This window comes from Plutella xylostella, chromosome 10 (assembly GCF_932276165.1).
Source record: "Plutella xylostella chromosome 10, ilPluXylo3.1, whole genome shotgun sequence".
NCBI classification, from domain to species: Eukaryota; Metazoa; Arthropoda; class Insecta; order Lepidoptera; family Plutellidae; genus Plutella; species Plutella xylostella.
The window spans coordinates 661,205-1,681,957 of record NC_063990.1 but is presented as its reverse complement, the minus strand read 5'-3'; the positions used below and the strand labels follow the sequence as shown (position 1 = coordinate 1,681,957).

General features: G+C 38.5%; 63 protein-coding genes, 5 long non-coding RNA genes and 1 other non-coding gene across 124 annotated transcripts; 34 read left to right on the top strand and 35 right to left on the bottom strand.

The window, feature by feature from the left end:
- The first annotated feature begins 4,700 nt into the window (after positions 1 to 4,700).
- LOC105383126 (23 kDa integral membrane protein) lies at positions 4,701 to 36,538 on the top strand. Its single transcript, XM_048623515.1, has 6 exons — positions 4,701 to 5,030; positions 11,808 to 11,996; positions 14,871 to 15,053; positions 27,224 to 27,463; positions 34,010 to 34,181; positions 34,827 to 36,538. Exons 1-5 carry the CDS (start codon positions 4,968 to 4,970, stop codon positions 34,082 to 34,084), a joined length of 750 nt encoding a protein of 249 aa, XP_048479472.1. The 5' UTR covers positions 4,701 to 4,967; the 3' UTR covers positions 34,085 to 34,181; positions 34,827 to 36,538.
- Positions 36,539 to 36,845: 307 nt separating this feature from the next.
- LOC105383152 (23 kDa integral membrane protein) lies at positions 36,846 to 40,640 on the bottom strand. The gene is made up of 5 exons (XM_038117801.2): positions 40,473 to 40,640; positions 39,854 to 40,039; positions 38,621 to 38,797; positions 37,904 to 38,143; positions 36,846 to 37,621 (listed from the first exon to the last, which is right to left on the bottom strand). Exons 1-5 carry the CDS (start codon positions 40,533 to 40,535, stop codon positions 37,526 to 37,528), a joined length of 762 nt encoding a protein of 253 aa, XP_037973729.2. The 5' UTR covers positions 40,536 to 40,640; the 3' UTR covers positions 36,846 to 37,525.
- Positions 40,641 to 41,401: 761 nt separating this feature from the next.
- On the bottom strand, positions 41,402 to 46,265 carry LOC105383125 (23 kDa integral membrane protein). The gene is made up of 6 exons (XM_048623514.1): positions 46,054 to 46,265; positions 45,536 to 45,724; positions 43,872 to 44,051; positions 43,160 to 43,293; positions 42,326 to 42,431; positions 41,402 to 41,572 (listed from the first exon to the last, which is right to left on the bottom strand). Exons 1-6 carry the CDS (start codon positions 46,126 to 46,128, stop codon positions 41,489 to 41,491), a joined length of 768 nt encoding a protein of 255 aa, XP_048479471.1. The 5' UTR covers positions 46,129 to 46,265; the 3' UTR covers positions 41,402 to 41,488.
- A 1,534-nt stretch (positions 46,266 to 47,799) lies between these two features.
- Positions 47,800 to 55,915, bottom strand: LOC105383124 (superoxide dismutase [Cu-Zn] 2). 4 transcript variants are annotated; one of them, XM_038117802.2, is made up of 5 exons: positions 51,520 to 51,543; positions 50,714 to 50,790; positions 50,145 to 50,360; positions 49,538 to 49,788; positions 47,800 to 47,955 (listed from the first exon to the last, which is right to left on the bottom strand). In XM_038117802.2, the coding sequence occupies exons 2-5, from the start codon at positions 50,777 to 50,779 to the stop codon at positions 47,856 to 47,858; spliced, it is 633 nt and encodes a 210-aa protein (XP_037973730.2). In that variant the 5' UTR covers positions 50,780 to 50,790; positions 51,520 to 51,543; the 3' UTR covers positions 47,800 to 47,855. The 4 variants fall into 4 exon arrangements, with proteins under 4 accessions (XP_037973730.2, XP_011551443.3, XP_011551442.3 ...); XM_011553141.3 differs by lacking the exon at positions 51,520 to 51,543 and adding an exon at positions 55,847 to 55,915 and having other exon boundaries at positions 47,801 to 47,955; XM_011553140.3 differs by lacking the exon at positions 51,520 to 51,543 and adding an exon at positions 51,639 to 51,769 and having other exon boundaries at positions 47,801 to 47,955.
- A 3,331-nt stretch (positions 55,916 to 59,246) lies between these two features.
- Positions 59,247 to 60,577, bottom strand: LOC105383123. Its single transcript, XM_011553139.3, has 2 exons — positions 60,302 to 60,577; positions 59,247 to 59,504 (listed from the first exon to the last, which is right to left on the bottom strand). The coding sequence occupies exons 1-2, from the start codon at positions 60,483 to 60,485 to the stop codon at positions 59,317 to 59,319; spliced, it is 372 nt and encodes a 123-aa protein (XP_011551441.2). The 5' UTR covers positions 60,486 to 60,577; the 3' UTR covers positions 59,247 to 59,316.
- Positions 60,578 to 60,753: 176 nt separating this feature from the next.
- On the bottom strand, positions 60,754 to 70,329 carry LOC105383122 (superoxide dismutase [Cu-Zn]). Its single transcript, XM_048623691.1, has 5 exons — positions 69,986 to 70,329; positions 69,587 to 69,643; positions 65,459 to 65,603; positions 64,543 to 64,625; positions 60,754 to 61,039 (listed from the first exon to the last, which is right to left on the bottom strand). The coding sequence occupies exons 1-5, from the start codon at positions 70,160 to 70,162 to the stop codon at positions 60,785 to 60,787; spliced, it is 717 nt and encodes a 238-aa protein (XP_048479648.1). The 5' UTR covers positions 70,163 to 70,329; the 3' UTR covers positions 60,754 to 60,784.
- A 1,572-nt stretch (positions 70,330 to 71,901) lies between these two features.
- Positions 71,902 to 76,166, bottom strand: LOC105396282 (acyl-CoA-binding protein homolog). 3 transcript variants are annotated; one of them, XM_011553135.3, is made up of 4 exons: positions 76,149 to 76,166; positions 75,615 to 75,653; positions 74,894 to 75,011; positions 71,902 to 72,358 (listed from the first exon to the last, which is right to left on the bottom strand). In XM_011553135.3, exons 2-4 carry the CDS (start codon positions 75,627 to 75,629, stop codon positions 72,219 to 72,221), a joined length of 273 nt encoding a protein of 90 aa, XP_011551437.1. In that variant the 5' UTR covers positions 75,630 to 75,653; positions 76,149 to 76,166; the 3' UTR covers positions 71,902 to 72,218. The 3 variants fall into 3 exon arrangements, with proteins under 3 accessions (XP_011551437.1, XP_011551436.1, XP_011551438.1); XM_011553134.3 differs by lacking the exon at positions 76,149 to 76,166 and adding an exon at positions 75,932 to 76,054; XM_011553136.3 differs by lacking the exon at positions 76,149 to 76,166 and adding an exon at positions 75,744 to 75,762.
- Positions 76,167 to 77,408: 1,242 nt separating this feature from the next.
- LOC105383119 (putative acyl-CoA-binding protein) lies at positions 77,409 to 79,936 on the bottom strand. 2 transcript variants are annotated; one of them, XM_048623580.1, is made up of 4 exons: positions 79,812 to 79,936; positions 78,822 to 78,856; positions 78,099 to 78,213; positions 77,409 to 77,657 (listed from the first exon to the last, which is right to left on the bottom strand). In XM_048623580.1, exons 2-4 carry the CDS (start codon positions 78,834 to 78,836, stop codon positions 77,530 to 77,532), a joined length of 258 nt encoding a protein of 85 aa, XP_048479537.1. In that variant the 5' UTR covers positions 78,837 to 78,856; positions 79,812 to 79,936; the 3' UTR covers positions 77,409 to 77,529. The 2 variants fall into 2 exon arrangements, with proteins under 2 accessions (XP_048479537.1, XP_048479536.1); XM_048623579.1 differs by lacking the exon at positions 79,812 to 79,936 and having other exon boundaries at positions 78,822 to 78,875.
- A 2,693-nt stretch (positions 79,937 to 82,629) lies between these two features.
- On the bottom strand, positions 82,630 to 91,807 carry LOC105383150 (Bardet-Biedl syndrome 1 protein homolog). The gene is made up of 13 exons (XM_048623614.1): positions 91,634 to 91,807; positions 91,308 to 91,526; positions 90,898 to 91,041; positions 90,434 to 90,592; positions 89,973 to 90,058; positions 89,512 to 89,665; positions 88,896 to 89,055; positions 87,459 to 87,527; positions 86,950 to 87,108; positions 85,263 to 85,396; positions 84,573 to 84,707; positions 83,549 to 83,680; positions 82,630 to 83,183 (listed from the first exon to the last, which is right to left on the bottom strand). Exons 1-13 carry the CDS (start codon positions 91,793 to 91,795, stop codon positions 83,064 to 83,066), a joined length of 1,833 nt encoding a protein of 610 aa, XP_048479571.1. The 5' UTR covers positions 91,796 to 91,807; the 3' UTR covers positions 82,630 to 83,063.
- A 467-nt stretch (positions 91,808 to 92,274) lies between these two features.
- On the top strand, positions 92,275 to 188,776 carry LOC105383149. Of its 7 annotated transcripts, XM_048623609.1 has the most exons (21): positions 117,670 to 117,878; positions 118,117 to 118,157; positions 127,456 to 127,476; positions 150,446 to 153,261; positions 156,872 to 156,972; positions 170,930 to 171,048; positions 171,381 to 171,528; positions 172,440 to 172,971; positions 173,500 to 173,654; positions 176,638 to 176,767; positions 179,329 to 179,473; positions 180,803 to 180,986; positions 181,788 to 181,970; positions 182,346 to 182,517; positions 182,960 to 183,158; positions 183,448 to 183,587; positions 184,210 to 184,359; positions 184,792 to 184,848; positions 185,756 to 185,837; positions 186,702 to 186,903; positions 187,341 to 188,776. In XM_048623609.1, exons 4-21 carry the CDS (start codon positions 150,479 to 150,481, stop codon positions 187,502 to 187,504), a joined length of 5,646 nt encoding a protein of 1,881 aa, XP_048479566.1. In that variant the 5' UTR covers positions 117,670 to 117,878; positions 118,117 to 118,157; positions 127,456 to 127,476; positions 150,446 to 150,478; the 3' UTR covers positions 187,505 to 188,776. The 7 variants fall into 7 exon arrangements, with proteins under 7 accessions (XP_048479564.1, XP_048479565.1, XP_048479569.1 ...); XM_048623607.1 differs by lacking the exons at positions 117,670 to 117,878; positions 185,756 to 185,837 and adding an exon at positions 92,275 to 92,446 and having other exon boundaries at positions 184,792 to 184,930; XM_048623612.1 differs by lacking the exons at positions 186,702 to 186,903; positions 187,341 to 188,776 and adding an exon at positions 186,557 to 186,693 and having other exon boundaries at positions 117,668 to 117,878.
- On the bottom strand, positions 122,020 to 124,220 carry LOC105383118 (chymotrypsin-1). Its single transcript, XM_048623613.1, has 5 exons — positions 124,085 to 124,220; positions 123,547 to 123,727; positions 123,071 to 123,326; positions 122,602 to 122,748; positions 122,020 to 122,245 (listed from the first exon to the last, which is right to left on the bottom strand). The coding sequence occupies exons 1-5, from the start codon at positions 124,128 to 124,130 to the stop codon at positions 122,093 to 122,095; spliced, it is 783 nt and encodes a 260-aa protein (XP_048479570.1). The 5' UTR covers positions 124,131 to 124,220; the 3' UTR covers positions 122,020 to 122,092.
- Trnae-cuc lies at positions 171,775 to 171,846 on the bottom strand. Its single transcript has one exon. It is a non-coding gene; the product is annotated as a tRNA-Glu (tRNA).
- Positions 188,777 to 189,808: 1,032 nt separating the features above from the next.
- Positions 189,809 to 191,464, bottom strand: LOC105394022 (transmembrane emp24 domain-containing protein 5). The gene is made up of 4 exons (XM_038117725.2): positions 191,232 to 191,464; positions 190,829 to 191,092; positions 190,489 to 190,607; positions 189,809 to 190,128 (listed from the first exon to the last, which is right to left on the bottom strand). The coding sequence occupies exons 1-4, from the start codon at positions 191,442 to 191,444 to the stop codon at positions 190,020 to 190,022; spliced, it is 705 nt and encodes a 234-aa protein (XP_037973653.1). The 5' UTR covers positions 191,445 to 191,464; the 3' UTR covers positions 189,809 to 190,019.
- Positions 191,465 to 192,031: 567 nt separating this feature from the next.
- Positions 192,032 to 194,101, top strand: LOC105394025 (tRNA pseudouridine synthase-like 1). Its single transcript, XM_038117723.2, has 6 exons — positions 192,032 to 192,195; positions 192,282 to 192,410; positions 192,649 to 192,858; positions 193,005 to 193,103; positions 193,331 to 193,571; positions 193,871 to 194,101. Exons 1-6 carry the CDS (start codon positions 192,146 to 192,148, stop codon positions 194,099 to 194,101), a joined length of 960 nt encoding a protein of 319 aa, XP_037973651.2. The 5' UTR covers positions 192,032 to 192,145.
- A 33-nt stretch (positions 194,102 to 194,134) lies between these two features.
- LOC105394024 (dual specificity protein phosphatase 19) lies at positions 194,135 to 195,641 on the top strand. Its single transcript, XM_011565859.3, has one exon. It carries the CDS (start codon positions 194,135 to 194,137, stop codon positions 194,729 to 194,731), a length of 597 nt encoding a protein of 198 aa, XP_011564161.3. The 3' UTR covers positions 194,732 to 195,641.
- Positions 195,642 to 196,954: 1,313 nt separating this feature from the next.
- Positions 196,955 to 213,623, bottom strand: LOC105392172 (protein melted). The gene is made up of 15 exons (XM_048623299.1): positions 213,232 to 213,623; positions 212,631 to 212,885; positions 211,632 to 211,821; positions 210,981 to 211,219; positions 210,487 to 210,660; positions 208,688 to 208,845; positions 207,984 to 208,177; positions 206,679 to 206,768; positions 206,229 to 206,344; positions 201,421 to 201,874; positions 200,935 to 201,079; positions 199,495 to 199,618; positions 198,898 to 198,987; positions 198,226 to 198,405; positions 196,955 to 197,652 (listed from the first exon to the last, which is right to left on the bottom strand). The coding sequence occupies exons 1-15, from the start codon at positions 213,334 to 213,336 to the stop codon at positions 197,404 to 197,406; spliced, it is 2,763 nt and encodes a 920-aa protein (XP_048479256.1). The 5' UTR covers positions 213,337 to 213,623; the 3' UTR covers positions 196,955 to 197,403.
- Positions 213,624 to 213,795: 172 nt separating this feature from the next.
- Positions 213,796 to 215,679, top strand: LOC105394026 (cytoplasmic tRNA 2-thiolation protein 1). The gene is made up of 4 exons (XM_011565861.3): positions 213,796 to 213,916; positions 213,988 to 214,527; positions 214,603 to 214,807; positions 214,986 to 215,679. The coding sequence occupies exons 1-4, from the start codon at positions 213,869 to 213,871 to the stop codon at positions 215,594 to 215,596; spliced, it is 1,404 nt and encodes a 467-aa protein (XP_011564163.3). The 5' UTR covers positions 213,796 to 213,868; the 3' UTR covers positions 215,597 to 215,679.
- Positions 215,680 to 217,091: 1,412 nt separating this feature from the next.
- On the top strand, positions 217,092 to 222,918 carry LOC105394027 (zinc finger protein 16). The gene is made up of 9 exons (XM_048623298.1): positions 217,092 to 217,348; positions 217,662 to 217,848; positions 219,051 to 219,202; positions 219,537 to 219,698; positions 221,022 to 221,275; positions 221,593 to 221,691; positions 221,966 to 222,026; positions 222,375 to 222,530; positions 222,767 to 222,918. The coding sequence occupies exons 1-8, from the start codon at positions 217,187 to 217,189 to the stop codon at positions 222,504 to 222,506; spliced, it is 1,209 nt and encodes a 402-aa protein (XP_048479255.1). The 5' UTR covers positions 217,092 to 217,186; the 3' UTR covers positions 222,507 to 222,530; positions 222,767 to 222,918.
- A 527-nt stretch (positions 222,919 to 223,445) lies between these two features.
- On the bottom strand, positions 223,446 to 230,731 carry LOC105392164 (mitochondrial E3 ubiquitin protein ligase 1). The gene is made up of 6 exons (XM_038117933.2): positions 230,458 to 230,731; positions 229,690 to 230,005; positions 229,370 to 229,513; positions 227,687 to 227,816; positions 224,593 to 224,800; positions 223,446 to 224,216 (listed from the first exon to the last, which is right to left on the bottom strand). The coding sequence occupies exons 1-6, from the start codon at positions 230,572 to 230,574 to the stop codon at positions 224,097 to 224,099; spliced, it is 1,035 nt and encodes a 344-aa protein (XP_037973861.1). The 5' UTR covers positions 230,575 to 230,731; the 3' UTR covers positions 223,446 to 224,096.
- A 7,217-nt stretch (positions 230,732 to 237,948) lies between these two features.
- On the top strand, positions 237,949 to 242,876 carry LOC105392171 (piggyBac transposable element-derived protein 4). 2 transcript variants are annotated; one of them, XM_038118167.2, is made up of 4 exons: positions 237,949 to 238,330; positions 238,918 to 239,134; positions 239,388 to 239,449; positions 241,042 to 242,876. In XM_038118167.2, the coding sequence occupies exons 1-4, from the start codon at positions 238,138 to 238,140 to the stop codon at positions 242,622 to 242,624; spliced, it is 2,055 nt and encodes a 684-aa protein (XP_037974095.2). In that variant the 5' UTR covers positions 237,949 to 238,137; the 3' UTR covers positions 242,625 to 242,876. The 2 variants fall into 2 exon arrangements, with proteins under 2 accessions (XP_037974095.2, XP_037974096.2); XM_038118168.2 differs by lacking the exon at positions 238,918 to 239,134 and having other exon boundaries at positions 238,193 to 238,330.
- An 8,548-nt stretch (positions 242,877 to 251,424) lies between these two features.
- Positions 251,425 to 252,150, bottom strand: LOC125489102. The gene is made up of 2 exons (XM_048623739.1): positions 252,079 to 252,150; positions 251,425 to 251,988 (listed from the first exon to the last, which is right to left on the bottom strand). The coding sequence occupies exons 1-2, from the start codon at positions 252,148 to 252,150 to the stop codon at positions 251,425 to 251,427; spliced, it is 636 nt and encodes a 211-aa protein (XP_048479696.1).
- A 2,119-nt stretch (positions 252,151 to 254,269) lies between these two features.
- Positions 254,270 to 263,079, bottom strand: LOC105391022 (ATP-dependent RNA helicase DHX8). Of its 2 annotated transcripts, XM_048623536.1 has the most exons (15): positions 262,897 to 263,079; positions 261,998 to 262,791; positions 261,747 to 261,908; positions 261,283 to 261,387; positions 260,805 to 260,951; positions 260,097 to 260,412; positions 259,368 to 259,564; positions 258,806 to 259,053; positions 257,762 to 258,428; positions 257,337 to 257,477; positions 256,709 to 256,861; positions 255,994 to 256,319; positions 255,501 to 255,591; positions 254,921 to 255,009; positions 254,270 to 254,573 (listed from the first exon to the last, which is right to left on the bottom strand). In XM_048623536.1, the coding sequence occupies exons 1-15, from the start codon at positions 262,988 to 262,990 to the stop codon at positions 254,351 to 254,353; spliced, it is 3,753 nt and encodes a 1,250-aa protein (XP_048479493.1). In that variant the 5' UTR covers positions 262,991 to 263,079; the 3' UTR covers positions 254,270 to 254,350. The 2 variants fall into 2 exon arrangements, with proteins under 2 accessions (XP_048479493.1, XP_037973818.2); XM_038117890.2 differs by lacking the exon at positions 254,921 to 255,009 and having other exon boundaries at positions 255,412 to 255,591.
- Positions 263,080 to 263,452: 373 nt separating this feature from the next.
- On the top strand, positions 263,453 to 267,368 carry LOC105392162 (fidgetin-like protein 1). The gene is made up of 10 exons (XM_038118229.2): positions 263,453 to 263,647; positions 263,738 to 263,896; positions 263,997 to 264,476; positions 264,622 to 264,737; positions 264,926 to 265,081; positions 265,448 to 265,581; positions 265,899 to 266,013; positions 266,496 to 266,608; positions 266,776 to 266,967; positions 267,228 to 267,368. The coding sequence occupies exons 1-10, from the start codon at positions 263,538 to 263,540 to the stop codon at positions 267,345 to 267,347; spliced, it is 1,695 nt and encodes a 564-aa protein (XP_037974157.2). The 5' UTR covers positions 263,453 to 263,537; the 3' UTR covers positions 267,348 to 267,368.
- Positions 267,369 to 267,580: 212 nt separating this feature from the next.
- Positions 267,581 to 271,653, top strand: LOC105392161 (DNA polymerase eta). 2 transcript variants are annotated; one of them, XM_038118104.2, is made up of 8 exons: positions 267,581 to 267,847; positions 267,940 to 268,074; positions 268,178 to 268,280; positions 268,599 to 268,815; positions 269,148 to 269,265; positions 269,578 to 269,718; positions 269,817 to 270,184; positions 270,360 to 271,653. In XM_038118104.2, exons 1-8 carry the CDS (start codon positions 267,714 to 267,716, stop codon positions 271,571 to 271,573), a joined length of 2,430 nt encoding a protein of 809 aa, XP_037974032.2. In that variant the 5' UTR covers positions 267,581 to 267,713; the 3' UTR covers positions 271,574 to 271,653. The 2 variants fall into 2 exon arrangements, with proteins under 2 accessions (XP_037974032.2, XP_048479605.1); XM_048623648.1 differs by lacking the exon at positions 267,940 to 268,074.
- A 360-nt stretch (positions 271,654 to 272,013) lies between these two features.
- On the bottom strand, positions 272,014 to 272,754 carry LOC125489072. Its single transcript, XR_007266725.1, has 2 exons — positions 272,419 to 272,754; positions 272,014 to 272,221 (listed from the first exon to the last, which is right to left on the bottom strand). It is a non-coding gene; the product is annotated as an uncharacterized LOC125489072 (long non-coding RNA).
- A 413-nt stretch (positions 272,755 to 273,167) lies between these two features.
- On the bottom strand, positions 273,168 to 275,841 carry LOC105396740 (60S ribosomal protein L10). 2 transcript variants are annotated; one of them, XM_048623662.1, is made up of 5 exons: positions 275,713 to 275,841; positions 275,560 to 275,588; positions 275,169 to 275,474; positions 273,732 to 273,894; positions 273,168 to 273,368 (listed from the first exon to the last, which is right to left on the bottom strand). In XM_048623662.1, the coding sequence occupies exons 2-5, from the start codon at positions 275,580 to 275,582 to the stop codon at positions 273,201 to 273,203; spliced, it is 660 nt and encodes a 219-aa protein (XP_048479619.1). In that variant the 5' UTR covers positions 275,583 to 275,588; positions 275,713 to 275,841; the 3' UTR covers positions 273,168 to 273,200. The 2 variants fall into 2 exon arrangements, with proteins under 2 accessions (XP_048479619.1, XP_037973371.1); XM_038117443.2 differs by having other exon boundaries at positions 275,735 to 275,756.
- A 338-nt stretch (positions 275,842 to 276,179) lies between these two features.
- On the top strand, positions 276,180 to 307,753 carry LOC105394031 (E3 ubiquitin-protein ligase MGRN1). Of its 3 annotated transcripts, none has more exons than XM_048623593.1 (16): positions 276,180 to 276,313; positions 276,824 to 276,942; positions 277,120 to 277,412; positions 277,694 to 277,881; positions 278,605 to 278,759; positions 279,121 to 279,144; positions 279,305 to 279,415; positions 279,851 to 279,955; positions 280,223 to 280,366; positions 280,906 to 281,019; positions 303,804 to 303,905; positions 304,277 to 304,426; positions 304,835 to 304,940; positions 305,688 to 305,803; positions 306,533 to 306,602; positions 306,927 to 307,753. In XM_048623593.1, exons 1-16 carry the CDS (start codon positions 276,226 to 276,228, stop codon positions 307,031 to 307,033), a joined length of 1,992 nt encoding a protein of 663 aa, XP_048479550.1. In that variant the 5' UTR covers positions 276,180 to 276,225; the 3' UTR covers positions 307,034 to 307,753. The 3 variants fall into 3 exon arrangements, 2 of the variants coding, with proteins under 2 accessions (XP_048479550.1, XP_048479551.1); XM_048623594.1 differs by having other exon boundaries at positions 277,141 to 277,412; positions 306,927 to 307,749; XR_007266711.1 differs by lacking the exon at positions 305,688 to 305,803 and having other exon boundaries at positions 306,927 to 306,995.
- On the top strand, positions 291,867 to 294,051 carry LOC119693978. Of its 3 annotated transcripts, XM_038119144.2 has the most exons (6): positions 291,867 to 292,538; positions 292,621 to 292,812; positions 292,900 to 292,992; positions 293,085 to 293,165; positions 293,280 to 293,355; positions 293,636 to 294,051. In XM_038119144.2, exons 1-6 carry the CDS (start codon positions 292,344 to 292,346, stop codon positions 293,770 to 293,772), a joined length of 774 nt encoding a protein of 257 aa, XP_037975072.2. In that variant the 5' UTR covers positions 291,867 to 292,343; the 3' UTR covers positions 293,773 to 294,051. The 3 variants fall into 3 exon arrangements, with proteins under 3 accessions (XP_037975072.2, XP_037975073.2, XP_048479554.1); XM_038119145.2 differs by lacking the exon at positions 293,085 to 293,165; XM_048623597.1 differs by lacking the exon at positions 293,280 to 293,355 and having other exon boundaries at positions 293,636 to 293,719.
- Positions 293,918 to 296,258, bottom strand: LOC105388145 (putative nuclease HARBI1). The gene is made up of 6 exons (XM_038119143.2): positions 295,784 to 296,258; positions 295,462 to 295,658; positions 295,249 to 295,381; positions 295,032 to 295,173; positions 294,749 to 294,896; positions 293,918 to 294,611 (listed from the first exon to the last, which is right to left on the bottom strand). The coding sequence occupies exons 1-6, from the start codon at positions 295,997 to 295,999 to the stop codon at positions 294,368 to 294,370; spliced, it is 1,080 nt and encodes a 359-aa protein (XP_037975071.2). The 5' UTR covers positions 296,000 to 296,258; the 3' UTR covers positions 293,918 to 294,367.
- LOC105387612 lies at positions 296,458 to 298,534 on the top strand. 3 transcript variants are annotated; one of them, XR_007266714.1, is made up of 5 exons: positions 296,458 to 297,270; positions 297,351 to 297,483; positions 297,559 to 297,695; positions 297,831 to 297,978; positions 298,131 to 298,534. It is a non-coding gene; the product is annotated as an uncharacterized LOC105387612 (long non-coding RNA). The 3 variants fall into 3 exon arrangements; XR_007266715.1 differs by lacking the exon at positions 297,559 to 297,695; XR_007266713.1 differs by having other exon boundaries at positions 297,559 to 297,978.
- LOC125489064 lies at positions 299,855 to 302,031 on the bottom strand. Its single transcript, XR_007266712.1, has 3 exons — positions 301,340 to 302,031; positions 301,057 to 301,204; positions 299,855 to 300,921 (listed from the first exon to the last, which is right to left on the bottom strand). It is a non-coding gene; the product is annotated as an uncharacterized LOC125489064 (long non-coding RNA).
- Positions 307,754 to 307,939: 186 nt separating the features above from the next.
- LOC105391027 (zinc finger protein 821) lies at positions 307,940 to 309,058 on the bottom strand. Its single transcript, XM_011562431.3, has one exon. It carries the CDS (start codon positions 308,907 to 308,909, stop codon positions 308,262 to 308,264), a length of 648 nt encoding a protein of 215 aa, XP_011560733.3. The 5' UTR covers positions 308,910 to 309,058; the 3' UTR covers positions 307,940 to 308,261.
- An 89-nt stretch (positions 309,059 to 309,147) lies between these two features.
- On the top strand, positions 309,148 to 318,082 carry LOC105394032 (GTP-binding protein 1). Of its 2 annotated transcripts, none has more exons than XM_038117638.2 (14): positions 309,148 to 309,274; positions 309,466 to 309,665; positions 310,276 to 310,387; positions 310,718 to 310,892; positions 312,135 to 312,313; positions 312,656 to 312,819; positions 313,180 to 313,302; positions 313,595 to 313,710; positions 314,050 to 314,194; positions 314,690 to 314,872; positions 315,424 to 315,559; positions 316,089 to 316,222; positions 316,868 to 316,990; positions 317,279 to 318,082. In XM_038117638.2, the coding sequence occupies exons 2-14, from the start codon at positions 309,567 to 309,569 to the stop codon at positions 317,417 to 317,419; spliced, it is 1,830 nt and encodes a 609-aa protein (XP_037973566.2). In that variant the 5' UTR covers positions 309,148 to 309,274; positions 309,466 to 309,566; the 3' UTR covers positions 317,420 to 318,082. The 2 variants fall into 2 exon arrangements, with proteins under 2 accessions (XP_037973566.2, XP_048479552.1); XM_048623595.1 differs by lacking the exon at positions 309,148 to 309,274 and adding an exon at positions 309,277 to 309,294.
- Positions 318,083 to 318,683: 601 nt separating this feature from the next.
- LOC125489063 (protein NCBP2AS2 homolog) lies at positions 318,684 to 319,025 on the bottom strand. The gene has a single exon (XM_048623600.1). The coding sequence runs from the start codon at positions 319,023 to 319,025 to the stop codon at positions 318,786 to 318,788; it is 240 nt and encodes a 79-aa protein (XP_048479557.1). The 3' UTR covers positions 318,684 to 318,785.
- A 12-nt stretch (positions 319,026 to 319,037) lies between these two features.
- Positions 319,038 to 319,712, bottom strand: LOC105391028 (mediator of RNA polymerase II transcription subunit 9). The gene is made up of 3 exons (XM_011562433.3): positions 319,485 to 319,712; positions 319,283 to 319,388; positions 319,038 to 319,177 (listed from the first exon to the last, which is right to left on the bottom strand). The coding sequence occupies exons 1-3, from the start codon at positions 319,586 to 319,588 to the stop codon at positions 319,049 to 319,051; spliced, it is 339 nt and encodes a 112-aa protein (XP_011560735.2). The 5' UTR covers positions 319,589 to 319,712; the 3' UTR covers positions 319,038 to 319,048.
- Positions 319,713 to 320,018: 306 nt separating this feature from the next.
- LOC105391029 (josephin-2) lies at positions 320,019 to 322,392 on the top strand. Its single transcript, XM_011562434.3, has 4 exons — positions 320,019 to 320,295; positions 320,448 to 320,620; positions 320,765 to 320,945; positions 321,651 to 322,392. The coding sequence occupies exons 1-4, from the start codon at positions 320,206 to 320,208 to the stop codon at positions 321,894 to 321,896; spliced, it is 690 nt and encodes a 229-aa protein (XP_011560736.3). The 5' UTR covers positions 320,019 to 320,205; the 3' UTR covers positions 321,897 to 322,392.
- A 1,264-nt stretch (positions 322,393 to 323,656) lies between these two features.
- On the bottom strand, positions 323,657 to 331,517 carry LOC105394034 (apolipoprotein D). Its single transcript, XM_048623598.1, has 4 exons — positions 330,595 to 331,517; positions 326,888 to 327,018; positions 326,223 to 326,425; positions 323,657 to 323,823 (listed from the first exon to the last, which is right to left on the bottom strand). The coding sequence occupies exons 1-4, from the start codon at positions 330,724 to 330,726 to the stop codon at positions 323,675 to 323,677; spliced, it is 615 nt and encodes a 204-aa protein (XP_048479555.1). The 5' UTR covers positions 330,727 to 331,517; the 3' UTR covers positions 323,657 to 323,674.
- Positions 331,518 to 331,666: 149 nt separating this feature from the next.
- LOC105394041 (probable cytosolic Fe-S cluster assembly factor GJ13047) lies at positions 331,667 to 341,695 on the bottom strand. 2 transcript variants are annotated; one of them, XM_038117905.2, is made up of 8 exons: positions 341,527 to 341,695; positions 341,210 to 341,424; positions 340,812 to 340,957; positions 340,442 to 340,600; positions 334,765 to 335,013; positions 334,141 to 334,384; positions 332,240 to 332,397; positions 331,667 to 331,917 (listed from the first exon to the last, which is right to left on the bottom strand). In XM_038117905.2, exons 1-8 carry the CDS (start codon positions 341,590 to 341,592, stop codon positions 331,676 to 331,678), a joined length of 1,479 nt encoding a protein of 492 aa, XP_037973833.2. In that variant the 5' UTR covers positions 341,593 to 341,695; the 3' UTR covers positions 331,667 to 331,675. The 2 variants fall into 2 exon arrangements, with proteins under 2 accessions (XP_037973833.2, XP_048479549.1); XM_048623592.1 differs by lacking the exons at positions 340,442 to 340,600; positions 340,812 to 340,957; positions 341,210 to 341,424; positions 341,527 to 341,695 and adding an exon at positions 340,336 to 340,425.
- A 524-nt stretch (positions 341,696 to 342,219) lies between these two features.
- LOC105391030 (dynein axonemal light chain 4) lies at positions 342,220 to 345,780 on the top strand. Its single transcript, XM_048623470.1, has 3 exons — positions 342,220 to 342,534; positions 344,432 to 345,189; positions 345,357 to 345,780. The coding sequence occupies exons 1-2, from the start codon at positions 342,466 to 342,468 to the stop codon at positions 344,678 to 344,680; spliced, it is 318 nt and encodes a 105-aa protein (XP_048479427.1). The 5' UTR covers positions 342,220 to 342,465; the 3' UTR covers positions 344,681 to 345,189; positions 345,357 to 345,780.
- Positions 345,781 to 347,898: 2,118 nt separating this feature from the next.
- LOC125489046 lies at positions 347,899 to 348,267 on the top strand. The gene is made up of 2 exons (XR_007266697.1): positions 347,899 to 347,969; positions 348,065 to 348,267. It is a non-coding gene; the product is annotated as an uncharacterized LOC125489046 (long non-coding RNA).
- A 1,021-nt stretch (positions 348,268 to 349,288) lies between these two features.
- On the bottom strand, positions 349,289 to 365,385 carry LOC105391031 (ARF GTPase-activating protein Git). Its single transcript, XM_048623469.1, has 14 exons — positions 365,146 to 365,385; positions 364,929 to 365,062; positions 364,699 to 364,811; positions 364,395 to 364,575; positions 358,850 to 358,980; positions 358,267 to 358,456; positions 353,865 to 353,937; positions 353,583 to 353,668; positions 353,299 to 353,407; positions 352,767 to 352,873; positions 352,049 to 352,528; positions 351,022 to 351,138; positions 350,441 to 350,539; positions 349,289 to 350,059 (listed from the first exon to the last, which is right to left on the bottom strand). The coding sequence occupies exons 1-14, from the start codon at positions 365,207 to 365,209 to the stop codon at positions 349,886 to 349,888; spliced, it is 2,058 nt and encodes a 685-aa protein (XP_048479426.1). The 5' UTR covers positions 365,210 to 365,385; the 3' UTR covers positions 349,289 to 349,885.
- A 209-nt stretch (positions 365,386 to 365,594) lies between these two features.
- On the top strand, positions 365,595 to 368,863 carry LOC105391032 (dolichyl-diphosphooligosaccharide--protein glycosyltransferase 48 kDa subunit). The gene is made up of 7 exons (XM_038117779.2): positions 365,595 to 365,775; positions 365,934 to 366,172; positions 366,634 to 366,876; positions 367,118 to 367,261; positions 367,570 to 367,731; positions 368,098 to 368,328; positions 368,590 to 368,863. The coding sequence occupies exons 1-7, from the start codon at positions 365,646 to 365,648 to the stop codon at positions 368,746 to 368,748; spliced, it is 1,308 nt and encodes a 435-aa protein (XP_037973707.2). The 5' UTR covers positions 365,595 to 365,645; the 3' UTR covers positions 368,749 to 368,863.
- A 10,492-nt stretch (positions 368,864 to 379,355) lies between these two features.
- On the top strand, positions 379,356 to 405,599 carry LOC105394036 (leucine-rich repeat flightless-interacting protein 2). Of its 2 annotated transcripts, none has more exons than XM_048623301.1 (8): positions 379,356 to 380,025; positions 397,327 to 397,462; positions 399,011 to 399,126; positions 399,850 to 399,996; positions 400,476 to 400,731; positions 401,107 to 401,238; positions 402,248 to 402,435; positions 403,884 to 405,599. In XM_048623301.1, exons 1-8 carry the CDS (start codon positions 379,744 to 379,746, stop codon positions 403,992 to 403,994), a joined length of 1,368 nt encoding a protein of 455 aa, XP_048479258.1. In that variant the 5' UTR covers positions 379,356 to 379,743; the 3' UTR covers positions 403,995 to 405,599. The 2 variants fall into 2 exon arrangements, with proteins under 2 accessions (XP_048479258.1, XP_048479257.1); XM_048623300.1 differs by lacking the exon at positions 379,356 to 380,025 and adding an exon at positions 391,368 to 392,139.
- A 434-nt stretch (positions 405,600 to 406,033) lies between these two features.
- Positions 406,034 to 407,673, bottom strand: LOC105394037 (mediator of RNA polymerase II transcription subunit 19). The gene is made up of 3 exons (XM_011565872.3): positions 407,371 to 407,673; positions 406,930 to 407,301; positions 406,034 to 406,768 (listed from the first exon to the last, which is right to left on the bottom strand). Exons 1-3 carry the CDS (start codon positions 407,549 to 407,551, stop codon positions 406,608 to 406,610), a joined length of 714 nt encoding a protein of 237 aa, XP_011564174.1. The 5' UTR covers positions 407,552 to 407,673; the 3' UTR covers positions 406,034 to 406,607.
- A 3,790-nt stretch (positions 407,674 to 411,463) lies between these two features.
- LOC105394038 lies at positions 411,464 to 417,502 on the top strand. Its single transcript, XM_011565873.3, has 2 exons — positions 411,464 to 411,813; positions 411,936 to 417,502. Exon 2 carries the CDS (start codon positions 411,942 to 411,944, stop codon positions 417,231 to 417,233), a length of 5,292 nt encoding a protein of 1,763 aa, XP_011564175.3. The 5' UTR covers positions 411,464 to 411,813; positions 411,936 to 411,941; the 3' UTR covers positions 417,234 to 417,502.
- Positions 417,503 to 418,634: 1,132 nt separating this feature from the next.
- LOC105382937 (C-factor) lies at positions 418,635 to 420,615 on the bottom strand. The gene is made up of 5 exons (XM_011552929.3): positions 420,478 to 420,615; positions 419,857 to 419,908; positions 419,503 to 419,693; positions 419,213 to 419,362; positions 418,635 to 418,964 (listed from the first exon to the last, which is right to left on the bottom strand). Exons 1-5 carry the CDS (start codon positions 420,592 to 420,594, stop codon positions 418,740 to 418,742), a joined length of 735 nt encoding a protein of 244 aa, XP_011551231.3. The 5' UTR covers positions 420,595 to 420,615; the 3' UTR covers positions 418,635 to 418,739.
- On the top strand, positions 420,289 to 429,783 carry LOC105382938 (thioredoxin reductase 1, mitochondrial). 2 transcript variants are annotated; one of them, XM_011552932.3, is made up of 9 exons: positions 420,289 to 420,448; positions 421,277 to 421,497; positions 425,278 to 425,493; positions 426,097 to 426,241; positions 426,717 to 426,945; positions 427,500 to 427,587; positions 428,136 to 428,386; positions 428,771 to 428,962; positions 429,314 to 429,783. In XM_011552932.3, exons 1-9 carry the CDS (start codon positions 420,436 to 420,438, stop codon positions 429,441 to 429,443), a joined length of 1,485 nt encoding a protein of 494 aa, XP_011551234.3. In that variant the 5' UTR covers positions 420,289 to 420,435; the 3' UTR covers positions 429,444 to 429,783. The 2 variants fall into 2 exon arrangements, with proteins under 2 accessions (XP_011551234.3, XP_011551233.3); XM_011552931.3 differs by lacking the exon at positions 420,289 to 420,448 and adding an exon at positions 420,667 to 420,805.
- Positions 429,784 to 430,112: 329 nt separating this feature from the next.
- On the bottom strand, positions 430,113 to 434,055 carry LOC105382958 (matrix metalloproteinase-2). Its single transcript, XM_048623725.1, has 7 exons — positions 433,903 to 434,055; positions 433,303 to 433,565; positions 432,600 to 432,883; positions 432,196 to 432,392; positions 431,790 to 431,934; positions 431,137 to 431,397; positions 430,113 to 430,907 (listed from the first exon to the last, which is right to left on the bottom strand). The coding sequence occupies exons 1-7, from the start codon at positions 434,047 to 434,049 to the stop codon at positions 430,783 to 430,785; spliced, it is 1,422 nt and encodes a 473-aa protein (XP_048479682.1). The 5' UTR covers positions 434,050 to 434,055; the 3' UTR covers positions 430,113 to 430,782.
- A 1,105-nt stretch (positions 434,056 to 435,160) lies between these two features.
- On the top strand, positions 435,161 to 451,735 carry LOC105382936 (cilia- and flagella-associated protein 251). Of its 2 annotated transcripts, XM_038117654.2 has the most exons (18): positions 435,165 to 435,676; positions 435,910 to 436,056; positions 436,178 to 436,436; positions 436,531 to 436,646; positions 436,737 to 437,026; positions 445,337 to 445,488; positions 445,800 to 445,952; positions 447,279 to 447,387; positions 447,532 to 447,725; positions 447,864 to 448,015; positions 448,100 to 448,429; positions 448,628 to 448,852; positions 448,954 to 449,045; positions 449,316 to 449,436; positions 449,820 to 449,933; positions 450,197 to 450,416; positions 450,845 to 450,954; positions 451,521 to 451,735. In XM_038117654.2, exons 1-18 carry the CDS (start codon positions 435,491 to 435,493, stop codon positions 451,680 to 451,682), a joined length of 3,132 nt encoding a protein of 1,043 aa, XP_037973582.2. In that variant the 5' UTR covers positions 435,165 to 435,490; the 3' UTR covers positions 451,683 to 451,735. The 2 variants fall into 2 exon arrangements, with proteins under 2 accessions (XP_037973583.2, XP_037973582.2); XM_038117655.2 differs by lacking the exons at positions 448,954 to 449,045; positions 450,845 to 450,954; positions 451,521 to 451,735 and having other exon boundaries at positions 435,161 to 435,676; positions 450,197 to 450,333.
- Positions 451,736 to 452,072: 337 nt separating this feature from the next.
- On the bottom strand, positions 452,073 to 456,334 carry LOC105382935 (B-cell CLL/lymphoma 7 protein family member A). The gene is made up of 3 exons (XM_048623535.1): positions 456,092 to 456,334; positions 455,830 to 456,014; positions 452,073 to 452,654 (listed from the first exon to the last, which is right to left on the bottom strand). Exons 1-3 carry the CDS (start codon positions 456,178 to 456,180, stop codon positions 452,530 to 452,532), a joined length of 399 nt encoding a protein of 132 aa, XP_048479492.1. The 5' UTR covers positions 456,181 to 456,334; the 3' UTR covers positions 452,073 to 452,529.
- Positions 456,335 to 456,799: 465 nt separating this feature from the next.
- LOC105382934 (transmembrane GTPase Marf) lies at positions 456,800 to 476,323 on the top strand. Of its 3 annotated transcripts, XM_011552923.3 has the most exons (16): positions 456,814 to 456,957; positions 457,158 to 457,202; positions 457,568 to 457,873; positions 458,213 to 458,339; positions 459,084 to 459,246; positions 459,672 to 459,902; positions 460,387 to 460,494; positions 461,082 to 461,232; positions 464,100 to 464,263; positions 465,075 to 465,227; positions 467,920 to 468,127; positions 469,782 to 469,872; positions 470,528 to 470,669; positions 471,880 to 472,032; positions 472,797 to 472,993; positions 473,699 to 476,323. In XM_011552923.3, exons 3-16 carry the CDS (start codon positions 457,669 to 457,671, stop codon positions 473,898 to 473,900), a joined length of 2,295 nt encoding a protein of 764 aa, XP_011551225.3. In that variant the 5' UTR covers positions 456,814 to 456,957; positions 457,158 to 457,202; positions 457,568 to 457,668; the 3' UTR covers positions 473,901 to 476,323. The 3 variants fall into 3 exon arrangements, with proteins under 3 accessions (XP_011551224.3, XP_011551225.3, XP_011551227.3); XM_011552922.3 differs by lacking the exon at positions 457,158 to 457,202 and having other exon boundaries at positions 456,800 to 456,957; XM_011552925.3 differs by lacking the exon at positions 457,158 to 457,202 and having other exon boundaries at positions 456,816 to 456,962.
- Positions 476,324 to 477,472: 1,149 nt separating this feature from the next.
- LOC105382933 (germinal-center associated nuclear protein) lies at positions 477,473 to 480,401 on the bottom strand. Of its 2 annotated transcripts, XM_011552921.3 has the most exons (7): positions 480,237 to 480,401; positions 479,483 to 479,635; positions 479,128 to 479,289; positions 478,643 to 478,993; positions 478,374 to 478,511; positions 477,881 to 478,067; positions 477,473 to 477,706 (listed from the first exon to the last, which is right to left on the bottom strand). In XM_011552921.3, the coding sequence occupies exons 1-7, from the start codon at positions 480,341 to 480,343 to the stop codon at positions 477,623 to 477,625; spliced, it is 1,182 nt and encodes a 393-aa protein (XP_011551223.3). In that variant the 5' UTR covers positions 480,344 to 480,401; the 3' UTR covers positions 477,473 to 477,622. The 2 variants fall into 2 exon arrangements, with proteins under 2 accessions (XP_011551223.3, XP_037973666.2); XM_038117738.2 differs by lacking the exon at positions 479,128 to 479,289.
- Positions 480,402 to 482,370: 1,969 nt separating this feature from the next.
- LOC105382956 lies at positions 482,371 to 489,169 on the top strand. 6 transcript variants are annotated; one of them, XM_048623529.1, is made up of 5 exons: positions 482,371 to 482,450; positions 484,884 to 485,055; positions 486,640 to 486,928; positions 487,237 to 487,525; positions 487,608 to 489,169. In XM_048623529.1, exons 2-5 carry the CDS (start codon positions 484,902 to 484,904, stop codon positions 488,757 to 488,759), a joined length of 1,884 nt encoding a protein of 627 aa, XP_048479486.1. In that variant the 5' UTR covers positions 482,371 to 482,450; positions 484,884 to 484,901; the 3' UTR covers positions 488,760 to 489,169. The 6 variants fall into 6 exon arrangements, with proteins under 6 accessions (XP_048479486.1, XP_048479484.1, XP_048479485.1 ...); XM_048623527.1 differs by having other exon boundaries at positions 482,376 to 482,616; XM_048623528.1 differs by having other exon boundaries at positions 482,376 to 482,616; positions 484,881 to 485,055.
- Positions 489,073 to 518,348, top strand: LOC105382932 (2-oxoglutarate dehydrogenase complex component E1). Of its 4 annotated transcripts, XM_011552918.3 has the most exons (24): positions 489,073 to 489,213; positions 489,444 to 489,507; positions 489,790 to 489,912; positions 490,457 to 490,544; positions 491,106 to 491,203; positions 491,849 to 492,002; positions 492,391 to 492,469; positions 492,882 to 493,058; positions 493,480 to 493,628; positions 494,456 to 494,541; positions 494,724 to 494,798; positions 495,109 to 495,213; positions 496,960 to 497,140; positions 509,458 to 509,676; positions 510,125 to 510,318; positions 510,602 to 510,730; positions 511,359 to 511,480; positions 511,807 to 511,919; positions 512,233 to 512,420; positions 512,927 to 513,023; positions 513,409 to 513,601; positions 513,944 to 514,151; positions 517,683 to 517,771; positions 517,987 to 518,348. In XM_011552918.3, the coding sequence occupies exons 2-24, from the start codon at positions 489,448 to 489,450 to the stop codon at positions 518,108 to 518,110; spliced, it is 3,051 nt and encodes a 1,016-aa protein (XP_011551220.1). In that variant the 5' UTR covers positions 489,073 to 489,213; positions 489,444 to 489,447; the 3' UTR covers positions 518,111 to 518,348. The 4 variants fall into 4 exon arrangements, with proteins under 4 accessions (XP_011551220.1, XP_037973779.1, XP_037973780.1 ...); XM_038117851.2 differs by lacking the exons at positions 489,073 to 489,213; positions 495,109 to 495,213 and having other exon boundaries at positions 489,311 to 489,507; XM_038117852.2 differs by lacking the exons at positions 489,073 to 489,213; positions 489,444 to 489,507; positions 490,457 to 490,544 and having other exon boundaries at positions 489,540 to 489,912.
- Positions 518,349 to 518,488: 140 nt separating this feature from the next.
- On the bottom strand, positions 518,489 to 530,184 carry LOC105382931 (sugar transporter SWEET1). Of its 2 annotated transcripts, none has more exons than XM_048623533.1 (7): positions 530,029 to 530,184; positions 527,124 to 527,304; positions 522,034 to 522,157; positions 521,448 to 521,513; positions 519,759 to 519,848; positions 519,353 to 519,472; positions 518,489 to 518,843 (listed from the first exon to the last, which is right to left on the bottom strand). In XM_048623533.1, the coding sequence occupies exons 2-7, from the start codon at positions 527,291 to 527,293 to the stop codon at positions 518,736 to 518,738; spliced, it is 678 nt and encodes a 225-aa protein (XP_048479490.1). In that variant the 5' UTR covers positions 527,294 to 527,304; positions 530,029 to 530,184; the 3' UTR covers positions 518,489 to 518,735. The 2 variants fall into 2 exon arrangements, with proteins under 2 accessions (XP_048479490.1, XP_048479491.1); XM_048623534.1 differs by having other exon boundaries at positions 527,124 to 527,301; positions 530,029 to 530,177.
- Positions 530,185 to 530,441: 257 nt separating this feature from the next.
- On the top strand, positions 530,442 to 550,536 carry LOC105382930 (dnaJ homolog subfamily C member 16). 3 transcript variants are annotated; one of them, XM_048623435.1, is made up of 18 exons: positions 530,442 to 530,865; positions 531,080 to 531,256; positions 532,018 to 532,107; positions 532,707 to 532,840; positions 533,644 to 533,790; positions 534,199 to 534,379; positions 534,666 to 534,777; positions 534,887 to 534,976; positions 535,386 to 535,472; positions 535,876 to 535,996; positions 536,724 to 536,835; positions 537,556 to 537,670; positions 538,778 to 538,950; positions 540,063 to 540,194; positions 545,872 to 545,973; positions 546,398 to 546,602; positions 547,751 to 547,874; positions 548,371 to 550,536. In XM_048623435.1, the coding sequence occupies exons 1-18, from the start codon at positions 530,690 to 530,692 to the stop codon at positions 548,469 to 548,471; spliced, it is 2,379 nt and encodes a 792-aa protein (XP_048479392.1). In that variant the 5' UTR covers positions 530,442 to 530,689; the 3' UTR covers positions 548,472 to 550,536. The 3 variants fall into 3 exon arrangements, with proteins under 3 accessions (XP_048479392.1, XP_048479391.1, XP_048479390.1); XM_048623434.1 differs by lacking the exon at positions 534,887 to 534,976 and having other exon boundaries at positions 530,443 to 530,865; positions 534,666 to 534,867; XM_048623433.1 differs by lacking the exons at positions 534,887 to 534,976; positions 535,876 to 535,996 and having other exon boundaries at positions 530,443 to 530,865; positions 534,666 to 534,867; positions 535,386 to 535,593.
- A 7,946-nt stretch (positions 550,537 to 558,482) lies between these two features.
- Positions 558,483 to 559,520, top strand: LOC105382928 (COA8 family protein CG14806, mitochondrial). Its single transcript, XM_011552913.3, has 2 exons — positions 558,483 to 558,899; positions 559,289 to 559,520. The coding sequence occupies exons 1-2, from the start codon at positions 558,615 to 558,617 to the stop codon at positions 559,505 to 559,507; spliced, it is 504 nt and encodes a 167-aa protein (XP_011551215.3). The 5' UTR covers positions 558,483 to 558,614; the 3' UTR covers positions 559,508 to 559,520.
- A 564-nt stretch (positions 559,521 to 560,084) lies between these two features.
- Positions 560,085 to 564,450, top strand: LOC105382927. The gene is made up of 3 exons (XM_011552912.3): positions 560,085 to 560,407; positions 562,845 to 563,940; positions 564,283 to 564,450. The coding sequence occupies exons 1-3, from the start codon at positions 560,302 to 560,304 to the stop codon at positions 564,404 to 564,406; spliced, it is 1,326 nt and encodes a 441-aa protein (XP_011551214.3). The 5' UTR covers positions 560,085 to 560,301; the 3' UTR covers positions 564,407 to 564,450.
- On the top strand, positions 560,468 to 562,625 carry LOC125489111. The gene is made up of 2 exons (XR_007266746.1): positions 560,468 to 561,122; positions 561,367 to 562,625. It is a non-coding gene; the product is annotated as an uncharacterized LOC125489111 (long non-coding RNA).
- Positions 564,451 to 564,685: 235 nt separating the features above from the next.
- On the top strand, positions 564,686 to 571,557 carry LOC105382955 (DNA oxidative demethylase ALKBH2). The gene is made up of 4 exons (XM_038117544.2): positions 564,686 to 565,172; positions 565,538 to 565,717; positions 565,884 to 566,047; positions 571,403 to 571,557. Exons 1-4 carry the CDS (start codon positions 565,003 to 565,005, stop codon positions 571,540 to 571,542), a joined length of 654 nt encoding a protein of 217 aa, XP_037973472.2. The 5' UTR covers positions 564,686 to 565,002; the 3' UTR covers positions 571,543 to 571,557.
- Positions 566,043 to 568,911, bottom strand: LOC105382925 (tetratricopeptide repeat protein 30A). The gene is made up of 2 exons (XM_011552911.3): positions 568,752 to 568,911; positions 566,043 to 568,000 (listed from the first exon to the last, which is right to left on the bottom strand). Exons 1-2 carry the CDS (start codon positions 568,803 to 568,805, stop codon positions 566,066 to 566,068), a joined length of 1,989 nt encoding a protein of 662 aa, XP_011551213.1. The 5' UTR covers positions 568,806 to 568,911; the 3' UTR covers positions 566,043 to 566,065.
- A 115-nt stretch (positions 571,558 to 571,672) lies between the features above and the next one.
- Positions 571,673 to 587,890, top strand: LOC105382924 (rab5 GDP/GTP exchange factor). 2 transcript variants are annotated; one of them, XM_011552910.3, is made up of 11 exons: positions 571,673 to 571,818; positions 572,216 to 572,345; positions 573,472 to 573,666; positions 574,180 to 574,394; positions 574,762 to 574,871; positions 575,360 to 575,523; positions 576,777 to 576,910; positions 577,813 to 577,923; positions 579,673 to 579,783; positions 586,015 to 586,149; positions 586,780 to 587,890. In XM_011552910.3, the coding sequence occupies exons 2-11, from the start codon at positions 572,216 to 572,218 to the stop codon at positions 587,662 to 587,664; spliced, it is 2,190 nt and encodes a 729-aa protein (XP_011551212.3). In that variant the 5' UTR covers positions 571,673 to 571,818; the 3' UTR covers positions 587,665 to 587,890. The 2 variants fall into 2 exon arrangements, with proteins under 2 accessions (XP_011551212.3, XP_011551211.3); XM_011552909.3 differs by lacking the exon at positions 571,673 to 571,818 and having other exon boundaries at positions 571,884 to 572,345.
- A 26-nt stretch (positions 587,891 to 587,916) lies between these two features.
- Positions 587,917 to 590,735, bottom strand: LOC105382923 (E3 ubiquitin-protein ligase SIAH1A). The gene has a single exon (XM_011552908.3). It carries the CDS (start codon positions 590,328 to 590,330, stop codon positions 589,482 to 589,484), a length of 849 nt encoding a protein of 282 aa, XP_011551210.1. The 5' UTR covers positions 590,331 to 590,735; the 3' UTR covers positions 587,917 to 589,481.
- A 3,698-nt stretch (positions 590,736 to 594,433) lies between these two features.
- Positions 594,434 to 627,888, top strand: LOC105382953 (adhesion G-protein coupled receptor G2). Of its 2 annotated transcripts, XM_048623379.1 has the most exons (11): positions 594,434 to 594,690; positions 615,296 to 615,494; positions 617,229 to 618,026; positions 619,267 to 619,439; positions 619,806 to 620,449; positions 621,712 to 621,917; positions 622,534 to 622,761; positions 623,605 to 623,706; positions 624,353 to 624,587; positions 624,848 to 625,059; positions 625,677 to 627,888. In XM_048623379.1, the coding sequence occupies exons 3-11, from the start codon at positions 617,229 to 617,231 to the stop codon at positions 626,847 to 626,849; spliced, it is 3,771 nt and encodes a 1,256-aa protein (XP_048479336.1). In that variant the 5' UTR covers positions 594,434 to 594,690; positions 615,296 to 615,494; the 3' UTR covers positions 626,850 to 627,888. The 2 variants fall into 2 exon arrangements, with proteins under 2 accessions (XP_048479336.1, XP_048479337.1); XM_048623380.1 differs by lacking the exon at positions 622,534 to 622,761.
- Positions 627,889 to 628,811: 923 nt separating this feature from the next.
- On the top strand, positions 628,812 to 630,591 carry LOC105382921 (dynein axonemal assembly factor 3 homolog). The gene has a single exon (XM_011552906.3). It carries the CDS (start codon positions 629,033 to 629,035, stop codon positions 630,419 to 630,421), a length of 1,389 nt encoding a protein of 462 aa, XP_011551208.3. The 5' UTR covers positions 628,812 to 629,032; the 3' UTR covers positions 630,422 to 630,591.
- A 4-nt stretch (positions 630,592 to 630,595) lies between these two features.
- Positions 630,596 to 1,018,822, bottom strand: LOC105382920 (disintegrin and metalloproteinase domain-containing protein 11). Of its 13 annotated transcripts, none has more exons than XM_048623420.1 (31): positions 1,018,707 to 1,018,822; positions 1,002,701 to 1,002,762; positions 948,136 to 948,180; positions 904,294 to 904,431; positions 797,565 to 797,615; positions 773,360 to 773,508; positions 764,122 to 764,172; positions 744,541 to 744,620; positions 724,179 to 724,248; positions 712,726 to 712,872; positions 664,891 to 665,030; positions 660,557 to 660,767; positions 656,746 to 656,918; positions 651,645 to 651,793; positions 650,605 to 650,789; positions 648,447 to 648,512; positions 647,836 to 647,937; positions 646,620 to 646,924; positions 646,161 to 646,280; positions 645,364 to 645,541; positions 641,305 to 641,458; positions 640,393 to 640,498; positions 638,642 to 638,791; positions 638,398 to 638,409; positions 637,722 to 637,796; positions 637,409 to 637,467; positions 637,013 to 637,221; positions 636,499 to 636,680; positions 636,051 to 636,227; positions 635,537 to 635,728; positions 630,735 to 634,552 (listed from the first exon to the last, which is right to left on the bottom strand). In XM_048623420.1, exons 2-31 carry the CDS (start codon positions 1,002,729 to 1,002,731, stop codon positions 634,486 to 634,488), a joined length of 3,774 nt encoding a protein of 1,257 aa, XP_048479377.1. In that variant the 5' UTR covers positions 1,002,732 to 1,002,762; positions 1,018,707 to 1,018,822; the 3' UTR covers positions 630,735 to 634,485. The 13 variants fall into 13 exon arrangements, with proteins under 13 accessions (XP_048479382.1, XP_048479383.1, XP_048479377.1 ...); XM_048623416.1 differs by lacking the exon at positions 640,393 to 640,498 and adding an exon at positions 640,115 to 640,253; XM_048623422.1 differs by lacking the exon at positions 640,393 to 640,498 and adding an exon at positions 640,115 to 640,253 and having other exon boundaries at positions 630,735 to 634,176.
- On the top strand, positions 692,162 to 693,669 carry LOC119694278 (putative nuclease HARBI1). Its single transcript, XM_038120277.2, has 2 exons — positions 692,162 to 692,630; positions 692,796 to 693,669. Exons 1-2 carry the CDS (start codon positions 692,407 to 692,409, stop codon positions 693,658 to 693,660), a joined length of 1,089 nt encoding a protein of 362 aa, XP_037976205.2. The 5' UTR covers positions 692,162 to 692,406; the 3' UTR covers positions 693,661 to 693,669.
- LOC125489039 lies at positions 694,110 to 695,882 on the bottom strand. The gene is made up of 4 exons (XM_048623429.1): positions 695,139 to 695,882; positions 694,947 to 695,045; positions 694,536 to 694,616; positions 694,110 to 694,402 (listed from the first exon to the last, which is right to left on the bottom strand). Exons 1-4 carry the CDS (start codon positions 695,533 to 695,535, stop codon positions 694,110 to 694,112), a joined length of 870 nt encoding a protein of 289 aa, XP_048479386.1. The 5' UTR covers positions 695,536 to 695,882.
- On the top strand, positions 979,671 to 981,590 carry LOC105382918 (carbonyl reductase [NADPH] 1). The gene has a single exon (XM_011552899.3). It carries the CDS (start codon positions 979,705 to 979,707, stop codon positions 980,536 to 980,538), a length of 834 nt encoding a protein of 277 aa, XP_011551201.3. The 5' UTR covers positions 979,671 to 979,704; the 3' UTR covers positions 980,539 to 981,590.
- Positions 1,018,823 to 1,020,753: the final 1,931 nt, after the last annotated feature.

Here is a 1,020,753-nt window from a genome sequence, read left to right as displayed (position 1 = left end):
TGAGCCTTATTTATACACATTACACATGCTTATCAGGTTGAGTAGGTTGACATCATAGATGCATCCTGACCCTGAATAAATACCTACGTGTACATATAATATATAATACAATATGCACTCACGACTGTAATCCCCGAAGGGGTAGTCAGAAGCGAGCCACCCACTTTTCGCAGCACATTTGTACTCACTTGATAGGTTGCGAACCATATCGACGTGAACCTACCTACCTACCTAGAATTATTAGAAGAAGTGGGAGAGATATTTAATATAAGTTATAAAAATCATCTCAATGGTAGAGTGATTCATGCAATCACTCGTTTTATAGAGTCTAAACTGAATGACTATGCTCCTATGACCAGTATGTGCTGTCATTACCATGTTACAAGATTCATAGTAAGTAGCTAGGTATGTAGGTACATTAATATGATCATCTATTAGTCATTCACAGTCATAGTCAGCTCGTAAAACCGTCCACTGCAGGCAAAACAACTAGTTCCATATGTAGGACATGTAAGGAAGTGGATGAGACGATTGAATATATTCTGTTAGCTTGTCCATCTACAACAGAGACAAGATTATCTATTCTTGGACCAACAGAGCGCCTACCTCAGCTACTGCAACACATAGGCTTGCTGCTCCAGTTTAAACTCAAACTCAAACTCAAAAATTTTTATTCATCGTAAAAATATAAAATTTTCTGATGAACGTCAATTTTTACAAACTACTCTCCGTTCGGATAAGGGGGGCTCATTCTGGGGTTTACTCGGGAGCTAGGCTGGCTGAGCTGAATTTAAGGGGATATGTACAAAGGTTCCACTCGAGAAAGCCACGTACAGGTGCTTCGCCCCCCTCTCTGAATAGAATAGAATAGAACCGTCCACTGCTGGGGGGTCACTCTCTACATCGACATAGGTCTCTTCCAAAGAGATTACTACGATTAGGCTACCAACACGTTTTCATTTTCCTTTTAAAATTAATTGAATTACAACTCCTACAAAGTACCTACAATTAATAGTCAAGTTCTTTAAAACTTTTTTCTCAGAAAAGTACTTACATAATTCCTTACATAATCCACATGTTAATTATATTATAATTATAATTATATTACCTATATAAGTAAAATGATATTGTAATTATCTATAAAGCTATCATTAATTACGGACACTTCCATGAAAGGTTTATATTTCTTGAAAAAACATTAATTTTCCGACACTGGTACAAAGTACAGTCAAACACAAAAAAAAAATATTTATATTATTATATGATTTATACTACCTACCCCGCATTAGTACAAGGCGTGAGTGCGTGTTTTTTTTTATGATTTATATTACATATAATAATAGTAATAAGTATGTTATCATCCACACAATTAAAAAAATACACCTACCAACATGGAATTTACGCATTTTAATATTTAAAAATATCAAGTTGAATTGATATTTTTAACTAGAAAACCCTTTTCACTGTTTTGCATTTGAGGTACCTAAGTCTGAAATACTTAGATTGAGGATCATTGGATTTTGTATAGCTGACTGTACATTCAAAGTATCTTATTCTGTGTCCAAGTGTAACCACCCTGTCACCATGGCAACCAGACCACAAACACTTCAACAAAGAACTGGGTTGTACTGTACCAAGGACGTAATTTGCAAAGGTGGAAAAACCTATAACTTTTACACTATTTCATTTCTATTTATTAAAGCAAGAAAGAGCCATTTGTGAACCAAAATTAATAGTTAATTTAAATGTTTTTGAATTTGCCGAGTCTGACTGATCATGAGTCATGACGCTTACCGTCTATGGAACTGGAGTTTTGGAACCAGGTCCATAAGAGGAAATAAAATTACTTGCATGAAAAATGTACACCCTATCTACATATAATATTGGCGGCACATACATACAATGTAATTAAGTAATCTAAACTATAACTAAACTTAAAATTATCTTACATGATAAAAAAGCCACGAATTACGACCCCCTTTTCATTTCAATTTGAACACACATAGTTTCCCCTTTCTCCACGAACAGCTAATCAATAGCACACCATTAACGCCTACTTACAACTCTTACAAGTTATCAAACTCATCAACTCAATCAATCGATAGCTCTTTCAATCACATTACAATTGGAACCATTACCCCACCCCCGTCCAAGTTTTCAGTAAATACAGGATGGATGTTTATCAGAACGACCGATTAAATTATTTCGAAAGAATTAGTGATACATTGGGATCACACTGTAGCTTACAAAAAAACTGTACCTATTTATTGTATTAAATGTACCGATTGCTTTACAGCTCTCCTTTCCATGAAGCAATGTTACCACCATGAGACACGACCTGCTACAGACTTATTGCTATTAACAATCCATATGCAACGTCGTTCGCCTGTCAAAACTGACGTAACTTGTATGGTTCTGACAGATATTTGACATGCGAGCGACGACGCTCCGCAATGTTTCTGTAGCTGTGGTTATTCCCCTTTGGCTCACAATACTAAGTTTGCAACATCCTGTATTTGTACTTACTCTAATTACACTTTATGTATTTTTTAATTAAACGACGACCGAATGGCGTAGTGGTTAGTGACCCTGACTACTGAGCCGATGGTCCCGGGTTCGATTCCCGGCTGGGGCAGAAAGGGAACAAGGCGTGAGTGCGTGTTTTTTTTTTGTGTGTTTAATTAAACAAATTATAGGTACCTACAGAATCTACACATATATTATATACATAATATATAATGAAGTAGGTTCTATACTGTTAGTACCTAAGTACATAATATCTTTTTGATTACGTATAAGCATAATATATGATGTTATTTATCAGATCATCCAAACACATCATTACCTACTCGTATAGGCGTAAACAGTGGACAAATACTTCCTGAAATTACTTTGTCCAACATGTAAGTTGACAATGTGAATAGTTTATGGCATATGTCATTGTAGGCAGAGGTTTATTTATTTATTTCTGGAACTTTTTTCTTTAATCTTATTTATTTATAGAGGCTTTAGTGCCAATTTCTCCATTGTCGGTTATCTAACCGACCGGGATTGATTAATCAATTATACATCATTTCCATATAAAATTCTTGACAGATGTGTCAAAAGGCAACAACTAATAGGTACCTGGTTATGCTCTAACCGACTATGGAGAAATTGGCACTTATTCTCATATGAGAATATGTCAGCCTAATGAAACTTTACGCTAGTTTAAGAAAATTGATGGTAGGTACATATCTTAGGCCGTATACAGAAAGAAAGCTGGAAACTTATAAGCGCTTAGTTTTTCATACTTTGGAACTTATAAGCTCTTAGTTTTTCATACTAACGGAAAAATATCCATATAGGGCTAATAAGCTTCCCACTTTCTTTCTGTATACCGCCTTACCTTTTTAACACCTTGTAATATGTACTTACATATTATATCATATGAGAGTAATAATTATTAGTATTGGATTATTAATTGCTTGAACCCTACAGTTCAATAATCTTTTTTGAACTTCGTTTCGTGCCTGAACACTAAAGCAGTCTAGCTTACAAGTTCAATGTTTTGTCCAGAAAGCTTTTTACCTTTTTCATAATTATTCAAAAGCTTCATAAATGATGTATTGCTATGATAACGATAACGTTTATGATTTTAATGTCAAGTTTAAGGTTAAAGTTCTCAGCTAGTTAAGTATTTATACTGTCTGAAGAAAAGTTTTTTACCTTTTTCATGATTATTGTTACTGAAAAGTATTTATTTGATTATTATAATGAATCACTCGGTCCACCAATACTGTACTACCTACTTAGAACCTATCTAGCTAGTACATATAAAATATTTTAAGAAATTGGGCACACTTCGAATGTATAAATAAGGTGATTGGACCTAATCGCAGCTATTGACCTTTTAAAGGTTAAAGCTCTGGTGACCATGGTTACTGTTTAGTAATCTTACCTAGAAACCAAACAGTCACAGGTAGATTCCTAACTTAATTTATGTTAGATAGTTTTTTTAATGCAAGTCATTAATAGATTCACTTATCTACCCAATAAAGAAAATTAAGAACTAGCAATGATAAGTCAAAGTGAACTAACTATAGTAGTGCGACAAACTTATCTGTTCCGGTGACAGTTAACGAAATTGGTCAGTATCTAATTATTTACTAATAAATTATATATTGATATAGATTAAATGGGTTTATTAAAACCGCAAGGGTAAATTACTATTACGGGAAAACTTAATATCTTAAAGAATGAAGAAATATTAGACATTTACGTGAGCTCTCACCGGAACAGATAAGTTTGTGGCACTGTAGTTAGCTAGATGAGAGAAAAAAACATTTAAATTTTTTTTTCTTTGTTGGTGCGTTGAAAAACTAACCCTAGGCATGTATGCCTATTTATGCGCAGTTTCAAGAGTTAACAATAAAAAACATGAGTAACAAGAAACTTTAATGAGTATGAAACCTAAGCTTTTACAAGAAAATCAGTAACCCCGGTAAACTTGGAACTTTCCTGCCACAAGCTCATTACAATCACAGCCACCACCGACCAATTTACCGAGATCTCAGGACAACCACTCCAGCTCACCAATAAGGACCTTAACAAATTGGGCGACAGGGGTGCGTGACTGTGTGCCCTGCACGCAAATTCACACCACTTTCCCTGTGAAGTACCTACTAAAAACCAACCTCTTTGCGCCATCCATCACTCGCCCGGTGCTGGCTGGAAAGAAACACAAGCCATAAGCTCTCCGACCTCCATGGAGTTCGAACGCGCGTGAAAAATAATATTTAAATTTGACAACTGTTGTTTGTCATCCGGCCTCCTTCGGTTGAACTTTTTCGTGTTTCGCTTCCCGCGTTTTCATTCCATAGACAATTAATTTTTATTTTAAAAGAAAAGTTTTCATAAACTTTTCAGTGAAATTCAACGAGTGTATTTTTCATAATATCTGTTGCTGAAAGCAAAACAGCTGCAAGATGGAAGGGTGCGGTATGAACTGTATAAAATACCTTCTGGGTGTATTCAATGCGATTTTTGTGGTAAGTTTCTAATAGTTTTATAATTTATTTATAAGTCTCGACGGACGCATGTTTTCTATGACTGTTGGTATTCGATGTTGGCTATTTTTAAGCTTGCCGGGTTTATTGACATTCTCGCGACGAATACACATATTTACAAATTATTTATTTGTATAACAAATGATGAATACATAATAGCTACTTAATCAATTAAAAAAATACTTAGGTACTTACTGAATACAATTTAATTATGATGCAGATGTGCATTTAATATATGGAATATATTAAATAAGGATGATGTTATGTTAGTTTAGTAAACCAAAATTCATGTACCATTTTGACATCCAGGACCAGATACCAAATACTATATCTATCTTTATCTACAGGGTGTTGCAAAAAGGGTATACTAAGCCGAAACTTACATGTGCAGCATGGTATATCTAATCCTGAAACAAATTTTTCATTTTCCATAGAAACTTTGTTGGTCACGTGACTTTTTACTATGGGAAAATAATTTTGTTTTTCGCGAATTTCCAAATTCTGATTTCAGATAATATATGTATATATTTATTTATGGTATGTATTGTATTTTTACATATAAGGTCTAGGTATATAATTATTAATAGCTATATACCTACATAGTATGTAGGTATTTATATGTGTTCATAATATATTTAAGTATTATTGTATGTAGGTATTTAGACATTGTTCATAGTAATTATGTTGTATTTTCTCTTGTCTTGTCACACGTTACCCCTTTCTTTATACTTTATATTTCCTTTCAATGTGGTTGTCTGGAAGAGATTACTTTTAGTAATAAGGCCGCCGATTGTACCATTTTTCTTTTCTATGTTTGTGAAACTGTTTCTGTTTGTGTGCAATAAAGAGTATTTTATCTTATCTTTTATCATGCTGCACATGTAGGTTTCGGCTTAGTATTCCAATTTTGCAACACCCTGTATATGACTCTGTCCCTGTCTGGGTTATACCTATCTAAGGAAATAACTATTAACCATTTTGCAATTAATTCTAACTCTACTCCAAAGGCGAGCTGTTGAGAATTGGTTCCTAAATAAGATTTCAAACAAGTATACTTTAAAGTACTTAGCTGAACAAAGCCATCCACCCGCCTAGTTGAGGAAATTTGAGGACACTCTAAATAAAATAAAATAAATAAATAAATAAAATCTATATTTTTCTCTCACACAGATGTTTACAGATAATGTATAGGTTGTTATGCCAAGATTAATTGTACTAATTGTACTCTATAAGTATGTTATTATAATATTTTACCTACTGGTTACATGATTATCCATCCCAACTACCAGATCAGTGACGTTGACGCTACAAACAATATGACTAAGCTATTGTTACATCAACATCCGACTATGTGTATAAGTTACCTTCGCTAAACCCATGCACTTGCAAATTACAAGATTATCTACATCCTGCATCGTCACGGTAACATTGTGGAAACAAATGAAACTGCATTTTATTTAATCCTTTAATTTATTATTATTATTATTATTAAACATTTATTTTTAGATATAACATCCATAGTGAATTAGTAAAACATGTCGAAAATTGTTAGTCAAAATATTAATGCACAAATATAAACATAAGTGTACAAAGTGTGGACTTAATGCTTAATATTAGCATTTTCCACCAGTCAACCCACATGAGGTGCAAGAAATTTCAGTAATAAGGTGTGCCAAAAGAAAATAAAACCAGATTTTAATAAATAAATAACAGATTATTCAAAAAATAAATAAATAAAATGTTGTATTTTTCGGTGTATTTGTGCAGCACCAAATAAAATCTTTTTCTTTCTTCTTTCTTTCTTTCTTTAATTTTATACTCTTGGCGGTTTCCACTCGAGTCAACAGTTGTGGGTTCTTCGGCAGATATTACCACTCCATAGTAACTTCAGCTTGTTTACAGATTTAGCTAAGCACCTATAGCTATTCCTGATGCACACAAATAAACTCCATTACTAACTTTGTATAACTTCCGTGACATTCCCTTTTATTTATTTATTTATTTAATTCTTTATAGCACAAATATAAAAATACATGTACAAAAGGTGGGCTTTTATTATATTATAACGTTGTCGGGTATTTAATAATATAATAATAATAATAAATTCTTTATTCACAAAAACAAGTGGTACATTACAGGGTTTCTCGGGTATTTATATTTATCAAACAAAATAAAAATTAAATATTAATTCTGTGCACGCGCATCATTCGATTATTTATATATTTACAGTCGAATTATTGTACGACGGATCTCATTCATAACACTGAAACATAACATATGTAACGTAACTAATGTAAGCCCTTTTCACAGTAGCCGAACCTTACAATAACATCAGTTAAGAGTAACCCAACCGTAGTACAATCTGATTGTACAGTCATCTTGCTAGTACTACATACCTACGTACTTATTTACATAAAGTGCACGTATTATGTAATTAATTTCAGATATTGATCATGTTTTTTTTATATTTAACTTTTCACTGTACTTTCCGTTTTTTTTTTGGAGGGCGGAAATACGAGAATAGTATCAAGATCTAGAATAGTATCAAGTACTTACATTTAAATATCTAAGTACAATAAAATTTAACCTTAAGTAATTATTTAACTACCTACTCTAGTCAATGCACTGATGAATTGTAGGAATGATACTTATCTGTTTTATTATGTTACTATAAGGTTGCTTCGCAGGAATTTCAAACAAGTACCTACCTAGTTTCGTATTGTTTTATAATTTTTGTCGGTTAACGAATTTGACATTGAATTTTGGAAGATTCCTGACTGGGTAAGTGCGTGTTAATATTACACCTAATAATAATTTTATTCTAAATGGTACCCATACCTACCTATCTACATGATTATAATTGAAATCACGTATTGGCGACATACAATACATACTCGTATTTATACATAGTAGGTACAGATTTAAACTAACGTACATCGATATGCTTGTAAATTTTCGTACGAGTATTATATGTAGGTATAACCTAGGCAGGTAACATAATTTTAATGGTAACTTTTTATCTTAATTTAATAAGCATTAAGTATCTATCAGTCTCACAAAGTCATATCGGTAAACAGGCAGACAAATGCTTATACAGGCTGAGTCTTTCATAGATGCACATCCGTTTTTTTTACGATAACCAAAGTTTTATTATTTTTATTTAAATTATTTTATTTTATAGTTTTTAGTTTATTTGCAATAATTTTTAATCAAAAGTAAGATGCAAATGATACCAAAAAGTCCTACTAATCAATACGAATTATTCAAGCCTAAACACGAGGTAGTTGCTATATACCGTTGAGGAGTTCCCTTGACTGCCTTCCGTTTCCATCATCAGATCAGCTCAAGGTCACCATCATATTTTATTGTTATAAGAACTATATTTACGTTCTTAATTTCATTAGAATCGGTTAATATGTGTCCAAAATGGAAATTCATACCCTGTTTTTACCCTTTTACCCACCCTTAGGGGTGAGATAAAATTCTGAAAAAAAAATGGGACCACCTGGAAGCTCAACCCAATACAACAAAAAAAGAATTTTTAAAATCGGTTCATAAACGGCGGAGTTATCGGTGAACATACATAAAAAAATATATAAAAAAAAAATGCACATTGCATGCGTTTAGTCATTACGTTTTCTATTTCAGTCATTTCAGTGGAATCCATTTTCATCGTAAATTGTAAACATAGTTCCCCATAACTCGTAACTCCTAAGTCCATAGTAATAAAGGCAATTTAAGTTTGTAGCTGTCATGACATATCGACCGATGTGTTATAGGGCGCGACCCGATTCTATGACCCAATGGTGTACCATTACTACCTCTAACACAGTTGTCTATAAAAATACTCGTATTATCATTAAAAATCTACATTTTAGACAAAATTCGGTATAGTAACGGCCGGGAATTGGTAAGCAGTCCCAAAAGACCTGTTTCCAGATAAAGGCATTTAAACAACCCATTTTGATGTGACCTGTAGTAGGTAATCAGGTTAAATTATGAAATAAGTATACCTACTATTTTCCAAACAACTGAGTGAAGTAGAGTAATTTGAAAAATCATCATAATCAGCACTGATCCCCATTCTCATCAGTAAAACAATGAACTAAGCGAGAGGAAGTGATTATTCTGAGGCCACACAGTGCGTACTGAATAGTGAGTCCTTTTTCTGGTCTCGAGGTCACTAATTGTTACAAGTTGTATGTACCTACAACAGGTAGGAAATTTTATGTACAGTTACCACATAATAGATAATAGCTATATACCAGTAATAATATACAGGGTGGGGCAAAACGGAATTGTAAACACAAACAGGTTAAGGGTCACATCACTCGTCATTTTAGACAACATTTATTCTCACAATATGCCGTTGCTTACACTCGTCGTATAAATAGACGACTTATTCTCGGTGAAATCCTGCCTTTCGGAGTACAGTATAAAATTTATTACTTACTTCCGTTTATTACACATGGTGCTATGGTTGAGAAACAAAAATGCCATGGTCTAATAAAATTGTGTGTATAAAATTGTTACAAAATAATAATTTTATGGTATAGCTATCCGTGATAGGGCTAGATCTAGAACCTACATATTTCCAATTCTACATTATATGAATAAATAAAGTTTAGGTTTGTATAGAAAACGCAATATTAGCTGAGACTGTTTTGCGAATATTTTCTTTTAAAATTATAATTATAACATTAGTAAGTACATTATTTGTAAACAGTTTTTATTACCTACAACCTACAATATTATAATACGCATATCATCATCCTGTAGATATATTTAAAACATGATGAGGCCACCAACGGAGCTAATCAGGTCAATAGAATATATTTTTAAATCAATTTCAGTTCGTTATCCCAATGAACCGTGAAAAACCTTAAATCGGAAATAATGCCTATCAAACATAGTAAAGATTAAAAACTAAAATAACTTGAGAATTAAAGTTATGGGGTCAGTGACCATTAGATCGATAGTATACCTAATTTAAAGTTGTGGGTGTCTGCAATTGTATCAGTTTCGTTAATGGTTGATGTAGGTACAGGAGCCTATAAAAAATATACTTACCTGTATGTACCTATTAACAAAAATTAAAGCTCTCTTCTACATCTGACGTAACATTAGTGTACTTGGTAAAATATATTAAAGCAAGGACCCTATGACTGCTGTCAAATCCATACATTTTATCTGTCATTTGTTGGTTATCAAGAGAAAATGAACTCAATTCCGCAGGCTTAATGTATAAGCATCTGTCAATTAAACGACATAGGACTCTTGCTATATTTTACATAGTATAAGTATTTATATGGATAGAGATAGCCCAAGATCGAAATGGGTGCCATACACCTTTGATGTTGAAAATGGCTAAGAAGAAGAGAAGAAAATTAGTAGTATGTTCAAATATTAAAATCTCACGGTATTCTTCTGCCCACTGTACCTACGGCATATCTTTATGGCACAGCATAGTTAGCCAACTCTACCCAATTTAGTAACAAATTCATGGGCGTAACTTTAAATGGTTCCTAGTAAATCATTCTCCGCATCTATGTTGGTAGCGTACGAGTATTTCCTACTGTCTCTGTCTCAATTATTCATACTCAGAACTTAAGTTTAATTAATATAATTATGTACTAATATATAAATTACTCCATTTTTTCTCAGGGCCAACGAATTTAGGTACTTCTTAGGTATTGGTTTAGGATGTTTAGCGAATTTCAATACGAATTCTGCAATTTTCTGTGTTTACTTTTGTTTAATTATTTACCCATTTAACGATAGCTTTTACGTTACAAAACATATACATAATAATATAATAACGTCAATATATTAAGTACTTTTAAATTGTCTTCGCCCATGGTTGTCCCAAGTTCTTCAAAGGAAGCCACACCTAAGATTGATGTAAATTGGTTAGCATCAATTTAGGACGCATTGAGAAACACAGCGGTAGCGCTGGTCTCCACTCTTCACAACTTTGTAAGTAATTTCGTATGCTAAGTGGATACTTCCCACGTGTTTACCTTAGAGTCTAAGATGATTTATTTACTTTCCATTAAGTGTGCATAACAGCCTTTTAAACAAAGTCCTGGTGCTGTACAACTACCGACACATTAGCAATTAACAATCAACGCTGGCTTGTCAAATGTGACATAACTTGTATGGATCTGACGGATATTTGTCAGGCGAGAGACTCTGGTTAAGGATTATTATCTTATCGGAGGTGGTGTGGTAGCGGTCGAGGAATTAAATTCACTGCATCATCCAGCATTCCAGTGTCAAAAGAACTCTAAAGTTAGGCATACATGCTAAGTTCAATGCATATAAGATGCATTGCCCGTTGCAGTCCAAATCACAATGACAAAAAGTACCTTTTTAATGGGTCTCCTGTTCGACAGAAGGGACTGGTTCAACATTTATGCTTGATATGTATCATCCTATTCAGATACTTATAGGAGATACAACCGTTGAAGTTGTAGGTATTATTTAAAACTGCTTCCGAAGCTTGGGGCTGCGGGTTCGAATCCCGCCTAGGGCAAACATTCGTGTGATGAGCACTTGTGTTTGCCTTGTGTCGGGTTTTCGTTTTTCTATTTAATATGTATCTATCTACATAATTATGTATTTGTGTAGATATATGAACTGTCCGACACCCATAACACAATCTCTGCCTAGCTTGGGAACGGATGGCCGTGTGTGAAAAATATCCTTACACGTATTATTTATTTTATTATTATTATAGAGAATACCTCTTCCTTGCAGATCCTGGGCGTGGTGATCATAGCGACGGCATGCGTGGACATGGGCATGATCAAGGGGTTCGCGGCGATGGAGTCATCAGCCGGCCACGAGACCGACGCCGTGCTGATCGCTGTCGGCGTCCTCATCATCATCGTGGCCGCCTTCGGCTGCTTCGGGGCCTGGAAGGAGAGCCCTAAGCTGCTGTATATTGTGAGTTTCTTTCTGACCTCTTTTGCGAAAGTTTCGTCCAGCCCCATATAGCCTTGACGCGGATGACCTCGCTTGACCGCCGTGGCAAGGGTTTAGACACTTGTCTAAGGTTGGAGCTAGAGCACATGGGGCATGGTGAAGAGTTCACGGCGATGGAGGCGTCAGCACTGCTGCTGATAGTTGTTAGAGCTCATAATCATAATATTTATTATTGTAAAATATGAAATATGTAAGTATACATAAATATGTGTACCTACCTATCCCCATATAGGCACATTTCTTTTCATTAGCCTACTATAATATGTTATATATGGATAGGTTAACATAATTTACTTACTAAATTAAATACCATGGACACGCCAATCGTCAGCACACAACATGTGCTATCGATCATGCAGAGTTGCAGACCACGAATGACCATCACTAGAGGCCTATGTCCAGCAGCGGGACACGAAAGCACGAAGCTCGTTGTGACATGAAACAGCTGCCCAATGGGTACAGTTAACGACAGAGATAAGTCACGACCATTGGGGTAAAAACTATAACATAACATACGTATTTAGAGAAATGCCTGTACAACTTGGAAGTTGAGTTGAGTTGAGTTGGAGATGTTTGATATCGCGTTTATCGAAAACTGTGAAAGTTGACCCTGGAGCGAAAACTATAATAAAACTGACACAGAAAAAAATGAAAACTTTTTCATTTTCGTAAATTGCGAAACCCGTACTAGACGCTCTGGTTGTTACTTTACCTTTGGTTGAGTGTACAATAGTGTGGCCTAATATTGTATAGCGTGATGTCATCGAGTCTATTTCCGACCTCGATGGGAACGGAATTAGGTCAAACGAAATCATTGTGACAATCTCTTGAGGATATATAGCTAATTATAATACGCATTTTGAAATAAAGCATCTAAACAGAAAAAGCTACTACTGCTACTTATAGTAAATATTGTAATAAAATAAAAGCTTTATTTATACATAATATATAGTTTTTATACACATCTGGGTAAAATTATCAGCATATTTCCGTACTTAAAGCGTTAAAATTTATAGTTAGGTTTATGTATCGATTTTAGGTCAAACAATAAGGTACTGCCATGTCTACGACACAATACGAGTAGGTAGTCGACCCAATGGGTCACACCAGTGAAATACGGGCTTCCAACACGTATAGGCAATCGTGATCTAGGTTAGCTTGTTATCACGCTTACAATTTACTAATTCACCCACTGTTGGACTAAACGCTCGATTAAACGGCCTCCCACTGATATTATCAGAAAAGCTATTAAGTGTCTGTATAGGTTGTTAGAAAAATATGTATTTTATTTGATTTTATCGATGGATAGTAAATAAGCAGTTTATAAATTGTTCTCTACCAAAAAGGATAGGAATAAAGTAACCTCTAGTGTAAACTTCATGGCATACACTATGCATGGGGGATAACAGTAGCCTCCCCTAGTAACATCATTATGTATCATACCTTCCAGCGACCAGTGCACCTTATCACTTGTCTGGGGGGTTACCCTCTAAGCGTCAATTCACACGTACCACAACCACACCACGTCGCAGCGACAAAATGTGGTCAAGCTGTGGTTACGTGTGAATTGTGTGACAGCGGCTTTTTGCCGTTGCGATGTGGTTGCGTTGTGGTTGCGATGTGGTTGCGATGTGGTCGTATTACACAGGTGGTCGATAACAATGGCAAAATGTGGCACGTGTGAATTGGATTATTCATTGTCAATACAAAATATACGCCCGACCACACCGCGTGGTTGTGGCTGTGGTGTGGTTGTGGTACGTCTGAATTGACCCTAAATCTACGAACGAACGAACGAGATTTGCACGCAATCGGCATGCTTAATACACCAAGATACTGTCGAGAGAGTAGACAGTGATCCGTCGGGGACTGACACCTAACTAATTGGCTGATCCGTTCATCACAGCAAAAAGCAATCAAGGCTTTTGGCAACGCAAAATGGAGCGTAATAGGAGAATTTTGATTTTAATTTTATATTGACGGCCAAACAGTATTGCATGTATTTTATAGTTTTGTTATGTATAGTATATAGCATGTATTGTATAGTTTTGATATGTAGGTATTGTATAGTATATCATGAATTAATATTATCTGTATAAGAACTAACCAATAAAATTAAGATAGTTTTAAGAACACTGTCACACATTAACACCAGGCAAAACAACAGCGATGACAAAAGGAGTGTGTGGCCACTGACAGGCGTCTGTTAAGTTCTCTGAAGACAGCTGACACTGGCCCTACCCTTCAAATGTTTGTTGCCATTATAATTGTAAGTGTGACTGTGTGAAACAAAGAAAAAAAAAAGAAAAAAAAAAAAAAAAAAAAAAACAAGAAATGCACAACTGGGGGTTTTTAGTCGGTTAAAGGCCGACACTACCTGGGTCCCCTTCCCAGGTGTCTGTGTAGATTTTCCTCCAGGAGTGCAAAAAAAAATAATTTATTAATAATATATAGATATATATATATAAAAGATAAAATATATATATTATAAGCTTCCACATTGAGTAGTGAGTAGTTAAAAGATGAAGATAAAAAACAACCAAACTCTCACAATATATTGATCTCTCATAAAGGCACGGACATAAAGTCTGTGGAGTGATAATAAAATCATTAAAAAAAAAAAAAAAAAAAAAAATCACAGCAAAACTTTTCACGGCGATAAGCTGCTTGCTGCGCTCTAACTTACATCATCACGACCCATCACGTCACCACTGCTGGGGCATGGGTCTCCTTCCAATGAAGGAAGTCTTCCAAGGAAATTGTTTAACTCATAACGTATAATATTATAATATCTTTCCATGTGCTTTTTGTTTACATCTCCTCTTCTCTCCCCAGTACGTGGGCTGCCTCATCATCATCATCCTGCTGGAGCTGTCCGTGGGCATCGCGGCGGCGGCGCTGCGCCCGCAGCTCGAGGGCACCATGAAGACTCAGCTGCGGGCCTCCTTCATCAAGAACAAGTCTACAAGGGACGAGGATTCCGCTCACCGGGAGTTCTGGGACCGGATCCAGAGTAACGTGAGTCCTTGTATTATACTAGCTGTCCTCGCGAGCTTCGCTTCGCCTTAAAAAGTTTTCCCGTGGGAATTCCGGGATAAAGAGTAGCCCATGTTCTCAATTTTTGCGCTGATATAGCCTCATATAGCGTGATGGCATCGAGTCTACTTTCGATCTCGATGGGAACGGAAATTAGGTCAAACGAAATCATTGTGACGACCTCTTGAGGATAGATAGCTATTAATTATAATAAGCATTTTGAAATAAAGCATCTAAATAGAAAAACCTACTGCGGGATTTACTAATACAATAAAAGGTTTATAAACTAAATAGGTAATAAACTATAATCATCAAGAACAAGTCCAGAGTAACATGAGTTATTACAATAATAAATATTATAGGTTTTGCTCACTTGATTACGTCTAAGGTCCATGGCTCGGCGTAGGGGGCCCCTTCGATACATGACAAATCCAAAGAAATCTTGAGGTTCACACACAAAATCCACTTGTACTTATATTTTCCAAATACAATACAATTATTCCGATAATCGCGACCGCGCCGAATTACAAGTAGTCCAGTCAAGGAATGAGGTGTAGAGTGCGTGAGCAGGTAACTTACCGATTCCTTCAGAAACTTGTTAAGGGGGCTTAGGTTGTTAACATACCAAAAGTCCTGACTCCTAGGTGATGAGCGGGGGGGAGGAGGGGGGGATAAAGGTACGAAATTTTGGTTTTTTGCTTATATCTCAAAAACGGTGCATCGGAGACAAATATTATAAAGTAATAAAATGGAGCTCTTAAAATTATCTAAAACTTTCATATCATATGTTTTTTTCTTATTCCTAACCGTTTTCGAGCTATTGCCCTCGGAAAAAGTTGAAATTTACAAGAAAAATGTATTCATGTCAAAACATTCATAAACATTGCATCATATTGTCTTAACCTATTCATAAACGAAAAAATGAAGAGGAAAGAAGTTGTAGATTTTTTTATTCCCTTTTAGAATATATTACATATGCTGGTCAATGTCCAACTCGCCTAAAGTTAGAGCTACTTTAAACTTGCATTTTGGTAAAATCACTGACATAGCTCACCGAATTAGTAAGCGTAGTGTAAGTAAAATAGCTGTAACTTTAGGTGGGTTGGACATTAATCAGCATATGTATATATATTCTAAAAGAGAATTTAAAAATCTACAACTTCTTTTCTGTTGATTTTTTTCATTTATGAATAGGTTTAGACAATATGATGCAATGTTTATGAATGTTTTGACATGAATACATTTTTCTTGTAAATTTTAACTTTTTCCGAGGGTAATAGCTCGAAAACGGTTAGGAATTAGAAAAAAACATATGATATAAAAGTTTTAGATAATTTTAATAGCTCCATTTTATTAGTTTATAATATTTGTCTCCGATGCACCGTTTTTGAGATATAAGCAAAAAACCAAAAATTCGTACCTTTATCCCCCCCTCCTCCCCCCCGCTCATCACCTAGGAGTCAGGACTTTTGGTATGTTAACAACCTAAGCCCCCTTAACAAGTTTCTGAAGGAATCGGTAAGTTACCTGCTCACGCACTCTACACCTCATTTTGAGTCACTTATTGACTGGACTAAAGAGCTTAAAAATCGAACGTAGGCTGACAACGACTGACTTCTCGTCAAAGTTAAATTAATCTACCCACATAAAAATATCAAAAGTATTCGACCGGTATCGAACATGAGTTGGCTTGAAAGATGGTTGCGGAAAATTGCATGGGACGGTTATGTCTGGAAGATAGAGTTTTTGGTGATGAGACCGCCTTTTGTAGGTTTCTGGTAGAATAAGGCGTATGTGTACTTAATTGTGTCATATCTAAATTACTTAAATTAAAAATATTACGATTCTTCTTACAATGCCACGTTATTTGTGTCAAAGAAATGTTTTTTTTACACTTTTAGTAAAATATATTGAAAAGGTCAGAAGAATTAAATAGATACTTACTTGTAAAAAGAAATCAATACAAAACTACCACAACATACAAATAAAAAAAAACGCTTCATTTGATGATGCATACTTAATGTCCAACTGCCACTGTGGTTCCACTGTTAGGCCGCAGTAATTACTCCACTCCACAGCAATCAAGCATGTTCCTCCATGTTGTTGAGTTTTTTACGAAACATGTCATTTCAGACTGAAAAGTATTGATCCTGGAAATAGACGGGTTCCGATTTGATTTAGAGAGAAAGTCACATTCTGCAAATTACACCTTGTAGGGAAAAAACCTAAAAAATATAAGGAAATTAAAAACCTTGAATATGAGCCATACATTACCATTTTAAGGCTGTCACTAAAGCTGGAAGAAAATCAGAATCTGTCAAATCTAGTGAGGGGGGGTTGAGGTATGCGGGGCGTTCTACGGACAATGACATGAAATTTTAACATAGTACTCGAAAACATAAAAGTGAAGACATGCCACTTTGTTAAAAATATACTAAGTAAGTAATATTGTTTTGTGATACGAAAATATTTATTTTTATTTGAAAGTATTTTTAATATTTAATAATTAATTATATATAAAGTCGTACCCGTGCCGATATTTATACAGGTTGTTGCAAAAAGGGTTTAATACTATGCCGAAACCTACGTGTGCAGCATGTTATTGATGTTATTTCTAAGCCAGGAAATGAAATCAGAATGTAAAAAAATCGCGAAAATATTATCAGAGTTTAATAGTTCAGGGTGTTGTATTAAACTCTGCCCCCGTGTAATAAAAAAAGTATAGTTAGCCGAAAGGGCGTTACTCAGGCGTCACTCTGAAAAACTTTTATCCTACGTAATTTTTTATATTCATGAAAAAAACGCTTCTTCATATAATTTTTTTTTGGTCACGTGACCTTTTAGTTAGACGACCTGTTTTTTTTTGGTGTTTCAAAAGCAGAACAGTAGTTTGCAGAACTCTGCATATACAGGGTGTCACAAAAGGTTACGTAGCTGGCAAAGGGATATGGGGAGGTCACCAGAAAAATAATAACATGTAAGTACCCCCGCAAGGGGGTACATTAGTACAAGGCGAGAGTGTGTATTTTTTTTTTAAGTACTTATGTGTATTTGGGATATGATAGAAATAATATTTTTGTTTCTTAAAAACCAAAAAATTTACACCTTGCTGCGCTCTTTTGCTCACTGTAAGTACACCTACAAATATTGCTGTATTAAAAAAAACGGTTTTGTTATAACGATTATAAAAAAAAAGTTATTTTCATGTCAAGGAGTCATTTACCTAATTACGATTTCACTCAACAGCAGGTGAACTGAAAAAATAAGTTCTAGTTCTATCATCACTTTAGATCGCAAACATTGTAACTCCACTTTTCTCGGCGAAAAGTACTCTTTGGTGTCAATAGAAACGTTTTTTGAATTCACATGTTTTCCTCTTTATTCGAAAAAAAAAACTGTATTCCGCATTTTACCATTTGTTTTCCTCTAAACCCCAAACCGTGATTTTTAAACAAGAAAACTTAGTAATTATACCCTTTATTCTCATATACAACGTGCGATGTAGGCGAACGTGAACGAAAACTATGCAATAAGCCTTTGTTTTTATTACTACTTTAGTAAATTACAATAACATACTCAACAATGTTAATTTTTCTTTTGCAATGTTATGTTGTTAAATTAAGATCTAATATTTTATTAACATGAAGTTACTTTCAACTTTTTTTTGCATCTATGCGTCGAATCACAGCATGACGGCTGCTGCAGCTTCCTGCTGTCCTGTCCTCCAACCAATCCCACCAGTACTGCAGGTTGCGTCGAATACGAGCCATTCTCTTCGACTTGACAAGACAGGTGCTCCCGGAAGGATCATAGATCGCACGGAACCCGTACCGTATAGAGGCAACGGACTCCTTTGCAACAGCCCCCCAGATTCGGAAGTAGCCCATGCACTGCATGGCGAGCACAGCTGCAGCAATTTTTTCGTAATGAATCATTGGGATATCATCCCCGAAGGAGGCTCTCAGCCTACCTCACGACCTGTGTGACATTAGAAAAATGCACTGTGCTAACGCCGTTTGCGAGCTTGATTTGCAGGACCGCGTTGTATGCCAAGTTCCACAGCAGAGGGGTCCAAGACCTACCGCTGTGGAACTCCGCAACTGAACTTCTTCAGTGAAAACAAACCCTCTCTTTTCGCATCCTTAGTGTACTTGTTAGACACGTATGACCTCTGTCAATTTTCTGCAGATAAGAAAACAAGTGATGGTATACAAGAGCCGCCCTAAAGGTTCGCCCTCTAGGGGATAGAGTTGAACGCGGTTACTATTTTTAAGCAAACAGCCAGCGCAACAACTCGCCCGTGGTTCTTATCCTGCTCCGACAGTGAACGAACGCAAAGTATTGTACCCACTATTCGAATCCGCATTTCGGATGCCAAACTGACTGTCCGAAAGGTCGAAACCGTACCACCACAGAGGTATGACTCGTTCGAAGAGCTTATCAGGCTCTTACAGCAATCAGATGTGTCGGTACACTGAAAGATAATCTACAGGCCTGCTTTATTTATTTAGGAGCACTAATGGCCTCCTTTCAGTCATTGAGTCACTGGCACTCAGGCTGCGGTTGAACAGGAAGATAGACTGTCTAAACAAATCATTTTTAGGCTAGTTAAAAAAAACTTTAGGTGGGTAGTATGCCAACTAGAACTACAAATAAAACAGTATTTTTGTCTCCTCTAAAATTTGGTCACGAGGAGTTACGATGATTACGATCTAAGGTGACGCTGACGATATTTTATACAAGGTATTGAAAAAAGGGTATAAAGCTTAGCCAAAAGTGGATTTAGGTGCCATTCTGATCCACTTTTCTTCTACAATTTTGAAAATTCACGTAACAAAACCTTTTACATAGAAACTTATTCGATCACGTGACTTTTTACTATAGAGACCAAATTTATTTTTCGAAAATTTCCAAAACTTGGAGAACAAAAGTTGTTCAGAATAACCCCTGAGTCAAACCCTTTCGGCCCTTTTTGCAACATCCTGTATAGGTAAGGTGACCATACGTCCCGCTTTGGGCGGGACAGTCCCGCTTTCAAGCTATCCGTCCCGCTGTCCCCCGCGAGGGCAAAAATGTCCCGCTTTCATAAACAGACCAAACGATAATTTAAATTACCTACATTTTGCATTAATCACTTGAGACAGCAGCTATATAATAATATCTTCTTACCTCTCACATAGACTTAAGGAATGCAATCTCGTCCCGCCGAGATCCCGAACTCGCGAGATCCCGGCCATATTTGATGAAACTCGTTTAATTTCGTACGAGATCTCGCGACATAACGAGATCGACAAATGCAGAGTCGTGACGACGTATATTTCATGCAAAATCAGAAGTCGTCTATCAGATGATTCTCTCGATTTTTTTGAGAAGCCAAATGAAAATTCGAAAGGCAGAAATTTTCATTTTAGAGCTGTCAAACTATAAATTTTGCTAAAAAAATTACAATTACGGAAACACGAGTCGAATTTTAAACAAATACAATAAGGTTTTGACAGCTCTAAAATTAGAATTTAGTTATGTCTTCAGAATCGAAATAATTTTCAAAAAAATTAACTTCCCTTTCCGTATCTTGATAACTTGATCTGACTTCTCTTTTGAACTTCTTTTATTTGATTAATACGATCTCACAACTCACTCATTTATTTAATATCTTGTGAAGTTAAGTTTTTGTTTTTATTTACAATAACTAATGTTCCTATTACTTCTAATTGTTGAACTTAAAGTACTTACTTAATAAATTTACAAAATACTAAATAGGTATAGATTTGATCATGTTTTTTTTTTACCAATATTGCATAAATTTTAACTGATTAGCCGTAATAGGTGTATTAATTATAGACATAAACATTATATTTATTGGAGTTAGAGACAAAATAATATGTTCATTCTTTTTTTTTTAATAATAGTCACTTTATTTTTATAACTAAGCAACATTATGTTACTAGTACCTACTAAAAATAAGCATTTGCATTTATGTTTTACTTAATAGCGATTCTTTAAATCTCGCGAGATCCCGTAATTTGCCAGGTCTCGCGAGATCTCGCTAGGTGGAAATGTCGTACGAGATTGCATTCCCTACATGGACTACATAAAATTGTAATGAATAGGTACCAATAAGTTTTTTTTGCAACATAAATCCGCAGGTGTCCCGCTCTGACAAAAAAAATAAATGGTCACGTTATGTATAGGTAATATCAGGTTTATAAAAGACCTGGGCCTGTAGAGTGAGACTCGGCATGGGGAGTCATAATTTATTATTATTATTTTTTATTTATTTTCAAATACATACATAAATTACACAATATAAATCCGCCAAACTATAGACACATAGTTTGTTGGCGGAGAGAGCTCTCTTAAACATAAACATTAAATATCTACATTACCTGCTATATCTACCCATGTTAGTGACTCGACTTTATGGTGATAAATTCGCGACACTACATATAATATATAGTTACTTTAATTTAGTTAAGCTATGCAACACATTAATGACTACATTATATCTAAACAGTTCGAATTCATAATATACCTACATCATTCAGTTCTTTCTTAAACAAATCCAACATAATAGTTTTTAATTTTTGCTTTATGACAAATTTACTTAACTTTTTGGTTTCTTTTAACAATGGTATACTGTTAAATATTTTAGGCACTAAGTATTTTCGAATTCTTTGACCATAGTAGTTCTTATGTTTTGGTTGATAAAGTTTACCTTTTTGTCGGGAAAAATAATTTTGTACAACAAGTGTTTTATAATCATTACAATAATATTGTTCAATAGCTATACAGTAATTTACTTTGCTATGTACTGGTAATATTTTACAAAGAAGAAAGAGTTTTTCATATTCATTATTACAATTATTTTTAGTTCTTTTGTCTACTAAGTATTTTAACAGTCTAATTTGTAGTTCTTTAATTTGATCGAGATAGGTTTTAAATGTTCGGCCGTATGTACTTAGGCCATAGTTCAGCAATGAGTCAGCAAGAGCGTAATAAACACTATATAAGGTGCTTCTATTTAATATTTTACTTAAGTGATAAAATTTACCCAATATTGTTCGGAGCCTGTTACAAACATCGTTAACATGTGATTTCCAGCTCATGTGGCTATCGATATATACACCTAGGTACTTATACTTGTCTACAAAATCAATTTTATTGCATTTACAGGTGAGTTTACCGTTATGCAAGCATTCATAAGTATGACCTAGAATGTTTATATCCGATTTATCAATATTTCTGGCTATTTTGTTATATGGCGAATATATATGCACACATTTGGTCTTGCTCAGGTTTATTATTATGCCATTGTCATGGGCCCATTTAGTAATGTTTTCAAAGTCTGATTGTATCTTGTCTATGACAGTTTGCAAATTTTTTGAAGAATATAGTAAGCAAGTATCATCCGCGTACATATATGTTTTGCAGTTTTCTACAACATTGCTGACACTGTTGACGTGCATGATGTATCCAACTGGGCCGTATACGGAACCAGTTGGTACACCTAGCTCGACCTCAGCCTCCGAACCCCTAGTACCATCGATGACTGTGGAAATTGTTCTGTTTGACAGGTAACTTCGAAACCACTGGTTAACTGGCCCTCTAATTCCACACTCATCCATCGCACGTAGCAGCAGGTCATGGTCAAGGGTATCGAATGCCTTTTTGAAGTCAATAAATAAGGCTATGACCTGCATACCACTGTTAAGGCTTTCATTCACATCATCCGCAAACTGTGCCAGCGCTGTGGATGTGCTTCGACCCTTCCTAAAGCCATGTTGCGTATCAGATATTATTTTATTATGCTCTAGAAATTCACTTATTTGCTGCATCATCACTTTCTCCATAATTTTGTTTACTACGGACAGTATAGCGATCGGTCTGTAATTCGAGTAATCGAGATGGCTACCCTGTTTATAAATAGGTCTAATAAGTGACTTTTTGAGTGTATCAGGGTAAACACCTTTTACGGCACACATATTTATGAAGTTAGCTAATATCTGGCTGATTTGACATTTTACATATTTTATATCCTGCACCCTAATTTGGTCGATGCCCGGAGCTTTGTTACATTGTAAATCATCGATTAGTTTTTCTACCTTACATGCACTAACCTTTCTAAACCTAAAAGATACATTACTCTGACTGGTGTATGAGTCACGATTCAAAAATTTACTATTACACTTGTGTTTAATTTTGCTTATTTCTTCTGTAAAAACATTAGAAAACTTACTACAAATATTATAAGTACTATCAGTTTTCCCCAAATATTTCAATATAACATTATCTATATTTCCTTTTGTTCTTCCTAACCATAAATTAATATTAGCCCAGATTTTTCTAAAGTCCCCATTACATTTAATAATTTCACCCTGTCTGTACTTATTCTTTTCCTTATCAATACATTTATTTACCTTATTTCTATATCTTGTATATACTAATCTCTTATTCATATTTGTCGGCGTCGATTTCCATATCCTAAATAATTCATCCCTTCTTTCTAACATAATGCCTAACTCCTTACTAACCCATGGCTGAGATAATCTTTTACTACTTACAGTTATGTCCTGTTTGCATTCCTCATAAATATTTCCAAAAATCCCTGACAATTTTTCATACAGCACTAACGGGCACTTAATCGACAATAATTCTGACCAATTCACTTCATCTAACTTATCTTTCACTAATTGATTATTTAGGACACTTTTCACTTTATTTACACCATAGCATGAGCTATATTCACTTGGCACTTCTGTGAAACTAGTTCCGATCATATGGTGGTCGGACATTTTGCACGTGAGCATGTGTGTGTCGATGCGCTGCGCGTGACGCGCGCGCACCCACACATGGTCGATGCACGAAGTCTCCAGCCGGCCGTCGACCACAGCTTCGCGCGTTATCTCTGTTGTTGGAATTCCGCACTGCAGGCCGCGTTCACACATCATGTTTTTGTACTTTGTGATAGTTGAATTGTGATTGTCTCCCAGCATGTTCAGATTGGTGTCCCCAATTATTAAGATATCTTCCGACGGAGGAATGCGCTTTAAGATTATGTTTAGCTCCTTAAGAAACCGTATCCTATTTGTTTTAGGTGGTCTATAAATTGCAAAAATATGCACCAATTCTTTTCCAGTTTTAAGTTTTCCATACATAAGTTCCGAGGCAGTGTTTTCAATAGGCTCTGCTGAGAAGTTAATTTTTTCCTTTGTATATATAGCTATACCTCCACCTTTTTTGTTTTTTCTCGTAGTAGCATGTAAATGATATCCTTTTATACTGTATAAAGGTAATTCTTCTGATTTTATATTAATTTCCGAAAGTATTATTATATCAACATTGTATTGACACTGCTGTAATAGTACTAACAATTCATTGAAGTTTTTTCTTAGCGATCGAATATTTAAGTGTACAATATTTATCATTTTATCATTTTCTTGTATATATTTACTCCAGTGTAACGTATTGTTGTATTTATTATACAATATATCGGTGTTTATGTGACTTATATCGTTGAATGTGGATGTTATTAATAATCATGTAGTGTGAACACACAGGTATTTATTATTTATTGCCCTCATTAAGCTTTTTTAGGTCATTTTCTGAGCGAATTTTGTATATTTTTTTCTCGCTGTCACTCTTTTTGACTAAGATATTCGAGTTTTGAATCCAGATATACTTAAAAGTTGGTTTTAGCATGTTTTTAGTATTCCAGAACAGCTGGCGCATGGCTTTGGTCATATCCTCATTAATGAAAATTGGTTGTTGATTATCGTTGCCATATATTAATCCATTACTAAGCCTTACTTTACGTTTTTGAACCCATTGGTCACGGGCCGCTTTAGAGCGTAGTGTTACCAGAACTGGTCGCGGGCGTTTATCCTCGGGTTTTTGGTATCCTACCCTCTTTACATCTTCGACGTCCTCTGGTTTTAATTCAAGTTTTTTGGCAATGTTAGTGACTATATTCACTAAGTTCTCGCCTTCATACTTCTCCAATCCCACTATCTCAACATTTTTCTCCGTGTCTTTTTGTTCTAAGGCAGTAATTTTCTCCTCCAGGGCTTTATTACATTTTTCAAAGTAAATATTCTTTTGCTCCAGAGCAGTTAGCCTCTTTTCGGCTCCCTTTTTAAATTCTACCATCTCCTGATATTGTTCAGCATAAAAATCTACCGTAGCGGCCAATTCCTCCAAACGCTTCTCCATTTTAAAAATGATTTCCAGCTTCTTATTGACCTGATCCAATAGATTTTCGACCGTAACTTTATTGGGATCTACATCAATCCTTGGTGCCGCTGACTGCGGTTTTGGGCTGTTTTCCGCCCTGAGGCAGTCCTCACAAATCTCCTTCTGTGTAAATTGCTTTATATTTTTCACACATTTTTTATGATACACTGCATCACAAGAACCCTTGCACTTTATAATGTCGTCTTTTGATATTGAAACAAAGAGCTTACACTTTTTACACTGAACCATGTTGACTTTTAGCTAACTGCGTAGGCAAAGCAAAGCCAAAGCAATCCGTAACAGTAGGCAGCGATAGCCGGTAAGCGATATAAAGCAGCATATAAGCACACGTCCGCACACCGAGAGCGCAGGCGCGAACATGATGATCTTTTAGGTTGCAGTGGCGAATGGGCACTGGTAGCCCTGCCCTTTTCTATAACTATAACTATACGTAATTTTATGGCAATTTAAAAATGGTATAACATTTATCTATTTGAAAAAATCATTAAAAATATACATTACCTATCACCCTAATTTAAAAAAAAATTCAGCCCTTACTTTAAACTTATAACACCCCTCTATTTCCTTCAGGGGTTAAAAAACCTGTGTATTTAATATTTTCTTATGAGTTTTTTTTTTAAAACTAGGCTCTTACATAGTTGTACATAATATTATGCGGTATTTTATTCCACTTGTAACGCATAAAATTCATAGCTACAGTAAACATTTCATTTTTTTCATGGCGAGATACAGTCGCACTTAACCGCTTTTTTGCAAAGCTTGTTAAATAGATTTAAAAAATTATGTAAATTTTAGATCTTCAATTTTTAAAAATACTTACTTATTTTTAACAACCTGTAGTGTACAGACTACCACATCTTAAAATATATATTTTTTTAATTAACTACGGTTTTTGGTTTCAAATAAAACAAATTATGAACTTACTTTTCAACACCCTGTATATTGTGTAGCTTACCTACCATACACAACCGTTAAAATAAAATAAATTACCCCTCAGAATATAAACAGGCTCGCGCTTTGGAATACTGCATTGACCGTATAGTTCTTATTCGGAGAATCTAATAAGTGTCATTATGTGCAATGTTTACCTTTATCTATGCATCTGTAACTCTATAGTAAAAAATGTAAACAAATCGAAAAGGCGAAATGTTTTCTAAGAATTTTCGGCTTTTCTGCATCTAAAATGATTAGAAAATTAACTTTCCATAGCAAATGCATATGTATTATAATACTTGTAGTCATAATTTGTTGATTTAATCAGTTTTTGTGAAATATTTGATAAAAAATAAAATGGCGTGGGTATCGCTCCTAACAGGCCGCCACCAGGGCGACGACTGAAGAAATCTGAAATCTGTCACGGTGTCATCATTTTTAAACCGGAATTTATTAGTTTTTTGCAAAAAAAGTTGACTTCTGGTCCATTAAATCCAACTCTTTAAGGTAACTTTGTTAAGAATTTAATTACCTACACATACATATAAGATTCCATGAAAATGGGCCCTCTGATTTCGAGGGTTTTTTCATAATAAGTCAAAAAATGGCAAAAGACATGGTGTGTTTGCAATTTTTTTTAACATACTTATTATAATCCTGCACCAATTTATAAGCAACTAACATGTTCAGTATACCCTCTGCTACAAAATATATTTTTATCAATGTGATAGAAGCCACCGTTTTTCCAATCTAATCAAGTATATCAAGCCGACTTTAGCATTTTAGCTTTAGGGATCCCCTTAACTTAGAATTTTAGAGTAGTTTAGACCAAAATGGCATACCTATATGCAAAATTGTTCCATTCAAACCAGGAGCACACTAACCCCCTCAAAGAATAAATAGAATAGAACTGAACTAAGTTCTCTAATTTGTACATTCTCCACCAAAACCTCAACTTCCTTCACCAGCTGGAATGCTGCGGCGTGAGCGGCCCTGACGACTACTCCTCCCCCGCCCCGCGCCTCAACCCCTCCTTCTCGTGCTGCCCCCCCGACCCTCAGTCCGAGAAGGCGGTGGAACTCCAGCGATCCGAGTGCCTCAACCAGAACCGCTACTTCACCGAGGGCTGTGAGGATAAGGTGCTGTCGACGGTGCACAGCGCGGGGCTGACGGTGATTGTCTGCGGGATACTGTTTTGTGTGCTTGAGGTGAGTGGGTTTTGTTTTTTTTTTAAACTTCGCAGATGAGGGACTTTTGTCCGTCGATAATATATAAAACTAAAAGTACACCATAATTCTAAGATAGGTTATTGACTATCGATAGATATCGACTTATCAACAGACAATCGCTTGAAGCTCGCGTAGGCCCTAGCCCCTATTCTGTGGCATATACATATTGCGGCAGCGGCAGCGCTGAAAAGCTGAAAATCGGAAAAGCATTCCAATTGTAACTGCTTCACTATCATAATTAATATGGTCACAGCCGTCAATTGTTCGTAATCGCCTCCTTTCTAAACCTATATAGGAAGCGAACTAATGGAGAAGCGTCAAGCAAAATATTTGCTGCTTCTTTATGTAAAGCAAAAAACATTTATAAAAACAAACCGTAAATAAATGGTGTAACAAGACTGCTAACCGTTTTCCCGCGAAAACAAATCGCGCGCCGAAAACGGTTAGCGTCCCACGCCGCCGCGCCGTTTTACTGCGCAGCTTTACTGCGCAGACCGCGTCCCGCGTCCTCCCCTTCACCCGCGCGCACCCCGCGCTCGCGCCACCGGCCAGCGAAGCCCGCGCAGTCAGTCGCGGCTAACTCGTTCCCGGCCACACCACGCTCGTTTGCGCCTTCAACGGACATTAAAGTTTAGTTTCACAATAAGATTACCTCACTTGCATTACATCGTGTCTGAAGAACCTGACAATATAGTTTACATTGTGTTTTACCCTGAGATTGTGTTATTCCCTACCACTCCCACGATAGGACCCTTCTCATAGTGGCGCCCAACTCGCGGAGACGCGTGAATGTAAGTGTGTGCGAAGAAAAAATATGCTGCCGAAAAGGGAAGAGCGAAGCGTCGTGACCTCGAGGAAGACGAAAGCAGCGGCACCGCCGGCGAGACCACGGTAATGCCCCCAGGCGGCGGCGCGCCCGCCGAGCATGCGGCGCGTGGCCCTCCCGCGGCGAGCGGTCTCCATGCCACGCCCGGCGCGCCCTACGCGCACGAGGAGCACGCGGCGTGCGGGCCCCCTGCGGTGCCCGGCCGCCCCGCCACGCCCGGCGCGTCCTACGAGGACGCAGCGCGCGGTCGCCCCGCCTCGCCTGGCCCGGCTGGCCCGCCCTACGCGTCCTATGAGTACGCGGCGCGCGGGCCCCCTGCGGTGCGGCCCCCCCGCAAAGCCCGGCGCGTCTTCCGAGGACCGAGGACACTCGGCGCGCGGCCTTGACGACGATGACGACCGCAGCTGCACGGGCGAGAGGAAGGTGACGACCCGCCCCGGCGCGCCCAGCGTGCCCGCGGCGCGCGCTCCCGCCGCCTCCCCTGCCACGCACGACGCGCCCGCCACGCACGACGCGCTATACGAGTACGCGGCGCGCAGCCCCCCCGCTACACTCGACGCGTTCGCCTGCGTGCTGCTGGACACCGTCGCCAAGGCCGCCAAGACCAACCGCGTCTTTATGGAGAGGACGGTGATGACCCGCCCCGGCGCGCCCAGTGTGCCCGCGGCGCGCGCTCCCGCCGCCTCCCCTGCCACGCACGACGCGCGCTCCCGCCGCCTCCCCTGCCACGCACGACGCGCCCGCCACGCACGACGCGCCCTACGAGTAAGCGGCGTGCAGCCCCGCGGCGCGCGCTACCCCCGCCGCGACCGCCGCTATACTCGACGCGTTCGCCTGCGTAACGGCGGCGCAGCTCTTCTTCATGGAGAGGACGGTGATGACCCGCCCGGCGCGCCCAGCGTGCCCGCGGCGCGCGCTCCCGCCGCCTCCTCTACCAGCACACGGAGCCCGGCCGCCCGCCTCGTCAGGCAGAGCTGGCCCGCCCGGTGCCTTCTGGGAGCGCACGGAGCCCGGCCGCCCGCCTCGTCAGGCAGAGCTGGCCCGCCCGGTGCCTTCTGGGAGCACACGGAGCCCGGCCGCCCGCCTCGTCAGGCAGAGCTGGCCTGCCCGGTGCCTTCTGGGAGCACACGGAGCCCGGCCGCCCGCCTCGTCAGGCAGAGCTGGCCCGCCCGGTGCCTTCTGGGAGCACACGGAGCCCGGCCGCCCCGCCTCACCAGGCTCGGCTGGCCCGCCCGGTGCCTTGTACCAGCACGCGGCGCCCGGCCGCCCCGCCTCACCAGGCTCGGCTGGCCCGCCCGGTGCCTTGTACCAGCACGCGGCGCCCGGCCGCCCCGCCACACCAGGCTCGGCTGGCCCGCCCGGTGCCTTGTACCAGCACGCGGCGCCCGGCCGCCCCGCCTCAACAGGCTCGGCTGGCCCGCCCGGTGCCTTGTACCAGCACGCGGCGCCCGGCCGCCCCGCCTCACCAGGCTCGGCTGGCCCGCCCGGTGCCTTGTACCAGCACGCGGCGCGCGCGCCCGCCGCCTCACCCGCCACGCACGACGCGCCCGCCACGCACGACGCGACCAACGAGTACGCGGCGCGCAGCCCCGCGGCGCGCGATACTTCCGCCGCTTCCGCCGCTACACTCGACGCGTTCGCCTGCGTGACGGCGGCGCAGCTCTCTGTGCTGCTGAGACATCTCAAGACTCAAGTACGCCTGTGCAGACCACCCCGCCATCGTCGAGGACGACGATCAGTTTAGGGGGAGGACCAGAACTACTCAGTCTGCTACTCCGAACGCGAGGGCGCTTAGTTCGGACTATAGGGGGAGGATGTAACAAGACTGCTAACCGTTTTCCCGCGAAAACAAATCGCGCGCCGAAAACGGTTAGCGTCCCACGCCGCCGCGCCGTTTTACTGCGCAGCTTTACTGCGCAGACCGCGTCCCGCGTCCTCCCCTTCACCCGCGCGCACCCCGCGCTCGCGCCACCGGCCAGCGAAGCCCGCGCAGTCAGTCGCGGCTAACTCGTTCCCGGCCACACCACGCTCGTTTGCGCCTTCAACGGACATTAAAGTTTAGTTTCACAATAAGATTACCTCACTTGCATTACACCGTGTCTGAAGAACCTGACAATATAGTTTACATTGTGTTTTACCCTGAGATTGTGTTATTCCCTACCACTCCCACGATAGGACCCTTCTCATAATGGTAAATAACAATACAACTTGTCAATTATACGGACAGATAGATTTACAAAACACAATACTAGAAGAGAACTCTGTAAGTACATAGTAGTATCATGTTTCTACATAAGTTCATATACTAGTTGGTATCATTTTCCGTGCCGTAAACCGCCTTCGTGATAGTTTAAACTTAACTGTAGCTGTGACTTTCAGTCACGAAACTAACACATAACCGTGCTTCTTTGATGGTATGGCATACTACTAGATTTCATGCTTAGATTTAGCTAAACCATAAACCCGCGATTTCAAGAGTATACATATAAAAAGAAAGAACTACATAAAGCCCGTCACTCACCTAGCTATAATATATATTTCTATGACGTCACCAAGCGATACCGTAATATATATTATTGCATATTACTATACAGGGTGTCCCAAAAGTCAACGTCACCCCTTAAAGGGCTGATAGGTCAGCTTATGAGAGGCCAGAATATCACAATATGACCTTAGTAAAAACTCGATAATTTTCGAGATATTGACACTTTTATAAATTTGCTGAAAATCGACACCTTGGATCAGTTTTTTGCGTGCCGCCGGTACAAAAATCCATATTGTTAGAATTTATTTGATGTTGCATCACCCTGTATAGCCATGCTATTGATCGCAGTCAAAAAAAATATCGAGTAATGCTGTATGTTTAAACAAACACGGTTTTCAAAGTCGTAAAAGGTAATCATATTTTTTTATAAACAACTTTGACTCTACATACTGTAAAAAAAAATATACGACGCAAACCTGGCACCTTATTTGAAAAGATTGCTCATTTAATGCAGTTTCCAAAATGGTATGAAACGTTGCTATTGTTTCAATTAATAAAAAAGTTATTGCTATTTTAGTACAAAACGGCCTCGATGTAAAATTGTTTGAAGGAAATTTATCTGACTGAATTTATTAAGGGTAAGTCATGTTGGAATGAGTAAAAGTAAAATAGGTGGTGTGGCCGGGAGTGGGAAAAGAGACAACGTTGTCACAGTTAATAAAAAAACGCATTTTGAGTATCTTTCTCGAAAAAAGTGGACTATAGCAAGTCCACATTCCCCATAAATGTAGCGCATGGTAACGTAGTTGAGTGACTGAGTAGTACAAATGTGTGATATTGTACAAGTAAAACGCTTAGACATGTACATTTTACACCCACAGTATCCAAAAAAGGGACAGATCAGTTTGTCATTAACATTACCTCTAATTACTTGTTATTATTTTAAAGTTATTATTAAACAAAACCAAACTCTCAAAATTATGATTATGACCATTAATGAGTATTATTTTTTGCTGATTACGTACTTAATATAATAATGTGGTGTTATAATTTTGAGAAATAAAAATAAAAGTCAATAATTTTTTTTTTTAAATAAGGTGTAAACAACGCAAAATATGTTTTATAAGAGTTTGGTAAGTTTTTTCTTAGCTATTTTTGCGTCATCTATGTTGCCACGGCTGACCCCGCAACCTATTTTACTTTTACTCATTCCAACATGACTTACCCTTAATAAATTCAGTCAGATAAATTTCCTTCAAACAATTTTACATCGAGGTCGTTTTGTACTAAAATAGCAATAACTTTTTTGTTAATTGAAACAATAGCAACGTTTCATACCATTTTGGAAACTGCATTAAATGAGCAATCTTTTCAAATAAGGTGCCAGGTTTGCGTGGTATATTTTTTTTACAGTATGTAGAGTCAAAGTTGTTTATAAAAAAATACGATTACCTTTTATAACTTTGAAAACCGTGTTTTTTTTAAACATACAGCATTACTCGATATTTTTTTTGACTGCGATCAATAGCATGGCTATACAGGATGATGCAACACCAAACAAATTCTAACAATATGGATTTTTGTACCGGCGGCACGCAAAAAACTGATCCAAGGTGTCGATTTTCAGCAAATTTATAAAAGTGTCAATATCTCGAAAATTATCGAGTTTTTACTAAGGTCATATTGTGATATTCTGGCCTCTCATGAGCTGACCTATCAGCCCTTTAAGGGATGACGTTGACTTTTGGGACACCCTGTATATTATGGTATAGCAAGACATATCCCGACATATTTTGAATGTACAGCGTGTTCCTCCGATCCCCGCACACTCCGCTTTGCCTCGCGCACCCGCCCGCGCGCCTCGCTGCCCCTCCTCCGCCTGCTGTTGTGGAACCTCAACCTTTTATAAATCTGAGTCAGTGAGTGACAAAATGGTTTAACTTTGATCGACCGTAACTCCTAAACTATTAATTCAATTGGCATGTAATTTCTAAATTAAGCTTGTTATATATAATACCTACTATTATTCACCGAAAACCTAAACTCCTAGCTTTGTCCACATCGAAGAATTAAGAACACCCTTTATCACAAAATACATGCGAACACTACGACGACCATCAATTAAATGACAAAATATATATTTCTCAGTGTGTGGTAGCTTGCTATAATATATATTATAGCATGGTATATTAATATATATTATAGCTAGGTCTGTGACGGGCTTAATAGTAGAAGAGGTCAGAATAGTATTTTGTTTGGATTATTAGCGGTATAAGTAGTTGAGAAATTGGCTGCGGCTATCTTAAAGTTGGGCAAAACCCTATAAACAAATTTTATTGTAATCCTATGATTTTTTTATTTTTATTTTTAGCCATTTATTTAACTCGTTTTTACAATTTATATGCATATACATTAAAAGAAATCGTAATATAATAATTTATACATTTTGATATAATTCCTATGATATACTTAATATAATGTACATATTTTTGTCTATTTCATCATCAACTAAAATCGTTCCATATAATATTTATTAATATCCATGAAACGTCGGTGACGAAAACCGCTACAATTATTTCGAGTGAAAAGTGAACCTTGGGTTGTTTGCGATAAGGATCTACCAGAAGCAAACACGGCGACCATCATTAAGATGTACGATTAGGGAACTTTGTAGGTTGACCACAAATAGCTTGCTTCGGGAACGGGTCATTCTTTAATCGATATTTTTTGAGCTGAATCAAAATAAAGATCTTTACCATGTATTTACTTTTCAAAATCATAGTTACGGTAGATTTTATTAACAGATGTTAGATATCGTACAATATTTACCTATTGTGACTATTACTACACAACACCAACCTATACACATCTATAGTGCCACAAATTTATCTGTCCCGGTGAGAGCTCACGTGAATGTCTTCATTCTATAAGATTTTAAAATTGCCCATAGTAGTAATTCGGCCTTGCGGTTTTATCAAACCCAATTAATCCTTAACAATGTATAATTCATTAGTAAATATTGAGATATTAATCAATTTAGTTCGCTCTCACCGGAACAGATAAGTTTGTCGCACTGTACAGGGATATATTTTACAAGTTCGGCTGCCCCGTCGTATGATAGTTGATGGCATTATGTATAAATTTTAGCAGTGTATTTTAAGGTAAGTAACATCACAATATTTTTTTCTTAAATCATGTGTTTTGTCATTTTCAGGTGGCCGGCATAATCCTAGCGCTCTGGCTTGCACACTCTATCAAGAACGAAGGCAAGAGTCGGGAGACAGCATAAATTATATACATAACTATGGATATTAAACATAAATTTAAATCATTATAAGTAGTCTGTCTGTCGCTAAAATTGAATTTTTACGTTACCTCATTATTGTATGTATGTCGCAGGCATCTGGTTTAATCTCCTGTTTGATTGAACCGCTAGCCCGTTCATTGGATGACGCTACTCAGTTGAATGACTAAAGAACAACTCGTCAAGTGGTTGACTGTAACGTCCAACGTCTTGACTGAACGTTATTCAGCGAAGTCGTTAAATGGGATATAGTATAGCAACTTTGTAATGTCTGGTTAGGATGAACCTGACCAGACAAGAGTTAACAAAAAGATTATGTTACAAAGCTCTCATCTCACAAATTAACTAAACAATAACAATAAACGTACCTTGATATTGTTGTTCATAATTATCCAGTTTCAGCAGATTTTTTTCTTTGAAACTATCCGCCGGCGGTGTAATAATAGGTAAATCCATGTTGTCACACTATTTTAACATAAATAACGCACTTTAAAGCTAATTTATTTGAAAAAAATAACAATACAAGTGCTTTTTGTGTCAGCTGTTCGCTGTTAGACGCCATATTTGTTTTATTCACCACCTGACTGATTTTAAGTCCGCTAACTAGTTGGACGTTTTGTGACGCTTGTACAATCAACGTTCGGCCTAGTCATACAACTGAATAGCGTCATCCAATGAACGGGCTAGCGGTTCAATCAAACAGGAGATTTAACCAGATGCCTGCGACATGTACACTATTAAATGTATAATTAATTGTATGTAGACTTTCAGAAGGCTCACATTGTATATTATTTTATATTCTAAGTATTAGGTATTATGTATTTATCACGTACCTATTTAAAACATAGCGGGAGAAGCTAGACTTACCTTGGTCCAAGAAGTTTTTTTTTTATCTAAGAAATCTTTAATTTATAAATCACATCATCCCATGGGTATGGGTATGTATGTAAGTACTATTCTTTATTACAGCTAGCAGTTGGTAGTATTAAAAAAATATGGTAAAACAATAAGTCATTATTAATTATAACCGTAATTGTTTTGTACCTGCAGATAATAAAGCTTAAAGTATACTTACTTAGTTTTTAAGTTATACGCTCGATAACGCACTGAATTTAAAGGGTGCTTTATCAAAGTTGTATTGTTTTAAGATCAATGAGCATGCAAGTATTTAGTGTTTATAAAAATTGTTTTGAAGTTAATTGAAGTTTACTCTTACGTTCATAATATTGAACATGCTTTCATACATCTATTCATCTTGCTTTTTGGAACAGTGTAGGTCCGTAGTTAATGTGTAGGTATTAATAATTTATTTTATGTGTGCGAGTTAGTTTTATATACTTACTTAACTACCAAAGTAAAAAATCTTTAAAATAAGTGTTATTTATAAGAAAACCATTTATAAATGTACCTAATTCCATAATCTGACCTCCGAGAGTTACTGATTGTTGATCAATGTAAAAGAGTTTATCCTGCGTTCAAGATATTATAATTAAGAAGAATTTAAACATAACATTTATTTACAAAGCATCTTAATTAAATAAATACTTAGAAGCGTAAATATTTATCACCATCATAATTTTACTATACACTCACGGACAATGAAAAGGTTCCACTGAGAAAAGCACCAAATTACTTCTAAACGGAAAAGGCTAGCTTAATGCCGTCTTCTGCAACATTGAAGTACATTTAACAGAGCATCAGGATATAACCAACTAAAATCGGTAATATTTTGTTTCAATTTTAAAATAATTCTTTTAAAAAATGGGGGTCGTTTGTTGTTGGCATTTTGTGAGTGGAAATTTTTCATTGCCCGGCAGTGTAAATACTTACTTACCTAACTATAACTACTTATCTCTTGTTATCTTAGAATTAAATAAAATGTAAAATCTCTCCGTCCTTCATTGATAAGAAATGAGCTTTGTGTTTTCTAGTATCACATTTAGATACAACTGTACTAATTAACATAGCTATTCGCAAGTGTATGATCTCATTCTGGCGGAGGCCAATTTAATTTTATTGGGTTTTAATTGGTCCAGATTGGAGTCATTAGATTTGTATGACAAACGACGCTGATTCTATACAAGACTCGTAGCCACTTCTTGTAGACTTGGAGTGCGAGTTTTTACACCGTTGGAGCAGTGAAGAGTAAACGCTAATTTCTATAGTGCTGGAGAGTGCCATAGACTATATGGTACTATCTCCGCACTATAAAAATACACGTTTCCTACTTCTCGAATGGTGAAAAAAACTCACACTAGGAACTCAGAATCAGCGGCAGTATTCTTCATACAAGTGGAGTAGGCACCAGTTTATTTAAACTTTAAATGTGACTAGTGGCATACGTAAATATTATAAATTAATTACGTTATTAATACCTAATTATCACTTATGTTAAAAAGAGTCTTTTAATGTCGATGTTGAATAGATTTTCAAAATAAATGTATGCTTGTATTATTTACTGTACCTACCTATACTTATTACCCAACCTATTTTGCAACAATTTTTTTTTTGTTTATTTCCTCATTTATATTATTTAATATACAGATAATAAAAGTAAGAAACTGATGATTAAAATAAGTTCTTCCAACCTAGGATAGGTTGGAAGAACTTATAAGGAACCCAGAAACTAATAAGGTGATTAACACTTAGGTATGAGCTGTAAAATCATGAAAGCTGAAACAGATGAAAATCAGTAAGTAGAAAAGTTACATGTATGGGTAGGTAGTATGTAATAAAAGCTCCAGGACACATCATCTAACTAATTTAATCATTATCATTTAGCCTACAAAGATCACACAACACTTAGAACATCACAAAAAGGTACAAAAACTTCTTCACAATCTTCAATTAAAATACATTTACAAAATAAACAGTACAAACAACATACAAATTCTAATATTGGTCCGAAAACAGCGATAATTCAACTGCATATTTTGTTTCAATTTATATTTCTACATTTTATCACAGCTATTAGCCACGTTATTTCAGCTTCTTATTTTAAATTGTACATTAAATAGTGAACACAGTTAGTTATTTAGTGAAAAATTCGTATAAGATAAAGATTAAGTTCAATTTTATCATAAAATGCATACGGTACTTTTGGTTAGCATAGAACATTAAATTGGAAAGTCATCCAAAGCAATTATCTCAAACCCCAATGCTACGTCGCATTTTCAGACAAATACTTACAGTTTACAAAAATGTGTTTCTTGAATACTTAAAAAATATTTGTGCTTTCACATACGTTATACATATTTACTTAAGTACTAATAAAGTGTTTATCTTATCAAAAGTACATTCTGTATTGCACAACATCCAAAAGGCATGCATAATGTGATTGAAAGTGATTTGAACAAATCTTGAACTTATCAGTAGGTAATAAAATCTTTAGTTTTGTGCCAGTAGCAGTGATACATCCTGAAAGTTTCATGTCTCGAAGTGAGCTTGCAGGTTCTGCTGCAGCTTCCGACGCTCGCTGCGGATGGTCCGGGCCATCCACAGCGCCAGCACGATGCATAGTATCTACAACATCAAAAACCTATTAATAAATTAAGAAAACATGAAAGGGGATATTTTTTTTAGATCTACTTACTTATATTTAATATAAGAATCAAAGCAGCAATTGAGTTATAAAAAATTTAAACTTTTAGGAGTCTCTCCACACAATTAAGGTTGGCAGTCAGCTCTGCATACTCCTTACTATATTTTGCCAAGCGTATCAGCTGCTGTCATTCTCTTGCGTGCTAAAATTTCATTCTTCTGCCCAACTACAACCCCCTCATTATCACCCCAAACAATACTCACCTCAACCAAAGCAAAAATAACACCAGTCGATATAAATATATTCCCCTTCAGCGCTTTCTTCTGCCTCAACACCTCTTCACAGCCCCTGGAGTAGTAGCTCTTCTCCGACAGGCAGGTGGCGTGCAGCTGCCTCCGCGCCCCCCCCTCCCGCAGCGGGTGGGCCCTGATGCAGCATGAGGCGGGGATGTCTCGGTGCAGGATGGCGTAGTCTTGGGGGCCGTCGACGCCGCAGCAACCGTTCTGGGGTAATGAGACAGAGGGTAAGTTCTGGTGAACTTTGCCTAGGGTTGAATTAAGTAATGGATGCTTCTGTGTCTTCTTCGCGCTCTTGTAAGGAGGGTCATTTGGAGATTCGATAATACTGTTCGGGTAGCTGAGTTCTCGAGTGGACACCACGAACAGCGAACCGGTTTTGATTGGATGAGGAAGGACGAGAATGAGAGTTTTGTGGTGTTCCTTAGAAGAATCCTAGGTCCTGCATAAGATAGCCTAGCCTGCATCAAACTAATGATAACGGATTTATATCTAAATACCGGCCGAAGCCTGTCATTCATCATCAGCCTATAGAAGTCCGCTGCTGGACTTAGCTTAGGCATCTCCGAAATAAGCATACCACTGGATGCGATCTATAGCTTTGCCGCTGGCCGAAGCCATTCAGTAGAATGTAAACCAAATGACCATGATCTCATTTTACCCCGGACCAAAACGCCAACAAACCTCAGACTGCAGATTCTCCCAGAACGCATGATGGCGGGCCACGTCATCCTCAACCGTCGCGTTGCGGTAGAACTGCACGCGCAGCTCGCTCCCGCCGCCGACCCACGCGCTCAGCACCGCGCCGCCCACGCCCACCACGAACTCCACGGATACCAGGAAGATGAAGAAGCATGCGTGCTGGGGGAAAACAAGGTTATGTTTTACCTCTGAGCGATTTTTAAACTCCGACGGAAATGGGAGATGAGCGGGAAAGAAGAAAGAAATTTATGCCGAGTTACGCAAAGGAGCTTTAAGCTAATGTCAACATATTTTTTCCTCTTCCTTACCGTATACTGTCCAAGCGAGACAACAATACAATGACAACATTAGTATAAAGTACCTTTCTGCAACTCACCGATAGAGGTATTTGCGATTGACTGTGGTATGTCAGAAATAGGTAGAAGCCTAGACGGTAATTTACAGCAGTAGGTACACTTAAAATTCGCTATCGCTTTGTATTAGACGAATTACTTATGTGAGTACCTACTTGAAGAACAGACGACCTACGTTTTCTGTATTGGACTAATAAACCTACTACCCCTTTGTAAGCAACGGACCAATCGTAGAGATGCACGTAGCACGTAGGTACTGTGTAATTGGATGTGAATCGCCACACCGCCCCCAACTGGACATTCCCATTACCTACCCTAACTTCCAACCTAGATATTATAACATTTATGACCTATAATCATAGGTACTCGCATGTGAAACATATTATTATATCCACGATGTTATTGATTTTAGGTCGATTCATACTTAAAATTATGTTTTATTAACTTTACCGTTGTAAAATTGTACAACTTACCTATTACAGGTAGGTTGGCATAGGTATAATCATAAGCATGAAACCTCAGAACTTTTGGTAACTATTTGGCTTGTACAGTACAATACATTACTCCTTTAAGGCTTCTCATAGCCTTAAACAGAGTTTGATTCCCGGTCTAACATGTTAACAATTGATAGGTATATCTCTTCAATTCTCGTCAATTCTTAAATTTTCAGCAGTCGTGGATTATTGGCTGATGATAATGAGACATAGCCTCAATCCATCCTTAGTCACACTTTTTCGTTTACGAGCAAACATCCATGTTGTTTCAAGGTAGTCAAACAATCCACCCTTAGTCATCATCGTCTCGTTTACGAGCATCCATACATCTATATTGTTTCAAGGTATTTCATGACAGCAATACGTACCACATACAGTATCTTCACATGCTCTCTCAGCGCCCCAATACACCCCAGCACGGCGGTGACCACGAGGCACAGGCCCAGGGTGATGAGGAAGGAGAGCACCCCGCGAGACACCGCCGACTGCTCCGGACGGGTCTTGCGCTCCCGGATGTTCATGGCACAGACCGCCATGAGGATCAGGCCGCATAGCTGGAGAAATGAAGGTGTTAGATAGTAAGGATTGATTGATTGCCGAGTTGCAGAAAGAAAGTTTAAGCAAATGTCGGCGTTAGATCTATATCTGTCTATTTCTGTCCGTATACTGTCAAAGCAAGGTAGAGATAGATTAAAGGTCGACATTATCGTAAAGTCCTTTCTGAGACTGAGCGTATGTTAGGATTACGAGTAGCTTGGTATGACTCCAAGATTATGCTAATAATATTCGCTTCGGCTCAGCTGTATAGATTTTTAAACATAAATAATGTAGGTACAATAGGAAATCAAATATTCTGTATGTGTAACTACAAGTACGAAGCTCAACGTAACAACGTCACAACATCGACCATTAGCAGGCGTATCGATTGACCACAAAACCAACACACGACAAACAAAAGACAAACCATTAAAACAAAAGCCAACTTACGATGCAAATGATGTTGAAGAGTGTGAGAAAGAACTTCATGCAGCGAATGCTGCGCGGCTTCATTTTGGCTGAAGTGTTTTTTTTTTCAGTATTTTTAACAGCCCGTGGTATATGTCCGGTGTATCGGACGCAGACAAAGGAAGTGGTGGCTAGTATCGACCATCTGTCATTGACGACCCTTTAGTTATTACCGTGGAGTCGGCGCTGGGTGGTGCGCTGAGCGACCTTTCAACTACCTACGTACTTACTACATGCGCACGTTATACGGGTCAGTGGGAATCGTGGGTGAAGCCCATGATAATTATAGATCTCTGAGTAGGGACTTTATGGGTTAAATGTACATTTTTGGAACAAAATCGTCTGAAAATCAATGAACGGTATAGGAAGTGTTTTAAAAACTTTCTACAGCTTTGGAAAATATGTGGCAATGTTAATTTGCTGTGGGTTTGCTGGCGCTTCTTTTCACTTGAATCCGATTGCGATAAGTTGTCAATATTTTCCTTCAAGTCTCGAATACGCTACGCTATCCTCTAGGCCTATCACCGTACACTTACTAAATAGAACGTGGGAAAACAGATGTCCGTTCCCCACAGCCCTACCTTTCTTCGCTCATATTACCTTCACCTATATCATACGTCTAACTTCTATGATATATTTCTCCACTAGTATTGCCGCCGATGTAATCCTTACTACAAGCGGTTAGGAGTTATTTCTATTCACGCAAAGTTGTGGTCAGTTAGAATCGTGTAGCAGGTATAATCCTTGATGCATACATAGGTAATATGCCATCGTATTGATTGTAAAGTGCATAATCGTCGTTATTAATATTGTTCTACGTATTTCTCGGGATAGTCTATGAGAAACAAAGGAATGGCCTATTTGTTAATAAGCACTGATAAACAGCAACTTAATTAAATAAAACAAGATAGTTTTACACGTAATAATGACAGCAAAGTATTTATTCACGTAAATACTTATATTATTAATAAGAGATTGCAATGTAAAGTTTTGGATGATTAATATTTAACAGTGCTCTTGTAAATTTTCACTTCATTCTTCAGATTGTTCGCCATCCACATCGCTAGCAGCATCCCGCCCGCCTGGAAATAAATAAAAATCATGAAATACTTCTCAACCATCAACCTAGGACAAAGGATAAGCCTCGCCATTCAGCGGGGCAATGCGGCCAGCCTCTTGGGAACCCTGCCAAACGACGGCGGTGACCTAGAAAATATTTTCTATCTTTTAAGGTAGGTAGTTTTATAATATCTATTAATATTTTACTTCGTATCTAAGTTATTATAATTAATAAAGAATATAGTATTAACATCATCATCAATATAATACAAGCATTGTCTCCAACAACATGTACCCGTTGCCAACTAACTGGTAGGAGGTGCAAAAGAGAATCTCAAAAAATGCATATCATAAGGACGTACAATTGTGCCCTAAGAGCCTTCCCGGCAGTGACTTATCCTACTCATCCGACGCATCCTAAGCAGGCAGCATGAACTCTTTGTCTTTCAGGTTCCCTAAGCCGTTCACCGTGAGGAAAAGGAGGATCTACGACGTTCGATATTGACAAACCAAGAAGAAGACGGTATACCTATGTAAGAAGACCTTATAAGAATGAACTATTACTTACAGGTTCTACTCCCGTCAGGCTTGAGCTTCGGGTTCTTTGAGGTTGCCCTCCTTGCCCGGGCTTCTGCTCCAGGGCCTTCCAGCTTCTGGATCCGTGATGGATTAAATAATTGCTTACCTCAAACCAGAAGCTCCTCATCTCACCTTCTCCTCGCAGCCGCCCTCATTGTAGCCCTGTGTCCTGGAGGAGGTAGTTATGGAACAGTCACCTCGAACCAGAAGGCCATGACGGCGACGCCGAGCAGACACTCGCCGCCCTCGCGCAGTGCGTACAGGATCTCCTCCTCGCAGCCGCCCGAGTTGTAGCCCACAGTCCTGGGAGCAGAAAATACATAAAATCAACATCCTACTTACTAATATTATAAAGGCGAAAGTTTGTGCGTATGTGTGTGTATGTTTGTTACCTCTTCAAGTCAAAACGGCTGATCCTACTTTAATGAACTTATAAGTTACTTCTTATCGCGAAATTTCCACGAGAAAACTTCTTAAGGCGAAGCGAAGCTCGCGGGAACATCTATAATTTTTTCTTGAAAACTAATTAACATGTAAATTACACTCTTCAGCTCATGGGTGGGTCACTCTATAAATCGAGGAACGAATGAACGAGAATTGTCACGAAATGGGCACGCTTAATACTACGAGATAGCCACAGAAGCTCTGCAGTTTTATTTTTCGGAAGTTTCTAACCACGGCTCCATCTCGTTGAAGTCTTTGTATTAAACTTCATTCGATGATTAAGGGCCACTTGCAGAAATATATTAAATCTAGATTTAGTGTTAAATCTCGTTTTAGTGTCAAAATTTATATGGACTGACGTTTCTTAAATCGAGATTTGACACTAAATCTAGATTTAATATGTTTCTGCAAGTGGCCCTAAGATAGTAACCCCCAGAATGGCTAGTACGGGGCGCATTTAATACGTGACAAGAGTTTTGCATCGCGCTCACTCACATCGCGCAGTCTCAAGAGCGAGCGCAACGGAGAACTTTTGTCACGTCTTAATCTTAATAGCGCCCTGTGCTACAACAGGGCCTGGTCCTTACTCAATGCAGATCTGGTACAAGCGCTGGCGCGCCAGCTCGCTCCGGGCGCGGTGGGCTCGCGGGCAGCACGCCGTGCTGATGGGCTGCAGCAGCGCGCGGTAGTCCTCCGGCCCGTTCAGCCCGCAGCACTCGTACTGGAATGTGGGGAGGGAGGCATGAGAATATTTTCTTGACCTTGATATGTTATGGTAAATTGGTCGAGTAAAACGCGAGCCGGCGAACGTCTGATGTACAGTAGAAAAAAAGACGATCCCTGCACGTTACGCTTGTGCTGAGACCCTTAACAGTCGTAGTGGTTTAGATGAACTTGTGCCAAGAGACAAGAAATCTGTTAAAAATACCTACACATTGCAGTTTATTAAAGCTGGTGTCTCAGATTGACACGATTGGTCCATAATGAATTCAAAAGAACAGATCAGGTACTATCACAAGATTAAATTTCTGCTTATTTTCATTTCATTGGCCTTTAAAGATCCAGGGAAAACGAGGTGTGCTATTACGTCTATATCTGTGCCTGTCTGACAACATAAATCCAGCACGAGTCTCTTCCAATATACCCTGCTTACACCTACCGAGTAGAGTGGCCCAGACAGTGTCCTCGGCCGAGCACTTTCTCAATTACAAGCCGTCCATTACTCGAGGATCGGCCGAGGATACTTTCTCGCCATTCTACTCAGTAGGTGTAACAAGGGTAACAGCATAATCCTCTCACCGTGGTCTCCAAATCGTCCCACAGCCGGCGGTGCTCGGCTTCATCATCAGCCGTGACGTTGCGGAAGAAGTCGTCCCGGATCCAGTCGGTGACGCGGAACTCCAGCCCGTAGCGCTGCACCGACACGAAGATGCCGATCAGCAGCTCCAGCACCACCAGGATCATCAGCATGCCCACGTACTGGAAGGAGAGGAGAGGAGAGGAGGGTTTAGAAATGAAACAATATATAACATACATAGATATGCTCACGACTGTAATCTCCGAAGGGGTAGTCAGAGGTAACCATCAAGCGAGTCACCCGCTTTTCGCTGTACATTTGTGATCACGTGGAAGATCGTGAGCCGTATCGCCGAAATAAGAATGTTTTGGTTCTGCCTGATTCAGACATTGAATTATTTTATGGGTGGTTTTGAGTTAGAAAAGGTTGAAAACGAGGTACTTAACTGCTAATTAAGCGCTTCAATATGGCACCTCATAGTATGGCACATAGGGTATGTACGTACAGTATTGTGCAAATTAATGTGAACACGAGTAAAAATTTGAAAAAAATACATTTATTAGTTCTAAAATAAAAAAACAGAGATATATTAATACAATTTAAGTTATTTTAATAGAAAATGTGTCCTCCCTGGCTTTTATAACTTCTTCAACACGTTTTGGCATAGAATCGACATGATTTTAACAGATTTCTGATATTTACTGGTCTAAAAAACTTGTATGGATTACAGCCTCAATCATTTTAGTTTTTCTTGTGCAATCCGTTTTCCGAAGTCTAACTTTCACGATGGCCCACTTATTTTCAATGGGATTAAGTGCCGGTGAGTTCTCTGGCCATCCAAAGGCATGATACCTTGTTGTCCTTGAAATATTTAAGCATAATCTTGGTCACGTGGAATAGAGCCGAATTTTGTTGAAACACTTATTGACCGTTGGTATCAACTTTTCTTAGTTTGGGACTGTTTTTCTTATATAGGTACCGGATGACTTGTGCCCATCGAAGGGATGATGGACTCGCTAAAATACAGTGACTTGCTAGAACGGAGATTAGAATTTGAACTAAGAAAATTTGATGATAACGGTCAATAAGTTTTTTAACAAAATTCGGCTCCATGCCATATGTCTAAGATTATGCTTAAATATTTCAAGAACAACAAGATATCATTCCTTTGGATGGCCAGAGAACTCACTGGCATTTAATCCCATTGAAAATAAGGGGGCCATCATGAAAGTTAGACTTCGGAAAACGGATTGCACAAGAAAAACTAAAATGATTGAGGCTGTAATCCATACAAGTTTTTTAGACCAGTAAATATCAGAAAACTGTTAAAATCATGGCGATTCTATGCCAAAACGTGTTGAATAAGTTATAAAAGCCAAGGAGGACACATTTTCTATTAAAATAACATAAATTGTATTAATATATCTCTGTTTTTTATATTTTAGAACTAATAAATGTATTTTTTCAAATTATCACTCGTGTTCACATTAATTTGCACAATACTGTACATCGATCTAATGCAGTTATTAGTAAAGACGATTATCTTGATTGATACAGTTCTATTACGTTTCCTTCATCAAAGCCCAGCTAAGTGCTTCTTTAGGATTATGAAACCCATCTGGTAAATAAATACCCTCTTCACCCTCGAAGTCAACAATGGACTCACCAAGTAAAGCATCTTGGCGTGTTCCCTGGCAGCACCCACGCAGCCGAGGCAGGCCACCACGACCAGCAGTAGACTGGCTGCGATGATGACCAGGTCACCCACGAAGGTGCCCGTGGCCTGGCTCTCTCCGTACTGCTTCAGGATCCTCGCGTCCACCACGGCAAATGCGAACGTGCTTAGTGCCATCAGCTGAAATTGTTAGATAAAAAGGTTTTAGAGAAGTGGACTTGTATCGTTATGTATTCAGGGAGATGGCTGGATCTTTCTGAGTGTTTGTAACCATGTGAGCTATGTGTCGAATTTTGATTGAGTATCATGTCTATAGCATAGAAGAACATTATTCAAGTATAATAATTTGGATCGTCCATGTCGATATTATTACTACGAGTATTGTAAGTGTGTGTGTGTTCTGACGAGAGATAACCAACGCCTCAGTCGCTGCATAGTGGCTCATAAATACATAATTAATAAACTCCTAAATTAATTTGTATCAGTAAGTCAACGGCTAAAATACTTACAATGCAAATAACATTTAAGGCCATAAGTAGCCCCTTCGAACACCCTCTGCTGAATTGGACGAGATTAAACTTCATTTTGGCTGAGATCAAGGGCTACACGTTGCTCTGGTACTTTTCTTCCCTGAAGGGTCCTGAAAGTCACAACACTCGTTTCTCCTTCAGCCGGTACTTGCACGAGGCTCGATCAATTGACATTGAATGAAGGTTGTTTTGTATAAATCGGTACAATCGGGGAATACCACTACATACCTACCTCTACTTACTAAATTTATGTGCTTAGTCCGGAAAAAAAATATAAAATGAACATAAGCTTGTATTAGCTAAAGCTACCTCTACTTACTAAATTTATGTGCTTACTCCGGAAAAAAAATATAGAGTTTTTATCTCTATCTAGCTGCTGCCATAAAATTATGAGGCTCGAATGTTGATGAGTTGATGGACCCACCGGCTATGGAAATTGCAAAATTTCCAAGAAATATCCTAATATAGATCCTAAATCATCATCATCATCATCAGCCTATAGCAGTTCACTGCTGGACGTAATAGGCCTTTCCCAAAGCACGCCACTGGATGCGTGGGGTCGTAAAACTATTAGTTGCATATAATCATACTTCGATAAGTATAAGGTTCTATCATCTTCATCAATCCAGAGTTAGGGTTGCCAATTCTAGCTGAGCATCAGTCACTTTTGCTACATCCCCGCCAGTACAGAGTGGGCTAGCTGGGAACCCTGGCAGCTGGCAGCATGAATCATTAAGCTGATGAAGCCACTTCGGGTCCACCTCGAGCAGTGAATGGGAAACGACAGTATGTGGATTTTAATAGACGCTGTTTGCAGAAATAGGTCCTGCTGTTTATTCAAATTTCTGCATCGACTTTTAGGAAACTTGGACGGTTTACTAAAGTCAAACTTTAGCTTTGCGTTCTGTGTGCAGGTTTTTGTATTGATAGCATTGGACTTAATCAGCCAAATAAAATAATGTACCACCTCATAACATTATCTATTTCTGTTTTCTATTGTACAGTAATATATTTGTGTATTTCAAGGTGTCAGTTTTTGGAAATGGACAGCAGCCCTGCTGCTTCAGATAAAGCTTCTCATAGCAAAAATACGTATATTGTTATCAAAATACTTAATAAATAGTCAAGGGTTACCAAATAATGTTCATTTATTTTAAATCGTCATAGCTTAGGTATAGTTAAATCCACTCAACTAAAATAAATACATAGAAATTACTTAATAAGTACATGATAAAATTAATTCTGGACAGTATACTTACACAAGAAAACGGTATTTCACAAAAACAAATTACAAGTCATAAGTTACATAAGTACAAAAATATAAAAATGGTGTTAATTACTTAAATAAACAATAGAAGATCATAATTCCTATGATACAGTAAAAGTTGTAGCTCAACATAATGGTACTGAAACAATATATACCATAACAATTATTAATACCTTACATTTAAGTACTTTGTACTAAACACTAAACCACCATCCCATTAAACGTGGCATAACTTTTCTATACTTTGTCACGTCTTCCCTCTTACGATCCAGAGTTATCCCGCGTTTATTGGAACTAAGTACGGTGACTAAAATAAATACTTTAAGTAAACAAAGGTAGTGAATCTGAGGGAACCCATTTTAAAATTTTCCGTTTTAGATTGGCGTGATTGGCCGAAATTCAAGTTTGAGAATTCGGGCTTTTTAATTTTGTTTTCCAAATTCCAAATAAGTATGTGTTTTGTTTTGTCATTACTGAAATTAAACAATCTGCCCTCAGAATCGTCATGAATATTCTAATGAACCAGTAGAAGCAGAGCGGCGACAGGCGCTAGCACGATAGAAGCCAGGGAGGGTCGCGATGACGCGCCCGTGTGCCAGCCGCCCACTGGGTCTCTGGAAGAAGATAAAAGAACGTCATAATATTACCAAAAATAGACCACATAACACAAATACATAATAAACCATGGTGTTTCAGAAAGAGTAAGCCGAAAAGGGGTGACTAAGGGGGTCATTCTGAACAACTTTTGTACGTTTTTTTGGAAATTCGTGATTGTACGGAAAGCCTACAGTAAATCCTACATAGACAGGATAATGACTGAATGAAGTGCTTTTAGCTCCTCTAAGCGCGATTATTATGGCAAAAAAACTGTGCAGTTTTACAGGAGACTCATGTCATACAGTGGAAAGCTACAGAGATAAAAAACATGTTCCTAAGTACTTTTTATGTCCTTACATTAACTTTTTGCTACATTATTTTTATACAAAGTTGGACCAATCTGCATTTGCGTCATCAGTGCAGCCTTTCTGTCAACAGCCCGATTAATCCCGGCTAAGTAGAATCTCTGATTATAGGTATTTATTTTCCACTACCTGTACCGGTTTCTTACTCAACAAACAAGCCAATAACGAAACTATAACAGGCAAATACTGCCTTGAAGTTTTTAATTCGCTTATCATGATCCATAGCCTGCCTTGGATATATCCAGTTGAATAATGACACCTACGTGAATAGTCAATGCATTGCAATTTATCTTCCTTTTGTTGCTTTTATAGCTTCAGTCATAGACAGTGTTACGTTCACTGCTTTAGAGCTGAGTGTAGTATCTACACTTAAATTTAATGGATATAAATAGTGATGATTGTGCAAAGGGATTGAAGAATCTATAGATAGCTGTTGCTTAAATTAAAATGTGTCTTTGGGTTCCATTAAAACATCACTTGCAACGAATAATGATTCTGGCCTAGCTACAACGTACAACACTACTCACCTGCGCCACAATTTTATTCTATCCTCTATATTCGATCATATTTGACCATTTTAAAGTTGGATTTGACACAAATTGTTAGGGACCAAGCTTCGGTGTAACTTTATAAAACTTATTTCATTCCCAATTCATATTTTTTATACATACTTACTGGATGGATTCTGTCTCAATTTCATTCTATATACATACCTATAACTACGCATTATTCATTCCAAGTTGGTATATAGATTAAACCAGACCTGCAGGTGTCCACTGGTCCATGGGTTCGTTGTGTAATCAAATCAGTTAAGCCATAAACCAGTTTGGGCATAGCAACACATTGCAGATATAAGTGACAACTTGATATATGGAGCCCAGTATAAAACCAATTAAACTAGTCTGGCCAAACGAAAATAAGCAATATAAATCGGTTTATTTATTAATTAAATTATTGCAACTCACTCCCAATTCCAATAAACAAACAACGCAATACGATAGTTAACTTTATTGAGTCAGTGCAAACCACATATCACAATCAGACGCTTCTTCCTCCACCTTAGGGCTTCCACACATAAACACGATACAACATCGCGTCTTGAAAGCATTTCATTTCCACTCGCAGGTGTTCAATAGGAGAGAACGAGACAGTGCCACAACATGACGCCCTATCTTATTTATGTGTGAAAACCCTTACTCCCTACAAAAGACGCATATAAAGTGGGATATCCTACAGGATTCCGATGACGCCGCAAGCCACTCTCCCTCCAGCGTTGCCGGTCTTCTTGGAGTCAGGGTGCGAGCTCCTGCCGAAGTCGTCTGCCTTCTCGTGCAGCACGATGGCGCGTCCGAGGATGCTGTGGGGCCCGGTCAGGCAGATCTTGCTGTCCACGAAGTCTACACGCCCGATCCTGTTCTCGTCAAACTCCAGGTTTCCTAGGTCTCCCACGTGGCGGTCTTCGTCGTTCGGGTGACCGTGGTTTTTCTGGAGAATAAGGGTTTATTTTGGAGGTTAGTTTGTGCTAAGAATGTAATGTTATGATGAGTGCATGAACTTGAAACTCCAGACGTGTGGTCATTGCAGTCGCTCGCGTAATTCACCGTTGGTGTTATAGTCACACTAATGCTCCTTACAGACAAACAAAGACGACCTCTAATTCTCGAATCTAAATTACTTCTTAAATTCCAAAATCTCATATCAGCAATACAGCTTGCAATCTATGACGTAAGTTCCGATACTCTGTCGTTATCACGCTTTCGGGTTACCTCCGAATCTATTTCGGGGATTACAGTCCTAACCACATAAAGTACAGAATGTAAAAATCCGTGTTTAAAACTCACATGCTCCGGGTTAAAGTGACCCCCAGTGGACAAACACCCTCCAGTGATATCCCCCTTCTCATGCACGTGCATGCCGTAGAGCCCGTGGGTCATGCCGAGCACCACGCCCTCCACTCGGACCTTGCCGTCAGGCAGCTGAGTGAAGGTCAGGTTGCCCTGCACCAGCTCGCTGTGAGGGGAGGAGATGCGGGTGATGGCGCGCAGCGGTTTGCCCACCTGTGTAGGGACGGATCAGGGGTTGATGTTTAATTTGGGTTTCTATTGGGGTTTTATTATGGAGGTTGTATAGTTGGAGTAAATAGTTTAAGTAAGTGTGGGGTTATACACTTCTATTGTGAGGGTATGGTGTTTGTAAGAATAGTTATTCTTCACGGTAAGTATATGAAAGGTAATTTTAAAGAATCGCAGAAGGCATATTGAAAATTCAAAACACGTAGCCTACAATACGCTAGCTAAGTACCTACTCGACGTGACAAAGTAGGTATACTAAATAAGAAAATGTTTTGTAAAATACACAGTCCGTAAAGTATCTTTCCATAAAGGTTACATAAAATATGATTTGAACTTACATCCTCATGATCAGCCAGGGCCACTGCCGCCGCAGCCAACACTACGATCAAGCTCTTCATCATCATTAATTACTTATCTGCGAAACAAAACATAATTATCCTAGAATAACACACAATGAATTACATAGTTACAAATCAAGTTGCATAATAATAAGTTAATGACTGTCTGTTGCGTAACAATCTTATTTTATTTTATCCTTCAACACGTTATAGATGCTTCCTACTACCTATGTATGTTATTTATTAAACAAATGAATCTTGGATGGTTTGTCCCACAAAGCAAAATGTATTTGCTTTGTGGTTTGTCCATCTTTACATAAGGCTGAACAAACCAATGCACTATGCCGAATATGCGTTGCGTTTATGTTTTATAACATCTAAATACAGTAAGTGCCAATTCATCCATAGTGGGTTAGAGCATAACTAGGGATTATTGCTTGATGTTTGACACAATCATCTGTCAAGAATGCACGATCAAACCGACTATGGAGAAATTGGAGCTCTGCTGTGCTTATGTTTTTAATCACAATTCAATAAACGATAAAAGCAATAAGTTTGTCTTTATACAGGTACCGGTTTTTATTTGACTCGTCGAATCTTGTGCAAATAAACGATCAAACACAAACACACAGTCATGCATGCATAGATGTTATATCCTTGTGGGATAGGCAGACGTGCATAGCCAATTTATAGTTGACAAACCAAGCAGTAAAGCACTAATAATAGAACAACAAAGAACCGGAAAGAATCAACAATATCACACATGAAAATCCAGAAACTTCCATCCAGAAAGGACATTCAAATACCTGATACACGAACAACAGAACCCAACACCTAAAGGATCCTTGAAACCTTGATGACCTAAGTTACCAACAAACCAACAATAACATTAAACTAAAATGTTTTAACACAACACACTACTGACCTCTGAGATGCCGGCGAGTGAATGTGGATATAGGACCAGAGTAGCAGACTGTTGAGTAAGTATAAGATGTTTGGGAGGCAATCGCAAGACTGGTTATACTTCGCTCGATTCGATCGCATCACAAATCGCAGTCACAGTGGACTAAAGAGGTCAACTCCGGTTTTTTACTCCCGACAGAAAATGAGGGGCGTCGTAGATTTGACATGTGTACCTACATATATATGTAACGCTATGCATATGCATAGACAATAGGTAACGCGTACAGGCTCCGAAAGGGTCAAAAGTTAGTCCCAATCGATTGCAGTTTTTTATGTTACATTTATAGCCATGGGAATGTGTAGTAACAACGATTGACAACAATTTTGGATTACTTTGTAAAATTTTATTTAGCTTTAACTTCGCGATAGGGCCCTAGGTCTTGTTATACGTCACAAACCCGATCCATACTTTGTTTAGATTTCAGTGCAACATGTGTTGTTTATCTGGAGAAAGGGGCAAAGATCAGGTTCGATTGTTACAATATAACATGATCGATACCTATCCAATTAATCTGACAATGTTGTAAAATAGTTGTGCATTTAGGGCCACTTGCACCAAAATGATAATATGAAATAAATGTAATATTTAATGTTAAATCTCGATTTATGCCATAAATTCAACTATATGGACTGACGTTTTTTAAATCGAGATTAGACACTAAATCTAGATTTAACACTTTGGTGCATGTCTATAAGAAACGTCACTCCATATAAATTTATGGCATATATCGAGAATAAACACTAAATCTAGATTTAATATTTTGGTGCAAGTGACCCTTAAATATCATAACATAATACACTCACGAGCTGCTCAGTTCCAGTGACATATGGAACGCCAGTGGCAGGTGGAAATTTTTAATTGTTAGTGTATTTGGTTAAGTTTACCGCCAAAACCTGTCGCTGAGAGTAGGAGCAACGTGTTGTACAGTGGCGATTTTTTATTATAATTAATAGGCATAGGATAATAAAGTCCCATTGCTGGAAAATCTTGCAGCTTTCAGCATTCACATCATTAGCACCTGTCCCATTGACTTCAGTGAGCTTTGATCGTTAGGTACGTAACGTAATAACCTATAGTTATAAAAACGTTTTTCCTACTATTTTTTTCTACATTTTAATTTAGTTTTTGGTGCGGAAGACATTGGTTTATCGCGGTATATTTATCATGGTTAGTTATTAGAGAATTAATTTAAATTATCCTAGTTAGAGAGTAGAGAAGCAGAGCCATTAATCTTATCAATGTTTCTGCTCAGAGCTCATTCATAGGCATTGTTTATTATAAAACGATGGTTGCTAAAATTCAACTCCCAGGCGCCTATTTTGGTGAGGTTACCTATTCATGAACTCATAACAAACTGTCAAACAGATTAAAAAAAAATACAGTTTTCACTGGAAATTCCATGTAGTTCTTAAGTACTTATTACTTCCATGGGAAATTCATTTAAGATGCAAGAAATCAATTTTCCCAAGGGACTCAAATAACACTTTTCATCCCTTTTTCAAGCAATTCTCACCTTCTTTCAGATCATTAGTGGAGAAAAGTAGTGTTCAACATAGTATTAGGTAGTGGTACCTAAGTGATGTTATCACGTCGTGAGCAATGCAGTTAGACGACCTAGGCTATGAGTGGTTACTAGCTACATTATACCTAGATGACTAGGTCTGAGAACTAGTGCTTAGCTCATAGCTTTGGTCGTTTACATTATAGCCAGTAGATAATTATTATTTACGACATGCCAATAATTACAACATTCTGGGGGTGCCGGTGGAAACACTTTAGCTTCACAAATTCAAACTGTAAAAATATAAGAAGCTTTCCCTCTGATTGATTCTAATAAGTCCTTTTTGATCTGTTGTCGTTTTTTGGATATATAGTTGAGTAACTTACTCTTATTACCTAACAAGTTATTATTCAATCTATTTTTGTAAATTACTTACAATCCGATCTTTCATTACTCACTTCATTCATAACCTTGATCATGACAAATCTCGATTACCTTCTTCAATGTTACATCCTGAAGCTAAATCTATCATAAACCTTGGCTTGTACACGACTCGAACCTAGGACAAACATACATTACGGTCACACAAACATACAGTAAGTACATAGGTACATTAGTGGTACACCTTGCTCCACATATGATCGTAAATGTTATGATTATCATGTTAGTCTTGAAATATCACTGGTAGAGCATATCCTGTATAATCAATTAATCAATCATAAATGGAAAATATTTGCCAATCTTGCCAATCAATGCAAATCCTTCAGCCTTTATGGCCATCTAAATCTTAGTTTTGACGAACGACCATCAGAGAATCTCAACCAAAGGGTTATTCTGGACAGGTTAAATGGCAAAATGCGTGCTTACGTTTCAACTCGCATTGTTAGATAAGTTTTTTAAGAATAGTCAAGGAGGAGGATCTGAAGAAGTTTCCCGAAAAAACTGCAACCCAGTTGAACAGAATTACGTAATACCTTGCTGCTTTCTTGCTGAAATCGCTTCTGCCAGGACGAACATTGCACCCTAGCCAGCGCCCTATCATTGCAAACTTATTCACAACATTTCCTCATTTCCTTTAAATTGAAAACAATCGTTACTGATCGTTTGTTTTTCGAAAGCCCTACAAGTACAATGATTGCCATCAGTCAGTTCGTTGACTCTCCGAAACACCGATGCACTCGTGCGCAGATCCGCGCGCCATATTGAAAAGCGTTAAAAACAATTTGACTAAAGATATGCGGAGAAGTGAACGGCTTACTACTGCAGAAAGAATGAATTACTTAAGTACCTTTGTGACTTTTATTTAAATTAGGCAAAAAAATCGTATTTCTTGGTGCCTCGTCCTTTTAGTCGAAACGCTGCCTGAATTTCAAAGTAAGTACTTATTACCCACTAAGATGTTTATAAATACCAAATTACGGTGGGAATGTAGGTCACACAATTTTTTCATATAGGTAACAGGGGCGTTCTTTGGGAGGAACTACGATAGTTGTAGGTCCTCACCATGGAAGAAAAAAAAAGAGAAGAAGGACCAACCAAAGTTAGGTTAAGTAGGTAATTTAATAATCTTTAGCAAAATTAAATCATACCAAAGTATACCTACCTTCATATTAGGTAACTGCCTCTGTGGTCTAGTGGTAGAAGCTTCGCTTCATGACCCAGAGGTCCCGGGTTCGATTCCCGGGTGGGACCATCAATTTGTGTTTCTAAATTGTGGTTCTGAGTTTGGTTAGGACATAGAAGGCTGATCACCTGATGTCCGAAACAGTGAAACGATCCATGCTGTCGGATGGGCATGTAAAGCAGTCGGTCCTGCGCCTAGCTCTCTCCAGTCGTGTCGGTCAATCCGTCCCATTGGGCTATGAGAGTGATGGAACAGAGAGTGCTCCTGTGTACTGCGCACACACTTGGGCACTATAATCTACTCCTGCGTAGATGGCTGATCTCAGTTGAGATTGGCCGCCGTGGTCGAAATTCGGCTAGGAGGACATTATTTCATTACCTTCATATTATCTAACTATAAGTATGAGGTAATCTCAGATGGTAATATGAATATTTTATGAATAGGTATTGTTGACTTCTAGATGAGTCATTTCTCGAATCACGAGCATAGCATAATATTTTTTAGTAGGTTTGTTCTCGTGTGGCTACCTATTACAAACGTAGCACTTCCTCATTCTAGTCATTTCTTTAGGTACCTACTTGCTGATAATTTTAGTTAAGTATAAGTACATATCGCGAAACCTAGCCAAAATAATGATGACATAGAAGTAGAGGCACATAACTCGGTCAGACTGGCGGCAGCGCGGCGGCGGTGGCAGCACGACCTTTTACACGATCCATATTTTAGATACTATCTAGGTTAGTTAATATTCCAGGTAGGTTAATATTCCAGGTACCTAGGTACTCACATACTTAAGTAACTTCCTCGTACCAACCTGGTAAGTACCTAAGTATCGTGACATTGGGTCCTCTCATCCCATACGCAATTTAATCAACTGATGCTGATGCTGACTTTTTAAAGCCCTGTAGGTTCCCTACTACTACTTAATAAGGTATCTTACCTACGCTGGATCAAGAACTCATTCAAGTTATTGTACTTTTCTCGATAGCGGTAAAAAATGCCTTACAATCACAGCCACAATAATATTATGATAACAAAACTCACCTGGTAAAGACAGGTAGGTAATCAGACAAAACAAAACACACTCACTAATATTCACAAAAAAAAAGTAAAAAACACTGCCACTGGCACAAAACTCAACTGTTTAAAAACGTATAAAAAGGCGCGAAATTTAAAATAGTTTTATTCCGTAACGGTCGCGTACGCGTCGTCGAGACTCCGGTCGTACTGAGCGCCATCGCCTGCGCCCGCGCAGAACCTGATTCTGGATTCTAATTGTAAAGAAAGCGAAGGGATATCATTGTAGCATTTATGTACCTTTAAGTAGCTAGTAACACTTCATCACACAAGTCGCTGACCCAATGACAAAGATTGCAAGCAAGACTGTTACTCTCAGTCTTGTAATTGTTAAATTAATGTTAATTGCATTGCATGTTAGATTAATCAAAAGTGCGTTGCCCTTATTGGTTACTGACGCCGTTTGTTTTAGTAACAGCAACGCAGCGATTAATAGCATGGCGTCTGCAAGTTTCTAATCCATGATAGGTTTTTCAATAATTTGCTTAGTTGATGATTAGACCGGCTACATCGATATTACTTCAACAGGCCACTTTTATACTCATAATAAACCTAGCTACTTTTAACCACATTTTCATATCGATCCCATGGTATACACTACACCTAATACACCATCCATAAGTTTGATGCGTAAATCATTCTCAGCCGGTAAACAATAACGAAGCGTGTCCAGAATAGTCCCCGTGTACCGTTTGTCATAACAGCAACAGTCACGGTTCGTCATCATTTGTGAGCTGTGGTTTATGTTATGAATAACTACTTCGGTAGGACCTACCGACTCACCTACCTACTTCACTTTACTTTTTGTACCAGGTCAATGGCAAACGTAAAATCAAAATACGTCGCATACCTTACGTGTGGCCTTCGTAGTCCCTATGATATAATAGCCCCTTAGTCCCCTGCGTGAATGATTTCCACTCTGGCCATTGAGAGTACTCATTATCCATCAATTTCCATGAGACCTTATCGGACGGATTGCACGACATTACTGATACTGAGTAGTCCTGGCGCAGGGTTGATTGTTTGACATGCTCATTGCCCATTCCACAGTATGGATCCTTGCCCTCATTGGACGTCAGGCAGGGTGCACCTGTAAAGCAAAATCGAACCAGCAACATCTGGATGTTGAAGCTAAGCTTCCACTGTTAAGACTCAAGCATAAATTCAAGCTAAGAGCTTCAAAAGCTTTATAATACTTAGTTGTGAAGTTACTGGCTGATGAAGACAGGTAAAGCATCCTGCATTATCTGGATCTTGGTGTTTCAAAGTTTTAGTAGCATGGTGGAGTAAAGGTGTGCCTAGAACCTATTACTAGCCTATGGCCGAGTTCTATGATTGGCAATTTAAGTTAGAAAGCCGAAGATTACTACAATTTCAAGACATTCTCCTAGAAAATGCCAGTGAAGTGGCGTTCTAGAAAATGTTACCTTTATTGGGAACGGAAAATTTTTGAACAATCACAAGTATTCACAGATATATAGATGTTATAATTAACTACCTAACACTTATTTAACTTATTGTTAACATAAAATCTCTATTAGTCAAATGACTTTTTACTCATGTATTTTTTATCGGTTTGATAAAAAAATACACAATTTCAAAATCACACCAGCGCCATTGGCTTACTGTGGTGGGTCTGACCTGAATACTCTATTAAACTATCCTTTAGGAATCCTTCATAAGCAGACACTGACTCATCATCCACTGAGTTATCATTAAACTCGGTGGTCATGCTTTAGTAATATATTTATTGGATACGATATGCCATAGCCCTGACTTACTCATACCTCCACCACACCTATCCGTGCATAAATAAACACTTCTACACATCCATCCACGTCTCATTATAAACCTGTTACATCTCCACACCGCCAAGTGCTATTGCTATTCCATACTAACACTACAATGTTCATTGTTCGGTTACTCTATTATGGCTCATGCCTACCCTTCTATAGCAGAGCCCTTATATAAGAACCGGTTAGGAGTTGCGGCGTGATTGTAGGGTAAGATTAATAGCGCCAAGTTTTGTAGAAGCTACTCGTAGATGGATTTGATATTGAGCCAAGGAAAGGTGTTCGGTTGAGATACTCTGTAAGTACCTCTCTAGGTAGTTTCGTAAAAGAGGAATTTCGGATTATTCATATACTTACATCTGTTCAGTGTTTGGTTAGTCAGTAGTGTCAGTACGTAACAGAATGTCTTACGTGCACGGAACGTTTCAAATTTAATATTAGTCACAGTAGTAATATAGGTACTTATTAATAATGATAAGTGTACGTTGTAGGGTAAGTATACAATACGAACAGAAATTAATGCCTATTCACAATTGAGTGATTTCTGTACATCCACCATCATCATCATCGGTTCGGCCCATATATTCGTCCACTGCAGTGGCCTCTTTGCTGTTGCGTATACCTGCATTTAATGCCATCTATCACTGACTTGCCTTACTATTTACCTTACAGACATCTACATTATTTACCTACACTTTTCCCTATACCTAAAGGTAAGCAACTGTAGGTAAGCAAGCAATCAAGTACTAAAAATAACCAACAGATGGCGTTATTCCTTAAAAACCTCTTTATAACCAAACTTTGGTTCTACCTTTTTTGGCATAAGATTTATTTGCCTAATCTCGTATTGCATAGTAACGTTTGGTCAAAGTCTCGTTACGCCGAAAATCATATGGCATAAATCTCGTTTAGTAAAAAGTTATTTCGCATAAGATTGTTTAGCCTAATAATAGTATGGCCAAATCTTGAATAGCCTAATAATGCTATGGCATAGGTTTATTAGGTTTATACAAAGTAATAATATTCGTTTGGCTTTAACTTTGACGGAGCGTCTCCCTACATAGCGCAAACTGGTGCCTTGTATTGTTTCCGCTGTTTGGAAAACGCTCCGCTCCGCTTCGCTGCGCTCCGCTTTGGTTTTGATGAACATGTGCACCTAACACGCTCCTCCTCGCTTTGCTCGTCGTCGCACCTATTTTTAGGTTTCGATCTCATGGGGTTTGTAATAATTATATTGGTCGTTAACTTTCGATTTTTTGATCATACAATATCGTGATTTTCGGGATGTAGGAGAAAAATACCACAATTAGTACATTTACTACATACTTAATATATTATTTATTAAGATAACATTACGAGAAACAAGATTATACATAGGTATAGACGAACATAAATTTGAGAAAACGAAACTTAGGTGTTTAAAGATTGTGCCTAAAGAGTTTTAGACGAAACGAGCCTTATGCCACATAAGTCTTGGCAAAGTGATGGTTCGGCCAAAAAAGTTTTGACCATACGAGTTATGCGAAATGAGTTTTGGTCAATGAAGATTATGCGAGATGAGCGGAACCCCCAAACTTTACACAAAAAACTGTACAATGATTTCATATCGGCACAACAAAACGCATAAATTTCCCCAACTCTGGTCTACCCTGGCTCCTGCTTGTGTCCGTCCCCGGTCTGGGGGTCGGCGGGGGGTGGCGGGGGCGCGGGCTCCCCCTGCAGCTGGGATAGGGCGCAGCGAACCGCGCTGAGCATCTCGGGGGTGGACTTGCGGCCCCCGGGTGCGTTGGGGCGGTGCGGCCGCGCCAGCCGCTCCGCCGTGCCAGTTGATTCTGGAGTAAGGGGGAATGGGGATGGAGTTAGGAGGGGATAAGGATGGAGTTAGGGGAGGATAGGGGTTTGTTTGTGGACGCTGGTGCACGATAGCATCCTCATCCTGCTTCTTATTATGTAGTTATATGTTATCTACTGGACGTGTGTAACGTTGTTTCCTAACTTCGTCAATCATAAATTGGTTGTTTAACGAGCTAACTAGTTACTAGGTAATTAATTTGATCTCCTGAAACCTTGAACTGATGACGGAGGAAGCTGTAACTATTTATGACTTTGAAGATATCATGTAGCTAGTAATAAACATGTAAGTAATGCATAGTTAACAATCAGGAAATTAAACTTTAATTTAACTAAGTACCTACATACCTGCCTGCAGACGACGCAATTCCGAGCAATGAGTATAAAGCTTTGCAAACTACGTAAGTATAAATTCAAATCAATTACACCATAGTTAGTATAACACTATTACCAATCATTTAAGTTGTATGCCTGAAAAGCCCTATGTACATACCTAATATATATACTTACCTAAATATGCAAACACCAGTTGAAATATCAACAATAAAACTAAACATCGACATCGACAACAAGCAGCTGAACTCTATTTTTATCTTTGGCCGTCCATGGTGACCATGGTACTTCTTAATAGTCATTAAACTATTTGTACTAGTTCCATCGGTACAACAGAAACCAAGGAATAGCTGGGCTGCTCAATTCTAAAACAACAACCTCAAGTTTAGCAACTTCAACTGGTACAATGCAAACATAGAGGTATCACTATCAACATTCAACATACGATTGACCCTCGGCCGCTCCCGCTCCGCGCTCTCGTCCACCTTGTCACAGCACGTGCAGAAGTAGCACGGGATCCCGGGCACCCCGCAGCACAGGGCACCCCACAGCCATCGGTTCAATGTGCTCCCCACCCGAGACCAGCTAGTCTCCTCGCGAGGGTAGTGGTACACGAAGTCACGATTCATTCTACACGCCGCATGTTTTAGTAAATGCTTCCTCGGTTTTTTGGATTATTTTTATTGGGTGTGTTGTTTGACGGTTAATTTTGACAGTGGATGTGATGACAGGAGGCGAGTCAGTCTGAAGTATACCATAGATAAAGAGGGATTTGTCTGTGGTCGGATATCCGGTTTCTTGGCGCCAATGCAATGGTGAGCCGTAACCACAACCGTAAAATCAGAAGCGGGTTTACCCGGTCCGGAAATACACTGAAGGTACAAAAACACAAACAACAACTTTTAAAACTTTTATTCCGTAAACCAATTCAATTCAAATATCCAATAACCCCGCACGCGACCGCCGGTCCAGAGGTGCCGGTCAAAGCACTGTCCTCAGTACTGGACCTGCCGTAGTCATCCTCCGCCTTCGAGATAGCCAGGGACCTGCCGAGGATGGACCTGGGACCAGATAGGGAGATCAGGTGGTCGATGATCTTCACGTTGACCGGTCCTTCTTCCGCCTTGATGTTGCCGAGGTCTCCGACGTGACGGATGTGGTCCCTGGGCCCGCCGTGACGACCCTGGGTGAATGGAACGTGGTCATTGGTGGCGTGACATCCTGTCGGTTTCCTCGTGAGATGAGGAAGGCGGGGCGTGAATCAGCGCTTTTGGGATAACAAGCTAAGGCCGTTATGGAAGGATGAGTGGCTGCTGAGTTGTAATCTGTGCTATTATGGTAAAGTAGGTCAGTTTGGCCTTTGATGAAGTGATATCTTATAATTTTCATCATTATCTAGGACTTAATTGCGCAGCTAAAGCCTGTAAAATGGTCTCATCAAGCTGCTGAAACCGCTAACTGACGAAAAAAAATTACTGTCTCGGCTAGAGTCGAACCTTCGTATTATATCGATATGCGGACTGCACAAATTTATTATTAATATTTCATTTCAGGCTCAAGACTCAAAACAAAGTACTTAAGGGCCCGTACAGGGTGACGTGCCCCGCCAAATTTGGGTTTTCAATGCTCTTCACACAGCACACGCAGTGACACGCACACATGTAAGTTTGCACAGTGGGTCATAAACTTTTACTCGCCAACTTTATTGACAATTATTTTCAAGTAGTGATTTGAGGGTAAGTATAATTTTTAATTACACTGGTAAGCACCAGGAAAGAGTAGAAATTAATAGGGGTGCCACTTTTCTCCATACTCGGAACCCGATTAGCTTTCTAAACAAATGTAGTATTTACTTACTTGTAGAAAGGTAACTACAGGTATTAAAGTGTAGATACTAAGGGTATACTAAGCCGAAAGGGGATGACTCAACTCAAGGGGTCATTCTGAACAACTTTTGTTCTACGAGTTTTGCAAATTCGCGAAAAAAAATATTCGTTTTCCATGGTAAAAAGTCACGTGTCATCAAAGTTTCTATGAAAAAGGTTTTTTTTTTGTTCATTTTTAAAACTCGTAGAACAAAAGTTCAGAATGACCCCCTGTCTCACTTGTTTTTACCCGACTGCCGAAGGGGGAGGGTAATATTTTTCGATTGTATGTTTGTAAGTATATTTTTTGGTAGCAGAATAATATTTTTTCTTATTTTTAGGGTTTCGTACCTCAAAAGGAAAAAAAGCAACCGTTATAAGATCTCTTTGTTGTCCGTCTGTCTGACTGACTGTCTGTCACCGCCCTTTTTCTCAGAAACGGGTAAAGATATCAAGCTGATATTTCGCATAGATATGGGGAGTACCCCAAAAAAATATTGGGGTACTCCCTCTCCCATACAAGTAAATTGGGGCTGATATTTTTTCCGGTTATTTTGATGGTGTAGGTAGGGTATCGTTGAATTGGTATTTTAATATAATAGGTATAAAAAAAGGTTAAAATATAATTATTTTGCTTTTACCCTTAAATTTGGGGACCACACCATAGAAAAATCCTAATTAAAAAATGATTTCAACAGATGGCGTGTTTTTATGTTGGGTAACTCAGAATAAGAAGTGATGATATCTCAGAATAATAATGGTTAATGGTGCTATTCCGCTGAGCACAGAAACCGGTGGGACACAAGTGAAAAGTGGTGGTTCCCCTCATCTCGCATAATCTTTATTGACCAAAACTCATTTCGCATAACTCGTATGGTCTAAACTTTTTTGGCCGAACCATCACTTTGCCAAGAATTAAGTGGCATAAGGCTCGTTTCGTCTAAAACTCTTTAGGCACAATCTTTAAACACCTAAGTTACGTTTGCTCAAATGTATGTTCGTCTATACCTATGTATAATCTTGTTTCTCTTAATGTTATCTTAATAAATAATATATTAAGTATGTAGTAAATGTACAAATTGTGGTATTTTTTCTCATACATCCCGAAAATCACGATATTGAATGATTAAAAAATCGAAAGTTAACGAGCAATACAACATACATTTATAATACACATACAATAATTATTACAAACCCCATGAGATCGAAACCTAAAGATAGGTGCGACGACGAGCAAAGCGAGGAGGAGCGTGTTAGGTGCACATGTTCATCAAAACCAAAGCGGAGCGGAGCGTTTTCCAAACAGCGGAAACAATACAACGCACCAGTTTGCGCTATAGAGAGACGCTCCGTCAAAGTTAAAGCCAAACAAATATTATTACTTTGTATAAACCTATTATTAGGCTATTCAAGATTTGGCCATACCATTATTAGGCTAAACAAGATAATGCGAAATAACTTTTTACTAATCGAGATTTATGCTATACGATTTTCGGCGAAACGAGACTTTGACCAAACGTTACTATGCAATACGAGATTAGGCAAATTAATCTTGGGCCAAAAAAGGTAGAACCGAAAAGTGGTCATAAAAATGCACTAGGGTAGACCCTGCTCCTAGAACAGGGCATGAGTTTGTGATTTGTGTGCGAGGATGGAAACTTTGAATATTTTCTTGATTTTTTTATTATTGATGCAATAACATATAGTATTTTTTCTGAGTTACCAACCGAAGTCACCCCGTGACAGGGTGACTAGATATGTACTTCTGCAAATTACGCCATCTATCGTTGGTTTTTTAGTAACTACTGTCTATAGAAGAAATTCCGTCATTATCAATTTTACGTTACGAATGAATTTAGTAAACCCAGTAAACCTAACTAATCCAGAGGAAACCTAAAATATCTTTCTGTCTCTCTGAAAAACATACTTAATAGCCCAAACTCAATGCTTTTAGCTATTAACATCTTTGAAATAAAATTCAGTCACCACCTTGTTACTGCCCTCATCAGATCCTCACGAGACCATTCCTCAACCAGTACCATAAGACTGTGTTTTTGATGAATCCTAACCTAATGTTCCTACGTATTGTCATCACTTAGATCCATTCGCTATATTCCTGCTCCTCATCGGACCTTTACGAGACTGTAATGTCACGCGAGAACATTGCCCACTATCTAATTTAATTTAATGTATTGAATATAGTGTAAGAATTATGCTTCCTCAATTTCAAATCAAATTATGTTGGTGTCATAAAAGTTGAAAAAGTGCAATGACAACCAATGTGCAGTGATTTTGTATCTGTACACGAAAAGATCGCGAGCTGTCAGTGCTGCCTAAACCGACGTGACCCTTCTTTGGAGGCCAGCGGCCGACTGAGTCAAACGTCGCTTGTGTTTATGATTTTATAACACAGAAAGCCGCCATAGATATTTGTATGAAGATTTGAGGGAAAAAAATTGCCCAAGTTTGTTATTAATTTACACAAAATAGGTGTGTGTTTATTTAAAAACAAGGTATTTATCGCCTAGTCCAAGCATTTATCTTTATAATTTGATAAGAATCATATGAAAAATCTTGATAATTACGACACAGTTGTTACAATACGGGAGTGTGATTTACTGGTTTTCTGAAATTAATTTACAGTTATCCATAAGCATTTTCTTAAATTCGAATGATTCAGCACCTAGCTAGACTCTTCGGCTACCTGTGTGATTTTTTTCAAGGCTGTAGAGCATCATTTACTATATAATTCTATGACAATGCCAACCCTCGATTCCCTATTGCCGACCCTTAACATATTTTATAAATAAACCCCACTTACATAGTAAGCGATGAAATGTGGTCCTATGTCCTTGCAGTTGTCCTTGATGGCGCCAGTCTGGTGGACGTGGATCCCGTGAAGACCTGGAGATAACACATTCATCATCATCAGTCCTTCAGTTGAGCGTAAGTAGTTAAGGAGGAGGCTAATAGTCCTGACACCTGCAGTAGATTATTACTGGCTGCGAATTTACGTTTTACTCCCCGTATACCTAATATGTTTATCAGAAAACAGACATTCTAGAGGAACTTCGGAGACCTAAGTTACTCTATGCCCTCTGTCGCTATGTCATCGGTTCTCCTCATCCAGCCACTTTACCATCGGCTAAATGTCTAAGGTCATTGCCTGCTTAACGGTTTTATAACTAGATTTTATTAAAGTGTAGGTCCCGGGTTCGTAATTTGCATGGGCCAACAAAAAATGGCACGGAAACGCCAATCAAACGTTATCTTATGTGTCCTAGGAAACATTTTACTAAATTATTTTAATAAAATCAGAAGACGCAAACAAAAACAATACACATCACAGGAGTAGAACCTGGTTAACTTTAAGCGCACTGTAGAGCTAGAGCGTATGCCAGACAGTCAGAAAAACAAAAAAAAACAAAATAAGGCCCGGTTTCCACGAAAGCGGAGAGGAGAGGAGATGTCTCATTTTTCTTCGCTTGATCCATTTCCACCGACCGAAGCTAAGCTGAGAGGAGAAGTGGAAATAACGAAATCTGATTTATTATTCTAAATAGATCTCCTGTCATCGTCTCTCCTCTCCGCTTTTGTGGAAACCGGGCCTAAAAGTAAAAAATAAGCGCATAAATTACGCGCTTCTTTGTAATTACGTACTCTAAAAAAAACTCAACTCCATCCGTTTCACACACACTATCTCACAGACAAACGCACGACAATCTCGCAGCACTTACCAGCACTCAGCCCGGTGACGTTCCCCTCGATGGTGACCGGTCCATTAGGCACGACCTGCGTGAACACCAGCTCGCCGCTCACGCCGGACTCCTCGTCAGCCTTCAGGTACACCACGGCCTGGAGCCCCGGGTGCAGGCGCGGCACCTGGCGGGAGGTATGTGTGAGACGGTAGATTATGGTTATGATCTTAGATTAATAATGTAGGAAAAGGATGGTGTGTCACATACAAAATACTGATCGCAGTTTGTTTAGAAATTAGCACAGGAAATATGCAGAAAGCAAATACATAGGATTGTAACACTATAACCTATGAATTGGTGGGTAACCCAACACGTATTTGTTTACTAGGCTTATTTTACGTACTTATGCATATATATAAAATACTCAGGTATTTACTGAGTAAACTTGGTATGCCTACGTCATTTCTTGTTAGGTATTTGTATGATAATGTCAGTTAGTCAGCATTCAGCATCATCACATAATGGCATCCAATAAGCCCGTTATAATACGCTTATCGCATTCAACACACAACACTTATTTTATACTTGAATAACATGGTGTGTATAAAAAAAACTAAATATAGTGCCACAAACTTATCTGTTCCGGTGAGAGCGAACTAAATTGGTCCATACCTCATTACTTACTGTACTAATGAATTTCATATTGACATAGATTATATGGACCAATTTAGTTCGCTCTCACCGGAACAGATAAGTTTGTGGCACTATAGCTATAGCACGCTTCATCACAATCATGCTTCAAGGAAGTGTTAATAGACACATATCATACATGCATGACATAAATAGATTACAAAAAAAACTGGCAAAAAACCAAATAACATGAATTTGCAATTAAACATTTCAATCAAACTAATCTTGACTGATCGGAATTGATATGGCTGCTAATGCTAAGCACTGTGGAAATATTAATTCAATCGTCATTAATCTTTATTTTCAAACCAAATAGTATTGTAAAATGAGAAAGATAGTATAAAATAAGTATAAGTACAGTTACTTTTAAAGAAATTGCGGTTTTATAAGTCTGTGTTGTTATAGCATTAAGTAACTATTTACCTGCTTTTTAACCGACTTCGAAAAAAGAGGAGGCTCTCAATTCGTCTTTAAGTATTTTATTTTTATTTTAATGGAGGTAGGTACTTACTAACTTACTAACTAACCTACATATTTTATCTTCCTTTTGTCCCAGTGAACATGATATATTCCTTCCGTGATACAGGGTAACTCCAAGGTGCATTCATTCATTCACACAAATTATGTTGGTTCATTGGTTAGCAGCATCTTCAAAACTTCCTAATTTAAATACATAAATATTTACCTAGGTGTATTAATATCATACGTGACCCGTTTACTCGATAAGAGCCTGCATTCACCTACTGGCACGCGGTGTACTCACGACAGTCAGCAGATGACATCAGCACCAAACACCGTCGTGTGTGAGGTGCCTTAGTTCACGGTCGCAACGGAAATAAGGGTGTGTGGAGATGGATCTAAATGCCATCATAAATTAGTATACGATTTATTTGTTGTATACGAGGTTACATCAACTGAATATCAAAATTATTTTACACCTGTGTGTGGCTCTTTTATGACACATTATCATTAAGAAAATAAGCACTTTGCTCATAATTTTTAATATAAGTTATAATAAAAAGATATAAGCACATAGGTATCAAATGCATTTTTTCAGATTAGAGATAAAGTTTGTGTGAAAAATAAGGATTTTTTTGGCCGGCCGAAGGCCACTGCATTCCGTCTGTTTAAAAACAAAGACATTAGCTAACAAATGCATCTGATAAAAACATACCTACTTACTTGGGTATCAACAATTATTAACAAGCTTTGTCTTTCCAACCTTTGTTTAACCAAGTGCTTGTTTAATTTTAATTACCTGAGCACGTCTACGTTAATTAAACCAATTATGTCCTATCATAAATTACCGAAAAACAAAATATTAATTCTCGAATACTAAAACCTGCAACGTATATTGTAAAGCTTAAGAGGAGAGTATAGCACTTGCTCGTCCATACAAAAAGAGAAAACGTTTTACTACTTCTAAATATAATCCAATCTCTATGATTTTTTTGTATGTTATTGACACAAGAAATAACTAGGTTTATAGCTTCTCCTTTTTTCTAAATTCTCTATAGATTCAAAGTTATAGGCACCTCAAATAACTTTATTTTTTGTGATCAAAACCAAGCCGTTTGTTGAACAATAACAATGTATTTTTTTAAAGCGGAACCTATAAGCCTAGAATATATTATGCTGAATCGATTGACATCAAAATCAAAGAGATTGGTTGATATTTAGTTAGTGTAAAACGTTTTCTCCCGAAACCAGAATTTCATCAAGAAAAGTACCTATGGTCAGTCGCGTGCTTCAGTGCATCTCTATCGCACCCGTGCCCGGGGCATGAGAGCACATGCGATAGTAAATGTTTTCCTAAATACCTATTTCGCTTGAATCGCGAAGGTATACTGAAGTATACTCTCCTCTTAACTAGGTACGTTTAATTATAGGATAAACCTACTCAAATAGAGATATAGGAGCTATAGCAGAGAGAAGCTACAGAGTGACATAAGGGGGTCTCTTATCCCGAAATATTTTCGTATTGTTCTTGTAAAAATCATATTATTTATTATTTTAATTCTAATACATAGCTACTCAATTGTAATTAGGTAATTACAATGCTACCTCTATAAATTATAACTAAAATGTATCATTGCAATGCAATTTAAATACGTTCACGATTCCGCCCGCATTATTACGCTCATACAAAAGAATTCAACGCGGGGTAGCACTTTGTTTGTTTGAAATGGTAATGAGACCATAAATCTATAATCCATTCATTGCATCTTCATTGATTAACGACTGTTATTCAATTATACTTTAATCGCTCCTCCATAGACCATTAATAAAACTAGTACCTAGGTATATTAGGTACCTACGGCGGCTTTATCACAAAGGCTAGATCCAATCCCATAAATGTTTATCAGAGTTATATCTTATTAAAGTCTGAAATACCGTAACTCCTAAGTTTACTTTTAATTATTTGTAGTAAAAACCAAAATATTGAGAAAAAACAAATAAAACATTTTTTTACGTATCGAACATACGCCCAAACTGACGATATCCTAGCAGGTAGGCAGAGATGCAACGTATTCAATATTATGCATTAGTATACCTGTAGGCAGTAGGTAGGTATGCCAGTTTACCAATTTTCCCGCACATCCACGACGCGAGAACAAATTAATAACGAAATTTATTTGTATGTCGCATGTCAATACCGACTTTCCTTGGGAGATTTTTCTTGTTCTCGCCTGATGCAATCATGATAACATGCCAAGGATACTGACTAGGATCTTTGTTTTATGTAATGGAAGTAAATAGTCGTTGTAATAGTAGTAGGAGTAGTTTCATATTGCACTGTCATTAGAGATGCTTTATTTATTTACCTTGGCATTGCCTTGTAGACGGTTTCTATGATAACATACTTATGTATCTAAATCTCTGTATGTCCAAGTTCTAAATCGGTCCCAAAGTTGGATGGATCCATGGATTACTCATATCTAATAATAAAAATTTGAGGTAATTAACTTAGGTAAGGACTTAAATTTATTCTTAAAGAATGTCCCACCAATATTTTAAATCCACCTAGTTATCTGGGAGGCTTCTTATGGGTGTTTTAATTAGTTTTGTCAGTAGGTATTTACTCAAGTGATTAGTTTCAGGATGTCAAGGGTATCAAGTAGAAGTGCATGTCATGTCATCATTTGTCATTCATCACTTATTATTACAGTTACGTAATTACGATTAATGCTACAGCTGCATCTGGACAAGGGGTTGTAACCGTGGTAATTACCCATTTCGGTAAGTAGCTGTCCAGAGTGCCCAGCTGCCGCTTCACGGGTGCGTTTTCGACGTAGACAAATGTCACTATATTACGATTCGCCATATAAATACGGCGCCGTCGATAACAGACCCGTGCCACGACCGCAGGATGCGTCCGAAGTATATTTGACACGTGTGTAGTTACTATAATAAAGTTATAATAAAATTTAGTATGGTACAGTTGACTACATTTACATTAAATAGGTAACTACTTACTCCTGTTATGTCGATCTGCTTTTCTGCTCTCTCTGGGTAGATAGGCTGGCCGAGAGGCTGGAAATAGAATTTAGTTTTTAGTGGGTATTGAATGATCTAGATACCTACTTATTAAATTTATTTATCCTTAATATAATATTTTGCGGTAGTTAGCTGCGTCGAAATTTATTTATAATATACTTAATATGTTTCGGTAGCTGCGTCGTCGTCGCGTCGTTGCATACCGTTTCACTACTTTATCATCACGACAACACAAATTCTGTCAGGCCTTACGTTCCATGTGTATACGCAGCTTTAGAATTTTATATATTGAAATTTTGTACCGGTCCTTAATAACCCCGTCCCTTTATACCATTCAGTAAAGTTTACATTTGAAATAAGACGTAGGTAGGTACTTACATATAAATAAGGCTCCATAAACACTTCGTAAACATTGCTTTGGTAATCTTCGATGGCCGGTAGAGTCTTGATGACCAGGTTCCTCCCGTACCCCGGGACTCCTTGCAGGCTCTTCCCAGACAATGTAGCCACAAGCCACAGAAGCTGGCAGGAAAACACGTGCAATCGAAGATTCATCTTGAACACTGGCTGACTAGAACGTCGGTAGAAAAAGTATTTTTTCAAAAATGGAACGTTTGGATCTGTGTGCACCGTTCAACTGTCCAGAATATATTGAAGCTCGATTGTCTTGGCTCGTATTTTTTGCTGAGCAAACGAGTGGTTAGCTCGCGTACAGGCTTGTTATGGGTTCGTGAGATATAATCGCCAAGGCTCTACGGTTGAGGAGCTGCGTGACGTCACGATGTCTCGTCGTGAAGCCAAATTTAAAGTAGAAGAGCTAGGAGTCAGGAAATAGTCAGGTATCATAATCATAACAGTGTAGTTTTGTGTTTATTGCCCCGTGAAGACCGCTATTAAATCCAGTAGATTTTTTGTCCATTAATTATTATTTTGCCACGTTATTACTGCATTCGTAAAGTTCAGTAAAATGTAGGTATGTAATTGTACTTAATTAATTTAAATGACATCCGTATTCTTTATTTTTAGATAACAAATTATAAAATAAATAATAAATAGTCATTTATTTCAGGTAATTATATTTATGGTACACTTGCGTGGATGCATGGTGGATGCTTTTGAGTATTAACAAAGTACTCTGTGGTAGATACCGGGGTTAAAAATTTCATCCCAAAAGTAACAAAGCAAGAGATAACTTTACAATTTCACACCTGAAAAAATCATAATTAAACCCTCTTGATATCACTGGCACCGGGTTAAATATGCTAACCCATCATGCCACCCATGCAACATATACATAGTAGGTAATAGCACGAAATACGTACAGTGGTACACATCTAAAATCCAGATAGGTATTCACCTTATTTTTGCATTGTGGCAGGTAACAAACATTTGTATCTACGTTAGTTTCTAATAATAAATTCTGAAAACATTTACTAACAGGCGAAGTTATGCTTTAAATTGGAACGCCTGGATTTTAATACATTGCAACAAGTTCCAAAAAGACTAACTACTGTTTATCGTTCATAAATAATTATTTACATGACGCAGCGCAGGTGCACTGCACAATTCGTCCGAACTCAATGTTTTATACATTATGGGTTCTATTGTCAATGTATACTTACCTCTGCTGAAATTCATGTTGGCCCAATGGTGTAGCGGTTAGTCACCCGACCTGCTATGGCGAAGCTGCCGGGTTTGTTAAAGACAGATATTTGTACTCGGGTCTTGGGCTTTAATATAATAAAATATGTAAGTATCTGTGTAACAGCTGTCCTATACCAATATGACAGGATCTGCCTAGCTTGGGGACGGATGGCCGCGTGTGAGATGTCCCTCCCTACTTACTTAGCTTATTCATAATTTCAATATCCCATGAGCAACTCGTCCTAAAAGTGTGTTCTAATGACTTCATGGGTAAACTTCAAGCGGTTCTAAAGTTTAAGCTATGCTCCTGTCGCTGCAACGGTGTACCTGACCTATCTTTTGTAGAATAGGTTGGCCTATACAGGTTGTTGCAAAAAGGGTACGTATACTAAGCTGAACCTACATGTGCAGCATGTTATATCTAAGCTCGAAAATGAAATCAAAACTTCAAAATTCGCGAAAAAAATAATTCATTTTCCATATAAACTTTGTTGGTCATGTGATTTTTTTACTTTAGAGAATAACTTTTTGTTCCGCGAATGTAGGTTTCTGCTTAGTTTACTTACCCTTTTTGCAACATCCTGTATAGGTTGCTCCAGCCCAGGCAGCGTCCAAAAAAAGACAATAGGAACGAAAAAAAAAACATGAAAATCAGTCCAAAACTGCTGTTTTATTCCACATACAAAACTCTTAACAAAAAATGCAACTTTAAAAACAATAAATACATAAACATTCACTTAAAACAGCACCACCCATTTGTGGAAGTTAAGAATCGCTTCAAAAAAGGCTTTTCTTACATTAAAAATAAGAGTTATCATTGTGATGTTCAGTTACTTTTACCCATAGACTAAAATTATACCTAAACCACAGATTAAAAAAAACGTTCTTTTTTTTATCCGGCAAAAGCTGGCTGTCAAACAGCCTGGTTTTTCCCTCTGGTCTGTGAACGCTTGTGTCTGGTGGTTGCTTATTGGAGTCCGATGGATGCGGTCAGGGCTTCCACCTTCGCGATGTATGCCTTCTGTGCGTCCTCCTTGGAGGTGCCTGCCTTCTTGTTCCACGCCTCCCACTTGGCCTTGCCCTTGAGGTCGAACATGCCAGGCTTGTCTGAGGAGGAAGAGAGGTGGTATGTTAAAATCGATTGAGGACATTATCTGGAGGAACATTGCGTTTCCAATAAAATGTATGTTTTGTTGTCATTTTAAATTCTATCCCTGAGACCTGAGAAGTTTTATCAGATTAACATGTAAACACTTGAACATAAATGGCGAGTGATGTACGATAAGAATGTTATTTCTACTTCTACACAGTACTACTGAGTTTAAACATTGGTTAAATTATTTTAGACCTAATGCTTTTTTACATTCTAATAAAAATATTATAAGCGTGATTTTGGTATACCTAAGTAGGTACCTACGTGGCATTTGCAAATTTACTATGGTTTTTACAAAACTGCTTCCATCCTCCGCGGCATGGAATCTTTATCCACGTCACTATATCTGCGTTAAACACGGCGATAAACATTAATCTATCAGCAAACGTAAACCTACCTACTTAGGTTTTAGATTAGGGTTCACAATATTAGTGTAGATTAGATTTTAAAATTAAAACAATTAATCCCTAAAACTTCAATTAATCAATATTAAGTGTGTGCAATTATCGTAATTCTTTTGGTAATGATCCATGAATATTATTTGATAGTTTTATTTAAAAAAACAATCATACGAAAAATACTACGAAATTGAACTTTAAAAAACCAACTTTATATTTACGTAATAACTTTATAATGCAAGACTAGGCGAAAGTATAAATAAAGTTTTGTATCGAACATTCTATTCTAAAGAAATTGGCATAGAAAATATGAGAGATCTCTGAGAGACACGCCATTTGGGAGACCGTTTTAAAACGTGGCGAAGCTCATATTAAAGTTAGTTATAAATTTAATCATCTTTAAGTAAACGTCTTTGAACGACGACAAGACATCAACAGACTCATGTTTTACTCAAACGTACGTAAGAATTATGTAAATACTCGTAACTACAACTTTATGATAATTATTAGTGTCAAAAGTCGCAGACTTGACGACTCCATCTACACATTCAAGGAACCGTAAGTGTTGAGAATAAGATGGTCTCGTAACTTATTGATTGATATTTTAAATAAATTGTGTCCTTAAACAGTACTACAATTTATTTGACTATTGAAAAATTTGTCCTAACCCAAGTATCGTAGACCCCAAACGAAAGCGTTCTAGTTTCATGCATTATTTATTCTATTCTAAGTAAACAGGCACCTACCTATATCTTGGTAATTTTAATTGCGATAGTCATGGTTGAAAACGACTTATCTACATTAAGTGTTAGCTCTTATTTATATCAGCGTACAATATTAATTAATCTCAAAAACTAGAAACAAGCTAAGCTAAACAGATGCAAATTTCCAATGATGCAATTTCAAAGTACAATTTTTTTTTCATTGCTCTGAGTAAGAAGACTGTTCACAATGATTTTATGACGCTATGTCGCGGGAAAGGTTACGCCTAGCACAATGATAATTGCACTGAGATGACGCAATTAGCACAGTGTCACGGTTTTAACGATTAACTACCAGTATTATGAAGTGACTGAAAAATACCGAGGTCAATGTAATAAGTGTTACTACATCTATTTATTGTTTAAAAAAATATAATCAATCTACCAGACGTTAAAAAACTCTGAAGTCGTTATAAAATTAACTTCTGTAACTTTAGAAGCCCTCAAATGGTTTTAATGCAACATTTTTATCGTACATAATGCATAATGCAAAGCTCAAAGTAGCTAGAGTCCAGATAGAAAGCGAGCAATCCAAATTTCGCCTGTATTATGTAGTAAGCATGAATTTAATTTTAATATTTTTAATTAATCCACTAGCTACTAGTCCGTGACGATGAGACTTAATTTAAATACTAAGCTTACTTATAAATATTTTTGTTTGAATTCGTAATGAGATAAAGACACAACTGTCAGTTTGCACTAGCTTGTTAACCACACAGAGGTCAAGTACATGGCTTGGCCTTCGCGCTAGACTTTTAACACTATTATTAGAGGAAACCAGTTGAAATAAAAATACCTATTAGTGTGCACGAGTGCTTGCTTACAGGGAACTCATTCTAGGAAGTGCAAATATGCGTACCAAAACCTGAGCCCAAAAAAACATAGGTAGTGGATAGGAAGATTAAGATTTTCCAAAATATGAATTTAATGTGTTTATTATACTTTATAACTGAGAAAAAAAATATTGGTTTATAAATGTTGTAAAGTTATTAAGGATGAAATAATAATATTATTTATAGCAATAACTGTGAATAATTCTTTCACAATTATATTATTAAATCTCATAATCTCAGCATGTTACATTACATGATTGCTAATTTTAGCATAACACTTATTAAGTCAAATATTTGCCCCTAACATAATCATGGTATGCACTAAAACAAAAAATACAGTGATCTGATACAAATGAGGAATTAGGATATTTATGATGATGAAATCCTGTTATCCCTCATCAGGGATGTAGGGCTCGAAAAAAGGATTTCAACTTTGCCCGATCCTGCACTGCATAATGGGTTTTGAATGACTTGGATAACTGGTTTTGAATACTTACTGGCAGGGTCAGCGTCCCCGACGGTGGCCTGCTTGAAGAGGGCATACAGCTCCAGCAGGTCTGTGTCGCTGGGCAGGGACTTCAGCTTCTTGACGTCTCCGGCGGCCTTGTCGAATTGCTGTATTCAACGACAAATATAATTTACATGTCTATTGTTTCAGTAGTATCAGTATGACATGATAATTAGTTATACAAAGATGATAGGACTATATAAGGAAGCAAGTAAGTATTGTATTATTCTTTACATTAAGGGCTGATTTTTTAATAGTCAGATAAAGGTTATCTGGGGAATAATACTGATAATGTCATATTATTTGGTGAAGGTTTTACAATACATTTTCAATAATCAACACCTCATTAAATGTATCCCAGACACTGTATGAAAACAACCAAGTGTGTCTAAATACATGCTAATTCTAGATGGTCCAATTATATGGTACAGAATAAGAGGTGGATGTTGACTTTCCAACAAATTAGAACATGCAGAGGCAATGAGGCATGCATCACAAACTTTCCCTGAAACACCAGTGTGGCACACGGCAATTACACCAGATACTGCCAATTACCAATACCACATATCTGGTAGAAATAGTGAATGCACTGTTAAACATACTATTACAAATTTTCAATATCTAGAGGTGGGTACTTTTATTATAGTTATATTACAACTTTCCAACACTTAATAATTTAAAGTAGGTATGCATATAAAACTTTTACTCACTTCTTGCAGAGACATGGTGTGTTCGGCGGAGGTATTAACCTAAAAACACAAACATTATTTAAATTCCAATCGAACTTTCATATCCTGAATATTTTAGCATAGTGTGGCTAGTATGATTAACATTTTAACCTGTATCAAGGGCAAATGGAATCTTGTTATTCGACCGGCAAACCACGCAAAAGTTAGAAATTGAATTATAAAAACCTAGCAAGAGTAACAAGGACTGAACCTCAAACAGCCTATGTGTAGTGGTAATAGACTTGGCAAGTTACTGGGAAAGGTGAAAAAAGTAAAAGGAAAACACGTTCTTAGCTTACTTTGCGGAGAAAAGACGGGTATTCGTCACGAATGCGAGCGGCTAACTGACTACAATATTGAATGAACACCACACCGTGTCGTCACGTCATCAGCGACCGGCTAGCGGTCCCCGGCCTCTTATCGATGATGGAACGAGTATTTTTGAGGTATTAAACTGATATGATAAATTTACCGTAATCCCTGTGACGATTATTATGTTTTCACGTAGGCACTTACCTAGAAGCTAATCCCTGAAAGTATTGATAAAATAGTATTTTCTGAAAATTGAAAAAAGTTTGGAAAATTGGAAATTGAAATGTTTTCTTTTTTGTCAGTTTTGACTTGCATTGTCATTGTCAATGTCATGTCAAGTCAATTACAGTGACAGGTGACAGCCGTCAATGAAGACAAAGACCCAAAGAGTAAAGTACGTAATAAATGCAAAGACCGCCAGTGGTGAGTGGTGATGCGATCAAGCGATGCGTTCATGTTTTGACCAAAATGTTTAACATATTCAACACTTTATTTCTACTTACCCAATCTTATTTCTACTTTCTACTGTCTGCATTAAAGTATAATGTGTGGAAAGTTCTCTCTCTACTTGTAATCTACCTACCTATACCTTACCTACCTAATGAGTTCAACGAACATAACTACCACTCGTAGGGTGGAAAAATAAGTGAAGTCTCATAACTATGCCGATAATAATACGTAAATACAAAGGTTGGTTGGAAGAAATTTCTTCTTGGCAATAAGCCCGCCTCTGTATATACTTACTACTTTTAAGTCCATTTTTGTAACTGTTTCTATTATTATACAATAAAGTGTTTATAAATAAATAAATACTCGGGGTAACATTACCTACGACCCACAGTTTAGCCGTTTGGGGCTACTACGCTAGTTACCACAGACAGATACACATACACGCTAAACTTATAAGTAAAACCCAGTAAAACCCTTCTTTTTAAGTATATACTTAGTTAGGTGGTTAAAAAATTATGTATTTGTTAATATTGCTATGACTCTTTATCGTTGTCTGATCTAAGCTAAAACTATTATAGATTATAGATTGGTAATGATAATAAATGCTAAAACTACAAGTTCCTGTACTTAGTTACTTACATAGTTACTGAGCTTATAATATGAGAAAAGTTATACTGAGTGATAGTGGTACCTAAGTAGTACGGGTGGTAGACGGGGGTGGTGGACACAAGAGGTGCATTCAGCTCATTAAGTGACGTACTTATACTTACCTACCTATCACAGCAGTCATCCATTGAAGGTGGAAGATTGGTCTGCTGTGGTTTGTGTCTCATTTAAGTACCTACCCTACCTACTTCATAGACGTACTGGTACTAGTTATTATTCTGTGACGTAGGTAACAAACATGCAGGGACTGTGGGTAAGTAACCTTTGCATTGATAGAAGTAAGTGTGTCCTGTTTGTGTACTAACAAAAAAAGGAGGATAGACCAACGCGCAACAAAAAAAACAATTGTTTAACGAAACAAAAACATTTATTCAAAACAGTCAATTAAGATTACAATTTAGAAAAGATTCTTCTTTTAAACTTAACTATTCATAATTTAAAACTACCTAGGATTAAATCAGGCTAGTGTTTAGGCGTATTTGGCCTGCCATTGGTTGGCGAGGTCGATGTACTGCTTCTTGGCTTCGTCAGCGGACATGCCCTTGCGGCCGCTCCACGCCTTCCACTTGGCACTCTCTACCATGCCGCTGGGCTGGGCTGGGGGGTGGAGAAACAACATTAATTTAATTATTAATGGAGTAAGTTACGGAAACTATCAGAGGGCCCAGCGATTGGTAGCTGATAGTAAGTGTAACTATCATAGAATAACTAGTACTAGTACTACTACTGTACCTACTTGTTATTCTATGCTATCCACAAGAGCGGAGAAGGCTAGCGGAGCGGTGTTGTTGTTGCAGTCCTATGGCACCCCAGAGGTGCAGAGGGTCTCCACTAACGTCCGCCACTTCCGCCTATCTTCGGACACCGGTTTTTTTATTGCAGTGTGTTGGTGATAAGCACTGAGCTGAACTAGGGTGTGTAAAGGATTAGCTAGTGAGATCAGTTCTTATCAGTCGCTAACTGCCCAGGGTGCGCCGGACAGGCGCGTATAAAATACTTAATCGTCCCTCGTCATGTTTGTAAACGTATAACACTCACGGATGTTGACATCTCCGAAGTTGGCCTGCTTGAACAGCGAGTAGAGCGCCAGGTTCTCATCGTTGGAGGGCTTCTTCGACCAGTTCTTCACTGTGTCGGAGACGGTCTTGAATTGCTGGTGAAATATATGATCATGTTAGATACTTACAAGTAGGTTAGGGAGGGAGGTAGCGCCAGAGATATACCTACGCTTAATGTCTAGCAGTCGCCATGTCTAAAATTCTCTAATTTGGGAGTGAGAGGATTATAGACAATGCTCCTTCGTTCATGTAATCGATCTCTAAGCTATATGTGCACGTCCCCTTTTTTTAAACTAGGATGTACCTATAGTTACCTACTTAGGTATAAGTGTTTAGTAGGTATTTAACTAAGTAAGTATAATGTTACTTGGATATTTATCTAATCGAATGCAATATAATAAACCTGATAAGTACCTAGGTAACAATCTGATCGTAAATATTTATATTAATCTGACCAAGTTTTTTAATTTCTTTAATTATTTTTTATTACAGATTATGCTGATATGTACCACCATCAGCCCCTAATCATCCACTGCCGGGCATAAATATGCCTCTCAAAAGAACCAAGAAGCACCACGCAACATCTTGGACTTCCTCATCCAGCCCATTCAACTACCGGCTACCGGTTTGGTAAGTATTTAAGGTAGGTACCCATACAAGTTACTATACTTGATAACCAGGAGTATCTATTGGTCATATATACCTCATCCAGAGACATGTTGAATAAATCGGTGAGATCTGTAACAAATAAAGTCATTCAGGTAACGAGGGTACAGCGGTTGGCATTAGCAACAACTAACTAACCATTTTGACGGTCGAATGGCGTAGTGGTTAGTGGCCCTGACTGCTATGCCGAAGGTCCCGGGTTCGATTCCCGGCTGGGGCAAATATTTGTTTAAAGACAGATATTTGTACTCGGGTCTTGGGTGTTGATATTTATATTTAGTATCTATATATCTATGTATTTGTGTAGATGTATCAGCTGTCCGACACCCATAACACAGGTTCTGCTTAGCTTGGGGTCGGATGGCCGTGTGTGAGATGTCCCCACATATTTATTTTATTTATTTATTTATTTAAATTCTGGCATAGGTTTAAGTATTATTAGGTAGGTAAATCTCGAGTGGGGATTATGGCTAAACCCACCAATACAAGAACTCTTCCAGGGAAATCTCTTAAACAAGAGTGAATACATTCATAGTTGCATATAATAGGTATTTATGCCACGAATGAAAGTTATCCACGCACATTCGATAGAATTAGTCAGGATCAGCCTACTAAATTAGTGATAGGAGCACATTTCCTATTTAAATGTCCCCTCCATAGATAGAAGTGTCCCCTCTTTCTATCGCCAGCTCGGGAACCACATAGTTTATGCACGTAACATTAGATTGAGCACACACTTCATATGTGGGATTAGAACATCAGCATCAGTTCGTAATCTTCCACTGCTAAAAATTTACAATACCTATTTACTTAAATGACTTTCCTAAGCAACGCCACTAAGCAACATTCTCCAATATCTTCCTCATTAATGAGCTTTGAGTTCAACTTAGAACTCCATCTCAAGTCACAGCACAGCAAATATGGTCCACTTATTGTTATATCCACTGTTTGCCTTTGGTGCACATATAAACTTATAGGTAAGAACAATGTATGCTACGCAACGCCAAGGTAATCCAAAATAACTCACCGTAGGGGAAGAAGCAAAGAGAACTTCAAAAGTAGAACTGACAAATTTTCAGCATGGTTAGCCATTATATTACCCGATCGTCGCTGTAAAACTGTCACGTAGGGCTGCCACTATCACGCAGCGTTCACGAAAAATTATCAATAATATCAACGGAAATAATTAGGTAGGGACACTTACCTAATTACTTAGGTTTAGGTGTACAAGATAAGGTATATTCAGGTGTTTTTAGTCCCAGGTTGGTCAGGCTGAAATCAAAGTGATTATTAGATCAATTAGAATTAACTTCGTGATAACTGCTTTTAAGCACATTAAAAATGTTAATCCTTTGTTTGTTTAGTTGTTTTTACGGAATTCTTGTTTATTTGTAAATCTTTTGTGATACTCTATGGTCTAATCCCCTTTTCTAAAATATGAAACGCAGTAACTTACTTGTTTTTATCGCCATACTAGGTACCGTAGATGTTCCCACCTAGTTAATCACAATCACCATACCTACCTATGATACATATCTAGGCACATACTGTGTTACCACAAAAAACTTTAAACACTGTTTAACAAGTGTTTAGTTAAAACTAAATTTGACAGATTTTGTAGGCGTTTGACAGCGGTAAACACCTGTTAAATAGTGTAATTCTAATTGAATTCGGATTGAATTTCTAGTTTGAAGCGTTGCTCCAGCAGTGGAATATTCTTGGCTGGTGAGGACCTATCTAAAGATGTTTCACCTAGTAATGTAGTTAGTGAGAAAGTTTCCATGGCATGACTATACCTACCAGCCACCACGTAAGAAATAATAGAATAAAACAGGTGTTAACCCTAGGTGCACTGTATAAATCGTGTCTAAAGGAACCTGATAAAAATGCCTTCCATAAAAGTATGAACTTTTATCTCTATGTAAGTAATCCCAGTTTATATTTTCTTATTTATATCTTCAGCAGAATAGGTGTGATAAATGATAAGAAATCAATTTTATGACTCGGTCAACCCATGCACAATGTCTTAGGTAAAAAAAAAGTCTTTGGTTACCTATCCCCTTAGTTCATGGCACGTCCATGGTATGTTGATGCTAGTTTCTATCTGCTCCCCTACTCTTGAAAGGCAAGTATTGCGTTTGGCTTGCGTTCTCAACATTAAAAAAATCAACTTCACTTTAAAATCGATTTAACAAAAAGTAAAAATACCTACATTAATGTTCATCAAAATAGCGCCTTTTTTAACCTAGCACTAAGAACCAAGACGTAGATTTTGGCCGAATAGGCCTTTTTTGGCCTTTTTGCAAGTTAACTTCTAAATTGTAGGCATTATATTATTGTTTCTAGGTTCTCCAAATAGGCAAAAACTAATTTTGGAAAAAGAATACATTGCCTTTCAAAAGGGGCACCACTGAAGGCACCCCGGTGGTGCAGAGGGAATTTACAAAAGTGCGCCACGCCTTTCAGTCCTCATCTGTCCAGCTCAGCTCTTTCGCAAGGGATGGGAGCTTGGGGCGTAGGCAGGAACGTAAATATTTTCTCATTACAAATGTTTTGATTAACTATTGATGTGACGATGACACCGGATCCAGACCAAAACGAGTCAATGGCTATCTTATATGCATTTGTATCTTAAATAGGTACTTAATTCATCTTGTTAGGTCCAAAGGTTTCCAAATTTACCTTGAGTAGTTAATACGGCTTGCCTAGTTAGTTAGAAAACAATATAGCTATAATGAACCATCAATTTATATTAAGAATAAGTATAGCAGAGTTACAGACCTGGACTGGGAATTGAGATACATAGTTAGTAGGTACCTACTATACAGTATACACTTGTCCAAAATTAATAATGCACATGCAGATCTTCACACCCGAATCATTAAATCGTAAGAGCCTTAAAAAATACTTGCATTTTGAACCTTGTTCGAAAGGTATAGGAGTCAATATCATGTGTCATATAATCGAAAACATCCGATCTGTCAAAGATTTCTATGCGCATTATCAATTTTGGTTCACTGTACTCCTACTTATATTTATAAAAAGATAACCATAAAAATTTACCCATTATTAAATTTGTATTTACAAAGCACTTGATGATATCTAACACTTGTTCTGTAACCTATATTCTCCTGCCACTCCTTTTTTTAAATGTTGCAAAATATTTGCAAAACTGGTGATAAGGAATCTTCAAAACATTAGGTACAGTGGATTTATTCACAACTACTCGCGGTATACTATACCTACATCCTACATACACGGTACACCCCAGTAAACAGGGTGTTACAAAAAGGTAAGCCGAAAGTGAACGACTCAGGGGTAAAGAACAACTTTTGTATTACGACTTTTGGAAAAAAGTAAAAATCTGCTTTCGTTAAAAAAAATACGAATTATACTTATATAAAAAGTACCCACATACCACTTGAAAGCAAAAAGAAAGAATTTTGATTCAAAAACGTTTCCATTAGCAGCGAGCATAATAATTGATACTTATCTATTGAACAGCCCTTGTAATTCAACAGAGTTTCCAAATTCACCAAATTTGCTGGCTACACAGAGACTTCACGAATCAATAAAATAATGGTTATACGACGGAAAGCTTAAATACGCTAACTACCATTTTATGGCGTTGCATTAGAGTTTGATTTGGCAAAGACAACATAAACTTAATGTTCTTCAAGTGGGTACTCCTAGGCCCCCTGACTTTATCTCACTAACCTCATTTAGCACTTATCGTTTAAAATAAATTCGATAAAATAGATCGATTATATAATTTGCTATCAGTGGACACATCCTATTCAATATCAATCCTTAAAGATTATAAAATAAAAACATAATAGTTAAGTATATTTCTGTCAATATCCTCAGAGTTTATTCAGCATTAACTTAATTATATTACAACATTGATCACGATTAAGTTTTGTTACTTTAAAAATAAATCAATTAGCTAATAAGCCAACCGTGAAAATCTACGCAAAGTATGCGCGTTTTTCGTTTGTCGTTTTCACTCGCCTAATGATGTAATGTCTCTAATGGTGTACGTACCTACATCTCGCAATCCGAATGCAGAGCCCATTAATTTTTCCACCCTGTTAACACAAAATTTTGTTGACGGTACAAATTGTTCTACAGGCGTTCTCTATGCGAAGTTGTGTGTGTCGTCTCCCCTGTACACAGTATAGGTAATTTTCTGACGGTACACATTTATAGGCTCTCTTTGCGAAGTTGTGTGTGTCGTCGGCGGCGTTGCTGACGCTACACATTGTTCTACAGACGCCCTCTATGCGAAGTTGTGTGTGTCGTCGGTGATGGGCTGCGGCAGCATGAGCGGGTCTGTGGGCGGCATCTGCAGCGTGGCCGCCAGCGCCGGGCTGCTGCGGCCGTCTTTGAGCAGCAGGATCTGGTGAAAGATATAGTTTTTTTTTATACAGGCTGTTGCAAAAGTGTTATAGTAAGCTAATAGGGATACTCAGGAGGTCATTCTGAACAACTTGTTCACGCCTTTTAGAAAACCCCTGAGTGATTCTGCATGCCAAGTGTAAAACCATTTACGGACTGTGCGTTCCATTTATCTTAAAACGAGCTGTCGTTCTTTGAGTGTATGTAAATAAGTAAATAAGTAAGCAACAGACAGAGCATTCTGCAAGGACTACGCGTAGCTGCAACGTACATCGCACAGTCCGGATTGCGCCTTTTCGCAGTTTTATTGTAAGTACGTACGGGACCATACATCCTGACGTCCCTGCTGAGAGGGACTCTCTTTACCTTGACTAGCGAGCGCGCGCCGCCCTGCCCGCTCACGGATCGGAATAGCACGTCCGGGTGAAAATCTCCTTCAAATATCTCTTCAACCTTCGTCGGGAAATGTAGGGAGCTGCTCGGAGATAGGAGAGGAATCTGCGAGATAACAGAAATACAATCAGTATATTTATTGATTTGCTTATAAATACTAGCCCCCTTATTCATAAAAAAGTTACTGGTTTTCTGTCAGAGAGGGACAGAACAGTTCAATAGTTAATCCGTTCAGTAACTTTTTTATGAATAAGAGGGTAGGAATTTACAATTCACTATAATTATAATGTAAAATCAGATGGACTAGGCGCATTTTCTACTAGCCAACTACAGGAGTTTCAGATTAATCTATGGTAGAAAGATGGGTGTGCAAAATTCTCAACATTTATGTAGGTACAACTTGCAAGATTTTTTTGCAAGTAGGGACTTAATCATACCTGTGATTCTAGTTATTAATACCTAGGTAAGTATTCATAAACTTAAATAATAAATACACACGTAGGTAGGTAATACGTAAATAATTAATTTCGTACGTCAAACGCACAAAATTTGATAAGTAAATGAGCCATCTTATCACTTTCAATAACATTGAACGACATTCAATCCTTACTTTCTCTGTTATCTTTACACAACAATATATCATCTAGAGATTCTAGAGTTATCTTCATCGATGTATCAAATAGGATTTTGTAAAGACCCCCAGACGACCTCCTTGCTCATTGCTTACAACACATCACAACATCATCAGCCCGTAATTAATCATCCTCATTTGATTCTCCCAAAGACCGTCATAGTCACAATACTCTAATCCTCGGCTTTCTTCATCAACATAATATGAGATTGTTTGTATGTGTCGATAAAATTATTATTTGATTCATGTAACTTCCAATAATGAGCTATGAGTTGTAGGATCAAACGGTTTGCGCTGCGGTGGCATTAATATGATGTTTTGCTGATAGTACCTGATTTCTGAACTGTTGTGTACTATAGATCTCACCTTAATATAAGGGTTGTGTACTTTATACGCGGCGTTGTGTACGTGGAACAGTATGGCGAGCCCCACCACGGCGCGGTCCGCGGCCGTGTTCTGTACCGTTAGCGTCACTCGGAACACAGGGCCTAGGCCTTCCACCTGTAGGGACACAAATGGTAAATTATCATTTTTATATGCAGGTTGGAAATAGAATTTTATATGAATACAGGGTGGCATTTTTGTAGTGACGTTCTCGTGGCCACATCAGTATACCAGACATATGTACTTAGCAGGAGCAACCTTCATTATGGGACTTACTCTGTAAAGCCGCGTACAGACCGGCCCAACGAACGCCCAACGATGGATATTTATCATACATAATACAGGGCAGATTGCAGCAACGAAGGTCAACGAAATCCGTTCGTTGGCGTTCGTTTGGCCGGTCTGTATGCAGCTTAATGGCAAGAAAAGTTTCTCAATATGTCGAGAACATTGAAACGCTCAATGACAAAATTGCATCTAGTGGGAAGATAAAGAGTCACTGGACTGACGCCGGGGCTTAGACAGATGACGAAGGCCCAGGACAGAGTGTTGTGGCGTTCATGGGGAGAGTCCTATGTCTAATGAATGATGTAGATTGACATTTCTGGTCTTAATTTTGCCATCCTTCTATCCACCGTTATACTTCGTGCTAAGAATCCTTAAGAGCCATACCTCAGCAGACAATCTTATTGGCTCCAAGGCTCCCTTTCCGATGTTGTTGTCAGATTTGGAGTAGGCGTCCAGTAGAGCCTTCGCTGCCGTTAGCCGCAGCCGCGCCAGCTCGCCTTGGAACTTCTCATGCATCTCTGCAATCATAATCATCATCATCATCATCATCATCATCAGTCCAGGATCAAAGAATCAACAGTCAAAATGTGCCCAACGACAAAAGCTACTAAAGTCTTATAGTAATAGTAATATGTTTATTGCAACTAAAGGGTTTTTCAATAAGGGCGGGTAGATTTTGAAACGAAATTAAACAAGCTGCGTATGAGGTATCAACATTTTTTTTTATTTATTTAAAATGCCCATATATGCCATTAAGTATGGAAGATGACATCATTCAAATGCCCGCCTCGGCTTCTCACAGTGGCACGGATCCGAGAGGTCCAATTTTCAATGACTTTTCCGCATAGATCGACTGCCTCGGGTTCTGCTGTACACTTTGACGGACCGCCGCGATGTTCTCGGCTGATCTTGTGTTTCTTGAACGTACAGGTGTGGGTTGATCGATTAACGAACCGGTTGTTTCAAATTTGGCCACCAAACGCCGAAGAGTCGACTGTGAAGGGCCACCACGTCTACCGTAAAATGGGCGCAATGCACGCAACGTTTGCACTAACACTTATTTTGATAATAAAGTTTTATCATTTGTACGCGCTGTTCAATCCTGTAACCTGCCATGGTGATTTGGCATAAGCAACTGAATAATAAGCAAAAGATTTGACAATTGTCACCAAAACAAAATGGCCGCCACGGGCCGCCAAAATCTACCCGCGCCAATTGAAAAACCCGATATGTAAGTTTTACACTGATCTTAAAATTATGTACATAATGGTCCTTAACATAGTGCCCTGTAGGGCATAGCAAGTTTAATCTTAATCTAGGTAATATTATTCTAAGTAAATTAAGTAATAGAAAGTAACAATTTTGTATGTATTGGCTTACATAATAAAGATATAAAATCTACATTAAATTTTAACATTCATAATAAACTATAATATTTAACATAGAGTAGTTAATAATATAAATATTTGGTTCATAATAACAAAGATAGGTATTTATAGTAAGTTATTTTAGTTATCAACTAGGTATTCATTTACTGTGTAATAGCATTTCTGTGTTAGTAGAGTTTTTAATTTGGAAAGGAATTTACTATAGTTTAATTCGGATTTAATAATGGTTGGAAGTTTATTGTAGATTTTTATGCATTTAAAGTATGGGCTATTGTTAAAAATTTGCATATTAGATTGTGGCACTGATAGTTGGTTTTTGTTCCTAGTGTTAATTTTATGGACTTCGTTTACCTGTTTAAATAACTCCTGTCTTAATGTACTACATACATGCCCTCGCCATAACTGTTAAAGATAAAGCATTCAACTCTTTTACACGCTTTGTTTCTTTACTGCTGTTACTGTCTGTTCGGGTAAGTTTCGATATTTTAAGCAAATAAAAAAGTATGCAAACCAGCGCCCCTAGTGGTAACTTTGATGAAACAAATGACAGAAGATTTCTGCAGAAAGCTCGGAGATGAAACCGCTAACTGCTACTTTGCGTAAACTTCAGGCACTCCATCAGGCACTGTACGCATTTACCCCTATATCTACTTATTCTCTCTCTCTTTCTCTCTCTCACTCACGTATAGCACTATCCCGCTCCCTCTTGGCCTGCTCGAGGAACAGCTTGCTCTTGTTGGGGATGAGCCAGGGCCGCCCCGCCCCGCGCGCCGCCTCCGCCCCCGCCGCCGGCGAGTTGAAGTCGGCCGTGCGCTTCAGGATTTTCAGCATTAGGTTCCCGCCTGGGAAAATAATATCATACTGTACTTATAAATTTCGCAAATATAGATAATAAATGCACAAAAGGTGGGCTTAATGCTAAGAGCATTTTCTACCAGCCAACCTACTGGAGGTACAGGAAAACTAATATAAATAGTTGAAGATAGGGCAGAAAGCGAGTTCACAACATCATCATCCTCACACTTTGTACTTGGCCTTCCCCGTCCATACATTACCGGCTACTTGCCTATAGTCCAGCATGCCTGAGGGGTTTCTATTCGTGGTTCTAGTTGGCAACACTAACTGGCTAATAATTTGATTACGGAGATAAACCCTACTCCAGATCTAGCATCCGACACGATAATATACTTACTGGCAGTGACGATCATGAGGACATGCTCCTCCTGCCCCAACTGTCCGAACTTTACCACCGATGCCACATCTGGAACAATATAATAAACCTTAATTTTTTTGTATTAAGTTTTATTTTTTGGGCACAAGAAGTGCTTATCTCCTGAGATGTGTTACTTTGCTATGGGTGCATTTCATACCTAACCACCAGCAATTTTTCATTGGCCCACATAGTATTATTTCTGCCTTGATAAGGATAGTAGTAAATACAGATTATTTATGTAATAAATTTATTTTTGTAGGTACTTACACATAAATAATACCTACGCGCTTATCAGAGATTATTTAATTTCCCAGTAATGTAATATTCCGTTACGATATAAGGGGCGTAGATAAATAAACAATAGGAAAATGGACGGAATCATGAAATTATGATTAAGTGTACTCTTTCTGACTCTTATTTAGTCCGATGGACATATTTAGTCCGATGGACATATTTAGTCAGATGGACATATTTGGCCACATGGTCACATTTGGCCAAACGGTCGTATTTGACCAGCTAGCTACCCCCCTCACCTCTAATGAACACGGTGTCCTGCCTCGCCTTGCCGTGGTACAGCTGCAGGTGCCCCGACGCCAGCGCCACGCCCGTCAGCACCGCGCCCAGGTGCATCACGCCCAGTGACGTCATCGACACCGGACGCTGCTCCAGCTGTAGCGACCACTGCTTCTTCAACTATGCTACGGCCACATTTGGCTGATCATATTTGACCCTATGGTCATATTTGGCTAGATGGTGATATTTGGCTAGATGGTCATATTTGGCCAGGTCATATTAGACCAGTATAATCGCTCACCTCTAATGAAGACGGTGTCATATTTGGCCCTATGGTAATTTTTAGCCAGATGGCATTATTTGGCCCTATGTTCATATTTGGCAATGAGGTCATATTTGGCCAGATACTCATATTTGACCAGCTACCCCCCTCACCTCTAATGAACACGGTGTCCTGCCTCGCCTTGCCGTGGTACAGCTGCAGGTGCCCCGACGCCAGCGCCACGCCCGTCAGCACCGCGCCCAGGTGCATCACGCCCAGTGACGTCATCGACACCGGACGGTGCTCCAGCTGTAGCGACCACTGCTTCTTCAACTATGCTACGGTCATATTTGGCCAGATAGTCATATTTGGCACTATGGTCATATTTGGCTCTATTGTCATATTTGGCCTAATTGTCATATTTGGCCCTATTGACATATTTGGCTCTATTGTCATATTTGGCCCCATGGTCATATTTGGCCCTATTTTCATATTTGGCTCTATTGTCATATTTGGCCTAATTGTGATATTTGGCCCTATTGTCATATTTGGCCCCATGGTCCTATTTGGCCCTACGTTCATATTTGCCCATGTGGTCATATTTGGCCAAGCTGTCATATTTGTCCAGCTACCCTCCTCACCTCTAATGAACACGGTGTCCTGCCTCGCCTTGCCGTGGTACAGCTGCAGGTGCCCCGACGCCAGCGCCACGCCCGTCAGCACCGCGCCCAGGTGCATCACGCCCAGTGACGTCATCGACACTGGACGGTGCTCCAGTTGGATTTGCCACTGCTTCTTGCCCTGGATGGAGGGAGCATTAGAGGAAGGTATGGATGAAAAAGGACCAAAAATTTGAATAAATGTTAGGTAAAGTATGGGTCAATATTTTTGGTTTACAGTATTACTAATTATTTGGGATTATCGAAGTTTTATATTTTGTCGGTTATCATTAATTGGCTGGACCAACGATCTGAGACAAGTAACCGGTACTTGGTAAGGGCTAGATGAGGAAGGCTGATAACAGAGTGTTGTTTGTAGCGCTCCTTGGGACTTAGGAGACGCCTTTATCCTGCAGTGGACGAAATAAGGGCTAATGATGGTAGCTATAAATATTAAGAGTTTGATGATTCATGTTTATTTCATGATCAGCAAATTGAGTTATCGATTGGACCACTAACAGGCAAACATCGGGTCAATGCGGGAATGCCTCTTGCAAGAAACCTTATTTTTATTTAAGCTTTTTAAAATATTTATTACCTTCCGACTGTAACAAGTCATGGTGTTATCGGTGCAAATCACCATGACACTGTTATCTGCAGTCATCACCTCAATGGCAATGATGTGTTCGTCAGTATTGAACAGTATGCGGCCTTCTTTCCATTCTCTCTTCAGCAGGCATACCGATTTCTCCCTGAAAAATATTTGAGGCGATAAAATATCTAGGTGAAGGTAAATAAACGTTTTGTGTGCACAAAACGTGGTGTGGTGCTTTTGCTATACGCTTCTGTTGCGGCGCTATTATATTCGTCATCCATACATAATTTATACTTAAAATAGTGCTAAACAACTACCTAAATAAGAGTGTATTTGTGTTTAGTTTTCTAATATTTTTGTGAAGGAGCAGTAGACACAAGCGTTTTTAGTGCAAAGCTAGCAGTCACAAAGTGGTACCCAAAGGAGTGCAAATCGGTGCTGAACACATGTGACATTGCTCGCACCTGGTAGCGACCACTATGCGGTAGTCGACCTGGTACAATCCTGTCGTCACCATTTGAAATGGTACCTTATTGTTCTCGAGTTTAGCCTGCACCAAATTAATACATTTGTAGAAGATGACATGTATTAAGGAATATTTTGTAAAAGTGCGAGAACCTATCGGTAGATAGGCCCACCCTCTATATACCTATGTTATGGGTGTATTTGGAGGTGCAGTTAAGTTATAGTTACGAATAATGAAATTAAATCAAAATGGCAGATGGATACATCCTGAGTCGTCCTAATTCCTGTTTGTCAATACTCTTGTCTCATCAGTAAGACCCACCATTTCCTTTACGTACTTTATTATATACCTGGGTGTTTTATATATGCATGCATAGTAGAGGTAGAACAATAAGAGATGCGATAATGTTAATGATATGGTCAAATAATGCTGTAGGTATATTTTTTATTTAACAATTACCTGATGCAGCTGAGTGAAAGTCTGAGGGTCAAGTACGATGACATCCCCATCCTCAGTGCCGACGATGAGGCAGCTCACTGCGAACCTCTCCACCGAGTTCATCCGCAGGGTGGCCAGGCACGTCACCTCCGCCAGCTTGTGCACCAGTGGTTTTGGGGACTGGAAAATATAAAAGCAATTATTATTATTTATTTATCAACTAGCTGTTGCCCATAAGCTTTGTATCGCCTTCGGTTTTACCATAAAAGCTTCCACACCCTTCTCCTTTATCTTTCCATTCCCTTTTCTTCTAACTTTCCCTTCCCTTCACAGAAACAAATTTAATACATTTTGTAGCTGTAAGGATCTTTAGTTGCTGTAGTTGCCGTAGGTACCTTTTTTTCCGAACATTACTGACCTACTGAAAGTGTTCTCCATATAAAAATTCCTAATCTTGCAGAAGATTAAGCTTATATAAGTTTTACCTGTTGAAGATATTCCAACTGTTGTTCAGGGTTCAGTGACAAGAACCTCTGCGACTGTGAACTCAAGTACTGATATGGCATAGACTTGAGATTGTCGGTCAGGCTTGAGATTATTTTCAGTTCATGATTTTTCGTGTCTATTAACTGAAACATAGTGGTGATAAATTGTGATTTTTTTATTTAAAATAGTTAGAAACTTGTGCAGAAATAAATTATGATCCATATTTGTGTTTATGATATTGGGTTGGTGGGTTGGATTTGGAAACCCTGAGATTTGATGTCAGAAAAGTACAACATTCTATTAATTTCCAACATTGATCTATTAGGCAGGAAACCAAGGGTAAGTTTTAATTTTAATTCATATTTTTTTTATTAAGATTTTTTAAAGTATTTTTGTGAATGTATGTTACCTGTTTCCAAATGTCCATTTCAACAGTGTTAAGCTCCAGCGTAGGCAGGTAGTACTTATAAAACAGCTTCATGTTCCGATAGATGTACACACAGGAGCTGAAGCCGACTGCTATGTTGGGGAATGACGGAGGAACCGTGTCACTCGAGTAGAAGCCAACCACGCCTAGGGGGACGTCTGGGAGAACCATGTCAGCTGTTTGAATGGCTCCTTTGTACACCTAAAAGAAAAGAAAGTGAGATAAACGCGTTATAAAACATTAAAAATATTGGTTGGACTGACCTTGGGAGGGCTCTAATTGTATGCTATTATATTCCATAGTCTTACTTTGAGTTTGCTTGGTTCATCCCCTCGCCCCAGATCGCCGATGAGTAGTTTGAATTCATTGTCGTTCTGGAGGTCCACCGTCACTACATTTGAGGGTAAAGTATTGAGGTTCGTGTCGTCCGCCCCCACTTCTACATCTAGCCAGCGTGATGTATTTCCCATTTTCTTCAAGATTTGTTACTATAAGTTGAAACTTTTGAATCTTTTGATTCTTTGTTTTGTTTTGATTTTTTGTTATTTTGGTGGTTAACTTGTTGGTTGGAAACAAAGATTTCAACGTTGTGTCAAACGGTATCATTTGCACTAAAATTTCGTTTTGTTGAACTCATTGTTGGATAACACAGTTGACGATTTCGGATATTTACTATGACAAGTTGGTTACCATAGTAACGGAAAGGGTCCGTTGATTAGTAACTTTATTTGTTAATATTGTATTTATAAATTAAACAGGTAAATCATTTTTTCATACATTTTAAAACATCCTTGAAAATAAAATAAAGTTAGTTCACGTGCTATAAATAACAAAAAATCCGTATCAAGAAGCGATTTTGTCCACAGAGTACATTAATGAATACCATCCTGTCACTGCTGTTGTCAGTTTGTTATCAGCTGTCACTGTCACCAGCAGCAGCACTAGCAGCAGTAATTTTTTGTGTTGTGTTGGTGTTCCTGTTGGATAAACGGGCTGAACTTTTTGAAAACTTTCTTACTTACTGCTAAAGAGATTTTATTTAGCTTTCCATGGTGGTTAGTGATATGATGATGTGTTGTGTTTTCCTTTGTGGTTAAGGCGAACGGTTGTACTGCAGAATGGTATGTATTTGTTCATTCATTTGAAAACTTTTAACTTCAACCGATTATTTTCATATCTTTAGTGGTTTTCTATAACATCAGCATCGAACCATCGTTCACTGCTTGACATGGCCTCACCCTAGCTGAACCACGATACTATTCCACGCCTTCATCATTCACCTACAGAAAGGAAGCTGAATTCTCTGTAGTAAACTGTTTTTAAATTTTTATCAAACTTGCAGCCTAAAATATGCCCTAACTATTAAATACCTGACTTTACCATACATTGTTTCCTTGTCTAAAGAATATTATACTGAAGGCAAAGAAAACTACACACTTTTGCATCTATAGTTTAATATGATGAAAGTAAGTAATTCTTTATTACATTGAACTCTTTATTATTAATGTTTACAGTAACTAGTTTACACCATGTGCACATATATTATGCTACCATAATGTACACCTATTTACGGATATAAATGTGACTTAATCTTTATTTGGTATTATTAGTATGTATACAATACAGGAAATCTATCCTGACGCAATTCCTAAAGGCCCCAATATCAGCAAATGATTGTTTATTTAACTACATTGTAGTTAATCAAATATACATAATACAAAAACTACTATAGCTTTTAAATAATCAGTTTAATTTCCTTCTTTGGGTGATTCTCACAAAATGGCTCCAAAAGCATAATTTCTTTGGCGCATTTTTTTTTTCATGTTGTTTGAATATTATACCCCACATATTGTAGAGGCTTTAGACCTCTTTAGTTATCTCTTATTGGCCCTGAAATCTATCGAGCCGATTCAAAGTTACAGCGATTTTAAACAATTTTGGGCCAATGAAATTAGATTAGCACCAATGAAATTAGAAAACACACCAAAGAAATTATAAAAGGGCCCAAAGAAATTAGTTTTAAGAACAAAGAAATTAGAAATTATTTTTTAGAAATTAGTTTTATACGTAGATTGCAAAAAATACACAACAAAACTAAAAATCACGCATATCTTTATTTGTTTTTAACATAATTACCTGATCACGTAAAGGTGCAAGGGTTCTAAACATCCGAATGAACCAATTGCCAACCTCACCTGCCCGTGGTGCACTCTGCTAACAGACGAGGCTCTGGCGACCGGATGATGGCAGTATAACCATCCAAAAACAGCTACTCTAAATCCCATAGGCCGGCGATGGGCAGCAGCGTCACCGGTATAAAAAAGTGTAAAGAGGACGAGGACACGATGTCCCTGGAGTCCGGCCACATGTTCTACCATCAGGAGGGCGACCAACTGTCCCAAGGTGGCGTAGGATTCCTCGTAACGTAGTGGAGATAAGCAGTGTGTCAAATCTGTTAAGTAAATAAATAATTTATCTATCTATCTATCTAAATCGGGTAGCGTACCTAGTACTTAAACTAACCGAGAGGTATTCCTTGAAGGTCGTACAGTTATATGCACCAACCTCGGCACACTCTGACACAGAAGTCGAAGCAGTATACGAGGATATCTCTAGGGCATCACGTGTACTGCTAGGACCCAATACACCGTTGTGATGGGGGACTTCAACGCCAAAGTGGGAGTACAAGAATGCGACGAATCGAGGGTAGGACATCATGGCTTTGGTAGCAGAAACCAGAGAGGGCAAATGCTTGTAGACTTCCTCGAAAGGGAGGGGCTTTCTTTCTGATGAATTCATTCTTTGAGAATCGGCCCCAGAGGAAGTGGACATGGGCAAGCCCCGATGGTAGGACGAAAAACGAAAAAGACTTCATTATGACTGACAAGCTGCACATTTTCAGATATGTCCCAGTGATCAATAGGTTTAAAACTGGGAGTGATCACCGACTTCTCCGAGGCACTCTGAACATCAACTTCAAGCTGGAGAGGAGATGTCTGGTGAAGTCGACCCTTCGTCCCACACTGCACCAAATTGGAGTTGTCAACACCAGCTTCTAGAGAGGACTACAGTTCTTCAGAAGGGTGACCAAACCCTTCTGAAGAACTATAGACCGATCTCGCTTTTAAGCCATGTAAACAAACTGTTCTCAAGGGTTATCACGAATGGTCTTGCCCAAAAGTTAGACGAGTTTCAGCACCCGGAGCAGGCTGGGTTTCAAAAAGGCTTTAGTACAATAGACCACATCCACACAGTAAGGTAGATTATACAGAAGACCGAAGAGTATAATCAGCCTCTGTATCTAGCCTTTGTGGACTATGAAAAAGCCTTCGACTACATCGAGACCTAAGCAGTTTTGGAATCCTTGCAGAGATGCCAAATCGACTGGCGCTATATCGAGGTGTGGAGTGAGACAGGGGGATGTGATATCTCCGAAACTGTTCACCATTTCACTGGATGTCTTTAAGACGTTGGACTGGAAAGGACATGGCATATGTATAAATGGCGAGTACATGTCACACCTCCGCTTCGCGGACGACATCGTTATTATGGCAGAATCTCTGCAGGAACTTAGCTGGATGCTAAGTGGCCTAAATGCTGCTTCCCGACGTGTAGGCCTCGGTATGAACTTGGCCAAGACGAAAGTCATGTACAATGCTCACATGAAACCGGAGCCGGTCATCGTTCGTGAGGCAACAATCGAAGTTGTGCATGAATATGTCTACCTCGGGCAGACTATTCGGCTAGGCAGAAGCAACTTCGACAAGGAGGCTGCAAGGCGCATCCAACTGGGTTGGGCTGCATTCGGGAAACTTCGTCACATATTCTCCTCATCCATTGCTCAGAGCCTGAAGACAAAAGTCTTCAACCAGTGCGTCCTGCTAGTGATGACGTATGGTGCTGAGACGTGGACACTGACGGTAGGACTGGTCCACCGATTTAAAGTCGCTCAGCGTGCTATGGCTCTCCATAGTAGCCCCAAGCATAACTCTCTAGTTATGCTTGGGGTTTCTCTGATGGATCGTATCAGAAATGAGGTTATCCGTCAGAGGACTAAAGTTACCAACATAGCTGTCAAAATATGCAACCAGAAGTGGCAGTGGGCTGGTCATATCTGCCGAAGAACCGATAACCGTTGGGGTAGACGAGTTCTCGAGTGGAGACCAGGAACAGGCAACCGCAGCGTGGGACGCCCTCCTGTCCGCTGGACTGACGACCTTAGGCGGGTAGCCGGTAGTAGTTGGATGAGGAAGGCCGAGAACCGAGTGTTGTGGCGCTCCTTGGGAGAGGCCTATGTCCAGTGGATGATTATTGGCTGATGATGATGATGAGAGAATTAACCATAATAGACATTGAATGCATAAAGTTAGCGTTATTAATGGTGTTTCATACTCAATACTAATTTCTTTGTATCAAAACTAATTTCGTTGGCGCAGAATGCCAAAGAAATCCAAAGAAATTATTGCCAACGAAATTAGAAATCATCACTTAAAATTTATTTTTACAGAAAGCTGATGTACAATTGGAACCTCTTATTGACACGTGCATACTGTTTGAATAGACATACGTGGACAAAAATATGTATGCAACAAAAACAAATAATAGCATGAATGTAACAATCGAAGAAATTAGGCTAGTACCTGACCAAAACCCGTTATAGCGCAAAAAAAAAATTTTTTCGTCGTACTCCGTAAACTTACGCTCCTCTGCTCCTGGTCGAAGATAGTGGGGGACTGAACGGTGAGGGACGCATGGTGATTATGTCCGGTGATCGTTTAAACGCAGAGTAGGAAGACGGTATCGTTACGCCAAAGAAGTTAGTTTTTTTTCTCGGACAAAATTGAATGCGTTATATTTTTGAAAACTAAACCTAAGAGTGAATAGAAACCTAATTTACAATTACCATAAGTATCTGTTATAATGATAACATATAAATCATAAGCTTATTTTACTTTAAAAAGTGAGTTTTTCTTGACCTAAAAATAAAATCAAGTGAAGGACGCGCCAAAGAACTTATGATATTGAGTTTTAAAAAATCATTGTAGCTTTCTTTATAAATTTATGCATTACATTACTAATGTATAAAAACGGTCACAAGATACATTATTTAAAAAAAAATACATCCTGGTATAAAACTATCAATTTCATGTATTTTATGGCTTGGACATACCTAAATCGCGTCATTTGAGAATCACCCCTTTGGTACCTTCATGAATATGACTCATCAAGCTAGCAGCCAGAGTAACTAGTTTTACAACTTTTATCTTAATTTATTTTGCTTCATCACAAGTTTACAAATAGAGAAAATAATCTTACTGATTGCTTGAATAATCTTACTGACTCACCTACCACTACAAGTCATTATGAAATATTATCTAGAAAGGATGAGAGAGGCTTTTTGTTGTACAATTATTAACTTGGGATGTTAATAGTCACAATAATTGTTATAAAAGCCTATTTTAAGACTCTTGGATTGTTATTTTCTTAGTAAGAAATGAATTGAAAATACAGTCTGGGGCAAAGAAACCTGACCCTTCTCAGATAGCATCCACCCTCTTAAAGCGTCTATATATATTTATGTATTGCAGGTTTTCTTCTTTATTCGCCTATTCCCTGCTGTATGTGGGACTCAAATCATCATTCATCACAATATAGTGTGCTTATAAATGCTAATAGCTTATTAAGTAGGTACATAAAATATACAGTCTTCTCAAATTCGTATAACAACATGACATACTTGTGTGAAGGTAAGACAATGAGAAAGTAACCTGTGATGTGTGTGTGATGAATGATTTTGGTTTCGTAACCTCTTGTTATTTGGTTCACAACCTTGCTGTTTTGTTTGGCTGTGTCATGCATGTACTAGATATCTTATTATAATACATTACAATTACATACTATGGTGTGGGAGGGTATTTTGCATACCTAATTTGTGATAGTCATAGTAAATGTAAGGAAGTCATTTTCTACCCAGTAAAAAATCATGAGTAGATTTTTTCAAAGGCAAGGCATTTTTTGAAGTACAATAGTCACTTTCTTGACTTTTAGAAATAACTATAAATAAACTAGTAAATTTAAACATAAACTATCAGTCACAATGCATTGAATAGGATGGTACACATGAGCCAGTGTTGATTCTACAGCACAGCACAGTAAATATAATACCTAATGAACTGACATGGCGTTGTTACTAATAATACATTTAACGAAAGCTTCTACCATTAACACACGGTGCCAATTTGCGTATGTGTCGTATCGCCACCGTCAAGACACATTCCTCCGTGGCTTCCGTCACGGCAGGTCGCGTCGATGATCGAGCTATGCTCGATTCGACACGCATACCTGTGTTCGAGGGAGCTTGCAAGATGCTGTTGGTATTGTATGTACATGTGCTATCGGCGAAATCTACGCATTAATTAGCGTGTATCTGCAGGAAGGCTTCAAGCGGTTCCAAGCTTTGGTAGGCCTAGGCCACCGGCCGATTGCCTGATAGTACTTGGACACTTTATTACTTTGGTTTTTTTACTTTGTACCTCTAGATACGATTTAATATAGTGCCTACGCATTCTAAAAGCGATACAATTGTGCTAAGTCTATGAGGGCGGTCACTGTAGAGGATTGGTGGGTAACTAGATAGAAACTCGAAAAGTCCTAGATAGAAAACTTTTAAGTAAAAGCATATTTAACTATATATATCGAGATGGTCATACATACAGTTTTGTCTCATACATACAGCCTTTCAGAATGGTAAAATACCTTGTGGCTGATGGCAGCCTGCCATGAATGAAGTAATGCAGACTATAGCATAGATATAATATGTGGCCTTCAGCTAATCACCCTTCGTTTTTAATAAGGAATGTCCTAGTTGGACGTCTTTTTTCGAAATTTCATCAATTCAATTTTATGTCATTTGAAACAAAGTGGTAAGAACGATTTAGTATTTTTCCTTTTCATATTATGTAGGTACTTAATTACTAAACCTACCGCCCGTGAAGTCTTCACTCGGTTACAACACAGTTAAATATTCGCTGTATAGAATATTCTCGCAACACATTTTAAACCTAAACTTCGTTACATAACCCACAATTAACTTCTCTACATTACTATGAATGTTGCTGGCGAGTTCAGATGAACATTAATTATGTTTTAATTGTTGTGACATGCTACTTTGACAATAATGTAGTATAATGGTAGTGATAACGTCGGGCTGCTAATTAAATACGCACATATTTATTATATTTAGTATAGTATTAAACAGTGATATCAATTATAATGCACAATACATACACCGCACATACTTTTGTTACCATAGAAATAACCACAATAATATATTCCATGCGTTTCATATTGGCAACATAATATGGGTTGGGTTTGAGCAGTAGGCCTGCCTCTTCCTAATCCAGCTTTCGACAAGGGGAAAGGCCATCATGAAATAGTCATTTTTGATTGTTGGTACAGTAGTAAAGTTCATAACATATCTCGTAAGTTGTCGTTTATTGATTCCAGGTTGTTGTCTGTTGTGTTATGTGATGTTGGAGTGAAAGTATTGGGTTTTTATTGATCAGCATTGTTCTGTAGAGTAGTAAAAAAGTTCTTCCTTTCTACTTTTCATGGTTTAGTGTTTATTTGACTGTATTTTGTCTTGTTGGTTAATAATTAATTTCCTAATCTTATTTTGGTACTATTTTTATATTTATATTACAATGTACGTAACATCCACTAAGTACTTCATAATTATTGTAGCAGAAGTACAAAGGTTTTTATTCACTATCTTTGTGGAGGATCAGTCAACAAGAATAATGGGGAATATTATATCGCACTCCTTCATGCAACAACACGATAAAATGAGTAAAATTTGTCCTCATGTCCAGTAGGTACGTACTTATAAATACTAACTTAGTAAGTATATACTGTAGAAGTTGAATATGCAATGTACAATGGAGTCAAAACGTAACTTAACGTAAAAAAGCAAAAGTATCTTAACTAAAAAGTTCTGAGATGCACCAACAATAACAGGATCTCATTCGTCCAAAACTTACGAGATCGAAGCCTCCTAAATGATGTTTCAAAAATTATACTGATGTCAACTTAAGTAGTTTTTGATGGCGAATCGAAGGATGTTATGGTGAATACAACATTAGTACTTACCTACGAACTTCCTTGTGGTAAGAATGTTAACAAAAAATCCTAAGTTATTCTCATAGTGCTTTTGTTGCGTTTGTTAACAGTTTTCAATAATGTGGTTCCGGATGGTTTTTCTTCGGAAACAGCTCATAGATTTCTCACGGTTCGCTTACGTCTAGAATTCATAACATAATGATAACGTGGTGGTATGATGGTTTATTCAATATCGGTTAGTACTCGTATTTATACAATACTGTACAGATTAGAACGCTTTTATTCTATGTATCATCAGAAACTCACTGTGTTTTTTATGTTATTTATTTACTTAATTCTTTATTGCACAAGTAACGGTTTAATTATTAAGACAATTTTTTTTGTTGCAAAAGCGACTGTCTAATGTAATAGAACGTTTAGTCCTTATAACATCTAATTCTAAATGATACCTCAAACGATAAACAGCTACTGACTAATTCGCACGATAGCACCTCTCTAAAACAAGCAATATTAGAACTGTATATTTAACTAGTCATAACTAATAAATGGTTCAAACACAACGTGCTGCCTGCGTCCTTGTCCCAGTTGTTTGTAGCTTCAAAGTACCAGAGTACTCTGTCGATGAATGTGAACAAGCCCTTATCAAGTACCTCGGTACTCTATTCTTCGGTTCTTCCTGAATTTACAATTGTACATACATGATTAAAACACGCAACTTTACAGCCAGTTACCAATAAAATGCGTATAAGCTGCGAACATTTTCATATCATAATCTCGTCACAATACATCCCGTCCTCACTGCTGGGGCACGGGTCTCCTGCCAATGAAGGAAGGGTTTAAGGCCTCTTCCACCACGCTGGCCTAGTGCGGGATGGCCAAGCAAGCATGTTCTGAGAGAGTTGTCGAAAATTCTAATTTACTGATCTTTAAATATGTATTTGCTGCAACTATTATTATTTTTAGCGTGTCGGGGACCAACACTAGCTAGCTAACCGGTGCGCCGGAAGTATATATAAGAATGATGAAAAATCATGATTAGAAAAGTAGTTGGCAAATTCACACTCCTAACTTACATCCACCAAGTAATCTCATCTCATGCCAGTCTAATCTAAGCCGCAGTGAATGTTTGCAGTAATGAGCTGACGATGGTTCTCAGCAGATTAGCGCCACTCCCTCAGTGCCGCAGAAAGACCTGATGGCATAAAATGATATGCATCGTGCATGATACGGTATTATGTTTAGGAATACCCCGGTTTTCTTTTCAGTTTAAATTGGGTTGATTCTCAGATCCCAGATGTCTCTAAGGTATAATGTATGGTAGAGTTTACATTAATTTGATCCCAAAAAGAGGTTTCTACCAGACAAACTTTGAGTGGAAGGATATGTGACGAAATAGGGTATCCCTATATATGGGTTTTAATTGCGATGCGACCGCTTTGATATTCGTTAATAGCATTTCTTAATTTGTGTTTCGTAACACACAAGATGATTTTGAAAACATCCTTGTGATACAAATACTATCATTACAAAGCTCTTCGGTATCCATTACATTACTTTCAACAGTTTCATCAGAGTTTCTAGTTTGTGTATAAAAACTAGAGGCACATATTAATATACGAGTAGCTACCAGTAGGTGGGCACCTGACAATTTCGCTGGGAATGCGGACGCGTGCAGTTGGTCGTGTAATTGTCTCTCCGTGCTCATCTCTTGTGCATAGTCATTCATTGTGCCATTTTATAGGTACCTTCTAGAAGACCGCAAAGCTGTTATGAGCCTGAGATGCACTTTACGTGTATGTTTAGTTTTAATTGTCTCCGCGTGAATTAATTTTCGTTTTCTGCTCATGCTTATATTTATATTTTATTTTATCCTTTATTGCACAAATATAAACATAAGTAAGTATAGAGAGGGTGGACTTAATGTTGTAATTATTTTCTACTAGTCAATACTCATTTTTGTATGTTTTCTTTTACTATAAAGCCTTAACAACTGCAAGGTAACAGATAAATATATAGTTTAGCTTTATTAAGAAACTTCGTAGTCTATATACGTGGCAACAGAAAACGGGATACTTTCTACTAGTTTTAGTTAAAATCGCAACATGATTTTTGTAATCATTCGTGATTGGTTGTAAAAGCTGCTAATATATCAGAAGCAATAACTGTTTCGATGACGTTGCACTAGTAACTAGAAATTATTTATTGTAATTGCATCGATATTAGATATAGATTTCGGTACTTTCTCTTCATTATCATATTACATTATACATATTATTGCTGTTACATATTTCTTTTAGACCAGTTCAGTTAGGTTGGTAAGTATCTAAATCTAAAGTTGGTATCATCATCTAGATTATTTAACTACCTAAATCCAGTCATCGATTTAGAGGTAGTATGTACTTCGTGTGTATGATGTAAATTATTCTCAATGCAAAAGCGATATTTCACCTGATGAATATGCAGGCACGACAGATAATAAAACGCATCGTAACAATTTAAACACTTCCTATATTTCAGTAAGTTAAATCACTGCAGAAAATAAAGTGACTATTCTTATGATAACTACTTTCCTTTGTGGTTATTCTGAGTCCCTGTATTTTGCACTAAAGTGTTTCCTAGTTACACTTTTACTATATATGTATAATCCCGCACTAAGGCCCGCGTAGTGGGCTAAGCCTAAAACTCTTCCTTGGAAGGACACCCGTGCTCCAGCGCAGCGGGGACGTGACGGGTCGTGATGATGATAATGATGATTCATCACAATCATAATTATCTACACATCAAGGTACGACTCTATCACTATTCACAAAACAACAAATGCTGTTGCGAACGTATGCTGTATAATTTTATTGTATTTCAAGATATTGACCCTTAGCTAAATCAGTTTCCCTAATTTGCATGCTCCGTGTGAATTCGCTTATTGAGTGTTGGAATATGCGCGTGCATGCATGGCGGCTGCACTCCGGCGCATTGCCCGCTCTGCGCATTCTCGCGTCTCACTCGCGCTTTACTGAATACATATACGTGTTTTATTTTTAACGTATATTATGTTCATATTAGATGTATGCCGATGCCGCAAGTTTGTTTTCCTTAAAAAGTTTTCAGTGGTTGTTGAGTATTTCAGAATGTGAATCTTCTCTAACAACGTAAGCACGACGGGTTAAATTTTATATAATGCTAAGCGCAATCAGGAGTTTTCTCATCCCAACTTCGTACGGCAAAATAATTCTATTTTAAAGACGACTGGTATTCCAAAACATAAGTATCAGCTACCGGGTCTTCCATTAATGCAAATATGACAAATCCATTACTCATAATTAATAATACAGCAGATAGCTTATCGTTCGTTGTAATAAGGGTAATGACGACAACTGCAATAAAATTGTACTTAGTAGGCAAGTAGCAAGTTCCTAATTTTGGGTCATTGGAGAGCGCGTAGACTGAACGCGTAGTCATTTAGTTTTTCCGACTTAACTGTGTTGACACTTTCTTCTATCTAATGCTTTTTGTAATTAAGATTGTTTAGCCGGACGAACACACAGTTAAAGATAATCTTTATTACAATACAACACGCGATATTTTGCCTATAAATTCAAGATTAGCACCTCTCAGTTAAGACTTAATAACTCTCCTATTTCCTCAACTGTTTTAAGCATATCACTTCCCCACTTGAACATCAAAGGAAGCCATAGAGTATGCGATATTGATAGAACATCCGTCCATAGAGTAATCTAATCTCCGCAGAAGCGATCAGCGTCTGCCATGGTGCGTCAAATTGCACCGGATGCCTGCACAGGGGGGTCACTCTATGTGACGAAAAACTAAGTTTCAGAGCGCTTGACTCTATCTCGTTGTATTATTTTGCACGACAGCTCTTGTTCGTTAGATTTTCGTCAATATAGAGTAACCCTCCAGATGCCGCCGGGTCAACGTACAGATGCTAAACTTTTTATGCATCTGTTTTGTTTTGATTACGATTGTTTGTTGTTCAGTGTTTACTCTTTGCAGGTCACATGTGTTTGGCGTCTTCATTTCATTCAACACCAGCGTTCTGATGTACATACTGGTTCATTTGGTGGTTGGTTCTGGTGTGCATCAGAAACAATGTGTGTGCTGCACTACTGGAAGTTGGCGGTCAGCTCTACATACTCCTCTCTATTCTTCGCCAAGCGCATCACCTGTTCCACGCTGGCCACTCCCATTATTCCTCACCTATATTGAATTTCAATATCTAGGTAATATATGTATAAATTCACTATCACAAGGTTTCCATTTTTGTTACACAAAGTCTCTGCTAGGGATACATGAATTCAAGGTAAAATGTGACAAAAGCCAACAAAGGCAGCTTAACAACGGTGTAATGAAACCCGAGATGAGATCTAACTGTATTCATTATGGTCTTTTTGAATCTTTTAAGGTTAACCACATAATACACTTATCTCGTAGGTCCTTGTACCGTAGAAATAGCAGGTTGAAGTAGGTATTTCGTAAATTAAAACATTGCAATAGTTTGACATTACTAAAACTCCTCTACCAACCATTGATATTTCTCTCTGTAGCGACGTATCGTATCGTATAGCTCCGAAACGCGTGGATCGAGTCGAATACTGTTTATCCGTTTATCTGTTTTAGTTGATCTGTTTTTAGTTTGGTTAGCGATTTAGTTTCAGTGCGATTGATATGCACATGGACATTAGTAAAGCATTCATATTTATATGTATATGGGTATGTGTTATTGTGGCGTGGTGTTATCGACTAATACTAACCGATTACCCTTTTGTCCTGTAAATGATGAATCAACTACTATGTGTTTCAATATGCCTCATTTTGAATATGTTACGTGCCTAGAAGCGTTTCTTGGATCACAGGCTACCCCTGCGGACGTAGCGTGAGCATGTGAATAAATTTTAACACTCTGCAGACTCACATTAATTCATGCTTTGTATTTAAACATAAGATCCTGAGAGGCCTCTGGTTTCCCACCCAGTGTAGTGGCAGTGGCAAATATGGTTCTGTTTGTTTTGAGTTGGCGCTCGCTTAAACATCTTGAGGTCAAGCACCTGCCGGTTTGTTGACTTCCACGCTATTCTATCCGACATTTGTATTCCTTGCGCAAGGATCAACGTTATTGCAAGTTTTATATTAATTAGCTTTGTAAGAAATCGAATACAACGACCAAAATCTAAACCCCTTTTATTTCTGTGCAATACCTAATCGGGTTGACCTCAAATCTGAAATATGAGAGAACAAAGTACCTAGTTACAATTTACTTGTTTAATTTTGTTGTTTTACGGATTTTAATTGAATAGTGTTGCCGTGTCTTAAGAATTAGAACAGTTTTATTATTTTTAGGCTTTAGTAATCCCGTTACCCGACACTTTGAAGTGCTTCACTAAACTTCTTAACTGTGCTTTGTTGAAACAAAAGGAAAAAAAAACTATAAATGATTCGGCACGTAGCACTAAGAAAGTCGACATTTATTTTAATTTACTATCGAATTCACAAATCCTTGCATTCCTAGATAGTATATTTTACGGGATAACGGCAACAGCAGACGACTATGATTTTGATATTTTACGAAATCCCATTTATTCACTATGGGCATGAGTGACATTCATCATCTTGGCATTAGTTTGTATCTAATGTCCATGGAATTGAAATTCCGATCAATTTATCCGTAATAAGGTAATTGGCAAAACAGTTTGATCTAAAAACCAAACAATAGGTACAAACAATGGCACAGGTGTGACATACTTGTCGCGTATTCATTTAACTATTTATATGAGTAAACGCGAATATCTGAACTGTTAATAATTAATAACCGTGATTAGTACAAACATACTAATCACGGTGACGAACTGAATATGGGATATATCATAATAAAATTAGTTACTTAGTATCACGCACACGTGATGACCGATCAGTCTAATAACCTGATTGTCTGAATGTCAAGGATAATCCTGATGTTCTTAGGGGTTTCACCCCAGTGGCCTCCAACCTCCCCTATAGCCACCCCGTGCCTCGCTAGCAGGGTTGTTCCCTGGGACTGATCACATGGGATTGTTTCCCTAGCTTCTTACACTGTTCACATGGGATTGATTCCCTAGCTTCTTACACTGATCACATGGGATTGTTTCCCCTGGCGCACTGAATATCTAATCTATCTATTATCACACGGTACGGGTACGGTATGTACTCGTACCTCCTTTAAACCTTACATTATTAGCTCCTTAGTTTCCTTACTCATTATAAACACAATTGGTACATCAAGAAATCAAGTGTAGGTATAACTTATCAATCATAAACGAGATATAAAAGGTAAGTAGAAAGGTCACTTAGCTGCGCACTTGCAGTAACTGGCTGTTGTCTGAACCGGGCCATCACGCCCGCCTCGGCTCCCCGAGCCTGGGCGCCTCGGCTCCGCTCCGCGGGGTCCTCTCGCACCCACGACACTGATAACTCCCTCACTCTCCGTCTGCTCACCGCGGCTGCTCACCAAAAGTGAAAAGCGCTCCCGCGCTGCTCGTTTACGTGGATAAATTAGTCTACCCTCAACTCGCCGATATTAATATTAAGGCTCGTCTACACTCAGAATAATTATCTTGATTATTCTGTGAGTCGAAATCGGTACAACTCCCGATAATTCGGGACACTCCCGCCGAGAGAAAAGTTTCTATGAGTGAGACGCTTTTACCTATTCTAATATAGGTCATAAGTATATGTATAGATCAGCCACCGAAAAATTAGACCCTTCTAAAATTTTTCGTGTTTTGATTTTACGTCTATATTAATGCCTGTTTCATGAATAAGCAATAAAGCATACATCGGTAGCAATCTCTAGTTTTGGCTCCTTTGCTACAAGTTCCTCAATTGCACTTCTCCTTTCGTACCATAACAACATTCCAGTAATTCAAGCAATTTTCTATTGCAAGTTCTATTTGATACTTCTACTATGTGGCTTCTATTACAAATAATAGTTCATCCTATTTTTCTATTATCTTTTATTCTTACTACACCTCTTCTTTTCTTACTACACCTCTTCTTGCATTTACATTTATTACTGATATCTGTCACATAATACACACGACTGTACTGCAATTTTCTGCTTTTAGCTATTTGTCCTGTTGACTTCAGCATGTAGACACTTGAACACTCTAAATCTTAATACTCAATCAACGATAATCTTAAATCAAATAAGAATTAGCAAACAAACTATTGTGACAGTTTACTCGGGAGCTGTGGCTGGCCTAGCCGAAACCAAGGGGAAATGCACAAAGGTTCCACTCGAGAGAGCCACGCACAGAAACATCGCCCCCTCTCTGCACAGAATAGAATAGAATACATCTATTTCAACACACAATAATGTATTCGGTGTCGACACGTCCCCCATATAGCTAAATTAACGCTTCAGACTAAACAATATAATCATGTCATATTCTTATCATTTATCTTTATTAATATTGTATTTATTGTTTGCTATTCTAAGGATATAAATATTAGTAGGTATCCCAAATGAATGTTCAATGTACAACAACTATATTAATCTCTTCATCTATAACCATACTGTAACTCAATTTTATTATTCTATATGTATTTATGTTTTGGTATAAGTGGAGTGTTAGCTACTACAAGCTATTATCTTGAACTACGTTCGAGGACCCTCCCCGGCACAGAAAAACTTTTAATTTGAACATCTAAGCCTTAGCTTTTATTATAACAAGCATTAGAGTAAATTTCTGTGTATTGTAATATTTTACATTCTGTAACCTCCATCATTATTGTTATGCTTTCATATTGCCTTTGACAGTTAAAATGTTGAACCAACACATACATGGTTCAAGGGCAAATATAGGAAGTTAACAGCAGTTCAAAGTTAAAAATTGTGATTTGTATTCGACTTATTACGTCGTTGCCCTATGGCAAGTCTTTTATCCTTACGACTATTCGTATAAAACAGTGCTAGTTATTATAGATTGGTAATGATAATAAATGCTAGCAAAACAACAAAATCCATTTTGTTACTGAAATACCTAGTGAAAGCAGGTATACTTATGTCTGTCTGTCTGCCATAAAACATTAACTTAGTAGTCATCAGACTCTTATAGTATGCCTGAACTTTAGGAGTGCTATTCTGTCTTTTCATCCCTTCATATTAGAATACCATTAAAGAATCTGTCTCTTTATCATTAACAGATTACGATATAAGTTTGGAAACATTCATTGCAACAAGTATTTGTAATAGGACTAAGTTGCTGGGAATATTATGTGATAGTAAACCCACATAAAAGTCAGATCATGAATAAGATACTTTAGTATATCTAAACTGAGGCTAACTCTCTCTTGGTCTGACACTGGACTTGGTTATTATACAGAGTTTGATGACACGGTTAGTCATACACCGATACTGATGCTGATACTGGTTCTGATACTGATACTGATATGCAATTATATGTTCTGTCTATAGTTCTGGTCAACGTTCTATGAAAGTTCAGATGTATGGGTAGGTTCATTACTTATAAATTAGCTCAACCTTTCCAATTACAACGGGCACTGACTTTGCCACTGACTCTGACTGTGACTCTGACTGTGACTCTGACTGTGACTGACTGTGACTCTTACTGTGACTCTGACTCTGACTCTGACTCTGACTCTGACTCTGACTCTGACTCTGACTCTGACCCTGACTCTGACTCTGACTCTGACTCTGACTCAATGAACAAGTATAGTAGTACCCATTCACTATAAAATGCACACAGGTTACCATTTGCATATCTGTCTACCGGGATCCCGGACAAACTTTATGCTTTTTTCAATACCGGTATCGAACGTTAATACCGGCATGGAAGTAACACCGGAATCGGACCCTTTTAGGCTATAAATAAAGCGATTAAGATATAGTTAGCCTTGTGTTCCTATATACCACGAAAGCCCACTTGTTTCCAACCGTTTAATGCAGTTTTCGGACGTTGGAAATCTACTGTTGTCCATGCGTAAACGAAAATCAATGTTAAAAAATATATATTCTAAAATATAAACTCTAATACACAATTGTTGTAAGTAAAACTTTTCTTGTTTAATTTGGTCCTACACGACCTTTAAACACAATATATGCCATTTATTACAATGAAGTCTAATACCGGCACCAATACCGGAATCCCGGTATTGAGTTGTAAATTTAAAAATTTATCCGGAATTGTATGCCCCAATCTGCATACCTTGCACAAAGGTCTTCTTATCTTATCCTATAATTACATAATATTTCAGTTACATCCCCATTGGGCCTCAAATATTCATTTCATTTATTCACACTAAAACACAGCCAACATCATGTGCATCACATGTACCTACATGTGTTGCACATATTCTATCTATCCTTCTTCAAGCCTAATACATAGTACGTAAGCACCAGTTTGCACATCCGTTCTCTAGTTAGGTAAGTAAGTACTCAACATTTAACATGAAAATTGTTAATCTTTAATTTTAATTGAGACTTAGGTACACTTTTGCTTCAACACTCAACACTCACACTACTTAAACTTCTGACTTATACAATATTCTTCTGATATAACATCTGTATGTTAAGGAAACATAAAGAGGATTACCGTATATCTGTCTATTGAATTCTTCTTACATTGGTGACGTACGTATGTACCCATGTATATCTACATATAATTCTGTTCTTACGTAGGTACTTTACTTTATGAGTACCAATACCACATGCTAGTTAAGGTCATGTGCATTATATGTATACAATTATACATTGTATACCACACATAATTGGATTCTAAAAATGATACAAAATCTAAGAATATTGCAGATCTCAATGAAAGGGATGTGTTTATATACTATTTAGTTATCCATACTATTTACCTATGGCAAACTTGTTTTTATAACTATTTTGGATTCAAAATAACGTGAATCTGAATTTTATCTTTGATGACTGATTTAAGTCTGTGGTGGTCTATGTCTTATATCTAGCGTTCCTCTATATCAGTACTGTTATAAGTTTATAACCATGGATTTAAGACCACGTTTCGTAAAGTAAAACTCTAAATTAATAATCGATCTACTGTACCATCATGATATTTATCACTAAGATTTTAGTTACTTTGTAGGTATTCCACATTGTCAATGAGTAGTCTAGATTAACTTCTTAACTAGATCTGAATTCTTATTTCTTAATAGCATTGCTTTTGCTGCAACTGGGCTATTTTACGTGCTATTACTAGAATGTTATAACATTAATCATAGCAGAACTTTCATAAAAATGGCCAATTTTACGACAGATTTGAATATTAGCTAAATAACTCATTTTAAAAATATGGTGAATACCACATACCACAATGCAACGTTCTGAATGACTGACTTAACTTGATCTCTCTGTATAGGCAACTTACTGTTACTGATAGGTCATAACATGCAACCATGCAAGTGTTGTCGCGCTACTTTATTACTTGTTTTATAATTCTAATGTGATATAATTCTAACAGCTGTAACGACACTAATCAACTTCATCTCACATACTGTTTCAACTTTGATGAAACTGAAACTACTTATTTTCGTCTCGGACTCATTGACTAAAACTTCTGAGATCACTCGTGATCCTTTAAATTATATGATTACTATAAACATTCTATAAGGTATATATCTTGTTAACGTTGGCACGTGATTGTGTGCCCCAACTTGGTACTTATATGCAAAGAAAAAGAATAGTCTTAGTTAACCCAGTATTCATATATCTAATTTCATCTGAGTATATCAATTTTACAGTTTGTTTTCCTTTACCTTCAGAAACTTTAATAGGTTGAAGGTACAGTACTTAAGCAACTATACAGACTTATGTTACGTTTGGTCTGCTTGAGAAGAAAATCGCAAGAATTTATCTGAAATTTCACATGCTAAGATATATGTAAGTATAAGTAAGTATACTCAGTAAGAGTACGAGTTTCAATACAATGACAATTCAAACACTCTTAACAGTATTGGGCACAATGCGAATCATATTCATTTTCAAGAGGAGATTCATTCTCCGATATTGGCCACCCTGCTTGGGTATTAATAACCAAAAACGTTCTTTGATTTATGAGCTAAGTACTTTAAATTCTGATCCTTTTCTGAGTCGCTCCTTGGTTAAGGCCATTCACTTGTAACTAAAGTTTAACGCTTACTGAAATCTAAACATTTTAAAGTTCACATTGAACTAAAGTAAGACATACATTTAACTTCTAAATAACTTGAAGCTTTATTATATTATAAAGCAGAATTAATTAAAATAACTTCAGAGAACAATATATACATGGGTATAATCTTCATTAACTGACAACTTCACTATTCATATTCGGTACAATTTTTGAATTTAATTACTTGACTCCATGTCAAGAGATTAATCTTGACCGTCTAAGAAGTTCAGTTTCGTCTAGGAAATCCCGTATGTGCACGTGCAACGCGGACTGCGCCGTGGCGGCCGAACTCAGATACTTAGTACAAGTTCTACCAACTTTCACGATATCTAATTCTAATATCCTCGAATTATCAATCCGAAGAGAACTACAAAATGTTTGGTAATAGGCAAACTGTTCCTTTCGAACATCTGGTATATTCTTTAGCTCATAGCTTTTCAACAGGTTATTCTAAATTTCAAGGAGTAGCTACCCACAAGCAAGAGCATCACCTGAGTTTTGTACTACTTATCATCAAATCAAAAAATATTTTCTGGGAAATCCTTCATTAAACTGAACCATATTCAATAGGCAATAAAAAACAAATTTCTTTGCAAATTATTTAGACTGCAACAATGTAACATAACAAAGAAACGGGCGGTGGCGCCAGCGCGGGCGCCTGTTGTCTACTCGCCTCGTACTGTGACTTGAACCTTTACAAGTTTCATTTCATTATAAAATTGTAGAATTTGTGCTTCATTTATCAAGGATAGCATTAACTATGTAACATCTTTGCAGTCCAATAACTTGTGAGCAACCACTTGATTATCCCGATGGCGTCTAATTCAATCACTAAATATCTGAATCTGCACCATAATAAGTGCCAGGAATAAATTACTCACACACGCTATGATATATTACTCAAAAATTCACTAAATAGGTACCTATATCTATAAAATCCAGCTATATATATACTCAGGGAAAAATATATGCTGAGTGAACAGATTGTAGACTACAATACTCATTATCTAAAAGTCACATTTCGGTGAACGGACTGTACTATCACATTATTTCAGTATGATAACTAATAAATTCAAATCTGACTTCGCTCATTTGCAGGTCTAAATTTGATCAATTGCTAACTGCAAATTGACATACTGCAAAATTCCAATCATAATCCTCTCAAATATCGTATGCCATCCACTACTGGAAGGATCTTGTCACTATAATGTTACGCTACTCTAAAAGCGACTCTAATGCATGTATCATTTAAACTCTCAAAGGTTTACTTCAATTTATAGGTACTTGTAATTTCATCAAATACTCAATAAGTAATGCTTAGATCAGTCAAATACTATTGACTACTAATATAAGAGTTACACCAAACTAATTTACTTGTATTTTAATCTTTATGTGTATATTTTCATTAAAACCTTTCACGAGTCTCAAGAATAGTCCCCAATTTCTCTCAAACAACTAAAGTATTCACTGGTGAACGTTTATCATGATATTTCAAAATAACTTTTCTTGTATTTTGCAAAACCCTTTTGCAGGGAAAAATAAATTACACGTAAGTCAAACAAAGCTGTAACACTGCACTCAGATCCCAGCATCTCCACCATGTCGCGTATTCATTTAACTATTTATATGAGTAAACGCGAATATCTGAACTGTTAATAATTAATAACCGTGATTAGTACAAACATACTAATCACGGTGACGAACTGAATATGGGATATATCATAATAAAATTAGTTACTTAGTATCACGCACACGTGATGACCGATCAGTCTAATAACCTGATTGTCTGAATGTCAAGGATAATCCTGATGTTCTTAGGGGTTTCACCCCAGTGGCCTCCAACCTCCCCTATAGCCACCCCGTGCCTCGCTAGCAGGGTTGTTCCCTGGGACTGATCACATGGGATTGTTTCCCTAGCTTCTTACACTGTTCACATGGGATTGATTCCCTAGCTTCTTACACTGATCACATGGGATTGTTTCCCCTGGCGCACTGAATATCTAATCTATCTATTATCACACGGTACGGGTACGGTATGTACTCGTACCTCCTTTAAACCTTACATTATTAGCTCCTTAGTTTCCTTACTCATTATAAACACAATTGGTACATCAAGAAATCAAGTGTAGGTATAACTTATCAATCATAAACGAGATATAAAAGGTAAGTAGAAAGGTCACTTAGCTGCGCACTTGCAGTAACTGGCTGTTGTCTGAACCGGGCCATCACGCCCGCCTCGGCTCCCCGAGCCTGGGCGCCTCGGCTCCGCTCCGCGGGGTCCTCTCGCACCCACGACACTGATAACTCCCTCACTCTCCGTCTGCTCACCGCGGCTGCTCACCAAAAGTGAAAAGCGCTCCCGCGCTGCTCGTTTACGTGGATAAATTAGTCTACCCTCAACTCGCCGATATTAATATTAAGGCTCGTCTACACTCAGAATAATTATCTTGATTATTCTGTGAGTCGAAATCGGTACAACTCCCGATAATTCGGGACAATACTGGTGTAACACCCATTTTCACACCTTGCGAATTGGAATGCCACTACGATACGCAGTGAAATTCATTATGTACCAGTGTAGCCAATTGCCGTATGCGTAATCCGTGCAAAGTATGTTCTTGCAAAACATTGTAGACATTAGCTTTCAACCGATACGCAAGGACATTCCCATTTCGAATCCTCGTTTGTGATTCGCCGCACGCCGGCGGACACCGCGGACGATGCGCCCGCGCAACACGTGACTCGGATTCTCATTACCCAAATTAAATTAACACCATAGTATTAATTATCACCTTTCCAGTATCGTTTTGCCACTTTCGTGATGCTGACACCGACTTTCGTTTTTTCGCCGACGTATTTATTTACTGGTTAATTTGTTGACGCGCGTTGCATTGACAGGAGAGCGGTAAGAAGGATTTACTGGTATGGTATTCGGAATGCAGAGTTTCGGTCCAAGGTTATGCAACCTTCCGTAATTGCCTTACGATTGTCCTGTTTTGATAGCGTTTAAGATGTGCGAACTGAACTCTTATCTGTCTGCAGGTAAAGGTGACAATAGCGTTGATTATCTGGGCACACAATGAAGTCATAATCAAATCCTATTAGCTGGTTAGGTCTTGCTATACACATAGACAAAACAAACAGCACACCGTCTCTTCTCTTTTGTTATTAAATCTTAGTATAATTACATCATGAGTGAAGACCTTTTCATTCTCGTTAAAATATTCACTTACATCACAATTAAACTACTTTTAATTTCTCGAATCACTTACATAAAACAACCTGGATACTTTCGTGTGTCAAAACTGCTACCTTTATTGCGTTAATAGCAGCTTGTATTTTCCTCACGCGCAGTGTCAAAAGGTTCCTTTAGCATTTGCGGACTAAATAAAGTAAAAATACCGCTCTGGGGTCTCGGAACGGTATTATAGGATGACTCATTCGATCAAGTTCTTGGATTCGCGAAGGAGGAGAGTTTTGTAGCCAATGCATGTTTTTATAGAAGGGCACGTATATTGCCTCCGTTTCTAAGAATAGCAACAAGATTCGATCGAGCGCAGTCAATGCTATTGATTTCTTTACGTTTTGATTATTTTTAAAAATAAGACATTTAGGTGAATAACAATACACAGACTTTTCTGTACATTGTTCGCTGAAATTTGTGAAGCATACGTACCTGCTGTCATACAAAAAGGCTGGGCAAGATGTTATAAATAAATGAATGTCTCCTAATTATATGTACCAAAATGTGTTTGTTAATAAATAAATAAATCAATTAAAGAGGACGTTAGTTTCAGACAGCCCGTTAGCCCGGAAGACATGTTTATGTTAATGAAATTATAATACTAATTTTGATAAAATTCTATATGCATCACCGATAGACTGGATCTATTAACATTCCGAAACCTGTTGCTCTACATTTACTTGTATTAGAGCTTCAATTTTTATTGCAAGGTTAAATAATGTAATAGGTATTCTAAAATACTTTTTAGATGTATTTTGTCTCGTAGACAAAAGTTTCCTTATTCAACCTGAACCCATATAAGTATAGATCTATATTGATGGCATTTAAGTTTACTCAAGCTAGTGTTGGTCATATTGTATTGAGATTTGAGATAGATAAAGAACAATTCAGCATTTCATCTATAACATGTTTTCTTGAATAAAATATTTCCCCTTCATAGCTACGCCCACTGGTCGTTACATTATTTATTTATTTATTTTATGCTTTTATTGCACAGTTTACAAAAGTAGATGTACAATTAGGTGGACTTAATGCTAAGAGCATTCTCTACCAGTCAAGCTGCAGGACTCCTTTTTTCGTATTGTTAGGAAATATTTCTTACACAATTTCCCAGTTATTGTATAGTTTATGGAAGGATCTAGTTTCTTAGTGCTTCCGGCGAGAGATATCGCGACCAGTTTCAGCACTCGGATCACTTTCATTGGCTTTCCAATCAATAGAATGCTGTTTTATTATCATTACGTTTTATTTGTGAGCATTGATATGGCATGGTGCGACAGGTTGACTTGGTTAATCGATTATTTATGATGAATTACTAGGACGGAGTGGTCGGTGCAGTAGATACTGGTTTGGCAAATAACGTAAGCATTCTCAAATAGACTATGTCATGCAAAAAAAAATATTGTCAGGTTAATACAATAACTTTATATGTATACTTAACTCCAAATTTTCTCTCTGCTACTCTTAAATATATATTTTAGTAGAAGAAGAATAAATAAAGTATTAAATATACAGGGTGTTGCAAAATTGGTATACTAAGCCGAAACTGAAATCAGAATTTGGAAATTCGCGAAAAAAAATATTCATTTTCCATAGTAAAAAGTCACGTGACCAACAAAGTTTCTATGAAAAATAAATATTTTTTTTCGCGAATTTTGAAATTGTGATTTCAGTTTCGGGTTAGATATACTATGCTGCACATGATGGTGTCGGCTTAGTATACCCTTTTTGCAACACCCTGTATAAAAAAAAATATTTTCAGAATTCACATAGTGAAAACCTGCTATCCTAAAAACTGTAGCTATTTCTGCGTAATCCGTCAGTAATGGCCGGATCAATATCAACAAAGCTCGTAATCCTAACATTCCTGCCACCATCTTAACTTCCCATGCGTATTACGTTAATAACATTACATCATTATTCATTGTCTCGTATTTTAGCCTAAATGAGATAACACTTCATTTGTCTTACGATCTTCTTCACAGTTAGGGTGGGAACATTTCTTTTCGCTTTCTACCTATGTTTTTTTGTTTATTTTGGCAATGATGTAATAGTGGAACCTTATAGAAGATACTACCAATTTTACCTCCGCTATGTCACTGCTATTTCTGAAGAGAGGATGGGACGTTAAATGCAAGTGTGCTATTGTTATGCCTCTTTCGAAGTGACCATTATTAACCTACGTCATAATTTATTATACCTACTTTAAGCTTATAATATGGAGCCCGTTTATTTTATTCATTCGTTTTGTGTCTGCGACATTAATGGAGTATCATGTTTCAGTACTTATTTTGCTCTGTGTTACTTTAATTTCTTTCGCGTATACTGTTGTGTAGTATTTAGTACCATGGTAAGCTAACTGACCCTATGACCAAGCCTTGGCAACATACATTATGTCTCTCAGATGGTTCCTCATAAACTGGACAGACAGTTGAAATGTTCTTAGATTGTGTCGCAAGCCCACAAATTATAATGCTTACGTTAGACAGAGATGAAATAATATACCTAGCATAATTATTGTCTGAGTTGACATCACTAGTAGAATCATTAAGTATTTCCTAATATTTACATTATTTTAATGTTAAAATCTGCAGTCTTCTAACCTGTTACGGTAATTTGCATTAACATTCACTTAGCGCTGAAGTGTATTTGTCTATAGTAGTGAGTTGAATAATTGTTTTGTTTTGTGTGTCTTCAACTTCTCAGTTAACTTTCACTATTATTCGGTTCTCATCGCGTGTCACTCATTCTTCATTCATCAATGTATACGGTGTTTTGTGTACCGCTTCTGTTTGATTGATTAGTTTTCGAAGTCATTTTCTTACGTCTCATTGGATGTGTAAAAAGTTAACGACACCCGTTTTGCTTTTTTCGCAAAATATTTCTGTATTCTATTTTGCCTTCTGGTGGCTCTCCAGATGCTGATGAGATCTTCCAGATGCTTCAGGTACTATTCGAGATGAGGTGAGGCATGCGCTGCGAGTTGACAAAACCAAGATACTCGTCCAGGTTGACTATGGCATTTTAGTTCCTGGACAGATCACTACAGTAAAACCACACTGTTATTTGCATAAATACCTTGCCACTGTCACCAGTGACATAACAAAAAGTGTTATAACGTCTCACCTGTCTGCTTTTATAAATTTTCTTTATTTTAGCGGGATAACACTGTGTCTTTACCTTTAATGATGATCTAACTTATAAACACCTGTCGCGAGGATATTGTTTGTTCGAGTTGTATCTAGTTCTACTCACATTCTGTTTTACCATCTGCCCTTGTTGCTTTATCTGTATTATCGCGTTTGACACATTTTTCACATTGTTGGAATTAAATGAAGAGCAAATAATTTGCATAGCCCCGTTTATTCTTCATTCCAATAAAACTATGGAGAAATAAAATGTAATACAAGTATGTTAATACAAACCGTTTTCGTCATCAATCTAGAGGTGATGTTTTAGGTCGTAGGTATCTCTAACGAAAGCCTCATGTGTTAGCCTTCGTCACATCATTCTGATAGGATAGGTTGTTCACTGACCATACAATTGTTACGATTGTTACCTCGTATGTTTACTGCCTCGGCGTATTCTGAGCTACAATGTTTATTTTAAGTGCTTCGTCCTTTAGATGCAATTCCTCTAAAGTACGTTCACAAAGCTCGCAAATCGTAACTTGATGAGTTCTTGTTTTCAAATATGCACCGGCCAGTAACCAGTTTGGTTATTTTTTCACCACATCGTAGATTCTAATTTTGAATTGGAGGCTACAAGGAGGCTCGACTGAAGGCTCGCTAGCCTTCGTACTCACCGCAGTCTCGCGGCGTCTCTGCGCCCGCGCAGTCGACTGTGACGATCTATCGAATACATTTTCAAAATCCAACGACTCCTAGTGAAGTGACGTTTTCTTCTGGATTGTGTTGTGTTTGTCCTCTCTCTATTTGAAGAGATAGAGAGACTGATGATGGCCTAGTGTTGTGTTGAATACTCTGAAGGATCACTTGGATCGTATTTTTTGTAAGTAGAGGTCTATTGATTGATACTTTCAAGTTTTCAGGTTATTGTTGTATTGGTTAGGTACTAATACAATATGATTATCTGATCCAGTGATTGATGAAAATCTTAAAATATTGATTACCTAATTGTGTTTAAATATATTTTTCCGTTGACATCACACGATTTATCCTTGCTATGGTAGGTGATTAAAATTCCGTAGTTTATAAATTTATTTGATCAAGTGTTTGTTCTTTTTCAGACCATATTACTGTGGGTCGTACTCGTTCAATTCGAGAAACGGTGAGTCTGGCATGTCCCATTTTTCAGAGAATCAAGTATAAATATAAAACGTAGAAACCGTTATTATTATATACCTAAAATTTTATGGCTAATGTTTAGTTTACAACCAATCTAATAAGAAGATACTAGAGTCGATCTGCGAAATTAATGTGTTCAATCTTGATTTTTCGTCTCCGTAAGCCAATCAATCCACAGCTGGAATTAGTTTTTCTAAATGTGTTTTTAACAAACTTAATCATAATTAAATATAGCTATTTTTAGCAGTACGTTGGTAGCTATCATAAAGCAGAAATACGTTATAAATACCATTCATATCACCTTCCTTGGTTTCCTAATAATGCATTGACTAATTCTAATAGTGAGAATAAAGATAACAAGTACCTATATAATAACGATCTTTCACAATTTCCCCAATCACTCAGACACGGAGATAGGCCCAGCCAGTTTCCGAAACGTGATGTTTTAATTTGTTTTTTATCATGTATCTCTGAGCACAGCCTTGTTGCCAAACCGAAGGCAAATGTTATTAGTGTAAGGTGTGGTTTATTATTATGAGTAATATTATAATTTTGTTGTATGTTATTATTAGAGATGCCACGAATATTCGGCAACTATTCGGTATTCGGCCTATTCGGCCAGTTTTTTCAGTATTCGGTATTCGTCCGAATAGTGCGTACTATTCGGGCCGAATACCGAATAGTAAATCATGTAAAAAATGACTTGTTATTTTAATCAAAATTGTGTATTTATTTCCAAATCACAACATTTTAGTACTTAAAATTAATCAGTAGTAAGTTGTGCTGGATAAAAACGAGCATTTCAGCATTTTTTGGCAGCCCACGATTGCGCTTTTCATTGTAACCATCCTCAGAAAATAACCTCTCACTATAAACGCTACTTCCAGGTGAACAAAGATAAGTTTTTGCAAATTTCAAAAGGTATTGTTTTTTGTTTGCTGACCACCACTTGTAAGGATCGGACATCCGATCTAGGCGAACTATTATCAAATAAAAATTCAACTCGTTTGCCACAGCATTCTGCTTCCTAATAATGAGCATTTCTCATATAATCTGTAGCGACTTCTTCAAAGCAGTTTCAGGAACAAAAAAAACAGGTTATAGCGCCGAATATTCGGCGGCCGAATATTCGGCGCTTCGGCCGGCAGCGTCGCCGAATATTCGGTATTCGGTATTCGGCCAATTCACTATTCGTGGCAACACTAGTTATTATGAACGTTAAATACCTTGAATCGTCGTAAAAATATGAAATGGTGAAAAAAAAACAAAGTTAATGAGGTAGACAGGTACCTAATTAACTTAGGGCTGGTCCAACAGCTGCATTAATTGTTACTTAACGATAGCTTTATGTTTAGACAGTGTTCTCTCATAATAGTATCTCAATTATAGTAGAGTATAACCTACCATGTCAATTGCGCAATCTACGTCTATAAAAGCATAATTAAATTAATAAAAATAAACATTACTCCACATCAAACTCCAATCCATTTTAAACTGGCCCACTTCACCTTTGTAATTATTGTTACTTGCATCATGATCGTCAGTTATAGAAATGCTGTAACTATTCGAATTGATAGTCTTCTCTTTTGATTCGATAGTTATACATATTATAATATATATTTTTAAGTACCCAAGTTTACTTTCTTTAAATATTACGAAATTATGTTTGCCATGATTGATCGCATGCATAGATTTTATCGTAACTTTGGTAAAAGCTAACACAACATTAACGGTGGCTTTGTCGATTTTGATAATATAATCAGAATTATACATCACTCTGTTGCTAGAGAAAGCTATTGTTTGATTAGTGAAATCTCTAGTTTGAAAGTGTTTGCCTATAAGATTAGCCATAGCCACGGCGAAAACGGAAAAGTAAACGTTAAAGAAATCATATCCACTAATCTTGGCAGGTAGAGGTTTACAGCAACTAACTACATCACCATCATCACAACGCATTACGTCCCCACTGCTGGGTCACGGGTCTCCCTCAAATAAAGGATGGGTTTAGCCCTAGTCCACCAAGCTGGCCAAGAGCGGGTTGGTGGACCCCAACACAAGCAAGCCTGTGCTGAGAGAGTTGTCGGGTAAGTGGGCAACCCGTCTGTCAGATGTTTTCAAGCCGCCCGAAGGCCTCCGACTAGGCTTAACAACTACTCCCGAAGCAGCAACCGGGACCCACGGCTTAACGTGCCGTCCGAAGCACGAAAGCGTGCAGAAAAGAACCATTTGAAACTAACTACAATGTCATAAATATTATGTGTACGATTTCCGCCCGGAATTCAGGAGTTCGGCCAGCCTCTAATATGTAGTGTAGGTTAGTGTAGTGTAGGGTAGTGTAAAGTAGGGTAGTGCAGTGTAGGGTAGAGTTGGGTAGTGTAGGTTAGGGTAGGGTAGTGTAAGGTAGTGTAGGTTAAGGCGGTATGAAGTTCGTCGGGTCAGCTAGTATATTATAATATAACCCAGCAGAACTGATGACCGACACATAAGAGAGTCCGCTCAAGTTTCATACAGTATACAATACACAGTATTATGTACCTTCTTACGACTTTGTCACATAGAAAGTCAATAAATGCAACGTATGAATATCAGTATTAGTTAATACTAGCTGTTCCCGCGCGCTTCGCTTCGCCTTAAAAAGTTTTCCCGTGGGAATTCCGGGATAAAAAATAGCCTATGTTCTTTCCCAGGGTCTAAACCGTATGTATACCAAATTTCATTCAAATCCGTTCAGTAGTTTTGGCGTGAAAGAGTAACAGACAGACAGACAGACAGACAGACACAGTTACTTTCGCATTTATAATATTAGTTAGGATATTTTAACTGGTACATTGTTTTTTACTACAAATGTCTTAAAGCACACAGACGGATTGGTTCTCAGTAGAATAATTTTTGGTTATATTTATGTAAATATTTCCATCATTTCTACTTTATATTCAATGTAAATCTACAAAAGCCTATTTTGAAGTAATAAATTTCTAAAAGTAATCATCATTCTTTACATTTTCGTTGTGATTTCGCGTTGTTCAATTGCATAAGATCCTTTCACTGCGTGCTTCTGATAAATGAAGCGAGTACAGTATTAATTACTCTTATGTTTAAGATGTACGCTGCGGTTCATTTGGTTGTGATCCGGTTTTGTGGCATGTGATTTGAGGAAGAAGAATGTGAGGTTCTGTTTGTGAATTGTACATAATATTCATGATTGATTATGTAAGTTGGTGCATGGTTGTGGATGGTGAAGCTGTAGTTGTTAAAGTAAAGTGTTAGATTGTAGAAGGTGGAGAGGATTGGATTGCTAAATTAAATAATATAGGTACCTTAACATTTAAAAAATGTAAACGCGGTAAGCAAAATGTTATTTCTGCATAGTGCACTTATAACTTCGATTTAACTAAATCTATTACTTTATGCGCGTTTCTTTCCATTAATGACTAATTTGTGGTAAAACCGGTAAATGTGCAACTTGAAAACGAAATACCAATAGCCGATACGATGCGTCACATCACGTCACATAACTTCATTCATAACTTGGTACAACAGAGAAGAAATCTACGTCACCGACATACGGCCTACAAAACTACTTGTTAGAGCAAAATGTCCGATGACTCACCCCTCGACTGTCCTCGGATGCGCAGGTCAGCAGGAACTAGAAACATCAATAAACAGTCTTACTTTCTACAGCAAACAGACGATATTTGCAAAGCACGACGCGACGCAACGTGGATATTGAGAAAAAAAAGTGAAATGGGTGAATGAATCATTCTTGTTGCACGATCTGTTTCAAGCATGCTGCTGAAAACTAAACTATTACATACGTCACTATTATGCTAAATACAACAAAACACTTTGAATTTCAAAACTTTAATGAAGCTAAATTGACCAATACATTTGACGCATGCTTTTAAAACTCCGCGCAATCTAACTGGAGTTCTCGTCCATCTCCTTCTGGATCCAGGCCTTGAAGGAGTAGACCCTGGTGTAGACGTCAGGGTACCCGCGGGCGCACGGCATGCCCCACGAGACCACGCCCACTACGGCGCCGTCGGCCACCAGCGGACCACCGGAGTCACCCTGGATGAAGATATAATGTTAGGTTGAGGATCGGGTGTAGGCGCTTGTATGATATACATGAAAATTGGACTAGCCTGTCGTGTTGGCCGATATAATCATGAAAAGTGGTCCGTCCATTCGTTTCAAAGCCCCGATGCCAGAGATAAACGCATCACAACTTCTACATTCTTTGAGGTGGTTAGTTTCTCTACCTGGCTCACTACTCTTACATACCTATAGATACATATTCCTATAGTTTTTTTCACTGGCACATTTCTCGATGATCTTCCCCATCTTAGTAGCGACACCGCTGTACATTGCATTAGGATCGAAGCAGGCCATTAAAAAAAGATTTAACAACATCAGATATGACTCACATGGCAAGCTCCCTGGCCAGTCTTGGTGAGCGAGCAGATCTGGTTGTCATACACGGGGTTGATGGCAGCGAGGCGGCGCTGGCACTCGTCCACCGTGAGCGCCGTCAGGTTGATCCACTGCAGCTCGTTGGGAGTACTGCCGGGGTACTGGTGGTGTAGAGACATGGGGTTAGGAGAGGTGTTGAAGGACTGTTGTGAAGAACGGAAGGATGGCATGTGGAAATTGAACTTGCACTTCCAGTGGAAAATTAACATAACAAACCTAGAACCGAACAAGCGAGATAACGTAGGTCCTAGATCCTTGATGCTAGGTTTTTAAAATTGCGCTCTTGATATAGGTGGATAATAATTGACAAGGTGGTTACGAGAAGAAACATAGTATTCCATCCTTATAATGCAAAACTATTACATGAGGAATTTGTTCTTTGAAGAGTCCTCGCTAACAATAATCATTGCCTTTAAAGATTACATTAACAATCTTGGCAGTGGTCCCCCATCCAGACAGCAGCAGATCAGCGCCACCCTCAGTGTTCTGCTCCGGCAGAGGAATCGGCTGCACGTTGATATTGAACTTGATAGGCTCAGACAACTTGGCGAGGCTGATGTCGTTCTTGATGACGTAGCCGTCATAGTCCTCGTGGATGATGAACTTGTCTACTGGGTACGACTTGCCCCCTTGGTTCAGAAGGTTGGAGCCGACGGTTGCTTTGGTGAAGGCGGCGATGCTGCAAGAAAGGGGTTGGTTATAAGGGTCAAGGGATTTGGTTTAAAGGAAATCCAGCCAGCCGAATATATTCTCGTAGATGACAATAATTGATTCTTCTGTAATAAACAAGATGACGTTTCGGATCTACAACGACCTTGTCATATTATTGAGGATGACACCCGAGTCCACTGAACACACTTGAGTCCTTAACCAATTGTTTAGCGTAAAAAAACCCTCACCTGCCCTCAGCGCAATGCGCGGCCGTCAGCACGAAGCGGCTGCTGATGATGGAGCCGCCACAGAAGTGGGAGCCGAACTGCCTCAGCGACACCTGGTACGGGACCGCGCCCGCCGGGGCGTCCGCGCCGCCCACGATGCGGGTCGTGCCTCGCCACAGCAGGGACTTAGGGACCACGCTGCCTGGATAGAGGAAGAAACATGAGAGTTCAGGAGTACGGTCCTAAGTAGCAAGTTTTTGTGCCTTGTAAACTAGCAAACCAGCAATATTTGACGGAATGAATGTGCAATTTTGTGAGGTACAAAAGTGTAGAATGTACATTATGTACAACTTATGAGGCTCACTGCACAAGAGTTTCTGGGGATCCCGTTGTATTCTGTCGGCTATGCCTTTGTGGATTTCATCGTTTTGAGTTGACGTATTTGCACGATACAATAATGAACCCATCGATATCAAGAGAAAAAAAATTAAGAAGACTCTTGAAAGAATATAAATTGGTATGATGTAGGTAAGAGTAAATAGCCTCGGATGCAACTTACCATGAGAGAGTGCAAGTACCATGGGAACAATAAATAGAAATTTCATCTTGAAACTTTGTGAAATTATTATTAAATTTATGTTTTAAATAGCAGAAGCAGTTCCTACTTCTGAAAACTGCACTGCGATTGAAAATTCAGCTTCTTCACTATTTATATGGATTGGCTCTTCAGTAACGTTATCTATATTGTTCGTTTAATGAGCTCGGACACTTGAGCTCGAGTACAAAGTAATGAACCTTTCCAGAAATAAGCTTAAACTTAAACGAAGCGTAGTATTCTGTATCATCATGTTCAAAATTAACGTTAAAAAGTGCATTTGTGGTAATAATAAGTTTCTTTTCTTAGTTAAATTTAAAGCCCTTTACTCAATTGGTTCAAAATAATGTGGGATCCATATTCCCTATCCCATGTCAACTAAATTACTGCTTAACTAAATTTATTTTTGTTTGTACCTCTTTGGGATACCTACTTTTTGACTTTTCAGTCTTTTAATTTTAATGATGAGAGTAAATCATCATCACTTCTCTTAAGTTACTATGATTCATTAAATAATTTAATTAGAATAAGTGCTAGGAATTACACATCGATAATGATACCTAATTCAATATCATTAATTATCTACTTATCAGTCACTATTGTTCAATTGCTACTGTATACATAACTCAAACACACTTTCGTTATGAAGTATACATTTATAGATATGTGACGGGGATTTTTCTATCAAGTATCTACATGACTGAACAAAACCCTTTCACAGCATCATGTGCAAGTCGTTAAATGAAAACAAGTGCAAATAGTACAATGTGCATGTGCATCTCATCAAGAAAAGCAGTTTCTTCATAATAACCTTAGGTGAAATGTAAAGATATTTTTATATCTGTACCTAACGTCCAAAATACACGTTTTAGAGAATGACCATATTTTTCTGAGAGCTTTGCTTAGATTTAAAAGGTTTTCTTGTGGAGTTGTCTGGATAAAAGTATTTTGTGTGAAATGAAATGAAATATGCTTTATTCGACGTAGAATTACTTGTCGATAGTCATAATATTAGGTACTCTACCACCATTTCACAATGTGTTATCATATTATTAGATTAGTTTTTTTTTTGCTATAAAGATTCATCTAAAACATGTAAATCCTTGTATTTAAAGTGTAACAAACTTTCGCATTTGTAAGGTTGCAAAGTATGATTGTGACAAAATGAATTTATTTTTGTTTATTTATTATATTAAAATACAAACAAATGAACGGTTGAATGACGTATATGAATGCACTCGATGACGTTAATAAAGAGTTTGTAGTTAATGAAGATTAGACTTTATAATTAAACAAATTAAACATCGTTTTAGTACGATGCCGTCAAGTTATGGGAAATGTTGAGAATATCACATTGTTCTAATAATTTGTATTGTTTTATAGCTGTGGCATGATGTCGTTGAGCTCTACCTACCTATCGGATACCTAACATTAATAAGCTACGTATAAGAAAGCCTGAAAGTACCTATAGGATATTCGAAGATTTGAATAAAATATGTATTCTTAGGGCTGATTTTTCAATGGTCAGATAAATGTTATCCGTGGAATAAAATTGTTGCTGTCACTGTCTAATACAAACATTCAGATGTGACAGCATCACAATTATTTCACACATAACTCTTATCTGACTATTTAAAAATCAGCCCTAAATCATTTTAATGCTTAATTCGCTAGTTTATGGTCCAAACAAACGGGGTGATAGAACACAACACAATGTCTTTTCCATCAATTCATTCCTCTACAGCTCTACAGTATACCCCGTTACCGCCAGAAAAAAATAGGTTCAGTATGTCCAGTGTTTGCAGAACAAGCAGTGCACAGCTAAACTGTACAAAAAAGCAGTGTCCGCTATCTCTGTCTGCGATAATTCAGCGCAATGATCACGGTTTTTTGCACTCGGTATAAAACTGCTGTCTCAGTAACAGAGCAGCACAATTGTCGACAAGAACAATAAGTGTCGCGATTACTTACTTCCTCACGTAAAACGTGGCACTCGACAATAAAGAAGCTGCCATTATTCACAATCCGTAATGTCTGTCACAAGTTTGTGTTATCGTTATTGACGTTTGTGGTTTATGGTAACATCCCTGTAAACTCTAGAAAGTACCATTAATAATTTAAATTGCATGTTTTTTCAGCACGTAATCTTGTTCTTGCTAGGTAAACACTGAGTTCCATAGTTAGATTTTCGATAAATAGGTCCAGATTTAACCTCAGCTGTTGCTTTCACAAGAGTTAGCCACGCAGTCCTGTCTTCAGCAACCGCCCTGGCTTCTGACCGACTCAATAGTTGGCCAGATAAATTAGTAAGTTTTTCTCATTTCGGTCATGATGAGCCAATTCCTTCTTCATCATATGCTCTTTAATCTCAACAACAGTTAAACTGTACCGGTATAAGACTTTCTTGTCAAGTATTGGGGCTTCCTCATTACAGGGTGATTTTCTTGTCTTTCCGTATCTCGCCGCGTATATGGGAATTTCTCAGTGATTGTCTCTACACATTTTGTAATCGCAACATTTCCAACCAGTCTCATACTTGTAAGCTATATTTACACGTTACTTGTCAGTTTTTTGCACATCACTGTGTGTTATGAAAACTTATTGTACTGCTACGTCTGTAGTTTCTGAGCTGTAATTGTTATTTACTTTTATATGTACATCTTGTATATCATTAAATGTTACGGCAGAAGAGTTTTCTTGTGTTGTGTGTAAATTAGTATATAGTATGGTACGGTATCGAAGCGAAGCGTCCGTAGTCGAGCGGGCCTCAGTGATCGTAACTGATCGCTGAGGTTAAGCAACAACTGACACGGTCAGCCATTGGATGGGTGACCAATTTCAAGTGGTGCTTTTCTGGACGCTTCCGTGCTTCGGACGGCACGTTAAGCCGTGGGTCCCGGTTGCTGCTTCGGCAGCAGTCGTTAAGCCTAGTCAGAGGCCTTCGGGTGGCTTGAAAACATCTGACAGTCGGGTTGCCCACTTACCCGACAACTCTCTCAGCACAAGCTTGCTTGTGTTGGGGTCCACCAACCCGCACTTGGCCAGCGTGGTGGACTAGGCCTAAACCCTTCCTTCATTGGAAGGAGACCCGTGCCCCAGCAGTGGGGACGTAATGGGTCGTGATGATGATGGTACGGTATAGACTAATTACCTAGGTAATTAATATATAATTGTATATGTATTAGAGTATGAGTTCACATGCTCTAGTCTAGTAAAGGAACTTTGTATAATACATCAATGGTCGTGTGTCCCCTAACTACTTATTCATCTTTGAAGACATAATCTTCTATCAATTACTTATTTGTTTTACTAAATTTACCTCTTCTTTGTTTCAGATATCACAACCACACATATGGGTAAGCTATTAATGATACAATAAATAAATTACTCTAGCCTAGACGATGTGGAGATCCGAAATGTCTATCATCGTCAGCCCGTAATCTTGCACTGCTGGAAATGGGCCTACCGTACCTTGGCGCCACAACACTCTTTCCTCTGCCTTCCTCATCCATCCATGCTAATCATCAATACAATATCACATTCATAATTACTTAGCAACTCCTAAACTTCAATACTTAGCAGCTCCTAAACTTCAATTTACAACATACAATATAAAGTTAAGTTGTCATAAAGAAACAGGCTACACCGGTTGTTGTCTGACAATAGAGCCTCTATTAGGACATAGAACTCATCGCCAGATTTAGATAACGACTTGTTTAGCCGCAAAAACTTCATAATACCTACTTTATCTTAATCTGAATAATATTTATGTTCTAATTGAATCAAATGGTTTGTACCCCATATTAGCCATTAGGTGTCTTTTTAACCGACTTCAAAAAAAGGAGGAGGTTCTCAATTCGTCGGGATCTTTTTTTTTTTATATATATATTTTTTTATGTATGTTCACCGATTACTCCGCCGTTTATGAACCGATTTTGAAAATTTTTTTTTGTTGTATTGGGTTGAGCTCCCAGGTGGTCCCATTTTTTTTTCAGAATTTTATTTATTTATTTATTTTTATTTACAGAAATAGACACACCAACAGTACATTAGATAAAAAATTGTTCAGACACAGTATATGTTGCTTATCCTATCCATGCACCAATTATAGGTGTGCAACAGCATTCAAAAATTTTATCTTATAAATAACTAATTTAAATTCTAACATGCAATCATGCATACAATGCTTACATCTAAACTAAATTAGGTATAATATTGTACAATGAAATTTATATTGATTTGATTACAGAAAATAATTACAAAATAATACAAAAATTAATTACAAAATAATACAAACATTAATTACAAATTAATAACACCAATACAATAATTGACAGAAATTATATATATTATATTATGTCATAAAATATAATTTGAATGTAGAAATGTAGAAATAGGAGGTATATATGTAGTTGAAATTAGAATTGATGAATGATTGATTAATTAAGTTCTATTTAGTTTGCAGCAGTTTACGTTTCCAAGAAAGTGGGGAGTCATTATAAATGTCCAAGCTCAATGTCGACTCGAGATCGTTGTAGCTCATCTGGAAACGATTGAGAGGCGAAAATTTACCTAGTTGGGTACGGGAAAAAAGTGGAGCAAATGTTTTAATAACCTGACATTTACGGTGATTCAACTTCGGAACTTTAAAGTTGAGTCGAGTTAATAAATCTGGTTCCGTCAATTCGCCTCTGACCAGTTTGTGTAGACTTTTGAGATCCTGGTACTGTCTTCGTTGTTCAAGGGAACACATTTTAAAATACTTTAATCTCTCCTCGTAGGGAACGCGACTATTAATATCGGAGCTGTTGGTTTTGTACGCTAGGAACCTGGTAAAGGATCTCTGCACCCTCTCTAACCGATCTATGTGCACCTGGTATGTAGGGTTCCAAACCTGACTACAGTATTCGAGTCGAGACAAAACGAGAGCATTATAAAGTAACTTAAAACTTTCAATTTTTTTAAAACTCTTAGCCATGCGTTTTATGCGTTTTATCTCACCCCCAAGGGTGGGTAAAGGGGTAAAAACAGGGTATGAATTTCCATTTTGGGCACATATTAACCGATTCTAATGAAATTAAGAACGTAAATATAGTTCTTATAACAAAAAAATGTGATGGTGACCTTGAGCTGATCTGATGATGGAAACGGAAGGCAGTCAGGGGAACTCCTCAACGGTATATAGCAACTACTTCGTGTTTAGGCTTGAATGATTCGTATTGATTAGTAGGACTTTTTGGTATCATTTGCACCTTACTTTTGATTGAAAATTATTACAAATAAACTAAAAACTATTAAATAAAATAATAATTAAAAAAATTAAAAAACCGACTTCAAAAAACCACTAAAATGTAAGAAATAATTTAAGGTTTACACAAATTCTACTCGTATGAGACAGTACAAATATACCTAAGCAGGAACTGTTCTTTTTTGAAGTTGGTGCCATATTTCTTCAGATTACTTTGTCACCGCACCAACATCAAAAAAGAACAGTTCCTGCTTAGGTATATTTGTACTGTCTCATACGAGTAGAATTTGTGTAAACCTTAAATTATTTCTTACATTTTAGTGGTTTTTTGAAGTCGGTTTTTTAATTTTTTTAATTATTGATAGATAACTATCATTCCGCACTTCTTCGGCAGATCTGTTCTCTGACAAGCACCTACTGCCAAGTACCTACATACAAAATAATATTTTCTGTTGTTATTATTATGATTTCACGTCATTATATAGGGTGTTGCAAAAAGGGTATACTAAGCCGAAACCTACGTGTGCAGCATGTCTAAAATAAATCTAAGCCCGAAAACAAAATCAGAATGTCAAAATAGGTTTACCCTTTTATACCTTTTTTGCAACATTCTGTAAATACCTACAGGGAGTTGTCACAATGTTGGAAAATACACTCGTGAGCAATGAAAAAATTGCAGTGATATATAGAACTGCAATGGCAGGTGGAACTATTTCATTGTACGTGAGTGTAATAGAAACGTATAGTTAACGTTTTATTACGAATTTCCCAATATCTTTCGACAACAGTCTATCTTGACTCTTTTTCAGATAAAAGGTAATATGTATTGACTGACTCACTGATCATGACAGTCATGTTGTTAAAAGGCTATTTCCTTTTTGATTCTTATTCCTCACCATTATTGTAAATATTTATTTCTTGTGCCAGATTCTTTACACTTCAATCACGTGCCAGCAAAATTGACGTGCAACTAAGTATCTAAGTGACATTCTCGTCAAAAATTGGTGAAATCTCCGGAAAAGAAATCTTCCGCAGTGGTATTATTCCGGACATCAATGCTATTATGATCTCGTCTGTCTATAAAATACATTAAATCTTTTTATTAAAAAAAGATGCATAGATCATGGGGACGGCACGCTATAAAGGGGTTTAATATTTGATATTCTAAACCTTAGGTTCAGATTCTACATTACTTCCTACATCGTTAGTGTTTTTGACGGCGCTTAATTTCGTACTCAAGTTCAAGTTCTACTTCAACTTCTTAGATCTGAAACCGACAGCCAGAGATCGGTTGCTAAACATTTATTTATTTTTATTTTTATTTTATTTATTTTACATTTGAGGAAAACTTACAGCTATTAATAGTTGGATAGCAATTGTAAAGTGTAACTAAAAGCCAATTATCAGTTTTCACTGATATACAACTTAATAATATAAAGATCACAAGATTGTACACACATACTTAATTATTCTAACAATAATGTAACATAGTTTCTGTTATTAAACGTAAATATAGTAATTTAACTATCTAAATTTTAACTAAATAACTAACTAATTAACCAATAATTTCTATAGTAGGTTGTACCTTTCTTTAAAAAAAAATACATTTAAAAGTAAACATACCAAATACTTACCTATACTTACATAAAACAATTATACAAAGCAACGTGCACGACTTAATAATAATACACTAACTGCCGCTACGCCAAAGACGACACGAAATTGCGGATAAAAATTGCTTTGACCATTTCCAAACTACTGCCAAATATATCGACCTCGCTTGAGTTGCAGAGACTGTTAATTGCATTACTTGCTCGTAAGGAAAAGAAATTTTGTCGGAAATTTGTGCTGCAAGCAGGTATGTGGAGGGTTTTAAATTTCCTGGATGGTCTGGTTGGGACATGGAAGTTTACCATCTGAAGCAGCTCCGGACAGTCTACGTAACCTCTAATTATTTTAAAAAGGAAAATAACGTCTGCTACTGTCCTACGGAGCTTAAGGGGAAGGAGATGGAGGCGTTCACAGCGGTGTTCGTAGTCGGTGTAGGGAATCTTAAATTTAAATCCGATGTAGCGTGTGAACTTCCTCTGTATCTTCTCCAGCCTATTTATGTAAACATCGTATTGAGGGTTCCAAATCTGGCTGGCATATTCAAGATGACTTCGAACATACGCACAGTACAGCAGCTTTACAGTCTTCATTGATTTAAAAGGCTTAGAGGCTCGCATAATAAAACCAAGAGATTTGGACGCTTTACTTACAATATGGTCAATATGCTGATCAAATAGTAATTTACTATCATAGGTGACACCTAGATCACGCGATGAGAGCGCCCTTGCTAAGTTTTGACCTTTGATTGTATAAGAAGCTTCGAACAAATGTCTCTTTCTAGAAAAGGTAACACAGTAGCACTTGGCGACATTTAGGTCTAACTTGTTACTCACACAATAGCGGTCAAGTCTACAAAGATCCTCTTGCAGACATAAGGCATCAGCAGCATTATTGACGACCATAAATACTTTCATGTCGTCTGCAAAAAGTAAATATGAGGAATTTTTAAAACAGGTGTCGATGTCGCCGATAAAAACAATAAATAGTAAGGGACCCAGCAGAGACCCCTGAGGTACTCCAGAAGGAATATATCTCCAAGCAGAAGTGTAGCCATTAAGTACAACCGCCTGAGACCTATTGCTAACATAGGATGTAAACCATCTGAATAGATTACCTCTAATGCCAGCAAGATGAAGCTTGTTTAGGAGTAAACAGTGGTCTATTCGGTCAAAGGCTTTACTGTAATCTGTGTATATTGCGTCGACTTGATCACCGTTATCCAGATTACTTGTAAGAAAGTCACTAAAAATTAAAAGGTTAGAGACCGTGGATCTTTGTTTCAGAAAACCGTGTTGGGCTGGACTAAACGTATGCTTCAGAGCGCTGTAGAGCTGCGTGTAGACAATGCGCTCCAGGATCTTAGACAATAGACACAGTTTGGATATAGGTCTGTAATGCTCGACGCAGTCTTTGGAGCCCTTTTTATGGATTGGTGAAATAAAGGCGGCTTTCCAGCGAGACGGCATGATACCTTCATTGATACAGCGTTGGAAGAGTAATGCAACCGGTACACTTAATTCAGATGCACAATTCACTAAGAAAACGGCTGGTATGGTATCAGGCCCTGCAGATTTGGTCAGATCTAAAGAACGCAGTAGTCTCTCAACCTCAGATGCATTGATTTCCACTGAGCCAATATCGCAATTTGAGTTAGAGGGGGCTATATTATTAATTAAGTTCTGTTTAGCATTGCTAGAGGAAATATTACTATTATTACAGTGGTTCAAAAAAGTTGACTGAAAGTATGATGAAAAAAGTTCACTAATACCTTGGCCAGTGTCAGAAGTTACACCATCAAGAGACATGGAAGAGGGAAATGTACTATTATTATTTTTACTTTTTAAGTACGACCAGAATGCTTTGGGGTTTGTTTTAATAGAATTTTCAATGTTTGAAATATAGGCTGAGAAACAATGTCGCTCGGTTTTATTAACTCGGTCTCTCAGAAGACGAAACGATGATTCGTCTGATAAATTCTTGTAGTTTTTAAACTTTTTCAAATATTTGTACTTTTCTCTAACCATCTTTATGAGAGAGCTGTTATACCATGGAGGGTACTTTAACCTAGACTGACTATGGGTAGGAATGTAGGTGTCCCTTAAATCAAAAATAAATTTATAGAACACTTCAACCGCGTTATTTAAATCAGCTGCGCTCAACAGGATGGTCCAGTCCGTCTTACTCATAAGTTTCTTTATTGCTGAATAATCCCCACGGTTGTATGAATATCGTTTGTGCGGAACACTAGCTAACGGTTTAAAGTTACCGAATGATGCATTGATACTCAGAGCCTTATGGTGGGGATCCTCGGGCACCAGCGGGTCCAAACAGGCCTGCACCGACACCGCGCGGGTGCACAAGACCAGATCTAAGATACGGCCATGAGCGTTACGGATATCACAGTACTGTTGTAGGTTGCAAGTATTAATAGTGTCAATAAAATCTATCATATAATCAGTACATAAATTACTTGGTATAAAACCTTCATGTGAAGGGGACCAGGTTATAGAACTCATGTTGAAGTCACCTAAAACCAAAAAAAATATCCGTTTCGTTGTCACTAATAACGTCTGATAATTTGGTGAGATAGTTATGTAACTGCGCTGTAAAAGATAAGTCTTTTTTATCGGAGCATAGGTACAGCAGACAATGTTGGATATTAGGTGACCCACCGCGCGGCCGTGTGTCGGGGGAGCGAATCGTCACCCATATATCTTCGGCTGAGGACTGATATTCCACCCGCCGAGACGCGTGGAGCTCACTCTTAGCTGCGATCATGACCCCCCCGCCCCTGGTCTGCCCAGTAGCTGCATAGTCGCGATCACGGCGCCATACACAATACCTTTCGTCGAAAAGTTCACCATCTGATATACCATCTAGCAGCCAGGATTCTGTTATAGTTATAATGTCGTAGTTATTAAGTCTAACATTGTGTTTGAAAGTATTAGTTTTAGTACGAAGTCCACGGGCATTCTGATAATAAATACATAAATTACTCATTGGGATAGAATATTACAACAATTGCATAATAAACACACTCTAACGTAGCCGTAGGTACTTAGTGTTATTATTAAACGATAAAGCAGAACACTTAAATACGTGTTTAAAAAAAATCGATGTAATTCACAACTAAAGTCGGTAAACATAATAATATTATAGTCACAGTTCGGCAAAACAGCATTTGTACACCACAAAACATCAAGTACGGCAAGTAAGCTAATATAACATGTAATACGCAATGCAATTAAAGCTAATATACTATTGGCATGATTTGTTAAAAAACAAGTAATGGGCGAGCGGCAGCAGGTAGCGATTACGAACAAAAGGGTTTCGAGGCGAGCACAAAAGATAAGAAGCGGCACAAAAAATTGGTCAAGCGATAGGCAGACAGAGGTTGCAAACAATTTGGAACAATTACAAATATTTACTATGAGTAGAAATAGTGTAACTATATGTATAAGGTAACTGACTATTTGTATTTGTTTAAATCATTTAATGATTTAATGACCAAAACCGGAGACATTTCATTTTTTCGGACATGGATTTTCGCATGTTTTACCCATACATATTGCCAATTTTTATCCTTCGCCAGTAACTTAACTTCATTTAGAAGTTTTTTGTTACCTGACGATAGGTGATCATTAACAAATATGCGGTGATCTGAGTCAGCAAATCCGATGTCAGAGGCAAGTATATTTTTCTTCCTTCTGGCCGCTGCAATGAAATCCTCCTTAATGTAGCGATTAACAAAGCCAAGTATTATCGATTTATCTTTGCCGTGAAAGGATGGGATGCGAGAGACAAAGTTAATGTGAGACTTAGAAATGCTGAAATTAGTATGCTCACCAAGTGATTCGACGATCTTAAAAAGATTTTCAGTGCTTTTCAGTGGCACACCCTTGATCTCCACATTATTCATTCTCGACCATTGGTCTCTCTCAGCGCTCTCCTGTTTCAGCGAGTCTACGGCTACCTGTGAGACGTCCACCATCTTCTTGACTTCCTCCAACTGGCCAACACGGCCGCTTAAGTCATCCAGCTTGGTAGCGAAGTCGTCCACCTTGAGGCATGCGAACTCGCAGCTTTTGATGACCTCTTGCATGTTGGTTTTCAAGTCATTGACATCAGAAATGAGTTTGGGGAGTACATCCAGCTTTTGTGTCAGTAGGTCGAGCCGACTGAGGATCTCCTCAAGGGCACCATCGTTCCTCTGCAGAGATGGACTCGGAATCCTCGGGGACGAGATACGACACTTCGGACACCTCCATGTTGCTCTACGTTCGGACCCCAGGTTGCGGTATCCCCTTTCCGTAAGGTTGGAACAGGAGAAACACAGATCCTTGTGACAGTTAGAGCAGTTGGCGCCGTCCCCACATGTCGTATTGCAGTCGGCACACAACATGATTAAATTAATTATTTATTGAAAAGGTTGACAACCACTGATTTTTGCTAGCAAAAAGACGACCGTTCGGTGGTACAACTTGTGAGCGAATGACATAACTATTATACCCTCGCGAGCAATCAAGTTCCAGTGACATAGTTGCATGTTATAAAACGGCAATGACAGGCGAAACTTTTTCATTGCTCGCGAGTATCCTAACTAATAATATTATAAATGTGAAAGTAACTGTGTCTGTCTGTCTGTCTGTTACTCTTTCACGCCAAAACTACAGAACAGATTTGAATGAAATTTGGTATACATATGGTCTAGCTAGACCCTGAGAAAGAACATATAGGCTACTTTTTATCCCGGAATTCTCACGGATTTTTTTTAAGGCGAAGTTCCGCGCGGGAACTGCTAGTATTACATAATGCTTTCATCAGCCCAACGTAATATTAACTACACCGCCTGCTTACCCAGAATAGGTGTCCTGGTTCCGTATGTGTATTCTACAAACAAGAATCGATCACCGTTGGCGGTCGCGGTCTCTTTCATCCGATGACCCACCGCAGGTAAATGTCAGAGTTAATTGTGAAAATTGCATTCTGTAAACACTCCTGCGCAACCGATTATGTGAGAGGAGACACACCTTTTAGTGTAGGTTACTTTTTGAAGCAGTTAATCATTTTTTGCGGTAATGATAATGAATAACCCGCTATTTTCACTAGCTACTTTGTTGTGAGGTGGAGAAATTTGGTTATTCATCACTAACTTCAAAAGTAAAAGTATGTAATAATTTTAAAGCAGGTCCTACTCTTCTTTGATATTGGTGATGTGAATAACTAATCCGAAGCATAATGGCACAAACTTCAAAAAAATATATCAGAGAACATGCATAAAAATAAAAAATATACACACGAATTAAAAACCACCTCCTCATCCACAATTCCCCCGATTCTTCGAAGTCGGTTATAAATCTATGAAATAACTTTAGTTTGCATCTACCTATTAGCAGATGCGTTTATCCGGTCCATGTCCACCAAAACAGTGAAATTATGTTTTGGCATCGTAATTGTAAAACCCGACTTTGGTAATTTAAAGCAATTACCCTGTCAATTGGCGCAAACTTGTTCTCGTAAGTGACTTGATATTTCAATTTGTTGGACAAGCACCTTTTACGCATAAACAATATCATTATTATGTTTATGAAAAACAAGAAAGTGGAACTTCTTCCTCTGACTGGCCACAGGCAGACTTTAACAGTTTTGTAAAAAATATATGATTTAGGCTATTTTATTTTACAGTTTTCTTCCGACCATCCCTGAATGATTTATATCCCATAGTAAATCCCATAAGAAATACATAGAAACGAGTAGTGACTGCAACCTTATATTTCATCCCTTACCAGTATGCACCTCTACGATAGTCTTCAATGAACCCTAAAGGCCATTCACGGGCGTACCAATCTGCGGATTTCTCGCTGGCGACAAGTCCGCGGGCAGTCCGCGGACAAATCTGCGTGTGAATGTGTTGGTGGGTGCGGCTTACGATACGGTGCGGCGCTCTGGGTATGCGAGCGCCGCGTGGCAAATAGGTTAAGTGCCTTGTGCTAGGCTCAATAAAGTTCACAATCGACTAGACTGCAACTCTACTACTCTCACTCTACTATACTGTAGTGTGTGGGCGATGACGGATTTGTCCACGGAATGGTACGGCTCGGGGCTCGGCTCGCGGTGCGTGAAGTGAATGGGGTACTTTTAATGCCACTCATTACGATCTTGGGCTATGGGCTAGCCCAAGTACGCACATACACAGTTAGAGAACAGGCCACCGTGTTAGAGCGGTGTGCTCGACATAGTCCAGTAATCGACTGTTAGACATAATTAATTGGTAATTGATGGACGGAATCTCGGCGGATAGCTTACCAATGGCGCCGACTAACAGGTGCTTGTAAATTAACTTTTTCTTTGATGCAATTATGGCTGGCCCTTTAGGGCTTAATGTTGTGGGGGCGTTTTGGTCCCATTCCACTGGATGTGGTGGGTGACTGGGTAACTGTTTCCTTCATCATCATATCAATACCAATACACAGTGTGGCATAAACCCTAGTAAGCTGAAAGGGTAAGAGGGTGACTCAGGTCAGGACTTAGGGGTTAGTTCTAAACTTTGGCAACATCTTGTAATTCGGATAATTTTCCCAGTATGTACAGCCAATATGGGGTGAAATTCCCGTTGTCAGGTAGACCTACCCGTCATGCTAATTTATTAAATAAATTGAAAATCGCGAAAAAAAACAGTCTTACTGATAAAATTCATGTACTTGTAAACTAAAATACATATTCAAGTATTACCGCAATTACATAAGTAAATGCTGTAATAAATAATTATAACGATGGGATGAGTTCAACCATGCATCCCGGACGCGGCGAGGACAACGACTTTGTTGCTGCAGCGTAGAGTTTATATTTCAATGACAGTGAACAAGTACAGTACTGGTATTGCTTCCTTCCTGCATGAAGTAGTTCAGTGCTGGACATTGGCCTCTGTTACTCCTATTACTAAATACAGGGTGTTGCAAAAAGGGTATACGAAGCCGAAACCTACATGTGGGCCACCAAACACCACACCAAAGTTTAACTGGAAGAAAATGCTATTGGCATTAACTTAATCTATGTTTTTTTTAATGTGCAATAAATAATTTATTAATAAATGCCTCTATAAATTAGGAAAATAATTAATAAACGACCCACATTTAATGAGCTAAGCAGTATATCTGGTTTTACTAATAAATAAATAGTGATTATCATAAAAGAGCCGTTTTGTTCTTTAGAAAGGTTAGTGATTGGCGAGCACGGGGTCACTCTATGAATCCAAAACTTCGGAGCACCGCGCTAACCACTGCTCTATCTCGTTGTATTAAGCGTTCCTATGGCATGACAACTCTCGTTCGTTAGTTCGTTCGATTTCTGTAGTGACCCCCCAGTCCGTGTAAGATCGAGCTGCAACGGAAATGCAATATTACATTATCAATTTGTCATGGTCATGACCACGTTTTGTTTCGTTTTCAACTCGTCCCTTCTAAATCTGTCGTAGTTCATAGTCCATAGATGGACAAACGCCTCTCCAAAGTGTTTCTTATAATCCGTTTCTAGAGATCTTAACAAGGCAATATGCTCAACCAGTTAAGATTATGATGCTTCTGTTTATTCCCTATTATTGCTCAGCAGAGCTCTTTTCCTCTCACGTTCGTTTTAGAATATAAAAGGAAATGGCAATGTATCCAGAATCCACCGCAGAGTACATGGGGGGGTCACTCTAAATGACAAAAAACTATGTTTCGGAGGAGCGTGTTTTGAAACTATACAAGGCCAGAACGCAGAGGTTGGGACTGCTCGCGTATATTTTCAAATTAAAATGGTGCCATGATTTACTTGAAAGTATACAAGGCCATTACGCACTAATCGCGTATATTTTCAAGTAAGTTGGACCAAAATTATGGCTTGAAAATATACTGCAGCAGTTACCACTGCGTACTAATCGTGTATATTTTCAAGCGCCAGGCGGCAATGCGAGCACTTGAAACTATACGTGATTAGTTACCAGGTAGCCCTTTTGAATTGTTGCACTCTCTTTCTATCATGCGAAATAGTAATAAGTCTATTGCTTTCTAAACATTGCATCATCATTCCGCACTTGGCATTAATTTCGTAACGTGTTTTTTGTTTACACCGTAAGTTAAAAAGTAAATTGATATTAAACTGTAGAACTGTTGTTAATAGTAAAAATTATCTCATAAGAGGGTGTAGAACAATTCATAAAAGACAATTACGGTGAATTCAAAACTTGATGAAAAATATGTCTATAATAGGTCTATAGGGTAATACCTACTACACTCACGAGCAATGAATAAGTCCAAGTAGCAAAAAGTCAACACCAAATGACCCTAATTTTTTTAAACCATTAAATTTAAAATTTGATAAAAATTTACTATTTTAGTTGGTTATAATAATATTTTGATGCGCTGTTAAATGCACTTTAATATTGCCGACGGCGTCATTAAGCTAGTCTTATCCGTTCAGGAGTGTAGTAGGTATTACTCTTAATTCATTTAAATAATAAGATATTAGTAGGTATGCTTACTTTCAAGTATGATTGCTATAAATATCAATTTATCAATCAAATTAGAGCTTGTTCATCTTCATTTATTATCATTTTATAGGTATGACAGGCAGAACAAGTCAATTGTAGTCATTTACATTTACCGAAATAGTTAAGTAAATTAGAATCAGCATGTAGGTATAAATTATATGCGACAAGTACGCCAATCAAGCAATATGCGTAATAGCAATGTATATTTTCAAGTACGATTCAGTAAATCCCAACTTGAAAGTATACGCGATTAGTACGCACAAATCGTGTATATTTTCAAGTAAAATATTTATTTTTTTCACTTGAAACTATACAGTGCTAGTACACTATGGGTGCGTTCTGGCCTTGTATAGTTTCAAAACACGCTTCGGAGGACTGCTGCGCGAGCCACGACTCTATCTCTTTTTATTAAACCTGACTATTGCACGACAGCTCTCGTTCGTTCCTTTTTCGTCAGTATAGATAGTATAAGTAGAGAAGCGTCCGTAGTCGAGCGGGCCTCAGTGATCGTAACTGATCGCTGAGGTTAAGCAACAACTGACACGGTCAGCCATTGGATGGGTGACCAATTTCAAGTGGTGCTTTTCTGGACGCTTCCGTGCTTCGGACGGCACGTTAAGCCGTGGGTCACGGTTGCTGCTTCGGCAGCAGTCGTTAAGCCTAGTCAGAGGCCTTCGGGCGGCTTGAGAACATCTGACAGTCGGGTTGCCCACTTACCCGACAACTCTCTCAGCACAAGCTTGCTTGTGTTGGGGTCCACCAACCCGCACTTGGCCAGCGTGGTGGACTAGGCCTAAACCCTTCCTCATTGGAAGGAGACCCATGCCCCAGCAGTGGGGACGTAATGGGTCGTGATGAGATAGAGTAACCCCCAGATGGAAATTAACGTTACTTACCTCACGAAATACGACGTGCAATAAAATGCACGTATTGATCAAAGGTGAAATTTCACCTCATAGCCTCAAGTTAAACTGTCATAATGAACCAGTAATAAAGACATAAGGTATTTCATTTATTGCAAGAAATAAAATGAAAGTGGTTTACAGTTTACAGGTTCAGTTCATATAGAGGTATAAAGTGCACTTTCTAAGGGCATTATTTATGAAATAAGTCCGCTCATATAAGGCTAGTAGTGATGGAGAATAGACTGGGGATGTGGTGGAAATATTCCTATTGAGCCGAATATAAAACATTAACTGGGGACAAATATCATGTTGTATCCCTACAAAATCCTTCAAAGAGGGCTGTATGGCCTTTCATTGGATGATTATAGGCTGGTTAAATAATTCGTATCTTTAGGTTCATGAATACTCCTCCAAAATAAGTGAGTTTGATTTTGAACCTTCATAATATTTTCTACACTAATAAAACCTGGTTCCTCATCAGATTTCACTAAGTTTAATATAACTATTTATATCGATTCTGTTTGATGATTTCTTACCTGTGTCGTGTTCTGGTGTATGGAAGGCACATCTCTATGCGGCCATAGTCGATAAGATAAGGATCTAGACATAAATGGGATTTGCAGCTGTCTAGATAAATCTGCGCACACGCCACTAATCAGACAAATGACTGATGCGTTTTCTTTAGTGGGAAAGTTCTTTATCAGTTATAACCATCAACGTTATTGCACTTGTCTCTATTATGTTCAAATTTTAATACATGTTTTCATCAAGTTTCAAGATCAGCTAAGAACTTATTTTGACCAGATTATAGGCATTAGTTTAAAGACAATAGGTTTTTTACTAAAGTAGCGACATCAAGAACATATTTTCATAGTCCCACGACCCTTGACGACACACCCGTTGAACATACAAAACCCAACTACAAATATCTGTCGGTACTCAAACAACTATCTGCCCCGGCCGAGTTTATGTGGACCTTCGGTACTGGAGCCAGCGCTCTCACCAACTATACGCTGCTGAGTATTATGTAAAGTAAATCGAATTTGGTGCCTGAAGTTCAGTGATCCTAAGCCAGTCTGGACGGCCAGCTCTACCTTCGCTTCCGATAACATCAGGGGCGCGGCTAAGCTCTGAAACAACACCCTTTTACTCTACATTGAACCTCCTAACATCCACATACAGTACATTATTGCCTGGATCCTCACCAACTTAAATTCCTTCATCAATGACACTAACCTCGGCCTTACAATCTTGGATTTAAGTGTGAATTTCGCCTGTTTATATTGGCTCGTGGACATCTGTGATCACTTTCCCTTGTCCCTGCCCTATGTGACCTGGGTGCCGCATAGTATGTAGGTATATCCTTTTACGCCTAATTACCCTTCCGTTTAGACAACCGGAAAAAACGTCTAGACTTGCTAGGCATTGTTGAAACCCTTAAAGCCTTTCGAGTGTTCTATACTCCGGTATTATTAGGTACCTATGTACTGTATAGTTTGCTTTGATAAAAGTTTTACTAACTTGAAAGTTTTATCAAATAGCGTCTGATGATAACTAGTCTCGTGGTTTGAACGTTTGTGGCTTATACGATACGTGTGTAATTACTCAATAGCTTTCAAATATATTTTATTTATTTTTAACTTCTCATTCGTTCATTCGAAAGCTATCGCATAATCAAACCCATAAAATTACTCAATAAGGTATACAGTAAGGGCAGGCACCTACTAGGTGTTATAAACTAAGCAGCCTACTTTTCATACCCTTTGACCATTGCGGAACCCATAAGTCCCAGAATGCCGCGCCCCAATAATTGATGCCGGCGCGTTGACAAGGAAGGAAACCCCGTGTCGTCGGCAAATCCGACTAGCTTCCTCCTTTATGAGGCTTCCTAGCTAATTGTAACACAATACTCACTGCCTGGTGATGCTATCGAGACATATACAACGTTTTTGCTCTATCTGCTGACGTTGCGTAGAGAACGTTCAAGAAAAAACGTTCAATGTTATGATTTAATATTTTAATAGCGTTGATAAAAAACGCAATAAATGTTTATCAAAGAGGTATCATATAGATTTAACATCCCATATATGGTTTTAAGGTTTGTTGATTTTAATAATGTTGTATACGCCTGTAACTGGCATATCGTATTAGATGTAAGACCTTCTTACAACATATCTTTTAAAGACTGTAATAATATGTATGCTGTTGGTGTATCTTCAATAATAAATAAATAAATGGTAAACGTCAATAAGATTATGCCAAAAAACCTCTTGAAGGAGGCCCATGTCCTGCAGTGGACTATAATGAACTTTGTGTTCGTGTATATCTCTGAAGTAGCTTTATAAATCCAATAAAATTCTGATATTAATATGGTTTAGCGAAGCATTTAAAGATGCAGAAGAAGCTTGCAGCATGATAATGCGGAGTTGTGCGATTCCGTCTCGTGAAAGTGTGGGATCAGCATTTCGAATGTCGATCGAAGGAGGTCAGTGTCTCCGGCGCAAGTTCAACTAGATCGTTATTGGTCGGTCACGGCGACAGAATTCAAATTTAGAACTATTTAAATGTCAACATGTGGTTTTGGCGCCACGAGATATTTTCAAGTTCCGATTCTATAGTTGCGTCGTATTTCGAATTCCACTAATATCTGCCTGAATTAAATTAGTTTGAAACAGTAGTTCTATTCACAACACTTTCTATAGGTATAGATTATTTACAAATATGATTCATTTCTATAATTACTCCTCATTATCAATGTCTGTATTATATCAAATAAATTAATGTTTCTACTATACTATGTAACATAGTACGGTCTACTAATCTAAGAAGAACAAAACAATAAAGTCAAATCATAAACCTACTGCCGTTACAAAATGTTTTGGCTGCACCTCCACTCATTGTTTTAATGGCCGTTCGTTACGAAAATATTTGCTTTTTTATTTCGTAATATTATGTTGTGAAGTTGATTGATATAAAATACTATTTTGAAATTACCTACGTTGATTGCAAGGTTTAAACCACGTGTGTGATTTTGTCAATGCAATACTCTTTCTTTTTTCTCTCGTTTCCAAATCTCTGATTTGGTGAATTCATTACTGCTAGTCAGAGTTTATCTGCGTATATTTTAAATTGGAATATTATACGGACTGATGCAGTTAATAATGTACCGGTTATATTAGAAAGCAATATTTATGAAATAACATAAATATTAGTTATCAATCATAGGAGAGTAAGCAAACAAATCATAATAACAATTCGACCAAAGAAACAAAACCATAAATTCAGAATTACATAAGAAAGAAATTACCGAATGGAACCAGATCATGTTTTCATTTTTGAACCAGAACAGCGTATACGTATCACGCTTCAAGAGATCAATCTCTTGGTAAATATCGTTACAAACATGTAGTAAGTAAAAAATAATACGTAAGTGAGAATTGTCGTAGTCGTGCTACAACTACAGCCTACAACGGAGGACGAATGACCCACATTCCATGATAATTGGAACCATCCACCGGCAGACACGGCATTTTATCTACTCCATTTAGGCGCTTTCGCATGCATTTTTTAACATTTCGTGTACGAATATTGCACATTAGTTATAAATATTCAATGGTAACTATAACCATTTGGTATTTTCATAACATTGGGTCAACGGAAACTGTTAAACAGGAACTTCCAAAAGATTTGGGTTAGTCTTTCTTAATGAGTACCGAGTCTCCCATATCAACCGTCATTAGTAGACAATCAAACAGCCGCTATTGTTGCGAAGACAATACATGACAACAATGGCATGAACCTGGACAATACACGGCATCCTTCAGGGGATTCTCCTGAGCTCCTGAGAAGCCGAATTTCAAAAGTGGAACACATAGTTCTTCTCTTTCTGCTCATATCGTTTGGCCAGTACAGGAATTCCTTTGAAATTGTTAAGCCCTTCGAATTCCATTTTGCGGCTAGTTTCCACGTCGGCTGGCGATGACCTCGCGCGTCACTCGCGCGTCAGCCGGCATACACGACGCACGTGTCTCGATATTGCTCGTTTATAATATTTTTCTCGCCGCGGTCTACTCATAAGCTATTTACGTTGCACACCCGCTGAGTTATCGAAATAATATCGGAATCATGAAGAGATCTGAAGAAGGATTGTGATGTGTTTGAGTGAGCCTGTGTTACCAAACAATTGATTGTTTGTTGTTGGTTCAGTGTTGTGTTGTGGGATTTTGTCTGACCTTACTGGATTTGATGGAGGTATTATACAAGTTTTTTTTACTAATATTAAGACAGGTTATGTTTTTTTGTTATGGTATACATGATTCATGTAGTGAAAGTAACTAAGCCTGAAACGTTTAATTTATCGTTTTGAATCGGTCATTTAAATAAACGTTATTTAAGCTTCAACTCGATTTATGAAAGCTCTGGAGCTTTAAAAAATATGGTTATTTATAGGTAGGTATTTGATTGCAAAAATATGGGTTTTCAGTAAAATGAAGTTTATAAAAGTACTGATATTAACATACTTATGCTCCAAATCAATAAACATAAGTTTAAATTCATTATTATTATTATGAAAGAAAAAAAAAATAGCGATTCACTAACTTAAACGAAATCATCGTTCAACTATCTGCATATCCGGCTCTCACTTTGTTTACCTACATTATATTTATTAATCGAAATATTAATTTATTCATCAGATATCTGTGCACCACTAGTGAAAGTTTATCTACAACGTTGTCAATGAAATTAAACATAAAACAAACAAACTTTGGTTAACTCTTTTTAAGTTATTGCAAGAAATAGTTTTTCTTTAAAAAGGTCAATTAACGAAAGCGCGGGCAGTTAACTAGGTACGTTAAATGTTAGTGCAAACACATAATAAATGTAATGTATGCAATATTCTGCTATTAAGGTCAGCGAGAGCCACGCACCAGTGGCTGCAATTACATCCATCGACAATTAGCTGTAGACCAATGTGAAGTAACTACACCTGCACCAGATGCAATAGATACAACAGTAAACGTGTAAAAACTTAAAGGTCCCAAATAATTGACCATTTTAATGTTGATGCCATTTTATTTTCCACGGATCCTGACTCAGGAGACAGGACTCTAAGGATAAAGGAGTAGTAAATTCGAAGAGTATTCTGCGCTATTAAGTAACCAATTCGTCATCGTCAATACAGGTATATGTCTAGGTGCACGGATCACCGCTACTAAAATTAACGCAAAGCATCAAAATTGAATAGGGCTAGAAAGACCTGTGTAGCTTAAAACATCGGTTAGGCAATAGAGACCTTCCGAGAGTAGAAGGCACCATCTTTATCTAAGCATAACTCTTTATCGACTGCAAGCCTATTAGCGATCAAGATAAGCCTCTACCTGACCCACACAAGTTACACAACAATGACGAAGTAACCTTTTTCCACATTAATTTTGATGTGATGGTCACTTGCTTCATTATTCGCGCACATTTTACAATGTTTACATTCGCTACAGCTTCAACACTTTGTACATTAGTTCTCGTGACTTTGACGATTTTAGGCCTTTGTTTTACTTTGTAAAGGTGCTTTGCTTTGTTACTTCCTTTTCTTCCGCTTTACGGTTTTGCTCTTTCATTGAATAATGTATTGATTGGTGGAGATAGTGTAGAATTGTAGATCATAACAATAGCAGAGAAAAACCATCATCTGTGTCAATTATGCACTGAAGTCCTTTTGTAGAGTTTATTTATTTAAGTATTCGCCATTTATATGACTATGAAACACTTGAAACTTTAGTGTTTTATCTATTGTATCGAATTATACCTATATTTCAGCGTGGTGGACTAGGCCTAAAACTGAAAGGAGACCCGTGCCCCAACAGTGAAGACGTGATGGGTCGTGATGATACCTATATTATTTTTTATGTTTTATATGTTCTGCTTCAGTTTTTACATAAATTGAATTTTATAATATTTCTATTGAAATCTATATTGATTTCATACTTCCTCATCGTAACTCTCTAATGTTAGATAACGACGTATCAGCTGATATCTACCAATACACACATTACATTTCAAAGACAAACAATTTTCCGCACTTTCCAATAAATTCCCCAAGTGAAAAAAACTACTAAATTCCATCAATTGTCATCTGTTCAGAAGTTAATAGCATCATTTATAATAAAAACAACTATGTACTAATATATCTGTTATTGTTACCCACTTCCTGCAGTTCTACTATACTGGGAACAGCGGGCTCCTTGTCTGTAGAACAATGCATATTGTAGCCAAATTCGAGTTAAGTCGTTAGCAGGCCAATAATGGGGGTTTCCCTTTCATTATCGTCGGTTTTGGTGTCCCACGGTGATTGCAGTCATTAATTTGTCTGTGACTCTATACGAAAAACATCTTCTATCGTATATCCATCAGATAATTTCTCCAAATATTTTCTAGAATTTATGTTTTTTTTCGTAACGGATCTCAGTATTTTAATTGAAAAAAAAAACATCTCATAGTTCGACATGCTTGCTTAGTCAATCGTGAAATTCCATGTTTCTTGTGAGGTAGCCAATATTATACAACTAGAACCTTCTAAGACATTTACTATTCTTAAGAAAAATATTATGAGATCCCGTTTGTTTTCTGCTAAATGGCAAAGACCACTGCAGCCATTCATCTTTTTCTGTTTAGTTGATATAATTCGCAGCCAGTGTGGCAGGTGCATAAAAAGAAAACAAAGAATGCACTTTTTACTGCAGCGCAAAACGCGCAAGAATGCGGCTCTGCTATTGGCTACGGAAAGTCCAAGTATTCAGTATCGGTCGCAAGTACTATGTTTTACTTTATTTCTCAATAGACTCAATGGGTTAACCTATCTAATAATAATAAGACAGCCAAATTACCTAAGTACACTCACGGGCAATGAAAAGGTTCCACTGAGAAAAGCACCAAATTACTTATAAACGGAAAAAGGCTAGTTTAATGCCGTCTTCTATTCTAATAAAAGTACGTTTAACCGAACATCAGGATATTACCAACTAAAATCGGTAATATTTTGTTACAATTTTAAATTAAATCTTTGAAAAAATCAAAGTCGTTTGTGGTCGGCATTTTGTGAGTGGAACTTTTTCATTTCCCGACAGTGTTGTTGAATATATCAGCGACAAAAGGCTCGTTTCGGGATTCTTAATTAAAACTGTAAAAACATTAACCTTTCAATACAGCGTGGCTATTTTGGCATATTTTACTCACTACCTATTTACCAGCTCATAGACTACTATGACTAGAAAGTTCTGTCATTCCACCGTGGTGTGTAAATAATTCAGTCGTTTACATATTCCATTCATGGCGGTTTCCGAAGTAGCAGGTCGTGAGCTATCCGGCCCTTTATGGTATTTTCCAATGGTTTCTCCCAAAACCTATACAATGCTATCTACATATTGAAGAGTGAATAATAAAAATATGTTATACAACTTTGGAGAAAATCAGTTTTCGTCGCTTATAAGTTACTTCAAAATAGAATTTATATGTTAACTTATACCTTTATTATTATTGAAGAAACATACTCAGTATTTGCAATTGAGTCTTGCTAGCACAAGTGTGTTAGTTTACTGAAACACTTTCTCTCGTCCTTGGTTCACTCGGCCATTGGGCCTAAAGTATCTGCTCTCCTAGTACAAACTTACCATTGTCATTATAATTAAACTCGACCTACATTCAGTACCAAGACCATAACACCACGTGAGCTTTCCACGGCTCCGGACGTTCTCACATTTTCCAAAGTACTATTGACATGACAAGCGATGAAAAGTGTTTCAGAAAGATGATCGCTCGGCTAACACAAGTTGTTTGCGGAGAGCATTAGCGATCTGTCGATTCATTGGCCACTAAGAACCGTTAGCGGCTACAGTTATACAAACTGGGCAATGAGGCGTCTGCATCTTGGCGCGGAAAGCAGACATCGGCTGTTCGCTGTTCGAATTTTGAATTATCTTCTTTGTTTTGTCAATGTGGGTTTCTGTGTTGCCAGTTGTGCTTTGCTTACCAACAAATGGGGTTTGTTTTGGCAACATACCAAAACTTGAACATAAAAGGTGTTCAGACGCAGTTTCCTTTTCCTCTATTAGATGTGCCCATTCACTATCTTGATAAGTGATTTTATAAATGTATTGCAATAGCGTATTTAGTGTGATTTCGATCACGTAGTGCTTTCTCAGTGTTGGTATGATGCTCACAGGCGCTGCCGGTGATAGGGAAGCGGCGCACGCGCACATTGCGCAAGCTGATACTGATAGTCCTTCGGAGTCGTTTCACAACAGCTCTGAAGCATGTTAATTTATCGAACCATTGCAAGGTTTTCTCTTGTCTGCTTGTTCATCAGCTACAATTAGTGCAATAAATGCAGTATTACGCTTCGGGAAGTTTAACAGAAGCTGTTTTAGTTCAGTATAGTTTCAATTTTAAGTAATGGCGCTTAGGATACTTTGATGAAACTTTAAATTCATAACAACAGATTTCTATGAAGTTGCGTTAGTTGGTAATGAATTTCGTAACATTTTCAGAATTTGGCATATCTTAAAAGCCAAGTTAGAGAAGACACAAACAAACTTCAAATTTATTTTCAGGCGGTCAAATAATTTTTTACAAGTTTTGCAAATCCTTATAAACCTAATTGATAGATTATAGGCCAAAACAGGTACCTACTGTATTTCACTTTTATTGTATTTGTAGTACATGTTAGATTGATAAATATAATTGTTAGAAGGTACAGTGGTGGTGAAAGCTGGCACGTTTTGACCCCACTTGCACTCTCAACTCGCTAACAACGAGTCCCAATCTGCAGTGCATGTCGTGTGTTGTATGGGAAATGCTTTCTTTCGGGCCATGGTCACAAAACACGGCATTTAGCTACCAGAGATTTTCCTTTTCTTTTGTTTGTTTTCGTTTTCCCAGTGCCGTTCCAAGTCATTCCATTTTTCATTCATCTCATTTAGTTATTTATGATATAAAAAGCTCATTAATTTATCATTATTGTGTTTTCCTGGACAGTTGTGTCTGACTGAACCGTTTAAATGAAAATATCCTGTATTGGTATAGCATCGCTTATCATTTCAATATGCATTGTTTGTTATCGGTATGCACGTGGATAAGAAATACTGACATACCAAAAGCCGTACTACCACATATCAACATTTAATTGAATTTTTTGTAAAATCTTAAAAGTACTGCAATGATATGTAAAATGAGATACGGCGGCCCTCAGTATGTTTCTATCTGATTTTCAGGTCAATTGCAATATGTGTAACCTCATACGTAGGTAATGGCGGAAATATGAAATTAGCTGTATATTCAGATGGTTGCTAAAAGGTATGAGGTTGCTAAAGAACTGGTAAAGCGGTGGTATGTGTGATTGTTTTAACTTAATCAAGTCTATTTAAATGTGTTTTTCCATATTCGCATAAAGGAAAAGTTACCACTTTAAGGGGCACTTTTACCAAACGCTAAACGTATTTAAAATTGTATTAAAATCAAATTTTAAATACATTTTGTACTAACTAACAGACGTTTGACAGGCTACTAAACACGTTTAGCGTTTGGTGAAATTCCACCTAAAAACATACACTAATAAACTGTATGTAATATCAACTGGGCCTCCACGCAGTTATCCACACAACGCCACTGTCGTATCGCTACGCAATCTCGTGAGAGAACTAGAGAGGCCACTCATTGAAATATAACTCATGCCCCCTGCGCATACAATACCATACGCATACTTTCCCCACGCTGTATAAATATTCAGACTACATTCAATAGTTACTACATAATAAAACTATTTATAACCACACTTATTGCATCATCAAGCTCCATTTCGAATTATTACATGTCTGCTCATAACTATTGTCAGGTAAAAGTAGAGTAAATAATTGCCACCCTGAGCGCAATTGATATCATTTCGGAATCGATATCAGATCGAATGCTAAGAGCTAATCGATTACATCTACCGATTATGTAACTGAACGCTCACTTTAATGTTCTTTTTATTTATGTTCCAGGTGGCATAGAAAAGCTGGAGGAATTCTACACAAATGAAATTAAACAACCACATGGAAGGCGGAACTATCGCGACGGAGAACTTGATAACATCGATAGCGAGTCTCGGCACCGAATCGAAAGAAAATAACACTATACATGCGATATTGAAAAACTTCCTTGCATCAGAAAAAGAAATGGCGATCAAACAAAATGAAAGTGCAAATAAATACATTTATACAGTCCCAGTAAAGTCGCCAACGACACCTTATAAAAATGACAGGGTGAAGTCTCTTAATGATGCAAAGGAAGCTTTCCTAAAGTCCACTGTCAGCAGCTCTGATTCTAATGTACAAAACTATGCACCAAAGAAAGAAGAGGTTACATTGCACTACGCACAAATAGCTGTAACAACTGCGAGCGAAGATACTAGAAGCACGGGTGGAGGGATCAACCCCAAAAGACACATGCATTCATTCAAAAACGAAGCTAAATCCCTAGCACCGGATGTAACTTTGATGAGGAAAAAAATAGAGCAACAGCAGCAAAGAAAAGTGAGCTTTAAAATAAAAAATGCGTCTTCGTCACATCGCCGACCACCTCTCGCCACAAGGACTGTGACGATAACAAGCAACAAAGTATCAGAACTGACAAACAAATTTAATAATTTAGTTCAAGAATCTCATAATGGTACTGTCAAACAATCTAAGCTAGTGAAAACAATAGAAAGCTTACAAAATTCATCAAAATCCACTGGAAGCTCCACAGCAAGCTCCACGCCCACCTCTACTCTTAGCACAAGTCCAAATATCAAAATCGTGATACGACAAAAACGAGGTTCCAAGAAACGTAATCATAGAAAAAGATGCTCAAGTGTGGACTCAATAGATAAGTTAATATTATCCGACAGTAGTTCAGCCAAAATTAGAGTTATTAGATCGAAATCAGACGGCAACAAAATACCAAAATCACCAAAAAAACGTTTGAAATCACGTGATTCAAGTAGTCAACCGAGTGGGTCCGACTCGGTTGATGGCAGCCCTGTCAAACCTAAGAAAGAAGAGCCTGCTCAATCTCCACCTGAAAATGAATCAACACAATCAAATGTAGTTAAAAATGTTATTAAAAAGTTTGAATGTGAAATAATAGCTCAATATAATGCCGATACTTTAACGAGAAAAACAGCCAGTCAATCCAAACCGATTACTAAAGAAAAACCAAAAGTACCTGAAAAGAAATCTACACTTGTCGTGACTAAAAACCTTGTCGTCAAAGATGGTGTACCGAAAATTAAAACTGTCAAACCACCTGCCAAGGAATTACCGAAACCTGAAATAGTAATTAAGGAAAAAGTAGACCTCCCAAAGAAAGAAGAAAAAAAGGAACCTATTTACGATAAAAGAAGATTCAAAACCAACTACATTCATGCGGACAAAATGCCCTTGCACGTCGTCGAAATCGTTCATGAAGACACCAACGAACATATAGTATCTAAAGACACAAGTCCGGTAATGAATACAAGTGTGATAGTGGTTAATTCTGAACCAAATGACTCGCCAATAAGATGTGTAAGTGAAGAAAGATCTTATGAAGAACTGAGTTCGCGAATTACACCTAATGAATCATTTCTATGGCGTCGGAAAAGTAGCACGCAAATATACTCGGATGGCGACAGATCTATTTCGGATAGCTCATATAGTTTATCAAATGTAACATTAGTGAATGACCCAATAGAAGAACCAAAGCTTTACGAAGATTCACCGCATACTCATGAGACGGAATCTCATTCTCAATCTTTGACTGAAATCAATACTGAGAATCCTGAATCAAGTTCTGACTTCGAAAGTAATCTAGTGGAGGCCTACAACAAAGAGATATTGGTCGGCTTTACGAGCAAGCCTAGCAAGGAAGCTGAAGTCGAAGACGACTATGAGCCCTTAGAGCCTTACATAGTTGAAACCCCAGCAGAAATCGTTGTCCCTGTGAAGAAAATTGACAGAACATCTAAAATCAACTGTCCTTTACCCGAAATCCCCAAAGAAGAGCCGTTAGAATCTCAAAAGACTACTAAAGAGAACATATACCAATGTCTTCTGGAGATGCGATCACATCCAGAGGGAGACGAGAGTAGTTTGCACAGCTACGAGCTCTGTTCGAACCAGATGGAGGAGAGAACCCGCGGCGACGGCGACAGCGACCACGGCTATGAATACTGCAAGTCGCCCATCAAGCCGTACTGCCACGCGTCCAGCGCCGGCATACAGATCGCCGAGGACTACCAGCCCTGCCAGCAGAACGACAAGCATTACGCCATCTCCAAATCCGTCAGCGGAACCTCGACTGTGAGCTACGAGAAAATCGGCTCGGAAAGGATCTACGAGAAGATTCCATGCCGACCGCCTAAGTCCAAAGACAGCAGTCCCAGTTCGTACAGCAACAGGCATTCAATTGTGTCATCTGATTACAACGGATACAATGAAGACGAGAACATCTACGACACGATCAAGCACAGCGACGGGGCGTCCCTATCCCACTGTTACGAGAGCATTCCGAACAGTCCTAGTTTCGTGAAATTACGGACGAATTTCAAGAAGCAGTTGGCCTCGGCGGTTCAGAAGCGGCTGTCGTTTGACACTGTGTCGAATGTGAGTCAGAGCACGTTGTCGAGTGAGCAGAAAACGAATAGTATCTACGGGCAGCGGTCGGTGATGAGCTACAGCGGGCAGGAGGCGGCGTTCCCCGCGCCCGGGAGCGACACCAGTGTCAGCGGCAGCGACCGTAGCGACGAGTGGGTCGACGTGTCCGATGAAGAAAAGACGGATGAGCAGAAGATTGTCATGTGAGTATTTTTTTGTTTATTTGAATTATTATAAACGCTTAATACCTAGGACTAGGCCTTTAGCCTTTCTTCTTTGAAAGGAGACCCGTACCCCAGCAGTGGGGACGTGATGGGTCGTGATGATGATGATGAAACGTTTAATAGTGTATCTGGCTCCTTGATCCTTCCTCAATGCCGTTTTTAATTCGATCTTCTTAGCTAACATGGTTGGTTGTTATGGTCTACTGTGGCTCGACTTGTGAGTCCATTTTATGGTAGATAGAAAATGGTTAAATGAACACATGCTCTGTTATCTAACCTGCATAATATAATTATGGCAATATTTGCGCACGATTTAGTTCAAGATAAAAGATAAAATCTTAACGGCCACACGTACTAGCTTTGTTATTTTTTTTTTTTTATTTATTAAGGTTTATTCACAGATAGTGTATCAGGTACATTCACACATACTTTTAAATAATAGGGCTAAATACACTACCTACTTAAGAATAAACACAGCATGCCTAATAATAAAGGTGCTTAGTGACTACTACTTAAGTTATTAACAAATGAAGTTAGTTGGTACATATAAAAAGTTTAATTAAAAATACTGTTTCGTATATTAGTTATTGTGGTTGCGAAAATATCTATAGATCCACTATGATGATTAAGTAGCTTGCATAAGCGTGGAATTGCCGAGTTGGCCCCAAGAACTGTCTTCCTTAAGGGAGGGTAGAGTGGCGTGACGGGCCTACGAGGAATTGTACGAGGTATTCTGAAGTTGAATTTTGAAAGCAGTTGCGGACAGTTGATTTTGTTATTAAATAATTTAAATAGGAATGACATGTCAATGAGTTCAAATCTTTTGGAAATTGGGACCATTTTATAGTGTTTTAGCGCTTCGTTGTAGGACTTTATTTTTTTAGCCATGCCTTCCGAGTAAAGTAGATGTCGTACAAACCTTTTTTGAACTCGTTCCAGCCGCAATGCGTGGGTAGCGTAGTGTGGTCTCCACACAACCGAGGCATATTCCAAGATGCTTCGAACGAGTGAGTAATACAATGTTATCTTGGTTTTAGCCTTTTTAAATTGTTTTGAATTTCTAATTACGAAGCCTAACATCCTGGATGCTCTCTTGCAAACACTATCTATTTGAGGAACAAAGGATAGTTTTTTATCAAAGAAAACTCCTAGGTCCTTAATAATTTCAAGTTCTTCTAACGGGGAATTACTTATTTGATAATTTGAATTAATAACGTTTTGTTTCCTAGTAAATTTTACATGGTAGCACTTAGAGGGATTCAACTGCATTCCGTTTCTTTCACACCATTCGCACAAAATACTTAGATCATTCTGTAGCAAGATTGAGTCGTGTAGAGAATCAATTACTCTGACAATTTTAAGGTCGTCGGCATACATAAATGGAATGGAATTAGAAAAGCATAGTGGTAGATCATTGATAAATAAGTTAAATAAAATCGGACCAATATGTGAACCTTGCGGAACTCCAGAGCTAATTTGTTTACATTCAGAAGCGTATCCGTTAACAACAACATAAAAACTACGATTACTGAGATACGATTCTAACCATTTCAACAATGGACCCGCAAATCCAAAGCATTCCAGCTTTCTGACGAGAATTTTATGTGATACTCGATCGAAAGCTTTGCAAAAATCAGTGTATATCACATCTGCTTGTCCGTGGGAATCTATGGTCTCCGATAGGATGCTCTCGAAGGTTACCAAATTAGTGTTTGTGGATCTAGCTTCAAAGAATCCATGCTGATGATTAGATGTAAACTGTTTGCAGTGACTTTGTATGAGTGGGCATATTAGAGATTCAAGCATTTTTCCGAATATACAAAGCAAAGATATGGGACGGTATTGTTTAACACTATCCAGCTCGCCACCTTTGAATATAGGGACAACTTTAGCAAGCTTCCATTTAAAAGGAAATGTACCAGATTCAATTGAAAAATTAAATATAATATGCAACGGTTCTACCAAGCTAGATGCACATGATTTTATAAATAACGCAGGTATGTCATCAGATCCTGGACCCTTATTAATATCTAAACTACCTATTTTTTTTTTAATATCTTCAGGGCTGATAGTCAACATGGCAAAAGTACTGTTATGCGAGTGCAACATATTAGTTATTGTGTTTTCGTCAAAATTATCATCTGTATTGTATACCGAAGCAAAAAATGATAAAAACAGGTTGCAGATGTCTTTACCTGAATTAGCTGTATCAGCGCCATATGTCATTGTTGCTGGATATGAACTCTTGCCACTCCGTTTACTTTTTATTAGGGACCAGAAAGCTTTAGGGTTGGAAGCTATGTTGTTTTCAGTATCTACCAAATAGCGTTTGTAACAGGTTTCAGCGAGTCGATCACAGCGTTTTTTTAGTATATCTAAGGATATTTTATCTAGGGGATTTTTATATTTTATAAAACGACGTCTTATATTGTTTTTTTCTTTGAGTATGCGTATTAGATTTTTATTAAACCAACAGGGATATTTTGAGCTTTTATGTTTTTTTATGGGAGTAAATTCATGGATGTTTTTCCATATAGTGTCATATAGAAAGTCAACCATGGCATTGACATTAGGGAGTTTCTTGAGGCAAGCAGACCATTCAACAGTACTTAAGGCTTTGTTGATGGATATGTAGTCGGCTTTAAAAAAATTGTACCTGATAATGTTTTGTTTGTAAGGTAAGGATTTATGGAGAGTCGAAGTGATATTTACTAACAGAGGGGGGTGAAGGGTGTCTATTTTTGACAATACATCAGTCGCACGTTCAACTTCGCAGCAGGAATCATTACTTAGGACAAGATCTAGCATGTTTTTGTTTCTGTTGGTCACTTTATTTAATTGAGTGAGTTCATTGAGCATGATAAAATCTACTAGAAGTTCCTCCATTGAGGAGATTGTTTGCACTGTCTTTGGAGCAGCATCACTAAAAGTCCAATCAATAAAACTGAGATTAAAGTCACCTATAATGTATGTTGCTGTGTCGATTTCCTCAAAAACTTTATTGCAGTTTATTAAGTATCGATCTAGTAGATTCAGTGTCACGGGCGGTGGTAAATAGACTGCACCCAGTAAGAGTTTCTTATGTTTATTTGATGTAGGCGTATCGATCATCACCCACATGTCTTCGCAATCTATATGTTCCAGATGTTTCAGCCTTTTTGATTGATGTTTTTTAAGTACTGCTATAATTAACCCTCCGCCATCCTTTTTACAAGTTCGCTTTAAATCCCTGTCCCTTCTGTAAACAACGTATCGGTAATCAAATAGTTCTGTGTCCAAGATATTTTCGTTAAGCCACGTTTCCGTTAGGACTATTACATCATAGTTATTACAACTAACATTAAAATAAAAATTAGCTACTTTTGTCTTTAATCCATTTACATTCTGATAGTATATTTGTAGTGAGTTGAATTTTAAGAAGGTTTAGTAACTAAATATTACATGCAACAATTTAATTAATTATAACTAAGAACTTATTTATTAGCTTCATCTTATATTAGTTTATTAATAAAGTCCATATCTTTATTTTCAAAACTGTTGTGAGTTGCTACGTGTAAATTAATATTTATTTTGTTTGTATCATTTTCAGTGTGCGGGAAAGGAGTAGAGGCAGAAAGAGTCCCATCAGCTGGTCCCAGAAAGTTCGACATCAGTGGCAAAAATCACCCAAACAGAAAGCGGAGAACAAGGGTGAGTCATACTTGATATTCAGTTACAAAACTCATATTTACCTGCACATGTACGTATGAGTTAAATAGAGTATCATGTGAATATAATTTACCGTATCCGTGCATTACAACTTGCATCCGTTACGTTTTTGCTCTACTACTAGCGCCATCTAGTTAAATTAGTTCAAACTATGTGTTGGTTACTTCTGTGTTGTTGTAGTTCTTTGGCTTAGCGTCAGATAGCGCCTTCGTTGTTTATCGATTTACTTTAAATAAATCTTTAAAATGTTATTATCTTGTTTAATTTATTAAAATATACTTAAATGTAAAAAACATAATGACGTATTATTACAGAAAATTCATATCATAGTCATTTTTCATTGACATTGTTGATGTTGCATACATGGCAATGGTAGACACCTACGCTTGGATTCCAAACCGTTTATTACATTGCCAACGTGTAAGCTTCCTAATCAAGATTTCCATTTATGTAGAGGTCAAAGGCCTATCTTGTACCAAATCAGGGCATTGAATAAAACGTGTTTTAAAAATATTAATTAATGTGTCGTTTTCAGTACCTACTAACTAATAGTAATCAGACAAGAATTTTCGTCTAATGGACATAGGACTCGTCACAACTAAACGTCACATTAAATCTATTAAAAGTTCTATAAGTACCACCTACCTACTTAGTTAATCATTTTATTTGTAACCATGTACACTGGCATCCACGACACAGGCTGAGCCTAGTGTGGAAGCCACCGAATTTCGATAATTTAGAACCTATCACCCTTTTATTTAATTTCCTAAAATTATTTATTTGTACCTACTAACTTTTTTCAATTCTATGGTGTTTAAATAAATATTTTTTGATTTTGACAACTGTCTTTCCGTGGCCTTGCTCTTCCAATCTCTACCTTACGTGAGGAGAAGGAGGGAGTCACGCTACTATGTGAATAATGTTCGTGGTCTCCACTCGAGAACTCATCTACCTACACTATACGCTTCCTGGTTTTTGTCAGATTTGGTTGCTTTAATATTAGTGTTCCAAGTGAAAATCTTAAATCAAAACGAAGCTCTCATAAAAAGCTAAGTTCAAGTTGAAAGCTTTCGACTTCAATATACCTACAACCTACCTTAACAAAACAATCTAACCCTCAACCAGACGTTGATAATTGCAGTGCTCCTAGTTAGGCAACAATTAAAGCTGCATTACGCAACAAGTGCGCTGACGGTGTCAGTCTAGATTCTAGAAGTCTAGATCCTAGATCTGGCTCGTGGGCGGCGCATTGTTGCCGGATTCCTGCGCCCGCGCAGCCTGCGCGCACTTCTGGTTCTTGCACTCAGTGCTGCCAACTGTGATAGTAAAATTATTCGGCATATATTTTACTTGACTTGACGGGGCCAAATCTGGGTGTGGTTGTGTAAAAGAGACGTTGAAGTGTACACTAAAAATATTTTTCTAATAAAAGGTATTTTATAAACAAATTTTAAAGCACTATCTTGCAAAAGAATAGCCACTAGCCAGTTACAGTACTAGTATTATGTGACTATAGTATATGTAGGAATTAATCAGATTTAACGGCTATCGTTTTACTAACCTTCCTTATCAATTTTTGTAATATTAAATCTCATCATAACCAAACTGTAATCACGTAGATATTAAACCTCATCATAACCAACACAATTACACAACAGGTGTACTAGAGTACTTAGGTATTGATTTTCCCGGCGCCCCAGCGATCGATACCGAGCGATACTCTGCACGCACTAGCTATCGACCTACATAGATACCTATAACTTTAATTGCAAAGGACCTAGATAACAAATATCCTTCCAACAGTCTAGAGTACCTAGCTGGGTACTCTAGCTATCGTATGGTCACCTACACAATCATGCCTGATGGTTTGAACACCAAAATACGATGAAATAAAAAAGACATCATGGAAATAGAGATATGTTGAGAGTGAAATACAAGACAATAGCAAATTAATCACATACAATTAGACACAAAAACAGACACACCCAGCACTCGCCAGACAGATACACAAAAGATGTTATTATATAAACAAGCTGATGGAAAGCGAACAACATGTTATAATAGAATTAGTTTTACTTGCAAATTAACAACATGCAAGCCAGTTCCATGAAAAGCATAAATTTTACTACTTACATCCAATATTGTTCGAATCTATTATGTGCATCTATCTTCATCATGATTATCTGCCTAATAACTTTCATTGACGTCATGCTCTTCATTGAAGTTAAATCAATAGGAACAAACGACTTACATATCTATGGTTGCTACACATACATCATAGGTTTTGATAATAAATTTAAGGACAGTCAACCATCCCAATATTCGCAATCATAATCATAAATGCGTATTTTATCTTACTTGCTCACAAATATACACACGTATGGTGTTACGATAAAATTTTACACTTCTACTGTTCTCGTGAAATTTACAAATTGGTTACCTAATGAAATTACTGCAGTACATTACAACAATAAACAATTAATAGAGCTAAACAATGGAGTAAACTTCCTTATTTACTTTGCCCTGCCTTATGGGCGAGTCGAAATTGTAAGTGCAAGCACCATGACACACGCCATTGTGCACGAAACTGTGTCAGATAGGTACGCAAGAGAAGGATTCAGAGTCACTGAAGAGCCCAATTCCTTTTATTATAACAACGCAGATTCATTAAAGAAAGGAATAGAATGAAACTTTCTTTCAGTGAAATTTCAGGCCATAGGTATCCCACAAAACCAAATGAGCTGTCTATGGGTCGAGAGTTTTCGGATATATTCAAAGGTTTGTCTATACACATTACAGATCCATCTGTATTTGTCTCAATCTCCGTAGAATTAGATATGGACTAGTCTATATTGTACTATAAGTCCTTGATAAAATCCAAACGAAAGGGAATAAATCCTAAAACCTGTTATCCGAGTGGCAATCACATCAGACCATTTCTAGATTTCTGTATAAATTTATTGTTATTTGCTAGTCCTGCACAATCCGCCAGATTTTGCTCTGACAATTAAGGTATTGTTTGAATTTGTTTGTTATTTGTTACTATTGTTTCCTACTTTCCAATTTGCAAAATGGAGCTTGTTTTGGCTTTGTTGTACTACTTCACTCTGTAAATACTTTATTCTTTTCTGATTTAATTTTGTGGTACCGTGAACTGAATAAGACCTGGAAGGGTCCCTTAGGGCTCTTTCTCCATCTCCACCTATAGAAGTAACATCTCCTTGTTAATCTTAACTAACTTAACTAGCTTGAAATTAATTACCAGAAGTGAACTGATCTTGATAATTGTTATCTCGCAAACACCATGTAGTTAACATAAATAGCCATTTGGGCAGAACTGTATGTATAGTTGTTCAATGGCTGTATGAGGAAGACCGAGGACTGGAGCCCAAAAGAGAATGAAGAAGAAAATTTTAGTAGGCTGCTGCTGCACTGTAATTTTTAAATATTTTATAGATTTTTGATTGACAAGAACAGTTAAAATGCAGTTCCTTTGCCATACAATTTTAGTATTTCAAATCCTAATTTAAATAAAACGGTCGTTAATTTATTTTTATTTTAGACAATGCTTTCCGTTTAGGTAATATTCTTACATACTCAATAGTCAGTCAGTCATGCATAGCGCAATGATCGCGCATATGTAAATTAGACATTCCAATGGCCACAGTGTGATCAAGATCACTAATAAAATATCACCCTTGATATATTTTTGTTACTCTCAAAAAGCTTCAAATGCTTTTAAGTGTAGGTTAATTGGTAAAGTAATTATTATCGTTCATATCTAGGTATGTTGATTTTAACAATATCGTAACTAAAACTTATATGTGACTTTCTGCAATTTAAGGCAATGTCTTAAACGTGGCCTTGTTCTTGTTTAAGACTGTGAAAGATAATAATGAAGCCTGACAAATGGTCTAATAATCATAACGACAAAAAACTACAATTTCTAAACTATCTAACAATCATTCACTCGTGCTTACATCGTTTATTTGCTTATTTGCACTTCATCATCATCATCAGCCAATAATCATCCACTGCTGGACATAGGCCTCTCCCAAGGAGCGCCACAACACTCGGTCCTCGGCCTTCCTCATCCAACCACTACCCGCCACCCGCCTAAGGTCGTCAGTCCAGCGGGCAGGAGGGCGTCCCACGCTGCGTTTGCCTGTTCGTGGTCTCCACTCGAGAACTCGTCTACCCCAACGGTTATCGGTTCTTCGGCAGATATGACCAGCCCACTGCCACTTCAGCTTGCATATTTTGACAGCTATGTCGGTAACCTTAGTCCTCTGACGGATAACCTCATTTCTGATACGATCCATCAGAGAAACCCCAAGCATAGCTCTCTCCATAGCACGCTGAGCGACTTTAAATCGGTGGACCAGTCCTACCGTCAGTGTCCACGTCTCTGCACCATACGTCATCACTGGCAGGACGCACTGGTTGAAGACTTTTGTCTTCAGGCTCTGAGGAATGGCCGAGGAGAATATGTGACGAAGTTTCCCGAATGCAGCCCAACCCAGTTGGATGCGCCTTGCAGCCTCCTTGTCGAAGTTGCTTCTGCCTAGCCGAATAGTCTGCCCGAGGTAGACATATTCTTGCACAACTTCGATTGTTGCCTCACCAACGGCGACCGGCTCCGGTTTCATGTGAGCATTGTACATGACTTTCGTCTTGTCCAAGTTCATACCGAGGCCAACACGTCGGGAAGCAGCATTTAGGCCACTTAGCATCCAGCTGAGTTCCTGCAGAGATTCTGCCATAATAACTATATTACTATTTGCACTGTTGTTGTCTTATTTATTATATTAATGCGATGTAGGTCTTTAAAGTTACTTCATTTGGTATTTACACTTAACCAGTTTGTTAATGTGTTTTTATATTAATTATTATCTTTAGCGATCTCTTTGGTATTGCATTATTAGCAACAATTAATCAAGCATTAACAGTAACACCATCTACGTTGTAATTTGCGTCATTGACATTGATTGTCTTGTCGAGCGAGTAAATTATGTCTAAACGATTAGTTTCCCCTTAGCTAGGTGTTTAATTATTTAAATACATGGACATATGTGTACACAGGCTGGTGGTTCCTAGTCTGCAACATGCAGGAAGCTCGGTGCTCTCATTAGCATAGCACAGAACAACACGAACAATTGTCATGTAAACTGAAATGATAATTTTGTGAAAGTTTCCCACTGGATTTATGATTTAGACTTCCGTCACTTGATACTACGTACAACTATTGGTAATGATATCTGATCTAGTAAGAGAATAAAATATAACCTTAAATCAGAATTGAATTCATACATTCTTGTAATGTCCACAGTTTAGAAATATTTGACTAGGCCAGTAATTTGGGTTTTTGTAATATTCTAATAATATGTTAAATCGTAAACGACATTGCCGTAGTAAAGACAAAGGAATTCCATGCATTGTCTGTCATACAACACAAATCGCTTGTATAATCTTTATCTTCTCACGTCTTTTATAAAGGACTTTACATACGCAACCTTGACCGTACACGATGCTACATCCATGTTGTCTGCATTCAGTAACGACTAATTTATAAAGACCCTTTTAGAGTCGACGTCGTCATATAATTATCTCAAGGCTAGAGGTGGTGGGGTGGCTTCAACTGTAATGGTGCTGCATTGACTGTTAACAATGCCGTCCATAAATTATAAATGAGCAATCCTTCCACAGGCCACGGTGGTGATATTATGAAATGCAATCATGATATTCATCTTTGGAAAACAGTTCTTAGTCAGCGCGATGTCAAAACGATATTGATCAATCGTATCAACATTGATAAATCTATTTTTTCCCATAAGCCATTTATAAAAGCGAAAGACAATGTGAGTAAAAGGTAACAAACAATATCCGACGAAGACAATGTGGAAGTAAAAACATCTGTGACAGGTATGGAGCTGAGGGAAACTGATAGATCTCGAGAATCTCTCTTGGAAAAGCACATTCCGAAAGTTGATTCCATATCCAATCCGAGCACGCCAAATGATGACGCTCCATGAAAATCAAGTGATTTAATCAAACCGACGTAATGCCAAGTTATTAATATATGCAACCACTGCTATCAAAAAGAAAATTGGCCCGATTTCTAACTTAAATTGCTGCAGAGATTCGCTTTATTTGGAAAAAATAAGCGTGTAATAGCAGGCTCTCGCTAAACACGTTGAACAAATGTTAAATGGAGGTGTAATTATGAGAACCGTTTTTGAAGTATGATAACAATGGTACGATTACATAGTCTACTCCTTATTTGAGGCTGGTGAGGTCGTATTGCCGGTACGAATACATAAACGTGTAGTCATCATACGCACGCGAACTTTTTTAGCAGCCTGATGTCATGCGTGAAGTCTCCTGTTGGACACCGGTGCAACACCGTGCAACGCGGGCGCCAAGAACACTTCCTGTGTTCTATATCAGCGGCTGGTGCAACCTTCAGCAGCAACCTCACCGAGCCTGTCACTCAAGCGGAGCGTAGAGCCTAACTAGAACGGCGACCTCTCCCGTCAATGCACAAAATCTCACAAACATTTTGCAAGTCGGTTGCACAACTAACAACGCAGTCAAAATCGCCGATCAACTCGAACGTGGGATCAATTATTCACTTGCTCCAGTTTGATTTTTACTAGAAACTGTCAGATAATCGGAATCTGATCTAGTTTTTTACAATTAGCAGCTGCTCCGATCGTAAACTGTGCATTGTTAGCCGAACCGACTGGTGGCTGCAATTAATTTCGCACTGCATTTCTAGTTTGTCCATATCGAGACAATACCACTGCGGTCGGCGTTGTTCATAGACCCGATAGGCTGAATTCATTACTGCCGTGTCTAGTTGGAGATTTATTGCTTAATTGATAGTCTATCGCTCTAGATTCCCGCTGGTTTTCCTAAACCGGTTCATTCTCTGCAAAATCTGTATTGTTTATCTTCTCCCGTATTGCCAACTTTGTCGCAACAATCATATACACATCTACCGTCTCGAAAGAACAGTCTTTCCTCAGAGGTTTCCTTTTTAGCTCCGGGTTTATCTGAAATGGTATTTCTGGTCGCCCACGGGCCGCGGTGCGGTACGGCGGCGTGGGAGAGGGCCGGCCGAGCCTCGCCAGTCCGCCGGCGCGAGTTCACCCTGCGCCTGCGCAACCGAGCGCACGCCTCGACCCGCGACCGATAAAAAACAAGTGCTAAACGTGAAGCGGTACCGTGTTCAGTGTTGTTAGTTACCACTCTGTGTTGCCTGTTTATGTGATGGACTGTGATGCGGTTCGTGCTGTTGTGTGTCGCAACTGTTTTGTGACATAATGCGGATTGCGGACCAGCGCTGTAACGTGCTCGTACATGCCTATTGTGATCTCTTTGAGATAAACGCTAGAGTCAAACAGGAAATTTTCTTGAAATGAGTGCCTCAGTGCGACATTAGTTCGAAATCACGGCGGTCTATACTTTCATTTGCCAAGCTACCAACATTGTCGACAGGCGATATTGTGTTGTTTCAGTTTCTCGTTCAACGCTCCTAACAGACTTGTTATTAATATTTACAACTTTTTCTAGAATCAACACTTTATCTTTGGTCACGCTTCACCTAATCACTGTTAGCGTAACATTGAATTACATTCACTACACTTGCTAAGTTTTGTTCATAATATGATTAATTTTTACGATTGATTAATCTTCACTACCTATTTTTGGTAAATTACATAATGACCATTTGGGCAGTATCATCAATCACCACTGAGGTTTTATTTCTTATTTCTTGACCGTTCAACTAAACATACTATCATCCAAAGCCACAAAATCCATCAGACACGTGAGATTGATATCTGCAATTTATTTCTCAATCAAACTCTTTATATTATTTGCGATGTCTGCCTTCGTACATATATGGCCAGCCTCATCTAAACTTGTAAACTTTATTACTAACGTCATTAAGACGACAATTAAATGAGCAATCTAGATCCTTATACAGGTTTAGCAAGTTGTTCACAATCAGATCTATAAACCAAGACACACTGACTCTATGGTACCGATTCGCATCCGTAGTTCATGCGTTTAGCTTACTTATCTTGTCCCACTCTTGTTCCTACATGATAGGGACCATAACAGCAGTTTCGTTATCTACTTGTCTCAAGCCAGTGGTCTCTAACTAGCCGGAACCTTCAAATAGGAATTTGGAGTATTCGCCGTCGCCTACAGTACCGGTCTTGCTGTGTTTAGTTGCAACGGGAACTGCAACTTTGACTTTCTCACCAAATTGCTACTCTTTACTTAATGACTCGTTGTAGTTAATAATGTAGGTACAAGAAGAAGCGTTTAATGGATCAGTAACGACCATTTAAGTGCTTTGGTTTTTACCAAAACTTGCCATTGAAGCGCTATATTTCCGAGACATTCATTTTGTAACTTTTACTGAGTCACCTTCATCGGTTGACTGTGTGGTTCCAGTCATTGGCGCCAATATATTATAAATTAATTAATGCAAAAGAGTAGAAAAACATAATGAATGATTAGAGCATAATTCAATTACAATTGATCCGAGATACTTTCGCATATAGTTGAGAAAAGATTAGTTTTTGCTGACCGTCCCGCTAAGGATAATGAGTCTGGTCACGCTCCTCTCGGCTCAGATCGAACTATGCATCAGAGGAGGGTCCGCTATCGCCTTTAAACCGTAGAATGCATCACGCGAACACCGCACCGTGGCTTTCCAGAAACATTCGATGAAAACACCAGACAATACAGCACTGATGGAAACGATGATAAACAGAAAGCCAGTTGTGTTAAACTTTGTTGTGTGAATGGATGAATCGGCACTTCCGCATGACCATTTCCAATATGTTGTTATGCGTGGAACATTATATTCATGTTTCTGGTTTTGTTGAAAGGCTCGAATACTCAGTTATTGCATATACTTAATGGAGTTTTAGCGATTATTAAACACTGCACCATGTTTCTGCTACCATACATGGCAAGGTCTATTGTACTCCAGTTACAACAGTGGTATGGAACAGTTTTTTGCGAGCCCAATTATCCGAACGCATAAATTGATTGTTCTCCTTCCGCGGAACAGATTATGCTGGGCCGTCATTGTTTTGCAACTCGCAATGCTCTGATTGCAGCGCTTTGTACACAAACATTTGTATCATTCATATCACGCGGTTTGCAACACAATATCCATCTATGAACCCCTCGTACACAATATAAATTTTAACAATTTCAAATGAAATGATGGCTGTAATACCTCTACAAGCAATTACTCCTAACTACCTTAAGAAACATGACCGATGTTCTATTAGCTACTATTTCATTAATTTTACCCACGACCAATGTCAAATGGTCCATTAAAAATTGAATTAAGTCTGATACGATTCTGCTAGCACGGTTCAAGTAACATTGAAACGGATAAAAAACTAAAGTAAGTCGGTGCCTCCGCGCCGCGAATGGCAGCGGGCGACCCTGAGCCGGCTCTGCGTCAGCTGCCGACTTTATTATTTCTTTTTGCCGTAACTTGACCGTCGAGCGAGCGCGTAGCGATAAAGAAAACCTGTCAACAAAAATTGTGCGATTGCGTAAACAGCGCTGGTCACTTGAGCAACGGCTTGAACCGCTTTCGTTTGTCCAATGAATAGCATGCGGCACGAATAGACGCGATGCATCGGCGTTGCTCTCCGCGTGAGATTGCATTGTGTTACGTGAGAAGAAAGTGATGTGATGTGATAGTGAGTCGCGGTGCAGCAACAATGAAAAATGATCTCGGAGAAGTGCCCGGTGACCGGACCGCGGACCTTTCGCAGGAACTGCGGCGACCAAGGTGGTTTGGACCTCTGTGCTGGGCGGACTGAGCTCGCTGATACAAGCAAAAAGTTTAATAAATTGTTTCACTTTATCTCTATCAATGTTTGAATCAAAATTTCGCAGAAAATTGCACTTGAATCTTGATTTCATGTGCTTACTGTTCCTTCCTATTCCTTCAAGTCATAAGGATTTGAGAAAATTTAACTCATTTTATTCAAAAAATGTGCTAGCCAATATCATGATGAAACCATTTTAATTTGTATCAGCGAGCTTGTCATCATATAGTTCTACATCTATCTGAGGTTCTTCACCACCTTGACCTTCGGTATATTCTGCAGTGTTCATAACATCGGCATCGAGCGTCTACATCGGCACCAGCGCCAAGTCCCCCTACTACAGCGCCAACGACGATGTCATATCCAAAGAAGAGAGGAAGAAGGAAGAAGAAGATAACCTGAACATCATAGATCTTATAGAGAGCAACTGGCTCAATATTAGGACGATATTGAGGGATGGAGAGTTCGAAATACAAGATCTCATCGCCTTCATTGGTAAATATTTGTTGAAAACTTTGAGATATTACTAGAAATTTTTTATGCTAATTTAGATAGACAGATAGAATATTTTTTATTTGCACACAGACATTAAATAAACTTACTTACATAACTTAAATACTAACACATTTGTACAAAATGGCGGCCTTATCGCTTAAAGCGATTTCTTCATTTTCTAATTTACTCTAACTCTACATATAGTTTACTTACATAGATTCATATTTCGTTAACGAGTATTTTCATTTGTGTGAATATGTGGAACGTGTTTTTAATTTAGCAGGTGTTCGTATAACATTAATGAATAAGCGATAAGGATTAATTATTCACACATGCTTTCGGATTCTGCTAATATTCGTATGGCAACTTTGCAAATTCATTAGTGAGATTATATATTATAAATACAATACATATAGTCATAATCAAAATACATAGTCAATTTAATACATAATCATTTAACCAATCAAGTAACGGATATCCATCATACCATTACTGTATCCCGTAAAAGTGGTAATCTGCTTCATCTTTCAATTCCTCTAAGTATATAGTAAGGTTTTGCCACATAATTTCTGTGTAGGCAATAAATATCTAATCATGACTTTAGATATTTTTTCACAGCATCGAATAGATAAACTTGGATAACACGTAGATGACATGTTTTACGACATTGCCACTTTATGTTTTCCCTGACAGAGAATATCTATGTATAATTATATTTTTAATTAGAGTTTAAGACGTACACTACGAGATTGATTTATAGATATTACCTTGTTTGGGAAATATGGGTCCTTGATCAGTGATCAATTCTTCGTCATCATCGTTATCGACTGTCAACACAAATACAATACAATGAATCCTTGATTTGTCTCCACTAACCTCAGATCTACGACCATACTGCGCTTGCGCATTGCCCAACAATTTCAAAACCAACTTCAATTCACCACATAGGTACTTATCTATATTGTAGTCGTAATGGCAGCTCATTTATGTTATGACCCGGCCAACCGTGTTCGCCGGAGTGAAAACTGCAAATCACACGTCAATCCACTTGACTGGGACAAATAATCTGCGACTATTCTCGCTGATAGGCATCTCAGCGTTTGCTATAAACGGAATATGAATGCAGTGAAATCAATCCGTGTATCATACCCATACATATACAGCTTTTAAAAGGAAAGCAGTGTTACATGATCCATGCAGGAATGGTGTAGATTTTTTAGATACATTGTTTTGACATTGGTTTATTAGATGACCGTTTCGCATGAAAGTACCGTTTATATTATCCGGTAAAGTCAAGAAATAGCGTCAAAACCTACAGATACAGAGTATAAGAGTCGGTTTTCCATTTGATGATAGCCACTATTGCCCGTATAGCCTAATGCTATAAATTTTAATACAATGTAAGCTAGGAACATAAAGCTATGCAGATTGTAGAGACTGAATATGTTGAAACTATCTAAGATATGCATAATCCTTACATAATGTCGGCGGCATTTAAGCGAGGCCAAGCAGTAGAGCTAGGGACAAGATAACACGAACTGAATACAGCTATTTGAAGGAGATTACTAAAATATTCACAGCTGAATGTCACTGCCGATTTAGTTACTTAAAATTACTTAAATAATTAGCGAAACCTGTTATTTAACAAGCCTGTTCACTTATTAGAGCATCGACGAGTCGAATGGAGGTAATTTGAATCCTATGAAAACGCTATGACAACATAAAATATTTTAAAAATATACAAGCTTGTCTGAAATTTCTTGAAATATTGTCTATAAAAAAAATTGCTACATTAAATTCGTTTAGTTGAAATTTTTTAGCTAACTCAATCATGCTTTTATCTATTGACACAACCAATAGTTTTCTTCTTATACCTACATAGTGTTTACAAAAGCTATTGAATTGATTGGTAGAATTGCAACCATTGCCAACGTATTGCTAGATAGCTTCTCATATTATCTTTACAGCTCACAAAACCGACGGATCACTTAAACTGTCGCATTGAGATATTTTTTGGAGACACGAGTAGTATAGAAAACTAGTACCAACATCGGTCTGCCATGGTTAGTCTATCATTGAATCATGAACGCATTCTGATGAAGCAACCATCGACCCAACATGAGCCGATGCACTCACGAATTACGAAACCTTTAGCAGTCCATACCTTTACTGTTCACCATGCGAATTGTCCCCTAGCGAACCATTTCCTACCATTCAGCTTCAAACAAAAATCGTATCTATTTCAACAGTTTTAAGAGTTTTAGATAAGTGTAATGAACCTAAATTCAGGGTACTAAATCGGCAGGTGGTGGTCAAAGCTGGTTACGTAACAGCTCACCTTGACATTTATACATTCGTTATGCGTTTATTTTTAAACTCGTTATGCCTCGATGACATTGCAAGGCGGATTTTTGTGTGTGTTGATAATTTTTACTTAGAATGGGCTTGGTAGTTCGAGTTTTAGAGCCTATTTAGATTTGCAAGACTATGGTTTGTTGCCATGTTAGTTGTCTTTGTTGTTGGTATTTGTTATACAATTTTTATGTTTGTCTGTATTATTTATCTATCCTGAAAGTTGATGATGGTTATCCTACCAATTTTTCCTAGTGCTATTGGAGGTTTCAGATTTTGTGATAATAACATTGTATTACTATCATTACTTATTAGGGCAACAGAAGTTAACTGACTGCAGTACACACACATGGCTGCTTGCAAAAGCGATGCATCCGGTTCTTACGTTACAAGGATGTTGTAAAAGAGGGGTGAACAGTGTCCTACGATATTTCAATTCGAAGTATTGCTAATGTATTACTGTATTATTTTTATTGTATTCGGTTTCATCTTCATTCAATAATTGTGTACTTCTGGACACAGGCCTCTCACAAGGATTGCAATCTGATTATGTGTATTAAGACCTTGAATTTATCCAATCTCATTAACTAAGCTATGAGGTATTATAAAGTTCCTTATCTTAATTGTTTCGTGTTTTTATCGTCATCTCTATAATCCTAGCTTAGAGATCATGAGATCTGAGACCACAAAAAACCCTCACAATAGGGAGAATGATGTCACTGTTTGTACGTGTCACAGTTATACTGTTCTTAACTTGGTTATTTGAAGACCTACCTACCTACGCTTACTTCAAACTTTACAATACTGAACATGACTTTGAATTCTCGAGTAGAGACCACGAACAGGCCTATTAAAAGCTTACGCGAATGGTTTAATGATAGATGCTGAGTTGCACAAAGGAACTTTAAGCTAATGTCGACATTAATATCTAATCTATGTCAATCTCTTTCTGCCTGTATACTGTCAAAGCAAGGCAGCTTAAAGTTTCTTTCTGATAATGAGCAACTGCTGCCAACCACAATAGTTTCCCTTCCCGTATACCTCCTTGTCGTGCCCAGTGCCCACCTGTTGTAACAGTTCCATCTCCTGCCACCAGAGGGTGACAGCAGCGATTGGAAAACTGCCCTCCCTTACGTCATACCTGAGATTAATGTTTCACCCCACTTCCACCATCCACCCGCTTGTTAACCTGCTATAATAGTTCCATCTCCTGCCACCAGAGGGCGACAGCAGCGACTCGGGGCATCTGTATGAGTCGCTGGAGCCGGCGCCGGCGCCGCTCGACGACGACTTCGACTCGTTCGACAGCGACAGTGACTCGGATACTCAGCCGGAAAAGGTAAGAAACTGATTACTATTCGACCTTGAATTAAAATGCAAATCAATATACTTACATGCAGATTTCATAGTCATTGAGGCTTTGGAGCCCCTAGATCAGTGAAAAAACATCTGAATGGAAGTCTCTATTTAGATACATAAGAAATAATTATCATGATGCTTATTAATTTGATACTGCCGCTCCGCGTCCATCTCTCCTTACATTTTCCGATTGTGCCTTAAAATTTATTTTCTAAAAAAGTTAATCTCTATGTTCTAAAGTCCTGATGAAAAATGTATTTTTTGCAGCTTGATTTGTGTTCCTATGTTCTAATAAAACTGTCTTTTTTCCAGCCGGACGCGCAAACGCATTTACCCGCCAAGCACCTAGAAAGACTGCCAGAGCCACCTACTGTCAACACCTACACACTAACGAGCATAGCTAGCGCCGCCCAGCGGAAGATAAGGGCACTAAAGAGGAATCTCACGAAAAGATACACAGGTAATTTGATTTATTATTGATTTTAATATTTTTATTTTATCGCTACCAACGTTAAATACCGCATCGGCAACACTGGTAAAATGTTTTTTTTTTCATTATTAGATTTTAGATAATATACCTAGTATAATTATGTGTTATAAGTAATATATGTTGCCGTGCAAAATCTCAAAAATTCATTCGTTTGTTTAGAATTCGACATGTACGGCGTTACTTAATTTTATTCACATTGCAAAATATCAAAAGATATTCCGATACCGGGAATCGAACCCGAGCCTCCTGGGTGAGAGCCAGGTATCCTAGCCACTAGACCATATCGGATGTTGAAGAGACTTCTGAAATATACCGTCTAAAGTAGCGTCGGTTTATTTTTATACGCAGTAGTAGTAAAATCACCATTGACCTACTTCGGGCGATTTAGCGATAGTTTATCTGAACAGCGGCAGCGTATATTGCATTCATAAATCGGAACTATCTAGTTATGTAAAAAAAAACTCAGGGTTGCTGCTCAAAAAACTCGTTTTGCTGCGATTTTTATAAATAATATTTGCGTTTTTACCGATTTTTTTATTAATTCAGAATTTTATGTTAATGCTCATACGCACATTATGTAAAACTTAAACCTAATGATGAAAGCTTTGAAAATCAGCTATTCAAAACAATCTTAATTATAATCTTTAATGCTATTAGATAACAAGGACATATTTGATTAATTATATTTATGAGAAGTAATATTATAATAGGTAATACTTATGTTGTTTTTAAATTAATAAGTATACTTTTTTATTCTGTAACGAATATATTTTTTAATTAATAACTACCCGAACTTATTGCGCCCCCTAACCGATAATCCGCATCTAATCTAATCTCCTCAAGTACATCGTCCCAATTCTCACTATCTCATTCCATTTCAGTCGCCATCGACGGGATATCGCAGCCAAAAACACCTCCGCAGCTAAATCTCGACAACAAGACCAAAACCAAGTCTCCCATCTACGCAAACTGTGAGAAACCAGACATCCACGTCTACAGCAACATGACCTTTCACGACACCAAACCCGTTCTTAACAAGAGCGAGACTCCCCTGGCAAAAGTCAACGGGAACTTCAAGGAGGAATTAAAAACTGTCATCGGAGAAAAGAGGATTTATGGTGAAAGAAAAATAAGCGCCGAGAAAAAGGTCGGTAGCGATAAAAAAATATACGAGACGCCACCTCCTTTGCCTGCGAAAATTGCAGAAAAACCTACAACCCCGACAAGTGAAGGTGGTAAGAAGGATAATGGAACTCTGTCGAGGAAAGCGTACTTTTCGTTTAAGTCGCGTTTTAGAAGAGCGTCCTCTGTCGCTGTGGATATCAACACGGATGTGCCGAGTGCGTTGAAGATCACTAATTCTACCTTCTATTTGACTGACTCTATGGATGGGGATTCTGGATTTAGCAATTGGTAAGTGTTTCTCTGTGTTTAGAAATTTATTTGATCCCCTAAAGTACTCTTTATCGTATTTATTGGTCAGAACATAATATATTGTTAACAACAACATCAAAAATCTGCCTCTATCATGACTGGCCAGTCAGATTAACGAATTTTCTAAGAATTAATTTATGACTTACATTTGTTTTTATCTTAGTGCATTTTTTCAATAACATGATAAAAGTTATCTCTCCAATATATTGATTACTGTCATAACATCATCAATAACATTTAGCGACATAGTTTATAGCAGAGTCAGGTACACAATACCTACAAGCCTACAACCAACATTTACATCTTTCAAATATTTTCATTTAATTTACACTTATCTTTAGCTTTCACACTCCATACATTTACTTACCTACAATATGTATCATCATCACCAGCCACCGTTAAACAGCTCCACTGTAAGACATAGCCATATCCCCTTCTCTCTCTTTCCCAACCTTCCTCCTCTTCCCTTATTCAAATTCCCCAATACTAACCCCCGTCTTCCCTCAGCAGCGACTCCGCCGCGCTGGGCTCCACGGAGCACATGGAGTCCCCCCCTCGCCCCGCGCGCCGGCCGCGCCTCAGCGACTCCACGCCGTGCCTGCCGCTGGAGCGCCCCGCGCTGCCGCCGCCGCCGCCGCCCCCGCCCGCGGCTGTGCATGAAGGTAATATAGGACTCTAGTATCTAGTGGCTCTAGTGTCTGGTGGTTCTGGTATCTAGTAGCTCTAGTACCTAGTGTCTCTAGTAATTAGTGGCTCTAGGGATGGGTCCAGTGAGCAGAGACATTGACCGAAGACTATCAGGAGATATTGTCATATATGATTCATGTGACTTGACCAATACGCAGAAGGGACTTTTTAGGGCTCCTTCAATGTGAGAGAATTACATCTAAATAAAGCGACCCCATTTGTGCGCTATGTCGATACCTTTCGTTCATGAACACAAAAGCCACAGATGGCTACCATTTTGTTATTTTTCGCGAGAACAACTGCAATCAAATCTAGGTTAAAATTAGACTAACGATATACGAAAACGTAATACTTCAGTTGCTAGACTGATTTATGTTAAAATTAAAAAATATGCAGTTTCTCCCATGAATAGCCAAAAAGTCGAAGAATAATTAAATATGCAAAGCCAAATTGAAATCCTTTGAATTAACATTTAAATGTAGTCTGCACCATCTCGCTATAAAAGAGTTCAACGCATTAACAAGAACTTACATATTTTTATAGCATACATAAGCACATAACAAGTCGTAATTATGGTTTTACTTGCTCATGAAACATACATATTTATAAAAAAAAAAACATATGCAAGGAATTAATATCATTCTGTATATTATATGTCTTGTTTCAATGTAACAAAATAGTTAAGTATATTTGTGGATCACCGGGTTAGCCGCTACGCCGCCGGGTAGCTGTTACGTCTTGAAAGTGTCAGTAACAAAAGAAGTTTAAATTAATATTTCAGCTTTGTTTCAACAGCATGCTCCCACGGCTTTCATCTGCACATCAACATGTAGATTCATCTCATCTATGTCTATTAATTGCAGATTTAGAGTAGTTCTGAAATTAGATATTGCGAACTTATACTTACATGTTTTTGCCCCTAATAGAACAGATAGTTGCTATTAGCTTGACACGTTATGTTTTTTCATGGCCTTATTAAATGAAAACAGAAAATTCACTTCTAGTGCATTTTCTAATATGGAAACCTTTTAGATGGAAAGTACTTTGCTTAAATAAACGAAAGTTTGCTTAAAGTTTTATAAAAATCAATGACTTTTAGGCACTGTAAGCGTACTTTATCATTTGATTTCCTTATAAATCTTATAATGGTTGATTGGCTATAGAAGCATGATGTCTCCCACGGTGCTTATATGATTATTTGATTGCATGCTCATGACGTGACAGAGTGACTCGGTGTTCAAGGTACCACGTAGCATATTATTGACAGATTAATTGCTATAGCATGTCGGATTAATACTTGTGCACAGTTGGACAAAGATTCTTGTACTTACATAGGTCATTTTTTTTTAAATAATAAATATGACGGGCGTAGGCGGGTAGCCGGTAGTGGTTAGATGAGGAAGGCCGGGGACCGAGTGTTTTGGCGCTCCTTAGGAGAGGCCTATGTCCTGTTATGTGATTATTGGCTGATGATGATGATGATAAATATAATAAACTGGTATAAATTCCAAAAACAATATTGATCCTTCCTCTGCTTTTACAAGAGGATACCGTGTTTCTTATGAAAAATACCAACTGTTTACCTTCCACACTTGAGTACTTTTAAAAGGGGTCTATTAAAGTTGCAGCAATCAACTTAAACCACAGACAAGTCAATTATTTCCCTTAAGAGTAAACTTTGCGTAGACGTACATAGAGCAGACAGTACATTGTACAACAATGGCAGTGGGTTCAAAGAATCGCCTACGATTTCCACGTCAACTGAACTCAGTCATCATTCTGAGGTCACAGTAAGCGCACGCGCAATAAACAGTTTATTTTGTTTAACTGACGGTTATGTGTGTTTAACGGACAGTTAAGTTTGTTTAACTGTCAGTTGCGTGTAATTAGTAAGTGTTTAGATGTGTTTGTTGGATTTCGTGCATGTCTACTGTCATGGGGCGTAAGTTTAGTGTTGTTTTTTCATTTAACTTTGACTCCACTAATGCTTTTAGTGATAGCGAGTTATAAATGATGGTATTCATAATAGCAGCATTCAGAGCATATATAAACTTGTCTAACTACCTACAGAACTAAGCTATCTAATTTATCTTCTCAAAAGAAATCACAATTGCAAACGTTTATTCACGTCACAGTCACAGTAAAGAGACTTTCATCTCTGATACCTACAAAGCTTATTATCTCTAATAGGACTCACTGTAGTTATATTTTTCGTCCTCCTTACAAGTTCTAAAGTTAGGTCTAAGCTTAGGAAGACTCTCCAGTCGGGAGAGCCAGGTGTAGGTACTTAGACCCCCAAAGAGAAAAGAAGTTCTAAAGTTGAGCTATTCGAGCTTTTTTAGCTACGTTATTTATTCGGTTATAAAGAAGTTGGTCTTATAATGTTAGAATTATAAATTATGTAGACACTGAGGATAAAGTAACTGTTTTAATTCTATGAAGCCATTAAGTTGTGTAATATAAAGTACTCAGCTAGGCTGTAGTCATGGCCGCCCTTCGAGTGATTATAATCAGGACAATGTGCTTTGTTTTGTTTTTATAGTGTTTCATTATTTTAAAATTACAATGATATCACAGAAGTAGATATTATATAATACATTTACATGGAACTATTTTTGTCTGGTATTCATTCATCTGAAAGTCGATTGTTGTAATGTTCTAATACGAGTATGTACCTGTTAGTTATCTACCAGCGAGATTTGTTTTTAAAAGGTATTTATAAACAATCGTAGGTATGCTGTTTAACTTTAGCCTCCCAACATCTGCAATAACACAATGCAGCCATATCTCCTTTGCGGTCTGAAAGAAGGACAAAGATAACACACTTTCCCATTCATAATGTGATCTTTGAGCTACTTATACATTTATCCAACCCTAAACAACGACCACACTACAAAACACATAAGATTAAGTCGCAAGAGACTCAAAATATTAATCTCCAATCTCTTTCCCCCTCAGAGCTGAAGCGCCTGCTGCCGACCCTGTCTCGCAAGGAGAAGGGGCCCCGGACCAGGACATCATGGTATGCGGAGTGTGGAGACGAGACGCCTCCGTCGCAGCCCTCGCCGCGGCCCAGCACCACCTCTTGGTGAGTACTCTTGGTGTTTTATGTTCTCCTGGTAGTTTTTGGGGCTATCCGCCTACCGTGAGTATGGATTGAGTTAGGTCGGCCAGAAGGGCTAGTACGGCGCGCATTTAAGACGTGACAAGAGTTTTGCGTCCCGCTCACTCACATCGCGCAGCCGCAGCTTCAAAAGCGAGCGCGACGGAGAACTCTTGTCACGTCTTAATAGCGCCCTGTGCTACATGGCCTGGTAGTTCCCGATCAGCCTTGCACCATGGTGATTATAAACGTGGCTCTCTTGTTGTTTTATGTTGTTGGTAGTATTAAGAGCTCACCCCACGATATAGCTCTACCTATTTGAGGTGTAGCCATCGAAAAGAACTATTGGAACACGTCTTCTTGGTGACTCTTTCTCTCCTTGACGTCTGATACGTAGAGTAAAGTAGAGTTTTAGTGAAGACATAAGTAATATTTGAGGACCATACACAATCAATAAAGCAGTATAGAATCTGTGCGCGGTGTACTGTCAGTACTGTGTGCATATTAAATTTGTACTCCTCCTATGATAATAATTATTCTCATCCTTAAATTACTCAGGTCGTGTGACGTAAAGCCTTAGAGAATACAACCCGCGCCTCATCCACTTTTAACCTTAGCCCTTTGCTTATAAAATCCTTTTTAGATAATTTAAGTTGCACCGAACCAACGCAATTCCAGCTTAACTGGTAACTCTTACATGCGAAGGTATAAGGAAGGTTTTAGCATAAAATTGAGTGGTGATTGTTGAGTGGCGAGGTCATGAGTCATTTGATTTTCCTCGTGTAGTGAAGATGTTGCCAGTCCGGTTTTAACGATTGTATTTAACGGTTCGTTTCGAATTGAACCGAGTTTGGAATTTAAATAGCTATCTAAAGTGTAGTGGTGATATGTTAATTTTTATTTGAATGCAGCAGTGATTTGGATTTTAGTTTTGCTCCGTTTTTTTAAAAGACATATCCTATTTACCTACGTGTAACTAAAGTTTATTTAATTCAAGTGAGTTTTAGAAATGATTACGAGCTGCGATCTTGAGCTCTTATATTCTGTCCACTTCATTTTCTAGTTATTATCCTGCTGATTTATGTCTTCTTTCTCTACCTTCACCATCATATAATTCAAGATAAACAACTGCATGGTTTGCTCATCTTCTGTTCTTCTTTCGATCTTTTTTCTATCACCATCATCTAATACTACCACATAGGTACCTTACCTTACTTACCCACAGTCTTGCCAAGCCTAACCACTTTTGTAATCTAAATATCCTTGAAACTACGCTAGGCGTTTGCATCCCACATAGCCATTTCCTACGTCTTGTTATTATCATAACAACAGTTATTTAACGAATGAATAACGTATATACCTAAATAAATGAAGAATCCGCAATGCTAATTATCCCGCCTATTCAAGTAGCTCATACCTACGTCTATTGACGTTATTTGTGTGTGACCAAGCGGCACGGAGTATAATTAAGTTTCCCTCATTGAGTCTGATTGGTGGGTCTCCGCCTGCACTCATGTGTGACCGGCCTAAGGCTACTGTAAGGATTAGCATATTCATTAATTGTATTGATGCTTCTATGCCTACAGCTTCACAGATAAGTACTATAATGTAGTACTTATAGTTTTTGTAGTACCGAATTTTATGAAACGAATCATCTTTCTCACTGTCCAAATAACTATCCAAATAAATTAATACATACCTACATTATTTTTTCGGTCCTTCGCTACACTGCACTACACGGCTACAGAAAGACCCTCTCATGTGAATTTAAAGCAGTTGTTCACTTGATAATACTACTTACACAAACACTGTGTTTTTGCCCTGAAGTCAAGATATAATATATAGGGCAAACAGGACAAACGACTTCGCGTAATAAATGCTGTTGCTGTCGGTACCCTAACCTACTCAGTTGCTTGCTGATGACATCAATGATGCAAGTTGCAGTGTAGGTAGGTGCAGGTATGATGACATTTCCTGGGGAATCCTTTCATCACTATTACTAACAGGCAGGGGCTTTAGCTATAAAAGGTCAGGCATATACTTTTTAGAAGACTATGGGTTAACTTAGTTCTATTTGCCTAAGTAGGTACTAAACAAATACTCGTATAGATAGGTGTACTTAATGGTTTCTGTTTCATTGCATGACTCATGTGAATTTATATCTGTATGAATCGAAAGGTAGCAAGCATCATCACATAATTTAATCCGGACAGGGAATGTCCCCGAAAGTTGACTCATGGTAGGCCACCCATTAAAGTTCTCAATCATGTTTGATTAAACTAATTTAAGACTAATTTATTCGTCACTTTTACTTAGGTATATCCGCTAATTTGTTATCATATCATCATCGTGCAATAATTGACACTGGTAAGACAGTATGTTTGTAATGCCACATACTTATAGCCACTAGGCAGCCTGGCGGGCGTTATGACCACCTAAACCACAGAATAATAGCTAGTCCCTGCTTAAATTTCAATTTTATTTTTTATCTTCAATTCTCTTATAGCCAATCCACACTCATCTAACCCCCTCCCTCCAACCCACAGGTACGCAGAAGCGGGCCTCTACCAAGCCGGCAGCGTGACGTCATCGAGCGGCGCCTCCTCCGCCTCCCCCCCCGCCTCGCCGCCCCCGCGCTCGCTCTTCACGCACGAGCCGCTGTACCAGTTTTATAACAAGGAGAAGGTGCAGGTCAGTGGAATCTTTAAGTTTAGATGTAGGGCATCGAAGTAGAAAAAAATGCGAAAGGAAGCTCGCTTACTAAAAAGTGAGGCACCCAAAGGTAAGTCGATTTCATTGTTGCGACGAGCCTGACACACACACATTCACACTCAAAGTAAGTCAGTTCGCCGCCATTTACCAATTACATCGCACCTACACACCCACACACTCTCATGTCGCCGCCATTGCTGTGCCTCATTTTTTAGTTTCCGAGATTCCTTCTGTCTTTTTTTCTACTTCCATGGTTTAGGGCTTAAAATATTTTCCAGTTCCCGCTGCACAGGTCCGTTGTTGACGAAGATACACGTCACTATATCGCGATTCTGCGATTAGTGTCGGTTTATCGACGTCGATAACGGGCCTGTGCTGCGGGGCCAGGGTTAGTTGAAAACTAGCGCCTTTATTATCCATAGCAAACGCTGTGATTATTTTATTATATGATCTGTATTGTAGTAGTGCCATCACAGTAACAAAAGCCGAAGCAACACCCAACACAAAAAATAGATTTAGAGCTGCCAAAACTGATTTAAAAAAACGCCGGCCATATTTTTTGCAAATATTGGCCTATTTCCAAAACATTGTCGAAAAGTAACTTTATGAAAACTTATACCAGTAGGGAAGTTAAATAATACATAGCCTAAGGCTAAGTTTAGGACCAAAGTTCAGTAGTTGAGTATATTAGCGCCAAGATGTTTCTAATTAGACTGCATCCGTGAGCTAATTAGTTAAAACAATAAACATGATAATTGTGTTTATTAGCGGTAAACTACCAATTAATTGCATTATTAAATGCGGAAGACGGGTAGAGTACAGTCGAAGTGATAATTTCAAGGCCTTGACTATTGAACCTTTTGCAAAACAATATTATCTTTGATAAACAGTGAACAGTCAGGCTAGAATGGCAATGTATATCTAGCCATCAATTTTGATTTCGACTTGTTTAATGAGAATAAATATGGATGAGCTAAAATTACATCTTATTAATTGAATATACCGCCAGAGTATATTACTGAATAGGCCTTGCCACATACGTTTGTCGATCAATTTTTAAAAGGAAATATTTAATTCTTCGGGTGATTTAAAACAAATATTCATAACCTATCATTTGTGATATTCACCGCGATACGAGTATTCTTTGCGATACTGTCGCACTTGCATTGATACAGAGTTTCATAAGCTGTTTGCCCTCGCTTAGGAATGCACAATTGATTTAGGTAAGATTAGGTTTACTTAGACGACAGCTCTAAAATTCATTTTTAATAATCACAAACTAACCACACCCAATCTCCCCACTTACAGTCAGCGTGCCTAGACTCGGACTCGGACGCCTACGACCCCCAATCAGCTTCTAGCGAGCCCATGCCTCCCCCCTCACCCCCCGCCGCCCCCGCGCGCCCCTCGGCCATGGCGCTGGCGGCGCCGCGCGGCCCGCAGCGCACGCTGTGGTGCGAGGTGCCCGATGTCGTCGCCTCTCCTGTGTTATGTAAGTATCTTTTATTTTAGTTAATGGCTTCCCATGTGCAGTCTAAGTTTCTGATTGTAATAAAAACTGGTTAAGTGCTCGATCGTGATCGAACTGAGGCTAATGGAAAAGGTAGCATAACGTAGGAAGGCTGCTGGGCATAAGACTGTAGGAAGGTAGCCCGTAGCGGCTAGATGAGGAAAACAGAAGAAGCACTACTGTAGCGCTTGGGAAAGGCAGCAAACACTACAGGTATAATACTAAGAGCCTCAGTCGGCTGGATGAAGTAAGCAGAAGCTAGAGTATAGTGGCGCTCCTAGACTAAGGCCTATATCCAGCAGCGAAACACTACAGGTATGATACCAACGTCCAACAGCCTCAGTCGGCTGGATGAAGTAAGCAGAAGCCATAGTATGGTAGCGTTCCTAGACTAAGGCCTATATCTAGCATCGAAACACTACAGCTATAATACTAAGAGCCTCAGTCGGAGCCCATGCCTCCCCCCTCACCCCCCGCCGCCCCCCGCGCGCTGAGACCAGACTAGATGAGACCTGCATCCAGCAGTGGAAGATTACGTGCTGATGATGATGGCCAAGCGGGAAGCCCAATCATAAGAATGCGAAGAAAGGATTCGGGACGCACTTCGCAGCTGTGCATTGGATACTAAATATACTTGTTATTTCACTATTAAAACTTTGTCCCATTTTGAAAGTTGGTCAGTAGCAACGATAACGTCACTATCAAAACTCTACCCTGTAGGTATTAAATAAGCGAACCAAAAAAACGTTTCCAAATAATAAACATCTTATTTTCCCTCCATAGCCACCCTCCCCGCTGCTCAGAAGCGTCTCCAAGAGGCCAAGTTCGAGCTGCTCACCTCAGAGGCCTCGTACCTGAACTCACTCAACGTGCTCGAAACTCACTTCATGTCTCACCCCGCCTTCCGAGACCCGAGTGTCATCAGCCAGGCCGAGTGGGACACGCTGTTCTCTACTATATTGCCTGGTAATTGGCTTTATTTTTAATAACATGTGTTCATGCATGCATGATAATAGTTACTTTATCACGAGTAATTGTTATGCATGACTGGATTTCTACCTTCAGCCCCCCTAATGAGAAGAAGAAGAGACCATAATACCTAATGACTAGCGTGCCATTTGTCATGGTTTATTTTATATCATATTTTAAGGCAAGATCATGAAAATTTTCGATTTATCTCATCTCGCATACAAGACACTACATCTTGTAAAATATGAATAAAGAAATTGCATTTGTTGCAAGACTAAGAACCTGTACTCAAATTACGTGGCGCCACCACAATCCGCGCTCCTATAACGCTACTTACTATAATACTTATCTAACTTCTCCCTTCCCCCCCAGTCCGCAAGTGCTCCCAACTCCTCATGACGTCACTGGAGCGGTGCTGGCAGGCGGACCTGCTGCTGGGCGGCATCTGCCGGCTGCTGCTCGAGCACGCGAACAGACACTTCCAGGCGTATGTCAAGTGCTGCGAGCACCAGCACTACATGGTGAAGACGTTGCAGGCGCTAAGGTAATGTATATGATGGAACTACTCATACCAACGTATGCCCACCATTAATACAGTGTGGCACAATAAAACGAGCATACTAAAAAAAACATCCTGTAGATAGCTGAGCCAAGGGAGGCAATACAAACCTCATCGGCATTTCCTAAACAGTACAGAGCCCTGAGAGGCCAACCATATAAACCACCCCTGCATTTCCTATAGTCAAAAGAGTCGAATGAAGCGAAGCAATGCAAACTTAACCAGTCTCTCCTAAACCGTAGAGAGCCGAGTGAAGCGAGGCCATACTTACATCTCAAATCTGCATTCCCTAAAGCTTAGAGAGCTAATCGAAGCGAGGCACTGAAACCTAACCAGTATTTCCTAAACGTATCTAAACCATACAAACTCACTCAGCATTTCCTAAAATGTAAACAGCTGACTTAAATGTTCTCCATCTCCCCCACAGAGAACGCCCAGCCTTCGCCGCTGCACTGCGTCGTCTAGAATCGCACCCGGCGTGCCAGAGCCTGTCGCTGCAGTCGTTCCTCATGCTGCCCATGCAGCGGGTGACGCGCCTGCCGCTGCTGCTGGACGCCGTGCTGCGCCACCTGCCCGACGGCCGCGAGCGCCGGGACTGCGCGCAGGCGCTGCGCACGCTGCACCAGGTGGGTGGCCGGCTACAGGGCCCATGCAGCGAGGACAGACCGGCTAAGTTAGGCATTCTGAGGAACATCTGGGCTACGGTTTTTGCAGAAAAAGGGTGACCCGACATTATGAAACTATAGACTAATCATCTATTATAAAATTTATGTTCTATGTATATTGTGTTGCCCTTTGTGCGTCATGATCATGGCCCCCTAGTATATCAGCTAACAGATTTTCAGATAGGTACATACTATCTTCTACAAGTTTCAAATAAAACCCTCAACTAACCCCCACCCCTCCCCCCCACAGATAGTATCCCAGTGCAACGAGGGCGCGCGCAACACGGAGCGTGCAGAAGAGATGTGGCGCCTGTGCCGCGCCATCGAGTTCCCGCCCCACGTGCGCGCGCCGCCCGCCCTCGGGCCCGCCCTGCGGCGCCGCGACCGCACGTGAGTCACATGCGTCTCTCCACACAGGCAGTGTCTCAATGCAAAAAAAACACGGAGCGAGCGTATTTAACTGGAGAGCCGAGCGAAGCGAGGCAAAACATGAGAAACCATCATTCCAAGACTTAGAGAAGAACTTCTTTAACCACCAACTGGCTATTTAACTGGAGAGCGGAGCGCAGCGAGGCTATAAAACCTCAATTTAACCTTACCATAAATAGAAGAGCCGAGTGGAACCCGCATCTCTTGCTTGAGAAGCAGGCGGTTACCCGACTGAGCTACCACCGCTCTAACGAATATCATTGCTTCTGAGATTTTTAAAATACGCGCGCATTCTTTGGGAGTCGCGCGTCTACGCGTGACCAAAGCAACCTACCATTCGTGAAATCTCAGAAGCAATGTGTTCGTTAGGTTGTGGAGTTAAGGTTGAATTTGTTATGTTCAGTTTTATACAGACGCTTCGATGCGCTTCGACTCTGTCCTAGTACAAATTGATCCTTAGTTGGTGCCTGACCTCGCATCTCTTAAAAGATCTACTTAATTATTATAAAAAAATACTCGAACTTGCAGCTAAAGTGATAAATAGTGTGTGTGAAACATCCCTAACGTCTATATATAATTCCAGACTGGTCCGCTACCTGGTGCGCTCGGGCGAGATGACGCAGCTGGTGTGGAAGACGGATGAGCTGAAGCTGACGTTCGGCAAGAAGTTCCACAAGGTGCCGCTGCACCTGTTCCTCTTCAACGACGTGCTCGTTATTACTAAGAAGAAGAGGTTAGTTTGTTATGGATTGAAAAGGTTTTTGGTTGACTGTGAAATTCGGCTAAATGGTTTTGGGAAAAAAATAGTACAGATAGAATTTTTTAAAGGTTTCAAAATAGTGTGTAGTTAGCTGAAAGGGATATATCAGGGGCTCATTTTGATTTACAACATTAGTGATTAGCTGATTAGTAACCAAAATCATACAAAGCCAACAATTACAGCTTTTTTATATATTTATGTTATCGTTGTTACTCGTTTTATTACAAATCTCACCGTTGATATCATCAAAATAAAAAAAAAACGTACTAAATAGCAGTACATACACCAACAGAGAATGGAATGTAAACGTGTTGTTTGTAATGTTTGTTACAACTTTATTCCCATCCAAACTTACTTTCACCCCTACAAACGTGCTATTCGTAACACAAGACCTCCACCCCACAGCGAAGACTCCTACATAGCGGTGGACCACTGCGCGCGCTCGCTACTAGAAGTGTGCAGTTCAGACGGCGGCGCGGCGCAGGCCAAACACGCCCTACTGCTCACGCTGCTCGAGAACCACGAGGGAAGGACTGTTGAGATGGTAAGTGTGTATCCCATGTACACCAACCGGCACTAGTACATGTTGGTGGACCACTGCGCTCGCTCGCTACTAGAAGTGTGCAGTTCCGACGGCGGCGCGGCGCAGGCCAAGCACGCCCTACTGCTCACGCTGCTCGAGAACCACGAGGGAAGGACTGTTGAGATGGTAAGTGTGTATCCCATGTACACCAACCGGCTCTAGTACATGTTGGTGGACCACTGCGCTCGCTCGCTACTAGAAGTGTGCAGTTCCGACGGCGGCGCGGCGCAGGCCAAGCACGCCCTACTGCTCACGCTGCTCGAGAACCACGAGGGAAGGACTGTTGAGATGGTAAGTGTGTATCCCATGTACACCAACCGGCACTAGTACATGTTGGTGGACCACTGCGCTCGCTCGCTACTAGAAGTGTGCAGTTCCGACGGCGGCGCGGCGCAGGCCAAGCACGCCCTACTGCTCACGCTGCTCGAGAACCACGAGGGACGGACTGTGGAGATGGTAAGGAGGTGTTAGGTAACCGTGTTTATCACATGTATACCAACCGGCACTCGTACCTACATAGGACGGACTGTGGAGATGGTAAGGGTTATTTGGCGCTTTGGTGTTAGGTAACCGTTTATATCACATCCCATGTATACCAAATACCCACCGTAGAAGGTGTCGAGCTGCAATCGGACTCTACGGCCATAGAAAAAGATGCGCACAAACCTCTTCCCATCGAATAGATTGACGCTGCAACTATCATCTGATCAAGATGTCGTGGCCAATGATACCAACCCGCACTAGTACATCTTGGTGGACACTGCGCTCGCTACTAGAAGTGTGCAGCTCCGACGGCGGCGCGGCGCAGGCCAAACACGCCCTACTGCTCACGCTGCTCGAGAACCACGAGGGAAGGACTGTGGAGATGGTAAGGGGGGTTTCACATTCACAAATGACTATCTGTCATCGCCTTGGCTTTTGGTTAAGAGGTCGTTAAGATCATCCATCATGTCTGTGTCCGGAGAAAAACAATAAGAATTAGATGAGCTTTGATGTTATATAACTGTAACTGTCACATGTAGGTATATCGTATTATCTATTGGAATGGAAACAATTATGTTGGTACCATATCAAGGACTCTTGTCTACCTGCATTATTCATAAAAACTTTTCTCTGTGTTGTAAATCCTCTTTCCCACATTTCGCACTCAAACCATCCCACAGCTAATGTCATGCCAATCCATCACGGATGCGTCGCGCTGTCTTTACCATATCGCATATCACCGACTCTATCGCATGCTCAGAGCTTGAGACAGAAGAATTATTTTACAAAGGTTAACTACCTATTATTATTAAACCTTTCATGATTTTGTAGAATTTTAATAAATTTATCTTACCTATCTTATCTTAGCTAATGTCCTGCCGTTCCGACACGGACGCGTCCCACTGGTCGGAAGCCGTATCGCCGCCACCATCAGACGCCGCGGAAGCAGTGTACGCCGGCTGGGACTGCCCCCAGCAGCGCGCGCTGTTCGACTGTTCCACATTTCACGTTCCACAGCTCTCCCATGCTTAGATTGGTTTTCTGGTTACCGAACAATACTAAGAAAAACCGTTTCCACACATATTACATTAGTTCCTTTCACAGCTAATGTCCTGCCCATCCGACACGGACGCGTCGCGCTGGTCGGAGGCCGTATCGCCACCTCTCTCTCCCATGATTTTAGAATCTAACTCGGCTCTGAGAATGGCACCAAATCCTTCCCACATTTTACACTAGTTCCTTTCAACAGCTAATGTCGTGCCCATCCGACACGGACGCCTCCCGCTGGACGGAAGCCGTATCGCCACCGCCCTCAGACGCCGCGGAAGCAGTGTACGCCGGCTGGGACTGTCCCCAGCAGCGCGCGCTGTTCGACTACGCGCCGGTGCAGCCCGACGAGCTGCCGCTGAGCGAGGGCGATGTGCTCAACGTTACTAGGAAGACTGCTGAAGGTATGGGTGGAATTTCGTTTGTTCAACAAGAAGATGTGCTTTTAAGATCCCGTTAAGTAGTTCGCTTTTAAAGTCCAAATTACGTCGTGCGGTTTTGTCAAATCCCACACTGTGACCCATCTCGATCCAAATTGTAAGTATATAATTTCCGCATATCAGATCTCTGTAACATTGGCGTTTATCATCATCGCTAGTTTAGACGCAAATATTGGTATCGACGCTACGATACCAAGATTGTACCTATATGGGGAAATGATATAAAATATGGATCGAGATAGGGCAGAGTGTGGAATTTGACAAAACTTCTCGACGTTGCTGGTGCGGGCTCTGCTGCTCGCAGCTATTTAGTATATTATGGTAAAGACGCAATAGCAGGTCATCTGGTCATTTTCTCAACACATTATTTCTAGTGTAATAATATCGCCATTCTCTTCCAGGTTGGTACTACGGCGAGCGGCTGCGCGACGGCGAGACGGGCTGGTTCCCGGGCTCCTACACCGTGGAGGTGGCCTCCCCCCACGTGCGAGCGAGAAACCTGCGCCAGAGATACCGCCTTCTCGCTCTCTCCGGGACCTATCTGGGACAGAAGCGGCGCACGTGAGGGACTAGTGGGGGTAGTAGACGGGTAAATGTGGAAGCTATTGGATTTGGATGTAAAAGAATAGGTACGCTGAACGCAATGTCTAAAATGACAGGGAAAATATAGAGGTAATCCCTATCAGCCAATCAGAAAATTGACTGGGCTTTGTATCTGTGGTTATGGACCAATGAGAGGAGAGCTGATGATGTTGTACTGTATCGCTGGTGGTGCCCACTGCCGGCTTTACGTCAACTTTCTTATTGGACAGATTTTGGATGGTCTTGAACTGGTCATTGGATGACGATTTTATGTTAAAATGTGGGGTGTGAAGACGCAATACTTTAACGAAAGATGGCTGCAGCCACCTTTAGCCTTAAAATAATGCATTTTGTATTTTATACGGTTTCCTTGGCAGTTCTTTGAATGTTTTATACTTTTTATATACAAACTACTACATCACACTTGTAAGTATTTTACTGAGATTGTATGGTATTTAACGGTAGTTTTGAGAAATTGTTGGCGAATTAACAAATTTATGAATAAGCTTACCCTTAATTGTAATAATATGTATTGTCCGTCCAGACACTGCCTTTATATTGTAGTATTCTAGTGTTAGAAATATTCAATATGTATTTTATCAAGACTTAAGATTTTTAAAAGGCAATTAATAATAATTAAATTAAGTTTTTCACAAGTGCAATGAAATTCATATTTTCTTTTTCATCGTCGGCGTGGTTTACAATTGGTGCTTATTTATTATTTTATAATGTACTGTATTAAATGTTTTATGCTCTTAAAGAGTACCTATGTTTTAATATTAATAGTAGTTAAGTATTGTGAGATGTACAGTTACGGATGAGATTCACGATCTATTGTACAGTCTATGAATTATGAACCTTTTACTGATTAGTTGTAAGTTAGACCTGTATGTATTGTATGTAATCACCATATCAACGTGTTTACATATGTTGTAAATAAATTCGAAACATGTAGAATGTGAGCTTGCCGCTTTGTTTCAAAAACTAGTCATCCGTTCCATCGGTGGCAGATCAAGTTGTAATAATTATGTTTTTCATTTTAATTGAGATTGGCTTTACATAACTAACATTAAATATGTATTATTTTTAAATAGTTGTATAATATTTTCACTTGTTTACATTCCTGTCTCACGCACCGAGTGGAAGTTTGATCTTTACAATAAATTATTGTTATTTTGTACATAGCTATTACTCAAGTGTAACAGTCGTCCAGACATATTTATAGTTATGAAATAAAACCTTGTACTGAAATTAATTCATGTGTTTGCTTAAATCTACACAAATACAAAGAAGATTCAAGAACAATTGAATAGAACAATAGCTCTCACTGCCCACTTGATTACACAAACAATTTTAATTCATCTGTATTCTTCAGCAAGTGTATAAATTAAACTACAAAATAGAGTATTTGGCTTAAATTCTTTATTATTTCATAATGTCATTCCGTTGCGTCCTAGTTCTAGCAACCACAGGACAGGAGTATAAAATTTTAGTAAATTTCAACAATTAACTCAATCACAAACTTAAATAAGCATTATAAATTCATTCTAATCTCTGTTTCAACAACTTTACATAATAATAAAAGAAAAACCTAACTATAAAAAATCAATCATATCAAAATACTTTTCTATACTTAGAACATGCTTTCGATGTGCCTACAATCAGATGCGCCAGTAAGTATTAAACAAAAAAGTACTATAATCCAGTTTGATCCACAAATAACTATAAAAAATATATTAGGTAGTTAAAATTAGGGATGCCTACTTAAATTAATTAAGCTTAAATATAATTATTACAATGTCAGATCATACAAACAGAATAAGATAATACATAAAATATAAAAATGCAAGTTACCATCACGTTTAGCACCTTAGAATGTAAATAAAAAGCTTAGCAAAAATATATGTAATAACATTTGTGCATTTGTGACTGGGTAGACAGATAATCGAATGCTAGTGAAAAATTTAAACATTAAAATGCTATAATTTTTGTACCTTCTTCTGGTGAAGGAAAACATCGTGAGGAAACCTGCATATCTAGATTTAGCACATCTAGATATGTGAACCCACCAACCCGCAGTGGACCAGCGTGGTGGGCAATGGTCCAAGCTTAGGAAGGCATTTTAGACCTTGGGGATATGCACAAAGGTTCCATTCGAGAGAGCCAGGTGCAGGTACTGACACCCCCACAGAGAATAGAATAGAATAGAATGTACCTTCTTCCTTCCATTGAAAGTAAACTGGCATATGAACTATGCTGTAAACATCTGTTACAGTAGTGGTACTAAACTACCAGACTCCTTTCTCTTCTACCATTCTTCATGACCTTATATAACAGAACTGTACATTTTCACACATCCCTTCATTGCATTCATGATCACTGGCATCAAATCAAATGTCTATCCATATGCATAAATATTTGAAATTCGTAAGTATAAAAAGGAATGGTTAGTTCAGTCCCGAAGATGAGAAATATGTTATACTTATGTTCATGTTTAATCATATTCTTGACTTGGATGAGTTCTCCTTAACTTCAAATAGTTTTCTTACAAAGAAAACTTGCATACAGCCCGTGGCCGCCACCGCCAGGATTTGTATCAGGGACCATCTGGAAACAAAACAGGTAAGTTTAACATAACGATAAATATAGAGAAGAAAGATAAATATCCTATTCTTCTTATTTCTAAATTTGAGAAAGTAAAGATGTGAAAGTCTATGTCATTTTTACATATAGACAACAGACTATGGAATCAATGCAACATGGTGTGGAGACATTAGGGTACATATCCACAAGAAATATGCTATGTTCGGTACCTACCAATCATATTCACTGGTTCACATATCCTAGCAGTAGTGGAAATCATCACTGCACAGATCACATCTCTGGTGCATAGGTACCCATAACTACTAGCTGTTCATATTTTAGGTCAAGTTACGTGAATTGCCCTATATGAACACTAGTCCTGACCTGGTGACATAGACATTGTTGTCCTGCAGCAGGTTGTAGTCCCGCGACTCCCGCGCGCGCGAGTGGTACTGGTACTGCAGGATGTCGTTGATGTTGCGCTCCACAAACTGGATCGACGCCTGTAATGTTTAGGCAAAGGTTTTACTATCTATGTAAGAATTATTGTCATTAAGTAGAAGAGGTATTCAGTAATGAATGCTGTGGGATTTCCAACGTTACTATAAGTATGCCAATATGATAATTATGTTTGACAAATTGACCACAACTCTAGCTTTTAGAAAGCTTTTCATTTCTCTTCTATAATTATTTAAAAATCTATTAATTTGACTTAAAAACTCACAGTAAAGTTCTTAATATTCATATCCAGGTCCTCCACCTCCTTGGCGTACTTCTCCCACATGTCGTAGCGGATCACGGACAGGTACAGGTTGACCAGCTTCCCTGCGAACCTCGAGAACTGGTTGTCTATGCACACCGCGTAGTAGCCCCCCGTGGAGGTCTGGTCCGCATACTCCGCACTCTGCCTCCACTCGTATGGATGCACTATCTGGCCATTCGGGTGTCTGACTGCGAAACCGCACATACCATCCCCACCTTTCAACACCTGAAAGATAAACATCAGTGATATCATACAGTCTTACATTTAAAAGCGCACAAATTCGATTGGTACAGCGAGCAATTAGTTGCGCCGATAAAGGGGCTGTTACTACGAGCCAATTAGCAGTAAATAGTCGCGAGATTACCTGATAGCTGGCGTAGAACGTAGCGCCCGGTTGCACGTACTGATAGTAACAGTCCTCCTTGCCCGCATCCACGTGGACCTTGTAGTCCATGGTGACCGCCGGCAGGTTCTCGTACCACGGGGCCGCCGTCGACGACGAAACATCTCCAACCAGTGATAAAACTGTAAATATTAACGATAACACCGCAAACATATGCCACGTCCGTTGGGCCATTTTCGGTCGACAATAATAATGAGAGGTAGGGTTCGAACGATACTTTCGATACCGAGTAAGTATCGATACTTTCGTTCGCGATACCCGATACTGAGTACTCGATACTTTTTCGGTATCGATACCCTCGTCTCGATACACAAATCGCTGGTATCGAGTACTTTTTCGTCACATTATAATATGATAGGCCTTCATAAAAGATCTTAAAACAAAATCAATCCGTTAAAACCTCAGAGTCTTGCATTTTTTTTGTGTTTATTTGCTATTATTACCAAAACTTTTTTTTTTAATGCAATGGAAAAGTAGATTTTTATGCTGGTGAAGGTACAAAAATTAACTATTTCACAAGTACTCGATACTGAGTAGTATCGATACTTTTGGACCGATACTTTTTCGGTATCGATACCCTCGTCTCGATACCACATGAGTACTCGGTATCGATACCGGACGCCGATACTTCGAACCCTAATGAGAGGGAAAGAGAGAGGAATAGAAACTTGCGAAATGTCAAAAGTGAAAGTATAGAGGCCCGTTCATTGTGTAAATGTAGCGCCAACAGAATAGGTAAATGTCAAACTTTGGATTGATTTTTGAACACATTCTCATCACACGATCAAAACATAACCTAACAATTTAGATTATTCTATTTCTTTTCTTATAGAAACTAAATTTACGGCCCTCAAATTAGGTTGTTTAACATAATTATGAAAGCTAGATACTTATCGTTCTTTTCCTATATCGGCACAGGTTTCAGGTTAGTAGGGAAAAAATAATTAACTACATTTAGTTATGGTAGGTTTAATCCTTATATTTTCCACAAACTATTTAATAATAATACAGATCATCTGAGAAGATATGGCTCAAAGAGAAGAGGAACTACCCTGACCCGGAAAGTGTACAAGGTGTTTTTGAATTGGCTCTTCTTAAACTGAGGTCCCACAACTACCCAAACCTGCTTCTGTCCAGTCGGTAAGATCATTTTATTTATTCTTAACTTTACTGGGTCAGTGTGAAGGAAAGAGTGTGCGGGACTTTCCTTTACTGTCATGATCATTATATTCTGAATAAAGCCTAGAACATCTGCTTATACTGTGAGGCTGAACATTTAGATCTTTCGGTCATTAAATCTTCATAATACTTTGTTTTTGAAAACATTTATTGGTTGATTTACAATTGATTATTTGTTGATTAATAATTTATTTCACAGAACAGATGGAGGGGTGCATGCATTAAATGCCACGGCTCACTTTGATCTAGAGACAAGTGAGAGCAACATTTACAACCCAGCAGATATAACATTTAGAGTGAACAAATACTTTTTTAAGAATGAAATATGTGTAAGTGTAAAAAATACAATCAGAGTTAATGATGATTTCAATGCAAGATTCAATGCCAAATCCCGAACATATTTATACAGGTAATTAAATCTGATACTTGTTTATTCAGTAAAATTTAGCTTCAACTTCTGTGACCTTTCATTTCTAACACTTCATTCATTATTATATAAATATATAAATAAATACATAGATAACAAAATCAAATACCTACTTTAATTCAATACAGGTTAGCCATTCTGAAAAACAATTTTCCTCGACCAGCAGAGAATCTGTCTATAGCTTCCTACATACCACTTGAAGAGTGGAAGAGGTGCCATTTTCTCAGGTATACTTAACTAGTCTATTTGACTTATTTGGTCAAGTTAAATAATATACATATGTATGGTATGTAATTCTGTCAACCAGATGACATAAAATTTTCCTAACTGCTATACCAAAGATGCTAGTTTGATCTCAGCCAGGGCAGATATCTTATTAGAGACAATATTTATTGCCTTTCTATGTAGTAAATTATCTCTTTAGTTAACAACAATTCAACTTCATCCATTTCAGGATTGAAAACTTTGACATAGACAGGTTCAGAGAGGGTGCTCAAGAATTTCTGGGGATCCACGACTTCACAACATTCAAGAAATTCGACAAGGAGACGCAAACCAAGCACAACCGCAGATCTATACACTCCATAGAAATAACTCCTGGGCGGCCACAAGTCTCATCATTCACTGAACAGCAAGGGAGCTACTTTGACTACTATGACATAAAGATACATGGAAGAGCTTTTGTGCATAACCAGGTTAGTTTTTGAATTTTTTATTAAGACACTTCTCTAATTTCAGACCTTGTGACATGTAGGTCACCTTTAAAAGTGAACCTAATTCCAAACCTTGTAAGGTTTAGTTTTAAGGGTTCTCCCCTCCCAATCACCTGCAAATAGAACTCCTCTCCACATGGCTCTGATAAAGAGCACAAATAAACTAACGCACTTTACCATTTATAATAACTGAGGCATACAAATCCTCATTATTCTCTGTTTACAATATTATGGCATAGAAAAACATGCAAGCTCCTTAACACCACACCTATTGCTTACAGATCCGCCGCATGCTAGGCGCACTGGTGGGCGCGGCCGCCGGGAAGATCTCTACCCAGGACATCCGGCTGATGCTGCAGATTCCGTCCAAGAACTCCTGGCTCAGCCACCTGCACTCACAGCCGGCTTACGGCCTGTACCTGTGTGATGTGGAATACGACCCGCAAGAGTTAATATATGACCCGGAGCGAAAAATTTCTACACGTTTTGTTGTTGAAGACGAAAGTGATTGAAGTGCTAGTAGAATTGTTAATAGATAAGTGAAAATGAGCTTTCTCAGTGAACTAATGAAACAGAAGCATAAACTGAAAGAGACGGAGACTGTAGTGACGTGCGCGGACGGACAGAGGTTTGTGGAGAAAAGAGACAGCGATAGTTATGACAGGACCGCGTGTGCTAGCAATAGTTATGGCTTTGTGGTAGACACGAAGCCCGATGATGTTCCAGCTCAAGTCACAGAGTATCTTTTCATAGGCTCCCAAGATTGTACGTCTACTACTGTACTAGAGAAATATAAAATAAAACATATACTTAGTTTAGGCATAAGTGTGGAAGCCAAAGATGTCGACTGCAAGTTTGTCCAGTGTTTAGATTTGCCTGAGACTGACATAAGGCCGGTGCTATTGGATAGTTTACCATTTATTCATAAAGCTGTAGAAAGCAGAGAGAATATCCTAGTTCATTGCAATGCCGGTGTCTCTAGAACGGCCATGGTGGCTATCGGCTACCTCATGCAATATGCGAACATGGAATTTGTTGAAGCTTACAATCTAGTGAAGTCTAAACGGCCAGCTGTTCAACCCAATACTGGCTTCAGAAAACAGCTTAGCTCTATGAAACCTGGTAATGTTATGTTAACTTAGAATTATGTAAGTAGATGAATTAAAATACAGATTTGTATAAACAGAATATAATTTATTCAATAAACATTATTGATTTTAAGTACAAGCGCCCAAATCCAGTAAATTATTGTTTTAAAGCAGCTGCCATAATGTTACTGCGTTTATTACCCAGCCTTTAAGTTATACTTGAAGCACTGATATTTTAAATTGACTGACTTTCGTGTAGAAGCCACAATACGGTCCATTTGAATATTTAACAAATGTACGGTGGAAGATTAAAAATTCACAGAAAAGTCAGCCAAGTTTAAAATACGTAGTAAAGTTACTCTAGGATATTTATATCAAAAAGTTCAAGTTTAGCACCAAATTCATAACTTCTTTTTACAATATAAAATTACATTAATTGAACGTTTTAAACTTAACAATGTGTAAAAATTTATAAATATGATTATCTTCCTGTACATTATTAAAAACATTGAAGCAATTCATTCAAAACTTATTTACAATTGAAAACAGGTACAAACTACTGTAACATATCAAACTTTTGTTAAAAACTAATCATTTGTATGAAACCTTATAACCAATCAAACATTTAACTTCTGTGATACAAAATTATTGAACCCCTACCGGACCTCAATCTCGATTTTATATCAGTTCCGCTACGCCATAACTAACCCTACTGCAACGCAATAGAGTAGTGATTAGTGTACCAGGGCCAGTGAATCTGGTGAGGAAACCAGATGTAATGTATTTTAAGTAATTCTAGATTGTACCACAGAAGGAAAATCTGTTTGGTACTTCTAAAAATAAACTAACCTAATGGACGCCACATGATTTAACAACTAAACTAACAAATACTTTTATATGTAACAGAAGAAGGCCCTAACATAACTCGATAACAAAGAAATAAAGAATTTGGTTTTCCAATGAACACGAATTATTTGGTGTTAAGTAGTACAGCTTCATAAAAAACTTAATTATTTCAATAAGAGCAGACTACAACCTAGATTCTAGATTTTGAATGTAGTCCAACCCTATCGTTGATTGGTTGAGTGTGGGCTACCCGCCCAAATTTCGTCCGTGGAACAAATCGTAAAACTTAAATCCATACGATGTGTTTGAAATGCAGTAATGGCAAGCAAATAATTTGTAAGTATGCAACAATATACTTAAGTATTTTTTAAGGAATGTCAATACTTTTGAATACAAACAGACAAATCAGGCTTCTTTGAAAATTAATAAACCATAAGTCGTAACCAAAAGTTATCTCGAAAAAGTAAGTTACATATTTCATTTTATAATAACAAACTTACCGCGAATTATTGTACTTCTACTACTAAATATAACTTGCACATTATCATATCACACTAGTAATATAAAAGGCACTTATTCATGTAAATTTAAGTACAATCTACAATACAGAAATAAGGGGCAAAAAGTTTTCAAAAAAATCTTATAATATACCAAATGACTAAGTAAAAAGGAATGTGACTGTAATATAATGTGAGCATTTTTTTCAAACTCTTATCACTATTTTGGCCATTGTCACTGGACGGGGATCTTAGGGCTGATTTTTCAATAGTCAGATACCTAAGTGTTATCTGAGGAATAAAATTGTAGCTGTCACTATCTAATACAAAAAAAATTGTCGCGACAACATCAGAATTATTCCTCAGATAACTTTTATCTGACTATTGCAAATTAGCCCTTAAAAAAAGTAGAAACTAGTAAAAAAATCGCACTGACAAAAAAAGGAAGGCATTTATGACGAATGCACTGACGAAGTCAGGGATTGTGTTGTTTTCCCAAATAATTTTTAACATTACTATTTTTTGTCAGAGCGAAACAACCGATTGACCCTTTTTACGTAAGATATGTACAAAAACGCGTATAATCTCGTGACGTAGTTATAACCAGTCCAGTCTAGTGTATAAACTAGCATGTCTATAACTTACTCTTACTCTATTCGAAATAGATAAAATGCAAACAATTTCCACAAGTCTTTAAGTTTACTTCTCAGTCATACACAACGTAAACGCTGAATCTCACTTGGCACCTTTATTAATGTAAATAAGAAAATTATGTAGTATAACCCCCTTATTCATAGAAAAGTTACAATACGTTTTAACTAATAAACTGTTTTGTCCCTCTCCGACAAAGTACAATTTGTTCTTTGACAGAGAGGGACAAAACAGTTTATTAGTTAAAACGTATTGTAACTTTTCTATGAATAAGGGGGTAAGTTTGTATATAGTTTATTATTATATACGGGTCACGCAGGTATATGAGACCTTTTGTTTAATTATAATAGTCCAACATTCACGGTCACTTCCTTGATTTATTTTGCAGGCAGTTTCGTTTAAAATTCAGGACGAGCCTTATGTGTTCTTTTGTAATATTTGTGACGAAATTATTTATTTTAAACTTAGCCTTCCGCATTTTTTATACTTTCCAAAAAAAATATTTTATTTTCAAAAGACGAGTATCTATACCAACTCTATTTACCATTGAAAATACAATTTTAATTTCACATTATTCCGTCACCAGCTATCGCTCTACACAACCATACATTTCTATGAACCAAAGATTCTTCAGCGTCAAAGCCTATTTCAAGGACAACCGAATGGTATACAATAAAATACCCTATGATTAAGTACCCATGCCAGTACATAAGTAAATCTGGTGTAAGTACCTCAAAGATTCTTCAACGTGAGTCCCCTAGCCGGCAGACTATTGCTCTTGGCCGGCACGTCCCTAGCTTGCGAGTGCGCCACCGCTATACTCAGGCACTGCACCCATTCCTCGGCATTTTTCCCGTCCTTAGGCTTGAGTATAAGCGTCTGGTCTCCGGTGAAGATCTCGAAGGCCTTGGGGATGTTGCGTGCGCCGCGGGAGACCTTGACTGACCGGATCTGGTTGATGTCTATGCTCTCGCCGCCGCTCTGTGGGGAAAGTTGTGGGTTAGTTAGCTTGTTGGGGTAAATTTACAGGGTGTCTGGAAATTGTGATTCAGTCTGGTCGTTTTCGCAGCATCAAAATCCTTTGAATATTTCATTTAACCGAATGTTAGATGTCAAATAATACAGTATTGTATGTATCTCCATTTAGAAATCAAATCTTGAAAGATATATCTTTTTCAAAATCGGAAATAAAAAGACATGGATTGAAATAAGATTTTTTTAGAATTTTGTAATTACAACCATTTTCAACTCCATGGGTGAGCCACAAAACACCGCAGAATAACACACAACATACACTCACGGGCAATTAAAAAGTTCCACTGAGAAAAGCACCCAATTAATCTTAAACAGAAAAGGCTAGCTTAATGACGCCTTCTGCATCATTGAAGTACATTTAACAGAGCATCAGGAGATTATCAACTAAAAACGGAGATATTTTTTTCAAGTTTTAAATTAAATGTTTGAAAAAATTGGCGTCGTTTGGTGTCGGCATTTTGACAGTGGACCTTTTTCATTGCCCGTGAGTATATTCATCAATTCTTTAAATTCACTAACCGATCCCTTGCAGCTCAAGTGCGCGCCGGACAGCGTGAAATACCGCGTCCGCCAGCGCCGGAACAGCCGCCAGCGCCCCTTCTTCTCCTTCAGCTGCCCCTCGATCACCGGCTGTCCGTCCACCAGGAACCCCACCGCGCGCTCCGGGTGCGCGCAGAGGAAACAACCCCAAGTGACGAGCTGGGGGGATTTGTGATAGCAGGTTTTACACTCATGTCAGCAGATTTATGACGGCATTTATTACGTTTGGTGCACATGACGTTACAGGAGTTATTGTATTAGTGTATTGTATGCCGGAATGATACGTTTACACTGGTGGTGGTGTGGGGGAGATTTGAAGGAATTATGTCGGCAGTTATTTCAGTGTTTGGTGCATAATTATGTCGTTGCGGGAGCCATAATGTTTTGTATGATATGATAGAAAGACGCATCGATTGACGAGTCCTCAGGCTGATAAAATAGTATCTGCAAGCATTATATCTCAGAAAAGTAATTTGCAGTTAATTATATCTAATTCTCTTTAACACACATTACACACAACTTTCAGTAGTCTACGACAGCACCTTGGTACCAGAATTCCCTTGCTTTATAACCACTACCTTACGAGTGTAATGTATGTCAAAATGAATATTGAATGAACACGCAAGCACTTACCGGCGCGGTGGCGGGCGCGAGCGGCGGCGGCGCGTCGGCGGCGGCGTTCAGCTCGAACACGTCGAAGAACCCGGCGGCGCGGAGCTCGTTCAGTAGCATCTCTTGCTCCTGGTTGGAGGGACATGGTATTAGAATATAATGCGGTGTGAAAAGTTAAAGAATGGTAAAAGTGTATTTATTTGTTAATCAATTTAACAGACATTGCAGTGTTACACTTTATAGCATGTATCCCACAAAAACAATATTTTTGGTTTTACTGCGGGCAAACGCAAAGCACAACATTTAACAACACCAGTCTGGTGTCATTTACAATTTTTCTGCATTTTGACTGATTTCGTTCAATACTGTCGTTTGGAAATACATCAAGGAAAACTGTTACTCCCTTGTAGCTGTAACATCCCTTTTTATTGTGAACCAAAAGCGGCACTAATCACTTATTTACCCACTCTGCCTTGACTTGCTATGTTCATAAGCTCTTTGCATGTTTTTATGGCGCACTAGATGAGTAATTTTGGCGTGAAAGAGTAAGAGACAGACAGACAGATATACACAGCACAGTTACCTTCGCATTTATAATATTAGTTAGGATTAGGATGTGATGATGAAAGTACTCACCTTCAGTCCGGGGAAGGCGCTAGTGACGAGCGTGAGGAAGGTCTTGTTCTCGCACTTGAGTATGTCCCAGCAGTGCTTGAGGCTCGCCACCGACGCGTCGCGCGAGCTCAGCGCCGCCGTCGACCTGTAACCGTGATTATGTTAATAGTTGTGTTAATGAAATAGTGTTATTCAATCATTGCAAATACTGTGTAAAATACTAAAATACATAACTCTTCAGTGTTCATCTGCTATCAAGCCTCAACAGATGAACCGCATAAGACGATTGTTGTTTGGTTTGAGAACGAGAACATGATTCTACATTTGATTTAAAAATATTTATCGTGCGGAAATAACGAACAAAAGAATGCTAGGAAATGACCCAGCGACGACAGCGCCATATTTGTAAGTTAAGCCGCTCAGTCACCTTTGTTTTAGAGCGCGTCATTGACGCAATCAGACTTAAAGTTTCATACATTTTTTGCATCAGTGTATAACGCACATTACGCCCTCCATCTAGGTCAACTTTAGTGACCCATACTACACCATACCTGGCCTGCAGCGCGAGGAACATGAGGTGCACCCACACGCGGGGCGCGCGCGTCCGTAGTGTGAACATGGTGCGGACGTACAGACAGTGCATGAACTTTTTTTATAAATAAATAAATATGTGAGGATATCCCACACACGGCCATCCGACTCCAAGCTAGGCAGAACCTCAGATATGGGTGTCGGACAGCTGATATATCTACACATATGCATAGATACATAGTAAATATAAATATCAAGACCCGAGCACAAATATCTGTATTTAAACAAATATCTGCCGCAGCCGGGAATCGAACCCAGGACCTTCGGCGTAGCAGTCAGGGTCACTAACAACTACACCATTCAGCTGTCCTAAGCAAACTTAGGACCACAATTTAGAAACCCGTGAATCACTGTGACATACCTGGCCTAGTTTTTCAGCAGTCAGAAGTTTTTAATTGCTTTCTTTTGTGGTTTCTGTGTATTTATTTTAAACCCGTCGCTTTAGCAACACCCTGTATACCATACCTGGCCTGCAGTGCCAAGAACATGAGGTGCACCCACACGCGGGGCGCTCGCGTGCGCAGTGTGAACATGGTGCGAGCGTACAGACAGTGCGCACGCGCATGAACTGTGACATACCTGGCCTGGTATTTCAGCAGTCAGATGGAGTTTAATTGCTTAGTTTTGTGGCTTCTATATTATATATTCCTTGAGTAAGTACACTGTACCCCTTTATATCTCTAGTCCATCCATCCAAAGGTTGTCTGGAACAGATCGCTATAAGCGATAAGACCGCCCTTTGTACCCTAGTTAAGTGTCTATGTAAAATTGTTAATTATTTCTTGGTGTAAAGAGTACTCTATCTATCTATCTATCTTCTGTGTTTTTTTATTTTAATTCCGTCGCAAAAAGAAGAAAACTGTGTCATACCTGGCCTGCAGTGCTAGGAACATGAGGTGCACCCACACGCGGGGCGCGCGCGTCCGTAGTGTGAACATGGTGCGAGCGTAGAGGCAGTGAGCGCCGCGGGCGCCGCACGCGAAGTGGAGCTTGGCCATCTTTTTGGATCTGCGCTCTGTGGGGTGGGGTGGTTTTTTGTGTTAATGAAATAATGGCAGGGAAGGTCGTTGGTATATGCTTATGATTGCTAAATTGTATAGTATATAACCACTGCTCTGTGGTTCTAATCTAGCTGTTTTAGAGCGTGATTTTTCAGGATTCGGGTAAGACTTTAAGGCCTAAATTTGTGGATTCTGTGTTTTTAAAAAGAGCAGCGTTATGAGTTTATCATGACTGTATATTTATGTATCTATCGGTGATAGCGTAACTCCGAAACAGCTGAACCAATTTTCCTTTAAAATATATTTTATTATTGAAACTACTGATTATTCGAGGCAATATTTATAAAGCGCTCACCTTCAATAGTACACTTGGCGGGCGGAGGCAGCCTCAACGACACATTATCCATGTACGCCTTGATCTTATCCAGATGTTTCTCACAGAAATGCTGCACCGTATCGCGCATGGGATACGGCTCAAAAACACTTATCCTGTGATTCGCATTGGAATTAGAATTAATCATCGTGACACTGGTGTTGTTGGCCCGTCGTGACGTCACAGTGACTGGGCCAGATACGTTGACGGGGTTGGGCGTGATGGTGATTGGCCCGCTGCCGAGTGGGGCCAACGTTGGGCCAGTGTTGGCCGAGTTGACTATGGAGACGTGGCCCAGAGCCGTGGTGGAATGTTGGATGGAGACGGATGATGGTGTTGGCAGCAGGTCCGAGGACTTGCCGAGTGCTAGCGGGTTGACGGATATGGACTGCGCTTGGAGAGGTGACGGGTTGGTTATGAGCGGTGGTGTCGTGTTCTGTGGACAAAGAATAATACTGTTGTAATAAGGTCGTAATTAAAATACAAAGACCTCACAGAAGATTGGGAGTCAACTTAAGATGACTTGAAACAGAAGACGTAAGAATAAAATAATATTTCTGTAAAACGACAAAAAAGATTAACGTCTAACGGGCGTTGAGAAAAGTATTTGACAGGTCTTGGCATTTGACGGATTTATAAGCCATTTTACAGCGCTAAGCTAAAGATTAGAGAAAATAATGTCATATTTGTGCAATAAAGTATTAAATCACACAAATTTATTTATTCGATTCATGCAAAAGATAATAATAATACATTAAAACTAAATAAAATCAAATTAAAACTTATTATACATCAAAATAAAAACAAAAAATAATATTAAATCTAAGTCACAAAAACAATTAAAATAAATGTCAACATTAACCTAAAATAATAATTTAAAAATATGATTAAATGTCATTTCTTCAATGAAATTCCTACACTAGCAATCCGACTCGGGCCATATCCGACCCAAAGGTCCCCAAGACGCTTGCAGCGTTTCCACGCTGAACCGCCAAGGAGATCCTCTGCATGAGATATGCCCCAGACCGGAAGTCAAGACCACGGTTCCTCAAGCGGCGTCCTATTTCCTTTACAAAGGCCTTGCCCTGTACTCCCCACACACCCGTGGTCTCCAGAGCAAGGGGGGCAAAAATGTAACTGCCCAATAGCGGACCGTACTTTTGGCACTTCAATCTCGCAGCCACTTCTGCAGCTGCGCCAGGAGTCACTGAAGTGGAAGCCACGTGAGACGGAGCGAACGTGCAGACGCACGTCGCGTCCCACACCAGACAGCGGCCCCTCTCCCAGGGAATCATTGTAAGACCATCAGAGCGCTTACCATCTGTCCTACTAAGACCCTGTGGCTCCAAAACACTCGGGATGTTCGCGGCTATGAGTGCTCTCTTAACTATATCGTTAATAGAGCAATGGCGAGAAAGTCTACCCGCACTACGGACACAATGTAACCCATGCCGACCTCCAGCATCCACCTGCGCACCGCAAACACAACGATGAGGATGACAAACATTGCAACCCAGACGCAACGCAACCGCCACGCGCAAAGAGTCGTCATCCATGAGGGTCCCCAACTGCGGCGAAGGCAAGGTATGAAGCCATATACCTGACTCAGGCTGGGTAACAGCTCGCAAACGCGCAAGTTCTACACCTGATTGGCTGCTCAGTAAAAAATCTATTGCGTTTTTGCATAACACCTCATCCCAACTCCGCTGAGACTGAGGTGTCTCGGGGAGATCGCTCCCAGGACAACGAGCCTGCCACAACTCCAATGCCTCCTCTGCGAAGGGAATACTAAACCCGTCACCATGAATAGCTAAAATGCGAGTGACGAGGTCTAGTACCCCAAACGATGAGGACAGAAATGCTGGGAGCTCGGTGTCCTGCAAACGACGGATCCCCAACCCACCGTGTCTAATAGGCAACGATGCCTGGGACCACTGAGAAGATGTCATTTCGATGTTCAGAACAGTCTCCGACAAATCTTTCAAAGTAGCATCATACCCGGCGGTTTCTTGTTTGTATAACCACACAGTTGCCGTCCGCAAGGTGTAAGTCATCCTGGGCATAGACAGACAACTACGTAGTATCGTCAACGCAACGTGGGCTGAAAGTTGGCTTAAGTGAAATTTAGTCGCTCGCAAAGCTCTCATTTTAGAAGCAAGCACCTCAGGAATGCCTTCAGCGAAAATTGGCGCACCCAGAAGCAAAAAATTACTTCTGTCCAAAATCTTGAGGCCTGGTACTACCGATTCCACCTGCGACAGAACCTCCTGAGATGCCTGACCAGAGCACGAGTATAACTCACACTTTTGGGCATTTACTTCCAGACCCATTCTCCTGAAGCCTTCTACTAGTGAGCGTAAGTCCTCCGACACAACTTCAGGTCTACCCCCGATGGTGCCGTCGTCCAAATACCACACGTTAAGAGAAGAGCGAAGCGCGACAATCACATCCTGAATTGCCAAGCTGAAAAGGAGTGGTCCTAAAGGATCTCCTTGTTGCACTCCTACCCGAGACTCCATCAAGCTATCACCAAAGTATAAATTACTCGGTCTCGAATAGCATTGATGAAGAAACGGATAAAGAGAAGGTATTTTGTCTAGAACCTCAGACAAGACCGTGTCCCGCTCAACGGTATTGAAGGCGTTGCGGATATCCACCTTAACAATTACATCATCCGAATTCGCTCTGGATAATGCAAACGATCGAGTGGCATGGATTGCAGCTTCACATCCCAAAGGAACACCGAAACCCAACTGCCGAGGCTGCAAATAGGACGACATCCCCTCCTTGACCGCCCGACATCCCAGTTTAGCCACCAGTCGCCGGATAACATTACCAACGGCTATAGGTCGGATGCCCCCGTCTTTTTTCTTGAGGGCGCATAAAGTTGCACCGTATAGATAAGGACAAATTTCCCTGTTGACCATACCCTTCAACATATAATTAGCCAAGCTGCAAATTGACGCCAGAAGATTAACGCCACTATCACCGGCCCCGACAGAAGTCAACTCCTTCAGGTGTTCTGGGCGTATGCCATCCAAACCCGCTGCCGAACCATTGTTAAAAGACGCAATGGCCTCCGTGATATCAGACACCTCCACAGCCAAGAACTCACTCGAGGCATCCGGTTCTGAGGGAAAATTAAGCGTGCGACCCGGAGCAGGATGTTTCTGTCGTAGACTTTCTACCGTCTCCTCACTGTTATCGGCCAGACTACAATCGGATAACAAAATCCTAACTGCACCGCTGAGGTCCCCATCATGAACCTTGGACTCCACCAACTTGCACAGAGAACGCCGATTGACACCTCCACTACATGGAGCAGAATCCAAAGTTGGGAGACCTTGTGCATCGGCATTATTTAAATTTTCCTTTAATTTTGAAGTCAAAGAACGACTGCGATCTTCGGAAAGAGGAATCCTAAGGTACCTGTACGAAAAGGTTAAAAGTTCGTACCAGTCATCCGTGCCGTTAGTTTGGATGCATTTTTCGATAACTTCCGACAATTTAGCTGCAGCCAAACTCCTTACACCCTTAGGGATATGCTTAAGAACCCGAACTTTAGATTTTAAAGACGGTAAATGATCAAAAGCAGGTGTAACGCCCTCATCTACGTCACCACGCGCCGACGACGCTTGGTCTGTCTGTTGCGAACGAAGACCTCCATGCACTCTACTAATGTGTACATTTAATCCGCGTGGAACGACGTACAATCTTGAGGTACCGGGACAGTGAGGACAAGAAGCAAATGAGCTCATTACGCTTTTAGCGAAAAAAAAATTGACATAATTACTATACTAAAATTAACAATAATAATAAAAAAAAATGTCAAAAAGCATGCATAAAAATAAAAACAAAATTAAAGTCAACAGTATCAAAATAGATACAAAATGTCTCAAAATTAAATATAGGTACAAAGCGTCTCAAATATACAAAGCGCATAAAATCATAAAAATTTTAATCAAAATAACAAAAACTCAATTATTACATTAAATAAAAATGTCGTAAATAATGAAATTTTTGTCCGCAACAGGGTCCAATAAAATAAAATTCGAGCCTTAAGCAAAAGCTATGGTCAAAAAAATAAAAAATAAAACACAAGTCAAATATAAAAATTGCAGCAAGAAAAAACTATTAAGTATTCGTAATAAATCACCATCAAGCTAGCACCATGTGTAAGCTAAACAAAAACACTCATAGAAGCAAAACTGCAAATTGTCTTTAGATGTTACAAGCGTAACTCTCCGTATGTAATTCTCTTCCTTACGAATTTGTCAGCATTTAATGCGCCTTGCATAAATCGGAGCGACATCTGGCAGTGACAACCCGATGACAGGACGCTGGAGCTTGTGATTGGCCAACCAGCCGTCAGTCCGATGACAACGTCAGGCGAATTTGACGTTTATATCGCCTTCTCTTTCTCTCCAAATGTCGTTAGAGTTCTTTTGTTAATCTGAGTCATTCTGAGTGGAATATGCAAGCGTTTTACTCACGACTCCGACGATTTGTTTTAGATGCATTTCTTGGATCACAACATATGCACTTAGTACTTTATTTTAATATAGGTTTTCCAGTCAGAACACCTTGTTTACTATTTTATTTTACATAAAAAGGTGAGCACTCTATTTCTTGATGTTTACAATAACACGGCACGTTCCGTTCCCCCAAGTATTAAATTAATTAGAACACAGTTTTTGTAAGTAGCGAAGAGTAGGAGAGTATGACGTGACAATTCGTCATCTAGATAAACCTAACTAACTACCCAGATTTCCCTCACACAATAGACTCACGTGATTGGTCTGTCCAATGAAGATGTTGTGGTGATGGTTGTTGCGCGCGCGCCGCGCCGGCGTGATGGTGGTCACGGTGACCCCGCCCGTGGTGGGCGGAGAGCGGCTGCTTGCACCTGGGAATAATAAATATAAATTGATTTAACTACCGGTACAAACTAAAGGTTACTTTATGGATCGCGGACAATATATGATAGGCCGCAGAGCAAAAGTCGATCCAATATTGTCTTCTTCCATCTTTAGTTAAGGTTTTATACTAAAAAAGAGTGAACATTTGCATCGATTCTGACGACACAAATTCTAATTTAAAAGCTGTCAAAACCCTTTATTCTTTGTTTCAAATTCGACTCTGTAACCTTATTCGTAAATCACATTTTCCACAGACAAAATGGTTTGTTTGTTTGTAGTATGACATCACTAAAATGTTATTCAGAATCCATCAATACCCACCTGTGTTATTGTTGTTATTCTGCTGCAGGTTGATCTGCTGCGAGGAGGAGAGCCGCGTCATGCTCTTGTGCAGGCCGCCCACCGACCCGCCTGGGAATAGCGAATACATAATACTTTATTAAATTTTATTATTATTATTATTATTTAACTATTTATTGTACAGATATTACAAATAAAAGTACAAAGGGTGGACTTAACGCTAAAAGCATTTTCTGCCAGTCAACCCGCAGGAGGTACAGGAAAAAATAGGTAATAAGGTGTACAAAAAAAAGAATTTAAAAAAAAGGAAAAGAATAGTAAACCTAAGTCACTTAATATTATACCTAATTAACCTATATACAAATATACCGATACATACAATATATTATACATAATATATATACATAAGAATATCTAATACATACATAATAATATATATACCTATAAAATATACTTAAGCGGTTCAGGAGAAGCGGTCTATTTATCTAATTTTATTCGTTGTCTTGGTACTTGTGGGTTAGGAGAGATATTTTTCTTAAATCGAGTAAAAAATTGTACGAAATGTTTCAATGAGAAAAATGTCGTTAATATTTTAACAGTCAAAAACATTATCTGCGCTGCACTTCGCGATATTTATATTTAATATGTATCTATCTATGTATCTGTGTAGATATATCAGCTGTCCGACACCCATAACACGCGATGCAGGCAGACTCGCAGTTAGCATGCAGTTATGTAGTTATGCATATGTGGAAACCATAAACCCCCAAATGACGCGGGTGCGGGGGCGGTTAGCTTCACTATAGTGATCCCGGTCGATGACGTACTACCTTATACAGCACCGCAACCTATATCCACCGCATCTTCTGTCAACGGGCGGTCAGCTTCACTATAGTGACGCCGGTCGATGCCAAACTGCCCGATACAAATACACAACCCTCTATCCGACGCATCTGGCTCTTATGTTTCATTATAGACGGAACGATTTTCCTTCATCCTTTAGACCCCCAACGGGGCGGTTAGTTTTACTATGGTTACGCCGGTCGATGACATACTACCTAATATTAGACAGCACCGCAGCCTATATCCGACGCATATTGTGCCAAGTCAGTTCGTGACTTCGTCCAGGGTTCTAGCTGAAAACCAGCGCTATGGCCTACAATAGCATCAAGATTAGCTAGAACCCGTTTCAGCACCGGGAAATAACACTCATTCACTCTATCTGGAGCATCCGGCTCTTATGTTTCATTTAGCTTGTACACGGAACGATTTTCCTTCATCCTTTAGACCCCCAAATGACATTTAGACATCTAACACATGACGTACCTGCGACATTGAGCCTGGTCATGCTCCGGTGCGAGTGCGCGCCGGGGTGCAGGCGGCCCGTGCTGCGCGAGTCGCCCAGCTTGGCGCGCCGCGTGTAGCCGGGGGCGGGCGCGGGGGCGGGGGCCGGGGCGGGGGCGGGGGCCGGGGCGGTTAGCTTGACGATCGTGACGCCGGTTGAGGTTTGGTTCACTTCGCTTTTTGGAGAAGGTAGGGTTATATTGTATGTATTGTTATGTAGGATGATGTTGAAAGATCAAGTATGGAACTTTTTAAGGTTCTGTAACGCGAAAGGATAAAACAGAACCCGCATAGGATGACTTTGTTATCTGTACCTATGTATTTTTTACTGTCAAGTGAGAAATGTGTGATATAGTGAGATGTCCTAACAAATCTAGGATGCGTGGAGATATTGATTTACTTTTATCTTTCAGTTTCCTTGCAAATGCGTCTATCTATCGCTACCAATTTTCTTCGTCCGGATTATCCCGACCACCAAATAAGGTGGGGTCCGGATTAGCGAGGCTATATAAGTCAAAGTCAAAGTGAAATTGTTTATAGTCATCTTCCACCATTTCACAAAGGCCTCGTCATATCGAGCATCTTTTCAACCTTTTCGCTTATAAATAGTATAATTTTTACTTATATCTAGTACAATTTTACTCAAGTTCCTATATCCATTTCATTTTTCCAATAGCCTTATATACCTGGAGGTAGGCGTGAGCGCGGCCAGCACGGGCTCGGTGAAGAGCGCGGGGTAGGCGCTGCACAGCGAGGTCGCCTCCCGCAGTAAGGCGCCGTGGGAGCCGCGGTCGCACGCCGGGAGGCACTCGAGCACGAAGTTTAGGGCTTCTTGCGCACGCTCCTGTGAGGGTAGGCGGGTTGAGTGAGGTTAGAATTTGGAAGGTTAACGAGAAGTCGTTCTTAGCGATAGGAAGACATGAGGTGCGTGTTTCTAAGCTGTAAGTGTCTTTTAAAACTTATATTTGTATTAGTAATTCGGCTAACTGGTTTATAACAGTGACTTATGGTGCTATGTCTGCTCCGCACTTTGCAATATTACCGCTCGAATGTTGGACGAAATGAGTATCCCAAAGTGACGTATATCGACTGTACCATGAGGCCACACTTTATAATGCGAGCGCGCCACTTTATAATGTAGTAGTGAATGTGATTGATGTTCTATATGTTTCAAGCACAGACGTCAATGCGCGTGTCAAAAACTAGTCAAAAGCTTTTTTTATGCATTTACTTCCGTCCAGCTATCATTATCAATTCAAAAATCGGCACGCGTGGTATTCATAGAAATGTGTGCATTTGTGGTGTATAATAGACGTCTGTGCGTGTTTTGAAACTATACAAGGCCAGAACGCACCCATAGTGTACTAGCACTGTATAGTTTCAAGTGAAAAAAATAAATATTTTACTTGAAAATATACCTACACGATTTGTGCGTACTAATCGCGTATACTTTCAAGTTGGGATTTACTGAATCGTACTTGAAAATATACATTGCTATTACGCATATTGCTTGATTGGCGTACTTGTCGCATATAATTTATACCTACATGCTGATTCTAATTTACTTAACTATTTCGGTAAATGACTACAATTGACTTATTCTGCCTGTCATACCTATAAAATGATAATAAATGAAGATGAACAAGCTCTAATTTGATTGATAAATTGATATTTATAGCAATCATACTTGCAAGTAAGCATACCTACTAATATCTTATTATTTAAATGAATTAAGAGTACCTAATACCTACTACACTCCTGAACGGATAAGACTAGCTTAATGACGCCGTCGGCAATATTAAAGTGCATTTAACAGCGCATCAAAATATTATTATAACCAATTAAAATACTAAATTTTGATCTTATTTTAAATTTAATGGTTTAAAAAAACTAGGGTCATTTGGTGTTGACTTTTTGCTACTTGGACTTATTCATTGCTCGTGAGTGTAGTAGGTATTACCCTATAGACCTATTATAGACATATTTTTCATCAAGTTTTGAATTCACCGTAATTGTCTTTTACGAATTGTTCTATCATGAGATAATTTTTACTATTAACAACAGTTCTACAGTTTAATATCAATTTACTTTTTAACTTACGGTGTAAACAAAAAACACGTTACGAAATTAATGCCAAGTGCGGAATGATGATGCAATGTTTAGAAAGCAATAGACTTATTACTATTTCGCATGAAAGAAAGAGAGAGCAAACATTCAAAAGGGCTACCTGGTAACTAATCACGTATAGTTTCAAGTGCTCGCATTGCCGCTTGGCGCTTGAAAATATACACGATTAGTACGCACTGGTAACTGCTGCATATATTTTCAAGCCATAATTATACGCGATTAGTGCGTAATGGCCTTGTATACTTTCAAGTAAATCATGGCACCATTTTAATTTGAAAATATACGCGAGCAGTCCCAACCTCTGCGTTCTGGCCTTGTATAGTTTCAAAACACGCGACGTCTGTGGTTTTTAGCTAACCTTATTAGTATGTCCCAGCCTCGCCAACACCTGCGCCAACAGCACGGGGGCATTAGCCGGGGGCGCGGCGGGGGCGGGGGCCGCGGGGGGCGCGGGGGCGCGCGCGGCGCGGCGCAGGGTGCCCGCGTGAGGGTGGAGGAGCTCTGGCTTCGATGTGGATAGGGCTAGGAGGACCTGTGGGATGGAGAATATGTTTATCAATTGGTAGTTTATGACCGAGTTGTCGAGAGCTACAGAGCTAGTAGCACGGGGCGCATTTAAGACATGACATAAAGTTTGTGAGTATGTGGGTATGTTTGTCACCTCTTCACGTCAAAACGGCAGAACGGATTTTAATGAAATTTGGTATGGAGTTAGCTGACACCCTGGATTAACGCATAGGCTATATTTATCCCGGAAATCCCAAGGGAAAACTTTTAAGGCGCAGCGAAGCTCGCGGGAACAACTAGTAGGTATATATATCACTGGAAAACAAAGCCAGTTACTCAACCAACCTTCAACACAGCAGTGGCAACAGCATCCGGTTGATCCGCCACACACTTCACCAGCAGCGGAACAGCCGGCGCGAGCTGCTCATCCCCGCGCCGCGCCGCCGCCTCCAACAGCGCCAGCAGCGCGAGCTGCTCCGCCGGCGCGGCGCGCGGGAGCAGCGCGGCCAAGGAGGGGACGCGGAGAGACAGTTGGGGGTCGGCCTCGTAGAGCTGGGAGAGCACGCGGCAGAGACCGTAGTTGCCTGGGGAGAAGGCTGCATGTTAGTAATATGGTACAAAGGTGTTGAGAGAAACTTCGTGTTTCCTGAAGCAAGAATAGGTCTGCTGTGTGATTTTCCACTAAAAGATGTATGATGAATAACTGAAAGAGAAATGCTAATAGCACTAAGTTCGCCTATGTATGTATGGTTAACAAGGAATTGATAAGGATGAAATGCCAGTCGATGAAATCACATATCAGGTACATAAAACATTCATAATCACTTATTATGTACTATCATGTTAGATAGGCAGATGGGAAGTGCATTTCTACACCCACTTTACGCCGGTGTCGCTGCTTCCATCTAGGGAACTGAATAGCGACCATGGCCGCTTTTAACCACTATTTCCTACCTACACCAAAATGCCTGTGTCATTTCATCACAGCCAAGTTACCTGCTACAATGGAGTCGACAATCTGCTGCACGTGCGGCTTGAGCAGGCGCGCGTGGTGTATCGCGGCGAGCGACAGGTAGCGCGCCATGTTGCGCGCCAGCTCCGCGTGGCCGGCGTGTAACAGACGCACTGCTACGGGTAGGACCGCTTCCATGACTCCTTTCTTGCTGTAGTTCTGGTTGTCTGATGCCTGGGTATTTGGTTATTGTTATTGTATACTATATTATTTTTATCTTAAGCTTTGTTTTTGCCTAAAAGGTGCATTCATAGATATAGCCAGAGTGATTTATTTAAGTGTTCTAGTTCCTTTTTTCACCACTAGTTAAAAGTTGTATGAATCTATTGACTCAAGTGTACCTAACTATCTACTTGACTCAAGTATATCTGTTTCAAACTTTATATTGGAGATCAAAAAAAGAACAGTTCCAAGAGTAAGTCCAAGTTTTTTGAGGAAAGTTGGGATGTATGATGATGTAATGAATATTATGAATAATAAATACAATACAATACAATGGGATAAGTAGATTGTGGGGCTGATTTTTTTCATTAGGAGCAGTCATTGACAAGCTGTATTTATGCTAGGCTTAGTAAATATTCTGCATGCAAAACAGTGTTTAAAAAAAGGTGTAAGTGGAAATGATATGTGCAAAAATGATAATAAACAGCTCATTAAAATAAAACAGGTTTAACTTGATACTAAAGCATAAAAAACTGGATGTTTTATTAGTTGATGTCATTTGCAAATTGAATCAATAAAAATCACTGTTATTAAAAGCTTAGTGGGAAATAGTTTCTATATTTATTATGATATAAAAGTCAAGGTAGTAATAACTAATAAATATTATGAGATACATTGCTTTGTTTACATGAACTGTTATAAGATTATTCATGAGAATATCTATTTTCATTCAGATGTGGCTCTGTATTATTGCCTCTTTTCAGCTTTCCCTTAGCGAAACAGCTGCAATACATTTTTCATGAAAAACATCAATAACTTACCAGAAAAATACATGAGATGACATCAGAAGCAATCTTGGCATGTGGTGGGTCCTCATTCTGGTGGTTAGTGGAGGGTCTCAGGTTGTGGTGCAGACACGCCTCGAGCAGCGCGACCAGTGGCCGGCAGTGCGCCTCCACCGTCCCCGTCTCCCGGATGCATGATGTCACTCTCGTCACACAGATCTCCACCACTGACTGGTCATTGTCATTCTGGCTGTAGTCTGGGTGGGATGATATCTCTGTTATCTTCTTTATCTGAAATTATTGTATACATGTTTGATAAATTTCAGATTGTAATCAAAAAGAGATAAGGATGACTGAATGAAAAAGTGACAAAGAGGAGTGGATCTAGTCAAATACAGTTTAAAGTGTTACAGTTATCAACAATGTCACTGTGCTTACTTTTTACTAAATTTATAATACAACTTGGAATAGTTGTATTCTATGAAATTATGATGAGTGTAGGACTTCCTAAGGTTTAGTAAACTGGTCATACTTTCATCTTGTTATGTAGGCAAGTACTAACAACATCCTGAACTAGATAGAAGCGCACCTAAACAAGTTATTACATAGGAATTCCATAAGTGGAATATGGGCTCACCACTTCTGTCAAATCATGGATGATTTCTGTGTCAGAGAGGGAGAAGAGGTCACCGGCCCTGGAGAGGTCCCTCTCGTTGAGGACCTGCTTGAAGAGGTCGTGCATGTCTCTGCCGGCCCGCCGCCGCGCCCTCGCGCCCCACAACACCGAATTCCTCCCAAATAGAACACATTCACCGACTGCCGACGACGGCACCGAGTCGACACATCAACAAAACACTGAATACATCGCTTACACTTATTATCACATAGATTCGGGATTATGAGTCAAGTATCATTGTTTTCTAACTTAACTTGTAATCGTTAGAGGGCTTTATTTTCTGAGAAATGTAAATTATAAAAATTACTTGGCACTTGGCCCGATTGCAGAAAAATACTGATCACAGATTAACTTTACTTGCCACAGACTAATTTTACAGCAACTGCGTTCCAAAAGCAACTCGCTTGACAGAGTACTTTGACGTCTGCAAGTTATTATTCCGAAATCATGGGATTCATGGGATGAAGTTGTCAAATTTAATGGTTGTCAACAAATCAATCTCTAAAATTTTACTATCGCAAACTTTTCCAATCTGTTTATTTGGCTAAGCCTATTTCACGTTTTTATTTTTTATTTCATAATCCCACAACACGTCAACATGCCTATCCAATGTCGAACTGGTTGTGGAAAAAATGCTGTTTTGAAGGTTAGTTTGCTATGATCACATGAACTTTTTACTGTTATAGAAGCATAAATCTAACTAAAATTACATTTCAGAGACCTAAAACTGGCGATGCACTATGTAAAGAATGTTTCTTTTGGGCATTTGAAGCAGAAATCCACTTTACAATAACAAAAGGACAGCTGTTCAAGTCTGGAGATTCTGTTGCTATAGCAGCTTCCGGGGGCAAAGACTCCACGGTGCTGGCACACGTCATGAAGACACTGAATGAAAGGCACAATTATGGCTTAAACCTGATGCTCCTGTCTATTGATGAAGGTATCACAGGTTACAGAGATGATAGTTTAGAAACAGTGAAGCAGAACAGAGATGACTATGAAATGCCTTTAAAGATATTGTCATACAAGGATCTCTATGGGTGGACTATGGATGAGATAGTAGCACAGATAGGGAAGAAGAATAACTGCACTTTCTGTGGGGTATTCCGGAGGCAGGCATTGGACAGGGGGGCAGCATTACTTGGAGTCAAGTGTATAGCTACTGGACATAATGCTGATGACATCGCTGAGACTGTCCTCATGAATGTATTGAGGGGTGACATAGCTAGACTAAAGAGATGTACTTCTATTATCACAGTAAGTTAGAACAACACAAATTATAGAATTATCCGTCTTCCTCGTACATATTTTTCATGTCTTATTTTATTTCAGGGCAGTGAAGGGACTATACCAAGAGTGAAGCCACTCAAGTATGCATATGAGAAGGAAATTGTGATGTATGCACATTATAAAAAGCTGGTATATTTCTCTACTGAGTGTGTGTTTGCACCAAATGCCTACAGGGGACACGCCCGGGCTCTTTTGAAGGACATGGAGAAAATACAACCCACTTGCATCATGGATATCATATATTCAGGTAAGTACTCATTTAATATGTACATTATAATTTTAGCAAGGGCTTCTAATATTTAAATTTACTCAAATATAGATTCTATTTTATTATTTAAATACCTCACTATTTCCCAAGTATATTTGTAAGTGTATAAAAACATCACAAATATTGTTAAAATAAATGAATCCATTCTTTATTTCAGGTGAAACAATGGCCATAAAAGATGAAGTCTCACTACCTAAACAGGGTGTCTGTGTGAGATGCAACTTTGTCTCATCGCAGGCAGTGTGCAAGGCATGTGTACTTCTAGAGGGACTGAACAAAGGCCTGCCAAGACTTGGAGTTGGAAAGAGTTCCAAAGCCAAGAAGATGCTGGAGGAGTACAATGCTAGAGAGAGACAGAACAAGGAAAATGTCCCCACAGATAACAAGTTAGACTTAGCACTAAAAGAACTAAATTTAGATGACACAGATAGCAATAAAAAAGGCTCTTGTATTTCAAGGAAGGGAAAATGTAGAACAGGACTTTGTAGTTCTAAAAACGCAACATTGGATAGTAAAACTGAAGAAGTATCCTGTAATAATTCAGGAAATACCTGTTGTAGCTCTAAAGAGAAAACTCAGGGAAATGGAGAAGTGGCTAACCCTAAATTGGACAGGCTACTTGAGGAATATGGTCTAGATGACAGAAGCAGTAGCAATGATAAACAGAATGACAAAGAAGAAAGTGACATTGAGGAGCCAAAGTTATATGATGAAGAGGAAGAGAATACTTGTGCAGGCACCTGTGGTTCCCTAAAAATAGGATTTTAGCATGTTACAATAATAATTTTACTGTATAGTAAATAATGGTGTACATACTATGTATAATAAATAAAATAAAGAATAAATTATTATCGCTGTTTTTTATTATACGTTTGTAATGTAGCAGCTCGGCAGGAGCTGGTCTGGATCACCGGGGAGCGACCCCTGGGCGAATCGACCTGCCTGGCCTACCCCGAGAGTAGGGGTTGGGTGCTATATTGTAATGTGATACTTACCCTTATGACTAACGTCCCTAGTGCTTAGGGTTGGTACCTACCTAATAACTCTCAATTAATACGTACCGGGAAGCGGTCTTAGACTAGCTCAGCTTGACGCCGGCCTCTGAAGGAGTGCCTGGTCGCCTGGGGGATCTACAATGACCGTGAAGCGGTCCTAACTATCCTGATCTTGATCCTGAGGCCCCTGGAGGGAAATAACCTCGGTAGGTGTACGGGGTGAGAATTAATAATGCCGATTAATTAGTGTAACACAATTCAGGCGGCACTGGACCCGCTTTATTTACAATCAGGTTAACTTATATATCTAGGGTACTTACAGCTTATGTACTTAATATTAACACACTACACAAATGCACAAATACTTATCACGGTTATTGATATTTATATTGATCGGGCCCTGAAGGGGCCTACGCGGACGTTTCTATGTATCTTAATAAGGGGAAGGAATATAGGGTACAGGAGGTCGGGCGAATACCGGTGGTGCGTGTCGATCTGTTCCAGGATTTGTGGAGTGTATTTGTGTTGATAAGAAAGTGTGGCTGAGGGCCGGTGTGTGTTCAGCGATTGTATAGTTCGGTACACGGCCGCTTTAAACTAGGCGACCCAGGCGTCCGTGTATTCCGGGGAACCTCGATCCGCTAGTAGGCGACCCACAGCGTAGGGAGGACGGTGTAGTGAGATTAGTATGCGTGAATAGATACTTAAATAGATATAGGTGCGGGGAGGATTTCGGGAACGGACTGATCACTCGCCGGAGCAGGAGGTGACGAATGGTGGTCGGACGGCCGGCTCGCGGTTATTTATAGGCGGGTCGCCCCGCGCCCCTTGTATTCTCCGGAGTCGCCTGTGTGGTGCTCCGCCTCGACTCGCGGGCGCTCTTGTGGCTTCGGTATGTGGGTAGGTGCGGTGGATGGTTTTGTAACGGCTCGTTACACGTTTATGGAAGTAACATAAAAATAGGGTGTCCCCTAGACCTAGAGATTTCTTCAGTGACAAAATAAATTTGCAATGAAACAACTGGCTGGCATAGGTGTGTTATCGACGTCGTTAAAGACGTTACGCGTTCCTCCAATCACAGCCCCGTATTTATGGTGAATCGCGATAAATTCACGTTAACCTACGACCATAACAAGTCCGTGAAGCGGAGGCAGACCGCAATAAAGATCTTTATTCTAAGAATCTACTGAAAAACATGACCACTAAAAAAGTACTCTGTATTTATATCATTGTCTGTGGTCAATAAAAAAAACAGTCGTTGTCTCTGGATATCGCCGAAAATTGTTGTTGTTTCCAAAAATCGTGATTTATATCCATTTTCCTTTAATATTTAACTACTTACCATCCAAATACAGTGTTAAATATGTCGGCAGATATTCTCAAAGCCGAAGAGGTCATAACCGACAATTGCGTTCTTTGCGGTAACTTTGATTGTGAGTTGCGTACTTTGGACGAGCATGATGCATCGCTGCCGCCTGCTGCGCCGCCGCTGCGGTCCGTGCTGCTGCATTTGAGCCACAACAAGGTAATACATACTGTTTAAATTGCTTAACTTCCACAAATAAATGTAAATGCAAACATAACCTCAAAAATTCAACATAGTTTTCTCCAATAACTGCTAATGGCTAATGCTACATGCTACCCCGATCGGCGTCATCGTAACAAACCTTAATGTGAAAGCAAAACGCAATACAGATACAGTACAATAAGAAACGATACATCAGAAGAAAGTAATTCACTACCTTATAATAGTACAAAAAATACAAGTAAACTAAATTCGCCCTTTGATTGTCATGTATCTGGCAGTCGGTATCATCAAATTCACTATGTCTCCCCAGGCCCTGCCCCCGGGTCGCGTGTGCACGGGCTGCGCGGCGCGCGCGGTGGACGCGTACTCCTTCAGCGCCTCGCTGACGTGCCAGCAGCAGCCCACCCTCAGCGACAAGATCCGGGCGCTGCGGAGACGTCTGCATGATCTTACGCAGAAGATTGATGTGTTCATTGTTGTTGGCTCGCAGGGACAAGGTATGGGCTTGTTTGTTTGATTAATGATTTAAGCGTGAAAGACTGAAAAGTTGGATTTCTACCAGAGATCAACCAAGTACTCATTTTTTTTTTTTTTTTTTTTTTCATATTTTGTTTGCCAACATGCAATCGGTTTAATATAACCATAAGCAGTTCATTTCGTGGTTTATGATTGGCTTTGCAGGCATACCCTCCCATTGTCAGGTTGCCTTCTAATGTATTATTGGTCTATGTTATCCCAGATGTTTTTTCTTTTTAGTCTTCTGGTGGGTACATTACTGGTAAGGTCAGTGGCCAGTTTGTTTGGGTGATTTACAATCCTGTCTCGGTAGGTTCTTGTAAGTTTTGCAACCTCCTCTCTCACGGTAGGCATTTTCAAATATTCATGCACCTCATCCATTCTGGTGAACCAGGGTGCATTTACAATGGCTTTGAGTACTCCGTTTTGAAATCTTTGTAGGATTTCAATATTTGTTTGGCTTGCTGTTCCCCACAGTTGAATACCATAGGTCCACACGGGTTTCAGGACTGTTTTGTAAATCAACAATTTATTTTCAAGTGATACTCTGGATTTTCTACCCATAAGCCACTCCAGTGATCGGTATCTCTGGTTTAGCTCGTCTCTTTTCTTCTGTATATGGCATTTCCAAGTTTGTTTCCTGTCTAAGTGGAAGCCCAGGTACTTTACAGTAGATTGATGGGGGAGCACTTCATTTCCAAGTTTCACTGGAGGGCAGTCTTTTTTCCTTAAGGTAAATGTGACATGATTCGACTTAGTTGCGCTAGCCTTTATTCGCCAATCTCTCATCCATTTATTTACTTTATTTAAATGGCTCTGTAACATTTCAGATGCCAGATTGTGATTTTCATCGGAAGCAAGAACAGCAGTATCGTCTGCGAAGGTAGCGGTCATCACATTGTCTGATTCAGGCACATCAGCAGTATAGAGTAGGTACAGCGAAGGTCCCAGCACTGAGCCTTGAGGAACTCCTGCATTGATCTCGTAGAACTCTGAGACTGAGTCATTAATCTTGACATAAATCATTTTATAAAGACAAGTTTGTAACAGTTTCTAATACTTGTTTCTGATATTCAAAATAGGTAACATTGTTTGGGTTTTAGTTTGGATAATCAATAATAATTTATTTTTTTTAACAATTACAACTAGGTATTAAAATACACCCTATTATCCATACCCACAGAGGGTGGCACAGGCACATACAGTGAGGAAGATATAATTATGGTGGAGCGGTCGGCCCTGGCCGCGGCCGCCGGGGACGAGGCACTGGAGCGAGACAACAACCACCACGGAGACCATGTGTACCAGTGCAGCGTGTGCCCTCATAGCTTCCAGGTTTGTGTCATTTAACTACTATACTTGGTATTATCCATAATATTGCAAAACTAATTGTACATCAAAAATGATCTTAATTAGATAACATTTTCGTATTGAAAGAACAATTTTAGGTGACCAGAAGCAGATTTTTTTCTTATGCATAACCTTCTACCCCCATATGTGTGCTTTAAATAGAGTAATTCATGTAATTTTCTTGTGTGATTTTTAATTGGCTTGTGTCTTCCAGCCAACAACACACACATGCTCCCCATTCATTTCATGAGTTGCTATTGTCAATTTTGCAATGCAATTTCCGGTGATCTTCACGATAATATCCTAATGTGTTTTCCAGCGCGCAGCCGAGTTCCGCGCGCACTGCGACACGCACCCTTCCGACGCCGTGCACTCGTGCTGGACCTGCGGCGCGCAGCTGGACTCCCGCGCCGCCTGGAGCGAGCACTGCGCCGCGCACCGCGCCGCGCCCGCCTGCGCGCTGTGCCACGCGCCCTGCCAGGTACCGCACACACTGCAGCAGCTATACACACTGCCAGGTACTGCACACACTGCAGCAGCTATACACACTGCCAGGTACCGCACACACTGCCAGGTACCGCACACACTGCCAGGTACTGCACACACTGCAGCAGCTTTACACACTGCCAGGTACTGCACACACTGCAGCAGCTATACACACTGCCAGGTACCGCACACACTGCAGCAGCTATACACACTACCAGGTACCGCACACACTGCCAGGTACTGCACACACTGCAGCAGCTATACACACTGCCAGGTACCGCACACACTGCAGCAGCTATACACACTGCCAGGTACTGCACACACTGCAGCAGCTATACACACTGCCAGGTACTGCACACACTGCAGCAGCTATACACACTGCCAGGTACCGCACACACTGCCAGGTACCGCACACACTGCCAGGTACTGCACACACTGCAGCAGCTTTACACACTGCCAGGTACTGCACACACTGCAGCAGCTATACACACTGCCAGGTACCGCACACACTGCAGCAGCTATACACACTACCAGGTACCGCACACACTGCCAGGTACTGCACACACTGCAGCAGCTATACACACTGCCAGGTACCGCACACACTGCAGCAGCTATACACACTGCCAGGTACTGCACACACTGCAGCAGCTATACACACTGCCAGGTACCGCACACACTGCCAGGTACTGCACAGTGCACACACTGCAGCAGCTATACACACTGCCAGGTACCGCACACACTGCAGCAGCTATACACACTGCCAGGTACTACACACACTGCAGCAGCTATACACACTGCCAGGTACCGCACACACTGCAGCAGCTATACACACTACCAGGTACCGCACACACTGCCAGGTACTGCACACACTGCAGCAGCTATACACACTGCCAGGTACCGCACACACTGCAGCAGCTATACACACTGCCAGGTACTGCACACACTGCAGCAGCTATACACACTGCCAGGTACCGCACACACTGCCAGGTACTGCACAGTGCACACACTGCAGCAGCTATACACACTGCCAGGTACTACACACACTGCAGCAGCTATACAAGGATCGGACTGAAAGGAGTAATAGACCACGGAGACCTTTCTCTATTGCAGATTCATAAGCCACGTCTAAATTTGTATCATTCCCAGTATTAGATCGCCTTATCGCAGCCTAGGCGCATATCATGATAGCCAGTTTAGGCGCTAATATTCTGTCCAGCTTTACCTTACCTATGAGCATTGTGGGATATAGAGTCGCACATCTCTATCATTGTAAATTTATGCAACAGTTTGCATTTATCACTTATCTACATCTTTACAGAGCGCAGCGGCCCTGCGCGCGCACTCTTTAACCTGCCCGTCCGTATGCCCTGCCTGCGGCGAGACGTTGCCGGACCGTGCAGCCCTCTCGGCCCACGCTCGCGACCGCCACTCCGCGACGTTGCCGCTCGTATGCCCCGCGTGTTATAGGACCTTTGATTCTGCGGCGGATCTGTCTGCGCACTCGCTGACCCATAGACAGGCGAGCCAGTTCGTCTGTGGTTATGATTCGTGTATACTGCGGTTTGCTACTAGGTAAGGAGGGTGATACATTCGTTATTAATTGATAACTATAGAGTTATTTAAATATGTATTAACTATCTAGAGGTAATGTTTTGTGAGTCCAACAGTGGATGATAACTACGGTTTGATGATGATAATGATTTGAAAGGAAAAGGGGAGATGTAAAGGACGGAAACTAACCTGGCTGTAACTTTCTGTTCAAATGCGTTTAACCTCTTCGATTTTCCACCCGTTCTTCCCTAGCTTGATCTGTTCTTTCTCCTTGCCTTTCGCCAAACAATGATTTTGGATATATCTTATTCATCCATCAATAATATTTGTGGTTCCAGGAGCACCCTGATGTCGCACATCCGCAAGTGCCACGGCGGCGAGGCGGCGGAGGACGCGCCCGCGCCCAGCTCCGTCAGCTGCGAACACTGCTACCGGACGTGAGTGCCGACTTACTAGTGCAAATAAGGGTTAAAGTTGGTTGAGGCATGCCCGTGTTTACTTCAAACACATGCGTCATGCAAGACACAGTGCAGGGATATTTTAGGCCAGTGTACATTTCTCTAATGGTACCTTGTGTACGATCGATTGGGGATTACTGGTAACTCCTACGATCCTACGTAGGTATAACCAAAAATGAAAAAAGACATTACTATGACTATGTGTTGATGTACCTATGTTAGAGTAAATTAAAAAACCTATCTCTTCCATCAGGTTCGCAACCGTAGCGGCTAAGAACCGGCACGCGCGCGTCCACAAGAACGAGGCTAAGCAGGTACGTGTGGTACATTCAAGCATTAATTTTATACATTTTCACAGTGTATTATGAAAGTGTCAAAATATAGTTCGGAAATATTATTATACTGATAGTAAGCAACCTACTAGCTATAAAGCGCAATATTAGAGCAAAAGTAAAGATACAAGATCTTAATTTAGTGTTTTAAACATATATAAATAAGTAGGCTCTTCGACTGGCAACTATACATTATACATACGCCCAGCGCACCCTCTACCACTTAGAGAACGCCGATATTTTGACTGCCAAAACAGACTCTGGTGGAAAAATTATATTAGAATGTAGAGTAGTCATGAGCAAACTATAACCTAACTATCTACTCCACAGTACGAGAGCGCCGGCGAAGACATGGAGACGCTGCCCGAGGAGCAGGTGGAGTACCTGGAGGTGGAGACGCTGGAGGAGGCCTACCCCGACGACTACGAGCTGGACGTCAAGCCCACGCTGCCCTTGCAGTGATCGGAGTAGGGGCACTGACATGTGGTAAGAGAGTGAAAATTAAAGAGATTGGTTTACTAAAAATCATGTAGGTATCTTGATAAAAATAGCGGCCTTCTACTCATATTGCATATGTTATGAATGAATAATAAAAGAGAATCACACATGAATTATTATCAGCACTTACAGTGAGTAGCCATTCTGTGTGAAACTTAATTTTCATGTTGGCAGATATTACATTCATGTTTTTTGTCTGTTCATAAAGAACCGTTTTTTTGCAGGTACGCCACTTGATGTAATCCAAAGTATATTTACGTTTTCTTTCATTCCCTATTATCTCTTGTTTAATTAGGCTTTAGAATTAATTAAGACATTATAAATGAAATTGTGACTGAAACATGGGAGAGTTAAATATACCATAATGTGTAGTTTTCATTTTTGTTTCTTTTGTGATCCACTTCATACCCATGCATCCCCTTCTATCAGACTTTTAGACAAGAAACAAGAAGATATTTTTGTATTATTTTATTTTAAATAAAATACTAAACTAATTAACAAATACTTGCTAGTCCAGTCCGCATCTAAAACATTCACTGTTACATTCTAAGCAAAATTATAGAAAACAAAAATCTCTCCGTTATTACAGTGAGTAGGTTACATAATTATATTGTACAAAAAAGTTATTTATACATTGCATTTTTTATTTACAATCCTAACTAATATTATAAATGCGAAGTAACTGTGTCTGTCTGTCTGTCTGTCTGTCTGTTACTCTTTCACGCCAAAACTACTGAACGGATTTGAATGAAATTTGGTATACATACGGTCTAGACCCTGGGAAAGAACATAGGCTACTTTTTATCCCGGAATTCTCACAGGAAAACTTTTTAAGGCGAAGCGAAGCTCGCGGGATCAGCTAGTAATTCATATTTTAGCAAACCTGACAAAATAAAACAAACTGAAATCACTTGCTGTATGATATGAATGACAGTGTTGTAGTTACGTCTATATTGCAAATCTATACACCAATAAAATCATCTTACTCTTTAAATTTCATATAACCTATCGACATTAAAATTGCACTCTTTATTTTAGTAAATTATACCTAACTAGTAGTTACTTCCATATTAGTTATTGCCTCAACACTTGAGAACAATATGTTTGGGGGTGTGCAAGTCAGCATTGCATACAATAGCTTATAATCCTAAAATTAGACACCAATCTTTAAACTGAGCTCTAATCTGTCACGCCCAAATAAGGCACCTATAGGCTTAGACAGATTTAATAGCTTGCATAAACTATGAAATATTAAGCTTTCTCGATTCTTCTTTCTATACAAAGTGGCGCCTCTAGCGGAAACTTTTGACTAAATGTATGGCAAACGAAAACATAACCTTTTTTGAAACCAAATAACCTGCACTAAGGATACTTAATGCTGGCATGACATTATTATCATTTCACAGAAAATATTAAATGCTGCCGTATTTTGAACTTCATTTCCTTTAACTACCGTTAAAAACATTTACACAATTATTATTGACAAGTCAGACTCTAAAACCATCGACCGTGCTTTGCGTATTACCTACATTTATCTACAAGATCAGGTTGAGTTTACGTGATAAACGCCGGAGCTTTCGACTCTATTTTCTCCCTGCATATGGGGCATTGTTCCTTGATGTTGTCCGCGCAGTCCTCACAAAGGCAGACGTGCCCGCAGGGCAGCAGGATTATCTGAAATATACATAGATGCATGAATAATATATAGTAAATATATGGCCACTGGATGGCGCCACCCACTACAAAGATGCCGCCTCATGCTTAGTTCCATGAATCGCCGGCAGTGGGCGACACTTTCAACAGGAGACCATACTGTACACTTTTTATTACACTACAGTTTCCTCACCGGCCAGTACCTATCTGAAGTCCATAAGCCCCCAACCTCCTTAGGATTATTTTAGGGCGAGTTGCTTATTTATATTTAGATCTACCTTCCGCCGGCAGTGGGCGACACTTTCAACCATAATGTACACTTTTTATTACACTACAGTTTTCTCACCAGCCAGCATCAACCAACACCCAACCAACAAAAAGTCCACAAGCCACCAACCTCCTTAGGGTTCTCCGTGCAAACCACACACAGCTGCACATCAGCCAGCCCGCTCTCCCGCGCCTGCGCCCGTCGCTCGCGCCGCCCCGTCGCCAGCTGCTTCTTCATGGTTAGTTCCAGGTCCCGTCGCTTGCGTCGCTTCAGGTACTTGTAGGCGATCCGCCCCGACGCGACCGCTGCCACCGCGCCGAACACGATTAGGAGGACTCTGTGGGGAGTTTTACTTAAATAAAATAAAGTTTTTTTTACATATATTTGTGGTAGGCACATTTCTTAAAAAAACACGTTTATGTTAAGTTATAAATAGTTTAAAAAACATTTTAGCTATCATTATCACGTTACTATAAAAACTAAAATATGGTCCGCTAGTTTATGGTAGGTAATGTAGGTAACACGGTTTTATGCCTAGAAAGTCAACAACAACTAATTTACTGACCTATGTGTCTGACCTTACGCATACTGTTGATTCTGGTAATCAGATCGACGCAATCTACACGGATTTCAGTAGTGCCTTCGATAAGGTCGACCACGACCTGCTTTTACACAAAATGCGCTACCAATTCGGGATTACTGGTGAGATGTGGGGCTGGTTTAAATCATATCTATCAGATCGCAATCAACGTGTAGCCAAAGATGGTTTTAACTCAGAGTCATATTTTTCGACATCGGGTGTACCGCAAGGCTCCCACCTCGGGCCATTATTGTTTAATATGTTTATTAACGACATAGTTTCAGTTATTAAGCATAGCAAATGCCTTTTATTTGCTGATGACTTGAAATTATATAAACAAATTAATTCGGACTCTGATTCTCAACTACTTCAGATTGACTTAAATAATATAAAAAAATGGTGTACTATTAATCGCATGACACTGAATGCTAGCAAATGCTTTCATATCAAATTTACGCGGAAAAAACGTCCCGTTTGCTCTAACTATACTTTAGATGGTACAAACTTAGAAGAAGTTCGAACAATAAGAGACCTGGGTGTAATTTTTGACTCCAACTTAAATTTTATAAGTCAAATTGAGCACGTTGCTAATACAAGTAACAAAATGTTGGGATTTATAAAACGCATGGCTAAGAGTTTTAAAAAAATTGAAAGTTTTAAGTTACTTTATAATGCTCTCGTTTTGTCTCGACTCGAATACTGTAGTCAGGTTTGGAACCCTACATACCAGGTGCACATAGATCGGTTAGAGAGGGTGCAGAGATCCTTTACCAGGTTTCTAGCGTACAAAACCAACAGCTCCGATATTAATAGTCGCGTTCCCTACGAGGAGAGATTAAAGTATTTTAAAATGTGTTCCCTTGAACAACGAAGACAGTACCAGGATCTCAAAAGTCTACACAAACTGGTCAGAGGCGAATTGACGGAACCAGATTTATTAACTCGACTCAACTTTAAAGTTCCGAAGTTGAATCACCGTAAATGTCAGGTTATTAAAACATTTGCTCCACTTTTTTCCCGTACCCAACTAGGTAAATTTTCGCCTCTCAATCGTTTCCAGATGAGCTACAATGATCTCGAGTCGACATTGAGCTTGGACATTTATAATGACTCCCCACTTTCTTGGAAACGTAAACTGCTGCAAACTAAATAGAACTTAATTAATCAATCATTCATCAATTCTAATTTCAACTACATATAAACCTCCTATTTCTACATTTCTACATTCAAATTATATTTTATGACATAATATAATATATATAATTTCTGTCAATTATTGTATTGGTGTTATTAATTTGTAATTAATGTTTGTATTATTTTGTAATTAATTTTTGTATTATTTTGTAATTATTTTCTGTAATCAAATCAATATAAATTTCATTGTACAATATTATACCTAATTTAGTTTAGATGTAAGCATTGTATGCATGATTGCATGTTAGAATTTAAATTAGTTATTTATAAGATAAAATTTTTGAATGCTGTTGCACACCTATAATTGGTGCATGGATAGGATAAGCAACATATACTGTGTCTGAACAATTTTTTATCTAATGTACTGTTGGTGTGTCTATTTCTGTAAATAAATAAATAAAATAAATAAATACTTCAGTATGAAATGCTACTGGGATAACTGTATGGGATTTACTAACACACTCTTCAATCACATTTCAAGCAAACATTACACAAAAAGTCACGCACTACTTACACCAAACTCAAGAACATGATACACGCTCGATGAGAACTAAACAAATACTAATTGAATGTCAATACAGACAATATAGAGGCTCGTCTTGATTGGAACAAGTCAATGTCCATTGGGCGAGGTCAGCCGGCGTGCAATGTGAAATGCAAAAAAAACTCGCTAAAAATTAAATATGCCGATAACTGGATTGGGGTGGACCAGGTCTGCCGATGAAACAAACGATATTATTAATTTATGTAAAAGCAACCTCCTAGACATAGCAGAGGTCAAGATTTTGAATTATCTTTTTGTGGCTACTGAATACATGGAAGTAGGTAATATCTTAAAACAAAGACTATTTATACACTCTTGCGAGGCCTCGACTGCGACTGCTCTCAAGAGACTGTATTGGTACTGTGATGCTTTTTGTCATTAGCTTTATTTACTCTCATAAAATTCTTGTTACGTAAAAATTACTATACAAATAAATCAGATAACGTTTAATTGAAATATCCTCGTTAACTTGATATGTTTGCGGCAGATAATATATGGTCTTTTTTATTACTGTAGAAAGCAATATACTTCGATTTATTATTGAAGGCCCATTAGGCTATCACAAGCTCAAGTGTATAAGGAATTTAATTATTATTAGGCTGTCAGGGACAGAACTGAGAATTGTTGCTAATATGGAAGATGTTATCATGGATCAATCAATTAATTCCATTACATTTTATTATTAGACTGTAAAAATCTACTAACCTGTGTACCTATTGAAATTGAAAAAGTTAACACGAATTACCTACATTACAATGTCCTGATCTGTCCTCTGAGGTGGACCATTATACATGACTCAAAGATATCTGTGATAGCTATCCCTTTCTCCACATAAACTCACTCCAAGCCACTCAAGCCTGTAGGCAACCTAGGTATATTATACTCTATGACGCTGACGTGGTTACCTGAGGAAGTCCCTGGAGCCGGCGAGTCTCTTGAGCAGGCTGCTCTTGGTGCTGGTGGTGAGGTAGAGCGGCAGGTCCTCCCGCGGCGGCTGGATCTTCAGCGCGCCCGAGTTGCTTCTGCTCAGCTCGCCTGTACGAGCAATGTGCAAGTGAATTAGGTACAGTCATAGAACAACGCGGACTAGGGTTTAACCTCGCTACAGTCAGTCAGAAATACACTTTTGTACTTGTCAAACTTGCAAACGGCCTTTTGTTTTTTGAATATTTACAGTGTTAGTTTGATAAGGTGCAAAGTGTATAGCTACTTATGAAGTTAACCAGCCAGGTATGGTACATAAATAATGGCTATCTGGCACGACATATCTGCTGCAACTCATGGGAAAGGAATGTAAATAGACACAGAGGCACACAACGTAAATAAATGTTTTGCCATGTCTTTTACAAAGAAAAAAAATAAAATTAGCCACTCTTATAAAATTAATGACAACTTGCTTGTTACCAAATCGTCCGCCAAAGACCTAGGAATAATCTTTGATACCGAACTTTGCTTTAGAGAACATTTTCAATACATAATAAACAGGTGTAACAAACTGATAGGATTTATTTTTAGAATTACAAAAAACTTTAAGAATCCCCGTAGTTTAATTCTCCTGTATAACTCTCTCATTAGAACTATACTTGAATATGGATCTACTATTTGGTCACCCTTTTACCAAAATCACATAGATAGTTTAGAGGCCTTGCAACAGCGATTCCTTAGATTTTTGAGCTATAGATATGACCTTAAATATAAATTAACAAACTATATGATTTGAGACTCAAACATTTTAATTTTACATCGTTATATAATCGACGGCAAATACTAGCCCCCTTATTCATAGAGAAGTTACAGAACGTTTTAACTAATAAACTGTTTTGTCCCTCTCCGACAAAGAACAATTTGTTCTTTGATAGAGAGAGACAAAACAGTATTTTAGTTAAAACGTCTTGTACCTTTTCTATGAATAAGGGGGTAGATCTTTGTGTACTGCATAAGATAATTCATGGGAAGTTGGATACTAATATTTTACCGAATATACTTTAATTGCCCTAGACGAACCCCTCGTAATATAAAACCTTTTTTTATACCGGGTCACAGAACAAACTCCACAGTTAATACACCAGTACACAGAATGTGTCAACTATATAATAGTTTAATCAGCAGTCATAATCATATTGATATATTTGGGTCATCACTACCTGGGTTCCGTTATGCAATAAAATTGCTTTACAATAATGAATGAACACTTGTTAAGTACATAATTAAACTACTTATAGTATATACATACCTAATTACGTTGTTTGTAAGCCAATATGTACTGGCTTAGAATTAGAACTAACCTAATTAATGATTTAGTTTAACTAGTTACCTCATAGATTTAAAATTAAGTTTAAAATATAATTACTAACCTAAACAAATGTTTGTGTAGCAAACTACTCTAGCATGTTTTTGTTACATAGTTTTGGACTGTTATTTACATTAAGATCCACAAGCATGAATTTATAAGAATGTGTTAATAACAATCTGTTTTTGTAACTTACAAATAAATAAATAAATAAAATAGGGGCTTCAAGCAGTTTCATGCTTTAAAATAGGTAACTTGCCAGATATCCTATTTACTAGTAGACAATCTGTAAACTCACCTATGGCAGTAATATAGGAGCCATCCCTCAGCATCTCCTCCATGGTCTGCAGGCCGCGCTGGCGCACCCCGGAGAAGAACCCCCACACATGGTCAATGACCCCCGGGGACATGGGTTCAAACTTGTCTGAGATCACATCCATGTCTGTTGATTAAGGATTGAATAAGATGATCAAAATGTTGTTATTAGACTTTAGGCCAATGCATAATATAGGATAAATTTAATAAAACAGTCTTTGCCAGCAATATTTCAGTAGTTGCTGCTATAACATTTTATGTTCATAGGGAATGCATCAAGACTCATTTCAACATAAAACTCACCAAGCAGGTCAGCAGCCAGGGCGTCCACAACCTCGATGCTGTACTTCCCATTACTCAGTACAAATGGAGCCGCATTGCACACTTCGTGAATAGTCCGCGTCTGATCCGACCAGAACCCAGCGAGGGTGCGGGCAATCACATGCTCCTTGATGGTGAGTCGCTGCACCACGCCTGTAACTGACTGGTTGTAGTTGCTGGTGATCGGCGCGCCGAGCGGCTTCACCAGGCCTCGGATCACAACATATGGGATGGTGTAGTTGGAATACTTGTTTATTTCTTTGTTCAATGACTCGTCAATGTCCAGTACTGGTGCTGTCTGAAAGAATGGTAGATTTGATATACAGATAATGTATTTGACACAAAAGTACATATTTTACAATGTTGACATTGTTTAAAGATATCCTTTTTTTTTGTTTACATTACTTTAGCACATTGTGCTAGTATAGTAAACAGAACCCTTTGACAGAAGTATGTAGAAGCAAAGGTACATTCTATAAGGGAAGTTTGTAAACAAATGTTACATAATTATATGATAATAATGAGTTTGACTACAACATGCATCAGTTTGTTCTGTTCAGATGCTGTGAATGCTTGTATGATACCTACATGATTATATGTCTTATAAAAACCGTAAAGGATCACATACTTTCTTGCATTATTTAGGTATTTACTAATTCAAAACATAACCAAAAAATATTTAACCTACAACTTAACATAGCATTGGTCAAAAATGTATGTACATAATTATGTATTATTATTATACCTTACCTGTAGAGCATTTAGAATATATTTACATTTGCTCAGCTGTTTAACACAAAACCCCAAAATAAGGGAATCAATTCCCAGTATCACAGTCTCTCCAACTATTTCCGAAAAGAAATCCATGATATCGATTTCAGATTCAGATTATACAATGGTTTATTAAACGAATGATCTCATTTTATCGACAAAAAGAATAATAACGATGTTGAAATGAAAACTGAAAATTGTACAACAAATAAATCAAATCATTCAATTTTGTTTTTGTGGGTCTCTGACTGTGTGTGACTAACACTGTCAATTCCGCCAATAACATGTGTTGAAAACAAACAAATCAAAATCGTCAATATCGTGATTATCGTAACTTCAACTTTATTTTATGGCAATCTGTCGGTTTTGCCAACATTTGTGCCAGTGTCGTATTCTGGCTTAACATCTTAAGAAAGAAATTTAAAAAGTAGAGAAGTCTGTAATGTAGAGTCGTTATAAGCCAGAATACGACACTGGCAATTTTTTTTGGCAAAACCGACATAAACCTAATAATATATAATATAATATGATTGATATTATACAGGATGTTGCAAAAAGGGTATGCTAAGCCGAAACTTACATGTGCAGGATGTTATATCTAAGCCTTTTTGCAACATTCTGTATAATATCAATCCTATATACCTAATATTATTATATACCCATGCAGGTTTCGGGTTAAAAAGCTTAGAATAGGATTTTTGCAACACCCTGTAAATTATAACTTTATTTTATTAATATTAAGGAATTTGCTAAGCGCAAAAACTATATTGGGGTTGGGAAAATATTACAAGAGGTGTTGGAAGTAGTAGCATGGTTTAGAGTCCGGTCTTCTCGTCCACATTCGCATATAAGTACATAGAGGTGTCCCTAACCCGGTAGGGTGCATGCAACAGTAACCTAGTCGAATTTGGCATAAAACAGAAACTCCCGCTTTTTTTCTTATATTTAAAGAACCAGAAAGAAAACTTGGCCCTTGAATCTGCCCGATCCCTTCCAGTGTATACTGCGTTTCATCAAATAACATGACATAAACAAACGAAATCCACTCTTAGTCCAATGTAATAAGGGATTTGACAGATCAATTATCAGATGAAACGGTCTCTAGAGACCAAGCAGAGAAATAATCCTTTGTATAAAGTCACCAACACACTAGCGGACGCGGCTTACGTAGGTAAGTGGATCCTAACTAATTGTTATTATTACTTATTATTAAATTCTTTATTACACAAAGTAATTTGGTACAAAAGCGAAGTTAATGCTAGCAGCATTTTCTACCTTTGGTGAGGTTGAAAAAGTGATTGGTAGTGCTTAAGGCTTTGAAGAAAGAAGATGGTCTATGTTGAGTACTTAACCGAATATATTTTAATCTTGATTTTAATATATACCTACCTATACAATATAAATGTTAAAGACCATATTTAATCGATCTATTATACTCGTATTTATTAAAGTACAAATCCGTGAAAAAGCTGTTATTAATCGATATTTTATTTTTTTAATGTATGCAAAGTAAGTAAATACATGTAACTGACAATGATAAAAAATCTTATCAAAATCGCACTCTTTATTGTCAGGACTTTAATAGTTTGACTGTACGTCCGATAGTTTAAACAGCGTAGTGTAAGTGTCAATTCACACGTACCACAACCACACCACGCCGCAGCGACATAATGTGGTCAAGCTGTGGTTACGTGTGAATAGTGACCCAGCGGCTTTTTGCAGTTGCATTGTGGTTGCGGCAAAATGTCAATGTGGTTGCGTTGTCGCTGTCGTTGCGATGTGGTAACCACGTGGTCGTGTGCAGTTAATATTGGAGAGCAGGTGGCTGCAATGCCGCCGCCACGTGCGATGTGGTCGTATTACACAGGTGGTCGATAACAACGGCAAAATGTGGCACGTGTGAATTGGATTATTCATTTTCAATACAAAATAGACGCCCGACCACACGGCATCGTTGTGGTGTGGTTGTGGCTGTGGTACGTGTGAATTAACCCTAATGTATTACCCTTTAAAGGCGCCGATACAGTAGCGGACGTGGCTTACGGACGCAGCTGTCAGCCGCGACTGATAAGTATGCACGGTCTTTTGGGACGAGGCGCGCAAGATCACTCTCGGACGTCTGAACGCTCAAGGTCAGCTCAAGGTTACGTGCGCGACTTACGTCCGATTGTTTGAACAGCGTAGTTTTACTGCCAGTTTCTATAACTCTATAACTGGTAGTTACTTTCATACGATTTGTACAGATTGTTACTTTTGATTATGTCAAAATCGTATGAAAGTAACTACCAGTTATGGATAGATAGAGATATAGAAACCGGCAGTAAATGTATTACCCAGGGGGTCTAGTACAGATTTGATAGTTTGGCGAAAACTATAAAAGTTTACGTTTTCTCGCATACTAAGTGGCGCCTCTAATGGAAACTGTCATGAAACTTTTGACTGATAATGTATGCAGATGACAGGAGAAAACGTAAACATTTTTCGTTTTCATAAATAGCAAAACCCGTACCAGAGGGGCAGATACCTTTAAGTCGCGGCTGTCAGCCGCGTCCGCTAATACGTCGGGTCGGCGCCTTCAGGCTGAGAAATATTGGAATAATCCGGTGCCTGCTTTATATACTATATTTCTTGCCAGCAAAGTTTATTTTTGTCATCAACTTGTATCAGCAAATTAATAGATCAAACGCAACAATATATTTTTGTCCTCAAATAAATAAAAAGTGTCCTCTGGTATGAATCAGCAAATAATATCAATACAAAAATCTAAAATAATAGATGGATTGCCAAAAAATTTGAGTTCATTACATAAATAAAAACTTTGTATGCAGAATATTATTTTTGCTCCTCAAATAATAACTGCGCCCGCAGAATAGTAGATTTGCCAGCAAATATATTGACTCTAGGTCGCATGTTGCGATTTCTTTTTAATTCATATTTTATCAGCATTGCAGTAGTTACATTCTATCTATCTATCATGGCGAGCTGATTTTCCGCATTTAGCCTCCAAGGTGGGCCATTATGCGTGAAATACCTATGGGGTGACTAGCTATTAAGCCACCCAAGCTCACGCCAGAAAGCCAGTAGACGACCTAGGTTGCTCATGACTTCCCGGAGGGACCCCGGAGATCCGAGGATTTTTGATCGTAGTGTCTCCACGCCTTTGCAATGTAACAAGACATGGGAAGCTGTTTCATCTTCCTCCATGCAACTTCTGCAAAGAGGAGTGGTGGAGATTTTCATGCGATATAGGTGTTTATTTAACCGGCAGTGGCCTGTTATGGTACTTATCACGACACGTAAGTTTGCTCTGTCCAAGCATAATAATTTGCGTGTTAGTTTAGTATTAATTAGTGGTACAAAAGCTTTTGTTTGTTTGCACTCGGCACTGTTACTCCAGAGATTGGTGTGGCATTCTGTCGTTCGGGAACGCAACCAAGAGCGAATTTGGTTGAAAGGGATCGGTACTATCGGCTCTGGGCCTATTGGTGCAGTGTCAGATCCCTTTCGTGCAAGTTCATCAGCAGCGTCGTTCCCCAGCGACCCGCTGTGCCCTTTTATCCACTGGAGGGTTATGGTATTGTTTTGTGAGGCAAGCGATTCTAGAGCTGAGTGACACTCTAGTAGGTACTAGCCCCGAAGTTATAGTTTTGCTAGACAAAGCTAGCAGAACTGCAGCACTATCAGATAGGATACGAATACGTTGATTCGTAACCTTTCTAGATTTGACTGCGTTAGCGGCCCGTGTAATAGCAACACATTCAGCCTGAAAGATTGTGTTGTATTTGCCTAGTGCCAGTGAAAAATGGATGTTTAGGTCATCCGAGTGGACACCAGCACCCGTACCTGACGTTTTTTTGGATCCATCAGTGTATATTCTCAGTTCATATATACTGGACTGATCTCTTGATTCTTCATGCAATTGAATGTTGTAGTGCCTATTAAATATATGGATAAGCGGAATTCGATCACCAATCGCTGCCATCATTGGTTGATGTTTTATGGCTTCCAACATAATGGATGTGTGTGACGCTGTTGAGTTATTTGCCCACAGGCCAGCTACTCTTAGTCTAAAAGCGGCGGCAGCTGCTTCCTGTTTCACCACGAGATGTAATGGTGGAAGGTCGAGAAGTACCTCGAGTGCGGCCGTGGGTGTTGATTTCATGCATCCTGTGATGGCTACACATGCAAGCCTTTGTAGCTTTTGCAGCTTGTTTTTTACTGAGCTAAGTTCTGTTCTGGGCCACCAGACTACAGAACCGTAAGTTATGGTAGGTCGTATGACAGCTTTGTACAGCCATAATGTTAATTTTGGTTTAAGGCCCCAGGTTTTTCCTAACATTCGCTTACACTGCCAAAAAGCGATCGTGGCCTGTTTTATTTTGTTATCGATATGTTTATTCCAGTTCAACTTGTTATCTAGCGTTATGCCAAGATATTTCACTTCGGTTGAAAGTGTTAGTTGAGTACCAAATAATGTAGGCAAGCTCATGTTATTACATTATGACATTATGATTGTAGTTACATTATGATTGGTCCAGTTATTAAAACATTATAATTCGTTAGCAATTTAATACATGAGTTTACAAATTAGCGGAGACGGTGCTATGGAGAGAGCTATGCTTGGAGTTTCTCTGATGGATCGTATCAGAAATGAGATTATCCGTCAGAGGACCAAGGTTACCGACATACTTAGCTGTCAAAATATGCAAGCTGAAGAGGCAGTGGGCTGGTCATATCTGCCGAAGAACCGATAACCGTTGGGGTAGACGAGTTCTCGAGTCGAGACCACGAACAGGCAAACGGAGCGTGGGACGCCCTCCTGCCCGCTGGACTGACGATCTTAGGCGGATAGCCGGTAGTGGTTGGATGAGGAAGGCAGAGGACCGAATGTTGTGGCACTCCTTGGGAGCGCCACAACCTCTATCTCCACCAGTGGATGATTATTGGCTGATGATGATGATGATGAAAAGAGGAAGTTTAAGTTTTAATTACAATAAGATTGCTTTTGATTAGAAGAAGATTAAGGTTTAAGTTATAATTAGAAGAAGGTTGTTTATGTTGTTTTTAATTAAGAATATTGATGATTTAAACTTAATTTTTTGTTTCATTTAAATATTAAACATAACATCGAGTTATGTGGACATACCTATTAAAATATATACATAAATGTTAACTTGCCACTTGATCATAAATCCCGGCAATTTTAAGTGATTAATTGTTGAATTGATTTAAAATTGTTTGGGGGCAAAAATTTGCTGGCAAATCTACTATTTTGCCTTCAAACCTATTATTTAGCAAATTCAAAACGGATTTAATGAGGCGTTTGTTAAAAAAAAAAAAAGTTCCTTTTTGGAGAAATAGATGGCATTGTCTAGGGTTGTACCAACTGTCAAACCCTCAGAACACACTCAGATCACATGTTATTCTGTGAGGCTAACGAAATGTGAAAGTGACGTAGGTAGGTAGTATTGTAGTATTATTTTCTCTATGATGTCGATGTCACTGTTGCTTCAGCGTTCAGTGCGATTGTGCGTACAGCCGTTCTTTTCAAGTTTTCTCAGTTTCCTTGTGTTTCTCCTGTATTAATTGAGTTGTAGTTGAGCTATCTGCTCCTCCTCCCTTGATACTGTAGAGTTAGTGCACTTGAGATAGTGAATCTTTTGAGATAGTGACTCTTGTGAGATAGTGACTCTTGTGATAGTGACTGCTATACTGTAATAATGCCTAAGGACTATGGATCATGGTCCCTTGCCAATCTGAAAATAGAGTTACGAAAACGGAATGCCAAACTAGTGAGTTCTTATTCTGAGTTTAGTACTCTTTGCTCTCCACAGGGGTATAATCGTGACAGTTCTGACATTGCGAAAAAGAGACGCTTATCTACATTAAGCGTAAGAAAGAAACGTTAAGCTGTAAATGTTTTTTGTCCTTTTTGCTGTGGCGCCTGTTTACGTCAGTTCTCTGTGCCAAACAATGAAACAAATGAAAAATCTGTGCCAAACAAAGGCTGACAGTTACAACAAAATTTTCTAAATGCTATTTATTTTTGATTTGCTAGTGATTTGTGGGTGTTTATTAAGTTTATTAGACTATTATCATCACTTAACGAGTGTGTGACATGGGTGGGTGGATTTTGTTCGGTTGTACAGAGCATATTGAACGAAAACACGATGGAATGATGGATGAGATATATTTTCACATGTAAGTAGATACTATCAAGTTTAACAAGCTTACATTCATCATAGTACTATCTATTGGCTCGATTTTAATATAAAACGATACTAATTTTAATACTGTAAGGTCTTTTAGTATCAGTTTTAAGTAAAAATTACGAGGTACCATATCACAACAAATCACATGGTGTTGCAAGTTATTGAAAATTTATTTTACCCACAAATATTATAGTATGCAAAGAAAATACTAGAAATTGTAACGGACTCGGGTTGGGTTTACAAATGGGGCGCACGAATTCGGTTTTTGTGAAGATTGTATTTTGTAGAAGTCATTCTCCTCTTTCAAATGAGGTGCCTCTCATTGTGAGGAAACGTTCGTTTCTTTTTTTTCTTCCATGTGTGATTTCTTCTGTATAATATAAAGTTTATTGTATTGATACGAAATACGTGTTTCCTTTAAAAAAACCCCATCACATATTTGGCCCACGATTATAATGCTCATGCTCATCCATTTATCTCTTTCATAGGTTTCCGACAGAAAAAAAAATATCAAGAAAATGGATAGACATTACCGGTCGCACAAATTGGGAACCAAGGAAACATACAAAAATTGTGTTCGGCACATTTTGAAGAGGATTGTTTCGATTGGACGAAGACAATGAATTATACAATCCACTCAGTTTGTGTATATTAAATAATTATATTGAAATCAAATAAGTATGAGTAAAGTTTTTTTTCTTATATCGTCGGTTGACAGGAAAAACTCACTAAGGCTGATTTTTCAATATTCAGATAAATGTTATCTGGGTAATACAAACATTGAGAAACATTGAGACGCAACAGCATCAAAATTATTTCCCAGCAAAACTTTTGTCTGGCTATTGAAAAATTAGCCTTTAGTGTCTTTTTCCTATCAACCGACGATATACTCAAGTTTTGTTTTTGTTATTATGATAAGTTAAATTTCCCCATATTTAGGTTTTATTTTTTTGTCGGCAACATCTATGGTTTGAGTGAGAAAGAGAATAGTGCACACGGCGATTGCGAATCTATTTGTAGTTGATCTGAGTTGCTCTCTATGTAATTTTTGACAGTTGGTACACTGCGTTTTCACGCCATCTATCGGCTTACCCAAAAGCTCAACTGACAGCTGTCAAGGAAAACGGCTCATTGGCGATCGTTTAAATGACACCCATATTTTTTTAGTCTGTGGTTTGGGCAGATGTTTGTCTTTATCACAGATTAGAGAGCCTATGACTTTCTTATCTCCTCTCGTTACGTACGTTAAAAAGTTTTGTTTGTGGCGGTTGTTTCCGATTTCTGTTTATTTTAGTTTTTTCATGGATTTTTATCTCATTAGGTTACTAATGAGTTAACTTATGTTAGACAAATAAAATTGGACTATATTAAAAGGACCTTTAGGTACCAATCCTCTGACGGGGTCCAATATGTTAAAGTTTGTACCTATACTTACTTAGATAAAAAAATGAACAGATGTATTGCCTTGACCTGTTGCAACTTCGCCGAGCATCCTTTTCCGAGGGATGTAGAGATGCGAAGAAAATGGCTTAGAGCAACGAGAGCAGGAGATTGTTGCGAATTGCGGCAAATTGCTTGGCATAACAGAAAATATAGCGGCCTTTGTAGTGAGCATTTTACCCTCAATGACTATGTTATAAGTAAGTATATCAGATCTAACGATATTGTAAGTAAGTAAAGCACCTCTAACGATATTGGGGTTAGTGGGTCATATTGGGGACAGGTTCTAGTGCCTGAAGCTGACCCATGAAAGCTATAAATATCAGTCTGCGCTGCACAGACACATGCCTCAAATAATGTGTTGCAGGCAAAAATAATAGCATCCTCTCATACGCACCTGTAATCATAAAAAGCTATTTATTTTGGCTGTTGTGCATTCTCAAAATTAAAAAAATACATATCATCAAAAGTGTTAGTCCAAAAATTAAAAACACATACTTAACTATACTTACTTAACATAAATTTTTAGCACCCATCACCAAGAACCTAGTAAGTACCTAGAATGTACCTATAATTAACAGCCATTCTTTGCCTTTTTAAAAAAAATTCAATGAATTGATTGGTGGTTTCAGATTGATAAGGTACAATAGTGTAAAGATACTTATGCAGCTGACTGTACTACTCTTGGTTCTGAAAGTAGGCATTACTTTGAAGAAAATTTTAAACTTTTTGGAAAAACTTATCAAGAGAAGTTTTCTTTGTTTTAATTTTATTTAAATACTTTCAGAAGGGAAATCACGCTCATTACTAAAGACAGCTGTGCCATCAATTTTCCCATGGAAACCAAAGCCGGTTTTTAATTTGCCAATTACGCCACAGCTACCTGCTCTAAGAGAATCTCCTTGTCTGGCTACTAAAACATATTCAAGTACTATCCATGTACGCTGCAATATTACTCCAGAACCCACACATGACAAGAATGAGGCTCCTACAAAAGGCACTAGGTACTTTATCATTTGTAGTTAAATACATTTTAATACTAAGGTGTGTATTATCTAATACTCATTCGTTTTATAATTATGTTCTTCTGCATGAAAGAAAATATGTAGAATGAATGAGGGTAGGATATTATAGAGGATATGGTAAGGTGGAGGGACATGATGTACAAAGCCAAGCCCAAAGTAAACCCACTATGAAATTTACAAACTAAACTATTTAATGATTTTGATTTGTTAATAATTATTGGTTTCTTTACAGGACACTCTCTCCTTCCGCCTGCCTGCTGTCTCATCGCAATGATGATGAGTTAATGTGCTATAGTAAGTAAACCTTTTTGCTTTATTTTGTATACCTATATTTTTGTATGTATTTAAATGTTTTTAAATTAGCAAACCTACTAGTAGTAGTAGATAGATAGAATATTCTTTATTGGTAAACATGAACAGATTGCTACCTAACCTTTATTTTCAACCTATATATATAATTTTTATTGTACCTTAGTATACAGGGTTATTGGTAAGTAGACCGGATCCTTTCAGGAGGTCATAGAGGAAGGCGAAAGGAAGAGAAAGCGGAGAAAACTCAACAGGGGTTTCCATACTAAAGGCAACAGGACTGAAAACAATCACACTTTTTACCTTTAAATTTGGCTAATTTTGTTAGTTTTTCTGTTAAATTTTGTCCGCCTGTGCTGGTAGTTTTGGCCATATCTTGGTGATACCTAAATCGATTTGATATTGAAATATCTTATTTGAAAGCTTATTAGTTGACCATGTTTTTAAGCTAAAGTGCACAAAAAAATGTTATATGAAATTCTTTTTTAATTTAATTTATTAGTTTTTGCGTTTTGAATATTTTTTCAAAATGTTTAACTATTTTGAGGTATTACGTCTAATTTAAGTCGATTAATGCACATTTGATTATTTTAATTAGTTTATGAAGGTGTTACTTATGCAAAACACCAAAACAATTACTGAAATGTGTCTAGTTTTTTTTATTTTCGGTTTTAAGCATAAAATTTTGGCAAAAAAATAAAAAAACCTTAAATATTAAATATCTTAGAAATGGTTAAGTTTAGGATAATGCATTATAGGGTTCAATCAACTGGAAATGCCTTCCTCTATCACCTCCTGAAAGGATCCGGTCTACTTGCAAATAACCCTGTATAGCATAAGACGAAAGAGACTAATCCCTACAACACAGGGAATCCTAGTGTAGGGGTTAGGGATAATGTTGTACTTACTTGTTGATAAATACTGTTTCAATGTTTTGGCTATCAATAAAGATAAGTACCTATGTATTTGTACCTATCGTTCCACCAACAGAATAATACATGCAATTTATTAAAAACTACAAGGCACAAACAAATAGGTTCATGATTCTAGTTTTATCCTCCTATCTTCGATCATATAATTATATCCAATATACCGCACTCCGAGACAGATACTTGTTACAAAGAAATACCAAAAAAAAACGTTTATTCCGTGCCATCGGTAAATATTTTTATATATTTTTCTACAATTATCGACCTTACCATCGCATTTACTAAAAGACCTATTTCACCTAGACAGTGAAACAGCCCTTATCATTAAAATAAATATGTATAAGCGCTGTTTTGCCTACACTCACGGGTAATGAAAAAGTTTCATTCACAAAATAACGACACCAAACAAACGATTTTTTCAACGATTTAATTTAAAATTTAAACAAAATATCACCGTTTTTAGTTGGTAATATCCTGATGCACTTCATTGTTGCTGAAAGTCTCATTAACCTAGTCTTTTCCGTTTATGAGTAAATTGGTGTTTTTCTCACTGGAACCTTTTCATTGCCCGTGAGTGTATGATCGAAGCCTCCTATGCTTAAACTTTACTGAATTATTTAAGATATACTTAAGTTTTTTTTTGTGTAGGCTGTGAAGAAAATTCTGTTAATGAAATGGAGGATGATTCTGTGGCACTAACACTGTTGGTGCCGCCTGCCGGCCGGCTCGCGTCGCGGGAGCGTGGCGGTGACGTCACAGCAGCGGCCCGCCGCCGCCGCCCGCCGCCGTCGCAGCTCGTCGGCCCCAGAGATAAATTTGATTTTGCATGGAGGCCATTCCCGGATTCTCAAATTGATCCAGATTTGAGGAGGGAATCCTTCGCTCAAAGGGAATCAATAATACCATTCCTTAATGCTGTACCATATCGTGCATTCACTGGCATATGGGACTATCATCTTATGCAGCACATAGCAAAGGCGACAAACGAGTATGCCGCGCAGCTGGCGGCGGAGGCGGCGGCGGCGGGGGCGGGGACCGGCGCGCGAGGGCCCGCCCCCGCCCGCACCGCCTGGTGGCAGGACACCACCACGGATGAACTCTACACGTACTTCGCTATCATTATCGCGATGGGAACAGTAGTGGAGACGAACATAAAGGAGTACTGGAATAAGTGTGAATCCTTGTTGCATACGCCGGGCTTCCCGACGACCATGCCGCACGACCGCTTCGTACTGTTGAGCAAGTGCATCCGATATGCGAGCGACATTTATGACACCCAAGAAATGTCACCATCCCAAGCCAAAATTGCTAAGATTCAGCCTGTTATTGATCATTTCAATTGGAAATACGAGGAAAGATCCAAATTATCCCGAAACATTGTTATACACGAGGGCCAATCAGAGTCTGATTTAATTTTGCTTGATAACCAATTCTTTGACGACGAGACATCGCCAGTCATCAAGACACACGAAGTGTGTGACTCTCTGACGGGATACTTGTGGCGTTTTGAAATCCAAGGACTTTATGAGGATCATATTGAGCAGCCGCATGCTCCAGTTTCAGGGAGCATGCCGTCCCTTGTGTTTAGATTACTAGACGGTGTGGGGCTCGGCCACACGGTGTGGCTAGAGGATGCGTCGCCGGCGCTGGCGCGGGAGCTGAAGTCGCGGGGGCTGGACTGCGCGGGCCCGCTGCGGGGGCCGCGGGGGGCGGGGGGCGGGGCGCGGGGCTGCACCGCGGGGGACGTGGACCTCGTGGTGTGCAGCTCTGACGTCATGATCTCGACGTACCACGGGGCGGCGGGCGGGCCCCGCGTGGCGGCGGACTACGAGCGGCACCGCCGCGCCCGCCAGCCCGCGCCGCGCCCCGACGAGCGCAGGACCAACGTGTGGTACAGGAAACTACTCAGAAAGCTACTGAATGACAGTGTCTCAAATCTCTACGTCCTATACAAAGCAGAAACCGGAAAGTCCTGTCGAGCTTTCAAAAGGCGTTTGGTCGGAGACTTGTTGGCCAAGCACTCGCGCGCACAAACACCGCTGCCCTACACCGTGCAACATTTTCCAGCAAGAATCTCTCGAATTTCTGGGCTCAGACGTCTGTGCATAGTTTGCAAACAACCAACAGAGTGGCTTTGCAAAAACTGCCAACTTTTGATGTGCGTAGAGGACTGTTTTGAGGAATACCACGCTGAAGAAATTAAACAGCCGGACCGGCGATTTTGGCACTAGTGTGGTGTGCGGTATCAAACTGACTAGTAGGTGATCCCACCTTGTTCATCATCTTGGGATAGGCTTATGTTACAATCATGTCAAATTATTCTGAATGTTTTATATCCAATCGGAGAAGCTTAGGCATTGTTCGGACACGCAATCACGAAACGCGGATCGTGATGGCGGACAGTGTGTGCGAGTCTTAACGCCTTTAGTCCATCTACAGAATGTTGCAAAAAGGGTATACTAAGCCAAAACCTACATTTGCAGCATGGGTAGGTATATCTAAGCCCGAAACTAAAATCAAAATTTCAAAATTCTCGAAAAAAAAAACCTTTTCCATAGAAACTTTGTTGGTCACGTGAATTTTTACTATCGAGAATGTCTTTTATTTTGAAATTCTGATTTCATAGGGCTTAGTATACCCTTTTTGCAACAACCTGTATAAAGTAATGTAAACTAAAATGGACCCTAGACCGGAACTTAATCAATGTACCTAGTTACCATCTGTTAAAAATAGATGGTCTATCTACATTTTATTTTTTAACTGTAATTAACTAAGTATATTAAAAAAGTACTAGACTGTATATTAATTAGATTTTAGTTTGAAGAATGCTCAAAGAGTAGGTAGGTATTGAGTTTTCTGTTTCTTCTGATATAAAGCCAATCGGAAATGGCTAGACTGATTAGTTTTATTATTTAGATTTAGACAATCGAAACAATATTGTGGGAAAAGTAGATCTTAATAGACTAAGACCTGGTTTCTCATGATTCTGTTAGTTACAGTCTCAATAACGGATTTGCTGACGACGCGTTTAAGGATTATTACCCTTGTTAACTGGATGAGTCCCACGACGAAAATCTAACAGACCATTCATAAATCCAGCATTATGTGTATCATTCACTCATTTCCCTCACACTTCACTCAATATTCTGTCATATTCATTGAAATTTGTTGTCTATGTCTCTGTGATTTCAAACAACCTCAAACAACCAAACTTTTTGGTTTTGAGGTTGCCATGGTTACTATTTCAACCGAAGTTGTTTTTTGACATCCGTCATTGAAAATAATATCATTACGCCATGCCCTTTGAAAAACAATACAACGAACAAGATGGAGTGTCAGTGCAAAAGAAACTTCTCGGGAAATAACATATCAATTTCTAAGTAAGGTCTTATTTTAAAATGTTTTGTTAGAAGATTTTTCACTTAATTCAATAGTTCTCATTAAGTCATTAGGTTTAACTTCTTGAATCTACCTCTGCGGTCTAGTGGTAGAAGCTCAGCTTCATCACCCAGGGATCCCAGGTTCGATTTCCAGGTAGGGCCATCAATTTGTGTTTCTATATTGCGGTTCCAAGTTAGGTTAGGACATTAAATTTAAACTTTTATCTCGGTTTGACATTATATAAAACCCAGACAGTATTTCGCTTCATTTTTTATGTCACACAACATCTTGTTCGTATATTGTTTATCAAAGGCTCTGTTCATTTTTCCATCTTGAATCTCGACAGAATGAGTGACAAGTAAACAACCCGTTGCCTGGTTACCGGTCTTAACCAAGTCTTAGCGGAACCCCACAGCAGCAATCAAGTTTATCACCCGATCAAGGGAGTTAACCCCGTGATTTAGCATGGTGGGACACTCACTAACCTTAACGGTGCAACATGTAACCAAACCGAGGTATTTTTAACCTAACCGAATTGTGTGAAATTAGGCCTAACCCTTACTGCCAAAAAGAGATAGGTACTTGCCTACATAAAGTATTTTGATTTTATTTTTTTGATTTAAATTTTTAATTGTAAGCCTACCTAATTATTGATTAAATTTTAATTGTAACAATAGTCTACATAAAATAAAATGTTAATATTTTGTTTTAATTCCTACAAAAATATTATTAAGTAGGGGAGACCGGGGACAAAAGAAACAGTTTGTAGATTCTGTCTGATTTCTCGTAATTAATAACATTTACGATAAAATAAATATAGTCACATATAACTTTCGTATATAGTCTACAAATATCTATTATTACTTTACTAAATACATCTCGAATTTTAGCATTTCTAAAGCCTCAAAAAAAAAGGGAAATCGTTACTTTTGACCCCATGGTCAGGACGAAAGTAACAAGGCATGGGTCGAAAGTAACAACCCATAAATTCTGCCCAATGTTATAAATACGATTCAAAAGAAAGAACAAAAAAAACAAGCAAATTATTTAGTTAAGAAAACTTCTTAAAAAACTACCGAAACTAAAAAAAACTTATTAGGTACTTATTGACAAAACTAAAAAAAAATCTTAATATAAACTGTAAATGAGATCCATCATTTAAACTGACTATTTGATAAGAAGTTGTTTTATTTGTGCCATAATATACAATATTATGACACAAATATCTAATCAAAACAACAAAAAATAAAAATTTATAATGTGACATGGCAAACTTACGTAAGTAATTCGTTACTTTTGTCCTGCCGCGAGCTGTTACTTTTGTACCCATCCCCATTTTTGAAATATCAGGCGACATAACTTTAAAACAGCACGTGTTATTCGAAAACAATTTATGACATGCTACAGACAATCTTATAATGAATCAATGAACAAATAGTCATATGGTTCTTGGCATCTTAATTCTACGTAAACACTAAATGAATAAACACCAAAAAACTTACTTTGGGTGTGTAAAATCACGAAATGCTCACTAAAACAACCTTGCACCGCGGCACGGGCGCGGAAAATGATATCATGCGTGGGGGGCATCGCATGCTGACTACCAGCTGTCCCTTGGGACGTTAAGGCTATTTTTATTTTTATTTTATTATTTTAAGATTAACAAACAATAGTACATTATATTTAACCTAATGGTATTATACACATTAAATAGTAACGAATGTACTACCAACACAGTTAACCACAGATTACCAAAAAAGTATTTTATGAGTAAATTATACAGTTATCTAATTTCATTAAGTAGGTAATTATTTAAACTTATGGAAAGAAACATGCAAACTAACAAAGTAAGATTTAACTTAAGTGACTAAAGAAAGAAACTAAAGAAACACCTTTTTGAAATTTGAAAAGTATTCAGTAACAAAAGAACATGTGGATAATATTAAGTAAATATATGTATAGCAGGTAGTAAGTTTGTACATATATATTGTATAAATATATTTGCAATATATTACATGATATAATATGTAGATAATAATTATTGTGATTACGTTAGATTTTCCAGAGTATCAATAATATGTCTCCTATAATTACTTGGCTTACTTGATATGATGTCAATACTATTAAAGAATTTATTATAAGAGCTTGCTAAGCGATTAAATGGCTCACGTTTACCGGCGTTAGTGCGAGCTGTTGAGATAGCGAACAGCTGATAGGGATGGGCAGCCCGCGCTGGAGTCGCCCGGCTGGGTACACGATAACATAGTTTATTGTTCAGGTCAATACAGTCATATTTGGAGTGACAAAGGTCATATAGAAGCATAGCATCTAGTAAGGTGCGTCGATTTTCTAGGGATAAAATAGAGTAATTGCTGAGGAGCGTTTTATATGGCATACGTGAATGGAAACATCGGTAATGCATAGATCTCAAGAATTTCTTCTGTACCATTTCAAGGGCTGTGTTATATTTATTATAAAATGGGTTCCAGACTGCTATGGCGTATTCAAGCTGGGATCTTACTAGCGATTTATACAAATGAAGGAAGGTAAATGGCTTTTTAAAATGTAGGCTAGATCGCATGACAAACCCAAACATCTTAAACGCCTTACTTTTTATTGACTCTATGTGAATATCAAGATGTAGTTTACTATCTAGTATAACACCTAGATCTTTAATTGAGTTAACCCTATCAAGAGCAGAGTCACCCAGGCAATAAGAATAAGTTTTTTTATTGATTTTTTTTGTGAAAGTTATTACCTTACATTTATCTATGCTAAGTTGTAGTTTATTTTCAATACAATATTCAGAAAACCTATCCAGATCCTGTTGGAAGGCAATATGATCGACATCATTTTCAACTATGTGGTAGATTTTTAAATCATCTGCATATAGTAAATACTTACAGAATTTAAAACATTTGTGAATATCATTTATAAATAAAATAAACAGCAGAGGACCCAATATTGAACCTTGTGGTACACCTGAGCTGATCGACACTGGTTTGGACTCATGTCCATTTATGACTACCCTTTGAGTACGATTGGTGATATATGATTTAAACCATCTCCAAAGATTACCTCTTATACCATTGAAGGCGATTTTATCTAATAGAATTTTGTGGTCCACTCTGTCAAAGGCTTTTCTAAAATCAGTATAAATGCTATCGGTCTGCTTATTATTATCTAAACTTTCAAATAAATAAGAGGTGTAAACTAATAGATTTGTAACGGTAGAGCGTTTTTTGACAAAGCCATGTTGTTGAGTCATGATGTTATTATGTAAAACAGGATAAATTATGGAATGGACAAGCCTCTCAAAAAGCTTTGACAGAGCAGACAGTATTGAGATAGGTCTATATTTGTCTACTTGCCCTCTTGGACCTCGTTTATGAACTGGTGTGATGTTTGCCATCTTCCAGATACTAGGAAAAACACCTTCAACTAGACATTTATTAAATAAAATATGTAAAGGTTTAGTTATAGAATCAGCAGTTTGTTTCAGAAATATTGGATGTATTCCATCAGCCCCTGGGCCCTTCGTCAGATCTAATTTCTTTAGTTGAATAAATATTTCATTATAAGGAATATATATCTGATGTAATGTATCCTGAACATCAAACTTGTCAATATCAATTATATTATCAATAGTATAACCGTTTGACAGGCAAGATGGTTCAAAAACTGATAAGAAAAACTCCGAGAAAAGCTCGCATGTTTTCCCAGGCTCGTTAGAAACAATGTCTCCGTATTGAACTGTGCATGGAATATCTGATTTGCCTTTTAGATTAGAAATGTAAGTCCAAAAGTACTTCACGTTACTGCATATGCTGTCCTCAACACATTTCATATATTTTTTATAGCATACCTCAGATTCTTGCTTTAATCTTTTCCTATACAAAGAAAATATTTCATAGTCAGACTTATTTTGGTATTTTTTCCATTTGATCCAAGCACGAGTTTTGCATTTTTGAATGTGAATAAGGGAGCGAGTAAACCAAATAGGGTAAGCACAGCTTTTAGTTTGTTTGGACGGTACATATTTTTTAATCATTTTATAAATATTTTCATAAAATAAAGATACTGCTGTCTCAGCAGATTCGTCTTGAAATAGTTGAGCCCAGTCAATACCAGAGATTTCATTATTAATTGGAGTATAATTTGCTTTATTAAAACAGTATTTAAAACTTGGCTGTCGGGGTACTGACGCTTGATTTTTAATTTTAAGTAACAAATAGAAGGGAGGATGAAACTTATCTGGTGGAACAAGAGGAACAGGTGCGCTAAAACATGTTGATTCTACCTCCGGAACTAGAAACAAATCCAAAATTCTGTTATTTATATTCCTAACTTTATTGATCTGAAAACAGCCCAGGATCGATATATAGGAATCATCAGATGTGTAGGAACGCCAAACGCCGATATATCGCAGAGCAACTCGAATTATCTTCACCTGCAGGTACCTGGAAATTCCTCAGGTCTCTGGGCGTGGGCAAGCCTCTTAAACAAGATAACCAAATTCCTTTCGATATAAACACTCTCAATAATCACTTTACATCTTCGGTAACTCTTGACTCTTACACCAAAAATTTTACTTTAAATCTAATTCATAATATGCCCACTCCAGACATAGATTCTTTTATTTTCGCACCGGCATCAGCTGAAGAGATCAGAAAAATTATATTGTCTATTAAATCTAAGGCGGTTGGTCATGACAACATAGGGCGCATTATGGTGACCAATCTTCTTGACATCCTTCTCCCTGCTATCACCCACATCATAAATCATTCCCTTGACTCCGGTAATTTTCCCGATTTGTGGCGTAAAGCCTACGTTATCCCTCTCCCCAAAATTTCTAATCCTTCATCTCTCAACCATTACCGTCCCATCTCAATTTTACCCATCCTTTCCAAAGTCCTCGAGTCGATTGTTCACCGACAACTCACTGCGTTTCTCTGCAATGGTGGCTTACTTAATCCGTACCAGTCTGGTTTTCGTGCGGGGCATAGCACCACTACTGCATTGCTAAAAGTCACAGAAGACATAAGGTCTGGTATGGAGAATCGGATGATTACCGTGCTGGTCCTTATAGACTTCAGCAATGCCTTCAACGCCGTGGATCATGACCTTCTGCTAGCCGTCCTAGTAAAATCTCAGATCTCTCCTTCCACTGTTAGCTGGTTCTCCTCTTATCTTCGGGGTCGCCAGCAGGCGATTCGAAGCTGCTCGGTATTATCCGACTGGTCCGATTTGTCTGCTGGCGTTCCTCAAGGCGGTATTCTCTCTCCTTTACTTTTTTCTATCTTTATTGATTTAGTATCTTCAAGTCTTCTCTGTTCCTACCATCTATATGCCGACGATCTGCAACTCTACTGTCAAGTTAAACCTGAAGACCTTGTGTCTGCCATTACTCAACTGAATGGGGACCTTAACAGTATCCTTGAATGGTCCAACCGTTTCGGTATTCTGGTAAATCCTGGGAAATGCCAGGCAATCATTGTCGGCAGCTCTCAACTAATCTCTAACCATGACCTTAATTCAGCCCCTCTGGTGTTCGACGGATGTAACATACCTTTTTCATCAACAGTTAAAGACCTCGGAGTGATTATTGACGAAAATTTAAGTTGGGTGCCACAGGTCAACAGTGTGTCTCGTCGGATTTTTGCTTCTCTGCATTCTCTTCTTCGACTTAAAAACTTTCTCCCTTTCCAGACCAAACGTTCATTGGCAATGTCTCTGCTCTTTCCCATTTTAGATTACGCTGACGTGTGCTACTTGGACCTGACTGAAGCACTTCTTAATAAGCTGGAACGTTTGCAGAACACCTGCATCCGTTTCATTTTCGGTCTCCGTAAATACGATCATGTGTCAGGTTACCGCGCCAAGCTAAAATGGCTCCCTATTCGGGATAGACGGAATTTACGAATTCTTTGTCTTCTCTTTTCGATCCTTCATGAACCTAATTCTCCCTGTTACTTAAAATCAATGTTTAACTTTCTTTCCGATACCCATAACAAGCACCTCCGCTCTTCTCATAACCTTTTATTATCGTTACCCTTACATCGGTCTGGATTCATGCTAAATTCTTTCTCGGTCACGGCAGTGCGCCTATGGAATGATCTCCCTGAGTCAATCAGGAAAGCCCCCTCTCGACCGCTCTTCAAGTCAATGGTTCGTGCTCACTACCTCAGCAATTTAGAACAGATTAATTAGGCAGTCTTTTCTTGTACCCCATGTTATTAAGTATATATATATTATATATTTGTATATATTTAGGATTTATATGTATTGTATAGTATTTTGGTATTAGTAGGTTTAGGGTCATATATATTATATATTTATTTACTTAGTTTTAGGGTTTAGGTTTTATTTTATTTTAGGAACTCCACAATCATAATTATGTTTTGATCATATTTTTTTTTCTTTTTTGCACACCCGTACTTTTTGATCCTCGTACCTCCTGCAGGTTGACTGGCAGAAAATGCTTTTAGCATTAAGTCCACCTAGTTGTACATTATTACGATTGTAAATTGTGCAATAAAGTATAAATAAATAAATATAAAATCGATCAAATGCCGGTTGCATTGTGGTGCACTAGCGTGTATAATAGGCACACAATGGGTATCATGATCATACCATTCCTGAAGGGGTAAGTTGTAATCACCAGCAATACAATAACTGTTAATATTTTCAGCTTGTAATATATGCAATAAGAAGTTAAAGTGTGATTCATAAACTTCAGAATTTAGTTTAGGTGGGATATACGCGGCACTGATAAGATGGCGGGGTCGAGCACGGTCAGCAGTAGGTATTTCAACCATAATGTGATCGACGCCGGGCGGGCACGCCGCACTCACTGCGTCTTGGTGAGACAGGGTCGCTCCGAGCTCGCGCGCCACCGCTATCAGTACGCCACCACCATCCTCCTTCTTACAACTTATACGATCACGATCGCAACGAAAAACTGCATAACGGTTATCAATAAAAACGCCATTGGAGATCTCGGGAATAAGCCATGTCTCTGTTAAAATTATGACGTCATATGAATGTGATAGAATATTCATATAAAGAGTGTGTAACTTTGTTCTGGTGCCCCTACAATTTTGGTAGTAAATAGACAGGTTGAAAATACCGTTGCAATTAATCATTGTTTAGTCTGAACTTATATCGGTAGTGTTTTTATACATGGTATTGTTGTTTGTGTATCCCTCACCAGCCAAGAACTTGTAAAGTACGCCGTTTAGAATATGAGCCGTAATATTACAGAGACATATTATTTTTACTAATTCGTAATATATAAAATATAACCAGTGCAAAATATTGTGATAAATATCTATCATACTGTTAAAAAATCGAATAAATTTATGTTTATAACTAATTTTAACTATTTTTAGGTCTATATTATATGTATGGAAAACAATATACATTATAGTATTCAAAATATATTCAAACAGGAAAAAGGATTTTAAAAGTGTTTCAGGTAGGTAAAAACCAGCTACTGTGCAATAATACTTATGCTTATAAATATAACACAACAATGCAATATACAATACTGTGAGATACATAGTTGCGAGTAAAAATATTTTTGGAATAACAAGAAATGTACATGCATGCATACACAGATTAAACACGATCAATAACAAAATCTTAAATTTAGTGTCCAGCATTTCGAGGTTTAATCTTTGAGAGGTCCTTGTGAGACCTGATGGCGACGACAGGCGAGTGGTCTGATTCTCGAGCGAGTATGGTGGCGTGCTTGACCCACACATATTTGAATTCGCATTTCTTTGCCTTTTCGCGACATTCACGAAACAATTTCTTATTGTTCAGAGTTAGGTGTTCATTGCAATATATCTTGTGCTTAGTATTGTTTGAGAGCCCAAGCTCATTAGCCATAACTCCTTTTCTCAGCCGGAAGGCGCTCAGAATGTTGTCACGTAGTATGCGCGACGAGACTTTGACTACTATGTTCTTCGGTCTGGTGCTGTCCGGCTGTGCGTGAGGCACTCTATGCACAGAGATGATATCCCTCTGTTGTATCTGTAGGTTTATAAGAGTGCCCAGAGACTCGATCAGGCTGAGTAGGTTCTCGCCTCTTTTTTCTGGAACGTTACTGAGCTCCAAATTACATTGTCTCGCCTGCTGTTCCAGACTGTCTATTTTGGACTCTAGGATGGAGACAGCATCGGATGTTTGATCAGTATTTTTTTTCCCGGACTCTAATATTGCAATTTTTTTAATAAAATCATCATTTTGACTCGCAAGAAACTGTGTTGATGATTGTATTTCAGTAAAATTTTTATTTACAGATGATTGATTAGACTCCAGTGATAGAACTCGTTTCTCCAACTCCTTTTGGTTTGTTTGAAGCTCATTCATTTCGTTTTTAATTACTGACGTCGCTGCAGTAAGTTTATCTAAGTCGTTTCTGATGTTGGTTATATTTTCACTGATATGTGAAATATTGGTGGATAAGTCTAGGCGCCAGTCGCCTAATGTCTTTTTAATCTCCGCAGAAAAAGAGCTGAAGGCATCCAATAATTCACAATCTGGGTGTTTCCGTTTCATGTTCCTTGACGCAACCTCAGAGGTAGTTGAAAGATTCGGGTCAGATAAATGTAGGCTGGACTTTGCAGGAGAGCGTTGAACCAAAGACATTGTGTATTTGCCTCTCAGAGTCAAGTTGCAGATATAGATGATCGTTCCGCGTCTGCGAGTAGTTAGTCTATGACGGCGGCCGCTGTGACGTCGCGTCAGACTGTGCGCCGACGGGCGGGCGAGGGCGCACGCGGATATGACCCGAACGGCGAAGCGCGTAGTTTATAGAATAGCTTGGGATCTACCGCGCTACCCGTATTTATTTTTGAATCAACCGTGATTTGAAGTCACAATTTGATTGTAATTATGGGCAAATTACTCACTTTAATTGGTCCAGGCTATTTATAATTATCACTTGAAGTTAATGTCACTAATATAACTCGAAGTTAGCACTTATTACTGCATATTACCACGATAAAGTATTTTTATTTATAGGAGCGATTTCTATAGATGTTTATCCATTCAACCGAGATGGCAAAGATGATGGGGATGCATCCTATTGGGGAAGTCCACAGAGTCTTTGTTACTTTCTACCCGCTGTTACTTTTGTCCCCGGTCTCCCCTACTTAATACTTTCCTTCCTTTCCCGCTATATTTTCAGATTTTACTGTGGTTAATGGAATCGGTAGTTTAAAAATAGCATAAGTGCCAAGCTTCTTCTGCTTTCCTTATAGGAATTTATAGATCTACTGCCATTTTCAATAATGATTCGTAATTCTACGGATGACCGGTAGTTAATTACAAGTTACAACCTGTCAAAATCGAATGAAAGTCATCGTAAGTAAAGTGCGACAAACTTATCTGTTCCGGTGAGAGCGAACTAAATTGATCCATATCTTATTACAAACTAATGAATTATATATTATATATTTAGGTAGATTAGATGGGTTTATTAAAACCGCAAGGGCGAATTACCACTACGTACAAATTTAAAATCATATAGAATGAAGAAATATTAGACATTAACGTGAGGTCTCACCGGAACAGAAGTTTGTGGCACGTTACTTAGGTATTACTTCGCATCTTACTTCCATGATGAAAGTAACTACTTACTAGTCATCGGTAAGAAGTGTTATTGAAACTGGCAGCTAGATTTCCACCGCACTTTGTCAATTAGATGTACCTAACATAAAAGAAACATCGCATTCCTTAAAGCTAAAACTTTATTTTTGCTTTCTTCCTATACATCCAATACATACATTTCATATTGAACTTTCCAAAATCTATTCACCGCCATTTGGTTGTTAACAGGTTGACAGCACTTTCGAATAGTCGCACTTGCATTCGTTTCTATACGTTAGCTCTGTTTTTCGTGATCGCCCTACTGGTTAACCTAACATGGAAAAAACAAATGTCACTTTTGGAACTAACAAATTTGCATCAAATTTGCCTTACATTTTGACAGTGACAGTTGACGATCCGCAACGTAAACGGAGGTTTCGTATCTTATTATCACTGCACGGATCTTAAAATAATGTATAACCTTAAGTAAGTATAATAAAACCCGCATTCCTTAAAACTAAAACTTTATTTTTGTTTTTTTCGTTTTCATTCAATACATACTTCACTTAACATAAATAACCCTCTAATTCCTGCGTCTGCGCACTCGCGATATCCTCCAGGCGTTGGGCTCCTCGTACTTGTTGTAGAGCGGCTCGAGTCTCTGGTTCTTCTTTAAATAGGACAGCTTGGTGGGGTCGGAGAACTTGAAGTACCTACCTACCGCTATATTCTTCAGATTTTACTGATAATCGGTGGTTAACAATAGCATTAGTCACAAGCTTCTTCTTTCTATAGTAGCTTAGAGGTCTAGAGTCTTAATAGTCTCGTCGTAAATTTTTCGGATCTTCAAATAAGTACCCATAGACTAATACATAACGTAAGTATAATAAAACCCGCATTCCTTAAAACTAAAACTTTATTTTGTTTTTTTTCCTTTTCACTCAATACATACTTCACTTAACATTACATAAATAACCGTCTAATTCCTGCGCCGGCGCACTCGCGATATCCGCCAGGCGTTGGGCTCCTCATACTTGTTGTAGAGCGGCTCGAGTCTCTGGTTCTTCTTGAACTTGGACAGCTTGGTGGGGTCGGAGAACTTGAAGAAGGCCGGCGCGAACTCCACCAGCCACTTGGGGTCGATCGTGGTCACCTCGCGCATGTACTCCTTGGTGGTTTGCACCAGCTCGTGGTAGATCACCCTGTGGGGGGAGAGGAAAAGTTAGAATTGGGGTATAATTTGAGATGAGTGAATAAAGAAGTAATACAGAAATGGCGGCCGGATTCATGCTCTATTCGTAGGACTGACAAATTATACGGCCACTATGTAACGGCAACCATTTTCATTATGTTTCTTTTTTACTCGTTAAAATGAAATAGGAAATTATGTAACATATAGGTACTGTATCCAAATCTGTATTAACATGTTCGTCGTTGAATTGCAGCGTGGTTATAATTATACGAAAAAAAAACACATGATTAGCTTGGTAGCTAGACGATAAATCTAGTGGCACAAAGAAAGTAGACATCTGGCATAACTACTACATACCACTCCGGCTGCCTATTAAACAGCGCGCTGGACGGGTGTATGTACACGACCTGGCTGTCCACCAGCGTGCGGGACCCCTCCTGCGGGTCCTTCTTGGCAAACATGGCGCCCGGATTCATGTCATCTCGCCCTATACGTAGGGCTGACAATTAATACGGCCACTATGTAACTGCAGCCATTTTCAACCAATGTAACTATCCAAATCCGGAAGTTTTATACCTACCTACTGGTCACACATATGGCCAGGGCTTCGGTAAGCCAGACGATAAATCTAGTCGCATACAAACTATCAACAATACTGTACCGAAATTACACGCCGTAGGCCGCGTCACGATGCTCACTACGTCTACGCGTCAACGTCGGCGTGTGAGGGAGACCGCATCAGTACATTTCTATAGTGAGCATCGTGACGCGGCCTACGGCGTGACGCTGGACGCGACCTACGGCGTAAATAGGAGACCCGGGCCTAAAAGTCACTTTTCGTAACGTACCATTCAGGCTGCCTATTAAACAGCGCGCTAGACGGGTGTATGTACACGACTTGGCTGTCCACCAGCGTGCGGTACCCCTCTTGCGGGTCCTTCTTGGCCGCGTTCCGGAAGAACCCCGAGCAGATCGTCTTCTGTATGCGGACCGTGTTCTTGCCCGCTGAGACTACGTCCAGTTTGTGTCTGTGGAGGGGAAAGGGGAGTTAGATAAATTGAATTGAAATATTTATTCGACGTAAAATTTATCAATTATTTGTCGATAGTCATAATGGATTAGGAGGCTAGAGGCTTGGATTTATGGTGATGAAGCAATGAATTTTGTATGAGCCTACAAGAAAGCTTCCATCTAAAGGATGATGCGTTGAAGAGGATGGTGTCGAATCGTCAAAAGGCGGCCACTGAAGGGTCCAAAATCCATTTGAAGCGATCGTAAATGTTCTATTTATCATACGTAAGAGAAGGAATAAAGTGGGACTATTTCGCAACATCAAGCCTGGAGATGATCATCCTAGGTAAGCAGCTAGTGTCAGGATGGATTTATTGTATTAAATTGAAAGTACTTAAATAATAAGAAAAGTAACTCACCTATCCATGATCCCCAACAGCTGTTTCCTGACATCCTGCGCGCGCTTCAGCGTCCGAATCTGCACGAAGTTCTCGTAGCACCACGCGTTCGAAAACTTGTTGTTCTTCCAACTGTTATACACCGCTAGTAGCGTCAAGTGGTCGCCTTCCGCTTGGTTGAACTTGGCTTTCTTCTGGTCGGCCAGCGCTTGCTTGTCTTTGGGTCGGTAGAAGACGTTCTGGACGCTCAACATAGACACGATGGTGAGGATTTCGTCGGAGCATTGTAGGGCTACCGACATGATGAGGATCTTTGAGAGGTTCGGTTCGAGCGGGAATTCGGCCATCTGGAATAATGTGTTTGAATAAGAATTAGTTATTTGTAGGCATACACTTATCTCTGGAAGATTACCTACTGGGCTGATGATAAAAACGGTTTTTTCCTCCGTAATACGTAACGTTTGCACCTTAGCAGGAACATGGAAAGCTTTTCTATTTGGCGAATCGACTAAATTGACGGCCATCTGGTCAAGTTGCATTTTATGAACGAATAATTAATTAATTCGGAGCCTATCCTTGCCGCAATATATGAATAACGCTCGAGCTGCATCGCATGGCGCACTGTTTTGACCCAATCCACTTGCACCTCTTGGGGGATCTAAAATGATCTCGACTACAAATAGCTAGGTCACTCAAGTGATTCTGTGTAACTAGATGCCATGGATGGGGAGCATACCCGGCGTCCCAGGCGCGTGAGCAGCCCCTCGGCGTCGAGCGCGGACAGCGAGTGCAGCTGCTCCAGCGCCATGATGAGCGAGTCCACCGGCGGCGCGTCCATGAAGTCAAAGTGGAGGAGGTCGTTGATGCCCATGGTTTTCAGTTGGAGCACCTGTGGAGGAAATGTTGGAGGGTTAGTTGGGAAGAGCTGGAGGGTGTAAATTAGTAATCAGAACCTCATCGTAGCGTAGGAAACTGTTGGATGCTACTCGTACAAGCTACACACATCATGTCGGGGTCACCAAATGTGTTTCGAACTAGTAGTTCCGTATAAAAGTGATTCTTCGTTTGTTCAAGAGCTATCAATAGACATCTATGCTTCAGCCTATATTTTGGTTTCCAATAAACTTCGCTCCCACCAATGATCCAGGCAAATGATCTTTTTCACGGTCCTTCAGGCCGGATATTTCACTGCCTATACATCGTTTCTTCAAATAAGACACAAGCAAAAACTACCCTACTATTCGAATGATAAGGGTTTTGATAGATGTCTTATTCGGTGAAACGGTCTATAGTGTGTAGTTCAGTACACTCACAGTGGTGACTCGATGTCAGATGTCCCCACAGATATTATTATTATTACTCACAGTGGTGGCGAGGTTGGTGCGCTGTATCTCGGGCACGGGCGTGGGCAACATCTCGTCGCGGTATGCGCGCTCGGTGTACAGTCGGTAGCACTTTCCAGGTCCTGTTCGCCCGGCTCGGCCTGCCCGTTGTTTTGCTGCTGCCTGTAGAAAGAAAATTGTTGGTTTTAGATTGGGGTAGAAAGCTTAGGAAGAAAAGAACTAAATACCTACACATTAGACAGGTAGCTGGTAGTAGATAGACAGTAGAATGAGTACGGTTGAAGACAGAGTATTGGTTGAGCTGTTGAATATTATTCGCTGATGTTGATGACATAGAATACTGCAAATCGTCAGGAATAAATGAATAGAGAAGTAATAGTCACAAAACGGGAAGCTGGGAAGACGCATGAGAAAATTGATAAACAATCAGTAATAAAACAACATACCTGTGAAATAGGTGTGACAACCAGCGAATCCATTCCAGTCTTCGAATTATAGACCTTCTGCTTCACGAACCCGGGATCCACCACATAGTACACCCCGTCTATAGTCAACGAGGTCTCCGCAATATTCGTGGCTATCACCACCTTTCTGGACCCCGGAGGGGCTGGCTCGAAGATCCTCGTCTGCATTTCTGAAGGCAGAGCTGAGTATACTGGCAGAATGATCAGCTCTGGCACATCGGGGCCTAGAGATTTCATTCGATCGTAGAGGATTTCACAGGCCGTATCGATCTCCTCTTGACCCGTTAAGAACAGGAGGATATCCCCTGGCGGCTCGCGCAAATGTATCTGCATACACGTTATCAACGACGCATCCAAATAATCCGTTTCTGGCTCCTTCGTATACAACACTTCGACAGGGAACGTTCGGCCGGGAATTGTAAAAATTGGCGCTTCGAAGAAGTACTGCGAGAACTTGACAGCATCTAAAGTGGCGGAGGTGACGATGAGCTTGAGTTCGGGTCGTTTCTGGACGGCTTGTTTGAGCAGCCCGAAGAGGACGTCCGTGTGGATGGTTCGTTCGTGCGCCTCGTCCAACATGATCACGGAGTAGGATTTGAGGTCCAGGTCCATGAGGCACTCTCGGAGCAACATGCCGTCTGTCATGTATCTGCGGAAGAAGGATGGAGTTTAAGGAATGATGAAAAGTAAATCGCTAAGCGACATTGTTTTCGACCATGAGTTCTATACATTACGGGAATCGGTTTTTTCCCCCTTTGGCAAGTTATAAAAAAGGAAGCTTAGTCAGTTTTACCTTTTGAAATTAAGTATACAGATTTTTTTGGAATGTCTCATAGGAAAGGAACACAGTTTCCGAGGTTCAACCACTTCCCGATAGCATATGAATTAAAATAATTAACAACAAATACACAGCGGAATTTTATTAGTGACCGACCCTAAGCCAATCTATGATGCCAACCAAACCCAAAACGCTTTGCTGTTTTAGAGTGGGGGGTTTTAACAGTTGTTAAAACTATCTGGACTCACTTGATAACAGTATCCGGGCTCGTACAGTCCTCAAACCGGATGGTGTACCCGACCTCCTGCCCGAGCCGACACCCGAACTCCTCGGCCACTCTCTTGGCCACGGACATGGCGGCGACACGACGCGGCTGAGTACACGCTATCTTGCCTCTCGCTCGCACGCCCGTCTCGGCCAGGTACTGGGTGATTTGCGTGGTCTTGCCTGAGCCTGTCTCGCCGATGACGATTAGGATCTGGTTGTCTGCTACGGCCTGTGGATGAAGGGTAATTTTTGGTTAGTTTTGCCACAGTTAGAATTTTTTCAGTCTTACCACAAAAGCTAGCTTGTAGGTATAGCCATTCAAAATTTAAAACCATGTAAGGCTGAATGTTTATAATTTTAATACCTCCAATGATTTTTAATGAAAGAATAGCAATCGCTTGGTAAGTCTATAAGTAAAAATCCTGTCTATAATGAACATAAGTATATCTTTTAATGTGAAAGACTACTCATTAGACGTTCTATATATTTCAGCAAAAATTCATAATAATATGCACCACTACACAGAAAAACCACCAAACCCACCTTAGTAAGCTCATCCCTAAGCTTATAAATCGGCAGCGACTGCCTCTGCTCCAACAGCGACAAGTTGGTCTTCTTGCCGAAGGAGGACTTCTTGCCTCCGATGACGTGTTTCTTCCACTCGGGCAGGTCCTGCGCGGGCACGCCGGCGCCGCGCACGTTGGCGGCCAGGGCACGCCCGTCGTCCTCGGGGAGCGGGTCTGGGGAGCGGGGGGTGGTGAGGTTATTGGGTGGGAAATTATAGGTATAACTAGCAGTTCCCGCGAGTTTCGCTTAGCCTTAAAAAGTTTTCCCGTGGGTTAACAAGTAGCCTATGTGGTAATCCAGGGTGTCAGTTAACTCCATACCAGATTTCATTTAAATCGGATCGGCCGTTTTGACGTGAAGAAGTAACAAACATACACATTACACATACACACACACACATACTCACAAACTTTCGCCTTTATAATATTAGTCGGATAGGATTGCCTGTAAGGGATTGCTTTTAGTTATAAGGCCGCCTACTATTCATTGTTTGACCAATATCTGCAGTGGGTAAATAGTACTACGTAGTAAACGAATTCTCGAGTGAAGCCCAGGCAGATGTAGCGTGGGACGCCCTCCGCATATAGACGAGGAAGGCCAAAGACAGAGTGTTGTGGTGCTCCTTAATAGAGGACTCTAGCACTGGAACTGTGTGGGTTTATCATGATGAAATATACCTACATCAGTCATGAGAAGAATACATACCTATCCAGTTCTTATTCAACCCAGTCGGCACGCTCTCCATCTCAGCCTCTCTCTGAAGCATTTTCTGTTCCCTCCTTTCTTTAGACAGCGCGGACTGCATCATGGCGGCTTGGGCCAGTGACCCATCAGGATTCTTCACTATTCTCACTGGAGACAGGTCATGGAGAGCCCTGCCGTGGCCTTGTAGGAAGGGCGGTTCGTCTTCTACCAGTTCTATCTCGATGTCCGCTTCGCCGTCTTCGTCTTTGGGTAGGAGGCCCGTCTCTTCGTCGAAGTCTGGCAGCTCGCTCTTGTCTATGACGCCGGATGATATCATCTGAGAAGTGAGGGTTTTATGATGATTATAGTGTTGAAATGTTGATGAATGGGGGTTGGAATGTAACATTCAATAAGTCACACTTTTGAACACATAGCTCAATTCAAGTATTGTAGGCATTAATTTTAGCTGTTTATAACTGTAAATTTTAGACATGTAGCCGGTAGTAATCACATGAGGAAGGTCGAGGACAATTTTTTTACCTTCCTAGAGACATGGCCAGTAGTGGAAGATTCTTCTTCTTTGTGTGGTGACAGGATTACCAGCTAGATTAGGTGTCAGTGACTGTATGTATGGTAAGTACATATTTACTCCAATATTTATACAACACTCGGGAAGGCTCCTATGCACTCCCTTAGCTTTGATGATGCTGAATAAACTAAGCCACATACCTGCTTAATCTCCCAGCGCTCCGGCGACGAGATCCGCGTGACTCGCTTGCGACTCACGTCCTCGTCCGCGTCGACGGCGCCGGGCAGCCCCGCCAGCACCGTGGCCGCCGGCGCCGGACGGTCCGGGTTGCGCCCCGACTGCTCCGGCTGGGGGGGAAGAAACAGTTAGTTATTAGAAAGAAGACATTTATTTGACACATTGCCAACAACAAAAACAGAAAATGATACAAAACAACAAGAAAATACAGAAAATTAAAAAAGGCACCAGCTCAGCTATTACTTTGTTGTTTTGCTGACTGCACTTTTTATTTAAAGCAAAGTTTAATTATATTTTCAATCCTTTATATGTTTTATGAATCATTCACAGCAATTTTTCGGTAAAGTTACTAGGTGTGATGTCTATAGTGTCCGTCTGTTAGACAGAAAAAGGACAGAGCTGAATAGTTTACTTTAGTTTTTTTCTAGTAACATAACTTACATCTAAGTGTGCGTGCGAGGCGGGGTTGAGGTCCTTGCCGGTCTCCTGGCAGACGTCCTTCATCGTTAGAGACACCTTCTGTCCCGTCACTGATAGCACTTTCACCTGCAAACATGATCAGTAATTAATATCACGAAAAATATGGACACTCGAGACAGTTTACTAGGATAATACTAAGTAAAAAGTCAATATCTTTGGACATCTAATGAATAAAAAGGTTAAAAGTCATTTAAATTGTATAAAACTGAACAAGTTTCTCAGGTCTTGTATTTAGCTATAGGTATGTTTGAGGAGGCCTATCTTCCAAAAGAATAGTATTTAATGGTGACCCTAAGCAATATTCTTAGTGATTAGAGTTAGAATTATAGTTACACCCAATGAAGGTGGAGCATTGAATACTTGATGTAATAATCAATAATCGGGTTGGTAAATTGTTGCAACAAAACAGGGATTGTTATGTGTACCTTAACTTTGTCTCCTCTGTTGACAACTTCTGTCACATTAGTGACCCGGCCCTCGGCCCGTAGCTGTGAGATGTGCACCAGGCCCTCCCAGCGCTTCTTCAGCCCCTCAATCTGACAGAAACAGCCAAACGGCACTATGTTGGCCACCCGACCACTGTAAATCTGGAAAAAAGTTATTGTTTAGCCATGAGTTATGATATATTAAGCAAAACTTTCAAGATTGCTCAAAGTATATTAGCATATTTTTATACCTTTCCTGGCTCTGGATCATCTGGAACTTCAACGTCAGGGCTCTTCTTTCTCATTTTCTTTCCATAATCATACTTTTCTTCTCTTCCACGTGAGTGAGACCTCCTAGATGTTCTTCCTCGGGACCTGGATCTTCTTCTCCGTGGCGACCGGGAGCGGTCCCTGTGCTTGTCGCGAGACCTGGACCGGTGCCGCTGACGACTCCTAGACCTCTTCCTTTCTCTACTTCTGCTCCTGTGTCTGCTTCTACTGCAACTCCTTCTATCTCTGCTGCGACTTCGCCTTTTTCTGTCTCTAGAGCCATCCCGCTTCTTTGTTCTGCTATCTTTTCTGTCACCACTGCGGCTTCTATCTCTTTTTTTCACATCAGCCTTGGAGTCATCTCTTTCTTTCCCTTTAGAACTTGAACTGCCTGATGGTGCTAGTGCTTCAAGCTCAGCCATGGCCTGGTCCACAATGTTGTCAGGTTTCACTTTTGACTCATCTTTGAACATTTGTGCTGTTGTGATTCTTTTAACCTTATCATCCTTCTCATCACTACTACCTTCGTCATCAGACAACATTTTATGTGGTTGCTCATTGGGTATGGCCAGTCCAGGGAATTTGTTTGCCAGAGGGTTCTTGTGTGAGACCGTGTCGTCTTTCGATGAGCCAGAGTTCGTAGGCTTCATGTGCTGAATAATACGAAGTAAATTCGTCATGAACGAATCAGCGAACTCAGCTCCATTTTGAAGAAGAGCTTTCTTGAAGGCATCAAAAGTAGGGTTCTTGTCTGCTAGATCAATTATAAATTCAGCTGAAACAGAAGAATAATAATATTTTAATGTTCAAACGGCTCCAAAATTCCAGAGCTCCAGACCCAATTTCGTGTGGTGATGAAATCTAGCATGTAAACACTTACCTAAATCCTTGTCATTTAGCCCCAAATGGTTGTCTAATTCAGTGCATACTTTAGAAACTAACGAAAGGTGCTCTAATTTGGAAACTTCATCCATTTTTACAGCTTTTTTTAATTTAAATTCAGTAAAATACACGACATGCTAACGCATTTGCCTTTTGTTTTGGCACATGTTGACACTTGCTGCATCTGTCAGTCAGATCAAAATTTTGACACATGGCGTAAAATCAATAAAAAAACTTATTTGTTGTCTATGCATTAGAGATGCAAATCGAATGTTTCCGAATTTACATGTTTTTTCTATCACTTATTATGATATCGTGAACAGAAACTAAAAATATGAAATTTAGTAAAGAAATATAAAAATAAACTACTACTCGTCTTGCTATTTTGGAAAATCACTTTTTGTATTTTTAGAAGAGAGTACCTGTACGTAGTATTTGCTCCGGCAGTATATGACTCATGCTCATAGCCTGTCTTAAAATAACTAGCTGCTGTCATGCTGCTGTCTATGGGTTATTATATTTTTTTGGCGGGAAATACTGAATTTGAATTTGAGGTTATAATCGTTATAATTTTGTTAATTTTGCTGTTTTGTTTTGATTTGATTTGTTTGTTTATTAAATTAACAATAGAATCGAAACATGTTTGAAACAGAACAGTTTGACGGTGTTGTCCCGGAAGATACAAATGATGATGACATATCTACTATCAATAAATCATCACTGCAGCAATACAAAATATCTTTACAGAGGTTAGTTAGTCTACCTTCATAATAATATTATATTATCAATAAGTTAATTAATCTTTGGAACTTGACTAGTTAACTATTTATTTTTTCCAGTTCTTCAAACATAGCGTCACATATTCTGCTCAACGATGCATGGTGTAAACACAGTGAGGTATTCAATGATAAATCTGTTGATCACATCACCAACTCTATAAACTTTCTTCTCCAAAACAGAAAAAATGATAAAGTGCAGCTGTGGAAAAGCTCACCCAGGTAAGGGTAAATTTAAGGATCCTTCTTGTATTTTCAATTTGGTACGTACTACTACGTACCTAATTCATAAATTATACCTACCAACTAATATATTTTGCAGCTCATTCCAAAATGCAGAGGCTATATTTGAGAAATCCTTACCCTCTTGTCCTAATTGTATACCTAACTCAGAATGCTCCGGACTAGACACATTCCTGTCAAACTCATGCAAATGTAACTTGGGGTTAAAATCTGATAATAGACACACAGAAAAGACACAATTTGTTAAAACCCTCAACTACAATGATAATTCAAATGAAGGAAAGTCTTCGGATGAACAGAGAAGTGGTCTTTTTAAACCTAGATTTGGTAAAACACGACCAAAAGGCCTAAACACAGCCAAGGCTCAACCAAACACTGCTCAAGACATTGATATGAATAAAATGGAAGAAGAATATAAAGAGGAGAAAAGTAGAGTTGCAAAAATTTCATTCAAAACTGCTAAAGAAGCCTTTTTAGCTTCAAATCCAGCTGCCAGGAGAACCCTAGGAGCTACGAGGAAAGCTCAGAACAAGTTTGTCTCTCCTATGATTGGTGCCCAGTGAGTGTACACTTATTAAAATAAATAAAACAGAACTTTTTATGATTAAGTACTAAAGTATAAAAAAATGCCCATAATTAAGTACAGTTGTGTAAACATAAGTAATATTTAATATGGTCAATTAACACAGCCAAAACATTTTCAGGGAAAAGCAAGAGGCACCCGAAACCTTCACTTCTGGTGATGAAAGACTGAAACACATAGACCCCAAGATGATTGAGTTAATTGAAAGTGAAATCATAGACAAGGGGACTCCTATAAGTAAGTTATCATTTACAAAATAATATAAAGTGATACTTAATAATTTGTTGATTTACCACATCTCAGTAGGTATATATAACTGTGTTATCATTTTGTAAATTAGTTTTAGTTTCCCTCTAGACAGCTAAAACTAAAAAACATTTACTGACATGAAAATCTAATGATAACTTGTTGAAATACATCCTCAGTGTGGGACGACATTGCTGGTCTGCAGCTGGCCAAGTCCGTGATCCAGGAGGCGGTGGTGTGGCCGCTGCTGCGACCGGACATCTTCACTGGATTGAGGAGACCACCTAAGGGCATCCTGCTGTTTGGACCACCAGGCACTGGGAAGACTTTGATAGGTAACTAAGCCAAAGTTATATGTAAAAGTATATACTACACTTTCCTCATTGAGAAATGTTTTAAAAAGGGCTGGGAAATTTGTTGTTGTTGGGCAATAAATACTTATTGTTCCAGTTGTGTCAGGCATTCAAATACGTAACAAGTACACACTGAGGCTATAATTTACTACTGCACATATCACTGATCTCAAAGATCTGCTGGTATGGTCGAAATACTGCCAAAACTATAATGTTATTGTGCATGTATTTACCAGACACTCTTCACCCTTATTAACAGAGAGGGAAACAGTTTTTAATAGCTAAAACTAAAACGTCCTATAACTTTTCTATAAATAAGGGAGTTATTCTCTATATATCTTTGTGCAGGTAAATGCGTGGCGGCGCAGTGCCACGCGACGTTCTTCAGCATCTCGGCGTCGTCGCTGACGTCCAAGTGGATCGGCGACGGGGAGAAGATGGTGCGCGCGCTGTTCGCCGTCGCCACCTGCCACCAGCCCGCCGTATGTACTGTGTACTCACACACATATTGAGCTGCACGATTGCGACGTAGACAGATAGTCATTTTTATCCTGATTGTTCGTGTTAGAAACCTACAGTTGGTTGACAACCTTTTTCACAATCGTCAAGCCGGTACTATACTTCCCGGTCTATCATTTCACCCAACAATTTTATTATTTCATGTAGCCAATATTACCCCACTGCTAGACCCCCACTGCCACCATTATCATAAATATAATGTTCAGTAGAAATAAATTACTTGGTGCTGTAAATGTAAAATGTGCCGCTACAAATTTACATAGCCTCTTCTAAATCGCAGGTGATATTCATAGACGAGATAGACTCGTTGCTGTCGGCGCGCAGCGACAGCGAGCACGAGGCCACGCGCCGCATCAAGACCGAGTTCCTCGTGCAGTTCGACGGCGCCGCCACCGGTCAGTGTAACACCAACTAATAAGTCTTTCAAAAGCTTTGGGCCGAAATTACTCCACAGTCCATCTCGTTTAAATCGTTAGCGAAGAGGGTCTTCGTCAGCCATCCTTATTCGAAGTCAGTGTGTCCCTAGATACGTCTACGACGTTTTCGTAAACGTAAAAATCCATATGCTAGCCTTACTTTGGCCGTTCATACTAAAGCAGCCATAAAACCGTTTCTATAAAGGTTCCGTTGTAGCGCGGGACACCCTCCAGCCCGACCAGACCTACCACCTGACACTCACACCACCCACATGTAGACGTTATTGTTTGGATGAGGTAGGCCAATGCGACTGTAGCAGCCCTAAAATGCATGGGAGTCCTCCAGCTTGTAAAAAAGTATTGACCAATGATGAATGTAAAATGTGTCAACATGAATATTCTGTGTGCAGGTGAACTAATGGTGAATGTAAAATGTGTCACAATGAATATTCCATGTGCAGGTGAAGAGGACCGCCTGCTGATCATCGGCGCCACCAACCGACCGCAGGAGCTGGACGAGGCGGCGCGGCGCAGGCTCGTGAAGAGACTCTACATACCGCTGCCCGAGGCTGATGTCTGTATATTCTACTAATAAGATAAATGTGAAATCTGAAAGTATGAATGCATGAATGTTTGTTATTTTGGGGATGGTAGTTGTTGTACCGTATATATACCTAAACTTTAGAGAACAGAGAAAGAAAGTGGAGTAGTCAGTTATTAATAAAGCATTTAACTCCACAGGCCAGAAAACAGATTATCGCCAACCTCCTACGCAACGAAAACAACGACCTCACGGAGCAGCAGATCGAGCACATCGCCCAGCTGACGCAGGGCTACTCCGGGGCCGACATGCGAAGCCTGTGCTCGGAGGCGGCCATGGGGCCCGTGCGCTCCGTGCCTCTGTCGCAGATTGTTAGCATACAGCGGGATAAGGTATGAGTGTGTTATTCGTAAGAATAAATTTACAAAAACTAAGCATAATTATTATTATTACATGCGTCTCTACCAGATAATAATATGTAGGGTATATGAGCCAAATATTCTCGTATTACCAACTAAATTTTCCATTTAAAAATATGCCATTGGCTGATTTTAAACACATTTATAATTAGGTAAGTATTTCTTTTATTTATTCATTCAGAAGTCATTATTAAAGTTTCTCAAGATATACTCCATAAATGTGGTGTTTGCAGGTTCGTCCAGTTTGTGCTCAAGATTTCATAAATGCGCTGCAGCGGGTGCGGCCGAGCGTGTCCCAGGACGATCTCGGGCAATATGTCAAGTGGAACCAGACTTACGGACAAGGATTTTAATTTAATAAATATATTTTTGTTGCTAAAGTCTTATTTTTACTGCAGATACTTAAGTCCATGGAACATGAGTACTTCTTTAACGAGAAGCTCAGTTAAAATTCGGAATCGTATAGCGTGGGAGAGCCTCAGAATAATGACGGCCTCGGGGTTGAAAAAGGCGATTTTTATTGTTCTGTTGGCAATCTTCCACAGAGTATTTCAGCGCAACCTGTCATTTTGGCAGTTCACACACATTAGAAGATTGGCGGGCTAATTTTGTTTTGTTGATTTTTTGTTCAATCGAGGACTTTAAAGTTAGTTTTTCTGTTTAAACATGTGTGTTCAAAGATTATTTATAATATATGGTACATGATATAGTTAACAATCATGGATATGGAAAATCGTGTGGTTGTTTTGATTGATATGGACTGTTTTTACTGCCAAGTGGAAGAGAAACTGAACCCCGATCTTGCTGGAAAGCCCATCGCTGTGGTCCAATACAACCCCTGGATGGGTGGAGGGTAAGGTTTGATTTAATATATCCAAATAACCACACCAAAATTATTTATTTGTAACATGAAGAGGTTATGTTTATGGTCATATTTACTTTCAGTATTATAGCCGTGAATTATGTAGCCAGAGCCCAGGGGGTGACGAGGGGCATGCGAGGAGATGACGCGAGGAAGAAATGTCCCGACATAGAGCTGCCATCGGTGCCATGTCAAAGGGGAAAAGCTGATATTACAAAGTAAGTAGGAAGCTCAGAATGGAATATATTGGTCATTATAACTTAGTTTAAGAATGAATTTTTATAGTCCCAATTGGCTAACAGAATATTGTTTCATTTCCAGGTACAGGGAAGCAGGAAAGGATGTGGCAAAAGTCCTACAAAAGTTTACAACTTTACTAGAGAGAGCTTCCATTGATGAAGCTTATTTAGACATTACAGCACCGGTAAGTCTATTTAGATCATTTGAATTCTACTTAACCATTAGATTTGTTTTTCACACAAATAACTAATTAACTAGAGGTTATGTCATCATCTTTCAAGCATGGATTTGTGCATTCATTTTCTGGGAGAGCCAGTTCCTTATGAGATTTATCATCAAAATTATACTCTTCAGTAAAAACCTTATGCTCAACTTGTAGCCATCTCATGAAGTGTGCCAGACAAGATAGGTCTATCTAAAATGCCTGAGCCAATGCCTGCAATGAATAAAAAGAAGTATTTAAAAGCGAGACAAGAAAACATTAATATATGCAATCTTTCAGGTGCTGGAAAGGTTAAAAACAGCAGATATAAGTAGTGTAACAAGTGATGCAATGCCCAATACATTTGCCCTCGGATATGACAACCTTGACCAGTTTATATCTGATGTGCACAACTATGGCAGCGACAGCATCGACTTTGACCATGACAATGCCAAGATGCTACTGGTGGGGGCTGCTATTGTCAGTGAAATACGAGCTGCAGTTTATGCAGAGACTGGTAAATAATAAATACTAAGCACATATTTCATAGTAGCAGTTAGTTTATGTTGTAAGTTTATTGACTGTAATGATTCTGATTAAGCATCATACACAGTTACTTTCGTATTATATACATAGTTAGGATTAATTTGACTAAAAGAGGTGTTCATATTATACATATATGTAGCCTGTGCTTCATGTGTGTGTTTAGGTTCTTGCGTAGCTATAACAAAGCTTTACCGAGTACATTACATACGCGTTTTTCAAATCTGAAACTTACACATAGCCACATGTAAAATCTTTAAATCTCTTTATTGATTGGGTTATTGATAAAATATTAATAAATTTCAGGCTACCGGTGTTCAGCGGGGATTGCACACAACAAGATCTTGGCGAAGCTGGTCTGTGGCATGAACAAGCCCAACAAGCAGACCGTGCTGCCCAAACACTCTGTTAACATTCTCTACAAGTATGTATTGTGAACTATGGCCTGCTGTTCTATTCCTGAGGCTTTATTCATTCATCTGATCTGTTTTTATATTTATGCTTTATTCATTAACTAGAATAGAAAAAAACCAAGGATATCTAATGTAAGACACATGGCCCTTCCAGAAGCAGCTACCCAAGGCATTCATCATCTAGCCTCTTCTAATGGCCTGATGAAACATTTCTCATCCTATATTGGCCTTTTTACTATAAAGGAACCCATACAGTCTCTGCTAACATAGTTTCCAACCTGTTGTACTAGATAGTAAATGATGTATTCATTATATTTTTACAGAACTTTAGGAGTTAAGAAGGTAAAGCATTTAGGAGGGAAGTTTGGCGACGCTGTCTGCGAAATTCTAAGGATCACCAAAATGGCAGAACTGCAGAGGTTCACAGAAAAGGAATTGCAATCTAAGTTTGACGAAAAAAATGGGTAAGGCAGTATTTTTATGAATTTCATATCAGTTATGAATTTCTGAACTATGTAATTAAAACATTTATATTATAATCTGATATATTTTTACTTTACAGCACTTGGTTATACAACATAGCGCGCGGCATCGACCTGGAGCCAGTGACAGCCAGATTCAACCCCAAGAGCATCGGCTGCTGCAAGCAGTTCAAAGGCAAAGCGGCACTCGTACAGCTGGAGAGCCTGAAGAAATGGCTGAAAGACCTGGGAGACGAGATAGAAGATAGACTAGAAAAGGATGCCCTAGAGAACAATAGGACGCCTAAACAGATGGTGGTCAGTTTCTCAACCCAACTGCCTGATGGAAGGGATACTAGCAGCTCCAGGTCTTATAACTTTACTAATGAAGATGAACTGTGCGGGGAAATGTTCTCAAGCAAAGCTCTGGAATTGGTTATGGACAGTGTTGAAGGTGTTAAACCTAAAGGTATGTATCATAAATTAATATTAATTGATACAAATAATGTTGAAAACGTTAGATAGTATGAGCCCTAATTGATGATGATGATATCTAAATTATTTCTGGACAATGTTGATGGAAAAAATATTTATTGCTGGATATATCTACTGATAATCTTACTGTTATTTATCATACCTTTCAGATGGTGAACACGACAGAAGACTACAGATGCCCATAAAATTTCTTGGTATAAGTGTGGGAAAGTTTGAAGATAACAGTGAAAGTAAGAAGACAAGAAACATTATGGACTTCTTTAGTGCTGGGACATCGAAAGACACTGCCAGTAATAAAGAGAACACGAAACTGAATAGTAATTCCAAAGAAGTGAAATTAAGCAAAGACAAGAAGAAAACCGATAAAGAATACATTATGCAGAAGTTCTTTCAAACCACTAGTAAACCAAATGAAACAGTAGCTATTCAAAATCTAGATCCTACAGTGAAAATCAAAGTAGAAAAGAAATCCCCTGAAACTCGACCTAGCCGTCCTGTGATAGAAACTAGTTTAGACAAACAAGAATCTTTCTTTGCCAAATTGCTAACAAAAGGTGTAGCTGATACAAGCACTAAAAGCCCAATAAAGAGACTAGTAAATGAAAGTGAAGATTTAAAACGAGCTACCACGCCAGTCTGCCAAGTTACTGAGTGTGGGGACAATAGCAATGACACAGATTATTCTAGTTCTACCATTAATAACGAAATTAACAAAAGCATTGCGTTATTTGAAGAGGACCTAGAAGACATCGCACGGGTTAGTAATATGAGAACACTTCTCAATTCTACTAAAGAAGATATTATTACTGAGGTAGATGCAGAAAAGGCACCACTTGCTCAAATTGACCAACCCTCAACCTCCAAACTTCGCACTCCATCCCCCAAAAATGAGATAGAAACATTTGACTGTCCAGAATGCAGAAAGACTATACCAATGATATCATTTGAAACTCATGCAGACTACCACCTGGCTCTAAAACTGAGAGATGAAGAGAGAAAGGAGATAAGGAAAGAAAGAGAACAGAAGTCTGCGCAGGCGCAGCTTGTAAAGAAAAATACAGAAGTTGAAGTTAAAGAGGAGCCGAAAGTAGAAACAAATATCTCAATAGCGAGTTTTTTTACTAAATTTGACAACACACTTCCAATGAAAGTTTGTACAGAATGTGGGAAGAAAATACTAATAGAAAAGTTTCCAGAACATTTAGATTTTCATGAAGCTCAGAAATTGAGTAGGCAACTAAATAGAAAGCCAATAGTTAATAACTTCGCTAGCAATAGTGTTAAGAGGAAGAGAAAATCAACGTCGCCGGTGAAGAAATCTAAGATGCCTTGCAAGACAATAGATACGTTTTTCAAAAGCTAATATTTACGGCCGAAATTATTATTGTTGTAGAAATATTATGAAAAGTACCTGAAATAATATAACGTATATTTTTAGTAAAATATTGTTGTTTTTCAGAAGCCCTGTTAACCCTTAATCAAATGGAAGTTTTTTTTTGAGAAAAAGGTAAACCATGCATGGTTTCTAGGTAAGTTGGGTCCGTAGATTACGAAAAAAATGTTTTTAATTTTTTTTAGTGGGGGGAAAGGGGGGTTTTGCTATGGGAAATAATTTCCCACTATTCGTAAATGCAAAGCAAAATAATATCAAGTGGGAAACTATTTCCCACTAACCGGTACAGATCACAAATTTTGATCAATATTTACTACAGTTTCTATACAAGCTAGTTGCCGCTACTTTGCTTGTTTTTTTATAAATTATTTTTTGTGTTAGAAAAAAAACTATAAAATGATACAATAGTATTAAGAACAATATTTTAATAAGGAAATATGCAGTCGTCAAGTTAATTGAGTAACTATCGGAAGGAGAATTAATACTGTTGACATATCATGAGTCGTCTTCCGAATCTGTGCGTGACAAATCAATATCAGCTATGTTTTCGACAGTCTCTTCTAAATTCTTCGTAGTAAGCGATATTTTACATTTCTTTTTGTCCATTTTTTCAAAATGCTGCAAATAAATAAGAAGAATCAAATCATAAACCGCTTATACTTATCAAAAACAATACATATTATTTCGTTCAATAAAGTAACATTATATAATTTATGTATAGATAAATTTAGTATATTTTTACTGCAGGAACAAACAGTGGGAAAATATTTCCCACTTATTTGAACCTTCGAAAAAGCAAGAAACACCAGTTTTACCGTGCCAATCACCATAAAATCCATTTATATAACAAGTTTAGTTTACAATAATATTGTGGTTAGGTACTTAGCAGATTTTTTTCTCCAAAAATTTTGAAATTATGTCACGAGAACCGGTTTTTGCCACAGAAAAATTGAAATCGTGATTTTGACATTGACGTACGGTGACAACTTGCGGTTTTTTTTAAAGTTTTGCCACTAATCAAATTTAAAACTTAATCAAGATTATTTTGTTTCTAATGTTGTTATTGATCAGAGCTACCAGTAAAAAAATAAAAATATTTTTTTCGAATCAGACTAAGTGGGAAATAATTTCCCTATATTTGATTAAGGGTTAAATGTACTCTACTCTATCTTACTTCAACGTATACTCTATTACCTGCAACTGGTTCACTGTGATGGATGCTTTCAATGAAACCTTTGTACATATCCTTAAGTTCTAAACTCTCTTACTAATATTGGACCGTTCCGACCCGAATGGTGCGTTCACTTCACACACTAGGTTTCCTTATGAGCAATGTGGTATACATTGGATTATACATAGCTATCAGAACGTGAAAAGTGGACTAATTAATACATCTCTAGATATTTCTCGATGATAAAGCGATCTTTGTATAACATACCTATCCCAATATTCATGACTGAACAGTAATCTTCATGCTCCAAACTTGTACCTAAGGCCTACGGGCGTAAACCTCTAACTTAAAACTACAGGAAAGCCCCCCCCCAAAGTAATAAAACCACAAAACTAGACAGTCGTCAATTTATTAATAACACCCTCTCTACATGGCGAACAGCTCGTTCTGCACCTTCTTCCAGGCGTCGAGCGGGCCGTGCTCGGGGCGGTACTTCACGTTGCAGCCGTCCTGCGCGAGGCGGTTGTCGTCGCGCAGCTTCTCGTACTCGTCGCGGTCGTACTTCGTGAAGCCCCAGCGCTTGGACACGTAGATCTGCGGAGGAGAGGGTAGGTTGGTGATGCTGTGGAGGTATAACTTGATAGCACTATAATAATGTAATGTCTGGATAATACTTAAAATTGTTGAGATCTGAAGCGATCGTATTTGCAACTGCATAATAAGTCACAATAGCAATAGCATTATTATCTGCTAGGTATATGGCATCATTTTTTAATGTGCCGAAAAAAAGTCATACAATTTTAGACAAACATTTAAAAAAATGCATCTTGTAATAATATTACTAGTAAATAGGTACTCTCTCTTGAAGTCTCTACATTGATAGTGTATTCAAGTACGCTCTGGAATTAGCATAGGCTAGGATCAAATCTCAATAAGTATTCAGTATCATGATCTCACCTTCTGACGGCCGGGGAACTTGAACTTGGCACGACGCAGAGCCTCGATCACATTCGCCTTCCAGCGGTCACTGGAGCGCACGGACATGATGGGCTGTCCAATGTTCACGCGGGCCACGGTGCCTTGCGGCTTGCCGAACGCACCACGCATCCCAGTCTGGAGCCTGGAAGGAAGACATTTTTATTAGTTTTATTCTATAAAATTGGAATTTAAATAATGTGAAGGTTTATTTATAATATTTTGATGGCATTGATGTGGGAGTTTTGGTAGATCAGTCGGTTAAGTGCCCGCTTCTCACGCAAGAGATGAGGGTTCGAATCCTAATGCAGGCATGTACCAATGAGTTCTTTGAATTTCAGTACAATGAAAACCATCACTCTTACCGTTAAAGAAAACATAGTGAGGAAACCTGCATAATTATCTAGAATCTATGTGAACCCACCAACCAGCAGTGGACCAGCGTGGTGGGAAATGGTCCAAGCATAGTGTTGGCGGTGGATTAAGATCGGGAATGCGTCGGCAACACATAGGAAGGCAGTTTAGACCTTGGGGACCTATTAGGATAACATGACATGAAATATAGAATTTATAAACTTTATTTTCCAGGAGACCAAGCCTGCCTAGTACAACTGTCTGCTAATTTTTAAACAAACTTGTACATATAGATGGTCAATGGTCATGGCAAAGGCAAAAGCCATAGAGTTAACTCACATAAACCATTGTTGAGCATGATGAACTCGAAAATTTTCATATAAGCTACAAAATCTTAAATCATTGATTATAGAATGAAATGATTATAGATATAATATGCTTGAGTATTGATTCATCCTGGACATTTTGTGTGAAGTTAAAATACAATTAACGATTTGGTTCAGTCTTCCACTGGATGTTTGGGTGACATTGCTATAACTTATCTTCAATAGGGTCTGAATGATAATAAATTCTGGTAGTGGTACTCCACCTATTCATTTATAAATAGAGTACAGTAGTTTTTCAGGTTAATACCTATGATTCATGAAACATTATTTCACAATATTTATTAAGATATAACAAGCTTTTATTGATAAGTCCAAGTCATTATGGGGCATGAGAAAATAAAATGATAAAGATATGAAAAATTTAGTGTCATCATTAGTCATGAAGTTAAATTACTTATCTCATAATAATTAAAATATTAAGGCCCTGTTTCACAATGTCTGGTTAGTGGCTACCTGTGAGAAAAAAAAATAAAAACTAGATGAACCACCAACTAATACATTAAAACCCTAATGTTAACTGGCTGGATGAATAGAATATTGCATGTTTTTGTAAAGGTAGACAGTGCTAGAGTTTGTCTTTCAGGGAAGGCAATACAAATTTGACACTTGCTATACACAAGAACCTAACCTCAAACTTTGTTTTTTTTTCCAACTAAACTTATAAATATCTGTCTCTCACCTATCAGCTCCAGCACACGACAACATCTTGTTGATGCGGATGACGTGGAAGGGGTGCAGCCTCATGCGGATGTGGAACTGGTCCTTGCCGCAGTTCTTCACCAGGTATTTGTTGCAGCAGATGCGGCCCGCCTCCAGCGCCTCCGAGCTCAGCTGCTCGTACTCGTCCGACACCAGGTGCACGCATAGCGGGAAGTCATCCACTGCCGCCTTCTTCTTACCCAAGTCGAAGATACGGATCTTGGGGTCAGGCACACCCCGACAGAACCGCGACTTGGGGTACGGTTTGTTCTTACAGTAACGATAACTGAAACACAAAAACACTCGTAAATACACGCACTGATCGGGTAGAAACTGAAAAACACTAGCTCCAGGAGCTTCAAATTATTTACCATCTAGCGGGTCGGCGCCCCATTGTGATCTGAAAATAAATAAAAACTTTTAACTAAACTGTTCGTACAGGACAAATATACTATAAAACACACATAAATATTTAACAATCAAAAGGATTGGAATGGATTTTAAACATAAAATAAAATAAACACCTTCACAAAGTGACACACCAACCTAAAAAGACGGCCGGAAGAGAGTTTGACGTTTTTGACGTTTAGCTAAGCGACAGTTGTTTTTTTCACACACCGACCACAGAATAACTACGTCTACTGTACTTCATACTGTCCTCATGTGGTTTTATTCTTCTATGGGCTGGGTAGGATCGGTACCCAGTACCATCTATCTCCATACTCTTTCGTCGGAGAGTTTAGTGGAAGAAAAAGATTTAAGCATTAAACTTCCCCCTCTATACACTTTTTCCTATTTTCTTTAAAATAATAACAGCTCTTTGTGCCGCGCGGACCTTAGGAAAGCGTTCGGAAATTAATCAGAAAATTTCTAGTTTTACGGGATTCTGAAAAATTTGATGATTTGAGGGATGTATTTCTATGTTTCTGAACGGAAATAAGTATGTCAGAAAAATAAATATTTCTTGTCGTCGTCAATAATTTGTTACTTTGTTACCTATTTTATTTACGGTCTATTGTGGTTCTATCTGGATCATAATGGGTGCTCTGACCAGCAGGCAAAATGCTGGTGTTGAAGAAGCTGATGTGGTATCAAATCATGCATACAAGTATCCTCCCCGATCAGGTTTGTAACTTCTTTCCTCTTTCAATAAATTCTGTCCATTGTTGTTTGCTTAAATTGTTCCTGTTTTTATTCGTCTCGATCTCGAATTCGTAGGATAAAAACTAATAAGATCCCCGTCTGCAAGCTACTGTCCAAGGAAAATTACTCTGCAATCTCTTGACCTATAGTGCTACCTACTTTAATGAAGGCCGATGAATATAATGATGAATATAATAATCTTAAAGTAATTTCTTTCGATTATAGGGAAACTTTATAGTGATATTTATAAAAAAAACCTTATTGATTCAGTAATGGACTTTATACATTGAGAAAATCAATGGGAGTTTACTGTTGTTGGCTAGTGTCATGATATTATTTTGTATAGTGTATATGATATTCCGATTATATTATGTAGTATAATTTATTTAATCCCAATATCTGATACAAAGCAAAGGTAGCTTTTGAAAAAATCCACCTTATATTACTAGAAAAAGACATCCAGTTTCTTTTAACATTTTTTATTATTTTTAGGCAATTACTTTGGCACCCACTTCATCATGGGTGGAGAGAGGTTTGACACCCCGCAGCCAGAGGCATACCTGTTTGGAGAGAATGCCGACCTCAACTTCTTAGGCTGCAGGCCTACCCCTGTAAGTTATTTTTGGATGCAGTTTATAAGTCATAAAAATTTAACATTCTATTTTCAAACACATTGTATGTACATATTTTTCATGATCTTTACTTTTTATTGTTGTTTAGTGTAATTATTTAATTATTTATACTAGTCAGATTGAATTTGGTTCTCACAAATGTGTTGATTTCAACAGATTGATCCTCTTTTATTACAGTTCCCCTACCCCCCGCCGCAATCTAATGAACCAACCAAAACTTTGAAGAGTCTTGTGAACATCCGCAAGGAGTCCCTGAGATTTGTCCGATGCCCAGAGCCTGTAGGCAAGTTAGCTGATGACAATAAGATTGGCGATGGCCCTCCCAAGTCAGCTGAAGGGAATGGCAAAGGCACATACTACAATATAGAGTTCACATTTGACTGTGATGCAAGAGTGGCCATTACTATCTTCTACTTCTGCACAGAGGAAGTTACTCCCACTGGAGTTGTGTAAGTAGTTTCATAATAAAATACAATTATATTCGCTGTGTAATGGTAAAAGTATTATTCTGTTAAGCTCACCAACATTAGTCACTATAAATGTAATTATGGATACTAAATTTGATAAACTACTTTACAAATCCAACTTGATAGTTTTTGGTAATCTTATTATACACAAGAAACTCATAACACCATCTATTAAACCTTTGTTAAATCAACTCACCTATTCATCCATCTAACCAACTCTACACTCAACAAAATTCACCTTCAAAGAATCCTCCACCTTCCAGCTACTACCCGCGCGACTCGGCCATGACCTCGCCCACGTACCACTACAAGAAGGGCGCGAACCAGCAGTTCTGCCAGATCTCGCATGTGTTCGACCCGGCGCGCCACGCGGACGACGAGCTGGGCTACTCGCCCGAGCGCGAGGTCATCCCTGTGGCTATATACTGCGTGGTCGATGAGGGACAAGATGGTGAGTGATTTAATTTCACCAATCAATAGATAGGATTTCTATTATGTAGGTTGGGTCACTAAAACACTCACGGGGATATGGAAATATATCAAAATGGCGCTTGTTCACAAAGCTATGCTTTATAGCTCGGGCCTGCCTGACTACGGCGATAATACTCGCGCGGAGAAAGAAACAACAGTAAACATGGCGCTAACTCTTGTGTAACGGAGATATCCACATGGTTTCTCCGTCCGGTTGTATCTCCGTGTAGCGCAGTGTGTCAGTTCTGCCAGATCTCGCATGTGTTCGACCCGGCGCGCCACGCGGACGACGAGCTGGGCTACTCGCCCGAGCGGGAGGTTATACCCGTGGCCATATACTGCGTGGTCGATGAGGGACAGGATGGTAAGTTTTTTATTCTAAGAGCCCTTTTTGACACATTATGATAGCCTTTTGATATAAAAAGTAGGGCAAACTGGCCATATGGTTAAGAAAAAGTAATGTGGACAGCAACCGTATTTATGGGGTTAAATTTGTAGGTTTAATATACATGTACACAAAATATACAGTATTGTGCTGTGATGTTGAATGAAGATCAAACTCGCAAAGGAACCACGTCAATCATACACGTAGAACAGTACCTTCTCTGATTAGGCAAAGCATATTTTTCATAGAGAAATCACCATCATAAGCACAGCTATTCAGTACATACATAAATAACCGTATCTTCTCTCCTTACCCCAGAGATCAGACAGTCGCACACGACCATAGCCGTCGTGGAGAAGCACACTGACGGAACATATGTCCTGAAGGCGCTGAAGCAGAAGCTGTTCGTGGACGGGCTGTGCTACCTGCTGCAGGAGATCTACGGCATCGAGAACAAGAACTTGGATACTAAGGTTAGTGTTGATTTCTTTCTGATGTTTGTTGATGATTCAATCTGTAGGTCTCTTTACAATAATAGCTCTCGATTAATAATTTTATTTGTGAAATAAGCAATATTACCACATTAGAGCATATTAAAGACCCAGATTAAACAAATATCTACCACGGTCTGCAGGTAACCGGAATAGGAATCCGGGAAATATTTAACGGCTGCACCATTCTGATGTGTGGAAACACAGCAAAACCTTTATGTTTATTGCAAACATATTACATTTATCTAACGATCGTAATGTTTGCAATCATGAAATCGCTTTACAGACGCGTTTTCTAGCTGCCTTAGTTTCTACTTTACCTCTCATCCTCTGTTGTCCCCAGCCCACCTCCGACTCGGAGACGGAGGATGGCGGCTCGGAGTGCGTGATCTGCATGTGCGACGCGCGGGACACGCTCATCCTGCCGTGCCGCCACCTCTGTCTGTGCAACTCGTGCGGCGACTCGCTGCGCTACCAGGTATGTGCTGTCCCCTACTGTCCTCTACTGTCCTCGGGCGAGGAGACAGGACGGCGGCTCGGAGTGCGTGATCTGCATGTGCGACGCGCGGGACACGCTCATCCTGCCGTGCCGCCACCTCTGTCTGTGCAACTCGTGCGGCGACTCGCTGCGCTACCAGGTATGTGCTGTCCTCTGCTGTCCTCTACTGTCCTCTACTGTCCTCGGGCGAGGAGACAGGACGGAAACTTGATTGTGTACCTTCTAACTCAGAAACACACCGATTTTCTCCACTTACACGAACATTTGACAGCCAGAAAACACCGCCACTGGCAAAATTATTTCCAGTAGTTTTCATACACGAATATTTGCAGAGAGTGGTGGCCTCCTGCATCGACATTTTTGCGGTGAATCCATATTATTCCGGTGGCTGCAGTGTATTGCTGTCTTGTTTTGTCAGCATCCGGACATGACGAGACAGAAATAGGTTTAAGAAAGGTCGACTCGGCTTTAGGTAAATAATTAAATACACGTATGAATTCCGTTATCAATCAACATCTTTAGCATACTTTTAGTTTTTATTTTGAACTGTTAATGAAAAGCTTTGTAATTCCAGGCGAACAACTGCCCAATCTGCCGCGCCCCGTTCCGCGCCCTGCTTCAGATCCGCGCGCTGCAGCGCCTGCCGGCCTCCGCGCCCGCGCCGCCGCACAACACTGATGTCAGTATATTATTTATTACATTAGTTATTATGATCATCAGCCCCCTATCGCCCACTGTTCGGTATAGTATATGCGTCCTTTTAGGTCATGTGCAGCTTTTGCCCACATCACCAAACAGTTTTGACTTGGAAACCATCACCGTGCCTGCAAAACAAACCAAACTATTGGGACATTACACATTCACGCTTTGCTGTAGGCCCTGCTCTTCTTCTGTAGTTTTTTATTATTATTAGTACCTAATTCATCCTGTCTCGCTTTCCCCCCAGGGTTCAATGGAGAACATCCCTGCCGGCTACACAGCCGTGTCCCTGATCGAGGCGCTGAACGGGCCGCACGCCGCCCCCCCGCGCGCGCCGCCCGCCCCCCTCGCGCCCGCCATCGCGAGTCCGGACACTGACACTGCTGAACAGGTATGTTGTTATAATTAATAATTAAACATTTATTTCCAGATATAACATCCATAGTACTTACCTAAATTAGTAAAACATTTTAAAAAATAATTGTTACTTCAAAATATAAAAACACGTTATAGGTACACGAGATTATACTATATTTAGGTAAATTGGAATGGTGGTTAAGGTGTGTAAAATGTCGAGAACGAGTAATAAGTTTGCAGTGGAGTGACTCAATGCCGCAATCAATGGATAGCGATCGAGCAGTGTCGTGTCGCTCGGTCTTAATGTATCTTTTTTCTGAAGAAGTAAATGGCAGTATCTGGACCTGCTGTCTTTTATAAACATCACAAACTAAGCAACACAAACTGTTGGCGTCGACGACATCAGAGCAAGACGAAAACAAGCAATACATATAATGTACAAACGGCAGTATTAACGCTTAGAGCTACTCTTCCAGACAGACTTTATCAGGCAGCTATCTTTATGTCCAGTTTTGCAACTGTTATATTTGTGTACAAACAAATAACATCTACCTGTCCCTCTCTTTCCCACAGGCGGCGGAAGTCCTGAACCGCAGTCAGCTGGACCGCGGCTCCTCGGCCAGCCTGGCCAGCGTGTCGCGCAAGAACAAGGACGAGAAGAGAGCCAACCAGCCGATACCGCCCGAGGTTAGTAATATAACTAATAGGGAATATGCAAGTGGTTCAAATAAAGGTCAAATATTATTTATAATAAACTTTGTTGTTTCATAACTACGACTCCATCATTATTTTTGATTATAATTTATTTTTGAGCAAGTAAATGAAGTTGAAAAGTACAAAAAAACTTCGGTAAATTCTAACTTCCGAGAAACGTCACCCATTTTCTTAGGGCGGATGTGACGTCATAATTCTTTATATATCAATCTCAGAATAATAACTTCTTTGCGTTTGCGTATAGTTAAATAAATGTCAAGTGTAAACAAAGAAATGTTAATGTCACCGAGTATTTGTGATGCTCGTTGTGATCAGATACGATGGATCACATAAAAATTCTTCCAATACGAGTAGATCCTAGCCTCCTATAACCTCTCCACTTCTTGTTTGATATGCTTTTTTGTTTGCAAAGTTTAGGACTTTTTATATTTTTTGTTGGTAGTGTATGGGCTGCCACTAGTTGTTCTATTGTAATGAGGCGTAAACAGCCATTCGCTAGTCAACGAGCCACTCAAATATGCTCCATATTGCAACACAATAAAATTAAATTTGTATTGTAAGTATTATGACATGAACATGACACAAGTGGCTCTTTCTACTTTTAGGTTATAATGGCAGTCGTTAGTATATTTCAAAAGTTGTTATTTTTTTCTAAATTAAGTTATGGAAGAATTCTCGTAATCAGAAGAACTGGAACATTAAATTTATTACGCAGTATGAACGAGTAAACTGTGGCCAGCTGCGGAAAAGGACAGCAAAGACTATTGAAAAGTCGAGAGCCGTGTGCCCAAATATTAGGGAATATGCATATATTTTTATACTCTTATTCGATAGTTTAGATAAGGGGGTTTAGACCTTTGAGATATGCACAATGGTTCCATTCAAGAGAGCCAGGTGCAGGTTCTTACACCCCCACAGATAATAGAATAGAATGACCCACTAACCCTAGTCTCTCTTACTGAGAACCAAAGTTACAGTAAGTACTTACATACAATACAAATATTACTTTATATTCATATTGCCATAATAGCGTAATATTGTGTACAAAGGTCCTCTGGTTTGCGCGCTCCCATTTCAAAAGAGCTACTAGCAGCTATTTACGAGCTCCCATTACAAAACAGCCACTGGTCACACTTTATTACCATTACAAAACAGCCACTGATCACACTTTATACACTTCCTTTTTCGTTTGTTACCATGACAACATTGGTTTGTTGAAAATACAAAAGTACTCTGTGATTACTTGATTAGGTAAAAAATCTATGCCGACTGACGGGACTCATTATTCTGAGCCGTGAAATTAAACGATTATGACGTCACGACAGCCCGCCATCCTGACGGGAATTTCAAAGTGGTCGTGATGGTTGTAATTTTTTAACTTTCTTTAAAATACCTTAAATTACTTATTTTGGCGTTGAATTTTTTTTTACTATAATAAAGTGATGTAAAACTATCCAATAAAAGTATAAAAAAAAATTACGCATATTCCCTATTATTCATGTAGTTTGAAAAAATGGCGATACAATAGTGCTGTCAATAGATCGGGCCTTTCTCCGTTCGGTTCTCGTATCGCGCGCACGTCTGTTTTTACCGCGCAAGTGAGTTACCGGTTTCACACCACTCGACTACAACTAGTGATGGGGCAAAGTATCGATAGTTGGGAGTATCGATATCGTCGCTGAAGCATCATGGATAAATTCCTCAGTAGGAGTTCCTCAAGCTCCAGCCTCAACAACAAGCGCAATAGAGATGAAGATACCTCAGATGGCTGGCAGCTGCCGAAACGCACTGCTACTGTTTCAAGTTCTGAAATAGCTTCAGAAAAGCCGCGATTCACCACTCCAAACCGATTCAGCAACCTTTCTGTAGATCCAACTCAGGGCCTATCAGAACCCCTAAAACATGCGGTGTCAGTGAGGAAAAACCCGACACGCGTGCCTCCCATCATCATCCAGATCCAAGACAAGTGGACACACGGGACCATCAAAGGTATGATCGAAAAAATCGATAAAAATTTCCACCTTCAATACAGAAACAACAACCGAGTGGCAGTCCAATGTTACTCCGCTGCGACTCACAAGTTGATCATCGACGGTCTTCGAGCTGACAATGTTCAGTTCCATACCTTCACAAGGAAGGATGAAAAAATGACGAAAGTAGTCATAAGGGGTCTGCCAGCATATTTTGAAGCCACCTTAGCCGAGGACCTAAATGAGGCTGAACCGCAAGGCTCAGTCTTAGGACCCATACTTTTCATAGTGTTTACGAATGATCTGCTAGAGCATATGGGTCGGTCTATGCCGGATGCCAGGCTAGTCGTATATGCCGATGATACCAATGCTGTAGTTTCAGCCAACGACATAAAGACATTGGAATCTGATGTAAACAACATGCTATGCATTTTCTCAACATGGTTCAACATAAATAATCTTAAAATAAATACGACCAAAACAAGTGCTTTACTCTTTAAAACCACAGCAAGAGATAAAGATAAAATCAATATCATACTTAATGGAGACGAAGTACAAAATGCCAATGTCGTAAAATTTTTAGGAATTTATATTGATTCTTCATTGAACTGGAAGCATGAACTCAATGCATTGGAGAGCTCTATTAGTTCTGCATGCTATGCCCTACGAAGTCTCCGGGATGAAATAAGCGAAGCGCAGCTGAAGATGGTCTACTACGCATTGATAGAGTCTAAGTTGCGTTATAGCATAAAACTTTGGGGTCATAGCTATGAGTACAATGCAAACAAAGCATTTGTCTTACAAAAAAGGGCTATTCGCACAATTGCCCGTATACCACAAATGGAATCTTGTATGCCAGTTTTTAAGCGACTTGGCATATTGACTGTGCCGAGTTTGTATATTATGGTCCTTCTTACTGGTCTAGCCAAGAACATCCATTCAATAGAAACGAAGGAAGAGAAGGTGATACGTGAAAGTACAAGAAGAAAAGAGCTTCCAATCAAACTCACACCACATCTATTGGTGACGAAGCATTCAGCTCCATACCAGGCCATTGTATTTTTTAATAAACTGCCCCCATCCCTAAAATTGATGGTAACGAAAAGCTGCTTTAAAAGTGAACTGAAATCTCTTTTATTGGAAAAATGTCTATATGACTTGAATGATTTTTGACATGTTTCATGAACTTTTTTTAATTTGTTTTGAAATTTTGAATTAATTTGTGACTTAAATTGTTATTTACATTATTTTCGCTTTTATTTCTGACATTGTTTTTAATTTTTTATTTGGATATTAATTATATTTACATTAATTTTATTAATAATTTAAATTTATTTTTACTTTTGTTTATGAGACCTTTTAATGCATGTGTGATAGACATAGTTTTTAATTTTTATTTGGACATTTATTTTATTAATAATTTAAATTTATTTTTACTTTTGTATATCAGATCTTTTAATGCATGTGTGATAGGTAATTTATGTTTTAGTTATAAGAATTTCAAATACACCTTGTGTTTATGAATAAATAAATGAAATGAATGAAATGAAATGAGCTTGGTTTCCAAGGAGCAACAGTAACGAAACTCGGGTCACCTTCTCATGTAAGTGCAACGTGCCCATCATACCTAGTCCAATTTAAAAAAAAAAAAAAAACACGCACTCACGCCTTGTACTAATGTACTCCCTTGCGGGGTAGGCAGAGGTGCATTGCTGCACCCACTTTTCGCCAGAGTGTTATGTTAGTCCCAATGTAATAGGGGGCGAGCCTATTGCCATTTTACGGGCACATCCAAGACCCGAGAACAAATATCTGTGTTTAAACAAATATCTGCCCCAGCCGGGAATCGAACCCGGGACCATCGGCTCAGTAGTCAGGGTCACTAACCACTACGCCATTCGGCCGTCCAATTTCCACCTGGAATAGACATTGTCAAGTTTCGCCAGATAAAATACATTGGAAACTGCGCTGTAGAAATCACGCGATTCAAGGCAAACAAATCTGCTGGTACGCAATGTTACCGCTGCCAAAATTTTGGACACGCAGCTCGTAACTGCAACTTGCCACCGAGGTGTGTGAAGTGTACTGAACCACACGAAACCAAAGAATGCAATAAAAAAGATCGCTCAACTCCCGCCCATTGTTGCAACTGCAAGGAAGAGCATCCAGCAAATTATCCTAAGTGTCCTCAGAGACTTTCTTATCTGGAGAGATTAAAAGTAATCCGTACAGAAGCCCGTCCTGCCATACAGACTCGAATTGTTCCTAATATGAGACCTGTTCAAAAAGCGACCTTCGTGCGGAAAGACAGAACATGGGCTGACATCGCTAGTTTTACAAATCCTGAAGAACAACCACCACAACAGATTCCCACTCTCAACCTGGGCCAAGATCCAACCACACAGGAGATGCTTGATATCCTAAGAACAATACAAACCATGAAGAGTAAATTTTTGCAGTGTAATTCTTTTCTGGATAAGGTTGTCTTAATATTGACCCATCTAGGCCACCATGTCTAACTCTCAAGACCTTCGCTTCTTATATTGGAACGCTGAGGGCGTGAACAAAAAGCAGTGCGAGCTTGCAGATCTCGTAAGTAGTTTGGCAGTAGACATAGTTGCTATTTGCGAGACTAGGTTGACAAATCGTCTCAAACTAAGCTTCCCCGGTTACGTCTGCTATCGCAACGACAAACACCTAAGTGGCATAGGGCAAGGTGTAGCGATACTCGTAAAATCAGATATTGATCACACTCTCGTCAGTTCTCCCAAAACTAAACACATGGAATCAATAGGTATAAAACTTAATATTTGTAATTTCAAATGTACAATTTATTCAATTTATCAATCTCCAAATCTTCCATTCATGACTAAAGATATCGATTTACTCCTTGAATCCGATAACCAGGTCCTCTTAATGGGTGATTTTAATGCCAAACATAAGCACTGGTTTCCAGGGGTAATTAATTCCTTTGGCAATCTTCTCTTCAATCATATGCTTAATCACGATTATTCAGTCTATGGGCCATCCAGCCCAACTTTAGTTCACTATCGTTCAAATCACTCTCAATCTTTACCTGATCTCGTAATAGCTAACAATATTCACAACATCGACGACTCAAGTTTTAAAACAATAGCCGCACTCTCTTCAAATCACCTTCCTGTCTTTTTCCGTATAACGGTAAAATTTGAGCGCAAAACTACCACCCGTTTCAACTTTGCCAAAGCAGACTGGAATCTTTATCGATCTGTTTTGAACAACAACATTTTTCTCTCATCTGCAGTATTCAAGTCCCCTGTAGAAATTGACAGAGCTATTATGAACCTCACTGACAGTATTACTTTTGCGGCTAATACTGCAATACCCCTAGTTTCTGCATCAACTTCACCTAAACCTCTTCCTCGCAAAATTAGAAGGCTTATTAGCTTCAAAAACCGCCTCCGTAAACTCGACCAACATGAATCTAACTTTGAAACCCGCAAGCAACTTCACACCCAAATTAACTACCTTAATAAAAATATTCACTCTGAAATCACCAAACATAATGATAAAATCTGGAGCGATAAACTTAAGAAAGTTAACAATCCGGGGCCTGATTTATGGCGATTGGCTAAAAATATTAAAGCTTCCTCCTCAGGGACTATTCCTCCTCTTTCTAAGATCGATGGCACCAAAACATCCTCACCCTTGGAACAATGTGAAGAGTTAGCTACTGCCTTTCACAAAAATCTAATCCTAACTCACGACTGGCAAAGCACAGAGGTTGAAGCGGATGTCACAGAGTCGTGTTTACGTCTTGCCGAGTTCCAACCAGGCACCCTAGTTAATCCTGTCTACCCTAGGGAAATAACTCATTACTTGCGCATAATCAAACTGCGCAAGGCCCCAGGGCTGGATAAAATTGCGAATTGCCTACTAAAAAGTCTTCCACAGAAAGCTATCGTGCTAATCACCAAATTGTTTAATTCTTGCCTATCATTAGCATACTTTCCATCAGCATGGAAAGTAGCAAAGGTAATACCTATAAAAAAAGCAGGAAAAGACGAGACAATTCCCGTAAGTTATCGTCCTATAAGCCTACTTCCATCCCTGGCAAAGCTCTTCGAGAAAATCTTAAATTCACGGCTTCAAAGGCATACTAAACATCTGCTAATTAATGAACAGTTCGGATTCCGTAATGCACATTCTACCGTCCAGCAACTTGCCCGAGTGTCTGAGTCTATCGCTCACAACATGAATTTAGGGCAGTCAACAGGTATGATCCTGTTGGATATAGAAAAGGCATTCGATACAGTGTGGCACAAAGGGCTCATTCATAAGCTTCTCTTATGCAAAGTCCCCATGCACCCGATTAAAATGATCGATTCTTACCTGTCCAATCGTAGTTTTTATGTACACATAGGCGACGTGTCATCCGTTTCTCGTCCTATTCCTGCTGGAGTGCCGCAAGGCTCTATCATTGGTCCCTACTTGTTTCTATTGTACATCAACGATATACCCAAACAGACCAGAACAAGTTTGGCGTGCTTTGCTGATGACACCGCGTGTCTAACATCGTCACGGGATGTTGATCTTGTAATAGATAGATTGCAACTCGCTATTGAAGGCCTCTCGAAGTTCTTTATCACGTGGAAGCTGAAGTTAAATGGCACAAAAACGGAAGCAATACTATTTACTCGGGCTAGACAAATGCCAAAAAGAAAACTTTTAATTGACGGTCATATCATACCCTGGAGCAAGTCCGTAAAATACTTAGGATTGATCCTAGATAGCAAACTGCTTTGGAACGATCATATTCTACACTTGAGGACAAAGGGCATGAAAGCTTTTAAAGCTTTATCCCCCCTACTCAACAGGCGCGCATCTCTTAGCAGTTCCACTAAAATGCTAATATATTCCACCTTAATCCGGCCGTGTATAACATATGGCTGCCCCGTGTGGAGTAATACAAATAACAGTAACATCAATAAATTGCAAGTTGTTCAAAACCGTGCCCTAAAAATTGCTTATAATACACCATTTTGTACAAACTTGCTCAAACTGCACAAAAAAATAGATTTCCCTAGATTAATCGACTTCATTATAAGATTGACCATGAAGTTTTACTATATCACTAATCCTGACCATCCTAACAACCTCATCTCGATGATTGGCACAACCCGTCCCATGACGTCTAATTATCGATATCGATATGTGACGAAACTACCCCATCACTACTTGCTGCATCACGACGGGCGCGCGAACACAGCGTGACCATCATGAGTCATGCGCGTGATCGCGTCGCCGGCCGCCGCAGCTCGCACTGCTTATGTTCGCAGCCGCACTTTTAACAACTACCTACTTACCGTAAACTTCTAATCTTAAAAGTTATCGGTCTAGTATTTGATACCTATCTAATGCCTTATTTATTTTATGCAATTAAATAGCTTTTGTTGTCATTTAATGCTATGATTAAGTCACAAATAAGTATATATTGTTATATTGTCATTTTTTAGGGTAGGTTTTATACCTACTTATTCTTATCGTGTATAAGTTCCTGTTTTTTTTATTATATACCTACCTGTCTTAAAAATGTGCATTTACTAATATGTTACATAACTTGTTTTATAGTTTTTTATCTCACAGCTGATGTTACTTAATTAATCCCACATTTATTCATATGTTTCAATAGATTGTAAGTCTTGTAAACGCTATTATCTTAAGATTGTTTAGCCTAGGATTAATGTACACTGGGTTGTTAAATAATTGTGTAAGTTTATGAAAATAAAGACCTTTTAAAACAATAGATCGGGTCGTCGATTTAACGGGTCTATTATCGGCGGAAGTTACAGCAGCCATCATCATCATCATCATCATCATCAGCCAATAATCATCCACTGCTGGACATAGGCCTCTCCCAAGGAGCGCCACAACACTCGGTCCTCGGCCTTCCTCAACCAACCACTACCCGCCACCCGCCTAAGGTCGTCAGTCCAGCGGGCAGGAGGGCGTCCCACGCTGCGTTTGCCTGTTCGTGGTCTCCACTCGAGAACTCGTCTACCCCAACGGTTATCGGTTCTTCGGCAGATATGACCAGTCCACTGCCACTTCAGCTTGCATATTTTGACAGCTATGTCGGTAACCTTAGTCCTCTGACGGATAACCTCATTTCTGATACGATCCATCAGAGAAACCCCAAGCATAGCTCTCTCCATAGCACGCTGAGCGACTTTAAATCGGTGGACCAGTCCTACCGTCAGTGTCCACGTCTCTGCACCATACGTCATCACTGGCAGGACGCACTGGTTGAAGACTTTTGTCTTCAGGCTCTGAGGAATGGCCGAGGAGAATATGTGACGAGTTTTCCCGAATGCAGCCCAACCCAGTTGGATGCGCCTTGCAGCCTCCTTGTCGAAGTTGCTTCTGCCTAGCCGAATAGTCTGCCCGAGGTAGACATATTCTTGCACAACTTCGAGTGTTGCCTCACCAACGGCGACCGGTTTGATGTGAGCATTGTACATGACTTTCGTCTTGTCCAAGTTCATTCCGAGGCCTACACGTCGGGAAGCAGCATTTAGGCCACTTAGCATCCAGCTGAGTTCCTGCAGAGATTCTGCCATAATAACGATGTCGTCCGCGAAGCGGAGGTGTGACATGTACTCGCCATTTATACATATGCCATGTCCTTTCCAGTCCAACGTCTTAAAGACATCTTCCAATGCATTGGTGAACAGTTTCGGAGATATTACATCCCCCTGTCTCACTCCACGTTGCAGTTGGATAGGTCTTGTCTTGTGATCCTGTACTTGGACAGTCATAGTAGCGGCATTGTACAGACATCTCAACACCTCGATATAGCACCAATCGATTTGGCATCTCTGCAAGGATTCCAAAACTGCCCAGGTCTCGATGGAGTCGAAGGCTTTTTCATAGTCCACAAAGGCTAGACACAGAGGCTGATTATACTCTTCGGTCTTCTGTATAATCTGCCTTACTGTGTGGATGTGGTCTATTGTACTAAAGCCTTTTCGAAACCCAGCCTGCTCTGGGGGCTGAAACTCGTCTAACTTTTGGGCAAGACGGTTCGTGATAACCCTTGAGAACAGCTTGTATACATGGCTTAAAAGCGAGATCGGTCTATAGTTCTTCAGAAGGGTTTTGTCACCCTTCTTAAAGAACAATACCACGACGCTCTCAGACCATGCCTCCGGTGTAATGCCATTGTGAAGAACCGAATTGAAGAGCCTCTGGAGCTGTTCGAGGATTGCAATACCTCCAGCTTTCAGAAGCTCTGTAGTAATTCCGTCTTCACCCGGAGCCTTGTTGTTTTTAAGCTGCTCAAGGGCTATCCTAATCTCGCCTATGTCGACGTCAGGGATGTCGTCAGTGTAGTGGCGTATTAGTGGCGCTCTGGAATCGGTGAGCTGCGCCACACACTTCTGCGCGTGTGAAGCATAAAGTTGTCCGTAAAAACCTTCGATTTCGGCAAGAACCTCCGGCTTAGAGGCAACGATATTACCATCTGCAGACCTCAACTTCGTCAAGTGGCTTCTCCCAAGTTGCTGAACGAAGACTTTTGACCCCCGATTTTGCTCAATTGCTGCTTCTATGGCGCGTGTGTTGGAGCGACGGAGATCTCTTCGTATCAGGAGGGCTACTCTCTAACACGTTCCGTCGTTAAATACGAAAATCGAAAACCGTACGTTAATGACGGCATATCGGTACTCTGTACCAACTTCGGCCGCGCTACGTTCTTCGAAAATCATAGACAAATCATAGAGGTACTACGTGAATGAACGAAATAGTGTAATGAATGAATGTATTGGTTGGGCTTTCAAGTGGCTTATCGGTAAATTACCGGTTTTATTAAAACATTGCATATTATCATTTTTACGTAAAATTAAAATGCGCTGTTTGTTTTTATGTACATTAAACTGATTTATTTAAATGATTTTTCACGCAGAGACGTTTAAATTACAAATTTTTGATAAAATCAAAATATTTTTACTCTACTTTTTTCACTATGGTAGTCTGTGATTTTCTGTCAAAGAGGCTCATAAAAAAATCAAACACAAAATAAAGTTAACATAGAGAAAAAATAAACAATTGTGAAAAGAGTGGCATCTCGAGGAGTTTTTTGTCATACTCTATACGTCATACTGAGCCTACAACGCCATCTCTTTATATTGCTCAACCTCATTGTACATACATACAGGGTGCCCTGTTGGGACACCCTGTATATATAGATATTGTTATCACAAGTTAATAGCCGGATCTCCACCAAACGATCCAATGCGATCCGATCGCCCGATCCAAGAAGTTTAGTATGTAAGATTCCTTGGATCGCGCGATCGGATCGCGTTGGATCGTCTGGTGGGGATCCGGCTATTAACTTCAATCTATAAAGATATAAGACATATTTGCGTTAATGTAGTTACACCACACAACAGTTATTACATTTATCAGCTAAATTTAAGTTCAATCTATTTATGTACCTACCTACATGCAACAATAAATAAAAAACAAATTATTATATAATTCTTTATTACCTCGCATATAACAATGTTTCAGTTCAGTTTTGTTCATGTCACTTGTAAAATAATATGCGAGTGGGTGTGTGTATTCCTTTCACCATGAAAACCAATTCATGTTTTGCTAGTTTATGTTTCCCAAGAGAAGCAAATCTTGTCACTTGTGGTGATAAAGTCATTTCATCCAATAGTGCATCATTTATCCTCGCGAGGCAAATCTTTGACGACATTTATCAGTTTGGTACACATAGTATTTTAATCTTCAGCGGATATGAAGATGTCGATCGCTCTTTGCCAGTGCCGCCATTTCAGCTCGGTTCCCGTGGAACCACATGGAACCTGGAGGGCTACTCTCTAACACGTTCCGTCGTACGATACGAAAAACGAAAACCGTACGTTAATGACGGCATATCGGTACTCTGTACCAACTTCGGCCGCGCTACGTTCTTCGAAAATCATAGACAAATCATAGAGGTACTACGTGAATGAACGAAATAGTGAAATGAATGAATGTATTGGTTGGGCTTTCAAGTTGCTTATCGGTAAATTACCGGTTTTATTAAAACATTGCATATTATCATTTTTACGTAAAATTAAAATGCGCTGTTTGTTTTTATGTACATTAAACTGATTTATTTAAATGATTTTTCATGCAGAGACGTTTAAATTACAAATTTTTGATAAAATCAAAATATTTCTACTCTACTTTTTTCACTATGGTAGTCTGTGACTTTCTGTCAAAGAGGCTCATAAAAAAATCAAACACAAAACAAAGTTAAGTTGAAGTTGAACGCGCCAAAGTTAATTTCTTTCTACCATGGCTGGGTCTGGGAACTGCAGCACGGAGCAGATTCAAGAGCTCTTGGAGTTTTTATTTGAGCACCAAGACCTCGCGCGCGGTAGAATGAGGAACGTAGAAGGGAGAGCGCGAAGCAATCGCCTGTGGCAGGAAATCGCCCAAAAGCTGAATGCTTTGGGGGGCTGCGCGAAAACAGTCTCGCAGTGGATGAAGGTAAGAAGTTTCTAACTGTTAATCTAATGCATATATTTATTTTCGTTAACGAAATGTACCCAACTATTATAACTTTTTTTAGGTGTGGGCCGATAGAAAATACCTGGCCAAAAAGGCCGCTGCGGCAGTGAGAGTGCAGCATTCAGGCACAGGAGGTGGCCCGTCTACTGCTCCTCAACTGGCGCAATGGGAGCTGAAAGTGCTGGAGATAATGGGGGAAGGATTTGGTGGCCCCATATCTACCGCGAGGGTCCCAGCTTTCCCAACATCTGAGGTAAGTTATCACATGCTGTGTGTTTGTATGTATTGAAATGAATACTTGAATAAATTCATTTTATATATAACTATATATTTTCTACAGCTGAACACTCCGGCAATAGTTAACTCAGTTAACTCGGCTTCTGGTAGCTCATCTCAGGACCACCGCCCGCCCACAGCCAGCATCATTTCAGAGGTATGAATTCAAGCATTGTTTACTAAATGATAATGTGCTTTGAATGCTATGTAAGTACTTATGTGTTATAAAACTGAAAACATCTTTTTTAGCTGTACACTGCACCAGCTTTAAATTCGGCCACTGCCGGCTCCTCGGACCTCCACCCACCCACTGCCATTATCATTTCAGAGGTATGAATTCAAGGGTCATTTACTACTAAACGGTCACATTAACTAGAGGCATGGTGTTGAACAATAATGTCCAATGCTTTGTATGTTTTATAAAAATTGTTTTTTTTTTTATAGAATAACACAACTGAAAATGACAATGCTGCCAGCGCTCCTTACACACGTCCCACTGCAAGGCGGAGGTTAATACAAAGTAAGATATACAAACTGTAACTTTTTATTATATCTTAAATATATAAAACATATAATATTTGTGTTAGTTGCACCATTTATAACTGAAGATCGGCTGGACCGATGTTTGTTATCTCTTATTTGGTGGGTTCTTTTCTGCTTTGAATAGCAGAATGAGTAATAAAATAGTGAGTTATAGAATAACAATAAATTAATCATAGTAATCTATCTATAATATCTATATACAATACATGTCAGCTAGAGCAACATAAAACATTTTTAAAATATAAATTTTATTTCAGCAAGACCTAGCAGGGAACAGTCATTCAGGGTGCGGATGCAGGATCTTGAAGAACAGAAGGTCAAGGAGCTGACAAATATCAGAGAATCATTGCAAGAACTGGTTTCAATAGCAAAAAATTTGTTTGAAAAACCTTGATTTGCTATTGAAATTAGTTCATGCAATGATTCTGTCATTTTTTATTTTATTATTATTACTATTATATCTTTATTGCATCAAAAATAGATGTGTTAGATAGTTTTATAGAAAAATGATTATTTATATGTTGAATTGTTAGTAAAAAAATGTTCCTATAAGTACTAGTAAATGTTCCTATAAGTACTAAGTGTTAGTTTATAAGTAATTTTATCAGTGTTTAAGCAATAAGTAGCAATATTTGACTGAAACCAAAAAATAAAAATCTCTTATTTAGAAAAATTGTTTTATTCTTTATAAATAAGTGTGTTAGCATGAATAGATGTATCCACACAAAGTAAGTATCTTAGGTTCGGTAAAACCATATTTTTATGGATATTATAGAAACACATTCATACAAGAAACAATGAAAATTAACAAAATATAGGTAGGTAAAGATAAAATACTGTTTATTGCACACAAACAGAAACAGTTTCACAAATATAGAAAAGAAATAGTACAATCAGCGGCCGTATTACTAAAAGTAATCTCTTCTACAACCTCACAATAAGGATTGTTTTGTCTTATATAAGTATATCCATACAAAGCCGGGGGCATATTACGCCTCTAATAAATTTATTAGTACTCTGCGTACTCTTCTTCCTTCCTCCAATGCCCGTCCTTGTGGAATTGCAGCTTGCTGGGGAATGGGCAGGGCGTTCTCAGCTGCGAGGTCCTCCTCTGCTAATTCAGGATGGTCGAGCCGAGCATGTATGCACATGTTGTGCAATACACTGCATGCAATTGCAATTTTGCCAGCGGTCTCAGGAGTGTAATGCAATTCTCTGGCGGCTAATAAGCATCTGAAAAAAAATTTAATTGGTAAGTATTATAATAATGAGACATGTTGTGTAGGTAAGTTTTAAATGAAGATTGAAGCTTTAATGTTTCATATTTATGAATAAATGCAATTGGATTAAGTATGCTTAATAGGTACTACCTCCATCTCCCTTTTAGTATACCAAATGTGCGCTCTACAGTGGAACGGGCACGTTTCTGTATTATATTGTAGCGCCCTTCAGGTGAGTCGTCTACTGCATGGTCCACTGGAGTCATCATGTATGACCGGAGAGGATACCCTGAGTCACCTGTAGAACATGTTATGAAATTATTAATACATTATTATTTTGGGTTACCAACATACATAATACATGCATCACCTCGCTTTGGGCTTTGAGATAGTTTAGGTTGAGAATGGATAAATTTATATTTGGAACATTTACCCAGTAGGTATGTAGTCTCTCCCTGTATTGAGAGTTCTTCCATGTGAGCTTTTATCTCATGTTGTGCCCATATGAATGCATCATGGGTAGCTCCTCCATATGATGCATCAATACTCAATATAAGGCAATCAGAGTCGCAAATCTAAAAAAAAAATGTATTCTTTAGAGAGTCGTCACTTGGGTAATGGTCATGAATTTTTTGAATTAAAATACGTACCACTTGGCAGTTAATGGAATGCCAATGTTTCCTATTAAAGCACCGCTCTTCATGCTCAGCGGGCCTTATTATTTTAATGTGGGTGCAGTCTATGCAGCCACATACCCCCGGTATCCCATATCTATCGGAAAATCTGAAATATAAATCTATTAAATAGATTGTTTTTTGCAATAATTGTAGGTCTAAGTAACTGTAAATCAAATTTTGTCTTACTTTTGTTTGATGACATTCCTTTCTTCCCTATTTTGTGGGAAGCGAATGTACTTCCTCAAAATCTCAGCTCGATTCAAGGCATCCGTGACCTCATGGATGCACCTAGACACAGTTTGCTGTGCCATGGGTACATCGCTGTTGAGGCCTACGGCACCTTGATAACTACCCCTTGCATAGAAGTTTAATACTACCAAAATCTGAAATAAATCCGGAAATTATGTTAAGTCAGTTATGTTTTATCATTGTCTGATATTTACGTTATTTATCGTCTGATTTTTATGGTTAAAGGTAATATGAAAATAAGATACTTGTTGAGTTTTACCTTCATTATGGGATCAATACCCCGGTGTCGTATCCTTGGAGGAAGAAACGGCACAATCTCTTCGCACAGCGTTTGGAACAATTCCCGACTCAGACGGTAGTTATTTACGAATTCAGAGTCGGGAATTGTGTGCAAGCGGAAGTTTCTTCTTAGGGCCTCTCGCCTTTTCCTTCTCTCGTCCCGCAGAATTTCTTGCATCAGCAAATACCTAGCCATTCTTTATGTTATTTTCAGCAATTACAGCAAAACGAATATCTCCACGTTACCTCTTGTGTAGACGTGAAATTTGAAGTAAAACTGACAGTAAATGAGCTGTCAAACTCAATATTACGTGTTTGACATTGCAGTTCGGAGTACCATTTTGTATAGAAAATCGAAACTTCGTTGTTTCGTTCGTTCGTGCGTAAAACTCTCCCTACAGAGTGCGAAATGGCCCGAACGTTGAACGTTATTTCGATTTTCGCGTTACCGAGTAGGCCCCCTGGATCCATATGGAATCTGTCAGGTCACAAGAATTTCATAAACACACTTTTTGCGGATAAAGATGCTTTTTCTTGACACACCATGTTTATTTTTATTTGTAGGTATATAAAATTTATAAATAACGATATACCGAGAGTATAGGCTTTTATTACAAAAATGTTATTTGCGAGACATTGTAAGACAACTGAACTGGGGGCCTACTCGGTAACGCGAAAATCGAAATAACGTTCAACGTTCGGGCCATTTTCGCACTCTGTAGGGAGAGTTTTACGCACGAACGAACGAAACAACGAAGTTTCGATTTTCTATACAAAATGGTACTCTGAACTGCAATGTCAAACACGTAATATTGAGTTTGACAGCTCATTTACTGTCAGTTTTACTTCAAATTTCACGTCTACACAAGAGGTAACGTTGAGATATTCGTTTTGCTGTAATTGCTGAAAATAACATAAAGAATGGCTAGGTATTTGCTGATGCAAGAAATTCTTCGGGACGAGAGAAGGAAAAGGCGAGTGGCCCTAAGAAGAAACTTCCGCTTGCACACAATTCCCGACTCTGAATTCGTAAATAACTACCGTCTGAATCGGGAATTGTCCGAATTGTTCCAAACGCTGTGTGAAGAGATTGTCCCGTTTCTTCCTCCAAGGATACGACACCGGGGTATTGATCCCATAATGAAGGTAAAACTCAACAAGTATCTTATTTTCATATTACCTTTAACCATAAAAATCAGACGATAAATAACGTAAATATCAGACAATGATAAAACATAACTGACTAACATAATTTCCGGATTTATTTCAGATTTTGGTAGTATTAAACTTCTATGCAAGGGGTAGTTATCAAGGTGCCGTAGGCCTCAACAGCGATGTACCCATGGCACAGCAAACTGTGTCTAGGTGCATCCATGAATTCACGGATGCCTTGAATAGAGCTGAGATTTTGAGGAAGTACATTCGCTTCCCACAAAATAGGGAAGAAAGGAATGTCATCAAACAAAAGTAAGACAAAATTTTATTTACAGTTACTTAGACCTACAATTATTGCAAAAAACAATCTATTTAATAGATTTATATTTCAGATTTTCCGATAGATATGGGATACCGGGGGTATGTGGCTGCATAGACTGCACCCACATTAAAATAATAAGGCCCGCTGAGCATTAAGAGCGGTGCTTTAATAGGAAACATTGGCATTCCATTAACTGCCAAGTGGTACGTATTTTAATTCAAAAAATTCATGACCATTACCCAAGTGATGACTCTCTAAAGAATACATTTTTTTTTTAGATTTGTGACTCTGATTGCCTTATATTGAGTATTGATGCATCATACACATCATCATACATTGGGCATATGGGCCCAACATGAGATAAAAGCTCACATGGAAGAACTCTCAATACAGGGAGGGACTACATACCTACTGGGTAAATGTTCCAAATATAAATTTATCCATTCTCAACCTAAACTATCTCAAAGCCCAAAGCGAGGTGATGGATGTATTATGTATGTTGGTAACCCAAAATAATAATGTATTAATAATTTCATAACATGTTCTACAGGTGACTCAGGGTATCCTCTCTGGTCATTCATGATGACTCCAGTGGACCATGCAGTAGACGACTCACCTGAAGGGCGCTACAATATAATTCAGAAACGTGCCCGTTCCACTGTAGAGCACACATTTGGAATACTAAAAGGGAGATGGAGGTAGTACCTATTAAGCATACTTAATCCAATTGCATTTATTCATAAATATGAAACATTAAAGCTTCAATCTTCATTTAAAACTTACCTACACAACATGTCTCATTATTATAATACTTACCAATTAAAAGAGTTTAAATAAAGTTTTTTTTCAGATGCTTATTAGCCGCCAGAGAATTAAATTACAATCCTGAGACCGCTGGCAAAATTGCACTGTATTGCACAACATGTGCATACATGCTCGGCTCGACCATCCTGAATTAGCAGAGGAGGACCTCGCAGCTGAGAACGCCCTGCCCATTCCCCAGCAAGCTGCAATTCCACAAGGACGGGCATTGGAGGAAGGAAGAAGAGTACGCAGAGTACTAATACATTTATTAGAGGCATAATATGCCCCCGGCTTTGTATGGATATACTTATATGTATAAGACAAAACAATCCTTATTGTGAGGTTGTAGAAGAGATTACTTTTAGTAATACGGCCGCTGATTGTACTATTTCTTTTCTATTTTTGTGAAACTGTTTCTGTTTGTGTGCAATAAAGAGTATTTTATCTTTACCTACCTATATTTTTTTAATTTTCATTGTTTCTGGTATGAATGTGTTTCTATTATATCCATAAAAATATGGTTTTACCGATCCTAAGATACTTACTTTGTGTGGATACATCTATTCATGCTAACACTTATTTATAAAGAATAAAACAATTTTTCTAAATGAGAGATTTTTATTTTTTGGTTTCAGTCTATTATATTTCTATAATATTGCTACTTATTGCTTAAACACTGATAAAATGCACTGTTTTCGCGCAGCCCCCCAAAGCATTCAGCTTTTGGGCGATTTCCTGCCACAGGCGATTGCTTCGCGCTCTCCCATCTACGCTCCTCATACGACCGCGCGCGAGGTCTTGGTGCTCAAATAAGAACTCCAAGAGCTCTTGAGTCGTTGGATCTCTTCTGCGCCCGTTAGGGCGCAGGCTTCGGGTCTTGAGGAGTCCCTCTTTACCCGGGCTTCTGCTCCAGGGCCTACTAGCTCCTGGGTCCGTGGGGCCGCCTGCTCAGTCAGGCGGCGTCTGGTTGGTGTTCAACGTCTCAGTGAGCCGCCGCATCGACTGGTTGCCGACGACAGCAGCTCACGAGACAAAAGAGCTCTTGAATCTGCTCCGTGCTGCAGTTCCCAGACCCAGCCATAGTAGAAAGAAATTAACTTTGGCGCGTTCAACTTCAACTTAACTTTATTTTGTGTTTGATTTTTTTATGAGCCTCTTTGACAGAAAGTCACAGACTACCATAGTGAAAAAAGTAAAGTAAAAATATTTTGATTTTATCAAGAATTTGTAATTTAAACGTCTCTGCGTGAAAAATCATTTAAATAAATCAGTTTAATGTACAAAAAAACAAACAGCGCATTTTAATTTTACGTAAAAATGATAATATGCAATGTTTTAATAAAACCGGTAATTTACCGATAAGCCACTTGAAAGCCCAACCAATACATTCATTCATTACACTATTTCGTTCATTCACGTAGTACCTCTATGATTTGTCTATGATTTTCGAAGAACGTAGCGCGGCCGAAGTTGGTACAGAGTACCGATATGCCGTCATTAACGTACGGTTTTCGATTTTCGTATTTAACGACGGAACGTGTTAGAGAGTAGCCCTCCTGACACTGACACGCAATTTCTTCATAAAAGCCATAGATCATGACAATGTTAACATTCAAATACTACTTATCTATGTGTCTTGTTATTGTTCTATGGTCTTGTTGATAACGCCATCTTACATCTTTTTTGGTAGTAAGAGTAATATAAAGAGATGGCACTACCTTCTACTAAAAGTTCAGCCATTAAGGCACTGACCCACCCCTGAAAGTTAAGTTGAAGTTGAACGCGCCAAAGTTAATTTCTTTCTACCATGGCTGGGTCTGGGAACTGCAGCACGGAGCAGATTCAAGAGCTCTTTTCCCTCGTGAGCTGCTGTCGTCGGCAACCAGTCGATGCGGCGGCTCACTGAGACGTTGAACACCAACCAGACGCCGCCTGACTGAACAGGTGGCCCCACGGACCCAGGAGCTAGTAGGCCCTGGAGCAGAAGCCCGGGTAAAGAGGGACTCCTCAAGACCCGAAGCCTGCGCCCTAACGGGCGCTGAAGAGATCCAACGACTCAAGAGCTCTTGGAGTTCTTATTTGAGCACCAAGACCTCGCGCGCGGTCGTATGAGGAGCGTAGATGGGAGAGTGCGAAGCAATCGCCTGTGGCAGGAAATCGCCCAAAAGCTGAATGCTTTTGGCGGCTGCGCGAAAACAGTGCATTTTATCAGTGTTTAAGCAATAAGTAGCAATATTTGACTGAAACCAAAAAATAAAAATCTCTCATTTAGAAAAATTGTTTTATTCTTTATAAATAAGTGTGTTAGCATGAATAGATGTATCCACACAAAGTAAGTATCTTAGGATCGGTAAAACCATATTTTTATGGATATAATAGAAACACATTCATACCAGAAACAATGAAAATTTAAAAAATATAGGTAGGTAAAGATAAAATACTCTTTATTGCACACAAACAGAAACAGTTTCACAAACATAGAAAAGAAATAGTACAATCAGTGGCCGTATTACTAAAAGTAATCTCTTCTACAACCTCACAATAAGGATTGTTTTGTCTTATATAAGTATATCCATACAAAGCCGGGGGCATATTATGCCTCTAATAAATGTATTAGTACTCTGCGTACTCTACTTCCTTCCTCCAATGCCCGTCCTTGTGGAATTGCAGCTTGCTGGGGAATGGGCAGGGCGTTCTCAGCTGCGAGGTCCTCCTCTGTTAATTCAGGATGGTCGAGCCGAGCATGTATGCACATGTTGTGCAATACACTGCATGCAATTGCAATTTTGCCAGCGGTCTCAGGAGTGTAATTTAATTCTCTGGCGGCTAATAAGCATCTGAAAAAAAACTTTATTTAAACTCTTTTAATTGGTAAGTATTATAATAATGAGACATGTTGTGTAGGTAAGTTTAATGTTTTAATTGATTTATGAATAAATGCAATTGGATTAAGTATGCTTAATAGGTACTACCTCCATCTCAATTTTAGTATTCCAAATGTGCGCTCTACAGTGGAACGGGCACGTTTCTGAATTATATTGTAGCGCCCTTCAGGTGAGTCGTCTACTGCATGGTCCACTGGAGTCATCATGAATGACCGGAGAGGATACCCTGAGTCACCTGTAGAACATGTTATGAAATGATTAATACATTATTATTTTGGGTTACCAATATACATAATACATCCATCACCTCGCTTTGGGCTTTGAGATAGTTTAGGTTAAGAATGGATAAATTTATATTTGGAACATTTACCCAGTAGGTATGTAGTCTATCCCTGTATTGAGAGTTCTTCCATGTGAGCTTTTATCTCATGTTGGGCCCATATGCCCAATGTATGATGATGTGTATGATGCATCAATACTCAATATAAGGCAATCAGAGTCACATCGCTGTTGAGGCCTACGGCACCTTGATAACTACCCCTTGCATAGAAGTTTAATACTACCAAAATCTGAAATAAATCCGGAAATTATGTTAGTCAGTTATGTTTTATCATTGTCTGATATTTACGTTATTTATCGTCTGATTTTTATGGTTAAAGGTAATATGAAAATAAGATACTTGTTGAGTTTTACCTTCATTATGGGATCAATACCCCGGTGTCGTATCCTTGGAGGAAGAAACGGGACAATCTCTTCACACAGCGTTTGGAACTCAGACGGTAGTTATTTACGAATTCAGAGTCGGGAATTGTGTGCAAGCGGAAGTTTCTTCTTAGGGCCTCTCGCCTTTTCCTTCTCTCGTCCCGAAGAATTTCTTGCATCAGCAAATACCTAGCCATTCTTTATGTTATTTTCAGCAATTACAGCAAAACGAATATCTCAACGTTACCTCTTGTGTAGACGTGAAATTTGAAGTAAAACTGACAGTAAATGAGCTGTCAAACTCAATATTACGTGTTTGACATTGCAGTTCAGAGTACCATTTTGTATATAAAATCGAAACTTCGTTGTTTCGTTCGTTCGTGCGTAAAACTCTCCCTACAGAGTGCGAAAATGGCCCGAACGTTGAACGTTATTTCGATTTTCGCGTTACCGAGTAGGCCCCCAGCTTCTTTATACGCTTGTTGAGCACCCGTAGTTCTGACGAAGTGTCACCTGCCGACGGAAATTCGCGTCTCTGCCTCATAAGCTCGAGTGTCTCGCTTGAAATTTTAGACTCCTTGCTTTTGCTTCTCACGCTAAAATGTCTGTGGCCCACCTCACGAAGAGCCTTCACTATTTGGATTGTATCCGCGTCAATATCCGTAGTGGTTTCCAGCGATTCGAATCGGCTCTGTAGTTCTCTCTGGAAGCTGGTGTTGCCAGCTCTAATTTGGTGCAGTGTGGGACGAAGGGTCGACTTCACCAGACGTCTCCTCTCCAGCTTGAAGTTAATATTCAGAGTACCTCGGAGAAGTCGGTGATCACTCCCAGTTTTAAACCTATTGATCACTGAGACATCTCTGAATATGTGGCGCTTGTCAGTCATAATGAAGTCGATTTCGTTTTTCGTCCTACCATCGGGGCTTGCCCATGTCCACTTTCTCTGGGGCTGTTTCTCAAAGAAAGAGTTCATCAAGTACAGCCCCTCCCTTTCGAGGAAGTCAACAAGCATTTGCCCTCTCTGGTTTCTGCTACCAAAGCCATGAGGTCCTACCCTCGATTCGTCGCATTCTTGTACTCCCACTTTGGCGTTGAAGTCCCCCATCACAACGGTGTATTGGGTCTTAGCAGTACACTTGATAGCTCTAGAGATATCTTCGTATACTGCTTCGACTTCTGTGTCAGAGTATGCCGAGGTTGGTGCATATACCTGTACGACCTTCAAGGAATACCTCTCGGTTAGTTTTAGTACTAGGTACGCTACCCGATTCGACACACTGCTGATCTCCACTACGTTGTTGACAAGGGTCTTGTTGACGAGGAATCCTACGCCACCTTGGGACAGTTGGTCGCCCTCGCGATGGTAGAGCATGTGGCCGGACTCCAGGGTCATCGTGTCCTCGCCCTCTCTACGGACTTCTGATAGCCCTAAGATGTCCCATTTTATTTTGCTAAGCTCTACCTCGAGTTCTACCATCTTCTCGTCCTCTCTCAGTGTCCGTGCGTTGTATGTCGCCAGTTGTAGTCGTTGATGGCAGCCATTCGTAACCCGGGGATTCTTCGCACCCCCTGCCCTACCGTTACCTAGACCGCTGCCGTAGTCAGGAATAGTAGGGCTGCCGGGAACTGGGGGCCGGGGCTTTGGGTGTGACTCCATGGAGGATTTTGCCATAATCACCACGCTTGGCAATGCGGGTTGGTGATCGCAGGGCTACACTTTTCGTACCGGTGACGCTGCTGCCCATCGCCGGCCTATGGGATTTAGTGTAGTTGTTTTTGGATGGTTATACCGCCATCATCCGGTCGCCAGAGCCTCGTCTGTTATTTAGCAGGGTGCACCACGGGCAGGTGAGGTTGGCAATTGGTTCATTCGGATGTTTAGAACCCTTACAGCAGCCAGCCAATATTAATTAATTAATGATAACAGATCCGTGAAGCGGGGCTCGTCTCATAATTTACATAGTGCCTTTGACTAGTGTAAACTCTGTAATAATGACTTTAGAGTTAAAATAAATCAGCTATGCAAAAAATAAAACGAAGCACTAAACATTTCTTTTCCTAATATCGATATATTAATATTATGGGTCTGTAGTTACTTAAAATAAATGAATTATCATTATTTTCCCCTTCAGTTCCGCATGTCAGTTCTACTAGCTCGCGAGGAGGCGCGCGCGGACGCGCACAGCCCGCTGCTCGCCGCCGCCGCGCTCAACGGAGAGAGAACCGCCTCCAAGGTACCTTACAATAGAAAAAAAGAAAGATACTATAAATTAATTAAATCAAAATATGACAATATAGTTTTTTGTGGCGCCTATAGAAACTGACTATTTTACATCTAGAACGGCCAACAGACTCGTGCTTTAATGTTTCTGGCAATTAATATATATATCATACAAGTTGAGAGCAGGTGTTAGAATTGAGGCCGATTCGGTATGTTCTGTTACGTGTATATTTTAAAATAGTGAGCGCTACAAAAATAATATTTATGTTGGTGTCCAGTGGTATCCTTTATTACTTAGTTACCAGCGCAGTACCTATCAACCATAAATAAAATTTGCACTCTTATCTTATCGTCATTTATTACACCCAACTTTTCCACCCGCAGTTGTCCCTCTGCGCGGACTACACGGAGCAGCCGGAGCAAGATGGCGATTCGGAACCGGAAGTGGCGGCGGCGGAGGACGCGGAACCGGAAGCGGCGCCCGACAGCGACGCCGAGAGACTGTCGCCGCTGCTCACTAATGCTAATAATGGGGTCAGTTTATAAATACCGCAGGTTTTTGTTATAAAATTCAATATTCAGTCATCTGTTTCACCGTTACATGAATGATTACTCAGGAACAACTTTATCAACGTTTTCATTGCGGAACGGTCGCGCAATTCGCTAGTGTAAAGGCTCTTACTGATTGAGGCATAAGTATATAGGTATTTGGTGTTCTTTACATGGAATTGAATCTTTTTGGTGACAGACAAGGACTTGATATTTTAATTAGATCATAATATCTAAAACCATCCAAAGTTATTAAGATAATGTATAGATCGAATTATATAAAAATCATCATCAGCACTCAGCTCATACTATTCAAAGGAGAAAAGCCTGTCCCAAGCTCCCTTTTTAGCCTTTAATACCTTGCAATAAGAGCAATATTTCATGTACTTACAGACAAGTGAGCCAATGAACGGTCCCACCTCAGCTCTCCGCCTCGAGGCGCCCAAACTGGCGCACATCGACGATACGGACACCGAGGAACAGGAGCCCGCCAAGCAATGTGAGTCTTAATACTGAAGATATAGGGTTCTACAGGATGTTACAAAAAGGGTATACTAATTTCGGGCTTAGATATAACATGCTGCGTATGTAGGTTTCGGCTTAGCATACCCTTTTTGCAACATCCTGTATTGTATAGTTTAAGTCTAAGAATGATTGGTTTATTCAGGGCGTTTATGTGATTGGTTCTTACAAATAAGAAAGGCCATTGGAAATTTCTGCCTGTCGGTAATTTTATGTGAAGTTCGGTTCATACAGTGATATTATCTGTTGTCTTCTTGGTGTGTTATATTATTATGTCTAATGTAATAGTAACAAGCTTTTTCATTGACATTACATAAAAGACATTGATGAATAATGTCATTCTTGTTTCTCATACTTACATTTTTATATTCAGTTCTAGCGATTATGAAAGCCTATCAACTAATCCACAAGCAATATTATCATGCATGGTGGAACTGCATGCAGCTAAACATTAACCCAAGAAACTATCAGTGGGCTCCAATACTATGTATAAAACGCTGGCTGGCCAGAAAAATAAACCAAACTTTGAACAAAAAAAAAACGAAAAAGTATTAATGTAATATCCATAAAAAAGAACTGGCAGTCTACTAACAAAAAGTTCCATGAGCACACCAAAAAGTATTTATTCATCTGGCCAGCACTAATAGAGCGGGAGCGCCGCGCATACATCCGTCTCCCTCTAACACACGTGAATGTAGCATATCTCTGTTCCGGTCGCACGCAGCCGAGGGGCGGGGCGAGGTAGAGTCGCCGCCCATCGCAGAGGACTCGGATTATTTCACTCCGGAGGATACCAACACCACTATACTGACCGTTCCTAATACTGCCAAGTGCAATAATGTAAGTTGGTTTGCGGTTTAGGCGGGAGATTTGGTAACTACATTTTAAAATATACCTACATGTTTTTTAAAAACACAATAAATATAATAAGCGCACAAGAATATTGCAGAGCCCTCTAGGCTGAAATAATTCGTAGTTAGTAAAAAAAATATACTCTTGAGACTGCAGAGATCTCTGGAGTTATGAATGAATTTATTTACCAAATCTCTTGCTTGGGTTAGACGCAAGGGCAAGCCTATATTAGGCTCACAGTCAAGCACCATGAATAGGGTGAATGTTATATGTAATCAGGACCTGCCCTTAGCGTGATTTTTTTTCACCTGCTATGGTAGAATGAGCATAACGTACTCTATAGAGTTGTTGTAGACAGTCACAATCTGCGTTTATTTATTGTAGAGCAGAAAGGGTAGAGCTTTTTAGTATTACCTACTGCACAACATTCGGTAAGTCACCACTGCATTATTTTGTTTGCATGTGCTTCTAATATTATGTCACGCTACATGCCCTAGCATAGCTCTTCATCCAATAATCTAAATAGATCGTAGTATGCTGTTAATGTTATGCAAGTTAGGTATTTGTGTGGTCAAATGTGTAGTAGATTCTATTGAAAATCATTTTGTGTGTTGTGAATGGAGAGTACCCTAAATGAAGAGTTATATAGTAAGTAGTTCCCTCAGAATCGGCATAGTTAACAATGATTCTAATTGCGAATATTGTTTATATGTGCAGGACGACAGCAAGTCTGCGGAGTGCACGCCGCAGCGCTGGGCGCTGCCGCACCACGTCACGTCTCTGCCAGGTATTATTACAGTTTCTACAGGATCTTGATCTGAAAATAACCCAGTATACCCTACCGTGTAAGTTAAAGATAACCAGGAAAACATTGAAAGGTTGATTCCTTATTCTCAGATTTGACACTACTTATATTTTCTCAAATGAACCATGTTGTCTCCTACATCACACCAAATAATTAATTTGATATTATAGTAAACACACTATGAATCGCTTGAGAATTAAAACTTTTGCTTGCTTAGGCACATTATTTGCATTATATTGTAAGTATGTAACTTTCTGGCTCCCAACCTAAAATACTCAACTCTACTATCCTCATATGCTCCCCCAGGCACCCCCCTCTCCCAGTCGAGCGTCCGTTCCTCGGGCGAGTCGTACAGCTCGACCTCCTCCACGCGTCAGCTGCTGACCCAGCCGGTGGCGCACGCGCCGTGCTAGCGACTAGCGCCCGTCGCGGAGGCAGTGCGCAGCGACCAATCACGGGACGATGTTGAGTGCGGGGGTTAAGTTGGCGACCGCCACGACCAATGATGGGACTATGTTGAGTTGTTGAGGTTAAACGACAGTGTCGACACAGTGGCGGTTTGGTGTAGATTTGGTTTTGTCGCAAAATCTATGTAAAAGCTGTAATGTTTATGTAATTTATAGAAAGTCAAGTTAGGTTTAGGTATAAATTAAATTATGGTGTAAAAACATAAATATCCATATATTTAACAATTACAAATTGGCATTGGCACACTAGCGATAGATTTAGCTGCTAAGTAAAATAGTATAATGATCATCAAAGATCTTGTGTACTATTATACTCTTGATAGAGTGTAGGTACCTGTATTTGTATGGTGCAAGTATTGAATTTGTAATTAGTAGGTATTCGTCCAGCCGTGCAGATGATCCATAAACCATTTTTAGATCTAATGGGAAATACATGGGAATTTGTTTAACTCTTTCAAGTAAATTATTGTAAAAATTATAGTTATTAAAATAAAGTTATGTAATTTAGTAAGCTAGGTATCCATAAGACAGTATAAAATAGTACCTATAATAATACTATTATGTATAGTAGTTTTTCAAATTACCTGTATAAATATAGTAGTATGTACTTGGTATTGTGTCTAGACTGAGAACATTCCTGACTAAATTGAATCTCAATAAAATTGTTAATATTTTTTATGCATCTATGTTGTATGTACGATAAAATAAGTAATATTAGTAAGATAAAAATATGGGTAAAGGAGAACAGTTCATATAATGTAGATTTTAATTTGTACCTATCCTATTGTAAATAAAATTAACTATTAGAATAAATATTATGAGTATCATGCTTTGATCTGAATAAAATCCAAGTTCTTAATTATAATTAGTTTTATTAAGCCTTTTTGAAGTTCTACAGCTTCATAGAAATTACAGAAATGCTTATTATACTTACCATCATTAAAACATGTTGTGATGATAAAAAAAACTTAAGTTTTCATATAAAAATACATAAATCCAAAAACACATCAAAATCAACACACTATATTACAAATACCACAATATAACTCTGTATTCACATTAAACTCTATTAAAAACTAGGTATTGCAAAAGCTAGGCAAACAAAAAGTTTAGGGAAAGCTTGAATCCAATAAAATTATGTATATCTTAAGGAGATGTGAAGATAGAATAATTCTCAACTTTGACTAAATTGTGATTGGATTTTATTTGTGTCCATATATTTCTTCTTCATGGCCTGCCTGTTAGCAGCATACGCAGACATCCGGGACAGGCGCGCCTGCCTCTGCTCTGGGGATTCATCGGCAAGTCTCTTAGCCGCATATGCTGACATCCTCGCTAGCCGCTTGGCTCTCTGCTCTGTGGACTCCTGAGAGAGACGCTTGGCTGCATATTCCGACATCCGCTTCAGCCTGATGGCGCGCTGCTCTGGAGACTCGTTAGCGAGCCGCTGTGCCGCATATGCAGACATCTTGGCCAAACGAGCCGATCTCTCTTCGGGAGACTCGTTCTTGAGGCCGCCTGAGCCTTTTCGTTTTCTTCGTTTCGGTGTGTGTTCACCGAGGAGGGGGTCCATGTAGCCCCCCGCCGACGTCGCGTCGGACGACTCTCCTTCATCAAACGAGGACGGCGTGTACGTAACCGCACCCTCATCTTCCACTTTCACTTCAACAAACGGCACATGAGCATCACTCAAACTGAAGTCCGAGGTATTCATTGCATTCGATGCTTGGTCGTGCCTGATGGAGGAAATCCACTGGTTGTTCGTTTTCGCTATCACCATTTTCTTCCACGAACAATCGTTTCCGCTGATCTCTTCACCCATATTGATTGTTTAGGGACAACAGAATCCAGAGAATCATAGTATATACGCCAAAATTCAAAATTAAACCTTAAAATACATGAAATGAATAAATGATTCCTTTAGCAGCTCATTTTAATAAATTTTTGATTTGTTTACTTTTTACGGCCATCATTGATGATAGTGATGTGACATTCAAAACCGGTATTTTCCGATTTGACGTTGTGCGGGCCACAGACTATGTACGAAAACGTGCAAAGTAGTGACTGTGACTGAAGGTGAAGTGAGTTGTCAAAAAGTTGGCAATGGCTGGCATTTATTTCCATCTGTTTTATTTGGGAAGCTAAAATCTATTTTCATAACATACGCATCAACAATAGAACATAATCGTGAGTTAAATAGTTTCTAGGTAGCATACTTAGTTGCGTCTCAAGCAATATTATTGTAGTGCTGTCTTTTAAAATTCCGCGTAAAGCTGCCGAATATTAGCCAATTTGTTTGAAAAAATGATACATTTACTTGCATTTATGTCTTTTTTGTTTTCATACAGTGAGTTTCCATGTAATACTGTGGGTTTCAGGTCACATTGCTGCCAGGCAAGAATTGTATCATTTGTGATGTGATGACATAATGGTGTAACTGTTGTTATTTCTCACCATATTGTATCTATTTTCACTGAATATGGACACCGCTATGGAGTCTCCAGAGCAGGGGAGTCCCCAGGTGGAGGAGAAAGCGTTTGTGGAGACCGAGACAGATTACTCCAGCATCAGAGGAAAGGTATGAACATTGTTTTGAATTTGAGTTGTTTTCTGTTGATAAACACAAGATAGTATAATCTCTGATAAATCTATCCAAAATTGTTTTTGTTGTCTCTATACAAATTCATATTGGTAGATAATTTTACCATATTATCTCATAAAGTCATAATGCAATAGGTTTCACAACTGTGGAGATAATCTGGACCTGTTGCATCATAATAGATACTTAGAATGGTGCAACATCAGCAAGTAGATAGTGATTATTTCACAATCACAATTTTATCTTTCTTGTGTTGGTCACATTCTATCTATCTACCCAATTAAAAATATGGATATTGAATCTTTCCAAGAATATTAACAAACATAATAATATCATTCATATTATGATTATTGTTTGATGATTTAGGGAGGAATATAAAAGTATGCAACAAAGTCTCCTTTCCCATGAACATTTATCCCCATTTTAGGAACCATAAAAGATGGTTGTAGTCTATGATAGTTTTCATTATTTATTTTAAATTTTTGTTGAAAATTTAAAAGGTGAGTTGGATTTGATTGGGAAAAGCTAGACAACAGATAGTTAGAAATTGAAAAAGGAAAAAACATAATCAAGGTATGTTATTTGACAGATGGTGCTGGTGAGCCCCTCGGCGGACCAGTTTGAGCTGCTGCAGAAGCAGCTGATGGAGCGCCTGGAGCATGGCAACGGAGAGATCATCTATGACGTGGGAGTAGGGGAAGGTATGTTATGAAAATATTTTAATAAACTGCACAATGAAATAAACAATAAACTCTTGATTGTATGTTCACAATACACAAATTATCTTGGCTACAGTTTCCACTTCCCTCATCTTTCTTCTCCTCTTAGTGGTCATTTTAGAACATTCATTTGACTATGTCTATTAGGACTAATGACTTGTGTTATCTTTATAATAATATCACAAGTGTGCCTGATTGTATTGTGATCACTCAATGCCAGAATACATGAAAAAGCTACCCATCAAACACCTTTTCACTCTTAGAAATCATTTATCTCCATCCATAACTAACTACACAACTTCTATCCACCAGACGGGCGCGGTCTCTCCGAAAGCGAGCTGTCAGCAGCCGCCGCCACCCTCTGCTCCATTGCGGCGGCGGCGCGCGTGTCGTGCGTGGAGCTGCGCCGCTGGGGCGCGCCCGCCGCGCGCTGCGCGCAGTTCCTGCTGCGGCAGCCGATCAGACACACCGACTTTATGGAGATACGGTATGTGTATCGCTATCTCATATGCATATATCCACCATTACAGTATTCAAACCCTGCATTCTCTTATCTATGCACCAAAACGGGCCTAGAAGCTTCTAGCACTTGTGTGCGCTAGAAGTGGTGACTGTTATTGCAGGGTTGAAAGACTGTGGTCAGAACATACGAGGGCGGGTCAATAAGTCCGTGACTTTTTGAACAAAATACTGGTTTTTGGATATTTTTTTTATTTATTTTTCAACGTAGTCTCCTTTGAGCTCTATACACTTTGTGCAAAGTTTCTGCAATTTTTTTATCCCTTCCAAAATTGAGGTTTCTCGAGGTCATCAAAATACCCACCTTGGCCTTCTTTGGCACCGATTCACCCCGAGAAACCCACCGTTTAGACTGATTTTTGGTCTCTGGTGTGTTGTGGTGGATCCACGTTTCATCCACGGATACAAAACGGCGCAAAAACTCGTCCGAATTTCGGTTTAACAACGCCAAACACTCCTCTGCGAAGTTGTCATTCGATTGCGTTTGTGAGCAAACGCGGCAGCCATCTTGCGGAAAGCTTTTTCATACCCAAGTGATCATTCAAAATTGAAACCAGTGAGCCACGTGATATCCCTGTGGCTTCCACTATCCCTTTCACTTTCAATCTCCGATCGGCCAACACCATGTCGTGAATTTTTTCAATCATTTCAGGTGTAGAGACCTCAACTGGGTGCCATGGACGTCCGGCATCTTCCGTACTTGTACGGCCACAACGGAATTCAGTAAACCACTTTTAACCATAGATATTGATGGTGCAGAGTCCCCATAATCTTTATCAAGCTTAGCCTTGGTTTCAGTGATGGTTTTTTTCCGTAAAAAAATCATGCTTAGTGAGCACACGAAATTCAGTTTTTTCCATTATGTTTTAAATCACGCGGTTGTTGCTAAGAACGGGTGTAAAACACAAACCAAGTGACGTAACTTGTGCAAATTTTGACAGATGTCTACTGACAGATGCTTGTTGACAGGAGCAGTGTTGTTCTTTCAGTTAAGTGGCGGGAAATTATAAAAGTCACGGACTTATTGACCCGCCCTCGTAATAAAAAATGCAAAATGGCAGCAGCAGCTTTGTGATTTGTGACACTACTAGGAGTCCTGACTCACGGAGAGTTGGACAGAGTGAAGTTTACGCATCTGAAATTATCGTCATGTCCATCATTCTGCCAAATTAGCCTTAACAAAGCAATGAAGTCCACATTCCCCCCACAGGGTAGCAGTGGTAGGCAACGTGGACGCGGGCAAGTCGACACTACTAGGAGTCCTGACTCACGGGGAGCTGGACAACGGGCGCGGCTACGCGCGGCAGCGGCTGTTCCGACACAAGCACGAGATGGAGAGCGGCCGGACCAGCTCCGTCGGGAACGATATACTGGGGTTCGATGATACTGGTTAGTATGTTTATTTTTTAATAAATTGATTTTTATTGGTTAAATTAGAGAAGGAGCCGCTAGCTTCGTTTGGCTTTAATAATGATTTCGAAAGGTAATTTCTGCATAAAATAAAAAGTAACTTTGGTCAGTCTCCGAAATAAAATTACCTTATACACAAGCCGTGTAGCGGTTGGATCAGAAAGCCCACGCTAACAGAGTTGTGGGTCTACTGGGAGAGACCTATGTCCAGCAGACGATTATTAGCTGATTGAGATTATGAATGACATTATATAAGCTAAAAACCAGTGGCAGATTTACCGTAACAATTTAACAACAACCTTGACCTCTCTTCCCCCTTAGGAAACGTAGTGAACAAGCCGGACCACGGCACGCTGGACTGGGTGAAGATCTGCGAGCGCTCGTCCAAGGTGATCACGTTCATCGACCTGGCTGGGCACGAGCGGTACCTCAAGACCACCGTGTTCGGCATGACGGGGCACGCGCCCGACTTCGGCATGCTTATGGTGAGTGGGATAAAGGCTAGTTTTGTCTGGCATGCTTATTTTGCTGCGGTTTGGTATGCTGTTTGGAGGCGTGATAACTATGTTTTTGTTAGTTTTCCTTCTGCATTGCCACCGCTCGAACACTTTCACATTCAAAACAGCTCTGCGACAGGCATCCGTTTAGAGTATCCGCTCAATGAGTCACTCAACGGAGTCCCTAGATTTGTACTCGTATCATGGTCATTATAAAAAAAGTCTGTCAAGTTATAATTGAAGTATTAAGTTTAAAATATTTTAATCCAACCCACGGCGCTTTGATTAGTTTTTCAAAAAACTCATAATTTTGATTGTCTTTCTTATACCACTTCTTGTCCCTCTTAGATCGGCGCGAACGCGGGCATCGTGGGCATGACGAAGGAGCACCTGGGGCTGGCGCTGGCGCTGTCCGTGCCCGTGTTCGTCGTCGTCACCAAGATCGACATGTGCCCGCCCAACGTGCTGCAGGTACGCACTTTACATCGTTACCTGTCACATCGCGGGAATTTTAAACCATTCAAAATCTACTGTGCCTGATGTAAGCATGGGTTATCAGGTCGTAAGTGGTTAACGAAACTGCTAGTCATAGGCCTCTTCGGCTTTGTTACAGTCTTATTACGTGTATGATTAATGAAATGAATTAAGAATAAAAGTGGTCCCAGGATAGACCCCTGCGGCACACCAAATTTTCTACATGCATATTTTAAAACTACTGCAGTTTATTTTCAAGTTATATGACTAACTATAGAACGTGTTTTAGGACAACCTGAAACTACTAATCCGGATCCTGAAGTCGTCCGGGTGCCGCAAGGTGCCTGTCATGGTGAAGACGAAAGATGACGTCATCGTCAGCGCCACCAACTTCGTGTCTCAGAGGTATGCTATCTATCAGGCTTATATTTTCCCTTTCTTCTTTTGACTCGGTCTATTTCTCATTAAACTATTTATTCAAATTGGTTTTATAAACCATGCAATGCAACTGCCAGTTACTTCACTACTGCTAGTTACTGGCAGTTGCAATTTGAATGAACAGTTGGACTGCAGTGTCTGCAGTTCACCTACATTCGATTGATCCGTGAACTTAGCTCTCATAATGTTTCGCCCAACGGACGCTCAAAAATTTTGTATCTACAAAGTGGGCGGAGCGTGGATGAACCGTTTCAGACTCGTTGCAAAGAGCGTTCGAAAATAAACCTTATTCACCTCGTCCCACAGACTATGTCCAATCTTCCAAGTGTCGAACGTCTCCGGCGAGAACCTGGAGCTGCTGACCATGTTCCTGAACCTGCTGAAGACTCGCATGCCGGCGCTACACGACCAGCCCGCCGAGTTCCAGATAGACGACACCTACTCCGTGCCGGTGAGATATAGACCTTATGTGGACGGGATTGAGGTGGTATTGCCTGAACCTGCTGACGACCAGCCCGCCGAGTTCCAGATAGACGACACCTACTCCGTGCCGGTGAGATATAGACCTTATGTAGACGGGATTGAGGTGGTATTGCCTGAACCTGCTGAAGACGCGCATGCCGGCGCTGCACGACCAGCCCGCCGAGTTCCAGATAGATGATACATATTCAGTGCCGGTAAGATAAATACTTTGAATGGTATTCGGTTGGCTCGAGTTTTTGTTAGCTGAAGTTTCCGTGAGCTGGTTTGAATATCTCTCTTTGTTGACAGAATTGTAATTGCTATAAAATTATTAAATCCGAGTTTATAATATCTTATCCTAACCCAAAGTATGGAGATACGAGGGTGACAGTGAATCCTCCGATCAGGCCGGGTAACGTTGTCTTGGGTATCTGTGTAGGTTAACCCTAAAATATAGATCGTAAAACCCCTTCTCCCCTTACAGGGTGTAGGCACAGTGGTCTCCGGCACAACCCTGCAAGGAGTCATCAAGCTAAACGACACGCTGCTGCTGGGCCCGGACCCGCTGGGCCACTTCACGCCCATAACCGTGAAGAGCATCCACCGCAAGCGCATGACCGTGCCCGAGGTGCGGGGCGGGCAGACGGCGAGCTTCGCGTTGAAGAAGGTAAGAGTAATTTGTTATGAAAAAGTTTATTGTCATTGACGTTCCATATGTCACTGGAACTTTTTAATTGCACGTTAGTTTTTTATGCAGCATTGCAGCTACAGGGAAAACTTTTTTTGGAAAATACATATATTGTGTTGAATCAAATGGCAAATTGGTGACCCCGACGTGATTTCTCGCACTCAAAACTTTTACGATGATTTGCATCTGACTCTTACATAGATAGATAGAGTACTCTTTATTTGTACACCAAGAAATAATTAACAATTTTACATAGACACTTAACTAGGTTACAAAAGGCGGTCTTATCGCTTATAGCGATCTCTTCCAGACAACCTTGGGATGGATGGAAATATATTTTATGTACAGATCAAATGTCTAAAAAAAGACTAGTGTATATCGACGTTAGTTATAATTATGTACATGGTGCAGGAATGAATGATTAGCCTTTATTGACTGATAACGTAAAGTTATACTAAGCTAGGACAAATTTTTGCCTGCTGTCTTTGTATCAAAATCTTCATATGTGCTAATCACCCGTAACTTTACAGATAAAGCGGTCACAAATCCGCAAGGGCATGGTGATGGTGTCGCCGCAGCTGAGCCCGCAGGCGTGCTGGCAGTTCGAGGGCGAGATCCTCGTGCTGCACCACCCCACCACCATCTCCTCGCGATACCAGGCCATGGGTGAGTGTGGTGGCAACTGGGGAAGTGTAAACCCCAAGCGGGAAGCTTGGTAAAAAGTGTGCCGTAAAGGTATTTGATTGTTGAAAAAAAGACTTTAAGGTTAGCCATTTTAGATCCCTAAAGGGCATATTTTAGATTTTTAGGTCCCTAAAGCGCTTATTTTACGTTTTTATCATCAGGCCTCTATCTCCCACTGTTGGGTTTATTGAGTTAATAGGTCTCCACTTGTGTAAAAAGCAACTTTTTGGTACAGTAATTTTTACGTTTTCACTGAGCTAAGTTAAAATAAATGCCTTCAGAATCGTCACCACTGTTTCTTAAACTTGGCACACAATATAAGTTGCCGCATTGTCTCCTCAACATGCCCCATGGTATACGAGCAACGTAGAATTCTTAAGTAGGTCGCACGGTCGGTTTTCTTTATCACCCCTTTGAGTCTATCAACCCCATAACAGTTACTCACCCCTACAATTTCGTCGGTCCTTCGAGCCGGATCTCCGCTACATTTGACCCTCAATCTCTCCCTCAGTGCACTGCGGCAGCATCCGGCAGACGGCGTCGATCCTGTCCATGTCGCGCGACTGCCTGCGCACGGGCGACAAGGCGCTCGTGCGCTTCCGCTTCATCAAGCACCCCGAGTACCTCAAGCGGGGGCAGAGGATGGTATGTACAATGTTGTTTTTCCCCTAGGGGTACCCACAAAAGAAATAACACTTTCAATTTCATAGAAAACTTTAGACTGAGCGCAAAACTAGCAATTCATAGAAAAGTTATAGAACGTTTTAGCTATTGATTTGTTTTAAAGCAGTTAGCATACAAAATAGACACAAGCATTAGCGAAAGCATTCGGATTTATAATGTACAGACACATAGCAACAACAATTTAAACGTCTACATTTTCTTATGTAGGTCATCTTATAATAAAATAAGTCGTCATAATCATTATAATGCATCTGTGTCTACATCGCCTACGCAAATGTTTGATTTATGTAAGAAACTAAGAACACAAGGGCATCGACATTTACTCAGCTGTGATAAAGGGTCATCCAGATTATCCAAGGCTCTAGATGTACAAGCATGGCAATTGGCAAGCCACGCTTAAAAATTACGATATTAAGCTCTTTGCAAATTATGATAACCTTTCAATTGTAACTCACTGCCGAAGAGTGTCTTATAAACGCCTTTTATGTTTAGGTATTGTTAGAATAATGTAATTTCATAAATCGCGTACACACAGCCGCATGGGCTTATCAGAATATTCGTCATCATTGTCGGCGGTTTAACAACAAACATTTAAATCTTCTTCAGGTATTCCGCGAGGGCCGCACCAAGGCGGTGGGCAACGTGCTGCGCGTGATCCCCGCGGCCGGCGCGCCGCCGCCGCGCAAGCCGCACGCCAAGAGACAGGAGCAGCCCACTGACCTGCCGCTGGTGAGATGTGCATGTGCACCCTGTTATACATAAAGATCCGTTTAGCCAACGCCTGTCTTGTGACCGCTGCTGAGATGTGCATCTTAGCAAAACCCGCCTTGCCAGCTTGCGACCACCTAGGAGATCACCTTAGATACCTTAAACAACATACAGGACTATGACAAAGGAGCAGCTTGCACATGCTGATAGTGAGATTGAGACATTAGTATGTCGTACCCTATCTAAGGCGCTATGTAGCTACAGAATGCATCGAAAAACGTATCCCATACTGATCAATTTGTTTTACAGGAAAGTGACGTGACAACAGCAGACTCCCCGTTCGAGATGCAAGGAGACAAGCGCACGGAGGGGCACTCGCACCGCGGCCGCCGCTCCCGGGGCAAGCGGGACAAGCCCCCCGAGCAACCGCCGCTAGCAGCAGCCAATTAGCACACGCCGCACACAAGCACCGCCCCATTGGATGAAGCTACACCGGACGTGCCCTCTTAGTGGATGATCTTAACCGGACGTGGCTTCTCATTGGTCAACGTAGTATAACGTTCATTTCCAAATAGCACTCTATTCCCGCTCTGTAGTTTCATCAAATGAGGATCGTTTAAAAGTACATATAACTGGTATATTTTCAGGATCTTTTAAATCTTAGTTTTGATTCCTAAAGTGCTCATTGTTACATGTAACAGAATGATCTCTAACGAAATCGAAACTTAGGAATGAACGACTCATTCCGAAAATAATGAACATTGAACAGTACAAGGTACTTAGTACTTAGGTTGATCTTAACCTTTCTTACACGGAGTAGCATAAATTATTACTATAAATAAATAGCTTTTGATTCTAATAAAAGAAGTTACATATTTTTGACATAATATTACAAGAGGCATCCTCTTTTTGACATAGGTACTAGTTCTTCACTCTCGAAATTTTAGATGGCTTGAGAGCTTTGATAAAATAAGTACATTATTTCCACACTAGTAAAAATGCGCATATTCGTATGAACATATTTTTTCATATTATTTTGTTATAAATATTCATTTATGAGGTTTACAAATTGGTTATTTTTATTTCATAACAAATACAGTTTTATAAAACAGACTTACGTATTTTTTTCAACTTATTTTTAAGAGAATGTGTTTGTTTCTAGGATGAAAATGTGCAAGCGAGGGTTTTCCCCACAGACATACATAGCATAGATGCCGCAAGTGCGTGTAGTCGGCGTGCCACTTCGCGGCCAGATAAGTGTATTATGCTAAATCTTGACATGGGCGGGCACGAAAAGGGTGAGAATTTGAGTAAATGTACCTAATACTTAGATGTTAAGGTTACAACACAAATATTGGTGTTGTATTGTTGCAACGTAATTTTGGTGTTATCTATATCTGTGTGGTTTTCCCTCCTATGCTGTTCAACTCGAAATGTTCCTCCTACTTTCTATTTTGTTTATAAAAGATTTGTAAGAAGAAATGAGAATGTTCTAATGCAGATATTAGTTATCTGTTAGTACCTAAGTGTGACAGCTAAATATTTTCTTAAATAAGAAGTACAGTATTCATTAGAGAAGCTAGCTGCCCTCATACCCTTCATATCAAATATTTACAGTATTTCTGCAATACAATATGATTAATGTGATTTCTAGTTTAAGTGAGAGAATATTTTTATTGATTTGTTCTGAGTGAGAAATTAAAATAGCTCAAAATAAAAACAAAGCATTTTCTTTATACAAGTTACATTATAATTCTATAAAATTTACTACATTATTAAACTAGCTAGGTAGTAGAAAACTATACAGAAGGAAAAATCATTTCTTGAGTTGCTTCTTGGCATCCTCTATGCCTTCTTTCATGTTTTGTGAAAATCTTTTGAAAAAAGACATGAGTGAGTTGACTTTAACGGGATCCACATCAGCCAGTTTGTCTTTGCCCTTGTAGAACATGGCGACGGCCAGCTGGGCCGCCCGCCTCACGGGGTATGACTCAGCCAGCTTCTGCACCAGACGCTCATTGTTAGCCAAATATCTGAACAGAGTCCTGAGAGGCATTTTGTCAAGTGGTTGGGGCTGTTTCAGAATGGACACATATTATTGCGATACTTCTGCAGTAACTCCCTCTTCAACTTGAGCTGGGTACGGAGGATTTCGAATTGCTTCAGTTGGTCTTGCTTGTTGTAATCAATGCCTGGGAGCCTTAGAATCTGAAATGGTTGTTGTGGAATTGTTAGTGCTGTATAGTAGTTTAACTTCTTAATATTAGTTTTATTGTAGAAACTGATATTCTCAGTTAATAATGCTCTGACTACCTGAGCGCGGGCTGCGTCGAATTTCTTCTGCAGTTCGAGCACTTTTTGGCTGCAATCCTGGGACTCTCTCACTTTAGCAGAGTTGTCATGCAAATCCCTCTCCACACTGCAATAAACAAAAAGTTTTATGTTATGAAATAACTTTCAGCTTTATGCCTGCGTTGTATGATAAGAAAATCTATTAATATACGTGTCTAAATACCTTCGGATGATTTCGTAAACAATGGGCAAAAAATCTACGTCTACATCTTGAACGGACAATGGAGCGCAATTATTCTGTTCAGTATGATCTGTATTATTCTCCATAATATGATGATTAATAGTTATTATAAAATCACTTGCCTAAAAGAATATTTTTATGTTATTTAGCACTGTTTAGGAAAAATAAATTCTATATTTTTGAGGTTGTATGCCAATGACCATAGAGAAAATAAACCACGATACCAATGACAAGACTCGGATCTCTAATCTGTGAATGTATGATATCTAATTTTTTTAACTCAGAATAATAACTTCCCTTCGGTGTACAATAAAAATTGCAGAAATCAAGTTGAGGTAGCCGTTGTGGCAAGCATACTTCCGCAAGATAGATTTTCATACAAAATAACAACATTACCTAACTGAAATAAGTCGGCTTTTGCCATATTTATTATACCCCGGATCTCGTCCGGCGACGAGATTTCCGAACACAGCGACCTTGTCTGTCACTGTGAGGCTGTGAGCCTGTCACATCATTGTAAAATTGTCAAACAATTTTGACATTTCCCAAGTTCGATTTAAAATAATACGAAAAAAATCTAAAATATTCCAGTTACTGTATCGTATGAGTCGTGTAAATTATTAGTACAAGCCTGGAGACGATTCTTCAATTCAAAACATAAGTGTGAAACTTCAGTCTTTCTAGAAATCATGAAAAGTTAAGCATGAACGAAATGTCTGTGAAACCTACAATTTACCATGAAAAACAAGTTAAAGAATTGTGCGCATTACACGCACTCAATAATTTGTTCCAAGTAAGCCTCATTTTTATTGCTTTTGTTATTTAATTTCAAAAAACATGCACGAATTCTATGGGTTAACTTTTAATGGTATAGGTAATAATAGACACATCAATGCAAACAACTGCTAAGCTGTAAGGGTAACAACTAAAAAAATTGTTTTCCAGACGGAGAGTTCATTCACAAAATCGGAGTTGGATGTAATATGTGGCCAATTGTCCCCAAATGTGTGGATCAACCCTCACAGGTCCATGCTGGGTCTCGGCAACTATGACATCAATGTCATCATGGCCGCTCTCCAGAAAAAAGGCTGTGAAGCCATCTGGTTTGATAAAAGAAAGTATGTATTGACATTTAATAAATATTACTCATAACCTATGAAACTAATAACTAAGAATATTGTTTAAAATAATCTTTTATAATTAATTATGTATAAGCCACCAATTATTAAATCTTAAATAACATCCCATTTCACGTATTCCAGAGACCCCGCTTGCCTGGACTTGTCGCACATCAGTGGGTTCATCTTGAATGTGCCGTCGGACTACAAGCTGGGGTTTGTGATGCTGCCGCTGCGGCGCCGCCACTGGATCACCATCCGACAGATCCACGGGAACTTCTATAATCTGGACTCCAAGCTGGAGGCTCCACAACTTATAGGAAGGGTAAGTTTTATTGTGCAATAATGTAATTATTTAAATTAAAACTTTTTACAACCAATTTTCAACGAGGTATGTTGATATAAAAAAATACAGCTGGCAATTATATCAAAGGAGATCTTTCAAACCATATCATATAGGTACTTAATATCTTTAGAATTATATATTTTTTTGTACTATAGTTGTTTTTGTTAATAATGCCTCAATTATGCAATATTTGATGTTATAATTTGAGTAAACAGAAACTGACATGCCATCCTAATATCTTTTTCAACTAGTACATATTTATTTTATTTTATTTAGAGCTACTATTGGGCTTCTTAGCATGTGATCATGAGTTAAGGTCATCTCAGCTATTTAACATGTTTAAACAAACACAATAGAAACTTGTGAAAAATGAGTTTGTGTAACAAATTCATTTGTCAAGGTGATGAAGTGTTACAAAATATTATGTTTATGTGTTGGTGCCTGTAATAAATTACATACACACTTTTTTTTTTATTAGACTAGAATCCATCAATCATTATTATCAGCCTGCCTATCAGTGAGGTCCTTATTATACTAAGCTACCTACACCTGCAGTCTACAGTCCTATGGGAAAGGATGTGAGACATGGTCTATAATAAAGGAACCTATTTATATCACCAAGCTATTATTAAATAATATTTAGTGTTTTTTCCATAATTAATTGCATTATGTTTTGTCTGACAGAGCAATGACCTGATAGCGTACCTGAAAGAGCAGCTGGACAGCAAAGAGAAGGAGCTGTTCATCATCGTCAGCAAGGAGGTGGAGGAGAAGCAGCTGTGGATGAACCCGGGCATGCCACACTTCCTTGAGCACCCGCCCCGGGGCAGCCCCGACTGCGTCTCAACTGCCTCCATGAACGACTACCGCAGCCGGGACGCAGAGTGTCTGCGGCTCAACCAAGTGAACTCTTGTGACAGTAACTATTGAAGTGTGCTCTTGTGATAGTTGGTGGACTTTTCTGTGTGTGTGTCTAATTGTATGTGTGTGAGTACAGCGGTGTACTCCATGTGATTCCTAAGGCCTACGGTTGCCATTCTCTCAGGCATTTCTGTGAATATTAAGTTTAGGGTACTTAATTGTAATGAATGTATGTATTAAGTTGCATTATTTTTAATTTATTTACACGGTAATCTGGTTCAGAAGTTTATTTCGTGTTTTCACAATTCTGTTGATTTATGGAAGTTAATTTAATCATAGGATCGAGCTAGTTTAAGTTTGTGATGGTTTGAGGGATATTTTAACTACTTTGTTTCAATCAGCAGCCATTCCTTTTATCTACCTAATTGTAGTTGTGTCAAGTCTACAATCAACACTTAAGAATTTATACCAATTTATATACTTAAATTTAAAAGATATAGAAGAATATTTAGAACTTTAGACGTAAAACTTTTTCTATAAATAAATGGTATTTGATGAACCTTCATAGAGACTAATACTTGACGATTCCGCACAATATATTAGTGTACTAAATCGAAGTCGTAAGCAATATAATATTGTTAGCCAAATATTTCGAAATGTCTGTGTTCATGAGCGAAACCAAATATAGGTTACCCATACCTTGTACTGTGCAGCAATAATATACCTGTGTACATAAAGTACCTAAAGCCTGCTGTATACATTATACAACACTGAGTTAAATGTACTATACAACTTGTTAGATAAGCTACTGAAATTATTTTATATTAATCTATTTTATAATATTTTGTTTTGATTTTTTTAAACTTTTAATGCATTCTTTTCATCACAATCACTTATAAATAATTCGGTATGTTAAGTAATTTTATGGTGATTGTTTTTATAATTTTAAATTGAAGTATGTCGGAATTTGAGACACTAATTTGAGTATTTTTTATTTTACTGCTCTCGTTCATTTAATAAAAAATAATTAAAGATCGGCTCTTCGACGATTTTATGACGTCATTCGCTACCATGCAGCCGCTGACGTCATCAAGATCGTAACTCTGTGAATATTTTCACTTTAGATTGACAGAAGTGACATTTAACAATTAAACATTTTATTCTCTTTGGTTGAAACTTTAACCTTGCGCAGCGTCTTGAAGGACAAATTATATTTTCATTTTTGACAAAATAATCGGAATCCTTGAATATTTTATATTTTTAAGAATGAGACACTTATTAAGAAGATAATATCTCGAAACGGTTTTGGAATTAGCATCAATTTTTTTTACTTAACATACCGAATTCAAGGAGCAACGAGGTATTTTAAAAATCATTGGAAATCTTATAACTTATCTGTCTGTATTTTTAATTATTTTTGTAAATACTTACATCTTTACGTTCCTGAAAAAATAATAGACACTGGAGTAACTGATTTTGCATTTTCATTGGTCTATCGCAATCGCAAACACATTAGTGCACAACAGAACCCCTGACACCCATCTTTTTCGTCAGTGGTTAAACACATTTAACGAATAGATGGCGCTGATAGAGTGGGGATAAAAGTGCGTCGAGTCCGCAACACCACTGATGTCACAACGTTACGGCAAAAGTGAACATTCAATTGCACGCGTACAGCGTCTAATGACACAACAAAGCAATATTTTTGTTACTACGACCGTATATCATGGAGTTTCTATTTTATTTATTCTATAATAGCCCCCACCCTAAGTTGAAGGTCAGTGGTATCGCGTACTCTACAAAGGAAACAACCAATAAAACAGCAAAAAGTTAACAACAAAGAGGAACTATGTATTTATTTCAGCGTGCGTGCAGTTGTGGTTGTTGGCCAGAATGAGCCGGTCGGGGTCGAGCCGCAGCTGCTCCATCACGCCGTAGATCTGCGCGCGCAGCCCCGCCGCGATCTCGCGCCGCCGCGCTATCACCCAGATGCGGTCTGGGGAAGAAAATGATAAAGTTAGCTATAGTGTGGCCATTAGTGCTGTGCACTCGCTGAGGTATACGCGGTGAGGTAGAGGCCGCCACAAGCGTGACAGAGACAGAGATAGAGCGCAGCAGCCGATTCTCCCCCCGTCTCGCCGGGCGAATAGCTCAGGGAGTGCACACCAGTTATGGTTACACTATAATGCGTAACATACATTGCCACAAGTTAACAGGAACCTACCGAATAGTTTTATGATTTTATGAAAATCAAAACTAGAATGGAACGCTCTTCAGCCGGCCGGTAAAGCCGATAGTGGTTGGATAAGAAAGACCGAGGACAGAGCATTGAGGCCCTCCTTGGGAAATGCCTATGTGAACGATAATTGGCTGATGATGGACGAACGAACGAGCCCAATGGGGAGTAACGCGTGTGAATTTGCCGCTAGGGGCGCTGGTGTCGACTGAGGTTAAGTGACATTTTACTTTTCATATAATTTGTTTGGCGGGCTTCGTGATAAATTATATTTTCGTTCATTTCCCTGTTGAAAAGTGATCTCTTTTCGCGAAATTATCGCAAATATGGATTATTTATCGATGAATGTGCACGCTTTGAAAGCTGAATTAAGGAAAAGAGGCGCATAAATAAGCGGTCTCAAAGAGCAGCTAATTCAGAGGTTAGTTTGTTTACTGTTTACAAACTTATTTTTTACGAAATGTATGCTTGTTTGCTTAGGTAACAGCTATGTTTTTGCTTTTTACAGACACCAAGACTATGACCGTAACAGTAACTTGGTTGTTAACGTAGAGGACAGCATCATACAACAAAATGATTCAGTGTATATGTCGCAGGCAACTGGTTTAATCTCCTGTTTGATTGAACCGCTAGCCCGTTCATTGGATGACGCTATTCAGTTGTATGACTAGGCCGAACGTTGATTGTACAAGCGTCACAAAACGTCCAACTAGTTAGCGGACTTAAAATCAGTCAGGTGGTGAATAAAACAAATATGGCGTCTAACAGCGAACAGCTGACACAAAAAGCACTTTTATTGTTATTTTTTGCAAATAAATTAGCTTTAAAGTGCGTTATTTATATTAAAATAGTGTGGCAACATGGATTTACCTATTATTTCACCGCCGGCGTATAGTTTCAAAGAAAAAAATGTGCTGAAACTGGATAATTATGAACAACAATATCAAGGTACGTTTATTGTTATTATTTAGTTAATTTGTGAGATGAGAGCTTTGTAACATAGTCTTTTTGTTGACTCTTGTCTGGTCATGTTCATCCTTAGCAGACATAACAAAGCTATACTATATCCCATTTAACGACTTCGCTGAATAACGTTCAGTCAAGACGTTGGACGTTACAGTCAACCACTTGACGAGTTGTTCTTTAGTCATTCAACTAAGTAGCGTCATCCAATGAACGGGCTAGCGGTTCAATCAAACAGGAGATTAAACCAGATGACTGCGACATATATATACTGTTGAGTGGCCTTAAGAAACTTTGTATAGCAGTGTAAACACTAAAAATGAAACTCCAGATCTAGATATTGTCACCAATGAGTAACTACTTTGGAATTTATGTACAGTGTACATACCATCGCTCTTACGGTGAATGAAAACATCGTGATAAAACCTGCATATCTAGATTTTCGAACCCACCAACCTGCAGAGGACCAGTGTGGTAGGAAATGGTCCAAGCTTAGGAGTGGAGTTTAGACCTTAAGGCGGACATGGACAAAGGCTCGATTCGAGTGAGCCAGGTGCAGGTACTGACACCCCCACAAATAATAGAATACTTAGTATACTATACTACCATTATTAAGTTTCAACTAACAACTCAACCAGCATTCATTGTGTGGATTACTAATGTGTTATATTTTTTGTATAGCAGTGTGTTTAAACGGAGAGGATAAATAAAAGTTAAATCAGTGTGTAATTCTTTTATTTTTAGTGTATTTATTAAATGCCTAATCCTTATTTACATTATGTTCTTTCTGAAATTGGTTATAATGATTTTCACAAACACGAGATTATCGGATAATAATTATTTCACAAGCCACTGTTTTAGAACAGTTTTATCACTTGGTAACATATGTCCTCCTTTTCTTTCCCAATATAACGGATCTGAACAACATTGCGGCATAGTAACTCGATATGATGATAGTTATTTTATAATTAATAAGCTTATAAGATTCAAGATTTAAAAACTTTATTTGGCGCCAATTTGATAAAGTCGCCTTTGATAAATTTGACAGCTATGGTACCTCTTTACCTCAGTCGACAGTGGCGCCAACTGGTGAGCAAAAAAACGGTAGTCCCCATTAAGTGGGCTGAGTGTTTGTATAGTATAATAGCTACATAACAAATGACTGGAAGATCGCCAAGATAGATAATCACACGTACCCGAGTGCGCGATGCTCACACTAGTGCAGGACCACACGATGGCGTACTGCTCGTAGTCTGTGAACAGCACAGAGTACTGCCCGGCGCCCGGCAGCATTCTTCCGAGGACATACGGCATGCGGTTGTTGAGTTTGTAGCGGAATGACGGCGAGCCCGCGTAGCTCGGGATGCCGATGCCGTATGTCGTCGATGGACTGCCGATCCTGGAAAGGTGGAGGTGAGGGTTTGGTTTGTGAAATGTGTCGAAGTGAAAGTTGAGGTTTTAAATGTACATGTAAAATGTGTCGAGATGAAAAACCATGTCTTAAACAGCGGTGTGAAATGTGTTGAGATGAAAGTTGAGAAGGGGTATAAGTTGAGGTTTTTAATTTCTATGTGAAATCTGTAGAGAGTAAAATTTTAGGTTTTAAACAGAAATGTAAAATTTGTCGGCATAAAAGTTGAGATTTAAAACAGAGATGTGAAATCTGCCAGGATAAAAGTTAAGGTAAGTGTTATTAGATAACTACTATCAAAATCGTTTGAAAATTATACACTTAGTATGTTTCTATTAACATTCCGGATCATCATCAGCTTCTAGAAGCTCTACGATGCTTTTCAACTTTTTTACCAAAACCAGAGAGCATAAACCTCCTTGACAAAAAAAAAACACAAATCCCACTGACCATCTATTGACGGTGGTGATGGTGAGCGAGAGGAAGCCGCGCGCCGTGACGGCCACCTCCAGCTGCGTGCAGCTCGTGCTGATCTCCATCAGGTAGAACGAGCGCTCCACCTCGAACCACGTGCCCGCCATCTGTGGGGGGAGAGAGGGGTGTGATTGTGGGAGTGATTTGAAAGGACAGATGAGTGAGTTGTGCGAGTGGTTTATTTTAAATGAAAACATGTTAAATGAATAGACCACGTGGTGACAAGCCATTTCTACACAGAAGCAGCAAGTAGAAGTGTTTTTAGGTACAAGTAATTTTTTTATTTTTTATAAATTAGCCAGGCTGTAGTCTGCAAATAAATTATAATTATAATTAAATTGCATTCATGATAGTTGTTAGTTATAATCGCAGTCGAGACAAACATAGTGCATCTTATAATTCATACGCATATTAACATAGTGGGTGTGGTTTATTTACCGTTCGAATCGCCTACTACGCAGCCAACAGTAGCCTACATATCTACAAATACTCAATGCATAGTGCCTATCTATGATATACCTACATAGGTACATAGTGTATTTATATCAGTGACAGAACTAGAAGGTCTTTGCACCAAAACCCATGAACAACATCAACCAAAAGAAGGGGGATTATTAAACATATTGTAAGTGTAGTGTTAGGTAAATTAAATTATAAAAACATACACAAATTAATACGTAGGTATAATTACTGCTGAATTAACCTACCTTCGTGTCGGTCACTGATACAATTCCACCTTGTGTGTGTAGAGTCATTATGTAAAGCGTGTGTAAATAAATAAGGAAGGGGCGGGAATACAGCTGATGCTCCTGACCTCTACCTGTGTGACGAAGTTAAATATATAGATCAACTGTCGAAGTACTGTATATAGATGTACGCTTCTGTGAGCAGGTAAATTATTATGCTTCCCTGTACATAAAAAACCGAAACATAGCGAGTGCAGCATTGCATTAGCCTGCTCAGTTGGAAGTGCTTACAATATACAACAGTACATAGCAAGAAAGTATATTTAAAAACGAAATGTCACAGGTTCAGTGACCATTCGTAATAACTATGCACATAATACAGAGCTGAATATTAATTAGACCACCAAATCTAGTAAACAAAAGTTATAAAAACTATCGGTAGGTTATGCAGGTAGTACAGGTACTTTTTTTTTTTAAAGATTTTATTATCACTCCGCAGACTTTATGTCCGTGCCTTTTTGAGAGATCAATATATTGTGAGAGTTTGGTTGTTTTTTATCTTCATCTTTTAACTACTCACTACTCAATGTGGAAGCTTATTATATATATATTTTATCTTATATATATATATATATAAAGGCCGTAGTGTCGGCCTTTAACCGACTAAACACCCCCAGTTGTGCATTTCTTGTTTTTTTTTTTCTTTGTTTCACACAGTCACACTTACAATTATACAGTAGTACAGGTACTTAAACACACCTACAACTAGACCTAGGGCTAGGTACATATATTTTAATTTCTGAATGCACATAATATATATTTAATATTAGTTAAATGAAATGTAACTATTATTGTAATATATTCAATCAATATATAATTATGAAATGAAAAACAAAATATGATCGATGGACCAAAAACAACTAAAGGACAATAAAATATGATCGTTGGACCAAAAACAAGTAAAGGTTAATGTAGGCTAAGGTCACACAATAATGTGTGGATGATCAGTTAATGACGTGGTGTTGTGGTCTTCCCGGAGGTTACGAGACATGTAAATAAGTTATCAATCAAAACAAGTTCATTTAAGTTACTTCTAAGTACTGTTGTACTGTTAAGATTCGTTTGAACTTAACCGCCGATCATACTTTACCCCAACCTATAATACTTATGTAAGAGGTTGTTTTTCTACTTTAATAAGCATATAAGTACTTAATAGTTACTTTATAATTGAATTGCTTATAGCAAGTACTTATATGATTTCTGAATACTGACTACAATTATACATACATTTCATCTTATTAATAAAGTTCCAAAACTGAAACTGAATCATATAATAGCACTTCACCTACTACTATGCGATTCTGTAATGTATGAAAGGGCACTTGTTTAAGTTCAACTATGCATTGGAATTGATTATACCTACATGGAGTGACTCAACGGTTGACTGTAAATCAACATTGCAGTGCAGACATGTTTTCAGTCCATTATCAATACTTACCTACATTTAAAATTTATAACTTCAGATTTCACAACTAGCACAATGCACATTGGGAAGGCAGAGCTGCATTGCTTTGCTACTATGTACTCCACTTTTTACAATTGTTTTATGACTATTTCATCTTGGTAAAGTATGTAAATACCTAACCTAACTGGCGGTACCTCAATGCGAAATGACGTACATACCTCATCACGACCCATTACGTCCCCACTGCTGGGGCACAGGTCTCCTACCAATGAAGGAAGGGTTTAGGCCTAGTCCACCACGCTGGCCAAGTGCGGGTTGGTGGACCCCAACACAAGCAAGCTTGTGCTGAGAGAGTTGGTAAGTGGGCAACCCGACTGTCAGAAGTTTTCAAGCCGCCCGAAGGCCTCTGACTAGGCTTAACGACTGCTGCCGAAGCAGCAACCGGGACCCACGGCTTAACGTGCCGTCCGAAGCACGGAAGCGTCCAGAATGGCTGACCGTGTCAGTTGTTGCTTAACCTCAGCGATCAGTTACGATCGCTGAGGCCCGCTCGACTACGGACGCTTCACGTACGTACATACCTATCTTTAGGTAATTATAGTTGGGTGTCGGTATCCCCCCGTAAAATTGCTTAGTTGTAGACTCTAGACACATTATCAATACTAGGTCAAGATCTCGTCAATCTATACCTACTTGAACTAATTATGTCTAAGGAATGCGTGCCACAGAAGTTGTAAATAACATGAACAACATAGTATTGAATAATGTCTGTTTTCAGAGCAGATTACACCAAGTGTACGTTTAACTTATAAGACGTTATTTACCAAGCAGGGTTTGATATGTGAAAGGGTCTGGAGTTTCCCCAAAAGTTGCCTAAAAGCCTCCCCTTACTGAGTCCACATGTCCCAGTTCTAAAAAAATTATTATAAGCTATTTAAAATACCTACCATGCTCTATATTTACAGGCAAAAGTTGTAGATATATGAAGAATAAAGTAGAATCTGCGTAGGTTTGACCCCTGGCCTGGCCCAAATATATGCAAGAAAAACTAGGGCAGTGGTCCAAGTGGAAAACTACATTTTACATTCTGGCACTGAGACGCACTGTGATTGGTCGCTAAAGTCGCTATTCTCTTTGGTCAACTGGACTCTCAATGAAACGATGAGCTGTATTCAGTTCTGTGGTCCAGTTATTGAGCTGACAACTGGACCATAGAACTGAGTACGGCCCATAATTTTATAATGGTAGGACTTTACATATAGTCCTCGGGTCTTGGATGTGCCCGTAAAAGGGCAATAGGCCCGCCCCCTATTACATTGGGACTAACATAACACTCTGCGAAAAGTGGGTGCAGCAATGCACCTCTGCCTACCACGCAAGGGAGTACATTAGTACAAGGCGTAAGTGCGTGTTTTTTTTAACATATAGTTGGCCAATGTATCTGAATCACAGCCTGTCTCAGAAGACCATAGAGTAACTGAGACTAGACGAATACAAGGTACAAGATACAATAAAGTTCAGAAATAACTCACCCTTCTAATATCGAAGTCTGGCAGCGGCGGGTACTTGGGGCAGCGGCCCGGCCCCGTGCCGCGCGCGCCCACCATCGCGCACAGTAACACCACATACATCTTAAATGCTCCTTTTATTCTGAAGTCCCCCATCGCACTGTTTATGTCCACTTCACTTCACAATTGAAAACTATTTAATTTGACTAAAAACTGTTTTTATTTTTTACGGCTGTATGGACGTTATTTTGTGAACACTTAGCATTATTGTTTTTTAACGTTCTCATCGGGCTCTGGAGTCCACTGTCGTCCTCTAGCCGCTCACTAGCACTGCAGTCATTACTATTCAACTATTCATGCCCAACGCCATTTAAATACTACGTGTGAGGTACAAATAAAATAAATAAATGTACATAAAACGGCGGATTGTGTGGTCGCGAGTCAGCTAGTGACAGTGCACAAGTCAGCGCCATCACCGTATGTCTCGACAGACGCTTCACCGGCCTCTGGAGCTATTAGATCACATTATTATGTGTCTATCTGTACTTCTATGCCTTATCTAAATGCGGATTAATTAGCAAGTAAAGATAGGTTTATGTAATAATCAATCATTTATATTTGCAACAATTATTTACAATTCTTAGGTATTATTTATTACTATGTACATATGTAAGAGCATTATATGCTAGATATTGATTTATATGTGATTTTACGGCATCTTTACAGGGACCGTCACTCTTATTGTTACCAGTAACGATACTGAACCTTAAAATTTTAGTAGGTTGACTGAAAAATTCAAAACAACAATATACAATATGTTTTGTATCTGGTGGATGAATATAAATTCATACGTGAAATAAGCTGTTGAGATGTCTGTAAAGTCTATTCCATTTTAAACATTCACTGAGATATAGGATCTCTATAAAAATCCTCGGATCAAGAAACAGCTTAAAGCATTTTATTTTATGCGTACAAATTACATTTGTCTCTTTAGAGAGTCTTCCTTCCCTATACAACCCTTAACTTGCTCTTATAATTAAACATTCGAACATTACAGCCTTATCATAACCACATCCTTATCCACCCTTTCCACAAACCTCAACCTTCACCACTTAATATTAAGCGCTATATCGCTCTTCTCCACCGCATGGTAGGTGGTATGGAGCGTGGCGCGCGCCTTGTCTGAATCTTCTCCGTCGAGCCAGTCGGCGTACAGCCGCCGGAGCAGGCGGTTGTGTGCTGGTGATGCTAGTGGGAGCGAAGAGTATAGGGATTCGAGACGGGCGACGAGGTCGCGCCCGCTTTCGCCGGAGACAGGGCGGGTTTGTGCGCCGCCGTTTAGGCAACCTGGGGGAATAAAAGAAAAAAGGTTAAGGTTACTTAAATAGATCTTGGAATCCCCAAACTCGCAGTGGGCAGCTTTCTGAAGAACTGATAACCGCTGGGGCAAACGTGTCCTAGCAGACTAGTGGAGCGAACTACCATGCAAACTTAGTCCAGACTAGCCGGCTGGACTAAGTTTGCATGGTAGTTAGCACCACTGTTGACCTTAGACAGGTAGATAGTATAGTGTTGTAGCAGTTTTTGGAAGCGCCCTTTGTCCAGCCCTTGCTTTGTGGTCCAGCCATAGAAGATGATTGGTAGATCATTAAGTAAATAAGTTATTCACCAGCAGGACACGCCATGACCTCCACGTAGTGGTAGGGCGACTTGCCCCTCTTCAGCTTCTGCACCAGGTTCTGAATGTTGCGGAACCCGTTGGCGACTCCGAAGCGCAGCACCTCCGCGCCGCCGCGCTCCAGCGTCGCCTCGCGGAAGTCGGGGTTCCTGGAATGTTGGGGATAGTGGTTAGTGTCTTTATTGCGACGAAGTATAAATGGTGCAAGAAAGGAGCCTTTCCGATGTACCTTACCTATAGGTACGTTCGGGTTTAGCTGGGCAATGAGAAGTGAGAATATGTAAGTACTTAGGTATATGTTTAATAATTAACTAAAATAAAACATAACGTAAACACTTCTGTTAGTATACCTAATAGGTCACGCTAGAGGCGTCACTGTATATGTGAAAAAACCGGCCAAGTGCGAGTCGGGCTCGCGCACAAAGGGTTCCGTAGCAGCAAATATAACTTAACCAAAATTACAGTTAAATCAACCTATCTCAAAAACTATAAGAGATACTTTGATCAAACCAAAAATCGTTGAAAGAGTTAATTAGCATGCATCACCTCTATTTTTTTTAGAATTTTATACCCCGTAGTTATAAAAATAGAGGGGGGGGACATACTTTTTACGACTTTGAGAGCTGATATCTCAAAAACCGTTCACTTTAAGAAAAATGTTTTTTAGAAAACTTTATATCATTTTAAAAGACCTTTCCATTGATACCCCACACGGGTATGTACATCGAAAAAAAAAATTTCATCCCTCAGTTACATGTATGGGGGGCCCCACCCCCAATTCTTTTTTTTACTATTTAGTGTCATATTTTTGTAGCGGTTCATACAACACATATTCCCATCAAATTTCATCACTGTAGTACTTATAGTTTCCGAGTAAATCGGCTGTGACAGACGGACAGACGGACAGACGGACATGACGAAACTATAAGGGTTCCGTTTTTGCCATTTTGGCTACGGAACCTTAAAAACCAAGACTTTTCACTATAACAAGCATTAGGCACTACTAGCTACTCAGATCAGCTGAGATACCCACGCTACCCTAGACCTTACTCGTCGATTCTCGAAGCGGAAGAAAATAAAAACTCTTCCCAAGTGAGACATCGGCATCCTCAGGGATGTGGCAATTTTTATATGCAGACTATAACCGAATGAACATAATCGCTGCAGCTCGTATCGTATAGGTATTGACATACTACGCAGTAGGTGCGGCGCGGGGCGCGGGGGGTGTCACCCGACTGCAAGTTGCACAATTATGCACCGCCCATTGTCCGGGTGCATCCAGAACATTCTATACATAATAGCTGCACACACTTACGATAATTAGTCAACCAATCAATGATACGTATTTTGGAAAAATCTGAAGTCTATTCAAAAGGCGCAAAAACTAAATTCACCAATAAATTGTGATAAAAAATATAACAATGAAAAATTAACCTTAGGTTTGTAGTAGCTTCTTGGGTTTTTGTAGATACTATTGTGATTTTTGCGTATGACACATTAGGTATATAAGAATGTTTGTTATTAAATTTCGGGGAAGCCCTGTATAACATTTGAATTTATAACAATGGGTAACTAATTAAGATTCTGAGAATCAGATGAGGAAAATATAATACTTAGGTAAACATTACTTTCGATAATGACGCCATAACTGCAGCTTCATCTATAAATATATCTGTGTGGTAGCTATACATATAACTAGTGGAAGCACTTCTTAAATAACAGTTTAGTTGTAATAATTAACTTCATACCGCTAAGCTTTATCATCAACCCACAATAATCGCTTACTGCTGGACATAGATCTCTCATCCCTTCATCAGACCACCATCTCCAGATAGCTTATTATATAGTGGTTATACATATCTAAAACACTGACTAGTACACACTATAATTACCTTAAATTCTTATAAACCAACGGCGCATCACTCTCCCCATACAGCTGCTCAGCCGCATACAAGAAGATCTGGTCAGCGTAGCCGCCGGAGCCCGAGCCGACGTGCCGGCGCAACCCCGGGCCCTGCGGGGGCGCGGCGGGGGCGGGCGGGGGGGAGGGGGGAGCGCCCCACGGCCAGTCCAGGGGCACACTGTCGATGTCGGCGAGGGGCTTCGAGTTGGCTTCCAGCATTTGTTCTAGCTCGACTGTTGGGTGGTGTGAGAGAAAGGTTTGATTAAATGAGATGCGGGTCAATGGTGTATAATAACTTGTACAAATGTAATAAGTGATGATATACATTATAAACAAACATATTTTTTTCTATAACACCACTTGTTATGTTCTTTCTTCAAATGTATACTAATAACTCGATTTACGCTTAATTACTACCATAAGGTATAACATTGAAGTTTAAAATTTAAAATTTTTAGTTCTTAAAAGTTTTAAATTTAAAAAAAATATGTTTTAGATGTTTAAATTTTATGTTTTAAGTTTCTCAGCTTAATTTTTTGAGTTTAAATATGGTGTCAATAAAGACTTTTTACTTTTTTAATACATATGTGTATAAAGAGTAACCAATACTCACTGGCAGTAATAACGCAGTCGACATCGTGACAGCTCAACAAATCATTATAGAAATCTTCCCTCGAGGCTTCCAGCTTCTTATCATAGCACGGCATGAAAGTCACGTGGTATATCTCTGCAGGGTTCAGTTGTTTATCCCGCGCGAGCACTTGTTTCACGAGGGAACCCATGATCTGTTGCGGAGACTTTGTTGTGGATATGTATGGGAGGATGAAGTTGCCGTGAGTTTTCTCTGCGTAGCATACCCAGCCTGGAAAGGGTTTTTGTTATTGTAATAATAATAATAATAATAATAATAATAATAAAGTTCTTTATTTACAGGTAAGACCCATTAGAATACAATTACAATAGTAAAATTAAATTAAATTATACATAATATGTTGCCTATGATAACTAATCTATAAAGCTAAGATTAGTTAAAATTTGCCATTCTCAGCACGGTGCACGGCCAACCAGTGTCTAACAAATCCGTTATCAAGGTTGGAACTAATCGTTTCTAGGATCCGGTTGTTAGAGTTCCTAATCCTCTCCCAAAAAGCAGCTGAACGAAACCGAAGGACAGCATAGAAGTCCGGGACCCTGGCGTCCGCGAACATGCCACTCGCGCTGCAGTACCTGGGTAACTTCATTATAATACGGAAGGCGTCATTGTATTGCACTCTTAAGACATTGTAAAAGCGTTTGGTGAAGTTAACCCAGAGCTGACAGGTATAAAAAGTTTGGCAGTACGCTTTGAACAATGTTATTTTGACTTCACGGGAGCAGCGCGCGAATCGCCTGGCGAGCATGTTGCAGCGCACGGCCAGCGCGCGCCGCTCCCGCTCCATGTCCTGCTCGTCGTTCAGCTGCTCGTTCAGGAGGTGACCCAAGTACTTGAAGCTCCTCACTACCCGAACTGGTGAACCCAGCAAGTAAACCGGCGGCACCGTCTCCGGACCCCCACCTGCACGAAATACGAGCATCTCGGTTTTCGCCACATTATACTTTAAGCCGTGTCTTTCAGCAAAGGCTTCACAGACTGAAAGCAGCTTCCTTAATCCGTTAATCGAGGGGCTGAGAAGCACCATATCGTCCGCGTAGCTCAAGTTGTTAACACACACGTTATCAACATGGCAACCGATCCTGGTGCTTCTCAGCTCCACGATTAGATCGTTAACATACAGGTTGAAGAGGTCCGGAGAGGTGAGCCCCCCCTGTCGTACGCCACAGTCTAATCTAAAATCATTAGATAGTGCGTCGCCCCATTTCACATTGTTAGTCTGGTTCTCGTACCAATATCTCAACAGGTTCACAACAATAGTCGGTACCTTGGAATCAGTAAGCTTCTGCCAAAGAGTCTTATAGTTTACTAGATCGAAGGCGCGGCTAAGATCTAAGAAACATGCATAGACAGAAGTGTTACGATTGAGGTAGTATTTTACAGTATGTTTGAGCGCGACTATTGCTGAATCCGTCGAGAGACCGGCACGAAAACCAAACTGCGCGTCATCAATCTTTATATTGTTCACCAGTTCGGGCTGCAGGAGCCTCTCGAAGATTTTTCCTATAACCGTACCTAGCGAAATAGGCCTATAGTTATTCGGGCTCGAGAGGTCACCAGTTTTGTTCTTGACAATCGGTACCACCACCGTCTTCATCATGTCGCTCGGCATGAAACAAAAACGGATGCACTGATTGTATAGGATGCTCAGAAGTCTGAACACCCCATCCCCAGCATACAGGATGTGCTCAAGACTGAGGCCGTCGTGGCCGGGCGACTTGCCGCGCGTCATGGCGCGCACGGCGCGGGCCACGTCCCCCGCGCTGAACTCCAGCCGCCCCGCGCCGCCACCGCCGCCGCCGCCGCCGTCCACGCCGGCCGCAGCCCCGGGCACACCCCTAACTTCTAATGGCTCCACTCTAAAGTGACGAGCAAACATATCCGCTATGGATTTTTTGCATGTTTCATTATTAACACTGACAGGCAGCTCTTGCTTACCGCTCAAACTCTTTACATTTTTCCAAAATTTTTGTTTACTTTATTAACTGCCAAAATATTCATTTTAATCGAATCCTCATTATTCTGCACCCATTTAAGTTTATTTTTAAATGTTTTTCGACTCTCTAGCATTAGTTTGTAAATATAGCCGCTCGCGGGGCTACCACAATCCATCCACCACTTGTGGTATAATCTGGCCTTAGCGTGACATTCCCTGACGTGGTGGTTCCAGCCGGCGACCTGTCGAGCCCGACCCCGTGCACCGCGCTGAGAGTGACAACTATGAATAGCGGCCTCCTGTAACGTTGTAACAATAGACTTGTACAAATCACTTATGCTAACCTTATGACAATCACAACATTTATTTTCATTTTCATTATTATCACAGTTATTACATTGACTAGACGTTTTTATCGCTATAAATTTATCATGACAATACTTGGCATAGTTATTAATTTGATCTATATTTCTACACTTCCAAAGCACGTTATTGATATCAGTCTTATTGTAAATATGTACATTCTTAATATTAAAAATCTTAATGTCAGCTTGTATAAAAATAGGGTAATGATCAGACCAACGAACATCATTGTCTACCCAAACTTTGGTAACTGAGTCCCAAGCGGCTTCAGTTGACAAACAATGGTCAAGCCACCTACGGGAGCCACTAGATTCACACATAAAAGTAAATGTACCGGACTCAACTCCTAAGTAATTTATATCCGCACATACCCAATTGTTTTCCGAGCAATAGCTCAGCAGCTCACGCCCAAACGGTGCGCTCGGGTGCGCGTTGAAGTCGCCGAGGGCAAATGCAGCCTCAACGTTGTTGTCATCAACAACGGCACCAATACACGCTAAACAGTTCGTAAAATCCGTTAGATTATCTGCTATGTCGCACGGCATATAAATAGTAAAGACCAGAAACACTCTATTACATAAACTTATTTTAATGGCCGCTATTCTATCAGATTTACAGTCAATAATGGTTACATTAGTAAACACTGACTTCCGCCACAACAGCGCCAGTCCCCCGTAGGGCCGACCTCGCAGCACTCCAGCCCCGGTGTCCACCGATGACGTAGATAAGCAGGCAAAGTCATTATCGATTTCATTTACGAAATTAAGATCATGCGGTAAAAGCCAAGTTTCCTGAAGCGCTACGATGTCAGCTTTTTTACAAATATCGCGCACATGAACAATGGACCTTTTCAATGATTTACAATTGAAAGAGGCCATTAATAAGTGGTAAGTTAGGTGTTTATCCATTATTGATACTATTGGGTCGTGTAAGGCGCGAAGTACGCTCTCTGTATCGCCTGTAGACCAAGCCAGCGGGCCAAAAGTTGTTATTTAGGATAGTACCTACTTTACTACCAGGGATCATAACTTTAAACGAATTAAAACTAGTTTCCCGCTGCGGCATTAAAAGTTCGACACTTAGGCATTTTTCATTCATGTCGACAAAGTGTTCCTGAATGTCTTTCTCGGTAATGTGTTTCATTAATCGAGACACATAGATAGCACAGGCGGGCTCCACGACCTGCAGTCTATTACTCGATTGCAAGGTGCCTCTCATATTTTTATTCTTACTACGCTTCTTATGCGACACCGTAGTAAATCCATTGTCATTTACACCCTTGTTGTCATAGGGCATACGGTCGACAGTCCCTCCCTCGCTACGCAAAATATCACGGTAGGTAGGCGTGTGCGAAATCTCGGCATCAACAAATTCGTCATCCGTAGGCATCGCCGACTCGGGCGACGGTGGACGGGCCGCGGCCGGCTCGGAAACCGGTCCGCTATCTTGTTCACTGCTCGTCAACATCGGCGCGCGAATGTCGCCCTTAACACACGCGCGTGACGTAGTCGCCGGGCTATTCTGCGTCGAGATAGATGACCGCCCAGTTAAACCGTTTGAGTTGATAAATTGAGATGGTTGTTTTTTGTTGAAGGGTTTCTTCTGTACTGCCACCCTGGTCTGGTCTGGTGTCCACCTCGATCTAAGCCGAGATAATTCGTCCTGAAGCGTTATGAACTCTGATTTTGAGACAGAGTTAGTTTTTAAGTCAAGCATTTCCGACTTAAGTAAAGTCAGGTCTTTCAGTAGTCGCGTTACGTCGACATGGTCGAAGGTCACAGGAGGAAGTCGGTCAAGGTTCTTCGCCACAAACGTGGGCTGAACGTCAGGATCAGTTGCTTTAAGGAGTGCTATAACATCTTTAATATTCTTTTTCTTCTTGTCTTCACCTTTTCTATTAACACAGCGAGCACCGGAAATTTCTTGAAATAGTACCGATTTACCCGTATCTATTTCGGCGTCAGAGAAGTTCGTAGCACATATTTGTATAAGGCTCACATCGTCGATTATGTCAATTTTATTCTGAACAAATGTTAAGAATTCGTCAATGATGGTTTTCTTAGTATTTATTTCACTCATTATTACAAGAACGAGAATAGCCCTCGCGCGCGGAAGGTGCGACAGTCATAGCCGCATACACAACCATACACGATACCGGTGCGGTGAAGACTCATGTGTAATGACAGGTTTGATGGTGGGATTCTGGGATTCCCATATAAAAGTAGTTGATTAATGTAACATTGCAATAAATTATGAGCTATTGTAAGCTACCTATTATAATTTTAACTGTAGTTCGTGAGCTACCTCATCTCTTGCAGGATGTTAATAAATAGCTAAATTAACATTCAAAATTGTAGATTTAATGTGTGGTTTGTTAAAAAAACGACGACCGAATGGCGTAGTGGTTAGTGACCCTGACTACTGAGCCGATGGTCCCGGGTTCGATTCCCGGCTGGGGCAGATATTTGTTTAAACACAGATATTCGTTCTCGGGTCTTGGATGTGCCCGTAAAATGGCAATAGGCCCGCCCCCTATTACATTGGGACTAACATAACACTCTGGCGAAAAGTGGGTGCAGCAATGCACCTCTGCCTACCCCGCAAGGGAGTAAATTAGTACAAGGCGTGAGTGCGTGTGTGTGTTTTGTTCCTTAAAAAAAAATCATGTAATTAGAAGAAGACGATTGTAAGCATGTTCGTTAAAAATAGAACACAAATTATGAGTTTTGCATTCACCAATGCGTCAGAGTGCAGGCAGCATAATATGTAAAAAGGGTCTCTTTTATTCTGATTGGTACTTTAAAACTATTGTGTAGGGTTAAATATTCCGTGGAGGACAATTATTCAAGATTTCACCGTTTTACTTGTGTATTCTTTGATTGCATAACTGCTGTATGACTAACATTGTATACTTTCTTCAGGGCAAACAGTATAATAGTAAAAACATGTGTCTGAGGTTATAAATACTCGTATTTGAGTGCCAGTAATATATTTTTTAATCAGTTTATATTATTATTTAAATTCTTTATTGCACATAATAAATTTGTACATAAGAAAACTTAATGCTAATAGCATTCTCTTCCAGTTAACCGTTGGCGTTGTGGAGAAGTTTAGAGACTGAGAGGAAAAATGTTAATAAAGTAAATATAGATGGCCTTATAACAATCACTGATTAAATCGGCGCTCAGTCTATCACAAGCTACCAGGAGCACAGAACACAGCAGGAGCCTCACCCGGACAGGAGCTGGCGAGCATGGGCAGCGCGCGCGCGGCGGGGTCGGCCTCATGCTCGCGCTATCACAAGCTACCAGGAGTACAGAACACAGCAGGAGCCCTCACCCGGACAGGAGCTGGCGAGCATGGGCAGAGCGCGCGCGGTGGGGTCGGCCTGCTGCTCGCGCAGTCTCCGCATGAACTCGCGCTGCGCTTCCAGCACCGAGAGGTCTTCCGCTATGGTCATGTCTAGCACTAAGTCCGCGCCCAGGGACTTTAGGTAACCTGCAGACATTTTGAGTAAATGTTTAGTAGTGTATTTTTTTGCTGAGGTACAGTGAAAGGATGTGAATAAAAATTAAGTGGCTTATTTAATCCTATCATACATAACACAATTATTATTTTCTAATATATCACTTTGCTCTTGCCACATTTACATAATGATGAAAATTACATGTACTGTGTGAACTGTAAGTCTAGTAAATAATGTACAAACCCACTAGTTTACTGGTAGTTTCTTCAGGACTGAGGTTGTACCTGGCTGCGATGGACAGAGTGGGCTGAGGGGACAGTGAGACAACCACCAGACTCACATCACGAGTCACACCCTTACTGTCTGTGTATTTTCGCTCTGAGAATACCCTGGAAGTAGATTGTTATGTTTCATGGCTAACTTTGAAGATTTTGAAGTTATCAGTAGTATGTGCGAAGACAAATCTTTTATAAAATGTAAAAATAATATCATCCATCCACAAGACACAGGATTTCTTATATTGATAAACCATTTGTACCTACTGACTAGTACTACAACTGTATTCCACAGGGCAATATGATATTCTAGGCTGTACCCATGTATTTATTTGCATTTTATAAGTACTGAGTACCACAAAGTACCTGAGTAGCTCCTCCTGGCTCTGCCTGGTCACCAGCACGCTCTCGGCGGAGGTGATGCAGCCGCTGCACGCGAGGCAGTCCGCCAGCGTGATCTCCACCTTCTGCAGCCGCTGAGGCACCCCCAGAGACACGTCGAAGTAACCGTCCTCGCCGATCTTGATCTTGGCGCCGGTCTTCGTGGCAGACTTCTCGATCTTCACTGGCTTTATGCATTCCTGCGAGCAACAAAGTGGCAACGGAAGCAGGAGGTCAAAGAAAGCTAGAGTGAGGCAGGAAATACGATAATAACGGAGTAGGTATAGGTTAGAATAACAAACCTGCGATGGAGTGATGAAGTCGTCAAGGTCAGTGAGCTGTAGTGCTCCACTAAATCTAGAAGCCATTTTTGTGCCTAAATGTGAAATAAAATAATAAGGTTTCGTTTAAATCACAGTTTTCGCAATCACGCATTTATCAACAAAACAAATCAGCTGATAATATGTCAATGTCAAACTTGACAACTGACACAAAGAAAGTTGCCAGTAAGTAAATAGTCTTGTTTTTTATTTTTAACAATGGTCACACTTAAACTAATTTTTAAAAGAATGGCGGGAAAAAAAATAGTATTTTTCTGTTTTTCTAAACTAAATAATGAAGAGAGCCAATAGTTTGTTGTAAACACTACAGTTTAAATTTAAAGTTGGAGGTCACGGTGTATCATATACCGAGATATTTAAGGCCTACAACGTCGCTACTTACGGTCTTTTTTAGGTAACTACATCTACTTTACTAACTATCGTATGATTCGATGGCTCAGAAAGGTAGATAAATGCTTAAATGGGCAAAAGAAGTGCGTCTTAATTATCTATTGTTCTTCTCGCTATGTAGAGTGGCGCATGATGACTTAATAACTGCGTATTTTTCCCACGCATGTTTTAAGGTCAACGTCGACTTTTATAAGTACCAACAATATGTTTTTAAATGTTCAATTTCCACTCCCACTCACCTTCGTAAATTATATCATTGACATCACTGCAATGCCCCAGTGATGAGGACCTTTGCTATCGAGCATAATCCTGGCAGTGTGCACCGCACGTCGAGAAAAATCAATCAAAAGAGTTCCCGCCTCCGTCTGTTTCCAAGGCAACGAGTAAACAGTGGGGTGACCGTCGCCGAGTGCGGACGTCTGTCCTCGATTTACTATTTCTATCCAACTTTGTGCATAGTATTTTGTGGTGTGCTGTGAGCTTTTGGACTGCGTGTGGACGGAGTGCACGATGGGAGACGAGGGAGCGGTGACCGGCACCGGGGCGGAGAAAATCATCCACACATACCCGCTGATAAGGGTCAGTTTGTTCAAAATTGTTTTGTTTACTAACCTCGTGCGTATAGATTTTCTGTTTACATAATATTGCGACGAATTCCTTAATTTTACCACACTTTAATTAACTAGTTAAATTACCTTATTACTAACTATCCATCTAGATATCTATAAGTACTTAATGATTTGTACACATGCCACAAAACTGTTATACCTACAACCCTATGATATCATATCCAAATTAGAAGATATCAAATTTCGGAAAGTCAAGGTAGAGGCTGGGTAGAGGTTAAAACTTGAAACCTAGTAAAGTGTCCGAGACGAAACTAAAGATAAGCAAGAAGTGCGATCACCGTGACCTATCGAATTACCCGCAGACGACGGACTCGCTAAAGAAAACTGGCGTAGGGTGGCCACACGCATGCACAGCACAGCTATGCATGGGATAAACATTTTGTGGTGTGGGATATCTACATAGTGTACCTATAGATAAACGGTAAGAGGGAGCGGAGGGGCCTTGACATTATTGCTGCATCGATGTACCAAATAAGAGGGTGCGTAGGTGGTTAGGTATAAAGTGTATAGTTAGGTATGTCGATGTCTGGGAGTCTGGATGAGGGTGGCTGAATCGCATGGAATGTGAATTACAAATAGGAGACCCCTTTCCTCTTGAGATCGATAAGGTGATTCATTCAGCTTGTAGGCATCTTACCGATCTTGATTTACATTTACCTACTTAGTTACTAGTTATAATAAATTAGGTAGGTACAATGTCCAACATAAGAGTAACCAACCCTGTAAGAGTTCCTACCTATTACTATCTTATCTATATCTAGCGAAGCATATTAAACTACCAAAGCCGTAAGTCGCTATGGAATTTCTCAAGTCTCCGCCATCACAATCGAATGGACACCGCATTCATGTGTTGACACAGTAAAGTGTGCTGTGCTTACATATCGCTTTCCGATCTTCAAACTCAACAATCCACCCGTAATATAAGCTGTAAAAGCAAACATTGTAAGATAAAAGTGCTTCCATAATAAACATGTTAGGGAAACGAGGCTTGCGAGTACTGTTTGTTAAGCCCAACTGGGATTTAAATAACATGCCCACTTAAGGGTCATAACATAACCGCAGCTTTACATTCTATGCACACTATCGTAAATTAATATTTTAGGTTGAGTTATAAGTAGGTAGATACTTCTGTTATTAAATAAATAAATAATAAATATGTGGGGACATCTCACACACGGCCATCCGACCCCAAGCTAGGCAGAACCTGTGTTATGGGTGTCGGACAGCTGATATATCTACACAAATACATAGATAGATAGATACTAAATATAAATATCAACACCCAAGACCCGAGTACAAATATCTGTCTTTAAACAAATATCTGCCCCAGCCGGGAATCGAACCCGGGACCATCGGCTCAGTAGTCAGGTCACTAACCACTACGCCATTCGGTCGTCGTATTAGTGTCAATGCAGAACTGAAGAAATATTAGCTTCCGTTCTATCCACCTGTGTCACTTTCCAACAGGTAGGTACTGCCTACCCTCGCCCTGGGAATACTAGATCTTTCTATAAAAGGTGAAGGTACCTACTTACCTCATTATTATTCAGTAGACGAAATCAAGGCTCTTTCTAATGAATGTGTGGGCAGTCACACTTACGAATGTGCATAACTAAATAATGAGAATCATCTTCTAAATAATGATGTAGGTCCTGGGAATTTAAATATTTATAACACACAACCGTGCGCTATATGTAAACATTAATTAATTTGGAAACATTATGCATTAGAAGGAGAGACCATTTCTGTACTAGGTAGGTTTATGAGACTCCACACCTAAATATCTACAGGAATGTTCACTTTTGTATTTCCAAACTATATCTAATCCTATTCTCCACTCTCCACAGCACTCGGACATGACAGAAGAGATGCGAACAGAAGCGGTGGAGCTGTCAGTGACGGCTTGCGAGAAGTTTGCCACCAATAACGAGCTGGCAGCTCGCATGGTCAAGGAGGCTATGGACAAGAAGTTTGGGCCAGCCTTCCACGTCGTGATCGGAGAGAGCTTCGGCTTCGAGGTCAGCTACGAGTGCACCACAATATGCTACCTCTATTTTGGCGGGAACCAGGCCATTTGTATATGGAAGTGCTCGTGAGGTTGTCTGTGGTTCGAACTTTTTGGTGGCCAGCTGGCCAGTCGCATTTCGGTGCTTGGAGGTCTGGATTGGTGTTACTTTTAAGTTTGGATTTTAAGGTGAAAAATTTAGATATCTATTATATAATATTGAGTAGGCATATACCATGACCTATGTTTACTTCCGTAGCGCGATAATCTTGTGCAAAAGAATGTACTTACTTATTAACAATTTATATGTTTAGTCAACCACAACCTAAGTAAGAAAATAATGACAACCTGGTAACTTTGAGAAAATTATACAAAAAAATTAAGAACGTTTGGCTTTTGCGGGTTTAGAATTTACAAAACAATGGCCTTTTCATGTGTAAATTTTAATACCGCTATTATTGTAAATGGGAACATTTATGTAAAGTAGTTTTGGAAGTCGACAAGTATAGAAATTGGTTGTAATGCAAGTTTGCCGAAAAAGCTATGTTATAAAAACATGCATTGGTCATGCCTACTTTTATTACTGTACTTTGGTTCTAAGTACAGTCTATTCTATTCTATTCTATTCTCATAGGGGGTGAAGTTCCTGTACGTGGCTCTCTCGAGTGGAACCTTTGTACATATCCCCTTGATTTCAGCTCAGCCAGCCTAGCTCCCGAGTAAACTGGAGTAGCAGGCCTTGGTGTTGTAATAGCTACAGTTCTAAGTACAGTATTAAAAGTAATACTTTACCTATACACCGTTGTACCTGTATATCGAGACTTGAGGAGATTATTGTAATAATTTATGAAGATTTAATTTTAACGTTCTGAAGCTAGAGTGACCACACTTTTTGTACGAGTCAAGATACTCATACCTACTGTAATAAGGATGAGAACAACCTTGAAATGTTCTTGTACTTCCTTTTAAAGAACTTTAGCTATTGATAATAATTACTCATTTGTCCGGCCATAATTGTCAGTACGATTATAATGATTTTGAAGCAATTTTGTCAATTACATTTTTTTAACGAAGTCATTATATTATATTTTGAAATATCCCCGTATCTTTGTGTACTAAATTATGATCATTACTTATTTACATTGACATTGCATTTGAAATATTTAGGTATTATTTTTTTATGTCGTGTCCTATAATAATTTATTTAATGAAAATGAATGATAATTATTACAAAAATATATTGTTTTTCAGAGACTTGATTTTAATTTATATCCTATATACATAGAACATCCCTTTCTTGAAGATTTGAATAATCAAAACGCTCAATTAATTAATCATCAATAATATGTATATTTATTTAATAAAATTTAATACAATAGAAACGTACCAACTCAGCCAAGCTCCTGTCTCCAATGGAATTAAATGCGATTATAATGCTCGACTTAACACAATATTTCTTTAATCATTAATACTGTAATATTTGTTGTGGATATAAAAAGTAGTAAATATTTCAAGCTATTTGAATATATTGGAACATTTCAAGTGCTATATAATATAATTTTATAGTGTGTGAGGAAACAGGAACACAAGTACATACTTCACATTATCTAAGCTACGTCTTTTACAAACATACATTGGCACATAAACTCATCACAAATTCTCATCATTTCAGTTTTAGTATGAAAGCTATAATGGGGTTTGGGATTAAGCAAAGTGGGGATACACATAAAATTTCTGACCCACTGAGCAATTACAATGTCATTATTCAAATATGTTAGAACTTACAATAAAATTCATATATAATATTATAACTATAATACAACATTATAGAATATACGAATATAGTCATATAAAAAACTACACAACTGATTTTATACGGTGAACTTATTCTATTTAACAAATGTATGAATATAGGTCAACTTTTAGGCACAGTTAGTATCAATGTACTGTGTACTGGGTCTGATGCACTAGGCACTGGGTTGGAAATGTGCGACTAGGCTTTTCGCTTCTTCTAGTAGGTGGGGAAAAGCAAAAGGTGCAAAAACAATAAAATACGGTGCCCAGTAAAATTTCAGTTCAATTATTTTTAAGCAAAAGAGAGAAAATATATTATGCCTCTATCCACACGTCATCTCTTTCAAATAGTGTGGATTTTTTCACAAGGTGTATCATAAAGTAAATGCTATATTATTGGAAAATTAATAGGGTTAAATATAAACTATAAATTTTTAACATGAAGATTATGAAGAATCTAAGACGTTCATACTAGTCTGTAAAGTTGTACTTATTCACTTGTTCTACAATAAATGGACGAGGGAAGAGAGAAGAAGCGACATATAGAAATTTGTAACAAATTTTGAATCACATAATTCGCACCAATGAGATACATTACAATAATTTTAACCCAACGCTAACTGGGTATGGCACTTGATTAGTTAAAAACTTAACTTCTAAATAATGTTATACTTAAATAGAAGTCTTTAACTCCTAACATGTTGTATACTTAGGGTGGCTTTTATCAACGTGATAAATGTATTTAACTTTTTATTTAAACACAATTTTTATTTAAATTTCGTAAAACATCTTTTACCACGACTTAAATATGATTAGTAATCTGTTAAACCTAAATGCGGTCAAATGGCTATTTAACTTTACTAAACACATTTATCTACTACGCATGTCATGGCGTCAGTCGCGGCGACCAGCTGACCGACCGGCTGTCAAGAGAACTTTTCCATTTCTAGCATTTTTCCTCAGTGATGTCTAGTTGTTGTCTGTGAGAGATTCAGAGGTCATTATTCAGAGGTTATGTTGAGGTTATCTAATAAATAATGGATTTGTGGGATATTTTGTTTGATGACGATGATGAAGAATTACTTCTCTATATGAATAGACCTCGCTCATTACGCTATATTGCAGAAAGAACTAACTTATTTGAGACACTACCAGATAAAAAAATTGTTAGGAGATTTCGTTTGACAAAACAAACTGTATCGCTATTCTATTCTATTCTATTCTCTGTGAGGGTGTAAGTACCTGCACCTGGCTCTCTCGAGTGGAACCTTTGTGCAAATCCCCAAGGTCTAAACTGCCTTCCTAAGCTTGGACCATTTCCCACCACCCTGGTCCACTGCGGGTTGGTGGGTTCACATATCTAGATGTGCTAGATCTAGATATACAGGTTTCCTCACGATGTTTTCCTTCACCGTAAGAGCGATGATATACATTGTACTTAAGTTAAAAGAACTCATTGGTACATGTCAGCGCCGGGATTCGAACCCGCATCTCTGGCGTGAGAAGCGGGCGCTTACCACCGCTCGCTAAACTGTATCGCTTCTACTACAAGAAATTCAACATCATCTTGAATTTATTTCCACCAGGTAAGTAGCTAAGGTATTGAAATAATAAAGTTATCTGACTACATCATTATCTTATACTTTTATTTATAAGTAAGTACCTATAATTATTGTTACAGAAATAATGCAGTTACTCCAATGAACCAGTTGTTATGCACACTCCGATATTATGCAACTGGCAGTCAGTTAATTACTTGTGGAGATGTGATAGGTGTGGAAGAACCAACAGCAGCTTGCAGAATCATTCATAGAGTTACTCATGCAATAGCATTATTGTATAAAAAATACATTAAATCTCCTGATACCATTCAGGAACAACGTTTTTTTGCTCTCTATAATGTGCAAGTATGGTTCCAATACCTACATTGCACAATAAATCTTGTTCTTCCCTTGTAAAATTAGGGGCACGAACACGAGAAGAAGTTGCTTGACTATTCCTTTTACTTTGAAATCACAACAACAAATAAATACAAACACCACCACGCGGTGAAAGCCGAAATAAGTTTTGTTTTGAAATAAATAGTGTTATTTTGTCTATGTTTGAAATTGATAGATTGACTCCGTTTTACGCTGAGTCGTTTCGAATGTTCAATAAAAAATATGAAGTCTCTCATTAAAAAGATGTGGAACTGAACGTAAATAACAAATCGCAGGATGCTAAACGCATTTAACTAAATAGTAATCGAAATACCATGGTGAATTATGAAGCTAAACATGTTTAGGATAAAATTGTTTAGTGCATTAAACGCAATTAGCTAAATGAATTTATGTAGTATTTAAATAGAAGTTCGTAACAGCCACCCTTAGTTCATCGTTTTCAATGTAACAATGAAATATATAAACTAATCTCATTTGCCAACTCACAACAGTCAAATAGCAGATGCATTTGTTTACAGTAGTCGTATATTTTAGCCTCTTGCCTACAAGTGCATTAAAATAATAGGGCAAACACATACCTACATATATAATGTATATAGTTTGCTGTTTTTTTTTATTAAAGTGCGCCCAGCTCTCTGCTTTACCGTTCAAAATCTACTATTTGTCAACAATGATCGTTCCTTTTTAACCTTACATTATAATTTTAGCTACCTACATTCTTTCACCTAACTGTAGTAAGACAATCTACTTAAAATAAAGTTTTGCAAATATATAATAATATATTTAAAGCATTGCCGTATCAACAAGCCTCGCATACATTTTTGTGACGTTCAATATTTCCCATGTTCAGATTCAATTGACTTTCAGATTAGTGAGTAAGTAGTCGTTAGTTTTTCTCAAATTGAAAATGAACTATTTTTTCTGCTGAAATAATGAGTTAATTACTGTTTGTAATTTTGTAATACTTAATTATAAAAGGATAATACTTATTTTTTGTTTGTTTTAGAAACTACAAGTTACCAAGTATACCAACAACATTGGGTTCACTGGGTTTTGAAAACTTTTATCCTAACAATTTCTTTTGTACAATTATTACGTCATAATGTCCCTTTGTAGAATACAATTTGGTGTTCATTTTAAACCTTAACACAGGGGGAATATACAATTATACATCCCACCTTTTTTTGAACTTTAACATGAAAAGCCTTAATGAGGGTTACACAAATAAGTCCACTGCGCTGAGCGGAACAAGGATGGGATGTCCATTTTAAGCATTATTTGACATGTGTCGTACGGCGGTAGTATACAGGGTGTCCCATAAGTTAACATAATCCCGAAAGGAGGATACAAATCGTCATTCTAAGCAACTTTTGATCTTATATGACAACCTGTATTTACTAGCACTAGACTCCGCAGTGACGAGGCGGACATTCGCTCCGAGTGTCTTTAACGCAGTGGAGACCCAATTTTTTTATTACCTTTAAAACATGTTAACAACAATCTCCTCACCAACCAGCTACCACTACACACTACACAGTGCTGTAGTAGTAGTTGGGCGACCGCTAGGACCTTTCATCAGTGAAGTGTGTGACCAGCTGCTTGGTGGCCTTGGCGAGGTCGTAGGCGGCGGCGCTGAGCTGCGGCAGCGGCGCGGGCGCGGCGGCGGCGGCGGTGACCTGCTCACAGGCCAAACGGAGGTCAGAGAGGAGGGCGTCGAGGTGCGCGTCGGGGCAGTTCTGTGGGAGGTGGAGAGTTTTATTAGAGTTTTAATTTCTTGGTAAATAAATTACTATTACAATTACAATAGATACCAACCAAACCATTGAAAAAAAAACGGTCTTTCGGATCATATGGCCGCCTCAGATTCGGGCTCGGTGACTATTTGCATAATTGTTCACCCGAATATAATACGAGACGAACAAACTTTAATATCCATAATTGCGTTGCGTGTATGTCACTGCAGGACATGAAATGAAATGAAATATCTTTATTCGACGTAGAATTTTACAATCACTAGTCGATATTCATAATATTACTCTACCACAATCTCTTAAAGGCCCCGTCATTAATGAGAAAAGAAACTCCTCTAGCATCTTTACACAGCACGTAGAACTGACCTGTGGAAACAATGCGAGCAGCGCGCGCACGGCGGTGCGGATGCTGTCGGCGCGCTCCGCCAGCCGGCCTTCCTGCTCGCGCGCCGCCGCCCACAGCTCCTGTAGGGGATGTTGAATTGTGGGTATCATGTCGGGGTCACCAGTTTGCCAAGAAAGATATAATGAGACTGCTGTCTGTGGTCTGAAGTATTTATTCATTCTCTTTTGTGGTGCTAATCCTGTATACCAAACATGCACGTGAGTTAAGAGTCCTCGTGTGATCAGTAATATCATCGTACCTACTACATGAAGGGTGAGGTGGACATAAGGTAGACACTGTAAAGAGGGTGTCAAACTCTTAGTGCCAATTTCGCCATAGTGGGTTAGAGCCTAACCATTATTATTGGTTGACTTTTGACACATCTGTCAAGAATTTAATATGGAGATGACGTATAATTGATGAACCAACCCCTGGTTACGATTTAACCAACTATGATAAAATTGGAGCTTAATGTGTTAAACTAATCATTCGTTAACCGTCTTTTTATGATACTTAGTACAGTTGATCGCTACCTATATCTGCTGTTAATGTCAGTCCGTACCTGTATCCCCCTGGTGATGACCTCTGCCCGGCGGTGCACCATGTCAGTAGACGGCAGGGGGGCTTCATCCAACACGCCTTGCGTGAGCGCGCGGTCCAGCCCCGACAGTGTCGCCAGCTGCAAGGGAAGCGGGGGGTGGCAGCGGGGGTCACGATATAATGTGCACGGATAAAGGTCACAGCACACATCTCATCACAACTCGGAAAGGGATCAGTATTCTTTGTATGAAACTGCAAAGCATACGAATAAGAATCGTAACGTTATCGCCTCGCCTCGGAACAAGCTCGGGTGAAGGCGATCCGTTTACGTTACGTTTATGTGTGCTGTAACCTTAAAGAGCAATACGAATAAATATGATGATTTGATTTGAAAATGGCGGTCAGACTTATGCTATCTCGCCCTATTTGTAGGTCTATCAATACTCCATTTTCAAATTATATGTTTATGGTGTACGCGTTATATTAAAGACCTACAGATGCAGATGGCAGATCTAGTTTCCTTGAATAATTAGTTAATAACTCTGTAGATGATGATCAAAGCATCATCCTCAAACATGACTGCAGACCTTTTTTATTCTTAATCAATTAATAATAGGTCACCCATACACAGGATAAGGGAAAGCTCTACTTTACTACTAATATTCTTGCCTATTATCTAAAATGATGAACACGTACTATGAATGTTATCTGAGAATTAATGTATGTATGTATGTTTGCGTCTACATGTGAGAAACCGTTAGTTTCTAGAAGCAATACCTATTTCCGATGAGACTAATTTTGAAAGTACAATTCTTAAATTTAGAGCGAGGGAGATTCAAAGTTATAATTTTTTCCTTGTATCCTCTATATGTTTCTAAAAATACAAAAGGGATAGCATGGGGCGGGGCGCAATTAAGACGTAACAAAAGTTTTGCATTGCGCTCACTCACATCGCGCAGCCTCAAGAGCGAGCACGACGGAGAACTTTTGCGCCCCATGTTAGCCCTACAGAACCACCACAAACTAGAAAACCATTAGTAAATTAGTACCTGATGTTTAGTAACGTGCCAGTTATTCCGGGGCCCCTCGCGAGCCTCAAACATACTGACCGGCCGTTGCCCCTTCGCCGCCTTCACGTCGTCGGCGGCCGCCATCTCTGCCTCTAAACTTTTCCCTCGCTCTTGGGGCTTCTCCACCTCTAACCCATTGCTGGTAGAATCCACAATAGAACCGACCGACGCTATACTGTTATCGTCGAAACTGCTCGTGGTTTTCAATACGCTGTTTTCTTTCGTCAGCTGCTCGACTATGGTTTGGAGGTTTTTGAGTTGTGTTTTCAGTTCCGTGATGGTGGAGTCCCGGCTGTCGAGTTCTTTCTTGAGTGTCTCTATCTGCGGCGCGGGGGCGGGGGGTGCGGCGGCGGCGGGCGCGGGCGAGTGGGTCCTGGGTTCGATGCTCAGCTCCGAGGGTAGAGACGGGTTGTATGTGGATGAGACGGCGTCGCCGGCGCGCGGGAGTATACTCCTCATCTGTAGGGAATTAGCGTAGATACAAATCAAGTTATCACAACTGAGCATCTTAACGCTATCCTTATAAGTTTAACCGTAAATGAAAGTTTATGTGCAATAAATTGATCGATAACAAACACGTATATTTACTTCGGAAAAAAAAAATATTGCGCTATTATCCACACTGAGTCGCTAGATTGGATTATAAGTACAAGTCTAATTATAAATACAAGTCTAAAATATAATTCCGTGAACTCACGTCAACATCGATGGGTAGTAGCGAGGCGTAGTCGTCGTCGGACGCCACCGAGTCGTACAGCGGCTCGTCGTCCGACAGGTGGGACGCCCTCACGAGGCCTTGCAACGCTGTGGATGAAGCGTATTGAGAGTAAATATGAGAACAATCAGAGAACTAAGGACTACTCTACTGACATAGGTCTTAAAATTTGGAAGTTCTGGTTAAATCTGCCGAAGAACCAACAACTGTTGCACTGTCGGCGTATTCTAGTTCTCGAGTCTCAATACCCTGTTAGACCTACGATTCTTGGTAATGATTGGTGCGCTATAACACTGTCCCTTGACCTTCAAGGACAGTGTTATAGCGCTTCTTGGGAGACGTCTATATGTCCGGCCGTGGACGGCTACGGATCGACAATAATAAATATAAAATACTTCCTGAGACCCTCACAAAGATTAGAACACATGGAAACATGACCCGTCAGTGAGTAACAAAACTATCTGAGAGGGGTCAGGTATATCTACCCCCGATTGTACAATAGAACATAATTAACCTCTAGGCTGCAGCGTGGCGATGTGCTGCCTCCTGGCGGCGTCGGCGAGCACGTCGCGCAGCAGCGTCGCCATCTCCGCCGTCGACAGCCGCGCCAGCTTCTGACGACCCTGGGGAGTAAACAATCATAAGTAATGTTAAGGACATTACTGAAGCTAAATAGCGCCGACAATTAAAAAAAAAACATTCGAATGCCCATGGCGGACCTATTTTCTATTGTTTTTAACCAACTTCGAAAAAAGGAGGAGCTTCTCATTTATGTTACTAGATATGTCTGTATTGTACCTGGTTCCGTGGCGCGGAGAGCGCGGGGTTGACGGGCAGGAACACCACGCCGCAGCGCTCCAGCCCCGTCGCGCTCGTCTGCCATACTGCAAGGACACATACATTAATATAATGTTTGTTTCCTTACTGAACGATAAAGTAAAGATACAAGGTTTATGAAACAACGAATCCACAGTATAAATTTTTTCATGCTTATAAATATAGTCATATCAATAGAAAAAGTGCGGGCAACTATAGTAGAACCTGGAAATGTATAATAGTTTGATTACTAGGAATACTTACTCGCTTCTGTTTCTCGTCGATCGATTTCGTCGTAGATGTCCATCACCAACTCTTCAAACAGGTGGTTGGGCAGCTGGAACAACAAAATCATTAGGAAATTAATTACTAAAGTACTCATAAGATGAACTTAAGTGTTAAGTGCTTTTAAAATAAGGTCATAAGGATAAGATGTTGAGAGATTCATATGCAAAGGTAGCGAGGTCAATTGGCTATGTCAACAACTCAGAGCAACGCTTGGCTATGGCTCAGAAGTTATGTTGTCATTTTATCTTTTCGCAATCATGTCTATCATATTATTTTAGTATGAAAAATTATAATACCTGATCTTGCAGTGAAGTAAAACATCGTCGGAAACCATTCTAGATTTGTACAGTTCTCCCATATTAATAATGCGCATGCAAATCTTCGCAAACTGTCGTATTCCCGGAAACACCCGAATCATTGAATCGTAAGAGCACTTGCATTTTGATCCTTGTTCGCAAGAAATAGTAGTCAATATCATGTGACACATAATCGAAAACAATTTGGGCGGTCGGTGGCTGTCACCGATCAGTCAAGGGTCTCAAGGTCAAGATCAGTATTACTTTTGTGGAATTATAAAGAGCTGCAATTACACATCGTTCTTGTTATTTTTTTCAAATGTGAATTTAATTTCAACTTTAATTATTTTTGACGACGCCATATTATGAGGCACATTTAAGAATAAAATATACGTCACATTGATAGACTTCACTTTGCCAATAAAGCCACACCCAAAAGACCAAGTTTGTAATTGTAATATTATTGTGAATGATCAGCGCTGTAAATACTTTTGAACTGAGATTTTAATGTAAACATTTTTATTAATGTGAAATAATCAGTGCTGTAAATACTTTTGAACTGAGATTTAAAAATTTTAATGTAAACCTGTGTTTGAAATCCATTTCTCCTTATAATATAAACCTTGTGTTATTCAAACCTTCTTTCATCCATCTTTACATCAGCTTCAGTAAGACACTTGAAAAGTACCTACTGTAACATTTTCGAAGTAAATTTTAATATTATGAATTATCGAATCAAATTTCGTTACTGATAAATCAATTATCTATTTTAGCACCAATTACATAATAGGGAATATGCAAGAGGTTCAAATAAAGGTAAAATATTATTTATAATAAACTTTGTTATTTCATAACTACGCCTCCATCAATATTTTTGATTATAATTTATTTTTGAGCAAGTAAATGAAGTTGAAAAGTACAAAAAAACTTCGGTAAATTCTAACTTCAGAGAAACGTCACCCATTTTCTTAGGGCGGATGTGACGTAAAAAATCTTTATATATCAATCTCAGAATAATAACTTCTTTGCGTTTACGGCGGAAGATAAATAAATGTCAAGTGTAAACAAAGAAATGTTAATGTCACCGAGTGTTTGTGATGCTCGTTGTGATCAGATACGATGGATCACATAAAAATTCTTCCAATAGATCCTAGCCTCCTATAACCTCTCCACTTCTTGTTTGATATGCTTGTTTGTTTGCAAAGTTTAGGACTTTTTATATTTTTTGTTGGTAGTGTATGGGCTGCCACTAGTTGTTCTTTTGTAATGAGGCGTAAATAGCCATTCGCTAGTCAACGAGCCACTCAAATATGCTCCATATTGCAACACATGACATTATGACATGAACATGACACAAGTTGCTCTTTCTACTTTTAGGTTATAATATCAGTCTATTTTAAAATTTGTTATTTTTTTCTAAATTAAGTTATGGAAGAATTCTCGTAATCAGAAGAACTGGACACATTAAATTTATTACGCAGTATGAACGAGTAAACTGTGGCCAGCTGCGGAAAAGTTTTTATTATAAATAAAAGATAATATGTATGTTATACGTTAATATTTGTGTAGAATTAAATTCGGGGATAATCATGTAGCATGTGAAAGAAAACATCGTGAGGAAACCTCAATATTTAGATTAAGCACATTTAGATATGTGCTAATCCGCAGTGGACCAGCGTGGTGGGAAATGGTCCAAGCTTAGGAAGGGGGTTTAGACCTTTGAGATATGCACAATGGTTCCATTCAAGAGAGCCAGGTGCAGGTTCTTACACCCCCTCAGACAAGGGCGTACCCAGGATTTCAGCTAGGGGGGGGCAGCTCTTGAAATGATGGTCGGTCGGGTATATTGAAACAAAAATCATGAAAATTGTCTTTTATTAAGGTCAACTAGGCCAATTGCGTCTACGGGCCAAATTAATCTTTTCGATCCTATTTGAAAACGGCTTTATCAATGTTGAAAAATGCCATCTAGTTACGGTGTAACTAAATACTTTAAATGAACTGCAGACAGATGGTGTTGTAGTCAACATAATATTATCCAAGCATTCAGTCATTTTGTGATTTGGTGATTGAAAATGTGAATCTAAAGTTTTCTTTACCAATTGATTTTATTCAGTAGGTATTCCAAACAATAGTCATTGGGCTACTTATATAGACACAAATTTTCAATGAAATAGCTTTATTTGATGAATTAATGATGTTAATTTTTTATGTTTGATAAAAGTCTTGGGGTAAATGCGTTAGGCGTAATGGGGCTATTGCGATTGTTGCAACGCATTGCCTCAAAACAGAAATCGTCAACCTTTTAATACATACATAATTATGCTCACGACTATAGTCACCCGCTTTTCGCTGTAAATTTGTATCGCCCTTTTTTATTGAGTAGGTACAATGCACTAAAGTTGTCGGGTAAGTGTAAGTGTACAACCCGACTGTCAGATTTTTTCAAGCCGCCCGAAGGCCTCTAACTAGGCTTAACGACTGCTGCCGAAGCAGCAACCGGGACCCACGGCTTAACGTGCCGTCCAAAGCACGGAAGCGTCCAGAAAAGAACCATTTGAAATCGGTCATCCATCCAAGGCTGACCGTGCCATATGTTAACCTCAGTGATCAGTTACGATCACTGATACCAGCTCGATAAGGATTTTTACTATTTATGAACACTAAACTTATTGAAGAGTATGGGTTTTGCCATGCACATATTTTAATTGATATCTAAGTTTAATACCCGTATTTGATCCAATCTTACTATTTTTCTAAAGAATATAAATGAGAGGATGTATGGATGTTACTTTATTCACAACTGTCACTCACCACTATTAAATCTACATTCTTACTCACTTTACAGGAGTACTTAGGTAGTTCTTTTTCCCACACCTTTGGTCCCATTATTCCGAAAACTTTTAGTGATCTAAAAATACAACGTAACCCCAGTTGACCTTAATTAGTTTGATTAAGATACAAAACAAAATAGGTAGGTAGGTAAGAGTGGATAACACGTTTTTAATTCCGACTTGGCACGAAAATTTACGTTTATTTTATCTTCTAGGGGGGGGCAGCTGCCCCCCCCTGCCCCTACCTGGGTACGCCCTTGCCCTCAGATAATAGAATAGAATGACCCACTAACCCTAGCCTCTCTTACTGAGAACCAAAGTTACAGTAAGTACTTACATACAATACAAATATTACTTTATATTCATATTGCCATAATAGCGTAATATTGTGTACAAAGGTCCTCTGGTTTGCGCGCTCCCATTTCAAAAGAGCTACTAGTAGCTATTTACGAGCTCACATTACAAAACAGCCACTGGTCACACTTTATTACCATTACAAAACAGCCACTGATCACACTTTATACACTTCCTTTTTCGTTTGTTACCATGACAACATTGGATTGTTGAAAATACAAAAGTACTCTGTGTTTACTTGATTAGGTAAAAAATCTATGCCGACTGATGGGACTCATTATTCTGAGCCGTGAAATTAAAAGATTATGACGTCACACCAGCCCGCCATCCTGACGGGAATTTCAAAGTGGTCGTGATGGTTGTAATTTTTTAACTTTCTTTAAAATACCTTAAATTACTTATTTTAGCGTTGAATTTTTTTTACTATAATAAAGTGATGTAAATCTATCCAATAAAAGTATTAAAAAAAATTATGCATATTCCCTATTCTACTAAAATTTCTGGAAAGAAAATGCACTTAACCACTCTAAATACATAATAGTTTTCTAACGCTCGGGAATACGACCGTTGCCGAACAATGACGAAGATTTCTATGTGCATTATCAATTTTGGGGAACTGTACTCTATGTGAATTCTACACGGGTGTGAATATAAATTTAATATACTGCGAAAAGTATGTCACTGCAAGGTCTCGGCAACGCCTTTTAACATTTTCTGCACCCTATTCTCCGTGGGGGTGTAGTTACATGCACCTGGCTCTCTCGATTGGAATCTTTGAACCGTCTCACACTACAGCACATACCAGTTGCAGCTTCCCCCATGCTGCCGTGACAAGACAATTACATACCGTAATTTTCGATAGCAAACCCGCTAGTCTAATACACTATCACATACCAGTTGCAGCTTCCCGCGTGCCGCCTTGGCGACGTCGGTCATCTCGTGCGCGCGCTGGTCCCGCGGCGCGGCGTAGTGGCGGCCGCCGGCGTGGCTCGGCCGAGCCCCGGTCAGTACGCAGACCAGCCGGTCCGTGGCTTCGTAGACTAGCTCTACCATGCGCTCGGCGAGGGCTATGTGACCGCCTAGCCTGGGAGGGAAGAGTTATTAAGTAATTACATAAATTATTAAAAACCGTCATTTCAATTGCAAAACTTCTTATAGAGAGCATTGTATACTAATAACCTGGCCGTGTCAGCGGACGTGTATCCCTGTAGTCACAAAATTGTAGCCCTAACTGCATAATTACAGATTCTACATTACCAATTGGTGTCTGCTGCCGTGAAGGCTATGATCATACTATTCTAGCCTTGTAAGAAAGAAGAAAGAAAACACATTTATTTAGTTAGTAGTTATTTACATTGCACAGTAATAGTGTCTAGTCTACATTACTTAGAAACGTCACATGTGTATGATTCCGATCCCCCGGCCCCACTTTCAGGCAACTAGCGCCCTACAGCTGGTAGCAACAGAGTCACCATACCTAGCAGTGTCAGCGGGCGTGTGCCCCGCGTGGTCGCGGGCCCCGGGGTCGGCGCCCCACGCCGCCAGCAGCTCGGCCTGCGCCGCCTGCCCCGCGCGGCACGCCACGTGCAGGCAGTTGCAACCCTTCTCCTGGAGGGAAAGGACAAAATAGATGATATTAATCATGTGAATCAAGGGTTTAACACAACTGTAAACTACAAGGAATTATAAAAAAAAAAAACTAAAATTATAAAGAGAAAGTACATAAAGTAAACAGATTTAATTTGCATAGCTGCTATGATGTTGTGTTCAGCAATATGCATGTTTGCTAGATGCTATATTGGGGAAATTCATGCTAGCTCCATTTCAAAACATAATTTTGTAGAGAACACCAGGTATACTAATACAAGCGATTCTAAGCTTTCAGTGTAGGCCACCAGCTGTTTTTCTGATAGCATTATATTATTCAGATGTTTTAAATTATTTTGGCCTTCAGTTTTTATGCAATCACTCTAGCTCTAGACTGTTATTTAGGCGCCCACTCCTACACAAAGTGAGTAAATGGCTCTACATGCCTATATATGGAAGACAATATCAATATGTGTACTTCCATATAAGTATAGTGTGGGTGAATGATTACATGCAACAGGCTACAAGGCTAACACAACACACTAAATTAAATTAGTATCAATTGCCATTTCTTGTTGCATTAAACAAAACATGTTGTTATGCATCTGCTGATAACCTATTTAGGAATCTAGGTAGATTACTAAGTACATAATATTATTATGTATGTAGAGCAGTTCATGGCTACTTTTATTTAGTCATTAAACATAAGAAATGATATAAAAAAAGAAAATAAACTACCTAAATACTGTCAAATTTACATATATGCTAACTTTTCTGAGTTGCTGGCTTAACGTCGGGCCGCCGCTACGCCGCTCCGAGCCTACGCTTTCAACCTACTTGCGTTACGCCGCTCCTCGCTTATGAAGTACTTTCGTTATGCCGCGCGTAACATTTTCGAGTTAAGGGGATGCCCTCTCATAAACATTTAATTTTTTTACTAATATTAGATACATAGATAGATAGAATATTCTTAGTTTGTACACACACATATGTAACATAACTTAAATTCATATGTACAAAACTGGCAGTCTCATCGCTTAAAGCGATTTTTCAAGAAAACCTTAGGGATGAAAGATATTTATGATCAAAGAAGTGTACTTAATAATCAATAAATAAATGATGTAGGTATACATGACAAAATAAATAATATGCATATACTGATATGATTTAGTATAGCTACAATTTTGAAATGTACTTCAATATTGTAACTTTTTCATTACTTGTATGTATTTAAAAAAATCACGTATATACTATGCATATAATGCACAAGTTCATAGATATCTACAGGTAGATTTAAATTTCCAATTGTCTATCAGTATTTTTCACAAAAATATACCTACCTCTGCCCTCATACAAAAACATACCTAAAACAACTTCCCCTAAACAACTCCCCAAAACACCTTACGATTGCTGAGATATTTACAGATTTAAATTTACAAATTAATTGTCTACCAGTATATTTCGCAAAAATATACCTCTGACCTCATACAAAAACATACCAAAAACAACTCCCCCTAAACAACTCCCCAAAACACCTTACGATTGCCGAGATATTTACAGATTTAAATTTCCAAATTAAAATGTCTGCCAGTATTTTTCACAAAAATATACCTCTGCCCTCATACAAAAACATATCTAAAACAATTAAACAACTCCCCCTAAACAACTCTCCAAAGCACCTTACGATTGCCGAGATATTTACAGATTTAAATTTCCAAATCTTAAATAGGGAATATGCATTAAATTTTTTTATACTTTTATTGGATAGTTTTACATCACTTTATTATATTAAAAAAAAATTCAACGCCAAAATAAGTAATTTAAGGTATTTTAAAGAAATTTAAAAAAATACAACCATCACGACCACTTTGAAATTCCCGTCAGGATGGCGGGCTGGTGTGACGTCATAATCTTTTAACTTCACGGCTCAGAATAATGAGTCCCGTCAGTCGGCATAGATTTTTTACCTAATCAAGTAATCACAGAGTACTTTTGTATTTTTAACAAACCAATGTTGTCATGGTAACAAACGAAAAAGGAAGTGTATAAAGTGTGACCAGTGGCTGTTTTGTAATGGGAGCTCGTAAATAGCTACTAGTAGCTCTTTTGAAATGGGAGCGCGCAAACCTGTACACAATATTACGCTATTATGGCAATATGAATATAAAGTAATATTTGTATTGTATGTAAGTACTTACTGTAACTTTGGTTCTCAGTGAGAGAGGCTAGGGTTAGTGGGTCATTCTATTCTATTCTATTATCTGTGGGGGTGTAAGAAGAACCTGCACCTGGCTCTCTTGAATGGAACCATTGTGCATATCTCAAAGGTCTAAACCCCCTTCCTAAGCTTGGACCATTTCCCACCACGCTGGTCCACTGCGGATTGGTGGGTTCACATATCTAAATGTGCTTAATCTAAATATTGAGGTTTCCTCACGATGTTTTCTTTCACATGCTACATGATTATCCCCGAATTTAATTCTACAAAAATAATAACGTATAACATTATTATTTTTGTAGAATTAAATTAAATATACAAAAATAATAACGTATAACATTATTATTTTTGTAGAATTAAATTCGGGGATAATCATGTAGCATGTGAAAGAAAACATCGTGAGGAAACCTCAATATTTAGTACGTATATTATCTTTTATTTATAATAAAAACTTTTCCGCAGCTGGCCACAGTTTACTCGTTCATACTGCGTAATAAATTTAATGTGTCCAGTTCTTCTGATTACGAGAATTCTTCCATAACTTAATTTAGAAAAAAATAACAACTTTTGAAATATACTAACGCCATCATAACCTAAAAGTAGAAAGAGCAACTTTTGTCATGTTCATGTCATAATACTTACAATACAAATTTTATTTTATTGTGTTGCAATATTGAGCATATTTGAGTGGCTCGTTGACTAGCGAATGGCTGTTTACGCCTCATTACAAAAGAACAACTAGTGGCAGCCCATACACTACCAACAAAAAATATAAAAAGTCCTAAACTTTGCAAACAAACAAGCATATCAAACAAGAAGTGGAGAGGTTATAGGAGGCTAGGATCTATTGGAAGAATTTTTATGTGATCCATCGTATCTGATCACAACGAGCATCACAAACACTCGGTGACATTAACATTTCTTTGTTTACACTTGGCATTTATTTAACTTCCGCCGTAAACGCAAAGAAGTTATTATTCTGAGATTGATATATAAAGAATTTTGACGTCACATCCGCCCTAAGAAAATGGGTGAAGTTTCTCTGAAGTTAGAATTTACCGAAGTTTTTTTGTACTTTTCAACTTCATTTACTTGCTCAAAAATAAATTATAATCAAAAATATTGATGGAGTCGTAGTTATGAAATAACAAAGTTTATTATAAATAATATTTGACCTTTATTTGAACGACTTGCATATTCCCTATTGTCTACCAGTATTTTTCACAAAAATATACCTCTGCTCTCATACAAAAATATACCTAAAACAACTCCCCAAAACACCTTAAACTTTTTTTTTATATATATACAGGGTTATTTGCAAGTAGACCTGATCCTTTCAGGAGGTGATAGAGGAAGTCATTTCCAGTCGATTATACCCTATAATGCATTATCCGAAACTTAACCATTTCTAAGATATTTAATATTTAAAGATTTTTTGAATTTTTGCCAAAATTTCATGCTTAAAACCGAAAATAAAAAAAACTAGCCATATTTCAATACTTTTTTTGCTTGTTTAGCATTAGTAACATCTTAATAAACTAATTAAAATAATCAAATGTGCATTATTCGACTTAAATTAGACACAATACCTCAAAATAGATAATAAAAATTAAAAAATATTCAAAACCTAAAAACAAATAAGTTAAATTAAAAAAGAATTTCATACAACAATTTTTTGTGCACTTCAGCTTAAAAACATTGTCAACTTATAAGCTTTCAAATGAGATATTTCAATATCAAATCGATTTAGGTATCACCAAGATATGGCCAAAACAATCAGAGAAGGCGGAGAAAACTCAACAGGGGTTTCCATACTAAAGTGAACAGGACTGAAAACCATCACACTTTTTACCTTTAAATTGCGCTAATTTTGTTAGTTTTTCTGATGAATTTTGTCCGCCTTCTCTGTTTGTTTTGGCCATATCTTGGTGATACCTAAATTGATTTGATATTGAAATATCTCATTTGAAAGCTTATAAGTTGACAATATGTTTTTAAGCTGAAGTGCACAAAAAATTGTTATATGAAATTCTTTTTTAATTTAACTTATTTGTTTTTAGGTTTTGAATATTTTTTAAAAATGTTTATCTATTTTGAGGTATTGTGTCTAATTTAAGTCGAATAATGCACATTTTATTATTTTAATTAGTTTATTAGGATGTTACTAATGCTAAACAAACAAAAAAAGTATTGAAATATGGCTAGTTTTTCTTATTTTCGGGTTTAAACATGAAATTTTGGCAAAAATTCAAAAAATCTTTAAATATTAAATATCTTTGAAATGGTTAAGTTTCGGATAATGCATTATAGGGTATAATCGACTAGAAATGCCTTCCTCTATCACCTCCTGGAAGGATCAGGTCTACTTACCAATAACCCTGTATATAGATTTTCCCCAAAATAGTTGTCTATGAAAAAATGCAGTAGATAGAGCAATACAACATAGGTATATGAAATGTACTTACATATATCTATACCTAACCTATATACTATATAAATCATATTATACTATATGTATGTATCTAATACAATAGATATATTAAACATAATGTATAATACTACGTATCTAATATAATACAATATTTACCTACTAATACATAGTAGGTTGAAGTCAAAACATACAGTTTAAACCTTTAATACAATGTTAGGAATTAAATATTTCGACATAGCATAGCATAGTTTTGCGAAGACAGATATAGCATTCAAAAAACAGGTAAAAGAACATTATCTTTCCTCCATCTTGCTTTAGTACCTCTATATTATATAATCTTTGTAACTATTTCCTCTATCTTTGAGTATATTATGTATGTATGTATTTAAGTATTTATTATTAAAACTGAATGTTTACTACATCATTTGTACACCTTCCTCATTTATTCTTTTAGTCTCTCCTCCACCCAAAGGTTGCCTGGAAGAGATCGCTTTTAGCGATAAGGCCGCCTATTGCGTTGTATTCACTGTATTATAAATTGTTATTTTAATTGTTATTAGTCAATAAAGTAGTATTCTATTCTATTCTATTCTATTCTAGCATGCCCTTAAGTGAATAAAATTGCGGAGCGGCGTAGTGAAAGTCCTCTGTAGGCGGGAGCGGCGTGCCGAAAGTAGCTTGTAGGCGTGGAGCGGCGTAGCGACGGCCCGACGTTAGACCACTAAGCCACTTTTCTCTACTAAGAAAATCTCACCAATACTACCTCTAACATGCAGTAATACATACCTGGTTATAATAATTAGGATCAGCCCCCTGCGCCAGCAGCCTCATGGCGGTGTCGAGCGAGGAGCTCCGCACCGCGCTGTGCAGCTGCCGGCCGAGCTCACTCGGGGGCTCATCCCGACGTGCTCGCAGCACATACGCCAGCCGCAGGTGTTTTGCTAAGATGAACTCGGATTTTGTTGGGCTGTAAGGTAGAGAAGGTATATGGTAATTTAAGGCTGCTATGCATTTAAAATAAATTAGAATAATTTTTTTATTGAGTGTCAAAGTTTCCTTAAATAAGTTATTTATTATTCAGATTACTTACTGTAAAGGATCCTTTGGCTGTGGTTTTTTCCGTAGGTGTTTGGGGGCTGAGGTGTCGAGTAAGGAATGTTCCCAAATACTGTTCACATTCTGAGCATTGAGTGCCTGCACCATCTGTGGCAAAACAATAAATAACATGAGATACACTGCTATGGCCTATAAAGGATATCATAGTATTTTGTCTACAATTAAACTATGCTTTTTAATACATAGAAGAAAAAATGTACATACTGCTAAAAGTGAAGGGGGCCAGGTTCCTTGGCGAAGAGATTTAACATGAGAGATGTGACGACCCATACTGCGGTGAACACTACAACACTCCGCACATAATAGCAGCCCTCGGTTTATGGATGCCCACGACGGATCTGAAACCGTCAATTATCAATAAAGAACACTTTAATTAACAGTTTATCACTCTAGTAGTTATAAATTAGAGCAATGCCCTGACCTGAGGCTCCGCAATCAGCACAAACTTCCACCGTTGAGCGGTGTTTAGAACGAGATATCATCATTTTTACTATTTTACTGGAAGACACAGGGAGCCAAGGAAACAGTTAACAAGTTTATACACGTAAAAACATCTTCATTATTTCAGGAAATAAAGTTTGATACAAAAATAGCAAAAGAAAACAATATTTTTTCCTTGAAATTGAACATCAATCAAAATGCAAATGTCAATCAAAAAGCAGGATCGCCAACTTTATAATAAAAAATCGTAATAGGGAAGTGATGTATGTCTGTTTGATTTTACCGATTCGATTGTGATAGTAAGGGACGACTGTCAGAAAATCCCCCATTTGGTTTTTTTTTTATCATAGACAACGAATCACAGAGTAACAGTAGAGATTTGACATTAGAGAAAACTAAACATATTGTCTATGCCAGACACGTCACTGAAATAGAAAAATCCTTAATCCATCAATCGACGGGGTTATTTTTCACAACAAAATGAAGATTTTATTAGTTTTAGCGTTTGTGGCTTATTGTTCAGCAAGTTTAGCTGAACAAGAAACCTTAGTGCTTGTTGATAACCTAAACATAAGGGAAACTCACTCGCAATTCTTCAAATCTTTGCAAGGTAAATTTAGGTTCGCCGACCGGCATCCGCCTATCGATTACAAATTACGCTTAACTGTGACAAAAATCTTTGCGTATATTCAATCAGATCACTATTTCCACCTATAACACAGCATCTATCCACCACATCTATCCAACCCGAAAATTAATAAATTCCAGAACGCGGCTTCACGCTAACATTCAAGCTCGCGGACGACCCCAACCTCGTTCTATCCAAGTATGGCGAGTACCTGTACAAGAACCTCATCATCCTGGCGCCGTCGGTGGTGGAGTTCGGCGGGCAGGTGGACACGGAGGCCATCACCCGGTTCATCGACGACGGAGGCAACCTGCTCGTCGGCGCGTCGTCCGGCGCTGGGGAGGTGTATAGGGAGGTCGCCACTGAGTGCGGCTTCGAGGTATGTGAATGAACTCACCAAATAATGTTTTTTTAAATTTAGGTATTTATAAATACTTTATTGCACATAAAGTCATAAGTAAGTACCTACAAAAGAAATAATGATCCCACATTGTTTTAAACATTGAATTAAAGCCTCCCTGAATGTTAACTTAATAATAATAATTAATTTCTTTGGAAAATAAATTGAATAAGGGGTTTACTGTCCTCAGTGATCTACTGTTTCTCCACTGAAGCTTCTTCAATTTTCAGAGTGTGGTACTGGTGTGTGTAATTTAGTGTGATACTACATAATACATATAATAAGTTCCACACTAAAGTCATGCTTTCTGTCAGGATAAGTTATCTATAGTTTTCATAAACTTACTCCACACTTGCAGCATATTTTATAACTCCACCAACAATCATTATGTTTATCATCTACTATTGATGACTGACACCCCACATTTCTTTTACCGACAGATGGATGAAGAGCCAACAGCAGTGATTGACCACTTCAACTACGATGCGTCAGATGAAGGGGACCACACTAGGATAGTTGTTTCTCCCAAGAACCTCATCAAGGCTCCAACTATTGTTGGATCTCAGAACACGCAGCCGATCCTGTTTGAGGGCACCGGCCTTATCCTGGACCAGGACAACAGCCTGGTGCTGCCGATCCTCACTGCTGACAGCACGGCCTACAGCTACAACCCTAAGAGCCAGGTTTGTGTGATATGATAATAACCTACTATTGTCTACATATCCAGGACACTACTAATAGATTGATCCGCTGTTACCTTAGTTTTCCCATTATTGGGTGGGATGTATTCTTAGCTGAACCATCACAATGAATATAGCAGTGCTAATCAGCTATTCTTTCTTACCATCAGGCCCATTCAGGCAAGAAACACAAACTTACATTTATACCATTAAATATCTGAACATGTTTATTATCTGTGTCCAGGTGAAGGAGTACCCTCACTCGGTGGGTCGCAAGACGGTGCTGGTGGCGGCGCTGCAGGCGAGGAACAACGCGCGCATCGTGTTCAGCGGGTCCCTCTACTTCTTCTCCGATGAGGCCTTTGACTCCTCTGTCTCTAAGGTCCATGTGAGTATATTTTACATAAAAGTGTTTTTTGCGTATGGTCCTTTGGCCTGTCCCGGGCGTACGTAACATTTATCTATAAATGTCACTATATCGCAATTAACGATAAACATGGTGCTGTGATTGGTGGAACAAGCATTGAACCAGTTACTATTTCTATGTCTATAAAGATGCAGTGAACTTGGGTCTGGTTCTCCAGTTTCTATTACAATCGTATCAACAAATTATCACATCAAGGACACAACAAAGCTTTGAACTACCAAATAAAATCATTCAAACCTAAATTGATACCCACAATAATCTTCCAACAGGGCGACAAGGTCAAATCCGCCCAGTCCGGCAACAAGGCGCTGGCGCTCTCGCTCGCCGAGTGGGCGCTCGGGTCGCGCGGCCGCCTGCGCGTGCGCAGCGTGAGCCACCGCCGCGAGGGCGACACCGGCTCCACCGACACCTACACCATCACTGAGAGCGTGGTAAGTTGGTAATAAAAGACCACCAACAATCTTATCTTTGACTTGACTTCTCGCCTTCCTACCTGACCACCAACCAACTTCAGGAACAGTCCTGATTCACCCGAATTTGATGGTGTTTTGAGTGTAGCATGAAACTTTGGTGCTAAGAGGTTGTGCTGGTTTTCAGCTAAGTTCAGCGCAGGGAGTAGTAAAAAACAAATATTCATGCAAAAATATTTATTACAAAAAAACTTAGAGTTACGAAAAATATGTGCATATATTTATGTAGCTAACAAACAGTCATGTTAATATTAGACAACATTGTAATCTGTTGTTAACAAATAAATTATTAGAGTATAAAGCACCCCATAACCTCCCCTTTTCCAGATCTACACCATCGAAATCGAAGAGCTGAAGAACGGCAAATGGCAGCCATTCGAAGCGACGGACGTCCAACTAGAGTTTGTCCGCATTGACCCCTTCGTCCGCACGACGCTCAAGCGCCGGCCCGACGGCGCCTATGAGGCCAAGTTCAAGGTGCCCGACGTGTGGGGGGTCTACCAGTTCAAGGTCGACTACGACAGGGTCGGCTACACTCGCCTGTATCATACCACTCAGGTTTGTTGTTTGGATTGGTTTTTTGTTTGAGGTTGGCAACATTTCTAGGTGCTGGATAAACGTGAATGCGAATACCATTCGCAGATAACAGTACATCGACTCATGATGAATTAATTTGAAATGTTTTCGTTACCATTGCTATAGAATCCTCAATACTAAACAAAAATTCCATACAAATGCTTGATGCTCACTTGATGATACAAGCGACAGTGCTGCCACTGCCACAGTTTCCTTCTTCACCCACATGTCTTCTTTCTCCAGGTGTCGGTGCGTCCACTGCAGCACACCCAGTACGAGCGGTTCATCCCCTCCGCCTACCCCTACTACGTGAGCTCGTTCTCCATGATGCTGGGAGTCTTCCTCTTCAGCTTCGTGTTCCTGTACTACAAGGAGGACGCGCCCAAGACCAAGGCTGAATAGAGTGGAGGTTGTAGCCTTCATGGTAGAAGTGTCACAAGTTTGTCTGTGTGTATGAGTGACGTTAGTTAAGCATTTAAAGAGAATGATTGAATAAAATAAATGAATGGTTTATTTATTGATGGTTTATTATTTTTCCTTTTTTATCACATTCTTATCACACTTGGGTATACGAAAGATATTTAATTTAGAGATCATCATCATCAAGTAGCCCATATTCATCCATTGCTGGACATAGCAGTCTCCTATGAACCAATATTGTGTCCTATTCCTTTTCCTATCTCATTTTCCTAAATCATTCTGTTCTCGGCCTTCCTCGTCTAGCCACTACCGGAACGGCTGAGGTCGTTGGGCACGACGATAATATTTCGAATTTACCGCCAAGACCCAGCCATAAAATCTGAAAAAAAAACCCTGAAGTTATTCTTCTAAGAACCACTAAATATTTTGAACGCATCAATAAAATCTGAGATGAATCTGACAATTCATCAAAAAATAATTTTGAACGCAGTTAATTTAATGGCAATGGCATGCTCGTCATACGACTTTTTCACGATTTTTAGTAAAATATTACATAAATTATAGCTTTCTAATCAGAAATTTAGCTTAGTCAACTATTTGAAATAGCGAGCTCTGTGACTAATCCCAAAACTTAAGTGAAAAGTGGTAATTTTACGAGTAATAAGTGTAAGTTGTGTAGGCAGTGGATTAGTGTCTCCGTATTTTATAAATACAGCAAATTCCAAGTGATTCGCGTAAGCTAAATTGTTTATCAGACACATAGACACTTAACTGCAAAGTTTGTGACCTTTCAACCGGTGAAATAGCTGCTCCAGTGATGTGTTTACAACTATAACGACTCCCGTAAGTATGATGTCATTGTAGTGCTAGCCATAAAAAATGAGTTTGGCTTTGTGCCCACCAGTTTCCTTACTAGTGTTATAATTTCGATACCGTTCCATGAGACATCCACGCGGATAAATTGCAAAGAAGCTGTAGGTTAGAGCTAACTTGTTCCAGATAATTATGTTAATGAGTTGCTCACTCTAATCCGTGAGGAATGCGCGCGGTCGGCGGCGGTTTGTTTATCAAATGTTGGCCTGAACCGAGCGAGTGACGGCCGCCCGAGCTCGATGCTCCACTAGTCATTGTTTTCAACTACTTGGGTTAGTGATAGACTGCTAGGTCTAGTCTAGAACAGTGGCTGTTCTATGTGCCAGTAAGGTAAGATATCAATTTGAATAAGACCTAGTTTTTACAGTTTGCTATTGTACAGGAATGTAAATACTTTCCATGTAACTTGTGATTTGCATAGCTCTCTGGTGTGGCCCTCACAGATATTTAAGTAAAACATCTTCCAGTACTTATGTATATTAATGGTTGCATTGTATTGCTCAGATTACACACTTTGTAAGAGTCTTCCAAATCATAGTTTGAATTGAATGTTTTGTAACTGCACTAACCGTTACCATCCTTTGGCCTTACGTTTCAAAATATCATTTATGTTTAATATGTAGAACTGCTAGCTAATCCCTACTTTCTTAGGACACCTAAGTACAATGTTAGAAATTCTTACACATAGCTGCTAAATGATGATGTCGAGTGAGAAAATGAGCACCGTAACATAACTATGTTTACTCTTTGTCAAATAAAGATACATGCAATGTGAAGCAAATGACACACTCATCCAAACTAGAATATAAAAATTAAATAGAGATAAGCCAACAGGAAACATATTGAGGTTTATCCTTATTCTAATGAGTGAGTCAGCCACTAGTGAGCTGTATAGTTACTTTGTATTAAGCAATTAAAAGTCTATTGTAGCCTAAACTAAAAAGATATCTTGCCTAAAATAAATAACTATTCTTTATTAGACACCCATGAAAGGTGCCTATAATAGAATAATAGGGATACTATTTACAACATTGCTTTGAAAGTGGAGAGAAGACAACTTTAGACAACTCATACTGCTATCAACCGTATTGTTACTACAGAAACTGTTACGGAATCTATTACAAACTGTTATCATAAATGTCTATTTATTCAGTTTTTAAAAATATGCATATTAGATAAGAAAAGTATTACTATAGAAAAATTAATAAACATGGACTTGCTACACTATACATGTATAAACATGCAGCCATTCACCCACAGACCGTGCAGTGCAACAGCCGAGATGGATCCATCGCGGCGGCAGCGCACTCAGATCAAGGCTTCTGCCGAAGAACAAGCTCTAGATGCCATAGCCAAGGAGGTATGTTTCTTTAAACTATTGCTTATCCTTGTTAATTTCACTTATGGCCCAAACCATCTTCTCTTATTTATTGTTTAACAACAACTTTTGAAACTATGCTTCAGTTGTATTACCACAGAAAATTTAATTTGTTCGGTATTAGAAACCTTTATAAGGCATTTGATGTGAAAGTAATTTAAATATCTGTTGAATATGTGCCTACTTTTTGAGATAAGTAAATCCGAAGTTAGTTCTTAGAGTTTTACTTTTCACACAGATGGCGCTATCTTACCTTTATTTCACACTTAGATTTAAAATATAGTTTGTAGAAATACTATTAATTCCAAAGAATCTGAATAACTACAGTGAGGTACTCTATCTATGCACATTGAAGTATTCATTTTATTTGCAGTTTTGCACAAATATTGTTTTTTACTACATTCTGCTTTGAAACTAATCAACATTGTGCTATATGATAAGCTACTTCTTCACTTGATAATTGATAAGATAATACGACCAAAGCTGGATAATTAAACATGCTTTTAATTATTCTATTTAAGTATTTTAATCAAAACACACAATTTAATTTATAGCACCGCGCAAATAAATTACCTGTGAAACTAAATGAGATTTCCTCACCTCACAAATTTTATCTGGAGCTAGATACCTACATTTGCAAAATGTGCAAATAAATTATGACAGTACGTCCACACTGGGTTCACCTGAAGTTAGAACTACATATATTGCACTCTCACACACACACATTCACACATGCTACAGTAACGCACGCACAGTGGTGCGACTGGTGCGAGTGTCGGAATGCGGTGAGATACGGGATCCGCGGTCTACTGTACTCACCTAATCTGGGCTGGATTGCTGATTACCCTTATCTGTGATGATGTGATCTGATTACTCGGCACTTTCTCATTTTTATTTTACTTGTTTGTTATAAGACTTCGATTAATATCATTTAATATTAATAGATAATATTCATGATCAGAATCCATTCATGTATATTTGGTTTTAAAAGTCCATTATGTATAATCTGTATTATATACGATTCTCTGTATCTATCCAGGATTCAAGGGAATCAACAGTTTTTAATATTATCTTTATTTTACGAATTCATAAAACGTCAAATTTTCGGTGCTAACTAATAGTTTCAATACAGCTTTATTGACAATCTAAGGGAAAAATATTACATGTTAGTAAAAAATTGTTTCGTACCACTGTGCGGCTAAACACCTGCTAATAGGTGTAGTAAATTAAGTCGGGATTAAAATAGGCTTCCGCGTTCCCATCCTTGCGCTAGATGACACGCGCGGGACGGCACCGGCATACACCACACAGGTATGGCCCACAGTTTATACTTATAAACATAGGTACATATTATTAAATGCTCACGGCTGTAATCCCCGAAGGGGTAGTCAGAGGTTACTCACAAGCGAGGCGCCAGCTTTTCGCTGAACTCACGTGATAGGTCGCGAGCCGTATCGCCGTTTGAGTACGGTACACATTCTCAGGATGTTTTCGTTCATCATAAGAGCACCTTGGACCATAATGAAGAGCACATGTTACAATGGCAGAATATCTGTTGATAGACAGAAACTTTCGACAAGGAGGCTGCAGCAAGGCTCATCCAACTAAGTAGGTCTTACTAGATAAAAACCTTCCCTTCCATTCCTTCTCTGCCATTTCTGAAAGTCTATAGATGATTCAGAACTACTTGTGGACAAAGTTTTCAGTATTAAACACCTAGGTATGTACTTAAGGGGCCGTCCATTAATCACGTGAGGCTCAAAGGGGGGGGGGGGGGGGGTACTGAAAACCTCACGAAACATCACGAGGGGGGAGGGGGGGTTCTCGTTAGACATCACGTGTATTAATTTTTTGTAAAAAATTAGGTATTTCTGAACCGATATTTTGGACGGCGCAAAAATTTTAACGATTTGTAGTATGACCTATTTTTTTTTCTAGTCAATAATTGCCTTTACATAGACTTCCAAAAAAATACACGTGATCCAGGGGGGGGGGGGGAGGGGGGATTGGTCCCAAACCTCACCAAATATCACCAGGGGGGAGGGGGGGTCAAAAAATGAAAAAACGACCTCACGTGATTAATGGACGGCCCCTAACTAGATATATCCTTACTAATATTATTTAAAAAAAAAACTAACTCATATCTCATATAGTTCTCATGCCCATGTGACAATTGCTCACACACATTACTTTTAATGTATTCAAAATATTTTGTGATCTGTATACTTTATATTTAAGTTATTATTTTTAGTTAGGTAACGGTCTTTAATGTTACACATGCTGTGGCTACATTTTTATTTAGAAGTGCATATGTCCTGTATTTCACTCAAATGTTATCAAATGTGTTAATGTAACTATCTTTTATGTGGTCCTTAAATTAATAAATAAAAAAAAATAATTTTTTTTTTATTATAAATGCGAAAGTAACTGTGTCTGTCTGTCTGTTACTCTTTCACGCCAAAACTACTGAACAGATTCGAATGAAATTTGGTATACATATGTTCTAGAATTCCCACGGGAAAACTTTTTAAGGCGAAGCGAAGCTCGCGGGAACATCTAGTTATGCAATAAATAATTGAGTATCGAAAATGTATCCCTTTAGTATAGGTCATGTTTAGCAGTGGGCGATTGAACTTTGAACTATATTCGAATAGCTCTATGCGTACCTAACCAGCCGTAGCCGTCGCATTTAACAATCCGGGACAGAAAGATTTAAATAAATTTGATGACCCTATTATAATAGTCGCTAAACTATTTTATGCAGAAGCGCACTCCGGCTGGTATGAACAAAATCAGGGATGGACCAGACTAATCAGAGAATTACACCTATAATGTTTTTTTCCCTGTTTTTTGAACAGTGTAAGTCTGTTCACACAACGGATATTTAGACATAATGTTGCTTAAATGGTTTGGAGTTGGAGATGCCTATTTCCAACAGTAGGGGTACCTCTTGGTGGCTGACAAGTGTGGAGACGCCCTAAACGCCAAGCAGAAATAGCCGGCGCGGCTGCGGCTGCCCGCTATTTCTGAACGATTGGCCTTTCGCGCCAAAACCTTTTTTATTTCTTTTTTCATTTCCCGCATTGTCAACGTCTCACTTTATTTACAGCCAGACTCAGCCTCAGAGCCCCCAAGCATTCACTCGTGAACGTATGATTAATGATGCCAGTCATTCATGAAAGTCTAGACTATATTGCAAGCGCACATGGCTGAGATTGTTCAGCAATGTCATGTTATGCTCAATTTACAGACAAGCTATAATTGCCGCAGCCAATTTCGTATCAAACTATTGCTCCAATTAAAATCTTTGTAACACATACCTAAATTAGCTGTCGAATTTTAATGGCATTGCAGCATAGAATTACTTTTTTTGTAATGTATTTCTTCTCCTTAAATATTCTGAACGTTTGATATGAATGGTCTGTTTGTGGCGGCATGAACATCGTTTTGATGTCCAATTAGGCGCGGACTCCACCGAAATAATATTAATATTCTCCATAGTCGTCCGTCGAACTGCCTCATCACGTAGAAAAACACTAAAGTTTATTTATGTCCAAACATATGAGACGCGATAGCTGAAATAACATGCTCCTAATTGGCTCCTTAGAATTTGATGTGATGTAAGAATTTACCGCTTCCAGTCTTCCCCATTCCATCTTCATCGAAGTCACCTTTGACGATTTCTGTCGCGGTCCTGCTCTCCGCTGGTAGTTCTGAGAGGGACGGCATCATAGATCACGTCTCTGGTCGGTAGATTCTTGTTGTAGAATAGGTGTGGAGTAGTTGTCCATCAGCGATTGGAATTCTTAATTTGATTTCCATCATCGGTGTCGTTAATCGCTCGTGCATAAACATTCCGCTGATTTATGTGAGAATTTTTTGTGTCAAAATGGTCAAAATATGCAAAGTTGATTAGTTGTAATTAATAAGGTTTTAAAGCGGGTTACCGTATTGAATAGAAAACATATTTAAATAAGATAGTACCATATCTACTTCAAAGTAGCTATTTTTATTAGACTGAATAATGCTTTGCTATTTATATTCATTTCCTATAATACATTGTAAGCTCAATAAACGCTGCTGTGTTCAGAAAGTGTCGCAATGGGTCGCACATTTCCAGGAAACTAACTGAAACATATCGCACTATGTTATAGTTATTATTATACTAGAAGTTAATAAAATGTATCTATGTGCAGAGTGAAGACAAATTTCATTACTAAAATATATTTCCAACCATGATAATTTTAGATGGTAAAAATTACATTTACAACTACAACAAGGTATAACTTACGAGCAATTAAAAAAGTTCCTTCTGCCATTGCCGTTCCATTTGCAACTGGGCCAGAAAACGATGTTCAATGCCTATTGATTGACGTTCAATATTTTCGTAGCCCATTTTCCAAAAATAATTACTTTGTAGTTAGCTTTGTAATAGTTTGTTGGGCTACGGGCCCGATTGTGCAAGCGACACCGACACCACAGTTTGATCATCAAAGAACAAGACGAAAGATATACTTGTTTATAGTTCTCTTTGTTTTGCATCGGGAGGCTACACACTGAAACTGTAGAAGTGGGTGTCTCAATGTACCTTGGCCTACCCTGCACTGTTAAGCAAGGCTCGAATGTTTATATTGCTTACGACGATACCACGGTCTTATTGTAGATTGTAGAGAATTGCTGTGCGTTTCAGACAACTTTATCGTCAAAAACCTTCTACATACAGCTCGTCGGTTGACAGGAAAAACTCACTATGGCTGATTTTCAGATGAATGTTATCTGACGAATAAAATTGTTGCTGTTACTGTCTGATACAAACATTCAGACGCGACAGCATCGTAAATATTCCCCAGATGGCTTTTATCTGGCTATTGAGAGATCAGCCTTGGTGAGTTTTGCTTCCTTATATGATTCGCATCAGAAACGCCCCGGTTCACAGAATAGGGGTGCAGTCGTGAGGGGTCGCTGCCCTGTCGCTATTGATCTGCCGTGTCCCACTTTCGGGGCTGCATCTGGAGCCGCCGGGGTCACTAGTGGCTCCCGACCTGGCCGTTAGAGTTAAAGTTCGTGAAACGTGTCATTATGGACGAACGATAATGTCACACTGTAAACCCCGATGGGGTAGTCATAGGTGACTTGCAAGCGAGCCACCCGCTTTTCGCTTGTGATTATGTATGTTAATAAATAACACACAGATCATAAAAATTAGTTGTTTGTCCATCAAAACGAGTTGAACTTTAGCAGAGATAGATAGGTTTAGGTTTAGGTTCTTTATTTCATAATTATACATTACATGTCAATTCTTTTGTATAGCTACATAATATAAACATTTTTTTACATAAGCGTAAAACATAAAAATAATCGCAATTCAAGATATAATAATTAATTAACATGTCAAAGATTCAAAAATAAAAATTCTATATAAAATGTCAATTTGTAAATGTCATAAAATTAAAATAAGATAAAATATGTCATAAGAATTTTCTTAGGTACCTACTATACCTAATACGAATTTTGATTTAACCAAATTATCTAAGTATACAAGTTCTATTTCTTTCTGTTAATGAATTCATCCACCGTGTAGAAAGCCTGTTCAGTGAGCCATTTTTTTTATTTAAATTTAAATGTAGTTAGCTTCTGCTCTTCATCCCGTATCTCAGTTGGTATGGCATTGTACAGTATTGTGCAAATTAATGTGAACACGAGTGAAAATTAAAAAAAAATACATTTATTAGTTCAAAAATTAAAAAAAACAGAGATATATGAATACAATTTAAGTTTTTTTAATAGAAAATGTATCCTCCGTGGCTTTTATAACTTTTTTAACACGTTTTGGCATAGAATCGACATGATTTTAACAGTTTTCTGATATTTACTGGTCTAAAAAACTTGTATGGATTACAGCCTCAATCATTTAAGTTTTTCTTGTGCAATCCGTTTTCCGAAGTCTAACTTTCATGATGGCCCACTTATTTTCAATGGGATTAAGTGCCGGTGAATTCTCTGGCCAGCCAAAGGCATGATATCTTGTTGTTCTTGAAATATTTAAGCATAATCTTAGACACGTGGTATGGAGCCGAATTTTGTTGAAACCGGTTATCATCAAATTTTCTTTGTTCAACTTCTAATCTCCGTTCTAGCAAGTCACTGTATTTTAGCGAGTCCATCATCCCTTCGATGGGCACAAGTCAACCGGTACCTATATAAGAAAAACAGTCCCAAACTAAGAAAAGTTGATGCTAACGGTCAATAAGTTTTTCAACAAAATTCGGCTCCATTCCACGTGTCCAAGATTATGCTTAAATATTTCAAGGACAACAAGATATAATGCCTTTGGATGGCCAGAGAACTCACCGGCACTTAATCCCAATGAAAATAAGTGGGCCATCGTGAAAGTTAGACTTCGGAAAACGGATTACACAGGAAAAACTAAAATTATTGAGGCTGTATCCATACAAGTTTTTTAAACCAGTAAATATCAGAAAATTTTTAAAATCATGTCGATTCTATGCCAAAACGTGTTGAAGAAGTTATAAAAGCCAGGGAAGACACATTTTCTATTAAAATAACTTAAATTGTATTAATATATCTCTGTTTTTTTTATTTTAGAACTAATAAATGTATTTTTTTCAAATTTTCACTCGTGTTCACATTAATTTGCACAATACTGTAGATGCTCGGGCCACACACATACACCGACTGTGCGCACTTCGCGAGCTTGTGCCGTACCGCGAGGAGGAGGCCGCTGCGGCGGGCTCGCTGGCTTACCTTGTACAACTGCATGTTCTTCCTGACAAACAGGGCAACATGCAGTATGTACAAGGAGGGCACCGTCATGAGGCGCAGGTCGACGAATGATGGTCGAGCCGATTCGCCGATTTTGATACGGGCCATAGCTCGTATTGCCCTCTTTTGCATGACGAATACACGATGCCAGTCCGCTGCACGGCCCCACAGCTCAATGCCGTATGTGAGAAGGGACTGAACATATAGAGTATAGGTGGGGAACCCATAAAAGTAATCATGCTGAAAGCTTTAGGGCGAATCAGGTAGTGAGTGAAGGCGAAATGATGGCCACCATATCAATCATTTAGATTCGGCCCCATACGTGACCTCGGTAAAGCTCCCTTCGAACTGGCGAAAGAAATTTAAAAACCCGCGACTTTTATGAAAAACACTATTTCAGCAGGTCTGAGCTCTAAAAGCTTCGGAAATGTTTGTTTTCCTTTGAAGCTACGTGTGTAAGGCTGTGGCCCATTATCCTAGGAACTGTCCTGCTCTCGAATCTGAAAGAAATCTTTTTAGCTTTTCCTTTTGCAAACCTGAAACACGATTCATTATACAAAAATCGAAGCTATAGCAAGCATTCTCCCTTAACTAAGTTCCTATTTAGCTCGGAAATAGATGCTATACCTTTCTACATGTGTAGCTCTGACATAGCAGCTAGACTCCAGGTCCCGTTTGACGTCAGTGCAGCATCGATCCGTCTGGAGCCGCGGGGGGCTGATGCAACTCCGCGCGCCGGGGTGAAACCGCCCAGTCTGACGCGAATTACTTTACGTGGGCGGTTTCTGATGAAAGGCGTTGTAAGGGTTGTGAAATCGTTGTGTGTTGGTGTAGAAACTGTCTAGTTTTATAACTACGCCACTAGTTAATGCCACCTCCGCCCGCCGCGCACGCTTAACACTTCAAAGTACTTGAATGGTCCTTGCAACATCCCCGTTACACCATGCGTTTTTGAAAAATATTATTTTTGATTATTCGGAAGAATGTCAGAGCGGAAGCTAAGATCAAATTCCATAAAGATAATAAAGCTTTCATGCAATTTATATTTGTAACTTGGAACATGGGCAAGTAGGGCAGACGAATTTAATATCCGCCATATGCCTTGCTTAATTCCCAGTTTATTTTTAAAAGCTCTGTAATGTAATGTTATCGTGATGTTTATGGAAAAATAGCCGTCTGTCGATTTTATTGACGCCGCATTGCGATATATTGGATCGTTATTAGTTTTCTTTGTTGTGGCCTGAATATTTATTTATTGTGCAGCATGTAAGGTCATGAAATATTTATGTAAATGAAGATAAACTTATTTTCAGTATCTATTTATCATCTAGCTGATCTGCTTTTACTATCAATCTAAAACGATTAGATCGGAAAACGTCATTTACAAATTTTAGTACCCCATAAATGTTTGAGTTGAATATCGTTTAGCGATTGTTGGTTCAGTGTTCAGTCCGTAGGGCGGGGGGTGGGCGGGCGGCGCAGGGCTCCAGTCAACGACCGCCACTCGCCGCGCGGCCGCGACACGGGCGCCGTCAGCTCCAGAATTCAATTTCCGAAATCCGAAAGTGCCATCTCGCTTGACTTCCGGTTCCAACTTTGAAATGTCATTCGAAATTTAAGTTCAGTGGACGTTCGTGCGTGTGGAAGACAATTTGATTGCACGCGGACGTCTGGTAGTGGCGGCCGAGCGTGCGCTGGAGTGGACGTTACGTGACTGCGTTTTTGTCGACGGCGATTTCGCACGCGGAAACTGTTTAGCGATTGTGTAGTAATTATCTGATCGCGCTCGCGTGAGTGGAGGATCTTGCACCAAGTGCACGTGGCGGTGCGTTGCGGGTGACAGACTGCATCGTTCAGAAATAGACACGTTTTTATTTATGAAGCATGGCGCGGTGAGCCGCTTCCTCTGACGGCTGAGAGTTATGTCTAATTAGCTGTTCATCATGGTGCGACTGAGCCTGGCGATGGTGGTGGGCGTGGCGCCGGCGCTGGTGTCGTGGGTGAAGGGGCAGGGGCAGTGGCTGGTGCCCTCGCTACTGTCCCCGTGTGAGGACAAGTCCTCGCTACTGTCCCCATGTGAGGACAAGGCCTCGCTACTGTCCCCGTGTGAGGACAAGGCCCCGCGGCTCGCCCCGCGCCGCTCGCCCTCGCTGTCCGACTGTCTCGAGAGCAGCAGCGATGAGGAGTCCGCCAGGTCCATCGTCTGCCATGTTAGACCCAAACTGGTGAGTTTGAATAGACACTAGTAAGTGTTCCAATGCGATGTCACATGAAGGGGAAGTACCTACCTCAAATGCTGCATTTAAGAATTTTATCTTCATCCTTATCTTTCATGTGCCATCGCCTTCGAACACCCTGTCGATGTAGGTATGGAATTTAGTCCTTTACAGAATATCTTTGTCATTTTTCCAGCACTCGTATCGAAATTATTGCGTCCAAGTTTAGAATTTGATTGTCCAGACGAGACTCATCCACTTGGTTTCTCTGTAACATTTTGAGGCTATTATTTTCACTAATTCGAGCTTTATCGCCTGGTTTTATTGCGAGAGGCGGCGACGTCCGGCGCGCGTGTGGCCGCGGTGACATCGCCTCGTCTATGTAGCTGCTTTGTGCCGCTGATGTTTTCTCAACGATTAGGACAAAGGTTTTTGAAAATCTTTACGTTTCATACGAATTTTTATTCGCACATTTCACTTTTAAGTATATCGTGTTATTTATCTAGGTAAGTAAAATAATCTGGGTTGGCTATAATTCTGGTGACCTAGAACCATTGTGTACACCAGAGAAGGAACCAAATCGCAAATATCAAATGTAGACCGCGATCTGTTGCGGACAATAGCAAACCGCTGCTGCATACGAAATAACTGGGTCAAACGCCAATACGCATCCATTTTGAGATGTCGTGCCGTTGTATTGGGGAAGACGAATTCACTGATTGTTAGTTGACATGCGAGTGCTTGTGAAGACCATCAACAGAAAAACAAGACCGTCGGCGGAAGAGGATGGATGAGGAACGTTGAGGACAGGATCTTGCGTTTCTTGCGTTTTCGCTGATTATGCCTATGATATTATGATGATCCGCAGCGACCCAATACAGTGTATTGTTTTCGAATACTTCTTTGCTGACACAAAGGATGCCTTTACGTAAATAAAATTTCGAGAAGAATGTTTTGGAATTACTCACTCATACATTTATCGTGATCAATGAGCAGTCAATCACTAGGGAATAGCGGAATCAGAGATAAACTTCCCTCGATGCCGCCGAATATCACAGAATATAAAGTAAAAAAAAATATGCCTATTATACTCACACTTCTTTATTTACGAAAATAAAAGGAGTCCTCACATTTTACTGAGATTTTATCGCAGCGTGTGAAAGTGAAGTGTCGTGGCGTAACATACAAGAGTTTTTCAACAACAAGAACCTAAATAATGCTCTCATAATTTGCACAACACACGTTGTAATTACATTGCGTCACTTTTAATAATATTGTTGACGTTTATTTTGAAAATAGCAGTCAACAACACTTATTGATACAGTATCTTCAGCTGAGGAACTCCCCAGATGTCCTCTTAACCGGTCAAGATGGGAAACCGATATACGGTCAGTACCTAAACTACCCTCCTAACAATGTTCAAGTGACATATAGATTAACATCTCGAAGTGACGATGAAAATAGCAGCGCATCGATCATTCACCTTTGCTATTACGAAAGTGGTAGGTATCTCACGTGCGTTGGCGCAGAATGCGTCCCACAAAATGTCAAATGGTATTCGCTGGCGGCTGTGCGCTCAGTGCACCCTCACCTGCCCTATCGGGTCTATCTAGTCTATCGGTCCCGTTCGATTTTCAAACCGTCGCGGATAACTGGCTCGTTATCTTGTGTGGTATCCGGACTTTTTCTTCTTACGCGTGCTGCGTTTTTGCTCGTCGATGTGCCAGTGTTATTTCGTGTGCGGTTTGCAGCGGGAAAGCGCTGTCGGTGACTATTCAGTAATTTATCTTGTGATCGGTATAACTGTTAGAGAGCGCTCGGCCAAGATTCCTTGTTATTTCCGGATGTGAATCCCCAATGTGTGAAACACAATACTTGTAGTGGGTTCAATAGATGTTAAGTAAATGCAACGAGCCCTTATTTCGTTGAATCTCAAATAACAGTTAAACATTGCTGAAAGCTCTCATTCCATTTTTATTAATTGATTGGTCAGGGACAATCGGTTCTGAAGCCAAAGCTTATGCATACGATCCAGAACAATTTGGCAGGTATGATGGTAGCAGTGTGACGTCACATCAAGGCATTGTCCAAAGAGGGCGCTTCGCGGAGCGCAACGTCCTTCCCTATTGTCCAGATCTGACCACGAGGCAGGCGAGGACCACGAGTTTCCAGACTTACTTGCAATCGTTTTAAGATTGATATGGGGCTATTTGAAGTTTGAAGTAGGCAACCACTGTAATCAACCTCAGATTTATGATATTTCATACTAGGTACGTTAGAAAATTGCAGATTGGCGTATCGCACACGATAACTAACGTCTTTTTCATGGTGTTCAATTTTTTTTACAATGATTTAAAATACATTTATATGTATAGGTATATATCTCAGCCATTCTCAGCTCCCTGCATTATCCCAAAGGTGCAATAATTAATGAATTGAGATCACGGGTTCAGTCCCCGGCCAGGGCAAGTCGTGGCCGCATGTGTGTTGCGGTTAATAATGTCTCACTCAACACTATGTTGATTGTGAGACACTTTTTCACTTTAATTAAGTGCCATATTATTCAATTAAATATCCAAGTTATTAGCCTAATTATTTATGAACTATAATAGGTATTAGCTCGTTATTAGTGGTGGCATGTGTGTAACTGATAACAATACACATGTGTAAATTTTTTTTTTTTTATGCAGCCTGTGTCGTGTCCCACTGTGTAATATTTTTTTTTTTTTTTTTTTTAAATAGTCTATGTGTTTTCCCACTGCTGGGCAAAGACCTCCCCTTTAATTTTCCACTTCTCCCGATCCAATGCGGCTACCTCCCAATCCGGCAAATATTTGACGAGGTCGTCCCGCCACCTCCTTCTCGGCCTGCCTCTCCGCCGGCGCCCGTCGCCCGGCACCCACTCGGTCGCTATCTTGGCCCACCGGTCCGGGTGCATTCGGCAGACGTGGCCGGCCCAGTTCCATTTGAGCTTCGCGGTCTCGACACCAAATTCAAATTCAAATTCAAATTTCTTTATTTCACCATTTTTTTATAATACAGCTTAGTTTGAGTTCTGACTTCCGAACTAGAATTATCTGTATGTCAGAAGTCAGTGCTCTTCCAGTTTGATGTCTTAGGTGGTAAAAATTTAAGATTAAAGATGAAATAATACAATACAATATACTTAAGTACTATGGCATGCAGCATGCACATTATAGATTTCTTATTGTTTTTTGAGTAACAAAAGAAGTAATAAGTATAAGAAACTCAAGTGCTTAGACTTAATGAGAGTACTTAGCAATAACACAACATAACATTTAGTGCAAAGAGAGAAAGTTAAAGATTTATGATGATTTATTCTAAAATTCAGAAAACAAAATGCTCACGAAAACTCAATGTCTAGATCAGTAAAAAGTAGTAAGTAAAGTTAATGTTCAATTTCTAATACACACTCAGTTTCGGTATAGGTCAGTTTCTGTAGATAATTATAGGTGATGATTTTTGAAGAACTTTTTATTTTATTGTGTATGTTTAGTATTTTATTGATTTTGTTATATATATAGGGACCGAGAAAAGGGAAGAATTTTTGCGCAAAAGCAGTTTTATATACCTTGTTTGGTTCACAAACACGATAGGCTCTTCGTTTCGGAGGATTTTGTGTAACGAAAGGAGTAAGAGAGTGTTGTTTAATTATAATACTTAGTAAGAAAAGTTGTCGGACTGTTAGAACCTCACAGTGTGCATAAAGGAGATGAGTAGGATATAGGAAATTTCGGAAAGTACAGACCTTCAAGACCGCTCGTTGTGCAATCTCCAAGGGAAGTAGTATTGTCTTTGGAGCACCTCCCCACGAAGATATACAGTACATCAAGAGTGACTGACATAGGGAAAAGTAGACCCTTTTTAAAATATGGGGCTCGGCCACTTGTCTCAGGTTTTTAAATATATATATGAGTTTTCGAACTCTTGATGTAAGAAGGCTGATGTGGGGTTTGAAGCTGAGATTTTCATCTATTATAATACCTAGATAGCGTATGGAGGCAACTTTTTGAAGAGGGACACAGTGGCAAAAGGTAGGTCTAGTGATGGAGTCGCAGTCATGGGCGAATAGTTCGAGTTCATCTCGAGGCTGTGTATTATTTCTGATTGAAAAGGTCATATATTTTGTTTTTGTGGTATTCAGCGTAAGATAGTTATCCTGTAACCATTTTGTGACCGTGTCCAACCCAGTTTGTGCGGCAGCAAAAGTATCTTCCCAGGATTTAGATTTAAACATGAGAGCTGTGTCATCAGCATAGCAGATAATTTCTCCATGGGAAGGTTTTAAAGAGCAGAGATCGTTTATGTACACAAGAAAAAGAGTAGGGCCTAGGATACTGCCCTGAGGGACTCCATAGTATTCGCCGGAGGGTAGTTCTGAACTGGTTTGTGAGCCTATCTTGACTAGTTGGGTTCGGCCTGAGAGGTAATTTTGGAACAGCTTTAGTGGCGTTCCTCTTATACCAATGTTGTCCAATTTTTTAATGAGTAGCGGGACCGATATGGTATCAAAAGCCTTAGCAAGGTCGAGGAATATTGATAGGCACTTGCTTCCTTCATCTAAGCTATTTGACACAAAGTTGGTAAGGTCCTGCACAGCATCATCAGTTGACCTTCCTGACCGAAAGGCAAACTGGTTTGGTGATAGGATCGAGTTTTTTTCTAGGTAGTTTACTAATCGCCAGTTTAAGATTTTTTCAAGAAGTTTAGATATTGCGGGAAGGATAGAGATGGGTCTATAGTTCTCGACACAAGTTTTATCGCCATTTTTGTGAATAGGTATGACCACGGATTTCTTCAATAGCGATGGGAAGATGCCCTTGTCAATGCATAAGTTAAATATATATGTCAGTGGAGGGATAAAAAAGTGTTTATTTTGTTTTAGTATTTTATTAGATATTTCATCCACCCCCACAGAGCATATTGATTTTAAGGACATTATTGTAGCGTCTAGTTCTTTTACATCAACCATAATTAGCCCAAAAGAGTTTGCATTTGTGATCTTAGAGGTACTAGGACTATTAGAGGTAATTTTTTTGTTTCTAATTTTTTCGGCTAGTGTCTTCCCAACCTTGCAATAATAATCATTTATATTGTTTAGAGTGTGCTCAGCAGAAGATGAATTTGTTAGTAGGTCCTGATTGCAATTTTTTTGTTTAGACGTAGAGGTAATTGATTTTATTGTATCCCAAATTTTTTTATTATTATTTCCTGCTTTTTCTAACAATGATTTTTCATACTGTATTTTAATATTTTTAATGAGCTTATTACAATAATTTCGGTATCTTCTGTATGTTATGAGTGCAATTTCGTTGTTAGGTTTTTTAGTATTTAAGTGTAGTTTGTCACGGTTTCTAATACACTTTAATATGCCAGGTGTGATCCATGGCTTAATTACCCTTTTGCGGCATGGTACTTTAATTGTCTTAGTGTTATTCTGGATAATAGTTTGCACCGCTTGTGTTAAAAAGGAAATACATATATTTGGATCTGTTGAGTCGTATAGAGGTTCCAAACTAACCTGTTCAAGATCTGATGTAATGCCGCAGTAATTTATTATAGTTTTATGGCTTATGGGTTGTTCTCTTTTTGATTTAGCATCAGGTAGAAATATCAGAACTGCCTTATGATCTGTCAGGGTGGTTTGCGGTACAAGGGTGACGGCAGACGATTTGGATTTCAAAAAGGTGTGATCAAGACATGATCCACTTTCGTCTCTTGTGACATATGTATGTGTAGGCAGCAGCCCATGCGATGCCATTAGATTCAGATAACTATTTGAGCCTGAGTTTGCAGAGCTGCTACATGTATGTATGTCGATGTTTATATCGCCTAACATTATTATTTCATTTGCTGATGAAATTGATGACAGGACCTTATCTAAAGATTTTAGAAATATATCCAAGTTCTTGTAGGAAGGTGAACGGTAGATACATACGACAGCAATATTATCAATTTTAAGAACAATACAGTTTCCTTCATCAAACTGTGGCTCTTCGACTATTACTTTAATATTGTTTTTTATGTAAACTACCACACCTTCATTTTGGTTTGCATTATTTGATGTTTTATAGTAATCATAGTTGTCTAGGGACGGTATATTTGGGCAACAAGACAGCCAGCATTCTGTTAAGACTAATATGTCTAATTCAAATCCTATTTGTTGAAGGAGCACCAATAGACCGGGGAAATTTCTACCTATGCTTCTAATATTTTGGGTTAAGCAAGACAGATTTCTACCCGATGAAGGTTTTAGTTTGCAACAGTCTAGCGTTGAACACGTGAAAGCTGAAGAAACCGTTATATTATCAATATCCGTAGATATTGCATTCAAACTATCGAATTTTTATTGTTTTATAATTTAAAATGTAACTTGTGGATGTACCAATTTGTAATATGTGAATGAAACGACCATAGAAAAAATATGTGATGCAGTATGAAAAGATAAGTAGCAAGTATTTAAGATATTCCAAGTTGTTAGTATAGTTATGTGAATTTATTCTTGAGAGTGAGCGTGTGATTTTACTTTGGTGTAGGTAACTATTATGATCAGTACATTTTGCTGTGTTCAGCCTCAGAGTTGTAAGCACTTTGTTTAGGTGTATAAAGGAGACAATATTTACTATACTAGACATTTCGTTCAAAACAATACATGCAGTTAAGTAGTAATTAATAAAAAACAAAATAATCTCGAGACAGCTTTCATAATAAAAGAGTAGATTCGTTTTTAAACTTAAGTCTAGTCATTCATTTTGGCGCTTATCCTTGATTGATTTTAGGACATCTTCATTTTTTACTAAAATGTGAGGTGAGTGTTCATCTTTCCGGAGAAAGATATTGCCGTTTGACACCCAGCAGAACTTGTAATTCTCTGTCCTTGCAAAATCTCGTGCTAGAAAATGTATTCTCGTATTTTTAGGCGTTAAATGTTCAGATACAAATATAGGCAGTCTAGCTGTATCAATGCCTAGATGAGTAGTGCTAAGTTGCTCAGTAGAGTGTTGGCGATTGAACTTTTTGATGTGCTCTATAATTGTTGATCGTGCCAGGGTAGAAGACATCTCAAAAATGACAGTTGTTGCATTGTTTTTGTCGTTCTTTTTTGGCAGTCTGTAGACATCTCTTACTTGTGGGTTAAGATTTTCCAGTTTCAGTTGCTTTAAGAGATTTTGGATCATCTCGAACAAGTCACTCTTGGTCTCCTTTTGTTTTCGTGGGATATAGCGTATCTCTAGACATGTTTTCCTTAAGTTGCGTTCCATGTTATCAATTTTATCTGATAAAATGCTTATCTCTAGGGATGTCGATTTTTTCTCCTGTTCCAAACTGGTGATTTGTGACTGTATTGCCGTTATCTGTTCGGACATAAAGTTCAGGGTATTACCCATCTCCTGATTGTTTTTTTCTATTGTGTCTATCATATGTTTTTCAAGAGCATTTAATCTAGTATTTTGTTGGCTAAGCATATCACTCAACATTTTCTTAATGTCATCTTTAAATGAGACTAACATATCCTCCGAGTCATCATCCGAGAGACGCCTCTTTTTGTTGCGGGTGGATATATTCGGGCTTGAGCAACTCTCTTGGGATTGCAAGTTTGGGAGTGCTGCAGTGCGTAGGTCGTTTTCGGAGTTAGTTAAATTGGTAGGGGACCTTTGAAGAGGCATTTTTGAATCTTATATGATGTTATAAAACACAAAAAGCCAACTTGACAGTGGTTGGTCTCGAACCCACGGCCTCAGTGTTGAGTCTTACACTCTAACGCCTACACCAGTTAGACAAGTTACAGGTCAGTCCAATATACGGGAGGTATTATAGCGGTCAGCACAATGGTTGAGGTGACGTCTTGATTCTATGCGTTCCTGGTAGTGTCGGTGCAGTTAGAAATTGACTCACCGCGTTCGTCGCTAGATGGCGCACATTTGTCGTCACCTCTGGTGTTTATATGCGGTCCTGGTGGTCAGCGTATATCAAATTATTCCCGTAGGTCTCCTCAGGGATGTTTTGGTAACTTGTTGACTAGGTTTTTTATGCACTTGTTGAATACGGAAACTTTGTGTTATTTAAGATATTTATTTAATTATTTAAATAGTTTTAGGGTATTTTTAATTAAAATTTACGCAAATTTCGACACGTCTGTACCGTGACAGTGATCCAGCGGAAGAGGATCGATTATGCGGGTTTGGGAGCGTAGTGCGGTGTTCCTGACACGGTCTGTCAATTTTACACCTAGAATACTACGCTCCATCGCTCTTTGGCAGACCTTCAGTCTGGTCTTTTGATGTTCGGTCAGTGACCATATCTGTGCGCCGTAGGTTAGGACGGGCAAGATACACATGTCAACGAGTTTGCGCTTGAGTGACAGTGGAAGGTTGCCCTTCATCAGCTGCTTCATAGACCAGTAGCTCTTCCAGGCGTTATCGATGCGTCTATCGATCTCCTTGTCTTGCCTGTTTTCGAATGAGACTAGCTGGCCTAAGTAAATGTACTCGTTGACATATTGTATATCCTGACCGTCTACCGTGACCCTATGTTTCACGCTGTTAGACATGATCTTCGTTTTGGACCGATTCATCGACAATCCGACTTGAAGGCTTGCCGTGCTGAGATCTTGCAGCATGCGTTCGAGTGTTGATGCCGACGGGGAAAACAGCACGATATCATCGGCGAAGCGAAGATTGGTTAATCTTCTGCCACCGATGTCGATACCTTTGTTTTCCCATGAAACCGCGAGCTTTCTGAATACCTCTTCGAGCGTGCAGGTAAATAGCTTCGGAGATAGCGGATCTCCCTGTTTCACGCCTTTTTCTATGTCAAAAAGTGGTCCAGGTGACTGTAATTTTATTTTTGCCGTGCTATTTTGATAAATGATTTTGATGAGGTCTATATATGTGTTGGGAATTTTTTGATTTTCTAGAGCTTCGAAAATTGAAGAATGAGATAGACTGTCGAAAGCTTTACTGTAATCTACAAAGGCTAAATATAAAGGTGTGTGGTATTCGGAACACTTTTCAACTATCTGGTTAAGGGTGTGAAGATGATCTGTGGTGGAAAAGTTGGGTCGGAATCCAGCTTGTTCAGGCGGTTGATTTGCGTCCAGTATGTGGGAAATGCGACTTTCTATTATTTTTATAAAAATTTTGTAAATGTGGGATATCAGGCTGATAGGTCTGTAGTTACCTATATCGGATTTATCTCCCTTCTTGTGAAGTAGTACTATATTAGAGTGGCATAGCTTTTTCGGAACTTTTCCAGTCGTCAATATAATATTGCACAGATTTGCTATATGGGGTATTAAGACCGACTTCCCCACCTTTAACAGATCTGAGGTGATTCCGTCATCTCCTGGGCTTTTGTCACATTTGAGGCTCATAATGGCGCGATGAACCTCAAAACCTGTTATAAATGGGATAGAGTCAGGGTGGGAGTATGTTTTATCTGAATCTAAATTTGTATTATTTTTGGCGGGATTTGAGTAAAGGGCTTTATAAAATGAAGTACAAATTTTAATGACTTTATCCCTTCCTCCTTGTTCATTGCCATTTTCATCTGTCAATTTTGTTATCCACGATTTGCCTTTGCTTATGCCATTTTTTGCTGCTCTAAGTGATTTATTGTTCTCTAATGCTAGTTTGATAACCTCCGTGTTAAATGCTCTAATGTCCCTCCTTATAGCACGCTTCACCTGTCTATCTAGGTTATTGTATTCACGTGAGCATTTTGGGTGGGATTCTCTTTCTTCTAATAATAACAATGTATCAGGGGATAATTTGTTACTGTGTCGTCGGTGTGATTTTTGTTTAATTTTATTTTTAGCAGTGTTGATGGCTGTTTGAATGTTATCGTATTCCTGTTCTACATTATCAGTGTCGTTACTCAATTCTTTAAAACTGTTACTCAACTCTAAGTTAAAAAAAAACTACTTTTTAACTTTAACTTAGAGTGTAATATTAGTGTATATAATATTGATGTCCTAATGTCCTACAGTGAGCATGAAACACATATCCTTATTTCCTTCTGTTATCAACGTTGTCCCAAATTTTGAACCGATAAGTTCAATGTCAGAACCACAAAAAATAGCTGAGTATTGAGAATTACAAATGTTTTGCTTATTTATAAGATTACTTAATTAATTACTTAATTAATTAATGTACTTAAATTCGTCATCCTTTGTGAAAATATAACCTTTAAAGAAGAAAAATGAAGAATAAAGTAGACTGCAATGTTATTTTTATAAGTGTACGAACTTTTAAAATATCGAAACATTCAAATTAAATATTTATAATTTTTTTCTCGGAAAATTACAATGCTCAAAAATGCTCATAACTTGACGCATGATTTAAAGTGAATTGCTATTCATTCATTCTACAGTTAATTGCTTTGGTAGTTTTCTAACTCGTTTCTTAAATGCCTGTTGAAATATTTGACTGGCAACACGCATTGTTGTCGCATTATTACTTGATGGATTGATATATCTTCTTCTTCTTGAATAACATTAAACACTTGGATAACTATGTATTAGTCACATACCTTATAGAGCCACCACCAAAAATTTATAATTCTGTATACCTAATTACGTTGGCGTTATAACAATTTATAATATTTGAAAAATATCATCTATCAGTTTTAATTGTGTTATATGTATAAATATAACAGTTAATATAATGATGTATGTTGTGGTTAAACAATGATAATAAGTACTTCGCGTGTAATCTAACATATTAGACAGTATTTCACAACAAGTGGTATGATTCATAATACCATTGATATAATAATACTCCAGCTATCCTTGTAGGGCCATGAAACAAGATGTGGATGTGACCACTTTAAATATGATCTTTAACGAATAGCAATAAGTTTTTTAGGATCCTTTCTTTTAAGACAACGGCAAGGACTCGAGCAAAGTTTCCATCACTTTCATTCACATTACTTGGGGACACGAAAGGAGCAACCCCGAAGGATTATCGATTAGATAGATTAAATATTAGGATTATTCGATCACCTGTACCTTATATTACGTCCTTCACAGCCCCGGAGAGTCAGCGACTGACAGCTGATCGAATATCTAATCCTCTCACCACGACGGTCACAAACTCTGCAACGCTAAGAAGATTAGGTTTAAATATATAGCCGCAGTGGGTTTAGATAGCTGTCTCAGGTTACCGGAATCAGCTATCATGCATGCAGATTATACATTGTACATAATTTTTGGGATATTAAATTATAATAGAAATAACATTAGGTTGCGGAGCGCGTGAGGGCCGCTTCCGCTAGGCTCGTGGCCGTGCGACGTGTCGGTGCGATCACTCCGGCAGTGATATCTCAGTCGCGCCGCACTCGCGCCCCTCACTGCGCGCGCGCAACACTAGGCCTCGTCACCGGCATCGCGAGCCCACCGCAGACGAGTGGAATAAGTGCCGTTTAAAAGTGCATGTTAGGAATGTAAGTGTCATTGACGATATCGTATCCGCAAAACAAAGAATCTTGGTCAAGGAGCTCGTTACAGGTAGCGATAAGATTAAGAAAGATAAAAGGAATAATAACGTTTTTATCATAAAAATATTAAGTGTGTAACGTGAGGTCTGAGGAGGTGCACGAAATATCGCGGCCTTCCTTCCACAGTGACGGTTCTGCTGTCGTATACGCAACTGTTATAAACTGTTGACGAATGCGCTCGTCAGCGGTTCCCGGAATAGTGGACAATAGTGGTAGTGGCGCGACGCAGCCATGGGCCGGCGCTCCGAGCTGGTGACGTCGGACAACAGCGACGACAGCGGCGACGCCTTCACCGACGGGGACTTCGGGGACTCCGACGAGGACACCACGGTCGTGGAGCGCGCGCCCGCCACCAGCGGCAACCTTCACGAAACAGTCAACACGACCTTCAACAAGTCAATGGCTGAGACGAACGGCATTAGCAACGGCTCCTACGATAAAGGCAACAACTACAGCCGCCAGAGCAGCTTCGGCAGCCTCAAAAGTGGCAAATCCGGCTCCTCGAATGGATTCAATAGCAAAGACGAATACGACAGCATTCGCAGGGACTCGCATGGAGACCTGAACCCGTCCATCGTCGGCATCATCGGCGGACAACACTCTCATGTATGTATAACCTCCAAATATCCTCATGTTAACGGTTCCTTTGACTGCTGTCGCCATATCCTTGGTGATTCACGCTTGACTCATTGTTTTCTGAGGTAGGATCGGTGAAGAAACGTGAGGGCTTTCCCTTTTAGGCTCATACTGCTTAGCATTCACCGAGGAAACACAACACGTACGTGTTAATTTAATTGCACGGGTTTGGTAGTCTATAAAATAGTTAAGGTTTGAGTTTATCTTATCTCTTGTAGTGAAGTTCCGTCGTGCGGATGGCCTTCGGGGGCCGCAGTATCGCCTGAAGTGTCTCAGTCTCAGGTGAACAGTCTTTGCGTAACTCATCAATAGCCCGGAGTTCGTTCGGTATCGTAAAGCGAAAATTTGCAGTGTAGCGTCATGTTGACACAGTTGAAATGCGTGACGAAGTCATTTAGGAGTACAAATTGAGTTTTTCAACGGACAGTGGTTCTGTTAGTATTGTGTCAGCAGTGGCTCTAGTATCAATTTTCAAGGGGTTAAAGCGTGATGGCTTCAGTAGCGATGCTTCCAGAAAGCTGGATGAACTTCGCCGGAAGAATCCTGTTACTCTATGTGAGTCTAGCATTTTCTATCCCAAATATGTAGTTAATTAACCTCAATTAACAGTCACAATATTTGTTATTAAAATCCAAAATTCATCTGTACATGGATTTTCATAAACATGAATTATGTATTGTTTCCAACAATGATTCATCTTCAGCTATTTAATGAATACCACATATTTTCCCTTCTGTAAAGTTTAACAGTTAGCTGGGGCCTTCAGCTGAACACACTTGTCTGGAGGTTTCAGTCTATCTACATGTCGGTGTTCAAGTATTTCTTACAAAATGGTGTATCTTGTGAACTTGATAAGTTTAACTGGTCGTTTACTATTTTTACACGTAAGTTAACAATAATTTATATTACTTGACGCTGTAATAAAGTACTTTATCTTTATTTGCTGTCGGTTGAGTATCATTGACCGCAAATACTAATATGTAGTATTACTGTCTCCATTGCCCTTGTCTTAAATGGTTATAACTCACTCCTCATCCCAATATTGTGTCGTTAACATAACAATGATGGCCACAAGTGACCAACGGCCAGTTATGACGCATCTGTTGACAAACCGACGATCGGTGTGTATTTAGTTATTAGTAACTTGACGTCGGTGAAGATATTTTTTCAATTTCAATCATTTATTCATAAATTCAATAATTTACACGTCATATAGTAATAATAAAAAAGAGGGTAAGTAAGTTAGATATTGTTAATCTATGTACGTATTGTGTAATGTCGGTGTGAGATCATCTTTTTTGATTTGTATAAGGTAACCTACCTATGTAGCTTTCGATTTGTTCATAGCATACCTGTGTCTTGCGATTTACAATTTCAAATTGATTCGCGCCGAGGTGTTGCTTTAATCTGTTTTATTCATATTTGAACCAACCATCGCCTGTACTGTACTTCAATTTACAGTAGCTAAGCTACCTTCTATAATTTCATATATTACGAAGGGTACGATAAAAAATGTTCGCTTTTAGTTAAAAGATTTATTACATATAGCATCATACGTGTTCTAAACATGGGTTAAGCCTTCCCATATCCCATATCGAGTTACAAAATACATGACTCTGTCCACCATATCACTCTTGGCTTCAATCTGTCACCGGTTTTGATCCACACATGCGGTCGATAAGTTGGCAGACATTTTAACACATTCGTAAACAAACATGACCTCACCATATGGTGTGCTTGTTACTACACTATGGTGAAGGATTTCGCATTTATGAGTATCAGCGGTGCGGTTATACATAACTATATTGTTATCGCTATAGCGTCTCTGAATTAGGGATCACGTATTAGCTATATTCTAACAAATGTTTTATGTAAGCCAGTTTAAATACTTGGTATGTGAGTGGCATTCTTTACCAAATAAGCTTAATGTATGCAGGTTGGTACTACTGTGATACACGCAGATTTAAACTTCGACGATTGTGGAGACCTGGTGGACATTTGTTGCATGGTTCGGATTTATACTAATCTTTCGGCATTTGCATTACAAGTTGAGTATCGACGGTAATCATTAAATTGATTCTAGCACTTATTTTGATTTTAAAAGGCGTCATCCTTGATAAATTTTCATTGTGATAGCTTTTTCTGTAATATTGGAGAAAAAAAAGTTACATTGAGCATTGGGATTCGCTTTAGATAACGATAATTATTATCCTGTCTCAACCTGTGGCCAAAACCGGTCTAACACAATGAAAAAATAACACTCATCTAATTATTATTCTTTAAAAAACCTAAGACGCAGCCCTCATCAATGTCTAAGTTCGGGAATGACTTCATTGACCCTGATCCTTAGCACATTTCGTCCAGATGACATCATCAGGTCCTGGCGAATTATTTATGACATGCCGCATGTGCTACCATGTGACACGTCGCTAAGCTCTTTACTTTGTGCAAGGAACAACACTACTCCTTGCGAGGAGATGTCATGTGTTGCCGGCGCTAGTTTTTTATTTTACTTTTATCAATGTTATGATTATGATGGTATGTGTAGCTTTGTAAAAATAAAAGGAAATATGTTACTTCTCCAACGAGTAAGTACTGAGAAATGGAATGTTTTCGGATTAAGTACTTTAAAGTATTATCATTTAAGAGACAGAAAATTTGAAACTTTTTCCTTTGAATTTCTTCCGTCCGTCCTATGAAAACCTGTAAACTTTTATAAAATATCTTAAAACGGTCTTGATGTTCAAAGAACTTGAAGGATTTTCTGCTTTTCCTTTTAAAGCGAGGCGATGTTTTGCCGCGCGGTATGCCAACAATTCTCTTAAATGCCGGAGCAGGCTGTTTGTCGGTTTCCGTGCACATTCGTCGCATTCTCCCCCTATCTGAGTCGGACTCATGATAATGTGTTCTTACATTAACCTAGTACAACTGGACTGCATTTGGTTAACAATTAACCAACACTAATTATCTCCACCAGTGTGAGAAATTATTCATGTGGCATAAACAACATCGACAGTCGATTCAGGGGACCATTTTAGGGTTGCGGTGAATATGTAAAAGTGTTGTTGTAAATGCGAAACATCCTGCCACCCGCATCTTTGCATTACTTAGCACTATCGATTTACCTCGCATACGGGCTCACACTCACATCATAGTAGCGTGCAAGTAACAAGAAAACACACCCTTACTACTCTAGCGCCTACGGCTACGTTTGTGCTCAGTTGACCAGTTTGTAGACTTCATCAGCACATTTATTACCCACACCCAACCAACGGTCGCTGCTAGGCCGGTCTCCCGAGGGGTACCACAACACTATGACTTTACCTCATTCTGCTCCTAATAGCTTCTAACCTACCTGTCCACCTATGTTGGCGAATACTTCACATTTGCATCACAATAACATAGAGTTACACACTGCTGGCACATGCCTCTCATCATTAACTAGCAAGGCAGGGGATTGCACAATAGCTGTCTGTGTCTAGGCGTTTCTGCAAGCAATTCTGACGTGTAAGGCCGTGAGCTCAAACCCGCAGAACTAAAAATAGTGCACAGAATATTGATTGAGACCACCCTCGGTCTTCGTGACTGCATGTTGCCAGTCACCGTCCCCTTGCCGGAAGGTTCACGAGTAGACAGGTGGACTTATTGCCGTCGCCCACGCATGCTCATACGCCAGGCACCGCCCTCATGTTACTTCATAGTAATTAAATGTTTTAAGTGCGGCACTACACAAAGACAAAGCCTAAAAAATATCTGGACTTGAATATTTATAATATACTTGACTTGTTAATGATTTATTGTAAGTTAATTGTGTGAAAAATACCAATGCCCGTAGAATCTAAAGAAGTCTTCATTAAAATAAAATATTTCGTAAGTCGCAAAAAAAAACATCAAAATTCATTAATTACCACCGGATACGTCCCGATATTATTTTATTTGTATTTCTTGTCAGATCATGTATTTTACCAAAAGATGAAGCCAATGATACCTAGTTACCTACACAATTATGACGTCAGCATTAGCAGTCGCTCCCCAAACTCCCCATTCACGTTTGTCTGATCGTCACCGGCGCTTCCTGGAGACAATAGGACGAGCGTCATTACTGCAGCTCCCACCTTGCGCGCGCGCACCCCGCGCACGTTCCTGGGGGGTTACTCTATCTGAGCTGTCGAGCAATCTGCACGTTTCATACAACTAGATAGAGTCGTAGCTCGCACAGTAGCGCTTCGCATCATATAGAATGACCCCCCTGCGATCACATTACGTATCGTTACTATTGTGAACAGGTAAAAGGTATAAGCCGTGTAGATAAAGAAACAAGTGGAAATCTTGTAGCCGGTAGAAGGCTGAGCTGCGATACGGCTATAGCCATGAATGATCAGCTTTTCGATGGTGATAAATATCTTTGACGTAATTGCGGTCCATCACCAAAAACCTCAATCTTGCATTGTATGGATAGACACGGAACTATCTACTGTTTAATTTATTTCTGTTGATTGCAGGTCTCCATAGAATATTTTTATAAAGTAATGTACCTGCCTAACTAATTGAGTGTATCTAATCTAAACTCTTTATCAATTATAAATACTATAAACCACTTTCTAACGCAATCCCTTGTCGTTGAAAGTATTAATTTATTGTAATTAGAATTTCCAATTGTTGATAGTTATCGAGTTATCGACACGCAAACTTTTACACTAACTACATATAATATCGTAGTACTTACTTCATAATTTATTATTTAATAGTTCGTTGATATGTCTAGTAATTTAACATACACTACACACATTCACTACATATACAAATCATACGCGATAGATTATATATTTTTTAAACCTTCCGAGCTTCCGTCTTCTCTGGGGTTTTAAATCCTGATTGAAAATCTTGTTCTCAAAAACTGTTACCACCAGCCTCCTATAACCAATGTTTGATATGTATTGTGTATATTGTGTGATGGTATATGTATATAGACCTAAGCGATTTCTGCCGGAATGGCGTAAGGAGGAGGAGGGAGGCCTTTACCCAGCAGTGGGGGAGGAAGAGTCCAGTACCGCCGAATCAAACACGGTCTGCACGAGCAACACCACGACGACTATGTATACCAGTTTGATGTTCTATAACAAATGACTCAAGTTAACATATCTCTTTTCCCCGCAGGCGGAGCAGCGCCTGGCGGCGCGGCGCGCGGCGCGGGCGGAGGCGCGCGAGATCCGCATGCGCGAGCTGGAGCGCCAGCAGCGCGAGCAGGAGAACAATGCCGACAAGGCGTATGACATGTACGCGGGGAAGACAGGTGGGTACCAGGGGAGGATGACTTGATAGGAGATGTGAATGGATGAAGATGCCGTGATAGGCACGTGGGGAAGAAGGGTGATTGGGCAGGGTGCCAGGAAAGGTTGTTAGGAGATTTGTATTTGATGGGTGACTAGATGAAGTAGTAGTTATCTGATTGACTGATCCGCATGCGCGAGCTGGAGCACCAGCAGCGCGAGCAGGAGAACAATGCCGACAAGGCGTATGATATGTACGCAGGGAAGACAGGTGGGTACCAGGGGAGGATGAGTTGTTAGGAGATGTGTATTTGAAGGGTGAATGGGTGATGTGTAGTGATATGTATGTAAGAAAGAAGTTTGGTGAGTAGGCAAGGTACCAGGGAAGGATGAGTTGTTAGGAAATGTGTATTTGATGGGTTTATGTATGAAGTACCTTCTGGTTGTCTGATCCGCATGCGCGAGCTGGAGCGCCAGCAGCGCGAGCAGGAGAACTATGCCGACAAGGCGTATGATATGTACGCGGGGAAGACAGGTGGGTACCAAGGGAGGATAAGTTGTTAGGACATGTGAATGGATGAAGATGCCGTGATGGCTAGGCAGGGAAGAAGAGTGATTGGGCAGGGTGCCAGGAGAGGATGGTTGTTAGGAGATTTGTATTTGATGGGTGACTAGATGAAGTATCTAGTAGGTATCTGATTGATGATCCGCATGAGAGAGCTGGAGCGCCGGCAGCGCGAGCAGGAGAACAATGCCGACAAGGCGTACGATATGTACGCGGGGAAGACAGGTGGGTACCAGGGGAGGATGAGTTGTTAGGAGATAGTAGATATTATCTAATTGACTGAATGAATGAACAGAACAGCCATGGCATTTTTCCGCGGACAAGAAGGGTACCAGGGGAGCATGTTTGTCAGGAGATATTTGATGGGTGAATAAATGAAGTAGCATCTGATTGAGTGAGACGCTTGCTGTGGTACCATATCCTAGTCAAATTTCGGCAATATCCTTATTTTTTATCTGCCGCACGATGCAACGCACCAAAATAGCCCTCCGAAGGAATAACTGTTAAAGATTTTGTAGCCGGAGGTAGTGGGCCGCGCGCTTTGTCCAAAACAAGTCTGTTTGTGTTTTTCACGGGTGTTAACGTTCTTACTTCTTACTTTTATATCTCAATTAAATACTTAATTACATTTTTGGTTTTATACTTATCCTTCAGTGTATGACTGGTTCAATACTTACTGAAATATGTTAGACGTGAAACATTATACTTAAACAAAACTTGAATTACTTCACAAAACATAATTTATGCTTTAAATTTATTATTAAAAACTAAAATAGTATAACCGTGTCATTGTACTCGATACTTATAAGAATTAAATTATGTCAAAATTTGGCTAAATTACTTTGTTAAGAAAGAGTGACCTCTTCTGGCACAGGTGCTTATGTACTTAAAAGAAGGGGTCAAGCTTAGTTTACTGAAAAACTTTTTGGCAAATGAATAAATATATTATAATAATGTATTTTTTTGTATTTTTTGTATTTGTAACGTGTGTACCTGGTGTTTGCAGAGACGGCGGTGCGGCGCGGCGGCGCGCGGCTGGCGGCGCTGGCCCCCGGCCTGCACTCGCCGCGCCGCAGCTCCGAGGACTCCGTGGACGACAGCTTCAGCCTCAAGGACCTTAGGGTGAGTTGTAGTACAACGCTTTTAAGATTTTACACTCACACACACACTCACGCCTTGTACTAATGTACTCCCTTGCGGGGTAGGCAGAGGTGCATTGCTGCACCCACTTTTCGCCAGAGCGTTATGTTAGTCCCAATGTAATACTCCCAATTGAAAATATAGCGATGTATTTATGTTAATTATCGGGACCCGTCACAGTTCTATTAATTAAGATGTATAGCGTTGCACATGAAAACTTCCAGTTGGTATTTCAACATAGTTCTTCTAGACTCAGTTTTTGAGAGACTACGGGTCCACCCTTATACTTGGGAAGCAGTTTGTCATAGTGCCTGATAGTGAACCTAATCAGGATGATCGCTTTATTTCACGTACCTAATTTATTTATTGATTTTTACACTACTAAACGCTTTGTAGTTTGAACGATATCTATTGATCGAAACTTCACATTGTCTCTCATTGTGCGTATCGATTAGTGGAGAATGTCCCGGTAATGGAAAAGTTTATTTTTCAACAGCTTATTAATTACTTGTTGCACTGATTTTTATGGCGATGGTTAATTGTGTATAAGAAGCTGAAGCGAATTGGTCAACCCATAATGAGAATAACTAACTAACACAGGTACATAACATACTCATGTAATTTACTCCTTTACGAGTTTACGCCGTATTTTCAGCACCAACTTTACTTATGCCATAATAACACTATGAATTTGATAAATTCCAGCACGAGCTGAAGGAAGTATCGGAGAAGTTCCGCGCGGCGATGATCCTGAACGCGCAGCTCGACAACGACAAGGCGGCGCTGCGGTACCAGCTGGAGCAGCTGCGCGACCAGGCCGAGGAGCAGCGCGAGGCCGCCGCGCAGCTGCAGGTCCGTATCACAGGGCAGTAGGGCTCATATTGCAACGACTAAATTTCAATTGCAACTGCAGAGCCATATTGCCAATTTATTCGATAGTTTTTTGTTGGTTACCGGTGTCCAGGGTTTGCCGTGATACGCAATGCGTAAAAACGTGTTATCATTTGATTTTTAAATCTGATAACTGCACTGCTAATGAGTCATATTATCATAATCAGATTACCTATCTGATGTGGATAACAATGTTAATAATCGGTCGTGAACCGCGAAATCATACACAACATGAATAAAAAAGTTTTTAGCATCATCATCACATTGCGTTTTCGATATTTTGAAATCTCACTCTAGGCGTCGCAATAATATAATAACACTATAATATAATACAACTGAATCATAGCTCAAGTTTCATCTTGCGACTTCTAAATCTTCCAATGAGTATCTCGTCATCAACCATAACTATGTTTCCTAACAATCCATTTCCAACATTCCAGAGAGAACACAAAGAGAAATGCTCAGCGCACGAGCGTTTAAAACGCGAGCACGCTTCCCTAGACCGCGAGTTGCTATCCGCTCGGGACGCCATCTTAGCCCGCGACGCGGCGGCGGCGGCGGCGGGCCGGGCGTTTGTGGAAGCTACAGGGGACGTGGCCGAGCTGGCGGGAAGCGCCGTGGGCAGCGTGCCCGCGCTCGCGCTCGTGTCGCGAGAGTCCGAGGAGATGCTCAATGATGCTGGGGAGGGGACGCTCGGTGAGTGATTTTGTGTTTTTGAATTTATTGGGAAGGGGCTTAGTAGTGAATTTATCTGTGTGGCATTTTCTCGGATTTTCCGAAAGAATGGGCAAATGAGTTATTGTTACTCTAAGCCACAGCATAGTACAGCCGTCTATTAGCACATAATTTACTGGGTCATACTACTATGTTTTCGGTCAACACAGAAGTATGACCCGATAAAGTGTTGACCGAAAACATAGTACGTAAGTACATAGGTTATAAAAACTTATGTTACTTAAACTAACTATAGAAACTTCAGCGTCCTTCATAAGTAATAAAGCAATCAAAGCTATAATAAAACCACTGAAACTTTATCCTTCTTTATCTAAAGCCCCATTTGCCCTTCTCCAGACGTGCGGTTGCAGAAACTAGTGACGTCACGACAGGAGCTGGAGGCGGAGGTGCGCCGGCTGAAGCTTCAGCTGAACGACGAGCGAGCGGCCCGAGTCAACGGAGCCAGCGGGCAGGACTGCGAGAGCGACTGTGAGTGTAGTGTCACGTGACAATGTGAACAACGTGAAAGATGCGTTGCGTCGCTATTAGGATTAGGGCATGCAATACCGCAATACCGGTATTGGTAATACCGGGATCCCGGACAAAATCCACGCTTTTTTCAATACCGGTATTGAAATTTAATACCGGTATTGAAGCAATACCGGAATCGGACATTTTTTAGGCTATAAATCAAGCGATTAAGATATAGTTAGCCTTGTGCTCCTATATACTATGAAAGTGCACTTGTTTTCAACCGGTACATGCTGTTTTTGGCCTTTAGAAACCTACTTGTTGTCCATGCGTTCTAAAATTTTAACTCTAATACTCAATTCTCGTAAAAAATATTACATAATACAGAATTTGATTGCTTTTTCTTGTTGTATTTTGCCCTATACGACCTTTAAACAAAATATATGCCATTTATAACAAGGAAGTCTTATACCGGTATTAATACCGGGATCCCGGTATTGAGTTCTAATACCGGTATTGAAAATATTACCGGTATTGCATGCCCTAGTCGCTATCCTTCACTTCGACGGTGGGACGTCGTAAAGGTTGAAATATAGAAGGGTGGAGCGTAATCGTTCAGACGACGCAACGGTAACAATGCTGTGTGTGTTGCGACAACGCCCGTGCATGTGGCATCGCTCTTACCTGATCAACGGGTAGGCGTTTATGGAGGTGCGATACCAATTACGTGACGGATCTCAATTTCGTCTGGATTTCCTGGGAAGCTAAGGAAGGAGCCCGGAACCGAATCGTCTCATGAAGAACTGCGTAGGTCCTTTGCTCCTCGTGTGGTTAGACTAATAATAATCTAAATTTGAATATCTAAGTCAAAAAGTATGTTGTATAGTTTTTAGAATATGGTATAGTATAGACAAACCTCAACAGAAACAACGGCATATATTGTTCCAAAACTGCAACCCTTTTTTAACAAACCGCTACAACAAACCACTTTTATATTTACTAAACTTTACCACTCTCTTATCCGCAGTGGAAGTGACCCGCAAGAGCCTAGCCGAAGCGAAAGCTCGCGCGGCGCGGGCGGAGGCCGAGGCGGCGCTGCAGGGCGCGGCGGTGGCGCGGCTCGAGGCGCAAGTAGCGAGGCTGCGGGCCAGGCAGGAGGGGCAGGACGAGCATGAACACGCGTTGAAGCAGGAGCGGAGACGGCTGCAAAGAGAGGTGAGATGGAAGCTTCTGTAAGGCATATGGGAGCCTGGCACTTTCAAACCATGTTTTGCAGTAAAGCAGGAGCAAACTAAGCTCCTGTGAGGTTATTAACACCTGGTACTTTATAGCGGACTGCTACAGAGAGTTGAAATGAAATGTAAGCTCCTGTAAGGTTATATTCGCCTGGTACTTTCGGTCGGTGGCGCGGCTCGAGGCGCAAGTAGCGAGGCTGCGCCAGGCAGGAGGGGCAGGATGAACACGAACATGCGCTGAAGCAGGAGCGGAGACGGCTGCAGAGAGAGGTGAGACGGATGCTCTTGTTAGGCTATGGGCGCCTGGTACTTTTCAAACCTTGTTTCACGCTGAAGTAAGGTTATAGACACCTGGTACTTTATAGTGAAGACAGCTGCAGAGAGAGGTGAAATGAAATCTAAGCTCCTGTAAGGTTATATTCGCCTGGTACTTTGGTCGGTGGCGCGGCTCGAGGCGCAGGTGGCGCGGCTGCGAGCCAGGCAGGAGGGGCAGGATGAGCACGAACATGCGTTGAAGCAGGAGCGGAGAAGGCTGCAGAGAGAGGTGAGATGGAAGCTCTTGCTAGACTATGGGCGCCTGGTACTTTCGAGCCGTAGTGCGTTTCGTGAAAGCACTCAAGTAGTGCTGAGGCGGTTGCAGAGAGAGGTCAGAGCTTCTGGGAGGTTATAGGCACCTGGTACTTTTGGGCGGTGCTGTTAGCGCTGAAACGGCTGCATAGATAGGTAAGATGAAAGCTTCTGTAAGGCCTGGCACTTTTGTAACCTTGTTTCTCCCTAAAGCTGGAGTGAACTACGCTCCTGTAACTTTATGAACGACTGGAACTTTTGAAGTGAAGAATGTTCCAGTGGGGGATGAGATAGAAGCGTCTGTAAGACTATGGGAGCATCTGCTACCATACAACAATATTTTTTATAAACTTTACTAAATGCCTACTAGCGCTGACAAGATTGTCCATTATTTTCAGGAAGTCGTTGACTTCTGGGCAGTTATCAACCAATAATGGTATAGTTTACACAAACACAAGTGTGCCACCCCTCTATTAATTAAATTTTATACTAAGTTTTCCAACCAAGAGTGGTGTTGAAATAATATTTTTATGTAATGTTCTAAAGTGTTGTCCTCTTGTCCTGCATCTGTTATGTACACAGATAACCTCCGCTATAATCTGTGAATAAGCGATTGTTAAACTCCTTCGAATTACCTACTTGCATGAATATTGTACAGAGATATGAAACCTGTGGCGTCCAATAACACTGTAATATACCAATTATTTACTAAATAAACTTGTTGCAATGCAATGATATCGTGTCAGTTCAGTTATCTAACTTTATAAACCTTAAAAAAAAACAAATAATTCCATCGCAACAACTTAACAATTACCAATTTGACCTAACCTTAACCAAAACTAATAGAAGGTTTGTTTACAGGCGCGAGAAGCATTGAACCGCGTGGAAGAGCTAGAAACAGAGAATAACCATTTAACAAAACGACTAGACAAACTGAAGAATGCCAAGTCTGCACTTCTAAAGGAGCTGTGACAGAATGACTAGGCGCCTCGAACAATGACGCTTCGCTACGGCGCCGCGCGGGCCGAGCCATGGCCCACACGCAATGGACTCACCAGATAGAAATACATTTAATCGCAGTTTTCGTTGAACCCTTGCGTTAGAGCCTTACAACTGGACTGAAATGAAAAGAGAGTATCGCTGAGTAGTACGAGTGGGAGCGAGATAGCTATACACAGCCATGTTATACGTCGTCCGAGTAAATAGCCGTAGAATGTAACATTATGTAGAGGTTGGTATCAAGTACAGTAATAACTTGGTATCTGTATTTATTGTTGACACGTGTAGAGTTTCGCTCAACGATGCGAATAGATTGATTTTATGTAAGTATTTTAATTGAAAATGCAGGCATTTCAAAAATGTTTTAATTTTGAAGGTTTCTTTTAAGGTTGTCTGTAAGATATTATGATTTTATTAATAAATTGGGTTGTAATGTGTATAACAGTTCCATAACATATTTTTATTGTAAATCGCTTGAATTAAATGATTTGTAATATATTAACTGTAATTAAATTTGTTTATTCATAGTTATTTATTTGAAATGCATATAGTTTTTGTATAAATACTTTTTAGTTAGCATATTATATTTGCTTGCCGATAACTTTTGCTTTTAGTTAAGTACTAATAACGTTTCGTGATGTTTCTATTTTAATGACTTGCCATTGGTTCACAAATTGATTGGTTCTTGTAGGAGCAGGCGACTTTTAGTATAATCAAGCTCATTTAAATGTGATAGCGATTTCCGAATTTATTTTGTATGAAATTATCGGCCAGTTTCTGTAAGGTTAATCAAAGTTAGCGTAAAAATTTAAAACATACTTCTTACATCCTTGGATACTTCGGAAGGCCTAGCACAGGGCGCATTTAAGACGTGACGAAAGTTCTCTGTCGCGCTCGCTCTTGAGGCTGCGTGAGTGAGCAGAACTTTCATCTCGTCTTAAATGCGCCCTGTGCTAGGCCTTCAGTACTCTATATTTATTCATAATTTATGATTAACTTTGATTCGCCTCTCGGAAATGTGAGGGTTAGCGACAACAATTTAAAAACTAATGAGATTAAACATAACTCTAGTTACCATTGTCATGTTTTACGCAAAAAATTACATACTTGATTATTATAAACTTTATTTTAATTCTCAGGACAAGAAAGTGGGCCTTGTAGCCATTGTAATATAGTTGTTACTGTCTTGTTCACGTGCAGTGCCATTGCGCATAAAACTAAATAATAGGATAGTTCATTTATTTAAAAGTACGCGGTATGAATTGATTGTATGATAACATTTTATATAAGGTATATACTTTTAGGTAACTGTACTAAATAACTGCGCACATATATTACGTACATTGACACCACATAAAAGTGTTCATACGCGTATGATACACTCGCTCAAATCAATGTATGAAACAATAGGGACTTTGATTATTACATCTTTGTAATGTTCAACACTAAATCCAAAGTGGCAATGGCCTAGTATTGAAAGTAAGTTCTTCCACAATACATGCCGCGTATTTTTATTTGTGACGAGAAACATGAATAGGAAGGATCCCGAGTGTAGAGTCGCTTTTTACAAATTATAAACATACGAGTCATATGCTTGAATTGTTTAAAGGAATGAGAGGACATCTACAAGACTTTGCATTCATCGACATTCGCACTATTTGTCGATTCTATGAGGTATCTTTAGGTGATTAATTCGACTTCATTGTAAGTCATACGGCTGCTGATATGGTCATAAGTGCAATTTTAAACTGATTATAATTTTTAACAATGAAACTGAATTATTTGCCTAAAGATGTTAATTTCTAAGTAGTTATCAATGTGTACTAATTTATTTTGTTTTTATTAGGATTGACCAACAACGTCTTTTTATATGAAGCGAAATGAAACTGACTTAATAATATATAAATTTGGATACTTTAAATAAATTTCGCTCTGACAAAATACAAACTTGTTTCTTTGTACTACACCACCCCAATCGTGAAAACGCAAGTTTAAAATGAAATAAAAAATTTAGTTTGAACAATTTATTACTTTCAGAATATTTAAGAGGTAAGAGATAATGGGTAAGGATCTATTGATATATTTACACAGGAATTTAACGGTGAAGCTACTCAAAGTGTTACTGAATACGCCATTGCAAGTAAAAATCAACGCAAGTATTAACTATCATAATATTTACTAATACTTACGCAATATTTATGAACTACTGATTATTGGGCATGTCAGGCCTGAGGAGAAGAATGTGTGAATACAGCATAATGAAGGATTTGGTTTATTCATAATTACTTATAAACATCAGGCAACAGTATCCATTGCTAAATGGTGTGCAGTGAATGGTCAATTTGTTGATGACATTTCATAAAGGTAACAAGGTAACTGAACCTTGCTTCACATAAGTCTAATTCTCCTCAGGTCTTGTACTAGAAAACTTAACTCTATAATGAGGCAGATTTTAAAGAAACAAAACATTTTATGCTCTTGTGAAACAGAAAAAGCACACAGTACTAATTTTATGTTCTAGCAGTTCTGTTTTGCTGCTTTAGAATTGGCCACATTGTGTATGCTCTATGATACGGCTAGAAGTGTCTATGGTATGGGGTGTTGATTCGGGGTGAGCCCGCCATGCTCAGGACTGTGTTTCTGCTTTTTCCTTTTCTTCTCCTTTTTACGCTTCTTGCGCTCCTTGTCGTCATCATGGCGCTTCTGCTTTTTATGTTTCTTCTCATAGGTGTCTGGGTTTGATGAATCTGGAATATTTAAAATGGGATATCAAATTAATGTTCTCAATGTAACTTTGATTGTTGCTTTCACATAATGTGCTATAACATGCTACATCTACAGTATAATGTTGGTGTAAAGTGTCCAAGCAAATACAGTAGTATATCTGAGAAAGTATTTAGTATAGTACCTTGTATAGGAGTGTCCTGGCCAGGTGGAGCGCCATCTTTGTGCTTATGTTTCTTGTGCTTGCTCTTATGCCTCTTTGGTGGGGTGGCGCTCACATAGCGGTACTGCTCCGGTAGGGGCCCGGGGTGCAGCCTGAAGCCGGCCAGCTGCGCGCTCGTGAGTGGCAGCAACTCTTTGCCACCTATCGGTCTCTTTGCTATCACTGATCCCAAAGTACTGTTATCTTCTTGGCCAGGGCCGTCTAAGATCCCCGGCAGATTAGGTAGGAAAGATGATAGTGATTCCTTCAGCTTTTTACCATTGAATTTGCTATAGGAGTGTTCTAAACCATAGTAGGCCATTAAGTTTGTAGCGCCTGTGAGTTCACATTCTCCTGTAAAAAAATACTATGTCAGACACTGTGCATCAACACCAGCACTGCTACACGGGCAACAACACTTACCTGGAGGTTCTTTCATCAAATAGAATGGCCCGCTGTGCACTATGGAAGGGTTTTTGCCCAGGGATATAGTGGTCTTCAGGGTTCCAGACGAATCCTGCCGAGACACCACTGGCGACCTCGCGCCTCTTGGCGAGGACTTCGGAGAATAAGGCTCTACTTTTCTAAACTGATCAGACATCATTTTGAATCAACATTATCTAACTATTGAACTTAAAAAAAACAATATTGCTAATAACTAGAAAACAGAAACGTCCTCTCAGCCTCAATCTAGCTTTTTGACAAGTTTTGCTTTTTGCGAGAGAAAGAGAAGAAACAATACGTAAGAAAGAGAAAGAAAAAAGCGAAAGGTGCCGTAGTGTTGGGAATCGGTAAAAATCGTTTCGATTATGATTATTTTTTTCAGGGCTCAGCCACGTTTCCTGATTTATTTTATTTACTGATACGGCGCCTCTAGTGCGTCTCCAAGTAGATAACAAATATTTTTTTGTGTGTATAACACTTAAAGAAAGCGAGGCATTTGTTATTCTGAGGACTCATCATTGGAAAAGGTTATTGGTTCCTTCAATGATTTCAAAAGGAAGGATAGGCCCTTCAGAACATTTTACTCAAACCTTCTTCATACAAGCAAAATAACTGTCATCTGTCATAATTTGTTTGAACTATGTCAGTGCCTAGCAACTATCTTGACGACGTAACCTTGTACAGTTCTCCCATATTAATAATGCGCATGCAAATCTTCGCAAACTGTCGTATTCCCGGAAACACCCGAATCATTTCTTAAACAAAGCACTTGCATTTTGATCCTTGTTCGAAAGAAATAGTAGTCAATATCATGTGACACATAATCGAAAACAATTTGGGCGATCGGTGGCTGTCACCGATCAGTCAAGGGTCTCAAGGTCAAGATCAATATTACTTTTGTGGAATTATAAAGAGCTGCAATTACACATCGTTCTTGTTATTTTTTTCAAATGTGAATTTAATTTCAACTTTAATTATTTTTGACGATGCCATATTATGAGGCACATTTAAGAATAAAATATACGTCACATTGATAGACTTCACTTTGCCAATAAAGCCACACCCAAAAGACCAAGTTTGTAATTGTAATATTATTGTGAATGATCAGCGCTGTAAATACTTTTGAACTGAGATTTTAATGTAAACATTTTTATTAATGTGAAATAATCAGTGCTGTAAATACTTTTGAACTGAGATTTAAAAATTTTAATAGAAACCTGTGTTTGAAATCCATTTCTCATTATAATATAAACCTTGTGTTATTCAAACCTTCTTTCATCCATCTTTACATCAGCTTCAGTAAGACACTTGAAAAGTACCTACTGTAACATTTTCGAAGTAAATTTTAATATTATGGAATATTATGAATTATCGAATCAAATTTCGTTACTGATAAATCAATTATCTCTTTTAGCACCAATTACATAATTCTACTAAAATTTCATGAAGAAAATGCACTTAACCACTCTAAATACATAATAGTTTTCTAACGCTCGGGAATACGACCGTTGCCGAACAATGACGAAGATTTCTATGTGCATTATCAATTTTGGGGAACTGTACGTGCGTTAATAATTTACCGTCCCGGACATTGTTTTATTATTTGCAGGCGCCATATTAATAATTTAAGACAAATCTGTTTTGGTCTGTAGACCTGTATAGCCAAACCAGGAATATAAAAACCCTCGCCATATGAGGCGTTTGTTAAAAAAAAAAAAAAGTTCCTTTTTGGAGAAATAGATGGCGTTGTCTGGGGTTGTACCAACTTTCAAACCCTCAGAACACACTCAGATCACAATATGTTATTCTGTGAGGCTAACGAAATGTGAAAGTGACGTAGGTAGGTAGAATTGTAGTATTATTTTCTCTATGATGTCGATGTCACTGTTGCTTCAGCGTTCAGTGCGATTGTGCGTACAGCCGTTCTTTTAAAGTTTTCTCAGTTTCCTTGTGTTTCTCCTGTATTAATTGAGTTGTAGTTGAGCTATCTGCTCCTCCTCCCTTGATACTGTAGAGTTAGTGCACTTGAGATAGTGACTCTTTTGAGATAGTGACTGCTATACTGTAATAATGCCTAAGGACTATGGATCATGGTCCCTAAATAAATAAATAAAAATAGAAAATCAGTTCTCGCACGCAGCACCCGTTCAAACGGCGCGCATAGAGAAAAGAACACTACGTGACGGCGCGGGTAGAACTATTCACAGAATACTTAGCACTATCCCAAGCCACATGCAGTCTGAGCCTCGGAAGGATGGCTCGCGCTACCACCCGACATTTAATCACAACTAGTGAGTTCTTATTCTGAGTTTAGTACTCTTTGCTCTCTATGTAATTTTTGACAGTTGGTAAACTGCGTTTTCACGCCATCTATCGGCTTACCCAAAAGCTCAACTGACAGCTGTCAAGGAAAACGGCTCATTGCGGAAAAGCAATAGAACTTTTTTCTTGCACTGGTATCACAAAATGTCATAAACTCAAAATGTCATTTGTCTATTGCTGTCAAACTGTGGTGCTGTCAATGCGTAGTGTTTATTATAGCTTTTGTGAGTTTTTTGTGTTTCTAAATGCCGAAATCTATCCATAGCCGTGAAAGGAAACTAATTTACCGCATACACGAGTATTTGGCGGAGTAAAAGTCCGTGGGATTGGACTTTATTTCTCTTGATAACATAACTGATGCTATTGTCAAAATGACTTGTAGGTATATAGTATAGTATGAGCAAATGAATTGGCAAATTTTTAAGCTATTACTGTACTTTTTATTAACTAGGTACATTACAATAATTGAAACAGAAATTGAAAAATTGATTAGTAATCTTGGTGGCAGTGAATGAAAGCGACTCATCAAGGTGGTGGTGGCGGTGAATCCGAGACATCTGAAATATATCATATGAATACCTACACATCAAATCGGTTGAATATTTAGGTTCTAATTTTGACTGATTATACACATATTTTATCCAGTCAATGGGTTTAACTTTCTTATTACATAGTTCTGCATGCAAACCTGTAAGAGGCTAAGATGTACTTTATTTCGAATTCCTGTGAGGATGGAAAATATTAAGCCACTTACTCTTGTCTTTTGAATACTTAAAACCATTTCAGCAAATATGCCTTTAAGTCAATTTATCTATTTTCAAATTGCCATTAATGAGTACTTACTTGCTAAATGTGGGGTAACCGTTAGACTGTTAGTACACGTCATGTTACTTAAGTTCCAAAGAACCCATAGAATATATCCTCTCACTGAGCTACTGAAACTCTTTTCAAAATAAATCATAAAAAAATTACCATTATAAATTTGAGCATGGCCAATTCACATTGGTATGACTATACTTAGTGTTGCAGTCCTCAACGCGAATGTGGCGCTCTTAATACAGGGTTTTTATATTCCTGGTTTGGCTTTAGATCGTCCCGTACAAATGGACTAAAAATCACGCTCCAAAACGTAAGTGTGTGCAACAAGAAATTGTTCTCGGAGGATAGTCAACAAAAAATGACGTCCGTACAAGGTTATAGCGCGCGGCCATTGTAGAGTTTGGTAGTAAAATAATTATCAATTTATAATGTGTTTATTACTTAATTTAATGGTAATTACTGATGATACGATATTCGATGTTTCTTTTTGACCTTCGTATAATGGTTTTTGCAGCCTTTCACAACACAATACATATTTATGACAAGATTCACAAGACCATCTCTCGGCCACAGACAACTGTCGACTGAGGAGCGTTGGCCCTAAAATGTCTATTTTAGGGCCAACGCGCGGGTGCCATTTTCTTGAGTGGTTTGGCCTGTCCTTACGCAGTAATATATATGTCAATGGGTTCCTTGGTATGCGGCATGCCGTGGCATAACACCTCAGAATAATAACGGTCTCATGAAAGCTTTACTATAAGCCCGAAGACTTCTTCTTCATTACCCACTATTTACACTAGGGGCACTAGCAATATTTGGATGGTGAAAAGTTATAAAATACGGCAGTGATGCCTAGCTTTGTTGTCTATGGGCAAAAACCACGTGTCGCACAAGCCAATGCCACCATTCTATAAAAAAGTTAATTTTTAAAACAAAATTGTCAGTTAGTCTATGGTCAATGAATTAGCTTCTCGTAATGCGATAATGTTCCGTTTTGTGTTTGGAAATAAACAGTAAAACTGGTGTAATTTCATTAATTTTAGTTATTAGTGACATGTGAAATATTAATATGATAATACTAAGTGATGCGAGTGCTGCAATGAGGCTACAAAAAAGGATTTGATATGAGCATTCCTCGCTCTGCGAAGTGACGCCATTTTACGGGAATGATCAGCCCGCGGCTGCCTTACAATAAGCCCAATGTAAAGTGTGCACTGCCGAGACGGATGCGTGGACACAAGTCTTTACTGCTGTATTCGTACTGGGCGTACGATTTTCGAGGTAACATGATATTCATCAAAAGAGCGTTGATTCCAATGTTTGAATCTCGCGATTTCCTCTTGTTTGATAGTCTATTGTTTCTGAGCAATCACATTACGCACGTTTTTATTTTATATTTTCAGAAAACTATGGAAGATGGTAATTTCGTCAACGCAAATGACGAAAAACTAGCCCCGGCGCCAGTGGGAATCTACAAAGAGCAAAGCGCGAAATTTACCACCAACGGGCACGATGACCTCGCAGGCGAAGCGTCCAGCCCCCTAGCCGCGCCCGCCGAGCGCGCCGACCACCCCGCCGCACTCGACACACTCAACAAACGCGTCAACCCACTCAAGATCCATCTGGGAAAGAGGCCATTTGTTGATAATTCTCTGCCATACGCAACTACAAAGAAAAAGGCGCCAATCGTTAACAGACCTTGTGAAACCAGTGCACTAACAAAAAATTCAGTTCCCAGAGCTCCAAAATTAATCCACAGAAAGAAAATCAATAGTAGTCAATTTCAAAATGTTGCATCACAACCTCAAAACTATATTCCACAGAATGAACAGGACAAACCAGTACCGAGGCTGGTGCCTAAAAGCCAATTACACCAATTCAAAAAGAGTGCGGCTAAAAAGATGGCTCATAACATGAATGAATATCCACAAAATGCAGGATTACAGCCAATGGTCAAGTTCAAGTGTAGAAAATGTTGTTCAATGTCATTTAAGACTCTGGCTATGCTGAAGGAACATCAACAAGTGTGCAGAGCTCAAGCCAAGGAGCCTGCAATGGCCCCCGAGGCTGCGCCCAGTGTGGAGGCACCCGCTGGGGGCCCATCTAGAGTCACTAGGAAAGTCTATCTCTGTTCAGCTTGTGGAACATATTATGAAAATTGGAACTTGTTCTTGCATATGAGGGAAGTGCACAATCGCCACATCTGTTTATTCTGTTTGGGAATGTTTTCAAAGGCAGAAAAACTATCTGCTCATCTGACAAACAAACACAATGTACAGGAGTTCAGCTACAACTCTAAGGAGGAATTCTGTAGTGTGTATAACGGCACAATGTACCTGATGTGCTGTGAATGTGACGAGATCTGCAGCGAGCAGGACAACTTCTTCAATCACGACTGCAACAATGTCATCCCCAAACCCGTGCCTGTGCTTGTAAGCAAAAATGCAGCCAAGATAAATAGTATGAAACAGAATAAAATATGTAGTGATACAACAGGAAATGGTCTAGCACCTATTAAAGATATGAAAAATATGAGTGATATTAGCAAATTGGATAAGAGACCTTCATATGAGCCAAAGCCTGAAACTGTGACCACCTTCAACTCCAGCACCCCATCTACTAAAGTACAACCTAGTGAACCCATTCTAGATACTACTGTCAGAACGAAGGTCCCTGTTAGTAGAGGCAAGGATATGGCTAATATAATAGCAAATACTGATGTAAGTTTAGAACTACACAGCTCAGATTTCATGACAGCATCAAGCCCATTACACCAACCTGCCTCTAGTCCAAAAGAAAACAGAAGTTATATGCCCAATGGTGATGACAGCATGGATGGTTCAGACAGAAGTAATTCTCCTGTGAATGCTGAAAGCCTAAATTATAATCATCAAAGCTTACAAACTCCAGCTAGTATCTTACAAACTCCAGAACCATATCCAACAGTAGAAAAAGAAAATTGTGGTATTAAATTAAAGCTTAGTCTAAATAAAGCTAATTCCCCTGTGATCATAAACTCCACTGTAGATCCTACTGTGGGACAACATAATGCATACAAGCCACCAACTAGAACACGGCGACCACCTAAACGATATGAAAAAGATAGTCTACAAAACAGAAATGAAAGATATAGCAGAGAAACACCCCCAGACCCCTTGCCGCCAAAAACCCCCTCCATTAAGATGACCATATGTGATAAAGCTGACAGTCCTTTTGTTAAAACCACATTCTATGAAAATAACCAGGAAACCACCCTCAAAACGCTGCTAAATAATAATTCAGAAACTGCATCAAGTATGTCGCTAAGTAGTAAACCTATCGAAAACACAGCAATGTTATCTACAATTTATGATAACAAATTGGAGGACATGAACACAATGAACAGGGTACCAAAGCTAACAGTGAGGGTGCCTAAGGAACTTCTAGACAAGGACTCATCAAGTGATTATTCTTCAGATAGTGATGCTAGTGACAAACTGACAGTGGATGACACACCTACTGATAATCTTGAGATTCATAATGAACCAAAAGAGGAGCCACAATCAGAGCCGGAGCCGGAGCAAGCGGCTGAGAGCATAGAAGAACCCAAGATAGATAATGTAACAGAAGAACCACCACCAGTAGCAGAAACTGCCCCAGTCCCCGAGGAGATGGAGACAGAGCCCATGGAGGCGCAAATAGATGTAGAAAAATTGCCGGAAGACCCACCTGTAGATGAAATTCCAGTGCTTGAGTTAAAATTAGATAGGCCACTTGATAAATATCCTCTGAAAGAGCTGCTGAAGGTGTTTCTTGCACAGACAGTATATAACTGCATATACTGCAACTACGTGCGCAAGGTGGCGGTGGACTGCCGCGCGCTGGCGCTGCACATGGCGGCGCAGCACCGGTTCGCGGCCACCGTGGACAGCATCACGGCCGAGGAGCTGCTGCCCGAGACCATCCAGGCCAAGCTCAAGGTGGACGCCGACCAAGTGCAATCAGTGTTCATCAATCTGGACTACTACGATAGTGAGGAAAAGTGTGAAACTGTGCAGTATGATCACATGTTTGAATGTTTCCAGTGTTATTTCAAAACTGCTGTTCATAAAGATCTCTATTTACATAATCGTAAAATGCATCAAAAAACTATATTACTGTGTGTTATGTGTAAATCTAATTTCTATAGTTACAGTGAACTGCTATGTCATTTGTGTCCCGGGACTTATGACTCAGACTATGAAATGAAGTATAGATGCTGTCTGTGCACTGTAGATTCAATACCTTCATCATTCAGGCTGATGGTTCATCTCCGAAAAATTCACAACACTTGTGATGTGTGCTTAGAGTTCTGTCACAACCAGTCTAGACTATCTAACCATGTATGGAAACATAAATTGCACCATCTATGTTATCGATGCGGTATCGCCTATAGAAATAAGCCAGATATAACCAAGCATTTATTCTGGAAACATGGCACAGAAAGTATACTTTGCAAGAGGTGTCTACAAAAGAAATGGCCACACATTTATCACTTCTGTACACCTCCAGCAATCTTTGTTTGTGAGGAATGTAACCTACAATTTACAAGAGCTGTTTGCTTGAAAGTTCATAAACGCTTTCACTCTGGGGAGTTGCCTCATGCTTGTATTGAGGAAGGATGTGAAGATAAGTTTGTTTCAAAAAAACTACTGATGAAACATCTTGAGGAACATCAGCGAAAGCTTGCCACTGTTGATCTTGAAGAGAAAACAGACAAGAAACCAGCCATCACAGATTGTAAAGTTGAGCCATCAAATGAACAGATTCCTACAATTGACCTAGTAGATGATAAGCCTACTGAGGAAACCGCGCCTGGCGCTACTGATGTTAAAACTGAAGCCGAAGATGAGCAATTATCCAAAAAAGCAAGAAAGAAGAAACAAAAAGAGAAAGACGCTTTGTTGTTAGATGTCAATTTGCCAGAATTAAACCTCTCTGAAAGTGACAGCAGCGACGAGTCTGATAGCGGATTGTCGCAATCAACAAAAGAAGAGAAGCCAGACGTGAAACCGGAAGTTAAAGAGGAGAAGCCAGCGACATCGGACACGGTCGAGAGTGGCGCAGACGTGGACATGGCAGAGCCTAAAGAAGAGACACCGGAAGTGGCGGAGGAGGACAAGCCGGACGCGCAGCAGGTGCTCGACATCTGGGACAACTTCAAGAAGTACCAAGCAAAAACGGAGCCGAAGCCGCGAGAGAAGACCCCGCCGCTCGTGCCCATCCGGAAGCACGTGTGCGAGTCGGACCACGACTACTGCGTGGTGCCGCCCCCTGATGCCCGCGACGACCTCTTCGACTCCGACAAGAAGAAGAAGCGGTCGCGGCGCGGCTCGAGCAGCAGCAGCAGCTCCAGCGCGTCCTCGTGCAGCTGCGGCTCCTCCTGCTCCTGCTCCTCCAGCTCCAGCGACTCGTCCAGCGACTCCTCCAGCGACGAGGGCCGCCTGCCCGACCGCCCGCGCCCGCCGCCGCGCCGCCGCCCCGGCCGCCCGCCCAAGCGCCGCGTCAGCACCGGCTCCAACGTGGACGTGCTGGGCGCGCACGACACGCCCGTGCTGCTGCCGGAGCGCGCGCAGCCGCCCGTGCCCGAGAGCGACCTGGACACCGCCGAGAGCGACACGGACGAGGACTTCTACGACGCGCAGCCGCAGCGCCGCGCCGCCGCCCTGCAGCAGGACCGCCGCCAGCTCGAGCCGCCCAGTGCCGAGCCCGCCGCGCCCGCCGGCGACCAGCCCGCCGCGGACCCGCCCGCCGACCCGCCCAGCGAGCCGCCGCGCGCCGACACGCCAGACATGGAGCCGCAACACACTCCCAAGAAGGAGAAGTCCAGCTCCAAGAAAAAGAGCAAAAAGAAGAAGCGATCTAAGAGTAAAAGACATGAAGCGATTAAAATTAACATTCCTAAAGAGTTCATCACGACAAGTGAGCCGGAAGTGGCTCCGCAGCCTTTGGCACCCAACAAGATTACGATATCGTTGCAATCCAACACAGTACAAATCCCCCCCGCGACCCCCCCGGTGGCCGCCGCGACGGGCCACGCGGCCGCCGCCGCCTCCGCCGCCGAGCGCAAGCGCGCCTCCAAGCGCCGCCGCGTGCCCAACAAGTTCTACGGCTACTCGAGCGACGAGGAGGGCGCGCCCGCCGCCTCACCGCTGGCGCTCAAGCCGCAGCAGCCGCCCAAGCTGGAGTGGAGGAAGGAGGACCTGCCCTCGCCCGTCACGAGCCGCGCCAAGAAGGAGCCGCCCACGCCTACTCCCACGCTCGTGCACAAGATGTACAGCTCGCACGCGGAGTCGCTGCGGCTGGCGGCGCCGGTGCCGGACCCCGCGCCGCCGCGCATCCTCATGAACACGGAGTCCGTGGAGTCCAGCTCGTCGCAGTCGTCGGACGAGGGCGGCTGGCCCGCGCCGCCCGCGCCGCCGCCCACCTACCTCAACTCGGGCACCTCGAGCCTGCCCTACGCGTTCCAGAGGCCTGCGGGCAGGCAGGCGCGCGAGGGCGAGAGCGTGTACTGCTACTGCCGCTGTCCCTACGACGAGGTGTCGGAGATGATCGCGTGCGACGCGGACGGCTGCGCCATCGAGTGGTTCCACTTCGAGTGTGTCGGTATCATGGTACCGCCTAAAGGCAAATGGTACTGCCCCGAATGTAGGAAGAAACAAAGCTTTGCAGGTTACAGATAAGTCGATTCAAAATTTAGATGTACATAAGTCTTCTGTATTGTTATCTGTATATAACTTATGAATGTAGATAATTTAGATTTACCTGTATATCTCTGTAGTTAGTTTGTATAAGTTTAGGTTACTAGGTCTGAAGAAATGTATCATTGTTATAAAGTACATGTTATGCTTGATTGGGCTGTATGGCCACAGCTGTAACCTGGCAAATTGTTACACTCTGTATAAATAACCTATACAGCAAAGCGGAAATATAAATCCGATTTTTGATACCACATGGCAGTTTTTATTTGAAATCTTTTCATATCGTATATTTACTCCGGTTTTCCAACACTCCACAAACTATGCAAATTGAGAGCGAGGTTACTGAAAGGATACATTTCCTATTCATATTATTCAGGCTCAGGCATCGCACATAGGTATGAAGCCGTTATTCATACAACATTGTATTTCCAAAAGACTGAAATTTTATCAGTGATCGAGCTAGAGCTAGAGGCAAAGACTACTACAATGCCGGAGACAGGTTAATGTAAATATAATACGTGTAGATAAAGAAACAAAATGAAAAAGGCGGCCGACCGGTGCCATATATTAGCATTATTAAAGCTGTATCCATGAAATACTAATGAACACCCTATGGCTGCATGGCTGGTCTCAACCATAGACTTAGTATACCTTCTTCTATGCTCGGGAAAAGGATTTTGGTTGATCAAGATTTTGTGCTAAACAATGGCTCGAGCTCTATGGCGAAAATATATAATATTCTAATCTATGGAAAATATAGCAGTTGCAAAAATCATCAAAATATTGCGACTCACAAAAATCTTCTGTTTATATGATAGAAAATACCTACTGTAATAATAATGGATTTTACTGCCCTGTGTCCCAATAAGGGAATGTGTAATAAATTTTCCATCGGTAAGTCTGGATAATAGGCAATCTAATTAATAAGAACCTTCTACGTCTCATCTGTGTAGGAATCAAACAAAGGACCTTTTCCTAGTCTTCACTGCTTGCAGGCATTACACTGATTACAAGCTATTGTGCTTTATAATGTATCCAGTATTTATTTTTAACCTTCGTTTTCACAGAAAAGCGCACTGTTTGTGTTCTTCACGGCTCGACTCTGGGGTACAAAAGTACCTGGCAAGGTAAGTAAATACCTACTTAAACTTATTAGCCATTGAGTAATGAATTATGATCATTACAAACCATTTATAAGTCAATGTTATTAGCCGCCCTCTTTACTAGTACCAACCAGCACCTGTGGGAAGTCGGCATAGCATGCTAGTGACTAGTGAGTACTTAATACTAACAATCTACGTCCTAGGGACTGAGCAGGTTCCTCCCTAGGTAATTTCCGCGTAGATAATAGGTAGGTACATAGGTACACTCCAAAATTACAAGGCCTGTTTAAATATTTATTTTCAAATAGGTTACATTTTGTTTGTTCAATTGTGCAGTAAAATATTATTTAAAACTTATGTAACTACAAGCTATAGGCTCCTTCATTCACCATGGCAATTCTGTTCCGTCAAACTGCAAGAACTTGCCACTGTCTCCCTCTTTCAACTGGAGTATGGTATCTAGCATCCCTTGCACACTGGTCTCGACGTCTAGGGGTGCGTTTTTCCCGCCCATGTCGGTCTTCACCCAGCCGGGGTGGATGCACGCCACCAGGATGCGGTCCTTCTTGAGGTCCAAGCTCATTGACTTTGTGGCTGCGTTTAGCGCGGCCTGGAATAACCACAAAATAATATTTTAATAAGTTTAATGTGGTACCTAACTACCTACATACAGCGTTGGTATAGTAGGTTACCTATTACATGAAAACGGTTACCGTTACCGTTATCCACGGCGTTATAGTTAAGTAATGGTTTTATTTTCAGGAAGGACTAAGGTATACATAATAAACGGTTACCTAACTATATTTCGCACTTATCAGTTCAGATGTCCGTAGGTACACAGTTTTATGGTTTATTTACCTTAGAGCACCTGTAGGGGTAGAATCCTCCTTGGTCGTTCTTTTCAATCGATCCGAGTATGGAGCTGAGGTTGATGACGGCGGCCCTCTCCGCGCCGACCGGCCGGTCGCTGTGCTTGTCAGCTGCCTGCTTCAATACGGGTAAGAGAGCCTGGCGAGAGGAATATTTAGTAGGTAAGTTATAAATATAGCAATAAGTAAATTTCGTCTATATACAAGTTTTGCGGCGTTATATTATTATGGTCTTGAAGTTATTCAAGTTGTAAGATACTTAAGTTTATGGTTTCTTACCTTTGTAAGCATTATTGGTGCTACGGTGTTAACAGTAAGATTCTCCAGGAGCTGTTCCGATTTCACCAATTGCAATTTAGTAAACTTGGTGGAAATCCCTGCATTGTTAATTAGAAGATTCAATCCTTGGTCACCCATCACTTGTGATATTTTCGGTACCACATCACCGAAGCTATTCAGGTTTGTTAAATCTGTAATAATTAGTAAATATAAATTGTTTAAGAATTATTCTTGTCGATCCAATTCTAAATACTTCCGTAGTTATTCAAAGGATTAGTTACACACTTTAATCTTTATTATTATTTAGTTAAAAGGAGAATAAGTCGGCCAAATTGTCGGATACAACTCACTTACCCAAATTCAAAATGTGGAGGTTCTTGTTCTCCTGAGCAAGCTGTTTGAGTTCCTAAAAATAAAATATTTAAATTGAAATAAAATAACCTGTATGTTTTAAAATTGAAATAACAGCGCGAAAGTACCGGAACCGGAACTTCGGCACGGTTGGGCGGAAACTAAAACGACTTAGTGCTGCCGATACTACATTGGCATGTCTATAAAACATTAATATATCAATTTTAAATTAAGTGTATGAGAATAAAATCTCATGTAGTAGGTGATATGAAAGGAAAGTTATTTATATTTGTCTTGTATCATCTTAACTATACACTTAAATTAACCAATTATGAAGATTCTTATCATAATCGAACAATGATTCTCGATTTATCGACATCACTGTATGACACATCAGTGTGCAACATTTTCAAGGTCGATGACGTCAACAACAGCTGTCTCTTTCTCTCAAGCTCTCGATTACCGTACAAAAACCACTTTACAGTATCGTTTTCCAAGTTGTTAGATAGACTTTGGTTCGTTCCGGCTGTGTTAAAGTGATTTAACTTGAAGAATATTTAATTAGAAGTTAATATTGTGAATATGGCTCCCATTGGTAAGTAATTTATCATATCGTGCACTTACATCGGATGGGGTTCGGCATGTCGCGAATATGTTTTCGGCCTTGTTCTGTTTGGTGAGGTGTTTCACCATTCCGAGTCCCAAGCCCCTGTTGGCTCCAGTGATTAAAACTGACTTCATCTTGTAATTTCACCGGTAGCACTAAATATTGAGTAATATATCCGCCTCGCTCTTACGACAACTGCATGTGTGAAGTGAATTCCCTTGTCTCTGCTTTGATATTTTACGTCAAAGATGACAATTCTCAACAAAGTTCTGAGGGTGAATTACACAATTAAACCGCTCAGCCGGTTAGATAACGTGCTTTTAATAGCGCGTAGAAGTCTCAGCAGTAAGTAGATATTTAAGATTTGTAAAAGCTCCCGTATAGCCAGTGTGGACTTGAAATCTAACCTCAATGCAATAGCATAATATTTTGTGCAATCATTGTTTTTTCCCCCAATTATTTTCCTACACAACTTTGATTTGTGGTAGAATATTGATGGTTTTTGCTTACTTAGAAATACTTTACCTTGCAAATTATTGTCTCCTAATATCCACTATTTTATTGTGTTCATGAATATCAATGTCCAGGGGGCTGGATCTGTTGTCTCAAGGAGAAGTCTGTAGCTCCATTAGAACCTTATGTTGAAGGTACAGGATCCATTCCCATACTATTCACTGGCTTCTGTTAACTGAAAACTGCCTATATTTCTGTCTACACAGTTTATGTGCTATTCTGTCAAGCTAAGTCTGCACACTCATAACATTTCTACTGTTCCCATAAACTTGGTTAGTGACAGTTTTGTTCCATAAATTGTAGATGGAACCTTTGAGTACGACCTGGCGGTGCTGGGTGGAGGGTCGGGAGGGCTGGCGTGTGCCAAGGAGGCGGTGAACCTCGGAGCCAAGGTGGCCGTGTTCGACTATGTGTCTCCCTCACCGCAAGGATCCAAGTGGGGTCTCGGTGGAACTTGTGTGAATGTTGGATGTATCCCCAAGAAGTTGATGCACCAGGCTGCTCTGCTCGGAGAAAGCATTCATGTAAGTATTTTTTAAAATCATATTATATGTTACTTACTAATACCGATTACTTCACTTTATTATTAAAATCCCTTCATTTACTAACTTACACCTATTGCCAAAGCTCATTTTTCCATAACCATATTTTATAGCTTCAATACAATAAGTGATGTTTGTTATAGGGTACGGTAAGTGGAAGTTGGTCCTCTGCCCCCCCTCTCCTCTCCTCACACCCCTGTCCTGATCCTGGCATGAAACCTTACCTCCTTGTAACCTATCCTGGTGTTGGTAATATCTGGTGTACTTATTTTTTCAGTTGTTTGTATGAATAAAAGATGCATATTGAATGTGAAACAAGATGTGATATATTTAATAGTGCGGTCCATTGTCAGATGTATAATGTAGACCATATCTGATAAGCTATGAGGTTTTTTGTATTGTGAGAATGAAGAACAATGCTAATTTCTCTTTTGAATACCACATAAATGTTTTGTTATGGTCTGAATAATTCATTCTCAGAGTGCATTAGTAACTTAAGTTTCTGTGTAAAATGTGAATATTTTCTACCAAAGGTACTTCTTGATGTTAAAATGGCTTCAAGCCACATAAAAATTAGTTTTGAAAGGGTAATTTGATGATAATTATAGTGATATTGAGGCAAGACAGAGTCAGCTACAAATTCTAAACATAAAGGTCACTGGCTAGAAGATCTTTGAACATCTTGATTTCAATTTCAATAATAATTTTATGCTTATGGTAATTCTAGGCTTTTGGACTACCTACAGAATTTTAGTTTTTAATGTAGGTGCCTACATATTATTTGGCTGCATTAATTGGGTAGCTGATAGCTGGATGTAGCTGGATGAGGACAGAGTTGCTCTCTGGGAGTCACACAATTCAACTCCTTGGATGATGTTAATAATAATAAAACATTATCATGTACCTATCTAGAGAACCAACCTACCTATTATAAGCTGTATTTTTTATTATTATGTATTTAGATTACATGAAATGTCTGTTTTTCATATCTACATCTGATAAGTGTCATACATGAATTATTAGATTAACTACCTTCTAAAGACTTACTAGTTACTAGTGTTTCTACACATAAATTATTCCTTATGTATAAGTGTCGCTATTACACAACCACTTGTAATTATTGTAGATACAGCTATCTGGATGATCCTAAATATGTACAGTTTAATTTCAAGTTATTACTTAATCGTTTCTACATACCGCAGCATGTTACATTGTAGGTATGCATAAGGGAACTGTCCAACGGGTACCTAACGCATATCCAAGATTAAGAATTTGTCACATACAGTTCAGCTCAGTTTAGAAGGCAAAAATATCAAAAAAAGTATCTACGCCAAAAATCCAAATATAAGTTAATTTTATTGAAAGCATGAGCATCTATGTATATTGACTATTAATGTTTGTTTATGGTGGCATCAATATCGATTCTATAAACTAAATATAGGTGTCGATCAAGATAATCCAGCAAGCATAGCTATCGTAGTGTAGTATTTTTACTCTGATATAGTGTTGAGCCACGCTGAGAGTCATATCATACCTACCTGCTGCCTTCTACCCATTCAATGTTTAAATGACGATCGATATGAGTACAAAAGTCCTTGTTTAATGAATGCTGAAAACGCGATATTTGTTCCATCAATGTCTAATCGATTTTATACTGAAGTAGCCTTGATGACGGCATCGATAACGAAGAAAAAAGTTGTGGTTGCATAAATAAATACCTAATTAGTCTTTTATTCCGAAACGAGTATGGTTAAGTTTAATAAAAAATATAATTGTTTAAACGATAGCTTAGATACTCTATCTAAAGTCATTAATGTTGTATTTTTATTGTATTTATGTGAAGTATGCATTAACACTTGGCACAAATTATGAGTTATGTTAGTATTGGTACTGGTAGATAATTATGTAGATAATCAGCTACGCCATGTGGTTAGGTGAGGTGAATGAGTAGGTAGGTAGAGCTACGAGTCAAGTTGAAGTGTAATGTGTAACAGGTACTTATTATTCATATACGGGACGATGCATCACATAAATGAATCTTCTATGTTGTGTATTTCCTCTTGTAATTTCTGTGTTTGTGTGTAATACAGAATTATCTATCTATCTATAAATGAAGACACAAAGTCGACTTGCAGGATTCCGTTAAGTTAAATATGAGAATCAGATACAAACCAAAGACTGCCCTTCTGCGTTAATTCTATGATAAGTATAGCAAATCCAGACATGGAGGAGACAACCACGGCTTTCGATGATAAGTCATAAGAATTTTCCACTTGACTGGGCATCATGATTTGCATTTCATGACGCCATGAATCATTAAGAAGTTGTAGCGGGATTGTTTCCACAAAACCTGCAAGTCATGGCAGAATGGCGGAATCCCGACTTGATTAGGTATATGATTAATATGATGTATGTATAGGTAGATATGTATAAGTACATTATATACGACGAGTGGTCTTGTTGTGCAACATCTGATTGTATTACATGTAGAGATAAATGTGATAATGTAACGTGTTAGCGTTGTTACTATTTTGTCATTTGTATGTAGCCTCTAAGTTTCTGGCCTATATTTTCATAGTCATATGTCATGTTAGTTTAACGTAAGTAGGTATATGTTAATTATGTGTTAAGTAACAAAAACGTCGGTGTTAATTTTTATCCATGATAGGCCGGAATAATTTCGATATAAAGATATAAATGTCTTGATTAAAATGTGGAAAGATAGTTATTGTATTGAAGCTATAAAACCACAATGTAATTTATATAGGTATTTCGTTAAATAACTTTCATTCATGTCATTAGCCACAAACTATTTATTACATACAAACTATTTTCTCATCCTTAGTGCTATATTCACAAACAAAGTACTTCTGCCATTATCAGCTCATCACAGTTAGCACAATAACTTGCAAAATTAACAGCTAAATTCATATTTATTACAATCGCATTAGTACTAACTTTGATACATTCATTCACGCTTACGACTACCCTATATTGGTTTTACTAATCACTGAATTAAATCACAGCACGGTCATCATGACTTGAGTTTCAATCTATTTTTATTTTGTGCCTGTTAGATTAGTCCTATCACACAAGTAGGTACATATTGTAGATTATTTTAAAACCCGTTAGGTACCTACTAACTTTACGATAGGATAGTTTCCCAAATTTTTATTTTTTGTCACACACCTTTTAACCGAATGTATAAACAGCAATAGAATGTGTTACGTGACTGCCCCCCACCACTGAAGATAAGTGTGGATACCTGCCCCCGTATTATGTAACTCCGAGTGGGGTTGGTTGGTATAAAATGGCTGACAACTTCGAGCATTATTAATTAATAACTTTTTACTGACTTATCTGATTTCACAAACGATTATGTTGAATGTAAGGATATATTGTTAGGCTTCTTGCATATTTCTTTCACTAAGATTTTTGGTGTTTTCGGTTAATAAGTCTCTAAGTTGATACCAATTATCACCGGTTGCTAACTCTCAAAAAGTTACAAAATACGGGGGCTGCTATATTTGTGTACTTTGGAAACTACCCTATTATTCATTTCCATACATGCTACACCTTGATCAAAAACCTAAGGAAACCTGTTTGAAAATGTCTGAATAAAGGCTACCTGTGGGATAAAAGTCATGCTACTCAAGACCGTGACAGCATGTCTTTTATCTCAAAGCTAGTCACTACTCAGACTTTGTGATGAAATGTGCTAAGAGAATAATTTCTCACGTCCAAAAAAACTATAATTTCCAGGAAGCGACCGCCTACGGCTGGGAGATCCCCTCAGTGGAACAAGTGAACATCAACTGGGCGAGCCTGACTGAGGCCGTGCAGAACCACATCAAGTCCGTCAACTGGGTCACCAGGGTCGACCTGAGGGACAAGAAGATTGAATACATCAACGGACTTGGAGAGTTCAAGGACCCGCACACGATTGTGGCGACGCTGAAGAATGGCAGCAAGAAGGAGGTAAGGATTTTTTTTAGGTATTGATGATTAAAATGAATATATAGAATGCATTCACATCATCTACTTCTCTAATTCAATGTGTATAGTTATTTAGTCAAGGGTCTTTTTGTAGTAATCAAGAATTTTACTATGGTATACACATTAATTTAGTTATAAATAGCAGTCTGTTAGGATAAAACATGTTCATTATTTTCCTATGAGCTATGAGTCCGTAACGATAAGGAAATCCTCGAAACAAAACTGGTTTTGACTGTTCGATAATAGTTTACAGTTACTTGTTAATTTTTAAACTTTAAACTATTGCTATTTAAATGCTATTGAAAAAATATGCCACAAAACTGCAGGCATCTGATCATTCTTGTATGGAAACGCTTAGAATTTAGGTAAACACTAACAAAATTATATGTATATTTTACCTCAATTACTTCCACTATGTTAGTTACTTAGGTTTTCCAAGTGCCGGGTGTATGTTATTTAAACCCCCTACCCCTCTCTTCCGTCGAAGTCCTCAAAAGTCGTAGAACAAAAGTTTATCACAAAGACCCCCTGACGAACTCCCTTTCAGCTTATAAATTTTTTAACACCCTGTATATAACCTCTCAGGTGACGGCGAAGCACGTCGTGATCGCGGTGGGCGGGCGGCCGCACTACCCGGACATCCCCGGCGCGCTCGACTACTGCATCACCAGCGACGACATCTTCAGCCTGAGCTCCCCGCCAGGCAAGACGCTGGTCGTCGGCGCTGGATGTATCCTTTTTGATGAATATATGTAACTAGTGGAAGTGGTTGAAGTTTGTGGGGTTCGCTCGGGTGGGAGAGGGCAGACATATTATGATATTGGATATTCTTGGGTAAAAGGAGTGTGAGGATTGATAATCTACCTCAACTGAACAATAGTGGTTCCATCGTAAAAGTATCACACTATCTACTAACTGTTTCTTTCACTATTTCTTCTCCTGAGTGACTGAGCCTTTGTAAAATGGTGGTAGTCTTATAATCTTAACAATCAACAAATAGGCGTCTTCAAAGACATGGCATGTATATCTGTTCTCTGACGATTGAACAAAAAGCCATAGCACAATTCAATTGAAAATTTAATTACAATCCAAGGTATAAACTATACTTGTGTATACTTCAAGGTAGCTCTGTAACTTCTGTAAGCCAGCAACCCTAACCTCCAAATCCAAACCCGCAAACAATACACTCCTCAACCCACACGCAGACATCGGTCTCGAATGCGCGGGCTTCCTCCGCTCGCTCGGCTTCGACGCGACCGTCCTCATTCGCTCGGTGCCGCTGCGGGGCTTCGACCAACAGATGGCCAACATCGTCACCGCCGAGATGGAGGAGAAGGGAGTCAAGTTCCACCACAAGACGGTCCCGCTGTCGGTGGAGAAGCTGGATGATGGGAAGCTCAAAGTACGCTGGCAGAACACCGCTACTGAGGAGAAGTGAGTGGGCGTAATTTATTCTTCGTCTTATGTTTCGTCTTTTAATTTCTGTAAAAATATATATTGTTTTTAACAAACTATATTGTGTAGCGGTCTGTGTCCAGAGACGTTATTTTTAGCCGACATGATAATGATGATTGTGATTGCGAAATCAAACATACTTATGCATAATTAGAAATAACTTGCTTCATAGTCGCCGCAAACTAGTCACGACTTTAATACAAGTTTTTCTTACAATACACATAAAATTGTGCAAAGCATATAGCTAGTCACAGTTGCCTTAGGTCCTGGATTTTAGGTAGACATTCGCTATCACCCGACATATCTCGTATTCTAAGTGAAGTATTGTATGTAAAACACGTGATATCGTATGTTGAGATGATTTCGAGTGATTGAAATTGCCACCCAGGGGCAGCTACTTACACCCCCACAAATAATAGAATGTTTTAATAATAATGTAGAAAATGCTTTTAGCATTAAGTCCACCTTTTTTGCACGTATATGTCATATTTATGCAATAAAGTATTAAATAAACAACATAATATGCGTCGCAGGTTCGAGGACGTGTTCGACACGGTGCTGATGGCGACGGGGCGCTACGCACTCACCAAGCAGCTCAACCTGCCCGCGGCCGGGGTCACCGTGAGTTACACTACATATTGGAATACACGGCGAGGCCATAACACTGCGTTGTGACGTCGCATCGCACAAATCTGCGACAGTAATCAAGCATTTAGTATGGGAATACTTCCAAAGCAGTCGCAGATTTTTGCGATGCGACATCGCAACGCAGTGTTGTGGCCTCGCCCATACTGTTTGCTCTGCGATGCGATTGCACTTTAGCACATAGCTTTCATCTCAAGACATACTGTAATATAAATATAGCATTGAGTACACTTATTTTTATTATTGTGCAATAATTGATTAAATAAAATTTACATAATTAATGTGCAAATAATTTCTTAGTGAAATAAAGGAAGAGGGAAATATAAAGTTGGACGAACAATGGACCATTTCAGCTGAATCTAGATACGCATATAGGTATAGATTAGGTCAGTGGAGTCAGATTTATGCAAGATACTCATACATCTGTACTCTTATATTCCCGCACTCATATTGCCGTATCTACCCATATTGCCGTATCTACTCATAACATAACCGCCTCCTGACCCCACCACCCCCTCTTCCAGTGCCTCAGCAACAACGGCAAGGTGATCGCGGAGACGGAACAGACCAACGTGCCCCACATCTACGCAGTGGGCGACGTGTTAGAAGGCCGCCCGGAGCTCACCCCCGTGGCGATACTGGCGGGCCGACTGCTTGCTAGACGGGTGTTCGCCGGCGCGCAGCAACACATGGACTATGAGAATGTGGCCACCACCGTGTTCACGCCGCTGGAGTATGGGTGTGTCGGGATTAGCGAGGAGACTGCCACGCAGAGGTTAGTAGTTAGTTATAGTTGCCACAAACTTTTTCATCAAATGCTGGACATAGGAGCGGAATTTTATAACCGTACGCTACGAAAAGCCTTTAAACTCATACCTAATATGATAAAGAAAGGTTTTATGCCATGTGGCACCGCCAAGAAGCAGATAAGACAGTTGAATACATCCACCTAACAACAATATGTATTCTTGTTTCTACCGAGCGCTTATCTCGGCTATTGGAATATCCTCGGCTGTTGGTCCAGTTTACCCAGGAGCTAGGCCTCTGTATGCAAATAATTTAATTATCTAAACCAGAATTGTATAATAAGTTATATCGTGTGCAATAAATTATTAAACTAAATATTCCATGATAATAAAAACCAATCGTAACTATCCAGATACGGCGCGGACAACATCGAGGTCTACCACGCGTACTACAAGCCGACGGAGTTCTTCATCCCGCAGCGCAACATCAAGAACTGCTACCTGAAGGCGGTGGCGGAGCGCGCGGCGCCGCAGCGCGTGTTGGGGCTGCACTTTGTAGGCCCCGTGGCCGGCGAGGTCATACAGGGCTTCGCTACGGCTATCAAGTTAGTATTAGATTACCCACTGAGCTACTGAATATAAATTTCGTTCAGGAGCATAAAGTACCCATCGCAAAATGCACCCTTAGCATAATGTACCCTTGCAAACAAAATCCTATTATACGATTTTTTACAATTAAATTATAATTATGTTGTGATCCTGTCTGTTGGTTGGTATACTTATTAATGTATACATTTATCTATATTATTATAGGTAACTAGTTAGTATAGTCTATTATAATTGTATTGTGTTTTGGTTCTCCTTCAAACAAAATGTTGTCGAAGACCTACACCTATTTACTCTATGTAAACCTTACCGCATTCATTAAAACCCTAACCTTTTCCCTCCTCCCCCAGATGCGGTCTGACCATGGAACTGCTGATGAACACGGTGGGCATCCACCCCACGGTGGCCGAGGAGTTCACGCGCCTCAACATCACCAAGCGCTCCGGCAAGGACCCCAACCCCGCCTCCTGCTGCAGCTAAGCACCTCCTACAAGTGTGTGTCGCCCTGGTACTTTGACGGACTATTGGTCACTATGTTTCATGTAGTTTTTTTTATGTCACAAGATTTTGAGACTTGATGTAATAAGTATGTCTTGCAGTACCCAGAGATTTGTGATGGAGGTCATGTTAAATAGCGATTTATTGCTATGGTTGTAGAGCGTAAATTCTAATTCTAGCGCCTAAGTTATATTTTAGGATGTACAGCCATAGCATCACACATCTCTGAGTACTTTTGACTTCCTACGATCTATAATGACCTAGTAATTTGGATTAACTCATCAGTATCTATGTGACATCTTGCCGTTCCAACTTTTGATACTACCATATTGAAAATAACTAAATAAATCCGTTAAAGTACCAAACATTGCGTCTTGATAGGTAGTTAAGATCGAATTCAAATTTAATTATTACAGGGACAGGGATATGCAGTAAATGATGCCTGTTTTATGTCCAATTACAATAATAGCGCCAGCGCAAAAGATAGTTACTTAACAGTAATTTTAGAACACACAGTAATGTCGACTTTAGGATCAGTGGTTATAGAGGCAATAGAGTTTCTGTTTTATGAAATTCCTTACTCATTCTATCTTGCTTAGTTCAGTATTTTCATGTTTAATACCGTATTTCTTTATATATATTTTTATGGTAACACATTGTTATCCTAGTTAAAAGTTCCCCTCAAAGCTGTTTTGTAGGCTACAAGCCAAGATATTTTGTTAAAATAACATAAAAAATATGAATCGAACAAGTTAGGGTCGCAAAATTGACTTTATTTAGAAAATTAATGAATCATGAGTATGTAATGTGTTTATAAAATTTTGAAATAACTGTAGTGATTACGGCTACATAATATCACCCAGTATTATTGTTATATTTCACTTGATTCTAAAATGATCACATCACATAGTGTAGTATTGAAACATTCCGTACAACACAACTGACCAACGCAACAAAAATGTTAATGAAATATAATTTTAATTCTCTCAATTTACGTAAAACCGAACAATGTGATTTCTTTTTTTAACAATAAAGTGATATATTTATACGCAAAACTATCGTTTTCATTATAAAATGTAAATAAATATAAGTATTCATAAGATAATATCTGCATCGTGCATCATAAATATCCGGATTCATCACATCACATATTACATTTATCACACCACCTCAATACTGTTGTAAAATGCACACTTTCAACCTCAACAAATCACTCATTTTATACTAAAATAAGCAAGTAAGCTTTTCTAAAGCAGTATTAAAAAATATTATTCTAGGGAAAACTAAGATCATGATCTACTTTTGTTTTATGTTGTTTAGTTTATATGTCATTTCTGAACTCGCACGGGAACCAGACGCGCGCGACGGGCAGCGGGTAGTAGGGGTGCGCCGCCACGCGCGCGTTGTCGAACCGCCAGAACTGAGGCCCTTGGAAGAAGTATGTGTCTGGAAATTAAAAAATGGCCTCAGATAAACACAAACTCCAAATGTGATAAAGTTTGAATGAATTTATAATGCGTGAAGCACTCAAATGCAATGTTTGTTATGTTCATTATCGATTTTAAATCATAACCGATTCCTCAATCAATAGCAACATCTCCAGGCCTCCAGCCTAAGCTGTTGGTTAGGGGCTATCAGAACTTCCAAAGTAAATATAATTAGATCAATTACAAACCTCCTTCCCAAATAATGGCGGCGTCTATCGGATACGGAAGTTGTCTCCAAGCGGCCATGCTCTTTGGATACCTGGCGTCCATCTTGGACGCCGCTTCGTCGAACCTCCAGAACTGTTCGTCGCTGATCAAATAGGTCTTATTGTTGTAGTTGGAGAGGAACACAGTAGTCAACTCGGTCACTGTTTCCGGTAGCTGGTAGTCGGATAGATTGCCTGTGTATGTTAGGTAGAAGTTGGTGTCGAATTCCCAGTACTCTCTTCCTGTAGAATAAAAGGTAAAATACGTATTTTTTTTTAAATAATAATAATGTACCTACTCGAGAAAATGAGGTGGCTATAGATAGACAATAGGTAAGGGAGAGTGACTAGTGGGAATTTTACACCTTTCGGTAAGTGAGGACGTGATGTGTATGGTGCGCTAGAGTCGCCACCTAGCGGCACTCACGTTGCACGGCCAAACAAAAAGTGCGTTTATTTTCACTGCTGGGAACGGAGCGAAAATCTCCGCTAACACATGCAAAGCTCACAACCTGTAAACCATGGTGTGACAATCAGAAGCTACTCGCTAGTGAGCCACCTGCTTTTCGTTATACTTTAGCACGCACTTGATAGATCGCGAGCCGTATCGCCATTTCAACACTTCAATAACTCACCAGAGAATATAACCACATTTCCATTGCTCTTCTCATAGAGGGCGCGAACGAGCGCGACGCGCGCGGGCAGGCCGGCGAACAGGTGTTGGTAGCGGACCGGGTAGCCTGGAGCCACCACGCGGCGACTGTTTAGCACCCACAGCCACTGGGATAGGGTGCGTGGTTATTTCATGGCTTTGAATCTTAAATTTTATATAGTTAAGAGGTTGTATAAGGCGCGCAAATTATGTAATGAGGGGGTAAGGAACTTCTTTGCAGCGGTAGGTATGTCTTAATCATCTCGTTAGCGAGTGATCATTTTTTTTGCAATAAATAAGACTAGTGAAGCGATGGCTTAAGAAATTGGCTATGTACTTCCGCGCTTCCTCCATCTATACCTACGTAGTTGCCTCACGTAGACACTCACCTCATCCTCAAACACGAAGATCTTCCCTCGGATCACCTGTATCGCATCGTAGTTGGAGAAGCAGATGTCTGGCGTGTCCTCTTCCTCCCCTCTCCCCGCACCCTCCCCTGCCCCTTCGCCGTCCGCCGCCCCCTCGCCCGGCCGCGTGTAGGGCGCAGCTAGAGGACTGTCTGTAGTCTCCGACTGGTCGTCTTTCACTGGAGATAAGAGAGGATAACATTAACATAGTACCAGGGTTGGTAGGTATATGCTTGATTACTCGTACTCGTAATTCTACCAGACTAGAAGATCGAATCAAATTAACTTTTGTGGGAAAATCATGCTGTACTTATATTTAAGTTCTCAAGTTCCTATTAAGATTGGGTTTCGTAGTTAAAAAACAGCAGTAAAAATAACATCCTTACTATACAACTCATGCATGGCCATGATATCGTCCATGTCCAGCTCGACGGTCCCCTGGTAGTACGGGTACATGACACTAGACGGCACCTCCGAGTGCCACAGCCCCAGCGCGTGCCCCGCCTCGTGGACGGCCACGGCGAAGAAGTCCGTCATCTCGTAGAAGTCTTCGTCGTCCTCTGATGACGTCATGTGGCCCACCCACAGCTCGTCGTCGTCGAAGTGCATGGCGCCGGTGGGCGGGCCGAACGCGTGGGCTAGCGCTTGGCCCGGACCGTCGAATGGGGTCCTGGTTGTAGAAGAGAAAATTAACTAAGTATGGGATAATGTCATGGTAATGAAGGGTTACTCAGGCTCTGTCTTAGACAAGGGCTCAGTTTATTAATATTTCAAAGCATGAATTTAAGTCATTCTTAATGGCCATTTAAGGTGTGCACGCCATCAACTTGACATTTTAGTGAAGACACCGGCTGTCTGATTTCTAATAGTAACTTAGGTAGGTATCTAATGTGATTTTTAGGAAAAACTGTTTTAACTGTTTTGAAAAAAGTGAGACTAAGGATCCACTACATATTTTTAATGACTGAGCCTCTCTATTTCCCTATGACTTAATTCAGCCGATAATTTACATAATAAATTATTAACTACTTATTCAGCATTCCTAAACTGTATACAAACTAGGTAGGTATCTAACATAATGATTCTTACATATCACCATGATCGCCAGTAGTGAACGACACCTCAATGTCCGCTTTCCCCGCGTCCTTCCTCACAAACTGCAACCCTCCGTACGGCGCCCACACGGCCAGGGCTGCCGTCATCAGCTCCTCGACCTGGTATCGGCTCAACAACTTGGCCCCGTTCATGACGCGGAAGCTGATGCTCTTGTTGGCCCAGCCCTGTGTGATCACGAAGCGGCGGCGGCGGGGGTTCGGTATGTCTTTTACGCCGCAGCGCTTTCTTGTGAACAGCTTAAAAAAATAAAGTAAGTATGAGATACTTTTGTATTGATTTATGTCGGGTGTGGTAAACTGCAAGTGTTGTGTTTTCCACTCCTGAATACAAGAGTGAGACAGCCTCTCAGCCTCAAAGGAGGGGCACAAAATATACAAACTCTGTCCTTAGCATTTCTCATCCAACCTCTAAGCTACCGTCTATTGCCGTCAGTCCAGAGATCTGAAAGGGGCGTCCCACGATACGTTTGCTATCCGTGGTCTCCCCTGAGAACTACTGGTCTAAACCAACGATTATTTATCGACAGAAACCAATAAACCAATGAATGTGCTGACCATATGCCTCTATCCTAACCTGCTTAGTCTCCTCATCCAACACCCCCGTCGGCGGCAGTCCGGCGAAGGCCTGCATTTTGCGGACGGCGTCCGCGACGGACCGCGGCGTGTACGCGGGCTGCACGTCCGCATCCGCAGGCGCCGGCAGGTAGCCATAGCGCTGCATGAAGAAGAGCTGTGGGAAGGACCATAGATTAGACAAACTACCTCCTTATTGTTAGACCGGTATGTATAGCGCGCGCTAATAAAGAAACGATATCAAAATGGCAGACGTTACATGTTATTGTATCTGTACCTGGTGGTGTGTGTGCGGCGTGTGGTATTGCGGTTGATGCAACACTCAATGCGTGCACTCGCTATGTCATGAGTGGGAGTAGGAAGGATTTAATGGTATTTTTAAGGATAAGTATACGTATTAATATGATCTGAACGCTATATTTTCATATCGTTTCTTTATGCGAGCGTTATAGTCGGGTAGGTAATATTCCTTGTTTCTTGCTTCTTAAGCTGGGTACACACCGGGCCAACGAACGCCCAACGAACGCCAACGGTTATCCCAACGATGGATATTAACATACATAATACAGGGCAGATTGCAGAAACGAAGGCCAACGAAAAACGTTCGTTGGCATTCGTTGGCCTGGTGTGTACGCGGCTTTACACTGGAGATAAAAGCGCACTGGAGCTTATTGCATAGAAAATCGAAACGTACACGTTGCTGGTGGCCTTCGTCGTTTTGTGGCTTATTCTGAGGGTATTAACGCCAGTATTATAAAGGGCTTTCCGCAGTTCCGGAAATGAGAAACTCGGTGATTACTGTTAAAATTCTACCCCCTATGTTTGAGGAACGAAGGCCAGCGAAATGAAATAAATTAATGATAACTATAAACAAAAATATACTAGGCACTAACCTCATCATTGTTAGGCGTTGAAAACACACTCGGCGCAGCGCTGATGGCACTAAACACAGCACACAGGAAGTAAAGTTGTCCCAAATAACTGCAGGCCATTGTGATTGTTTCAGCGAGTGCAGTGAGCAATGCACTGCATGTTTAGTAACAGTGTAAGTACTGTGTGACTAAGAACCGGGATTTCGATATGAGTTCATTGCTGTGACCTTTGTCGCCGATAGATAAAAACTTTGTTACATTTTATAGTGATTCTAAATAATAACAATATGGGAAAAATGTGTTCTTCTGTTTCCTTTGTAATCCTATCCATGTGATAATTTATGGGGTTTTTTATTATGTCGGGTAGTTAAGGAATACCTACAACCTAAATCAGTAAACTATCTGATGAACATCCGTTCTGCTTCTGATTACTCTCAATCATCACCAGATTAATCGGTGAGACGCTTCGGCGGTATGTTCAGCAGCAGTGGTCGATTTCCGTTCGCTACCGAATAAAACAAAAGTGAGATCATGGTGAAGTCGTTATTATTCGGAGACTTTTGCTACAAACTATTTCTTGTCTATGACTATTAATTATTATTCTGAGTTCAATACATAACTTTGTACAAAAGTATTATTGTAAACAAACAAATCGCATTTTCTGAAAACTCAAACGTTTCACGATCTCTGGGCATCTGCATCCATTAGATTTTTACAATGTCTAAAGGTCAGCTGACACATCAGATTTCACCAGGAGATCACAGCACCCAGGAGATGGACCGCAGCGCGAAGTTGTCGTCGGACAGCGGGCCCGTGCGGCACATCCGCCTGCGCGCCAGCGACTACCAGGGGGGCAGGAAGAGCGACAGCGTTATAGACTTCAACTATAAACCTGCACCATTTGTGAGTTTCTTTTGCTGTAGTTTTTCAGAGGGCCGCCTGCTGAGAGGGGAGAGAGGCTCCAGTCCCTATACTACTTGTGTATATTCCTCTAGCCTCTAGCTATCATCCTCCTCTAGGTAGGTAGTTTTAGGCTATAACTGTTATAGGTAAGTAAACTTATTACCTGGACCTACCTACCTACTTCGCGAGGAAATCTGCTTGGCTTATCAATATTCATATAACGACGTTTCCAGACGCTCCGCTGGATCAACGGGTACAACCCTCGCGTGAACGTCATCAACCTCAACCACGAGGGCAGCACTATCCTGTTCTACGCAGCTGCCAACTGCGGAGTGCTTTACAACTGGACCGCACGGCAGATGAAGATACTGCAAGGACATGTTGTGGCTTTACACTATAGCGCATAGATAGTTATACTTTAATCATTTCATTTCACCAGTCTTCTGGCGTGTATCTACGAGAAGGTAAGTTAGTTATCTAACATCGCGATTACCGTTTCAGAAACACATGGTGACATTCATAGCAGCAGACGCTGCAGCCAGGTGGCTGGTCACCGCCGACTCGGGGCCAGAGAACATCATCACCATCTGGGAAACACGCTCTATAATCCCCTACAAAACCATATTCTCTCCCCACGGCTACTCCAAACTGGCCAAGCTGGCGTTCAGCGCTGATGCCAAGTTCTTGCTCACGATGGCGTACTCAGAGAAGGCTGTGCTGCACTGGTGGATCTGGACTGAGGGGCCTAACCAACCTCATGGTATTGTCAACTTTTTAGAGGTTATGTAGCATTTATATTATGAGAAGTTGTCAACAGATGGCGCTATTATTATTTATTCTTATTATTTCGGCAGCTATCAAAGAAGTGACAGTGCAACACAACTCCGTGATCAATATAAAGTTTAATCCAGCAGATTCGACTCAGTTCATACTGGTGACCAAACACGAACTCTTTATTGGTGTTTCGGGGGTATGCGTCGCTTTTAAGATTCTTCCTTTGCTACCCTTCTTCTTTTGTTACCGTTGGGTATCTAAAGTATTTTATGTTTGTACTTTTCAGAAACGGATATCTAACGAAAGAGGTGAACCAAGAGAGACAGATGAATATGAATTGAAAGTAAAACTGGTTGAGAATACTGCGGGACCAGAATTTGGAAGAGTATCATGCTTCACATTCGTAGCTAACACGTGTCAGATACTGACGGCCACGACAAAGGGAGCCATACTGGTTTATGGTTACACTTTAGAATACTCTGACAAAGCCGTACCGATGAGCTACGACAAACTTAAGTTTGTGAAGGTGGTTAAAGTGGAGAAGTACCATATAAATGTCATTTGCAGTGTTGACAAGTAAGTGCAATGAAAACGCTAGTTTCTATTATGTTAATTCAAAGATTATAAATCATAAGCGTAGCAGCTTGTAGGGATGATATGTACTCAGGTAGTGACGTAGGGTACAGAGTTAATATAAGTCTCAACTTATTATTAAATAAATGAGTATTTACTGGACAGTCGCGTGTTTCACTTGTCTCGCCTAAGCCATCCCTTACATGGCGACCCTGCCATGTTTGGCAGCGTTCCGGGTATCGCGTGCAAAATAAGTGTGACAAAATGCATCGCATAATATATTATATCGTCGTGTCGCGCGCGCAAGGACCTCTAAAACTGTTGGTGTTGTGTAAAAATTACTAAAATGTGTAATTCCGTGCCCCCTCCGCGCCAGGAAAATAATAACTTCATGACACAAGTTGGGCTGAAGAATTCTTTGAACCAAGAATCAAATAATATTCTCGGTCACTTGAATCACATGAACTGGTATATGTTCCTGCTGCTGTTGATGCTGGCTATTGTGATATTGTTTTTTCTGGGCCGATATATCAATATAAGCTGTAACAAGAAGATAGAGCGGCGTGCGGCGGCGCAGAGCATGAGACTGCGGCGAACCACTTCGGGCACTGGCATGGGCGCTGGTGATGATGACGACTACAAGCGGCAGCACTTCGTAAAACAGTGATATAGTGAGAAAAAGTGATTAAAAATATGGCCTCTAAAGTGCAGTGAGTACCAAGTGCGTTAAAATAAAAATCTATCGGGACAATTATTACCGTCGCGTATCATATTACTCAATACTATGTATGTATCATTGTAACTGTTAAGGGTAAGGTATTCTTATTATTTTGTATGATTATGTTATGGAAGGTATTAAACAGTTCATAGAAGAATTATTAAAAGTTAAAACATATATATATGTATAAAGATAGGATCAACTAGAAGGAGAGGAGAAATTTTAGAGAAAAAATTAGCTGAGGCAAATGTATTAAAATCAGAGTTTGAAGCTTTGTTACATGAAATAAGTTGTGCCTTAAATGTCGTAAGTGATGAAGAAACCTTAAGAAATATATATAGGGATACTGATAAATTTTAAAAAATATATAAAGAAATTATATTATTGTGTAAAAAAGAAAACGAAACAAGTGGAAAAATGGATTTTGATTTAAAGGTAGCTCTGAATTTATTACCTGTTATGACAGACGAACTTTCTAACACAAAACAGTTAATAGACGGGGTAGAATATTATAATTCTGTTTTGAAAAAAGAATCGACAAATAATTTAATTGCTTTTATACTAAAAAGCCGACTTTCCCAAAGTGCGAAGCTGAAATTGGAACAGAATTATGATACTGTATCCGATTTACTGAAAGATATGAAGGAAAGGCTACTTCCTTAAGAAGTCCGCAAGTGCTATTCAAAAACAAATGATGACTTTGAAACAAAATGATTTAAGTATTGATGAGTTTGGCAAAAAACTATCAGAAATGTTTGTAGATCTAACAATTTCTCAATCAGAAAATAACTCAAACAGCTTTGATGTTTTAAAACCACTGAACGAACGTCAAGCAATAAAACAATTTGCAGAAGGTTTACGTAGTCGCAGGTTAGGTACTGTTATTACTGCTAGAAACTACACATCTTTAAAGGATGCCATACAAGCGGCAGTTGATGAGGATGCTCCATCGACACAGGCAACTGAACTTTTTACCATACAGAGAAATAATAATAACCGTAATTTCAGAGCCAGGACATTCCGTAACCAAAGGGGTGCTCCATTCTCGTCGTCGAGTTATCAACAAAGAGGTGAGTACTCCAGTCGAGGTCGTGGCTATGCTAATACCTCATCAGGCAGAGGATGGCGAGGACAACCGTCGGGACGAGGCTACATGCGACCCCGGAGAGGCAGATACACAGGTAATTCCAATAATTACTTTAACAGGGGACGCCGCCCGGAGCAAATTCATGTCTTAGAGTCAGACAACAATTCTAAATGCATTCCTGAAAACCAGTTTTTTCGTGACTAATCACCATATATATGTGTGCAACGACAACTGTCATATAAATTTAGCTACTAACCAAAACTATGTTTATACTTGGCTGTTAGATACAGGCGCCTCCATATCGGCAATAAAATATAAACATGTCAGAGAACATAATCTTCCAATCCATAAAGGTAGCATCGTCATAAATGGTGTAGGTGGCAAAGTCCAGGCTATGGGATATATTTACTTACCACTGCTAATCGATGATCAAGTTTTGACGCATGTGTTTTATGTATTTGAGACACTGCCTTGTAAGGCTGACGGGATAATAGGACAAGACTTTCTGAATAAGTATAAGGCTGTTTTAAATTTCAAAGATAAATACATCTCATTTCAAAACAATTCAAGTATATTCAACATTCCACTTATAATGAATAATGATTCTTCAACTCAAAATTACTTTAATATTCCAGCGAGGTCAGAATCTATACATTTCCTTAAAATTAATATGAAAGAAGAATGCTTGGTTTGTGCTAGGGAGATTCAGGAAGGGGTGTTTATTGCTAGTTCTCTAGTTGCCCCAATTGACGGTCAAATACCGATCCAAATTTTAAACACGACTGAAAATAACTTGACCTTAAATGAAATTAAACCGCGTATACAAAAGGCTTGTGATTACGACATTTGTATTCTTAATGAAAATAAAATTGATGCAAATCGCGTAAAACAATTATTTTCATCATTAAAATTAAATTACCTAAATAAAGAGGAACAAGCCTCCATCGAAAATTTATGTGCAAAATATTCGGACGTATTTTTTTTAAATGGCGATAAATTAACTACGACTCCAATTTATAAACATACTATTCACTTGAAACCGGGCACTGATACCGTTTATTCTAAGCCGTATAGATTACCATATTCACAAAAAGCTGAAAAACAAAAACAAATTGACGAAATGCTGAAACAAGGAATTATTGAACCCAGTCAGAGTGAGTGGTCAAGTCCGGTACTTTTGGTTCCTAAAAAAACCGACGTCAATGGTGAAAAGAAATGGAGATTGGTGATAGATTACCGAAAATTGAACAACTGCATAAAAGACGATAAATTTCCGCTTCCGAATATTGTAGAAATACTCGATTCTTTATCCGGAAGTATATACTTTTCTCATTTAGACCTATATCAAAGTTATTATAATGTTGAGCTAGATCCAAACAGTCGTAAGTACACCGCATTCGACTCTGGGCAGTATCAAATGACTAGGATGCCCATGGGTCTTAAGACAAGTCCCAGTTCATTTTCCAGAATGATGTCTATAGCTATGTCTGGTCTTTCTTACGAAAAATGTCTAATATATTTGGACGATTTAATTTGTTTCGGGAAAAATTTAGAACACCATAATAAAAATTTACAGGCAATTTTTGAAAGACTGCGAAAAGTGAACCTTAAATATTAAACCCATCAAAATGTACTTTTCTAAAAAAAGAGATACTTTATTTAGGCCATGTTGTATCAGCTGATGGAATTTTACCAGATCCTGATAAAATAACAGTTGTAAAAAACTACCCAATTCCTAAAAACACGGATGAAGTAAAGAGATTTGTGGCGTTCGTCAACTATTATCGAAAATTTATTCCTAATTTCGCGGAAATAGCATATCACTTAAATAAAATGTGTAAGAAAAATGCAGTATTCGAGTGGGATGATAACTGTCAAAAGTCTTTCGAAACGTTAAAAGAAAAAATAATTGGTCACCCTATTCTGCAATATCCCGACTTATCGCAAGACAATGAGTTCTTACTACAGACTGACGCATCAAATTACGCTCTCGGAGCGATATTATCGAATAAAGATAATAGGCCGGTAGCTTTCGCTAGTAGAGGACTAAATAAAGCGGAAAAAAATTACCCAATTATTGAAAAGGAATTATTGGCCATTGTATGGGCTGTGAAACATTTTAGGCCATATTTATACGGGCGAAAGTTTAAAATTTTTACGGATCATAAGCCACTAGTATATTTATTTGGTATGAAGGACCCTTCAAGTAGGTTGACCAAGTTTCGCCTTACTTTGGAGGAGTACGATTTCGAGGTAGTATATGTGAAAGGAACAGATAATGCGGCTGCAGACGCATTATCCAGGATATGTGTGAGTTCACAAGAGTTAAAAGAGTTGAATGAGCAAGTTATGAATGTGATGACGCGTGCGCAATGCAGGAAAGTGACTCAGGATTCTCGGGATATTACTATTCCTACCGACTGCCGGTCTGATCAACCGAAAGTTGTAGAAATGTGTAATAAACCGCAGGATTCGGTAGAGCTTCGATTTATAGATAATACTTACTTGCGAGAATTGAGATTAAGAAAAAATATAGATAAAGAGAGCAATTATTTATGTTATGATTCAAGTAAAAATATGATATATATAAAACTAGCTTCTCGATCACAACCGACGCCAAGCGCTTTTGTGAGAGAGCTAAGTAATTTTTGTGATGAGTTGAATATTAAAGAAATATATTTTTTACGAAATAATGAAAATAAAATATTTGTTGAAAAATTAATGCGCGAAATAAAAAGTATAAAAAAATGGTCCGGACCACGACTTTGTATATTAAAAGATATTATGAGAATACAAGATAAAGATGATAAAAGGGTAATTCTTAATGACTTTCACCTACTGCCTACGAGTGGCCACGCAGGCATAAGGAAAATGTTATAGTGCCACAATCTTATCTGTTCCGGTGGCGACTTCGCTGTGATCGAATCCAGTGTTGCTTTCGATTAAATTTTGCCTATTTCTGGTTTAAACGACAATGCATTTCTGCTATTACCTATTGTTATAAGTATAGATAAATCAAAATATAGGGTCGATAGTAAATGAAAGAGGATATACCTAATATATCAAATGACATTTGTTGTATGGAATATTTGTCGACGGCGAACAAAAATAAAATTAGTTCTGATTATGTTCTAATATAGGAGATTAAATCTAGATTACAATGGTATAGGTAATATATGTGGGTCATGGAAATAACGAGATACGACTTAAAAAAAAACTATAATTATTATTTATGAACACTTTTTTTTTTAAATCTCATTTATTTTATTAGCCATACATCCCAAGATTAAGTCGGCTATTTTTGAACACTTTATTTTACATTTTCTAAAGTAACAAGAAACAAGAGCATATAATTAAAAGAAATTCAGACAGTGTGCAAAGGCTAATTCATCATCATCATCATCACGACCCATCACGTGCCCACTGCTGGGGCATGGGTCTCCTTCCAAAGGCTAATTGCCAAAAAGCAATTTCTTTCAGCCAACTCTTGATAGGTTGGGAAAACAATGACATGTCATAAATCATCATTATTTCGTCTAAAATCGCTGCAGGTGCGCGAAATTCTTCTTGGTATACTGACTAAGATTTAAAGTATCATGTCGTGTCCTCACACCTGTAATCAAAGAAAAATAAAGATTATATACTTTTCATCACGAATATCACGACCCATCCCGTCCAGACTTCTGGGGCACGGGCCTCTCGGGAAAATATTTAATAAAATTACATACATACATTGAGTATATGGGTAAAATTATTCGTCATATTTGGCAACACTAACCTGTAGCCGCTGCAACTCGTTCTTCCAATTTTTCAAACGGAATTAAATGCGCCTGAATATGTTCTTCTTCCTGCATAAAAGCCAATATATATAGTACTACTTTTCTTGCATCACATTACAGCGCTTTTGGCATTATTTCACCCAGAAAATCACAAAACAAATTAAATAACTCTTCACAGAAATTGACAACTCAAATAACGCACAGAGTATGAAATGACGTTTGACAATGACGTCTCGTTAGTTGCACATTTTGACCACCGGAACAGATAAGATTGTGGCACTATACATAATATAAGAAAATATTACTTTTGGACAGGAATGGAAAATGATATTAAAAATTTCATAAAAAGGTGTGACAAATGTCAAAAACAAAAATATTCGAATCACTATGTAAAAGAGCCTATGGAGATTACAACAACTGCAAACACAGCATTCGAAAAAGTTTATTTAGATGTAGTTGGTCCTATCGATAAAGATTGCCATGGATATTCATATATACTAACCATACAATGTGAATTAACAAAATATGTGGAAGCTTTTCCCTTGATTACTAAGAGTTCGACGGAGATTGCAAGGTGTTTTGTTACTAATTTCCTACTAAAGTACGGGGTGCCAATTTCCATCGGAACCGACAGAGGGGCCGAATTTATGTCAGAAACATTTACGGAGGTATGTAAACTTTTAAAAATAGAAAAATTAAACTCTACTGCCTACCATCATCAAAGCATTGGTGCGTTAGAAAATACACACAAAGGTTTAGGAAATTATCTACGAATACAAACTGACAACAGACCGGAAGCATGGAGCACGTGGCTTCCTTATTGGTGCTTTTCATATAATACTTCAGTACATTTTGAAACAAAATTTACTCCATTCGAGTTGGTGTTTGGTAAAAAGTGCAGTTTGCCATCTAATTTAACTAATGGCACAGTTGAACCTCTGTACAATGTTGACTCATATCCTCTAGAGGTAAAGTTCAGGTTACAAACGGTACAAAGCGAGGCTAGAAAAAATTTAATTAACAGTAAATTAGCAAGAAAAGAGAAATATGATTCTAACAAAAATCCAATAGAATATAAACCAAACGACTTAATTTTAGTAAAAAACGAGACAGGTAATAAATTACAGAATATCTATTTAGGTCCTTATAAAGTTATTAGAGATATATCACCGAATGTCGAGATATTAAAAAATGGTAAACCAGAAATTATTCACAAAAACAGAACGAAATTGTATTACCTACCTTCCTAGTAATTAAGTATAGTTATTCTATATCAATTCAATAACATGTGTTTATTTTAATAATGTGTACTTGTGTAATGTTGTAACCACGTTGTAACCTACATGTATACCTTTTATATGTTATTCATTTAATCTTCAGCATTATGTAACCGATTATGTAATCGCATTAATCTATATTTTATCATTTGTAATACTATACAACAAAACAACAATATGTAATAATTATGTTTTGTTTTTTCCCTCCGATGGGGATGTAGGGATGATATGTAGGGGAGACCGGGGACAAAAGTAACAGTTTGTAGATTCTGTCTGAGATCTCGTAATTAATAACATTTATGATAAAATAAATATAGTCACATAAAACTTTCGTATATGGTCTACAAATATCCATTATTACTTTACTTAATACATCTCGAATTTTAGCATTTCTAAAGCCTCAAAAAAAAAAGGGAAATCGTTACTTTCGACCCCATGGTCAGGACGAAAGTAACATGGCATGGGTCGAAAGTAACAACCCATAAATTCTGCCCAATGTTATAAATACGATTCAAAAGAAAGAACAAAAAAAACAAGTAAATTATTTAGTAAAGAAAACTTCTTAAAAAAACTATCGAAACTAAAAAAAACTTATGACTTATTGACAAAACTAAAAAAACTTCTTAATATAAACTGTAAATGAGATCCATCATTTAAACTGACTAACTGATAAGAAGTTGTTTTATTTGTGCCATAATATACAATATTATGACACAAATATCTAATCAAAATAACAAAAAATAAAAAATTATAATGTGACATGGCAAACTTACGTAAGTAATTCGTTACTTTTGTCCTGCCGCGAGCTGTTACTTTTGTACCCATCCCCATTTTTGAAATATCAGGCGACATAACTTTAAAACAGCACGTGTTATTCGAAAACAATTTATGACATGCTACAGACAATCTTATGATGAATCAATGAACAAATAGTCATATGGTTCTTGCCATCTTAATTCTACGTAAACACTAAATGAATAAACACCAAAAAACTTACTTTGGGTGTGTAAAATCACGAAATGCTCACTAAAACAACCTTGCACCGCGGCACGGGCGCGGAAAATGATATCATGCGTGGGGGGCATCGCATGCTGACTACCAGCAGTCGCTTGGGACGTTAAGGCTATTGGGGAAGTCCACAGAGTCTTTGTTACTTTCTACCCGCTGTTACTTTTGTCCCCGGTCTCCCCTACTCAGGTAGTGACGTAGGGTACAGAGTTAATACAAGTCTCAACTTATTATTAAATAAATGAGTATTTACTGGACAGTCGCGTGTTTCACTTGTCTCGCCTAAGCCATCCCTTACAAGCTAACGGCCTTTTATCTCCTCTTTTACACCTATATTTACAACCATCTCCATCAACCAAAGCCCCAATATTTCCAACCAATTCCGATCAAATATTAAATCAAAACCAACGATCTTCGATCACAATCTTCCACACGGTCTTCCAGTATGATAGTGACGGGCAACGAGGGCGGCGAGGTACGGTTCTACGACGAACACCTGCTGCTGCTGTACTGGCTGCGCGGCTGCCGGCCCGACGCCGCGCGCTGGCTCAGCTTTAACCTCGATGAGAGGAGCTACGAGCTGGTGTCTACTGACTGTGAGACTTGTTCCTAGACTAGTGTGGTTTGATTTTGGCTGCTATAATGTTTCATCAGGTCAACGTATTTCTGAGTAGTTAACATGTCCAATATGATTGCGATTTTGTACATAGTTGGTCGAAATTATTGATTAGTTTACTAGAATGATGTCTAGTAATATAAAAAAACTATATAAAACATTTAATTTTAAAATTTGGTAAATAGACGACGACTGTTGAATTTAAAGATCTTAGTTAGCTACTTAATTTTCAAAAATCAAAATCAACGCCATCTATCGACAACTTCTTATATTTTAATCCGCAACTTCTAGCATCTGACACTCGGCGCTGCCCATGCTGGGAGAGCGTGGTGCGTGAGACGGACCCGGCGACTGGCGCGGCGACGCAGCGACTGGTGAGCAAGCGGCTGCCCACTGACGCCACCACCGCCGCCAGACCCTTCCTCGTCAGGGACTTTGTGATGTGTTAGTAGCTTTGTAATTTGTTATAACATGATATAACATTCTTACCTAAAACCGTCGGTACATAATCTGTATGTGCGAATTGTGGTGCTGTACTGTACCCCTATGTATACCTACCTTATACTATGTATGCACTATATTACTCTCATCATATAACTTTATGCTTAACCCAAATAAAGCAGTGTTTACTGGAACTTCGCTGGTTTCACTCGTCTCCCATCGCCAATCCTTACATGGCGACCGTGCAGTGAGTAACAATGGAAGAAAAAGGACTCTAACCAACGGTTTTAGTGAAAGAAAAAAAAACTTTTACGGATAATGAGTAATTAACATCATGTGTGTGATAAATTTATAATAAATTCAACAATAATCAACCATCCACCTACTGCGAACCTCCCCTATGTATACCTACCTTATACTATGTATGTGTCGCAGGCAACTGGTTTAATCTCCTGTTTGATTGAACCACTAGCCCGTTCATTGGATGGCGCTATTCAGTTGTATGACTAAAGGACAACTCGTCAAGTCGTTGATTGTAACGTTCGACGTCTTGACTGAACGTCATTCAGCGAAGTCGTTGAATGGGATATAGTATAGCAACATTGTAATGTCTGGTTAGGGTGAACATCACCAGACAAGAGTCAACAAAAAGACTATGTTACAAAGCTCTTATCTCACAAATTAACTAAACAATAACAATAAACGTTCCTTCATATTGTTGTTCATAATTATCCAGTTTCGCCACTTTTTTTCTTTGAAACTATCCGCCCGCGGCGTAATAATAGGTAAATCTATGTTGGCACACTATTTTAACACAAATTACGCACTTTAAAGCTAATTTATTTGCAAAAAACTAACAATATAGGTGCTTTTTGTGTCAGCTGTTAGCTGTTAGACGCCATATTTGTTTTATTCACCACCTGACTGATTTTAAGTCAGCTAACTAGTTGGACGTTTTGTGACGCTTGTACAATCAACGTTCGGCCTAGTCATAGAACTGAACAGCGCCATCCAATTAACGGGCTAGTGGTTCAATCAAACAGGAGATTAAACCAGTTGCCTGCGACATATGCACTATATTACTCTCATCATATAACTTTATGCTTAACCCAAATAAAGCAGTGTTTACTGGAACTTCGCTGGTTTCACTCGTCTCCCATCGCCAATCCTTACAGTGCACTAGTTAACTAAGTACCATCTATCGGTAACTTCATGTAACTATTCACCTGTGATGGGATCTAATAGATACCTATATACGTAACTCGTAGCTTGTTGGGCAAGATTTGAGATATACCTAGTTACTTATTTAAATCCATTTCATATCTGCAGGCACCAAAAATCAAGGGATTGGCTTTGTGGATTTTGTAACGGAGCGAATGACCACCATCCTGGACTGCCGGCCAGCTCACGCCGTGTCGCTGTCGGTGCATCCTGAGAAGTGAGGACCGAACTTAACACCCTTTTAAGTTTAAACTAGTATAGGTACCTCAAGTCTATATATGTACTCTACATATGAACCTAAAAAACCTTTGCGAGAAAATATAAAATTCCGTCCGTATAAAAACATATATTTTTCCTATAGACCCCTGGTGTGCACTGGCTATGCCGATGGAACCATCGAACTGTTCAACTTCGAAGAGCGCACTTTGTTCGCGCGGTTAAACCTGCGAGAACTCTTCACCGTCACTATACATCCCAAAAAGGATTCTATCAAAGTGGACATAGAGGTCATTGTGCCAACTATACATGCCAGTTGCCTCCAGTACTCGCCTTCGGGTTGGTAGTTTTATCTTAGGCACCGACCTTAGACAAGTAAACGACATATACCTAAATAATTCGATATGGTTTTCATTAAGTCGATTAAGATTATATGAAAATTTATTTACATGTAACTCTTAACTATAAAAAATCCAGGGTTACACCTTGCGTGTGGTCTGAGCAACGGGGAGCTAGTATTTCTGGACCCAACGACAATAACCATGATGACTGAGAAACCGTTCAAGGACACCAGTTACTCTATCAAACAGATAGCGTACAGTCCTGATTCACTGACTTTGGCTATGGCGGTAAGTGATGCGGGAGCTTAGATATTGAGCTGTGCCATTACCATGTTTAAGTGCTGTCATCTGACCCTATTTACCTTTTATCAGGACGCAGGAAAAACCGTATCAGTCTACCAATACGACTGTGAGACATTTGCCTGGTCATTCATCGGCAAGCACCGAGGCCACTACAAAGACATCGCCAGAGTGTTATTTTTACCACAAATGAACCCGAATGGTACCTACAAACTGCTGTCTATTGGTCACGATCGCATCATGGTGGAGTATGACGTAGGGGAAAGCCGTGAAGGGGTGCTAGAGATATACAGCTTGGATCGGTTTGAGCAGACGGCTGTCCCGCTCGACGCTATTGTTTGGCCGAATGTGAATAAGAAGGACGGGCCGGATATGCCTACGGTGCTTTTGGCTAATGATGAGGTTGGACACTTATACTTCTATTGATATTTTTTTGCAAGTAGCAACCATGCAGGGTTTATATTGCTTATCCATCAGCCATGGGCAGATCAATGTACTTTTTTGCCTGTACCAGACTTATTGAAATATCCAGAAATATCTTATTGCATACACAGACACAGCATCCCATAATTTAATTTGATAACTAGTTATTGATTTCAGTACAAATACAAGATAGTGAATCATGCCACGACAATGACGCTGGCCACATACCTCGGGCCCCGGTACGACGCGCCAGTCTGCAAGCTGCGCCTGACTAGCCGCACCATAGACAATGTAGAAAACTGCTACCTCATTTTTGCTACCAAAAAGGCTATAGGTTTACAGAAGTTGCCGCTAGATGGCAACCCGTGGAAGCATTGCGGGATTTTAGCTCATCCTAACCAGGTAATAACGGCTTTATTCAAATTGCAACCTACACAATTATTAATGTAAGTACTTAACTACTTTTCGATTTACTTGTTAAAAATATGAATTTATTGTAACAGATAACCGAAATGTGCTTCCGTGATGACCTAGAAACGCTATTCATGATTGGGGAAAAGGATCCTTGTTTGTTGATGTGGCGCGCTAAGTATAGGTTACATAACTACGTACCTTCTTAATTATCTTAGAAGTTGCCACAAGGCTCATCATTATCATCAGCCAATAAGCGTAGACCACTCCCTATCCTCGGGCCTTCTTGCCTCATCATTATCTTCACGACATGTATAAAAATATAAATATAAGGTCGTCGGTCCAGCGGCAGCTGAAAAAGATAGCTCCGTTAGCCTCTACTCGAGTGCAAGTGTTCCCAGCAAGATTACTATTAGCTATTTATATTAAATAAGAATCTCCTCTTTAATTCCAGTTCCCCGGAGCGAACCACAGAGATGGGGGGCGCGGCGCTGGAGCCCTACTACTGCCTGGTGGAGGGCGGCCGCCCCGGCTGGCTGTTCCAGGAGATACGGGACTTGTTCTACTATATACAGGTCGGTATTTGGTTATAGGCAACCCTGTTTGTGCTGGGAGGCCCGGGTGGGAGTGCTAAATTTTCACCATACTATACCTCCACATCATACAATTTTTTTATTTACTTTTCACTGGCCGAACGATGAGAAAAACTCTAATTGGGCCCATCAATACACAGCAGTCCCAACAATCAATTGGATTACCTACTACGGTGCTACCATCTGCTACTAGTAAAGAAAGTTGAAAAAAAAAGTACCTAGATGTCGCTTTTAGTTAGCACACGGGATGATGTCGAAACACTTCGAGCCTATAATATGTATCTCAGTCCGTTTTAGCACATAATTAACTCATAATTAATTCAATTATGTTTTCTAGTATTTGAATCCACACGGTTGCCCTGCAGATCCTGTGCCAAGGCACGTTCTCCCCGGCCCCGCGCGCGGTGCGCGACCGCATCCCCGTGGACTCCCTGCCCGACCTCATGCGGGCTCTCGGCTACTACCCTTCAGAGTTTGAGGTGAGTATGTTTCCACAACTTGGCTGCTGCTGATAATGATAGGTTTGGATATGTCTCATCATCATCAGCTAATAATTAAAGGTCTGCTGGACAAGCAGCTCGGCGGATCGGGAAGTCACGCTCTATGCGTTTACAAACCTAGACCTTAGTCCACATTTCATAGATAATCTGTTGTGTATATATTACCTACTCTGATAAATGCTGCCCCGATGCCCCTAACCACAGAAAAGTAACTAATCCCTATATCCTAACACACTTTTAAGGTGGATAACCTACTAACCGAAGCGCGGTACAACGTCACCCGACAAAGCCCCGCCACAGAGGTGGACTTCGAGGAGTTTGTGAAGCTGTACTTGAACCACCGTCCGGCGCTCGGGGACCACTTCCAGAAGCTTCGCACCGCGTTCAAGTACTTCGCGAGCTGTCGCGACGGCCAGTACGTGCTTAGTCGCGAGGCGCTCGTGGATGCCCTGTGTAGTTATGGTGAGTGATATACCTACTTACCTACATATAAGTGTTTCTCATAAGTAAAACATATCAGGGTACGTCAATGCTTACATAATAATGTATATACCTATGTACTTACATAGGTACCTATATTGCGAGGCCTAGGTAGGTAGTTAGAAATGTTGCGTAGACCTATATTAAGGTCCTGGATATGCCCGGAAGGAAGTATGGCAATCTAAGTCTAATCTAATCAAAGATAAGTATCTACTGCAGCAATGAATGACCATAATCATTATCAGCGAAATTATTATTTACTTCCCCCATCCCTTTCCTATCTATAGATACCTACCTACTACAGCCCGGTATCAAAATTCATCACACAGTCGTAGTAGCACAGGTTCATTATGTATTAGTAGGTACTTTCTTACCTTTTTTCAATAAGATTGAATGCCACGTGGTTGCAGGCGAGTGTTTCTCCGCTGAGCTGGCGGGGTACCTGTTGTCCGTGGTGCTCGGTGCCAGCCCCGACGACCAGGCCGACCCCGAGGCACCAGACTTCTCATTTCTACCTGAGGTAATTCGTCATGATTATTATCTGCTGAAGATTGGCATAGGACGTCCAGAAGGACTAGTATGGGGCGCATTAAGACGTGACAAAAGTTATCCGTCGCGCTCGCTCTTGACTTGAGGCTGCGCGATCTCAAGCTAGCCCCTCGGAAGCCCGCTAGGCTGACGACCAAGAGTCTAGACTAGTAGCCGGTAGTGGCTGGATGAGGAAGGCCGAGGATAGAGTGTTGACAGCAGTGGACGATTATCATCTCTGATTATTCGAGAAGTAGGTAGAGTAAGTTTACTGGTCCTTGGTAGAGGTAACGCTTATTTATATTCAGCTGGTTTAGATATTTAGGGTGACTTGTACAGTACATTTAAATGTAGGTACTGTACAAGTCACGCTTAGCATACAATGCAGTTTTCGAATTAAATATGGAAACTAGCTAAGCCTAGCTTTCATTAACATTTGGGGCATTAAGCATGGCCTTCTAGATCCTTGTCTAGGATTTATGTAGATTAGATGTAAATAAATTAATGATCAAAATTGAGGTTAACAATCGAGATCCAATGTTTTTTTTCTAATAACAGGAGCTGACATTCAGTGAGTTTGTCTACGACTTGCTGGGGGTGCAGGGAGTGGATATACCCGAGGTGCAGTCCGTGGGAGCAGACTCAGTGGTCTCACAGACCACCTCCCACAATGCCTCCCACAGCACTGCAGAATCTATATGGCTACAGAATGAAGAATAGAGATTATGTACTTTTGTACCATTTATTTATAATACATTTAATTATAATTATAATATCCTCTTTAATATTATCATCGTTTAAAATTGAAATCCTATTTACACATTCGCAAAGTCAATTTTAAAGTATGTTGAATGATAGTGTTTACGAAATTAGAATAAATAAAATTATATTGCAAATGCAAAGTTGTGCTGACATTAATATTATTACCATTTCAACATTAATTTGAGTCTGAACAGAAAAACAAAAATGGGTATTTTGATTAAACAGGATCTATCTAAATAAGTACATACAATTAATTTATAGAATTTGTTAATTCCTGGTTTATCATAGTCGGAGATTTAAATAAATGCTAACAATGCATAGCTAGTTCAAAAAAACACCACAAGCATGTCAATGAGATGATGAGTTGCATGGTCAGAGGTTGTTCAGACATACATTTATTGAAATCCATTCTTACACAATATTTGGAGCATACTTATATGTATAAGGTTAAGTCTAAGCACATAAACAATCTCACTCACAACAATTTGTATACTGAACACACAATTCTTAACTTAGCACTTGCACAATTTGAGTCTTTCTGGGCTGATCTCAGTGGAATGAAGCCACAAATAATTTTGATATACTTTCTGCATATTTTAAGGGTTTTCCATAGTTAATTGTAGGTGTAGACATGTGACATGCAGAGGTTATTATGGCAGTCTACCACTTACATATCATGCTGAAGATTGCAACAGGTTTCAGATATGCCCACAGAATTTCATATCAAAGAAAACCTCAATAAATCATCAAGTTTGTTTGACAATCAGCCCAGTCACTTGGTGTAATAAAACTGTTTCACTGTTTCTCAGTCAGTTTTTAACCTCTTAGCTGGTGTGGTGGTGCCGCTGCTCTGTGAGTTTGAGTCTTCAGAGTTGAAGTTATTTGAGGTAAACTCAGTAGGTCCTTGAGAATCACTAACTGTGGAAAAACCTGAAAAGTAAAGCATGAAAAATTTATAGCGTGGTAAATATAATATTGAGCAAATTAGTTACTCACAGTGAATATGAATATTCTAGCAATAGACGAAACTGATAGACACTACAGTCCTGGTAATAATAAAAAGAAGTATGGATTGGAAAAACTTCAAAGTGAAATTTGATGAGTAACCTATGCTAAATATTAGTGATGTAACGAATGTGTGTTTTTGGACATTCGCGAATGCGAATGCGAATGCGAATATCTGAAATCGACATTCGCGAATGCGAATGCGAATGCGAATATTCAGTTTCTGTTCAAATTTTGCGTTATTTGTATGGTTTGGTGGTAGTCTCGTACTGAACGAGGTACATTCCGGTCTAGGCGCATTCCGAATCAGACAACAATACTAGACGCAATTTTTTTTAAACTTATTTTGCTCCGTAACACTTACGACACATTGCGACTGTATGCAGTTTCTGAGGACGTTTTACACGAAACATTTAAACGTATTTAAATGTATGGCTATCTTGCTCTGACATTATACTGTGAAAATACGCTTTTTGTTTGTTTATTTAGACTCACGGGCAATGAAAATGATCCATTAAAAAAAACAACAAATTACTCGTAATAGAAAAAAAAAACTTAATGACGACTTCTGCAATTTTTAAGTTCATTTAACGACGAATCAGAATATTACCAACTAAAAACGTCCATATTTTATTAAAATTTTCTATTAAATGTTTATAAAAATAGGGGCTATATGGTTAAGTGGAACTATTTCTTTGCACGTGAGTGTATGTTTAGGTCTTATGAAGCTACAAGGTGGACCAATAGAAGTCATCCGATGTTGTTTGGCTCTCATTTTTTAAAATGAAAAACTTGCATTCTGTTTTTTGATTATGTTTATTTGAATCTTTACAATTTTATTGGTAAAGTCTAGAAGATATCGGCAAAATGGACGCCGTCACAATGGGGACTACCGTTTTTTTGCTCACCAGTTGGCGCCACTGTCGACTGAGGTAAAGAGGTACCATAGCTGTCAAATTTATCAAAGGCGACTTTATCAAATTGGCGCCAAATAAAGTTTTTAAATCTTGAATCTTATAAGCTTATTAATTATAAAATAACTATCATCATGTCGAGTTACTATGCCGCAATGTTGTTCAGATCCGTTATATTGGGAAAGAAAAGGAGGACATATGTTACCAAGTGATAAAACTGTTCTAAAACAGTGGCTTGTGAAATAATTATTATCCGATAATCTCGTGTTTGTGAAAATCATTATAACCAATTTCAGAAAGAACATAATGTAAATAAGGATTAGGCATTTAATAAATACACTAAAAATAAAAGAATTACACACTGATTTAACTTTTATTTATCCTCTCCGTTTAAACACACTGCTATACAAAAAATATAACACATTAGTAATCCACACAATGAATGCTGGTTGAGTTGTTAGTTGAAACTTAATAATGGTAGTATAGTATACTAAGTATTCTATTATTTGTGGGGGTGTCAGTACCTGCACCTGGCTCACTCGAATGGAGCCTTTGTCCATGTCCGCCTTAAGGTCTAAACTCCACTCCTAAGCTTGGACCATTTCCTACCACACTGGTCCTCTGCAGGTTGGTGGGTTCGAAAATCTAGATATGCAGGTTTTATCACGATGTTTTCATTCACCGTAAGAGCGATGGTATGTACGGTGGCCTGCGCCTAAAAGTATACAGGCGGCGATTTTAAAATAGCGATCTCAAGCTCACATGCTGCTCAAGCACATCCACATAAACACCACTGCTACACACATCACACACAACACATCCCAGGATTTATAACAGATGTAGCTGGTCCCTTCATCATCAGGGATCGCTATTTTAAAAACTCCGCCTGTATACTTTTAGGCGCAGGCCACCGTACACTGTACATAAATTCCAAAGTAGTTACTCATTGGTGACAATATCTAGATCTGGAGTTTCATTTTTAGTGTTTACACTGCTATACAAAGTTTCTTAAGGCCACTCAACAGTATACACTGAATCATTTTGTTGTATGATGCTGTCCTCTACGTTAACAACCAAGTTACTGTTACGGTCATAGTCTTGGTGTCTGTAAAAAGCAAAAACATAGCTGTTACCTAAGCAAACAAGCATACATTTCGTAAAAAATAAGTTTGTAAACAGTAAACAAACTAACCTCTGAATTAGCTGCTCTTTGAGACCGCTTATTTATGCGCCTCTTTTCCTTAATTCAGCTTTCAAAGCGTGCACATTCATCGATAAATAATACATATTTGCGATAATTTCGCGAAAAGAGATCACTTTTCAACAGGGAAATGAACGAAAATATAATTTATCACGAAGCCTGCCAAACAAATTATATGAAAAGTAAAATGTCACTTAACCTCAGTCGACACCAGCGCCCCTAGCGGCAAATTCACACGCGTTACTCCCCATTGATTGCCATACGGGCTCCTTTTATGGCATTTATCATCACTCCAGCGAGAACTTCGGCCGAGAGATTCTCGCACTCGCCTTAAGGGCTTCCAGAGACACGGGCTTATTCACATAAACACGGGTCTTCAAAAAACCCCTCAAAACCGTCTCAAACGGAAAAATCGGGCGATTTTGCAGGGAAAAATGACAGATAAAACGAAAAAAAAGGCGTCCCGAATACTGAATAAGTATACACAATTATTCCGCCATCTTTTGGAGTATATTACTCCATGGCCTCTGAACTTGTATTCTGCATTTGTCTAGTCCACCAAATCAAAAAAAATAAATGAAATTGGCGTCCATTTGTACAAATGAGAGCAACTTCCAATAGGGTGATTACTTTTGGCCCACCTTGTATTAACTATTTCTAAAGTTTCATTGCCCAAAAAAATAATTAAATAAATACCAAATGATAAAGGTAATGAGATAAAGAGGGTAACTTGTAATAAAAGGTTATAGACGAATGGATTTTGATTTTGTTAACCTACCATTATTTTCAAATACATTTTTTTTTTTTTTTTCTAATAAGTACTGATATTCGCAAAACATTCGCACAAAATTTTGCGAATGCGAATGCGAATATCCAAAAATGTGCGAATATTCGCGAATGCGAATGCGAATGCGAATATTCGTTACATAACTACTAAATATATATAAAAGTATAATAAAGTTATAATTATGCAAGGAAAACTTACAGGTGTTGGAATCTTCAGCGATACCAAAGTTAGAGCTGGAAGAATCGTGCATTTTCTTGGGCGTCAATGCGTTTTCCTTATTTTCAAGTTTGGCTGCATGTTTCTTTTTTTGCTCATTTGTTGATATTGGGACCCATTTATAAATTTTCATTGTAGTTTCACCAATTGTCACCCATTTCTTTTCCCTAAACAAATAATTATAAAAATCAGTAGACTCTTTTTTATTTTACTTAACATAATGTTGAATTTTATAGTTTCTTACCAATGGCGAACTTTTTCAACAGCCTGCATGACCCGTTTGATATCATCTTTTACACGATTTCTCGTCTCCGCACGAACAGAACGCGACATTGTATATTTACTTTAGTGAATACTCTAAGAAATAACAATAATATAAAACTTTTATACAGTCAGAATTCGTATTTAATTTTTATTTCATATATCGCACAACGTTTAACAACTTATCAACACACCACTATCCGCCATTATTATAATTTTGTGATCTTTTTTGACGTTTCCATATTTCGTATCTCTTTTCTGATTGGCCGTAATGTTTGGCATGCTCTGCGTTTTGTTTTGGACGTTTGATAATCAAATTTTCTGTTAAATTTACACCTTTTAGAGAGATTTATTCATTTTAATTCTACCTATCATGTAAGTAATGATTAAAATTTCAAAATGTTTTTTGGTCGGCTAATGGAAAAGATTAGTTAGATAAAGATAATACAATAAAATCTGTTGGCAGCAAAAATTTAACGTGAAAAATTGAAAATTGCGTTTTGTTTTTATTCGACCCGTAGATAGGTACGTAGTTATTCCAAAAAATAATATGCTATAAAATACAATATTTTAATTTTAAAAGTATTGATTTTCCCAATAAAAAATAAATAAATATCCACGCAATTATAAATTATTATATAAAGTAAAGTTGCTACTATTTGTAGTTTGCATAAACTAAAACAGTAATGTAAAAAAAATAAAAAAAAAAGAATTAAAATAAATTGGTCTATGAAATAATTGAAACCGTGAAATATTTTTCAGCTGAAAATAAACGATTTTATCCTTGTTTTAGCTTACCTATCTTCTTATTTGATTGGAAAGTACACAATGCTTAATTTAAAGGCGTAGGTAAGGTGAACATTATATTTTTTATGTCTAATCGCCTAGCTTTTATATTCGTAAAAATCTCCACAAATTTCAGTCAATAATCTTTTGACTGTATATTTAGCGGCTGTCAGATGTTTTACGTCGAATTAATGTTTTCTTTAAATCTTACGTGTATTGCTATTTACTATTTTCATTAAATTTTACACGCTTACGGAATTAAGCGATGTTCTTGGACTTCGATGATGCAACGAGATGATGAAGATAAGGTGCATATACACTTTTGTTACGAACCAAGCTTTAGTTTTTTGTTTTGCTGATTTTATTCTTTACAATTTGTGCACAATTTCATATCTTTGGATTGAACTTCATAGCTCCCAAGTTTATAACCTCTAAAAGATATTAAAATAGAATTTTGAACATTTAACTGGTCTACACTATTCTCTTAAAGTCAGATCATAACCAATTTATAATATAACTTTAAAGTCCCAAACAAGATATGTCCCAAAGATATGTAACAATTTTTGTGATTGTAAACCTGAGATCCATTGTAAAATACTTTATTATTATCTAGCACTAATTGTATACACTTTTTGGTTGCATATCAACACTTGCCTGTTTATTTTTGTTGCAGTACTGTCCCGCATGTTGTGTTGTTAGAAGTGGAAGTAATACATTAAGTTGGTATTGTCTTGTGTAAGGCTCAAAAGTCAACCGTGCGTCTTTCCTTCCCGTATGGCTGCATATGTTAACCGCACCATTTCGATGATGGCGGGCGACGGGCCACACAATGTTGCAACACTGAACAACGGAAATGTCCGTGTGAACATGACCAATGTGGATTCACCTCTTCAGATATTTGTGAGAGCCAAGAAGAAGATAAATGATATATTTGTGGAGATTGACGACTATGTCAAAGATGCTGTGACATTTATGCATGGTGAGTTGTTTTTGATATTTTTTCCATTAACTACCATATTATGACTCAAATAGGACTTTCAGTATTTATAATGAGAGGTCAGAGGTGAAAAACCAGCCATCTCTTAATTGTTTTAACTGAAATTATTCCACCTTAAATTACATAAAATATATCATTAAAGTGGGAGATAGACGTAGAGTAAGTAAGCATACTTATATTTTGTTTTTGATACTTACTCCTGCGTCATATATCAGGACAGGTAACTCTGCTCCTAACAGTACCTACTTATGAATAATGTAAAAGAGAATCACATTGATATTAACAAAATACTCATACTAATAAAATGTTTCTTCCCAACAGCGGTGTCGGGTGAGCCCGGCATCGCCACAGCGCAGGATGTGACCAACGTGGAGGGGTTCGTGGACAAGGTGCAGGCCATCCGCGAGGTGCTCAAGAGGGACCACATGAAGGTCGCCTTCTTTGGACGGTGAGATTCTTCTCATTAGCGTGTTGGTGTCAAACATAAGAGCTGAAATAGTTTGTCACTATGGAGAAAGGATTAGCCAGTCAGATAGGACTGAATACCAATTTCCGTTGCATAGGCTCTACTCAGCTGACCATTTCACTGCATTCATGTAAATTTCCCAACTATAGTTGTATACTCCAGTGGAGATAAAATAACTGGTGCATGAAATATGTGGCATACATTTGCCTGCAACAACTGATCCAATAGACCAGATGTAATAAAAAAAACTTCATTGAGATTTACAGCTACATATTTGTAGACTTGCTCAGCTTTAATTGCATTTTATATGTTAATCATAATTAACACAGTAGGTAAAATTGTATTGAATGAGATGATAAAAATCCAATTAACTTAATTTTATGAAGATTGTAAATGCTGACAGTAATTACTAGAAGACATTTATTGGCGCGTGCTCTTATTACATGTCCAATTTACATTGTTGTCAAATACAGTTATCAATGTGGACCAGGTTTTTTCTTGTTAGCTCGAAATATAGAGCAAGTGATTGCACGCAAGAAATCCAAATAATTATTGCATAACATTCTGTCCCCTTTTCACAAAAACTAATTTATGGATCTAAAATGGTACTAAACACATAATTATTTACAGCTCTTTCAATTTCAAAGCAACATTGCCACAAACAGACCAAAACTTTTGGGGAGTTTAAAATAAAATTCTACTCTACTCTCACATCGTCTCCAACAGGACAAGCAACGGCAAGAGCACGGTCATCAACGCGATGCTGCACGACAAGATCCTGCCGAGCGGCATCGGGCACACCACCAACTGCTTCCTGCAGGTGGAGGGCTCCGACACCGACGAGGCCTTCCTGCGCACTGAGGGCAGCACCGAGAAGCAGAACGTACAGGTATGAGACAGAGGAGCTGCTACAAAACGAGAGACTAGAGAGAGAAACGAGAGGATGTGGTTTCTCCATACCACGATATAGGAACGATATCCGTTGTAGTTCCATGGTAAATACTCAGGTAGCGTTTTTCAGCCGTTGTAAAGCTGCCTCTAACGGCGATTGGCCTAACAATGTACTTATAGGGGTAGATAGTTATTTATCTTGCTTCATCCTTATGCTATGACTATGACATGAAACTGCATGCATCGCGTTTGGAACTATTTGGGAGGAGCCTATGTCTAGCAATGAACGATTATCGGCTATTGTGCCACAATACAAATGCATACAGTATCAATATCTTCCATTTATTTCCACCATTACAAAACTTTTCCGCCATTTCAGCCCTGCCAATCATCCTATTTCTTAACACTGACTTCCTTCCCCAGTCGGTGGGCCAGCTCGGGCACGCACTATGCGACACACGCCTCCAAGAATGTTCCCTCGTGCACGTGTACTGGCCGCGCGAGCTGTGCGCGCTACTCCGCGACGACGTGGTGCTGGTGGACAGCCCCGGCGTGGACGTCACGCCGAATCTGGACGACTGGATCGACCAGTACTGTTTGGACGCGGACGTGTTTGTGCTGGTCGCGAATTCGGAGTCGACGCTTATGTTAACTGTGAGTTGACGGCCGAAGAAGAAGTATGTAGCATAATTAATAGCCCTTTAGTCGAGCTTGTAAGAGCTAGTCTCTAGACATAAGCCAGTCAATCAAAAATATAACGGACGACTGGATCGACCAGTACTGTCTGGACGCGGACGTTTTTGTGCTGGTCGCGAATTCGGAGTCGATGCTCATGCTTACTGTGAGTTGAAGAAGTAAAGAATTTCCGAAACGATTTCCTAAGCAGCGCAACTCTCTGGCAAATGAATATCATTGCTAGAGGCTGTTATAAGCAATTAGACCGCGTGTTTGTAATAAGTACTTTTTTTTGTTTCATTTTGGTCTCTGTGAATAACTGATTCGTTGTTTGTGATAGGCAGCTGACCCTTATCAAAGCCAAATAATTTGCTCAGTAAAAATTATCAAGACTTTAAAAATAGTGACCAATTTATTTATTATTTCTCTACAATTTTATTGAACCTCAATTAAATGTTTTCAGGAGAAGAACTTCTTTCACAAAGTGTCGACGAAGATCTCCCAGCCGAACATATTCATACTGAACAACCGCTGGGACGCGTCCGCCTCGGAACCAGAATATTTGGACCAGGTAATTAAAATAATTAATATTATGTAAAAAAAAATATATATATAATATATAGATATTTTACAGTAATTATAATAATTATGTTTACGAAAATGCACATAAAGGTATATATCATTTCTATATGGCGAAAAACATAATTTAAATTATAAAAAAGTAATTTTACACGATTTTCACTGATGAAACAGTGTGAAAACTGATGTAGTCGTAATTTCCAAAAGTCGTTGAAAGAAAGTTGTTCCATATGACCTCATGAGTCACCCTCTTGTTAGTATACCACTAGTGCAACACTCTAACCAATTACCGGTCAACCTAAAGAATCTCGATAGGTAGACTGGTAGAAAAATTGTCAAAATATTTATGATTCTATTTTTATTTATTTTAATATTGTCGGATCACTAATAACTATTAATTACTTGGTAGCCACTATTATAGTAACAGCGAGTCATTTAGAAGTCATTTTTCTAATTATAACATACTTACTTACTCCGCTGGCTCAGCGACCCAAAGTGAATCTTGACCTCCGATACAAGAGATCGCCACTTAAAAACATGCCAGTTAAAAAAAAATGACCCCCACTCCCCCCCTCCCAGGTCCGCACGCAGCACGCGGACCGCTGCGTGGACTTCCTGGCGCGCGAGCTGCGCGTGTGCAGCGCCAAGGAGGCGGAGGAGCGCATCTTCTTCATCTCCGCCAAGGAGGCGCTCATGACGCGACTGCGCGAGCGCGAGAAGCCCGTCAGCTGTGAGTACTAGCATGTGTCTATACGTACGTGGGTTGTTGTTGCAGTCCTATGGCACCGCAGAGGTGCAGAGGGTCTCCACTAACGTCCGCCACGTCCGCCATCTTCGGCTGTACTTTTGGCCTCGCTGCAGCTAAGTCCAGCGGCTCGCAGCTCACTTTTAACGCTTCGGCGCCATGTTTGGACAGGGCGTCCGCGGAAGCGCTTGGCATTTGGTGGCCGCCAGTCAAACGTTATATTTGCGGCTATACGTAGTACGCTACGCTACTTAAACTTGCCTACCCTCGAGGTACATACTTACAGTTGCCTACCCGTCGAGCTCATTAACTTAATGGCCCCGGCAGTTAAACGCGTTGCAGTTTTACCGCAAAGGTATAAAATGGCGACTCAAATGTAAATTATCATGTGAATGTGTCAACATTTTGTATTATGTAGTGACTTACATTTTATATCTTACATAAACTATACAAATTACAAACCTGTACTAGTAGGTCGATTGATGACATTTAGCATAAACCATGCCCATAATAGCTGTTAACGTCTAACAGACAGGGGCGTATTTACCCTAGGGCTAAAAGGGCTACAGCCCGGGGCGGCAGGTGGCGAAGGGCGGCCCAGGGGCGGCCGGCAGGCCGCTCTTGGACCTTAGGTTGGATGATTAAAAAAGTACAGAACAATATTTTAGGACGTAAGCCTAGAACGGCCCTGCGCCATCTTTCAATATGTTGATTTCATATCTTAAGAAATATGATTTAAAGTATGAAAGCCGCCTTCGTTCTTTTCTGAACCGGTGGAATAGTCTATTTTTTTTTCCGCCTTGGTAGGTATTTTCTTGAAGGAAATCTAAAGTTTTTTTTTGCCTAACTCAGTCGCCCGCCCTGCACAAGTTTATTTCTAAACGTTCTAAAATGTACTCGTCTATCCAGAAAAATCTTTTTTTTTCTTCGGAAGATATCATTATATAATGTACGCAAATCTATCACCACCATGTTCCTATAAATATGTAGGTCGGTAGGTACTCTAGACTTCTTAATTCTTCTTTCGTGTCAGTGAACATGCGAATTTTTAAATTTGTCCAGACCAAAACGGAGCAACTTTGATAGCATTCTGGTTGGCCTGGAGTAAGTCTTCCCGAGTGCAGGTGGAAGGCACAGGGGGCAGGAGAGTACATGCTCCATAGTCAGCAGGGGGCGGTACCACAGTCGCATAGGTAGGTTGGTACCAACGGTATAGCCCCACTTGCAAAGATTGTCCCTGCAGCAGCCTACCTCTGCTCGCAACCGATTTAGAGTCTTCCAAATGTGCCAGGGGAGACTGATACCGGGAGCAAGTTTTTCCTCAAGAGGTAGGAAAGGATCCTGGGGCTGCTTTTGTGTTTTGTGGGTTTTCATCCGTTAAGTCACTATTTAGAAACGCTTTGCGGCTCTTAAGGCGGGAAGGTGCGGCGGTATGTGAGTAAAGTGGATGTCTGGAGTCGCATTCTGGTTTTGCTTTCTCAACAGAACATGCCATTTTTCGCCGTATGCTAGGGGGTGCTATCCCAGCCAGAGAGTAGACTTTGTAGAGCGGTATCCGTTTGAGGCATCCCGTTACTATACGAACTGTGTCGTTAAGAGCAAAATCTACTTCTCTAGCATGCGCGGACCTTTCCCATATCATCATCGGCCAATAATCATCCACTGCTGGACATAGGCCTCTCCCAAGGAGCGCCACAACACTCGGTCCTCGGCCTTCCTCATCCAACCACTACCGGCTCTACCCGCCTAAGGTCGTCAGTCCAGCGGGCAGGAGGGCGTCCCACGCTGCGTTTGCCAACAGGCAACGAACACGTGGTGTCCACTCGAGAACTCGTCTACCCCAACGGTTATTGATACTTCGGCAGATATGACCAGCCCACTACCACTTCAGCTTGCATATTTTGACAGCTATATCGGTAACCTTAGTACTCTGACAGATAACCTCATTTCTGATACGATCCATTTGGGAAACCCCAAGCATAGCTCTCTCCATAGCACGCTGAGCGCCTTTAAATCGGTGGACCAGTCCTACCGTCAGTGTCCACGTCTCTGCACCATACGTCATCACGTCGTCGGTAGGACGCACTGGTTGAAGACTTTTGTCTTCTGGCTCTGAGGAATGGGAATCTTGCCCATATGGGGCAGGCAAATTCGGCTGAGAGGCAGAGTGCCTTAGAGTACTTGTTCGTAGAACTTGCGGAGAGGCGCCCCAGCTGGTAGAAGAAAGCCGTCGCAGAAGTTTGTTTCGGGAGCTAACTTTATTCTTGGTGTTTTGTACGTGAGGGTCACTCGGAGGTATTTTGGTGACGAGCAGTGCTGGTTTTTTTTAGTATGAAAGCCGGCCTTTGTTCTTTTTTGAACTGGTGGAATAGTCTATTTGTTTTCCGCCTCTTTATTTTTTAAGGAAACCTAAAGAAAAAAATGCCTCACTCAGTCGCCAAAGTTTATTTCTAAACGTTCTAAAATGTACTCGTCTATCCAGAAAAATATTTTTTTTTGTTCGGAAGATATCTATGCAAATCTATCACCACAATGTTCTTATACATATGTAGGTCGATAGGTACTGACTGCTCTTTTTGTTTTTTTTCATTCCTTGATGGGGCGGAAAAGTACAGGAGCCCAGGGCGCGCAATCTTTAAATACGCCCCTGCTAACAGACACCCGATAAAGGCGTGTACAGACTGCTGTAACGTAACACGCAATGAAATAAATACCATAGTACTACTTAAACTAAACGTAAACTACGCACCGAGCATTCAACTATGAGAATTCTTTCATTGCGTCGTGCATTGCTTGTTACGTTACCCGGCTTTACCCACTAATTACCTAACCGAACCCTTATTTCTTCCCAGCTCCGATCCTCGCGGACGGGCACCAGATCCGCTACTTCGAGTTCCTGGACTTCGAGCGCAAGTTCGAGGAGTGCATCAGCCAGTCGGCCGTAAGGACCAAGTTCGCGCAGCACTCGCGCCGCGGCAAGAGCATCGCCGCCGACGTGTGCGCCGTGCTCGACCATGTATGTACACTTGTCCAAAATTAATAATGCACATGCAGATCTTCACACCCAAATCATTAAATCGTAAGAGCCTTAAAAAAAACACTTGCATTTTGCACCTTGTTCGAAAGAAATAGAGTTAATATCATATGTCACATAATCGAAAACAACCGATGTGTCAAAGATTTCAAAGATAGAAAGAAATCAAAGATTTGCGCATTATCAATTTTGGAGCACTGTACACCTTATTTACTTGTTATGGATCGTCCATATTATAACTTGAAGCTATACCTACATGTTATATGACCTATTGCTCACTATACCTTGTTTCACGGGGAAAGACATCTGACAGGAGCCTTATTATATTCGAATAAGGGTAGTTTTTGTTTGTATCAGATGACTTTCCCCGTGAAATGGAATATAGGCCGGCACGCAGCGGCTCCTCTCAATGTGCGACCCTTTACAGGTTTTGTTTCATATTTGGTTTCACGTTTGTTTCGAGATGAGTATCATTGATAACATGCCTTGTTATTCGCTCTTTTCATTTAATCATTACAAAGTAGGTACTTTACTATAGCATAGCTAGGCTTTTGCCAGTAAACTAAGTCAAAAAATTAAATAATGCGTCTCTAATACTAACTCGATTTGTTTATAGAGCTTCCGCTATGTTATTGTAATTTAGACGTTTCCTTATGTCTGGTAAGTAAAGTTGGTTTTCCTTTGCAGTCATCAAATGTGTATGGGATTTCGAATGTCAAAAAACCAATAATATAATGGACAGAGTATAGACAAAATAAATCAAAAACCTCACTATAAAATTCGTTCCGCACAGATATATACGAACGCGACGGAGCTGAAGGCGGCCAAGGTGGAGCAACAACGGGTTCTACACGAGCAGCTCAGCGCCATCGAGGAGCAGCTCACCAGCAGCACGCGCCAGATGAAGGACAAGATCAACCGCATGGTCGAGAGCGTCGAGCACAAGGTAGGTACGGTGGCCTGCGCCTAAAAGTATACAGGCGGAGTTTTTAAAATGGCGATCTCAAACTCACACACCAACACTGCTACACACATCAGACACAACACGTCCTCGGATTTATAACAGATGTAGCTGGTCCGTTCATCATCAGGGATCACTATTTTAAAAACTCCGCCTGTATAATTTTAGGCGCAGGCCACCGTACACATTCCCCTATTGTGTAGGGAACAAGGATCACAACTCACCGGCAGCACGCGCCAGAAGGGCTAGTACGGGGCGCATTTAAGACGTGACAAGAGTTTTGCATCGCGCTCACTCACATCGCGCAGCCTCAAGAGCGAGCGCGACGGAGAACTCTTGTCACGTCTTAATAGCAACCTGTGCTACAGGGCCAGGTCAAACACGGATTAAGGCTGCCTGTCCACTAGTGCGGATCGAGGGAGCAGAAATTGACCAATGAGATTGCATAAAACTCCGCTCATGCAATTTGCGCTTCGTTGATTGGATTATTTTACCTCGCACACCGCTCCGCTATCCCACTCCGCACTGGTGGACAGGCAAGGTGGCGCGGACTCAAATACGGGACCTTCGGCATAGCAGTCACTAAGCACTCCCCATTCGGATGTCTAATATCATAGCCTCGATGCGTATCATGGTTGCTATGGTTACCCCTGTACCGTTTTAAACTTTGTAAGATATACTCAGACCAACTACAAATAGACTCGCAATCGCAGTGTCCCCTATTCTCTTTCTCACTCAAACCATAGATGTTGCCGACAAAAAAATAAAACCTAAATATGGGGAAATTTAACTTATCATAATAACAAAAACACAACTTGAGTATATCATCGGTTGATAGGAAAAAGACACTAAAGGCTAATTTTTCAATAGCCAGATAAAAGTTTTGCTGAGAAATAATTTTGATGCTGTTGCGTCTCAATGTTTCTCAATGTTTGTATTACCCAGATAACATTTATCTGAATATTGAAAAATCAGCCTTAGTGAGTTTTTCCTGTCAACCGACGATATAAGAAAAAAAACTTTACTCATACTTATTTGATTTCAATATAATTATTTAATATACACAAACTGAGTGGATTGTATGATTCATTGTCTTCGTCCAATCGAAACAATCCTCTTCAAAATGTGCCGAACACAATTTTTGTATGTTTCTTTGGTTCCCAATTTGTGCGACCGGTAACGTCTATCCATTTTCTTGATATTTTTTTTCTGTGAAGCAGAGATAAATGGATGAGCATGAGCATTATAATCGTGGGCCAAATATGTGATGGGGTTTTTTTTAAAGGAAACACGTATTTCGTATCAATACAATAAACTTTATATTATACAGAAGAAATCACACATAGAAGAAAAAAACGAAACGAATGTTCCTCACAATGAGAGGCACCTCATTTGAAAGAGGAGAATGACTTCTACAAAATACAATCTTTACAAAAACCGAATTCGTGCGCCCCATTTGTAAACCTAAGCCGAGTCCGTTACAATTTCTAGTATTTTCTTTGCATACTATAATATTTGTGGGTAAAATAAATTTTCAATAACTTGCAACACCATGTGATTTGTTATGATATGGTACCTCGTAATTTTTACTTAAAACTGATACTAAAAGACCTTACAGTATTAAAATTGGTATCGTTTTATATTAAAATCAAGCCAATAGATAGCACCTACTATGATGAATGTAAGCTTGTTAAACTTGATAGTATCTACTTACATGTGAAAATATATCTCATCCATCATTCCATCGTGTTTTCGTTCAATATGCTCTATACAACCGAACAAAATCCACCCACCCATGTCACACACTCGTTAAGTGATGATAATAGTCTAATAAACTTAATAAACACCCACAAATCACTAGCAAATCAAAAATAAATAGCATTTAGAAAATTTTGTTGTAACTGTCAGCCTTTGTTTGGCTCATTGTTTCATTTGTTTCATTGTTTGGCACAGATATCTGACGTAAACAGGCGCCACAGCAAAAAGGACAAAAAACATTTACAGCTTAACGTTTCTTTCTTACGCTTAATGTAGCTAAGCGTCTCTTTTTCGCAATGTCACAACTGTCACGATTATACCCCTGTGAAGAGATACCATTTTACTGCCAGTTTCAATAATGGGTTCCGATGACTGGTAGTTACTTTCATACATTTAAAGTTACAACCTGTCAAAATCGTAATAATGTCCTCCTAGCCGAATTCCGACCACGGCGGCCAATCTCATTTGAGATCAGCCATCTACGCAGGAGTAGATTATAGTGCCCAAGTGTGTTCGCAGTACACAGGAGCACTCTCTGTTCCATCACTCTCATAGCCCAATGGGACGGATTGACCGACACGACTGGAGAGAGCTAGGCGCAGAACCGACTGCTTTACATGCCCATCCGACAGCATGGATCGTTTCACTGCTTCGGACATCAGGTGATCAGTCTTCTATGTCCTAACCAAACTTAGAACCACAATTTAGAAACACAAATTGATGGTCCCACCCGGGAATCGAACCCGGGACCTCTGGGTCATGAAGCGAAGCTTCTATCACTAGACCACAGAGGCAGTTAATGAAAGTAGCTACTAGTCATCGGTAGATAGAGTTATTGAAACTGGCAGTTAATCATCCCTGTAACTTTACCTTAGAGTTATTGAAACTGGCAGTTAATCATCACTGTAACCTTACACAGGTATCGCTGACGCTCAGCCAAGAAATCCGGCGACTATCAGCCCTAGTGGACGAGTACGACCAGCCGTTCCGCTCGGACCGCGCCGCGCTGGACGCCTACAAGCGCGCGCTGCACCGCCACGTGGAGAGCGGGCTCGGCTCCCGGCTCAAGAAGAGACTGTCCTCCGACATCGGCCACGAGATGGACGAGGCACAGAAGGAGATGGCTGGTGAGGGATATAGCTTATTAGTAGTAGAAGCCACGTTATCGCGGAATTCCCCCGGGAAAACTTTTTATGGCGAAGCTAAGCGGGAATAGCTAGTTCGAAATAAAGAAACAAAATAAAAATGGCGTCATGGCTGGCGTATATGCACGTCAACAACAAAAATGGCGAGCGGACTGATGTTATTTTGCTATATACGTGTTTCCAGATTCCTTCGTAATCCCACTTCTGAAACAGCAGCCATTTCCATATTGTTTCTTTTTCTGCGCTCTTTATAATTCAAAATGGCGGCACGGCGTGCCTAAATGCGCTCATGAGAGTGGTTCCGCTCCTCACGCGCCGCGCTGGACGCCTACAAGCGCGCGCTGCACCGCCACGTGGAGAGCGGGCTCGGCTCCCGGCTCAAGAAGAGACTGTCCTCCGACATCGGCCACGAGATGGACGAGGCACAGAGGGAGATGGCTGGTGAGATTCTTTACGTGAATGAAGGATTAAAAATGGCAGTTGGAATTAAGAGTCCTTACAGTCGCCATTTTCATATTGTTTCTTTATAACCGCGTTATATTTTATGAAATTTTACAAAATGGCGCAATGACCATGCCTTATGCATGTCAACAATATAAAAACCGGCCAAGTGCGAGTCGGGCTCGCGCACAAAGGGTTCCGTAGCAGCAAATATACTTAACCAAAATTACAGTTAAATCAACCTATCTCAAAAACTATAAGAGATACTTTGATCAAACCAAAAATCGTTGAAAGAGTTAATTAGCATGCATCACCTCTATTTTTTTTAGAATTTTATACCCCGTAGTTAGATAGATAGATAGATAGAATATTCTTTATTTGTACACATAAAAGAAACTTACAAAAACTTAAATACTAACAAATATGTACAAAAATGGCGGTCTTATCGCTTAAAGCGATTTTTTCAAGACAACCTTAGGGTGGAAGGATATTTTGTTTAAAGAGGGGTCAAGTGTACTAAAGAAATGTAAAGGTGTAGTTATAAAAATAGAGGGGGGGGGGACATACTTTTTACGACTTTGAGAGCTGATATCTCAAAAACCGTTCACTTTAAGAAAAATGTTTTTTAGAAAACTTTATATCATTTTAAAAGACCTTTCCATTGATACCCCACACGGGTATGTACATCGAAAAAAAAAATTTCATCCCTCAGTTACATGTATGGGGGGCCCCACCCCCAATTCTTTTTTTTACTATTTAGTGTCATATTTTTGTAGCGGTTCATACAACACATATTCCCATCAAATTTCATCACTGTAGTACTTATAGTTTCCGAGTAAATCGGCTGTGACAGACGGACAGACGGACAGACGGACATGACGAAACTATAAGGGTTCCGTTTTTGCCATTTTGGCTACGGAACCCTAAAAATGGCGAGCAGACTGATATTATTTTAAGGATCTGATGACTGAAGTGTTTCCATATTCCTACGTAGTGCCACTTCTGTAACAGGCGCCATTTTCATATTGTTTCCTTATCTGCGTGAATAGTTTCACTAAATTGCGGCCGTCATAACTCATAAACAAATCCACATCCATCAAAGGCGTCCCTCAATCAACATTGCATTCTCCAACACAACTAATAAATTCAAATAACAAGTAATCGTAACAAGTAAACAATTTGTTTATAATTCCAGAGCGCATGTACAGCATCCTGCCGAGCGGCAAGCGCGCGGCGGCCGCCAACTACATCATCCCGCACCAGCAGCCCTTCGAGGTGCTCTACAGGTCAGTTGTGGTGTCCAACAACCATACATTTAGCCTTTAGTCTGCGTCCCCAGTAGGCTAAGCCCCTTCTCCCATGACGGCCGACTGGTGTAGTGGTTAGTGACCCTGACTGCTAAGCCGAAGGTCCCGGGTTCGATTTCCGGCAGGGGCAAAAAAATTTTTAAAGACAGATATTTGTACTCGGGTCTTGGTTGTTGATATTTATATTTGTGTAGATATATCAGCTGTCCGATACCCATAATACAGGTTCTGCCTAGCTTGGGGTCGGATGGCCGTGTGTGAGATGTCCCCACATATTATTACGATATGCCCGCGCGATTCTATTCTCGGAGACTAGTCGCCGCGAAGTATGTCACATACATTTTCGCGTGGAATACCAGTATCGTAGTGAGAGTCTGTCCGTCACCAGGCGTTAAAAGGTTGCTAATTGCGTTTGTCATCGATGTGAGAGGATTAGTTAGTCAAATATGTAGTATGTATATAAAATAGAGTAGATATGTCACTCGGGTAGGCTTCTTTCGTGAAACGAGCGGCCCTGGGTGGGATCTCTTCAGAATGCTTCTTATCAAATATCAGCTATATGCTTTATTATACGTACTAAATAAACTTTTTATTTTTGAAACCAATAATTCACAGTTTGAAATGAATGTTGCAGACTGAACTGCGACAACCTGTGCGCGGACTTCCAGGAGGACCTGTCGTTCCGCTTCTCGTACGGCATCACGGCGCTCATCCAGCGCTTCCAGGGCAAGCACGGCGCGCGCCTCGCGCTCAAGAACCCGCCCAACTACACCCCCGTATGTAGAATATGTCCAGAGGGTCTAGTACAGGTTTGCTAGATTGTCGGAAACTATAAAAGTTTACGTTTTCCCGCGTACAAAGTGGCGCATCTAGCGGAAACTATCATGCAACTTTTGACAGATTATGTGCTTCTGCAGATGACAGAAGAAAACGTAAACTTTTATAGATTTCAAAAATAGCTAAACCTGTACTAGACGGGGTGAAAACAATCACCCAACTTTTGTAAATTTGACTTTGTGACTTTGTTTGGGTTAGTAAAGTTGTAAAACAGATCAGCGTTAGTTAGTTAGTTAAAGTCAAGTTTATAAAGGCCAGTGGGCAAACACGGAGAAAATCGAACGTTTACCTTTGCATCTACAGTCTCTGCCGCCGGCCATCAAGGTTATTGTGCGAGCGTGAGGGCACTATTACTGTGCGCGTGCGACAGATACAAATATAAAAATGGCAATGCCCGTATTCCGCTGTGCGTAGCAACCGTGATTTATCAAGAAGCAAATCATTTCGACGACCGAATGGCGTAGTGGTTAGTGACCTGACTACTGAGCCGATGGTCCCGGGTTCGATTCCCGGCTGGGGCAGATATTTGTTTAAAGACAGATATTTGTACTCGGGTCTTGGGTGTTGATATTTATATTTAGTATCTATCTATCTATGTATTTGTGTAGATATATCAGCTGTCCGACACCCATAACACAGGTTCTGCCTAGCTTGGGGTCGGATGGCCGTGTGTGGGATGTCCCCACATATTTATTATTATTATTTATTTATTTTTTTCACGAATTTCCAAAAGTCGTAGAACAAAAATTGTTCAGAATTATCCGCCGAGTCACCCCCTTTCAGGTTTATATACAACTTTTGCAATGTGTATATGATCTACATATAATATATTTTTGGTGTATAAATAACTCGTTGAGTAAGTAAATTTATAATAGGCTGTTAAGAAAGTGATCTGTGTCTATAGAGTTTTACTTAGTTATCCGCCAAGTGGCGCCTCAGTTTGTTTGTGAGTTTGTAATTGTCTATACTCATACTTGCTGAGAAATAAAGTATCCTAAAAGAAATGTGCCTATATTTACATAATCTTAACATAACTTAGATAGATAGATAAAGCGTTTATTTGATCCACATTCTTACATACACAACAAATCACAATGACAAATATACACAGTTGTACTTAACATAACTTATCCTCCCTGCGCCCCGCAGCTCCCAGCCACCATCAGCGCTGCGCCGCCCGCGCTGGCGACCCCGCGCTCGGCCGGCCCGCTCAGCGCCGAGGAGTGGGGCATGGTGTCCAAGTTCGCGCTCGGAGCCGTGACCAGCCAGGGCACCATGGGCGGCCTGCTGCTGTCTGGACTCGTGAGTATTTTATTTATTTAATTCTTTATTGTACTAATATTACAAATAAAAGTACAAAGGGTGTTAATGCTAAAAGCATTTTCTGCCAGTCAACCCGCAGGAGGTACAGGAAAAATTGGTAATAAGTTGTACAACAAAAAAGTAAAGTAAACCAATATAAATCAAAATATAAAACCAAGTCACTTAATATTAACATATATACTGCATATATAGAAGTATTCACCTTGGCCTTAGGCGTCGGCTACACGTCAATAAATATTTCGATGATTATCATGATATTTATTGATGTATCTTGAGCCGGATCACGGCACACCCTACACTAAAGATACGGATCGCGTCAGTATTGAAGCGTTTTTGTATGAAGCAGACGTGGTGGACCCTAGACAGAGGAAAATATTGAAGGGCAACAATACACGCAAGATAAATATCATGATCCAGGATCTTGGTCAAATCACAATTTTTCCGGAAATCCTGCGATAATTATTGTGATCCATCAATACACCCTACACGTCAATAAATATCGCGATCCGTTAGTTTATATTGACGAATTACAATATTTATCTTGCGTGTAGCGCTCGCGCCTGTTATAAAAACGCAAGCATTTTTTATCCTATAATATACATATGTAGTATACGAGCTAATCTCTATTGCTAACTCTATCCTATCCTACCGTCCTATCTGTGGTGACAGGATTAGCCAGTCAGATAAATAGGATTTAGGTATATAACTCTATCTATAGCTAACTCTATCCTATCCACCCCCAGCTGCTGAAGACAGTGGGCTGGCGCATCGTGGCGGTCACGGGCGTGCTCTACGGAGCCCTGTACCTATACGAGCGGCTGACGTGGACGGGCGCGGCGCAGGAGAGACTGTTCAAGCGGCAGTACGTGGCTCACGCCGGGAAGAAGTTGAGGCTCATTGTGGATCTTACTTCGGCGAATTGCAGCCATCAGGTGCAGCAGTGAGTATTGCGACCATTGTTGTTGTTACGCTGAAGACCCCAATTTGCGGCGCATCAGTAAGTATCTATTCTACGTACAAGTATGATATTCAATTTCTGCAAGTGGTTGAAATAAGGGTGGGAAATAAGTTTTGTTTTTGTTGCTCACAAATCAGACACATTTGGGCTCTTATTGACGAAAATAAAAACGTTTAAATGTTCACACATAATAGAGAGTTGAGAGAAATTACACACAAAAAGTATGTACTTATATAGTGTATAAATATGTAAAGATTCATTAGGAAAACCAGTACATTGCAATGTGTTGACACATTGCACGGCGGCCCGCAGTCTCTAACGCTGGTTGTTTTGCCGCAGGCGGGAAACAACTTGTAAAGAAATAACGATTACCTCTTGTAATGTACATGACGCTCTGTGTGGCCAGCTAGTGCGGGAGTGAGTATAACAATGATATTACATCGATTGCAAATTTTCAAAATTCTTAGGTTTTCTTAGTTATTCTGATTTTGGTTACTTTTCTCTTAAATAATTTTAAATAATGCTCGGTTCACGTTAGTTAGAGCCCTGCCTCACTAGCACGCAGGGCTTCTAGGGTCATTTTGGTAGCCAACTCATACGTCGGGGTCCAGTCTCAAGGAACGTGGCAGAGGGAACAATACGCTGAACAGTGGACAACCTAAACATATTTAATTTATTTATTCTTAGGGAGCTGTCGACGATGTTCGCGCGGCTGTGCCGGCTCATCAACGAGGCCACCACGGAGATGGACGACGAGCTCATGGACGTGAAGGAGGCCATCAAGCTGCTAGAGGACGCCTCCACCTCGGCCAAGAAGCTACGCAACAAGGCCAGCTACCTGTCGCACGAGCTCGAGCTGTTCGACGACGCCTTCCTCAAGAACAACTAGTCAAGGTACCCCACACTCAACACGTGCTAAGGTTGCCAGTTTTAGCGTCCGTTTTGTCGCGTGGTGATTTTTTTTTTATAGTTAGTTTCTGTGACATCTTTAAATGTTCGGTGTGCGAGAAACTGTGGTTTTATGTTGTGCAATGAGACGTCGATGTCTGATCGTGAATTGGCAGAGTTGGTTTTCTGTTGTTACTTCTAGCGGCGTGTGTGCATAGCCATAGTGGTTTGAGGTTCCGCAGTTTGGATGCGAAGGAAGTAAAATCGATAACATTGAAATATATTTAGAATCTATCGGTAGTGTATGAACACACATGCATATAAGTGTTCATAAATCGAAAGGAAAGTAACATTTAGTCAACTCTATTTGTTCACAACTGAGACAATGTTTGTTTTCACACAGGAAATTTCTCTAAACAAATACAATCAAAATGTTTCTTAGATCAAATGTTATGTGAATCTTTAGTTAATCGATTTTATGCCTCGTATGTAAGTTGTGGACCGGCCCAGTAATGTCTGTAATACTCGTGCCTGCAGTGGCCATGCTGTCTAAAAAGACAATTCATCTTTCATTATAAGGCTCGTTTGTACTATACTATAATTATAACGATGGAATTGATAATGCAAATGAAACCCTTGGAACGGATGTAGCGGCGCGGTACTATGGGGCACCCTTATTCATTTTATGATTGATTTCTTGGAATAGGATAGTGAATATTGACAGTCATAGTTTACGAGATATAACGATATATTTATACATGAATCCGAAGATTGCATATTAATTTAGGCCGTTGAAGGCATCGGGCTTGCGTGTGTGTGGCGGGAGATTCATTAGTATACCTTCTAGCTTTTATGTGGACACATTTTCATCCAATAATTTTATTCTATAGTATTCTTTGCTTTTACATGAAATTTTCGAGTACATAATTGTGATCAACGGTACATCAGAAAGTACCTTATTTATAATTTATTCATATAAAAACAGGGTTAAGAATATCTTAGTTACTAATCTAGTTGCTGTGAAATTATTATGGGCTAACTTCCGATTAGGTACTGATTATTTTTACGCATAGTTTGGTTTTATTTGTCACTGAATGTTTGTCTTTGTTTAGGAATGCTTGTCTTATATAAAGAATAATTGATACTTTATTTGTGATATTATAATTAGTTATAATGCGTCCTTAATAATAGGATAATTAACTGGGTTTTTTATAAAATAAACTCCAGCTTTGCAGCCTGAGTTAATTGGCTTATTCTGGACTCTCATAATTTACTTTTGGCTAAGCAGCTCAAAATAATAGAAGAAAACAAATATCATTAAAATCCCTTACTCGGGGCTCATCAGGGCTATATCGAACCCTTATTCCAATAACGTCACTATACAAAACTTAACATTTTTTTTGTTTTTGTGATGGTATTTGAATAAGGTTGCGGTAATAGTATATACCTAATTTGATTCATAAGAGGAGAAGTATTTAGACGGGCACAACGGATGAGACACCATTAGTTAATTTACACTAAACATATCTGTTTTGAATGTTGACAGCATGGCCACGCGTACATCTGAAGTGCAATGTTTGTAAGAATAAAATAAGAATAAACTCTTACAAAAATATGCAACTTTCTAGGTAGTTGATGTCCTACACACATATATTTTAATGTTGTTCCATTCATTATTAAATTGGATCTCCTCTCAATTGGAGGTGATAAATGATAATGATGATTTATATTATGATCGTGACAGTATCACAAGGAAGTATTGAATGACAACTCATGACGGCGCGTTGTGCCATGAACTGTCCTCTAACACCTGTTACGGCTGTTACTACTACATGTATATTTTAATGTACAAGAACTATTAAATTTACTGGTTGTAAAATAGTACTTTGTTATTGTTTTAAAAGTAATTTATCAGCTTTTCAAGCTATGTAATGAAATCAAGGTAGACTTTATGTCTGAATGTTGTTACGTTGTTTTCGTCGTAGCTTTTATTTTAGTTTAGGTTGTTTTATTTGGTTTTTACTTGTATTGATCACCTAGGTGCTAATACTAAAAGGTAATTATTTACGTAGAAACATTAACATCAAAAGTGGAACCGAGAATGCTGTCGGAGGTAATTCGTGAAACCTAAATGTACCTATGTTGTATTCTTATAGATGGGACATTCTTATGAAATTCATATATTATAATAATTGTTGTTAATGAGATATGTATGTATTTAAACACGCTTTACCTAGCTGATCTAAACGCATTATGTAGTGCAATGTATTTAGTTCGATGTTTTATTTTGCATGCTCAAAGATTAATGTTACCAATCGTAACTAATAAAAAAAGGAAAAATTGTAAAAAATACCTACCACAAAATGCAACCTATTTTTACATAGACTTTTCAGTAATGTACCTATAGTGTAAAAGTTGTTATTACAATAACAGTCATGTAATAAATAATGACTCATGAAATGTAACAATAGTTAGGTGGAATTACTGGTCATTTACCTCAATACTCTGTCCTGAATTAATAGACATGCAATGGACAACATTTCATTTTCTTTACCCTATATTATTATTAGCTATTCGGAAAGTTTATAAAAAATTAGAGGACCCGTATTTTTTATTTTGTACATTCATTAATGTTTGCATATTATTTTTAACTTTAAAGTTAATTATTTTAAAACCGGAAGTGACCTCAAATATTAGACTCAATTTTTATTTTTGTCTTTTGCCTTATTCTCGAAAAAAACATAAATGACACTGACAAGTGACATTTAAACTTTGTTTACATGCCAACCAACAAATGGGTCATTTTCAAATGAAATTGATATTTCTGATGATACAAAGTACTTATAATGTAAAAAAATAAGCAGTAGCATTTTTCAGAAGCATTTTTTCAGCTGTGTAGGCGGTGTCATGCTCTGGGACATATTATAAAGAGGTCATCTCTTAATACGTACTAACCATTTTATATAATGAAAAATGTCAGAAAGTGTCACAACAGAATTTATGAAAATGACCCAAATAAACAATAACGTGACGATAAAACGTCAACGTCAATCAAAAATGAAAGTGACAGTTACTTTTTTTTTAAATCTATATGCTTTGATCATCAAAATGCATCGCACCTGATGCATGACCTCATCAGCACTTTTTTACTATTTTATGATTTTCTCGAAAATTATACATCCAAAAAATACAAAAATATTTTTTTTGCGGCCTTTAGAGCTAAATCTCGAAATGGTTTTCGATTTATAGCAGCTTTAGTTTTTTGAAATGTTGTCCATTTACTGTCTTCGTTTCTTGTGTGATATGTTAAGTAAATTAGATTCACATTCATACTAAAATAACGAGAAAATAGAAGGTCTGTACCGAACTAAGCGATTAAAGGGGTACTCTTGTACTTGAGGATTTTGGGTTTTGATCAAATCGAAAACGAATGATAATCATTTTATTATAATTTAGACTTTACCACATTGATACAGGAGTCGGATGGTATTTATTTATTAGCTAGATTTTTTTGTCCGTTGTAATTAGTTACTGCATAATTAGGAGGTATTTCTTATGTAAATAAATAAAGGATTCCTTTATAATAACTACTGTTTTATTTTATGTCCATTATACCTATTATAAAATACACATAAAATATAAATAACTATAAACGAAATGAGATCTGAGTTATTGCTAATTAATTAATATTTAAGTATAGAAAGGTAAATTCTCTTGTACACATTATACACTCGTAGTCTCATAGGAGAACACATGCCGTACAATTGATAAATCCATCTTTTTCTGTAAGTTTTTCTTTATTAGAACCTGAAATAAATTGAAATTTGAATGAGTCACTAAAAGAAAATAAGGCGAGATGCCCCGTAAGAATGCAAAAACCCTATGATAAGTAGTTCTATTCTAGTTATTTTAGCATGTAACAAACAACCCTAAATGTTTGTCAAAGACATGAAGTCGTTTGAAAAGTATCACGTCACTTACCGCAGCCTCTTTATTGAAGTCAGCTTTCCTGAAGTGAATGCTATCTCCTGTAACTTTGAGGCCGTAATGCTTGACTGCCTCTAAAACATCTGCATCGCTGTTGTACGACAGCCACTTGCGGACCGCCTGGCACGGCACCGACAGCTGCGTGCTGTTGTAGGCGTGGCTCAGGACCAGCAGAGCTTTTCTGTAAATGAAATGTCAAAATAGTTATTTAAATCGAGGAGTTTCATTCGTGATTTAGGCCAGCACACATGGTGAAATTGAAACGAAACTGCAACTACTAGTTAATACGTTTGAAAAAATTGAGGAATAGCTGATTTATATTCGTGTTGTGTGATTGAATCTGTCTAAATTAACACAGCACCTAAGAATTATCCAAATAAGAGTAGAGATCTTATTTTTCCCTGAGTTTATTCAGCTAATTTTGCGTTTGCTCATTTCCTTTCCGTCCACGTCTATGGTATACAGATACAACTTAGTAAAGACTTACTTCTGAAGCACTGGCAGATATGTGCTGTAAGCGCAAAAAGTGAGAGGGCACATTTTCGTCGACAGTTTGACAACTGCGACATAGTTGCCCCTCATATTCTCCACGGCCACTTCGTAAGCCAGCGCCAAGGTCCGATGACTAAAAAGAAACAGGATATAATTAGTGTGGTTAGAAGTGTTTCCGAAAAGGTTTTGTATGAACTGAAGCAATTCTGAAAGTGCATAATGCAACTTAAATTTTTCTTATAATAAAATGGCTTATAAACCGACCTCCGTAAGTCTTTAGGCAACTGGTGATATCTCATCAAGGGGTTCGTGTCCCCCAGGTTGCACAAAATGTAGAGACTCTCCATGAGGACTCGGTCACAACTTAGTTTAGTATATTCTGATGTTTTGCTTTGATCTTTCAACTCTAATCCACATATAGTGGCAGCCAGTTGGTCAACTTCTTCGTTTGTTACTTTTTTATCAAGTGATCCATGATTTCCTAATTCTGATACATCAGCTGCTAACTCTTCATCATAGATTTCATCATAGCAGTTCAGAATCAGCTGCAGACATTCTAGAAGGTATTTTTTGTTTAGCACAGGGTCATACACTCTCATTGGATGTTCGCAAAGCCTGAAAAAGTTAAAAAGTTAAGAACAAATTGGGACTGCATGGCCATAACTGACTTAATCACCATTAAATGAGTTGAATACGGATGTAAGTGAATGTCAGTGTATAAATGAATAAATTGTACACAATTAATATACCTGTATCCAAAATACACATAAAACCGCACCATGGGCTCTAGTAAGACCTGACATTCTCGTGGTGGAAGGCGCTGTATGATCATGTCCTGTCTCACTGCTCTCAGCCGGTCATTCACAAAGTCATACACCACAGCCAATGGGACATCTGTGCGAAATGTCACTCTAAAATAAGATTTACAATCAATTATGGGATGGATAAGGCAAACATTAGAAATTGGATCAATCACGAAACTTTCTCGTAACAAATTGAATGTTCTTATATATTTTTTTGCAGCATCTATGTTATCTATGTCTATACTATGTTATTAATTTAATAGGGGAACAGAGGCTAAATAACAAACCCTACCCTACTCACTCAAGCAGCAGGTACTCCACAGTGTCGCGGAGCGCGGGGAAGGGGCGCAGCAGCCGCGGCCGCGCCATGTCGCGGTCTGCCGCCGAGCGCCCGTAGCGCTTCACCAGCCGCCCGCCCGCCTCCAGCGCGTGCACCATCGACTCCCTCACACGCCTGAATACAGAAACACAGGTTTGTCAAGGCATGATAAGGGAAAACAATGTTTAATCAAAGTCAAATGTTTTTATTCATCGTATAAATATAATATAATATAATAAGTGGAAAGTTCTGGGATAGACCTTTGCCCAGCAGTGGGACACTAGAGGTAAGAAAAAAAAATATAACATTTTCTGATGATTTTTGCAAACTACTCTCCATTCGGATAAGGGGGGGCTCTTTCTGTCTTAGGAGAAGAATGGAGGCAAGAAACTCCTCAGCCATCTTTTCAAATCAAAGACTTAAGATTAGTTGGTATACAATACTTAAAAGCTTAGTAATAATAATTTATGTAGGTATATGTATGGTAGGATAACTTTCAAAAATTCCTTTTTTTTTATTTACACACCATGTAATCATAGACAAATATATTACAGACAGTGAGAATATAAAAGATGGTAGGTACTATTGTGTAAAAATAAAAGTAACAAAATCCTTTAAATTCCAGGTAAGTAACTAACTATAGAAAATATTATTATTACAAAAAGAAAACAAAAATCATATTCTATCCTTGTAAGGATGTAATCAACTTATTAGGTAAAAACTTATCAGGACTTACATGTCCACTTCTTCCTGTGGACACATTGATAGACAAAGCCCTTGTATGGCTTCTTTGTTTGTTGTAATATCGCCCGTATCACTGAAGGCGCACTCAGAATGCGCCATTGTTTAATATTGGCGATTTAATAGAAAAATGTTAAAAATTTCGATGTTTTTAAAATCAAAACATTGCAAAACATATATTTTAAGATTTTTAAGACGGACAGCTGACATTGACATGTGCTCGCTAGATGCTAGAGTAAATGTGTTCTGTGGACATGTGTCGATAAAACAGTGTTATCGTCACAGAACACATTTACTCTATCGATCTCAAAAAGGTTATCGTGGTTCTCAGAATAATAACTACTTCGCGCTTGATGCGGTATCTATTTTGTTACGACCCGTCTCGAATAAGTTTTAAAATTTATCAACAGGTGGCACTAATCACAAAGTGCGATATTTATTTTATGGTTTTTTATTTTTATGTGTCGGGTGGCATGTACCTACCTAGTTGGTACCTAGTAGGTACCTACAGTGTGTAGGTTACTCAAACTGACTCAAAGTATACCTCTTCACAAAAAAAGAAATCTTTAAGTTCCTAGCTTTCTTCTCCTCATAGCTTCAGAGACGCTTGTTGGTGAGCTTTTATATGGATAAGCTGATGTGCCGCTTATTGCTTAGTGTTTATGCTAATCGAGGAGATTCACCGAAGCACGAAATGAATCAATAGCAAAGGCTATTCGTGTAATTCAAAATTGTAAACTACTTTTATGTCCGACGCCGGCAACAGTGGGAATCAGTCGGATATTTGAGTGGCGGTCGCGAGTCGCCGGCATAGACTATATTTTGTCGCCGGGTACGCTGCGGCCGTGTTCACGAGCGGAGCGACGACGCCACACGGACATCGCGTCGGAACTTGATATTACAGTGAAACCTGGTTAAGTGAGACTTCAAGGGTCCTGCAATATCGTTTCACTTATAGAGGTATTCCACTTACCCAGTGTCTCAGATATACAGGTAAGTATAAATAAATATCTGTCTCATTTACAGAGGGTTCCATTAATAGAGGTGAGAATACAGGTTATTTCAGTTATACAGGTGCGATCATTAAATCAAATTAATTTAAAATATATTTTTTATTAATTAATTAAAATTCAGCACAAACTTCTTTGCGTGTCTTCCCACTTTCATAAACGGATATAATAACTTCAGTTTTTCACGTAATGATAACGATTGTAGCTTTCGTTTTGGCATTTTTCAAATTTAATCAGCTGTATGAGAGTAAAGCGAAACTAAAACTGAAGGTAATTGATTAAAAAATACATTGAACTGAATGAACTGAAGCTGTACTTACGTACTTGGAATTACGTTTGGAATTTGTGGGTAGAATAAGAATGAGTAAAACAAACAATGTTATCTCAGTTCCAGAGGTTTAGTCATATAAAATTTACTCGCTGTCTCAGTTAAGTATAGAGGTAACTATGATGATAAATCGAAAGAACAAATCCCAGATATAGAGGCTTACCTCGTCCCACCAACAGTGGTAATTCAGTGCCAAAGTGTTGGGACCTCAGCATGAGTTCCAGCTATGGAGGTTTCTCACTTATCCAGGTCCCACTTAACCAGGTTTCACTGTATTATACATATTATAGTATAGCAAGTAGATTAACTATAAATTTAACTAGGTAACATTCAAACTTATAAGTAAGCAAATGAAACATAATAAAATATAGGCGGCCGTATCGCTAAAAGCTCTGTAGGCCCCGAAGAAGGGAAAGTCAGAGCTGTCAGAGGTGTCTCCCAACTCACAAGCTACCTGCCAAATACTGTACCTAAGTACCTGCATAAATTAAATTAAAATTTGCACTCACGACGTGCCATTTATTCCAGGCAACATTACGTTCTAGGAGATAGAATTCTCTACCTACAATGAGTATATTAAAGCAGTACAAACATACAGATATACCCATTTCTTTTCAGAGTTCCGTAAGAGCCACTAAGAGCTCAACAAGTAAAAGCGGTGACCTTATAATAGGGGAAATTTGTTGTCCGTCCGATACCACTTATTGTCCCTTATAACTGGGTGCTGAATATCGCTACAGCGCGTCAACAAAACCACAGCTGTATGTATTTGATACTATATTTACTGACTGACTAGATACTTACTACATTACAGTACAGAGAGTCATACATACACCATGTGCGTACCGCTGCTGCTTCAATAGCTAACTAGGTACCTAAGCTCAATACGTACGGAGTTAAGTTAGGTTGTGGTCCCACAACATGAGAATTTAACGTCTATTTATAGTTACTAGGTATGTTGAATTACCAGGAAAATGTTGTGTAAATAGGCTGTGAATGCATCAATAATTTAATGAAGTGGACTACTTAGTTCATAGGTAAGTTTTTTCTTATTTTCTAACTGCCTGTTTTTGGCTATCATTTGTCCTTCTCTACCTGTACCTAAAGGTAGCCTTTCGTTATCCGTATCGAACCAAACGGATTTTCCTAAATGTTCGGATGGATAAACGGCGTTGACAATGCCGATGAAGTGGACGCACTTGTGTGAATTCCTATAAATAAGTACAAATAATACTGAATGCGAAGCGTCCGTTGCGTACGATGCCGAAATTTAAGGTGGACGCTTACCTTAATCTTCCACTAAATTGAAGCATCCAGCCGTCAGTGAAGTAGCAAACTGGGCAAATAAGAGGCCACAATAGGCCATAAACAGCGTAATATGCGGAACGCACCTACCGACAAATTAGACGACCGAATGGTGCAGTGGTTAGTATAACCTTGACTGCTATGCCAATGTCCCGGTTTCTGTACCCGACCGGGGCAGATATTTGTAAGACATTGGTACTTGATCTATGTACATAACTATCTGTGTAGATATATCGGATAGTCCGATACCCATATTACATTCTCTGTCTAGGTTGGGGTCGGTTGGCCGTGCATGTTATTATTATTAATTGCAACTAGTAGATTGTACCAATGTGAAAAAAGACACCACTATGAGTGTAGCGGTGAAAACATAGCAACGATGTCTGTAGTGTATATTTAACTCAATGAGTGAAAAAGTTCAATATTGATTTTCAGTCAGTTTCTACAGGAGTGCTAACGACGCGCCCATTTTATAAATATAATTAGCTTAGTACACCCATAGGACAGGGTATACAGTTAAGGGTAAATACTTAACTATATATGTTTAAACGTATACTTAAGTATGTGTAAAGGTGCTGAACTGATGTTATCGATATAGGGGCATACCCCGCATACCGAAGTGGTATTAAGTTAAGTGCAACAGCAAAATTAAATTAGATAAACAGCCTCCTGCCTCTATCTCCCTGTTTCCTTTATTTACTTCAAGTTACTTAAATTATTATAAAATGTATAAAAAATTGGCATTAGTACCTAAATAATTATAATTAAGTAAGTAACTAACTACTTATATTTAGGTACTTAACTCTTTCAAATTGTTCAACTAAATATTTTTGAATTTATAATAACTGAATTGGAGAACACCAAGTATCTGATTTAGGTCCCGGTATCTACTATTAGTGTGACAAAGAGAGGCTACAGACTATGTTATTTTATATTTTTTAGAACCTTGTGACTGTGGAAAGCTGGCCCTACGAACGAAGCTTTGTGAGGGATAAGTAACAATAGTTGACATCACAGGGATATAATATATTATCTAAAACTAACTAAAGTTTGACGCACTAGTTCTGTCGCGGACTGTACTTTGACGCACTAGTTCTGTCGCGGACTGAACTTTGCCGTACTAATTCTGTCGCGGAGTGTACTTTGAACTTTGACGCACTAGTTCTGTCGCGGAGTGTACTTTGCCGCACTAATTCTGTCGCGGAGTGTACTTTGAACTTTGACGCACTAGTTCTGTCGCGGAGTGTACTTTGCCGCACTAATTCTGTCGCGGACTGTACTTTGCCGCACTAGTTCTGTCGCAGAGTGTACTTTACCGCACCAGTTCTGTCGCGGAGTGTACCGCGCAGTAGTACGCCAGGACGTGGCGGCCTCGCCCTGATACAAGCTAGCTTTATCACACAGTTCCAGGAAGTATATTTTGTAATTGCATCATTTAATATTTATATCTAGGTACGGTGTGTTTATTTACTGAATAAATATACCGTTCACAACGATCCTCTTGGGGAGGACTAAATACAAAAACCTAGTTTCTTTTCTCAGCGGGAAGTAGTTTCCTATCATATACACGTAGGTGAGCAATTTTTGTTTGTCGCTTTGCATTTCGAAAGTACGATTCCAGGTCCCCTATTGTTCAGTAGCAAAATTAACGGTCGGAACCTACGAATTGAGTGTCAAATTTTTTCACTACCGTACCGTAGTTTCCCACGGAGCTAAGTGCATACCTCCAGCTCTCAATATCCGCGTATCCACCTGTCGAACGCCTCGGCGAGGCATGCCTCGGGGTTGCTAAAACGCGATCCAATGCTCGGTTTGTATAAAAGTACCCTCGGTGATGACATACAAACCGAGGATCGTGTTCTAGCAAACCCGAGGTACGAGTATGCCTCGACGAGGCGTGCCACAGGTGCATACGCGGCTTATAAGTGAGGGAACACCTTTTTACCCGACTGCCGAAGGAGGAGGGTATAATGTTTTCACTCTCCCGTTTGACTAGCAGATATCCTGTCGAGCTGGCATGTGGATGCAGCCGCCGCGCATGGCCGGGCGCCGGGGGCTCGCGCTGGCGGCGGCCTGGCTGGCCCTCTGCCTCGTCTACTACATCAGAGCAGCCCCCGGCCCCGCCGCCCCGCCCACCCCCGCCGTGGAGGAACTCATTACTAATGAAACCAGTGAGTTTTTTTGTGGATTTAACGATTTATGAACTGAAAAGATCCATAAGTATATATGGTTGTTATTATTAATTAGGCAAAAAGGTAGAAAAATATAATTAAGTAGGTATAGGTACCTACTTAGTTTATTTAGTAATTATTTTTAAGCCATTAGGTAGAAAAATAATTGATAAAACTTTATTAATTATTGTTCTTAGTATCTAGTTAAACACATTTTTTTTTTAGTTAAACACATTTATTTACAAAAGCACAATACAATTTACAGACACATAGATTTGCCAAACCGTGAGGTTTGTTGGCAGAAAATCCTCTCGTTTACAATACGAAGTTTACATTGTATTGAGCAAGTATGTAAGTACACAAATGAACAATATAAGAAGGTACATATCAATCATAATCATCTTGATAAGGCAGGAGATAGGTAATAATACACTAGTTGTTCATATTTAATATGTCATGTATGAAAATATAATTACAGGACAATAAGGTTCTTTATCTTCAACAGTAAGTACAGTAAACAAAGTCACAGTAATTCACCGGGCATGTAATGTAATTTCAACTTAGTTTTAAGCATATTTTTACTTGTACAATTCAGCAAAACATCCGTCGGCAATTTATTACATAATCTAGGAAGTAGAAACGAAATGGTTCTTTCTCCATAATATATCGAATATCTAATACAGTCTGATAATTTCATGATTCACGAATCCAACGGAAGTTCACAAAATACTTGGCTTACAAAGATAGAGAATGCCCTTATAGAAGCCATTATAGCGAAAGATTGAGTCACTAACAGATATATTTGTTAATAAATTATAATATATTTTTATTTTTTTGCAATAATATATTTTTATTTCTATAATCTATTTCTGTAATTTAACGTTGATAATTTAATCTTAGAATGTATAGTATATTGTTAAGGAAACTGATTTAAAATTATGAATGTTGTGTGTGCTTGTAATTGATAAATTTACACAGAACTATAAGTAGGTATATTTAATTAATAATTTATAATGAAATTTATTTTTTTAATAAATAAATAAATGATGATTAACTGTGACACACCGCTTGTATTTCTATACGATCGTGACGATGTTATCGCAATACTTACCCATCACTTTGCGGATTTATGATATTGAGGGTAAATTACCTTGTTGTATTAATTAATATAAGTGTATGTTGGTAAATCCTTAGTAAATAATTTGATATTATGATGTAAGTACGTATGTAGATTGTCAGATTAAAATTAGATAGGTAATGCATTTTAACACTGCTGCATACCATTCTCATCGATCATGTATTTTATTAATTTTATAAACGGTTAATAAAGGCGTCATGACTATTATAGATTACCTCATTGTTTAAACACTGCATTCATTTAATAATATTTAACTACACACCTTATAAAATGGAATCATAATGCCTATTACTTACCTCATGAAGATTATGATCAATGTCATATATTAACTACGTTGTTTTCCCAGGGTTTACATTCTATGATTTCTATGACTCCTAAACTACAGCTGGTACTAGTTATTATTCTGTGACTACAGTAAGAGAGAGATTATATAATAAATGATCTAGAGAATCCTCACTTTCTCTCCCTTTCAGTACTGGACAACTACCTCATTTACACAGAGGGGTGTAAGATACCGAATTACGCCAGAACATTCCATTACGAGACCACCACGGCGACCACGTTCTGTCCCAAGCGGGCAGTGTTTGTGTCGAAGACTGTGGGGATCAGGGACCAGGTGGTGTTTGTGATAGACGGCGCGGCGATGGCGGCGTACAGCGGCGGCGGGGGCCACCGCTGCTGCTACCAGCACGTGTGGAGGTCCACGGACCGCGGCCATGAAGACACCCGCGTCGTGTAAGCCTCTGTTGCCCTGTAGCGTGCGTGGGAACGCCTTCTCCCATCCATTGGTCTGCCCTACTTACTGTCCACTATTATCGACTTTTTCAGATTTATCATAGGCATAAAATCATCCGCAAAAAAATTGATTCTCAATAGAAACTTTTTCATGGTCATGTTACTTTTTATTTTGGGAAAAGCATTTTTTTTCACTAAAAGTTATAGAACAAAAGTTGTTTATTATGAACCTCTGTGTCGTCCTCTTTCGGCTTAGTTTACCTACCACTTTTGCAACATCCTGTACTTATAGTACATTGTTTTTTCAGGTTTTCCAAAGAATGTATTGAATTCCAAAACGGCACAACGACGAACTTAGATCATGAAATTATATCGGTGACGTGTTCCTCCAAGAAAAACGCAAAGAAAGTAATTTACGATGACATTTACATGTTGGTTAAGAAAGCGAATGCAAGCTCGATGCCAGGTCGAGGGAAGAAGAAGTGGAACGTGTTGGTGCTGGGCATGGACACGATGTCGCGCGCGCGCCTGCGGGACGCCCTGCCGCGCGCCGCCGCCCGCCTGCGCGCCTGGCTCGACTACCGCGCCTACCACAAGGTACCACCACTACACACACCACCACACACTATGCCGTCTATGGATCACCAGTTATTCATTCATAATAGTTGTTCGATTGCAGGTCGGCTACAACACCTACCCCAACCTAATGGCGTTCCTGACTGGAGTGAACCAGTCCGACATTTACAAGAAAGCCACCAGAAGCAAGTTCATCTGGGACGAATTTGCCAAGTTCGGATACAGCACGGCGTACGGGGAGGACGACCTGGCCTGCCCCGACACATTCTACAACTACGGGGGCTTCCCCGCGCCGCCCGCGCGCCACTACATGCGCCCGCTGTTCGTGGCGGGCGAGGCGCGGCGCGGCGCCCTGCTGGCCTGCACGCGCCGCCGCCCCTCCGCCGAGCACCTCCTCGACTACGCCCTCGACTTCGCCACCACCTACAAAGACGACGGGTTTTTCGGCCTCTTCTGGATGAACTCGTACAGCCACGACCCTCTAGCGCCGACGGGCCAGATCGACGGCCCTATGGCAGCGTTTTTCGACAAGTTGAACAGCTCCGGGGTTTTGGAGAACACGTTCGTGTTCTTCCTGAGCGACCACGGCGTGCGCTACGGGGAGCAGCGGGTCCGCGCCGAGGCGTACTACGACGAGCGCCTGCCCATGCTGCACGCGTGGGTGCCGCGCGCGCTGCCCGCCGCGCGCCGCGCCGCCGCCGCCAACACGCAGCGCCTCGTGTCGCCCTACGACCTGCACGCTACCTTCACGCACGTGCTGCGCCTGTCCGGGGCGGCGGGCGCGGGGGGCGCGGGGGGGCCGGCCGGCTGCCCGCGCTGCGCCTCGCTGCTGCTGCCGCACTCGGCCGCGCGCACCTGCGCCGACGCCGGCGTGGACCGCAAGTGGTGCGGCTGCCACGAGCTGCGCCTCGCGTCCAACCACTCGGAGCCGGCGACCGCGCGGCGCATCGCCACGCTGGCCGCCGCCGTGGTGCGCAAGGTGGCGGGCATCCCCACGCGGCGCTGCTCGCGCTGTTCGGCGGTGCGGCTGCGCCGGGTGCTGCGCGTGCACTGGTACGAGCTGGGCGCCGAGCGGCTCGCCGTGGTGGCGCTGGTGGTGGCCCCCACGGGCGCCCACTACGAGGGCGTGGTGGGCGCGGCCGGCGTGGTGGGCGGCATCGACCTCATCTCGGGCTGGAACTCCAAGGGATACTGTGCCAAGAAGTTTTACGACCGCGGACAGTGCAACTGCGTCAGCGTGAAAAATTGTAAATGAATATGTTTTGTTGCCCAACCAAACCAACCGAAGTGCCTAATAAGTTACCTACATAGAGTGTTACCTGCATTGACTTATGAAATATAATGTTACCTACTATTAACTATTTAAGTATAATTTAAGATTTCGATAAGATTTTTGTAACTATTAGGTATAACGCGTTCTTATTTGTTCTGAGATATAGATCCTCCCATATTTCCTTATTTCAAGAAGAATTTTAGGTCTGTGTATATTTGTGTGGATTGGGATGTTGCTGGGATGTCAATTTGTCATTCAAATGCACAAAATAACAGCTGCTTCTCATAGATTTTTTATTACTTTCTATATTTTATATAAGATTACCAACTTATTTATACCCTCCACTACGTACAGTGGTTTATAATTTTTTACATAAAATGTACCGAAGCATTTTTTCGTAATTTTTCATAAACCGTGAAGCAGTAGATATATTAAGGTTAGCCAGGTCCTTATTATTCTATCAATAGCAATTATCGTGATATAAAAAGAGGAAGATACTTAGGCCACTGCCTGCTGTACCTGCTATGATACTTCAGCAACTAGGTCAGAATCAAGTCAGAACTCTCATAAAAAACAAAGTAAATGTGTACCTAATACTTTTCTCCAGACAAGGCTAGTCCGTATATCAAAAAATACTTCACCTAAATAGGTGTCTGTATATTTTAGCACAATGCGAGCAGCCGGCCGCGCTCTACAATGCATGAATACTTCGAAGGTGTATTACAAGGTGGTAAGTCATTGACATAATATTAGTTTCTTGAAATAAAAAGCTTTAAAAAGCTTTCAGTGGATAAAAAGTGTAGCTTAATGGTGAATGCAGATTAGCAGTGCACACCTCTGTAAGAATATCAAATTAATCGTTTTTTCAAACGAAAACATTTGTAACCTATACATATGTAGGACCCCTGCCCTGGTGATAACTAAGACATTTACATACCATCAAGGCAAAGATAACATACTTCCACCGCAAAAAGGCATAAGTACCTGACTCAACTTTACACCTTATTCCCAGCGCGTACTGCCGTCAGTCAAGCCTTACTCGTCCAGAGCAGAGGCTTTCCTCAATGGGACTAACGCGAACTTTCTGGAAGCTCAGTACTTGGACTGGGCCAAGTCGAGAGGACCCATTGATTCGGTGAGGATCTTCTTATGTTAAAAACTCTTGTAACTGTAAGGCGTCTTGGAAATTAAGAAAAACCTAGGGTGTTCCGCTGGAGAGTCACTCTGGCTTCACGTCACGAAAACGATATTTGAGCGCTATGACGCTGTTGTGCTAACCACTCTGACTCTATCGCGTTAACGGTGGTGTCATGCGGCTCTTATGAACTTCGTATTTCATGTGATTTCATCTAGTAAGAGTTTCCCTCCTCTGGGCAGACTTCCTTGACAGAAAGCAGTCGTGTGTATTCGTGAATAGTCGAGATGTGTGTCCAGCAGTGAGTACTTAGATGATGACGGCGTAAAACTGTAGCAATGCTTTCAACCCCTGGATGAAAAAGAGGAGCGTTATAAATTTAACGTGTCTGAGTATTTCTGTGGTAAACCGATTTTTGTTGTTTTAAGGTAGGTAAGTATAACTATTTTATTAAAAGCGGCTTACAAAAGTTATGCAACTTTTTGCGGTTATTAGGAACTACGTATTCTAAGGCATGATTCGAGGTTGTTTGTTGCTCACGCAGTCTTGGGACAAGTTCTACGAGAGCATCGGTGGAGCGACGAGCCTCAGGATCGAAGAGTATGAGGACGAGTACAGCCCCAAAGCCGCCCGTGAGACGACTCTTCACATAATAATTATTTTGTATAATAATTAATATTCGGGGGCATCTCACGGCATTATGGGTATCGGACAGCTGATTTATCTACGCTTACACATATTTGTCTTTAAACAAATATCTACCCCGCCTGGGAATCGAACCCGGGATCTTCGGCATAGCACTATCACTAACCACTACACCATTCGATTGTCATAATAGAGTGCGCCTATGCCGAATATTGTGGCGCCCCTTGGTCTAGGTCTTATCGGACGATTACTTGCTTGATCAAGCTCGCCCGACTTGCTTTATACAATCACGGGAATCACGGGACTCACGGGCAATGAAAAGGTTTCACTGAGGAAAGCACCAATTTACTCATAGGAAAAAGCTAGCTTAAGAAAACCGTCTGCAAAATTGAAGTAAGTATATACATTTAACAGAGCATCAGGATATTACCAACTATAACAGTAATATTTTGTTCAAAATTTAAATTAGGTATAAATGTTGGCATTTTGAGAGTAAAACTTTTTCATTGCCCTTGAGTGTAAAAATGTAATTGTCGGACACATTGCAGCTAAAGCTAAGCCCTCCACCCCGGCCTGCGAGGAGGATCGGGCCAAGGAGACCATCAAGCTGCACCTCGCCGTCGCCAACCTTATCCGGAGCTACCAGGTTCGACTCCTGACTCATTATTTATTTATTTGATAATTACTTTAATTCACAAATATAATAAGTATGAGTCTAGCTCTACCGGCAAATTCATACCGCCTCTTACCCTAACCTAACCTATCCCTACCTACCTTGTCGCCTACAATAAAAAGTATGTTAAGAATTAGCCGGTGAGATTAGCGCCTATCGCTGACTGTCCAGGGTGTGCCGGACGTATGTACGATCGAAACAAGTGATAATATTTCCTTATAGGTACTTACTTATACATATAAAGAATTATCAGTTGATAATTAAGTATCATCTTCAATATTTTTAGTTGCAATTACTAGACCCCACCTTACATAACGCGGGGAGCCAAGATCAAATATTGGTCAACTACATCCTAATCCTAATCCTAACTATATTAATATTATAAATGCGAAAGTAACTGTGTCTGTCTGTCTGTCTGTTACTCTTTCATGCCAAAACTACTGAACGGGTTTGAATGGAATTTGGTACACACATGGTCTAGCTAGACCCTGTGAAAGAACATAGGCCACTTTTTAACCCGAAATTCCCACGGGAAAACTTTTTAAGGCGAAGCGAAGCGCGCGGGAACAGCTAGTTTAAAATAATGTGTAATTTGGCCGGAATCCGTAATCTGTGCAGTGCCGCGGCCACCTGCTCGCCAAGACAGACCCGCTGGGGCTGACGCTGGCCGCGACCTACGTGGTGGCCAAGACGCCCTCCGCTGACTGCCCCTGCATGGACACGCGCGGGCTGGACTCGCTCGTGGTCGCCAGGGAACTCGGCACCACGCTGTGTGAGACATGACGGTTGTTGTAGGTTGTAGATCAGCGCTTGGAGCGTCAACCGTAGCGGTAGGTAAAGTTAGGGGCATTATGTTAGTTTTAATATTATTATTAATTTCGTTGATAGTGAGAGTTTTATAGCATCAAAGTTTCCAACTCTTCGGTTAAGTACCTACCGAATATACCTAAGTACTTACCGATATTATGGGATCCCAATTGTATATTTAGATTCTGTCAAATCTCATTTTCCATTTTTTTTTTGTTTTGTTATAGTGCTAATATAAAATGTACCTTACATATCGTGCATTGTGGACTAGTGAAGTTTCTAACCGACTTCGAAAAAAGGAGGAGGTCCTCAATCCGTCTGTTTGTATTTTATTATAATGTTTGTAACGCCAGGCGAGGAGCACATGGACATGAAGTTCGAGCTGCCCGAGCGGACCAACATCGGCGGCGCCGAGAAAGAACTCACGTTGAGGCGAGTATACCATTCTGCGAGTGTGACAACTTCCGTAAAAAGCGTCTAGAATAAGCCCCACGTAGTGTAGGTTACGTCTAAATAATATACAGGGTGTTGCAAAAAGGATATACAAAGGGGGTCATTCTAAACAACTTTTTTTTCACGAATTTTCTTTGAATTGTGGTTCAAAATGAATCCCTGAGTCACCCTCTTTCCGCTTAGTATATCGTTGTTTATCGTTGTCTGTTGTTTGCAACATCCTGTACAAATAGGAAATATTTGATACTAAGACCGGATTTCTCACAGCACAGGCTGGCGCGAAAAATTTAGTATATGGTATAAACAACCACATACTTATACCTAACCAACCAGCATACTTTACTTCTGCACAAAATCCAAATAATGAACCTACTTTTAATCTCTTACTTAGGGAAATAATAGCGCGACTGGAGAAGGTGTACTGCGGCTCCATCGGCGTGGAATACATGCACGTGATCGACATCGACGCCATCTCCTTCATGAGGGAACGCATGGAGACCCCGGGGGTCATGGCCAAGACCCCCGACGAGAAGCGGCTCATCATGAGGCGGTTGACCAAAGCTGTGTTGTGAGTTGAGCTCCATGTGTGTGCTTGTTAGGTCTATGGGTAGTCCATCCATAGCTTCGTGGACTTCCTATAGGCTGTTTTGGGCTCAGAAATATAAAAATCTATTTGGTGGTTGTCAATAAGTATATACAACCTGTAGTACTTAATATAAGAGCGACGGTTTAAGTAAGTACCTATCTGCGATTGCAAAAATTTAGGTCATGATTTTTGCACGTCTAGCTTATCGCCCCTTAGTCATATCTCTTATCACTTATCTGTACGATCAGCGGCCGCTACAAGGGTTCGTATGAATCACAGCACTATTTATAGCGAATAGCGATATAGTGTCGATAACAAACCCACAGGAAATAGAAATAGGTTCGCTAAAACAATTAATTTATTACTTATAACTGCCTTACATATAACTGCCTTATTGTTTTAGCTTGGAGAAGTTTTTCGCGACAAAATGGCCGTCGGAGAAGCGGTTCGGGCTGGAGGGCGGCGAGAGCATGATCGCGCTGGCCGAGGAGATCGTGGACTCCAGCACGCGCCTCGGCATCGAGTCCATCGTGGTGGCCATGCAGCACCGAGGTACGAGCCATGCTAGGAGGTAGGGCCATCCTGGCAGTGCAGCACAGATTTAGGGGCATGCTGGTAGTGCAGCACCGAGGTAGGGGCATGCTGGTAGTGCAGCACCGAGGTAGGGGCATGCTGGTATGGTAGTGACTAGTCATGCTGGCCATGCAGCACCGAAGTAGGGGCATGCTGGTAGTGCAGCCCCGAGGTAGAGGCATGCTGGTAGTGCAGCACTGAAGTAGGGGCATGCTGGCAGTGCAGCACAGAAATACGAGCCATGCTGGCAGTGCAGCACAGAGGTAGATGCATGGTGGCAGTGCAGCACAGAGGTAGCAGCTTTGCTGGCCATGCAGCACCGAGGTAGGGACATGCTATGCTGGTAGTGCAGCATCGAGGTAGGAGCATGCTGGTAGTGCAGCACCCAGGTAGGGGCATGCTGGCCATGCAGCACTGAGGTAGCGGCATGCTGGCAATGCTGCACCGAGGTAGGGGCATGTGGTTAGTGCAGCACCGAGGTAGGGGCATGCTGGTAGTGCAGCACAGATGTACGAGCCATGCTGGCAGTGCTGCACCGAGGTAGGGGCATGTGGTTAGTGCAGCATTGAGTTAGGGGCATGCTGGCAGTGCAGCACAGAGGTAGGGACATGCTGGTAGTGCAGCATCGAGGTAGCAGCTTTGCTGGCCATGCAGCACCGAGGTAGGGGCATGCTGGCCGTGCAGCACTGAGGTACGGGGCATGACACTGGCGGCTGAACTAGATTGCATACGCATGGAAGACCTAACTATGGCTGGTTGACGTGGAGCATGAAAACATATTCATTTTTTATTTATTTATCTGGCAGGTCGTCTGAACATGTTGGTGAACGTGTGTCGCAAGCAGCTCTCGGACGTGTTCGCTCAGTTCACCCCCATGGAGCCCAAGGAACGGGTCAGTTCATTCATTATACCACTTCCTACGTGTCACAATACCTACTACCCCGAAAAACCAAATACTACAATTACTTAATACATAACTTTTGAATATCATCTTATCACCATTATATAACTAGTCGCTCCTACTCGCAATAAACACCTAAGTAAATAAAATTTATTTTCTGGCCCTTTACACAGGGTTCAGGAGATATCAAGTATCATCTGGGAACGTACATCAACCGTTTTATTCGAGCGACCAATAAATATATCAAGGTAACGATCATACTTAAGTATACAAAATAACTTATCAGTAGGTAATGTGTCTGTATGTCAAGGCTGTGTATGATAAAGGTTAAAGGTAAAACAGCAGCCGTTAGCAATTGGGAATGCTTGAGGCTCAGCTACAAGCGAAAGCGGTATTAAATGAAAAGCATGTAGGTACAGTATAAGGCAGATAAATCTGATCCCTCTCACAAGCATTGTAACTATGAGAGGGGGATCAGGTTTCTCTGCACATGACCGTACTTATTCCCACAATCCAGCTCCACAAATTTGACTATTCTCTCTCTGATTTCTGTGTCAGGTGTCGATGAGCGCGAACCCCTCGCACTTGGAGGTGGTGAGCCCGGTGGTGGCCGGCAAGGCCAAGGCCGAGCAGCACTTCCGAGGGGACACCACGGGGGGCAAGGTAATCATGCCCTTACAGCCAGCTGCAAAAGGCTTTTACGCAGGAACATCATCATCAATGATTTTATTACTGATCAGGGACATAGAGCTTGGAGAGCAAAAGATGTCCACTGAAAAAAGCTGCATTTTCCACATGCTGGATATCTTTAAAAGCCGCCTTTGATACCTTGAAGCAAAAGCATAGAAAAAGACTGCAAATTTCAAAGGTACCAAATGCATCGTTAATGTAGATTTTTTTAAAATTTGCCGCTTTTTTCAGTTGACATTCTTTGTTGTTCAAGCTTTAGGGCTCGCAGTATCTTCCTCCATTCGGCTCGGTTGACGTTCATTAGAGTTCCCACCAGTAGAGTCCCAGCGTCACGTAGGAACATAGTGGTACTATAGCCGAAGGTCAATATTAGTCCTATGGTTCTCATTGTATATTTCTGTAAAACTGTATGTACTTATATACTTAACTACTTACAATCCTATGGTAATTTCTGTCTAGGGGTAACGTATTTAATCTAGAAATTAGTCAAATTAGTTTCAAAAGCTTCACTAAAATAAAAACATTCTGAAAGGATCCAAAGGTCTATTTAGCGTCATCAGTGGATGTAGCCCGACATACCCACATATTTATGTACTCTATGCATGCCATTAACCCTAGAGTAGTCGCGCCATTTTTTGTGACGCGAGTGCTCGCGTGGCGGCATTTTGCCGCCCATATTAAAATGTATTTTTTGGACACTTAATAATTAGGAAAACTTATAAATGCATATAATTTGAATAAAATGAATCATATGGTATTAGAAAAAGTAATATTTATAGTTTTTATATTATAATTGTTCAATATATGAGCTATCGTTCATGATTTGGGAAAAATTTTGATCTTTTAGGTATAAATTTGTCTTAAGCCACACAAAATCAACAAATCTCAAAATTATTAAAAAAAATTGACGTTATCGTCATCTACAGCATTTATTTTAGCAACACAGTACTGAAACATGAACACAAAGTGTTCGTTGCACATTAACTTTCTTCATGTATTGCACCCTTTTTTGACCTGCTATTTTTCTTATATGGACATAGTTATAGGCATGTACCCTCTCTTCTTTAGGGTGTTTTTTGTTGGTCCGGTGGTACAAAACGGGAGATTTGTACCACCTGACCAATAAAAAACAAATGTACTGTCCATATGTAAGATTCTATTGTTATACGTGGTGTAGTTATAGGCAGAGCTATTTTTCCAGGTAATTTCTACGTAAAATTAACTTGTTAGTAAATTAACAAAGTTATATCGTAAATCGAATGTAAACTGAAATAGACACATACCTAAATCTAATTTACATTATTATTACCAAAAAAGACTGAAAAACTAACAATATTTCATAACAATTGTAAAAAAAATTACTTAAATTTCACTGACGCGAGTGCTCGCGCAGTGAGCATTTTGCCGCCCCGTGCGACACACTCTCTTCAATTCTCTCTTCCTGCTGTAACCTGTGCACTGAATTTCTCCAAATTTACGTTACATGTAGGAGAAGACCGAGAGGGCAGCTACATGGACGCTGGACCTTGAGAAGTGTATAGTTCACAAAATAATAAACATTATTTGCTGAGGGCGGCAAAATGCTCATAGCGCGAGCACTCTAGGGTTAAGTAAGTATTTCAAATTCAAATAAGTAAGTAAGTATAAGGTATCTTTATTTCGCGACGATATACTGATGTTCATTAACGATGATAACAAAAATGTCGACGATATTCCCAGGTGATGGCAATAATAATGCACGGCGACGCGGCATTCACGGGACAAGGCGTGGTGTACGAGACCATCGGCATGAGCAGCCTGCCCGCCTTCACGACCCACGGCTCCATCCACGTGGTCTGCAACAACCAGATCGGCTACACCACCGAGCCGCGGTTCTCGAGGTCCTCGCCCTATTGCTCAGGTGAGAAGAGTCGGCCATAGCAACACTCTTAAGGACAAATTGCCTTCGTAATGTTTGTGGTGATCAGATGTACTTAGCATAGAATAACAAGTACAGTAGGTAGTACTCGTACTCGGTATCCTATGTACAGTGAAACTATTAATTCATGAAATTAATGTTTGAGGAACTAAAATTTTCAGGAGCCTGGCACCATTAGAAAAGAAACATAAACCAATTAGGATATTGTCTTGTATAGCTAAACTTTTTGAGTCGCTTGTATATGAACATCTTTACAATCACGTCAAACCATATCTTTCTGATAATCAACATGGCTTCGTCAAAAATAAATCAACTATAACAAACCTTCTTGAATATAAACAGTTTCTATGCTCTTCTTTCGCAAGCAGTGGCCAGGTTGACTCCATTTACATGGATTTCAGTAAGGCCTTTGACAAAGTCAACCACAAAATTCTTTACAGAAAGATTTCATCCTTTGGTGTGCATGGGTCTCTTCTACGTTGGATAGGATCATATCTACAAAACCGAAGTCAATTAGTTGCTCTGAAGGGATATATCTCAACATCAATTTCTGTCACTTCTGGGGTCCCTCAAGGGTCACACTTAGGGCCCTTAATGTTTATTTTGTTTATAAATGACTTGGTGGATCATATTTACAATCCCTGCCTCTTATACGCTGACGACCTAAAAATTTTTACTAATATATACGATATACGGAACTGTATAAAACTTCAGTCTGACCTAATGGCAGTACAGAAGTGGTGCGAAGATAACTCTATGCAACTAAACGCAAAAAAATGTGTTGTTATATCATTTACAAAAAAACGCCATAAAATTATTTACGATTACACTATTAACAACATTACCCTGGAGCGCAAAGTCATAGTAAAAGACTTGGGAATACTGTTTGACTCTGAGTTATCATTCCGATCACATTATGACTATATAGTAGAACGAGGCCGAAAGTTATTAGGTTTCATCATAAGATCCACTAAAAACTTCAAAAAAGAACGTAGCCTCATCTACCTTTACTCCACGCTTATAAGGAGCATCCTAGAGTATGGTTGTCAAGTCTGGTCACCGTTCTATCAAGTTCATATAAAAAACATAGATAATATACAGAACAAAATGTTAAAAGTTTTATCCTACCGTTGCAACCTTGGCCGTTCTCTTACTAACTACACGCAAAGGCTCGAAAAATTTAATATGATATCCCTTGAGTCCCGTCGAAAAATCCTAGATCTTAAATTGTTACATAAAATTTTACATTATGCCATAAAATCACCTGCTTTACTACAAAAACTAAATATTAACTGTTTTACCCGTACCAGACTATACAAGACATTTAGCTTAAAAGTTTATAAAAACAACACATCATTCTATAATCCTATTAGTAGAATGTGTCGGTTGTACAATGATTTGTCTTTAAAACACCAAGAGCTAGATATCTTCGAAAGGAGAACTTCCGCATTTATTAAAATAATAAGGGAAATAATACCTGCCTAATGTCCTCAACAACATTTCAATTTCAACATTAACTACATTTCAATTGTAACAATAATAGTATACTTACTTTTTTTTTTTTTGTATAATTTTACGCATGTTAGAATAAGTATTTTTAAGATAGAATAAGAATAATTCTTAAAACTGTTTAACTGTTAACGTCTAGATCTAGAACATTTATTTTTTATTATATATGTGCTTTCATACTTTGGTCTACAGGCCAGTACACAACTACTACATACATAATTATCTCATAATTTGTCTGTAAACCGTTTTGTTAGCCAAATAAATAAATAAATAAATAAATAAAAGTCATAACAATTGTTTATGGCAGTTGGCGTTTGGCTGTTTTTTCAATTTTCTTATTAATTATAAGGATAATCTAGATAAAAACAACTATTTACACTTGTTTGCAATTAGGAAGAAGAAGAAAAATATTCGTAGTCAAGCTAGGGAAGTTATTTATCGAGTTTATATACAATGTTTAGCGGAACATGAAGCTGGATACATTTTGTCGAATTAGGAGGATGTTTACGCTCGTACAGCGTCTATGGCGGGTATGTAACATTGTACAAACTTCGACCATTTACAACCCTAGACGGACTCATCCCATACATCGCCTACATTGTAAACAGGCCAATATTTTATTACTTTTGTGCGTGACTGTACTGTCATTCCCTCCTGTCATGTCATTGAGTACATGAAAAAATGTGGCAACGTAAGAAAATTCTACTAAGTTGGTAGAAAATTCATAATAATGTGGTGATATTTTTTAGGGAAATTTAAATTAGTTAAAATCGTTTACATTATGATTTATCCGACTCACCCGAATGGGTTACCACCGCTGGTAATAAAAATAATGCCTGGAATGTGAAATTAAAATAGTTTATTTATCTATTAGGTTCACATATATAATAATTGTAGTTTTACAATGTGTCCCACAAAACTGTTTATATAGAGTTTGTCTGTGGGATCGGAGTATCTTTATACAAAACAAATTACTTAAGTAGGTATTTTTGTACATAATTGGTACCTAGGTAGTATCACAACGAATAATAACTTTTATTCTGAGATTAACTTATATCAAGATAGGTTAAATAGATTTAGATAATATAGGCTCTTGTCGTATATCCTGAGGTAAACTATTAAGGAGGTTGCTGGTTTCCAGTAGTCCTCTCCGCTGCTTTTTCTAATTATTCATTTGCTTCGTATAATGGGATAAAACTTTGGTACCTATAGTAAATTATGTTAGATTTAGTTGTGTAAATGTTTACGTTTTCTCGAATACAATTTCGCCTCACCAGAAACTATCACGAATATTTAGACATATATGATCTAGGTATACAGATGACAAAAGAATACCGACACTTTCTCGTTTTCGTAAATTTCAAATATGTGCCAAGGGGGGGCTCTTTCTGTCTAAGGAGAAGAAAGAAGTTCTTCGTTCTTCTCCTTAGACAGAAAGAGCCCCCCCTTGGCCCTAATGGCATCAAGTTGTTATGTGTTCATAAGTAATAATTATTTATTAACAAAATGCTGTTGATTCTCCACGAAAATGTAAAAATAAAAATAAAATAAATTCGTAACGTAAAATTGTCAATGACGGAATTTCTTCTATAGACAGTAGCCACAAAAAAAACAAACGATAGATGGCGTGATTTGAAGATAAAGATACATTTTTTCGACACATAGACAGTAACAACAAAAAAAATACAGATTTAAAGAAAAGAAACACATACTTATACAAAACAACAAAGAAAAAAAAAGGATAGACATCAAAATAACTGGAAAAAATATAAGCCCCAATTTACTTGTGTGGGACAGGGAGTACCATAATATTTTTTTTGGGGTACTCCCCATCTATGCGAAATATTAGCTTTATATCTTTACCCGTTTCTGAGAAAAAGGGCGGTGACAGACAGTCAGTCAGACAGACGGACAACAAAGAGATCCTATAACGGTTGCTTTTTTTCTTTTGACGTTCGAAACCCTAAAATTAAGTAAAAATATTATGCTGCCAAAAAATGTACTTACTGGTATTGAAAAAGCGGTATATAAACAAATTATACCAGCAGAGGGTTCACCATTTAGCTGAATGTTACTTAGAAAACGGCCTTGAGTGGCGGTCAAGTTGGTCCCCGCCTGCGATACTTTCCATTAACATTGGGACTCGTTTTCATGTTTTTAGCGTACAGTCAGGTTTTTAGTTTTTTATAATTGTATTTTTTTATTTGTAACTTTTTAGTTGTTTTTATTTTACGAAATTTTACTGTAGGTAGGTACTTTTTTTTGTAGGTAGTTCATGATCATTTTTTATTTCAATAATTTTGGTGTTGTTATTTAAATACCTTCAATATGCATATTTTATTATCATACTGTACTGAAGGCTATGGAGGATGGTCATCAAGTGGACGTTGTCTATACTGACTATTCCAAAGCGTTCGACAAACTATCACATTTTCATTTGTTGCGTAAACTGGAAGCAGTCGGTATACATGGGGACCTACTACGTTGGCTCGAATCTTACCTAAGTAATAGATGTCAGGCTGTAGCTATAAATGGATTTACTTCTGCGTTTGTGCCAGTCCACTCTGGTGTACCCCAGGGCTCACATTTGGGTCCTCTGTTATTTAATATATTTGTTAACGATATATTATATTATTTACATCATTCAGATTGCTTGCTCTATGCAGATGACAAAAAGATATTTAAAATAATCAGGGAGCCTCAGGATTGTACCAATTTGCAGAGTGATCTCAATAATTTATGTGTCTTTTGCTCGGTGAACCATTTGTCTCTGAATGTCTCCAAATGCAATGTTATATCCTTTTCTCGCAAAACTAGCACCACGTTTACTACTTATTATCTCAATGGCCAAAATATACAAAGGGTAGATAGGGTTCGGGATTTGGGTGTTATTCTGGATGAGAAGATGTCTTTTGTTCCCCACATTGAGCATATAACCAACAAGGCTTATAGTATGCTGGGCTTTGTGCTCCGATCATGTAGGGACTTCAGAAATCCAGCAACTTACAAAATTTTATTTTTTGCATACGTAAGGAGTGTGCTGGAATTTGCCTCTGTTATTTGGAGTCCTCAGTATCACATCTATATTAATATGATTGAAAAAATTCAAAATAAATTTATTAAATATGTTAACTTTAGATTATGTGGTGATGAAAAATTTAAGCTCACTTCACTTCAAACTCGAAGAATGCACAGTGATATTATGTTCTTGCATAAGATTATTAACAATTTGTTGGATACACCTTTTCTATTGAGTAAGATTAACTTTAATTGTCCGGCTAAGTTAACTAGATCATGTTTAACGTTTTCAATACCAAATGCTAAAACGAATTATTCTCAGAATTCTTTTCTTATCAGAGCTAGTAAATTATGTAATAAAGTTTGTAAAGATTTAGATTTATTTATGCTATCAAGCAATGTTCTCAAAAATAGATTAAATAACTTACGTACTGACTGACATACCTTATTTAAAAATAGATAAAATAACTTACATACTGACTGACATACCTAATTTAAGTTATTCTTAATGTTTTTTTTGTATATCGGTAGGTTAATTAAAATTAAAATATACTTATATATATATATATGTTTTAAACTGTCTTAACTATCTAAGTTATATTATAAGTGGAAACTGTTTTTGGATAAAGTTATAATTTTCTGTCTAAATTTATTTTTTATATGTAACTGTTGGTTTTCCATAAATAAATAATAAATAAATAATAAATAAATAAATAAATTTTTGTAATGTGAAAATCAAGTCCTTTCATTTGATACCTTACACGGCAAAGTTGAATTATTATTTTTTCGATCATCACGTTATGTCCTCAAGAGGGCGCTATGTACATTTTAATGGAACGTCACATAGCCTATAGCCATCGCGCCATCAATACGCTTCTAACAATACCTCATACATCAAAATCTATCAAGCCGTTTAGGCTACAGGAGGGAACAAAGAAACAGACAAACATACATATGTATATACATACATACAATCAAAAAACATTACCCTCCTCCTTCGGCAGTAGGGTAAAAAGGAGTAAGACAGGGGGTCATTCTGAACTTTTGCTCTACGAGTTTTGGAAATTAACAAAAAAAAACCTTTTTCATAGAAACTTTGTTGGACATGTGACTTTTTACCATGGAAAACGAATATTTTTTTTCGCGAATTTGCAAATCTCATAGAACAAAAGTTGTTCAGAATGACCCCTTGAGTCATCCCCTTTTGGCTTAGTATAGCCCTTTTGCGACACTATGTATTTGCTTTGTCGTCGGGGTTCAGTTGGCTGGAGGATGCCCGAAACTTATTATCTACACTTTAATACTTTTAGTTACCTTTCTACAAGTAAATACCACATTTGTTTGAGAAAGCTAATCGGGTTCCGAGTATAGAGTAAAGTGGCACCCCTATTAATTTCTACTCTTTCCTGGTGCCTACCAGTGTAAGTAAGAATTATACTTACTTACCCTAAAAACACCCAAAATGTACTTGAACATAATTGTCAATAAAGTTGGCGAGTAAAAGTTTATCGACCCACTGTGCAAACTTACATGTGTGCGTGTCACTGCGTGTGCTGTGTGAAGAGCATTGAAAACCCAAAATTGGCGCGGCACGTCACCCTGTACGGGCCCTTAAGGGTAGTTTCAAATAAGCATTTTTTATTTTATTTTATAGGAGTATCGGACAGTACCGTCTGGCATATTGTAAAAGAGGGCTCTATAATGGAATATTTCTAACTCCTGGAAGAAACAGAACAGGCCGTCTATAAAGAGAAATTGATGATTTTACTATGTGTGGCCTTCGTCAACAAATCCGCATATATTTTATACAGTTGTAATAACGTTATCTCAGTTGCGCGCGACCCTCGCTAGCGAGCGCACGTATACAATCGGCTATCGAATTACTGTGCAGATTATTTTGCAACTACCCTCGTTTAAATACTCATGTGATAATAAGTGGAACTAATAAAAAAGCATCGGATACGGTGCTTTTAAGTGAAGACAGTGATGTGAGATCAGAGAATGAGCGTTCTGTGGAAAGAGAAATTGCTGGCGAAGATTTTGTGTGTGATAATTTAGACTTGGAGTCGAGAAGATTACCAGAGAAGAGAGGCCGACCTTATATGTCTAGCGAAGAAAGTAAAGATGAAGGTGAATTCACCACCGTGCAGAGACCAAAGAAGAAGAATAGGAAGGTAATAGAGAGTGAAAAATTAACCGCAAGAGAAGAATATGACCTAGAAGAAAGCTATGAAGTTTGTGTAACTTCTAGACAGATATTGCCTAAACAAATCGGTCTGGCTAAATTATTAAGAGCTGAACAGGTACAAAATATTTCAAGAATTAAATATAAAAACCCCTACAAGGTATTGATAAATTTTGATAGAAAAGAAGATGCAGAGAAATTAATAAACTGTGAGAAAATGAAAGAATTAGATTATCGGTGCCAATATACACATGATGTTAATTTAGTATATGGCACTGTAAAAGAGGTGGACCTAGATGTAGATGTTAAAGAATTAATGGAAGAATATAGATGTGACAGCGAGATAGTGTCTATCAAAAGACTAAAACGCATGAAAGATGGAGCCTGGATTGATAGCGAAACCGTACGTATTTGTTTTAGAGCTTCCACCTTACCCCCGTATGTAAAAGGATACGGGTGTACGTTTAAGGTGGAGTCTTATACATTCCCTGTCTCTCAATGCTCTGGCTGCTGGAGATATGGACATTCCATAAGAGTATGCCCATCCATGAGGACGCTGTGCCCTAAATGTGGAGACAACCACGTCAATTGTGAGACAAAAGATTATGTATGTATTAACTGCAAAGGACCCCACATGTCATTAGATAAATCGCGATGCCCTGTCTTTGCAAAAGAGAAAAAGATACGCAATTATGTCCCAAAATAATTTGACGTACAGAAAGGCGCTGGCGTTGTACTTAGAGGAAAACAAAGAGAAGGTGATGGAAGAGGAAGAGATCGTTATGGATGTTAGTCGAAATAACGTAACTTCGAACATTCCGTCTAGCCTAAACAGATCATATAGAGATGTATTGATTGAGCACGCTGTAGTCCATAGAGAAGAGTCATCTAAAGAAGAAAGCGAGACTGAAGTATCTAACTATCAAAACGATCACCAGGTACCTAAAAATAAAAAGTCGAAACAGAAGACCAAAACTAAGAAAAGCAAAAGTAAACCTGAATTTGAGCTCCAAAATAAACAAGATGATATTGCTGAAGATACTCAGAATGATAAATGCAAAAGTACAAACAGAGCGAAGCCAAAATTTAATATATCAATTTTTTTGAAAAAATGTAAAGATATCTTATTAGGTAAAAAGAGTTTGGAAGACAAAGTTTCTTTATTCTTTCAACTGATTGTAGAAGAAGTTATTTCTTTTGTAATGTATACTTTTAAAGACGGAGAAATATTCAAGAAGCTATTTAATATTTGTATCGATGTATAATACGGAACCAGAACAGGTGATCAATATAGTCCAGTGGAACGCACAGAGTCTTAGGTCCAAGTTAACAGATTTTGATGCACTACTACGCCAAGAAAAAACACACATAGCTATTATAAGCGAAACTTGGTTTGTACCTGAGTCTGCTATTCATGTAAGTGATTACAATATTTATAGAAATGATAGAGAAGATAGTTTTGGTGGTGTAGCCTTTATTATTCATAAATCAATTAAGTGTGTATTATGTCCTGTACATTTGGGTAATAGTGGTATTCAAGTTATTTGTATAAGATTGTTGAACTGTAATACTTTAAAAAATATAATCTCTGTATATTGTCCGTCATCTGTACGCACAGTTCAGTCAGATTGGGATCAATTGTTCTCTCTATTTTCGGAGAAGTCCATGATTGCTGGTGACTTCAATGCGCATCACTCTAACTGGTCGTATAAAACTGACTCAAGAGGCGGATATATACTAGATTCAACATTAGAATTCGGGTTCATGTCTTTGAATGACGGAAGTGCAACTAGAGTCAAATTAGTAAATGGGATATTACAGGAATCCTCCCCGGATATAACTTTTGTATCCACGGATATTGCCGCTAACTTTAACTGGATAGTTACTAGAGAATCGTTAGGTAGCGATCATCTTGTTATTAAAATTCATCTTAACTACCATAATAAAGTAGAATACCAGTGTAATCGTAATTATAAGAGGGCGGACTGGAGTTCGTACATTGAAACTCTACAAAATTCACTGACCGATCTCCCAACTATAATTAATAACATACAAGACGGATACGATCTTTTGATAAATAAAATTAATGACGCAGCCGATAAACACATTCCAGTTACTAAAGTATGCACGAATCCTAGCCGAAAGTTTAAACCCAAAGCTTACTGGAATGCTGACATTTCTAAACTGGTTGCAGAAAGACGTCTAGCTCTAGTAACATTTCGAAAAAACCCGACCCCGCAAAACCTATCTAATCTAGAGAAAAAAATATCTGATTCAAGGAAGGCAATACGACAGGCAAAATCTCTAAGTTGGCAAAATTTTTGTAGCGAAACTGATGAAACCACGTCTGTATCAGAGATGTGGCATAAAATGAGGTGGATGAAGGGATTTAAACAGACCAAATTGTATGTATCGCAGGAGAAAAAAGAAGACCTACTTTGTTCTTTAGCGCCCGACATTGTTCAACCAGAATCACCAATATTTTATTCGTCGAACGCATCATTAGAAAAAGATTTTACTCTACAAGAACTATGTAATTCTATTAGGAAGAAGAATAGAGATACCGCCCCTGGTGAAGATAACATTAGCTACTCTATGATAGTGAGACTACCTAGGCAAGGCAAAATATACTTGTTAAAACTTTATAATTTAATTTTACATACAGGCTATATTCCGACACAGTGGCGTAGTATTCATGTTATTCCAATACCTAAAGCAGGAAATACTCCAAATAGTGAGCCCAAACTTCGCCCGATATCCCTTATTTCCTGTGTATGTAAGATCTTCCACGATATGCTAGGCAAACGTATAGAATGGCTAGTAGAAAGAAATAATATTATATCGCCATATTCAACAGGTTTTCGAAAAGGCCAATCGTGCTTGGATTGTTTAGCGAGGATAGTTACACAAATTCAGATAGGATTTACTAAAAATATACCAACTATTGGCTGCTTCTTAGATATTGAAAACGCATATAATAATATCCTGGTCGAGCGGGCTGTGTGTACACTTGATGAACTGAAACTAGGCAGAACGATTTGTAACTATATTTACAATTTTCTAAGCGAGCGTTATTTGAAGATCAAAGGGGAAGGCAGAGAAGACAAACCTATTGTCAGATGGACTTGCAGAGGTATAGCTCAAGGAGACCCAATCTCACCTTTGATCTTTAATATCGTCACCCATAAAATTTGCAAACAAATTACTAATGTCTTTATTTGTCAATATGCAGATGATTTTGCCTTATACACTAGCTGTAATAATTTACAAGATGGAGCAGCCAGTATCCAAAGAGCACTTAATTTAATGATTGTTTTACTAGATGAATTAGGACTTCAGCTATCGCCATCTAAATCAAAATTTTGTATCTTCAGTAGAGGCAGAAGACGGCAACAGATAGAACTTAAAATTAAAGATGTGGTCATAACTTCTGTACAGACTATCAAATATCTAGGTATGTGGTTGGATTCTACACTGAGATGGGGAAAGCACATTAATGAATGCTGTGAAAAAATACTGAAATTTTTAAATCTTTTGAAAGTTTTGGCTGGCAGTGGTTGGGGAGTGCACCCTAAACACTTGAGAAGGTTGTACATTGCGCTTATTAGAAGTCGTATTGACTATGGGTGCTTTCTGTACGATTGCAGTGCCAACTGTCATACATACAAACTAGATAAAGCTCAGAATCAGGCATTAAGGGTAATCGGTGGATTTATTAGGAGCACACCAATTCACGCTATGGAAAGCGAAGTCAGTGTACCACCTTTACATGTAAGACGCCAATATCTTGCTTACAAGTTTTGCCTCAAAAGCCAATCATGGGAAAATAATTCAACGATTAAGTTATTAAGCAATTTAGAAGGTTTACTTGATAACAGATATTGGCTTAACAAAAAGAAGCCGTTATTAGTTACATCCTACAAAATAACTAAAACGGAGAACATTCATTCCTCATGGCCGTTAGAAATATTTTCCCTCGATACTTGGCTCTCAAGTATTGAAATTGAAGGTATTATTTGGCATAGTTTAGAAAATGTAGACAAACCAAAGTATTTTTATGAAAATAAGAAATTAAAAGATATGACTGTCATGGAAATTTATAAAAAAATTAATGGTTGGTACAAAATATTTACCGATGGGTCCAAACAGGATTGTGGTACCGGTGCTGCATACTATGATCACAATTTAGATATTGGCTACAAGCACAAAATAGTATCGAATGTATCCATAATGACAGCAGAGTTGGTGGCGATCTCAACAGCACTCTCTTATGCCTTGAATTTGCCAGCAGAGAAAATAGTTATCTTCTCTGACAGTAAAAGCGCTATACAACATATAGCTCGGTGCGCCTCTGGATGCAGAGGTGTATCTGTAGCATATGAAATTTTAAATAAGTTAAATAGTATTAATGTGTCTAACAGAAAAGTGAACATACAATGGGTCCCTTCCCACGTGGGAGTAAGAGATAACGAGAGAGCTGATGAGTTAGCCAGACTAGCGGCTGTCGATGGTGTAATATATAGTATCAAACCAAGCTACTTTGAGGCATTACCTACAATAAGGATGAAATGTTGGAATTTATGGAAAGAATATTTTGATGTTAAATCTAAAGACAAAGGCATTTGGTACAAAACTATACAAAGTGAACCCCTCAAAGTACCTTGGTTTGCAAGTATAAATATTAGTAGAGAAAATGTTATTGTTGCTCACAAACTGCGTTCCGGACACATGCCATTAAATAAATTTGGTTTTTTGATGAAGAAGACAGAATCCCCCAATTGTGATCGGTGTGGTGTGATTGAAGATGCCCAACATCTAGTAATGGAGTGTGTCCGGAACCAGGCCGACAGAGATGTATTATTTAAGTTACTTAATATTAATGTTTTAGATTTAGGAGCCATGCAATATATTCTCGCAAGCCCACAGTCGGAAAGTTGCAAGCTACTATTTAACTTTGTTAGATTTAGTTTAAGGTTAAGAAAAAGTGTAAGCTGATTTGTTTGTTATCTGTATTAGGGTATGATGGGACTGACATGCTTTCTATAGAAATCAAAGTCCCTAAATAAAATAGATTAAAAAAAAAAAAAAAAAAATAACGTTATCTAAATAAATATTTATTGGTTTCACTATTAGCCTTCATATTAACACCTTCTAGCTTGAATAATGAGCTTTTTTGTGGATGGTAAGTTTTTTTTAAATACAGAAATAGGGTAGGTAGTCACAGGCAAAATTTCAAGTATCAAAGTCTGTTTCGCTATATAGGGTTGCTACATGAAAGATAGCTGCGCCCTCATTTAATTTCAGGACTTTATAGTTTCACTGTAGTAAGTTAATAACTGTTGTGCCTAGCGAGATTATGTCGCTGAAGTTTCAGCGCCCGAGTTTGATGCCGGACGGGACAGATATTTGTTTAAACGCAGATAAATTTGCCACTTGAATTCTCATATGCTGGAATAATGGCAATGATTACAGGCCTTGCACTTAACTGAGCTCCTTGAAGTATGGGAGTGGCACGGCAGGGTATTTTTAGTATCAATTCAAGGCGACACGATACTTCTCTAATAGTTACTTCAAACATCTGCCACAGACGTAGCCAAAGTGGTGGACGCGCCCGTGCTGCACGTGAACGGCGACGACCCCGAGGCCGTGGCGCACGTGGCGCGCGTGGCCATCGAGTACCGCTGCCGGTTCCGCAAGGACGTGGTCGTGGACTTCGTCTGCTACCGCCGCTTCGGCCACAGCGAGGAGGACGAGCCCATGTTTACGCAGCCCTTCATGTACAAGAAGATTAGGAGCATGAGCACTAGTGAGTATTGTGTACGGGGTATACGGATTTGGAGCCCCCGGTTCGGCTCTAGTGTTTGCAACCGACACGCTAAGAAGACCGCGTAACGCGTATATTCCGTAAAAGTACACAGGTGAATTAAAAAAAAAACTCTGTTGGTATTTTGATCGCCTCAACATTATTTTCTATGATTACTACAGCCCAAAGATCGTAAACTTACGGTAAGTTGACGCGGTAGTGTTTGGATGAAGAAGGCTGAGAACAGAGTAGGTACCTACCTATAAGGCAGAAGTGGTATACTGTTGCACTGCTCTCCCCCTTTAGAGAAGCCTAGGTCAAGCAATGGACGAAAGTTATGTTGACTAAGGATAATGATAAAGCAGATTATCTATAATTAACATAACTCAATGTATTCTGTTGGTGTTCCTTAATAAATAAATAAAGTCAAGCTATAATTTGATAATTCCAGTTGACCAAATATACGCGAAGAAGCTGAAGGCAGAAGGCGTGATCACGGACGCAGACATAAAGAAGTGGGAGACTGAGTACCAGGACACCATGACGAAGCACTTCGAGATGAGCAAGAAGACGACGCAGCTCAGCATCATGGACTGGACCGACACGCCCTGGACCGGCTTCTTTGAGGCCACCGATCCGTCTAAGGTAACCCACATGAAACTAAGTTAAGGGACATCCCTTTGAACATTCGTAGGGCTCCTTTTAACGGAACTGTGGAACTGGTGTGCTCGTAAGGAAGATATAAATCCGCCAAACCTGGCGATGACAACTTATCTGTGTAGCTAACCAAATAACTCACCACGTAGAAAAACCCTAGATCAGTTCTAGTGCACACATAAAATTGTCCATCGCACAATTTTGTCCTTACAGACACTGGTATAAAATTAGATATCGGTCTTCTCATAGCTACCCTGTGTGTCCACGACAGATCCAACCGACGGGCGTGAGCGAGCAGACCATCGCGCGGATTTCGAAGCACTTCTGCCAGATCCCCGACGCCTCAGAGTTCCTGGTGCACAAGGGCATCGTAAGGATGCTGGCCAATAGAGAGAAAATGGTACGTTCTGTATGTAGTTTGTAGGTGGGTACATATATAATATATAACGCAACAACGCATTCACACTACGTTTTACACGCTATTCTGCTTCTATGTACCTAATCGGTCCAGCGGGCAGGTGGGCGTTTCCACTCGAGACATATTTGCCTGTTCGTGGTCTCCACTCGAGAACTAAGTAGTCTACTACAACGGTAGGTATTCGATTCTCCCGAAGACCGTCTACGTCGTTTGGAGCTATGTAGGTACCTAGCTATAATTTTCTGATTAATTAGGTAGAGTTAGGTAGTTCATATTAGCCGCGTACACACCGACCGCACGCCTGATCCAATGTTCGATCTGTATGGACGTGTGGGCCTGCTCTAGTTGACAACCATACAGACTGCTGGATATTTGATCCAGCAGAATAACCGTCAGGCCCGGTTCAGTGCGACGCGTATGACGGTAAAATGTATGAAACCTTACAGCGCGTTCAGAGCGACGCGGAGAGACGAACGCTAAACCTCATCCGCGTGCGGACGAACGGTCCGCGTCGCACTGAACCGGGCCTCAGTATCCACAATTCCATATCTCGATACACACAGGCAGGTAGAAGCACTTGCTTATAGTTGGTTGTTCCACGTGGCTACAGGTGCAAGACGGCGTAGCGGACTGGGCGATGGGCGAGGCGCTGGCGTACGGCTCGCTGCTGCGGGACCGCATCCACATCCGCTTCACCGGGGAGGACGTAGAGCGAGGCACAATGGCTCACAGGTTACTGAATGCTTAGTGCCGTCGATTATGAATGAATGAATTTCATGTAGCTCTGATATTTATGACTCAATTTCACTACTTAGGCTAAAACTTAGACAAGTGGCTGAAATCTGATGACGAATTTTGCATAGCGCGTTACAAAAACCTTATCACGGCGACTTGTTACTCAATGCGTGATAGACCTTTGTCACTGCCACTTTCCAGTCCCAGAGATATCACTCTACATGACGAAAAATGAAGTTTCACATTGCTGCTGGGCCGATTGCACGACAGCTCTCGTTCGTTTTTCGTCAGTATAAAGCCACCCTCCTATGCGGTTGTTGCAGACACCACGTGTACCACCACCAGGGCGTGGACGGCGCCACGCTGCGGGTGCTGGACTCGCTGTACCCGGACCAGGCCCCCTACAACATACACAACAGCGCGCTCAGCGAGTTCGGTAACTATTTACGGCGAGTGCGATTGGGACCAGTCAAATGAATATAGAAAATACTTACACAAGAGTGATTCTTCCATCACTTTATTTAGATTAATTTAACTAAGTCCAATTGTAGTAGAGTTCAGGGTTCAGGCAACCTTTCTGCATGCCTATTGCGTACATTACGGTTACGGTCCACCACACAGGGAGGTATGTAACTACCTATCCTCAGCGGGACACCTGCACAGGCCGTTATACACGTGCACTGGTAGACCCTATACATACCATAAAATGCATGACCTCCATAATTCTCCCTTAACTTCCCACTCTTTAGGAACCCTCGGCTTCGAAGTGGGCTACTCTTACTCCAGCCCTTACGTGTTGACCTTCTGGGAGGCGCAATACGGGGACTTCGCTGACACGGCCCAGCCCGTCTTCGACACGTTCCTGAGCAACGCGCAGAGCAAGTGGGTGGTGCAGTCGGGCATCGTGGTGCAACTTCCGCACGGGCTGGACGGAGCTGTGAGTTGGCCAATAGCTGTGCAGGGTGGGATTTAATAGCCAATGGGAACGTCACTGATAATATTCAATTTTGAACTCTAGAGGCTGCTTGTGATAATACCTGCCACCACTCTTTACAATCTTGACTTCCCTGCCTGGCCCATTTCCTTCTTGATTGAGCGCTGCCATGTCTATCTCGGTCAGAGTCTACGTTTTCCGCTCACGATACGCCATGTCAGTGCTTCCTTAGTCCCCTAAGTCTTCAGTATAAGACCGTGTCTCCAGTGGGCAGACTGTTAGCGGCGTGATTCTGATATAGTCAGCGCGCGTAACGCTGCGAACTGCGTACTAAACAAGCAGACTATGGACACTCCATTTCAAATATATGGAAGAGCTTACTAAATCGATACGCCGCAAACTCAGTCGGTCGCTGACGGTTTGCCTGCTGGGGACACGGCCTAAGATCGATTCGATCCCAGTCATAGAATCCTAGTTTATTGGTCCTGTCCAATATCCACTGTGTCCAGGGTCCAGAACACTCGTCGGCGCGCGTGGAGCGGTACCTGCAGCAGGCTGATGATGACGAAGACGCGGTGCCCGACCTGGACGACCCCGACCTCGTGTGTGAGTCCACTTGTTAAGGGTACACTCCTAGCTAATATGCACCCCTGGTGTGTGTGAAAGAAGTCTCCCAGAGTGACGTGTCGGCTGTGCCTTATGTACGCCTGCAGCCCCCTACTCGGAAGCCCGTAATTGGTAATCTCACCATGGGCACCCATGGGGTAACACCTAGTAGTTATGTTGTTGACCGAGTGTTTGCCACCGACACGCCAAGGAGAAGAAGACTGTTCCCAATGATACCTCTCTCCTTCCTTCTATTAATCCCAGCATGACTTTTTAAAACATCCGCACTGTTTCCTGCTTGAGTAAAGCTTCGAACACACTCACCTACTTTTATCCATCCTAGATCCTTTCCTACCTATTCTAACACCTTACTGCCCCGCGACAGTGAACCAACTCCGCGACTGCAACTGGATCGTGGCGAATGTGACGACGCCGGCCAACTACTTCCACCTGATCCGGCGGCAGATGGCCATGCCGTTCCGCAAGCCGCTCATCCTCATGACGCCCAAGGTCGGCCTCAAGCACCCCTACTACCGCTCGCCGTTCAAGGACTTCACTTTCGGCAACGAGTTTCAGAGGTAAGGCACTGCTGATGCAATATAGGTACTTAGTTAAGTACCTAGTTTTTTAACCTAATATATAGTTTAAACGCATGTATGGACTTCGAGATGCAGGTAAAGGGACAAAGGAACGGGGAAAATACATATCTAGTCCCTTGATCAAACGTGCCATTAACCTTGTAGGATAGTGAGATTGATATTTTGGAAATTTAAAAACCGCAACACTAACCTGCAAACATGACTATAGGCTTGAGCCCGGGATGACCTTTTATTTAATTCTGGCAGTTCCCTCTACTTATACCAAATCTGCTCTGCAACTCCTTCATCTATACCGCTTTTCACCCAATAACTTCTTCCCAGAGTGATCCCCGAAAGCGGGCCCGCGTCTAAAAACCCTTCGGGCGTGAAGAAGCTGATATTCTGCAGCGGCAAGATCGCCATCACCATCTCGGAGCTGCTGCAGGAGAAGAAGCTAGAAGAATGTATCGCTATGTGCCGCCTCGAGCAGCTCTACCCGTTCCCCTACGACCTAGTCACGAAGGAGTGCTGCAAGTATCCGGAAGCCAAGGTGAGTTGGCAAGAGGTAGTGAGAGTATTACTGTGAAATCCAAAGGTGAATTTGTATAGTGCTGCAGCAGTGCAATATACAGGGCACGTGGTCTCAGTTTTCGGGAGCATGTCATTTACACCCTGTATATTATGTAACCTCATGTGAGATTCATCGAAATTTTCATTTCACTCCTTGAACTACAAGTAGCTCTAAATCGCATGGAAAGTTTTCAAAGATACAGGTTATCTTTCAAAAATTTCCAAGCGCTTGAGGTTGAGGGAGCTCCGAATCGTTTTCCGAATTACTCTTCTCCGATAGCACGATTCGTCGAAATCACTGTTCGTCGACGGTTTGTTCATCGAAAAAATCCTTCTCCGATAGCACGGTTCGTCGAAAGCACTGTTTGACGATGGTTGCTTTGCCGAAGAAATCGTTCGCCGATTGAAAGATTCGTCGAAAGCATTGTTCGACGATGGTTGCTTTGCCGAAGAAATCATTCGCCGATAGAGAGATTCGTCGAAAGCACTGTTCGACGATGGTATATGATTGGAATAATGATGTATAAACTACACTCGCGAGCAACCAAATCGACTCAAGCCTTGACGGCGCAAACATACATTAATACAAGTAAAATTATGAATAGAAATAATAAAAATGATATGTCATTTAAAAGCTTAAGATGTCAGCTTTAATTTGATATCATTATTATTGAAATCCATTCATCATTTTTGAAATAAATGATGTCTGAACGCAATTGTAGGAAAAACGGGAATTTAGGAAAAAAGGGTATGGGTATCGTATTATACAAATTAAACAAAAAATGTTAAGATAAAAATTTATTTATTTAAATCAATACTTTGTATTGCCCCCTCTTGCCCTAATTACAGCCTGCAGCCTGTTTCTCATAGACCTTATCAACTTTTTGACAGTTTCCTGAGGAATGCCGTCCCACTCCTCTAATAAAGCTGTCTTCAGCTCGTCCACGCTTGCAGGGACTGGATTCCTGGCCCGAACTCTTCTTTTGAGCTCGTCCCATAAGTGTTCGATGGGATTCAGGTCAGGACTGAGCGCAGGCCAGTCCATCGTGCGCAATTCCTTCTCTCTCAGAAACTGCCGACTGACTCGTGCCGTGTGGCAGCGGGCATTGTCGTGCATTAGCACGAAGTCTTCACCGACAAATTCTGCATAGGGCACAACATGACCGAGTAGAATGTCGGTGATGTACCGATCAGCTGTTAACCCGCCTCCTCGGCCGCCTCCAGGCACGAAAACAAGTGCGGTTTTTCCCTCTAGAGAAATACCAGCCCACATCATGCAGGAACCGCCGCCATATGCTACTGTTTCAGCGAAACAACATTGGGCAAATCGTTCCCCCGGACGCCGGTAGACCCGGCCTCTCCTGTCACTGCCATGCAGACACACTCTGCACTCATCAGTAAACAGGACCGACCGCCATTGCGCAATGCTCCAATCGAGATGCTCTCGAGCAAACTGAAGACGCGCTTGTCGGTGGCCTGCAGTCAATTTGGGGCCTGATGCAGGTCTTTTTGGTGTCAAGTTGGCTTCCTTCAAGCGTCTTCTCACTGTCCACTCGCTGACAGCCACTTGTCGTACACGTCTCAGTTCTTGCTGCACATCAACGCCCGTAAGGTGTCGATTGCGCAGCGAGGTTGAGACAATGAAGCGGTCGTCTCTCTCTGAAGTGCAGCGGTGGCGGCCCGTTCTTGGTCTTCGATTGAAGGCACCAGTCTCTTGGAACCGTCTGTATACTCGGGATACAGCAGACTGGCTCAAGTGGAGCTGGGCAGCGACTGCTCGCTGACTTAACCCTTGTTGCAGCAAGGCAACAACTTGAGCAGCTTCTTCTGGTGTGGTATCCATGGGTTTGCGAAAACAAGGAATACAATGCAACGAGATGTGTACCGGTCAACTTGCAACAAGCGACTGATAAGGTACACCGGATGTGGAAAGGTTTTATAGCGGGATCAGGTAGCGCAAGGCGTGGATTCCTAATGAGGTAATTAACACTGACGGGCAATTAAAATGCGTCATTAAATCTGCGCTTAGTTTTTTTTTATGGTATTGATCTTAATTGAAAGCCTAATTCTTCAGCTTTCGAATGACATATCACTTTTATATTTACCATTTATCGTTTTAGGAAAATCAATGTATATGTGCGCCGTGAAGGCTTGAGTCGATTTGGTTGCTCGCGAGTGTAGTATAACCTTATTGTGTCATTGTGTAGAATTTAAGAAAAGTAATTTATATTTCTATACTTGCTCTATATGTACCTAACGTCTCTCTCTTTCTGTTTGCCTGCCTAACGGTGTATAATATGTGTGACTATCGTTTTCCAATAAATATCCAAGTTATAAAGTAATCTTGCTCTTTTTGCTTACGCTTACCCAATACCTATGCGGACGGTTCGTTTAACGAAAGAATCAATAGCCGCCGCAAAGAATTGTTCACCATTTTCGTTAGGAATCGAACCAAATGGGTTAATATTTTTATTGGAATATTTAAGGTAAGTATAATCATTATAACTATTGCTTTCGAAAAGGTACCTACTGTATGTATCCATCTACTGCCTAAAGATCGATGCATAATTTATAGATTCAGATTATGAACTGCTGAGATGAGATAGGCTGAACTCATCAGTAGCTTACAGTTGGTGTTCTCTCCACATGCAATACTAAACACATCTCACAATGTTCACCCGGTTTCAGACAGGCGCAAAAATCATAATAGAAGCATTTTTCCTGAAATAAAAATAGTTTCAGGCAGTCTACATACATAATATTTCATTTTTATTTCAAGAAAAATGCTTTTATTATAAATTTACCACGAAATTTAAATAATATAATTTAAAAAAAGTATGTATTTATACACATGGATACACATAATGATTATACTTAAGTACCTTAAATATTCCAATAAAAATATTAATCAATTTGGTTCGATTCCTAACGAAAATGGTGAACAATTCTTTGCGGCGGCAATTGATTCTTTCGTTAAACGAACCATCCACATAGGTATTGGGTAAGCGTAAGCAAAAAAAGCAAGATTACTTTATAGAAGAAAGAAATAGAAATTACTTTTCTTAAATACTACACAATGACACAATAAGGTTATACTAGTTTTTACATCATTATTACAATCATATACCATCGTCGAACAGTGCTTTCGACGAATCTCTCTATCGGCGAATGATTTCTTCGGCAAAGCAACCATCGTCGAACAATGCTTTCGACGAATCTTTCAATCGGCGAACGATTTCTTCGGCAAAGCAACCATCGTCGAACAGTGCTTTCGACGAACCGTGCTATCGGAGAAGGATTTTTTCGACGAACAAACCGTCGACGAACAGTGATTTCGACGAACCGTGCTATCGGAGAAGAGTAATTCGGAAAACGATTCGGAGCTCAGGTTGAGGCAAGTACTTACTTGAGGGCGAAGTAAAAACTCATGTCCTCATCTTCCGCCAGGGTTAACTCTGGCGTTTATGCTTAGTATATCTATGTTAATGAGAGTTGTGTTATGTCTCGCCAGGTGGCCTTCGCTCAAGAGGAGCACAAGAACCAGGGTCCGTGGCTCTTTTGCAAAGTTCGCATTGAAAACCTCCTGGGGACGCGAATCGAGTAAGTGCCTACCGACTGATATTCTGCAATTTTTTTCCCCGACGGAAGAGGGGTGTTATACGTTTAAAGTGTCTGTATCTGTGATAGCGTAGTTCCCAAATGGCTGAATCGGGCTAATGTATATCTGAATCCAATGAAGGGTTTTAGGCCTAGTCCACCACGCTGGCCTAGTGGACAGGAAGGAAGCTTACATGTGAATTCTCGTCTGTACTCAGGTGCATATCGCGACCGCCCAGCGCAGCCTCCGCGACCGGGATGAAGTGGCTCTTCAACAAGGAGTTGGAGGCTCTCAAGGAGGCCATCGTGAGGCTACCCGACGAAGGAAAAACTGATTGCTAATTGTACTGAATGTTTGTATTTTTTTATTTGTATTGTATCTTTGTACGCCCCGTTGTAGGTGAACTTTCGGTATTTATTTTACTTGTGAAGGACCGAGGTTTAAGTTGCGGAAGCAAAATTACAACCTACTTATACCGGAGCGTTTCTGGCAACTGGGGTAAGCTTTTGTAAAATTTTGGTTTTTTACGTACTTATTTATTAAAATAATATTTATGTTAATAAAAAATTATGTGATTTATTGCGTTGTAAAGAATAAGTTAGGATTCCATTACCAATAGCTAGCTTGATTATGAAATGTAATGCTGACGATCAATAAAACACTATCAGAGTGCCACATTCACCTAATTTTCAGAAGTTGTACAAAAAAAACACCTCATGTAAAATATTTGATTTATTATCTTCACTGTACAATTGCAAAAACAAAAGACAGATTCGTCCAAATGCGTCCAAACGGAATGTGGTCTAGGACTAACAATATAAACTTACAAAACAAACAATAAAATTGATTTATTACAAAATATAATAATATATCTATCTCTCTCACTCCGCATATACTTTGAGGAAGACACCACGAGCCTTGACAAAGAGTATAATATTTCATTTGTTTTCTTTTTATTTTTGTTTCTTAGTTTGTTTTCTTGGGCTTCGGTTTCCCGCGCTTGGGCTTGGCGGGGTAGATGGCGAACAGAGCCAGCTGGAACGAACACAGCGCGAACGCCACTATGTTTTGTACCTGTGGAATGAGGATTATTAATTAGCAGTCTTGCGCCCCACTTTACGTATGTTGAATGTAGGGATAGGTACAGGTTGAATTTTACCAGTAACATTTCCATGGTAAGGTAAATAAACCTGACATAGGTACTTAGCTTATCAAGTTTCATCAGCTAGTAGAAACAGTTTTGACAGTTTGTAAAAAACTATAACAGTTTACGTTTTCTCGCATACAAAGTGGCGCCTCTAGCGGAAACTATCATGAAACATTTGACAGAGTGTATACAGATGATAGAAAGAAAACTAAAAAAATCGTTTTCGTAAATTGCAAAACCCGTAGGTACTAGACACTGCTCTGGGCTAGTAGCACGGGGCGCATTTAAGTTTTGCATTGCGCCCACTCACATAGCGCAGCCTCAAGAGCGCGACAGAGAACTTTTCTCACGTCTTAAATGCGCCCTGTGCTAGCCCTTCTGATGTTCCACATATTTTGACACTTTCTATAGGTAGGTAGGTATTCATAGTACTCACGACAATGAAGGTGTTGTTCAGAATGACGCCGTACAGCAGCCACATGAAGGTGACCACGGTGCCGGACAGGATGATGGGGAACGGCATGCCCTCCGTGCTCTTGTTCTTTATTATGTTGCCCTGCGACAGACACGGTAGGGTAAATAAAAGCGTTCACAGTAAGTTGAAGGAAACATTTATTTGATACACTATTCATTACAAAAACAGAAAATTGTACAAAACAACAACAGAATACGGAAATGAATTAAAATAATACAATACAAAACAATGATTTTGTTTCGTGAATTTTCAAAATCCGTCGTACTAAAGTAGTTAAGAATGACCCCCTGAGTCGAGTCCTTTCGGCTTTTCGCAACACCTTGTAATTTTTGCAGAGTTTGAATATGTAGTAATGATGTTGACTCACCAGGTTGAAGAGCGGCGAGGCGATGAGGTAGAACATGAAGGCGGTGATGATGAGGCCGAAGCGATACTCCACCAGCTTGGGGTCCTCCATCTAACCAACAGATTACATATTATTATTATTTTAATATTGCAGTACGGTTCAGACAATTAGGTAAGTAGTTCAGAAGTTGGCAGCGAATGCACTTTTGTACCTGGTCAAAGTAACAAACTGCCTGCCTATTTATCATTACAAACAATGACAGTTGGTTAGATTGACAAAGCACTAAAGTGTGATCGCAGAAGAATCGCAGCAAACTTCAGAAACTATGAAGTTGTTAGGACCGAACTGTACCTATTTACAATACAACTCAAATTAGAGTAGCAAGCAATATGCAGAGAGGTTTATCTCATTGAAATAATCTCACATCAAATACCTAGAAGGTGTAACGTTATTTATTTCTTCAAAATAAATAACTTACAAAGTAGTAAATAATCTTCATAATTTATTAATTTTAAGTATCGACTTTATCGATAACTTTATCTTCGCGTCGATAATTCTTCAAATTATCGACGCGTTCCCATCCCTAGCCAGCGAAGCGGTCTTTTGTTCGTGTCCCCACTATCGCGGCAGCCCCACTCGGTGACCACTGGCTCTCGATCATTCGGCCACGGGCTACGGCATCGACTGCGCGTGACCCTACCTCACGGCAGTCCTCTAGGTGCCTAGCCCGCTCTAAAGTGTCGAATGACCTAGACTTTACCAGTGGTGCCTTGTGCGTGTCTTCCCCAATATCGGGTAAGTGTGATCAGACTTGCTTAGCTCATTTTAGGAACCTATTTGTGCTTTAAACGTTTACTTATTGTGTTTTAAACTGTTAATTTAAATGTGTCTAACTTAGCTTCACTTTTTATTTTATTCGCCTGCTTACGCGTTAGCTGGCTTAACTAACTGCGCACTTATAACAGCCAAGATGGCGGACATGCAATTACGCATTATCATTTAGACTATTTTAGACATTCCATCATCATCAGCTTTTATATTTCTTTTATTTTAATTACGCTAGCTTGCCTAAATGCATTAACGTAGTTTTATTCCAAATTATGCTGCAGCTAGTGTACCGCTTTCGGCCTTTCCTAATTGTTTCTATTTTTTATTTAATTAATATTAGGTATTCCGTTCTGGTTTTCACTGCCGCCTCAATCAAGTTAGATTAGGTGCTCTTCTGTACGTTTTGATGACGGTATGTGGAACCTAGATGATAACTGTGTACTGATGCGTTGGATTTCTATCTATTCCAGGGTCCACGGTACGGTTTACCGACTCCACGGTCCACCTACGTGGTTTCTACGGCTCGCCCTCTACGTGCTGGTTCGGCAACCCCCTGCCTTCGTGTTGCTGACCACGCCGCGCAGCCGACCTACACGCCACGCGCACGCAACGGCCACGTGACCTGCCTGCCTACCTACCTGGCCACTGGAGAAGAGGACTTCCACGCCGGTCGCATTATCGGGATTCCACGCCGATACTCTTCGACTCAGGGGAGTCCCTATCCGTACCAACTGAAAACTGACTGATCGTGTAGTGTAGGCCTAACCCACGTTGACCTTAAATAAATTTGTGTCAAGCTGAACCCTGGCTTCTCATTTCTACCTCTCCGTTAGCTAGCCATTTTTATAAGCGCGACAAAGGATTAATAATTAAATGACAAACCTGTGCGTATCCGATCATAGCGGCCGACACGGCGCCGCCGCAACCCATCTGCGCCCACACACGCACCTGGCAGGAAATATTCACACATTATTATCCGCAATCTGATATTACCGGGCTCTGCAAATGCACGGCGAAAAGCGAGAAAATAATAATAATGACTAATATAAATATTACTCATGACTTTAGTCTTTAAATATTGGTTGGTCATCTTAGTGAAAGGATTAGCAAGTCAGATTATCATCAGTGGCTGACTGCGTAGGGTGCGCCGAACGCACATAAAATACAGCTGTTACGCAACTTGGGAAAGCTAATTCTGTGTACCGCGTAGGTAATGTGGTAAATACGCGGTAATACCGTATAAGAAATTGTAATTAAAAAATATATATTTAATTCGAAATATTAATATGAAAGCTTTGTTGATATTAAAGTTGTAGGTATAATAAGTTGTTGGCATATCTTATTAGATGTAAGACCTTATTCAATGTAATGTGTAAGTATAATGTCTTTTAATAAGTACTGTAATAATGCTATGTATGCTGTTGGAGTGATGATGATGATGATGATAAATAAATAAATAAGAACCGACCTTCTCCTGCGAGTAGTGGAAGTAGAGCATCAGGTACAGCATGTTGAGCGCGAGGCCGAAGAAGTTGACGTTGATCATGGTGTCGTCGCGCAGGATGAACCCGTACTTCAGGTTGATCACGCTCCTGGAATGTCATAGGGAATAGCATAGCATAAAATAACAGAATTTAACAGATATAGTAATTGTAATAAGATAGTTTACTTTACACTAAGTATTTTATTATAATTTTTATTGCCTATTAGTATAAAAAGATTCCTGGCTACCCATTGTACAGGGTAACCTAGTTTGGCAGCTAGAAACCCAAAATGTAACATTACACTAACATTTTCATTTTATATGGGTATAATGAAATTTTATCTTACGAATAAATCTTATGGAGATCAATGAAAGCAAGTGTTTTGCCCATTTCGAAACATAAAGATAAAGATAAAGATAAAATACTCTTTATTGCACACAAGAAGAAACAGTATTACAAACATGAACAGAAAATAAATAGCACAATCGGCGGCCTTATTACTAAAAGTAATCTCTTCCAGACAACCAAATTGAAAGGACATAGAAATAATGAAAAAGGGATAGCGTGTGAAAATAAGAGATATTTATAAACTACATTAATATAAAGTATAAACGATATGTAAACACCTACATATAATAATATATAAAACCTACATAGTTAATAATAAATATATACCTATATATTCTATAATAATACATAAATATTATTAAAAATAAATAAATAATTGCTGGTGCATTCTAATCAGGATAAGATAAATTTAAGTAGTGCTGTCGGAGCTTGTTTTTGAAGGATGGTAGAGAGGGTGCGAGTCTGATTTCAATGGGCAGATCGTTCCATAATTTAACAGCCTGAAATGTGAATGAGCCCTCATAAAACACAGTTGTGCAAGATGGAACATGAAGGCGAAGGTTATGAGATGAACGTAGTGAGCGGCTATGTGTAGAGCATCTCAACTCAAAACGCTCCTTAAGGTATGTTGGGGAACAAGGATTGAACAGTACCGAATAAAGTAGTGAAAGTATGTGAGTATTCCGTCGAAGGCGAATTGGGAGCCACTTGAGTTTTTGTCGGAATACAGATACATGATCATATTTTCTTAAGCCAAATATGAATCGTATGCAGTAATTTTGAAGACGCTCAAGCTTATTAAGTTGCTCCTCAGTGAGATCAAGATAGCTGGCATCGGCGTAGTCAAGAACGGGAAGAAGGAGTGATTGAGCTAAAGCAATTTTGGTGGAGGTAGGAAGGAAATTGCGTAGTCTTCGAAGTGATCCCCCTGATGCAAACATCCTCCGGCTAACCGCCTCCAGCTGAGGACTCCATGTCATAAACTTGTCAAAAATTACGCCAAGATTCCTGACTGTATCACTATAAGGTACATGAACCCCGTCAAAATAAATTGGCGGCACCATCCGAAGAAAATTGTTATTCATTAACCTAGAACTTCCGATGAGGATAACTTGGGTTTTCTTCGGATTGACCATAAGGCCATGGTGTTTACTCCAGTCTACGATTTTAGTCAGGTCAGTGTTCATAAAATTAACTGCTTGAGCTATATCAGAAGGAGAAGCATGTGTATAAATCTGTAGATCGTCTGCATAAAGATGGTAGGAAGAAATAAGTTTGTTAGAAATGGAGTTAATAAAAATAGCAAAGAGCAGAGGTGATAGCACACCACCTTGTGGGACACCGGCTGCAATATCACACCATTGGGAGTATGAGTCCTCAATGCGTATACGCTGCCGTCGCCCCTGCAGATAACTGCGAAACCAGTCAATTACCATTGGAGATATGTTAAGTGATCGAAGTATTCCCAGCAAGATTTCGAAGTTAACAGTATTGAAAGCATTACTAAAGTCTAACAAGGAGAGGATTGTGATTTGACCATTGTCCATGCCCTGGCGAATGTCATCAGAGATCTTTAAGAGCGCTGTGACAGTGCTATGGCCAGGGCGAAAACCGGATTGGTTGGTTGCGGGTAAGGAAATTGGATAGTTGGAAATGTACAAGGCGTTCTAGGACTTTTGAAAGGAAAGGAAGAATAGATATAGGGCGATAATCGGAAAATGAGGCTGGGTTGGATTTCTTAGGTAAAGGGACAACTTGAGCTTCTTTCCAGGCAGAGGGAAATATGCCAGAGGAGATGGAGGAATTGAGGATATGTGTGATAATGGGAAGGATAATATCTAGGATAGGGATTATCATGTTACGACTTGTCGAACTGTCGCTTCCAATTGCATTGGAAGTAATGGAAATAATGACCTTCTTAACATCACAATTGGAAAATTGACTTAATTGGAAAGAAGGAAAGTCAGGGGTTGGTAAGGCCGATAGGCGACCGAGTGTGCTAGATTTCACGGCATCATTCATGGCCGAGGACGAAGAGAAATGTGAATTCAAGGATTCAATGTCTAAATCTTTACGGATAGGACTGTTGCGAGATTTACCAACTCCCAGTGACCTAAGGAACTTCCAAACTTTGGCTGGATCGCCATTTTCTACAGATTGATGGATATGGCGGCGTTGTGCATCCCTACACAACTTATTGCAGCGATTACGAATAGCAATATACTTCTCCTTGTTAGCTTCAGAGGCACGGAGTTTATATTTGGTCTTGGCTGAATTCTTTTCAAGGATGACCTTCTTAATATCATCAGTGAGCCAGGGAGCCGGAAGATGCTTTAACCGAATCGCTTTTACTGGTGCATGCACATCGTATAGATCGGTAAGGAGGGAGTTAAATTTAAAAACCTGTTCATCAACGCTGGCTGCGTTGAGAACGGGCGTCCAATCGGTACGATGAGCATCACGACGCAAACTGTCCAGGTCCATACCACCAAAACTACGCAGCATGAGAGTTCTTGACTTCGCTTTAGGTGGGCGGACTTTATACGAAAGGTATATTAAGTCATGATAAGAGAAACCAGTGGATCCGCACTGGCCGTGCTTAGCAACATGATCAGTAGAGGATACGAGAATAACATCAAGAAGAGAGGGTTCGCAGTTAGGAAAATGATGAGTGGCACTAAGTGGGAGAATATTCATGTTGCTAGACTTGACTATAGATTGAAAGGTAGAAGACCGAGAATCATTTTTAAGGAGACAAGTGTTAAAATCACCCATAATAATGGTATAATATATATAGAATAGAATAGAATAGAATAGAATAGAATAGAATAGAAAACATTTATTTCTATTCTATTTTTCATTTTCATTTTCTATTCTATTCTATTCTATTCTATTCTATATAATATGTTTCACCATACCATTGTAAGTTTACACCAGTGTTTTTCAACCTGTGGGTCGCGACCCCCTGGGGGGTCGCGAAGCTTCTGTAGGGGGGTCGCCAAAGGGCGAAAAAACTGGGAACTTAAGTAAAAAATCAATGAAGACAATTATTAAGAAATACTCAGTAAAAAAAAAAACTTTTACTTACAATTTTCTTAAATGCGAAGGCTGAGCTTGTTTTTTCTATTAATTAAATTATCTCATCGTGGATCTGTTTTAGTACAATAGACCACATCCACACAGTAAGGCAGATTACACAGAAGACCGAAGAGTATAATCAGCCTCTGTATCTAGCCTTTGTGGACTATGAAAACGCCTACAACTCCATCGAGACATGGGCAATTTTGGAAGCGTTGCAGAGATTTCAAATCGACTGGCGCTATATCGAGGAGTTGAGGAGTCTGTACGATGCCGCTGGACATGGCATATGTATAAATGGCGAGTACATGTTGTGACATGAGATGTCGTCGTCGTCGTCGTCGTCGTGACGACATCTTTATTATGGCATAATCTCTGCAGGAACTCAGCTGGATGATGGAAGTGGCCTAAATGCTGCTTCCCAACGTGTGCTCACATCGAACCGGAGCCGATGATCGTTGGTGAGGCAACAATAAAGTTGTGCAAGATATGTCTACCTCGGGGAGACTATTCGGCTAGGCAGAAGCAACTTCGACAAAGAGGCTGCAAGGCGCACCCAACTGGATGCATTAGGAAAACTTCGTCAGCACATATTCTCCTTGGCCATCCCTCAGAGCCTGAAGACTAAAGATTTCAACCACTGCGTCCTGCCAGTGATGACGTAGGTATGGTGCAGAGACGTGGGCACTGACGGTAGGACTGGTCCACCGATTTAAAGCGTGCTATGGACAGAGCTATGCTTGGGGGTTTTCTGATAAATCGTATCAGAAATGAGGTTTTCCGTCAGTCAGAGGATTAAGATTACTAACAAAGCTGTCAAAATATGCAAGCTGAAATGGCAGTGGGCTGGTCATATCTGCCGAAGAACCGATAACCGTTGGGGTAGACGAGTTCTCGAGTGGAGACCACGAATAGGCAAACGTAGCGTGAGAGGCCTGGTTCAAAGACGACGACCACAAGTGTTTATTTTTTAGTAAAGCCAGGTATTTTGTCTTTTTTTTACTTTCATTTCACCCGTGTAAACTTTTATTCAAGATTATTAAATGTTCAAAAGATAGAAATTTCGAAAAAGAAATTCCGGGTCGCAATGGCATAGTTGTACATACCTATGTACAATGTACATGGCCACACGTATCCGATGTGTATAATTCTAAAATAATGTGTTTTTAAATCCGATAAGTATGTACTACTTCGAATCCTAATCATGGAGACCGTAAATAAGTCCTATGGAATGAATATTGTGAATACTGTAACATACACATACATACATGATAAAAAACCGAAAGGGTCAAGGGGGTCGCGAAATATTTTTTTATACCAGGGGGGTCGCGTCATGAAAAAGATTGAAAAACACTGGTTTACACAATCACAATGACTTGCGCAATAGACATGGTACTACCAACAAACTTTGCAACAAGCAAAAAAAATGCAAAATCTGTACTCAACGACTGGCTAATACTTTCACCCTATAGACCATTTTCGCAGTTTGACAAGGATAATATAAGAATGACTTACGGACCTTACCCGGCACCCAAATCGGCTATTTGAGTTTTGAAGCGCAATGCGGTGTGCCAAAGCCATCACTAGCAAAAATGCACTATCTCTATCTAAGTATCTGTTACTGATGTTACCACTACGCAATACTCACATAATGAACCCTCCGATGAAGGGCATGATGCTGACGCCGCGCGTGTGCCCCTGCCGGCGCACGTCGAGGCAGATGAACGAGCCCGAGAACATCTGCCCCACGGTCACCACGCCCGCCACGGTGCCCACGATCTCCTTGTACGGCTGCAGGAGGGTCGATAGTGCCTCCATGGTGAATGCTGCTGTTGAAGAGAGAGGGAGTTGTATTGTTGGAGGAAAATGTGGAGTAATTTTCAGATAGAACCTTTGTTACACCTACCGAGTAGAGTGACGAGACAGTATCCTCGGCCGATCCTCGGAAATTCGACGAATATACTGCCGCCGAGGATACTGTTTCGGCCACTCTACTCGGTAAGTGTAATCAGGCTTATGAACGAATTTTAAGTGAGGGAAAAGGAGTGAAGTTTAATGTAGGGGTTTGACGAGGCAGTTGTGAATTTTTGTTGAAAAATGGAATAAGTTTGGACAAGTTCACAATCGTAACTTACTTTACTAGTAACTCTTTCACTGCTTAGGTACTAAGTACATTATAATGCATATAAAATTAATCCATAAATACGGAATATCTACAAAATGTGTTACTTAATTATTTACTTATGTATTTTGGCTATCTATGGTAAGTAAGTTTAATTTTAAAACAAGTACTTGAAATTAGTAAGACTATATCAACCATGCATGATTATAATTATTAGTCTATTAGCCATGTATAATTATCTCATTTTGCATTCAAATATTGTACCTAACTACATACAGACCTACTCATTTAAATGAATATGCATAGCGAAACTAGTAACTGGTTAGTAATCTACTTGCCAATGTCGTCGGATTCCTTTTACTCTGAACATTATGTAACCAATAAAGGATATATTAAAACTAACCGACTGCAGGCTGGTATGATATTTCATAACGTTGCGTTATTAGGAAGATTCATGGAACAAAGGTTGAACGATAAGTATGATGACCCAATATACCCACAAAGTAACTAATGGAAGCTACCTACTACCTACAAACTAACGTATTAACAAAGATAAATTATGTGTGTATCTATACCTATCCATTAAATATTCTTCTCTCTCTCAGGATCACAGAGGGTGGTAATGGTAACCAACATGATTTGTTGTCTGAGGATCATAAAGGGTGGTGACACACACATGATTTGTTGTCTGTACATTACCGACTTGGAGCTAGATAAACAATCACATCCTTACACATGTACCTATTATTGCAAATGGGATTTAAATTGATAGTTAGCGTCACTGGAGCCGCCACACCCACCGTCGTCGATCGTCGCGGTGCGTGGGGTCACGCTAGCTTATGAAAAATAAATTTTCGGAAGTTTCACGACTCTTTCGTGTGGCATAAAACATACTGATTTTGTAGGTATGTCCGTCTAGTCTGGCTTTTTCAAGTCCCTTAAAGTTTACGTTTTCTTTCTGCCATGATCATGATGCTTAAATTTTGTGTTATAAGTTTCATCATCATATTTTGTAGGTATGCAAGAAAATGTAAACGGTAACTACAAAAAATAAACCTGTGCATGTAATGAATCTAATCGTAATCTTTGGTAAAGTAGCTACTGAGATAGAGCAACCCCCTCCTGTGACGACCGGCCTGCGTCACAGGAAGTTAGCAACTTATAATACCAATATATAGTCTGTTCACAGTTATACTTACCTCTCATATTTGATATCTAAACTTGAATATATTTTTTACCTTATCTTTTTCTTTTGTCATCCTGACTTAGATATTATTATTATTATAAAATCTTAATTTATTATTAGGTATTGCTAGTTTATTTTGATGAGTCTCCCTTATACTTAAACTTACTGTTTTCATATAAGTATAACATATATTTTATTTTATTTTCTGCCACAGACCTTTTAGATGAGTTGGCTATAAATGGGTGTTATTATTGTTGGGTACATGTATTGTTGTGTATAAGAAATCTGACCCCTCTCAGAAGCATTGTTACTATGAGAGGGGAATCAGGTTTCTCTGCACATGACCAGACCTACCTATCTGATTACTGGTTATTTTTCTTTGAAAGGTGGCTTGATTAGTATTCTTAGTAATTTTTCGTAAAAATTTGTCGAGCCATTCAGAAGTTTTGCATACTCACCATTATTGTTAAAGGCTTTTAACCTTGGCTATAAAATGATACAGTTTGATAGTTACAAACTAAAACAGCTATTATCTGTGGAGTAACTAGATATGGATAACACTCATACATAACTACTGATATCTCAAAGATATGAGTAGTTATGTATGTTATAGGTATTAGATATGTGGGAAGAAGTGATTGGTTATATTCAGCTGGATATATAATACTATGACTTTATAGAGAATATCAGCAAGGGTGGCATTATTGAAGGGTAGGCAACTTGATTGCATCCATCATGGGCTATTTAGGTCCAAACTCCATACAATCTATTAATTATAAACAAAACTAAAAATGTTAGGTAAAGCAGTATAGGTGAGTAAAAAAAAGATTATACTTAAATAAAAGTAGTGTTGATTTTTTTGTTGAAAGAATAATAAAATTGATAAGTACACATCATGATTATGAATGAGGGCAATTTATTTAGAAGGGACTTCATCTAGATATAGTGTAGGGGCACTTATCTCTACATCAGGCAGTCATCTGTGCCTGCATCACAGCCTAAGTTCTAAGCCAGTCAGTTTTCATAACAAAGTTTTACATTATATTTTTTTTTTAATATCATCTCGTGTCAGTCAATAGTGATACGTCATTGAAATAATTTAGAATTCAACTTCCTACATATTTTTTGTGATTATTAACTTATCTAACTCATAAGAGTAAGTTTTAGTTTTACCTAACTTGTAAACCTTGTGAACTAAATTATCTTATTAAATAATTGCTTTTAAATCTTTGAAGCTATACTTACAATGTAAACCCCGATGGTAAATTTTATATAGTCAGCAGAAAATAGCACACACACGTTGATAATTTAATAAAAATAAAAAATTACAAAAAAACACCGACCTAACCTAACCTTGGTCACCGACTGACTGACAGTGACAGCGTGACAGCTGACAGGAATGACAGTAGCGAGCGCCTGTGACACTGACATTTAATTCATGACGTTGTCTAAAAATGTCCATTGTGTTTGGAAACCACATCAAATCAAATCAAATATTTTATTGCCATCAGCAGTAGTATACAGGGTTTAGGTTTGGGCTTCATGGCTTGGTGGGTATCCATTTCATGATGATGATTCAAATTTTTATACATACCCACATTTGTAGTTTATGCAAAGTATATTTTAATCTGTGAGGTTTTTTCAGGATAAAAAAGAGGATAAGTTAGTCTATGGGTCAGTGATGTGCGTTTGACAGTTGTGATTTTCGTAGGATTTTCCTTTTTCACGAATTTTCAACCATCTGGTTCTATTTTAAGACGAATGACTGATAAGAGTTAAATAAAAGAGTGTTTTATTTGCTCATCAGCCATGTATGCACAGTGAGAATGTTTGTATCGTCGGCATGAGAGTCTCATAAATAAGTCGTGTGTTTCGGGTCTGCTAGTTTCTGAATTTATCTGGTATTATGCTATGGAAATACATGGGATGGAAGGGGCCGTGGCTCCATTTACTGGTGCTCACATCATTATACATGCTCTGTACTTGCCAGAAAATCGGTGACCCATATAAGATATTGGGTATCCACCCTAAGGCTAGCCTGCCTGAAATCCGCAAAGCTTATAGACAACTTGCTAAAGAGTGGTAAGTAACACAGAGATTATCAAAATGTAAAGAAAACTACCCGAGAGACATTAATAAAATGGATCAGAATAATATTTTCTGCCAGGGACAAAATTTAATAGATTTTTGCATTATAACTCAACTTGTTTCACTTATACAAATTGAACTACTAATCAAATAATAAATATGCATATATTTACTTAAATCCTGTTACTAAAATCTATGTTTTTAACAGGCACCCTGACAAAAGTGGGGATCCAAATGCGGAATCCCGCTTTGTGGAGATCAAGCAAGCCTATGAGCTATTATCAGACACAGAACGAAGACATGCATATGACCTGTACGGAATTACAAATGAGGATGACCACATGTATAAGCCAAGACATGATTACAGTGAATATGCTCGATTCAGGTAAATACATACCCATTCTACTTTTTTCTCATAAGTTTTTAATCTGAGATATTCATGTTATTCTGTAACACCATTGCGGGCCTTGGTTAGACACCAAACAGATTTTTTTTAGTGATAGATACAAACCATCATGTTAAATATTATTTATACTGTATCAATAGATGATCATTGATGATGAATATATTGTAGGACACGAAAGGTGGCTGGTAATAATTGGCTTTGGGAGAGGCCTAGGTCCAGCAGTAGACTGTAGGCTGATGATGATGATGAGTAGAAGATAATTTATCTGTAAGTATGCTGCTTAATTACTACAGCTACTTTGTTATTCTTTGGTCCAGTCATCATATCATAGGTACATGACACATTTTACACAAAATGTGCAAAAATTTTCCAGATTCCAGTCATTTATGAATTCACTTCTTAAATTAATACCAATGAATCAGTTTTCTAATTTGGGTCACACTCAGGAATTATAAATATTCAGATATTGCAAACAGGACAGGAGGAAAATAAGTAGTAGAGGTACTATCTATCTATCTGTGATTAAAAATAATGAAATGAATAAATAGTTTTTTATGACTTATACAAGTGTTTGGCACAGGGACCAAAAATGTGTATCTCTAGATCCTTTGGATTTTGGCCATAAGTCCCAAAGAAAAAAAAACCCTTTACCACCTAAAAAAATACCAGTGTGAAATTATAATATGTGCATATCATTTGTGCACTTTAAATTACAATTTGAAATGTGTGTTTTATTTTAGCAATGATCCATTTGAAGAGTTCATTAGCAGACATTTTCGGACACAAGATCAAGACATCACACTATTCCATAAATTGTCGGTGACATCTCGGTAAGTAACCAACTTGTTTGATATTCACAGATTTTCAGGAATGAGAGATTAATATGTATTGGCTCACTTAAATGGATTTTTTGTCATTTATACCTTCATGTGAAATTAAGCTTGCAAGATGAACAACAGTGATGTGTATTGGTTACTTTTTTCCCAAAGAGTCAAACTTACTGTTCCTTGCTGATTTATACATCTTTTAATGTACATATTAAGCCCTTTTTTAGTTCTATGACTATTGAATTACCTCACTCGCATGAAACATTTAATCAATATTCAACCTTTTGCTCTCTTGCTTTGACAGTATACTGACTGAGTAGGACAGCAATAGATTTAATTTCATTCACCCACCATCCTAATCCTTACTATCCTTACTTATTATAAATGCGAAAGTAACTGTGTCTGTCTGTCTGTCTGTCTGTTACGCTTTCACGCCAAAACTACTGAACGTATTTGAATGAAATATAGTACACATATGGCCTAGACCCTGAGAAAGAACATAGGCTACTTTTTATCCCGGAATTCCCACGGGAAAACTTTTTAAGGTGAAGCAAAGCTCGCGGGAACAGCTAGTACTTTATAAATGTGTTGCTCTATCGCAGACACTTCGAGAACAACATAGTGGAGAAGAGCGTGCACACGCCGGCGCTCGTGCTGTTCTACACGGACTTCTGCTTCGACTGCGTGCGCGCGGCCGGCGCGTGGAGGCGGCTGGTGGAGGCGCTGCAGCCACTAGGTAACTAGCCTCATCAGTGAGTAGGGCTCACTGAAGACAATAATACAATACAATAGAATACACTTTATTTGCACCAAGAACAAAAATTACAAAAAAAAAATTAAAAAAAAAAACAGTACAAAGAGGTGGCCTTATTGCTTATAGCAATCTCTACCAGACAACCTTTGGATGGTAGAGAGAGAGTGAGTCTATATGATACAATGTCCTACATGTTATTTAACCACATCATCATTATCATCCTGTATTTGTCCACTTCTGGACAAATATCTCTCAAGGGGTGCCACAAATCTTCACGCACATCCAACAACTGTGCTAAGGTCATAGTTGTCACTGTTGTAAGTGAGAAATTAAATCACGAAATACTTGTAAAGAATCTATGTACCTATTGTGAGTTTTCTGCGTCACTCTCCTGCAGTATGGCTTCTTGAACTATTCTTGTTAGGCTGTTAGCCTACTCTTACAACTAATTCTTTACTACATACTCTTTATTAGGTAAGGTACTTATTTCAGGTATATTCTGCTTTCGTTAGTATTTTCTTGACGACTTGTTCAAGAACTTTCCAGCAACATGATTTTAATGCTTAGTTCCACCATAGTCTGTTAGATCCTTAACATCCCTGTTACATTGTAATCATGTAATGTCAACAATTATACTTCATCTCCATATGAAATTCTTGACAGATGTGTTAAAAGTCAACAACTAATTCCTTGTTATTTAGCAGATTATGGTGAAACTGGGGCTAAACTTTAGCTAAAGCTATTAAATTTATTATTGAGTTATTTACCTTTCCCCCCCCCGGCAGGTCTGACGCTGGGCACGGTGCACGCGGGGCACGAGGCGGCGCTGGCGCGGCGCGTGCGCATCCCCGCCGTGCCGTGCCTCACGCTGGTCATAGACAAGCATGTGCACATCTACCGCGACGACCTGCAGAGTATTACTAAGATATTCGGTGAGCCGTCCTCTAGTGTCTTCACGATTGTTACCTGAATTAGAGAATCTCTATCTTTACTTTCCATCTCTCTCTAGTCTTTGAAAATGCCTCCCCTGTAGGCCACGGCTACAGTGAATTGTTTAAGGACTTAAAGGGATAAATGTATAAGTTTAACGTGTCTGTGTATAATAATATGTGTATCTGTCTGTGTTAGAGTAGCTCCCAAACGGCTCATCCGATTTTAGAATTATTTTTTAAAAATTATGTTACCACGAGTGCTCCTAGCCATATTTTATCAAAATCGGCTCAGCCTTTAAAAAGTTGTGCGACTTTTAGTGTTGAATGACGGGGGGTTTTAACATTGTGTAGGTCATTTAATATCAGCTGCCACTGCCGTTCCTTACAATATTCCCCTCTATTCCCCAGAATTCATGCGCTGGAAGTTCCCGTACAAGCTGGTGAAGAGCATAACGGACTCCAACGCCGAAGGCTTCGTGTCCGACTTCGAGGACAACAAGGTGAAGGCGCTGATCTTCGAGGGGAGGCACACGATGCGGCTGCGGTACCTGCTGGCCGCCTACCACTACCGGGATCGCGTCGCTTTCGGGTAAGATACTCACTTGTATAGAAATAAGTGATTATATCTTTTCACCCGAACTGATTGATAGCTTTAAAAAAAAATATTTGTATTTCTGAGGTGTGATGTTAAGCTGTTTCGGTTATAGCATTGTTTTAATCTACATTGTTCATTGCCGTTTCATAAAAATCACTCTACCTCACTCTAATCCTAGGCCTTACAACACTTCCTACTCCCACTTTTGAAGCAGCCTCCATTTTCCCATTATTTCTTTATCTGCATCTGTAATTGTTATAAACTTGCTTACCTCCCCCAGCTTCGTCGACATGACAGCCCCCGACACTTCCAACGTGACCGCGCGCTACAAAGTGCAACCCAACGCCGACACCATGGTGTTACTGAAGGAGGAGAGCGCCGCGCCCGCCGCCACCGTTAGCACCGGCGAGATACCTACACAGACCCTGCGCGACCTCATCGACGCCAACCAGATGCTGACGCTACCCCGCCTGTCGTCACAGGTAGTACCGCGCTACACGTACCGTCAGCACCGGCGAGATCCCGACCCAGACCCTGCGCGACCTCATCGACGCCAACCAGATGCTGACGCTACCCCGCCTGTCGTCACAGGTAGTACCGCGCTACACGTACCGTCAGCACCGGCCAGATCCCGACCCAGACCCTGCGCGACCTCATCGACGCCAACCAGATGCTGACGCTACCCCGCCTGTCGTCACAGGTAGTACCGCGCTACACGTACCGTCAGCACCGGCCAGATCCCCACGCAGACGCTGCGCGACCTCACCGTCGCCAACCAGATGCTGACGCTACCCGCGAAGAACTCGCGATCTTTTCATATACATATACAAAGTGGTGTCTCTAACTGAAACAGTACTATATTATAGCATAAAAGTTATGCTATGTCGAGAGAGCATTTAAACTTTCTGTTTTTTTTCTTAATATATGACCTGCGCAGTTGTAGTTTCCAGACACAAAGCTATAAATACAAATTATCCTATATCTTATTTTTTCCCCCCAGAGCGTCCTAGAAACAGTCTGCCCAGCGGAATACCGCGCGGCTAGACGCCGCCTCTGCTGCGTGTTGCTAGTGGGCGCGGGGCGCGAGGGCGCGGCGGCGCGGGCGCAGCTCCGGCGGTTAGCTAGAGCCGCCCCGGAGAGAATACACTACGCTTATGTGTACACGCATCGACAGACTGAGTTTGTTAATGCACTGGCTAATGGATCTGGTGAGTTGGCTCTTGATTTGTGTAATTGTTTCATTATACCGCTCGGCGCTAGCCTCGCTAGACGCAATTCCGCTCTAGACGAAAACAAAAGCGAATTTTACAACACTAGCACTAGACGAAGGAACTCACTCAATACAAAAAAACCACCTTGGACCTCCTCCGACGCCATCTTTAGCTGTCATCTTTATAATCTAACTGAGGATACTGGTAGACAAATGGACTAAACTATAACGCAATAGTAAAGCGACTAGTGTCGTGTTGCTAGTGGGCGCGGGGCGCGAGGGCGCGGCGGTGCGGGCGCAGCTCCGGCGGTTAGCTAGAGCCGCCCCGGAGCGGATACACTACGCTTATGTGTACACGCATCGGCAGACTGAGTTTGTTAATGCTCTTGCTAATGGGTCTGGTGAGTTGGCTCTTGATTTGTATAATTGTATCATTATACCGCTCGGCGCTAGCCTCGCTAGACGCAATTCCGATCTAGGCGAAAACAAAAGCGAATTTTACAACACTAGCGCTGCGACAGACGAAGGAACTCACTGAATACAAAAAACCACCTTGGACCTCCTCCGACGCCATCTTTAGCTCTCATCTTTATAATCTTACTGAGAATATTGTTAGACACATGGAGTAAACTATGACACAATAGTAAAGCGACTAGTAGCTAGTATCGTGTTGCTAGTGGGCGCGGGGCGCGAGGGCGCGGCGGCGCGGGCGCAGCTCCGGCGGTTAGCTAGAGCCGCCCCGGAGCGGATACACTACGCTTATGTGTACACGCATCGACAGACTGAGTTTGTTAATGCTCTGGCTAATGGGTCAGATGAGATATTCTGCCTTATCATAATCACTATACCGCGTGAAGCTAGCTTCGCTAGACTCAATTCCGCTGTAGACGAAAGCAAAAGCAAACGATTTCGCTTCACAAACACTACGATAGACAACGGAACTACTCAACGAATACAAATAAAAACACATTGGACCTCATCCGACGCTATCTTTAGCTACCATCTTCATGATCTAACTGACGATACACTACTCGTAACATTACTCGTGATAAGTAGGCCAGTAAGATAAGTTCTTATAATTACCAATGTAATTTTACAAGAAATAATATTATATTTCGCTCCTTCCAGGCAGCGACTCGTCGGCCATGGAGCACCGCATCGTGATCATCTGGCGGCGCGACCCCAAGCACGTGCAGTACGAGTGGCTCAACCACACCTGGCCCTCCGAGCCGCCGCACAGGTAGATATTACACCGTATTGCAGGGGGCTAGAGCACACTATACAACACCGCATCGTGATCATCTGGCGGCGCGACCCCAAGCACGTGCAGTACGAGTGGCTCAACCACACCTGGCCCTCCGAGCCGCCGCACAGGTAGATATTACACCGTATTGCAGGGGGCTAGAGCACACTATACAACACCGCATCGTGATCATCTGGCGGCGCGACCCCAAGCACGTGCAGTACGAGTGGCTCAACCACACCTGGCCCTCCGAGCCGCCGCACAGGTAGATATTACACCGTATTGCAGGGGGCTAGAGCACATAATGGATAGTACAATTCTTCACCAGGTTCATCAATTCATAACCATCAATATCAGCCTTCTATCATCCACTGTTGGGTAACCTCCTTATAAGTACGCCAACTTTTCCGGACCTGTCCTAATCTAAGCCACTGTCTTCCAGCAACCTTGAAAATGTCGTCTTACCAAACTAAGAGCAGGTGATCTACCCACTGATTTACATTCTCTTCTTGGGCACCATACCGTCACCTCCTTCGTGTACATGTCATGATTTCAAAAAGTAACATGCCAACTTTTGCATTAGTTTATCTTCAATACTTACGTCTTTTTCTATAAGTATGTAATTGGCAGAATTAACATTTTTCCCTATGACCCTCTGACACTCACTGTCTAGTGCTATAAGAATAAGTAAATAAGTACATATAACGTTTATTCCAGGGACGACATCCTGAAGTACCAGGAGCGGCTGAACGAGACGGAGCGCGCGCTGCAGCAGCTCATCAAGCGGCTGCTGCGGCCCACCGAGACCATGGCCTACGAGACCAGCCTTCAGGTACTGTTTATAAACTCATTTGTTAACAAATATATTGTTAGTGTCTAAGACAAAGAGCGAGTTTCTCCTGTCACAGGTTGTTTAAACTTAGTAGGAGTAAACTCAATGATGTTAGTTTAAGAAAACAATGTATTTGATGAATAAATTAATTTGAATTTGAACTGTTGGCTAATTAGTGTACTTTTGTACAGTTTTCCGTTGAAATATTTGTTGGTTGTCTGGAAGAGATTACTTTTAGTAATAAGGCCGCCGATTGTACTATTTATTTTCTTTTCTATGTTTGTGAAACTGTTTCTGTTTGTGTGCAATTAAGAGTATTTTATCTTTATCTTTATTTGTAATTGACTGTATACTTCCTGTACAGATAGTACGGTCAGGTGCAAAGAAACCTGACCCCCCTCTCATACTAACAATGCTTCTGAGGGGGGTCAGGTTTATCTGCACCTTACTGTACTGTGTTGTCAGCATTCATTGTGTACTATTGAGATTTCACAAGAGCCTAATGTACGGTCAGCTGCATAAGTAGCTGTAGTAGCTAGTAAGATAGCCAAACATAACCGGTAGTGGTAGGATGGTATTTTCGTTATTATAGCACAACTAGGTACAGTCAGCTGCATAAGTAGCTGTACACTTCTGTACCTTGTCAAAGTGACGAACCGTCAATGTTTCAATGAATGGATAGGCGGTTTCAGATTGACAAGGTACAAAAGTGTACAGCTACTTATGCAGCTGACTGTACCTAGTTGTGCTATAATAACGAAAATACCATCCTACCACTACCGGTTATGTTTGGCTATCTTACTCCATCGAACCAGCAGACTAGAATTTGTCTCACGCTACACTATTTGCCTGTTAGTGTCTCTACCCGAGTACTCGACTACCCTTACTATTGCCGATTTTTTCGATAAAGGGTGTCTCAGGGCTCCAAGTAAACCACTTTTGATTTTTGTTCCTTATTGTATAGAGACATTGGTTAATGGTCGTGTGACTTTTTACTATAGATAATAGTTTTTTCCGTATATAATTATGTTCAAGGTGTTGCAAAAAGGGTATACTATGCCAAAAGGGGGTGACTCAGGGATAATCTAATGTCAACTTCACCAACAGGAACTTGCGGACGAGGCAGCAGTGAGCTTCGCTTGGGCGGCGTGGGCGGCTCTAGCGGAGTGGGGCGAGCGCGGCGCCCACGCCCTGCGCGGGCAGCGCGCCGCGTCCGTGCTGTCCGCGCTGGCCACGCTGGCGCTGCTGCTGGGCGCCGGCTGCCTCGTGCAGTACCTCGTGTGAGTAGAGATATAGCTGGTGGTGCAACACCTGGCCCTGCGTCCGTGCTGTCCGCGCTGGCCACGCTGGCGCTGCTGCTGGGCGCCGGCTGCCTCGTGCAGTACCTCGTGTGAGTAGAGATATAGCTGGTGGTGCAACACCTGGCCCTGCGTCCGTGCTGTCCGCGCTGGCCACGCTGGCGCTGCTGCTGGGCGCCGGCTGCCTCGTGCAGTACCTCGTGTGAGTAGAGATATAGCTGGTGGTGCAACACCTGGCCCTGCGTCCGTGCTGTCCGCGCTGGCCACGCTGGCGCTGCTGCTGGGCGCCGGCTGCCTCGTGCAGTACCTCGTGTGAGTAGAGATATAGCTGGTGGTGCAACACCTGGCCCTGCGTCCGTGCTGTCCGCGCTGGCCACGCTGGCGCTGCTGCTGGGCGCCGGCTGCCTCGTGCAGTACCTCGTGTGAGTAGAGATATAGCTGGTGGTGCAACACCTGGCCCTGCGTCCGTGCTGTCCGCGCTGGCCACGCTGGCGCTGCTGCTGGGCGCCGGCTGCCTCGTGCAGTACCTCGTGTGAGTAGAGATATAGCTGGTGGTGCAACACCTGGCCCTGCGTCCGTGCTGTCCGCGCTGGCCACGCTGGCGCTGCTGCTGGGCGCCGGCTGCCTCGTGCAGTACCTCGTGTGAGTAGAGATATAGCTGGTGGTGCAACACCTGGCCCTGCGTCCGTGCTGTCCGCGCTGGCCACGCTGGCGCTGCTGCTGGGCGCCGGCTGCCTCGTGCAGTACCTCGTGTGAGTGGGGGCACTGATTAATGCTTTGGTTTAAGTCCATTTAATGCCAAAATGGTGTTGCGCGGACATCCACGCAGTCCTAAACATAAGGACTGTCGCAGGGAGTCGCTAGTAGAAACTATCATGAAACTTGAGCCAATATAACTGAAGTACGTCTAAAATTCAAGTTCTTTAGTGTACAAAAGGGTAAAAAGTGTCCGTTTGAATTCTGTCATCTATTTCGTCTATAGTTCACTTACAAAAACCTGTACTAAACCTTCATCCCTTTTCGAAACAATGCCATCATGTGCCCTCCCTACCTCACATACAAACACCAAATAACCCTGCCACTATTCCTTACAGCCGCCTCGAAGAAGAATCAGTGTCTCGAGTGCGGGAGGAGCGGCGGCGGGGCGGCGGCGGCGCGCGGCGCGGGGACACGGCCGAGCTGCGTCTACACGAGCTGCGCAAGGAGAAGTACAACGGACTCGTCAGGTCAGTGGGTTAGTCTAGTTAGTGGGTCAGTATACAGGGTGTTGCAAAAAGGGTATGCTAAGCCGAAACCTACGCGTGCAGCATGTTATATCTTAGCCCGGAAATGAAATCAGAATTTTGAAATTCGCGAAAATAAAGTCATTCTCCATAATAAAAAAGTCACGTGACCAACATACATATTTTCCGTTTGTTAGTCGTATACCTCGAAATCAAAAAATCCTTATAGCTTTTCACCTATTCGCATTTCGCCGCGATATCAAAATTTGTGAATAGATTTTTATTCTTGTAGTATAATTTTTGATCGCTACGCTACTGACAATTGTCTGAAAAAATCATAGTTGATTTACTTTCCTGCCTGTCTTCAATCCTGAGTTCCTGAATTCTGAATATAGACCCATTTCTAAGTTAAGTATATTCGGAAAAATATTTGAAAAAATTGTAACCAATCAATTAGCATACTTTGTCAAAAACATTATAGCTGAGGAACAACATGGCTTTATCAAATCACGTAGTGTTGAGACTAATATGGTTAGTTTCAGTGAATACTTGCTTAATGCTATGAACAGAAATTTACAGGTGGATGTTATTTACACAGATTTTTCCAAAGCATTTGACAAAATCAACCATGATACACTGTTACAAAAGTTGTTAAAGCTCGGAGTACATGGATCTCTGTTGCGATGGATCGAATCTTATATTCGGAATCGTAGTCAGGCGGTAGTACTAAAGGGTTTTAAGACAAATTTTCTGGATATCTCCTCAGGAATTCCTCAGGGATCCCACTTGGGACCGTTACTTTTTACACTTTATATCAATGACATCGGAGGAGTCCTTAAGCACGCTGATCATTTACTGTATGCAGATGACACGAAGATCTTCAGGATCATCACTGACGAGCAAGCATGTTTGCTATTACAGCAAGATTTATGTGCTCTAACTGAATACTGTAAGGTGAACCAACGCTAGCAAGTGCTCCGTCATAACTTATACTCGTAAAATTAAGCCACTAGTTTTTCCTTACATACTACATTATAGCGAGCTACCTAGAGTTAATACTATTCGTGACTTAGGGCGCCTTCAAATTAGTCGCTAAGTGTCGCGCGACACTTAGCGACTAATTTGAAGGCGCCCTTAGGGATACTGATGGATAGCAACTTGACATATAATTCACATATAGACAGTATAGTTAACAGAGCATTTAGAAATGTAGGTTTCATAAATAGAGTTTCAAAGCCTTTTCAAAGTATAAATACTATTAAAATATTATATAACTCATTCATAAGATCCATTTTAGAATTTGCTTCAGTTGTATGGTCCCCCTGTTATCACATACACATCAAACGTATAGAGCAGGTTCAAGAGAAGTTCCTTAAAAGTCTATCATTCAAATTTCATTATCCCTGCACATCTTATGATTCAAGGCTAAAACATTTTAATTTTAATCTCACCCCTCTAAGCCTGCGACGGAAGTTAATGGACCTCACGTTCTTATATAAAATCTTAAACGGTAAAATTATTTGTCCATCCTTATTATGTAGAATCCCTTTTACTGTGAGATCCCATGGCCTCTTGCGTTCTTTGCGTCCTCTTCGTAATAGAAATAAGTTATTTATACTTCCTAATTACAATAAAAATTATACTCGTAATAGCTATATGTATCGCACACTACACTTATATAACTCTGAATTATCAGCCTCCAACATTGACCCATTTAATGACACTATAGATGTATTTAAAAGTAAAACTTTGAAACACCTCAATCACTAATATAACTATAGTTAAGTATTAATAACTTTCCTTGTTTATGTTTTTGTATATTCCATTCTATTCTACTCTAACTAGACATCATATTGTATAAGTAACCTACCTACTATCTTAACCACGCTATTTCAAAATTGTTATTATTTCACTTAGTAATTAAATTTTCTTATAAGTCCACTAGTTGATAGTTCTCTGGATATTTGTAAACTAAAATATATCTTAATTTTAAATTGTCGGCTCTCCGAGTCCATAATAGTATGTAAGTCTTTAAATCTGTATTTTCATAACTTATGACTGTATGAAGCCAAAATAAAAATAAATAAAAATAAAAAATAAAATTCACTGTAGTCGCTTTTCACCTTGATAGATATTTGTTTGTAATGCATTATTAGGTACATATCGCGATATTTCTTTTACACTACAACAATATACGACCTAAATAAGATGTGACAAAAAATACTTACTTGCTATTCAAAATATAAATGCAGCTTAATAAATAAGCTATTGATAATACATGCTACATCAAAATTTGCTACTGTTGTTAAAATATATTAAAAATATATGCTATTAACAAAATATACTACCGATATAATACGCTACAACAAAAAACGCTATCACGGTGAAATGCGAATAGGTGAAAAGCTACAAGGATTTTTTGATTTCGAGGTATACGACTAACAAATGATATTTTCTATGGAAAATGATAAAAAAACGCGAATTTCGAAATTCTGATTTCATTTTCGGGCTTAGGTAGATATACCATGCTGCACATGTTGGTTTGTGCTTAGTATACCCTTTTTGCAACACCCTGTAGTAGTATCATCATCATCATAGAGGAGGAGTCAGTGTCTCCGTGCGGGAGGCCGAGCTGCGGCTGCACGAGCTGCGCAAGGAGAAGTACAACGGACTCGTCCGCGTCCGGTCAGTGTATTTTTTAATTTTAATTTAATTTTCTTTATTTGGAAAACAAACAGCTTATACTATTACATATTATAAATTAACATATGGTTTACACACAATCCAATAAAGTTTTCACACCTATTTTTTTACTAAATACTCAGAACATCACTGAACTGCTTAAGATGCATAAAGTTAAGAAGTTAACAATCAACAATATAATTAGGTACTTATATAATAATTATATAATTAGGTATATTACCCATGTACTTACTATGTGTTTATATGATAAGTTACTTACAGACAAATCTACTACTACGCTATTTTTAAGTTAGTAATAATTTTTTTCTTAAAATTAATGAGTTTTTCGCTAAATATATCAGTTATATGATGTGATTTATTGTAACTTTCGCAAGCTCTTATAGCGAATGGGTTTTTAGTATAGTTACTACTACAGTTTTTAATAACAAAGGTCTTTGGATGGCGGGAGTTGCCTTTACAGTACAAAGCCATTTTACCAAGTAGGTATGGACTGTCAATATGGTTGTTGATAATTTTGTGCAAAAACATCTGGTCTCTCATGTCACGGCGGGTTTCAAGTGAAAGAAAAGAGTTGGTATCGAAATTTTTAAATTTATATTTTAAACGTTTAATGAATTTATTTTGTATTCTTTCAATATTATATATGTGATTTTGGTATTTAGGGTTCCATACCGTCGATGCATATTCAAGTATGGACCTAACAAAAGAGTTAAAAAGCAAGATAAGAGTGGTGGGGCTTTTAAAATCTTTACTCTGTCTAAAAATAAAACCCAGCATCTTATATGCTTTTGCTGTAATTATATCGTAGTGTCTCCGGAACGATAATTCACTATCGAGGTGGACACCCAGGTCCCTCACCTCGGTTACCCTTCTTAAACTTTTATCTTGAAAATTATAGTCATATAAAATTTTGTTTTTTTTTCTTGTGAAAGATATGACACAACACTTATCGATATTAAGTTTAACTTTATTTTTATTGCAATACTGCATTAAATTATTTAAATCTGCTTGTAAGTTATGACAATCGTCTAAAGAACTCACCTTCATAAATATTTTCGTGTCGTCAGCGTATAATAAAGAGTCGGAATTATTTAAAATATTAGTTACATCATTGATAAAAATATTGAAGAGAAGGGGGCCCAAGTGAGAGCCCTGGGGGACACCAGAAGAAATAGGGATAAAAGATGATAAGTATCCCTTAATAGAAACTGCTTGCGACCTGTTCCTTAAGTAAGAATCTAGCCATCTCAGTAGGTTGCCGTGTATACCAAATAAATCGAGTTTTTTAACTAATATATTATGGGGAATTTTATCAAAAGCCTTTGAATAATCGGTATACACGGCATCCACCTGAAATCCGTTATCCATAGCATCCAATAAAATATCTATGTATTCACACAAATTTGATTCTGTTGATTTCTGATTGATGAAACCATGTTGAGAATTTATCAGGTACGGTCTAACTGAAGGAAACATAACGTCGTATATAATTTTTTCGAATAATTTTGGAATAACATTAAGCTTAGATATACCTCTATAGTTGTTAGCATTATGCTTATCACCGCCACCCTTATAAATGGGAGTAACAAGAGACTGTTTCCACTTAATTGGAACTATACAGGTCTCTAAAGACATCCTGAATAAGACCGTGATTGGAATTGCGAGTTCTTTATGACAGCGTCTTAGAAACAGGGGATGAAGACCATCTGGGCCACATCCCTTAGAAGTATCTAGTTTTTTTAAATATGTTTCCACTGTATCAAAATTTATAGCTACAGTGCATAGTAATGTTGTGTTATTATAGTTACCTTCATAATCATCTAAATCGTTTACAGTGGATTCTTTTTCAAAAACTGAGTGGAAAAATTTGTTAAAAATATTTGCTATTGATTGACCGTCCGAACCAACATTATTTTCATCCAAGTATATTGTGTCTGGGATTTCATTTATACTTTTTCTCGATTTTATGTACGACCAAAAATGTTTGGAGTTTATCTTTATATTATCTTCTGCGTTGGAAATAAATCTGTCAAAGCAATCAGTTTCCATTTTTTTTTGTATTCGTCGCAGCGATGAGAAGTTTTCATAATCGGATAGCCTGCCGTATATTTTCCATTTTTTATGAACTTTATTTTTTTTATTTATTAAGCTTATTAACGGTTTTGAATACCACCTAGGATATTTCATCTCATCATGAACGACACGACTAGGAATTAATCTATCTATAATTTCATTAATGACAGTATAAAAATTATCTACGGCAGCCTCAATGCAGTCTACAGATAAATGCTGATCCCAGTCAACTGAAGCAAGAGCTGTGTTAACAGCATCATAGTCTGCAGCATGAGACCGCCGCACGGTGCGCGGGGCGGGCGGCAGCGCGGGGGGGGCGGGCGCGGCCAGCACGCGCGCGCGCAGCGGCGGGTGGTGCGCGTCCGCCGGCACCAGGCCCTCCGCACCCTCGTATTATACTAATAGCAGCTATGACAGCTGTCAAATCATGTCCAAGTCGTGTAACACATAGGGAGCCAGGTGCACATACGAGTAGAGCGGTTCTGGCGACACAGAGTCACTGACGCAGCGATAGTAACTTTGGTTCCATCGAAGCGACACTGACCTCTGTTTCTGTGACCCTGAGAGAAATGGATTAATACAAATGGAGCTGTGCTAAAACTAGCAATATATTTTAATTATATAAACTATTGCACTCTATGCCGGGGCACAACAGGACGCATTTTCATATCAAACACATACGATCATTAACTCTGTGATGTAAAAATAAACCACTTACTTATTTCTTATACAATGAATGTATGTAGAACTGACATACATTCATTGTATAAGAAATTAGTGGACATAGGTACTTGACAACTGAACATATGTAGAAATTACCTTCCGGGAGTAATCCCGGACTGTAAAGTCCTGAGCATAAATTTATCTACCTACTTCGTTTATATTGAATACTTTCTTGATACAGGTTGTTGAAGCCGGGGTGCCGCACCATCGTGATCCTGGTGGACGCGGAGTCGCGCACCATGCTGCTCTCCAAGTTCCACAAGACCGTCTGGCCGTACCGCAAGTAAGGACACAGATTTACTTTATGTCATCACTCATCATAGACCGACAGGAGAGTTTCGGACACAACGCATGACACAGACGTAGCCTGTCCTTTATTTTACAAAAGAATATTCTTACACTGTGCCCTTATCTAATCATGGTAATGTGAAAATTAATAATCAAAACATAATATTAGGTATTTGCCTACCTTTAAAATTGTGTCAAAATTTTCTGAACGGAGCCGGGAAAACCAGTAACGGGCATGTCAGGCACGTGCTGGTGTCAAGACGGAACTCACATTCCATTAATTTTGAACTATCCATTATGACGAAAAATTTCAAATGTAATTAAAATACAACGCTAACCAATAAAAAAAAGACTGCTTTACACCGATTACATAAGTCTACTTTATACAGATTTTCACACACAATTTATCTTCTCCCCAGAAACAAAACCTTACTCTTCGCCTACCTAATGGTGGAGCGCAACATCTCGTGGTTCCGCCGCGTGCTGCAACTGTCTCTAGGGGGGACCCGCGAGCTGCGGGTCAACGCGCGCCACTGCGTCGGGACCGTGCTCGCGCTCAACCCGCACCGCAACTACTTCTGCATCTACCACGCCACGCACCCCGAGTCCAAGGCGAAGCACCACGTGAGTGTACCACATAATGAACAGCTGTCTCTAGGCGGCGCCACTGCGTCGGCACCGTGCTCGCGCTCAACCCGCACCGCAACTACTTCTGCATCTACCACGCCACGCACCCCGAGTCCAAGGCGAAGCACCACGTGAGTGTACCACATAATGAACAGCTGTCTCTAGGCGGCGCCACTGCGTCGGCACCGTGCTCGCGCTCAACCCGCACCGCAACTACTTCTGCATCTACCACGCCACGCACCCCGAGTCCAAGGCGAAGCACCACGTGAGTGTACCACATAATGAACAGCTGTCTCTAGGCGGCGCCACTGCGTCGGCACCGTGCTCGCGCTCAACCCGCACCGCAACTACTTCTGCATCTACCACGCCACGCACCCCGAGTCCAAGGCGAAGCACCACGTGAGTGTACCACATAATGAACAGCTGTCTCTAGGCGGCGCCACTGCGTCGGCACCGTGCTCGCGCTCAACCCGCACCGCAACTACTTCTGCATCTACCACGCCACGCACCCCGAGTCCAAGGCGAAGCACCACGTGAGTGTACCACATAATGAACAGCTGTCTCTAGGCGGCGCCACTGCGTCGGCACCGTGCTCGCGCTCAACCCGCACCGCAACTACTTCTGCATCTACCACGCCACGCACCCCGAGTCCAAGGCGAAGCACCACGTGAGTAGGCGATAAAATTCAGGGATGATAATAATAGCCGACCGTAGAGGCTAAAAGGGAAATTTTGCTCGCCAATATAGATGGCCGACAATAAAAATCTTTCATAAAATTACGGAACCAGCTAGAGCAGCGTAGACGCCGTCGCTGTCACGGACCGCCCGATGTCTGTTGGGACCTTTACTCCGTTTGCTGTGCGGAACGTCAATCGTAGAGCATTTTATAGCACCGCTATTGTTAGCGGTCACGTGGCATAATGTACAACTCGTAATTATACCTAAGTGTTTTTAAGCAACGAATCTCAATACTTCTGCGGGCCCATCATTGCAAAATACATATAAAAAACACCGCTAACTTCTAAAAATCTATATTCATGCGGCCCAGCATGAAGCTGCATACATAAAACGGTCTGCTAGACGTGATAAAAGTTTTCATCATGACTGAAGTATTATTAAATAATAATTATCTTGTTTACTTCCAGCGCATGCGCAGTATGACGCGGTCGCTGGGCGCGGGGCTGGCGGCGGACCCCGAGGCGGGCGCGTTCATCGGCTTCCACAGCGACGAGTCCTCCGCCGACGAGCAGCCCGACCCCATACTCACAGGTATAGAGTGCTTACTGATAGGTATAGACTAGACATCATACTCATAGGTATGGACTAGACATCATACTCACTGGTATATAGCCCATACTCACAGGTATAGAAATCATACTCATAGGTAGAGACATCATACTCACAGGTATAGACATCATACTCACAGGTATAGACATTATATTCACAGGTATACAATTCATACTCATAGGCGTAGAGTGCATACGTGCAGGTATAGAGCGCATACTTGCAGGTGTAGACCAGCTACTTGCATATCCCATAGAACCCGTACTTGTGAGTATACCTCACCAGTACTTGGGCGATGGATTTGGGCGGTTTTATATTTAATTATATTGGCAACCCGGCATTTTAAAGAAATGCTTTCTGTGTTAAAAAGATGCATATTTACTTTACTTGACTAGTCCTACGCATTTAATTTTGCACCAACAAAACTTTTTTATGGTGTTGTTTATATTTAATTATTAAATTAATCTGTGCAACATTACAGAGAACCTCCTGGACGGGCTGGACAACTGGCTGGACCGTTTATTCGAAGGCTCTACTCACCGCTACTACATCAACTACTGGCCCGACATGACCACCAAATGAACGCACCCGCAAGTAAATACATAATGTACTACTTACCGGTTTATGTTCCGCCCGCTAGGGTTCTCTTCAGTTCAGTTTCGTTCGTGACAGCGCAACTGCCATAAAGTTTTCGACCATAGAGGTTTCTTTTCTATTGGATTGTTCCGTGTGTATTAGTTGTTGTTCTGAGGTTTCGAGGCATTTCGAGGGAAACACATCGTGTGAACCTAGTGTAGTTAAATTTTACCTATTTAATTAGTGTTGAATTTGATTAAAGTCTACTCGTGTATTTTCTGTTGTGATTTTGAGATGTTGAGTGTTAATATTTACCCTGTGTTACTACGTTTGTCGTTTAACAAGGTGACATATTGTTTTGTCTCAGTTACCCTGAGACGGGTAGGTACATGATGTATTCTTTTTTGCATTTTTGCAGTTGCAGTATGTTTAATATAAATTGGTCTAGCCACATGGTGGTACCAAATAAAGAAATAATATAAACATGGCAATCGAAGTCATGCTATCTCGCGTGATTCGTAAGTATGTCAATACTCTTTCCTACTCCCACTTATTTGATGGTCGCCATTTTCATATTACTTCTTTATCTGCGCACGTTATACCCGATTACTAACCAAGAATGGCCGTTATCACTTTTTATATATTCCGTATTTTTACTTTTTATATGTCTCAATGTCTTCTAATCTGTCCTTTATTTATAATAACTATTATGTTTAGACATCGTTGTATCGTTGGATGTTATTATATTTATTATAGTGTTAGTCAATGATCGTAATGTACCAATTTTCTCTGGCATTTTTTGTCAAAATGGAATGTTAAATTGTGTAAGAGTATAAGTTTTAGTGCCTATCTCTTCCACGGTAGGTGAACTGATGATTTCGGACATTTTAGGTGATAAATAGAAGAATTAGTAAGTATAGCCATTTTTTTTTATATTTGGGTATAGGTTGATATTTGCACGTCTTTATATACACACTACATGAATTGGGTGGATTGAACAAAATCGGGCACATATTTGTTATCAAAAACTAGTGCGTATCGACCTAAAGTCAAGTGGCAAAACAAATAGTAAAATTTTATAATAATCGATAGACAAATAATCTAAATAAATCTTTAACTATCTTCTATCTAAGTAAGCCATAGTCTCCAAAATACGGCAGGAATGGGGAAAATTGAAAAGTTATTTGTAAAGTGTGTCTATTAGAATTGACTTGTAAAATTATAACGTGTGGTATAAACTCCAGATGTGGTAATAGGTCCCCCAGAATTATATTTATAGTATTGGCATCCCAATTCTAATGTACAGACTATGCAACTTGTGTAGAGGCACTGCACTATTGAATTTAGAGGGAATTAGCAGTTTTTCACACTTTTGATAATCACAACTATATCGATAAACAGAGTTGATTGCTTTAAAATTAAATAATACCTACCTATAAGTAAATTCAACTATGTTTTCTTAATCCTCCAGTGCCTATATTGTATGATATTTTATAAAGGCGTAAGTTGACCTGTTTGTTTAACCCATTTATTACCTTTGTGTATCTGCATCTAATGTTGTCGTTTAAATACACAGACAGAGGGCCTAGAGGGAGTTTGCCATCAATGTTTGAACATTGCATTGAAAACAAACGTGTTTTTTATGGATCTTCTGCAGTGTAGCGAATGTAAGGCTAGGTGGCGTCTGTGCCAAGTTTTTTCAGCGGTTTAAACTCCCACTAGACACTCTGAATCTATAAGTAGTTAATTAGAAAAGTATATACATAACAGTATACCTCGGTAATATTCAGCCGAAATATATTATAGTATTATTATTACATTTTTAAACTTTGCTTGTGTTGATAAAGCGAAATATATTTAACACTAAGGTAATTTAAGCTATAGTATTTAAAACTATATCAGCTCCTCCCTTTTAAATTTTCTATTGATAAAAATAGCCACCTTTCGCATTATTTCAATATGTCGTTAAATTTAAAAAGCACATTTTTACACCCACGTTTGTATTATGTTAGTAGCTGAATATGCTAAAGGCAGTTCTACAACCTCACAACAATACCTCCCTTGAAATAATCTAAGTTTTGTCTCGACTGCAATGAGCGTCACTAGACTATGTTCTGTTCTGGCCTCATGTCCTTTGTAAACTAAATATTATGCTTACAATAAACTCACAAGATGTACCTAACTGTATTAAGAATAATCATGGTCACATGGATGAACCTCAAGCATGCTAGTCAAATGTTACCAAATGTATAATGTAGTAGTTATTTTAGATAGCAAAACTCGCCATAATTTATAATTAATTATACCTAACTTATGTTAAAAGCTCTTTTATTTATGCGGTAACTGCCTAACCTTAGTGCTTCTGTGTTAGCATGATAGCAATTTTCGCATACGAGATGTTGATCAAGATGTATTTAGTGATAAAAGACCCTCTTTTTGTCATGGCTTGCGCCCCGTGCTAGGCCTTCAGGTTCAGGTCTGACATACCCAAAAAGTTTCCTAATTGTTTTACTTTTAACAATGTTTACTATGTTTAATAAATCATGTTATTTAATTCACCGGAGTGCTTCATTCAGTGACAGTGAAAATGCATTTTGATAATACCTAATTACTTAGTGAAAAGACAATCTTTTATACTAATTATGATTATATTATAAATTCTTGTGAATGTAAATTATTTTTACTATTTTTACCTTCTATAATGTATGCCAGACTAGTGCCACCAATAGAAACAAAACATACCTAATTTATTTGAAAATAATATGTTAGTATCATTTAAAGTAAAAAACTTCATTTGTAGTGCTTTTTTAAGGCCAAGCACCACATATCTACAACTGATAAAAATAATACATACAGATGAATTGAGAACCTCCCCCTTTTATCGAAGTTGGTTAGAAATAAACAACTTTATCGAGTTTTAGCCACCTAGACTACCTAGTGTAGTTTATATGTTAAGTCCTTGGCGCTAGTTAAGCTTTGTTCTCCCCTAACTTTGAAATGTTTTTGTAGTTTGTAATGTAAGTTCAATTATATTGTTCCCATCATTTAAATTTTTAGGCCATTTCCACCATTATTTGGTGTTTGTATATGGGTTGTTATTATGCTAATCCTTATTGAAACCGAAATAACTTATTGCCTTTTATATTTATTTTTAAATAAGGAAAGTATCAGTCCTGTATTTTAATTCCACTATGAATTTGTCCGATATGAATAAAGATTGCTCTTTACTTATTGACAGATGTATGTGTTTCATTCATTTACATTCTTTAAACATTAAACTGGCCCTTAAATTTAGATTGATTTTACAGAGTGAGAGAATGCAAAGATTCATTGAATATTGAATGAAAGCTGTTAGGTACTGAAAGCCCAATGTCCCTTTTACTATAGTATGGTATGGTTATGAAATTCCAAATTTATGTAAATAAAACGCATACATATAATTGATAATTAATAAATTATTTTTACACAACAAAACAACTAATCATTCAACTGTCTACAGGACTTGTAATGTTGAACAGCTAAATGCCACTTTCCCATGATCTCTTTACAAGAAGTCCTTATCTGAAAAGAAATAATAGTCATGATTAAAATTATCTGATATTCGAAAAAAATGATAGATTAAGCCCAAATTTCGCCATACTTGGTTACATCATAACCAGGGATTAGTGGTTGATTTTTCACACATCTGTCAAGAATTTAATATGAAGATGATGTATAATTGATGAACCAATCCCTGGTTATGATGTAACCAAGTATGGCGAAATTGGGGCTAAGGCTCTGTACAAACTACAGTCAGTTTGGTTTGAAAACAGGCCTAAATCTAACCCAGTTTAATGGTTAGGTTAATAATACCGTGAATATGAATCTAAGCTTTTGGCTGCCTTATTCCTCTAGAGATGTGCCACCTCTGCAATGATGTGAAAGAAATCTGTTTTCACCAGTGCTAGTTTTGTGAACCAAGGAATATGATTGGTGGATATGGAATGCATCCTTAGCACCATATCATAGCATAACTCTGGCAAAAAAGCACCCTTTAGATGGAACACAAACCCAATATTTATAATAAAACATACACCTGCTTTAATCATTACAAACTTTCCAAATTTACCTGATAATTATTGTAGACCAAAATTGAACTGTACAATTTCTATGATTTCTGCTTAGCGGCTTTGTTATCATTTAGAGAATATTCACAATTAGCATAGGCCACTCCTATGCCAATGCCAAGGCCAGCTATGACGGGCCATCTCCTCCTGCCCAGGAACAGGACTGATGATAATGCTCCTAACAATGCACCACTTCCTGAAAATTACAAAAAATATGTAGTATTTAGAACATGTTATATGCTGATAATTTGTATAGAAAAGTAGGTAAGTAATTTTGTGACTTTATCTGACATGAAGGTGAAGAACTACAATGTATTTGTTTTTCAGTAAAATGCAGTCACCTTATTTGAGGTTATTATTTATTGTGTGCACTACTACCTATGTGCGAGTATTATGATGATATAAAGAAAAACAAGGTGGATAGTAGATTATGGTTAGGCAACTCTACTGTTAGGTTACACATACCGGCTTTGACGATACCATCAGTGAGGCAGAGATCCAACTTTTGGGAATAAGGGTCACTGTCGTTGTGAGATGTCGGAGACGGAGACATTTTGAGAGCTAAAGGAGCGCTTGTAGAATCACCGGTTCGGTCCAAATCACAACCACAATTTTACTGTGTTTTGGTAAGTTTTAGCACACTTCAGCAATTCGTTTTGAATACCTTTACATAATATTTCTTGTAAAATAAAAATGACACTTCTTATGACTTCTTGACATTGGCACTTGGCATTGATTTGATTGGTTGACTGAGGATAGTCTGTGTTTAGTCGATAGGGCTAGTGTTGAGCCCAAGTTAGAATATTTTCTTGATTTTTACACAATCAATCGGTTGGCAGTTTTAATCGAACCAAAATAGACGCATTTTTCCTGAAATAAAAATGACATATTATGTATCTAGCCTATCTGAAACCTAGTTAAACATTGTGAGATATGGCGTTTCGACTTTCTCCGTGTTCGGCATCATAAGGGTCACAGTGACAGCTAAATAAAGTCCATTTTTCTCTCCACCTTTAATTTGCAAGGTGCGGGTGCCTATATAAATAGAGTGAGTCGCCCGCGCGCCTCAGTTGTAATATCACCATGCAGAAATGACTAGGTTTCAGATAGGCTAGATACATAATATGTCATTTTTATTTCAGGAAAAATGCGTCTATTATGTAGTCTGAGCCTATCTGAAACCTAGTTAAACATTGTGAGATGTGTTTATTATCGCATGGTGGAGAGAAAACCAACTGTGACCCATAAGCTACTGATGAGTATATCAGTAGATAAATATCTGAATCTATAAATTTATAATGCATAGATTTCTAGGTAATAGATATACTAAAAAGAAAGGTATAAGTATACATAAGACTTAAGTACTTCCTTATTATTCCTCACTTGTCAGAAAGTTATGTACCTATACATATAGGTAGGTATTTATACATATGGATACACACAGTGCCTCTTCGAAAGCAATACTTATAAGTAATTATTGATCAAAATCTTGTTATTGTAAAGGCAATATTTTTAACATACACTAGCCAATGGATGGAACCAGTGAAATTCTTTGCAACAATATTTAAAAGCTGTAAAATGTAGAATATCGATCCAGGCCGCTGGGGCTCAGGCCAGCACATGCCGACTAGGGTATGTAATTCTGGACTGACCTCAGAAATGCAGCAGCCGACCCTGGAGCCTCGAGGACCTGCTCAGTCAGCCCTGTACGACGACACGGCCTGCAACACCTGGCGCGGCATCTAGTCCTTGGAACGAGGAGTGGTGCTTGAAGGGAAGATAATTTTACTAAATATCTCAGCCTCATCAGCTACTGGAAAAGATTAGATGAAGGCTGTGACACTGGCGGATAACTAAGTATTTAGTTTTTCAAAACATGATGCAGGTCACTATATTCATATTCTAGATTGACAAGTAACACACAGTCTAATTTTGTATTCTAACTAACTCGGCGGTTAACGAGTTTCTGTGCAGTCCTACTAGGAAGGAAAGTTATTTTATAAGCCTTTGCACTGATTTTGTGGGCTGCTATCATTCTGTATCATCATGTGTGAATATTATGAGCTCTGGCAGCATTCCTTGGTAGATGACATCAATTAATAAAGATTGATTAACACAACAATAACAATAATAATAGTTGATAAATGAAACCCGGCTAAATGATCAGTCATGCCACCAGGATAAGTAAAATGTTCAGTACTTCATATGAAAAACATTAACAAGGTCACCTTTAGGTATGTTCGTCAACACTAAGGGCAGGTCTCGGCCAAAACCTTAAGGCTTCGCCTTGTTGCAACTTCAAAGGTACGTAGGTAGGTACCTACTTACATTGTTGTAGGTTCGATTTTGAAACCATTAAGTCAACCTAGATAAAACAAAATAAAATAGCTCGATTAAATAAAGATGGTACGTAAAGATGTTAGTTGTACCTGATCAGACCTGATGCAACGACAGCCAACATAGACTCTCTAATCTGTGGAAGCAACAATCATGGTGGCGGGAACATGGACAGTTGGACGAGCCACCTCGAGCCTGACTTATCAATCAGAACTGACAGTTCGCCAACAGCAGATAGCTTGCGGCTATCTATAGGTAAACCTAGGTAGTTAGCTATACCCAAGAAAAAGTCCTTGGACATCGATATGACAGTGGAACGGCGAATAACTGTGACATTCTTTAAAACAAAAAGGCTTGTTGTTGTCCAGCTAAGGAAGGTTACCTACTTCAGCGACCTGGTATTGCATTCTGAAAGAACTGCGAAGAGTTAATATTATGACTAATAATTATTACTTATTTAGAAAGTTTTCAGCAAACTCTAATAAATCAAGCAGCTACCACGTCACCGCTGCCCGGTTATAACTCTGTACTAGCTTAGTAGATATATATACCAGTTCTAGCCTTCAGCTAGAGGCCAGAGAGCTCCTAAATGAGATGCGAGTACGAGCATGACACATGTAATTTTTTACTTGGTAACTAGTTACGTAACTAACTGAAAGATCCATAAAACAGTTGAGGATTACTCAAAATGGAATTGTTAAAACGGCACGTCTGCATCTTAACCAGTCAGTCTAAGTAGTTTCAGCAGATACAGTGTTGCAAAATAGTTATGAAACGTTTGCGCCAGAATCGAATTAAAAATACATTTTCATTAGAGAAGCCGTTTAGGCATGAATAGGTACTTTCACACTTTGGATTGTGCTCCAAATAATGATCTTCGAAATTCATAGAAATTTAATGACGACTGCCATTGTTTATTATCTAGCCCCGTACATTGAGTAGGGCTGCGGCTACACGTGATGTGTTACACAGTACACAGTAGGTATATGCATGTTCCCAGAATAGTGGAAGTTATAATTTTACCAAAAGGTAGTCGTCTCGTGCAAGAGCACCGTTACTCGATTTATTCGATACACAACTAGTAGACAACTGCTGCGTAGGAGGTTCACGCATTTTTCAACAAAGAGCTCGGATACACACTCACAATCCACTGGGACATAAGGAAGACAGCTAATATGGTGCCACTCAGAAACCGCGATGACACTCCGATCATGATCACCAGACAGTAGGATCATAATAAATTCGGTAACTTGTGAAGCGGTATGGTATAGCAACAGCGACTTTCACGAAATCAGGAATTAGCTCAGTGCTTTTAGGTTGAACACTCGCCGGTGGGATTCACTTTGCTCATAGCCGAGAAAAGAAAAGACTCAAAGCTGGAATCTGCCGATGTGTCATGACACTTAAGATAGTGTCTGGGGGGTCACTTTATATGACGAAAAACGAACTTTCAGTGCACTGCGGCGCGAGCCGCTCTATCTGTTTGTATGTATTAAACGTGCCGATTGCACGACAGCTCTCGTTCGTTCGTCTCTCATCAGTATAGAGTAACGCTCCTGTACTTACCGTGCGTCACCATTCCCATGAGCAGTCCAATGATCTTAAGGCAGTTTAGAACAAAAGCTGCATTAGACAGTTTCTTCAGCAGAGACATCGAAATAAAAAAATTATTGCACAACTATCCCCAGGAGCAGTCTACAGGTCACTTTGGGCAGTTCAGAAGAAAGCTGCTTTAATAGAATACCCTACCTCAGCGGAGGCATCAAATTGAAGTGCTATAACACTTTTAGAAGCGGTGCACGTTACCCGATTTGTTGTCATCCATGCCGATGCGGCTACGGCGACTGCAGGTGGTTACTCAGGCTTCGTTGGTGTGCCCTTGTATGGCTAACATGACCAACCTTGGCAGTAAACGTTCGTTTGCATATGCCAAAATCACTGATGAATAGCGCACGTTCCTCGATACCTTCTAAATAAGTCACTCATAATGATGGCTGATGATGATGATGACCGTGCTAGCAATAGTGCAGGCGGTTCCGCTGAGCATAAAATCTCTTCCCAGACAGGGGGCGTTTGGATCTGGCAACCAGAACAGGAGTGCCAGTTGTGCGCAGCGATGCAGGTGGGACAACACAGCCGCCAGGGCAGGAGTACATGGCTGGATCTATGCAGCGATGCAGGTAGCACAAACCGGTGGCCAGGGCCAGGACCGGGTGTATGCTGCGATGCAGGTACCACAAACCGGTGGCCAGGGCCGGGACCGGGTGTACGCTGCGATGCAGGTGGCACGAGACGGCGGCCAGCGCTGGAGCACAGGGCCGGGTGTATGCTGCGATGCAGGTGCCACGAGACGGCGGCCAGCGCAGGAGCACAGGGCCGGGTGCAGGTTACACGAAACTTCAATTTCACCGAATCGGCCTGCCTACCCTCAGCGGGTAGGTACCGGCGGATCACATTACTCGCCGCACATGCCACAATGTGAACAATGTCCCAACATACTGAAACTCGGAGCCACGTGCTTCTTGTAAAAAATCCTATGACGGTACTGGAAAGCTCCTGTTTGTAAAGCCTTACATAAGCTAAAATCAAGTGCATTATTGTAATAGCAAAGTTTTTATCAACTGTTTTCTAAAAATATTAGAAATTGAGGGTAGAAAAATATATATATATATATTTTTTTTTTTATTTTTTTTCCTGTATAAAATTAACATATGCTTTACTTAAAGCGGTCATTAATGTAAGTATCTAGCTCAAGCGCCACTAGTAGGACCGGAATATGTGATCAATCATCACCACGACTATTGAATCGGACCCTACTGCGTGGGATAAAAACCCCAAGCGCCGGAGCATTATGACCAGTGGCTGAGCTTTTAAAAGCAGTAAATAATAGCATTTTACTCACGGCTTATCAACTCAAACCTTCGTTGCGAAATCCTCAGCAATGGCTGCGTGCGCAGCAGCCGGCAGGCCCCGCGCCGCCTGGTCCGCATCACGCTACAGCTCCCGGCAGCGAGGACTCCGCAAATTCAATATTATATTTTTCCCCGTCGGAGCGAAGCCGACGAGAACCGTGGCTACATTGAGCCATTTTGCCGAAGTGTTCACTTCAAAAATCAAAAACCAACTGAGGCGCTCGGGCGACTCACTCTATTTATATAGGCACCCGCACCTTGCAAATTAAAGGTGGAGAGAAAAATGGACTTTATTTAGCTGTCACTGTGACCCTTATGATGCCGAACACGGAGAAAGTCGAAACGCCATATCTCACAATGTTTAACTAGGTTTCAGATAGGCTCAGACTACATAATATCTCATACTTGTAAAAAAACTTTTTAGATTACTAGAACTGAGATTTTGATCCATATTTGAAAATTTCAAAACAAAACGATAAAACCAAGCAAAAGAAATCCAATAAGTAAACATTTGTATTGTATCATACATGCATGTTTTTCACTCTTACTGTATCATGATGATGATGATGATGATGATGATACTGTATGACTATGACATATCACTGGCGGACCCGAGCAAGACCCGACAGCGTTGGCTTGTCAACCTGTGAACCTGTCATTGTCAGTGTCAAGTGAATGTCAAATTATCAAAACAGAATCGGAGGATTCAGAGGTTATGTTGTTAATTAGTAAATTTCTCAAAATAAATAAAATTTAATTGTTTCTTGTATTGGAAGCTCGTAAAACCACAAACCATGTTAACTGTACGTGCTTTTTCTTCCAACAATATTTCTATCATAAATATAATTAAGGTTTTTGCAAGTACAGAGGCCTCTTCTAAAACTATGCAAATTCCGAATCCTAAGAAAATATCTACAGACATGATAGGTCCCGTGGATCCTGTATCAAATTTACGTCGTATCATATTTAAACAGCCTCCAAAAGAGAGTGACCTTGAGAAAAGATACAGATTGCTGAGAAGTGAAGTGCAGGAGTGGAACCAAACATTTTGGACTCAACACAACACCAGATTCTTCCAGGTAAAATGATTTGTAGTATACTCTGTTATTTTATAGGTAAAAATACAAGCTCTTTTGGTAACTGGACATGTTATGTTATGTAAGAAAAGATAGTGCAGTTTACCCCAGCAGTCTTTACAGTGTAAAACCAAAATAGGTACTTACCAAAAAATTTCATGCTTTTATTAATATTTTCATGGCGGAATTATTAAGTAGACCTAGATTTATTGTAGACATTATTTTAATACCATTGATACCAATAGTCAACAACAAAACATTATTTTGTCAGTTATTATCATTAGTAAAGTAATACTGTTAAAATATGTGGGGAAATCTCACACACGGACATCCAACGCCTAGCTAGACAGAGCCTGTAAATTTACTACTACTATTGTCCTATTTCATTACAGGAGAGAGAAGCTTACCTGAAAAAGAACCTCCCAGAAGGACAACAGAACTTGACAGCCGATGAAATGAGTGTCTTCTACAAAGAATTCCTAGACAAAAACTATAAGGCTCATACTAACTACAATGTTGAATGGTACCGAAAGAATTTTACACTGCTAGGTTTAGCCATCAAAATAAAGTTTGCAAATGTTTTATATAAATTAAAATTAGTACCATTTTAAATGTTTATAATGTTAGTAAGTAATCAGATCTTAGAAAGTATTGTGTTTAAAATTATATAATTACTTATACAGTAAGTAGACACTATGGGATGTTTAATAATTGTCAGTATTAAAATATAATGTTTTTGTTTATTTATTATTTTACTTGATTTACGTTGTTTATGAGTAATTATGGAGATAGCCTGGAATGTTACTAAAATCAAGTTACATTTTCTGACATACAAAGTAGCACTCCAAGCACACCTCATGGTATAGTAATATATATACCTACTCCCACACCTCAAAGAAGGGAAAACTTGGAAATACTTTCCATAGACTAATATTGGATACTATCATCACATGGAAGTATTAAGTACTTAACATAGTGTTTTTTTTTGCTCAGTGGTACTAACAAGGTAGGTACTAACTAGCACTTATACTTCCATGCATTTTCATGAAAATCATGAAACATTTGACAGTAAATTTATTGATGACTAATTCAACTTTTTATTTTTATTTTTATTGGACCCATAGCGGACCACATTATAGTGTGTCAAATACACATTATAGTGCTCCTCAGGTCCGCTCATTGGTTATATTATAGTCTGCTTATGCACTCAGACCGCAAGTAGGTAGTATTTGACATAATAAGGATTTTGCATGGATTTTGAGTTTTGGCCATTGATCACAGAGTACATTAAACGCCATTAATTGTTGATATTGATATGTCATATTATTATTATTTTTTGAAACTACATTAAAATTTGAGGTTTTTATTGAGTTGTACTAGTTAAAAATATTAATCTTGTACTACAATGTACATAGCATTCAAGTGGCTTTTATGTCTTTCACTATTGATGTGGATTGGGATCTGTTTCGTTGAATTAATACATAAGAGAAGTAAAGATATTGTTGAACAAGGTATTTTAGCTAAGACTGCACGGCTAGTATGGCCATAATAAGACAACATGTCAAGTGACTGTTTAAATTAAGTCACTTTTTGATATCAGTCTTAAATGTTAGCATAGGGTGTACATGGGACTCGTTTTATTTGTGTGATTGTGTGTGAGTCCCAGTGACACTGTAACTTTTCTGCTCTGTGCAAATAGGTTTTTCAAATGTTATATTTTTCCGAAAATCTCTCATTTGTGGTTGTTGTTTGTATTGTCTATGGTTTTTTGACAATTAAAATGTCACCAAACGTCAAACTTGAAGAAAATTTTGACTGTTTGGTGCTTTTGAAAGTTTCGAGTGTAATATTTTGGTAAAATTACTTTGCTTTGCGCTACCCCATGGATTCATATTGGCTCATTAAACTACTTTATTGAGTTTCTTGGACATCGTCTCATCAAATGATATACGACCAAGCTTGCTCCCGACCAAGCACGCTCAGATTCCTTGGGAGCTCCTGCTATCGGCAGCCGTCGATGCATCGGATCCCTGAGACGAAGAACAAAAACAGCATGCCACCTGACTGATGACCCACCCACTGTCTACCCGGACACAGGAGCTAGAAGGCCTTGAGAAAAAAGCCCGGGCAGGATCATGACGGGCGCAGCAGAATATCATCTTCGATGCTTGTCCCACGGCCTGACTGAATAATATTTATATAATCAATGGAAGGAAATAACAGTAGGTAAGTGCCAGTACCCGTGACATGTTATTATAATTGGGCATATGCACACAAAACAACTCAAAAAACTTTTTTAAATGGCACTACTTGGTCGGCTAGGCCTAAACCCTTCCTTCATTGGAAGGAAACCCGTACGCCAGCAGTGGGGACGTCATGGGTTATGATGATGATGAAGATGACAATAGGAGTCATAATCTTAGTTCATAAGTATAACTAAAATCTAATGAAACATTTTTGTTTGTTACAGAACATTGAAATTGGCTTGTAGGCAAGACGGAAGATGGTCAAAACCGGTCAGAAATTAATGGCCTAGACACGGTTGGAGAGCTCTTGTTGGCAGAAACCACCTGAAGATGGTCAGATGACATCAGCAACCTTGTGGTGATACAATGAACCGGAGCGGCACCGAAGTGAAAAAGTTGAAGAACTTGGCATACATACTATGAGACCCATTTGATGACTGATATAAGCCAAGTTCAGACTGATTATTGTGATAGTTGATAACTAAGAATACCTAATATGCTTTTATGGTGTGTGAAATAGTATACTTTTTATAATTTATTAATTAAAAGTTTAATAAATGTTATACTTACCTAAAGAAACTATTATATTTTTATATTCGTTTAATTTAGTTGTACATGCTAGCATACCCACTTATTTTTTTTATAGTTAGTGTGTTGTTGATAAATAATAAAGACTGACTGACTAGGGTTTGTCACTGTGGTGAAAGGATTAGTCGCTGACTACCCGGTGTGCGGATTAGAATCAGTCCCTGACTGCTCGGTGTGCCGGATGTATTCAATGTACAGTTTATATGATTTACATTTCGTGAACTCCACATTTAGCATTCAAACTATCCAATTAGCCACTTCATTACCTACATACTTTGACGTGAATAGGCAAACTTAAAGTATATGGGAGACAACTGAAAATAAGTGGTTTGTTCATAAGGGCAAACATATGCGCTGAGTTGCTTCCCTTTTGGTCTGCTTCAACACACACATACCTCTACCTCTACACTCATTGCCTCTTAATTTAACTGTACAAATGTTTAAGTGGAACAAATTAATGTGTATCTATCTAACTTATTAGCCCATGTCAGCGACAGGATTTGAATCCACATCTCTTCCGTGAGGGGCGGGCGCTTAACCGTCTGAGCTAACACCGCTACATATAAGTAATATACTTAATGTATAATTTTAGTCAAATAAAAAAGAGGATGTGTGTTTTGACAAATGTTGTTTTTAAAGCATTTTAAACGGGTTATTAGAGTCCCGGATCATCCTCCCTATAAGTATTATAGTAATTTTCCTTTTCTGCATCTCTTCTTGTAGAGCAAGGATGAAATTAACAAAAACTAAACAAATAATTATTTGTGTCACATGTTATCACCACCTTCGAACTTGAGTGATATAATGCTACCTAAACAAATGTCAAACTGAGACATGTGTGGATAAATTGGTACACCCATGTTAGGAAATAAGACAAATCTTCCAATCTCGCTGTCAAAATTGTAACTCACATCTTGTAGTGATTATTTCGTGTTGGCCATGTTAGCGTTTGTGAGGACAACTGGTATCACACAATTTGTTGCAACTAGCTGTCATTTATATCTTGTCACCGCCATACTGTGCTACGCGTGCTGATGTAAACCATGCTCATAGTACTTCGTACGATCATTACATAGTTGCAGATTTAAATTCTCCATAATATTTTATTCCGCAGAAATAATAGACGAAATATACAGAAACAGAAGTGCTTCGAATCGTAATATGGGGTTAATAAAACATAAGAATAACAATCCCAAGTACCACCAGGCAAACACGGGTCTCTATCATTTTGCTATTTTTATATTTGTGGCATTCACTCTAATGAACAGAAAGGAAATAATTTTACGTACAAGGTTTAAAATAATGGAGAAATGTTACTACCTCGATTTGAACAAAACCGCCAAAATGTATGGTGTTGCCGCACTCGACACTTTAAGAAAACTAACTTCAAAATTCCGAGTTGCTATGAACAAAAGCCTGAAGTTAACATGGGGAGTAATTTTAGACCTAGCACTAAAAATGAAAAAATATGCGGACAAAAAAGATCCAAAAATAAATTTGTTGCTACTAGAGAAGTTAAAGGAAGTCGGGGAACAGAAGAATAACATGGGTCACCTTCTCCTTGCTGCCATACAGGAATGTAATAGTATGAGACATCAGTTACAGATGGAGATCACATCAAAAAATAAGCTTATAAAATGTATTGAAGACAACAAAAGCTTATTAAAAGAAAGTCAAAATAAATGTGCCCATATCAAAAATTTACATATAACAGCTCAGTATGAAAAAAATGTTCTGAAAGCTCGGCTTAGACAAGTTTCTAGGGAAAAAGATGACTGTAAAAGGTTAATTGCTAAGTTAATTCATAAAATAAATGAGTCCAAAAACTACGAACTTATTACACTTTGTTCCAATATGTTCAGGCCGTCACAAGACAGCTCATTGAAAAGGGGCGAAAATAGTGAAAAAACTAATAATTTAGAAAATTTAAGTGGGCACAATTCCAAAGGAATTTATATTAAGGACGACTCGCAAGTAACGCACATTTCAAAGATACATCAGCAGACATCTCAGACTTCAAGTTACTTACCACTAAAAGAAACAGCTGCAGAATGCATATGGACAACTAAAAATAAAGATGGACTCTTGGAGAAAATTTTTGAATACGGCTATGATTCCAAACACGATAATAGTGGGGACACCAGAAGAATAAGACGAATAAGGGAATACTCTGTACAGTGTGATAAAGAGTGTCAATTGGATTATCAAAGGTAAGCATTTGAAGGACCTATTATTAGGTACTTAGGTATAATCAGTTTTATGAGTTTGATTTTACAACTGTCTAAAATCTTACACCGCCTCTCTCTTGGAGGTAAGTAGTAATTTGGAATGGAATCCGAAATCCAGTACCTAGATAGGTAGTTTGAAGCGATCACATGTGTCCGTCCGAATATGACCAACATCTAAGAGGTTAGGTCTATCTAAGGATTAGTCGTTATCTACAATAAAATACTTACCTACCACCATGGAAGTAGAGAAAAAGATTTTTTCTACTCTCAAGCCTACCACAGATAATTAACGACAAAAATTAAGTAAGAAAACATTATTTGCAGATTGGAAGCTGTTGTGACTCAAAGAATAAGATGCCAAAATCAAAACTTTTTAACGGGATCAGAAGCATTTAAAAACTTTCTGGAAAATAATATGAATTCGTTAAATTCTCCTAAACGTTGTTAAAATAGGTTTACCAAATGATAACACAACATCGGCGTTTATTATTTTGAGGCATTTTTTTGAACATTCGGTCCCTAGTTGTCAATAAAGTACTTGTAATATTAAGTTGTTTCACCTACTTTTATTTTGACTCTCGAGAAAGAACAAAATATTATGTTTCCATCATGGAAGTAACTTCCATGGTTTCCATTTACGTTTTGTAGAATTTGTAGTTTTTTTTGAGAGTGTACCTACTTATAACATAACTTTATTTTTTACTAAACTAAAAAGCAGGGGAAAAATATTGTGAAGCTGGCAACATAGGCCTTTGTTTTGGTTTTTGATTTCGAGTTTTCAGCCAGTAAAACTTAAACGTACTTAATACTTATTTTTAAATAAATAAGAGAAGCTCACAAGCTTCCAGTTAAAGTTTGAAATAGATAGAAATACCTACAAATCAGTGCGTACCTACTGTTTAATAAAAATCGTGAAATCCGTTTATTCTCTAATGTCCTGGTACAATCGTCTATCAGTCTATCGAGGCTGCCAGGATAAAGATTTAAAGTTTCTATCACGATTCTATTAAATAACACCTGCCTACAACCTACCTAATAGGTATTATGGATTCATTAAAAAAATTAAACACCGAGACTGTTAAATGGAAATCAATCAAGAATGACGGTTTAAACTTGGAATACGCTATAGCAATACCAAGAGATGTAGCTGATGAACTCTTCGTAGAGTTTGAAAATTGTTTACAATACTTCACAGGTGATTTGGCAAAAGTGAAGTAAGTAGAATTCTGCAATAATTACTCTCAATTTATTACTCATCAAAATTAAATACTTTGTCTCTTGCTCTGACACTATAGGTAATGTCAGAGCAAGAGGTCATAGATTTAATATTGTTTAACTTAGTTATGCAAGACACCCGAAGGGTCACTTTTACCAAACGCTAAACGTATTTAAATCAAATTTTAAATACATTTTTGTACTGACAGACGTATGACAGGCTACTAAATACGTTTAGCGTTTGGTGAAATTCCACCTAAGACTAGTAAGTAGAAGTAATTCATATTAATTTTACAAGTCTTCCATTTCTTTCTCTTGAATTTAAGGGATTTTTCGTAACATTATGATTTGCGGCTTGTTTCAGGGTATTCGGTAAAGTGTATCCTTTACCTCGACAGCAAGTGGCGTATGGAAATCCGGGTATAACATATAAATACTCAGGGACTACTATACCGGCGTTACCATGGCCAGTGCCTGTATTGGCACTGAAAGATTTTTTATTCAAAATTAAAGGAATAAATTATGATTTTGTATTGGTTAACAAGTAAGTTAAGATATAAATTAAATAAGAGTGATCACAATTTTGTCAAATTGTAAACAGTTTTTTTTATTGTTTACGTCGTGGTCATTTAGTGATAACTTTAATAAGTACTTGCTACTTTTTGTATAATGAGTGTTGGTTTTTCATTATCTTAAATACATTTTAACAGGTATAGAAATGGCCACGACCACATGGGGGAACACCAAGACAATGAACCTGAATTGGATGCTACATATCCTATTGCATCTATCTCATTTGGAGAGGTGCGAACATTTATTCTTAAACATAAAGATGCCCGTAAAACTGGAAACGAAAAGAAACAAATTCCAACTGGTTAGTATTGGGTATATTTTATTTTAAATCTTCATACTTATTGATAGTAACAGAGCCATCGATATTTCTAAGCTTATAAAACATATAACGTAACAATCGCGCCTCGTAAGTTACTGTTTGTTTTGCTTTTGTGTTTGCATCTTCCTCTTGAAACGGATTATCTATGACAGTGTTTATACGGCGACCGTGTGTCTCACATCCTTCTAAAAACTGCAAGCAATCTTTGATAGTAGTATCTTTAACAACAATTAAATGTTTGGATAAGTTTTCCAAAAAGGATATGAAGCATCTTTTAGCATAAAACCATGTATCAGTTCCCAAACGCTTATTGAATGGCTCCAACGACTTTATCACACGTGATATACCAAACTCATAATTGCCTTTTGCACAGTACAATGTTCCAATGACTAGATTGACTATGCATAAGTGGTAGAACTTTTTTTGGGGATCTTCAAAAATTTGTTGTTCTTCCTCTTTTTCAATCTTGCGCATTATGTCTTCAGCCTCTTCGTTTTGTGAAGTCATTATATAAGATACACATAAATTGGCCAGCACCACGGCACTTACGTCTAGTATATTGTCGTATTGTTTTTTAACGATTGGTTCGTAAAAACTAGCGGCTTCTTTATATTTGTTTTCTTGCATGAATAAAACATGAGCCACATTCAATCGCCACACGTCGGATTCATTACAAAATTCTACAGATTTTCTGAATATCTTCTCAACTTGGCTGTAATTTTCCATATCCCAGTATATTTTTGCTTGCGCCATAACAACTGGTATGTACCGTTCTAGCGCTTCCTCATATTCCACCACAGCTTTTTTCACCTGGTCATTGTCGCCTTGTGATCTACTTTCTTGAACCACTTTTGTGAGTTTTCTTAATTGTTCTGCATGTTTAGATGCTATATCTTCATACTTTTGAAAAGCTTCTTCTGGTGATGTTTGACTGGTAATAACCGCATCCAAAAAATCATACAGATATGGAGTCAAATATTTGTAAGTGAATTGGGCATTCTCTGCTAGAACATCAGCAGCAAGGTCATAGTATTCAAACTTACAATAGAGAAGTAACAAGTTAGCAAATGTTTCTGGTGGAAATGGATCTTGTTGCAAAAGAAAATGCAGCTTTTCAAATCCGTCAGTTGGTTTTAAATCTATTGATGTCAGAGCTAAATTATGCAATGTTACAGCATCTAACTCGTGTTCATGTCTAGGTGGCATGTCGTTTAATGCTTCTCTTGCGGATTCTACATTTTTCAGTTGAAACTCAATTGCTGCTTTGAGATTAAATACTTCAGTTAATGCAGTCTCATGAAGAGTTAGTGTGTTTCCAACAGATTTTACCTCAGATGAATCAGACTGCATGCCTATTGCCAACTCTGGGTGATCTCTTATTCCTCGTTCAATAACAAGAGTTACGTGCTTAAGAGCTTGTGGGTATTCTTTGAGTTGGAAATAGCATAGAGCTACATTATAATGCAAGTGGGCATTGAAACCCATCACATTGAGACTTCGTGAGAATTTTTGTAATGCTTCCTCGTACTGTCCATCTTTGTATAAAAGACATCCCAAATTGATATCTTTATCAGCATCGTCATGGGGATATGAATCTACCAAGCTTTTTGCTGCTAAAGTATCTTCCTCTCCGTATTTGATAGCGGATTGTAATTTCATGACTTTTCTTTCCAGTTCTGGTGCAGATATATTTACTGTTACTTTATAAGACTCATCAAACATAGATGCTTCATAGAGAGCTTGGGCAAAATAAAATTTATATTCAGGTACATCGGGGTGCATGGCAGAAAGTTGTTCATAGCAGTTTGCCGCCTCGACAAAGGATTGCGTTCTAAAGTAACAATAGCCCAGTAGAGACAATCCAGCACGGTTTGGATTGAAATTAATTGCATCATTGAGAGCTTTTATTGCGTCTTCATATCTCGCTTCTTTTATCTGTGAAATAATTGGATATTTAATAATAAACTAGGTACTGTAAAAGTATACATCTTAAGTACTTATATCATGTTTTATTTTGTTTACAAAGTCTCATACTGTTGGGTATCGATTTGTTTGCATAAATCTTCGGCGCGTGCGAGTGACAAAGATATTAACTTTGTTGCATTACATTACAAGTGTTCATAATCACAATGATCCTAATTCCACATGCGTCATAGCGATAAACATTAGCTGCGTGTATAGAATCGCATAGAATAAATAAAAGAAACTAACTTAGGTACTGTAGGTACCGTTAAGTACATTTAAAACAAAATCTCACACCTTCAGACTATAGAAAAATAAGTAGGTTGCTCTTGCTACTAGCCAGATCCCGTGTATTTAGTTACGTGAACAAAATATCTAAGCTTCTTGGTGCTTTAACAGTACATAAAGTTATCGCATTTAACCGTTAATCTTTTTTTATCGTCACTCGCCTTGCTAACGATTTATTATCCGTGTTCCGTATAATGATATCAGTCAAATCTTAAAGCAATTTAGGTACCCACGTAGTTATAATACTGTAATGATAATTTTATTTTTTCCGATAAGAGTTTGGTTATCATTATCACTCAAAGGATTCGGGGAGGCAATGTAGCTAGAGACCTTTGATCGTATGATGAGGATGGGACTGATTGATTTGACCTGAATAGGTAGTAATTAATTACAGCCTAGGTAGTTACGATATTTATTATGCAACTATATCACTTACCATACTGTAAATAGTTTTTGTATATTGACCGTCTTTAATTTGTGAATAATCCATTATGTAGACTAATTCCCCTTAAATTATTATTTAAAGATACCTATTTAATTATTTCTATTGCACTTATATTTCTGTTGGATGTGTTTGATAAACTGTTACCATAGTTACCCACAGAGTAGGTAATATAGTAGTAAGAGACCGGACTTCCTTAGAATGAAAACACAAAGTTTGGATAATGAATCATTACCAACCTGTGTCACTTAAACCAGTCAGTGCTGCCAACATTGCAAACACAAAATAGTGATGTACCAAAATAGTGATGTACCTAGGTATTATTTCATATCGATAATCGACGCTTCTTGTAATGGTTGACGTAGGTATACACTACAAGAAATCGTTACGATCATTCTGCATAGTTCGAACGGTATCGATAACTCGTAGCATGTATGTTATAAAACTGTACATTAACATATTTACAACGAATTATCGGTGCTCTTAGAACTGTGTAGTCTGGCCGTAACGATTTCTCTTTTTGTATATGGCTAAAGCTAGTCAGTTTTTAAATGCTTTTCTTTTTGTTTAACTACTATGCAGTACCTATACGACTTGTTTTAGTATGTATGTCATCAATCCCCTTATAAATTAGAAGTTAATCAAAAAGTAAAACAGTTTTTGATCAGTAAAAGATTTGATATAAACAAATGTTTTTGTTTTTTATTTAACAATATATTATATGTATATACATTTATACATATGTACTAGCATTTCCCGCGAGCTTTGCTTCACCTTGAAAGATTTTCCCGTGGGAAATATTTTTTCCTGCTAAATCCCATTCCTGTAGAAATTTAGCAATATCCTATTGTAACTAAGCTTTAAGTTTACTAAGGTACCTGCATGCCAAATTTCAAGCGTCTAACTTAGATTTGGTTTAGATTTTTCATACAAAAATATTATCCCGCTAATTTCCGTTCCCGTGGGAATTTCGGAAATTTCTTTCTTAGTGCTCACCTACACTACCTAAGGAACCTACTTGCCAAGTCTCATCATTGTAGCTTGAGCCGTTTGGCCTGTACGTTGATGTCTATTCTATTCTATTCTGGTAGGGGGTGAAGATCCTGTACGTGGCTCTCTCGAGTGGAACGTTTGTACATATCCCCTTGATTTCAGCAAAGTCCTGTCGTGTCGTGTGTACTTCTACAGCACATTGTACTGGTGGAATATTGGTCATGTTATTATCTGTAGAACATGATGCACCTTGTCCTGTAAAATAATCAATTAAGAAATAGTTAGAAAAACATAGGTAAATGCCACTCAATGGAACAAATTCAATTGTAATTGTACAGTCCCCCTCACATATTAACAATGCTTCTGGGAGGGGTTAGGTTTCTCTGCCCCTGGGTGTACATAATGTGTATTATAAAATCTACTAACAATACCTACTCTTCTTTCATAAGTTTCAAAGGAAATTCTTTTACTATTTCATCAGAGAGTGGCTTTAGAGTTAGTCTTAGCCTTGGAACCGCAGTTTTTTTCAACCGACTCTTCTTCGTATTAAAATCTCTAGCATTGAAGTGATTTCCACATGTAAATTTTAGCTGGTGCAGTTTTTCAATGGGAACATATGCTAAATCTTCCTAGCCCGTAGCTATTACCCATGTTTTACACCTGAGAAAAATATCGATAGTTTTAAAATTCTCTCATCCCAATCCCAACACTATATTTTGAAATGAAACGGAGCAAATTATGTTTTCTTACAGAAATATCCCTTTATATCGAGGAAGATACGTTGCTTTACTTATAGCTACTTATTTTTTACTTACCGAGATACGTCCAAAGGAAATCTGGCCATAAAAAAACGTCTTTGGCCGTCTTTACAATTCGATTACAGTCCACATATTTCGCACTTTCTTGTTAACATTTTGGTAGTGATTTTATTGTTTTAGACACCACATACACTTAAAAGGAAACTGATTCTATCCACTTTTTCATTAACATGGTATTATTGTACTTATAACAAATTGAAAATTTAAATATAACCGACATTGAACAAAACGACTGACAGCAGTGAGTGACACAGACCACAGAGTAGGTAATATAGCACAGAGTAGGTAAATGACAGATGACATTTTATACAGAGTATAGTGCGACAAACTTATCTGTTCCGGTGAGAGCGAACTAAATTGATCCATATCTCATTATATACTAATGAATTATATATTGATATAATAGATTAGATGGGTTTATTGAAACCACAAGAGCGAATTACCACTACTGGTAAACTTAAAATCTTATAGAGTGAAGAAATATTACACATTTACGTGAGCTGTCACCGGAACAGATAAGTTTGTGGCACTGTAGGTAATTTTATGAGACATGAAAGGTTAGAGGAAGTGAGTGAGATAGAATGACTCCACCATAAACAAAACGATCCAAACTCCATACATTTGTGTTTGAAGCTCGTTTGAAGTTATAAGTTGCCACAGACTGTAGTTACCTACCAATAACCATAACCACTTCTTGCGTCATAGTTCTAAAACCACAGACAGTATACCTAGTTCTTAGAGTAAAAAAATGTTCCTTGGCCCGATTGGCCCCTACCGAGTTGATCCTACTGCCTTTCTGACACTTATATTAAATAAATATTTATTTCATTTCAGTAAAACTCGAGTTGGAACATGGTAGTATTTTGCTGATGAATCCTCCAACTAACGAAGTCTGGTACCATTCATTACCAACAAGAAAAAAAATAACAGGAGCTCGAATTAATTTCACATTTAGAAAAATGAAAACAATATAAATTATATTTACAAAATATAAATGTTTTATTACCATTCAAATGTTTCCCCATTTATATGGATTTTATTTTAAAATGGCAACACAGATTTCAACTGTCAGAAAGAAAGAAAGGTGACAAAAATATTGAACGGATGAAAATGTCAAAACAAAGCAAGCAAAGCAGAGTTTAGCAGAGTTAAAAAAACAATTTGCTAAGAAATTCCTGTAACGTTTGATAACAGTTTCTGTGCCCCGTATATTATTATAACTAAGTGGCATCATCGATCCTCCACAAAAGGTATGTAACATCAAATATTACGGCGTTACCGATGTACCACAAGGTACAGTGTATGAATTCACTTTTCTTTTTCGATACTGCACTGTATCGTTCGATTATCAGGAGCTTGTCTCAAGTAGGTAATGCTGATAAGGATAATCTATATAACGGTGTAAATCGTTCAACGGCCATCGTTACCGAGTAATAGCTATGCATGGTCACTCCTTTTGTGTGGATTTAATACTTCTGTCTGGTCGAAGATGGGCTGAGAGGGCGCAGCCGTACTTAAACGGCACAGTTTTCGAGTGCAGAGTGTTAAAGTTTATCTGAAGTGCCATTTGAGGCTAAGTGTACTGTTGGCAAGATGTGGTACGGGCCTAATGTGAAAAGGTCTTATAAGTCGATGATGTATTCCAAGATGCCGTCGCTTCGCATGGAGCAGAGTGAGCTGAAGTGCAAGAATGGCTGCGACTACTTCGGCAATCCGCAGTGGCAGGGCTACTGCTCCAAGTGCCACCGCGAGCAGCTTCAGAGGCAGAGACGAGCTGGTATGTACTTTTAAATACTTTTTAATATTTCAAATGCCTTAAGTTACATAAAAAATAAGACAAATGAGACAAATGCCACATATTGCACCACATGTATGAAGAAGGTGTCATGTAAGGTTATGTTCATATGTAATTATGTAGTTGGAAAATACATATGTCCTGCAGTACATATCAGTGCCACATGTCAATACTTGATACAGCACTTGGCTCATAATTTCTAGATATCTGTAAACAGGCCTCTGTTTCATAATATTATGTAGGTACTTACAGGGATTTTGAAAAGAAAAATCTCTGTTAAAATATTTTACTCACAGCACTGGATATTCATACAATCTCTAACAAACAGTAGGTATATGTACCTATAGTATAGTTCAACAGCAATTTATGATTATCAAACAAAATATGATTTTGTGGTTGGATCAGGTAGATATAGTGTAAATTTTTTATGGATTTGAAATTATCACCACTGCTTATCTTTCTTTACCATCATACTCTCAGTCTTATACTAATATTAGGAAATATATTTGTATGTGTGTAATAGATTGTAGGACTACTGGGCCAGGCCTACTATTTATGTAGTTGTATTTTAGCAGTTTTATATTAGAGGGAATACTAAAATTCACATATATTAATTACTTTTTATCCTAGAATTCCAGTGATCAAGAGCTTGCAAAATATTACCCTTCATTCTGAATATAATCATAAAATATAACATTAGTAAGGACATGGTCAATTGTATGAACTTCACCTTCAAATTCTGATATAATCAAGTAGTTAACTCACTGATAACAATCACTTACCTTTATTTGATTTTTATCTTCACACTTTGACCAGCTGTTATTGATTTCTCAGTTTAATTAACCTTGATTTAATAACTGTATTATGTCACCCTGCATGCTATGGAAAATGCCAAGCCTGGGTGGAATATAGCAGAAAATAGTTATTAGTCAAAGAAATAAGGAATGCTAAAATCTGCAAGCTGAAGATAGCCATATCAATGCCATATTATGAATTATAAACTGGTTAAAAATAGCACATCACAAACATGCATGACCCAAGAACAAATCACTTAGTCAGTAACCTAACCTTTACCTATAATATTTAAACCCCTGTCTTCCTCACAAAGCCAACAAGCCGTCCCCATCCTCCTCATCTGCCTCGGCCACGCTGCCGAAGCCTGAGAGGAAGTCCGAGGACCGGCTGAAGCTCACGTCCAGGTCTTCCTTCTCGAAGTTCGAGGAGAAGCGGCTCCGGCAGTCGGAGACCCTCAAGAAGGCTAACCTGCTCAAGTTCAGCATGTTCAAGAAAGGTGGCAGCACTGGTACGTATTTTTTTGTCTATATGGTTTTGAGTGCAGGAGGATTAAAAATCGCTCTCTCTTTTGTCTATTTAATTTACATCATGCATAAAGGATGCATAAAAGACTTGGTTGTGGTTGATATAAATACAAAAACGTGGTTTTCTTATTTTCCACACAAAATACCATTAAAAGCAGTTTCTAGTAACTACTATTCATTTGATACGTAGATTCACTCCAAGATAACAAACATTAAATGTTAACGATGTGAAATCTATAATTAATTGCCTTTGTTCTACTGAAATCATAACCATACAATTATAAAACTTCGCCTTAAAAGTTTTCCCGTAGAAATTCCGGGATAAAAAGTAGCCTATGTTCTTTCTCAGAGTCTAGACCATATGTATACCAAATTTTATTCAAATCCGTTCATTCGTTTTGGCGTGCAAGAGTAACAGACAGACAGATACAGTTACTTCCGCATTTACAATATTAGTTAGGATTAGCTATTAGATTCTATATATAAACCTTCCGCAGACGACCACGACCACTCAGACAAGAAGCCCGAGTTCAAGATCCCGTCGGCCGTCAACGAGGCGATGAAGCGTGAGTTCAACCAGCGGTTCCCGGCGCTGGCGGGCGCGTCGCGTGACGTCAGAGTGTGCGTGCACGCGCTCGCGCTCGACGTGTTGAAGTGCGCACGCGCAGCCACGGCGGATGAGTTGAGCGAGCGCGTGCAGGGGCATTATCAGGTGAGGATATAGATGGGCTGTATATGAAAAATTCCCTTCTTTCGTGCATCCCAGAAACATAATAGGTAAATAGTAACGTTTTAGATGGTGATAGAGTGAAAATACATTTCCAATATGTAATACCCAACACATAGACTTGTACAAAATAAACTTTCAGTAAAAGGGTTGGTGCTATTTCATTCAACCAGAGCCCAGAGGTGGTCGTAGGATGTCAAATGTTTCTGCCGCTCACTTCCAGGTCTACCTATGAGCGCAAGTGAGACAGGTATCCCTGAAAAGACTGCTACGACGCATGTGCCTAGCTATGTCAGCTGTCGCCTCAAACAATTGACTGTTTCATCATTAACTAATTACTCTTCTTCTGCAGCGTTTCCTGAAGCACATGGACGTGTCGCCCCACTTCGCGGCGGCGGACGCGGACACCAAGGAGGCGCTCATTGACTTCGTCGAGAAACACGCCATGACGTATTTGCACGAGTGAGTTAAAGAGAATTACATAATAGATTTCCAGAAATACGTTATCTAAATCGCTTTATAAGTGCTTATATAATTATGTTACACGTGGCCTAATGAGCCGTTATACTTTATTTTGTCTTCTATTGGCGTGTGCTGGTATTATAATTATTCTTTTTGCACTATAATACTCGCTTCTAATGATTAAAATTGGGCGGCATTCAGAGGCAGTCGGCGACTGAGGCTTATCAGACTGGCCAATCCATTCAGCACAGTGGTAGTCCTTAGTCTAGGTCTCTAGCTATTATAAAGCTGAACTAATCGATAACATGCCATCTCTTTCCCCCACAGCCTGCCCTCATTAGAGTCATCTACCTCAGGCATATCAATTCAGTTCCAAAAGCTAACACTACCAATAACATACCATCTCTTTCCTCCACAGCCTGCCCTCGTTAGTGTTCTCTTCCTCAAAGCTGACGCTACCAATAACACTCCATCTCTTTCCCCCACAGCTTACCTTCAGTAGTGTTCTCTCCCTCTGGCACGGACGACGAACGGCTGGACGCGCGCATGTGCGAGCGCATCCAGTCGCTGGGCTGGGTGGGCGCCAAGCACCTCGACTGCAAGATCAGCAATGATCAGAGGGCGCGGGCGCCGCTGTATAGGGCTATTGCTGGTGAGTTTACTGCTTTTTTCTGTGGTTTAGTCCGGTTAGGTTAATATTGATAGGTTAGGTTATGGTAATATTGAGATACGGTAAACTAGCGTTTCAATGCATCGCGATGCTAATATAAGAGAGAAGACATTATCAGTCGCTGGGCTGGGTGGGCGCCAAGCACCTCGACTGCAAGATCAGCAATGATCAGAGGGCGCGGGCGCCGCTGTATAGGGCTATTGCTGCTGAGTTTACTGCTTTTTTCTGTGGTTTAGTCCGGTTAGGTTAATATTGATAGGTTAGGTTATGGTAATATTGAGATACGGTAAACTAGCGTTTCAATGCATCGCGATGCTAATATAAGAGAGAAGACGTTATCAGTCGCTGGGCTGGGTGGGCGCCAAGCACCTCGACTGCAAGATCAGCAATGATCAGAGGGCAAGAGCGCCGCTGTATAGGGCCAATGCTGGTGAGTTTGTTTTTAAAAGCCTACCTATTTTCCTACTGCTGGGCAACACAACCTTCGATCTTGTTGTCACTCCATCTCTGCTCAGCCTGCCTCTCCGCCGCCGCGGCTGGTAAGTTTACTGGTATTTTTATTTCGTGGTTAAGTTAAGTCCAGTTAGGTTAGTTGCATTTTGAGATACTTTATATTTTAGCGTTCTATTGGACGAAACATTGCTGATATAAGATACAAGACGCATCCAGTCGCTGGGCTGGGTGGGCGCCAAGCACCTCGACTGCAAGATCAGCAACGACCAGAGGCCAAGGGCGCCGCTGTAGGGCTATTGCTGGTGAGTTGACTGCTGGTTTTTACTGCCAGTTTCAATACTCTATCTATCGATGGCTGACAGTTACTATCATATGATTTTGACACATAAAATTTGTATTAAATTGCATTCTGTCAAAATCATATGAAAGTAACTGTCAGCTATCGATAGATAGAGTATTGAAACTGGCAGTTAGTGGTTACGTCTATGTCTAGTTAGTATACTAGCGTTCTATTGGACGAAACAATGCTGATACAAGATATAAGACCCATCCGGTCGCATGGCTGGGTGGGCGCCAAGCACCTCGACTGCAGGATCATTAATGATCACACGGCGCGAGCGTTGTTGATTCGTTGAGCGCCGTTTCTCTGCCGAAACTGGCGCGGAAACTAGATTTTTGGCTGAAACTCGGCCGAAACCGAACCTTAGATCGGACCTTACTGGATAGGCCCCATTGTCTATAATTGTCATGCACTGTCCTATAATTCATTGTCTCACTTCCAGAGCTGCTAAGCATGGACAGCGCGTCGTCGCCGGGCGGCAAGCTGGCGTGCGTGCGGCGCTGCTGCGCGCACGTCATGCGGCTGTGCGGCGCGCCCGCCTCCGCCGACGACCTGCTACCAGCTCTTATATTCACCGTAAGTTGATGAATGAAAGAAAGAAAGAAAGAAAGAGAAAAAAAATGCTTTAAAAATGGGCATTTGACGAGTGCTCTTTTAGTTACGGAACGCATTAAGCGCGCCCGCTACCTATATAGGTACCTGCCTTAGACGGTATACAGAAAGAAATCTGGAAACTTATGAGCGACTTATTTTACTATGGATATTTATCAGCGCTGCTTCGGCAAGGTATGAAAAAGTAAGCGTTTTTAAGTTTCCAGCTATCGTTCTGTATGCGGCTGCCGCGGAAAGCGTTGCTGCGGTCCTGTAGTGGTTACTTAAAGCGTTGCATGACCTAGCAGACGTTACTTCATTAGTGAGTAGTGTACAACATGTCTCCTGAGCATGGTCAGGCGGCGTCGCCGGGCGGCAAGCTGGCGTGCGCACGTCATGCGGCTGTGCGGCGCGCCCGCCTCCGCCGACGACATACTGCCGGCACTGATCTTCACTGTGAGTTTTCAGTGTTTACCCACCCAGGGAGCGGCCACAACCGAAGGTTGCTTAAGATACCTACTTATTGTATAATTTACAGAGAGAGAGAGAGAGAGAGAGAGAGACAGAGAGAGAGAGAGAGGAGAGGTGCAGAATAATAACATTCATAATAGGTGATCTTATCGCTGACGCCGATCTCTTACCGACGAATTTTTTCATAGGAAAAGCAAGGAAATTAGGTTGAAAGACGCTCCTAGATTCTAAGTCAGTTTTCTGCTGTTATCAATAAATTTTAGACAGTTGAAATCTTGCGATCTTCGCTGGGTCATAAGCTATATTAAGTACTGAAATGTTGTTCAGGACTGCTCTGCCAAATTAGAGCCTGAATATCACAAATTGCCCCTAGTAGTAGTAAAACTGTGTTTAATTGTTAAATTGCTCTCTTTCAGGTTCTGAAGGCCAACCCGCCGCGCCTCATCAGCAACATCAACTTCGTGACTCGCTTCTGCAACGCGCAGCGACTCATGACGGGCGAGGGCGGGTACTACTTCACCAACCTGGTAACTGCATCATAGTGAAACTGCATAGTGATACTTGCAGTGAAACTGTTAGCGAACTGAGTATAATAACGTGGATATTTCAGTTAGCTATGCTACGATATCGGATTATCGAAGTTCTGTAGTGGAACGTTGCGAAAAACAAGCTTTTCAAGCTCTTTAATCAATTGGATCATGATTATCATGAAGGAAGCCGAAAGACGAAAACGCTTCATGGGAGAGGCCAAAAATAGACATGTGGCGAATGCTTCGGATTCAATCACTTATGTATTGCATCCACCGTGTATAATAAAATGACGTTATTGATCCAGTAACAAATCATCATCAATGTCAAGGACAGGATTCTTTACCAACCACTATCTTTTACCTACTTGTACCTATTATGCCGAGTAGTAAGTAACTTTAATCTAAGGTCTCGGTCCGTATACTGTAAAAGCTAGGCAGCTTATGGCGACATCTATAATGAATACGCGCAAGCATAGAAGTCAAGATATAGATCCAGCAAAGAGATATCAAGGACGACCAACAGATGGCATGGAAGAGTGAAAGCAAAAATACCAAATCCTACATCGCGGTATCTAAGAATTACAGCTACTCAGTATATATACAGAATCCCGACATGTAACCGTCGGGCAGTTGCCCACCAAGCTAAACCGCCCAGCTTGGTCGGAGGATCCTCCCTTTTCAATGGAGGACCTTCGCTCCTCCATATTGGTGACCCCTACAACCTGAACACGACCTGATGATGACCATGCAGAACAACAGCAGCAGAACATCTTCCACCATGTCGATGACCTCACAGACGATCAGCAGACCTTCCAGCAGCTCCAAGATGAAGTCCAGCAGTACCATCACCCCCACAGCATCCTTCAGCAGCCACCCGAGTCAACCAGCTTGCAGATTCCATGGGCACCGTGACCACCAGCTTGCAGCGGAAATGCGCGAGCCTGGTCACACCCTCGAGCAGACAGACTGCAGCGACCTTGCAGTGCACTTCGGCCAGCCGTAGCAGCGTCGGTCCAGGGTCCACCTCTCCTGGTCGAAGAAGCATTGGGGCAACGCACCGGAACAGTCGTAGCAGAGCGATCCTTGCAGTCCACTTCAAGCCGGTACGATCGAGCGCCAACTCTCCCGGTTGAAGCTGGATTGGGGACATCGCCACGCGCCTAACCATGCACTACTCTTCAAGCCGGTACGATCGAGCGTCAACTCTCCCGGTTGAAGACGAAGTGGGGTTACGGCGAATGAAGACCGCACATAGTCCTGAACGGCGGACTAGCGGCAATCTGGCCTGGTGAACAAGACTAATCAAGATGCACTGAAGAATAACTGAAGAATATCGACCTACGGTCTCGGGGGGGAGTGATATGGCGACATCTATAATGAATACGCGCAAGCATAGAAGTCAAGATATAGATCCAGCAAAGAGATATCAAGGACGACCAACAGATGGCATGGAAGAGTGAAAGCAAAAATACCAAATCCTACATCGCGGTATCTAAGAATTACAGCTACTCAGTATATATACAGAATCCCGACATGTAACCGTCGGGCAGTTGCCCACCAAGCTAAACCGCCCAGCTTGGTCGGAGGATCCTCCCTTTTCAATGGAGGAGTGGCAGTGGCAACACCTTCGCTCCTCCATAAGCTTAAAGCTCCGTCGTGCAACAAGGCCTAAAGCCGTCAGTTAAACGGGCCTACGAGCGTCCCTTGATGATTTGAAATGCTAACGTGTTCGTATTTCATCCGCAGTGTTGCGCAGTCTCGTTCATAGAGAACCTCACAGCCGAGTCTCTGGACATGGACAAGGAGGAGTTCGACTGCTACATGACCATGCCCGCCTCCATCGGGGGCAGCTCGTGGGTAAGCACGACAGTTAACTATCCGTATAGTGATAACAGTTCTATTCTATTATATTCTGAGCCGGGGCGAAGTTCCTATACGTGGCTCTCTCTAGTGGAACCTTTACATATCCCTTTAATTTCAGCTCACCCAGCCTAGGCCCTGAGTGAGAGTGTCATACTGAATTTCGACGGAGTGAGAGTAAACTGGAGCATAGCAAGCCTGGGTGCTGCATTAGCTAAGATAGGTGCAAACAGTTTGAAATATTCGAATGCCTTGATTATTATAGCAATACATAAGAACTGAAGTCTATTGATTAGGAATTCCTCGTGCCATCTATGTGGATCATTCAATGTATACCTACTTATCTCGTACACATACACAACTTTAAGGTTTTACAAATACACGCAGTAAGTACCTAAATTTCAATGAATCTTGGATTGAAACAGGCTCGATCGAATCACGTGTATTTTTAGTGGAGTGGCCGAAAAAGAATGAATAAAGTCCAATAATAATATGATCGATTACGATCTGATAATATTCGGGCATCGCTTCTCAGAACCCGCAGCGTGATCTTGTTTCATAATCGTATCACTCGCGTCTGTAGATAATTATACTTGCAAATACCGAAGATTAGCATAAGCTGATAGCTGAAAATATTATCATCAGTCTGTAATCTCCCTCAGCTTACGTCGGAACTATGGACCGCCACTCCCAAGGAATTCCAATACCCTGTCCTCGGGATTCCGGAAATAAAATTCTTTCCTAGTACAGCCACTAACGGCTACTATACTTATTACTTCTAGCTGTTCCCGCGTGCTTCGCTTCGCCTTAAGGGGATCCCTAAAGCTAAAATGCTAAAGTCGGCTTGATATACTTGATTAGATTGGAAAAACGGTGGCTTCTATCACATTGATAAAAATATATTTTGTAGCAGAGGGTATACTGAACATGTTAGTTGCTTATAAATTGGTGCAGGATTATAATAAGTATGTTAAAAAAAATTGCAAACACACCATGTCTTTTGCCATTTTTTGACTTATTATGAAAAAACCCTCGAAATCAGAGGGCCCATTTTCATGGAATCTTATATGTATGTGTAGGTAATTAAATTCTTAACAAAGTTACCTTAAAGAGTTGGATTTAATGGACCAGAAGTCAACTTTTTTTGCAAAAAACTAATAAATTCCGGTTTAAAAATGATGACACCGTGACAGATTTCAGATTTCTTCAGTCGTCGCCCTGGTATGCCCTGGTGGCGGCCTGTTAGGAGCGATACCCACGCCATTTTATTTTTTATCAAATATTTCACAAAAACTGATTAAATCAACAAATTATGACTACAAGTATTATAATACATATGCATTTGCTATGGAAAGTTAATTTTCTAATCATTTTAGATGCAGAAAAGCCGAAAATTCTTAGAAAACATTTCGCCTTTTCGATTTGTTTACATTTTTTACTATAGAGTTACAGATGCATAGATAAAGGTAAACATTGCACATAATGACACTTATTAGATTCTCCGAATAAGAACTATACGGTCAATGCAGTATGCCAAAGCGCGAGCCTGTTTATATTCTGAGGGGTAATTTATTTTATTTTAACGGTTGTGTATGGTAGGTAAGCTACACAATATACAGGGTGTTGAAAAGTAAGTTCATAATTTGTTTTATTTGAAACCAAAAACCGTAGTTAATTAAAAATATATATATTTTAAGATGTGGTAGTCTGTACACTACAGGTTGTTAAAAATAAGTAAGTATTTTAAAAAATTGAAGATCTAAAATTTACATAATTTTTTAAATCTATTTAACAAGCTTTGCAAAAAAGCGGTTAAGTGCGACTGTATCTCGTCATGAAAAAAATGAAATGTTTACTGTAGCTATGAATTTTATGCGTTACAAGTGGAATAAAATACCGCATAATATTATATACAACTATGTAAGACTAGGCAGTTTTTAAAAAAAAACTCATAAGAAAATATTAAATACACAGGTTTTTTAACCCCTGAAGGAAATAGAGGGGTGTTATAAGTTTAAAGTAAGGGCTGAATTTTTTTTTTAAATTAGGGTGATAGGTAATGTATATTTTTAATGATTTTTTCAAATAGATAAATGTTATACCATTTTTAAATTGCCATAAAATTACCTATAGTTATAGTTATAGAAAAGGGCAGGGCTACTAGTACCCATTCGCCACTGCAACCTAAAAGATCTATAAATTATGACTCCCCATGCCGAGTCTCACTCTACAGGCCCAGGTCTTTTATAAACCTGATATTACCTATACAGCATGTTGCAAAAAGGGTATACTGTGCCGAAAGGGTTTGACTCAGGGGTTATTCTGAACAACTTTTGTTCTCCAAGTTTTGGAAATTCTCGAAAAATAAATTCGGTCTCTATAGTAAAAAGTCACGTGATCGAATAAGTTTCTATGTAAAAGGTTTTGTTACGTGAATTTTCAAAATTGTAGAAGAAAAGTGGATCAGAATGGCACCTAAATCCACTTTTGGCTAAGCTTTATACCCTTTTTTCAATACCTTGTATAAAATATCGTCAGCGTCACCTTAGATCGTAATCATCGTAACTCCTCGTGACCAAATTTTAGAGGAGACAAAAATACTGTTTTATTTGTAGTTCTAGTTGGCATACTACCCACCTAAAGTTTTTTTTAACTAGCCTAAAAATGATTTGTTTAGACAGTCTATCTTCCTGTTCAACCGCAGCCTGAGTGCCAGTGACTCAATGACTGAAAGGAGGCCATTAGTGCTCCTAAATAAATAAAGCAGGCCTGTAGATTATCTTTCAGTGTACCGACACATCTGATTGCTGTAAGAGCCTGATAAGCTCTTCGAACGAGTCATACCTCTGTGGTGGTACGGTTTCGACCTTTCGGACAGTCAGTTTGGCATCCGAAATGCGGATTCGAATAGTGGGTACAATACTTTGCGTTCGTTCACTGTCGGAGCAGGATAAGAACCACGGGCGAGTTGTTGCGCTGGCTGTTTGCTTAAAAATAGTAACCGCGTTCAACTCTATCCCCTAGAGGGCGAACCTTTAGGGCGGCTCTTGTATACCATCACTTGTCTTCTTATCTGCAAAAAATTGACAGAGGTCATACGTGTCTAACAAGTACATTAAGGATGCGAAAAGAGAGGGTTTGTTTTCACTGAAGAAGTTCAGTTGCGGAGTTCCACAGCGGTAGGTCTTGGACCCCTCTGCTGTGGAACTTGGCATACAACGCGGCCCTGCAAATCAAGCTCGCAAACGGCGTTAGCACAGTGCATTTTTCTAATGTCACACAGGTCGTGAGGTAGGCTGAGAGCCTCCTTCGGGGATGACATCCCAATGATTCAGTACGAAAAAATTGCTGCAGCTGTGCTCGCCATGCAGTGCATGGGCTACTTCCGAATCTGGGGGGCTGTTGCAAAGGAGTCCGTTGCCTCTATACGGTACGGGTTCCGTGCGATCTATGATCCTTCCGGGAGCACCTGTCTTGTCAAGTCGAAGAGAATGGCTCGTATTCGACGCAACCTGCAGTACTGGTGGGATTGGTTGGAGGACAGGACAGCAGGAAGCTGCAGCAGCCGTCATGCTGTGATTCGACGCATAGATGCAAAAAAAAGTTGAAAGTAACTTCATGTTAATAAAATATTAGATCTTAATTTAACAACATAACATTGCAAAAAAAAATTAACATTGTTGAGTATGTTATTGTAATTTACTAAAGTAGTAATAAAAACAAAGGCTTATTGCATAGTTTTCGTTCACGTTCGCCTACATCGCACGTTATATATGAGAATAAAAGGTATAATTACTAAGTTTTCTTGTTTAAAAATCACGGTTTGGGGTTTAGAGGAAAACAAATGGTAAAATGCGGAATACAGTTTTTTTTTTTCGAATAAAGAGGAAAACATGTGAATTCAAAAAACGTTTCTATTGACACCAAAGAGTATTTTTCGCCGAGAAAAGTGGAGTTACAATGTTTGCGATCTAAAGTGATGATAGAACTAGAACTTATTTTTTCAGTTCACCTGCTGTTGAGTGAAATCGTAATTAGGTAAATGACTCCTTGACATGAAAATAACTTTTTTTTTATAATCGTTATAACAAAACCGTTTTTTTAATACAGCAATATTTGTAGGTGTACTTACAGTGAGCAAAAGAGCGCAGCAAGGTGTAAATTTTTTGGTTTTTAAGAAACAAAAATATTATTTCTATCATATCCCAAATACACATAAGTACTTAAAAAAAAAAATACACACTCTCGCCTTGTACTAATGTACTCCCTTGCGGGGGTACTTACATGTTATTATTTTTCTGGTGACCTCCCCATATCCCTTTGCCAGCTACGTAACCTTTTGTGACACCCTGTATATGCAGAGTTCTGCAAACTACTGTTCTGCTTTTGAAACACCAAAAAAAAACAGGTCGTCTAACTAAAAGGTCACGTGACCAAAAAAAAATTATATGAAGAAGCGTTTTTTTCATGAATATAAAAAATTACGTAGGATAAAAGTTTTTCAGAGTGACGCCTGAGTAACGCCCTTTCGGCTAACTATACTTTTTTATTACACGGGGGCAGAGTTTAATACAACACCCTGAACTATTAAACTCTGATAATATTTTCGCGATTTTTTTACATTCTGATTTCATTTCCTGGCTTAGAAATAACATCAATAACATGCTGCACACGTAGGTTTCGGCATAGTATTAAACCCTTTTTGCAACAACCTGTATAAATATCGGCACGGGTACGACTTTATATATAATTAATTATTAAATATTAAAAATACTTTCAAATAAAAATAAATATTTTCGTATCACAAAACAATACTACTTAGGTACTTAGTATATTTTTAACAAAGTGGCATGTCTTCACTTTTATGTTTTCGAGTACTATGTTAAAATTTCATGTCATTGTCCGTAGAACGCCCCGCATACCTCAACCCATAGAACAACGCGGACTCGGGTGTACCCTCGGGAAGCGCCATAGCGATCCCTCTTGATACAAAAAAGTCTGCCAATTATTGCGGGGGGAAATTTTACCGTTTACCATGATTATGTCTCATGGGACATATCATTATGAGTTTTAATTCCCAGCAATAAGGGTTACGTGAAGTGACATTTAATAATGAACACAGTGTCTTCATTTTTCTTGCCAATGGATGTAACAATTATCGATAAGTGTTATCAATGAATTCGAGAACATGGGTTAGAAATACTAATTTCAAATTAATTAGGTATAGTTAAATTTAATTAGGAATGATTAATAAACGAAGTCACCCGCTTTTCTCTGTACATTTATACTCACGTGATAGGTCGCGAGCCGTATCGCCGTTTTTGAATGAGTACAATGCACTGAAGTTGTCTAGTAAGTGGGCAACCCGACGGTCAGATGCTTTCAAGCCGCCCCTTCGGGCCGCCTCTGACTAGGCTTAACGACTGCTGCCGAAGCAGCAACCGGGACCCACGGCTTAACGTCCCGTCCGAAGCACGGAAGCGTCCAGAAAAGAACCATTTGAAATCGGTAACTCATGCTGTACCTACCAATGGCTGACCGTGTCAGTTGTTGCTTAACCTCAGTGATCAGTTACGATTACTGAAGCCAATTAGACTACGGACGCTTCCCAACTATGACCTTTTTTGTCGATTAATACATATCTACATACCGGTACATCACTATTGCATTTTTTGACATTGGTTGCTAGGAAACAGCTAATAACAATAAACCATGACCAAATCTGTGATCAAATCCGGAATCCGGATATTCTATGAATTGAAGCTGTCATTTTAGTATGTAAACAAATCATTTTCTATGAAACGAACGCTTTGCCAACTAGATTGAGTCTAGTGAAAATTAAGACTGCAACTAGTTTTTATAAATCGGTGGGCCTTTCTGGCCTACCACCCCGCCAGAGGGGAACGTCTGCCTATTTCGTCTCCAGACCATTCATACTCAATGACCTCAACCCCCCGCTCACTAGATTTGACAGATTCTGATTTTCTTCCAGCTTTAGTGACAGCCTTAAAAAGTTTTGCCGTGGGAATACCGCGATAAAAAGAAGCCTATGTTATGTGTTAATCCAGGGTGTCAGCTAACTCCATACCAAACATTAAAATCAGTTCAGTTGCTTTATTGGAGAAGTAACATACACACACATATCCTCACAAACTTTCCCCTTTATAATATTAGTAGGATTCCTTTTCGTAATCAAACAATTTAAAAAACTCACTCCTCCCCCACCAGGCGGCAGCACTGTCGCTATGCGCGGAGCTCAAGGACGCGGAGGAGCAGGGCGAGCTGGTGCAGAGCCTCAAGCAGCAGGTGGCCACCATCGAGGCCAGAGCTACGGAGCTGGCTAACTCTACCGATGTGTTCCAGGTATGTAGTGGTCAAAGTCAAAAAAGTTTTATTCATCGTAAAAATATAAAATTTTCTGATGAACGTCAATTTTTACAAACTACTCTCCGTTCGGCTAAGGGGGGCTCTCTGTCTAAGGAGAAGAACGGACGGAACGGTCGAAAAGTATTTTTAAACTCTGTGATATAAGGCGCACAGATAAAGGATATATGTATATGAAAATTACGGCAGTTACTTGTACATAAATGCGGTCAGCTTCATAAATAGCTATTACTTTCTCAACTCCCTACATAGGTAGGTACTTGAAAAACCGGTAATGTTTCAGTGAATGACGAAGTTTTTGAATTTGAAAAGGTTTAAAAGTATAAAGCTACTTATTAAGCTGGCTGTACATAGATAAAAATAGGGCAACCTCCATCTGTCATTATAAAACACCATTGTGTGTCATAATTGTTTCTTTATCGACACGGTTCATTTCATAACATCCTCTACTGTAGTTATATGAGCTGAAAGCAAAGCGAGCTCATCCAAAGACTCGAGCAGGTGGAATAACATAGTCAAGTTACGACAACTTACAATTACAACAAATATAAAAGGACAAATAAATGTATGATTCTGCATAATGTCTAACACAATCGTCTTTTGTTACAGAAAGAGATAGAGAAGAAAGTGGCAGACGTCCTCGCCAAGACTCCGCTCGAGATCAAACCGCGCCGCGAGCTACCGCGCTTCGGCAAGTTCCAGAACATCAAGTCATCGCCACTCATCGACCTCGACACCCCGCCCACGCAAGAACCCCCAGAGCGAGACCTCCCAGACACAGTGGAGACAAAAGACGATAGTGCTGCTGACCAATCACAACACACCATCGTACCCACAGAGATAACGTTCGGAGAACCCGCCAAGACAAACATACTAGGCCTGGAAACCCCTGAGCTGCAATCTCCACACAACACTGAGGACAACTGGGTAGTCAAACAAACTAATTCCATGGAGCTACTCAACTCATCTCCCCTCGGCTTCACTTCTTTCGACACACGCTCCATAGACGAGCTGCTAACCCCAGATGAGTTCGGAGATAATTTGCCACCCGGCCTCAGCAACATCAACTATGACATAGACTTGTCAGACTTCAGCGCAGACAACAGCGCGGCCGATGATCTCCCCAAACCTGAAAAGGACCCTTTCAGCCCGGAAGGCATAAACAAAGATGTCTTCGATCCGTTCGTAGTTCCCAAAGTTAGAGATCCCTTTAGCCCTATTCTAGAGTCGTTCGACCAGTTCAGTTTGGTGGATGCGAAGAGCAATCGCCAGTCGGATCCTTTCGAGATTGTTCCCAGACCTAGTGACCCGTTTAGTCCAGAAGGTCTGCAACCAGAGCAGGGTTTTGGAGACGCGTTCTCTCCGATGCCGGTGGCGAGTGCGTCGACGCCGGCGCAGAGACCTCTGGCGTCAATTCTGGATGACAGCGACTCCCCAACCACTGCCTGTCTGCTGCCGACCCCCCTGCTTCCACAACAAGACAAGCCAACGTAAATTGATTTAGGCTTAGCTAAGTGGTCTTTAGTTGTTGCTAGCTTCATTTTTATAAGTTGAAGATTTTTGTAGCAATCTGTCGTTAAGGTTTGAACTGTGCCTAGCTTTAATTTTAATAAATTATTTATAGTAGATGTTGTATTGTATGTATTTAGAAAGTTTAGTCATGTTGTCTATTTTAAATGTTATTATTATTAATTATTAAGAAAAACGTTTATAATACCAGCATATGTTTTATTATTGAAACAAACCTTATTACGTTACAAAAATTTATTCAAACTATAATCTTCATAATCTTTTACCAGCTTCGTTACAGAAAGAAAGATAAGACAAATGATTTCAGTACAAAGTTGTCTTAAAACTTAACTATAAAATTAAGATTTACAAAATAATTATTAAGTAACATGGGCAAATAGAAATGGTAAAAGTAAAATGTCATTACTAATCTAACAAAACAACAGAGTAATGTACCAATAAAATAGTAAGTATTAAACTAAAGGGGTTATCATATCTGGTAAAAGGTTGGTACCTTATATTTTTCAATGTTACATACTTACTATACAATTTCTTTGAATAAATATTGAACCAACTACACAATATTGGATATTATAGCAGTAAGTATATTTTAATGTTATGGTCATATTTTATATCTCTGTAAACATAATGTTAGCATTATCACTGTATTGGCAGTTTTGTTGCCCTGCTGAAATGAAGCTTGGCCTACAGCAGGAGTAGTCCAATCAAACATATTCTTAATTTACAAACATATTGGAGTAGCTGAAGTCTGACCATACACTAGCCAGGTTCATCCAGGCATAAAACAGATTCAACCAGGCACTAGCCCCTGGCGTGAGCACAGATACAACCAAGTACAAGGTCTTTACACCATAATGTCATGCAAGTAACTAATAGAAGTTATTAAATTAATACAAATTTGTTCAATATTTGGAATTAAACTATCACTTTTTACAATATTATGTTGCAGCTAATATAAGTCACCAAATAGCAATATTTTTCATATATCTAAATAGAGGCAATTCAATGCACTCATATTTCCAATCCTCTACCTAAACTAAAGAAATGAACACACCTTTTGATATTTACAGTCCTATTTGTGTTAAGTGTTTTTGGCTTGTTTTTATCTGACAGCTTCAGATAGCAATAGGTTGACAATGAGATCATGCAGTTTACTCCCATGTAGATATTTGTCCAGTATCAACATCTTGCCAGTGATCTGATAGAGTAATCCGGTGCCATTGCCAGTTATAGTACTGATTTGATTCAACTCGTATGTACAATCAAACCCTTTATATTCACTGAAGGAGTTTATTTTCATGAACATACTTAGAAATAGTTTTATCAGTTATATGATTCAATCATTCACAAATTATGAATTTATATTATTTGTACCATAAACTATTGAAGGCTTGTACCATAATCCTATTATCCTCATACACAATATTGGAATTTAAATACTAAAAGTAAATGGTTAATATATTTTATGAATGATCATTAAGCTTTGGCATCCTTAAAATTCTATTTTTTTGTTACAATTATTCCATCTCTTTGATCCTCCTGCACCTTATCAGATGGCAGACATTACACACTATACACATCCCATCATCTACATTAGTGTATTAGTGATGTAAGTTCATGTAAGCCTATAGGTGATGCTTGATAATGGATCAAGATTGTATGCAAAGCCAATCTAACCTTTACCAATGAATGAATACCACTCACCTTTGCTAGAGATAGCTAGCCTAATAACCATTATAATAGTGTGTGATTCAATAGGACGGGTACAAGCTCAGTCTGCCCTAGGCAATAGAGATTGTGACATTGATACCGAGGTTGCCGTTATCAGCAAACAGTTGAGCTAGGGATGTGTCAAACACCAAGCAATCGGAATTCATAATAGCAGAAGAAACTCCTTCATGTATGGAGCGAGGCATGGCTTCCCATGTGAGGCGTCGCCTGTGGCCGTTCAACTCCAATCTGTATGCAAAGTTTTCTGCTTCCTTTCGAGATCCTATAAGCTGAACAATGGCAAAGAACTGCTGATGTCCATCAAATTTCTCCTGCTTCTCCAGCACCAGCATGAAGTGATGGTTGAAGCAGGACTGCATCATGACCCAGTCCACTGCGCCGGGCAGGTTGATGTCCGTCGCCAGGAACACAATGTCTTCTCCTTGTAGGGTGGTGATGCTCTTGTGAGACATCATCAGATGGGGCATTACCTGGTCGAGACCACCCTGCCACTTGCAGGAGGCGCCGGGGCAAGGGCAGGAGTAGGGTCGGAACTCGCAGGCCTCCTCGTGCTCGGCCTTCTCAGTGTGCACGAGGGTGACGGTGCAGCCCGTGTTGGAGTGCTTGCAGGGGAACATGACATTGCTGGCCACCTTCTCCATGGCGAGGTTGCGGATGTTGCCGAGCGGGCCGCGGCACGTGGGGCAGCACGACAGCTTGGGCCGGCAGCTGGAGCACACCAGGTGCCCGCTCTGGCACTGCAGGATGGGCGGCAGCACATAGTCGAAGCACACGGGGCACTCGAACAGCGACGCCAGGTCGGCCGACATGGCCGTGGGCACGCCGCCCAGCGCGGGGACGCCTGCCACTGCACAACCGGAACCGCTAGCTCCTCCGCGCCTCTTGTTGTTTGTGCTCATGACACCGTCACGCTCAGATTAACCACGACCAGTGATCACCGATCCACCAGTCCGAACAACTTCACACGGTCGCGATCTGCGCTATTTCATTTGTAGCCTTCGACTGCTGATTTTTTGCGTCTTGAGGTCGAGCTGCAGATCATTTCCATCACAACTTCGGGGTCAGACTAGCGTTTTGCACAATAGACTTCTTGGGATTGTTTTCATGTAGGCTAGTTTAATCGATCAACCCTATCAGGGTGCTCGATCGAACAAATTTATTTCTATCACTAGAAGGAGAGGGTAATTTTGCAAAGAAAAATTTACGCAATTACACTAATTCACGAAAACAAGACCAATTCATTCTTAGATTTATGACAATTTGACAATAAATGTGACAGAAAGACAATCAAAACCAAACCAACAACGATGACATGACTTCACCATAGACAAAGAAGATAGTGATGTGGCTTCTGCAAGTCAATGATTTTTTTGTCTGTGGTGACGATTGTGATGTTTTTGATTTTGTGAGATTGTGATTATATCGTTTTCAGGTCATATCTGCCGCGCGATCCTCGTTACCTTATCGTTACCTCATTAAGTAGTGATCGTTTTCTAAATATGATAGGTTAATTTTAGCAGAATAATACTACAAATCGGAAGTTATTATTTTAAGGCCTCATTTTTTCGTAATGGTCACCCTGCAACCATGTGACGGAACGGAAGCGGAAATGTTAATGTTTCGTGGGCGGCAATGGAAATATTGACAAGTTGCGGTAGTTCATTAGACTTTAGTAGACTACTACTTTAGATTAAATATTAGTTCTGATTCTGTAATCGTTTTCGGTAAATTTAAAATCCTAACTAATATTATAAATGCGAAAGTAACTGTGTCTGTCTGTCTGTTACTCTTTCACGCCAAAACTACTGAACGGATTTAAATGAAATTTGGTATACATACGGTCTAGACCCTGGGAAAGAACATAGGCTACTTTTTATCCCGGAATTCCCACGGGAAAACTTTTTAAGGCGAAGCGAAGCGCGCGGGAACAGCTAGTTATAAATAAATGTTCAATGTTCTTTACCGCTTTTGATTTCAGCTAAAATGATTCCTGTGAGACGTGTGAGACTATGGAGACGTTTGGAGTTTTATCGTTTTAAAATTTCCTAATGATTTTGTCAAACGACTTATTGTATGAGTCGTTTCCAATTTTAAGAGCGGTCACAGGATGTTAGCTGAACATAAGGTGAGTCGGGGCAAGCGCGCCATAGTTTTTTCATAGATGAATTCAACTCAATATATCTTCTCTATTTACTGACCTAAACATGTAAATTTATAAAATTTACAATCTTTGGTTATTTGAGATAATAATGTTACGTTGATTAAGTGAATATACTGATAAATTTAGGATATAATGCTAGTTTTTTAAAAACATGGAGATAGGCGCACTTGCCTCTGAAAATGGGGCAAGTGCGCCTACACAAAATAAACCGCCAAAAGTAATGCTTAGCAGAAAAACACCAAATTTACTTGAAAGAACGTCAACAAAAAAACACAATACTTTTGGGTTATTTTTGAAAATGGCAATACAAAATAAGTTACGGCCATCAAATGAAATTCGGGGCAAGTGCGCCATATCTTTCGAGTCAGGGGTTCTCAACAATCATAGGTGGGTAGCTTTTTGAATTTTGATAAAAACTTTAATGTATGTGTAGATGAAATTTTATACTGGCATAAATTATGAAAAATCACAGTAATAGGAAAAAAAAACTTTAATTTCAGGCTATAATTATATTTATTAGCATAAAAACAAAACGTACAAAATTTTCATAAACAAATTTAACAAAACTTACTAACGATTGGAAAACCAATCACTGCCAGGTATGCCATTAGTAAATGGTGTATCTATGTTATTTTTGTTAACATATTCACCAACAAGCTCTAAAACTTCTGTCCGACTTAAGCCAAACCCAAGCTTTTCCATCACATGTACACAATCAGCTAATTTTTGCTCCGTTTCCGATGACAACGCAGTGGGTCTACCTTGTGTGAGTGACTTTTGGCCTCTTCGACCATTTACATGATCCATTATTGTTTTACGGGGTATATCGTATGTTTTGGCAGCTTCATACCCAGATAATCTGAATACTTAGTTGAATATATTATTGCTGTATATCATGTATCATTCTGTGTAGGTATATGTATATAGTATTATATGGGTATATATATATTGTATTTATTTTGTTGCTTTATTTGTTTATTTAGTATATGTAGTGTTTATGTAGTGTATTATACTCTTGCACCACAACTACCTCTAATCCTATTTTTTAATTTATATAACTCTCTTCCATCCAAAGGTTGTCTGGTAGAGATTGCTATAAGCAATAAGGCCGCCTTTTTGTACTGTTGTTATTTTTAAGTTTTATTTTGTATTGATTCTGTTTTTTTTGGTGCAAATAAAGAGGATTGTATTGTATTGTATTGTATTGTATAATCTACCTGATTGAACCGCTTCAATTGCTTCAAATAAGGTTTCCTTGGACCAAGAAGGACCCTCAGTTTTTCTAACGTAATTACGAACCATCTAAAACAAATGCAAAAAAACACCTATTTCAAACCTATAGAAACATCCCCCAAACACGTGAACCGTACTTGGATTGTGGGTCTTTAATAACTGAACATAGTTTAGTACAGTACGGGAAAAGCTAAGCGTAACAGATTGGACTTTGTACCGTTCTTAATTAATGCGTCGTATTTAAGAGTTAAATTTAACTGCGAGCGTCACATTTAGCTTGGCCCCCACTGTAAATTAATAAAATGTATGTAGCCAAATTTTTACCGAAGATTCGGTAAGAACTCAGTACCTACCGAGGTCTTAGAGCAATAATCTGCAATACAATAACATACATGTTCCCTACAAACGCAAGGACAGTCCCGAGTCAGTTATACTATGGCAGGTTACCAATTTATATTATAAAATTAGCATAAAGTGTTCTCGAGTTGTGATACTAGTCACTTACCAAGCCTCCAGTATGAATTTGGCTAAATAAATAAAAAAAGATATCAAAGGCAATTTTGGAAATAATCGGCCACCTTATGGTTGGTAACCCCTGCCTTGGGGCAAATGCGCCATATAAAAATGGCTGGTCCTAGTACTCAGGCGCACTTACCCCTCTCGAAAATTTTTAGGTTAAGATTTATAATTGGCTAGAAAATTATTAATTTCGCTACTAAAAAGAAAAATACAAGTAAGGATTTAAAGGAAATCTTTTAAATTATACACTCACCTTATTAGTTTCCCCAAACACTGATGATTTTCTGAGATTTTAATGGATTTGTAACACGTGCTCATCTCGTAATTGATGTTAAAATGACACTAAAAATAGAATGTCCATTATCTCAAATTAGAGCAAGCAGAGCCATCTGTGATTTAAACCCGGAACTTCATTTGATTTGTTCCATGGATGTAAGATGTCGTTAAGAGTCCCACATCAGTAGTTTTTGAGATAATAGGGGGGGGGCGCTCTTACCCCGTAGGCGCGCTTGCCCCGACTCACCTAATATAATTTAAACCTCGTTTCCAGTTTGGGCTTGTAAGTAAGTAGGTACAGATAGGCCCTAGTAAAATGTATGCTTCAGTTTTTTTGAGTACTTATACAGATGTCTCTAGGTAGGTATTAATGTTTTATCTAAACCATATTATAGTTTTAGATCATTTTAGTTATAGCATAGACAGGTAGGTATTATTAATACAGATCTATCTTAGCTAAATAAGCTACATTTAAATACCCTCTTTAATAGGTAGGTGCCTATATCTTACTTTTTATTTACAAACAAAATATTAAAAAGTATGGTTGTTTCCAAACTGTTTCATTTGTGTTTGTGTTTGTAAAAATTTACTTAAGTATAACTTAGATATTATCTACCTACCTATATGCTTGAGGGAAACGCCTGTCAAATCATGTCATTAAATAAACAATGCCGACAAACTTACCAAGCACTAGCAATCGCAGCTTATTATGTGAACGCAAGCAAAAGTAAACAATAATTCGTTTACATTGAGCAAGCAATCATCTTAACCACTACGGCTGTCTTTACGCTGCATGGCTGTTTGTTATCAGAAAAAAGGAAAAAGAAAATTTAGTCTGTGGAAAGCCGCGTTCCTGAACGAACGTATTCGCGCGCGTCTTTTGTTTCTGCATTGTGATGCGAGATTGTGTTTTTTTTTGAAATAGGAAGTTAATGTCAGTGTTTTTAAACTTTAATTTACTGCAATACTTAGCCAAAACAGAACTGATTTGTGAATTTTGTGTCGTGATTCTAACTGACGATAAAATAATTAGTGGTTTTGTTATGTTAAAAAGTTTGCTGTTAAGTTAGGTAAGTTCAGTAAAGTTTCAATAGTACTTTTTATTAGTGTACCTACTTGTTCGTAGTTTTAGCCTACCTACATGTGAATTTATGACGTTTATTTAAACTAACTATGTACCTACGTCATAAACTGACGTGTAGGTATCGTGTTTATGTTGTAAGCCTTCGTTATACAAAATAAATTTTATCTTGGTAGTTACTTTATCAGAAAAATATCAGTTTACGGTTCATTACAGGAATTCTATAAACCGATATTTATTATATTACATCTATGGTCTATGGACGTTTAGTCTACATACTAAACCTATATCGAAAACTATACCAATACTCTATACCTAGCTAACTCTCCCTATTAAGTATAATTTAAAATAAATTCATGGGTTACATGGGTACAATGTATGTGACATCTAATGTTAGAGCAAATTTTAATCGATCCACTTATTTATCTAATTGTTAGGTAATTTGTAGATAAGTAACTATAATAATAAATAATATGTGGGGACATCTCGCACACGGCTATCCGACCCCAAGCCAGGCAGAGCCTGTGATATGCGTATCAGACAGTTGATATATGTATCTACATAGATAGTGTTTAAACAAATATCTGACCGGCCGAGGATCGAACCCGGGCATAGCCCTTGGCATAGCAGCCAGGGTCACTAACCACTACACGATTTGGTCGTCAAGTACATATTTAATGGTGAATTAGAAAAAATAAAAAAGTACCTAAGTACTGGTGGTATTGTTCTTAACTGCTGCTCTCCAGTTGCTCACAGTGAATGGTTTCTGACAAAAAAAGGTTAACAAGTACTTACCTACTTTACCTGTTTTTGTCAAATTATGTGACCGTGACTTTACAGTCAATGAGTGACCAAGGCAGGCTTCCGAGATTATATCTTGTATGTAGCTTTAAGTGTATGCCATTGGTGCATGCAGGGATGCAGACCTTAAAGTCATTCATCATACATCATATTATACACCTATGTAATAGATCATCTACCTGCGTGCATATACCTAGGTAATTACGGGCAATGAAAAGGTTCCACTAAGAAAAGCACATTTTTTACCTAAACGGTAAAGGCTAGCTCAATGAAGCCTTCTAAAACATTGCAGTACAGAGCATCAGGATATTACCAACTAAAAACGGTAATATTTTGTTCCAATTTTGAATTAAATGTTTGAAAAAATTGGGGTCGTTTGGTTGTTTGGAACTTTTTCATTGCCCGTGAGTGTATTATGAGAGAAAAATTATTAAGAATCCAAATATTATTAATTCAGAGCGATTTAGGAAACACACGTAATATTTTTGGGGTGGGTCTAATATCCAGTACCTCTGGTCTGATCTCTACATAACGTACCTACCTGCTATAGAAAATTGTTAAAGTCCGTGGTCTTTGATTTCACCTATGCGTTGTTAATTATCTAACTACTATACCGTAAAAAAATAACGTAACTAAACGGCTCACGCTATAAACCCATTCATTTACAACTTTCATGTCAGTTGAGTTGTATAACTCCATAGAACATCTATAACTCATAATTTGTACTACGGATATAAACCGCAAACTACATTTTGCCATAAAAAATAGTCTTCAAAAGCGAATAGTCCATTAATTTTCCATCACTTCAATGTTTATTATACTATACATCCGCTTATTATTTGCTTGAGATTTATTTAGATTACCAAATTTCCTCCCGTACCTACGTAGTAAGTACGTAGGTATATACCCATTTCTTATCATATTTCCGCTAAAGTTGATGATTTAGCTCAACTGTGACTGATTTGTTGTAGCAGGTACAGAGTTTACTATGGTTTTGTAACTGTTCCAAGGTTCCAATTGTATCTGTGGTTACGTCTTACTATAAAAGAGATAAAAACTATTCAGAAGACATGGTTATTTGAGAAATTATTGTGTGGTTACCGCTCATCGTCGTTATGTTTGATATAAATTTATAAGAGTTTTCAATGATCTAATTAAAAATAACTTTTAAACCGGTATTTTAAGCACTAAACATAGTGTAACTAATCACGGAATAGCTAACTATTCCAATAACAATCCCTTCCATCCTAAACCAACCACGCGTACTTAGTATGGCCTAGGGCCCAGTGTTAAAAAAACGATAATCTTGGTTCCTGTCGATATAGTGTAACTAAGTACATTAGTAGGTTTAAATGCATATCGTAACATGAAGGTAACGGTGGGTGCTTTGGCCCAGTGAGCACTGTTCTCACGGCCAACACGAGACCACTGCTATGAGAAGATTCCCTACTAAGATAATGAGGTACCTACCTACATGCACTATCGTAGTGGGATATTTAACAAACAACACCAGCTCATTCAAAGATATGAAAAGTAAAAACAACAAAGAAAGAAGTGTTTATATACAGTCATAGAATAACAAGATGATACAGTGCACTGCACAGTGCACACACACTAAACTAAAAAATATATCTGTCCCTGCATGAATCAAACCCGAGACATAGCTTTAAAATGTTGCGCCGTACGGACATGGTGGCTATCTCTCGATCTATAATTTTATTAAGCTTACGAAGCTTACAAATGAGCTTTTCGGATTGGCGAGGTGTGTTCACGGCCAGTGTTTATGTTTATTGGCGTTAATTTCCCCTACATTGGGCTTTATTCGCCACTAAATCTTCAAAACAAGACAGACAGTGGCTGTAATTACCTAAAATAGAGGGAAGTCACTAACTAACTACACCGCCTACACTTTATAAATAACGAACAGGTCAAAAACAAAAAAGTAGAGAGTACAGTGGTATGGTTAGACCTTAATTTGTTATTTGAATTTAATACATTGGTACATTTGAACTCCCGAATGGAAGGACAAGGCCGCTCTATAATTAAAAAAAAACAGTTGGCTGTTACTTGATCTAACTAGCGCAGGAAATTGAAAAAAAAATTAACTTCTGTTAATTTTTATCAAAAAGAAATAATTTCGTCGTTCCTAACTTTCCTAACAATGATGACTTTTTAACGTAACGCATTTTTAATATAAGTACCTTCAACAAGTTTTTGGCAAACGTAACTCGGTCGATCTATTGAAGGAACTTCTTACTCTTACGCTGCCTCATGGGAGATTGGCCGTGGTCAAAATATAAAATTGGCCAAATCTTTATATCATCATTAGCCTATAAAGCGGTCCACTGCCAGACGTAGGCCTCTCCCAGCAAAGCACGCCACTGGATGCGATCTTATATGAATGATGTTTAGCCCCAATATCTCCATAGTCGGTTATCTAACCGCCCAGGGATTGGTTCATCAATTATACGTCATCTCCATATGTACGGTACGGACCGTACAGTAGATAAATGATAAGAGTTTTTGTAACTGTAAATTGATTTATTGATAACCAATGCCTTATGATAATGATGGGGATGAGTAACCGACGCGATTGCTGAAAGTATACTAATGAATACATGGAAAATTATTGGTTTGTTGTAAAATGATCCGCTGACGCGGCGATGTACGAGTTGCGGCTCGTACATGCTCCCGGCGAGAGATGAAAACAATTGATTTAATTATAGATACTGATGATAATAGGTATTTAATATTAATAACTAATTTATGATGGGGATGATGTAAACTAATAACAGGATGATGCCATTTTTGTTTTAAATTCTAAATTGTAAAGTCTCTAGTGCGATTGATTTTAACCGAATGTTTGAATGGATTACGAAAAATAGGCGAAGTAGCCTTATTCACGACACTCCGCGCACTTAGTGGATTTTCACTGAAACACGGCACTCTTTGATTATCTACTTGAACACTCGATAGCTCTGATTTTACACTATGTACACTACACTGATGCTGCTGAAGTGGGCCGGCTGCCGCCGCCTCGGCGACGCTGCCGGCGCGGGCGAGCCCGGGCGCGGCGGGGGCGGCGGCGGCGGGGGCGCGGCGCGCGCGCAGGCCCCGGCACGCGTACACCGCGCTCACCACTGCTGCTGCTCCGATCACCAGATAAATTGCTACATAATGATGAATGTCATGTTGTGATAGACTCTCTGACAATACTCCTTCTGCTTTCATCTGTTTTATGCTATTCCTTATATTGGTCAATATCTTTTTATGATCGCTAACGTTCATGATATCCTCTGCTAGTTTAGTGCTTGGTATTGATATATTTATAATGTTATTTATTTGGGGAATCTCGATTTTTGCCAAATCTGATGATATTTTTATCTGATTGCTGATCTGTTTATGTGCGAAAATAGTAAATGATTGTCCTTTTACAATGCAATCCTCGCTGATTTTTGCTATGCCAGCATTGCTCAGCTGTTGAGTGGTGACGTAACTCTCACACATGAGTCGAACCGTGCATTGTCCGCAACAGAAATATAAATATGTGTTGACGTTGCTAAGCTCATGCCAGGTATCCCGACACGCAGAAGTTGAAGTAGTGCACTGTTGTGTTGATGGGTTACTGATACAATAATGGTTGATATCTGACGTCATCTGATTCACTGGTCTTGATAATAAACAGATGTAAGTTTGTGTGTCGCCTCTAAGGCAGTTCTGTATATCGATTTCTGATATCTCAATAAATAGATCTTTATGCAGGTTTATCGCTAAATGACTGGCTATTGGCTCTACATTCATCATTTTACCTTCTCTTTCAAAAGGAATGGGAATGAGCTTGTATATTTCGTAGTTGTCTCTTGTCACGAGGGGGATTCTGATTTCAAAAATTAAATAGTCAGGTTTCATGCTGGCCTTGACCTTTAACATGTGGTATATTTCATACAATTCAGTCTGTATATTCTTGATAGGTAGAGATAAATCTTGAAGTTGCCCAGATATGATATTTAGTTCGTCCCGAACTTGTTTTGGTGTTAGTAAATGCATATTGAACCTTCCGTAATGAATGTCTGTAATAGTATCCATCAAGGTATCTTGAATATTTCTCAAGTTCACTGATAAGCTATTCGCAGAGATTGACATTAGTGCGAAGTCATTCATTGATCTAGAATTTTTCAATTCAGCTTGTGTGTTACTGATCGTCTGCTCAAACTCATTTATATGTTTATTAAAAATCTTGTGCTGCTTGTCCATGGCGGTTTCTACTCTTTGTAAAAGATTAAATTCAGCCTCTATAACCGATGTCTGATTCTTCCATAATGATGCCAAATGATTCTGATTGGATTTTATAAGCGTTATGTCTCTTTGATATTGTTCGGCGAATTCATCGTCTAGTACTCCGAACAGGCTCCTGGCTAGCGACCCGACACCGTTGATAAGCCCACGCCGCTGTCTCGGGCGCGCGCTGTTTTGCTGATTCAGTACGAGTTGGTTATTAAACTCGATCTCCTCGTAATCGTGACGTAATTGTAGTATTACTACGTCACATTGTTTATGTTCAATGACCTTTGTGCAGATGTTGTCCATATGATTGATATATTGCTGAAGAAGTTTTGTACCTTGCCAATACGGTTGTAAATCGTAATACGCAATCAGCTTCCATTCATCCTTTACGAGTCGCATGTTTGATATTTTATCGAAGTAAATTCTTTGACTATTATTAAATGCTGATATTTGATAACTGCATTGTGCTGATACAAACATAAATAGTAAAACCATGAGGATAGAAAGATAACTTCCTTTCTTTCTCGGATATCCTTTTGATTCTCTTTCTTTTCTTACAGGCTCCACTCTTTGGTTTTCTGTGTTTACAGGTAGTTTTGATAACTTTACCACGGGTCTTTTATAAATGCCGTTCTGTGTTTTGATGGTGGCGACTCTCACGTAGCCGTCCTGCCCGGGATGTACTTCGAGCACGCGGCCCATCGCCCACTTTCCAGCTGGGAGATTGTCGTCACGTACGACCACCAGATCGTTGATATTGATATTTTCTTGTGGCTGTTGCCATTTACTGCGCTTTGATAGTTGACATAAGTACTCAGTCTGCCATCTTTTCCATATGTCTTGGAATATTTTTTGGGATAATCTCCATCTAGTTCTTTCATCTTTCTCCGTCTCGATGATTGTTAGAAGTGGGCCGCTTGATAGAAAGTGAGCTGGAGTTAGATAGTTGATGTCGTCAGGATCTTCGCTGATAGCACACAGTGGCCTTGTGTTCAAGCATGCTTCCACTTGACATAGGATAGTCGAATATTCCTCAAATGTAAGTTTTTGGTTTCCTATTACCCTTACAAGATGATATTTAAGACTTTTCACCGCAGCCTCCCACAATCCTCCTGCACTAGGCCAGGCAGGTGCGTTGAAGTGCCATTCTAAGTTCATTTCTGATATTGCTGCGAAGAACTCTTCATCTAGAGTTTCTTTGAGGTTGATATACTCTTTTTGGAGTGTCCTGCTGGCTCCACAAAAGTTGGTTCCGCAGTCAGAATACAGGTGACCTGGAACTCCTCTCCTCGCTGCCATTCTGCGCAGGCTGGCGAGCATTGCTGATGATGAAAGGTCCGAGACCAACTCCAGGTGGACTGCTTTCGTTGCCATGCAAACAAAAACGGCAATGTATCCTTTTGTTGTTTTTGCTCCTCGTCCTTTATTCATTTTGATATCCACAAACCCGGTGTAATCGATTCCGGTGTGATAGAACGGTCGTGTTATGTTTGTTCGTGCTTCTGGCAAATCGCCCATGATTTGATATTGTTTAGGTGGATTCTTCTTCTTACAGATAACACACCTTGATAATCTTTGTTTCACAGCTCTGTTACCTCCGATTATCCAGTATTGTTGACGCAGCCATGATAAAGTAAGGCGGGCGCCTCCGTGAAATGTCATCATATGTCCTTGATCTATTAATAAATTTGTCAGATGGCCTGAGTGGGGGATGATGATGGGGTGCTTCATATTTTCAACAATATGTGCGTTTTTGATTCGTCCACCGACATGTAAAACTCCATCCTTCATGAATGGGTTCAATTGATACAGTTTGCTTTTAGGGTCAATTTTATTGCTTTTTTGTAATGATTCCATTTCATCTGCAAATTCAGAACGCTGCTCGTTCATAATGATTTTCATCCTTGCTTGATTAAGCTCTGACGCGGTTAGGTAACATGGCCTGTCTTTGTTTTTTGATAAAAAGCGCATCACCCACGCTAGGACTCGTGTTGGTCGAGTAATATTGCTATGATTGTTTACAATTTCTTTTATGATGTCGCGTTCGTCCGTCTTGACCGACGCTAATGTTTGTTTTGATTTCTTTTCCTCTTCATTTGTGGTATACGAAGGTTTTATCTTTTCGTCCTGATGATTAAAAGATGATAACCACTCTGGTCCTTGCCACCATAACTGATTATTCTTCAATTGCTCGGCTGAGATGCCACGGCTGGCACAATCAGCAGGGTTTTGACTTGACTCTACATATCTCCAGCCTTCGGGTGGCATGATTTTTGTTAATTGCTGAACACGATTTGCTACAAACGGCTTCCATCTCGTTGGTTAAATAAAATATGGCATGATCGGTGTTATTGCAATAGGCACATTTAATTGCTGATCCGGTTGCTTTACCGGACTGATATGGTTTTTGCGTTGCATTGTTGTAGAATTTCCTGGGGCTATTCTGATCATTTCGGTATTGATTAAAATTAGTTTTTTCTTGATAAGGCCTTTTAGTTTCAGATGAAGATGATGTACCTTGCTGATTCTTGTCCTGCTTACGACGGCTTGATTCTAATGATATGAATTTCGTTTCCAGGAATTTTATGAATTCGGATAATGATGGCAATTCCTTCGGGTTTTTTAGCGAGGTGATATATTCATTATTTGATTCGGAGTCTAGTTTTTGGCTGAGTATAAAGACAAGCATGGGGTCCCAAGTGACGATGTCGACGCCTAGGTTTTGTACCGCGAAAAGACATTCATTTATGGTATCATGTAGACGTTTGATATGATTTGCTGATTGAAATTGCATAGACGGAAGGTTCATGAGAATGCTCATATGCGAGTTGAAAATTAATTTATTGTTATTGTATCTGTTGTTGAGAATCTCCCAACTGATTTCATAATTGTCGGAACTGATACATAGATGTTGAATTAATTTCTGTGCTTCTCCCTTAACCTTGGACTTAAGAAATTGCATTTTTTGGGCTGCTGATAATGATGCGTTGTTATGAACAGTTTCCAGAAATAAATCCTTAAACGATGTCCACGTATGATAGTTTCCCTCAAAGGTTGGGATTTCGACCTTTGGAGTAATTTGATCGTTGTGTTTCATAGACCACATTTTCTGATTAATTGACCTTTTTAAATTGTTGTACATGTTCTCATTGCTACTGAAACTATTTTGATATTCTTCATATCCCCCGTTTAGGTCGCTATCGATTTCTAAATGAAGTTGATCGATAATAGACCAGCGAGATTCCAATGTTTTTAGAGCGTCTTGAAATTCCCACTTCTCCTTGATAATATCGAGATCTATGTATGCTACAGTGCGTGAAAAGGCTCTGAAATTGCTGCTTTGCCTGCGCAGCATTTCATCCAGCTTGCTGTTAGTACCCTGCGAGTACGTGGTGGAGGCGGAAGCACCTCCCGAGGGCGAGTGCGACCTTGATAATGCTGACGGCTTTAAGGTGAAGGCAGCAGGTTTCCCCTGCCCTTCGATTGGCAATGGTTGATAATTCATGATAAATGATTTAGCTGATAGATAAAGATCGTTAGTTTGTTGATAAATATTGTCAGTGAAATATTTCCCTGAGCGATCTTCGTATTTGCACAGGTTGATATGATTTGATTGGAACTCCTTCCAATAAGATTCAAGAGTGTCCAATCTACGTTTGATAAATTCAGGTGTCTTACGCTCAGCGCCATCCTTCTTGAAGTTGGACAGCAGCTGCTTTATAGCACCTACGATTTGATCTTGATTAGCGATGATAGACTCCATTTCCATGGTAATTTATGATATGATAAGCTCACAAGTAAATGGAATGATCTTACTTGAAAACTCGACGATGATACTTGCTGTAGTTCCGTTCGAAGCTCCTGCTATTGATACAGGCTCCGTGAACTGATTCCAAAGTGCTGATACTCAGAACACTCCCACGTTACAATCCAAGTCACTGCAATCCAATGTTCTACGCGAAACTTGAACTAAACACGCGCGATGTCCTGATTTTTCGAAGGACCAACATGTACGGTACGGACCGTACAGTAGATAAATGATAAGAGTTTTTGTAACTGTAAATTGATTTATTGATAACCAATGCCTTATGATAATGATGGGGATGAGTAACCGACGCGATTGCTGAAAGTATACTTTCAGCAATCGCGTCGGTTACTCATCCCCATCATTATCATAAGGCATTGGTTATCAATAAATCAATTTACAGTTACAAAAACTCTTATCATTTATCTACTGTACGGTCCGTACCGTACACCATATTAAATTCTTGACAGATGTGTCAAAAGTCAAGCAATAGTCCCTGTTTATGCTCTAACCCACTATGGCGAAATTGGCACTTATTATGATGAAGAAGTAGCAGTTAACAAAATGTTCACACTGCATGTCAGTGCAGTCACGCGTGTCGTGTATGTCGCGTGGACAGCACTCGTGTAACTTTCCATCTGCATCGCCAGTCTTCGTTATTGATCGACAAATACTAATTAATCGATCAGAATAGATTTATTTCCCGCATTATGAGGAAATCTCAACGATCTCGGAGGAAACTAAGTACTTAATTCTCCGGATTGCACCATAACAATCTGGCACAATTACACTGTTCCTATAAATATACTTAATAAAAATATAGGTATTAAATTTTTTTTTGGTACAATTATATTTTGTAAACAAAATTTCCCTTTTGATGGATTCACGACTCTACTTGAGTAGCAGATTCTAGTATGAAGTACCTAACTCTAGTTGTACTTATAATCTAAAGTAACATTTTAAATAGTAGGTAATACCTTGCGCGAATTTTAGATAGAAAAAGTAAAATTTTGTGACTGTTACAAATATTTCGCTGATTCATAATTCTCTATTTTCACTTGTATCTTATCGCGTCTGTAGATTGGAACATTTATCGGGTTTCAACTAAATCCAGTATTTGTAACCGAGTTACTGTTATCTTTACAATAAGGCTATAATGTCCGTATCGGTTTTCTTTTATATGCTTTGACCACGAACAAAGGTTAGATATTTTCGTAGTTTGCTCAATACGTATCACATACAGGGTTATTTGCAAGTAGACCTGATCCTTTCAGGAGGTGATAGAGGAAGGCATTTCCAGTCGATTATACCCTATAATGCATTATCCGAAAATTAACCATTTCTAAGATATTTAATATTTAAAGATTTTTTGAATTTTTGCCAAAATTTCATGTTTAAAACCGAAAATAAAAAAAACTAGCCATATTTCAATACTTTTTTTGTTTGTTTAGCATTAGTAACATGTTAATAAACTAATTAAAATAATCAAATGTGCAATATTCGACTAAAATTAGACACAATACCTCAAAAAAGATAAACATTTTAAAAAAATATTCAAAACCTAAAAACAAATAAGTTAAATTAAAAAAGAATTTCATATAACAATTTTTTGTGCACTTTAGCTTAAAAACATTGTCAACTTATAAGCTTCCAAATGGGATATTTCAAAATCAAATCGATTTTGGTATCACCAAGATATGGCCAAAACAATCAGAGAAGGCGGAGAAAACTCAACAGGGGTTTCCATACTAAAGTGAACAGGGACTGAAAACCATCACACTTTTACCTTTAAATTGCGCTAATTTTGTTAGTTTTTCTGTTGAATTTTGTCCGCCTTCTCTGATTGTTTTGGCCATATCTTGGTGATACCTAAATCGATTTGATTTTGAAATATCCCATTTGGCAAAAATTCAAAAAATCTTTAAATATTAAATATCTTCGAAATGTTTAAGTTTCGGATAATGCATTATAGGGTATAATCGACTGGAAATGCCTTCCTCTATCACCTCCTGAAAGGATCAGGTCTACTTACCAAAAACCCTAGATATTTTTTCATCTAGTTTTTTTGTTATAACGCGTTAACTATTTAGTTACCTTCCTTCGCCTATGTGCCGGGTTGCCGACTAGCTAGTCTAATGGACAACATTTCAAAAAACTAAAGCTGCTATAAATCGAAAACCATTTCGAGATTTAGCTCTAAAGGCCACAAAAAGAATGTTTTTGTATTTTTTGGATGTATCATTTTCAAGAAAATCATAAAATAGTAAAAAAGTGCTGATGACGTCATGCATCAGGTGCGATGCATTTTGATGATCAAAGCCTATAGATTTAAAAACAAAGTAACTGTCACTTTCATTTTTGATTGACGTTGACGTTTTATCGTGACGTTGTTGTTTATTTGGGTCATTTTCATTAATTCTGTTCTGACACTTTCTGACTATTTTTTTTATTTATTATTAAGAGATGATCTTTATATAATATGACCCAGAGCATGCCACCGCCTACACAGCTGAAAAAATGCTTCTGCTAATTGTTTTACATGATAAGTACCTACTTTCCATCATTAGAAATATCAAGGTCATTTGAAAATGACCCATTTGTTGGTTGGCATGTAAACAAAGTTTAAATGTCACTTGTCAGTGTCATTTATGTTTTTTTTCAAGACTCAGGCAATAGACAAAAATAAAAATTGAGCCTGATATGTGACGTCACTTCCAGTTTTAAAATAATTAACTTTAAAGTTAAAAATAACATGCAAAAATTTATGTATATACAAAATAAAAAAATACGGGTCCACTATTTTTCTATAAACTTTCCGAATAACTAATAAAAATATAGGGTAAAGAAAATGAAATGTTGTCCATTGTAAAAGGCAACACAACATAAGGGTTCTATCTATACTGACGAAAAACGAACGAACGAGAGCAATCGTGCAATCGGCACGTTTACAACAACATAGAGTCGTGGCTCGCACAACAGCATCATCTTAATTTTTCTTCAGTATAAAGTAACCCCCAATAACCGCTATCGCGCTGTGTATTTAATTCAACTCGATGGTCGCCGCTGCCCGCTGTAATTGGCAGTGTCTTTGTTCCGCCAACTAATTGCCGCTACGCCTGCGCCTGCGCACACTTCCGAGTACAACCCGCGCGCCGCGCGAGTTGACTTGGCACCCGAAGGGCTAGCACGGGGCGCGACAAAAGTTTTTGTTGCAGCACTGGTGACTTTTAGAGAGGCTTTGGTCTGATTATTTGTCAGGGTCCATCAAGAGGCAGCTTATTAGCTTAGGAGCTCTTGTTTTGCTAATGTGTCCACCTGTAACCACCCTGAGCGTAATATGTAGTTGGAGGTATCTATGTACCTATGTATCTATCTAATAAATAAAAAAAATAATTACATTAGAGCAGAATTGGAGCATTTGAGCCTCAATACTTAAAGAACCGCATCCAATTTTGTTATTGCCGGGCATATTAAATAAAAATCGTAGCGTAAAAGATCGCATTAGATGGAAATCGGTAAAAGAGTGGTAAATAGAAACGTTTACCGAAGTACAATAATTGATATTTATGCCTTTTGCTACTGCCTTAAAAGTTTAACAAAATTCAACGATTTTACAGGTCTTAAACGTAAAGGATGAATGGTTTTTAAACGGTAGTCCCAAATGAATGAAGTTGACTTTAAGTTTTCATTATTTGGAAAAAGATTGGAATCGAATCAAAACCTTATCTTACCAACAGACTTTATTTTACTCCCCCTTTTTAAATCAATATTTTGCAAACATTGGCAGCTACAGTTAATTTATACGCCGACGGTATCATAATACTCATAATACCACGCTTTGTGATACCAAATTCACAGGGAAGTGAGTTCCCACCGGCGAACAATCCGTCGTAACGGTATCGTGCGGATGTTATCTGACACTGCACTATTATAATTAATAAAGTCACATCACTATCCGCTAATGTTATCAGTCAGTATCACACGCAATAATCTGTTCCTAGTTTTTGTGTAGGTAGTTCATTTCTTTCTTTGTGTTATTTTAACTTGTGCACTTGATCATTATGTTGAGGTGGAAATTAATAATGAGCTGAATTCACTTCATTTCATTTTACTCACATAGGTACTATTATACTTTAAACTCAAATTTGGGACATGGAAAAGGGAGATTTACGCAGTCAAATAAAAAAAAAAAAATTCGAACTGAGTACTTAAGTGTTTTAGGTTCTGAAATTGCTAAATTTAAAATAGGTGCCTTTAGAATGGCTAATCTATCAAAAATATACTTCAGTAGTGGAAAGAAAGTTATTTTTATTTGTTTATTCGTATTGTCGCTCATCTCATGAATAGTAGTCGTCAACATTTCATTACCATTGTCTCGGCACTCGGGATCCATTCCCATCAATTGCAAATTCATTTATTCGTTATTACTTATAGCTATTACATACACTTTTCCGTTGCAGACGCTTGGTAGGTGTGTCTCTGTTATTGTGTCTCTAATAATTGGGAAGACAGTGGATCACTTGGGGCTGTTGCTTGCAGATGAAATTAAAGATAAGTGGAGTTGTGTGTGGGAAAATAGCAGAAATGACGGTACTTTCCTAATCATATTTTGTAAAAATACATAATATAAAATATTATCATACAAAGCAAATTGTGCTTCATCAACATCATAAACTAAACTAAAAATACTATTGACTTACTGGTGACTTGCACCAAATATTTAAACGTATTTAAATCTATGTAAAATATGCAAGAGAGCAATAGATTTAAATAGTTGAATTGTTTGGTGCAAGTCACCCTAATTCTTCCAAACTTATTTTGACGAGTTTTTAGAGCGATTCGTTTGATGAGTTTATAAATATCTGTCGGTCAAGGTAACTCGTTCAAGTCACTGCCCAGTCAAGTAGCCACTCGCTAAGTACTTGAGAATAATTCGGTATAGATTGGGGAACGTAGGGGCATACTCAAGTGTAACACTTTTCGGTCAATATTATTATTATTTACGTACTCGAGTAGGTACATTTTTTTAATTATACCAATCCTGCGAATAGAATCTAAATTAATTGTAGCCTTATTGCTGAAAGTTTTCTCTACCAGGAAACCTTTTGATCCGTATAGTTTACGACGTACCTACTTACCTGTACGTCCTATGTGTAGTAGGTATGTTAGGTCTCAGACAGTATAATTCTAGGTTAGTCAATCTAAGATCGTGCCATATCTTTAAAGTAGAACTGTCGGGATATTTCTTTGTAACAACTTGTGCCTTGTATGGTGTGACGCCGGAGCCTTGTGATCTGTGGTGCCACTCTTGAAAGGCAATGTATTGCGTCTGTCTTACGTTCCCAACATTTAAAAAAATCATAACTTCTATTCAGAGGCGTTTTTCTAAAAACTCAAAATACTAATATTACCAGCTAGGTAATGCCTAATTCGAGAACCTGGAAATAATATAATGCCTACAATTTACAAGTTAATTTGCAAAAAGGCCAAAAAAGCCTTTTTCGGCCAAAATATAAAATTGTACATTCTGGGTACTTGTTTCTTAAAAAAGGCCTTATCTTGATGAACATTTATGTATTTCTACCTTTTGTTAAGTAAATCGATTTTGAAGAGAAGTTATGATTTTTTTATTGTTGAGAACGCAAGACAAACGCAATACATTGCCTTTCAAGAGTAGGGGGGCTGACTTGTGTTTGTACAGTAAGGGGCAGATAAAGCTGACCCCCCTCAGAAACATTGTTAGTATGATAGGGGGGTCAGGTTTCTCTGCACCTGACCGTACATGTAGGGATGATCAAATGAATTGATGGTGAAAAAGAATGTGTGGACCATAACATGTGTATTGTAATGGTCCACAACATTCCTATAAATATGTATACAATTAAATGCACAGTACATCTTATCTCTGACAGCTGTTTACCTTAAACAATTTGTTGCGTGATTCAACCGCACATTTAAGGTGCGCTAAGTTTTTATGGGAATCGCTAGACATAATAAATAAAGTTTTAGATAGGACACTCCTTAACATATTACTACAACGAAGAATCTGTCCTTAGAACAGGGTTTACATTGAATCACTTTTTATTTTTTCTCCATAGGTGTAAATTTTTGTAAGATGTAGAGTTTGCTTCCTACCTTATAAATACGTCTGTACCTAAGTCTCTACTCTTGTCCATGACCAATTCAACTATCTCTTTGAACAATACTTGCTAATAGTACAAAAAAAAGAAAATTAGTTCCGTATACGAATAGCATTAAACTTATTTTAGTCACAAAATTCAAAGAAAGTCTACGTCTGTTTGTCCAAGACTAAATAACAAGGGAATTACTACACAATTGGCGTTGGTATCTTGCCATAAAGCGGCTCATTTATTTGTGCTCCACACCTTGGGCCCGGCTTCTGTTTGACCTTGAGGTCAACCTGAAGGGTCATGTAGGTGCAGTAGCCAAATTAGAGCTGTTTGATTACGTCACCGCAACGGAGGACTATTCTAGTGCTGGAAACGATCGCAAGTCAGTCCTCCCCGACTGACTATAGCTTGCAGAAGGGCTGTATGTGGAATTGGATATAATATTTAGGGTGGTTTCACAAATTGCTGAGTATTGCAAATCTATTTGGAAGTAAATTATCATTGACTCTCTACTATTGACGGTCATGGTTATACTGAGTGAAAATACTTAAAATATCATTAAGGGTGACTTGCATAACAAAGTTAATAAAAATGAAATAGTTTGTCTCTTGCTCTGACAGTATAATGTCAGAGAGGTCATAGATTTAATTTTGTTAAAATTATTGCATACGATTCATATTTGGCTTAAGAAAATATGATCATGTATCTGTATTCCGACAAAAACTCAAGTGGCTCCCAATTCGCCTTCGACGGAATACTCACATACTTTCACTACTTTATTCGGTACTGTTCAATCCTTGTTCCCCAACATACCTTAAGGAGCGTTTTGAGTTGAGATGCTCTACACACAGCCGCTCACTACGTTCATCTCATAACTTTCGCCTTCATGTTCCCTCTTGCACCACGGTGTTTTATGAGGGTTCCTTCACTTTTCAGGCTGTTAAATTATGGAACGATCTGCCCATGGAAATCAGACTCGCACCCTCTCTACCATCCTTCAAAAACCAGCTCAGACAGCATTATTTAAATTTAGCTTATCCAGATTAGAATAAACCAGCATAATATATATATATATATATATATATATATATATATATATATATATATAGATATTTATTATGGTATGTATTGTATTATTACATATAAGGTCTAGGTATATAATTATTAATAGCTATGTAGGTTTAAAGTATTTATATGTGTTCATAATATATTTAAGTATTATTGTATGTAGGTATTTACACATTGTTCATAGTAATTATGTTGTATTTTCTCTTGTCTTGTCACACGTTACCCCTTTCTTTATACTTTATATTTCCTTTCAATGTGGTTGTCTGGAAGAGATTACTTTTAGTAATAAGGCCGCCAATTGTACCATTTTTCTTTTCTATGTTTGTGAAACTGTTTCTGTTTGTGTGCAATAAAGTGTATTTTATCTTTTATCTTTTATCTTTGTTTAACTTTGTTATGCAAGTCACCCTATCTCTACCAAAAAGCAAAATCGTTTTAGCCTGTCTCTGATGTCCAGAGTAGGGAGGCGAGTTAGAAGAAATTGACTATTAGGACGGCATAGTGGTGTGGTTATGGTCATGGGCACTTATCGTTTGTTTAAATAAGATAGAGTAGTACGACCTGATGTAGTGTCATGGTGTGGCTTTGTTTACTGCTAGATAAAATGCTTACATTGATAATTATGTGAGTGTAGTTATGCTAGGAATGTTTGTCACATTAATTGCAAACTGTTTTGTAATTTTTTTTTTATAGTTACAGAACAAATAGTGCCTTGGCGAAAATAAATTTAAGTACTTATTGATATATAATATTACTATGTTATTTTCCGGCTACCAAAGACAAATCCCTAAAAACGTAAAAATAAAAGTATTGGGTATGACAGAAACTCCGAACACAAACCTAATTACCTAATGCCTGCATTTATTACTAAGTAAAGTGTTTAAAAATGTTTTCCTTGGCGTGCTATAGCTACTATAGTCTAGTGTTTATCACCATGAAAGGATTGGCCAGTGAGATTTAGCCCCAATTTCTCCATAGTCGGTTATCTAACCCACCAGGGATGGTTCATCAATTATACGTCATCTCCATATAAAATTCTTGACAGATGTGTCAAAAGTCAACCACTAATACCTGGTTATGCTCTAACCGACTATGGAGAAATTGGCACTTAGCCTATTGTTTTACTTCCTTTATCCCAAATATGAAGAACAAAAAGAAGCCTCCTTTAGTGAGGTTCGTGTCGTGGTCTTGGTTTTTTAGTGTTTAAATTTTTAACCGACTTCGAAAAAAGAAGGAGCTTCTTAAATTCGTCTGTATGATTTTTGTAAGTAAATAGGAAGGTACAACTACGTATAATGTATGACACTAGTATAGTACCTGAGTACTTTGGTTTTGTAGAGTATGTTATGTTATGGAACATTTTACATTTGTCTAAGGAATCTGCCCATGAGTGATGAAAATTAGCATGTCTTGGTTTTTGATTAGCGTTGCTTAAATAATTATCACAAAAATACTACTTTATTTTATAGTAAGTATACGTACCTAGGTATACTCGTATTTTTTTTTTAAAACAAAATTCAATACAATGATTAAGTATTACAGAAATTTATACTTTGAAATAAACTCTCAAACTCAAACTCAAAATTTTTTATTCATCGTAAAAATATAAAATTTTCTGATGAACGTCAATTTTTACAAACTACTCTCCGTTCGGATAAGGGGGGCTCTTTCTGTCTAAGGAGAAGAACGGAGGCAAGAAACTCCTGAGCCATCTTTTCAAAAAAAGACTTCATACTAGTTAGTATACAATACTTATAAGCTTCATAATTATTATAATAATAATATGAGTAGAGCTAACTATTTATCACAGCCATGCATTAACGTCCTCTAAGTAATCATCAATTTTATAATAAGCTTTTTTACAGAGTTTCTCTTTGTTAATGTAACACTTAAACTTATTCTCTGGCATTTGAGTAACTTCTGTTGGAAGCCTATTATAAAATCTAATACAGTATCCTAAAAACGATTTATTAACTTTCGCTAGACGCATCGCTGGAAAAGCCAGCTTGTGCTTGTTCCTAGTATTAATGTCATGATTACTGCCAATTGTATCAAAAGTTGAAATATTCTTTCGTACATACATTAAATTGGAAAAAATGAACTGACATGGAACTGTAAGGATGTTAATTTCTTTAAATAATTCTCTCAATGAATCCCTGGAACCAAGTTTGTATATAGAGCGGATGGCTCTTTTCTGTAATACAAATATAGTTTCAATATCAGCTGCTCTACCCCAAAGCAAAATGCCATACGATAATAAGCTGTGGAAATAACTAAAGTAAACTAATCTGGCGGTTTCAACGTCGGTCAGTTGTCTAATTTTCCGTACAGCAAAAGCTGCGGAGCTCAACCTTCCAGCCAATTTTTCAATGTGAGGTCCCCACTGTAACTTTGAATCTATAGTCATCCCAAGAAAGACAGTATCATTAACTAGGTCCAATTTATTCCCATCTAGAGTATCGCATTGTCTAACATTCGGCAGTGTAAATTTAATACATTTCGTTTTCTTAGAATTCAATAGAAGATTATTAACGGTAAACCAATCGTGTATGTCAGATAGAATTGAATTAATTTCATTAAAATTATTTTCTCTTCTTTTAACTTTAAAAAGCAAAGAGGTATCGTCAGCAAATAAAACTATATTAGTCAATTTTTCAACCATAAAATGCAAGTCATTAATATAAATGAGGAATAAAAATGGTCCTAGAATAGATCCTTGAGGGACGCCTATTTTTAAAAATCTAATGTCTAATGCCCAATGTTAAATGTAAAATTATTCGTAGGGTATTAGTAATGCATAGTACTTACTTACATAGTATCTCAATAGGTAAAGTATGGTGCCGTATTTTTAAAGCAGTTTCTAACTCATCGATATTTTCACATCGAGATACATATATGCGGCGGCAAAGGTACTTGCGAAAACGTATGGAATGCTGATTATTGCTGTTATTATTTCCTTCAGTTTCACGTTACAACTGTAATGTTATTGTTATTAGCTTCATGTTTTGTACTTATGCTATTTCAGAATAGAATAAGTGTGAGGTGGCAGGTTGCAGCGTTGCATACAAACCCTCATTTGTTAACAGGTGAAATGAAGTTTCTCAAAATATGAACGAAAAATACATCAAACTACAGTGAAACTATAAAGTCCTGAAATTAATGTTTGAGGAACTAAAATTTTCAGGAGCCTGGCACCATTAGAAAAGAAACATAAAAGTCATAACAATTGTTTATGTCAATAGGCGGTTGGCTGTTTTTTTGAATTTTCTTATTAATTATAAGGATAATCTAGTTAAAAGCAACAATTTACGCTTGGTTGCAATTAGGAAGATGAAGAAAAATATTCGTAGTCAAGCTAGTGAAGTTATTTATCGAGTTTTAATACAATGTTTAGCGGAACATCAAGCTGGACACATTTTGACGAATTTGGAGGATGTTTACGCTCGTACAGCGTCTATGACGGGTATGTAGCATTGTACAAATTGTAATAACTCATTTTTTATTAGTACCAACGCTTCATTTCTCGATAAACGTAGGTTTAGAGCCCAAGTCGAACATTGTTTACATACCACTGATTTTAGGTTTCATCTGGTTTCAGTTGAGTCAAACCTTAACATTTTGATACTTGAAGATATATATGTTTGTCTACTTACTAAATTCACATTGTGTGAATTTGGGGGGCATTGTGTAACTCAAAAATATTTTTTTATTTTATTTTATAGTTATATCGGACCAGCGTGCCAAAAAGGGCAAAATATGGAATATTCCTAACTCCTGGAAGAAACAGAACTGGCCGTCCAAAAAGAGAAATTGATGTCTTTACTATGTGTGCCCTTCGTCAACAGATCCAGTTTTTTTATACAGTTGTAATAACGTTATCTAAATAAATATTTATTGGTTTCACTATTAGCCTTCATATTAACACCTTCTAGCTTGTATAAGAGCTTTTTTGTGGATGGTAAGTTGTTTTTAAAATACATAAATAGGTAGGAAGTTAACAGGCAAAATTTCAAGTATCAAAGTCAGTTATGTTTCGCTATATAGGGCTGCTACATGAAAGATAGCAGTGCCCTCATTTAATTTCAGGACTTTATAGTTTCACTGTACCTACCTATTATAAAAATTATTTAACCCAATCATAGACAAATCGAATATATTATGATATCCAAATTAAGTAATATTACCTATAGGTATACACGTTTAATAAAAATAGCGTGAATGTATGTAACTCAGAATTAATAAATAGGTTAATACTTACTTATGTATTTTTACTTACCCAACGAAAACTAAAGAGAATGTGCCAAATTACGATAATTACGTTATAATACGTTATAATTCCGTCATTGCGTACTAAATAACAGTCTACATGCGATTGCTAAGTTATCATCCGTGTATTTATGATTAATAATCATTCATCAGTCATCACTGAGCCCCCAGTAATTGTTACAAATCACGCTAAGTACAGATAAACAGTTTAATAACCGATTAATCGATCATTTTTTCAGGCTCCAAACGTCCGCCTACAACAGAAGAATACTGCCATCCTTGTCTATTGCGGAGAGAGGACAGAGATAGGAGAGAGATAAGAAATTTCAATTGAAGACAGCTGATTGGTCCATGGAGTAAAATGATGATGCGTGTGCTGGGGAATCCTCGTTTGAATAACAGAAGGTGCTCACGGGTTACCACTTGAACTTTGACAAGGTGAGGTCCTGTGCATTTCTAGTACATACCTAGGTAATAATGATTCTGATAATGGCCCTGCTTAGTGGGAAATGGTCCAAGCTTAAGAAGGCAGTTTAGACCTTGGGGTAATGCAAAAAGGTTCCATTCGAGAGACCCAGATGCAGCTACTTACACGACTGCAGATAATATAATAGCTTTTTAAAATAGCCATAAAAACACTATTATTTAATTAGTGTTACTTTCATTGAAATTATAGTCAGTTGATTTGCTAATTTGATTCAGTGCCTAAGCCTGTAAAGTCCACAATGCATTAATCAAAACAGTTTAGTATGTAGCAGCGATAAAATATGCTTTTCTTCTATACTTAGTACCTAATATTTAGTTGATACACCCAAATTTCATTAGTTTTATAGCAATTATTAGCTAATGATGATGATGACTTGGGCTTCATCGCGTCCCACCTCTAATGGCTAAAATAGCTTTCGAGCACTTGTCCTAAACCCGTATGAAATAGATTATTATTAAGGAGATAATGTTATGCATAAAAGAGATAAGGATAGAGATAATTCAACGCTATTTTGTTAAAGTGTTTTATCGATTAATTAGATGATTATGGATAGGTATTTCCCATGGATCCGGCCTTGGAGTGGGCAGTACTGCGTCAACCTAAAAATAATGAAATAAATAAAATTGTACTTATGTGTAAGTAAGTATAATACCTATTACAGATTAAAGATTCAAAAGTAAACGGAGTATACTTAGGGCTGTCTATAGAATACTATAGACAGGTTATCTGAGGAATAAACCAATTTTTATTTCTCAGATAACATTTATCGGAGTGGTTGTGAATCTGGTTTTTTTATTTAGTTTTAAATGAATTATTTCCTGAAATAAATGAATTTATTACTATTATTATTAAAACTTTAAATAATTTATAGAATTAGGAATTATTCCACTGATTTTCTCATTAGCTCTTAAATTCACCCTTGCTTTCATTATGGGACCAACAACGCTGAAATCACGAGAAACTGCAAGGTAATATTTATACGATTTAGAGTCGGTCTAACAATAATAGTTGTTCAGTATGTGGGGTACATTGACCTGGCAACAACATCGTCACTGATAAAATCTCACAATTGTGTAAGATCTTGAAAAGGCTTTGTGCAAGAGTGGACTCAAGAATGTTCGTTTTGAAGTACTTGCTGTTGACAATATTATCATTAACTCTTCAAGATAACAAAGATACCCACTTTATTTATCTATATGTATATAGACGGTAAATAAACTTATTAAACTATTGAAGTTATTAAGGAGACGTGTGAGCGAGAGAGCGAGGTCTCTTTCTGTTTCGCCTTAGCTCTAAAAACGGATATATCCAATTATCCATTTGAATATATTCATGCAATTTTCTTAATTATTTTTAGAACTGATACTAAGTAAGTGACTTTGGTTGTTACTGTAATGATTTCTTATAATTGAGTCGCGATAGGTACCCTGGAAACACTAATTGGATGCGAACATTTGCATAGCACTTGATGCAAACACAACACTCAAATCTGGCAAAACAAGATTACTTGATAACACTTTGCAAAGAAACATGTAGCTAGAACGAATGACTCAATAGTCACTACACAGTGTACATTGTGTATGTACATTTAGCGTACATTACATACCGAGTACCTATGTATTATATACATATATACCTACGTCCATATAATATATTACTCTCTCACAATCTTCAACCACTTTCAGATGGTACTTCGGCGAAGAAAATCAATCGCTGCGGCTGCAACATTAATTCTCTTCCTATGGATGGACGCGCAGTCAGCAGTCGAAGCGAAGAAGTCCAAAACACACGCATGCCCCATAGGGTTCACCCTGTCCTACACAAAGGACAAAGAGGAGCCCATATGCCATCGGCTAAAAGGCCCAGAATTCTTCTCAGAAAAATTCGAAGACTGCACCGGAAATCTGTTTACCTATAGGCTGTACCAAAACTTGAACTTGAACCACACCAGAGGGGTTCTCTGGTCAGAATTCAAAAGCCTGTACCCTGGCGGACCGTTCATCGACTGGTCGTACACAGACTCTACAGGGGACATCTTGACAAAGACTTACGATGTAGAATACGATAGTGATCTAGGTTTAGACGATGAGCTGTGCGCGATAGTTCTTCCGACTCAGGCCTTGAAGGCTGTCAGATGTAAGGGGAAGCACTTCCGATACTGTATGGTGAAGCCATACGATGAAGTGGAGGAGGTGACTGACGTGGGTTGTCAAGCGTTTGAGGGCAGGAGGTTTTACAGTCCACGGGCGACTTGCCTGGCGTCTATAACGGGTGTGGGTGGAGGGAATGTGAGGGCTACCTGGAGGCAGGCCGAGGACCTGTGTGAGAGGCGAGGTGGATCGCTGCTGAACAGAGGATGGCGGTACGCGAACAATCCGATAGTGCATGGGACGGAGGACACGACCCGCGCGCTGCCGCTCGGAGTCGTCATGACTACTGGAGACAACTTGCTGTGGGTCGATGAGGAAGATGGGAGGAACACGGTGAGTCATTTATAAAAATAAAGATTGAAATATATTTTTTATATTATGTAGGTTCCGAAAAAAATTAGTAAATAGTAACAGTAGGTACTTTGTCAACCTTCAAGGCGAAATGCACGTGCCGGTAAAATGTTGCTTAGCCGGAGATGAAAGATAGACAAACAAACAAAAATGATTGATTTCAGTATAAAAAAATAAGTCGCTAAGATCAAAAAGTCAACCTTGACCGATGTTTACTTTTACGATGTTCAGTTATTTACTCTACCACCTCTGAAGTTCATCGGGACATCACCTATTATACCTCTAGAGAATTACATTAGTTCCATGTACAGGATCTTCGGCTCTTTAGAATCGCACAAGCGCATCACTTAACTAGCCATGGTCAAGTTTGCTTTGCTCTTCAGTGGTTAGAAACATACTAACAAACAAGGACGCCGTAAATTGAGTCATTTTGCCAACAAATGCAATTTGTTATGAACCATCAAGGTTGTTAATATCATTGTGCCCAGCAGATATAGTTGCAATAAGGCTAATAAGTTAAATTTGCAAGATCTTGCAGACAGCATTTTCTTTGTAACCTCTAAAAATAAATGCACCATTGTATGTAAACAGCGTGAAAGATCCGATTCTGTACTACAGTAAAACAATCGTAAAATTTTACGAGATTTTTAATCGCAATTAGCTATTTTGAGAGAAGACACATTTATCGTCGATCTAGCTCTACAGGATGTACATTAAATTTCAATTTTAATATTGAGAGAACATCAGAGAAATCAAGTCTGAAATTACAAACAACTCGTACCTATAACATACCTATATTATAAACTTTGTGCTATATGCTTTGTGTACCGTGTACGTAAATTTACGAGGATATTAATGTGACGTCATGCTGTAATTTCCAATTAGTTCAATGCTACCAACACACAATAACAGTCCACTGTTGCTGCTGCCATGGACACGGATGAACTCGAGATTAGGGTCAATGTCCATATTTGCCAGACTTTCTAGATGCATAGGATATTTGTAAGATTTGGACCGGCAGTCCGGCTTATTTCAATTTTTTACCTGAACTTCGAAATAGGTTATTCAAACTTTGCTCTACTCAGTCATATCATATCTCATACCATCCTGCTCAATTATATTCTAAATGAAACGTTTTTTGAGTCGTAATGTGTGACCTATATCGCCTATCTTACTCTGCTGACCCAGCTTCAAACAATATTTCATTTACCATCCCCTGCAGGTGCCCCACTCAGAATGGAACTTCAAAGAGGAGCGCTACTCGCCCGACACGTCGCTGGTGTCCCTCAGCAACGGCTCCTGGCACCTCATCAACTCCTCCTACATCTTCTATGACGTCATCTGTGAGAGGAGCATCCCACTGAGAAGCGTCGAGATGGAGGTTGATTATGATCAGTGAGTATCTATCAACATTATGATTACTTATACGTTAATAATCTTAATTTGGTTGTATATAATCCTCATCAACTTTTTCGTACTTAGTTGTATAAGAATAATAGCTACCTATTCTTACGTATACAACACGCATACAGGTGAATCAGTAGTTTGCTATTTTGCTCTTTAATTGGAGGTGATAAATTATTTATTGTTATTGCTAACACAACAATGAATTGTGATTAGTGAATTACTATCATTTTAAAATATTTAGATGATTCAAACACACGTTACATTATCGTATTGACATAAAAAACTGTCTTGAATACCTCAAAAATCTAGTTTTAGAAGCATCAAATCCAACAACATCCAATTTTGATATTACAGAGACGGCCAGCTGCGCTTAGAAGTGAGCGACTCTTTAGTGTCTGTCAACAACCTCTGGTGCTTCTCTGACTCAGTAATATTCTACCCGTCGCGGGTCTCCCTCACTCGCGTGGACGACTCCAACGACTTTGTCCTCAAGCCCCTGACAGACGGCTACTACTGGTGCATCCACGCCGACTCCAGAAACTACCGCGTCAGCGAGTCCAACCGAGAGCTCTTCATCAGGGAGAAAACCTCTGTCGTCAACCTCTACGCCATCAAAATCAGAGTCAAAGTCGAATACACATTCGAGAACCTGGACAAGCTTCTGCGCGATTGGTCGAAGAAACTAGGAGATTTTATATCGTTGAGGACGATGTATTCGAAGATATACGGCGACTTTGAATTAGCCAATGGCAACGCAGAGGCGACTTTGAAGGGTTTCAGGGACAGGACGACGACGGTACCGACTGCGAAAGACGGTGCTTTGCAGTTTCTGAAGCTGAAGCGGTTGTTTCTGGATGGCAAGACGGCGTTGCTTCATGCCCTGGTGACCCCGACTATGCTGCCCGTGCCTCCGGGCGAGTGGGAGGGGCTCGAGATCGTCTTCATGAAGCCCGCCTACTATTGCAAAGGCTTCGAGACTGTGCCGCAACTGCCTTTGGGTAAGTTGTTTGTTATTTTGTTAATGTTCACTGTATTTTTTTCGATCCGTATAGTTCCCAGTGCCCATTAAGGTATAACAAAATATTTGAGTTCCTTGAAATTTGATGCCTCAAATAGATTACCGATACATCAGTGAGTTCGGGTGTACTTGACTGCATTTAAAATCATTTAAGCATCTTTTATCATTGACATTGAACTCTATAAAAAGTGAACTTGCACTGATATCTCATTCAAACTGTATGATAGTAGGTCAAAGCAAGTAACTATACTTATTGTCTTGTAAGCTTAAGGGCATAATTTATGTAACGTACACGACATAAGATTATTAGGTACGACCGTATCTAATTCTAGACCACATTGTAACGGGCCTAGGTCTCCTAGTTGCAACTAATAACCTAGATTTGCTTAGTTAAATGATAAGCTGTTTTACGTCAGGAAAAATCAATAGAATTGAAGTTATTACGTTGCTTAATAGGGTCATTATTGTTAGGGAAAATGAAGGAAAACTTAGAATATAGGTACTTATTCATGTCTAGACGGATTGTAAGAAACGGAGCATCAAAGAGTGAGCATTTAATCATGAACGACGTACTCGCTGCAATGATAATACACTGCCGGGCAATGAAAAGGTTCCACTCAGAAAAGCACTAAATTACTTCTAAACGGAAAAGGCTAGCTAAATGCCGTCTTCTGCAACATTGAAGTACATTTATCAGAGCATTAGGATATTACCAACTAAAATCGGTAATATTTTGTTCCAATTTAAAATTGAATCTCTGAAAAAATTGGGGTCGTTGGTTGTCGGAATTTTGTGAGTGGAACTTTTTCATTGCCCGGCAGTGTATAAGATAATTATTCCATTTGTATCCGTAAGTCAGAGAGTCAGAGGTCATTAGGTGGCGGGAGTGTAATTTGCGGCAATTTATATGTGTTTTGAAGACCTGCACGCATCATTCTGAGTAATCCTGTAGGATGAAAACTGTTGATAGCTTGATGTGTCATCCTTCTATCAAACAGTATTACCAATGTTCAACGTCTATCCTACGGCCACTGGACATACAATGGGGCTATCCCCGTCCCAAAAATTGCCACTATACATACGACCTTGCTTATTATACATATATACATATAGACGCCACCAGCTAAATCTCCTAGGTAGTGACAGATGTATGATGTGATATATCTTTAGTCTTCACTAAATAATAAAATACTGTGGGTATGATATAACCTATTTAACATGGAATTAATGTCAACTCCCCAGGCGAATCCACCATACAAGAGTGCACCCGGCACAGGTGCGTAGGAGACTTCAACGAGGGTGTCCAGTGGGTGTCCACTCAGGAGCCCGACTGTGTCGTCACTGAGAAGAAACCCAAGCTCGTAGAGACCTCTATGAGTTACGCCACTACCACCACTGTCACTGTGGCTGAGCCGACGGAGAAAGTCCGTGGACCAGTGCCAATACTGGTATGTTCCGTTTTTTTGTGTTCTTACTCGCTGTTTTAGTTGGACTAATCCAGACTTGTCCCTAAGTAAAGTAAGGAGCTTGATAATAGTGAGGTGCACGTTTCATAGCAATCTAGCAGCACTGCAACATTACCAGTCCAAGACGATCAGATTATCACAATATAGTATTTTTATCTTATTTATTAGTTTATTACCTACATTGTTATAAAATTTGGCTTGAATCCTAGTGCAGTGCTCTAGAACAGTATAGACAAATGGGTTCATTGGTAGTCAGCTTAAAAGATTCATTTTGTTGCTTACCCACTGCCTCATAATACGTTAAGCACGATAATAATATTTCATATGCCAAACTGAGTCATATTCTCTAACCATACCTTCTTCATAATGCTCATACCTACGAAGCATTTGATCAATATGATAATACGTAGACTGTAGATACGCATCTCACAGCATAGTTACTCATCTATAATATCGAATCTCGGAAGTTTTCGACAACTGATCGATCGACAGGAAATTATTGATGAAATGTTTTGCGCTTCTATGTTGCTGACTCAACCTTGGCGATAAAGCTCACCCAACTCATCCCATACTAAGTTAACCTCACAAACCATTGCAGACGCACAACAAAGTGGAACCCCAAACCACCATCCCACCAACATACCCACCCACCACCGTAACATCTACCACTATCACCACTGTGGAGCCGGTCAGCGATGATGATGATGATGTTGATGATGAAGAAGATGAAGAGGTGGTGACGGTGAACAACATTCCAGAGACTACAACGACAACGGAAATACCATCGGTTAGTCCGCCGACCACGATGCCGGTGCCGCCACCAACGGTTAGTGCTGTGCTTTTTGGCAAGAGTCTGTGTGATGTAGAGAAGGCTAGCCCAAGACAGGACTATGAATGGGATAGACTGATAGACTTAAGTATACAGAAAATAATAAAATTGACCTTCTTCACTAAAATTATCAACATTCCTATTACTTGCAGTACTTATGGAATTAGAAAAAATAACTAAGTCGTGTCATGATGTCCTGTCTTTGGTTAGATTACTCCTCTACAATGTCCCATATCTGATAATAGCCCAAATACGACTTTATGTAAGAGAAACATTGACTTATATATTAAAGAGAAATATTAATTTTTCTTCGGGCTTGGTAGAGATTAGAGCTTTGTGTTCAACCGAAACATCATAATGCAGACTCATTGCTTGCGGTTTAAACGGCCATCCATGAACCATCAAAATGCCATTACCATTAAAGTACCATTTGAATAAAATTGCATTGCCTACGAAACATTTCAATTATTTAAGTAAGTAACTAATTTGAATGTACCTTTATCTAAGATGTTTTAAATTAAAACATTTTAACAATCTTGTCATGTGTTTGTTGAGTTTAAGAGTATGAATAATAGTTTTGTTTACTTTGTTTACGATAGGTATTTCCTTTTGATTGTGCTGTTGTTGAATGCCGTATTTTCCATGTACACAGTCGACTACAAAAGTAAAATGATCTTTCGTTGAAGAAGAAAATTATTTATGATTAACAATTTGAAGAGGCGGAAACGGAATATAGTGTGAAGGATAACTCAGGAAAACAGAGAAAAAGATACCACGAGACCTATATCCGTCTACTTTTGCTGTTGACGATTCATAAGTGATTATTTTATTACTTTACAGCCAGAAGAAAATCTGCAAAACGTGATGGACAATCTACAACAACTGCTGCAAGACGAGACTGTTCCCTTGAAAGTGGAACACATTGATAGCGCTTTCACTCAAGTAAGATTTACCAATACTAAATTAAGTTAACTAACGAAATATTTACTAAGCTACTAGGTACTGAAACAGACACACACGACATTATGTTATGTTTCTATTTATTACCTGATGCTGCCAAATATTTTCACTCTTATCCTTATCTAACAGGCAAGAACCTGAGATAGTGGTATTTGTTTTGTTATAACTAGTAATATGTTTCATTCTTCTATTTCAACTTTATTTCTCAACATTTTCACCCATACCTACCTTTATCAGACAAGTACCTACGATAAACCTTACAGTAAGATTAATCTTTAAGATAATATTTTTGCTTTATCCGTATCTGAGCAAAATATTTTATCGACGCATCCGGCAACACATATGTACCAAATTTGAAATTACAAGTCTGTTTTCAAATCTGCTCATAAAATGAAAAACGATTCTGGCAACAAATAAATAATATGATGTATGTATCCTCAGTATCCTCAACTGCACTTAATTAATCTCAACTTATCGCACTACCTCTAAATCTCTCCACAACACCAAAGGTTAAATGAAAGAAAAGGCTATTTGCATTAAGTTCGCCTCTGTACCAACAAGTATATTTATCTCCAATAAACAGTTTAATGATAACAATCTCACCACAACATTTTCATTTCCTCACCAGGTCGACGAAATCCTAGACAACGACGACGACCTTCAAATCCCGAGCGAGTTCCTCCGCCTACTGGACCGCATCGGGTCCCGGGTGGACCTCAACGGGTCCGCATCCATGTCCACAGTCAGGAACAATGTGGCGTTGTTGATGGCAGATGCCACGCCTGATGCGCCGGTGCGGGGACTCAAGATATTGGCGAGAGATACCGATGCGTTTAGTACTGACTCTATACAGATTATTAATGGTGAGTCGTTTTGGAGTTCTCTTGGGTATAGACACAAATCTGCAGCAACATAATGGGACGCCGTTAAAGGCCTCAAACTGTAAAATGATGGCAGGATACAGCTCATAGCAAATGCTCTCATCTCGTGCATTTAATGATGGTAAGTCTATGGGTTCGCCTCGTTTGCAACCTATAGCATTCATATAGCACCTCTATTTATTCCCCCCTATATAAACTCTGTGTTTTAACCTAAACTAACCGATTTCTTCTCCCACTTTCAGACGAAGTGAACTCAACCAACCTGCAGTCAGACACCAACGAGGTGGTCGTCACACTACCGGAATCCGTCTCTGACTCCGAGCGACGCATCAGCTTCGTGGTGTTCCGCAACGACCGCGCGTTCCACAAGGCGGATGATATGGACCACTACGCTGTGAATAGCCGAGTGCTGAGTGTCAATGTGGAGAATGTCACGGAGTTTGCTAAGGGCGAGGTGAGTGAATGTTTTCTGAACATCTGAACTTTTTTTGTGGTTAAGGAAGTAGTAATGTTGCTTGGTCTTAAGGGGTTAACCGCTGTAACCCTATTACCTAAAGTACACTCGAAACAAAAGGAACCTCCTATATTGAGATATCAAATATTCCTTACTAGCTGTGCCCGCGAGCTTCGCTTCGCCTTAAAAAGTTTGCCCGTGGGAATTCCGGGATAAAAAGTAGCCTATGTTCTTTCCCAGGGTCTATACCATATGTATACCAAATTTCATTCAAATCCGTTCAGTAGTTTTGGCGTGAAAGAGTAACAGACAGACAGACAGACAGACAGACAGACAGACACAGTTACTTTCGCATTTATAATATTAGTTAGGATACATCCGGCGTGGTCTAGGCAGTTAACGATAGACGCTAATCTGACTGGCCATCCCTTTCATCATGGTAACAGATCCTACTTTAACTCTTGAGTTTGTCACCGACATGATGCTATATGAAGATGGTAAATAAATTACCTAAGAGTAATTGAGTTGAGGGTAAAATAACTGCATTTGTTTAACGAATTCACCAGCCACTTCATAAACCAGCCTTTCAATTAATCGTAATATTTACGCTTTCCCAGGTGATAAACCTGCACTTCCGCCCCATGGACTCAGAGCTCCAGCGCAACACGTCCCGCGCCTGCGCCTACTGGAAGTTCCTCGACGACGGCAACGGCACCTGGAGCCGGGACGGCTGCACCTTCATCAGGGCCACCACTGAGGGCACGCTGGACACCTGCCAGTGCGACCATCTCACCCACTTCGCCGAGATACTCATACCCGCCACCGTCTTCTCAGAAGCCAACGAGGCAGCCCTAGAGGTGCTGTCATTGATAGGATGCTTTATGTCCATTCTTGGCATACTTATGGTGGGAGTAACCGCGCTGCTGTTTAGGTCTTGGAGACGGGACTTCAGCAACAAAATTTGGCTGCAATTGTGTGTAGCTATTCTACTTCTAGCGTTATGTTTCACGGTTACAGCGTTTGCTAAGTTCACGGAGTACAACATCCCTTGCATGTTACTAGGTCTGTTGATGCACTATTCGGTGTTGGCGTCGTTTTGCTGGATGCTAGTGGCTGCTATACTCTCCTATCGAAGACTCGTGCTAGTGTTTACTCGAGACGCTTCCCACAAGCTGCTCCGAGCGTCGGCCTTCGCGTGGGGCACCCCCTGCGCGGTTGTCGGCATCCTTCTCTCCATCTCCCCTCACTCGTACGCGGGAAGATTCGAAGAGATGACCCCGAGTGGGAGTTTCTGCTACCCGACCGGCGTGGCTCTATGGGTGACGGTGTACGCACCTATAGCCCTCATGTTACTCGCAAACTGGACTCTATTTGGTCTAATAGTGCGTTCTGTGTTTGCTTCGAGACGGATCCAGCGACACGGCGACACGAACGAAGCTCTGCGCTGCGCTACAGTCAGTTGTCTCCTCGTCTTCCTGTTCGGTCTTCCTTGGGTCTTTGGCCTGTTCGCTTCAAATATCATCGGGGCATATCTGTTCACTTTCACGGCAACATTCCAGGGTTTCGTACTGTTTGTGTTCTTTGTAGTCGGCAACAAGAAGACGAGGGATCTGTGGTTGAATAAGCTGAAGATTAAGCAGACTAGAAAGGTTCCGGTGACGTCATCGACGTATGCCAAGAGTTCGGGGCCGGGCTGGCGTGGTGGCAGCGGTCGTGGCACCGCCTCTATTGAAGCCTCGGCTTCAAAACCCAGGTCTCTCGCCACATCCGATGATTCCAGATTCTCCTGACGAAGAAAGTTCGGGAATTCTAACCCTTTCCAAATGTAGCGTAGCGATTTCTTGCCAGTGCACTTTTCAATGTCGTTTTCTAGTCTTTTCGTCTTTAATGTGTTGGTCTAAGCTGTGTGCTATTTCTGTGTAGAGCCAAATATAGGGTTAGTTAAGAGTTTTATGTACTTTAAATAAAGTATTGTTATTTATGAGCGTTATTCGTGCTTGTTGATTCTTAGGCTTGTTAAATATAAGCTGTATTTTTAGAACTAATTTACGTATTTTAGATTGGTATGTTATTGAAACGTTAAATGTTTATTTAACAACGAAATACAAAGTAAGAAACAAGATAAATGTGGTAATTTTAAGATCAATTTTGTTTATGTCGGCAAATTAGTCATAATTAAAAATCAGGATATGTTTTTCATAACAATTATAACTACTGTAAAACCTTAAATTATGCCTAGTCTGTAAGAAGAAATCTAGGTATATTTTTCTAGGACTTACATTCCTTCTTAATTTTTTAAGTTATTAAGTATAGCTGTTTTCAAAGTATTAGATTCGATCTCAAATCAAAGCACTACCTACTGTGGTAATAATAAGTTATTCATACATAACACGAGCAGCTAAGAGAGTTACCAAATATTTTATTTTTAATCTATAAGATATTTACGTGAATTTTGTAACTAAGGAACTTACAAAGTAATGTTTAATCAACTTATACATATGTGAGGTCTAAGCATGAAAGCCTCAATCATAATTTTGTAAATACCTGTCTATATCTACAGAATTTATTGAGTATTTAAAATCAAATTTAAATTATTTTCTGAAATTAAATCGAATTCGTGACATTAAGCTTAATTTTATTGATATAAAGGCTTTCTTTGCCCTTCCCATCCATATGTGTATAATCTTTTACTATCGATTGGTTTTCGATTCTTTGTACAGAACAAAATTATGTACGTAGTAACTAAGTTATATATTTTATGCTAGAGTTGTATTATCACAGATGCATTTACTATTATTTATTAAAAATAATGATGTATCATTAATTTAAGAAGTTGTTTTTCTTCTTTCTTCGGAATTTTATTTTAACGTAGCGGTTTCACGAAGAACTGAACAAATATTCATGTTATTTGGTAGTATGCAGGGAGCTGATACCCTGGAATAACGCATAGTCTATTCATATGCAGCATAAGCTACTGTCCGATCCAAGACACATATTTTTTTTATTAAAAGATGGGGGTAGGTAAAAAAATATATGTAGGGTAGTTTTCACTCGCGGATTTTATTCCGTCTCTTCATCGGTCGCGGTCGGTCCGTTTCTAGCACCCCTTGTGCTTTCGTGATCGGATTAATTTGTGATACTTCGCAATACTTACTTATATGATGCGGGTTTTGTTATAAAATAGGAATAAATTTGTGCATTACATTGAAAGAATCAGAAGTGTGAGTGTGCGAGTGATCGTGAATACTTTATCGGATTTGTCTTCACAGCCCCTCACGCTACGTCGTCGTGCCAGCCTGCATAGCTCAAGGTATTTTATATATTATATAATTGATTATATGAGACAGCTACTTTTTATCCCGGAAATCTAATAATTGATACGCGTTTGTTTTTTGCGAATAATCGCGAAGTGAAGCTCGTAGGCAGCAGTTATTTCGTTGCGTTCTTAAATCAGTACTTACAATCTTACAGTATCACTATTATGCATTTCCGAATAAATCCATAATAATCATTCGCAAAAATAAATCATTAGACTCGGAGCAGTTTATCAACTAAGAAGGTAGACTTCGTAAGGTAGTTCGTAAAAAATAAAAATGAGACGCGCGCTTTGATAAAATCAAAGGACGCAAGGAAGGTTTAAGTCTGAAGTCAAGGCATGAAATCATTTTTTTTAATTAACTTGTTTTAATTTTGTAACTAATCATATTGGTTATTTAGGTAGGCATACACTTATAACAAAAAAAAAACTCTCGGTTGTTAAACGGTGGACGATTCGATGAAGGTTACATCTCATGAGATTCGCGTGGATACGTTCTAGTTTATAAATATCGGTTGCCATGACAACGCCCCTTTGCCGAGCCAATGATACTCACGCTCCATTTCGCATTTGTTTGCCGTAGCCATGACGAACCGTGACAGTGCCGTCCGTCATTTGTGCACAAACAACTGGTGAGGAGACAAGTGACACAACAAAATGTTTTGGGGCATTACTCCCGCGCTGGATCTGCAGGAAGAGCTCCTGAACCATGGAGACACCAGCGCCTACGAACTCAATTTCCTGGTGGTCGGAGGCTGCGATGGCCGACACCTCCTGAAGACGCTGGCTCAAGCATACCGCCATGAACGGAGGTACATGAACCTGTTTGTCATCGACGGCTGTCCGGAGCTGGCGGCAAGACAGGCCCTCCTTCTGTCACTGGCCATGGAGAAAACCACCAGATGTGGCCTCCTCGAGAAGACGAGAAGATTCATGGAGATATACGGAAATCTGCTCCTCCGTCAATCAACATCCAGGTACCTCACCGCTAAATCTCGACAGCTAATAAACATGATCACCAACTCTGAATACATGAACTTACTCTTGCCGTGCATATCTGTCGAACAGATGAAGTACAGAGAGAAGGACTACATGGAAAACCTTATGAACTTTTGGATGACCGGGAATACAAACCAGTTCAATGCTACGGATTTATGGGACCAGCGGCTCAGACAATCTTTGGGAGTCAGATACGATTCAAGAGTAGGAGTCTACGATTGGGATTACCACATGAGGTTAAAGGAGGTAGCCAGTCAGATCTGTTTTCACGAATACAAGCATTTCAGAGAGCACGGAGTGGCCTTCACGTGGCTGGAAACAGAAGTGAGTCGCCCTAACACGACGCTCGGGGCTGGTGTTTACAAGTGCGGGGAGAGGTTTCTCCACCGAGGTTACCTCGGTGACCTGGTCACGTCTCCGTACATCAGCTTCGGACTGACTTGTGACGATGGAAACATGCTGAAGTCTTCTCACGGCGGCAACTACAAGAGAGCCACTGACGTTACTGAACGCAACGTGATGCGGCTGCTATACGAGCTCGAGAATCGTGACAAATTGGACAGCAACGCACTCAATTTGAACACGGAGCAAAATTTAGGAATGGTTGTGCTCACTAACATCGATGCTAAGATATCAGAAGCTCAGAATATTTCAGAGGCGCCTTTGCTCCTACGTGAGGACCGGGACACGTACATCGACGTGGACTACGGCAAGGTCCACTTCCTGTCTCTATCTGCTCTGGAGCAGTACCCTCATAAGCCACAGTTCCAGGGCTTGTTCCACGGCATATTTGTCGGCCACAACATGCTGCCCCGTGTCAAACCGAGCGTGTGGTCCATGGCCAGAGACGACGCAATGGTCATTATGGAGTCTAGGAAGTACATGGCAGAGTTGAAAAGAGACGATGTCAAGTCGTATGGAGAGCAGATATTGCAGGCTGCTGCGGCCGCCCAGGGGGTCATGCTGGGCAGTTTCGATCCGACTACAGACGACTGCGCCAGGTTTCTCATTAAAAGGAAGAGTGCGAGTGTTGATCCCTTGACGTAGAACTATTGCAGTCGTTACGCTGTTTATGAAGGCAGTTGTTTATCTATTTGAAGCGTAATTAGTTATTATTATCTATTTATCGTAAGGTTATTTCTTCTCTCTTTACTTCCACCCTCTGAAAATGTTATATCTTTTGAACTAGATAAATAAAACAATTTATAAAATTTGTATTCATCTATTTTTCTTTAATATGTTACATTCATTTATGAAATCATATAGCAAACATATTTACAAGGACAAAACCAAACTGAAAGTTATGACGTCTCAACGTTCTTCGTTTAAAATTCGTATTTTTATTTTACATAATATCACTTAATATTAACATTCCTAAATACGTAAGTCGGTAGGTATGAAATTGCTAACTGCAATTGAAAATCACTTTACATAGTGTCTTGAAGATCAGAAGTACAGGTTCTTATTTACTTACTAACAATCTAAGTTGAAAGTGTCTTATTAAATATCTCACTTATCGAATATCATAGATTCCTATGAATAGTTATTTTCAATTGCATGCAACTGCGTCAATATTCACAGTTTATATACTTTAGAGACAGAGACTGTGCAGCCAAGTTAAAAGTTGGTGTTAAAATCTTAGAGCTACACGGTTACGCTAAATATGCTATAATTTTGGCAGTTATTTCAACTCCTCGACACTTCGTCTCATTGCTAAAGTGCTGGATGGAGTAGAGTACATACGAGTACATAATTATCAACTGGCTGCTTATAGTCTCACTTTTGAGCGTTTCTGTGAATATGGGCGCAGTGTAGAACCACCCTGAGCAATAATATTGATGTTCGGCGCTGTTCACAATTGACTTTTTAGGCCTACAAACCTACAGCGACCCCATTGGGCCCGGGGCGTGGTTTGTGGAAGAACGAGCGCTCGCGACGCCTGCTGGGTACGACTTTCGCGACTTTATGATAAACAAAAACACATTCAACAATTTAAGGTACTTACTGCAAGTTGACGAAACCTTTACAGCATTGGACATTTAGGTATTGTTTGCGCGTGATAACAAAGCGGCATGGCGCGCGAGTGAGTGAGGGTGTAGGGTGACCACACGTGTTGAAGTTTTAGAACTCAGGCTGGAGAGCTGAGCAAATAAGATAAGAATTTAAAACCATGGAGATTTTTTAACTTGGTTAGAATGACACGATCACTTCACGCCACCCTCTCGCCACCGTCGCACCCAGCTACAGAGTATTGAAATAACATCTACCCTGTACGAGATTGTAATAATCTAATTAGATTTACTTAAATTTAACGATTAGGTATCTATATATATGCTAACGTGAAATAGGTCGCGATGGCAGCGACTTAAAACTCTTTAAGAGTGGTAAAGAGTTGGTTATATAAGAGTATTAGTAATTTATCTACTAGTTACGTGTGTGGCGAGCCACCTAGCCTAGCGATACCGCTGTCCAAATTATAACCTTCTAAATTGTCATAATAAAGTAAACGACGAAACTATAACATCATCTTTATTATACATCTTGTTAAACGGTGTAAATTCGTTTTAATGTAATAATAATAATATAATTATATTCTGATAAAATTGAAATAACGCTTAATTCACTTTATAGGTTTTTCCTTACTTTATTTAGAATATGAGTTTATGTTGTTAACTATCAAATACTAATTTTAAGAAATTATTGGTGCACGGTGAGTCGAGATCTTTGAGAAATTTTGGTAAAATGATGTTGTGAATATTTTAAAATTTATTAGGTAAAGAATTCCTTATGTATGTAAATAAGTGATTTATTTGGTGTTCTGAAGTTAGAGTTAGAGTCGCAGCTGCACCGGGGGAGGGGCGAGGGGGGTCAGTGCCCGCGGGGAAGGGCTGGGGGCGCCAACTATCTGCGCCCCATATCTGGGGGTGCCCACACCTGGAGCCGCGGTGCAGCGCGCTCTGCTCTCCGGGGACGGTTCGCTGAGATGTCCAGTATCATTAAATATGCATATTCCACAGTCTTTGCAAATAAAGTATCTATCCTTCTCGCCACTTCCATTGATTTAGTCAAAAATTAAAAGCACATAACATTACATTCCCCATTTTAGCGCAGTCGCCGAGCTCACGGATCGACAAAAACAAAAAGTCCATTAAAGCTTTGCTTCATCATGTCAGCTCAATTTGTTATCACCTATCTAATAAGTATAAGCTACTTGAGCCTGTGAGTCGGAAGTTGGAAAGCGAAATGAAAAGGAGCTCGACGAAACAGACCTCGCACCGTACAACACTCTCTTCCACTATGTATATGATAGCCTCTGCTACATGTTATATAGCCTCTGCTATACGTTATAGCCTCAGCTATGTTATAGCTCACTAGACGATAAGTTTAACTTACAGTTATTTTAGACATACACTTTGCGGCGCCGCTGGCGCGCAATCGGCTCATAAACAGATATATAGTATAAAGCGTATTCGATTTAAATTGAATAAATATAATTAAACATTTCAACGTAACAAATATCGCGCCCCAGCGGCGCGGCGGTCAACGTTCCCATGTGAAACTTACACTCAACAGTTAACGCTACATTTTCAATACTAATATTGAAAAATCAGTCATAATTGTTTATGTAAAGTGCGATTAGTACTTTACACTTCATTAATATTTACAATTCACTGATGAGCTAACAATATATCTAGGTGCGGCTCCAAGTATACATCGTCGAGGGGCCACACCGCTCGAGCTAGGAGTCGTCACAGAGTGACGTACATCGTACATACATGACGTACACATCTGTGACGTACACCCGTCACGTACACACATGTGACGTACATATACCCGCGCTCGCGACGGGCCCACTATCAAACCACTATCATTCTACAACACAAGTGAGATTTATTGTGATCATTTCTAACAGTTACCTATCTGTTAATGTGATTATCCTAACTGTGCAATCAGAAGTGGTACCTATACATGACACTACGTGCGTTCGCGGCGCTTCGTCCGTCGGTACTGGGTTGAGCAAGCCATCGCTATCTAGACGATTCGGTATCTGTTTCTAGTAACGACTTAGGTATCTATCATTTATCATCTATACGTTTATCATACAAACTTAAGAGTTTGCAGACTACGTTTAAGGTGAGATGGTGTGTAAAATGGAGGAAAGGCTAGTTTTGAAAGATTTATTGATTATTATATAAAGCGTTCTGTAGAATGAATAATTCAAATCCTAATAATTATGAAACCAACGTGTTGTCACCCTGGTAGCGATTGGGTATATAATTCACTGTTCCATTATTTTGTCTACAAAGCGATTTCTCCACGTTGCACACCTCTCTAATCACTTTTCGTAGTAACTATACACTTTAAAATGCGCAGAGCGCCACTCTTACATAATAACACTTAAAGAACTTTAGAATGTGTTGTGACCTGCGCGTGCGGTCAGAGTCTCTACGCTAAACTTTAAAATCGTCCTCGACAGAAGCCCGAGCACTGATCCCCGACTGGTTGACGGCTGGTGTGATATAACGAAACGTGTTTGAAGACCGCAATGTAGTAGCCGTGTCCATGGCCACAGGTGATGAGGATGTTCTATTGTTGAGCTGGAGGGGTTGCGCTGGTAGTCCCGTGGCTAGAGCTGCGTGGCGCGGCAGTGGCAGCGCCTCAGTGTTTGTACTCGGGGAAGGATGCGGGTGGCGACGCGGCCGCGGCGCAGGCAGGCGGCGGCGGCGCGGGGCTGCGGAGCGCGCGGCCTTAGCTCCGGCCCGACACCGCCTCACTCGCACACCGGGCTCACTGTCGTCGAGCTTTGAAACAACCAGCACTTGAATGACGCGGTGCCGGGCGCGAGCTCCGAGGTCCCACCGAACCCACTATTTTTCCTTTTTACTTTTACAACCGGCCAGTTCGAAATGAGGCTTTATGCAGCTCTGGACTCTGTGGTCTCACTACGACCTGTCTAAGGCCACGTTTGTGTATCAGTGTCGGACCTTAGAACTCGCGTGGAGTTGGCAGTTAGTTAGTGTAGTTTCTGCAATGAGACCAGTGTTAAAGGGCATTCATGGGTGGGGTCTGGTGTTCGGTTGTCCGGCGGTGGGGTCGCTCGCTCGCCGCCACTAGGGCAATATGTTATTGTGGACTGTCGACGAAGTCGAACTTGAATATTGAGCATTTGCCTCTGAACTAAAACAAAGAATACAATTCTGAAGTTACTTTTCTTGTTCTATCTAACAAACTACCTCTATGAGAACTACGGAATAAGGGTGATGCAGTAATGCCAAAGCTAACAGTAATGTGTGTAAGATGATACATTATAATGATGTATAGGTTAGTGATTACTTATTATGGTTATTTCTAAATTTTAATGTCTCGGATTTTATATAGCATCTAGGTTGCTTTATCTTTTATTTGATGATGTTGTCTATCATCTGATAATGTCTAAAATATATTTTACAATGTAAAATTTAAATGAGATCAAAAACTACTAGTGATATATAAATATAATATGAAAGGTACTATAAAAATCGCTCCAAATCAGATCTACATAAAGCTTTGTATGTTACAGCACTTTTACTGTAAAACGAAGCAGTGAAATTCAAAATACATTACTGGGTACCTTCTTTATCCTCAGGACGCTCTTTAAACCCTCAAGACTAAAAGAATCAGTGTATTGTAACTGGAAGGCGAGCTTTGGGTCCACCGTGTACTCTTTCTTCTATCTTAAAAACGTTTTAAGTATCGCGCACAGTTATGAGACCAAATAATAGAGTAAAAAATATTCGTTAATTTCACTTTATATGCAATTCCAGCAATCATATCCCTGGCTCATCATCATATAACTGTGCACGGTACTTCCGTATCTATTAGATTCACCAAGATTAAAGGTATTTCGTGGATATTGACACTATAAACCAAGTTTTTAATATGAATGGTTAAAAATTTTATCATCGTCATCAGCCAAAAATATACTTCACTCCCAAGATCGTACCATTTTTATTCACCCAACCAGCAATTCAAGTCAACATAGCTATAACGTTACCCAAGACTTCTTCTTGACCAGCTCCCTCTCTCAACTAGTCTCAACCTTGCTTTACACTGCCAATATCCACAACCACCTAACCCTCAATCCTCAAAATAACATCTACTTAATACCCCAACAATATTCACCTCTCGCTATCCGGAGCGTCTCTCAGCCTATCAGCATCAGCTGTCTCATACAGCGCGTCGTCGTCGGGCGGCGCGCGGGGGTGCGCGTGCGCGGGGAACGGGAGCGCGTGGTGGCGCGCGCTGCCGCTGCGGAAGCGCGGGTAGGGGAAGCGGGGCTCCTCCTCCGCGGGGGGCAGGCGGTTGCGCCGGCAACTGGGGAAGAAAGATAATATAAGTGTTTTATAAGTATGTTGTGTGTTGATGGGTCGTGATGATGATGTAAAAAGAACTGAGTCAGAGAAAGTACTCCCCTATTAGGATTGCTTTATGAACAGTAAGATTACAGAAAATTCAAAGCAATAACACGCTTTGATACCCCCAAAGTATGTCTCATACTTAACATGCTGTGAAGCAAGTTACTACTGGCTGAAGACAATTGGGGTGTTGCAATTTGCATCTGATAACCTGGCTCACAACCAAAACTTCGCCTCCACACTGTAACAATTCACTACATAACAAACAAAGTAATACTAACGGTGGCTGCGCCTCTGCCGCCTCGATCCGGTAGTGTCTGCTGGGCTCCGGCTCGTCCTGGCGGATGTCCTGCGAGCCGGACGGACTCATGTGCCGGCTCGAGTGGTGCTCCAGCTGCCGGATCAGGTCCTCCAGGTTCCGGATCCGGATCGGACCGCATTCTTCTTCTTCTTCGCCCCTGGAATTTGTGTGTGTAGTTTCACAGTTTATGTCTTTGATTTAGCTAATTTTGGTTTTGAATTGGTTGCGAAATTCCCGGGAAGTTAGCAGTGAAATAGACTCGTCATAAGTTACAAAAAAGGAGGTACCTACGTAACTTATGCTAATAAAAATTTTCTATTTATAATCTGCAATGCATACCTTCAGGCTTCATTGAATAACTTCGAAATTAATCGCCAAACCCCCTTTACAGTATACCCCACACCACTAGCATAATCCTGCACCCTCACCTCTGTCTCCTAAGCTCAATCTCATGTATCTTCTCTGCGCTGGGCGCCCTCTCCCGCTTGTACTCGTACTCCTGCAGAGCTCGCAGGTCCCCGGAGCCACAGGCCGAGCCGCCGACGCTGGCTCGCTGTGCCGCCGCTGTCTTCAGCGCCTCGATTATGCCCTCGTGGTAGCCGTTCAGGTCCTGGTGGGAAGATAGGAGGGATTGGGTTAGAAGAGAATCATAGATTAATGTGGATTGAATAATAATTCACCACTTATGTAGTAGATTAAGAAAACCCACAACTGATTTCTGAGTTCAGCTACTACTAATAAACAAATATGAAAGCATCAGAGCGTGGAAGGTATCCCTTAGGCTTTATTGTATAGCTGCCTTCTATCACAAGTCCGTAAACACCATCACAAAACAGATCAGAATTTCTTCTTCTGCTGCTGCTTTCTGAGCCACCAGCAATCTACTGCTGGACCTAGACCCCTCCCAAAGTCCACCACCCGATACGATCTACAGAACCTCACCTTAAACTTATACTCCATATCAGCGACGGCGCCTTGCGGCTCCTGCCCGTCAGACTGCGAGCCTGCCTCCAGGTGCTCCGAGTGTTCCTCATCACCCCACTTGTCTTTCCCATCCACGGCTCCGTAGCCGTGCTTCTTGAGGATGCCCTTCTCTGGCAGCTTGGATATCGTGCCGCCTGGCACGTCTATGAATGCTATGTCTTCTTCGCCTGGAAGTTTGGGAATGGAAAGGTTAATTCGGTTTTAGGTTTTTCGATTGTTTCGAAGACTTGAAGACATTTTGCTTATTCGTCATACAGGATTTGAATAGTTTTATAGTTGAAGGATGAAGAATGTTGCACGGAAATAATATGATTAGAAAAATAAGAATCATGATGATTAGGAGTGTAAACTTACCAGAATGCGTTGGCTCATCCTCACTTCCCGAGTGGACACGTTTCATTTGCTTGTGTTCGCTGGAACGGAGAAATACAAAAGGAAATAAGTAATAAATTCAATGTTCTGTATATAAATTCAGTTCGATGTTTAGATACGTTATACCTATCACGTGTGAATAAGGTAAAATTATTATTACATTCTTCTGAAATTATGTCTGCGACTTCGTATTTTTTGTTGTGGTTCGCATCGACAAATTTCGACGGGGAATAACCATACGGCAAAGCGAAGCTCGCTACTGAAAAATAATTTAGTTTAAGGATGAAGTACTTACGGGTATCTACTAGAGCTGCCAGATGCCGACATGTGGTTTCCATGTCTGAAAATGACACGTTGAGAGTCACCACGGCTGAAAGTTAGTGGATGATGGATAAATAATAGTTACATAGCAAATAAACTCTTCTACAAGCTAAGTGGTTTACATGTACTAGTATTTCAGTGATTTCAAAACTAAGAATAATATATTTCATGGTGAATTTACTTAATATTATTTCATTCGTAACAGGTAAAGTTAGATTGAGTTGCAGTATTAGGCATTTCTGTTGGTATTTTTGTTCTAAACACTAAGGCAGATGATGTAAGGTACTTAATTAAAATTCGCTGCTACTGCTTAAATAAATTATTTGTTACTGTAGGGTTCTATATAATCTTATAAACTCTAGATCCTGCCGCTGTAGGTATTATATCTAAAGTAGGTACTTATACAAAATAAAGAAGAGGTAAAAAATAAAGCGTGTCAAATAACGCCTAATGTTGTGCTTCAAATAAACTGCTTTAACACACAGAAGGAAAACAATATCATTTCGCCAATTGTTCTTTAGGAACCCAAGCTTTACTGTAGGTACTCAAGCGCGAGTGGATACAAGCAAAAATCGTGAGGGCAAGTTTATAATCATATCTCCAGCGTGAGGCGTTGACAATTCTAACCACGCCACAAGCTTCCAACGTACCTCAAAAGATTTCTGTTAAGTTGAGAAGACCAGAGCCATCAAAAAGAAGAAACATAATTTTGTAATCTTATCAAAAACTTCAAGTAGTGTCAATTTAATTTAACATTTACATTAAAACGCTGTCTTCGAACTAAAATTTACAGAACAAGTAGTCATAACACTGAGTGACTTGACGGACAAACACAGGGTTCAGCTCAAGAGACGAGAGACAGCCTTAACCAGTAAGGGCGGTGGAGACACGTACCTAAAGGTGTTGTTGAAGGAGTGCATCTTGCCGGCCTCCATGGACACGTCCTCCTGGGAGTTGTTGCTGGCGGTGGACCCGGCGGGGAAGCTCTTGGCTATCGGCTTCTTCACATACGGAGGGTCGTACTTCGGCCCCGTGCTCTTTTTCCTAACGCAGGCGTGCGGTGGGAACGTCCCACTCAGATCAATCGATTACGTTTCACAAAACAACACTGATCTCTCAGTGGTCGGAATCGAGAACACCTTCGCAACGTCGGGGTTTTCGTTTCCGAGGGGCGGTCTGATTGGAATTTAGCTGAGCGAGGCCACAGTGGATGATGAGCGCTGTCGCTGCAGAGAGTGCAGACTGCGGGACTGGAGACTGTCAGAGGAGCGGCGGCTGATCCATCATCTATTGTCCCTTGTTCGTGACCAAATTTGGAATTTTGATAGTAAAGACTGGCGCTTTTGGATATTTCGAATTTGACACTTTGGTAAAATTTTGAATTTGACTAATTTAACTTTTCGTTTCATTCCTCATGGGAATTTATGTTTCATGAAATCATTGAAAGAGAGATTTAGAGATTGATCTTAGCTTAATGAGTTATAGCAGAGATTCCTTCCATTACTGATCACATTGTAGGTATTTTATTGATATTTCGACGATATTGTAAATTCTAATTAAGTATAAATTTTGAAAGTGACTGAAAATAAGTCATATTAAAATGAATAAGGAAATGATGTGTGTAGTGGAAGGAATCTGAATTCTTAAATTTAACATTAGGCGTTTCTAACTAGAAGACAGCTGCTTGAAAGAAGAATCCGTGCATCGCACATTCGCTTCTCGTGCAAAAGTTGATAGAGAATTTATAGATAGTGTCAGTGATGGTGAAGTAGAGTGATCGGCGATCTATATCTTCTTCAACATTTTATGCAAATTCTTCCTTTGTTTTACTGAATGTCTCTTTAAGTACATACCTCAGATGATTGAGTTACTAATAAGCTGCCAGATACCATCCATGCACATTGTCAGGCTGCAACTGGCATTCATGTTTAGTTTATGTTTGTTAGAATGAATGAATGGATGGAGTCAGTTTGCTGAAGATATAGACGCGGGCTCGCCGCGCGAGGGCTCGGGCGACGAGCCACGACCAAGAAAGGAAACGAAAACGAGTCACAGTTCACATAAAGCCAATGCACACATCCAAGAGCCCAGAATCTTAAGGGTTTGAGTCGGGAAGGTGTCGCTCGAGTGAGAGGGCGGCGGGCCATGCTCCGTCCGCCGCGACACAGAACCACAGATCAAATGCAGTACCGCTTCTAGCTACCACCACAACAACAACCGATCGCAACAAACATAACAACCAATCCGACTTTAAAAAAATCAACAGAAACACCAACGCTAACGTCTAAATAAACATACAAGTATACGAAGGTGACGATTTAAATTTCTTCTTATAGACTACCTTTGGTCTGTTTTCTGCTCACTAACCTTAGGCACAGGGAGAAGTTTTTGTGTACTACGACTGACCTGTAGCAGAGAGCGCTCAGGGCAAATACTATGAATACCCCCCCTACCACAGACATGAGCACCGCCACGAGGAACACCGTGTTCGAGCCGTGGTAGTTCTCTGCGCCCAAAGAGAAGAGGATGAGTTAGAGGAAGTGGACGGAGGAGGGGGTGGGGCGAGGGCCGCGGGGGCGGCGGCGACGGCTTCTCCACACTCACGACACGGCAGGCACGAGCCACAAGACCACAACACCGAGTACCTGAAGCAGTACGCCATCCAGGCGAACCCCACGAACACGGACAGCACGACCGCGAGCAACAACAACACCATGTTCACGGTGCCCATCTTATTCCCCTTGTGTTCACCTGCAAGAGAGTCCCGGGCGTTAGCCGCCGCCCCCGCGCCCTGCCCCGGGCGGCGCGGGTGCGACCAATGCTGTCGCACTGCTACTATAATTGCACGGCTGTTATTCCTAACTCTACGGACTCGAAGTCTACTTATTCTGTACTCTACGGCTCGGTAATGTAGCAACTAGCATTGCTCGCATCCCGGCACCTTAACGTTTCATTTAAAAGGACTGGGATAGGGTATTTTGAACACATGTTTAAACCTGTAAAAATAGTTAGGATCATTAATATTTTCATCACAATAAGTATGTGTGTTATAAATGGCATTAGCAATGGTTTGTTGATGGTAAAATACGAGGTGATTCTGCAAGTGATTAGGTGAAGATGTGATGAATGAATTTGCCAATATTGTGAGAAATTTAGACAGCCAATTCTGTGTCTTGATTAAGATCCAATTTTGCAAGTTTACAACAGTGGTTACAGTCCAATAAGTTACATAGTTCTGAAAGCGCACCTCTAGGTCTTAAAGCAATCCACATAATTTTGTAGATATTCTTTATGAACATAATACTGGTGAAACAATAATCTGCCTCCCTTCTTTATTCCTTAAGACCTGCGGCTGACCTTCACAACTTCATCTTATAATCATTATAATTTCGTATTCTTCATTACATAGGGTTAATCATCATCATCTCAGCCATAGGACGTCCAATGCTGAACATAGGCCATATAGGGATAAATTTTGATAAAAACGGGGGCTATAAATCAGTCCAAAATTTTGCTTTTGATGTGTAGGGTGAGCTCCGCAACCGGCTCCGACTCACCATACGGTGTTTCCTTCTTGGTCATGTTGTATGCCGCCTTGGTGGCGTTGTCCGGCACCCAGGGGGTGGGCGGCGGCGGCAGCGCGTCCGGCTGCGAGCAGTCCGGGCCCGTCCAGCCGCGGGTGCACACGCACTTGTTGGCGTTTGAACACACCTGGAAGTGAGAGTAGGGGAGAGTGAGACGGGGTATTGTTGTGGAGAGTGGATTAGACAAACATTTATTACTATGTACAATTGTACATGGTACAACTTAGATATGCATCATTTGGAATCAAAGTGGGTCACTAGGTGGACACTATACAGCGCTTGGACGCTAGCTAGCAGCTACGTGGATGCCCCCTCACTTGTAGTGGTGTCAGCAGAGGCGCGAGCTTTTTCGGTGCTGGCAATATTAAAAAAAAAATATTATAATGATAAGTTCCAGAAAGAAGCGAGAAATCATTGCATACTGTCTTATAGGTTCGTCTACCGTCGTATGCACGTTACGTTAGAAGTAAAATCTGTTGTTAGACAAGTGCTAAATTGTGAAGCCACAAAATTATAATAGGCACCTAGTGTGAAACATAATACTGTGAAAACGGTGGGATAAGGGAAAACCGTTTTACCACTTCCAAGTTAAATTTACGTTGCTTTTGGTTGCTTTAGATTTCAGATTCCATGTAAGACAATGTTTGTTTTCTCTTCTCGTTATTAATCTGTTAATACAAGTACGTTTAATATATTATCATTATATTTTCCGATTTGTGCTTGAAAATAAAATTATAGGTATCTATAATATTAATAAGTAACAAACATCGGTAGAGTATATCTACCTACTGCCTACATAAAATACTTAATTGCTAATTTTTCTTGGAACAAAAATGTTGATAAAATTGTTAGTCATAGGTATTACAGTTATTAAATTGTTAATTGAAATATACGATAAGAGCAAAACAAAACTTTTAGCGCAATACATTTTAATTTTGCTCAGTGAAAGTGGGGTTCGTTAATTTTGTGTTTCAATATTAATAATTTCGCCGTTGCCTATGGCGATGAGGCTTTATATTAATTTGGTTCACACAAAGTGTTTTCAATCTAAATATTATTATGAAACTTTTCCGCATAACAAATAATTAGCGGAATCGATAATCGTGTTTGAGTTTAGGGATCAGTTGACTGCGACAATATTGTTGTTTCACGCGCCAGTCATTTTATATCTACAGGGTGTTCGGGTGTCAAATCCATATATTTTATGTGTCATTTGTTGGTTTTCAAGGGGAAATTCGACTTTTTCCCCAAGCATAAGCATCTGTCAATCAAACGTCATTTTACAAAGTATAATGTCGTCCACCGCCTACTTGCACCTTAAAATACGTAATAAAACTCGTTAAGTAACAATGTTCTATATAGAAGAAAAAAACAATTAGTAAGTACCTCTCTTATCTACTCACAGAAAGCCACTGGTAATATTCAAAATGACTCACAAAGATTTTCAGCAGTGAGGTTGTGACGGAGTTACGATTAATTAAGTGGATCAGTGAATGAAATCCCATTAGCTATCCGGTACAAATTGCGAGCGAAGCGCAACTTTGCGGATTAGGAACTATCGAGTCAGGGACTACAGAGGCATAGACTAGCTAGAGGTATAGATCTATGACTACAGAGCGCGGTGGAAGTTGTGAGTAATGGCCGGAGTTGATCATAGGTGCTGGGGGTCACTGGAGAAATCCAAAAACGAACGAACGGGAGTTGTCACGCAATCGGCACGTTTATTGCAACGAGATAGACTTGTGGTTAGCTCTTAAACTTCTTTTTTCCTTAATTCCAAAGCCCTGGGGAAGCCACGACTCTATCTCGTAATCTCGTTGCATTAATTATATCGATGGCATGACAGCTCACGTTCGTTCGTTCGTTTGATTCCTGTAGTGACCCCCCTGATCCCTGGCGGCGGTCGTGTGCACTCGGCCGGGTAATCCAGAGATGTGCCTATATAAACTTTTCCCGGTAACCGATATCAATCATACATGGCTCACCTACTAATCTTAGGTCTTCACTAAAAAACCATAGCAGTTTCATTTACGAGCACAGCTTTATCCCTTATTAGGTATACATTATTGATTGTGGAAAATGAAATAATTGTGGAAAAAATGAGGATAGTTTTTTTTTTATGTTACGTATCGTATGATTAAAATCGCCTTAGCCGTCCATGGATCTATCCGTCATGCAACAAATCTAATAAACTGAATAAACATAACACAATAACACCATAAACAATAAATCAACTCTAACAGCAACCCAACAAAATTCGTCACACACAACAAACAAAGCTTAGCACAGTCGAATTCACGTAGTTTGACCCCACGCGGTGCGGGGGTCACCCAAACAACATTTGTTGTAAATAAAGTGTGATGGAAACTATCCAATAACAAGTGGTCCAATATCGCCCCCCCTCGGGGGTTGTGTAATCAGAAGTACACGGGATTGAATGCCGGCGATACCGGCCGTGAAAAAACAACCGTTTCATTTGGATTTCAGATCAGAGTGCGAGCGGATTGTGTCCGGGGCGATAGCTGCATTGCAACTAACTACTGTGTACCTAGAAATAATGATTGCAAAAAAAATATAGTTGCAAATAACGCCTATTTGGATTCTCCCGTGTTAATCGGAATTCATAGCGTAGGAATTTTCCGTTAACACAGAACTTTGCAAGATTTTTTGTTCATTTTCGTTCATGAAGTCCGTATTTTTTTACAGAAGTTCAACTGATGAAGTAGTTTTCATAAAAAATAAGAAACAAATGAGTAAATAAAGAATATCTCTACGGGTTCAATAAAGTTTGCTAGTAGCTTAGAACTGCGCTAGAAGCTGCAGCAAACATGAGGCAAACACTAGTAACGGTATTGTATTTGCATATAATTATATCCTGTGTACAATAAGAACTAGAGTACGAGTCACTCGACCACGAGGCCCCGGGGATGTGAACTCTCGTGCAATATGCGATCAAGTTGGACACAATGGCTCGACTCGAATTTCATAACCGTTGTTTGACAATGTTTATTGTAGTTCGGTGGCCGGAAAAATGGGTGTATTTTATTTTGTATTGAATAATTTTGCTCAGTTCACTGACTGCCAATGCATGGAAATAATTTAAACCAATAATCAACGATATTGGTGAACTGTGGAATAAAGTAGCTACGTAGAGTTTCAATTACCTTACCGACGTTAAAAGTTCCAATATTTAATGATTATAGCATGTGCGGGTACCTTTGTGTTTTTGCAGTACCTTATATCAAGTTTTGAATGCTTCATGGTAGATTCTTATTCCAGTGGCAACCCGGCATTTTGTTTCCATAACTTTCAACCTCCGTCAAACACAAGGGTAGAAAAAGACATAAACAAATAAATTCTGAATTTCAATGTAAACAAACAAACTGTAACTAAATGCACCGACTGGCATCTGGGACGAGTCAAACTGAATATAACATTGTTAAAAGTTGTCTAGCAAGACAAGCGACAGGTAAAAATTGAATAACATGCAACCGCCCGGCCCTCTCAAACTATTAGAAGTGCTCAGAAGTTGACTCCGCTACGGAATTCTGTTTTGTAGTTTTAGAAAGTTTAAGTATTCCTGATACTGCACCTGTGTCAGCTTTTGTTTGGATCTTCAATTTGAATTCAGGCAAGTCTTGTTATAAGTTTTGATGTCTGATTATTTATTTAAAAAATCACATTATATATCACTCTGGTAGGTACCACAAGATAGGTGTACCGTAACCTGTTATTACATTACGACTACTAATGATGTGTGTATCACTGTGGTACAGTTATGAAATTCTGCAAACTCCATCTAGGGCGCCCAAAGAAATCATGGCAAAATCAGCGCTACGGGTCTCTGCTGTTATTCCATTCGGCGATGTCCAAACGGAACTATCCCTTCAATCTTCAAGACCGTACTACAACGATTTATTTATATATATTTATTTATTTTATATTTTCTACATAAAAAAAACTTATGCACCTTCTGTCTGAAATAAACGAATGAATTGTATTAACAGCAAAATAACAATCATATTCACTCACCCCACGGCTCGAACACTCGTTGTTGTTGTGGTCGGTTGGGCACTTGGTGTGGTCTATGAAGGGGAAGATGGACGTGCAGGTCTGGTTCACGCAGACCAGGTTGTCTCCGCAGGGGGTGCCGTCGGACACCAGCCCGAGGGGGCCGATCTCGGAGTGCTCAGGTAAACCGGTGGTGGCCCTGGAATGTGGTTAGGTCAGGGTGATCAATAGTTGCAGACAAGAAGGATTGCTCGAAAATGATGATTATGTTGTTGTAGTCCTATAGGTTTCCCAGTACAAAGGGTATCCAATAACGTCAGCCACTTCTACCTATCTTCGGCTGCACTTTTAGCCTCGCTCCAGCTAAGTCCAGCGGCTCGTAGCTCGCTTTCAATGCTTCGGCGCCACGTTTGGATAATTATAATATACACTCACGGGCAATAAAATATTTCCACTCACAAAATGCCGACACCAAAAGAAACCCAATTTTTTCAAACATTTCATTAAAAATTTGAACAAAATATAATAGATTTTAGTTGGCAATATCCTGATGCTCTGATAAATGTACTTCAATGTTGCAGAAGGCGTCATTAAGCTATCCTTTTCCGTTGAGTAGTAATTTGGTGCTTTTTTCAGTGGAACCTTTTCATTGCCCGTGAGTGTATATAGCTGGATTACCACTATAAAGTGGAATTTTATCAGTGTGCCAGCTAAAGAGAAGTAAACTCCGCCCTGAAGCAAAAAAATACCCTTATTATATGGTATTGGCATTTGTTTCTTTTGCAAAACCATTGTTGGACTCTCGGAGTGTGACTTACTTGCACTCGTACTCCTGTCCCTTGATGGTGATGATGGTGCGCGTGTAGTAGTCGTCCATGCCCTGCACGATGGGGTAGCGGTTCCCGAGCTGGCACTGCAGCGAGCCGCAGCGGACGTTCCTGGGAGGGGGTGGGGGGGGTAGTATGTTAGCTTATGGGATATGAAAAATAACTATATATTAAAAATATATATGATATATGTTTAAAACTGGTGGCAAAAAATTCACGACTCAAGAGATCATTAAAAAACATTCGTTACCCTTATACACTTTGTTGTAACTATAGAAGTACAATTATTTCATTACGAAAAAAGCGGACAGCTATTTCATGTGCCATTTAATTTTGCTGGTCAAAAACACTTATAACAAAACCTTATTGATCTTTCAATGTTATAGGTACTCGCCGCATTACTCATATTAATAACATTAAATTAGTTATGTTGTCTATAAAACCACTTACTCCATTTCACACTTGATATAATGCCCAGCACTATCCTTCCCACAATGTCCTGTCACCGCTCCCTTAGAATTAAACTGCTCGAAGCATTCCTTATCTGCACCAGTGGTCCCAGGACCCCAGATTCTCTCACACTGGAGAGACAACGTGGGGCATTGACCAGAGAAGCAGTATCCTTTGTTCTCCTCGCAAGGTTCCCCGTTCTTCCTGTAGGCGTCCACTGGGCAGGACCCCGAGACTCCGGTGCACGTTTCTTCTAAGTCACATTCGTTTGACGCTTCCCGGCAGACTATGCCGCGCGGCTTCAGCTGTGGAGGGAAGTAGGGTAGTATTATTGTTTGTGGAAAACTTGTACATAATTATGTTTAAGTATATGTGAAACATGTAATTAAAGGTCATTCGTCATCATTCACTCAAGGGCATGTAGGAAGGAGCACCCACATTTGAGGCTGACCCCAATTGGCTCTTGAAGCTTGTAATAACCAGCTTAATTCATCATTACACTAAACATAAACGTTATAATTCCATACCATTCTATACATAGACCACGCTTTCTATTTTATCCCGGGAAAAGTCCATAAAGATTTTATCGTCAATAGCTGTCACCTCACCCTCTATCACGTCGGCTCGTATGATGATAGTCGGGGAAATTTAATATTGCGATGGCGGACCCCGCTGTTAACTTAATTATGTGGAAACGTTTTCGACGAACTGAAGGCTACAGTTTTAATTGGACATCGAAACTAGAAACGCTATTATGGCCATTACTGCAAAAAGGCTTTAACTACAGATGTTAGCAAACTCTGACAAGTACTAAGAATTTCTATTGAATTAACCGCCGGTCTGATGTGGTTTCATGGATCATAGTCCACACAATTCCAGGCCTTATACTAAAAAGAATCTGTTTTAAATGGTTTTAGGCGAAGAGAAGGAACTACTGTACAACATAGCAACATCTATTTCTTAACACCATTAATTGTAATACATTAAACTTGATTTAACCTTGGCATCTTCGCCGTATAGCATCAGTTGTTGCTTGTATATATTATAAAGTGTCCCCCATATCATGTACACCTCATAAAAGTTATTCTATAGTTCACCTCAACAACCCCTGCTAGCCTGGAGAGCGAGTGCGATGGAAAATAATAGTCACATCTAAATATGCCCGTCTTGCGCCCGTGCTAAGTCTTCTGTATTTATACTTATGTATAGCAGTTACCTGGCAGCGCTCGCAGCACTCTCCGGACGCGCACTGCGCCTCCTTGGTGAGGCGGCACGTGATGGGGTCGCAGCACGGGTTGGAGTTGTGGCACTCGTCGATGTATGTATAGGTATAACGTCCTCCTAGCCGAATTTCGACCACGGCGGCCAATCTCATTTGAGATCAGCCATCTACGCAGGAGTAGATTATAGTGCCCAAGTGTGTGCGCAGTACACAGGAGCACTCTATGTTCCATCGCTCTAATAGCCCAATGGGACGGATTAACCGACACGACTGGAGAGAGCTAGGCGCAGGACCGACTGCTTTACATGCCCATCCGACAGCATGGATCGTTTCACTGTTTCGGACATCAGGTGATCAGCCTTCTGTGTCCTAACCAAACTTAGAACCACAATTTAGAAACACAAATTGATGGTCCCACCCGGGAATCGAACCCGGGACCTCTGGGTCATGAAGCGAAGCTTCTACCACTAGACCACAGAGGCAGGTATAGGTATAGCAGTTACCTGGCAGCGCTCGCAGCACTCTCCGGACGCGCACTGCGCCTCCTTGGTGAGGCGGCACGTGATGGGGTCGCAGCACGGGTTGGAGTTGTGGCACTCGTCGATGGTGCCGCAGTCGCACTCCTCGCCTTCGTCTAGGCGACCGTTGCCGCATTGCCGGTGCACCACCAGCTGAGGGGAGGAAGAGAGAAAATCAGTACATAATCTTTATTTACATTATCGTTGCGAGAGTTTACTATACGCAGAGTGTCGAGTTAGAAAAAAAATATTAAAAATACGCAACTAGTTACTGTCTATGTACGTACTACATATACAAATCTATTTATGTAGAAATTATAGGTAATTACAACATCGAGAGGAAACCGTACTTATAAAAAAATGGCGATAAAGCTCGCGACCTATCCCGTTAGTGGCCTAGTCACCTATGCCTATGACTGACTACGGGGAATACAGTTATGAACATTATGTATGTACCTATGTATTATGATAGATTTGTTGCAAATATAATCCATAAGTAAATGGATAAATAAAACAAATTTCATAATAATGTACTTTTATATTAAATATTCCAGTCAGAGAAATCAAAGGCCAGGTAGGTACAATTTTTTTTGTTGAAAACACTTTCAAAGCTCAGTTCTAGAAGTTCACTGGAGTTCCAGGAGATGCAATTGGAAGCTGTAGATCAAAGTGGACGTCACAGTTTCCACAGAATCTCATCTCCGCGAAAACCAGTTCAGTGATTCCAGGAACAATACCATTATTACAAACTTCACCGGCCTGCGACTTGCCGATTACATTTATTAATGCAGTCGAAACGACGGAGATTTATATGCGGACTTGAATTTTTCTCTCGATTAAAATATTCTCGATTAAAATAGCGGTCAAGGCTCGGGGAGATTATTAAACCTGCCGTTCTGCTTTTGAACTTTCATTGAAGCTATTATGAATGTTAAACGCGGCAATGAGGTTGGACGGAATATTTTAACAGTGATGGCGTGTGCTGAGTGTATGTGTGGTGTGTGAGCTCGTTGCATGTCCGATAATTGCCACTTGTCATTGCACTGTCAATCTCGACGAGTGCAAATACTCTCACTGAAGTGCAGTACCCTGTGACACATGTAGTTACATCAATTCACTTGTTACAAAGTAAGTTTGTAGGAGGAAAAGTGTTCAGTTTTCCACCGCGTTGTGCGGAAATTGCTTCACGCAAAAGGGCGAACTCTCACGACGCCCGACCTTTGATCTCAGCATAGTGACACTTGAACATGAAACGAAACGGACTCGAGAACGCTTCAGCTAAGAATAATAAAACTACATCGATTTACCGCGACCTGAGCTGAACCTCTACACGTGTAGAGGAAGCGGCCGCCGGAATACAAAACTCGCGGCTGTTACGCAATCATCGTTGTGTCGATAAATATGTAAACTCGTCAAATCGAAGCGGAGGCGACGCGCGGTGCATTATTATCCGGCTCTATGTAAATTTATTCCAATAAACCCTCGGCTGCTTCCACTCCTGTTATTATATATTCGCAAACGAAGAGATAATTCTGGGAGCGGCCGGCCGCCATTACCATAAGTTTTATTAAAAGGCCGGCCGGGTCGAAGGCGTCGAGCCGTCTGCGACAAACAATGGCGTTGGCGCTGATTAATTTTCGACTTGGCGGGAAGCTGCTTAGCATTCGAATGAGCCGGTGTAATCGAGTCGCTGAGCGACTGTCAGTGAAGTCGCTCGCGAAATGATTCGTTAAAAGTTCCTCAGTCGTGAAGTTGGACAAGTCTATCATCGTTTCCGAGGCGGGTTTCCTCCGGACTCTGCATATTTGCGTCTACTTGGGCACGTGAGTCGCGACGCATCGCTCAATAATACGACACGCTGCGAGCTCGGAACGACGAGCCGGCATGTCGTGGAATTGGAATGCTTTTGCAAGGAATTAGTTTTATAGTTAGTGTCTGGGACGCTTTAATGGTGTTATTATGGACATTGTTTTATGAGCTGCACTAAGTTTAGTCATCAAGTGTCTAAGCATAATTAAACCTGAAGTATTTTAATCCAGCTACCAGAATATCACCATAATCTAGAAGGAAACATAACTACAATGTGTATCAATATCATCATCATCATTAGCCTTCTATCGCCCACTGTTTTGTACGCCAATTCTTTCGGTCATGTGCCGCTCTGGTAACTGCTTACCCACAACCCTGCAGATATCATCGGACCATCTATCAGCTACCAATATCAAGCAATGGAAATCCCTCTTACCTCATTAGGTTTATTAAGCAGGCACAGCCCTCGTCCGATCCTGAGTTCGTTGATGTAGTCGCTCTTGGAGCAGTCGCTGAACTTGTAGGGCTGCACGTTCTCGAGCCCCACGATGGACTGCGCCATGATGCAGCCGTGCCAGTCGCGGCAGAAGCACTGCTCGCGCCCGTCGTCGTGGCCCATGCCTGAAAAAAAAACACTGTTAGTAGGGAATAAGTGTTTTGGTGGCATAGACCCGTCGTTATGGCCCATGCCTTGCGAGGGCACGATTATAGTATAAGGTGTTTTTCAAATTGTAGGGTTTTGGTGTAATGGTTGGTCATGGTCCAAGCCTAGAGAAAGATCTCTGGTAGAAGAGGAGTAAGGTGTTTTTTGCTGTGTGGAGTGTTTTGATAACAGCTATCGGCACCATGACTAGTATAGCCACTGGATGGCAGTCTCGTAGAAAGAGTGGTATAGAATTTATATAGATGTATTTATTGAAAGCCCATTGAAAACTACACCACAAAAACCGCTCGACCGCCAGTGTATTAATAATCACGTAAACAATAACACGGTATTGATCCACCTGAAGCTGGAAGTACATTTCAATAACAGGTCCCAATCACGCGGTAATCCCCGGAGCGCCGGCCAATTAAACTGTCGTCGCTCTCACGCAACACGCCCCATTTTATAAATCAAACAGAGACTTTGTTCGATTCAAGTCGTGGAATACTTTTTTAATAATAAATGCGGGTAGGCGTGTTGTTATTAATATCTAGTTTTTGTACGGTAGTTGTCGATCGCGGATTCTAGTTGTAATTCAGTCTTTGCCTCGGTCGGTTACATTTAAGCCTATGACGCGTTTGTGTAAGCATTCAATTTGTGTATATTATTATATTTATGTATAGTACACATACAGATCCAGAAGTTTGTGTGGTCATGAAGGTTTGTCTGATTTATCTTCGAAAGCCCCCAAACCTTCACTTGCTGCTTCGTCGTGCCTTCATTACATTTACTTATTGTACCTCTATATATTACTTATTTAAAGTCTTAATTACCGATATTATGTCCGATCATGTGCGCCATGGTGCCGGCCAGCAGGTGCGGCTCGTACGTGTTGGTGTCCACGGAGATGCCCACGGCCTTGGGCGTGCACACCGTGTCCGGCACCGAGATGCCGGACTCGCCCCCCGGGAACGTCAGCCCGCTGGGAAAGAGAATCAGAGGGTTAGGTTGTGAAGCGATCTTTGCGTGTTGGTGAGTAGGGCTGAATTAGGGTTTAAACTATAGCCCGCTGGAACGGAGAAGAAGGGTTAGATTGTGAAGCGGTCTTCTAAGCGTTTCGGTGAGTGCAGCTGAGGGTTAGATTGTGAAGCGTTCTTCTTAAGGTGGGTACTGACCAAGGTTACGAGGTGTAATGTGACATGTTACACAGCGAGCATTCGTGTTGTCAGTACGTAGTCTTACGGGGAAACCAGCGATATTTTAGAACGAACGTTGCGTAACATGCTCGCTGGGAATGTTACATTACAGTCCGTAACGTTGGTCAGTACCTACCTTTAGCTTCGGTGACTAGAGCTGAGGGTTTAGACCATGGTGAGAAGATTGGTGATTGAGGTTGTCAACCGCGGACTATAGAGGAACAATTGATAAGTCACTTGGATAAGGCTTTTTTGCACCCCGATGAAGTCTTTATTTAACAACATTTTTTTTCTTCTTTTTAGCATGTGTCGGTGACAAAACTAGAGTTAGACTAGGTCTTGTCACCGTAGGCGCAAAGAATTGTCCAATCAGATTAATTGTCAGCCACTGACGGCCCAGGATGATATAAGGAACAGGTGACGCCACCCAAGGAGGCTCCTTTTGTGCACCCCATTAACCTACATTCAATCCGCCCGTGCACCGACTAGTAAAGTTCCCAGAATAGAGGATGAAAGAAACCCCAAATTCGACACGCAATTTCAGTAAATAAAACCAATTTGTGCTCCTTCACAAGGGAATGATTTTGCTTAAAACGCTTTGAGCACTGATTAAGTTTAGACGAGACGTTTTCTACGTAATAACTTAGCTTCGCCTTGTAAGCCATAGCAAAAAGGTTTTGTGAGAAACAAATTATTTTTTAATAAAATGTAAGTGGAGAGACTCGACAAGGAATAGAGGACAAAGATTAAAGTAACATTTAAGGCATCGAAGTTGTTGTTTTCTGGCGGTGGGTAGTACTGGGGCGAGGCTGCTTGAAGCGCTACGTATTGTTGATATAGATAAAGTTGTCACTTGATAGTACTATAGTATAATGTGTTGAATGGTAATTTAGGGAACTAAGAAAAAACACATTAATTTTATTTAAATCAATTAGCGCATAATAAATCCTTCTGTTTTGGAAATATTTAGACAGATACGCATAGTGTAAGTAAATAATACTCATATCTAACTGCAACCCAAAAGATAACTCTTTTAGTCAAACTGAAGCACGTCTTACAAAATATACATGCTTGGTCTAAACATATTGAACACAAATATACATTTAGAATCCAAAAGAAGTAAGTAATAACTCTGACCTTTTCTTGATCTTAAGTCGACAGCAGAGTACTTTATATTGAGGTCTCCTTCCTAAGGCGCTCACGATAACAGAATGGAAATTTCTTGAAAGTATTTAGATTTAACATAATTTGACACAAAGGACAGCGCACTTTTTTGAGGGTTTTTTTATTACAGCTGAGGAACAAAATCTCATTGTTAAATTTGATTTGCATCTGAAAACATCAACAAAGAAGATTACAATTTACTCTCGTTTCAATTCAATTTTACAATAGCTTCAGATATCTCTATGGTCTGAAGGAAACAAGGTATACACAATGGATTAATCCATGCCATAACCGTTCACCCATCCATTCGAAAAGATAAAAGAGCTATCGGGGATTCGCCTAGGATTTTGATCGGCAAAATCTCGGCCGCTATTAACTGATTCCCTTTACGTCGTCGCTCGGATCATATTCCTGTTCTATCAGTTTGAGCAATTACTATTATTGGATTTCCTGTGGCTTGCCCTAAATAGGCAGCCGGCCATCGACGGCACATCGTATCTGTAGCGACAACAAATAGACAGAATTTTACAGTTGCCAATTCCCAGGCAGATTGAAACAGTCATCCGGTCTAGCTATTTGTCTATTGCGGACAGATTTCCCTGTGGGACGCCCTGCAGCAGCCGACGGATAAAAATTGAGAATTCGGAATCGTTCTTTAGGATGTATTGAATACATTTTAGCGCAGAGAAAAGTGGAGCGAGTTTTAGTGTCTCAAGTAGGGTTTAGGCGAAGCGAATCAACTCACGGCTTCACAAACTCAAAGCTACTTCAAATTTAAGCTCGGCGACTCAGATGTCTTACTTTTTTAGGTCAAGTGACTTTAACAAGGGTCCTAAATCATCAAGGCTGTGTTTTGTAAAAGGTTTATTATTTATTTTAACAAAACAAATTAAGTGAGCGTCCTAAAGCTTGCCTCATTTATATTCAAAACAGGAGCCATAAACTCCCACGGAAATTAAAATGTTTGGACCAATAGGGTCATTACTTCATCGTAAACCAGTTAAAAACCATTTACTGTGGGCACCCTTTCGTCCCTTTTTCGGGGGCTGCATACTAAATATGCCATTTAATTATAATAACATAAGCTGTGTATGGCACTAATAATATTTATAGTGATAAGATTTTTTCATCGGGGTAATATCAATCGCATAACCTATTCATCTCTTTATGCGTCCAGACGTTTTAGTATTTCTATGTTTTTATAGGTGTTTTTGCAGAATTGTGCATGTCTTTTTACATTACAAAAATACATAAAAATTATTAAAGGTATTCTTTCACCAGCCGAGTCCCGAGACAGGTGGCTCGGAAGTCTTGAATCTAGTTATCAGATGAGCGGAAGCGGCGGACAAATTCAACAATGGCGGCAAGTCGGCGACTGCGGCGATGGCCAAGTTTCAGCAACTCCACAAGATACCCCCCCTGGCTACTGCTTACTTCTGCTGAACAATTTGTGTTCATTGGAAAGTTAGTTTATTATTTTTGTGCGAGTAAATTCACAAGGCCGTTTAAGGTTTACAAAATTAGCTTCGCTTCTAGAAATGTTTTTCCTCATATCAGTTTTTTCGTTGCCTTGGATTTTCTAAGTATATTTTTCTTACACATTTTGCTTTTTGATATAAATAGGAACCGAATAATTTTCAGCACATTTACCAAACTCAGTTTGTATTCAAACAGGACGTACAACTTACATGTATTGTATGTATCTACAGGTCTACACGAATGCAAGGTACAAAGTAATCGCAAAAACCTTGTGATCTCATAGCATTAGCCGCGCTCATTGTCACACGACGAATTTTCTTGAAATTAGGTATAAATTCTAACTCACACGGTGACTAGGATCTAATCACATTTGTGAAGGTCTAGTTATTTCGTTAGTGCTATTGGACGCAGGTTTGCCGTAAATATTTATTATCTTACTTATATAACTTTGTGCATACCTACCTTTAGTTTCAGATTTCTGTATAAATGACTTCAAATCTCATCTTCTGCGTTTAAACAGATACGTAATTACACCTTCTAACCCAAATCGTTGATTGTAATCTAAAAATATTTGCGTTGAGCGCTCGTTCAGCCTCTTAATCAGTTTCGACTACTTAACATAATTACTATTAATTACTTTAACGTTTCCAAATTGGTGTTTGTTCTGAAGTCCGGGTGATTCGGAACCGGGTCTAAATCCGGGATCTGTTGACCGGGCCGGGCGTCGCACGTTCCGTTCACTCGGCCGGGGAACAATCCGATTAATTTGTCTTGCAAAATCGATTAAGTGCTACGCGAGAGTGGGTTTGCTCCTTGTTTTGCGCAAAGAGGATTGTGCTCAGGTGCCGCCATTGCGAGGCGCGTCGTTCTTGACTCACGCTGGCACAGATTTTGAGTTACGAGGGTGTTCCTCCGCCTGATTCCCCGCCGCCGCCGCCGGCGCTGTCGCATATCTCCCCCTATTTTTTCCGGAATTGGGCGATAAGCATCAGCGCCTGTGCTTCTTGACGCGCGATAAATTTCACGGATTGGAAACGAATTTTGTGCGTGAAATGAAAATTTAACTTTCAGCCTTGAGCAGTTGGGCTCAATTTTGTGGTCTCGCTCGGCGTAATTCTGTTTCTTGCGACCGCGGATTTTGTGAAATTCAAATGGAAAATATGAGGGCCTCATCTAGATGTTGAGCTTAGACCTTTTAACTGGATCCGTTTATCCCTAAATTACTCGTTAGAGACGGCTTTCAGGATTAATTTCAGCTGTTCAGCATAAAATGTTCACGGTTTGAGAGTTGCAGACTCTTGCAGCCGTCTCGGGAGCAAACTGGAGGTATTATGAGTTTATCTGCCGCTTATTGCAATCCACGCCGCTTGTTTTGTCGGACTAAGAAAATTACGAGGATTTCTGCTTCTTATATAGAAAACTTGGTGTAGTTTCATCGCTTCAAGTGTTTGTATAAAACAAAGATGGCTTGATTAATCCGAACCCTTGCTAAGTTTAAATAGAAATTAGATATCTGTTAATTGTTCAATCACTGTTATTAGAAGACCTACCTACTTATTGGTTTGGGGAATGTTTTAAAACTTATAATATGTCATCTTTATCTATTGTAATAAAAAGGTTTATCCAAGACAAACATAACAATACCCTGTTTTATATAACGTGTTATTCGTTACAATAGGGTCCCTCATAATAAATATTACAAAAACTGTATTTATTGTACTCATTCAATGACGGCTATACGACCAAGTACAAATGTACAGTGAAAAGCGGATGACTCGCTTCGGACAACCCTTTCGGGAATTACAGTCGTGACCATAATGTATGTATGTGTAAAAAAACTCACGTAAGCAGCTCTGCTGTGTAGTGTCTTTCTCTATTTTGAACAGCTTTCTCGCAGTATAGTACACAAGCGAATTGAGAACCTCCTCCTTTTCTCGAAGTCGGTTAAAAATTACAACAAATGTCACACTAAAAACTCACGTGAGCAACTGCGTAGTATCCCTCTCGATCTTGAACAGTTTCCTCGCCGTATAGTCGTTGACTACCCCTTCGAGAATTACAGTCTTTAGCACATGTATGTGTAAAAAAAACTCACGTGAGCAGCTGCGTAGTATCCTTCTCTATCTTGAAGAGCTTCCTTGCCGTGTAGTCGTTGAACTTGAGTATGGCGCGCGTGACGTCCTGCTTGCGGTCGATGTCCGCCTGGTCCGCGCCCTGCCACGACTCGATGTACACCAGTGACACACGTGTGTTGAGTGTGCGGAAGTACTGCGGGTGAGAATAGAATAATATAATATAATATTATTTATTCCATTTGCCCCAGCAGTGGGAACGTGATGATGTGATCATTTATTCGATTAAGATGATGTGATGTGATATACAGGGGGTTGCAAAAAGGGTATACTAAGCCGAAACCTACATGTGCAGCATGTTATATCTAAGCCCGAAACTGAAATCAGAATTTGAAAATTCGCGAAAAAAAAAACATTTTCCATAGAAACTTTGTTGGTCACGTGACTTTTACTATGGAAATTTTTTTTTTTGCAACATCCTGTATAGTCTTAATAATAATCTACCACCATTTCACAAAGGCTGGCTGAGCCTTTTCTGGGGAGAAGAAATGGCGAAAGAAACTCCTATTATAGCATGGAGTGTTTGAGGTTATGTTTGTGATTTGGGGAATATGTTTTAGATACACTCGCGAGCATTGAAGCAGTTTCGCTTAAAAAATGGACCAAATTTTTAAAAACAGATCCTTGATTTAAAATTTTAACACAATATTTACGTTGGTAATATTTATTCTGATTCGCTGCTAAGTGAATTTGATTATTGGAGACGGCGTTATTAAACTTACATCTTATGCTAATTTAAATTATATGAAAGCTGGATTACAATATCAAATATAGAAAAAAGGATTATAATGTCAAATCTAACGAAAAAAACAAAGTATAACAAATAAAAACAAAGTTGTTCGTTGTGTTGTAAAAACTACGTAAAATACCGCACAGCATTTCAATCTGAGGCAGGTGATACAGAAACCTCATTTACTAATGCACCCTGTGAAATGTTGATGAAACTATTAAGAATATTAAAAGTAACAAGAAACACAAGTAGACCGGAATAACTTTCTAGAAATTAAGAAACCATGCACAAGTTCTGTGGAAACTCGGGTAGTTCATCAAACTTAAACTTTTAACTTCGTCTGCAACTTAACTATTGTTGGAATTGCAAAGCAAACCCACAACTTATGTTTTATGAGAATTTTCCACGAATTCAACATGTTTTGAGAGCATTGTACATAGACCTACGAACAAAATGAAGTTTTTTTATGAGTTTGGTATTTTGTTACCTACATTCGTAAAATATTATGTTGTATATCTGAGTCACTATTAAATGTTTTGTATTATGCAATTCGGTTAGAAAGTTTATAAGTTACACTCCGCATTATCAGGGCTTTTTAATTGACGACCGAATGGCGTAGTGGTTAGTGACCCTGATTACTGAGCCGAAGGTCCCGGGTTCGATTCCCGGCTGGGGCAGATATTTGTTTAAAGATAGATATTTGTACCCAGGTCTTGGGTGTTGATATTTATATTTAGTATATATCTATCTATGTATTTGTGTAGATATATCAGCTGTCCGACACCCATAACACAGGTTCTGCCTAGCTTAGGGTCGGATGGCCGTGTGTGAGATGTCCCCACATATTTATTTATTTATTTATTTAATTTGGGTCGGGTTATGTTAACAACTTCAGCTGGCTTATTTTTACGAACACTTTTATCTCAGCTTCAATTTTGCACTTTTATAAACATTTTACGCCATTTTAAAGGTGAGCTCGAAAATTCGCTTAGCTCTTTAAATACTTGAGTGACCAAGGTTTAACTTGCTAAAGGCTTTTGCACCTTAATTTAGTTTGCTTTTACACAGATGTTGGAGAAGTTTTAACAAATACCAGCGACTATATTTTCTTTTGGCAACCCTAGTACTAAGATTAAACGAGTATGTACAGTATAAGTAAATACAAGTATTAATCTAAAAGAAATTAAAAGCTCTGTTTTTGATGAAATTTATCACGTTACTTGGAATAGCTACAACTAAACCAATTTTGATGAAATTTGTCGACAGAAGTCTATACTTTCTTTCACATCAAACAAAGAAATACTGTATATTTTGATGCTATAGTTACAGTACTAGAAAAATACACCTTATATCATCCTTATTTACGAACACACATAATTATAGATGCTTGTTTTTTGGATAGGCCTCGCAGCTTGAGCAGCCTTTGACACGCGAAGCGAACATTACAGCATGGTGGTTGTCTAGGGGTGTCACTTTATATATATATTTATATATTTCATAACAACCAAAAAAAACAACCATAAATGACTTATAAAAACCTAAATAATTAGTATAAGTATTTGATATCAAAGTTAACTTTCGACTAAGATAGTTATCATGTTGTTAAATATTCGCGAAGGTCCATTTACAATTAATATTATGTAGAATGACGTGTTGTGTGTATTTATAATTCTACTGTAGCATTGTCTCTTAGACTCAGTTTCGTGACATACATTTATCCTTGTTAAAGCTCTTAACTGGAGAATATGCAAAGCTAAACTTAATTATTTACGAGCAGTGGACAGCCCTAGCCCATGTGGGTATGTAGTCCAGTACTAATAGCTACAATGATGGCTCTCTGTAAGCCCCTGTCTGTTGTTTTTTATCGGCCTATTTCGCTATGTTGCGAACTGTACCCTCAACTTTAGCTTTTGTGTAGTGGAGGTACAGATGAAGTTAAGTAGTTCCATATTTTCAAAAATAAAATTGCTCTTTAACGGTTGTAACGTCGTACTTAACTTTTCAGATAAAATTCCTGTAAAACTTTTTATAAGTCTATTTCTTTTTTAGATTTAAATGTACGTGTAGGTCATAAATAATGAATGTACAGTAAGGGGCAGATAAACCTGACCCCCCTCAGAAGCATTGTTACTATGAGAGGGGGGGTCAGGTTTTTCTGCACCTGACCGTACATATACATAAAATACTGTATAGTAAATTAAGGGAACAGTGCCAAGATTTTCATTCGTGAATTTATCAACATTTAAGTAATAGACGATTTGTGTGTAAAAACTTAAAGTTTACACGTACGCTACTGTACCTCCATTATAAACTCCACTCCATGCTATTCATTGCGGTCGACTAAGTCCGCAGTATTACGGCATAGTTGGGCCGGCACAGTTATAGTTCGGCTTACCATCCCCTTACAGAACTGTTAGCAGCGAGATAATCTTGAAGCGTTGAAATCGAGACGTTTTTCTAACGAGAGTGGTCCTCAACTGAAGGGTTGAATGTGGGCTTCCAAATGTGTTGTTTGAAGGGCATTAAGTAATTTGTATTGGGTCGGGCGAGGGTTACCTCGACAGCGAGAGGTTGGGTTGGATTTATTACGGTTGATACACTTCGTTTAGATTCTGCAACTATTGAAAGAAAACTGTTACTGTGGATCTCACGCCGATAAAAACGCACTTTAATTATTTGAACAGGGTAGGCAGATCTGCATTTCTGGAGCCATTTAACACTAGTTTTTTTGTTCCTTAACGGAAGGACAATTGCCAGCACAAATAATGCATAATATAGTTATATATACTTATCTGCCGCTACACGGGTTCGTTATCGACGTAGATAAAAGTCACTTTATCGCGATTCACCATAAATACAGCGCCGTGATTTGTAAATCGCGCATTAACCGAGTTTATCAACGTCAATTACTGACCATTCTAAAAGCCGCACCTATTACATACGTTTAAATAAAGTTAAATAAAACTCACCCGACCCTTGTAAGAGCCGCACCTATTAAACACCTATACGTGTAGATAAATAAAATAAAACCCAAAACAACTCACCAAATCGGCAATATTAGCGACTTGTATCGCGTCATGCACGACCTCCGCTCTCGTACTCCCGTTCCTCTTCTCGAACATGGCGCGGTCGATGACCAGCGCCGTCTCGATGTACTTGGTGGTCTCTCTGACGTCACGCCGCCGCCGGTTGAGCGCGCGCAGCCCGCTGTCCTGCCACCAGCGCCACGCTCGGTCCACCTTGCGCGGCTTTGACCTGCGGGTAAGGGGGGGTATTAGAAGGATGGATACTGTGGGTGGGTTGAATGTCTGGGTCATAATGGAGATTATATATTAATGCATATGTGAGTGTGGATTACGGCGTAGCTTCGTAGCATTGTCGTAGCCACTCGTAGCAGCTTCGTAGCATCGTCGTAGCCGCTCGTAGCATCGTCATAGCTACTCGTAGCGTCAAAGTCATATGAAATGAAAAGAAATTTTGTTCGATGTTCGTTACATCTTCGGACTACTACTTATACTTATACTCCGTTTGAAAATTTGTGCATAAAAAAGCGATATATACACCTGCATATACCAATACATTATTATATAAAAAGGAAAACCAATAATTACATTCCTCATTTAACTTTCTTTGTTAGGTTTTTAGTAAATTCCGAATTTACGATTGATTTACTGTCAAGACTTTTAAAATAATTACATCAGGATGCTACCAAAGCGTATTTTTATTCCATCGTGACACAACTTTCACGATGTTCATACACTTGTGCGATCTTATTCCGACGATTCGCTGCCGTTGTTCGTAATATCTACTACAATATGCAAGAAACAAGACTGTTTCTGGAATTTATAATTATAATGGCAGGAATTATGTCCTATTCAGAACAAACTTGTAATATTTTCAAACAATTAAATGGTTTTTTCTTCTTAACGATTGTGAAATGCAATATAATAATAATTATTATTTACACGTCCTATTTGCACTTCATGCTTACATATTCTACTTCATACAGCAAAAACGTATTCGGACGAGTGTGGCCCGTCCCTAGCTTTAAAAACTCGGCCCGATTCAAGTTTCAGGAAAGCTGATTAAGACTTTACTTTCGTCTTTTATCAATCCTCGAACTTCTGGGTTTAATCAAGTTTATCTCGCTAACTGTCTGTCAAGTGAACTCGGATCAAGATTTGAATATTGAACATCGCTGGTTTGATACATTTACGTGAATTAATCGTATGTCTCCCCCATCAATTTACTTCAGAGCACTTAGGGCAGGAGAAAATAATTATAAATTGTTTTTTTATGTTCACAAATTGTTTTTTTTTTTGCAAAGATCTTACAGAAATGTATTTAGCTATGTATAAAAGTTTAAATAACACAAATAATGTATCATATAGGTATATTTAGATCTTAGCGGAAGTGGTCGCTGTTGCTTTATATTTCAGGAGCGAGTCAATATTGCTGTTACTAAACAAACAGCGCCTCGACTCCGGCGGGCGGCGGCGGCGGCGGCGGCGGCGGGGGGCGGGGTGATCCATCGCTTCATTTGTTTGGACAGTCTAGTTTTGGAAAAAGCAAACAGAGCGTTGGGCACGAATAATTTGTACGGGAAATTAATCCCGGGATATCCCCGGGAACGCCCGCTTAGTGCTCCCCGCATCCGCTTAAGAAGATTTGTCATGTTCCCGATAAATCTCTTGAGAGAGGCATAGACACGTTTTGGAATTGTTTTTCGTGAAATTGCTTTGGACAAGTTAAACAAAGATATTTTTTAAATTAATTTTAAATTTTCAGATTCGATTTTATTAATGCCTATGAGTTAAAATATCTATGATATTTCCATTGCTGTAAATCTAAAATTTCATTTCCAATTGAATACTCCATAATATACAATAAAATACAACATAATATACACATGACATGATGTGCAAAAACTTTAAAATCTCGAACCATCTAGAGTATATTATTATCGTAATCCAGCTTCGGTATCTAAGAGCTCGTGTAAAAGCGGAAAACAATCAATCAGGCAGCAGTAACAGTTGTACTAAATCTATGTTGTTTTCCGTTCAGAGACATTGAAAAATACATAAACGTGTGTAAGTAAGCAAAAGGAGAGACAACGAGCATCCTATTTAAAACAACGCCAATTTACCGCTTACTCTTGCGAAAACAAGTGACAAATCGCAAAGATGAAAACAATATAGAGCACTTTGGTGTCGCACGCCATGATTTATTTGCAGTGAGAGCCGGCGTGGGGCGCCCCGCAGCCTACTTATGTCGCGGGAGTCGAATAACATCAATGTTCGACAAAAAACTTCCGCACACGCCCCGCCCCGTTCGAGATATGAAATCGCGGGCATGATGCCCGCTGTCGGGGTTGCCAGCAGGGATTATGGATTATATATTTTTATTCTACCTTATATTTTTATTTTATTCTACCTTGAAATTATTACCTTTTTTTTGGGTATAAGATAAATGCCAAGGACATGGCGAGACATTTTTCAGGAGAAGCTGAGCAATGCGTGCGACTTGGTTCCACATGGAGCACCTAATCTTCGGCCTCCTTTATGGCTGGTGCCACTATTCCACTTAACCTGTCTATCAGAATCCACTGAAATATTTTTTTCTACCACAATAGGTTCAAAGAATTCCCTGTAGCCTGGCAACCCCGGCTCCCGCGCCATCGCTATTCGATCTAACATTCAAAGCGTGTGTCGCGTTTCGCCAAAAAACAACGCACTCAAATATTTCTTGGCACTAGTGTTGTCACATAACTGGCGGCGCAAATGCTTCCGCTGATGGAGTTATGCATAAATAACGGGACGAGAGTTATTCTATGAAGTCTCAAGGTGACAAGTTTTTCGCAGGTTATTTTGCCAACCTTCGATTTATTGTTACGAGATCCAGTAGATTCCAGAACAATACTTTGGTGTAGTAAGTTTCTTTTAAAGTATTTTTGGCTCAATCTGAATATCAGTAACTTGCTCATTCAAAAAACTAGAGCCCTTACAGTAAAGTAAATATAGTTCATAATATCTGCCATAACGAAAGGCATCACATGATAGAAAAACGCTTCCATTAAAGAGCCAATAGGATCAGCGACAACGGCAACCAATCCCACAAGTGACAAGACACTGCAGATGTCCTCTTTGGCAGACACTACAAAAACTCTAGTTGCACTGAACCAATGACAAAGGAATAAAGAGAGGACCTGGCATAAAAATCGGTACTTAAAAATATATCGTCGTCTCTTTTTAACTTATTGGTGTTATCCTACGTAAAAAATTACAACAGTAGTTTTGTCTTTGCCTAAAATTACAACATTGCGACCGGTCGCCATGTTGATTGACATCCAAACACAAGGTACTTCAGCTGTCAAACAATTTGTTTGTTTACATTTTTCAAGAAAAAAGCCGCCATTTTAATTGAAACCAAAGTTTAGGTAGGCGCATTTTTTTCGTGGATATGCCATGTCCTCTCTTTATTCCTTTGTCAATGCACTGAACGCACCAGACATCACTATTGTGTATGCGTTCCACTTATTTCGCGGGCCGCGAGTGCCGACGTGCACAAAGCTACAAGCACAAGGAGGGTCACTCTATACTGACGAAAACCCAACTAAAGAGAGCTGTCGTCATTGCACGACACGGCATGCTACAAGATAGAAAGAGTCGTGGTGACAGCAGCGCTACGAAACCTCGTTTTTCTTCATTATAGAGTGATCTCCACGTTTATAGCGAGCACCCGGAATCGCAAGTATCGTCGGCTATGCGCTTTAAGAGCTCAGAATGATGAATGCGGTGTGAAGTTGTTTAATTACATTTGCAGTATTTGAGAAAATAATTGCAGGAGCAGGTGCCGGGCAGCGGTCGCGTCGTAACTGCTTTATTGCACCATCAGTCTAGTTCAACAAGGCTTTTATTTGCTCTGTTATTGTATACCGCGGTGTTTATCCGACTATAAAATATGAGTATGTATTTATAGTTTTATCCCATGATCAAGAACAAAATATTCCAATACACCTACTGATAATGTTAAACTCCTCGTGGTTGCTGTATAAACGATATAATATGGGTCACATTCAAACGTCTTCCTTCGAATTTAAATTTTTGTGAATATGCACGCGTGCTTGAGCAAGCTTGAGGCCCGGTTTCCACCAAAGGGCAGAGGAGAGGAAAGGTCTAATTTTTCTTCGCTTGATCCATTTCCACCGAAGCTAAGCGGAGAGGAGATGTTGAAATAACGGAATCTGATTGGTTATTCAAAACAAATCTCCTCTCGTCTCCTCTCCGCTTTGGTGGATACAGGGCCTAAGTCCTGAGAGCGTGCCAGTCTACTGCTCTGGCCGAAACAAAACACAATCAAAACTCCATCAATCACTCACAGCGTCCCAGGGTCATCGCCGAGCGGCGTCTCCAGGTAAGACACATGCTTGGTGCGTCGTGTCTTGGCGTTGTACTGCAGCTTGTTGGCACACCCCTTGTTGGCCTTCGTGCGAGCCTCGAAGATCACGTGTGGGTGCTTCTGCTGGAACAAATCGAACACACGGGAAGTGTTAAGGATGGGCTTTGATTTGGGGTTGTGGGGTTAGGTTAGGGTTTTGTTGGAAAAATGTTTAACTCTCACTCATTAGGAGAGAGTGTGATGTAGTGAGTACGAGCTCGCAATCAAACAAACGTACGTGTTGCATAGTGGGCATATTTTTATGTTACGCCGCATGCTTAGTTTATAGTATATGATATAAAACCAACAGATACAGAGAATGCTCATGGACAATAGTGGATTTAACGTATTATAAGTAGGGTGCACGAAAGTTGCCTCACTGGGTGCGAATAAAAATTACTATTAAACCATTACCATACAAAGCACAATAAAAATAGCATCAGTAATTGAATATTCCGTTACTATTATTTGTGTTAATAGTGAAATTGATGAATGAAAAGGGACAAAGCACTGAATATCAATACCGCAAAACATTTAGATATTAATTAATAATCACTGTCAATAAAATAGCACAGTATAATGAATGGATTTGTAATTTTTTTGGAGTATTCAATTAGAATCCTTAAATCGGTCATTGTGTCGTTCGCACAATGTTTTAAAATTTAACCATTCCGTGACCTATGCCAATTGGTCTTACATACACTCACAAGCAATGAATAAGTTCCACAAACTGGTGACACCCAATTTTATAAAACATTTTAGCAATTTGGGATTTGATCAAAATGTTTACATTTTTAGTTGGTAATATTCTGATGCGCTGTTTAATGTACTTCAATATTGCAGACGGCGTCATTTAGCTACTCTTTTGAGGTTTTGGAGTAGTTATAATTTGGTGCAATTTTCACCGTAACTTTTTCATTGCTCGTGAGTGTATTTACACACAGCCGATTGGTCTAATAAATTTATCTCCACACGGATTGGCTAGAGACATTCAGTGGCTGTCAAACACGCGATCCTAAACACCTCGGAGATAGACCGGGGCCAATCGAGACACGTCCAGCGGCTTAATGGTGCAATAAAAGCGACCGGCGAGCGCGCTCGTGACCGGACTCGCGAGTGGGACGCCCTCCGCCGGCGCTGGGGGCTAGCGGGGGTACAGTGACAGTGGTTGGATAGGAAAGGTAAAATTAAAAAGTTCAAGGTTTTATTAATTAATATTTCTTTTTGTGAAATTAAATCGATTATTTTTTTGCCGTAGAATTTTACAATTAAGTACTTGTTAAAAGTCATAAAGTTGTAAACGTCCATAGTTTGTTATTGATTACTCTTTGTTGGAAACGACTCGTTGAAAAATGTAAGAGGGACATATAAATAAGTACCTAATAATACCTACACGACTAATTATGTATCTTAACTAAAAAAGAGAATGTTGTATAATTACTAGTGGTGTTTAAAATAAAAGAACCTGGGTAGATTAAGTCGGATAATGTGCCCATCATCATCATTATCATTAGGAGCGTAACAAGATTACGACATGGTCTAACCAATATTTATAAAACTTAAAAATAAACTTCACTACGTTTTAAGACTTCATACATAATTTTTCATCCACCTAGATAGGTATATGTATGCTCCTACGTATCAATACAGCGTTACTTTATATGGTTGAGAAAGATATTCCCGTGATGGCACAGTCGAGTGGCTCTCCGGTGGCGATAACATTTTATTATTCTCACAGAACGTAAACAAACAAATGCAGTAAATATTTACTACGAATCAGAATTGACTTGAAGCTGAAGATCTTAGAACAGAGTTATTGTACGCTAGGTTGATATCTTATGGTTGAATTAAAAACGAAGTAGTTAAACTAAGTCGTTATATTTTGTCGAGTATCTAACTTCACGGCATAAATTTTCTAGTAAATAATGTAAAAAAGATAAATGCAAGTGTGTCATGTGTGTTTAATTGTTTATAGTAGGTACTTATTACTACGTATATGTTATTTGGTCTTATGTGTACATTAAAGTATTTATAAATAAGTACTATCTATTGAATCTAGTCTATTTACAGACTACACAATCTAGCCTGTGTGTGGTTTCGGCAGTGGTTAAACATTTGATTGAATCAAGTGAATATTTTGGTAATTCAATATTTCATTGTAGAAAATATAAATTCGTTCGGAATTTTGATATTGTTCGCCGGAATGCCCATATTTTAATAAATTTTAATATAATAAATATTTAACTATGTACTTTGCTCCCAATACATTGAATTCCAATTCATCATTGAGTACATTTTGAATTAAATGATTTCCCCCTTAGGTATTATACATATAACTTAAAGGTAGTTCCAGTTTAGAACCGGTTACAGTGCAGAGCTTTTATATAAATCTGTATTCTAAAGTCGGCTTTAAACCAGAACTATCTTTAATCTTCGTTTTATAATAATAGGAGGAACTAGTCCCGTTACCGTACCACCACCGACACATAAACAGCGTCGCTCACCTGTCAAAATCTGTCCGATCCATACAAGTTACGTCAGATTTATATAGGACCGACGCTCATGATTGTTGTTTGATTGTTAATTGCTAATGTTCGGTGGTGTTAACACCACTGTCGCTCTATTTGTGCCACTGTGTAGGTGCGTGCAACTGCCCGCATGGCGCATCTTCACGAGCGGTTTCGAAAATCCCGTCTACCTTCTATCTGTGACGTCATGGGCCCTTGAGACCGGGGTACTATCTAAGATTGCCTTTCAGCAGTATATACCGTCCCCTGGAGGTGGCTCGCAAAGTGCATTCAGGAGTAGTGATCGTTTCTAGACTCTTGCTAGACAGATGTCTATTGTTTTCTCTGTGACGTCTGTGCTGTCTTGATTGGAATGTTCTGTGGAATGGCGTGTCATTTATTGGTTAGGTCGCAGAATTACATGTCTGGTTCAGTAATGTTTTCATGTTTTTCATGTGTATGTTGTCAAAAATTGTTCACAATGACCTCCTGAGTTCTCAGTAAACCATTTCTGCAACCCTGTATTTATCATTATTCCTGTATACTGTCCTTACAATTGCAAGTATTTAGTTATTTTGTGCATTTTTATAACTTTCCCCTTTTTGGGCACAGAACAATGCCTAATTACAGGGGAAACAGTTTTGAAGTGAAATCGTAGTTTACTGAAAATATCTGGTAAAAAAAATGTTTCAGTTTCAACATATAAACGCATAAAAGTACTGGCACACACGCCACGCCTCGCGCACACCGCACAGCTCCAAAATTCCAATTTCAAACAATGTAACATTTAAACCGGCTCTATTCAGTGATATTGTTCGAGCGTTAAAACCTTATTCAAATTGTTCAATTTCGGTTCAAATTTGAATTGCTTTGTAAGTAGTTGGGCCGCTGTTTGACCCGCAAATTTCAGTATTCGTTTGTTTCGAGTTTTGTGTACAACTAGTACTAACGTCAAATTAAAGCACCCTTCGGCGCGTTGGGCCTTGAAGCTGGTTGTAGATCTGATGAAGCAGACCGGAGTATTGTGGCACCTTGGGAGAATATTATATCAACAGAAAACCCCTCTTGTCTGATAGTCATATTTATTCATAAATACAAAGTGTATTTGATTTGTTAAAACGAGAGTGTCCCGTAAGTTAACAAGTCGAGCTCAAGTTGCTTTGAATGACGAGTTATATCACCTCCTGCCGGCTTGACTTTAACGTACGGGACACCCTATATATCTAAAAACCATAAAATCCGTTCATGATTTCAACAAGAACATCTTAGATAAGAATATCTTCTTATTAAAAATTATAATTTCTTAGACTCGAAGGCACTGCACCTTCGCTAAACAGTGGAACAAAGTATCCCGGACCGAAAACAAAATCATAGTTGCAACAAACGAAGATGATAATAATAATAAAAATATTAAATACTGTTTCAGAATAACAGGTTGTTTACCCTTCTGGATTACAGGGCGAATAAAAAGGATTTGTCTATTTACGGTACTGTAGTGTTTGTACCATTTACGGGTTTTACAGGTAGGCCTTTAGAAATAATAATAAAAGTATTTCAGACCAAAAAATATTCATAGTGAGTGTAAGTAACAATCTTAATACTGAGTCAGATTAATATTATAGGTTAGAACAGACAATTTATTTACATATCATATTTTGAAATACCGAGTTAAGTATCACAAATATTGTCGACTTCAGTCATTCGTTCATTAGCAATTCGATAGCACTGTCAATGGATTTCGAATGCTATTTATTAGTTTCTAACGTTACGGACAGTTGCGCTGATCAAGATGTCATACAAAATGCTATCGAAGTACTCTATCGACTTGAGTCGACAATATTATTCGTGATTCGCACACGATCCTATCCTGTTCCTATTAAACACTCCAAATTCACGCGTTTAAAATAAAAGCAAACTTTTCAGTTAATTTTCTATCAAAAATACAATGTTATTAAGGTCAATCAATATGAAGAAATAATTCCTTTGGAAGGTGATGAAAGGCCATCGTTCCATTGAACGCTCGCCACACGCGGGTGTAAATAGCCAGTATTGAAGCCCCAATCGGGCACTACTGTAACACTCTCGGCCTTTTGAACGAATCATTCGAAACGGGGAAGCGCTGGGAATAGTAAGTTGAAATAAAGTGTTTCTAGTTTAATTGAATACTCTGATATAAAGTTTGATAATTTAGTTTCGTCAGTATTTTGGGTAAAATTTTTGTGTGGATGGCTACTGTGTGTTACTAGTTGCCATCACATTATTATCTATCACCATCAAAGTAAAGTTTTAATGATGTCTGCACTTCTACAAAAACGAATTGATTATTAATAGGTACTAAAAGTATACCAAATTATAAAAGTTATCACAGAAGATAAATGCTACCAAATGAATAAAATGAACAAGTCACATTTCAACAAAGTTACAAACACTAAAAGCTGACTCTCATATTTCGTCGTTAACCTAAAGTCGACCATTATTCCGAGATCAAAATAAAATATAGCGCTAAACTATTGCAGTTGTTTCCACAGGGTGCAGAGTGCGGCGGCGGCGGCGGCGGGCGCAATATGGCGTCCACTCCAAATAAAAAATGGCCGACGATTTAGAGGGATAAATAGCTAAATTGGATATTTCTCACTTGCGGTGAACATTGGCTGTAATTTATCTTTTCGCGAACATTAATTCATATCTTTATTTATTGATGCTATTATTACTTAATCAAGTAGGTCGTCTTTTATAAAACTATCTCCGTTGAAATGTTTCTAGTTATTTCAAAGGTTTAGATTCACATAAATGTTAGAATCAGTGAGTGAAATCTGTGCCGGAGTCGTTCCACGGTTATTATTCTAAGGAAATCTTAATTATTTGTCGAAGTTTGTTGGAGCGCTCTCTCGTTAAGAAACTGCAGGCACAGAATTACTGGCTGCTCAAGAAATGCTTCTGCTTTTATTAGCGTGATGCACTTTCATACAGCTGTATGAGCAGTTTTAATTGCTAATCAGAACCAGGTGACAAAGTAAAAGGCGAGACGGAAAATAAAAGGTATTACGCGCTGCTCTCGACGTTTATTTGCAGAAGAAACTCACCTTTTTATTGTAAACTAGAGCTATCGGTACAATATAATCTTTTTAAAAAGCAAATCATGTTGTACACTCTCGAACTCACAATACAAGACAGACATTAAAAGTTATCTTGGAAAAGCACGTCTGAATAAACTGATTCGATTTTCGACGAGACATCAACAAATAGTTAGAGGAACTTGTTGGGAACATCATTCTGCTCGGGTGGCTCCTGGAGGCTCCAGGGGGCTCCAGGGGAGGGGGGGCTACAGGAGTACAAGTTCCCGAGGCGAGCGTTTACGAAGCTTGTAAAGCATACCGTTGACGCACGGAACTTTCCGGAAAACTCCGGTGAAAAACTAGTCGGGATTTACTGCCAGCAGTCGAGTCGGATGTTATCTTCTAACATATAATCTGACGGAAATTTGCGTGCGACGGGCGTTTGATAAGTTTTGCACGTTCGATTTATGGACGCATCCGCCGCTCAGTAATGGATGGGCTTGGCTGGGTATGTAGACGTTATTTATTGGTAGAAATACTTTTAGAGATAAATGAAATAACTGACTGCTGTTACTTTACAATAACTTAAATTAATGATTAACTTAAAATAAAGCGTATATCTTCAATTTATACAGTAAATTTTTCAAAATAAATGATAATCTTCTTATTTAAAAATATAGATTTATAAAATCCAGAAAAAATGGCCTATATGCCTCCAAAACCCTCATACGAAGTCGACCTATAAATATAACAATTATGTATTAATTATATACTATTAATTATGTAATATAGACACAATAAATCTCATACTGTGAGTCATAATCCGACGTGGGCAAGTGGCACGGAGTGGATGGAGATATATTCCTGCAACGTTATAACAGCGCAAGACTCAGGACGTATGCAAATACAAGGACATTGTGTGGACTTGAGAGCAGTCGGATTAGCATACAGCAGGGAAGAACACTGCGGAACAATGACAGGGCGAGTTGGGAACTGGGGATGTGGTGTGTGAGAACTTGGTTTGCGAAAAAAAACTTTAGGAAGTTATCGGCCTTACTGTAAAGACTTAGACGGTATTTAACAGATGTTTCGAGCTTTTAAAAGCCTAACAAATCTGTGAAATTTCGTTTTAAACAGTTGTTAAACAATGTACACTATATGCAGCGGGGAATATAACCCTTAATTAGGCTAGGTGAACATGGATCCCTTATTGTTTTGGACGATAACCCAATGATTTTATGTCAAATAAAATGTTGGTGCCATACATGTGCTGTATAGGTGCTTGGTTCAATTCGATATCACTGGCAGATTTTTATTTAAACATTTTCATTAGTCTTTGAAACATTTTAAAATTGTTTCATCCGTTAGAGCTACTTTATCATTATCTCATACAAATATTTATTACAGACTCCTCTTTTCCTTCGAGGTTTTAAAATTACGTCCACTGGTATTCGTCTAAGCAGAATTTGAATATGAATGGCACCTCAATGCGACATGGTTGCATGTGGGCAGCACAGAGGACACTACATCTATGCAACAGGAACCTTGTCGCTGACACCATTGTATCGTGCCAATTACTTGCAAGGATTGAAACTAAGATCTGTTTGTGATATTGTAAGATGATGTTACGTAACTGAGATTTGCTGCGCATTTAGCGTGGGTCTGTCAATGCATTCTATTGCGCCATTTACTATGGGATAAAACATTTTGTATTTTGTATACATTAATCATTGGCAGCAATAGACCAAAATACATCCGAATACTAGTCACCATCATGCACTACACCGTTTCAGATAAAAATCCGATTCCGACAGAGACGGATAAACAGACATGGTGGTTTTCGATCGCTGTAAAATATACCTAAACCTAAGTTTTTAAATTAAATAATAACCTTTAAAAAACATAGCTCATATTTCTCCAAACGATATTTTCATACATATGTTTTTCCGAAACTGTAGTTAATTTATAATGATGGCATTTTCATAAACAAACACCGCCTTCTAATTAGTTTCCCTTCGCGGAATTCCCCGAGCTGCTTGTTATAAATCAAGCCAGTGAAATACTATCGTACGCGGCATCTAGCTACGTGTGTGGGTACAGTCAGCGAAATAACTACATTGGCCACTCCAGCGCAAACATCAAGGCGACCGAATGGCGTAGTGGTTAGTGACCCTGACTACTGAGCCGAAGGTCCCGGGTTCGATTCCCGGCTGGGGCAGATATTTGTTTAAACACAGATATTTGTTCTCGGGTCTTGGATGTGCCCGTAAAATGGCAATAGGCCCGCCCACTATTACATTGGGTCTAACACTGGCGAAAAGTGGGTGCAGCAATGCACCTCTGCCTACCCAGCAAGGGAGTACATTAGTACAAGGTGTGAGTGTTGTGTGGCCACTCCAGCGCAAACACATGATATTTTTTTACCCCCGACAAAAAAGAGGGGTGTTATAATTTATCGTGTCTGTGTAACTGTGTGGTATTTGTCTGTGGTAGCGTAGCTCCCCAACGGCTGAAACGATTTTGGATTAGATTTTTGGGTCGTAGGTGTTTTTAGCCATAGTATAAGCCAAAAAGTCGGCTTAGCCGCTCAAAATTTATGCAACTTTTAGTGTCGGGGGTTTTTAACGTTGTTATGATCCACTGACGGGTGAAAAATACTTAACCATTACAGAGATTATTTATTTGTATAGATAAAATAGTATTTGATTCATCAACCTTCCACCGATGAGTTTCAGGACCACATATTTCTTTGGCCGACTGTACGTATGTAGGTATGTTGTGGCACAACCGTCCTTATTGTGATACAATTTCCACTAATTAAATGAGAGCTTCTCGCTATTGTGTTTCTAAACATTCGCGTTTTATTTTGACGAAGTATCTTCGCAGCCTTCCGAGGCTTAAGTGCTCGTGGAAGATTGAATTCATCCTGTTAGTCGCTTCGGGGAATTTGTGCCTCTAGTTAAACAATTTGAATCGGTTATTTGAAAAGTGCATTGATAGAATATGCTCTTAGGCACGTTTCATCAAAAACTAAACATCCGTTAAATAAGCATACGATCATTTGTTAATATTGTATTGTTGTTAATTTTAAGTGTGCTTAGATATTTTGAAAAATAATTGTAGGACTCTCTCTAATGAGTACAAAGTGTGTGAAAGCGAACACCTTAACTTCACATGAATACCAAATACAAATATACGAACCCTAATTTGAAACATGGGATGAAAACTTTGTTCCACAACTACGCAATAAATTAAATACAAATATTGCATCCAAGCCAGCAATTATTCACGTACAAATGAAAAGCTTCAACCTAAAACCAACACAACACTTTTAAAACCCACTAAGCGTTTAACCCTCTCGCTGGACAGGGAAAAAAGATATAAAATAATACAAAATCCGGGTCCCGGCGTCTCGGAGGCACACTGGGAGAAACTCAAGGTAATTTAGAAGCAGACTTAGATTTAAGAGGTGCATTTGTGGAGACACCACCTGTGGGTTATTTATTGTCGGGAAAGTGGCTCCGCCCGAGTTATAGGACACGATCTATGTATTGGAGATAGTCGCCGGGTTATACCGTTGCCATGTTGATAGCTATGCAAAAATGGTGGCAATATTCTCCGCTTATTTTAGTTTACGGTTGTGGCAGCTGGTCCAAGTATGTTTTAGCTTCGGACGAAATAGAGAGATGTTGTGAGTTTGACGCGTGTGTCTGTTTAAGACTCGTGAGTGTAATTGGTTAACATGTGAGCCCTTCTTATCATCATCAATGAAAAATCATGGATTATGATACCGCATACCGGTGTACTTTTGGTGTAACTGTTTCCGCGGGTGTGGCTTTTGTGATGTTTTGAATACAGAATATTGACACGTAGGAAGGTTTTCACAAGATCTTAGTTTGTTGTGATAGATTGATGTTTTGTGATAGTAAAACATTGCTGGGATGATGGATCGTAATGGCTGAGTAAATTTACTTACTTGTAAAACAAGAATGATGGAAGGCTCTATGTTTTTTTTATCAAAAATAATATCTGGTGTTTACTTTTGGTATGAGAACATAAAATATTCTATGAAACATGATAATGTAGGTCAGAAAAATATATTGGCAGCATAAAAGCGGCGCACTAGCATAGGTATAACGTTATTTTTGCTGGTTACATAAAGTTTTTATATATTTTGAACATAAAAGCAAACCCATTTATTACAAAAACCTGAATGCATAGGCCAACCCGCACTAGGCCAGCGTGGTGGACTAGGTCTAAAACCCTTCCTTCATTGGAAGGAGACCCGTGCCCCAGCAGTGGGGACGTGATGGGTCGTGATGGAATGCATAGGAGGTGCTCAGCATGGAGTACCAAATTATTTGGCGGTTCAAGCCTGAACAATATAGGTAACTTTATGTTTTCTTATTCATCATAAAAAATTGCCGATGTCTCATATTTGTAACTTCTTTACAAGGCGGAATACAAAGTAAAATTTAGGAAACATATCGCTTAGAGTCAACTTTTACAGCCATATTGACATAATTTAATCTGTTGGTTTAACGAGTAGTGTGTTTATGTAAATAAAAATATTTAGGTTTATATTTTACGAGACAAGGTCATTAAACTTCAACAAAATCTGAGGTTTATTGCAGATAAAACCGACATAATTCGATAGAGAAACTTTGAAATGTGCTACCAAAGTCTATAAAGTACCTAACAAGGTGTAATAAAAACTTTGCGATCGTCAACAACTAGGCATAAAGGAAGCTGGAATTTTAGTCAGAAAACTCAGAAGTCATCCTGCTAGGTTCGGGGAAGACAAACTTTCAGTGTTGCCAGCTACTTAGATATTATTCGATAAAGCACTGAATTTAAACCTCGTCGTGAAATTTATGTGATAAGTGAGCAACGGAAGCCGAGTGAAGCCAGACAAGTGGCGTGTCTTCATACATGTAGCTTTAACATAAGTACTAAGAGGTTAATCAAAATATTAATCAAGTTTCATGCTGCTATTAGCTGCTAATACTATAAAGAGGTAGTATTTCTTCGTTTTTAATTTTTCCTTAACACTAAACTTAAGCGTTTTTATATAATTGAAGCTATATTATAATTAAACTTGAACTACCTATATAATATTAAGCAACATGTTTAATTTCTAAAGATCTCTAGTGTATGTTGATAGGAGCTGCTACAAGATCTGTGGAATATAGATATTTCACTGGTGTAATATCATCGACGAAGTTCCCTTGGCAGCAGTAACCGCAGGCGCCTCTAGAATACTCCCCCGAGTTCGAACATGATCTATTGCCACTCGAATCAACCAGTTATAATGTTTTGCTTGGTTATCGAAACTTGATTTATAGCGTATTAGGCCAAATGTTTTAAGTGCCTGAATTTAGAGTTCGATAAAATGATTCTATGATTCATACAGTTTTAAAGGCTTAAAACACCTGTTTTGCGTCGTCAAATATCTTATGTATCTGTGTTTATCCCAAAAAACTTCTCTAGACATAATTTATATTTATAAACACTTTATTGTATAGTATACTTAGAAAATACAGTTACAAAAATGGGACTTAAAAGTAGTGTATACAAAGGCGGGCTTATTGCGAAAAAGCAATTTCTTCCAACCAACGTTTGTTTGGTGGAGAACTAAAGTATTAAAATTAATCTCTTAAATTTTTACTTTTATTATTGTCTTTCGGACAATATTTCCGTTTTTATAAACTGCTGGTATACAATGAACTGCTATTTGTTCAGTACATAGTGATCTGAATCCAATAGTGAGCTAATTACCAGCTCAGTGTTTGCTACAATCATAGCTCGTATCACCAGTAATGCATCTCCAATTTCGTGGCCATTAAGCACAGAAGGCCACATAAATTGGCCAGATTAACCAGATTAATCATAATAAGGTGAAATGATCCGAACAAAGTCACTGCTGAAAATCACCTGCTTATAAATCTTATAATTTATAGTTAATAACCATGCGCCGGGCGGCTGGTTCATTTATAGACCAATTATTATCGACAGAAAGTACGGTATGAATATTTTAGAGAATAATTTGTGTCAAATTTCGAATTTGGGGAATGTGCACTGAAGGATCACATGAAGGAGAGCTGTGAAGTGTTAATGTTAGTAACGGTGAAAAAAATAATTATTAATATTTTTGTCCGCTAGCTTTATGTATTTGAAAGAAAACCGAGCGATGTCGAAATGTCGCCCATCGTAAATTCTATAGAAGTACTCTTAGCTATTAGTATTAGTATATTACCTATATACATAAGGTAATCGCATGTTATTGCAACCTGAATTGGGTTACTAGAGGCTAACTGTTATTTATTCACAGCTTCTTCGTTAGTGCATTCGTTTGCACGTAGCGTTTATGAGTGGACGCGCTCTTGTTTCAATAACCCCGCGCGATATTAGTCGAAATGCAAATATTGATTACAATCGAACCTAGTTCTGTCAGAGTCAACAAACAGTTCGGGATTCGGCGCTATATGAAAAACATCAAAGCGATGAGTTTTAATGGGTTCCATGAATTTTGCACGGAAAATTTTGTGATTTTTTGAAAGCCTTTAATGGAGTTTAAAATTCAAAGAATTTATTTTTATCCACCGAATAAACTGATATAAAAGTATATAGGATGTATAAAAGGAGTCTCCTCGAGTGACGTACGTATCAACCATGCGGTCAGCAACTAGGCTAATCCTGTCACCACCGTGAGAAACGATATATTATGAAAGAAGAAATGATAGATGTCAATAGGATTTAAACATAAGAAAATGACATACCTACAATATTTACCAAGTACAATAATTTTCTAGTATTAAAGTACATCCAATTAACATATATAAATAAAATATAACAGACAGGCGCCTCAGCTCTAGTGTTTGCAACTTGCAATGGCATGCTAAGAGATAAAAAATACTTAACTGAATAAAGTGTGTTGGCCTAATTTTCCCACAAAAACGTGTGCTCCCAGAATTGTTGTTTAAATAGTCGAAAGAAAAAACATTCATTATATTTATTTAGTCCAGGTTGTCGTTAGTGTATTCTCTATTGAGCTAGCTGGAACACAGCCGTCGTGTGTAGCGTCTGCCATGATTAGTGGCAGTCGCCGCCGCCGCCGCCGCCGCCGCCGCCACAACGCGTGTTAACAGAACTCACGAACAACAGAACTTAATTAAACCTGGCTACTGCGAGCACACTTCAGGGGAAGATGAAATAGTTTGTGTCACTGATACTGTAAAAATTGACACCATTGAGACCATTGAAAACCGACTTACTTCAACAAGATTATAAAAATTGGTAAAAAAGAAGTAACTCGTCAACTACGATAGGATATATAAAGCGAAAGCAGTAAAAACATTAAACTTAAAAATAAATTATAATTGTCTAGAGTCAATATCATCATCAAGCTGTGAGGGAACTGCAAAAGCATTTCCACGTCTCCCCAAATCCAGTATTCGCACCCAACCTTGGAATCACAATCGTTAATACGACAAAGGCGTACAAGTACAGGTGTTGCAATATTGTCGGTAAGCTATAGAACCTTGTCGTATTCTACATGTCGTAAATTCGGTTCAATTTAATATGTAATACGGGCTTGTATAGTTTAAGCATTTAATGAGCTGGTAAATTTGTGCGCTACTCGACAAGACGATATGGGGCTCTAATGAACGGCTTACAAGTTGTTAGGAAACTATGTATTGCTATGTGCGAATTGGTGTTTAGAAATTATGATTATTTAATAGAATCTTATTTTGAGAGCGAAGATTTATCGTTGTTGCGAATAGAAATATAAAAACACATCAAATAAAGTAGAAAAACTATTCTACGAAGTTTGCTACGCGGCTGCTACGAGAGCGCTACGCGGCTGCTACGAAAATGCTACGCGCTACAACGCTAGGCATTTGTAGCACTGGTCTGCTTCTTATAGTTAGGAATTTTATCTTTTGGTCTTTTTTGCACTTTGCTTCAGTATATCCCGATCATGTACTATACTCAGTATTTATTCAAAGAATAATATAACTGGGACCACATCGTCCCATAGCCAATAACCGCAGCTCTTTTCAAGCGGCATCCATGTTCTTTATTGAATAGAACGCGATCGGCTTGAACAAAGACAATTTTAGAATCTAATACAGGGTGATGTCGTTAGTGCGCAGCGTTCGGGAAACTAATTTGCATTGTCGCTGCTCATGCTTGCAGCGGCGGACCCGTCCGACCAACAGTGTTTACCCACTTCATTGAAAATATGTATAGAAATATGATAAGTTAGATTTTTTGCATCGTCATGAGTTTCTGTTCTTTGAAAAATTTAAGGATTATAAAATATGTGTGAATGTGTCTATATTCATGAATTCGTTATGATTAACGTTATTTGATCTGATACTTTAGGTTTTTGTGAATTCTTAAATTACAACTTACCATACGCAAAAAATCATATTTTATTTTAAACTTTCAATTGTACTCAATGAAGTACCTAACCACAAGTCTTATTATTTTATTATATTATTATTATTAATTTAAAAGGTACACCCATTAAGGCATCCATGGTTTTTTCCGAGAATTTTAATATATTTTTTAATTCCAAGGACCTAACCTGAGGTCCGATACGTTCACACGTTGACCGCTGGCCTCTGCCCCGCTAAGGCTGGTCCTGTGTGATTGTTTGGCCGCCGGGCGCGCCCTCTATGCGGCTAATTGTGGAACAATATCAGATCCCAATGCAGCGGGAATATGCAGAGATTTCCCGGGATTATTGTTATCGATATGATTTGGCTTGAAGTAATCGTTATTTTACACAGGGCTTCTAAAATAAGTTGTATACTTTAATAATCCCATTTCTTCTTAACTACAATTAGAATTGTTGCAATTGTTGCTTATTTTACTCGTAATATTGAGGTAAAAGCTTGTATGTGTAAAGTCGTAAAAGTATAGAGTTCAATTTTGGATTTTTTTTTTATCATTGTTAGTCATTTAATTATAGCTAAATATATAAATTAAATACCGATTGATAATCTCTTTTAAACAGTTCTGTGTTTTATAAAGGTATATAGTTGGATTAAATACTCGCTTTAAATTAGTTACGATCGATTTATATTTTGATTACTTTATTCATGGATGTAGAAATGTTTGGTTTTGGCAATTTACAAAACTACTCTCATGAGCAATGAAAAATGATATACGTGATTATGCAACGGACTGTACATATTATTGTATAAGTATAGGTATGCTTATAAGCAAGCATATCTTAGCCCATTACGAGTTACAAACACGAGCGCCGCATCAGCATAAATTTAAGCCTTAACGAGCAACATCTAACAACAACTTTCCAAATTAAATCACTGCAAATATTTTAGCAAATTATCCGTGAACTTGCGGACTTGCTGCAAAAACAGCGGGTAACCGCTCGTTTTCGATTGTTCATTTAAATAAACGTTGGTCCTGAGTTATTCAGGCCGTGTCCGCGTTAGTTAGCTCAAATTAGTTTAGTTCGACCACCGGGCGACGGCGGCGGCGGACAGACGGCTGCTGAGACTAAGCAGAGGCTGCGGCACTATTGTCTTGTGGATTATGTTTCGGTTAAATAAACGTATTAGATGTTTAGTTTGGAATGAGCACACTACTGAAAAAGTGTTTGGCGTGTGGTTTTTAATAATAGTTTTCCTTAAAGGCCTTTTAGGTGTCGTTCTTAAAATAAGTTAATTCGTTCAAAAGAACTTGGGCAGAGGATTGCTAAAACATTTTATGTGTGAAATATTTTATTTAGGAGGCAATTTACTTAACGCCAACCCAAAGTTAATTATTTCATGAATGAGTGTACATACAGAAAGTGGTATCTGAAAGTAATATGGATTATTGAGTATAAAGTTGCGTTGCGAATACCATCGAGTCCAAAGTACGGTAGTACCGCAGCTGTCCAGCGAGACCGAATGCAGCTAATCCGAAATGCATGCAAAGACGAACCGTGAGACGCAAACTATTCGTGGGGTCACGCCAGCGTGCATCCCCCGTGCCCCAGCCCGACCGCGCGCCGGCTGGCTCGCATTCCCGCCGCCATGCTTTATGCTCTCCAAACACAACGCCGTCGCCATCACAATGTGCTCGCAAATATTTGCGTAATGAAAGAGACAGCACGACAAAATAAGACGAACAAACGGACGGAAACACTTCGGAACTGTTTCCTGAAAATGCACCTGGGACGCTTTTGCTACGAATTGGGTTTTGATAAACTTTATTGTAACAGTGTGCGCGTTAAACACTCGCAACGCATAAGTTTACTTAGTTTTGCGTAGTTTTAGTAAACCTATTATTAGATTATCCCCACCTATTCCTATCAAACATCAACAAAATGCGGCCTAAACAAGCAAAAGCACTATTTACGCCAAAACTTCGCCGCAACCACAAGCCGGCATCGATCAAATATTTAACGTGATTTCTCTACATCTAGAACATTCTCGTGTCAACACGTTGCTCCGTTGCTATCGGGAGCGGGGTAAAGTTATGGCCGTGGGGTAAATGTTTGGCCCAACACTGGCCCCGGGGGTTACCGATTTAGTCAACTAATTAACTCGCACGAGGTACCTCCGGAGAGGAATGTAACTCGGAGGTGTGGCGGCACTTGTAACTGTATTAAGCGGTTATGTAACTAACGGATAAGTTACAAGTCAACTTATTGAAACAACATAATTATAGCACATACTTTTGCAGACCGACGATTTTAATATGATATTAATGTGTGTGTATGTTAATGACATATTATTTGATACCTACCTATTATTTAAATTGCTTATTGGCTTTCTTTATTTCCATATTTCAGGATTTAGACAGTTTCATATTTACGGCATCACCAACTTATCTCTACAATGACAAGAGGCAATTAAAACAACTTTATCTCTAGATAATAATCTATTTAATTGCTTTCATTAACCGAAGCAGCTGTTGTTGCCCCGGCAGCGTCCCCCGAGCCGTGTCCATGCAAATGTCGCCAGTGTTGCCAACATTCAATTATCGCGCATTGACTGGCAACACCGAAGCAACATGGCGGCGCTTTGATTCAGGTATTCAAACCCCGCGAGCGCTGTTCCTTTGCTCCAGATAATTAAAATGACAATGATGCTTATCGCGTGTTTTCAATAATTTTTGGAAAATAACAGTAGCAATTAATTGAATATGAAAAAATCTTAATGAGAAAGACATACTTATTTTTATTTTCAAATGGCAAATGAAATTATTTTTTATGATACACTTTAATAAACATGACATGAATGCTTAGCACTGCCCTAATACATAGGTACAACAACACAGGTAGAGACTAGAGACCCTGTCATGCGTAGGTACATATAGGGCTTAGCGTCGAATGGGCTGTCGAAAGTAGATACGATGGACAACGAACTAAATACAGATCGGTCTAAACAGCTTTATAGTTCTGGAATTTGGCAGCGCTTAGATTTTTGTGTTTTGTCAAAATAACCACCTGGCAATCTCATAGAATGAATAGGTAGTTTGTTGGTTTGACAAGTTACAAAAGTGTATACTAATGAAGCTGATTGAACTTTACCAAGCATGCATCTGGTTCCAAATGTAGCTCGTGGTTTTTTTTGTTAAAGGTCCTTTATTAATAGCCCATCGCACCAAAAGTACGAAACCCTTATGAAGTTAAATTAGACAGTTAACATTCGTATGAAACACAGAAACGACAGGAACAGAAAAAAAGGTTTTCGCATTTTTTACATCAATTTCCTTCGTGTCTATCGCCTGAGAGACAGCTTCTACAGAAGATTTCATTACGTCCTAAGCTGCCATCGCCCCGTCTAGTGGAAGCCCGACAACGTACTAAATTGAGACTGTAATATCGGCATGTAATTCCTTCGGTTTAATACTGAAAAAGTCAGCTATCTAGACAAGAAAAAAACACCAGCGAATATCTTTTAAAAATATCGGAAGCAAAAATATTTTCGCCTCAAAAAACATTTCAATCGGCGATAAAAGGACATTGTAGTCGCGACACAAAACCAGGTCCCAGCACGTGCGGAGTGGTCGGACACCTGCCAGCCCGCACCCCCCGCGGGGGCCCGGCGCAGCCCCGGCCGCGGGGGGCGAGGGAGACCCACCAGCTCTAGTGACATTATGCCTATTGTAACTTAAAATACGATTCTCACCTTACGGATCGCACCATTGATACAAAACGACAGTCTAAATCGCGGTATCCATTCATTCTTTGTGGGCGTTTCCACTGATATTTCACTTGTCTCGAAAAAAACGGAATTTATTTGGACGAGCAAGGAAACTGATGTCTTATATTCCTTGCGAGAGGAAGGGTTTGTGTTTACATGTGAGCGGGTAATCTGGGCTCCTTTCCCTCGGCTATCACAACCTGCGGCGATCCGAGCCTCCAAATTGTCACAAAGGGTATACATATTCGATCTTGTTCGTCGGAAATTTTGATCCGTAAAGAATCCGTCGCCCAATTCCGAATCCCTTGACAAAACAGGCTCGGTGTATCGGATCTCATAAGGGTCGTGACATTACGGGCGGACTGGCAGCAACAACAGTATGGTGTGCTTCAAATTGATTGCGAAGATACAGCCAGCAGAGTGTGTGACAGTCGATAAATTGAAACGAAATGGAGTCGAGACAGATGCGGAGCTCTGAGAGTGTAGGGTGCGGGCGCAGGCACAAGCGACGGCGGGGGCGGGGGCGGGGGCGCGGGCGGGGTGGACGCAGGCACCAGTCGTACTGTGATTTTCGGTATGGTATGACAAAGTTGTATAAACGCAACGAACCTAACGTATAGAAAGTAGACAGTTGGACATCATGATTAAAATCAATAAAATTTATATTATATGTAGAGTTACATAAAAAATAATAGATTAAGTTTTAAATAGAGATTCACTGCTGAAGAGCATTGATGGTATATAAGTATAGATTGCAGAATTTTCTCCAAAAAATAGGTTTTGACTTGACTATTGGATAAGGTTTTTAAAAGTTACTACCATATAAAATATTTTTGACAAGTGGTCATGTTAAAAATCGCTTCGTGCCTTCACAAACAGAGCCGCCTAAAATTCGTCGATCGAGCACAAGATTGAGGCTTCCGTATTGCTCCCAAGCCTTTTAGTGCATAGAGTATCGGGACACAGTTATAATGCTGTCGATATTTCAATGCGTCGAGCGGCGCTGCGGTTTCTGAACGTGCCACTCTCAGCCAATAGCAGCCGAGACCAATTTAAAATTGGAATATTGTAATTTTTTCCACGTCAGAAAAATCTGACGACGCCATAGCTATCACGTTACCGCTACGTGTGTTTTTAGTTTTAGACAGATACTTATTTATAGCTCCTACATTATTGTACTTGGTAATAACTAAATACTGAATAAATAACTTTTTTTAAAATAAAAAATTACATTTTGCCATAGATCAAATACATTCTAAGCCGTGTAGTGATTCAGGGTGCCGTCCTAGAAAATTCTATTACAAGTTAAAGCTTTAGCTAAAGTGGGGTTCCGTTGAAAAATGCCGTATACGGGTCCCGTACGGCGGTAATTTATTAGAGCATTCCTCAACCGAATGGGTCGGAGTCTGCCTATACTTTACTTAAACTGAAAGGATTTTTGCATGATTTGAAAAGCTGAAGGCAAATATTGTTAGGCGACCTGCGTAAATAACATACATTTTATTAAAAAAAAAAAATATATAATATATATATAATAATATATAATTTTATACTTACATTTTATTATTACTGGCGAAAAGTGGGTGCAGCAATGCAGCTCTGCCTACCCCGCCAGGGAGTACGTTAGTACAAGGTGTGAGTGATTATATTTTTTTATATATATAAGTGTTAAAAAACTTGAAAAATTACAAGAACAGTATTTTAAGCAGAGGAGAACAAAATGAATGCAATGCTACGACATAATATAATATATTTTACAATGAAATGTAATACACAGTTCGCGGTATTTCGTTTTACAAGCAACATTCCTATACAATTCCTTCTATTTGAAAACTATATTCCAACCTACTTAATAGATAGTGGATACAAACATAAATGCACCCTTTCAATATTTTCCTAGAATTCAAAATGAGTTCCGCACTAAGTATGAATTTCTGGAAGTTTATAAATGATGAAATACTGGTTGTTGCTGAAACAGTTATTTTGTATCGAATGTTATGATTTATACTTGTATAGGAACGTCACGTAATAATACGTTAAATCATATCAATAATTTTATAAGCTTTCTTAAAAGTATACAATTTTTTATATCTTCATTAAATTTAAAAAAAAAGCCGCTGGATGCAGATGGTGGGTGACCGTTTGGGGTGGCGATCGTTAGGAGAGGTCTATGTCCAACAGTGGACTACAGAAGGCTGAGAGAAAGAGAGAGAAATTTTAAAAGATATTAATTTAATTCCGCTATAAAAATGTGAATGTGGTTCGTAAATTAGAGGAGAAAAGATGAGAACGTGGCATCGTAAATGTGAGATACATTAAAGCGGAATTGGTATTACCTTAGTTTTGAGAGGGTTTTTAATAGGATACAGCATAATTTATATTGGTCAGCATTTTAATATAATAGTGATACAATTTATATAATCGGTCTGGTGTGTCTGTATTAGCAAGAAATTAGGGAGTGCTTTGATATTAGGGAGAATCTTAGACAGAATACAATATCAGAGTCCTATTAGTATATATTATGCACTGCTGAGCATTATCTGAATGTTCTGTCTTCTATAATACAACGATCAATAATAATTCCTATAATATAATGTCGATATATACAGTGAAGGAAACTGCAACTGTAGCCTGGGGCGGTGCGGATCAATTTAATATTATCCGATGCAATCTAATTTTGAAGTATGAGAGATATATCTCAAAGAGATAATTATATTGGGGGTGTACTGTGGGTGAGTCGCCACATGTTCAGAAAATCTACATATACTTAAGTAATATGTAATGTTACTATTATTTTTATGGTGTTTTTGTTCTGCAATTTAACTTTCAGTAGGGCCTGTAGCAAAAACTAAAATGAAGCTTTAGAGAATGTGAATGACAGTTTTTTTTTTTTACTTTTTCATTTTTTAGCCAACTATAAATCCTGTAGGTACCAGGAGTACATGACAGTTAAGTTGGTCACGCCTCACGCCCGCGGCCAACACGATCCAGGATGGTCACTCTAACTTGACGAAAAGCGAACAAACGAGAACTGCCAGGCAATAGGCGCTCTCGTTCGTTCTCGGCACACTGGAGATTGGTTTTTTGTAAGCTAAAGTGATCCCCAGTATCGGCCGCCTCAGGAAATGAACCCAGCCTCGATGATTATATTTCATATTAATATCCTGCCGCGGTCAGAGCTCACGTGTGACTCCTGATTTGACTACGGAATAGCTGTACCGTGGGTAGTTGGGTAATCGGTTTAGCGCGATTTAGTACCATTTGATTCGTAGGTTTCGGAGATTTAAATAGTACTTTATGAATATTAGTGGTTAGTGAAATAATGTTGGCCGAAAGCAGAGTTTACACGATGGGTAAGAGTATGCTCGGTCCTATGAGTCAATGTCCGAGCGCGCCTGGATCTGTTTACATTTTACGATCAGTCATTCAGACCATTTGTCGTATAAACTCCGCTTGATCACCAACTTACGTTAACAGCTGTCGTTATCATTGCTTTCCTCTCTCAATTTATAATCTAATACATTTATAATACAACTAACAAACACATAAGAAAGCATTCATATCAGCACGTAAGTCAACGCCTCTCTCAGCCGGTTATCTCAAGATTACTCGTGTCGCGAGGGGCATGTATGTACCCACATACAGCCGGCGCTCCGGGATAATCGCATCGCATTGTTCCAAATAATGTCAACGGATTATCTTGTATGATGTATTGTTGCTGCAAGACTTTGAAAAGGGTCGAATAAATAATTATTGCGAGTATGACGTGTTGTGTTCGTGTTGACAGTGTGTGCTTTTGGTCAAGTGTCGCGTGTTAGGGCTGAATAGGTGAGTAAAGTTATATAATTCAGAAATACAATAGCAGTGTTTGTTTGTACCTAATAAACGATAGGAACACTGTTGGAAATTATAACTGAACGACATAAACGTGTCATAAAACTTTTGCCCACGGGCGCATTTTATGAATAATTAGGTACGTACGCTTTCCGCATAACCGCTCATTGGGAGTGGCTTCATATTTTAGGGTAGCGTCGGGCGGCGTCGCCTCACTGCCCGACATGTCGCCCGCCGCTATAACTCACACGGCTCGGCGGTCTACACCGGATTCTATCGTCCAAATGGCTCCGGCAGACCCTAATATCCCACCTAGATATCCTCTATCTTCACCTATTACGAAGGTACGTTGTTATAAATGTTCGGAAAGCGGCATTGTTTTCGGCTCGAGTGGAACTGGATCGGCTTGTTACCGGAATTAATTGTGACATTTGATTCCATTACTTCGGCTGTAGCGTTTTTGAACCAACAACGTAATTCAATATGGCAATCGAACGAATACTGTATTTTCCTGAAACGTTCTGTTTCGGGGAGTTTCCTGTTTTATATCTACGTTATGTATTGTAGTTTTTTCAACGGTTAATTAGGTTTTCCATTACATGCTTAGATGTAGCAAAAAATGCGCATTAACAAAATCTCCCACTAAGCTACAGCTCGGTTAGCTCTTCAAGCGACTAATGTAAATTAGTTTAGTTAGTTTAGTGAGCGCCGGACCGCTGTATTTTAGTTAATGCAATACACGGGCGCGGGCGGCGGGAATTAGGTTGTTACAGCTGTATGTTAATTTGGTGCAACTGTTTGCGCGAATAAGGAAATAGAAATGGCTTTTTGTAAATACGCTTTGATGGTTGTTCTGTGAATATGGAACAAGGCGCCGCGCAGGGGAATCATTACTTTACATTTCTGGTTGTATGTATATTTTGTAGAAGCAGTGTAAAGTGTGTTGTTCTACTTGGTTGGGAGCCGTGTGATGTTGTTTCTAACGGTATCTAGATAGTTGGATAGGTGGACTGCATCTTGAAAACATTAAATATATAAATGTAAATTAAACAAAAGAGAGGGAACGTTTCCACTTTTGAAATAAAAGATAACGGTTTAACCCGTAACGATCTCAATAATATCCCGACGGACTTCATAAACTTCTCTTGTTCATTTCCATTAATGATATTCGCGAATGCTTCAGATACTTTCAGTTTGCGGTCGACACCTGGCGCTAATTTTGACACGTTGGCAAGTACTCAACAGTTGGCTCAACTCGCGACCACTCGTAATGGCCAGGCAGGGAAATCATTTAGGGTAAACGGCGTAAAAGTTACAGTAACGGCTGTAGAGATAAAAAATTTGAATGTTCTAAATTAAATATTTTACGGCAGGAATTTGAGGACTCACCGTATTTATCACTCTGAATAATGATGATTCAACTAATTGAAAATAAACAAACTAATTGGCAAACATAATTGTTTTTTCGCTCTCTGGCGTGTCTAATTAATTATGTAACCTAAAAATTTAGCTTTAATAACGTTGTTGGATGAAATTTGCAAATGAGTAATCCTGTTTGCCAGCCGTGGGTAATATAAATAACAAAATTAAATTTCTTGTTACCGCGGCTTTCGAAACATGAATTTATGAGTTTCAAACTGCAGAATAATATTACAATTACCACTTTGCTGTTTTATTGGTTTATTAACCTTAAAAACAAAGAAGGTTGTTATAAGCTTACATGTTTAACGAGCGTGCGTGCATATTGATAAATTCAGGTTAAAGATAACGTTAATTTATTTACTTATATGCCTATGGTGTGTGTGAACATTGTATTTATCAGAATATAAAATACTTGACATTACTAAACAGCTATGAGCCTAAAGTGTTTATATGTTATCTTCTTAAATTTTTATTTGTGTTTTCAACTTGTAACTGGGCTACTATTTACAAATTCTTAGGTACAATATTTTTATGTATAAGTTTTCTTATAAATAAATATGTTGAATAAATATTGGTACATAACTAGTATCCAAAAACCCATAATGGCTTTTATTAGTGTAGTTCATGTGGCGCCAGCACGAGGCCAGTGATCGACCTGACGTCGCACTGATTATGCCGCGGGCTTAATGAGGCGGTGAAATGCTTCCCCAAAGATTTATTACATCCCCCCACACACACACACACACACACACACACACACACACACACACACACACACACACACACACACACACACACATACGCATACGCATAGTGTATTGTATGTTTCAAATTGTAGTGTGGAAATCACTGTTGGTATCCGACGGTACTCTACTTTTCAATCTTGTTTTTTGCCAAAATTTTAAGCGTTTGCTGCGTTTTATGATGGAAGAAAAATGACGGCTTAGTAAGTTTTTTTTATTTTTTAAATAGTTTAGTATTCGTATGAACACATGCGAATACTGAAAAAAAAAACACTAAAGTGAAATAAAAAAAAAAACACAGATTAATTTCTTAATTTCCGATAAAAACGACCACTTCTCCTTCTTCTATTTCTAAACAGCACTCTGTATATTCCTACATAGATTATTAATATTATGCATAAACACACACATACATATAATTTATTGTTCACAGACACGGTTCCTTGCGTGTGTGTAGAGACACGGCGTGGGCGGACATTCGCTCCTATTTGCATGTGAGACGCTGAGTCGAGGTCTTTGCGAATTTATTCTATACGCATTGCAGACTGTGAGAGCGTGTAATGTGATTTAAAAGCATATGGGGATTAATTAACTATTAAGATTGGTTCTTTATTTCCTTATTATTATTGTTTATTCTTTTATTGCACAATGTACAAAAGTACAATGAATTATATGTACAATCAATTATCAATATTCTTTAAGGTCTAGATTAATTTAAAAGAATACCTGGCATAGTGTACAGGCAGTTGCAAAAGCGGTATAAAAGGGAATTTAAAATCTAAACAACATCGACAAATCTAACTTGCATGGATCTGACAGATGTTTGACAGGCGAGCGAGCTGCTTATGGATTGTTAATTGCTAATGTCCGGTGGTGGTAACCCATTGACAAAGGAATAAAGAGAGGACCTGGCATAAAAATCGGTACTTAAAAATATATCGTCGTCTCTTTTTAACTTATTGGTGTTATCCTACGTAAAAAAGGACAACAGTAGTTTTGTCTTTGCCTAAAATTACAACATTGCGACCGGTCGCCATTTTGATTGACATCCAAACACAAGGTACTTCAGCTGTCAAACAATTTGTTTGTTTACATTTTTCAAGAAAAAAGCCGCCATTTTAATTGAAACCAAAGTTTAGGTAGGCGCATTTTTTTCGTGGATATGCCATGTCCTCTCTTTATTCCTTTGTCAATGTGGTAACCCCACTGGTGCCGCGATGTGTCGGAATAAAGTCGAACCGGCAAGACATGTGCCATTTGTTAGCGCTATCTCCACATTTGAGCGCGGCTGACCTGTGTCCACCAATAAATCACCTTGATTTATACGTAGCTCTATTCTTTTTGAGGGTTCCGTAATTTAAAACAAAGTTCCGAAAAAAAGTTTCGGCATTACATATATTTTTGGTCAATTTTTTAGGGTTCCGTAGCCAAAATGGCAAAAACGGAACCCTTATAGTTTCGTCATGTCCGTCTGTCCGTCTGTCCGTCTGTCCGTCTGTCCGTCTGTCACAGCCGATTTACTCGGAAACTATAAGTACTACAGTGATGAAATTTGATGGGAATATGTGTTGTATGAACCGCTACAAAAATATGACACTAAATAGTAAAAAAAAGAATTGGGGGTGGGGCCCCCCATACATGTAACTGAGGGATGAAATTTTTTTTTTCGATGTACATACCCGTGTGGGGTATCAATGGAAAGGTCTTTTAAAATGATATAAAGTTTTCTAAAAAACATTTTTCTTAAAGTGAACGGTTTTTGAGATATCAGCTCTCAAAGTCGTAAAAAGTATGTCCCCCCCCCTCTATTTTTATAACTACGGGGTATAAAATTCTAAAAAAAATAGAGGTGATGCATGCTAATTAACTCTTTCAACGATTTTTGGTTTGATCAAAGTATCTCTTATAGTTTTTGAGATAGGTTGATTTAACTGTAATATTATATTTGCTGCTACGGAACCCTTTGTGCGCGAGCCCGACTCGCACTTGGCCGGTTTTTTTTACCCGTTCTTAGCTATGTTTTATGAAAATCGGTTTCGCCGTTAAAAAGTTATGCGACTTAAGTATCAGGGGTTTGATGCGTTGGTTAGGTTAAATTTAAAGCGCCAGGGACAAACGATTTTAATAAAAAACTGGCCTGTTTGACCGACCCGTTGCTGTATAGTTGTATACCCTTTGAGCCTTTGCCTCTGGCTGGTACATATCTAGTACGTTCGCCTGTTGAACACGGAAATATGCAGCATGTTACAACGATGTCACTTAACATAGATATAGCGTTATATTTGTGACATACTCGTACTATGTTTTTCTTCAAAGTGGATTCCTTTATACCTGTACCATAATCGTAGCGTATAATTGATGAGGTTTTTTTAGGTTAGGATTATCGGTGAACTTTTGAAATTTTGCTCATATTGAACAAGTTAGATCTGCACCAAGCTACAACTATGTATGTATATCTCTACAGCGGCTGTTCGAAAACCAATCAAACTAAAAACGTTGCCAACTAAAAGCGGATGCTAAAAAGCCGTCCCACCATCATTTAGGCAAGACGCGGCTCGTGTTGAAACTTTCCCGGGAACTGCCAGTCATACTAGCTCATTTCCACTTCTTCCCTACAGCTCTGATTAATGTTTGTGTTAGGGATGTGGCGGGATAGGGAAACGCTAAAGTTTATAATGTGAGGTGGTCGCGGAACCAAAAATTTACTTTAGTTTGAACTTTTGGTTGGGCAAACTATGAATTATTGGAAAAACTTATTCGCTATGTTTCTTGAGGAATGCTGTTGACCAGTAGATGATTTTAAAGTATGTTGTCCTTTACTTTATTTAATATTTTTTAGGACAACAAACCAATTTCCATAGATTTATCTCTGACAAGCCTATGGTAGCTATACAATACATCTGCCAAACCGTCCAATCTATCCATTAAAAATACCACTATAACCTATCCCTTGTTCAGTGACCTACCTAGTTTTACCTTCTGTTCCTTGACTCTGTTCCATCACTAGTTCAGATACATATTTGCAATGAGAGGTGCCGACAGGCTGTAATGTTCCACCAGCGAAAGCACCAGTCATTGTTCTAGTAAAAAGTGGTCTCTGTTGTTTGAGAACGTGTCGGAACTACACAGTACACACGAGTTATTGACAAAAACTATAGTTACCTACTTGTAATTAAGGTTTGACGCCACTCTTGTCGAAAAGTTCTGTTTTTGACTGTCTGAGTGAAAATCTGACTATATTGTGGAATAAATCTTGTAAATTATATTAATACATGTAGGTTTCTGGGCAAGGTACACAACACCCTGAATAACTATATTTTTTTGTTACGGTTTTAGATTTAATAAATCAACTGTCAGAATTAATCAACCGCACCATTGTTTATCCTTCATTGAATTAACAGCGAATGATGCATAATAATAAATTAGCAAAACCGCAAATAAAATTCACTCCAATTTAATCAAATGACACAGACAAATAATATTATTTAGGGCCGATTTTTCAATGCTCAGATAGACAGGCAGATAGCGTTTATTCGACAGATAGCGAAATATTCAATTTTTCAATCGTCAGATAGAACTTATTCGTCCAATAACTCAGTTACCTGGAGAATAAATCTATCTGCTGCTTGGGCCGCCAGATAGTGCTTATTCCATTGATAATTTGACATTGTTTGACATTTGAGGTTATTAAGAAAGTGAGAATAATCATCATTTTCAATTTTTCAATGGATATTTTCGATGATATTGATGATTTGGCGATCGAAGAAGAGGCAGTAATGAACGAGTATATTAATCCAGTAGAAAGGAAAGTCAGAGTCGTGAAAACGAGGCCTGATCATTACAGCATGTGGGATGGAAGAGAATTTCATCGCCGGTTCAGGCTTATGAAAGAGTCTGTGCAGTATTTGCTTTATCTTATAGAAGATAAAATCAAGCACAAAACACTAAGGTAAGTTTCAGAATAAATACAACAAGTCATAGTTGAACTGAAGCCTCAGAGGGATAGGTAGAAACAATGGATCTCCACTTTGCAACATTTACCTAATTACTATGAGAAATGTACATAGCCTATCCAATTTTACCATAACTTAAAATATGCTTTTATTTGTTGCAGGAACCAGTGTATCCCACCTATGTTACAATTGTTGATTACACTGCGGTTTTATGCCACTGGGAGTTTCTATATCACTGTTGGCGATTTTGGTGGCATTCATAGCTCCACTATATGCGGCATTATAAAAAAAGTCACTGATGCTATCGCATCCTTAAGACCAATATTTATAAAGTTACCAAGAAGCGAAGAAGAGATTAGAAGGACTCAGGAAGACTTTTATAAAATAGCTAGTTTCCCTCGAGTGATCTCGGCTATAGATTGCACCCATATCAGGATCCAGTCTCCTGGTGGAAACACAGCGGAGGTATTTAGGAACAGAAAAGGATTTTTTTCTTTTAATGTGCAAGCTATGTGCTCTGCGGACTTGCTATTTCAAGATGTTGTTGCACGTTGGCCTGGCTCTACTCATGATAGCATGATTTTTTCTAATTCAAGTGCAAAATTCCACTGTCAGAATCATGCATTTGGCAATGGAATTATATTAGGAGACAGTGGGTATGAGCAAACAAATTCCCTACTTACACCTTTTCCAAACCCGGAAACACCTGCTCAGAGTTTGTACAATGAGTCTCAAATACGGACACGGAACGTCATTGAAAGATGCTTTGGAGTGTGGAAAAGACGGTTTCCGGTACTAAGCATTGGATTAAGGTGTAAGTTGCCACTTGCACAGGATGTCATTGTAGCTTGTGCTATATTGCACAACCTGGCAAGAACAAAAAATGAAGAGGAACCTCCAGAGGACCCAGAAGTAAATATTCCACCAGAGCCTATATTTCCCTCCTCTGCAGCAAATCCCATTGGTGAAGAAAGGCACCAGACTAGAAACATTATGTTAACTTATTTTCAAGCACTAATTTTATAAAACAGGAATGTAGCAGCACTTCCTTCATAATAAAATATTAAGGTACATATAGTTTTTCATTTTATGATAAGTAGGTAACCTATCGCCTCGAAGGAAAGAATAAGCCAGATGATTGCCGACCTCCGATAGGAGATGGTACCCAAAGAAGAAGAAGAAGGTAACCTATGCTACATATAAGCATCTAAGACATCCCTCCTGCTTGGCAGGATGATCTGTGTCCAGTAGTGGACTACTATAGGCTGAGGAGAAAAGAGAGGAACCATCCAGTACTTGATAATAAAACATAGATGTTATAATTATTTCTATCAGTTTTTATTCATTAAATTTAAACTAACATATAAACTTAAAAACTTAAATAGCATTCAACGTACTTATATTAACAAAATATTTCATGAAATTCTTACATTAATAAAAGATGAGAAGGATGAAATTTTATAAAATACAGGAATCTAAATCATGTCACTAGACGCAGGACCACAACTCATTTTTTTAATCAGAAGTGCATGAATTTCTTCCTTCCTTCTCTCATCATTGGTTAAATGTTCCATTTTAAGTTTATGTTCCTCCTCTTGATTTTTAAAATGATTTCTTGCAGTTTCTATCTGCAGCTGCACTAATTCCAAGCGAGCTGAACCTAATTTATCCAGTTTGGACGTTACACTTTGTTTAGTAGCATCCGGTTTTAAAACACGCGACACCTTGGTTTTCAATGTTTTTGGGTGCCATCTGTCCCATTTATTTTCTGAATGCAAAAAAAAAACATCATAAGTATATAAATATCTCTCTTTACAGTATAATATTACTATGTACCTATGAATGTAAGTCTAGTCTAACAGCTAAACAAAAAGTTGAAAAATCATATACAGTAGGTATACCTTTTTGAGAATCATTGTCCTCAATGATCATTTCTGGGATGAGCACCTCATTCACATCTAGAATGAACGACTCATTCATATCTAAAATGAAAAACTAAGTTAAATTATATGCATGGAAATAATAACCTAACCAACGATAAAAACCCCCGACAACCAACACTAAAAATCACATAACTTTAGAACGGCTGAACCCATTTTGATAAAACAGAGCTAAAAATACCAATGAGTTCTTTGAATTTAAGGACAATGTATACCATCGCTCTTACGGTGAAGGAAAACATCGTGAGGAAACCTGCATATCTAGATTTAGCACATCTAGATATGTGAACCCACCAACCCGCCGACCAACCGGAAGGCAGTTTAGACCTTGGGGATATGCTCAAAAATCAAAAAAAAAACTGTGGTACCTACCTGGTATTGAAACAGTAGCTTGAGTAGTATTCTCTGTTTCATCTTCTGGTGTAGTGGAGCAAATTTTAAATGTTTCAAAAATAACTTCCTCACTTGGCACTGCAAAATTTTACGTGTGGGTTAGGTACATGGTCACAGGGAGATGTTCATAAAGATTTAGCAATATGTTGTGTAGTCTTGACTAATACCTACTTTTTATAGTGTCACTATCGTGACGTGCTTCCAGTCCTTTAATGTTGGAGCAAATGCCTAACACCTTTTCTTCTACATCGTTAAATGGAGGTGCATTTGAGGGCCCACCTCCAGTTTTGTACATCTCCTGCCTTTGCAGGGAAGACTTTTTCTTCATGGTTTTTTTGATGCCCTCGTACTTTAATTTAAGGGTTTTCCATGAGCGGACACTTGTGGTTATACCACTGGAGTTAAAAGATAACTCAATTTTCTTCCATGCAGTCTCCTTCTCTTTATTTGTTGCAGCATCGGTCTTTTTGTTTTCTATGATATGTTTGAATTTGTCTACCAAACTTACTAACACAGTAACTTCAGCATTATTAAAATTTGCCGAACGCTCTCTTTTTTGTGATTCCATTGCGATTCAAAAATACCAAAATCGAAACAACCAAACTGTATTTTTTGTTGTGTGGCTTTTTGAACCAAACAGTCAGTGAGGCTTGATTGCTCTTTGCTTGACAGTGACAGTTGACACTGAAAATCGAAATAGTAGTCTGTCCTGCTTTAGCACTAGTGTCTGCATATACTTGTTTCATCTCTCCTGAGTTCAAATAGAAAAATCGGTAAGATAGTTATCTATGGAATAAATCACAATGAGCCGTTTTCCTTGACAGCTGTCAGTTGAGCTTTTGGGTAAGCCGATAGATGGCGTGAAAACGCAGTGTACCAACTGTCAAAAATTACATAGAGAGCAAAGAGTACTAAACTCAGAATAAGAACTCACTAGTTGTGATTAAATGTCGGGTGGTAGCGCGAGCCTTCCTTCCGAGGCTCAGACTGCATGTGGCTTGGGATAGTGCTAAGTATTCTGTGAATAGTTCTACCCGCGCCGTCACGTAGTGTTCTTTTCTCTATGCGCGCCGTTTGAACGGGTGCTGCGTGCGAGAACTGATTTTCTATTTTTATTTATTGTATGATCCTAAATAAGATCCCAAAGAAATACTTACAAGACAAGATGAGAATGTGTGCCGTCGCAACTTGTAAAAATATCACAGTCACTATCAAAAGAGTCACTATCTCACAAGAGTCACTATCTCAAAAGAGTCACTATCTCTAGTGCACTAACCCTACAGTATCAAGGGAGGAGGAGCAGATACTCGTAGCTCAACTTCAACTCAATTAATACAGGAGAAACACAAGGAAACTGAGAAAACTTGAAAAGAACGGCTGTACGCACAATCGCACTGAACGCTGAAGCAACAGTGACATCGACATCATAGAGAAAATAATACTACAATTCTACCTACCTACGTCACTTTCACATTTCGTTAGCCTCACAGAATAACATATTGTGATCTGAGTGTGTTCTGAGGGTTTGAAAGTTGGTACAACCCCAGACAACGCCATCTATTTCTCCAAAAAGGAACTTTTTTTTTTTTTTAACAAACGCCTCATTGAAAAATGGTTTAGCAACTACCAGGCCGATAAACAGCCAAATAAAATTATTCGCTAGATAGTTATTTGACCTTTTATCCTGGCATTGAAAAATCGGCCCTAGTTTAATAGCTTTAGGATTCGTTGTTTAACGTTAATGAGTTAATGAATGAAAATGAATTTTATGAACAGAAGGCCTAGCACGGGTCGCAAGACAGGCACGACAAGACTTGAAAAAAGTTTGCCGTCGCGCTCGCTCTCGAAGCCGCACGATGTGAGTGAGCGCTACGCAATACTTTTATTTTGTCACCAGAGCATTCTTTTACTCACAACATATTATTTTTGTTGTGTGGCAATAGTAGGGAATTACCGACGTATATCGCAAAATTCCAATGGAAAATCTTTTTGTCCCTGAGCCATTTGTGAGAACATTTTCAATGGAAATTGAAAAATGGAAAATAAAATAGAAACTCATTTCATAATCCTACTCTAACCTGTTAAAATCTGTTTTCAAAGGGTCACACAGTGCTTTGTTTTCAATAGCAATTGTACATATGGCGCGTTTCAAAGAATACATTTATCTCCCATTAACTAATCGCTTTGAGCGAGCGCTGCGGCGGCGGATTACTCTAACTTGTCAAAAAACAACTGAACGAGTGTTGTCATGCAATCTATATGTTTAAGGCAAACTCTCATAGCCTAGAATGACCCCTCAGTAAGCCGTTTGTTGCTTGCAGCGTCATAGCGCTAGATGCGGGCGAGTAAGCAGCTAAGCTGTTTAGCTGAAGCTTTCTGTTGCAAATGACGACCGCAAGCGGATCAGCGCTAGAAGCAGCGATCAGCGCTTGTACAAACGATATAGGTTACCTTTTTAACTGAACAAGAAAAAAGAGGCCAGATCTATTACAGAATTATTTTATAGTTGGTGTGGTTTACGAATTTATTTCACAATTATTTTATTTGTTTGTGGTTTTTATATTGTTTGCAGATTAGTTTATTATATAAGGCAATGATTATGCTATTTTATCGTTGAAAATGTGCGACTCCTTACACATAAAAAAAACCTTTTAAATGGCGGTAAATATATTGCCGGTACAACATTTTCGGTAAAAAATAAAACCTTTACTCAACTGCAATAAGCCGCGATCGGCTTAAAGCAGTATTATCAGCGAGTAACTCATCCGTGGAAATCCGCAGGAACAAGAGCAGATATACCGGGACTTGCGGGGTCACTTCAGCTTGACAAAAGCGAACGAATGGGACATGTCATGCGATCGCTAAATTTAAATGCAACGCGATAGAGTCATACAAGATGGAGCTGCAGCACAATAAAACTTAGTCTTTCGTTAGCTAAAGTGACCCCGAGGCCGGGCGCGCTGATATGGTTTCTTTTGGTAAGAGCCTGTTAGAACCAAATTTTACTTTTATAGTTCTCATTTTTATCACATGCTGCTCCTGACAGTTTCTTACACACCCTGCATAAGAAGTACATACTTACATACAGATTGTATACCTGTGTGTAATATGTGTAACTTTACCAAAATATCATTGTCGACATAGATTCGACTTCCACGAAAAAAGAAAATCCAGTTCGCTATTTCTCTGGACAAAGTTTTAATCCCTGGGGCCCCAGAATAGTCCATTCCCATACATAATGCTAACAAAAAGCGGAGATAACAATCTCATTTAGCCGTGTAACAATGTGGACGCGTCGTGTCCGTGGATTCTGTATAATTTTTAGCAGAATAACGAAGTAAGCCGCCGGTGGGGACAGATTATCGCGAATGTGTGGACGGAGGTCACGCAGTTTCGCTAAATTGGCTGATGATGTCTTGACAAGTTGCACATGCCAATGAAGTGTTATTTTTAAAGGCAAGGAGCACACTTTATTTTGTTTTTTTTTTATTGTTGCGCTAATTATTATTTTTTCATTTTCAATATGTCCATTAATAAAGAACTCCTATATTACAATCTACGGACCACTCATAATAAAAAGCTAGAAAAAAACCCTTATATCTCGGGATTTAAAACTATTCGTTTCCATTAGGTACATGAATACAAATTAAACGATGAAAAATACTGGTATAATAATAAATACAACTTGATTTAAATTCAATGCATAAAAAGTTCAGTAGTTAAATTCCGCCACTGTTTATGGCTGAAATAACAAATTTATGTCACCGCATAAACGTCCCAAAATTATGCTTTGTCAGTAATGAAGTTAATTTATTATTAACGTTAAGGTGGTAAGGGAATGCGAGCTATGAAATTTTATAGCGAGAATTTAAGATAATGAAGTTTGGAAGCAAAACCACGACCCCATTTATGTTTCTTACAAAATACTTTTGCAAAATTAATTGAACGGTTGTCTCTTGTAACAAGCAGGCCTAGATTTGTTACGTGTACACAATAAATAAACATACCTTTTATAGGCACCTAATTAAGAACTTTAATTAAAAACAAAACTACTCTTATCGTACTCTTGAAAGGTTTTTTAAAAATTTGTAATGTGATATGTGACAGACCATCTAGTTCGTATATTTAATCTAAGGACATCACACAGCAGCCACATACACTTGTGACTTGTACAGTGACACCATGACAGGTTAAGCATCATTGCAAATCAACAGTAGATATTTGTAACTAAACACTAATAAAATATTTATCGGTCCAATTACAAGAGGTATCATCTACAAAGCGTTTCGTCTCCGCACGCGAGATTAATATTATTTGGGTATTTCATTCTCAATCAAGCTAGCACACCTAATATGTCTGGCAGCATATTACCCAGGGTAAATTGAGAATATTACCTCAAACCCGGGTTCTCGCGGGTCGTAACTTAACCCGTCGTGCGATGTGTCGGGGAAGTGGGTGGAACGGGTAAAACTAATTTATTAACCCTGAAACGCATTCGTCAGAGCCAAAGTGCGGTGTTTCGATGTATGGGGGTAAACGAATCGGGTATCAGAGGGGTCACTCTATAGAAGAAAAAAAACTTTATTTGATACTGACAGCAATCATACTTAATTATAAATGATATATGGAGGTTATAGTTATAAAAAGTGTCCACTCAACTAATGCAGCGTCTTTGCCTATAGCTATTAGCAAAAACACGAAGTTTTGAAGCGCTCCATGAGCGATTTACGACTCTGTCTCGTTGTATTAAACGTGCCGATTGCACGACAGCTCTCGTTCGTTCGTTTTTCGTCAGTATAGAGTAACCCTCCAGGGTCGATGCGGGTGACTCCGTAAGTAGAATAATATGTGCATATTCATTGATATGGTATGAATAAATACAATGTTGGATAGAAGGAAAGGCTGTGCGTTCATTAAGCGGAGTTTCGACGGTTGTGTCGGAAGCCTATTTCTGCGTAATACGTCCTAGGTATATTTATTAACTTTGCCATCATACTTACGAGTACTACTACCTACTACAACTAATAAATGTATTTAGTATTTTAAATGTACAAATGTAAAGTAAAGAAAGCATCTAGTTTGTCTAGAACATAGACTACAAAATCTTAACACCAGTCTATTTCGTCCGTAGTTAAAAGAAGATAAATTCAGTTTGTAGGATGTAAGAGTGTATTGAGTATATAACACATATTATGTACATCTAAAAACGTATAGTCCCAACGTGGTCCCAACCTGCTGACTGTAACATCTATTAGTAGAGTGCTTTCATCGACTCCCCGTTAAAGTTAGGCTGCGTGTACACTAAAATGTGTGACGCAGCTGAGGAAAGTACCCATAAGCCGTTTTGCTAGCCAAATAAATAAAAATAAATATGTAAACCCATACGGAAAAAATCTATGCACAATCACAGTGTTAATTATAAATCTAAAAAAAGCAAAGGTACAGTAAAGTGCAAGTTTTAACATAATGAACCAAAGAAAAAAATTGACAAAGTAATTTTGACGATGCTTTTGCACAGTTTTAATAAGATACTTGATGAAGATTTGACCAGATCAAACCAACAATCCTGTATGTCGTATTCCTAGTCTTGCTAGCTATTGGTGTGTGTTTTCCTAGCAAGCCTCAGCAGCCTCGCGTATCTGCCAGTAGGATACAGCCTTAGAGTGAAACAAAAACTACAAGTCACGATGACAAGCATTTGTTGTCTCACTTCTCATTAATATTAGTTCTTCTGCGGGCAGCCATGTTGGAAATATGGCGCCAGATCGGTGCCAGCAAAATTATTATTATAGGTACTTTTGTCTATTGAATCTCAACTGAATATACATTCGCAAGCAAAGAAAATGTTCCAGTGACAATAAGACAGTAATTTGGCCTAATCCATCTAAAATCTACTACCTAAAAACGTAAATAACGTGCTTAAATTTTTAAGTAAAATTGGCCATATTTGAAGATGGAAAATTTTAAAATAATAATTACAATAATAATATTTATAAAAAAAAAACTTGAAAATTAGAAAAAATACTTATTGATAAGTAGGTAAGTAAGTACCTAAGTTTTATTAAAATCCGTTCAGCTCATGAAAAGGTGTTATTTTGTTGTCGTTATCGGGGGTTTGTCTTCGGTAAGAATATTGCTCAATCTCGGTATACTCCCCGCAATAAGGGGAGAGCAGGGACTCAGGGAAGTTGAGATCTTTATCAATCAATTATCTATATTTATCGACAGTTCCGCCCTATACCTCCCTTGGTTTAGAATATAGAATATTGGTTTAAAAGGTGGTCGTGGGAGAAGTGATGCCGGTTTTATATAGAAATAAAAAAAAATGTTTATTTTAATATTACCTATTATTATACAGTTAAAGGTTATATTGACGGTTATATTAGGTAGAGATGCAGCAATTTGTCTAGTTTTTTAAGTACCTAATTGGGCGGGCGTTAGTTATGATCTTATCCGTAAGTGATGGATGGATGGTGTGACGTATCTATGCTATACACTCTAACTTTAGACAGTAAGTACAAACTTTGACCACTGATTAAAATGCTAACTACGGTTACCATTTAATGATACCAGTAAGCGGTACCCGGGCGGTAACTTTAATTAACAGTTAAGAGGTCATCCAAACTTGGTCGGTACCTATTTGGATTAGCCCATTGTTCTTTGTACGTACTCTCTGATTTGTGCCTTTAAAAGGCAACTTTAGAGACAATTTCTATTCGCAACAATAGCTGGTGGATATTCTTCCATTTTGTTTTTGTTCTTAATTATGGTCTCGCTTTGTTTCGGATATTTTGGGAATGGCCGAGATTTGGCTGTGCGGTTTGTTCTGTGTAATTGGGAGGTATTGTTGTTGATCGACGTAAGATGTTGTTTTCATTTCTGATTTTGCTAATTAACCGCTGACGGGAATCTGAGAAAGTTTTAATTTGACTTGGGCTTATTTGGGGTAGGGGGATGTGCTGCAGTGGCTACTGATATGTACTTATTGTTATTATGTTTGCGTAACTTTGAAACACGAGAAATAGTGAATAGAATATCACTTTATTGGACGTAAAATTTTACAATTATTTGTCCATTGTCATAATATTAATCTACCACCATTTCACAAAGGCCCTGTCATATAAGGAGGAAATGTGCTTTATTAGTTACATAAAAACTACCTGAACTTACCAAATTAGATTTTTTGCTTAGAGTTTGCAATAGTTAATAAATTTAATATTATATTTATAGGTTAAAACCTACCTATAAATATAATATTAAATTTATTAACTATTTACCTTTATATAAAAAGTGTTATGAAAGTTGACCACAGTAAAATAAAATTTGCGAAATAGAAAACAAAACAATGTCTTGTAAATCTCGTAATAAAACACTCCTGCACAATTAAAAAAATCTGTTTTTTAAGTGACAGAAAGCAAGTATCAGCTTTTCCCTGAAGACTCGGGAAAGCTTCGGGGTGGAGAATTAATTGTTAATATAATAAAAAGCTCCCGCTAATGAGTAGCCGCGACACCGGCGACATCTGCTGACCTCACTTGGAAAAAGCTTTGGAATCAGTAGGGATCCTTGGGAAACGCATAGAAAACCTACGGGAATCCGAACAAAAAAGGTTAGAAATCGAGAATTGACATGACATAAAATTAAAATATATCCTATTGAAACTCAGAGATTTGCGAAAATAATAAGACTATGAGTTTTATGGGCCTAGGTAAATACCTAAGTGTCATTATTAATGTAAGCGTTTCTTATATCCCTAATTTGTTAACTATTCTTTCAGGTACATTACTACTAGCCAAAAGTGAGTGCAGCAATGCCCCACTGCCTACCCCACATCGCATGCTAAGGTTGAGTGAGTGTTATAGACACGTTATCCGTTCCTTCTGGCTAAACCTAAGTTTAGCTAGCTAACATTAGTATAATTTTAACCTGCGGAACCCTATGTCCACGGTCCACCCCCGGTACTTGGTCTTTTCTTCTTCCATGTTTTTAACGAGAGACTAACGATGTAATTATTCCAAAAAGATAATCCTTTCGTTTGAGTTTAACTTTTTCTGAGGATTAAGCTGAGGTTGGCGAAACGTCCGCCGCCTCTTCGCTGTCACAGTTACAAAATTGACAAGCTTTTTTCTGTAAAAAAAATAATTTGAGACACAGCAATAGACGCAGTCATATTTTAAACTTATCTGTTCCGGTGACAGCTCACGACTAGACTTGTGCCCATCGAAGGGATGATGAACTCGCTAAAATACAGTGACTTACTAGATCGGAGATTAGAAGTTAAACTAAGAAAATTTGGTGATAACGGTCAATAAGTTTTTCAACAAAATTCGGCTCCATGCCACGTGTCTAAGATTATGCTTAAATATTTCAAGGACAACAAGATATCATGCCTTTGGATGGCCAGAGAACTCACCGGCACTTAATCCCATTGAAAATAAGTGGGCCATCGTGAAAGTTAGACTTCGGAAAACGGATTGCACAAGAAAAACTAAAATGATTGAGGCTGTAATCCATACAAGTTTTTTAGACCAGTAAATATCAGAAAACTGTTAAAATCATGTCAATTCTATGCCAAAACGTGTTGAAGAAGTTATAAAAGCCAGGGAGGACACATTTTCTATTAAAATAACTTAAATTGTATTAATATATCTCTGTTTTTTATTTTAGAACTAATAAATGTATTTTTTTCAAATTTTCACTCGTGTTCACATTAATTTGCACAATACTGTATCTACTAAACTAGTGATCTATTGAAAGATAAAAGCGATAAACTGTTATCTTTTGATCACATTAGAGCCACAGACAGGCTTTGAAGCTAAAAATGTCGATGAGCGCTCACTCGCTGGATCGTGAAAATGTCTCAGAATCGTTACTTCTAATATCCTTGGAGGTGACATGGCTTTGATGTTTAAATTAGGTACGTTAACTAATAAGTAAATATCATTTAGTAAGTACATAAGTCCATAGTACATAACCTTTAAATGATTTAGATACATAAAACTTGGTAGGTATAAATACGTTTTAATTACACATTTATTTTTATTTGAAAAGTATAAAATACGATGAGTTGTTTTTAACATGGTAGGTATGTTTTCTTACTGTTTTTAACGTTGTGCAATATGAAGCAGCTTAAAATCCTTTCATCGCGTAGGTAGAACCAAAAGTTAATAAACCGTCAGATATATGATGCAGATCATTGGAATTTATATTAAAAATAATATAATACATTGCGCTGTTTGTTTATTAAAATAACGCAGCACCATTTAAAATGAAACTTTATCACAATAAAATTATAAGCTATTTCTCTCTGCTGGCTGGTCTTGTTTCGTGTACACACGACACCGTGCGCGCTCCGGAATCCAACAATAGCGCCAACGTTGTGTAAAACGCTCAACTTTTCCCGAACTAATAATTGCTTTTTCGACTGCATTTAATACGAGGTGAGAGTTTAATGACGAAAATTTCACCGGTTCTGGAGAAGCGTCGGCGTTGAGCTGCGATTCTCGCGGCAAGTTCGGCCCGAATCTGAAAAGTGGTTGAATTCAAAACCATTCTTTGGAAAATATTTATCCTAACTAATATTATAAATGCGAAAGTAACTGTGTCTGTCTGTCTGTCTGTCTGTCTGTTACTCTTTCACGCCAAAACTACTGAACGGATTTGAATGAAATTTGGTGTACATACGGTCTAGAACTCTAGACCCTGGGAAAGAACATAGGCTAAGAAGAATATAGGCTTTTTATCCCGGAATTCCCACGGGAAAACTTTTTAAGGCGAAGCGAAGCGCGCGGGAACAGCTATACTAAATAAGTGTGTGCAAATGTTACTTATAAAAACGTTATTTAATACGTGGCACACAATTGTCTTTTTGATATTTTTTCAAACAGGAAAACAATGTCTAAGGCGGAAAATGTAACCCATAATAAACACTACATATAAACACCATTCTAACAAAGCATCAGTGGTCAACCATTGCGGCTTGCAACGTATAAAATGTACCGTTTACTAAAGTCTTGCCGTCAAAGTCAGCGACTGGCTTGGAGGGACTTCCCCCCTCATTACATAGAGTGCAGGCTTACCGCTCGCCTTCGAGCCCTACTTAGCTCAGCTTTACCTATATCTTATGCTTCGGAGAATTTATGAAAAAAACACGACTAACCGAGCCGCTCCGAATTCCAACATTGAATGCAACGTTGGATCTTTTGTTGGATTTCGGTATTTTAAGTTAATAAAATGTTATATTAATGGATAGTATATATTTATGCGATAATGATAAATAAAATATTGCATAGATAGATAGTAAGTACGTAATTTCATTTGTGCTACTCGAAAAAATCAATCAATTTGCAGGAAACGAAAATACAATAACCCTTCCGGCACAATACCTACTCACATTTTTGCAAGCGGAGAAATATGTCGAAAAATCCAACGTTTCAAAATAGGTTTTCCTTTCTAGCTTCTTCAGTAACAAAGCCAAGCTTTAGGGTCTTTCCGCACAATCCTTCAAAACATCAGTCCCTTGTCATGAGGCCCGGGTTACGACTCGCTTGCTAACCACCGAGGGTATACGGCAGTAAGTCAACTGCGTTTGAGATCCATGGACTGATACGCGGAGACGTACTAACTTTAAGATGATGCTTTACGTTCTAGTTTACTGTAGGAGTGTGTGTTATATTATGTGCACACTTTACATAATATCTTTCCATTTATGTGTTGTTTAATGTCCTTGTTAAGGTACGAATGGGTTGGCCGAAACTGAAATGTGATTTTTCGGTGAATTGCCAATTGTAATGCTGATGAATTGCTTCGTAAACCAAAACGTGTTCCGGTCGTCAGTCAGCATTAGTTCGCGCGGCGCAATAGGCCCGATAAGGGGTAATAGCGTGTAATAGTCCGAGGATTATCGGCGTGACACGACGCGGGGCCGGCGTGACACCGGTGTCGGTGTGACAGCCGCTGTCACGATGTCACGATTCTACAACTAGCTACAGTTTGTTTACGGAACAATTTGGCCACAACGTTGTAATTTATTTAGATTCAGAAATTTATAATTATTAAAGTTAATTTTCCGCTCCGTTCGCTATGTTTGAGGTTAATTTACGATTGAACAATAATATATTTAGGGAGATAGAAAATTAGTAAATTACGCAATGATCAAACTGTAGGTAAGTATATGTAGATAGGTACTTTAGTAATTTAAACTTTCCTGTGACGAGTTTACAATCTGCTAGAAACATCGATCACTATCTCCAAAGTCTACCCCAACCCCTTTCAGTTAACTCCAAAACTTGATTTAACTTAAATTAATAGCTGAGTAAGTTGCTCTCAGGTGATGTGCAAGAACCGACATGGCGGTGGCTGGTGGCCGAATTAAGTGTTAAAATTGCTCCGTCGGCGTCGCCAAAATAGTCGCTTTTATGACAGCTATCAAAAGATGGCCGCCGCGGGTTCGCGCCGCACCGGCACGGCATAAAACTTAACTACTGGCGGTCATGCTAGCTCAGATTAACCTTCCCTAATTGTTTCCCCTTTTATCGAATTATCCAGACCCCAAATTAAACTTAACTGCTTAGTAATGACTAGCTAAATTTCCTAACGGTTTTAAAAATTAAAATGATACCCACTGCGAATACCAAAATTACAGCAAAGAGGTGACATGTTTTGTTCAATTCTCATTTGTGTTTACCGTTCGCTACTGAGTTTACATACCCACACATGCATAGACAAACAAACATGGCGGCTGTAGACGAGGTGAAGCTGTCAAGTCACGGAGTCAGTAAGCACATACCGGTTAACGATAGCGTTAATCAAATCCAGAAATTGAGTTCCTATTTAATTTGAGATGGAAATTAGATCCGCAGGTAGACGCCTGGTGCCCGCCCTGTTTGATTTGAATTACGACACGTGTGCGAGTGTGTGAGTGTGCCACAGTGCCAGTGTGTGAGTGTGTCACAGTGACGGTGTGAGAGTGGTGTCACTGGAATTGAAATGTGCTTCAGGTTTTATAAATAGGCCATGTGTTTTCGTCTGGTTAAATTTTAATAAGGAAGTTGGTGTTGTTTGACTCGGAAATCATTCAAAAGAAATAGAAACTGAAGGTGGGATTTAACAAGAGAAAAACTGAAGAAATATAAATAAATTAGAACTTGTAACTAACATACAGCCACAGCACATAATTATCGTCCCTAGAAATTTCTTAGGTAGGTACTGGTAAATTATCAGCACCTCCTAATAACATATCTATGACAACTTCACCCAATATTAGAGTATACATTCATATAACATACTCCGATCACCTACACTTTGAAATAGGATATTGAGTCCCATATCGGAAGTCACTTTGCATGTTAATAGAACTAAAGATTTATTGGAGCACAAATTATACGTTTAATTATTGTTCTCTGAATTCAGATATTAATGGGAATGTATTATTCACCTGTTCGTGAATGTTATAGATATTACCTATTTCAATGACTGAAATATACGATAGTCATAATAATAATAATCATTTGTTTCAGGTAAGTATAAAAGAGTTTCTAATATAAAATATAATTAAAACCCATATTCTATGTTATGAATAGGTGAAAGCCACTTAATTAACTGGTATTTTCGATCAGATTTCTTTTCTTTGAAATTCAACAAAACTTTCCATTGACATTTTTAATTCCAATTGCAATTTAATCATAGGATATGATGGTGCTTTTATAGCTACTTTCATCCTATTTTTTTAGACGGAATACAAAAAGTCTGTAAGTAAAGTAAATCCGCCGAAGCCAATGACTCTACAAAAAGGTTATTAGGCGTCCGACATCCATTCCGGCTTCATTACCGGCTCTAATTACAGAAAAAAACACGGTCTTCTATTACATTTGTTATAATACCATCTCGGTCCCCTTATCGTGAGCCGTCGCCCGCGTGGGGGCCGGACAATGGCGATAGGACAAAAGCAGCCAAGATTAATAGTCAATCGGCCGCTTTGTCCCGCTCCTGCGTTTGTCTGCGCCCCTGGTAGCCAAGCTGGAAAAACTATGCGCTTCGCTCAGGAATAACGTTGACAGTTGTTGTTTTTTTAATAAATATACCGGTGGTGGTTGATTGGATAAGCTTAGTGCTTTTAGGGTTCCGTTCACTTTGTTGTTCTTTCGTCTGAAATTAAAACCATTTATTTAAGTCTACGATCGCTCGAGGCTGTGACAAAATCAACTTAAAATTTTAAAAATGGCTTCTTTTGACGTTTTGTTTTGTATCCTAAGTACGAAAAGTACCTTTTTAATTCAATTTCCGTTTACATAGAAGAATGAATTTGGCCAGTATAGTAATAGGTAAGTGTATAATGCTTTATTGCACGTTCAATATAATTATTTATGTCTTTCTGGGATTTCCAGCGTGACGGACACATCAAAGAGAAATACATTAAACCAAAATTGTACCCTCCTTTTTGGCTTCGACGAAATGACTGACTGTCAGCGCTTCAGCCGACCCACTGAAGCTGAAATCTCATGTCTGGGGTTGAAAAGGAAATTTCACATCTATAAACATAACAATATATTATGGGCCACTTGCAGAAACATATTAAATCTAGATTTAGTGTCAAATCTCGATTTAAGAAACGTCAGTCCATATAAAATTTGACACTAAATCTAGATTTAATATGTTTCTGCAAGTGGCCCTTAGTCATAGAGTACATGACGTCACGGAATCACGAAGCCTGTAATCCCACATACATATTATAGTCCAGGCCAACGATTTTCGGATTCAAATTGTATTGAATTTGACACTAATTACTACACGTACCTACGTCCCAAACACGCTCCTAGATTTATCATAGAGGCACATTTCGTTTTAGCTTTTAGCATTAGTATCCCGTATGTACTTAACCTATAATTAAGTTCTACTTACATTCTACTAATTAAGCGAGTTGGAACCGGCTTCCTAATAATTATTTATTGAATAGTCACGCGGGTAATATGACGTAATTCACGCAATTAAGGAGGAGTGTGAGTGATAATTATAGTTATTAGAATTTGTGTAATTGCATCTTCATTGCTTTAGAATTAGACACTAATCGGTAGAGAGCCGTGAAATTTCTCTGTTTTTTTAAAATGTTATATTTGTAAATTGATGGTGGTTGTGGAAAATGTGGCATTTATAATATCTTCCATATAACAATTTATTGTGACTACACTGAGATACAAAAAGCACTAGCTAAACATCATACATAAGCACATATCAGCATACATCATACATCATACATCATAACATCATACATCATAACATCATACATAAACATCATACATCATACACATCTTTTGATTAACTCTCATACAGTTCGTCTGCTAAATGTTCTACTGAGCACCAATTTATTAGCCGCCCTAATGTCGACTCTAATATCACCATAAAAGCGCTACGCTAAAATAAACATACCATTTCACTAAAGTGAGGAAAAGTGACACAGTAATTCGCCATCAGCGCTGTAAGTGCGTCTTATTTCTGTTATAAACAGGCTGTCGTTTGCCGACAAATTTGTGACGATGCAAATAAATCTACGACGCGTTATGAATAGTCGACCCTTTTTAGAGAGAAAATTCTTACTTGACGACCTAATGGTGTAGTGGTTAAGGGCCTTGACTGCTATGCCGAAGGTACCGGGTTTGGTTCCCGGCCGGGCATGTATTGGTTTATAATGGAGATATTTGTACGCGGGTCTTGGATTTTAATCAGCTTAATATACTCAGAAGCAATGAAACGCCAATCACAGCAGAAATTATTTCATCGCACTCGAGTGTACATATTATAAAAATAAAATTGTTATGTGTAAGTACATCAAACAGTAGATAGACAGCGTTCAACCATCTTACATCAGCGGTAAAGTCCAACTTGTCCCAAGTAATCTATATAGGTACTGATCTAGACGGATGCACCGGTGACGTGAATACAGTCGGACCAATCACGTGCTGATGTTGATCTTCCTGTCACGTGTCACTTGGCTCTGATTGGCTAGTGGCTTGTCGCGTCACGTAATTTGTCTAAGCACTTGCGTTGACGAGTGTGCTACAAATTGTATGGTAGAGTGATGTCAGAAGAGTTAGTCAGTATTACAGCTGGGACAGATCTGTTAGGTTGGTTTGCACCAAACATTTAAACGAAATTACATCTATTGCTGTCTGTCATTATGGGTTTTCTGAATCCTTCCTAATCATTATGATAACAAACTGAATTATTCCTAATTGCATAAAAAGAGTTCCGTATATTTGTCATTTCTTCAAAACTAGCTTCGGCTTACTAAAACACTCTGTAGCTATGTATGTACAACATAGCTACAGAGTGTTTTAGTAAGCCGAAATGGAGTGATCCAAGGATTCTGAACCACGTTAATTATTTTTTGAAAAATTTATTTTAATAATTAATATTACTTAATTCAACAAATAATAGGCCTGCTAAACTATTAAATAGCAGTTTGATGGCGGACGACTTTTAGAATTTCGTGGAAAATGTTTTGCAGCATTCTGTATACGGTTATTTATTATGACCAGATGCCACATAGGCGATGTTAACATAAGCTTTTTCGCATGTGCGATAAATCAGCGAGGCTCGTCGTTGAGGTAATTTCGCGTAATCCCCGCTAGTTGGCGCCACTATATTTTAGTCCCATGTCACCCATAATTAAGTTTACCCCTGTGTAGGGTTGGTGAAAAAATCGGTTTTGCGCGGCAAAAACTTATACTACACATGTTGCTGTTACACACCTACGTATCTACTACGACCCGGGCCTTAAAAAATTAAGGGTTTAACCAAACTCTAGACGTATTTCAATACTAATATTATAGACAAATTTTAAATTCATTTTGTACTGACAGACGTTTGACAGGCGACTAAATTACGTTTAAAGTTTGGTTCAACCCATGGAAGTATATTACTTCCATGGTTCCACCTTATTGTTTTGTCATACTAAAAACTAATTTATCTTATGATACCGATTGCACACTTGAGATGCTTGGCAACCCTGTCTGCTTCACTTTAGACTTTACAGCGTGCAATGATCTATGTCCTTTGGGGCACATTCACATGAAAATTGCTGAAGTTCTATGAAAATAACAAATTGACAAAGAAAAGTTCAACTGGCCTTTGCTCGGCTATATGCTAGAGATGTAGTTTTATTTTCCTAGGCGAAAGTATGGCGAACAAATAGGCGATATACATACTCAAGATGAGCCAAATAAGGAGTTTCCGAAATCGACGAGAGTAAATGTAGTTTTATTTAAAAAGTAAACTTAACTGCTAGATTTGTGAGTAAAGATTCTTAGATAGATAGATAGATAGATAAGTTATTTATTTACTTAACACAACACATACACAGGTTACATAGCAAGATTTCTAAAATTAATTTTTTAGATTACATAAACACAAAACATTATTATAAGACATGCAGATAGAAAAGCAACATGTGTATTTATCATGTTAGCAAAAGGGTTCTGACTCAGCATAATACTATGAATATAATTAAATATTACTTACTTTCTTTTTATCTATTTTGCATTGGTAAAGTTATTTAAGTAAGTACTTAAAATGAAAATAGATTACTAGCACACAAAAATACACCTCATCTACCTGTGTAGGGGTGGATATAAAATCACGTTACTAGTGGGCTGACTAATTGGATATTTAAATCGATGTAAAGATTTGGGGAAAAGGCAAAGATCACGAAATTGGGTTAACAAAATTGACCTACTTCTGTTGAATGAAATAAGTTAAACGTGTTATAGGTACTTTACGTACGTATTTATGTATTTATTTCGTTAAATTTCACTGATTTTCAAGTACCTCTTTGGTATTGACTAATGAAAACAATTGTGTTAGTATTTAATAGTACCTAGTACATGCTATAGTACTCAATGGAGATGAACACTACTATCTGTTTGTATCCTTGAGTTCTAAATTTATCCTTACATCCAAAATTAATAAAATTAAACAAAAAAATGGGAGTACTTCATACCACGTTGCCAGAAAGTATGATTCAAGTGTATGCACGAAGGTTGTTAATGCCACGGCACGGGTCCCACACTGACCTAGTTGATAATTATATTTATATTTAAAACCCACGTGTACAAGGCGATGACGTCACGCGCGGCGCACCAGTAATAAACCGTGACAATCGGCTTTCCACTCCATTTGCGATATCGACAAGTATAAAGAACACTCTGAATGGAATCTCCTACAATAACGCCATTATGTAGGAAACTTTTAATAAAAAGATTTCTGTAAAATATTGACGTCTTCCAAGATTGGCGATGGAGAAAAAAAGTTTTAACCTAAACCTGTCGGAAAGTTAAAAATCTTATTAGTGATAGCTCGTTAACTTTGCGTGATCGCGGTCATTGGTGCAGGCCTTTGAATTTTTTATAAGTACGCATAGGAAATTTCAAAACAAAGTTTTTACCAAAACCTGTTAGAAGTTAAAAACAAACCATTCTTCAATAAATTTATATGAAAACAAAGTGAGTTTGCCGCGTACTTTTCAAATGTGGGGAAGTTAACTAAGAATTATGTATTTACATTCGTCATACAATAAGGCAATTTTTTCACTTTTTTTGCATTTAATACTTCAGTAGGGTTACCATCACCGAACATAAGCAATTAACAATCTATAATCAGCGTTGCTGGCCTGTCAAATCTGATATTCGATGCAAACGTTCGGTGGTGATAACCGAAGTTGAAACGAGTATCCTGAAACTTAGAACTACTTAGCCGAGTGACTGACCGAAAGATCGCCGCCGTAGAAGGGGTGTATCACGAAGGTCTCGTTGCCGATGTGGATGACCCCCGAGACCCCGTTGCACGTGTGGAAGGCTGCGGAGGCCCCCGGGTAGTCCTTCACTGTGCCGTGGTAGTAGCAGTGCTCGATCTCCTGCAGGGTAGAGGTTGAGGTTTAGACTGGTCGAGGTGTAATGGGTCGATTACACCTAATGAGTACAGTGGTGAGACAGTATCCTCAGCCGATCCTCGACCAATGAACGCCTAGCAAGTGACCGAGTGCGCGACCGAGGACACTGACTCGCCACTGTACTCGTTAGGTGTAATTGACCAATAAGGGGAGTGAGGAACGAGTAGGGATGGAATTGTGGCGGTCGGTTAGTTGCGTAATTACAGGGGTGTTAAGATTTGTTGATGATTAGAGTGATAAATAAGATTATAATTGTAGACCTAGCTAGTCGTCGCTTGCGAGTCATCTCTGACTACCCCTTTGGGGGTTAGTTAGTTATAGTCGTGAGCATAATATATACAATGCATGTATAAAAAATTATTACAATGCATGTATAAAAAAAATACATACATCGCAAAATAAATCTCGAACTTGGAATTAATTAACAAAGCATAAACTGAGAGCGGGAGGCGGAAAAAGATAAAAACCTAATTATAAGTTCGAGAGAGTATTGAATAAATCTGAAATTAACAAATGTTCAAAATTTTCCGATTCATCCCTTCCCAAAGTTTAATTGATACTCGGAAATAAATGTGAAAATAACGCGGGATCGCTTTCAACTTTCAAATTTGGAAACTCTACATTGGTTGAATTTGAAAATAAATCAGAATTGGTGTCTTATTACAAAAAAAGTAGGTATTTGCACCCAGAAACAGTGACAACGGAATTCTCTCGGCATCTAATTACGAGTATTGTCAAAATTTTACCGAGTATTGTGCAGAATTCCGTAAGGTTATCCGTAAGAGTATTCAATGTTTTAATTAATTTAAGTGTACGAACAATAATTTCGGTATGGTATTTAGTATATATTATATATTAAGATAGTATATATTAAGATTTTCTCATGTAAATGATTCTTAATTACTAAAGCTAAATAAATTAAAATAATAATAAAACAGAGTATATTTTTTTGTTTTATTTAAGCATAAGAAAAACCGCCTATCCTGCGTTTGTCGCAATAGCTAATATCCGCAACTCACTAACTTGTCCGAAAACACAAACTCCCCAAATTACTTACTTCGACGACGAAATTCAATATGCCAATACAGTTAGCTCAAACTATAGTGTCTTCTAGGTGTCAATCTTAATCAGCAGTATCTGATCACTACAAACTGCTACTTTTTTAAACCTGGATGTAAAAATAGGGGTGGTATAAGTTTAAAGTGTCTGTATGTTTGTGTATGTTATAAATTATCCAGCATTATGCGCCCGATACCGTTTGAAGGTGTGTTATTTTTTAATTATAATTTAGTTTCTTTTTTACAATATTTGAAACGCAATTCCAATACAATCCATAGTTCTTCCCACATCTATCTTATTTCATTGTATTACATAGTTATGGTCATGGCAGTGGTACGCAATAACTCAGTTGGACAATACGCAGGGAACAGCCAATGGGTATCGAGGGCAAAGTTAGCGGAAGCATTTGATTGGTGGCTGTATCTTTAATGAAATACGTGACATTGACGCCGCGGCCGGTGATGGGCGAAGTTTCGTACACACCCTGTAGTTAGAGCAGGTGGTTCGATATAATTTATATAAGTAGGTATACTTAGTATAAGGTTTAATGTTAGAAAACGGTGGTAGCGTAATTAAGTTTCACATTGTACATTATTTTTATATTAGTTGTAGCATAAAAGTTTACAATCTGCTTGTAAAAAATAATTGAAATGTTGCTGTGATTGTCCTATATACGTACCTATATCGGTTGAAAATAAATTAAAAAACCCTTAGCTTAACAGTATAACATTGACGGCTGTCAAACTCAAAATGACAGTTCAATTCATTGACGACTCCTGTCAAACTCAAAGTGACAGCCCTATTAGTTACAGCCTACTAGCTGACCCAAGATTCCCGGAATCACTAACAACACGGAGTCCTAACTCCGCTGCAACTCCGTGTCCTAACTCCGCTGGCCGGCGCAAGTTTCACGCAACTTAATGCCGCGTCACCGGACTTTCTGAGTTTCTGGTAGTCTGGACGGTACAATGAGCTGAATTATATATTATATTATACTTAGTTAAAGAGAGAAAAAAACCAAAGACTTAGCAGATTATAAGATTTTTTTTCCACCCTGTATGTCATGACCTGTTTTAAATTTGTGTTACTGAGGATTAGTTACTATTACGCAGTAACTAACGTTCAATTATAAAATATGTAGGTATTGTATACTAAGGGTTTATAAATGCTGGAGATGAATTGAACAAGAACAGCGTCATCTTTACCTGTCCTTAAAAGGTGAATCTTTTTTTCCAATCCAAAATTTACATTAATAATTTCCAATCCTTAATGATAAAAATATCCCTTACAAAGGTGTCCCTAACAACCCCTTACTTCATAATTACAGGTCCAATTTGCAAGTGTTCCAGGGGTTTCCAACCTAATATGATTGGGAGTTTCCGGAAGCCCCGTTGAGAAGCAATTTGTGTCAAAACTGACAGCGCTTGCCATTACACTTTGAAAGAGGTGGAGAAAGGAAAGTGTGAAACGAGTATTAAATTAGATGTTAAAGGTGAACTTTTGCAAAAATTATGAGGAATTGTACCTACTAAAACTATTTGCGTTTCAGACGTTTACTATAGCCAATGATTGAGCTGAAGTTTTACACGATCAAAGGGTGTGGAAGAAAAAAGGTAACTAGGTCTTTTCACAGCAGTAGGAAAACAAGTAGGCTTAAAAAAGACAAAAGGAAATCTAAATTAATTACTTAAGTATTTTATTTCGGTTGCAATACTTCGCTACTTCATGTAGTTGTAGATTATGAAACGGGTGCTAAGTCAATCCTAACTAATATTATAAATGTGAAAGTGACTGTGTCTGTCTGTCTGTCTGTCTGTTACTCTTTCACGCAAAAACTACTGAACGGATTTGAATGAAATTTGGCATACATATAGTATAGACCCTGGGAAAGAACATAGGCTACTTTTAATCCCAGAATTCCCACGGGAAAACTTTTTAAGTCGAAGCGAAGCTCGCGGGCACAGCTAGTAATGCATAAAACCGTCAGAAAAGCAATTAACGTCACAAAACTCAGGGTGTGACGTCAGAACCACCAGTCTAGAAGTGCTGATGTAGCGCGACGCAGCTTGCGTGGAATGCACATTTTAAACAGTAACATAAACTGACATCCTAAATTTAAAACAGAAAGTTTTCTTTTTAAAATTGTTGCATTTTGTGTTATGGTTATGAAATAACAGATGTACTGACAATACCTACATAAGTATATTAACTATTATTTTATGAAATTAATAACTTAGAGGTATTTAAAAGAAACGTAAGATTATTACCAAACTGGCTAACAAACCTAAAATTCGGTTTAAATTTCAGCGTAGTCTATTTGGGTGTTTCCCATTATAATTATGTTGTTTTCAAAAGCACAAATTTAACAAATTGATTTAACCACGCCCCACGTCATGACGTCACGCGCAGCTACGAAACCAAACGTCATACTGCCTTCGTTACAAACGCCAGGATTAATCGATGTCTAATCCAATGGCGTGACGCAAAAAGTGTCTGAGCCAATAGCGCGCGGGAAAAATATAAAAAAAGTAACCGCTAATAATTTTATATCTTAACAATTTTAGGCGGCGGCCCGCGGGCCATTTATCAGAGCTGAAGTGACGGGTTTAAGTGCCCCGCGTCTTAGAATACGGAGCCAGTGGTAAAAACATATATTTTTAATCTGGATTTATTCTTGGAACATAGAGGAGCAGAAAGATTTTTTGATTAAACTAAGGAAGTTCTTAAATTAATACCAGCCGTTTCTTTTTACAAGAAAGGTACATAAAACCTACAGTCCTTTCTCATCTTATTCAGTAGCAAGTAATATCAGCCAGTCATATCCGTGCACTGTCAGAGTCATGGAATTGTATTGGCTGATTGTTGTTTCCGGATCTAAAAGGCTGTCTGTCACACCGATCCTATCAGTCCGACACAATTCCTCGCAGTGAGAGGTACAGCTCCTGATTGCTCCCAAGAAAGAAATATAATACTGGCAGCAAAAATAAACACGAACAAAAAAAGAAAATTCTATCTTTCAGCTAAGCAATAATCCCCTGTCCTGCTTCTCAATGGAAATTTTAGTTAATTCCGCAACTAACAAGGTTCAAAATACAATAAGCAAGGTAACCGAGGCAAGAAATTTCATATCGTCCCATCTCGAGCTTGAAAAATGAAACGGCTACGTGTTCCAAGTACAAAATTTATTTTTCACGGTTTGTCTCTCTCCGCACAGCTATTGGACCCCGAGTTTTAAATTACCTAAGAATAATTAGATTCTTAAATGAAATTTTCACTTAGCGAATGCCAATTTTTTGCGACTCAAAAACGTACCAGTCCACGCTAAAGATACGCTATTACTTAAGTTGCGTAATTAACGCAACTTTAGCGATTACGTTCATATTGAAATCTGTTTTCGATTGTGTTCCTTATACGCCTCAAATAAAATATATTTACACAAGAATATAAATTACAAAACCCAAGAAAATATGTGTTGAACATTCAACAAAATGTAGCCCATAAAAGGTAGTAGTCATTATCGACCTTAAAGGGCCAAATAGCGGGGACAACTGGTACAGAAAAGTACAGAGTAATCATGAGGACAGATAGAGCGGTGGTAGCTCAGTCGGGTAAGCGCCCGCTTCTCAATCAAGAGATGCGGGTTCGAATCCCGGCGCTGACATGTACCAATGAGTTCTTTTAACTTAAGTACAATGTATTACATCGCTCTTACGGTGAAGGAAAACATCGTGAGGAAACCTGCATATCTAGATTTAGCACGTCTAGATATGTGAACCCACCAACCCGCAGTGGACCAGCGTGGTGGGAAATGGTCCAAGCTTAGGAAGGCAGTTTAGACCTTGGGGATATGCACAAAGGTTCCACTCGAGAGAGCCAGGTGCAGGCACTTACACCCCCACAGAGAATAGAATAGAATAGAATAGAGGACAGATCAAGGGGAGACAAGTTACACCCTCCTAGGACACTCGGTGTGGTTTACACTAAAATCGTTTAGTCTGCGACATGACAGATCGTCGTACGCGGACACCGAAATATAGTCATTAATTAAAAACGTGCAAGGTGTGTTTTGCAACGTAGCTAACAGATTCTGTGTAACGTTAATTAATGGGGATGTCTCACAGTTGCTTTTAGTAGAAATTTCCTTGGCGTTCGAGGATATTTATGTAGTTTGTTATCATTAAAATAAAATACACAGTGTAAAATAATAAAATGTACTTATAACATACGATAATATATATTTTTTCAATTCGCACGTAGGTAATGCATTGGTACAGTTTTTTTTATTGAGTCATTAAAAATCATTCCAATATCGTATCGTAATTAATACGTATTATATATAAATAATGAAACCAAATTATACCTATCTCCCCTCACGTACCAGGGTGTTATCAAGTTTAGAAGTTATCAGAATTTGGGCGGAGTTTGGAATTGATTTCGGCAGCAGGCTAGGCGCTTATCGGTGAAAATTGAGTTATTCTGAATTACGTTTTTTGTCATACTTGCGTGAGTTACACCGTCGGCGTTTGCGATGCAAATTATTGAAACATGTGTTGAAGAATAAATTTGGAGAGACCGTAAAAAAAGGTATTTGTATTTTATTTACAATATTTTATCATGCGTTATTGAACTCCGCAATTTGGGAATGAACCGCTGTCCTTTTATTTGTACTCTTATAACCAGCGTTTTAAATTACTCGTATTTCAGAGCAATGCTGCATTTGACCACGGCCATTTTATTATGAGCAGGTCGGCTCTGTGAAAATATATAAGTAAAAATTAATAAACTCTACTCCTTTCCTGAAATAACTATCAGGTACTTATAATGTAAATTCTTTTTGGTCCGTATATACCTATAATCTGTGTATTGATCACACAACATAAACACAACTCATAAAAAAGTATACTAGCAAGGGTAATGAATTATTATTCTGTTTTCTATCCCTTTACAAAATAGAAACCTAATATAAGGTATATGTATATAAGCGTAAAAGAACGACATAACTGTCTCGCAGTTCTAATTTACAAAAGACTCCTATTTGAACATGCGAGCCTGGTAGCGCGCCGTTTAATTTCGCTGACAGAGTTTTCCTGTAATGAGCAAGTAAAGGCTCGTCAAAAGAACATGCTCTACATAAACGGATAAAAACGGCTTCAAATTAGTTCATTAAAAAGCTAAACGAAAGTTTCTGTCTGTCATTATTAGATTACTAATGTAAGCCTATTAGGAGAGCTGTCACAGAATAATTCGCTTTCAAATTTACTTAGCACTTCTGAATCAGTTCGAGTGGAGTAGGACATTACAAAGTTTTAAGCCGTTACGTGCAACAGTCACGAACTCTAAACAGCCAGCGAGCGGTTACAAAAACGGATTCCGAACGTCTGGCACGACTCGGAACGCCGTGTCAAGTGCAGTTACAGCATATTTGCGAGCTCCACACCACCTCGATACAGTTTTACGACATTCAAACGAGCCTCCAATCGCTTTTGTCTCGCCAGTTTGCATACAGAAAGAGCGAGATATACGATTTTCTGGACCGTTTCGTCCGCCCTTGTAGCTGCCAGTGCGAAATGTTAATCCTTTTCCTTGTTATCGGAAATTCAATGTGATAAACTGACTTTTATGTTGTATTACGTTCGGAAATGTCATACCTTTTCCTTTTTTGCCTATCGCTTTGTTGAAACGAGATTGTTTCTGTTTGAGACGGTTCCCTGATGGCTCCATTGTACGAGGGAGATTAAAACATTTTCAAACACAACAAAGCTATTTCCGGTCTCACTGAGCACATTCATTTATCAATATTTTAAATCGCAATTTCCTTATTTCCAAATAAGAAAGATAACAGAAACGACCTAATGAAATATTTGGTGTATTTTGAAGAGTCCAGCCGATTAACCTACTGCTCTACATCGACAAACCTTGTGATATCGGCAGCTGTTCAAATTTTATTAGTGACCTTTCTAAAAGCAGTCTCTGTAACCAATCTTGAATATGTAGAGTTCATTGATCTGTTTTTAGAATGATCACTAAATAAACTCCACCCTATCGCAATTTGAAAAGCACAAGAGTAATTACGGCTTAAATATAAAATGTTTTCATAGTAAAGGGATCTGGTTGGATGTAAAACGGCATTAAGTGAATAAGGAAATCTTGGAAGTGCCGGAATTGCGGAGTTAAAGGAGTTTGGGGTTTCACGAACCGAATAATGCCAAGTGTTGTTATCAAAAAAGATTACGCGAAAAATAAGATGTTTATGGCACTTTTAGCATATTTTTTTGCGTAGTTTAACATTTCTTAATGAAGACAAAGTTAAAGTAGGTACCTACAAACGGGAGGCTACCGATACGATGTTGCAAAAACAAATGAGTCTAACCAAAGATTAGTGATCCTCCGCAGACGCGACACAGCTACAGAGCGGCATTGATACCGAGATCAATTCTGCCCGTGCGACTGCCTGTATTTACCCGCCGCTGAGCAACTTTAATTAAACCGGGCCCTGCCTTGAGTGTTGTTTAATTGCTTCCTCTGAACCGCAAGCTGTCGCTTCTGCGATGTTTAATCTTTTTTTCTTCTCTGTCTGTCTGACTGACATCTTCATCTTGCTTCTCGTAAAGAAGCAGATTGTTGTTTGGTTACGTCATCGTTAAAATTTAGGTAATTTTAAAATTGCTATTGTTAAATTTGATAATTTGGCATTTTGTTTTTGATCATAAATATTCTTCCACTTAAAGGATGTTCTGACAGCTTGTTCCGCATTTTTGCACCTATGTGTTAGTATATACTTATTTTATTATTTTGTTTTATTTTATTATTGTTAAGGAAACATACAGAGCAGATGGATGCATTAAAGTTAAATACATAAGTAGTACTTTTTCCAATAAAGTTTCCATTAATATTTAAAGGCATTTTAGTTTTAAAAATCCACAATACACATTAAAAACTTAACACACACAAAAAACATGGTTACACAGAGCATTTATACTACAAAATTAAGAAAAAAATTACAAAGGTCACAGAGACTATGCAAAATTTAAAATACTTAGGTACATTTTTTAACGTCCGCTTTTTTTTTCTACAAACATATAATATTCTATCTTTTTATCTACCTAATACAAAATTATCTGATGTGTTTCAATTCTAGTAAGAATTACACAATAAACTTCATGCCTCATTCAACATTTCCGTTCGACTTTTAATGCGTGCGGGTGAGAATCGCTCCCCTGTTTGTTATTCCATCTGCGAGCCTAATAGCCCCCCGCCCTCCGACCCCCCTCGCTTCCCCTGCGGAAGTACCGATAAACAAAAAAAGCTGATTGATTACTTATACTTTTTATTGTTGAAAAAGTCTTAAGGCGCCGTTGTTTAGCTTTGATCGAGATTTTAATGTGGATTGGCGTGAGGCGGATATCATATTTTTTGGTTCCGGTAACGCCCTGTTTCTTTGTACAGGGTGTTGAATTTTTCTAAAGTATACCATACATCATAATCAGTGAGTATTTTTTTGAAAAATTTGTTGTCATTAGTTTTGTTTTTTACGATAGTATATACAAACACAGAGTTGCGTCTTAAAACAAAAAATATATAAAGAAATCAAATACCATCAAAAACAAAAACACATCCTCAACAAATAAAAAATCATAGGACAGCAACAAATACTAATAAAAAGTAAGCATAAAAACAAACAGCGTTCCTTTTCATTTTTGTTTTTACTGAAAACATACTATCATACAACTGAATTTCATATCACTGAAACTGGAATCCTTCAGCTGATATTTTCATCGCTGAGGCCGTACTCTACGCTCGTACAAAGCCCCCCTTTGAAGAATGCCGCGGTCGGACAAATCCTCCATATCCGTTTCCTTTCATAACAGACGAACTGTTGGAAATAAATATATGATAAGTTTGTATAACCTGAACCAAATTTTGGTATAAGGTATTGAATTTTAATATGGTACCTCTGATTTATCATTGATACGATCAGATATCGGTTTCCGAAGCAGTTGCTACGACGACGTAGCGCGATGCTACGACGACTTAGCGCGATGCTACGACGCCGTAGCGCAATGCTACGACGACGTAGCGCGATGCTACAACGCCGTAGTTTGATGCTACAACGCCGTAGCGCGATGCTACGACGCCGTAGCGCGAAGCTACGACGCCGTAGCGCGATGCTACGACGACGTAGCACGATGCTACGACGACGTAGCACGATGCTACGACAGCGCGTAGCGCGTTGATAGAGACAGAGAAACATTTGCTTTTATTTTGCTGGTATATTTATTGCTACGACTCTATAAGTAAATATTATATACTTTTTTGTGGGCAAGTGCACTGTTTATAGCATATTATAGATTATCTATCAGTGGAAACTTGTAAAAGGCCTTATACTGCTCATTCTATTGTTATACCTTTAAATTGTGCTGTAAGTTTTCCTAACATAAAATAAATCAATAAATATTTATCAAAAAAGGTATTTCGTTTATTGCAGTCTATTTTTGTCCTAAAAGGCACAAATTAATAAATAAATTAATAACTAACACACAAATAAATTTCTTAAATTCTGAATTACGTTTATTTTTAAAAAAACTATGTTTTATCTTAAAAGTGTAAAAACATACAAGAGGCAGTAAATAATTATGTATTGAAACAGGGTCTAAAAAATCTATATAGAAACAGCTTATGTCTAGAAGACCGAATTTCAATTTCAAACATTTACGTGAAAGGCATCGTGCGATCCACCAATCACAGCGCTCGAATCACGTCCCTCACCTCCCAGAGAAGCGCCAATAAAAGCGAACGCCACAAACAGCTGAATTCCAAATTCAAATCCTAGTTTTCGACGGTTGACAATCGAGGAGCGTCGCGGGGATTCTGCGAATGCATTTGTTTTTTTTCCTTTTTTGAATTTCGAATTGAGTTTTCAATAGTTGCGCGGGCTGCCAGTTACTGTTGTGTTTAGTAAAATATTTATGTTTTAATTGTGTATTTTAAATAATGATGGTTTGTTTAGATAAAGAATGGTGCATTTAGTTCTGCGCGAAGTTTATAACGGCTGATTAGATAGTAAAAAATGAAGATCGTAAAAAGAAACCGTTTAAAGTAGCACATAAAAAACAGGAGCGATCAGAGCGGGCGTGAGTATACGCAAGTTTTAATGGCTTAAGCAAAGGAACAACAATTCTTATTCCAGAACTATTAATCTTCAAGTTGCTACTAGGTTCTACTGAGGTTCTACTGCAGCGATTAAAACTTTACGAATAAATCGCTAAGAAAAGTGGGAAGATGCAAATTGTGAAAAAATATATGGAGTATTTTAAACGAGTAGGTAACTTTACAGTGTTATGTGATTATCTTATCATGTTACATAAACATGGTTTTATCTCAGTGTTAGTTTGGGAGTTATTTGAGTATAAATAGCTATCGTTGGTTTCGACTGAGTGTACTGAAGAAAATATATTTATTTTATTTATTTATAAAACAGTACATTTGAAGCGTCCGTTGTCGAGCGGGCCTCAGTGATCGTAACTGATCGTTGAGGTTAAGCAACAACTGACACGGTCAGCCATTGGATGGGTGACCAATTTCAAGTGGTGCTTTTCTGGACGCTTCCGTGCTTAGGACGGCACGTTAAGCCGTGGGTCCCGGTTGCTGTTTCGGCAGCAGTCGTTAAGCCTAGTCAGAGGCCTTCGGGCGGCTTGAAAACATCAGACAGTCGGGTTGCCCACTTACCCGACAACTCTCTCAGCACAAGCTTGCTTGTGTTGGGAGTCTACCAACCCGCACTAGGCTAGCGTGGTGGACTAGGCCTAAACCCTTCCTTCATTGGAAGGAGACCCGTGCCCCAGCAGTGGGGACGTAATGGGTCGTGATGACAGTACATTTATTTATTAGCTATATAAAAATGCCATTAAACCAGATAGGCTTTCTTTCTTGACACTTGGATTAAAGAGTTTTAGGTTGCGTTTATAAATTTTTAAATAACGCAATTACCTAAATATGTATTTTCTCTAAATTCTAATATAAGTTATTAAAAAAACTCCACACCCGAGCAATGAAAAAGTTCTAGTGACATAATAATATGTAACGTCAATGGCTGGTGGAACTTTTTCATTGCTAGTGAGGTAGGTAGTATATCAACGGAATCAAACACATAAAAATTTTGAGAATAGAGGGGATGCTGCTGAAAAAAAAAAATGACGATCGGGGTCACTCACCTGCCGCACTTGACTCTCGGCCCCGTTGGCGAGGAAGTGCGTCTGGCGCAGGTTGGGCGCCAAAAGTTGCCTGTAAACAAAGGAATACCGTCAGCACAAGCGTATAGGACAAAAAAAGAAAAAAAAATAGTTTTTTCATAAAAGTGGGAACATTAACAGAATGCCAATAAGCTTGGCCTTTAGGCATAGGTCTACCTTTATACCTGCACCGGATAAAGTAAGAACATGTAAGTTGAAGGTGTGAGTGTTTTGTTTAAAAAGATAAAATTGTCCCGGTGTACATAAAATTGTCGCCGTAAGAGTTTATCTCTTCTTTCTACTTTAGGTACTTACTAGTTTGAATAAAGAAATGGCTTTCAGGCAATAAAAAGCTTTAATCACAATTAATCCAAGGCTTGTTGTCATCGTCAAATAAGGCACAATTTAATCAAAACCAGGGAACAGGAAAAAAAGTTCTAAAACACATCCTTTTTCCTTTCCCCTCTCCCGGTTGGCCTCAAGTCTTACATCAAAGACCCGTCAACTTAGATAAAAAATATACGAGTAAGATGGAGTGTCAGTGCAAAAGAAACGTCACGACAAATATAAGACCCCACTTCTACCACTTTATTCATTGATACAATGGTTGTCATTAGGTTGCACAATGGTTTGACAGTAAACAAAATACGGTCAGTTTTTTGCTTTGTTTTTGTATGTGACACACCATTTTGTACGTATTATATTGTTAATCTAAGCCCGCCAAGAATCAGTTTCATGATGACTGAATTTGTGACCGCTACTTGTTTATTATGGGTTTTGTTTTAATTTTAACTGGTTTTACCTAAATGTGACTGACTTTTTATTTTATTTTATGTAAGAGTTCTGAATGTTGAATTGGATAAAGGATTCTTCTATGCATAGGGTGGTAGAAAATTAGTGGTATGTACATATTGTAATGGGTGACATATTTTGTTCAGAATTATATGTCCCATGCCGCTTCCTGTACACATTTTGCAAGAATACAGACATATTTTAAATTACTACCTCCAAGAATTACAAAACTGTTTTTGTTCCGAAAACACAGAACGTGCAAAATATCCAGCAAAATGGCGAAACACCGACGAAAGGCGAAATAAAGGTGAAGACTCGCCTGAGGACACTTCAAGCACTTTTCCTGTACTGGAATAATTTACGGCAGCCGGCTAAGGGCCACAACAGTTTATCACTTTTAATGGTAACGTCTCAACATCTGATTTAAATAAGGCACTGAATCTACCGCAGTTCTCCGCTGTAGCTTAAAATATTACACTGACCCTGTTCTTAGATTGTGAAAATTCTTTGTCCCTATTTAAATTTGTACAGGTGACTGTATAAATTCAAAGTAATTTCAGACTCCCGCGAGCCTGATAGGGTCTGGCTCGATAATGTCAAGGTTGCGTTTAAAAGATCCTTAATCTCCATTATTGGGGTAGCTCAGCGCTAAACCTGTCACTTAAAACGGAAAACTTTGTACTTTTCGAATATTAACTGGGCCGTTTTACAAAAGACGCCCCGTTCACCACCTGACCAGAATAACGATTTCAAAACGAAACCCTATCCAAGTTTCCGAAAGCAATCAGAAGTCCAAGTTTCCAGCCGTGTTTTGCACACCTTTGAGCACAAATTCAAACTTGTGGTGCTAAACCCACTGACCCCTGCAGCTTGAACCCGCGCCGCTGAGTGATATTGCATCATCGCACTCTGCGCTGCGGCGAGAATGGCCATCGACAGTCTTTTGTTCTTGAGTGTCCGCAGCGTCTCTCAATCGATAAAAGATATTGCAGTCTCTTAAAGCTCGTTTCAAACGCCTATCTCAACGGCGCCATCCCAGCTCTCTATAATAATAAAACTGAATGGGTTTTTGGTTGTATAAAGTTGGCTAACTTTTGCGCGAGTCATATAATTACAGTTAATATTTTACAACGTTGAGTGAGACCTTTTCAAAGTTATATTCGATAAAGGAACGAATAACTGTTTTGTGAACTTGACTTTGTAATTATATTAAGGCAGCAAAATAATGGTGCTTGTCATTTTATGAAATCAACTAGTGCTGCTTTACATTGATGTTAATAAAAAAAGGTACATTTTATTTATCTGAGACTTTCGTGGGCCAAAACTGTGGACTCTGGTGTGATCGGCGCCACGGGCCTTCACGAAGTACCTCCTTGTTTACGATTCAAGTTTAGTAATAACTGGAATTAGTTCACGGTTACAGGCGTCCCGGGAAAATTCCCACTTCCTCACTGATTTATTACACGAACCTCAACCGGAGACATCGCAATGTATTAGCCACGATTCGGGGTCGTAAAATAGAGTTCTAAGAGGTAACGTCACATGTGTAGGGGCAACGTTCTATAATATAATTTTTCGAGGCACTAAGCATGTTCCTTGATTCCTTTCATACATATGTACCTATTTGTTCGTATAAAAACCTAATGGCACGTTTGTGACTCACATTAAAAAAACTTATAAATAGATTTGTATTTCGTACGTATAATACTCCCAGTCTCCAGCGAATGAACCTTGCCTCCTACTGAGAAACATACGACGCTAAATGTTCGCTCGGCTACACGTAATTATAATCACGCATCTACGTACACGAATGCATATTAATTCTCGGCCGGGTTCTGCCTAATATGATAATCAGAGCATTACCAAGTCTGATGCATACCTTTTAACGAGAGTAGGAGAGTCTCTGAAGTGAGGAATTGTTCAGGTCCTTCCTTATTGAATAGTCAATGTGAAATATGCATATCTATTCATAATATAATAAACGCCAAGGTGTGTTTTTTTTTGTTTCTAACAGGTTAGCACTACCATAACAATGCATTAAATAATAAAGTACAAAAAGCACTATTGAAACATCCGGCTACCTACTTTACATATCCGGGTTATACTTAGTAGTTTTTGCTAAAGGCTAAGAACTCAACCCTTACTTTTGCGGTCACATGAGTCCCGCCCGCCTCTACTGCCTCATAACTCTCCCAGAGGCTTTCTTGCATCGATCACCGATCATTTTATTTATTTATGGAGCCGAGAACATATTTCTTTGGCTTGTTGATACTTTTAAGATGAGGTCGGAATACTCTGTAGGGAGGGTTAAGATTTATGTACGGCGTTTCCAGGAATATAACCAAAGTATTTTTTTTACTAAACCTTATTTATTTCGCAAGAGTAATAGCACCTATAGACACAAATTATTATTCAGCATTTAAAAATGTCAGTTTTTTTACTATATTGTAGAAATATATTTATTTTGCTGTGTATACTCCAAAATACATAGTGGGGTAAATACCTATTTCTTAGTAAGCAGCCTGTTGAACGTTCATGGCTGCCAACCTAATAATAACTAAACCCCACGTAGCTATTTTGCTGTTACATCGAGATTTCCCGAATACGTATCAAACGCTGCGGTTTCTATTATATTATAGATACCGGGAAATATTATGCATCAATCACTAACTAAATTGATAAAAGCTTCGTAATAAGCTTAATAGTATTAATGTGAAATGTAAATTCTCCGAAATCGAGCTCAACCAATCAGAATTCAAATATTTGTGACGTGTGACGCCGCCAGCCAATGAGGGGTAAGCATGGAGGCCCTGTGACGTCATATCGAACATAGTTTACTAACAGAGCTGCGATTTGTATGTTGGTACATAAATTGCGTAGGTACAATCTTTTATTTTATTTTGGTGTGTTATTATTTATTTAGTTTTGTGATAATAATACCGACTTTAAATGATTTACCTTAAATTTTCAAGATTATAAATTTTAATATCATAATAAAATAAATTAGTCAGGGATATACTTAAAATATAGACAGTACCTATTATAAAATCCTAATATTTGAGCCATTAAGAGTTATAGAAAGGAATTAAAATGGCTGTATTTAATTTTAAATTAGATTAAAAGTTTTTGATTGTATGCGTTACAAACACACAAACCGCTGTGACAAGGCCAGAAAGAAAATTACACGAATCTTCCTTAAATATTATATCAATCCCTATAGCAATAGCTTTCCAAAATACATTTTACATAAGGTGAGTCGGGGCAAGCGCGCCATAGTTTTTTCATAGATGAATTCAACTCAATATATCTTCTCTATTTACTGACCTAAACATGTAAATTTATAAAATTTACAATCTTTGGTTATTTGAGATAATAATGTTACGTTGATTAAGTGAATATACTGATAAATTTAGGATATAATGCTAGTTTTTTAAAAACATGGAGATAGGCGCACTTGCCTCTGAAAATGGGGCAAGTGCGCCTACACAAAATAAACCGCCAAAAGTAATGCTTAGCAGAAAAACACCAAATTTACTTGAAAGAACGTCAACAAAAAAACACAATACTTTTGGGTTATTTTTGAAAATGGCAATACAAAATAAGTTACGGCCATCAAATGAAATTCGGGGCAAGTGCGCCATATCTTTCGAGTCAGGGGTTCTCAACAATCATAGGTGGGTAGCTTTTTGAATTTTGATAAAAACTTTAATGTATGTGTAGATGAAATTTTATACTGGCATAAATTATGACAAATCACAGTAATAGGAAAAAAAAACTTTAATTTCAGGCTATAATTATATTTATTAGCATAAAAACAAAACGTACAAAATTTTCATAAACAAATTTAACAAAACTTAAACATTTTTTCTTATTACCTAGTACTTAATAGATATTCAGTCGAATAGCAGTCTTCGCTTACTTAATTCAAATTATATATGTTTTAGAAAAGACAATATAAACACCTGTAATCAGTATTGTAACCCGTAATCAGTATTGTAACTCGTATTGTATTAATCATATATTGTACTAATTATTGTATTTTAATCAACAGGCATAAAATGGTATGAATTACTGTATATTTAACATACCAAAATTTACTTAAAACAAAACGTACAAAATTTTCACACACAAATTTAAAAAACTTTAATTTCAGGCTATAATTATATTTATTAGCATAAAAACAAAACGTACAAAATTTTCATAAACAAATTTAACAAAACTTAAACATTTTTTCTTATTACCTAGAACTTAATAGTTATATTCAGTCGAATAGCAGTCTTCGCTTACTTAATTCAAATTATATAGGTTTTAGAAAAGACAAAATAAACACCTGTAATCAGTATTCTAACCCGTAATCAGTATTGTAACCCGTATTGTATTAATTATTGTATTTTAATCAACAGGCATAAAATGGTATGAATTACTGTATATTTAACAAACCAAAATTTACTTAAAACAAAACGTACAAAATTTTCACAAACAAATTTAACAAAACTTAAACATTTTTTCTTAGTACCTAGAACTTAATAGTTAGTCAGTCGAATATCAGTCTTCGTTTACTTAATTCAAAATATACCTATATGTTTTAAAAAAGACCAAATAAACACCCGTAATCAGCATTGTAACCCGTATTGTATTAATCATGTATTGTACTAATTGTGTAAATAAAAAAAGATATCAAAGGCAATTTTGGAAATAATCGGCCACCTTATGGTTGGTAACCCCTGCCTTGGGGCAAATGCGCCATATAAAAATGGCTGGTCCTAGTACTCAGGCGCACTTACCCCTCTCGAAAATTTTTAGGTTAAGATTTATAATTGGCTAGAAAATTATTAATTTCGCTACTAAAAAGAAAAATACAAGTAAGGATTTAAAGGAAATCTTTTAAATTATACACTCACCTTATTAGTTTCCCCAAACACTGATGATTTTCTGAGATTTTAATGGATTTGTAACACGTGCTCATCTCGTAATTGATGTTAAAATGACACTAAAAATAGAATGTCCATTATCTCAAATTAGAGCAAGCAGAGCCATCTGTGATTTAAACCCGGAACTTCATTTGATTTGTTCCATGGATGTAAGATGTCGTTAAGAGTCCCACATCAGTAGTTTTTGAGATAATAGGGGGGGGCGCTCTTACCCCGTAGGCGCGCTTGCCCCGACTCACCTTAACACCAGAGACAAGGCAAACACTGCACCATTACGGGCGCGCCAACTCAAACACGGCTGGTATCAAACTTCGCATTTATTGACACATCACTATCAGGTTTCCGAACGTTGATCTTTGTAGAATGTTACTCAGAATAATAATTTGGGACATTTATGTTAAATTTTAAGAAAAAAGTAAACAGCGGTATATAAGATGTCCTTCTATCGTAATTATAAAGTTGAAAAACGATACACGATACTATAATGTTACAACATATTTAATATTTTTTATATTGAAACTTTTGGCGTTATTTTATGAAATAACGTTTTACGCTCTCCTATCTTTTATTTATATAACTTGACCAGAGATAACTTGTTTAAGAACTTGACTCATTGTATGTTTATTACATGTTTTAGACGTATTTCTACGATCATAGCTACGTATACAATGCAAGAAGATAAACAAAATAAGGTTTAAACATACCCGAGTCCGCGTTGTTCATCATACATATAATGCCAGTAGTTTAGACCACCTATCGCTCGCTTGTTTTGACAACGATTTTCGGATTCAAATTGTATTGAATTTGACACTAATTATTTCGAAAATGTTACTTCATTTCGTGATAAGGCCCCAGCACGCAAAAAATGAACCACTGTAGATAATGATATTCAATATAAATCGCGCATGCCTTTAAACTTATTAGGGCAATGAAGCGTAGATATTAACGTAGCGAGATAAGCGCTTAATTTAGCGTCCAAATTGTACTCATTCGGCAGTGAAGCAGCTACGTTTAGCGCAATTAAGCAAACAGAATATTTTGAAGAAACAAAATTAACTACATTATAGATTAGATGTGTACCCGTAAGGCGGGTTTTTTTTATCCGTAGTCAACTTTCCCTTTTAGTCAAGTGTCAAGCATGCATACAAATTTTGTTGGTTTTTAACTAATGGTTGCCAATTTTGCTTAATGGTAACGTTAGCTACGGATCAAAAAACTGGCCCTAAGTGCATTACACTCAATCAAAAATGTATTTATAAGGCTCGCGGCCTTTCACGTACAAATAAATGTATAGCAAAAAGCGGGTGGCTCGCTTGCTTGTGAGCCACCCTTAGGAGTGAGCATATTATTATGTATGTCTGTCTGTCTGTATGTACACTTGTGCAAAATTAATAGTGCACATGCAGATCTTCACACCCGAATCATTAAATCGTAAAAGCCTTAAAAAAACACTTGCATTTTGCACCTTGTTCGAAAGAAATAGGAGTCAATATCATGTGCCACATAATCGAAAACAACCGATCTGTCAAAGATTTCTATGCGCATAATCAATTTTGGAGCACTGTATGTATGTACAAATAACCACCCTGCATAATATACCAGCACTATATTATTATAGGTAGTTAAATACACAGGCGACCACCTTATTTCCGGGCGGTGTATATCATTATTGACATAACCGCGAACGAAATTTAAATATAAATCCAGATAAATATTATTTTGGTTAGCAATCGATGTTAGTGAAGTAGGTACTGTTATATGATTTTAAACTTTCATAATTTTTATGCTCTACAATTTCGCTACTACGATGAATATCCCTTCTTGATAAAGTAGGTACTTCTTTGGCTAACCTTACGAGTGATTATATTATCATAAAACACAGCCGACACCGCCAGCTAGCTAGCGAGCGAGATATTAATATAGAGGTATTCCGTAAACTTTACATTAAATATATTCCTTAAAATTAACAAAAACCTAGAGGCTAAAATACATCCTCACTCAACAGAGCTACTTTAAGATACACAAAAAGGCAACACATACAGGCAACCTCGCGACGTAACAGACAGGTGTACCTCAGGGCGGAATCTCGGGCCCGGCTGTCGGCCGCGTGATGGATGTTGCCTCAGACTGCCACTAGAGTGCGCTGTACTACACAACTGGGTATTTTTTGTAGAGTTTAAGTTATTTCGATACACCACACGTGCAGGCAATGTAGGAATGTTTGTTTATGTTTCATTCTGTCGGTATATGTGAATTTTAGTCATTGTGTCTCAAAAGCATGGTCTTCAACCGATTTTTATGCTATTTTTGGTGTCTTAATACCTACATATAACATTTAATAAATATATGTCTGTTCCCCCCTCTAATATTTACAAGTCAAGCTATCTGAGCCGAGAAATTCGCTGTATACCAGGAGAGCATGACAAATAAGGTGGTGTTGCGAATTCGTGCGCCTCATGTGTACCGCTCGGAAGCGAGTTTGATGAATAAAGTATGCCGGTTTCCTGCGCACAAGTGTACGGACGTCAAATTGAATGCTACTTGCTAGCTGCAACTGCAACCCTAGTAGATTCTGCTATCGGGATTTCGCTTAAACAACTACCTAGGTATATATATATATTTTTTCTAAAGTCTGCATATTGATTTACGGACTTTGAAAATAAAATCATAATAATTTAACCTGCACTTTAATTAACATTTTATTTATACGAGTAGGCACGTATTTTTCTTTATTCAGATTTAAGAGTCAGTGCAGATTTAAAGAACTTCCAGATAGCTAACACAGAAAAGCTTTCTGTTGTAACAAGCGTGACACGGTGAGCCCTGTAAATTAATTTTAGACACATATTTTTAATTTAAGAATGATTATCATGCTTTATATTTATATTTTCTATTTATTTGAGCTTTATAATGCTCACAAGGACAATCCCAAATAATGTATAAAATCAGTAGAGTAGCAATAACATTCGTTTTTACAGTATTTTTTATTAATTCACGAATCATTATCATTTCTGTAATTTCATGAAAAGAAATACTTAAGATGCGACGTTTAACAAAATGTATTCAAAACTATTTAATCTTTTATCTTTGTTTTGGTCCCTTTGATACGCAGTTTATGTTAAGTTCACACGCAATATGTAAATGTAATTTTACAGCGTTGTTCACACATTAGCACGGCCGGAAGTGTTAATTTGAGATTATATTTATTTCTGGTAGTTAAGGTTATGTATTTATTAACACTAATCTTTAAACTAGCTCACAACATGACATACTCAGCAATAAAACATAGAACTATGTTTTTGTAGTAACTCAGTAATCATACTTCGTACGTTTTCACGGATCCGTAGCCACAAATGTAAGCTTTATTAGGTGTGTGACATACAGACGGACAGACAGAAACGACAAACCTCATAGAGTTTCCATTATAGCCATTCAGCTACGGGACCCTAAAACAACATCTTGATGGGATAATCTGGGCATCGCGTGACTGCGGCTGTACTCAAAAAACAAAGATACTTAGTGTATTTTTTGCTGATAAAAAAAGCGATCAATTTAACGGTCTTTTTCCGTTTTATTTCATTAGCCTGTTACTCTGTTAATGAAATGAGAGCTACAGCGGATAGTAAAACATGTTATGGGATACAAAAGCGTTAAGGAGATACAAGGAGCTGGCTTATTAGTGTTTTAGGGCCCAGTAATAAAGTTGAATTTATTGTCGTGATGCTGGCCAAAGGTCAACTCCTCCATTTTATTACTGGCGAGTCTTGTTTACTAATATTTAAGTTTTTACGTTAGTATTAAACTGTACTTTCAAACATTTCGCATTTTCGTTTATTTATTTTTAGCTTTTATTGTTAATAGGTTTATTTTTATCAGTTGGGTAAATTAGTAAATGGTTAAATAAACTTAGACTATAGAACTATCGGACATCAATTCTCAGCGCGCGGTCTCTACATTCGAACACTTAGTCGCTACTCGCTAGTCACGTACCTAAAAGACCAAAAAAAAAACAATAACATTTCTGCACGGCCAGTAGCATGCATCCTAGTGCAGCGCGCGCGGTAAATATTATTAAAAGAGAACGGACCGTGATATTCGGTTCTTTTGCCTCGCCGGCGAGCGCCGTGCGTCGTTCCGCCTCGCCGGCGAGCGCCGTGCGTTGTTCCGCCTCGCCGGCGAGCGCCGTGCGTTGTTCCGCCTCGCCGGCGAGCGCCGTGCGTTGTTCCGCCTCGCCGGCGAGCGCCGTGCGTTGTTCCGCCTCGCCGGCGAGCGCCGTGCGTCGTTCCGCCTCGCCGGCGAGCGCCGTGCGTTGTTCCGCCTCGCCGGCGAGCGCCGTGCGTTGTTCCGCCTCGCCGGCGAGCGCCGTGCGTTGTTCCGCCTCGCCGGCGAGCGCCGTGCGTTGTTCCGCCTCGCTGCCTCACGCTTATTATTTGCGTATTGTGCACGGGACTTTATAAATTCGCAGTTTTATTTTCAGTGCGCGCGTCTTTATGACTGTGCGTTACCGTTAAATTACCTCTATGGAATGTTACCTATGTTGCGGTTTCTTTTAGAAGAAGATATAGTTTGGTTAAGCCTTTTAATTGGGCAAAATTATTATGGATCCCACATCCTTTTTAACTTTATCGTATTGAATTAAGCACCAATTAAAAATTTGAAGTAGTCATGCCCTATTAAGAGTTATTGGTTCAATAAGGGTTTTATTTACTGACTCATATTTAAAGTTTTTCAGGCAAAAGTTACCTGGAAGATATAACATTTGTTATAACTACTTATAACATAAATATACCTAATACTTGATGTACCTACGTGAGTTTAGTACATTCGGGTCATGGTTATTTAGTACATGATAACATTGAAAGAAGTCAAAACCACACTGTAGTCGAATTCCAAGAAATCAATAAGGTATCACCCGAACCTCACATTGGGGCAAGTATTGCTTTAATCCAATAGTGATTGTTTTCACTTCAGTTGGTATCCGCCCGTTGCTGGCGACACCGCTCCTTTCAGACCCTCTGGAGTGTGAGTAACACTGTGTGTAAGGTCACTGGCATTTACACATTCGTAACACATACCTAATATAAGTATAATGTAATGATGTGCTAGTTGGCTTTAGCGACCACACCGCCAGTGAGCGAGCGAGCGACTGGGTGGGTAAACAATTGAACATCGTTTCTCCTCTTCAGATACATCAGTTTGTGTAGATACTGTAGATATATCAGCTGTCCAATACCCATATTACAGGGTCTGCGTAACTTGGAGTCGGATGGCCGTGTGTGAGATGTACCCACATATACTGTATTAAACTTATATGTGTGTTGTTGCTATATTATTTAATAAATACCTAATAAGATAAGTAGGTACATGAAGAATTTTTAAACTAATGTCGAGATGTAATCTATGGCTGGTACATTCTGTCTCTTTATTCTAAAACTATGCCAGCGATACATGAGAAGACGGTGAAGATTACGTTTAGTAAAAAAAAAGACGGGATAACCATTTATCAGGCAAAGTGAAGTTTACAAGCAGGGCAAAGTATTTATTATAATTTTCGCCCCAAAAAAGAAGGACTAAAAATTATACTTTTTAAATTATTTATTATTTATTCTCATGTTGAAGAAATTGGTAACAAGAACCAGATTCATCATCATACCGTGAAAGCGTCGCCGCCATATTTGAACCATTCCCTATTTCCGATAATCGTTTACCAATCTCCAATCAAACTTTGTTTAGTTGACGAACAACTTTGATTATCGTTCGTTCAAGTACAATATATTGTCAAAGGCAGCTAACAAAACAATATGTGAACACAAACATAAATAATTATTAAGTAGTTCATAAGTTGGTTACGAGACAAGAACATTTTCGTTGAGACTTAAACAAACGTTTGCACAGAATGTTACGTTCACAGCGTATCAATTCAACAATCTAACAACTTCCTTGTACGCTTTTTGTTGTTGTTTTCAACATTATTATAATTATTTTGTGTATCTAATATAAACATACTTTATATTAGGTAGTTAGTCTTCTTTTTATTCCGCTTCTATTTTTCCAACAAAAGACTTCAGACGTGCAAAGAAGACATAGAGTAAAACACAAAAGATCTAGTAACCAGACCCAACCTGTTACATCAAAGAAGCGGGCGGGATGCGGTGCGAGAGAATTTGAATTATGAATTCAATCGATAGCGGAGCTTCCATTATTCAATGGCGACGACGTCGTCCCTGTGGGGTTACTCTATACTGATGAAAAACGAATGATAGCTATCGTGGAATCGGTACGTTTATTACAACGAGATAGAGTAGTGGCTTGCGCAGCAGCACACCGAAACTTAGTTTTTCGTCATATAGAGTGACCCCCTGGAACGTACCGCCCCGCGTCTCGAGAGCAACGCTCCCACTGTTTGCACAGAGAAGCGTAAAGAATAAAAACTGATGGTTTTAAATTTAGAACGGTGCGTCAGATGCAACCTCTGCGCTACCTGAGGTAACAATTCATTTATGATAAGCTTACCTATTTTTGAAATGTTATTTTATATGATTCATTAAAATAAGTTTGATTTATAATTACACAATAAAGCAGTATGCAATATGCAACAGGCTTCGTTAAATGTTGTACCTAATTGAGATACCTTTACCTTTTATTTGTACATTAATTTATGCTTAGCTGACTCCGGTACTTTTAAATAACAATTTTACTGTGATCGATACTAGTTATTGAGGTTGTTAAAATACACAAACAATACCTTTTCCAACCCTTACTCTCCGTCCCATCACTCCATGAGTGAAAGAGGTGGTTAGATAAAGCGGTTTTCGATACAAAACGGCCATAAACATCCGCTTTCCATAGACTACCCAAATGACCAATCCCGAGCAAACCGAGCTATTCGTCGTGACATCGACGGGGTGGGTCCATCGCTCCAAATGTTCAATAGACTAGTGACAAATTTGTTTGCAATCGATTTTGCCATATTGGAACGTCGATAGAACCGACAAATTAATCCTAGCCAGAATTGTTCGCCGTCGAGTACTATTTTTAACCTCACTAAAAAGAGGGTGGCTGCGTTTTTATCCATCACTTAAAGTTATAAAACAGGAGAGTCGGTCCATTTTTAAAACTAAGTCTAGCAACCGTTTATAAAGCATATAGACTGTATCTAAGTCTATATTAACTAACTTCACTGAAATGTCCATTTAAATCGGTTCAATCGTTGCCACTATGAGCTATAGTTATATAATATACATTTTATATACCTACTTACTCACAAGAGCACAGTCGATAAATTTGTAACAACTCTCTTTTCTATCTGAGGTTAAAAAAGAGGCACAAATTATTCATAGACGTAATCGAGCCAAAATAATAATCGTCGGATTAAAATTTCCATACAGATGGTTCATTTTTACCGATCGTGTAATGCGGGTATCCGATGGCTATTCGTCGGGACGTTTCGGGCAATTATGCAGATTTTTGCCAATAAAGCTAGATACAATCGCCGTCTGCGGTCCCAAACGTCAGATTTTATCACATTTCGAGTGGAAAATAAAATTAACGACTTCATTCATTGTTAAGTAGCCTATGCTTTTCCAGCTTTTTTTTAAATATATATAAAGCTGTCGTATTGTTTATCGGAATTTAATGGTTTGGACCAACGATAGGTATTATAATACCAACGTGTGTATATTGTTAATCTAAGGTTTTGAATGTAGGTACCTAAATAATAAGGCTCGTTACTAGCTGGAAGCTAATGATGAATTTATGATGATCATGGCAACGAAACTTATAAAGTCACCACCACACTCAGTAATAAACAATTTTAGCAAACAATTTGTGGGCCGCAAGGTAATGTTCTTTATTGAATATCGCCAATCCTATACCTTGGTTAATTAATAGCATTGTTTGACTGAACATCAATTTTGACTAATTAATTCAGGTGGAGCAATATGCCACCAATTATACTGTTGTATCTAAATGGTAATAATCTACTGAAACGGTGGCTCTCTAATTAATTTAATGTTGCGCCAACTGCCGCGTACTCTGGCATTGATACTACACACGAGGGCAATGAAATAGTTCCACTCACAAAATTTCGATATCAAACAACTTAAAATTTTTCAAAGATTTAATTTAAAAATTTAACAAAATATTATCGTTTTAGTTGGTATGTCCTGATGCTCTGTTTAATGTACTTCATGTTGCAAAAGGCGTATTAAGATAGCTTTTCCGTTTAGGAGTAATTTGGTGCTTTTCTTAGTGGAACCTTTTCATTGCCCGTGACTGTACTTTTGCATGTGATCTTGTAAAATTGCGTAAGTATCTTTATTATTGATTCAGTATTTATTTCGTTGCGCCTCAAAAACATCAACCATAAAAAAACTCACTTTCAGAGGTTTCGAAACTTCATGAAATTTTCTTTTTAGTAACCATCTTGTACATACTAAATCAAATCTAAAAGAGCCCCATGCAAAATATCTTGAGCACTTAGGTAGTGTCTAGTAAATATCGTTGAAGCGCCAAAGACGGATGTAAAATGATAATTAATGAACATATCAGCATATACCTAGGTACTATGCATATAAAGGAAATATCATCTGGATGGTGACGTCATCAACATCCGTCAACGCTGACAGCTTAATCGATAAGGCCCGGGTCTCCTATTACGCGCCGTAGATCGCGTTCAGCGTCTCGCCGTAGGCCGCGTCACGATGCTCACTACATCTACGCGCCAACGTCGGCGTGTGAGGGAGACCGCATCAGTACATTTCTATAGTGAGCATTGTGACGCGGCCTACGGCGTGACGCTGGACGCGCCCCTCGGCGTAAATAGGAGACCCAGGCCTAAGTAATGGATGAAGTGATGACGCCATTAACGATCACACGGACGACTCACGGAAAGTTTCGCATTAAATTACAGTTTAAAATTTCAATTAATTAATTTATTTATAGTTGAAATTCATTTTCCGTGTGCGTTTTATGGCATGATTCATCTTTTTGATTATAATAATTATTAATTAATATTACATAGTTATTCTCCTCACGTATGTGACTACCTAAAACGCAATGTGCCACTTGCGCATTATGGCATGCTATAATATGGGGAATAAACCTTAGCAGATATAAAAAAACTACCTTTTTTCAATCAGGTGTGTAATATAATAAAACACTTGGAACCTGAATAGTAATTAACAAAAATGCTGGCTCTGCGCCAAATGGGGACAAATTGGATAGGACGACGCATTCATTACAATGGAAACTCATTGAAATGGGAAACGTAGATATAAATTTACAAGTTTTACAACTTACTTAGGTACACCTACGTCAACGTGTGAGCAAGAGTCCTTCGAATTCTTTTTTTGCGCAAAACTGTTTGAGGAAAACGTGTAAAGTATTTGCTCAATTCTTCCCTCTGGTTAGTCTTGGTTTGCTTAGTACCTACAATACCTGGTCGGTTACCTCATACATCTAAGGGCTTGCTGATTTATTTCCTCGGCGACAGAAAATGTTGCAAAACATTCCGACGCCGTGTTTTGTTACACAACAAACATAAAAGCAGGTTTATTTACTTGCCAAAGCCTCCCTAAGGCAACAATACAGTAAAAACAAATTCTGTTGTTTACGTTTTAAACTGGAAACGGCTCAATTTCACGTTTCGTGGAAATCATCGATTGGGCGCCATCTTGGAAATATATTTGCACAGTGGTTCATCAGGCCTGCGGGGTATCACGACCTCGAATGAAAAACAAAAAAAAACAGTGAAAGGTCGTGAGATTGGTGAGGATTCATGCAAATAAACACAAGGCAGTAATGTGTTTACTTTGCTCTGTTAGTTTTGGTAGCCGAAGTGAGTTTAGATTTATATTTGTATTTTTGCTATTTCTTTTTGAAAAGGTTATTTAGGTGCTATAGTGTTTACCAGTATCGATCCATTTTATAAACGCGAGCAATGAAAAAGTTTCAGTGATCTTGCACATGTCAATGGTAGGTAGTACTTTCCCTTTGCTCTGGTGTGTATTATCGTGGACATGGTATACAAAATTGATTTGAAGTATTTTTTTTTTGTTTTTATCCTATGAACTAATCATACCACTCTTTAGATACATACATAGGTAAATAATATTACATAAAAGGAAGGTTCTTTTAACCAGATAAGTACATTTTCAGCATCACAGTCACCGGAAGCAGTAAATAACTGCTGCCTACCCTTAGGATGTGATAAATCACATGATATCCTCCCGCGAAACACTGGATAGAATGATGTGAAAAAATTACACCACATTTGTTAACTAAACAACACTCTCATTCTATTATTATATAGGGTGTTGCAAAAAGGGTATACTAAATCGAAACCTTTCGCGAATTTTGAAATTCTGATTTCAGTTTCGGGCTTAGATGTACCATGCTGCACATGTAGGTTTTGGCCACCCAAAATTGTGAACAAATAAGAGTAAAATAAAATAAAAACTTAACGAAGATGAAAGAAAATGAGCTTCACACTTTTAGAGCTAATTCCATACTCAAGATCAGCTTTTAATTAACTTGACTTTCTCAGCACTTAGCAAAACTTAAAGTTTTACAATCAGATATGAAACGCATGTAAGTCACATCGCCCCTATTTAAGTGTCCCATGCATTGTCCTTATTCTAAGCAGATACGAAGAGAGCTAAATTGTCCATAAAAATAAGGAGTTGTTTGTTACAAAGAAAAGCTTTTTGTCTAAAAAACCAAGGTCATTCATATAGTATTTTTATAGGCTTCTGTGGTTCTTTTCAAAGTTGAATGAAATTTGTAAGTTCGAAAAAAAATGGACTTTAATTCTAAATTCGGATAAATTATGATTAAAAGATAAGAGCACAGGAGCACATTTTAATACAAATAAGATGGAGTGTCAATGCAAAAGAATCGTCTCGACAAATAACACCTCACTTCTTACTGAGCTCTTATTTTGAATTAGTTCGGCTAGAAGATTTGTGTAGGTTGAACTTTTTTCAAACGGTTTGACGTAAAAAAAAAAACACGCACTCACGCCTTGTACTAATGTACTCCCTTGCGGGGTAGGCAGAGGTGCATTGCTGCACCCACTTTTCGCCAGAGTGTTATGTTAGTCCCAATGTAATAGGGGGCGGGCCTATTGCCATTTTACGGGCACATCTAAGACCTGAGAACAAATATCTGTGTTTAAACAAATATCTGCCCCAGCCGGGAATCGAACCCGGGACCATCGGCTCAGTAGTCAGGGTCACTAACCACTACGCCATTCGGTCGTCTAAGGACACGCACGACGCGTGAAATGTGGGAGTCGTGAGAACGCGTCGGAAACGTGTGAGCAAGAGCACGAAAATTGCATATTTTACTCGTCAGCGACCGTGCTTCCGTCAGAATGATTTATACAGGACGCTGCAAAAGTCGAAGGGGAAACTCGACTCAGGGTGTCATCCATAGACTAAGTTTTTGAAAATAAAAACGTAAACTTTTTACTTGTACCTCCTGTAGGTTGGCTGGTAGAAAATGCTTTTAGCATTAAGTCCACCTTTTGTTCATATTTGTGCAATAAAGTATTTAATAAATAAATAAACTTTTTACGTTTCCATAAATTGCAAAACCCACACTCTTTATCTAAGTAGGTATTATACTGTAAAAAATATTCTTTGCTCACGTAAAAATTGGTATCACAAAACAAAATGAATTATTGAAACCCCAAGAGATTTCCCGTGATGTATGAAGTCAGTAATCAAACAGAAGGCGTCATGGGAGGGGAAATTATTAAAAAAACGCGTTACAGTAACGTATTCCGTATTCCAGCTAAATAACATAACCTCCCAGTGGTGGCGTGCGGGTAAATTCATTTTTCTGTTAGATGTAACGTTGTTAAAGTAAATTGGTTTAAGTAACGAAGGTAAGTGTTAAAGCTATTTTTGGTGTCCAGTCCGTCAAGGTGGATAAAATAAATGACGATATGCGTAACGTTAACGAAAAAATCCTGGAATGAATTACATTATAATATTTACTATAATGTTACCTGAACGTCTGAAATGTATATACAACTAGGTATCGTTTTTAATAGTAATGTGCCGGTATCCAATCGCAGATCCGGTAATGATTCGAATTCGTACGGTCAGCTGCATAAGTAGCTATACAATTTTGTTCCTTGTCGAACTGACGAACCGTCGAGGTTTCAATGAATTAATTGGCAGTTTCTGAATTTGACAAGATACAAAAGTGTACAGCTACTTATGCAGCTGACTGTACAAACCGACTCGAGTCATCTTGATGCACCAAAACCGCGACTAGGCACATCACCAGTTTTGATTGTTGCCCTGCTGTCCACAGCACGTTTTGTTAACCTTACGGCGTGTTACGAACGTTTCTGAGACCTTCGTGGGAATGCATCCAGTTTTACCGTTTCATAATGGTCACACAAATGTGTTTGTGAAGTGAGAATCTTAGCTCACTGTTCTTTCGTCAAATTATGGTTACACTGTTCCGCTGAACGCAGTGGTACATACACTTTGTTCCTAAACGCAGTGGATATATTATACTCTTTGGCTCCGCTTCCGAACTCACGCCCCGGTTCACGACAACTTCATTAAACGAGCACAAACAACGTCGCGCACACAGACTCGTCAAACAGTTTGTGCAAGCATACAGGGTGTTGCGACTAAATATTTCGACGAAAAAGTCACGCGACTAACTTGGGATCCTCGATTCGCTTGGAAATCAAGTTCGTTTATTGCCGGTAACCGGTAACTCGTAATATGTTATGATAATCTTATTAATTTATAATTTTTTAGTTGTATTTTTCTATACTACATATGCTCATTTCTTGTAAATTTTATGAATCCATTGTGTCCCTCTGCTGCGCAAAGTCTCCCTGGTTCTAACACCAATCTCTGTCCATGGTCTGAATAAATTACCTAGTTATTATTATTTATACAGAGTGTTCAGAATTGAGAGACTACCAGATAAGATACATACACAAACACACACCTATACAATATACATGTTGACCTCTGTCGTGGTTCAAATTGCCGTGACGTGTACAAATATAGCCGTTATCCCGCGGCCATTTCTTAGGACCTTTCCCTCCCTATTTATACACGTTCTCAACCCGCCTCGTAATAAGATCTCATAAGAAAAGAATTTCTAAATTATTATGTATCTGTATAAATAACATATTTGTTCTCGGCTTTCGGATGTGCGCGTAAGATGTAGATTTGTCCGCCCACGCCCTTTAGGTCGATGATATTAATAGTAGGTATTTAAGTTGAGATAAAAAGCTGTTCGAAAATCAGTGGATAGTCCACATTGTAAATAAAAGTTTTTCATTTTTCAAACCAGCGCACATTGATTTATTTGATTTTGTATTGAAATCGAATGGTAGGTACTTATTCAAATGCGAAAACGACTGCTTTCTCGAAACGCCTATACAAAATGTTGCGTAAATATCAGATAGTTTTGCCGTAAATATGGAGGATTTTTTCCTTCGGTCACAACATATGTCGAACACATTCCCTATGCTCCTATTATTATTGAAGATCCAATATAATATGTGAATTTTTCTGTCATATTTCTAATAAAAGAGCCGCTTTTTCTCCCTAGTTTTTGTTTATCGTCATACTGGTATTCTCCCTTTCGTGTGCGTGGAGGAATATGTCACTAATGGTACGTATGAAAATGAGTTATGTGTTCTCTTTACATATTGTTATGACTGCAAATATCCTTAAAGGCTTCAGGGGATTGTAAAAAACTAGGGAAAAAGCGTTCTGATATAATTCACAACATAGGTAATACGTAAAATATATCTTATGATTTGTTTGTCTTTTACCGGTGCAATAAGAGTTAGAACGCTGAATAAATCCATGCTTGTTTCCCGGCCGGGCAGAGATTTATTAAAAGAAAATATTGTTATGTTACGAGGTGGAAAGTTGATGATTGCAATTAGTTATTATTCCCACAGTGTGACAAAACTAGTGAATTTTATCATAGTTTGGTAACGTACCTATATTGTGGTACGTTTTCACGAGAACCACTCCGACCCGCAACTTTCTAAACGCAAAAATTGAATGTCCCCCGCGAAGTTGAAACGATCCAAGGCCCATAAATGGAATTGAAAGAAAAACCACACCGAATTGGAAAGTTATAAAATCTCCAGAACAGAAAGGGAACGAAATACGATGGTCTTATTGTATAGAGAGAGATAGGAGACCCAAGGTATCAAAGCGGGTGCTTGGTTTAGATTCCGCTTTGCTTTTGAGATAAGTCGACTAATATAAAATAATGTAGGTATGGGTTTTTTATGAAGATTTTTATTCTATTTTTTCTAAATGAAATTCGATTTTTAAATAGCGGAGCTATTAAGGAGGAAGAGAGTCTAATTTAATCATTATAAAGTACCTAGCTAATACTTTTCAAACTCTGTCTTGATTCTATTAAGTACCTGGGTTTAATCTAAGTAGGTACTAAGTAAATATATAAACATTTATACATACGCTACTATACACGTAGGTATATTGTTTTAGTTTATTACATTCAGACTCTCATATAGATAATTGAAAACCGGGGCTTTTCACAGCGAAGTTGAGTGAAGCTCAGTCTGTGAAGCATTATTACAAAAGCTCAGTACTCACGTGTTAAGCTCGAGGTCCAATCTGAACTTGTGGTTGAAAGCTTTGATGAGAAGCGATGTACGATGAAAGTGTTTGCCAGTCTGAAACAAAAAATACATTAGATTAATTATATTTGTAGAATAGAATAGAATAATGTTTAAATTGGACACCAAAATAATAAAACTCAGAACAAATTTACGTAGGTTAATTAGTTTTTCTATCTGTTTTATTTAATAAATACACCATTGTACAAGTGTTAAAATTATAATTAGACACAATGGTAATACAAATTTACAAAAAAAAAAACATATTCAAAACTATAATTTCCATTTACAATATGCAGCATTATAAAAAATATGAAAATTAATTGTTACTCTTAGCAGCTATGAGTTATTTATACTAAAGTACATAGTATACTGTTACACAATGATTAAAACACTTCCAAAAGTGGTATCCCTTTTGTTGACTTGTACTTTAAATACATTTATCCGCAGAACCGACAGCCATTTGTTACTTAAAGCCTATTTGGAATACAAAATCTCCACTATCAATTGAAGTCCTTCTACCAACACTCATAGAGCTCAAATTCTCATAACTGCACTGAACCGCTTTACAAAGTGAGAAATCTGAATACTGTGAGTGAAAAATTACGAGGCCCAAATACCCGGACTGGGGTTTCGAGGAAACCCCACTAGGTTCAAAGGAAAAATTATTTCGCTACTATTTGCAAAGGACCATCCGTAGGTAAGCCGTAAGAAAATAGGTCATTTACGAAATGAGGACCTTTGACAAATCATTGAAGCGAAAATTTGTTTTCCAATGAAAGGTAAAACAAATAATAATTTGTGATATGGACGGAGGCGCAAGATTTATTGGCAAACTCAATCACGAGTCATGCAAACAGTAACTACCAGGAGCGCAGAGGGCGGCGGAGTTGGGCACATCGGATGGCTCAGATCATTGATCATTTTTATTCCTCTACTAAATTACACTCACGACGAGCATTGAAAAAGTTCCAGTGACATATGGAACGTCAATGGTCAGCGTGGAACTTTTTCATTGCTTGCGAGTGTATTATTGTTATCATTACATGTAGGTGTCAGTAGGTACTAATCAAATATGGAACTATCCATCAGTCTGTGAAGATAATGCTTTCATCATAGGAATATTCTACACATAAATTAATTCAGACACTCATCATCATCAATCAAGGCCAGGCGAGTCTTCCTGAAGCATCGTCCCATTCTCCTTCCGCACCGATCCGCTCGCATCCGTTTGTCTGTTCTAAATACCATGTAACCCCATTCCCCTGACCCGAAAAGAGAGGCAAAGATAATCACATTTAAAATTCGCCTTCGTCGGCCACTCCATAAATTACTAGAACATTCCATACCATCCCTTAATCGGACCGGAGGGCTGTTGCTTTAAAAAAAGTCTAATTTTATTTCCCCCGGAATCCCATACTTGGGAAGTGGCGTTTTGTGCTGAGTCCATTTCGGGCTTCCCTTTGATAAATTCTCGTTCATTCAGTCGGGTTCCCACATCGGTATTATTACATTTGAATTGAACTAGATGAAGAAGTTTCTGCGAAATAGGTTTTTATTAAAAGGGGCTACACGTTTAATAAAAACCTATTTCGCAGGAACTTCGTTAAGTGGTTGGTTTATTAAAATTATGGAAGAAGAACTGTGTGCCATCGAATATTAGTTAACAACAGCTAATTTAATTTACTATTAAGAGTAACGTTCTTTTATTTTGAGTCATGTTGGGCGGAATGGGCTGTGGTGAATTGTATTGTACAGATTGACATTGTTGTAGAAACTGTACTAAAACAGGCTAGCACAGCAGCGAATAAACTGACTTTCATGAGCGACTGTCACTAGGTTTCAACTTGCAACTAATATTTTTATACGCATTTGAATCTGTTCACCAAAGCCATTCCTAACTTCAGAGTTACACCTAATAGAACCTCTATTTTACGATTGGGGTTAAAAAGCAAAGTAATCAAAGGAGCCCCCGCGAGCCCTCAGCTCCTTTGAAACATCCAATCATCAGCAATCGGCATCGAATCGGAACCGAGCGATGAATCGATTCCAACTGCTGGGGGGTCACTCTACAGGGAGTTGCAAAAAGGGTATACTAATAATATCTAAGCCCGAATCTGAAATCAGAATTTCAAAATTCTCGAAAAAATATATTTAATCTCCATAATAAAAAGACAGGTGACCAACTAAGTTTCTATGGAAAATTATTTTTTTTTCGCGAATTTTGAAATTCTGATAACAGTTTCGGGCTTATATACCATGATGCACATATAGGTTTCGGCTTAGTATACCCTTTTTGCAACACCCTGTATGTTATGACGAAAAACGAAGTACCCGAGCACTGCTGCAATAGCCACGACTCTGTCCCACGTTGTTTCAAACGTGCCGATTGCACGACAGCTCCCGTCCGTTCGTTTTTCGTCAGTATAGAGTAACCCCCTGTAGCCGACGCGGAATTATGTACGGGATCATCGTTTCACGCCAACTTTTGCACGCGACTCGCATAGCGATGCGAATAATCGAATCATAGTTTTTTTTCTCTTATCTGTGAGGATAAGGCTTGAGATTTGAAGGAACCTTTATGTAGGAGTGTAGGAGTGTGTTTTGTTCTAGTTGCGGTAGACATCAACGCTGGGTAGGTAGGTATTTTTTATTTTAATCTCTTCGGAGGTAATGCACATGTACCTACTTTGTACTTCAACCATATAGAATTGTTGATTTCTGTGAAATAGTAATTACTGTAAATTTTTTATAAAAAATAAACGAGTCATCATGCTAAATTTAAATTTTGTGTATTCTGAATCGACACCAATGTATTATTTATTATTACAGTGTTAAAATTAAGCTCACGGAAAAAAGGATAGTTAAAAATATTAGAAGGTCGACACCGGAAGATCATATTTCATATAATAATAATAATAATAATAATAATAATATATCTAACCTAACTCTTTCCCGCACGCACGCATCTCGTAATAGGTTGCTAGGAGCTCCTTATTCCCTTATATTTAAGAGCATAATCCAATTTTATGAAGCCCCTTACATAAAAGCAGTATCATTATTATTTTCTCCATGCACGCTAGCTATTTATTGATTTATAATTTTACCTTTAGAATGATTATGTTTAAAAAAATAATCAGTTCGTAATTTTTTAAGTATTTATTTTATTTTATTTGGAAAGCTAACAACTTTAAATACAGAGATATAAATATTATAATAGATATATAGAATTTTATTTATTTCTACACACAAATAAAATAAACTTACTTAACTTAAAGAGGTACTAACACATATGTACCTACAAAAATGGCGGTCTTATCGCTTAAAGCGATTTTTTCAATATAGGTATCATATAGTTAATAATAATGTCCCAGGACCTCTGAGATTTATAGTTCTTAAGATTTGTCTGATAACTTTTGACATACATAAGTTTAGTTACGTAAACTCCTTATTCCGTTGAATATCCTGCGAAATGTGTAAGCTGGTTAGTGTTATCTTGCTGAAGGAATGGATGGACTCACGAGGGAGCTCCCAACAATATCCGGCCTACGCCGAGATAATCGTTCTAATGTGTATCTCTTATTGCACAGTGGCTGGAAAGGGAATTGGGAAACTTTTAATAAATAAATTCTCCTTTGATTAATAGTTATATGACTGTGAGGTGTGTACGATTTATTAGTGCAAAGCCTTAAAAAAATCTTATACATGATGCAGATCTATCAGTGTACAGTCCAGGGACGTAACATCAAATAATAACTGCTATTTAACTGATAAACTGATTTATTGTAAACTAAGTAATTATTGCTAAAATGATATGAGGTTGATAATGAGTACGCGGGTTGACTGCTAAAGGCATACTGACTCAAATACACTGAAGTGAGGTTAAACTGCTGACGCGGACACAAATGTACAGCGTGGCTCGTACAATCAGAAAGAACTAACTAACCGAATGTAAATTCAAAAATACTGAAAAAATTAACTACATATGTTAACAACTCTCAAATTACCATACATTGACTTGTGTCCAAGCAGTTTACTGTTTTAAAATTTTTGACATATCTGATGGCTTTCATGGGAATAATACTGTTGATGATGTACTGATACTGTAGTAATTAATGCTTTTTCATTTTAAAGTATAGACTTTACATTTAATAAAAACTTTTATATTTTATACTCGAACCGCGTAGAAGTTACATCATTCGATTTTTCCAACACTATATTTCCCGCATGTTATTAACGTGGCAGAAAGTGTAAAAAGTCTGTTTTCGCTTATACGCTATTAGGTAAAATGTTTTCTATGTTCATGGGGAATAAAATTTGTGCGGTTCTTTAAGCGAGCCCAATGCATCTCGTGGGATGCTTTTGTTTTAACGTGGTCTAGGTACAAAAAGATTAGAAAAACCGTATGAAAGTTCTAAAAAGAACAAACCAGCGTTTCCAACTAATTCCGCTTAAAATGTGTAGCATTAGAAATTGTTCTGTGTTTACTTTAACCACGAAAATAAGTTCAACTTTTTACAACAGTATTTCTTTAAAATAAGTCTTGAATCAAGCAAACTTTCATTTTATTCTTGAATATGACATGCAGATGATGCCAACTTTTAATGTGGCCCATTTGAATAATTATCTTTATGTCCTTATCAAAACATAAACGTGATAACCACCCGACGAACCTAGACCTCTGAGTTTTAGCGAGGACACTAACCCAGTTCTCCGGACTTGCACTGGACACTGCGCATTGGGCAGTTTGGGGCTGAAAACTAATCTGATGGCTAATCCTTACACCACAGTGACAAAAGCTAGTCCAGCTATAGAGTTTGTCACCGACACGTGTAGTCCAGTCAAGGAATGAGGTGTAGAGTGCGTGAGCAGGTAACTTAGCGATTCCTTCAGAAACTTGTTCAGGGGGCTTAGGTTGTTAACATACCAAAAGTCCTGACCTCTAGGTGATGAGCGGGGGGGAGGAGGGGGACCAAAAAATCATACCTTTATCCCCCTCTTCTCCCCCCGCTCATCACCTAGGAGTCAGGACTTTTGGTATGTTAACAACCTAAGCCCCCTGAACAAGTTTCTGAAGGAATCGCTTAGTTACCTGCTCACGCACTCTACACCTAATTTTGAGTCATTTATTGACTGGACTAGTGTAGAAGAAAACCGTTCGCAAATAAAACTAATATTTATCATCACACAGTAAAGGGTCGGTAAACTAGGTCACACATTACCCTCCATGAGGTACCTACGACACACAATGGCCATAAGATAATGAGAGACAACAGGGGGAGACCTGTCAATTCATATTTACGAGTATCCGCCGTATGAGATGGGTAAATGGGGGTAAATTAGTCCCTGAAATTATTATGTGAGAAGTACCCGCGCTATTATTGGTGGAAATGGTGTAACCTACTTCTCAGTCTACGCATTATGGATGTAATTGACACATCATAATGTGCCATCCAACTGGTGGATTGATTGGTTTTTGTCAACTTCTGACCAAAGTCCTATCGCTGATGATAAATGGTGCTAAATATTTAGGATTTACTTCACAAAATAACTACAATTTAGATCGAACCAGTAACCAATTTAGATCAAACAGCCTTGGAATCTGGTTAATACCAGAGCACAATCCTAAGCTAGTGTTTATTAGCTTTCATTGAAGACTGCGTGTAATGAAGGTCCAATATGAACCGCCAAGGGTAAGCAAGTGGGGGTAGAAGGGTCACTAAGTTGGCGTGAGTTTTTGAGGTGGGTCATTAGGCAAATAGTTCTGACTTTATCTTAATTTGGGCGTAATTCGCTACGGCGGGCAAGCGGGGCGGCGCGGCGGGGGGGAGGCGGCGGCGGCGGCACGATTTAAAATGTTAATAGTTTGTTTTCGAGGATTAAATCAAAAGTTTTGGGTGATCGCTAGTTTAGTTTTGGGAGAGTTTGAGGGTTCGGTGTAATAGTTTTTTTACTTCAATAATAAAAAAGTTTTTATTGTTTTTTGTATCCTGGGATTTTTTAACACTCATATTATGTTCTTCTTAGCGGTTGAAAAACACTACAGCTGAACTAGCTTCATTCAGTTTAATTCGGCCCGGATGCACCGTACTTGTAAAATAAATATTATTTGATACTCCATTCGCGCAAAACACAATCTTACCATACCCTTATGCAAACACCCTATAAATTCCGAAGAAGAATTAAGATTAAGAGCACCTTTTTGCAAATACCCGGCGGGTATAAATAAGGCACTGACGGAGGGCGGCCGGTGCCGGATGACGTCACACGGCTTCGAAGATTATTAAATTGGATCGGAAGTCACGCGGCGATAATCGGATCCGCCGTGTCGCGGCCTCATCTGCATTTTCTACGCCATTTTATTTTTCATTCGCCCGTTGACGGACGGCTCTGTTTATTGATGACGGTTGTAGGTATAAGCTTTCAAAAGTTTTAATCATGTTATTAAATTAGATAATGATATTCCTTTGAAATTTACTACGTGACCACATATTATGTATTAATATGCAGTAATACATAAAAACCATATTTATAACTCATTTTTGAATCGCATAAAATAAAAGCAATTGTGCATACCCCGACAGTAATTACTTTCGTAACAATTAAACAAAACGCACTATTTACATTTAAACATTACTGAAATCACAACAAAAACAGTTACTTCACATTTGCAATTCCATTCACATAGGATTCCACTCTGTAGAACCACAGGGTTCCATCGCCGATGGCTTAACGACCAGTCATTATGGTGGAGCCTGACAGTGGACGGTAATTCCTGATGCTGAATACAATTAGGACTTAATGCCCTTAATTGTTTTTATTCCGTTGTCGAATGCGTAGTTAGAAATTTACATTGTAACGTGCCCGTAGCGTTTATAGTTGCAATGGACTATGGTTTCATTGATGTCCAGTGCCAGTGTATCTAGTAGCCTATTACTGGGAGGCTATTATGCACAATATGAAACGGCATTATGACAAATTTTTACTCAGTGATGTATGCTGTAGTAAAAAGTTTATAAGTATGATTTAGAGATTTAATAAACTACAGCCACTCTTGTTTAAATGGCAGGCATTCGTTTATCTGTAAAATAAAATCAGACGAAAAGCAAATTTCTACAAAAACAATTTAAAAAGAACACGATAAGTTCACGCGTTATTTCTAAACACTGCACACGGAAAAGGTACACCAACGGAAAGGGGTTTTTAACAGAAAATATATAAGATGCGTTTTCCACTGTATGAGGAATACACACGCGCCAGGTGTGTTCAAACATGGGGCCCATTCAACCGTTCGCAACTCGATGCCTTCGCTTGAATGCCCCTGTCTTTATTGGAGAAATATAAGAAAATACACGGGATAGAACGTGAAGCCTCGCGAAGCCTTCAGCGAGAAAACAGTATTCGTAATAATAAAACCATTATATATTTATAATACTCGTATGTACCCAAGTACTAGATAATGTCATAACATATCGTATGTCGGTTCAACAGACTATTTTCTTTGAAAAAGGTTTTGTTTCAATGCTGCGTTCTCTAAGAACAACACAAAATACACGAGGTAGTCATAACAAAGGAGGTTTTGTTGAATCAACAAGAGATCGCATTCTAGAAACTGTGCAACTTGATGAACTAAACATTTCGTAGAAGACATTACTTTTATTCGCTGAAGAAATTACGGGAATATTAAATGTTATCTTAAAAGAAGTAAGGAAAAAATCATAAAATAAGAAAGAGGGATGTTAGTAGGTACTGGTAAAAACCAAGTGAGCAGATAAACCCCACCTACGTAATTAAGGTGTAGAGTAAAGAAGAGAGAAAGGTGTTGAGTAGCTTTCCAGTACCTACTAAAACCATCCCGATACGTGTAGAGTAAAGAAGGTTCTATGATACTGTTGCTTGGCGAATTAAGAATTTTCGATGAATAGGAATACAACTAAAATATTCTACACTTATGCAATGAAATAGAGTCGTACTTAGCGTAGCGGCCATTCAAAATATCCTGTTCATGAAGCTAAAGTGAACCTCCAGGACTAAAAGGAACTGATTTACTCAGGTGCAAAGTTACGTTGGGTGAGTAGAGTTCAGAATATGAAAACAACGTTATATGAGTTGCTTCAACAGCTGGTGTTATTGCCGTGTTTCCTGAAAATGAACTGAAAAGTGAAGGAAAATATAATAAGTTCTTGCTCTCTAATAAAACGCTCTCTTCACTTTCCTAGAACTATCTGCTGTCTATGTAATCACGATAAATGCAAGCTGCCATGGTGTTTGTGTAATTTATATTTATAAAATTTGTCCTGGTTGACTGACCTTAAATCAACGCACAGGCCAAACCACTAGGATTAGAAACACAATTTTAGAGATCTAGTAGCCCACTAATTATTATTTTTCAAATGTTAACTAATGTCTTAAAGTTTGTATTTGGAAAGAATAATCGTAAAAAAATAACCTTAAAAAAAAGGCGAGGAATCTGATATTGATGAATCTAAACTCATGACAAAGCGAAGCTCGCAGGCTGTTGCTAGTATAGGTTTAAAATAATAATAGGTACTACAACATCAACCTCAGTGTAGGTATATTGTAGACTTGTAGAGTCACCACATAGTAAGCACAACTGCTTCAGCATTGCCAACAAATATAATAATTTTACTCAACTTTTCCGTAAACTACCAATGAAAAAACTGCGCACTACCGATAGGGAAAAATAACTCTCATTCAATACATCCAACGCTAACAAAGAGAAATGGTGTGCATTTCATTTTTATTCAGATATAGTTAAATCAATGTCGGCACTGTTTTCGGGAAAGAGCTACTTTTGGCATCGCTCCAGAGTTCCATACATCCCGACCAATGGTGCGAGAGTTATGAGCCTCCGACTGACAAACTTCTTTACTTTACTACCTTTTCATTATACTTACTTTAAAAGTAAATGGTTGGGCTCTGTAATTAGATGGTGGTCTTAATGTTAGCTCTTATTTTGTAAAATATATGTATTAATGTTTCAGGCGATATATTCTGTTACGTTGAAAAAATATAAATAAAACTGATATGTAAAAACTATGAGCTAAATCAAAATGCGACCAAAGTCACCTATCAATGTCTATATAAATCACAAAAAAGTCGGCCATCTTTGTTCACTGGTTGCGCCACAAAATGGCGGCGCCGGACCGCTAACTGCTCCCATCCGGCCGCCTCGTTGGACCCGCATTTATTTTCACAAATCGCTCGCCGGTGTTCTCTCCTTGTTATTTTTCCGCGGTATATCTTGTTATTTTGCCGTAACAATATCCATCCACTATTCTTGGATGAAATGTTACTTTGTTGATCTAAGTTCGTTTGGGTCCATAACGACCGCTGCCGTAAGCAGTTTGTGTGGTTACAGCCTTAGGTATTGATGAATCTGTGTGGGGTGGGATTAGTGTTTTGTCGTTGAATTATTATTATGAGATTCGAGTAGGTATGTAATAAAGATATCAGGCACGCATATCTATCTAAGTATACATAAAGTTGGACAGAGTATTTATAACTACAAATTAATATAATTGAACATCTGAGTATGAAATTAAAAATTAATAAATTTTATCTATATCACTCCTTCTATGATAGGATATTATAAACTAAAATTATTTAAAACTTGTACCAAATTGAAACAGATGGCTGGGATGCGACTTTCTCACACCCAATCCAATCCAATTTATTACGAGCCAAAAATAGAAATTAACATCTGAACGGTTCCAGAGCAATCCGCTTTGACCAGCCCTCAGCCGTATTCGGCGAAGCCGTGTAAGCGTAATCTTAATTTGAGCGCAAATTGCATTCACCAATTAGGCAGACTAATCCCCGGGGTTTGAAACTCAAAAGTTGCCGGCATTAATTGAGTTGCCGCCGTGGAACAAACAGAAGTAGTATTGGCCGGCTCCACTGCCCGTTCTGTTTAACAAAACCTACTTCCACCCAGACCAACTGTGAGTGAAACTTGCCTCCAAATAGAAACTAAAGCTAAAGTATCGCGCTTTGTCCTCGAGCTCATTTGTATTTAATCTTCAGATTCAGTGAACGGCAATAAGATTCACTGATTTCAGTTGTTGTTTTCGGGTTTTCTATTGTTATGCAGTAGTTGCATACTTCTGCTTTATATGTAAGCTTTATTGTATAACATTAAATCTTCGTCAATAAGTGTTGAAACAATTTAACGGACTTTACTTCACCTAAAGAGAGAGTATAAATATCCACTAACTTTCCGTCTCGTTGCAATTGCATTTCGCTAAACATTTTTACGTGAAACAAAGTATCGCTGTCACGGCGCCGGGAACACACATAATGTATAATACAAACACGAGTTGGCTGTGTATTTATCGTCTTTGCGAGCTAAGAATGAACGTACAAGTTGACAAAGATAAATATAAACTTTACCGGTACAGAGCGGTATGGGTGTATTTTGCTTGCATACATTATATTATACATTACCCTACAATCTTTTAAGACCTCAGTGCATTAAATAAAATTTGTTTACATTTAAAAGTTTTAGTCCTTAACTGGGTATAAGAGTTGAATTCTTGCGAGGAAAGATTCACGGAACGACAAACTTGAATCTAGGATTTTAAAAGTTTTAACGTTGAACACGGTATAAACACTCGGCACGTTTTAGCGTTAAATTTATGTGTTCCTCGCGGGCGCGTGTGTGCGCGTGTTTAACGCAACGCAGGTGAAATAAAACCGTTACCAAATGGGAATGTTCCGGAGCGGAACGGAACCGTTCTCTCTTTGTCTACTTGGCCGGTTTTTAAATAAAGTGTTGTGTGTAGATTAAAGTGATTTTTATTTTTACTATCTCTTACTTATTTTACTTAAAGTGAAGTAAAGGGAAGTAAATTATAATGATAATGAAAAAAAATAACAAATGTGGCTCTTTTTGTACACCTTTTATCCAGAAAAGAATATTACCTATATGTAGAAGAAAAACTTATTTTTATAACGTACCAATTCAATAATTTACAAAATAAATACAATACAAATATCGTGGGCAGTAAACAACTCAATAAATAAGTTAAACCCTTATAAAGGTCTCATAAAATAAAAACATGGTAGCAACATTTAAAAAAACTAATAAATAAACAATAAACAGCCGATCAAATACCCTGAAAAAGAAAGAGCTGATCCAACGCACCTTTAGCAAACAGATTTCGACTTAACTACACCAAACTTTAGGTCACGTTTCGCTAAACTAACTGTTAGGGTGAAAGTCCCTTGCCCGGTACGTGGCGTGATGTCAACGTGATTTATGTACTAGCTACAGGGTGGATGAAAAATTGTTTGCCCCGAGCACAAATCATGTGAACACCCATTGATGCTTGCCGGCACTATGACGTTCATTTGGAGTCCACGCGAGTCACACGACTCATGAAAATATTGAGGAAAATATTACTTTTTTTATGATTTAATTAGACTATGATTTACATTTATTTAACTAGTTACTTTCTAGTTTAATTGCTTGTGAGCTATGTATTTCCATAAAATATACAAAATTTAAATTTATAGGAAAAACAGTATGTGTATTTTATTGCTACGTAGGTATACTGTTGCTGTTATTATTTTTAACTAGGTATCCTAGGTGCCAAGACTGCTAAACTGAAGTGGGACTGGGCGGGGCATGTCTGCCGTATGCAGCCGGAGAGGTGGGCAAAAAATGCCACCAAATGGATACCCAACAACGGCCGCCGGCGCAGAGGCAGACCAAGAAAGAAATGGCGGGACGACTTGGGCAATTTTAACACGGAATGGTGTGAGCAGGCCCAAGAAAGGGATAAGTGGAATGTTCAGGGAGAGACCTTTGCCCAGCAGTGGGACACTAGAGGTTAAGAAAAAAAAAAATAGGTATCCTTACTACGAGTATATCTCTTAAAATTGCTATACCTGATATAGCAGGTATAGCAATTTTAATTAGCCGAAACTTTCCAATTGTGTTTACAAGACAATATTAATACAGAAATGTTATATTTTATATAAAAAAACGGGGTGATGTTTACATTGGACAAACACATTTTTCGTAATGCTTGTGTTTGGAGAGGACAGGAGCAAACAGTGAGTGTAGTGACGAAACAAAACTTTTTATAACCAAAAATCTGTTGTGCGTATCATACCAGCTTTTTGAACTAAGTTATAAGCCGCGCTAATAAATAAAACAAATTAGTGAAGTCGTGGCAGCGTAACTTATGAGGTGAAAACTTGACATGTACGAATACTTTTTTTTTATAATATTGAACAAATCAGTCTTTATTATATATTATATACAGACGAGGGGGTTTCCGTTAAATGTACTGACACATTTTTTTTACAAAAAATGGGGGACACTTTACCTGTAGGCGGCTACTCTAAGGCAAAATAGTATTTTTTATCAGATATGACTTGGCCGCTTTTTTCCGTTAAACAGTTTTTAGGGTTCCGTCGCTCCAAAGAAAAAACCGAATGGCGTAGTGGTTAGTGACCCTGACTACTGAGCCGAAGGTCCCGGGTTTGATTCCCGGCTGGGGTAGATATTTGTTTAAACACAGATATTTGTTCTCGGGTCTTGGATGTGCCCGTAAAAAAATGTGAAAAAGTCATATTTCTATGTTAACTCTTATGTTGCGAAAAACCCCGCGCGTTTGCAGACACAATTGTTTTTTTATGGTGTCTACAAAATATACGCCACTTTTGCGCTTATACCCTCATATAATAGGTATACAACTGTTTGTACTATAACTGTTTTTCATTCTAAGTAAGACTATTTACTTTACTTCTTTTATCGAAGTCGTTTAAAAAACGAAGTCATGTTTGGTGGCCAAACATACTTCTGTTCTATATATATATATATATAGATAGATAGATAGATAGAATATTCTTTATTTGTACACACACACATAAAAGAATATACTATATATATATAGTACGGAACCTTTCGTCCGCGCGTCCAACTCGCAACTCGCACCCGCTTTTTTATTTATATTTATAACATTATACAGCCGTTTATTCCACAAATTCAATTTTACAAACCAATGAACACGTTTAAGGAAGACGATGATGCTGCTACGTTATTGTGGCCCGAGTGAAAGCTGCCGTCGCTCGTGTAACTTTCAATGGCACAAAGGACCTGAACGGCTGGAAACGGTTCCGGTTACCTGACGTCATTTCTGCACGAAGGAAAATTACTGACGATATAATTTTCAGGTGTGTCGGTCTATACATCATCACCTGAGAGAATGCATAACACATGATGAGTAGGTAATTATTATGGTTCATCAAACTAAGTGGACCCTGTACTATAATTTCCGACGCTCCCCCTCAGATCGAGTTTGCTATGTAACATAATGTTCAGGTGTTTCGGTCTACATCTCCATCACCAGAGCCACAACAATTTTCTGAGAGGTTTCTTCTGTAAGCCGGGGGGCTTCTCATCAAGCCACTACCAGCTACATAATAGGTATATGTGGTAACTCCTAAAACCGTCATGTCTCAACCTAAAACATTTATAGCCTGTATAAGTATAGGTAGTTTTAATGTCTGTCTGTCTCGTCACCCGAAAGTCACAGGCACTTTTTAATGTATTTATTTTTTCGCCAACCGAAATATAGGACTTCACAGTTGATACAGTGTAACTAAATGTATTCTATGAAGCTCTTCCAATTTTACATATATTTTCTAACGAGAAGTAAAAACATAAAGCTCTCAATCGCATAACATAAAATCCAGCGTCTTAAGTTATTCCGGAAATAAAAATAGAACGAACCACACAAAGTCGAGGTATTCGATTTACATCTCAAAAGTCTTTGTGCCGGCGCTGAATGCGCCAGTTCTCTAATTAGGGCAGAGCCAAACGAAACGACAAAAATTAAAAACCGACTTCAAAAAACCACTAAAACGTAAGAAATAATTTAAGGTTTAGACCAATCCTAGGTCACAGTATAAATATACCTAAGCAGGTACTGTTCTTTTTTGATGTTGGTGCAGTGACAAAGTAGTTAATCTGAAGAAATATGGCACCAACTTCAAAAAAGAACAGTACCTGCTTAGGTATATTTATACTGTGACCTAGGATTGGTCTAAACCTTAAATTATTTCTTACGTTTTAGTGGTTTTTTGAAGTCGGTTTTTAATTTTTTTAAAATTATTATTTTATTTTGTTATTTTTAGTTTATTTGCAATAATTATCAATCAAAAGTAAGATGCAAATGATACCAATATGTCCTACTCGTTAATACGAATCATTCGAGCCCAAACACGAGGTAGTTGCTATATACCGTTGAGGAGTTCCCTTGACTGCCTTCCGTTTCCATCATCAGATCAGCTCAAGGTCACCATCATATCTTTTTGTTATAATAACAATATTTACGTTATAAATTTCATAAGAATCGGTTGATAAGTGCCCAAAATGGAAATTTATACCCCTGTTTTTACCCCTTTACCCACCCTTGGGGGTGGAATAAAATTCTGAAAAAAAAATGGGACCACCCCTGAGCTCAACCCAATACATCAAAAAAAGAATTTTCAAAATCGGTCCATAAATGGCTGAGTAATCGATGAACATACATAAAAAAAAAAAAAAAACATACATACAGACGAATTGAGAACCTCCTCCTTTTTCGAAGTCGGTTAAAAAGAGACAGAAAGGTAAAGCCCAACGCAATTTTGCAAAGGTGCAAACGAAATAGCTATATGTATGCCAGTGCATTCAGAGCCGAGAAATATGAGATGACGGTTCTTATTCCAAAAGCCAAGGCAGAAATTGAAATTTTATTTTCTTATTTATGTTACGAGAGTTTAGGATTAAATATAGAGGGGTATTTACAGCCAGTATTTATGTGATTTTATATTTATTTATGTTAGCGACTTTATTGAATATCGAAATTACAAAATAGTGAGCATATAAATAGGGTGAAGATTTTTCTATAAAATATCGTGAAAATGCCGTCTACGTATAACGAGGGCTTCAACTATTCATAAGTAGTTTTTTTTTAATCGGTATCTATTTGCAATCTATGAAATTGTACTCGGGCCGGTTTTACAATGTAAGGATACTGGCTATCTGTGGGATAAAAGACATGCATGTAACACAAGTAGCCATTATCCAGACATTGTGAAACAGACCCTTAATAGAATATTGTATGTTGACTTATGATAAAACATATTTCAAGTTGTAAAGATAGCTACTGATTCTCATTCATAACGGCGAGTTATAAAAAATACTGTAGCTTTAAACTAAATAAATATCAAATGAATACATTTTTCTTTGTAAAAAAAGTGTGCTCATTCATAAATTAAGATACAAAGTTACTTAATCTCGCAAGAAGGAATCCAACATCTAAAGTGCTGTGAGAACTAATAAATTTCGCTTCTGCTAGGACTAACTTACTGCATTTTATGGGCAAATTCCTTGGCTTACTTGCCAAGACGCTCGTTTTGTTTTATAGGGTTCCGCAAATACTAACAATAAACACTCACGCCCTAATACCTGACTGGTTAGGCAATCGTACACTGCTGCTCCTTAGGTACTTCCTTTTATATTGGGATACATTATGAAGAAACCCATATTAAGTAGGCAATTAGGTGTTTTTTTTTTCTATGTATTTCTGGTATATATTATTATGTTGTATATTGATGCATTTTTAGGATAGTTTTTTTGATATTATGTAATAATTTATACTTATAACAAATAAACGGACCAGTGAATAATTATGAATCCATGGACAATATAACAAAACTATCACACGGTTACGGTACACAAAACTTAAAAAAATACAGGTAAATTGAGAACTCCTGCTTTGAAGTTGGTAGTAAATATAGGCATGTTGCGGTTGCTCCGCCGGGCGCGGCCTCATTCTGCTGTTAATTGGCAAACAGCTAGGGACAGACTTAAGCAATTATCTATGGAATTGCCAATCGGCGAGGGCACCCTGTAGTGTCGCTGGTAACTAAGCGGATAGTGTTTTTTTTTTCATGTAAGTATACTTACTTGTATCTATGGTACAATTATGAAACTAATTTGATCAATCGATTTATTAGATCATTATATATTTCCTGTAATTCAAATAATGTGTAAATGTAACATTAAATTGTAAAATTAAAAATGTCGTACAATATTTAGTGGCAATTTCTCCATAGTCGGTTATCTAACCGACATACATTGATTTATAAATTAAACGTCATCTCCATATAAAATTCATGACAGATGTGTCAAAAGTCAACCACTACTCCCTAGTTATGCTCTAACCGACTATGGAGAAATTGGCCCTTAACCGTTTAATTGTCAGATTAACGTAAAAATATTATTAGTCGCAAATTTTGTTTCCGCATCCCAACAATTTCAAGATGCTGCGTGCAACTGACCGTAGATTTACACCTAATGGCGGAATTCCCATGAGAAAACCTTATAATGCGAAGCGAAGCCTGCGGGAAAAACTTACGTTGATATAAAATCATATAAGCCATACATGTATACAAGTATAATAAATAAGATACCTTATAATATTTATAAAACTAAGCCTTCGTCAGAAAAATAATGAGTTCAATCATAATACATCAAAAGTGTAGATACTTGTGTCGGTGCTACAGAACTATCAAACATTCCTCCAGTCCGGCGGGATCCGGCTTTCTGCTAAATAATTATCTCTCTATACGTGATAGTCGATAGTCGAGGGCCTTTCCAGTAATTATTTTCATATATCATATTATTTTCCTCATAGTTGTCGGATGTTGGTAAATGCAGGGTGAGAATTTGTCAGTGATTAAACAGTGGTGGTGGTGGTTGTGAGAGGCGTGGTGGCGAGGATCTCGGCTCTCATTCGAAAGGCCGTGGGTTCAAATCCTGGCATGAACCAATTAATTGTTTAGAAATAAGGACTTAAAGTACCATTACGTCCTCTTAGTAAAAAAAATTATATCATCCTTTAAATTGACTTTAGAATAGAATAGAATACAATAGAAAAATGACTTAAGTTTAGTTATAACCAAATTTTATAAGTAAACTATAGCCATTTTAAGAATTGAAAGTTATTAGAAAACAAATCAGTATTCCAGCCGCAACGCCGCGCATATTTATTTATTATGAAGACAATATTCAATAACGCTGCGATATTATCTCAATTATGGCATAACATTAATCTATCAGTGTACGAAACAAACATGGGTATTTTCCAAGCGTTCCTAATAAAAATAATTCATCGTAATTTTTGTGAGCACAGACAAAATATTATGACTTTTCTTAGGATTTATATTTATTTAGAAATGACAAAGTGACTACTTTATTTTATTACGAATAAAATATACATAAGGTATGATTGAAGCTTTTGCAAAGAGACCAACTTCTTTATAAAATAATCAGGAGTTAATTGTTTTAATCGAGTAGTTTCCCATGTTTATTTATTTATTTAAATAAGGAACACCAGCAGTTAACACAATAAACAAGTTTAAAAATAAGGTTGGCAACTATCACAGAGCCTTTCGTCTTTCGTATATACCTATAATATACACATAAATATCATTTTTTTTACACATACCCCGTCAAGATTTTGAAGTAAAGAATTGTGGAAGCCTGCACATATTATATTATATTCATAAATAAATCAACAGAATCTTTTCTCCGCTTCAGGGCGTGCGAAAATGAATTAACTTTTCCAATTGAGTCGACCATGACTTATTAGGGTTCCTCAGCTACAAGTGGCGAGCCCCTCCGCACGACTCGGCTTCCTCACAGACACGGAGGGTTCCGTCTTCATCTTATCAACTGAGGGCCTTGACGTCTAATTTTAACTTGTATTCATAGCTGTTGGAGATAAAGAAGCAATGAATTAAATGTGGCCGATAGATGAGTGGGAGTAGGAAGAAATATTGATAGGTCTACTATCAGAGTGAGTTAGAGTTAAATAAGTGGCTGCCATTTTAATATTGTTTTTTTATTTAGCGTTATACCTCTGATATTTATTAATTGATATACACTTGATTGTACACAAAAGCACAAGTATTACACCAAAGATTGTAAAACATACTCAGTTAGCGCACAAAGGCGGACATACTTCTTCTACTCAGAGGAGGTATTTTATCCAATGAACAACTCTATGTATTGCAAAACACTTTCATGCGAAATTCAGCTACTTTGTACTTATGCCATTTCCATATTTGCTACACAATACAATATCTCCAAATGTTCCCAACAACTTCTCGTTTCATCCTCAATTCCTTTATGTAACGAGCTAGGGCTTAGTCTCTCCGTGTCACCGGAATACTAAGTAATCAAGAAGATTTCCCTGGCAACCCAACTAAATTTGCCACTCCACTGCGCTGAACGAAACTTGCTACCAAAATTCAACAACTCAATTTGGCCGAGCTACACTGAACCGTGTATGTTTCTTTGACGCTACAGACATTAATTCAAGCGCATAAATGCCGCCTTGTTATGTGAATATTAAACAGAATAAAGGCAAGCTATTTTGAACCGTAACTATATATAGTGTAAAGCCTGTTTTGGAGTAGAAAACGTTAGGTGATAGGCGAAATGAAGTGTGCGTTTCCATTTCAGACCCGGGGATATTAGACTATAATCTACATCTAAAACCTTTATTATCTATTTAAAAAATAACTGTTAAGTAAGTACAGATTCCTCTAACCACTTGTTGCTATTTATACGTCCGTTACGTTTTGTATCAGTATTTCAAAATATTTTATCATAAAATAACAACAGAATATTATTATAAAAACCAGCTGTTTAAGGTCATCGGACCCACGTAGTCGAGAATTCATTCACCCCATCCTTTCTACAAAGTATAAGATTTTGAAATCATATTCTCAGCTGGTTAACCGTACGGTTAGATCGTCTGAGGCGAAGTGAATATTTAATACAGGTATATGTAAATAATATACATGTTGAATTGTGGATATAATGTTGGGAACCTTTGTTGTACCCAATTAATAGCAAATGCTCAGTAACGTAAACCCACCACCATGTTCAGTCTGGGGTTTCATATTAATTAATGTAACCGATTGGGTTTCAGGCGACCCACCCGACTGTTGACCCTGAGTCTAACGCTTTACGGTGGTAATCAAACGTCAACGTCCGTTTTTCAGATTCAGATTCAGGTTTATCATTAATCAAACGTATGATTTTACAATTATTATTATGGATTGTCCAGGTAGGGCGTCTTCCATCATTTCACAAGGGCAAGGACTCGTTCACTGAGAACTTACAAATTGAGAAACTTTTGTAGTTGGCCAACCCTGACACTATGAAAAGCAACTGAGATTTCATAGTTGGTACCATAGTAACGTTGTTAACTTAGGCACTAGCTGGAAATAAGGGGTATGTACTAAGGTTCCACTCGAGAGCCACGTACAGGCGGGTCACTCTATATGACGAAAAACAAAGATCTGAGCGCTGCTGCGCGAGCCACGACTTTATCTCGTTGTATTAAACGTGCCGATTGCACGACAGCTCGCGTTCGTTTGTTTTTCGTCAGTATATAGAGTAGCCCTCCAGGAACTTCGCTCAATCTCAGAATAGAATAGAATAGAATAGAATAGAAGTACTTACTCTGGTGCGCGCGCGCGTGCCCTGCTGGTAGTCGGAGCCGTAGCCGCGGCCCTGCAACAAAAATGCCATCTATGTAGCGCAATCACATTATATCAGTTTATAATATGTACAAACGGGTTAAGACACAATACAATGACTCACGAATTTTGGAAGAAAATTTCGGTAAAATACAAAAACAGGATGTTTCTCCATAGTAAAAATTCACGTGACCAACATAATTTTTATGGGAAAATGATTTTTTTTTCGCGAATTCTGAAATTCTGATTTCTTTTCGGGCTTAGATATAACATGCTGCGCATGTAGGTTTCAGCTTAGTATACCCTTTTTGCAACACCCTGTATAATACGCTCTGGTGTGTTAAAAAGTTATGCTAACAAAACAATAAATACCTATCTAAATGTAAATCTTTAGTCCTAGCTATCATTTCAGCAGCCTCAACCTTACAGTTAAACATGAATAAAGCATAACTTGTAAAATAAACACAGTATTCACAAGAAAATTACCAACCGCGACGGGTTACCAACCAACTTAAAGCTCGTAACACGGAAACGCAAAACCGCTAACGTCTTCACAGAACAAATCTGACATCTGCAAAACCATAACCGACACCGTAATAGGACCCCGACAACCGTAAAATTATAGAAGACGCTCGCAATTAAAACTTTAACAGACCTATTCTGAAACTTAGCCGCCCCAGCGTGCCGCTAGTTGGTTACAACTAGTAGGTAGTGTTGCAACTGTTCAAGAGCTTGCTTTAATCCTATGCGTGATATTTGGGGCTGATTTAAATAATATATTATACTTAAAAACATTTGTCATTCGTCACAAACTGTAAATGTTATCTATTCAGGCAATAAATAACGAAACACATCTTAGAAAACCACTCCTAAAAATCTACTAATAATTATTTAAAGTATGTAAGCGTGAAAGTTTTTAAGTAAGGCTGTTTGTAACTCTATCACGGGAAAACGTCTGATTCATTTTTTAATAAATTCGGCATGTAGTAATCCAATACCCTGGATTCGATCGAAAGTCTCATGCCGCAGCAGTGGGGATGTGATGGATTGTGGTGATGATGATGACGTGATATATGAATCGTAAATATCAATTTACCTACATGATTTATTGAAACTTAAAATATATAGTGCGTGTTTTTTTTTTAAATACATAGAAAAACATAATGAAATATTATACAAATAGCCCGCCCCTGGACGCACCCGACCCAAAGGTTCCCATCCCATGATATTTACCTACTATACGTAAATATGAGTTCACTCAATGTATTGCTTTCCAAAACCCTCCACTTTAAGACGCTGCACTGTAGCACCGACCGACTCAGTGGCCTCTAACTAGCACCCAGTCTTCATTTCAATTAGAGATAAAGTGGGGATTAGCGGCTAGTGGTCGCGGCAACTTGCCAGCACACATGCTTGTGGTCGGTGGACAGCGCCGCTAACTTGTTACATTTACATGTGGTAGGTGGAAGGCTTTTGTACTTGGTAAATAAAGAGTAGGTGGGGTGACCGGGGTTTTAAGGTAGGCGTCAGACTTTCGGTATCGTTCGTATCGTACGAAATGGATTGTCATATATGAATGGAGAAACGGCCTGAAGTACGCACTTGTGTGAATTTCTGTACAAAGAACACTGAATGCGCATTCTGTTGCGTACGATACTGCACAGTGCACAGCCGAAGATGGGTACGGTGGCCTGCGCCTAAAAGTATACAGGCGGAGTTTTTAAAATAGCGATCTCAAGCTCACATGCTGCTCAAGCACATCCACATAAACACCACTGCTACACACATCACACACAACACGTCCCCAGATTTATAACAGATGTAGCTGGCCCCTTCATCATCAGGGATCGCTATTTTAAAAATTCCGCCTGTATACTTTTAGGCGCAGGCCACCGTACATGTGAAGTGCTTTGCTCTTCTTCTTCTTCTTCTTCTTCTTCTTCTTCTAGTGCCTCTCCACTACTGGAGGTTGGCGGTCAGCTCTGCACACTTCAGGAGTGAGAGAATGGACGGGAGTGGCCAGCGTAGAACAGCTGATGCGCTTGGCGAAGAATAGAGAGGAATGTGCTTTACCCAGTGGTACATAATAGTACCTAATAGCTGAAATATTAGGAAAACACGCATAGCATAGTAATTTTCTGTATCCATTCTCTTTATAGGAACACTTTTGTATACCTAGATAAGATACATATTAGTCCCGGACGACATAATATAACACCAACGGAAAAATCTGTGTGATCCCAACAGTAACATCAGTTACAATATTTTTCTTGAAGGCACTTTATAAAATTATAATTATGAATGATACATATGAATAATAAACTATCTGACTAAAATAAATGTTATGTCACACCTACATTACTTTCGAAAAAACTTAACATTGTGGTGAAACCGAGAAAAACCAACGTAAAAAAGTTATTTTTTAATACTTCCTAGACTTTTTTGTTCACAACTGTGCTATTTTACTCGCAACTGTGGAGCGACGTAAAAAAATAAAAAATCAAGTTTAAAATAATGTTCATGAAATGAACAAGCTAAGTTGAAAATCGGCGAGTGCGGTCGTTCCATAATTTTAATGTGAAATCTGGTGAAGTAACTGGGAAATTAAGTTTGTTCAAGACTTCTCCCGTTTTTCAACAAAACTAGTTAATTGGTCCGGCAAGCTAAGTATTTAGTACACCTATTACTTTGAGGTGCAAACACACTCAATTAAAGATAATTATACTTAAATGGGCATCGGTGAATTTGTATTAAAGTCAAAATAAATTCTGAGAAACTTACAAAGGTCCACATTAGTAAAAGGATCCCTATTTGGTTTGAAATTGATTGTGACCGAGAGAGCCTTTTTGATCAACTCACTTAATTTTTTGATAAGTTTCGCTATACTCATTCTGACTACGCTGTAGCTAAGAGACCTAAAGGACGGGCTACAAAGCAGCATAGTACTATACGTAAATAATGTGGTAGTATGGTATAGTAATATATGTGTATACCTACATAATATTATGATAAATCTGAATTACAATTATTCCATGCAGGGTTCGTATTAGTAACATGAAATTTTCATGCAAAATAATTTATCTCCATTTAAAACCCGTCAACAAACTTTGAAAAATGCTTATCCCACCTACTTATGTTTGTTGAAAAATATAATACTGGAACAAGTTTATTTAAATCCTACACATAACTTAAAGTGGCTCTTATTTCTATCGCAATACGATCTATTTCAGCGCAGGTGAACGTGATGTTCCACGTTCGAAAATTCGCTTTTGTTCAACCTCCTTTTGTTCGTACAATGCGTGTAGGATATAGTCTCGGCCATTTTGTGCTGACCCCGCATCCCTCTCACATTTCTATAGCGAGCGAAACTTATTAAGGTGAACAAAATTGGTGGTAAAGGTCAGGATAGAATGGTCTTTGCTGAATGAAAATTGTCACTAATGAGCGAATGTGAGTCGAGTTTTATACGTGGTAGGGCATAATTTTCCTTGTTTCATTGCGGGTTGTTTGATTTATGAAAACGCGTTGGATCCACTCAGGTAGTGCTGCAAAAGTTTTGAAAAGAGAATCCGAGGAACTTTATTAAACTGTCGATATAGAAAATAAAATAAGGGGGCATGAACTTCATACGTAAACGGATTGTTGCATTTTGTATGAAACAAACTTTCAGGTTATTTTACTGTACTTTATGGATAGGCCCAATAGAGTACATGTGATCATGAGTACTGAGTCTAATAACTGGATACACATACATAATTATTAATTTGATATCGCGTTTACGCTTTCCCACTGAGACAAAAATTGGTTGCAGCAGCGTATACTGTATTGAATAGACTATAGTGTATATATACCTCTGCCATTTTTGCATTACAGAGCGAACATGAGTGTGTGATATATGTATTAGTGATGTAACGAATGTGAGTTTTTGGACATTCGCGAATGCGAATGCGAATGCGAATATCTGATATCGACATTCGCGAATGCGAATGCGAATGCGAATATTCACTTTGTGTTCAAATTTGGCGTCATTTGTATGGTTTGATGGCAGTCTCGTACTGCACGAGGTACGGTCCGTTCTAGGCGCATTCCGAATCAGATTAGCCAATACCAGTTGCAGTTTTTTTTTTAAAGTAGTTACTTACCCTTTATTTATCTCGACTCATTGCGACTGTGTGCGGTTTCTGAGGGTGACTTAAACACGAAACATTTGAACGTAAAGTACGTGCTCCTTTTAATGCCCATTTTTTGCAATAATTAAATAAATAAATAATGAGAAAAAAATATTAAAATGAGAAACAATTTAAGAATATAAACATGATTACCTACTATATTCTGCATTTATTTTTGAATATTAATCAACAAATAAATCATCAGATTAAATCAAGCTTCTTTACGGAAACAATCATTTTCGAAAACCTTTAATGTGGGCCTTCTTAGGAACATAGGCACTTATCATGGCCCGATATTAATCAAGTAATTTATAAATGCTATCAAAACAAAAACCATGTTTTACCTAAAACTTAAACTTGTAATATTTGTGCAATAAAGAGTTAAATAAATAAATAAACAAAAATATGAATTTCTTTGTTAATTAGTCAATTACTATCGTTTTTAGGGTTCCGTAGGCAAAATGGCAAAAACGGAACCCTTATAGTTTCGTCATGTCCGTCTGTCCGTCTGTCCGTCTGTCCGTCTGTCACAGCCGATTTACTCGGAAACTATAAGTACTACAGTGATGAAATTTGATGGGAATATGTGTTGTATGAACCGCTACAAAAATATGACACTAAATAGTAAAAAAAAGAATTGGGGGTGGGGCCCCCCATACATGTAACTGAGGGATGAAATTTTTTTTTTCGATGTACATACCCGTGTGGGGTATCAATGGAAAGGTCTTTTAAAATGATATAAAGTTTTCTAAAAAAGATTTTTCTTAAAGTGAACGGTTTTTGAGATATCAGCTCTCAAAGTCGTAAAAAGTATGTCCCCCCCCCTCTATTTTTATAACTACGGGGTATAAAATTCTAAAAAAAATAGAGGTGATGCATGCTAATTAACTCTTTCAACGATTTTTGGTTTGATCAAAGTATCTCTTATAGTTTTTGAGATAGGTTGATTTAACTGTAATATTATATTTGCTGCTACGGAACCCTTTGTGCGCGAGCCCGACTCGCACTTGGCCGGTTTTTTTGACGTAATGGTACGGTGGTCTATCTTAGGCTTAGCAAAACTAAATCTAACTTCATTACAAAAGTCTGTAATGATATTAAAATAATAAAAATGTTCTTCTGTTCTTAACAATTTTTTAAAGTAAAAACAGTTTTTTTACTAATTCACAAAAATAAAAACAATGCTTAAATATTGGCTTTATTAGGTTTATAAAAAAATATGTTTGAATTTTTATTAATTTTATAATTACTTAAATTGGAAAGAAGATACTTAAGAGACTGTAACTACGCTTAAAGTTTAGTTTCTGTGTTTGAATATAACATAATAATAAAAATATAGCCGAAATCACTCATTGTCTCTTTCATGTTCCAAAGAAACTATGATATTGTATAGTCCTGTAAGGCCCGGGCCATCTTGGCCTTCATAGGAACAAGGCGACAAGAAGTTTGTAAAAATGAGGATGTAAATCGTAGGCTATTTTTTCTATGGCACTAACCAAACATTAGAGCGAAATTACAACTTATCCGGGCGTCTAAAAGATTGAAATTTTGAAATTGGCCATCTTAGGAATAGTGCCATCTTTGGCGCACGTAAATTATTTAAATCTATGGCTCTCTTGCTCCGACACTATATTGTCAAAATACGCTTTTTGATTGTTTAAAGAGCTTATTTATGTTTAGGTCTTATGAAACTATTAACTAAATCTATAGTTTCATTTTCCAAAGTAAATAAATATGATAAAGTAAGACTAGTAATTAAGAGGGTAACTTGTAATAAAAAAAGTTATAGATGAATGGATTTTGACTTTGTTAACCTACCATTATTTTCAAATAGTTTTTTTCTAAAAAGTACCTACTGATATTCGCAAAACATTCGCACAAAATTTTGCGAATGCGAATGCGAATGCGAATATCCAAAAAAGTGCGAATATTCGCGAATGCGAATGCGAATGCGAATATTCGTTACATCACTAATATGTATTATTTCTTTACAAAACCTATTTTTTATGTAAAAGCACGAAATATATTGATTCATACCAAGATTCGCACCCACGACCGTTCAAATAAGAGTAACGTGTGCTAACTGTTACTCCACCTTGGTTGTTAATAACGCATTATTTAACATAAGTAAACATTAATTGCACTAGCAAACAATATCAGCCGTTAGGTACCGAAGTGTCTCAAATTGTTTACGACACTAGGTGATCTAATAAAACACGGCTAAATCTCTTACTGATCTAGCCGAGGTCGTCGGACAAACATAATTAGGGACGTAATCGAATTGCGAGCGAGACAGCTAGCGTCTGGTGTCTCACTTACTCCGGCGACTAAAATGCCCTATTTCTACCGCTACACTGTCATTTTACCAGATTCAAGATTCTGGGATAATTTGGTACTGTTCGTTCGGTCATCATTTAATTAATATTTGGTAGGTAATTACTTGTGTGCCAGTGACAGTAGGTACCTATGCATAATGGGAAAACCGCAGCAGTTAATTATTTTTGGTCCATCGAATTGAAATAATTTAGATTTTACTAACCGGAACATCTCCAACTACAAATTAATTAACATATATTATTATTTAGATCATAACATAATAAGTAATAGCCGCCTTACTTTTTTTCTACGAAAATCGTATCTATGACTTTTATTATACTACTAATATATTTAGTCAATTTTGAATTCGCACCACATATAAGCACTAGTACTTACGGATTACAGATATTTTCAGAGCATTTCTGATGTTACCTACCGCGAAATTAGAGAAAAGTGCCATACAATATACTTGGCGTAGATGAATAATGGCTGAACTTAACTTCAGCTAATAAAAATAATAAAAATAATAAAAACTGAAAAACAACGAACATTAATACCTAATAATTCCCATACCGATGGACTGTTCAGGTCAAGGACGTTTTTTTAAAGAGTTCTTTTTCATATATTTTTTTATGAATTTATTGTAATATTCATACTTTACAGGCGGGTGGCTAAAATTTAGAAAGATACGGCTTTTACCATTTTGCATTTTAAGTGTTGAGTCACCCCAAATATGTAGCCGCCATTTACAAAATATTTATTGAACTATAAATCGTGACCGCAAACATATTTATGCAAAGCTGTTAAACCGAGTATAAATCTTTTAGCGTTATTGAAGATATTTTATTTGCACGTTAAAATGGCTTCATTTGCAAAACACGAAGTGAACCCGTATATTAAAATTATATCTGTGATATCTGCCGGCTTACAGAGATACATTAATCATATTGCATTTTAATACGGTGGTGGCTTTGTACAGTAAATCCAATCTGCGCTCATGCCATTTCATTTAACTAACTATTGTTTTATTACCTAAATTAAATTAATTTCAAGTAAATTCCATGGAAGAAAGAAGCCGAAATGATTCACTGGAGATGGATAAGATAGGTATACATAACAATAATTAGAAAGCAGGAGTTCTTCATTTCAAACTACGTAACAAATTAGCTAAAATTCACAATTTATAAAAGTGGAAGGAGAAATTCATTAATGAGTGTTCGAAGCATAGAACTGGGGTGTGTTCGAAGTTATTTAAGATGGCATTTAAAAGTACCTAGTACAACTTATGATAAAAAACAACACGACTAGTCAATAATCTATACATAATAATTATTTTATTCGTGATAACGATTCCACGTTTAATTAATCTAAAAGTCAATACAATCATAATTATTCTCTATCTGCAGTAACTACCAATAATACAATACCTGTAAGTAATAATATTCGACATGTAATTAAACTCACAGCAATTTAATATCGAATGCTCAACAATATGGAAAATGTAAATACGTGAAATTTTATTTTGTGTAATAAATAGGCATGCTGCTTGCTTTTGAAGCAATCATGTGTGTAAATTACATGAGATAGACTGAATTTTAATTATGTTGTTCAAGCATTTAGATTGTTCTATTCTATTCTCTGTAGGGGTGTAAGTAGGTACCTGTCTCTCTCGAGTAGAACCTTTGTGCATATATTCAAGGTCTAAACTGCCTTCCTATGCTTCAACAATTTCCCACCACGCTGGACCACTGTGGTTGGTGGGTTGACATATCTAGATGTGCTAAATCTAGATATGCAGGTTACCTCAAGATGTTTTTTCTTCACTGTAAGAGCGATGGTATACATTGTAGGTACATAAATTACAAAGAAGTCATTGGTACCTACATGTCTGATTCTAACCCGCATCACTGGGGTGAGCAACGGGTGCTTACGCGACTGAGTTACCACAGCTCCCTTTTACAATATTATTGTCTATCAAAAGACCGCATGGTCTGTTGGCGGTCATTGACTCCTCGCTATCTCTCAATATCCACTCCCGTCCATCACACAACATCACGATGTGACTCATAAAACGGTAAGGGGCACCGTGCGGTCGTTTTACTCATGAAATGCACTTCGTAAATCTTTGCGTTCGAACTGGAGACGATATTAGAGCTTTAGCGGACTTAAGGACTATAATAAATCTCTTCCACCGCAGCTTCCAATACTAAGTTATCGGATGCGGATTCTGTTGGAATTTACAGGCTATTTCTATTGAGTTATTGTTAACTGAATATTGCAGGCGATTGTGAAGATGCTCTTTTGGTCGGAATTGTCTGTGGTTTTTTGAGCTTTGTTGCTTGTTCACGGGATTTTCATTTGTAGGAGCGCCGTTTAAATGAAAAAAATATGATTACACTACTTTTCATATTTCAAGACAGCCGGTTCTATTAAAAGTTTCGTAAATACCCATGGTCGTTTCTCTTATTCAGACTACCCACCAGAAATGTTCAAAAGTAGAGAACTCAACTGTTGATTGCCAGCGATCAGGCCTGCTTTTATCAAGTGAATTTTTATGTACTTACTATAATTTTTAACATAAACTGAGCATGAGTCCTATGACGTTTGATAGAAAAATGCAACTGCCTGGCCCTTTACCTTGACAACGAACAAATGACAAATAAAATGCATGCATCATGCATCTGATACCCAGCTGTCATTTTACAAAGTTTTCATTTCATTATTTCTCTCTCTCACCTTCTGTGTGTTGACCTCCCTAGTGGAGATGCCCATCTTCTCGTGATGGCGCAGCTGCACCGGGTAGATGATCTGGTAATAGTGCGCGCCGATGTTGCGCACCAGCTCCTGGTTCTGCCGGTACTCGCGCAGCAGCCGCTCCACCTCGCCTGCGGAAGATAGCTGGTGTTAGAGGGAGATAGAATAATAAGCGGGGGATAGTAATAGGAACGAATCCTGGTGTTAGACGGAGATAGGTATATAATAATAATGGGGATGAATACTGGTGTCGGACGGCAGCCGCTCCTCCTCGCCTGCGGGAGACAGCTAATGTTAGAGGGAGATCGAATGATAGGGGATAGCTGGTGTTTGACGGAGATAGGTATTGAATAATAAGTTCTGGCGGGGGTATGATATGGGATAGCTGGTGTTAGGCGGAGATAGGTAGAGAGCCGCTCCACCTCGCCTGTGGAAGATAGCTGGTGCTAGAGGGAGATCGAATGATAGGGGATAGCTGGTGTTAGACGGAGATAGGTATAGAATAATAAGTTCTGGCGGGGGTATGATATGGGATAGCTGGTGTTAGGCGGAGATAGGTAGAGAGCCGCTCCACCTCGCCTGTGGAAGATAGCTGGTGCTAGAGGGAGATCGAATGATAGGGGATAGCTGGTGTTAGACGGAGATAGGTATAGAATAATAAATTCTGGCGGGGGTATGATATGGGATAGCTGGTGTTAGGCGGAGATAGGTAGAGAGCCGCTCCACCTCGCCTGTGGAAGATAGCTGGTGCTAGAGGGAGATCGAATGATAGGGGATAGCTGGTGTTAGACGGAGATAGGTATAGAATAATAAGTTCTGGCGGGGGTATGATATGGGATAGCTGGTGTTAGACGGAGATATGTAGAATGCTGCTCCACCTCGTCTGCGGGAAAAGCTGGTGTTAGAGGGAGATCGAATGATAGGGGATAGCTCGTGTTAGATGGAGATAGGTATTGAATAATAATTGAACGAGGAAGACCTAGGCGGAGGTGGAGATCGCGTTCGTTGGACAGAATATAAGGCTATTTAAAAATGATACAGGTTCTTAAATCTGTTTAAAACTATTTACAATTTAAATATAGTATGACTTGCACAGAAATTTTAAATGTATTTAAATCTATTGCTGTCTTGCTCTGACACTATATACTAGCAAGCTAAACACCTTGTACACAGACAGTAAAATGGTAAAATAAATCAATTATTAAAAAAATAACATGACAGCGTAAGTTAATGTAATAGGTACCTATTACACAAGAAAATATAACAAAGATTTTTTCAGCCTCATTAAGGCAAAAGACAAAATCCTTGAAGAGATCTTTTTTGTAATTAGTGAGAAAAATAAAGGGTGCCCTCCAATTAACCGAAAAACTCCTCAGTCCTGTTTCAGGGAAGTGATTCAACATAAAATAAACATTATTGTTATTGTTGTAGGATTTAAAATGGAGAAACGCGTCCTACAGTTTAAAATGTTGACATTGAGCTTGTCAACAATCCTATTATTAGGATTTTCCTCCGGTTTTACTTTAGGTTCGGCAAAATAGTGATCTAATTTTTATTTAAGATTTCATTAATATAAAAACAAAAACGCAGCAACATCAATATTTCTGTATTGGTTACTAAATGATATGTGTTAGTTTATAGCCATTTTATTTTACTTTTTGGATCTAACTATTTCTAGCAAAACAGCAATACACTCATATGGATTTGCAGCTGTTTTTAAGTACCTTAAGTACAATAGTACATAATATTTAGTTGCTTACTGCAAAAACAGCATCAACAACGTTTCAATCAACCTAGATGTGGCTTTCTTACTTATTTGTTCATATTCTAATCATACAGGGTGTTACGTTTTAAAACAATGTTGTGGGTCATCAAAACTGAAGCCACGAAACCCGGCCAAATGACGGAGTTTTCTTCAAATCTCAATTTCCCAAGATGGCGGCTGCGGTACGCTCCAGTTCGCTCGCCACAATACGCCTTCTAGATTACACCACAGCACGCCCGGCCGCAGTGGAGACGATTGATTGTGTTGTGTGTGACGTACATGTAGTACCACTATTATTTTGTTCTACGGCTGAAGCTGAATGAATGTATAATTGTATAATAATTGGGGTAGGCAGCTTTGGTAATATTACATTAATGAATATTACCCAACCAATATTAAAATTCCCCCGACATTCAATAAATAAGTAATAAACAAATAAATATGTGGGGATGTGTCCGTAAAATGGCAATAGGCCCGCCCCCTATTACATTGGGACTAACATAACACTCTGGCAAAAAGTGGGTGCAGCAATGCACCTCTGCCTACCCCGCAAGGGAGTACATTAGTACAAGGCGTGAGTGCGTATTTTTATATGTGAGGATATCTCACACAAGGCCATCCGACCCCAAAGTAGTCAGAGCCTGTGATATGGGTATCGGACAGCTGATATATCTACACATATGAAATAAGACACGAGTACAAAATATTTGTCTTTAAACAAATATCTGCCCCTTGCCACGAATCGAACCCGATAAATAGATGTAATTTAATTATGTCACACCATGCAGCTTGATGTGTGATTGTGTTTAGCCTTACCCTATGAGACTATGAAAATCTTTACTGCAGTGAAGTGGAACTGTGGCGATATTGTGCAGTGAGTGTGCTGCGAACGCATCAGCAGTGGCGGCGCCCTAAATTGCAACTGTGCCGGGTTTTAAAAAGTTGTTGTGTTTATTTCTTTGTCATTGTTGTACAGACCTATGTTTATTGTTGTCATTGCAACATTTTTGGTATGTATTATTGTTAACATCACATGTTGGTGACATTATTAAGATATAGAAAATCTGAAAAAGCACTCAACCGGATTTAATTTTTTACTTAAATGTTCTTGTAAATAGGTTAGAGATTTATTGCAAAATTTATTTTCGTAATGGACCAAATTATATTGTGTTAGCAAAAATGTCTTAATCCTTATTACCTCTAGCTAAAAGGTAAGTAAAAGTGTTTAAGCTTGTTGCTGAAACAAATAAAAAAACATACACACATCGCAATGAAAAGCCATTTACAACGTGAAGCCTTCACCACTAATATGGATTAAAATTTCATCCCGTTCACTCCGAATTAATTAGTAATACGACCATCTCATTCACTCGTTCCGTTTCTATTCAATCACGTCACAAAATGAGCTTAATTCTCTGCCGTCGGGCCGTTCGAATAACTTAAATTAATCCACGTTATTCTATTTCGATTTGTAGATGAGGGAGTTATATTCATGAAAGGCAAATCCTTTGTAAGCCTGCCGAGAGCTGTCGCGTCTTGGAGACTCAGGTCTTTGAGGACTGTTTCACGAGGGTTACTCTATACTGACGAAAAACGACGGAAAGCTGTCGTGTAATCGGCACGTTTAACGCAATACGGTAGAGACGTGGCTTGCGCAGCAGGCCTCTTAAGCTTCGTTTTTTGTCATATAGAGTGAACCCCATGACGCGACCGAATGTCAGAGTGTACAATTGTACATGTCTTAATTTAATGTGGCCCTTGAGCTTGACTTATCAAAATTATCCCTTCGTCTTTGGCAGATTCATTCGTTATTGGATGTTTATTTATGAATATCATTTACAAGTTTATTATCAAGAACGGAGTTATAGCTATATGGATTCATGTGTTAAATACTGAACTGATTCTAACTAAACGCTGCACAAGCGAAATTCGCATAAAACTGAGCTAGAAATTCGAACGGAAGCGCGCACGTCACAGGTATCCGATAAAACCTATTTTAAATCAATCACTAGCTTCAACTAGATCGATGGCACAAACAAAGGCTCCGACGTACATCTCTCGTCGATGCTAAAGCACCTCAAAATCCGTGTAAAACTGAGCAAGACTGACACACAGCCTCACACAGCTCAATTTAAGCCGGCGGGTTTTGTGTAATTACTCAGAAAGGATCTTTCTTTTGTCAGTAACGTGAATGCAAAGACTGGGTAATTGGGATCGGATCCGTTTATGAGTTCAGGGTGAATGGATCTCGAGTTGTTGTGCCTAATGATTGGGGCTGAGGAGGTTTCGTGTGTGTTGTAAGGAGGTTGCGTGTGTGTTGTGTGTCCCGTGTGTTGTGTGCAGGTCCCGTGTGTTGTGTGATGGAAGGTAATGAGTTTGCCGCGGGAGCACCGACTTCGGTTAACCTTGTTGATTGTGTTTTATGAGCTGTTATTGCCTGTTTTAAGGGCTGCTGAAGTTATTTATGGCTTCCCTGATTCATAGAATGTGTTATGTGCGGTATGTACGTTAGTAATTTAGAATCAGATAATCCGATAGTGAAGGCTATGTGGTTTAGTAGTTTAATAAGAAACTCTCTTTAAAGAAGGGCCCAGATTTGAATAATTGAAGAGGTGTAATCATTTGTTTATAGAGGTACATAAATAATTTCTGCAGGGTTGAGTTTTTCATACTCAAAAATATGCTTAAATGCTGTGTTGCTAAAATTATTTGGTAATAATCCGACCCAAACATTTTAAAACTCAGAAAGCGTGTAACTTATGACCCTGCGCCATTGTAACAGAAGGTTTCATGTGAAAAGGTCGAGTAAACCTAACAAGGGTCTGTGGCAAGAAGTCTGTATTTTTCTTTCAAAAAATTAAAAGCGAATAAAATGAAACCTCTTTACATAATCCCTCACTTTCGTCTTCTATGCGAATAATTATGTTTAATTTGAACCACGATTAATTAAAATGGTATTCGCTGTAGCGATAAAATAAAGAAGAAATAATTTTTAATAATTAGAATAGATTAAGTATATATTTATTGAACACTACACGAACACTAGACAAAGATCAAAAACATTCTTACAGTTTGAGTACACTATGAGATTCATACTTATACGTATAGACTACCTTCCGAAAAATAAATGATTCATTTATTATGTACCTAACTATCTGTTGCATACATATCCTGACTGTTATAATTTTTTTTTTAATATCGTTGAAAAAATATTACAGGAATAAAATAACGTCACTTTATTCTGCTTCTAAACTAAGAACCATAAAGCGAGCAGGTGCGACGTCCCCACCACACTAATAAATAGCGAACACACCGAGATTCTCGTAGGTAATTAAAATTTAAATTGACAAATCTCTTGTGCTTTAGTTGTATGCTAAACGTGTCTAATGAGTTTTATGAAAATGTCCTCCTATTTGTCAGAGAGCCCGTGGATGCTCATTAACAATAGACTGTGTAGTGAGGGTACAGTGCCTACAGTGTAATACAGTACAGGTATAGGTTTTGAAGTTTTGAAGCGTAATTTCTTGAAGATTTGTATAATTCTGTAAAATAATTTGATAAATAAATAATAAAAATAAATAAGAGTGAGCGCGGTGTTACAAATAATACAATGCTTAGTAATAATATTATAACCATGATGAATTCTACCACTAAACTTATCAAAGGCATGCGATTCTGTAAGTTCTTTACATATTGATCCATATTTCATATAGAAAAATGTTTCGATATAAAAAAATATCCTGTACTTAATAACTATCTTTTTACAGCGACTGCCGCGTCTCTATACTATCTCACCGAAGCCCAGAATGTAACGAACACAAGTTTTGATGTATAGCTTTATTAAGCGTTGGAGGCGGGCGGCCCAAATTAGCAGTTATGTTGTAATGTCTAAACTTTCAACTAGACGCTTAAGTAGGAAGGTAGAGTAGTTCGTACTCTCAGCTCTAATATTCAGGTGACGGAAACAGAGTATTAAAATCCAAAGGATCTAATAAGACTACTTCAGCAAAGTTTTAGAAAAGGAGGATGAAAATGAAACATGAAACAACAGACGGTGTCGCTCCGTAGCAAAGTGCTACGCGGCTACGACGTAGCAAAGTGCTACGCGGCTACGACGTAGCAAAGTGCTACGCGGCTACGACGTAGCAACTTACTACGCGGCTACGACGTAGCTTCGCGCTACTTATACACGGCTACAATAAATTCTTTTCATTTTATTTTATTTTATTGATTGCCATGTATATAGATTGAATTGCTACACATAATCTTTAATAAATAGAAAACAGGACGTCACTTAACATCAATTCAACTAAAAAATAAACAAAATGTGTAATGATATTTTTAAAACAACCTTTTAGTACATCTACTCTTAATGTTTGTTTCTACTTTTCCAACTTTACTCGTAGTAACAAATTTTAATCGTCGTCGTTTACACGCGTGTGAACTCACAGCGTCGCTCTCATTACACTGTGTGATTTATGTGCCTAATTCTGCACACGCCGCTCTGTTATAGTAACATACCGATAGCTGATAGCTTCGGTGACGCGGCTCTGATTATACTATGGTACGTCCCGGCTGATAACGTAACAGTAATAATAATAATTTAATATAATAATATGTGGGGACATCTCACACACGGCCACCCGACCCCAAGCTAGGCAGAGTCTGTGTTATGGATATCGGACAGCTGATATATCTACACAAATAAATAGACATATTAAATATAATTATCAACACCCAAGACTCGAGTAAAAATATTTGTCTTTAAACAAATATCTGCCCCAGCCGGGAATCGAACCCGGGACCTGCGGCTCAGCAGTCAGGGTTACTAACCACTACACCAGTCGGTCGTCAGTCAACAGTAAATCTATTTTGTAGTTTTTGTCGATAAAGAGGGGTATTACTCGTATTATTAACGCTATTATAAAATAAATAGTGTGTTTGTCTTTGGCAGTATATTTTTAAAAGACATGACATGACCATGATTTTATCCACCAAAAATATTTACGCCAACCTGTCACGAAAATTTATTTATTTGTAGGATTAGGCCGGAAATTTATTTGGAAAATAGTATGTGGTATTTAACAGCAGTGAAAAAATAACATCTGTGCAGTGTAGAACTTTTACATTCATAACATTTTACTTTAACTTTAAAAATCATTTCATAACTATTATTGTACCTATATCATAATTTAAAAAGTTATAACACTAATTATTGTTCCTTAAAAAATATATTTAAAAAAGTTTATTCATACGACCCAATTTTCACGAGCCGATAAATAATTTATCCGGTGATCCGATAAATATCCGTAGTTTAAAAGGCCACTTTGTTTAGGAAATTGGTTGGCGATGAATAGCAAATTTTGTCTCCACACGAGAGGGCCATTATTCATTATTATATCGAAGAGTTTGTTATGAAGTTTAATACATAATATTTGGTGTCTATTTTAAAATTTACTACTAAAATACGAGCGTTGCCACACTGAATTAAAGCACCTGAAAACTCTGGTTCAAATCCGCGCAAGAAAAAATATATTTGCTAAAAATAAGGAGTAAAGACAGTGATTTCCATAACAATATAAAATTCAAACATTAATTGCATTAGGGCTTGTAGCCACCGGGCATGCGGACAATATTTTAAAGTAACTTTTAAACAAAGTCACTAAAACTTCAGTATAAGGTACTTAGCTAAAGCTATTTCATTGAATTTTCAACTTTCAAGTGCTCTTTCAGTGTTTTAAGTTCTAATTTAAAAATCATAGGCTGAAGTTTCATCGATTTCATGTGAGTTTAGTTAGGTCATGAAAATAATTTTATTTCATGAAATCTGTGCTGGTCTTGTATGTTATGGTTGATTTCAGAGCTAGAACTCTACAGGGTTACAATGACCGGATCTATATTTTCTATTTTGAAAAAAATATTTTTAGCTCTATGTTTGTTTTCATAAAGTTTTTTTTTTTACTTGGTACAGATTATGTGCAGTCTTGGAATTATTTTTTTATGTAGCCTGGTTAGTGTCCCACTGCTGGGCAAAGGCCTCCTTATTATATTAAGTAATTTAAAATTTAATTAAGTTATAAAATAAAACATAATGACGAATTAAATACTTACAAGCAAAAAATATTGATTTCGTTATCAAACTATTTATATTGGCCATTTATTTGTTTAGTAGTATTTTGATTAAAAAGACACAAGATTGTTTACCTTTTGTGCCAAATGAGAATGAATTCAGTATACTGTCTACTATATTCTCTGAACTAACTGTACTGTGGTGTTAACTGCCTATAGCAGAGCCGCGAGCATAGGATTCGATACTTACCAAAATAAAATACTTTATTTATTTATTTATTTTATTTTATTTTACTATCTGCAATAGGGAATCGAGGGTTGGCATTGTCATAGAATTATGTAGTAAATGATGCTCTACAGCCTTGAAAAAAATCACACAGGTAGTTGAAGAGTCTAGCTAGGTGCTGAATCCTTCGAATTTAAGTAAATGATTATGGATAACTGTAAATTAATTTCAGAATATCAAGAAAAACCAGTCAATTACACTCCCGTATTGTAACAACTGTGTCGTAATTATAAAGAATTTTCATATGATTTTTATCATTTTATAAAGTTAAAGGCTTGGACTAGGCGCTAAATACCTTGTTTTTTAATAAACACACACTTATTTTGTGTAAATTAATCCCAAACTTGAGCAATTTTTTTCCCTCAAATCTTCATACAAATATCTATGGCGGCTTTCTGTGTTATAAAATCATAAACACAAGTGACGTTTGACTCAGTTGGCCGCTGGCCTCCAAAGAAGGGTCACGTCGGTTTAGGCACCACTGACAGCTCGCGATCTTATCGTGTACAGATACAAAATCACTGCACATTGGTTGTCATTGCACTTTTTCAACTTTTATGACACCAACATAATTTGATTTGAAATTGAGGAAGCATAATTCTTCCAGTATATTCAATACATTAAATTAAATTAGATAGTGTGCAATATTCTCGTGATATTACAGTCTCGTAAAGGTCTGATGAGGAGCAGGAATATAGCGAATGGATCTAAGTGATGACAATACGCACGAACATTAGGTTAGGGATCAAAAATACAGTCTCTTGGTGCTGGTTGAGGTATGGTCTCGTGAGGATCTGATGAGGGCAGTAACACGGTGGTGGCTCAATTTTATTTCAAAGATGTTAATAGCTAAAAGCATCGAGTTTGGGCTATTAAGTATGTTTTTCAGAGAGAGAGAAAGAGATTTTGTTTTTCCTCTGGATGTGTTAGGTTTACTGGGTTTACTAAGTTCATTCTGTTAATGGCATCAAGTTGTTATGTGTTCATAAGTAATAATTATTTATTAACAAAATGCTGTTGATTCTCCACGAAAATGTAAAAATAAAAATAAAATAAATAAAAATAAATTCGTAACGTAAAATTGTCAATGACGGAATTTCTTCTATAGACAGTAGCCACAAAAAAAACAAACGATAGATGGCGTGATTTGAAGATAAAGATACATTTTTTCGACACATAGACAGCAACAACAAAAAAAATACAGATTTAAAGAAAAGAAACACATACTTATACAAAACAACAAAAAAAAAAAAGGATACACATCAAAATAACTGGAAAAAATATAGGCCAAATTTACTTGTGTGGGACAGGGAGTACCATAATATTTTTTTTGGGGTACTCCCCATCTATGCGAAATATAAGCTTGATATCTTTACCCGTTTCTGAGAAAAAGGGCGGTGACAGACAGTCAGTCAGACAGACGGACAACAAAGAGATCCTATAACGGTTGCTTTTTTTCTTTTGACGTTCGAAACCCTAAAATTAAGTAAAAATATTATGCTGCCAAAAAATGTACTTACAGGTATTGAAAAAGCGGTATATAAACAAATTATACCAGCAGAGGGTTCACCATTTAGCTGAATGTTACTTAGAAAACGGCCTTGAGTGGCGGTCAAGTTGGTCCCCGCCTGCGATACTTTCCATTAACATTGGGACCATGTTTTTAGCGTACAGTCAGGTTTTTAGTTTTTTATAATTGTATTTTTTTATTTGTAACTTTTTAGTTGTTTTTATTTTATGAAATTTTACGTCGGTAGGTAGTTCATGATCATTTTTTATTTCAATAATTTTGGTGTTGTTATTTAAATACCTTCAATATGCATATTTTTGTAAATCAAATGCAAAAGTAATGTGAAAATCAAGTCCTTTCATTTGATACCTTACACGGCAAAGTTGAATTATTATTTTTTCGATCATCACGTTATGTCCTCAAGAGGGCGCTATGTACATTTTAATGGAACGTCACATAGCCTATAGCCATCGCGCCATCAATACGCTTCTAACAATACCTCATACATCAAAATCTATCAAGCCGTTTAGGCTACAGGAGGGAACAAAGAAACAGACAAACATACATATATACATACATACAATCAAAAAACATTACCCTCCTCCTTCGGCAGTCGGGTAAAAAGGAGTAAGACAGGGGGTCATTCTGAACTTTTGCTCTACGAGTTTTGGAAATTAACAAAAAAAAACCTTTTTCATAGAAACTTTGTTGGACATGTGACTTTTTACCATGGAAAATGAATATTTTTTTTCGCGAATTTGCAAATCTCGTAGAACAAAAGTTGTTCAGAATGACCCCTTGAGTCATCCCCTTTTGTCCCGAATTATCGGGAATTGTACCGATTTCGACTCACAGAATAATCAAGATAATTATTCTGAGTGTAGACGAGCCTTAATATTAATATCGGCGAGTGGAGGGTAGACGATAATATCCACGTAAGCGAGCAGCGCGGGAGCCCTTTGGCACTTTTTGTGAGCAGCCGCGGTGAGTAGACGGAGAGTGAGGGAGTTATCAGTGTTGTGGGTGCGTGAGGAACCGGCGGAGCGGAGCCGAGGCGCCCAGGCTCGGGGAGCCGAGGCGGGCGTGATGGCCCGGTTCAGACAACAGCCAGTTACAGCAAGTGCGCGCAGTTACAGCTAAGTGACCTTTGTACTTACCTTTTATCTCTCGTTTATGATTGATAAGTTAGACCTACACTTGATTTCTTGATGTACCAATTGTGTTTATAATGAGTAAGGAAACTAAGGAGGTAATGTAAGGTTTAAAGGAGGTACGAGTACATACCGTACCCGTACCGTGTGATAATAGATAGATTAGATATTCAGTGCGCCAGGGGAAACAATCCCATGTGATCAGTGTAAGAAGCTAGGGAAATAGTCCCATGTGATCAGTGTAAGAAGCTAGGGAAATAGTCCCATGTGATCAGTGTAAGAAGCTAGGGAAACAGTCCTATGTGATCAGTCCCAGGGAACAACCCTGCTAGCGAGGCACGGGGTGGCTATAGGGGAGGTTGGAGGCCACTGGGGTGAAACCCCTAAGAACATCAGGATTATCCTTGACATTCAGACGATCAGGTTATTTGACTGATCGGTCATCACGTGTGCGTGATATTAAGTAACTAATTTGTTTATGATTATCCCATATTCAGTTCGTCACCGTGATTAGTATGTTTGTACTAATCACGGTTATTAATTATTAACAGTTCAGATATTCGCGTTTACTCATATAAATAGTTAAATGAATCCGCGACACCTTTTGGCTTAGTATAGCCCTTTTGCGACACTATGTATTTACTTTGCTTTGTCGTCGGGGTTCAGTTGGCTGGAGGATGCCCGAAACTTATTATCTACACTTTAATACTTTTAGTTACCTTTCTACAAGTAAATACCACATTTGTTTGAGAAAGCTAATCGGGTTCCGAGTATAGAGTAAAGTGGCACCCCTATTAATTTCTACTCTTTCCTGGTGCCTACCAGTGTAAGTAAGAATTATACTTACTTACCCTTAAATCACCCAAAATGTACTTGAACATAATTGTCAATAAAGTTGGCGAGTAAAAGTTTATCGACCCACTGTGCAAACTTACATGTGTGCGTGTCACTGCGTGTGCTGTGTGAAGAGCATTGAAAACCCAAAATTGGCGCGGCACGTCACCCTGTACGGGCCCTTAACGGAGGATCGAAACTTGTGCTCACGACTCAGCTGCCTTCTGTCAGAATTTCACAATATTGTCACGCTGCGTGTTGCACTACACACACAATTTTAATTAGTCTATGGCGTGTTGCGTGAATTTTATGAACGTAGATGCGTTTTCTGTATGGACGGTAGGTACGTGTTTTAGTCAACACGCAACGCGATGCGTGCCAGCGTGGCAGGCGCCTATGTCTGCTGCCCCTCGATTTTCTATCAGAATTTCATAACGTTGCGTACGTGTGTATTCGCCCGCCCGCCGCGGCGAGTCCCGCCCGCCCTGGTGCGCCCCGCCCGCCCTGGTGCGCCCCGGGCGGCTCGCAGATGACGGCTGCATTATGCATGCCGCTGCATTTAGCCACAGAACGAGATGCGAGCGGCTGAAGCCTCACGTCTATGTATGTAGTAGGTGTGGTTGTGTGCGTGAGTGATTTCACCACATTTATGCACTGTTTTTTTTGGTTATGGGTATTGTGAAGAGTGATTGGTACCTTTCGTGATAACAATATCAAGAATTGTTGACAAGATAATATATACCATAATTCTCGCATAACTATTTATAAGACACGACACATCCGGCTCGAAGGACCATGAAAAGGCTTGGTACCCTTATGATCGGATCGCTGGTAGTATAAGAAACTGAACATGTGACATGTTTACACCGAACATGCAAATAAATAGAACACAACACCGCTACAGCTTGCATATCGTATTCAGCTGTACTGGGAACATTGCAGATCCATTATTTTAATGTGTTTGTCTTACTGAGCGCATCCCGCTGAACCAATTTGGATGCGCCCGCTTCGAGGTGCGGAAATAAATGATATGCATCTAGTGGGTAACAGAACCACCTTCAGTTTATTTATGCAGAGGGCGCGCTGAGGAGATGTGCTTAGACATGATAGAGTTTGATCCAAGCTTGGGTTCCTCTTACTGCTGTCGTGTTGTTAAATAAAAGAGTATTACTCACTGTTATCTCTAACAAGAAACTAATTTAGATTTCTGAAATTCTGAAATTGCTTTTCACAACAAATATGCGTAATCAAGGATCAGGTTATTAAAATTAAACTACAAAGCACACATACTAATATCAGGTTGTAATAGATTGTTATACCTAGGTGTAGGTACGGTACCCCATGAATAAAATAATATGGTAAAATTCAACAGGTAACGATAAATCTTTTAATCACTAGAAGTTTTGCATCTTCATAGCGACATTTATGGTAAAATAAGGCTAAAAATTACCCTAATCTCAATAAGCCGTAAAGCCTATCCACTATGCAGTACCATAAGGCCGTAATTCCCGTGTATGGATAATGCGTCGCGCCACAATCCCAGTATCAGCGCTGATGCACCCGTCGCGCGCAAATATACGTATTATGTGCATTTGTATGGAGGATATTGTGATGTGTGGCTCTGGACGAGCTGGGACTAAGGGTTTGAGGACAGCTACTATTAAAAAAAATATATAAAAAATAACTTTGCATTACTCTCGGTGTTCTATTTGTTAATTCTGTAGTTTGCATTTACATAGGTATATACATAATTTTATTTTTATAGTTTCTTAAAGAAGATAAACTCAAAAAATGGCTCGCTACGCAGGCATTCTACACGGTAGGAGAATTCATCGACAGGTAGAAATAATTAAGTATTATCTCTTTATCTGACATCTTCTATTGTAATAATGTATCACCGTGATAATTTTAATTTGTTGTTATTTCATGTAATATATTATTTTATTTTTTGACTGTGACATTGAAACTATGTAAATTAATTTTCGTATTATTATTGTATTTTATTTTGACATTAATTGTGACTATTTCTGGATCTAATTATTTAATTTTAAAGTTTGGTATTCTTATGTATCACTTTTACTGTTATATTTAATATTGACATAATTAGAATAATTATCAATAAGCAAATCTAAATCTAAATGTTAATCTAGATATGCGTAATAAATAGCTATGTTATGCTATGCTATGCTAATGTTTCATGGTGTGCAAATAAATATTATTATTAGATTATAATTATATTATAATTATATGCTACATTAAATAATTTTTGAGTGGAAGACTTATAATGTATTGGATAAGGTACAACGCGAAGTCAAAGTCAAAGTCAAAGTTCCGAACTGGTATCCAGGCAGATATGCTTGTTTGAGCTAAACCAGCTCGGAATATGTTTCTGGTGACACGGGCGCAGGGGGTTACTCTATACTGTGCAGCGATTATAAGTTTCACGAACCTCCGTTTACGTTGCGTATCGTCAACTGTCACTGTCAAAATGTAAGGCAAATTTGTTAGTTCCAAAAGTGACATTTGTTTTTTCCATATACATATTATGTTTTTGTAGTTTCGAAAATAGTATCGAATCTGTCGAGTCTGAAATCCTGTGATGTGGCCTATTAATGGAAAACGAACGAACGAGACCTGTGCAATCGGCACGTTTACCACAAAGATTTAGAGTCATGGATTACATAGCAGTGCTCCATTACTTAGTTTTTCGTCACATAGAGTGGCCCCCTGGTGACACGGGCGCTGCTCCCTGTTCGAAGTTGAGCTCAGTTTGTACTGGATTATGTTAAGTGTAGACTCGTCACGGCTTACACTCAGATTCGTCTGTTCCCAACTTTTGATAAATGGCAACTGCTTATGGAGACTGCAACTTTGAATGGATACGGACGTCGAGGCTTTTGAATGTGACAGATATGTTGCGCAGTTCAAGGAGAATGGGGGTGGTTTGGAGTACGGAGTTCAATGGTTCTGTGGTTGATTCTTTTTGTGAGGACCTAGGTTTGATACGTGGCTTTTCTACATCTTTAACCAAATTAGGAACTAAATAATGTAATATACGCTGTCAAAGCATCCTACGACCTAATTATCTTAGAAAGCAAGAGTAACCAGATAGTATAAAAGGTACCCTATGGAATTGAGATGACCAAGTACATTCGAAATTACACGTAATTCCATAGGGTTTGCGACACAATAGGTATATCATAGTATATTATGTGCTTTGAAGCCAGAATTACACGAGTTACCTCAGGCTGCCGCTTCAGGGATTAGAATATTATGTTTACAAAATAGCAGAGTCTGAAAACATACAAACAAAAACGAAACCTCTAAAACGCTTGTCACCACGTCTCAGGGGGGTCACTCCTTATGACGAAAAACGAAGTTTAGGAGCGCTGCGGCGCGAGACACGACTCTATCTCTTGTACGACAGCTCTCATTCTCTCTCTCTCAGCCTTCTGTAGTCCACTGTTGGACATAGGCCTCTCCTAACGATCGCCACCCCAAACGGTCACCCGCCATCTGCATCCAGTGGCTTCCCGCTACCTTCCGCAGATCATCAGACCAACGGGTTGGGGGGCGACCGACACGCCGTTTGCCGACACGGGGTCTCCACTCCAGAACCTTTGTACTCCAGCGGTCGTCGGCTCTGCGGGCTACGTGGCCAGCCCATTGCCACTTCAGCGTGCTAATCCTTTTGGCTATGTCGGTAACGTTAGTTCTCCTGCGGATTTCTTCATTACGAATCCTATCTCGCAGGGACACGCCTAACATAGCCCTTTCCATAGCACGCTGAGCAACTCTGAGCTTGTGGATAAGCCCTTTGGTGAAGCACCACGTCTCGGCTCTCATTGATTTTCGTCATTATAGAGTAACCCTCCTGAACCGTAAACAACGGGCCCTGCATATAAATTACACATATATTCTTCATAAGTTGAGCGTGCGTATACATTACTCCCCGTAATGAGTATGTGGAAAGTTCTAGTGCCCTCGAGCCTGCAGCGCTAATCTAAACTTTAAATAGAGTTGGTGAAGAACCGTTTTTGCTTGTTCAGTTAAATTGATTTGATCTTTTGTTGATATTAGACCTATAGGTATTATGTTGAGCTACCTCTTCTACAGAGTAGAAGAAGCGTTTAGACTAGCAAACAAACCTAGAGTAATTTATATTATTAATAATTTGGTCATCTATCTACTGGGTGTTGCATATCTAAGCCCGAATCTGTAATCAGAATTTCAAAATTCGTGAAAAATTTCGGTCTGATTTCAGTTTCGGGCTTAGATATAACATGCTGCACATGCTGGTTTCGGCTTAGTATACCCTTTTTGCAACACCCTGTATAGCTCTCCATTTTATTTTACTTGAATAGCGCGGCGTTTAGCAGGGACCTACTGGTTACTATAAAACTAAAAGTTCCAGGTTCGACTCTGTGGTGGAGCAGATGTTGGTTTGAACACAGAATATTATGTTTCAGTCCTGTTAGTCTTTATGCGCCAGCCAAACATCCAAGTTTGTTGTGACGATCATATTATGTATCCTAACAGACGCAACTGACCACAAAAGGTGAAATAAATAGAAAAAAAAATCATAAAACTACACACATGTCATAACATTTTCACTTACAACCTAAACTATGAATAATTTATTTTAAAAATACCTAGTTTTTCTCACTCGTATTTTCTTCTCAAAAGTTCATGGCTGTCGCTCAAAAGACCCAGAGAGGTCCTTGACCGCTCACTTTGTGTGCCCCGCCCCCCGCCCCCGCTGTTGAGGGCTTCCCCCCGCTCTAGACTTACTGTGGTTAGTATACTTTGTTACTGTATAGGACTTCAAAGCTTATTATTCTTTATTTTATGAGGTGTGATGTCTACCAATATGAATAATCATGACATGTGTATGTGTATCTGTATTGGTTTTGTAGTTGGTCTGAGGTATTGGTAGATTTTCCAAATGATGAGTTACTGTTCATTTGACCTTCCTTTTGCCCTTTGTATTAAAGATAGTATAGAAAACATTCATAAGTATTTGTTTTATAAACATCATTTTCAAGGTATTCTACAGATGTTACCTCAATTTATCCCCAAAAAAATGGCAACTTTGCTAGTTTATTTCGGTGTTGTTAACAAGGCAATTAGTAAAGTAATTTAAGTTACAAGTTTTAATGGCCGCTGCCCTTCCCTACCCAAGATGTTTATTTTAAAATACATTTTAAATTAAACTTAAACAAAATGTGTCTTTGTAGATTACTCTTGTGTTTTATAGTGAATGCAGTAGGGTTCACTTTGGTTTGGTTTTATGAATTTTTGATTGAGAGTTCAATATTGAGATCGTTTGTTTTTACCTAGTTTAGGTATAAGTACTTAATTTCTCACTTTCATGTATATTTTGTTAACCAAGAATAACTCTTGCCCTAATAATTATAGATTTTTTAGGTGTTAGCACTTGTTTCTGTGCTGTTGTAAAAAACGCTATTTTTGGACTCTAACCACTTCTAGGATATCGCGGGCTTCATGGCAAAGGGGCGTATGCGCATCGACCCTACTTTTCAGGAGAGCAAAAAAACATCATAACTTTTTAAATAAGTAATCTAGCTTGCTATAATTTTGCATATACCTTAGTTAATTATTTTTTGTTTTAATTAAAACTAAATTTTTATAATATCTATGCTTTAAGTACACTTTATGGCGTATACGTCTATCTGCCTTGACGGAAATTATTGTATTGCTATCCTTTTTTTATCATATTATGTATAGGAATAATGGGCGTATAAACAAACTTTTTTATTTGTTATCCAATTATATTATATATATTTTATTTGTTTTACACTTAAATCATTTAATATACTGATAGCAAAATATAACCAAAAATGTAACTGCTTCTATTTTTTTCGAATTTCATACGCCCCTTTGCCATGGCGTAATTTAACGGATGTTCTCAATTTAAGAGAGATGATACGCCTATAAAAAAATAACAATCTATTTAAGTAACTATTTAATACATAGTAAAGCTGTAAAAAACACAGAATAATTTATTAGAAACAATAAGAGTACAAAATAAAACAAGAATTACTGTTAAAACAAAATTTACTCTTAATTAAGTGAACATAAACTCAAAAAACTCCTTAAAGAAATGACAGAGGGCTGAGGCTGGAACTTCGCAGAATGCAGGGGCTTTCCTTGATGAACTCTTTCTTCAAAAAGAAGCCCCAAAGAAGGTGGACCTGGTGCAAGTCGGACTCTGTCACGAAAAATGAAATCGATTTCATCATCATGACTGATTAAGAGGCACATATTCAGATATCTCAGGTCGGTTTAATCACCGTATACTCAGAGGAACTCTGAATATCGACCTAAAGCTTGAAGAACGGCGACTGATGAAGTCCACCCTCTGACCAACTCTGCGCCAGACCACTGCAACGACGTGATCAATGCAATACAGAAAGATGGCACTAGGTTCTGTGCAATGTAAAACACGGGAAGGAAGTCTAAGCTTTCAGGGGGGACTCTTGGACTTACGGAGACCAAACGGCATGTGCTGGACCATTCCGTCAGAACTAGAAGCTCTCAACAAAATGATACGCAAGGCTATTTTCATCGTGACCTCCAGTGGTTTAACACACTCCGGATTGAAGAAGCTATTAAACAAAACCGGGGATCGAATGTCTTTGCCAGGCGACTTGAAGGGACCCTAACGAAAAAATTGACAACCAGCCATAGCAGAATCGTCAAATCTGAGCCGGAATGCACGATTGTACGCTTCACATGCGCAACAGCCAGAACCCCAGATGTGTAGGTCTATTGTTTTTCAAGAAAGGAGACAAATTTGCTCTTAAAAACCTATAGACTGATCACACTCTTGACCACGTGAATAAGATGTTTATGTACATTTATAACAGTCATCACGAGACTTGATTTGATGAATTTCAGCCGCTGGAGCATGCCGAATTTCGTGGGGGTTATAGCACCGTAGACCACATACACACAGTTCGGCAGATTATACAGGAGAAGGAAGAATATAATCGGCCTCTGTGCCTAGCTTTCGTAGACTACGAAAATTTTTACTCTGTCGAGATCTGGGCTGTTCTGGCATCCTTGCAGATATGTCCAATAGATTGACGATACATCGAGGCGCTGAAGTGCCTAATGACACTGAAACGATTACTGTCCAAGTATAGAACCAGCCACAAGATCTATCCATAGGCAAAGGGGCGTGAGGGAAGAGGACGTAATTTCTCCGATACTGTTCCGTGATGCATTGGAAGATGTATTAAAACTCTGGACTGGAAAGGACTAGGCATCAATATCAACAGTGAAAGCATATTGTCATTTTATTTTGTTAAAAAAATGCACATACGTCTATATGACATGGCGATAATTATTTGAATGCGCCCCACTGATTCTTATACGCCGTCTATACGCCTCTCTGACATGGCGAAATTATTGAAATGCGTCCTACTGATGTTTATACGCCGTCTATACGCCTTTTTGACACGACACAAAATTATTGATACATCGTATACGCCTTTATGTTATTTATGAATATCTCAAAATCTAGTTTACTGAAAATTTCAAAAAAATTACAGAACGTGTATTACTAGTATAGGAATCGATTGGCATGAAAAACGCAAAATCGATTTTTTGCGCTTACGCCCCTTTGCCATGAAGCCCGCGATATTACAAACAACGAAGTTTCGGAGTGCTGCTCCACGAACCACTACTCTATCTTGTTGTATTAAATGTGCTTATTGCACGACAGTTCTCGTTCATTAGTTTTTCGTCATTGTAGAGTAACCCTGCTGTTCATACTCAGATATCTGTGATACTGAGTTGTCTCGAATTATGGCCCAGTGTCCGATTACCAGATATCAAATGTTATCTTGTAATCCACAATTAGTCGCAACATTAATTGAATCAGTTAATGTACACAAGTAGGTACATAATGTATGTACTTACCACAGTAGGTACATAGTAATAGTAGGTAAGTACACATTAAACATAATTGTCTGTAATTATAAGATTTGTATGTATCAAATAAATTTCAGAAGTAAAGTAAGCTATTTAATAATCCTTATAAGTTTTTTTTTATACCGGAATTTAATATTGAAAACAAATAAAAATTTCAAGTTAGTAAATTCCTAGCATGTAATTATTAATTACCTACAGTACAAACAATAAAATATAAATGAATATTGTGAAAGATACCTACTAGTCAATGCAATAAGTTACTACGAAAAAAAAATATTCTAGAATAACTATCAAACTGATTTGAAGAAATAAATGAAGAGAATGGCCAAATCTGACCCGCTTTGCAGCCACTAACCAAGCTTATTTTTATTCAGTGATAAAGGTTTTCTATGAGGTAAATGATAATATGAAAATAAGATGAATAATTATGAGGTAAAAATATTAAAAAAAAATATAAACGACGTATTTAAAAAAAAATACTTAGCTTGAGGGAAACATCTAGTACAGTACTAAGACTTTATCTTTCAGTACCTATATCTTCATTCTCCCATGCCTCATAATAATAAAGTTTACAACAGGATATAGGTACTGTAGTCATGGGCTACACATCAGTATATATTTCATCAATGGCTGATCTGGCAGGTCATGGCGCCATAGAGAAATGGCCATTCTCCTTTAAAACACACTCAAAGTAACAAAAAAAAAACTTTCAAATCGGTCGGCAAGCGCTCTGCGGCCTCACGTGGGCCACCACCACAAGTCAGTCAAACGTCCATCATAAAACCCGCTATATTTCGGTCGCAGGTCAAAAAAGCATACCCGAAAATCAAGAGGTAATCACGCCGCATACACGATACGGCTAGGAATTTATTGATGAAATTTCTATCAAAATAGTCGGCTGTTAATCCCGGGCCGTGGGGTTATGTGCGGGCACGCTCCCGGGAAAATAGAATATTTGCATCAAAACGCCTGAATCAATATTGGACAGGTTTACCTGGTTCGAACGGCGCCATTACTACGTCGCTAGGAGGTAATAGTTGTAAGCTGATAAAAGCGGGGGGAAAAAAGTGAAGCGAAGTGTTTTTGAAGCGTTATTTCGGGGAAGAATAACTGTGCTACCACAAAAAACTTTAAACACTATTTAACTAGTGTTTTAGGCCCTTAGGGCCTTACCACAAAAACTAAGACAGTATTTAACAGGTGTTTAGCGCTGTTATACGCCGACAAAATCTGTCAAATTTCGTTTTAAACACTAGTTAAATAGTGTTTAAAGTTTTTTGTGGTAGCTCAGTAAGAGTTTAAGTGGATATAGGTACAATCACGAGCTATTAAAAGTACAGTGTCAATAGCATCACATTACTCCTAAACGGAAAAAGCTGGCTTAATGACGCGGCGCCGCTGTCAGCCATATTGAAGTAAATTTTATATAGATACTATTTTCGAATCTACACGAAGGGTCACTTTTACCAAACGCTAAACGTATTTAAATCAAATTTTAAATACATTTTGTACTAACTGACAGACGTATGACAGGCTACTAAATACGTTTAGCGTTTGGTGAAATTCCACCTAACATATGGAAAAAACAAATGTCACTTTTGGAACTAACTTTGCCTTACATTTTGACAGTGACAGTTGATGATACGCAACGTTAACGGAGGATCGAAACTTGTGCTCGCGACTCAGAATAATATCAGCTAAAAATGTACTTAAATAATTGATCACTTTTTTTTGTTTTCTGGTCCTTGTTGATTAAATTCTAAATTAGATGTTTAAAAATTTGGGACCTTTAAAATTTTGTGTAAATATTTCGTTCATGTACGTGTATAAAAAACGCATCTATCAGTTTATAATACGAGTATATGTATTTTCGATGTCAAGAATAACAAATAAACAGTGTTGTACAAGTGCCATGAGGATTGTACAAGTGTCTGCTGTACCGTTTGTGGAGTCACGTAGTCCCAACAGATCACAACATATTTCCCAAATATTTGTTCACATCTTTTGTATTTTATTTTTTTTAAATCAAAAGTTGCCTTTTTCGAAATTCATTTTAGGTTGTTAGGTACTTAAAAAATAAACCACACACACCAGGCAAATCGAAAAATGCCAATATACCTATATAATCGCTCAAACAACCAGCGGCTGCGGCACGGGTCTGTTATCGATAACGATAAACTCGTTTAATGCACCTTCGCCCAGTTACAATGTCAATGTATTTATGGCGAATTGCGGTATAGTCACGATTATTTATTAATTTATTTAATTCTTTATTTCACAAATATATCCATAAATAAATGCACAAAAGGTGGGCTTAACGCTAAGAGCATTACCTCTACATCTAGATGATCAGTTGCGACTGGTTGTGACTCTAGTCACGTCAAAGACAGTTGGCCCTGTAGAGTCGTACGATATTCAAATTTACATGTCGAATGCATCAATGCGATGTGTCCCGAATACTCCCGAACACTCCCGAACACTCCCGAATACTCCCGAACAAGCCGATACGATATTATGTCGATGGTGCGGCAACTGCTGTCGTTCTATTATGCTGTCGACTAGATATAGTGCATAAAGGTATGTATTTCAGGTATAGATACAGGCTGAAGCAAAAGCAGTAGTAAGCCCAAAGGGGAGTGACTCATGGGGTTATTCAACACCCGCTTCAACTACTCGTATTGCCAATAAAAAATAAACATACTTAAAATTCGTTGCTATTTTGTATTATGTACGTACAAAATTGCTTTAATTGTACGAATACCTTATGATTTGCAATGGCAAATTAATGAAAACTGGTTTATAACAAAATATCTGCCTCAGCAGGGAATTGAGCCCATGACCATAATATGAGTTCATGATAGTTTAACCGGTTATGAAAAACAAATGACGCTAAAATCTACATTTAGCTTCCCTTAAAATTAACTCTCAGATAAAAGGGCGCTGATGCCTGAAATACTGGTCTCTGGTCTAGCTCAGGCACAGATGCACATTATAGTTATTAATAAGTATATTTTATGAATAAATATTACCTATTATTATTATTTACCCAGTGACTAACCACTGCACCATGGGGTTTATTCGAAATGTTAATTCCAGTTCCGGTGTGATATGTGACAAATGTGAGCGAATGAACGGCTCGTTTGAATGTGACGTCACATTATCGCGAGCTATTGTTTTCAGAAATAGTTTTCTGCCTGTCTGCCACTAAATTGTTTCATAAATGCGAAATTGAGAATTCATACGATAAATAATATTTGGCACGAATCATTGTCCTGTACGTGTCGATGGTAAATTATTTTGTACAAATGCTTTCCATTCGCAAATAGTTGGTAGGTAATTACTAGGTAGTTATTATAATGGACAACATTTCATTTCCTTTACCCTATATTTTTATTAGTTATTCGGAAAGTTTATAGAAAATTAGTGGACCCGTATTTTTTTTATTTTGTATATACATAAATTTTTGCATGTTATTTTTTACTTTAAAGTTAATTATTTTAAAACCGGAAGTGACGTCACATATTAGGCTCAATTTTTTTTTTTGTCTATTGCCTGAGTCTCGAAAAAAAACATAAATGACACTGACAAGTGACATTTAAACTTTGTTTACATGCTAACCAACAAATGGGTCATTTTCAAATGAGCTTGATATTTCTAATGATGGAAAGTAGGTACTTATCATGTAAAAAAATAATCAGAAGCATTTTTTCAGCTGTGTAGGCGGTGGCATGGTCTGGGACATATTATATAGAGGTCATCTCTTAATAATAAATAAAAAAAATAGTCAGAAAGTGTCAGAACAGAATTAATGAAAATGACCCAAATAAACAACAACGTCACGATAAAACGTCAACGTCAATCAAAAATGAAAGTGACAGTTACTTTGTTTTTAAATATATAGGCTTTGATCATCAAAATGCATCGCACCTGATGCATGACGTCAGCAGCACTTTTTACTATTTTATGATTTTCTCAAAAATGATACATCCTAAAAATACAAAAACATTTTTTTTGTTGCCTTTAGAGCTAAATCTCGAAATGGTTTTCGATTTATAGCAGCTTTAGTTTTTTGAAATGTTGTCCATTGCCAGTTCTTTTTTGTTAAACATGAAGAAAAAGTGATACAAAAACAGTTGTTCCTTAGTTTAAAAAATTCCGAGCACCGGTTTTATTATCCTCCTAAATTGTGGAGGGGACGTCCGTAAACCGCGCGCAGAAATCCGCGAAATTATGCCCATCCACCGTGTCTGCGCTGCGGCTAAATGCGAAATACACGCCTTCCGCAGCCCTAGGGCTTCGTCACAATATATTTCTGGGACGAGCAAAAACCGGGAAGTTAAAGCAATATCCATTACGACCTCCTTCCTGCAACGTGGAAATGCGACGAAAAAATTTAGGCGCTGGAAATTCATAAGTTTGCCGAGACCTGCGCCTGTGACGTCACTGTCCTTTTTTCATCGTGTGTCAGTTGTTTCTGCTCTTGTTTTGTGAAGAGTTACACTTCACATTTAATTAAGTATAAATATTTAATATTGCTTTTTTAATCGGTAAGGATATACGGATATAGTAGAAGTAACGAGAGGAATAGATCGCAACAAAACCTTTTGACTCACCGACTGGGCTCTCTTCGTTCCAGAACGAGTCGTCCAGTGTATAATCAGCTTCTGAAACAATCACAATAAGACACTGTAAAATAACAAAAAATATACTACATACATACAACAAAGACTCGCAAAGTACCCTATACAATTGACAAAAACCCGTAAAACAAAAATAAAATAATTACTGCGTTGTTCAGAAACACAATGCCGTAAAGGTATTTTGTTTGGAAGAGAATGCTTTTCTCTATTCACCCCATTCGCCCCGTCATTGTTATTGTAATTACCTCGTTAGCGACCCGCTGAAAAATATCTGCTGAAAGACATTCACTTTTTTTGATACACGTGTGAAATCGTGTTTGGGGACACAAAAAGGTCGGCATTACAGGAGCTGAGAGTGATAAATTATGATGTTGATAGAATACGTACTTATCAGTGAAAAAAGTTTGGGTCACTTTTGAAAAAAACATTAATAATCCTAATCGTATTAATATTTTAGTGGAAGTTTTTTTTTAAATTATAAACCATGTATTGAAATAATACTAAACTCTAAAACTAATTAACAACTTAAACTATTATAATATTATAAAACTACCTATCTTAATAAATAAAAAAATATTTTCTATCGTATTATAAATAGGTATGCTCCTACAGTTGAAAACTACATAATAGTACACATAATTTGTAAAAGTACACATAATAATTATATAAAAATACACATATCTATGCAAATTACCTTAAATATCATGAGGTTACTTAGGTCTCAATGTTGGTAAAAACATTAAGCTACAAAAATCTTCTTAACTGCAGAGTGAATGTGATAGCTAAGTATAAGCCAATGAGAACTTGACATGCTAGTCCTGTATAAACCCTTAGATAATTAACTTGAATGTAACGTTGAGCGTTTCTGGCAAAGCTGTTTGATAATACGACTCCTCTTTGCTCAGACAACGCTGGAACACATTCTGCCGAGTGAGACGTAATGAACACACAAATGATGTTTATTGTCGACAAAATACCTCGTGTGTGGTTATTACCAAATGTACTTTGCAGCTTCATTGGCCCTCTAGGAGAAAGGCAAAATATAGCTTTACTCAATAAATTATTGGGACTGAAATATACTATCTGGCCCTGTAGCACGGGGAGCTATTAAGACGTGACAAAAGTTCTCCGTCGCGCTCGCTCTTGAGGTTGCGCGATATGAGTGAGCGCGATGCAAAACTCTTGTCACATCTTAAATGAGCCCTATGCTAGCTCATCTGGATAGACTTCTTCTTAACGTCCCATCTACTATCATCGTAGGTTGGCTATTATTATGGCCACTTGGTCCGGGGATGTTGCAGCTCAGAACAGCTATATGGTAGACATATTGAACCATTGTATAATAGACAGATAAGTCACATTCAGAAGTAATCAATACTCCTAAGAGTATAATAGAGGTAGATGTCAGATTCAGAAGTAATATTTGCTCAGTGCTCACCTCATCCTTACACAAAGCCCAAATGAGAAACGATGCTTCATAGGAAATCTCAAATCAAACTCAATTAATCTTAGCTAGCATAATTCTAGTCTGTGGCTCTGGCCGGAAGTGCGGCCGCCATTACGACGAGAACCGGAAGCGATTTAGTTGAGACTCGGAGGGGTTGGCGCCCAACGTGGGACTATTTTAACGCTAATCAATGCATTCATAATAGTTACTTATAGTTTTAAAATACTCTATCGTGTGGGTTGAGTATTAGAAATAGCTTTTAGCATTAAATCCTCCCTTTGTACCTACACATACGTATATATTTTGTGTTATAAAGTTATAAATAAATAAACAAAAATACAATTTGAATACTTAATTAATTATATGACTGTATAATTAATAATGACTTTTAACAGCCCTACCTATAAACAGTACGATTTTGCAAAAAAAATATCATTGTCAGTTATTTACTTAAAATTCAGACTGATTACACATTTAAAAAAAAAAACACGCACTCACGCCTTGTACTAATGTACTCCCTTGCGGGGTAGGCAGAGGTGCATTGCTGCACCCACTGATTACACATTTTAATCATATTTAGGTATTTGTGCTTAAATTAAGGTAAATCTATTAACAGTTTGCTAGGATCCACTAACTGTTGTAGATGGACTGTACTTTTTTATTTTTGTATTTTAGAATAACGAAGAACAAGAAAAAATAGCTACAGAGCAACTTCCGTGACCCAGGAATCGTAAATTTTTCGTCCTACTTAATGTTTGTAATTAAAATGAATGTCGTTGCCGTTTGGAAGTTAAGTGTTAGGGCAAATGGGTCCCTGCAGTATTTGTGACACAAATTAAGATGCAGTGCTGCTTAGTTTGAAGGAGAATCTGTACTTGATTAAATTATAATGCTACTTTAATGTGTTGCTGATGAAGATAATAATATTATTATATAAAAACAGGCTTCTACTGTCTTATAAGTTGTACTGGGCGCACAAATTTTAAATTATTTTCACTAAGTATATTGAGTAAGCCTAGTCCAGTTTTGGTTTTTGTATCCAATATGTATCTGCAATTTAAGTCTTTTCATCCACAACTACCTTAGACAAGTTAGCCACTAAAGTCATAGGTCTACTGTTTGATAAATGTTGGCTTTCCCTCTACTAACAAACTGGACTGCGCCAACATTCGGCTACAAAAACTAAATTAGCATCACATTACATTCCCTCCACGATTCCAGCCTAATTAGTGATGTCAGCATCAAACTCACAACGAGAATTCGCGCTAACACGAGTTTCGAGTGATTTCAACATAATAATAGCTCGTTAGCATACGGCATGCAGATGAGTTTTTGCATTCAAACCAACAACAATTATAATTTCTAATGCGCAAACTTAATTTTCGGGCTGTTTATGCGCGAGTCACACGGAACGTGTAAAACATGAATTTCCGCGTGAAAATTATAATCTGTTTGTGTAATCTAGTTTGAAACGAAATTTGTACCGCGAATTTGCAGTTTTGTCGAAGTTAATGCCCATTTTGGTGGCCGTATCGCCGCTCCATCGAGTGCCGTGTTTGTGTTGGGCTCGTGTCAAAGGTTTGTTGCAATATTCGTTTGAATGTTCCGTTGATACAACTGTTTTCATTGATAAGTTTAACCAACATTTAAAAGTTAAGTTATGAATTCCCGTTCGTCATAAAATAATAAACTCAAAAAAAAATTTTTGCTGCCATTAGCATTTTTTATCCAGATTAGTGTCAGTCACTGAGTGGCTAGAGTTTTCCGTACGTATAAGGAACATGAAATACGTCGCCCTATAAACCTAATCTTAGTTAATCGTACATTATGTCATAGGTACAATACAAGTGATAATAAATAAATCAAAGATTTTAATCGTCGTAAAATGAATTACAGCCCGGTGCATGCCAACTAAAAAACTTCTCCCTATTCAGATAGAAAAATTGCTTTTATAGTCTAGGAAAAGAACGGTGGCAAAAAAAAACAGGTGTACAATGGTGTGTATACTTATAAAAACATGCATACCAGTATTCAATCCAACGCATACTAGGTAATATTATTAAGAAGGTAGGTATGACATAACAAAATTATTGCATGAACAGTATTAAACATATTTTAAACTCAAACTCAAACTCAAACTCAATTTTTTTTATTCATCGTACAAATATAAAATTTTCTGATGAACGTCAATTTTTAAAAATTACTCTCCGTTCGGATAAGGGGGGGCTCTTTCTGTCTAAGGAGAAGAACGGAGGCAAGAAACTCCTGAGCCATCTTTTCAAAAAAAGACTTAAAACTAGTTGGTATACAATACATATAAGCTTAATAATTATTATTATAATAATATGAGCAGAGCTAACTACTTATCACAGCCATGCATTAACGTCCTCTAAGTAATCATCAATTTTATAATAAGCTTTTTTACTGAGTTTCTCTTTAATGTAACACTTAAACTTATTCTCTGGCATTTGAGCAACTTCTGCTGGAAGCTTATTATAAAATCTAATACAGTACCCTAAAAACGATTTATTAACTTTCGCCAGACGCATCGCTGGAAAAGCCAGCTTATGCTTGTTCCTAGTATTAATGTCATGATTACTGCCAATTGTATCAAAAGTTGAAATATTCTTTCGTACATACATTAAATTGGAAAAAATGAACTGACATGGAACTGTAAGGATGTTAATTTCTTTAAATAGTTCTCTCAATGAATCCCTGGAACCAAGTTTGTATATAGAGCGGATGGCTCTTTTCTGTAATACAAATATAGTTTCAATATCAGCTGCTCTACCCCAAAGCAAAATGCCATACGATAATAAGCTGTGGAAATAACTAAAGTAAACTAATCTGGCGGTTTCAACGTCGGTCAGCTGTCTAATTTTCCGTACAGCAAAAGCTGCGGAGCTCAACCTTCCAGACAATTTTTCAATGTGAGGTCCCCACTGTAACTTTGAATCTATAGTCATCCCAAGAAAGACAGTATCATTAACTAGGTCCAATTTATTCCCATCTAGAATAATATTAGTATCGCATTGTCTTACATTCGGCAGTGTAAATTTAATACATTTCGTTTTCTTAGAATTCAATAGAAGATTATTAACGGTAAACCAATCGTGTATGTCAGATAGAATTGAATTAATTTCATTAAAATTATTTTCTCTTCTTTTAACTTTAAAAAGCAAAGAAGTATCGTCAGCAAATAAAACTATATTAGTCAATTTTTCAACCATAATAGGCAAGTCATTAATATAAATGAGGAATAAAAATGGTCCTAGAATAGATCCTTGAGGGACGCCTATTTTTACATGAGCCCCCTGTGATTTAGTATTGTTAATATCGACCCTTTGTTGTCTCTTGTCTAAATATGAAGATATCAAATCTAAAACCTTTCCTCCTATTCCATAGTATCTAAGTTTCGAAATTAAAGTCTGATGGTCTACACAATCAAACGCCTTCGACAGATCACAGAAGACTCCAATAGCATCGTGATGGTCTTCCCAGGCGTCAAATATGTGCTTAATCAACGCAGTACCGGCATCGGCTGTTGATTTGCCTTTTGTAAAACCATACTGCTGGCTATGAAACAATCGAGCATCATTGAAATGCAAAAGCATCTGACTGAGTATGACCCTCTCAAATATTTTACTCAAAACTGGAAGAACCGAGACAGGCCTGAAATTTGCAGGGTCCTCCATATCCCCACTTTTGAACAGAGGTATAATTTTACTAAATTTCATAAGATCTGGGAACACACCTTCAGCGATACATTTATTAAAGATGTTAGCTAAAATTGGGGCGATTTTATTAATAATAGAAAGAACAAATTTAACTGAAATTCCCCACAAGTCTTCAGTTTTCTTCATATTTAATGACTTAAATGTTTTTATAATAGTTAATGTATTAATATATCTGAATTTAAATTCCTTATCGGTTGAAGGTGCGTTCTCCTTCGTCAGGGTTTCAGCTGCTGCAGCCGAAGAATCCAGGTTACACGTAGTCTCTAAAGGAATGTTCGTAAAAAACTCTTCAAAGACCCTCGCCACCGCATCATTCGATGTTATAATGTCATTGCCTACCTTCAAAGATAAATTTGTCTCGCGTGTTCGATTCTTCCCCGTTTCGTTATTAATAATAGTCCAAACGGCCTTAGATTTGTTAGCAGAGTCTTTAATCTTGTTATTAATAAAAATTGTCTTCGCACAGTGACAGACACATTTATACATCTTGCTATATTTCTTCACATAAGATTGAAAGTCAGGTCGGAGTATGAATGTTTTCATCTCATGCAGATCATATAATGTCGCCCTGCTTTTGCGAATACCCTCTGTAGCCCAGTCACAAAATTTAATTTTATTGTCAATCAAAACTTCCTTCGTTTCAAAATTACTCTCAAACTCATCAGCTATTATCTTAAACAAGTTACTATACATCTCATTAGAATTGCAATCTAATTTAACATTCGGAAGTTTTTCGTCTAGTTTCTTCAAGTAATTGTCAATTTTCTTTGTAGTAATCGGTCTGCATCTCACCTTAGTTTTATTTGTCTTGTCAGTGTTTACTAAGGTAATGGTCTGCCCACTGTGGTCTGACCTCAGACAATTAATCACACTACTGTCTTTAAACTCACAGTCACAGAATATGTTATCTAGACAAGTGGCTGACGTGGGTGTAATTCTAGTTGGTTCCAGAAAAACATTAAAAAGATTAAATGATTTAAAAAGTAACAACAATTTCGACCTATTAGAAGAGTCACCTAATAGGTCAACATTAAAGTCACCACACACTATTACTTCCTTTTTACTATTGGAAGCTAACCTTAGAACATCCTCCATGACAGTCTCAAAGGTAATAAAATCACCAGTAGGTGGCCTGTAGGTACATACTATAAATATACATAAATTACTGCACAATCTACCAGGACGTCTCAACTCGAAACCACTTAAACTATTTTAAATAGTTTCGTATTCATGATTGGAAATTAGCATTAAATTTGACCTCGCCAATCTATGGCGCACTCAAAAAGAGGTAGGTATTGCCCAAAGAAATCAAATTATCCCCACCCTGAGCTATATCGGATTCGTTTGTAGTAACAATTGTATCAATATTGGATGTCGTAACTCGATTTCCGAACAGAACGCGAGCTGTCATGTCAACGTTTGACGTCTACCAAACAAGATGGCGCGCGTCTTCGTTCTCTCTTGAACACTTATTAGGATTCTGGGATTAGGTATATATTAAAAATCGCTGCTCTTGATCTCACTTTATAGCTTGAAGCTGAGAATGCGGTGTCAGACACATCACGGTGTCATAAACAGATGATGAGGAGTCTTAAAACTTCAAGTTACTGTGCAAGTCATATTCTAACCGCTTAGCAAGTTAAAAGTCATATTAGATCCATCATCACCATCAGAGACATGCACACGTATGGTTGAAAATAAATTTGTTTTGTTTTATTTCAAAGGTATTAGTTTATTATAAGAATGTCCTATCCAACATCTCCGTCTATTCAAAGATTGTCTGGAAGAGATTGCTCTTAGCTGTGTTAAAATTCGTGTGTAAGTGTAAACTGTAATGTTTTTGTTGTGCAAATAAAGATTATATTACAAAGTAAACCAAGACGAAGATAATAATGAAAAAGCGACTGAATGAAGTAGGTATTTTTCTTCAATTTGTAAATTCGTACTGGTCTCTGAAGGCAACAATAACTCGGGATGTAATACTAAATACAGCTGTATTGGGCGCTCCCCGGGGCCTGGAGCCTCCGATACTGCGAACAATGGCCGATGACAATCCCGACAAGTGATATTACAATAATGGATTTCATTTTGCCACGTTTTCGGTGATATTGTCTCGGAAAAATGTATTTTCGTCCTGCGAAGCCTTTTGCTTGAGAAGGTAAGCTTTTGCCGTCAGAAATTGATAAGAAGTAGGTATGTCAGGTAGTTACATAATATTTTAGGGACCTGTAGGATTATTTTTGCAGGAGAAATAATATGTCATAGTTCGGACAACATAGTGAAACAAACATAAAGCCCTATATACTAAATCATTTTATTTATATTTAATATCATTCTGATATGAAGCTCCGAGAAACAAAGGACGTTGAAATGCCTTTTTTAAAGAATTATTCTGCACACACTACATGGCAATGCAACGCTCAAAATTCGAATGGCGTTCCAGCTGCACCCGAAATCAAACTCCGCTTACAACGGACGGGGCGGCACGTTCGGAAACCATTTTAAAATTATTAATTAAATACACCACGTGACTCCCGCGCGACTGAAGCCGAAACTCTAAATTATTTTATTAAGCCAATTTTAGTTCGGACTGTGTGTACGATATTAAATTTTATGATGTCAGCCCGCTTTGTCGGATGGTGATCGGTATTTATGGCTATTGAGCGGGCTCAACAAGTTACGAGTCTGTATTGATTTCAGAACGATTGGGGTCAGATTCCGGTTATCTGTTGGTTATTTCGGCAACTTAAATCTGGTTGGTAAAAAATCTGCTATTAAATGGCAAAAAGGGCATGTTTATGTCATTTAAGCACGCTCAACTAAAGCGTTCATTACACATACTCGCAGTTACGCCATCAGGCAACAAATCACTGACGCATGTCCCTCCCGGACTCATTTGGCGGGAAATTGCGTCACGTTCGGAAACGCCGAGTGCCGCGCGTAATTACAAAACGGAGTTTTGATTTTGTTTTCGGACGGGACGTGATTGTCCGGCGCGCTCCGTCTCCTTATTTCGGGGCGCGCGCTACAAGGACACTTTGAATTTGGAATTTTGGTCCGTTAAAATAGTTTGCAGTTTTGAAAAATGATGAATAAAGGTTCCATTGTCAATGAAAATCTAAATAAAGTAGAGAATAGAAGGTTTCATAAAGTTTGGTGCACAAATAACATTCTTATAATACTTAATAAAATCACCAAAAGGATGACAAATGTATTATAATTTCATAAACCATATAGTCTCAATTCGCCTCTCGGTCTAAATGTGCACACAAATTCAGGGTATATTTTAGCTGCAGGCTTTAATCTGTCCGTCATTTCACGAATCAATTAACCTGTTAGCTGTCGAACACAGTTCCGAATCAAACGGAGAAATCAAAGCAAACACAATATTATTTCCGGGGGTCGGATGGCGGGTGTAATTGTGTCAACAGGCCGTATTCTAGGTCGAGGGCCGGCCGGATATGGCCTGACAAAAAAGATACGTAGTGCCACAGACTTATCTGGCCTGGTGACAGTTGACGTAAGCGTATGGAATGGCGTATGGAAACGGCCCACTGAAAATCTTTCACAGGAATATTTAGGATACTGTTGATCTTTCACTTTAGTTCATATGCCTACCTAAAATTAGATAGAATATAAAAGGTACTTATTATAATTATGAGGTGTAAGTGCTATCAAAAGTGACCAGATTCAGGCAGGGAGGCATTGTTATTAAATAGTGCTTATTTAAACATAATGCATGTATCTTGGCAAAGTCTGTACTGATGGAGAAAAACAATAATGTACTGGAACAACCACATCACTAAAAGAAAATCCAATAACCTTTATACACAATAATCATAATTCTTATCCTCATACACTCAAGATCCAATATTCGGGGTCGTTTAGAATCGCTAACGTTCGCAGATACAGTAGATAATTTGATTTTGACCCTTCAAAGCTTTTGTAATAGAGTTGAATTTTGCATATGTAATATGTTACGTCGAGATATTTGAACGTCCGTGGTGAATGTCCTTTATGGTATTCAGCCAGGGTTGTCTGTTTTCAGTCAAGTATTTCATTATTATTCTTGTTGGTTGTGTTAATTCCTGCATCTAACCAAAATATACTTATAACTTGGAACGTTGTTTACATATCCCCTCAGGTCCAAACTCCCAAGTTTGACACAGTGGGCAACATTTTCAAAATATTAATGGGCAGCCCTGGAAAACTTATCATGTACCGTGTTCGCATAAAATATGAATGGTAAGGGATCTACCGGTGGTGGCGGCGGCGGCGGCGGCGAGTAATTACGTTAATTGCAGATTGGTCTCTAACGTTCGTAGCTAGACTCACTACCTACTGAATATTACTAGCTGCTATTTTGACATTGGAACATGAATATTTTGGAAATGGAATGACATAGATAATGGGCACTTTTTTACATTATTGGAAATTTTAGACGACCGAATGGCGTAGTGGTTAGTGACCCTGACTACTGAGCCGATGGTCCCGGGTTCGATTCCCGGCTGGGGCAGATATTTGTTTAAACACAGATATTTGTTCTCAGGTCTTGGATGTGCCCGTAAAATGGCAATAGGCCCGCCCCCTATTACATTGGGACTAACATAACACTCTGGCGAAAAGTGGGTGCAGCAATGCACCTCTGCCTACCCCGCAAGGGAGTACATTAGTACAAGGCGTGAGTGCGTGTGTGTGTGTGGAAATTTTACAACTTTTACAGAAAGAAGAACGTTACCGGAAAAACACTATTATTATTATAAACTACCGAAATTTTACAAAATATTGATTGTCGATAGACCTTATATCGATGATTAAAGAACGAACCAAATAACCTAATATTATATTATTACTATGTTCTTTTGTTATTTCTAATGGTTTTTTTTCATAAGGGAAATAATACAACCTACACTATTATGCCGTGCCGCCTGTTGCGTTAAACCCTTACAACAAGACTGTTTATTGTTGTAAATTATGGAATCAGAACGTCATAAGCTATTGAATTCATCAACAAAAGACTATATTAGTCTTAAACAAGCCGGCGAGTAACACGTACAAAAACTTGCAAAATTATCCTTATCAAACTCCCACACGCCACGTCGCGTGCGTAGACACAATTCATCCAAAAGCACTCTTAAACACACACCTTAAAGTATGTTTTTGCTAGATTTAAGGCAAAAAAAGTTTGTCAGTTCTTTGTCGTGGATTAAGCAGATTTGATTTTTAATTCGTCGCTGTAGAAGTTAGGTTTGTTTGTTCGCCAGTTTGTAAGAAGTTGGGGCTGCGCATGCCGCGAGCGTGTTTTGACACTTTCAGGAAAACGGCGTTTCCCGTGGAATGGTGGAAAACAGCTGATTTAGACACTCGCTAATGGATTTGGAGTGATTTGTGTCGTGCATGGGAAGTATTAGCTTTGCTTCTGAACTTGTTCGTGTGCGCATTTTACTAATAATTTACATCTACTTTCAAGTCGTTTTATATCTCAGTTACATAAGGTACAGTAATAATTCATTTGTAACTATAATTATTGTGACCTTCGATCATATATTGTGACAATCCGAGTCTTTTCAGTTCGTTTCATTTGCAATTTTAAAATAGACGGTATTAGAGGATTCGTCAAAAGGATTTCTGACGCACTAGCGCCGTGGAGCCTAAAAATAGCGGAGTTTTTACCGGAGCTGGAATATCTGGTGTCAAACACAGATCGTGCGGCTGTCGTGTAAAAGTGCTCTCGGCCCGTGATAAAAAAATGAGCACTGATTTTTGATCCGGCCCCGAACGCAGATTCACTTTTTCATTTTTCAGCGAACACATTGTGGGTGCCCAGCCTCGGTTTTATATGACTTGGAATTTTTGAAAGGCTTTTTGCCGTGCACCATAGACAAAGGTCAAATTTGAAGGAAGGAAATCCTGTGAAACATCCGGGAGTACCGAGAGGTACGTGCAATGTCGAACACTCGAACGTCGGGTTCGTTTCACGAACGCAGCCATGAAATGTTTTATTTTACGCAAAGTACAAAATTACCACTTCGTTTGAAGGCACGTAGTACTCAGAATGATCAAGATATGTAACTTTTTAATATGCATAAGGAGGAGGCGGCATATTCCATGAATGTTTCATATAAATCCGAGTCCACTCGCAGCCGCTTTCGTTAAAAATAAAATGTGGAAAGATTTTTTTTTAACCTTTTTTATTTCGCATTCCGTTTCTTAGGCATTCATTCATTCCGAGTCGTTCAGTAAGTTTCATTTTGAAATAAGATTTCAGACGGAGACCGTTACGAAATTATGAATGTTTTACGACGTGAATGGAGTTTTTATTAAGTTTTCATATTTCTAAGATTAAATTTGGCTCATTGCAGCAGTTTTAATAAATACAAATGTAGTTTTCTTAAGGTTCGATAATAAGGCTGTTGCCGACCTCCGATAGGAGATGGTACCAAAAGAAGAAATAAGGCTATAAATTAAGTAACCACGTACTTAACATACAAGACATGTGAAAACTTGTAGTTGGCTTTCAATTTTTTATTTTGCTATTATTGTTGTGATCTCTAGCTGTAAGTTTTCCTATCCATAAATAAATAAATATAGTAACTAGAGTTGAGACAAAGCGGCCGCCTACATCCCATCTCTAGCACCTGTCTAAGACACGGCCCAACTTTTAACCAGTTCCCCTATTGTTCTTCTTCTTAAATAATTAACTTCATCCAACACTTGTGTAGCGTAATAGTTTTAATTAAGACGTTGCTCCTTTTGGGGAATAAAAGTTCGCATATTTGAGCAGAGAGCGTCTCCGGCTCCATTTTGTAAATTTTATAACTTTTATGTTACAACTTTCTCGGCTGGAGCAGAAATGTATGCAACACAACACCTGTCGTTTGTTGCAAGTGGAAGGCTATATAAATATGTAGGTATATAATGTATTATTCTAGTATACAATCCAAATAAAGTAACAAAGAAAAAGCTAATTAAAAAAGGATGATTCGAATTATCCCCTGAGTCACCTTCTCTACTGTGCACTTACTCTGTACTTTACACTTTTATCTGTGATTTTCCTAAAGGCATTGCATCATATTATATCATATTTTCCTAATAACTAGTTTTATTTAAAATATTAAATGCCTTTTAACATAAGCGGTTTTAGAAAGTTAAGAGATTGATAAGCACAGTGTCAGTCGTAAGCGTTTTTTTAATAAGTAAAACTTTTATCATAAAAAAAACATTTAGCAAAAAAAATGCGTTATTCTGCAGAGTACCCAAATAACACAATAGACCTGAACAACTAAAACCAAATCCACTCTACAAAACTCCTTCGATCTATTACATAAAGAGGAGTATTTTATCTGTTCTTGCAATAATAACAAGAGCTAACAATACAGAGACAACCAACCTGCTTTGTAAGATTCGAAACGATTGTTTTGTATCTGTGTACAATAGTACAATATCTTCGCTCCCTTGTCCTCGAATACTGGCAGGTCAATTTGGAACAGTTTTTTTTTTTCTCGAACAAAAAAATATAAATATCCATTTGAGTTGTTGGCTACTGAAATGCATATTGTTTACTGCACCGTGAAAATGAAATGTGTATTTTATTTGTGCGGCAATGTCTTTTGATATGGGCTGTACGAGCCATGTTACTAGGAAATTGACATTTATTGCACTTATGCACAGAGTAATTGCTATAATTTTGTTAAGTAGGTACATATTTTTTAAAAGATATTTGTCAGAAGCCCTATTTAAAGAAGAGTTACAGCAACATCTATTTAACGTTTCTGTATTTTGTGGTATCACCGATATTGTTTAATAAAAGCAAATTAAACACAAGTAGGTATAAGCTGCAAAAAACCGGACGCGAAAAATACAATAAATAAATCCACCAAATTGATCAGATAAAAGACGCTACGAAAAAAAAAACTAAAGGAGACACTGGCCTTTCAACAAACAGCCAAACGGTCAGCTACTCGTATCTCCGCCGAAAAGCGTCTGATAAAAAACCTATTGCAGGAAATAAAGAAGGTTTAAATGAAATCTGGAGTTGCAATGGAGTCCACATTGTTTGAAGGAGGAGTAGATTCCTGTGCGGAATCCAGCGATTGCCTCTGCTATGTTTTTTTTATTTATTTATTTTATTTATTTTTATTTTGGCTTCATACAGTCATAAGTTATGAAAATACAGGTTTAAAGACTTACATACTATTATGGACTCGGAGAGCCGACAATTTAAAATTAAGTTATATTTTAGTTTACAAATATCCAGAGAACTATCAACTAGTGGACTTATAAGAAAATTTAATTACTAAGTGAAATAATAACAATTTTGAAATAGCGTGGTTAAGATTGTAGGTAGGTTACTTATACAATATGATGTCTAGTTAGAATAGAATAGAAAGGAATATACAAAAACATAAACAAGGAAAGTTATTAATACTTAACTATAGTTATATTAGTGATTGAGGTGTTTCAAAGTTTTACTTTTAAATACATCTATAGTGTCATTAAATGGGTCAATGTTGGAGGCTGATAATTCAGAGTTATATAAGTGTAGTGTGCGATACATATAGCTATTACGAGTATAATTTTTATTGTAATTAGGAAGTATAAATAACTTATTTCTATTACGAAGAGGACGCAAAGAACGCAAGAGGCCATGGGATCTCACAGTAAAAGGGATTCTACATAATAAGGACGGACAAATAATTTTACCGTTTAAGATTTTATATAAGAACGTGAGGTCCATTAACTTCCGTCGCAGGCTTAGAGGGGTGAGATTAAAATGTTTTAGTCTTGAATCATAAGATGTGCAGGGATAATGAAATTTGAATGATAGACTTTTAAGGAACTTCTCTTGAACCTGCTCTATACGTTTGATGTGTATGTGATAACAGGGGGACCATACAACTGAAGCAAATTCTAAAATGGATCTTATGAATGAGTAATATAATATTTTAATAGTATTTATACTTTGAAAAGGCTTTGAAACTCTATTTATGAAACCTAAATTTCTAAATGCTCTATTAACTATACTGTCTATATGTGAATTATATGTCAAGTTGCTATCCATCAGTATCCCTAAGTCACGAATAGTATTAACTCTAGGTAGCTCGCTATAATGTAGTATGTAAGGAAAAACTAGTGGCTTAATTTTACGAGTATAAGTTATGACGGAGCACTTGCTAGCGTTAAGAAAGAGTTGGTTCACCTTACAGTATTCAGTTAGAGCACATAAATCTTGCTGTAATAGCAAACATGCTTGCTCGTCAGTGATGATCCTGAAGATCTTCGTGTCATCTGCATACAGTAAATGATCAGCGTGCTTAAGGACTCCTCCGATGTCATTGATATAAAGTGTAAAAAGTAACGGTCCCAAGTGGGATCCCTGAGGAATTCCTGAGGAGATATCCAGAAAATTTGACTTAAAACCCTTTAGTACTACCGCCTGACTACGATTCCGCTATGTGCAGTGCAAAGGTTGAGCATCGAAGATACAAAATGTAGACTCCGGTATTGAAAGGTAACTTTAATACATTATATATGATAAATCATATATATAATATATCATATATGATATGTTTCATTGTAGGTATTTTTTTTGTAAATACGAATTTTACGTATTATTATTTTTACGGTATAACAGTTTTTAAAATTGGTATTTAAAATACTAGGATTGCAAGATAAAGTCACAGTTAAAGTTATGACAAGAACTGTATAAAAATTTGCTACGACAATGGTCACCATTATTAGAATATTCCGAACAATAAAATTGTAAGTAATTTCTTCCTAACCAGCGAACAAGCATATTACCTCTATTTTATGATTTCTATTATTATTTATTATACACTCAGTGGCAGGTACCTATGGCAAACATTGTTCAGGAAAAAGTTCCTAAAAAGTGGGAGATAAACGACCTATTTTGTAGGATCATATCTCATTCGGCTTAATAATCCTGGCAGTTCTCCAGAGGTACCTCAATGATAGGCAGGCCAGCTGTCTCGCTACGAAATATATTATATCATTTCCTCCTTTTATTTCGCTCGTCTTGTCACAATTTATTAATTGGCGTCGCTCTACTACTCTTTGTATGGCAGTTCTATTATGGAAACCTTTATTTACAACCAAACGTGGGAACTTGTAATTCAGATGGTATTATGCAGATTTTCACATATGTTATAGCTCCAAATATGATAAAATACAATAAAATATATTTCAGGAATAAAAATCCTTACAAATATTTTAGTTGTATTATTTATAATTTACTTTCATTTAAAAAGACCAAAGATGACAACAAACTTACAAATTGGTCTCCATACCGCATAGCTCTCCCGCGAGGAACAACAAACGAAAACACACAAACAACAGCGATACCAATTAAAATTAATCTTGCGAAATTCCCGGAGGCACCCATAATAATGGTCGTTTGTACAGTATGTACATACTAGTGTTGGCGCCTTGCCACGCTCGCGCTCGCCTAACGAGCGAGTTAACACTTATATTAGCAAACTGACACTGGGACTGATTTGTATGTGAGCCGGTTGCGCGTGGCGACACTTCTCTCTATTTATTGTGTGCCGCCTCCTTTGTGCTGGAGACACAAATGTGTGTTCCGAGTGCTTTCTAAGAGATTTGGATGAGAAGTTCAGGTGTTAGTGATAAATAGAGTACATACTACTTAACTAATGTGACAAAGCCCACCCTAAATAAGGAAAAGGCTAGGAAGAAGAACAAGGAGACTACTTAACATGGTGTCTGTTACATTTAGTTGCAACCATATTTTTAAAACATGAGAAAATAGTATCGCGCAATCAGTAAAACTGCCAGCTGAGAGGCGGCTAGCACAGGCGATTCCATCCATGAAATTCGCGAACCAAAGTGCAGAGCTCACCCGGCGGCCAATCCGTGGCACTCGCGTCCTAGTCACACTATAAAATAACCCACTTAACGAACCAAACAAACGGCTTTTTTAGCACTATCAGCACTCCGCTGGATCCAGTGGAAATTTCAATCTATGTTGATAAAAGCGCTGGCAAGCTTCCAGCAGTTGAAGGCTTTGTCTGCTTGCCACAATCAGCTGACGGCAGGATTCAGTTAAATGTAGTTTTTTTCTCATACAGATCTCGCCGTAATCTTGGGCTGTATTGGAGTTTATGTGATGGGATGAGACTCGTGTATAAGTGATTGGAGCCGCTGAACGGATCGCAGAAATAAATGTAATCGGCCGCGCGCAACGTTCACATCGAGACAGATTTAAATGGATTATGCTCGCATCTAAATAATATTCTTAAACAGGATCGTTCGTTTTCTCTGTACAATCTAAATTGAAAGCTTCCTGAAAGTTTCTAATATACCTATTATTATCTATAATATTATATTTTGCCCATTGGCTAAACGAATCCCTACCAAGACAGCTATTTATTTATTCAATTTAATAAAACAAAATGCGAACAAAATTTCCGCAAACTTGAAGCAAAGAAACTATATCACCTCTCAAATCAGAGTCACGATTTATTAAAGTTGAGTGCGATAAACTGGGGTGATAAACCGAAGTGGCCACGAGTGTGGATGTTAAAAACTGATCGTTTCAACTCGACTGCATCGCAAGTGCTCTGGGGGGTCACTTTAGCTTAATAACAGCTAAACTTCACGCTAGCCACGACTCTATCACTCGGCACCAAAATACCAATTGCATACCAGTTCTCGCTCGTTCGTTTTTTGTCAAGATAAAGTGACCCTCCTGGCTGACTGCCAGAACATGGAGTGTCAATCATGGACACATATTATTATGAAGCCATTTCATGTAGCCTCCGCTCGTAAGAACATATCACTGGAAAAACTTGTCGGAGTAGTGCTCCATTGTTCATAGCTTTGGAAACTTTTCCTTTTGTCTTTTGGCCTTGAATTTTATTTTAGAGGAACAGAAGACTATTATGGTTTTCAAATGAAGTTATTATTTTTTCATATGTACATCTCCCATACAATAGGGCTCCTCGTCCTGTCTTAGGGCCGTTTTTTTTAACGCGGACTCGGGTATATACTCAATGGGTGCGACGCATCATATCTGCCTCAATATCCCGAACTTGTATTGATAACGATTTTTGGAATCAAATTGTATTGGCTTTAACACTAATTAGGTACTTCGAAACACTAATTAGGTATTTTTTATTTTGACTTCTCAATACGGCCCATGCATGTGTACGAATAAATATACACTTCCGCCAAAAATGAACCAAAATCTCTGAACTTTTGACCTTTCCACTTTTAGTATTTTTATATTCTCGGCCACAACTCTACTGACTCGACTGGGGCACTGCGACAAAACATCCAAAGAACAGAGAAGGAAATATCAAAACCAGCTTACTCGGTAGGCCTTTTAAGCGCAGTAAGCATGTAGCGAGGAGCTGACAAAAGCGCACTCGATCCGCGAAGGGCGATGGGGGTCACTCTATACCACAAAATCAAAATTTCGGAGCGCTGCTGCACGAGCCATGACTCTTATCTCGTTGTATTAAACGTGCCGATTGCACGACAGCTCTCGTTCGTTCATTTCCCGTCAGTATAGAGTAACCTCCCTGGCCGCGAGCCAAGCCAGCTTTCATTGTATCAAATTGAAATTTCGCTTAGTGGGCACAAATATCGATATAGAACGTGTAATGGACATCGTGTCTGCGCCTCGCTGACGCTCTGACGGCCCCGAGATGTATGCCAGTGACTTTGCAATGCTGGATTATTGTTGTATTGATAAATTGCCTTCCTCAATTGTTATGGCTCGAATATTCACTCATGCGGATATACCATCACTTTCATACGAATATTTTAAAGATTATTATGTTATATGCTACAAACTGATTTTTTCGAAGATTAGTACCTAAGTGAGTGAACCGCGGTCGTCGCCAAGCCTTTTCGGGAAACTAACCCTGAAATTCATGACAGTAGTTAGCGTTCGAATACATTGCGCTAACAAGAAAATACAGCCGCTGCCAGATTTGGCCCGGGGCCAGTCATTACGTGATTTCCATCCAGAGAAGTAAGACCTACGACTTGGTAGCCCCTAAATAAGGTGTGCAGAAAAAGTTATGCGGCTAAATTAAAGTCACGTGCGCGCGTCGGCGACGGAGGAGAATGCTCCAGATAAAATGTACAAGGAGCGACTCTCTAAATGACACGCTTATACGCTGCCTTTGCGCCGTTTTAATTATTACGTCATAAGAGTTAAATTTTGACTACGTACAAGCGCTGCTGCATATAAAATTGCGAACCACCGTTCCAAATAACCCTTCAGGATATACGTTTTTTTTTTTGAATGACGTAAAGAGTCGAAATTCTTGAGTTTTAACTTTGGTGTAAGTTTACAATACAGTCAATGAATTTGAGGGTTAGAATAGAACAAAATATCTAAACTAAACTCTTAAAACAATTATTTTGTTGTGGTGTCTGAAGCTGAAGAATAAAACGCGACACGACGATACTCCCCGAGTGCTGGGACTCAAGTTGAAGGTGACATAAATTGTTTACAGCCACAATAAAACAAAACATCCAGCTTTATCGTCCATGAACCATGTACTGTGGGGACCAGCTAGCCCTAACACTTGGCTCTCAGTATAGTCTTTAATACAGGGTTAGAAGAGTTGAATTCAAAGTAGGAACGGTGCATTTGAGGTGAAGAAACCTGAGGTAATTAAAATACATTTGAAAAAATCACGCTCGTGAATATTTCTTTGATTACATTTCCTTCTTCATCGTAGTAAATTTTCCTCATAATCAATACCGAACTATAGCTTTACCGCGTAAAATGTAACATGAATTCATTATATAAATTGAATAAGCCAGTCCAAAAACCGCGAAACAGCTGCTTTTGTAGGACTCATGAAAAGTAACAGGTTGGACGAAACTTTTACCGAGAAACAAAATGCATTTTTTTACTTCTGACACAAAATATTTAATAGGCAATAGGCATATAACACTATAGTTTTATGAAACACAGAAACAAGTGTAAGTAGGTGCTACTACATATATTTCTCTGTTTATAAGAGCCTCTGAGCTCAGCACGATGGAATACGTCAATAGTGCTGGTTTACAGTTAAAATCCCGGATAGGGCTGATGAGCTTTTGTCACCTTTCGAATAATTAAAAGTAAATGCGGTACGCAGGCAGCGCAGCGCATGAACTTTTCACTGCACGAACGGCGCAAACCCCCCACATCCTACACTAACGGGCAATAAAAAAGTTCCAGTAGAAAATCATCAAGTTATTCCTAAACGGAAAAGGCTAGTAATGACGCCGTCTGGAATATTACCAACTAAAAACGTAAACATTTAATTAAAATATCCAATAAAATGTATTAAAAAAATAAGCCCATTTAGTATCGGACTTTAGTAAGTGGAACTTTATCATCTCACGAGAGTGTACTACCGTCCCGTCCTCATGATACAGCGATCGTGTAAAGTATTTAATGCACCAGCGAACTATTCTGCTAATTAGTTCTTGAAAGTAAGTACACAAAACTCCACTCACACTATGTAAAAGCATTAAATGAGATATTTTCAGCGGATTAGCGAACAAGTGCACTGGCAAGCTCTTTAATGGAGATCGCCTTTTAATAATAAATTCCCGGAATGTTCCTCCTTGTTTACGAGCGTGTCGCGGTATCACGACTTACTTTAAATATTCTCTTTTCTCTATCTTACTCTTGTTGGTAATGTTCTAGAATATCAAGCTGTAGGAAATATCTGGAAGAGAATACTATTAGCATTAAGTTGGTTGTTACACATTTTTATGTGCAATGAACAGTTTATTTTTATAATAACAATATTGGTTTGTTTACTTACGCATTTTAGAAGAAGGATTTATGTAAACTCTTCATTTGGTATAAAAAAAACAATCTACATACGTACTTGAAAATAATAAAAAAAAACAATTTTATGGATTTTTGCAATTTGTTTCTGATTTTAATTGATCCCAGCCAGTTAGTTAAAAATAAACGAAGGTATTCAAATTCCGAGTCCATAAATTCGTGCAAGAAAACAAAAATCAAAGATATCAAAACACGTATAATATAAACTATGTACCTACTTGTCAGAAAATCTCGAGAGGAGGATAATAAAACTAGACTCAAGATACTAATGTCAGTTGTTACAGCTCTTGACATAGAGTTAAACCGAGTTTAAAGATCACTACTGGTTTAATGTTTCTGAGCAGACGGCATGTTTGTATGCGCTGAGAAAATGCGACGCATTCCAAGAGAAATATTATAGTTAAGTACCTATATTTATGAATATAACCAATATTTTAATATTACCAGATAAAAGTTCAAATTACTTCTTAGAAGCATAAACATATTTTTAGATTTTTACCGAGCGTCTAGTTTTTGATGGAGAACCGATAAATTATACAAACAATAGGGAATAATGAAATATAATTTAATTATAATGCATGTGATTCAAATAAAGGTAAATTATTATTTTTAATATACTAAAAAATATTTTGTTATTTCAAAATTATGCCTACATCTATATTTTTGATTATAATTAATTTTTGAGTTAGTAAATAATTGTTGAAAAGTAGGAAAAAAACTGCAGAAGATTCAAAAAGAAAAAACATAACTTGTGTTTAAAAGCGTTATGGAATAAAATAGTTTAGCCCTAGTTAGTTAAAAACTACCTTAATATCAGTTGCCCGATTTAGATTTATTTATTTATTTATTTATTTATTTACTTAGAGACAAACAGTCATACAATTTATCTGTAAACATAACTAGGTAGTATATTTTAGACCTATAGTCCCATAAATAAAGTATTTATAACAATAATAAGCTTAAGATCGAAAAGTTAGTATTTAAGTAAGTTAGGCTTTAATCAGTTACATTCGGCATCTTATTAATTTTAGTGGAAACAAGTTTTTTGTACTTAGATAAAGAGGCTGAAAAAATATCTACATCAGATAACACATCGTTATAAAATTTGCACGAGCGTCTTATAAAACTATTTTGTACATAACAGGTTTTACACTTACTTATTTTGAATAAATGTTTTTTACAACATGTGCGCTCACGCCTTCGAGGTACACGAATGTTTATATTTTGTAATAGTGCGGGAGCATCGACTTTTGAGTTAATGATTTTAAAAAGAAAAATGGCATCAATATAGTCCCGGCGGTGTTTCAATAATTCTAGCTTGTATCGTTGAGCTGATGATTCGTAATCTGTATAGTTATTACCCATTCTGTAATCAAGTGACTTAACGAATTTCTTTTGTAATCGTTCAATCCTATCGATATGGTTTGCATAGAACGGGTGCCAGACAGGACACGCAAACTCTAAACGACTGCGGACATAACTATTATATAGAAGCCGGTATGTAGAAGCCTTTTTAAATGGCTTAGCAACGCGTAAGACAAAACCCATTTGTTTGTATGCTTTATTTAACATATTATCAATATGAGGTATAAAACTTAATTTCGAGTCCATAATAATACCTAAATCGCGAATTTCATTAACTCTAGTTAGGCCCTTGTTGTTAAGCATGTAATTATAATGTAAGGGTTTTTTCTTTCTAGTGAAAGTAATAACACAACATTTATCAGTATTTAAGAATAAGTTGTTACTGCTACAAAAGAATTCAAAGTTTCTTAAATCATTTTGCAATAATATGCAGTCATTGCTATCACGTATGACTCTGAAAATTTTGTTATCATCAGCGTATAATAAAGCATGGGAATTAATAATATTTTTAGTTATATCATTTATATACAAAATAAACAACAAAGGGCCCAAATCAGAACCCTGCGGAATTCCTGAGCAAATAAACTTAAGCTCCGATGAGTAACCGCTTACAACAACTGCCTGAGTTCTGTTTTCAATGTATGATTTTATCCATCTAAAGAGATCGCCGTGTATACCGAGCTTCCATAACTTAAGCAAAAGTGTATTGTGACATATTTTATCAAATGCCTTAGCGAAATCAGTATACACAGCATCCACCTGACAGTTTTCACCCATGGAATTAAGTATGGTTTCAGTATATGTTAGCATGTTGGTTTCAACGGACCGATTTTTATAAAAACCGTGTTGATTAGGGTCAATATAACGATAAACAACAGAGGACAATTTATCAGTGACAATTTTTTCTTGTATTTTACCGAGTACACATAATAATTTTGAAATGGGGCGATATTTTTCTATGTCTTCACTAACATTTCCTTTAGGTATGGGGGTCACCCATGCCTCTTTCCAAATATTAGGGACACATCCTTCCTGTAAAGATTTAATATAAATTAAAGTGACTGGCAGAGCAAGGCTGGATGCACATTTATTAATGAAAATTGGATGAATCCCATCTGGTCCTGCACCTTTATTAATATTTACTGATTTTAGATGTTTGTAGACAAGCGATTGCGATATTTCAATCGAGCTTAAATCGATAACAGTATCAGAAGGGGGCTCCAGGTTATCTATATTTAGAGGTATCGATTTGGGTTTTTCAAAAACGGAGTAAAAATGGTCGCTAAATAAGTTACATATTTGTTTCCCTTCAGTGGCAGATGTTCCTCTATAGTACATGGTTTGTGGTAACCCATTTTTTGCAAGAATAGATTTTACAAATGTCCAGAAGAATTTAGGATCATTATTGATTTTAGATTCTGAATAATTAATAAAGCTTCTATAGCAAGCCAATTCCAATTTGTTCACTCTTTTTCTTAAAATTTTATAACTTTCATAATCTAATGGATTCCCGTAATTTTTCCAACGCTTGTGATATTTACATTTTTCTTTTAATACTTTCCTTAGCGATTTACTATGCCACACTGGAAATGAATTGGAAGCACGCATCACGCGGCCGGGGATAAATTGCACAATCAGACCATTAAGTATTTTATAAAACTCAGTTATACATTCCTCTAAGTTAAGTGAAGCAAATCTTGAGTGCCAATTAATACTACTAAGTTCATTGTTAATTTCTATATGTTTGCCTAATCTGAAACTACGCACAAAGGTTCTGGCTTGTTGAAGGGGTGGGATATATTTTAATTTTAGATCAATAGAAAGGGCATTGTGATGAGTAATATCTTCAGCTGTTAATGGGTCATCACTCCATGAGACGTTACAATCCACACTGCATAAAATTAGATCAAGTATATTGTTATTTTTGTTATGGATAGTGTTGCACTGTTTCAAGTTGGTCAAAGAAATAAATTCGGACAGAAGATTAACAACGTTATTACTACTAGGTAATAAATTAAACTCTCCAGTGTGAGGATCTAACCACTCTGCTTCGGAAATATTAAAGTCACCAGTAATCAAAAATGTGTCATTTGGTCTATCAATAATGATTTTTTCGGCAATGTTTATAAATGAGGTCAAAGCAGATATAAATAATGGACCGCGCGGAATATAAACACAGGCTATATGTAAATACGTAACTTCATCCTGTGGTGAGTCGTGGAGTGGTACGGAGACGTAGACACACTCGGCCGCCGCGGGGGGCGGGCACGGCCAGTCCCGGCGCAGCGGCCGCAGCGCGCTGTGCACGGCGATGGCCACGCCGCCGCCACGCTCCCGCCCACTGGCAGCTTCGGAGCGGTCGCAGCGGTACACTACATACCTACTATCAAAATACTCTCGATCGTAGAAATTAGACAGAAGCCAGCTTTCTGATATACAAATAAAGTCGTAGTTTGATTTAGCCACTTGTGAATAAAAGCCATGAGATTTAGTTCGAAGACCCCGCACATTTTGGTAATAACCGCTAAATATCTTTGTAGACATCTATGTAATCGGTTAAATAAAAGCATCTTAGATCTATTATGACACTCGTAGACGTGATAAGCGGAGTAAAGTAAATAGGTATGTTTTGATGAAAAATGCAATTATAAACTGTAAGCCAATGTGCATAGAGTACAACATAACTCGCAATAATTAAAAACAATGTGAGCGTAAAACAGTACAGTAAGCTAAGCCTATAGCAAAAGCCAATAACTATATAGCCATAGCAATGAGTTGCATGTAGAAAAAATATGTTGCAGAGTCACTTCAGTTTTTTCAAATCGCATTCATTGTTAATCACTACAACTTTTGCATTGTCACTTTTTCTCATATAAATTTTACAGTCCCTTACCCACAGGTAGGTAAAGTTTAACTCCGACTTAAGTTCCCTGGCACGCTTCAACAACAGTTTGTTGGCTGGAGTGAGGTGGTCACTCACGTACAGCTGGGCGGCGGGCCCGGGCAGGCCCAGGTCGGCGCTGGAGAGGCCGCGGCGCGCGCGCACGCCCGCCAGCAGCTGGTCCTTGGCGCGGCGCCGCGTGAACCTCACGATGATGGACGGGGGCCGCGCGTCGGGCCGCTCCACTCCACCTGCAGCACTGCCGCTCGGGAAACGACGAACACGATGTATGGAGTCCAGGTCACTATCCTGCATTGTTATGCCAACCTTGGCACAAATGGAATGCAGAATATTAATTAGGTTTTCCCCTTTGTTAACAGGGACTCCTGATATTTCCAGGTTATTCATTCGGGCATACTGGTCACGACTGTTATTTTCGATTTGGAGTTTGTTTATTGTTTCGTTGGCCGTCTTCAAATCTAGTTCTAGCTTAGAAACAGTAGCCATTTTTGTTTCCATAATGACTAAGCGATCCTCCAGGTTTGAGAATCGTGATTCCATCTCGTTCCATTTGGTGTTAAGATTCTGAATACCTATCGACGCACTAGAAATGTCGGCTTTCACGGCGGTGAATTCAGCTCTAAACGCTTTTATCTCGCTAATAAGTTCCGTGATGGCCGGCATCTCCGCGAGGGTAGACGTAGCTGGATTTAGTACGTTTGTCGTCGATACAATATTAAAATACCTACATTCCTGCATACAGAATAATGTCCCACAATGACACAGTCACAATAAACAATTCAAAAAGTCTTAACCTAAATGGATAAGCTTAACAGAAATATTATGAGAGCTCTTCGCCACATAATAATAAAATGGTGCATTTTAAAAGCGCAGGAAGCTAGAAAATCCTTCACGCCTCTTCTAACTCTTATAAAAGTTGCAATATAAAAGTTAAACTTAATATTTCAATGGACAGCCACCTAATGCATCCCCTCGAAGAAAGTAAACAGAAATAAATGCTGTTCCTTTGGAGTGCCGCATTCAACTTGTCTTGTTAAATCTCTGGACTAGTCTCTATTGTCATGTAATAGGAGCTAGAGCGGATGCTGCAGGAGACAAGGTTATAATGAATCCTAAGCGCTGAGTTTTGTACGAACGCTCGTTTCGAGAAACGCTAAAACGGTTTTACGTTTGTTGTTATTCTCTATTGCAACTTTGTTTTGTATTTTTTACATTGCTCAGGTAGACTTATTAACTTCTTCATTTTAAAACAAACTTCTATAGGGTGTAGGCTCTCGTATAGTTTGCCTGCTTGACCGACGACCTACACTGGTTGGCATTGGGCTTAGTGCCACAAGCCTCCTTGGGCGAGATACAAAGCAGTCATGTGAGTAACTAATAATAATAACCAAATACCTAATAATGTTTGTAGCAATTATCAACATCAATCTATGAACAAAACGAGAAAAATAAACCATAAAATAAAACCTATAATCCGAAATCAACAATAAGCTAAGAGATACGACGTCCATCGTAAAAAAACCTCGTTATTCCATTTTCTATTATTTATTTTCACAAAGAGAAGAAACAGTCTTCAGCAAAGAAAATTTTACTGAGACAACTTAGTGCCATCTCTCTCTGAATACATACAGATGGAGCGAGACAGAGGATCCATAATCTTTGATTGTCAACGTCGTAGCTTTTATGAGCGTCGCTAACAAGGTGAAATCTTGAACTGATTTTTTCCGATTCGGTAGCTATTTAATGGAAAATAGTTTTTATTGGGTCATGACAAGGGTCATTATGCAGTGAATGTAATTAAATACAGTTAGGTAGTTTAGGTATAGTGAGACACTTAACCACCAAAATATCTTATGTAAGGCTATATGAAGTATATCTACCTATATACGAAAAAAAGTCTTTTTGTCACACACTCAAAATACTAACAACATTTCATATTATTAATATATTTACCTATGTGTGCTTTATCATTAATCTCAACTAAAATGCCATCAATTTTATCGGTGTGAATTTATTGCATAAAACTCATCACGGAATGGCCGTCACAACGCACTTGCATGCACGACATCAAACAAGCTGCATTTTCCGAAGTAAACAAAAAAAAACAATGTTTCAATTTCGCAAAAGCACTCCGGGAACAACACAATGGAATGGTTTACGTATTATTTTAATACGAATTGGCGCTGACATGGATATTTCTAGATTGAATCGTGGGTATCTTTCAATCAGGCTGGATTACGCCGGCCGTCATGCACTCGACTAGTCGTTACCGGATTAAACTGGTAATATCTACCTACATTGATCGATGATAAAACTCAGATGATGGAATTGCTTTGACGCTGCGTTATCTGTTTCGGTTTGAGGCTTTTGCAATTTTGAATGTACTTCAATATACTTAGGTAGTGTTTGCGTGTTAGATGCTTTTTATTTATGAAAGTAAGCTTGTCCTCACATTTTATTTGCCAATACAGGAAGGGAGATAACTATTTCTTAAGATAGTTTTTGATTTTGATTGTAAGTTAGTATATCTAATCAACTACACACTACATACAACGCTTTACGACATGGTAAATTACTCATACCTTTCTAACGTCAGGGGTTCAAAAAAATCTCTTGAACTCTGAAGAAAAGGAAACGATTAAAAGCGTTCACTTTTCAAATGAGCCAATGAGAACGCAGCTTGAAACTTCATAAAAGGGAAATGTTCGAAACAATTTAAATTTACTCATTCTTTTCTTCTTTCCTGCCAGCTTTTCAACGGGAGCAATTAATACAGTTAAAAACAGTTGGCGCTGCAACTTTTAACTATTCGAAAGAGTTAAATGAGTACCTTAGGAAGTGGAGGCCTGCAGTGAGTAGGAACAATGTAACGTATTGTTGTCTCTATACAGGCTGTTGCAAAAGTGGTAGGTATACTAAACTGAAAATGGAGACTAAAATGACCCCTTCATTTTGAACAAAAAAAATCTACGACTGTTTAAAATTCCCGAAAAAAAGGTTGGCTTCTCTATAGTAAAAAGTCACGGATTCCCAAAAGTCGGTTGCTATCACCTCTATATTACAATGTTTTAGTTCTCATCCATATTCAGGTCATAAAATAATAACTAGGTAAAACAATTCCCATAGCACCATTATAGTATAGTAGCAGTACGAGACGGTTTTATTCAAAGAGTGGAGAAATGTATGCAATTTGGCTGAGATTTAAATGCGAAATCATTTTATTCCGTAACGAGCAATGAATCTAAAAATTCTCGACTCTTTACCTTATTTTTATCAGAGGGCGAGTTCCAGTTTTACTTTAAAGGTACAAGTTTTACTGTGTAATGTCGCCATAGATGTACATAAACCAGGCTCATATAGATTATAGGTAGGTATATAGCCCAACACCAATATTATCAGATTCAATAAATCTTATATTTTCTTGTGGCATAAAACTATATCAAAAAATCAGTTCACCCAATCCGATCAACCTCCGCAATGCCAAAGAAATCTTACTTTAACTTTAGAATACAAATATTCTCGAACCGGCAGCATAATAGAGAGGGGCCATAAAACACCGAAAATGGACCATTTGCGAATAATCGAGTAGAACTTAATGCATTTAAATGCCTCCGGCTTACTGCCTCCCGGTTTATTATAACGACTGCCGAGGACGCGAACAATACCCTACTGAAGTATTGGATTGCTGTTTATTTGGGATTAATAAAGTATACATGAGATTACAGTCATGATATCTTAGAGAGTCCGGCTACCGTACCACTACCGACATAGATAGATAGATAGATAGAATACACTTTATTTGTACACCAAAACAGAATAATAAAATTAACAAAATGTAACTTAATTAGGGTACAAAAGGCGGTCTTATCACTAAAAGCGATCTCTGCCAGACAACCTTTGGATGGAGGGAAACAGAGATTAAGATTGGGTAAGACATAGTAGCAATTGACAATACAAATTGCGTTAAATTGTACAAGAGTGCGACGCTGCTTAGGATTATTAATTGCTAATGTTCGGTAGTGGTAACCTAACAGTATATTCAAATATAATTATTGCCGTCACAGAGTACTTCTAATGAGAACCTATTACAGATCTAAAAACGTATAGGTACTTACTATTTATATGATGGAGGTCTTCATTATTCCAAGTAGTTGTTCTTGTCTTCAGGCGGTGCGATGCGAAGAGGCCAGTTTTAGAATCCAAACGCTTTGCCCACATACTTGGCAACGGTAAAGCGTAGGAATTCTAAAACCGGACAGCTTCTTTCACTCCTTCTTGGTTAACTCTCTTCTATTGGTTTTATTTTTGTTATATTTCTTATTTTTTCTAGACTTAAAGGTATTTATTAAGGGTGAGTAGAATATTCGCTGTAGTAACAGCAGGGAATCAAACCCGGGATCTTAGTTCCACTGTACAATAATCAGTTGGGTCATTATTACTTAAACTAGATAAAAAAAAATTAACATTACACTTTTTAGCTTTATAACTAACTAACCTACTTTTTATGTGCACGTTATTGCAATAAAACGGTTTCACATACATTCCTGCACACACAAAACATATTTGCACTCAAAATTCGTTATTCCACGAAGACAGAAACTTCACAAAAGTTGTACGTTCGATAACAACAACACTCATGTAACAACATGTTGTATACAATATACATTAACCTTTAAGTATGGACGTCATTTTTTCTTAACACCAGTGCGGACGTGGAGCCTCACAGGCTCCTATATGCATACACTTTTTTTTTGAGAATTTGATATAAGATAACTTTATAACTGATTGGATATTGAATTTAAAGGATTTAGCAATAAAATAATGTGCTTATGTAATCAAATATTATTAAAAAAAATATAGAAATGTGAAAAATTCCAACTTATGGCACTTTTAAGTCCTAATTTACTTAGGCTACATTTTCTGGTATTAAAAACAGTCAAAATTATTACTATAACAAAATTAGTCTTATTTTCTTAAAATATAATACATAAGTAACCGAAAACACAAAACACCTGCTTCAGGCAACTATTATATAAAATATTGACCACAGTCTAATGGCGCCAATTTATTGGCAGTCAATGCACAGAGGTCTAGAACACTTGGAGACACACAGGCAACACAAACATAGGTATTCATCCTATGTTTTTTCGCGGGACAGATTCTACATGCTCTTGTGGACCCTTGACTGGTTTCTTGATCCTGGACACCTTCTGTGACCATAATTATCATCACCTAAAACTCGATTCATTAGTCAACCTCAGTTCTCTTGGCAATCGTCTATTTATATCACGTCTTTGCACATGAGGCACTACATGCACACGTGCTAGTTTTTTTAGAAATTACTTTTACCTTTAGAAGTACCAGCATTACTTATTTTTCACATTTTGAAAAAAAAATGTAAAAAAAACATAATCGCCCATACAAAATATATTGTATGACAACAATGGACGTGTAGCCTGACAGGCTCCAGTCAATTTTTTGATGGTCATTACTCACGTGATATTCACCGGACGACTCAACCTCCTCCCTCATTGGTAATTTGGCAACTAAAACAAAAGCTACTGAGCCGCTCAATCGCGGGGAGCGGGGGGAAATAGGCAAAACTATGAAAACGTAAACATTAGGTAGCCTGTGAGACTCCACGTCCATACTTAAAGGTTAACCCCTCGCCCTGTGCTCGGGGCTCACATTCAACATTATTATAACATTTTCATACACACCGGCTCTAAACAAATTGCTTACCTAACAACTTTGCGTATTCCATCTTCCCATCAGATAACGCGCCCCTGGCAATTACAATGCGGTGGGAGAAATCAGCCATTCAAATAAAATTATAATTTTGTTTCCAGTTATTTATTTATATTGGTAGGTAGGAGATAGCAATCGGAGACCTTTGCAGGAACGCTTCGCAAGCGCTCTTATCTTTCTAAACATTTGTTTTATTTTACGTAAATTGTACAGTTTACAAAGTTTGTTACAGTTACGCTAAATCGATAGATTTGTTTCTGTTTTTTGATATGTTTAATTGTTTATAAATAGTTAGCATTTGCCAAATTTATAAACGTTAATAATCTTATCAATTGGTAGATTTAAAGTTTTCTTTTACCATTCATTATAAAGGATACTCACCTTCTCCCTGTCTGATTCTATTGATGAGCTTTGTTGGTCACGTGAGTTTTTACAAAGGAAAAGATATTTTTTTTGTAAAAATCGTAAAACTAAACTGGTTTACAATGACCCCCTGTGTTATCCTCTTTTTTGTAGTATACCACTTCTGCAACATCATGTAATACGTACGAACAAACAATGAGTTCAGCTATAGTTTTTTTATATCCCCTTAACGACACGCTAAGAAAAATATCGAGGCTCATATTTACCACGACACACTCTTTACCGTTGAACAAACGGTCCTAACAGAATCCAAAGTTACTCTCAGTGGTCCCGTGTCCCACTGTACATAATATAGCAGAGCTATAACAAAAGAGCCACGGTATTATGAAGTAGGATAATACGATACAATTGGGTTCTCATTGTGAGCCGTGAGGTGGGTTCCGTACGTGCAGCGAATGCTGAGAGATAGTTTTTTTCGTCCGCGTCTTTTGCCGGAGGTGGACGTGTTGTAGATTTGTTTGTTATTTATTCTAAATTATTGTCACTGCTAAATTGCTCAGTGCTTATTGGTTTGGAGCTATTTATCGGACCCTCTCTTATCATCTTGTGTTGGATCCCGTAAGAGGCCGGCGCCATATTGGTGTTTGAACAACCTTTCTCGCTCTTACCTGCTGTTGCTGATCGTCGTCGTGTCAAGTGTGCCCTAAAACATTGAAAAAGTGCAGCGGTCGGCGGCGGGGATCGAACCCGAGTCTCCAGCTTGTGAGGTGAGCGCGTTGCCCACTACACCACGGTGCCGTGATACGCGCGGCTTGAAATTATCATACCCTACCTACGGAAAGGTTTAAGTACCATACCTACACTACAATGGACGATACTATACTGCCGGCAATAGGGTCACTGCTTGATGACAAATTGGTTAATTTGAAGTCTTACATAATTTCTTCGATGCAGGAATCATTTAAACAGATAAAAAATGAATTGCAAGCTCTACAAACATCATTTAATTACCTATCGAGTGAATATGATGATTTGAAAAAAGAATCGCATGACCAAAAACAAATAATAAATGAACTTAAGAACGAGAATTTGGCTCTGAACAAAAGAGTTTTGGACATATCGAGTAAATTAATATCTATGGAGCAATTATCAAGGAGCTGTAACGTCGAGTTTCAAGGAGTACCAGAAAAAAAACAAGAAAACCCAGTTGAAATCGTGAAGAAGATCTGTGAAGTCACTTCTGGACAACCCTTGCCTGACGAGTCTATCATCTCATGCCGCAGAGTGGCGAAACTGAATCCTGCCTCAACGAGACCTCGCAGCATTCTTGTCACACTTCCGTCCCCGCGTCATCGCGATTCCGTACTGTCTTCTGTATACCGGTACAACAGAAATAATTCCACTGAAAAGTTGAACTCGCACTCCATCGGACTGTCCGGAGAGAAGTCACAAATATATGCCGTAGAACATCTACCATTGGAAGTCCGAGCATTACAAGCAGAAGCCAGAAGACTCACTAAGGAGAAACAGTATAAGTTTGTATGGGTACGATTTGGTAAAATTTATGTACGCAAAAATGAGACTTCTAAGCCCTTTCTGATTAAGAATGAAGATTCATTAAAACTTATTGTTTAGATAATATACTTAATTAGTTACCTTGTCATGTAATACTCTTAAATACAAGCTAAAATGATTTCATTATATTACCAAAACGTTAACCGTATTAGAAGTAAAACAAGAGAGGTTTACAAAAATATCCTGGCTGAAGATTACGATATCTTATGTCTCACTGAGACCAACTTTAACAGTGGCATTTATACGAATGAAGTAGTCGACTCTCGCTACAACGTTTTCAGGCGCGATAGAGAAAGTTCACAATGTGGTAAAGTCGATGGCGGAGGTGTTATGATAGCGATTAAAAATACATTTCGGGTAGAGCGGCAGTGCTCTTGGGAAACCGAGGCTGAAGATATTTGGCTGACAGTTACCCTTGGCCACTCTAAAATACATATATGTCTTGTTTATCTCCCCCCCGATATAAACATGAGTACATTGGAATCTTTTTTTAACAAGTGCTATGACATAGTTACAAATAAAAATGATCAATTTATTATTTTGGGTGATTTTAATATGCCCTATTTATCTTGGGTTCCTGTAACAAACCATAACACTCTTTCTGTGTCTGAGATTCATAAAGATAAAAAACATCCTTTATTAATAGACCTTCTGGCACTCGGAGCTCTACAACAGTTAAACAACATTGCGAAACCAAATGGAACAATCTTAGACTTATTTTTAACCAATCTACTTGATTGCAAAATTTCACCATGTGACCCGATCAGTAAACAAGACAGACATCATCCGCCATTTTCAGTAATAATTGAGGATCACATGGCCTATACCATTCGGCCTAATATAAATAATAAAATATTTAACTTCAAAAAATGCAACTTAGCAAAATGTAAAAAAGCTCTAGCATCCGTGGACTGGGAAAATGAGTTATCTAATTCAGACATAAACATTTGTATTTCCGTATTTTACGAAATTTTAAATAATATCATACAAGACTCAACACCTTACAAGAAAAATGATTCCCACAAATATCCAATTTGGTTTTCAGAAAGCCTAAAAAAAACGCTATTAGAAAAAAATAAATACCATCGCAAATATAAAAAGTTTAAAAATCCTCGTGATTACGACACATATGCCATGCTTCGAACAAGAGTCAAAAATATGATTGACGATTGTTATAAAAAATTTGTGAATAATGTTGAGGACTCACTACGCTCAGGCAGCAGTAAGCTGTTTTGGACATTTATTAAAAGTAAAAAATCACATAGCTCTATACCGCAAACAATGACTCATAACAGTATTTCTTCCTCGGATACAAAGGAGATATGTGAACTCTTTTCAATGTTTTTTGGCTCTGTCTTTGAAAACAATAAAGTAAATCCAGAAAACCTTCATGCGGACAGTCCTGGTTCCAATTATGCACTTCACAAAATAGAATTGTCACTTAGTCAGATTCATAATAAACTAAAACATCTAGATCCCAATAAGGGTGCTGGGCCCGATTTATTACCATCACATTTTATACGTGACTGTGCAGAGGAACTCTCGATTCCTTTGCATATTATTTACAATAAATCACTTCACTCTGGTATTTTTCCAGATTTCTGGAAACGTGCATACATTATACCAATATTGAAAAGTGGTGACGCCAGTATTTGCAGTAATTATAGGCCCATAAGTATTTTGTCATGCTTGGCAAAGTTATTCGAGTGCCTCATATTTGACTATATTTACGCGCATGTGAAACCACTGTTATCGGACAAACAACACGGCTTCGTAAGGAATAAATCAACTGTGACTAACCTACTAGAATACGTCACCTATATACACGAGTCTTTTAATAATAAACAGTCAGTTCACAGTGTATATACTGATTTCAAGAAGGCGTTCGATAAAGTGGATCACACTATTTTAATCTTTAAGCTAAAATCACAATTTGGGATTCATGGAAGCCTTCTTAGATGGATCTCATCTTATCTCTCTAATAGATCTCAACTCGTAGCGATTAAAGGACACCATTCTGCTCCATTAAACATAACATCAGGCGTACCGCAGGGCAGTCATCTTGGCCCTCTATTTTTTGTTTTGTTTATTAATGACCTAACACACAAATTTAAATCCCAATGCGTACTATATGCTGACGATCTCAAAATTTTTAATAGAATTGTTACCATAACCGACTGCCAAAACATTCAAACTGACTTGAATTCACTGTCTAATTGGTGTTCAGTTAACAAAATGCAGTTAAATGTTGCAAAATGCTTTGTTATGAGATTTTCAACGAGACGAGATGACCTAAAAGATTATGAATTTAACATAGGCGGTCAAGAGCTTGAAGATGTAAACTCTATACGAGACTTAGGAGTCATTCTTGATAACGAATTAAATTTCAGAAAGCATTACGAGTACCTTATCTCGTCATGCAACAAGCTTCTTGGTTTTTTATCTCGTTTCAGTACTGATTTCAGAGATCCCCGGACCTTGATCACTCTATTTAATAGTTTTATTCGCAGTAAGTTAGAATATTGCTCTGTAATTTGGAATCCGTATTATAGTATCCATACTAAATCATTAGAAAATATTCAGGCTAGATTTTTAAGAATTATATCTTACCGATTTAAACTAAAGTACACTTGTAACTCATACCAATCAAGACTTCAACACTTTAAATTAACCTCCCTCGAATATCGCCGAATCTCAACTTGCCTATTTACTCTACATAAGATATTACATGGACAAATAAACACGACTCTTTTAGAACAAATAAAAATCAGTATTCCTCGCAGTACACAACGCAGACAAGTAAAAAAACTCAGAACCTTCGAATTACCGGTTTGTCGAACTCAGAGGGCATTTCATGAACCTTTCCTTAATATGTGTCGTCTATATAATGAGAAAATAAATCATGGGCCACTAGATATATTTGCAAACCTCCACACCTTTAAAAAACAACTATTTACATTAAATTTAAAAGATAAGTAAGTAACGTATCTATTTATAATTGTTTTCTTTACAACTTAAAGTATAGACTGTTTATAATACATATTAATATTTATAAGATAGCTTTAAATCTCCTTCCAATAAATATATAGGTATTTAGAAAAAACATATTAGCTAGGACTTAGACTTTATATAAATAACGTATAGCATGCTGTCATCATATCCTTAAGGGTTAGTCACTAGACTGTTTGTTAAATAACATATTTACTTAGAAATGTATTGTGTCTGACCTGTTTTATGATGCTTTAAAATAAAAATAAAATAAAAAATAGTGCTGTGCCCGAGCGATAAGAGTGTTCATATTTATTTTGATATTATGGTTAGATAAGCATTATCGATATTTGAACCCTAATTTTTATGTATGGGCCGCAGGGCCTTACGGGCTCTACATTTGATAGTGTTCGGTAGCGATGCTGAAGATGCCAATTTTATTACTAACAAGCTGAGCCGCTGCGAGCTTCGCCTTGCCTTAGAATGTTTTATTTAGTGTAAAGGAAGTTCTCTCGTCCCTAAAGATTTCTTATGTCCTCGTCCCCGTCCTCATCAGGACATTATTTTTTCTCTCTAACACTCCATCTCGTTCGTATATTGTTTATCAAAGTTTGAACCATGTCATCCAATAACAACAAACAGTCAAGTGTCATTCCGTGCAAATTGCATTTGGTCGCAGACTCGCCCGCCCGAGAGTCTCACGCTAAGACGGCGCATACCGAGCTATTCGGCACAAAGTTATGCTAACATCGAGCTCTGTGCGGCTTACATTATTGTAAGCAGCTTAGGATCCGCCGATGCACGGGGCACGATCCGTCTCGGACTCACCACGTTTGGCACAAAATATACAAAGCTGCATGAAGATTAAGAGCAAAAGCAACTGAAACTGATATGTATAAGTACTAAGATATAATCACATGGATTTTGAAGGCCAAAATAACTTATGGAGATATCTTTTTTTATAAATTTCAGGTTGACCATGACAAAGCAAATGACTTGGTCCCTTGATAAATAAAGCCCCGTTCAGCAAATGCTTCAGTAGAAACAGGAGCGGAGTTCTTTAAATTTAAATTGGCAACTAAAACGATAGAAACAAAGAATGGAAGAGACCCTGCTTCAACGGCAGTACGTGGAATCCCGTAATTGAGTGACAAAAGCAAGGAACAAAGGCGGGAGGTATTTGCTGCGATAGTGAGAAATGCACTGAGGAAGTGAAAAAGTGTCTACTTACTACTTAAAGGAGTGGAGACGGCGAACTTTACTTGACGTCGTTGGATATTTTTATTTAAGTAAATAGTTTTAATGAGTTCAATGTGCTTTTTAAAATAAGTCATACAATGCAGCTAAGAGTGATTGGGTGATCAAGGCCACGGATAAAGTTTTTGGTGTCTGGTTGGACAAAGCCCATATCAGAAGTGACGCCTGAGATGCTGCTGGAGCATGGACATTTTAATCGTAAAAATACTAATGATTAAAACAGTGATATATTTAGGTCAGAAAGAAACAACACAAAAAAAAATATCATCGTAATAAAATTTATGAAATTCCAAAGTCGTACGACTAGCAAAATCATGAAATTTTGGGTTAAGTTACTTTTATTCTAGAACCCCCTACTTACGGGTACAAGATGTTGCAACGACTACCCAGACGGAAGCAGCCCGTGGCGAGACGCTGTCCATGCTAATGCAGCACTCATCCGGCTGTTGATACAGCTCCGGGAGCCGCTGATTAAACTCACGAGCTCTGTATTTTTAACTCCCTACAAAAAGAGGGGTGTTATAAGTTTAACGTGTCTGTGTATCTGTCTGTAGTAGCGTAGCTCCCAATCGGTTAAACCGATTTTCATTTTGTTTTTTAAGCTCATAGTCATAGGTAATTTTACCAGCCGTTCAAAAGTTGAATGTCGTGGGCATTTAACGTTGGAGAGGTTATTTACCACCGACCGATAAATAGACTCTTATACAGGGTGTTGCAAAAAGGGTATACTAAGCCGAAACCTACCTGTGCAGCATCGTATATCGAAGCCCGAAAATGAAATCTATATTTCAAAATTTCAAGGCTCAAGTATTCCTGTATGATGTACGTAGGGTAAACTACCCTGTTGTTGACACCCCTCCATTTATTGACACAGCGCGGAATAATTAAAGAAAACAAGACAACGCTTCGTTCTATTTAGTGATATTTATCTTTGAATGCAGCAGTAATAGTTATTCTGTAATGGTAACACTCGGCAGTCCTTTTTACAGCAATGGCTGACCAATAAAACATAGACAATTCGTGCCTCTCCGTTGCTTCTTCAAATTCCGCCATCTTGGATCGCTTTTTGCAAAGGACAGTGGCTACTTTAAGAAGAAATTTGCTAGTATTTTTTTAAAAAAATTATAAATTACTTATTTGGACTGAAAAGTGAACAAAATTCCTTTTCCATTTCTTACCTCAAAAACCACTTATTTTCGGTTATAACTTCGAATTTAGGTGGTGTCAATTATAGGTAGCACTTTCGGTATATTTTCCTAATATTGACATATTGGGTCAATAATTGGAAGGAATGTTTTTTGTTTTCATGTTAATATTTTTGCATTTTCCGGTAGTATATCCTATAATGATCATGTTAACACTATTTAATCATTTATCCCACACGAATTTCCAATTCATGACACAGTGTCAATACAGTGAAATCCAATTATCGACATAGTGTCAGTAATCTATTTCCCTATTATTGACATGTCTATATATAGGCAAAGTGTCAATAATTAGTCTCATAAACGATAAATATTTTAATGGGAGCTTACTATACTATGACACTCAAAAATAACTTTTCCTGCTTCACTTCTCACTGCCTTCCTGCAACCTATACGAAGTCGTCTGACTATCAGTGGCAGGTGGCCTGCCGACTGCTCTACGTCCACCTGTCATCATTTTGCCTGTCCAAAAGTGTCCTGCACACTTCCCACCCAGCTGAATCCACCTCGTAATCTATTAAAACTGGGATTCTGACCCAGCGGGTAAACAATGATCAAGATAGGATATCATTCAATTTTGTGAATCTTAACAAGATTCACAAAATTGAATGATATCCAGCGGTATCGTTCGTTTCGTTTGGGACACTGAACATTACCTTAGTCTTGAACATGTTTATCTACAGGCCAACCCTCAAGGATGCTACGTGTAGTTCTGCGAGCATAAACTGGAGATATCAGAGGCATATTCATGATTCATGATGTCTTCATCAATACAGATGTGACAAAGCTACACCACACTTTTTCTTTGGCCTTTCTCTTCCAGCAGCTACTTACCAGGTACATGTCTAAGATCAGCCTTGGTCCTGATGGGCAAAAGGCGTGCTATGTCACGCTTGCCTGTTCGTTACCTCCACTCGAGAACTCGATTACTCCAACTGTCTTTTTTCTTGGGTTGGCCTATTGGCATCTCACATTGGTTCTCTGATGGATTGATTACCCCATTTCAGTCCGCATTACGACTTTATATCAGTGGACCTGTTAGCCCAGCCGTGACCACGTTTCTGAACCATATGGCATCAGCAGCAGGACGCACTGGCTGGAACCTTTGAGAAATGCCCAGGAGATCATGAGACGAAGCAGCCTAACTCAGTGGGACTAGTCTGCTAGCATCAGTATTAGATACAGTACATATGGTATGTCAGATAACTAGCTGACGACTTATGGTATGTGACACTTATGGTGTTTCAATATATCACCGTGATATACCAAATAGAGAACCGGACCCATGGTACCCTCCCAAAGGTTTAATTCCTGTTAAAAACGGTTTTTATTACCTAATATCAAGCATGTCAATAATTGGTACAGGAGGTGTCATAAATTGGAAAACGCGTGTCAATAATTGGGAAATAGGGGTTCTTTCAAATTTATAGCTGATAATAAAAAACTAAGACTATAGGGTCATTGTTTTGTCAAAAATATTATAAATGAATATACACCTGAAACCGCTACAGAAAAAATTACCACAATACTAATATTTTATGCGTATTTATGGCCAGTTTTGCAGACAACTCGTCTTAAAGTGTCAATAATTGGGTAATTTACCCTATGTTGAACATTTTCATGGCTCAAGTACGGAATAAATATGTTTTTTTTTTTATTACAGCATCAACCCTTTTAAATATAAATCGTAGTACTCACAATCTCACACATTACACAAGTACTGAGCAAACTGAGAGGCACTCAGCGCCGGGAAGGTCCTTTATAAAAACAATCACCGCTGTTCAAACTTAGAGCTTGTACATCATCTTAGAACAGTGGTTCTCAACCTTGTTACAATTAAATAATTTACATTATATTTTGTTACGATTTTTTATTTAATTAGGTACCATGCATCGTTTTTATCATCCTAAATCCGCATAAATTATTGAGTATCGTCTTCACCTCTTAAGATCTGCGCTCACATAAAAACGTATTAATATCCAGAGCATCAGTTTTCTCCTATAATGTAATCAAGATAAATAAATGTAAATGTCAGAAATGTGTATGTATTTTTATTTATTAAAAAAGTGGTTTTTTAAAACAATACACAAGAAACAATGATATACTTACTATGAACTAAGAATATTTGTTTTAATAATATTTTGATTGAAAAGAAACATTAATATTGTTTATGCATATTTAAAAAAATGCATTGTACGTTGATAATATATATTTATGAAAAGGTTGAGAAACACTGTCTCGAGGTATTTCAAAACCAGTGTTTGTCCCGCTGTAGCCGCGACCATTTCTTCTGTAAATATTTGACGCGCTGAAAGCCCCTTTCTCTTACAGTTCGCATCTGAAATCATTTGCTTTCATTTTTATTTCCCCAGTTATGTGTTTGTGTTTCCATTTATTGTCGCTAGCTACTCAATCATTTTACAGGGAATTTGGGGTGTAATTTGTGTTTGTATGTTTGACATCTTAGTGAATCGATAGGATGTTTATGAAAGAAAACCACGACCAGAAAAACTTGATGGCCAAAAGCTGGTTGAGGAAGCGCGAGCGTAGAATGCTTTTATTGCCATTATTTTTCTTCAGTTGTGGTGAGTGGTGACAGAGAATTATAATGTTAGATGAGTTGTCAGTTGCAGACAACAGTACTAACATGTTATTATTAAAGGTCACTTTGAATTTTTTTACATGTTGCGAAAAGTGTAAGCCGCAATGCATTTTTTTGCCATGTTAGCAATCATATATAGGTACTTTTATTTTTATTAAAATACCTACATCCAAAAATATTAGTAAATAGTTCTAATTTCGACGAAACTTAATAAAACGCAGGAAACCCAAAACTAAACTGTCCTAAATCCGGAGCGGCTAAAGTAACCAAAGGCGTAACCGGAAATTTAAATTATTCCAAAACTACTTTAGAATTTACCCTCAAATTGTCATAAATTACCCCAACGGTCCCTATTTGACTATTTCTACCGCATAGTTCAGACATAAAGGAAACCTTCCAACCTGAAAGTGCCACCCCTAGAAAAAATCTGGTTGAAATATTTTTACCTGTCGTCTCAAAAAGGTATCTTTTTGTGCAGTGATAGGGTTTAAATTAGCATGTTTTGTTTCCACTGCTTCCTCCAAGAAGAGTCTTGGCACGTAGGGGAGCATCACGTAGGGTTGTGGCGCTACGTTTAATATTCAATTCGAAAAACGTTAATGTTTCTGTAGTAGTTAGTGTGATTGTTGCAACTAGGTGTGAAGTCGTGAGAGAAATAGTATTGTTGGTTTAATGGTCGGTGTTTGTAAATTACTGAACTGAAACGAAACTGAGTACAACAGGTTTCAATGTTTCAAAGGCCTCCGCATTAAAACTTATATACAATGACATGCTAAACGGTATCAAGAGGCTATGAATTTATTTCTTATAAAGCTTCCACTATGTTATTGTAAAGTAAGTAAGTAAGTAAAGTAAAGTAAAAATTGTTTATTTGCACATAAAACACATAATACCTAAGTAAAATTTAAATCTTATTTTACAAAACAAAAAGTATTCTTGCGCACATCTTACATTTAAAATCACAAAATGAACAGGGGCCCCCGAACTAGGCTTTGCCCGTATCTCGGGGTACCATTAAAATCAAAATCTTATTGAAAGTAACATCAGTAATATAACATAAAATGTAATTATTCTAAAAAAATATATATATTTAATCAGTCTTTTAACTGTAACACATTATAAAAATAGAACAGAACAGAAAATAATAAATTATTGTAATGGACTAACTGCAAATTGTATTTCTGAAGTTTCCAGTCATCAAATATGTATGGGATTTCGAATGTCAAAAAACCAATAATATAATGGAAAGAGTACAACAACCGCCACCCGTGGTTTTTTATGGTACCTACTACGGTATTAGCTTGATTATTAGACTTTCAGTGACAATACTGACAGGTCCACTATGGAGCCCTTCTATGCCATCATAGGCCAATAATAACTTAGCGATTACGTATAAAAAACCATCCATCCATCATCGAAAATGTCAGAGGTAGACAACATTTTAACTGCCGAATTTCTAAAAAAAAATTACAACAATATTGCTAACGATGTAGGTTCGATCGCTTCGAAGTTCAACAATAAAAGTCTCTCCAACTTTTTTTATCAGCCGACATAAAAAAAAAACGCCGAATATATCTGAAATCCCCTGCCCCGACCCGTCCGCGAGACAACGTAATCATAGGCCCAATTTACTTTATCGCCGTTCAAAAACGTGCTGTCAAAGATCAGATCCATCATCCCAGAGAGAGAGGCAACATATTTTTATCCTTCTCTTTCAAATTAAGAATACCCCATCTAGTGGAAGAACGGGAGCCGTGTAAAAAATGAGCACAGTAGGAAGTTTTGCAGAAACGTTTAGCGCATAGCGAATTATAAACATAGAACCAGTTAATAAATAAGTGAATTAAAATCATCACTCATAATTCACTTATAAATCTTTTTTTTGGTGTCGCCCATACAGCTGTGCTGTTGTAGAACGATTATGAATCCATTTTTTTGTATTAAATATAATACAACCTGTGTTTTTTTGTATTAAATATAATACAAAAAAATGGATTCATAATCGTTCTACAACAGCACAGCTGTATGAGCGACACCAAAAAAAAGATTTTTTTGAGTAAGTACACATGAAACATGGCTTATTACATTACAAATGCCCTTATTTTCAAGCAAAACATGTGAATAACTTAGGTAGGTACTTAATATAGTAAAACTGAAAACTGAAATAATTACATTAACTGCCGGAATAATACTTTAACGATACTACAATTAAGTTCCCACACTATACCCCACAGCACTGTGACGCGAGCACGGCGCTCAATGGGATAATCAGGCGAGGCTCCCGGTGGATATCCCAATCTACCCCGCGCCCCGCACCTCCCCCCCCCCCCCCTGACCCCGCCGGGAAATCATATAATTTACTGAAATTGGGTTACACTTTTTTCCGTAATAAATATTGTGTGAGCTAATGGGGAAGCGTCGTGAGTCGTGAGAAATACGGAGTTCAAGGTTGGCGCGGAATTTAATTTCTTACAGTTTTTCAGTTTAAACGCGCAATGAAAAGGTTAATTATTGAATTGTAGCAGTGGTTTTTATGTAAGTCTGCTGCTGGTCACTTTGTACTGTTTGGGAAGCGATTCGAATGTTCAAATGCTCACTTGCTTCATTATACAGTTAAAAACCTACTTATATACCAATAAGAATAACTTGTGTCAAATTAATGTTTTACATAATAAATTACCTATATACCTAATTAAGTTCGTTTTCATACTTTGAACCTAATTAAGTTCGTTTTCATACTTTGAACCTAATTAAGTTCGTTTTCATACTTTGAAATTAACCTTAATTTTACTTTGGTACATCTTTGTAGCCAAAGTATTACAAAATCAGAGTTGAAAGTGAACAAATTGTTCAGGGATAGTCAACCATTTATTTCACACATAATTTAAACCTAGGTACAGTGTCCTAATAGTTTCGGGCCGGTTTCACTTTATTGTGAGAGCGGCGTGTACTCTCCTCCTTACATCTCCTGGGGGTTGTCCCTTTCAAGAGATGAAACACTATTTTCCGCTAAATAAATTATGGACTAACCCTTAAAACGTGACGGTTTAGCAAACAAACATATTTACAACCAGCAATTTTAGGTAGTACGAAACACCGCTACTTTTTGACCGACTTCAAAAAAAGGAGGAGGTATTCAACGTCAATTTGTCTGTATGTAAGTTTTTTTATGAATCTGGCGTAACAACAACTCAACTACCAAAATGGGTACCTATATGAAAAGGGACCAAATATACCTTTATTTACAGAAGTGATAACTTTATTGGCAACTCAGCAAATCATTTGATCACAATAACACGACACGTCCGCCAATCACCAGGCGAGCAGAAGAAGAGGCGTCTTGATACAAATCCACTTGCCTTCACGCACCTGGGCAATACTGGGTAAGCGAACCGGCCAAGTGGAAAAGGTCACACTTGAAGTCCACGCCCCAGTGAGCAAGGCACTCCTCAAACTGGCCGATTGACAAAGGAAAGGTGTCTAATCGAACACGATTGCACATTGGTGCACGGTAGATTAAATTTGAGGCTCGGCGGACGCAATTGGGGCTTTCCGAACGGTTTTAGGCGCTGTCCGCCATTTTGATTGGTCGATGAAATTGGATTTTGCGGCGACTAATGATGAGTAAGAGACGGTAAGGGCCGGTCAATAAAATAGATTGTTTTTTCGTTAATTAAGTGCGTATTTTCGGTTGATACGAGTATAAGGTATTTGCGATTGTTCAAAACGAATCTTAAATTATATGCTTCTGTTTAATAAGGTTATGAATATTACAATTTTAACCTCACCAATGAAGTGCTCGTACGATACTCCACTTATCAATTATATACAAGAACTTACTCGGTACTAATAAATATTTCCCCACGGTATACTATTATTGTACTTAAAAATTACCTAGTAAATTAAAAAGACACAATGTATAATTTCGTGTTTACACTGTTTACTGAAAAAGTATATATAGGTATATAAATTACCTATGTACAATTCGTCAGTACATAGATCACAAGACACGTGCACGTGAGTACCAGGATTTAATAAAACGTAGAAGGTGTTCCTAATAATTTCCCCAGAGTACCCTCGCGATCAGGTGTAAGTGAATTGCATACAAATTTAACACACGCGTATTGGGCCTCTTAGCGCTGTTCTCTGTATGTGTGAAATGGCCCATATTATTTGGCATTCAGTGTACTCAGTACTTTTACGACGCTCTGGCTTTTCAGTAATACTTTCTAAGCATTTGTGTTAATGTTGTGAATATTTATGGGGCATAACCGGCTTTAAAGGGATTGGGTGTTTGGAAATGCTTGTTTCTTCGTTAACTGGAAGCCAAAGGTGCTAACTTCTGCTTTAGGTAGGTAATTAAAGTATGTTTTTTATTATTATTAAGGCTTGTAAATACAATAATTACAGTGACAAGCAAAACAACTGAGGACCAATACGATACAATACAATTATATAATATCGCAAGTGTCAGTCTCAGTAACGACGTGAATTTCCCCATATTAAGAAGAGCATTTTTACCATTATAAGCATTAAAAAAAATACAAAAATTCGTGCTCCGTGCCCCTAATTTCCCTGATTTCCCCCCGGGCTCGTTGCAGTTCGCGACTAAACCGACCATGTTGTCAGCGGTAAAAATAAAAATAAAGCCTCAGTTGTGAAAACTTTTGAGTATGACCTGCCTACTCTGTTAATAGAACTTTGGAGGTCTCTGTATACGTTACAAAGACACTATAAACACTAAAGCTGTGATGACTTTAATACATAACATTCAACATTCATACATATACATTATGTACAGTCAGCTGCATAAGTAGCTATACACATTTGAACCTTATCAATCTAAGGCCCGGGTCTCCTATTTACGCCGTAGGTCGCGTCCAGCGTTACGCCGTAGGCCGCGTCACGATGCTCACTATAGAAATGTACTGATGCGGTCTCCCTCACACGCCGACGTTGGCGCGCAGACGTAGTGAGTATCGTGACGCGGCCTACAGCGGTGACACTTGACGCGACCTACGGAGTAAATAGGAGACCCGGGCCTAACAAACCGCCTATCCATTCATTGAAGCATTGACGGTTCGTCAGTTTGACAAGGTACAGAAGTGTATAACAACTTATGCAGCTGACTGTACATTCAAGAGGTTATTTCTGAATACCAAGAATGAAAATTTATAACTTTGTTTTTAATCATATGTAAAGTTCACTCGTATGAAACATTGTTGAATGCCTCTCCATTAAACTTGGACCAAATTCTTGTCCACGTTAAGTATGACTTCGAAAAAATCGAGCATATTTAATTTTCATACCTCAGCATTACTTTCATTTCTAAGAATTCACATTCCAATTAAAACTGCCTAGTGATTGGAATTTCACGATTCATATTCCTACTTATTATAATACTTATTCATATTCCAAGAAAAGTAATTAAGGAGGAGATTAATATTTTATTATAATGTAAAGTACTTATGTATATTTTCGTTAATCATACGACAGCTGTTTATATTTATATGAGCATAGGTTGTTAGGCAAATATTACAAAAAATACCTACTGAGTAGGTAGTTTAATTTTGATCGAATAAAAACAAAACGCTTTAACAAAACGGAATTCTCAGCGCGTTATTATCCAAATAAAGACACCCTATAATTTTGAATTGGTTTGTTTTTGTACCAATTAACATACCTCGTATATATCTTTTGCAAAATCCATGACTAAAACTATATATCAATAGATTTTTTACATACATATTTAAGTTTAGTACCTAAAGAAAATGACTTATTTATTACTATTCTATGACGGTTCAAAGTCTGCGGCAGTTCGGCTGCGTCTAGTGCAGAGGGGTTACTCTTTACTGACGAATAACGAACAAACGAGAGCTGTCGTGGAATCCGCACGTTAATACAACGAGATGGAGTCGTGGCTCGCGCAGCAGCGCTTTGGAAACTTAGTTTTTCGTCATATAGAGTGACCCCCTCGCAGACGCGTTCCATTTCGCGTGGCTTCACTTGGATCCTCGCCAGGGCTGGGTCCTCTGATCCAACCTCCTCTATTCCCAGGGGATAGAGTCGTGGATCCCGCGGCGGGTCGCAGGGGCTGTTAGACGCGAGTATGCGATGGAGTGATAGTGGTGGAGTGAATGGAGCCTCGTGTTCTAGGTCACCGGTTCGACGCTGCGCGGCGTTTTGTTGCGGTGAAAGTTTTTTTGGTGTGATTATACGGTTCGGGGATGGAAAGGATATATAAGAGTTGGCTGGAAGAGATTGCTTCTTGACAATAATCCCGCCTTTGTGTACTTCTTACTTTTTCTGTCTTTATGTTTTTGTCTATAAATAAATAAATAAAATTGTGCTATATTTACTTAATGCAATTTTATTATTACTCGAATCTTAAGTTTTTATGTCGCTAACGAATGCTACTCTCACTGTGTGGAATTTATCTTTCACAGCTTTAAAAGACATTAACTATTATCTTTGAACGCAATAAAAGTATTTAAACGGTCGCAAATTTTCTGCATTGGGTTTAAAGATCCGTTGGAATTTGATGACTTCATAAAAATACCTAGTAATCGTTAGCAGACTTGAGGCCTAGTGTTAGATATACCGTTCTAAAAGCCAGCAGCAGGTATGTTAACCCAACTTGCGCCGCGCTACACATACACTGGGTGTACAATAGTGAAGATTGCTTGCCCCAAGGCCTACACCTACCCTTTGACGTTTGCCAGGCCACGTGATGTATAGTGCCACAATCTTATCTGTTCCGGTGGTCAAAATGTGCAACAACGAGACGTCATTGTCAAACGTCATTTCATACTCTGTGCGTTATTTGAGTTGTCAATTTCTGCGAATAAGCTGACGCTACGTTATTTAATTTGTTTTGTGATTTTCTGGGTGAAATACTGCCAAAAACGCTGTAATGTGATGCAAGAAAAGTAGTACTATATATATTGGCTTTATGCAGGAAGAATAACGTATTCAGGCGCCTTTAATTCCGTTTGAAAAATTGGAAGAACGAGTTGCAGCGGCTACAGGTTAGTGTTGCCAAATATGACGAATAATTTTACCCAATTATACTCCATGTAATTTTATGAAATATTTTCCCGAGAGGCCCGTGCCCCAGCAGTGGGGACGGGATGGGTCGTGGTACTCGTGATGAAAAGTATATAATCTTTATTTTTCTTTGGTTACAGGTGTGAGGACGTGACATGATACTTTAAATCTTAGGCAATATACCAAGAAGAATTTCGCGCACCTGCAGCGATTTTAGACGAAGTAATGATGATTTATGACATGTCATTGTTTTCCCAACTTATCAAGAGTTGGCTGAAAGAAATTGCTTTTTAGCAATTAGCCTTTGGAAGGAGACCCGTGCCCCAGCAGTGGGGACGTGATGGGTCGAGATGATGATGATGATGATGATGAATTAGCCTTTGCACACACACTGTCTGAATTTCTTTTAATTGTATGCTTTTGTTTCTTGTTACTTTAGAAAATGTAAAATAAAGTGTTCAAAAATAATACTTAATTAATAGTTTTTTTAAGTCTATCTATCTCGTTATTCTCACGACCCACATATACCTATTACCTATACCATTGTAATCTAGATTTAATCTCCTATATCAGAAGCAGAACATAATCAGAACTAATTTTATTTCTGTTCGCCGTGGACAAATTTTCCATACCACAAATGTCGTTTGATATATTATATCCACTTTCATTTACTATCGACCCTTTATTTTGATTTATCTATTCTTATGAATGTATTAAATTTTGCCTATTTCTGGTTTAAAATTATAACAATAGGTAATAGCAGAAATGCATTGTCGTTTAAACCAGAAATAGGCAAAATTTAATCGATGGCATCACTGGATTCCATGACAGCGACGTCGCCACCGGAACAGATAAGATTGTGGCACTATAGAGGCATAGTCACACACACCCATTGACAAAGGAATAAAGAGAGGACCTGGCATAAAAATCGGTACTTAAAAATATATCGTCGTCTCTTTTTAACTTATTGGTGTTATCCTACGTAAAAAAGGACAACAGTAGTTTTGTCTTTGCCTAAAATTACAACATTGCGACCGGTCGCCATGTTGATTGACATCCAAACACAAGGTACTTCAGCTGTCAAACAATTTGTTTGTTTACATTTTTTAAGAAAAAAGCCGCCATTTTAATTGACACCAAAGTTTAGGTAAGCGCATTTTTTTCGTTGATATGGCATGTCCTCTCTTTATTCTTTTGTCAATGCACACACCAGACACATTGACAACACAAAGGAGTCACATTGCGTAACTAAGGTTTCAATCATAAAATCCTTACTGTATTACCACAAAAAATATGAATTCGTTACCTTATCACCACCGACACATTAGGAATCAATCAACAATCCTTACTCCGCTCACCGCTAAAGTCGAAGCGGAGTCGAGGCGGCGTCCCGACGGCAGGGAATTATGTCTCATATACAATGTCGAACCCTCACCTTACTGCTAGGATTGTTCACGACTGATGTGTCTGTATTGTCACGTGGTAAGGATTTAATTTCAGTCATTTGGTAGCGTTAAGCATCTGTTCGTGTGTCTTCTACTCCACATTTACCGTGTTCGGTTGAAATAATGCTAAAGCACGTACAATACAACTTCACGTTACATATTTTCAACTTCTATTATAGTAATTATGCTTATATCTATTTATAATTTTCTAGCGTCTTTGACAAAGCGGCCGCGGTAGTCTCACTAATGAGTTTTAGATCGGCGCCCGACGCACGTTCGTGTATTCAGGAGGCTACTCTACACTTTAAATATATTTCTGTGTATACTATTTAAGCCTAATACACCACAATTCTGTATAATAATTATATAATATGGATGCTAGTTCCTAGGGAGTAGAAGCCAGTGTCTATAGCAAAGGTCTATTCCTATTATAGACAATGGCTGTCACCTTTTATGTCACCTATAAATTTAAATAGCCAACTTGTAACGTAACTAATATGTCTTACTAATTTAATTGTAACCCAAATATTGGCAAATAAATTATTATTCAATTGCAATCGGCACGTTTAATGCCTACGCACACTGGGACAGCATGGCAAGGGATTTTATTTTGTACTAATGGACATTGAAAGGGATATTTCAATGCCACAGCATCATTTTAAAGCATAGCAATTGATGTCGTATTTCTGTAAGATTACGGTTCAATGTCCATTAGTAAAAATTAAAATACCCTGCAATGCCGTCCCGGACTTCGTAGGCCAATAGAGTCATGGCTCTTAAACTTCGTTTATCGTCATATAGAGTGACCCCCCGTAGAAATTCGCCGCCGCGATGACGACAGCTCTAACGAGACGCGTTTGTACCAAGATTATTATGCAATTATGTTTTGAATTCCAGCCAAGTGCAAAATAGATTACTTGCCTAAGTAATGGAAATGTATCTCCAGGAATATACCTTCGGGTGTCTTGCGACATAGCCGATTTTGAATTGGGTTAGGTAATCTCAATTTAATGCTTTAAATTTCATGCCTACCACTTCTGAGTTTCATGTAAACTTGACTTCACATTACCTACTTATAAAATCATATATTATATACCTACATAATATATTATTATATATTTATAAACACCATCAGCTGTGTCTTCCGGTAAGTCTGCGCAGAAAATAATGAAGGTATTGAAACTCCCTTCAATCTAATTCCGGAGAGTTTGAGATTAATTCAGTCGCCACCGCGCCTCCGAACCGGCACTTTTGTTCTACAACCAACAATGAATCATGAACACAAATTAAATCCCTTTGTCACGCTTAAATTATATTTATTTTTAGGTGTTGCGTTGACACGGGGCTAAGTCGCGAGTCTTGAAAGTTTTGCGCGCCTGCCGTTGCATAAAGAGTTTTATATCCAAGAGTCTGAGTCGGTTTTAGGAAGTGTTTTTATCTGTCTGTTGTGCAAAGTGTTTTTAAATATAATTTTCTTGGAGAGCCAGAAGGGTGTCAAATGGGAGGTCGTTCAGTTTGATTTAGGTTCTCAGATTGTTTTAATTTGATTTTGTGACATTGTGAATAAATATATACTAACTTTAATGCATGGCTTATACTCCATTTGAAAAATATTTCAATGAGTAGAAAGATATGCTATGTAATTTTTGCCATTCGGTAGTGCATAAGGCCTAGAACCCTTTTATAAGGAGAACCACGCCCAAACAGTGGGGACGTGATGGGTCGTGACATTAATGAGTGTAAGTATAACGTATATTTATTATGTTGCGGAGAAATCATACAATTTGGACGATGGTTTTCTGCCTTCACATAAAATCAATCAACAATCCTTACTCCGCTCACCGCTAAAGTCGAAGCGGAGTCGAGGCGGCGTCCCGACGGCAGGGAATTATGTCTCATATACAATGTCGAACCCTCACCTTACTGCTAGGATTTTTCACGACTGATGTGTCTGTATTGTCAGGTGGTAAGGATTTAATTTCAGTCATTTGGTAGCGTTAAACATCTGTTCGTGTGTCTTCTACTCCACATTTACCGTGTTCGGTTGAAATATTGCTAAAGCACGTACGAGTACAATACAACTTCGCGTTACATATTTTCAACTTCTATTATAGTAATTATGCTCATATCTATTTATAATTTTCTAGCGTCTTTGACAAAGCGGCCGCGGTAGTCTCACTAATGAGTTTAAGATCGGCGCCCGACGCACGTTCGTGTGTTCAGGGGGCTACTCTACACTGACAAAACTTTGACGGCACCGTAGCTAAGGCGGTAGTGAAGCTGCTTCCGAAGCTGAGGGCCGCGGGTTCGAATCCCGCCCAGAGCAAACATTTGTGTGATGAGCATTTGTGTTTGCCTTGTGTCTGGTTGTCGTTTATATATTCAATATGTATCTATCTATATATTTTTGTAGATATATCAGCTGCCCGATACCTATAACACAGGTTCTACCTAGCTTGGGGTCGGATGGCCGTGTGTGAGATGTCCCCACATATTAAAAAAAAAAAAAAAAAATTAAAAACCGAACGAAAGAGAGCTGTCGAGCAATCGGCACGGTTAATGCAACGAGATAGAGTGACTAAGGATAAGCAATACACATAGGCTAAGTTTTGTTTTTAACATTTTATTGTGCTATAAATTTATTGAAAGCGTTAATATCATCTTCTCCCAACCTAACAAGGGTTGGCTAGAAGAAATTGCTTTTTGGCAAAAAACCCGCCTTTGTTCATTTTCTGTATTTTATTCTAATGTTCTGCTCTTGTTTTGTATACATTATTAACCGACTTCAAAAAAAGGAGGAGGTTCTCAATTCGTGGGGATATATATAATATTTTTAGGAAAATGGGCCAAATTTACTTAAAAAAAAACAATTACTAAACAAGAAAATCAACCTTACACTTTATTCACTTTTTACAGACCTCAAAAATCACTTATTTACACGATAATTAACACTAAAACTAGCCTAAACCTAAAGTAAACTCAACTAAACTTCAATGATTACAAGAAAACCGAACTAAAGATTAAATTCACAAAATAACCACAATTTAACAAATTCTACGGGTAACCGAAAATAACCTAGTCCTAACGAATGGTTGACACAACCGCTCCGCTCAAGCGCCAGGGAAAAGTGAAGGAGCTGCCCGCGCGCCACCGTGAGGCGACTCCCCCCGCCCGGCGCGTCAGCGATGACGTAGACCGGGTGGCCAGCCTCTGACCACGTGACTCCGCAGGCTCAATTCCCCAACACGGCCGCTCCTGACAGAAGGCCGTCCTCGGCCTTCCTTGTGGTACTTGGCTGGGACTCCAACAGGCTCCCAGCTGAGGCCTCCGGATGAGTGGACTCGTCTGCTCCATTGTCAGCCCTCCTTGATGTGCTTGGCTGTGACTCCATCGGACTCTCAGCTGAAGCCTCTGGGTTAGTGGGCTCGTCAGCTTCATGGTCTGCGTCTGAAATTATCAAACATGAGTTTAGTCATAATCATGTACTCGGTCCAGCAGGGACTAACTCAATAGGCGATGCTGACAAACAAGGAGGAAGCACTGCGTGAAGCTATCCTTGTTAATAATCGTAACACATAAGGAGGAAGCACTACGTGAAGCTATCCTTAGCAAATAATAAAATACACAAGGAGGAAGCACTCCGTGAAGCTATCCTTGGCAAACAAATAACAAAACATACAAGGAGGAAGCACTACGTGAAGCTGTCCTTGGCAAACAAATAATAAAACATACAAGGAGGAAGCACTACGTGAAGCTATCCTTGGCAAACAAATAATAAAACATACAAGGAGGAAGCACTACGTGAAGCTATCCTTAGCAAATAATAAAATACACAAGGAGGAAGCACTCCGTGAAGCTATCCTCTGCAAACAAATAACAAAACATACAAGGAGGAAGCACTACGTGAAGCTGTCCTTGGCAAACAAATAATAAAACATACAAGGAGGAAGCACTACGTGAAGCTATCCTTGATGTTCACTCACCCTCAAAGTATGCAGCACACACTTCAGGAGTCCACTCGCCTCTCCAGAGCTTCATGTACTCGGCAGCCGCTTGGGTGGTCTTGCCGTATGAGCCGGTCACCAACTTAAGCTCATACCGCCCGTGGGGAAGAGCCTTCACGACTCGATAAGGCCCGCGCATACCGGAATCAAGTTTCCCAGTCATCTGCGCGTTCTTCACTACAAACACAAGTGAATTAATCTCAAAGTGTCTTGGCTGAGTGCGTCCTTTATTTACAGAGTCGTCCTGGTTTGTTTTATTTTGAACCAAACGCTCTGAGGCACGCTGCCTTGTCATTTCACGCAAAGCCTCCCTATTCGGTCGTGACCCTTGAAGCGCTACGTCTCTAACCAGGCTGCGTATAACTGGGGTAGCACCATCGATGCCAACCAATAAGTTGAGTGGGGAGCACTGAGTGGTCTTGTGTTTCGTTATATTCAGTACTAGTTGTAATTTCCACATTACACTGGACCACTCATTGTTTCGGAAGTTAGTCTCTATCCTGATCATGTTCAGTACAGTGCGGCAATATCTCTCCACCTGACCATTCGATTGATGCATTTCTGGTGTTATGAAGTGCATGTCACTACCTACATCGGTTACCCAGTCTGAGAAGTCTTTACTTTGGAACATCCTCCCGCGATCGGCGACAATTAATTTAGGGGACCCAAACAAGGATACTACATTTGTCAATACTTTCTTAAGCTCGCTAGTTTCCTGTTTATACATTGGGTAAAGCAAACAGTATTTGGAAAATGCGTCTACGACAATGAGTACATATCGGTAACCATTTGATTCAGGCAGAGGGCCTAATGCATCTACATGTATTGTTTCAAAAGGGGAATCTGGTTTTTCCCATGAATGAATAGGCTGATGAGGGGCCCTAGGTACCTTTTTATGGGACAAACAAACAACGCAATGTGAGACATATTTTTGAGCAAATGTTCGAAGCCCAGGAAACCAAAAGTGTTTCATGATCAAATCTATTGTCTTATCTGAGCCTGGGTGTTCATGTTCATCATGAAAGACCCTAAGGAGACTTAGCCTATGTCCCTTGGGTATGAAACACAGCAGTCTTGGAGCTTCACCTACTGGACTGTATTTATAGTACAGCACGTCATTCTTTTTCACGTATTGGTTTGAATCTAATTGTCCGTCTGTCAGTTTTTGTAAAAGCGTCTGTGTTTCTTCATCAGCAGCTTGTGCGATTTGAGCCCAGTTGTGAGGCTTCCCAACAGTGCACATACTTACAGGATTCCGACTCAAATAGTCAGCGTGTGCCAGATTTGACCCTTTTCGGTACTCAAGCGAGAAATTAAAATCCTGTAAATATGCCCACCATCTACAAACCCGCGGTAACAGATCTTTTTTGTGTTGTGTTAGCTTCAAAGCATTGCAGTCTGTAACAACCGTGAACTCTAGTCCAATCAGATAATGCCTGAAATGCTGTAAAGCTTTCACAACCGCCAACGTTTCCAGGTCGTAAGAGTGATATTTACTCTCTGCCCCCTGTGTCCTACGACTGAAATACGCTACGACGCGTTTATGGCCCGTTTCATGCACCTGAATTAAAACTGCCCCGTATCCGATCGAACTGGCGTCGGTATGAACTTCAGTTCTTAACTTGGGGTCATAAATGGCTAACACCGGTTCGTTCGTCAGGTACTCAATTATTTCCCTTCTAACGCGCTCTTGTTCGTCACCCCATTCAAAGTCTACCCTCTTCTGTGTCAGTTTAGTGATACAAGCTGTTTTTGTAGCGAAACCAGGTATGTATCGGCGAAAATAACTAGCCAGACCGACGAACTGCCGTACTTGCTTAACATTCTTTGGCTTTGGCGATTCAACAAGGGCTGCGACTTTTTGTGCACTCGGCCGTACCTGACCTTCACAAATAGTTCGACCGAGATACTCTATTTCTGTACACAGGAATGAACATTTAGCAAGATTTATAGAAAAACCCGCGGCCGTCAAAGTCTTAAGGACCTGACGTAAAAGGACAAATCCTCGTTCTACTGATCCACTTAATAGGAGTACGTCATCGATATAGACCAGCGCATCTCCTGGCTCAATGAAATCACGTAAAGTTTTTGCAATTATCCTTTGATAGACAACTGGCGCGTTAGCAAGGCCATAGGGCATCTTCAGGTATTCGTAATGCCCTTCGGGCGTTACGAACCCCGTAAGAGGCACGGACTCCTTTTCCATGGCTATTTGATGGAATCCCGTAGCCATGTCCAGGCTCGTAAAGTACTTAGTCTGGCCCAGTCTGTCTATATGATCGTCTATACGTGGCAATGGGAACCGATCCTTTACCGTGATTTCATTAAGCTTCCTAAAATCCACACACATACGGTCTTGTCCATTTTTCTTCTTCACAAGAAGTATTGGGCTTGAATACTCCGACTCAGATTCCTGTATGACCCCCTTATCCAATAAATCCTTAACTATTTCCCGCACGCGTAAAGTCTCGGGTTGTGAAAGACGGTAAGGTCTGTACTTAATTGGCACATCACTGTTTAGTTTAATAGACATGCTTCCAGTGTTGACTGTTGACGACGCGGTACCAGATATGAAACTGTCCGAGAATTCATCAATGATTTGATGCAGTTGTTTTAAATCTTCTCCTACTAAAGTAGTTTTGAAGGAAGCATGGCTATCAGACCCAACAGTAAACACGGATAGTGGATCCTCTCGACGTAGGTATTTGCTTCCGTCGCTTTTGCGAATAAACGTCACGCCTTTCCTGTCTAGCACATCGGTACCGATAATCACCGGTGTATTCAAGTATTCGTCCTCAACCACGAATAAGTCTACTTCTAGAGCGACTTCATCAAACTCGACCGGCAATGTAACGTAGGACGTAGTTTCAATTTCCTGGCTACCTATGCCTCTAATAACACGAAAAGCTGGTTTACGTTCACACTTAAAATGTTTAAGTACTGCCGAAGAAATCAACGAAATACCGTTCGCTCCCGTATCAATCAAAACGTCAGTAGGTACGCCCTGAATCACCGCTACACTTATATCAGAACGTCCTTTCTCTAATTCGCGACAAAAATTCACTGTATGATTGCTTCGTCCCTCCGCTTTTTGTTTCGCAAAACACTTGTCTATTTTATGCCCAGGTTTTTTGCAAAAAGAACATGGTTCTGTTGGTGGCTGACTCTGTGGTCGTACATTTGCATTAGAACTTGTGCTGGCTACACTTGGTCTATCGGCTTTAAATCTTTTGTTGCAAAAAGCCTGGGTATGACCTGCTTGACCACATGAAAAACATCTACCGTCACTGAATTTGCGTTTTCGATTATCGGACGGTCGTTGGAATCCCGTATTGTTTCGCGGTGTCACTGAGGGTAGATTTGTTTTTCTCGTATCTGGTTTTACATAAATCGAAAAGTAATCGACTAACTCATTTGGCATTAATTTAGCGTTTACGGCCGATGCTCGAAGCTGTGGGTCTGCTATACCGCGAATAATTACCGCAGAAATCAGTTCTTCACTCATCCCTTTTACTATGCGAAGTCGCAATAAAGATCGACGCACGTAATCCGAATACGTAGGGTAGTTATCAGAATTTTTTATCATGACATCGAATAAAATGTTCGCAATATCTAACCGCCTAGGACAAAGGGGTATGAACTCTTTTTTAAAGTTACTCCAACTACGATCTTGGGTAACCCACTCATTCAGCCAGTTTCGAGCATCGCCCTTTAAACAATTACCGATTCGCGAAAGGCACTCATTATCAGACCAACCGTTTAACAGTTTCGCTCGATCGACCTCTTCACACCAAACATCTATGTCATGCAAGCTGGGATCGAAGTTGGAAATATAAAAATGGTTAGATCTCACCGGGTAATTGATGGATTTTATCGCATCTGCAATTTTGTCGGCGATGGTCATCGCGGACGACTGAGCATCGCTCGGGGGCGGCGGCGGTGGCGTCCCTTGTAGCTGCGGCCTCTCTGCAGCGGACCCAGGGCGCGCCGGGGGCGCCTCGTCTCTCGAACCAGCTCGAGAAACGCTCGGCGGTAACGGTGTGTCAACCCTATGTGGTGAAGATACACTCGGTTTCTCTAACGCAATGACACGCTCACGTAGCAATAGTAACTGCTGCCTGAGTTCGTCGTCGGGCGTTCTATCTCGATGCCTACGCTTTTCCCTACCACGTGTACGACTACGAGGTCTACGACTCCTATGATGATCGGACATGACTTACAAGATTGAGGTTAAACAATAAGTTTTTGTTTTTTAATCACAAATAATTTGAAAATTTAGATATCAGGACACAAAGCGGAAGCGGATTGGACAATGAATCCAATCCCACTTCTGATTTTAGGAAAATGGGCCAAATTTACTTAAAAAAAAACAATTACTAAACAAGAAAATCAACCTTACACTTTATTCACTTTTTACAGACCTCAAAAATCACTTATTTACACGATAATTAACACTAAAACTAGCCTAAACCTAAAGTAAACTCAACTAAACTTCAATGATTACAAGAAAACCGAACTAAAGATTAAATTCACAAAATAACCACAATTTAACAAATTCTACGGGTAACCGAAAATAACCTAGTCCTAACGAATGGTTGACACAACCGCTCCGCTCAAGCGCCAGGGAAAAGTGAAGGAGCTGCCCGCGCGCCACCGTGAGGCGACTCCCCCCGCCCGGCGCGTCAGCGATGACGTAGACCGGGTGGCCAGCCTCTGACCACGTGACTCCGCAGGCTCAATTCCCCAACAATATATACAATAAAGTGCTCATAAATAATAAAATAGAGACGTGACTAGCGCTCCGAAATTTCGTTTAGAGAATGACCCCCCGTAGAAATTCGCCGCCGCGATGACGACAGCTCTAACGAGACGCGTTTGTACCGAGATTATTATGCAATTATGTTTTGAATTCCAGCCAAGTGCAAAATAGATTACTTGCCTAAGTAATGGAAATGTATCTCCAGGAATATACCTTCGGGTGTCTTGTGCGACATAGCCGATTTTGAAGATTTTGAATTGGGTTACGAAATCTCAATTTAATGCTTTAAATTTCATGCCTACCACTTCTGAGTTTCACGAAAACTTGACTTCACATTACCTACTTATAAAATCATATATACTTACCTACATAATACATATCCTTACTAATATTATAAATGTAAAAGTAACTGTGTCTGTATGTCTGTATGTCTGTATGTCTGTATGTCTAGACAGACATACAGACAGACGTCTGTTACTCTTTCACGCAAAAACTACTTAACGCATTTGAATGAAATTTGGTATACATATGGTCTAGGCCCTGAGAAAGAACATAGGTTACTTTTTATCCCGGAATTCCCACGGGAAATTTTTTAAGGCGAAGCGAAGCTCGCGGGAACAGCTGGTATTATATATTTGTAAACACCATCAGCTCTGTCTTCCGGAAAGTCGGTGCAGAAAATAATGAAGGTATTGAAACTCCCTTCAATCTAATCCCGGAGAGTTTGAGATTAATTCAGTCGCCACCGCGCCTCCGCGCCGGCACTTTTGTTCTACAACCGACAATGAATCATGAACACAAATTAAATCCCTTTGTCACGCTTAAATTATATTTATTTTTAGGTGTTGCGTTGACACGGGGCTAAGTCGCGAGTCTTGAAAGTTTTGCGCGCCTGCCGTTGCATAAAGAGTTTTATATCCGAGAGTCTGAGTCGGTTTTAGGAAGAGCTTTTATCTGTCTGTTGTGCAAAGTGTTTTTAAATATAATTTTCTTGGAGAGCCAGAAGGGTGTCAAATGGGAGGTCGTTCAGTTTGATTTAGGTTCTCAGATTGTTTTAATTTGATTTTGTGACACTGTTAATAAAAATATACTAACTTTAATGCATGGCTTATACTCCATTTGAAAAATATTTCAATGAGTAGAAAGATATGCTATGTAATGTTTGCAATTCGGTAGTGTATAAGGCCTAGAATCCTTTTTTAAGGAGAACCGTGCCCCAGCAGTGGGGACGTGATGGGTCGTGACGTTGATGAGTGTAAGTATAATGTATATTATTTTATTATGTTGCGGGGAAAACTTACAATTTGGACGATGGTTTTCTGCCTTCACATAACGATACCGTGAAGCGCAGGTCACTATTTTATAATTTACCAACCAATGGCTGCGTTTCTATAATATTACATAATACATAACATATGTATATTAGTCAGACTGTATCATTTCATACATTACCCAAAGGGCTCCGACATTATATACGACATCGCCTCGGAAATGTATACCTGTATTAAACATTGCCTATAACAGTTAAAACGGCAGCCATATTTTTTTCTGTGTATCTTAATAACACAAATATCAGCCCGCGGTCCAAAGCGAGTGTAAAATTTAAATATGTATGCGAAATATTACCCCGCTCCCCGTGATGCTCTACGTACCTGTAACAGAAAGAAGAGCATTACTTATGATGAAGAACAAAAGGAATGGGTGGAAAAATAACGTTTTTAAGCTCTTACCAAAATCATAAGTTCATGAGCAAAACATGCTTTCAGCATTAAGTCAACGAGGAATCACTTAGGTTAGGGAAGCGTTCTTTAATAAGGAGCATAAATACTGGAAAACAATATATAAGTACGTGTAAGTTAGGCAGGTACTAACTAGCCCATGTGAATTTACATGAACTTACCTAAGCACTAAGCAAATTTTTGTTTTGACATAAACGACATGCATTTTCATTCGTTTTCTCAGACAAGTAATCTATAAAAAATATAGAAATGTTGTCCATTAAAAATAAAACTATCTTCCGAACTATCCACAAAACCTTTTTAATTCTAATACAAAGTACACCAACATAACGTTTTAAGACGCGGCACAAAAATATGGCCGCCATGAAAACTTAATGGTTACTCAGAGAGGCCAATTAAAAGATGCCGCGAGAGCAAAAATAAAAGCTTACTTAGTGTGAACATTACATATTGTTTGAGCTACATTTTATTGCGAATGGGGCCTTTGCGGTCCTTTGCGAGCTTTTGTAGTGTTCTGAGGTACATTATATATTATGTGCTACTGTATTTTCCGTCTTTCCTGGTTTCTCCTTTACTCGTCCCATGGTGATGGCAAAATGTATGGAATTTGCTTCTGCAAGGCCCACATTCGATCTAGTAAGTTCATGCGGTTAAGCATATCAAAATTGAAGTAGTATTATTTCATTTATGTTATTATAAGTAACTATTGGACTGCAGATAAACATAAGATAAATGTGAAAAAACCTATGCGATCCAAGCCTCATAAATGTCTGTTTTATTATTGTCTTTATCGTTAAAACCTGTCCATCTTAGCATGTGGGTGGCAAATACGAGGCATAACTAGTACGGTTGGTTGAAACATCACTCGGTGAGGCTTCGACGCCGTGACTGCTACTATATTGTTAAAGTCAAAGTCAAAAGTCAAATGTTTTTATTCATCATATAAATATAAAATTTTCTGATGAACGTCAATTTTTACAAACTACTCTCCGTTCGGATAAGGGGGGGCTCTTTCTGTGTTAGAAGAAGAACGGAGACAAGAAACTCCTGAGCTATCTTTTTAAAAAAAGAGTATTGAAACTTGAAAAGTACCCATACCTCCAAAATGATCACAAGAACTGTAGCGTGACTCGTTAGTTCAGCAAACAATTGGCTGAAAAAACTTGGCACTGGAAAGCACTACAATCAGGCTGCATACTGAAATCTATAAATTTCCATATCGTTTGTTGTTGGAATGAATACAAGAATCAGGTTCGACGAGTGCTCTCCACAGCGATCGTTATCTTTAATTGCCGATGAAATGTTACGAATTATGGAAACTTCTTCGCCTGAAAAGGTTACCCTTTGGTATTCTATTCTATTCTATTCTCTGTTGGGGTGTAAGTACCTGCACGTGGCTTTCTCGAGTGGAACCTTTGTGCATGTCCCCAAGGTCTAAACTGCCTTCCTAAGCTCGGACCATTTCCCACCAAGCTGGTCCACTGCGGGTTGGTGGGCTCACATATCTAGATGTGCTAGAGCTACCCTTTGGGAATTTTGTTATAGTATAAAACAATAAGGAAACATTTGTATGAATCCTACGACTCCGTCAGACATAGCTGTACACTGTTATTAAACACAGGGTCTATGTGCCCAAAACTCATGTTATCATTATCTCTCTAAAACATGGTGTATGGAAGAGATCGGTTTTGATGAGACCGCCTTTTGTAACTTTAACTTTATTAATTTACAACTTGTTAATTTTATTTTACATACATACATACATATGCTCACGACTGTAATCCCCGAAGGGGTAGTCAGAGGTGACTCGCAGGCGTCACCCGCTTTTCGCTGTACATGTGAGTACACACGTGATAGGTCGCGAGCCGTATCGCCGTTTTAATTTTATTTTTTATTATTATTATTGGTGTATAAATAAAGAGTATACTCTATCTATCTACAATGATAATGGGCACAGTTCAGTCAAGTTGTAATGGCAGTAGTGAAACCTTGAAGCGAGGTTATTATTCATCATCATCAGCCAATAATCATCCACTGCTGGTCATAGGCCAAGGAGCGCCACAATACTCGGTCTTCAGCCTTCCCCATCCAACCACCATCGGCTACCCGCCTAAGGTCGTCAGTCCAGCGGGCAGGAGGGCGTCCCACGATGCGTTTGCCTGTTCGTGGTCTCCACTCGAGAACTCGTCTACCCCAACGGTTATCGGTTCTTCGGCAGATATGACAAGCCCACTGCCACTTCCACTTGCATATTCAGGTTATTATTCGAAGGCTCGAAATTTATTTTTTCCCAGTTACATTTTTCCTAATTGCTTTTGCCCAACTTGCTCAATAGTCGTTAGTCTAAAGTAAAAAAAAGCGAGTGTTTTTCAATACATAAATTGAAGGTAACAATATACGATGCGGATATCTCCTGGCAGAGATCCAATATTCGGTACTGTTTGTTTTGTTTAGTTCACACGATGCAGTTTTTTACCTGAATTTAACTAATTAAACTAGAAATATTTCACCTTTAATAAAATAGCAGTAGTAATTTACCTAAAAACAGTAGGTACTACCTACTATTTTAAAAAGCAAAATACTAGTTAAATTACCTACTGTATTTATAACAGATTGTAACGGAACATAGTCCGTCCGTAGCAGACTTATACATTATGTATAGATTGGCGAAATTTTTATTATAAGCAAAATAAGACTATACGCTGGTTGGAAAACACAACCATACCGCGATGTAGAAATGCCACACTAGTGCCATCTAATGGGTTAGACTCGATGATGCATTTCCTTATATGGTAATGTTCGGGGGCTGTTGTGTCGTTCGAATCGACAGATACCTAGAATAAGTACAAGTCTTATTGTTGACGCTTAGAGTTTAAAGAGATATCATACTAGATTCGGTTATATTATGTTTCAACCGTTTATATGGCTCTGTTAATTATTGTTTGATTATTGAAATGAATGACGCCATAGTGATAAGTTATTATTATGAGGATCAGATTTGCACAACACTAATTTACGCGACACTTTACGTACTACGCCTCCTTGACGCTCAACTGAGTATCTTTTAGTTCTAATTAATTGAATCAGGACTTAAAATTAGTAAATACTAGTTAAATAATAACAATATTAATTATCAATAATTATAGAACAATAGTTCATCGGTTTATTACCTTAAAAATATTTAATAGTTGTGTTATTGTCTAGCTCAGTGGCGCCACCTGTAGTCTAGGATCTGAGGGATGGAGTGGAATCGATAAAGTTCAATGGATGAACCGAAAAAAAAAGAAAAAAGAGAGTCGATGGTCAGAAAAGGCTATAAATAGGATTCGGGAAGAAAACTCGCCCTTGGTCTTCTCGTGGAGTTTCGGGTGATAGGGGGGAGCGTTTGCATATGGGAGTGATAGTGGGAGTGTATTTTATGGCGGGGTGGTTTTGCAGCTTCGACCGGCCGGCGGCGGCGCCTCAGGATCCTCAGCTAAGTGTCGATAATATTTTGTCATAACCACTATTTAGAGGTATCACAGCATATCTATACTTCACCCCATTCTTTATATTAGAATATCTACCTACTTTGTTCTGGTTTCAAAATTAGAATATTTTTCATAACCTAAAAATCCAATTGTTCTCCATTATTTATTGTTAAGCTTCTTGGCCATTTTGAAATTGAAGGCTGCTAGGGTACCTAGGTTTATTATGAGAGACCCAAGGAAACCACCTTTTACTTCATCAATCAGCCTTAAAGATTCTATCACATAAAACAATCAATTTACAAGCATAAGTACATTCGACTATGGGAAAATTACCCCACTTGTTTCATCAAGCTATGTTTGTTTACCTGGAAGGAATAAACTTAGTTACTTATATCAATATAGTACAGATATTGAATAGTATGTTCTATTGAGATGATGGCTAATGAGTCAAGTATTTAAGTATGTTACTTTTACTCACAGCAATCTAGCTACCTGAAATTGTTTCACCCAGCAGTCTTTGCATACCCAGTAAAGAACAGTAATTAGCATAATACAGACCATTAGGTGTACCTATGTTTCATTGTGGTGGATCATAACCTATGTTCCAACATATTTGGTTTACAAACTTACTAGGCTTGCACAACAATCTGAATAAGTACCTATAAGTAATAATAATGGATGATTCATCAGATATATAACATAATTATGTGGAATCCTATTCAGTGATAAGTGCTTGCAATTTAAGTAAATCTATTAGGTAACATATTAGATCATTCTGAAATTGTTTAGGTTACAAGAAGATTCATATTCCTAGGTAGTCGGTACTTATTTACTTATCTCCTGAGATACACAATATAAACTTATTTCTACCAACTCCATCTAGTTCTCATGTAAGCATGTACTTATCTATTCAGTCTTGAAACCAGAATGAAGAATATGCTTCGGGTTATTCATATTAAGCTATGAATCTATTTAGCAAAATTATATTCTTATTTGAATCAGCATTTCTATTTAGTACTTAAGTAATTTAAAATCTACAGCTAGCTCAACCTAATTTGATTCTCTAAGAGTGGTTATTATAAACATTACTTATTACTTGTATTCTTAATATTTGAAATGATTTTAAACATTTTTCCACCGGGATGAAAATTGGCCGGACCATATTTTCATAAAATACTATGTTTCTACTTGAATAATTATTGTGTGTACTTGTGTGATTCACTAGTTTAATGATTCTCTATGGTTTTATTATGGGGTTAGCTACACTTGGTAAATTCAGGTATTTGAAGTATTGTTTATCATAAAAGAAAAAACATACTTAACAATTAGGCAGCAACAAAACCAACAAACATTTAAGAGACACCAGTGTTGTATTGGTTGCAAAATAAATCTACTTTCAAATCATTAGTTCAGAACTAAGAAACCCAGATTCTTAATTTATACTTACTTACTAGGTACTTGATACTAGGAACATTGTGTAAAATGTAGGTTTGTATAAAATGCATTTCATCTTCAAACCACTTAGATGCTAAGCAGTTAGGTTTAGGCTGTGGGAGAGTAGGTTATTGAATTTTAGGGGAAAACAAGCTATCCTTTTGTATCTCATGTGTGGTGAATGTTATTGATGTATGTATGCTTAGTGAATCTAGGCTTCTTACTGATCTACATATGTGATAGGTATGATTGTGGTACTTACTTACCCACCTAAGTATGTAAAGTTTGTTTTATTGGAATTCAATAGGTATTTACTTACTACAATAACTAGTTATGTATCAGATAACAGAATAGAATTCATGTAATTATTATTCCTTTTATTCAATGGTTACATTGGCCATAACTTGTACCTGACTGACTGTGACTAAGACAATTCTTATATATTCAGCAAGTTAATGATAATTTATAATACTTAAAAACCTGCATTATACCCTTTTATTAATATAAATAAACATTGATTATGCTTTGAAAAAGATGTTAAGAATATTAAGCAAAATTAATAAATAATAGGGTCAATGAGTCAGTTGGCGGCCTAGTTGAGCACCAACTTTACTTTTACTAAAGTTATCTACTTGTATGATTAAAATAAAATAAATACCTTCAATTAGGTAATTATACCAGTAGGGTCAATGTGTTGGATGGCGGCCATAGGAGCACTAACACTATTTTAATTTAACTGAAATATTTGGATAAGATAAAATAAATATTTCCAAAGTGAATATTCATGCAATTTTACTTTTGATGGTTAAATGGATATCATTGACTATATATTGTTGACTGTGACCATGACAACTTTTACATATTCAGTGATTAATATTAATTTATTATACTTATTATTCTCCTTTAATTCTGCTAATATAAATAATGATTGATTTGGGTTTGGATAAGATGTTGATAATATTAAACAAAACTTATAATTAGGGTCATTGAGGCGATTGGCGGCAATAAGAGTTTCAACTGTATTCTATTCTAAATAAAATTTACTGAGTTTTGAATAAGATAGGAAAATATTTTCATAGTACATGAGTTACTTACTACCGATAAATAAATTGAAATGACTTCTTATCAGCTTGGGTAAAGGAAAGCAGTTGCTGAATTGGATTCTTCTTACAAACTTACCAATATACTATATACAGGAGGAGATGATGACAGTTAGTTATTAATAAGTAATGTTGAGCTTGACTGTGATGAAGTTAATTAGAGGCAGGGAAACCACCTTGAACAACTTGTAGGTACCATGGTAGATACAAGCCAGCATCGATAAAATATTAATTGTCACATAACTCCGAGATCTACAATATAGAGATACATTTGAGTGATTGCTCTTGACACAAGCTGAAATGGGAGATAATAATTATATTTTAATTATGTCCATTATTGGAAAACATTGTACTGTGACGATATACATGAGTAGACTCAGGAAATATCCGTGTCGAATAAATGTATAAGTAGACTCAGGGAATATCCGTGTCGAAAATACAAGAGTAGGCTCAGGAACTATCCGTGCCGAATAACTATTACATATTATGGATACAGAAGTAGGCTCAGGAACTATCCGTGCCGAATTACTATTACACATTATTGATACATAAGTAGACTCAGGAAATATCCGTGTCGAATAAATGTATAAGTAGACTCAGGGAATATCCGTGTCGAAAATACAAGAGTAGGCTCAGGAACTATCCGTGCCGAATAACTATTACATATTATGGATACAGAAGTAGACTCAGGAAATATCCGTGTCGAATAAATGCTTAAGTAGGCTCAGGAGATATCCGTGCCGAATTGTGAAGCTGAATAAAATATTATTAACATCATCTGGATCCCAATCAATAGATCCTTTCCTAGGGACTGACTGACAAAAAAAAAACAGTTTGAATAGAGCCAGTGGGCTAGAGAAGGTAGATGGGTCTGGTGGACAGATCTGGTCGTCCTTCATAGGGTGTGCGAGGCGGGGCGCACCTTCTATTCAAATTAAAAACCCTTTTTTTATAGATAATTTTGTATATATTTAAATTACTTTTGTTTAATTAAATCATGTATGTTTTAAGAAATAACTATTGCTTGAGCTTTGTTCTGTTGTCCTAACAAATAGATAAACTAGGGATTATGAACTAGGGTTCTGGGGATTAGTGCTAGGGTAGGGATTCTCTCAACCTCCTAAAAGAACTTGAGTTACTTCGGAAATGTAGAGTCCTAGCCGCTAGACTAGACGATCACGTATTGGCCAAACGAATAATGCAAAACACGTATACCGTTACAAGACTTCTCTTCAGTTCCGTTCCAATTTATGTAGGGCGAAAAATAAGTCTTAAATAGGTAGGTTAGAGTCCGAAGAGAACCTACAGGGAGGGGATATTACAATTGATATGCCGTAGACCAGGATAGGGTGATCAGAATTATTAGAAACAGGATCGGGTTATTAGGAACGTTATTTTATTTGTGTTTTGCATTATTCAAAAACTTAAAAGGCTTTTAGCCTACAATTGTTGCCGTGAAACGGAAGGAGATTGAGAGAAAACGTTAATAGAAAAATCATATGTGTAGGCGTACAATAAAATAGGCATTTAAAAAAATAAAATAAAAAAATAATAATAATATAATGTGTACACTTAGGTAATACATTTTGTTTGAACCATTTAAAAGGTCAATAACTGGTAACTTTACCCTTTACATAAAATTAAAAAAAAAAAAAAAAAAAAAAAACTTAGCATAATATTTGTATACTTGTATACATTTTGCTTGAAACATTTTAAGTGCCGATATTTGGTACTTTTACCCTATTGTATACAAATTTGTTTCATTCAAACTTAGTGTGCTTAAAATACGTGTAGGTTGCCTACAAATGCATTAGTAAAACAATCAAATAGGTTATAGGTAGCGTCCTGTCATTATTATTTTGGTAAAGACATGACATTGTGATTTAGAAGCTGCGCACACTTTACATGGTTCATTTATACCGATCTTATAGGTTTGGCGCATGGATGTTGCGTCATTTTCTGTAATTATTTCATTAAATTAATAAAGGAAAAGGGGTACCTATAGTAAAATAAAGTAGGTACCTACTAAGTAAACGAGAATAAACTAGTAAGGTCAAAGACCGTTCGAAGTTAGCGTGGTAGGTAGCTATAACTAACAGATGTTTTGGTGAATGCAAACTTTAGTAAGTACCTAAGTACTTGTTTACCTATTTAATTTTTTCTACGACTACGATTGTCTAGGGAATAGATTTTTTGTTATTTATACATACATATACACATATTATAGGTAGATAGTAGACACATTTTAATAAGTGTCAGTTTCACAGCGGCGGATGAGATATATCTACTCATGGCAAATTTATTTTGATTGTGTGCATCCGATTTTAGGTTTAATTCCAAGTGTACTGTCTGTCTACTGTTATTTTAAACTTCTACTTACCTTTAAATAAAAGGTAAATAAGGATACAACAGGAAGAAGTTAGCTAGCTGTATTTGATGTTCGAACCTGATTACCTGTAGATATCAATGATAAATTGCAGTTCAAGAGTTTTAACACAGGTGGCGCTGGTATACATATTAAAATATTTTGCATTGTATTATTTTCTTACTCATTTATTTAGGTAGTCCGTTATGTGGGTTTAATTAAACCATAAAGGAAGAGTGTTGTTATAGGTATGGTGTATGTTTATATGCTGATATATTTATACTTTCAACGCTAGAGAAAGGGGTGTAATGAGAATTAGTTATGTATGACAAATAAATTTTGCCAGCATAGAAAAGATAGGATTAGTGTTGGGTCTTATGTCAAGGAGACTTTTACCCACGATAGAAGGGGATTGGTGTCATGAATTTGGTATGGATGTAGGTGAGTTCTAGGTACCTGACGTGTAGGTACCTTACGGACAAAGGAAAGGGCTGTTGTAAGTTTAGCGAATATTATTGTTATGAGTTTTGTGGATTTTAGTAATAGTATATTCAGCTTTCGTGGGGTTAACTGAATATGTATATAGTTACCGCATTCGTGTTGACAAAATTAAAGACTGTTTTACAGGTTCAATGACCTTCATGTATGTACCTATTTAATTAGGCAATGATAGGTAATGTTACTTCTTATTATAATGTCAGTGACAAACAGCTGTCCAGCTCCAGTGATTGTCACTAAGGTGTTTGTCACCGTGGTTAAAAGATTATGTAGTGGGATCAGTTGTCGGTGGCTGTTTGCCGATGCGAGACACTGTTCGTGTGTTGGGTACAGTGGATATGTCACTCCTTTCGTTGTACCTACTTCAATGGCATGTATGTAGTAGGTATGCGTTTTGCTAATACGCAGGTATAGGTAATTAGGTATATAATTGGAACTAGGAGGGGGAAATCGATACCTAGCGTGTGGAGAAAGAGAGGTTATGATATTATGATCTTATGTTTCTACATGTATGTAAATACTTAGCTGGCTACACTACTACCGAATGTTGTGGTGGATAGTGACCTTGACTACTGTCTCGAGTTCGATCCTCGGGTTTTTGGTGTTCAATGTGTGTTGTGGTGTTAAATTTATGTGCATGGAGATTGTGGAGGTGGCTCTCTGTTGTTGGGGAATTGGAGGAGGTTCGTGTCCTACAGTGTATACCTAAATACAGGCTGCGCGTGAGTGCGTGCTAGCTATATATAGAATAGGTACTGGATTGCTAATTACGTGTAGGTGCGATTGAGTATGGATTGATATTGTGAATAATGTGCACGACATTAGGGATATTATGAGATAGAGGAATGATAAGATTACGGTGTAAATAAAATGAGCTAGTGAAGGAAACTATGTTCGTATTTACATACTTACTTATATCTGATTTTATCAATGTGTTAAATTAGGGTGGCTTGGGTTCATCATCATCATCGGCCGTAACATCATTAGATTAAAAGTTACACACAAATAGGTATTCATAGGGTTACTTCAATGTCGTCATCACATATAGGGGGTGTTTAGGACTGTTCCCAGGAGAGGAAGCTGGAAGGCATAAGATAGTGGGGGTGAGCCTAGTGAATGTATGTTACAGTTCTTTAAAAATAGCTTGATTAGAATGACAGCTGTCAAATCCATACATTTTATTTGTCACTTCTTCGCTTTCAAGGGAAACCCAACTTTATTTAGCAGGCATAAGTCAAAGTCAAAGTCAAATGGTTCCATCATCAGCCAATAATCGTCCACTGCTGGACATAGGCCTCTCCCAAGGAGCGCCACAACACTCGGTCCTCGGCCTTCCTCATCCAACCACTACCCGCCACCCGCCTAGGGTCGTCGGTCCGGCGGGCAGGAGGGCGTCCCACGCTGCGTTTGCCTGTTCGTGGTCTCCACTTGAGAACTCGTCTACCCCAACGGTTATCGGTTCTTCGGCAGATATGACCAGCCCACTGCCACTTCAGCTTGCATATTTTGACAGCTATGTCGGTAATCAAATGGTTTAGTCGACGTAAAACTTTACAATTATTTGTCGATAGTCATCTACCAGGAAGATCTGTCAATCAAACGTGGTATATTTTAAAGGGCTCATGCTATATTTTATAAACTATAATATGTGTATTAGATTATAATGATGTGTTAGATTATGATGGCCAAGATTCATAATCATCGGGCGGTTCAACATAATATTAGGTAAATGTCACAGAATAGGTATCCTTAGGGCTGCTCCGATTTTATAATCATCATCATCATCATCAGTAGGGGGTGTTTACGAATAGGTGACATAAGAGAGTGGGGGTGTCTCTTAAAGTGAGTAAATATGGGCTGCTCCAATTTTATAATCATCATCATCAGTAGGGGGTGTTTACGAATAGGTGATATAAGAGAGTGGGGGTGTCTCTTAAAGTGAGTAAATATGGGCTGCTCCAATTTTATAATCATAATCATCATCATCATCAGTAGGGGGTGTTTACGAATAGGTGACATAAGAGAGTGGGGGTGTCTCTTAAAGTGAGTAAATATGGGCTGCTCCAATTTTATAATCATCATCATCATCAGTAGGGTGTGTTTAGGAATATGTGACATAAGAGAGTGGGGGTGTCGCTTAAAGTGAGTAAATATGGACTGCTCCAATTTTATAATAATAATAATAATCATCATCATCATCAGTAGGGTGTGTTTAGGAATAGGTGACAAATGAGAGTGGGGGTGTGTCTTAAAATTAGTAAATATGGTTTAAAAATGTAGGAATGTTTATGAATGAGAGTGTAGTGAGGTGATTGAATTGAGTCAATCAATACTATAAAATAGGAAAGACGGTTGTGATGTGAATGTGGGTTAAGTATTGTTCTGTTGTTACACACGTGGGGGTGAGAGTATTCATCTACAGAAATAGATAAGAGCTTAGGTTATTTGACAATTTGAATGCATTTTAAATTTGACTGTCTTGGAGTGAACGAATGTGCCTAACTTACCTAAGTATTTCATCAACATAGATAAATATTTTAGAGTTGTTTAATTTTGGGGGTGATACACCATTTAAATCATTGGTACTGAAACTTTTTTTATGTAAGGGCCACAAACACGTTTAAGTCATGGTACGCGGGCCGCAGGTTGAGTATAGCTGATTTAAATTCTCATTGCACTCCTTTAAATAACTAATTGATTTTGTAAAGGATTTTGGGTTAAACTAAAAGTTATGGATTGGAATAGGATTATTGTTATTATGATTAGTGATTAGGAGAGTGGATAAATTCTTAAATCAAGGGGGTGTGTTGTGTACTTACACAAGAGGGATAGTAAATAAGTTTCTACTTGGATTTAAGTTTAGGTACAGGTTATCTGAAGGTACAGTGATGATGGTCACACCGTGTAACTGTGTCATTTATTCATTGGCCCTGTAAATTTTATACTTTTGGGCGCGCTAATGTCGGTGACTGTACTTTGGTATGGTAATGAAATGGAATGTAGTTTTGGAGTACTTCTTCCTTTACTTAATAACTTTACCGTGATAGATTACATTTTATAATATATATATTTTTTTGTGAAGGTGATAAGTGATGGTTTTTAAATTCATACCTACTGCTGAACAATTCGGACAAACTACTGATAGGCATATAAGACATTTGCCGAGCTTCTATAAGGGGGCTATCAAATGAGTTATCTAGTAGCATTGCTTATTGGATAATGATATCTTTGTCGTTTTTATTGTCTCGACCGACTAAGACTTTCTGCGATGGTCTACAGTGCGGGCTTTCAACGATCTCATATTTGAGAAGGGAATAGTGTGACTTTGGATCTCAACTCAAATATTTTTCATTAATGAGTTATTATTGATTTGCATAAATCACAAAGACATTGAGGAGGAACTAATTTAAATGTCACTCAATGCGCCGATCGTTCTAAGAAAGTACTGAGAGACATATAGAGCGTCTGGTGAGCTTCTATAAGGGGGCTATCAGATGAGTTATTCATTAGGCTAAAAATACAAGCCTCTTGAATAATGATACTTTTGTCGCCTTCGCGGGAGTGCTGGTTTGGTGGGGCGATATTAATCTGCAGTGGGGAATTCGAAGTTGTTCCGTGTTCGAGGTAGCGAAGGGCACAACGACTGTTATCTCGAATACTTTGTTTACACTTACCACTGGATACAATTTTAGTGTGCCGTAATTTATTAATTAATATTTACGTAACTAAGCTATAATTAAGAAGTACTTCCAGAGATGCATTTCTTTTCGTTAAAAGTTTCGTTCAGTTATTTGTTTTCTTATAAACTTTTATCCTGTTGTCACTATAGCTTACAGGTTTACATAAAGCTAGGTAGGTTTAGTAAATGCTGAAGGTGATAAGACCCAGGGATTCTTAAATTTACCTTACAAAATTCTGTTGATAAAAGTGTTGTGAAGGTGTTGAAGTGGAGTTAATCCAAGTAGAAAAGTAAAACGATTCGGGTAAACCACTGATAGGCACATAGGGCATTTGGTGAGCTTCTATAAGGGGGCTATCGAATGAGTTGTTCAACAGGACTACTGATAGTGTAAGCCTATTGGATAATGATACCTGTGTCGTAGATGGTGTCTGCTTGACTGGACATTCGGTGAGGATCTACAGTGAGGGCTCTAATCGATCACATATTTGAGAGGGGATATGGGTCTCAACTCAAGTATTTAGTTTAACTTTGTTACTTAGTTTCTTTTCTTAATTGCAAAGACATCGGGAAGAAAATAGTAAGCAATTCACCCAATGCATCGATCGTATGGAGAAATCACTGAGAAACATATAGGGCGTTTGATGAATTCTTATAAGAGGGTTATCAAATGAGTTACCTGATAGGATTGATTATGTGCACGCCTGTCGGGTAATGACACCTTTGTTGTCCACATTGGGTGCGCTGGTCGAGTGGGTGGCATCTATCTGCAGTAGGGGGCCTCGAACTCGTTGCATATTCGAGATAGCGAAGGGTACAGCGACTGTTACCTCGAATATTCTGTTTTTAATATTACTAAGTAACAATAAAACACTGGTTACAATACTATGAATTAAGTAAATTTAATATGAGAGTATTGGGGTTTATCACCTTCACTAAGATTAAATATAGAGTTATCATTGTCTATCAAGTTAAGTAGGTAAATTTTTATCCAATTGCATTTCCTAAAAATTTAGGGGGTGGTTGTAACGAAACTTATTTGTATTGTAAGGTTCTGATATTAGTTTGTTATTTTCATGTACCGTTATTCATGTATAATGTATAAGTCTTAGATAGGTAAATTTTTATCCAATTGCATTTCCTAAAAATTTAGGGGGTGGTTGTAACGGAACATAGTCCGTCCGTAGCAGACTTATACATTATGTATAGATTGGCGAAATTTTTATTATAAGCAAAATAAGACTATACGCTGGTTGGAAAACACAACCATACCGCGATGTAGAAATGCCACACTAGTGCCATCTAATGGGTTAGACTCGATGATGCATTTCCTTATATGGTAATGTTCGGGGGCTGTTGTGTCGTTCGAATCGACAGATACCTAGAATAAGTACAAGTCTTATTGTTGACGCTTAGAGTTTAAAGAGATATCATACTAGATTCGGTTATATTATGTTTCAACCGTTTATATGGCTCTGTTAATTATTGTTTGATTATTGAAATGAATGACGCCATAGTGATAAGTTATTATTATGAGGATCAGATTTGCACAACACTAATTTACGCGACACTTTACGTACTACGCCTCCTTGACGCTCAACTGAGTATCTTTTAGTTCTAATTAATTGAATCAGGACTTAAAATTAGTAAATACTAGTTAAATAATAACAATATTAATTATCAATAATTATAGAACAATAGTTCATCGGTTTATTACCTTAAAAATATTTAATAGTTGTGTTATTGTCTAGCTCAGTGGCGCCACCTGTAGTCTAGGATCTGAGGGATGGAGTGGAATCGATAAAGTTCAATGGATGAACCGAAAAAAAAAGAAAAAAGAGAGTCGATGGTCAGAAAAGGCTATAAATAGGATTCGGGAAGAAAACTCGCCCTTGGTCTTCTCGTGGAGTTTCGGGTGATAGGGGGGAGCGTTTGCATATGGGAGTGATAGTGGGAGTGTATTTTATGGCGGGGTGGTTTTGCAGCTTCGACCGGCCGGCGGCGGCGCCTCAGGATCCTCAGCTAAGTGTCGATAATATTTTGTCATAACCACTATTTAGAGGTATCACAGCATATCTATACTTCACCCCATTCTTTATATTAGAATATCTACCTACTTTGTTCTGGTTTCAAAATTAGAATATTTTTCATAACCTAAAAATCCAATTGTTCTCCATTATTTATTGTTAAGCTTCTTGGCCATTTTGAAATTGAAGGCTGCTAGGGTACCTAGGTTTATTATGAGAGACCCAAGGAAACCACCTTTTACTTCATCAATCAGCCTTAAAGATTCTATCACATAAAACAATCAATTTACAAGCATAAGTACATTCGACTATGGGAAAATTACCCCACTTGTTTCATCAAGCTATGTTTGTTTACCTGGAAGGAATAAACTTAGTTACTTATATCAATATAGTACAGATATTGAATAGTATGTTCTATTGAGATGATGGCTAATGAGTCAAGTATTTAAGTATGTTACATTTACTCACAGCAATCTAGCTACCTGAAATTGTTTCACCCAGCAGTCTTTGCATACCCAGTAAAGAACAGTAATTAGCATAATACAGACCATTAGGTGTACCTATGTTTCATTGTGGTGGATCATAACCTATGTTCCAACATATTTGGTTTACAAACTTACTAGGCTTGCACAACAATCTGAATAAGTACCTATAAGTAATAATAATGGATGATTCATCAGATATATAACATAATTATGTGGAATCCTATTCAGTGATAAGTGCTTGCAATTTAAGTAAATCTATTAGGTAACATATTAGATCATTCTGAAATTGTTTAGGTTACAAGAAGATTCATATTCCTAGGTAGTCGGTACTTATTTACTTATCTCCTGAGATACACAATATAAACTTATTTCTACCAACTCCATCTAGTTCTCATGTAAGCATGTACTTATCTATTCAGTCTTGAAACCAGAATGAAGAATATGCTTCGGGTTATTCATATTAAGCTATGAATCTATTTAGCAAAATTATATTCTTATTTGAATCAGCATTTCTATTTAGTACTTAATTAATTTAAAATCTACAGCTAGCTCAACCTAATTTGATTCTCTAAGAGTGGTTATTATAAACATTACTTATTACTTGTATTCTTAATATTTGAAATGATTTTAAACATTTTTCCACCGGGATGAAAATTGGCCGGACCATATTTTCATAAAATACTATGTTTCTACTTGAATAATTATTGTGTGTACTTGTGTGATTCACTAGTTTAATGATTCTCTATGGTTTTATTATGGGGTTAGCTACACTTGGTAAATTCAGGTATTTGAAGTATTGTTTATCATAAAAGAAAAAACATACTTAACAATTAGGCAGCAACAAAACCAACAAACATTTAAGAGACACCAGTGTTGTATTGGTTGCAAAATAAATCTACTTTCAAATCATTAGTTCAGAACTAAGAAACCCAGATTCTTAATTTATACTTACTTACTAGGTACTTGATACTAGGAACATTGTGTAAAATGTAGGTTTGTATAAAATGCATTTCATCTTCAAACCACTTAGATGCTAAGCAGTTAGGTTTAGGCTGTGGGAGAGTAGGTTATTGAATTTTAGGGGAAAACAAGCTATCCTTTTGTATCTCATGTGTGGTGAATGTTATTGATGTATGTATGCTTAGTGAATCTAGGCTTCTTACTGATCTACATATGTGATAGGTATGATTGTGGTACTTACTTACCCACCTAAGTATGTAAAGTTTGTTTTATTGGAATTCAATAGGTATTTACTTACTACAATAACTAGTTATGTATCAGATAACAGAATAGAATTCATGTAATTATTATTCCTTTTATTCAATGGTTACATTGGCCATAACTTGTACCTGACTGACTGTGACTAAGACAATTCTTATATATTCAGCAAGTTAATGATAATTTATAATACTTAAAAACCTGCATTATACCCTTTTATTAATATAAATAAACATTGATTATGCTTTGAAAAAGATGTTAAGAATATTAAGCAAAATTAATAAATAATAGGGTCAATGAGTCAGTTGGCGGCCTAGTTGAGCACCAACTTTACTTTTACTAAAGTTATCTACTTGTATGATTAAAATAAAATAAATACCTTCAATTAGGTAATTATACCAGTAGGGTCAATGTGTTGGATGGCGGCCATAGGAGCACTAACACTATTTTAATTTAACTGAAATATTTGGATAAGATAAAATAAATATTTCCAAAGTGAATATTCATGCAATTTTACTTTTGATGGTTAAATGGATATCATTGACTATATATTGTTGACTGTGACCATGACAACTTTTACATATTCAGTGATTAATATTAATTTATTATACTTATTATTCTCCTTTAATTCTGCTAATATAAATAATGATTGATTTGGGTTTGGATAAGATGTTGATAATATTAAACAAAACTTATAATTAGGGTCATTGAGGCGATTGGCGGCAATAAGAGTTTCAACTGTATTCTATTCTAAATAAAATTTACTGAGTTTTGAATAAGATAGGAAAATATTTTCATAGTACATGAGTTACTTACTACCGATAAATAAATTGAAATGACTTCTTATCAGCTTGGGTAAAGGAAAGCAGTTGCTGAATTGGATTCTTCTTACAAACTTACCAATATACTATATACAGGAGGAGATGATGACAGTTAGTTATTAATAAGTAATGTTGAGCTTGACTGTGATGAAGTTAATTAGAGGCAGGGAAACCACCTTGAACAACTTGTAGGTACCATGGTAGATACAAGCCAGCATCGATAAAATATTAATTGTCACATAACTCCGAGATCTACAATATAGAGATACATTTGAGTGATTGCTCTTGACACAAGCTGAAATGGGAGATAATAATTATATTTTAATTATGTCCATTATTGGAAAACATTGTACTGTGACGATATACATGAGTAGACTCAGGAAATATCCGTGTCGAATAAATGTATAAGTAGACTCAGGGAATATCCGTGTCGAAAATACAAGAGTAGGCTCAGGAACTATCCGTGCCGAATAACTATTACATATTATGGATACAGAAGTAGGCTCAGGAACTATCCGTGCCGAATTACTATTACACATTATTGATACATAAGTAGACTCAGGAAATATCCGTGTCGAATAAATGTATAAGTAGACTCAGGGAATATCCGTGTCGAAAATACAAGAGTAGGCTCAGGAACTATCCGTGCCGAATAACTATTACATATTATGGATACAGAAGTAGACTCAGGAAATATCCGTGTCGAATAAATGCTTAAGTAGGCTCAGGAGATATCCGTGCCGAATTGTGAAGCTGAATAAAATATTATTAACATCATCTGGATCCCAATCAATAGATCCTTTCCTAGGGACTGACTGACAAAAAAAAAACAGTTTGAATAGAGCCAGTGGGCTAGAGAAGGTAGATGGGTCTGGTGGACAGATCTGGTCGTCCTTCATAGGGTGTGCGAGGCGGGGCGCACCTTCTATTCAAATTAAAAACCCTTTTTTTATAGATAATTTTGTATATATTTAAATTACTTTTGTTTAATTAAATCATGTATGTTTTAAGAAATAACTATTGCTTGAGCTTTGTTCTGTTGTCCTAACAAATAGATAAACTAGGGATTATGAACTAGGGTTCTGGGGATTAGTGCTAGGGTAGGGATTCTCTCAACCTCCTAAAAGAACTTGAGTTACTTCGGAAATGTAGAGTCCTAGCCGCTAGACTAGACGATCACGTATTGGCCAAACGAATAATGCAAAACACGTATACCGTTACAAGACTTCTCTTCAGTTCGTTTCAGTTTATGTAGGGCGAAAAAAATACGTCTTAAATAGGTAGGTTAGAGTCGGAAGTATCACTACAGGGGGGGATATTACAAGATAAAATTGTAATAGAATACCTATAATATTATACAAAGAGCAGAAAGAAGAAGGCTGCAAAAAAATTTTTGCTTATATATCTATTTATTTATTTATTTAAATAAGGAACACCAGCAGTTAACACAACAGACATAAAAGTAAATTTTACATAATATGAATTTCGTTGTGATATATCCACAGAAGTACCATCATTACCCATTAATTTGTCAACTGTAAGCTTACAAAGTAGTAAGTTAAAAAAAATCATTGTTATTTTCATTGAATATTTGCTTAATACTCAATATCAATAAAAAACCAAGCACAGGGGCATCAAAACATCATTATTTCCACTAATTGACCTGCACTCTCTGTGGCAGAATACCAACAAACCATTCAGACTAAAATACACCCTATCACCCAGCATTAAGACCGTAGTTGAAACAGTATCATCTATCCACCTAACACTTCCATTGTAATATGAGCTCTGTTATCGGGTTATAAGGTTGACAATGTCGATCTGCATGTCTATGAGATCACGTGTTGGATTATAGGAAAGTCGTTATGTGTATTATGCTGATGGTTAGTCTATTGATTTCGGGATTAACCGGGATTTAAAGCGGCATATTTTTTGATGGTCCGTGTTAATCTACTTGTAGCTTTATGAATATTGTAGACTTTTATATGTGCTGCGATATAATATTCTTAACTAAACTATGTAATATTAACAGACTAAAATATTACTGCATAGTCTTTCAAACTGTAATAAATATAATAGTTATCTACACCTACGAATCTCGTAGCCGCGTAGCACATTGCTACGTCTCGCCGTAGCCGCGTAGTACTACACGGCGTAGACAATGATCTCTTTTATTTTTAGTAATTAAGAAGTTAATCAGTTATTTAAGATTTCAGCGTATGTGACGTCACAACACCCACTTCACAATTTTAGTTTGACAAAGTTCAACGTTTGAATGCTTTAATTAAAACTCTTTTTGATATCGGTAGCTGGTTTGACTTGATATCGAGGACAGATTTTCAAATTAAAATAGCAATTAAATTTATTATTGTGTTTCCATAGATATGAAATACGGATATTTAACAAAAATAACATAGATTGAGTTTCTCATTAATACGAGTACTTTTTTCCAATTCACGTTAAAAAATATTTTTGCACCGACACAGTTATACCAGAGAAAAGTGATTATACTGTTTTGAATGCAGCAGCAATAACTACAAACACCTAGCCCACTTCCCCGCCCGCGCCCCGCGCCGCCCCCGCCCCGCGCCGCCCCCTGTCTCGTCATCACCTCTCCCCCAACTGTCCGTGACATCTTCACTGATCGTCATTTGTCTTCATTACACTCATTAAGGCGAAGTCTCACAGAGCACCGACCTAATCTCCCCGCTATTGCCCGCTCAATGCTTAATGAACTTGCCTTAATGCATTATTGTGGATACTTTTTTTTTCCGACTGATAGTTGGGACTTTTACCTCACCTCATCTATGTAGTATGTATTGGGTGATTTACACACTATTTTCTGGGATTCAATAGCTGTAGGTGTTTATTATTATTTGTAGACATAATTTAGTAGATATAATTTGGTATGTTGTTTAAGGTGAAGTCTAAGGCCAACTAGCGCCGCCAATTGATAAATAATATATAACGGCGGTTTCCAAGCTCATTTCAATGAACTGCGACGTTAACGCTCTCGCCATGCTAATTCGAATTTTTAGAACCTCAAGGCCCAGTTTTTAGAATGTAGAATCGGGTGATTTTATCCAAAATAAGTACAAAATATTTAAAATTTCATAACGGATTCAGCAAAATAATTTTACCGATTTATGAGGTAAGCTTCCAGAAACCTGCGGCCACACACTCAGATGTTACACAGTCATTTCGCGCCGACTCTACCGCAACTAGTAACATTTTTCTCTCTCCAGAATAACTTATTCAACGTTTGAAAGTAAAGATATTTCTATGAAGTGAACCAACACGAGTTTTATATGCAAATCCAACTTTGCTTCACTTCTTCCTTTTATAGATTTATTACTTTTTTTTAAAGGAACGCTCTAGGCGGAGCTATGAAGTATACTTCTTGAACTTAAGAAGTTTCAGAAACATTAATCTAACTGGCTGCAGAGAATTTCACAGTATCTAAAAGAGTAAGTAGTTTGTTCTGGCTGACTTATTCATGACAGATGGTTGTATTCATGAGGAAAGTAAGGCTGCAGCATACAAATTGTTACAATACGTCACTACTCAAATACTCACTATTATAGACTAGTTTTAATTTATTTCGATGGGACCATTGCTCAGAATGACTCCCTGAGTCACCCCTTTTTGGCATACTTTACTGTTTTTTTCAAAACCGTACAGTTATAGAATACGGAACCCATCGTACGCGAGTCTGACTCGCACTTGGCCGGTCTAAAGCTCCACTACCAATCGCCGCCATTTTGGTGGGCGGAAAATTTCATAGTTGAATTGTAATCAAAGGGAGTGATTTTGGGGGCGATTATCTGAAGGGGCGCTAACAGTAGGGCGCGCCGAGGACTCTCCAGTGGACTGAGGGCGCTCAAGGTGCCCGTTTAATTAATGAAAGCCCTCCACGCCACAGCACGGATTTAATTGGAGGAAATTTGTTTCAGACATAAGTGCGCTGAAACTTTGCACCGCTTTGGATAATGATTATGATTATCATTATTACAACTTAATATTGCTATCTAAAGTTAAGAAAAGCAAAATGAATATGGCGTTGATGATACACAAACTGTGTATTTAATTTAACATCTCAATTGATCAGGACATATCAATCCAATATTAAAACACTTTTGCACCAAGATACTACACTCACGGGCAATGAAAAAGTTCCACTCACAAAATGCTGACACCAAGCGACTCAGTTCAAACATTTAATTTAATATTTGAACAAAATATTATCGTTTTAAGTTGGTAATATCCTGATGACCTGTTAAATGTACTTCAATGTTGCTGAATTAGTCATTAAACTACGCTTTCCGTTACGTAGTAATTTGGTGCTTTTCTCAGTGGTGGAACTATTTCATTGCCCGTGAGTTTATTACAAAAATTACAAAGTACAACACCAAGGCTCTACCTGCTATACTGCATATTAATATCTACCAGGAAACATTCTACTATCTACATGAAGGTTATCCGTAGGATAACTTTATGAAGATCTCATGAATCACATCTGACTTCTACTTCAAAGCGCATCCATGTACACACAAATAGAGGACACTTTCACATTTCACAATGTACAAATTTTATTATATTTGTACACAAAGCAAAAATGAAATTTATATCTCTATCGTTCAGCTTAAACAATAACAATAAATCTGGGTTGTCATAGCGCACTACGTTTACTGGACACATCGTAAATAAACGAACTGTAACTTTTCGCTTTTAGTATTGCCAATGATTCATACAAACAATTTTTATATTAATTTGGCGCCCAACTAGGGTCATATTTCCGACGTACTTTATAATTATAACTTTTAAATGAATGCAAATATTGGGAATATTTTTTAAAAATTATTAAGTTTTTATTTTTACGGTTACATGATAGTATTTAAATTGACCTTTCCCAATTCTAGGCATATTTTTTACCTTTGTTTACAAAGCTTGCAAAGAAAATTTTCATTTTATTTCACTCACCAATGAAAAGGTTCCAGTGAAACATGCAATGGCACACGGCAACGGCGGTATATAATTCTCTGCACAATTCTATCATAAAAGTACTTGGCCACTTCGGATACCTCATTTCATATCGTAACATTGTATATAATGTAATAGCAACTTATCCTAACTAATATTATAAATAGGAAAGTAACTATGCCTGTCTGTCTGTCTGTTACTCTTCACGCCTAAACTACTGAACGGATTTAAATGAAATTTGGTATACATATGGTCTAGACCCTGAGAAATAATATAGGCTACTTTTTATCCCGGAATTCCCACGGGAAAACATTCTAAAGCGAAGCGAAGTTCGCGGACAACAGCTAGTTAAGCTATAAAATGTGAAATTGTAGAACAGCGAGCTATCCTGCCTGTGCCATGATAACAGCATTACTCATCAGTTGATGGGCTTATCCATAACTATAATGCTGTTTGTAGAACTAGACTCCACTTATACTTGAAAATGATCTTAACTGCTGCCCTATTTAAAGGGGGGAGGAGGGTTTTAGCTGATGAAGTTTTACTTGATTTGAACAGGTTTATTCGTTAAGCATAATTGTTTCGGTAGTTGTTTAACCGATTGATGTAGGTTACTACGAAAAATAAACTAGGTACCTAAATAGGAATGTTCGAAAAAATTCAATAGCCCATGATATACTTGTAGCATCGATAAAAAATCCTTTCTGCAAAATCAAAGTGCCTACCTACTTCGAATTTATGAGTAAAAATTAATCCTGTTTATATTGCGTAATACACTCACGAGCAATGAACAAGTTCTAGTAACATATGGGTTGTCAATGTCAGGTGGAACTTTTTAATTCTCGTGAGTGTACAGTATGCAATCACACGCTGAGCTGGTGCCTTTTTGACGCTCTGGACAGCAACCGTGTTTGTTTGTATTATTTTCTGTTTTTTTTTTCATATAAATTTTTTGTAGTATTCTTTTTCTTTTTGTTTCTGTTTTTTATTGTTCAGTGTGTCAAATAAATGTTTCTTTCTTTCTTTCTTTCTTTCTTTCTTTCAATCGACTTTAAAATCATAAAACTTTTTTTTATATCTGGATCCCTCGTTAAAATTTATGTAGGTTTAAAAGAAAGTTTATCCATTCCTGTTTTTTCATAAGCTTATTCCAATATTTTTGTAAAAACTCACAAGCAAACTACAATAAATCCCCGCCAAGACAATTAAAACCCCGGTTACAGTTATAAATCATTTCAACGCTTGCGTGAATTTATGCCGTAAACTTTTTAGCTCCGAATGAGAATAACAATTTATTATAGGTACGCCCTAAGTGCGCGCTCAACCAATCTTTATGAGTGTTGGTGTGAGGACGGGAACAGAGTTTCAAATATAACCATACTATCGCTTAAATAAAACCTGACCGAAAAACCGGGGTTTCATAAATAAAAGGTATAAAAAGGCCTATAAATATGTGGCAACTCTTCTATAACAAGAAGGCAATGATTTCAAAAGGATATATTTATGTCAATGGTTATAGGTGCTATTCTATTATATGTGGCGGTGACAGTTCCTGCACTAGGTCGCTCTAATAGAAATTAAATCCCTTCCTTAGCTCCAAACTCCCATCAAACGCTGGTCCAATGCGGATTGATATAGGTAGGTACAGTTGACTTCTTCAAGTCCAGCGAAAAACACACTTCAAACTTAAAACCCCATACTTAACCGACTATAAACTGCTTAGTACAGTTCTCCTTATTTCCCGAGCTAGACGCCAGGTACAGTCGCGCTCAGCGGTGTAACGGTGGCAATAGATAAAAGTGCCGCCGGAAGTGCAGGGTGTGCGGTAAACGACAGCCACATCCGCTTCCGGCTGGTGCACAATGGTGGCGGCGCCACAGTCGCGGATGGGAGACAGTTTTCGCGCCGCCTGTACTTGTTCTGCTGTCACCTTATTTTTATTATAAGCCGTTCACGTAGTTCTCTGTAGTGTAAGGATGAAGGGTGTGGATATTACGTAAACATTATGAGGACATTAAAGGATTTTGGTCTTACGTGGATGGTGTGTTTTGAGCCTTAGTTTATAAAAAATTTGGGTCACCTTTAAAACCTCCAAAGTTTTGAAAACTGTATTCAAAAATCAAATTTCAAATACATTTTGTACTAACTGACAGAAGTTTAATAGGCGACGTTTAGCGTTTGCTGAAATTCCACTTAATTCCAATGCAATATTAATATTTTTGATATAACCTGGTGATAATTTTATCAATTTTACAGTGGTGTTATTAAAATTATACCTAAAATTTATAATAATGTCTCGATTCTGTGTGTTGTTGTGCTGTGAGATGGTCCATGATGGTTACCCTTATTTTCTGTCAAAAATATATATAAGCGGGCTGTATCTTCTGCGAACTGCTTCAAACAGTCCTCAAAGGCACAAAGAAGGCATTTTCGGTGATTTCGGACCTTTTCATAACAAAATTGAAGAGGTCTTAGTTAGAGGCCCTTCGGCGGACCGGATTTCCGGTGACTTTTATCGAAGCCCCCATCCGTTTCCGGTTCGGCAAAGTTTGCCGCGTAATTAAATAAGCTCGAGGTAATAACACAATAAAATCACGGAATTTTCTTTTTATCTTTCACTAAGTGATGTTTGAGTTCACAAGTTTTCATTGGAAGAATGAAACATTAATTTGTGGGTAAATATTTTTGGTAATTTTATATTTAACCATCAAGTAGCTCCTAAACGTCTGAACCGATTTTAGTTAATTTTTTTAGCATCATAGATAATGTTACCCCGAGTGTTTTTAGTCATATTTTATAAAAATTGGCTTAATCTTTCAAAAGTTGTTGTATGTAGCTTTAAGTTACGTGGTTTTTTAACATTGGTTACGTTTTTTGTAAAAAAAAACGCAACAACACATCTTCCGCACCCATATAAATAGCTTCGGTAGACTTCAAAGTCCCTTCTCTTGACAGAGGCTGGATTCAAGGAAGTGATTACAGCCCGCCTGACCCCAACCACTTTGAGAATGATTGGCATTTCTACGCGGGGCGGGGTGTAGGCACTGAAGGGTTACTGAAGAAAAACGAACGAATGAGATCTGTCGTGCAATTGGCACGTTTAATTTAATACAACAAGGAGGTGTGTTGCGGGGCTCTTCATTCTGAACAACTTTTGTTGTGGAGACCTTGGGATGTAACGAAAAAAAAGGGATGCTCCCCATACAAAAATTGGTTATTACGTGACACTGTGTATGGGGAATAGATATTTTTTTTTCGGGAATATCCCAAGGTCATCGCAGTGGGGGTTGTTCGGAGTGAAATGCTCTGTGACGTGCTTCCGGATGTGCGCCAGTGAATTATGACAAAAAAAAAAAAAAAAAACACGCACTCACGCCTTGTACTAATGTACTCCCTTGCGGGGTAGGCAGAGGTGCATTGCTGCACCCACTTTTCGCCAGAGTGTTATGTTAGTCCCAATGTAATAGGGGGCGGGCCTATTGCCATTTTACGGGCACATCCAAGACCCGAGAACAAATATCTGTGTTTAAACAAATATCTGCCCCAGCCGGGAATCGAACCCGGGACCATCGGCTCAGTAGTCGAATCACTAACCACTACGCCATTCGGTCGTCCTGTCGTGTTTGAATTATGACAATGGACAAATAATATTTCATTTCATTTCAAGATAGAGTCGTGGCCAGGAGCGCTCCGTAACTTAGTTTCTCGTCATATAGAGTTACCTCCCCTGTGGGCTAAAGGGTCTGGGGGTGCATATTAAAAGAAAGAAACTAATACAATCGAAAATTAAAAAATAAGACACCAAAATATTAAATAAAAAATAGGTATAATTGTATAAATACATTATATCGGAATCGTATTGGATGAAATATCATCGTAGTTCATCAAAATTCAAAATTATGTAAAATGAATTTCCGCCTCGCAGATGTAATACAAAACTTGTAAACATTAAAACCATTATCGTATATTATTATAATAAACGTTAAAACCTCTGAGATCTAGAGATACCTAAATATTAATAAATATGGTTAAATACCAATTCAGATTATTCGCTGAAACAAGGAGTTTCAAAAATTTATAAGTATGTTATTAATGACGCCTTCTTCTGAGGCGCACGTTTAAGAAGAAATGTACCTATGTCACTTGTCAAGTTTTGCTTATGGACAATAAAACGCCTCAGATTTATAGCTGTTTAATAATTCCCTAAAATCCTCAATAAAGCTATCAGCAGCCTCAGTAAAATATGTATTGTACTTATGTATATGTATACTATACCTAATATATGAACATACACTGATCCCGTCTTGAATGAAAACTATTAAACCAATAAAACAACTCAAACAGCTGCATAATAATCCATAATAAACTCAGCAAGGTACTTTCTTAAAAGTTTAAAGAAATTTTACATTTCTAAGTAAAAAATATATCGTAACTCAGGCACCAGCGCAGCTCTGGAATCCACCCGTAGTTAAAATCTCCACTAACTATTTAACCCTAGAGTGCTCGCGCTATGAGCATTTTGCCGCCCTCAGCAAATAATGTTTATTATTTTGTGAACTATACACTCCTCAAGGTCCAGCGTCCATGTAGCTGCCCTCTCGGTCTTCTCCTACATGTTACGTAAATTTGGAGAAATTCAGTGCACAGGTTACAGCAGGAAGAGAGAATTGAAGAGAGTGTGTCGCACGGGGCGGCAAAATGCTCACTGCGCGAGCACTCGCGTCAGTGAAATTAAAGTATTTTTTTTTACATTTGTTATGAAATATTGTTAGTTTTTCAGTCTTTTTTGGTAATAATAATGTTAATTAATTTAGGTATGTGTCTATTTCAGTTTACATTCGATTTACGATATAACTTTGTTAATTTACTAACAAGTTAATTTTACGAAGAATTTACCTGGAACAAATAGCTCTGCCTATAACTACACCACGTATAACAATAGAATCTTAAATATGGACAGTACATAAGTGTTTTTTATTGGTCCGGTGGTACAAATCTCCCGTTTTGTACTACCGGACCGACAAAAAACACCCTAAAGAAGAGAGGGTACATGCCTATAACTATGTCCATATAAGAAAAATAGCAGGTCAAAAAAGGGTGCAATACATGAAGAAAGTTAATGTGCAACGAACACTTTGTGTTCATGTTTCAGTACTGTGTTGCTAAAATAAATGCTGTAGATGACGATAACGTCCAATTTTTTTAATAATTTTGAGATTTGTTGATTTTGTGTGGCTTAAGACAAATTTATACCTAAAAGATCAAAATTTTTCCCAAAGCATGAACGATAGCTCATATATTAAACAATTATAATATAAAAACTATAAATATTACTTTTTCTAATACCATATGATTCATTTTATTCAAATTATATGCATTTATAAGTTTTCGTAATTATTAAGTGTCCAAAAAATACATTTTAATATGGGCGGCAAAATGCCGCCACGCGAGTACTCGCGTCACAAAAAATGGCGCGACTACTCTAGGGTTAACTATACTAGTTCAAGCATTTTACTTGCTGTAAAACTTTTAACGCCACTCAGATTTTTACTTGCAAACACCCCGTATAAACAAGAGTTTTAAAATTTTCTCAGGTTCCCCTATTATCTTTTTTTGCCGTAACCCAATGGTGGCTGACACGACTGAATAGAATGCAGGGTGTTACGAAAGCAGTATAGAAGGCCGAAAGGGAGGGGATTTGTCTTTACAACATTTGTACAACAGCTTAGCTATTAAAACTTGTGAAAAATGAAAAAAAATACATGACCGAGAAAGTTTCTACAAAGAAGCATATTATAAGTAGTACTTTATAGAATGAACCTCTGAATCACATTATAAACTAAGAAATTTAATAATGAAATACTTAAAAAAAGTATCAAAATGAGAAAATTGACAATTTTCCATTAGTTTTCAAAAATGAATTATTACGCAGCTTTCCCCCGGCCAACATGTTAGCGCAGGACGTTGTAATTTCTCATAATTTGGTATCTCGAAATAAGCCCCATTATACATCTCTGCTTCTTTTTTAACACGACAATGACAAATGGAGCCCGCAGAAATTTACATCAGAATGGAAATAATTTAACTTGATTTTTGTGCGTCCCACCGCCCCACACCCTTCCGAATGAAACTGTACCGTAATTAAAAAATAATATCTGCTAAGGGCCGTCGCATTTTTTGCTAAATAACAAAAGTTTAAGTATCGTTTAAATAAATCATTGACCTGTGCGCTGGTCGCTATGATTTATGGTTCTAGGAAGTTACGTTTTAATTGGAAGACAAATTAAATTTTGGGAAAAATAATAAAGACATATTTTTTTTTTTAATCCTTTCACCACAGTGACCCTAGACCAGCTCTAGAGTGTGTCATCGATTTGATTTTCTAGGAGAGTGCACGTATTACCACCGTCGAATCAATGCCATTGTAAGCGTATTCATACCCCTTTTGTCCCTTTTTTACCAGTTTTAACTTGTGTAACAGTGACAATATAAATACTTAAGAACTGTTTAAGAACCTATATAATTATAACTATCCCTTACAAGCTTACAACCATCATCAAAGAGACTAGCTAAGCAACGGGTGCTAACTTTCTTCAAACAAAATATAATTACTCAGCTTTTCTTTTGTAGCTGTGATTTAATATCGGCTGTAAGTATACCTAAGTTTATTTTCCTTGGCTCTTTTTGTAAAATTAAATGAACTCGTTTAGACGAGGTGGCAACATTAGTTACAAGAACTGATATTAATTTTAATTGTCGTCCTCATTAACCATCTCAAAAGAAAATGTTTATTACCCGTACATACGAGTAGGTACATAGTTAAGGGGTAAGTATGTTGTACATAATATACATTTTCTGTAAACAGTTGTTAATAGGGAATATGCACGTGATTCAAATAAAGCTCAAATATTATTTTCAATAAACTTTGTTATTTCAGAATTATGCCTCCGTCAATTTGATTATAATTAATTTTTGAGCGAGTAAATAACTGTTGAAAAGTATAAAAAAACTTCGGTAACTTTAAATCTTTGAAATGTGACGAATTTACTTAGAGCGGATGTGACGATATGTCAATCTCAGAATAATCTATGGCCATAGCATAGAACTAGAAGAGCGGTGGTAGCTCAGTCGGGTAAGCGCCCGCTTCTCACGCCAGAGATGCGGGTTCGAATCCCGGCGCTAACATGTACCAATGAGTTCTTTTCTGAATTTAAGTACAATGTATACCATCGCTCTTACGGTGAAAGAAAACATCGTGAAGAAACCTGCATATCTAGATTTAGCACATCTAGATATGTGAACCCACCAACCCGCAGTGGACCAGCGTGGTGGGAAATGGTCCAAGCTTAGGAAGGCAGTTTAGACCTTGGGGATATGCACAAAGGTTCCATTCGAGAGAGCTAGGTGCAGGTACTGTTACCCCCACAGAGAATAGAATAGAATAGAATAGCATAGAACTGAGCGTCGGCGCGACTAGCGAGAGTCATTATTCTGAGCCGTGAAACGAACGTGATGACGTCACACCTCTTCAAACAACAAAGTTTATAGTGGACGAGTCGGTTATAAATTTTTAATTTCCTTTAAAATACCTTAAATAACTTTTTTAGCGTTGAATTTTTGTTCATATACCTAATAAAACTATCGAATAAGAATATAAAAATACGTGCATATTCCCTATTCTGAAGTAGACAGCGTATTTAGCCATATGATAAAAAATAGATTTTTTTAGGTACCTAACACACAATCAGCTGAGAATAAATAAAATATTACACAGATAGAGCTATGCAAGCGTTCGCAAAACCAGCACCAGAAAACAATTATGATTGCCAGCCCTAGCAGTTGTCGGGAGAAGCATGACGGGTCATTTTTGCCTTTGTTCCCGAATGACGATACTGTGATGAAACAAAAATGGAGCTGGCACAGTCATTTATTAATTTCAACTCGCTACGTGTCAGCTGCTTTGATTTATTTTTATTGTAACAACAACAGCTCATTAGGTCCAGTTCAAACCGAGCGGCGGTGAACAGGGGCGACTGTATCACCATACTGTGATCATTAAATTCTCTTAAAAAATAAGTTGGGTAACTTTAATAACATTCGTAACAAGCTTTAACGTAGAATGCCGTGTGTTCAACAGTATTTCATTATAATTCAGAAAAACTGACACGATTATTTGCGGACCTCGCTGGCTGTTGGTCTGTTATCAACCCGGACTAGTGGGACATAATATTTTCTACCGAGTTCATAATATCTATATTTATTTATTTATTTGATACTTTATTGCACAAATATGCACTGCAATATGCACTAAAAGCATTTTCTACCAGCCAACCTACAGGAGGTACAGAAAAACTAGTAGAAAGGTGCAACAAAAAAAAGGTAGTTACTAAATTGAAAAAGCAAAAACAAAATAAAGTCACTTGATAATTAACTTAATAGATATACATAATATACTATAAATTCAATAAATATATATATACGAATACCAATTATATATACAATAATACATACAAAATTATAATATTCAAAGAGGTACAAGAAAATGCTACTTATCTAACTTGCTGAGATAATGAGCACGGGTTATAATAATATATACCTTCTAATGAAATATATTTTATATCAGTCCTGTGTCACTGTGTCTCAGCCACGCTCGGCTCACCACGCCAGTGTGAATGGAGCCTAAAAGCTGCCGTGACGTGGCTGTTTCGTTTTTATTTTATTTGTGTTCTGAATTTGAATGTAGGTTCTGTATAAGAAATAACTTTTTGTTTTCGCTAATGGATTTCTGCAAAGAGGTTTTATAAACTGGCTGACACTAACGAAGACGCATGGAAGTAATAATACAACAGGAATGCGCACTCACCAAAATGATGCAAACAAAAATAGACCTAACGAATTCACCTTAAGATTTATATTTGAAGTGAAAGAGGCCGCGAGCCGATAGAGAGGGTTACCACAGAGCCCTTCCTCTCTTTCTAACAATTGCCAGGATTTAGTTGTGTAAACTTAGGTAGATTTTGTACAAAGAGAGCTATGCAAAAAAAATATTAAATTAACTCATAGACTACTGTATATCATATCATTTTCAAAAACAAATTTATAATAAATCATTATAAACATGTAATTTTAATGAAATATTTGGTATTTGTATGAATAATAATTTCATAAAAAATATTGGTAGATTTTGTAAATACTTTACGACAAGACCGAAGTTGTCAAGATGACGTATGACGTTTATATACTGTTGTGAGGGACGTTATGGTTAGGGTGACCATTCATTCGTACTTTTGAATCACTTTCCATTAATTAGGACCTGTTTCATTTAACTTTTTGTTTTATTTTATACCTAAGTATCATTAGGTATTATTGTGGCTGTTATATTATAAGGCTGGTAAAGAGTTATGAGCTGTTGATTTTTTTGGTGATAGATATGAGTATTATAAGATAATTTATCAAGATTAAAACCGGCGGAAGCACTTAGGTTGAGATATTTTTTTTCAAATCTTATGATCTCATCAACTAGACTATGTAAACGGAACACTTACAGAGTAAACACGTTTTAGGTACTTACATAGTTGCGTTTAATGTTAACCTGTTTTGATACTTTCTTGTCAACACTACACCCAACTTAATTTTATTTACTTTAAATTATATTTTGCTAAATTTCAGCATTCCTTCCAATGAAATACAATCCAATAAATACATTGTATTATACTTATTATAAAAATGTGTGTTGTTTGATTTCGCTCATCTTATTATTTACGTCAATCCTAACTCTTTAATTAAAACCAATCCATCTTAGTAGAATTTGGTAAAAAGACAGATTGTTGTTGCTAGTTCAAACCTTGGGAATATCTAATTGATATGGAAAAATAACATATCAATATTACATTGCAGTTTGCGCTGCAACAACACATCTATACAAATTTTACCTTCACCCCATTTGTTTACTCAATTGTCATATCACCAAAATACATTCGTACCTACATTGCAATCGAATTATTCGAATAATAATATTCGGTGACTTTGAGACCATCGACACCTATTCGCGACATGATAGATTAGAAGTGATGTCTCATGAATTACCTAAAATTATGGTCACCAAAAATAGAAAGGGATGGAGGGCTCCGTGCTGACTATCTCTGTCGGCTCGTTTTTTTGGTGCAGTGCGCATTCCTGTTGTATTATTACTTCCATGCGAAGACGTTTGTTGTGCTGACAGATGATGTGAATGGCATTGTAAAATATTAAATTTGGGGTCGTGAAAACCCTCAGAATAACAATGTACCTCGCTCAAACAGAACAATAATATAAAATCCTAGCCATTAATTCGTTCGTTCGTCGTCTTTAAAATAAAGTTAAATAACGGTTTTTTTACCCAACAGTATCTAATATGGAATTGTTAATATTTTTATTCTTTCTTCAACGACATATAACCTTGTTTACTAGACAATATTAAATGTACTAAACGTTTATCACGTACGGACGTAGAATATCCGAGCCAATCCTTAATAGCGCGAGTGCCTATAATCTTAGAGTTTATTATTCAGGTCACGATGTTTTGGAGAATTTTGAGTATGAAACATTTGTAATCCACGCTTTTACCGTGGCGTAAATGTAGGTACATAGAGAGAATCCTAATGCGGGTTAGTCTATAACACTGATAATAGTATATACTTTCCACTGTTATGTTAAGGCCTAGTTTCACCGTGCTCTGTTAGATCATACATATGTCTGTTACATTGTAGTTGTTGAGTTTTGACACATCTGTCAAGAAATAAATATTGTAACTAGACCTTATTTGTACTAGATATTATGAAGAAGAAACGATATACCTATGAAAAAAAATATATTAAGAAAGAAAGAATATTAAGCAAATGAGGAAATATGTCATATAATTCATAGGGGCTACAAAATTTAACTTTTTTAAAACAACAAAGATACATCTCTAGATGCTGTAAAAGGGAAAAACAAGCATTAAAATTAATACTTTTAATTCATTTTCGAATACCCTTTACGGGGCAAGATTAAATATGCTCAAAAAGAGCTAGTGAAATTTAATTTGGAGTATTTCCTTTCAATTTTAATGGGTTCGTCAAGTAGGCAGATCCCTCCGGACACGATAGGACGAGGCAAACAAATTGATAGGCTGGTCCCTGGCTGGCCCAAATTGTTTAGGCAAATTGAGAATGAGCCAAACAGAAGTATAGGGATCCAAATATACTACTAATGGTGGATGGCACCAAGAGGTTATCGCGATATTGTTGGTGAAACTAGGGCCACTTGCACCAACATATTAAATCTAGATTTAGTGTTAAATCTCGAGTAAGTAGTGTCAAATTTTATATGGATTGACGTTTCTTAAATCGAGATTTGACACTTAGGGCGTCTTGCACAACAAAGTTAAATAAAATTAAATAGTTTGTCTCTTGCTCTGACAGTATAATGTCAGAGCAAGAGGTCATAAATTTAATTTTATTTAACTTTGTTGTGCAAGACGCCCTTAATCTAGATTTCAATGTTTGTGCAAGTGGTCCCTAATATTTTAAAGTAAGTATCTATCTAATCCTACCTATTTAATCCATAAATAATACTTTTTAAGTATATCCTGTAGTCTAAAAATAAATCACCTATTATTATTAATTCTACTTCTTCAAGAGCGTTTAACTTTACACGTTTTTACGTCGTAGGTTAAAATAGAAAATTTATATCGACAACCTTTAAAACCGCTATATAACTTTCAGAACATTCCACGATACGTCTCCATTTAACTGCACCATTGAACACATCAATTTTTCTTCATCCAAACTCTCAACTTCATAGTAGTTCAAATTTAGAATCCCAACCGGCCAGCACAAAATAACGGACAAATAAAAAGCGGGTGATTTATGTATGGCGGTGCGGAGGAGTGGTCGCCGGATGCCATTTCGATTGATTTTGAATTTATTGGTCTAAATCCGCCTCCGCGTCTCGTCTGATCTCATCATTTGAAATTGGAACTGTGTGATGCATCAGTTGTGATTGGTGGGGACACGTACTGATATTGGGAGTGGTTTGAAGGCGTGATGTAACGTGGCTACCAGTCCGTCCGTTAAAATATAAAGCTTAATTTCAAAACCTTATTTCTTTAAAATTTTGAAATATTTATAAGATTTTCTCATATCTGCAAATAATTGATTCTACCTTAGATAATTATTTACCTATTATATATATATATATATATATTTATTATATAGTATAGTATTATATATTGAATCTATTAGATACTTAAGTTGATGAACATTTCATTTTAAGTGAACAAAATGTATATTACCTACTCGTATATCCATATAAAAATAAACGTTTAAATCTAAACCTAACACTAGCAATGACGTTCTCAACAGAAATCTTAAGACCGGTGATCAGTTAGGAACTAGTCATGGGAGTCCTGAGATTGTCGATTCATCTTCGACGCTCGAGCTCGCGACGGTGGATAGAATACGCCAAACTTAAAAAATATATTTATAAAACTGCCAACGCTCTGTGGGTGCACTGAAAACCTATTTATTTGCGCTGCATTTCAAAATGTCCCGCTTCTAATGTTTACTTAGAGCTCGAGTATCTTTGCTGGGTAAAGTTTGTGTGTGTGTGTGTGCTTACTTGTCTCTGTGTGTATGTGGGCTTGTGGTTCTCATTAAAACTTTTAACTAAATAAAAAAAAACTATGGTACAAATTAAATAAATGATGCTGCTATGTGAATAAATGTCAAATGTCACTGTTGCAATTTATTGGTATTTTACTGGTAATTATAGTTTTCCATGGCAACTCACATCTATGCTACTATATACACGGTGTTGCAAAAAGGGTATACTAAGCCGAAACCTACGTATGCAGAATGTTATATCTAAGCCCAAAAATTAAAGCAGAATGTCAAAATCCGCGAAAAAAAAAACGTTCTCCATAAAAAAAGTCACGTGATCATCAAGGTTTCTATGCTGATGCTTTTTGCAACATTCTGTATTCTTGAATTTCATACATAAGTACAGTTTCAAATAAACGTCAAGCAAAATCTCCGACGTACCGCCATGGATCCGCCATACACCACCGCCACACTCCACACTTACCTGAAAGAGAGAAAAAACACATTAAAATGGTATTTGCGCGGGCTACAAACACGCGAATCAAAGCCATGTATCATCTCTTTTCAACGAGCCCGCGTTTCTTCCATATTGAGTTTGTAATCATACGTCTTATTTGTGAGTAAATACATCCCACTGACATTTTCAATTTACAAGGACTCAGATAGAGAGTATCAGCCTAAATGAGAAATTTAAATGGAGGCAAGAATTCTCTTAAAGCAATCAGTTTAAAGGAAATTTATTATTTAAGGGGTTTATCTAAATTTGAAGACTTATTTTAAGATGAGAGGTTTAAACGTTCATTTAGATAATCTACTTTTGAATGTTTTAAAATCTTTCAGTAATTTATCATTAGGTATTTATCTAAGCTATTAATACTTAAAACACACGTATCACTAAATTATAATATTATATCTCGTAACCTACACAATCCATAATCGCATAGATTTATCAACTAATTTCAGGCGTAAAATTCAAACATTAAAAACCGATACTTCTGTTACAATACCACAAATACCTTACGAGTCGTTTACTTCATAAAAGCCCCTTAACGTCACATTAAAAAGTAAATCAATAGGAATACCTACTGACCTTTTTGTGTAAAAAAAATGCTGGGGGTCACTTTTAAATCGACGAAAGAACGAACGAGAATTGCCATGCAATAGGCACTCTTAATGCAAAGACATAGAGTCGCGGTTAGCGCTGCAGTTTTGTTTTTCCGAAGCATCGAGCGCTGCGCGAAACACAGCTCTATCTCGTTGTATTAACGTTGTGACTATTCTCGTTCGTTCGTTCTTTGATTTAGAAAGTAACCCCCCTGAACCTTTTTTCGTCCATTGGTCTTTCCAATAACAAATGTAATATGACATGGTCTCTGGTCTCGTACATTTCAGATAATGCGATATTAGTAGTGACTCATTGGGTCTCTACAGTGTACGAGTAATGTGCTGGCACAACGTTCCCACATTACCTTCAATATGCGTTCACAGAGAATTGATTCTCGTTCAAGTGACTCATTATGATGTTTATTTGGATATGATTTTGTCAAAAACAGTTTACATGATTAGGTAGGTACATCTACTGGCTTTCTGGCGTGAGCTTGGGTGGCTTAATAACTAGTCACCCCATAGGTATTTCACGCATAATGGCCCACCTTAGAGGCTAAATGCGGAAAATCAGCTCGCCTATATAGATAGATAGATAGATAGATAGATAGGTACCTACTTAAAAGAAGTGCAACAATACTTTTTTTAATGCCAATAATAGTATTATTATTACATAGTTTCAATTAAGATTACGGTTGTTTTTTCCTAATTGCGAAAAATAGAGTCGTAAACAGTTACTGTTTATAAATAAAAGCTACATGCTTACCTACTGTAGGTAAGCATGTAGCTTTTATTTTGACTTTGTTACGAGTTTGTTAAATCAAATTAACAGCTATCCTCATACCACCACCAACATAAATTATCAATAAACAATCCATAAGCATCGTCGCTCGCCTTTCAAACAACTGTCAGACCCATACAAGTTACGTCAGATTTGACAAGCGGGTGACGCTGCTAAGGCCGAATTTTTTGATCCGTGGTCAACTTTAACCATTAGTCAAGTCACTTGTCAAACATGACAGCTGCATACGAATTTTGTTGGATTTTAACTAATGGTAGCCATTTTTGACCAATAGTTGAGTTAACTAGGGATCAAAAAACTGGCCCTTAGGATTGTTAATTGATAATGTCCGGGGGTGATAACCCCACAGGCCTAAAATTTTACATTAATGATGCAGATTATATTACATGTTTGTAATGTATCGGGAATTCATTAGAGAACATTCATCCCTTCGATAGGGTGAGTGCACCTATTATAGACACTTGCCGCAAATTATTGAGTTCGCTGCTAATTGAAGCAGCAATACCGATGTGAATTATGCGAGCGTGCACCCTATACAGGGTGTTGCTAACAGGGTATACTATGCCGGTCGAATGGCGTAGTGGTTAGTGGCCCTGACTGCTATGCCGAAGGTCCCGGGTTCGATTCCCGGCTGGGGCAGATATTTGTTTAAAGACAGATATTTGTACTCAGGTCTTGGGTGTTGATATTTATATTTAATATGTATCTATCTATGTATTTGTGTAGATATATGAGCTGTCCGATACCCATAACACAGGCTCTGCCTAGCTTGGGGTCGGATGGCCGTGTGTGAGATGTCCCCACATATTATATTATTATTATGCAGAAACCTAGAGTTTGCAACACCCTGTGGAGTGTGGGAACCATGTATGTAGGTACAAATATTTACACTATTAGCTAGTACCGTGAATTAAGTAAGTACTCTAGAGACGCATTATGAAAAATTTTGATCGTGCATATATGTTTCCCACACAGAGAGTTATTTATATTTATTTACTTCATTTGTTTATAAATGAAGAATCGTATAGTATAGTAGGTATATGTATATTTTGCATATTCCATACGCTACATAAACTGTATTGAAAATGAATGGTAGCGATGAACGTGTAGTAATCGTAACTTATAACTGGTTAAGTTAGGTATTTTGAAAGTGAATGTTTAAATTTGTAACCACAACACCAAAACATTGTTTGATTCTTCTTTTTACTTATCTAGTTTCTACAAACAAGGCGAGACAGCTGGAGAGTATTTTGTAAATACCTAATTGACGTTTATGAGAAAATTGTGTTTCTATCCGATGAATAAAAGACTTTGACTTTGAATCTGTCCCTAAGGTGCTTACATAGAGATACTGGGTTCCCTGTATCTACCTTTACCGGTAACCTGCTGATTATCTTGCTGCGAGTGCGCTAGAGCATTTCACGGTTTTAAATCTCTCAGTGAGCGCTACGTAATCAAGTTATCGGTAGGGATAGATACCTACAGGGAACCCGATTCTTTATGTAAGCAGCCTAACACGGGCGTTCCGGTGGACAAATCTAGAACATTTCAGAATTGAATGCCCGCTTCAGCAGTCGGCAGGATACTCTGACCTTCTCCCAGTCAGCGCAAATCCGAGCGGCGGTGTATGGAATATCAAGTGCTTCAAAGTTCAAACCTAGGTCTTGAAGTAAATCCTCTGTTGAGGACAGCTTATATTTTTCTATAAATATTGGGAACCCTTTTTGGGTAAAAAGCCTCCTCTTGCATGTATTTCATGTTATTATGTTTGTGTAAAAAGTAACCTTAGAATAATAACGGCCTCGCGATTACGAACTTATATCGGCTTTATCGACTAGATAATCGTCATTATATTTATTAACACGTGTCATGGGAGATGCCATGTAGGTAATACATTTAGTAGTCAGTCAAGTCATTTTAGAACAATCAAAAACCGTGCATATTCATTTATTTTTAAAGTCGCGCCCTCGGTAAAGAGACTCGCATTGATTAACGCTCCCCAAACTTGCCAGGCACAAAAACTAAGTTGCGGACTACCCCGGGATCTTTACCTAATTCCGCGTCTGAAAGCAAACTTCGATAAGGCAACTCCCGACAGTCTGAGATACGGCAGTGGGTATCTTCAGGGGAATAAATTCAGTTCTGAAATGAAAAGCTGGCGCGACCCCTGATTGCGTCCTGAGGAGACTTTATGTAGATCTCCACTTGTTTTATGAGATTGCGCGGTTTCTGCACGCCGATAAAATCTGCGCGCCGCAACAAATGCTCGGAAACGTATTTCTAAACGTTCTAATTTGGAAATAATGCTACAGTCTATTGCAATAAAAAATATTTTTTTGAAATAAAAATATGATTATTTTAATACTTTGCCTTGTAAATAGGTAACTGTGCCTAATTTATATATAACAGTTCAATATTGAAACAAACAAAACAGAATGTAACTCTAACTCCAACGGTGGAACATAATCGTGTTTCTATTCAAAGAGTACAACGAGGAGAAGCAATTGAAGGCATATTTCCCGCCTTGAGTCCCCGTTTCGTTCCGGCTGCCCTTAATTAAAACATAAACGACTTTGGAAAAAGGAACGTCTCAACAAGAATGAATTAGAAACGTGAATTGCATTTTTTTTTGTGAACATTTGCGTCACTGGCTGGAAATCTTTTTTTTCTACAGTTGTGTTCACCTCACAAAAAACAGCAATAATGTTAATTATTTTCTTTTTTTCTATAATAAATTTGTTTTACTTACTGCGTAGTCTGGAACATTATATATATTTTATATAAAGTGACATTTCGAGTGAAACACACAATACACTCGCAATTTAGTGCTATATCAATGGAACTTTTGGAAAAGTCCCTCCTCTCTATACAGGGTGTTGTAAAAAGGGTATACTAAGCCGAAACCTACATATGCAGCATGTTATATCTAAGCCCGAAACTGAAATCAGAATTTGAAAATTCGCGAAAAAAAAAAAACATTTTCCATAGAAACTTTGTTGGTCACGTGACTTTTTCTATGGATTTTTTTTTTCGCGAATTTCTAAATTCTGATTTCAGTTTCGGGCTTAGATATAACATGCTGCACATGTAGGTATCGGCTTAGTATACCAATTTTGCAACACCCTGTATAAATTATAACACTAAAAACTACCTATTAACATCAAATAAAATGGCCAACAAATGGCGAAAACCAACATAAATAAAAAGGGTCTAACTCGGACAATATAGCCGTCCCTATATACAGGTGCAAATGTCTTTGGACTATCATAAATTGTGGGCACTCTACTTGTGGCCCTCGCGCCGATTAAACCGCTATTATGCTAGACATTACACATTTATTGTCTACTAAAACGGATATTTTTCATACCCTCTTGAACTTGACTCTTATAGCTAACGGAATAGTGAAGATAATTAATTGGGAATCTGGAAGTTGTTTTGTACATTTTAAGGAGAATTGAATAGAGAGCTATGCTATTTTATATGGGAGTCTAAGTACCTGGCTCTCTCGAGTGGAACCTTTGTACATTTTCCGAAGGTTTAAACTCCATCCTTCTATCCCATAGAACAACGTGGACTCTGGTCCATACTCAACGTTCTAGCCGGATGACCATTTCCAAGTTTTGACATTGACGTTCATCGATGAGCCTGCGATGTTTTACAGTCCATCTATAAAGACTGACCATGAAAATAAAAAGTTTCGACTGTCTGGTTATCGCGAAGTCAAACTAAGTAACATTTATGAAGTGATTAGTGTCAAATTCAATCGTACACGTACAAAACGTTTGTCAAAACAAGTTCACGATAGGGAGGCTGACCTACTGCACAAGTAAAATAAAATATCAACTTGTCATCAAACAAGTCATTCACCCCATTGTTCGGGGATCCTTGTGAAACGAAGTTTTAATAACATTTTACAAGTTCTTACTCAACTGGAAACTTTTCAATTTGAGCAATCTGCGGCCTGCACGACCCCAAAGTTAAACCCCTGTTTAACTACGTTTAAGTTTATAATCGTGGACCTACCGTGTTTGCACTTTTTGGGTCAAAGGTTTGTATTTAGCGGTGTTTTAAAAATAAAGCATTGATTGGATTTATTAATAAATTCTTCAGTTTTTGGCTGGACCAGATTTTTGTCTGGTCTTTTGGAAATCTTATTGTTTTATTTTGTGTGTGTAATAAACTTGCGTATGCTTTTGTTTTGTGTATATCTGCTGTGTATTAATAAACATCAAACAACAACAAATAATAAATAATAAAATAAATATGTGGGGACATTTCACACACGGCCATCCGACCCTAAGCTAGGCAGAACCTATGTTATGGGTGTCGGACAGCTGATATATCTACACATGTACATAGATAGATACATACTAATTATTAATATCAACACCTAAGACCCGAGTACAAATATCTGTCTTTAAACAAATACATATGTGCCCCAGCCGAGAATCGAACCCGGGACCTTCGGCATAGTAGTCAGAGTCACTAACCACTACACCACTCAGCCGCCAACAACAACAAAACACCATACCAAAAGTAAGCCAAACCTAAGTGAAAAACTTGTCTTATGATATGAGTTTATAACAAAATATGCACCATAAAGTACCAAGGCAGCATAGACCGCGGCGGTTGTTCGGCTAAGCTCGTCATTAGGCGCGGCGCCAACCCGTAGCTGTCAGATTAACTCAAAATTTACGTAAAAGCCTCGACGGCCAATACTTAATCTTGCTTATTAAGTTTTTCGGCCACTCCACGCTTACATTCGGTAATATTTTCGTGGCTTAGTTTTATTACCTTCATTATAACGCTATAAAATTATTATTTTTTTATTATAAATACACATAAATTATGCGCTGTATTATGTTACCCCGTACTCTTTACGCATATGGGATTAATGTACACTACTTTTACATCGTTTAAACTTTATACCAAACTCTGTTAAAATAACTACATAAGTCAGTTACAGTAAGTACCACATCAAATAAAGTATATGTTATATAATAAGACCATATTGGCCAAAATTATGTAAATTAGTTAAAACAAGTAATCAAAGTATATTATGGTGCTACGGAATTGTTCGTAGCATGCGTAGCCGCCGTAGCATCGCACTAATGCAAGTCCGCACTCCATAATATTTTCAAGTTATAAAGAGAATCATTTGACATTGCATAATTTACTATAACTTTCGTTTTTTTTCTATAAAAGTTAGATTTTTGGTTTCATTACATTCCTAAAGTCCCAAACACACTGTTATACGTCCATAAAACGGTTACACCCGCGCCGCATCGCAACAGGGTCTAAATGAACATCGAAATAAGCCGTACCTTCCGGATTAGCACTTAAATAACCTGGTTAATTCCTTTTCGGTAATTATGTCTGCTCATAATAGGGTCTTGAGCTATCCCGAGCCGATAATACGTTTTTACTTAACCATCACTAAGTAATGGTATTTTCATTTGGTGTTACTTGGAAATGGAGTGTTTGGACCAAAAATGGGGTATTTTTACCGTAAAATTGAGTTTTATTAGGAGTAAATTTATATTTTGGTTATTCAATAATTTATTTACTGACGAAATTTGAAACTTGATGGTTTGAACTCAAAAGTGAGTTTGAAAAAAAATCAGTTTAAGAAGCAAGTATAGGTATACTTATACTTGCTTCGAATTTATAAAAGGTGATCAGACTAAAGAGCTAGGTCTTCCTCAATATTATATATACTACTTTGCTACACACATTTTAGGCCATGGTGCAAACATTTTCATTCCATTCGTAGAATTGTCGATGGTACCAGGAGTGCAGGTGATGCTGGAGGTAAGTGGTCGCTTCAGCGTCGCTCCATTAATCAACCTCCGCGGGCAGATGCTGCCCTGGTACTTGGTACAGTCTCTACGAAAAACCTCTCCAACTCTACATTTATCAAAATTGCGGACGGTTCCTTTTGCAACCGGTCTTATTTTATTTATACTTTATAGGTATAAAGATAAAAATAAGTTTTATCTATCTATTTATCTAACTGCTTCCGCTAGTTAAAGCCTCTGTCAAATGCCCGCCAAATTCATATAATGACGCATGAAAACAGAGCCTTTAATTGACCACAGTCATAAATGAATTTCTCGCAACTTGGGATTACATTTCACCACGACACAACCCCTACTCATCAATACGCGAAGAAGAATCAGAATGGGATGGATGCAAAGGGAACAACCCACGCAGGTAACTGTATCCAATAAACGAGATGGACTCAGAATGAAAGTTATAGCGCCATTGATCTAAGCAGATAAATGACACGGAGGAAGGGTGATGGTGGCCAGAACCACTTCTGTTGTATACATTAGCGAGATTCGGAAGACTCAGTATAAAGGATGATTAATGAGTGACTTATCAATTTATCAAAGTCTATTCAATTGTTATATTGAAAGGATATTTGAGAAATTATAGACGATTTTGCGCACATAAAACTAGTGATCATAATTTAGTATAGGTTATAGTAGTGGAAGTGGAGCTACTGCAATATTGGTGCCGGGTGGCTCTAATGAACTGTGATCTTTACTCTGAAAAAATATATCTAATCATAATAGGAGACGACTGAATGGCGAAGTGGTTAGTGACCCTGACTACTGAGCCGAAGGTCCCGGGTTCGATTCCCGGCTGGGGCAGATATTTGTTTAAACACAGATATTTGTTCTCGGGTCTTGGATGTGCCCGTAAAATGGCAATAGGCCCGCCCCCTATTACATTGGGACTAACATAACACTGGCAAAAAGTGGGTGCAGCAATGTACCTTTGCCTACCCCGCAAGGGAGTACATTAGTATAAGGTTTGAGTGTTTGTATTTATTTATATCTAATCATCAAGTAGGTGGTACCTATGTTACATACAAATTGAACACATTTCAGTGATGTAAATTTGTTCAACTACGTAATTTAGTAAATAACAATTGCGATATGTTTTGTTTAGGAAACATGTACATATTTTTGCTTCATATCGCAAATTTTTTAAACAAGTACCTACTGCCAATCCCCGCCGAGACAAATGCATATTTCTGCAGCGCGCCGCGAACTCCGACATAAATTCCGCAGCGGCGCCATTGTTTTCCCTTCCTCTGCTGTTAACTTTTGCACATTGATTTTTTACAAAGCACAAACACATCTGCAAATACATTTTGGCGGGCACTGTCCACTGGCAGCCAGCCAGACACTTTACATCGTAAAGTATGTCCCACGCTCCTGAAAGGATTTAAGATTTTATAGTGCTGTTCGCCAAGCTAAAGTGGTGCTTAGCGCGAGGTGTTTGAAGTCATTGCAAGTGAATTGTGCACATACATAGGTTGAAATGTGACGCATTGAGTGAATGGAGCGTTTGTTTTATTTATGCTGCGTAGCGACGCTGCGACGAGTCAAATTGGGTGTTTTACGTAGGTACGGTTCGATATTCAAAGTGCATAAAAAAAATTACGTTAAAAATATTACTTACCTATGCACAAATCTGCACTGTTTTTATGTTTTTTTAAAGGGTCCTTTCTTTTCATCTGAATGAGTTTTTCTAGAATGATAAAGAAGATGATGATACAGGTTTCGTGTCAGGTGTCGTGCAGGAGTCTTTGTCCTTGCGGCATTGCTGTTTCACATCAAATTTCTATCATTCCATCCTACCAGTCCATAACACAGGTTCACACCTACTATGGAATCCATGTAACCAATAATACATTATTATTACTTTTAGTGCCAATTTCTCCATAGTAGGTTATCTAACCGACAGGGATTGATTTATAAATAAAATGTCATCTCCATATAAAATTCATGACAGATGTGTCAAAAGTCAACCACTTCTCCTTGGTTACGCTCTAACCGACTATGGAGAAATTGGCACTTGAGAAAAAGAGAGAAGAGAATTGAGAAGGTGTAAGATTGTTAAGTTGGTTAAATAAATACCTTTTTCATTTGTATTTTTTTTTTATTATTTTGTAGCATAAACAGACAACTTTATTATTGACATAGTTGTTAAACTGTAAAAGATGAATTCAAGAATAATTATTTGCATGCATCTTAAGCCTGAACTTGCCTGAGCCTGGTTTTCCAGATATGGAGTCTAGACTTTGTTTGTGAGAAGTATGATGACATCTCATTATCATTAGCTTGATTAGCTTAAAGTAGTTAAATAGCCATTTTGGACAAAATATAAGTCCTTAAACCAAAGAGGCAAAAAGTTACTTACTTTGAAAAGTACCTACTTAAAGCCTACAGGTAAAATGTAACCTCAAAACGAGAATGACACGGCTACTCGAGTGGCTGGGAACTTGAACCCTTCCAAACGCTCCATCTTTGCTTCAGCGGCTGATTTGCATAATTTCTCCACAAAAATTCCCATTTAGTTTTAATTAACTTGAGAAAACTCAGCTCAAACACAAAGGGGGCCTTCTGTGGCGACACAGAACACCCATTATTTAAAGATAATAATAATCAGTAAAAAGGTTTTATGAATTTACTTGCTAATTTTTTACCTTTTTCAACTACAAAGATCAAGTTGTGAAAAAAATATAAGCTCGGTTGAGTGGCTTATATAATAACAGTTGTTTAACTAATTTCTTTTTTCGTAGGTATACATGGAAATTCTGACCAAACGGATTCTCACAAATGTATGGAGAAACAGCGACGGCAATGCCGAATTGCCGATGAAGTGAACGCACTTGTGTGAATTTCTATAAAAATAATTTTTATTTATTTATACTTTATTGCACAATTTACAATCGTAATAATGTACAACTAGGTGGACTTAATGCTAAAAGCATTTTCTGCCAGTCAACCTGCAGGAGGTACGAGGATCAAAAAGTACGGGTGTGCAAAAAAGAAAAAAAAAAAAGATCAAAACATAATTATGATTGTGGAGTTCCTAAAATAAAATAATACCTAAACCCTAAAACTAAGTAAATAAATATATAATATATATGACCCTAAACCTACTAATACCAAAATACTATACAATACATATAAATCATAAATATATACAAATATATTATATATATATATATATTAAGAATACCTACTAAATGCAATGCTTCTCCTGCATAAGATGCCGAAAGCTTCCCTGTAATTTCAGCGTAAACCTCCTAGAAGATAACAGCGATAGCGCCTCGGCTATCCACGTTGAGCTCTGAGCAGCGATTATAAGATTCGAATCCTCCGTTTACGTTGCGTAACGTCAACTGTCACTGTCAAAATGTAAGGCAAATTTGTTAGTTCCAAAAGTGACATTTGTTTTTTCTATGTTAGGTGGAATTTCACAAAACGCTTAGTATATAGCCTGTCATACGTCTGTCAGTTAGTGCTTAATGTATTTAAAATTTGATTTAAATACTATTTTCGAAAATAGTATCGAATCCTGTGATCGCACTTCTGGAGATGAATCATGCCATCCAAGTTTACACTTTCATCAAGTTACAGACACTTCGCAGTATTTGTCTTTGGTTTCCAAGGAATGAAATCTATCCGTTATTTACAGGCGAGAGACTCGGATAGAATTAGTTTTCAAAGTGATTAATTAAACGTTTAAAACGGGAGTTTCCGGTGGATTAAGTGTTTTATTAAAATATCAGATTGGTTGCTTAAATTTATTTATTTATTTGTTTAAAAATTTAAAAGACATTATTTTTATATTTCTTTTAGTATCGAATATATTATTTTACCTGTTGTTACATATACATACATACTACTTACCTATATTTTATTCTATTTTTGTTCACAAATAACGAGGACACAGACACAGTTACAGAAATGTAGGTATGTCTTCGCCCCTTAGACAAGTACTTCGCCCACATTTCCTTCGCAGAAATGAACCTATTGTGACCTCATTTAATTACGCTTTCGACTCAAAATAAATTTCCAATTTCCGCTTTAAACCCACATTGTCGTCACAACAAAATCGCCGAGCTCAAAACCCGATGAGGCCCCACATCTAAACAAACGCGCCATCAATTCGGAGCACAAATAAGGCTAGTTACACACCGAGCGACTATTTGTCACGGGCAGCGCGACCGCAATTCATTTATTGGCGGCGCTGAAGCGAGCCCATTGAGTGCGCGCGGTGTAAACCCGCCCCATTTGTTTGATTGAAACAGTGGCCGAAGTGATGCACCTGTGAGAGAAATGGACCGGCCGGTGGTCGGATACAAATCGTGCCGGCTTAGCAAAGGCCCCGGGTTTTGAGGTTTAGCGAAAATTTAGATTTCGAGTCTTCACTCCACGTTATTTGCGGTGAGGATACTGAGACGCGGCCGCGGGCCGGCGCGGTCGGTGTGGGTTTGCTATGTTGTATTCAATGAATATGAGTAACCTATTTCTACTATCGAATAAATATACGAATAGTTATGGTTGGTAGGTACCTATCTATTCTTTGTTATGCTAGAAGAATTCTGTTCAAAGAGTTGCCTTTGACCAATCAGAAATGCACGAGCTAGAAATTCAAAAGCTATGCAGGAGAAGAAGTGATTTTAATTGCCGCCCCAAACTCGCCTTGTGTAGCTGCACTTTATGCAAACGGTCATCCCATCATTTCAAACTTCGAACAGTGTCGCTCTACGTATCGACACACACGAGTGTTGGTGTGAGTGTGTGTCGTGGTGTGCGTTTACAAATCGACTGAGAGAGCGCCGTATATCGGTGATGGATAGCTAACTGCGGTGTGAAACTGGGTACCAGGAGACCAGAGCCAGTCACTCTGTCATAGTCCGCTGTCTTGGACAGTGAATATTCTGGATGCTTTATCGGGATTTACGATGTTAACTTTCAGTTCGGTCAATGTCAAAGTTTATGTTTTATTTTCATGTAGTTATTGATTTTGTACCTAAGAGTAAAAAAATGAAGATTTTTAACATCCTTTACGGATATTGATGCTTATATAGGTAGGTACCTACTATTGTAACAATTTTATGTGATAAGTCGGTACCTAACAAACAAACAGTTTAAGTACATGACCGAGCTATAAAAGCTCATGCGCAGCGATCACGATCCGATGCTCAAACGCAACAAGGGAAAGAGACAGCAATTCTAGAAAGAGACAGCAACAGTAGACTCACCTCCGGACGCGGCGAGCAGGCCGTGCGCGCGCAGAAGCGCCAGCAGCAGCAGCGGCAGCAGCGGGCGGCGCCGCATGCCGCGCGACACCGCTCCGCCCGCGCCGCGCCGCCGCGAGCCTCCGCGCTCGCCCTCACCTGCTGACAAGGGGAGTCGGTTAGCCTCTTGGTAGCTCATGGACGCCTGGTACTTTTGCCTAGTATTAGTTCTTGTATGTTGAATAGAGGTTATGCTATTTGCTTTGTCATTGACACCTGCTGTCAAGGGAGTAGGTTAGCCTCTTAGCAGCTTATGGACGACTGGTACTTTTGCCAAGTATTACAGTTCTTGTATGTTGAACAGAGGTGCTATTTGCTTTGGCATTGTTACACCCTCTGATAAGGGGAGTAGGTTAGTCTTTTGAAAGCTCATGGGTGCCTGGTACTTTTGCCAAGACCTGACATTATTAATTCACAGCATCACAATCATACCATACATGCCTTGTAGCCTGTAGTATCTATATTAAAAGTTGAAGACCAGTTCATGACTCAGTCAGTTCACGCATGCCTAGTACCTATACCATGTACTGATTAAACATAACAGAGTCGCTGTTGTCGGATACGACGAAGAGGACATCATCATCATCATCACTGATTAAACATAGATTTCAGTTTTTGCATATTTGAATTCATTTTTCATTGGCAATTCCCTTGCTGGCTGAAATTTAAGTTTTTTTCCCCTTGACATTCGTGGTGTTAGGTATATTGGTAAGAACTGTATGTCTCTGCAAAATGCAATCTAAGCTCGGTCTTCCACAAATACGTATATATGTATACCTATATATAAGGTTGCCATAATATGAATTACACGCGCCATTAAAAAAAACCTGAAGCTCGAAAATGTCGAGTGCAAAATACATAAGTACGTTATAATAAATAGCTATCAAGTTTCTGTGAAAAGTCAAAGAGCTCCTCCCTTTCATTATTTGAAAAGGACTTAGTGGGGTTTTATTTAAACGTTGTTTGGGGAAAATCCCTTTTTTAATATATTACTGACGTAAGCTAACTGAGTAAGCTGTAAGTAGTTATTGCGAAATTTATTATTTATTTCAATTACCTATGTATTGAGAATCGAGGCACATCATAGGTATTTATTATTTTTGTATTCTGTTACTACTTAAGAACATTTTAATAATAATATTTATAACGTACTTAGTACCTACCTACAAAAGGCTTCGAAAGTAATGGAATGAATTCAAATATTATTTTTATCTTGGGTGCTATAGAGTATACTTTTATCTATAGATTCCCAGGGGACCCTTATCACAAGCGAAGCTAAGCTAACTTAAAAACTAGTATTAAAATAAATCATTATTTTTTATATAACAAAACCTTCAGATACTTCATTACAAAAGGGAGATAAATCATTAATAGCTTCTGATGTTTCGCCCAATCAGTAATATCGCAGATTCCACGAAAACATTCTTTGCTATCAATATTGAAAGGAATTTCAGAATGAGCCACAAATAATACAATTTATATTTTGAGCAGTAATCGGGGTATATTTTTATATTTTCAATGTTACTTATTGAGTAAGTGGGTATAATTTATTGGATTTGACAAAGAGCAAACGAAATTGTATTAAGTTACTTTATTAAATGCTAAGTAAGTCCCACAACCTATGATTGATGACAGATTGATGAGGAAGGCCGAGGACAGAGAATCGTTATGCTCACTGGGAGAAAGTCTACTACAAAATACGATGATTATGGATTGGTGGTGATGATGGCCAACAAAAATATCAGCAACTTTCATATACTTAAGTACCTTTTTATGGACGATAGCTAGGATAAAAATGCTACTAAATTCGTGGACGCCGTCGACAGAGAATATTTCATATTTATTTATAAGAATAAATTTAATTTCGTCGAAATTCCTGCTGAAATAAATAATGTATACTTTCTCTATTTTTTAACTCAATTAACCGATCAAAACAAGACTTTTATGGATTTACTACAACAAATCCGTAAATATAGAATTAATTGGCAATTAGTAAAGAAGGCCATCAAAGGATTTTCTGCTATCAAACCAGCTTTAATTTAAAGAAAAAACATAAGAAAATCCTTACATAGAAAAGCTAGAAATATCTTTGAGAGAATAATACTTTTTAAACCTTTTTCATTGTGGCAGCAGTTTCTCAAAATAAAGTGACGTCAGACGCCGGCGGGCTCCTGTCGGGTTTAGTGTAGAATAGTGTTTACAGTTAGGGCTTAAGGTTGGTTTTAGTTTGTCTGTGCGGGAAATAATGGGTTAGTCGAATGGTCTAGCTATTCATTAGGGTGACAGTGCGGTGTTCACCTGTCGACGGACCGCCGGGAATCTACAGACACTTGAAATAAGCTGGGAATATCGTTTTTACTGCTGCATTTTCATTTATGCAACCCTGGGGGTTACTCTCTAATCTAATCGACGAACGAACGAACAAGATTCGACACGTTATCGGTACTGTTAATGAAATGGGATAGATTCGTAGTGAGCGCAGCAGTTTTGTGCTTCGGAGTGCTGCTCTAAGCACGACTCTATAGAGTTGTATTAAGCGTACCAATTGCATGTCAGCTCGTTCGTTCGACTTTGGTTGTGACCCCCCTGGTGCCTACTATACATTTTCTATCAGATTCTAGTTCTGCTGTCAATGTAAATAATTATCCATTGGGAGAATAACTACCGGTTACCCAACTAAGTAGGTAAATCGGACTATTCATAATCTTTTGTTTATATTAATGTTATGTACAATCAAATTAATTATAACATAAAGCATGACGTAATTTTTTTACAATGGATAACAAAGCTAAGAATAGCCAAAGCATTAAGTAACTATGGCAGCTATACTGCATTAGCTGACGGTGCTAACTGAATATAAATTATAATACAATATAATAATAATAATATGTGGAGACATCTCACACACGTCCATCCGACCCCAAGCTAGGCAAAGCCTGTGTTATGGGTATCGAAAAGCTGATATATCATATACATATTAAATATAAATATCAACACCCAAGACCCGAGTACAAATATCTGTCTTTCAACAAATATCTGCCCCAGCCGGGAATCGAACCCGGGACCTTCGGCTTAGCAGTCAGGGTCACTAACCACTACACCAGTCGGCCGTCAGAAATTGAAATTAAAGTAATCCAAGCAGGCGATAAATTATGTATTACATTCAAATGCAATCAGACTCGAGGAAAATCCAATCGTACAAAATAGTTTTCAGCACCGCCAACCCAAATTAAATTACGCACCGAAAGATTCTGGAGCCTACATATAAATAGATGTAAATAAGAATGAATCATCAAATCCAACAAGCAGGGCGGGACTCATCAAAAATCCAATTACCAATGTCCAATTCGAACAAGTTCTGTTCTGAAAAAAAAAAATACCGATTACAATTACCACTTTAACTTTACAGTCTTGCCAAGCGAAAGGCGGTCTTAAACCGCGGACGCAAGAGCCACGGCGGCCAGGACAGTGACACTACAATTTGCGTTTAGAAATGGAACTCGGCTGACTCCGTATCACTCTCGATAACCGTTCCTTCTCCCATTACCCGTTCGGAAACTTTTGGGTCCTATGATTGGTTCGCCTTGGACCCTCAGAGACTAGGAGCTAAAATTGTTTAAAATTCATAAATATTTATACATTATTATTAGATAAAAAAAGTTACATTGGTATACTGAAAAATTGCAACATATAACTAATGTAAAGACAGACATAGCACCAAGTTACCATATTTTACTAAACAGATTCATTCACCCGAACTTCTGAGTGAACCAGTGAGGCATTATACGAAGAAGGTATAATTTTTTTCTATGCATCTTCCATTTTCTTGAAGTATACTTAATAACACTTAGAAGAAATACCGAAATAAAAACCAAAAGAAAGGCCAAGCGCATCAGTCCACGGGGCCCCGCGCTGCCCGAGATTGGCAACACTTTGTCGCTACTAGTACCTCATTCTGAGCTCTGTTACCAAACTTTTTGCTCGTCCGAAGTGCTGGCCGATTGTCTCACACTTTTGTTTTTATCGGTTCCATTCTATTCGAATTTGAAACGAAGTTCGTCGCACGACGGGGGAATATTGAATAGGCCGAGTATTTTCGTGCCAGTCGTTGGTCACTGTCGCGATGTAATGAAATACGATTTAGATTCTATGCGAGTGTAAAGGAAGGGGATTGAAGTTTTGTCTGACGTCGGTGATTTCGGGAATGGAACCCGACCGTTCCCGGGTATTTGTCAAGCAGATACCGATGTTTCTAATAAAGAGTTCCGTTGTCTTCAAAATGGCAGAGCTTATTAACAGTCACGTAAATTATATCAAAACGAACAAAAGTATTTTTACATAGATTAACAGTCACAAAAGTAGGTTTGTCAATATTTTATATAAATGACAAAAGTTCCAATAATAACTCTTTTTTTCTAGGGGACACTGATGAAAGGGAAGTAGAGCAAATAATAATGGGATTAAGGACTACCTGTGCTATGGGAGTTGACCAAATATCCAATAAAATTCTAAAAGACTTCAAAGATTTTCTTGTACCTCCGATCACTTTCATTTTTAATCAATGCTTACAGTTAGGAATTTTCCCAAGAGATCTCAAAGTATCCAAAGTACTTCCTATTCATAAGGGCGGGGACAGAGATCGTGTCAACAATTACAGACCAATTTCAATATTACCGTCCCTATCAAAAATACTAGAAAAAATAATTAATAAAAGATTAGTCAACTACCTTGAGAAAAACAATGTACTATCAAAAAATCAGTTCGGCTTCCGACAAAATAAATCCACTGATGATGCTGTTTTGTCCCTTACGGAATTTGTTGCTACTAAATTAGATAACAGTAAAAAATGCATTTCTATATTTATAGACCTTGCTAAGGCCTTTGACACGGTCTCCGTCCCACTCCTTATGAACAAATTAGAGAAGATTGGCATAAGAGGTGCCCAGCTGGAACTTTTTAAAGACTACCTATCTGAAAGGCATCAATGTGTCTCTATAGGAGAGCATACTAGTGCATTACTTCCCATACTTTATGGAGTCCCACAGGGCAGTATTCTGGGACCAACGCTATTCCTGATTTACATTAATAACCTATTATCTATGAATATGAAACTAATATCTTATGCTGATGATACTGCCCTGCTCTTCTCTGCTGACTCCTGGGAGGAGGCTTTCACTGAAGCACAGAGGGGTTTTAACGCTGTTGGGTGCTGGCTCAGACGTAACTTACTGTCGTTAAATGTTGAAAAAACCAAGTACATGACTTTCTCCATTCGTAGCTCTGGCCAACCATCAGATGACTTCACAATTTTTTCTCATACATGTCCTCCCGGCACAAGAAACTGTAACTGTCCATCTCTAGAACGTGTCAAATGCATAAAATATCTAGGAGTCTTAATTGATAACAATCTAAGCTTCAAACCTCACATTGATCTCCTAACCACTAGAATAAGAAAATTAATATTCATATTTAAATCATTAAGACATATTCTTGACTCATCCAAATTAAAACAAATATACTTTGCACTATGCCAGTCTTTACTTAATTACTGCATTTCGTCTTGGGGTGGAGCTCACAAGACTAACTTGAAAAGCGTTGAAGTTGCCCAAAGTGCTATCCTGAAGGTCTGCACCTTCCGGCCTTTCCGCTACCCTACTACTTTACTATATGAATACTGTGAAGTACTCACCGTCCGACAACTCTTCTTGCTAAGCATCATAAAGAGACAACACAGTGAGCTGATATTTAATCCTTCCATCCTAAAAAGGCGCAGAAAGCATACAATCTGCAAGAGTAGACGCTTCAACACAGTTTTTATACGTAAATTCTTCTGCTTTCTTGGACCATTTATCTACAATAGAATCAATAAAACTAAATTCATATACTGTCTGAATGGAGGGCTTTGCAAAAGAGAAGTTACAAAATGGTTACTGACCCTTAATTACGTTGACACCGAGGACCTCCTCGCTGTAATGCAGTAGCTATTATGAATCGCTTTGGTACTGTCAAGAGAGTACTTATCTTATTTATTATTTATATATATGTATATATATATAATATTTATTTCTATATATGTATATACTGTATATATGTACCTATACATTATACACATACAAATATATATTATACTTTATCATTATTACTAATATTATATATGATAGTTATAGTATACCTACGTATTTATAAGTAATTAGTTAGATACTCAACTTAAAATCACCACTTTTTAATTACTTCTCTTTCATAGTTTCATAGACTACTCAAAATTACTTTGCATGAACTGTAAAAAATATTTACCTCTTAATTACCTACCTTTTCCTTGTAATAATTAGCAAACTAAAATATAAGTAATTTAATGTAACGGGTTGGGGCGCTGTGAGCTGAAACACAGGTTAACACCTAGTTTAGCAGCAGATGCTACTTACTTGCCATTGTTGTACACATGTTGTTCATAAAATATTAGCTAATAAGGTAAGTTTTAAGATATGTATATTTTTGGAAATAAATAAATTATTATTATTATTATTTATCGACAAAGTCATTGAAAATGCTCAGGAGGTATTATTTATTTCAATAACGAGTACAAAATACCTCTTCGTTCACACTAAATATACCAAATACATCTGGCATAACTATATCTGGGACGGCGGTGCAGGCGGGTTACTCTTTCTTCACAAGAAACGAACGAGTGACAATTTGTAATCGGTACATCTGATGCAACGGGATAGGGTCACGATTGCACTCACTGACCTCCAAACCTTCGTTTTTCATTAACTAGAATGACCCTCTTACAAAGCTTCAACACAAACAGAACTTTCTAGCAACTTTGGTTCGTTGTGAAACGTGTCTGAGGTCCTCTACCTCCACCAACTATCACAGCTGTGCCATCGCCATGCTAATTAGTAGGTACTCTATCTCTTTGCAGTAACAGTTGTAATGCCGCCCCGCATGCATTTATTTTATTATTTATATTTATTTATCTATCGATAGCTGACAGTTACTTCCATACGATTTTGACAGAATGCAACTTTGTAGAGTCAAAATCGTATGAAAGTAACTTTCAGCTATCGATAGATAGTTATTGAAACTGGCAGTAAGATGTCTTAATGACGGCACACATCAGCTAGGTTCAGAAACTCGGGACGGAGTGCTATACCTTCATTCACCTCCACATAACACAGAGAGTAGAGAGAAAATAAATTTTAGGTTACGTTTATCTACAATATTAATAAAAAATGATTGCTCTCGTTTATGTGGGTATGACTTTGTACATAATAAGGGAATGGTTTGTGTCCAGAAGTGAGTCATTAAGAGATGCTGATACCTACAATCATGACTTACCTATTAGCTATTTAAATTAGTTTCTGAAACCCTCCCAACTATTTATAACCGACTTCAAAAAAAGGAGGAGGTTCCCAATTCGTCGGGATCTTTTTTTTATTAAAATAAGATTTTGCCACCTCACCCTGAACATCGCCAACTAATATTGCATTTTATATCTTCACTATCTGCCTTCGTCTTGCGTCTCCAAAGTTCGTATATCCCTTTCCAATAAACTTTAGCAATTAAAACCTAACCCCATTTACTTTGAACTCCCGCAGAGCATTTCACAGGTAACACCTCGAATACAAACAGAACTGCAGCGAAACCACACTATTACCCGACTAAGTTGGGTCTGCAACTAACCACACCTGCACAGGTGTGTCGCACCTAATGTTCGGTTTGGTTGGATATCACAGCCTGTCTCGCGCTCCGAAGGATATTGCTGCGACTGCAACTATGAGCTGTCAAGAAACGTCGCGTTAGTTTTCAATTCAAAATGGCTGACTTTAATTGGCGGCAAAAATATTTACATGTCAGCATTTAGGTGTTGTCAAAGTGGTGAAATGGAATATTTTTGGCATGAAACGTGTGTGAAATGATGCAAACTCACTCATAGCAAAAAATAACTTAAATGTTTTGAAGCGACAAAATAATCTAGGTACAAAAATAAAAAGATTCGTTATAGGTATGCTCTAAGGTCAAGTAGAAAGACAAAAGAGTTACCGAGGATTATTGTGAAAGTTTTTTAAAGACTTTCCTTGCTACTCGGCGGGAGGTCGTACAAAATAATTCGTGTAGCTAAATTAATTTATTATTCCAAGAAAATATAGGAATACTATTATGAAGGTAATTCGAACTTCGTTCCCCTCTATACGATAGAGATGAGTACCTACCTAAAAGAAAGTTAATTCAAAGTCATATTAGGGTTTATCATATTTTCATTCAAATAGGGGGGAAATACCTTTAATAATGTCATCCTTAACCCTAAAAGAGGCGCATAATTGGGACTAAAATACCTTATTATCAGAATTTTTATTGATAGTAGCATGCATTGTGCAGTATGACTACTTACTAGGAACAAGCTCAAAATTGTATTTTTTATTTACCACTCATATGCTGTTAGAATAATAACCTGATATTCATCCAGTTAATAAAGCACAGTCTGCAAATAAGATCTAGATAAATCAGAAGAGACCTAGATCTAGATCTTTTAAAGAAGAGCAATAACCCATTTCTTACTTCCGAGCAATTTAACGCAAAAACCGCATTTAATCCAAAAGAAGACGTGATTATTCACTAGAAGATAAAAGATTTTGTATTTACGGGCAGATTTTGATAAATTATTAAACTGCTACGAAAATATACAGGGTTCTAGCGAAGGGGTACAGAACAACATGTACACATAATCATCACTAAATCACTATCATCATCGTCGGTCAGAGTCATATAGGTACTGTTAGACACAGAACTCTCTCAGTTAGGTACTTTAGGTTTAGATGAACACTGAACAGCTCTAAATCTAAGTCTATCAATTTCATGTAAAATGTAATCATCATAAAACACTGACAAATCCTAACTCGGTTTTGTTTATCCTATTAATTCAACGTTAATCATATCTTTATGAAGTAATCCTTAGAAATGCAAATTAATTCTTGATGACAAATTTCTTGTTAGACGAACATTGTTATAAATTATCCACCGCGTCAAGTTATATTACTTGTAACCTTGTAAGTAGACTTATGACATAATTACAAATGTTTTTGCCTGATTTTGTACATGTGTCCTGAACTACATACCTACATATATTATTTTTTGGTAGGTAAATGGAAACCTATGGAGCTTAAAAACAGTTGGAAATCATTTTAACTGAATATGTTACATACATTTTAAAACGAAGACTATTGAAATACCAACGCTATAAATAGTAGTATAGATAAATATTTCATAAAAATAAGAAAATAAATATCATCGAGGATATCTAGTTTATTATGTATACAGGAGAAGGCATAAAATAATGTTTTCAGTTAAACAAGTTCTCAGGGCTGAAATTTGAATAACAAAATATGTAAATTTTCCTTAACTGGCAACAATTACTTAGGTACAGTTTTCCTGAAAAAAAATAATCTTCAAAATAAATAGCTAACTTATGAATGAATGAGATATTACGCTACCGTATTATCACAAAAATAGACACATATTACCTCTATAGTGCTGTCAAATAGCATCGTGCATATAATGTAAATAGAGCTCACAAAAAAATGGGACTACCCCTGAGCTCAACCTAATACATCAAAAAAAGAATTTTCAAAATCGGTCCCTAAAAGCCGGATTAATCGGTGAACATACATTTAAAAAAACATATATACAAAACGAATTGAGAACCTTTTCCTTTTTTCGAAGTCGGTTACTAAATACTATCAGTGTTTAACAGATGTCTGTGCTGTCAAATGCCTTATAAGTCTGCCAAATGCCGTACCTTATTATGATGGTTTTTAGTTTATTAACAACAAAACTCTACATAAAACATAAAAACTACAAACACTATACAAAAATCACTGAAATGTACAAACAACTTACATGTTTCGAAACTAAAGTACTCATAAGGTAAGTACTTAACCGACATTACGTCTATAGCTCACATGAGGTTACAAAAACTAATCAGCGTGATCAGCTGAGACCTGGGGTCACTCTCTGAGACGAAAACTAGGAATACTCTATCTCGTTGTGCCGATTACACGACAGCTCTCGTTCGTTCGTTTTTCGTCAGTATAGAGTTACCCTCAGCCTTCAGCTGCGCTTTGAGTTCGTCTCTAATTAAGAGCTCTGATCTCCACATCAAAGGGATGAACCACACAATCTGACACTACAACACCTATTCCTTTCTGTTCGATTCTAAACTCTACTGGTTTGTTTCTAGGTGGGTTTTGGAGTAATTTATTGGTTTGATAATGCACTGTGATTGAAAATTTCCTTGCCTAGGTTTTGATTCCACAAAAGGCCTAGATCTTAAATAGGCTGAGGAAGGCCGAGGACCGAGTTTTGTGGCACTCCTTGGCAGGGCAAGGCGTCCAAGACCCGTAGTGGACTACGTTCTATTTAGTGATATTTATCTTTGAATGCAGCAGTAATAGTTATTCTGTAATGGTAACACTCGGCAGTCCTTTTTACAGCAATGGCTGACCAATAAAACATAGACAATTCGTGCCTCTCCGTTGCTTCCTCAAATTCCGCCATCTTGGATCGCTTTTTGCAAAGGACAGTGGCTACTTTAAGAAGAAATTTGCTAGTATTTCTTTTAAAAAATTATAAATTTGTTATTTGGACTGAAAAGTGAACAAAATTCCTTTTCTATTTCTTACCTCAAAAACACTTATTTTCGGTTATAACTCCGAATTTAGATGGTGTCAATTATAGGTAGCACTTTCGGTATATTTTCCTAATATTGACATATTGGGTCAATAATTGGAAGGAATGTTTTTTGTTTTCATGTTAATATTTTTGCTTTTTCCGGTAGTATATCCTATAATGATCATGTTAACACTATTTAATCATTTATCCCACACGAATTTCCAATTCATGACACAGTGTCAATACAGTGAAATCCAATTATCGACATAGTGTCAGTAATCTATTTCCCTATTATTGACATGTCTATATATAGGCAAAGTGTCAATAATTAGTCTCATAAACGATAAATATTTTTATGGGAGCTTACTATACTATGACACTTAAAAAATAACTTTTCCTGCTTCACTTCTCACTGCCTTCCTGCAACCTATACGAAGTCGTCTGACTATCAGTGGCAGGTGGCCTGCCAACTGCTCTACGTCCACCTGTCATCATTTTGCCTGTCTAAAAGTGTCCTGCACACTTCCCACCCAGCTGAATCCACCTCGTAATCTATTAAAACTGGGATTCTGACCCGGCGGGTAAACAATGATCAAGATAGGTGTTAAGATTCACAAAATTGAATGATATCCAGCGGTATCGTTCGTTTCGATTGGGACACTGGACATTACCTTAGTCTTGAACATGTTTATCTACAGGCCAACCCGCAAGGATGCTACGTGTAGTTCTGCGAGCATAAACTGGAGATATCAGAGGCATATTCATGATTCATGATGTCTTCATCAATACAGATGTGACAAAGCTACACCACACTTTTTCTTTGGCCTTTCTCTTCCAGCAGCTACTTACCAGGTACATGTCTAAGATCAGCCTTGGTCATGATGGCCAAAAGGCGTGCTATGTCACGCTTGCCTGTTTGTTACTTCCACTCGAGAACTCGATTACTCCAACTGTCTTTCTTCTTGGGTTAGTGGCCTATTGGCATCTCACATTGGTTCTCTGATGGATTGATTACCCCATTTCAGTCCGCATTACGACTTTATATCAGTGGACCTGTTAGCCCAGCCGTGACCACGTTTCTGAGCCATATGGCATCAGCAGCAGGACGCACTGGCTGGAACCTTTGAGAAATGCCCAGGAGATCATGAGACGAAGCAGCCTAACTCAGTGGGACTAGTTTGCTAGCATCAGTATTTGATGCAGTACATATGGTATGTCAGATAACTAGCTGACGACTTATGGTATGTGACACTTATGGTGTTTCAATATATCACCGTGATATACCAAATAGAGAACCGGACCCATGGTACCCTCCCAAAGGTTTAATTCCTGTTTAAAACGGTTTTTATTACCTAATATCAAGCATGTCAATAATTGGTACAGGAGGTGTCATAAATTGGAAAACGCGTGTCAATAATTGGGAAATAGGGGTTCTTTCAAATTTATAGCTGATAATAAAAAACTAAGACTATAGGGTCATTGTTTTGTCAAAAATATTATAAATGAATATACACCTGAAACCGCTACAGAAAAAAATACCACAATACTAATATTTTATGCGTATTTATGGCCAGTTTTGCAGACAACTCGTCTTAAAGTGTCAATAATTGGGTAGTTTACCCTATACCAAATTTCATTCAAATCCGTTCAGTAGTTTTGGCGTGAAAGAGTAACACACAGACAGACAGACACAGTTACTTTCGCATTTATAATATTAGTTAGGATTTAGTTTTTAACATTTATGCATGCACAATTAATTTTATGTGCCTACTTATATCGATTAATTGCCAACTTTTAATTAAAAACAAATGGAGGATCACAAAAAAGCTTTAATCTAAAGGTAAAAGTTTTAAATCTTCAAACTTAAAAGGTAACTTTTGTAATAAAATTATTCCTTAATTAGATTTATGGCTACAATATTAACGGCTTCAATGGAACTTTTATCATTTTATTAATTAAATTAAGTACCAAATTGAAATTCATCGAGACCTTCATTGATTAAAGGTTTAAGTACACTTTATTGGACGAAATTGATACTAGAAACTGATTTCAAAATTTTCCACATAATACATATAAATAAACAAATTTGCTTTACTACCATTTGATCAAATTTAATGTTAATAAGTAGATGAGCAATATGAAATAAAAATACATATTATATATTGTGTATTTTATATAAAAACTTCAATAATCTATGTAGCTTTTATACAATTCTGCATAAATGAAACGTTATCCCCCGTTCATTCATTCATCTCCACAATTTAATGCGTAGATTAAGGCAATACTCATATATTATAATAATATAACTTTTTTATAATTTAAAGGTAGGTGACCCACTCTATATTATCTAAAATGGCTACAATGAAGTATTGGAAAAGCGTGACATAGAGCTAATATAAAAACAGTGACTTTTTAAGCGAGTGATTTTTTCTCCGAGTGTAATCGCCGTATATGATGGGAATACAAGAGTTGAAGAAACAAGTTTACCATTAAGTACCTACTCGAAGGGTTCCATTCCTTTACAACTAAAAAGTATCGTACTTAGTACTTAGTGTTGATTTCCCATTCCTTTAGGTCCTAGAGAGAGAATTGCAACCACATTACATGTTACACAGTGCACTGAACATTACACATCTCCAATTACACATCCCGAGCCAACGTAGACTCCCTCGCGACCCAGCGCCTTACTTATTCACAAGGTCCGCCCCACTGCACGCCGGTACTCTAGGCAGCCTGTTGTTTACGCTTAAGCGCTTAAAATCCCCCAGTATTAAAACAATCCGGGACCACCCCGGGATAGTTTTCGGCCTGTGGGCATTAGCGGGCCCTGCAGCCGGCACTGACGGTACAAAATCAGGAATTAACCGAGGGTATTTGGGAATTTCGAACTGATTTTAAATTTGGAAAACGGCAAATCAAATTCGGAGTTTGAAAATCATGTTGCAGGTGACTTGCGCATTTCGGGAACGCTGAAATGTTAGTTTGTGCTTTCGATTTTCGGAATAATAGATAGTCAAAACAGTGTGTTGCGTGCTAAAGTTAGTCTGAATTCTGTGGTAAAATGTAGCTAAATATTGAATTTAACTGTTTCTAAAATCAGATTTTAGTTTAATGCTTTTTCGGTAATTTGTCGTGATAAAGGGAACACGGTCAGTGTGCACAGCCTGCCCGCAGGACCGCGCCATGTCGGTATAACTTTTCGCTGAGTTCCAAAAGTTAGCAGCTAATTGTTGGACAACTTGTTGCAAATTTTGTATCGACAACTTCAAACATTACGTAGGTTCTGTATCTACGTAATGTTTGAAGTTGTCAGGAAGAGCAGTAAAATCAGTAACTTTTTTACTATGAGATAATCTACGAGCAATCCCTATTCAAAATATTTTGACTTTGAATCGCAAATCTGTAACCTCAACCAAATACTTCACAGACGTTGTAACGGCAGCAGATTAAAAAATAGAACAGACTCCGATTTCAAAACGCCATCCCACATGAGTAATGGCCAACCCGTAAAATTCTATGCAACATGGGTAAAATCGGGCCTCTTGTACGTGTATGTATAATTAACCCTGCATGCCTGTCTCTGTCAGCCTGCAGGACTGCGGCGCGGCCTGTAAAATATTCAGCAGGCGTTCTATCAGACCCCTTTGTGCCGGCTGTTTCCCCTTGCACCGCAGGGTTAAGATAATTGCCAACAATTTTGTTACTGAACAGTCTTTCTAGAGCCGAACAACATCTGCCCAGTGGCCGCTATAAACGACATCCAATGCTTGGTATAAATTTGCTTACTGACCCAGGGTGGCAAAAAAGGGGTTAATAAGATCTGAGTGCCTATGTTTGTTGTCTTTCGCAAATAATTCCTCGACCAGCATAAATTTTAAACAAAAGCTTATTTTTATCAATTCTTCCCTTTTTGAACTGTAATGACTTATTTAGACATAAATGAATAAGAGTTCAAACTTATAGAAACATCCTTTTAGGTGGGATGTTTAAACAACAGATAGTATTGACTCCGTTTAATCCTTTACGGACCCTGTGGGAGTCAGCTTTCACAATCGATCGAACATTCTGGGTTAAACGCACTGAGATTTGCGTTGTAGAGTCAGCGCGAAAATGAACTGTTAAAGCAATATTTGCAATTATTTACTTTTATTTATTTCCTTATTGTGCAAATATTACAAATAAAAGTACTTACTATAAAAAAGGGACTTAATGCTAAGACCATTTTCTGCCAGTCATTACTTAAACAATAATATAATAAATATTTTATGTATTATATTAAATAAATTTTTTCGTTAAATTATAATTACTTATAGTGTACCTACTAGGTACAAAAGTTAGGTTCCATATTTTTATTTTTTTGTTAACTTACACAAATTATACTAACTACTGTAATCCCCGACGGGACAATCAAAGGTATCTCACAAGCAAGTAAACCATGAATACAATGTACTTAGGGTATACATCTCTGTGCAGATTAAATTTCCTCACAATGTTTTCCTTCGCCATAAGAGCACGTGGTATAATTCTACTTAAATTTCTCACAAATCTACCTCGTAGCCGAGGTAGAATCAACCTAATGCTAAAATGATCACAAAATCACATATTTTCGAGAAATACTCTAACCCCCTTATTCATAGAGAAGTTACAGAACGTTTTAACTAATAAACTGTTTTGTCCCTCTCCGACAAAGAACAATTTGTTCTTTGACAGCCCTCTCTGACAAAACATTTTATTAGTTACAACGTCTTGTAACTTTTCTATTAATAAGGGGGTAAGTACATATATATTTATCAGTTTTTCTGACAGTACTTGGTTAGGTGTTTTTCACCCAGAATGAATTATTTATTTGGTTTTGTACGGAGGTGTGATACACGTTTTGCGATTAGTCGACAGCATCTATCCTCCGGGTCGAAGCCACTATTTGGATTTGTATAGATCGCTGTTCATTTAACAAGTTGATGACCTGAACTCTCCACGTACATACATGTCATTGATATAGAAAGGATTATTATGTTTTTTTTTTAATGTTGAGTACCCGTAACCGACGAGCATATATGAGATGTATGAATGTGGAAGAAGTGAAAGAGGTGTGTCAGAATCATGCCCAGTGGAAATCCGTAATCTTTGCCTACCCCTCTGGGAGACAGGCGTGAGCGTTTATGTTATGTTAATTTTAATGTTGTGAAACGGATACTGGATAGTCGCTTATCCTCGCTTACACATAATGGAATTTCAATGCACTGGCAGAAATCTCCCAATGAACTTACTTATGTTATTTTTCACACATCAACAATTAAATTAAATTAAACTAATTATGTAGAGGTATTATTATTATTTTCTTGTATTTTCACTCCTTTTGGAGGTTTATTCCCCATCTCACGGGCCTAATTTTGGGATGAAATGACGGCTGTTGTGAGGAATTTTCTGGTGATGCGGAATGTGTTTAATATGGTGGCTTTATTATTGTTATGTTTACTATCAGGATTCAGGACTAACATAAATTAATAAAGCTTGAAGAATATTATCAATACAACAAAAACCTATACCCGTATTTTTCCCAGTCAGCATGTGCTTTCCCAGAGATATCTATAGATAACACTTACTTGCTATAACATAATATTTACTAGTATGGTCTAGTCATTTCACACATTGAAGCTAGTTCGACTGAACTCCCATGCATGGAACTCCAATTCATAAGTGCTTAGAATTCTAGCCCATTGTCTGAGGACTAACTTCATTATAGAAATTGAACTTGAAAGTGACTAAATTCAACTAACACGCTCTAAGTTCGGACTTAAGTTATAACTTAGCCAAGATAGTTTGCTACTCGATTTCGAGTCTTAAGTGTATGGCTTAAAAGCCCGTTTAACTGGAATGGGAATCTTAGTTTAATTATTAGAGTAGTTTTGGAAATTAGAAAATATGTTTCAACTCAGGTATTACATTCTGGAGATATGTTATGCAGCGCGAGTGAGATAACTCATGTTTTATGGGTCTTTGTTTAATGAAACAGTGATATTGTGATTAAGTATCTCGGATCTATTATAATGTAATGAAGCAGTTAAGAGTGTTAAGAGCCATAAAACTTTACGTACGTACGTACGCTCAGCTTTTTATACTAGATAAATTTATAAGTATAGAGTAATATCATGACTATGACCACCTCTGACTACCCCTTCGACTATGTAATACCGAAATGTTGTAACAAAAAAAAACTGTGTTACTGGTTTAGTACTTGTGCACAGATAACTTGGTTCATATAGGTGTTGAGGTTTTGTAGGAATTGCAAGTAAAACTTGAGATTTCTGATAAATAATAATATTTATTTTCTGCAACACACACGACAGCCAGAACACGGGGCGAAGACAGATTCCATAGATCATAATAATATTATGTCATACTAAATTCAAACTGTAAACTTTTCTTTTTCCAACACTCCCACTAAAAGTTTACCAACATAATATTAATACAAAACAACCTAATACTTTCTAGCTGCTTCTAAAACGTCTTCTAATCTAAATCTATTTCAGTCATTCTGTACAATCAAAAATATCATTTTCACCTATTTCTAACAATACATCTCTAAGCCACAATGTTTCTTTAGCTGAATTACGAGCCGCTACACATTCTGCCTCGGTAGTAGAGGGCATCGTCTTTTGTTTCTGACTGCACCACGGGCGAGAGTCACCGCGACGACGACGAGCTTTATAACATCGACGTGTAGCTCTACCTTTCTCATCTTTCTTGATGGCGATGTCTTCAACTCTGCACCAAGTTCCATTTTCTTCTACTGCGATTCATTCTTCCTTCACAGATCCTGAACATTCTATCTTGTGTGGACATTCTATTGCCTCTTGCGACAATTCTGCATTATTTGCCTCAAGTTTCCCTTTTCTTTGTGATCTTAAATTGACTTCTAAATCAAACGGTCTTCTGTTTTCAATTTCTTGACACTTCCTCTTGCTGTCAGTACTTTTTACTGGTGAACTTTCTACCATGTTAATTTCTTCCTGACTACATACTTGTGTGTCATTTTTCTTCTTCTTTACTACTTCGATTTTTAATTCAAACAAGTTGTTTTCTGTTATATTACCAGTCATCACCACCTCATTTTCCTTATAAATCATTGCATTGGGATGCTTCTTAATGACAGTGTATCCTTTCCGAAGAATGACACCTTCAGACACTACATTCCTTCTTAAGCTGGGCACGTACAGAACTCCTTCCAGCATGCTTTGCTCCCACTGTCCATCAACCATTCTCTTTATCTTTATTTTGCCAATGCCTTTCACCTCTACATTCTGCTTATTTGCTAATGTCAATTTTTCATTACATTGAACCAGTTCTTCAAAATAATCTCTTCTACAGCTCATATGTGCCGACGCACCACTGTCCAATATCCAAGTGTCATCAACTTCACTTAGATTGGTTTCTATATTTAAGGCCAACATATTCTTACCGACTGGATTCCTGCTACCCTTTCTCGGCGCACGACATTCTTTAGAGAAATGACCTCTTTTTCCGCAGTTGTAGCACTCAAACCGATGTTTTATTCTGTTTTTCATTGAGCTACCAACCAATAGGGCTGTTTTGTGCTCTTCTTCATGCTTCAAGCTGGCTTCTTCATCCAACAGACGGGCAGTCAAGTTACTCAGCGTTTGTTGTTTGACATCTAATGACATCCATGCCTGACGTAACGATCTGTATTTGGCAGGTAACGTTCCAAGTATCTTAGTGATGATGGCCAGCTCACTTACATTCTCACCACTATCTTTTAGCTGTTGAGCCAAGTTCTCTACTTTGGAGATGTGCTCCGCGACACTTTCACTTCAAGACATTCTGTATTGGTAAAATCTTTCATGAAGAACCATTTTATTCATCTCACTCTTCTGCTCATATATTGATTCCATCTTCAACATGATTTCTTGAGCGGTTTCACAATTTTCTATCAGTGTAATTTGTTTCAGCTCCATTGAGGACGTTAAAATGTACATAGCCATACCATCTTTCTTGACCCAATCACCTTCCTTAGTCGCTGGTTTTGGTTTGGAGATGTCTATTCCGTTTGCCTGCAATGCACACTTCATCTGAAACTTCCACTGCCGAAAATTACTTCCATCAAATTTTTCAATATTCATAGTTTGTGCCGCTGTCAACGCCATTTTTCACCAAACAATAATTTTCAATTGTATTTCTTTTCTTAGCTGTTTTCTATTTTTCTCTAAGCTTTAGAGCTTCCTGGGCCCATAACCTGTTGAGTTTTGTAGGAATTGCAAGTAAAACTTGAGATTTCTGATGAATAATAATATTTATTTTCTGCAACACACACGAAAGCTAGAACACGGGGCGAAGACAGATTCCATAGATCATAATAATATTATGTCATACTAAATTCAAACTGTAAACTTTTCTTTTTCCAACAATAGGTATGTACGATTAACGTTTTACAAAATCACCATACATTTCTTAAGTCACTTGAAGAAGTCTAACACAGTAGCATCCCCTCTACGGCTGCGACCTCGTGACATGATAAACTTGTTTTTTCTAAAAGCGGCAAAGAGGCGATTCTAAAAACAAATACTTTTATAATAACGGCACGTGACCCCGCGTAATCACGAGGCCTCCTCAAGTACGCACCGAATATAAAGTGCTGGGGGGTCACTCTATACTGGGGAAAAACTAACGAACTAAAACTGTCGTGCTATCGGCACGATTAAGGCCCGGGTCTCCTATTACGCGCCGTAGGTCGCGTCCAGCGTCACGCCGTAGGCCGCGTCACGATGCTCACTACGTCTACGCGCCAACGTCGGCGTGTGAGGGAGACCGCATCAGTACATTTCTATAGTGAGCATCGTGACGCGGCCTACGGCGTGACGCTGGACGCGACCTGCGGCGTAAATAGGAGACCCAGGCCTAATACGTTATAGAGTCGTGGCTTGCGCAACAGCGTTGTGAAGCTACGATTTTAGTCATATAGAGTGACCCCCCTGGCGCCTGCGCGGACCGGTAGTTGTAGGAGTGAGCGATTCTACCTGCTCCTATCTTTTGTGGAATGATAAATTTACACGTAAAGTAGTAGTAGTATTAAACAATTACGTAAATGCGTATCCGAACGTTGCTTGTACATATATCCGTTTGTATAGAAGACACACACAGAGAAAACGCATCTACAATGCGTTCATGCCTCTAGTACGGGTTTTGCAATTTACATAAACGAAAAAAGTTTTGGTTTTCGTCTGTCACCTGCATACATTATCTGTCAAAAGTTTCATGATAGTTTCTATTAGAGGCGCCACTTAGTATGCGAGAAAACGTAAACTTTTATAGTTTTCGACAATCTATCAAACTTGTACTAGACCTACATATAATTCAGGCAATACGCAGCGTAATACTGGGCAGTCAGGAAAGCGCCATAAAATGGTGCGGTTGGCATCCGTCAGGAAGTAACAATGATACCCCTATACCACGCAAAATGTAGGTATTTTCAGCGATTGCCATAGAAATAAATCGCGTATTCCTGTATTTCAGACGTCGCCCCGGGCGCACGTCACGACCAGCCTCTCTCTTCTGTCCACCATTAAACACGCCGTATTTACCCGATAGATGGCGCTCTTAATAATCATCATCATTATTAGCCTTTAGCAGTCCACTGCTGGACGTAGGCCTCTACCAAAGCACGCCACTGGATGCGATCTTTAGCTTTCCGCATCTCTTAAAAATAAATGATTCAATTATTGACATAAAAACGTGCTTAAAATAGCATCTGTTTTATAATGGTTTAAGTTGTGGTAGTTTGTTTAAAGTTGAGTTAGATCTGAGTTCATAATTCCAATGAAACCTGGATAGTGGGTCCAGGATAAATGAAAAACCTCCACCTGGGACTCTTGTTGAGATTTCGGCACTCAACCTCTGTTAATGGGAAATAGCAAACCTCACACTGAGATAAGTTTTCGAAAGTTATTATTATTATACGCATCTTTTAAATAATGACGTACCACTCTGCTATTTATAAGAAATAAATAAGTATTATTAAAGAATACGAGGTTGCAACTAAAACCTTGGTGAAGTTAATAACTAAACAAGGACAAAATAACTTAAAAAGAAACTGCACAATTCTCTCCAATGTTCTACTTCAACTTTTATTCAAAACATTTTACACAAAAGACTCTATGAGTGAAAATAATAAATTTGCCACAAGTTTAATATTGTCTCCAATATTAAAGTCCACGTAATATAAATAACCGTGTTTTACTTACATACTTATATTTAATCGTGTTTTTTTAACATAAAAGCTTCTGTTGTGAAAGTAAAACGCAGGTTCTCCACTGAAGTACCTACAACTTAATGTGAGTACTTAGCCACTTGTGACGTAACTAGTGAATAAATTCAGTAAGTACATACCAACATTTATATTATGCTCATGACTGTAACCCCCGAAAGGGTACCCATGGTATATATGTATTTAGGTACTTATAAAATAGTTACTTACTGTTTCTGCGCTCCTCTAAAACCCACCACTTCCGATTTTAAAAACGAATTCAATAACACAAACCGGTATAAAATTGCATCGTTTAGCACAAAAATACTTCTTTGCTCGTATTCCTGGGAACACAACTTCCCGCTACGAACCCGACGCAGGCAAATGAAAAATAAACTGCACCTATTCAAGCAAAAATTCTATTATTATTTTTTATAAAAGAAGTATGGCGTCGTTTGGTGGAACAAATAGATGAAAAACGTTGTTTACTCGTTTGTCGAGAGTGCATCAGAAGCAGCCGTGACGCAGCAATCTGTCTCGCGATGATGTGAAAGGAGTTTGTTAACTGCTTTTGAAATGCTTTTTTGGATTCAACAGATTATAACTTGGTCTGGTTTTAAGTGTATGTATGAAAACATAAACTGCCCCATAATTTAAATAACATTTTAAGTAGGTTAACGAGTGATACGAAAGTTTACATAAATGAGGGACAAGTACAAATTCGACGTTTCGGTTTAAATATTAACGTAGGATGTAAAGGAGCCCTACCAAGTATGTATGACCAAGGAACGGACACTGCAGACCTAGCCAAGCTCTACCGTTTATCAACGATAACCTAAGAAGAAGTCCGCTTCCGTTCATTCGATTGTAGCTCTGTGTGCGTTTCCATTAACCTCACCCCTGCCTCTGTCTATAACTTCGTATTCAATCTGACAAGACCTTGACAAGACACTAGGAAGCTACTTCGTACGCGTGTTTACTCTGCAAACCAGCAATCAAGCGGGCCAGTGGCGCGATATTCCAGCAAACAATTGAACTGATTGCGTCTGCCTGCCTGCCTATTGGTGCAAAATATCAGTGACGGGATAGCGGAGTGCACTGATTGGTTGCGATTGGGTTAGGCGTTTCGCTGGCACTGGGCGTAAGACATGGGAAGTCAGATTACTTTGAAACTTGATTTTCGATTGAGCTTCATACTTAGGAAAAATCAATCATTATGTTTCTTTTGATGGATTAGGCATTTATGAAACAACCAATCACGGACGGCTAATTCTTAGTAAGAAACCGTGCCAAAATCAATAATAATATTTCCCCAATGAATGTTGTACATTTCCATAACGGTAATATCCAATGATTTTCCTATTAGCTGCTTGTTCGAAATCAGATCAATCAAGCAATAATATTTGATTTCAGGAACATAATAAGAAAGGCAATGAGGCCACTCAATAGAGTTCGTAATGAACCGTATTACTCACATAAATATCGCTAATGGAATTTGGGAACTTTGATATACATATTATAAAGAATAGCTACCGACATTCACTTAAACTCAGGGCGTCATTACCATGGTTTAAACTTGGTCTTAAAAAAAAAAGAGAGACCTATAACTTATTCAATTTCCGCATCAATGTCCTAACATATGGACAATGTTGGGTAAACTGTTTTTTTTTGAGGCAATAACAATAAAATTATTATTATTGCGGACTTTGAATAATTCACTCCCGGGCAATGAAAAAAATGCACTTACAAAATGCCGACACCAAACAACTCCAATTTTTTCTAAGATTTAATTTAAATTTGGATAAAAATATTACCGTTTTAGTTGGTAATATCCTGATGATCTGTTAAATGTACTTTTGTTGCAGAAGTAGTCATAAAGCTAACCTTTTCCGTTTAGAAGTAATTTAGTGCTTTTCTCAGTGGAACCTTTTCATAGCCTCCTATTTAACGGTGCCTATCAACGAAATGGAACCAAAAACCAGTTAACTCGCACCTGCAATACGAAACCGCTCTAAAAGTTACACACACATTAGAGGAGTTGTAAAAACTTGCCGGCGGAACAACGGCGCTTTCAATATAAACTTACAAAGTGGATAAACTGTATTTAACCGGCTCTAGTTGTAAAGGACACTACGTTGGACATTCTCCAGAAATATCTAGTAGCTCAGAGCAGCTTTCGGAGATATACAACCTGTCGATGTGAACTCTCTTATGAAAGTGTATTGTCTTCAGCGCTCCGATGTGGTACATGGCGATTGGCCCCGGGTGTCACTCTCTAAATCTACGAACGAACGAACGTTAACGAAACCGCGCTCTGATGCTTCGGAAAAACAAAACTGCATAAATCTACTAAGCATGCCAATTGCATGACAATTCTAGAATGTTCTTAATCTTACTATTCAAAAAGGTATGGTGTCTTTTTTGAAAAGGGGAATAGGTTTTTTAAAAAATGATTGATTTTTGCCTCGCTTTAACACCGCGGGCCATGGTACAGTGAACGGCATCGTAATTTAATTTCGGCAGCACTTCACGCACAAAGAAAAACGACACTTAATAGCATTGTCTGAGAGTTCAGTGGAAATTTAATTATTTTCCCATACGCGGGCCTGTGCGTGTAATCGGATACTCCTTTTGATGTCGTAATAAATCTTTTTATTTTTAGCGATTTCACTTAGTAATTCGGAATTGTTACTTACCTACTTTAATAAGCTTTCAAGTTACCTACTTATATTATTATCTGCAGTAAAGTAAATAATAGCATTCGACAGTTTTGTTGTTTTTTTAACGGCGGTCAGAATTATGATTCGATTATTTGATACTTTTTGTTCTGCGAATTCCATTTCTTAGGTTTAAAAAGGGTTTTAAATAGTAATCATGTAAATTTCAACATCAATAAAATATTATTTTTAGTTTTTATTCTCAAATGTTTTTTTCTCCTGACATTTTTGTATCTTTGAATTTTCGTGACAACTTATTACGTTTAACAACCCAAAACATATTCTAAAATCTGCAGCCAACTTACAAATACATATATATAGCGAGCATATACATATATTATCGCCAACTCAAGTTTTCATCAGTATTGAGTAAACAGGAATGCGTATTGTGTAATGTCATAACCACCTCCCTCCCCTAACATACCGTCAAATACAAATTTGCGCAGTGCAAACCTTGTCCCGGTAATACGCCACACATTACAGGTAAAAATGTATTTTATACGGAGTTGGTAGCACGAAAATGCCGTTTACGTTCGCAATTTCACGGTTAAGCGAGCAATTTATACAATAATTTGACTGCCACACGGAATGGCGATAGCACACCTAAAGGAATTTTGTGTGCAGGTGTTGTAAGGACTGCTTGGACACAGTGGGCAGGACTCGCCTGTTACGGAGTGTTCCTTACTTATTTTAGCACCAGTATACAGAAATTACATCCATAATATAAGACAAAACCCTTTTTCTTGTAATTTGGGAGGATAAATAATATTAATGCACGGGCACAAAAACATAAAATATATGAACTCTGCGGCGTATGGAGCAGCGGCCATTCTTCGCTACACACGCGTCACGTCAAAATAAGATGATAAAGGGCGGAAGGTAGCAGGTAATTTAGTACCGTACGCTGGCATTAGACCCTTCGTTTTATTAGCGCAAGGCCAAACGCGCAGGTCGGTATGGGACGTGATATATTGATATTGGGCTGGATTTATAATAACAACCCGGCGTGTGACGCGCGGCGCCACCGAAAATGTAAAGATGGTTTGTAATGTAAATTGTATTTTGGTTCGATATTAGATTTTGAAGGCTATTTTCATGTGTCAAGTGGTAGGTAGGGGTAGGTCTGGGTAGTAGTATTCGTGTATAGTTTTATACATAATGATGATTTATAATGGTAGTTTTATGTTAGTAAGATCATAATGATAGATAGATTGTAGTGAATAATGGCGTGACATGATGCTTTAAGGAAAATAAGTTTTAAATAAGTTTTAAATAAGTTTTAAATAAGTTTTAAATAAGAGCCTTAAATCGTCCATAGCACAAAATGAGGATGTATAGTGCCCTAGGAAGTAATTACCTTTCTATAAGTCCACGAACCCTCATAAAATTAAAATAGAAGTAAATTTCAAAATAAAAAAAACACACACACACAGCTAACATTGTTATTATAAACATTATAGCCTAACGATAAAAAACGGGAAAAGTAAATCAGAAACATGCAGAATCTGTCAACTGGTTATTTATTACCAGATTGTATTACGGGACCCTCACGTACATTGGCCCCTTTTTAATAATAACATAAGAAACAAAATTTATACGAAACGATGAATACGTAAAGTTTTAATATTGTGTGCATTATTTATATTGTGAGGTCATATTTTTTTTTCAATACGATTTTTTTTCTACTGTTTTATAAACACTTTAACCTTACATGTTTATCAAAGATATAATTTTATACATAGCACAGCATGACGCAAAAGCTATTGAGTTTATCTGAAGGTACAAGGCTAGCCGCATTATCGAATATGGCTCGTATATTCCTTTCTCCTTTGCACCGGCTGCCAAGATATTATGATGACGTCACATTTCCCCTCGGATAAACCACGTCATTCCAGCGCTGATACGATAATACTACTGACCTCATTGCCCATTATCCTTTATCCAGAGCCGAGACACTGCCCTTAGACAAATGTATGGTTATATTCATGTTACGATGATCTTACACTTTGTGCGGTGTAGGGCGATGCGGGTGTTGTCTGTCGGATAGGAACATTTTACTGTCCAATCAAGCGACGATGTTCCTAGATGACAGGTGTCAGCAGCATTCTACAGTACAAATAGTAGGTATAGATTGTTTGGTCATGTTTGTGTTAATACCCAACTATATAAAGCTAGCATCAATATTTGATAACCAATCGAATAATTATTTAGAACTGAGTCCATTGTCAATCTATAGGTACACAAGTATGCTAAAGACAGCTGCTTGGAAGCAAAATGACGGAGACAGTAACAGCGACACATTTGTTCCTCGAGTAGAGTCTGACAATTCCAAACTTTCATAAAAAATTAGTGCAATAACAATTATTATTTGTAATAAGTGACACTACCATTCAAAGTTACCATTCTTCTTCTATCTTGGAGTATAGCATAAACATGTTAACGTAAAGACTCAACACTGGATCGTATTCTCAGAGTGTTCAGACTGTACGCCCCCGGCACATTGATCGGAATTATCGGGTTTCCAATTTACGATGGTCCTATATTAGCGTCCTGAAATTTTATTACTTATATAATATTGTTATGAAAATGAGGACGCCCTTCCTCACGGATAAAATGGGTTATGCGTTCGGTGCTTGTCAAAATTGTACGTATTTTTATCGCTGGGCGATAACTTGGTTAATGTAGGGCCACGTAGAGCTGTCTAAAGGTAACTGCACACTTGATGCCATCGCAGTGTGGATAGTTTGCCCAGAAAATAGGAAAGCAGATTTCGTAACGCAAGTACTAGTTTTTTTTACTACATCTAACTACAGACATTAAGACATAAGTCTACAACCATCCCATTCGAAATATATTTTTATACATTTGAACTCAGTCAAATATAAATTTTGCCGTTATACTAATTGTATCAATATAATTGGGCAGAAAAAACTATTATCCAATCTGCCAGCTAATCCAGCTTAAGTAAATATCCTGACAAAGTTTTTTATAAAAGCTACACAGAAAAAAGACCTAAAAACTCTGCTAATGACAAACAAACAGCGAAAACCCACGTTGCGGTTCGAAAAAGCAAAAAACATCCATAAATTACTTTTAGGTAATAAAAATGTGTAAACGCTAAGCAAACAAGATTTTCCGTGTTTCTGTAAACATACCGTTACAGTTCAACGACGGATATAACGACCACTGAAAAGTCCGATACAGCCAGAGTAATTTAACCGTTTTATACCTACTGGCCATTCAGGGTACCCATTCACAGTTTTTGAAGGTTCATGTCAACAAGTATTCAAATACATTCACGAGCAATGAAAAAGTTCCAGTAACAGTAGCACCGAATTCCTAAACGGACAAGACTAGGTTAATGATAAAACATTTAATTCAAAATTTGAAAACTATATTTAAGATTTTTGGTTTGTCACATTCTGATGCGCTGTTAAATATTGCTGGCGGCGCCATTTAGCTCGCCTTTTCCGTCACTCACGAGTGTAGTTCCTAGTATTATTTATTTTTACATTTTCGTGGAGAACCAACAGCATTTTGTTAATAACTAAATATTACTTATGAACATATAACAACTAGATGCCATTAACAGGTTCCCGCATATAACACAAAAGTAATGACTGTAAGTAGGAGCAAACAAAAATCCGTGACAATTAAATAAAAACCTAAATAGGTGCCTACCCACAATCACATAAAAAACAAAGGGTCTTATTAATTTAAACTAACAGCACACATTTACGAGATGATGTTTCATTGAGGACAAACTGTTGCAAAAAAGATCTATGTCAGAACCAGTAAAGTGTTTGTTAAAAGTTCTACAAGCTCTGATCAGGAATGAGTTTTGTCTGTAGTTGGTTTTAGAGGTGGGTACATTTAATAACGGTTTCAAACGGGTCAGTCGAGGGGGTACTCTTAGTCCTACTTTGGACATGAACGGACCACCTTCTACGAGGCAATGATACATGATCTTACATTTCTAGGACATCCAATAACAAAAAACTGCGTCTGAATTTATATCAATTTCTGTTAAACTATTAAATTTAAATCACATTTTAAATGATGACAAAGTTGCTACGCCACCGTAGCAGACTGCTACGCCGCGCCGTAGCAATCTGCTACGCCGTAGTTAGTTCGTAGCACCGTAGCACTAATCGCTACGAAGATTAGTACTGCTAGGTAACACTGAGAAATTGATATTGTGAAGTGGATTAACACAAGTTGGAGGTTCTCAGGCGAGACAGATCGACTTATGCTCGAAATGTGCTTCACATTTATCTTTTTCCTTTATATATAATGTTATCATTTTATAAACAACGCGCAAGAAAATCTTTTGATAAAATGTGAAAGTAGGTTTGCAAATTTTACATAAAGTAGCCTTTTTTACTTTTGATTGCGGGGTTACCATTTATCATCTATTTTTCACCGATTTTCTGACGATTACTATGACATTCACCTGTACCTTCTTACATTACTCAAGTTGTTTTAGAACACTTCAAAAATCTGAAACCTACTTTAACAAAATTCCTTGAGAAAATTCGTTACAAGAAGTACATAATAACGCAACGGCGCCGCGGCTGCGGCTCCTCGCTAATTGCGGAGGCTCCAGCGGAGTTAATTGCGGCAAACGCTTTCCGTTACACTTTGTGACTTTCTAATGATAATGTCAGGAGCGTATTTTAAGAGAACCGTGGTTTGTGCCTACCCCCGTGGGAGTAAAGCGCTAGTTCTTGTGGTGCATAATACCTAAATATAAATACTAACATTGGGTAGGTTTCTCGAATGAAGTAGATATCCCTAACCAAGAATCAGATATAATTTTAAGCAGGTGATAGCTTCCAACACCAACATTCGCAAAAAAATACAGCTCATGGGGGGTGGTGGATAAAACCTTAATGCAGGTTTGAAATAATAATTATAAAATTTTTAAACATACGAGACATTTTAATTTGTATGAACGCAATGCTAAAGTCTTAGGTATAATTTAAATGAGCGTAAGATTAAGAGCAACACAAATAATACCGTAGAAATTTAATAAATTTCAGCCATTCCTTATGCATTAATCTCACAATTAACACTAGTGCCTAATTCAAAGTTATAATATATCATAAATATTTGTGCAATAAAGTATTAAATAAACAAATTATTACTTGTTATATAAATTAATATAACTCACTGCATAACTTTCTGTTCATAAACCTAATAATAGAAAATAAGTAGATATTTTTTGAGCGATATTTATAGTACATAAATAAAAAAATACTCACCGACTTGCACTATAACACCACATAAAAACCATTATAATGCATATCCGAGCCACTAAATACAATTATAATATTAGCGAATATAAATTTTAGCAACAAAATCCGGTACACACTAGCAACACTTGTTTGGGACATCCAGCGTTGCGTATTGCGCTAATACACACTGGGGTCTTAGTCATTTTCCGCGCGGCGGCGTATTTTCAAAGTCGGGTCATAATGTTTGGAGGCACATAACGCGACCGACGCGCGCCGAGTCCGCCCGCCGACTGAGCGGGGAGCGGAGGCTGCCATCCTACGCAACACACTTTACCGGGAAACTCGAAAATTCATCTCAGTCTCCGCTCACGCCAGCCTCATTTTCTGCCTAAACCTCACTTCTAAGCTACATACTATCAAATCTATCTTCCCAACTTTTATCAATGACATAAATATTTTTTATCTAATAAATAATCGGTGCAAAGGTCATTCGATCCCACCTGGCGTTTTCCCGGAATCGTGGCGAATACGTCACGGATCTGTTTAAGCGCGCACGCGCGGTGCCCGCAGCCCCGCCCTGCCGGCGGGGGCGTCCCGTCCGACCCTCGCCGAGTATTCAAATTGCTGCACTGATGATAACGGCCCGACGGGGACGAACCCTCATCCACAAGTCGGTTACAGTAAACGGTTACGCTCGCGCCGTGACGTGCGCGTGTGTGTGTGTGTGTGACTATTTTTTGCTCACCTTGATTTATATATAGAATAAATTAATACACCGCTATTCCAGACTAATATTATTATTGCTTATTGCTTTTGAAACTCCCCTTCGACTTATTTAGGTGTGATAACAAAATGTTTCTTTTTGGGATGGTATTATATTTTAATAATTCGTTATTAAGTAAAAGTGTTTTCCTCAATGGGGGATGAGTACCCATACAGTATATTATTCTCATATTCAGACCCCTCCGCATTTAAATATTGATATTAGCACACAGGCCCTATTTTAGTTAGTCAATAAAACGTTCAAATAAAACAGAACATTTTATAAGTAATTTTAAAGTAGTGTATAGTAAATAATAGCTCTACATTTTTTTCTGAATATAATAATATGATTTTATGTAACTATACAACATTTTCGTGTATTTTTAGCATAGCGACTATTAACTGTAGACGCTGTATTCCGATACTTACTTTACAATGACTCATATATGCATATTTATTTTGAAAAAAAATCATATCGATATTATTGGTGCGATATATCCATGAATTAAATTCATAACAGAACAACAACGAACGCTTCAACGTTACAATCAGTTATCATATAAAAAATAAAGCCAAGCCAACGATACAATTATTTAAAAGTACAGCTGTACTCCATCCAGCATGTAATTAGCATAATGAACGGTCGCGGATGGCCAATGAAATGAAATGAAATGAAATAAAAAATAAAATGAAACTGCGGCCAGATCAAAGAGCAATGAGAATGAAGAACTGAAGCGATTGTTGTAACAATTTAATGTGTGAGTCGCGTGCCAGGTGCGGTACTGTAGGACTCTCATTAACCTTGTTTGTACCTACATTATAATATGTTTAATCTATTATATCACTAGCCAATAACCTTCTTTTGCTGGACACATACACTGACGAGCAACGACAAAGTTGCAGACACAACAGCAATAAATTACTTCTAAACGAAAAAGGTTCGGATAATGACGCCGTTTGCAATATTCAAGTTCATTTAACAGTGCATCAGAATATTGCCTACTCAATACGTAAATATTATGATTTTTATTTTTATTGGGATCATTTGGTTTCGATATCTTGTGAATGGAACATTTCATTGCTCGCAAGTATATATTAAAAAACGGTCTGTCATTTAATTGATAGTTCAAATAAAGTTTGTACTTATAAGCTGAAAAAGTGTACACATGATTACGTAGCTGACAGTACATACGAGTGACCTGATGAGACAAACGGCGGGTATCTCCCGGCCTCACGCCGCGATACAACACAATTTATCTAGTGATGATAATGACTATATTTCTTTTTAAGTGCCCATAAAACCACTTTGCCCTGTACACACGGAAGTTTTTTGGAAACATAGACATTCTGGACATTCTATACCACTTTCACGGGTCCTTGAGTTAAGGGTATGGATGCGATCTGAAGCCTTACGTATCCGACAAATAAATATTAATATGTACGATAAATGTCTAATAACAGTCGTATGAAACATAACCAATATAAGCGGCATGAGTCCAAACACGATAGTCCAGGGGGTCACTCTCTAAGACCAAAAAGGAAGTTTCGTAGCGCTGCTGTGTGAGCCACAACTCTATCTCGTTGTATTAAACGTGCCGATTGCACGACAGCTCTCGTTCGTTCGTTTTTCGTCAGTATAGAGTAACCCTCCAGGCGATGCACCCTCCCCCTACTGTTGGGAGTATAGGGGGGTTCCATCGACAATCACTGTAAAATATGGCTAGTATGGACATCGAATTTAGGTTTTTAAAATTGTGTGATATCTTTTCCTACGTTTGATTCTTGCGCTGGTGGAGAGAATGCTTTATTTGGAAACTAACTTTTTTAAGGTGATGTATTGGTGATGTTTCTGCTAGTTTCCAAAACTCTCTATCTATTGATAAGAGGCAGTTACTAAAATTAATTCTAAAGTTTTTGACCGATTGAAACTTTTTATGTGTCGAAATCATCCAGTCTGACCTGTCATGTTGTTTTCAGCTCGTCAGCTCCATAAGTAGGTTCACACTTTTGTAGCTTTTCAAACTACCATTCATCTAAACATTATCTGTGCTAACACAAAAAACTTTAAACACCGCTTAACAAGTGTTTAAATCAAAATTTGACAGATTTTGTAGGCGTTTCACAGCGCCGAACACCTGTTAAATACCTACTGTCTAAATTTTTGTGGTAAGGCCCAAAAAGTTTGAAAAGGTTTAATAAAGAGACCAGCCACTAAGAAAGCTGAGCGTACCATTTCTGTATAAACAAAATGAAGTCGGTACAGATGGTGGGTAACTATTAGATTATTATTGGTAAGTAAAAACTCGGTCCACGGACTAACCGCACTGGTCAGGTTTTACCCCAGCTGAGTATTACACACCATTTTACATGGCACAATTGTATCACACGGCCCGCTCTTCTGCCATTGTGGCTCACTTCACTTTTTGCTCATATCCGATATGCGTTTATTAACTGGATTATTTTCAGCGGATTTTTTAAAAACGCTATTTAAAGTGGAGGATCTGTAGGGTTGTGACGATGCATCTCCAATAAATTAAATTTTGTTATTTATTTATACGTAATAATTCCAATCATTAATATTTCACCCTCTTATACTACTGATATCTAACCATATGACTATCAGTAGGTACTTTCTAGATTACTGACAAAAGTGTGAATCCGTTTTCAGTCACCTTCGTTGAATAGAATTGTATTCGTAAATATAAATTATATACAGAGTGTTGCATACAGGGCATAGGTAATAAGCCCAAAAGAGGTGACAAGGGGGTTCATAAAAAACTAGCTCTACGACACATTCTATAGCTCTCTGCTTTAAAAGTTATAAGTTTGTTCTCAATCATCAATTCGTTTGTTTTTCTGGTTATTCAAAAAGACGCGACGATCAACCCGATCCCGCTAGTCCGCCGCTAATCTTGACAGATTTTTCGTTGTTTTTCGTTTCCGGCTGCTAAATTTTATTTACTTCGCACTAATGGGAAATTAATGGCAAAGCTTGTCGGAACAGTGAACAATAAAAACCTTTATTAAGGAACTCTTTTGTTTTTTACGAGAAAACTCTCTAGGATAGACGTAATATAAAGTTTTTGTTTTTACTTACTAATTAACAAATCCACTCACTGGTTGCTATAACAGGAGAATTATTTACGAAAACTAAAAAAAGTATCAGTTACCTATGTTGAAAAAAGTGACAGACAGATAACTATGTGTACCTTAGCCTATAATTATATTGATCAGAATTTGCCATTATTCCGTATACATATATTTTTTGGAAATTATCTATACATTTTTGTAGCTACGACCTAGAAGTCTAGCTTTCCCAAAAAGTCAAGACTTTAGATAAGGTGTAGAACAAACTGCCACTATTTACCTTACGTTAGTTACTGAGGTACACACATTTAATTTTCCTGTAATTTTTGGTCGAAATAAATACTCAATGGATTTAATGTGCTGTGAAAATGTTCCCATTCGTAGCTAACAATGCATACTGACTGACCCCTGTCCATCGGAGTACTTGAGTCTTTTTATACATAAATTAAATGAAAAGAATACGGACTGACTGATCTATCAATGTACAGAATTGTTACATAGGAAACATTGAAAATGGCTTTCTCAATCAAAAAAACTCAATAAATACCATACGCTAAAATATAAAACTAAAATGGCTTCCATAGTTATGAAAAAATACCTAAAATTTAAAACATACATGTGAATTCCGCTAAATATCTATGAAAGTTACATGTAAATTTTGTTTTATGTTTTTTTGAAGTGAATTGCGGTGTCCCCGCATATTTATTTTATTTATTTTATTTATTTAATTGGCGTGCGCCCACGTGAAATGTTTAATCACCCGTCAAATCCACGTTGCTTTAATCAAGAACCTGGGACTATATTTTTTCCCAGTATTTACGCTGTATTTTGAATATTATATCCATGTATAGCCATATCATGTTGAAACAAGCTGTATACATAATCCTGCCTACTTACATAGAGTAGTCTCTAACATAGAGGGTTTGTGAAAGACCTTATTTCTTTCACTTTATATACACTCATGACCAATGAAAAACATAGAAAGTTAGAAGGTAATTTGGTGCTATCACGTCACTGAAACTTTTTAATTGCTCGTGAGTATTATAATCGTGTAATATTATTATGAATAAGTTAGGTACGTCATAGCATTTGCATTTATTGACGACCCTACAATATTTTTTGTTTCGGACCTACAAAGTCACAAGCAGAAAGATTTAAATACAGTTACACTGACTCAGCTTCACTACATAGTTTAAAACAAAGTAACTTTATCTGTCCCTTTGCATGCTTAATCTTTAAAACTGTGCTGCAACGGATAGTTATTGATCCGTTTTTTAATAGACAGAGTGATTCCAGAGGAAGTTTTATGTACTTTTTTTTTGTGGTTACTTGGCATCAGCATAGCTCCCGTGCGAAGCCGGGGCGGTTCGCTAGTATAATAATAAATCATTTATTTCAGGCTTTCAGCCCCCACTGGCGCGGGGTACCCTGCGTCGGATGTGATTGGGCGTCGCCGACAGGTGGCGTGTGTCTCCATCACCAGGGGGTAGCGGATTCGATTTCCGTCCGAGCCAGCTCCAGACTATCCTGGCCCAATTTACTGAGCTACGTCGGCTTAGATTCGCCCAGTACTCGTAATTGAGCACTGGGCGCACTGAACCCGTAAAGAGAGATTTTAAAAAGTATGGCCGAGCTTTCGAAAGCTGCACTAAAATATAAATTTTTATGCCAACATTTTTTTGGTTTATAGGAGACCTATGGGGGTTTTACAACAATATGAGCAGAGCATACTGTAGTTTTATAACAAGCCCCTAGCTCAACGGTGCTGTAAAATAAGGTATACGTTTTTTAAATAACATTTGAGTTTTATACAGAAAATAATTACAAGTATAAAATTTTACATGTTCATATAGATTTCATGTATGAAAACACCCGTGTCTGAACAAGTTAAAGCGTTAGCACAGTCATTAGCGAATTTATGGATTACAGTTCGGCAATAAACGAGGTTTGCAGATTAACAACTAACTTGAAGGAAGTGTTTACTGAAGTGTAAAACTTATATTTTTACTTTCATGTTATGATTCGACCACTTTCAGGTGTGTAATTTTTGTATGCACGTTTAAATTACATAGTGACAATTACCTACTTAAATTATTATTAAACTTATGGATTGCCATGGAGTTGATGAGATGATTTAACCAAAAGTTATCGGTATTAATTAAAACGGCATAACCCAACCAGGATTCATTTAAATTGCCTATTTACTACCGTACAGCACATTATAACTTACAGTTGTTATCGTTTCTTTAACGAACCCTTAAAAATTAATGTAACTTAGTTTAATGTCCACTGAAATACAATAGCTTCAAATTTATAATACCCCTCTTTTCCTATCACAGTTGAAAGCCCATCAGGCCCAAGTAATGGAAAGCTGCCGTGCAAATACCAGGCGCACAGATAGAGTAGAAAGTTGTCTATTAAAAGTTACAGCTAACTAAGTGAGGCGGCAGAGTAGAAAACGGATGTGACGCAGTGTCCCGTAATTATTTCCGGTGCACGCGCGCAAGGTGTTGTCTGGACCTACCCTCGGGGGGAATGACCTTTTGACATGTGTGTACTCGTATGCCTCGTGTCAAAGTTATGAAAGGTCACTTTTACATTGGAGATTGTTAGCGCACAGTTAGGAAAGTTGTTAAGCCTGAGTAGGTATCAGATCAGAATTTCACTCAGTTATGATTATGATACGTATTTCATGTTTGTACATATTGTATCATATCTGAGGTACTTTAAGATGTCTATTATACTTTGGTAAAGGGACTGGATTGATGCCCAATTGTATTCAAATAAACTTGCGCACTGGATTTCGAAAGTAACGATGACTGTGCGTAGGTACAGTAAAGCACTTCTTCAAACGTCAGGCGTGAAATGTATCTTCAAAGAAAGAAAGAGACAATCTGAACTTGCAGCTACAAAGAAAGGGACGGTATCATAGCTGACCGCATCATTAGCGCACATTACTCGCTCCTCATTGGTCCCTCGCATCAGCACATAATTATGCAGCTCGGGCAGTGACGTCATCATGATCACATGACTTCACATCAAGTCAACTGGAAAACATCACCCGTCCTTCTGTGTAGTTTATAGTCTATGTGATGTAAGTAACTGTAGGTAGTTCATGTTTATCCCGGGAACTAAATATTACGATGAAACGATTTGCCATGTGGATTAATTGGAGAGTTTAGAATGTCCTAAACGTTTATTAATCAAGCAATGTTCTTTCATTGATAATAGCTCTACTATGTTGAATATAAGTTCAACAACAAAATTATGAATATTTCTAAAAGTATCAATAACAGTTCACTACTATTTAAACAATTTAATAACCGAACTGAAATTCAACCTTGATGAAATAAAAAAATGTACCTAAGTAAACAATTACACACACACACGCACTCACGCCTTGTACTAATGTACTCCCTTGCGGGGTAGGCAGAGGTGCATTGCTGCACCCACTTTTCGCCAGAGTGTACAATTATCCCTCAGATCATATTACATTCAATTTATCCCGACTAAATTATATTTTCTAAACCATGACACAAACACTTCCGCAATATAAAACGCTATAAAAAACGGACAAAGCGGTATCTTGCAACCAAATTAGGGAAATTAAATACAGGATGATTCCCCCGCCGGGGGGCGCCCAGCTAAGGACCTTTAATTTTATAAATAGCAACATTTGTACATCCGGTGTGTAATTATAAAATGAACTCACTATTTCCTAAATGCGCAAAGCTTCATAATTGGGGTGAATTTTCTGTTTAGGGATCTACGCAATAGTATTGTACTCATAGTTAGTCGGTGTAAGGAATCCCTTATTATGGTAATTGAGTTAAGTATGACTCTTGTTCCTCGTTCTTGCTATTGGGAAATCATTTAGTGTCAGTACATTATGTACATGTACAGTAATTCTATCGATATCATGTATATTTTTATTTATTTTTCAGAATTCAGGCTTCATACTCCCAGCATAACAAACTTATTCCACAACAATAATCATACTCGACCTGTTCCGTTAATAATAATAATATGTGGGGACATCTCACACACGGAGACCCCCCCCCAAACTAGGCAGAGCCTGTGATATGAGTATTGGACGGCAGATATATTAACACAGATGCATGCATTCATATTATACGCATTAACACCCAAGACCCGAGTACAAATTATCTGTTGTTAAACAAATATCTGCCCCAGCCGGGAATCGAATCCGAGGCCTCGGCATATCAGCCAGGGTCACTAACCGCTACACCATTCGGTCGTTACACTGTGGCCACCTGTTAGACCTACCTACCCCCATAGCTACCTCAGTTACCTTCTAGCTAGCTTACTTGAGGTGAGTGCCCAGCACAATGTATAGGAAATGCCCGTGGACAATAGCCACCCCCTTTCCTAGGAACAAGGGTGGTGGGGGTTGTAATAGAGTGGACAAGTCCTAGTGTTCGTGCGTTTGAACTAAAAAAATATAAGTTATAATATCATTCGCGAGAACAATAACAAACCCGTTATAGGTTGGTAACATCATTTTGAATTAAAAAGTTTTTTTACATAATTCAATGAATATATAGCGTCGAATTCATAGCGGCGCTGCCTGCCCACGGTGTAGCGGTGGTGGTACAGCCACCAGAGTGCAGGTAAGTAGTACATAAGTACTATATGTGATACGTTTATCTCCCCGTATGTCCAATGGCATACCGCATAACTGCGCCAAATGTACCCAAGTAACAAACTCGTATACTCCGCCTCGCATTAAAATGCAACGAAATACCGTCTTAAAAACTTGGTAGGCGCACGGCAGCCACGTTACACACGTAAATGCACGAAACAGCATGAGCACGTAACGGCGCAGGTGGGCACGTGCCATCCGTGAACTTTCAACTCATACGCCGCCCGACTGTTAATGTTTAAAACGACTTAAACATTTACGTGCTATAGCTGCTGGCTGCGGCCTCCGCTTAATGTTAATATTTTTGTTACGTAAGTATCATTGTACGTAAACTATCAATATAAAGTCGTCAAAAGCTGTAAGGCTGATTCAGTATGAATTCCGCCCTCGACATAAACTGGTCCAAATAGTCTGTTTCCATATAATTATGGAATTAAACAACTAAGAAACGGACATTACCCGGTATTTTTAGAAAATTAAGTTGTGTGATTTCAACATTACAAGTCTTTACATTACAATTGTGATTAATTTAACCTTTTATTCGACCGCAAAACTTCCCACACAGCGAATCCAAATTGTTTTGTTGGTCGATAGTCTCACCACATTCAAACTTTATCCAATAGTCGGCTGTTCCGAAAAGGTTTGCTCACTGACCTCATACGAAATTAAAATCTAAAGTACCCAATGTGTAATTATTTTGCTAATAGATTTTCCACGAGTAAATAGAAAAAAGGTTACGTGTAACCTCTGTAGGCTTTTCCTATAATAAGTTTCAATTTCATTTCATAATATTATATACCTACTACCAATAGAAAAGTACTACATATATCTTTACAGTACGATAAACTGTCAAAGCAATCCGTTGACACTCTTTGCTTTGACACAGTCGTATTATAGAAATAGTACCTTTTACCAAATACAGACCCTCTTATACTATCTTATCAATCAACACACCACAGACCGACTCACAGTCCAGCCACCAGTATAAACCTACGAGTTTAACAAGGTTCCAACTAGCTACCACGGTCACTCCCCGAAAATTCTTCGGCAAACTTGCCAAGAACTAGCAAACAATCCACCGCCCGTAGAACTCCTTCCATTAACCAAGTTAGGCTGCCTCGATTAAGGCTTCAATAATTTATTCATCGGCATCCATCATCGGTTGGCTGCCGTATCTGTCTCGGGAGGGGCCACTTATGCTCGATAACAGCGCTGGTGTGCCACGGGTTATGAGCGGCCGCGTCGTGGCTTGTTTAAGTGTTTTGTACATAGATTATTGATGTATGAACAAGATGGTGCCATTCATACAAAAATAAAGAATAAAAGTGTACCCTTTTTGTTTACGGTCAATACGTTTTAAGTTCAACCTAATGATAAACATTGTACCAATGAATAAAGTCACTGAGCTTCTAACCGAACTAATACAAAATAACAAGTAAGTGGTGGAAGTGGGGTGTTATTTGTCGAGAAGTTTCTTTTGCAATGACACTCCATCTAGTTCCTATCAAAATATCGTCAGTATTTGGATGTGAGGGACGGAGATGTGTGGGCCCTTGGGGATCGAATTATCGAAGGAGTCAGTTTAAGTGGCGACGAGAATTTTATGAATTGGTATGTTTAGATGATACCTATCGTTGCCTTTATCTACGAGCACAATCCTCATTTAGATGATGAGCCTTGCAGGGTTCATGTCTGATACTTACTACTTTTATTGTTACATCCTATGTATCTACAACAGGAATGCCAATAAACATTTGATATTTGGTTACAAAATTTACAGCTAAAAAGTGGCCAGCGGAAATCATCCTACGCTTAGACAAGTAAGCCCCATCCTACGCTGCTTTTGCATAGCTATGATCTTTTTTAACTTCACGAATTTAAATTCAATTTTCAGCAAATATTATTGTCCAGTTCCTGAATGTTGGTTTAGATAGCTCTAAATTAAACATTCAATGCTTCAGAATCTGCACTAATAAAGCCTTAGAATTTATTAAGTACTTCGCCTCATCCTCACTAGGTAACTAGGTAGGTACAGTCACAAGGAAGAAGTATTCCAACTCACGTAGCGGCGACGTGAACGTTAAAGATAAATGAACTTGGGGATAAACTGACTTTTCAATACGTCTGTACACTCGCTGCCAGATTTCCTACGAGCCACTTCGCCCGTAAGAAAAGTATAAGTAATTACTTTGAAACTCTACATACAATTCGGAACTTTTACATAATGGTATTTCAATATTATGTACAAATTTAACGTCGAAATGAATTAAGTAAATTCTTACGTTTATTTTGAACTTGAAACTTTTCCGTCAATAATGTTGCGCTGCTTAAATTATTTTATCTTACTGACACGTTTACCTACTTGTATGATTTTTAAAACCTAACGGTACAGTTAGATAATATAGCAGTTTTTGTTTATTTTACGAGTCACCTTCGTAACAAAAGTATATATAAATAAACAAATATGTGGGGACATCTCACACACGGCTATTTGACCCTAAGCTAGGCAGAACCTGTGTTATGGGTCCCCAGCCGGGAATCGAACCCGGGACGTTCGGCATTGCAGTCAGGGTCACTAACCACTACACCATTCAGCCGTAGGATAATCCGTTTCAGAGCTATGAGTTCCGAGACGGAACACGTAGGCCTCCAAACTGCTAGCACCCTTTACTTTAAGTTGGCGGTCAGTAAAATATTAATAACCTTGACCACGAGAGGCGACTCGTCCATTTATGTTGAGAAATAAACGAATCGTGACCTATTCGCTTCATGTCCATCGCGACATAAGGACTAATATTCTAGTCTATGCTATACAAAATGTATGAGCATACAGTAACGATCACCCTTGTTGACCACTAAACGTTTTACTAACACAATTTTAGGTGCCAAAACCTATTTCCCTTTGAATTAAAAGGTTTTTGAGTACCTATAAGTAGTTTTGTTAATGTTGTTTATAACTATAAATTTGTTTGTAGTGTTTTGTAGAGTGTATTTTGTATTCACATCACCATCAAAGGTTTTCCGCTGGTAGTCTAGAATCAGAAGTAGCCTTTGGCATTACAGTTTGTTAAGGATTTGTTTTTAAGAACAAAAAAGAAAAATTTGCCATTTTTAAATCAGAAAATTTAGCTGAAACGGAATTTTCATGAGCAGAGCAAACAACTAATGAGGCCTAAAATGTTTGTCGATTCACACCTGGCCGGAGCGCAAGGAGCCGGCAACTTCGCGGAAATTCCGAATTCCCTCTTTGACTGCAGCATGAGCAGGTGGCGACATAAATATTTGGCAATGTAACAGCGCGAATACATTTTCCCGATGTTTCATATTTAAAAGCAATTATTTATTCAGCTATTTTCCCTACTTTGATGGTGAAGTTGTGTAACTTAGTGAGTGTTGCGGTGGATGTGTGATGTGTGTTTGAGCGCGTGTGTGTTTGAGTGAGTGTGTGTCCGACTGTTCGTGTGTCAAACAAAGAGCGCCGCATCGAAAGGTTGTTTAGTTCGTGTGCGGTTTTTCTATAATTTAATTACGCTGCCTTTTGTGGGGATTTTGTTTAGTTGTTTTAAGCTTGGAGCAAAGTTGCTTTAGCATTGAAATCCTTCGGGTCTGAAAGCGTTTATTAGAAATAGTTTTGTAAACAATGTTGTTGCAGTTCATCATAGTCACACAGGTTACAGTTCAACTTCAATTGTGAGAAATATACCTTAGGTAATATACAGGGGGTTAACAAAATAGCTTACCGGGCCAGATCTGTCACGGCAGTTGGCGGGGAGCCTAACGAGCCGCCGGCCCGCAATCCCCGGCTGGGGTCGCGCTGCGCCCCGCGTCTAGTAAAAACTGCAGCTGTCACACTCAGCACTCTAGACAATAGGTGGCGAGGTAGCAGCTGGATTCTGTAGGCTCGTGTTTTATAGGTTATGTTTGCTGGGTAGGTACCTAGTTGTAATTTTATTTATTGTTATATTTACGTATGTAGTCGTGATAATTCAAGACCAGTCCTCTTATATGTCTTCGTTTTTTAATAAGCTTGAATAAGTTTATTGTCTTCACTATGGGATGGCTATTTCGGAATGGGATTAAAATTGTCAAATGATAGAATGGAAACAAAAATTTAATTATATTCCACTCCCATTGTGTTGCTATAAGCTCAAGAAAATCATAAATGTAAATGTGTGTTTGTTGTTTTACACATCACATATTCTGATCAGTTATTTATGTTATTGTTTGTACATTTTACCCACTTAGGAGCTGTTTTTTATCGAAATATTTACTAAACGAATCATGTAAGTAAAGTTAATAATACCTACTTATATACTCTTTCTCAAAACATTTAATGAAACTCAGGAGAAATACAAAAACATCTAACGTATTTTCACGTAAATTACAGGGATGCTTTAAATCTCTTCAAAATTAATTGTTAGAATGAGTGGGTGCGTTGTTTAGTCTATCAGTTCAAATAATTCCTACAAAATAACATGAATTAAGTTCCTAAATAAGAGCTGCCTACATAAAACATCGTATTTTCGATTTCGTCTTTAACAAAATAACTGAAAACGAGCTACAAATATTAAAAAACAAAAGCCAATAATTTTATCTCCTGCCCAAATTCTTTTCATTTGGATTATCTTTTTCTCCATCACATACATCGCGGACCAACTTGCAACACACATTTTCCACAAAAATAAAGATACAGACTGATCAAAAATTCTCTCAGGTCGTTTCGATTGGCTTAGCTGCGCTGCGGGGGTCGTTGAATTTACAAAATTAAGTATAGCGCGCCCGGAGCAGCGGCGCGGGTCGCTCGATTTCCGCCTTGCGACCTCGGCCGACTCGCTTCCGGCGCGCCGCTATTTTCGCAACACCCTGTGTATGCGGCATGAGGGAGCGATGATTGTTATGTTGACGCTCTACGAGAAATTTAAGCCAATTTGGTAGGGTTGAAAATTGTTTTATTATATTCAGTAACTTCTTTCTGACAATACGTTGAATGTGAGGATTGCTCTTAAGTCCAAGAATAGTGAACTCTGGATTGGTCTTAAGTCTGAGAATACTGAACTCTGATGTCGATATAACGTTTTGTCGGAATTCAGTATTGTTGGACTAGGCTTGTCGTATAACAGTTTGTCGAAAGAGTTTATATCCAACATGTCATAGCTACTACTGTCCCATTATCGCGTCAAATAGGGAGCAGCCCCGAGTCCCCGTTGTTCTATGGGAGAAGCAATATCGGTTATGTCAAAAGAGAGCAACATCCTTACAAAAGCTCTCAATGGGCCCTAACATCTCATGATCTTAAATAAGTCAATATGGTGTCGTTAAACGTAATCAATAATGTCAATTTCCGTTATAAACACCCTTCTATTCTATTCTATTCTATTCTCTGTGGGGGTGTAAGTACCTGCACCTGGCTCTCTCGAATGGAACCTTTGTGCATATCCCCAAGGTCTAAACTGCCTTCCTAAGCTTGGACCATTTCCACACCACGCTGGTCTACTGCGGGTTGGTGGGTTCACATATCTAGATGTGCTAGATCTAGATATGCAGGTTTCCTCACGATGTTTTCCTTCACCGTAACAGCGATGGTATACATTGTATTTAAGTTAAAATAACTCATTGGTACATGTCAGCGCCGGGATCGAACCCGCATCTCTGGCGTGAGAAGCGGGCGCTTACCCGACTGAGCTACCACCGCTCTCTATAAACACCCTTTAAACATGGTTTAGTTTGAATGATAGGAATTTACAAGTTTATAAAGAATCTTAATTTATACTACCTAGTGTTTACTGTACGTTTGACAACGATTTTCGGAATTAATATGTCATTGTGTACTAATTACATAGTAAATGCCATTTCGTTATGACTTCGCGATAAGCCCGCTGGTCGCGTCGCCGCGGCACGCGTCATGTCGCGTCGTGTCGTCGCGTCGTGTCGCCGTCGCTGCGGCTGACGGGCCGCGGTGGGAACTTAACCGCATTATTTATTCACACATGGTATAATAGGTATACAGAGTGATTTGTTTTATCAATCCTGGGATGAAATAGAAAGGTGTTATAAGTTTAATGTATGCTCGTTGGCGTGACGTAAGTTATTGTTGATGATTTTCCATTTAAAGGCTACCAACCGGCTATATAAAGTTTTATGTTAACTGACCAAGAAATATCAAGGTTCCAGGTTACACAAATTCTAAATATTTAAATAAAACGTAGCTATACCTAAGTAATAAATCGTAGTGATCCTGAAGGCCCCCCCATTTTTTATTTATCAAATTTCAAACAGTAGGTATACCTTTATGATTGACTTCATTTTAAACTCAAACTAATTTTTTCATGTTCCTTTTAAATGTGCCTTCGAATCGCTACCATTACTGTAAACATAGTCCAATCCTGTTATGTCCAAATGTTCAAAACTACTCACAAGGTTCGGGTTGCATAGCGAGTGCCGCTAGCACATGACATGAATCTGAAACAAACGACACATCGTTAGAAATTAAACACATTATTGTTTGGGGAAAATGGAAGAGATAATGATTTATGGAGCCGGGGAATAGTGTTTAGGCTGTTTAGGCGAAAGGGTGCGTATCCAGTAGACAAATTGGGTTTAGTAGGTATGCCAACTTATCACACATTGCAAGTTTAGCCATATTATTATTTTGCCTGAGAACGGAGCCTTAAGGTGAGCGTCCTTATATTGGTATCGTACGCAACGGACGCACGTCAGTAGGTGCTTCGTATAGAATATTATTATTTTATATTCGTAGTTCTTTGTATAGAATTTTACACAAGTGCGTTCACTTCATCGGCATTGCCGATGCCGTTTCTCCACCTCCATACATGACAATCCTTTGGATGCGATACGTAAATATGACATAAATGTACATCGGTCACCAGCCAGTGAAGTGTTACGCAAAAATAGTAGGTTTCAATGTAGCGATAGATTTTGACACATGAACCGCAAGTCATAGCCATCATCAGGGAGTAAAAGTGACACGCAGTTCGACTCTCAGCAAACAGCTGCCACGCCGCCGCCGCCGCACAATCCATCAGCTCAGCTCTCCCGCACGCTGCGTCATCACAAACACCGAACCATCCATAGGCGCCGTATTCATACTCTTCTCCTCAGCTTAGTGACAGGAATAATCATCACAACCTATGAAGTCTCCACTGCTGGGGCAAGGATCACCTTCCGAAGAAGGGATTAGTCCACCAGGCGAGCCCAGTACAGGTTGGTAAGAGAAAGGAATAGCCAGTCAGATTACCGTATGTTGTTGACCAGAGTGCACCAGAAGTCACCCAATAAGGCTACTTTCGTGTACTTACTAACAATATATCTTGATGTCTCAGAATAGTAACGGCCATCCGACCTCAAGCTATGCAAATCCTGTAATATGGGTATCGGAGAGCTGATATATCTACACAGATACATAATAACTACCGCGACACAACCTTATTATTATCATTCAGCAGTTAAACATCTCAATAGCTTCGAATCGACGTCCAGAATCGGTGACACAGAGTATAAATACACAGAGTAAGCGCGTGTGCACATCACAGAGTACCGAAGTTGAGCGAGACCGCGCCCGTGTCGACAGCTGTAGGCTGCCCGCACACAAGCGAATGTTCAGTCGCAGTAGAAAAGATAATTAATTGTGAAACAAAAAGTACCTAATCGTAAATTTAATCTGATAATTATTTAACATTATTAATTTATAATCAAATCTCAATTGACATTATTTTAACAAATCCTTATAGTCTATTCTATATCAAGCATTCAAGCCTAAATAAGAAGTTAGCTTAGTGCATTTACACGATAGAAGAAGAAGCCTAAACAGGAGGTAGTTTCTATATACCGTTGGGGAGTTCCTATTAACTGCCTTCCGTTTCCATAATCATATCAGCTCTTGGTCACCATCATAATAATATTATTTTGTCATACTAATATTATAAATGTGACAGTAACTGTGTCTGTCTGTCTGTTACTATGTGTCACGCCAAAACTACTGAACGGATTCGAATGTAATTTGGTATACGTATGGTCTAGACCCTTAAAAATTACATAGGATACTTTTTATCACGGAATTCCCACGGGAAAACTTTTTAAGGCGAAGCGAAGCTCGCGGGAACAGCTATACTGTATATTTTTCAAATACTATATACATACATTGTTTAATGAAAAATAATGAAATAAATGAACCATCCGAGGGCGTGCGGGCGGCCTAGCCCGCAGCGCCTCCGTCAGAGGTCCCTCTTGACCCACATCGCGGCGCAGTCGTCGCTAAACAAAACTTGCGGATTATTGAATGTGACTGCGCCTTAACAGACCTAATGCCAGGCATTACGGTCTAATTTCGACTGAATGCCGGGAGGATTAGGTTTCAAATAATACCCTCTTTCTAATATGGGTACACTCAAATTATCGAGGGTTACGATGATTTAAGAAGAGTGGTATATCGTTTGATTGATACGATTGTGCGAATGCAAGAAATAATATTTTATTCAAATTACAATAATTTATCGCTAATTGATAACAAATTTTCTCAATGAAACCCCAACTTCTACACATTTTCCCCTGTTGATGACTACCTGATGTAATCATTAAGGCACAGTTGATACTATAATGAAGTATAAATTATTTAATGAGGATTAAATCATCTAATTTATGAAACAAAAAAACTATTTCATTAAGAGCATTACAAGGCTGATGGGAATAACCTAGTTCTAACCTAATTCTTCTCATCTCTCTCATATGCGATAAACCATGACATTTAACCACTTGCCGGAGGAAAACTTTGCATTTCCATACTCAGATTTAACCGCACACTGCATTCTAATCCCAGGTGAATCTAAAAATAGAGATATGGAGGAAACACTATTACTTTTCCTTAATTCGTTATACGAGCTGTTTGTGTGCGTACAAATGTTGAAGGAAAAATCTATTTACACTACTAAGGCGAAGAAAAGGAATGTTATGACTGTGATATTTATGTGTGTATGTGTGTGTATCTGTGTGTGTGTGTATATTTCGATGTTTCCTCGTATTAACTTCGAAACTAATTAATAAAAACAAGAAATCATTATATTTCGTGATATCTATCGTTCTATGTGTTCGTTTGTTATTTATAAGATGACAATTTAAATAGTGAATACCTGTTTAATCTGAATTTGAAAGCCCTGTAAGAACCTTAAATTTATAGCAGTCAAAACGCAAATAGACCGTACTGGTCAGTTAAATTCAACTTAGTAGTCCATCCTCCTTAATTACTAAACTTCTTGGTGTTACGCAACACGCAAAGACTTCATTTTATTGTCTTTGCGGTCCAAGCCGGTGCGGTTACAAGCAAAGGGCGGTTTCCACTGTTGCCGTCATTACGAAGTCACTTAGATACGTGTTATAGTAGTAACAATAGACCTAGAGCGCAAATGTTTGGCTTGAATTGTAGGAAAATAAGTTAGGTACATCACAACATTCCATTACAAGCATACCCAAAAAACTATTCATAAAAGGCGCATTTAAAAAAAACTGTACAACATTTAAGCTTGTAATTTTAGGATCAGAGATAAAATAATACACTTAATTACACCCTTATGTTCATAAGGGTGTAATTCTGTGAAAAGTAATATAATTATATAATCGATTTCACCTATTCCTATTATTCTAATTAATTTAACACGAGCTTAAGTCATCACTACATATGTCAACCTTCTAACAAAATTACAATCGTTTAGATTATCTAATTTCATATTATACTTTCTTATTTAATAAAACACAGCTTCCTCATGCCTTTGATTATACTTATACAAAATGGTCGAAGCCTCACGCATAACAAATAAGTTACACGTCAAATGCCAAAGGCCAATACCATCAAAATCTTCGCCAAATTCTGTAAATCTCAATCAGAGCTTATAGTAATGTAGTCGTGTACTAGAAAGGCTCGTATTGAAGATCCTGACACAGCAAAATGGGAAGTTATTGTGCGAAGCCGAGGAAAAGGGCAAACGCGATACCCTCCCGCCCGAAGACTTGCTAATAACTATAAAGATAAATATGTATTGGACTTGTGAAAGATGTATGGAAAGTATTGAAACAGATTGGCCTGACCTTAGTAAATTGCTTACGAGGAAAGTTTGTCACGTGCTCAACAGCTGATGTTTGTTATCATTATTCATCGTGTCGTTTGGTGTTGACTTCACTAAACATCTGATGATATTATTATGTATTAGGGGCTCCGCCCACTGTTAAGAGTCGAGGTGGACTGCCTTAGGCCGCATACACGACGTTCACGAGATTGTTTATTCTTTGAACATTTCCATATTGCGAACAAAAATACACTGGTAAAATGTTGAATATGGCCGACACCCACAATGTGTGTGAGCGGAGCAAAACCAAATCAAAGTGAGATTAGAAAACTATTGCCCCCAAAAAGATTACGAAACTTCCAAAAATCACTGTAGCACAAGCGACATGGCTAGAACACAGTAATTTATTCGAAAAAACGAACAAGTTTTTTTCTTCTTTCGTTCCTATTTGACTTTTTCCTTTGGTCCCTCCGGACTCCACGAAGGTCTAAAGACGCGTTTGCAATTGGTTCATGGATTACTAAATTTGTTTATGAAGTCGAGATAACCGTGGATATATGGGTGGGGAATAAGGAATCACCCTCCCGAGTAGGCTATATTGGGTCGGATAACGATTTTTGAATTGCCCTGCCGCTGCTCCGATAGTAAACATGGATTTAGGAGGGTCATTGGAAATATTGACTGACGATTTTGCATATTTTTACTTTATTATTTGCGTATGAGCTTTAAAGAAAACGGCATGGATTTTCATACGCGTATCGTTGAATCGTAAGGAGGAAGACGGAAGGAGTTCAACTTAAAACTTCACGACTATTCCTGCTAAGGATTATAATAATTCTGAAAAATATATTACACAAGAAAATAACAGTTGTAACGACACAGAAAATACATTTATATTCGGAGTTATCGCATATACAACATAATATACATATGTATAACCAAACCTATGCCCTGAATGTCATAAGGGCACAAACCTCCAAAACTAATACAACGACACAACATAGACTCTGATTGCCTGCCTTTGAGATTGCACAGCGCCACCGCGGGTCATGGCGTAATTGAATCAATGTCACATTAATAGTCATCGGACTTAATTAGGAATACATAATATTATATTATAATACACTCAGCTGCCGTTGAATATAATAGGCATAACAGTTTATTTACCAAGATTGTAGGTGATTCAAATGGTGATTGGAAACGATTTTTTGCAATTATTACTTTCACTCACTGATACCTATCACTTCTACCTTTTGACCTCCTATTCTATTCTAAAATATCTATTCTATTTTATTCTATTCTATTATATTCTATTCTCTCTGGGGTGTAAGTACCTGCACCTGGCTCTCTCGAGTGGAACCTTTGTGCATATCCCCAAGGTCTAAACTGCCTTCCTAAGCTTGGACCATTTCCCACCACGCTGGTCCACTGCGGGTTGGTGGGTTCACATATCTAGATGTGCTAAATCTAGATATGCAGGTTTCCTCACGATGTTTTCCTTCACCGTAAGAGCGATGGTATACATTGTACTTAAATTCAAATAACTCATTGGTACATGTCAGAGCCGGGATTCGAACCCGCATCTCTTGCGTGAGAAGCGGGCGCTCACCCGACTGAGCTACCACCGCTCTAGAAGGGGGTTATTCTACGGCAAGATGTCAAGAGCAGATATGTCATGTGTTTTATGATCGCTGAATGATCGTTTTATTCAGACGTGACTATTCTCGATATCGATATAAATTACTTTTCCATGCGTATATTACCAACGTCATATTATTTGTCACTTTAGGCTTGAATCCTCCACCCCTTTAAAAATTGATTTTGATATCCAAATGGCAATACGTATATCTATATGTATTTTGTGTCTTGACTCTTGACTATATCTTAAAAATCTTAAACATAAAACGTATTTATTAGTCGTTTGTTTTGACAACGATTTAAGGAATCAAATATATTAAATTTGACACCGAATTAATTCTAAAATATTATTTGGTTTTGATTTCACGATAGGACTCCAGTAAAATAATTACAAACTTAAGCCACTACATTATTATTCTAATACTAAACTGCACACACATTAATCAATTTCAGTCCGAAATAACACAGCATAAAGCCTACTATCGTACAGAAAGCACAATAGAAAGTGTAAAGTAATCCTCTAATCCACCTGATGCAATGAGCAGCCAGTTCCTTCTACAATGTGCCATTTAAATGCATGTACCCATGCGGTGCGGTCTCAGAGAGTCATTCTTCTGAGGAACCCTAGCTACAGTTATAATTTAATTACGTATTTAGTTGTTAAGCTTTTTTAAAATCGCCTGTTGCTCGTGCTGGTCTGTACTTGAGAACTCATCAGTTCAATGTGCAATCTTAGCATGTATTAAAAAATTTCCATGTTTAATTCATGAAAAACAATAGTTTGAAAATTTATTAACCGCAATTCAACACTTACAAATTAAGTAAGTTCCATGTAACATAAACACTAAATCCGTATACCTGTACATAATATAAGTACCTCTATAATCCTGAATACAGTTTCAGGTGTTCAAAGGTGTTCAGGCCACCTGGTTGAGGTCTATTTAAATGCATACGGCGCCGCGCCGCCGCCGCCGCCGCCGTCCGGCGCGCCCGTGTGGTCGCCTCTGAGTGCTGCCCAAGATGCGCCAGGTGTATTTGGTAATAATATTATGAGGAGTTATATCCTACCTACAATAATAATATTATAAATGCGAAAGTAACTGTGTCTGTATGTCTGTCTGTTACTCTTTCACGCCAAAACTACTGAACAGATTTGAATAAAATATCAAATTTGGTATTCATAATGGTTTAGACCCTGAGAAAGAACATAGGCTACTTTTTATCCAAGAATTCCCACGGGAAACTTTTAAGGCGAAACGAAGCTCGCGGGAACAGCTATAAAAAAAAAAACACGCACTCACGCCTTGTACTAATGTACTCCCTGGCGGGGTAGGCAGAGGTGCATTGCTGCACCCACGCTGCCGGGAACAGCTAGTACTCAATATTTTATGTTTACATGTGTAGTAGTATTTTTGTTAATAATAAGGAGTAAATAGGTTGTTGGTAGTCAATAGTAGGTGCATTAATGCACTTTTGCCTACCCGGCAAAGAAGTATAGAAATGCAAAGCGTTAGTAGTTAGTAGTAGCGTAGTTATACCTATGTATTTGTATGTGCACAATTCAATCCCAACTTTTTTATGTATTTTCCAAAAACATAACGATCCATTAAAAAGTTCAATAGCACAATAGTCACAATAGCACAATATTACTGCCTAAATGAAAAATACTACCTTAATGACGCCTTCAGCAATAATAAAGTATATTTAACAGCGCATCATAATCGAAATTTTTTGGTTGGAACATTTTCATTGCTATTGAGTGTACAATCGATTTGATCAGTACCTCCACCCTCTCTGCAGGCTACACGTATATTTTCCTTGCACATGCTTATCTAAGGAAACGGGAGGCCTCCAGGTAAGGAGAGCTCAAGTATTATGTTACTCGAAGAAGCATCTAAATCTCACAGGATAAAACGGTGTAAGTACATCACGGTATGAATTTACATTGACTTTAATGTGGTAAAAGGATATCCCATAAGTGCACCAGATTCTGATGAATATTAAAGCCTCTCTTTGATGTAAGACGGTACCGTAATGCCTTAGGTTTTACTTTGACATCGCTTTTAAGTAAGTTAAAGATAGAATGAATAGTAGCTTTGTTTAGATAGATTGATATAATATTATTTAAGTATTTGTACCTCTGTTCTTGTGTGTGTAACACAAGAACACAAGTTACAAAGCTTAGGTATATACAAACACATACAGTATAGGTACAAAATAGCGATGTTATCGCTAAAAGCAAAAACCGATTGGGCTTTCTGTTTCTAACATAAATTTTTGTGAAAAATAAACAAAACTTATACTTATAAGTACCTATACAAAATATTCACCTATGTAGAAGTTAAACTTTTCCTCATTGTATGAGAGCTTATGGTACAGTAAGAGGCAGATAAACCTGACCCCCCTCAGAAGCATTATTAGTATGAGACGGGGGTCAGGTTTCTCTGCACCTATTATAATACTCAATCCATTGACTGACCCATTTACCTCTCTCATAAGAGGATGGTCCTTATTATAGTAAAAGAGAACAATCAGTAAAGGTCAATCACCCGCGATGTACCTACTCCTAACTTCAGGAACACCGAGCTCGCATTCAGAGTAAAACACTTTTGAAGTATTGGCATAAAATTCCCTATCTACCCTCTTAATGGGATGGCTGGTGGAGCCCCGTCTTCCTCTAATCATTCGATCGATCCCGGTATTCCCAGGTGGGATATTATCCCTCTTTCATACAAAACTGGCTATCTCTGCTAATGTCCCTTTAATCTTTCAACTAATTCCAACTCTCCGTGATGGGAATAAGGTGCACAGTCGCGTGCGAGATAAGAGTGTTTTCTTTAAACTTAATAAAACTTTATTTTGATCATTATTGATATTGCACTTTCTTGTTTTAGAATAGATTCTTGAGGATCCCTGGTGGTGCAGTAATGTGGCCACTTCATATTTATCTAGAAAGGTTTATTATATTTTTCATACTAACCTCACTAGATACGGCTATGCAGCTTAACTGTAAAAGTTGGATAGTGTAAATTTGATTATTGTGTTTGTCTACATTATTGATAGGAAGATTTTTGTTTTTATTAATTTTTAAGATATTAAAATCGGGTCAGTCGTTATCATCAGTTGAACAATCAATCAAATCATTGCTGGAACATAATTATACTTCAGTACGTCAACCAGTGTGAAGTTGGCAGCCTAAAGTTAGCAGCCTAAGTGTAGGCGACCAAATTAAGTAGGTTACGATTTGTACCACACATATTATTTAAAATTAAGGCTAATTTCATATTACTAATAAATACAAATGTATTAAATAATGAAAATTTAAAACATCGAATGACAAAACCGCAAAATAAAGAGTAAAACTAATTTTTTTAAACTCTATTCTCCATAAGTGGATGACGTTTCAACCATGAAGGAGTCGGAAAACCACGACCTAACCTAGTTAAAATCGAGAGGTGGTTAAGTACCAACAGCTGAAAGAAGTTTCATGAACATTGAAAGAGGATTACAGGTGTCAGTAAGAAGAAGAATGCTGAAATCTGGGGAAAAAATACATAATTCACAAAGTTTTAAAAAAAATTCAGCTGAAAATGCGGATAAGACCACAACGTCTGCTGGTAAATATGATCGGCACTGATGATTGCTAAAAATCATTTTCAGGATTTTCAGCTCACATGAGTACCTCTCCAGTTATAGGTAAATAGGTATTTAGCGGCCTAAGTCGAAATATTGCACTTATACCCTCAGATACCCTAGAAGCAGGTGGAAAGCCACAACCAGACCTAGTTTAAATCAAAGGTTGGTTAAGTACCAACAGCTGAAAAAAGTTTCATCAACATTGAAAGAGGATTACAGGTGTCAGTAAGAGGAAGAATGCTGAATTCTGGGGAAAAAATACATATTTCGCAAAGTTTTTTAAAATTTTCAGCTGAAAACGCGCACAAAACCACAACGTCTGCTGGTTAATATGATCGGCACTGATAATTGCTAAAAACCATTTTCAGGATTTTCAGCTCACATGAGTACCTCTTCAGTTATAGGTAAATAGGTATTTAGCGGCCTAAGTCGAAATAATACACTCATACCCTCAGATACCCTAGAAGCAGGTGGAAAGCCACGACCAGACCTAGTTTAAATCGAAGTTTGGTTATGTACCAACAATTGAAAGAAGTTTCATTAACATTGAAAGAGGATTACAGGTGCCTGTAAGAAGAAGAATGCTGAATTCTGGGGAAAAATTGACATTTCCCAAAGTTTATTAAGATTTTAGGTGGAAATCCTCATGAATCCCTAGAAGCAGGTGGAAAGCCACGACTAGACCTAGTTTAAATCGAAGGTTGGTTAATAACCAACAGCTGAAAGAAGTTTCATCAACATTGAAAGAGGATTACAGGTTCCTGTAAGAAGCTGAATGCTGAATTCCGGGAAAAAAAATACACATTTAATAAAGTTTATTGACATTTTAGATGGAAACCCTCATGGATCCCCTAGAAGTAGTTAGAAAGCCACGACCAGACCTAGTTTTAATCAAAGGCTGGTTAAGTACCAACAGCTCAAAGAAGTTTCATCAACATTGAAAGAGGATTACAGGTGTCAGTAAGAAGAAGAATGCTGAAATCTGGGGAAAAAATACATATTTCAGAAAGTTTTTTAAAATTTTCAGCTGAAAATGCTGATAAGACCACAACGTTTGCTAATTTTTATGATCGGCACTGATGATTGCTGAAAACCATTTTTAGGATTTTCAGCTCACATGAGTACCTCTCCAGTTATAGGTAAATAGGTATTTAGCGGCCTAAGTCGAAATATTGCACTTATACCCTCAGATACCCTAGAAGCAGGTGGAAATCCACGACCAGACCTAGTTTAAATCAAAGGTTGGTTAAGTACCAACAGCTGAAAAAAGTTTCATCAACATTGAAAGAGGATTACAGGTGTCAGTAAGAGGAAGAATGCTGAATTCTGGGGAAAAAATACATATTTCGCAAAGTTTTTTAAAATTTTCAGCTGAAAACGCGCACAAAACCACAACGTCTGCTGGTTAATATGATCGGCACTGATAATTGCTAAAAACCATTTTCAGGATTTTCAGCTCACATGAGTACCTCTTCAGTTATAGGTAAATAGGTATTTAGCGGCCTAAGTCGAAATAATACACTCATACCCTCAGATACCCTAGAAGCAGGTGGAAAGCCACGACCAGACCTAGTTTAAATCGAAGTTTGGTTATGTACCAACAGCTGAAAGAAGTTTCATTAACATTGAAAGAGGATTACAGGTGCCTGTAAGAAGAAGAATGCTGAATTCTGGGGAAAAAATAGACATTTCCCAAAGTTTACTGAGATTTTAGGTGGAAATCCTCATGAATCCCTAGAAGCAGGTGGAAAGCCACGACTAGACCTAGTTTAAATCGAAGGTTGGTTAATAACCAACAGCTGAAAGAAGTTTCATCAACATTGAAAGAGGATTACAGGTTCCTGTAAGAAGCTGAATGCTGAATTCCGGGAAAAAAAATACACATTTAATAAAGTTTATTGACATTTTAGATAGAAACCCTCATGGATCCCCTAGAAGTAGTTGGAAAGCCACGACCAGACCTAATTTAAATCAAAGGCTGGTTAAGTACCAACAGCTCAAAGAAGTTTCATCAACATTGAAAGAGGATTACAGGTGTCAGTAAGAAGAAGAATGCTGAAATCTGGGGAAAAAATACATATTTCAGAAAGTTTTTTAAAATTTTCAGCTGAAAATGCTGATAAGACCACAACGTCTGCTAGTTTTTATGATCGGCACTGATGATTGCTGAAAAGCATTTTCAGGATTTTCAGCTCACATGAGTACCTCTCCAGTTATAGGTAAATAGGTATTTAGCGGCCTAAGTCGAAATATTGCACTTATATCCTCAGATACCCTAGAAGCAGGTGGAAAGCCACGACCAGACCTAGTTTAAATTAAAGGTTGGTTAAGTACCAACAGCTGAAAGAAGTTTCATTTACATTGAAAGAGGATTACAGGTGCCTGTAAGAAGAAGAATGCTGAATTCTGGGGAAAAAATAGACATTTCCCAAAGTTTACTGAGATTTTAGGTGGAAATCCTCATGAATCCCTAGAAGCAGGTGGAAAGCCACGACTAGACCTAGTTTAAATCGAAGGTTGGTTAATAACCAACAGCTGAAAGAAGTTTCATCAACATTGAAAGAGGATTACAGGTTCCTGTAAGAAGCTGAATGCTGAATTCCGGGAAAAAAAATACACATTTAATAAAGTTTATTGACATTTTAGATAGAAACCCTCATGGATCTCCTAGAAGTAGTTGGAAAGCCACGACCAGACCTAATTTAAATCAAAGGCTGGTTAAGTACCAACAGCTCAAAGAAGTTTCATCAACATTGAAAGAGGATTACAGGTGTCAGTAAGAAGAAGAATGCTGAAATCTGGGGAAAAAATACATATTTCAGAAAGTTTTTTAAAATTTTCAGCTGAAAATGCTGATAAGACCACAACGTCTGCTAGTTTTTATGATCGGCACTGATGATTGCTGAAAACCATTTTCAGGATTTTCAGCTCACATGAGTACCCCTCCAGTTATAGATAAATAGGTATTTAGCGGCCTAAGTCGAAATATTGCACTTATACCCTCAGATACCCTAGAAGCAGGTGGAAAGCCACGACCAGACCTAGTTTAAATCAAAGGTTGGTTAAGTACCAACAGCTGAAAAAAGTTTCATCAACATTGAAAGAGGATTACAGGTGTCAGTAAGAAGAAGAATGCTGAATTCTGGGGAAAAATTGACATTTCCCAAAGTTTATTAAGATTTTAGGTGGAAATCCTCATGAATCCCTAGAAGCAGGTGGAAAGCCACGACTAGACCTAGTTTAAATCGAAGGTTGGTTAATAACCAACAGCTGAAAGAAGTTTCATCAACATTGAAAGAGGATTACAGGTTCCTGTAAGAAGCTGAATGCTGAATTCCGGGAAAAAAAATACACATTTAATAAAGTTTATTGACATTTTAGATGGAAACCCTCATGGATCCCCTAGAAGTAGTTAGAAAGCCACGACCAGACCTAGTTTTAATCAAAGGCTGGTTAAGTACCAACAGCTCGAAGAAGTTTCATCAACATTGAAAGAGGATTACAGGTGTCAGTAAGAAGAAGAATGCTGAAATGTGGGGAAAAAATACATATTTCAGAAAGTTTTTTAAAATTTTCAGCTAAAAATGCTGATAAGACCACAACGTTTGCTAGTTTTTATGATCGGCACTGATGATTGCTGAAAACCATTTTTAGGATTTTCAGCTCACATGAGTACCTCTCCAGTTATAGGTAAATAGGTATTTAGCGGCCTAAGTCGAAATATTGCACTTATACCCTCAGATACCCTAGAAGCAGGTGGAAATCCACGACCAGACCTAGTTTAAATCAAAGGTTGGTTAAGTACCAACAGCTGAAAAAAGTTTCATCAACATTGAAAGAGGATTACAGGTGTCAGTAAGAGGAAGAATGCTGAATTCTGGGGAAAAAATACATATTTCGCAAAGTTTTTTAAAATTTTCAGCTGAAAACGCGCACAAAACCACAACGTCTGCTGGTTAATATGATCGGCACTGATAATTGCTAAAAACCATTTTCAGGATTTTCAGCTCACATGAGTACCTCTTCAGTTATAGGTAAATAGGTATTTAGCGGCCTAAGTCGAAATAATACACTCATACCCTCAGATACCCTAGAAGCAGGTGGAAAGCCACGACCAGACCTAGTTTAAATCGAAGTTTGGTTATGTACCAACAGCTGAAAGAAGTTTCATTAACATTGAAAGAGGATTACAGGTGCCTGTAAGAAGAAGAATGCTGAATTCTGGGGAAAAAATAGACATTTCCCAAAGTTTACTGAGATTTTAGGTGGAAATCCTCATGAATCCCTAGAAGCAGGTGGAAAGCCACGACTAGACCTAGTTTAAATCGAAGGTTGGTTAATAACCAACAGCTGAAAGAAGTTTCATCAACATTGAAAGAGGATTACAGGTTCCTGTAAGAAGCTGAATGCTGAATTCCGGGAAAAAAAATACACATTTAATAAAGTTTATTGACATTTTAGATAGAAACCCTCATGGATCCCCTAGAAGTAGTTGGAAAGCCACGACCAGACCTAATTTAAATCAAAGGCTGGTTAAGTACCAACAGCTCAAAGAAGTTTCATCAACATTGAAAGAGGATTACAGGTGTCAGTAAGAAGAAGAATGCTGAAATCTGGGGAAAAAATACATATTTCAGAAAGTTTTTTAAAATTTTCAGCTGAAAATGCTGATAAGACCACAACGTCTGCTAGTTTTTATGATCGGCACTGATGATTGCTGAAAAGCATTTTCAGGATTTTCAGCTCACATGAGTACCTCTCCAGTTATAGGTAAATAGGTATTTAGCGGCCTAAGTCGAAATATTGCACTTATATCCTCAGATACCCTAGAAGCAGGTGGAAAGCCACGACCAGACCTAGTTTAAATTAAAGGTTGGTTAAGTACCAACAGCTGAAAGAAGTTTCATTAACATTGAAAGAGGATTACAGGTGCCTGTAAGAAGAAGAATGCTGAATTCTGGGGAAAAAATAGACATTTCCCAAAGTTTACTGAGATTTTAGGTGGAAATCCTCATGAATCCCTAGAAGCAGGTGGAAAGCCACGACTAGACCTAGTTTAAATCGAAGGTTGGTTAATAACCAACAGCTGAAAGAAGTTTCATCAACATTGAAAGAGGATTACAGGTTCCTGTAAGAAGCTGAATGCTGAATTCCGGGAAAAAAAATACACATTTAATAAAGTTTATTGACATTTTAGATAGAAACCCTCATGGATCTCCTAGAAGTAGTTGGAAAGCCACGACCAGACCTAATTTAAATCAAAGGCTGGTTAAGTACCAACAGCTCAAAGAAGTTTCATCAACATTGAAAGAGGATTACAGGTGTCAGTAAGAAGAAGAATGCTGAAATCTGGGGAAAAAATACATATTTCAGAAAGTTTTTTAAAATTTTCAGCTGAAAATGCTGATAAGACCACAACGTCTGCTAGTTTTTATGATCGGCACTGATGATTGCTGAAAACCATTTTCAGGATTTTCAGCTCACATGAGTACCCCTCCAGTTATAGGTAAATAGGTATTTAGCGGCCTAAGTCGAAATATTGCACTTATACCCTCAGATACCCTAGAAGCAGGTGGAAAGCCACGACCAGACCTAGTTTAAATCAAAGGTTGGTTAAGTACCAACAGCTGAAAAAAGTTTCATCAACATTGAAAGAGGATTACAGGTGTCAGTAAGAGGAAGAATGCTGAATTCTGGGGAAAAAATTTATATTTCACAAAGATTTTAAAATTTTCAGCTGAAAACGCGCACAAAACCACAACGTCTGCTGGTTAATATGATTGGCACTGATAATTGCTAAAAACCATTTTCAGGATTTTCAGCTCACATGAGTACCTCTTCAGTTATAGGTAAATAGGTATTTAGCGGCCTAAGTCGAAATAATACACTCATACCCTCAGATACCCTAGAAGCAGGTGGAAAGCCACGACCAGACCTAGTTTAAATCGAAGTTTGGTTATGTACCAACAGCTGAAAGAAGTTTCATTAACATTGAAAGAGGATTACAGGTGCCTGTAAGAAGAAGAATGCTGAATTCTGGGGAAAAATTGACATTTCCCAAAGTTTATTAAGATTTTAGGTGGAAATCCTCATGAATCCCTAGAAGCAGGTGGAAAGCCACGACTAGACCTAGTTTAAATCGAAGGTTGGTTAATAACCAACAGCTGAAAGAAGTTTCATCAACATTGAAAGAGGATTACAGGTTCCTGTAAGAAGCTGAATGCTGAATTCCGGGAAAAAAAATACACATTTAATAAAGTTTATTGACATTTTAGATGGAAACCCTCATGGATCCCCTAGAAGTAGTTAGAAAGCCACGACCAGACCTAGTTTTAATCAAAGGCTGGTTAAGTACCAACAGCTCGAAGAAGTTTCATCAACATTGAAAGAGGATTACAGGTGTCAGTAAGAAGAAGAATGCTGAAATGTGGGGAAAAAATACATATTTCAGAAAGTTTTTTAAAATTTTCAGCTAAAAATGCTGATAAGACCACAACGTTTGCTAGTTTTTATGATCGGCACTGATGATTGCTGAAAACCATTTTTAGGATTTTCAGCTCACATGAGTACCTCTCCAGTTATAGGTAAATAGGTATTTAGCGGCCTAAGTCGAAATATTGCACTTATACCCTCAGATACCCTAGAAGCAGGTGGAAATCCACGACCAGACCTAGTTTAAATCAAAGGTTGGTTAAGTACCAACAGCTGAAAAAAGTTTCATCAACATTGAAAGAGGATTACAGGTGTCAGTAAGAGGAAGAATGCTGAATTCTGGGGAAAAAATACATATTTCGCAAAGTTTTTTAAAATTTTCAGCTGAAAACGCGCACAAAACCACAACGTCTGCTGGTTAATATGATCGGCACTGATAATTGCTAAAAACCATTTTCAGGATTTTCAGCTCACATGAGTACCTCTTCAGTTATAGGTAAATAGGTATTTAGCGGCCTAAGTCGAAATAATACACTCATACCCTCAGATACCCTAGAAGCAGGTGGAAAGCCACGACCAGACCTAGTTTAAATTAAAGGTTGGTTAAGTACCAACAGCTGAAAGAAGTTTCATTAACATTGAAAGAGGATTACAGGTGCCTGTAAGAAGAAGAATGCTGAATTCTGGGGAAAAAATAGACATTTCCCAAAGTTTACTGAGATTTTAGGTGGAAATCCTCATGAATCCCTAGAAGCAGGTGGAAAGCCACGACTAGACCTAGTTTAAATCGAAGGTTGGTTAATAACCAACAGCTGAAAGAAGTTTCATCAACATTGAAAGAGGATTACAGGTTCCTGTAAGAAGCTGAATGCTGAATTCCGGGAAAAAAAATACACATTTAATAAAGTTTATTGACATTTTAGATAGAAACCCTCATGGATCCCCTAGAAGTAGTTGGAAAGCCACGACCAGACCTAATTTAAATCAAAGGCTGGTTAAGTACCAACAGCTCAAAGAAGTTTCATCAACATTGAAAGAGGATTACAGGTGTCAGTAAGAAGAAGAATGCTGAAATCTGGGGAAAAAATACATATTTCAGAAAGTTTTTTAAAATTTTCAGCTGAAAATGCTGATAAGACCACAACGTCTGCTAGTTTTTATGATCGGCACTGATGATTGCTGAAAACCATTTTCAGGATTTTCAGCTCACATGAGTACCTCTCCAGTTATAGGTAAATAGGTATTTAGCGGCCTAAGTCGAAATATTGCACTTATACCCTCAGATACCCTAGAAGCAGGTGGAAAGCCACGACCAGACCTAGTTTAAATCAAAGGTTGGTTAAGTACCAACAGCTGAAAAAAGTTTCATCAACATTGAAAGAGGATTACAGGTGTCAGTAAGAGGAAGAATGCTGAATTCTGGGGAAAAAATACATATTTCACAAAGTTTTTTAAAATTTTCAGCTGAAAACGCGCACAAAACCACAACGTCTGCTGGTTAATATGATTGGCACTGATAATTGCTAAAAACCATTTTCAGGATTTTCAGCTCACATGAGTACCTCTTCAGTTATAGGTAAATAGGTATTTAGCGGCCTAAGTCGAAATAATACACTCATACCCTCAGATACCCTAGAAGCAGGTGGAAAGCCACGACCAGACCTAGTTTAAATCGAAGTTTGGTTATGTACCAACAGCTGAAAGAAGTTTCATTAACATTGAAAGAGGATTACAGGTTCCTGTAAGAAGATGAATGCTGAATTCTGGGGAAAAAATAGACATTTCCCAAACTTTATTGAGATTTTAGGTGGAAGTCCTCATGAATCCCCTAGAAGCAGGTGGAAAGCCACGACCAGACCTAGTTTAAATCGAAGGTTTATTAAGTACCAACAGCTGAAAGAAGTTTCATCAACATTGAAAGAGGATTACAGGTTCCTGTAAGAAGCTGAATGCTGAATTCCGGGAAAAAAAATACACATTTAATAAAGTTTATGGAAACCCTCATGGATCCTCTAGAAGTAGTTGGAAAGCCACGACCAGACCTAATTTAAATCAAAGGCTGGTTAAGTACCAACAGCTGAAAGAAGTTTTATCAACATTGAAAGATTCTTCTAGGGGATTCATGAGGATTTCCACCTAAAATCTCAATAAACTTTGGGAAATGTCTATTTTTTCAATTTTCAATTTATTTATTCTGAGCAACATATATCGCATTGAATATTTACATAATTAAGTAGGTACTAATTTAACATGCATTTACAATACAATTAAATAATATTATAATACATTAAACAAAGTAAATTATTAAAATATAATTATTCACATGATCTATCATTTATAAATTCATTAACAGAATAGTAACATTTTTTTAATAACCATTTTTTTAAATTTGTCTTGAAGTGATTGTATTTGCTGACAGATTTCAAGTTTAAGGGTAATTTATTAAATAACCGCGTATTCTGGTACTGAGCGCTGTGCATATAAACTTGCAACATTGGCAGAACTGCGCCTCCCTTGCTGGGGATGTCCTTCCTTCTTGTTGTCAGTCTAAATAGTCTTTCTTCGTCAGTCTCTACCGTCTCAGGATGCTTAGCCATATCGCAATGTAGAACTAGCAGATAAAGACAAGGAACAGTCAAGACTCCAAGTTTAATGAAAAAATCTCTGCATGATTCCCGTTGAGATATTCTAAAAATTATCGTTATGGCCCTTTTTTGTGCAACAAAAGCTTTTGTGATATTGTATTTGTAGCTGTTTCCCCATAGTTTAATGCTATATCTCAAGCGAGATTCAACTAATGAATGATAGGTATATCATTTTTAATTGCGATATAGTCGCTTCGTTTCTAAGACTTCGCAATACGTAGCAAGCTGAGCTTATTTTATTTGTCACACTCACTAGCTCTTTTTTCCAATTTAAACGAGAGTCAATGTTTCCCCAGAATTCAGCATTCATCCTCTTACTGACACCTGTAATCCTCTTTCAATGTTAATGAAACTTTTTTCAGCTGTTGGTACATAACCAAACTTCGATTTAAACTAGGTCTGGTCGTGGCTTTCCACCTGCTTCTAGGGTATCTGAGGGTATGAGTGTATTATTTCGACTTAGGCCGCTAAATACCTATTTACCTATAACTGAAGAGGTACTCATGTGAGCTGAAAATCCTGAAAATGGTTTTTAGCAATTATCAGTGCCGATCATATTAACCAGCAGACGTTGTGGTTTTGTGCGCGTTTTCAGCTGAAAATTTTAAAAAACTTTGTGAAATATGTATTTTTTCCCCAGAATTCAGCATTCTTCCTCTTACTGACACCTGTAATCCTCTTTCAATGTTGATGAAACATTTTTCAGCTGTTGGTACTTAACCAACCTTTAATTTAAACTAGGTCTGGTCGTGGCTTTCCACCTGCTTCTAGGGTATCTGAGGATATAAGTGCAATATTTCGACTTAGGCCGCTAAATACCTATTTACCTATAACTGGAGAGGTACTCATGTGAGCTGAAAATCCTGAAAATAGTTTTCAGCAATCATCAGTGCCGATCATAAAAACTAGCAGACGTTGTGGTCTTATCAGCATTTTCAGCTGAAAATTTTAAAAAACTTTCTGAAATATGTATTTTTTCCCCAGATTTCAGCATTCTTCTTCTTACTGACACCTGTAATCCTCTTTCAATGTTGATGAAACTTCTTTGAACTGTTGGTACTTAACCAGCCTTTGATTTAAATTAGGTCTGGTCGTGGCTTTCCAACTACTTCTAGGGGATCCATGAGGGTTTCTATCTAAAATGTCAATAAACTTTATTAAATGTGTATTTTTTTTCCCGGAATTCAGCATTCAGCTTCTTACAGGAACCTGTAATCCTCTTTCAATGTTGATGAAACTTCTTTCAGCTGTTGGTTATTAACCAACCTTCGATTAAAACTAGGTCTAGTCGTGGCTTTCCACCTGCTTCTAGGGATTCATGAGGATTTCCACCTAAAATCTCAGTAAACTTTGGGAAATGTCTATTTTTTCCCCAGAATTCAGCATTCTTCTTCTTACAGGCACCTGTAATCCTCTTTCAATGTTAATGAAACTTCTTTCAGCTGTTGGTACATAACCAAACTTCGATTTAAACTAGGTCTGGTCGTGGTTTTCCACCTGCTTCTAGGGTATCTGAGGGTATGAGTGTATTATTTCGACTTAGGCCGCTAAATACCTATTTACCTATAACTGAAGAGGTACTCATGTGAGCTGAAAATCCTGAAAATTGTTTTTAGCAATTATCAGTGCCGATCATATTAACCAGCAGACGTTGTGGTTTTGTGCGCGTTTTCAGCTGAAAATTTTAAAAAACTTTGCGAAATATGTATTTTTTCCCCAGAATTCAGCATTCTTCCTCTTACTGACACCTGTAATCCTCTTTCAATGTTGATGAAACTTTTTTCAGCTGTTGGTACTTAACCAACCTTTGATTTAAACTAGGTCTGGTAGTGGCTTTCCACCTGCTTCTAGGGTATCTGAGGGTATAAGTGCAATATTTCGACTTAGGCCGCTAAATACCTATTTACCTATAACTGGAGAGGTACTCATGTGAGCTGAAAATCCTGAAAATGGTTTTTAGCAATCATCAGTGCCGATCATATTTACCAGCAGACGTTGTGGTCTTATCCGCATTTTCAGCTGAATTTTTTTTAAAACTTTGTGAATTATGTATTTTTTCCCCAGATTTCAGCATTCTTCTTCTTACTGACACCTGTAATCCTCTTTCAATGTTCATGAAACTTCTTTCAGCTGTTGGTACTTAACCAGCCTTTGATTTAAATTAGGTCTGGTCGTGGCTTTCCAACTACTTCTAGGGGATCCATGAGGGCTTCTATCTAAAATGTCAATAAACTTTATTAAATGTGTATTTTTTTTCCCGGAATTCAGCATTCAGCTTCTTACAGGAACCTGTAATCCTCTTTCAATGTTGATGAAACTTCTTTCAGCTGTTGGTTATTAACCAACCTTCGATTTAAACTAGGTCTAGTCGTGGCTTTCCACCTGCTTCTAGGGTATCTGAGGGTATAAGTGCAATATTTCGACTTAGGCCGCTAAATACCTATTTACCTATAACTGGAGAGGTACTCATGTGAGCTGAAAATCCTGAAAATGGTTTTCAGCAATCATCAGTGCCGATCATAAAAACTAGCAGACGTTGTGGTCTTATCAGCATTTTCAGCTGAAAATTTTAAAAAACTTTCTGAAATATGTATTTTTTCCCCAGATTTCAGCATTCTTCTTCTTACTGACACCTGTAATCCTCTTTCAATGTTGATGAAACTTCTTCGAGCTGTTGGTACTTAACCAGCCTTTGATTAAAACTAGGTCTGGTCGTGGCTTTCTAACTACTTCTAGGGGATCCATGAGGGTTTCTATCTAAAATGTCAATAAACTTTATTAAATGTGTATTTTTTTCCCCAGAATTCAGCATTCTTCCTCTTACTGACACCTGTAATCCTCTTTCAATGTTGATGAAACTTCTTTCAGCCGTTGGTTATTAACCAACCTTCGATTTAAACTAGGTCTAGTCGTGGCTTTCCACCTGCTTCTAGGGATTCATGAGGATTTCCACCTAAAATCTCAGTAAACTTTGGGAAATGTCTATTTTTTCCCCAGAATTCAGCATTCTTCTTCTTACAGGCACCTGTAATCCTCTTTCAATGTTAATGAAACTTCTTTCAGCTGTTGGTACATAACCAAACTTCGATTTAAACTAGGTCTGGTCGTGGCTTTCCACCTGCTTCTAGGGTATCTGAGGGTATGAGTGTATTATTTCGACTTAGGCCGCTAAATACCTATTTACCTATAACTGAAGAGGTACTCATGTGAGCTGAAAATCCTGAAAATGGTTTTTAGCAATTATTAGTGCCGATCATATTAACCAGCAGACGTTGTGGTTTTGTGCGCGTTTTCAGCTGAAAATTTTAAAAAACTTTGCGAAATATGTATTTTTTCCCCAGAATTCAGCATTCTTCCTCTTACTGACACCTGTAATCCTCTTTCAATGTTGATGAAACTTTTTTCAGCTGTTGGTACTTAACCAACCTTTGATTTAAACTAGGTCTGGTAGTGGCTTTCCACCTGCTTCTAGGGTATCTGAGGGTATAAGTGCAATATTTCGACTTAGGCCGCTAAATACCTATTTACCTATAACTGGAGAGGTACTCATGTGAGCTGAAAATCCTGAAAATGGTTTTTAGCAATCATCAGTGCCGATCATATTTACCAGCAGACGTTGTGGTCTTATCCGCATTTTCAGCTGAAATTTTTTTTAAACTTTGTGAATTATGTATTTTTTCCCCAGATTTCAGCATTCTTCTTCTTACTGACACCTGTAATCCTCTTTCAATGTTGATGAAACTTCTTTGAGCTGTTGGTACTTAACCAGCCTTTGATTAAAACTAGGTCTGGTCGTGGCTTTCTAACTACTTCTAGGGGATCCATGAGGGTTTCCATCTAAAATGTCAATAAACTTTATTAAATGTGTATTTTTTTCCCGGAATTCAGCATTCAGCTTCTAACAGGAACCTGTAATCCTCTTTCAATGTTGATGAAACTACTTTCAGCTGTTGGTTATTAACCAACCTTCGATTTAAACTAGGTCTAGTCGTGGCTTTCCACCTGCTTCTAGGGATTCATGAGGATTTCCACCTAAAATCTCAATAAACTTTGGGAAATGTCAATTTTTCCCCAGAATTCAGCTTTCTTCTTCTTACAGGCACCTGTAATCCTCTTTCAATGTTAATGAAACTTCTTTCAGCTGTTGGTACATAACCAAACTTCGATTTAAACTAGGTCTGGTCGTGGCTTTCCACCTGCTTCTAGGGTATCTGAGGGTATGAGTGTATTATTTCGACTTAGGCCGCTAAATACCTATTTACCTATAACTGAAGAGGTACTCATGTGAGCTGAAAATCCTGAAAATGGTTTTTAGCAATTATCAGTGCCGATCATATTAACCAGCAGACGTTGTGGTTTTGTGCGCGTTTTCAGCTGAAAATTTTAAAAAACTTTGCGAAATATGTATTTTTTCCCCAGAATTCAGCATTCTTCCTCTTACTGACACCTGTAATCCTCTTTCAATGTTGATGAAACTTTTTTCAGCTGTTGGTACTTAACCAACCTTTGATTTAAACTAGGTCTGGTCACGGCTTTCCACCTGCTTCTAGGGTATCTGAGGGTATAAGTGCAATATTTCGACTTAGGCCGCTAAATACCTATTTACCTATAACTGGAGAGGTACTCATGTGAGCTGAAAATCCTGAAAATGGTTTTTAGCAATCATCAGTGCCGATCATATTTACCAGCAGACGTTGTGGTCTTATCCGCATTTTCAGCTGAAATTTTTTTAAAACTTTGTGAATTATGTATTTTTTCCCCAGATTTCAGCATTCTTCTTCTTACTGACACCTGTAATCCTCTTTCAATGTTCATGAAACTTCTTTCAGCTGTTGGTACTTAACCAGCCTTTGATTTAAATTAGGTCTGGTCGTGGCTTTCCAACTACTTCTAGGGGATCCATGAGGGTTTCTATCTAAAATGTCAATAAACTTTATTAAATGTGTATTTTTTTTCCCGGAATTCAGCATTCAGCTTCTTACAGGAACCTGTAATCCTCTTTCAATGTTGATGAAACTTCTTTCAGCTGTTGGTTATTAACCAACCTTCGATTAAAACTAGGTCTAGTCGTGGCTTTCCACCTGCTTCTAGGGATTCATGAGGATTTCCACCTAAAATCTCAGTAAACTTTGGGAAATGTCTATTTTTTCCCCAGAATTCAGCATTCTTCTTCTTACAGGCACCTGTAATCCTCTTTCAATGTTAATGAAACTTCTTTCAGCTGTTGGTACATAACCAAACTTCGATTTAAACTAGGTCTGGTCGTGGCTTTCCACCTGCTTCTAGGGTATCTGAGGGTATGAGTGTATTATTTCGACTTAGGCCGCTAAATACCTATTTACCTATAACTGAAGAGGTACTCATGTGAGCTGAAAATCCTGAAAATGGTTTTTAGCAATTATCAGTGCCGATCATATTAACCAGCAGACGTTGTGGTTTTGTGCGCGTTTTCAGCTGAAAATTTTAAAAAACTTTGCGAAATATGTATTTTTTCCCCAGAATTCAGCATTCTTCCTCTTACTGACACCTGTAATCCTCTTTCAATGTTGATGAAACTTTTTTCAGCTGTTGGTACTTAACCAACCTTTGATTTAAACTAGGTCTGGTCACGGCTTTCCACCTGCTTCTAGGGTATCTGAGGGTATAAGTGCAATATTTCGACTTAGGCCGCTAAATACCTATTTACCTATAACTGGAGAGGTACTCATGTGAGCTGAAAATCCTGAAAATGGTTTTTAGCAATCATCAGTGCCGATCATATTTACCAGCAGACGTTGTGGTCTTATCCGCATTTTCAGCTGAAATTTTTTTAAAACTTTGTGAATTATGTATTTTTTCCCCAGATTTCAGCATTCTTCTTCTTACTGACACCTGTAATCCTCTTTCAATGTTCATGAAACTTCTTTCAGCTGTTGGTACTTAACCACCCTTCGATTTTAACTAGGTTAGGTCGTGGCTTTCCGACTCCTTCGTGGTTGAAACGTCATCCACTTATGGAGAATAGAGTTTAAAAAAATTAGTTTTACTCTTTATTTTGCGGTTTTGTCATTCGATGTTTTAAATTTTCATTATTTAATACAATTGTATTTATTAGTAATATGAAATTAGCCTTAATTTTGAATAATATGTGTGGTACAAATCGTAACCTACTTAATTTGGTCGCCTACACTTAGGCTGCTAACTTTAGGCTGCCAACTTCACACTGGTAGTACGTCATATTTATTCTATCAAATGTAATAGGTTCACAAATACCGTATCCCTATATAGAGCTGCAAATCTCATCAAGTCTTACGTGGACCTGTTTTTACTTCAGTAGGTTTTTTTGTTATAACACGAACCACATGAAATCAGATTTATAAGTATACTGGTACTTAGCAGAAAAATATTTTTAGCGATGTGACCTAAACTTTTTATTACTGCCCCATGAATTTTACTTAACCAGGCCTTACGTAATGACAGTTTGTAACGACTTTGTAAATACGCTGTCATTGTAATGAGGTAATGAATTTTAATTGATTAAGACTTTAACCAGATCTTCCCAACCTTTAAAGTTCATGTTTATATACTTTTAAATTTGGTTTGAATTTTAAATTTCAACGGTGTTTTACAATCAAATCATCCTATAACTGCCGTAATAAATAGACTTCATTTTTTTAATGCCTAATTAATCATGTATCTTAAGTAATAAATATTTATTACCAGGAACGCAGAACCAAAACAATTATAACAACTACTAATGGACAACTGCAATATTGGAACAATCACAATGTAATGGATTCACTGCTACGCCGTCGCTACGACCGCTACACGTGCTACGGCGTAGGCAGCAGCTGCGACGCATACTGGCATGAATATTCATACTTCTTCGAAAGTAGTGCAGCCCTAGTACTTTTTCAGTAACGTTAAAATATATTCTTATTTTTTGTAACAGCTTAAGCGTCCATCAATTTAGTTTTGAACATGGTTTCCCGTGATAATAAAATCTGTAGTTTAATAAAACTAAATGCTATAATATATTTGGCATATAATTTAAGATGTTTAAAGTTATTTTGCATAATTATTTTCATAGTACAGTGCTTAGAATTAAAGGTTGGGATCCCGTGCCGTAGTACCCTTTTATGATCCTATTTATTCAACTTAAACATTTACAAAGTTGAGACTAAAATGACTGTTTGCCGGAGATATACAGCCTCCGAGCAGGTTGATAACTTTTGCGCTAAAATACGGCGCTGCGCGTTGTTTGCCTGGAAAATTAGATTTTATCCAGCCTGCGCCTGAAGCCTTGATTCTGCTGTCAAAATAAGTATTATAGGATATAGAGCCTGCGCCTGAAGCCTTGATTCTGCTGTCAGAATTAGTATTATAGGATATAGAGCCTGCGCCTGAAGCCTTGATTCTGCTGTCAAAATAAGTATTATAGGACATATTTTATGGCAGCCTAATCAGACTAGCCCATAGATACTTGTTTACTCGCTCTTGTTAGTGGGCCGCCACAATTTAACCACATAACCTAGTGATCAAACTTAACAAATTTCCCCAAGAAAAATTCCGTCGTACTTTGAGCATGCACGCATATTTTTATATTATAAGTGTTTGTTTTATATCGTCATGAAATATGAGTTTTCCTGTTATTATAGTTATTTTTTATTGAAATGTAAAAGTAATACATCCTCTGGGGGATATAAGTTGAGGGTGTCCGGTGACAAAAATTGTGTTTCCGAAAGTTTGCTAACTGGCGTAGTTTTCACTGTCCAAAATTAGAGAGGCCAAACTTTATGTTTTCCATTTTTCCCCGTGTTTATAGAACACGGATGAACAGGCAAGCGTTGCGTGGGACGCCCTCCGGCCCGCTGGACCGACGAGCTTAGCAGGTGGCCGATGGTGGCTGGGTTAGGAGGGCCGAGGACAGAGTATTGTGGCGCGCCTTGAGAGAGGCCTATTTCTAGCAGCGGACGACTAGCGGCTGATGATGATGATTATGATTTCTTTAAAAACACAGTCAGTGTACAAGATCCTTTTTTTGCATCTCTATATTCATAGAAGAATAGGCAGATTTTTTTTCATAAATTTTCAAAAGTCTTACTACTTACTACAAGCGTTGTTTATAATAACCCTCAGAGTTTTTTTCAGCTTATTATACCTATCACTTTTAACAACACCCTGTAGACGTAGTTCTAAAATACAATCGATACTTAACAAGTGTCCGATATCAAAGCCAAGATAAAAGACCTTCTTGTAACCCACTTCTTTCACACAAAACCTAACCCTTCACCGGCGCAGCCAATTTTCAGGTAACCTCGAAGATTTCCTGCTGCAATAACCCTCCAGCGGCGACGGGCTTCGACGAGCTACTCTCGCGTTGAAGCCGCCTCACAGGCCCCATTGTTCTCACATACAAAGAGTAGGAAAAAGGTCAAACCAACCTCGGGACGATGTTCTAATTATTTTCGAGGCGCGTGTTCCGCGGCGGGCGACAAATTCGCAAATAATATGCGCTTTTGTTAGTTTCACGTGTGTGTGTGCGCGGTTTTAATTATGCTTTTAGTAATTTGTTCATCATAGACAGCCTTTTCGGCGCACTGTAGCGTGGCGCAAAATGGTCTTGTTTGCAGACGAATTGCGGTACAGCGCTCTGAAAACATATACTAGGTATATGTATATCATCAACGCGTCTTTATCTTCGTTCTCTTGTTACCTTCCATCTCACGTGCGATCACCCTGTGTGTGCATCATTTTTGGAATGCAAACATAGCATTGAAACTTTTTAGAGGGCATACATTTACAAATATCATATTGTGTTTTAGAATGCCCGATATTACTAATAGAGACCACAAAATCGGTCGACATTACCTGGCTAAAAATGAAAGTATCTGGTTTACCAGGATGTGGTCCCTGAATGGGGTCGAAGTTAATGGTGAAGAATAAAACCAGTATGGGTCAGCCAAGAGATATAATGTCTTTTGCAATTGCCATGTATTCTCAACATATTTTATCGTCGTTTATGCACCTCTGCCTACCCCGCAAGGGAGTACATTAGTACAAGGCGTGAGTGCGTGTGTGTGTGTATGTTATTTTATCGTCGCTACAAGTAATATCTGGAATTCCAAAAAACATGTTCTCGTTATGAATTTTATATCCATTTCCATAAATCCAAAAGTTCCACAATTACGAAGTGCGAAGCTGTTTCGGCAACAAAAACACCACTCGTAAAACATACGTCGATTGAGAGCTAATAAGCGCCGCCCACGCTCCTCTGACGATACAGAAAAACAAACGCACGGTCGCGTATTTACATAAATCAATAAATACACACCCACTCAGGCATGGATAATTCCCGAAGCGAGGTACGGTGTTTGGGTTAGGACAGAACAATCAAGAATCGCCCACTTCCATGTAAATACGCGATTTTTCTTTTAATTTTTTGATAGTATTGGATTAAACTTATAAATAAACATATTCTTAAATTCTATGACATAAGTTTGAGACGGTTGTCTTTTTGTATTGCTGACAAACACTTTTATTAGCAAGCGAGATCACGTGGCAATTATAAACTTTTCATGGCTACAAAATATTGCAATAGTATACATAATATTTCATAAATAAATAATAGTATTTCAAATAAATTATCATTGGCCGACTCTGGAAAGGCCCAGAAAGCTGACGCGTGGTGGAAATAACTGGGACCCAAATCAATTTTCACATTTAGATGGTGAGTAACTTTTTTACCGTTTTTTCTACGTATTTTTGTTTTCGCACCTCCTTTGGAATTATAAAGTGAGGTACATATTTAATCGTGGAAGTGTTTGAAGCGCCAGTACGGTATGTGTATGGTTATGTATGAATGTGGGGACTTTGATGTACCTGCAGGAGGTGATTGCTGATTGTTTATGTATACATAGGTAGTATTAGGTACTCCTGTGAGTGCTTTCTGTGTAAACAAGAGCAAACCACTACAGGTAAATTAGTTTCGATTTGGTTTTGCATTTGTGAACTGTGAGCACAAGACATGAATAAACTTCAGACTAATAGCGATCTAGCCCATGGCATGTAAGTGTTACGAGTATAAACCTAAGATATAACGAAAGGTTTTCTGGAGGAAATTGTTTTAAGCGATTAGACCGCCATTAGTACTATGTGCAAGATTAAGTATTTTATAAATAAGTCCGTAAAACAAATAAAGAATATGAATCATATTAACTACTAGTGGCAGATTTTAAACTACGTCCTAAAATTCAACGTAAATCAGTCGTTTTATCGTTTTAGGTTTACAAAAAAATATTTTATATTTTAAACAAGACATTTGTATTCAACCACGGCGTGCAGGTGACTCACTCATCAATATAAACTGGTTTTTATTAAACCTCGTCCCGTGTGAAGTTTAGTTATCCAAACTCTATCTCGTATGCAATCTGCTCTGGTCGTAGCGCATTCAGGCACTTTACATTTATGGGAGCAGTTACATCGGCGACAAACCCTACTACAGCTCAGCTCAATTTACGACTTGAAGTGTTTGAAGCCAATAAATTGAATGATATCAGCTCTGGATTGCGTCGGCAGTGGTCGAGTGAACGAGGTGTTCGGTATATTGGAGAGAGCTGCCTCCAACGAGCTGCAACGGCTGCCAAGTGTGAAGATTCTAGTCAGTAAAGGTGTGGCTTTTATACGTACACCTATATACTTAAATGGTGTTTTGCATACGACACATACCTACGTATGACCTAGAGTCGATCAAGTATTTCCAATTTTCATTGATGTCGAACAATCATTTTAAATCTCATACGATACCATATTTTAAATCTGTCAAATAAGATATAAATTTGTAAAACTTAATAATAATTCTTGTGTTATTCCTATTAAGTATTGTAAGTTAAATGTGTACAATTTATATCATCGCAATTAATTCTTATCTTAAGTTAGTTAAAAACGAGCAACTTTTCAATCATCTGTCGCTGAAATTATTGCAAGGCTTTAAGCTGAAACTGCATTATGGTGCAAGTTTCACAAAGTTAGACACTTAATACCGTTGCAAAGTAAACTCAAACTCAATTTTATCTAAGTATCGTGTAAGGTGAAATCGTTTCCGTTTTTCATTACTTTTCGAAACCGCTATGTATAGTTTATTATTTAATTAATTAAAGATTGTCTAAAATTATCTGGATTTTCTTTTATTGAAGTTAATAATGATGATGATGATGTCTTCTAAGCTGATACGGCTACGGCGACTGCTAATGGAGATTTAGGCTTCGTTAGTGTGCCCGGATGTGGCTTATGTAGCCAATCTTGGCGGTAAATGTTCGACCGCACATTTTCGTAATTGTATACGATTGCCGCAGGTGGTCTGGCTTTTAGTTCGTCTCTTCTTGTGTCCAGGTCTGTTCGCCGCTGCTCCTCAAAAGTGAAGACATTTCCTTGCACAAGATGTCTCCATTTTGGGCGTTCAGCTGCAGTCTCCTCCCAGCTGTTCGGGTCTATGCCCCATCTCTTCATGTGCCTTTTCATTACGTCCTTGTATCGAAGGAACTGGCCACCTCGCTTGCGCGTGCCTTCACGGAGCTCCGAATAGAATACGCGTTTCGCGAGCCAGTCATCGGACATGCGGGAGACATGACCACACCAGCGCAGTTGTCGTCTCATAAGATAAGCTTCGACGCCACCGCCCTTAGCCCGACGCAACACCTCTGTTATTGAAGTTAATAATAATACCCATGTTACCAAGATTTTACTATAGCAATTTCATAATTCACTCGCCAGCCATGATCAAATTCCACCTGCCATGTCATTCCAGTGTCACTGGACCTCTTTCATTGCTCCCGAGTATATTTAAATACAGTCATAGCCTATTACCTACCTAACATACTTTATAGTTAACATATATAAACATTTGTTTTCAAATAAACATTTCAAATCAATATCCCAATGACTCTATCCTCCTAGAAACAATATTGTCTAACAAGAAACCTGACCTTTCAGTTATTGGGCCTATTTGTAACCAAGTACACTACACGACGGCAGATTCGTGGCCAAACGATAATAAATATTAATACATAGCCTTTGATCCGCCAGTCCGTCTGACCCGAGATCGACACCAATGTATAAATAAATACTAATTTCTTTGTATCATTCTTTGTAAGGGCAGTTTTTATTTTCCGGGAAACATAATGGTGTTCAGAATTTAGGCCAGTAATGCATATTCCCGTATGTATTACTTAGTACAGTTATTGTATATTATTAAATTAAGTAGAGTAGGTGTATTGTGTATTTATTTGCCAAAGTGGTTATATTGCATACTTTGCTTACTTTATATTGTATTTTTCTCTGTATTAAATTTGTACTCAGGTCTTGGATGTTAAAAATATCATTTAAATTTACCTATTGCCTGTAATATGGCTCTGCCTAGCTTGGGGTCGGATGGCCGTGTTTGAGATGTCCCCACATATTTATTTTATTACGTACATACACAATTAACCTATATACTTTTCTATATACTCCAGCCTGTATATTCTGTATAAGAGGAAGATATTTCTGTAAAGTATTCTATCACAGCATTCCTTGTTTGATATTACATTAATGTTATAAAAGTGATATTGCACGTGAGTTGTACCGTGCAAAGGCAAAAATGCCGGATATATCCCTACGTTTACGCTATCATATTGTATTCGACGTGAAAATTGCTTTCCAGTATCTAGTAAGGTGCGCATTATACACAGTAAGTATACACAGTGAAGTACAAGTGGTCAAGTAAGACCAAGAGGAGTTACTCAAGGGGTCATTTATAACAATTTAAAACTTTGTATTTTTACTCTGAATTAAACTAAATTATAATAAGTAACAATTTATATTAGACATGTAACTTCTTCAATTTACTTTGGTAAGTAAGTAAAGGTGGCGGACGTGGTCTACTGCAAGTGTGTCGTCCGCCGCCTACTGTACCCTTTACACATCAAGCAACGTTCACATTAGTCCTGAAATCCCCTTTTGCTCTGAAGCTAAACCAATAGACGTCAATGCCAAACAATTTTCAGATCCATTATCTCATATATCTTTTCAGTAATGCTTTTAAGGGCCAGTTGTTCGTATTGATAAACCTTATCTGACAGATACGTTGCTCTAGTGGAAATTCTAAATATTTTATTGTGTAGTATTGAGGTGTTCAGATTTTCAGTGAAGTATTATGAAGGATTATGAAGAAACAAACAGATTCCTTTCCGAAAAGAAAGTATTCCTAAAGGAAGAAAGAAAGGCGTCGGCCTTTGTTTCTAGGTATTACTATTATTTATTTTTTTATTGCACAAATGTAGAAAATAAATGCACAAAAGATGGGCTTGATGCTAAGAGCATTGTTCTACACCATAGAACAACGTAAACTCGTTCTAAATCTATTAATCCAGTGTTTAATAATAGACTGATAGATACATACAACTTATCTTCGAGAAGCGCAAGGACATAGCCGGCGCTTAAAATATTTACTGTTTCAGTCGGCCATCAGCTCAGTGATAACAGCTAGATAGATCTCCTGATAACAGCCGCTATCTCAGTTCCTATCCAGTAGTGCACGCGACATGTCGCCGGTCGCGCTGGTCGTCGGCGCCGCAAGCACCCTCGGCTACCAGGTGCTCAGGAAACTCACAGATGTATACCCAGGCAGGATCTACTTCACCGCAGAAGACGACACTACTGGATTCAACATCCTGGATAATCTAAAGAGAGATGGCGTCGACATCGTCTACCGGCAAATGGACGTGACAGATACCGCGAGCATTGTGAAGCTGCGACACCACATACAGGACAACGATGAGAGAATAGATCTGATCATCAACAACACAGACTATGTGGCCAGAGAAAAGAAGCTGCCGAACGCGGAGCGAGTGAGACGAACCCTGAATGTCAACTTTTACGGAAACATCAATTTTGGAAATCTCGTGTTTCCCCTACTAGCAGAAAACGCGAGAGTTGTCAACGTGTCTGGACCTGCCGGTCTTTTAGCGACCATACACAATGAACATATCAGAAAGAAGATAAGTGATCCTACGCTAACAGAAGATGAACTTGTGGGGTTATTGATGGAATACGAAGCAGCGGCTAAGAAGGGGATAGAGAAGACAGACGGCTGGGGCGTCAGCGTGCAGGCAGTCAGCAAGGTGGCGCTAAACGCACTGACATTCCTCCAGCACAGGACATGGTCTGATAAAGGTGTAGTCATAAACTGTGTGAACCCTGGCAACCTTCAGACGAAGGATGGGAGGAAAACATCTAAAGTTTTCGAGGAAGGCGCTAAAGCGATACTGTATTTAGCGCTAGAAGCGCCGTTGTCACTCAAAGGTAACTTTGTGTGGAGCAATTATTCGGTGGTGGAGTGGAATAGTGATCCGTTTATTGAAGTCTCCACGGTTTAAACAATTAATAAATACTTTAAGCATTTGCGAATACACATACGGGTTATAAAGTAGGCAATGAGACAATAGTTTTCAGTCATATTTTGTCATTAACATTGAATTTTTTATGGTTTCTTATCTGAATACCACATGTATGTACACCTGTGATAGCAATCTTATCTGTACATTAGATTTTCCATAGACGTTAGTGCTACCACTACACTAACATTTTGTATTATACTCACTAGTATATAATATTATTATCAGCCAGGACTCGAGATAAATGACTGTCGCTGTGTAAACATCAATTTAGGTTTTTAAGATAATTAGGCTGTAGCCTAAACAGCTGTGCTGAATTAAAAGGCTGTGTACTAATTTATTTCACCGTCAATTTATTTTAAGTTTTTCTTAGAATTAGCGTTAGCAAGGTGACTTTGATGTTCTTTGTATGGAGAGGTCGAAATACTAGAAATACCTACCTTCTTTAAGGTGCGAGTTGGTAGCGGGCGACATGAAGCTGTAGCAGATCACACGTCGCAACGACACTGGTTCCTATATAATTGCATGGGATAGATTACGAACCCAGCAACATGAAGCTAGCGACGCGTCGTCGAGAAGCAGACGTCACAAAAAATCAGTAGCGCCGTTGACGCTGAACCAAGTCGTTCAACTAACTAGATTCTATCTGCTGCTGTCTGCAGTTGGTTCGTATGACTGCAGCGATATGACGCGACGTGTCGTTTGTCGCCCGCCGCCAACTGGTAGCTTTAGGCGCACTTGTTTCTTCAGCAAATGGACTATAAATCTGAGAGCCCTCGACCTCGTCTGGGCCCGCACTAACTCGAACATTCGGTGAGACGCGACATTCCAATCCTTACTTTAACTTGTGATAACTAGGGTTGGAATTCCTTTTGATAGCTACAGTGTTAATGATAGGCAATTTGAGGAGCGGTCAAAACAGACCATGTATTGTAGTAAACAAAGTGTACATGGTGCAATTTTGTTAGTAAATAGACATTATGTAATTCACACACTGAGCAACATGTGGAGAAATAAAAAGATGTTTATTTTTCCTCTCAGTCTTTCGCACTACCTATAACTTTCTCCACAACACCCAAGGTTAGCTGGAAGAGAATGCTGTTAGCATTAAGTTCGCCTATGTACATATTTATTATTGTGCAATAAAGTATTTCATAATAATAATAATGTTTTTAAGTATAATAAATTGTATATATAATAACCAATGGTTCAATTAAATTATGTCCTGTGTTTGTCTCGTTGAATGATAAAATCCTTTTCTATGTAAAAAAATAACTGGAATCAACACTCGTAAACCAAGGAAGACTAAATAATTATGTAAGTAACCTCTTTTTTAAAGAGTGTAATATAAACTTCATAATTCTGAGACTGCTCAAAGTAAGTATTTTATTAACAGACTGGCACAAGGCAACAAAACAGCTAATTAAACCATTACAGCAACTTTTTTCTTTTTTCCCCACCACAGCGGCCGCGCAGGTGTGTTACTGGAAAGGCTCTCAGTTTATTAAATTCTGCACTTTACGATCTAATGAAGACACTCACAACTGACTATCGTAAAAGTGCTCCAAGCTAAATCGCAATAAACTCTTAATCAAGCGAAATCTGGCCTTCTTGCTGAAACGAATGCACTCGTTATTATTTTATATCTCTTTGCCGTTTTTTAAGGAGTCAGCCACTCTCCTTTTGTTCAAACGTAAAACCGAAGTTATTATAAAATGAGAGTATTTCTGGTTCATATACAGGGTGTTGCAAATTTGGTATACTAAGCCGAAACCTACATGTGCAGCATGCCCTAAGCCCGAAACTGAAATTCGCAAAAAAAAAAACCGTAGTAAAAAGTCACGTGACCAACAAAGTTTCTATGGAAAATGATTTTTTTTTTCGTGAAAAAAACACATGTAGGTTTCGGCTTAGTATACCCTTTTTGAAACATCCTGTATAGAGGTTTTAGGTATATTGTGATTTGTTTCCTATTGGATAATAACCCTATGGAATACCTATCTACCTACCTATTAGATTGCATATATTGCTAACTAAAAGTTATAAGTATGTGTTTTTCTCGCTATTATACTCTGTCTATCTTATTAATGGTTTTTGACGTTCGCTTATGTCTGCTCAGTAAAGTTGGTTTTCGTTTGCAGTTATCAAATATGTATGGGATTTCGAATGACAAAAAGCCATCAATAAGATGGACAGAGTAAAATGACAAGACCGGTAGGTAACCTAACTTTGCCGTCGTTGTGACATGGTTTTACTTGGTTTTACGTTATAGTGCCACAAACTTATCTGTTCCGGTGAGAGTGAACTAAATTGATCCATATTTCATTACTTATTAATGAATTGTAAATTGTAAAAGATTAGATCGGTTTATTAACACCGCAAAAGCGAAATAACTATACGAGCAAACTTAAAATCTTATAGAATTAAGAAATATTAGATATTTATGTGAGCTGTCACCGGAACAGATAAGTTTGTGGCACTGTACTTGCTACTTGTAGCTGGTCATAATTATATTGCATTAAAAATAAAATAAGTGAATAGGTACCTATAACGAAAAAAAAACTTTATTCATCATCGAAACCCATATTTAGTAAAACTTTTCCGTATGTACTTTTATTATAAACATTACTTTGTATGGTGGAATACGTTTAAACATATAAAAATCTTAAGTCAAAGACATAACTTCCACCAAATATACCCAGAGATAACATTTTTATTTGGATCTTCATACGTACAAGTACGACATAACTTCATAAAGATTCCATTTTTGACATTGTATTTGAAGAATATCTACATACACTATGTATGTAATAATAATAGAGATAATTTATTATTATTATTCTAGGTATGCTCACGACTCATGACTGTTATACCCGAAGGGGTAGTCAAAGGTGTGTGAATAGTTAAAGTCTATTACTAATGCAAAATAAAAAATATATATATTCAAATACCTTTTTTAATAGATTCTTTAATAGACTAAGCATAGTTGTTTTTTTTTAATTTCAGAAATTGTTAAGTTTCGGATACGCCATAATTGGGTTCAATCGACTGGAAATACAATCCTCTACCATAAATTTAAGGGACTTACCAATCACCCTATACCTATATGTGTATGTGTATACACACGAGGTTACCTCGGCAGTCCCATTTTAAAACACAGTAACAGCCATGAGACAAAATGTTCAGGAGAGCCAAAAAACATTTTTGTCCCTTCATTTCAATGCCCTGGTAAAACTATGACAGATATCTGAACAAATGTAAGCTTAAAAGAAGCGGCAGAACCTAGGCTTTACATACAATACTATTTCATTTAAATATAACTAAAATTGTTGCTGTAATGCACAAAAGAAAACACTTACTAGGTTTTATATGGTTTTCTCACCCTAAAACCGCCCTCACTGACCATTTCAAAACCTAGTAAGAGCCATTATTGTGTAATTTAAGACAAGTTAAGTATATTGAAATTGCAATAATTGCGTAATAATTTCATTTTTTATATGTTTGGGATCCTTCACATATTATAAATCCAATTTTGCAGCACTTTTACACGACGGCACTATAAGTAATAGCTGAAATACGGGCATATTTTTATGTTTTTTTTTTGTTTTATGTAAATGAATTAAATAGCCATATTAAGAAGGCTCTAACATGAAAATTATTTATGGCTGCCTTCAATTAGACAATATTTCCTAAATTTCTATCTAAAAATCAGTTTTCTCTTATTTATAACTTGTTTTTTTTTGGTTTATGCAAAATAGGGCTAGTAGAAAGGTTCTGACGAGAAAGGTCTCTATGGCTTTTATAAAGAAGACAAAATTTACTTATGTTCTACTTTTAATTCAACTCTCTAGGTCTCATTGGTGCAAAGATACAGGTTCTGAAATGTCTGATATTTTGTTCGAAAAAAGTGTTAGTAATAATGTATGCCATTTGTGACTTACTAAAATTAACGGACGAAAATTGTCCTTTGCTGACCATTTCAAAACCTAGTAAGCGCCATTGACCATTTTAAAACCTAGTAAGTCATTTTCACTTACTGTGTTTTAAAATGGTTGGTGGCTCTTACTGTAGTATCGGGAGCAGAGGAGAAGCAGTGAAACGCGTGACGTCTATAATGCAACTGGTTTATTAACTGATCATACCCACATACTATAAGTACATACAACATCTCTTCCCTTATACTACCAAACAATCAACAAATCCTATTTTATGAAAGATAAGAAATTAGTTCTAACGGTACCTACTACTACCAATGATCAAATGTAAGATAAGTTTAAGTACAATATTTTGACCAATATAAACTGTATTATATACTGTAAGTATTACATAATCTCCTCCCTTATCTTGTATTAACTATCAAACAATCAATACAATTTATGCTTGAGAATCATAACTCTGAAACATAAGTCCAGGAGCACCAACAATATGTGAATGATTATCACTACTTACCTATAACATTTTAAGTAAGAATACGTATAACCAATCTTAAAGTCTTAAACTTAAAGCTATTATCTATTATTATATTTGGGTTTAATTAAATATGAACAGTAAAACATCAGTTACAATCTAACAATCCTAGTGTAATTAATTAACTTAGCTACCTAACGTAAAAAAACGATCTTTAACAGCAGAATACATGCCTAATGAAGGTAAGTACAAGTAAGTATAAGCATTTTACGTACAATGAAATACTTTGGGTGGTACAACCTGCCTGCCCGACCTAGTGACGTATAAGCCTTGTGTGCGACTAACAGCTGACGGCGGCGGCGGGTCATTGCCCGGGGAGCGCGGTGGCACAGCTGGCGGCGGCGCGGTGGTGGCGGGCGGCTCCCCCGCGGCCGGCTCGAGGCCGGGGCGGCGCTGGCGCATCAGCAGCACGTGCTGTCGGTTGCGGCGGTACACGGCGCCGTCCTCGGTCTGTAGCCAGTAGGAGGTGGGGTGCGCGGGGCCGGCGGGGCGCAGCACGCGCGCGCGCTGCCACAGCGAGTCTCGCTGCACGCGCACGGCGTCTCCGGCACGCAGCGGCGGTAGGCTACGGGTGCCTACGTCATAATTTGATTTCATTGCGGCCGTCCGCTTTTTCCGTTCTGATTCTACAACTTTCGCATCATATGGTTTAGGATCTAATTTTTTGTCACTAACCGGAAGTTTATCATTTAGCCTTCTTCCCATTAGCAGTTGCGCAGGGGAATATGTTTCTCCGGTGATAGGCGTATTCCTAAAATTAAGCAACGCTAAGTAGGGATCCTGACCCTGTTCATTAGCTTTTATCAGTATCCGCTTTACAGTTTGCACGTTGCGTTCGGCTAGACCGTTCGACCTCGGATACAATGGAGAACTTGTAATGTGTTCAATCTCCCACGCATCAGTAAATTTTTTAAACTCGGCTGACACATACGAACCTGCATTGTCTGATATCAATCTACTTGGTATCCCAAACTTTGAAAAAATTGATTTCATGTGATTAATTATTGTAATACTTTGTAAGTTTGCTAACTGAACGACCTCAACAAATTTTGAAAAGTAATCAACGATCAATAGGTAATACCGATTTTTTATTTCGAATATATCTGTAGCAAGCGTGTGCCACGGGCGCGGGGGCGCGGCGTGCGGCTGCAGCGGCTGGCGCGGCGGCGCGGCGCGGCGGCGGGCGCACGCCTCGCACGCACTCACCACGTGCTCGATGTCGGAGCTCATGCCGGGCCAGTAGACCGCCTCCTTGGCACGTCGCTTGCACTTCTCCATACCTAAGTGACCTTCATGAATTCTATTGAGAATTTCCTTCCTTAACGAAACCGGTATAACGACCCTCTCATTTCTAAAAACTATTCCGTCGTTTACATATAGCTCTTCTTTCACTGGCCAATATGGCTTTGCCATACCCTTAACCAAATTTTTTGTATGAGGCCAACCTTCATTATAATAATCGGATACTATTTTTAATGACTCATCCTTCTTAGTCTCCTCACGCACACAAACCAATTTATCACTCGAAAAGTTAACGCTTCCACACAGTGCATTCACGTGGACCTCAACCTTATCATGCACTTTTGAATCATCATCAGCTGACTCTGTCGCGGCGCGAGAAAGCGCGTCCGCTATATACATATATTTACCCGGTAAGTAGCGAATAAACAAAGTGTATTTTTGTAATAATAACCTCATTCTTTGCAACCTCGCAGGCGTCTCATTCAAACTTTTTTTAAATATTGCTTCTAAAGGTTTGTGATCACTTTCAACAGTTACATTTTTGTGCCCATACACAAACTGATGAAATCTCATACACCCGAAAACTATGGCTAACAGCTCCTTTTCTATCTGAGCCCAGCGCGTCTCGGCGGGAGTGAGCGTGCGCGCCGCGAAGGCGACGGGCCGCCCGCCCTGCAGCAGCACGGCGCCCAGCCCTCGCCCCGACGCGTCCACCGACAGCGTCAGCGGCTCCGACGGGTCGTAGTATCGTAGGACGGGAGCGTTCACTACACATGACTTTAATTTATTAAAGGCCAGCTCCTGAGCACTGTGCCACTCCCATTCTCGACCTCTTTTCATTAAATCTCGTAATGGGGCCGATACTTCTGAGTAGTTAGGAATAAACCGGGACACAAAATTTACTAAACCTAAAAATCGTTCCAAATCCTTACGGCATTCGGGAATAGGCATATTTCTTATCGCACGAGTTTTAGCATCATCAGGTCTCATACCCCTTTCATCAAATACGAAGCCTAAATAAGTTATGCTCGTTTTGAAAAATACACATTTGTTTTTATTGAACTTCACACCATACTCTCTCGCTTTTTCTAAAACCTTCTTTAGAATACTGTCATGCTCTTCCTTTGTCGTGGCATAAATTAAAATATCATCAGCGAAAACCTCAACTCCTTTACCTCTAAACATTTTTATCATCTCATTATGAAAAATTTCCGGGGCGCTCGATATACCGAACGGTAATCTTAAGTACCTATACCTGCCAAACGGTGTAGAAAAGGTACAGAGCTTAGAACTCGAATCGTTTAATCTCATCATCCAGAAACCTTTATTAGCGTCCAACTTTGTAAAATATTTAGCTCCCGAAAGATTGACTGCTATTTCATCAATAGTTGGAAACTGGAAATGACACCGTTTGACAGCCGTGTTAAGATGCTGCGGGTCGAGACAGACGCGCAGCTTGCCGTCCGGCCGCGCCACCAGCACCACGCTGGACACCCAGTCCGTGGGGCCCTCCTCGCGCACGATCACCCCGGCTTGCTCCATACTCTGTAACTCGCTCTCCAGCGCGCCTCGTAATTTTATCGGAATTTTTCGAGTTGCATTTACGACGGGCCGCACCGATTTGTCTATTTCTATATTGTATTCACCGGGCAGGCAACCTATACCCTCAAATAAATCCTTGTAATTATTAATATAAGTTTTTTGGACATACTCGATATTGTTAACATTCATTACTCTTGTGATTAACTTTAGCTTATGGCATGCACTTCTACCCAACAAACTATTACATTTTACATCCAATACATATATTTTTTCTTCTATCTCTCGTCCTCCTTTTGATAACGAGGCAATAAAATATCCCCTTACGGGTAAACACCGTTTGCTAACCTCACGCAATATTAAGTTACCTTTACATAGAATGTCGTCTTTAAATCCCTGTTTTTTAAAATTATCGTAAGACATAACAGAGGCATCTGCCCCACAATCGAGTTTAAACTTAATGCACATACCATTAACATCTATTGTCTCATACCAAGCTCCCTCCGCGCTCTCCGACGCGAGCGCGTCGATGATCAAGTCCTCGCACTGTCCGTCACCGTCAACAAATGATTTGTTATCGTCATTAGATTCATATTCCACTTCGCGCACATTTCGACTACTCATTTCACAACACTTTTCAAAATGGCCCTTTCTATTACACCGATAGCACTGCACATTAAAAGCCGGACACCTATTTCTCGCGTGAATACGGTCACAGCGATAACACCTCGATTGGGCCGGCCGGCGGCGCAGCGGTTGCGCCCCGCGGCCGCGGCCCCCGGAGCCCCCGGCGGGGGCGGCAGCAGGCCGGGTCCGCAGCGCCTCCACGCTGCCGCCCGCTCCGCCGGCGACCTCTCCCAGCGCCGTCGGGCCCGCGCCTACCTGCTCCGCCTGCGCCTGCGCCACCTCAGCCGCCCGGCACCAGCGGATGCCCTCCTCCAGCTTCAGACTGCGCTGACGCAACAGCTGTTCGCGTAAATGCACGTCCTTTATGCCTCTTATGAGTTGCGTCAAGATCAGGCTATCACGTAGTTCACCAAACTCACAAGTTTTACTATTCTGTTTTAACTTAGACAAGTATTTCTCGAATGTCTCACTCGTTTGCATTGTTTCAAAAAACAAATGCCTTTCAAAATTGACATTTTTCTCAGGATTACATCTTGTTTCAAATTTTTCACATAGCACGTTGTACTTATCTTTATCTGTGCTACTGATTTCTAACTCTTCATATAATTCTCGACCGAATTTGCCTATAACATGTAGAAATAACGCACACTTATCTTTGTCCGATGCTGAATCACGACCCGAAGCTATTAGAAAGAAATCAAATGCGCACTTCCATTCTTTCCAATTCAGCGCCATGTTGCCATCTTGTTCCATGGCAGCCGGCTGTTGCAAAGATAATATAGCCGGTTTATCGTTATTAGGCATCGTGTTTTATCGAAATTATACGTACACAACACAATAAATGCACTATCCGTGATATAGTAAACTATATTTTTCGCGTAAGCTCACACCTGACACCATGTAGTATCGGGAGCAGAGGAGAAGCAGTGAAACGCGTGACGTCTATAATGCAACTGGTTTATTAACTGATCATACCCACATACTATAAGTACATACAACACTTACTATGTTTTGAAATGGTTTTCGTGGCATTTTTGATTTCGCAGGGTGGAGTTACTAGGTTTTTGGAAATTTTATTTTCGTTTCTAAGCGGTTTTTTGATATTCTGACAATGCAGTTTTGTGCGGAATCGCCTAAAATAATATATAAATCAAAGACCCGTTTTTTATTAAAGTTGGCGGTTACTGTGTTTTGAAATGGGACAGCCGACCTCTCTGCTTATGTCTAACCTCAAAAGTGCTCGGCTCTCCTTTGCCGGTAAAGGAATATCATAACATCATTCATAACCTTTTGAGATTTTAATTATATTTACATTACACATAATGTAGATTCGCCGAGAATGTTTCACGTATACCTCTTGTTATTTCCCCTTTGTTCCCGACGATGACTCGGAGGCGAAATTCAATCAAAAGAATTAATTGTTGGACCAACTGTCGGATTCTCGCTCGTTTTAATAAGCTCTCGGGATACCAATCGGAATGGATTCCGAATAACGAAATCGAAACGTACATGAATAAGTGGCACAGCACCTAAAGATTCCTTGGTTTAAATTTCTTTCCATAGGAATGGTAATTAATTACGATCTAAACGGAAAAAAAAGCTTTTGCTGTAAGTTAATAGGTTAGGAATTAAAATTCACACATTTTTACTATAGGAACGAATTTATACGGTGAAGGAAAACATCATGAGGAAACCTACACATCTAGATTTAGTACACCCCCAAAAACCCGTAGAGTAAAGCCTGGTATCGAGAAATGGTCCAAACTTAGAAAGGTCATATAAGTAGATCTTAATGGGAAATGCACAAAGGTTCCATTCGAGTACGTTCAAGATTATGACCTTGCGAAGAATAGAATAGAATAAATAGAACTGTCCTTTCCTGGACTTCACGAGTGTATATAGATAAACCGCGTATTCCGAAGTCTTGCGAGAATTCGGGAAACGAAAAATAGAATGAGAATCCAGACGAAGAGAGAACCACGGACGTATAGAACCAGCAATTTTACCTAACTTTTATTATTACTCAGTCAGATACAATGTTCAGCTGAAAATAGAAATTTCATTTCAACAAACGTATTAATTTCAACTTTTCGAATACTTGTTTTTGGCATACATGTGTGTAAATTTTTGCTTTGTTGTGTAAACTACAGTGTAGTGAGTTGCTTTGAATATTATTGTTTTTATTTATCAACTGGAATTGAAAATGTAATTGGATTTAAGGGCAACTTTTACTGGATATTCAGTTTTTAGATTTGAACCAAATTTCTATTTCATTATTTTACCGTTAGAACAGCCATTACGAGTTGTTAGAAGTGGTCTTTTAATTTGTACTATTATCTTTTGCATGAATAAAGGCTGTCATATCGGTCTTAGCTGAATTCAAACATATTGTGGAGGAAGAAAATGTACTGTTATATGCCGTAAGATAACAATGACAGGTTGATAAGATATAACACAAATAAATAATCCTTGAGAAGTTTTTAAAATCTGACGACATTTGTCACATTGCTCATTGTCATTTCATCACAATGTGGCAGTTGGAAGTCGTGATGTTATCGCAAAGATGACGAACTAGATGGAGTGTCAGTGCCACCACGGCTTCTACCACGAAGCTCTTATTCTTTTACCTTATCTACAGGGTGTTGCAAAAAGGGTATACTAAGCCGAAATCTACATGTGCAGCATGGTATGTCTAAGCCCGAAAATGAACAGAATTTCAAAATTCGCGAAAATAATATACCTATCAAAGAAACTTTGTTGGTCACGTGACTTTTTACTATGGAGAATGTTTTTTTTTCGCGTATACCCTTTTTGCAACACCCTGTATTGTTACAATAGCTATCATTAGGTTAAACTTAAAACGGTGTGATAGTAAACAAAATGTAGACAGTTTTTAGCTTTCGGCGTACCATACATCAGCGATATACAGTTAAAATCCTTTATTTACAGACAGTCAAAAGACACGCAGCAGCACATATGTACAAAAGATTGTGTGATATATAAAAACTAAGGGTCAGCTTAACGACCAACGCAAGTTTTTCTATTTCGAAGTTAGACTTGAGTCCCCGCCCCGCGCGCTGGGCGCCCCGCGCCTCACCCCCGCGCTCGCCCGACGCGCTATACAATTATGAAACCATATAACATTAGCGGACCTCCGTGACTCATCGGTAAATGACTTGAGGTCTAAAAGTTCCGGGTTCAAATATTGCAGCAAAAATTGATAATTTATAAGGTACCTACATTGTGTTGTTTTTTTTTATTTATGCAATTTTCCTGCGCTTCAACTTTGATACATCGAAATTGAAATTGAAATCAATTGTGGATGTTTACATAATTATAGTTTAACTTGGAGATACAATATTGGATACCTATTATGGTATGACTATTTTTTAAATCATACTAGAAAACCTTTATTCATATAGTTTAAAATGAATTTGTATCATGTATTATATGATGTTGACACCGCGTGTCGGACGCACCACTGAAATGAAATAATCCCGACAGAATATCGTTAAAATAACAATTGGTTACGTTGATATTAAATGATACTTTATGTTTTTTGAGTACGCATATATCTTAAAATATATAATAATATGTTATGTATCGTGTTTAAGCATGCAGTTTTTGTATACATATAGGTATGTATATAGACTTACCCCCTTATTCATAAAAAGTTACTGGACAAGTTAGCTAATGAACTTTTGTCACTCTCTGACAGAAAACAATTTGTTCTTTGACAGAGAGGGACAGTTCAATAACTAAAGCGTCCAGTAACTTTTTTATGAATAAGGAGGATAGTGGGTAATAAGTTTATACAAGACAATACGAAATATTCGTCATGCTCACAGATATATATATATAGTAGTGGTTAGTTACCCTGACTCCTATGCCGAAGGTCCCGAGTTCGATTCTCGGCGCTATTAAAAAAGTCAGAAAAAGAGATCCCCTGTGATTAAATCATAAATTACATTATATTGATGATAAAAGTATCATCTGTGCATGTAAAATAGCCTTTGAAGGTTATATCAAACAATGTAATATAACGACTATACTTTTTATGTACAATGAATAATATATTACAAACGAATGAAGTCGAAATACACGATCAAAATATAATATGATATGAGTACTTAATATCTCCTTTGTTGTTCACGACACACAACAATAATAACCTTTAACAAGCACGGAATAGGACGCTCGTTACAAATGATGTACAGTATAATTTTACTTATTTTCATACATGAACAATACCATAGGAAATGAAGGAAGAGTTTTAGGGCTAGTCCACCACGCTGGCCTAGCGCGGGTTGGTGGGTATACTGTCTTCGGCCTTCCCCGTCAAGCCGCTACTGGCTACTTTTATAAGGGCGTAGGTTCACTGGGCCGTCCCACGTTCGGCTAGCTATCGATGTAGATAAAAGTCAATATATCGCGATTCGCCATTAATACAGCGCTGAGATTGGTGGAACGCGCATTTAATAAAAAAATATGCGCGTTAAGGTTAATAACTAACCCCTGTATCGGCCGCTGTAAATCAAATGCAGTCAGATATAATAGTAGTAGTATTAGAACGCAATCTCCACAGCACCCCGCCGTGCCGGTTGCCTCTGACATCGCTTTGAGCCGGCGCGGAGCAGCGATGGCCGCGCATTGCTCATTATTCCGCCCCGCGTTGCGTGTGTACAGAGAGACACATGGAAGATGTTACATCATGACGCACAGGCACAGGGGGTCACTCTATACTAATGAGAACGAACAAGAGGTGACGTGCAATCAGCATGTTTAATACAACGAGACAAAGTCGTGGCTCGCGCAGTAATGTTCCGAAACTTAGTTTTTTGTCATATAGAGTTACCTTTCAGATTACTAATAAGTTACTATATTACTAAGTAGTCTGCTATATATTTATACTTTACCAAGCAGATAAATTTCCCATTCCTACTGCTGTAATAGCCTAGTCAATATCGTCGTATTAATTCTTATATACTGAAGAATCTAGCGTGGTGGACTAGGCCTAAACTTCTTAGACTCCTTCATTGGAAGGAGACCCGTGCTCCAGCAGTGGGGACGTAATGGGTCGTGATGATGATGATGACTGAAGAATCTGAAGACAGACAATTTTACTGAAAGGAATCGACTCACCTTTGGCTCTTATGATTGGCACAACAAAACTCTTAATTTTATCCTCATCATTTACTGCATAAGATAATTCCCATACGAACCACACAATAATGTGAAAGTCTTTTATACATATTTCATTGTTTTGATTTTACGTAAAAGTTCAATGGTAAATACAAGAGTCACGAGTTTTCTAAACTGGTTTGCGCTCGTTTGAGGCAGAAACGGGCAGTTTACACCATTTATAACTGAAGCCGTTTGCGGCAAAAACTTGCGAACATGATGGATCACTGTGCAATACTTTATCCGGACTTTACTGAGCGCTGTGCATTCAGCCTTTGAGAGGTTTAACTGAATGACGCGTTCTCTATCCTGAAGTCATTGAATCGCGTTACTCTTTATTTATGATCCGTTGAATAAAAAGACTTCAAATTCAAAAATATTCATTTGTTTAACACAGGTTAAATGGTAAGGTAGTAAATAATATAAAAAGTTCCTCTTTGCTTTGCCACAGGGCGTAGAAATAAAACTTTGATTTTAAAAATACGCTATCGCCGTAAGATACAGTCTAACCTACAGGCAGGTGATACATAATTAAGTAGGATACCTCTATGAACGAATACTCTCGTGTATGGGAGTTGCAGTTGAGCTTGCATTATACATACAACATGCAGCATGCAGCACCACGTCGCCTCGCCGAGGAATCGTAAACCACTTTTATGTCTCACTGTACCTCTGTCTCTGTGCAAACCTTCTCGCGCTAGGCATGTATGTACATGTACAGTCAGAAAGAGATACACTGACGGGCGATACGTTACATTAATAATACTTAACCTATACCTAGAGATTTTTTGTACTTATGTATTGATAAAATATTATTTGGTTCATTTATTTTCCTCCATCCCTATAGTGATAACGATTAGCTAATCTTACATTTTAATCGTAATATGACATCGCTAGGGTGGCCTACGTATATTTTTGGCTGACTGTACAGTCGTCAACAAAGGTTGGTGCTTATTAATAATTTTACTGAGAGGTGAGAACGTGGAATTTGTAACATTTTGTATGTTTTTCCGTTCGAAAAATAACAATAAATGTCGTCTATACGACAAATCAGCATTTATAAACACTGGATTATTTAAAAGTATAAAATATTAGCTAAAACCTTGAGGTAGTGCATAGTAATCCGCACTGTATGGGTGTCACTCTATGCGACGATAAACGAGCTACGACAGTCGTTGTACTAAACGTGCTGATTGCACGACAGCTCTGCGTTCTTCGTTAATTTTTTCTCAGTATATTAAGGGTGAGGCCACACGAGCGTAATTTTAAGGGCGGGGAAGTTACTCGCTCCCCTCGTCCCCGCGCACACTTTTCTGCCGGAATACGCGACTCACAACTCACAAAATTACGCTCGTGTGGCCTCACCCTAAGTATATATAGTGACACTCCAGGCAGGGCCTCCAGGTCCACACTATATGCGCCATACATTCATAAAGCAGCCTATACAATGAGGATGGATTACTCATGAAGTGGGGGCGATTGTTCAAACGCTTGTTTGGTAATCCGCGGGGGGTTTAGGCGTTGATGCATTAACTGTTTCCGAAAACAAAGTGGAGAGTAGACCGGTGACAGGTCGACCACCTGAAAATATCTTCTGCTGTATAAATCTTTTGTCGTGCATGATGAAATAAAGTTTTTATACAGCAATGAAATCTTTTTACAAGTTTTATGAACAAATGTTTTCAAAACAAATATAAATATCGGATTTAGTTCTATGTAAAGGAAAATAAAAATTATGGTAGTAAAAATTCTAGTGGTTTCAAAAATATATTTCTACTGCTAACTATACATATATACTTATCTTATAAGTACAAGCTTAATATCGCGCTGAAAGTGTTAGACAAATAATGTCTTCAAGATACAATACCTTGTAAATTTTCCGGTAAACTTTATTTTCTTGTGCTACAGACCCAGTGACCGTGAAGTGGCTCCCGATCACAGGGCTGTCACCATACAATTTATAATTGTCACGAATTTAATAACAAAAATCAATAGGAGAATAGCGGGTTCTAACTGTACAAAATAACTTTATAAATACTTTAATAGACAAGTGCCTTATACATAATTTATTTTATGCTAATAATATTTTTGTCAACCCTTGTAAGGTAACAATACAAAAGTTTAGCAACGCACTGAACCGCGGGAGACGGTGAAAAATCCTGTTATAAACAAAGATACACATCTATGTATATTGACCTATTTGTTGATATTATCGTCCAGAGCCGATAGCCAGCACAATTATCATCAAACACAGCGTAACAAAGACGCATGATCTCTATAAATTGTAGTTTGTCACTGCCCGCCCGCGCCCACAGTTACCGCATGGCTCCCACTGTGATCAGTAGCCCATGATTGTGGAGATATGATGGAGATAACAGGGGGGTCACCCTCTCTATCTACCAATAGGAATTGTTATATTATATTAATATTATTATAATTACTCGATGAAATTTGTATGGAAATTTTAGGGCGCTGTTCATATTTTCATACAAAATTACTCGATGAACTCTACTCCACGTTCACGATGAAAATTCAACCTAAGGGGTCGGAACGCTTAATAAGGAGACATAGCCGTAATTAGTTAACGCAGCACTCCGAAACTTCGCAACAACAAATAGCAGCTCTATCTAGTTGTATTAATGGGGCCGATTGCGTGACAATTCTACTTCGTTTGCTCATCGATTCATAGAGTGACCCCTCAGTGCCGATGAACCGAGTGATGCTGAGAGGTCACTCCACATACACGAATGATTTATAAATAATCACCAAGAGTAAAGTGTGTTTTATCTACACAATCAATTACCTATCTACATAATCATAAAGTTGTCAAAATCATAAAAGTAAAACCAATTTTTTATCATGTTATCAAAGCTTTTTAACAATCGAAAACTTCAAAGTCGCTAAAGTAAAGTGCAGTACCTGTATGAATACCTAGCAGATATCGGAGGGACGACATGTTATAACTAAATCTAATACAATGCGATAGAGTCGAGTTTACAGTGACACCACGATAGTGAAGTCCTCATTATTATTATTATTATTTCGTTTATTTTCCAAAAACAAATAGGTACATAAAAGTTTACAACAAAAACCTGCCGCTTAAACCACGCAGGGTTTATGTGTGGCAAGTGCAGTCATAGGGGCACTGGGCCGGATCCTTCGGGAAGATTAATCATCAGCCAACTCGCACAATGCCATACTGATGGTCATACATACATAAGTATACAGCTAATGTTATATTATGTGTATTGCGTTGTTTGGAGATCTGATAAGTAGGTCATGATTTTGGAAAGAGAACCAATTTATTATATTCATATAATATATTCATATCATTTTCCATGACTGTCCAAGTACAGGACCACAAGACAAGACCTATCCAACTGCAACGTGGAGTGAGACAGGGGGATGTGATATCTCCGAAACTGTTCACCAATGCATTGGAAGATGTCTTTAAGACGTTGGACTGGAAAGGACATGGCATATGTATAAATGGCGAGTACATGTCACACCTCCGCTTCTCGGACGACATCGTTATTATGGCAGAATCTCTGCAGGAACTCAGCTGGATGCTAAGTGGCCTAAATTCTGCTTCCCGACGTGTTGGCCTCGGTATGAACTTGGACAAGACGAAAGTCATGTACAATGCTCACATCAAACCGGAGCCGGTCGCCGTTGGTGAGGCAACACTCGAAGTTGTGCAAGAATATGTCTACCTCGGGCAGACTATTCGGCTAGGCAGAAGCAACTTCGACAAGGAGGCTGCAAGGCGCATCCAACTGGGTTGGGCTGCATTCGGGAAACTTCGTCACATATTCTCCTCGGCCATTCCTCAGAGCCTGAAGGCAAAAGTCTTCAACCAGTGCGTCCTGCCAGTGATGACGTATGGTGCAGAGACGTGGACACTGACGGTAGGACTGGTCCACCGATTTAAAGTCGCTCAGCGTGCTATGGAGAGAGCTATGCTTGGGGTTTCTCTGATGGATCGTATCAGAAATGAGGTTATCCGTCAGAGGACTAAGGTTACCGACATAGCTGTCAAAATATGCAAGCTGAAGTGGCAGTGGGCTGGTCATATCTGCCGAAGAACCGATAACCGTTGGAGTAGACGAGTTCTCGAGTGGAGACCACGAACAGGCAAACTCTGCCCGCTGGACTGACGACCTTAGGCGGGTGGCGGGTAGTGGTTGGATGAGGAAGGCCGAGGACCGAGTGTTGTGGCGCTCCTTGGGAGAGGCCTATGTCCAGCAGTGGATGATTATTGGCTGATGATGATGATGATGATCATTTTCCATAGAAACTTTGTTGGTCACGTGAGTTTTTACTATGGAGAATGTTTTTTTTTCGCGAATTTTGAAATTCTGATTTCTGTTTCGGGCTTAGATATACCATGCTGCACATTTAGGTTTCGACTTATTATACCCTTTTTCCAACACCTTTTTGCAACTTTTTGCAACACCCTGTATACTACGTAAAATGAAAGAAATATAGTCACTTAAAATAGGCTCTTGCCATTTTTTTTATGTAATGTCTGACAAATATACCTACAATTTAGAATTTTTGAATTTTGAATCTTATGATTTCCATATTTTTGGTTTTCCTTCATTACCATGCTCCCCACCTGGGCTCCGCAAATGATGGAAATTACTTCCACAACTTATAATTCTTGCTACAATTCAAAAATTACATTTTCACCACATAAATTGTGAGCTCGGTAACGAATGGCCAAAATGTAGGACATTGGGAAAAGACGTTGCAAATTTTAATAAAGTTGACAATTCCATGAATTGAAGCTTGCGAAGCTCCGTACTGTATGGAGTGGGACTTCACTGGTTCTACCGGGGGGGGGGGGGGGGTGGGGGGGGGGTTATTTCTTCTTTCCACACACCTAATACTTGCCAACTACTTTTTATTAATTTTTCAGTTAAAATTTATGTTCTTGTAGGTTCTACCATTAGCTTTACTGTATTTTTTTCTGTAAATTTGCAAATTTTTCAGTTTTCAGATAAAAGATCTATAGGTACCATAAATAACTCTTATAGCCACAATTGCAAAAGCCGACCAAAGCACGTACACTTGCCATAAAGCAAACAAATGAACACAAATATAACGCTACAAAACTAAGCTGAGAATACACCCCCGGGCTAATCTATTCAAACATTTGACTAATTAATCGCGATATAACAAAACAGCTCTCAGGACAATGGTGGGGGCTAATTCGTGAAACAAAATTAAGAAGAAACGGCGACGGCGGCGGCGGAGGCTATTGTGGGAGCTGGAGGCTACTTCATTTGTTTCGGCCGTTTCGTACCCGCTGTGATGCATCCCATCCGGCGTTACAGAAAAAAGCTAAGAAAGATACGGAATTCTTGCCAAAACTACCTTAGTACTTGCTGCATTTTTTCTAGCATTTATTTAGCGCAGCAGCATAAATACTTAAGTAAGTATATTAAAAAAGATAGTATCACCTATTTCCAATAACTTTAAGCTTTGAAGTATGACTTTGTAGCATCACTATAATTATAAGACTTACCTACTGTTGTCAGAAACCCACATATTTAGCACAAAATAAAGTAATCAAACAACATAATATTAGAGGACAAAACGACACCTTTCATAATCAAATTTGTCTCTAAAACTACTAACACAAAATTCAGGGCGAAATTTCAGTCAGCGACTGCCCAAAAATAAACAAATTAGGTTACAGCCTTCAAGAGACACTTATTCAATTATCTAACTTCTCACAACTTGTAAAGTTCAGAAAAGAGGGGCATGGGAGAGGCACAGCAATCGGTGCGAAATCCGTTGCACCTTGCGGTTGATCCTATGTAAATAATAATGCTACTTCGAGATTTAGCTGCACTGTACGGACGGAAGTTTAAGTCCTTGCGTATTGCTTATACATTATTTATGTTAAATTATTATCTTACGTATTACTATGACGTAAATATCTAAATTAAAAAAAAAAGTTATCTTCTTATTCATGGAAGAACACATAAGAACACACCCATACACATACATGCTGTCAAATTGAACTTTACATCCCAATAATTGAATTCTAACATCAATTCATCAACACCCGCCCGCCCGGCGAAAGAAGGGTGCCTAATTCAATTAGGGAGGTCGAACAGCGAACACGCTCGAAAGTGCCGGGTCCAAACTAGAGGTTAGTGCGGGGAGCGGGGGGGGCGGATGTCCAATCAATCACAAGCTGGCATAATGACGTCATCCATTATCAATATATTGACAACCGCGACGATCCACCATTTTCTTATTATTATACCATTTCACGTGAGCTGGCTCACCGAAATACAAGTTAAATTGGCTTTGAATACAATAGTACGCTAAAGCCTATATCGTTTTTATAAAAAGTCTTCTTATAAGCAAAGTACTCAGTGACTAGAATTGAGTAATGGCGGTACGCGGGCTGTAAGCTGAGATGAGAGTTATTAGATTGGTCTGTGTCTCGACAGGTCACGCCCGGTTTTCATTGCAAATAAATATATTTTTAAATACCAATGTTTTATCCATCCATTTACTCAAAAGACTATGATTCAACATTAAACAGTGCAACCTGAAACACCGGGTCCATCATTTGGCGCTTTGTGTTATTGAAATTAATGGCCAAAGAGAATATGACCGCTGCGGCCATATCACCTGTGTGGCCATTGTGTATCTGTGTGCGCTTTGTGCGACACCCGTGGCATTGTGGCCAGTGGCCATGCGACACCCGTGGCATTGTGGCCATGCGACCGAACTGCCACTGATGTAGGGTGTCCATATCTTGCGTGAATTATTTATCATCTCCATTTCATGCTTGGTGTTAAAGCCGTTGTATAGACCGTGTATTGTAGTAGTATTTCGGTATGGACTAATCACCATTAAAGCTGTAATAAATACGTATTGTGTGGTTGCAGGTGATATTGTTCGATAAATATGGTTGTTGGAGAAGCGTAACTACATAATATAATCTATTTGTAAGTAATGTCAATCTAAGTAGTTATAATGAAATTAGAAACATATTTTAATTGTTTTAATCTTATACCATGATGGATAAATTTCCCCGTGGTATTATCATCATGGATGATTGTAATTTTCGATAACCTATAAATAACCTATAAATATGATAGCCATTGATTAAACGTTTCTATATAACTTAGCACTCTTAAACGATAGCCAAGCTCTGCAAAACGAGCGTAAACATAAAAATACGAAGCGCGATACCGCGGCCCGGCCGGCAAATTACTGAAGCACTCCAAATACTCGACCGCCCGCAAAAACTCTCTGTCCACACTTTAAAAGTTTACAAGGACAGTTTACGCGTGTGTCCGGTTATATCCGGTTCGCTCCGCCGCGGACCGGTTTCGCCCGGCTCGGGGCGGAGTTTAACACCTCATTGTGGCGGGTTAACACGTGGCCGGCTAAGCCTACACCTTACGTTAACTGCTTTGGGTCGCGATTGTGTTTTTAAGGGTTAAGCGGGAATGACTGGGCGGCAGAGTCGTGGATACTGGCTAGTCAACGTTTACCTCGAGCCAAAACAGGGTATATCATGTTGATATTGTAGTTTGACATGACTGACTGATCTGCTCGAGTAAAAGGTGCTCCGTATGGAATGAACAGAATTGCGTGCCTTTTTTAATTAATGTCGTGTCTGTGTTCTAGGTAACACAAACTACATCAAAAAAGGATTCATGATTTTTGTCAGGAGACTTTAACTTGAATAGTTATATAACGACGCTGTTAGCTAGTAATTTATTGCATTGTTAAAGACGCTCGGATCGATTTGTCAATTCTTCGGTCGAGAGCGGCCCCGCTCCGTATTGAGTTTAGATAAATTCGTTCAGGAAAATACGGTTGTTGAGATTTTGATCCCGCATTGCAGTTTCATGGCTCAGTGCTCAATGTTGTCTGCTCGAACGGTGACTCGCGAATGAGACATCTCCATCTTCTTCTTCTTCATTTCATGAGTTTCATGTAGGAGAATAGCTAGATTAGGGTTTATCTCCGGAGTGAAAAGATTAGGCAGTAAGATTCGGGGCAGTCGCTGATTGCCCAGAGTGCAACTTATACAGATTGTGAAAAATCGGCAAAGTACTTATCGGTTTTATAACTGCGAAAACGATAGTATCATTATATGCAGAACGTATGAATAACATGAACGTGAATTCCCTTTAAGTTGCACTAAGTTCTTTTTTAGGAAGATTAACAAACGAGACCCTGAGCTAAAGTTAACCAGGTCTAATTTGACAAAAACACATGGCAACAACAACCGCGTAATTTTCGTATGTAAAATTGTCTGGCAAGCGTAAGTGTGACGTCACAATTCATTAGGTGAGGTTTTTCTTGTGCGTACGGAGCTAATGACAGCGCCGCGATCCATCAGTGCCGGCGGCTTTTGTATTGAACTCTGATTTACCCCCCCCTTCGTCACCGTCACCCCCCTGACTAGGAACGCCTGAAACGTTTGGTTTTCCCATAAGATTGAAAGTTTGTTGAAATATGGAGAATACGCGTAGTGAGCTATTTATTAATGGTCATCTACACCAATGAGGGATTTTTAGAGCATGATTCAATCAAAATCCAATCCTTTCACAAACAATACCACATGATAAACCTTGTCTAATATTTGAATAAGGTTAGTTTTTTGCTTATTTCAGAGGTGAAGTAAAATGCTATCTAGACCGCAAAGGCTTGTCGCTAAGATAGAGCCAGTCCCTTTGTACGGACGACATGTCTCTCCGAGCGACATCTAGGAGGCTTGTCCTGAACTACGCTCTGAAAATACCATACTTAGAATGTGAGCAGTGCCGTAAAATTTAAAGAGTCTCTGAATACAGGTAGCGGTTACATCGGGTTTTTCTAACATCTAACATTAACATCTACACAATTCAAATGGCTCTTACATAAATCTTCTAGTATTTTAAAATACACCCTTGTTATTACATGGTAAACAATATTTACGCAGGACGTAATTTCTCCGCCAAAAATGTGAGGTGTTTCCCTGGAATTATTGCGTGATAATTTCCGGGAGCCGAAATGCCAGAGAGACCAAAAAGAAATATGTTTTAAAATAAGAATGAGGACTCACCAGCGGCAGCGCGGGGGCAGCTCGGATTCATGCACGGAGCCACATCACTGCAAACTTAAAACCTGAAATAAAAATATAAAAAAATGTTACAATTACATTTGCTTATTTATGGGACTCTGAAGGCCCAGCACGTGGAGCAAGATGTGACAAAGTTTTTGCGTCGCGCTCACTCACATCGAGCGAGTATGAGAGCGAGTGCGATGGAAAGCTTTGGTCCGATCTTGACGTGCGCGTCTTATTCGTGCTACGCCTACTGACTACCCTTTAGGATAGGGACACACAACATACATTAAATAACAAAAAAGGAGAAAGCACAATATGCGGCCTTATCGCTAAAAGCGATCTCTTCCAGGCACCTAGAATATAGTTAGCCGCTAGGTGGTAGCTAAAGTTATTCTAAGCAACTTAATTTGTTCTATGGCTTTTGGTAATCTGTGAAAAGAACCACCTTCCATTGCCGTTCCATATGTCACTGGAACCTTTTCATTGCTCGTGAGAGCTATTAACTTTTCAACAAAATGCTTATCATAAACCAGAACAAGTTAATCGTTATGAGTGATACCAGGTTACGTAATAATTATAATTATAATCCACCGTATTCATTCACTTCGCTATAAATAACATTTCCCAAATGCCAATATTCCACGTCTAACCGACTTTTAAAACTCCACTTGAAACAGTTAATTTAATGACTGTAAAAAGTGTTCTAGAAATGCCTGTTGGATGACATTTGAAACCATAACTCGTGGATACTTCGTACCGTATAATATAATATTCAGGGGTTCTTTCGCGGAAACTGTCGATGTTGATGGCCGCTGAACGAAACGACTGAAAAATATATGTTTGAAAATTATGTATTTTCTCATCTTTCATGTGAGTTCGTTTTTATAGAGCAGGTACCTAATGTATACTATAGAGCAAGCTTGACCTCTAGAATTTAATACAATAAACGACAAATAAGTACAGGCGTTTCTGGTGGTGTGCAAATTGTCTCCTAATTCTATGAGAAACTGGTAAATAGAGTAAATACTAAGTAAGAAGTTTCTACGGTACTAAATTGAATATAACTCGAAAACATAATGATATTATGTAAATGTATTAAAATCGAAACAAAATAATATATAATGATAGTAGCTCCTACAAGTATAGCCGAATATACCGAAGGAACCAAAACAAGGAAAAAGTCCGTCGCACTTTGAGACTCATATTTTATAGCTCGTCCAATAAAATGTTTACACAGCGGTGCGGGGTATCATCGAGGCTGTAAAAATTTAGTTTCATGTCTCTCCTGACGTCTCTCCCGTGACACGAACACAACACTTATAAAATAAATGTGTGTGCAATAATTTCAACTCAACAGCTTAAGTAGGAGTTTGGGTTAGAAATGGCGTATATGAGGTATGAGATATAAGACTCGTGTGTTTCATTTGTTATGAAATACATGACTTATTTTTAAAAGCTTTCCGTGAGAATAAGAGCGAGTTAAAAGTTGGGGCTTATTTTTCTTTAAATCTCAATTTATCTACTTAGTGTGTGTATATAAAGCATCTGAAGAAACATAAATATAATTTAGTTGATACACTGACGTCAACAAAAAAACAGGAAATATAAATCAGAACTAAGAATAACATAAAAAGATTGCTGTCCAGAGCGTCAAAATGGCACCAGCTCAGCATGTGCTGCAGACAGCATCTACCCTTAATACAGCTACATGATTGCAACTATGCTAACACAATCATTTATATTCATCAGTATTACTGAGCAATAGTTAATACCTGCGAGAATAAACAAGGTTAATACCTGCCTTCGATTTTCAATACCTAACGAAGCACCAGATTAAAAGGCTACCTAGAGTACCTAGACTAATCCAGTAGGCTGAGCTAAGAGCTAGAGCTCTCGCAGAGATCAATAATTGTTGCCATGGTAGTGATAAATACAGGCGACTTCTAGTCTAAGACAAGGCAGACACAATATAGACTACAGAATCTCGCAGAATCGGCAATGACATCGACATAATCCAGAAAGTAAGAAACATGCGATGCCAAAACATATTGTATGTAGTTGTAGGGGTATGTAAAAAATTAATTATTTACTCCTCTTACTACTAAAAAATCTAACCCACTTATTGTTTTTAGACAGTACTAAAGTATTTGTACATGTATTTAAAAACGTGCCCTGCTGTATCATAATAAAATTTGATGTAATAGCCTTCTTACCTATACTAAACCATGGTACAAAACTCCTAACAAGTGGTAGCAAATTTAAGTGCGAACGGAAAAGAGAGGTGTTATAAGTTTAACATCTCAATGTATCTGTGTATCTGCCTATGGTAGCGTACCTCCGAAACGGCTGAACTAATTAGTAATTACCGATCATAGTTAATGTTACTCTATATTCATAGCCATATTTTGTCAAAATCAGCTTTAAAGTTAATGCTAGTTTTACTGTTGAATGTCGGTTTTTTTTAGGTTAGGTTATTGAAGTTATAAATCTTATTCGCTTGTGTCCCGAGAGTCGTTGGTAGGTCTACGCTGTGCGTCGAGGAAGTGATCCATCAGTAGCCAGCTAAAACAATAACACTGCGCCAGATTCCCAACTACTGCTGTTTAATTTTATTCTAACACAAGTTCATTTTCTTATATTTTGTTTCTACGGCACTGCACACTCTATGCCTTACTATTGTTCGGCAAGTGTGGGGGGTCACTTTCAGAAGACGTATGAACGTACGAATAAGAATTGACACGCAATTCGCATTTTAAATACAACGAGATGTCGATGTCGTGGCTCCCCTGTACCGTAGGTGATTTATTTAAATCAGTTCCATCTTTTGTTTATTTGCTTAAACAAAGGTGTTATTGTAATCAAGACTTAAAATGTATTGTGCACAAATCACAGTTACTATTATAGTACCTACAAGTTATTATTATGTGCTATTACTAAACACAAAAAGTGCTTAGTTAACCTATAGGTAGAATTTCACGTTGCGGTAAAGTTGCATTGTTGCATCAAATTTCCTCCACTTCTACATATTTCAGATGCAATAAATAGTGAGGGTAACTTCTATAGCATGTTCAAGAGCACATCATAGACCTGAAAATCCCGGCCAGGATAGAACTTGGAACGTACCGTCACTGCCCCGCCGCCGCCACCGCCATTCAGATCGAGTTTCTTTTGGTTTCCTTTTATAACCAAAACATTAATAACGGCAAAATGAAATTCAATGAACAAACAAAAAAGCATTCTAATAGCACGAACCCAGCGCACAAAACACAACGTGATGCAGCTCTAATGAACTGTTTCAAACAGAAAGAGGAGCGAAAAAAATTAATAACGTTTCTTTTACATTCGTTTCGCAAAAGTGGACAACCATTTTTCAAGTGAGTCTGTATTTTTTTAGAAAAAAACGTTACTTCTTTCTCTGCGTATTTGAAAGTTAATAAACAATGTACGGTTTTGTGTCGGTTCTTTAGAGCTAGTGCTGTGTGCTGTAAATAATCATTTTTTTTAAGTTTTTTTAGCCTCACTTGTAATTGGACACATGATATTTCAGGGATTGTTTGCCGGACAGAAGGGTAAATTTAAATTACTCAAAAACATACGAAAGCAAGCTGTCATGCAATCAGTATGTTTAGTACAAAGACGTTCGACGGTCGAATGGCGTAGTGGTTAGTGGCCCTGACTGCTATGCCGAAGGTCCCGGGTTCGATTCCCGGCTGGGGCACATATTTGTTTAAAGACAGATATTTGTACTCGGGTCTTGGGTGTTGATATTTATTTTTAGTATCTATCTATCTATCTATGTATTTGTGTAGATATATCAGCTGTTCGACACCCATAACACAGGTTCTGCCTAGCTTAGGGTCGGATGGCCGTGTGTGAGATGTCCCCACATATTTAAAAATATTTAAAATTTTAAAAATTGTGATGAGTTTTCGCACTAATCTGAAAACGTTAATGTTGATCTTTATGAAACAAAAAAAAACACTGGTATTCCGCACAAGAATATTATAAATAAGTTTTTCATAAATGGAAACCGAATAAAAATAATAAAAATACATGCAGTAATTACGAAACGTGCGGGAATGAAATAATACCTACATACATGCATATAAAAATAAATTCTCTTTTTATCCCCTTGTTACATTTTAAATAGTAATTGAATGATATTTCTTTTATTAATTTTTTCTACTCGTATAAAGATAAAAATACACATATTACAAATGTTATCTTAGAATTCACATATTTGTATTTATTTATATAAGGTTACACCAACAAGATAGCATACATACAGGTTTTAATATCATTTTATACAAGAAAATTTCATTAAGAACATACGAGCCATTTGGTATTACGCTCTCAATTCAGTATCAACGTTTCAATATCATTTAACTGAGCTGAAACGTACAGCGCGCAGCACGCTGAGCTATGCATTGTCTTCCAACTAAGCGGTCCTAAAACTCGACAAATGTTGCACCAGAAGCACCTTACACCTTTGTGTTAGGTGCTAAATTCGCCCGGCGAGCACATGGCTATGTAATACCTAAGACTTAGTCCAGCGTCACAATAATGGACTGTTACTCATTCATAATGCCATTGTTTAAATATAAACTCGATGTAGAGGTTTTGTCCTTCAGACGGGTGTTGCTAACTCTATACATAATTATGTAGGTACAATAAGATATGTGATATTGTTGGGTAGGACTTTAAACTTTAAACACGAGGGCATCTGTGAAAATCAGCGCCGCATCAGGTGAGTGCACGCCACCATTTCTGACTGGAAATCAGCGTTGTTCAGACGGATGTCTGACAACATGGCTGAGACTGTTGCCATTTTCGGCAGATCTATTATGTGTAGATATAACTATTAAGGTGTTACTCTATTAAAAGGTTTAGATTAAGTTAAATTGTAAGGTAAGGTTCAAGTACATCTTTAAAGTGTAAAATTTCGTCTGTGGCAATAATGTATATTTTATTTCTTTCTTTCTTTCTATTTCTGTAGCAGTGTAGCGGTAAATGTTGCGTCATGGGCATTGTCGATTCACACCCTATGTATACTTAACTACTTATTGCAATGTAAAGCACAGTGTATTAATAAATTATTTTAACGCATAAGTTTCGAGATGTCCTTGTAATAAAATCCTGTCAGAAAAAAACGAAAATTTTTGTAATGTTAACCATATGATAAGAAACTACTTTGTCATATAAAATATCAATTTAAATATTTTAATATGAAACTATGTACCATTTTAATGTAGCGACAGCAAAAACCGCTCTGAGACCCATTTAAAACTCCGTAAGTGGAGATTAGTATAACGTGCTTCAGGAGTTTAAAGACATTCTGTAGCTTCTTCTATTGAGTTACACCGCCGGACGTGCCCTTTGAACTTACTTCAGAAGATGACTTCTGGATAGAGATCGCCTCAATTTGATACTTTCTCTTTTATTTTATTAATTAGGTACTTAGGGCCTGCACCAACATATTAAATCTAGATTTAGTGTTAAATCTCGATTTAGTGTAAAATTTTACTTATATGGAATGACGTTTCTTTAATCGAGATTTGACACTAAATCTAGATTTAATATGTTTCTGCAAGTGGCCCTTAGTATTTTTGTATGGAGTAAATTATGTTTAAATTTTCTTTCGCTTTCAAATGGGGTGAAGAGGGCCTTTACAGCTGAGGACCAGCTGGACTCACATTAACTCAGTCAGCTGAAATCTAGTGAAAAGGGAATTTAGAACAATATTCTATTCTTGTAGATGTAGAGGGTGTTACTTCCTGCTACTCAAATGGTATAAACTCCCTTTCTAAGCTTGACCATTTTCTATTTCTAGCTAGCTAGCTGGCTAGCATCTACAACTGTGAAATCTAGATGATGACGGTCGAATGGCGTAGTGGTTATTGGCCCTGACTGCTTTGCCGAAGGTCCCGGGTTCGATTCCCGGCTGGGGCAGATATTTGTTTAAAGATAGATATTTGTACTCAGGTCTTGGGTGTTGATATTTATATTTATGTATCTATATATGTATTTATGTAGATATATCATCTGTCGATACCCATAACACAGGCTCTGCCTAGCTTGGGGTCGGATGGCCGTGTGTGAGATGTCCCCACATATATTTATTTATATTTAAATGTGCCGTTTTCCTCACGATGTTTCTCATCACTAGTATGTATGACAAAACGATTCCAGCTCATCTAGCGTCCAGTAGCGACACTAAATAACTACTAAACCTTCGAATCAAATAGTTACTGTCACTTTGCAGATACAAATCATCTGAATAATTATAGTGATTATTTCGAGAAAAATTGTACACCGCGGTACTTAAGTAATAGGTCACTGCACTTAATACCTCATGGCAATACATTTATGAAATCTATTTTTAAACCCTCAACTTATTTCTGGGAAGCAATACTTGGTTAATAACGTTATGAATTCCTGGAATCATCGTATACAACAATTATTGTGTGTTGCTACCAGAAATTCGCCTTATTACGGTGCTGCCTGTACTCTTGAATCGCAATCTATTGCGTCTGTCTTGCGTTCTCATAATTAAAAACATTATAAATTCGCTTCAAAAGCATATTTCCAATATTATTATAAGTCAAAACGCAAAAATGATCATCCAGGCTATTCATATTTTTAAAACCGAAAAAAGTTCAAAAAAGGCTGTTTTTGACTGACAATACGGTAAACTATTGGGAATCCCCAACCGCACACTATTCTAGATGTATTCTCCGAAAGTGGTAGTCTGACTCAACGTAACTTCACATTCACATGACATCATAGGTGGCGAGCCGTATCGCCGTCTTGGAATGAAAACAAAACTAAGGATAAGTACTACACATCTAGAATAAACAGAAATGTTTCTGAAGCTACTTATTTATGTTTTGAGTAATATTTATGAACTTGCTTAAAAAAACTAAAAGAAAACACGGTTGCGTCCAAATTGAAAAGATGTAAACTGCTTACTTTATTTCGTTATATTTCAGGAGTTTCTTTCACATTAACGTTGAAAGAAATTGTGTTCGCCCCTTTCAGTGCAATGACTTGTTCTTTAGCTCTCAAAGCTTCTTGTCGTAGTCTAATAAATAAAAAGAAATATCATTAAATACGCTGAGTTGTAAGAACGGAAATATTTTAAATAAGTACCTACTAATAATCATACTTACTTAATAAGCGGTAGGGTTCGATTCTCGACCCATATAAGTTAGGAAAATATGTATGTATTGTGATCTCGGGTTTTGAATGTAAATCATCGTGGACTAGTGCGATGGCACGAAAACTAAGTCACAGCAGAGAGAGAAATGATTCAATTCATACACAAGTGATATTGCTCGTATCAATACTCGTATCAGCTATATCGCTCACGAGCAATGAAAAAGTTCCAGTGACATATGGAACGTCAATGGCAGGTGGAACTTTTTCATTGAAAGAAAGAAAGAAACATTTATTTGACGCACTGAACAATAAAAACAGAAACAAAAAGAACAAAAGAATACTACAAAAAATATATGAAAAAACACAAAATAATACAATATAAACAAACAAGGTTGCTGTCCAGAGCGTCAAAAAGGCACCAGCTCAGCGTGTGCTATGGCCAGAGAGGCCACAGCGCTGGTTTTCAGCTGGCCCTTAGTGTTGTGACCTCAGGCACACACGTCATTGCACGTGAGTTTAAAATGAAAGTTAGTTATCGCTAGTGTACAACTCTTTTGATGACTGTATAGTATGTATGTACACAGGTTCAAACGAGACAGATAAACCTAGAATTATGAATACCTATATTTTCTTTTACCCCACCCTGTATTACGAATTAGTTCATTAGGTCATAGCTCGCGACCACGAGGCCTCCCTCACTCGTTTCAGACAAAAGCAAAAACATATAAGCATAACTACGCTTACATCTTTAACTAACAAAATTCCTTGTCCAAGGGTCCTCTTCCGTCTCTCTCTGACAACAAAGGGTGGCTATCTCCGTCCTCGTCGCTTCATTATCTCAAGAAGCGCTATACTGGGAAGGAGCAACGTTTAAGCACAGCTTTATCTTACAAGAGACTTCGAGATCACTAGAACATAATAGGAGGGGCGGCCGATAGACGGCTAAATGTTTGGGATAATTTTACATTTTCTTTGAAGTTTTCAGTCAGTGTAAGTGACGACCAACTTGGTCACTTACTGAAATGGAGAAAGGGTTACTTGTGTTTGATCAAATTCAGGGTGGGACGCTCGTTCGTCGTTTCTTATGGAATTGCAATCAAAGCGCCCTGTTTTTTAACCCCCGATAAAATATAGGGGTATTTATATTTAACGCGTGTGTTTATGTCTGTGGTAAGGTAACTCCTATGCGGCTGAACCAAATTTCATTTTTTTTAAACATTTTATGCCAAATATAAAAAAATGCAGTATACGTCCTTGTATGATTTTAACATTATTTTTAGTTTACTGGTATAACGAATGGTTTTCAATTCCAATAATATTATTCAATTCAATCGAATTCAATAATACTGTTTACTGCATCAGAGTTTCTTGGTATTCAAACGATGATATTATTAAAATATAAATACAAAATGCGAGAAACGCATGGGATTTCAGTCGTCCCAGAATTAAACCTTGAACATTATTGTTTAATATACTTATAGACGTCTATAATAATAAAAAAAGGTTTGGTAGTTTAGAATTAACAAAACAATATTACTTATCCCAATGTTATGAGAGAAAACAGAAAACACATAATTAATCAAAGAAATCTAAATTTTTACTGCCTTTAAAAAGTGGTATATACGGTATATACATGGGCCTTAAGAGTAGGGTGGAAAGTATATTTAATTTCAATTTTAGTGCTAGTGCAAGACACGCTTAGAGTAAACACACAATACTAATCAAGCGACAACGAATCAATAATAACAAATAACTTTAACAAATCAATTATTCTTGGCTCGATCGAGGACTTGATTTATTCGTTTCCGAACAGTTTTGGGCGGCGGGATAATTGTTTATTAATTATTATTTTATTGGCGCACCCCTCGTCCCCGTAATATTGTTAGTATTGAGATTAATTGCCGAACTTCCCCCTGGATACCGCCTGTAGGTGTGTGCCTTCTCGTGTGTCGACGCACCTTTAGTTCTAACTAAAACTTGGATCTATAACAATATAGAATGTCCCTGGTCCACACACAAGTGTGAAAATTCTTCATCCTAAATAAATCTTGTTGTAACTTACAAATCTCATTTTTTTTGTACTACTTGATAGAAAATTTATTGGTTACATTACTGTTTAGAATGACAGTTTTTTTATTAATTTTCGTCAATGTAACGGGACATCTCACGAATAGCTCAAAAGAAATAGGTGAACTTTAAAAACAAAATAGGTATAATACTTATTGAAAATGTTTTTGCCTTTTCACTTTAAGATGATTTCAGAAACGTTACTTCAGGATGTAATTGATAATAAGTAATATAATTTTACTATATACATTTCTGAGAAACAATACGATAACTTTAGTCAACTTCCAAAATTGTGCTACGAGGTGCTACGAGATTTCCACCGTATTCCTTTGAAACGCTACGGTCGCTACGAAACTTTGACTCAATCTATTATAATTATTTGGAATACTGCAAAGCAAGTTTCAGCTGACGAAAAACCATTGTAACAGTAATAAAACGTTACTACAAACTCGTATTAGTTGTACTACAACTACAATAACTTGAAATCGGCCTATACAGGGTGTTGAGAAAGTGGTATTTAGTAAGTCGAAAAGCATGACTCAGCTCCAGGTAAATTTACAAAACACAGTAAAACTTATTCAGAATGAAGAACTACTTAAGTCATTCCTTTTCGGCTTAACACTTACTTCCTATAACACTTTTTATACTAATCACGACAGAACTGGCAGAACAGATTTGTTTGTTTTTTTGTATAGAGTTCAATGTTATCCTGAGTGTTCTTAGCCACATTTTATCAAAATCTGCTTAGACATTCAAAAGTTATGCCACTTTTAGTGATTAATGCCGGAGGTTTTTAACGTTGGCTAGATTACTAAAGACCTTATGTACTTTTTTCGTGTTTTGCTATAAATCGGCCAGGTCTATAACCCAGGGTAATGGTTGTACATGTTAAGTGAAACACAGTAATTCAGTAACGGTACACACACTGTGGAACACACAAATGAGGGTAGGCTGGAGTACTCTGAGAGCTTTTAGCTCTTAGCCACGCCCTCTGGCGGGTAAAAATAAAGATGAAGATGCCAGCAGGAGATAAAACAAAAGTGGAGCCTGTAAAACTAACTTCAGGCACTTGGTGTCATGTTAGTTAACATCTTGGAATAAACATTTCTACAAAATTAATAATCATACCGAGTGAGTTCTCTTCCATCCAAAGGTTGTCTGGTAGAGATTGCTATAAGCAATAAGGCCGCCTCTTATTTTGTATGTTGTTCTGTTTTGGTGCAAATAAAGAGTATTTGTATTGTATTGTATGTTAGTACTGACAAACTGGAGAAGTGTGGTACAGGAGGATTGCTCTATCTTGACGAAATACGAAGGAGATCTGTCGCGCAATCGGCAAGTTTAATACAAAGAGATAGGGTTGTGGCTCGCGCAGCACGCTCCGCAACTTAGTTATTAGTCATATAGAGTGACCCCCATTGGACCGTGGAACTTGGCGTGGAGGAGGCATATATACCCCGCACTAAGTTGAGTAAAGATTGAAGATTATATAGCTGAAATTTTAAATTGAGAATATGGTAAATTGATTTACTCAGCTTATAAGGTAAAATTTTAAAAAAGAATTTCAAGTTTGACATTGCAAAATTTAAGTTCGGCGGCTTTAGATTCGTGTCATTGCCCTAATATGCAGTTATGCATTTATGACTGGATCGTAATATTACAGCAAAAATGGCAGTTAGGATCACAGTGAGTTTCTATTCGCCTCTGATACATTTTATGGAGTTATAAATTTAAGCGTAGGATTGGTTTCACTTAGAGTGAGTGAGTTTGAGTTTGAGTTTAAACCTTAATGTTATTATAAATATAAACCTAAGTACTTAACTAGAAAAACGTGTGTTATAAGTGTTATTGAGCCATGCTTCACAGAGACGTTTGGTGATCTGAATTAAAATGATGACTTGTTTTTATATTCAACATTTACACCGTTAGTTTATATCTTATTATATTCATTTTAAAAGTAGGTACCGACCTATACATTATATATACACCTTACAAGCAAAACAACGCATCTTGCCTATCCAATTTTGATTAGTTAATAAGAAGTCCTAGACACAGTGCTGCCCAAGCTACACGTAATACCAAACCCATTTCTCGAAGCTGCATTAACGCACACGCGAGTCCGTCAAACGTAGCGATGACGTCACGCCGGCAGTGACGTCACACGGGTGACGTAGCGCGGAAGTGGGGCACGCCCACCGCCGCATGAATGCAACGGGGCCGCGCGCCCTGCGAATGAACTGTGTACTGGAGGATTACTCCAGCTTAACGGCGGACGGACGAACGGGAGCTGTCATGCAATTGGTGCGATTAATGAGATACAGTTCGGGTTAGCGGAGCCGAAGATTTTTTTGTTGTAAGGCTGAGTGAACCCACTGGAGCCTTGAGGTTTATAGGCAGAGTTTTGTTCAGCTGTCATTTTTAAATGTAACGGCTGCTGTCATTACCAACGATGTTTTACAGGTCTTGTCAAATACAACGAGAAAGGACAAAAGAGCTCGGAAAGTAGGTATGACTGAGTTGTATTGTTTTAAATAATCATGAGCTTATTGGCCGACCATTTTCAATTTAAAAAGAGAGAATAAATGTAAGAAAATTGGTGATACACCCACGAGCCACGAGTATATCATTCTTACACAATGACATTGAGCACCTAAGTCCGTTGACGCATAAAGAATAGTTAGGTCTTGACCACAATAAATTCTAAATTGTTTCTCAGGAAACAGCTACAGTAACTGAAAATTCATACAGAACATACATGAAAAATACAGCAGCTATTATTGTTGGCAATGAAAAAATACAGTATGAATTTGTTTTAGACACATTTCAATGAGTTTTCAGTTATTCAAACTACAAAATGCTGGCGCCCGCGGCTGAAGCCTCAATGTTCAAACAAATATAATTCCTGTAAACCGAAATAACAGACGTGTTCAAACAAAATACATATGCAATGAAAATATATATGTATTTTTTGGACCTTTATGTATTTGATCAACGTTTACGTATGTATAAATATTTCTATCGTCCTTGTCCTTATTGTGAGACAATGTAGGTACATAATATATTATATTATATTATTTTATGAAACGGACAGTTGTGGAAAGACTGTATGAATTACATAAAGCTTTCATTACGAATAGGTTGCAGATACCACGAAATTGTACGCATTCATAAAAAGCATTCGCAAAATTGCAGTGAGCACTTAGCGTTTATAAATGCTTATAAGTTTATCTTTTAACATCATAAGAAATTCACACCCAGACTTCTGAAAAACGGAAAATCTGTGACTTCTATTGGGGGGACCGATTCCCTCATTACTTTCAGTTTCAGGATTTAAAACGGGTAACTTTCCCCGTGGAGCGTTAAGTATTTCTGTGTCGACCGTTTTATTCAGCCCGTGGTCCTCCTAACTCTTACCCATCATTTAGCTCAACTTTAACTCGAGAATTACCCAAACATAATTATAAACGTATTCCTGTATTAAATAAAGACGATGTTATGTTGTAGTATATTATAACCAGGAACTGTGTTTTTAAACATGAAGCTTTTCACTTTTCCTAACACTCTTGTAGCTTCAATAAACAATTACTTGTAGTCATCATATTAATTTATCAGATCAGTCAAAAGTCACATTATAAAATCTGATTAGAACATTACAGGTAAATGCAATTCAATTTCTTCATAATTTTAAACAGCCTTAAATTATTATTTTTTTAAGGTTATGACTGGCCTGGGTCCTATCTAAAAAGTTGCAGTACATATTTTATATTTAAAAACCTACCTCTGACTGCAAAGTAAGCAGACAAATCTTTATTGTATCTACCAGGGTAACAGGTGAAATGCGGAGTTATTTCTGTGTCACTCTCACCGAAGCAGGTGATAAAGTCCGACGGCCGTGACCAGCTGAATCCAGCCCCTATCGACTCCTATATCGAATTAAGACAAATGGACTTTCCATTTTTAAATCTCGCCCATTGGTAGTTCAGTCAGTCTTATCTAATGAAAGAGTACGTTATTCTAGGAGTATGTAGGATTGTTATTTTCATTTAAGGTAGGGTATTTGAGCACATAAGAACTGAAGATAACTTAATATAATTATTTTAATAATTTAAATATCTGTTCATTATAATAAAAAAACTTAAATGTGGTAAGTATTATCTATAATTGTGTAAATATCGTTCTGTATTTTTTTTTACTCTGCGCTCAGTTTCTTAGATAACATTTTAAGTAAACAAACTGCTTCATTCACATTGACGCACAAACTCAATATAAAATATAACAATAAGTAAATATCCGTTTTTGAGATGTTTCTCATCACAGGTCCATTCCTGAAGCTCGTCCGACACAGGTCAGCGACCTTTAGTACGTCCATAAACTTCTAACAAGATAGTCGTAACATTATTTTAATGACCTGTCATTAGAGCTGGAGAGAAACTAACGCTGGAACAAGATAGATTGGATCCAATGTTAATTGCTCACGAGGTATAGAAAGGTAGTCTGAATAGCAATCTACCTCATGTTTGAGAACTGTTTGATTAAGATACTTTATATAGGAATATAATTATAATCTTATTGAATGTGTACCTACATTGTACATATTCCATAATAATGGAGAGGAAATTTAATTAAGTCCATTTTAACAGGCAAAATTATTGTGAAAGTTGTTCACTCAAAATTTAATATCTCACGTTATTTAGTTGGCCGAAATCATAAGACTTAAACGCTTATATCGAAAACTAAGCAACTAAGTAACCAAGGATTAAATTTTACGGCACCAAGAGACCGTGATATTGAGCATAAAGCATTTTACTGCTAGTATAATTTCACTCTCAGTTATTTCATAGCGTCAACTTGTACTGTAAGGATAATATTTATTCATTTTATGTTTCATAGTTTATATAACTAAAGTTTATATAAACGATTTCGGCCAACTAAATAACGTGAGATATAATTTATTCTAGTAAAAATATAGGTAAATTTACACATATTAGCTGATTTTCCTGTCTTTAGAATAATACGTTTCGTCATAAATCTAGGTATATAAAAATATATACAAATTAAATACAAATACTTATAGCTAATCAGCACTATCTTTAAAATATATTTAAAATTATAAGGCCGAATTCTAAGGAATATGATTGCTATTCTGATTCATTTCAATAATTACGATACAAAACTAATATGTATTTACGTAATTTGCACAATAAGCTATGTACACAATTATAGATAATACTTACCACCTTTTAGTTTTACAGTTGAAATGATAAGATTCAGGGCAACCCCTGTTCCGTGGTAACTCGATCTTACTGAACGGTTCTCGGTATAAACCTGGAGGGTACTAAGGTTTTACTTTTTATAGGTTTACGGGTACATTTTATAGCTATCCGAGGTAAGGGATATATGTTTTACGGCTCTCTTGATTTCCTTATGATGTTGCGCTGCCGAGAGATATTATCTGCCTCATATCTGATATTGTTGGCCTTTTTTCTTATATTTATGAGAATCGGATTAAGACATGGCTTATGCACAATATCCGCATGTTACTATGAACGTTGGTATTAGTCTGGAGATGCATATTCCCGTTTATTTGGGTGTTTATATGAGTGCTTTTCAAGGAATCTACATAACATTTTTAATTTAGTAAGGCGTCATAACAGTCTCTTACAAATGTGATGAACTGTTTCTATTTTCAAAAAATTGGAAAAGTCAAAAAATGTGCTTATTTTTGACAATTTGTTTTCAAGGCTGTCCAAACAGCCAGTATTATTTCGTACACCTCTACCTGCCTCTGCGTTGTTTTATTTTCCCGTAAACAACGTAAAATTCCAGTTTCTAATCTCGCATTTACATAAAACGATTAAAACGCCACTGAATGCATTATTTTTCATTCCACAATCATTAAAAAACATAATTGTCTGTGACATCTGTTGAAGCGGTCATGCCTTTTTTGCGTCGTCATAAAACCATTATTACAACGATGTAATAAAATGCAACATTGATGTCTTGTCTTTAGTGTTCTAGGGCGTGATTTCAGCTTTAAAAATGTAAAGAAATCAAACATTTATGGGTGCCTCCTCACTAAAAACATAGCTCTTAAACAAGACGATGAAAAGCGTACCTACTTATGAACTGGGTCCTTCACAACGTGAGCACAACATCAGCACAAAAACACTGTAACCTATTTTGAAACATTCACGTCAAAAAAACCTCATCAGGACGCGGCCATGTGCCTTTCTCGCGAGCACGCCTGCCGCCCGGGGCAGCGGGACCTAACCTCACACAACGACGCGCCGTAGCTACAGCACCGCACACACTGCCTGCACCTGCACCGGTGCATCAGACCACTACCTGGTAATGAATGTAAAAACTGCTGCACTAACGAGAAATGAGGAGTAATTGCTTTTTTGCCGTACCTTTCTCCGCGTCTATAAAATGTTTTCGCACAGACTTTTCGGGCGAATTACTCTCGCTCAGCACCCCGAGCGCGCGGAGCCGTCTCCTCACCATGCCTCAAACGTTCACGTAATTGCAGCTTTAATCAGAAACTCATAAAGCGAGAGGCTACGCGTTAGGCAGTTCGTTAGGCACTGTCAGCTGTCGGGCGGCAGCGGTGCGGTGACGTCCGCCCGGATTTAACTCGATTGCCGATCCATCAATCTGCACGAATTGAATCAGCGCATGAACGTGGAAAACTTACATAAAGTGTCTGCGAACATACAAATAGGGGGGGAGGGAGGGGGGAAGGGTAAACAACCACATGCGGCAGGCATGGCGTACTGACCGAGTGGGGCTGAGCCGGCGCTGGCGGTCACTGGGGGGGCGCTGGGCGCGCGCGCGGGGCCCGCATCGTCGTGCACGCGCGCTATCGACCGCCGCGGAGCGCGCGCCGCCCTGACTGAGCGCCGGCCGCTGCGCGCGCACCCGCCCCCCTCGCGCCCGCGCCGCCCGCGCCCCCCGCAGCTCGCAGACAGGTTGGAGGGAAAGCCCGGGATACGGAGCCTGTAGGGTTCAGGGGTGAATTCAGATAAAGTCATAACGGTTGGTATCGTGCTACGCAAACTGTGAGAGGCAGTGATAGCAAGTTATTATAATAGCTACGTATTAGTATGGACTGAAACTCGTAGACTTCTTGTTACCATAAGTATTCAGTATATCTACCAAACAAATAATTTTTGGACTATTTAGATAGTACTTATTATTATTTCTATACTCCAATAACACCCCTCAACATCAAACAATAACCAAACATTTTTATAAAATTTTCAGGACTGCTCTACTACACCGCGAGCCAGTGGACCCGTGTTTGTTTTCGGCCGCGGCCGCGACGCCAGAAGCGCCGCGTGCCCTCCCGTCGCCATGGCAACGCACCCCGGCCCCCGAGCCCGCCCGAGCGACCGGCGGAAATACCCGAGCGACCCCGCAAGCGAGCGGCCCGGCTTCGTTTGAATTCCGAACGGATAAAAGCCGCGGGAGGTTAATGGACTCGTATCAAGGAGATTGGAAAGCTTCAGCCATATCTCTCACGAAACTGATTCTGGCTTTATACTAAGAAATAAAATGTGTTATTTTCTACAGTCAGGCAGTAACATTTAATTCTTATTTTAGTTTACACACATTTTATTACATTGAAAAAATGATTCTGGTATGAATTATTAGGAAATGTTTAAGAGCCATCTAGTAATGGAAACTTGAACTATTACTATCTATCCCAAGCCCAACCAACTATCAACAACACTGATGATGAAAAAGCTGAAAGTTATGGCTACGTCGTAGCCCGTAGCAGTGTATGGCTACGCCGTAGTGCGTAGCAGGGTGGCTACGCCGCGCCGTAGCGAGTTGAAATTCGGTATCGTAACCCGTGTGGACCATACTCGAAATGTATTTTACATTCAGATAGTGTTGGAATATATAGTAGTATAATAATAAGTCGAAATGGGGTGCCTATGACAATAGCTCGTCGTTCTAAAAAACGTTTTTACTACGATTTTCAGATATTCGTGAAAATGTTAGCGATAGGACCGCCATTTGTGCATTTCTGTTATTTAAGTTAATTAAGTTTTTTTTTGATGTACATATAAAGTTTAAAAAAATATCTACTCCACATAGAAGAAGTCACGGGACCAACATTACAATTAGAGTCTTGAGCTTAATTGAGTAGGCTCCCATGTAGAGCCTGGCGGTATTAGCGTGTTTTCAATACCTATATTACGGCATTCTGGTAATACCGTTCCTTTTTATTGAAAAAAAAATATTCTTCTTTTAGACTATTCTATTATATTCTCTGTGGGGGTGTAAGTACCTGCACCTGGCTCTCTCGAGTAGAACCTTTGTGCATATCGCCAAGGTCTAAACTGCCTTCCTAAGCTTGGACCGACGCTGGTCCACTGCGGATTGGTGGGTTCACATATATGTGCTAAATCTAGATAATGCAAGTTTCCTCACGATGTTTTCCTTCACCGTAAGAGCGATGGTATACATTGTACTTAAGTTAAAAGAACTCATTGGTACATGTCAGCGCCGGGATTCGAACCCGCATCTCTTGCGTGAGAAGTGGGTGCTTACCCGACTGACTTACCACCGTTCTCTTTTAGACTATTTAAACAACAATAAAAATATCAATTAAGTAACTTTTGTAATGAAGAACCTTAAAATGATCTGTGTAAAGACACTTATTTTCCCTAAAAACTTATCATAAAATATTACGACAACCATCATGCAACATAGATGCGTCTAAACTAGTCAGTAGCTATTTTCACCATGGAAGCAGCAAGGTGTATCCATCCATCGGTACTTTTAATAAAAAATATATATTTGATAATACCTACTTA

What these genes read in the sequence shown, in the direction of transcription:
- LOC105383126 (XM_048623515.1), top strand. Translation starts at nt 4,968, where the DNA reads ATGGAAGGGTGCGGTATGAACTGTATAAAATACCTTCTGGGTGTATTC. An exon ending in TATTCAATGCGATTTTTGTG is followed by an intron (nt 5,031 to 11,807) that starts GTAAGTTTCTAA and finishes TCTTCCTTGCAG; the next exon opens with ATCCTGGGCGTGGTGATCAT. An exon ending in GGGACCGGATCCAGAGTAAC is followed by an intron (nt 15,054 to 27,223) that starts GTGAGTCCTTGT and finishes TTCCTTCACCAG; the next exon opens with CTGGAATGCTGCGGCGTGAG.
- LOC105383152 (XM_038117801.2), bottom strand. Translation starts at nt 40,535, where the DNA reads ATGAAGCCGCGCAGCATTCGCTGCATGAAGTTCTTTCTCACACTCTTC. An exon ending in ATGTGAAGATACTGTATGTG is followed by an intron (nt 38,798 to 39,853) that starts GTACGTATTGCT and finishes GTTTTCCCCCAG; the next exon opens with CACGCATGCTTCTTCATCTT. An exon ending in GGGAGAATCTGCAGTCTGAG is followed by an intron (nt 38,144 to 38,620) that starts GTTTGTTGGCGT and finishes TCATTACCCCAG; the next exon opens with AACGGTTGCTGCGGCGTCGA.
- LOC105383125 (XM_048623514.1), bottom strand. Translation starts at nt 46,128, where the DNA reads ATGAAGTTTAATCTCGTCCAATTCAGCAGAGGGTGTTCGAAGGGGCTA. An exon ending in CCTTAAATGTTATTTGCATT is followed by an intron (nt 45,725 to 46,053) that starts GTAAGTATTTTA and finishes TAACAATTTCAG; the next exon opens with CTGATGGCACTAAGCACGTT. An exon ending in GGGACGATTTGGAGACCACG is followed by an intron (nt 43,294 to 43,871) that starts GTGAGAGGATTA and finishes CCCACATTCCAG; the next exon opens with TACGAGTGCTGCGGGCTGAA.
- LOC105383124 (XM_011553141.3), bottom strand. Translation starts at nt 50,779, where the DNA reads ATGATGATGAAGAGCTTGATCGTAGTGTTGGCTGCGGCGGCAGTGGCC. An exon ending in CCCTGGCTGATCATGAGGAT is followed by an intron (nt 50,361 to 50,713) that starts GTAAGTTCAAAT and finishes GTCCCTACACAG; the next exon opens with GTGGGCAAACCGCTGCGCGC. An exon ending in TGCGGCGTCATCGGAATCCT is followed by an intron (nt 47,956 to 49,537) that starts GTAGGATATCCC and finishes ATCTTCTTCCAG; the next exon opens with AGACCCAGTGGGCGGCTGGC.
- LOC105383123 (XM_011553139.3), bottom strand. Translation starts at nt 60,485, where the DNA reads ATGAATCGTGACTTCGTGTACCACTACCCTCGCGAGGAGACTAGCTGG. An exon ending in GGAGCGGCCGAGGGTCAATC is followed by an intron (nt 59,505 to 60,301) that starts GTATGTTGAATG and finishes CCCTTACTCCAG; the next exon opens with AATCAACTGGCACGGCGGAG.
- LOC105383122 (XM_048623691.1), bottom strand. Translation starts at nt 70,162, where the DNA reads ATGAATCTTCGATTGCACGTGTTTTCCTGCCAGCTTCTGTGGCTTGTG. An exon ending in TTATGGAGCCTTATTTATAT is followed by an intron (nt 69,644 to 69,985) that starts GTAAGTACCTAC and finishes TTCTATTTCCAG; the next exon opens with CCTCTCGGCCAGCCTATCTA. An exon ending in CACATTTCATCGCTTACTAT is followed by an intron (nt 61,040 to 64,542) that starts GTAAGTGGGGTT and finishes CCATTCACCCAG; the next exon opens with GGTCGTCACGGCGGGCCCAG.
- LOC105396282 (XM_011553135.3), bottom strand. An exon ending in CGGGGACGCTGACCCTGCCA is followed by an intron (nt 72,359 to 74,893) that starts GTAAGTATTCAA and finishes CTTCCTCCTCAG; the next exon opens with ACAAGCCTGGCATGTTCGAC.
- LOC105383119 (XM_048623579.1), bottom strand. Translation starts at nt 78,875, where the DNA reads ATGACTTTATTTGTTACAGATCTCACCGATTTATTCAACATGTCTCTG. An exon ending in TCAACATGTCTCTGGATGAG is followed by an intron (nt 78,214 to 78,821) that starts GTATATATGACC and finishes ATATTTCACCAG; the next exon opens with CAATTCAAGACCGTCTCCGA. An exon ending in CTTCGGAGATGTCAACATCC is followed by an intron (nt 77,658 to 78,098) that starts GTGAGTGTTATA and finishes TCCACCCCCCAG; the next exon opens with CCCAGCCCAGCGGCATGGTA.
- LOC105383150 (XM_048623614.1), bottom strand. Translation starts at nt 91,795, where the DNA reads ATGGGAAATACATCACGCTGGCTAGATGTAGAAGTGGGGGCGGACGAC. An exon ending in CGCATAGTGGTCGCTACCAG is followed by an intron (nt 89,666 to 89,972) that starts GTGCGAGCAATG and finishes AATATTTTTCAG; the next exon opens with GGAGAAATCGGTATGCCTGC. An exon ending in GGACACCGTGTTCATTAGAG is followed by an intron (nt 87,528 to 88,895) that starts GTGAGGAGGGTA and finishes ATATTGTTCCAG; the next exon opens with ATGTGGCATCGGTGGTAAAG.
- LOC105383118 (XM_048623613.1), bottom strand. Translation starts at nt 124,130, where the DNA reads ATGAAATTTCTATTTATTGTTCCCATGGTACTTGCACTCTCTCATG. An exon ending in CCACTGCCAAGATTGTTAAT is followed by an intron (nt 122,749 to 123,070) that starts GTAATCTTTAAA and finishes CTACACCACCAG; the next exon opens with TACCCCGGCAGTACTCCCAA. An exon ending in CTGGCCAGGGAGCTTGCCAT is followed by an intron (nt 122,246 to 122,601) that starts GTGAGTCATATC and finishes ATCTTCATCCAG; the next exon opens with GGTGACTCCGGTGGTCCGCT.
- LOC105383149 (XM_048623608.1), top strand. Translation starts at nt 150,479, where the DNA reads ATGAAATTAAACAACCACATGGAAGGCGGAACTATCGCGACGGAGAAC. An exon ending in GATTCTGGATTTAGCAATTG is followed by an intron (nt 172,972 to 173,499) that starts GTAAGTGTTTCT and finishes GTCTTCCCTCAG; the next exon opens with CAGCGACTCCGCCGCGCTGG. An exon ending in AGGGAAGGACTGTTGAGATG is followed by an intron (nt 184,931 to 186,701) that starts GTAAGTGTGTAT and finishes TCCTTTCAACAG; the next exon opens with CTAATGTCGTGCCCATCCGA.
- LOC105394022 (XM_038117725.2), bottom strand. Translation starts at nt 191,444, where the DNA reads ATGGCCCAACGGACGTGGCATATGTTTGCGGTGTTATCGTTAATATTT. An exon ending in CGTTCTACGCCAGCTATCAG is followed by an intron (nt 191,093 to 191,231) that starts GTAATCTCGCGA and finishes TTTATCTTTCAG; the next exon opens with GTGTTGAAAGGTGGGGATGG. An exon ending in AACAATGTCTATGTCACCAG is followed by an intron (nt 190,129 to 190,488) that starts GTCAGGACTAGT and finishes TTTTGTTTCCAG; the next exon opens with ATGGTCCCTGATACAAATCC.
- LOC105394025 (XM_038117723.2), top strand. Translation starts at nt 192,146, where the DNA reads ATGAAAGCTAGATACTTATCGTTCTTTTCCTATATCGGCACAGGTTTC. An exon ending in TATATCGGCACAGGTTTCAG is followed by an intron (nt 192,196 to 192,281) that starts GTTAGTAGGGAA and finishes ATAATAATACAG; the next exon opens with ATCATCTGAGAAGATATGGC. An exon ending in AAGAGGTGCCATTTTCTCAG is followed by an intron (nt 193,104 to 193,330) that starts GTATACTTAACT and finishes CATCCATTTCAG; the next exon opens with GATTGAAAACTTTGACATAG.
- LOC105394024 (XM_011565859.3), top strand. Translation starts at nt 194,135, where the DNA reads ATGAGCTTTCTCAGTGAACTAATGAAACAGAAGCATAAACTGAAAGAG.
- LOC105392172 (XM_048623299.1), bottom strand. Translation starts at nt 213,336, where the DNA reads ATGCACGACCTCTTCAAGCAGGTCCTCAACGAGAGGGACCTCTCCAGG. An exon ending in GACCAGGCTCAATGTCGCAG is followed by an intron (nt 206,769 to 207,983) that starts GTACGTCATGTG and finishes CGCTATTCCCAG; the next exon opens with GCGGGTCGGTGGGCGGCCTG. An exon ending in CCGACGCGCCGCCGCCGCTC is followed by an intron (nt 198,406 to 198,897) that starts GCGCCCGCCACC and finishes AAATCCCCCCAG; the next exon opens with CTCGTCACTTGGGGTTGTTT.
- LOC105394026 (XM_011565861.3), top strand. Translation starts at nt 213,869, where the DNA reads ATGCCTATCCAATGTCGAACTGGTTGTGGAAAAAATGCTGTTTTGAAG. An exon ending in GAAAAAATGCTGTTTTGAAG is followed by an intron (nt 213,917 to 213,987) that starts GTTAGTTTGCTA and finishes ATTACATTTCAG; the next exon opens with AGACCTAAAACTGGCGATGC. An exon ending in GATGTACTTCTATTATCACA is followed by an intron (nt 214,528 to 214,602) that starts GTAAGTTAGAAC and finishes ATTTTATTTCAG; the next exon opens with GGCAGTGAAGGGACTATACC.
- LOC105394027 (XM_048623298.1), top strand. Translation starts at nt 217,187, where the DNA reads ATGTCGGCAGATATTCTCAAAGCCGAAGAGGTCATAACCGACAATTGC. An exon ending in TGTTGGCTCGCAGGGACAAG is followed by an intron (nt 217,849 to 219,050) that starts GTATGGGCTTGT and finishes CCATACCCACAG; the next exon opens with AGGGTGGCACAGGCACATAC. An exon ending in TGTGCCACGCGCCCTGCCAG is followed by an intron (nt 219,699 to 221,021) that starts GTACCGCACACA and finishes ACATCTTTACAG; the next exon opens with AGCGCAGCGGCCCTGCGCGC.
- LOC105392164 (XM_038117933.2), bottom strand. Translation starts at nt 230,574, where the DNA reads ATGGATTTCTTTTCGGAAATAGTTGGAGAGACTGTGATACTGGGAATT. An exon ending in CCTGGCTGCTGACCTGCTTG is followed by an intron (nt 229,514 to 229,689) that starts GTGAGTTTTATG and finishes CTTAATCAACAG; the next exon opens with ACATGGATGTGATCTCAGAC. An exon ending in GGCTCCAGGGACTTCCTCAG is followed by an intron (nt 224,801 to 227,686) that starts GTAACCACGTCA and finishes AACTCCCCACAG; the next exon opens with AGTCCTCCTAATCGTGTTCG.
- LOC105392171 (XM_038118167.2), top strand. Translation starts at nt 238,138, where the DNA reads ATGAACAGATGTATTGCCTTGACCTGTTGCAACTTCGCCGAGCATCCT. An exon ending in CCTCAATGACTATGTTATAA is followed by an intron (nt 238,331 to 238,917) that starts GTAAGTATATCA and finishes AAATACTTTCAG; the next exon opens with AAGGGAAATCACGCTCATTA. An exon ending in TGATGAGTTAATGTGCTATA is followed by an intron (nt 239,450 to 241,041) that starts GTAAGTAAACCT and finishes TTTTTTGTGTAG; the next exon opens with GCTGTGAAGAAAATTCTGTT.
- LOC125489102 (XM_048623739.1), bottom strand. Translation starts at nt 252,150, where the DNA reads ATGAATGAGCTTCAAACAAACCAAAAGGAGTTGGAGAAACGAGTTCTA. An exon ending in TGGAGTCTAATCAATCATCT is followed by an intron (nt 251,989 to 252,078) that starts GTAAATAAAAAT and finishes GCAATATTAGAG; the next exon opens with TCCGGGAAAAAAAATACTGA.
- LOC105391022 (XM_038117890.2), bottom strand. Translation starts at nt 262,990, where the DNA reads ATGGATGAAGTTTCCAAATTAGAGCACCTTTCGTTAGTTTCTAAAGTA. An exon ending in CCTCGCACGCACACTTAGAT is followed by an intron (nt 260,952 to 261,282) that starts GTAAGTTATGTT and finishes CTTCCCCCCCAG; the next exon opens with CCGGAGCAGTCGGGGCGCAA. An exon ending in AGCCCGGATACTGTTATCAA is followed by an intron (nt 258,429 to 258,805) that starts GTGAGTCCAGAT and finishes CTTCTTCCGCAG; the next exon opens with ATACATGACAGACGGCATGT.
- LOC105392162 (XM_038118229.2), top strand. Translation starts at nt 263,538, where the DNA reads ATGTTTGAAACAGAACAGTTTGACGGTGTTGTCCCGGAAGATACAAAT. An exon ending in CACTGGGAAGACTTTGATAG is followed by an intron (nt 265,082 to 265,447) that starts GTAACTAAGCCA and finishes ATCTTTGTGCAG; the next exon opens with GTAAATGCGTGGCGGCGCAG. An exon ending in CCACCTGCCACCAGCCCGCC is followed by an intron (nt 265,582 to 265,898) that starts GTATGTACTGTG and finishes TCTAAATCGCAG; the next exon opens with GTGATATTCATAGACGAGAT.
- LOC105392161 (XM_038118104.2), top strand. Translation starts at nt 267,714, where the DNA reads ATGGATATGGAAAATCGTGTGGTTGTTTTGATTGATATGGACTGTTTT. An exon ending in AAGTTTGACGAAAAAAATGG is followed by an intron (nt 269,719 to 269,816) that starts GTAAGGCAGTAT and finishes TTTACTTTACAG; the next exon opens with CACTTGGTTATACAACATAG. An exon ending in TGAAGGTGTTAAACCTAAAG is followed by an intron (nt 270,185 to 270,359) that starts GTATGTATCATA and finishes CATACCTTTCAG; the next exon opens with ATGGTGAACACGACAGAAGA.
- LOC105396740 (XM_048623662.1), bottom strand. Translation starts at nt 275,582, where the DNA reads ATGGGGCGCCGACCCGCTAGATG. An exon ending in GGGCGCCGACCCGCTAGATG is followed by an intron (nt 275,475 to 275,559) that starts GTAAATAATTTG and finishes TTTGTGTTTCAG; the next exon opens with TTATCGTTACTGTAAGAACA. An exon ending in TCGTGTGCTGGAGCTGATAG is followed by an intron (nt 273,895 to 275,168) that starts GTGAGAGACAGA and finishes TCTTCCTTCCAG; the next exon opens with GCTCCAGACTGGGATGCGTG.
- LOC105394031 (XM_048623593.1), top strand. Translation starts at nt 276,226, where the DNA reads ATGGGTGCTCTGACCAGCAGGCAAAATGCTGGTGTTGAAGAAGCTGAT. An exon ending in ACAAGAACTTGGATACTAAG is followed by an intron (nt 278,760 to 279,120) that starts GTTAGTGTTGAT and finishes TGTTGTCCCCAG; the next exon opens with CCCACCTCCGACTCGGAGAC. An exon ending in GAGAGAGAACCGCCTCCAAG is followed by an intron (nt 303,906 to 304,276) that starts GTACCTTACAAT and finishes TTCCACCCGCAG; the next exon opens with TTGTCCCTCTGCGCGGACTA.
- LOC119693978 (XM_038119144.2), top strand. Translation starts at nt 292,344, where the DNA reads ATGGCTGGGTCTGGGAACTGCAGCACGGAGCAGATTCAAGAGCTCTTG. An exon ending in CAGCCAGCATCATTTCAGAG is followed by an intron (nt 292,993 to 293,084) that starts GTATGAATTCAA and finishes CATCTTTTTTAG; the next exon opens with CTGTACACTGCACCAGCTTT. An exon ending in CTGCCATTATCATTTCAGAG is followed by an intron (nt 293,166 to 293,279) that starts GTATGAATTCAA and finishes TTTTTTTTATAG; the next exon opens with AATAACACAACTGAAAATGA.
- LOC105388145 (XM_038119143.2), bottom strand. Translation starts at nt 295,999, where the DNA reads ATGGCTAGGTATTTGCTGATGCAAGAAATTCTGCGGGACGAGAGAAGG. An exon ending in AGAGACTACATACCTACTGG is followed by an intron (nt 294,897 to 295,031) that starts GTAAATGTTCCA and finishes CATGTTCTACAG; the next exon opens with GTGACTCAGGGTATCCTCTC. An exon ending in ATACTAAAAGGGAGATGGAG is followed by an intron (nt 294,612 to 294,748) that starts GTAGTACCTATT and finishes ATTTTTTTTCAG; the next exon opens with ATGCTTATTAGCCGCCAGAG.
- LOC105391027 (XM_011562431.3), bottom strand. Translation starts at nt 308,909, where the DNA reads ATGGGTGAAGAGATCAGCGGAAACGATTGTTCGTGGAAGAAAATGGTG.
- LOC105394032 (XM_038117638.2), top strand. Translation starts at nt 309,567, where the DNA reads ATGGACACCGCTATGGAGTCTCCAGAGCAGGGGAGTCCCCAGGTGGAG. An exon ending in CGAGCTTCGCGTTGAAGAAG is followed by an intron (nt 314,873 to 315,423) that starts GTAAGAGTAATT and finishes GTAACTTTACAG; the next exon opens with ATAAAGCGGTCACAAATCCG. An exon ending in TCAAGCGGGGGCAGAGGATG is followed by an intron (nt 316,223 to 316,867) that starts GTATGTACAATG and finishes AATCTTCTTCAG; the next exon opens with GTATTCCGCGAGGGCCGCAC.
- LOC125489063 (XM_048623600.1), bottom strand. Translation starts at nt 319,025, where the DNA reads ATGCCTCTCAGGACTCTGTTCAGATATTTGGCTAACAATGAGCGTCTG.
- LOC105391028 (XM_011562433.3), bottom strand. Translation starts at nt 319,588, where the DNA reads ATGGAGAATAATACAGATCATACTGAACAGAATAATTGCGCTCCATTG. An exon ending in GTTTACGAAATCATCCGAAG is followed by an intron (nt 319,389 to 319,484) that starts GTATTTAGACAC and finishes TGTTTATTGCAG; the next exon opens with TGTGGAGAGGGATTTGCATG. An exon ending in TCGACGCAGCCCGCGCTCAG is followed by an intron (nt 319,178 to 319,282) that starts GTAGTCAGAGCA and finishes CAACCATTTCAG; the next exon opens with ATTCTAAGGCTCCCAGGCAT.
- LOC105391029 (XM_011562434.3), top strand. Translation starts at nt 320,206, where the DNA reads ATGAACGAAATGTCTGTGAAACCTACAATTTACCATGAAAAACAAGTT. An exon ending in CACTCAATAATTTGTTCCAA is followed by an intron (nt 320,296 to 320,447) that starts GTAAGCCTCATT and finishes ATTGTTTTCCAG; the next exon opens with ACGGAGAGTTCATTCACAAA. An exon ending in ATCTGGTTTGATAAAAGAAA is followed by an intron (nt 320,621 to 320,764) that starts GTATGTATTGAC and finishes CACGTATTCCAG; the next exon opens with AGACCCCGCTTGCCTGGACT.
- LOC105394034 (XM_048623598.1), bottom strand. Translation starts at nt 330,726, where the DNA reads ATGGGGGACTTCAGAATAAAAGGAGCATTTAAGATGTATGTGGTGTTA. An exon ending in ATCACCACCGTCAATAGATG is followed by an intron (nt 326,426 to 326,887) that starts GTCAGTGGGATT and finishes CCACCTTTCCAG; the next exon opens with GATCGGCAGTCCATCGACGA. An exon ending in TGTGAGCATCGCGCACTCGG is followed by an intron (nt 323,824 to 326,222) that starts GTACGTGTGATT and finishes TTTCTTCCCCAG; the next exon opens with ACCGCATCTGGGTGATAGCG.
- LOC105394041 (XM_038117905.2), bottom strand. Translation starts at nt 341,592, where the DNA reads ATGGCTTCTAGATTTAGTGGAGCACTACAGCTCACTGACCTTGACGAC. An exon ending in AGCCAGGAGGAGCTACTCAG is followed by an intron (nt 340,958 to 341,209) that starts GTACTTTGTGGT and finishes ATCTACTTCCAG; the next exon opens with GGTATTCTCAGAGCGAAAAT. An exon ending in GCTCGCCAGCTCCTGTCCGG is followed by an intron (nt 335,014 to 340,441) that starts GTGAGGGCTCCT and finishes AACCCTTTCCAG; the next exon opens with GCTGGGTATGCTACGCAGAG.
- LOC105391030 (XM_048623470.1), top strand. Translation starts at nt 342,466, where the DNA reads ATGGGAGACGAGGGAGCGGTGACCGGCACCGGGGCGGAGAAAATCATC. An exon ending in ACACATACCCGCTGATAAGG is followed by an intron (nt 342,535 to 344,431) that starts GTCAGTTTGTTC and finishes CACTCTCCACAG; the next exon opens with CACTCGGACATGACAGAAGA.
- LOC105391031 (XM_048623469.1), bottom strand. Translation starts at nt 365,209, where the DNA reads ATGATGATATCTCGTTCTAAACACCGCTCAACGGTGGAAGTTTGTGCT. An exon ending in GGCCCCCTTCACTTTTAGCA is followed by an intron (nt 364,812 to 364,928) that starts GTATGTACATTT and finishes GTTTTGCCACAG; the next exon opens with ATGGTGCAGGCACTCAATGC. An exon ending in ACGCCCGCTGACACTGCTAG is followed by an intron (nt 358,457 to 358,849) that starts GTATGGTGACTC and finishes CTTCCCTCCCAG; the next exon opens with GCTAGGCGGTCACATAGCCC.
- LOC105391032 (XM_038117779.2), top strand. Translation starts at nt 365,646, where the DNA reads ATGAAGATTTTATTAGTTTTAGCGTTTGTGGCTTATTGTTCAGCAAGT. An exon ending in CCACTGAGTGCGGCTTCGAG is followed by an intron (nt 366,173 to 366,633) that starts GTATGTGAATGA and finishes TTTTACCGACAG; the next exon opens with ATGGATGAAGAGCCAACAGC. An exon ending in CCTCTGTCTCTAAGGTCCAT is followed by an intron (nt 367,262 to 367,569) that starts GTGAGTATATTT and finishes ATCTTCCAACAG; the next exon opens with GGCGACAAGGTCAAATCCGC.
- LOC105394036 (XM_048623300.1), top strand. Translation starts at nt 391,765, where the DNA reads ATGGGCCGGCGCTCCGAGCTGGTGACGTCGGACAACAGCGACGACAGC. An exon ending in CATGTACGCGGGGAAGACAG is followed by an intron (nt 397,463 to 399,010) that starts GTGGGTACCAGG and finishes TGGTGTTTGCAG; the next exon opens with AGACGGCGGTGCGGCGCGGC. An exon ending in GCAGGACTGCGAGAGCGACT is followed by an intron (nt 401,239 to 402,247) that starts GTGAGTGTAGTG and finishes TCTTATCCGCAG; the next exon opens with TGGAAGTGACCCGCAAGAGC.
- LOC105394037 (XM_011565872.3), bottom strand. Translation starts at nt 407,551, where the DNA reads ATGATGTCTGATCAGTTTAGAAAAGTAGAGCCTTATTCTCCGAAGTCC. An exon ending in TTTGATGAAAGAACCTCCAG is followed by an intron (nt 407,302 to 407,370) that starts GTAAGTGTTGTT and finishes ATTTTTTTACAG; the next exon opens with GAGAATGTGAACTCACAGGC. An exon ending in CCAGGACACTCCTATACAAG is followed by an intron (nt 406,769 to 406,929) that starts GTACTATACTAA and finishes TAAATATTCCAG; the next exon opens with ATTCATCAAACCCAGACACC.
- LOC105394038 (XM_011565873.3), top strand. Translation starts at nt 411,942, where the DNA reads ATGGAAGATGGTAATTTCGTCAACGCAAATGACGAAAAACTAGCCCCG.
- LOC105382937 (XM_011552929.3), bottom strand. Translation starts at nt 420,594, where the DNA reads ATGAAGTCAGTTTTAATCACTGGAGCCAACAGGGGCTTGGGACTCGGA. An exon ending in CACCAATAATGCTTACAAAG is followed by an intron (nt 419,363 to 419,502) that starts GTAAGAAACCAT and finishes TCCTCTCGCCAG; the next exon opens with GCTCTCTTACCCGTATTGAA. An exon ending in ACCCCTACAGGTGCTCTAAG is followed by an intron (nt 418,965 to 419,212) that starts GTAAATAAACCA and finishes TGGTTATTCCAG; the next exon opens with GCCGCGCTAAACGCAGCCAC.
- LOC105382938 (XM_011552931.3), top strand. Translation starts at nt 420,709, where the DNA reads ATGACAATTCTCAACAAAGTTCTGAGGGTGAATTACACAATTAAACCG. An exon ending in TGCTCGGAGAAAGCATTCAT is followed by an intron (nt 421,498 to 425,277) that starts GTAAGTATTTTT and finishes TATAATTTCCAG; the next exon opens with GAAGCGACCGCCTACGGCTG. An exon ending in AACACCGCTACTGAGGAGAA is followed by an intron (nt 426,946 to 427,499) that starts GTGAGTGGGCGT and finishes TATGCGTCGCAG; the next exon opens with GTTCGAGGACGTGTTCGACA.
- LOC105382958 (XM_048623725.1), bottom strand. Translation starts at nt 434,049, where the DNA reads ATGCAGCGCTATGGCTACCTGCCGGCGCCTGCGGATGCGGACGTGCAG. An exon ending in TGGATGAGGAGACTAAGCAG is followed by an intron (nt 433,566 to 433,902) that starts GTTAGGATAGAG and finishes TATTTTTTTAAG; the next exon opens with CTGTTCACAAGAAAGCGCTG. An exon ending in TCTTCGTGTTTGAGGATGAG is followed by an intron (nt 431,935 to 432,195) that starts GTGAGTGTCTAC and finishes ACCCTATCCCAG; the next exon opens with TGGCTGTGGGTGCTAAACAG.
- LOC105382936 (XM_038117654.2), top strand. Translation starts at nt 435,491, where the DNA reads ATGTCTAAAGGTCAGCTGACACATCAGATTTCACCAGGAGATCACAGC. An exon ending in GGGGCCTAACCAACCTCATG is followed by an intron (nt 436,437 to 436,530) that starts GTATTGTCAACT and finishes TTATTTCGGCAG; the next exon opens with CTATCAAAGAAGTGACAGTG. An exon ending in TGCTTTTGGCTAATGATGAG is followed by an intron (nt 448,430 to 448,627) that starts GTTGGACACTTA and finishes TATTGATTTCAG; the next exon opens with TACAAATACAAGATAGTGAA.
- LOC105382935 (XM_048623535.1), bottom strand. Translation starts at nt 456,180, where the DNA reads ATGTCGCGTTCTGTTCGTGCGGAGACGAGAAATCGTGTAAAAGATGAT. An exon ending in GTTGAAAAAGTTCGCCATTG is followed by an intron (nt 456,015 to 456,091) that starts GTAAGAAACTAT and finishes TTATTTGTTTAG; the next exon opens with GGAAAAGAAATGGGTGACAA. An exon ending in CGCTGAAGATTCCAACACCT is followed by an intron (nt 452,655 to 455,829) that starts GTAAGTTTTCCT and finishes TTTACTTTTCAG; the next exon opens with GTTTTTCCACAGTTAGTGAT.
- LOC105382934 (XM_011552922.3), top strand. Translation starts at nt 457,669, where the DNA reads ATGGCTGCATATGTTAACCGCACCATTTCGATGATGGCGGGCGACGGG. An exon ending in CCGAGAAGCAGAACGTACAG is followed by an intron (nt 459,247 to 459,671) that starts GTATGAGACAGA and finishes TTCCTTCCCCAG; the next exon opens with TCGGTGGGCCAGCTCGGGCA. An exon ending in AACCAGAATATTTGGACCAG is followed by an intron (nt 460,495 to 461,081) that starts GTAATTAAAATA and finishes CCCCCCTCCCAG; the next exon opens with GTCCGCACGCAGCACGCGGA.
- LOC105382933 (XM_011552921.3), bottom strand. Translation starts at nt 480,343, where the DNA reads ATGGCGCATTCTGAGTGCGCCTTCAGTGATACGGGCGATATTACAACA. An exon ending in TTGCCTAAAGACTTACGGAG is followed by an intron (nt 478,512 to 478,642) that starts GTCGGTTTATAA and finishes GTTTCTTTTTAG; the next exon opens with TCATCGGACCTTGGCGCTGG. An exon ending in TATCTGCCAGTGCTTCAGAA is followed by an intron (nt 478,068 to 478,373) that starts GTAAGTCTTTAC and finishes TTTCATTTACAG; the next exon opens with AAAAGCTCTGCTGGTCCTGA.
- LOC105382956 (XM_048623529.1), top strand. Translation starts at nt 484,902, where the DNA reads ATGTGGATGCAGCCGCCGCGCATGGCCGGGCGCCGGGGGCTCGCGCTG. An exon ending in CATGAAGACACCCGCGTCGT is followed by an intron (nt 486,929 to 487,236) that starts GTAAGCCTCTGT and finishes TTGTTTTTTCAG; the next exon opens with GTTTTCCAAAGAATGTATTG. An exon ending in ACTACCGCGCCTACCACAAG is followed by an intron (nt 487,526 to 487,607) that starts GTACCACCACTA and finishes GTTCGATTGCAG; the next exon opens with GTCGGCTACAACACCTACCC.
- LOC105382932 (XM_011552918.3), top strand. Translation starts at nt 489,448, where the DNA reads ATGCGAGCAGCCGGCCGCGCTCTACAATGCATGAATACTTCGAAGGTG. An exon ending in GGTGGCCATGCAGCACCGAG is followed by an intron (nt 493,629 to 494,455) that starts GTACGAGCCATG and finishes TTTATCTGGCAG; the next exon opens with GTCGTCTGAACATGTTGGTG. An exon ending in CTCCTGGGGACGCGAATCGA is followed by an intron (nt 517,772 to 517,986) that starts GTAAGTGCCTAC and finishes GTCTGTACTCAG; the next exon opens with GTGCATATCGCGACCGCCCA.
- LOC105382931 (XM_048623533.1), bottom strand. Translation starts at nt 527,293, where the DNA reads ATGGAGGCACTATCGACCCTCCTGCAGCCGTACAAGGAGATCGTGGGC. An exon ending in CTATGATCGGATACGCACAG is followed by an intron (nt 519,849 to 521,447) that starts GTTTGTCATTTA and finishes TCTGTTGGTTAG; the next exon opens with ATGGAGGACCCCAAGCTGGT. An exon ending in TGAACAACACCTTCATTGTC is followed by an intron (nt 518,844 to 519,352) that starts GTGAGTACTATG and finishes CTCATTCCACAG; the next exon opens with GTACAAAACATAGTGGCGTT.
- LOC105382930 (XM_048623435.1), top strand. Translation starts at nt 530,690, where the DNA reads ATGCTATGGAAATACATGGGATGGAAGGGGCCGTGGCTCCATTTACTG. An exon ending in AAATTGTCGGTGACATCTCG is followed by an intron (nt 532,108 to 532,706) that starts GTAAGTAACCAA and finishes GCTCTATCGCAG; the next exon opens with ACACTTCGAGAACAACATAG. An exon ending in ACCGTCTGGCCGTACCGCAA is followed by an intron (nt 545,974 to 546,397) that starts GTAAGGACACAG and finishes TCTTCTCCCCAG; the next exon opens with AAACAAAACCTTACTCTTCG.
- LOC105382928 (XM_011552913.3), top strand. Translation starts at nt 558,615, where the DNA reads ATGTTAACTGTACGTGCTTTTTCTTCCAACAATATTTCTATCATAAAT. An exon ending in ACAACACCAGATTCTTCCAG is followed by an intron (nt 558,900 to 559,288) that starts GTAAAATGATTT and finishes ATTTCATTACAG; the next exon opens with GAGAGAGAAGCTTACCTGAA.
- LOC105382927 (XM_011552912.3), top strand. Translation starts at nt 560,302, where the DNA reads ATGTACATAGCATTCAAGTGGCTTTTATGTCTTTCACTATTGATGTGG. An exon ending in TAAAGATATTGTTGAACAAG is followed by an intron (nt 560,408 to 562,844) that starts GTATTTTAGCTA and finishes TTTATTCCGCAG; the next exon opens with AAATAATAGACGAAATATAC. An exon ending in TGTCAATTGGATTATCAAAG is followed by an intron (nt 563,941 to 564,282) that starts GTAAGCATTTGA and finishes CATTATTTGCAG; the next exon opens with ATTGGAAGCTGTTGTGACTC.
- LOC105382955 (XM_038117544.2), top strand. Translation starts at nt 565,003, where the DNA reads ATGGATTCATTAAAAAAATTAAACACCGAGACTGTTAAATGGAAATCA. An exon ending in GGTGATTTGGCAAAAGTGAA is followed by an intron (nt 565,173 to 565,537) that starts GTAAGTAGAATT and finishes GGCTTGTTTCAG; the next exon opens with GGTATTCGGTAAAGTGTATC. An exon ending in AAAGAAACAAATTCCAACTG is followed by an intron (nt 566,048 to 571,402) that starts GTTAGTATTGGG and finishes ATTTCATTTCAG; the next exon opens with TAAAACTCGAGTTGGAACAT.
- LOC105382925 (XM_011552911.3), bottom strand. Translation starts at nt 568,805, where the DNA reads ATGGATTATTCACAAATTAAAGACGGTCAATATACAAAAACTATTTAC. An exon ending in CAAAAACTATTTACAGTATG is followed by an intron (nt 568,001 to 568,751) that starts GTAAGTGATATA and finishes ATTATTTCACAG; the next exon opens with ATAAAAGAAGCGAGATATGA.
- LOC105382924 (XM_011552909.3), top strand. Translation starts at nt 572,162, where the DNA reads ATGTGGTACGGGCCTAATGTGAAAAGGTCTTATAAGTCGATGATGTAT. An exon ending in GCTGTATAGGGCTATTGCTG is followed by an intron (nt 575,524 to 576,776) that starts GTGAGTTTACTG and finishes TCTCACTTCCAG; the next exon opens with AGCTGCTAAGCATGGACAGC. An exon ending in TACCAGCTCTTATATTCACC is followed by an intron (nt 576,911 to 577,812) that starts GTAAGTTGATGA and finishes GCTCTCTTTCAG; the next exon opens with GTTCTGAAGGCCAACCCGCC.
- LOC105382923 (XM_011552908.3), bottom strand. Translation starts at nt 590,330, where the DNA reads ATGAGCACAAACAACAAGAGGCGCGGAGGAGCTAGCGGTTCCGGTTGT.
- LOC105382953 (XM_048623379.1), top strand. Translation starts at nt 617,229, where the DNA reads ATGGTACTTCGGCGAAGAAAATCAATCGCTGCGGCTGCAACATTAATT. An exon ending in TGTGCCGCAACTGCCTTTGG is followed by an intron (nt 620,450 to 621,711) that starts GTAAGTTGTTTG and finishes TCAACTCCCCAG; the next exon opens with GCGAATCCACCATACAAGAG. An exon ending in TGCCGGTGCCGCCACCAACG is followed by an intron (nt 622,762 to 623,604) that starts GTTAGTGCTGTG and finishes ATTACTTTACAG; the next exon opens with CCAGAAGAAAATCTGCAAAA.
- LOC105382921 (XM_011552906.3), top strand. Translation starts at nt 629,033, where the DNA reads ATGTTTTGGGGCATTACTCCCGCGCTGGATCTGCAGGAAGAGCTCCTG.
- LOC119694278 (XM_038120277.2), top strand. Translation starts at nt 692,407, where the DNA reads ATGGATATTTTCGATGATATTGATGATTTGGCGATCGAAGAAGAGGCA. An exon ending in ATCAAGCACAAAACACTAAG is followed by an intron (nt 692,631 to 692,795) that starts GTAAGTTTCAGA and finishes TATTTGTTGCAG; the next exon opens with GAACCAGTGTATCCCACCTA.
- LOC125489039 (XM_048623429.1), bottom strand. Translation starts at nt 695,535, where the DNA reads ATGGAATCACAAAAAAGAGAGCGTTCGGCAAATTTTAATAATGCTGAA. An exon ending in AGCTACTGTTTCAATACCAG is followed by an intron (nt 694,617 to 694,946) that starts GTAGGTACCACA and finishes TTTTCATTTTAG; the next exon opens with ATATGAATGAGTCGTTCATT. An exon ending in GGACAATGATTCTCAAAAAG is followed by an intron (nt 694,403 to 694,535) that starts GTATACCTACTG and finishes TTTTGCATTCAG; the next exon opens with AAAATAAATGGGACAGATGG.
- LOC105382918 (XM_011552899.3), top strand. Translation starts at nt 979,705, where the DNA reads ATGTCGCCGGTCGCGCTGGTCGTCGGCGCCGCAAGCACCCTCGGCTAC.
- LOC105382920 (XM_048623415.1), bottom strand. Translation starts at nt 1,002,731, where the DNA reads ATGAATCCGAGCTGCCCCCGCGCTGCCGCTG. An exon ending in GAACGAAGAGAGCCCAGTCG is followed by an intron (nt 773,509 to 797,564) that starts GTGAGTCAAAAG and finishes TATCTTCCGCAG; the next exon opens with GCGAGGTGGAGCGGCTGCTG. An exon ending in AGTGCTGCGAGCGCTGCCAG is followed by an intron (nt 646,925 to 648,344) that starts GTAACTGCTATA and finishes TTCCCTCCACAG; the next exon opens with CTGAAGCCGCGCGGCATAGT.